This window comes from Melopsittacus undulatus, chromosome 2 (assembly GCF_012275295.1).
Source record: "Melopsittacus undulatus isolate bMelUnd1 chromosome 2, bMelUnd1.mat.Z, whole genome shotgun sequence".
NCBI lineage: Eukaryota > Metazoa > Chordata > Aves > Psittaciformes > Psittaculidae > Melopsittacus > Melopsittacus undulatus.
The window spans coordinates 36,990,780-38,144,212 of NC_047528.1; the positions used below are offsets into that span (position 1 = coordinate 36,990,780).

Genomic DNA, 1,153,433 nt, shown 5'->3' on the forward strand with positions numbered 1-1,153,433 from the left:
ATTTGCAGCATATGCACATAATCAGTAAGAAAAGCTTTTAGTCTTTTAAGACTCCAATAAATGACTTGTAGCAACAAATGTCTTTTATGAAAGTTCAATTTAATTTTCTGAGGATTCAACAACAGAATTTAATAATTTTGCATTTTTTTGTGAATAGATAAATTGTAGTCATCAAGCTAAAGCTAGTACAACATCATTTTCTACTACAAAAATGGTAGCTGACCCCAGTATTTTAATGTCCATTTGATAAATAGGCTAGTATGTGTTATACCAATGTTGCACGCAACGCACAGAAAGTAATACAGATCTTTTTTGATTGTCAAAGTAACATTTCACTTAATAGTGCTTCAACCATAGTATGTGATCTGCATTCAAAGCTGGACAAATACTGTATTTGCTACAGATCTGAATACAACTGGATTACAGAAAGCTTCATAAGATTAGACCTAATTTGACCTTTACATATAACCTCTAATAATTCCAGTAAATGTATTTTTTCTTCACAGTATCTATGTTAGATGGCTATTACTTTCAAGTAAACTGTGTTTTTCCTTCTTTTATTCCCCTAATTACATCACATGTACAAGTTCATCCTTTTTTCTTAGCATTACAGTTTTCTCCTTTTTTTCTGACAAGGCTTTAATGTTATGATTTCTGCCAGGTAAATATGACTAAACATGTAATAAACCTAATCAAGCCATATCCTGCATAAGGAGCCAAGAATCTCTACTCTGTAAATGTTCTATTCCTTTGGTGCATCCCTGATTAATTAAAATGTTGCTTGCGTGGCTAATCTTGTCAATGTACAAGGTGCGCAGAGCTACTCATTCTGGTAACATGGACTTAGTGTTCTGCTCCAGTTCACATTTCTGTGGATAGCTGACTGAACTGCATGTCACATCATGTCAGGAGTACAGAATTACTGTGATACTAATGCTACTTTTTGCAGATTTATCAACATCATGACTACACTATTCTCAGGAGAGAGCTGGTCAGACTAGATCATCATGAACAGAATGGCCTGAATGGATAGGTCACCTAAGTTAGCCTTGCTGGGCATTCTGCTATCAATCAGAAAATTCTGCTTAGAGAAGCTGTGGATGCCCCATCCCTGCTAGTGTTAAAAGCCAGACCGAATAGTGCTTTGAGCAACCTAGTCTGGTGGAAGGTGTCCCTGTCCATTGCAGGGGAGTTAGAACTGTATGATCTTTAAGGTCCCTTCCAACCCAAAACATTCTATGACTCTATGACCCTTCTTCTTTCAACTTTTTTCCTAAATTATTTTGGCTACATCTTTACCATCTCAGGCAGTTGTGCTCAACACAGTGTTTCCTGGACAAACACACTTCAACAAAGCGTATGTGCATCCAATGGTCCAGAGTGTTGAGACCATTTAGAGTAAGTAGCTGTGTCCATTCTGCACATTGGACAGACTGCCATTACTACACAAACATCATTACATCACTCTGTATGTTTCAGCACCACAAATCTTTCTTGGATTTGCTTGCTTCCTGAAAGACATGCCCATATCTGTTCAGTATTCATATTGCAGTCACTGCAGATCAATGGTTGCTCTTTGCTATTCTTATTACAGGTTTTGCCTGGAGAGGACCACAGAATAAACCCATTATGGGAGGGAGTCAGGCAATCTCAAATAAGGCAGTTGCGCTTGATCCAGACCTTGGGAGCCAGGTCTGGATCAGACTTCTCTATCACAACATCACACACATATAATTAAGCCGTATAGATCTGTATGCACATCCATGATTATTTTCTCTCTGTCCTTACAGACGTAGAACCCTTTCCTGCCTGCCCACCACAGGCCACTAAATAACAAAGACTGTTTTCTTTCATGTTGTGAGCTCAGACATAACTGACAGAGGTAATCATTTATTTTCATGAAGGTTGCCTACTCAGTGCTGGTACTTTTCCATAGGTAAAGACATTCTAGAATTGCTGCTCAGTTTATTTCACCTACACATTGTTCATTTAGATCCATATTCCAGTGATGACCGGAATAATACATCTAGTATTCTTCTTCTACAGCATTCTACCCATTATCACACAGAGATGTTGGCCACACAGGAAAAGTGGGGCCAAACCAACAATATTCAGAAAGGCGGCAAAGAACATAGCACTTTCGCCATAAAATCAGATTTCTAAGACTAAACCAAAACTTCCAAGAAATGCATATAGCTTAAAAAAAAAATCCTGATACTTACTGTGCTTTTGGTAACCTAAGTAGTAGGATACACAGCCAGCCAGATCATAGTTGTCCTTAGGGGTGCTTAATGTGGAGGCAGGCAACTGAAAGTCTTCAGGTACGTGAGGATACAGATAGTAATTGCATCTACTGGCTCACAGTTCCGCCCCCCTCTTCTTTGTCGATAATCCTGATGTATCTGTTTCCAAAACTAGTGTTTCACTGTCCTGTCCTCCAGTTCAACTAATCTCTGAGTTTCAGTCCCTGATACAAGCTAGTCAAGAAAAACTTTTCACTATCTTTATCCATCCAGCAGGGTCTGAGGCCTTAAGCTGATGGCAACCTTGGAACAGATGGCAGAATTATAGAACCATAGAATAGTTAGGGTTGGAAAGGACCTTAAGATCATCTAGTTCCAACCACCCTACCATGGGCAGAGACACCTCACACTAGACCATGTCACCCAAGGCTCTGTCCAACCTGGCCTTGAACACTGCCAGGGATGGAGCATTCACAACTTCCCTGGCAACCCATTCCAGTGCCTCACCACCCTTACAGTAAAGAACTTCTTCCTTCTATCTAATCTAAACTTCAGTTGTTTAAGTTTTAACCCGTTACCCCTTATCCTATCACTACAGTCCCTAATGAAGAGCTCATCTGCAGCATCCCTGTAGCCCCCCTTCAGATACTGGAAAGCTGCCATGAGGTCCCCATGCAGCCTTCTCTTCTCCAGGCTGAACAGCCCCAACTTTCTCAGCCTAGAATGATGCTGAGTCCCAATCCCCTCCCCTGCCCTGACTATCTGTTAAGGTTAGAAGGGCATGTGTATCAGCAGCTAGTCAAGTCTAGAAACAGTGTATGCTGTGTTGTTGTCTCTGGGAGACAGGTCTGGATCAGAAAACTGCATGCCCGTGAAGAGGTCTAAGAGGCACTGTTAACCAGACTGAGTTAGTTACCTCATCAATGTAACTCCTTCATTTTACACGATGAAAACTGCATGAATTAATCTATGTGCCAGACAATACAGAATACTTGGGACCCTAGTAAAATTCAGAGTTCATTCTAACATAGTAGCATACGTGTTATTTGTGATTTATTGACTGGACACGTTTCCTCATTCAGTGGATCACGGACTGAAAATTCAAGGAGGCAAGACTTCAACTTCAATTGTTTTGGGTTTTTATCCACAGAACTTGTATTTATGAGAAGCACATTAATTTATAAATTTAGCTAGCAATCAGAAGATCTGATTGAAAAATAAAGACATATTGTAATATCTTTTGTCATTCAGTTGTTTCCTGTCATATTCCTTTTTTTCTTTTAAATTATTCAAATTATCATTAGGGTTAAGGGACGTGTTCTGCACATTGTTGTTAGTTTTGCCATGTATCTTTCAAGTAAATATTACTCAAAAATAAGCTGGAGGGTTGCTTTCTGTCTTGGATTCTGAATGAGGTAAATTCTTAAGATGTTCTGTGATACACACTACTCTCTGAGAAGTAAATATTGAGAATGGTCTAAGATTTATGAAAAAACATAAAGAATATCTTTATTGGTGTTTGATCCATATGACAGTAGCATGTGTATGTGTGTCTGTGATATGTACAACCAAAGCCACGATGTGGATATGAAGGAATTGTTCATAGATGTTTTAAAAACTCATCTGTTGAAGTAATAGGCATTTCTTTATTTAGCTCTATGTTTACATACACAAACCAGTATCCATATCCATGTAGAGCCATAAAAATTTGAGTATTTAGTGGTCTCTTCTACACAAAAGATGAAAAAAAAATCTTTTTCTGTACATGCATAGATGATGGCTTAAAATTCTATTTGAACTGTTGTGAGCAATATTCTTTTCACAGGATCTTAGCAATATTTATAGGTAAGACTCTGCTATCCATTGAAAGACAGGAAGAGCAAAGCACAAGTGTACAAAACAACTGTAGAACCCCCAATACAGCCATGCAGCATTAGGCTGAGGCAACTGGATCTCATATATTGCTTGGCTGTAAGACAAGGAAAGACACAGGAGACAAGAAGTGATATAGACTTCAGGAAACAGAGCTTGTATCTAGTTAATGTATTTCTGCTTCACAGCAGCACACAAAATTCTGTTCTGAGAATGATTATGAGGAATGGTCGTATCATCTTCTAGAGAAGCCTTTACATGTAAGACCTGTGAACTGTCAGTACACAGTTACCATGAGACTCTGCAATTACTGTTAGTTTACCTGTCTTTTTCTTTTACATATGTAGGACTGTGATTTCCATCCCTTTATAAAAATGTCTTCAATTTTCAGCTGTATTTGGTTACTTGTTTGATTCTAGATTTGCCTGTTGCAGTCAATTACTTTATTCTTTGAAATGTCATTTGAATTTGGAATTAGAGTTTCCATCCTGAAGAAATTTTAGAATTTGAGGTATTTTTTCATTATGAATCAGATTGAAGAATGCAAAGGGTGGATTTACAGCAAATACACCATTTTGAGGAAAACTTGCTTCAGAGAAGGCAAAGTGCATATTTTCTATCATTCACAGGCCAGCAATTTAGGTCTGCCCAACTTGCCTGGGGAACTGAGACCATGCCCGTTTTCTGGGCAGAGATCCAGAGAAATAGACAGCCAAGAAACACTCTTACCAGGAAACCATGCAGCCTAGGTTATCCATAGAGTCATGGCATTCCTGTATTCCACCAGTTGTACTATAAGTTGCCAGAGCTCCCAGGTACTTGGGCAGCCTACACCCAAACAGGTGGGATTTCAGGGAGCCAGGGAAGCCACGTGTCAGTTATCTGATTGGTATGCAAGTTGACAGGAAAAGCAGGCATTCATGCAAGCTTTCCAACTTACCCATCTGCTTTGTTTTTGATAAGTTTCTGTTAAGTCAACAAAGTTGCAAGGAAAGCCTTTAACTGAATCATATGAACCATTTTCAAAGAAGAATTATTAGCTGTAAAGTTTTGCTCAGTTCTGTCTTCAGGCAATTCACCAAGGTAGAGGAAGAACTTTTGTATCATTTTAGTGGCATCCCATTTAAGTTGTGCAGCACATATGATAATCTGGAGCATGCTAGACTGCAGCCAGAATACACTACACTCCAGAAATGCCCACCCTTCCTAATGACTTTTAGGGATGTTTCCATATTGATAGAGAATATAGTAGCACTAAAATTGCTTAAAGGTAGTTAAAAAACAGACATACTATTACAGTGACTGGACCTCTGGCTTAAAAGATTACCTAGACTTACCTTTACAAGCAATACAAGTCAATCATTTAAAATATTCTAAAGCAGAATAGAAAGTACAAGTAAAATTTCCTAAATACACCTTAAATTACCTTCCAGTGATACACTGATAAAAATATTTCAGGTACTTTGAGGTTTTTACTTTTTTTTTTCTCCCCCACAGAATTTACAAAAGTCAAGGGACAAATAGTTCCTACAGTGTTATTGCTGCTTCCTCCTCATTTTGACACATCTGGGGCATGTAATTATTCACAAAGGTCATTTTCCACACAAGAAAAGGACAGTGACCAGAAGGCAGCATTTAGTCTGTGAATACACCATGACAATTTAATCAATGAGCAAATCCCAATGTCAAGAACCAGCTTATTTCTGGGTTCACAAAGACTGACATCTCATCAGTTGCTTGCAAAAACTGACTGAAGGCACAGAGAGGTCAAAGTCCTGGTGCAGCACAAAAGGACTAGAAATGTTCAGATAGATTAACATAAAGGTTGAGAAAATCTCATCTTCAGTTGCTCACTTTATAATTAGCTTGAAGAGCAAAGTATCATTCACAGCGTAACAACTGACATGCATTTGCAGTTTACGCCCAACAGAATTAGCCTCTGTCCTTCTAAATTTGCAACTTCTGTTTTTCTTTCTCAATAAAGTTCAACAGCCAGGACAAGAGAAAGGCTTTAGCTCATATCTGTTGTTTAAATGACACACTACAAGCACAGAAAACCCAAACTGAAATCCTAAAAAACTTGACAATGTTGCCATGCAGTTATTTGCAATGAGTGGCATGTGGGCATGCCTGAAATGTTTGTAAAATGCTAAGCAGCTTATCTTTAAAATTCCATCGTGATCCAAAAATTAGGTGCTTGTTCACCTCTTTTGCTTATTCGCTTCAGACTGTTAATGATGCATTGTACTACACGTAATACGTAACGTAGACTCAGCTCGGTACTTACTGGGTACATGGATATGGCATATGGATACAATTCCATCATTATTTTGAGCTAACCAGTACTAGGTCACATGCATACTTAATTGTTATCTATGCCATGAAGTTGCAGAGTTGTAAGAGTATGGAGGAAGACATCACCAGCTTCACTAAAAGTACTAGAGGTTTATGCCTGTTTGTGACAAATGGTTCTCTTAAGAGAACTGTGCCCATATCTCTGATGTGTGGCTTAATCACCAGGCCATCCTGGCATTGTGTGAAAGTACATTCACACATCAATGGATGGAGACAAGGAGAACAAAGGGTTCCAAGTCATTCTTCACTAGCTGTTCATTGACTTTTTGAATAAATCTTTCAAAACTAAATGAATTATCTAGAATGATTTTCAGATAGCATGAATATACAGACAGCTTTATTGACACAAATGGACTGTGCTGATATGCTCTGATTTCAGTGTACTTTTGATGTGCCATAATTTTTTAATTAATGAAAGCACAGAGCAGGTCCTCTTTTTTTTTTTTTTTTTATTTACATTGATCTGATTTTATTGCTGGTTTCTTCACATATTTTTTATTTTATTGTCATTCTGGGAAAACAGGTCAAAGATTTTATCTCCACTCTGGATGTACTTTATTTTTACTATTTGAATAGGAGACCTTTCAGTGAGCAGCAATGCTCAAAAATGGTACTAGTTTTGTTTTGACTCTTAAAATCCATACCTGCTCTTTTCTGAGGACAGCAGGGTAAGAGTTCTTAATTCCGCTTATGTAAGGGCTCAAACTTATGACCTTAACCAGATGCATCACACATGCAAGAAGGAAGTACATAGAGCTCTGCGTTTTCTCCTCTCTCTCCAAGGACCCCACTGCAGATGTATCTTCTGCATTCTCTGTGGAGTGCTTCTCAGTGGATTTCCCTCCAAGGAAGACTACAACTGTAATGCACAAACTCACCCAAATTGTGACACTGAAACAGAGCTTGTTTTTTCACTGTGAAAAACATGTCCAGAACCTGATCAGTTCACATGTTCAGTCATTCTAAATGTCTGTTCTATGCAGCTTAATGAAAATGTAGCAAAGTTTTTAAAGAAATATATACAAACAAGCAAAATGCATAATATGTAAAACTAGATGAATAAAGGAACCTGTTCTCAGGTATTTGCTATTTACTAACATCATCTACCTGTGCAGAGTAGGTGAAGAGGTGTCTGGCTTAATTTTTGGATGTGCATATCCAGGTAAGTTGCACCTTCTGTATCATACTGGGGCGTGGGGAGGGTATACTTTGTAGCTGCTTTTCAAGATCAAAAACATATATGTATCAATGTCTATAGATACATAATTTGGATTATAGTCTCATTTGTTGCTAGCTTGCAGATGTACCTACTAAAATTAGATGTTATTATCTTATAGCTGTATAAAGGATCTGACACATTTATTTATACTGGAAGAAAAACAATAGAAAAAATCTCCACCCCACTCAACTCTAAGATTTCCTCTAAAAACATAGTTGTGACATCAAAGCATGAAAAACTAATCTCAGAACAATTATTTATGGGACTTTTGTTATGAACTGGAGCCCCCAAGTAATGCTGGTATCCCTCTACTCATTTTACTAACAAAATAGTTTACAAGGTTGGTAGCCTTTAATCAAAAATGTCTAAAACTGATACTCCAGTACTTCCCATGAAAATTAAAATCTGCCTATCTTCTACTAAAAAAGGGCATAAAATTTAATCTGGTTCATCCCCATGTTGAAAGGACTTATAATAAAATTTATGTCTACAAGGATTCTAATATTGATTTGTACATGTGGAAAATTAATAATTTAAGTTTACAAATATATATCTGTATGTACAAAATTAATGTGCAATCCAGCCTATTTTGCTAGCATAATGATGGCTTATGTTAATGAATTTGTTAGATTTGAGATGAGCAAATAAGTCATATTTATGCTAGCAGAGATAAAAGATGTTATCTTACATAGAGTTATCTATGTAAATTGACATCACTGAGTGGAAAAGTACTGCAAATACATAGCAAGACTGAGAAAATAAATTTTAGGGGTACTTTACCTAGATTTTTAAGCCATTACTTAACTTCAGAATTACTTTTTGGTTACAATGTTGACATCTCATGTCTTTTGATTGACTTATAAAAATTTACTGGCAAATTAATTAGGACTTGTGCTTAATATCCCAACAACCATTATTCACAAAAATGGAGCTGAAGTTAAATTCAGCACTGTGCAGCATGACTTTGGTCATGATCCTCCTGACAACTTTCGGTATAAAAAATATATTTACATTTCTGAAATACCTACTTTTTATTTGCACTGTTTTGTAAAATTAAATAGAGCAGAAAAAAATACACTTATAGATCATTAAAGAATTAATAAACACACTAATCAGGGTAAATACTTCAGGAATACTCTGAGTGCCAGAAAAATTAGTTTCAGTACAGTTAACTGTCAGGGCTTCAGCATGGGGAATAGACTCAAAAGGGTGGGTATGTGGTTCATCTTGTATGATGTATCTAACAGGATGCCTGATGCTTTTTAGAATTTACATTCCTTGTGAAGAATTTGGTTGCTGAGAATGTGATCTACAAAAAACAATATGACCACCTGGCTGTGCTCATTACCAATATCTGCAATGGAATAATGTATTACTTTCTTCATTGCAGTTTGTAATTTATTTAGGACTCTTATTTAGGCTTTGTTGAAATTGAGTTATACATCTAGGCTAGACCATAAGTGAACTTAGCTGAATGAGGTGTAATAGTGAGTAATGTGAGCCATCCCAGTCACTGAAAACCCTCTATTAGCTGACAATTTCTGTGCCTAAGTTCTATAGGTACTTTGCTGCTTACTTTCAGAAGTTTCCAGGCACATAGTTACGTCTGTATCTTAAAGTGTTACATCCCAGTTTTGGCCAGGTAAACGCCTCAGCACCCAAGCCTGACTTTGATCTAGAAATTAGGCCATGAGAGTACTCTTGAAGTCTGGATGTCAATGCAAGGAACAAGCACACAGTCAGACTGCTTGTGATGCACAGGTGAAGAAACAATCTGCTTTTCCTGAATTAACTTAAATTAGCTTGAGTAAGGGAGCCTCATACATATTCATAAATATCCTAATTTCCAGTTAGAGCATTTCCAAAGTGACAAAAAAGGGCTTAAACACTTGAATATTTAAAGAAAATTTAAGAAGCCGTTATCATATTCTGTGTATGTTTCAGCTATTCAGCTGTGGAATAATAGCAGGTAGTGCCAGCAGCACAGAAAAGTAGTTAACTAACTAGTTCTGCTTTTTATAGGGGAAGAGAGAAGAGAAAGTATTTCAAGCAAGCTTCAAGCATGACTACTGGCTAGGAGGAAAAGGGAGAAACAGTGCTAAAGAATTGACAGTAAGCTTTTATATGCATTCTCAGCAGAAGATGCAAAAACACTCGTGATGTTTCACTAACATAAAGCTTTAGGTGAGAAGCATAGATCGATTTACAGAATTCAGAAGCAGAGGTAAAATATTATAAATTTAAAAGACACCTGGGTGCTGAAACTCAGTGCCTAAAACACATTTAAGCATCTGTATCTATCTAACGTCTTCATCTTCTAGATTTAAGTTTGCCTCATCATTAATGAACTTCTGAAAAAAACCCTAATTAGGTCACAGCCTTATAGGGGGCTGAGGGCGAGAGAAAAACAATAAAGCTAAGAGAGAATATAGAAGATAAAATATGAGCAACATTAGGTTTACAGCCAGGTTTGGGGAAGCATTTAAATCAGACCTGCAACAGGTAAAAAAGTTATCAGGTTTCATTCTTCTTGCCTGGTATGCCTGATACAACTGTAAGGAAACAAAACTTCAGTGTTTTGTTTATACATTTTTCAGCCCAAATAAATTATCTGGCCTTTAGTTGGGATGGTCACACACTTGGTTTACACACATGCACAAGTTGCCAAGAAATTTCGAGTAAAGAAATTTCAGAAAGGAACTTTACCCCCATTCCACAAAACCCACCAAAACCAGATCACTAGCAATTTTATTCAGGATTGTTCCCTCAGCACCCAGAACTCCTCACACTTTCGCCCATAAAGTGACCCCTGTGGAAACTGTTACTCCCCCTTTCCCACAGCTTGTTTAGGCTTTCCTTGCTTTTTATCCTGAAATTCAGCAAAGGGAAGTCTAAAGTCCTGCACCTGGGAAGGAATAACCTGATGCACCAGTACATGCTGGGGGAAGATCTGCAAAGTGGACTGCAAAAGGCAGACAGCAAGCTGAGTGTGAGCTAACACTGTGCCCTTGTGGCAAAGGTGGCCACCAGTATTCTGGGCTTCACAAGGAGTAGTCCTGAAAGCAGGCAAAGGGAGATGATCCTTTCCCTCTCCTCAGCACTGCTAAACACATCCCTGGAGTACAGTGTCCAGTTCTAGGCTGTAAGAGTACTGGAACTACTGGAGAAAATCCAGCAAAAGGCCACGCAGATGACGAAGGGGCTGGAGCCTCACCCATAGAAGGAAAGGCTGAGAGACCTGCGTCTGTTCAGCCTAGAGGAAAGAAGGCAGAACAGGGACCTTATCAGTTTGTAGAGATATCTGAAGGCAATTTGTAATGAAGACAGAGTCTCTCAAGAGGAATCCAGTGACAGGACCTAAAGGAGTGAGCATAAATCAAAACATGGGAGGTTCATGCTGAACAGGAAGAAACCTTTTTCATAGTGATAGTGATCAAGCATTTGTACATGTTGGCTAGAAAAATTGTGCCATCACCATCCTTGGGGTTACTCAGATGCTATCTGGATATGGTCGTGGACAACTGGCTCTAGGTGCTCCTGGTTGAGCTAAGGTTTATCTCCAGAGGACTCTTCCAACGTCAACCAATCTGAGATTCTGTGATTTCAGAGATCAGGATGAATTCAGTAGTGGAAGTGTCTGACTTCTCATTTTTCTTTTTTTTTTTTCTACTTTACTTGACAATTATTAATGAACCATAACCTGTTTACCTGATTATTTTTGCTTCACTTCCATTAACATGACTGCACACATGCATGAACATACACATTTTCCTGTAGATATGCTGCTAAAACTCTTCTGCAATATTTTCCTTTAGCAATATATTTATATATTTTTTAAAACTTTGTAGAAGCACAAATGATTTATTACAAAGTTATTTCTACTTTTTCAGCAGATCTTTTCTTATGTGAAAAGCTATTAAATCTACTATCACAAATATTAACCAACTACCTACTTCTGTTATAGAAATTAGTGTATAAGTTGGTAACTAAATTGAGAGCGTAAATCCAGACTTCACAACTTGAGCCTTCACCAGAAGTATCATCAGACTGTGTTTTACAGAATACACAGAAGATCAACAAACTGTAGGTGTTTTCCTTTCTCCTTCTGTTGATTTGCAAATCCAAATTTAAACACTATGTTTAGTATGTAAATTAGACATGGAGTCAAGTATATGTTTTAACTTGCATTTATACTTTCCATTTAAATGCAAAATTTAAATGCAAAAAGTTGTACTTTGTGCTATTAAAAATTTTTGCTTACAAGTTTCTTCTTAATTATCCTATAAAAATGGCAAAGTTGGTTGATTTTGTTTTTCTTGAGAAAAACTTTATGAATTCACAGTATAATTTAATTATGTCAGTTCATACAAATCTCAGTATGCACAATGATTACAACAAATGGTGGTGATACAAAAGCCAGTGGTAGGTAGGTGAATAAGAGTATATATGAAGAGTGTGAATGTGAGTATTAGTTAAAGGCTATACAATTGTAGAACCATAGAATAGTTTGATTTGGAAGGAACCTTAAAGATCAACTAATTCAAACTCCCTATAGTGACTAAGGATTAGTGCAGGCTGCCTAGAGAGGGAGCATCACCATCCTTGGAGATATTCAGATGCTGTCTGTTTTATCCAGGATAAATTTTGGGCTGTATTACAGATGTAATTTATCTCTTCTGAGTACTGTATAGAAACACAGAGAAGGCTAAAGATAATACCTGGTGAGGTGAGAAGTAAAGTTCATAGAAGTTTAGTACTGTACAGCTTCAGAATCCACACTGATATGACAGTGAGTGTAAATATGCAATATGGCTCCAGCTATGTAGGGAACTACACTGTGTTCTGGAAATAAGAAAAAAAAAACCCACAAAAAAACAAGAAAAAGAAAAATAAAATACTTAAAATATATTTAAAAAGGAGAGTAAGAATATAACCTCAATTTATGTGTTCTTAGTGCTGAAATATTGTCAGGTATTGAAAAAAAATACCAAGAAGTATCTCAAAAATATCAAAGACTGGAAAGAGGAAAACATGTAGAGAAGAATGAAGAATAAAGTGTTTTCATTTTAAGTCAATTCAAATTCTTTATACTATGTTAAGTATGAAAAAGATTTTTGAATGCTAATGCATTCTTGACAGACCTTTGTCTCATATGCTTGAAAGTACCTTTGATGAGAGAAGGTTGACAGGTTTATTGGGCAACCTTTTCAGTTCTTCATTACCCTTTCCATTCAAAAGTATTTTCTACTATCAACTTATACTAGACAATGAATTATTTTTTTCTTGCAGTTGAAGCCCACTACCTCTTTTCTTATACAGAGAGCCTATTATCCCTTTCTTTGAAAGACTCTTTATTTTCCTGGTATCTACTACCATGTACTTCTTAAATGTTTTCTTTATTCTAGCTTTTCCTGCAAGTTATAATCTCAGGATCTTCAATCAGGATTTCCACTCCAGTTAGCACTGTCATCACTTGGTGCTTACTCACCGTAAAGTCTGGTAGGAAAAAACTTTGCATACTATGCAAGTCTATTCATGAATGCTGAATTGAATAAAAGGATGACTGTATGCAACTTGTAGGTCACAAGGAATGTTTTAGCATAATAATCCTTTTCTTTTTTTTCTTTTTTTTTATTTGCCTTCTCTCTTGAGCATGGTATTATATGTAAATATTCTCTGTTCCATCATCCAAACTATTCACACTAAAGCTCCAGTATGGCTTCTTCAGAGTATTGAAGCAGTCCTCTCAAGAGACGTGCATGGGACAGCAAAAGAAAACTAAAGAAATATGGTATACAAATGAAGAATATCAGTGGGGAAAAAAAAATGCAGAATAAGAATCACAGCAAGCCTATATATGGACTGTGCTGCAGGAAGAAGTGTGTCTGGATAGTTCTATCATTAAAGAGGGTGATCTCTAGTAAAAATCAATAGCAATCATTGCTTGTTTGCTTGTTTTCTTAACTAGTACACCTGTAAAGTTACCTTCAGGCATCTTCAAGCAAAACAGCTTTTTCCTTGTCCTAAAGCTTTTAGATTACCCATATACAGAGAGAGACTCTGCAAGAGAAAACGATGTTCCAAAACTCTGTGTAAATAAAAAGAAGAACTCTCCGGCTGACAGAGGAATCTCTGTTCCTTTTTCCTAGTGTGACAAATCATCCGATTCTGCTTGTCTTTTACCAGTTGTAACCTCCACAATGAACAGACATCAAAGTGTTGCCTTCTTTAGCTATAACCATAGAAATAAGAGGAAATATGGCAGTGTTACTTCTCTGTTTTACTATTCATTTTAAACTCCTTCGTTTCCCAATTTCAGGGTATTAGTATAGTAGAAGTAGGGGATGACTGGTATGTCAGTGATTTAAAAACAGAATAAATATAAACATGCTATGGTACAGTCAAACAACAGCACTCTTTTATCTCCACAGCACAGGATGTAGATCCACGAGTCCCATCAGCTGAAGAATCAGTAATCACAGTCATTAGATATATTTCATTTTTGTCTGCAAATACTGATCACATAATATGACTTTGTTCTTATTAACTTTTTATTGTGATAGTATCAGTAACAGGTATACACACAAGGTGTGTGTAAAAATGTGGATGAGTGTTCTTAAGTGCATGGGAAGTGCTTAGAGCAGCCAATTCACACTGGCTACTGCTTCTTTTATAGAGTCCGTTTTTAACATAAGAATGTTTGAGTAACAGTCATCAGCCTATCAGCATTCATCAGCATTCATGCCTAACATTAATCACCACGTTTCTTTCTCTGCATATTTGATTGGCATGTAAAAGCTCTCCTCTAAATCCTGTTTCTTCTCCTCCCTATGAGCTAGTTTAATCTCTGGCATTAGTAGCACAAAGTTTAAGATGACTTCAGTTTTCTGCATTTCTTTCAGTGATGTAGCCTACTTTTCTGAATTATGAATATACGCACAAATCTTACACCACCAGCCCCTTCCTCTTCCCCTTGAAAAAAAAAAAAAGAAAAGAAAAAAGAAGACCAATAAAATAATGAAAGCAGCAAAACAGCAGAGGATGACACTGGGCACAATGCAGTCACTGTTACATGCAAAAATAGCCATAACATAGTCATGGTAAAAACTAAAAAAGTGCACTCTCTGTGGCAAGTTGAAAGGTTTGCATCCTCCTGTTAGTACAACTACAGTAACTTAGTACATACTACACCTATGTAGATGATTTATGATTCTGGCTAGAAAAGATAGTGGTTTTTCATTTATTGTAAGATATTCATTTTCTTAAGTAAGATAAAATTCAATTATCAGGCTAAAATTCTCACAGTTGTAAACCGTAGATAGGCACCTGTTTGAGATTAACTTTTCAAGTTTATGAGCTTCTCTCCCTTTGTCTACTAAATATTCTGAAAATAATATATTTCTTCTGTATATATTCTACATACTCTACAGTGTATTTAATATATAAAATCCTATATTCAATTCTAGTTCTCGTAGAACAATTCTTACACACTGGTAACTATGATTAATGCACATGCAATACAAATCCTAGTTGTGCTGATGGTAGTAAAGACTATTAACTATATACAACATGTAATCACTTTGTTCAGGCTATTTAAAACATGCCAGCATTTTGAGTTAGAAGGATAGTGTAGTAACGCCTGCTATTCTTGTTCAGAGCTTGCCCCAATGCATGTCTGCATGTTCAGTTGTGTATGTGAGAACATGTCTGTGTGCATTGGTGTGTATATGTATCCATGTCAACTTGGCCGAAGCAAAATAATACCCATTACTCCTTATAGAAAGAAAATATAAAATAATCTAGATCACAGTTTTGTTGCCTTTCAGTGAATTACAGATTTGCTATTTGCATGTGTATTCTTGTTTAGTTTTCAAGTTGAAGCTGAAGACAAGCTGTGAAAAGTTGGGGCTGTTCAGCCTGGAGAAGAGAAGGCTGCATGGAGACCTCATAGCAGTCTTCCAGTATCTGAAGGGGGCCTCTGAGGATGCTGGGGAGGGACTCTCCATTAAGAAGTGTAGTGATAGGACAATGGGTAATGGGTTAAAACTTAAACAGGGGAAGTTTAGCTTGGATATAAAGAAGATGTACTTTACTGTGAGAGTGGTGAGGCACTGGAAAAGGTTGCCCAAAGAAGTGGTAGATGCTCTTCCCTGCAGGCAGTGTTGAAGGCCAGACTGGACAGAGCTTTGGGTGACATGGTCTAGTGTTGAGTGTCCCCACCCAAGGCAGGAGCTTTGGAACTAGATGATCTAAAGTTCCCTTCCAAACTTAACTACTCTATGATTCCATAATTTGACTGTGTAAAATAGGATCTCTAAAATTAAGTTCAAAAGTGAACAAAAGATTAATTCACTGGGGTTATAGCTCATCTCCTGTTGCATGTGAACTCCCAACACCACAAAAAGAGATTCACTTTTCAGGAAAGATTTTAAAAAGATAGATTTTTGCTATCTAAAAGCCACAGGTTTTAAATAAATTGTGGTTATGAAATCTATTCATCATCCATAAAAATGATGAGGTGCACAAATAGTAAGATCCTGTCATGGGTTCAGCAGTAGCTCATGCTCTGCCAGGGAGGAGGGAGAGATAGGGCGCCCAGTCTGAGCTAGTCGGGGAGGTATTCCATACCACAGCACGTCCTGCTCGGGGAGGACACTGGAAGCTGGCCGGAAGGGAAGGGGTTAAAACATCGGCGCCCAGCGTGGGGCCCGAGGGTTTGAGATAAGAACAGATCTGAGCGGATTTATGGTCTCTTGTCACAATGCTGATTTATTGGCTTTTAGAGGTTTTTCTCTGGATCTCGTGGTTTTGGGATTTTGTCAGGTACTTTGTGTATGGATTGGATGTGTTTGTGTTTGTCGATCATGGGGCTTGGACTAAAGCTTTTGTTTCACTGTACTTTGTGTCGGAGGTTTGTAATACAGTGGGGCTCCGGCAACAGGGGGGGATGGACGTGGCCGTGGACTCGGACTTGTACCAGGCCGTCCCGCTGCTCTTCGCCGTCCTTGTCTTTGTCCTTGCCCTCGTCTGCGTGAGGCTTTGTGAGGCTGCGTGAAGCCGGGAAGGAGCGGCCCCGGGAGCTGCCAGCAGCTGAGGCTGCCAGGGAGAGCGGCACGGGGAACCAAATGGCTGTGGCAGAGCAGTGGGAAGAGGCAGTGGGGGGGGGTGAGTCCCGCGGCCGTTCCCAACCTCCCGACGGCCAAGAGTGTGCCCCGGAAGTTGCCCGCCGAGCCCCAGCAGGACGCAGGAGACCACGCAGCACTTCCCAGCAAGGCAGTGGAGGAACGGAGTCCGGCCGCCATTCCGAACCCCGCAGCGGCCAAGAGTATTCCCCGGAAGTCATCTGCCGAGCCCCAGCAGGATGCAGGAGACCACACAGCACTTCCCAGCAAGGCAAAGAAGGAAGATCCGGACTCAGGAGAAGAGAAGCTGGTGGTGGGAGAACTGGCAAGCAGGGCAGCTACATCAGCCCCGACCCCAAAAGTTAAGCAGAGTCAGGTTTGGGTCTTGTCTAAGGTTAGACAAGTACATAGGAGCACCAGGAGACTGTCCCCAAGGCTGGACAGTCATGATTGGGAGGGTATGTGGGACAGTGTGGCCAGGTATCTGATCCACTGGGCCCCTCCAGTGCTTTGGAAACATTGGAAGTGGAAGGCAGCTGTATGGAGTCCCCAGCAGCAAGCTGTGGAACTTCTGAAGGGGATGGTGAATGATTTTGAGCCTGGTGGGCCCAGATATTTCAGGCCATCCGTCCAGAGATGCAACATAGAGATGTCTCATGATCGAGGGGTGGACTTAAGAGTGATGGTGTATTGGATATGTGGGATCTGGGCATGACGTGAATGGTATGGAATAAGGGGTGGATAATGTCATGGGTTGAGCAGTAGCAGTCATTTTTCTCTTTCTTGTAGCTGGTGCAGTTCTGTGTTTTGACTTCTGGGCTGGGAACAGTTGCTGATAGCGAGCATGTTTTGAGGGTGTTTTTGTTCAAGGTTTTTTTCTGAGCACGTGCTCCAGCCGGATGGAGGAGGGGAGGCCAGAAGGAAGGAGAGACGGGACACCTGACCCAGGCTAGCCAATGAGGTATTCCATATCATAGCACATGATGCCCAGGAGGCAATGGGGAGAGAGAGAGGAGGAGGGGTGGAGCTCTGGAGAAAGATGGAGGAGGGAGCACGCGGTGCTCGGCCAGGCAGGGTGGAGTGTGTTATGGGTCGGTGGCTGGTGGGGTGCTGTATTCTTTTCTCCGCTGCTTATGGGCTGTATCATTATTATTGTGTTATGCCTTAGCAATTAAACCGTTCTTATCTCAATCTGTGGGGGCTACACTCTTTGGATTTTCCTTCCTAACTCTCCGGGAGTTGGGAGACTTGGTTTAAACCATGACAGATCCTAATAATGTTGTCAAATGAGTACATATTATGCTAAATAAATGTAATTTTCAGTATATTTGACTCATGATTTAGGAGTTAGTAGTCTTAATTTTGCTTAGTCATTCTACATGGAGCTACATTCTTCTAGAATGCATGTATAAGATTTAGCTTGATTTAAATTTCCTGAATTACTTTGAAAACCAATACCCCTCTGGCACTCTTGAGTATGATTACAATGTTGCATATACTAAAATATTTTTTATCAACATTATTTTTTAGTCAAGAGATGAAAATATAAAATGTTTAACTGCACGTGTTTACCTTGCATACATATTTGTCTTGCATGTAATATTTTTAATCTGAATTCTCACTGAGATCCACAGAAGTTTTTAAACATGTCATAACATGAGTTAGGGAAGCAGTAAAGTTTAAGATTTTTCTTGTCACAGTTTCATAGCAAAGAATTAACTTTTAGAACTTCAGACAAGGTGGAAGACAGAAACCAGAAAAAAAAAGGACAAAGTATGTAGCATTTCAAGCACAGTTTCATTCCTGCTTAGCCATTCTTAAGATTCCTAGTTTCTTTCACTACAAATAGGCACTTTTAGTCACAGTTTTTCCTGGAATTAGCACAACAAAAACTTCAATAACTCCTAACATTTTCTTCAGTCATTAATTTCTCTTTTCAGCATCGATTTTCTAAAACAAAAGTAAATTTTACTACATGTAGATATAATTCTATATTCTATTTTTCTTAGCAGAAATAAATATTTCATCCATTTATCTCTGTCCTGTTAGTCTTTCTTTGCTATGAAATCATTTTTAGGGAAAATATGACTATAATATGATTTGAATATGTAGTTTCAGAGAGCAATTTAGTGATGTTAAGAAGGTACGATGCTTCCCACTTGCTTCCTGGCATATTTTACTGTCCTCTATTTATTTCTGATTTCACATTTTATTGGTATTCGAATTCTTCTGATTAGCTTCTTTTTCTCAGAATACTTTCTCATTTTTCAATGTCCTATGATTTTCCTTCATATGTCTATTTAATCTTGAATAATTAATGAAAATACCATAGCTCTCTAGACACTGATTTTTGGCATGCAGTCTTACTGTTAGCTGTCAGATTACAAAATGTAATACTCCTATGAGGGCAGTTTCAAAAAGTCACACAATTCAATTATTCACTTCCACGGAGCAAGAATCACAACGTGTTAATACTTTGCTATGGTCGATTTTATATTTTGGCAATAGATCACAGTAAGGCTGCAGCTTTTCAAAATCTGGCAAAGTAAAGGAGAATCACCAGATGGAGTCCTCAGGTAACATACTGAAATCAATGTAGTTTATTAATACAGAAGTGTTTGGGTAGGCTGTTTATTAATCTCAACCTTCAAAAGCAGACTGACAGTGACTTGCCAGATTTTGGAGTTCACAGAAAAAGAGACCCTTATAACTGATGAAGTTATTTCACATATTTGCCTAGGTTTATTTTAAAAAAATCTTTGGATGGTTTATCTACCATGTGCCACTCTATTCCTCTGTCTTCCCAGCCAAACAGATAGAGTTCAGCCTACTCATTTAAAAGGATCCCAGGCCGAATAATTATATACTCCAATTGTTCTCCATCTGCTGCTTGCTTGATCTACAAATGCCTTTTCTTGTACCAGGAAGCAAACAGCAGAAACTCAGCTGTTCAGAATTTCCCTCTGGGAAATTGCAAGGTGCTATGTTCTAGTACCTAGAAAATGAGTCTATTCCTGTATACAGTCAAGTATAGATTAAAACATATAGGAAGGGGAAATAATTTTAGAAGTGTGAATTCTCTCATTTCCACTACACTAATACTGAAGGGTAAGCAGAAGAAAAATCAAGTAGCAGATAAGCTGCCTATGCCATTTTTTTCTAAGCTACATCTCTGTGGGTTAGAACACATGCTGCACTCTTGGAAATGAGGACAACAGCTATATTCATATGGTACTGGGGAATTCCAGGAAACATATCTTAGGGTCAGGTTCATATTCTTCTGGATTCATGTGCCTCCAAGCTTTTTAGATAAGGGACATTTATTAAAGTCACAGAGTAGCTCCTACATTTTAAGAGCTAGCCTTTCAAGGACAGAAAAGATCGTTGTCTAAAGCTTAGAACAGTGATATACAACAGGCTTATTTTAAAAGCATTTTTGGATAAAACAAATGTCTACCAGCAGAAATATAACTATGGGCTTTTTTATTTATGTTGTCAAAATGTACTATGAAAAAATTTTCAAAAAGAAACTTTTTACACTTTTTGTTTTTTAAAGTTTATTATAATTTGATTTTGTTATTATAGAAACAGAATTCCTAGATGAACTAAATGTTTTGCTTGAATTAAAGGAAAAAATGGGGTATTTTTAGTAGCAACATAGATTTTTTTATGACAGTAGCTTTCCAAAATAAATTATTTTCAAAACTAAAATTTAATCTTGTTCAAAGGAGCCATTTTATCTTAAAATCTATGTTTAAAATTCTAACATGTTGTAATTTTAAAGATTTATATTATATAACAATAAGGCATACTGGAAGAAACTCTTTCAGGAGGACAACAAAACCACAGATGGAAGGAGGAAAAAAACCCCCACCTGATATTATATCAAAATGAAAAACAAAGTAAGTAGTTGAAGTGGGAAAAGCAGAGAAATAACACAAATGATCATAAAACATCTTTAGTAGATTTATGATTGATTTATTTGTCACACTTGCATACTCTAAAACAATTAGGAATATCATTGTATTGGGTGTCTGTACCTGGGTGCTAGTAGCAGAGTGTTACAGGGGTGGCCTCTGTGAGGAAAAGCAGGAGCCCCTCATTGCTGGATACAGTGAGTTGGAGATGTCTCTGGTGGACACAGCTAAGCCCTTCAACCAAGATGATGCAGCTTCTGGAAAACAGTTCAGAAAAGGCAGAAAACACTCAACAAAAGTGTGAGACAGCCAACATGGCTTCACAAAGGGCAAACTGTGCCTGACTAATCTCTAATCTTGATGGCTTCCTACAATAGTGTGACAGTACTGGTGGATAAAGGAAGAGCAATTGAAGTCATCTACCTGGAGTTCTGTAAGACATTTGATAAAGTCCCAAGCAAAATCCTTGTGGAAAAGTTGGTGAATTATGAGTTTGATGGACAGACCATTTGATGGATAAGAAATGGGCTGTGTGGTCACATCCAAAGAGTTGCAGTCAATGGCTCTACATCCAAATGAAGATCAGTAACAAGTAGTGTCCTTTTGTATCTTTATAACGTCCTCAGTATCTTTATAATGACATAAAGAGTGGGATTGAGTGCACCCTTCAGAATTTCCTGAATGACACCAAGCTTCATTCAAGAGGCTTGAAGGAATGGATGCCAATTCAGAGGCACCTTGACAGGCCTGTGAAGTGAGTCAACGTGAACCCCAGGCAGGGGGTCCACTGCAACAGGCTGCCCAGTGAAGTTGTGGATGCATTCTCCCTAGAAGTGCTCAAGGTCAGACTGGAGGAGCATTCAGCAACCTCATCTAGAGAAAGATGTCTCTGCTTACAGCAGTGTTGGAACTAGCTGATCTTTAACGGTCCTTTCCAATGCAAACCATTCCACTACAGCCCATGGGGTGACTATGGTAGCACCAATATGCACACTGCAGACCCATGCTGGTGCAGGGAAATAGTGTGAGGAAGAAAGCATGTCAGACAGAAATAGTTATGGATTGGCCAGAACCCCCCATTACCTTACACTGATCAAGAAAGGGAAGTAAAGGATTTGAGAATAAAGGAGTGAAGTTGAGCCTGGGAAGAAGGGTGGGGGAAGAGTGTTTTAGTGTTTTGGGCTTGGATATTCTGCCTTTGTTTCCCACAATCCTATTAACTGGCAATAAATTAAATTGTTTTCCCCAAATCAAGTCTGTTTTGCCTGTGATGGTAATTGGTAAGCAATGTCCCTGCTTTATCTCAATCATGACTTTTTGTCTTATTTTGCCCCCTTCCTCTGTTGAGGAGGGGGATTGAGAGAGCAGCTTGGTGGGCATCTGGCAGCCAACTGAGGTAAACCCACACTGCTGCATTAGGGAAATGCCAGGCAATACATAGACTTTTAAACTGCTTCCTCCATCAGCCTTGGTAGCTCATGCAGCAGGATGCCTGCACTGTCATGATTAAGAGTGTGCCAACATTCCCATTGTAAAACCTGTACATTCAGAGGATTAAAATAGCATGGCATTAAACATTCTTTCTGAGTTGAAACTAAGCATACAGTTCTTAGGCTGTAATGGCAATGTTAATGTGTGAAGCTCTTGTAGTGTGACTGCTAATATTAATTTCTCAAGCATGATCATAGTGCTAGACCTGCAAAATGACATAAGTACTGTAACACTGAGCTCTGCAATGCCTCACTCCCAGAGGGGAATCCACCCACTGGAGTAACATCCCTGTGCTCCCAGTACAATACATTGAAAATACATAACAGTAAAGAAGGGTCCCAGCTGGCAGCATGCTCAGCAGAAAACTGCCAAACTGATCACTAGGACACTGCAGAAAGGGTATAACCTTTTTCTTTCAATGTACACAGTGGTATTTTTGAATACTTGTGAATACTTGTGGGGCAAGTGACGGTATCAAGGATGTCATTTATTATTCTGGGATTTTTTTATGAGAAATTACTTTTAATATGGTAAAGTTTGTTTTGGTTTTTGGTTGTTTTGTGTTTGGTTTTTTTTGTTTTGTTTTTTTTTTTTTTTAATTAAGCAGGGATTTGGCCTGCATGGAAATTTTGTAGTAGACAGTCTCAGAAGGAATAGCCTGATAAAACAAACTCACTGCAAAAAAGCTTGCTAAGTTTCTGTAAAACTTAGTTCTGCCCTTAAATGTTCCTAATTTAACTACATGATATTAAGAATTGGTAAGAGTTTTCGTTACAGCTATTTTGCCTGTCATTTTCTCAAAGACAGTCTTTCCTGGTCCTTGAAGCTGCATGTAGAGTTCTCAAAAAAAAAAAAATTGATTCAAGTGAAAACAAGAAGAAACAAGTTTGATTAATATGTTCACAAGAGGTGTTGGTATACAGTGAAGGTACACTAAAGATGGTAATTAAAGTGGTTTATTAAACTTGTTCTCTGTTTGTTGCCTTAAAGCTTATTGGGAAGAAATTATTGCTACAGGTGTTTCAATTTTAAGAATGAAACAAAGTGATGAGGGATTAGGGAACAAAATCGTTGTGGGACTGTATCTGTTAGTTACTGTATTGATGTTACTGCTGTCTGCTGTGTAATGCAGTAGATGTAAATTTGCTGGTTTTAGTAATTTATGGAACTGATCACTATGACAGGCTGAAATATACAAGAATTTCCTTTCTGTCTTTTTAGAATAATGTGTAGATAGCAAAATCCCTTCTGAACATTCCCAAACAGGAGTACATATTACATACTTCAATCGTTGCAGTATCTGAAATAGTCCTTCACACATGGTAAGTGTTAAGGAATAAAATATGGGAGAAATAAATTTTCTGCTACTTATGTCCTGATGTACAAGAACCATCATTGCTAACTACTGAATGTAACTTGAACACAGAATGTTGGTAAGTATATGTTCATTGGTAGGTATTTGGGCTGATAAGTAACTGTTTCAACAGATATAATGAAAGCACTGCAAAATCTACCTACTGAGAAATAATTCTCGATGAAATCCAGAATCTTTCAACATTTTTAAAGTAAAACAATATTTTAAAAAATCCACTACCAGCAAAATGGACATGCTGAGGAATATGAAGCATAGTGCATGCAAAGCTCAGGCTCAATGAGGTTCAGATCTCACAATGGATAGTGGCTGAATCTCACTGTGTCCAGTAGCTGTATAAAGTCATGAGTAGCCACAATCACTCATTCTACTGCAGCTGTCAAAGAGACATTAAAATAGCTTTATATTCAGAACCATACTGACAATTAACAAAAAGCCTAGCTCCTTCTTTGAAAGAAACAGGTTGCCAAAACCAAGTTCTGTTTCTCAGTTTGTGGTCAAGCAAGTATCACTCAGTTATTTGGATCCTATGTTGTTAACTGAAACTGTCACTTTCTTTTAACATTCATCATATCTGGTTGTATGAAGCCTCAGTTCCAGCCTTTGCAAAAGTTCTACTGAGCAAAATTTGGCTCTTGCCATCTTTTATACTCTGAATGTTGGTCAAAAAAGGTAGCTTTGAAATTAATTAATGTGGACTTAATAATTAAAACAGCAGTATCAGCACCCAGCAATTTCTGCTACATTAGTCAGTTTGCAGAGTTTATTTAGTTTATCTGAATTAATTAATTCTCCTTTCAGCACAGTCATTTATTTTCAAGGTAACTGCTGTTTTAAACTATTCAACCATCCTAGTGAAAAGAATTCAGTATGGTATTAGGGAATTATATTGTGCCTCTCTTTTTATCTTAAAAGCCTTAAAGTGTGTGTGTTGGCTGTAATGGGAAAAATGTGACTGTTTTCCTAATAGAATGACATTTCCCAGGGTACATTCATATGGTTATGATCAGTACATTGCATCCTGTACGGCAGAAGCTGTTGGAACTGGCACATTAAAAGGTTTGCCTGTTCTGCTTGGGAAAAAAAAAAAAACCAGTGCTAATCTCTGTGTAACTCCAGACTTCTAAAGCAGATCCTGATTTCCACCAGGTCTTCACCTACTGTAACTGAAAAGAAGGCAAGCAGGGGAAGATCTTGGCCATCCTTCAGGTAGGACAGCCAGAGATATGTAGTACTAAGTGCAACCTAAGAAAACATTTGAATTATTTCTACCAGCCAAACACACTCCTACAGGTCTCCCACCACTACAAATTTACAAAAATAACCAGTAAGCTCATACAAATAAAAAAGTATAAATCTGCTGTTGTTATGCTAAGTAATCCATGGGTATATCAGGGTTAGTATAATGGTAAGATAGGGAATCTTTAACAGGCTTTAAGGAACAAAAGATGGAAAGAGTGTTAAAGTCTCTGTGCAGTGAATTTTCAATGAAATCTCCATGAACAGTTTTCAAAAGGTTCAACTACAGAAGAGTATGAAATAAAAAATTTGTCATTCTAATTCACAAAACCTCACCCCATTAACCAATTGTTTCTAGTTGAATCCAGGAAAGAAAGGAGAATTGAAATGAAGCTTTTATTTTCTTTAGTTTGTTGAAACAGATTGTTCTGGTCACCAAAGCATATTTAAAATGGGTATCCAAATATAAATTCTTGGAAAAAAAAGAGGCAGAGAATACAAAGGAATATGACATAGAAAGACAGCTGGTATGAACACTCACACTGTTCACTGAAGATCTGGAAACATAATGTAGGTCTTCTAAATCCATATTTAGACATCTATTTACAAGTTCAAACTACTTTCAGAATCACTAACATAATGATTTTTCAAAGCAACTGTGAAAAACTGACCAAAATTTTGACAGCCAGCACTATAGTATTTTCACATTTTATTATACTCACAGTTCTGGTAAGTAAATAATGTATTTTTCCTCCTGAAATATACAAAAATAAAAAAAGGAAAAAAAAACGCTAAATTTTTACATATAATGCCCCAAATACACTGATTTCAGAAAAATAAATATATATTCCTTCCACACAACTACTGACATTTTGATATGAAAATACTTTTTCTCACAAAAACTGTCAAAGCATTTTATAATAAGGAATATTAATTACATTCCTTTTAACTGTTTGGTTGGGGATTTTTTAAAAAGCATATTAAATTTATATTTAAATTAATAGGTAAAATGTAATTTGTGAACTTGTCCTTGGTGAAGCACAGAGGTGTTCCCAGCTGCAATTGATTATGTTTAATCTTCTGTGTTAAGGAGAGAAAGTAATCTAAACAACAGTAAACAATTGTATTTCTACCTTGTTTTAAGTCTGTATTATCAGTGTTACTGAATAATAACATTAATAGTTCACATTGTCCAAATAAATATTTTTTGATAGGAAAAATAATTCCCTCTGTGAGCCAGGATCCTTTTTTGTAGATGGAAGTTTAACAATTTCAAAACACTCTTAAAGACTGAATGGCATTGTTCATTTGTGTCTCTTGCAAAATATTTTGCTTAAGTTGTATTTAAAATCAGCTGCATGTTCTAACCTTAGAGAAAGGGCAGGGAACTCTAATTAATGCTACAAAGTGCATGTTTTCTTGTTTTGTTTTGTTTTTAAAAAGATCTCTCTCAATAACAGATTCACATAATTGGCCTTGCTCAGTAGTTTGGAAAAATATTCTAGTTCCACACTGATTATAGAAAAGAACAGTTATGTCACAGATCCTTGAACCATCCTCACTTTGTGTATTATTTTCTTCTCCTGACAAGCTTATCCACTAAGCCCCATTTCCCAGGAATCATCCTATCACAATGAGTGGGAGATCTGTGTGAAATTCCTTATACAGCCAAAAGGGGTTGAACTGCTAAGCAACATTTCACTATTCAGGAAAAGAAAAAAAAAAAAAGACAGACCCCCCCCTCGAAAAAACAAACAGCAACGGGAGAAGCAGCATAGTAATAGGGAAACGAAGAACTAATTTCCACAGAAGCATAGGATTACATAGAACAACCATGAGTATGTCCTTGTAATCATCTTTGCACAACTATGTCCCTCAGCAACCTCTATTATTAGGCTAGGAATCTGTCTTGCACTCTTAGCTTCTCTTTGTTCTGTTAACCTCCATGAAGATCCATGTTGGAAGATCCTGGCACTATGGTACAGAAGAGATCATTTCAGCTTTAGATCAGCTAATTATTCTCATATGATCTCCTTAGTGGAGATCATGGTTTAACACAGGGCACGTTAAATTATCTCTTCAAGCTGAAATTCAGTGAATTAGTATAGTTAGCATTTCCACGCTTCAGACATTGAATGATCCCAAGTGATCATACTCATAACATTTAACTGCTGCTACAGAGATGCACAGCTCTGGCAATTCAGCAACTGTAAAATTCTCTGCTGTGGTATGGCTCATTATTGGCACAGAACATCAGGCAAACCAGTAAAAGAAATTTTTACAGTTTCACTTCTAACATTGTAATTACTTGTGTACTGCAATAAAACCCAGTACTCCAATCTAACTACTGTATTTTCTTATGCTAGGTGATATATAAATAATTTAAGATGAGATAACACAAAAACTAAGATCATTTCCCCATGCAGAAGCAGAAAAAATGATCAGAGGACCATATATAATCCTGATTGAAATCTTTAAAATATTACTTTTCATCATCTGAGATTAAATTATTCTTCCTATCTGGGCTTTTACACTATTGCTATTGAAATCAGTACAGATGAAGCCGTGGAAAGGGTTCGAGTAAATCTATGTCAATTTCATGTGAACAGAATTTAATGTAACAAACAATAACAACAAAACTGAATGTAAACATTCATACTGATGCTTGCAGCATTGTATGAAACAATGCTAGTCCAATCAGTAGTTCTGCTAGATAACCAAGATAGGTAACATATGAAGACTTCTCTAAGCAAAGAGCATCCATCATGCTTTTCTGGTTGATGAGTCACAACTCATAACTGATATCTATAATAATACATAATATTAATTATCTATTAATAACATGTCATTTTAATGTAACCTCTCAGGCCCCAACCCTTGGATGACTACCCAAAAGGAAATGGTTAGTAAAAGGTAATTCTGGCAGGGGGCAGTGCGACCATGGACTCATAGTCTATGGACACAAAGAAACCCACTGACTCAGAGGAAAAGAAAGACTGAGCATTCATGTCTGATTAGCATGAAAGGCAATAGGGACCTTTTAACCGATAAGGGATGAAATACTAATTAATGAATGAATTGTATAACTCTCAACCAATGGATTCTGATTTGAGTGTCAAAATGTATAAATAGCTTAAAGTTACAATAACGGCAGTGCTTGATTTGTGAAGACTTACATCAAGCACTCTGTGCACAGTAAACAATGTCTACTTTATAAATTTAATTTTAGCCAATCAGTATAGATAGGGCTAACACAGTGTGTCATCTTGGTCAGAGCCCTGCATCATTTCTTGAATTAAGTGTGATCTCTCCTGTTCACAAGTCAGTGCTGCTTCTTAGTGCCATTTCAGGCTTTTTGTATTACTGATCTTCTTTATCATTATAAAGGATAAAATATTATTCCCACTGGCTTTAAAACTTAAAAGAGATAAATTTCATTAATCCAGACTTTGGGCCTTGTATTAACTTCCCCTTCAGTGACTTTACTCCTGAAAATATCCCTCGTTTGAACCATTTAGGAAGAAATGTAATTGGAAGCAAATAAAAATATATCTGTCATAAAGAACAGCTATACAATAATCTCTGAAAATTCTAAAAGTATCTGCAGCCAAAAAATTATAAAAGGAGCAACCTGAAGTTAAGAGACATGAAAACAGACAAAAATTCTAATCTAAGTCTTGGTTCACAGATGTGAACCTCCCAGACACCAAATGTGGCACTTAGGAGTAATGCAAGTACCAAAATTCCAGTCTATAATCCTCAATAATCCTGAGAAGAGATTTCTAACACATAAGATTGCCCTAGGAAAATTCCCAAGATGCCTAACATACTGCTGCCGTGAATGGCCAGACTGCTGCCATCCTGGCATGGCTGAGCTACTGCACACTTGTTTGATACTTAGCCCCATTAATAATCTGCGTAGTCATGCTTTGCTCAAGACCTCATTTGGAATAGGATGTATTCTTCAGTACTGCTAAAACATTCAAATCAGGTCAAAACATTAAGCAACCATTGTTACTGTAACTGAAAAAACGTGTGAGGATTGAAAAAATGAAGATATAGTTATTCTTATTATCAATTTTTACTCATTCAGAAACTGGAAGATACAGCCCCAATATCCTTCTTAACATGAGATTGTTCAAACACATGTTTTTCATACCAAGCTTAAAGCCAGTGGCAAGAATCAAGAGGTTAATTCATTACTTCATGCTTCTGAGCAACCTGTGGTAATGTCGAGTAAAGAAAGCTATGCTGTTCATTCAATTAATAAAGCTTTCAAGTTAAAAACAACAATCTGTTTTCTTTTCTGGTCATACAGGCTGTCTGGGAGACCAAAGACAAATACAGCCAATTCCCATAGAAATAAAAACTTCATTATTGGTATCTGTAATAAATTTGGCATATTGACATTTCCCTCTCTTTTCTTATTAAACCTTTATGGGTTTATAATCTTTTTATAATTGCTTCAGCTAACAAAGAAACATTCACTTTTCTAATTCAGAACAAGAATCTTGTACAGCTTCTGTCTAGAGTGTTTGTGGTCATACCAGTATCACATCGAAAAGTAAACTGTTAAAAGAATCTATATACAATGTTATATTCTTCTCAGTTTGCTAGACATCCACTGTTAAACACATTTAATATCATAATAATGGGTTATACATCTGGTACAACTGTTTTTTACAGTTCCATAGGAAATACTTTTCCTTTTGCTGAATGCACTACTGCCAGTACCCAACAGATAGCATTCACAGCAGCAAGAATGTGTTTTTTACTTTTTTTTTCCCCACATGTCTAACTTGACAGATTTGCTAAATTGTTTGTGATTATCTTCTGTGGAGATTACAGCTATGTTCTGTTCAGTAGGTATTAATTTATAACTCTACATCTACTGTAACTGTTCTATTTAATATATCTTTCTCCATCAGAGAAAACTGGAACCAAAATTCTATCTTAATGCATTCTGTCAGGATTTCCTCCACTTTTTAGATTAATCTTTACCTGGCCCTATCACTCTAATCCCATTTCCCAAGAAATATCAATAAAGACTTTGGCTTTGATGAGAACATATTATAGTCTAACAAACATATTTCACTTTTAACCATTGATGTGATGTACTTTGAATTGGCAATCAGTGTTTCCATATTTATAAATTTGCTGTTGGAAACTAGTTGTTGGCTATGAGAAGCATCTGTCCTGCTTATATTTGGCATAGACGTAATTGGGCTAATGTTTGCTAACCAAGGAAGACAGGATAGATTACAGCAGAGCAATTCAGAGACTAGCTGTCAAACTGAGTTATAAACAAGTTTTCAGTGTCATTGATCTTTATTTGAAACTTCTATCACTCCACAGAATCTCAAGAGAATGCAACTAACCTAAGAAAAAAAAAAAGATAGTTTTGTTCCCCTTTTACTATATTTGTAGAAGCATGCACAGAACAAGTCAAGTTCACCTAGTATTAAGGTTCAGAATTTAGCATACTGGTAAGTGGTAAGGTTGTGTTATGGATTCTGGATCAGGTATACCTTGCTGATCCTTCACTTGATGATCCTTTCTATGACAGAATTTCTTTGCAGTCAGCATAGATTTCTTTAAAGTTGATTTAGAAGCCCATGCAATATATTGGAAGTATGTTTACTATATTTATCAAGTTGTCTGCTAACTAACATACTGGTACATTTCTAATTTTTACAAATGCCTGCTATTTACAATATTTTATAAAATACTTCTATTGCTTATTTAGCTTAAGAAAATATGCAGACATCAACGACAATCCATAAACAAGCAGCATTAAAAAAGAGAACAAAGGAAGTCTTGGGGAGATCATTCATTTAAAGCCAAACCAAACCAAGCTAAATCAATGGACAGTTAAAAATAACCATGAACAACACTCACTTCATCTAAATTTAGGAAATCCAGTAAATTACTTCTGTACATTTACAATACCCAAAGATGCCTGAGACGTCTTAATGGAGCTGCTAGACACAAAACATTACCAGCTGAAAACCTATTTTCTATGTCTGAGGAACAGAAGAGCTACACTAATAGCATCTTGAATGGCAACAGATGCCTAGATTGAGGAGCTGAACTCAGTCACTGTCTAAAATGTCTAAACATGAGGTGTCTAATTTCTCATTACAGAAGGTCCTTTCTCTATTACACTTCTACAAACTCCTTCACAAGACATGTCACAATGACTTTTCAATTAAGTATAATCAATTTTGTTTGATTAGGTGATTGATGCCACCAAGCACAAACTAAAGGGTAGAAAGTAAGTAATGGGACTATATGTTGTGCAGATAGACTATGAAGAAATTAAGCACTAGTTACATCAGCATTGCCAAGTCACAGACATAAGAAAGGGTCCAAACCAGAAATTCATATCCCTGTTGCCTTTACAGTACATCTGCAGCTAGGCAGAGGATATTTACATTTTCACATTGATAGCCCAGACTGAGACTGCCTAACATGCTGTCTGTCATGTAGACAATTATGCTGTAGGGGGATGACCCCACACACAGCTAGCTAGTCAACTTGAGACTGGCCACTTCAGACACATCAAACTATATGGTGACTGATAAGCTAATCTTAGTGCTCACAGTATAGACAGGACTGTAACAGGGACTGTGATAAGGAGGATCATCACATGAAATTTTTGTGCTAGGTTGTCCCACAGTCCCATAAGGGGTAAATCTGAGTATGGGAATGAACACTACATGGGATGACAGGTTTCAGTTCAAAAGGCATTTCAGACATAGCCAATTGACTCTCCCACTTTCACCAGCTTCATACCACTTGGAACAACTCTAAGTACAAGTACCATTTGCATGTGGGGTGGAAAAGATACAGAGAACAGATGTGAGGTTTCACTTTCTGTAGGTAAACCAACAGAAAAGAAGCTATGAACAGCACTACATCTTACAGATATAGAATGAGATTTCTAGTCACAGAATCACAGAATACTGGGTTGGAAGGGACCTCAAGGATCATCTGGTCTAACCCTGCTTGGGAAAAGCACAGTCTGGACAAGATGGACCACACCTGAGGCTCAACAGGGCTGGTAAAAGACAGAGGTGTTAAGAACCTCTGCTTTTTCAGTGTTGCTGGTAACTAAATCCCCTTTCCTGCTTAACAGTGGAACAGTATTTTCCTTCTGTGTCTGCTTGTTGTTTGCATACTTGAAGATCCCATGCTTGTAGTGTTTGACATCTCTGGCCAACATCAAGTTGAGCTTTTGCTTTTCTGAGTGTCTCAGCACACCCTGGCAATGTCTTTGGTAGTTCTCAGTAGGCATTTGTACACTTTTCAATCTCCTCTTTTGATTTTGAGCAGACTCGGAAGGTTGCAGTTAAGTCAAGGAGGTCTCTTGCTCAGCCTACTTCCCTTACCTTTAAAGTGGATGAACAGGTTTTGTGCTTCCAGGACAGCACTCTTGAAAATGTCTCATCACTCACTAGCTCCTTTATTCTCTACAGAAGTTTCCCATGGGATCCCTCCCATGGAGCTCTGAGAAAGCTGAAGTTCACTCATCTAAAACCTAAAAACTTTGTCTCAGTACTCACCTTCAGTGTGCTCAGACAGATCCCAAACCCCCACAATACTGTGATCAGTACTGAGTTATTTATAAGAGCTATATATAACTATATATTCACACTTTCATGTCTAAGTAAGACAAAACAGAAGGGAGATAATTTTTCACTAAGTGACATGGTTCCAGATTTGGCTTTCCTTCCATTTGCCCCTTATAGTGAGCAACCACATCCACATATTTTCAGTATTAACAGTACCTGAAAGGCACTCTGTTAGGAACAGTGCCAAAGTATCTCTTGGAAAAGTGCTAAGTGAAACAGGCCGTTTCTTCCCAGAAGCTTTAGAATGATTTGAGCTAATGCTTTGAGTCTGCTTTATGTAGCCCCCTTAATTATTTGTCCAAGTCCCATGCTGGTAAGCCCAGCTGTAGTAGGCAATTCAGTTGTAGAAATGTGAAGAATGCTCTCTTTGTGACAAAGAAAATACTGTTGAAACCAGTGGTTATAATCAATGTCCTTCACTGAATACTATAAAAACAATAACCTTTCTGAAACTCAAGAGCCCACGACAGGCAAAAGTCTGTGGTCAGCAAAGGTACTTGAAATCTGCTTAAAATTATGACCAAAATGGAATGAGAGCAACCCTGAGTTTATCTGAAAGTGCACGAGTAGAAGTACCAGTAAAGATAAAATGATGGAATGAGAAAAAAGGATGGATAAGTGCAGAAACCAGGGAGTAGCAGCCAAATTTGAGGCAGAGGGAACTCAATATTGATCTGTAGAAAAGATACAAGAAATAGAAGTTAAGTCCTTTGTTGTTTGAGTCATTTTGTGTTCAGGGATAAAAAAACCTTTTTACATTTCTTTTATAAACAATCAAAATTGCATGAGAAACTCATGATTTGATTTAATAAATTTCTTCTTCTGGAAACAATGCACTTAGTCTTGAAATTTAGTTAGTTCCTCAGGTCAAATATATATTATAGACTGCTTCCAAAGTATTTTTAAAACAGCCCTGATAGTTAAAAACAAGGCAACAGATACATACTAACATCTTACAGTGTCCTTCCATGTAACCAGGCAGATTATTAATTTTTAAATGAAATTATTACTGTGTCATTATTTACTGTATTTGGATAATTTTGGTTGGAAATCCACCAGAAGCCTTATATTATAAGTGAAAGATCTTCAAAAGATCATATTGTGCCTCTCACTGAGCACATCAGCAGCAAAATTTTTCTGCCCAAGGCATGGGAAACAAATATTGTTAAGTACAGCACTATTCCTGTTACGATTTCTCTACTGTCCTCAAGGACTGTCATGTTTCTGTTACCGATTTATTTATATGACACTTTTTGTAACAAGTCTTTATACCCTTGTACACACTCAGCCTGCTCATCTGTGTTTGCAGCTATGGACTTTTAAGACTAACGGAACAACCAAGGACAATAGCTCTTCCTGACACTCTAATGCTCTACTAGAGAATAAACAACCTAATTTCCTAAGAACATTGAACCTACCTGAACACTAGGATTAGACATTAATGAAGGTAAATGTATTACTTTGATTTATTCTCAGCAAAATTAGAAATATTTGAATTATCTATTAATAATATCTCATATTTGTGTATACTTTCATCATGTGCTTTATACAAAAGCCTATCACTCAGACTCTCTAAGGAACAGGGAAAGAGTTTCACCCTTGGTAAATATCAACACTAATAGAAAATACAGCTGTATAATTTTTAATAACAATCATTCCTATAAAACTGCATCATGTGCTATGCTTTACAAAGAAAGAAACATTCTGAGCTGTCAAAGTTACTAAAGCTAACAAAACACAAAGCAAACTGCTGCGAACCGATACACAGGGCAGCTCTCATGAAAGCTGAGGAGTGTTAACTTTCACAAAACAAGGACAAATAACTTATAATATGTATTTTAAAGTAAGTTTTTTAAAAACCCATGAAGACAAGGTTCATTCTAGTTGTACATAGAAACTGTGTACAGTTAGTGATTCGTATCTTCAGTTTTACTTGTTGACCTTAACTGATCTTTATCTAATCTTACGGAGCAAGTATGTATAATTGAAATCACCCTATTTAGTCTATTTAAACAGATATACACCTCCAAAGGGTGAATCAGGCCTCAAGAAATTCCAGAAACATGTACTTTTGTTTAGATGAAAGCCTCCACTAACCATAAAAATATTTCTTATAGGTTTTCTGGTTTCTTCTAATGTTTATATACTTATGCATATATATCGGCAAGCACATCATATACTTTGGTCTGTATGGAGAAAGAAACTATTAACCTGGTATGCCTTCCTATGTAAAAGAGAGCTATGGAGCAATCTAGACTGCAAGTTCTATAGAAATTGTCTATTGCTACTTTGCCAAGAGCTCTGAATTTAACTCTGACACAATGTTGTGGTTTAAGTCTAGCTGGGAACTCAGAATCACACAGATGTTCTCTCACTCCCCTGTTCCCACCTTCCTCTGGGTAGGATGAGGAGAACAGACAGAATGTAAATCCCACAGGTTGAGATAAGGACCACACCCCACCCCCCCCACCCCCCCCACCCCCAACGATTTACAGCATCATTTGAGAGTTTTGAAGGTTTTGAATGGCCTTTAAATACCCTTGAGACCTGTTTTCTGATTGTGATAGGGATCATCATGTTGGCATGCATACAGAGTGTGTTTTGCCCATGAACATTTCATCTGGTCCTGAGAGTTAAGCAGAATCAGGTTTGGGCCTTGTCTGGGGTTAGACAACAATGCCTTGAGAAACAGATTATGTGGCGACATGGCACCCCAGAGAGAACTGAGTCAGATAATGGGATTCATTTCTGTAATAACCTTATAGACACTTGGGCCACAGAGCATGGCATTGAGTGTGTATATCATATCCCCTACCAGGCACCAGCCTCTGGGAAAATCGAATGGTACAATGGGCTGTTAAAAACTGCACTGAGAGCAATGGGTGGTGGAACTTTTAAGCATTAGGATACACACTTACCAAAGGCCACCTGGTTGGTCAACACTAGAGGATATGCTAACAGGGCTGGTCCAGCCCAGTTGGAACATTTACATATTGTAGGGGGGACAAAGTTCCTGAGGTACACATAAAGAATTTGCTGGGGAAGACAGTCTGGGTTATTCCTGCTTCAGGTAAAGGCAAACCCACTCTTGGGATTGCTTTTGCACAGGGACCCGGTTATACTTGGTAGGTAATGCGGGAAGATGAGGGAGTCTGATTGTATACCTCAAGAGAATTTGATTTTAGGGAAAACAGCCAATGAACTCAATTGTATGCTCTTCCCTGCTATGTAATACTTTTATAGCCCACAAACTAGATGTCTTCAGGTCACCAGTGACTGCCCCTGACTTCCCTCCAACCATCATCCCAACAGAGAATGAACTTTGATAGAACCAGATGAGTTCTGCTGTAAAGGAATGATCAGCATCAGCAGGCAACACTGCACACAGCCTCTCCTGCTCCAAAAGACTGTTACAACAGATGCAACCTGGCATCATGGACCAAATGGATCCAGCAGATTTACAGGGATTGGTCCATGCACTAAGGAATGATGTCTGTCCGTGTTTGTGTGTGTTGATGTATATGCATATGTCGTGGTTTAAACCAAGTCCCCCAACTCCCGGAGAGTTAGGAAGGAAAATCCAAAGAATGTAGCCCCCATGGACTGAGATAAGAACGGTTTAATAGCTAAGGCATAACACAAATCACTACTGTCATTACTACTACAAATAATAATGATAAAGCCAATAACAAGCGAAAAGAATACAACACCCCACCAGCCACCAATCCATAACTCACTCCACCCTGCCCGGCCGAGCACCGCGTTGCCGCGGCCAGGTGGAGGGGAGAAAACACCGATACGATGTAGGTTCACAAAAGCTTTGTTTATTGATTCCAAGGCTGCTCTTAATATACTGTTTTAAGCTTCCTTACACGCGATCACGCATTACTTGATTGGCTGTCTCGCTTTGTCCACGAGGCATACACGCTCCCCTTTACCTTTCCTGATTGGTTTCAAACATTCGCGTCAGCTTAGCCTTACATCATGCTTCTGCAATTACTGGCATCCTGTTATTGCGATCCTGTTTTGCTGATCTTGACACTTCTTCTTTTAACCTGGGGTCATAAGTTCACTTTCTCACAGCTTGCTGTAGGCCTGTTCAAGCGCCCATGCTCGACCCCCAACACTGCATGCTGCCTCCTCCATTTCCCTCCAGAGCTCCACCCCCCCAGTTCTCTCTCCCAGTTGCATCCTGGGCATCACGTGCTATGGTATGGAATACCTCATTGGCTAGCCTGGGTCAGGTGTCCTGTCTCTCCTTCCTCCTGGCCTCCCCTCCTCCCCGGCAGAGCACGTGCTCAAAAAATCCTTGAACAAAAACACCCTCAAAACATGCTCGCTATCAAGCAACTGTTCCCACCCAGAAGTCAAAACACAGCACTGCACCAGCTACAAGAAGGAGAAAAAATTACCGCTACTGCTCAGCCCATGACATTATCCACCCCTTATTCCATACCATTCACGTCATGCCCAGATCCCACATATCCAATACACCATCACTCTTAAGTCCACCCCTCGATCATGAATCAATCTCTATGTTACATCTCTGGACTGATGACCTGAAGTATCTGGGCCCACCAGGCTCAAAATCATTCACCATCCCCTTCAGAAGTTCCACAGCTTGCTGCTGGGGACTCCATACAGCTGCCTTCCACTTCCAATGTTTCCAAAGCACTGGAGGGGCCCAGTGGATCAGATACCTGGCCACACTGTCCCACATACCCTCCCAATCATGACTGTCCAGCCTTGGGGACAGTCTCCTGGTGCTCCTATGTACTTGTCTAACCTTAGACAAGACCCAAACCTGACTCTGCTTAACTTTTGGGGTCGGGGCTGATGTAGCTGCCCTGCTTGCCAGTTCTCCCACCACCAGCTTCTCTTCTCCTGAGTCCGGATCTTCCTTCTCTGCCTTGCTGGGAAGTGCTGTGTGGTCTCCTGTATCCTGCTGGGGCTCGGCGGGCGTCTTCCGAAGAATACTCTTGGCCGCTGCGGGGTTTGGAACAGTGGCAGGACTCGGTTCCTCCACTGCCTTGCTGGGAAGTGCTGCGTGGTCTCCTGCATCCTGCTGGAGCTCAGCGGGAGACTTCCGGGGGACACTCTTGGCCGTCGGGGGGTTGGGAACGGCCACGGAACTCACTCCCACCCACTGCCCGATCCTGCTGCTCAGCTGCTGCTTCCCTCTGCTCCTCTTCCGCCATCCGCTCCCGCTGCTCTGCCACAGCTGTTTGGTTCCCCGTGCTGCTCTCCCTGCAGCCTCAGCTGCCGGCAGCTCCCGGGGCCGCTCCTTCCCAGCTTCACGCAGCCTCACGCAGATGGAAGCGAAGACAAGGGCAAGGACGGTGAAGAGCAGTGGGACGGCCTGGTACAAGTCCAAGTCCACGGCCACGTCCATCCCCCCCTGCTGCCGGACCCCACCATATTACAAGCCTCTGACATAAAGTACAGTGAAACAAAAGCTTTAGCCCAAGCCCTATGATTGATATAAACACGAACACAGCTAATCCATACTTAAAGTACCTGGCAAAATCCTGAAACTGTGAGATCCAGAGAAAAAATTCTGAGAGCCAATAAATCAGCATTGTGACAAGAGACCATAAATCCGCTCAGATCTGTTCTTATCTCAAACCCTCGTGCCCCACGTTAGGCGCCAAAAATGTCATGGTTTAAACCAAGTCACTCAACTCCCGGAGAGTTAGGAAGGAAAATCCAAAGAATGTAGCCCCCATGGACTGAGATAAGAACGGTTTAATAGCTAAGGCATAACATAAATCACCACTGCCATTACTACTACAAATAATAACGATAAAGCCAATAACAAGCGAAAAGAATACAACACCCCACCAGCCACCAACCGATAACTCACTCCACCCTGCCCGGCCGAGCACCACGTGCTGCCTCCTCCATTTCCCCCCAGAACTCCACCTCTCCAGCTCTCTCTCCCAGTTGCATCCTGGGCATCACGTGCTATGGTATGGAATACCTCATTGGCTAGCCTGATTCAGGTGTCCTGTCTCTCCTTCCTCCTGGCCTCCCCTCCTCCCCAGCAGAGCACGTGCTCAGAAAAATCCTTGAACAAAAACACCCTCAAAACATGCTCGCTATCAAGCAACTGTTCCCACCCAGAAGTCAAAACACAGCACTGCACCAGCTACAAGAAGGAGAAAAAATGACTGCTACTGCTCAACCCATGACAGCATATATACATATAGAATCATAGGATCATAGAATAGTTAGGGTTGGAAAGGACCTTAAGATCCTCTAGTTCCAACCCCCCTGCCACGGGCAGGGACACCTCACACTAAACCATATCACCCAAGGTTTCATCCAACTTGGTCTGGAACACTGCCAGGGATGGAGCATTCACTACCTTCCTGGGCAACCCATTCCAGTACCTCACCACCTTAACAGTAAAGAATTTCTTCTTTATATCCAGTCTAAACCTCTGCTGTTTAAGTTTCAACCCATTACCCCTTGTCCTATCACTACAGTCATAGAATCACAGAATAATAGAATAGTTAGGGTTGGAAAGAACCTTAAGACCATCTAGTTCCAAACCCCCTGCCATGGGCACAGACACCTTGCACTAAACCATATCACCATAGGCTTCATCCAACATGGTCTTGAACACTGCCAGGGATGGAGCATTCACCACCTCCCTTGGCAACCCATTCCAGTACCTCACCACCCTAACAGTAAAGAATTTCTTCCTTATATCCAGTCTAAAGTTCTGCTGTTTAAGTTTGAACCCCTTACCCCTTGTCCTATCACTACAGTCCCTAATGAATAGTCCCTCCACAGCATCCCTGTAGGCCCCCTTCAGATACTGGAAGGTTGCTATGAGGTCTCCACGCAGCCTTCTCTTCTCCAGGCTGAACAGCCCCAGCTTTCTCAGCCTCTCTTCATATGGGAGGTGCTCCAGTTCCCTGATCATCCTTGTGGCCCTTCTCTGCACTTGTTCCAACAGCTCCATGTCCTTTGTATGTTGAGGACACCAGAACTGCACACAGGACTCCAAGTGAGGTCTCACGAGAGCAGAGTAGAGGGGTAGGATCACCTCCTTTGACCTGCAGGTCATGCTTCTTTTGATGCAGCCCAGAATACGGTTGTCTTTCTGGGCTGTAAGCGCACACTGCTGGCGTAAGAGTGATGGTATACTGAAAATGTGGGATATGAGCATGATGGGAATGGCATGGAATAAGGGGTGGTTACTGTCCTGGGTTCAGCAGTAACAGTAATTTTTTTTTCCTTCTAAGTAGCTGATACAGTGATGTGTTTTTGACTTTTGGCCTGGGAACAGCGCTGATAACACCGATGTTTTTAGTTACTGCCCAAATGTTTAGTCTGAACAAGGACTTTCTGAGCCTCACGCTCTGCCAGGGAGGACAAGAAACTGGGAGGACTCAGAGACAGGACACCTCACCCATAGTAGCCAAAGAGGTATTCCATACCACAGCACGTCATGCCCAGGGTGTAAGCTGGGAGTTACCCAGAAGAGCTAGCTCACTGCTTGGTCGGGCTGGGTGTTGACAGATGGTATTGTATTCTCTTCCCTTGTAATTTCCCTTATCATTATTATTGGTGGTAGCAACAGTGGTTTGTGTTATACCTTAGTTACTGGACTGTTCTTATCTGAACCTGTGGGAGTTACATTCTTACAGTTCTCTCCATGGGTTACTGACTGCACTTAAACCATGGCAGTGCCTTTAAATACTTTTATAGTTTGTCCCTAAGCTATGTGACTAATATTCTGTTACAGACCTATGTATACCCGGACAGCATCTTGTCAGCTATGATAAAATTAAGTTTACAGAATTTCTGGGTATCTTTCCAGTTCACCATAAAATGCACAGTGCTAATTTTACTTAACTGATAAAAAATTAACAATTTTTGAAAGAAGTTCAAAACTCCAAGCTTATAATTGTACATATAAGAATAATACTTAATTTAACTGTATATTAGATTTATTATAGCTAACATTGCTGAAAATACTTAATCAGGGTTGACTTTCCCATAGAGATCTTTATGGGCATAATTAATAACATATAAGACAACTAGTTCTGGACTTTCTGATTCTAATATACAAAATAGACAGAACAAAAAAAAATATTAGTGAGAGAATTTTAAAAAAATTCTGCATCTCTGGTGAGTACCAAGATGTTACATCCTGCTGCCAGCTTGGTCACCAAAAAAAAAAAAAAAAAGCATTATTTTGCTAATTTTCACAAAAGTAATGTGTTTAAAGGTTATTTGTATTCCTTTCCTCTAGTCCTCTCTGACACACAAAGAGACACTACACACATTCCAACACAGACTACTTTGCAAGAAGAGTAAAAAATATTCATATTGAAACTAATGACTGAACACAAAATTTTGTTTAAATGTGGGAAAAATAAAACAGAACAAGGCAACCATTAGTGGCTTTAAATACTTGTCGTGGTTTAAAACCAAACCTGCACAGCTCGTTCACTCCTCCAACCCCTTGCTCCCCCGACTCCCGGAGAGTTGGGAAGGAGAATCCGAAGAATGTAGCCCCCACGGGTTGAGATAAGAACGGTTTAATTGCTAAGGTATAACACAAATCATTACTGCCACTACTACTACAAATAATAATGATAAAGGAAACAACAAGTGAAGAGAATACAACACCTCACCAGCCACCGACCCATAACTCACCCCACCCTGCCCGACTGAGCACCGACCAATACCTCCTCTATCCCCCCAGAGCTCCAGCCCTTCTGGGTCTCCTCCGGTTACATCCTGGGTATGACGTGCTATGGTATGGAATACCTCTTTAGCTAGCCTGGGTCAGGTGTCCTGTCTCTCCTTCCTCCCGGCCTCCCTCCTTCCCCTGCAGAGCATGAGCTCAGAAAAGGCTTTGGACAAAACCAAACATTTGAGCAATAACTCAAAACATATGTGCCACCAGCAACTGCTCCCAGCCCGAAAGTCAAAACACAGCGCTGCACCAGCTACCAAGGAGGAGAAAAATGACTGCTACTGCTGAACCCAGGACAATACTTCTATAGCATTTTAATGTTTTCTTCAAGTTTTTATTATTTTGTATCTTGAACATATCGTGAAACAGCAGAGACAAATCGTTTGATGTGATGCAGCCATCAAAAAGATTAAGTAAAACTAATAACTCTCAGTCTGTTAATTATATCTTTCCTCCTAAAGGTTTCAACACCATCTACATCAATTGAAGCACACTTTTAAAGGGATTCAGCATTATCCCTTTTATGGATTCATTCTCCATTTTTAAAACAACTTGCTGAGAATGTTTCAGTTCATGCTTTCTTTACAAAACTCATTTTTTTCCTAAATAGTTGAACTCAGAATTCTGCTATTTATAAAAATGAAAAGAGTAGGTACACTTACTCTGCATATGCTCCACCCCAGTTGGCTAGGAACCAGCTTCACTTTAGAAGTCCTATAGCCACAACAGCCCAGTATACAGACTCATCAGAGTGTAGAGAAACTTGCATCTATCTGCACACTTCCATAAAATAGTGCTTTCAGATGTAATTCACAGAGCAGTGAAGAGTGAGGACCATGATGTATGTGAAATTATACCCACCTTTAATTTACCACTGGCAGGTAGAGTTTGCCATATTCTACCAGTCTTAATCCTCTCCTGGAATCAAGCATGAAAAGCCCTAGAGTAATTAGGATATGTGGAAACGCCAGCAATTAATACAGGGGGTTACAGGAGGAATGTGTCAGAGCATTTTAAAGGACACTGGATGCTAACAGTCCAGCAAGTGAAGTGTATCCTGAGAAAAGCACCTGAGATTGTAAACAAAAAAAATTCTGATGGAGGCTTAGAAGGATATCAGAGAGGGACTCTTCATCAGAGACTGTAGTAACAGGACAAGGAGTAATGGGTTTAAGATTAAACAGAGGATGTCAAGGTTAGATATAATGAAGAAATTTTATACTGTGAGAGTGGTGAGACACTGAGGAACATGCTGCCCAAGGAAGTTGTGAATGTTCCATCCCTGGCAGTGTTCAAGGCCAGGGTGGACAGAGCCTTAAGCAACTTGGTCTAGGCAAGGAACTAGAGTCTTTTCCACCCCTAACCATTCTATGATTCTATGGCACCTACTAGATACATAGTGTTCTGTCTGGAGTTGTGTTAACTGATGAATCTATGATTCATTTGATCTTGATGCTTTTTTAAAGACAGATACTTGAAGCTTCTGCCCAAGTTCTCTTCTAAGTAATGATCCCTTTGAAGTTGTCTGTAGACTATGAAGGATCCATTATCAGCTCACAAACTCTCTGAAGAAAATTCCTTGGCAACTGTCCGCTGAGTCCATACTGTTATTCCGTGTTCTTCTGGCAAAGAGCCTACCAGGAAGCTTCATAATGCAGAGTTGCCCATTATGAACAATAACAATCCATACCTGCAGAAATTTTACCAGCTGCACCAGCATAACATATGCCAGCATTCTTCAAACTATGAACTTCCACAAGTGTAATTCTCCATGTCAACATATTTTACCAAACTAAATGTAGCTTTCTGGTTTACCTAAAGCAGTTTCCCAGGCAACACAGGAAATTCATATTCTGTGGCTTAAGAGATATTTCATAAAGAAATTCTGTGGAGTCCTCTTTGTAAAGCAAGAGAATGACAAAACTAAGCAATTCCTAAGTATAGTTTTCTAAATCACAAAGCTAGGCAAGAATGATGTTTAAAACCCTGCTTTTGTATGATACAAAGAAAGAACTAATAGGGGAAAAGAACATAGCAGATGCTTTGTATTTCAGCAGCTATAAATTACACTTTCCTTTGGCACTGGGAACTCATTTTAAGAACTGAAGTCTTCCTGAATGCTCAGATGCCACGGAAATTGCTACTATTATTTAAATATGAAATCATGCCTGTTTACTTAACTTTCAAATGTTACCTAATAATTTTGGTTTCAATTACTGACTTTAAAAATTTACATGTAAATATTAAGGGTAGTTTCAAAGTATGTTAATGTGACTATAACATTGCATAATTACCAGTAGAATTATTAACTACACATAAAAAACAAGCAAAATATGCAATAACCAGTCTCTGCTTACTGCAACTTTACATGATGGTAACATTTTCATAATGAAATTGCTTTTTTTGAGGGGTACATGAAAAATTTACACAATCTAGTTACCTGTGGTAGTAAAGAATTCTAGCTTAAAGTGTCATTTGGGCTCCTCTGACATAACCAAGGTATAAAGCAGCTGGCAGATATAATACACCGGACATGGGAGACCTGCGGATTAGTAGCCAGTGACTATCAGGGCTATCCTTCTGCAAAGGAAATAAAGCTCCTTTCTCTCCTAGTTGCCCAACCTGTACAGTTTCCCTTAATTTGGTGAAAAGGAGGATGAAATATAACTGTCAGCTGAGCCATAAGATTTATGACTAGATATGTTTAGACAGAATCTGGTATTTCATGTGCTTAAGTCAAATATTCTTTTAATTTCTGTTTTTCTGTTGTACTGTGGGAATGCTGTGAATATCACTTTTTATCTAGATTCAAAGAAAATGAGTCTTTGTGAATATTTATATAAACAGAAAAGAACTATGGACTGCACTAGATTTCAATACCAGAACAATGTTATTTGAATTATTGTAGGGTAAAGAAGAAAATGTAAGGTTTTGAGCTCTCAGAATGCCATAAGATCACAATAGGTTGTGGCTGTGGGAAGTAAAAAAGGAAATTTTATCAGTGTCTGGTAAAAAAGAATTCTGTTTCACATATATAATGCCACGTGGTTGAAATTTATTTTCATTTTCTACAAACATTAAAGCAAACATTTCCTCAGAGACATGGAGATATGTAGGGTACTTGCTTCACTTCAGGAAGAGCCAAACTTAATTCTCGCTTTAAATAACAGCATAGACATTTAAATTGTCTCACTATTGAGATTATTAGCTGAAACTCTAAATAAGCCTGTGGCTATTCTGTGGAGTGGTCTTCTATAATTAATAATTTCACCCTGGAGACTAGAAAGTTTTATCATAACTAGTACTTTCCATGAAACTTCTGACCTCCACAAACCAGTGTATTTTGTATAAAAAGAAAAAAGTCTTAACAAGCTAGAGTGAAAAAAGGTTAGAAGGAAGGTGAAATAAATCTCTGACAATGATTATTAGCAAGCAAGAAGAAATAAGTAGATGAAAAAAATATCAAACACATTTCCTGAGTGATACTTTCATTCATTTTGTTACAATTTGACTTTTAGTGCAATGCTGTTGTATTATTCCCACTGGCAAACTGCAGAAGACCGACACCGACAGTGACTAGGCTGGGAGACCTCAATTATCAGAGTTCTATAGGACTATGCTAAAGATACGAACCACCTCTGTCAGAGGAACAGATGATGTTCCTATAATGCTCTTATCAGGCAGTGTGTGATGAGAGTGCTTCCTCTGTGTAAGGACTGTATTTAGGATTCTACAGACAATGGATCCTTTGTGTAGCTTAGATGTTGTTTTATGGAAATGAAGTGCTGCCTGTTGCTGAGCCTGGAGAACGTAACAACCTGCTGAGAAAATTTAGTAAGCACTATAAGATAAAATGTCCTTAACTGAGTTGGGTGACAATGTTCCTATGAAATACAAGAAATACTTCTGCTGGACATCTAAAAGAGTCTTTTCTAAGCTCTATGCTTTCCTATGTTTGTATGTACAATGAACAAACAACCGAAGGAGAAAGGCAAAACTGACTATGAAAAGAAATTTGCATCACTGCATTCTCACTCTCTGCATGGAATCTGACTGTGCTATGACAGTGCTAAAGATGAGTCTCACTTGAAAACATACACGGACACACATGCACATATTGGCTTTGTTTATTAATTTTGGATTTTCAAAATTCAGTGCATTATTCCCTGCTCCTTTTCCTGTTCTGGAGTTTGTTGTTTGTTTGTTTGTTTGTTTATTTTTCTTGTTTTATACGGGCACTATGCTTACAAGTGAAAACTTTATGTGCATGACATGCATGTATATAAATATGCATATTTATACTTTAGGGAGATGACATTTTTCTCCAGTCTCTTGATGAAGGCTAGATTTGGTAGTATCTTTTAAATGTTACAGGAATGCCTGTATTTTAACCAGGTTTCACATTGCTGAAGGAGATTCCATGGTCTTTAATTCAACCAATCTTTTATCCAGGAAAGTTGCTTAATTCATTATAGCTATCAATATTAACTAGATTACATGAAACAGTATTACTGTTGACTATAGAGGGTTTCCAGCTTACAAAGCATCTCTAAATCAGATAGATGTAGAAAACTAATGTAAAGCTAGAAATAAAAAATTATCATATATAAGTATCATTAAGATATGCCACCAGTTTTGTCAAATTACAAAAAAAAGTACAACTCCATCATTTTATTAGAACATTTAATTGAAAGCTTTTTATGAATAAATGCACTAAATTAACTTGAAAGATTAATTTGTAGACATACAAGAAGAAAAGGAAGAGTAATCAATCTGAGATTGTTTTAGATGTAATGAAGAAATTATTAATAACATTTTATAACATTAAACCTTTCCACCAAGTGTTGTTATAATTTTAATTAACACTTTTGATATGAAAATGTGTAGCATCAGCATCACAGATGATAACAGTGTTGAAAACGTGTTGAAACCTAAAGGTATATGGAAATGACATCCCACAAGACTTGCAAATAATACTTTTTTTCAAGTTTACTAAATTCTCAGTATGCCAAAGACCTAAAGGGTGTATCTACAGTCAAAAATGGTAATAACCTCAGCTGTCCTTATCGATTCTGGAAAGTTACTCTGCAGTATCTCTCAACAGAGAATTACTCTATACAGAACTGAATGGAATAAGGCCACTGATAACCCCAGATAAAAGAGCTAATGTTTCTAACTACAGTACTCTGAAAACTCACATGAAAATGCTTGTGTGGTCCACTGTATTTGCAATAACCTGAACCAAGAAACCAATTAATTAGGTGAATAGTTCTACTGAAATACTCAGTTAACCTTGGTGCTTTTATGAGAAGAAACTTGAAATGAGCTTACAGACTGACATTGCTAGCTTTGCTGCCCTATAAAACCAAATCAGTTATCTTTAAACTTCTGATTGGAAGAGAGTTTTCACATTTCTACTTATTATGCAAAAGCTTGAAGTTGTTGAAGTTCTGTAATCTTTGAAATCAACAGGATAAAGGTTCTAGCCTTCCAAGTCCTGGATAATAAACATGTAAGGTAGTTAAATTAAAATCTGGGGGTATATAATTCTTGATCTTCTGCTTTGCTCTTCTGTTTTAAGGACAGAAAAAAATGTACTGAGTTCTCCAATATCAAAAAAGTAGAATCAGGAAAGGTATCTGAAAGAAGAGAGTAGGAAGTAGCATATTCAGTAACAAAAATCCTTAAGTAAGTATTCAGATAACAAGTCTTGCCTGTGTACCAATGTGCAATGAGATTTTGACAAGTAGCAGACTAAAAAAATATTATTTAGAAGACCTGTGAAAAATTACGTTAGAAAGTACAAAATTTTAAAAATTGTTTTCAAATTACTTCATATACTAAGAAACAGATTTATTCATTAATTTTAAGAACATTCTATCCATACTCAAAATCTCAAATAGTAAATGCTTGTTGTAAACAGCATAATTTAGGGGAGTATATGGTGTACTTCAAACATAACAATTAAATTCCTGCTTTAAGTTCAAAACTGGCCTTAATTATGAAGCCACTGTCAATGCCTTTCTGCTCTCTTTACTTCCTTTTTTTCACTGGTTGGGAATGGGCACAGGGGAGGAGTGGAAGAGACCAAAACCCAGGTATGTAGTTTATTTGCATTTTACAAACATTGTATTATTGTACCTAGATTCCACATAAAATATTTCATAGAAACAGGTATTCCCCTGTCTAATCAAACCCAGATAAGAAAACATGAGCATCCATACTGCAGCTGTAAACTGCAATCCAACCCAAATTTTACTTCTGATAGTATCCAGTAAGGATGCTTAGAGAAAAAGAAACAGACAACATATAGAATTCTGTTTCAACTGAATGCTCCCCTTTTCTGGCTAGAAAGAAAAAAAATATTGCTTTTATTTTAAATTCTCCTTTCCCTTCCTTTCATCCCACTGGGGGAAGGGGGAGTGAGTGAGTGGCAGCATGGTACTTTGTTGCTGAGTGGGTTTAAACTACAGTACTCTGTCATTCCTACAGCAATTTACCTAGGCTAAGGCATCCCTAGAGGACCACAGTGATATTTTCTTATCCCACTCATTCCATGTTATGAAATAAGTTTATCATTCTACAGTACAGATAATCCAGTAATGCAATATCTATATATGAGGGTTAAATATCAGATGTGGCACAAATCCTGTTTAGGCTTGAGCATTTTATTCTACGTGCCGTATATTGTCTTCATATCTCTCTGTTAACTATACTTCTCTTAGATGACAGTTAACTGATGAAAAGAAAGAGTGAAGGCTTGTGGGAGTGGGATGTTTAAATGTGATTGGAAAGAATTTAACTCTGAACAAAATTATGTGCTTGTTGTGGTTGAACTCCAGCTGGCAGCTAACTTACTCACTCCCTTCTCCCTGATGGGATGGAGAGGAGAACTAGAATGAGGTTAAAACCCACGAGCTAAGAACAGCTTAATAACTGAAATAAAGTAAAATGTAGAAATAATAATGATAGGGGAAAAGTGAGAGAAATAAAACTCAAGAAGCAAAACTGATGCACAATACAATTGCTTATCACTTACTAACCAATAGCCAGCCTGTCCCTGAACAGTGTTCAGTGGCTCCCAACAAACTCCCCCCAGTTTCTGTATTGGGTATGACGTGCTGTGGCATGGAATACCCCTTTGACTAGGTTGGGTTAGGTGTCCTTTCTCTGCTTTCTCGTGTGCCCTTCCTCACTGGCAGAACAGGAGAGACTGAAAAATTCTTGATCAGAGTAAGTGCTACTGAGAACAACTAAAACATCAGTATGCTACCAGCACTGTTGGAAGACTGAAGCCAAAACACAACACTGCGTCAGCTACTAGGAAGAAAATTAACTACCCCAGCCAAAAATCCAAATCTAAGTAATAGAAGGAATTGTGGTATATATCATGACTCACAACAGTTATCATGCATAAATAAAGGGTTATTACCTTTAGAGAGAAACTCATAATGAGATGCAACAGCTGCTGTCTTAGATAACGCATCTCACAATGAGAAAGGAAAACAAATACTTGATATTATTTGCGAAATTTTTCAGTCTTCCATGAGGCATCACCCAAGCTTTACCGGAAGTTTCCATAACATGCAGAACACATAAAATTGAGTGGCATATTTTGCTTATTATGAAGTCACTTTGCGTGTCTAAGGGTGTCTGATGTTTAACTGAACTAGAAAGCCAGATTTCTTAAAGGAACCACTAGCACTGTGTTTGTACTCTGAATAACATGGATTAATTTAGTTACCGGAAAGGTGCTTTTGATGTTCCTTATCTGCCCTTTATGTTTCAATTAGCAACACTCTATAACAAATGTATACTGAAATAGCTCCTGTACACCTGTATAGAATAGACGTATGCCACCATCCACTTTTTTCAGTAAGCTGAAAAAAGAATGATGAAATTAAAGACTTCTGAAAACTGAGGAGTACAGTTGTTTTAAAAGCCAAGCAAGGCATTGATCTGAACCAAATAGCAGAAGATGACTGAACAGTGAAAGAATAAAAGCTGTGCCTCTGTACCATGTGCCTGGCATAGTATGTGCATCTCTGTTATCTGACTGAAGCAGTTATATGCCAACTTATGTGTTCTGAGTATTATGTTCTAATATATAAATTTTGTTTGCCCACCTCCACCTAACACTGACGTTAGATAAGAACAAGTACAAATTCTTCTCATTTCTTTTATGCACAAAATATGTCAGTAACTTTCAGCATAGTCTTCAATGATAATCACTGATATGACATTAAGTGCTTAACAAATGGCTTTATAAAAACAACATAAGCAGCAGAAGCTTTTACATCAGCATTTAGAAAGTTCACAACAAATAACACATACTGGAATAAATACATGAGGTATTTAGGTATTTATTTAAAATATGTAATTGTATTCATTCAAGTTCAGGTGCTAGTTCTCAATATATTTGATTAGTAGTTGGAGGAATTACCTGTGAATGTAAGAGGACTTAATAAGCTACCAGGATATTCTGATTACAATTTTGTTTAAAAAAAGAATAATCAGTAAATCATGATCTGGTTTAGGTTTGTTTGGTGGTTTTTTTTGTGTTTTTTTGTTTGGTTTGGGTTTTTTTTTTTTGTTTGTTTGTTTTTAAGCATGCTTCTATCTTTAAAATAGAAATAAGATACTCCCCAACTCTGAAAAAGCTCCAACCCCTTTATTCCTTTAAAATAGCAAGTTCTTGTTTTATCTATGCACACAGAAGTTTGTAAATACCTGTCAGTTTATTTATCTGTCCAGAAAAAATAATGTACATTGACAGGACAGAATCTATCTTATATGTACTGACAACTTACATATACCAGTTGGTTTTGGTTTTTTTTTTTTCTTTTGTGTTTTGTTCTTTGTTGGGCTTTGTCACTTGTTTTGGGGTTTGGGTTTTTTGGTTTTGTTTTGTTGTTGTTGTTCTTGGTTTGTTGGGCTTTTTCCTTGTTTCGGATGGAGAGCTTTAGAAAAAAACAAAATAATTCAATTTTATAGTTTTTGTCTCTCTGGGAAGGAAGGTTGTTTTGCTATCTTCCTTATTTTTCCTTTCTTCTGGATCAATAATCCTCCATCGAGGACATCAGGAGAAATCTTTCTTTTAACCTCTAAAGACACAGAGGAACTATCACATCTGAACAAATACAGCAGCTTGGGAATGTAAACAGATGCTTAGTTTCTCATTATCCCTGTATTTTCTTAGCTTGACTGATTTTGACCATGCACGCATGGTAGTGGGAAATGAGAAAGATCTTTCAGAGCTCTTTCAATGCTTCATTCAATATACAGCAATCGTAAGCACAAAACTGCTTTCTTTAACAGGGCTAAAAATTGCTTCCCCTATAGTAGATATGATTCTTCAAAATATTTCCTTAAAGAGTCTGTGCTGTTTGTCCATCTATCCAAGAGTGGCTTCCTCACAACAATTTCCAACATACAGCCAGAGTTTCATACCACTTAGTACATTACAAATAAAAATGGAAGGTGGAAGAAAGCTTAAGGAAGTAGTTATTCTGCCACTCCCTCCTCTTCTCAGAAATACTCCTTACACTCTTCTCCAGTGTGGGGTCACTCCCACAAGAAGCAGTCCTCCATGAACTTCTTCAACATTAATCCTTCCTATGGGCTGCAGTTCTTCACGAACTCCTCCTGTGTGGGTCCCTTCTGTGGGTGTAGTCCTTCAGGAACAGACTGCTCCAGTGCTGGTCCCCTGTAGGGTCACAAGTTCTGCAGCAAACCTACTCCAATACGGGCTCTTCTCTCCATAACACCACAGGTGCTGCCAGGAGCCTGCTCCAGTGCAGACTTCCCACAGGGTCACAAACTCCTTTGGGCATCCTCTGCTTTGGTGTGAGAACCATCCCTGTAGCCCCTCTTGCTACCAAAATCTTGCCATGCAAATCTGATACATCTTCGTTTGAAGACAGAGTTCAGGACAAGCCCATAAACTAACCTATATCTGCACTTCTAGATCAAAGGCACAGGGAAACTGGGAGAGGGACCTGGCAGGAGAACGTGGAGAGAATAGTATGAATCCACAGTTTGATATTATCAAAGACAGAAATGTTTGTCAGGGAATCCAGAGATGACAATGCTCTTGGTCTCTGAATGTGCTTTCAAAATATATTTACTTGCGCAAATTTAGTACAAAGCAACAAGCTTTGACAGAAGTTGCAATCTGTTAACAAGAATATCTCAGGACAAAGAGGCCATTAAAGTATAAACCATTCTAATGATTAGATAAGAGGAATTTGTAAGAAGCAAGCCAAAATTTGCTTTTCAATATTTCTTCTTTCTTGATAGCTGGCTTTTGAAGAAGATACTTCATGTTTGTATCCAGATTCCTTCTTTGTAACTGGATAAATACTTCAAATTAGAGCCTAAGTCATGGATTTGCCCAGAGAGAAAGAGGAAAAATCTGTCAGAAATGATGGTCTGCAGTGGCCTAAATCTCTTGTAAGAATATGCTAGTTTTTCAATTACTGTAGGAATAGCTTGGGATGACTACAGTCTTAAAATAGATACATAGAGTCTAAAGACTCTGTTTGCATTTGGTATCTGAAACCAGAGTAAGCATCCTGGGGAAAGTGTCATTTTTTCCCCTTTCTGTGCCTGTAAAATGTAAGATAGCTTGATGGGAGATCTTTGCTATATGTTATCAAGTGACCTGATAATCTCTTTCAAGTCTGAGGTGCTGTTAAACTTTGTTTTAGAGAGACAATCTGTTCCTTCATGCACTTGGAAAAATAGAAGCTAATTACAATATTCCTGTAAAAAAAAGCTAGGTGTAAAAATCACCTGATTTTCTGTCATCTTCAAGGAGAAGGGTATGGATATAGATCTTGACTCAAGCAGTTTTAGTACGTCATAATCACAAAGAACAGAAGTCAACTGCTTCTCATAAGTTGCATTAGATGTCAGTCAACAGTTTTAAAATGCTATTACCCTGATCCCGGTGGGGAAAAATTCAGTGGCAAAATGCAATATTCTGCAGTATCAGGGAGCCAGTATAAAGATGTGCCTGCTGCATTTACTAAAGAAAAAATAATTCACTCATTTTAGATCAGCAGTACAAGTATGCAGGCAATCCACTCAAAGATATGAATGGCCCAAAGCCAGCGCTTGTATCTGAAAACAGCTTAACTGGCAGAACTGTTTCTTTTGCATTGAACACATTGCCACCAGTTTCAAACTTCTTTTCCTCTTTTTAGATATTATAATTACAAATAAAGAGAACATCAACACAGCAGAAACAACTAAATAACATTTTTAAAGTCAACATAAAATTATGTGGTTTAATTAGCTTTTCTTCCATCCAAACTGAATTAAGCCCTTCTATCTCTCAGGGTTCAGCTCCACTCCTCTTTCCACACAGAGATTCTCTAGAATTAGAGTTGCTTATGTTGTCTTTAACAATATTCTTTTTCCCTCTTTAAACGCTGCTGTTGTCCTCCACATTGTTTCAGGACCTGTTTCTCCCTTGTACAGATAAAGAATTCTCACACAGTTCTCAGTCTGACCTTCTTTTATTTCCTTGAATTTTTACATTTTCATTCTTGTAAATATTTCAAGGTATATTGTGGAATAAATTTTAACTTACAGTTCTCTGTAATTTTTCTTCACTTTTGCTATAAACTTCTCAAACTTTTTCCTTTCCCTGAGGCAACTGCTGTACAAGAGTTCTCAAAGGTGTGGAAAAGCAAGAATAGAATACAGGATAGTTTCCTGAGAAAGAAAATACCTGATTGTTTGTCATGTAGAAAATATAGTTCAGAATTGCAGATTTGTACATTACAGTGATGATTCTATTTATACGTCTGATACAGTTTATATTGCAGAGGCAGAACAGGGTGTATGTGTCTTCTGAAAAAGTATACAGTGAATGCTAGCAATCCTATGTAAATCTTGGAATGAGGAGGAATAAAAATGTACTGCAGTGATCAGAAGTCAATAGGATTGTATGACAGTTCATGCTGGAAGGACATCAAGAGTCTCTGGCTGAAAACAGGGTCAGCTATGAGATCGATTAATTGCTCAGGGTTTTATCCAGCCTGGATATTCAGTTGCAGTCCTGTACTAAATTACATCCTTATTTGATCAAATAGAAAGTTACTTACAACTGTATCTAGTTAAAATGACATTTTTCACTGAATGAAGTTACAGAAAATTGTAATTTATAAAGTTTAAAGTGAAATTTATAAGGTGAAAACCTTTTACTGCATCAATACTGGGCAGATTTTCTTCTGAAAATAGTCAAAATATGTCACCTATTATTGGTTGTGAAATACTTTTTTCTGACATATCAATACACTTTTCTGGTCAAAAATCCTAGAGTCAACAAAAATTCTATGAAAGGATCATATCAGTAACTAGATCAGAATGCTTTCTCTTAAGGTGTTCAATGTCCAATTTATATTAAAAAAATAACGTAGTTAATGCTTTAGTCTAAAAATGTGACAAATACCATCCTATGGATTTCAACACAGTGCAAATAAAACAAGAATATTATAGTATAAAGAAGTCTAGAAGTCAATCACAGAATTTCTGTGGCTCTCAACTGGAGCTCCATGTGCAAAATTCTGCTGACATATGCACTGAAACCAAGTGTAACTTCTCAAACATATGCATAGGATGGGATTAACCTTGATAACTTTAAACAACTGCTATGTGGATACCCATCTGAACTAATCATCTAGACTCCCCTAAAAATTTAAGAAAAGAAATAGGAATTTTCAGGATATACTCAATGTATCTTTAACTTCTAACACAAGAGAAGAAAAGATGCTGTCTGAACAAAGTCTTGAATGCAGACTCACGACAAAACCAGAGCAGTGTTCAGAATGGATACATTTGGGATCCATTCACACACACACACACACACACACACTCCGAACAAAAACCCAATAAAAGCCATCACAAAATAATTAGAGAGAGATCTGTGCAATTTTTAAGATGTTTACTGCTTTGTATATAACTGCCATTTAAACTTAAATTGTTTTTTTAAATATTTGTGGTTTTTTCTATCTAACCTTATTAATGTTAAAGAATTCTGCTTGCAGAGTTATGAATAAAAGGTCTCACACATTTAAAAAATTCCAGGGTAAGTCACTTTGTAATATAGATAAATAGAAATCAGACTGACTCAAGCTTAGAATCTGGTGGTCGTCATATCATATTTTCAGTGACTCCACTCATTCCCAAATTCAGGAAGTTAGTTAGGCTCTGGAAGCTCATTTCTTGTAACTCTAGTTTCAACATTTTTATTATACTGAAACTATTAGCATTGTTTTTTTTTCCAAAGGGGTCTAGCTGTTACTTCTCAGGCACAAATAAAAAAAAAATGTACCCTAAGTTGTTTAGATTGCTTCATTGCATTTATTTTGGAAGAAATGTCTGTCTATACCCCAGTTATGCTTTACTTCAGAAAAACAGAACACTTCCCATCTTTCCTTATAAAAAGAGATCTATAACATGGGTTACATGGCTGAGCAGTGCCATGGAGGTTCATAAATTTATTCAGCATCTACTGTTCCAGTGGTATATCCATATGAATATCAACCTGTTATTGTGTGATTTAAAAATCAAACATCAATTGTCTATTTAGAAATAATCACTAGACATAGTCCAATAAAAAGTCAGATATATTGGAGACCATGTATTCTAGTAAAGGAATGTGTTATGTCTACTCTAGCTCTTTATGCCCATTATAATAGAAATTTTTATTAGATATAAAAATACAGACAACATAAAAATAAATACAAATTATATAATGTAAACTTATACTTCATTAGTAATTGCTGTTTGTACAGTGTAATGTAAAATGAAATAATCTCTAGGAAGAAAAGAAAGAAACAATATAAGCAAATGCAAAAGCCTAGTTCTGCATTAAACATTCTGGGCAAGTGTACTGTAATGTCAAATGTCATGCAAAATCTTGTTTCCTTCTCTGTGAATAACCTACAGGCAGAGATATATTAAAAGTCAATTCCTGGTCAGAAAGACTAAAATAGGGTGCAAAATTTTTAATTTTATACGTTACATACGAGCCACTAAAACCACAATGCATTTGCTTATCATGTGTGTTATTACATAGCAAAATTAATTCCCTATTTATATAAATCAGTTTGCATTAAAATTTAATATGGAAGATTTTTTCTTGCTTCTCAGATCCAGTGAAAGTCATATTACCCAAATCAATATGAATCGCACTATAGAAAAGATACTGCTAAAAATAGGTAACGTAAAAAAATTCCGTCACATATGAATCCACTGGAAGATGGAAAATCTTTCAACAAATTTTCTTACTCTCAGTAATGTTTTCATTACCATGACTCTAATTTCCAAATGTATTTTCTGGTATGTTACAGTGTTAAAGATCACTGAAGCAGCTTTTTAAAAAACACACCTTCCTATAAACTTTGATACTGTTCAGAAATTAAGATAATCAAATTAGTCTTTCATTTCATGTTATCTAACCTTAAAGCTCCTGAAAATAAGATTAGGCTAAAAAAGCAAAATGTCTGCCAGTAGAGAAAAACAAGTGCTTCCAAGGCACAAATGATCCCATCCAAACTTTTAGAATGGATTGCATTTGTCCTCCTAGAGATATTTTTTTTGCCATCTGTTTTATAGGATGTATAGACACCTAGTTTACAGTAACTACAGGTACCTGATGGTAGGATACATAGTGCCAAAGATAAGTGACTTGTTTTGAACAACTTGTTAGGTTTAGGCAGTTATATCTTCAATTTGTGTCACCCTATACTTACTTGTATCTGCTTACAGCACACATTACTCCCTCATCGAGAGTAACCATGCTCTTTCAGAAAAGCAGCAGTCTGTCTTACACTGGATCCAAGTTTAGGTGGCTTCCCACCAGATTAATTGTCCATGCAAGTTTATGCGAATGTTTTTTTTTAACAAATCCTCATTCATAAATCACAGTCCAGCTGTTTTTCACAGTAGGACACCTTATTACTGCAGAGCTAGTATCAGGCCAGCACCTGCCCTCGTCACTTTCCATCTTACAAAGGCATTTTGATTACAGCTGCTTTCATTTATTTTGAAGTAGCTTAAATGCAGAAATAATAAGCAGATGACCAAGAAGGTCTTCAGAATACTCAATGCCATTCTAGTCATATTATGTAGGTCAAGAAAAACTATACATAGGTAAAACTCTTGACAAATACTAAAAAATCCTTGCTATACCTCAACAAATAAAGAGTGAAAGAGATCAGGAAAGTCTAACAGAGAGATTAGTCAGAGTTCAATACAAGCTTTCATATATTACCAATAATTGATAAACAGCTTGTTCACCTGACCATGGATTTTTATATTAATTTGAGCAGCTTGCGATCTTAATTTTTAAAGTGTATTTTTAAAATCAAATAAAGATTTGTTTTTTTTTTTCTAATCTCTTCTCATTATTTTACTTTACATAGAACTCAGAAGAATCTGGGGAGTTTTCTGAATCCTAACAATTATAGTCACCGGATTTTTTTTTGTGCACACACATGAAGGACCAAAGTTATCCCACCTACTATCAGAAAACTAAGCTTTCAATTTCTTGTGTAGGCTCAGTGGAAAGATACACACCATCTCTAATTGGTCCACAGCTTCAGAAGATCAAATAGCCCTTTGGATTTAGATCAGGTAGAAAATACATGTAAGAATTCTTTCTTGGTACCCAGCATTATACACAAAACCCTTGAGCCTAAATGTTTGTAAACCCTCTTCTAGGCTACAGGACATGTAAGATTCATTCTCTTGACATGTGAGATTTATTCTCCTAACCCAGGCAGACCAGATCAGACACTATTTGGATCCATTACTGACTAAGAACCAAGACTTCCTTACAAGAAAGTTCACAGAGAGGAAGAAGAAAGCTGCACACTTTGAGCTGACATGTAGTCAGGTTACAGTATCCTGATGGTATAGGACACCCACATTAAACAAATGCATAACTAGACAGGATGTAGAGCCCTATGTGTCCAGATAACAACCCATATATTCAATTTTCCACACAAACATGAACTGATATAATGTTTCTTTCCTATAAATCCTTGAAAATAAACAATTTTTTTGAGAAATTACTTGCACAACACAGTATGAATTCCAAAAGGAAGAATCTTAAACTTCTTACATCCCATTTTTATAAGTATGTAAACATTTTAAATTGCTTAATTTTTACAGCGTAATCATCTCAATTAGTAGAGTTTTGTTTAACTTCACAGTGAACAGGAAATTGAAGGAAGGCTTTTTTATCATTATTTTGTGTAATTTAGACAACAGTTTTTCTAACTCATTTACCACTGTTATTTTCTTACAGTTTAGAAAGAAAATAGTTTGACCTACAAAATAGATTCTCTTGGTATTTTGTCAAATTTATTTTAGGCCAGCAGCAGTCACTGGTTTTAATTGAATGGAAACAACAGCTCTCATCCTCTGTGTCACATTGCTGGATTTTGTATCACTGAATTTCAATCTGGTTTCACTGGGACCTGCCGAGAGTGGTTTATGCCAACCTCTGAATCTCCTTGCTATACTCCTTTCCAGTGCAGCATTGTCTGCCTTTTGTCTGCTCTCTGATTAAATTGACACCATTTTACCTTTTGTGACTCCTGTGTCATTTTCTGTTGACAGCATCTAGCTATGGCAACAGACCAATGTCCTTGTGGAAGAGGCAGAATTCATTGATTGGCTGGGTGTATTAATGCAGACCCTTTAAAAGTCATGTAGATATGGCTTTGTGCTAACTGGCAGCTGAATGGAAGCGAGTGAGAGATGTTATTAACCACAGATAATAGTCAGCATCTTCTATTCACTAGCAATGTCACTCTGTAACATTTGAGGAACAGTTGGTAGTGAAATCTGTTAAAGCAATTCTTCCAGTCCCTATATATATCCTGGACTGAGGCTGTTTAAGGCAGAAGAGTGGAAATAGGGTTCTGATTAGACTGATGTTGGTAGAATGCTCATATAAATTCCAGGGAGCTGAAACACTTAATTCAATCCATCTGCACTTCACAGCTAAAAGCTCTTTAGGAAAACAAGATAGGCCCTGCTGACATGAGAGGTTAAATGTTTACCATAGATAGGGAATTTATAATTGCCTTTTTAGAAATGAATGATTAAAGTGGTTACAAGAAGCACCTGGCTATGCAAGTCCTCTCCATAAAACACAATGGAGATGTAATAATTATATCAAATCCTTCCACTAGTACTGTTTTCAGTGGGACAGACAAATGAAAATACCAAAGCCTAAAAATCACAAACTGTACAGAATGTCTACGTTTAAAAATAAAGTGTCTGAGAAGTGCAGGAAAGGGTCCTTGTGCAAGCTTACATGCTGAACATGAAGCACTTATTGAGCCCCATTTACAGTAACTCAGACTTGTTTTTGTCATATCGTCAAGACCTACATGCAAATTTCAGTGTTTTTTCTAGATTAAGAAATTTGCCAAGAGTCAAAGTAGAATCTACAGTGGAAAGTTTGTCTTCCTTCAGCTCAGTTTATGTTATGAACAGCAAAAGCTAATCAATGTAATTTGAATTTTCATCAGCATTCTAGAAACACAACTGTCTTCATATTTTCCTCAGAAACTGATCATTTCATCCCAATTCTAAGTCACCCTGTGAATAAATGCCGATGGTGGGTCAATATTTCTGTTATACTGTACATAGAGTATGCTAGCACATGCACGGTGCCGTATCAAAATAACTGGCTTCTACACTATAGCTGTCTCACATCCAGTCACCTCTAAGCACTAATGGAATAAATTCAGCCTGTCTGCATTCATCCATTTAAACATTTCCTAATTATTGCAAGATACAGTAGAAGCTAAAGGAAGATACAAATCTCCACTGATTCTTGTAATACAAGTAGGACCCACATATTTATAAGCAGGACCTACAAATAAGTACTGTCATATGATTAAGCCAAAAGATAGTATGTTGTATATTATTTTGAGGATAATTAAAATGCCACCTGCTGTGACATTACATGTGTACTATTCAATGAACTTAGTAGAATGATATTTACTGAGTTTTTTTCTTCACAATAGTTATTACTTTGCTCCACTGTGGCACAGTACTGTCTACTTAGGTTATTATTCACCACCTATGGTTTTCAGAAAGATAATTCCCATTATGAACAATGTCATTAGTATCCATTTTTTAAATATTTTCTTTTAACAGCAAACATAGACAGTTTTGTATGTGATAGGAAAAAAAAATAAAAAGGAATTTTACCTCATTTATATTCATATTCACCATAAGAAGATTTATTCCACTTTTGACAGAGCACTTGGCCCTTCATCAGAAAAATATGTGGCAATGTACTGCAGCTCTGTATACATGACCATAGACTATTAACTACAACAGTACTGTGGAAGAGCTCTTTAGTTGAGATGCAACATCTCAACAGTGAGGATTCTCAAATGAGATTCAGTGATGTGTATGTTTCCTCATATGTGCCAAAAAGCCAAGTGTTCAGAATATCATTGTAAGCTAACTACATCATTAATTAGGCCTTTGTATATTAACTTTTTTTTTGCTGCTGTATTTGAAATGTCCCGTTAGGTATCTAAAATTAGATATCCCTACAGTAATAAGGATATTGCAGCATTTTTGGATGTTTGGGTGACAAATGAAATAGCATCTGGTTACAATCATAACTGATACAGATCTGTCAAACTAGCCCCTGATGGATATTTTTGTTTCTGTGTCTCCAACTCTGAGAGAACAGTGATGTCTACAACAATCAGAGGTTGCTGTAATTAAACTCTCAGTCCATCTGTGCAGAAGATTTCATAATATTTTCAAGAACAGAATGTTTCCAGTATTTGTACATCTTTATTTTGGCTTTTAAGAGATACATTTTCTAGTGCAACTTTCAGGGACAGTTTGTAAGGAAGTTTCTTTCAGCATGTGTCACTGGAGCAGAAGGCAGCACCTACCTACAATATTTAAAGGTTAACTCAATTTTTTTCCTTTACAAGACCTATGTACAGACTGTAAGATGCTTGTTTTGTAAGAGTTAGTGACAGTAGTAGAACATAAAAGTAGGGCAGAAAGCTTTTTTTTTTTTTTCATTTCTTCTCTGGCATGAAATATTGTATAGCTATCAAACGTGTAGGCAGTGAAACTACATTAGGGCCAGAGGCCAAAGAACTGTAAAGACTGAAGATGGAATGGGATAAAGAAGTTTACTGATTCAGAAGATAGACACATTTCACTTTTTGCATGAGAAATCCCGTCAAGAAAGCTTTATTTCTGATTTTAACAGCTATAGCAAAAGATAGCTTACAGTCATGAGCTCGTGAGTTGGCAGATATATGTAAAGTCCTAAAAATGATGGGAAACAATTTAGGAGTGTAGGTTTTCAAAACAACTTACAATGAGCCTTTTAAGGAAAAAAAAAATAAAATCAAAACTTGGAAGTTACTTTAAAATAGTATCAGAAAGTAGGGCTGACTGGAAAATGTCAGCTCCATTTTTTTTTCCTAGAAATATGTGCTTAATCACATGCTGAGAAAAAAACAAGCTAACAAAACCACCACCTCCCCCTAACAAAAGAAAAAGCCAAAACACCAAAAACAAAATACCACAACAAAACAGTTTTGTTATAAAGGGTGCAAAATTTCAGAATTTTAGCATCAATATTCAATATTATCCAAATAACATGCCATATTATATAACATCTACCTGAGTCTCCTTCAGTCTATATAAGGGAGCTCAACTCCTTGCACTATCTCATTCAGCTATGTTTACACCATCTCTGGTCAGTTTTGAGTCATGCAGAGTACAGATGTAATGCAAGTTTTCATCATTATTGCCTAGTATCTTACAAAGTAAAGCAGAACATTCTTGGTTTTGACTGAAACCATCAGCTTTCTGCTAAGTATTTCTGCTTCAAAAGTATATTCCCCCAAATATATTACAAATTCTTAAGTTTATGAAGAAATAATTAAAAGTGAGGTAGCCTGTTGCTTTTCTTGTAGTAAAATAAATCCAGGGAAAAGATTCTTACATTAAAGAAAAAAAATGTTTTCATTAGAAAATTGAAAAAAGTTGAAAAATGCAACAGCTGTTTTGACAAGCAAAGAAGTGATGAGCAGGGATCTTTCAAAAAAATCACAAATCTCTCTATCAATTTAAATACTTTTTCAAAAAGGTTATGCAGTCCTGAATATATGTGTTTGTAAGCCATTATTTGATTGTCATCCTACCTGTGTACTTTATCAAGGTCTATGAAGATTTCTTGCTTACCTCAGTAACCTATGTGTCCTCACTTCACCTTCTGTGTGCTCATTCAGATCTGTCATTTTTCCTGCTGTCCAGTTTTTCTTGGTGCTACTAAATATCACTGTCTTGGCCTATGTTGCATGAAATAAAGAATGGAAAATTATTGTGCTCTCTCTTAGAGATGCCTCTAGGCATACACAGCTGTTTACTGCATTCATTCTTCATTCTTCCTTTTCTCTTTTTGAACTGCACATACTAATTTATTGAGGTTTCCTCATTTGATCATGTAAAACAAACATCTGATGTGTAGTTTTTTTTAAGTCTCTCTTGGCTATACATAGTTGTCAATGTATTTCTAGAAATATGAAGACCAAAACTTGAAGTAGGAGTCCTACTGGGATTGTAAAGCATTGAACAGAGTAGATATATTATTTCCCATCTTCCAGGTTTTAATTCCCGGTTACATCTGCTTCTTATGCTTGCATATTTTTTAATGGTCCTCCCCATTTTCACTAAGGCTTTACTAAAATCAAGGTATATGTTACCCTTTTTGGTCTTCTGATTACAATTCTGCCATCATTTTATAAACAGAAATTGACTGACTCCTAGTAAATGCATATTGTCTGTAGTCCGTTTTCTTGTTTTTGTATAGGCAACTTCGAATATTTATTTTTCTTGCATGTCAAAGTTAAGGTGGCAAATCTATAATTGGCTACTTTCCACTTCTGAAGATGAGAGCACTTTCCTCCAGATAGTATACTCATCAGTCTCGGACAATCTGAAAATCTCTAATTTGGTAAAGCCCCCTCTAACTTATTCTTTCTCATTCAACAATGAGATATGATCTTATGTTGACATTATTGAAAATCTACATTAACCACTTGATGACAGTTTACTTTTTTTTTTTTTTTTAATAAACAGAAGCCTCTACAACATTCCAGACACTTCTCTGGTACTATATGGCATGGAACACCCATTGTTCATACTGATAATTTTTTACATGCAGTTTTGCTGTGGTTTGGCTTGCTAAACCTCCTACTGAGCAACACAATACAACGGCAAAATTTAATAATCTGCACAGAACTGTATCAGACTTAGTTTGCAAACTAAAGGGTATCAGTTAAGACACTAAAGTGTCATAGCCCCTCAGTTGCAAAATTAGTACAGCAAGCTTTACACTGTTCATATCCACTGCATACCTTCATGCCATACACTGCAGCCAACAGTGTACATATTCAGATTGTGTCTATAGATTCATAGGACCAGTCTCAAGCACAGGTACACAATTCTCTGCGCCCACAAACTGCCAGAGAATCTCCTAAGCAAGGATGTGACATATTCCAGCTAGCATTGGTCGTTCCTTATCACAGTTGGAGAGTTATAACTCTAGGCCCTCTCTGTTAAAGAATTTGCCTGCAGCCACAGCTTTGGAAGTTCAGTTTGCAAGATGAACATAAACTGTGTAGTGTTAGCTGGCATCAGTGTCAGGACATGTTTCTGGCCAGGTTTATTCTGCTGGTGTAGATAAAGCCTCAATTTCCCACGGCAAAAGAGTCCATATTAGATCCAGAGCATAATGCTCATTTGGTCAGCTAGTTAGGGGAAACCAGAAAGCAGTTGCTACCTCACTATAGTTAGCAGTTAGTTTTTATTTAATTTCTATATTTTTTGTTCTGTGTTTCCATGCTTATTTTTGTATTAACAAGACAGTTTCCATTTTCTAAATGTTTTTTTCTTTTGTTCAAGATCAGTGCAAAGCATGCACTTTAGCCATGTTTATTACCCATAACACTTTAAATTATCCTTCACAAAGCGACATAATTTCTGGGAAGTTTTTACACATATTACTATTTCTCTTCAGTCTACCTTCCTGTTTCAATTCTATTGCATTTCGTCTTTCCTGTTCTGAAGGCTATTTATGCAACTATTTCATAGTTTTCTAGCTAGATCCCACCTCCTATTGGTATTTATATTCCCAATCAGTTCTTCTCTATTAGTTAGAATAAAATCTATTAATTACTATCACATTCTCAAGCTGTTTTCTACACCTTCTGTACAACCAAATTGTTTTAAAAGCCTTCCAAGAATTTGTGAATCAGTATGGCCAGGGGATTCATCTTATCCAGCTGTTGAAATCAACAATGCAGACTAAGAAGTCTGACTGTGTCATTCAAAGATTCAATTAGTCAGTGGAGAAAAAAAAACACTTGGAATACATTATTCACCAGCTGCATACCATGTGAGGGCTGCTGTTACTCACCAATCAGGCTAATTAATTGAGGAAATAGTTTTGGTTTGAGCTTTGGTCTACTCACCAATTTTGTCTTAAAAGAACTACAGCTGCTCTCATTACAGAATGTGTGAAATAAATTTTCACTGAATAAATAACTGTAGATTGCTCAGTGGAGAGCAGTAAAGCAATTTAGGGTTTTGTCATGGTTTAAACCAAGTCCCCAACTCCCGGAGGGTTAGGAAGGAAAATCCAAAGAATGTAGCCCCCATGGATTGAGATAAGAGCGGTTTAATAGCTAAGGCATAACACAATAATAATTATACAGCCAATAACAAGCGAAAAGAATACAACACCCCACCAGCCACCGACCCATAACTCACTCCACCCTGCCCAGCCGAGCACCGCGTGCTGCCTCCTCCATTTTCCTCTAGAGCTCCACCCCTCCAGCCTTCTCTCTCCCAGTATGCCTCCTGGGCATCACGTGCTATGGTATGGAATACCTCATTGACTAGCCTGGGTCAGGTGTCCTGTCTCTCCTTCCTCCCGGCCTCCCCTCCTCCACCTGGCTGGAAAAAACCTTGAACAAAAACACCCTCAAAACATGCTCAAACCATGACAGGTTTTCATCCTATCATTTAGTAACTTTATTTTGCACCTTGTAGGTGTCACTGTACAGAGATACTGATCCTCATTAACTTTGTTGACATTTATACATTTACCTACAATTTTAAAACTCATGCTGACTGTTACAGTTGTTCTCCTATGTTAGACCCAAAAGTTAAGGACAGTCTAGTTGTCACATTTCTGGAAATGGTTTATTAGGTTTGTAAACAGCTGAGGATTTTTATTGTCCTAAAAGCCTACATTGGAAAAGAGTACTTAATTTTCATATGAGAAAATGCCAACTGCGAAAACAGGCGATATGAGCAACTAACCAAGGGGCTTTGACTTTTATTTTTAGCTGTTTTTTTCAATTAATTTACCCCCCACTGCCTTCTCTGTGTGTATATGGGCATGCATAGAGCATCTTTCATGGCTGCTCAAATTCTGCTACTAAGCCTGCGGATCATGTTTGCATTTGCTTATCCTTTTATTCTCCTGATCTGTCCATTAAAAGCTCTTTACACAATGAAGAAAAACACAATATGTCAAGATTAGGAATTCTAGAATGGTATAAGAACAATGTGCTTCTGCTTTTATTACATGAAGACTTATGCACCCTGCAGTTGCAGACAACTTATCTTCATAGGATCAGCAACTTTGGGTATTCATTACCTTGAGCAAATTTTCTTCCAACAGCAGTGGATCTGCACTCTTACATATTTGGTCTATCAGAAAATGTTGCCCACTCTTACCATGCTCTATATGAGATACTCTTTTAAAATAATAAGTTTTAGTAGCTAAATATTACTCCAGTCTTTCAAATCCCACAATAAGGTAGTCAGTGCTGGCATTTTTATATGCTGGCATTTTAAATGGTAGGCTATATCAGGCACCAGTATCTGAATTGGTGGGAATGAAATAACAACATTACCAAGAGATTACAAGAAAGAGGAGGTCAGTAGTAACACAAAGGCAGGTATCTCTGTAGCATCAAAGGACTAAACATCTAAGAATAATAAAAAGGCACGATAAGTGGAGCTTCAAGGAACAATTTCAAGAAGTTTTAAAACTCACCAGCCAGTATTTATTTCTAATTAAAATACAAGTTATAAACACTAACTAAAATACAAGTATAAACACTAACGGTTGATAGTAAACACGAATCAGGCTAAAGAATAATTGCAGAAATCACTGAATGAGACCCTAAGGCCTACGCTGTGCAAGAAGTCAGACTAAATGACTACAAATATTCTTAATCTACAAAAAGAATGTTTTCCCTTTTGCAGAATACAACTGTAGCTTCCAAAAAATATACTTCTTGTTCTGCAAGTTAGCTTTGAGTTTGTACTGACAGCTTTTTATCTTCAGACCTTGAAAAAGTGATTGACATGTTTTGCTACCTTCTATCTTTGATTATACCATTACTTTAAAGAAGGGCAGTGTGAGAATTCGTGTTCTGGACTACTGATCAGCCACCCTACTTCATTGTGATGGTAGTGTGATGGTGGCCAGCTTACCAGATGCCCATCCAGCTGCTCTCTCACTCACTACCTTCTCAACAAGGCAAGGGGACAAAATAAGAAGAAAAAGGTCATAGGTTGAGATAAAGAATGAGACTGCTTGCCAGTTACTGTAACAGGCAAAACAGACCTGATTTTGGGAATATTAATCTAACTTATTGCTAATTTAAAACTGAGTAGGATGGTGACAGACAAAGACAAAAACTAGAACACCTTCTCCCACACGCATACCTTCCCAGGTTCAGCTTCACTCCTTGCTCCTGAATCTTCTGCCTCCCTCTGAGGGGCACAAGGCAGCAGGTGAATGGGGAGTTGTGCATTACAGTTTCTCTCTGCTGTTTCTTCCTCACTTTTTCCTGCTTCAGCATGGGACTTTCCCATGGGCTGCAGCTTTTTTCAGGACATATTAATCTGCTGGAGCATGGGGTCCCTCATGGGATACAGCGTAGGTGTTTGCTCCACCTGGCCCTCATGGGCTGCAAAGAAACCTCTGCTCCACTGCCTGGAGCACCTACTCCCCCTCATACATTCTTTTTTCTCTCACCTTGGTGTCTGAAGGATTGTTTCTCAATTTTTTCCTGACTTCTTGCTGCCTGTGCAGTATTTCTGATCTCTCTTAAGTATGTTTTCCCTGAAGTGCTACCTCCTTGCCTTTGGACTCAGCCATTCCCTGCGGTGGGTCAGGTGGAGGTGGCTGGAATCATCTATGTCCAGCAATGAGCAGCTTCAGCCTCTCCTCACAGAGGTCACTCTGCAGCTCCCTCTGCCATCACCTTGCCATGGACTCTCAATAATGTCATTAACATCCTTCCTGACTGTTTTTGACTGTTCTGATGCAGATCACTATCATGTATTCTGTACCCTGAGACACCATATTATCATTTAAATAAATCAAGCAAATGGAAATAAAGAACTATGATGGACTAACTGCCTAACACAGGAATATAGTGCCTCTGTCCATCCTGAAGCTTTGTCATAATTTGAAACAAAATATGAATGTAAACAGGTAAGAATGCTGGCATCACAGGTATCTGTTGGAAGCAGCTAAATGCAAATTAAAAAAAAACATGCTTTTTTTTTTTGTTTTAGATAGCAATGTCTGCAAGTTCTGCAGTTTCAAGATGGCTGGACCTGTATAGGGAAGAAAACATCCAGACTAAAACAAATTTATCTAAATTAATTTAGATACTGGGTTTCCCCAGCAAAATAACAGGTTTCTTTTATCAAATGAGTCTTAAACTTTTCACAGAGACTCAAGGGTTTTTGCTTCCTTTCTCTTATTTTCCTTTCTTTTAGTTTCATTTCTTTTTTTGATTTTTTCTTTTCCTTTCCTCTTTGCCTTTTAATTTTTTTTTCTTTTTTTCCTAAGTTTAGCGGTGTCAACAGTGTTACCATAGGTTTGTGGCAATTATTTCATCTATTCAAGTACTAACTTTGAGGTGAATGTCTCCCTGTGGGACATAACGCAATTATGCATGTTTTACTTGTAATTCCTGTAAAATGTTCTAGATTTTACTTGAAGTTATTAAGTTTCAGTTTCAATATACCTGCAAGCTAGAAATATGCTTTCATTTTTTTTGCCCTAGTACACAGTTTATTCCCATATGATTTTTTTTAAACTGCACATTTTTATTGTATACCAAGATTTGGGGCATGCTAGACTCCAGCATGTGACATTAGCTGTAACAATTCCATTAAGAGATTCCACACCAGCACCCAGCAGAAACATAGTTTAACTCCAAATTGCTAGTATGACTGAAGCCCTACAGTAATTCTGCAGAGTAATAGAAGTTTTCATCAGACCATAGAAAGCTACAAGATGCCAGCTGGCTCACTGTCCCAGAGTATATACGGTTTTTCAACACATTCTTCTGGGTCACAATATTTTAAATACCCTGGACAAGAAGAGTTATAGAATCATAGAATAGTTAGGGCTGGGAAGGACCTTAAGATCATTTAGTTCCAACCCCCTGCCATGGACAGGGACACCTCCCACTAAACCATGCCACCCAAGTTAAAGGTTATCATCACTACTGCCATCATCATTATCATCATGGGGTCACTACTCTTAAACAGTAACACATTTTTGCCAGCTTTCTAGCACATGAATACTCCCTTGTAATCCACAAGATTTTGTATTTAAACTCTGAAAATCAAGAAAATAAAACTTTTTCCAAGTGAATCATAAAATCATGCATTTAAATTTTTATTTTTTTCCCCTTCTTGAAACTAAGAATTTAAAATAATCCTTCAGGCTGAAATTCCAATCTGACTCCAACCATGTAAAACTGAAGAGCCTAGACAAAAATAATCACTTTACAAATAGACAGCATTACAAAATAGTTTTACGCATCACACCTCCAAAATGGCCACCTTTTTACTACCTGCAAAAGAATTACCAATATAACTAGTGTAAACTAAATACTTTAACTTTAGACTGTTAAATCTGTGAAAACCATAATCTCCTGTTTTAAAATGCTCACACTGGAAAATGACAAGCTTCTTTATCGCAAACTATAAAGTATTCCGCAGCTTGGTTGTTACAGGAGTCACCTGCCAAAATTTTTTCCTGGGCTTTCTGAAGTTCATATCAGTGAGCTTACAGATTCAGAAAAAAATATTTATACCAAATAGTCCCACCTTCCAGGAAAGTGTTCTAGCCAAAGTTCCTTCATGACCTGGTCTCTCTGATACCACTGTTACAGTTTATTTTTCTCCCATGGGAAAAACTCTTATTTCAGAGTTATAGTATGGCTTTGTTGGTTGCTTTTTCCATTATATCAGTGAGCTTCTCCACTATGCTATAACCTTAAACAACTTGGCCCATTACTTACTTCATTGCTTTTTCCTTCCTTTTCCTTTTCATGTCCCTGGAAGTCAGATTGCAGCTCACAGCATTTTGAACAGTACTGTAGTTCTCTGATGTGCTGTTTAGCCAGTGAATTTACACTGCATGGTGAACTGAAGCAAACTGCCACAATATCCTTAAGTCACTAATAGCCAGGATAAAAATCCTCCCATTAGGCTGATCTTGTCATCTAATGGGGAAACAGCCTCTATTTTATAACTGGTTTAGGAAGCCTAATAAGATGCTCACTATAAAAGAAACAGTTCTGAAAGTATGAACACATCTGAACTGATAGTACTTACCACAAAACGATTCTTATTTTCTGTGTGAAACTGGTAGTTCTTTCAGTGCTTCTCTCTTTATTACTTTCCCCTCATAGAATTTCTGCTTTTCCTAGATCATAAATCCATGTGATTGCACAGATCATCTGGGTGCCTTGGCAAGTCTGATACTGTAAAAACTAGGTTAGACTGCTTTATTTAGGCTACAGACATCTTTTAAGAGATAGCTGTGAGCAGTTCCAATAACAGAAGCTTACAATCAGTTACTCAGTTTAAGGTTACTTTTAAAGGTCCTTTGGATTCACTTTTTGTTGATAGCGTCTCTCATGTTTTCCGTATTTCAGCTTGTCAGTAGCTTACACTAAAATACAATGGTTTGAAAATGCAGCCTGAACTTGGCTATCAGGTTATTACTCCCAGTTTGAAAGGAAAACATGACATTTTCCTAGATAACAAAGGAAAAGTCCTACATTATTAGACAAATGCGTCACAATGTCTTGTGTTAAACAGGGGTTTGGAAACACAGTTATTGTTGCAGGCATCATTGGCATGTTGAAGGCATCATTGGCATGTTGAAATCATAGATACTGAGGCACCTATTTTTAAACTACATTCCCAGCTGGTGTTTATTATTTATAAAAACAAATAGAATAATTATCCAGTGAAATTAAATAAAAATAAGTGATGACTCTCACACAGGTCTGTAAATGTTTCTGTGAAAAGTGTAGAAGTCCTGCTTACCTAAAAGAGTGGAACCTGAAGTCATCTCACTATTTTTCAAGCATAATAAAGAATATCCTATTGACTCCAGTTAATATATGCTTCAATGAATATTCAGTATTTCTAAGAATTAATTTGTTCCTCCTTCAGACAGGTTGCCCCATAGATGGATGGGTAACATGAAAGCACAGTATAAATACTTCTACGGGATAATAAAATATTTAGCAGGTATTCACAGGAAAAATATACAAAGGTTCAAAACTGAACAATTTATGAAAATCTCTGAAATGCAGAGAATTTATGAAGCTTACAATGTTATCTTCCAGACCCATTCTTGGTTTACTGTGCCTTGAAATGTAACTATCAATTTATCTAATATTCTAGGGAGATAGACTGAATTGTCCTTCTGCCTGAATTTCTGCTCAAGTATTTCAGATTAATTTATATAAAGAATTCTGATATCAACAATAGATCATCGTTATATTTTGACTTCTTTAAACTGTAGCATTGTATCTCATAGATTTGTGTATTGTACTTCATGTTATAAATACATGTGATATTTATGCATACATTGGCTTTTACATGTCAATTAGACCTTATATGAGTGCTTGTCTTGTGATGGCTGATCTTCAATGGATTATACCCATCAGACTTTAAATCATCAAAAGACCAATAAAATTTTTGAATTTGATTCCTAGGCTGCACTCACATTTACAGCCTACTGAGACTTTATGCACCAAATTCTGGTACAATAATCCTAACATCTTCCCTGTAGAAAAAACATAGGACAAACTATGTAGGCAGAAATACGCATTCCCTTTGAACAGACAGCTAACAGGACAAGAAAAAATAAAGTAAAACAGGATGTTACCTTGTAAGATATATTTGGACCCTAAGCAAATCTAGAACAAAACTTATTGTTCTGCTTGGGGAAAACGGGGGATGGGTAAGAGTGTGTGGGAAATGCTATAAGAAACATCCCTCAAAGAAAGATAGACAAGTTAAAATACTGGGCTGGGAGTATGAAGTACATCAAATGCTAGAGGATACTGTGGCAGCTCTTTGAACCGCATACTTGTATTACATAAGAAATCTGAGATACAGAGGATGTCCGGATGACTGAATGCAAGCTTACAGAATGATAATTTTTAGTACTAACTTTATTTCACAAACCACATGTACTAGAAAATACAGGAATAATGTTCCCAGAAGTTCTCTTCTGTAATAAAATTTTCTCAGAATTCCATTAGCTTTTAACATTGACTTTCACTCAAGTCTCTGAATAGTCAATTAAAATAAAACCTACCCCTATATATATTTAAAGTGTACCTCCTTCAAACAGTCTCAGAGATGTCAGTTTACGAACACAATGTCAGATATGCAAACACAAAGAAATATAAAGCAGCAAGCTAAGCTGTACTTTCTTTTGCTGCTCAACTCTATCTAAACACACCTGCCTCATAAAGTAAAACTTACAATTAAAATTATATTTTCTTTCAGAATTATTGAGCATCTTGTTGTTCTTTCATTGTGTCATATACAAGATTGTGTCATATACAAGATTAATGAACCATTGTGGTTCCTTTTTATCACACATTCTCTCCATTATTTTTGATGCATTACTTAAACATGAAAACCTGATCTTTTTTTCCTAAAGTTCTTATTGTCCTCTTTCTTAAAAAAAAACAAACAAAAAAACAAAAAAAACCCCAAAACACAGCAGCATTTGCAAGTCAAAGTTATTTCATTATCATTCCTAACCAAATAAATAGGACAGTATTTTATTGTTAGTAAACTGGACAACAACAACTATAGGTAAACAGTGAGCCTGATGAACAAGGATTATGAAAATGCTAAGTAAGAATGTATGTCTTGGATGGGAGAAATGATCGTAAGAAATTCAACCAGCTAGCCAGAGAGTAAACTGAAGTTGTGATTTATGTATGATGCTTGAACATCACATTAGTGTATCACAACCTTTGGTTACAATCAGGATTATTCCCAGCTCTGATGAGATGGCAATAAATCTGAAGGTACACTTTCAAGAAGAAGGACATAAAACCAGAAAGTAATTTTAGTTTTTTTTTTTTCACTCAATAATACAAATTCTTTCTTCCGTGAGCATGAGAAAATTGAAGTATGAAAATTTTCAAGAACTAGACAGAGGTACAAGTGAAATCAATTGGCACTATACACACAAAAAGAGTAGTGGCAACAAATCTTTAATGAAGTTATAGGACAGGGGGCAAGTTCTCTAGAATGTTGCTTGTAGGTGACTAAATTTAATTTCAGATCTGATAATTAACTTGATTCTTCTGTGCTTCTGGATGTACATACAATTATTTAATACCATAATTATTTATTTTCTATTATTATTAAATTGTTGCAGACTTAATTACAGGTGAGTTATGAGTGGCAGCATTACAATACTTACTATAATGTATAAATTCAGAACTAGATTATTTTATACCACTTTTTAACATGTTTTCTGATTTCAACAGAGACTCCCTGAAGGTACACACATTCAAGTTATGAACTTTTAACAGCATTTATTGGTAAAGAGAATATTTTTTTTTTCTCCCAGTGTATCTGACCCATCATCTTAGCTGTTTTCATAAGAGTCTGGGATCATTTTCAGCAGAAATGTGAAGGCAGAGATGCTCGTATGTGTAGCAGATGGAAGATTTATGCTCTTGTAAACCACACCTGGTATCTATGTTAGGGTTACAATTTAGGAAAAGTCTTGGAGATTTTACCATTTTAGTACATAGTAAGCTAAGTGAAAAAAATTATTTTTTTCTTATTGCTCTCAAATTTTATGTGTGGGGAAAAAAGTTTGCTTAAATACTGCTATACTGTAGACTTTTAAATGTTTTTTTTTCTCTGTTTTTCTTGCCTGATACTGCTAAACACAAAGCAATGTTTCTTCTGTGTTATGTAAGGCTCACAATGCATAATTATGTATTTATTAGTGAAAAAACACATCAATATTGTATTCACTTGGGTTGTTCTCTAATTAATATTTTCTTTCCTCTATACTTCATTATCGTATATGGAGGTAGAGCTCAGATTCACACACATAAGGCAGGGTCTAGTTCAGCTGCCTAAACACAGAATACCAGTGCCATTTTCAGTGTTGGATTTTTTTTGTCTGTCATTCAGTTTCTGTTTCAAAACTATAGAGGTTTCCTGAAAGCATTGTGGCCTAAGTACTGTACCTGTGAGATGGCTTGTATACTCTAGGGCAAGGGAAATTGCAGTAGGTGCCTACATTTAAGTCAGCTGGTTAAATTTACAGTTAATACAGTCACAGACTCAAAAAATTTGTTTAGATGTGTTCATCTCATGCCGTTTGAAATCCTCCAGCTGCCACTACAAGAAGATATAGGTCTGCTTTATGTCCCATATGTGACTTCTCTGTGCATGCCTTGCATATCCTAGCATATCTCAAATGGTGCCAGGAGCCTATATTTAAGCAGTTGAATTAAGCCTGTGCACGCTAGAAAGCTGTTCAGCTGACTAAATTTATCTGTCTCCTAAAAGTTGAACTGAGTAATTCCTTAGAATTCCTCATCTCCAGTTTAATACAGATTCGATTCCTTTTTCCAAAATAGGCACACAATCCATTTGAAGTGCTTTATCATGTTCTGTTAGACCTCAAGTGCCCGAACAGGACTATACAGGTCTTGCATGAAGGTTGCAACTGCTGTTGTATCTGCTAGCTCCACACAAATGCCTTGAACATCATTAAAGATCTCACCTGACACTAAACACCTGTATGTGGCAAGTGAACAAATTTCCAGATCCCCACAGACTATGCTACCAGCCTAGGCAGCTCACATAAATATGTGCATGGGGACTACTTTACTATAGTTACTCGATTCAGATGCTTACACCCAAGTGTCTGGGTGACATAGGAAACTCACTCTGATGCACTTCTACTGGTGCCAGTGGGCACATACTTTCCTGAAGGACTTGTGTCATAACTATTAACCCTCTCCCCCCCCCCCAAAAAAAAAGATCCATCTGATTATACAAATGAAACCACAATGCTAACTGTTAATATCCTAGAGATTAAGGCTGATAATCAGAGGGACCTCAACAGGTTGAAGATATTGTGAAAAGAAACATTATGAAGCTCAAGAAATACAAAGTCCTGTATGTGGGATGGAATAACTTGATGAAATAATGCAAGTTGGGCACCATCTGGCTAGAAAGCGAATTTGCACATTATCGTGGACAGTAAGTAGAACATGAGGGAAGTATGCTGTGGTAGCAAAGACCAAATAACAAACTAGCAGGTGTTAGTCTAGCTAGCTAGTCAACAAAAGTGATTATTCTTCTGTATTTGTCAATTGTGAGAATGCATCTAGAGTAGTGACTCCATCGGAGAGGCACTACGAGAATTAGGGGCCTTAAGTACAACATGCAAATACACAAAAGGCTAGAAAGAATCCAGCTGGTGTCATCAGATGATTGATGGAAGACAGCAATATTTTAAAAATGTCATCTAAATAATACAACAAGTAATGATATATAGAGAATTTTCAGTTTAGATAAGTGCTGAAAAATACAGATTTGTAAGAATCTTATCCAAATACAACTGCCTGCTGGGTCAGATTTTCCAGCTCTGTACAATGTGTCGCTGCAGTCAGTGGCAGACAAAATATATATTCAATAAGAATTTAATGTGATATCAAAGTGCTCAATTTGGAGTCGTGTTGTTATTAACTCTGTTTTAAGGTAAAATGTAGGCTTAAAATTAAATGACACTGCATCTAGATTAGGGAACTTGATAATTTTTCCCAGTTTCCTTCCCTTTCCCACTCCTTAATGGAAGGATTTTTTCAATGCACTAGATGCCTCTGTGCCATACATATGCATGGTTTTCTTAAGCTTGTCAGATGTACTGAGGATGAAAAGACCTACAGCACACAAAGATGGCCAGTCTGAATGGACAGTATCCTGAAGCACACCATGGCACAGCTCACAAACTATGGACTTGATCTGTGAATACGTATGATTAGGCAGAATTTCAAATGTCTATGATTTGACAAAACATCAGCTCATGAGGTTCGTAGTTCTCTTTCAGTGCCAGACAACCAGTATTACAGGAGTATTTCCTGAAGTAGTACCTGGGCAGTTCAGATTCTTACCAAATTTATAGCTAGCAGGAGTGCTTTACGTAAGTGGAATAAATTCTATTAGCATGTATTTGACCTTTAAAAAAGAGTTTGTCTGAGATTTGTTTGCAAAACATTCCTTTTTCTTTTTTTTTTTCATTTTGACAAAATTGGCTCAAGGAGTCCACTAGTCTACTACACTTACACAGCTTCCCACAAAACTTGTTGTTAAAACTGAGTAACAGGAAGAATAACGTAATCATTAGATGACTGAATTCATCTCATCTACAGCAGAATTATTTGAACTGACTTGAGTTTGCAAAAATTAGATCTCTCAACTTTGTGGTGAAGAATTATCAGGAAAAGTCTGCTGTTATGCTCAGATGGCATTTTCTAGGTACTTAAAATAGTCTTTCTTAGGTTTTGTTTGTTTTGTTTTTTTTCTGGTTTCTTATTCATTGGCATACTGAAACACAAAGTGTGAAAGTTACAATTTACAATATGATAGATACAATAGTTCATTTAGCATCTATGGAATACCAGCAAGATAAGTATCAGATAAAGGAAGACAATCTAAAGAAACAACTGTATCTATTTTCATGAAGGCTGCCTTGTTTGATGACAGGCTAATAAAAACACTTTGTAATGTAATCCAAGCATATTTGTACATCATTAAATATTAATACCAAGCTAACCATAGCTGGAATCCTCAGTAACTTACAGGGCCCTTTAACAGTCTCGTTACTGTAGTATGCATTTCCCAGTTTGCATCTATATTATTATTAAAGTTATTTCCAGACTACTTTGTGATGAGGCATTCCTTTGAAATATTGATTTCTTATTTACATCCTATATCAGCATCAATACCTTCTAAAACAAGGAGAAGGAATCATCTTCTGTGATAAACTTGGCTTTGAACTTAGTAATAGGAAAGGCCTTCTCTATTCTGTCTAAATAAAAAAGGGGGAGAGATTCTTTGGGGTTTTGATTTATTTTGTTCATTTCTTTTGTTTTGGCTTGTTTTTTCTTTATTCTGCAGAGCTTTTATAGCATTAACAAGAAAGTAATTTCAGTTCCCTCTCTCCCAGATCAAATTAATTTGATCAGGCATAATTTAATTAGCATTATTTATTATACATGCAATGTACCATAAATGAGTACATCAATGAATAAATACATTAAAAATTAATCATGTTAGGAACTGAGAAAGAACTAAGAAAAAGTGTTATTTGTATTAGTTGTGCTTAAGCAAGGATATACTGTTTTGTCTTTAAAAGGCTTTCCCTTCTCCTTTATTTAGCAGTCAGTAGACATGGCTCTAATGACAGCCCTTTTCTTTTATATCCCTGCATTCCCATCATATGCGCATATTCCAGAGTTTTATAGTGTATGTTTCTGAGAACATCTGAGCACAAGCAGATATCAGTCAAGATACACAAAAATTTCCACCTGTAGTGAAAAGTGTCCTTATATTTTTCACTTTGCGTGTGTGTCATCACAAACACAGATATGTATGTGTGTTTGTGCAAACACGGTCTGTGATTGTATATGTGCATGTGGTTGTGTGGGACAGTAGCAAAATATCCTAGCAACTGAATTGTTATTGTTCTCAGGTAATTTGTTTACTAGATGCTACTCCACCTTTTTTTTTTTCCTACTCTGATGTGTACAGATTTACAGATGAAATCAAAGCATTATTCTCATCGTACCAGAAAATTATAACTGCACCCTCCCTTTTCATGTAATTAGTTCTTCATTAGGTGTTCATTGCACATATAAGAGAAATAGAACAGCATTTTTCACAGTATTTCAATGTGCAGAATCCTGCTGTATGAAAAAACAGAAATGCCTAAGAAACTACACAAAGCACATTCATATGCGGTCTTTTTCACCTCTCCTCACATTCTGGAGGAGATATCCATGAATATTTTTTGTTTGCTTTTTTTCTAGTTTCAAAATTATGTAATATATTATTAGTTTTATGTTTAATACTACAACTTATCCACATTGTTTCTGTATGAAGTGGCACTCTTGCTTCAAGAATATTATATCTTCCACTGAAATACTTTAATTCTATGTTACGAGTATATTAGAGCCACAATATAAAGAAAATATTATTTCATAGAACATTAGAGGTCTTAACAGTCTCTATAATCAAAAAAAAAAAAGAAAAATTCCTTCACTTAACTTCATTATGTCTTGTCTTTCAAGAAAGCTTTTTGAAAAAGTCTTACCTGCAATAGAGTGGCTTATCATTTTTAAATTTTTACATCCCAGGATACATTAAAAAAAACAAAAGTAAACTTGGAAAGAAAAGACAAAGTCAAGTTACATAAAGACCACAATGCTGTACATTACTTAAATTATTATGTTCAAACCAAAGCATGCCTGTCATACCTTAAAAATATACATCCAGGAGAAAAATCTTCGTGTAGGAATTTCATACATCATTGTAAGGAATGTTACTTTTGACAGGCAATCTGAAACAAAATTCTTTCATGTAAACAGGAATTCTTCTTAAATCAAATACTACACTGATCAGCTCTCTGAAAGTTATTAATTCAAAGGGCATTTTCATTTCCAGAAATATTCTTCACTTTGAATATTTTTTAGCCCTGAAAATGGACTGGGTTTGTCTGTTAGCATATAGACTTAAGTATGGACAGTTCAGCTTATAAAATGGTTTAGGACATTGTAGAAGTCTGAAAACCAAACTTCAAGCAACCAAACTTTGAATATTTCTGTCAGGCAGAATAGACTGGGTCACACAAGAATGTGGACTGTGGGAACAGGCAAGAGATGCACTAAGAGAAGAGCTGTTTTAGCTACTGATTTTTACAGTAGTTTATACTGCTTCCTGCCTGTAGGCAGCCTAATTACCCAATAGAAACACAGAAAGTAAAAGGCCAGTGGGCAAAACCCTGGCTACTCTATGTCATCCCTAGCAGTCTGTTAAATCTAATATTGCTATGAGACATCAAATAATCAGGTCTGCTACCCATACAAAACAGTACCAATTTTGAGAATTTGAAAAGGGTGGTAACCAAGTTTCCTCACGCATTTCTAGTGAGCCCAAAATCTTGGTGAATTGAAAGTGAAGGTCCAAATATATATAAAAATATGGCCTGTATTTTCTAGTTCAATCCTCCACTGCAGGACAGCAAAGAGCTGAAAGGAGACATAGTAATAGCTGTAGGAGTCAATACATTAAACCCAATTCCTGTTGATCTACAGAAATCAAATGTTTCAAGTATTTTATTTTTTTAAGAAGTTCAATATTTTCAAATTTGTTTTTCATGCTCTAGCAGAAGATTACTTAATAAATCAGATCCTATGCTACTTTTCTACTTTTAAGAATAAATACAGAAAATAAAAAATAAAATTTTATTATTTTATTCAATTTTATTACCCCTTTTTCAAAATAAATTATGTTAGTTTATGTAATATTGAGTGCTTTATTTCAGGAGTTTAGTTGGCTCAAGCTCTCTAAAAGTTAGAATTTCTCTAAAAGATAATTTTGATTTAACTGAGTTAGGGAGTGATTACACAAGCAGATCACAGGGCAGATCTGAAGGTGGGGTAATGTCTGGTGGGTGGAGTAGGAGATGAGCAGCTGCTCTTGAAACAGGAGACAGCCTCAGCTAGACTGTCAACACCATCACCAAACTGGTTTGGTTTTTTTCCATTTAATATTGTACAGAAGAAAAGACAGAAGAAAGGAGTGAAAGACAGGATGTGGGGGAGAGCAGGACATTCTCAAGTACACACTTAAGCAGCTGATCTGAGGCAAAGAGCAGCAACATACAGTGTCTTTTGTTTTAAATCCATGTCAACAGAAAGTAGCAGAGAAAGTAGGTAACTTGCAAAATACTACCAAACATTTCACTCTGCAGTTATTCAATGCAACTGTACTCAGACTTTCACATAACTAACTGAAGTTTGGAGAGCACAATGATCAGCTGTAGTTCCCTTGCACTCTATCAAATACCAAACCAACCAGGTATCAGGACAGTGAGAGGACGAAGAGGGAAAAGGTGATGACAAAGCACTTGTGTTCCAATAAAATACCCTTTTCTCTTTCTTTTCAACATGATGAGTTTCCATACCAAGCTGTCTTCATATCAACACTTCATTTTTTGAACATGTTTTTCATTCATTTCTTCACCACTGCAAACAGTGATAGCTATGACTGACTTGCCTTAAAGTTCAAAATTAAAATGTAAACCTCTGAAATACCAATAAAGCTGACATAAAACCTTTCTGGTTGTCTAGGATAGAAGGTAGAAAAATTATGCCTCAGGGCAATATACTGTGTCTAAAGGCTCATGGAGTCTGCTGTCACACACAGAATTCATATATTATTACATTGTGTCTGTTAATGTCGTGTCCTTGGGATTTTCAAGTTTTTGAAAGTGATCTCCAAGATGACTCACATTTTAGCTAGTGCACTCTAATAATATACTATTATGGTAGTCATGGATAGGCCAAAAATGCAAGTCAGTTCTTGCATTGGCTACTAAGAGTGTCAAATTACCAGCCTAAACCAAGCAAAAGGGAATTCTAATTAAAGGGGCAGGATGTGTTCCAGTTGTTCTAATCAAAGAGAGCTTAATCCCTTCATAAGCTGGCTGGCTTTGTTGGAGGAAATTCTGAACAACCTTGTTACTTTTGATAACTGTAAGCCACTGACTCATGGCCCCTTGACAGCTAGCTGAGCATGTAATAATATTTCTTTGTATTTGGGGACTGGCTTAGCTGGCTTTATAATAGATTACTGTGGATGTTAAGGTGAAATGTTAGTCTTTCTTTAAAGCTCTGTATTCTCTGGTAATTAAGGTTATAAAAAGGGCACTGAACACAATGCATTTTCAAGGTCACCAAACATAGATACAGAAGTCTTCAGTTTGTGTAAATAAGGTATTAACCATAGGTTTATTCCACAGCGCTAATAACTAAGAAAATGGTTCTACTACTACCAGCACATGACAAATTCACTGAAAGCTGGTTTTAAGTGCAAATAAGTGTCATTCACTTCAGTTAGAAATCCAAGTAAATTGTACGTACTCTTACGAGACAACAGAAAAAGTTGAAATATGTTAAAAAAAAAGAGCAAAGAAAAAAAATTTCTTAGGTAAGCAGAACACTAACAGACAGCACAGTCAAATAACACTGCAGAACTTCATCTGCAGAAGTGGAGGTTACTTCGTGTAACAAAAATCTCAACTTCTAGCATAGCAAGTCTAGAGAAAAGGTGGAAACTAGAATTTCATTTTACCTTTCAGGGCACTGATGATTATTTATAGTTTATGTTTTCTAATCTGTGTATTACATCGTGAATGTAAAAGCTTGAAGAAAGAAGTCTCTTGTACTTTATTAAATTCCTAACAGGTTAGAGTAGGACAACTACATAGACAGAGAATTCACAACCCTGCATAAAAATTGTTTAAAAAAAAATAAATAAAGATTTTAAGAAAAGGAGTCTGGCGTTCTGGTGAAAAATGATGGGGGCACAAAAAAGGTAACATGATATCTAAGGACAGCCATTAGGAATGGCCATTGTAAAGGCACTGAGATGTCTGTGTGCACTTGCATTTATCAGAAGACTATAGCTTATTTTTGACAGAGCCAGCATAAGAAATTCATTATTGCTTTGTGTTCTGATAAGGAAACTGATTGCTACCTTTCAGGTCTACCAATTCCATTATCTGTTTGGCAGTACTCTAAAAGAAACATGTGAAATTACTTTAAAGAAAACTGCTCCAAGCATATGCAACATACACCAATACATCATATAACCGCAATATAAAATGCAGTGGACACAGGCTAAACCAAGAAAGGACTGGATTTGCTAGAAGCAAGAACTTCTTCATGACAAGGTAAGCAGTCAACCAGTGGAGCTGTTTGTCCAGAGAGCCTTGTGGGGGTTTCCAATCCTCTAGTGCATTAAGCCCTGAGGAAACTGAACTGGCCCGTTAGCTGACCCTGCTTTCCTAGCTTGGCACAGAATCCTACTGAGGACCTATGCAGCACTTAAGGACATACTCATAGCGGAACTGCTTCCATATGAATGCAAAAAAAATATTAAATTTTTGATCACTCCTACAAATGTTCCTAAATAAGAAGTTTTTAACAAAACAGGCTAACTCAAGCAGAATTCAGAAAAAGCACTCAACCCCTGAGACTGAGTTCTTCAGGGAACCTGGAGTTCACTTGATTTCAGAATCCTGTCTGAGTCCAGAAGCCAGGCAAGCAAGCTGCTCTGCTGGGGAGAAATTTTTGCCAAATTAATCTTCTACTGTACTCTGCTCCTATAGAACCCCTGAATTTTGGTGTCTCCATATGTTCTGACAAATGCATACATGCTTATATTGTATTTCCCAACCACTGGTTGCCCTACCCAGACCTCTAGAGTGCTCACCTCTCTCCTGTGGAACATTTCAGCGGAGCCAAAGTCCTGCAACCAGGTAAAATAGAACAATTTCCTGCTTTCTCCACTGCTCATGATAAATATTTCATAAAATATTGACTACACAGATATTTAAATGGTGACCTATGGAATTTGTCATAAGTATACAGTACAAAGACAGTTGTCTTCATCAGTTTTCATGCATCATGAATTTTCCATTGCTTAGAACAAAGCAATGTTTTTTTGAAGGGAAGACAGACAGAATGTTTTCTACATCAGCTGAAGTCACTATACATTCCCAATTATTCACCCATTGTATAGCTCTAATTACAGTTGTGCATTTCTAGGCTCTCTCACTGTAGACTACATTTCCTATTTTGCACTCAAATAAAAAAAATCATAATCTGAATTGTTTACAGCAGGATATCAATGCACCAGGTTTGTAGCAATTTGCAAAGGCAATATCAAATAGGACCTCAAAATAGATACAGCCTCTATGCTTTCAAAACCCAAGCCCTCAAGTGCTATAAACAGGCATTTTATCAGTGACTCCGTTAGAGGAAAATCAGTTTACACTAACTGAGAATCTGGCTGGAATTCTCTAAGAACTATTTACACAGACTTTTATATGACTGGTTTTATATGTTTTGATATTCTATTATAAGCATTAAATTTACTGATAAAACCAACACTTGGCAAGATAACAGAATGTTCACTCTAAGGAGTTAATGAAGAATTAAATGCTTCACTTTATACCTAATAGTTGTCTACAGAATCTTCATAATTTATATTTATGACCCACATATTCATTAGTCAGTTAATAATGATGTTTTCCTCCCATGGGAAACTCATCGAGTACTAAGGAGACAAGCAGGGAAACACTAATGAAAAGTTTCAACAAATTTATGTTTTCCTAAAGGCTAGTGCAAGATAATTATTAATTATTTCTGTCATTCAGCTTCTGTAAGGTTGCACAACAACCAGAAAATCAGAAAAGGAAGCCAGAGGAAAATAAAAATGAAAACAAACAAACATAAAAACCAAAACAAAAAAAAAAAAGCAAAAACCAAAAAACCTAGCCAATACATTTTGGGGAGTTTTACTTAGCTGTTCTCTAAGTCTTATGAAAGCTTTTAGCCCTGTACCTTTATCATCCTCTTTCCTCTCCCATTACTAGACTGAAGCAAATGCCTGCCTATTAGCCCAATCACTGTGGCCAAAATTCGTGATCTTATTCTTCTCCTCAGATTGTTTCTTGTGTTTTCTCTAGAGTTACAGTTGGTATTTCTTGGATTTTTGTCAAAAAAGCAGAAATACACAAAACACAGGATTTCTTTACAGTGTGATTTTACAGATGGCTCCAGTACTTTTTCCTTTAACTACATAACTGAAGAATGTCTTGCAACATTTCTGTTCTGCATCAAGATGTGAAACAGATGGGAATATAAGGATTATATAAATTTACTGTGTGAGACAATATTAATAGAATCACATTTTACACCTTCCTTAACCAACTATATTCATATTGTAAGCTCCCAAGAGAAAAATAGTGTGGCATCAAACATACACATAAAGAGTGCTACATTTCCCTTGCATATTAAATTTGAACTCTGGGTTTTGACACAACAATTTGCTGATTAAACACCATTATGTCAGTTATGACAATCTGTTAGTTCAGCTGAACAAATTAAACAAATTTAATATCATTATATAAGCATGTATATATAAACATATATGTAAATATTTATGAGACTCAAATTTTATTTATTATTCTTTTTAAAGCAAATTACTGAAACAATTCTGAGTGCTGAGAAATTAGTAAGCAAAGGATGTGTCATAGGAAACATCATTCCTATAAAGAACAAGGAGCTTCCAGATTGAGCTCAACACCCAACAAGCTCACTTCCTCCTCCCTGAGGAAGACAGCTTTGGTCTCCTTTAAGAAGTGTCAGTAACACTGCATCCCAGATGGCAATTCTCAGATAAGCACAGAAAGATAAACTGTAGGGAAAAAAAGCCTCTTCTCCACCATTCCAGCAGGATAAAAAAATCATAACCAAAAGAAGTGTTTTCTCTTTCCAGGAAAGGAAGAAAAGAGGTGCACTGTCAATAGAGTTACATATTCGTCTAGGAAATAGCAACTGATAGCAACCAGGCATCTCAATCATTTTCTCACATATGCTTTTGTTCCTGTACATTACAATGGATCCTTTTTGACCCTATCTGTTCCGGTGTTTTAAGGAACCATATAGGATATTACCTAGGGTCTAGCATTTTACAGTCAGTGGCACAACATATGTGCAGTGTGCAATTGTTAAAATTTTAACCTGTTAAAGCAAAGAAGAAATATTTTTCTCTATTTGTACATCTTTGTTTCAAATCATCCCTTGTTTTCTTTTCTGAAGAGCACCTGTTTGCAGTTCTTACTTTATTTGTATATTATGGCTATGCCCAGAAGCCAATGGGGCTGATGTTCTGTAACATTCATCCATTTTTCTGAGAGGAAGATGCTTGTTATCCCACCAACCATTCATCTTAAACCCTTCTCTTTCCTTTCCACCTTCTCTATTGCTTTCTTCCCCTTACCTGTATCTTTCACATTCTCCTACTTAAATTTTTTTAAGCACTAAAAAATTCCAAGGAATAGTTCTCATCCTAGTACTCCCTTCTGTCTTAACTGTATGGGGCATCCAGTTTACAACAGATCATTCCCCTTTCTCTCCCAAAACTGTTTATTTGGATATAATGGGAAATTATTATCAATTACTCTGCTGTGTGGTAACAAAGCCTAGAGTAACTCCATTTTGTATGACAACTTAGTCCAATAGGTGCATGCTAAATTCATGTACAAAACGCTTCACAGATTGAACCCTTCAGGGAGCACAGACATTCCTCTGGTTCATTTCTGGAAACCAGCAGGGTTTAGGCATATGGCTGCTCAGAATGGGGTAGGTTTTACATGTGAAGAGGTACAATTCTAGAATTTGTATTTATGGAACTTAGCCATGCCCCAAAATTTAGGTAGCGGTCATCTTGCACCTGCATACTGAGGGGAAGTAAGGAGAAAATATTGGATAATCTTTGAAAACTCAAAATTTAGCTCTTATTTCTCTCATTAAAAGAAGATTAAAATAACATAACAATGAAAAATTCAGTGTAATCCCTCAAAAAAAAATCTATGTTGTGCAGCATTCAGCATTTATTTCTAAAGTACTGCCAATCTTGCTGGAACCAGAAAACACCAGAACTATCATGTCAGAGTGAGAGCTACCTTTCATATAATTTACAGAAAGATTTCTCAAGCAAAATGTTCATATAAACATAGCACAAGAGTAAGAAAATCTGAGAACATTTCTGGCCCACCTATAACTAAAACAGCCTGCTATCTGCAATCTCACTATAGTGAAGTGGGAAGTCTCACTTCCTTTACAAAGTAGTATAAATGAAAGTGTAGTTATTAACATAAAACAGGAATGATACCCTTGAGTGAAGAAGGGGCAATCAGTAACAAAGGATTGTAATAATATAACAATCATGTTATCGTCAAATGATGACTGCTTGATTGTGATGGATTAAACAATTGCAACATTTTATTACTTCATATCCCTCCTGCAGTAACATTAAAGCAGCAATCGTCAATTTTTTTCCTGTAAATTTGGCACCTGCTGACTTAAAGTCATTTATAGAATGCTGTTAAGTTGGTTCTTTAATGCAGGTGCTAAGTTACCATTAACACACTTAATGACCACAAGGAATATGAAATTGGATCAATTAAAAGAGGGGGTTATCCCTCCCACAGTTTCTAATCACATGTGGACAACCACTAATGAATTGGAGCTCTCTTGAGTAACTATTCTGAAAATCAAATCTTCCAGACAGTTAATCAATTGAGATAGATATCAGTTGAGCTTGTGCTCCTTTGGATTTCACTGCATCACTGCTACTTAGAGAAAAAGAGGCCAAACAAAAAAAGAGTGGTGGTGGTGGAAAGTAAGTTTAAAGGCATTTATCTGTAGTAATGTACAATAGATTATGCTTGGTATTATTCCTAAAATGCCATGAATGTTTGTACAGAAGGACTCTACAGATTTCCTTTCTGCTGATTTTTCCATGCAAAACAAACAACAAAAGTCAACAAGCAAGCAAGATGTATTCCACCATTCTCAGATTTTGGACACTAATACTGCTATGAAACAGCTGTAGGCTAAACATCTTTTCTAGCACAAACACAGCAAACACTCTTTTTTGCTTTAAAAATATCTACTACTCCATATTGCCAGATGTATATAACTTTACTAACACCAGGAATACAGCAATGATTTTCTTACTTCCAGACTTAATTATATGCAACAAAAAAATAGTATGGCCAGATTTAAAAAAAAATAAGATGAAAAGCACAAACACGATATAAACTCCAAATCCCTCTGAGATTAAAGATAGGTTAGTGCTTTATCTTGGACTGCACTCTAATAGTTAATGCAAATTAGATCTGCCATGCTGTTCTTCCCAGATTTGCTCTTCATATACTATATCTGTTGGCATGAAAAAATAGTGTTCTGTCAGTATGTTGCCTCTGGAAAATCATTTGTTGTTTTGTTGGGTTTTTTTTTAAGTATGCATTTCAGCAATGTCACACACACAAACAGCTAGAACACAGTGACTGCTTGTGCTGCATGTACAGTCTATCTCAAATCTCACTGCATTACACCAGTTTCCATAACGGACCATGGCTCCCATCTCCTTCAGTCTATTTTTCATATCAGTATATGTGAAATAGCAATCAAAAACCCTGAAAAAGAAAAGATGGTGGATTACTTTTCTATGCAGAGGTATATACCCAGACCTGCACGAAAAGTCTCCCAATTTCAGTGGAGATATGTCTCTGCAAATCCCCATTCTTGGAAGATTGACTAGCAGTGAAAATTGTTTGTTGAGGGGAAGCTCAGGAGCAGATAAATAAGCTATCCCAGGAACAACATATGATTTTGCTTCTCAGCCAAGAGAGTGCTACTCAGCAAAAAGTGGGAATATAGCTCCAGATGGCAACTTTTCAAATTTGAAAGATAAAGATATTACTCAAACATCTTATAGGAGCTGCCTACTATCTAACAGAATGGATCTTCAGACTTTCAGCACTAATGCTTCTGCCTAATCAAGAATACGATGAATCCTTAATCATTTAAGTAGCAAAAATGATATCCTTCTGACTCATTCCAAATTCCATGAATATTTGAAGTTTTTGAAGAACTTTCAGTCAATAAATACAATTGATTCTCCTTTCATTACTGAAAATAATGAAGATGCAGCCATTGTTTTTCCAATCTGTTTTACTGAGAACAAGACAACACTTAGATCTAGAAGAGGTGTTACTGCCACTGGTCATTGTAGTTCTTAATTTTCAAAAATCTGGAATTAAGGAATTAGTTACTTTTATTTCCTTAACATCCAAGGTCAAATCATATATAAGAATTGTTTAAGTTAGCAATTAATTTTCAAATCTTGCTTACTGATATTTGTGATATTGGAGGCAATATATCCAGTATGTCATTCTTTGAAAAGCATAAATTTTACTCTGTTACCAGACCAGTAAATTCATCAGTTATCAGAATGTGTTTCTCGCCTTGAATATACAGTTCATGCCATTCTTCTTTCTTAAATTACAAAGATACTCAAAGATACAGGGTACTCTACTGCTCTTTGTTATATGTATAGATATTTGTCTGAAGAAATGTATTTATATGCCCAGAGATAAGACAGTTGATACTCTCAAATTTTTACCAACATGGTCCTTGAAAGAATAAGGTCTTGCTGTTCTCAAATATCACACTGAGTTCAATGGGTTTTTTCCCAACATATCAAGAGTACTTCATATCTTTGATGTGAGTGAATTTACAGAATCTCAGCTAGACAGGCATCTTAGGTCTAAGGTCTATGGTAATAAGTGTATGCTGCATCAACATGGTATAATGCATTCATGCTCACATCTTTATTAGACAAAATGAAAGCAGGGGATATTGATCAATTTCCAGGATAATTTTTCTTCCATTTCGTGATCTCCTGTTTCCTAGCTAAGGATTAGCATTTCCAGTATCTGAAGAGGGCCTACAAGGATGCTGGAGAGGGTCTCTTCATCAGAGACTGGAGCGATAGGACAAGGGGTAATAGGTTCAAACTTAAACAGGGAAAGTTCAGCTTAGATATAAGGAAGAAGTTCTTTACTGTGAGAGTGGACAGGTACTAGAACAGGTTGCCCAAAAAAGGTGGCAAATGGTCCATCCCTGTCACTATTCAAGGCTGATTGGACAGAGCATTGGGCAACATAGTCTGGGGTGAGGCATCCCTGCCCATGGCAGGGGGGTTGGAACTACATGGTCTTAAGGCCTTTTCCAATCCTAACCATTCTATGATTCTACAATTTGTTTTCTTTAAAAGTTTTTAATCAGATTCTGTCGGAAGTTACCCACAATCATTCTATCCATACTTAATGCAGTCTTTCTAGTATTTGCTTAACCTAATTAATGTTCACAGTTAATACAATAGCCATTTGTCAACATGAGCTGAAATAACCTGCAGAACTTCCTGCAGCCCAGTCTTGTCAGTGTCTGGTTGAATCCAGCTCTGTATGACAATCACTACTGAAAGGTCATTGTTGCCAATCATTTTGGTTTGCACATCCTTTCTAATCTTCTTCCCTGACAAGATCCTCATGAAATCATAACCAGATGAAGGATATGAGGCACAGATTAGAAAAAAAAGGTCCTTTACAGAATCACAGAATCCCAAGGGTTGGAAGGGACCTCGAAAGATCATCTAGTCCAACCCCCCTGCAAGAGCAGGGTAACCTAGAATGCATCACACAGGAACTTGTCCAGGCGGACCTTGAATATCTCCAATGTAGGAGACACCACAACACCCCTGGGCAACCTGTTCCAGTGCTCTGTCACTCTTACAGTAAAGACATTCTTCCTGATGTTAACGTGGAACCTCCTATGCTCCAGTTTACACCCATTGCCCCTTGTCCTATCACTGGATATCACTGAAAAAAACCTAGCTGCATCATCCTGACACCCACCCTTTACATATTTGTAAACACTGATGATGTCACCCCTCAGTCTCCTCCAAGCTAAAGAGACCCAGCTCCCTCAGCCTCTCCTCATAAAGGAGGTGTCCCACTCCCTTAATCATCTTTGTGGCTCTGCGCTGGACTCTTTCAAGCAATTCCCTGCCCTTCTTGAACTGAGGGGTCCAGAACTGGATGCAATATTCCAGATGCAGCCTCACCAAGGCAGAGTAGAGGGGGAGGAGAACCTCTCTTGCCCTACTAACCACACCCTTTCTAATGCACCCTAGGATGCCATTGGCCTTCTTGGCCACAAGGGCACATTGCTGGCTCATGGTCATCCTCCTATCCACCAGGACCCCCAGGTCCATTTCCCCTTCACTACTTTCCAGCAGGTCAATCCCCAACCTATACTGGTACATGGGGTTGTTCTTCCCCAGATGCAAGACTCTACACTTGCCCTTGTGGAATTTCATCAAGTTTCTCCCCGCCCAATTCTCCAGCCTGTCCAGGTCTTGCTGAATGGCAACACAACCTTCTGGTGTGTCAGCCACTCCTCCCAGTTTAGTGTCATCAGCGAACTTTAGAAACAGTTATTGCTGGGGAGAGAAGGGAAGATATCTGTAAGAGTAACAAATACTCTTCTGGCACTTACCCCTTCTTTCCCTCCCCTTTAGAGAAACAAGCAGTGTATATAAAACAATGTTAAAAGTAGAAATGGTATCACCTCAGTATCTCTTTCCAGAATGTTTGAAGGTCACAGATAAGATTATGAACACAATTGCCTAAACGGTCAAATTGAAAAACTCTCATTAGAAACTAGTTTCAAAATTGATAATATTGAGAGCTAACAGGTTTTCCCACTAAGCATTTGAACACCATGAAAAAAGTTGAGTTATCTTAAAATACTACAAATATCAAATCATGGTTACAGACAAATGGAATTTGAGGAGACTAAACTTTATTATACAAACAGCAAACTGTCAATCTACATCCTGCAATGGTAATTAATGTGGTTAGTGATATCCTGAAGAGATGTAATTAGTTTCTAATATACACAGGACTTTAAAATATCCTTTTATTTTATTATTTTTATTGAACTGTAATTTTCTGTGATGGTGATATCCGTAACAGGTATAAAGAGAAAATATATGTTAGAGCCAAAAAGCAACCACAGATCCTTGGAGTGGGAATTCAGAGTTTAGACATCACAGTCTAACTTTGTTAGTTCCTGAGCATCTGCCCTCTCAAGTCAAAGCTGTTTAACTTGTATGAGTACTTTCCTTTCACCAGTGATGCTCACCTCATTATTAAAGCTGCACCTCTGTATACATCTCAGACTTATAAGTCTGAATAAATCAAAGCCAAGTGTCATATAGAACTTAAAAATTACACAGCAAGATTGGACCAAAAGATTATTCCAGTGCATGTTATAGTCAAGTTAGGGAGCATAATTTAATAGATGTTATATTCTCTCAGAGAAAGAGAACTGCCTTTTGGTCTGCTTTCACCAAAACAACTCCAGACTGTCTATTCCAAGTGACAGTCCTGTTGGCTACAACTTAGGAAGAGCTACACCTCTGCCTCTACCTTTTCTTTCCTGAGCATTGTTTTCCTGATCCCACCTTATGGTATCTGGCTGTCCTCGTATTCTGCATAGGTGTTTAGGCACCTAAATCAGAGACACAAGTCCTGCACAGAACAAGGAGTTACATACTTCAGGAACCAATTTTCCAAATCCTCACATCCTTATTTCATAAAACCATTGATCTTTACTAGAAGACACACTCATTTGTTCTATTTATTACCCAGGAGTGTAAGTAATACACAGTAATTTTAATGAAAAATAGCTAACTACTAAGACAATTTCCATGTAATAAATGCTGTAGTTTGCGGTATCAGTTTTACAGAATTTCTTTTAAAAATCTTTAAATAAACACCATTAATATTCTATGACAAGGGAACAAGAAAATTTTGTGGACTTTTTTCAAATTACAGGTTTTATCCTCCAGTTTAGTAGAAGGTTTCTAACATGTTGGTGAAACTAGATTATCTTAGGGTCCTTTCCAACCCTAACTGTTCTATGATCCTATGTAAAATACAATAACAGCGTATACTGGGTTTCAAATTAAAAAGAGTAGGAGAAATGGATGACATTGGAAGATATTATTTAAAATATTTTAAATGCATGTGTGATTCTCTGTTCTCATATCTAGATATTCACCAGCAGAAATGTTGCACTTGCAAAATAACTGCTTGAAGTAGCCTTGCATTTTGCTAATAACATCCATTACTGCAAAAAACTAGGAACTGCAAGAAAGTCACTATACTTGGAAACACAAAACAACTTCTGGGATTTCAGTCTCATTCAATGTGAGAATTCTGTCCTATATTCCTAGACTGGGCACCTTTACCTATATAAAGGTAATAACATTAATTGAAACTTCTGTCTAACACAGCAACTGATTAAAGTTAGACATCAGAGCCATACAGAATTCTCCATTGCACACTACTAGATGGAAATGTGCCAAGGTGTATCTAATTGCCCATCAAGGAATGAGGAATTTGAAAAGGTTGAGACATGTACAATAGATGGGTGGGTATGGAAGAAGGAAGGGAGGATTTATTTTTAAATGGTTTAGGCATAAAGAATTCCAGTAAGTAGGCAGTGCTTTCTTTCAATGTTACATATATACATACATCATTGTACCAATATATAAAAACTCCATTCCAATCTATTTTGTGGCAAGACAGATAGATGGGTGAAATCAACTGCTTTTTCTTTTTTGTTTTTTTTTTTTTTTTCTAAATACATTTTAGTTTTTGTCTTGTTTCACAAAAATTTACAACAAAACGCAAAACAAAGAAAACTTGGTGTTTCACTCGTCACTGCACTCAAATCTAAAAAGTACTAACTGTCTTGTTTTTGTCTCCCTGTTTGAGTTTTCATATTATTCACTCCCTAGCTATGGAATGCTTATGCATAAATAAATATATATACACGACATACATATATATTATATCATGTACATGAAGTTTTAATGCTATGAAACCTCATGCTATCATTTAACATTAATTGTGATAATAAATTTTGAAAATTGCTGAGGAAGGCATACTCCAAAAGTTCAATTAATCATTCAATTTCCAGATGTCCTTCCTTCAGGTACCAGTAGATTCTTAGTGTCATGCTGTCAGACTCTGGAAGGTTGTGCTAGAATTAAAACGCTCCAATTCAAGCTTTAACACAGGATGGAAAGCTTATCTAACCTGACAGTACTCTAGAAATAATCATTCTGACTTGTCAAAGGCGGTACATGCCAGCATCTTTATGTTACTTAGAAATGATGGAAGTTGGGTGGAAGAAAGGGATAAAAAAGATTAATCTTATAAAGCTCCATGGTTAAGTTTTAACTGTGGCAATGGAGGGAGACATAATACAAAACACAAAAAAGTGCTCATAATATCTTAGTATACATACTTTGTGACTCAGTTTAGGTTTAACCCTTAGCTACATCTGGAAACCTATGAAGGAGTAAATGATAAAAGACAGCACAGTTCAGCAGCGTATCACCTGTTAAGTGGTTGTAATTGCCTTTGCAGAAGCAGCCTACTATTGACTATGGACATCTGAAATCTGAACCAGCAAATAGTTTGGGCTTGAAGGGATTTTCAAAGGTCATCTATTCCAATCCCCCTGCAATGAGCAGAGACATCTTCAACTAGATCAGTTTGCCCAGAACCACATCTAGACTGGCCTTGAATGTTTCCATTTTGTTTTTCAAAGATGAAAAAGCTTGGCCTATTTTGTTGATTATAACTCATATAAAGTGTTGTGTGAATTTTAAAACAAATGTCCCCTTTTCATTACAACCCCAATTCTAACAGCCTCATAACACTAAAAATCAAGCAAATTTGTTAATGGTACTATCTTCTTCCAGATACCTCTTATTCTGACAAGTCCTTTCCTGTTTCTAAATAGTTATTTTGGTAAAAAATGGGTCATCAGAGCTGTGCCAGAGACACACTGATTCTCATTCTTACATGGAAAGCAATCAGTTCTCTTGCAAGGTTCTGTTTACTCTTTAAACAGTAAAATGCTTAAGTGTATGATGAGTACATATGTAGTCACACTGACTGTGGGCCATTTTGCTTTATCAAGTACTCCAGTCTGCTGGAGCACTTTTTTTTACTTCTATTTACCCAAGTATGTAATCTAGATTATAAACCCCATTTGAATTTATGTAATTTTAGATAACCAAAAGGATCCCTGGTCAGACTTGTGAATCCCTGTACCAGTTTTACTACAGTAATGACAGTGGCACAGAAGTCTTTCATCCCATCCCCCCGCAGTTGAGGGGAGACCTGAACTTTTACCACACTGTGTGGTTCGCAGGAAACACTACAGGTCCTCCAGGGATTGAAACACAAAAAAAAAAATCATATTTTTATTGTATTCTTATAGAAGATACAAAGTTTAAAAAGGCAAAATGGGAAGAATCACAGAATCACAACAAAAACAAAAAAACAGGCTTACCACCCCGTGGATCCAGCAGCGTCTTCTCAGTGAGCAGTCTTTCTTGCAGCCTGACGAAACCTCCTGTGCTGAAATCCCATCACCCAACTAGAGTGCGGCTGTTTCCGTTTTCCCTTGGAACCCTCTCACAGGTGCAGACTCATTCCCATGCCTGCACACAAGCTGTGAGCTGTTCTGGAATGTTCTCAAAGGGATAGGGTCCATGGTGAGCCCCAGCCCTGGTGACTCTATTCCCCGAGACTCAGCATGGTGTCTGTGCTGCTGTATCTGGACCCGCTGTTGCCAAGGTCGTTGTTGTGGGGGCCATTGATCTCCGAGGCCTCAGGACAGACACCACAGGAAAACTATCCCTCACCTTCGTGGAGCTGATCCGTGCTCTGCCCCTGACCAACAACAGGCTGCTTACCACGGACAGGTGCTCAGTCTCCATCAACTTCTCTCCTTTCTTGTGAGATACACACAAAAAGGGTCTCCTGGCCATCACACCTGTCTTTATAATTTTGCATTTTCATTACATTAAATTTAAACTGTATAAAATATTTGGACGTATAGCTTGATTCAGAAATCTAAGCATGAGCATGGAGTGCTCTTTGAGACATACTAAGGTAGCAAAATAGTCATACAGAGTTATTATATTTGACAAAGGACATGCAAGAAAGATGCACCCTTATGAACCAGCAACTAAAGACATACAGAAATACCCTAGGACTTCTCAACGGGTGGTAGACAATGAAAGTAAAGCAACTGAATGGAACCTTTGGTGTCTGCATTTAGACAAAATTGCTCTTTAATCTCTGTTGGCTGTATTGGCTGATTAAAGTGGGAGGTTGGACACGAATCTTCTATAAGGGCCCCTACACTGTAGCTATTTACATTTGTGAATCTGAAGTGGTCTCCCAATGTAAGTGGGAAATAGCTGGTACATATAGTTTATTTCAATGTTTATCCTTCTTTCAGTTTCACTGACCATTTCACAACAGAAGGTTTTTTCATGGGCCACCTGCCTGTCCAGCTATCCAATCACTTGTTTCTTACAGGCATTGTCTAAATGTCATGCAGACATTTTCCGGCAACTTCTATAATCTCATTCTCACAGTTCTCCACAGTGGGAAGCATACTGGTTCCCACTGCGGCTTCTGGTTTGCCTTCACGTAGACCCCAAAATAACCTGTTGGAAAGAGGCCAAAGAAAGTCCTAGGAAGAACAGCTGTCCCTATAATAATTTAGTGTGATTTGTATTCAGCTAACACAGTCCTAATATAGACCAAAGTAAGCCTGTTCAAAGATAACAAAAAAAAAAAAGGCAGAAAGAAAGAGCAGGTGAGGTGACAGATGTCAAAACCATAAGACAGGAGAAATAAGGATCAATACTGAGGCAGGCAGGACAAGACCCCTGACTGCACAAATGATATTAGTTTTGTGTGATAAGTAGAAGCCTAATAAGGATAAAGATAGAAAACAAGAGAATGGTGAAGAAAATAGAAGAAGGAAGGCCTTGATCTAACAACTCAAATAAAAAAGGCAATCAAAAATAAGCTTTGCGTATTTGTAATAGATGAGATGTGTTGTTAGCATAGTTCCATATTAGTTGGCTGGTAGTATGGTGTGTTATTCTGCATTTCCTTGAGAGTCTTATGATAACCTGCAGTAGCTATTCACCCTCAGTATGAGGATGGCTTTTGTCAGTTCCTTACAAGCACTGACTTGCGGGCCCACTGGGTGTTCCCTGGAGAGCTAGTCCCTTTGGTAAATGGTGAGTGCCCTTTCAATCTGATGGTGTTGAGCAGGGGACACCTGCCACTACTGTATAGCATGTGTAATGCCAAAATCAAGATTCCTCTTGATGTAAATGAAGGCAAGATGAGCAGTGGTTCACTCCAGTGTCATGCATGGGTGTAGTTGTAAACATGCAGGGAGTCTGTTTTTTTTTTTTTATATTCGTCCCATAAAACAGTTTAAATGTAATTTATGAAAATCACGACAAGTGCATTGCAGTCTGAAAATAAGTTTCATATGCAAGTATACTGCTTAAAGTGACTAGCATATGACAGGCAAACCTAGAGATAGTTTGTCTTTAAAAAACTTATCTTCAATTACATTTATTTTTTAAAAGGTTCATTTCACTCAGAAATATTAGCTTGGACATTTTTCAGATCTTTCATTCACACAGAATTACTGGTGTTTTTAACTTGACAAAATGAAAAAAAAATGGCTAGATTAGTACTCAAACTAATACTTGCAAATCTAACTCTTATTTCTTATTGCAACTTTTGCATCATCGGTTCATAATTTTACAAGTTCATTTCTCTAATGTCTTTGTGTATACATATATACACACATGTATATATAAACTGCTTAGTTTCTGAGAATGTGTGTAATATGTGAGAGAAATTTTGGTACTAAATTCACAGGAAACATGAAAAGAAATTCTGAATATTTTTTTAAGACTAAATCCATTTAATAATTATTCTTTCAGTATGATGACCTATATCAGACTCCAGTAATTCTGCAAGGTTTGAGAAGGTCCATCTCCAGGGCACATTCAGATCTTGCATACTTTGGGGCTTCCTTTTGTAGCTGCTTTTTGAAATTGCAGTAAAAAATACCCATTAATTATTTCCCCTGACCAGTATGGATGCAATATCACACACTTGAAGAAAAGAAAAAGAGACATAGGTCAAAACCAGCATTACAGAATAGGCAAGCCTGAGAAATGTCTGTAATTTAAATGAGTAGTGGATAGATATAAATACACTTTCCATCTACTCTCAGTTAAAAGGCATTTGCTACTCACAGTTCTTGGAAATAAAATTTAATGGCGACTGTACCACTGTAGGGTCTGGGTGGTGATGTTCTTTATAACTCCATTCCAAAGAAACCTTGTTTTGGGAGTCTTAAATTTTCTACACTTACTAGAGGCTTGTCATTAAAATGGAAGCAGATTAGTTAAATTGTTCCTTACTGATGCTTAACGTAGTCTCAGTAGCACCATCCCTTATCATTACAACTCTTCCTTCAGAAACTTCAGTCCTAGAGCACACAGCTGTTATTCATGCCCAGAGGCATGCCCCAAAAAGTAGTTAATTTGGAATAAAAAAATCTATGGAGCCAAACATGGAGCCATGAAAAATACAGCACTCGAGTGTTTGTTCCTTCCAAAAATGCTACCAAACCAAGAAATTTTCAAAAACAGCCTTCCAACTAGTTCTTTTCTACGGATAAGAACCTAATCTTTAACTTTTGCAATATTTGTATCAAATCTTTTTTCCTACCTTGTTTCTAAATACGCCAACAAGCTGGGACATTTGCTTTTGCTGGGGTATGTTGGCATCCAGAACCGAGCTGCAATAAATAGAAAAATATGTAATGATTGAAAGAGGAAGGGAATTCCAAGCAAATCTTTAGTACCAACTGGTTTATGTTATCTAGCATGGAAAAGCAACTTTGGTGTTACTTTCCAATGATTCATATATGTAACAATTTCTCACTAAGGTGTTGTCTCATCTGCCTTTTATTCCTTCCTCTTTTCTCTTGTCTTCCTACAAGCTTTCAAAGACACAGGTTTATTATAAATTCACCCTGTATCCTTGCCAATTAACTGAGCAAGGTGTCTCAGGTGTCATGGTAAAAGGATTAAAAAAAAGGGGAAGCAAGGCCAACCACTCCAGCTCACAGAAAAAAAAGGCCATCTTGGGGTTATATTAGAAAAAATAAGTACAATGTTCACTCTTTAACCTCTAAATCAATCTCTGTCTAATAGAAAAGTTCAGAATTTAATCACATGACTTTGAGCACTGACCAGAGATTTTTTTGTCAATGACTGTGGTTGACAGTATCTTTATATAAGTAGTATTGTAATCTCAGTCTGAGTCTTTGCCTGGGTTTTATCTAACTCAGAGTCATTAGAATCCAGATCTAGATTTTACTAGATTAATAAAATAAAATAAAAGATACACTCTTGTAAGAAATTATCTAGCAAATGAGCTTTTTCAAACTCCAGTCTTAGGACAAATATTTCACTCCAATTTATAACTATACAAACACCTGTTAACAGACTGCAGTTAACACTAGTGCTGTAACATCCACTGACAGAAATGCTCTACAGTGCTCAGAGAACTGCGATGAAAGTGATAAAAAAAAAAAAAGAAAGAAAAAGAAAAAAAAAGATGAAAGGAAGGGACTGGAACTCTCATAGCACAACTGAATTGATTAATCACAAAGTGTTCTGTATTGTATATATCTGAAACCTTATGTGGTAAAACATGTCACTATACAAAGATATCAAATCTGAGTAGGTTTATCACCATATCAAACCTTGGTACAAAACTGAGAATATTGTCATGGTTTAAGCCTAGCCAGCAACTCAGAAAACCACGCAGCTGTTCTCTTGCTCCCCCTTCCTCCTCCCTGCTTCTGGAGGGATAGGGTGGAGAATCGAAATAATGTAACTCCCACGGGTTGAGATAAGAGCAGTCCAGTAACTAAGGTATAACACAAACCACTACTGCTGCCACCAATAATAACAATGATAAGGGAAATAACAAGGGAAGAGAATACAACCGCTCACCACCTGCTGACAGATACCCAGCCTGATCTGAGCAGTGATCTAGCCCTTCCAGGTAACTGCCCCCAGTTGTACATCCAAGGCATGACGTGCTATGGTATGGAATACCTCTTTGGCTAGTTTGGGTCATGTGTCCTGTCTCTGCTTCTTCCCGGCTTCCCCTCCTCCCTGACAGAGCATGAGTCTCAGAAAGCCCTTGATCAGAGTAAATATTACTTAGCAGCGACTAAAAAACATTGGTGTTATCAGCGCTGCTCCCAGACTGAAAGTCAAAAACACAGCACTGAAGCAGCTACTGAGAAGGAGAAAAATGACTGTATTGCTGAACCCAAGACAGAATGAAATAAGACTCACTGCATTAGCAGCTATTATATCATTAGCATCTGTGTACTCAATGTAGGATTCACTAATGCTTCTTTCCCTGTTATTTTAACAGGAATCTGTACTTTTCACTTTGATTAAGTTGTTCCACTTTTTCATACTGCAAAAGCATTTTCATTATTTTCATTAGTTTTCTTCCTCTCCCCTCCTCCCCCTCCCCCCCCCCCCCCCCCCTGCCCCCATATATTTGAATTTTAATTACTCAGGGATTTTTTTTTTTTTTCCAAGGACAATCGTTAGTGTTTGTAATTCTTACCATGATAGGCTTTTAATAAATGGTTTATTTTTCCATACCAGTTTAGGGAATGTCATTCCCCAACTAACTGAAGCCTTGTCCTGGTTTGAGCAGTAGCAGTAATTTTTTCTCCTTCTTGGTAGCTGGTGCAGGGCTGTGTTTTGACTTTCAGGCTGAGAACTGTTGCTGATAGCGAACATGTTTTGAGTTACTGCTCAAATGTTTTGTTTGTCCAAGGCCTTTTCTGAGCTCATGCTCTGCAGGGGAAGGAGGGAGGCTGGGAGGAAGGAGAGACAGGACACCTGACCCAGGCTAGCAAATGAGGTATTCCATACCATAGCACGTCATACCCAGGATGTAACCGCTGAGAGACTGGAAGGGATGGAGCTCTGGGGGGATGGAGGAGGTATCGGCCGGTGCTTGGTCGGGCAGGATGGGTTGAGTTATGGGTCGGTGGCTGGTGAGGTGTTGTATTCTCTTCACTAGTTATTGGCTTTATCATTATTATTTGTAGTAGTAGTACCAGTAGTGATTTATGTTATACCTTAGCTATTAAACTGTTCTTATCTCAATCCGTGGGGGCTACATTCTTTGGATTCTCCTTCCTAACTCTCTGGGAGTCGGGGGAGCAAGGGGGGGAGTGAGTGAACGAGCTGTGTGTGGACTTGATTTAAACCATGACAAGCCTCTGTTCACTATTTCTGTCTTATAAGATTTTTGGGAGGCTAAGGACTGGAGAAGCGTTTCCATTTCTGAGTGTTTCTTTCTTTATTTGTTTTAGATTACACTCATTTCTCACTCTACCAGAACATATGGTATCCTATTTCTGTATTTCATTATTATAACTACCACTCGTTGATATTTAATATAACCTTAAATAATACATATTTTATCCCCATAAATAGATTTAAAATGCAATGCAATTTATTTTTAGCTAAAGTAGTTTCCTGAGAGATAATACAGACATTATTACTACTTGTATAAATGCATACAATATATTTAGGGAATTCAATGGCAGTGAAAGATGAAGCACTTACAGAATATTTCTTAAAGGTAGACCTAATTAAATAATATTGTAATAATGTGCATAGTTGCTCAGAGGAAATCTATTTGATATATACAGTCAGCATGTGGCTTTAACATATTAAAAATATTCATACCATTAAGATAAACGAGCATGGAAAGTCTGCATATTCACTTACTATGTAAAAATAATAGTATAATTTGATGCTGATAGGAATGTGAATGTATGTTAGTGTGTGGGCAGCAATTCCTTTTCAAATCTATTCAGCATTGTCCAGTCTGTTGTGTTTAGTTTCAAAATCTTGACATTTTCATAATGTAAATTTTTTGTTCACTTCTGCTTTGCATTTCATGTATTCATAGCTAACATAGAAAATAATTCAGAGGTAATCATACTCGCAGGACTCTAGCAATTCAGCAGTTGGTCTTAGTTGTAATTTCATCCTTTTATTTATTTTTCCATCATTTAAAAGCATTTTCAGTGCTTTCATGAGGTTAAGAAAAGAAGGAACCACTCTTCATAAAATCTAAAATGAAGGCATCCATCAAAGCATGTGAAAGAAAAAAAAATAATCAAGTACCCATACCCATAATCACAATTTAAGAATCTCAAGAAACTTAAGTAAACCATATAACAAGAACGAGTTTACTGAAGAATTTAGTGTATTGCATATATTACATAAAGTTTTGTAAGAAGGCATGTATTGCATAAAGACTTGGTAATAACAGAAGAAAAGGATATTTTATAACATGGTTCAGTATCTGAAATGTCATTTAATCAAGACTAGTCCATGAATGAAAGAAATCTGCCTGAAACACAGCTCAGACCAAACTGACGTGATACTGCTGAGCAGGGGAAAATGCCTGGAAATATTTTCAGAATTTATGTTAGCATCTTTAAATGAGTGAGTATGTCTGCTCTCATCACTGGTGCTCTCATTTAAGGTTTTCCCCAGACTGCCAGCTGCTGGTGGATGTCCATCCTTCAGTAACAATTAGTCAACTCTTTTTCACTTTATGTATGAGAGGTTGCTTTTTCTCCAATTTAATTAAGTCCGATAGAAGGGCCTGACCATACCTGACCATAAGAAAATTAAATAAGCCACGTGCAACAGCTTACTTGTTGAACGTAGCCTTTACTTAAGGGTGTATGAAAGCAGTGCTTTGAAAACTACAGTAAAGCAAGATTCATTCCATCCACATACAGTGAACTAAGAATTATACATCCTGAAAGCTCCATTTAAAGTAATGGAAGACTGATTTCCTTTCAAGAGACAAGGCAGATCTTAGTGATTTTTTACTCTCTGGATATTTTTATTTGTATGTCTTTAGACTGTGCACTACTACGTCATACACTTCTATGTCACATGAGACATTAGACAGTCCCAAACTAAATTAGGGTTAGACTCAAAACTGTGTATCAGTTAACCTCTGAAGTAAGGCACTAACTGAATTTAATTACGTGGGGTAAATTTGGGTCCTGACTAATTTAAATCTGCTTGTACAGTTTGGCATCTAGTTGGCTTATCCTTTCGGGGGGATGCTAAGTAGTGATTTTTTTGCGTAAGTAGTGATTTTTGAATGCTTAAAGGATCTGATTAGTAATTCTTCCTTACAAAGAAAAAACTGAGGAAAAAAACTCTTAATGCAGCTGTGAAATTGATCCTATATTTGGTCTGAAGCAGAAAACTAGGAAATTAATTTCACTCTCACAAACAAAAGAAAAAAAAATCCCAAGGAAAAAAGGAAATCAAGTATCTTGAACTTAAAAAATTCAGTGCCATTAAAGTATTTTTTTTTCATCCAATTGCTGCTCTGGAAGCCTTTGGGTATCTCACAAGGGTCTGTGATTTGTCTTGTAAGTCCTGTGCAGGTGTTCCGATATCTTTAGGCATGTAAAATGACTATAGATGACTGTGGTTAAACAGGTAAATGGGATCTCTCATTTTGGATGACTTTTTTCTTTGTTTAGCAAAAACATCTAGGCACTTTTGTTCACATGGATTTTTAATTTTATTTAAAAAGATGAGGAAACTTGGTACTTTTCTACTCTGTTTTCTTTAAAATTGAGCTTAAGATTAGATCTAGGGGTGCCAAATTTATTAAACAAAAGATTCAGCCAAAAGCACAGTGTCTTCCATGACTGATGTTTTGCCAAGACTACCTGAAAACTTTCTTGTTTCTTCAATTAATCAGAAAATACACAAATCTGAAGAATATGTGTCAAACAGTTCCTGAAGGTCAACTGATGTAATAAACACATTTCTTCATTCATGTATCCATTTCTTCAAAAAATTTTCACTACCAGAGGAATGGAAAAGTTATAATTTAAAATTAGGGTATTCCACCAGTTCCAGGAGTTGCCTCAAATTTATTTTTTTTTCTTAAAAAATAATGCAGTAGTTAAATAAAGGAACCAATTGGGGAAATGGCTCTTTCACCACTATGATGATAGAGAAAAGACAGCTGTAAGTACAGCTTTATAGATGCAAGCTAGTACATCCAATTCCATGGCTAGTGAGTGACTGTCCTGTAATGGTTTCTATTTTCAGAAGAGCTAATCCTGTGAAAGATGACATGCAGCTTCCTTCATTAAAAGCCTGCAAAGACAGTTTAATGAAGGTGAAAGTACGTGTGCTGCAGTTGGGCAAACTTCTTAATACTGCTGCCAAGAAGACAGAAAAGCTAAAAAATTCTGTGTCAGTCTTTTAAAACAATAGTCACAGCAACAAGAAAATCAACATCTGTTGTGTGTTTTTCCTTTGTTTCTTCTAATCGATTCAGCAAATCTTTGCCAAACATTTGAACAGTGTGCCATAGAAATGTCACTTGAGGGTGAAGAAGAGTGTCACTTTATAAGTAAATGTCATTTTACAAGTAAATACCATTGAGTTGGGAAAGAAAAATGACACTAAGCAAAGCAGCTCAATGGCTAAATAGCTGATACAAACAAGAAGCAGACCATGTAATGAAGATTTCATTTAATTTGTAGCCCATCTGTCTGATGTCTTGATAGTAGTAAATGGTAAAGGACGTGATAGTCGTGGATTTCCAGATCATCTTAATGCTGGTGGTCTACCATTCAACAAGCATCTGTGGCAAGCAGTAAGAGTTTCCACCTTAATCAGTCATGGCAATTGAAATGACTCTTCTTTTTAATTGCTTCCTTTTCTTTCACTGAGTCTCAGGTTTTGTAGAGTTTTTAAGTAACTGTCCTGGGTTTAGCAGTAGCAGTCAATGCTAAACCCAGGACAGTAACCTTTGCTTCTGTTGTCCTAGTGTTGCTTCTCCTTTTGCTCCTTTCACCTCAGGATCTTCTTTGCACTCACTTATGTACCCTCAGCACTGAGGTCCAGCTGATTCTTTTATCCAGCTACATTACCTTTGAACATTTCAACATCTCTACTGTACTTTCATTTCCATCTCCACCGCAGAATCCTGACAACTTCTCCACCTGTTTTCTGTATACACTCTCAAAAAGATGAACAATAGAAATTTATTTACCTTTACCACCAAATTAATCACAAAGCTTGCTAAGGCTTGGCAAACAGAATTCATGTCATGCATTTAGTAGACACAGAATTTCTTTGAGGCTTTGCAACTCCCACTTTATTAAGACTGTCTACAGAAAAGCTACTTGGCAAAGCATCTGTAGAATCTGTGCTCAATGAAACTATTGAAAATGACTGTTGCCATTCGATCTAGCTTTTAGGATAGAAAGAGCAAATTAATAACATGGGCTTAAATAGTTGCATAGATTTGTAAAGAAGAACATAAATGAAAAGTTTGCATTTATCTCAATATGTTATCTTAATCTCCCTCTTTCCTTTCCCTTTCCTTAAAGTACTATCTCACTCTTCTATTCTTTCAAACCTTTTATCTAGGTAAACTGTTGCAGATTTTAGGAACAAGTGCTTTTAAATTCTCAAAGCAGAATTGGTGTCAGTATTATCCAGGAGAAACGAAAAAGTCTGCAAAGGTGCTAGCAACACACACACACACACACACACACAAATAGTATAATATATAAGGCAAATTTAGTTTGCAGCTATGCTCAGGAAATTATTATGTATCAGCAGTGTTTGAAGAGATATAAAAAAATGTGGAAGTTCTGTCTTCACACCATCTTTTCCTTAAGAAGCTCAGTCCTTTTTCTAGTATTTTCCACACATATACCAAAATCAATACATTGTTCTTGCAAATTTTTTTTCTGACATTCAGTTCTACACATTTATCTGCTCTTTGTATGTTCCACTTAAAATGTTTTTTGCCTCAAGCCTTCACTTCTGCTCCGTATTGCTTACAAACCTGGAGTGAAATTTTCTTATACCTTAAGATTGATGTAATACAAGATCCTCTTCCTAAAACCTGGTAAATTCTGGGCAGAGAAAACTGCTCATTTCTTACAGAAAGGATTTTTTTTTAAGGTCTTTTTGTTCCAAACTCTTTTTCTCTGGTACAAGTCAACAGCAGAAGATGGAAGCAGTGTCTCTGCTTCCTGCAGCAGTTTTCCTCAGCTCTTTCTTGCCTTTAGTGCCAAACACAGAAGGCAGTTTACAGGGTCTGTTTTATTTTCTCTATGGCCTTTTTCAGGTTATATTAATAATATACTCACACCAGAAACTTTGCTTTCTATAAATTTTATTTCCAGATTTTGCCATTTGGCTCACTTGAAAGAGCATGCACATAATAAAATGTCTGTTTGCACAAGGGGAAGCCATGTAATTGGCAAATGAGAAGCAGAGGCCAGGAAAACTGTAGGTTTCTACATAAACTGTGCCAAAACAGAACATAATATTTAGTACATTAGACATTCCCAAATTTCACATCTGCTCTTTTGATTTACATTCTAGAGGACCAAACAGCAGATGGAAAAGACAATGAGACATTCAGAAGATTACTTTTCTCCCTTATATATCAATGTAGGACCTGCTAAAAATCCTGACTGCTGACAATCACACAGGATAGCATTGTTTACAAGTAAAACACTGAATAAAATACATTGCTGTGTAGGGAAAAATGCCAATATATTTCTGGTATGGGAGATAGGCAATCTGAAGAACAAATCAGTCCAGCTGTAAGTTTTCTTACTTCTCTGCTATAAGAGGATTTTTGCTTTATTCTGACAATTCTGTAAACTTACGTGATAAGCCATCTAAGCCATCAGAAAGAGGAAGCTAAGATGGGACACATGAAAAAAAAAACAAGCAACTGATTTAATAAGCTTATTTAGAAATCACCTTTAACCAATTTACTGGATGTCATGTAGTTTTTTTATTTAGATTCATCCAGATCCTAATTTTGTGTATTTCAGTCTTTATTTGTAATAGAATAGGGTGTGATTCTTTACAATTGATGATGATTATGGGAATTTTAGTTATCTACTTTTAGTATTACTTAAATACTTTTGCTAACGCTTCAGGCAAATGACTTGGCCTTTAGGGAAAAATGCATTTTCCTTTATTTTTCATAGAGGCTTCTAGAAAAAGAATAATATCAACCTGGTTAATGACAAGATCCAAAGCATTGATTTCATTTTGAATAATTATTAATTTTAGTTAGTAGTTTTGAGTCTTGGACTTCTTACTACGCTGTCCCCTCAACTTAAGGAATGTTTTGAGAGTTTGGCTTTGTTGTTTGGGATTTTTTTAATTACATATGAATGCACAATATTCAAGCAGTATTTATCTTAATTCAATGACATGAAAACTTCAAATATAAAGCTGGAGATAACTTATTTAAAGATTACAGTAATTTGAAATGTAAAATTGAAAATTACAATGTAAAATATCTTAACTGTTTGACATTTTTTGCCTTTAAGCTTCCTTTTGCTATTAGCAGGTGCTATCGAACCCTGAACAGTAGTCAGACAAGTAGAAAGAATCTAGAAAAGTAGTAGTTCTCATATGTACTGAGCTTGCACAAGTAAGAAATATGAGTGTATTAGCAAAACCTGAGGAAAAAAACTTGACCCAAATTCTTTTATGTTATAGTTTAGGTCCTCAAAGCACAGTAAGAAAAGAGTTTTAATGGTACACTATGTAACATTTGTTTACTGCCAAATTTGAAACATCAGCTGATATAAATTCAAATGACAGTATACTTTCATGCAACGCAGAAAACCCTTCTTGTTTGCAACTTCAGCTTAAGCTCACATAGCATTCGAAGTATATGCTACTATGTCAGTTTAAGTTTGATATCTATCTATATGGCATCTGCCTACACAGGATAAAATGAAGAATAATAGTGTGCAAAATGAAAAGGATGACAAAGCAGCATGGTCTAAAAGGGTGTATCAGTGTCTTCTTCTGACAGCAAAATAACAGTAAATCAACACTCAAAAACCCAAATACAGTATCAGTATTTATAATCAGGAACTTCTTAAGACAATCAGAAAATATAATATGCAAAACACTTGAGCTATTCCTGGTGTTATTAACAGAAATTAAAAGCTATACATTTGACTCTTCAGTCTAAAATATTAATTAATCTTATGACAGTTTTCATAGAGATTTCAGTTCTAGTTTCTGCTCAGAGCAGGAAGAGCACTTCAAAAAAAAAACCAAAAAAAACCAACCCTTAATTTTCTCTTTTTCATAGCCTTAAAAGAATTCGCAGACATTTCCTTTTTTTTCTGTGGATAACTTTCATCACACTTTATAGGTAAAGAAGTTGTCAGTGTATGATATTTGTCATCCAAGTTTTGTTTAGTCTTTTAGTGTCAAATTTGAATTTAGTAAATAGTGCTACCACAATGAAATAAATTCTGTAACTCATTTTCAGACTTTGTCTCTTAGCCACACACTACCACTGGAAAGTTCATTTGACACACTAGACTTGTAAAGAAAGCTCATATAGTTGTCTCTTTAGTTAATGTCTTGAATGTCTGAGGCTCTGTGAAAAACGAACAAACAAAACAACCAAAGAAATAATAATGCAGTAGTGTAAAAGCACTGATAAAAAGAAGCCAATCCAGAACATAAAGTGAAGCTAATTGACCCAGGTGGAGTGTTTTAGAAGAGATTGATTAAGCTATGTCAATGTCTTAGAATATTTTTGCACAACTCATGTTGAGCCTTGGTCATATCTGATCACAATGATCATTATCACAGAATATCAAGTGTCTAATCACTCAATTTTTCCTTCAGTGACTGTTCTGTTTTGTTAATGGCATTGATATTTCAGCACATAACTGTCTATGGAAAATTTCCTGGATTAAGATCTCCTTTCTCTGAGTTCCTGTACTGCCTTATCTTGGGGAATATCTTCATTTCCAAGTGGTACCTCTGTTACTGCAACCCTTCATATTCTTACTCCAGTCTCTATGAGAGTACAGATCATATTCCACTGCTTTCTGTACTGTAATACTTCATTTCTTTATATAGCAAAAATTGCCACAAAGTACATCTGTCTTCAAAAGACAGCTGGAAAAGCTTATTCACAACTATCAGTGCTCTCTTGAGAATTCACCAGTGATCATCTTGCAGTGGTAAGTATATTCTCATAGTGATCTACTATCTGGTAAAGTACACCCTGCTGCTGGAAAGCTTTCTTTTGTGCTCCGGGCACACCAGAAATCTCCTTTGTTTTGTGCCACTTACTCAAGTGGAAATGCTTAGTCAACATGAAGCAACCTACAGTTATCAACGAAAAAGCAACTGCTTAAATGGTGACACTATCTGTTTTATTGTAAAGAACATTCACATTCTAATTCTCCCATGTTACCTTATGAGCATAGTCATTTAAAAGATTCTTTTTAAAAGGTTCCACTTGTCTTTAGCTACAGCGTCTACTCCCTTTGTAAATTCAGACATTTACACCCTTGCTACTTATTTAACTAATATCAGATAAAAGATTTGCTGTTCATGTATTTGTACAGAGTTTGTCATTTTATATTATGACATAACATGACATATTGCCTCTGTGGTACATTTTGATAATGTCAAATAAAAGTGCAGAAGACTGGAATTTGTAGTTAAACTGTTTTATTCTCTCTCCCAACCTAAAGGCATAAAACCATTCAAACATGCAAATTATTTGTGAGAAAAGACATTAAATAGGGTTTAGCTGACATCTACAAGCAATAAGATAAAACTACAAATGGTAGGTTTCTTCAATGTGCAGCACAGGGCTTACCTGTTGGTTACAGTGTTTGCATGATGATATTGTATATCTTGTCATCTTGATCATCAAAAGCTAAGCTGAAACTAAACAGAAAAAAAAAATATCAAATTAATTATTCTCTAAAAGCTGTATGCTGAACAGAATATATTTTAGATTAATATATCTGTAAAGAGAATACACTATCTTTGTACTAAACCAAAACATTCATAATAGTACAAAAATGACTCTTTAGCAAAACCTACTTGAGGGTAAACCTGTCATATTAAAGTGTGTTCTTGGCAATAAGGTTATGTACAAAACCTTTGTGATTAATCTAAAAGTTTAAGCTAAAGAAATACTATATAATTACTTATTATCATGAGCTTCTTACAAAATCATAAGGGAGAATATAATTTGCACAAACATATGCTCCTTCTTAGATTACTAAATATTTCTTAGGGGAAAATGGTTAGAACATTAATGAATAATAACAACAGATAATTTCATTACATTTAACACAGACATAACCATTTGTTTCTGTATCAGAAATTTTAATTGCCACAATATATGAGAATCACTGGTTTAGAAATGTTTTTTGCCTCACGTGCTTTAGCAATTATTTAATCTGGCAAAAGTGTATTGTGAATCATCAGATTTATTTCTCTCTTTTAAAGATTTTTTTTTTTTTAAGCTCACATATATACAGGGAAAAGAAACGTCATAAAGACAAAATCATTGAATGTCATGTAGTCTTCCTTTTAAAATAAGTTAATAAAATGTATGACATGAAGTTTAAAACTTTGCATAATTAAATATAATGTAAATATCCACAGACATAAAGAGATAGAATGTAACCTTGAAGCTACAAGAATAGGAAACATCGGGGTAACACTTAAGTTACTTTTTTTCTACTTTTTTTTTCAGTTAGTAGCACTGAAAAAAATAAATGTATCTGAAAGCAATCTTTTGAAGCAAATTGTATCAGACTTCATCATTAACATTCATTTCTGTACCATTTTTTCGTAAATGTTAAGCTAGAAACAATTGGTAAATGAGATCAGATGTGGTGTTTTTGTTCGGTTGGGGTCTTTTAATTTTTTTGTTCCTTCATTAGGCAAATGTCTACCTAGTAGGACAAAGCAGCAATACCAAAAAGACATTCTATATCAACATTCAATCCTTTTTTAAATTTATTACTTAGCAATAGCAGGTCCTACATGCTATTTAAAAGATGAATTTCTTTTCATACTTTTAAAAGGCGATGTCAGCACAAATACATTTCCAATCAGTTAGAGACTGGGTTGACACAATCTAGTTTTGACATTTCTTTTAAGGCTGAATAATTTGCATTCACCAGAGTAAGAGCAGAGCAGAGCTGCACAGGAATTAGTAGGATTTACAAGAAAAGTAAGCTTTCACTTTCTTAGAAGTCTATATACTTTGGAAGGTTGCCTTACACACTTCTGGTTAAAATTCTGCCTTGGGATGTGAAACAGATGAAAGACCTCACTGTACCTATATCTAGATGCCTCCCATTGGCCTCTCTGGAACAATGGGAGGCACCTAGATTTGGTTTTGATGGCAAAAAATTCTCAAGCTTTTCTTATTGTTGTTATTATTATTGCTATTTATTATTATTGGAAGGGGATGTTGTTCTTGAGCAAACTTGGTTCCACTCTTTACCTCCAGTTTTGAGAAGGTATTCTATCTTGAATATATTACAGTTTTCAGAAGACTTTTCATTGAAAAAGATTAAAAACAAGCAAAAAAAATCTGCTTTTTTTGTGCTCTGTGAAATGCACATTAAAATACCCCTGAAAATATTCACAATTCCTGGCAATAAATGGCCCTGTATGAGAATGAGTGCCAAAATGCTGACCCTATTTTGTTTTAATCTATTTGCCAAATACTATTTCTTTACTATCTGTCTTGGGTTCAGCAATAACAGTAATATTTCTCCTCCTTAGTAGCTGGTGCAGTGCTGTGTTTTGACTTTCAGCCTGGAAACAGTTCTCATAACACTGATGGTTTTAGTTGCTGCTCAGTAATGTTTACTCTGATCAAGGACTTTCTGAGTCTCATGCTCTGCCAGGGAGAGGGGGAAGCTGGGAGGAAGTAGAAACAGGACACCTGACTCAAACTAGCCAAAGAGGTAATCCATACCACAGCACATCATGCTTAGGATGTAGAACTGGGGGCAGCTATGCAGAAGCGCCAGATCACTGCTCAGGTCAGGCTGGACATTGGTCGGTGGGTGGTGAGCGGTTGTATTCTCTTCCCTTGTTATTTCTCTTATCATTATTACTGGTGGTAGCAGCAGTGGTTTGTGTTATACCTTAGTTACTGGACTGTTCTTATCTGAACCTGTGGGAGTTTCATTCTTTTGATTCTCCTCCCTAACCCTCCAGGAGCGGGGGGAGGAAATTGGGGGGAATGAACAAACTGCTGCTGGGCTTAAACCACAGCACTATCTCAAGCTGTTTTGTTAATCATTAAATCCAACACACTTTTCAACCTCAAGGGTCAGGAAAACTGTAACCTTAAATTTGCTGATAACCCCTCAGTTATTTTGGGAATGTGTCCTCATCAGTGAGGTCACTACTTCTTTCTACTCTGACGTCACCCCACACCTCCTGGTTTATCTTTGCAGAACAGTTCTCCTCCTGTTGCTGCTGCTTGAGAAGTTTTAGTCTCTGTTCTAATGACTATTTAGTGAATTATATGAAGTATTAATTTTTTAACTTATCAAAGAAAGTGTTTAGGTTGATGTTGTAGATATGTGACTTTCTGAAAGACATTTTTTTATGTTATTTTTAGATATAGTAGCATTCAGAGATGATTACCAAACTCAGGCTTTCACTGTGTTACAACTATAGATACAGTTATAAGATGAGAAATATCTCAACCAGAAGAACTTAACTTTTACAAAAACAATGTATGTAAAGTATAGAGAAACAATATTATCTTATTTGCAGTTAAAGAAATAAAGCATAGTCATTAAATTATGTAAGTGGTGTCTTCCATGAGCTGAGTTCAAGGATCTTAAAGATCAGAGCACTTTGACTGTATGACCATCCTTCTTTTGGAATAACGTATTTGTATACCAGAACTATAGAACCGCTTTTTTCTGGCCATTTGTATTTATAATGAAAATACTTTTTTTTTTTCCCCTAATCATCTCATAACTGCAACAAATGTATTACTACTATCCAATACCAATAGCAGGGTTTAGTTGCTGTACTAAGATCTCTCTGTAAATATTACTAATTGTTCAAAGCTGTTGCTTTGTCTTTTCAATCTTACAAATATTTTAACTTCACTTCCTTAAGACATATAGAATGAAACCTCAGTCAGGAAAAGGACTCTAGAGGCCATAGCTACAGAATAACAAATCTTCATGTAGAGAATTGTATCTCAAACAAGTCATTAATTTGGTCTTCTGCAAGGAACTGTGCTTCTTGAGTAACAAAATATTTGTAAATTTTTTAGCAAATATAGACAAACATTCCTTAGATCAATGCTCATGAGTTTGCAAAATTTTACAATTTACTTTCTTCAGTCAATATGACCCAGTAAAGATTTTAAAGATTCTGTGGTCTTTTATCTTACTACTTTTAGAAAGATCATAAACCAGTTCTAAAGCTATATAGTAAGGGTTTGTTTCTGTTTTGTTTTGTTTTTGTGGGGTTTTGGGTTTTTTTAGGTTTTTTGATTTTTGTTTTTTTCTTTTACAATAGTATGTGTCAGTTAATGATATGGAAGTATGTGAAGCATATTGTGTAAGTAACACAGTCCAGTCATTTCTTGTAGATAACAATAGTCCAGTCTCACTTCCTTTCATATCCATTTGTACCTCCTTGTACTATTGCGCATGGTAGACTGAACACAGTAACTAAGGCTGACATTGTCTACACCATTTAAGACTTCATGTACATCAAATACATTTTAGAATTCTATATATGTCACAGCCCTTTTAAATCAATGGCTTATAGGTAGATTTTTTTATATGTGTATGTACATATATATATATATATAAAACTTTAAACAAGCTTTTGTTCCCATGTGGAGAAGGCAAGTAAAGGAGACTGAAGATTTCTGAGATTTCTAGCACTGTAATTTGAAAGATGCATTTCTTCTGTCAGTAGATACCACCAATTGCTGTAACTGATGTTTCATCCATTATGCCAACTCAATATCTCAAACAATAGATAATTAGTTAGAATCTACTTTTGGGTGATTATTTCTACCTTCCAAAGAATCTAATGCTCTGATAGACAAAATGTCATGCTCATTTTTTATTTAACACATTAACAATCCATATTATATTACAATTTACTTTGGTCATAGCATCTATAGCTCATCCATTTGCTGTTTACAGTTACCTTCTTATTCCATTCTCAAAACTTCTTTTGTACCTGCTGTTTCTGTATAGAATAACACTATTTAAAAATTTCAACACAGTAAGTGTACTGTGGACAGTTGAATTTATTGTCTTCTATTCTTTCAATAATTTACCACTGTTGCCTTAGTCATTGGCTAAAATGCAATCTAGATTAGGCAAAAACTATTCCATATTGAACGGTTAAAACAGTGGTTTAGGGAAGCAATTATTTACTAAAACTTACTTTTTCTCTATTCTACAGCATGCCTCACAGATTTCCTAATTAATACCAGGGAGGTTGAAACAGGTTGATTTCAAATCATCCATAAGCACAGTCTTGTTAACCTAACTTGCCCTTCTTATTTCTTCATAAAACTTTTCATTTCCATTTCTTTCTCCAGTCCTTTAGAGGTCCATTGTATGTTGCACCTGTCTTATTACCACTTCAATACTCCTATGTATAAGCTAGCTTATTTTATCAATTCATTTGTTCATGTGCTTCATTTTTCCTAACTTGTTAGAGTACAAGAAAACCTGAGCAAAACCAATCTTTCCTGCGAAACTCTGCTAGTAGAGAACACTCTAGAGTATTAAGTGACTAGATGAGGTATAGACGGTTTTCCCTAAACAATCATGACTCTGTAAAAGACTTAAGATATCATAGAACCATAGAATCATAGAATAGTTAGGGTTGGAAAGGACATGTACACATATATATATATTTCTATTGCAAACAAGCTTTCTTCCCATGTGGAGAAGGCAGGTAAAGAAGACTGAAATTGTATGATTTTTCTGTTACTGTAGTTTGAAAGATGCATTTCATCTGTCAGCAGACACCACCAATTGCTGTATCTGATGTTTCATCTATTATGCCAACTCAATTTCTCAGACAATAGATAATTAGCTAGACTCCACTTTTGGGTGATTATTTCTATCTTCCAAGGAATCCCATGCTATAATGGACAAAACGTCATTAATAATGAGGAATTATATTACTGAAAGCTACATCACTAAAAAACCTAAAAGTGTACTATTCATAGTCTTTGAAGAAGAAGGAAGACGATTTCTATGCATTAGTATTCTCAGTTCTGTTTCATCTCTTGCTTGAGAGAGAATGTTAACACTACCTGGAAAATTAAAAACTGAAGATAAGTCTATATAAAGCTCATTGTATATCTGAAGAAGAAACTGAAATAAAAGAGTGATACAATTTTAAAAATCCTCAGTATGCTCAAAATTTGTTATTTAATCATGCATGAAGAGTTTTTGCCTCTGAAATGGCATGTTATAAAATTATAGTTGTATTAGATGACTCACATTTATGCAAAAACCATAGGATATTGCATTATATTTCCAAGGATATGTTTTTACTTAGTGCTGCCTATTGAGTTTATTCACATTATCTCTTAGATATAGCTGGTTTTTTTATTGTCTGTTTTATGTTAGATGCTAAAAGTACAGAAACAGGCACCTTGAACATGTGCTGCGTGGTATCTGCACTGCATAGCATCCCTGAATCACTGCATATTTTACACTCAGAAAAGAAAAAGTGGAATACTTCTGAACTACCAAACAAAAGCAAAGTATTTGTCTTCAAAGAACTTTCCACAGAAGTCAGTGCCACTGAGCAAGCAGCAAATGAGCAAGCAGTGTCAATTATTAGGATTTCATTCTGTTCAGTTCTTATTGCCACATGGCACATGAGTTTTACTTCTAACTGCTTGCAAGCTTGAAGACCTTGGGGAAGCCAGTGAGCAAGAGTAATTTATTACTGGAAATATGGGCCATTGGAAACTCTCTTGACTTTAACTTCATTCTTTGACAATTTTTGTTCATTTTTATGTACTTCAGCACCTGAGGAGCTATATGTGTTCTGTGAGGTAGTTTGTGTGTGCTATACAGATACTGAGATCCCAGCTAATAGTATAAGTCATAGGTATATTTAGAATAGTTTCCACGTCCATAAGGGTTTCAAAGAAAACAAGAAAAATAATTTTCTGACAACATCTTAATAACTGACCCACCTTGGCTACGAGCCTTGCTAGTCTACATAGGTGCACTCAGAGGATGATTCATGCCAGGGTAAGTTCCTAAATTAAATGAAATATTCTAAAACTGTGGGTGGTTGCTGGAGAGTATCCCAGGGTAATCCGTATATGACCCTGGGCAATTTCAAGCTGACTATTGCCAGGATGCTGCACTGGCCAGCTGTTCCCTGTGGGCTGGGTTGACAAGAGCAGGGCAGGCAGGGAGCCTCAGGGGCAGGCCCATATGTCAGGCAATGGGCACCTCCCTGGGGATGGCGACTGGCCAAGGCTGGGCCAGCTCATGGAGCCAAGGGCCAGTTGGGACAGGGTTGTGAGCAGCTGGAAACTGGCCCTGATGTAGCATCAGTGGGGCTGGGACTGACAGCCCCTGGGGCGGAAATGGGATCCTGGGCGAGGGAAGGGTGGGCAGGGGCAGTGAGGCCTGTCAGTGCCCTTTCAGTATCATGGACCCAGGGCTACCTTGACAAAATGAATAAAATGTTAATTAAACCAACACTACTGTATTGACAAAATTACCTAACTAAAAATGCAAACTAGCAGAATACGGGTGATGTCAATGAAGTAGCAAGACACTTGGTGGGCCAAGTGTTGATGGATGAAAACTGAAAATCAGCAGACTTTCCAGCAGACTTTCTTTTACACCTCAAAAGAGAAGTGCTGTCATTACTCACAAGTGCCAAACAGACAGGTGGCCAAGAAAGTTATTTACTACAACCCACAAGATGAATGTAAATCATGAGGAGAGCATGTATATGGTAATGTCTCAAAGTAAAGATATTATATTGTCTAAGTCTCCTATATCTCTCCCGCTTGCTGTAAATGTGCAAGCTACCACACACACCTGCCTTCTCCCTTCTGTCTCTTCACACTTCTTCCTTACATATCCAGCCACCAAATACATTTTAACATACTATAGCAAAATTAAAACCCTAAGCATGGGTTTTATTAAAAACTACTCAGATGCCACAGCTGAGATACTGAATAATATGAGTGTTTTGTAGTCTAATGCTTCTAAGTTAGCTTTTGTAAAGGCTTCAAGCTTTGCATTCATTTGTTTTCATGTCTTATTGTTATAAAATAGAAAACATCCTTTGCTGAATACTTTCTTTGCCAAGCAATGCTTTCATATGGTGCCTAGTACAAGCATGCTGTCTCTTTTGGTGATTATATACTTCAAGAAAAATTATAAAAAGATTTTGGTTTTGGTTTTGTTTGTTCATTTTTTTTTCTCATTATTCTGTATTTCTCATTGCTTTGATTCCAGACAAGTAAAGAAAAATACATTGTATGCCACAAAGTAGCCTTAGACTTGTTTTTGGCTAGAGATCAAAAACAATGTTCAGAACATAAATGAAGGTTTCTTTCTTTCTCTTTTTTTATTTTTTTTCTTGAGGTGTTTTTAATGATATATCCTTCTCTTTCTTTGTGTTTTTCTTCCTATGAAAGCAGCTGTGCACATTGAGGCCCATTCGATATTGTCAAAGGACCGATGAACTGGTGGATGATAGTTTTAAAAGTAACCAGCAGTGCCAATTATGAAACTACAGTGTCCAGTGAAGCAAGCAGGTTGCAGCTCAGCAAGCTGAGCCACTGAATACCGAACAAGTTTAACAGCAGATAAAGTCTTCTTTTTTTGTAGCCACTGAACTTCTGATTTTCTTTTCTCCTGGGTTCAGCACTAGCAGTCTTCTCCTTCTTGGTAGCTTGTGCAGTGCTGTGTTTTGACCTTCGGCCTGGGAACGGTGCTGATAGCACCTATGTTTGTAGTTACTGTTCAAATGTTTACTCTGATCAAGGACTTTCTGAGTCTCATGCTCTGCCAGAGAGGAGGGGAGGCCGGGAGGAAGCAGAGACAGGACACCTGATCCAAACTAGCCAAATAGGTATTCCATACCACAGCACGTCATGCCCGGGGAGGTAACAGGGAGTTTGCCAGAAGGGTTCTCACTGGCTCTCTTCAGGCTCGTTTTGGCAGGTGGCATTGTATTTGCTCCCCTTGTCTATTTCCTCTATCATTACTTATATTGGTGGTAGCAGTAGTGATTGTGTTATACCTTAGTTATTGGACTGTTCTTATCTCAACCTGTGGGAGTTACAGTCTTTCGATTCTCCTCCCCATCCTTCCGGGAGATGGAGCTGGGGGGGGGGGGGGGGGGGGAGAGGAGAGGGTGTGGAGAGAGAGACTTTGGTTGGGTTTTAAACCACAACATCTTTCTTGCTCAAAAATTTTCAAAGTGGCAAAAAAGGATTTCAGTAGCACATTTCCCATTGACTTTAATGGAACTCAGGTAAAACTCATTGGGTAGATATAAAAGCATAGCTGCTGTTGGAAGTTAGCATATGGCAAATAGTTCAACAAAATTCAGACCACACACACATTTCATATAGTCAGAAATAAGACAGAAAATTTTAGATAAGATTATGACAGCAAGCAAAGAATATTATAATGGAGAATAAAAATATTTTTAATTTAATTTTCATTCAGTGAAAAATATTATTCCACTGACTTTAGCAGAGCTATGACAAATTATAGGATCTGACCCACAAATGTATGTATGCAGAGATCATTCTTATTCAATAAAACTATACCTTTGAAAATGTTTAATGGAGTTATTCCATATGTCAATTTCTTAGCTGTGTAAAATTAGGCTCATTCATTTTATTAATAATCATGTACATGTGTATAATTGACTTTTTTATTAATATCTGGTCCTTCATTTTTAGTGAACTCAGGATTATATCTTATAAAAGAAGACAATTTTAACAAGCATAACAAGTAAATACCTGAATATACAGGATTGTTAGTGGTACATCCAGCAGTGTTATTTTTCATATAAAATTTGTGTAGAAATTTCTAAACATATGTCTACAAAAATTGTACCCATCTAAATAGCTGATATTGAGTTTTATATTTTATGCTTCTTTTTGAGTTTTTATAGATTCTCTTGCTTTTCTCTCTTTATTTTCTCCTTTTTGTGATAACAAATTTAAAGACATTAAAGTACAAATTATTCTTTTATGTTTTTCAGAACATAAACTTTTGTAGACCAAGACTGGAAAGATGCATGTTAATAGCAAAATTATAGCATATCTCAAAGATATTTTTAAAGATACGTTAAAGCTCTATGCTCTGGAATGTGTTACTATTTGTATCTGCACTTATGTGAACTGACAAATCCTGAGAGTCTAAAAGTTGAGATTTGCCATACCTGGCTCAATGTGTATACATTATTTTTTTGGGTAGATTGAGCTCAGACTAGGTTCATGCTACCTACAATTTCTCCCCATTTGTTGGTCAGGAAACTTCAAGGTCTGCCCAGGAAGGATTTGGATGGTCTCTGTGTTGCAGTTTAAACCCAACCACACACGGTATCTCTCTTGCCCCCTGCCTCTTTTTTTCCTTCTTCCCCTCCCCCCCCCCCCCCCCCCCCAACCATGTGTCCCACAGAGACAGTTATTCTGTCCCAGTGATTTCCTGCTAGGAGTGTCAGTTTAGGTCACAAACACTGTTTACCAATAATACTTTCTAACCAGCCCTAGGAAAAATATTTTCCATTCATAGAAAATAGAACGTTAGGAAAAATAATCCCCCAAACCTAAGGCAACTGAGCTATATGATATTTTAGGGGCTACATAAAATAGAGATACTGAAGAAAGTTTAGTGATTAAGGCATGTGAATATGCAGACTTCATCAGATGTACATAGTGCATAAAACTGCATAGAGAGAGCTCAGTTGTCACTTCCCAGAATATGAATGCTGCTCTGTGTGAGAAGTGGAACAAAAGCATAATGGGGAGGTGATTTTATATACCAATGAAGGAGACAAAACTGTCTTGCCACTGCAGCTCACACTTGCTCTTCAGCTCTTGCAGTAACTCCTGTAGAAGATGGTGCATGCTTACGAAAGGGGAGTGGGTTTGGCTGAGGCCTCAGCAATCCTCCTAAATGGGTGAACATTTTGACTTTACTGCCTGACAGATCTGCTTCCCTTTCCTTTCTCAGCAGGACAATTTTTAGACAGGACTTCTGACTGAAGATGGCTTAGGGAGTTGGAGTAGTCTTCTAATGCTTCTGGAGCTTCCCCATTTGTAAGGTTCTTAGCGGAAGAGAAATCGGCATTCTTAGCATTTATTCTTTTGGTGCTGTGTTTGAGTTTGTGTTTGGTTGGGGATTTTTATGTTTGTTTGTTTGGTTGGTTGGTTTTGTTTTGCTTTGTTATTCTGTAGTAAAGACCAGGAGTATATGTTTCAATTGAATGAGTCTTAATCCTTGTTATAACCCACTTAGGAAAGAATCAACTGTAATACCTATATCTTACATGTGCACACTAAATTGTATGGCTCAGATCCTGGCTTATAGAACTATTGCAACTGTCATGGGTTGAGCAGTAGCAGTCATTTTTTCTCCTTCTTGTAGCTGGTGCAGTGCTGTGTTTTGACTTCTGGGTGGGAACAGTTGCTTGATAGCGAGCATGTTTTGAGGGTGTTTTTGTTCAAGGCCTTTTCTGAGCACGTGCTCTGCTGAGGAGGAGGGGAGGCTGGGAGGAAGGAGAGACAGGACACCTGACCCAGGCTAGCCAATGAGGTATTCCATACCATAGCACATGATGCCCAGGATGCAACTGGGAGAGAGAGTTGGTGGGGTGGAGCTCTGGGGGGAAGTGGAGGAGGCAGCACGTGGTGCTCAGCCAGGCAGGGTGGAGTGAGTTATGGGTCGGTGGCTGGTGGGGTGTTGTATTCTTTTCACTTGTTATTAGCTTTATCACTGTTATTTGTAATAGTAGTGGCAGTAGTGATTTATGTTATACCTTAGCTATTAAACCGTTCTTATCTCAATCCGTGGGGGCTACATTCTTTGGATTTTCCTTCCCAACTCTCCGGGAGCTGGGGGACTTGGTTTAAACCACGACAGCAACATTTTATGACATAAAATGAATACAGTGGCTTTGTACCTGGAAGCAAAGTCTCAGTTTCACCCAAGAAAGTGAATTAAATGTTGAAATATAAAGTTGTTAGACATATTGCTGTTGGGGCATCTTATTTATTTATATGTATACATAAAAGGAACAGCAAGAAGACAGAAAAGCATCTGATTGTCAAACAAGGCTCTCTCTTGGGCCTCCACCTCTTCAGCAATGTAAGACTGAACGCATGTTTAGTTTTAACTCCATTCCTGCTGAACAGGAAAAGAGAGCACGGAGACTGAAATGTACTCCTGAAAGAGAGCCCTTCATTATGCATGTTCCTAACTGAGGGGTGGTTGGATTATCTGGGTTGCTTTAGGGGGAATGTTCCAGGGATGTACCAGCTGGCAGAACTGGCACAAAGAAAATACCTTCAGTTCTCCTTGAAACGTTAGAGATAAGGATAAGGATCAACATATCCCCACAACTACAGCAGCTTGACCTTGTCATGTTTTAAGGTCAGTCAGGCACACAGCTCGCTCACTCACTCCCCCGCTTCCTACCCTCGGGCTCCTGGAGGGATGGGGAAGAGAATTGAAAGAATGTAACTCCCACAAGTTGAGATAAGAACAGCCCAGTAACTAAGGTATAACACAAATCACTACTGCTACCACCAATAATGATAAGAGAAATAACAAGGGAAGAGAATACAATACCACCCACCAAAACGAGCCCTGTCCCAAAGAGAGCGAGCCCTTCTGGGTTACCTCCCCGGGCATGACTCTTTGGCTAGCTTGGTTTAGGTGTCCTGTCTCTGCTTCCTCCCAGCTTCCTCTCCTCCCTGACAGAGCACAAGACTCGGAAAGTTTTTGGTCAGAGTAAACATTACTTAGCGACAATAAAAAAATCGGTGTTATCAGCTCTGTTCCCATGCTGAAAGTCAAAACACAGCGCTGCACCAGAAACTAAGAAGGAGAAAAATTGATTGCTACTGCTAAACCCAGGACACTCTGTCTCCCAGTGCCAACTATGTTATGCTGACACAAAGACAATTGGCATAGGCAAGGTGCCAAATCAGAAGGAGCAGTGGGACACATCTACACTTTCTGGTATAAATCTGTAACAATATAATTAAAGCAACCAAGAGTCAGCTGGTCAAATGTAAGTGACTACTTTAGGGGAAGATTAATTGCTCTCTGAAGTCTGCTGTCTGTACTGATGAGCTAAAACCAGCTAGGACAGGACAAGCTCAAAGAAGTGCTGAGACCCTGCTGTAGGGTCAGTGCAAAGTCTCTGACCTTCTATTACTGGAGGCAAAATTATATTTAGTGGGATGTACTACTATTTATGGCCTCAACCAGAAAAATCTGTGACCTGAGCAGTGACCAAGTCAGCAAGAACATTTGAATTATGCATTACTCTTTAAGCAACATACTATTAATCCAAGTTGCTTAGAAAATGTGATGAATGTTGGAGACTTCAACTGTTGTGTGGCAGTTTAAAATCTGGTCACTTTAATGACCTGATTGTGGGCACACAACCTGGCATGTCCACCATCAGAATCCAATGCTAACAGTCTTTGCTGTAACTTTTAAAATTTTATCTTTTATGGAAACCTTTCCATAACTCAATGTTTCCATTGTAGTTTTCTTCTTTTTTGTTTTCATGTATGTGACTTTTTTTTTCCATGTATGTGATGTCTTTACATCATAATTCATAGCAGCAGTATTATTTTTGATAAGTGTCTATCTGACTCCTCTCTGTCTATACACCTTTCATAAAATTACTACAAATATTTCATAATAATGCCTAATATAGTTATTATTAGTATAAACTAGATTGATATACATCAGTTTCTCCCATTCTTAAAAAATATTGGTTACTTATTAGGTATCTACTTTAGCTTTCTTTCCATAGTATTACCCAGTAACATATATTGCTAGCTCCTTTTGAAGATTATTATTGGCTACAATTGCAATACTCATCCTTCTAGACCAAAAGATGTATTAAGTATACAAAGACATTCAACATATCACTTAATCCAACCCAAGAAGGAATCCTAAAGAGAGCAGTATTAAGCACTTCTGACATAACAATTTGAGTTTAAATAGACCAGTTTCTAATTATGCTCTTTCTAGTCCATTTTCAAACTTTTATCATGTGATCATTGAGAAAATTTAGAAAAACTTTAGGCATAGTGGTGGCAAGTACATATTATTGATATATTTGGAACAGAAATTAGTACTTCTTAAAGATTGTATGCATTGTTCTGCAGATAGGGAATCACAGAATCACAGAATCACACAGAATCACAGAATCCCAAGGGTTGGAAGGGACCTCAAAAGATCATCTAGTCCAACCCCCCTGCAAGAGCAGGGTAACCTAGAATGCATCACACAGGAACTTGTCCAGGCGGACCTTGAATATCTCCAACACTAGGAGACTCCACAACACCCCTGGGCAACCTGTTCCAGTGCTCTGTCACTCTTACAGTAAAGACATTCTTCCTGATGTTAACGTGGAACCTCCTATGCTCCAGTTTACACCCATTGCTCCTTGTCCTATCACTGCACATCACTGAAAAAAACCTAGCTGCATCATCCTGACACCCACCTTTTACATATTTGTAAACACTGATGATGTCACCCCTCAGTCTCCTCCAAGCTAAAGAGACCCAGCTCCCTCAGCCTCTCCTCATAAGGGAGGTGTTCCACTCCCTTAATCATTTTTGTGGCTCTGCGCTGGACTCTTTCAAGCAATTCCCTGCCCTTCTTGAACTGAGGGGTCCAGAACTGGATGCAATATTCCAGATGCGGCCTCACCAAGGCAGAGTAGAGGGGGAGGAGAACCTCTCTTGCCCTACTAACCACACCCTAATGTATCCTAGGATGCCATTTGCCTTCTTGGCCACAAGGGCACATTGCTGGCTCATGGTCATCCTCCTATCCACCAGGACCCCCAGGTCCATTTCCCCTTCACTACTTTCCAGCAGGTCAATCCCCAACCTATACTGGTACATGGGGTTGTTCTTCCCCAGATGCAAGACTCTACACTTGCCCTTGTGGAATTTCATCAAGTTTCTCCCCGCCCAATTCTCCAGCCTGTCCAGGTCTTGCTGAATGGCAACACAGCCTTCTGGTGTGTCAGCCACTCCTCCCAATTTAGTGTCATCAGCGAACTTCCTGAGGGTACACTCAGTTCCCTCATTCAGGTCGTTGATGAAAATATTAAACAGCACTGGTCCCAGCACTGGCCCCTGTGGGACTCCACTAGTCACAGACCTCCAGCTAGATTCTGCCCCATTGACCACAGCTCTCTGCCTTCTTCCTTTCAACCAGTTCTTGATCCACCTCACTACCTGATCATCAAGCCCACACTTCCTTAGCTTATCTATGACAATGCTGTGGGAGACAGTATCAAATGCCTTACTGAAATCAAGAAAAAACACATCTACTGCTCTACCATCATCCCTCCACCTAGTCACTTCCTCATAGAAGGCTGTAAGGTTGGTCAAACATTACTTCCCCCTCATAAAACCGTGTTGGCTGATCTTAATGACCCCTTCATCCTTGATATGCCTAGAGATGGAGTCAAGAATAAGTTGTTCCATCACCTTTCCAGGGATGGAGGTAAGGCTGACTGGTCTACAATTATCTGGGTCCTTTTTCTTGCCCTTATAGACTGGTGTGACATTTGCCATCCTCCAATCCTCAGGCACCTCTCCCGTTTCCCACAACTTACCAAAGATGATGGAAAGTGGCCTAGCAATGACCTCTGCCAGCTCCCTCAGCACTTGTGGGTGCATTCCATCCGGACCCATCAATTTATAGATGTCCAGATTGCATAGCTGATCCCTAACCCAATCCTCATCTACCAAAGCAAACTCCTCCTTTGTCCTGACTCCTTCTGGGGCTATAGGAATGTGGGGCCCCCAGGGAGAGTCTGCAGGAGTAAAGACAGAGGCAAAGAAGGCATTCAGCACCTCTGCCACCTTTATATTCTCTGTCTCCGAGGCACCCACCTTGCTCAGCAGTAGGCCTATATTGCCTCTTGTGTTAGTTTTTTTCGCTATGTATTTGAAGAAGCCCTTTCTATTGTCCTTAACCCGACTAGCAAGATCAATTTCCAAGGAGGCCTTAGCTGTCCTAATTGCCTCCGTACATCCTCTAACAACTGTCCTATATTCCTCCCAAGTGGCCAGCCCCTCTTTCCATAATCCATAGATTCTCCTTTTCCACTTGAGTTTGCCCAGCAGATCCTCGTTTAATGACGCTGGTCTCCTGGCTCCCTTACTTGATTTCCTACCCACTGGAACGCTCTGATCCTGAGCTTAGAAGAAGTGGTCCTTGAATACTGACCAAATAATCAATGCTGACCGAATAAGTGAGCTGATGAGGGCTTTGTTTTCTTTCTTGTTTAACAAAAAAAAAAAAAAAGGAAAACCAAAACCATAACTCTTACATCCTCTTACCTTGTATTTTTTGCAGTTCTTTGTGCTGAGCTCTTTGATGTGCTTTTTATTGTCCTTTCTTAAATGGCAGGTAATATAAATATTTTGGTGTGTAATTTTCAGAACTTTTTAGTTATTGGAGAAATGCAGTCATCATTTGTTCCTTTAGTAGGGGGTATGCATAGGTTTACAGATTTTGGTGTAGCTTTTTTCAAGTATAACATTTGGAATTTATTTTCTGGAGTTGTAATATATGGGTTTATGATTGCTAAATATTCCTGTTACAGGTTCTCCTTGGTTATATCTAACATTTCTAGCTTTAATTCAGATTTAATGTGGTTTTCATTTAGGTACTTCAATTTTTTATAGAATACTGATAAATAACATATATTCACCATAAGAAAATAGAGTTATACACAGTGTATATTTTCATGCTATATAACTTGTGCATCTATAAAATATACACTGAGAGAGGAAGAGGGAGAGAAAGGGAAAAATACAACTGTAGACCCTATATCAAATAGGTTGTGCAGGTTTTCTTGAAAAGAATGCATTAATTTCAGACCATACCTGTATAGCTATTTCTTTTCCTCACTTGCTTTGTTGTTTTGTTTTGTTTTTTTTTAATAAGTTGCTGTAATTACATATTTCTTTTCTAACAAGAGGTATTTTTTCATAATCTTGTAAGAATATTTAGATCATCATAAAGCCATATGTTCTAAGTAACACCCCTTAATTTTTTAAGAAGCAAGAAAGCAGCTGATTAGTGTGAATGACATTTTCTGTTTTGCACCAGATTTGCAAGCCCTCAAGTGTTTATTTCAAGGTTGTATTTAGAGATGTCATTGTTATTGTTACAGATCAAAGAACTGCACTAGGGGTAAAAAATATTTAATGTCTCAGTTTACTGCAAATTACTCTAAAAACTTCACTAATGATACATCATCTCCTTTGACTTTCTGTTCACAGAAATACTGCCATCCTGATGATAAACATAGATTAATTAGCGTAATGGACTAAGACTGAATTTTGGCAACAGCTGTGAGAATCTAGATTGTACTGTTCATAATGCAATGTACATAAACAGGAGACTCAAGGTGTCGCTTGTCTTAATTAGTGAATACAAAAATTACGTATTTTTCATGGTTGAGCAGCCTATTTGTTTTATTATCTTTAAAATAAGCTAAAAGCTTTCTTTGTACTTTTCTCTTAGCAGCTTCTTTTGGTATAGGTTTCCACTGCCATCTTCCAACAATTACATCCTGTTTAATTTGTTAATAAAATGTCTTAAATTTGTGGATTTCAAGTGGGCTACCAGTTTTCTTTCCTTTTCTTTCAGGCAAGACTGCCAGATCAGTCTTTACTGAGAATTAATAATTCTTTTCTGTAGTGGCTAATTAAAGATAGATACCCTTTCATTCCATCGTAGTAGTGATAGATCATCATGTTTTGTCATTCTCCAGGAATCTTGTTAAGATTTGGCTTTGTGGTATCAGCATAATAATAATACAAAATTAAGCAATTTCAGAATGTGGGCAACTCCTTATTAAAAAAAAAAAAAAAAGATAGAATAATCACCAAAACACTGCTTAATGTGATGACTCCTGAAGCAGTCACCCCATATCAGCTAACTTCAGAATTCATCTCTGTTGATCTCTAATGCCTGAGATCTCTCATAGAGTATGGCTGTCTTCACAATGATGACTCACACATAGTTGTTTTCTGTAAGAACTGTCAGTGTTGTTACAGTGGGAAATAAATTAAAAAAGCACAGTAGTACAGCACTTTCTCAGCAACAGGACCAAAGCTTTATCTGACCAGACTAAAATAAACCTAAATTTAACATCCTTTCAATTAGAATATAAACTTCTCCAAATGTCACTGAAGGTGGAAACACTGGGGAGTGGAAGAGAAGTTAAAATAGAAGACCAAAAAAAAGAGATAACCCGTGGTTTAAAGCACAATAAATAAAAATATATTCCTATATATTCCTAGGTCTAACTGCCATGAGACAAGTAGAGGGGAAAAAATGGATTACTGGCCAGTTGTTACAGCAGCAGTTACTATTTCCTCAGTGACACTTAGATGCTGCAGTGATATATGCTCTTATGAGAACTAGTAACTAGCAAGCTAGCTAGAGGAAATGAAAATAATATATGATCTGACTTAATTGTCAGCAGAATTAGATCTTGAGTCAGTAGATGTCTGATGAGATTTTTTTAAGAACTGTTTAAAAATTATATTTCAATTTATGATAATTGCTTTTTTGTACCATTTTGTTATTTAAAATGATTGTGAGTAAGGTTGGCACATTTAAGTTCATTATTAAGGGTCAGTTCATGGTCATTTTGCAGAAAGTGAGACCACTTTTATATTTTGATTCCAATCAGAATGAAGCATTAGAGTCAAGATAATGAGAGTGAAATCTAGTGCACCTAATTTGACAGCAAGGCAATCCAGACCACCTAAAGTAAGTCTCTAAGTTTTCAATAAGGCATGTGCATTTTGTAGACCCGCAAAGTGACATCCAGGACATCTTATTCAGCTGCTTACCTCTTTTCATTATATGCATATTGAAGTTTGACCACAAAAGGATGACAGTTTATTCTTTCTTAATATAGGTTAGATATCCTTCAGATGACGACAAGGCTAGACAAACTTAGACACGTATGTCCCAGTGCAGATGATATTACATGGACTGATTCCCACTTTTATTTTATAGTTCAGTGGCTATGGCACTATCCTAAAATGGAGAAAAAGACAGCCTCGGTATACAGACAATCTACTGTGTTGATATTTAATTATGTTTTTAATGTACCATACTTCAAATAACAGTCAATAAGAGACAATTACTATAGAGCACTCAGTGGAGTGCTTCATGGTTAAAAACACTCAACTGAAGGTGAATTCTTTCCCCAGTAAATTACTCCGGAGAGTGAAATGTTTAAACACTCACACATTCCTAAGATAGTTAATACTGGAAAAAAACTCATCTGACTGCATTGCATTGCTACATCTACATAAATTAAGAAACTACATCTGACATAAATTTGTTCTGAAGATGTTATTGTCTAAGGAGTCATGTTCATCTGCAAAGATAGATGGGACACCATTATTTTTAAATCATCACTATTTGATACCCCTCAAAGCTGGTTTCTGCAAACTCAAAAAAAAATTATCTGCTGTTATTTGCTACACCTGTATTTTATAGAAGGTTAGGTGCAATTTCAAGCACTGATAATGCACAGTACTCAGCCAATGTTAGCTGGGTTAATTGCTGAGCACAATTTTGCTCCTGTCAGCAAGAGCACCCAGAAACACAGCCAAAGTTCTGATCAGGGGATATCAACTGCAAGGGATCATTTTCAAGGATTGGAATAGGGTTTGGCTCCCTTAGTAGGACACACTCTTCCAAAATTATCTCAGGAGGCTTTGCATGAAGCATATAAATTCAGTTTCATATCATAAAAATACCACTTTATTGAACTGTGGTATTATGAATATTTTACATAAAATGCTATGTGCATAATAGTATCTTATGGATGTGTGAGCTTCAGCTAGGATCCAAAGGAGACCCAGACTGAATCGAATAAGCTCTAATGCATCCAGTTTGTCTTAGTGCTCTAAGCATTGTTGATTAAAGTCAGTAATTTCTACATGAACACTGAGAGGCTGATTGCTCCCTGACTCACTTTCGTTTTGAAGTGTAGACAAAACCCTTTTCTCTGGGCTTGGTCAGGAGTTAGCATCAGTAGCATGCATTAATTCAATTTCCACATTTAATTTAAGTATGATTGTCAATTCACATATTCCCACAGAATTCTGTATACTGAAAGGCTTTGCAATGAGGGTATGTTTTTGCTTCTCCAGACAGAAAAGTGTTTAACTTTCAATGGATAATGATTTCCTAATAACTAAGTCATTCATGATATGACAGTCTACCAAAGACCTCTTAGGATTTCTAAAGTGGTAAGGACAGTACACAACCTGAGGTGATATCAAAGATATTAAATAAGTAAAAGATTTTTTTTTTTTTTTTCTAAAGAGGAAGATATAAATAGAACCTCAATAAAGGGTTGCAGTACAGAAGTCTAATTTACCAAATGTCTGTAATTGCAACCCAAGGGAGTTTCTGTAATGTATTTGGGTAAGCATCCACACTCCATCAGTTGCGTACAAAGAAGGGAAGAGAAAGCTTTAGAATTGCATCTTATTTGGAGAAGACTACGTGTATCTTAAAATTTATTTCTATCATATCTGCTGCCTGGCTGAACATCACATGCTTAAGATTTTGTCATAAATATTTTATTTCATTCAACGTGTCTTGAGAATAAGAAGGATGATTTCTAAGGATGACTTTCAACTTTAAACAGCGTAATTATCCAGCATTCAGAAGTTTTGGATGTGTTAACTTATAATTGGAATCAATCTGAACTATGCATGCATCACCAAGAATATCAACGCTATTTTAAAGGGAGTATCCAAATAGTATAAGGTTGTTTCTCAATATAGGATATGTGGATTGGGATCTGGTGTGATGTGAACAGTGAATTAGTGCAGTGTCTGATGGCCATGGTTTGATTAAAGCCAGACAGCACACCTGACATCTGGCAGTAACAAATATGGGTTATGGTAGATAGCAACTTGGTAATGAAGGTTGTAGATACTGACCAGTCTATACAGCGTCTCAGTGGTGGCACTAAGAATGTCAATATCAACTGAAGAGTGAAAAGCATCTAAGAAGCTTTGTGGCTTAACCTTAGAATGTATTGCATATTCTGATTAATATCTGTGCAGTTTAATTTTAATATTAAAATATAGCTGTTGTGAATTTACATAACTTTTTCATAATTAATTTTATTATGTGTGTACTATTCTGGCAAGGTAGCATTGATTTCAGTAGGCTCTATGTACAAACCACATTATTCTTAATCCACCTTGACGTTTTACAAAAACCCTGCTCCAGAGGAACTGTTAATATGGATGATGTCAATGTCTATTACATTTAATTCACCAAAGTCATCCAAATCTGCAGTATTAATCTTAAAATGCATTCACTTTTATGTATTTGAAATATTTACTTTAGTGGCACAGAAGGCCAAGTCAGGTACTGTGAGTGAATGTACAGGATGTTGCTGGAAATATGCCATAAATTGCTAAGACTGAGTTTCAGTTCTAAGAATACAGCTGACATGCAAAATAGTGAGAGACTTAGGAAAGGGAATTGGTATTCTGTAGCCAGAAATGAAGTTACATATCATAAAACCTGTTGTGGTACTTATACGTATCTGCTCTGCAAAAAATACTCTGGTAACACCAAGCTTTCTGCCATATCTTTTACTATCTCCCACATGCGATCTACTTTTCTTATAATTCTTATTGCATTGTAATAAGTTTATTTCTTTAGTCTTACAAATCCCCAGATTGGAGTTGTCTTGATGCTTAGGAATTCATAGGCTGTTGGAATAGGCAAGTGTGGCCCCTAATTTAGGCATCCTCACTAGAAATGATCACTAGGATTAAGGAATGGAGGCTTCTATCTTCCAGGTAACCTTCCGTTCTGGACAGTTCAATAAGAATCACTGTCCAAAGATAGTGACTGAAGCATCCTCACACATTGTCATAGTCTCGAGAGAAGCTGAGCTGAGTTAGGCATTGTGACTTAGTTATCCTGCACCAACCTCTTCTGCTAGTGTGATTGGACATTCTGATCACAGAAGGAAAATCTAGCCTGATGACTATAGAGGGCAAAACTGTATTTCCACATTCTCACCATGGAGGTCTGCAGTGATCAACACTTAGTGTGACTTGAAATCTACACTATTTCTTTGAAATCAAACCTGTACAGAGGTTTGCCTTGTTCCTAGTTCTTTTCCCATGTACTTGTATGGTTGCAGCAAAATACAAAGAAAATATGCTTCAGAAATAGTTTTCAATTATTTGGAAGGAGTCAAAGACCAAAGCTTTATAAATGCAAATAGCCAAAGACATAATCACAAATATATTTTTTTAATGCATTAGATTTTTTAAATGCTACTTTAGTAACCTATTTTTATATTACAAGCAATAAAAAGTTCAGAATTATGAGACAGGTGGCATCACTGATTTAAGTAGTTATCATAATAACCAATTTGGAGAATAAAAGGATTGTTAAAAGTGGCCAAGGGCCCTTTTTGTTTCCCCACAGAGAAGTAAGCACTGGTTTTGCAACCATCCACAGCATTCTTACGTCAGTTTTCATTTCTCCATTATGTCAAGAGAAAAATGTAATAAGAAATATCTTGAAAATAAAGCATACTTACTTCCAGACTGCAATAAACTAGTTTCCTAAGAGAAAAAAAAAGCAAAAAAAATAGGTTTCTAACTTACTTTTAGAAGTCCGTTGGCTTGTAGTGTGATATACAGATTGTATTAAGAAACTCAAATGCATTTCATTTTACTGTGTCAGCTGTCTAAATTGTAGACAAATATGTTTATAAACAGGATTATTGGCTTACTATATCATGCAATAATTTGAGATTTTTCCCCATGTGGACTCAGTCCAGCAGCTATTTCTTCCATTAATATTGCTCCAATCATAGAATCATAGAATGTTTTACCTTGGAAGTGACCTTAAAGATAATCCAGTTCAACTATATGGGCAGGGACACCTTACACTAGACCGGGTTGCTCAAAGCCTCATCCAACATGAGCTTGAATACTTCCAGAGATGTAGGGAACCTGTTCCAGTGCCTCACCACCATCCCAGTAAACAACTTCTTCCTTATATCTAATCTAAATCTATGGTATTTCAGTTTAAAGACACTCCCTCTTGTCCAGTCCCTTCATGGCCTTTTAAAATGTCCCTTTCCAGATTTCTTGTAGCCCCCTTTAGGGACTGGAAGGCAGCTCTAGGGTCTCAATGGAATCTTCTTCAGGTTCTCTCAGTGTGTCCTCTTAGGAGAGGTGCTGGAGCTGTCTGATCATCTTCATGGCCTTCCTCTGGACTCACTCCAATAGGTCCACATCCCTCTTATGCTGGGAGCACCAGAGCTGAACAAAGTACTCCAGATGATGTCTCACGAGAGTGGAGGGGAGGGGAAGAATCACTTCCCTGGACCTGCTGGTCACACTTCTTTTGATGCAGCCCAGGATACGGTTGACTTTGTGGGCTGCAGGTTTACATTGCCAGCTAATGATGAGCTTCCCATTAACCAACACCCCCAAATTATTCTCATCAGGGCTGCTACCTATCCAGGCTCTGTTCAGTGTGTATTTTTCTTGAGATTGTCCTGACCCAGGAGTGGGACCTTGCGACCATCCAGATGATTCCTTATCCACCAAGTGGTCCATCTGTTAAATCCATGTCTACCGTTTAGAGAAAAGCTCCTTCCCTTCACATATATTTACTTATTTATTTAGTTATTTATTTAATGGGATACCATGTTTCAGAAAGATGCTAAATTTGTCTTTGCAGCTCAATCTCTTTTATGACTAAAGAAAAAGGGGAAAAATATGGGGGGAGGGAAATGTAACCCTGACAGCATTCTGTAGGCACTGAGGCCTTGGTTTATTGGTTTTGCTGAATATGTCAACAGAGAACAGTTATTATTAAGAATGACTTTCTCCTTGTCTTGGACTCATAGGGTTGTACAAGTAAGGTCCCAGTCAACTAAATTTCCCTGCTCTAAGTACTGTTTTGACAAGGTGTTGAGCCAGCAATCTATTCAGGATGGTCTGTAGTTTTGGCACAGGGCTGTAAATAACTACAGAATTGACAATGCACCTTACATGTATTATAAAAAAAAACCCAGAGATTCTCATACAGGAAATCAATGGCCATTACATTTAAGTAGGTACATAGCACACTTATCTACATACTGTATTTTTACAGTCAGATTGTTCTGTTGTTCTCATATGGTTGACAAGTTGGATATAAGGAAACATAAATAACAAAAATCACAATTAGCACAAATCTGAAACACCCACCAACTGCATCAGAATCACAGAAGTTTGTAACTCACACATTTGATCTTTTTAGCTCCCATGTATAATTCCCACATATTAGTGACATTTTCTAACTGGATTATGGGATCTGAGTAGCTAACATCTTAATTATATAACTATCTGCTATTATTACCCAAGTTGAATCCCAGTCTGTTCACCTAAATCTGTCTGTCAAACCACACAGAATAATTACTGTGTAAAAATCATCACATTCTACTGTTAATTTTCGCCTTTCAAAGATCACACCACAAATTCCAGCATCATTAAAGAGCTTAGACTCTCATGCACTAGCTAAAACTGCCAACCAAATTTGGAGAATTGATATAAAATGCTCTTGAGAGAAAAAAAAGGAGTAATTTTCTTCAAAATGTATAAAAAGCCTAGAATTGTTTAGAAAGAAGCATACAAATATTCTTAATTCCCAAGGAACAAAAAATACTGTTCTAAAGGTTTTTTTTTTTTTTTAAATAGGAAGATATATGTTATTTACTCATATCAATGTTTTTACAGAGCCTTTCCAGACTGTAGATTTGTAATGGGGAGAATAATACAAGCCTCAGAGAAGGTTTACCTATTAGTTGATTATCATGCCAGAAAGGAACATTAGAATATCTAGTTTAACCGTCTGAACAATATAAAATTTCATGCAGTTACACATAAGTTGAGTATGTCTAAAGTGCAGTTTTCAGAAGTTTGTGATGGAGAATGCGGTTACAGATCATAGAATTGTAGAATCATAACACTTAGGGTTGGAAAGGACCTGAAGATCATCAAGTTCCAACCCCCCTGCCATGGGCACAGACACCTCACACTAAACCATGCCACCCAAGGCTCTGTCCAACCTGGACTTCAACACAGCCAGGGATGAGCATTCACAACTTCCCTGGGCAACCCATTCCAGTGCCTCACCACCCTTGCAGTAAAGAATTTCTTCCTTATATCCAACCAAAACTTCCCTTGTGTAAGTTTGAACCCATTACTCCTTGTCCTATCACTACAGTCCCTAATGAATAGTCGCTCATCAGCAACCCTATAGCCCCCCTTCAGATATTGAAAGGCTGCTTTGAGGTCTCCATGCAGCCTTCTCTTCTCCAGGCTGAATAGCCCCAATTTTCTCAGCCTGTCTTCATATGGGAGGTGCTCCAGTCTCCTGATCATCCTTGTGGCCCTCCTCTGCACTTGTTCCAATAGTTCCATGTCCTTTTTATGTTGACAACACCAGAATTGCACACAATACCCCAAATGAGGTCTCACAAGTGCAGAGTAGAGGGGCAGGATCACCTCCTTTGACCTGCTGGTCACGTTCCTTTTGATGCAGCCCAGAATACGGTTGTCCTTCTGGGCTGTAAGCGCACACTGCTGGCTCACATTAAGTTTCTCGTGGACCAACAGCCCCAACTACTTCTCCTCAGGGCTGCTCTGAATCTCTTCTCTCCCCAACCTGTAGCTGTGCCAGGGATTGCTCCGACCCAGGTGTAGGACCTTGCACTTTTCATGGTTAAACTTCACAAAGCTGGCATCTGCCCACCTTACAGGCATGTCAAATTCCCACTGAATGACATTCCTTCCCTCCAGAGTATCAACCAAACCACACAGCTTAGTGTCATCAGCAAACTTGCTGAGGGTGCACTCAATCCCACTCTCCAAGTCACAAACAAAGATGCTAAACAAGACCGGTCCTAGTAGGATCCCTGAGGGACACCACTCGTTACTGGTCTCCAGCCGGATATTGAGCCATTGAACACAACTCTTTGCATGCAGCCATCCCGACAGCTCTTTATCCACTGAGTGGTCCACCTATCAAACTGATGTCTCTCAAATTTAGAGACCAGGATGTCATGTGGAACAGTGTTGAACGCTTTGCACAAGTCCAGGTAGATGACATCAACCCTGTCCATCAGTTCTGTAGCCCGTCATAGAAGGCCACCAAACTGGTCAGGCAGGATTTCCCCTTAGTGAAGCCATGCTGGCTGTCACCAAGCACCTTGCTGTTTTTCATGTGCCTTAGCATGCTGTCTGGGAAGATCTGCTCCAAGATTTTGGTAGGCACAAGGTAAGACTGACTGGTCTGTAATTCCCTGGCTCATCCATTTTCCCCTTCTTGAAAATGGGGGTTATATTTCCCTTTTCCCCATTGTCGGGAACTTCACCTGACTGCCATGATTTTTCAAATATGATGGACAGTGGCTTAGCAACTTCATTTGTCAGTTCCTTCAGGACCCACAGGTGGATTTCATCAGGTCCCATGGACTTGTGTACGTTCAGGTTCTTAAGATGGTCTCGAACCAGATCCTCATGTACAGTGGGCCCAAGGTCTTCATTTTCACAGTCCCTGAGTCTGCCTTCTAAGACTTGAGTGGTGTGGTCAGAGGCTTTGCCAGTGAAGACTGAGACAAAGAAGTCATTCAGAACCTCAGCCTTCTCCAAATCCAGGGTAGGCAGTTCTCCTGACAGCTTCCAGAGGGGGCCTACATTGCCCCAGTCTGTCTTTTATTCGTTACATACTTATAGAATCCCTTCCTGTTACCTTTCACATCCTTCGCCAAGTTCAGTTCTAAGTAAGCCTTAGCTTTCCCAACCTGGTCCCTATCTTCCCAGACAACACCCCTGTATTCTTCCCAGGCTGCCTGTCCTTGCTTCCACCTTTTATAAGCCTAATTTTTCCTTTGAATTTTCCTCAGCAGCTCCTTATCCGTACAAGGAGGTCTCCTGGCCCTCCTGCTGCACTTCCTTCTAGTTGGGATGCAACACTCCTGAGCTTGTAGTAGGTGATCCTTGAATATCAGCCAACAGTCTTGGGCCCCTCTCCCCTTTAGGGCTATACCCCATGGAACCTTTCTGAGCAGATTCCTGAAGAGGTCAAAGTCTTCTCTTTAAATATACCTAAATAGTGTAGTGTGTCATACCTAAATATGGAAGTTCTTAGAGGCTGTACTTGCAAAGATTTTTGAGTGGCTTCTTGAAGTGTCAATCTCAGTAATTGAAAATCTTTGAATCTTTATTTCTCTTAATGTAATAAATCAATGAACCACTAATAATCCTGGAAGAAATTTCACAGCACTGTGGTAACCAAACTTAGCTTAACAGAAAACAACTGTGTTTCTACACGCACTACTAATAAACTTACCACTTAAAAACATGGTTTTGCAGTTTCAGTGGCACAGATGGTTTTATTGCACTGTGCACTGACTAGTTACATCAATATTTCATTTGATCAAGCTAATGTAGCTGTAGTTTAAACACATACAGATCTTTAAATGCTTATTTCAAGTAGTTTGTTCAGTCCTTGTCATATATGGACGTACTACGTAAATTCTGCCACGTTTGAGAAGTCATAACAAAGTTTTAAGGACAAGCACAAGACTTTCCTTAAATTTGTATCACAAAATGTTTTTCTATTTTAGAGTTGTGTTTTTTAAGTAAAGTGTTTTAAAAGAGCTAAGAGTCTGTAAGTCAGATATAAAAGTGTTAGTTCTACTCCATTGTTGGACCAGATAGCTTAATTCTAAAGGAGTTAAATGAAATAAAAATTTCAAGAACTTGACTTGAAACATGCAAAATAAAATTCCTATTTGATTTCTTTAGTTGAAACTTCTTCAATTTATGGTTTGGGATTAGGTCCAAAGCTGACTGGAGTATCTCTTCAGCTTCTGTTTCCACAAAGGTAAAAATCAGAGTGCCAATATCCATAATAATAAAATTTTAATCCAGGATATTGATAGCTTCAAGACAAGATATATTCTTTTGAAGTTTCTGGACACTGTGGCTAAGCTGTGTGACAATTCCTAAAACCTTGGAACATTTACACTCTATCCTTGATCTGACCTTGAATCCAAGCTGTCAATTAAACAAAAACAGCTTCTACATCATCTTATTGACCCATCTTTTGACATGGCTGACTCATCTCAGTTATGTTTTGCAACCATATTTGTTTAAAATTTCCAAAGATTTTAAATAACTGTTTAGTAATGCCACTGACTGTAGTGAAGTATGTGCCATCTGGCTATGGTATTTCGTCCATACTCATGAAATATATTTCAATCCCTTCAGCAAAACTATAATAGCATACTCTCCTTATATTAAAGAACACACAGTTTGTAACTCTGTAGGTCCCATAAACCTTGCATTATAGCATGGTTACACTGAATAAAACAAGAACTTACATTACTAACCTCTCGAGCATCTTTCTCTTTTCTTTTCAGATAAAAGTCCTCTTAAAACCTCAGTATAGTCTATTGGAGCAATACATTTACAGAATAATGTGGAAAGTTCCACTAATGAGTTCTTGCTGATCATCTCAAGAGGGAACAGGTGAAAGTGTTTTTGCTATACTATTTTTCATGCTGCTGTCAGCACTCTGATAATTGACACACTAGTTCGAAATGACTTCTGGCTTTCCTGGACAACAGGGATTCTTTTTTAAATTATAACTGGAAGATAGGTAAGCTATTTAAAACTGTAAAATGATGATTTCCATGACACTCTGAAACAGACACTGAGATACGGAAAAAGAATTCAGGAAACAAATTGTGGAGAATGTCCTCCATGTACTTTATATGACATATAACTCTCTGAAGACTGGATATCTGAAAAGTCTTTTAACTATGTTTTGCTAGTTCTTTAGATCATCAGTAATATTTTTCATTAATAAAATGACTCGAATAAAAATTGAGCTCTTACTCCTAATAAATACTTAAAGAACACCAAATTGTTCAGTCTGCTGCATTTTATAAGATTCTTGTATTTAGCTGAATGGAGCTGAAATAATAGATAAAGATTGTGTTCTCAGATCATAGCACCTTTTAAAGTTTAAGCTTAATAATGAGTAACAGGTAGAGGTGAGTCAGATTAGAATTTATGCTTTCAGAATCCTGTATTTACCTTCTAAATCAAAGGGAAAAAGTCTGATGCAAGGAAGAAATCTAAGGCTCCTAAAAATTGCTGTCCCAGCCACAGAGCTGGTGTTCCTCCATTACACCAGAGATGTGGTTTTCCAGATAATGGGAAAAATGTCCACAGAGTATGCAGTAGATGGTAAAAAAATCTGTGGGTACCTTCTATGTCTTTTGTTACAAGGAGAGGATGTGTGGGTGAAAGTAATGGGGTATTGGTAAATCTACAGGAAGGAAGTTTGTTAGAAGTATATCTGTAAGTGAAATTTCAAAGGTGCAAAGACTGCAAAAAAGTTACTTTTCCCTGTGAGAACTTCCTTGGTCATTTAACAACTGAAAACTAACCTAACCAGATGGAGCTGCAAATTCTGAGTAGAATGAAAGAACACAAGTATCTACACAAGACTTGTCTTGGTTTGGTGATCACACACATGCACATTTTGCATTTTCATTTTTTCACAGTTGTTTTACTACTTAATTTTATTTAAAAATTTATTTATTATTTAATTATTTATTATTTAAAAATTTATTTATTAAAATAACCTTAATATAAATATTAGTATTTCTCAAAGGAAAAGGAGGAAAAATGTGTAAGAAGTTGTATTTTATGACAGATCATGGTAAAATAGTGGCCAAATACTAGACTGCAACTTGACTTATTTGGTATAATGTACTCATGAAAGTAATTGGCACAAACTAGTATGCCTAAAGAGTGTATTAAAAAGGAAAACCACTTAGGAATTTGTAACTGCTAAAACTTCATTTCTTCGTTCACTAAAAATCTCTGCTCTAAGAATCTTTTTGTTGTAAGAAAAAAAGTAGTGTCATATGTTCCTCCTAGTTTTTTAGAAAGATTTTTCAAGTAACGTCTCTTGCTTCTTCCTTAGGGTTTATTGACAGCAGGTACTGTTCTACATTGTTTGGGATAGAAGAATTTACATTAAAAAATGCTTGTGCTTGTTTGCTACCTTAAACTGCACGTACTTTTGAGCTACCTCTTGTCTCTCATGCTATTTTTACATTGCTATCTTCTCCTGGTCCAGTCAATGCTTAACTCAGTTTGAACTAAAGACAGGTTTTCATTTGCCAAACATATGGAGAGCAAGCTTGACTGCAATACCATCAAGAATAAAACAAGCATATGCTTACGAAAATAATCATGGAAGTGAGGAAGCCTCACACTGAAAAAATATTAGATCTGTTATATTGTCTCCTTATCTATATGTTCATCTGGTCAGGGTTGCATCCCAGCTGGGAGCTAAGCACCCACACAGCTGCTTGCTCATTCCCTTTTCCTGTAGGATGGGGAGAAAGCAGAAGGCATGAAGCATTATGGATTGAGACTATGACAGTTTAATAGGTGCAGCAAAAGCTGCATATGCAAGCAGAAGTAATTTATTCACTACACCCCACTGGTAGTGTGGAGCATTGTGGAAAAATAAAAAAAAAAAAAAAAAACTTGATACTGTGCAAGCATTGTTCAGCAACAGCCAAAACACTGATGTGTTATCAACACCTTTCTAGTCAAAATTCAGAAATACAGTACCATATGCGCTGTGATGAAGAAAATGAACTCTTTCCCAGCCAGATCCAGTACAACATCTCTTTTATCTTCTTTAGGTTTACATTGTGATTGAATCTGGAATAACTTGGCAGCAGATAACTCTCATGAGTCTGTCATTCTCTCCAAGCTAGGCAAAGACATACCACTATAAATTTCCTGTGTTTAGTAAATATTGAAGTACCTATATGTACCACACCAAAAAACCCGTGCCAACTGATGTGTCCTTCTCCACATCAGCCTCAATGAAAGATCTGATCTACTGAATGAACCTTTAACAGATGAAACTTGACTGGCAGTATCACTGGTGCAATCAACCTTTTGTATATCTGTTAATATGGGGGAATCAATCACTCCTCTGCCAGTATTAATCCTGCTCTTCTGTTTAGAACAATTCTATGTGGTTATTCAAAATTATATAATCTTTTCAGTGTAAAAATACAAGTAGAATGAATGTAAAAAAGCTTATCTTCAGTGTTAGTCCTATAGTCAAAAGATGTTATCCAGACTCTCCCTGCATTTGGTGAACAGAAATATGTACCTCCAGAGAGAGATTCATCTGGTTTTCTGGTTTGTTTTGTAGGTTTTTTGTACGTTTCTTTGGTGATTTTTTCTTTTTTTTTTTTTTGGGGGGGGGTGTTGTTGGGTGACGGGTTTTTTTTTGTGGTTTTGTGTTTCTTGTTTTGGGATTTGCTTGCTTGTCTGTTTGCTTTATATCAGGAAGTATTAAGCTACTAGGATAAATCTATTACCAAAAGATTATATTTAAAAGTATAATTTGCACCCCAGAATATAGTAGGAATCTGGATAACTAGCTTAAACTGGAGGGTTAATTTTCAAACTGTGATGTTATGCAATACTTTTTTCATTCCACCTGTTTTCTCTTAGTGTCTACCCCGTAGTTACCCCATACAGTAACCTGTGAAGGTGTCATTACTGTTGTTATCCTGAGAAATTTAAATGCATCTCTATTGCTCCTGTCTATGTGGTTAGTCCATTATATCAACTTTGCTGTGTATGCAGCACTATGTCTTAAAATCTTTAAAGGAGCACTGAACATATTATATCAAAAATTAAAGGTTTCATCTGGCTTGATTAAGTTATTTGTCTGTAAATGTAGACATTTTAAATTCTAACGTAGGCTTTTACTGACGAACATACAAGTCTCAGCTTCTCTTTCACCCTTTGTCAGCTCCATCTTTATTTATGTATTCTAAGAAAGTGTTCAATTATTGGTCAACAGATGCTGCATGTATCCTAGAGCTTGTTGCTTTGGAGTTGTTTGAGTAGTCAGATTTCCAGAAAGCTGAGAAATTTTCAGGAAAGCATGTTCTACATCTTGGTTATATACACCTATTTCCAATCCAATCCTGAATTAATCAAGTTCCATATTACTGTCACTGAATTTATGCATTAACAAATCCTTCATATGCAACTTCAGTATCACATTTCATAATTCTGTGCAGTTACCAAAAACCAAAATCCTCAGAAAAAGCAAACTTTTTATACGAAGTTTATCATCTTACTGGTTTAATATTGCTTGTTATAAGAGAATTTATAGGACTAGCAAACCTGGGATCTTATTTTATGCCTTGACTGAACTGTTTTTCCTCTTATGGAAAGAATATCCACTTGTATATTGCTAGTCCTTACTTCAACCTGGTTTCATCCTGTTACCATTTGAGCCACTTCTCCCTTACCATCCTTGTGGAATAATTAGAAATTAAACTTATATTTAAAATGTAGCACTGTTCATACATAAAGGAAAAATGGACTTTCAGTGGAAGATGCATCTACACCTGGTATGCCAGGTATGTGTACTCCACAGTGGTTCCCGTGGCAACACTGATGGAGGATGGAGCAGAGTGGAGATTCTGTGGCCACACTCTGTCCTAACACCAGCAGAGACGGGAACTGGGTGGTACTAGAAACTGATAAGCTGTATAATTGCTACCCTGAGCCAACAGTCTGTCATCTTTTGACAAAGTGCAGTACTTTATATGAACTTTGCTTTGTTATAATGCATTTTAATACATTATAAACACAAAAACACACCTCTGTCTCTAACACTACCCACCCCCAAGGTGAAATCACTCCTCTTTGAGTACGCTTTTTGAATTCTTTGTGGTATATACTTTTAAAAGCAAAGCAAGAGAATTTTATGCCAATAATAAGGAAGGTATATATGACCAGAGTCACTCAAGCTCCACCTTGAAAGTGAAAAACAGTATAAAATGGCCCAAGGAAGGGGGAATATTAGGGCAGATGTCATTGTGGATGAGTTGAGGAAGATTCCATCAGCAGATTACCCTTGACTCCTGGGACTGATAAATGGGCTAGACCTTTCTTACCCCCCATAGGGATGTGTTTGGGTACGACTTACACTGTATCAAGTGATTCCTTGGGAAAATTAGGAATCTCTATGTAGAGTTACTTTTCGCTATTACTTTTATATTTTAAAGACAGGCTGTGTTATTCATAGCTTTATTGCACATTTGTATAACCTATCATTGCATGTGCTTTAGCAGACAGTGTATTTATCATTGGCAGTCCATAAGAACCTGTATCTATTGCATCAATAAACTGCACTGTTTAAGTAGCTAATTGTAATAGTTTACGCATTGAATGTGACCAAATCCTTCAGTGTGGCTGTGTTAGCTCATGAGCATGATTAGGCTGAAGTGCAGTGCTGTTGGGGGTCGAACATGGGTGCTTTAACAGGCTTACAGCAAGCTGTGAGAAAGTGAACCTCTGACCCCAGGCTAAAAGAAGAAGCGTCAAGATCAGCAAAACAAGAATGCAATAACAAGATGCCAGAAGCATGATGTAACGCTAAGCTGAAGCGAAGGTGTGAAACCAATCAGGAGAGGTAAAGTGGAGCGTGTACCCCTCATGGGCAAAGTGAAGCAGCCAATCAAGTAATGCGTGATCGCGTGTAAGACAGTATATTAAGAGCAGCCTTGTAATCAATAAACGGAGCATTCTGTGAACCTACATCGTATCGGTGTTTTCTCCCCTCCACCTGGCCGCGGCACAGTGCACTATTAGTGAATCCAGAATAGTGATTGTTCACTATATCAAAGGTGACAAGACTGATAGTGGTAAACCGGCCATCACTCAGAATCTAAGTCCAGTTGCACCCATCTCCTCTAACATCTCAGGACCAGCTGGAACGCAAAGGAGTTTATTTTCTGCCAAATCATCTCATCTTTTAGAGCAACAATCCTCCTTACCTAAAAAGCCAGAATGTCCCCATTTTAATTCTAAGCAGACCACAATCTTTCCTTGCTTCCCTCACTGTCCATAGCCTACCATGAGGTTCAGATACTACCTCCCCTGCATATCAGACATTTCTCTCAACTCCTTGTAGCCTGTCTAGTAGACCATGTCTGTACTGTCAAAAAGTGAACCAGAGATTCTCTTAGCACTAAGGAATTGTCACAAGAAGATAAAACTAGTTCAGCCAAGACTGGGTCAGAAGAGTTTTGAGTATCAAGTCAGTACAAACAGTACTGCCTCTTACTGGAAACAGAAATATATTATTTACTGGGATGCAATTTCATTTACAAATATACTTGAAACTGCCAGTGATGTAATTAATTATATGTTTCAAAAGCTTGCTTAAAAAACTAGGTTCATTTTGATGTGTAGCACATGAAAGCTTGATCTTGAGAATTTGTCTAATCAGGTATTAATTTACCGATTTCGTAGTTCTAAATATTTGGAGAAAAGTAGTTATAAAATGAATTACGGAAAAAAAAAACCTAGCCCAAATGAAACCCAACATTTTATACTTTCTATATCTGAAAGGTGCTTTTAGGTCTATTTCAGACTAATGAAGACCTTGAAGGTTTATTTGGAAGCACTAGGTAAAAAGAAACGTGAATGAGTTCTTCAGTCAAATATTTTATATGCTATCTGAAAATACCAAAGGATTAACCTCAATAGTAGCAATATAATATCTCATGCATAAGCATATTATAGTGTTCTCTGTCATGTGTGACTGTGGCACATTGCTCTCGTGGTGAAAGTATCACAGAAATACAGAAATTTCTTATTTGAAGGAAAACAATTTTGAAATTCCTCAAAGCAAAAACTGAAATCCTCCTGCAGAGATCTCCATGAAGCTGTTCCAGACTTTCCACAGAAGATAGGAGCTATAAAGACGTGTAAGTGTAGCATTACGTTTTTATCTCGAGTTACTATATAAATAGATGAAAAGTCACTGCAGTTTATCAGAAAAGTAGTGGCCTAAGAATTCAATGTTGTGAGATTAAATTAGTCATAGAAAACATAAGACTGGTAAATGTGCTAAAAATTAATGCAAACAGACACAAAAGCAGTATGTAAAACAATATGGTTATAAAAGATTGTGTTGTGCTTAGAAATGTTATTTGTTATGCTTTCGTATATCAGTGTTGTTAAATATATTACAAGGACTGGGAGATTTAAGATGATACTATTTCCAAAATACTGCCTTTCCATGATATGCCTGTATGGTAAGATGTAATCCACATGCAAACCCCCAGAGTAATACAAACCACTTATATCTCTGAATAGACAATTTAATTTCAAGGTGAACTTTCAAGATTTAAATACAATTTCTTAAGGAAGTTTAGAAGATTAACTGCTCAATATCCAAATTGTACTACCTGAAAATATGTAACCATTTTCTTAGCACTTGATAAAGACTGTTGTATCAGAGAATCTGATATTTTTTTCTTCAGATGGATTTTTAGGATGCTGAAACTTACTAAATCATAATTCAGCTTGTGTAACTTCTGTACAGATACTATATATTCAGCTGTCTGTGTGTATGTCCATCTTCAAAGAGGTCTGTACCTAAATGCCTTTGAATGTAATGTTATAAATATTTCATTCTAAGGAAATGCTTTGGTCAGTGCTCCAGATACATAGGATAATTGTCTTTGCTAGTTATAGGGCACATGGATCTACTTGTTAAAGCAATGCTACAAAAAAAAATTATTTTAAAATACAAGATTCCATTTGGTGCTTTATCAATACAGTATACTCATTACTTCTGGAAACACTGTACATGGCAATTCAATTATGAAAATATAGGTTTTATATAAAAAAAAATAAAACTCCAACCTGAGCAGCTCTGAGGAGAACGTTGGGAATGTTGGTTGGTGATGAGCTCAAAATAAGGTGGCAGTGTGTTCTTGCTGCCCAGAAAACCAACCGTGTCCTGGGATAAATTAAAAAAAAGCATGATCAGCAGGTCGATGGAAGTGGTTCTCCTCCTCTATTACACTCTCATGAGTCCACACCTGGAGTACTTTGTTCAGTTCTGGGACCCCCAACATAAGAAGGACTTGGACCTGCTTGAGCAAGTTCAGAGGAAGGCCAGGAAGACAGGCTGAGGGAGCTGGAGTTGTTCAGCCTGGAGAAGAGAAGGCTCCAGGAAGTCCTTAGCAGCCTTTCGGTTCCTACAGAGGGCCTACAAGAGATCTGAAGAGGGAGTTTTTACAAGGACAAGTGGTAGGACAAGGGGGAATGGCTTTAAACTGAAAGAGGATAGATTTAGATTAGATATTAGGAAGAAATTATTTACCATGAGGGTGATGAGACTTTGGAACAAGTTGCCCAGGTAAATTGTGGCTGCACCATCCCTGGCAGTGTTACGGTCAGAATGGAGGGAGCTTCCAGCAACCTGGTCTAGTGGAAGTTACCCCTACTCAATGCAGGGGGGTCGGAACGAAATGATTTTTAAGGTCCCTTCTGACCCAAAACATTCTGTGATTCTATGATCTTTCCTTTTCTATCCAGTTCCACTCTCAGTCCCTAGTGGCAATTAGTAAATCGCCAGCATTTCCAGAGGGACTGAGGTAAGTGGAATATTAATGGCCTTCTATATACAGTACCTCTTCAGGCCATTCTCAGTGCTGCTTAATCCTGTTTTCTGAAAAGGTTTGAATTTACAATTTAATGCTATCAGTGGAGGATGTGATTTCAAGCATAGGTCAAGAAAACACAAACTATGCTTACGGCTAAAACTATACCCAGATTAAAAAAAAAAAATTCTGCCATTAAGAACATTCAATTGTAAACTGGAATGTAGATTTACTGAAATATTACTTGATACATGACAAATTTATGATGTTCATTGATCACTTCCATTACAATGTAAGATGAAAGACATAAATCATGAAATTGTTAGGTGATACATTTCCAGGCAATCAAATGCTTGAAACTATTAGGCAGCACATATAAAAAGATCGGATTTCTAAAGCCAATTTTTCTGATTCTTACTTCCTTCAGGCAAAAAAGGCTGGAAGAAGGCCAAACTGGTGGCAGATATTCTTCCACAGTCTCCTTACCTATGAAATCAAGCAGAGGCAGGCACAGACAGGCATACCTAAGCTGGATATTCTACCTAAATAACATGATGAAGAACATGTCAGTCCGTAGCATCACTGTAGCAGAAAAGTGAGACATACCAGTATCTGCTCAAAATGTTGGAGAAAGAACTGCTACAGTTTCTCTACTCAGATAAGCCTGGAAGCTGAGAAATGTACTTGCAAATACAGTGGGCTTTTTCTTCCAGTAAACCATTCTTAGTCCTTCAAAGAGCAAGAAAGTAGAATTCTCATTAGTATTTTCATTAAGTGGTATTTTGTACCATGATTTGACACAAGTTATTAAGTGCTAATATCAAACAAATTAACTTTTCCCCATCTCTCTCATATAACTGGATTTACGATTTAGAAGTTTAAAAGGGTAGTAAATACAGTGTCTGGAATACCTTTTCCTTTTGAATAGGTCTATCAAAACAGAGAAATAACCTAGTTTGGTAATAGCCAAGAAAGTAAAGCTATTTAGTCCTTTTTAATTCCAATAGTTGTTTATAACTACAAAATTTTTCATTATCATAGGAAATGAAAGTTTTAGTTTAGTTTAGTTGACTTGAGTTGAGTTTAGTTTGGTTTAGTTTAGTTTCATTCACATTTTTGTTTTTTTTGCCACTGTATTTTTTTTGGTTTACAATACTCAATCCACTCATTTCTATTGCAGAAAATTTCCTTAGAAATTTAATTTCCATATAAAGAAATAACAACAGCTTTTGATCCAATATCTTTTACCACATTATCTGTCATGGGTTCCTTTTGTTTTCTTATTTGCTTGGATTTTTTCTCCCCCTGAAGGTTTCTTTATTATGCCAGAAGCATGTCCTTGTTTCCGGTGTCTGCTATGTAACTCTAATGTAACTCAACACAGTAGGACATGCCTGGGAGTCTGATGTTGTATTTACTGCTTGAGCAACTTAATTAAGTTGTGCTTTAGAAATATCATCAGAGCTTTGTTGCTACTATTTCACTTGGGCATGTATCACGTTGTTCTGATAAACGCGTTAGGAGTATTGTTTTGTCATTCTTCTTGTTTCTGGAACACTACCGGCTGAGGACCCTGGAACAAATTGTTTCTATTGCACAACTGGGCATAATGCTCTCCATTCCAAAAATGAACACAAAAGAGCCAGGTTGAGGACCAAACCTCTTTCAAGGCAGTGCACAGTTTGAATCAGAATTAGACCTACTCAATTTTCATTGATATTTTCTATGCCTGACATAGACTATATTTCTCTTTTTCCCTTACATTAATAATAGAGAAAACCCAGAATAAAATTTCTCTTTATATGTGCAGCTTTGGAAGGCAAGAAAATAGAGAAGAAGGCACTTTATTATTAACTCTATGAAAGATGGGCCAGCATTTTCCATTCTATTCAATTGCCTTGCACGCTGTGTGTTGTACTTACTTGCATCATGTAGGTGTAAATGGAAAAAACTGGGGTGGATTCTCCATTAGTTTTCAGCAAGTGTAATTATTTTTACCTTTGTTAAATAAATACAAGGTGAGCAGGAACTAAGATAAAAAAGATATTTAAATAATTACAGTCCTTAGATAATGTGAACAGACCACAGTGCTAGGAGGTTCGAAGTTGCAAAGCCCTAGCAAAGGAAGCTAAACTTGGTGTTCAGACATTACTTCAATTCCATACAAACAGTGCTATGATAACTGCATGGGAAAATTTGTGGATTTTGGAAAAAAAATTAACCCAAAACATAGGGTTTCTACCATTTGAACCCCACGACTGCTAACAGTATATATAGTGACAAAAAGTTTCACAGAATTTAAATAAGGTGTTGTTACCTTCAGAACTAATTTTGTGCAGTTCATATCTCTTCATATATTAACTGAATTGATGATCTTAAAAAAAGTCCTTAAAATTTTTGGTCTGAAACCTTTTCATGTATCTGCTGGTTCTTTACATGTTCCATTTGGAATACATTGGTGTCCTGGTTTAAGCCCAGCTGTTAATTCAGAACCACGTGTCCGCTGGCTCACTCCCCTGCTTCTTTATCCTCCACTCCGGGAGGGATGGGGAGGAGAATCGGAAGAATGTAACTCCCACGGGTTGAGATAAGAACAGTCCAGTAACTAAGGTATAATACAAAACCACTACTGCTGCCACCAATAATAATAATGATAAGGGAAATAACAAAGTAAGAGAATACAACCATTCACCACCCACCGACTGAAGCCCAGCCTGATCCAAACAATGATCTAACTCTTCCCGGTAACTCCCCCCAGTTTATATACTGGGCATGGTATGCTGTGGTATGGAATATCCCTTTGGCTAGTTTGGGTCAGGTGTCCTATTTCTTCTTCCTCCCAGCTTCTTGTGCCTCTCCTCCCTGACAGAGCATGAGACTCAGAAAGTCCTTGATCAGAGTAAGCACTACTTAACAACAACTTTTGTTCTCAGATTAAAGTCGAAAACACAGTACTGCACCAGCTGCTAAGAAGGGGAAAAGTGACTCCTACTGCTGAACCCAGGACAAACACTCACAGAAACATGGATTCATAGAATTATTTAGGTTGGAAGGGTTCTCTAGAGATAATCCAATCCAACGTCCCTGCCTTGGGAAGGGACACCTTCCGCCAGTCAAGGTCGCGCAAAGCTGTGTTCAACCTGGCCTTGAACACTGCGAGGGATGGGGCATCCACAGCTTCTCTGGGCAGCCTGTTCCAGTGTCTAACTACCCTCAATGTAAAACATTCCTTCTTTATATCCTATCTAAACTCTTTCACTCCAAAACCATTGCCCCTTATCCTGTCACTACAGGTCTTGGTAATAAGTTTCTCTCTACCCTTCCTATAAATTTTTATGGCCTTTCCCAGCCCCACCCCCCCACTTACCATGTAAGCATCCCTTCAGGTTCTGGCTATCCACTTCTTATAAACCAAAGACAACCTTGTAAAGAATATGAGAATGATTCATGTCAAGAATTTAGGAATCATTGTCACCAATGTACCTGTGACCAGTGTACCATGTGTGGAATGTATAAAACCAATTTTGATTATAATAAATGTTGCTGTCAATGTAATGAAGGGAAAGAAGAAGAAACAAGGGAATAGACTAGTCCCCTCTTTAAACATTTTTGACTGTTGAAATAATAAGGTTGCTTAGTGGCTTTGTTTTACTACTTGAGTGCTTTAAGGAAGGGATTGGGTAACCCAGAGATACATCCTGTTACAGGGGTTTATGAAACCTATGTATTGAATAAGTAACCATACAAGGAATGGAACCTATAGTGGTTAAGTTTGTGATAGACACCTTCTTGAGTTATTTTTTTTGTGTTACTGAGAAAGATTGATAACCTTTTGTAAGAAGTTTTTCAACCAGAGACAAGACCTGAGCAACCAAAGAAAATCAATAGAAAGGAACCACTTCGACATAAAGGAGAAGAAATGATTGGCTGAGACCCAGGACCACAAAAGTATAAGAAACTGAACCCCAAAGACCCTGGTGTGCAACCTTGGTGGAGCAGAGACTCCCTGGTGCACCCAGCGCTGCTTGCTTAATGCCTTTCAATATTAATCATTTGTAAATAAAATAAATAAATCAGACCATCGCTAAGATGGAATTTTTATAACAGCCTCATGTAAATATCCATACACCAAGCCCTTGTTATATTCCTCTGAATAATACTTATGTTGGTAAATGTATATTGAAGGAGCATCTACTCTTTTAAGGGTGTCTAGGCAACAACCTTTTCAATGCAACCCAGAATAACAAATAAAAAATGAAGCCATAAATAAGAACATATAGAGCACAAACCTCACTGACAAGTGATAAGAGGGTCCATAGCAGAACCAAACCTGGTCAGTCAAACTAATTGATAAAGGAATGTGTGATTGTGAAAATGTTTATTTCATTAAGATTGTTTGATCATTACCTAGTAGTTTGCTATGGACAATGAGGAAGGCATAAACAAAGTATACATAGACTCACAGAATCATAGAATAGTTAGGGTTGGGAAGAACCTGAAGATCATCTAGTTCCAAACCCCCTGCCATGGCCAGGGACACCTCACACTAAACCATGCCACCCAAGGCTTTGTCCAACCTGGACTTCAACACCACTAGGGATGAAGCATTCACAACTTCCCTGGGCAACCCATTCCAGTGCCTCACCACCCAACAGTAAAGAATTTCTTCCTTATATCCAAACTAAACTTCCCCTGTGTAAGTTTGAACCCATTACCCCTTGTCCTGTCACTACAGTCCCTAATGAATAGTCCATCCCAAGCACCCCTGTAGGCCCCCTTCAGATACTGGAAGGCTGCTATGAGGTCTCCACGCAGCCTTCTCTTCTCCAGGCTAAACAGCCCCAGCTTTCTCAGCCTGTCTTCATATGGGAGGTGATCCAGTCCCCTGGTCATCCTCGTGGCCCTCCTGTAAACATAATGGAGACAAAAAAAAACATATCTGACCAGTCACAGTAACTGGAGACCTCATAGCAGCCTTCCAGTATCTGAAGGGGGCTACAGGGATGCTGGGGATGGACTATTCATTAGGGACTGTAGTGATAGGACAAGGGGTAAGGGGTTCAAACTTACACGGGGGAAGTTTAGATTGGATGTAAGGAAGAAATTCTTTACTGTTAGGGTGGTGAGGCACTGGAATGGGTTGCCCAGGGAAGTTGTGAATGCTCCATCCCTAGTGGTGTTGAAGTCCAGGTTGGACAAAGCCTTGGGTGGCATGGTTTAGTGTGAGGTGTCCCTGCCCATGGCAGGGGGTTTGGAACTAGATGATCTTCAGGTTCTTCCCAACCCTAACTATTCTATGATTCTAAAGCAGGAACAGACAGGGAAAAGTATACAAGAGGCTGATCAGGTGCAAAAAGGGGCCCATCAATATGCTTGCCTGCTTGATTCCAGTAAGAAGGGCTGGATCTAGACAGAGATGTCAAGCAGGTAGGGGTGCTGTACCACTGCTGAAGGTATCCACAAATGGGAGCAAGCTTGTGAACCTGGAGAGTGTGCTGTGTGAGCTATACTAGTGATCTTCTGCCTCTGCCAGCCCAAGAGGAGAAGGGAGCGTGTCTGTTTGCTGAGTCTGGTGTGAGTACTGAATGTGGGCACTGCTGAAGACAGCACCTGGTCTATAGCTGTATGTGTAACCTCAGTCCTGTCTGTGGCAGTGTTCTCTGTGTGTGTGCTTGTGTGTGTCTCTGGGATACACACCCAGTCTTGGAACTGCAGCATCTTCACAAGTATAAACGGAAAAGCGACAGCCATGTTATAGCATCATAGAATGTTAGGGTTGGAAAGGACCTCAAGCTCATTTAAGTCCAACCTGACCTTGAACACTGGCAGGGAGAGAGCATTCACAAAGTCCTAGGACAGCCTGTTCTGGTGTTTCGCCACCCTCACAGTGAGGAATTTCTTCCTTGTATCCACCCTAAATCTTCCCCATTTCAGTTTGAACCCATTACCTCTTGTCCTATCACTACAGTAGCTGATGAATAATCCCTCTCTGGCACCACTGTAAGTCCTCTTCAAATACTGGAAGGCTGCTATAAGATCTCCATGCAGCCTTCTCCAGGCTGAACAGCCCCAACTTTCTCAGCCTATCTTCATACAGGAGGTGCTCCAGTTCCCTGATAATCCTCTTGGCCCTTCTCTGGTCTTGTCCCTCAGCCTAGGCAGGGACCCTCGGTACCCAGGTATCAGGTTGGGCTCCAGTAGCTGGGCAGAAGGGTCCTGGGCAGGGGCAGCTTGAGGAGGTGCCTGTTCTTAACTTTTCCTAACAACATACTATAAAACTGACCAGGTTATGGCACCAGTATTTCTTTCCCTAAGGACAATATGACCAAATAAATAAATACTGGTCCAAAACCCTCTTAAATTGAATCACAGTGCATCCTTTCTCTCAGGAAAAAGTTTAGTGATACAAATGTTACACCTAAAACCCCTCCAATATTCTTAAATCAAAAGACTCTCCAGTTTACACAGTGACCAGTCAGTCATATTTATACATGTTTGTGGCTAATGATCTGATCTCAGGCTATCTTTCTTCCATAACAATGTTTTTATTCAAAGAGTTAGACTCTTCCTTGCTTAGCTTTTTCCCCAGTTTCTTCCAGCTGGTGCCTCAACCTCAACAGAAGAGACAGGTAAATGTTTTTTTCAAGATTGTTAGTAACCTTACATACAAGTACCTTAGGAACAAGGCTTGCAGTCAGTTTAAGGGTAAATCTGTTGAGGAGGGCCCCAAACCTTTCCCATATTGTGAGAAACAGTAAGATCACTACAAAATACAGTACTTAAGAGACTAACTATGAGAAGATTACTACTTTCTCCATTATATATGACCTACCTTTCTTCCCATTCTGGTGATCTGTACACTGTAAAGATGCCATTATGTCTCTGTTGACTGTGAAAAAGATTAGAGGATATTGCTGTACATATAATATTTGGATGGTGAAAATCTGATAAATGATGACAAAAATCTAACTATAATGTTCTCAGTCTTTAATAGTCAGCAATTCAGTAAGTAGTTTCCTATGTGTGATGCTCCCTAGGATCCATAAAAAGGCTAAAAACGTCATATAATCACATCTTTTGTCCAATGTCTCAATAGTCAGGTAAATGTGCAATAGTCCTATTACTACAGAATAATTTAAACTTTGCCCCAGGTAGCATTTTGGTTACCATGCGTATTACCAGACAAAGAGTTCATCACTGAAAGTTATTTTTTCTATGTCTTGAAGATAAGCATATCACACTGATATTTCAATACATAATAAATATGTTGATCCATTCCCTGATAGTAGCCTTTATTCCATGAGGCATAACATTTGTATTTAAACCTAACTTGCACTAGACTATCTTTCAAATGGAGTCTTAACAGGGGGACTGTGTTTAGGGAACTTGTGGCCCATGCAAATTAGATTTCCTTAATGATTTCTGCAATTGTTTCCCTGAGAGGCTTGAATGTTCTACAGCCTGTCTACTGCCATAATAGTAATAAAACAATAGCTATTTTAGCAGAACCCATGTGTACAAAACCCATAAGCCAAAAAAGACCTTTTCTATCAGCAAATTTGGAGTTTACTCAGGTACTATCAGTTAAACAAATAAAATATCTGGTTTTAACAGGTCCGAGATTTTGCTCCAAAATGGCTGTAGTAACAAAGTTTAAACAGTGTAGTCTGGAAATTTACTCTTTAGATTATGGTACAGATATTTTCTACTAAAATCATGATGTAAAATATTAAAATATTTAAGCTATGTAATGCTAAATAATGCTATTTTTTCCTAGTCCACATTAGGTCTTTCCATGACTTGGATTTATTTCATGTACTTAAGAACGTCTACACTGTAGAAGTCTCTGTCTGAGCTCATGTCCCTGCTATCCTTTTATGTTTAACAAAGGGAAACAGCCATGCATATGTTGTAATATCTTTTATTTGGTTTAGATCTCTAAATTAGATCTGCAATTTAAGAGTACCTATTTTTTTTCACTGACTATGATGGGAGACTAACTCCACAAAGCCACTTATACTGGAGTTCAAATGTATTTTAGCATATGATGTACATACCATGTAACAAAAGTTATGACCCCATACTCTGTAATCATGTCAGCTCTGTAAGGAAAGAACAATTGTCTCAGTATGGGTACCATGTGAAAACCAATAAAATCTTGATTCATGGCAAATGTTTTTAGGCACCATGGTTAATAATGGCACAGTGATAAGTAGTACTAATACTAAAATTAATAAGTATGGAAAAGTATGCTCTTCTGTAACATATGCTGTGATGCAGGATCCAGAAAAAAATAAGCCTCCATAAATTATGTAAGAAGCTGTCTGAAATTCTCACTGAGATGAGTGGATATGGTTGTTATATGAATTTACAGAAATGGATAAATGACATACTAATGGAAAAGAGTGTAGAACAATTTTCTTGGTCATGGGGCTGAAAAGCACTTGTTAGGATTTTCTGTCAAAGACTGCTATTTCTGTAACATTATTTCTGTGTTTCTTTACTAGACTGTTTTCTATGTCAACAAGCCTATGGGGCATTGTGTGTATGAACAGATTCTAAAAAGAAACGTAGTTTTGAAAACTGTCATTGCTTTGTCTTTCATACTTGATCATCATTTTGGCTTTATATTTGGCCAAAAGCATGAAAATAATTCTCTTAAATTGGAGAATTATATCCTTTTAAGCAGTCCTAGGTATATTTTTTCCTGGATTTCTTACAAAAGAAGTAATTTTGTCAGAGCCCTGTGCTTCTCTGAAGCATAAAAGAGGACATATTTTTAGCTGACAATGCTTTCCTTCACTATATATAAACATAAAACATCTATTTTTTATTAATAGTACTTCATTTCACAGATACTACAATAACAATAGATTTAAATATTGCAGTATGAGCACTTAAAAAGTTGGTTGTATAAAAAATTTGAAGATGATTCCACAATACCAACATTCATCTTGCAGAAACAATACTTTATGATTTTCCTCCCACTTTGAAATATGAATTTTTTTTTACCCATATAGTAATTAAGATTTACCAGAAAATTTAACTGCTATTCATTGAGTTGTTAAAATTTAAGGGTAACTTCCTCTTCATATGCCTTCTGAATCTTCAACATTTTTGGTCTCTTACTGATAACATAGTACTAATATTTTGTAGGCTATTTTGAAGCATTAGATATTATAACACACTGCAGCAATTACTAGAATTGTGTGCTTATTTTTTTTTCACCTCTTTTTTTTATTTTAAGCTGTCTGGGCAGATCTCGTGGATGTATTCAAACATGCACTGGGGAATATTTGCAAAGCTTTTATGGTGTGCTTTAAACAGCTACACATACTTGGTTTTGAGAAAGAGCTTTGCCCTGGAGGAGAAATCCTTTAGAGATAAGGAAAAAAAGGAACACAAGGACTCAGAAAAAAAAGGTTTACAAATGTGGAGAATGATTAGTATAAAGGAAGGAGGAGGAGACATCTGTTGATTAAATGATTTTTAGAGATAATTAGGTGCATTCATCCAGAAATAACAAACATTACACATCATTTGCAAGCACACATGGCTGTCTTGAAAACAAGAGAGAATTAAACAGAGCCTACAAAATAATCAGCAGCTTGGGGCCAGTCAAAACTGTGTCACTGGCATGACCTTCCAGATTTTATACAAGCTTTTATGAAGCAGTAGGACCAAACAGGTGCTGAGTACTGAATTACAAGGGTCTAAATATAGATTTAGGAAGCTGAAATGAGGCAATCCTTTTCAAAACTATTGTTCAACTTTTAATTTCTCAAGTAATCAAATAATATTCATCATTAATACTACATCATTCCATTTATTTCTGTCATTCTTACCCCAGAAAACTCACACCTTTTTTCCAAAACAGGTTAGGTGTTTTTATAAAAAAATTATCCTGGTAAGAAGCTTCCGATACTTTATCTAATATGACAGCTGTATGAAGAAGAATTCAAGGACAAAATGCACTGCAGTTAAGAGGAATGATGTTCTATCAACTACAGTGTTAGGGCTACTATATAACTTAAAGAACAAAGAATAATCAGAAAGCTACATTAGTGTGATTTTGTTAGCATTGTTTTTTTTTTTGCCACCTTCACCATTTCTACTTGTAGCATTTGTGATTATTACTATGGTTGACACCTACTCTGCTGTTTCTCTAGTGTATTTTTTTTTATCCCATAGAATCATAGAATAGTTAGGATTGAAAAGGACCTTAAGATCATCTAGCTCCAACCCCCCTGCCATGGACAGGGACATCTCACACTAAACCATATCACCCAAGGCTTCATCCAACCTGGCCTTGAACACTGCGAGGGATGGAGCATTCACAACTTCCCTGGGCAACCCATTCCAGTGCCTCACCACCCTAACAGTAAAGAATTTCTTCCTTATATCCAAACTAAACTTCCCCCGTGTAAGTTTGAACCCCTTACCCCTTGTCCTATCACTACAGTCCCTAATGAATAGTCCATCCCCAGCATCCCTGTAGCCCCCTTCAGATACTGGAAGGCTGCTATGAATGATTTTTACTCTTCTGTTTTGATCTGTAAGGTGCCTTTATCTCAGAACAGTCAAAATTCTTATTCCCTACTTCAGGGGAGTGAATTTATTTGCTTTTTGACTTTCTGACAAATTTCATATATAATGTTCTTCCATACTGCAATATGAGCCAGATTTGGCCATTTTCCTAATTTCTTCAGTGACAGGTATTGATACACGTCAACGTATCTCAATGAATATTATGTATTAATACATTTACAGCTTAGGCAAATGATTGCACATTTACTAACTAAATATGTGTGCATGTTTATTTACCTCAGTTCCTTCACTTAATGAAATAGCACTGTAGGTAGAACACCTTCTAATTTAGGTACACAATTTAACCACTATTATAGCAAAAAGTTTAGATGCCTGTGAAATGAAGTGTAACCAATTTCCTACAGTCAGGTTCTAATTTCTGCATGAGAACTGGTAAGAAATGCTAGGCATACACGCCATGTTCACCTATTGAAATCAGTTTTTCTCATCACCTTCAGAGGATAAGAGTTAATCAAGTAGTAATTTTTCTGTCTAATAGAAATAAAAAATATCCAAAACCAAAAGTTGAAAATAGCGTCTGAGCCTACTATGCTTTTTATAATCTCTCTACGTATAGTCCTATCTCTATATGTGAGCTCTAACTGTTGTGTAAGATCAGTTTGCATTCCTCCTAACTCCACTACACTCTCATCCGTGAGAGCACAGTGATCTAGCTTCAAAAAAATGTAAGATTTCCTACTGCTGATACTCCACAGATTGATTGTCACAGCAGTGTACTAGGAAACGCAAGTTCAAAGCCTTTCCGTCTGACAGGGTCAAAATAACAAATTTACAAATTTCTCCTTCATGTTTAAGCTACATCACAGCTATCAAATGAGACATGATGTTTACACACAAACTTGACAGTGGCAAATCACATCTATGTTTTGGGGTTTCTCAGTGGACTTGGATCATGCACATGAGTCACACCCAAATTCCAACCTAAAGAGTACCTGTTCACTTAAAGCAGGCACTTTCGAGCAGGCATGACAAATTAACTGTCATTGGCAAGTGTGCTGGCTAAGGAGAAAAGTAACGAATTTCAGGGTAAAGCAGTCCAAGAGAGTAGGCAGACTGAAATGCTGTGTGGGACTAAAGAGAGTTATAGGTGACTAGATTCCGGTTAATGGGGATTATTGTTGATTGAACTCCATGGCAAGAACAATCTTGTCCTCTTATTTGGAATTGCAAGACAATTTAAACACCTTATATTTCTTACTTGATTCAGGCTTAACATAGGCTTGCTTCTGGATTAATTCATCCTTCATCTCACAGAATCACAGAATCACAAGGGTTGGAAGGGACCTCGAAAGATCATTCAGTCCAACCCCCCTGCAAGAGCAGGGAAACCTAGAGTACATCACACAGGAACTTGTCCAGGCGGGCCTTGAATATCTCCAACACAGGAGACTCCACAACCCCCCTGGGCAACCTGTTCCAGTGCTCTGTCACTCTTACAGTAAAGACATTCTTCCTGATGTTAACGTGGAACCTCCTATGCTCCAGTTTACACCCATTGCCCCTTGTCCTATCACTGGATATCACTGAAAAAAAACCTAACTCCATTATCCTGACACCCACTCTTTGCATATTTGTACCCCTCAGTCTTCTCTTCTCCAAGCTAGAGACCCAGCCCCCTCAGCCTCTCCTCATAAGGGAGGTGTTCCACTCCCTTAATCATCTTTGTGGCTCTGCGCTGGATCTCTAGCATCTATATCATGAAATCAAAAGATTAGAAGTGCTTTCTTTTCAAATGGCTATTTTTGCTGCCTTTCTTGTCTGCACAAAGATATCCGATATTGTCATGGTTTGAGCATGTTTTGAGGGTGTTTTTTGTTCAAGGTTTTTTTTTTTTTTTTTTTTTTCCAGCCAGGTGGGAGGGGAGTCCGGGAGGAAGGAGAGACAGGACACCTGACCCAGGCTAGTCAATGAGGTATTCCATACCATAGCACGTGATGCCCCAGGATGCATACTGGGAAAGAGAAGGCTGGAGGGAGGCTCTGGAGAAAAATGGAGGAGGGAGCACATGGTGCTCGGCTGGGCAGGGTGGAGTGAGTTATGGGTCGGTGGCTGGTGGGGTGTTGTATTCTTTTCACTTGCTGTTTGCTGTATCATTATTATTTGTAGTAGTGAATGGCAGTAGGGGGTTTGTGTTATGCCTTAGCAATTAAACCGTTCTTATCTCAATCCGTGGGGGCTACATTCTTTGGATTCTTCTTCCTAACTCTCCGGGAGTAGGGAGACTTGATTTAAACCACGACATATATACTTTGTCCAGTTTGATTTACATACAAATAAATATACTGATACAGCTTTTTCTCACTACAATTATAGTCTAATACATGAGATCTCAGTAGTGGAAATTTCTCATCTTCATATCAGCTTTAACTGTTTTAATTTCATTTTAGAGTTTTCCCATTACATATACATTTTTCTGTGATCCTTTCCATTTCTATCTTTGGTACGTACATCTTTGAGCAATAGCTAGGGGATTATCATGAAGGTTTTTTTGCTGTCTCAACAAATCTGTGAATGCTAATATTCTATTAGTCTCTTCTTATCTTAAGTCCAATGATCTTAATTCCCTGACCACTTTTGTTGCTTCATTCTTTTTGGTTCATCAATATATTTCTGGTAAAGAGGTGGCCCCTCACCTGCTGGTTGAGACCAGACACCAGTCTTCTACTACGCTTAATCTCATAAAACTAAGCATTATTATTTTAACATAGAAATTGCCTTTTTTATAATGGGCATGTAACTGGTGCTAAATGAACTATGCTGATAGCTGTGCTTTGGTTATATATTTTGCAAAAGTGTGGAGAACAAAACGCACTTTTTATGACTTTTTTCTGTAGACCACTACCAGTCCCAAATTTTCAAGGGTCCACTCTTCCAGCCACTGATAACAAAACAAGATTATTTGTCTGTCATTTTTATAGATAAATAGAAAGCATTTCAGTAAAAAATCAGTAACATTTGTGTATTTTTCATTGAAGCAGTTGTTTTTTTCAAACAGTTCTGGTGTTCAAATAACTATAGCATTCATTGAATATACTTGAAACCCAAAGCAAGGAAAAAGAAGACACGTAAGACAAAACAATCAAATAGGAATGAACATGTTATGTAATGCTAGCCAGTAACCAGCACTAGCATTATGTAATTTGGAATTTGGATTTGGAAAATATTCACTTCTGCGTGACAAGGATTTGAATGTGGATCTCATTTTTATAGTAAAAAGTGTAAGAACCTTACTAAAAACCTTTTTTTGAATCTGTAAATGAGATCTAGATAGTACATAGTCTTGTGCTGACTGTATGTACATAAATGCATTTATCCATCCAGAAGAAATTTTAGATAATTGGTACAATTCCCTTGTTAATAATGCACTATCTAGTTATTTCCACAATGGAAAACAAAACAAAATACATGCTGCTCCACAAAGAATTAAATAAATTATTGGTAAGAATTATGGTAACATTTAATGAGCAAATGCAGTGGATTGGACAGTAATTTGAAGTGACATATGTGAAAATCCAGAATAGCAACAGAGGTGTATCAGGCTGTCATCAAAAGAAAAGATTGCAGACTGAAAAAGGTGGTTCTGGAATGGTTGCCAAAGACTGGTAATCCCTGCAGAAGAGACTAAACAAAACTACAGAGAGACAGAACCTGGTAGGTCATTGAGAACAGCATGCAAACAGACTAACCAGATATGGCAGAAGATGCAAGACACAGGGAGTCCTGTGTCCAGCAGTGAATTGATAATGGCAGATATGCTAGAAGCATGTTAGATTCGTATTGCTAATGCAAACATATGATGCTGACATATTTGATTAAGCTGTTTCATACTGAGTCAATCTCACGTATTCCAACTTTGTCTGATTGTACACAATGCCATGAAGAGACACAATGGAATAGAATTGTTTTTTCAAATGGATTTGTTGTCAGTTTGGACAAAAGACATGTATGTGGAATCTCACCTTGTGAAAGACTATATGTTAATGTAACAAACAGAAAATACATTCAATTACTTTAAGTCTGTTGCCCAAGTTACTTTCTTTTTATCTAGGTCTTGCACATGCACAACTCACACTGAGCTCCCTAGGAGTATTGTCTGATTGAAAGCTGTAAAAGCAAACTCCTGTGGTGACTGAAATGAGTGGGAAGTTTTCCAATATTTCTAATAGAATTTAGATCAGACCTTCAAGAAGAGATGACCATTAGGTATTTCATCATTTAGCTTTTACGTATGCAGATGTTAGCAGAACCTTAAGCTCAAATGAGGCACTCTGTGATTCATGCAGGTATCTCGTTGCATTATCATAAAAACCTAACAATTCAGAGCACTTACCTGAGTAATTAAATATCTATTTTCTCAATGTTACCCATGACTAAAAGAAGCTTGGTCATCAGTATCCTACAACCTAGTTAAGTCTCCTTAATAAGCTACTGGGGCTGTGTTACAGGGAGTTTACTGGTTCCCATTTGGTTACAGTCTTGCAGTGTCATCAAATGAGCAAATTAATGCTCTATTCCTCCGAATATATATTTGCAGATTTTGTTTCTAGGCATATTAATGCTTGTTTAAATCTAAGGAGGTACTTAACTCCCACTGACTTTGATGGTACTCAAATTAAGTAATCAATTTGAAGCAGGTGTTTATATGCTTCCCCAAATTAAGTCATTAATTAAGTGCCATTTTTAGAGTATTTTTGTATAAGATTACATTGCTTTCATAGTCCAATTTCAAATAAAGAAGTAAATACTTAATATATAATTAACAAATATTATTAACCTCACAGAAAGTATCAAGTCCTAATAAAACATAAAGTTTTTTGCAAAATTGGACTGCAGACTGAACATTTTAGTTAAAATAAAAACTTAAAATCTCACAAATGGTGACTCTGTAAGGCATGATTTTTTTTGTTTGTTTTTTGTTTTTTTTCCTGTTTTTTGGGGTTTTTTTGTTGATGTAGATACTAAAAATTATCCCAAGTCAGGACTCCCAGAAAAAGCAAACTATCTCACAGAACTATAAAAATAAATGACACCAAATAACATTTTAGAGCTTTTCACAAACTGTTTTAACGGGTCTCTTCAGTTCTAGAAAGTAAAGGATAAAAATGACAATGAAGCACAAGGCACCTAACACATTTCTCAACCTATCTCTGCCTCTATAAAAGATAAGAGGAAAACACCCTGCTGATGCAGAGATTTAATTTGAAGTAAGGTGCATAAACTTTGATACCTCCTCACGGGTTTCTTAACTCTGCCACAGATCTGCTATATTCTGCATACTGTATAAACACAGTTCTGAGGGTAATTCTCACACTAAAATTAGAAAAAAAAGAATAGCATGCATATTTAATACTCCCCTGAAGTGTTTTACTTCAGCAATAAAGCGTAACAGTGAAGTAAGAAAAAGCTTGCAGTTGCTTTCCTGAGATCACATTGCAGCATTTGTTTTATTATGTAGGAATAGATCCATTTGAATAGAAATGTATTTTCCCACACCCTTTTCTATTTATAAATAAAAAAAAAAAAAGCTCAAACTGGTTTGTAGAGCTGATCTTTGGCAGTTTGGATTCAGAAATAGTAATGTTGTAAAAAAGCAATTCGACAATTTAAAGTATAGTATATATTTCTAATGCCTTAATTTTTCAAAGCAAAAGTGAAAATATGTATGTGGCTATCTTACTGGTTACAATAATGTCTCAGCCAATGTGTTTTGATGTAAAGTTGAAAGCGTCTAGACTCATACATATTTATCTTTTTTTTTTTTTTTCCTGGATTCATTAGTAAACTTTTGATGAGGAAAGTGCTAATAAGACAACAATACAGTGATATACTGTTCCATACTATCATATTGCAATGATGGAAATTGCATCTAACATTTAATTGCAACTTCTTCAATTTCTGATGCAAAAGAAAAAAATACTACGTAAGCATTAATCTTGCAATTTTGCTCCTAAACTGACTTTTACAGGTGCAAGCACCAATCTACTAATAGAAGTAACACTTGTCCTATTGTAAGTATTTCAGAAGATATATTATAATGCACTACAGGAGTAGCAAAAGTTATATTTTAAATATGTTGGACAAACATACAACGAAATGAAACAAAAGCAAATTGAAAGGCAATTGTGAATACTGTGCTCTTACTAAATGCCAGTTCATAAACTATGTATAACATTTTATTTTATACTTTTAAAAAGTTACATTCGGAAGTGTGATACACAAGCAAAAGTGTGCATTGTCCTTTCCTATGTTGTGTCTCATCAGATTATAGAACCACACAAAAATAACAAAAGTGCAGTAAATATTTTAAAGTTCATATTTTGCTTTGAGTTACACACTTCAAGTGTCTAGAATCACTGCAGACAGCAGATTTATTCCTTAAGAAAGTTAGTGCAAATCAAAACAAGTATGAGACAAGAAATAAAATTTAAATCCAGTTCTTCAAGCTGCTCGTTTAAATCAAGTTTGAACAAGATTTTGAACAAAGGGTTATGAGCGAATCAAGGAGAAGGCTTGAATTAATTGTGAGCTATTTGACAACCAAGTACACATGTGGGCACGTATAATCTCTGTTATTTTTGTTTCTATTGCCCTGCACAGTCAAGGTTCAAAATCATCACAACATATGTTAGTTTATAAATATGCCAGACACAGGTGATGCTTTCTGATCTTCCACCAAATCAAGGGATTCCTGCTGAAGGGACAATAGCCACAGTGCCTGGTTATAACTGTGAAGGAAGTGACAGCATCACACAGCAGTCCTTCTGGCCTTAGCAGAGGTCAGCAAACACAGTCAACATTGAGGAAGGAATTTCAGCTTAATTTGCTTCTTGCAGTTTAAGTGAATGCTCAAGAGGCATGCTACAGGAAGATCTGTAACCAATTCACCTTTTACCATATGGATTATAAGCTTTTCTCTTCTTTACAGGAAAAAAAATATAATAATATTTAGACATTTTTTGAGATTGAATATGTGCTAATATTTATTCAGAGTAATTTAAGAAATAATGCTGAAGAAAAAGTGTGCAGTTTTGAAATGGCAGCTGTACATTGTGTATTCAACACTACAACAAAACAGACTATAACTATGTATTTTTATTAAGTGAATTTTATGTTCTGGCTTAATCTGTGTAACTAAGCTCATATTTTGCTTTTATAACCAAATAATTCTTCCTCCAGAGGAACAAGACAGGTAAATTTGCAAAATAATTCAATAATATCACTAAATGATGTTTTTTTAAAAAAGATTGATCAGGAGAAAGCAGAGACTGACTCAGCATTGTCACCTGTTTTTTTTTTTTCTTATGGATCTTTAAGTTACATATGTGATTTGTCTTGTTTCAGTTCAAAACAAATCTTTTCAGAAATCTTGCCTAACTATACAAATAAATGTGAAGACAGCTTGTAAGCTATTATTGATTTTTTTCTATCATTGGAAACTGTTATGCCTTTTCATTTAGCTTTTGAACCATGTAGCTTTTTCTTCTTGATAGCTTATTCTTTCAACCATCTCCTGTCTGTTAAAAAAAAAAAGAAAAACAACCCAAAATAAAAACCAAAACCCAACACAACAGAAAACTAAACTCCAAAAAATAAAACAAGTAAACCCAAATCCATGCTTATAATTTTTACAATACTTCACTTTCCTTGTTCGGATGTCAGGGTATTTAAATGTTAGGTCAGTCTCAGAATAGACTTTTAAGAATAATCAGTTTAAGGCTCAAATTCTTAAATTAATCTCAAATTAAGCCTATTTATGTTAATCAAACCACAGTCTGCTAATGACATATTTATCTGTGAGGGAGTCAGAAACAGAATCCAGTCCTCCCCTTTTTGGTTCCTGTGAGCTAATACTAAAACGCGGTTTCACCTTCTTCCTGGCTGTCTGTCAGCTAAACAGTCTACTACTTTATTATTGTAGCGTCCAGATTCCCTAATGAAACATTTAATAATTTTCCTGGTCCCTGCTTTTCTGAACAATGCCACTTACATGTTTTTTCTGAGTGATGCATCTCTTTTCATTGAGTAGTGTCAGTGATTGTTTTACACTAGTACAACAGGATAATGGGGAAAAGTTGCAAGTATATAAAGATCTCACTTCTCCTTCCTTCCTTGACTTCATCAGTCAGCACCTTTTCTTTACTAGAAGCCATAATGGGTATCCTATTCTTCCTGTAGTTACTACTTGTGCTTTACTCAGTTGAGGAGCATTCTACTGACACTCATTCAGATTCTTACATATACTGTCATTGATGCAGCCACATTTCAGAGAATAAACGTGTCTGGTAGTGCTCAGGATGCTCATGTCATTTAAACTTATAGTGCCATAAGTTTTTCAATGATTCTTTCCTACATATAAAATAGATACTACAGAGGTACTTTTTACAGGACTGTGTAAATGAAAGCTCTGTGCAATAAAGGATATCAAATGACAGTTTTGTCTGAGACCTGCTTTTTCCTCATGAAAATAAGAAGAGCAAAGTTGTCAGTTTAATCAGTGGAGAGAAAGTTCTAAAGCAAGATTAATCTCTTCTTACTACAGATGTCTAAAAGAGACTGGCTTACTGGCTTTCTGAAAGTGTCTGTTTCTCTCAATTGACAATAAACTGTGATTGAAGTTTTTAACTTAGATTTATGCATTTATGCTATAGTAATGCAAAGAGATTATATTAATTCTATATCAAAGTTTTCTTCTGATCCTAAGCATTTATGAATGCCTTTGTCTTTATTTTTCTTAAAAACATTCCGGCATATATAAGACATAAATTGGCTTGCACTTTATGAATCAAGTAGCCAACTTGTTGAAATCTGCACTATGTCCTCTGGTCAGGCACAATTCTCCTGGTTAATATTGTCATCTCTGCTTTTTTATTTTAGATTTTTTTTTTGTAACACTTTCTAGCAAAAGTCTAGGTAAATGTATGCTTATGCTTACTATAGCATGCTGCCTTTTCTGCTACTTCTAGCATAATTTCTCAAGAAACTCAGACATTAATATTATTTATTTTTCCTTGCAGCTAGAACATGAAGGGCTTATTTCAGCTGACTAGACACAGAGGGCAACTACTGTTTTTTGAAATACTCTAAGGTACTTAAGATACCCCCACAGGGATAAAAAGTACAACACAGCATCTGCAGGAGTATTATATTCTCTGGAAAAGACATTAGCTGCTGATCTCTTGAAGTGAACTGAGCTCTGTTAGCTCATTGGCTTTGTGGCTCTGTGAATTTTTGTCTGCATTATTTTCAGGTAAACTGGCTAGATTAGATATGTTTGATTTATTCTTAATTAACTTCCTTTAAATACAAAAAACTAAGTACAGAATACTACTTGACTTTCTCCATCAATCCGATTTCTGATACTTGTGTAATACATCCACTCTAGGAGATAAAGTTTAATTTTTAATCAATAAACCTCAATGAAGGTATCTACATCTACATATTGAAGTTATAAGCTCACATTATGTTCAATAATTGTCTCATTTTCAGCTGCCCACGTACGTCTATCCATTGCCATTTGAGCTGTAAGAATGCTCTGGTTAGCATCTATCTGACATTTCATGGTTGTGCAGGCTTTTAGATCTTCTGTCATATATGCAGACTCACACAGCCTTTATTATCTTTGAAAGTCTTAAATTAGTGCTAAAGATCTATATTTAGGTAATTGAATCAAGCCCCATGCTGAATTTCTTTCTAGGTTCTACTGGCAATAATGAAAGCTTTGACACTCATTCTGTGTACTACAGACAAACAGAAACCTAAACGTGGCTGTTTGAAGCTCAGGTTCAGCTATTTCATACTTATCTTCATTGCTGGAATTTGTACTATATACTATAAAACACCAGCTAACACACTAGCACCTACAGGTAGGATAAAAATACAGTAAAGATGAGAAAGATCACAAAAAAATAAAAAATGTTGGTTTACAGTTTCCTTTCTTGATAAAGTTATCTTCAGGATCACTACAAAGTAAAAAAGCTGTCATGGTTTAAACTAATCTGCACAGCTTGCGTGGCTTAAAACCCCACCTCAGTCTCCTGCAGCACCACACACCCCTTCCCCCCGCCCCCTCCCTGCTTCTGGAGGGATGGGGAGGAGAACCAAAGGAATGTAACTGCCACGGGTCCCACGGGTTGAGATAAAACCAATCCAGTAATCAAGATATAACACAAATCACTACTGCTACCACTAATAAGGGTACCCTAAGGATACCACCTGCCGAAACGAGCCCAACCTGGAGGAGCTGACTCCCCGCCCTTCCAGCCAACTTCCAGCTACCTCCCCGAGCATGACGTGCTGTGGTATGGAATAACTCTTTGGCTAGCCTGGGTAAGGTGTCCTATCTCTCCTTCCTCCCTGGCAGAGCATGAGGCTTCGAAAAGGCCTTGGACAAACCAAACATTTGAGCAGTAACTCAAAACATACGTGCTATCAGCAACCGCTCCCAGCCCGAAAGTCAAAACACAGCACTGCACCAGCTACCAAGAAGGAGAAAAAATGACTGCTACTGCTGAACCCAGGACAAGCCAACACTGCTCTCAATCTAATAATGATTGTGTTGATTCATAGAAACTTAAGAGGCATCTTTATTTTTAAATTTTCTACTTTTTAGGCATGGGTAAACCCAGAGTGCACCAAAGACATATACACTCGTGAGAAAGCCAGTCTAAGTCTGCTTAAGCACTTTTGTTCCATTTATCACTACCTCGTGAAGAGTCAGAATTGCTCACCTCAGTCACTACTGCAAGGTCCTATACCAACTAGGGCAGGGTGGAGGAGCCCTTTGTTACTGAGGGTCCTGTCTCAACTCAAGAGCAAAACACTGTTAGTCAGTTTACTCTAATTACAGCACTTGCTTCACTTATATCAATCCAAGGTATCATTTTACCTCAAGTATGTTTCGTGATTCTTATGATTATTTTCCCAATCAGCAATTTTATTGTTTTTTTTCCTTGTTTTTTGTTTGTTTATTTGAGCACCACTCTTCTGCTAAAACACCTTGGGTCTTAGATCAGTATTGAAAACCTGCACAAATGCTAAGGTGAATGAGTCACTTCTCTTACTGTACCTTCAGCCCTCTATCCATGAAGTGGGAAGTATGAAACCAGCCTCCTCTGCACAGGGATCCAAGCCTGACTGATAAAGCAGGATGAAAGAAATAGTTGTTATTACCATTATTAAAAGCAGTTCAGAAGAGTTTTTTTCCTTTTTGTATGGCAAACGATGATTTGTAGGCACCCGTGGTGTTTTTCAGTGTTGCTTAATAGTAGGTGAGTTGTTCAAACTTACTCTACTCATATATAAGTAAAATTTCATTGAAGTCAATGGGAAAACTCCCACTGATTAGTATTGTCATTCTTTAATACTTACTGCTGAAGCTGGAAGAATAAAAGTTGAAGAGAAAAACATTAGAAAAAGACCTTTGTCTTTTATATGCAATTGGTGTACAAAATGCTTTTTTTTTTTATAAATAAAATTTGAAAGAATAAATTTAGCGCTTGAAAATAAAAAGACAATTCTTCATAATAAAAAAAGCCTTTTTAATATAGACAAATATGCAAAAATATATTACATCTGAAAACAAGGATGTAAAACTAAAGCTTAAGGATTCAATTGAAGCAGACAGTGATTTACTGTGCTCCTAGAGTGAATTCCAAATTTTCACCTATCATTGTAGTGTTTCTGGACACTGGATCCACTTTATGAACCTTCTGGAGAAAAGTATGAATTTGAATTCATAGGGGAAAATATCTGTCACTTTGGGTTTTTAATGCCTTTTTATCCAATTAGCTTAAGTAGCTTGTGAGCGTACCAGCATAAACACACATATACTTGTTACATACAACTAGATGAGCCTGCATGTTTTGAAAATTTCAGGAAAATAAAACAAACCAACAAATATACAAGATAGATGAGAGAATGGATAGTAATGAAAATGAAATGCTATGGCTAACTTACACATAGGCATTTTTTAAAAAGCAGAAAGCTATATGATAATAAGAAAATAACCTAAGAACATAATTAGGATAACAATGGAGGGGTCTCTGAGTACAAAAAAGGTGCTATGTGGTATTCTAGAAAAAAGTAAAGAAAAAATAAAATCAGAAAATTGTGAATGAAAATATAATGCTTGTCTACTTTTACCATATTTGCTTCCATCCCCCATGAATATGAACAGTGTCTTCATTACCATTTGTAATGTTCCTGTTAAGAAGAGGAAGTATTAGACATATTGATGTTTGGTTCTCCTTTAATTTGTTATTCTCTCCCCACTTTAATGAGATCTGCTCTACAGCCCATAAAATAATTGTTATGGTAAACTGACTTTTTAAAATTAGCTACACACCAGTTGGTCCAGAAACCTATTCCTCTGGACTATTCATGCACAAAATACCTTTGTGTGAAGCTCTTTCCAAATGTGTAATGACTGGAGTAAGTCCAGAAGTTTGCCTGCAGAGACACTCTGCATGATTGCTGTTGCAAGAAGTCTTACGGTTTCTTTTTCCAACAAAGTTATGGTCAGGGTTACTGCAATGCAGAAATGCTCATACTTGCTTTTAGCCTTACCGATGAAAACCGTAGTGCCTCCTCGTTTAAAATTAAAGCCCTTTCCTATTTAAAAAGCTGTTCTAAGCTCTGTGTTCTACCCTGCTAGGTCACAACTCTATGTTACAAAATTTTTGCAAGAAATTTTAGAAGAGAGAAAAAATTATCACATATCTTTATTGTCTCTACAGTCTCATTGAGCAACAACAGTGTGATGCAACAATGCTGTTTGCCCCCAGACCATGTGTCCCACAGAGACAGTTATTCTGTCCCAGTGATTTCCTGCTAGGAGTGTCAGTTTAGGTCACAAACACTGTTTACCAATAATACTTTCTAACCAGCCCTAGGAAAAATATTTTCCATTCATAGAAAATAGAACGTTAGGAAAAATAATCCCCCAAACCTAAGGCAACTGAGCTATATGATATTTTAGGGGCTACATAAAATAGAGATACTGAAGAAAGTTTAGTGATTAAGGCATGTGAATATGCAGACTTCATCAGATGTACATAGTGCATAAAACTGCATAGAGAGAGCTCAGTTGTCACTTCCCAGAATATGAATGCTGCTCTGTGTGAGAAGTGGAACAAAAGCATAATGGGGAGGTGATTTTATATACCAATGAAGGAGACAAAACTGTCTTGCCACTGCAGCTCACACTTGCTCTTCAGCTCTTGCAGTAACTCCTGTAGAAGATGGTGCATGCTTACGAAAGGGGAGTGGGTTTGGCTGAGGCCTCAGCAATCCTCCTAAATGGGTGAACATTTTGACTTTACTGCCTGACAGATCTGCTTCCCTTTCCTTTCTCAGCAGGACAATTTTTAGACAGGACTTCTGACTGAAGATGGCTTAGGGAGTTGGAGTAGTCTTCTAATGCTTCTGGAGCTTCCCCATTTGTAAGGTTCTTAGCGGAAGAGAAATCGGCATTCTTAGCATTTATTCTTTTGGTGCTGTGTTTGAGTTTGTGTTTGGTTGGGGATTTTTATGTTTGTTTGTTTGGTTGGTTGGTTTTGTTTTGCTTTGTTATTCTGTAGTAAAGACCAGGAGTATATGTTTCAATTGAATGAGTCTTAATCCTTGTTATAACCCACTTAGGAAAGAATCAACTGTAATACCTATATCTTACATGTGCACACTAAATTGTATGGCTCAGATCCTGGCTTATAGAACTATTGCAACATTTTATGACATAAAATGAATACACTGGCTTTGTACCTGGAAGCAAAGTCTCAGTTTCACCCAAGAAAGTGAATTAAATGTTGAAATATAAAGTTGTTAGACATATTGCTGTTGGGGCATCTTATTTATTTATATGTATACATAAAAGGAACAGCAAGAAGACAGAAAAGCATCTGATCGTCAAACAAGGCACTCTCTTGGGCCTCCACCTCTTCAGCAATGTAAGACTGAACTCATGCTTTAGTTTTAACTCCATTCCTACTAAACAGGAAAGGAGAGCACGGAGACTAAAATGTACTCCTGAAAGAGAGCCCTTCATTATGCATGTTCCTAACTGAGGGGTGGTTGGATTATCTGGGTTGCTTTAGGGGGAACGTTCCAGGGATGTACCAGCTGGCAGAACTGGCACAAAAAAAATACCTTCAGTTCTCCTTGAAACACTAGAGATAAGGTTAAGGATCAACATTTCCCCACCACTATAGCAGCATGACCTTGTCATGGTTTAAGCTCAGTCAGGCACACAGCTCACTCACTCACTCCCCCACTTCCTGCCCCCGGGCTCCTGGAGGGATGGGGAAGAGAATTGAAAGAATGTAACTCCCACAGGTTAAGATAAGAACAGTCCAGTAACTAAGGTATAACACAAATCACTACTGATACCACCAATAATAATAATGATAAGGGAGATAGCAAGGGAAAAGAATACAACTGCTCACCACCCGCTGACAGATACCCAGCCCAACCAAGCAGTGATCTCCCTTCCAGGTAACTGCCCCCAGTTCTACATCCAAGGCACGATGTGCTATGGTATGGAATACCTCTTTGGCTAATTTGGGTCATGTGTCCTATCTCTGCTTCCTCCCCGCTTCCTTGGCAGCGCATGAGACTCAGAAAGTCCTTGGTCAGAGTAAACATTACTGAGCAACAACTAAAAACATCAGTGTTATTAGCGCTGTTTTCAGGCTGAGTCAAAAAAACAGCACTGCATCAGCTACTAAGAAGGAGTAAAATGACTGCTACTGCTGAACCCAGGACAGTATCCACCCCTTATTCCATACCATTCATGTCATGCTCAGATCCCACGTTTTCAATATATGATAGCTCTTATATATACACATATATATACATTCACACACACACACATACAGAGAGAGATTATTCCTTAGTGCATGGACGAATCCCTATGAAGCTGCTGAGTCCATCTAGTTCCTGATGTTGGGTTCCATCTCTTGTAGCAGTCTTTCAGAGCAGTAGAGGCTGTGTGCAGTGTTCACACTCATGAATAACCTGGTCAATAGTGTCCATTGCTAAGTCCACTCCTTGATCATGAGTCTGTCTATATGTTGCTTCTCTGCTCTGATGGCCTGAAGTGTCATGGGCCCACCAGGCTCAAAATAATTCACCCTCCCCTTCAGCAGTTTCTGCAACTTGTTGCTGGGGACTCCATACAGCTGCCTTCCATCTCCCCAGCACTTCCAAAGCACTGGAGAGGCTCAGTGAACTAGATACTCGCCCATACTGTCCTACACACCCTGCCACTCATGACTATCCAGCCTCGGGGAAAATCTCTTGGTCCTCCTATATCATTGTCTAATCCTAGACAAGACCCAAACCCGACTCTGCTTAACTTTTGAGATCAGACAAAATGGTCATGAGTAAAATGCGCTCTGTATGTGTGCCAGCATGCTGATCCCCATCACAAACAGCAGGCAGGTCTCAAGGGTACTCAAAGGCCATTCAAAATCTTCAGAACTCTCAAATGATGCTGCTGTAGTTGTCACTGGGGCTGGTGTAGCTGCAGTGCTTGGAGCTGGAGTAGCTGCACTGTCTGCTGTGGTTGGAGTTTGAGTAGCTGCTATACTTGTTGCTGGGGTTTGTGTAGCTGCTGTGCTTGGAGTTGGAGTAGCTGTGTTATCTGTTGTAGCCAGAGTCTGAGTAGCTGTTATACTTGTCACTAGGGTGTGTGGGAATGTGTCCCTCATAGGTTGACCATCCGAGGAGGGGAAAAAAAAATATGTAATTGCTATACACTACTATTATACACCTCCCAAAGTATAGAGGTGGTGACCACACTGGGAACACAAGCCAGATCAGTTTCATGATCAATGTTTCTATTATATTATAAGTCATTACCATAAAGTACAATGAACCAAGAACCTTCACCGAAGGCCTCCAGCTGATAAACACTAACACAGCAAATACCACCTGTAAGTAAGGTATGACATGCTGGAACTGAGACCAGTTTTATATACTGAGCATGATGTGCTGTGGTATGGAATACCTCTTTGGCTAGTTTGGGTTAGATGTCCTGTCTCTGCTTCCTCCCAGCTTCCCCTCCTCACTGGCAGAGCATAAGCCTCAGAAAGTTCTTGATCAGAGTAAGCATTACTGAGCAATAACTAAAAACATCAGTGTTATCAACCCTGTTCTCAGGCTGAGTCAAGAACAGAGCACTGCACCAGCTACTAAAGAAGGAGAAAAATGACTGCTACTGCTGAACCCAGGACAGACCTACAAGAAGCAAAATGTGTTATGCCTTTCTTGAATCTGAAATGTTTATTTTAGCAACAGCATTTTCTTAAATGTATCTTTTTTACATTAAAAATCTACAGGCATTATGGATTTTCTATCAGTCAGAGCAAGTAACAGTCATCCTCAAAAATCTTATTTCTATAAATAATGGAACTTCCCTGTGAGTCTTGTCTCAAGAATCTTACAAAAATAATTGATTCACAAAATAGGAAAAATAAAAAGGTGTTTAAATACTGAGTTATAGAATTTTAGATTGTGTGAATCTGCTTCTCTCCAAAAGAGCAGAAGGTTAAAAGCAGAACAAAGGCTTTTCAGAGGTGAAAATGTTAAAGAATTATCAACTGCTTAAAAAAGTAATAAAATCAAACTGCAAAAAAAAAAAAAACAAACACAACCAAAACCCAAGCAAAACAAACCAGCAAAAACAAGAAAAAAAAAAAATTGACAATTCATTTGGAAATACTGTCCTGGCAGGATGAAGGTTAACAAACTACTATGGCAAAAGCCCTATGGAAATCTTCAGTTACTGGGTAATATTGAGCAAATGGGGGTGGTGGTGGTGGTGAGCTTTATGAGATTACCCAAATTGTCAGTAAACATGCAGCAGTTACTGAACAAGACAGAAATCATGTCTCTAAATCCCTAGAAACACCATGCAATGACAGTAATCTATTGTCAAACTTTTAAAAACTGCCTTAAAAATGAAACTCAAATGAGTCATGATTTTTATCATCTTCAAGCAATGAAAAATATGGTAAAGTGACTCAATGAGACATTTGAAATTCTTATTTGAATTGCCTGAGTCTTGAAAGTTGTTTAAATGAAAAGGGTACCTTTCAGAATGATGTGTTTGGGGAAAAAAGCACAACTTCAATCCACTCAAAAAAGTCTGTTGAGATATATGAAATATATTAAATACGCAACTGTAGGTAAATGTAATTTCAAGTCATTTAAACTGGAGGTGCTCCTCCCCTCTCTAAGGCAAGCAGCCTTTTTCACTTAGCATAAAACTAGCCAATCTATCAAGTCTATTGCATAGTTCATCAGCACATAGTTAAATCGGTTCCAGATTTGTTATCTTTTGCTCCATAGGTCTCTCATAGAGGATAGAAGAAGAAGGGTTAGGAAAAAACAGATTCAAATCTCTGGAGGATTAGGCTTCAGTACTTCCTTTCCTCCTGAAAGAACTGTTTAATTTTCCAAGGTACAATTTTTCTTGGTTTCCAGAGAAGAAATAAGCTATGGAGCTTGATTTTTCAAGTTTGTATTAATTGAAAAACATGCACAAGCCATCTATAATAGAATTACTGTAATGTTCACAAGATAAGTAGAAATAAATAGGAATGTGTAACATGGCTGAGTTAGTACTACTATGGTGACTGTGACTTTTGAACACCTGTGCTTAATTTTACCCCTAAAAACTTAATCCTTGCTCTAAAACAGACATAAAATAAAAAAAGCACTTAAAAATTTTGTAATCAGTCATAATACCCCAAAGCAGTATCAGCTAGACCTTTGCTTATATCTACACAGACATGCCATTAAGTGATTCAGCTCTGGCTTTTTGTTGACACAGATCAAGCATCAGAAATATATCTGTTAAACCTATGTAGATGACCTGTGATACTCTGCAGTTAACAGTGCAGCTCCCCTGTAGCACATTCTATTTGTGCTGTACATTTCTGGCACATCCTCTGAGGATAATGTAGAATTTGAAACAAACAAGAATATGCAGAGAAATTTAAAATTAATAAATCCTTAAGGAGAAGACTGGACTTGTTGCATGTTTAGAAGAATGGTTTCAATTAATTTGAAATATTGGATTTGGACGTCCTTTCACTCACTGGTTGTTTTGGTCCCAGGAGAATGGACAGGAGAGGAAAGGAAATGTTATTTACAAACACTTTTATTCATTACTTAGGAGAAACAGACTCACCACTGTATAATAGCAATATTTAATGAAGAGTAGAATGCAGAGGATAGAACTTCATGGATATAACTTAGTTTTGTTTGTGTGGTAACAAAAGGAGCAAGAGTCTGAAAGTCAATGTGGTCTCTGCTGGAGTAAGCAGTTAAGGATTTATTTTATTTTTTAGGAAGCACTTTGTTTCTTCTTTTTTTCTGTCTACTCACTTTAAATTTTGCAGAGAGTACAAAGTGAGTTGAATGTTTCTAGCCATGCCAACAAAATAATAAAGACAAACTAGTACATATACTTTCTTCAGCATTTCAAGACACTATTTTGCGGACTTTCTATGAAGCCTTTAAGAAGACATGATTAGGATGAGGATTAAAGGCTATTGAGGATAATGTTATGTTTAGGAGGTAAAACCTCAGAGGGGGGAAAAAGATCCATTGTCAGACTGGAAAGTGGCTTACGTTTAGCATTATTAGCACTAGCATTATGGCCTGGACAACATGGGAAACAATCTGATGCCCACATTTGAGGAACACATGCATACTGTTAAGACCACGGTATAGTCATATTCAGGGAAAACCGAGTATGAAAACCAGCGGGAACCTAATTGATCCTATACACTTGTTAAATCAATGTAATAAAGTACATAGAGATGTAAGCTTACATCCTCAGAGAATAATACAAAAGATGAAAACTTCAATGGGAGCTAATAAGTTTAGAGAAATGAGGAGGAGATTCAGTGAATAAAAGATAAAATATGTTATAGGCAAAACACATCATAAGGAATAATTGGAATTGTATTGCTCATATATGTTTCTGGGTTCTAAATCAAATGTAGTCACTGAGGCTAAACACCTGGGAAGTGCACTAGAAACACATTCAGTTTGGAATTTTGATTTTTTGTTTTTTTCTTAAGAAAGAATTCTTAAAATAAGAAATATTGCAGAAGAAAAAGTACTATGGAAGCAGGATGTGATTTAACAGTGCTATCACCTAAGTTGTATGGATTGTAACAAAACAAAAAAAAATTAAAAATAATAGTCCAGAAGAAGACAACACAGCTACCCAGAAGGAATTTTCCATATGGAAATTTAAAAGTCTATAGCTGTATATTTTGTAATAGACTGGAAAAAATGGTACCCTCTATACCAGTAAAGAATCAGTATAGCATAATTGGAATTTAGGAGCTCTCTTTCATGGCTTTTCCATCAAAATAGATAAAGATCAAATTCTATCATCCATACTTCACTTCCACCATCCATACTTCACTTTTCATTCCAGCAGGCTATAGAAAGGCAGTGTCAGAGTCTCCAAGCTTTTTAATCCCTTTCTTTTCAGGGTGTTAGGTCCACAAAAAAGCTCACTGCAGGATGAATTTTCATTGCTGAAGTAACCGTTCTTCATCCATCTGTCTGGAAAAGGGCTTACCACATCTGCAACCTAAAGCCAGGCAGTGACAATGAAATAAAGGTTTTGAAGCCTAGCTCCATGCAATATTGAACTTTTACTGGTAGTCCTTTCCTTGGAGACTAGGCAATAGAAGGAAGGCAGATGCTGAGATGGAATGCTCCCCTTATGTTTATGTTTATCTCCATAGATAAAAGAGGGAAAATCTGGTAAGTTAGCATATGGTGGATTTTTTGTTTTTTAGTTTGTTTTTTTTTTTTTTATTGTCCCAAACTATATGAACATGAGAGATAAGCTCTGTGACCTTGGTTATATACAGCATTTGTTACATATAAGCAGATGTCCTCTGTCAACATCAGCTTACTTGTTTATCTATACACTCAAATGCATAAGACATTTAACTCACTGCTGCCTGCTGTGATCAAATCTGGCCCTTACATGAGGCACTTAGTAGTTTATATCAATAAATAAGAAACACAAGTGCTTTGTACCTGTTAAGTACTGACTCTTAACAGATAGGTGAAGTAGGTAAGTAGAATACTTCCTATTTTAAACAATGGAAACCAGACTAAAAAAAAAAAAAAAAGAAATCCCAAACAAATCTTTACAAGAAGAAAACATTCATCAACTATTTTCTTTTTCTTATAAAAAGTCCAAAAAAGATACAGCTTTTCACTGCACAACGAGGTTCAGGATACAAGCTACTCTGAGGTCAAATAACAACTCAATATTAAATGCTAGATCACATTGGCAGTCTGTAAAGCAGTACTGTAATCTAATTTGCTGAATAGTTTGAAGACATGGACTACTGACGACATATATGACTCCTAGACAAATGTCATCTGCACCATCTGTGGACCATATTGTGCATCAGATGGTAGGATAAAATTTTCAATAAGAAAGTTTGAGAGCAGTGATATGTTCCAGGGACTGTAGCCATGATTATCATAGAACAGCTGCACTGGGTTGGTCATATATCTAGGATAGAAGACACCGGTATCCTACAGCAGCTGGTGTGTTGTGGACTTGAAGAAGCAGCATGTAACCAGGACAGTCAGATGAACCACTTCAAGGATACACTGACATATAACTTCAAGTAATAAAAATTGCTAAGACAGCAGATGGGTAGTATTTGTACATCAAAGTTCAGGTTGAGGAGACTCAGTTGAACATAAACATGCTAGCAGAAGCATCCATGGTTTTCCTAACACATTGTCAAGGACAGAGGTCTCCAGTTAAGAGGTCATTATTGTTCCCTGCTGATCTCTATGTTTGGTTTTCTTACAAAGTGCAGGTGGGAGAGGCTCACATGTCTTGATCTGGTTCCTCTGTGGAGGCAGAATGCAAATATGAACTTGGCAACTCGGAGGCATTTTTGATGCTTATGATGCTGCACATCTGAGCCGAATTATTGCATCCATAATAAAGAAAGAACACATCAAAGAAAATAAAGAAATCAGCAGTAACCCTTTGGATTGCATATGAAACCAATGAGAAGAGCACATCCCAGTAACACATTGTGTTTGGTTCAGGGATTTGTTTTGTATTGATTTGTTGTTTGTTTGTTTTTCTTATCTTTTTCACCCCTTGATATTACTTCAGGACAATACCATGAGAGGTATTCTCTTTGCTCATGAAGGACAATGTAACAAAAAGAATTTGGTAAATGTCAGAGAAAGGATTCCTTTGTGAGAACCACCCAGTAAGCATTGCCCTGCAATTATGTCAGTGAGAAATTCAGTCTTAAGCATCTGCATTAATTGCAAGTGAAGCAACAGAAATTAAATATGTAGATACTAATTTCAAAGATTCACTTTAATAAAACAAGTATCAAATTTTATTCTTGAATAAACTAATGAATTAGTTCACAAAATTATTTTGATTTCGAAGTGATGATAGAAAATACTTAATTAACTTCAGTAGATTTGAGATCAGGCTTTTGATATCACTGAATTCCTGGAATTAAGTATGCTTTCAACTGCTTTCTGGATTTGCAATAAAAGTCTTCAGTCTAATAAGTAAGATAAAAATTTTCTATGGCATTTAAAGAATATTAAATCTAAATTAGTCAGTACAGGAATGAATGTATTATATTTGTTTATTTTATATTTATTACTTATACTCTTTGTTTTGAAATTCTTCTTGTGAAATAATTTACCAGAGATTGGTAAAAATAAGAAATCATTAGTTCTATGACTAAACAAAAAAAAAACCAACAAAACAAACTATTTTTATTTTTCTTTCCAAGTAATGGTCACAGTAAGTGTGGCTCATCTGGCTGATAGTAAATAAATGTCCTTGAGGGCTGTAGATGTCTTAGTACTCATCAGTGCTTCTTCCCCACACTTGCATACACACACAAGAAAAATATGCCTATAGTCAGAAAGTGTCTTCAATTAGACATCAAGATTTAATGACTTCTTGCAGATAATGACATTCTTCAACAAAAATTCAGGATTGAATCTAACAGCACATGGCTAATGTGATTATTTAGACAGGAGCTTGTGTGGTGATCTGTGGTCAGACAGGGCAAAGTTTGGACAAGGAAAAGAGAAAGTGCTGCTTATGGGCAAAGGAGGAGAAGCAGGTTGCAGTTCAGAGTTTATAAAAGTTGTGATCCATGTATAACAGGATGTCTATCACTCTGGTGGTTGTTGTGTTGGAGCACTGTTGCACTCAGGATATCCTACCTTCCTCAGACTGCAGTGGAACTCACAAGTTTTTAGACCAGTGCTGAAGTCAAGAAATATATCTATGACTGTAAGCCTCCCAGCATAGAATCATCTCCCTTCTAAGCTTCAGTTAGAGCTACCATGATAATTCTAGCTCCTTCCAGCAGGTCACCAAGCAACCTCTCAGATTTCTGTGGAAGAGCTTCACTTACGGTGTATAAATGGCAGTCCACCTGCTCCATAGGTCTAACAGCCTGGGACTGGACTGCATATTCCTTCATCTTTCCCTACTCTTCCACACTTTTTTTGGGGAAAGACTACTAACACCTGCATCAACACTTACAAGGACTAGTACTGCATCTCCTGTGTCACGCATAATAGCCTGAGACATCATAGGACACATTCTCTGAGAAGACAGCCATTTCTGGGTACATCAAGTGTAACATCTTTCCCTTTCCTTTTTACCTTCCTTTACAGACAGTGAAACTCATCCTATTCTATCTTGGCTTCCTGCTCATTTCAAAAACCTTCACACTCAGTGAAAGCAGCTGTTCTGCATAATTGAACAAGTATACACCCTGTTACACTCCTGAAAAGCAGGATTTTCCTTTCAAAATATGGAATGACTGCTTACCTTGTAAGGGTGATCTACAGCAAGTTTTAAGACAAGTCAAAGTCACCTTTGGGGCATACTTTGTTGTGCAAAACTTTGAAGAGATGGACAATTGGGATTGCCTGAGGGTTTAAAGATGGAAAAGGAGTAGCCTCTCTACCAATGCTAGAAAGTTTCAGAGAGAAGCAGGTCCTGCAGGATTAGAGGGTTTATGATTTGATAAAATATGTCACTCACCCTGGATAGCTTAGATTTTGAGTAGAGCAAAGACAGGCAGGAACAGTGAGACTACCCAAGATCATTGACAAGATCATTGACATTAATTTCTTGCAGCCAGAAGGCTGGAATATTAATAGAATAAGACTGGGAGCAAGCAGGCAGATCATATAAAAAAATTAAATGTGCTTATTTCACACTTTTATTATGCACTCCTCATGGAAGCAGAGTGCTCTGGCTTGAAGAGGACATCAGTTTGCACTTCTGTGTTCATCCTAACTCTTTGATATTGATTGTAGGTCTCATCCAGGATGTCTAAAGGGGTCAGTTGTCTCCAGTAATAGTAGTTGAGGTGCTGAGAGGTCCCTCAGTAGTGGGACTGTAGAGAGGTCCCTTGGCACAGCTGTGTTAATGATCAAAGTCAGAGGAGGTCTTTCCACATTGCCCCTGACACATTGCAACTACATGGCAGCCCTCTGCTGTTGGAGCTCATGTAACAAATAGCCTATTGTAAGCATATCGTTTTGGAGACTAATATAGCATAACGCCTATGTGTAATGCTAAAGAAAGTCGTAAGTGGTTCTTGCCACACATATTACTTATGCTTGCTCTTAGACAAGGCTAAAAAGGAAGCTGAGGACACACGGTGCTCAGCCTGATCTTCAGAATGTCTGTGGGCTGGAAGGCAAATGTGATTTAGCTCTCACCATTCTCAACTTCTTAGGAAGAGATGATGATGTCCTCATTCACTTGCAGCTCAGGCTCAGGTATACTGTTTTGAGGATAAGAATCCAACTGATTTTATCTAGTGAGCATGTTAATAAAGCCAGCATTTGCTTAAGTCCGTTGTCAGCTTCTTGAATAGAGATGTGGGAGGAATTTTTGAACGTGTACGGAGCCTACTATGTAAGGACTAAAAACCCCATTAAAACTGATGGAGGTCAAGCATAAATTTTAGTACCAATGGGAGGATCTACAGTTGGGTGCTTTGTGGTAGATCTGCAACTATGTGCTGTAATTTAGGCAATATAAATCTTTCTATGTTAAGATCCCTGTTCCCCTTTACTCCTCTGTGTAAAGTAATTGTCGATTACACAGCGGGATTACTTGGGGGCATATGAGTTTAAGGATTTTGCAGTTTCTCTGATTGACATATCCTTTCATCCTTATATGGTGTAATGACCGCTGACACGAAAACTACTGCTTGAGCTAATCCGTCTCCCACTGAAATCAAAGGGAGTTTTTAATACAGGGACCTTTGCTGCATAAAGACACCTTCAAGGAGAAAAAAAAAGAGGCAAGTTTCACAAAATTTCACAAATTCTTCCCTAGTCAGAACTGCAAACTATTTGCTGCTGGCAAAATACCAGCTCCACAACCTCAGGATCTGATCAGCTGCTGCCTATCACAGAAAGAAAATGAGGTGGCAAATGCAAGATAAGGGCAATGAATTCAGAATAGCTCCTCTGTGTCCATGGCCTATTGTTATGTTTATTCTAGCATAATCGCAATGCCATAAACATTCAAAATACAAACCCACTGTCAGAAATGGCAGGTTTAGGTATTCAATAGATTCAGCAGCTATGAGGCCATAGTAAAGCCAGCCAGACTGTTGGAAACTAGTCAGGAAATATTTGGTCACTGTGTATCGTAAAAAATGCAATTTCATTCTTGTTTCTGCTTGTTTTCATTTTTTACTGCTACTTTTGGTTGGCAGTGATTGATTTATTGGTTCAAATACCTAAAAACACCAATGGGTGTTAAACATTTTCTGTAATTTTGGAAATGCACAGACTGAGGCCTCATTAAATCAGTAGTATCCCTTTTAAAATAATCCATGTCTACTTCCAATGCTAATGTAGTTGAATTAGTAATTATGCAATTGTTCAGGACTAAAGAATTCCAGAGTCTGTGACTGCAAGCTTATTATAAATAGTAATCACGCATTTCATATTCTAGAAATGCAGAGAAACTCAATTTCTTTGTACTTCCCATACAAGAACCATAGCTTAACTGAATGTGTATTTGTGTAGAATTATTGCTTGTACATTTATTGACTTTAGACTTCAGCATGGTAATTGAACCATGCATATTAGGGCATCCAAACAAAATGCAGTATTAGGGATATAATTTCCTGTAGCCAGAAGTTTCACAAAAAAAATAAAAAAAATTTAAAAAAAATCTTGAATGTGTTTTCCCTCATCCTTCAAAAAAATTAAAAGCACGTATCAGCTTTAATCTCTCTTTCACTGTTTTTCTTACGGTTTTTCAGATTTTCAGTATTAGTGATGGGTAGTTTGACATGGTAGAGTATCCAGAGAATTTGCAGCTGACAGCTGACAAAGTTTGGACTAGGTTCTGCGCTCTGATTCTCCATAAAGCAGAGAGCTACTGCGTCTAAACTTGGGAGTAAAAGGTTTCTTTCTGGACACCTTGAAACATAGCTGTTTATACGCTAGGGATCTTGAGATAATTTTAAAAGGTTGCTCCACTAAGCACCTAGAGACCTGCTAGAGACTTGCTTAAAACTGCATCCCCCCCCCCCCCCCCCCAGAATCCATAGATTCAGAGGCTTTTTGTGTTTCAAATAATTTTCAGAATGAAATTTAGACCCACCATAAGGCATAACTGTTCACAATTTCATTTGGTGTGGTTCCTAAAGAAGTAAACAATGTTGCTGAGTCAGCCATCATCAGTAACTTAGGTAGCTCTGTAGTGTGTTAATTTTGCTTTCATAACACAGTGCAGGTGTGTGTGTGTGTGTGTGTGTGATAAAACAATTGTCTTTATGTGGCTGCTTGCTTTTCTTTTTGTTCTCTTGGGGGCTTAACACCACATGGTGGACAGTAATTATGCATGATCTTTATCAATAATGTAGAAGAACTTCCTGTTGAAGACAGCTTGTGTCCTAGGAGTACAAGATCATGGAGTAAAAGCACAGGCCTATACTGTTCCCTGTGGTAAATAATTCTCCTGAAAATATTCTAAAAAAAAGAAAAAAAAATTTAGAAGTACAAACACAAAATTCAGACTTTCTCTTCCCAAAAGAAAGCAATTTATAAAATTGAATTTAAAAAAGTAAAACGTAATACATAAAAAATTGTAGAATACTCTCTTTAAAGAATCTCCTTAGCCACTACTAAGAAGGATATAGTGCTTGTAACATAATGATTAAATAGTGACTTGTAATAGAAAAAGGCAATTAATTAATTTTTTATTAATGTGATATTGTATTTTTCATTTTATGTGACTGAAGTTCTTTAATCGCAGTTTTAATTAACTTAAATATCAGATGAAAACATAAATATCTCCACAACCCAGACCTTTGTACAGGATGTTGCACATGAAAAGAAATCCACTGATCTCTTTATGGCATTAAGCATGTATCTTTATCAGCCATGCCCTTTTCAGGGGTAAAAGTGTCTGAATTGTTTATTAGGAGCATAATCCTTTGTGCACTGTCTTTTGGGTTTTTTTCTCTTTGCAATTGATAACAGATAATTCCTTATTCATGTGGGCCTATGGTTTATTTACAAGTTATCTATAGCTAATGATTTTATAAGCATTTGGTATAAAAAATTCACTAGTCAAACTCAGTGCTCAGTCACTGAGTGGTATTATTTCTGATCCCTATATTCATTTTGGAGAGAGAAGAGCAACGTCTCAAAGCCAGAATTGTTTTAGAAGTAATGTGAATACCAAATGGTGGAAATTCAGCAGAAGAATGGTATAGCCTTGACATAATTCTGCATACTCCTTTTTCACAAGAAAATGCTGTAAATATGCTCTGTGTACAGAAACCTATATGGGTAAGGGGGTCAGTTTTTATGGTGTCACAGAGATACAAAGACCTGAACACACAGGATTTTTTCTCATTAAATTAAAATGTATTCTTTTCATTGCTACCATAGCTTAGTTCTTCCATAACATGTGTGGCTTTCTGCTATCCACTCCCTTTCCCATCTTTCTTCTGCGCTTTCTCTCCTGTTTTCCATTCTGAATGCAATGAGGTCAACAGTCTTCTATTAGTACCCATATGACAAGGTGTCATATATCAAAAATGTCTGTATAGCTGCAGGACCACACATCACACTTTCAATTTCCTACCTGAAAAGAAACTGAAAACTATATACCTTATGAAGGATGTGGTACAGGTAAATGTAACACAGTAACAGATTCAGCTTAATGTCAAAATCTTTGAGGAGTACAGGTGGGTTCTCAAGCTATGTGAGGAAAAGCAAATTCTAAAAGACAGCCTTAGGAAATGGCTGGTCAAAATAGCACCCATCTGGCATTACCTAAAATATAACCAAGGAACTTAACTGAACTGTCAGATTTGGGTAGGCACTAGGAACTCTCAGCTTCCTCAAGTTTGGTCTACCATTTCATGGTACTGCAGCACTTACCTCTCCAGAAAACAACCAAGACAATAAGGTGGGTGATAGGGAAGGGGATGGAAGGAGAGGCGAGGAAAGAATCTTTCTATGGAATATTCTAGTGATTGAAAAAAAGTAGAAGGTAAGATTCCTTCTAACATATACACATTTAAAAGTCAGTGAAATACTGGCTTTTTTAACTAATCAAGAAAATTACCATTGGCTTTGATGTAACTAAGGGTTATAAAAAGCAGTTCTCAGTTTCATCAACAATAAAAGTTAGAGCTCCTCAGAGGCACGCATTCTAGTTGACCCTAGACAAAGATGGAAGCTGACTGTGAAATATGAAAAAAAACCCACACTCTCTAGTGCACAGGATTTCTGACACATCTTCTGTTAAATCAGCTATTCTAAATACTATTTTCTGAGTGCAGAGTCTCTCCCACCCCCATCTGAGCCTTAATATATCTTTACCTGAGAAATGAAGAATGTAGGTTCACTTATGATAGCTACAATAAGTAAACCCTAAGTACTATATTATGTATTTATTTTATGGCTGATTTAAAGTACAACTCCTGTTGTAATTTCACTTGTGAATAAAGGTAAAAAGACATTTAAAAGCCATTGGGGCATCCAGAGTTACATGAAAAAGTATTATCTCAGCTTCCCTTTAAATTTGTACCATGTGTAAGGAGATAGTAAGCACGCAAAAAGACACATTCGTAAAACTCAGATCACTAATAAATATTGTTATAAGTATATATTTAGACAAGAAAGAAACAGTTATAATTCCCGTACAGTACTTACCCATTTTAACATTATCACATGGTTGTACAAACAGGATATAACAAGCAAAAGAAAGCAATTTATTTAATGAATAAATAATCAAAAGCATTGGTGAGGGTAGTCTTAAGAATATGCTGCTTCATACAGTTTAAAGTACATCAAACAACAAAATCCATAGTCCCAAAATTCCATTAAATAATACTGAGTAATTACGTGTTTGATAATATTTAAGTATATATATAATTTATATATGTATATGTGTGTATATAATCATATTATTATGAGTAATGAAGATATCTATTTACATGCCATGCAATATTAGAATGTGTTGCAATACCTAGGCACAACAGGTGGATTTAAGAATGGCTGTGGTAAAAATAAACAACTTATTTTTCAAAATGAGGGATATTCAATTCTTTCTTTTCATAACAGACAGTGAGAATTTGAATATTTTCTGGTATTTAAAGACATACTTCCACTATTGTACAATGTAGGTAGCAGTATAAACTTAAAGCTGTAATTTGAGCCATGAGGTGCTGCATTTAAACAATTCTTGCTTCAAAACTTAGCATATGAAATGCATGTCTGTGATATTCTCCTCATTATGGACCTAGTCCTGTGAAACAAGGAGCTGCTCCTAGAAGAGGATGCTTACTGCAGTGTTCTAAAAAAATAAAGTGCACTCAGTGTTTCAAAAGAGCTGCACAGCATTTGGCAGGATGAGGATACATATCAGCATGTAAGTTCCAGTAAAGTGATGTGTCTATACCAGTTAAGCAAACAATGTAAAACCAACAAAAAACATTCCCTACTTTTGCATTTATTAGCATTACTTTCAGTTTATAAATAAACTACACCATGTTTTGAAAATCTGGAAATTACAAATTTATTTCTTTTCAAGCATTTGCTAGTCCACTGTATATAAAGGTCTTGCTATTTCTGTTACTAACTATGGGACAGACCCTGATATTTTGCTTTGTAAGAGATTCAATTACGCCTGAAGGCTCAGATTTTGTCCCTGTGTTATGCACTTACTATGTGCAAGTGGTTGAAAATAAAGTATGGAATGGGACCTCATGAGAAAAGCAGTTTATGATACAAGAAGCTGTTTTATAAGCTACCATATTTCAGAGAAGCAAATCTGGGAAAAAAAATCCACTCAAGTAATGTGTGAAAAAGAATATTTCATAATTTTACAAGGACTCATCTACCACTGTTTGTTTTGAACAAGAGGAAAAAGTCAAAGATGGTTTTGGATTATGGAGTGATTATATTTGATGGATGTGTCCACTGAGGTGATCAGTGGTGAAAGAGAATAAAACTAATATTAATTGAGTTAGACTTTAACTGTACATGATACACTGAGCTGATTCACACCCCTGGGTGACACTGTATCATATTTTCAGCATGATAAAATATCTTGCTCTGCTCTAGAATTGGTTTCCATTTTAGTGCTTTTCATCACAGTAGCAAGGAATGCAAGCATATATATTAAATAAAGTCAAGACTTTGGAACACAGTTCTGCTGAAGAAGTGTATTAAACAGGAAAGAATTGAACATTCCGAGATAATGGCGTTCAGTACTTGGTTGCTTTCACTGTCTGAATTGGCACATGACCACACGTGCTGTAGAGAACTCTCCCTGCTTATTTTACTTTGTGGCAAGGATTTTACTAGCTGAATCAGCTAAATAGCTTGTGGTCACTTGAAATCAGTCATCACAGATTACTTATTCTGTCTGGACTGCATATGAACTCTCATGCCAGTAGGAATAATTTTGCAACTTATTTTAAGGTGTCAGATGCTACTTAGACTGTACTCCTACACCTTTTGTAATGTCATGAGTCCCATGGATCTTCTGACATCACCTATTGCTATGTCCCATGATTCTCAGTCTTCTGTTAAAGCCACTAGTGCCTCCCTTTGTTCAAAACATCTGAAGATTACACTTCTGATCAATGTTGTGATCCTCTTTTCCCTATGTATTTGTTTTCAGTCTTTACCACTCTTGATTTTTCCTCTCACAGATATATGTCTCTGGCTTTTATGCTATTTATATACCCAAAGCTTCCTGAGTTCCTCCCTTAGAGTTTAGTTTACTCAATACTCAAGTCCTTAAGATTCTTTCTGATCATGATTCCTTCCTAAAAGTCAAGAACTATATTAAGCAAGTAATGTGAATTTAATTTTCTTCCTATCTATTTGTTAGAGTTGATTTGTATTTCTGCATTCTCCTTAATTCTGCTCCATGTATTTCTTTGTTTGCCTTGAGACAGTTCCTTGGGAAGGGAGTCGTGACTGCTGTATGTTTAGTAAGAGCTGGCACAGCATAAGGTTAAGTAGGGCTAAATAACTGTATTTATGCAGGTTTTCCATTTTCTATTTGGACAAAGGACTTTGGTCAGTGACAGGAAAAATAAAAAACTATTAAACACCCCTTTGGTTTATCTTTTTAGTAGTCCTTCAAATGTGTGCATTAATAAAGAAATATATAAATGTCACCCAATCTTCCTATCTGAAAAAAAAAAAAGGCTAGAACTGGCATTATAGAGGCATCCATACCATGACTGCTTACCAGTAATTTTAAGTAATGTTTAGCTTCCTAGCTAGTAAACTTGAATAATTTCTAGCATTCAGCTGCCTTCTCATTCTGTGCAGTGAGATTTTAATCTTTTTCTTTAAATCTCGTCATCTGGCATAAGCAGTGAATTCATGATAGATTTTTTTTACTTTTTTATAAGTCTTTTTTTTTTGGTTAAATTTGTAAGTTTTAGACAGCAGTATTAGTATTATTGACTGAGCAAACCAAATGGTTCTTTACGAATGGGCACTTACTGACTACATGTTTAGGGCCAAATCCAGATGGAAACATCTGGAAAAAAATCCTTTGGTTTAAATGGGATTAAGATATAGTCCTTCCTTTCTTCCTTCCTTTCTTCCTCCCAAAAAATTAATATTCCACCTGCTAGATATCTAAGTCATATATATATTTGTGCTCCTCCTGCACAGGTGATGGCAGCACAAAGTAATGGGTTAGAACAGAATATAGTTCTCTTTCTGTAGCGATAGCCACATAATTTACTTTTTGTTGTGATAGATGATTTTTCAAATATGTCCTGTTTAAAAGGCACTTATAATTTAAAATAGTGTAATTTGGGTTTTCAGATAATTATTGTATTTCTGGTTTTAATATAGAACTCAAGATATGTCTGCTTTAAAACTGAGCATGTTAAAAAACAGGTTATTTATATTGATACATCTTTTTCCAGGTTGCTCAGGGCTTTTTTCTTTTTTCCTTTTATTTTTATTTTTTTTACTTTTTAAAAGTCATTATGTAACCACACAAATTTTCCTTGTAACAATGTATTTACTGTATTTCAATATAACTTCATTCTACTCTCAAAAGAAATACTGAGGTGTGGCAAGTGCTGACTTTTCTATATGCTACCACTCTACTGTTGCAAAAACTCTTGCAAGGATGCTTATTACATGTGCTTAAGTATGTCTAATAAATCAGGGCTAGATTCTGTCACTTTTGTGCTAAGTAAGTAAAACTTTACCCAATTCAAATAACTCATTTTGAGCAAATTCCTACTTACCATAAGAATGACAGAATATAGCCCTCAAGATTCATAATTTGTTGTTTATTCCATTCTCATACCTATCTATATGAACCAAATGGACCATGATATGCTTAGAAAAATAACTGGAAATTCAGAATGAAACAAAGAAATGATCCAATCGACAACGACAGAAAGAAAGAGAAATTAACAGGAATAAAATCCCTTAGGCATCTGCCCAAGAACTAACACAACACAATAAGGAATTCAGAACATTTATTGCAAGAGCTGAATAACTAAATAACTTTGAACTGGCAAAGCATTAACAAGGATAACTGGTTAGATATATATTCTGTCAAAGTCATCAAACACCCCTCACAAACTGACATAAGTACTGCAATAAGCAATGCACCCCTAACCCTTTTTTATGCCTTTTATACTGTGAAGGAAAAAAAAAAGTAAACAAACAAAAAAAATATAAAAAGTGAACTACTATACACAAAAGAATAAAGAAGAAAAAAAGCTTGTGTTTTTGGTAAGAATAAAGTCATCTTCAGATTAGCTAAATTTGTTACTTTAAGACTGGTATTTCACTGTGGCATAAGTAACATTTTTGTTTCTCTGTAAGGACTTTTTTTTCTTATTTTTTCTTTTTTTTTGCATGCTATTTATTTGTGTAGATCATCTGCCATGCCTTAACAAAAACCACCTAAAATGTTTGGATTTGGATTTGCTTTGCGTGCAACTTAAATCTTATTAACATTAGGAGTCACTTTGCTGGTTTGACTGAGGTGACATGATACTGGTACCTCCCAGGCATTGACCAACTATGATAATAAACAGTTAAACAGCAATAATTAGAGATTTAACCCTTTAGTTCCCCCAACTAGCCTACCAGGAGAATGCTCTGTTACATCATGAAGGCACAACACATTAAATATTCTGTGGCTATGGTCTAAAAACACTTGTGTTACTATAACTTTAACACAGATGAAGATCAACACAAATGCTGCTGTTTCAGCAATACAAACTGTCTTACCTATAGACACACACCTGCCCAATCAGAAAAAAAACATGATTATTGTATTTTGCTCTTGTAGAATTTCCTCTGTATATTCCAGCAAAGGATCAAGGTCAGCTGCTATTCATTAAATGACAGACTGCAGCTAATTTGATCAAGGATTACAAAGAGCCTCCCTCTTACCCTCTACTAGAATTTAAATATTCTTTTGTTTTGCAGTTTTCCTGTTTTATGAAACATAGTGGAATTTAAAAAAAAAAGCTACGTTTTTAAGCTCTTACACAAGTTCTTTAATTTCTTAATAGTAAAAAAAAAAAAAAAGAAGAAAAGGAAGAAATTCTACCTGAATTATGGCACCATTTGCTACTACATAGAATGAAATAGATTTTCTTTTTTCCCTTCTATGACCAACCTTCATTCCCACCCCATCACTCCTTTTTTCTCTTTTAACACAAGTGTTTTGAGTTCCTTGGAACATTGTGTGTCAGACAGACTACTAACACAGAAACACCATCACTGAAAATAAAAGCAAATGACAGGAAGCAAATGAAAGGAAGTAAAAAGCAACTGTGAAACACAGAAATATGCTACAGTATCTTTTCAAGTGAACGTTATAAGTACACAAAAATTGTAAGTAATAATTGTTTCTATTTACAAGTATTTGAACACTGATCTGCTTATAAGTGTCCACAAACATTGTTAATAGCACAATAGGTTTAATGTTTACAGTTTCAGTTGTTTTGTTTGCAATATGTTATCAAGTATAATGGTCCCAGGCATAGATCAATGACAACAAAAGCACAATTTTCTAACTGGATATGCTTTTCAATCATTGTAATCCACTGAACTTTCTTGCTCTCTCACTCTCCAAGTGCATCTTCTGTTCATAGCAGCAGTCCAGGGTCAAAAAACAAACAAACAGAAAAAAAGGATATTTGCAAACTGGAGAGATTTCTTCAGATTTTAATCTATTTAACAAAAACACACAACTAGTAGAAACACTCTTTCATGTTGCAGGACATCATACCTTCCACGGTGCTAACCTAAAGATATGCATATCTCTGCTATGTGAAGCATAGTTCTAGAGGTCTACCCAGTACATAAAGCTCTGACACACACATAGTATTAGCAAGTCTAAATAGGCTAAAGTCATTGGTCCAAAGTAACCATTTCTTATAGCTGGTGCTCCTTTGGACTCTCAACAGCTCCTGAGACCTGTTTATAAGACTTCAAGTTGGCCAGAGGAATGTCAGTCATGTGATTGCCAGTGTTGAAATGGCCCTCATTGGAACCATACTGCTTTCGGTCACTGAACTGGTTTCTGTTGCTATCTTCTTTCCAGGTTCTGGTCAATGTGTGTCCATTAACTAGTTTGTCCTTCTTAACCCATTCTTTCTGAGATGTGAAGGTGGACAGAGGAGACTTTGGCTGTTGGTATTGGCCCAAGGTGGGAGGCATCCAACAGTTGTCTGAGTGACCCAAAACCAGGCATTCTTGAGTACACATCTCTGTAGCTTCAGCCAATCCTCGTGGCCCAAGAGGCCCATCTGTAGAAAAAAACAAAACAAAACAAAAAAAAGCCCCAAACAAACAAACAAACAAAAAAAAAAAGAAGCAGAAGGAAGAAAGAAGGAGAAAGGGGGAAAAAAATCCAAACAAACAAACAAACAAAAAAGACATAATATTAGATTGTGATATTTGGCATTAAATTTATACATACCCCTCATGAGAAAATAAGTGATGATTCCACAAAAAAATATTGTGCTGATGAATCCTAGATACATTTTAATTCTGTTAGAAAGTAGTTGCTTTGTAGGTCATATATAGGGAGTATATGTATTGTATTTTGCTCCTGTAGAATTCCCTCTCTGTGTTCCATCTTAGATCAAGGTCACTCATAAAATGACAGGCTACGAATAATTTGATCAAGGATTACAAACAAGCACCTTTCCCTCTCATCCATCACCATAAATACATACAGGGAGTATATGTCCCACAGGTATATACACCACCAGAAACATATACAGGGAGTATATGTCCTGCTTAGTGTCCAAAAGTGGAAATACAGTTCAATTAGCCCTAAGTTACCTGCTTCAGAACCCACTGTGAATAATCTTAACTCTCTCAGTCACACTAAGAAAATAAAGCTAGGTAGGTGAAAATGTCAGAGAAAGTAAACAAACCCTTGCAGATTCTGTGTGAGAATTAATGCTGCTTGCTAAATCCTGCAGTTTGGATGTATTCCCTTCTGTTTTCAACTCACTTGACTGCTGCAGAGCCTTGGTGAACTAACAGCCTACCACAAACTGAGAAACATCTATACTACCCAAAAAATGGGCTTGCCCAAAAGAATGCTCTCTATGTGAGATTACTCTAGTGACTACTAGTTTTACAGACTTGGATTGACGCATAGTTCTAGACACCTACTCAGTGAATAAAACTCTGATACATGCTCCCAAGAAGCAAGAGAAAAGTTAAACTTTGAAGGGTTTAATATGAAACCATGAAACACTTCAAACATTGCAATATGAAAGAGAACAAAATCTGTAAGTCTTCTGACCATTAAACACATCTCAGCTGCTGTGAAACCATAAAAAAAATCAATGTGTAAATAAAAAAATAAGGCTTATGCAAACCTTGTGCTTGATAAAGAACTGTTCTCGTAGTTTTTTGCAACTCAGGAATATGAGAACACAGGAGACAGAAATGAAATCTGCTGAATTAAAATGCATATTAAATATCCACATAATTTTTCACGCACTACCGAGGACACAGCTGGCCAGCTGCACGTGTCTTGCAGTCAGGCAGACAAGTTACCCATGTCTTCAGCAGCACTGAATTCCTCTCAATCTTACTTCATTTTGAAATAGCCTTATTTGCCCATAAGATTAGACTGGATGTATGAGGAAGGACAAACAAGGAAAGAGGCAGAAAAGTCAAGTTTTGTGTTGTTAGACATTTCTCAATTTCTGCAATATGCTTTGTCACGATTCTCTACTAATTGTATTATAATTCTGAGCAAGAATTTGAGATACATTTTCTTGACTTCAGAGTAAAACAGATGGGTAGTACTATAGATATTTGAAGAGTTAAAGAGATATATTTCCTTGATTAAACAGCCCAGTGACAGCAAGGAAATTATAGATTGATTTTTGAGAAGGAATGTTAGCAGGTAGACATGAGTAGTGAAGTTACAAAGCATTTTAAAAAAGCAGTATTAATCAGAAGGAAAATATCAGTGTTATATCAGCAAAAGACACCATATCTTTATAATAATATAATTGAGACTCAAAATTAAAAGTGAGGACACTCTAAGATTTCTGTGTTATGATGCCAAAGAATATTTCACTCTTTTGTACTCCATGCATATAGAATGAATTACCCTTAGTAACATTTTTTTTTCTGAATACTGAAATTATCCCAACTAATTTTATGAAATTTGATTTTCTTTCCTAGTTGTTTCTTTTGGGTTTGCGTTTGTTTGTTTGCTCTTTGATTTAGTTTTTGTTTTTAACTGACATGTTATAAATTCCATAGATTATCAACCCACTGCTCTTATACACACATACAGAAAATGCAATCAGGTATATTTCTGTATGTTACAATGTAATTAGCTAATCTTATCTCTGAGAAGTGCCTCTTTGAATATCTAGAGACTATGCAGTACACTGTTGATGTGACAGTATATAATAAACCATAATTAAAGTTGCTTCTGCATTCCCTGCATAAGGAATCCTACTGCTGACAACTAGATCACGAGCAATGTACAGAATCAGTGCTGCTTTCCATTTAGATCAATACAAGGTGAAATAATTAAGCCAGAACCATTAGAAAAACAAAAGAAAAAGCAACTGTACAGAAGGATTTTAGCAGAAATTTCAGTGAACCTTGAATCTAAAAGGAGAACTGTGATATCTCCCTAGAAAAGATTCTTTTTTCTATAAAGCCCTTATTTGAATACTCTAGTATGAAGTTATAACCAACATGAGGCAGGTACTTAATAAAAAAAACCCAGTAATAAGGAAGTACTCATGGTACGTTCTTAACATTCTCAAACATTAATCTATAGGTTAAAAGTTGATTTTTTTATTTATTTTCCTGACAACAGAAATTTAATTTTTATTAGTTTTTCCCCATTTTCAGAGGAAAATGGGAAGTGGCAGAACTATTTTCAACTTGCCTACTCTGAAAGTACAATACTATCTTGCTGACCAAGTAGAAAAGATATGACAGGGATTAATACTTTCAAAACACAAAGAAAACCTTTCACCACAGAATGGCACATCTAAAGAAATACAGTGCATGCACTTTGTGCTTCCAGTCTACAGTGGAAAAAAAGGTTAACAGGAGAGACTTCAGTGTTACAGTTCTAAAGGGGGTAAGTTATATTTTCTGTTTAGTTAAATAAATGTCAAGAGATAAGACATGAATTTCCATTTAAAATTTCAATGAGTAATAAGATGGCTTTATTTTGGACTAAATATGCATGTCACCCTGTAAGCTACATGTCAAACTCTTCAGAAGATTTACTTTCTCTGTTTTGAGTTTTATAGTATCAGTTCTAGGAAGTTAATGATGTTAAACTCATAATAGATTTTGCACATCCTTTCTTTAGCCATCTTTAAGTTGACAAACTTCCTGGAGAGCACTGGAATACTTAGATATCTTTTACTGTAAGAAGCAGACCTGAATAGAATCATAGAATCATAGAATAGTTAGGATTAGAAAAGACCTTAAGATCAACTAGCTCCAACCCCCGTTCTGCGGGCAGGGACACCTCACACTAAACCATATCACCCAAGGCTCCATCCAACCTGGTCTTGAACATTGCCAGGGATGGAGCATTCACTACCTTCCTGGGCAACCCATTCCAGTACCTCACCACCCTAACAGTAAAAAATTTCTTCCTTCTATCCAATCTAAACCCCTTGTCCTATCACTACAGTCCCTAATGAATAGTCCCTCATCAGCAACCCTATAGCCCCCCTTCAGATATTGAAAGGCTGCTATGAGGTCTCCATGCAGCCTTCTCTTCTCCAGGCTGAATAGCCCCAACTTTCTCAACCTCTCTTCATATGGGAGATGCTCCAGTCCCCTGACCATCCTTGTGGCCCTCCTCCGCACTTGTTCCGACAGTTCCATGTCCTTTTTATGTTGACAACACCAGAATTGCACACAATACCCCAAATGAGGTCTCACAAGTGCAGAGTAGAGGGGCAGGATCACCTCCTTTAACCTGCTGGTCACGCTCCTTCTGATGCAGCCCAGGATACGGTTGGCTTTCTGGGCTGCAAGCGCACACTGAAGGTGGCTCGTGTTCATTTGCTCATCAACTAACACCCTCAAGTCCTTCTCCGCAGTGCTGCTCTGAATTTAGTTTTTGCCCAACCTGTAGCTGTGCCAGGGATTGCTCCGACCCAGGTGTAGGACCTTGCACTTGTCATGGTTAAACATCCTGAGGTTGGCATCAGCCCACCTCATAAGTGTGTCAAGGTCCTTCTGGATGGCATTCCTTCCCTTCAGTGTATCAACCAAACCACACAGCTTGGTGTCATCGGCAAACTTGCTAAGGGCGCACTCAATCCCACTGTCCATGTCAGCGACAAAAATATTAAACAAGACCAGTCCCAACACCAGTCCCTGAGGGACACCACTTGTTACTTGTCTCCAACTGGACCTTGAGCCATTGAACACAACTATTTGTGTGCGACCATCCAGCCAGTTCTTTATCCACTGAGTGGTCCACCTATGAAATTTATGTCTCTCCAATTTAGAGACAAGGATGTCATGTGGGACAGTGTTGAACGCTTTGCACGAGTCCAGGTAGATGACATCAACTGCTCTACCCCTGTCCATCAGTTCCAGAGCCCCATCATAGAAGACCACCAAATTGGTCAGGCAGGATTTCCCCTTAGTGAAGCCATGCTGGCTGTCACCAAGCACCTTGTTGTTTTTCTTGTGCGTTAGCATGCGTTCCAGGAGAATCTCCTCCATGATCCTGCTAGGCACAGAGGTGAGACTGACTGGTCTGTAATTTCCTGGGTCATCCATTTTCCCCTTCTGGAAAATGGGGGTTATATTTCCCTTTTTCCAGTTGTCGGGAAATTCACCTGACTGTCATGATTTTTCAAATATGATGGCCAGTGACTTAGCAACTCCATTTGCCAGCTCCTTCAGGACCCACAGATGGATTTCAGCACATCCCATGGACTTGTGCACGTTCAGGTTCTTAAGATGGTCTCAAATCAGATCCTCTCCTACAGTGGGCCTAGGATCTTCATTTTCACCGTCCCTGTGTGAGAACAGGGTAGCAATTCATACCCTGCGTGTGAACAGGGCAGCAATGCTGACATGGTCAGCTGTTCAGGACGAACTAGTCCCTGAGATTTTTTGTTTTAACAAAAATACCTCTGTCCCATTAAGACTTCAAAAGTTAATTACCGTGTGCAAGTCCTCCTAAAATCAACCTTCCTTATGCAAAGATTTCAGCCAAATACAAGACCATGGTAGTCTCTGCGGCTGACCAATTACAATTTTTGTATGGATGTAGGTCGCACCAAGTGACAGTTACAAACAGAGTGAGGTGAAGGAGAGGACTGTAGGAGACCTTTAGCTGTATAGCTGTTCAAATAGCTGTGAGGTATTGTGTAAGTCTCCATATGCTTATATGAAAAAATCTGTGAATAAAATGCATGTCCAGATTTGAGAATAAGTTCAGACTCCTACTCAAGTGAGTGTGCATATTTTCCAATGCTCTGACTCATGCTTTCCAATTTGTAACAAAAGGGGCTATTATTTGCCTTACTAAAATATTGTAAGGCTTACGTTTACAAAATACATTGCAAGACTTCATCACATATATAATCAACAATTATTGTTTTAATAACAAGAGAAAAAGAAATCCACAAAGTATTTTTTTTTTAGAAATGAAGATTATTAGAATAATATATTGTATGGTTGAGCTACCGCAAGGAATGATCATGCTTACTGATTCAGGAAGAAGGCAGCTTCATTCATAATGCACATATTGCCTATCACACCTGTTTTCCAATTAAGGCCTTCAGATACAAGCATAATATTTTTTGTAAATATTACAGGCTAATAAAGATGGTTATCATCGTTTAAGAGAATCTATAAATGTCCTACTGTAAGACACCAGAAAAAAAAAGATGAAAAACAGATTTTGGAAAAAAAAGATCTCACAAAAAAAAAGTCTGTGTAATTATGTTATCTAGTATAAGCAGTTTATTCTTTTCTAAGAATCCTTATTTTTTTTGAGGTTGCTATTTAGTAGACTAAAGTGAAAAGATCATGAGCAGTATGGTGGGAGAGAGATCTTCTGAGAATAGCTTGCACTGAAGAATTAGCTGCTTTGTATTGAGAAAATGTAATGTTGCCTTAATGGTAATTATCTCTCTCCTCCACCATTGCTGAGCAATAGTTTTCACCCAATTTTCTAAAAGTCGTTTCATTACCACATACAATGACACCATTTGAAAAAACTGTTCCTGCTGCTTTAATTTTATAATTGCATTAATTTATTTCCTTTCTCTTCATAAAAGTGTCACTGAAATTTCTGTATCAAGTTTTTCCACTCTGAAGTATTTTATTGATGTGTGTGTTGTTTTCTTTTTTTTTAAGTATTTGTTCTCTGAACAATCCCTAATCCATGAGGCTGGTTATCAGTCTTGGCTGCTTGAATATATAATGACACAAGTGCTGATAAAACTGTACAAGCCATCTGTCTCTGGAGCTAAATGTTTTGAAAGCAAACACGAAAGTGCATAACAAACACTCCCTTAAATTGTCTTTGTAAATATTTATATCAGATCTTACCCAAAAATGCTTTTTTGTTATTTTATTTTGTTAATAGCTGTCAAACAGATGCATGACTTGCCTACCCAAAAGCAGACAGGTGTAAGAAGGAAAATAAGGTATGCCACTCAAGAGTCGGTCATACCCTACTGCCGGAATTTCTTTGTGATCTTTTATCTCTTTTATTATACCCAGAAGCTAAACTGCCATTTCATTGATTAACTTACTGCTGCAATTAGCAGCCAGCTTCTGGTGTGTTGACCAGCTGCTTTTCAACCTGCTTCTCCAAAACTCTCTCTCTTTAAGCCAGAAAATTCATTCTTCAGTTCTGAAAGAGTCAAGACCACAGGATGAGTTCCACTCAGTGAGACTTTTTGGTTTCAGAAAAAGAAAAAAATAGCTACCCTTTGCCTGAGTGATCCTAACATTAAGTATAGTATGTTTGAACACTGCCAAAGTTGTGTTTCAGGCAATCATATTTATTTAACTTTTTATATTGTACCTTAAAAAGAAAAAAGAAAATAGGGACATTTCCAGTTCTATTTAACCTCAAATACAGAAAGTATTTTTAGGCTTTCAAGGACTACTTTACTAAATGACCTTATCTGAGACCACATTTTTTTACAGCCTTCCCCACATCTATTGGAACTAAAGTGACATCATTACATTTCAAAGAGGTTTTGCAATTGCTGTATTTAGTAAGTGTAAAACCTGGAAAACAGTTTATAATGAAAAAAAAAATATTTTGAGGTTTTTTTTTTTACTTTTACATGTCAGACAAATAAATGAGACTGTTCTTTATTTCTAAACTGTAGAAAAGATATAATACAAAACTACTGTGAAGTTTACCATGCTGTGCTGAAATGTGTTTTCCTGGTATTATTAATTAACTGCAAGATTCAGTGACTACTAAAAATATATTTTTAGTGGCTCCTTCCATGGTCATTCCACCTGCCACAGTCAGTGCTGATAAAATCACATTCTGTACCCAAATCACCTTGTTCCAAGGTCCCTGGATTCCTACCATTGCTGCTGTCAGTTTTTGGTAGACTTACCACCATCACCTTGCAACCTGCTGCTTCTCTCTTCCCTTCCTGGAATCGCATCCTCTGTACTGACATACAGATCAAGAAACCTCTGCAAGTTCCTGTTCTCTGTCTTGGCTCAAGCTTCTTTTTCATCATGACTTAACTAAATAATAACATAAGGTTAGCTTATATCTGCATTACTTAGCAGAGATAAGCTACAAGAACCCTTAATTAGCACAATAACAGGCAGAACAGGAAGCAGGGGTGTTCAAGTGCGTGCAAGGTACTGCCTAGAATACAGAAATGCAGCAACTAAAGTATTTTCTGGAAAGACAGGGAAACCTGGAAGATTTTCTACACAGTTCTTTGAAGTGCTTAGGTGATCCAGATGGGTTCCACTGAAATGTAGGTGTTTAAGATTCAAACTATAATTTCAAAAATTTTGACTCTATGGACATTTTGAAATGCAACACTATTCAACTGCTTGAAGTTCTGTTTCTACACAGAACTGACTCAGAGATTGCTTCATGTCTAAATCTTTTCAGAGCAAAAAAAGTATGTGTTCACTTCCCTTTATATCTTGAACATCTAAATGTGTCTGGCGTTTTAAGAGTACATCTAACATATGCCAAAAGGTTGTAGCTTTGAACAGTATAGCAATGTAGTAGTCTGGGATTTTTCTCCTCCGGTTTATACCCATAGGCTGATCACAGATAGGGCACCTGCATTTTGTTTCACACATTGTGCAGAAGCCACCTGTGGTTAGAACATTTCCAGAAGGCTCAGCTCCAGCTCCCTTTTCTTCCTGACAGATTCTGGTTCTTCCCTCTCATAGATGTACAAGAACCAACCTTGATCCTTGTAACAAGTGTTCTTCTGAGAAACAAAAAATTATTATGACACACTGCAAAGGAGGGGAATTCTTACACACCCAGAGAATGCTGAAATTACTAATCTGCTACAGAAAAGGTAGCTGTTAATACCATGATCACATAGAAAGTATTCTATATTTCTTGTTTCAAGTTTCTTTCATTTATGGCTGCATTACAAATCTTACAATGAAAGTGTTTGTTACTTAGGTTGTTATATTTAATTTCTTTTTTTTCAGGTATCCTTCCTAGAAATTTAATACCATTACCATATACAAGTTATACCTCCATCAGTAATGGCTCTGTTATCAATACGTTATTTTTATCTGGCCTAACATTCTGTGCCTACTTCCAGTTACTTTCTCTGCATTGAAAGGAATTTTGGGGCCTGTTTCTGCAGATGGGAACAAATAAGCTACTTTATCTACTCTCCAGCTAGATGCAGAGCAGGTGCCACAAGAATAAGTTTGCATATTGCTGTGGGTAAACAAATACATATAGAAAGTATTAGGAATTTCAGCAGTGTTTAGTATTTTAAAGTTATTAATAATCCCGTGAAGTCTTCCAAACCAGCTTGTTTGGAAATAGAAAATTCAGTCTATAGGAAGGCCACATTTACATTTGCTTCTGTCATCTAAACACTCCCCTGAAATTACTTCAGCTGTATGTTACTAAATTTCTGGTTTAGTTCTGTGGTTTTTATAACAGAAATTATTTAGTACTGGATTTATTTAGGACTTAATGCTTAGTGACATCTCAGAGTATGAAATACATTTTCATAACATAGTGGCAGTTTCTCTTGGTTGCTTGAAAAGTCACAGGGATTTAGCTAGATTCTAGCCCTCAGCTGTCCATAGAAGATAGCAAGCAAGCCATTTTGTGATCAATACTGAATACACCTTACATGATTGCTGAGCTTGTGAGATACAAGGGGTCAACTTTGTTTATTCTTTATGAATAGATAGATGAATTGACTAATGTTAGACTAGTGACTATTATGCAGGAAACTTACTCTGAAATCACAAGGGTCCATGCAACCAAGGGTGTAGGAAGATGCCACAGAATGCTTTCCAAAGCAGTCATGGTCTGAGCTCTCACTGAACAACCCAAACCTGGATAATTCAGTGCTCTTCACTGGTGATAAAAATCCAGCTCTGCTACCTATCATGGATGGACTGTACATTGCCTGTGTTCAGATCTCTATGCCATTCTTCCCCCCTCCTCTAAATCCCCCCCAGAATTTAACTGGGTGAAACTTTATAACTTGGAGTAAAAAACTGTAGGTTAACTACATAATCTACTATTCTATGATTCTATGATTCTTTCTGGTCTTAAAATTCTATTTATCAGCAAATATTAACATAAAACTGTATCCTGTATAAACTTTTCCTGACAAATGTAGCAAATTGTAACATACTATTTTGAATTACAGGAGATGGAAAATAATATATGGGATTGTTATTCTGGTTTAATGCACTCTGTCATTAAAAAAACAAACCAAAACAAACCCAAACAAACAAAAAAACAACCAAACAACTAAACAACCCCCTCCCCCAGACCCCTGCAATTTGTATTCTCAGCTTAAGTGTCACATTGTGAATGCAGACAGTCACCTTCCAGGGAGAACAGGAGAAAAGAAATGCAAACAGGATTTGGCAAAAACCTGTTTTGTTAACAAATAAATAAAGATTAAATGTTTTACATATCTCTCATACAGATTTCATTCTTTGGTCACAGATGAAAAGTCAACATTTGCAAATGGAGATAGTCCAAATACAATAATACATGAGCAGCCAGAACAGCAGATTCTCTCCCTGAGAGGATATTGTTATTTAGACAGAGTTTATGGCACACAAAGAGCAGACAGCATATCTTTATAAATTTGTACCCATCTTTAGCATGGCGTAGAACTCATCCATCTTTTAATCTCTTGAAGCTATTCCTATGAAGAATGCTATCTCAACTAATGTTATTTTCTCAAAATAAGGTTGTTGGTTTTTTTTTTATTTTCCTACATACACTTAGTTTAAACAGGACAATCTAGCAAATCAAAATGCCACAGAGAATTCAAATGAACTTTCTAAATCTGATTGGATCACTTACTGAGACACAAAGCCCAGTGAGTGTTCAAATATTTGGAATACTATTAATTTTCAGCATTAATATTTTTTCGCTATGTAGCTCTTCATATTGCTGCCTAAAAAAAATATTTATTCACCACAACATCCCAAAACATGATGATGGATGGTGATAATAAAATATTTATAAAGCACCCCATGGTCGCAATCATTTACAATCTTTTTTCTCTTACATCTAAATATTTATGGTACTTGATCAAAATATTGTGTTGAATCGATTTACAGGCAACCTGCTGACACAGCACCACTTTTGACATGGTCACATTTTCCAATCTATTAATATGCCCTAAAGCTGGTGTCAGTCAAAAAACAACTTAGGTAACAATTATTTGGAAGATTCTGTTAACTGCTTATCATAAAATCAAATTATGGTGAGTAAATTCTACAAATTGCATGTGAGAAAAAGGAGTATTCAAAGTGAAAAAAAAGGTATTATTCAAAATGAGAAAAACTGACAGAATGCTGTGAAACTAAGCTGAACAATATTTATTTCAACACTATAACTTTATAAACAGTTTTGCATCTGATAATGCCTGACTATGTCACAAACTCACATAGAGCAGAAAAGAATAAAACCAGTCAACATGAATTTGATATTATTTTTATGATTTTTAAAAGGAGTCTAAATTAAAAGAGTTGTTTCTCCTGAGCACTTTCTAACTTATAGTAAAACCCTGATCTTCTGACTTGTGATAAATACAGATAATGCCTTGAGGGTAGGCATGATACCTTGTGATTTTATCCAAGTAAGGCTATTAACTTTCCTAATCCATAACTGAATAAAAGCACAATTCACCATCATATAGATATATATGATGAACTGTGCTATCTGTACAATTATACATAGTGTGTGTTTTATTTGTATATATATATATACCACATACACTTTCTATATTTTTATTTTATACATATTTTATATGTATTCTATCTAACCATCTAAATCTTCCATCTTAATAACACAATGCAATTAATAAAGTGATGCACATTGAAGTGAAAGGAATCACTCACAAAATGAGCAACTTCATTTCCATGCTCAAGTTGGATATGAAGGCATCCTTATCTCCTTCTGTTATCAATGAAGAAAGAAGCATTTACACAAAGTGATCAGCTCCCTAAAGACCTGATTCACTTTTTGGAGGTGTGAGTTTCTGTCCATTCATAAAAAAAGGATCAACGGATTTCAATTACATCTAGCTCTATGTATTTAAAATAATGAGTCCAGATCATTATGCTACCGTTCCAGAAGATGTTAGGTTAATTCACTTTGATATCTGAAAATGCACTTGCATAAAGTTTTTCCATTGCTAGTAAAATGGTTCCAGCAGCCAGTAAAATAAAGCAACAGATGACTACAATATCCAAAATACCCAAATGGTACCATGCTCAGGAAGGGAGATCCTGTGAAGCCCGGAAGAGGCTTATTGGAGGGAGCCTTCTATAGTCAAGTTATCTTTCAGAAAATGAATACTTGGGAATTACTCTACTTCTCCACATTCTGAAATAAGTGGAAGACCCTGAAATGCTGTTATTTGCAAGAGGGGAAGACTGTGATTGTTGAAGTTTCATGAAGTCTTGAAAGTAGGACAGATCATACAGTTAAAAGCCTGGAACACGTGTAACTGCAAAGAAAAGAAAATTATAAAATTTATGGGCCAGATTTAGAAAGGTATCTTTGTAAGTTATGTACTGGACCACAAAACTATTTGAGTTTTAAATTAGAGAAAAACTTTATATTCAAACAGAGATGCATATAGTTTTATTTATTGTACTTATCTCCACAGTTTCCTCAGAACATCCTTAGGGTTAAAGAAACCGAAACCATCTATAAACTTTAGTAGTTTTGTTAGTTTATATTAATCTTCTTTGATGAGTCATTCATTAATTCACCTCAATATCTCCAGTTCTTTTGTAAGTAAGACTCAAACATTGCCAATTTTCCTGTAATCTTGAAATATCACTAATATTCTGCTATCAGTTTGATATATACTTGATAGCCTAATAAAAAGGGTTTATTTATTTCCATTTCAAGTTTTGTTTTTTTTTTTTTTTGAGGTATTGTGTTCTAATAAAATATAATTTATTTTTTAAAAGGACATCATATTTTAAGATTGCACAAAACTTTGTTCTTTCAAGCAAGTTCTAGAAATAGCAATAGGCTATGTTCAACAGAACTTGATGAAAGACTGCAGTTTCTAAGGCATAACCTTACTGCTTGTCATGGTTTAAACCAAGTCCACACACAGCTTGTTCACTCACTCAACTGTTGGGCGCCAAAAAATGTCATGGTTTAAATCAAGTCTCCCTACTCCCGGAGAGTTAGGAAGAAGAATCCAAAGAATGTAGCCCCCACGGATTGAGATAAAAACGGTTTAAACTAAATCTGCACAGTTCCCCCTCTGTTTCCCTGCCCCCCCCCCCCCCGCCCCCCCCCCCCACCTTCCCACTCCCGGAGGGATGGGAAGGAGAGCCGGAGGGATACAACTCCCACGGATAGAGGTAAAATCAGTCCAGCAATCAAGGTATAACAGAAGTAACTACCGGTACCAATAACAAATCAATGTTAGAGGAGACAAACAGAGAGAGAGAATACGATACCACCCGCCGCCACGAGGCCAGCAGCCGGAAGCCCCAGAGAGAGCTTCCCGTTGCCTCCCCGAGCTCAGCCCCGGCGTGTTAACTCCTTCCATCCCAGCCAGCTTCCAGTCCCCTCCCCAAGCAGGACGTGCTGTGGTATGGAATACCTCCCCGACTAGCCCAGACCAGGCGCCCTATCTCTCCCTCCTCACTGGCAGAGCATGAGTTACTGCTGAACCCATGACACCCCCTCGCTCACCCAACTCCCAGAGAGTTAGGAAGGAGAATCCAAAGAATGTAGCCCCCACGGGTTGAGATAAGAACAGTTTAATAGCTAAGGTATAACAAAATCACTCCTGCTACTACTACTACAAATAATAATGATAAAGCAAGTAACAAGTGAAGAGAATACAACACCTCACCAGCCACCAACCCATAACTCAACCCACTCTGCTCCTCCATCCCCCCAGAGCCTCCAGCCCTCCCGGGTCTCTCCCAGCTACATCCTGGGTATGACGTGCTATGGTATGGAATACCTCATTGGCTAGCCTGGGTCAGGTGTCCTGTCTCTCCTTCCTCCCAGCCTCCCCTCCTTCCCCTGCAGAGCATGAGCTCAGAAAAGGCCTTGGACAAACCAAACATTTGAGCAGTAACTCAAAACATACTTGCTATCAGCAACCGTTCTCAGCCCGAAAGTCAAAACACAGCACTGCACCAGCTACCAAGAAGGAGAAAAAATGACTGCTACTGCTCAAACCAGGACACTGCTCTTATTATTCACCACAAAAATGTATAAAAAAGAAAACAGGATAGGGACCACAGCTAGAGTTATTTAATTATAAAGAGTAGCATCCTTCATTAAAAATAGCTTTGATGGAAAAGGTTATTTCACCGTAACTGTACAACTTACTTCACTGTCCTACTACCTTTCCAGATTTCCAGGAATTTGGTCCCAAATTTCAGTATATTTCTGCATTCCTGTAAGTTTTGTTTTTTTCTCAAATCAAACAAACCACGATTTTGAGGCATTCCTGGATGGGATTGTTGGCTTGTTTCTCTCCAAAAGTAACAAGTCTGGGATTTTATCTTGAGAAAAATAATTACACATTATTAACTCCAGGACCTTTATAAAAATTATATCATAAGACTATCATAAGGAAAAATCAGTGTAGCTTCATTTCGAATTTTATCACTTAGTTGCATTTTTGAACATTTAGACTTTTTTCCTAAGTACTATTTCTTAGCACTTGATTAACCTCTGTACAGCATCAAGTGCCAAAGTAAACATTTTTTCCCATGATTTTTGAATAAATAAAAGAGGAAAAATCAATTGCCTCCTTTAATTAATAAATAAAAAATAAGGAAAAAAAAGAAGACAATATCAAAAAGTTACAAATCTTATACTCCAGATGACAACTCATCTGAGAGCAAAATAAAAATGCAGACATATATTATGGTGTTTAAAAACATAATGCTAGTTCATTAAAGCTATATAATCATACATTAAATTTAAATTGAAATGTGTCTTTTTTTATGAAGCCCTATTAGTATGTATGTTTCACTTCTTCACTTTTGTGTTTTCCTATTTTCCTTAAGTACAATTCAGGCTAAAACTGAATTTAGATTAAACTGAATTTGTTGCAAATTTGTGGCAGATGCCTTATGTGTAAGTGCTATTATGTAAATAAGTCATTTAACTGACTTGAAAAGACTTTTGAAGTACACTTCTTGTTGCAGATTAGGACCTAAATCTGGCAACCACTTCTCCTACCTTAGACTACCTGAATCTGAATAACCGAAGTACACAACAGAAGAAAGTGCTTAAATGAGGTGCCAAGAAAGGCTGATTATATTGATGATTTTGTCTTCCATTCTAACCAGAAATGTATGCTTGATAAATTTCACATGACACAGATGTCAGAGATGCTATTAAACTAATCCAAAGATGAAAGAACCATTTCCTAATTCTGCTTGTATAATGGCATCCCATTTAGTTCATTTTGTAAAATTCAGCTCAGTGCCAGTAGAGTTGTCAGAACTGCAGGCATTTTACACATGGAATACTAGAAAGTGCTTTCCTTCATTATCTCTGAGCTACACCTATGCTATAGTTCCTTTAAAAACTATTTTCTTTTGCATCTTTTTTCAGAAGACATATCCATAAGTGTCTTAATGAATTTATATAGTTTACAGTAAAACTCCCATTAAACAAATGTTCCTGAGTCAGAACATTTAAATTTTGTTAAAACATGCTTGAAAATTAAACTATGTTGCATTTAGTCATTACATTCAATATCCTGAAAATTAACACAGAAGCAATGTGTGTACACACTATTTTCTGAATACTTTTAGATAGTCTTATTGTAATCCTTGGCAAGAGCTATACTTCTGGGCTTTCAGTCTTACCTGGAAGACTGAAAAAGAAAAATCTTAGTGATTTTAAAGAGAAAATCGAACCATATCTCACATGAAAAGTGAATCCACATTTAATGAAAGCTGAAAACTTTGCCTCTTTTTTTTTTCTAATTAACAAAACATCTCAGTAAACCAAGCCTTCCAGAGTTCTTACATTTATTTTTTACTGTGTTATATTTATTCATGCAAGAGAAGCTGTAAAGTAGGCCATTTTAATTTGCATCCAAATCTAAGTACATAGTAAAAAGATTGTCTGAAATGAGTGTTGAAAGCACACATATGGTAGCTCTCCATTAACACATTTAGAGGAATATCCTGGATGGCATCTCCAGGTGCCTGAACTTTTTTAAGCAAACAAATAGTAAAAATATTATTTATTTTTAAAGGGATCAAAAATGGCTTGAGAGAGATAAAGAATTGTTCTGATGAGCACAGATCACGAACTCTTACTAATGTAACAACCTCTTTACATTCTTAGTTATGATTATATGCAGCCTCAAGTAATCAAAAAAGCACTCATTTAAAGTTTGGGAAATTTTGTTTATATGGAAAGCAATTTTTGGGTAGGAGCATTCCAAGAAAAGCTGCTGTTTTACTTTCCTAAAACTAGTTTTCGTATAATACCAAAAGGCAAGATTTAAGACTGCTTACCTCCTTAGAAACTTAATTCCTTGCCCAATGTAAGAACCTGACAATTCCTATGAATCTGGCAATTCCTATAGCATAAGAGTTGCCAATACTTGACAGTTCACTGGAGTTTCTTTTAGGTTCCAGCTTGAAACATAAAGGTAAACTGTAATTTCATATATTTGAATTTATTGGTTTTATTTTCCATCTTGCAATAGCAATTTAAAAAAAGAAATAAAAAGAGAAAAATCAATGCATAATATAATTTGGGGCTCATACTTAATGAGGTATGTCATAGGCTTGTCACATTCAAGCTTCTGAAAATAACTGACAATATAAACAGCTTTGTGCATACTCAGATGTAGTACTAAAAAACTGTGAAGAAACTCAGATTAACAGCCTTTATGAAATAATACATATTCCTTCCTGTATTAAAAAAAAAAGTGCTGATTTACCAAAATACAAAAGATTAAATGAAGAACTTCAGTTGGCAGATTTAGTTCACATAACATATCTGCTGCTTCACCTCCCTGGCAGGAGCTGTACTGCAGATGTTAATTACCATTTATAGAATGCCTTGTCAAAACACCTCAGAATTATTGTTCTGTTAATGACTTTGTCCCAAGCTTAAGTTCAATGACTGATTTGAGCTGAAGAACACTGAAAAGAATCACTGACACTTGGTCAAGACACATTGTCTTTCCCTGCAAAGCCCAGCTAGTAATGCATGGCTTTGAGCCAACAATTTAGATTTAGAATAAGAACTACTATAAAACTGTAGTTATGAGGGAATTAACAGTCACATTTAAGAAGATTATTAACCTATCAAGCAAGTTAATTTATTAAAGGGTAACTTCAGAGGCAGCAAGTAATTTAGAAACAATGCAAGACACTTAAGAGCACAATGACCTATCTGAGATGGCAGAATACTTTATCAGTAGACAAACAAAAATATTCCAGGTCAATTTATTTGATGGGATAACAGAGACAGGCAGCTGTTTCTCCACACATTCATTAGACACATACTGCTTCTCCTTTGAAATAAGTTGGAGTTTTGCTACTGCCTTCACTGAGTGTAAAACTGGGTCTTTTGTCTCTCTAGAAAACCAGATTAATTTTACCAGAAAGCCTGATTTAGGAAAGCACACACTGAAGGAAACAGATCAATTCCCTTGTGAACTACAAGTCATTCCTTTAGCATTTAGCTTCCCTATATACTACACCAGTTCTTCCTTTACAATTTCTTCAACTGAAGACTTTACTTTTTCCAAGTTGTCTATATATAGCTCTGCTTACTGTCTTTTTGACATGCTTTCAACTCAGGTCTCACCAGGATTCCTGTATTTTTTTCTCAAAAAAAATATTTCCTTCCACCACCTTCTTAGCTGCTTGGATGGTAAGTTCTTCTCTGATTTTAGCTGCCAGATTTCACTTAACATGGGTTAGTGGCTTCTTTTTGTACTTCATTTGGGTATAAAGCTTAACATTACTTAAATACAGAGTCATAAAGAGGGATTCATTCCACCCTAGAGTTTAGCTCTAGAGACAGTTATCTAAACTTATCATGCAGGAAAGGTTTAATCTTATATATTTGTAACTTTAAAGATCAAGGTGATGAAATGTTACAGAGGAGACAAGTACAGGACTGAGATTCAGATTCAGGTTCAAAATATAGCTATCTACAATTTGCATATCTACATGAGAACCGGAGGTACATGTATTTTCTAATATCCCATTTTAATTAACACAGATCCTGTCAATCCTATTGGTCTTGTTAATACAGTAATTCACCAAACCCAGTGTACAGAAGTGAATCTGAAAAGCTCTCTGTATTAATGGTTTTGACTAGATATCTATTAACCACAAGGAGAAGTTAAGGCATCTAACCATTATTTACACACTTTCATCATAGATAGCTAAATTTAGCATTTGAATCTGGAGCTATGTCCTACCCTTGACTTTGCTGTAGCACTTTGTCACTTTCATCTCCTAATGTGTGTACATAGGTTAGGAAACTTTCCCTTATGCAATTAGGTATTTCTTTTAAATAATTGCTATATCAAACCAATGACTTTTTTACTTACAAAATAAAGCCCATTGAAGAAATCAATTTTTCCTGAGCTCTATTATTTGTGAGTAGATTCCATCTGGACAGACAGAGCCCCTATTCTAGCAAGGCTTTCAGATGGTCTGAAAGCCCATGCTGAAAAGTTTCAGATGATTTCTCTAGAGAAAATTTTCATTCTTTCTGCACTGTAACACAAAAATAGAATTGAATTTCATAGAAATACTAGGGACTGCACTGACTTTCACAGTATTTCAGATCTCTGTCACCATAGCAGTATGGATTTCTGCAGTTTTAAGGGACCAAAGCTGTAGCTGTAGGACAGCAGCCCACATCAATGACACTGAAAAAACAAACAACTGCAAAATTCAACTATTGTTATTAGCTTTGCTGAGTGCAAGTGAGACGACAAACCCTTTGAAAAACTTTGAAAAGATGGATTACATTGTAAGTTGCATTTGGTCCCCCATTCCGCCATTATATGCTAGCAGTATTCCTGATTAAAACAGAAAATGTTGTTCCCTGCTGTGGGGACAAAAATAGCACTGAAAGCAGAAAATACCTGGCAGGCACCTTGAATATGAAAGTTTTTATTAAGCACTGTATTTTTTTTCTTTTTATTTGTTAATTAATCTGTTTCACAGTCCCGGGTAATCACTTTGCAACTTCTCAGTAGTCTGACTTTCAAAGGAACTTTGTGCTCTGTCAGTTTGTATACATGTATTGTCAAAGAACATGGGAATGACATAAAATCTTGATAATTTGTTCACTGCTGGCTTGCATACCCCTTCCACAGTGCTCTTTTTCCGGAAAGCAGTAACATTAAAAACAGTCCTAATGGTTATGCATTGACAGTGTTTTCTCTGGATCTATGTCAGTTTCCTAAGTAAACCTTCAGGCTACTATTTTAGAGATAAAATATAGAGGTTAGTAAGGTCTCATTGTTGACAAGGTTGATTAAGTGAGACTTCAACAGTTGTCTGCACAAAAGCCCACCTCAGCATGACCTGCAGCATTCACAGCACCAAAGAGAAATACTTGCTTAAACTCATGCTAACTGTGTTGCATATAACCTAAGGTTTTCTGTCCATAGCTGATGTTCTTTTATCTAACACCTGCTGTTTACTGGGCAGGCATTTACTATACAAAACCAGGCATAATTAATTGGAGGAAAAAACTAAATTCAACACAAAAAAATTTCTAAAATTTGAGAAGTATAAGATGAGCACACCTCACAGGAATGTCATAAGTGTGCAGTCGATCTTAGAGGAAAGAATAGAGAGCACAAGTTACCACAAATCTATAAGAATTGATCTGAAGGAATTAAACAGAATTAAAAAGCAAAATAAAACACCATGACAACTGATAAACAGGAAGCCCTGCCACATATATTTTAAGAGTGGTAGATAATGTGAGATTACCATGGTAAATTACTTCAGTTTTAGAAGCAAAGAAAATTGACTAAAACTCATTTCTCTGGAGTTCTGTAAAGCATGTGAAGTGTTGCGTAAGAAATTATTTTAGTTTACCTAGAATGTATGCTAAACAATTAGAGATGTAAAAACTTTGTAAATTAAGAGATAGCCTTGCCAAGAGACTAAATATGGTGACATGGTGTCTATGATAGCAGACTACTGGACCACTTCCTAATATTTAGATTCTTATCTTAGTAAAATTCCCCATGAAATAAAAAGGTGGACTTAGTTTTATTGTGAATCTTAGTTGAAGTTTATGCTCTTACATTTCACTTCTTAATGTCTGACCTATAGTTATGGAAGCTGATGTACAGTAGGAGTTTGCAGTGTAATAAACTATTAAGACACTATAGTCGCAATGTACTGTTTCTAATACAAGGTAGATTAAAGGATTTATAATTCCTTAGAGAGAGAATATGCACCATTAAGAAAAAGAAATGCTATCAAGAAGGTGGAATTTTTAGTATGAATGCTGTACAGCATTAATATCCTCTAAAAAAAAATCTCAGCTAGTAAAAGAAGGTACTAGAAGTATGAATGATCTGATGAAATACTGGCATTTGTAATTGAAGAACACCTTTCAGCTAATCAGATAGATTCTTTAAATGGGCTCTTTTACAATGTGATTCATCTGAAGTCCTTTAGGTTTTACTTTATGATGAGATGAATCGTGCCCTGAAAGTTTCTTCTTCTCCCCGCTGACTACTAAATTACCCAAAGTGCCTAGATCAGACGTGCATGTGTGATCCTGAGCTTCTACAGCTGAAGCAACAGAAGACAGATCTTTCAAAATATCTACTAAATCAAAGACAATGTGTGTGACCTTAGCTATGTCATTTAGTTCCTCTGTGTATTTACTGCTCATCTATAAAATGGGGATAATAGAATTTCTATAGCTTACAGGGCAATGCAGTGGGTTGTAGATTACATGACTCTCTAATACCATGGCAATGGGTGCCCTATAAGTACTTACGCCTGTTCTTGACTGCTAAATGAGGAAACCAAGATGAACAGACAGTAAAATTTGCAAACTAATTTCTTTTCACAGAGGCCCATTTGACAACTCCCTGAAGCAAAGAGCCATTGAAGGATGGGGTTCATGTAAAGTACGCTATGATTAATCATAACAATAAGTGATAGTTTTGAAAGAAGGGGTATTCCTCCCTCTTGAATAAGAGAATTCACCCAGGATATGTTTCTCTCTTTTGTCACAGGCTGTTCCATTTCTCTCATGATTCAAGAAAACAATTGCTGCATCAACAAAAGAATCCTTTGTGTTTATTGCCCACTGATATGTGATACATCTTTTTGAATTTGTCCTCTTTTAAAACAGCTATCAGGGGAATGTTTGCCAGGATTCAAATCTTTAATGAAAAATTCACTGCAACACATTTCTAGGTTTATATTGTGACTCTTGTGATATGTGATTGTTTCATATATGCAAAGGCTGATTTTTATCTCATCTACACCAATACCAATTTACCAGCTGAACTGCTCCTAATTTACCCTAAAATCACTGTCAGAATCATCCTCATATTTCAGCCAGTGCTTACAACTCTCCAGCAGAAAAGTGCCTTTTTATTTTAAGGCTAAATTGGCATTCATCCAGAATTCCCTGGGAGAAGGGGTTTTTTAATCACATTGATTTAGAGAAACATAGAGGCCTTATTTATTTAAAATCAAGGATATAAATATTTTAACAGCAGCAGCAGCCATAAAGAGAAAGCAAGCATTTAAAGTTACTGCAAATAACAAAAATCTCCTGTTAGGTTGTTCAGAGCTAATGGCCAATGATAGAATTTGGAGCATGCATAGAAATAGATACAAAGAAGTACTTGTCAATAGTAAGGACAACAGCACTATATTTACAATCCAATGTTTAAAGTCAAACTAGACATTCTTTTCTTTGATTTCAGGAAAAGCTATCTGCAGCTCACAGGCCCAAATTTGAGTCTTCTTATGTCGCTCAAAAGAAGTACTGAGATAACTCTGCTAAAGATGACAGGCTAGTAACCCCTCTAGCAAGCCAGACCTGTGGGGGGGGTGTCATGTTTTCTGTGTCTGCCTTGAAAGCACTCTACTTAAGAATACTCTTTTGGTCTTCCATAGTGCCTGAAATTCATTCACAAGAGATGAAATTAATCTCATAGAAAACTGGTCTCCAATTTCCATAGGAACAAAGAATAACAAAATTAATGTACTTTTTATTTTTCTTTTTTTTTTTTCTTCTCAAGGCAGAATTGCTCACAGAAGTCCTAAACCAGATCCCCAGCTATATAAATAGCAAGTCCACTCAAAACGCAACACCAGTCAAAACAGGAGCTGCACAGGCACAGCGGTGGCCTTGTGTTACTTGTATGGTAAGCATGTGGCGCTGAGACCAGAAGCAAGCACATGAGCTCCCTGCAAGCCTTCTCAACCACAGTGTGGTTTTGGCAAAGAGAGAACTTGTAGTTACCCTCTTGATGGTGGATTTTCATATGGCTTTGTTTGCTCCTGATTAAGTTTTGGAAACTGAGTAGAAGATGGACAGATATCTTGAAGACTTAATTAAAAGTCTTTAATATTTTAAAAGACTTTTGAGTTGCTTTTGCAGAAGACAGTTACAACTTCCATTGTAATGTAAGCACTTTATTACTTGAGCAGTGATTAGGTGCTTGTTCAAGTGGCTAGTGACAAGCATTAATGACTTTGTTAATTATTTGCACTCTCAAGTGTCCTATTCTTGGGTCACTGAGAAAGCAGCAAAGGGAGAAGTGACTTCTGCCCAGTCTACATAACAGAGATTTTATTGAAATACAGTGATACAAGCTTTTAATGACTAGACTACAGAAGAGCAAAGTAAACAGAATATAAGACAAAAGACACAAGAGTCCTCTGACACTATCCTTAGAAATTCTGGTAAAGCTACTCTGCGAACATAATTACAGAGCATCTGAGATAAAAACAATAGAAATGTCTTTCAGCTCTGTTAATTTCAGGGGTGCTGTTTGTTAAGAATAGCGATTTTGTTAGCCTTTCATAGCTTTCTCTGCATTCGCACATCATTCCCAAACTCCAGACCTACAGACCCTGTTAGCTGTATCCTCTAAGGGGTGAGAAATTCCACTTTTCAACTTTACAATCAAAAGGCTTTGCTTTGCTTTTACTTTTTCTTAAGTCGTGTTACTATTTACACAACAAAGGGACAGACTCTAAAATATTAATCTTCTTTAATAATTCCTTTGTACATTTATACAGAATTTTTACTTAGCATTTGATCCAGAGATTTACTGAACCCATCTCCTTCAAACCTCTGGACAAAGTGACAGAATAAAGAATAACAGATGAACAGCAAAACATGCATCCTTAAATGCTGTTCTAGTCTACCAGTATCTATTAATTCTTTTTTTAATTTCAAAACATAGAAATAACTGAAATTTTGTAATCCTAACAAATGAAGTAAAGTGGGAAACCTGATGTATTTTTAAATTACCTTTCTTTAGTCTTCTCTATATGAGGAAGGATTTAATACCGTCATGGTTTAAACCCAGCTGGCAAATCAGAACTGTGCAGCTGTTTGCTCACTCCCCACCCTTCCTCCCCCTGCTCCTGGGGGGATGGAGAGGAGAATCAAAATAATGTAATTCCCACAGGTTAAGATAAGAACAGTTGTGTAACTAAGGTATAACACAAACCACTACTGCTACCACCAATAATAATAATGATAAGGGAAAAAACGAAGAAAGAGAACACAACTTCTCACCATCCACCGACCAATACCCAGCCTGACCCAAGCAGTGATCTAGCACTTCGAGGTAACTCTCCCCTGTTTATATACTGGGCATGATCTGCTGTGGTATGGAATACCTCTCTGGCTGGTGTCCTGTCTCTGCTTCCTCCCAGTTTCCCCTCCTCCTTGGCAGAGCATAAGACTCAGAAAGTCCTTGGTCAGAGTAAACATTATTGAGCATCAATTAAAAACATCAGTGTTACCAGCGCTGTTCCCAGGCTGAAAGTCAAAATCACAGCACTGCACCAGCTACTAAGAAGGAGAAAAGTAACTGCTACTGCTGAACCCAGGACAAATACAGAGACATACTGAACACCATAGCACTGAATATACTGGAAGAGTGCAATTCTTACATTTTATGAACAGGTGTGATTTCTGGATAAGTAATATCTTGACAATAACTATTGCATTACTTCTTCTTCATCAAAAGAATGGGTATGATTACAGATATTCTCAGTACAATCTAAATGCATGAAGAGACACTGTATTTGAAAGTACAAAAAGGACTAAAAAAAATTCTATTAGGCTAATTTCCAGACTATAGTGCTGGGTAAGCTTTTGGGAGATGAGAAATACAACATATTATTTTCAGATCAACAAATACAAAGATTTAAGACTCTCCAGCACACTCTTCAGAGCATACATTTTATGAGTGATTAAAAAAAGAAATAAATCAGATTGTGGCTAAATGTGCAAAAATCTGCCAAATGTGTCACTTATTCATTAATGGTAAGCTGATTAACACAACATATTTTATTTCAGAGTGAAATTCAAAGCTTTTTATGGCAAAACAATCTAGGCTTACAGGATTGTATTGAGTACTGTTATACTTGACCATGCTAATGTTACCATTTTTATTTCAGAAGCACTGGGGAGGGAAGCATGAAATCATTACTAATTATATAAATATTAAGGCCACACAACTGGCTCTATTACTGTTTTCAAATGGTAGCATCTGCAAATTCAGCCTGCAATAAACACTAATGCATCTAGAGACAAGAGTGCTGACACATGAATGGGATGCTTTGTCGGACTTGCATAAAAATGTAGATGAAATGCACAGAAATAAAACCAAGGAATTCAAAGGGTTTCTTGATTGCCTTCTTTAAAATGCCAAGAACTTAAGCTGGCCTTTCTTATCTTCCTCTACATGCATGTGACACTTCAGGAGGTCTTTGTTATTGTACTATAATTCAGTAATTGTTCCATCTCTGTGCACTATGCCTTCTTTCCAAAGGGCAGCATGAGATATATAATTCTGGTAATGAACAGCTGCATAATTTATGGGTCGAACTAGCAGGGCACTGTTTCTTATTTGTGTTTTCTTAGCAGTTGCCAAGATATTCCAAGCCTATTTGGGAATACTATCCTTTGTCTGTCTTGTTTCTTGTAGATGATATATGTTGAGACTTGGTCACGTTCCAGAAAGCAGATTTTATCAGCTGAAGTAGCAAGGCAAGCTTTCCTCTCATTTTGCTTCAAAGGGCACCAGTACAGAACTATAACAAGGTAATTTTTTTCCCCAGCCATGAACATTCTCTGTTCTATCATGCAGACTTGTTCAAACCCCTTGCTATCCCCTTTCCAAAGTATGATAGACTTAATCACAGAGCTATCAAAGGCATTTCCACACAAACATTTCTCTCACCAAGGCTAATCTTCCAAATGTTAAAAAGGTCCAGGCCCTTCAAGATGAAAACTGCATGCTGATTAATCAGCTGCTTTTTTATTCTGTTCTGGCAAGTGTTCTGTATTTGTAAATAAAATGTTTACCCTGGATTTCCTGTAAACTAAGGAGCATAAGGCATCTTTGGACCAGACTCATAAAGCAACAAAGCCTTCTGCTGTTGCATCCACAGGGATAGGTTGTTTGTTCTATCACAAATATACTTTCAGGTGTCCTGGAGAGAGTAAACTAATCTAACACAAATATCATTCCAATATGAGAAAATTATGTGGCAACCTCAAAGTCTCCTGCTTATTAATTACATTCTTTGGCTTCCAGCAGCACTTTAGTTGTTGCTTGCTTGAGGAGACCTATCTGCCATTTGTGTCAGCACAGAAGTTCAGTTGGGTTTATGATGTATGGTTCAATGTAACAGAACTCCCTCACAGAAACACTCTCATATAAAAGAAAATGCATTTATGTATGTCACAGAGTGCTGGCTTTCTATTCAGATGGTAAATAGGTAGTGTGAAAGAGATGTGACAGACCCAAGAAGACTAGAAATTTTCTGCAAACTGGAAGCCACTGTGGTTCACTGACAGCCCAAATTACTTTCAGGCAGCTTGGCACATCTCCATTTGTCACACTTAAAAGTTTGAGCCAAAGATGTCCAATTAATACAGAACAGTGTTTCTCCCTCCTTGAAGCTGGAACAGAAATGTAAATGTTTAACATTCATAGTGTGCATCATGTCATTTAAACATCACAAAGGGATATGATATAGTTATAAGTAAAGCATATGTAACTCAAGTTGTATTACACCCTCATGGCCACTGCTCACCTCAGGTTATCTTCTATGCTGTGAAGGACAGAAGTGGTGGAGCATACCACCGCTGTACTATATATTCCAAACAATGATTTCTCATGTGAACTGAATCCCTTCTGCTGTAACTCATACAAACAGCTAGCACAAAGAGTTTGTGAATATAACAAGTGTTAGAGAATGAGCTTTTGAAGTATCTATCTACACCAGGAAGGGGAAACTGTTCTCCACAATCCCTCTCCCCCCAGTTTTGAAAGCAAGGTGAAGGCCGCTTATTTTGAAAGATGCAGAACTTTCATGAATCAATATCAGATTTTGACATTATTATGTAAGTTCATCTATCACTGCACAGCAATAACAGCTGTATCTTTTGCTATGACCCAATGCCAGTTTATATATGATTTGATTTGAATTATTGGTAGTGTAGTCATGAGGGTCAGGTTTATATAGCTCTCATATGAACAGAAGTTTTCTTGGATCACAGGATTTCCTTGGAGAATTTACACTGTCCCTAAGTAAGCTCTTTTATCCAGCTGAGCTTTTACTGTTGAAAGAGGAAAAGGAAAAAAAATAAAACATTTTCACATAAGGGAAACATGCTAATCAAATGCTAATCAAAAAGACCTGTGAGGTGCCTCTTTAGATTAAGGCCAAATCAAATATGTTAAGTAGACACATGGAAAGCTACACTCCTGGCGATCTATACTCAAAAGGTTTCAAATACTCCTGCTTTTCAAAGTAACTGGTAATACAGATATTTTGAAAACACAGTGAAGAAATAATAAGGGTTAAGTAATGAATAAAGAATGAGGATGGCACTTTCCCTGCTCTCTGCTATCTGAAGAAAGCTGCAGCTGGCCCCCTTCTTCTTTTTCTCCCCTGAAGCATCCATGAAAATGTGTTCTAAAGAAAGGTGTTCTCAGGTTCTTATCTGAGTTAAATCTGTTCCCACCCATAATGTGATATCGGACTCTAACTGATAAGAGCTCCACCAACATTATTTCAAGTTCAGATTGTGATTATTATCACAATTCCTGGATTTAATTGCTAATTAGTATTTCTACCAATATTTTTCTTGTTTAATGTCATGATACTTTTGACTGTAAAGTCCAATAATATATATATGTCATGGGTTCAGCCGTGGCAGTCATGTTTCTCTTTCCTGTAGCTGGTGCAGTGCTGTGTTTTGACTTCTGGGCTGGGAGTGGTTGCTTGGTGGTGGGCATGTTTTGGGGGTGTTTTTGTTCAGGGCCTTTTCTGAGCATGTGCTCCAGCCAGGTGAAGGAGGGGAGGCCAGGAGGAAGGAGAGACAGGACACCTGACCCAGGCTAGCCAATGGGGTATTCCATACCATAGCACGTGATGCCCAGGATGCATACTGGGAGAGAGAGAGCAGGAGGGGTAGAGCTCTGGAGAAAAATGGAGGAGGGAGCACGTGGTGCTCGGCAGGGCAGGGTGGAGTGAGTTATGGGTTGGTGGCTGGTGGGGTGTTGTATTCTTTTTGCTTGTTATTGGCTGTATCATTATCATCGTGTTATGCCTTAGCTATTAAACCGTTCTTATCTCAACCCGTGGGGGCTACATTCTTTGGATTTTCCTTCCTAACTCTCCGGGAGTTGGGGGACTTGGTTTAAACCACAACAATATAGCAAATGAAATGTTTGCTAGGCAAGATATTTTCGAACTATTTTAAAACTAATCACTAGAGTATATTAATATTTTTTAAGATATTTTCATGCTGAAATTTTCATATAGAATTTCCTCTGTTGCACTTTCACCTCTTAGCATCAATGGTATTCAGAAAAAGAAATCAGATGATAAATATAAAATAAGAAGGAATGCTGTTTAAAGATAACTTCTTAAGGACATGAATCCATTATAAAGAAAAATATTCAAAATTCTGATGCAGATTTTTAATTACATGGTATGTGTAAGTACTCTTGAAAGTACTGTTAAAACTATTTCACAACTTAAACTGATTCCAGAATATCAACCATAAATCGATATTTACAGGTTTAAAAATAAATCCAAAGAAACTGATGTTTGTTGCTATATTAAACTAGAATTGTGAATTCTGAGACAAAAGACACACAAAATAAAACATTTCTCCCTCTCCTTATTGAACATGGTAAAAAAAACTAATTAAATAAAATCATAGAAATTATAATAATTTTGCAGATTAACTATCAAATAAAGTGTTTCTAAATAAACTGAAGGAAAGAGCTTATGATTCTAATACAACTTTAGAGTGAAAGCCAAATTTATTACTTTTCAGAGTATAGACTTCAATAATGCAAGTAAGACTGTATAATTTGGGATTTGTTCAAATTAAGTTTGTGAAAATAATCTAAATTATAATGTAATTAATTTTAACTTAATTGTTTGCATTTACATTCTAGATTTCAGTTATTGCGAATAAAACCAAAAGGATACTTTTGCTTTTTCACATATATGTAAGCCATTAAAATTAAAAATAATAGAAATAATATTATGCCATTATTTTTTTTTTTCAGTTTAAAAACTTGGACTATGTGCAGATTTTGGTCTGCATTTGAAAACCTATATATCTGTAAATGCATTTCCTATGTTAAATGGTATTGGCACAAATAGTATCCTGGCCTGCGCAATTTTTTATTTTTTTTTAACAAGAGAAAGAAGGCCTTCAATAGAAAAAAATGTTTGAGGCTACTTCCAGAAGAAAAGACTCTAATGAACTACCCTGTCAGAAATACCTAGTGAAACTGAAAAATTAAAACAGAAGATGATTCATTACACTTGTCTGCTTACAGATGATTGTTTGAAATGTCACCTAGAAGAAAAATGTCCTCCAAATGACAAAGGTATATCTGGTAATGAAAACGACACTTGTAGGACAAAAAAATTACAATACTTATTACTTAGATTAAGAAAATCAGTCTTTCACTGTTCAAATATGCAGATTTCAGTGTTAAATCACAGTCTTTCCAGTGAAAAATAGCCACATACAAATATCCTAATTGTTTCCTTCATATGTACATGCAGATAATCAGGCTATTTGTTGTAAATAATTTTTTATTTGAGACAACATTTTTTTTTCCAGATGAATCTACTCAGTTTCACTGTGAACATTGCTTATGTTATGAATCCACAATCTACAAAAACAGTCTTGAGTAATCAGCTGTTTGTAAAGCTTCCCCTACTCTTGCCTCATATGCTTTGCAATCCATACACCATTATACCCATTCTTTGCTATAATTGCTGTCCCATGTTTGCAGTGAACAATAATTCCATTAAAAGATGCAGCATGCTCTCTCAGCTTGGAAAAACATTTTTTTTTTACAGATAAAAACAGTGTTGTTACATAGGCTGAGAAGTAGTAAGGTTAAATGAATTCAAATAAATCTAACTGGAGACTAGCTCAAGGTTCTGTTCCTCCATCCTAAAGAAACTGTTTGTGAAATATGAGGAATTTTAAGTTAATGCAAAGTCTATAAATAATAGCAAGAATTACCTCAATTAGTTGATCCTGCATGAGGATGTGCTGTAGGGTTATGCTCTGAATTCCTAACTGAAACTCTGCAAAGCATTTATATGAACAAATTGCATGTCTCAAAACCAGAAATATTCAGCATGTGATTTTTCTTTTAAATATTGTATATATGCTTCTTTTGTCCTAAATATGTCATGTCAACAGTTCTGTTTATTTTATGCACTGCAACATTAAATATCTCCTCAGCTGAAATCATGGCTGCATACCAGCTCACAGGAGCCAAATGGCTGTTTAATGATAACAGAAGTGTTTTTCTGAATTATTTTTATGAAGATATAAGGACACAAAAATTAGATCATGACTTCTTTTTAGGATTTCCATACTTGTCTGTGATGCTACCTGAATCCTCCTGAAGCTGGAGATTTAATAAATAGAACAATTCTTGTTAATGACAAGAATAAAAAGACATACTCTGAAGGTAAAACTGACTTAAGAGAAGGCAAAAGAGCTTTTAAATTAAATTATTACATTTCACATAGTCAAAGAAATATACTTAAATTTAATGCAGTAAAGAAAAGTAATAAAATAAAAGACGGGAAGCATCTTAGTTCTTTTGGGCAAAATACCTCTAACTGTTAAATGTCTGCTGTCAGTAGTTGGTAATGATCCACCTTTAACTAAGCCCTAAATTTTAGCAAAGATAAAATTAAAACTAACATAAGAACTAGAATGAGAATTAGATAAGGAAGGAAAATGCATTCCTTCATTATTGAAGACCACATAAAGCACAGGAACATGTATACATATAATTATTTAATCATAATTCTACTTACAGGATGTATTCAAAGTTGTGCAGGCACATGTGTGTAGATAAATACGTCTTTCTATACATGTAAACATCCATAGCAATAAATAAAGAGAAAACCAAAGCTAAGCAAAAGTACTGATAGCTCTTTCTTGAACTTCGTCAAACTTCACAGCTTGCAAACCCTTTCTACTTCAACTTTAATCTTTCTAGTTTGATAACAGTGCCTTATAAATTGTATCTTATATTATTGCTTCAGCACCTTTCCCTTCTAGAATAGAATTGCAGATTTGCATCACTCTGTGAATATGTAGAGACTTCTTAAAGGCTAACTGTGCTCAAGTAAATTCTTCCAATTGAGCTATCCATTACAGTGCAATCACGACCAAGCCTCATCAATATAAAATGTACATAGTTGCTGTAAAAGAACTCCACTAACCAGTGTAAGCAATCCACCATTTTAAAGACTTGAAGAACCAACCAGTTAAACTGGATAAGGTCAAATATTATTGATTGTAGATTCAAGTGAAATTCCTTTTGTGTTTTTTTTCTTCTTTTGATTTTGCTTACAACCCAAGTATTATTTTCTTAAAAATACAGGGCTTTTTTTCAGTGGCTGCACTTACATAGCTATAGGATATGAGTGGTCTCACGGAACATAATGGGGCATTGACTTGAAGATCAATAATGCTACAAAATCTTGGAGACAGAAAAATAAAGAGGAAAACATATTTTTCAAAGCCACTAATAGTCTAATTTCTGCCACTTTTAAAGAGCAGGGTTTGTCAATCCAATGAACCTTTCTAAAAAATACCAGAGAACTGTATTTTGGTAAGTGGGGAATACTAACAAAAGTTAATTTTAGGCTTCCTGCATATCTGTGGAGAGGGAGCCTAAAATGGTATAAGAAGGAAGAGTAAGGTGCTGTTAATAAGTATCTTTCTGTGCCTTGAACATGCTAATGTTCTGCTGCTGTCTAGTCCTGTTGTAATATACACAAAAGTCCAAGATATCAACTACATGTTGAGTATGTTATGCACTGCTTTTTTGTTCTTTGTTCTTTTGCCACTATAAAATCTTCAGTGAGAAGCAGCTTTCACAGTTTGGAAAGCAGGAATATCTAGTATTACAAAAATTACTCAGATACAAAACTGTTTGTAATAAAAGCCTGTTCATAAGTTTTCTAATCTTTTTATTCTTGGCCAAATTCACATAAAAGGTAAATTCTTATGAATCATTCTTCTTACATACTCTTATAGGACATCTTGTCTGAAAAGTAGCTAAGATCTTTAATCTTCCCTCTCAAAACCCTTGTAGTATCACCATGTGACTCTTATTTTAGACCCCCTAAAAAAGGGGAATGGAAATATTCCTTTCCAGTTGGTAAGGAGACCACCTCAAAGCTTTTCTCTTTTAAGACTTTCTCTCTGAGCACAAAGTCCCTTTGATGAAGTTTCACAGTGGCCAGATATGCCCCACATCAAGACCCTGAATAATGGGAGTCTTCAGCACAGAGAAGGAATTGGGAAGTCTTGATTTCTTTGCCTTTCTGCAGTTCTGTGTGGGAGATTTGTCTTTGAAGCTCCAAACTGGTAGGGACTAAACACATACTACACCAAACTTCTAAGTTCTCTGATTCAAAATCAGCAAGAGAGGTCTGTCAATCTGACAGTCATCTAGTGCCTTCGTTTGCTTCAAGCAGCTGACTGTAACAAAGTAGTTATTTAAAGCTCTCGATAAGCTGTTAACAACCCTAAAAATGAGGGGGATTAACAGTGTTTATTTCATACTTTTACAATAGAGCAATTTACTGTATTTCGCATAAAGCCATCCTTCTGGTTTGCAAATTTTCCTTTTAGATCTCTAGCTTTCTAATACAAATTTCAATTTACGCTAAAATCATTAATAAAATCTTGCTTTCTATGGCATTTTTGGCTGCTATTAAATTAGTCTTAGTCTCATATGTATTCTCATCTATCTACCGCTAGAATTATATGTAGGTGTTGTTTTTATCTGTCTGTCTCCAGAAAGTTGGAAACAGGCACACGGAACTAACACATATTTGGAGAAATGCCACCTGGCACAAATAAGTCACAAGGTGGCTAAATAGTATGAAGAGAAACAACTGGTTAAATGGAAAATCCAGCAGTGCATCTGACACATTTAAGAGTGAAACAAAATATTTGTCTTAGTTAATAGCTTTGATGGTATTTAGCAATTTCTCCCTAGTTTTTCTTGTCTCACTAATGTAACCTGTCATATTTCCCCTGATGTCTTACTCCTTTGTTGTTTTGTTGGGTTTTGTTTGGTGTTTCTTCTGTTTGTTTTGGTTTGTTGTTTGGTGTTTCTTCTGTTTGTTTTGGTTTGTTTGGGTGGTTGTTTGGATGATTTTTTTTGTTGTTTGTTTGGTTGCTTTTTTCCTCAACTCATAGCAAAAGAAGAATAAGAAAAGTTATGTCTTGGTTTTATTAAAGAAGAAACTGGTAGTTTTTATAGGACTACATAGACATATATTTTAAAAATTTACTTTAAGCTCAATATAAAACGTAAAGTACCATAGCTTGCCAAATATGCTGGTGTCCTTTAATGTCATCTGTTCCTACGGCATACACATGCTACCTGTCTATGTATTTGTGCCTGACTTTTCTGTAGGTAAAACAGAAACTAAAGTGGGAAATCAATTGCCTGACCTAGCATGAAAAAAAGCATAAATTGTGTGGCATAAGTGTGTCGTGGTTTAAACCAAGTCTCCTAACTCCCGGAGAGTTAGGAAGGAGATTCCAAAGAATGTAGCCCCCACGGATTGAGATAAGAATGGTTTAATTGCTAAGGCATAACACAAAACCCCTACTGCCATTTACTACTACAAATAATAATGTTACAGCAAACAGCAAGTGAAGAGAATACAACACCCCACCAGCCAACGACCCATAACTCGCTCCACCCTGCCCAGCTGAGCACCGCGTGCTCTTTCTTCCATTTTTCTCCAGAGCTCTACCCCTCCAGCTCTCTCTTTCCCAGTATGCATCCTGGGCATCACATGCTATGGTATGGAATACCTCATTGGCTAGCCTGGGTCAGGTGTCCTGTCCCTCCTTCCTCCCGGACTCCCCTCCTCCACCTGGCTGGAAAAAAACCTTGAACAAAAAACACCCTCAAAACATGCTCAAACCATGACATTATCCACCCCTTATTCCATACCATTCACGTCATGCCCAGATCGCACATATCCAATACACCATCACTCTTAAGTCCACCCCTCGATCATGAGACATCTCTATGTTGCATCTCTGGAATGATGGCCTGAAGTATCTGGGCCCACCAGGCTCAAAATCATTCACCGTCCCCTTCAGCAGTTCTACAGCTTGCTGCTGGGGACTCCATACAGCTGCCTTCCAACTCCAATGCTTCCAAAGCACTGGAGGGGCCCAGTGGATCAGATACCTGGCCACACCGTCCCACATGCCCTGCCACTCATGACTGTCCAGCCTTGGGAACAGTCTACTGGTGCTCCTATGTACTTGTCTAACCTTAGACAAGACCCAAACCTGACTCTGCTTAACTTTTGCGATTGGGGCTGATGTAGCTGCCTTGCTTGCCAGTTCTCCCACCACCAGCTTCTCTTCTCCTGAGTCCAGATCTTCCTTCTCTGCCTTGCTGGGAAATGCTGCGTGGTCTCCTGTATCCTGCTGGGGCTCGGCGGGTGACTTCCGGGGAATATTCTCGGACGCTGTGGGGTTCAGAATGGCGGCAGGACTCGGTTCCTCCACTGCCTTGCTGGGAAGTGCTGCATAGTCTCCTGCATCCTGCTGGGGCTCGGCGGGCAACTTCTGGGGGACACTCTCGGCCGTCGGAGGGTCGGGAACGGCCACGGGACTCACCTCCCCCGCTGCCTGATCCTGCTGCTCAGCTACCACCCTGCTCCGCTCCTCCCCCGCCTGTTCCCGCTGCTCTGCCACAGCCGTTTGGCTCCCCGTGCCGCTCTCCCTGGCAGCCTCAGCTGCCGGCAGCTCCCGGGGCTGCTCCTTCCCGGCTTCACGCAGCTCCACGCAGACAACGACGAGGATAAGGACAAGGACGGCGAAAAGCCGCAGGACGGCCTGGTACAAGTCCAAGTCCACGGCTACGTCCATCCCCCCCTGCTGCCGGAGCCCCACCGTATTACCAGCCTCCGACACAAAGTACAGTGAAACAAAAGCTTTAGCCCAAGCCTCATGATTGACAAACACAAACACATCCAATCCATACACAAAGTACCCGGCAAAATCCAGAAACAGTGAGATCCAGAGAAAAACCTCTAAGGGCCAATAAATCAGCATTGTGACAAGAGACCATAAATCCGCTCAGATCTGTTCTTATCTCAAACCCTCGTGCCCCACGTTGGGCGCCAAAAAATGTCGTGGTTTAAACCAAGTCTCTTAACTCCTGGAGAGTTAGGAAGGAGAATCCAAAGAATGTAGCCCCCACAGGTTGAGATAAGAACGGTTTAATTGCTAAGGCATAACACAAAACCCCTACTGCCATTTACTACTACATATAATAATGATACAGCAAACAGCAAGTGAAGAGAATACAACACCCCACCAGCCAACGACCCATAACTCACTCCACCCTGCCCAGCTGAGCACCGCGTGCTCCTTCCTCCATTTTTCTCCAGAGCTCTACCCCTCCAGCTCTCTCTTTCCCAGTATGCATCCTGGGCATCACGTGCTATAGTATGGAATAACTCATTGGCTAGCCTGGGTCAGGTGTCCTGTCTCTCCTTCCTCCCGGACTCCCCTCCTCCACCTGGCTGAAAAAAAAAACCTTGAACAAAAAACACCCTCAAAACATGCTCAAACCATGACAATGTGCTAGGTGCAACTGAAAGTTTTCTGTAAAAATGTATTTTTTTTAACAGAAAACAGAACTTTTCATGATGTACATGCCTGACATTTCTAAAAGGGAAGACAATGTACTGCAGGTAAAAATCAATTCAGGAAGGTCAAACTAAAGAAAGGAGCATTATGAATATGCATTGTAGATGTTTTGAGGTACCAGCCCATACTTACGAATAAAGATTGGCAGCCATGTGAAGTTCCTGACAACTGGAAAAAGAGTAATATAACCCCCATTTTCAAGAAGGGGAAAATGGATGACCCAGGGAATTACAGACCAGTCAGTCTCACTTTGTGCCTGGCAAAATCTTGGAGCATATTCTCCTGGAAAGCATGCTAAGGCACAAGAAAAACAATAAGCTGCTGGGTGATAGGCAGCATGGCTTCACTAAGGGGAAATCCTGCCTAACCAATTTTGTGGTCTTCTATGATGGGGCTCTGGAACTGATGGACAGGGGTAGAACAGTTGATGTTATCTACCTGGATTTGTGCAAACTGTTCGACCCTGTCCCACATGACATCCTTGTCTCTAAATTGGAGAGACATCAATTTCATAGGTGGACCACTCAGTGGATAAAGAACTGGCTGGATGGTCGCACACAAATAGTTGTGTTCAATGGCTCAAGGTCCAGTTGGACATGAGTAACAAGTGGTGTCCCTCAGGGATCGGTGTTGGGACCGGTCTCGTTCAACTTCTTTGTTGGTGATATGGACAGTGGGATTAAGTGTGCCCTCAGCAAATTTGCCGATGACATCAAGCTGTGTGGTTTGGTTGATATGCTGGAGGGAAGGAATGCCATCCAAAGGGAACTTGACACACTTGTGAGGTGGGCTGATGCCAACCTCATGACGTTTAACCATGACAAGTGCAAGGTCCTACACCTGGGTGGGAGCAATCCCAGACACAGCTACAGGTTGGGCAGAGAAGATTCAGAGCAGCCCTGTGGAGGAGTTGGGGATGTCAGTTGATGAGAAAATGAACATGAGCCACCTCCAGTGTGCGCTTGCAGCCCAGAAAGCCAACCATATCCTGGGCTGCATCAAAAGGAACGTGGCCAGCAGGTCGAAGGAGGTGATCCTGCCCCTCTACTCTGCACTTGTGAGACCTCACTTGGAGTATTATGTGCAGTTCTGGTGTTGTCAACATAAAAAGGACATGGAACTGTTGGAACAAGTGCGGAGGAGGGCCACAAGGATGGTCAGGGGACTGGAGCATCTCCCATATGAAGAGAGGTTGAGAAAGTTGGGGCATGGAGACCTCATAGCAGCCTTCCAATATCTGACAGAGGGATATAAGGATGCTATGGAGAGACTCTTCATTAGGGACTGTAGTGATAGGACAAGGGGTAACGGGTTGAAACTTAAACAGCAGAGGTTTAGACTTGATATAAGGAAGAAATTCTTTACTGTTAGGGTGGTGAGGTACTGGAATGGGTTGCCCAGGGAGGTTGTGAATGCTCCATCCCTGGCAGTGTTCAGGACCAGGTTTGATGGAGCCTTGGGTGATATGATTTAGTGTGAGGTGTCCCTGCCCATGGCAGGGGGGTTGGAACTAGATGATCTTGAGGTCCTTTTCAATCCTAACTATTCTATGATTCTATGATTCTATGACTACTTCTTTTGGGGTCTTCTTACACTGTAGTACAAGTTTTCCATATCTTATGGACTACTTTTAATTTTTAAGAGAATGTCTTCCTACACTAATCTAAACAGTTTCTGGCTGCCATACAAATTCCAGTGAGTTAATATGTAAAAAAAAAAAAGGTGTTAGTTTTCTTCTGCAAATTCTCCCAAAGAAAAATCCTCATTCTGTAGGAGGTGATGGACAACAGAAAGGGAAATGTATGACCTTGATAGTTATTATTGTTTGAAGTACCACAGTCATTTAACGAAGTTGATTAAAAACACACCTTCTACCATGTAAAAATTTAATTAGATTGAAATTTCAAAACAGCTAAAGCATCTTAGAAAAAAGAAAAAGTTCTAATAATTGCAATTTCTAAACACTTACTTTTTACATAATTATCATTAGCATTACAGCACCTCCTGTGGATTGTTATTGTTTATGGGGATTAGGAAGATCATAATTTACAAGATGTAATTATTCCTGCTAGAGACATAGTTTAATATCAGTTAATTCTTCAGAAGGCTATCCGTATCTTTCTGCCGATGACAACAACTTAACTTTTCCATCAGATACTTAATTCTATCCCAAAGCATTTCCAACTCGTTGTGTTTGGGTTTTTTTCATGCAGAAGAAATTTTCTTCCTTTGTTAAACTGTGTTGTCCAAAGCCGGTTCTGAAGTCCTCAGTAATCCAAAATTGGCTTTGTTGAGGAAATCAGACATATCAGTGGTAAATTTAATTCTGAGAGAACCCTGGCTAGAAATATAGAAGACTAAACACAAGAAAGTAAATGGAAGATGCACAGACTACACACTAGCAATCCTTTAACAAAACTGTAATCTGCAACAATTTATAGCAGCAGAGAATTTGGTTCACTGATTCAATCCAAGAGAAAAAAAAAAGAAAACAAAACCCCCCAACCTATTTTTGCAGAAATGCTTCTCCTTGGCTTAGCTCATCAAGCACATTGTTTCATCCACTGCTGTAAACAAAGAAAACTGCCTGTACTCTATGTACAATCCTGAAACTCTATTTGATTTCAGCAATTTCATGGTTCATGTACTAGCTGAAAGAAAATTTCTCCCAAGAAGACTATGCACATGAAACACTGCCAACCTCAAACATTTCAAACCCAAGTGCAGGATCAAAATTCATGCTAGCTTACAAAAATAAATAAAAAAAAAACCACAACAAAAAACCACAAAGTAAACATGTTTGAATGGCTAGATACACATTTTACATGTTTGAATGGCTAGATACACCTTTTGTAGTGTTTGGTTGGGTTTTTTATTTTTCTTTCTTCAGTGTTTAAGATTAACTTTTCATTTCCAGGTTTCTTCCTCAGATCACAATTCCTAGCCATTTATTTATTTTTGTAATAAGAGATAATATGCTTATACATATTCTCATCATACTGGACTTTTAAGAAAAAAAGCATCCAAGCATATGAACATGCAAACCTAAAGAACTGGTATTGCTCTTCTCCTGTAGAAAATACCCAGAAATAACATGCTCACAGAAGAATTTTCAAGAGACTAAAGTTGTTTTTTTTTTTAAAGACAGGTTTCTGAAAAATTATACAGATTTACATACTGCAATCTGAATTCAGATCATCTAACTTTTCATTGCAAAATATGCCCACAGAACAAAACAGACAACTGATGAGCAGAGTGACAATAAAGGTGACCTGCAGTTCCTTCACTATGGTATTTTATATTCTCTTGCCCATGCTATTGCAAATTTATGACCTTTGTGCTATTGGACATTATGCTACCTGCTCGTGTTTTGCATGGGAATAATTTACCATTCTAATTTGCTGGGCCCCCTACTACTATTAAGAAAATATAGCAGATTTCCTAGTAAATGGCTTTACAACGTAATTATCCAAGTCATTATTATTATTATTACTATTATTATTATTATTATTATTCAGCTGCTATATGATGTATAATTGTTGTGTACTTCCAATAGCAGAATAACACCTCAGCAGAGCTGGGGGATGAGCAGGCTTTTAAAATTGCATCTATCGTACCCGTACATGCTAGGAGCTGTGAGGGGTGGTAGGGTGCAGAGGGAAATATTAACTGCTCTTCATCATTTATAGAAAGAAATTAAATGAAATGAAAAAAAGGAAGCCATGCTGCTTACCACATATGTAGCTTCACCAAGTATGATTTAAAGTATGACAAAGCAAGATCAGAATGATCTTAAACTACTATTGTATGAAGATAATATAATTTTAAATACATACAGATGCATTCACATTTGTGTACTTTTAGTGACTTTATGAACATTCCTTAAAATATAATATTAATAACTTAAATATGTGATTGTAGGGTCAGATCTACAAGCAGAGGGCAAGTATATCAGCATTTTAATATGTCCCTATTTAATAATTTGCTATAAAATACACTTGTCAGCACTGTGCTTTACTGATAGGCTTTGATAAAATACTTAAATTAAAATGCCTGGGAGAGTTTAAATGTCATAACAAAAGAACGGAAGGTGGGACAGAAATTCATTGGTTTGTATGTACTGACAAATTGTTAAACAGCAATACACTTGGTTTTGTTCAATAAAAAAAAGAAAATCTTATGTATACATAATAATTCAATTGATTGTAAAAAGTTTATGTTTAATTTTAACATAAAAAAAGAAAATGTAAGATCTTATTTCCAAATGCTTCTTCAGAATTTCAAGTTGGGAGAAATACTAAAGAATTTTCATTAATAGCTAATTAAAGAAAATTATCTGTAACAGTTTAAAATATGAAATTTTTCTCTCTCGCTTTTTTAATATAGTTTGCACCTAAAGGGTGCAATAGCATATCCTGTAGAACCAAAACCACAAACCTGTTTGCAAGCAAACACAGGGAGACAAATAGTATTGAATCAAGCCTGAAATAAATGATCTTATTTCATAAGAATTATTTTCTCCTTCATTGGTATAAATGAAGAGAGAAATAAATCCAATATGTTGTCTACTATACACATATATATACATATATATATATATGTATAGTAATATATCAAAGATAGCAATAAATTCATTGCATTGAGAAGATATCATTGAAGCCTGTACTTTTTCAGTAGTTTTTCAATAAGAGCAGTAAATGGAGAGTTGATTGCAAAAGCTCTAAGTATTAGAATGAAAATTGGGTATAAAATTTGACTCAGTTCAGAACACTTTATTAGTAAACTGAATTATGATAGTAAAAATAGAATCACCGATACTGAAGGTAATAAAATCAAGTTCTTTAATACATCTGCTGTTTAAGTTTCAACCCATTACCCCTTGTCCTATCACTACAGTCCCTAATGAATAGTCCCTCCTCAGCATCCCTGTAGGCCCCCTTCAGATACTGGAAGGCTGCTATGAGGTCTCCACGCAGCCTTCTCTTCTCCAGGCTGAACAGCCCCAACTTTCTCAGCCTGTCTTCATATGGGAGATGATCCAGTCCCCTGATCATCGTTCAAAACCAGGTTGGATGAAGCATTGGGTGACATGGTTTAGTGTGAGGTGTCCCTGTCCATGGCAGGGGGGTTGGAACTAGATGATCTTAAGGTCCTTTCCAGCCCTAAGTATTCTATGATTCTATGATTCTATGTGTGTATTGTAAGAAGATGATATAGTGTGAAGTGCATTATGATGATCAAGAATGTACGGGCTGATGATCTCTCCTGGGGAGGAACACAGAAACCTGACAACTTTTAAGTGGATATTCTTGCACACTAAAGAAGGAATGGTTACAAGTTAAAGTTCATTTAAAAACAAATCTCTCTAATCATCCCATTAAATAGACCCATTCTTTAGAAAGCCAAAATATTATATTACTTTAAGAAATCTCCAGAGGTCATCTATCTAGTCTACTCCTTTCTGCAGGTAGAATCAGTTATATTATGGCATTCCTGACAGATTTCTACACTGCTTACCAGTAACAAAGACTTTGCAATCTACTCAGAGAATTTCTTTCAGTGTTTTTCCTATCTGTATTGCTGGAAGATTTTTCCTGTTGTTCAAAATAGATCTTTCTTGCTGCATTATTACTTTGTCTTATTCACTAATCTCATGGAAAACAGATTTTGCACCAGTTTGCTATGTATTTTAAAATATTCGTATCCTACATCATCTCCCCTTCATGACAAGTCTAATTCCTCCAATCTTTACAAGCAGATAATTGTTTTGAAATCTTTTCTTGATCTCTTTTGTACTCTTTCCACATGGTCTGCATTCTTCAAGTCAGGGTTCTGCTCAGCATCAACTGAAAGAGCTTATTTCTTTCCATGGACTATTAAGGGAGCCTAGGGTTATTAGCCTCCCAAGGATAAAGTTAATCTTTGTGAAGCACTGAAGTAAATAAATTGTATTTTGTAGTTTCTTGCTAGATGTCTGCAATGTAAGGATCATTGCTCCTAAAATAGCTCCCTGACTGTTATTGTATGGTAAATGTTGTGAATGACTTGTTGCTATATTCACAATACAGATGGTCTCAAAATCCACAGCTATGCAGCTTTACTATGTGACTAGCTTCTGAAGTGTGCTACTCAGCTATTTTATTAAACTTACCATGTGAAAGACTTAAATTCAACAGATGGGAACCTCTAAGTCATGTTATGAATCAGAAGGCATTCACTGGCTACAAACTATTTGAAGAAAACCTTCACTGAGAAATAATCAGCAACTGTATCTCAAAACATCTATCCATCTCATGCTGTTCTCTTGCTCATCACTATTTCATTGAGAATGATTTTTTTTTTATTATTTCTTTTTGTGTGTGTATAACTCCATCATGTCATATAAGCGAGGGTCAATTTTGGTTCTTCTGAATATTATTCTTATACCATCAGGATGCAAATTTTAAAGTTCCCCCACCTTTGGCTCTTAGGCAACATGTTGCTGTACAGGATTTCTGACACTGTTTATTGCCTCTGAAGAGTTAAAAAGAAAACTGAAATCCAAAAGTATAAAAAAATATGTTGTTTCCCACAGCTTTATTATTCCCTTAACATTGCTGCCTGTAGGTCAGCCAGTTTTGAAGGACCATGGATCTATTATATCTACTGTAAAGACTTTATGAATGGCAGCTAAGAAACACTGTACATATGGAATGAATAGCACCCTTGTCCTTCTCCAGGTTAGTTTGAAAGGCACTGCTAAATAAATCAAAATACTTTAGCAATCTATAAAAACATATGACAGTTAAATTTTTTCCAGTTGTATATCAAAGTCCTCATTCATAATCACGAAACCAGTGTTTCCTTAAAAAAAAAAAAAAAGAAAATAGTCATGCCCTAAGAGTCTTCTCTGAAAAGCAGTAAAAATATTCCTGGCTATAGCATTGTTAAGTAGGCTCTTGTCTCTCAGTACAGAACACATGAAGATGAATTGCATTGAAAAGGAAACATCCAGAAGACCCAGTGTGGAAGCATATGAATTCAGAAACCTGACACATACAACAGTGAGAAGCTACTAGTATGTTGCCTCTTGCCCACTGTCTGTTGCAATAGGTTACCTATGGTGACTATCTATCTTATGTTGGTTAAAGGTTAATAAAGGCTAGGCCCTCAATGAATCCAATATGTTTCTTCCAGCTGACATCAGCAGCTATTGCATTTGGCCCTAGAACACTGACCTCAGACCTCAGAGAGTTTTTTCCTTAGACAAAACAGCATTGAGAACAACAGAGGTAAAGATGCTCTTTCATATATTTCCTGAATGAATAACACTCTAAAGTAATATTGATAAAGTAAGAAAGCAGAAAACAGGGACACATGTTATTTCCTTGTAGCTGGTATTAATGACAAGTTATAAATTCAGTAACACACACTTCTCTTTTGTTGCTTCAACCAAGGTCATCCTATGCAAAATGAAACTTACACTCCAGATGCTGAAACCAGGAGAGTGTTTATTAGTCCCAAGATGTGGTGTTTATAAAGGGTTATCACCTGCATGTCTGCCATACAGTAGATCTTTCAAAGGCTGAGCAAATACTGATTGCAAAACCAGGTGTATTGTCATTGTACTTGACAGAGCACACTTTTGACATTATTTTATAGAGAACTTATAAATCTGTACCACAAAGGAATAAGGAAAAATACAATTTTTCATAAATTTAAAATACGTATTTCAATCTTGTGTGACTTGAAAATATACTGTAAACAGCATTAACTCATGTACTTGAATAATACTCAAATTATCTTGGATCCTTCCCAGGTAAAAAGTGAATAATACGAATTATAGAGTCTGACCTCATCCTCTCTAATTTTACCTCACAGACACAGATGTTGCATTTCTATTCTCAGCCAGCTTGACCCAGACACCTCAAAAAATTATTCCAGCTTTATCAAAGGGTTTTTTCCTTGAAACTGAAAATCTTTTTTTTAACACACCCATAAGGTAAGCCAATTCTTTGATAGTACAATCTGTTATCAGAGAGCCTTTGAGAGCAAGCTGAAGACAATTCATTCAAATGGGGTACCACTCTGTTTTCTCAAATACTCAAGTGAAGTCATTCTATATTCCTATATTCGATAACTGATGAGATAATCTACATAATAACATGCTCCCACTGTGTGTTTCTACTGAATCAATACAAGTCTCAATCTACACAAAAGCACAACCAGCATGTATTAAGTAGATAGAACCTGTACTCTCACAATGAATTTCTCAACCAATGTGGAGTTGTGTGCAAATCTCATAATTTCACTCCTAGAGTCTTCAATTTCTTCCAAGTTTTGCATTTTAATAGTAAATATGTATACTTCAAAATAGCCTTTCTTTTACATAAATGGAAATATACCACACAACAATCATTTGAATTTAATAGATAAATGAGAGCTATACAGATGTATTTTCTGTAATAGAATGTGCCTTTCATTTTAGTTATTAAAAATATCACTTTACAACCCTAAATTTGAGAAAATGCCCACTTAGGAGTTGTAAGTACTTATATACCCTTTGCACCTGTGCTACTAAATGTGCTCAGATAGGATTCAGAATACTGGAATTACTAATTACAGTTCTGACCCTTCCATCAGAAAAAGATACTTCTTGAAGAAAGTTATAAATTTGCAGCAGATGTTTTAAAGACTTTTATGCTGGATTTTCACTGAAGTAAACTGTAAGTTTCCATCCTTACATAGGTAGGCTTATTTTATCATAATGGATGGTGTATCTCCCTTTCAGATTCTGAAGTCCAGTCTGTTACCACTGGTTATGCCCACAATGGCAAGTAGTTTAGAGCGACAGGAATGGTTTAGTTAATCATACTAACTAGTAGTAAGGCCCTTACAAAAGCTTCTTAGTGGGGTGGGGATGGTTGTTTTGATATATATTCTATCTGGCTCCCTCAACTGAACATCCCTACCATTTGTGTCACTTAAAGTTCCCCAGATGTGCAGTGTCTAGTTCAGATGCCTTATCCCGGGAAAAACAGAGGATTTGCTTTGAAAGAGTATGACTGACCTAAACCCAAATACTAATGTAAATATATCTATCCATAAGAATTGCTGTGTTTGTTTTTTTTTCTTCATCTGTGAAAAAAAAAAATAATCATGACCTCAACTGAACAGTAACTGTAAACCACTTTTAAGGTAAAGGTTCTGTATGGTACACTACTGAGCAATTATCCAGTCCAAGATGATTAATCAGGACATCTTATCAGGAGAAATAATAAAATTCAATGTAACCAGTGTAAGAGCAATACATTGTATTTCTTTTTTTTTCATATTCTCTAGTTCTGTGAATATGACACATTGCTTCAAAATATAGACCTCCGTTAGCTATGACCGTTTCTACTGTTGTACATTTATAGAGATAGTATGAAAACATCCCAAGAAGACTTCAGAAGCAAAGCTTATTTTGAGGTGAGCTACTAGTGGAAAACACAAATTAACACACAATTTTCTGAGACTGAGTTATAAACACAAAATATACTTTGGATGGATTATTCTTATGAATCTTTTGATCAAGGCATTTAAAGGTACATAAATGTAGCAATGCAGTCACATTTTTTGTTGAGAAACAAAGTAGATTATAACAGACTTAATGTCATGTCCTGAATCAGAGCAGGTCCCTGTCCCATAATATCATTCATTACATACACTGGGCCCAAATCTCTCATGCTTCAAATATATGATGTGGTCACACCCTTACAATGCACTGGAAGTCAGTAAACTGAGTGAGAAGAGGGACCCTTCTTCTGGCTAAGGCTATTGCAAGCCAGATGTTGACCCTGCTTTTGCACTATTTACAATTCCTCTGCTCTTACCCTTTTTAAAATCACCCCATTAAGACAAAACTACTTTTGTTAATGAATGTCACTGGTGTTTCTCAAAAACACGTCCATATGGTTAGTTTCTGAACTTTTGCAGTCTAAGTTTTCCTCAGACATATGTTTTGTTCTCATCTCATTGAGGGTGGGGGAGTGGTTTGGGTGGTGGGTTTTTTTTTGCTCTTCTTGGGATTTTTGGTTTTTGCTTTTTTCAAATCAGATTAGTATAATTGTAGCAGGATGTAATATTGTAGGGTATTTTAAAGTCATAAAGAATGAGTATGGTTTAGGCAGAGTGAAGTAAAAAAAAATTAACTGACAACAATTAGCAAGACAAAATAAATTTGCGAAATTTTCAGCTACATTCAGAAAAAAAAAATCACATCAGCCAGAAATTGTAAATTCCCTTGATCTTACTTGCATATTTAAAACTTTCAACATTATTCCTTCTGTCACCTTTAAGACAGACAGTAAAGCAGAAGCAATATTAAACTTCTGTATTCTAAACAGACTTCCCCCTGTAGAAAAGAATTCACTAGGGAAGAAGTTCATTAGTTTCAGAAAAATGTTTTCTACCTATTTCTATAAATTACTAAGGATTTTTATTTTACTTTACTACAAGTTCTGAAAATACCACTGTCATAAACCTAACCTAGTAATGATCTTCATCACTGCCAAGTAACCAAATAAAGTTTTTGCAGCAAAGCTAAAATATTAGTTGATATGAACATCAGCTGGAATCTTAACACCTCCTGCCTTATAAGAAAGAGCTTCAACACAGATGGTGAAGGAAATATGTTTAAGGCTTTTATGGAAGTAATGATGAGTTCAGTCATACAACAGACTGAAATAGGATCTTATTTGCAGTAGAATTTTTTTTCCTTATGTTCATAACTGAAAAAAATCTATTTGGGTTATATGGGAAAATAATTAAGAATAGCTACTTTTTGCCCAGCACATTAAATTGCTAAATTTTTTTACAGCCTGGGCTGAATTACCAGTGTACACTGAGATGTGAGCTGTATTGGAAGGAAAGCACGGTTGCCAAATAAAGGATTAAGATGAAAGGAGAAAAAAAAAATCTCTGCCAGGGAAAAAAATTTGCACGAAAGGAAACCAAATGGCAATATGTTGTTATAGCCTTCAAACGTGCAATTTGCAGATTGATTCCCCTGCTCTCTTTGCATAGAAGATGTAAAGATTACGCTGAAATCTGGGAAAATCTGATTGTAAATGTGCCAAAGTGAATTGAGAACTTGAGTCAAATGCCTGCCCCTGTTCTAACAAATTCATAATGAGAAAATAGTTCTGGAAGGCATTTCTTTGTAAACACATCCAACTAATTTTGCAGCTATGCATTTTAAATGTATAGGCATGCATTATACGTCTCCCTCACTAATTCAGTTTGTTCTTGTAACATGACTGAATTTGTGCGTATTTAGCCTTCTGTGATAAGCACCAATGTCACACATCTCCTTATATTTCTCTCATCTCTGTGCTATCAGTGTCATTTGGTTGTTTGGTTTTTGTTTGGTTGTTTTTTTTTAATTACTTGATGTCCCTGTTTCTGACTCATGTTTGGCAAGCCTGTGGCAGTTCCCAAAGCAGAAGGATAGACTTGCTGAAAACTCTTCTCACCCCTATCCCTCAACAAGAAACATTTCTCAAATGCCACCCATAGACTGCGTGATTTATCGATGTACCACCTCTGGAGCAAAACTGCCACTCCTATTTCTCTGTCACCTCTGTTTATTTGAAGAACTTGGCTTTCTCCCTTCAGATACTTGTCAACATTTCCGGAAGATGTTTTAACTGGCACCCTGTCAGCTGACATATCTGAAGCAGGAAGACTGACTAGCTGTGAAATATGTGACTCCCAACCCCAGCAAGACTCAAAGCACTGGAAACTGAAACAAACCCCTTAAGAGCATATGTTACCCTACTTACAATGAAGTTTTTGTGACATCCTTTTAATTGCAACCATATGACACTTGCTTGTAAGCCAGAGGCACTGAATATGAGTGAAAAGGCTCATGTAAGCTTTGAGTTTTCAGAGGTACTTTCTAAATAGATAAGTAGCTTCACTTACTTAGAGCACAAAAATAAACAAAACTGCAAAAGTTTTTTTTCCACCATGATTTTGACAGTTCAGTTCTATACGAGTGGGTTTGTAGACAAGTCATTCTTGACAGAAAAGTATGTAATACTGGCCAGCAACCGGATTTGAAAAAAAGTACCATTAGCAAACTTATATTAGTAGGAGCAGACTTCTGCATACAGAATTCAGACAGGAGGAAATGTGATGAACTACTTTTAATAAGGGTAATGTGGAGGGCATTCCATGATGCTTCGACTCCAGTGCTAGCATTGGTTAAGGTAGTATTCCTCTGGATAGCAGTGAAGTTAGTCCACGTTTCATCTTGAATGAATGAGAATTTATTCATGTCTAGGCCCTCTAACCTTCTTTCATGTTTTCTTTAAAACATGCAACACAAGTTGTAACTAAAGCAGACTTATCAAAGAATGTTCTTTTCTTTTTTCCTTCACCATCTCCATTCTTCTCTCCACCTATTTCTATATCCAAAGTAGATACTAATTACCTGACTCTTTTATTTTGTAATAAGGTATAAAGCTCCAGAGAGGTTTCCATGAGCCCATCTTGCTTACGCTCTGTGCGGTAGGAATGAAAGACAGCTTTATGTGACAATGTTATGAGAAATCAGATGCAGTGATCCATAATTCCATGATTTCAGCAAACTGATTAATTTAAAAAAAAGGATTGCAAATTGGTACTTAATTTTGAAAATATAAATAACACTAAAGTATTAAATGGGAAATGCTAGAGGAAACAGCAGTTATGATATACAGAATTAATTAACATGAAAAGCTGTGAATGCTGCATTAATCTCACTAGAGCTACCTGGTTATAATTTGGTCCCTTAGTTAGGAAAGCACTTAAGTATGTGTTTAAATCTATATCCATTTAGAGAAGCTCTTTAGCACATGCTTATCTTCAAGCATGTGCTGTAAGAGCCATTGACTTCTGTGAAACTTAAACACAAGCTTAAAAATGTAATCATGTAATTAAAGCTCTATATTGAATTATAGAATTATAGAACACCAGGTTGAAAGGGACCTCAAGGATCATCTGGTGCAACCTTTAAATGCAGAATAGAGATGCTTCCCTGAAAAGGTGTCTTTTTCTTGTACTTGTAAGTGGTCAAATTGAGAGAATTTTAGAAATGAGAGAGGGAGCATTAAAAGAGTATTGGTAGCTTGATGCATAAAAAGCAGAATAGAAAACAGCAGCTACTAAAGAAGAATTTATGGCACATTAAAGTGTAAAGATTTTGCCTTTAACAACCAAGTCCCACAGATTCCTAAGTAAGTGTTTGTCTGTTTCTATATTCCTGTCTCATTTTATTCACCAGTTATTATATGCAGGAATAAAATGATTCTCCCACTTCTGTTGCCATGTTGAAGACCCTGATTGCACTTTGGTTTTCTAATAGCTCTCAGGAAAGAATGAATCTGGTAAAACCAGTGTCTACCTCGTTGAAAGACCTATTAAAGTTTTCCATCTCTCAGGAATAAAAAAAAGTTGTCATCTTGAAACAACATAAAGGTGGTGAGGACTGTGAAAAGAATAGCCAGTGGCTATGAGAACAGTAAAGGTAGGAAAGAAACTTTATCAAGACATGGCTAGCCAGTCATGACCAGTATTTTTGTTTTGGGGGTTGATATGGAGAATAACAGAAGACCCTACGATTATCCCTGGCTCATACTGGAGTTGTGTATGAGAGCTGCGGAAGGTTAATATGCTTATCCTCTGAACAGGAGAAGGAAATGAACGGCCAAGACAAATGATTTGTCCAAAGTGGCACTGGAAATTTATTTGAAGTAGGAAACTGAACATCAGCAAAATAGTAGGTTAGCTGCAAAGACTGAAACAGTCTTAGAAAAAAAAAAAAAAAAGGAGAAAGGATTTTTAAAAATAAAGCAAAGATAAAAATTCAAAATTAGACAAAAAAAATCGGCATCAAAGTTTTTACAAAATGATAAAAACAAATCAGTAAATCTATAAACACATGCAAATATTGTAAACCAAAAGAAAAGAGAACAATGCTTAATAAAAACCTGCAAAGAACTAGAGATATTAATTGTAATTGTGAAAGTAAAAATAGAAACAAACTCAGTTAAAAATTAAGACTTCTACATTGTAAAGGCTTTGCTGAGTGAACTGAGCAATTCAGATGATAAATTGTGTGCACACTTCCTAGAAAACACTTTTGAAATATATGGCAATGATGATCAGTCTGAATATCAGGAAACATATTTAAAATTCCAAGTTAAAAATAAAAATAAATACAGAAAAATTATGCTTGGAAAGAATATTGTATGTAATGTTAAACTGCCAAACATGAACATCCTGGTCACGAGCTGTTCTGTGTGGATTAATACAAGACAGCATGACTAACAGCAGAAGAGTACAGTAATTCAGAATTTTAGATATCAATGGGATTCATCTCACCAAAATTTATGTGTATAACAGTGATATCAGTTAGTGCATAGTCACTTCCAAGCAACTGTTACGTTCAAATGGCAGTTCCTTGCTTTTCAAAAGTATTTTCAAAGACAGGCAGCATCAATTTCCCCTGAAAAGGCCTGTTTCTTTTGACGATAGGTGGATCCTGACTAGGTTAAACTTAGGTAACAAACATTTACATGGCCAGACCTAGATGAGGTGAATCTCATACTCCTGTAGCTTAAGGCCCTTAGAAAACTCATCTGTTTTGGAATTTTATCCATTGTATACAGTCACTTAGTATATCTGGATTGTAGCCCAGATCATAGCTAAATTAGAACTAGGGCTCAACAAGGAACATGGCATATTTCTGTAGGAAAGCAGATTAAAACATCACAGCAAAACCTCATCTGTCTAGAAATGTTCTCCAGATTAAAATAGCTTAGAAAGCTCATTTACTTGCACAAATTTATGTTATGAGATTAGACTTACAACACCAACACTTCAGGTGAGCGATGCATCTAAGAGCAAGTACAGTCAAAGATGAGCACATTGTTAGGTAGTTCTGCATACCTTAAATCTGGATCACTCTCTGCAGGCAGTACCTTCTGTTATAAACCTCTGAGCTATCAGTTAATAAAATTGTAGTGAGGCACCTGACAAGGTATCAAGTAATAGGATGAATCTAAGCCTAATTGTATAGACAATCCTATCTGTAGACAACTTCTAATCCACTCTAAGAGGCTTCTCTGAAAATAAGCTAACCACAAACTTAATTTTCCTTTTCTAAAAATGATAGTTCAAAATTTTCATAATGAAAAGCAAGGCTTTGTAGGCTTTTTTAAATTCTTCCTGCACATAATAGAGACATGGCCTAAAACATTACATAAAGTACTCTGAATTAGTCTAGTTTTATATTTAGTTAATTGTTAGCTTTCAGCCTAATAAACTGTTTAAATAACAAATTCTTGGCTCATAAATATCTCTCTGTAACAGACTATTAGCAAATTCTGGTTGGCAAAAAACTTAAGTATGTTATGTGCTCAGCTTTCTAGTAGAAAGGAGAACCTTGGCTGCTATCCTGTCTACTCATACACACACAAAAAGTAAATGAAGTGCACAAATTGAGAAATTTACAACCAAACTGAGCTATGGCTTGAAGAAGGAATCCATCTTAAACTAGTTAGATCTAGTATGACTAACAGAGAGATGACAGAAACTTTTCGTCCATCATCATACTTTTTCACTTTTAAAAAATTCTAGGGAAGTACTAACCATGTTCACTTTTCACTGCATTCTGAAGATCTCCTCAAAAAAAAAATCTAACACTGATATTAATGCATCTAAAATACTGTAATGTATTCATCATCACATATATTCCTAACTGTACTTTCTAATCTGCATCTCCTGATTATTTTCACCCTTTAGCCCTCCTTCCTCTGGTAGTGAATAGCATTTTGCATAGAACTCTCAAAATATGTGATCTAATGAAGAAATTGTCCTCCAGTAGTTAATCTGCTTTAGCACTGGAATTTTATTTGAATGTAGAGATCTTATCCCTGATGCTTAAAATACAGCTCAAAAGGAACAGAAAGTAACTTCCATTTTCAGCTGCTGGAGAATGTCCCCTGCTGAAGCAGCAACAAAGCATTTACAACATACAAACATTTAGCTAGAAATAATCCATACCTTTGAGTCCAGCAGGCATTCTTTTTTACAAAATTTTGGGTACCCTGATTTCCACTGCTCAGGCTTTTTGGTGTTTTTAAAATTACTTCTCAGCACTTGCTGATTCACAAGAACTTAAAATTCAAAATACTTTTATGTAATAATAAAACCTGTCCAAAACTTGTCAGAACGTTTTGCACAACTTTAAAAAGAAAAATGAGGTAAAAATGTATTTGCAATATATTACTGGCAAGATCATACAATATACAACTACCTGTAATAACAGATAAATTCTAATATCTATTGTAATGCAAGATCAGTGAGAGCAGAGCATTAGATTTAGTAGCAGATATTTTGATTAATTTCCCGTTGAATCATTCTCCCAATATTTTTTCTGAATCAGTTACTGCTGCTGGCTATTCTGGGTACAAGTCTTACAAAAAAGTAAGAATTTCTCTTTCTCTGTCTTATATAAGCACTCACAGTGAAGTCCGAGTCGCTGCAAGTAACATCCATCATGTGTTGTTCGCTTTGGCATGATGATACTTCCACAATATGTCCTTGTTCATCACATTCAGACATTCTATCTGGTCTTAGACTAGACAGCACCTTTGGGCAGAAACCTTATGCCTGAATGCTCATCTTAGCAAGACTTCTGAGCACTTCTATTTCCAATGTCTTTTGAATGTTTATGGAAGTGTTTCTTTAAATTATCACACATAACCACATATTCTCCACTGCTTAGTATGTATTTTCCTAATGAACAGCATTTAAAAAGCCAAATAAAAACAAAATACAACACTATGCATATCATATGTAAGAAAATAAAATGCAAACAACCAAAACCCCCACCATCTCCCAGAGTATATCTTAGGTTGCAGGTGTCTGAAATAAACAGTAAGCATGACTAGGCTTCTGAAAGTCTATAATGTGGACATTTATGTGAACTTCTTCACATTTTATGTTACTCTCCTACATATGTCAACAGGTAAAATGTTATCATTATGCACATGATTATCATGGACCATACACTTCTTAAACAGCAGCTAAAAAAAGTAATCACAGAGAAAAAAATTGTAGACTGCTCAGAGGTCTGAGAAGTAGTAGTAGTTACTTTGCACTGATAAGGTGTAATGAGATATCAGAGGAAAAACTCAAATCACATTTCAAAACAAGATTTAGAAATCAGTGTATTGAAACTGTGCTTAGAGTTGTCCTAAAGCATAGAATTAGGAGATTAATAGGGATCTATTAATAGGGAATCTATGAATAATTTGTAAAGAATTAGTTGTTTTTCTCAAAAAAAAAAAAAACCCTAGGGAAAAAAGAATCTGGAAAATAGTCTGCACCAATCCAATATTACATTCCTCAAGTTTCACATTATGGCAAACTTATAGCAAAGAACCAAATTAGATTAATTGGTAGCAACAGGACCTTAGAGTTTTTCAGAGTTAAGTTATATGATATTCCATCTTTCTCCAGACACTTGCAAGTGATTCACAAGTTGTTTCAAAGCAATATTAATAGTTCTGTGAGTAATTGTTGCTGGAGGGATATTGAAAATGGACCTTCCTGGGAACAAAAGTGTAAATGATGTTACATTCTTTCTCTCTGTATAAGCAAAAGCAATCAGATATTAAAAATACACTTCCCAAGAAAGCTGAGTTACACAGATATAGACTTACTCATTCAAAATGTGTTTCTGGGCTACATTTTTAAGTCCTCTTTATAGGAATTAATATGGAAATAACTTTGCTGAAAAGCCCCAGGGAGAAAGTAGAACACAAAACTGTGTGTTTAAATGAAAATGGATTTAAACATGAAATATAGGATTTGTTGTCATTCAATGCTTTGACAATATAATAATATTTTATAAAGGTTTTACAGATCCTCCAGTAAAGGAATAATCTGTCTCTGATTCATATAACAGTTGTTAGGTTATGGAGTTCAGATGTAAGTATACTATGCTTGCTTCCTCTCTTATTTCTGGCATCAAGAAACAATATAGTTAGTTAGACAAAGCATTAAGAACTGATCAGTATGAAGTCTCTGTTTTTCCTATGTAACAACTTTGCCTCAACTCAAGAGTCTGTTTTCTGCTGCAATTAATCCAAATATATTCAAATAAACAAGAGAGCAAAAGAAAATAGAACTTGCACATTAAGAATGATCTTCATGCTGTGGCACATATCCACTTTATAATGTGATATTAAAATAAAAATAAACTCTTGCTGTGTATGTGCTTTATTGACATAATTTACCAAATGGTCATACAACCTTTATACACCAATATTTCACTCATGTGTCAGTCTCCTGACTCAGTTAAGGACATAACTTTACACAGTGATGTAAAGTTCAATCCTTTTCATGTGAAATACCTTTACAGTAGTATTCCTAGAACAAATTAGTCCACAGAGCTCAAGATGGAACATACAATGGTGAGGAAAAGTTGAATGGTTTATATTTAGAAAATACTTGATCCAGAAGAGACTGGGAAAAGCAGAAAACTAGCACATGTGTAAAATACCCAGTTTTGATAAAGACCTACCTGCAGAATACTTTGTCAATAATATTTCAATAGATCCATTTGACCCTGTTAGTTGCAGGTAGCTCTAGAGGGTGCTAAAACCAAAACTTCGAAAGACCTCCAAAATAATGAGCAAATCATATTACAAACAAAAACCAACTAAATTAATAAAAGATTTTCACTAGGATGTATTTGATATAGAAGACAGTAAGACAGACAATAAGCCTCTAAGGCTGTGAATTAAATATCCTGGTGCTGTTCTCTGGCACTGAGATCACCAGCATAGAAAAGCTGGTGCTGCTGCTATTTACTCTATTACCCTCTGAAACATTAGGGTCAGGACAAAGCACATCTGAACTACCTTCTAATGATGATGTTTGGTCTGCTCTGACTACTGTACTGTGTCTAGGAGCTTCTTGGAAAAGTCTCACTTGGCCTGGGCCAAAAACATGTGAGGGACAAATTTAACAATTTAACAGCATGGACAAAACCAGTTCCAGTGACTGAAAACATTCCTTGGAGCTGTTTTATTTGTATAAATATTGGCAAAGTAAGTTGGCACTGGAGATTTGCTATTCATAGGCAAGTTAAGTGGAAGATATTTCAATGTCATATTTATGAATGACAGTATAAAGCCTGAATATAAAAGACAGATCTCTTAGGAAAGTATTGAACAGATTTCACTTATGGAGCAAGAGCTCTTTATAACAATCAGGAGAAAGTGCTCGAAGCCTCTACTAGTACAAAATGCACAAAATAAAGCTTTTCATGTTAGTAACTTATATAGTGAGAAAAACATAGCATTTAAAGTAATATCTTAAATAATTTCTTATTTATTGTATTGATTACACTATTTAAATATTCAACTTTACTAATAATTTCTGAATTCAAGATATCCTAAGCTGTATGTTTTTAGAAACAAAAAAATCCTCTACTTTCAGATGCAATTAATTTAAGATATAAAGTTACACACAGCAGTATTACCAAACACAGCAAATACAGCAACATGTCTGTGTTTACAGGGTAGTCTTAGGTGTGTCCAAATGTGTTTAGATTTGTTTACAGGTTTCTTAGACATGTCCAAAATGTATTAAATAGAAATTTTATCAAATTATTAAAAAAAAAAATGTTAAAAAATTAACACTCAACATCGTAAAATACTATTGGGAGGCTCTATGTAGATAATAAAACCACAAAGCCAAAAAAAAAAAAAAGTCAATTTGATTACTTGTGGAATGGTGATATAACCAGAGGATTTAATAAAAAGAAAATTGGTTTGCCTTCTTAGTTCCAGACAAATAGGTACAAACCTGGAAACTCCCATTCTTCTTTCTCACTTTCTCCAAAACAAAACAGCAAAACAAAGAAAAAAAGTTTGACAACAAATCTAACCTAAGCCTACCTTCATATAAATATTTAAATTATTTCTTTGAAAAATAAAATATCATGTGAATTTTAAATTAAAAAATGTGAAAGTAACCTTTCTGTTTACAGAATGAAGAAAGGTAACAAGTCCTTGGCCACATTGTCCTCTTATTGCTGTGCTATTAGACATGCAGAAATTCTGTTTTGACCTCTTTTAACTTCCAGAAAATAAATGGGACAGCAAATGTTCAATCAAAGTGATTATATTACCTGAGGCTTCCCCCTCAAATCTGCAGCTGCTAGCTGGAAAGCAGTGAAATGAGGTCATGAGGATGAACACAATGACTTCCAGAGCTACAGAGGCAGTCCTTGATGTTTTCCCACAGACAAAGTGATTGAGCTGACAAATATCTCCTTTTGATCAGTTAATACCGGCTTATAATATTTATTTTGCCTGTTACTAAAGAGACCTACTCAGGACATGTAAGTTTTGGTAGAAAGCAAGTTTCGGGCTGTCGTGGTTTAAACCAACTCCGCACAGCTCGTTCACTCCCCCCCCCCCCCTCCCCCCCACTCCCCCAACTCCCGGAGAGTTAGGAAGGAGAATCCAAAGAATGTAGCCCCCACGGATTGAGATAAGAACAGTTTAATGGCTAAGGTATAACATAAATCACTACTGCTACTACTACAACAAATAATATTGGTAAAGCAAACAACAAGCGAAGAGAATAAAACATCTCACCAGCCACCGACCCATAACTCACCCAACCCTGCCCGACCGAGCACCGAGCGATACCTCCTCCATCCCCCCAGAGCTCCAACCCTTCCGGGTCTCTCCCAGTTACATCCTGGGTATGAATACCTCTTTGGCTAGCCTGGGTCAGGTGTCCTGTCTCTTCTTCCTCCTGGCTTCCCCTCCTCCCTGGCAGAGCATGAGCTCAGAAAAGGCCTTGGACAAACCAAACATTTGAGCAGTAACTCAAAACATACTTGTTATCAGCAACCATTCTCAGCCCGAAAGTCAAAACGCAGCACTGCACCAGCTACCTGCTCAAACCAGGACATGGGCACAGCACATCTGCAAAGCAGAACAATTGAGCAGTCAAAGAGTTGAAGCTGGGAGGGATCTCAGGAGGTCTCTTGTCCACCCTTGTGTTCAGCTGTAGGAATAGCTGATCCTCAGAAGCATCAGCTGTAGGATTAGCAAAGATTCGTAACGGCTTTACCCAGTCTGAAGAACCTCTAGGGATGGAGACTGCAGAGACCCCCAGGCAGCTTATTCCTGTGCACAACACTCTTCATGGTGAAAATGTTTCTTCTTCTATCCATATATGCTCACTACCAAATATACAGAGATCTTTCTAAACTATTTTCTCAGTCAGTCAAGTCTCACTAGTATACCCACAAAGTGTGTACCACATGAACTGAATATAGGGTGTGACATCACTTGCAGCCAGACAGTAGCTGTCCGTGAACAAGTAATTCCTTGTTGAAAATTCAGAATATTTGAAAATGTGTAAATGTAATTCACTCAGTGATCCAATGTACAATTATCTGCAACTGCTAGTGCTGTTACTTTCAGGAGATACCACCAGGTCTATCAATAAATAGCAAAAGGATGTAAAAATTTGCTTCTACATAACTGGTCAACCCTCAAAATAATACAGCAAATGTGACTACATGCAAACCATCATGCCTTATTTAGGGTTATGTAATGAAAATAGAAAACAACTTATTCTCATCTACCAAATTAGTTTAAGAACAAAAGGAGACATTTCACTTTATCAGATGTAAATACACAGGGCTACTGAGGTAGGATCCCAGTCTTCTTTGTAACTTACACTTAAAAGGAAGTTTGCAACTTCTCTACCTATTAAAAGTTAGTCTTGTAAAGAGTGGTTGGCTGCTCAGTTGTAACTTTTAAGTTCTTTATAAGTGACAAGAAGACCTTGTCAGCAACTAAATACCACTTTCAAGTATTTTAGCATGTATTAAAACTTTTTATGATACAGCTTCTAAATGAGAGAAATTTGATCGTCTATGTGTTCAGGTTTCTGGCATAACTGAAAGATTACCTGACAGCAAAGAACCAAAGTCAATTAATTTGGTTATAAACATAACTTTTATCTAAAAACACCCTAAGGCAAAGCAGAAAAAAATTGTGAAAGAATTGCAAAGACAATCACTCAATTAACTGGCTTCAAGTCTTGCTTTCAGGAAATAAAAATATTACATCCTGATTCAGTTATTTTTTCTGGAAAAAAATGAAACAAGGAACTTTCAAAGATTTGTAGATTCTGCATGCATGGTAAAGTTTGGAAAAAAAAAGCAATAAAGAAAATGGAATACCATTTGGTTCAAAAATACTGGATTGTGTGTTTGTATGCTTCAGAAATATTGTTAAGAAATGCTAGAAATAGTCTAATGCTTTATCTTAAAATTCCAGCTTTTTAATTTCTTTAAATCTTGTTGACTTTACATCAAATGTGAAAATATTTTTCTTACATAAACAGATGGGCAGATTGTAGAAGCCCATTAAATATCATTTCTGCTAAGGCTGAGATTTAAATTAATTTCAATTATATGCATAAAGAGTTATGAACTGAAGTTCAGAAAGCAAAAATATATTGAAAAGCATTAAAACTGATAATATACACCAGTTAATAGTAAGTCAAAGCTAAAAATAATTGACAATTGTGAGAGCTATGGAAATGTATATGCAAACAAAAAGAAAAGTAAAATATTCAGTGCTAAGGGAAATGTTCATTTTCTTCGGTATCCCTTAAAATAAAACATTTATTAATAACCAATATTGTTGTTGTTGAAAGGTGGCTATCAATATGAAGGGTCCAAAATGAAGACTGTTTGGTTGATTGGTTATAAAAAAACATTTTAAAATGTAGAAAGGAGTATGACTAGGGAATATTTTAATTTTCGTTACAACATTAGGTATCAAGTTAATACTTTCTTGCAGGTATCATTAAAGAACAAATGCAAAGATGGTCTGAGAACTATCACCAATCACTATTACTATTACTATCAGTAATAAATTGCTTGAAACCCCAAACTTTTTTGAAGAAGCTAGCAATTTTAATTAAACTGTATAGTATTCTTACTAGTAATATAATATGTCAACATTGTTCTAAGCAGGGCAGGGGCAGCAACAAGAGACTGAAGAAGGATAAGGGAATTTTGTTTCCCATTCATGACCATCTCCCAGGCTACAGTAAGCAAATGTTCACAACACAAACCCCTCTTTCCTCTGGGCTTCTGCCTTAGCCCTTCCACAGATCCAGCAAGTAGTTCAAGACATCAGTAAGCCAGCCATAGAAAACTATAGAGAAAGTAAAATGCTGTGCAAAGCCATGAAATGTTTTTCATTGTGCTTTCCTGTCTTTCAGATCTGCACTAGGCTCACCGTTGATCTGAGTGAAGCATGGAAAGAGGTCCATGTTCCCCCACCTTATTAATTTTTGGGCTGAATTTAACCTTGTAACCCAGAGACAGTGCAACATCCTGTTGTATAAAATATACTGAAACAAATCAACAAACCAGAAAACCTCTGTAATTCACACTATAACCTTTCCTTCATGGTCTTCAGGGTATGACCTTACCTACTTTATCTCTGACATGACCACATAGAAGCTTTTGGCCTTCTGGAAGGAAGGCTGGGAAGTCCATTTCTGTGGTAGCCTGCTGCTAGGGGAAACTGGAAACAAAATTTCTACTGGCAAAAAAACTGCCAATACCAGTCATTTAGAGAAATCAACAACCTAATGTAAGGTCAGCTATAGAAATGCATTTCTTCTAGATAGAAATGTATTTCTTCTATGTGGAAATAAATGACTGAATAAGAAAGTAATGTGAAACATGACACAATGAAGCACATTTACCAGACAGATCTTACCTAAAGAAGGCATGGCGCATGCCAGCTCAAAAATCAACTCTTCATTTCCAAGCCACAGGGATTTTGTTTAATTTTCTTTTCTTTCTCTATGCTGAATGTTTTAGAGTTGGAATTTATCTGATTGCACTGACAATGTTCCTAAAACTGCTACGAGAATAATTATTCACTGATTTCAAATGGCGAAACACATATTAGACCAATAGCAGTCTGAAAATCTTACCCTGTATTAAGGTACAAGTACATTGTTTTATGTTGCTCTGTTCTTTGCATATAAAGGCAAATCTTAAAAGTTAACATATAAAAATTGCAGATGTATGTACTGTAGATGTCTAAAGCTAGGCACATAAATCCTAGTCAAAATGACTAGCTGAGGCACCAGTAGATCAGTCATAAAAATAAAGTATATTGAAAAGATTTGCTCAGATTACCTGTAGGTATAGCCACTGGTGCTTTAGCAAAAAAAAAAAAAAAAAAAAAGTTAATCTGAGAGTGCTTACTCCTTTCACTTCTCCTTGAGAATGAAATTGTGCTACACAAGCCTTTGACTACGTGTCTTATGTGTCAGTGTTTTAAAAGTGCTGAATTTCCAAACTACCATCTACCTAGCTTTCACTTTAAAATTGCAGTAAATTAGACAACAGTTCTTAAGTTGTCTCTAAGTGGCAATAATTAAATCTTCACTCCTAATGATGCCATCCATTCCAAGGACAAATTCAATATGGTAAGAGGTGTAGGAAAGGAGAATTATAGCAAAATCCTATGGCTTGGCATACAGCCATGTGCAAAGGGCATACATTAGCACTTCAACAGTTTCTGCAGGAGTTGCTGGAAGAGGATCAGTCTGGAGAATGTACAGAAGAGACACAGTAAAAGATACAACAACCCTTTCTTATTCTAGCTGTTCATACCCCTTCAGCTATTTTTTATCTTATAAATATTTTTTTCCTTTTTTTGAGGAAGCTTAACCAAATTCTACTTTATATACTTCATCCACAAGCAAGGTGTAGCCATGCTAAATAGACCAAAGTTACTCAGTATTAGGGTGTGTGTCCAAATCCAGGTATTAACAGATTATCTGAGATTCCTCTACTTTACTTGAAAGCTCCTGTCCTTAACCCTTGTTAGATGAGTTGTTGCTAAGGAATCCACAATACCTTTTCTTGTTCACACACCTGTCCAGGTTAACAATGTCTGATAGCAATGAATAGGAAAGTAAGTTTTAACAGTGTTTGTGAATGGAGTATCCCATTCTGAGATGATTTTGCCCCAAACCAGAAACCCCTAAAGAGGAAATTACCAATGGCAAGACTTTGCATGAAATTACTGTCACTTAGACTACACAATAATCACATAATTGCAAAAGGACTTTTGAGAAAATTAGCTTGTTTAACCAGAAGAATAAAGAAGCAGGGCATTTTGTGATGGGGGAGATACCTTGGAACAGAAAAGTGGTAACAGAGGAGCATCCAAGATGACACTTCTAGAAGTCAGTCCATCCTAACTTCTGGTTTGGCCTAAAGGGGGCCTTCCCTCCATCTGACAACATAGGCAGCTGCACTCCAGCTACAGGAATGGCACTGCAAGGGTGCCCCATGCTGGGACCCACACCTTGGAGTTCCTCCATGAGCCCAGTGGACCTTTTGCACCAGCAGTAGCCTGTAGGGAGCAGCACGGGTACGGATCACACACAAAGCCAGCTCACTTGCAATCCTACTGGGAGGTGTGTATCAAGAGGGGAGCCCACACTCATGGATGACATACGGTGTGTATATAACTATGTTGTTGTATGTTTGTGCTGTTAGATCTTCCTGGGAGTATTGCAGAGCAGCTAGAAATGTGTAGGAATATACTCAGGTTTTATAGGTGTCCAGTATTATGCTTTATCCATTGTATTGCTGAGCCCAAATAATAGTTCATCAATTAATTAAATGTAGTTCAAGAATCAATGAATCACTGGTCCTGATTTGGTTTAACCCAAATGAGCTGAGCAGTTCTTCCATGCCACATTTGTTATATTTACAATTTAAAATAACTACAGCTCCGATGAAAACATCTAACTAATTCCCACCTGTCAGTTACGTGCCCAGTGTCACACAAGTCTAAGGATTTCTGAACTGGATTATCTCTTAGACCATCAACATGAACATTAAGTCTGAAAATTTTATTTAGCAAATGGTTCAAAAGTCTGCCAAGAAACAGACAACTTCCACTGGATAGCAGTACTGAAAAAGCAATAAACCGGTTCAGTTTTTACAGTAGTGAAGTATGCAAATATTTTTTTTGTTTACATATTGACATGTACACTTTTAGATAAATAATCTTATTTATGATATAGTGATGCATTGTTTTCCCTCAGAGATCGGCAATACCAGGAACAAACACAACAGCAAAATCCATTGCTGTGGATGCTGATTCAATGGTCTACAATGAGGGTCCTCAGATTCATTTTGAATTGATTAAATAAGGGCTTTTGAGGCAACACAATTTTTTCTTTTTTATTACATTTTTTTTTCTTCTCTGTATGATTCTTATATTAATGTGCAAGTACTCATGAATTGCAACTGTGGTGGTGATTTTTATGATGGCTTCTCATCTCCATTAACCTCTATAAAGACAAGAATTTAAAAAGTTATATTAATTATGAAAGTAATAGAATATGCTACCACTCTATTTTTTAAAAATCTAAGAATAGGGATAATATTGTTGTAACCTAAGATATGTGTGTGAAAAAAGATTGACTTTTCTTCCATCAATCTCATAACCAAAATCCTCCTTCCAAACTTTGTCTTACATAGTACCTAGTAAAAATGTAATAATGTTTCTCCAAAGACAATTTTATGGCAAATGAGTTGTTTCAAATGACATTAGATTATAAAGGAAAAAAAGTAACAATGATAATAAATTAAAGTTATGCATATTTAAGTATACCAAAACTTCAGGGTTTTTCTCCTTAAAAAAGTTTTGTTAATTTTCTGTACTTATTCCCCCCTAAAAGATTCTGTCAAAATCAGTCTGATGTTGATAAAAATGGTTTAGCTGAAATGTCAGATTCTGAATTTGGCTTCTTTCCTTTCTGAAGCAGAAGGTGGAGAAATATGATGTTATATAAAATGATTATTTCTCTTTTTCTCATCTACAGGCATTTGCCAGTGCTTAGGTGCTACGGGGAACAACAACAATGTAATTTTGGGCAATGTTTGTCCTAAACCTCTACCAGTTTATCACCCTGTGTCTGACACTGTAGCCAGGGAGTTATTCTAAATGCTGAAGTCAGTCTACAGACTTGGCCATCACATATTTCAAGCTAATTAATCCCTGCACCAGGCAGTACATGGAGCAGTAACCAATCCTTTCTGTAACTTATGCCTTGCAAAGTTTTGCAGTTTTGAAGTGCAGTTTTCCCTCCTGGATTTTACCTCCTAGAACTACTGCCTTGCAGGTGAAAGTAAGTCCTGTTCAGGTGAATCTGAGTGAGTAAATATACAGCTGCAAATCTGAGATTGTTATGTGGATGCAGCATTGGTATTTATTGTGACTAGATTTAAATGTATAAAGAAACTTCTAGAATCTTTTTTTTTTTCTACATGAAGTGGATGACTGCAAAATCTAGGCAAATACTTATGAGGAGGGTGAGTGGAGTCACTGCAATGTAATCATAGAAAGGAATATATCTAAGAACAGAGAAGGAACTGTTATTTCAGTCCCTTTTCTTCTACTAGCTATTTTCAAACCCACATTTGACTTTCTAACACTAATTGGAGTATTGACTGACCATATAAATGCTTGCCCTCATTGTTCTACTCTCACAAATTAAGTAGTGAGTGCCTCCAGTTATCTAAATAAGGTGCTGATTGATCTTGTGGAAATAATTAATCAAGCCAGAGCTGATATGATCTCCAGCCATGTCAGAACTTTCCTTTCTCATTACGCTTACCTGGTGCGGAATTTAAATTTACAGCCTGTGGCAAAAGGTAATGTTTTTTGAGAGGTTTCTACAAGTCAAATTACAAGGAGGAAGTCAGATTTCATTGTAATAAGACTTTAAATGAGTCCAATTACATTTTAGTTCAAACAGTCTTGTTTCAAATATTGTTCTGCCTGTCTGGCAGCATTTAATAGAAGCCAACATTGAGTTTAGAGCACTGGGGAATAATATGCCAGCTTTCCTGTCTTGAATCAGTGGAAGCAGGCGTCCTTCGTAGACAGGCACTTAAATACATGTAATGCAGAAACTGAAATGCTGTTACAACTGTATTTCCCCTTAACAACAAATAGACATAGTAAGCAGTACAATGCCTTTTGCTGCTGCAGCTCATTTATCATGAGCTAGCTTATTGTCCTTCATCCTTCACCCTCCCCAAATACACACACACACACATGCTAAAAAAAAAAATATCTTTGTAACAGAAAAATCAGGCATATCATATGCTATTACTTTGCTCAGCAAAGTACGTTATACTCTCAGTGATCATATAAAGCCTTGAGACTTCTGCACAGTACCTTAGCTAGGAAAAGCACAGCAGAAGTGATCTTCTGAATCATCAAATCCAGACTACTGCAATGACAAATGGTTGCTACTTGCTAGTCTTTATTGACACAGTCTTGGTCCTAGCTGGCACTTCAACAAAGATGTTCTTATAGAGACCTGGAATTACTTGGTTCTCCTTTCCACATGCCAGGAATGAGACAAGGGAAGAAAGCTTTTAACAATGCTGTCATAATCTTATGGTGATACAAGGAGGCTCAGAGCTAACCCAGGTATTTCTGCAGTGTAGAAGCGTGTCTGCTTTCTCTGGGAGCTATACAGGAAGTCTAGAGGCACCAGATCATGACTTAGAGTGACATTTGATATTCACCCAAACAGCTGTTAATTCTTGCTACACTCAGAAACACACCACTGATAAAACTGGAACAAAAAGAAACATTGGATTCATAATTAAGACTAGCTCCTAAATGTGCATACTTCAGCAACATTCCCTCAGATAAATTTGGTGGCATTTTCTACTGCAGAGGTGTCAGAAACAAAGGCTCTGCTTTAATTGCATATGAATCAGCTTTAAGCTGATTTTTACATTGTTAAAAGAGCACAATTCACAGCTTTCCTCCATTATACAACAGAAAATTTATGCTTTTACCCTTTCAGTGCAGAAAGCATGTATTTGTAGTAAGGACGAAAGAGCTGAGTTCTGCACATTCAGATATATTCCTACGTGAATATAACTGCAAAGTGTTTGACATTAAAACATAATTACATCAAGGAACTGTCATACAGAGTATTTGAAAGCAATGTACTTAGTTTGCAATGATATATCTTTAATAGCCATTTCAGATCTTCACCAAAAGGAACAGAACACAAATCTGCAACATTGTCCAACTGGGAAAATAAATGGTCATCTTGTTTCACTCATAAATGAGCACTGTTGGCAGGGAACAATTATGGAGAAAAATATTACCTTATTTCCAGTGGTAGACCATTATCAAATGCTACCAGATGCTCATCTCAATTGTCAATGTCATATTCGTAGACTCTAATGATGCTAGCTGGTTTTCCACATAACAAAGAAATTGGGTTTCTTCACCTCAAAGCTGCATATCCCAGGATACACTCCAATGTTGCAAGCAGGCCCATTTCCATTCTGAACAAACAATTTCTTCAAAATAGACAACAACTTACTGGATTTTTTTTTTAACTGCTGCAGAAGATTGTCCTGGTAGCTCTCCTTAGCATAATTCCCAAGATGGAGATAAATATCTGAATGCAACCTCCCTGGTTATGCTAACAGTATTGAGTTTATCATGAATGTATTACTTTATGTTTTAATCATAGAATGGAATTTTAATCAAGTATGTTTAAGGAGAATGAGCAACAAAAAAAATCTTGAAAGAGTATAAAAATATGAATTTATTTAAAACAAACATTGTGAATGCAGTGTAGCTACTTTAATACACACATATACACATACACACACATACACACATATATCTATAATAGGCATACTTTTAATGCTACAGTCTTAAGTTATGGCTTAGATTTTAAATGAGCTAATTAGTTTTGGCCTCTGCTTGCAGTTAGCATGTCATTTTAAAACAGGCTTTAGTAAAGTAAAAATGCTTAGTCCATTTAAAAGCCATTCAGTACATAGCTCTGCTTATCTAAGTGGATCAAGCCATGAGTCAGAATGTTGGATGACCATTTGGTATCATAAAAAATTAAAGGAATGCCATAAAATAATTTATTACAAATGGATTTTTAAAAGGGAGTCACTAAGAGCATGTAAGATCCTTGTTAGAAGATCTTACTGTTTCAGTCACTGAATTTGAATGCTGTTATTGAGATCCTGTTGGGAGAGCAGCATAGGTACTTTCTGGATGGCCTGTTTGTTTGTTTGCTTCCATCTCTATTCTTACTGTGCAAGTATTCCTTGCTCTGTAGAAAACATGTGACTACTCAGGAAGAGGCTAGAAATAGTGAACTGAAAGTTTGTTAAAGACACATTTTAAATCACAACTGCACTCCAGATGAGAGAACAAAACATTTTACCCTCATTATAATAAAGTTTAATTAGCCATTAATTTACAGCTCAAGCCTAAATCCAAGCATAGAGGCTTTGATAAATATGCTTCAAACTGTATCTTGACTTGCTGCACTTAGATGGAGCATGTCCTTTTTAAATTCACAGACCCCTCCTAACCAGTCACAAGATACACCAGCATCTAACTGCTCTTAGCGGCATCACAATCAGATGAAGAAGGACTTCTACTTAAAATAAAGCCCTGTATTACAGCCATCATCTTCACCACATTTTAATGAAGGGATTGACAGCACTTCCATTCTTGTCAGGGCATTATTACTTGTAAATAACCAACCTGGGCTAAACATAACACTTGGTGTTTAAAAATGTAAGAACATATATTTATAGCATTTAAAGTGACAAAAAAGAAAAAAAAATCTTCAGAAATTTTTAAGATCTAAGTGCACTAAAAGAAGGAGATATGATCAGTTCAAAATTTCAACATCTTCCGCAATAAGAGCTTACAATTTTCACCACATGTGATTTTTTTAAACTACCACTATGGTTTATTTTAGTAATTTTCCCAGATCTAGAAGTTGCTGTCATCTCTCTTTTGTTATATGAAAAAAATAAATGTTTCAAGCACATCAGCAAGAATTGTTAGTTACAGTCACATGTTTCATTGCTTTCATAGGAAAAAAACAACTTATTTCAGAACACCTGTCATGGATATTAATATTCAGGTTGAGTGTTGCATGGCAAGAACTTTATCTATATTCTTTGATGCTAAAATTTATAAGTGTTCTGCATTTGAATGACCAGCTCATGACTTCATGGGTAGCCTACAGCAACCTATAAACAACAGAATTAATCTGCAGAATAATTCATCATATGCTGTGTAGAAATGCATATTAAGAGTCCAGATTTGCCAACAAGATACCAGCATGCATACAGATATTCTTGCTTCAAGTCCCATGGCATTTACATAATTGTGAGAGCACACAGCTACTACAGACATTTAGAAAACATATTTGTTACATTAGCTAGGAACTAGAGAGCCTCTTAAGCTTTCTAAATACAAGTCATATTTCTATTCAACAGATCTTCTTTTGATCAAAGTATTTTTCTTTCTTTCATAGCAGCCATATCTCTTGCTTACTATCTTCTTCCTTACTATATTGGGTTATTTTGACTTTGGGCATTAAAGAAAGCAAAGACCACTGCTGAGTGTGTGAGGACATACAACTACAAAAGTGTGCTCTGGTGCCTCTATTTCCATTAGGTTAATGCAATTTACATTTTTTTTTTTTTTTTGCCAAGAGCTTACTGAAGAGGATTATTTAGGAATGCTAAAACAAATTCTGTAAGGATATCCTGGTTAGAGATTCCACTAAAATAAAAATATGGAGAATTTATAATAATATAGTTGCTTACAAATGCCCTAAAGACAATGTCAAGGTGACATAGGGACAAACAGGAATGACAGGATAATGGATAATCTTATCAGTATATTCAGACAAAGTAGAAAACACTGCTACAAAAAAAAAAAAAAAAAAAAAACATTTTTTTTTAGATTTGAAATATTACACAATTCTATTTCTGTTCTAAGAAACAGGTAAAGACACAGGTAAAACAACAGCTCAGAAAGACAGTAATTCACTATGACGATATACGTATAATACTGTCTCAGTGGGAGGAAATTAAAACTGTAAATTATAACATTAAATAAATAAGATTAATTGTTTTACCCAGGTGAAACCATACATGGGAAATATATGAGAGCTAAATACAGTGATTAAATAATGTAGTGATGAAGACTAAGAAAGTATCTAGAATGAAAAAATAATAGCAATATATTGGTTATTTAATATTTTAAAATGATTTATTATGAAATAACCATACATACATATTTATTACTTAAGTATTTAAATAATTAAATCTATACATCTGCATAGAAGTGACTTTTTCCACTTGCATAATCAATCCTTGATCAAGTTTTTTCACATTTTTATTATTTTGTTTCAGAGAAAGTAGTGAGAATTCAATAATTCATAATAATGTTAATGAAAAAAAGTTAATTAAAATGTTAATGAAACCAACCCTAAAGAAAGTTCTTTCAGCAGTGAAGCTACCTAGTAGACAAATCCCATTCTGTTTAAAGGATACAATAGAAATGTATATAGTAACAAATTACTAGCAAGTTTGTAATTTATTGCAGAGATAAAAATAAGAAATCTATTAATGCGCTGACTACAAGATATGGATGTAAAGAACTGTTTGTAAACAAGCTTTGAATAACTCTTTTGCAAACTATCATGAAATACTATCTCGTGTTTATGCTATTTACTTTAAAGGGTGTCATATTGTATTACTTTAAAAAATTCAAATCACCCCAAACAACAATCACATGGTTTTACAAAAAAAAAAAAAAAGTCCCCAGAAATGTTTTTGTTGAGAAAAAGTTGAGGCAAATGTCCAAAATAAGATCAGAACTCAAACCAGACTTGAAAGATTACAAAAAATTGACTTGGCAGAAACAAGTTGGAAAAATTATGATTTAAATATATATAAATATATATAACCAAAGCCATGATAAAACTACAGCCCTAAAGCAAGAAAAGATACCTGTCAAGAAGCAGCCTAGAATCCAAACAACTGAAAACTTGAAGAATGTAAACATAATTTTTACAAGCACAACTACAGGCTGGGAGGAGACTGGACTGAGAGCAGCCTGGAGAACTTGGGGGTGCTCTTGATTATGACCATGGTGACTCACTGGTACAGGTTGCCCAGAGAGGCTGTGGCTGCCCCATCCCTGGAAGTGTCAAAGGCCAGGCTGGATGGTTCTTGAGCAACTTGGTCTAGTGGAAAGTGTCCCTGCCCAATGTGGGAGGGTTGGAACTGGATCGTCTTTAAGGTCTCTTCCAATCTAAACCATTCTATGAGTATATGATACCAATCTCAAGTTACACCAAAGGCTATGCTGCCTAACCAAGGATTGTATCCATCTGTGAAAAGTCACATTCTAGATACAGTTAATATTCTGATAGGATTTAAATATATCTGACACCAATGAGGCCTTGATTCTTTCATTAATATAAAAAAAAAAAAATCTTACACTAAAAATACTGGAAAAAAAACCCACAACCTGGTGCAGAAACAAACATAAAACTCAATTTGTTTTGGATTTTAATTCTATTTCCTCTCAAAACATAGCACTTGAATTATTTTTTTGGTCCACAGGTACCAAATCTTACCTCGAAAAGGCATCCCAGCCACACAAAGATATCAAATTCTGGTTGATTGGAAAAACTTATGCCTACTTTTTCTTAATATTTGAATGAAAAATTATCTGTCACACATAGTATGTTTATTGATTTTAATCATTACGCATGTGCAAATGTATATTTTGGGGTTCTATAATGTGATATTCCCTTTATGTAAGTATATATTTATTATTACAATTTCATAAATTATGTGAAGCATACCCTCTCTAAAGTATGAACAAAGCACTTTGCACATTTCATTTCTATAAATCATGCAGATTCTTCATTCTGTTTCTATATGGATATAAGTATTTTTCAGTTTACTCACCACTCGCCACTTGCCAAATGGTCAGTTAAGTTCCTTATTAGCCAAAAGTTCTACCAACCTTGTATAAAAAACCCTGTATTGGATCCTAAGATTTTACTGATGTTAGTCATTCTGGCACTACCCACTCAATAACTATTCAGAAAAAGAACTGATAGCAAAGTAGATTAGTAAGGACAAACCAGTAAGGGAAAGAAAAGCTTTTTATATATTCTCTAGTGACTGACTGTTATGCCAGATGAGAAACCAGTACATGTGCTTAAGAGTTAAAGCTATTGAGGCAAGAACAAATGCTCTTTAGAATAATAATTTGCCGTCAGTTGATTTCAACCACAAAGTACTATTTTATTTGCAATACCTTCAACAACAATTAGACAGTTAAGAACCCCACAGAAAGCAGTTGTATTAGAAAGTGGACATGTGGGTTTTTTTCCTTTTTCTGACATGCAAACCCAGCCTATTACTACAGAAAATGTGCCCTGAGAATCTGTATCTCTGTTTAAAAGTAAATAGTCTGTTGGCTCACTGCATCCTGTACTGCCCATCAGTGCCAGTCTGTATATTATGGACTGACATGTCTTCTATTCCAGAACAAGGGACCATTGCAAATTTGAATACAACTGTTTGTCTGAAAATTCTTTTTTTTTTTTTTTTATGCTGAAGAGTAGATGAATAAGCTTTCAGGAACACCCTCCCTCCCCCCCCCAAAAAAAAACAAACAAAAACAACAACAAACAAAACAAACAAAAACAACAAACCCTCAAATCTCATGATTTAATCTAATTTAATTAAGTGGAAACTGCATCTATTTATTTCCCATTTACAACATACCAAACTTAATTAACTTTGTTGAGCTCTTTTTATATGGGAAGGAAATATACACAGAAAATATGTGGGTAAGGTGCTTACTAAAAGTGTGAAGATCTGAGTCCAGTTTCCCTATTGTGAAAAACTTCTGTAATCACTGGCAACTCACTTCACCTCCCTCTGCCTCAAGTCTAACTCTTTTGCTTGTTTAATGCATTCTTTTTACTTACTGTTGGTATGTTAACTTATTTAACAATGGAGGCTTTTCAGAACAACAAAAAAATCTGTTTCTAGGATATGAGGATTATTCTTAGAATTGCTGTATGTTTACAGTGCTTAGTGCATATGTGTGTGTAGGCATGTGTATCTATATCCATGTATCTATAAATATAACTACTAAGAATGATCTTTGGCTAATTCATACATATGTATATCCAAGAATTTCTCTCTAGATAAATATATAGCTCAATCAAAATTAGCACTATGCTAATAAAAATGAATGTCAGTAAAGATAAAATTTCTTACATTGAGTATAGCCCTGTGCATGAAATCTGTGGTGAAATGCACATTGATAACAGTACTACTATGCAGTATATAGCTGCCATATTTATTTCTTTTGTGCTAAAACTACAGAATTTACCTTTTGCTAATGAATGCCAGATGGATGTACAGAGGGACATACTTTGGCATACAAATAAAGTGTTACCAAATGTGAATATGTTTATGAATCACTTAATTATTATTATGCTGATATAAAATCAGTAAATATCCTTTATATAATTTTAACACAGAAATATTTCTGCATAAATGAAAGCATAAATATGATTACACACCTATTGATAGTATTTGGTTACATATGCCAGTTATTGCCAAAACAAGCCGTGTTATAAATTCAAATGTTTTAAGCAAAGGGGAAAAAAAGGTAGCCACAAGGACAGACAGGTGAAAATAAAAACAGATAACTAACATACTGCAAAACTAGAAACCAGTTAAAGGATGTTGTCTGTGACACCCTGTTTCTAATACCAGATTAGCAGCTGTTCAGCTGTTTAGCAACTGACATACACAGTAAATTAATTGTATTCTTGCTTACTATGTATGGGAAAACTGTACCATCAGAGGAGCAATTTTAGCTCTGAAAACCAAAGTCATGAACTGAAAATTCAGAGCAAATAAACCTATAATAGCTACTCAGCAGTCCAGCTACTCATACTAAATATGCCAAAACTTTCTTCTGAGGCTAAAAAAAAACAAATAAATAAATCCAGCATTTTGAATCTTTTAAATTAATACAGATTTTTCTGCTGTGCTTTGCACTGATAAATTGTATATGCCAGTGTAATTTGATTTAACTATTAATATTCATTCTCCCAATATAAGTACTTGAAAGTTATAATTATTTGCAATATTGTTGTTGATTGACCTAATTTCTTGATTTATTAAGTGTTCTTAATGGATGGTGCATAGATGTCACTATTCATGTTATTATAAACTGGAGTTCCTATTAATGATGACATGCTGTCAAAAACATACTATGTTGAGCTCACCTACGCTAAAATGCTTCATTCGTAGCACTTTAAATCCATATTATGTTTGATGACCTTAAGGTTCTTTCCAACCCTAATCAGTCTATGGTTCTATACAAAATGGACTTAAAGCATTAGAACATCAAAACTTTGAATTAGAACAAAGAGAAAGACAATGTATCTCAGACTTACCAATATTAATATCCTATCCATGAAACAAATTAGGAGAAACTAAGTACAAACTAGCTTTGAAAGGTACATTATTTGTATTAATTTTCAAAGCCTTCACGATTTTGTCCTCAAGATCATGGCATTTTAATGTAGCCATAGTACAGAAAGTGATTTATAGGCAGACCATTTATAGGTATTCTTTATAACTTTATTCTTTATACCACCCAAGGGGACCTTTCATTTTGCCTATCAGATTTGCCTATGCCACATTAGCCTTTTTAGTCGTCAGCGCGCTTGTAGTAAGCATGGATAAAGCCCTTCCCAAATCTTCATTTGCGAAGTCAAGCCATGATGATGATGATAATAACTATTACCACAAAAATGTAGCTGTATCTATTCAAGACACCTGTATATCACTGACAGCTAATAGATCAGAATAATAAGTGAAAATGTTTGATCTTCAATACATAACACTCATCAGGTTTTGTGTCTTGTGAATTGAAATTCTTTTACAAAGCACACCAGGGACATCAACTCTAAGTGGATAAAAGGTCAAACCAATGACAAGGGTAAACCTGGATCTTATCAAGGACTACTATTAATTAGTAGTCATTAATATTTCTATTTCCCACAGCATTTTTTTTTTCTGTAGAAAAGTGTATTTGCCACTCTCAGTCATCAAATACAAGGAACTGAACACAATTTCTTTTCAAATGCAAATGGCAACAAAGATTGTATCTACATTACAAGCACATATAATCAGAAAACACATGTTAGCTTGGCTGTCCATTTTTAGGCTGATTTTGTTTACCTGCCATTTGGGAAAGATTTTTTTTATTTATTTTTTTTCTGACTGATAATTGTTTCTGTCTGAGAAAGGAATCACAGATACATGGTGCCATAGTACCATTTTACAGTAACTTTATACCTCTGGATTGCATTAATATATTCTCCACTGTTCAAAAATTTCAGCTATAGACCTTTCATAAAGGCATTCTTACAGAACAGTGACTGGGCTCCTCATTCAACGAAATTCAAGCCAAGGCTTCCAAGGAAAATTTTTGACCACAATTCACGTAACTTACGCCAGTCAGAAAAAAAAAAAAAAAAGACCACCCAACAAAATAACAAAAGTAAAAAATATCCCTTGGAAACAGACTATCCATTCAAGTGAAAAATGAAATACACAGTACTGCTGTAACTGAAAAGACCATGTGTAAAGAATATTAGAGGGTAAAACCTTTCTGCTAAGCAGTGTCATATTACCAGATGACCCTCACACTTTCACCTCTAGTACAAGGCATTATGCACAGTACAGTGTTTGAAGCACTTGCAGAACTAACAAGGAAGAGGAAAAGAAGAAATTAGTATGCTCAGGCACAGCACAGGGAAAGAAAAGAAAACCCAGCAAAGCCACAAACACCCAAAATGTTATAAAGCTGTGTAAAAGCGCTGTTACAGCTGTCTCCCTTTGTTCCCCCTCTCAAAGCTCTTCCCTGCATATTAAACACTGGGTTCAGTAAGGGACAGTTTTTTGGGTTGTCTAATGGAGAAGCATCCTTTTTCCATTCCAAGTACATTATATAACTGTGTAAGAAATGGAAGGCAATTCCACTGCCATGCCCTCAAGCAGCTTTCATCTAATGCAAACAGCCACGGAGAAATCTGCTGCTGCCTCACACGTGATTCCAATCTAGGGAAAACATAATTCAGAACTTTGCTACACATCACAGCCTTAACAATTTGATCATAATTTATTGATTTCATAGAAAGAACTGTTTATTTTCATTGTGTCTGGTTCCAAAATAATCGAATAAGCTCCTTACAATCATAGCTGATCACTTATATTAAAGATTTAGCTTTACTCGTTGCATGCAGCTTCAATTGAATCTCTAACAGGATTCACACTGATTCTTAGAGGTAAAACAGAAGCTGAAAGTGTTTGCCTTTATCAGCTATCAGAGCAGATTTACTTATCTGAACCTGCTGACCATCTACTGCAGTTTGCATGCTAACATTTCAAATTATTATTTTGCCAGACAGTAAGCAATGTTTCCTTATGCTCTGGGAAAAAACAAACACAAAAACACCCATCCAACGCATCAACCTCAATCCGCCATTAAAAAATGCTTTCAAGCATAGCATCAGCTAACAGATACAGAGTTACAGACAAAGTTGAAAGGAATGGATTCTTAAGTATCCTTTTTTTTTTTAAATATAAAAGTGTTGTTCATGTACCAGCTTTCAAGTCTTACAAATCCTGTCAGCTCTGGTGGTCACTGATACCTGGGCTAGATTTGGTAGTAAAATGTCTAGATTTGGTAGTAAAAAAATAGTTTCCATGAGGTTGCTGCAATTGTTGGCAGTAAATATTAATCATGTGTTGATTACTATCAAATAAGTAAAATACATGTACAGATCTTTAAAATAAGGTTAAAACTTTGGCACTTTCAGTTTCTCTGTTGGGATTTTTACTGCTATTTGAATGTTAAATCCTTACTAGTGTTGCTTCCCAGATTAAAAATACTTTTTTGTCGATAAATCTGAGGCTTTAACAGACTGAAGGGGTAGGATTTCTACCACATAACTTCACATATCTATGATACAGAGGTATCTACATCTAAAGACAAGTTAGGCAACTTTATAGTCTTTTCAGAGAAACAGAAAATTCCTGGATGTGATTCACCTTGTACTGAAAGGGATATCTAAACCGAGTCACATGATTTGTTTCTTAAAAGTGCCTATTTGTCTCCAGTGACAATACAGAGAGTGACTACAGGTGGACATCTATGATTCAGAAGAAACTCATTACAGATCTTTTGCAGCAGTGAAGATCTATCACAGAAGAAGACAGCACTGAACACTGAATCTGCCTGTTTTTTTGGCATTAAAAAGGAGCCTGAGATTCCTTGACACTATGGATAAATCTGCCTCAGACATCTCAATATTAACATCTTCTACAAAATCATGTGCAGTGTTAATACATTGCACAACAGTTTTCCTGAAGCCAGCTAGGTAAGAATGTTAAAATATTGAAGTAATAAAGCAGATAATCAGTAAAGAACAGGTACTTTTACACAAGTAATTTCTCTTTCAAGAGAAATGAGTCTAAGCTCAGCACATCCCTCCCATCAATTTTAGATTTCAGTCATAGCCCCTGATGAAGTGACAGTAACTAAAAAAAAAAAAAAAAAAGTAATGATAATATCAAAAAGAGGTACTTAAAGAAAGGCTTTTATTTTTTTTCTTAGTTTTCGTTCTTCCTGTAATGTAGATGTAATCTATGATTTGAAAATCAGAGTTCTATTTCTAAATTACATTCATACACAAAAAAAAGAGTCAAAATCTTGAAAGACACGGTTAGCTATAAAAAAAATAAATTCACATTGCATTTTTCTTTAAGCCAGCTTTGACATGTGTCGTGGTTTAAACCAAGTCCCCCTACTCCCGGAGAGTTAGGAAGGAGAATCCAAAGAATGTAGCCCCCACAGATTGAGATAAGAACGGTTTAATTGCCAAGGCATAACACAAAACCCCTACTGCCATTCACTACTACAAATAATAATGATACAGCAAACAGCAAGTGAAAAGAATACAACACCCCACCAGCCACCGACCCATAACTCACTCCACCCTGCCCGGCCGAGCACCATGTGCTCCCTCCTCCATTTTTCTCCACAGCTCTACCCCTCCAGCTTTCTCCTTCCCAGTATGCCTCCTGGGCATCACGTGCTATGGTATGGAATACCTCATTGGCTAGCCTGGGTCAGGTGCCCTGTCTCTCCTTCCTCCCGGACTCCCCTCCTCCACCTGGCTGGAAAAAAACCTTGAACAAAAAACACCCTCAAAACATGCTCAAACCATGGCAACATGGCTGACACAATACATACACAAAAGGCATAAAGACCATACTGATGACCTGCTAGACAGTACCCCAAATACTGATCAATGTACTTAAGAGTAAGTTAGCTTTTATTGTTTTGGGGTTTTTTTATTTGTTTTTTTTTTAATGAATTCAATTGCTCATTATTTTATAATATTTTAATTATAATTTCAGTTTTCTAGAGAAGTTGCTTTGGTCTGAAATAATTGAACCCTGGAGTTCCAGAGTAATGGAGGTCTGGGCACACGTGGAAAACAGCCAAGTACCACAATTTTCCCACTAAACTGCTTGCTGAACAGGTCAGCAACTTGAGGACTGTGATACTGCTGAGTATGAAACTAGAAACTAGTTACTGAGAAGCTATAAATCATAACAAAAAATTAGGGCCTACTAAAGAGATTAAGAAGCAAGTGATGCTTTTGGCACCCACTATGCAATAAGGACATCGCTTCTAAAGGAAAAATTGTTAGAGCACTAAGGGTCTTTTCACCAAGATAAACCCAGTACTGCAGTTTGTTTTATAGTTTGTAAAATATCTGCTTTATGTTTTATTTTAAATCTGATGAATGAAGTCACGAAACAGTACAAACAGATACTCGAGGCTTAAGCAAATACATTTAAAGTTTCTGAAGCTGGTTGGAGGAATGTTAAAAGAAAGAAAAGAAACCCCTAACTACAGCAAAGGAATACTGATATAATTCTAAACATTAAGTAAGAGGTTATTTTTTTCAGTTCATAGAAAGATATCCAAAAGCACAGAAAACACAGTTTTATCTGGGTTTGTTTGTGTATATATCTCTTTCTCTATAGATATAGCTACAAAGAGATATATACACAAATGTCTATGCATCTATAACAGCTATAGCTATAGATTAGATATAGATATATCTTTGTGTAGAACACAGAAGAAAGTCAGTTAAATGCTCGAGACTGGATCAGCCTTAACTGTTTGGTAGTGCTATAGGAATACATAGATAAGAAGAAATAAACATGGACTATACTGTTAAGTAAGACAGACTAGGAAGCAAATGGGAGCACTAGGCATCAAAACAGAAGCATTTGCAGCATTTTAACCAGTTCTCCCTAGGATTCATCCTCAGCACAGTTCACAGGGCTGTTCATGTCAGAGACCCTTCCTAAAATTCAGTATGGACTTAACCATCGCAGGTTTGGATCCTTTCACCCTGTGCTGCTCTCTATCAATCAGCATTGTCCCAGTAGGCTAATGCCATAGGTCTAAAAAAAACCCTGATGTTCATGCATGCCCGACCTGAAGCATAACTTGCATCCTCTGCTTCAAGCTATAAAGACATTGCTCTGATAGTTTACAAGACAGCCTTCATAAAAGTTCAAAATGTTCGTAACTGGTTCTAATGCCTCACACAGGAGTACCAGCTGGGGCTTTAAGGGAACCTACAGATGATGCTTTGTGGAGCAGAGCCATTCTGTTCCAGTGTCACAGTCCCAAATAATGCAGGTATGAACCATGCTGCAGCACCTTCTGCATATAAACAATGTATTTGTATATGATAGAGAATCCAGTTGTTCACAAACATTAGTACTATTATATTTTCTACATAGCTCAGTGATAAAGTAAAAAAACAAATAAACCAGGAACTAGAAACAAAAAAAAAAAAAATGGGCCAAGTGAATATGGACTACTGCTTAGTTTTAGGTCCTTATTTCAGACAAATAGATTAAGAGGCCTTGAGTTACCCTTCCTAAGCAGTGGAAAGAGCCTGGCATAGCCCCATATTTCCTCAGGAAAATTAAGGTCTGCTAGTTAAGTGCCTAAATTTATGTAAGAAGCTTCTGAATCCTACCAAACTGAAAGCTTGAGGGAACAAGTGAATGCGAATGTGTGAGAAGAAATGTAACAGAAGAGCAAAGGAAGACTAAATGTTTGAAATGCTGAACAATACAGTGAGGTGTTGATAGTCAGGACACATGGGATTAGTTTTCCACATTTATTATTGATAGAAGAGACAACTAAGTCCCATGTTTTAAGCTTACAGCTGGCTAACACTTGTAGCATGAGGGGTGAGATACTAACTACAGGGCTTCTGATGAAGTAAAAACAATTAAGTCTATCATCACATTTTCATATACTACTGAAGCCTCATTGAGTTAAATTACTTTAACCTTAAATTTCTTTGAGAATTTCAAGGAAGAACCTTTAGACTTGGCCAGCACTCAAATGTTTTCATTCTTATTGACTTCCAGGGAGATTCCCAGGTGTGTCTAATGTAAGATCTTGGTCGTTAGTGTAGATTTTTTTCAGACAGATTAAAATAGTAGTATGCACTTATAGACAGCTATGTACAAAGAACATACACCTGAAATAGCAGACATTAGTTAATATGCCACTGTTAATCACAGAAAATCTCTGTAAACATGTTTATAAACTTGCCAATACATTAAACATATTTTATAAATTGCTATCCTGTTTTGGCATTTTTGTTTATACCTCTTTAAAATCTACTTTTAACTTCACAATTTTATTGAATATATTATAGGAAAATAGATTTTACATTCTGTTTTTATAGCCTCATTATAACAAATATATAGTTTTTCCTAGGCACCATTCACTTCTAATTCAGTTGCTATGATTACTGCACTTCACAATTACAGCCAACAAGATTTACTCTGAACTTTAAGATTCTAATATTTGTAAATTAAAATTCCATGAAACACAAGGCACAGTGAAATGTGTTTCAGCTTTCCATAAAACAAGCAGAAAACTAATGAAAGCAGATTCTTGGAACTATATGATTTTGGTAAATACAATTCACTTCACAAGTGACATTATGAAGTGAAGAAGTGTAATAACATGTATAATAACAAGTAAAAAGAAGCCAAGAAAACTCCAGTAATTACATTGCAAAACAGTTAATTACATATGCTACTGTTAGTAAAGGTCTTAGTTGAGTTTTACTTCATTAAGACGGGTTTACCATTATTATCACGTAATTTCTGCATGATTCTATTCAGATTTATGTGTCATAATAAGTAATATATAGTATGACAGTAAATTAGTAAAAATTAATTAACATTGAGAAACAACTAGTTGATTCTATGATTCTATAACTGTTAGACTTCCCCCAGCTGCTTATAGAATATTTAATCTGCCTCTCCATCCTGGTTGGGGGTCTATAACAGACTTCTTCCATGACACCTGCCCTGTTGGCCATCCCCCTGGTTCTTACCCATAAACACTCAAACCTGTTGTCACCATCATTAAGCTCTAGACAATGAAAACACTTCCTAACATACAGGGCTACTTCACCGCCTCTCCTTCCTTGCCTATCCCTTCTGAAGAATTTGAGGGAAGTAGTTCTAATTCCTACATGACCATGGTTTCTAACACATCAATAAACCTTTCATCTTTGCTGCTGCATGAATCTCCATCCCCTCCCTCCACTGAGATGGCAGGCTGAAGGACCTCACTAGCACATTGTCCCTCAAACACTGGTGTGCTGCCCCCCAAGCTTTTCTCTAACAAGCCTGGTTTTAGCCCTCTTCCCCATTCAAATCTAGGCTCTTTCAATAAGCCCTGCTAACTCCTGTGCAAAGATCCTGTTCTCCTTTGAGACAGGTATACCCTGTATGTTGCCAGCAGGTCTGTTGTTGTGTAAACCAAACCATGATCAAAAAGCCAAAATTCTGCTGGTGACACCAGGCTCAGAGCCAGGTATTGATCTGCTGGCTTTTCCTATTTCTTCCCTCATCTTTTCCTGCCACTGGAAGGATAGAGGAGAACACTACTTGTTCTCCTGATCCCTTAACCACTCATACCAAGGCTGTGAATTCTGTCTTGACTGCCCTCAGAATTTTTGTAGCAAATTCATCACTGCCTACCTGAAAAATCAATCATGGATAATAATCTGAGAGCTGTACCAGGGTAGGATTAATTATTTAATAAATTTTGAAATTAAGCAATTAAAATATATAAAAATAGAGATAATTCTAAATATACAAATGTAGTGCCTCTCCATTTATCTTGTGTTATTTATCTTGTGTTACCCTTTATCTTGTAAACATTTGAAAGCTTTTACAGAATTCCTCCTTCCACTAAGTTGAGTTGATTGTGAAGGAGATTAGGACAAGGAATCAATAGTGGAAGTGGATATTTTTGTGCTGCCTTTAGTCAGCTGAAGGGGAAACAGGGACTTTTGTAATTAGGTCTCTCGATACATTAAAAATTGACTGGAGAAGGTAACCTTGACTTACTTGACTAAAGTACTATGTATATTTACAGTTCTGTAATTATAATTTCCTTTGGTGTTTAAACCTTATGATAAGAACAGATGTAACTCTCCTGAGTTCATGGAATACTTAGTCCAGAAATGACTTTCACCTTGTTTTATTTATCTTACACTACTGTCTTATCTCTTGGGTGTAGAACATCTAGAATTCCCTTGAAGGCACACAGAAAACTCTGGTTTTATGAGCTGAAAGTATAGATCAGTACAGATATGACAGACTCCCTATGCTTACACTTCATGTTCTTTTTTTTTTTTTTAAGAATCAAAAGCCAAATAGTTAAGCTGCTTAGAATGCACTGATGAGAAAAATCCCTCAGAATTCAGTAATGATGCATTCATCTTTCTGTACATCTGCTCAGATTCCATGTCACAATGAGGAACCTATAAAAATTTCAAGTCAGTTTAATAGAAAGACACATTCACAAGTGTTAAAGCACTGCTGAATCACTGTTTCCTCCACAGAATTTTATGGCTAAGGAAGCATAGGAGTTATAGTTGCAATTTTCCAACTGAGATGTGGGAACACATGGGTGACAAATGCAAGCAAGGAAGCAGACCTGGCCTTTTCCCTGTAGTTTGTTTTCTTCTTTTTTTGTTGAAACCTCACAAAGAAGGAAGGGTAAACCTGGCCTTTGCTGATGTCAATTGAAAGTTTTGCCATTTACTTAGAAGTTTCAGAATTACTTATCTTTCTACTCTTTTTAGTTTTAACAGAATCTTTCCAGTTAAGAAGCAAAACCTTTCTTTTTGTGCCTGAAGATGGCCTTAGGCTGTAAGTCAGAGAAGAGATCCATACTACTCATTAATTTATTGGATCTGTTGATCTTGAATCCAATATATAAAACTTTAAAGTGAGCATTACTTTTGACTTGTGTAGCTGTCAGGAAGTAAAAGCAAGATGTTGCTATGGGGAAGAAGAAAAGATGGCTCTCAGTGAGAAGAAAAAGAACAGAAGAGTGTAGAAAAAAAAAATCCAGTAACAGTTCTCAGGACATCATATTTTTACTGCACTGTGTTGAGCCTTAAATTTTTTTCCTTTCCAACCTGTCAATATATTTCCTAGAATTTGGTACAACTCTTAAAGTGTTGTTTGTTTTTTTTTTCAGTAATTTTCCATAAATAATCATACCCATTTTAAGTGCTAAAAATAAAATAGCTTATGTATTAAATCCCAGACCATATTCTTTCTCCGTGGCCTAAGCAAGCCTTCAACTGATATCACTGACTGCTCCTTTCTTTGTTGAGGAATATATCTCTACATCATCCTAAATATTCATAAACTGTGTCTGAACTGACATATATTGGTCTGTAAACTTTATATTTGTAGTACTGGGCAAAGCGGTAGGGAACAAAATTCACAACAGCTAGGTGCAAAGCGCTTGAAGACATGAAAAAGTCAACTGATCATTAGATCAAATTCTCAGCATCTATTCTCAGCATCTATTTCAAAATAAAGCCTCACAAGAGGGTCCAACACTGTACTGCTAGTCTCAGGTTGAAAGTTAGCCTGACACTGGATTCATCCATGAAGATTTCTTCTGACCTACAGTACTGCAGTGATACTGGCTAGAAAAACTGACTCAGGAACTTGATGCTTTCCCCTCAAGTACATTTTATGAACTAGAAGAACCCATGGTGCTTGTAGAACTGCCTCCCATAGGAATGACTGTGGTCATTTGTAGCTTTTTTAATTTTTGTTTTTTTTTGTTATGGCTGACAATTTTTGTCACAGAGAGTTTCTTTAGACACTGTGAAGGAGAGATGACTATTTATAGTACAGATAAATAAAGAAATATTCTATGAATAAAATATTCACATTGCCCTTGGTATGATTCTTATAGTGATATAGAAAATACACATTTAAGATACTTTTCTCCACAGAAAATCTTAACAAGAATCCCAAAATCTCAGCATATATTCCTTTTAGTAGGCAATAAAACACAATTAATAAATAACATATAGGCGTCATTACTACATTTTAACTTTCACACTACAGTTCTGCTATATTAAATGAATTACAACTAAGGAGAATATGATTATTCAAGAAAAAATACCCATAGTTAGATAACAGCTAAAGATTTGCTAAGGGACAATGTTGAAATCTTCAAATTAAATCATTCTAATGCCAACTACAAACCTGCTTTTAAATCTGCACAGGAATGGTATGAAAAATATATACAAATGGAAGAACTATGGTGAGATTAGTGATATATGATTTTTCTGTAGAGAATGGGTATTCTTCAGAAGAACCAGCTGACATGCTGGGGTAGGAAGCAGCATATTTTAAATTGCCTGAGTTGCCATAAAGGATAATAAGTGTTGGCTGAGACACACCCACACATAGGTCATTTGTTTGTTTAAAATATTATTTTTCTCTGTAATTTTTATATCTGCTGTTAAAGTAATTGATACTTCATTTGAACAAGGCTTGCTGGTCATTAAATACCACTGCTCAGAGATATCCAGGGCAAAATGCATTGTTGCCTTACCTGCAAGGTAAAATGGTTTCATACATGTGAAACCATGTTCAGCAACCCAATCTACAACTGAGAAAACTATGGAATACAATTTTGTGAGAGATAAGGAATGAAAATCTAACATCTTAAAACACAGGAAACAAATATGTTATGCAAGCTAAATATCTTTGTTACCCAGTTTATTTCCATGTCCTTGTTCCCTAATTTTCACAGCTACACAAATCTCAATTCATTCCTAAATTCCCAGTGTATTTTTTTTTTTCCAAAAGAAGCCCTATATAGATTTCTGATAATAGCTTGCTCCAGGGACCATTCATATGGACACAGCTAAATCACATTTGTTTTCTTTGCCCTACCGCAGTCCTCTAACATACTTCTCACAGGTTGCCTACCTGTAAGCATTCCTATCTGACCTCAAGCCATATCAAAGGAGAGGCCACCCTCATACCCTCTTTTGTGCTTTGAAATTCTCACACTGAGAATTTTTGTACAACCCTTTTGTACTATTTCAGAAACCCAAATTAAGAAAGCACACAAGAAATGATTGCTTTGTCTTACAGTGATATAGGCATTACAGAGAAACAGGACTGTGTGGTCTGCAGCATGGATGCAGTGAGTCTGGTCTGAGGTAGGTAGCCCTGAGTGATGCTCTGCACATGATCCATTCTGCACTATTTGGTGTGGGATCAGCCCCTTGGGGTGGGTGCAGGTGCAGTCAACTCCAAAAAATAAATCCAAGTGAAAACAGCACTAGAAAGTGTGGCAGCTGATACCATAGTTCTGTTACCTGCTCTCTTAGTAATACTACCATGAAAATCTTAAATCTCCCTTGAAATTCTGGAGATTATTTTCTGTTTAGATATAAATATTCACTCTTGTACTCGACATCATTGTAGTCAATACCTCAGCTGCATGCACTCAGAGAAAGATAACAAAACAAGCACATAAACCCCAAGGTCCACTGTATTGCCCTGCATCTGGGACTTTTAAGACATGCTGGAGGTAATTTCATCATTGTCGACATCCCAATGGTATGTGAGGAGACTATGTCTATAAGCACCTACAAACACAGAGACAATGTAAATTTACCAATCCCATCCTCAAGGCACCCATAAAGCTATCAGCTGAGAGGCGCATGAAGTATATCAGGCCTGGTTTCTCCAGGCCCATTTACTTTTAGGAGCAGTGACTGTCTTATCACTGAAGGAATGTCAAAATGTGACTGCTGCAAAGAGACATGTTTATAGCCTTGTAAGTAGCCCAAGTAGAAATGATTAGCCTAACTTTCCTTAAGGGTATGTATACAATTAGATGTGGAGTTCACTGTAATGGAAGAGTATCTCAATAGAATTAAAAAGAAGATGAAAGCTTACAGATTGTCTGGCACCAGTCCGAATCTGCAAACAAAAAAATGACTGGCATTTTGCAGTATGAGCATGATGAACAAATCTTTCCTTTGCTATTCCTTGATAACTCTGTGCTATCTATGGGACAGCTTTCATCCCTCAGTGTAGACCATAGCAAAACTCACAAAACAATTCCCAAAGCTTAAATGGAGTGTTACTTGGTTTTGTGCCTCTCCCTTCATTAGGGACTGTGATATGTCCCATGGATCAGTCTTTTATGATACCAGTATCCCCTGGACAGTGACCACATTGAGCATTAACTGAAGCACTTTTACTCCTCTATGTCCTGATCATGAATCTGTTCCCCAGTATCTGCAATGCTGTTTCTCACAGATAATGAGCCACACAGAACAAACTAAAGGAATACAATGTTTGATAGCAGAAAAGAAACACATCAGAAAATAAACCATGTGAAGGTGCACTAAATGACTGTTTACTACCAAACTGGAAACTCTAGGGGCATGGTCAGTCTCTTCAAATACCTTCAAGATAATAATAAATAGAGGAATAAAGGGACATATTTAGTCTAGAAAATGTGTTAAGGACAGGGTGCATTGGCCAAAAGCAAAGAATAGGAAAGTGGTGGTGACAGTAAATAAGAAAAAGGTCTTAAGATGAATGGTTGCAGAAATAAGCTCCTCAAGGGCATTTGGTCAAGGCACCGTCATTGTAGATGCTACAGCGAAGCTAGATAAATTGCTAGTTGGAATGATATGACATGGTTCTGCAAGGGGCTGAACAGCTGCCCAGTCTGATGGTTTTTAGCATTAGTATTGCACAAATAATATCATACATACAACTCACTTGTCCGTAAGTTTCACGGAGAAGGACTTGTGGGTGTTGGTCAATGAGAAAATGAACATGAGCCAGAAGTGTACGCTTACAGCCCAGAAAGACAACCGTATCCTGGGCTGCATCAAAAGGAGCATGACCAGCAGGTCAAAGGAGGTGATCCTGCCCCTCTACTCTGCTCTCGTGAGACCTTACTTGTGTGCAGTTCTGGTGTCCTCAACATAAAAAGGACATGGTACTGTTAGAACAAGTCCAGAGGAGGACCACGAGGATGATCAGGGGACTGGAGCACCTCCCATATGAAGAGAGGCTGAGAAAGTTGGGGCTGTTCAGGCTGGAGAAGAGAAGGCTGCGTGGAGACCTCATAGCAGCCTTCCAGTGTCTGAAGGGGGCCTAAAGGGATGCTGGTGAGGGACTATTCATTAGGGACTGCACTGATAGGACAAGGGGTAATGGGTTGAAACTTAAACAGCAGAGGTTTAGACTGGATATAAGGAAGAAATTCTTTACTGTGAGGGTGGTGAGGTACTGGAATGGGTTGCCCAGGGAAGTAGTGAGTGCTCCATCCCTGGCAGTGTTCAAGGCCAGGTTGGATGAAGCCTTGGGTGATATGGTTTAGTGTGAGGTGTCCCTGCCCATGGCAGGGGGGTTGGAACTAGATGGTCTTAAGGTTCTTTCCAACCCTAACTATTCTATGATTCTATGATTTTCACTGTAACACAGGTCTAAAAAAGACCAAGATGGGAGAGACACTATTAATTTCAATGTCCAGTTTTTCATGTTTTGAAAGTCTCAGTAACTAACTATATTTTTAGCATCTTATTTAACTATTGTTGGGACTCTAATTTTACAGGAAAATTTTACACACAAGAGTTGAAATATTTGTCATCACCACCTAAACTGATGTTAACCACAATATTTTTAAAAGTAACTTTTCAGACCATGTCTTTTTCTTATGAAGTTACTGTCTCTGACAAGATTCAATTTTCTTTTTTTTTTTTTAAATGCTTTTGAGAGATGTGGCAAAGAATGACCATAACAGTGTAAAACCTTAAGGAGCAGACATCAAGAATGAAGCCATTTTCTTCACTCATGAGCAAAAATTAGTAGATGAAACATTATGTAAACAATATTTTTTAAATGAAATAAAGAGGAGAGCAATCTGAATCTACTGGGATCCTGAACACCTTGTGCAAATTCCTTATTTCAAAGAAAATTGTACTTCATTTGACACTAGCAAGATTAGGTTTTCATTAAATTTTGTGGATATCAGCTCCCACTAGTACAGATTAAAATGGTAGGATTAAATATACAAAACTATATTGTGCAATGTTATGAATTTATGATCCTAGTAACACCTAAATCCATTATGTCTGATAAGCTATTAAACAGATCTAATCAACGTTTAATTTCTGTGCTCTTTTGCAGAAAGAAGTTGGAATGTCAAATGCACTTTCTTGGTTCCAGTGGTAGGAAATCATATGGAATAGGGATCAAATGGGCATGTCCATATGCCATACCATTATCACATAACAGCAATGGTAACACGAATACCTGCAGTGTAACTGTGTTGTGTTAGTACAAGAACAAAGCTTATTTACAGGCTCCAGAGAGACAAGTCTGATACCAGCAGCTAATAACGAACAGTACAATATTGCAGTACATCTGGGTTAGCTAGGATTGTTGAAGAAGACCATGTTTGGGGAATTTTTGCAAACATGATAGATGAGGTTTGCTTTCTTTCTACTAAACATGCGGACCTACACTGCCTTCAAAGCAATATTTTCTTTACTACATTTCTTACTGTGCAGTGTTTAGAATACAGCAAGAACCAATATTTTACTCTTCTCAAATATTAAATTATAATCACTTCTCAACAGCAAGGTAATTTAGGAATACCTGGGAAATTATTGTCCTCAAACGTTATGCTCTAGTAGTTATTATATAATTATATTAATACTGTCTACTAAAGAAAAATTTATATCCTTTGCAAACAGTTGTCCTACTATGTGCATCAGATTTCAATATTTTTGTCTTTATATGATCCAGATACTTCATTACAGGCATAAAAAATTAACCTTGCATCATATGAAGCATTTGTTACAATCTGTTTTCCTAAATACATTTTAGAAATGTATTAACATGTGTTAACAAAACCATATGGCACCTAGATACTGAAAATACATAATGTATGCTGGATATGGTAAACTTGTGACTTTAGACTGATATTTCTGAGAAATTAAAAATGCTATGAAAAAGAACTTTACTAAGTGTTCTTTTTTCCACCCATAGGGGGTTTATCTTAAAATGAATATGTACTCAGAAAGTGAATTAGGATTGGTGATTCTACCTGCTGATTTATTTAGTATGTGGGTTTTGGTTTGGGTTTTTTCAGGTACTGCTTCCAGAAAAAAAAAAAACACTATTTCATGCAGTCAATATTCTAAAGCATGCTTTTTGCTTTCGATATAAGTAGCTCAAATTGGCTTCTGTCATCTCTTACCTGCTTTGTGTTGCCTGATACTTACACCAATATGTGCACAGCTCCTACTGCTGCTGGAGAAAAGCATCACTGAAAATAGTATTCACAGTATTCAGCAGTATAGATAGAAATACAGCCCACAAGGATATTAGTCAAGAGGGTCCTTACTCCATCAGTTTTCACATGAATTTTTTAGTTCAAGGGACATGTTGTGTCTACTGCACAATATACAGGGAAGGAAAGGAAAGGGAAGTGAAAGAAAGGGAAAGGAAGGGATAAGAGCAAATAACATAAAGGCAATCACTTGCTACCTCCCAAGGATACACAGATGCCCAGGCAGCTCCCAAGCAAAAGAAGGCTACCCTCTTAAAACCACCTTTCTTCCCTTTCATTTCTGAGCATGATGTTACATGGTATTGAGTATCTCTTTGGCTAGTTCAGGTTATCTGCATGGTTGTGTCAACTCCAAAAGTACTGTGTACTCTCCCAGTGTATTCACTGAGGTTGCAGAGTGAGGAGTGAGGAGCAGAGTGAGAAGCAAAGGTAGCCTTGATGCATTCAAACACTATTAAACAAAAGACAGAATATTAGTGTCTATCAGCATTGTTTCGGTCAGAAACCTAAAACACAGCACCATAGGAGAGCTATGAAGAAAATTAACTCTATCATAACCAGGCTCATGTATAATAATACATAATATTAAAAATTAATAACATGTAAATTAATTTAAAGCAGAACATATTATAAGGTATTTCCCTTCAAAATCAGTAAAGCTTCTATTTTAAATAGGAGTTTCAAGGCTATATTTAACAAATTTTTCATTGACATTCAGATTTTAAAATGTCTGATTTCAAACTCAAGTTCAGTTCTTTTTGTGGGGTGCTGGGAGGTGGAAAGGCAAAAAGCCCTGTAGACACAGACCAACTGCAGCTTGAATGCATTTTTAAGTTGAATTTTACAGAGAAGTAAATCACTGAAAGAAGCACAGTTTAACATTTTAATTTTAGCAATCATGTCTTTTAGCCTTCCTTTATGATGCCTCTAAATTATACACAGAATGAAATACTTCTGCTGAATGTTCTCTAGCGTTGTATTGCATAAATTATCAACTTAGGTTGATAGCTGTCACACAGAAATAAAGATGAAGCACTATATATTTTAATTAATACATTTATTAAAATAAAATTACCAGATTATTAACTAAATTAAAAAGCTAACCTATAATTGTCATAGTTTTAAATGGAAATTTAAATATATAATCATTGATTAAAAGCTTAATCAGTAATATAAAAAGAATTTCAGCTCTTTTTTTTTTACTTTTGTAGTTCTTTAATTATAAAAGAATAGGTCAAATTATCTTGCTTTACAATAATGTTCATGTAGAAGTTACATGAAATTAGCATTCAGTTAAAGAACAATGAATGAACTTTTAGGTTTGCAGGGCACTTATATGGCTCCCAAGAGGATAAATTAGGGGAGTGAAAGCCAAAGGCTTTATGCCAGTGTGAAAATTGATTATTAATAATAAGAATATTAAGCAATGAATAAACTAACAAATTGTGATTTAAATATAACAATATTTAAGTGGAATTCATCAAGAAAGTTTTCAAAAAAGCTGGTACATCTATCTGTCATAGATGTCTGACTGATGAAGATTTCCATTATATGTACTATCATGCACCTTTGTGTGAGCAGCTAAGTGAAGTTCACTTACTATGGCTAGATCACTGACCATAATGGGAGCTTTCACACTTGTCTCTGTTGTTGGCGCCAGATTTAAAGAACTTGGTGTTTTTCATGTATGTATGCATACTTTTACAAGTTTCTATTTCCTATGAATTGCAATCTTTGGGTTTGTCCCTCAAAATTTTTTCCTGGTTTCAGTTGGCAGCAGCAACATGGGATAGAGAATTGTATGGAACATTGCCACTCCTGGCTTGATTTCAGCACTCCTGCTCTTTGTCATTATGTGTTTAAGAAAGATAAAATTAAGTTTGCTCCCTTAGAAACACCAAATTCCATCCAGAAGGTTCTTAACTATCACTTTTTACACGAAGACAAGACGGAGGAGCATTTACCACAGATAAAAATTATAATTTAAAAAAAATACATAAAAAATCGAAAAATTCCTAGGAATCACAACTTCAGTGATAGTTACAGTGTCAGTGATTGAAACACTGAAAGATCAGTCAATAAGACATTAATATTTTTTCTTACAGGTTTCTCATACAGTCATATCAGTCCTAAATTGTCATATTATATATACTTTATTAAAAAATTTAAAAAAATCTGCTTTGTGCCTAGAAACTTAAATCATTATGAAATGCAGCAACTGAAATAAGTAAATGACTTTGAGATGATCAGGGGAAATACCATAACAATCAGAGCTAGCAATTATGTTGTTGAATAATACTATTAAGCAGCTTGTGAGCTAAATAGTGTATGAATTTATCAAGGGATACTTTTTTTAAAAAAAAAGAATATAGAAGCTCAGGAATATCCAGCTCTTTGGAAGATCCAGAGCAGGATCTTCATTTAGCTTTTAACATTTTGTATATTTAATATGACAATAGTCAAGTATTTAGATTATCTGAGAGGTCCTACTCATAGTATCTCAAATTTTTAAAAGTTACAAATAATATTAATGAATGCATTTGGCATTTACACAGAGAAATCAATTCATTCTGTTTACTGTATTCTTTTTGTCTTGAAGATTAAAAAGAGATAAGTATTTCCAGATGAGATTTCATGAGCCTGGATGAAAAAAATAGGACAGCAAAGAGCTACATTCATAACCTTTAGACTCCTGCATTTACGCATCAGTGAAACGTACTTTGCCAGAGAAGGAATTAAACTTGAAACTGCTTCTTAAGGAAGGGATAGAGAAATCCATTAAGTCTCGGCTGGATTCCTTGATGTTTCAGGGAATGTCAACAAATTAGCTTTTATTATTTGTGCCTCAAACAATTACAAGCTCAGTGATGTTTAGAATAGAACCTAGTGAACTGAAAAAGCAAATCACAAAAGAACAATTTAAAAGAAAATATTTAAGATCATATAATTAAAATAGAATTAAAATACACATAGCAATGCTTTAATCTCAAGGCTCCTTGAGTTCAACATCTATTTCAGAAAGGGCAACATCATCTCATTTGTGGGGAGAGGGAAGAAAGAAAAGAAACGTTGATGGAAGATTTAATTCTTTACTTTGAAAAAGCAAACGAGTGTTTAACAACTTCCTTTTGGCAATCAATTAAAAAAATTGTGAACTAAAAATATGATTAGCTTCCTTTAACTGCTGTCACCCAGGTTTTAAATCTTGCATTAATCTTTTTCCCCCAGTTTTAAAATCAAGTCAGCTGTGTCTCCTGAATTCAAGCTGAGAACATATTTGAACATGCCTTAGAAGGCAGCATCTGCTACCTACTCTCTTCCAGCACAGGGTGCCAAACTTATGATCAGAAAGAAATTAAGCAAAATGCACTTTGTGTATAGGAGTAATTTTAGATTTCTTTCATTAGCTTTAGACTTTGCACTGTTGATTTCTTTTTAATGGCTTGCCTATCTGTGTTACGAGATTGAAAGAATCAAGCTTCCTTATTCACATGCTCTGCACTGCTTGTTTCCTCTTTTCTTTCTCTTGTATTGCTCTTTAACTGCCTTTTATTTTTTTTAATATCCCACTTTATTTTTTTTTTTTAACTCAGCCTTTAACTGGCTTGCCTAAATGTGAAAAAAAATCATAAATGGAAATATATATTGTCTTACATACTATAGTTTTATAGTGACACAACATGACAAACTTCTGGAGATCCCAGACAAATCGCAATCCAAAATGACAAACTCTTGTCAAAATACTTCCAACATTGCTTCAAAGTAGGATTTATTGCATGTTTAAAAGACATAGACTCCGAAATGACTTAATAATATGTGAGGAAACCAACATCTGTAGCTAGGAAAAATTAACCGTTATGTATAATAAAATGTAAAATAGCAGCACATGAAAGAGAATAAAAAATAAAGGAAAATCTACCTACATAACCTTTCAAATTTCATTACTGTTACACTCTATAGGAGTATTAATCATGCACTTAGAAATCACTGAAACACTATACTGCATATAGCATCAATAAAAAAGACATTTGATAATTTTTGTTCTTTATTGGGAAGCTGTTTGTAAAACTATAGACTGCTGAACATGAACATAGAACATTAATAGAAGAACATCTGGTAGTGCATACATTTTTTAGGATTTGTATTTAAAGTAGGTGTTCAAGCTTGTGTGTTTACTTAAGCATAACCAATGCCTGTAAATATGCATATTATTTGAATCACTTGAGCTCCTCATCTGTCAAAAAAAAAAAAATCATGTAGTTCATAAGAGAAGCATTCAATCAGACCCTTCTTTTACTCCAGGTTAAATATTGTATATTAGGGGGATAATAATTGTAGTATTCAAATGATTACACAAAAAATAATAGAAGGAATAATATTTGAGCCGAGTATTTCAGATACAATTAAAAAGTGTCAGTTATCCATGAGCTTTAGCTGTGGGATAGTAAATGAAATGTTCTTGGAGAAAGAGGTAATCTAATGTTTTTCAAACTGTTACCTCATTGCTGACAATGCTACAAGATGTAAAAAGAGCAAGGAACAAATCACTATGTTCTTCTGTGGTGGACATTAAGAGGAGCTATCACAGCTGAAGAAGCTGTTGAACAACTCTGTGGGAGGTTTTATCAAAGGCAGCAATATTATGAACAAAGGTCTTATCATATACTTGCTTCTGTATCATAGTAATTGGTTTCTTATCACATTAGCCAACTCCCCTCTCCCTAATAGCATACAAAAATGAATAATACGTTAAACGTTGATAATACTTTAAGACTTATTAACAACCTTCATGAGATTAGCTTCCTCCTTTTTCACCAGCTCTGTAGAGCACTCAAATCATATACTGTCAAGTATATTAGTTTAAACAAATCAGTAAGACAAAAGGCAGGCCAAAGATAGGATATAAAGGTCTCACTGTTTAAGTAACTTCCTAAGAATACAGGCTTGTATTTTATTATAATAGACCACAGAAGGCATTTCCACTGGCAATATTCCCTTCATATCATTAATATGAAGATGATTGCATTTCGTGTAATAGTCAAACTAAAGGCAGTGTTAGTGTTCTCTCTTCACAGTGCAGCCACTGTAATAACTCAAGTTCCTGGAATACAACCATTGATGTATGACTACTGCACAAAGGAGTCATGATGTCCTCAGTCCTTTTCCTGTATTTCCAGTTGACTGCTCTCTGTTAACTAACATAATTGGCATTGTACATTAATTAAGGAGTATGTTGGAGCTGATACAATCACTGACAAAGGATATAAATGTTGCTTTAAAGTTATGGTTTATTCATTTAGGTAAGAAAAAAATTCCAAGTTGGGTTAACACTAATCTAAAATGAAATATTTTTTAAAAAATGTGAGACAACACAGGTACAATAATCTTATCTACTTGAAACAAAACTACAATCTAGGCAACAAAGCTAATCAGTCTAATTTCCTTTATAATCAATGGAGAGGAAGAGATGCTGTTAGCATGAAATTTATTTTATCTCTTAGATATCTGCTTTAGGATGAGACAAATTATGCCTAGAACTGCCTTTTTCTTCTGTACTTAGAGTCCAGACCTAGATGTTGCCTGTAAGGTAAAGACCATCCCTTTTATTCTATAAGTGTACCATTTTTTTTTGGCAGATTGAGTTACAAAAAATTAAGGATTTAGAGTACTCACTCCTGATAAAGAATAAAAATCCTGTTTTGGTGCTTGTTTAATAAAAAGTTTAAAGAGGGACAGCCACAATGAGAGAAACCCAAGTCAGAAGAGTCAATAGATGGATTTGTTTTACTTAAGACAGCTCCAAGTGTCTGCTTAGCCTCATTCATGACAATTTTGAAAAAACAGTTATTACTCATTCTCTGAAAGTATAGTAGTCCTCAGAAAAATGGCTATGCTGAGGTAAGCAGGTCTTTCTTTCTTCTTGAAGTTTCAAAACTCTTAGTTTTATTAGATCACAAAAGTTACAACATATTCACAAAATAGAAAAAGAATTTCCCATTTTGCTGGTTTTGGCTGGCATAGAGTTAATTTTTTAACAGTTGCAGGCATGAGGCTGTTTTGGATTTGTTCTGGAAACAGTGATATTTTAGTTATTGCTGAGCAGTACTTATGCAGAGTCAAGGCCTTTTCTGCTTCTCAAACCACCCTAATAGTGAGTGGACTGGGGGTGCACAAGAAGCTGAGAGGGGACACAGCCAGGACAGCTGACCCCAGCTGACCAAAGGGATATCCCATATCATATGGCATCATGCTCAGCATGTACATCTGGGGAAAGAAGGAAGGGAGGGACATTCTGAGTGATAGGATTTGTTTTCCCAAGTGACCACTACACATGAGGAAGCCCTTCTTTCCTGGAAATGGCTGAACACCTGCCTGACAATGGAATGTGGTGATCTCTTCTTCAGGGACTGTAGTGATAGGACAAGGGGTAATGGCTTCAAAATTAAACAGGGGAGATTTGGGTTAGATATAAGGAAGAAGTTCTTTACTGTGAGGGTGGTGAGGTCCTGGAACAGGTTGCCCAAAGAAGTGTGAATGCTCTGGCAATGTTTAAGGCCAGGTTGCACAGGGCCTTGAGCAACCTGGGCTAGCTGGAGGTGTCCCTGGCCATGGCAGGGAGGATGGAACTAGATGATCTTCCAATCCTAAGCATTCTATGATTCTATGAATGAATTCCTTGTTTTCCTTTGTTTGCAGGCACAGCTTTTAATGACCTATTAAACTGTCTTTATCTCAACCCATGGGTTTTCTCACTTTTACTCTTCTGATTCTCTCCCTTATCCTGTTGGGAGGACTGAGTGAGTGGTTGAGTAGTACTTAGTTGTCAGCTGGAGTTAAAACACGACACCCATTCAAACAGGAGATCAAAAAAGATTTTAATAAAGTGTGTCTCACAATAAAGTTAACTACTATAGTTTCATCTTTGTAATTTAGAAAGTAAATTTTACTTCAATCTGTGTAACTCCTTCATCCAAACCTATGTTAACAGAAACATACCAAGGTCCTAGTTTGTCACTTTGAGCAAGATGGAAGTCAAAGCATTGGAGCTAACTATATAAATGAGAGAAGATATATAAATTGACTAATATTTAAGGTGACTTTGACTGCCAAGAAACAACATTAGAAAATTATCACTCTGGATCTGCCTTGGCTTAGTGTCAAATGTGAGCACAGAGCCAAGCTAGCCACAGGTGCTGAACTCTAATTTAACTTTAACTTTCATTACACTCCTCACCACACTGTGGCCAAAACAGTAGACCTGCCAAATCTTCAGCTGGAACCAAAAAGGCTCTTAATTGGCCACCGAGGCGGAAGACAGAAAGAAACCCTGTTTTATTTCCCATTGGGAAACAGAGTCTAATATTATAAATTCTAACAGTGATTTCCAAATCCCTCTAAGGTTTTGGCTTCCAGTGTATCAGTACTTCCTCCTTCTTCCAAATCATTAAATTAAGCAAAATGTTTCCTTCTTTGTTTTTTACTTATACAAAATTCAGGAAAATAACTATGTTCATGGAGTCAATATTAATCCAGTCACATATAAACACACAATAAAGCAAAAAGCAACCCCAAACCAGCCCCCCTGCTAGCATGGGTTTAGTATATGGCTATGCTAATGATGATCCATTCCCTGTCATTCCTAACAGCTTTCCATCCAAGCCTGGTATTAATCTTCCAGTCTGTTCTACAGAGAAATCTATAAGCTGTTGAATACTTAAAACAAGTGGCCTGTATTTTCTTAAAAGTTTCTGGGGCAATATCAAAGAGAACAAGCAGTTAACCACCAAGTTACTTAGTAATTTGTGAAGATCTTTAAGTGCAAGATTCACTCATCTAGTTTAGTTTTCCAAAAGCAAAACTAACATATCATCCATGTTACATTTATAGTTAAAGGAAATAAAATGACACTTTAAAATCTTAAAATGGAGTTAAATTACTGTTTGAAGATACCTATCTCCCTTGTCTACAGAAACTGCCTGTAAGAACAGCTTGACTGTGGCAGCTAATTGCTAAGTATCTATGTAACCGACTTTGTCAGGAACTAAGTGCATAATTGTCTTTCCTCCATTAATGGAGACAGGAAAGAGGCAAAATAACAGTTTAGTAATAAGAAGGTAAGAATACATTTTTGTACTACATAAAGCAAAACAAAACTACTACAACTATTTTTCCATATAGATTCCTAATAGATTGTTTTCTCACTCCAACTTTGTGATGTTTGCTGGCTTTTTGGTTCTTCTTAGCCTTTCTGGAATATGATCCAGAGGAAAATAGGAAATGTGCAGTTTTAATGTACAACTATCATGTTTTGGGGGTTGTTGGTGTCTGGTATAAGCATCAGTTGTGAACTGAAAAACTTCTCAAGTCTATTAAAAAGAATTATGATCAACTTGCACCACCTGTTTCAAGAGATAGGGAATTACTGGGAAAAGGTGGCCTTACTTTTCTCTTGACAGTTTTACTATAGAGAAGGAATGCTGCTTGTTCAAATAGCATAAGTTTGATATGTTTCTATAACCTCCTCTCAAGCGTCTGTAAAATATTTAGATCTCAATGTTTATTACGAACCATGGCTATTGTCTCTCTATAACAAACTTATTTTTTATTTTTTTTTTAAGGAAAACTAAAGCAATTTTTCTACCTGCAAATATTTGGGCAAAATAGTTATTTGCTTGTCTAAACACTGACCTGTGTTGAACATTCTTACTACTTTTTCCTTCCAGCTCTAGTTTTTAAACTAGCATTTGTCTATCCTTGAAACAGAGAGTTAATGTTCTCTCATCAACTTTTCTCATAGCTGCTTACCATTCAGAAAATTATCTTTATTTTTGTTCACTTCCAGGATGCTGCGCAGCTGATATGGCAATCTGGTAATATCTGATTTTTGGAGAGACAATTGTACTTGAATCATAACAAAACATTCTTGCTGTCTAGCACACTAAGAATTAATTTTTACCCTTACTGAACCTTTCAGCCTGTATCAGAAACTTTAATATAAGTTGTCCAAATGTCCATCCAACCTTGACTGGGAAGATTGATAATAATTCCTTTTGATCAGAATTACTCTGTTGGCCAGCAGTGGTTTCCATGGTAATCAGGTAGTAGACAGAGCTGAAGCAGATTTCATCAGTTGTAAAACAGCATTAGAATTATCCTACACTTCTAATTTTATCTTAGTAGGACTGACTTTTACACTGTAGCTCAGAGACATTAAAAAGAAGACAGCTTTAGCTATTGGAAGGCTTCCACAAGTAAAGAAAACACAGTCTTCTAATAGCTGGAGCTTTTGGGAGTGTTTTGGGGTGCCTTTTTTTGTCATTATTTGTTTGGCTGGGTTTTTTTGATGTAAGAGTGTCAGGAATTTGACAATTTTTACGAAAGAAACGAAATGCAATAAAACTACAGTTAAGATGTACCTGTTGTACAACACCAGGGCTTTTAGTCAGTGCTTCATGTACTAATGGGAGCCACTCAAAATGCTGCAGCTCTTAGGAATTTTATGTCAGAATAAATCATATATCTTCAAAATTAGTAGGCTTAAATATTAAGGTAGGTGATTCTAGCAGCAAACACAATTTCCAATCTATGTTGTAAACATTTGTATTGTTGGTGGTTTGGGTTTTTTTTTCCTGATTATTTCTATTTGTTTCTTTAAAGAAAAAGTCCTTGGGAAAATCTAGTATGAGATTTTTATTCCACAGTCCAGCTGGTTCCCCTGGCACAGCAGTAGCCAGCTTATGATAAGCATGCCAAACAAATACTTAATCTTGTTTTTAGTGGCAAACTCAGGAGCTGGTTGATGCCTGTTTAGAATATAAATTAAAGTTGAAAAGAAGGTAACTGAAAATTACTATATATGCCTACATTTGCCACAACATAGCTAAATTCAACGGATGGTGGTACATTTACTGTAAGCGTTCCTGGAAGCTCTAGATAGACAGGCGTGAGAGAAGTGGGGGAGAAGAAGGGAATAACCAAGAGCTCATTACATGGAGTTTATTTTGCAGGTGAGAAAGACATAGGATAAGGCTGAATGGAGAGAAAGAACTCATATTTGATGAGACTGTAGGGTGACACATTTGGCAGGTGTAGCTCAAACTTGAATTTTCAGCCCATAGGTCTTTTGTACACATCTGACTGCAGTTATTTTTGTTTAATGAATATCTATAGCTGTACATATGTATGGGGTTTGTACCTGTATACATGTTCATACCCAAAATCAGAGACTTTGAAAGAATGATCCTCAGATTAAAGCATGTAGTCAATAACAGGAAATGACAAAAAACAATGATAATACAACATTTCATTCTAGTAATGACTGTAGAAATCCCCATGAAAGGACAGAAGAAAGACATCGAAATATTGGAGATGTATATCTTTTTCAGGTTTCATATTATATAAGGTTATACTACTAAAATTCATGCCAGAAGTAACTGAGCAGGGCATAACATATTCAGTTTACTAAAAATACTACTGGAAACATAAACATAATTCTCACTCATGGAACATAACTGGTCAGTGAGTACACACAATGAGCATGCTCTGCAGCCAGGTTATGAGCAGAGGTTTAAGCTGTGGGGCTGCAGGCAGATGCTGGCAAGTGGAAGGCCCTGAATCAGGATTCCTCAAGTCCTAGACCTATGGATGTGGGGCTACCAGATCCTCACTGCTCTCTGTTCTTGGAAGAAAGAGCCTGAAATCCTTGGCTTAAGTCAAGCTCTTCAGCATTGGAATTACAGTAAGGATTCTTGGAGTATCAGAGAACTCCTGCTGCAGAGACAGACTCCAAGCCTGGAAATCTTCCAAATATGATCTGAGATCTGAACATCCAAGATGGTGCATTTGGAAGCTATGAGCAGTTAAATGACCTTTCTGGTGACTGTGGAGAAGCAAGCACTGCTACTTCCATTTATTAGGTCTAATTTTGCCTGGAGATGCAGTTGTTACATGCAATCAATTTTACTAATTGATTTTTAGTATTTAATGCCCAAGAGATTCTGTCAGATTTCAGGACCTAAATGTTCCTGATACAACATATAACTGGAATAAAAAATGTAATCTGAACAATAATGCATTCATACAAGTCTTAGGAAACAGTTTAAAAGGAATATCATTAAAATAAGTTGAGAGAAAAAAAACAAAACAAAATAAAAAAGCAAAAAAACCCCAAACATTTCAGAGTACTAAAGGATATAAAGACTGGTAAAAGGACTATGACCTTCCATCTTCCAACAGACTATTAATTTGTATGTGATCCAGTTCATTAATACATCCAACCAAAACATCATTACTGATTGATGGCTATTCAATTGCTTTTGAAAATTAATCCTATAGTCTCAGTTCGATTTCTGTTGGACAGATACCTGCATTACAGTTAACATTCTTGTTAACAGTATCAAGAGCACCACAAATAGAGCAGAGGTAGAGAAAACCTGTAAAGAGATTTTGATTTCCTGCAGAAAACAGTCTGTTTGGTTGGCATTTTCAATGTAGGACTTTGAATAATCTTTCAAAAGTCATTCTTTGTAGCTAATCTCAGATTGACAGTAGTATATTCCTCAATAGAAATGTGGTGCTCAGCAATATTTCAAGAAATAAATTTAAAAGATGGAATTCTGCATTTAAATAACTTCCATTATTCAACTTACTTTTTTAGATGTGTCATTTTTGCATTAGGCAAATGGTTATTCCAGTAGTTACAATATTTCATAAATGCTTTCATCATTTGCATTGATTTTTCTGAAAGCAGGCCCTACTACCAAATAGTATTTACAGACAAGCCCAGTCTTCATCATGAGGAGACTCATTAAAACTAATATTACTCCCAACACAGCTGCAGATAGTTGTAACCTTATGTATCTTTCTGAATCAGGGCAAAGTTATAGTACAGTCATTTGTATAAGGTAAACTGGCAAGACTATAAAGGGGACCACTGTACACCGCACTTGAATAAAGGACACGGAGTTTAGCAAAGCATAGTCATATGCTTATTACTCTTTTTTTTTTTTTAAGAGGGAAGACATAGAGCAAGCAGCAAAGGAAATTGAAAGAGTTCCTGATTTGCCTCGTAATTTGCAAATGTTAGGTAATTAACAAATTAAGTTTAATATTGCAAGGGAAAGCACAGAAGAAGGACAAAAGCAGAACATAATTAGAATCACATTAGAGTAAGAAGACTGAAGACCTGATTCTGCATTTATTGAAGGAAAGAACAAAACTCCATTATTTTTCACTTAGGCAAGACTGGATCCCTTTAAAAAAATGACATGTTTCCAAAATATCTAGCAGCAGCAAAAGGAAACAGATTGTTCTGATGTTGCAAACACAGATAATAGCACCAAAAGAAAACTCAGTTATATATTTATTAGTGTGAGATACAATGTACCATTAGCTATACAAAATCTTCAAGGACCTCTGGACTGGAATATTTTAGAAGTGAGGAAAAATCTAGATTTATACTTTCTCCTATCCATTTAATAACAAATGAATTATAATAGAAGTATCTTGGGAAAATTCAAATGAAATTATACTATGTGAGATTTATCTGATTAATTCTACAACTAAGACAGAGTACCTTATATTCAATAACAAGAACTAGTATTTTTTAGAGCATGATCTCGTTTTGGTACCAGGTAACTGTAATAAATTAGTTGAATTATATCCTAGAAAAGCCTACTTCTTTTCAATAAGTAAGCAGATAATCTAGGTAACAAGGTAAAATTAGATGATCTGAATCTCACAAGATGCGTAACTGGAAGGGAAAAAAGGCAAAGTACATCACCTGGTTTAGCGTAGGAGCATCAATCTTTCATAGGGTTGGTTGATCACTACAGAACATCCTTGAATGGAACCAGGAGACTCAGATTAATATAAGCCTGTATCATGACCTGTATAGTATGTAGCACAGACTGAGACTTGACAAGCGATCTTTCTATGTCATTATGTTCACACAGAAAATACTGGGAACCAAAGACCTCTTTCACCTCTGCTCTTTGAGCATAACACTCTTTTCCAAAACTCAGCTTAAAACAAAGCCACCCTCAGACCAGCCATTTGCATCATGACAGGAAACATGCTAATAATCACTGACTTCCCCTTACAAACAAATTGATCCTGACCAACCTGACTTCTATGAGGAGAGAACTGTGCATGACAGAAGAATGGTGGATGTGGAGTACTTTGATTTTAGCAACGCATCTGTCAGTCTCTCTTATTGTATTTTTATAGCCAAATTCATTAGTTATGGACCGTGTAAGTGTACAACAAAGTGGGAGGAGAAATTGACAGACTGTTGGTGACCAGCAATTAAAAAGACAACTAGGAATGTTAGCAGGGCAAATATTGTTCAATGACTTTATTAACAACCTGGAGAATGGGAAAGAGGATACTCCCAGCACATTTGCAGATGATACAAAATGGGGAGGAACAGATGATATGCTTGAGGGCAGGGCTGCTATTCAGAGGGACCTGGACAGGTGTGAGGAATGGGCTGACAACAACATCATGCAATTCAACAAAGTGTAAAATCCTGCATCTGGGAGGGAAGAATCCCATGCAATATAACAGGCTCTGGGCTGGCTGGCTGGAAAGCTGCTTGGCAGAAAAATATCTGAAGGATCTAAAGGACAAATTGAACATGAATCGCTAACACACCCTTGCAGCAAAGGCAGACAGCTACAACCCGGGATGCACTAGCAGAAGTGTAATTAGCAGGTCCAGGAAAGCAATCCTTCTCTGGCTGGCAGTTGTGAGACTACATCTTGAGTTCTGTGTCCAGTTTTAGGCTCCTCAGCACAAGAAAGACACAGGTATACTGAATGGGTCCAACAAAGGTCATCAAGCTAGGGAGGGAGTTGGAGTGTGTCACGTGCAAGGAGAGGTTGTAAGGACTTTCCAGAGTTTAGAAGAAAGAGCTCAAGGAAGGCCTCATTGCTGTCTTCACGTGCCTTGTGGGAAGGCACAGAGAAGATGGAGCCATGAAGTACATGGTGACTGGTTTAGAGGCAATAACCACAAATCTGAGAATGGGAGATTCTCCAATGGGGATGCATTTGTTTGTTGGGTTGGTTTTCTTGTTTTTAGTTTTGGGGTTTTTTTTACACTGTATGGGCAAACACTCGAAGAAATCAGCCCAACAAGGACATCAAGACATTCAAAATGCTACCAGACATGTCCCTGAACAAGTGTCTCTAAGTGGACCTCCTCTGAGCAGGGGTGATTCTGAGGATCTCCTTTCCAGCCAATAATGTTTTGCTTCCTGTGAGTATAGCTTGCTCTGATGAAGTACTCTCTGTCTTCTGAAGGCAGAGAAAGTCATGAAAGCTTTTACTGTTTACTACACCTAGTAGAAGTAATACTGCAAGAAAGAAATCCTACTGATGTGTGTCCCTGTGTTAAATGGAAATAGTTATGCAGATAGTTTAGAAACCCTAAAGTTAAAAAGGGGAAAATTATATATGCTGGCTCTCAGCAATGTAGAGAAATTCATATTTAGTTCAGATAAGGGCACTTCAAAGAAAATGGTTAAAGAGGCATAAATGGGACTGAAGAAAAATAAACTTGACCAAGACTTAAGGAACCAGTGGACTATGGTAGCCAAAGGGAAATCAATGTTTGGAAATAGGGCTATGAAAAAAAAAAAAGAGTTATTTATGTAAGTAGAAGATAGCAGTGTTTATTTGTGGAGGCAGTGAGGTATCAGAAAGGATTAGTTCCTATGTCATCTTGTTTTAAAGTAGTTGTCCATTGCAAATAAGCTAACAAATTTCATCTAGAAGTACAGTAAAGTCATACTGTTTAAAGAAAAATATGTTAAAATCTTGTCTTGGAGGCTGTCACTGAAGGTCAGTCACACTTGTTTAGTCTATCGTACAGAGCTATTTTCAATTTCTGTCATTTATCCAGCTTTCTGTCTGAGGACAGGGAGCCTAATATAAAGAAATTAAACCATGAAGACAATATCTTTAATGAAGTTCAGAAAGAAACGTGTGTTTATATATAAGGGACAAAATGCAAGAGCATCTCTTCCTCTCAGTGAAACCTCCTAAGTTTAGTTTATATACAAAAAAACACAGTAGGCATTTGAATAGGAATATGATCTGCTTTTCTAAGAGCAACTACTTGGATAGCCACAGAGCTCAATAATTTAAAAAATGATAACTGCTTTGTGGTGCTATTAGGTATTCAAAAGAACCTGAAAACAGTAAAGATTGTAAAAGCAATTTCGTAATTCAAACCCTTACACAATGGAACACTTACAGTTACAAGATTAATATAGTTTTGTATAACTCAGAGTACAAAGCTATGGCTTCCCAAAAACAGACTTTTTTTGAAATTGTAATCTTGAAATACTTCTTAATAACCAGTTTAATTCACTGCTCTTTTATTTTTTTTTACTCACACTTTAATATGCTATAAATGAAAAATCCATATACCGTAGCATAACGAGCATCAGAAATTAGTATGCTTTTTTCCCTTCCCTTTCCTATCCCCTTCTGTTGTTGGTAGACCCTGGTGGGCAGCCAAACACTACACAGAGGTTAGCTGACTTCTCCCTCAAGCATCAGTAGGATGGCATAAGAGGAAAAGAAGAATAACAGCAAAAAAACATTGGTATTGAGATTATATAAATGTCCTGGATTCAGCAGTAGCAGTCATTTTTTTCTCCTTCTTAGTAGCTGGTGCGATGCTGTGTTTTTGACTTTCAGCCTAGGAATGGCATTGGTAACACCAGTGCTTTTAGTTGTTGCTAGGTAATGGTTACTCCGATCAAGGACTTTTCTGTCTTTCATGCTCTGCCAGTGAAGAGGGGCACAAGAAGCCAGGAGGAAGCAAAGACAGGACACCTGACCCAAACTTGCCAAAGAGGTATTCCATACCACAGTACGTCATGCCCAGTATATAAACTGTGGGGAGTTACCCAGAAGGCCCAGATTGCTGATTGGATCAGGCTGGGTATTGGTTGGCAGGTGATGAGCAACTGTATTCTCTCCCCTTGTTATTTACCTTATTATTATTATTGGTGGTGGTAGTAGTAGAAAGTAGTAGAATAACTAGCTTTACAATTATGAACAGCACTGCTTTTTTTTGAAATAACAGTATAAATTGCAAAGCAGATGATGAAGAACTGCCCTTCACTCCTCACGGAAATTCAATAGATAACTCTTTTTATTATTGGAAAGGTACTGAATCAATAAAAACATTGTATTTGTAACAGTTTCTGAAAATAGTCCAGCCCTCATACCAGTATCCTTCAGTTATGTAATTCATAGAGAGTACCTGAGGATCACATGCAGAGTTTTTTATGCCTTTCATGCAGCTAAGGCAACAGATTAAAATATAAATGCTTTCTTTTAACCACATACTACAAGCTAATAAATAGCTGAACTCTGTCACCACAGAGCCAGATTGCTTTAGACTTTTTAATAATTTTAGCCCTGCAATATCTTTTTTTTTTAGTAATAAAATATTCATATTTCAGAGGTAGAAAATTTAGGCCGATATAGACTAAACAAATAATGAACAAAGTCTGGTGTAAACAGAACATACCTCAAGCAAGAAGAGCAAGAAAATCTGATACTAATCCAGGTACTGACACGTTTTGCCAGGAAAGCCTATAGATGTCCAAAATTTTGCCATTGCTCAGACCCAGGGGCTACCCCAGAGCCTGCTTTGCTTAATCTGAGCATTTCAGAATTGGAGTTTTTCATTTGAAGACCATTTGAAAGTGAGAAATGGACACACACCTGAGATCCCTAAGGGACCTTACCTAATATGCATGTCTGATAGATGGACACCACTAAGTTCACTGTAGAGGCTGCTTCTGGCTAATGTTTTCGTGTGTGCTTGTGGCATTTCTTTTTTTTTTTTTTTTTCTTTCAAACAGGGATAATATCAGGCAGGGTAAGAAGCTTGGCAACCTTTGTTCAAGAAGGAAGAAAGTGAAGGAAGGGAAAGAGAAGGGAAAAATTAAAGTGTAACTGGGTAACTTTGGCTTCAGTTACCTCTTACCAGCAAAGTGTGTCAAATTTGATGTTTGTGAGCTCTTAGCTTATACTAAATAAAGGGGCAAGGTTTTTTTGTTCATATAATGGTTGCTATGCCTTTTTCTGTGAGAAAACCAAAAGTGAGATACATGCCCCTTAGATTTATCCACCTAAAAGCTCTGCATGTGCTATACACTTCTGCCTCAGACTCACTCTATATACAGTGGTGTATTTCCAGAGGACAATTCTTACTTTCAAGATAGATGTCCAAAACAGATTATATAACTTTCTGCTAACACTACTCTCAGGAGTGGAGAAGACATTTCTTTTGTAGAAGAGCTTGATTCACTACTTACCTAAAGCATTGCAAAATGAGAACAGGATGGTGTATTCTGCTTTTCCTTTACAGGATAAAAGTAGCCACACTACAGTAAAGTTTTACAATCATTAGAAAGCCATTCTTAGGATCAGCACTAAAGCAGACTTCAGAATATTTTCCCACCTAATCCTTTGCTCCTTAGAAGACAAAACTCACTCTATAAACACAGATATCATGCTATTCTTAAATGTGGTCTTCTAAGGCTTTGTCCCTAGCATCTAGAAGATTAATATCTTTTGTGATTTAAGATAAGAAATTATTATGCTGAATTGTAAAAAATTGTCCCAGAAGGAAAAATATTTGAGGAATAATCAGAAGAAGTGGATTCACCTCACCCGAGATGCTGAGCATAGGGTGGTATGATAAACTTGCATTATTCACATAACACTCAAGTATATTTGCAGCACGTAATAATCATTCAGTAAGATATGCTTGATAGGTTAGTGGGTTAGGGGTACATTTTCTGCAGAATTACTGAGAATAAATAATGTTAGAACTGCTATTAAAAATAAATTTAGTAGTTAATATTTTTTTAAAAAAAGAAATCAAATACAGTACTGAAAACATAAGTTTTCTTTCTTTCTTTCCCTAATGTGTTGATTTCTCTGAAATCTCAAAGAAAGTCCTATTTCCACATTGATCCCATGAAATCTTAATGCAAAGGACAGGAAAGCAAATCAAGGAAACAGCAGGGAATTATTTTTCATTCTCCTGTCACTTTGTCAACTCTGAGAAGCAAGTGAACTCATTCTAAAAGCAGTTCCAAATCTATGAGGTGTGAATTCATTGACAGGAAATCAGTAAGTTCAAGAGATAATGTACATGTGGGTTTTTTTTGGTGTCTATCATCCTTCCTGCCAGGACATGGTCTTTTAGCTCTATATATTGTGAAAGTCTGAGCTCTGACATTGCGAGACTGGCTAATGGTGTTCTTATTACAAGAGACACCACAAAGCAGTTGTTTCCAGCTACTACCAGAAATACATATAGTAACAGTGCACTTCACCCTTTGCTTGTACACTTAACACTTAGAAAATGGCAGCTTTCTTTTTCACACATAAAAACTTCAAAATGCATGAACTATGAATAATCTTTTGTGCTAAATTTGATCAATTAAAATCATGCTGTACATATATTCACACAATCATACCAAAAGGAAAATCTACATCTCACCTCTTCACAATTGCCGTACAGGGGGCATTTGCAATAGACTAATTTTTACAGTCCCATTGGTCTCTGTTTCTGGTATGTAACACTGTTATTTCAATTATAATACCTCTACCTCTTTGTGACCTGGTTCCCCAAGGCTCAGCAGTCACAGGAGGTTAATCTGGTTTTCTGATTTTTTTTATTTACTCCAAGTTCCACTATTTTTACTTTTATGCAAGTTTCCTAGGGGCTGCGCACGGGAATAGTTGCATGCACTATCTCCCATCCTCTTTAGTTCAAGCATAAATGCAGACCATTTTGCTTTAGCAAAGCTCTGTTACTATAGAAAAATGATGGGAGAGTTGCAAAGTTGTTAAAACAAACAAACAAAAAAAAAAAAAAACAAAAAAAAAGGGGCTGCTGCAGGAATCAACCCAAAGAAAACCAAACCTAAACCTTATGTGACTTTGACATAGTTTGGCTATTGTGAGCCTCTAGCATTCCAAAACTCAGCCTACAGCCTTTATTCCAAATATCTGCTGAAAAGAACCAAATTGAAGAACCTAGCAATTCTTTGGGAGGATAGGAGGTTGAGGATATTGCACTCCTGGTTAACATTACTGTAATCTGAATGAGGAATAAAATAGCTCCCGTACCTTGAGAAAAAGCCTCTGGGTAAAAATGCCTGGAGCTATTTCACTTGCACCTTATGAAAAAATAAAACTATATGCTACTACACATATAAGTATTCCCAGCATCTGCCTTGTAACAAATGCATAATAGCTTTTTTCTTTTTCTGCAGACTATGAACAAATAAAATATCCTATTAACATCTTGAAACCAAACTTGAATATACAGTAGTTACATATATATTTAAAAAAAGTATATTACCTTAAGTGTTGTTTCAAGTCTTAGAAGCCCACTTAAATGACCGTATCACTGGCCAGAGACATGTTTACTTTACACAAACTATAATTTAGCAGGATTATCTGCAGGTTTAGCTGACGATAAAATCAGTAGCAAATAGAATGGTCTATCTAGTACCTTATTAGGTGATCCCTTTAGGTGTATCCAGGGAAGATTATTTCTTGACAATGATAAATGAAAAAGACAAATTCAAATACAACTAGTAAATCTTCTGTAAATTGGCAAGCATTTTCAAGAGGCAATTACAATGAGGAAAGCTACTTTTAAGTGTGTGCCACTCAAGCTGATGCAGATGTTTTTTTCTCACATGGTGATCATCCATTCATCTTGTACACCTGTACTTTTATGCCTTTCTCATTATTCATTTGGCTCTTTTTGTTTCTCTTCAATTCTATATAAAATGTAATTTTATGCACAATATACCTAGGTATTTTAATAATGTTCTGCAAATCCAAGTAAATACTTAGTAGCTCAGACACATGCACACACAATGCATTGTATTTCTTTCTCCTGCAAGTCCTCTAAACAAATTTTAGACAATCTTCTTTTCTCAATAATAGTGAAGTAAGCTAGTCCAATTAGTGTCACTGGGTATCACTACAATATTAATTTCCATTACCCACTCTTGCATGAGATGATATGGTGATGATACAAAATAACATTACTGAGAAATGTGTTGCCTAGCTGAAAACCCTTTTAAATGTAATAGTACTGTCAGTGAGGAAAGGTTTATTGAGTAACGCTACAGCAATTGTTTGAATCAAGAGCAATATAATTTTAATTAAAGAAAAAAAAAGATGATGGATTTATTTTCTGTATCCTCCTTCCTCACAGTTCATTTGTTTTTTCTTAAAGAAAGAAACATCTACTCTAAAATGAGACTTAGTAATAGTAGAGATAGATCAAGTTCATTGCCATAGATGTGAAAATGAACACGCTTCCTTATCACTTACATGGTGTCTTAATTATCAGTTACACAGAAATTCATCACAATGATAATTCATTACAACATTAATACTAAGACACTTTTCTTTAAAAATATAATAGTTTAATAGCATTTTAAAATAAATGCAAATATTGTGAGGTGCCCCTGCCCATGGCACAGGGGTTGGAATTAGATGATGCTCAGCTCCTATCCAATTGTAACCATTCTACGATTCTATTATTTGAAAGCTATACTTTTCTAGGGAGTTTGATTTAACCTAAATTTCATATGTAAGCACTGAGCTGACCTGTATAGTAACTTAAGATGCAAGCAATTAGTGCAAGGAAATAAGATTCAAAATGTGTCAAGGCAAGCCTTCGTAAATAATAATTTATGAGAAAAAAGTATTTAGTAACGAAATAATTATAAAGGTATTGAGTTGCCTTGTCCTTCGCTGTTAATGAGTTTTCGCATGTTGCTACAGCTGACTTTAAAATGCAGGACTTTTTCTAATGCATCTGGATTTATTCCTTTGGGATTTAGTAGGAGAGTGCTACAGTTTCCCTAGTTGTTGAAATAGTTTCCTCTTCCTTGGTTAACAACAGCTTGTTTATTAATTTCCTAGAAGCAGACAAGGTATTTTGTCTGATTGTTTGCTATTATAAGTAACTTCAACTAAAGGTCCTATTGTTTTCACAATGTGGTCCTTAGCAGAACTAATAAGGACTAAGTATGCTAATAAGTCTTTTTTTACACAAGCACTTTACTTAAGTGTGTCGTGGTTTAAATCAAGTCCCCCAACTCCCGGAGAGTTAGGAAGGAGAATCCAAAGAATGTAGCCCCCACGGATTGAGATAAGAACGGTTTAATTGCTAAGGCATAACACAAAACCCCTACTGCCATTTACTACTACAGATAATAATGATACAGCAAACAGCAAGTGAATAGAATACAACACCCCACCAGCCACCAACCCATAACTCACTCCACCCTGCCCGGCCGAGCACCATGTGCTCCCTCCTCCATTTTCCTCCAGAGCTCTACCCCTCCAGCTTTCTCCTTCCCCGTATGCATCCTGGGCATCACGTGCTATGGCATGGAATACCTCATTGGCTAGCCTGGGTCAGGTGTCCTGTCTCTCCTTCCTCCCAGACTCCCCCTGGCTGGAAAAAACCTTGAACAAAAACACCCTCAAAACATGCTCAAACCATGACATTATCCACCCCTTATTCCATACCATTCACGTCATGCCCAGATCTCACATTTCCAATACACAATCACTCTTAAGTCCACCCCTCGATCATGAGACATCTCTATGTTGCATCTCTGGAATGATGGCCTGAAGTATCTGGGCCCACCAGGCTCAAAATCATTCACCATCCCCTTCAGCAGTTCTACAGCTTGCTGCTGGGGACTCCATACAGCTGCCTTCCACCTCCAATGCTTCCAAAGCACTGGAGGGGCCCAGTGGATCAGATACCTGGCCATACTGTCCCACATGCCCTGCCACTCATGACTGTCCAGACTTGGGGACAGTCTCCTGGTGCTCCTATGTACTTGTCTAAACTTAGACAAGACCCAGACCTGACTCTGCTTAACTTTTGGGATCAGACAAAATGGTTGTGGATGGAACACACTCTGTGTCTGTGCCACCATGCCGGAAACCATCACAATCAGCAGGCAGGTCCCAAGGGCACCCAAAAGCCATTCAAAACCATCAGAACTCTCAAATGATGCTGCTGCACTTGTCACTGGGGCTGATGTAGCTGCCGTGCTTGCCAGCTCTCCCACCACCAGCTTCTCTTCTCCCGAGTCCAGATCTTCCTCCTCTGCCTTGCTGGGAAGTGCTGCCTGGTCTCCTGTATCCTGCTGGGGCTCGGCGGGTGACTTCCGGGGAATATTCTCGGATGCTGCGGGGTTCGGAACGGCGGCAGGACTCGGTTCCTCCACTGCCTTGCTGGGAAGTGCTGCGTAGTCTCCTGCATCCTGCTGGGGGTCGGCGGGCGACTTCCGGGGGACACTCTCGGCCGTCGGAGGGTGGGGAACGGCCGCGGGACTCACCTTCCCCGCTGCATGATCCCCCTGCTCAGCTACCGCCCTGCTCCGCTCCTCCCCCGCCTGCTCCCGCTGCTCTGCCACAGCCGTTTGGCTCCCCGTGCCGCTCTCCCTGGCAGCCTCAGCTGCCGGCAGCTCCCGGGGCTGCTCCTTCCTGGCTTCACGCAGCTCCACGCAGACGAGGGCGAGGACAAGGACAGCGAAGAGCAGCGGGACGGCCTGGTACAAGTCCAAGTCCACGGCCACGTCCATCCCCCCCTGCTGCCAGAGCCCCACCGTATTACAAGCCTCCGACACAAACACAAACACATCCAATCCATATACCAAGTACCCGGTAAAATCCCGAAACAGCGAGATCCAGAGAAAAACCTCTAAGAGCCAATAAATCAGCATTGTGACAAGAGACCATAAATCCGCTCAGATCTGTTCTTATCTCAATCCCTCGGGCCCCACGTTGGGCGCCAAAAAATGTCGTGGTTTAAATCAAGTCCCCCAACTCCCGGAGAGTTAGGAAGGAGAATCCAAAGAATGTAGCCCCCACGGATTGAGATAAGAACGGTTTAATTGCTAAGGCATAACACAAAACCCCTACTGCCATTTACTACTACAGATAATAATGATACAGCAAACAGCAAGTGAATAGAATACAACACCCCACCAGCCACCGACCCATAACTCACTCCACCCTGCCCGGCCGAGCACCATGTGCTCCCTCCTCCATTTTCCTCCAGAGCTCTACCCCTCCAGCTTTCTCCTTCCCCGTATGCATCCTGGGCATCACGTGCTATGGCATGGAATACCTCATTGGCTAGCCTGGGTCAGGTGTCCTGTCTCTCCTTCCTCCCAGACTCCCCCTGGCTGGAAAAAACCTTGAACAAAAACACCCTCAAAACATGCTCAAACCATGACAAGTGTCCTCAAGGTACCAGGTACCTTGCTCCAAATATTCACCACAAATACCAGTAATGAAATGGATAACAACCTACATTTCTTCCTTTACAATTCTTCTGGATTTTACGCAAAGTTCGTTGTTTTTATGAAAATTATTTAGACCTAAGTATTTTAACAATTTAGAGCCAAACAACAAGTTTTTTGTTTTCCTCAAAATATACTCTGTCATAGATCCTGTAACTGAACCTTTATACCATGACATTACTGTGAAATAGTGCTTTATTCTATATTGTTAAAGAATTTGGCAAATGAAAGAATAAATACTGCATAGGTCATCTGGTTTATTAATCCAACACTCTGTATTTCAAAATTTCCTTTATGTAAAGGAATGCTATTTTCCCCCTCTGAAGTAAATATAGCATGCCTTAAGACATACCTCTATCAATCTTTATTCTTTGTAAAATAGTAAACTGTAGGCATTGCTTGTTAGAAAGACATAACTACTGTATGCAAAATGCCAGTAGGGAGCATTGGCATATTTGTGAAGAGAGAGGGAAAAAAAATAAATTAAAAAAAAAAAAATCTATATTTCCTGTGTACCTCTTAGTTTGACTGAACCAGAGGACACTTACTAACTTAATGTCAGAGTTCCACCCTCCCATCCTGGTAATCTGCTGGTGGTGCCGGTGAAAGAACACGTAGGAGGATAACTTTTGTTTAACTTCTCTGCTTAATCTTCACAGCATTTGCTTACTGTGTTGTTAGGACACGCAGATTTTAAAGGATATGTGCTACTGGAAAGATAGTTAAACACAGCATTAAGCACCTTTCCCATAGTGTCTGAATAATTGCAGAGAGTAGGAGTGTGCGTGGATGAAAAAAAAGTTGAGCAGAAAAATAAATTAAAAATAAAGGTTGAGCAGAAATTAAAGGTAAGCAGAAGTCTTTTATTTTGATGCAGATTTGTCAAAATCTCTAAATTAATTGACACCCATTAAAATATTGTCATTTATCAAGCCTCCTGTAATTTGATTTATTATTTCTTTGCATGATAGCATTTTTCCAAACTTCTTGACTGAGAACAGGTATCCAAGATCTTTTTACAAACTTATGAGGAGACAAGTTGTTTGATAGTATTACCTACATACACAAAACAGCCAAAGAATGGAAAGACAGATGGAAGCAGATGTTAAATGAACTTTTCTAAATCTTATAACATTCAGTGGCAGATTTATTAAGAGAATTCAAGATTTCTTAATGATAGTTTAATGATTTTATTTTCTGAAATCAGTTCTTTTCACTGGATAAAACTGTTGGCAAGGACAAAGGACTCTCTAACCCTTATTTTAGTGAGAATGGGTGCTTTGCTTCAGTGAAGACTGCAGGATAAAGAGGAAGAAATGACTGTTAAGGAAACCTGAAGTATCTGCAAAGTCAATTCTCCTGTTAGTAAAGAAGCTATAAACTTAATTTAAATAGCTAGGCATATGAAAAGAAATTGATCATTCTGAAATTTCCAATTATATAGATTAGTGAATCAGCTGCTTTACTGAAAGAAAACACACATTTGAGTCAGAAAATCAAATGTCTTTGCAACATCTCCTCACACATGGATTCATGCAAACATGGACACCAATATCTTTTTCCTTGTACTTACAGAATATTGATAATTTTGATTTGCATTGGCTAATATTGTAAAAGAGTTCTGTTTAGTTGCACAGCTATGGAAGCATGAAAATACTTTGATAGCAGTTATTTGCCATTGGTGAAACTCAGTGAAGTATTCAGAAGCTTGCATGCTTATAGCAAAAATTAGTTTGTTCTCATTTGCCAGAGACACAGAAATGTGAAAATTCATTTTTATGGCATTTACCTATTTTAAAATACAGTTTTGTTGTGAGGCAACAGAGTACTGAACAGAAACTTCTTGGAGCTTTTCTATTTTCTCTTAATTTTGTGCAGTTGTCAGAGTATATATTTTCTAGCAAATTTTTTACCAAGTTGTGATGTTTGACTTCTATTGTGCCATATTTCTTTATGTCATGGAGGAAGATGTAGTAATTCCAGAAATATTCACTGTTCCTGATGGAAGTATGTATCTATCTGAAGAAGTACTGAAAACAGTCTTTTTTTTTTTTTTTTTTTTTTTCCCCTGTCCTGGCAATGTGTAGACAGTATAGAATGAATATTTCAGCTCTGTCATCTTCTGACTATTTTAATGAGACTTCAAAAAAACAGATGCTGGAGACACATAATCACTTTTTAACTTGTTCTTGCTACATTATGAGCTCTTCTCTTATAGATTACCACATGGAAACCAAAACAGACTTAATGATGACTCATTCAAAATGTTATTCATGGCAGCACTAAGCAGCAAGACAATAAGCTATCACATCACAGAAAGAGGGTATCGTTACTTATTACCTTGCTTTCACGCCTCTGAAGCACAGATGTAAGCATAAAAATAAGATTATTAATTTTAGACAGACTCTGATTTCTTTGTTTATAAATTGCAGTAGAAAACATACACTTAGTTTCTCTGGTTTGGCTACCATCTCACTGTTTCTTTCCACCCTCCTGCTGAACAAGAGGTAAGAGATGAGTAAGTACTTATCTTATTTGAAATGAAAAACCAGTTGAACACAATAAAACTGCATCAACAGAAAAAACTGGCAAAGCTTCACCCTGGAACATTATCTGAAGACCTTTTGCACTGAGTACATCATGGCTTGCCAAAGTACAATTCCATTTTGTACAGCAGATGATCAGCCAATGTATCCTCCCCATAACAGTGACACGGCTTATATGTACTAGGACTGCATTTCTTAGATCAACTTAACAAAGAACTCACCTAGTATATACTTTCTTATGTAAATCATTGCCAAAAGAAATCTTCAGACTCCAACAATGACTTGTAACATTTATTGTCAAACCCCTGACATTTTATTTATGCAGTATGTGTAGCAGAATGTAAAACTAAAGCAACATTCTTCTATTGTAGCTAATAAGAAGTAAGAAGTAGTAGGAAAGCATTGTGATCTTTGCACATTTTTTGCCACAGAGCTTTCTCTACTTTGTACTGAGAATGCTGCCAGCACAAATTTAGGGTACTGCTACATCCTGGGTAGAAGTGAATCAGTCTCCTTTGAGTGGCTGCTTACGTGGATGGGCTGACCTAGAGCAACAGATTCCATCCAGCTGAGCAACACAATAATGCACATGCTCAAAGGGCTCTGCTCTAGGGAACCCTGTGTGTCACACCACTAAATACGGATGTCAGCAAGTACATAAGAGCAGAGAGGAATGAATGAAAAGGCAAATAAAATAATTAATGGTATTGTGTACGACTTGAAGATAAAATACATGGCTTTTTGGTGACACCTCTATAGCTGTTCACACTGACAGATTCTTTCATGATCAAAAGCCCTGAATGTTTAAAATGGCAAGAAAAATCTAGGTTGTCTTTGTTCAGCCATTGTTAGAGTTGTGACAGCTACTGTCCTCAGTATGAAATCCAAGAATTAGTTAAATAAACCTATAGAACAGACTAGCATTTACAGTAACACAGTTAGTACATGGATACATAGACGCATATCTAAACTTTTTAAATTAATTATTGTGTCACTATTCAGCAGTTTCAATACAAGTTCATCTCTCTTTTTATAATAATATAATCTAGCTTAAAATGATTTCAGATATTCATGTGTTTAGTATTGCAGCAATTCAGAAATATCTTCTTGTTACATTTCAGTTTAAATTCAGTATCACACACTTAGTGCCAAAGTGTGATATCTGCAGATAGTAAAAATTTGCACAAACACAGTGAAAAGAAGAAAAAGGAATGAAGGAGGTATAAATGCATATCTTCTGATTTTTGGGGTTTTTTTTTTGTTTGTTTGTTTGTTTTTTGTTTTGTCATGTAATGTAATGCAGCTGTATCCTGATTTTGACTTTAAATTGTCCTGAAAATCTCTTGGCTACAAGATATGTATGTTACAAGTCAGTAAGTCTGAAAAAGAATTTTGACATTAATTTAGATATTCTAGCATTCTTAAATCTAAATTACTTAATTTTTGTGGGTGGTTTTTTTTTCTTTTACTATGCATGGCATTCTAAATTTTTTTGAGACATAGTAAAAAATATGCTGCAGTCATCACACAAAAATTTCTAAAGTTTATTTTTTAAATATTCGTAATGGAGATGCGTATCTCAAAAAAAAGCAATACCAAAACTGGATTTAAAAACAAAGCAAAAAAAAAAATCTAAGTTGTCTATAAGCCTATAAAAGAACCTGTAATATGCAGAAAGTGACAGGGGAAGGAGAACTGTCACACAGTTATAACAATTAATGGTAGGACCCAGTTATAGAACTGCAATTTTTCCTAACTGCTAGGAACACCTGAAAGGCTTTAGCTGCCTGAAGTGATTATAACTCAAGAAAGCCATACAGAAGACTTATCTATAATTTTCCAATACAGATTGATTGGAAGCAGTACCCTTCTAAAGCAGTGATTATAAGATATGATGGCAGGCAGAGTTAGGAAAATAAGTTCAGGGGAAAATTTCAATGGAGGTAGTTAAGGTGAGATTCAGAGTGAGGAATTCTCAGGGCACATTTGTTATCTGAGCTGCTGCTTAGAAGGAAAGCCAGATTAGTTGCTTGTTCAACCCTATTTTTCTTCCTGCACTCCAACCACAAAATATCCCCTGGAAGCTTTTATTCTCATGCCGTCATTTTCATCCCATTTAAAACTTGTTCTGTTGTCAGTGTTACCAGCCTCAATATTCTATTTAGTTGAGTGGTAGCCCTCAAGGCATGTGGGAGCAACCTGCAAATGCACAGTTTCTGCATTAGGATCTGCTTTACTAATCAAGTTCAAACCCAAAATAACACAGCAGCTGGAAAGTTACAGCCATCACTTTCACTCAATTACACTCACAGTTAGAAGGCAATTATTATTACAATTATTTAATAATTAGTAATTAATGCCAGAGCCCCTATTTTAGCATGAGCCATAGTGCACTAAATACACGCTATGCTTAGGTGAACATTCATTGTGGTAACACGCAATGGTCCAGACTAAGTGCATACTTAATATAAACCTTCAGCTAGTGAAACGAGAATATTTCCATCAGCTGTAAAAGAATAATAAGCTAGATCAACATTAAGTGTCAGGGAAGAGATGCTATTCTCTCATTTTGGTGCTGAAGACAGGATTTTGAAAATGACTTCTACTGTCAAATCCTGGAAGTGTCTACCTAACATTAACACCTCCAGTTTGGACCCTGAAACTGTCTGTAGTTGTAAGTAAGCGTGGAAGTAGGAGGCCCTGCCAGGGAATATGTCCTGCTGATTCAAGACTCTCTTTCACTTTGAAATCATGGCAGCTCATGCTCAAAGCCTAAGAATGTCAGCAAAACCAAAAAGAAAAAGATTGTAAATCATATATGCCATCTTTGTCTTCAGCCCTTTCAGTTTACAATATACGATCCTGCCTTTTTTTTCATTTCAACAAATATTTAAAGAAGTCATAAAAGTACAGAAAAAGAAGAAAACAGATTGAAGACTTTTCAGAATATATCTATATATACATATATCTATGGCCCAGTACTTGGTGCAATCTCATAGGAAACATGCATTCAAGTTTCATTAAGCACTAAAAAGATCTAAAGTTTCCCATGCATTGAAAAGTCCTTTAATCAGTGAACGGCTTGAATCTCTGTTTTCAGGACATGTTTACCTATGAATCCAGTGAGAGACACAATACTCTTGCAAAGGTTGCACTTGAAGGACGCTCATCTCAGTGCTTGATGCAACCCCAAGTTATATTTAAGAGCATGTGAATTCACTGTGTTTGTTATTCCCCTCTCCTTTTGCCCCATGTAAATCTGTGTACTCAAGCTACTCAGTAGAACATGCCAAGTGGACAATAAGCTACTAAATGAATACAAAAATTAATATTTCAAGTTTTTGTGAATCACAATTTAAAACTACTCCTTCTTACTTCTGGGGCATAGGCAATGCACCAAACCTACACAGAATAGCTACTTGGGGAATAAAGGTCATCATAAAACCATAGAATAGTTAGGGTTGGGAAGGACCTTAAGATCATCTAGTTCCAACCTCCTTCATGGGAGGGACACCCCACATTAGACCATGTCACCTAAGACTCCGTCCAGCCTGGTCTTGAACACTTCCAGGGATGGAGCATTTACCAGTTCTTTGGGCAACCTGTTCCAGTGTCTCACCACTCTCACAGTAAACAACTTCTTCCTTATAATCTAACCTGAACTTCCTTAAACCCATCACCACTTGTGCTGAAGAGATGAGTCCCCCTTCAGATACTAGAAGGCTGCTATGAGGTCTCCATGCAGCCTTTGCTTCTCCAGGCTGAGAAGCCCCAACTTTCTCAGCCTGTCTTCGTACAGGAGGTGCTCCTGATCATCCTCGTGGCCCTCCTCTGCACTTGTTCCAACAGTTCCTTGTCCTTTTTATGTTGAGGACATAAAGAACTGTACACAGTACTCCAAGTGAGGTCTCACAAGAGGAGATCAGAGGGGCAGGATCACCTCCTTCGACCTGCTCTTTTGGATACAGCCCAAGATACTGTTGGCTTTCTGGGCTGCAAGTGCACACTGCTGGCTCATGTTAAGTTTCTCATCGACCAACACCCCCAAGTCCTTCTCCACAGGGCTGCTCTGAATCTCTTCTCTGCCCAACCTGTAGCTGTGTCTGGGATTGCTCCCACCCAGGTGTAGGACCTTGCACTTGGCATGTTTTCATAAGGCTGGCATCAGCCCACCTCAGAAGCATGTCAAGGTCACTCTGGATGGCATTCATTCCCTCCAGCGTATCAACTGAACCACACAGCTTGATGTCATTGGCAAATTTTCTGAGGGTGCACTCAGTCCCACTGTCCATGTCACCAACAAAGATGCTGAACAAGACCAGTCTCAACACGAATTCCTGTGGGACACCACTCATTACTGGTCTCCAGCTGAACATTGAACCATTGACCACAACTCTTTGCATGCGGCCATCCAGCCAGTTCTTTATCCACTGAGTGGTCCACCTATCAAATTAGTGTCTTTCCAATTTAGAGACAAGGATGTCGTGTGGGACAGTGTCAAACGCTTTGCACAAGTCCTGGTAGATGACATTAACTGCTCTATCCCTGTCCATCAGTTCTGTAGCCCCATCATAGAAGGCCACCAAATTGGTCAGGCAGGATTTCCCCTTAGTGAAGCCATGCTGGCTATCACCAAGCACCTTGTTGTTTTTGATGTGCCCTAGCATGCCTTCCAGGAGAATCTGCTCCATGATCCTGCCAGGCACAGAGGTGAGACTGACTGGTCTGTAATTTCCTGGGTCATCCATTTTCCCCTTCTTGAAAATGGGGGTTATATTTCCCTTTTTTCAGTCATTGGGAACTTCACCTGACTGCCATGATTTTTCAAATATGATGGCCAGTGGCTTAGCAACTTCATTTGCCAGCTCCTTCAGGACGGAACCCAGGTGTAGGACCTTGCACTTGGCATGGTTAAACTTCATAAGGTTGGCATTGACCCACCTCACAAACGTGTCAAGGTCCCTTTGGGTGGCATTCTTTCCCTCCATTGTATCAACTGAACTACACAGCTTGGTGTCATTGCCAAACTTGCTGAGAGCGCACTCAATACCACCGTCCATGTCGCCGACAAAGATGTTGAACAGGATCAGTCCCAACACTGTTTGCTGAGGGATACCACTTGTTACCATTCTCTACTTGGACACTGAGCCACTAACTACAACTCGGCAAGCAGGCATCCAACCAATTCCTTATCCACAGGTGGGCCTTCTATCAAGTTGATGTCTCTCCAGTTTAGAGACCAAGATGTCACATGGGACAGTGTCGAACACTTTGCACAAGTGTTAAGTGAACCATTGTCTCTTAGTGCTAGCCTTATAAATATTAATAGTTCCAATATCATATTTCCATGTTTCAGTGTAGTGTTGGAAAGTGCATGCATCTCTGTATACATGATTTGTACTAAACCCAATAAAAGTTACTAAATATTAAAAGAAATAAAGTACTAGTTGCCCATTCCTAATGTAATGAAATCACTCACCTTTCTTTGATTAGCTAGAAAGACTGTCAAACTTAGAAAATGGAAATTGAGAAAAATAAGGATTCCCCCCCTCCATTGTTAATAATTACTGACTCTGACCCAAACAAAGAAATAAAAAAAATCAAACAAAAGTGTCAAATTCACTTTGTCTTCCTGTCATCTTACTATATGTAGATTAAAATAGTCTGTGAACAAGACCCACTAATATATAACTGGGAGATAGTATTCACTGTAGTCACTTTACAGCCACACAGTGGTAAATTGTACTTTAAGTAAGTCAATTACAGAGCTTACACTCATAAAAAATAACATCAGAAATTACTGTTACTTACAAAACACTTAACTGTCCACATCAATAGTTCTGTGGTTTACTGCAATGAATAAAATCCATGCAATTTCATTCAAGAGTGCTGTCCGTTAGAAAGTCACATGCCAAATATGAGAGATTTGAAAGGCTGAAGTTAGCCTTCCAAGCTTTATAAAGATGAACAGCCTTATGCCATGCTTAGATGAAAAAGAATAAAATTAATTGATTTCTTTGGTATGCAGTTTTGATTTGTACATTTTTATTTGTAAAATAGATTATTACTTTAACACATTTCCCTACTGTATCCACTCAAAAAAAGATTATGAAAGAAATCATAACTGATAAGCTCAATTTTCTGTGTATTCTACGTTACTTAATGTGAATTAACCACCAACAAGGGTAAATGTGTACCAAAATCTTTAATGTGAAATATGTCAAGGAAAAGAGAAATAAACACTACAACTGCTTATGCAAATGGACCACTAGAAGATCTCCAAAAAGTTTTGGTTCTTCTGTCAAGAAAGGTTGGACCAGATGATTCTTAAGGCCCTTTCCAGCTTGGTATTCTATGAATTAATGTCCTGGTAATAAATAGGCAGGATATTATCTACTCAGTAAACACTAGTGGACCAAGCTAAAGTTTTAAAATGTTTTAACAAGTTTTAACATCTTAGTTTAACCCCAGCTGGCAAGTAAGTGCCACACAGCTGCTTGCTCACCCTCCACCGCACCCCACCCCACATGGTGGGATGAGAAGAAACAGAAAAAGGTAAAACCCATGGGTTGAGATAAGAGCAGTTCAGTATTGAAATAAAGTAAAATATTAACATAATTATAATAACAACAACAAAACCACTACCACCACCAATAATAATAATATGGAAGAGAGAAAGAGAAGTTAAACCCCCCCAAAAAATAAGTGATGCTAGTTTGGATCAGGTGCCCAGTCTCTTCTCTCTCCTGGCTTCTTGTGCCCCTCCATACTGGCAGAGAATGGGAAACTGGAAAGTCCTTGATTAGGGTAAGTGCTACTGATCAACAACTAGAAACATCAGTGTGTTATCAGCATTGTTCTCAGACTAAGAACACAGCACCACACCAGCTACTAGGAAGAAAATTAATTCTACCCTAGCAGAAACCAAGACATGTGTCCACCTCTGTAATTTCATATGAATAAGTAAAGATTGGCGGAATTTTGAAGCAGACACCCAATTTTGCATAAATTTTGAACTTACTAGACATATTTTGTGATCATAAACACGAATAGGCATTCTGCATATTTGATATGTATTAGGTTGTTGATAGAAACGCTAATACATATCAGAACCAGAACACTGTGCTGTTGAGAAGTTGCAAGGAGATAATTTGGGGAAGTGTTCTATTGAACAGCAAATGCAGGATGGATCCCCTAAGACAACTAAGAGAGGACTACACAGAGGTTCTTTTGAATTTTTGTAAAATGGAATGATTTTGAAATAAAATCTAATCATATACAAAGACATGGAAGACCAATTATGAGGTTAACACAGCCATTCTCCAGGGTTTATTTTACTAATATCTAATTCCATGAAACTAGAAGATGGGAAATGTTCCAGCTCTGCCTCATTAATGAGATGTGAATAAACACCTTAACACCTATACTTTTGATTCTGATAAAAAGTAAAAATTTATTGACACTCTGCATTCATGTTGACTGTGCTCCAGGCTCTCTCTTTCATGTTTCCATTCCATTTCTAAAGGATTTTTTTTCTTTTTAGCCTTTTTTTATTGAAACACATTATTTGTATTTTATTAAGCAGAAGGACTTTGTGAAGTTAGAACCAAAAAAAAGATAGATCAGAATTAGAAATATGGCATGATATTTTAATTACATAAAATTTAATTACCTATAATTTATAATTGATTAATTTAATGACATATATTATTATTAACCAAACCCAGACTTTTATTGAAATTGTATTGAATACATAATTTTTAACTTGTTAAACAAAAGTGCTATTCAACATTTCTTCCTAAAAGACAGACAAGCCTTTGCTACTCCTCTTCAAGACCGAGTCAGCTGAAGGAACTCCCACAAGTTTCTTTATGAATAAAGGCAGAGGAAATAACAGCTTGTTTTTATAAGATTCTTCTCAGGCAACTTACAAAACACAGAATAACATTAAATTAACTTGAAAGCACACATCCAAAATAACCATTTAATTGCAGAAGTTGGCCTTTTTATTAGCTTAGTAATAGTCCACTTCATTGGACTGAAGTTAATTCCTTGATGATTCATTTTTCTCTCATCTTGAAATGCAGTTGTCTTAGTTAACTTCCTTGTGGCTAAGCCTGTCCTTCTTATAAAACATCCAGAAGAACTGTGACATTTCTTGGCAGTCTGAGAAGTAGTGTCAAGCACTGAATGAGCAAGCATTCAGTGCTTAGCCATGCATAGCCATGACCTCATGCATAGCCATGGCCTCAGGATTATTGTACACTGGCTAGGCACTGCAGAGAAACTAGCATTGCTATTTCCCTCTTCAAACTAAATCTCCAAATCTGTCCATCCATGGTCACTTTGCATACTCTGTGTAGCCAGCTTAACTTCAGGTAATTATTGAAAACACAGAAGATTCCTAGGGACCTACATGAAAAAACACAGACCCCATCCAGAGCAGGAGGAGACATAGGATTGAATGATATGGGAAAGTATTTTAGGGAAGTAAGTGCTGCAGATTTTTTGAAAGTAACAGTTTTTAGTGAACAAATGCATTTTTAACTGAAGGGCATTTTTCTGTTTGCAAGTTTTCACTGCTCATTTTTTTTTCCTGTACAAACAAAACAAGATTTCTGTCTTTATAAAACACTAAGGAAACACTGACTGTTTTTATATTACAGTGAAAGTAAACCATAGAAGAAAGACACAGAAAAATCTTGAACAATGAAACCAGTTCTGAAATCCAGCAGCATACTTCTTGTTAACTGAGACCGCAGTAATAGGTCAATGTCCTTCGTACAGAAGTGGAGATAATAATTATATTTTTTTTTTAAGTAAGAAGTTATCACAACCCTCCTAAATATTTAGGAATGAATTTTTATTCTCACTGTTCTTAATCTAAATAAACCCAGCCATAATATGAGAAGAAAGTAAGTCAACACTCTCACATCCTCTGTATTTATTCATATTTGTTGCTAAGGGTCAAATTCTGTCCTCTGATGTGCATCTTAGGAAAGATTTAGTGTTCAGAGACTTGCCAGAGCATAGTCTCTTACTCATTAATTTTTCTCTACCCCTAACTTACTTCCCAAAGGAATTGCTGCCTTCTGATAGTTTTGTAGAGAGATTTCTGTCTCCAGATGGCGTACAAATGCAGCTAACCTCAAATCAATGACAATATCAAAGCAAAAGATACCATTAAACACTTCAGTGTCTTTTAATGAAGAGCAAGTTTGACAATGTTGTATTACGCATCTTATATTCTACTAACAACAAGAAAAAAATCACATAAGAAGGATATGCAGGTATTATATCTTACATGGCATGTGTACTGATCTATACACCTGGTTTACCCTGGTTTCCCATTCATTCCTCTCAGGGAACACACAAGAAAGCAGCACAGTTTCTTTAAATGTAGAAACCCAGGTCTATTTATCAAGGAGCAGGAGCAAATAGCTCAGAATTCATCCTTGTCGTAGTTTAAATCAAGTCTCCCTACTCCCGGAGAGTTAGGAAGAAGAATCCAAAGAATGTAGCCCCCACGGATTGAGATAAAAACGGTTTAAACTAAATCTGCACAGTTCCCCCTCTGTTTCCCTTCCCCCCCCCCCCCTCACCTTCCCACTCCCGGAGGGATGGGAAGGAGAGCCGGAGGGATACAACTCCCACGGATAGAGGTAAAATCAGTCCAGCAATCAAGGTATAACAGAAGTAACTACCGGTACCAATAACAAATCAATGTTAGAGGAGACAAACAGAGAGAGAGAATACGATACCACCCCCCGCCACGAGGCCAGCAGCCGGAAGCCCCAGTTCCTTCTGTTATACCTTGATTGCTGGACTGATTTTACCTCGATCCGTGGGAGTTGTATCCCTCCGGCTCTCCTTCCCATCCCTCCAGGAGTGGGAAGGTGAGGGGGGGGGGGGGAAGGGAAACAGAGGGGGAACTGTGCAGATTTAGTTTAAACCGTTTTTATCTCAATCCGTGGGGGCTACATTCTTTGGATTCTTCTTCCTAACTCTCCGGGAGTAGGGAGACTTGATTTAAACCACGACATTTTTTGGCGCCCAACGTGGGGCCCGAGGGTTTGAGATAAGAACAGATCTGAGCGGATTTATAGTCATTTGTCACAATGCTGTTTTATTGGCTCTCACAGTTTTTTCTCTTGCTCTCACGGTTTCAGGATTTTACCAATTACTTTTCATATATATTAGCTGTGTTAGTGTTTATCAAGTATGGGGTTTGGGCTAAGGTTCTGGTCTCATTGTACTTTATGGTAATGACTTGTAATACAATAGAAACATTAATCATGAAACTGATTTGGTTTATGCTCCCAGTATGGTCACCAACTTTATATTTTGGGAGGTATATGATAGAAATGCTTGGGAATTTCACATCTTTTTTCTCCTTCTCGGGTGGTCAACCTGTGAAGGAGACATTCTGCTATCCTCCCAGTGTTCTCTCCAGATGGTCTACAACATCATTTGAGGGTTTTGAAGTTTTTGAATGGCCTTTTAATACTGTTGAGACTTGTATGCTGATTGCGATGGGGATCACCATAGTAGCACGCATGCAGAGTGTGTTTTGCCCACAGTTATTTCATCTGATTTCAAGAGTTAAGCGGAGTCAGGTCTGGTCCTGTGTTGGGGTTAAACGACGAAATAGGAGGACCAGGAAATCTTCCCAGAGGCTGGACAGTCATGAGTGGCAGGGTGTATGGGATAGTATGGGCAAGCATCTAGGTCAGTGGGCCCCTCCAGTACTTTGGAATTTTACTCCTGAACAAGTGAAGAATCCGGAAGAATTAGTAAAACAGCTAAATGAGGTGTGTTGTTGTCCTGGCCATACCAGAGATGGACAAATTACAGCAACGTGCTGGGGCTTGGCCTATGCTTATAGGGCCTCGATCGACATTATCCAACACCTTCAAAAGGAAAAAAATGCCCCTGGATCTGATAGCAACACAGAAGTCAGCACAGCTGTTCCAATTCCAAGTACAGCAGCTACACCATCCCCAGTAGTAAGTACAGTTGCTACCCAAACTTCAGCTGCGACAGACAGTGCAGCTACCCCAGCAACAAGTACAGCAGCTATTCAAACCTCGACTGCGACAGACAGTGCAGCTGAACTACAGGACCAATTCGTACCAATATCGGTTGCTCCTGTACACAAGAGAAAAACCAAAAGAGAGGCAAGAAGGACGAGGCAGGATGAAGAAACTATGCATCCACTACCTGGTCTAGTATCTGATCAGGGGTCATCATCACACGACGAAGAAGAAGAGGTGACTTCTCGATCTCGGACCTCAACTGAGCTGCGGAATATACGAAAAGATTTCACCCGTCAACCAGGGGAGCACATCATCACCTGGTTGCTCCGATGTTGGGATAGTGGGGCCGATGGTCAGGAACTAGCAGGTACAGAAGCCAAGCAGCTGGGGTCACTTGCTAAAGAAGGGGGAATTGACAAAGCAATTGCAAGAGAGAAAAAGTCCCTCAGTTTTTGGAGGCGGCTTTTGGCAGCTGTGAAAGACAGGTTTCCATACAAGGATGATGTTATGAGTCGTTCGGCCAAGTGGACTACTATAGCACGTGATGCCCAGGATGCATACTGGGAAAGAGAAGGCTGGAGGGGTAGAGCTGTGGAGGAAAATGGAGGAAGGAGCACATGGTGCTTGGCCGGGCAGGGTGGAGTGAGTTATGGGTCGGTGGCTGGTGGGGTGTTGTATTCTTTTCACTTGCTGTTTGCTGTATCATTATTATTTGTAGTAGTAAATGGCAGTAGGGGTTTTGTGTTATGCCTTAGCAATTAAACCGTTCTTATCTCAATCCGTGGGGGCTACATTCTTTGGATTCTCCTTTCTAACTCTCCGGGAGTTGGGGGACTTGGTTTAAACTACGACAATCCTACAAAAAGTCAGGACGTGACTGGAGCATGTAGCCTAAGCCATGAAATGCGATTCACTCTTGCATTGCATCTTAACTTTGAAATAGCCAAAGACAGACAGATCTCTCCTTACTGAGAGAGTTAAAATATTGAGGCCCTTGCTCCTGGTAAGTCTAGAAATTTCCTTTAGCAAATGTTATAGGCTTTCTTGCAATTTACACCAAAGAAAGAGATGGACTCAAATCTTTTAATGCCACAGGTAATACCTGCTGAAAAATCAGTAACATTGGCTCATGAAGATTTGATAAGTAAATTAATTAATACTTCTGAGATTCTCAAGCAGAAGGACTAAAATCCACAGAAACAGGTATTTCAGACCAGAATAACCCCAAATTCATTCTGTTTTTTTCATGATGGATAGAAAATGCATATCTGTAGAATAAAAGAATGTGAGCCAATTACACTGCACAGCTTCTTGCCACCACACGTATGTTTATATATTTCAATTTTTTAATGTATTAAAGTTAGCAGGAGTGTAAATAAATTTCCTGAATTTCTCCTAGACACATTGAATTTCTGATAAACAGACTGTCAAAATATTCCACAGAGCTTCCTCTATTTGACTTATAAGTAGCTGTGAAAGTACTCATTTTTCAAGATTTGTTCTGCTACAACCTGAAGGGTACTGGGCTCTCCATCTCTCAATTTTCTCTATTTTAAAGCATTGTTAGCATTGTTAGCATCATTTCAATTATGTTTGCTTTGCTCTTAATGCAATAGCCAGAATTTTGAGAAGTAGTAAGGATGGCTTAACTCAGGTATATCAATGAACAACAATTCACTATGATGTTACTCACAGCTCTTTTATCAGCATACCTTACCTTTATTCATGTTGAAATGAACTTTTAAAATCATCAAGCAGTAAATTTGAAAAAAAAAACAAAACAGAGAAATCAGAAAACAAAGAGTATATTTTAAATTTAAATTTAAAGATCAGAAAATAAATAATTAATAAATATATGTAGGCTTTGCAATGCATGAAAGTGAATCAGTCCTAAAGCTAGATCCCTTGGTAGATCTGTGGGAAATGATTTTCTGTAAGACGAATCTGCCACATACTATGTTCTTTCTTTAGCTTCCCACTTAATTGTATCAATATTCAGTGAGGATGAGCTACAATAAAGACAAGATTTTCTGTGTACCACAGATTGAGAGCACTGTGTAACAAATCACAAAATGCAACAAGTACAGCCTGCAAACCAGAATCTGATTGGCTCTTCCTGAGTCTAGTATTTTATCAATCCCATTTCAAGATGTTTGTTTTTTTACATCTGGAACTCTGTAGCCATCTAATGGTGCTACAAAATAGAGTTACAGCAATTTCAAATATAGGGTTTAGGTTTTGGTTTTGTTTATTTTTTTCTCAGCTTCCTTCACAAAAATCCCATGTGAATGTGATCAGGACAGTCCAGAATATTATTACAAGAGTTAATTATTACAACAGGCAATTGTTACAAGGGGTACAAGAAAGGTTTGGTTTTGGTTTTTTTTTTTTTCAGTTTTTTGGTCTTCCTCCTGATAAAGCTAAAATGATGAAACAAAATAAACCTTTCAAGAGTTTTAATGCCAATGCAGTAAGACCTTATGTTTTACTGGAAGAGCTTGGAAGTCCAGTTGTTCCACTGAAGAATTGGTAAGGCAGCAAAATTAATTAGTTCTATATTTTTGGTGTGTCTTCAAAGTGCTACATTTAAGCCTCAGATTATTTTAGTGGCCTGTGCTGGGAGAGGAATGACTTCAACTCTCCATTAGTCTTGGCTCTCAAATTGTTGAACTAGAGTTAAGTTATTGTAAGAGTTTTTTCAATCTTTTCAAACGTGCACTTGAATTAAGAAGTGCAGTCAAGTTGGTAAATTTAAATTGCTTTGACTCTGAAAATATCAGTTCAAGCTGAAACAAAATTGTTTTGAAAACTAGTAATTTAATACAAATTGACTATATTACAAAGTAAGGATATATTTGAGTATGCAAGCCTCGGCTAATGCTATTCATTATATACCCTGAGAATCTGTGAAAAATTAATATGCTATACCGCTTTTCCCTAGGAAACAGTATCAAATATATTATTGTATGAAAGGAGAGAAAATGTGTGTTATAAACCCACACAATCTGATGACCAATTTTATTTCTTCTGTTATTCCCACGTAGTAACAGAAGCTATGTCAATCAACCAAGATTTAAACGGAAGGGAAGGAAAGGGAAGGGAAGATCAGTATAGCATTGAATCTGGTGAATAAACTTGCAGCACAGGCTATTTCTTTAAAATAGTGCTCCTTCTCCCATTTTAAATAACTCAAGCAATGGGGCTTCTACCTCCTCCCCTGCAAGACTATTAGCATTAAGTTTTCTTCATATGCTATTCTCCTTTGTATTATTAATTCACATATTTTATTATGTTCATTAATAATATGCATTGCTGTAATAATAGGTATTTAGTACTCTTTTCCTTCAGCTATCAAATTTTCCTGTTGTGAGCATGTAGTTATTAATGCTTTAGAGACTTTGTCATAAGCACAGTACCCAAAGTAGGTATTTTTTTACTGTAGTGTGACTACACTTTTTGGGTATTAATTTAGCCTTTCCTATATACTTCTTCACAATGATTATTGCTTTTGCTTTGCTGGATTATTATTGATACTGTAATTGCTATCATATATAGCAATTTGTTTATAAATATTCATGTGGATGAACAGCAGAAAACAAGCCACCAAAATAATGTAATGAGAAGCAATTTGCATTTAGCATAACATCACAAAATTGCACAAAGTAACAGGAGAGAGAAATTAATTTTTTTTCATATTATGTTCAAAACTCTAAACATTGTCTATAAAGAATCCAACACTTATTGGTCACTTACTGGGAGCAAGCTCTTCCTTGAGAAAGGGTTATACTGTTAACTGTGGCAGTGAACCAGACTTGACCACAGCAAATAATGCTGCCTGGGAAATAATTTTCCCATCAAGATTTACTTTGTAAGTTTTCATAAACTTTCTCATACCACAATTGAACAAAGGTGCTTTAAAGTTTCTCAAGAGCAGGGAAAGAGCTACATCCACTTCAGAATTACAAGCAACAGGAGAAAAAAGACCAGTGGGGACCAGAGCCATGCATCCCTCAGGAGGTCTCTGTTCAAGTCCCTTACACTAATGAAGCAAAATAGGGGCATGAACTTTTCTCTACATCCCAGTGATTGGCAGTTACTGAATGTTACAGAATAGGTATTTCCTCTCCTTTCTGAAAATGATCAATAGATCAGGGGAATATTTTTTTGGGACAATCTTAATGGGAACCCGTACGTTTCTGAACAAAATATGATATTGCTTATTTTGTGTATTCTAACAAAAACCCTCTTGTTCTCAAAAAAATCAGTTATTACACTTCCAGCTGTATACTAGAAAAAACATTGTGTTTGACCGCAGAACACACAGAACCAGATCTCAGCTGCTTGTCCCAGTATAGCTTATCATTACAGTCATGGTACGTCTTTATTTCATCTCCACTCACAAGATATTAATTATTTACATTTCAAAATGTTTTGCTCTATTAATCATTTTTCCCCTAATTTTCAATCTCTTCCTTGTTTTTTCCACATACCCCTTCCTTACCTTTGCTTTCTTACTGGTTATTCTGCATTTTCAGCTACTGAAAGACTGGAAAGAAGCATTTCACTAATATTTATAAACATTTCCCATTCACCCCATCTCTTTAGAAATAACCAGCAAATTAAATAATTAGGTGTGTTCAATTGTGGATGACAATTTAATTTATTTTAACAAGGACAGCGATATACCTCTTTTCAGCATAGAAAAACATTGCACTTTGACAAAAGTACATTATGTTGTCTCGCAATGAAAGTGCTGCAGAAAAAAATATGGAGAGCACAATTAAAGTAAAAATATGACAAATCTATTTTTTCTACTGTCATTTTATTTATGAATGTTATACAACAGAGGTTGCTGGGGCATGGTACTCTTTTATTTACAGGTTCACTAAAGAGGAGAAGGATCATCACTTAAGAAAGACAAAGCTTCAAATACATTCAGCCATTCCTCCTCCTAATGTGTGAATGAGTAAGTATTCATCTACTTTCAGCTACTACTTTAACCATTAAAGTGACAGTATTCTTTAATTCATTTTTGTCCCAATTTTAATAGTGGCAAAATGTCAGAGAATAGAAAAAAAATAATTACTATCTGCAGTTACTTTCCATTAGAGCCACCTCCACAGGAACAAGGCCAGGCCAAAGACAAGACCTGATTCTGCATGTACTGACATCTTATGCAAGCATCGTGACTGCAAATAATGTGTTGGAGCAGCATTTGCCTGAGAAACATGAAAGATATATAAGAAAACTCAGCTTAAACCAGATTTACTATATACTAAACTGTACTAGTATCTGTCTTAAAGTATATCATGTCTAATTCTATGGAAAGAACACCAGTTAAGGAAGGTCCTGATGGGATGGAGATCCTTTATTACTCTGCTTAAAAAACTAAGTTTCTTAGTGCATTTCCTGAGTCATGATCTATATCCCTGATTTCAATATTAAAACATTATATTTTTTCCCAATATTTCCTGAATGTTTCTGGTACTGTACATGGGATTTGAAACTGAAATACAGGAAAATACCCACCATTCTCTTACTCTTAGCCAGCTCAAACAGCTGAAACAAGTAATAGTGCTGGGAAGGAAGGGAGCCATCTACTCCTGCACCAGCCTCTGCAGCTAAAAGCGGAAACTTGCAAAGTCCATCATCTGTTTACTACTATACCTGATCAGCAGCAACCACTGCTGGAGGGTGTAAACACCAGCAGGGTATTTCAACCTATTAAAAAAAGAGACCCTTGCTGACCTCCAAGGCAGGCCAGCCAGACCCAGGGGAATTTAGTCAGCAGCTGAGTCAGCTATTTCACTCTTTTTTTTTTTTTTTGTATGATCTAAAGCAGATTAAACACAGCATGAAGTACAATTGCCTCAGTGTACTTGCACTGCTGGACATTGGCTTGAGAAACTAATCTTAAACAGCAAAGCTTTGAAAAGATTTATATAGTTTAAACAATGAGAAATCAAAAGGCATAGTAAGTTGACAGAATATAAACAATTTGATTTTGAGTCGTTCTCAGTTTCCCAGTCCACACAGATGGAAACAGTATTTGTAAGCAAAAATCAGGAGGTAATATGCTGACTGTGTCTTGTTGAGAATGAAATCCCTAACAGTGGTTTTAGGGTTTTTTTGGACATAAAAGAGTTATGCAGTCTAAAAGTAGAAATGACATCTTTCATGGCCACCTTAAAAAAATGATGACTACCAAGTATTATTAAAAACAAAAAAAAAAGGCTTACCATTCTAGAAGGGTAAAAGGCATAGGAATTTCAAAACTGTCAGCAATGAAGCATGAAACAAGTTTTATTTAAGAGCAGAGGACTTTTTTTTTTAGTTTTCAACTTACAACGAGGACCAAGTGCAGCACAGTGTTCTGTGCTATTAAGGAAAGAGTTTAGATGTAAAGATGGAGACCATAACTTAGTGTATCCCAACAACACTTCAGAAAGATGTCACACTTCCTGAGGATTACCCACTGAGAAAGACAATTATGGATGTACAACACAGGGATCTGACGACTGCTCACCACCCTACAGCCCTCTACCACTGCAACCCTTCTTGCTTCTTTAACCGAACCTCTACATAATATTCAGAAGTCTGTTACTTTTTCCACATTAAACATTTATTCCAAGGCTAAATTACACAGCTGCTTGCTTCCACCAATAAAATTGTCTTGGTGAGTGTTTGTGTTTGCTTTTTGCTGCTTGTTGTTGGGTTGTTTTCTGGGGTTTTTTTGGGGGATTTTTTGGTGGACTTTTTTTTTTTTTTTTTGGGGTGGTGGGGGGAAGGGGAGGAGGAAAGAGATTTTTTTTCTGTTTATCTCTTATGTAATGGTGACAAGCCTTAATGAACATGTGCTGCCTCTTAGTGTATGAGCAGTCCTAGCAATACACACTAAAGTTAAATATCTGTTGCTTTAACAGAATTCCACCAATAACTCCTGAATAATGTATTTATTAGACTTTCTACAATATAACCTATAATTTACTGTACAAGATGTGATAAATCACAAAAGATGAACTCCTCAGAATATTTGCAATGTCATTTGGTATTCATTTCACATGTTTTCTTACACAAAGTACCTTACAACATAGCTCTGGTTATTAATATCTTTATTTAAATGCAGATCTCCATTTCCCCTGGAGACTGGTAAAGCTCCAGCACTGAGCCATCAGGGGAAAAGCAAATTTTGAGTCATATATTATCTGCGAAGAAAGGACTTTTCTATAGTTCAGTGGATTAGGTTTCTCCCCTTTTTTTTCTTATTTTGGTGTTCTGGCAATCTATAATTGTACACGTTTGCCTTTAATACCATATTTTACTTTCAGTCATAAGACCCTATGCAAAGCAATTGCTTTTGTATCATGAGTCACTATGCAGATTACAGTCTATAAATGTAACAGTAACAGAGATGATAATAATGCTTGGCTCTCCTATAGCATTCCCTTAACAACATTATTCAGTACATTTTAAATGGAGAAGTAATTATCTTTGGTTTATGGATGGAGAAACTGAGGCACTGAAAGAATTTAAAAGCTTGGACTTCAATGTCTGCAAAACAGGCTATTACGTTTTCTTTCTTCATATTTTTTTTTTATTCCAGGAGGCCCCAACTGTTTAATTGAAATAAAAGTGTTACAAAGGCCCATAGCAGGTGCTGACTCGAAGCAGTTTCCTCTCAGTATGCTGTCAGCTGACTAAGTACTGGTAGAGAATAGAAGAATCTATTTTAAATGTCTTGTTCCTGCGCATTTAAAGACTTTTTGTTCCACAAAAAAATTTTAAAATAAACACAATGAAATCAACCATTACCACCATTGAAATGGAGTCTCAGGTATTTTTCCTCACTATGACACTAGACTGTAATAACCACTTCTTTAATCACATCATAAACTTCAATTTAATCACAGTGCATGCTCTTTTCTCTCAGCCCTCCAAAGCCTGAAAGAAATGTTTCAAAGCAGTAGCTACCATAAGAACAGTTTCGTGATTTAAGCATAAAATCAAAATAACCCCTGGTGCACAAAAGCAAGGTGGTGTAATCTTATTAAAGATGTGAAGCTGTTAAGTGTTTACAGAGATGACACAAAAGCAATTAGAAATGCAGTACACTTTTTAGCAATAAAATGCAAACTAAATGTCCAAAAGAGGAAGATGCATTTTGTAAATATGGTCATTTACTTCTTACCACACTGGTCAGCACTGAAACACAGGATATGACCTAGAAGAGGTTTTTATGCTTTATTTTAGTTCTTTTCTGAAGTCAAAAGGACTAGGTGGCTATGTTGCAAAATAAAAATGAGTAGTTTGCAGAGATTAGGTTTAGAATATATATCTTCTAAAAACAAAGAGCACCACAAGAAGGAGAATTTGATAATCTGATTTAAGAATTATACCCACTTGATACTGAACAAAATGTGGAAAACAGAGGAAGAGGGTACCAACTCACCCTTACAGGTTAGAAGATATCAAAATATTCTAGATGATAAGAAATAGGAAAATGAACAAGACAAGAGAAACACAGGTTTAGAGGTCCAGGGAAAGCTCCATGTGTGGAGGGCTGTCCTATAAGAAACAAATTCTATTCCATGGGAAGGAACAGAAAATAGCTGAAACTAGTTGCCTGGCTAGTCTCGCAGAATAACCATAGCTGCTCACAAACAGAAAGAACATAATGAGCTGGAAAAAAAAAGTAAAAATATTTTCTTAAAGGACTCAGTACTGAGGATAGGAAGAGCACCCTGCATTAACTGACAGATAATAGGATGGATTTTTTTTAGGTTTTTTTTCTTCTTTGGGTGGGATCCAACTATCTTTACTTAGGAATGTCAACAATGTGTTAGAATGTCTAGTGAATGAAAAGAAATAACCATTTCCAGATGAGTCATCTAATCTTTAAATGAGTCCTAACCCTGAACATGAGAGATGGTATTCCAGTTAATGAGACTTTATCCAGACTGTTTCCTCTACCAGCATAGAGACTCAAAATCATTACTCATTTCATTTTAAGAGTGCCTCTAAATTTGGAAAATGGAGATACCTTCCTCCACTGACTATAGAGAAAGCCTATGGAACAGCTTAGAGCAGACGCCTGACTTACATTACTAAAATAAATATTAACCACAGCATAAATACGAGATTATTTATGTATTTCTAGTCACTGCACAAGAATTTATTGGTGGTGATCCATTTCAAAACAAGTGTCATTTATCCATCTGAATTCACAGAACTTCTGGGGAATCAGCTGACTCAGCCAGTCAAAGGACATTAAACTAACGACTACCAAGGAGGGTGTAAAGGAGAAACAAATGAACACTCATTTAGCACAAAATCAAGATGTCAAGAACAAAATTAATCAAGGCACCAAGAAGCTTGAACAGAAATGCTTTAGTTGCCTATATATGAATGCTAGAAACCTGAGTAATAAAAAAGAGAAATCGGAATTGGAATTGCTCTTTTATGATGTAGCTGGTATTTCTGAGACCTGGTAGGAAGATTTGCATGAGCAGAATGTTAACATCACTGATTTACTATATTTAGGCAGGATCTAGTGAGCCAAAAAGAAGAAAGGTAGTTTATATCAAAAAAGCTCCTGACTTCTCCAAAAACTCAGAAAAAAAACCCATTTTGCATGTTCATAAATTCATGCTTTAGCAAACAAATGAACAAAAAGCTTAGGCAAGGTATTAGTTGATGTCTGTAATTGACCAGCAATTTCATCAAGCAAAAAGGATGGCTGACCTGTAAAACACTGATTTCTGCTGTGTAGGTGGAAAAACTGTGTTGCAATGCGTAACTGCAATCTGAATGGCATATGTTGGAAGTTTCATGATCCTTTAATTTCTAAAAGTTATTGAGAAAAAATAAATGCTTGCCTCTTAAATGTTCTATGCTTGTTAGTTAACCTCAAACCACCAAGGAATTCTAAAAATATGTAGAAACATGCACACACACACCTCCCCTTCTTAAGTTTTTTTTACTTTAGATCTTAGAGAAGCCTTCTAGTCCCTAAAGAGGACCTACAGGAAAGCTGGAGAGGGATTTTTTATCAGGGCGTGTAGTGACAGGACGAAGGGTAATGGCTTTAAATAGAAAAAGGGTAGCTTTAGATTAGATATAACAAAAAAAAAACCCACTTCACTGTGAGGGTAGCGAAACATTGGAAAAAGTTGACAAGAAAAGCTGTGCCTTCCTCATCCCTGCCAGTGTTCAAGGCCAGGCTGAGAGGGGCTTTGAGCAGCCTTGTCTAGTGGTGGGTGTCCCTGCCCATGGCAGAGGGCTTGGAACTGGATGATCCTAAGGTCCTTTTCATCCCAAACTATTCTATGATTCTATCAATTAATTATATGTGTCTCAGGTAAACAACTATGTCCAAACAAGTAAGATGTACAAACTCATCAAGTCTGTGGGTGACACCAAACTGGGAGGAATTTTATGGAACTTGGCACAGCACTTTTAAAGCCAGTTCTTAGGACATGAACATGCTTTATAACTATTTTTCTCTTCTGTTCTGAAGTACATTGTCAAAATTACATACTCCTAAGATACAGAAAACTTCTGCCTTGAAGAAAGAAAAAATACTTTCCTTCTTAACTAGCAAACTACTCTGAAACAGATACAATAAAAAGAATGTGAAACATTCCAGGTAAATCATGCTTTGCAGATTAAAAGAAAGCTAAGCAAAGGTAATGACAAAGTGCAGTGTTTTGGTGCATAATACTAATCCATAGGTCATTCTCACAGCAGAATTAACTTGGTTTAACTCCCATACAAAGAATTTAATAAATCACTTCTAAGCTGTACAATACTAATTGTTTAAACACATGATTACTCTTTTTTATTAACATCTACCTATGTGGAGCTTTTGGGGTTTGGTTTTGTTTTCATTTTCCTTTTTTTTGCTTAGGGAGTGATGCTATACTAATGCCATTTCATGCTTTACAACAGTGGGAGGCTGTGTAAGAAATGAAATACTTCCAAAAAGTAGAGGCAAAAGGGCAAAAAAGAGAAACAATTTGGAAAATTTGGAAATAGCTTCTTGAATAGCTGGTATAATGCGTATTATGTGAATTACTGAATCGAAATAGAATATTTTCCTTTTGTTGAGATGGATAGAAATAGCAAATCTTATTTTTAATCATTTGGAATGCAATGTTTCTTCATTGTAATTTTTGACATTTTATTTTAAAAATTAATGGATTTCTATAAAAATTAATTTAATTTGCAATAGAAAATCTCAATTATTTTTATTAGCACATGTTCTTGTGTTTTTTCTGTAGTTTCAGTCAATTTAAAGTTGGCTTAGATATTCTACAACATGCAATTTACTGAGCCCTCTAATTATACTAGGCCTCCAACATTAAAACTTTATTGCCTTACAAGTGTATAAAGCTGAAGTTTCTGTAATATTATTTAATTGTGCTACAAAAAAGCAAAATACCATTTAATTCTGGATGGTCTGACAGAAATGGTGAGTGCTAGGATAAAAGTAAGAATGCCTTCACAGCTGCAAAAGTTACTGAAATGCTTAGCTCTAGAGCTGCATGCATTCTGCCATATGAGTTAAACAGTACCAGAGAGTAACAGTAATTGTCAATTGACCTTTTGATTAGACCTAGTCTTATTAAATGCTATGACAGTAATCAATTGGTGCTAAACAATGAGCAAAACAAGCAAACAAAAGAATTTAATAAAATGACATTTTTTTAAGCAGAACTACCTGTTGAATGGACCACATACAGTGATGCAGATAGAAACATCATCTATGGAAAAGGTAGGGGTTTCCAGTCAAGAGCTTTAATTCTTGGAAAAGTGTCTTTTGTTGGTAAAAATATCCTTACTTAACATTCATAAATGACAATATCTACTTCATTTGTTGTTTTTCTTACTGTATATTAAATTAACATGGTAATGAACTTTTATACTGACCTGAGGCTGTCTATTTTTATTACAGGGCATTCCATTCACTCTTCCTCTTACATCTGACCATTCAGTTTTGTTTCACAGTCTCCTTACTCTGAAGCAGAACTGCTCACCTTTTAAAACAAACGTGGTTCCCCTCCGGGTGCAATAACAAAACAAATTGATGGTACAGCATATACAAACTTATTTCAGCCTTCAGAGACTTGCTTACTGCCTTTCAAACTCAGATACATATAAACATGGTAATTCACTCTGATTTTATGAATTGTCTCCTGACTATCATTGTGAAGTGATGGTTAGGCAATGCTAAATGAAAGCATCTGAGGCAGGTTGAGAATGACTGCAGTATGTCTCTAAAGATAGATGAGTTGGCAGGTAATGTTATAAATTACCATCGGGTGCCATTCACAGATGATAGGAGCTTCATCCTGCATGACAGTCATTGATCGGATGCAGAACTAAGATACAACCTTTGATGACACTCCTTGAGGATAAAAGGTTATGCTTCACATTTAGTTATGAATAATAAGGTCATGTTTTAATTAAAGTAGCATCTCAGTGGAATATTAGGGCAGTGAAAATGTACAAATTAATATGACTTGTATAACAATTGTTGCTGGAAAACAGCCTAGTGCTGAAGATAATAATGCAGAATAGCAATGCAATTACATTAATGAGGCACATAGCCCACCTCATTAGAAGGAGCTGAACTATTCAGACCTGAAATTAAAAGAAACATTTTTGAGTTTACATTTGACACTAAAACTGGCAAAACAATGAAATTTACATTTAGGTTAGAAATACATATATTTAGGGTATAGTAATTTCAAAACATTTGAATTGAGAAATATTTTGTGCAAAATACAATTTTCAAGCTAAAAGTAATCTTGGGGCTGACTTCCTATAGAGGTTTCCAAGTCTTCTTTTCTGGGCAACTCAAAAGACTGTGTTTTTCTTTGTTTTGTATAGTCCCCAAAACATCCCTGACTATTTTCTTAAAATAAAATTGGCCATATAGCAAACATATGTATTCACAAACTGCTATTAAATGAAGTCTTGAAGGAAATATTATTCATAAATATTTGTGAAGTTTCTATTATGTAATATAATTAAATAATTGATAAATATTTGTGTTGCTGATCCAGCAAAATGCGTAAGCTCATGCTCAAATAAGTCATCTAACTAACACCAATTTTAGAAACTTAGTGAAGGGAGGTAGGGTGGGGTACAGCTACTATGCTGTCTAATAGTCAATGAATAATATATATTCCAACTAGTACTCCAAAGGGTGCTTTCAGTCGCCCAAGTCTCAGGAACCTGTCATACAGCAAGTGCTATAAAAGGTCAGGCATAAAGATTTAACAAGGAAGTACCATTGTTACATCGTGAATACTGTCAGCATGGTAAATTTATTTATTTATTTTGGCATACTGCAAAGGATGAACCACCAAGCCTGTCTTTCTTCCCACCCACAGCTATTCTAGCTTATATTGTCCTCAATCCAAACTAAATGTTCATTTTGCAATTATTCTGCTGTCAAATGATAAGTGAAATATAGGATATGTACACAGTAAGTACTTAATAGCTTTAAAAATATATTTTTCATCATAGTGTTTCTAGTTGCTTGTCAGAATTATAAAATTTTAAAATGTTTAGTGCTCAAAATAGCAGAACACATTCAGATCAGAAACCAGGGATAGAGGCCTGCAGGAGGCCAGCTATGCAAATGCCTTGAAAACATAAATTGCTCTGAAAAGGCTGAAAACACAAGATCAGACTAGAAGGTCAAGAGATTATGGAAACAAGCTGTCCCCCTCCTGTGGCGCACAAAAGATTTTCATTTTCTTTGCTTTTCTCAACACAACTGGCCAGCCGTAAAGCAAATCATAGTTACTAGAGATACAGAATTGTTTGCTGCAGGACCCTAAGTAAGTCTGGGCACTCACAAAAATGCAAAACTTCAAGGTAACAGGACCAGACGAGTCAATTTGCACTTCAGAACTGCCATTAAATCAACCAAATATAGGAGCTGTTATGAATTTGTTTATAGCTCTCTTACAGACATAATCCACAGCTTTGCAGGGGAGACAGATATACAAAATTCTCATTCTGATCTTAATTTGACAACAAATAAGTAACATTCCATATGAAAAATGTAAATCCATTGAATTTTACATTTGTTCTATATTGTTGCTGGTAACAGACTATAGCTAAAACTGTTAAATTAACACATAGCAAGGACTGAGGAACTTCTTTGGAATGCCACACAAAATTCTCAAGATTCATTACCTAACTTTGAGATCATTATTTGTTTCCTATAATTTCTAATCCAAGTAGTTTCACGATAACAGATACATGCAAAATTAAGAACCTTATTTAGCATAATGTGCTACTGATTTTTCTTGCTTCCAGTTTTAGTAAAGAAATGCACATTCTTTGCTTGAAGAAAAATAAAAAACAAATTTAGTGTCTTTTAAGACATAGTCTGGGCACTGATACTCGTATTCCATGATATAGAATCATAGAATAGAATCATAAAATAGGTTTGGAAAGGACCTTAAGATCATGTAGTTCCAACCCCCCTTCCATGGGCCCGGACACCTCACTCTGAACCATACCACCCAAGGCGTCATCCAACCTGGCCTTGAACTCTGCCAGGGATGGATTATTCACAACCTCCCTGGGCAACCCATTCCAGTACCTCACCACCCTAACAGTAAAGAATTTCTTCCTTATATCCAATCTAAACCACCCTTCTTTAAGTTTTAACCCATTACCCCTTGTCCTACAGACTTCTGCACTACAAGGAACTTATGGTAACATCATTTTTACGCCAGGTTTTTTTTTTTTTGTTGGTTTGTTAGTTTATTTTTCAAAATCCTACTTTGTAGCAGTACCTTCCACATTAGGGTAATTGTGAATGCACTTGGGGATTTGGTAGAAGCACAAAACGATTACTTATAGCTGAGATGGATACATATATATATGTGCATGGTAATATAATGCAAACATGTAATATGTACTAATTCCATTCAATTCTCTTGGATGGAAAAATAAAATTCAATTAAAGAGACTAGCTAGGAATAGAATACTGTTTTCTGGCAATACTCCCATTTATATAAGCTAATTATTTCTGCCCTTTTTTGTTTATGAGATAAATTTGCCTGTTTTACACTAGCCCATCCTTTCCTGTGCAAAGTATGGAACAAAATAAGAATCTTGGTCAGTATTCTTCAACTGAAATCAGTGAAAATTAAATTGATAGTTTTAGTGGAATGAGATCAGGATCAATACCTGGATGATATTTGCACTTCTAATTTGATTTTAAAATACGCTTAGATATTGCAGTTCCTAACTCAACACAAATGTATTGTATTCATTGGGGCCAAGAGCATTCTACCAGTAAAAGCTGAAAAACTCAAGAACGGACTATCGTAAACACTAAGTTAAAAAAACTGCATACAGCAGTTCATCTGCTACCTACAAACTGACAGCTTCTGAAATGGTAAAGGTGTGTATGACTTGGATTTTATTCCCATCTACTTAATGGCAGAAGCTCAAAAAAGCCATTTTTGAGCAATCCAACAACCGAGGAAATGCAGCAGATTTTATGTTGTTGAGTACATTTACAGAGTACGTGTAACTGATACCTAACCAGAAAATAAAATGAAGTGGCAAAGTAAAACAATAGAAAGAAATAGAATAGAAAAATCGTAATAGCATATACTTTTTAATCTGAAGACAAAGGAGATTGGAATGCTGTATTTCCAGCTGCAACAGCATAGTCCCAGAAATTGACAATATTAATACAAATTTCCTGATTTGGGGTTTTGAAGGTACAGAATATTGTTTGAAGCTCCTCTTAGCCTCAGTAGAAGAAAATGTCTAGAAACATACTAAAGATCAAAAGTCTTAATGATTGTCTTATTAATTAATTCTAAAATTATATTTTACCAATGTCCCTGCAGTACGTATTTCAAGGATATGTTACCAATATTTTAATATGTTCACTTCAGTGAAAATAGTATTCACCCTTCAGTGACTGTTTAATTATTACCACAACAAGAAGCCTCTGCCTTCTTACATCCCTTTGGCAAAAATGATATTCCATTTTGTTTTCTTTATTTAGGTACTTACCCATCAAAGAGGTAATGCAGATCATGATCTCAATACATTTATTAATAGGAAACCTGACTCCTTTGAAGTACAAAATTGACCAACAGGATTTAGTAAGAAATACCAAAAGGAATTATAAATCCTATCAAAGATAATATTTAAAAGCCTCCATAGATTTACTCATGTATTCATCTTTCTGCTAGAGTTAAAACTAATGCTATGTTGAAACTTATAATCTGAAAAGGATTTTGTATATTGAGGACTGTCATCTCCCACGTTTGTTAAAAAGTATTAAAATTAACACCAGCATTTTGTTTCTGCTCTGTTTGCCTTTTGGGTTATGTGCATTTTCCCTTATTGTGAAGCACCCACAATCCATTGTATTGAGAGTCGTCTACATTTGGTATCTTAATTAGGAAGCCACCTTATCATTGGGTGAACCAGCAAACTCCACACATAGAAGTTTTATCTAAATAAGTAGTTCAAAGATCCATGTTAAAACGAAAGGAAAAAAAGGAAAAAAATCAAAACTTGTTTAAAATCACAAGGAAATCCCTTGGAAAATATTAAAAAAAAAAACCTGCATATAAGCTTACCCCCCAACACACACATGCACTCACACACAAATCTCTGTATGCAAATAAATGTATTCAGACAAGATACTGTTTATGAAACTAAATGGAACTAAGCTGGCAGTAAGTGAGATACTAATTTAAAACTATTTAAAGATGCATTTCTATATAAATTTTAAAAATGTAATTTATTGAGCTTTCATTGGTTTAGATAGAAATATTGTTTTATAACAACTCATAAGATATAATAAGGTCATTGTTATTTTATTAAACACAAAAAACATTTATGCACTTTTGTGATTGCTAAAGATGAACTGCAACATCGCAGCTGAATAACTAAGATATTATGTAATTATTTTGCCATAACAGCTTGTCATTGTTAGATTTATGCCATAATATTGCACCACCAGGACCCTCAGGGGTCAGTGCTAAGACCAGTACTGCTCAGTATCAGTATCTTCATCAGTGACATAGACAGTGGGATTGAGTGCACTCTCAGCAAGTCTGCAGATGACACCAAGCTGAATGGTGCAGTTGACACATCAGAAGGCTGGGATGCCAACCAGAAGGAGCTGGACAAGCTCACGAAGTGGGCCCATGCAAACCTCATGAGGCTCAACAAGCTCAAGTGCAAGGTCCTGCACCTGGGTCAGGTCAGGGCAACCCCTGGTATCAATATAGGTCAGGAGATAACGGATTGAGAGGAGCCCTGAGAAAAACTTAAGGGCACTGGTAGATGGAAAGTTCAACATAAGCCTGCAATGGGCAGTTGAAGCCAAGAAAGCCATTTCTTGGGCTGCAGCAAAAGAAGCATAGGCAGCAGGTTGAGAGGTGACTTTGCCCCTGTAATCTACCCTCACGAAACTCCATCTAGAACAGCACATGTACCAGCTAATAGGAAGAAAATTAACTTTATCCCAGCCAAAATCATGACAGAATGAAAGGAAGAAATTTTTTACTGTAACAGTGGTGAAACACTGGAACAGGTCGCCCAAAGTGATTGTAGATGCCTCATCCCTAGAAACATTACAGGTCTGGTTGAACAGGGTTCTAGGCAATCCTATCTAGTTGAAGATGCCCCTGATTATCGCAGGAGGATTGGACAAGATGACCTTTAAAGGTCCCTTCCAACCCAAACTGTTCAGTGATTCTGATTCAATGACTGTATGATACTATGACTCTATGCTCTTGCTCTGCTTCAGTTCAAACTCTTTTGTTTTCATTTATCTTTTTTTTTCCCAGAGGCAGGGGTCCCTTTTCTTTTCACCACTCTTTTCTAGATCTAGAAAGCAGATATGGTTAATGAAGGTTCAGACTTTGAAGACAGCAGTGAAGATCAGTGCTTGGCTAGCAGGTTCCATTATACTAATTGCAACAATATGGTGGTCAACCCTGTTCTGACCCTAACCCTAGGCAATGTAAGGATATACCCCAGAGAAAACTAATTTGAGGTTGAGATAAATGTGAGTAATACTGACCACAAGTGTGAAAGTCCCAAGAGTGGATCACGGGGTCTTCAGTGCTTGTGTCTGGGCTGCAGTTTGAAATAGTACTGCTCTGAAGCATTTATAAAGAAAAAAGCCATAAACTGCAAACCCAGGAAAATGTGAGGGATGCATTTTTCCATTATCCTCAGGCGCTGACTCTTTGTACGATTTTACATATGCTGCTTGTTATGATGATATTGATTAGTAAGTCAACAGAAGCTTTCACAAGGGACTGCAGATCTCTTTACTACTGCTCTGTAATATTAAAATGTCATTACTGAGTCACCAACTTTTTGCCCTGCTGTAATGTTATTCTCTGATGATTGCCTGCCTAAGCTGAAATTTGAAACTTGTCACCCACAGACTTGTAGAAGTGATTCAACTTCACTTACGGGAAAGGAAAATTAAATATTCATCCCTGGACTGCATTTCAGGTTCAAACTGACTGAAGTTCCTCAAGGCAAAATGTACTTAAGTCATAGAAGATTTTTTTCAGTTTTAAAAATTCAGGATGTCTACTTATCAGGGCTGGACAGTCAAATAATTTTTTTAGAACCTCCCTTTGTACACAGATATTCTTTTCCCTGCTTCGCAGCATGCTTTTAATTATTTTGGCTAGGTAAATTCCTTCTCCAACATGGATTACTTTTAGCACGCTGAATATCTGGACTGATCCCCTCAACATGTAGCTTTTCAGATAAAATGAAAATAAATTGTGGAAGAGCTTAAGTTTGGACTAACTGAACTTTCTTACAATGGTGAGAATTTCTGCAGACCTTTGAAATTAAGGCAAATTACTTTTGCAAATAAATGACTACAGTAATGACTAAAGTCCAGTTAAATCTTCAGATGCATGTATTATCTTGAGACATAGCTTCCAATTTACAGTCAGGGTTTACTGACTCTGGAACCAAAAAAGTCTATGTAAATAAAGATAAAATCTTACATTCTCCCTTAAACAAGATTTCCCCTGACACAAAAAGTGGAAACATTCACTGATCCAGAATGTAGAAAAAGATTTTTCCTCATAAGGGAAATTCCTTTTTTTGGGCAGTTGTAGTCAAATTAATGGAAAATGGTGCACAGACTTTAAATTTGGTTCATTTACAGAGCTCAATGGGCAAACACTATTCAAGTTAAAGTTTCTTGGTTTGTTCTCAGTATTTTTGCTCTAACACGGGCAATCTAGTGTAGGATTTGGTAATTATTAAGACCATATTGCTAAATTATACTCAGAATTATATTTTGGATTCCAAAAGTTATATATCCTGTGTCCCAAAACCATATATACTCACACAGCAAAGAAGTGAGCCAGATACTGCAGACATCAACATGGGCAAAGATGTCAAGAGATGTCAAGAAACTTGGTAAGATAGTAAATTCTGGACAACCCAAGACTAACCCTATTCAGGCAGCAGTACAGAGGGGAGGCAGAAGGATTACTTGTTTCATGGCTGTCCCGCCATGGTCATTCTCAAATGACACTGAGAAGTAACTATAAGTGGCAATATTTATTATCTTCCCTCATTTCACTACTAACATCATGTAGTCAAAATTCTAATAAATATGAGTTTCAAAGAACTGTGAAAGCATAAAAATAAAGAAGCATGGGACACAGGCAGACAGAAGTGCAAATGTTTATACATTAATTTTTGTCTGAGATTTACAGTCATCTCAGATATCCAACTTCCTGTATGTGGAAGGCCCTTCCCTTTTAAAGTCAGCACAGCATTTCTTTCCCTCTATGCAACATAACTTTGTATTGTATATTTAAGCTACTTCTGGACATGCTTTATGGGGTTCCCACTTGCTTTACCACAGATAAGATGTAAAGGTTGATGCAGTTGTCCTGGGTTCAGCAGTCGAAATCATTTTTCTCCTTTTTAGTAGCTGGTACAGTGCTATGGTTTTGACTTTCAATCTGGGAACAACACTGATAACACCGATGTTTTTAGTTGCTGCTCAGCAATGTTTACTCTGACCAAGGACTTTCTGAGTCTTATGTTCTGCCAGGGAGGAGGGGAAGTCAGGAGGAAGCAGAGACAGGACACCAGACCCAAACTAGCCAAAGGGGTATTCCATACCATAGCATGTCATGCCCAATATATAAACTGGGGGCAGTGTCCTGGGTTCAGCAATAGCAGTCATTTTTTCTCCTTCTTGGTAGCTGGTGCAGCACTATGTTTTGACTTTTGGGCTGGAAATGGTGCTGATAGCAAGTATGTTTTTAGTTACTGCTCAAATGTTTGGTTTGTCCAAGGACTTTCTGAGTCTCATGCTCTGCCAGGGAGGAGGGGAGGTGGAGAGGAAGGAGAGACAGAACACCTGACCCAGGCTAGCCATAGAGGTATTCCATACCATAGTACGTCATGCCCAGGATGTAACAGAGAGTTATTGGGAAGAGCTAGTGCTCAAGGAGTTGGAGGACATATCAGTGGGTGCTCAGTTGGGTGGGGGGGGGAGGGGTGAGTTATGGGTCAGCAGCTGGTGAGGTATTGTATTCTCTTCACTTGTTATTTCCTTTATCATTATTATTATTAGTAGTAGTAGTAGCAGTAGTGATTTATGCTATACCTTAGTTATTAAACTGTTCTTATCTCAACACGTGGGAGCTACATTCTTTGGATTCTCCTCCCCAACTCTCCGGGAGTTGGGGGAGCAAGGGGAGGAGTGAGTGAACAAGTTCTGCGGCTTGGTTTAAACCACGACAGGCAGTTACCTGGAAGGGCTAGATCACTGCTCAGGGTGGCCTGGATATCTGTTGGCGGGTGATAAGTGGTTGTGTTCTCTTCCCTTGTTATTTCCCTTGTCATTATTATTGGTAGTAGCAGCAGTGGTTTGTGTTATACCTTAGTTACTGGACTGTTCTTATCTCAACTCTAGGGAGTTACATTCTTTCAGTTCTCCTCCTCATCCCTCTGGGAGCTGGAGGAGGAAGGGATGGAGGGGAGTGAGTGGGCAGCTGCATGGTTCTGAGTTACTGGCTGGGCTTAAACCAAAACAGCAGTATATAAAATAACTGCCAGTAGAAAGACAATAAAAGTGGGAACATATTTTTTTTAAATTAACAAAATAAATGACACATATTCAAAGCTCAGGCTGGTACAGGATTTATATGAGAACCACTGGCTATAACGTGTAGTTGTTTCCTTTATCTCTAGAATAAAATCCCAACTTTCAGTAAAAAAAAAATTATAAAAATGTCAAGAACACATTAGCCAATAGCTTGATTCAAGCTATTCTATGCAAATTCTTACCCTTAGTTTGGAACTTTGGACTTAAGCAATGAGAGATTTCTCCTAATACTAAAATGTGTTTTGTTTTTTTTTTTTTAGTTTCTCTGGTTTGATCAAGATTACTGAGAAAAGCACTGAAACCTAGTCTAGGAGTCTTTGTGTCAACTTGTCACGTATGGGTCTGTACTTATTTTTTTACTGAATGATTCAGTATGATTACATAGCATTCATTTTGAAGGCAGAATCCCATCCTGGTAATACAGCATAATCAGAAAGATAATTCTAGATTACATTTCCATTTTTTCAGGAATTTCTAACTTCTGTTAAATTAATAACCTGCTTTGTCTTTGATCCATATTTTACATACAAGTTCTGTTTTTCTAAGATTATAAAATGCCAGACAGGCTTATGTTTAAATCTGTGACATTCATGCTTATCTTCCTGGTATGACATGACAGTATTTCTCTCCCTAGGCTCCTCATCTATATAAAAGAAGGTCTTGGTTTCATGCTTTTCTTCACAGTACAAAAGACTGTGTAGGAAAATTACTTCTAGATTACACTCAGCTTCTGTTTAAGCAGGTGTCAGAAGCAGATTATGAAAGGACTAACTCAAATTGCTAATTGAACAAAACACATTCTATCTCTGCTTCTTTTTGATGAACAGCACAACTAGAAATATTTAGTTATTGTTTTATTATATTTACCAGTAGCATATATATACAAAAAAAAATCTTTCAGGGATGAAAACTTATCTTTCATTAGAGATTTTTTTTTCTCTTTTAATTTATATTCATAACAAGAACAAAGATATTGCTTGGGGTTCCTCATGGATCAAAATTTCTACTTAAAGAAAAGGAAAATACTTGAAGAGGATGTAAGTATCAGGAACTTGATTGAATTTTTATCCCCTGTCATCGTGAATTGTCCCCAAGTAGTGGCTAAGACGTTGTCCCTAAATCATTAGTACATTCTCTTAGGCTGTGTGTATACCTGAAGTCTCAATAGATTTTTAGTCTCCAAGGTCAAATAATAAAAGCAACAACATCTAGCTATTAAATGCCTGTTTCACATGCCAGGCAAATTAATTTCCTCAGTCTGGGACTTAGTATCTAAGTATCTTGAGATACCTAAAGTATCTCAAGATAAGTACTTGGATGAACAATCACTTCTTTATCAAGCCATTACTTACAATTTTCCTCCAACAGATTCAGCACAGAACTGTACTTTAGCAATTGCAATTTCATAAAACATGAACTGATTCAGGATTTCTGAATTTCATAAATAGTTTTTAATAATGGACATACTTTCCTTGACTTATGGAACTATTTTCTATTTCCAATCTTTTTGAAGAACAGAACATACTATGTTCCAGCCCAATGGTGAAGAAAGCTGGTTACCTGGGTATTATAAAGACACACAATTTGTCTATATATGTTTTGCATAATGACCATATCTTTCTCAACTCTGCAACAACCCTAAACTAAATTTTGAAGGTCCCAGAAAGTTCCTTAAAAAAAGATAAACTAGATCATATTAAAAAAAAAAAAAAACAACAAACAACCACTTCTGAAAAAATAATTATCATATCTTTTTGGATGGGTTTATTTTATCTCTTGGCATATTTCATGTTTAGAATTAATTGAGAAACACTCTTTTTTCCATGACAGGAAATTAATACATGTGCTGCTATTTTACAGATCTATAAATAAAAAATTAAACTCATGAACAAATGGATTCTCTGCTTTCTCAGGTGAGTTACCAAGTTTCAGTCAGTTTAAAGTAATAATTTAGGACATAAAGAGATAATCCACACACTAAACTTTATAAATAAAAAAAAAAAGTGACTGTCATATCTCTGAAACCACATTTTTCTACTCAAACTTGACAGAACTGTTATTGAAATTGTTAAAAGAGGCTTTCCTTTTTTTTGGAATGTGGTGGAACTTTCATGCGTAATGAAAACACAAGCAAGAGTCTGCTTCATGCAAAAAAAAAAACCCAGTAGATGGGAATTAATGAATCAGACAAATTCCCTAAACCCTGCTAATCAAACATCTTTTGCCTAAATAAATTGTTCTGCAGAAGGAGTTGTCTTATAAATGGATCTGTCTAAATTCCTGTGTACAAACCTTCATGAGATCAAAAATCCATGAGTTGTGACTTTGGTATTAGAAGGAAGATTTTTTTGGGAGATACTGTTTAAGAATCAGCAAAATTGCGTACTCAATTACTTTAAAAGGAATGGAGTAGATTTTCAAGCCCAGTGACAGTTTTATATTAGCAGCTAACCATCAAGAAAGCTGCCTTATTATGGTCCCCAAATATTTTATCCATCAACCAAACTGTAGATTACAATGAAGTGTAAACTTTTACTACCCAATACTGAATACAGTTCAGTATAGCTCATTCCAATTGAAACAAACAAACAAATAAATAAAAGGCACCAGAAAAAAATCCAAAACCTTATTGAAATAAATTTTCTGTACTGTATGCTGAATCCGCTAATAGAAAATTCATGCATATAAACAGAACAGAACAAAAATACACAACTGAATATGTCTGTTTATTTTTAAGCAATTGTCACAAACCACTGAATCAATAAAACCCAAACAGGCACTAGAAAAATGGTGCATTTTATCATTCTAATGATCTAAAATATTCCTGATGTTTAACTGAGCTGTCAAGAACATATCTTCAGTTTCTTGAAGTTCATCAATTCCCCACTCACACAACTACTGTATAATGAATATTTTCTACTGTGCTTAGCACTGCAATTATGGGTACTGTTTGGAATCTGTGCTAAAAAGAGTCAGTTGCAATAGTCTAATTATTATCAGTGACATTTCAGAGTAAGAACTTCCTCATATCAGTTTAACAAAACCTGAACCTCTCAAAAGTATAACATTTCCACATACTAAAAATACACTAGGATTCTTTTATTCATATTGAAATTTACTGTAACAGGGGTGACACTGTATGAACATTGCAGTGTAGAGTAAAACATGTCTTATTTTCAAAAAAAATCAGTAGCTCAGATTGTGGTTTATTCAACTTACAGCATGAAGCTATCACTGCACAGTAGATGGTAATAACAGAATTATTACTGGTTTGGTGTCTAAAAGCCACTATGCACATAGTATTCAGACATATGATCAAAGAGTATAAGTAAAGAAGAGAATTAGAATCCTCTCATCAGAAGAACCTCTTTTCCTTTCTCAATCTTTCCACATCTCCCTTATTGCCTTCTTTTCTTTTTTAGGTGGGTATATGCACCTTAACTTCTACTGGTGCAAGGAGTCTTACTTAGGGCTAAGCCAGTATATGATCAAGCAAGCAAGGTTTTACAAATACCGGTGAGCCAAAGCACATGTGTGGTTAAGTAAACATCTGCATGCCCTTAGGCCACGGCAAATGCAGGTATTCGTACCTTTTAAGTTCATTGTCAGTTACAGCAGTGTAACTGATGCATGATAATGTGTTCTGGCTACAGTAGTAGTTTCATTCTGCATCTAGCTTACTTGTCCTCCTTGCTCATTTCCAATAGGTTGTGCAGTAAAGTGTTGGGGTTTTTTTACTGCAAGTAGATGAGGTTGAAAACTCCAATGTTGTTTGCCTCAGCTACTATGATGCTTAGTAACAGGTGACATGTATATCAGAACTTGTGAACCTAAGTATCACAAGTAAACAAAATATTAATAATACATTGTGGACCCTGATAGGGGAGTTACAGTATCATCATTCCTTTAGGGTGTTATGTTCCCCCATAATTTAACTTGCACAAGAACTATCAGCAAACAGGACCATAATATCAACCATAGTAAATAGTATTGAAGTACATGTTCCTATCTTGTTTTCCATAATTATATTTTATTCTAAATCAATAATTTAATTTCATAAAAATGCATTAATCATTTTGCTCCCTCAGCTGTCCTGACAAAGTAACCTTCTCTCTCTCCCCATCTCCTGCCCCCTGACCGAGAACTATTCCCCTGACAATTTAGGCATTTAAAAATGAGAGAAAAATTACAGCTTCATTTACCTGGACATTGATAATGGGATGGGTGAGCTATCTATGAAATTTAAACTATACCTTAATATAGGACATATTTTGCTTTCAACTCAGTTTAGACATCTTCAGTATCTTAAACTGCAGTCATATAGCTCTGTAAACCCAGTAGAAGAGGTAAACAAAATATTGTCAGTTTATGTAACACACATATGACAATATGAGTAAATATGGCTATTATACTATTTTTCCTTGCAGTTTCTGCACCTGTTTTTTGGGGGGTTTTTTGTTGGTTTTTTTTTCCTTGGATTTTAAGAGTTTTTTTTTTTTTGTTATCTTTTTGCTTGTAGTGACATACATATAGATGGGGATCAAATTATCTGGAATACCTTACATTCAGTGATTGTATACAAAAAAAGTAAATTGTTCTTTTTTTTTCAAATATTGTTATCCCTAAAGATTGGTTTAAAATTTAACCTTTACATACATTATATAGTAATTTTAAAAGTATGAGTATTTTTTTCTCTGTAGCCATTTTATCCTCAGTGATACCTGTTCCAGCACCTGGATGTCTTTTAGATAACTTTGTTCTATACTAAAATTCCAATGCCCTTGCTCTTTGCTTTAGACAAGAAAATGAAGCCTATAAACTCCAGGCATATCAATCAAAAACAACAGAGTCAGCACTAAGTCTAATAATGAAAACCATGATTTCATAAATCATTCTTCACAGGTTGGGGTCATCTTTCAAAAATTTCTTATCAGGTGCAGCTCAAGATTTCCAGACTCTCATTCTTCTTTCTTTAATGAAAACAATAAGGAAGATGTCAGCATACAAATGATGTGACCCTCTTTAGCTTAAAAATATCCTGAAAATGAAAAGATTATGCTTTGCTTTGTCCTTGAAATTGTGGAAGCCAGGATTTTTACCTTCCTGGTAACAAAGCTCAAATAAAAAGTTTCTCTCACAGCTCCATAATTCAATAAAAATATCTAATCACATGTGGACTTAATTTAACAAACCAAGGATTTAATTTAAAGAAACTTTCTCTGCTGCCTATATCCAGTTTATAACAAATTGCAATTGCCTAAGTGGCTTTTGTTACTGCATGTCCTTAAGCAAATCAGAAGGCCTCTATTAATGGAATTACATATTTTTATTTAATCCACAAGTTTGAACACATTACATTTTAGAAATTTGGCAGAACACTAGCAAAACCTAAATTCATTGTTCAGTCTTTCAAGCCTGAAGTATATATAAAAAAAATGAATATGGCATTCAATATTTGCTAATAAAGAGGATTTTTCCCAGCCTTCACATTCTGAACCTGATACCCCAGTTCATTTCTGTCTGTCCTTTTGCACTCATACAGCCTGAAATAACAACTAGAAAATTCCATTTTGTAAGTTTTTGCAAGGATTTAATCTACTCCTGCATGAAACAATTAATTTTCTCCCAGTAGAAAAAAAACAAACAAGCAAAAAATAGAACCCCAAAAGAGATACAAAGTCCTAAGGGAAGGAAAAAAAATTGAAAACCACCTTCTATCTGTAGAACCGAAAGAGAAGTATCCCTCAACTAAGATGTTTTTAAAGCAGCACTTCAAGACAGCAGTAACATCTCTCAGCTAATTACACCTGTACCATTCTGTAAACAAACCCTGGGTCATGCCTTGCTATTGATTTACTAAAATTTGAAAAGTTCCTATATTAGTATGGGATGGCTTTTTCGACCTATTTGCACTGCTGGCAGAGATGCATCTCTAAAAATAAACTCAGACACTACACAGAGGGCAAAACTACAAGAACAGATCCAGTTTATCCAGATCAAAGTATGCTCTCTGAAATAACGCTCATGTGAACTGGGATTATGCTGGCTGAACTATATACCACCCTTTACAAAAAGACAGATATAGTCATTGATTGTAATGAGAAATACCAAATTGTGGATGCTATCTTTGAAAGGAGTAAGATCCTTACTGTGATATCACATTAAATTCTTCTTCTTAGCTGAAGCAATATAATTAGCACAAAACTTAGTAAGATGAAGACAGGGAAAATTCCAGGAATGTTTCACAGGCAAGAAGGGACAGTATCTCCTGAAAGGTTCTGATAGTGATATTACAAAACTGAGTTAGGTCAGATCTCAACCTGACCACCTTGTTCTTACACCTAGAAGTACAGCTCACCCAGAACAGCTTTCCTTCCAGTATATGTGAAATCCACAATTTTAACTTGTCAAATGCTATTTGGTGGAAATCACACTTATAAAGTCTGTGTAGAATTTTTCTGAGTATGTTGCTTCAGGCAGATGTTGCTATTAACTTTATTGAAGAGTTTAAGGTACGGCAAAATGAACAGCTCCTCCTGCAAAGGTCTTTTCAGTCTTTCGTGCTCTGCCAGTGGGGAAGGGCACAAGAAGCTGGGAGGAAGCAGAGATAGGACACCTGACTCAAACTAGCCAAAGTGGTATTCAATACCACAGCACATCATGCCCATAGTATAAATCAGGGGGAGTTACCTGGAAGGCCCAGATCACTGCTCAAGTTTGGCTGGGTATCGATTGGCAGGTGGTGAGCAATTGTGTTGTGCATCACTTGTGTTTATTTTTTTTCCCTTTCTCCTTTTAGTTTTGTATTCTCTCATTATTTCCTTTATCACTATCTTAATTATCATAGTAATAGTAGTTTTACATTATACTTTAGCTATTGGACTGTTCTTATCTCAACCTGTGAGGTTTACATTCTTTCAGTTCTCCTTCCCATCCCACCCAGAGGAAGGGGGGGGAAAAGGGAAGGAGTGAGTGAGCAGCTGTTTGGTCACCCCCTGGGCTTAACATACAACAGTTTTTTTCTGTGCAGGTCAGGATACAATTGACTTTCTGGACTGCAAGCACACATTGTTGACTCATACCTAATTTTTCCATCCACCAGTACCAAGTCTTTCTCTGCAGGGCTGATGATGGACTGCGAAGGACTCAATCCATTCATTCCCCAGTCTTTACTAATACTGGGGGTTGTCTTGACCCAGCTGCAGGACCTTATACTTGGCCTTGTTGAAACTCCTCAGGTTCATATCAGCCCACTCCTGCCTAGCAGGATTAGTCAACAAGAAGAATATATTTTTATTCATCTATCTATCTATCTATCTATCTATCTATCTATCTATAATCTATCTATCTATCATCTATCTCATAAAATGCATGAGTTTGAATGCATATGTACATAGAGTGTACATAAAATATGTACAATATATTCTATATATGTATACTCATAAAAATTTTGCATTTTTGCAAGGCAGATACAGTACTGTACATTTGCAGCAGATTTAATTCATTTAGGTTTTGAAGGAAAAAGACCTTCAAAAAGCACAAGCACTACAACTTTATTGAGCATCTAGCCAGAGTTGTATCTGAATGGCTGCTCCTATGTACATCATAACCTTATGAATTGTGGAATTAATCCTTTGGATTAGTATGAGTACATCCTCTTCAAAATTCTCAGTATAAAGCAAAAACCTACTCTAAGCAAGTCCTCTAAAGTTCTGTACAAATTAATTGGTCCATAACACAGACTGGCAATAAATATTTCAGCACTTCATGTTAAAAAAACCTGTAGTCAGGAACCAATACACTTGACTCCCTCTTAAAATGAAATATAGACATTTAAAATGCAAGTTCCAGGCAAAGATCATCTATGGGGCTATGATATAATAGGCATCACCGAAACATGGTGGGATGGCTCCTTTGACTGGAGTGTTGGAATGGAGGGTTATAGGCTTTTTAGAAAAGACAGGCCCGGTAGGAGAGGAGGGGGAGTTGCCCTTTATGTTAGGGATAGGCTGGAGAGTATGGAACTCTGTCTGGGGATAGGTGATCAGTTAACAGAAAGTTTGTGGGTCAGGGTTAAGGGGAAATCGCTGATGGGACACATTACTGTGGGGATATGTTACAGACCGCCTGATCAAGAGGAACCTGTGGATAAAGAACTCTACAGACAAATAGGAAAAGCCTCACACTCGCAGGCCCTTGTTCTCATGGGGGACTTCAACCACCCTGACATCTGGTGGGGCAACAGTACGGCCCGGCACAAGCAATCCAGGAGGTTTCTCAATTGTGTGGAAGACAACTTCTTTCTGCAAGCAATAAGGGAGCCAATGAGGAGAGGTGCCCTGCTTGACCTCGTACTGACCAACAGGGAAGGGCTCGTGGGAAATGTGACTCTCCAGGGAAGTCTTGGATGCAGTGATCATGAGATGGTCAAATTCGAGGTCCTCAAGACAGTGAGAAGAGCGTGCAGCAAGCTCACTGCCCTGGACTTCAAGAGAGCAGACTTTGGGCTCTTCAGGAACCTGCTTAGCAAAGTTCCATGGGATATAGCCCTAGAGGGCAAGGGGGCCCAAGACTCTTGGTTAATATTCAAGGATCACCTGCTACAAGCTCAGGAATGTTGCATCCCAACTAGAAAAAAGTGCAGCAGGAGGGCCAGGAGACCTCCTTGGATGGATAAGGAGCTGCTGAGAAAAATTCACAGGAAAAAAGATACTTATAAAAGGTGGAAGCAAGGACAGGTGGCCTGGGATGAATACAGGGATGTTGTCAGGGTAGTTAGGGACCAAGTTAGGAAAGCTAAGGCCCAATTGGAGCTAAACTTGGCAAGGGATGTTAAAGATAATAGGAAGGGATTTTATAGGTATGTAGCGGCTAAAAAACAGACTAAGGACAATGTAGGCCCTCTCTGGAAACTTTCGGGAGAACTGGCTACACAGGACTTGGAGAAGGCTGAGATTCTGAATGGCTTCTTTGCCTCGGTCTTCACTGGCAAAGGCTCTGACCGCAGCACCCGAGTCTTGGAAGGCGGACGCAGGGACTGTGAAAATGAAGACCTTGGGCCCACTGTATATGAGGATCTGGTTCGAGACCATTTTAAGAACCTGAATGTACACAAGTCCATGGGACCTGATGAAATCCATCCGCAGGTCCTGAAGGAGCTGGCGAATGAAGTTGCAAAGCAACTGGCCATCATATTTGAAAAATCATGGCAGTCAGGTGAAGATTCTGATGATTGGAAAAAGAAAAATATAACCCCCATTTTAAAGAAGGGGAAAATGGATGACCTGGGGAATTACAGACCAGTCAGTCTCACCTCTGTGCCTGGCAAAATCTGGGAGCAGATTCTCTTGGAAGGCATGCTAGGGCACATGAAAAAGAGAAATGTGCTTGGTGACAGCCAGCATGGCTTCACTAGGGGAAAATCCTGCCTGACCAATTTGGTGGCCTTCTATGAAGGGGCTACCAAAGTGATGGACAGGGGTGGAGCAGTTGACGTCATCTACATGGACTTGTGCAAAGCATTCGACACTGTCCCACATGACATCCTTGTCTCTAAATTGGAGTGTCATCAATTTGATAGGTGGACCCCTCGGTGGATAAAGAACTGTCTGGATGGTTGCACTCAAAGAGTTGTGGTCAATGGCTCAATGTCTGGTTGGAGATCAGTAACGAGTGGTGTCCCTCAGGGATCGGTGTTGGGACCGGTCTTGTTTAATATTTTTGTCGCTGACATGGACAATGGAATTGAGTGTGCCCTCAGCAAGTTTGCCGATGACACCAAGCTGTGTGGTTCTGTTGATACGCTAGAGGGAAGGAATGCCATTCAGAGGGACCTTGAGTTTGCCGATGACACCAAGCTGTGTGGTTCTGTTGATACGCTAGAGGGAAGGAATGCCATTCAGAGGGACCTTGACACACTTGTGAGGTGGGCTGATGCCAACCTCATGACGTTTAACCATGACAAGTGCAAGGTCCTACACCTGAGTCGGAGCAATCCCAGGCACAGCTACAGGTTGGGCAAAAAGGAAATTCATGGTAGTCCTGCGGAGAAGGACTTGGAGGTGTTAGTCAATGAGAAAATGAACATGAGCCAGCAGTGTGCACTCACAGCCCAGAAAGCCAACCGTATCCTGGGCTGCATCAAAAGGAGCGTGACCTGCAGGTCAAAGGGGGTGATCCTGCTCCTCTACTCTGCTCTCGTGAGACCTCACCTGGAGTATTGTGTGCAGTTCTGGTGTCCTCAACATAAAAAGGACATGGAACTGTTGGAACAAGTCCAGAGGAGGGCCCCGAGGATGATCAGGGGACTGGAGCACCTCCCATATGAAGACAGGCTGAGAAAGTTGGGGCTGTTCAGGCTGGAGAAGAGAAGGCTGCGTGGAGACCTCATAGCAGCCTTCCAGTATCTGAAGGGGGCCTACAGAGATGCTGGGGAGGGACTATTCATTAGGGACTGTAGTGATAGGACAAGGGGTAAGGGGTTCAAACTTACACAGGGGAAGTTTAGATTGGATGTAAGGAAGAAATTCTTTACTGTTAGGGTGGTGAGGTACTGGAATGGGTTGCCCAGGGAGGTTGTGAATGCTCCATCCCTGGCAGTGTTCAAGACCAGGTTGGATGAAGCCTTGGGTGATATGGTTTAGTGTGAGGTGTCCCTGCCCATGGCAGGGGGGTTGGAAGTAGATGATCTTGGGGTCCTTTCCAATCCTAACTATTCTATGATTCTATGATTCTATGCAGTGTATCACTTTCCAATACTAACAGACATCTAACCTCTCAAGGAAACTTCTTTGTCATGAAAGCTTTTTGTGTGCCAATACACCAGCACCAATCTAAATCCACAATACTGTGCATAAAGAAATTGACACTTAATGTACCTTTTGCACTCAATTGTTTGGGTTTCTTAAAAAAAAAAAAAGATTTCCTGGTTAATCAGGAGCATCTAGTGGATTATATAACTTATCATTTTTTACTCTGAGATTCTGTGGGGTTATTGCTGCTAAACTGAACATAATATATGGCAAAACAGGATGGTATTAAAAGAAATTAATGGGTGGTATTAAAAGAGTTTAACTGACCCTTGCTAAGGCTAGGAAAATATCTTTCTATTATACAAATTCTTTCAATGTCATCCTAACATGTTTTGAATACCCCTGTTTTAAAAAGAATTAGTGTATCAAAAAAGATTACTTAATTTTTCTCTCTCATTTATTGCTAACATAAGGAAGTATGTAATAATTTAATTTAAATTATATTTCCCTGAAGAAGTGCAATTCAATGGATAATACATGTGGAGCTTCTGTATTACTAATACCTAGCTGGAGACAGTAGAATACATACGGTACATAGTGGTTACAATTAAGTAAGAGGACCTGAGACAGAAGCATTTCTATCATCACTTTGTACTGCTTAGGAAAATAATGGACCCTGAGGCAAAGCTGAGGGACTTCTTTATCTGCTATGATTAAAACGATTGATAATTCCCAAAATGGTATGTTCAGCTGCTGTTCTACGTTTTATTGTCTAAGATACTAATGAGAAAGCAGACACACTGCCTGTGTTATTTTGTTAATAACAGAAATCTTATTCCATTTGCCATTTATTCATGATTAGCCTACATTTTTGTCATTGATTTCATGTTTTACGAAATGTTCCTTGTTTATCCCATCTGCTAAGTATAATAGCATTACTGGTATGCCAGGTCTTTTGTGGTACCTGAAGACTGTCTTTACTGTTACTGGCTCTACAGTTTCACCTATTTATTCTCATCTGTATTTGCCTATTAATGCAAGCTAGGAAAAAAATGTGGGTTAGGTTAAAATGTTGCTTCCATATATGATGCTTTTTTTTTTTTAATTCATAGAAATATTGAAATGTTGAGCACAATAGAGAAATACTGTCCACAGAGGAGTGTGATAGAACAGTCTTCCCTGTAATCATTACACTGAAATGATGTTTGACACTAATCTTCAGTCAGCACAGACTTTGTTAACACTGAGTGTTATCCTTTCCAAAGGACAAACAATGAAATATTCTATCTATCTAAGCAGCAACACATTGGAAGAGCAGGGATCACTGGCTCAGCCAGTCACATAAAGGAGCACAGACAGAAGCCACGCAATGATAGTTGAAGCACTGATTGTAGAAAATGAAGGATGAAATAAGTTTATCAGGCTTTGGTGTCTGGTGTGAGAAACAGGACAATTAAAGTGTGGTTGCCTGGGATATGAGATAATCACAAATATCAAACTCAAAAATTTACTTCTGATCAGCAAAAGCCCAGTAAAATTTTAAAATGTGTGCCTAACTATTCAACTGGTTACAGTTATTACTTTTTCTCCCTAAACATGCCATTAAATCATCACACCGAAGCCTTTGACCCACTACCTTTTCCACATTAAGTGTTGTAATTTTATCTTCAAAGATACTTTTGACAGACATTCTTTATTTCTGTCCTATCTGGAATGCCCCCTTTTATGCCTGGCCAGTAAAAAAATCAAATAAAAAAAAAAAACAAACCACACAACATAATAAAAAGGCCTCTTGCTACTAGTTTGGGAATGTCTGATGCCATGAAAAAGAAATTGTGTTTTAATTTAAAATGACTCTTTGCACAAGAGGTTTCATATTTAACCAAGATCATGTGGACAAACCTGCAGACTGAAATAATTCGTAGAGTGAAGGTGTCATGTCACTTCTCAGTGTTCACAGGACAGGAGAAGCATCCAAATATGGGATCTCTAAAGGCTATCCCAATATTCCCATTACATCTCTGGGGTGGTAAAGTTACAGTACTTTACAACAAGGGTTTAGCATGTTTTCATATATATCAATAATAGCCATAAACATGGCTTTATGCACCTACTCTGACAGCCATGGGTAAAGAATAGAATAGTGATACTGTGAGAATAGTATATTTTTTAAAAGGATGTTGCTGGTCTGCTGGCATTATTCCGACATAAAAAATGAGATGTCAATATTTTTGTTCTGAATTGGTACCAGCCATTCAGATTAGAAGAATTAATCTGTAAAAAGCTAAATATGGTAGGAACATAGTAAGGCTTAAAGATAATAGGTGACTGGAATGAAACAGGTAAGAGGTTGTCTGTTTCTTTTGTTTATAAGGTGCTGTTCTGCTGACAGAAAGGGTATGCCACAAAGTGACCACACGCCAGCTGTAAAATATGCAGAGTTTATTAAACAAGTACACTAAAGCCAATACATGCAGTAAAAGCAAGCACACTAATGTGAATTAGGTAAATGTACAATAAGGCAAATCAGAGATATAGGTATATTAGTAAAGTATCAAAGAAAGTTAGCAATGCATTAGATCATTACTGTATAGAGAGAATAGAGTTTAAGAAGAAATACATCACCAGCTACCAGTGAATCATAATCCAGGCCCACACTTCCATCTGGGAAGCCCTGTTGCAGCTGATGCCAGGAGTCTCAGGTAACTGGGAAAATTCTTATGCGATGCATCCACCAATAGATGAGGCTTCTCCCATGGCCACAAGAGGGTCCCACTTTTACAACCTTATCGAAACACCTGGCTTTATACCAGATCTCTAATTGCTTACTCATGGGACAGTGAGGTGTCTCATGATCTCACTGTTGTCCACTCTGAGAATATTCAGGCCAGTAGCCCCAGTGCGGCCAAGTATGAAGGTCATAGAACAGCTAAACACATATATTTTCCTGCTGTTTTCAGACAAGCAATCACAATGAACACAAACAAATATAGTCTGCCTAATACACTGTGGCAAACAATATCCTTTGGTATGGTTTGCAGTCATGGGAGGGAATCAGCTCCCAGCTAGGTTCCCATCCATTACAGGTGCTCAAAATTTGATTAAATATTTCACTGGTGAAACACAAATATGGTATTTATTTCTCAAAATGGTATGCCTTATATAAAAAATGAGATAGATAACTAATGCAGTATAATATCTCTCTACAAAATTCATAGGTCTATGTTTATGTAATAGTAACTAAAATTCCATACATATGTTGAAAGTACCTGTTATAATTATTCTATGTTATACCTTTATGGAATATTTCTTCCTTTAAAACTATTTGTTTTACAATAATAGGGCTCACAACAGGTAAAACTCTTTTAATTCTGACTTGATTGCATGGTAGTCGATCTGTTTTAATTTCTCTGACCATTGTCAGATGCTTTAGTGATATGGCTGTAGACAGTAGCCATAGCTCACATTTGGGTGCCTCTTCAAGGCAGAACAACTAACATGTTTAAGCTGCAAAACTTACTCTTTTTATTTGACAGATCAGTGGCAGTCCCATTAAAATAAGATGTATGCTTTTACATTAGCTTGACAAGGGATTACACTAAATAAAGTGGTTTTGACTGGCATGAGTTTCCTATTACTCAATTTGTCCTTTGCTGCCAGAATAGGGATATAAAAAGAACATAAAAAGTCCTTGTCCTCAAGCTCCTTGAAATTACTTGGAGGACAGCAGCCCTTAAATTCATATGTATTCTTTATTTAGGCTTTACTAGCATGCTGTTTTTTAATCATGATAATACTAACATTCAGATGCATTTATTTCTCAAAAATAAACACCATTCTGCGTGATAATTCACTAACAACAGTTATCTATTGACATTTCTGCATGTGTACAGAACTACTTTTTCATCTCAGACACCCATCTAAAAATAGATTTTTTGTCATTCCACACATCATACTATAATTTTTCTATTGCTTTTTATTTCCCTGCCAAGGTAAAAGCTGATGAACTCAGACTGTTCTGTGATACTTTTAAGCTAAAAACCCCATGATATGGAACCAGGGTCACCAGTGGAATTGGACAGTTAGCAGCTCTGCTCTCAGTCACACGGTCTGGTTTCTAATATGACCAACATTACATCATTCAACACTTTATGTGACCTTCAAAGAATTCAGTCTTTTGTCACTCAAGCTAAGGAATAACCTCAGTCAACACAGAAAGAATTATATGTGTCACCAAATAGCCTGTCTTTTTCAAATGAGCTAAAGAAAGGTTCCCACCTGCTCAAGAAAGCGTACAATGCATATCCTGATTGAAAAATCACTCCTGCCAATTCCATTCCTGCTTAGTGGAAAGGACACATCAGAGTTTATCATGTCCACATTGCCAGCTGATATAGCCACCAGGAAAAGCCAAAAGCTAAAATAGGCCTAACCACAATACAGAAATCAAATTCTTGTGGTTCAGTGAGGCACAAAATAGTAACTCACAATTAAATCTAGTCTTTACACATCTTATCCTTGGTTTTGAATCAGCAACTCATGCAGTTCCTCAATTTCCATGGAGTCTGAGGTTTCTGCCTCACCAAATCAAAAGTGTGAAATTATTATGCTTTACATCTAACAACTCAAGTGAGTTCACACTGGCTACCCACTTGCAGACACTGAATGTCTAACTCCTTAGATCCAGCTACACTAGCTCATTAAGCAATATTTTCTCAATAATTTTTTGTATGCAAACATTGAACAAAAGGCTAAATATTGTACCAAAGAAGAGCTGAATACTGCACAGCAGGGTTTTACGATAGCAGCCAATTGCCTCCCCTGCAATTGGAAGACAGCTTGGGTAACTATTCTAAAAATTAATGAGCAATCAGTTCTAAATTAAACCAACACCCATGTTTATATTTTTTCCCCTCACACCCTTTACAAGTCTGAATTTCAGTTACACTCACAAAGATAAAATGCAGTATTTGTCATTGTGTGTTGTAAAACATTATTAGTAGAGTGAAAAATCATTTATTTAGCAATTCCTTCACATTTTTAAGCATTCATTTTCCCAAGCAATTTGAAAGGAAATGGGCTGTGATGAGGTATACTGCCTCTGTACGAGTCTATAAATAGAAGGTTTCTGTCAGTCATTTCTAGAAAATATACAATGACATTTTGAAACTGGAACAGAAGTATTAGAACTGTGAGACTCACAACTGTTCTGACATGACACTTTCATATTGAACTCAGGTTTCAACTATTGAGAAAGCATTCAGGTAGTATGAAACAAATAGATAAGTAAACAATGTAAAAAAGCGTTGTTGAGGGCTTTTCAGTAGCTTAATAAATAACAAGTTATTTGTGTCTATGCAGCCCCTGTAACTCTGCACCTCTATCTCTGTACCAGTTCAGCTTCTAAGTGCCGATACAGAGCACAATAATGATGGATGTTAGAGGCACATGCATACAAATATGCAATGGTAGTTACATATTGCAGGCACCAAAGCAGTTTTTAGATTAGACTAAGTAAAGGTGTTGTAGGATAAGAATACTATTCTAAACATGACTGCTTTATGACAGATGGCAGAACTAATAGAAATCAATTTCTTACACACTGATGTTCTAATTTCTTAACTGCCCCCTCTTTCCCTTCCTCCTTCCTTAATTCCAACCTAAAAAACATGAAGCAGGAATTAAAGGTACCTTAGAGACTGCCAAAAGCATCAGTTGCAAAAGTTACCTTGTAAGAAAACTTTCAGAACACTTTAATTTACTGTGTAATTTCCTCCTCCCAGTGTGAACTTGCCTCATTTTGTACATACACAATTTATTGCACATGTATGCATCTACTGTAAGAAATCAATGATATGTACCACCAAATTTTGTTTTTTTACTTTTTTCTTTGTATTGGTGAAGAGCAAAATCACAGAAGCTAATTCTGCTAAGTTTAAATCTGCTAAAATTCTAAATATGTTGAGATTAATTAATGTACAATGAATCACAGAATAAATAGGAATTAGATGTAATGTGGTTTGGTAAGAGTCAGAAAATAAATTATCACAGTAATAATAGCCATTTTGATACTGAATAGCAGTCACATCATGTATCACTCTGACATTCTGATCTAGTTTTTTCCTTCTCGTTTTCCAGCATATCTCAAACAGAACATCCCCATATTCAGTTTTCAGATTAAAAAAAAACCCAACAAACAATGATATGATATGTAAAAAAACAACCCAAAAACCAAAATGCAGGATTACATCATTCTCATAATTTTTGTACCTTCTTTTGCATAAGAACTTGATGGTAAAATGTAGAGGTTTGTTTGTTTTATATTAGTATATCTAAAGAGACTTCCAACAAAAGGCATTTTATTCAATGAAAAAACCCACCTGTGAAAATTAGAACATACCACAACTGCATTACGATTCAGCTATTATGGGTCAACCAGGTGATAGTGGTTAGATAAAATACGCTATCTGTTGTGGAGTTCAGCAGTTATCTGAAAGCACACTCTTGAGCTTTGTGAAATAGATAAGAGGAGACACTTCTGAGATGGTGGAAAATACATGAACTGATTTAATATATTTAGTATTGACAATGTGCTTAACGTTATACAAAATATAGTAGCCTTCGGAACTGCCTTTTTGCTATTTGGGAAAATCATTATTATATGACTAACTTTTCCTAATACTTTCCATATACTCATATAAAATCTATTGACACTGATTTTTATTTTTTTTAAGCAAACATACATTTATTACATATACATATATTTAATTTTAAAAATACAATTGTTCTTAAATTCAAGCTAAAGAGATGAAATTTCAGTGAAATTAATAAAATCTGAGATTTTTTTTCTTAGGTGTTGCTAGTTAAATAACCTCATTAGAGTATCTATCATTACTAATATTTTTTTATTATTCTAATATAATCAACCAAACCTGGATCATACATTGCATACATCAGGTATTGGATCTCTGAACTGAAATACTATATCTGTGTTCATTCTATTAGCAGAGTTGGGATACAGAAACTTCATGTCTGTGTTTGTTTTCCTGGCAGGAGTTATCAGGCATAGAGCTGTGCAAACATAATTTTCATTCTTCTAGACCCAAGATATGCCAGCTCAGGAGTTTCTGTACCAGCTCAGCTGTTTCTAGATAACATATGCTTGCAGAAAAAAAAAAAAAAAAAAAAAGGGGGGGGGGGGGGGGAGGGTGAGAAGACTTTTTTGTAGCCATCACCACAGATAAGCCAGGAGAAAGTACCTTCGTATCTTGACACCTTAATGTAGTATGGGCTGTTACCCTTTACACTTGCAGTTTCTTGTATGGTTTTCTTTACATAGCTAGTTTCAGAACATACATGCTGCAAAAGGAGAAAAAAATATCTTTGTATTGCATAGGGGTTTTTTTGTGCTTTTTTTGGAAAACACCACATGTTGGAAGACTACCACAAATTTTCCTGAAAGTGAGTAATTTGGTATATTTTATACAGCTTACCATATGAAATGTTTATTACTGGTAGCTTAAGTTTTTTCATCATAAGCTAATGTTAGCAATTTATTTATCCATCATTATTACGTTATGTAAACAAGAATTATGAGCCTTAAATAGGGAGACAATCATATGTAAGCTTTTGAAAAGCTTGTGTTTCTCTGACTAAAACAGTCTAGGGGTCTAGAGACATACTAGGGCATTAATGTCTAATTGATTTGGCATCAGTTGAGAAAAAAAAATCAAAAAACTATATTTCGGAAATCAGAAGCTATCTATACAAAAAGTATTATACAGATTAATCTTCTAGATAATGCTGAAAACAAGTAATCAACCCTGAAAATACCTGGCAAAGTTCTTACTTTAAAAAAAGTGTAAATCAAGATGTTGGATATTCTGGTAATTGTAGATATGCTGTTTTTTTACAGAAGATTATAAAAGTCAGAATAGTATATGTAGACAACAGAAGAAAGAAAGAAACAAAAAAGTAGGCTAAAACAATTTATGCCTGTGTTACTGAAACATGCAATATATTTCATATTCCTTGATATAAGATCTTAAAAAAAAAAAAAAAACATTTTATATGCAGAAAACCAGAATAACTTAAGGGGCAAATCACAGAGCTTTCAAAATTGACAGAAGAGGAGGAAAAGAGTTAGAAACAGCCCAGTCTTACAAGAACACGGGTTTGAGTTATTTGTTTTCCTGAAGCAATGTGAATCTTTTTAATTCCTCTTCTTCACAAAAGGTTATGCCAGAAACATTTCTGGGAGGTCCTGTCAACCTACTTTATATAAACAATTAAATAGTAACAGGAAGATAAACAGAAAGTTGAGGTTTAATTCCTGGCTGGATGCTCTCATCATCAGGCTATAGCAACATTTTCTCTCTTGGATCTTGTAAGTGTTTGAATAACTTCCTATATTGAGCAGAATATCTGTAGCAGAATGTACTGCATAAAATCCAAGTCTAAAATCCTTAGACTTTAACATTTAGGGACCTGTACTTAAAAATGAAAAATGGTAATTTAAAGCTCCTCAGATACAAAGTGGATCTCTCTCTCTATTCCTTGTTAAAAAGTTTATCCCCTGAAGCTTCATGGAAAAGGAGTCACAGCATCCTTTGAAGCTCAAGATGATCATTAAATTTTACCTGAAATTTGCAAATAATGCCATGATAATGGAAACACAAAGTCTGAAGATAACAATCATTGAGAAAATCTCATTCAGCTCCACAGAAGACAATCTGAAAAAATGCAAAGGATTTAGATTCAGCTTACAGTTTAGATTCAGCTCTACAGTTACCCTACAACAAACAGATTGGTGGTGAAAAGAAAGATTAATTAGAACACACTAGCTGGCTACCCCATTTTCAGGTGCTACAGCAATAATTTAGCTCCAGTAGATTCCTCATGAAGGAATACGGCTAGATTAAGATCACAACTTTGACAGGTGTACACTCTTGCAATCAATGTCATTGGGTGTTATTGATGCCTCTCCAAAGTGCACTAAGAATACTGGATAGCCAGTTACCTATCACAAAGCCAGACAAAAAAAAAAAAAAAAAAAAGAATGGAAAACAAATATACTCTGTATCTCACTTTCCTTCTAAAATGCACTTAACTCCAATGACAGCAAATGGTATACAAAATCAAACTACATAATTAAGGAAATACTAAATATGGAAGACAACTAACATTTAAAGTAGTGGGGGAGTAGAAAAGGGGGGGGGGGTTGGATTGTTTTTTGTTTATTTCTTTGATTCTTAATTCCCTTATGAATAAGAGGATGGTTTCCTCCCTCCCCCAGAGACAGGATTCTTTTGATTAGCTTCTTATTTCTGAAAAATAGTAAAAGAAAATACACTAAGTAGCTAAAGCTAACTTTATCTTACCAGTTATTGAATGGATTAGGGAATCTTAGAAACACATAGTTCAAAACTGGCATAATGGAAACCTGCGTATTAATTACAAACATCCAATCCTGTCTCTGATATTACTATCATTATTTTATATCAGCTGCTGGAACACTTTTAATTCTTTTGTTATAAAATAGAGAATGTGGGCATCTAGATGATTTCTGTATTATCAGATCAAACTGGGTGTCATGGTTTAAGCCCAGCAGGTAACTCAGAACCATGCAGCCACTTACTCACTTCCCCCCACCCCTTCCTCCTCCAGCTCCCAGAGGGACTGGGAGGAGAATCAAAAGAATATAACTCCCACGAGTTGAGATAAGAGCAGTCCAGTAACTAAGGCATAACACAAAACCACTACTGCTACCACCAATAATAATAATAATAAGGGAAATAACAAGGGGAGAGAATATAACTGCTTATCACCCATCAACCGATACCCAGCTTGACCCAAGCAGCGATATAGCTCTTCCAGGTAACTGCCCCCAGTTTATATACTGGGCATGACATGCTGTTGTATGGAATACCCCTTTGGCTAGTTTGGATCAGGTGTCCTGTCTCTGCTTCCTCCTGACTTCCCCTCCTCCCTGGCAGATCATGAGACTCAGAAGGTCCTTGGTCAGAGTAAACATTGCTGAGCAGCAACTAAAAACATTGCTGTTATCAGTGTTGTTCCCAAGCTGAAAGTCAAAACCACAGCACTGCAGCAGCTACTAAGAAGGAGAAAAAAGACTGCTACTGCTGAACCAGGACACTGTGAAAATTCAGAGTAGCTAAAAATTGTCACCAACTTTTAGACATCCTGGCTAAAGTTAAGGGTGGAGTTGAATACAGAGCACCTCCAGCAAAGCTAACTTAAAGCTGACAAAAAGATTAGGTTTAAAATAAACACTATAATTTAAATGTCAGATTTTTTTTCCCTTTCTCTTTTCTCACCATATAAGTAAAGCACATACCATATGTTTCCTGAATAAAAGCAAAGGCATGCAATATACAACATTTAATAAACATGCCACAGATTGAGCCACTACAACTGCATGTTATAAACTTGTAACTAAGTGGCATCAAATTTATGGTTACCAATTATTGATTAGTGGTGAATTTTAAAATTATTTTAAGTGACAACTTTTTTTTTTTTTCCCTGATGGACTGTTTTCAAAGCTTAAAAAGGCACTATCCAAGCAAGCTGTTCTACACAAGATCCACAGTTCAGAGTTAGAAGACATTTTTCTGTTTTTCACTACTAATGGGAATTCAGTTTTCATCTTCCTATTTTACAGGAAATATTTAAAAGTTCCAAAATTAGAAGAAACGGGTACATTTGCACTTTAATCACTTGTCCGGATTTACTGCACATAAATCAGACATTCAAACCCCACCAGCATATCAGAAATTATACTCATAGAGTTACTGACATCACTTAGGAACCTTATATATGTTTTATGTCACAGCAATTGTGAGTCTTTTCTCCTTTTCCTTTTTCAAGTTTGGAATGATAATAAAAGGAAGAAGGAAAAAGGAGCTTTAACTCTGTGATTGGTTGGAAATAAAATCACAACAAATATAAAATGAAAACCCTCAAAAAAAAACTGTACAATATTATTAAAGAAAAAAAAGAGAGAAGAAAGAAAATAAAGCTATTCATTAAAAATGCCAGATACATCAGTTTGACTCTAGATATGCATAGGATTTACTCAGGCCAAAACAGGACTGCTTTATGTCTGCATGCCAGCACTGACACCCACTAATCCTCAACAAAGCTTTTCTGACAGAATCATTTCACAGTACTGGCAAACTTTCAGAGAAGATATGATTACTTTAAACTTTGGTTATGTAATTCTAGGAATCCTGTACAAGTTGTAATTACTCCCAAAGTGCTGCAAGTCAGTGTTAGTGAGAGATTTAGTTGGTTATCCTCTTTACTTGTATAAATGGAAGAAAACCACTGTGATTACTGGTTATTGCTCAGGGAGGGGAGGAGGGATGGTCCTTGAGACAATAAGTTGCTCTTTATTTTTGGAGTTTAAGCTAGTTAAACACTTGAAGTATGTTGGAATGTTTTTTATTTTAACATCATATCATCATAGTGCATCTTTAAAATTGGCATAAATATATTTTTCATTTCTTAAGCCTTACTTTGAGCTTTTGTGGAATATTAAGTTTATATGTACATGCTGAGCTTTTCGTGTATCATATCATTTGTGATACACAAAAATCCTTCTCAGCGCAATGAGCTTCTTATACACTCACACTGATTAAAATTATAAAGTTGATAGAATTAAAGTTAAAAATTAGGTATGTTCCAAAGCAGGACAAAATAAAATCGTAATAAATTGTCTTCATTATCTTCAGAAACTTATAAGCATCCACGATCATAATCTAATATTTCTGACTAGTTTCTCATTAAAAGAATGCTGAAAGACAGAATTGACAGTACAAGCTTAGCAGATAAGGCCATCCAAGTACATTAATTTGAAAACTGAATAGTAGTATTTTGGTCACTTATTTGATCTCATATACAAAAGCAGTAGAGATTCTCCTACCAATGTTTCATAATTATTTCTGTATGTAAAAGTATATAATTTTTTAATAAAAATTATTTTGATAAGCTTTCACAGATTTTAAGGAGTGATATTATACTGGATGGTAAAACACAGTAAATATGGGGTGTTCCAGAACAACTGCAATTTTTATAGAGTTCATTATATCTATATTTTCATTATATGATTTATTAGAATTTAATCTACCACATATATGTATTCAGCAGTTCATGTTTTTGTTAAGAAGTCCCTCTATGCTATTTTGCTTTTCAGGAAAAAAAGAAAAAAAAAAAGTCTCATTATTCCATATAATTTTTATAGCATAACTATTTTGAAAACACTATTTAAAAAACTATTAACCCAGAACAGTGAGCGCAAATAATACCTGTATGAAAAGGTATGACAGTTTACATTTTCCACCCAGTACATTCTAGCTACTCTGCCTGGCAGATTGCTCTTAAAACAGCTCTCAGCTCCCATTGAGAAAAAAGTATCTGTTTTTTTCCAAGCATATTCTTCAAAAATCTCCATCATTTCCACAATCTGCTGGCTTCTATAGCTAGGTAGGGATTAAAATCTGCCTGGCAGTCGCCCATTAATTCCACAGAGGAGTGGCAAAGTCAAATGGTGCTCCACTGCCAAGGATTGAGCGGCACTGCTCCCATGCAGTCAGCTTCCCTAGGGATTGATTGCTACCACAGCAAAAGAGGATCTCTGTGCTAATCTCCTCTAACTATTGTTGACCTATCTCTGCCATCCCCTCCCAATCAGACAATAAATCAAGCACATTTTACATGAAAAATGAAGTAATTACTCAGTGAATCCAATGGCTAATTGCACACAGAAGCCTCTGGGAGATGTGGGATAAATCCATGTCTGATTTTGAAAGGCAGAGGGAAAAAAAAGAAACCAAGTCCTCAGACTAAGAGGGATTGAAATGCACCATTTCTTTACAAACAAACCCCAATGCCCCACTTAAGGAAAACATAAAATTCCTGTTATATCATTTATCTTTACAGCAGCAACATGGGTAATTTTAAGGAAACACTGTACCTAAAGCAACCAGTTTCTAGAGAGAAATATCATAGAGTTTAAACCACAACAGGGCTGCAGCTTGTTATGTGAGGTATCATTATTACATGCTATTTAAACCTTCTCTTTCCTTTTTATACCCTCCTCACTTCCCACCTGCTCTGCAATTGTATACTCCTGAGTCCCAGAATTCCTCATTCAATTTAAATCAGTTCACTTGCTGTCTCTTTCCCCATCTGCTCTTGATTTTTCCCTATCCAGCCAAACTCTCCCCAAACTCCAATTACCTGTGTATCTCTCTGGCTGCTTAAACACCATGTACCTGAGATATCTGACTTTTTCAGCCACATTGTAGAGGGACAGGAGAAAAGGGACTGGGAAAAACAGATTAATTCCCTTGCTTCCATTTGAGTTCCTAGCCAGCCTTTGCTCAAAGCAGATCATATCAGGTGTGACTAGTTTTACCTCTGCAGCTCTAACCTGGATGAAGTAATTTCATCATATTTGAGCACAACATTTCATCATCTGGGCAGTAATAGGAGCTGTAAGAAAACAAAACATACTCAGTGACTTTTTAGAGGTAATAGTAGTGAAGTCCTGGTTAGTATCTACTGAACATATGTGGTTTTCCAATTTGGCTAAATTTGCTTGGATTGGCACAGGATAGTATAACAAACATCCATGACACAAATGCCACTCTTCTGCCAAATTTCAAGGTCACTTACAACCTAGCTTTCAACACATTTTCTCCATCCTAGCTGCTGAGAACAGCTGAGCCATTTTGGTGGATTTTTTTAGTGTGTCATCCTGAGGTAACTAGCCAGCATGGAAAGTTTTAGCCTAAATAGTTATAGAACCTGCTAAGACTCATATATTTAACATGAGACATACATTTTCACTTATTTCCTAGGTTCTCCCATAGCAGTCATCTGACATATATACAGGGCAGTGCTGAGGTTTTGCCTGCATTTCAAGACACCATCAGTACACAGCTGATGAACTGATTAGGTATCTTAAGTAAAAGGGGGGGGGGGAGGAAGGAGGAAGAAAAAGCTGAAAAATCAAAAGCTTTTCAGTTAGTTCTTTAAAAATGTGACATTTAAAAAATTGCAGTGGCTTTTGAAATGAAATTTAGATACCAGTGCTTCTCTTTATTGGTTAGACTTCTCAGTAGGGGTTACAAAACTAGTTACATCAGGGGAGCTAATATCATAAGAAAGGAAAAGGAGAACTGAAATCTCTGACCTGGAGTTCTTTTAGCTACTTGAAATAAGCCACACTTAGACTCAGATGGTTCGGATTAAAGCTTTTAGTTCAGCAGTGGAACTTCTAGATTTTTTAAAAGCACAAAAGAGGAGACATTTGCCCCAAAGTTATAATGTTTTAATACAGAGAAATATTCAAAACCAAAAAGCTCTTGGGCATCAGTTGGATTTGATCTGATAAAGAGGAAGGCAGTTATTTACAAAACAACAACAAAAAAAAATCCACTGAGGAAAAAAATTTCCTTTCATGATATCTTAGAAACAATCAGACATCAAAATATTACGTTCATGCAGCCATGTTTGATGATCTTCTTAGGCTTAATCAACACACAGGGATGACTTGGAGACACTTAGAAATTAAAACTTTGTTCCTGCTTATGTTTCCATAAGTCCTCTTTAAAAAGTTTAACTTTGTTAGTCTACTGTACATGCTTATGCAAAGCTAACACAGTTTTTTTCTTTTCAGAATAGCACAAAAAATGACACATGTTCTAGACATGACAGATGATACAGGTAGTATTGCAGTTGTTGCAGCAAAGATAGAAAACTGAAAATCTGCACAAATCAGTACTACAGGTGTACAGATAGATGGGCACATTCAGTGGTCATTATACTATATATGTGTGTGTGTGTGCACATGCACTAGAAACTAGAATCTTTATATTACTCTTACCTCTTTTTAATAACTTCTTTTTCAAAACACTTCTAATTTATTTTGGTTTTCCAAAACCAAATTTCTGTCATCATTTCAGAGCACCTGAATGTCACTGTCTGCGCCTATAACTTGAGAGGATAGGAAAAACAGGAATAACCTACTTTGATGCATTCATATACCTCATGTTTTACTCTGATGGTGATTGGTTAGACAGACGAAAGGTACTTAAAAGAAGGTGGTAAACTAGTTTGCTCTGAGCTTTGTGCTAAAATGGTTAGCACATCAGTTAGCCTGATTATGTATATACAAGCCTGAAACAGAAACAACACATTGAGTCAATGGCAATATATTACTGTCACTTAAAGACTAATTTAAAAGCTGGTGGGGGGGAAGAGGTGTTTTTAATTCTAATTTCTGTCGAAAAATTGAAGACATTAAGAAAAATGTAATTTTTAATGCAGTACAAAATAGCTTCTATTCTATGTTTCTATGATAAATGTACCAATTTAAGATTTCTGAGAACCAGTATTTCCTCAATTACATTGAAGATGGACATCTATATAATTACATGTATTTACAAGATCAAAGCCCAGCAATGTCATATTAAATCCTAAACATATTTTATATTTACATATTTGAAATATTTTTCTGGCAAAGTATCTTGCCACCAAGGAAATGCAAATGAGAGCAGTAAATGTACTAGCTTCTTAAATACTACACTTTGCAGAGAAAATGCATAATTGGGAATAAGATAAAGGAACTAAGAAATCTGTCTGTTTTCAGAAATGCGTATGTGTCTTAAGTTGTACAAAGTGTTATTTCAGTATATTTTTTTATATTTAAAAACTTTAAAAATATTTGTAATGCTGCATGTCTTAAACAGTGAAATGCTATGATCTCAGCGCTGTTTTCTTGCACTGCAATCTGAAAGAACTTACATATATTGGGTAGAAGCTCTTAAACATGACTTTGATACTTTACTAATCACTTTTTTTTTTTTTTTGGAAGTATTTGTCTAATCAGTATGGAAACTGACTTTTGGAAGAGGTTGTTGTTTTTTCCACATTCATCTTCAGTACTTCCACACCGTCTCTAAAGGAAATGTTGTTTTTCTCTTTAACTTCACAATTGTTTTCTAAATATTTATTGTTTTTCTAAAATTTTTCTTTAAACCTCAGGAAAGACAAGCTTACATCACTGCGGAAAAAAATGTACTACTACGTACTGAACCAAATATTCAACCTCTGAACCTCTTGCAACTCAATTCTTGGTGTATTCCTTATACAAGACTAGGCAGTGATAAGGAAGTGAGTTTGATGATAAAGCACTGAATCTGGCACACTAAAGATAAATAAGAATTACTGATAGAAAGCTGCTCTAGTTTTGCTGCACTGTATGCGAAGGTGGGTTTGTTTCCATATCCCTGTCAGGTACCTGAAAACAATGGGGCTTATCCCTCCTTAATCTCAACGGGTTACCTTCATAAGCTCTTTAAAAGTTATATATGGAAGCTGGAGTAAGCCGATTAGCAATGGTTGTTTGCAATCGGACATCAGCAAAGTACAAAATAATACTGCAACATTACTGAGAATACAGAATGAGGATAGTACCAGTGGGAAGATACAGCAGTGTTCAAACACAGAAGGATCACATAAATTCAGAAAGCAGCCATGTGCATTTTCAAATACCGTCTCTTCCATCATAAAACAGCTATTTAAAGTTTCCTGATTTTGAAAAGAGCACCTTTGCTGACACTACTCAAACTAGAAAATCTGCACTTTGGAAAACTTCCTAGGTAGATAATCTATCTCAAATTTTTACTTTCTGAATTTCTAAAACAATGATTGATAGGACTCAGTTATATCTATTAGGTATATTTTATTGAAATACCATCTGTATGCCTAATACTCTCCAAAGTACATTTTATAGTTTTCTACTGGATTAATACAGCTTTTAAAAATTCATACAAGTATTTTGGACTGGAACATTCCCTCACTAATAATAACAGTACTGCGAATATAGTTCAGTTGTGATATCATAGAATAATCACAGATTCATAGAATGGTTTGGGTTTGAAGGGACTTTAAGGATCATCTAGTTCTACCCCTCTGCCACACCTTCCACTAGACCTGGTTGCTCAAAGCCCCATCCAGCCTGGCCTTGAACACTTCCAGGGATGGGGCAGCCTCAACTTCTCCGGCCAACCTGTGTCACTGTCTCACCACTCTCACAGTAAAGTTTTTCTTTCTTATATCTAATCTAAATCTATCCTCTTTCTTTTTAAAGCCATCCCCCCTTGCCTTATCACTGCATGCTTTGCTAAAAGGTCCCTCTTCAGCTTTCTTGTAGGCCCCCTTTAGGGACTGGAAGGCTGTTATGAGGTTTCCCCAGCCCCAACCTTCTCAGCCTGCCTTCATAGGAATGGTGCTTGAGCCCTCTAATCATGTTGATGGCCCACCTCTGGACTTGCTCAAGCAGGTCCAATCCCTCTTGTGCTGGGGACCCCAGAGCTGAGCGCAGCACTCCAGGTAGTGTCTCACAAGAGTGGAGCAAAGAGGGAAAATCACCTCTCTTGACCTGCTGGCCATGCTCCTTTTGATGCAGTCAAGCATACAGCTGGCTTTCTGGGCTGTAAGCGCATACCACCAAGTCATGTTGAGCTTCTTGCCCCCAGGTCCTTCTCCCCAGGGCTGTTCTTTATCCATTCCCCACCCATCCTATATTTGTGCTTGAGATTGCCCCGACCCAGGTGTAGGACCTTGCACTCAACCTTGTTGAACTGCAAGAGGTTTGCATTGGCCCACCTCTCAAGCCTGTCAAGGTCTATCTGGATGCCCTCCCTTCCCTGGACAAGACATATATCTTCTCTCTCAAATCTAGCCATAAACCCAAAATTGAGCAAATTAGGATGCCTAATGTCCCCTTCTGAACAGATTTTAGACTGCCTTGCATTCTTTGAAATTTGTCATGTTTGCCCACTTGTCTGTCCAGAATAACACTGAAAATTGTGAGTATAGAAGAAAAAGGGAGTTGACTAAAAGTACAAATAAGGCAGAATAGCATAAAATGTTAGCTAAAGCTTTGTACAGTTCTCCTCTGAGATCAGACAACCTTTTGATTTAATTTTTCCTGACAGTTCTATATAATACCATAATAGACAGAATGTCCTTGGTTATCACTTTTGCTTCCTCTCACTGTCCTTGTCTAGTATAGATGCTTTGTCTAGACCATATTACTTCTTAGACAACGCAAATAAACCAGAAAGGTTTTTATCCACAGTTTCAAGTTAAAGCAATATGAACAGCCTAGCTATGATTTTTGTTGCAATTCTAAGTATGGAATTACTTTCTTTAACATACTGCATTGTAGGAAGTGGAACTAAGGCATATGGCAACTGCCAGTAGTTAAACGAGCATATATGCCAACTTTCAAGGCTAGAGTTTCCCCGTTTACATTAGTAACCCTCAAGGGTATGCTCAGATATGCACACAGGCTAAGCTCCTAAACATTCTGAGCATGTTAGCATATTTGTATAATTGTGTCGACCACAGCCAAGCACACAACAATCCAGACTTTATAGTAATTCCTAAATACTGTAAGAGTGTTTTGAGACTTTGCCACAGCTGTGCTATAGAAAAAAAATATGATCAGAAATAATGGGTGCCCTGAGTTGATGAAGCGAAGTCCTCTCTTCACCTTGTAGTATAGATATAGCTGGAGATACTAGCATAGTCACAGGTAGAAAGATATCTAACCTTTGGGGGATTGCTGACAATTAACCTAAGGGGAGTTGATGTTGGGAAGTTGATGGCAAATGCTAATACTCAGATCCTGAAAGATGTTTTAATGTCATCTCCACAGTAATACATTATATTTGGGTGGATTAGATCATACAGCATATTTACACAATTGAAACTAATTCCTAATATGTGAGGACATCAAACACTAGTTTCTCTAACATATTCCTGTACACCTGGATATGGGGAAAAAATTAGAAATATTCATTTAATGATTTCTCTTTTCAGTCCTACATTGAAAATGAGAAACTCTGCTAGAATTTTGGCTGCTGACTTGCACATCATAATAATGAAAAAAATTAGCTTTGGTAATATTTAACTCCCAGAATTTACTCCAAGTGCAATGCTAAATATTTTCCATAAATATTATGGAAAGCGTAAAAAAATAAAATATTTTTAAATGCTACATGTATGAGGTTATCATCCTATCCTTAAAATAATGACATTTTTAAATTTCAGCTTGCAACAAAGATATTACAAAAATGTGCAGTTCTAATAATTATGATTCTTATTTATCATTCCATCCACAGATCTCTAGTTCTTTGTTAATACGGTCATTTTACCTCTGAGAAAACAAGACAATGACAAGTGATGTTTCTTTTCCCATAATATACCAGTAAAGACGGGAGAAACCCCCTTCATTTGGCATGATCTAAGATCTAGCCATGCGGCTCCCTTTACATTCTTTGAATGTACATATAAGAGAGCTAGATGGCAACGCAATATAGGAAGTAGGGTAGATGAACTATTCTGGTTAAGCAGAAAATTACTACAATCTCTGTGAGAATATTCAATTATTATTTTGCATTTATTGTTCCACAACCTACTAAAAATATTTCTAGGACTCTAAGTGTATTCTAATTTCTCAGACTGAGAGCTGCACTTCTCCCTGGAAAGGCTCAGTATCCTACTCTTTGTGGTTCACATGCCTCATTACTTGCCTTTTTTTCATTGCAATGATTATAGAGGTTTTAAAAGGACAACAGAGGCAATCTAGCTTTGAAAAGAGCTATGGATGGATGGAAAATGCTTGTTCTTCCCTTTTGTGCATTTAAGGTACACAAGAAATGCTGTGAGAATGCGAAATTGCTTGGCTGCAGTTTAAACCACCAGTAGAAATCTCTCAAGAATGCACATTAAAGATGTTTTTAAGTAGGCTGATATCCAAGCCCCTCTGAGTTTGCTGATTTTTTTCAACAGATTCCTTTATTGTTTTTACCCCACTAACTAATGCTTTTACCAGTTAGTTAGAATATTGAAAAGCTGTGACTAAATGTACTGGTGAACCAAAAGATGCATAAAACTAGCTCTGTAGGTTATAAAGAAAATAATTTTATTTGATTTAAACAAATGAGAACTGCTATAGAGGTGGTGCAGCTAAGACCTGTCTGAGCTCTGATGGCACTGGTTTCTGTAGCACTGAAAGATAAGTAGAAGATTTTGTAAATTACTCAAGTTCCTTTTAAATCTATGGTTATGTACAATTTGCATATCCAAAGAATAGACTAGTTACATTCTCTTTCCTACTCAGCTCTGTACAGCCACATTAACTCTTGTGAATGTGGATATGTACAAATAAATTTATGCACAAGGTGAAGGATGACTGCCTACTGGAGAGGCAAATCCCATTCTTAGCTCTGAGTGCTAGAGGATACCTTTGCATGGCTTAGACATATTTCCCTGTGCCCTTCTGCTCCCATCTTGCTTTCAGCACTGTGAGATAGTCACCCATCAATATATTCAACCTGGCCAGTTCTATTTTACTTTAAAAAAAGCAATGCAATTAGTCTTATTTCTTTTAAATTATTATAAAAACACTTAAATAACTACACAGACATTAAACAGATGATACAGGCAAAGACTGACCTGCAATATCAGTTCAAGATTCTAATTACTGCCCTTTGAATGGAGAATCACTCTGGTGTTATCTTTAATTTATGTCACCATCTGTATTTATACAAAATGTGATAAATAATGAAAAAAAAGGGATGGAAGTTGCTAAAATAAGGTTCTTGAAAAGTGCTCAAACTGAACCTGATTGAGAGCTTGTTCTCAGACATTCTGAAAGGCTTTGTTCTTATTTTGATTTTTAAAGGTAAAACATAAACAAATATATAGTTAATTTGGATTATAAAATTAAGTGCAACAGAGTATACTGGATAAGAGACTAGAATTAAAATAAATTGTAAAAATCCTAAACCCCATTTACATGTCCACTTTCCTGGTAGCTGTATCTGGGAATAAAAGTGAACAGTTATAAGACAACACATTTTTAACAAGATATTGGATTAAATGGCACAGTCCTCCAACACATTCCTTGACTGTAAAAGGAGGATATTACAGTCCTATGGTTTTTTCTTTTACTGTTTAAAAAAATAATAAATAAAAGGTTTTCTATATCCTTCCAATACCTAAAGGAGATCCACAAGAAAACAGGAGAGAGACTTCTTACAAAAGCAGGTAGTGCAGGGAATGGCTTTAAACTGAAAGAGGGTAGGTTTAGATTAGATATTAGAAAGAAGTTCTTCATCATGAAGATGGTGAAGCACAGGAACAGGATGCCCAGAGAAGTTGAGAACACTCCCATCCCTGGGGTGTTTAAGGACAGGCTGGATGAGGCTTTCGGCAACCTGGTCTAGTGGAAGGTGTCCCTGCCCATGGCAGGGGAGCTGGAGGTAGATGAACTTTAAAGTTCCTTCCAACCCAAACCATTCTGTGATTCTATGTATTTTTTATAGCCCCACACACACGAGGGTTGCAATAGCATTTGAGGTTTCTTCTGTTTCTTGAATACAAACAAGGACAAGAAAGGACTTTCATTTTCTTCATGAATACTGTACATACACATTAATGTTTTCAACCGGTGAATTGGAGCATCCCAAAAAATAACTGTACAAAATCCTCTGATGTAAGGATGTAGTGGTCTTTACCTTTACATATATATTGGCTATGTCTGAGATAGCATGATGTAGAGTAACCATAGCAACGATACAATATGTTGAGTAAATCAGCTTGAAAACTGTTGAGTGCATTAGATATGCAGGACATAGAGCAGTTTTTATCCTTTTGCTAGATCAGGACCATATTAGTGGTTTATATTAACCATCTCTATTACACATAAAAAGTCCTTAAACCTTCTAAACCTAAAACTAATTTAAGCAAGAATCACTTCAGGCTCTAAAAATGATTGCACACTTGAATACAGTTAGGAGAATGTTTTGTTTGTAGAATGCTCTGACAACAAATCCTAAGTGAGCATTTGATCTGCACAAGCAGTAAAATAAAGTGTAGGCCTGCACTTACTTGTATCAGAGAAAATCTGGAGCAGTATATTGTGACTGATTTTACAGAAAACACTCTGGTGAAAATATACGGTTAACACACGGTTCTAAAAAGCAAATACAAAAAATCATTTAAAATAAATTTAAAAGAATATAGAAGATCTGAGATCTAAACCCACAACTGTTTTGTATTTATTTTCCTTCAAACATGTTTTTATTAACATCTGAAAATCTGTTCTGAACATTAAAACAATTGAAATGAAAGCTAGAGAATTTAATTTAATTCCTGGTATTTTATAACATAGGATTAGGTTTCTAAATATGTCTTTAAAAATGAAGCAAATAATTATGTCTTCATGAGAGTGTATCCATTATTATTTTTGTTAATTTATATGGTCTTGATGCATTTTGTATAATAAGAATAGGGGACCCTGTATTTTCTCAGTGATAATTAAGTAAACAGGCAGTTACTTCAGATTTTTGGCAACCCTGAATTTATCATAAAGATTTTAATTTTTATTCTATTTACACAAAAAAATGAATAATTTCTTAAATATAAATAACTGAATAGAAGATAAAAGCTCGTTAAACTAACTACATCAGGTGAGGCTCTTAAGTTTTCCCATCAAATCCAAAGCAAATTGCTCTGAGCTCTAGGCAGTTTAGATCTGTCACAAGGAAACCTGCAGTATGTTTCAAGGTTATTTCAGTTGTCATACTTTTACTCTCTCAAATTAAATTGTAACGAAGTCCAACCCACCTGCATCCCTTAGTAAACATTGCTGGGGGAAAATAACTGGGTTTATGTGTCTTTCCTTCACCTCTGCACTCCATTTAGCTGCAGGCAGCGTTGTGGAACAGCAATAGCCACAACGCTGCTGCAGAGATGGTAGCATACATCAGTACTCATGGACTCTAGGGTGCTTCTATAAATGTATCAAGGTAATCTGTTTTCAGAGTTATTGAAATGCAGCACAAATTTAAAAATGTTTTTTTTGTAAGAAGTGACAAAAGATGTAGTCATTAAGACCCACATCATTTTTCTTTCTTTTGTGGTTGCATAAGAGACACACAGAAATTATTTTTTCTGTTCTTTCCCATGGCTCTTTCTCTCCCTATGACTTCCATAGGCCAGCTGTTTCAAATCATGTGTATTTTACTAAACCATGCCTATAATAAAAATCTTCAAATGGACCAGGTATATCAATACCTTCTAACTAAATTAAGGTTGCCCATTAGGATGCCTTCATACCCCGTTAGCTGCTCTAAAGTATATGTGGTGACTGAGAAAGCAACCTCTGACCCACTGGCTTTTTCATGCTCTAACTAGTAAGTAGGAAACAACAGGGGTTGAGGGGAGTTCTATGAAACAGTGCTCGTCAGAGCGTGACAAATTGGAAAATAGGCTCTTCTGTATTCTGTAATGACAAGAATATTTAATAGGCTATGTAGGGGGTACATTAAAAAAGATGTTAGCATGCCTAAAAGTACACTCCTGGGGTGAAGTTCTAGTCCCACTGAAGTCAATTGCAAAAAGTTACACCAGATTGAATGGGGCCATAATTTTACTCCTGGTGTACACCCTAGTAAAAATGTGTATTTAATTTTACAATAGATAGGAATAACAATGTATGCTTTTTGATTCTACACAAAACACTGAAAATACTTGTTTAGGTAAAATGGCATTGGGCAGCATTAAAGCTCCTGAGGCTTAAAGTAAAACAATTTAATTTTTGTCTTACTACTTCACAATTCTAAAAATGAGAATCTGCCATTAGGTGCTCAGCAGTGAATTATGTCAGCTGTACTTTTTTATCCCACAGTTCAACAGGGTGTAGAGGACCATAAAGTGTATTATTGAAAAATGGCTTGCAAGAGTGCAAAATAAAATTTATCTAAGTAGGGTTTTCCCCCCTCTTGGCTCATAACTCCAATATTAGTAATTTTGCTCCTACTGACATTTATAAGAATTGTGACTGCAGAAAGACTGAACAAACTACTGTAAGGAAGTGATCCAAGGGCTGGGGCATAAACCTAGGATCCATGTTAAAGTCCCTTCTCTTCCAGTAATATCTTGGCAAAGTCACTTTGGACTCAATTTTTAAAAGTAGTAGGCTTCAAGAAATACAGACAGGCACCAGATTAGATTTTTCAAAAATAATTTAAGGTATCTAACTCTAAGTTCTGTGCTGACTTCGCAGAATGGGGGAAAAGATACAGATTTCTAAGATGACGGTAAAAGAACTTCATGTCTTACACATGCCTTAAAGACATTGAACACTGTGAAATATTTGTGTACACTTAATTCACAAACAACAGTCACATGAATAGAAAGACAGTGACAATCAGGCCTGTAATTATGTTATCCTCCCTTAAAATGAGCAATTGCATATCATAAAATCATATTTATATAATGGGCATACTGGGTGGTGAAGTAATAAATTATGAATAAGGGTAGCAGACTTCACCTGAAAATTTGTTTGTTTTCACATGCAACATTAATTAGCATTTGGATTAGACTAACACATCACTTAGCACTCAGAAGTGGTGTATAGGAAAAGGAGAAATGCAAGAAACCTTAGTGTAATTATTATTCTAAATGAATCAGTATGCTTTATGGGTCTGTTTTCTTTAATCTACTAGTGTAAAAATCCTTTTTTGCGAACTGGTAAAGAGTTCATTTCATTAATCCTTTAGGAAGAGTTTCTGTCAGATGCTTTGAGTAATGGCTCTTAGCCCCTGGATGAGTTTGAAAGGAAAATATTACTTGGATCAATAATTAAACACCTGAGTTTTGGGGTTACTTTTAAAAAAGGAATTATACATTATTATTCTTTTCAACCTTGCTTGGCATTGACTAGTGACTTTAGAAATCTTGTTATAAGATAAATCTTTTATTTGCCATTGGCTATTTCCTTTAAACTTAAATGTCCTAAACATTCTGCTTTGGAGAACGTACCTTCTAAGTGTTCTTTAATCGCTAGTATATTAACTGCTGTCAGTAACCAGCCACTTCCATGAATTTTTAATACTGGAATGACTGATTTTCACTAAAGTTTATATTAACCATGGGTAAGTAAACAATTACAGTCCAGAAAATCTATGAATAAAAGAAAATAAAGTATACATTGAAACATCATAAATTTCTCTCAGTAAGACAAAAGCTCATATATTAATTCTGTTCTGCAAATGAGTCCATGAATCCTGAACACTGTTATTACTACTTTAAGATAGATTTTAATGTTCTTAGTTATTGGGTAGCACATCACTGTGAAGCAGCCTCATTATTGATCTTAATGGGACTATTTATTAAGTTAAATAGTTTTCAATATTAGTCTAGATTTAACTATTAAGTATTTATTCATATAGTCTAATTACATATTTTAAGTAGGGAAGATCTACACTAGCATTTTAGTTTTGATCAGGAGTGCAATTTTGAAGGGAATCTTTTTAACTTTCCATTTACTGCTTTTTATCTCACAGCACAGAGAATTCTTGTATGAAATTATGACACAAAAGACACTCTAGCTGCCACCAGTAACAGTAATAGGTACTCAGCCCACAGGACTGAACTAGAGCTACTCTGAGGAGTACATATACACATCCCAAAACATGTTCAGTGAGGATGCAGAGTCCTCGACACTACCTCTTTCACTCTATACATTTTATACTACTAGGCCACTCCACTTACTACTATAGACATATTTCAAATGTTCTCTAATCACTAACAGACATTTAGTTTAAAAGAAGAAAATAATACCGGCCGGAATAAAAACTCTGAAATGTACACAATATGAGCACTGTGCCCTTCAACAGTTTATTTGCACTGGTCCACACTACTTATTAGTTAGAAAATAAAAATAGGACCCTAAGTTCACCATATGCTTAGCAGAGATGAGGCATCTCCAGATGGTAGAACTCTATGAAATGGTTAAGGTTGAAAGGGACTTTAATAGACCATCTAGCTCCAATCCACCTGCCATGGGCAGGGATCCTTTCTAGTACACCTGGTTGCTCAAATCCCCATCTAACTTGGCCTTGAACACTTCCAGTAATGGAGCATTCACAGCTTCTCTAAACAACCTGTTCCAGTATCTCACCACCCTCACAGTGAAGATTTTCTTCCTAATATCTAATCTAAATCTACCCTCTTTAAGTTTAAAACCATTCCCCCTTGCCCTAGCACTACATGACCTTGTAAGAAGTCTTCAGCTTTCTTGTAGGCCCTTTTCAGGTATTGGAAGACCGTTACAAGATCTGCTCAGGGCCTTCTCTTCTCCAAGTCGAAAAACCCCAACTCTCTCAGCCTGCCTTCATAGGAGAGGTGCTTGAGCCTTCTAATCACCTTTGTGACCCTCTTCTGTATTCTGAACCCAAGACAGCTCGAGATTCAGAACAGGCAAGTCAGTGTTAAAGAGGAGACAGAATTAATGTTCTTCTGTGACCACTTTAATCCTTTCTCTTTGACATCTGGGTGGCTAATTTTATGTTTTAGGAATAACAGTGCAAAATCATGCAGAAAAAAACGCTAGGAAAGACCTCAGGTTGGACAGTTCCAAGATGATCTGGCATGACACATTCCAAGTAGGGAGCTGAACACCAAGCTGTCAATGGGAGCTGTAAAATCATAAGCACTTCTCAATGACAATTTAATGACTTACAAACACTTTATCTCTCATTATAATTTTAAGAGATTGCTACTCTGTTTCTATCTACTTATATGTCTGTGCCCAGCCACTGAGCTCCTGCTCACTGCTAGGTTTCATTCATTCACTTAATGTTTATCTCCATCAACAGCTGATTTGGCTGTTGGCTGAACTGATGGGTTGGAAAGCTTATGTGGTGAGGGAGGGAAAGAAGAAAGGAAAACAATCCTAAAAAGTCAGGAAGATAAGCCTGATTTGTTTCTGACAGAAAGAAACGGTTCTTTAAAAGTGTTCCTGTCCTTACTTAATTTATAGTTCCTATCCTCATCATTCATAGTTAGTCTGTTATATCACAGTAAACTGTAAAAATAATTAATATTGCTATATTTTTTTATTCTGGTTTATGTTCAGGTTTTGAAGCTTTTCTTGTATTTGTATACCTTTTAGTTTTCTTTTTGTTCCCTGCCACCAGTTGTGATAAAACTACAAGACAGAGCTATGCCACTGCAGGAGGAAATTGAACACAAATACTATTTTACAGCTATGTTCCATGCATGAATATGGACAGAGAGATAAAGTTTGAGGAACAAAAATGTCTGTCACAAAAAATATCTCCCTTGCTTCACACATTTAGCTAAGAATAAGGCATTCAACTTTTCACTGCTGTAAGACTCCATTGAAGTTCTAGTTACTAAGTAACTACTAAGTTCTAGTTACTAGTTACTTGAGGTTCATCTCTTTAGGCTGTGCTCAAGTTGTCCTCAGAGGCACTTCATATGTGTAATAAAAACATTATTAATACTTTGGTCTTAAGAAAAATCCAATACTTTAAGAAAAATCAAATACTCACTTAAGATGGCTATAAAATTATGTGGGGCTGGGGTATGTGTGTGTGTGTTAGGGACTGGCTACATGAAAAAACAATCTGGATTTTAGAAATATAGGGAAAGTTTACACTGATAAATTGTTAGACACACTTTTCTCCTCCAAAACTCATTACTACAAATACAAGAAGAAGCTGCTTTGACCTTGATTTTCTAAATATGGAAGTGTAGTTTAGCTTTTAAACAATTCATTGTTAGGAAAGACGCATAATCTCAGCAGAGTAGTAACATGTCAACCAGGCTTTCTCTCCTGAAGAAAAGAGAAAAAAAATCAGTAACTCCTTCCTAACAACAACAGAGCATTAACAAAGGGCAATGAAACAATCCAGTCTTCAAAATCATTTTCTGTGACACTCGCATTTTAGACAGCTATAGCAATTCTGCTGATTATTCATGATGGGTTCTCAATGACACCAAGCACAGGAAATAGGCCATGACATAGCTAACATCTTTTTTTTGTCTCAAGTCTGTGCTCCAATTCACAAACTGAACATACTTTTTAATTCCAGACTATAGAATTCATCTCTGGGTACTTGCTAGGCTTACAGAAAAGCCTCCTGAGTTCCAATACATCAAGAACACAGAATGGCAGGTTACAGGCAACAGCAGCTGGAAATCTGCTTGTAGCTATCACAGCTTGTAATTGCTGCTTCACAGCTGAGTCCAGAACCTGAGTACGTAAGTATTTCTGCTTTGCTGCATACACTAGAGGTGGCAGTTATAAGTACAGTTTCCCAGCTGAGCCTGGTGCCCTGCTGCACTTCCTAAGTAATGCATGCACAGACATGGGTGGGATGTATACCTCAGGTGTGAACCAGTGCTGATAACTGCTCATGAATACTATACTAGTGCAGCTTTCTCCCCAAGATGGAGAGAATTGCATTGTCTCTTAGATGACAGTTGGTCTGGTGGTTCCTGATGAGTGGAAGCAAGAAAACTAAAAACGTTTACAATGGTAATGGTAGTTTCAGTTGCTGCTTCCCCACTAAAAGAATCCCCACCTTAACCTGTCCTTGCTCTGTCCAGTAACTGTCATTTGGACACAGCAAATAATTCAGTAGTCTTGCCTAACCAAAGGTAAAGATTTAAGACCAGGACACTTAACAGCACATAACTTTAATCATACAACTTGAATTAGGTACCTAAAGAAGGCAGATGGTATCACTTATCATTCTCAAACCTAATTACAGCTCTTGAGGTGGGTTCTGAGATGAAAGTGGTGTAAGAGCTGGTATAAAATGGAAAAGAATATACATACTCATCAGTTCCTTATATTTAAGCAATTGGTTGAATACTTTGATGATTTTCAAAATGCTGAGCAAGCTAATCAGTTCAGTGCCAGCCTGTCTCCCTCACTGTAAGGAAGACACAATTCTAAAAGTTAAGGTAATTTAAATTAAATACAAATAATTTACAGGACATGGCAAATAAAATGTACCAAGAACCAATCTACAACAGAGTTTTTTTCTGATTCAAATTAATAAATTGTCCTATCACATAAAGCGTGCCTTTGCATGCTTTTCTGAAACAAAATAAAAATTAATTAGGCATAAATCAGTCTGCTTAGTGCCGTTTCTTACTGTCATATTTTCAGCTGTAATGAGAAATAAAGCATCATGCTACCTGGCTGACTGCCAGGCCCCTACCTTTCAATAAATGATCAATGCTTTTATTACAACTGAGATGAATTAAAAATGGACTGCTCTTAAAAAGTCTGGTCCTTTAGCATCAAATTACAGTGCCCTGGAGAAGGAATGCACTATGCCTTTCCCTGTAGCATTTAAAGGTTACCAATTACTCTTTTGCTAGATATACACACTATAAGGATAAAACATATAACAGATCGGAACAGTTATTTTAATTGGAATAAATGAGTGGTTTAGCCTGGATATCTTTCATCATTGTCATGTTAACAAACAGAATAACAATGAAGTCTTTGAACAGCAGGCTCTGCTTGGATTTCTGTAGCATATAATGTCCAACTACAGCTAAAACCTGTTAAGCCAGTGCTTTTGTTTCTTTGTGTAGTCACATTGTAAAGGTACAAGTTATCCAGTACAGTTATACATTAAACACCTTCAATGACTGTTAAGACTCTTATAGAGAATTGTACCTGTCAAAGGCTAATCTTCTTTCCTTTTTATCATTATTTTTCTGCCTGACAAAAGGCACAGATAGGGCTTATACAGATACAAGCAATGGCTGCTCATGCTTGCTAGATATATTCTATTTGTTTAGGTAAGATACAAAGGTGCACTTAAATAAAGCTTTCCATCCTAATGATATGAGCAGACAATGCAAATGTCCTGCCCATGCTTTTAATTAATTTTGCTTACTTTTGTGCGTTTAATTTCCTATCTGCCTTCAAAGAGCGAGAATAAGAAGAGACAGAGGTGAACAGTTACATAAACTCACATACATTTTAATGTTCCACTACTGCTAGCACTTTATAGTGTCTTGAAGATGCTGATATTTTCATAGCAGACATTTCAGATCACAAGAGAAACTGTTTGTTCTTTCAGTCCCCAAGTACAGCTCATCTCTGTGTTTTATTTGATTTAGAAAAAGCAAAACCATGTGACAGCAGGACTTCTTATCAAATAGGGCCAGTAGTTTGAAGAAGCTTTAATAGCTTTAAAAAAAACTAAAATAAGAAAGCCTATCATCCTTTAAAACCCCTATAGGTTTTACGGAGTGCTGGCAACAGAATGACTTGCAGTGAGCAGGTGCTAGGCATCTGACAGAGGAGTTCACAGAATATAATAAAATCTTCTAGCTAATAATGAAAAAAAGAAATTTATCCTAGATCATTATACAGAATGGCAAAAGCATACAAGACTTTGAGCTTCCAGACACAGTCATCCAGAGCTGTAAAACTGCAGAGAGACCTCCTTGACACTGCTTCATCATCATCATCATCATCACTTTATCATTCCCACAAGTTCACTGGTATTTATGCACTCCTGCAAAACACAGCCATACATTGTTAGCACTCCATGATACAACTACTAAGCACCTTTCAGCCTCCACTTGTCACAATGGCTTGTATGTCCTTAAATTCCCCAAAATCTGATGACAGAGGAATCTTGGCCAAATGATTCCTCTCACTGTGAACACAACACAGTATCTTTCCTGGAACACAAAAAGAAGAAGGGTTTTCTTTTCTTTCCTTACTTCCCTTGTTGCCATTACTGGCTTACTGACTCAATGCTGCTCTGGTCCTTCAGAGAGGTTTTGTAAATCCAGCACAACTCCTCTACATTTTCCCAGTACTTTACTGGATAATTTAGCATTTTTACTAGTGAAGTTTACAGATGACACAGAAACTGATGGAGTAATAAATACCAAGGACACATTACTTTTACACAAGGATGTAGATCACTGAGCTCAAAGGGCCCACTGAACAAAATGCATTTTAATAGAGCAAATAAAAGCTAATGCACCTGGGAATTAACAATTTGAACTTTGCTTAAAAATTAGGAGCTTTAGAAAGCAGTGGCTTGGAAAAGGATTGTAAAGACCCTAAAGCCACTCACAGGACTCACTGTCCTTGTCCAGGCCCTGCCCTTGGCCCCCATTTCAGGACCCTATTTCAGACCCCCCAGGGCCACCAGCTCCCGCCTGAGTGACACTGCAGTAGAGCTGGTCTCCAGCTCCCCATAGCCCTGCCCTGCCTGGCCATGGGACCCTCTGAGGCAGGCTCACTCATGAGCCCATAGCTTTGCCTGGACTTGACATGTCCCCAGTGAGGTACCCAATGCCTGGGGCTAAGGCTTCCCCAGTGCCCCCCTCCCCCGCTGCTGCCCTGCCCCTGCCTAGAGCATGGGACAGATCCTGGATGCGAGGGCCTGCCCTGATGGACCTCAGGGGGAGACCTCCACTGTTCCTGGCTCCAGGGAGCCCTGAGCCTACACAGTACCTCAAACAAATCTGTGGGAAACATCATACATAATAGCTTTCAGTACGATAAGTAGAGGAAGTATTTTAAACTTTGCAGACTTAACACTGGTTGAGGTGACAAAAACTCAACTGGGCATGCACACTTTAGTAAACAGCATCAAAACATGGAAGCAGCTCGGAGGTCATTTGTGAGAAAAGTGAGTGTTTGTTGTTTGCAAGTACTTGCATATTGAAAGTGAGAGGTCTGATAAGGGCAAGCTTCAGTCTTCCAGACTGAAAACGATATCAAAATGCTTGAATCTGAATTTAGGCAAATTCAACCTTGAAACAATTCTTTATTTTTCCAGCTGTGTGGGTGAGTAATCACTGGATAACAGAACCACAGTAAGCACTTTCAAGAGGTCTCACATGTGTTGTGAACATAACTCACCATTACTATTAGAAGATTACTTGTCTTTTGGAAGGGTATCTTCCAGTCCAGATGAAGGAAAATACTTATACAGTATGAGTACAGGAATGCACACAATGTAACAGTACAATTGCTGTATTTCTGAATATTTGGTCTGCCTCAAACACATCAGGTGCCTGCTTGTGCAATTGAAAATTTATCCACAGTGCCCAAAAAGAGGGGGGACTGAAAGTCATGCAAATAAAACAATAAGCAAAATAAAATAATGATGTGTGGTACTTTGTACATATTACTCTTTCTGTATAGATGTAGAAGTGCAGATCTTTTGATCTCTTCTTGTTTAGCTTCATAATGCTTAGTTGTGTTTCATTCTGTGCTGGTGCTATGCTTATTCAGTACTTCTGTAATAGGCTGACTCATATTCCAGTGTTTCTGTCAAAATTTGACTTTTTCCTCCTTTCTGGATTTAAGTCATCTATGACCATTAATATCATGACTAGGGAGAATAAGTGAACAGGGAAAAAACATTAAGTTCCTGGATTTGCAGGTTTAAATGTTGTAAATAGCACACCTTCCTGTATCTGAAGAGAAAGGAAAATATGAGGAAAATATTAAAAGTGATCTTATACAGAATGCATACCTCATTTCACTGAGCATATTTTAGAGACTAGTAATGGAAATCATATTGGTTTGGTGATTGAACTATATATTGCAATTGATATGGTGTTTCTGTGTTGTTTTTTTTTTTTCTTGAGTGCAACTTAAATTAGGATTGTGTTATCAATATATTTTGTATCGCTTCTCTAAATTAGAAATCTTGTGTAGCATTCTCTTCAAATAAGTAGATTTGATATTAAACATTACACCCTCCATGTGTGGAATATCTATAAGAACATTTTCAGAGTGTATTGGACTCTGACACATCATAATATGTAATAAATTCAAGTGTCTTCAGCAATAACCTGCAGATCTTGATACAGCAGTTAAGCCAATTATGAAGCTGGTGTAAATCAAAGTGGTTTCAGTTGTGAGTAGAATTATGTTAATTTACACTAGTTGAGTATCTGATATGTGAAGTCCACAAAATACAGAAGATTAAGCACATGCTCTCTGTTAACGAAAAAACAAAATCTTAGATCAAAACTATGATTACCTGATTTTAAACATGTGGACAAAGGAAATTTCATGGCTCTGTTAGAGGCTGAGTGTCGTGGTTTAAACCAAGCCACACAGAGCTCATGCACTCCCTCCCGCCTTGCTTCCCCAACTCCCGGAGAGTTGGGAAGGAGAATTGAAGGAATGTAGCTCCCACGGGCTGAGATAAGAACAGTTTAATAGCTAAGGTATAACACAAATCACTACTGCTACTACCAATAGTAATAATAATGATAAAGGAAACAACAAGTGAAGAGAATACAACACTTCACGAGCCACCGACCCATAACTCACCCCACCCTGCCCGACCAAGCACTGACCGATACCTCCTCCCACCCCCAGAGTCCTAGCCCTTCTGGGTATCTCCAGGTTACATCCTGGGCATGACGTGCTGTGGTATGGAATACCTCTTTGGCTAGCCTGGTTCAGGTGTCCTGTCTCTCCTTCCTCCCGGCCTCCCCTCCTCCCTGGCAGAGCATGAGGCTCAGAAAGTCCTTGGACAAACCAAACATTTGAGCAGTAACTAAAAACATCGCTGCTATCAGCAACCGTTCCCAGCCCAAAAGTCAAAACACAGCACTGCACCACCTACCAAGAAGGAGAAAAAATGACTGCTACTTCTGAACCCAGGACACTGAGCTAAAGAGAAACAGTAGAATGGCAAATCACATAAGCAGAAGGATGCAGAACAAAGTTAATGGCACCAGAAACATATTTATAATTTTTTATAACTTTCCCATCATCAAAAAGATCATAACATACTGAGAGGGAAAAATTTTTCCTAACTGCTATCTAGATATACATAACACAAAAATTTTAGTGGTTTAAGGTGCCATCTAATATTTTGCTGGTGGTTTTGAGCCCTGAGATACAGATGTCTTCTGTTTCCCTGGGCAGTCTCTTTTTCTTCTCCAGTCAAGAATTAATAAATCCAATAGATTACCAAGTTGTCATAACTGACTAGGTGCTTTGTAATGGTCACTCAGAAGTAATTTTCTTTTTCGTTCTTTTTTTTCCTTTTTTTTTTTTTTTTGGTAACTGGAAGCACAATAGAAGATTCTCCTTTAAAAAAGGTTTGTGTTTTACAAGACAACCTCTTTTTCCTAGCTCCCTGTTACTTTTTTCATGGAGACAGTAGCCCTTCAACAAGTGGAATGATTGCAGGAAAGAACAACTTTATCACAGTTTCTTTAAATGTATGTTACCCCAGTAAGGCTGCAGTCTAGTTAAACTAAATTATGATACTTATCTTTCTCTGAAACAGTGATGGGGAAAAATATTATTTGTGAGTTTAGAAACATCATTGGCAGTGTGAGAGCATATGGAAATCTTCATAGCTGATATTCTTCCTCACAAGGATCTACAACTCTTAAAACAAGTTAAATATAATTGAAGAATGAACTAAATATAAAAAAAAACCAAAACTATAAAGCCTGGTGAACAATCTCCTCCTATTCAGAACAGGGCAAAACAAGATTGGCAACAAAATCCCCATTATTCAAAAACATCTGGTAGATTAAGGAAAGGCTCTGAAAACTCAAACTACTTTTGTTTTTCTGTAAGAGCAATTAACACATATTCCCAAAGGAACTGCTGAAAGAAGGAAAGAAACTGAGGATTCCCTTGGGGGAGGATAGGAACTGTAGGAGGCATTAAATATGCAAGCAGCCATTAGGCATGATTAAAGATTAATAATTCTATGCCATAGACAGGACCTGGGGTTATTACAGGTCATGACTTTCATCTTAGTTATTTGGCTTACTGTTTTTATTTAATTAGCTTGTCTTAATGAGTCTTTGGTTATAGATGTCTGTCATACAGAATTATTGTGCACCATTTATTGAGTAAAAGGCTCAGCTATTTAACTTCTCCTTAGCAGAAAAGTCCCACAGTCTCAGCAATAAGAGGCTGGATAAATCCAGGGGGTATTTATGTAAGAACTTAGTGTTACAATCTTATTTACCTCTCCAAAATCAGCATTAGAAGTTCTACGGAAATTGGTGGGATGCATGAACTCATAATTTGATGATAGTATTTCTGCGCTGCCTATTATATTAGTTATGTTGGTAAAATCATCTGTAAAACAACACTCGTAGCTCTCACTAGGCATTGTGCACCATACTGGCAATGTCCATGTATTTCAAGCCTTTGTGTTCTGTTTACTTTTTTCTAGCATACTATATTCAGCCTGACCATGAAGGTACATATTCTGATAAAATTAAGTTAAATCACAATTTTTATCTAAACTTCAATAAATAAGTCCATAATAGATATATTACCAAGACCTTCATATGCTTTTCAAATAGTAAACATTTTCTTATTTTTTTACTTTAGTATTTCATTCTGTTTTAAAGGCTTATCTTTTCTTCTCTTTAAAACCATAAAAATGAGTAGTTCATGTAATTCTCCTACCACTTTCTAAAATTTGCCTAATATTCAAGTAGATCAAAAGTATGATGAAATCTCAAAGCTGTGTGTTTTTCCCTCTTGCTTCAATTAGAGGGTCAATTAATCAAAGAAGTAATAATTAAATAGCATACCTGTAAGAAGAAAAGGACTGGGGGAAAAAGGGAAATAGGCTTATGATGTAAGCATAGATAGGGAAACTGGAGATTCTCTTTCCTCTCAGATTCTCTGTCTTCCATACCAGAATGAAAAGAAAATCACTCTGTCCTTTAAAACTTGAAAAAATACTCAAAACTTAAAAAAAAAGAGTGAAAGTGGGTTCTCTTTCTCAGTGCCCCCAAAAAAACAGATAGTTTTTCTCAAGGCAAAACCTAGTAAAATTGGGATGGAAATTTTCCTGTGAATTAAGAGTGCTAAGGTTAAGAATAAAATTAAGGTAGCTAGGGTTTAAATCATACTTCATGAAATTCACAGAATAAATTAGAATCATTTTCAGCATATATGGTGCACAAATTAGCCAGATATACTGGTAAACTACTTGGTATCCTGTTACATACTGGCTTAGAATCTTTAAGGACACTAGGAATCACAGTTAATCTAAAAGTTACAATCAGGATTTGCTGAAGGATAAGGGTCAGGGACATGAAGAACAGGGAGAAGATGATGATAGCCCTAAGGTCAGGCAGCTAATATTTTTTTAAATAATGGAAATTATTATAATTATTTTGATTCAGTAACTTCTATGTTACTTTCAGGGATAATTTTTTTTTGTCAGGATTAACACTTGGGAAAGAACAAACATTTTGATTATGAAAACTTCCTTTAAGTTAAAGTACCCTGGAGACAAACAAAAAAAAAATAAAGGTCATAAAAAAAAAGGAGGGAATGCATTTTCTAGTATAAGTCCTGCTAAGAGTAAGGAATACTCTATCCAGCAACTTTTGGCATTGATTTGTTTCAGTATTGGTACAGCAACAATAGGACAGACATTCTTGGCCATTGATCCCTGTAATCATGTTATTAAAAAAACTTATACCCAGAAAGAAAGTTAATGATTTAATGGACTCTTAACAGTTAATTATTAAATGGACCCTTTTATCCAGTGAGCCCCAAACAGAGCCAAGTCAGCTGCAAGTTCTTAACTATGCATGAAGGATGAAGTCATTCTTTTGTTATGAAGCTAGTGTCTTTTCAGCACTCACTGATGGCTGAGTATCAGGAAGATTAGCTCTTAATTGTTTACCTTGCTAATGACCAGAAGGCCTATAACAGAATAAATTTAAAATTAAAATTCAGAGGACACCAAATCCAATGGCAACTACTAGCAAGGCAATTAGAATGGTTGATCAGAAATGTTTATGAAAGTAAGTTTTGCAGACTGTGATTTTATGCCAAACTGAAAATAAAGGCCTGGAACAATCTGAACTATAAGCTGCCAAGACAGTATCTTCTCAAAATGTGGCAACTGAACAGAGGTCTATCTGATACATCAGACAGGTGAACTACCCAATAATGACAAATTCTACAGGCTGAACAATGTGACCTTGAGGACTGAGTGGGTCAAAACTACTTAGATGAGGAAGAGTTCAAACAAGCTATCTTTTTAAAACAGCTCCAAATACTTGTGACATGTGTAACTAAGTGAATTCGGAGCTAGGAATTAGCTTTGCACCTAAAGCTGCCACAAACTGAGCCTCTGGCTTAGTACCCTCTCTATGGAGAAGGATGCAAATATGATTTAAAGCTGGAAAAGTCTTGTTTTAATTATTAGGTATTTAACTGAAGACCAGATCAAGTTAAATCAAATTTGAATGTCTCATACTGTTCCTCTGCCTGACCTTATACTGATAAATTCTGTATATCTACCATCTATATAATTTCCTTTATCATTTATTTCACTTCATCAAAAAATTCCTTGGCTTCATGCCCATCTCTTTTTCCCTTCTGAATTTCTGAAGTAAGTACTGTGCCTCAGTACAGAGAACCTGCATTTAGCTTGGTATTAATAGAGCTTTACTATAAACACATGGTGCACTGAGCATAAAGAGAGAACGGATACTTTGGAATGATTCCAAGATCTATTTAGTTCAATATCCTGTCTCTGACAATGAAAGATATAAGAAACCAACAACAGTCAGATCTAGGGTTATTCATTCTAAAAAACAAAGAATACTTTAACCTTAAAATTGAAATGTTCGTTTAAAAACAATGGTTTACAGTTTGCTACAAGCAGTTAAATGTTGCCATTGTCATTATTTCATTTAAAAAAAAAAACCTTGATATTTGACCTAAACCATGTCCTGTCTTAATGAGCTCTGTAATCCATTAACATGTGCATGAAAAACAGTAGTAAACCTATAAGCATTTTGGGAATTGCAAAACACTTCATTTTAATTTACTGTCTTCTTTTTGTATTGTTCAGAAGTGGGTAAAGCTAACCACCTGTAAGTATGAAAAAATCAGAAAAACTATTATAGTATTCCTCATTTACTTATTTTCTTTTGCAGTAGTTTCAGTTTCTTTCAACACAACTTTTCCACACTTTTTTTTTTTACTACATCCTACAAAATTTAAAAGTCTATAAATAATGTGATTGAATTCAACTTTATTTTTCCAACAATTTCAATATATTGTATTACATTTCATTTACCATTTGTTTCAGCTCCCTTGGATCTCCCTATGATTTCTCTGATCATGAATTAACATCTCTTTGATGTTAAATATGTCACCTGCAAATATAGCAACCTCATTACTCTCTGTATTTTCAGGCTATTAATATGGATACTTCAAGTTGAAAAAAGTAAAAGACAAAATAGAGAACCTGAAATCAGCCACATTGTAGAATTTTCCCACAAAATAAAAATAGTGCATTTTTTTTTCTTTGAATCCTATTTTATCAAGTATTTGTTCTGTGACATATACTTCTTTTAATAACCTGTCAGACCAGTAAGAATAGCAGTGTTACAAGGATATTAGCAACATTAAAAATAAACCAAATTTATTGATAATAGACTATTGCTGGGTCATCAGAATATGCCTTTAGTTATAATCCTGTATTGTGAAAGAAATTCAGTAGTGAATGTCTTTCAAATAATTGTTAATGATCAATTTTTCTGAAACCAATAATGGTCTCTTTTTTTTGTTTTCATTATTTGAGAAACATAGAAAACATGTAGAAGTGATACTAAAGCAATTCAGAAATGGCTATCTCAATACTTATTAGCAAAAATGCACAGTCCAAGGATAATGTCGCAACAGCATGATACTGGAAATGGTTTCTGGTTTAGGTAGTAAAAGATAGGAACAAAGTCAGTAGTTGTTTGGTGGTGCATTTAATTTTTATTCAACAATCAGTTCCCTATGTGATGTGTCGGTATCTTACCTTGAATACATTCCTGAACATAAACAATAGAGTCAATTTTCTATGTCAAGGAATATATTTACAGAGTCCTATAAGCAGTATATATGACCGAGTTTTCAGGAAAAAAAGTTTTCTTCTTTCTGCTTTCTCATTTTACATAATGCTTTTCCTAAGGGAATGGCATGAGGGAATGGGGAAATCAACTGTACATCAAATTGTAGAAACACTGACACATTCCTCTGGATCACTAAAGTTATCAAGCAGTAAGTGAAAAGTGTACACAATTTGTCCATCAGAATTTGTCAAAATATTATATGACGATTAATTAACCCACAAAAATTCTAATCACATATGGCAGTAAAATTTTGTATCAGTCTTGCTAACAGAACATCACCAACCATATACCATTCTAGAGGTATAAAAATAGTGCAACATAAATAAAAATTTAGTTTCAATCTGCTTGGTGTTGTCATTATTTTTTCCCCTGAATTTCTTGGTGCTTATTTGAGGTTAACCAAGGAAACAAAGTCCCACAAAGGATGCAGTCAATATTACAGGTAGAAGAAAAGATTACATGAAACAGAAAAAGTAACAGTGATTATACTGTTAACTGAAGGAGGAAACTACATAATCTGTGCCACATCAAAAATACAGATTTGTTTATTTAGTGTATTGTTTATGATGCTCATGTCATGCCAGGTATCACTAGAAAGTGGTTATAAACACCTGATTAACGATTATTTAGATAGTTTTTAATAGATATTTACTAATTATTTGTAATAGCTTATCCTCCATTTAAGATTTCTCTTATACAGTGAAAAATACATCACCTATTTAAAAATCTGATAGTCATTTCTATATGCACCAAAACCACAGATCAGAGAGGATTTCAGCAATATCCCCCCTATTCAAAGAAAACTATGCTTACATGTTTTCCTTTTCTGAAGAAACAGTATTTTTACAGATTCAACTTTCATACGATGGTTAAAAAAAATAATAAACTTGATAGAATTTTCAGAGTGATCTATTTCTGCTTTTTCTATGTTTTGGAATTATTTACTAGTCAAAATAATTTAAATGAAAAAAGCTTTGTCTTCAGAATTTAATCAGGGAAAGGCCACATAGCACTTGTGGTTTGATCAGAAAGAAAAACAAAAATGGGGGGGGGGGGGTGAACTCAAACACACAGGTAGTTCACAGGAGGAAGGTGTGAGGGCAAGGGTATAGAGAAAAGCTACTGCCTGTGAGAAAAGCTGCCGTATTCCTCACACTCTCAAACCTGTACTTTGCGTTTACATTTGTTCTCAGATTTTTTATATATATATACCCTAAGACCTCACAAATGTAGGCCTAATACATGAAACTGAATGGGATTCACTGGAAGATATTAAAAGAGCTTGCTTACATGATTGACTGCAAAGCTGAGGATTTAGCTAACAGGAATCTCATGAAGCTCAGCAAAGAAAAGTGCAGTAGTATGTACCTAGAACAAAATGCGCCCATGTGCTGATACAGACTGCATAGCAGTCTGGTTTTAGCAGGTTGAGTGCCAGACCATCTGAAAATGATCCGGTTGTTACAGAGAGTAGCAGGCTAAGTGGGATTGAACTCTGTGGTCTCATTGCAAGTGAGGCAAACCACATACAGGGCTACATAGACAAACTGTGGTCAGCAGATAGAGGTTAATTATTATTAGCTTCAGCTTAGTCCCAGTGAGGCTGTATTTGAAAGATGTGTCCAATTTTGTGTCTTAGTTCAAGAAAGATGCTGAAAACTGAAAACCAAGGTAATGAGCTACCTGTCTGCCAGAGGAAATAGATGGGTTTGTTCAGTCTGTTGAAGACATGGCTAAGAGGAAGATAAGCCTACAGCTACTTGAAGGACATCTGTGACATTAACTGTCAAACTCTGGGCAATGCCAAATTGTAAAACAAGGTGCAACTGCTATAAAGCTCTGACTTGGGAGGCTTACATTTGGCATTAGGAAAAGCTTTTGTTCAGCACTGAATCAGGTCATGCAGAGAAGTGATCTCCACCTCTGAAGAGCTCCAAGACTCAGGCATAGATAACCATAGGTAAGTTGTTATAGTCACTATTCAAGAGTCCTGCTTCTTGACTTCATTGTGGAGGCTGAACTGCACAATGTTCTGAGATCTCTTCCGAACTGAATTTTTGTAATGCAGATACACATCCTCCTGTAGTTACAAATATGAGTAATGTGTCTTAGAGAACAATAGGAACAAATACTATAGAAAGATGCTGAAGCTACTTGGCCATGTAGACTGAGTTTTACATAAAGCAAGGACACCATGTCCTGCATTGCTAAAATAAAAGCTGTATGTCTTCCTTATTAAGGGAAGGCAGCATTTGGCTAGCTTTCTGAAGCACTTTCCTTCAGCCTTACCTATGGTTGGGAATAATTCTCAGGAACTTCTAAATGACAGAATCCAAGGAACAAAACCAAAATCAGTTCAATTCATGATTTGACCAAATGTCACCAATAAGACAAAGATGACATTTTTTTTTTTGTTATTACACATAAAACAAAGTGTTCCTTTTTGATAACACAGTAAATGATTTTAAAGTATAATTTCTTAATAATTTTATTAGTTTATTTAATTAATATATTATTTGCTTAAGCATAATGTCTTGCTTATGTTGCACAAAACACAAATATAAGCCCCTAGGTTAGAAAAAGAAAGGACCAATTATAAAGCTTAAAATATGGATATTGTTACATGATCTGTATGGTAGCCACCAACTATGTTAATACAATGTTTACACATCAAAAAGCAAAAGATCGTTTCACCAGATCTAACTCTGAAGTTAGCCATGTTTTAAAAAGGGTAGGCTAGAAGACCTCCAGAGATTCCTTTGAGCACAAATGGCCCTGTTAGACTATTACTACTTATAACAAATGATGGAGAAGGAAAATAAATGAAAAGGACTTTTAAGACTCACAAGTTTCGCTTAGGGCTTAAAAAACACCCTGTTTATAAGTACACACACAAAAGAAGCCCAGATGATATAAAGTGGAGAAAAAAAGTCCCCTCCACAACTCTTTTTTTATTTTTCTTTCCAGAATTGAAGTACCTTTAAATCACTCAGATGTCAACAGACAAGACTTTGAAAGAATGACTAGTGTTACAAAACAGAAACACTAATGTGTTGTACTGGGGCAGGGTGAGCTAAGGACACAGCTTTATTCTGCACTCAAAATGACTTTGGTATAGCGGGTTGAAGCAAAACCCTTAATGTGAGTAAAATGTGGCTTTTATGCATTGATACTAAGATGAGTGATGATACGCAAACACACAAATGCATACTCGATGTTTATAAAGCCCTTTTCTTCTTGTCATATCTAATACTTGCCTTCACATCCCATTATGTCAAATCAGGTGCTATAGTGCTACATGATGGATATAATCTAATGTGACATGTCACAATGTAACACTTTATTTGGAAAATTGGGAAAAAGGCAGTTGTTATGAAATTGGCTGTTGAAGATGTCTCAGGTTACTTTATATGTTTGGTGGTGTTTTCCTTGTTGTTTTGGTTTGTTTGCTTTGGGTTATTTTTGTCTGTGTGGGGTTTTTAGACAAGTTTTCTTTTTTGTTTGTTTGTTTTTTTAACCCCTGCAGAAGAAAACCTGAAGCTGGCAGGTTTTATTTTAAAAAGCATAATTCATCTCTAATGTAAGAGCTAGGGATTCCTCCACACGCAGCAGATGTATAAAAGGTGTAAGCAATTAGAGACGGGATCACTAAGCAGATATTCCCTCTAATAAGCCAGCAAAAGGAAAACCTGTGTGTGTTACAGTAACGGTGTTTTGTCCATTTTTCTCACAGAGAAACTCCAGCTAGGCTGAAGGACATCTCTGTAATTATAAAAATAAGGAATAAAAACAAATAAAACCTATGGTCAACTACTTTGAATGGATACAGCTACAGCTCTTGCCTTTTACGTTATTTGGCTTTGTAGGGCTTGAGGGTATTTTTTTAGGGACTACTGTTAATTTTGAAGAGGTAAATACCATCTTCAACAACAAAAAGAAAGCTTGCAAGTAAATTTCACAGGGATTGATTAAGTAATCCTGCTTGGATATTAAGAAGAATATACATTTTGTAGTTTTTACTTTTATTATTGTCTTTTAATTTACTGTACTCCATTTGGGCTCCAAATAACAGAGGAGGGGGGAAAAAAGAGGCCTTCATACACAGGTTTTCAATCAGCCACAGAAATAGTCTCTGAAGTCTGATTCACCCTTAGATATTTCACATAGAGAAAGGAGAGCTATAGAAAGACTTAGCTCTGAATTATTTAGGAAATTATTCCAATAGCAGGAACTTCTTAATTATATTCTTACATCTATGATGCTCTTCCACTATGGCATTTTGATATCATAGCAACACGGGTACTACAAAAATCAAGGGAAAAAATAAATATGAGAATATGTATTATGTGTTAAGATTATATATTAAAAAAATTAATTTCACTATACACCTTGGTAGATTATTCCTAGATTCTTTTTCTTCCATAACATGTCATGGGATTGGCAACAACATTGAGCTTAAGGCAATGTAAATATCAATAAATGTATCACTTATCTTTCAGCAGGACAGACGCTGTCTGAAATACTGTATTTCAATATACATATTGATAAAAGTATCTATAGGAAACCTAATTGCTGAACAGTCAGAAGACCATGACTTCATTCTCTTTCAGAAGATCTCATTTGCGTAAGTTTGCCAAAGCAGAAGAAAGGTTTTGGAACTTTTCCACTACAAAGCTGAAAAAAATACCACAAATAGGATAATATATATAACCAAAATGTATGCATATATATATGCATTCATACATTTACATGTGTGTATTTATGTGTGTGTATATATATATTTTTGCGTTACGCTTTGACAGGTGGTACCGCCTCAGTCAAACTGCCCACCTGCCACTGTCCCTGGAGCAGGTTCCGCCCGGCACGCACCGGGCACTTGGTGCCAGAAGCAATAGCCCTCCTCACGGCTCACCCCCCTGCCTCACCGAGCTCAGGGAGTACAGAAACCTCCCGCGGAGCAAAAGGGCAGAAGCTCACTTGATCTTGATTCTCAGTACGAATACAGATTGTGAAAGTGGGGCCTCACGATCCTTCTGGCTTTTGGGGTTTTAAGCAAGAGGCGCCAGAAAAGTTACCACAAGGATAACTGGCTTGTGGTGGTTAAGCGTTCATAGCAACGTCTCTTTTTGATCCATTGATGTCGGCTCTTCCTATCATTGTGAAGCAGAATTCACCAAGCGTTGGATTGTTCACCCACTAATAGGGAATGTGAGCAGGGTTTAGATCGTCATGAGACAGGCTAGTTTTAACATACTGATGATGTGTTGTTGCGATAGTAATCCTGCTCAGTATGAGAGGAACCACAGGTTCAGACCCAGGGTGCGTGCACTTGTCTGACAAGCCACTGGCGCGAGGCTACCATCTGCGGGCTTATGACTAAGTCAGAATCCCACCCAGATGCTTGAGATTGACTCAGGAGATGACAGTATTGCTCAGAATGTGTGGGTTAAAGCCCTTCATGAATCTTTGTCAGCGAAGACAGGCCTTCCTCATAGGAGAAGGAAAACTCCTATCTTCAAATGCAGGCAGATGGAGCTCGTCCAGCCTTGTATGGTCCTCCATCTAAGAGAAGGACACTCATAAAACCTATGACGTGTGGACTTTGCTGTCACCACCCTAGCTAGCGAGGCGGTGGCAGTTAAACCTCAAATGTAAAGTGTGGGGACAGTTCTGCGCAAGCTGCACCTCACCTAAAAAATTCACTGCACAGGGTGGAGGGGCTTGCTCTCACTTTTTGGTATGGACAGGCGAGGCTCAAATCGGTAAGTGTCAAGGTGCATGGGAAGTTGCAGATCCAACCTTGCATGCGGGCAGACCAGCGCATAGGTAGCTTGAGATTGCGCAGGAGATGACAGTCCTGGTCAGACACCTCCTGATTGCCTAAGCACCCTTTTTCAACCAGATTTGCATATCTCACTCGTCCTTGGTCATCATGCTTGTAGTAAGCGTGGTTAAGGCCCTTCCCAAATCTTTGCTCACAAAGCCAAGCCATTATATAAATATATAAAAAATATGTATTCTTCCATTTCAGTGATGGCAAAAGTGTGACAGTGGTATATCAGTGAGAACTTTTGCACAACTAACATATGACTGCATTAATTATTGCATTGGTCAAAATTAATAAAAACAGGTATAAATTGTACTTTTCCAGATTTTTCAGATGTACTTGTTTTGCTGTTTTTTTTTTTAATGCAGAAGCAGATGTCATAAGAGACACTGTCATGTAGCTCTCCATAGAGTTACAATGGTGTTCATCATGATAGTTTTTTGTATTTCTATCATTTATATTTCCATACATCAAATGAAGTGAAGCAGTATGCAGAATGGTTTTTTATTCTCTGATCAACCAGCTGAACACCACTACACTGTATAAAAGCTGTTCTAGTCCCTTGATATCACTGAGAATACAAGATGTTGTTATTACAGCTACTTGTTAAATAACAAGTGTAATCTCAGATTTCTCAAAAAATAGTACCTGAAAAAAATGAAAAAAAGAAATTTCTGAAGGAAGATAGCAATTGCTGGTGATATACAGAAGCAAAAACCGTTCTGTAAACCAATATATCTGTAAGGGAAAGAGATTTTCAAGTACTGTGAAAGAGGCTTCTTTCACATCATGTTTCTACATCAATGCAATCCCGCCTTTGGGAGAGAACCTTTTTATTTTATTAATTATTACTTATATGATTATTGCAAAAAAAAATAATAAGCCTACTTATTATGCATCTTATAATAATCTGTTGCAAATTTCTATCACAGTTTAGTAGCCATTCAAACATCACAGCAGGGAAAATGTGTTATTACAGCCATGAATCTTAGGTGGAAATTTGCAAAGGTTCATCTGTTGTTACCTTCTATTAAAAGCTAGATAACCCAATATGATTAGCTCTGCATATCCCCTCTGGAATTATTTAAAATTCATTCTTTTGGCTCTAATAACTTGGATATGGAAAAAAAAAAAACAAAAAACCCAAAATACCCCACCCCAACACACACACACCCCATCCCCCCATCCCCCCCGATAAATCCGGTACTGGGATTTATCTTATTGATTTTTAAATTTAGTATTTCTTGCAATTATCATAGGTGATATGTCCCTAAAGCTAAGATTCTTCAAAGATATGCCCAAAAAACAAAGGAAAGCAAAACTTTTGTATCTGATTGTATCAGGACTTTTTATGAGGCTCATGCACATAGACTTTCAGAAAAGCAGAACTGATCCCTGTGAATACAGTAGTTTCAACCTCTTTCAAATTCAAAACTTCTCTCTCTCTCAAAAAAAAGTAAAATAATATTGCTAGAATTACTCAGTAGGTTTTTAATTTCTTCCCTTAACAAAATACCAGGTAGGGAACTCCAAGATTTTATATTTTAAAATCCTAACCAATGTATTTGGTTCCTTTAGTAGATTTAGAGAAACCTTTTAGAAACAAAGAGGGAAGAATTTATACCTGAGCATCAGACTGATATTTCATAGCAGAATAATCTTTCTTTATATTTTAGGTAATTCACAAGCTCACTGGAAAGACGTCAAATAATGTAGCAGCATGAATGTTTATATCTCTGTGAAAGGCACTCACTACTGACTAACACCCCTGCATTTCCTATTACACGATGTCTAATTAAGCCCCATGATGCCACTCTCAAATCTGACAAAGCAGAGATAATTCTTGACATTTTCAAAAACTTGGCTTATGTTCCCCTTCTTTTTTACTGTGACACAAGCTGAGGCTTCAAACTGATAATGACATTGTAGCAAGTTTATGCTTTTTTAGTCTTTTTCACGCAGTAGTTTACTCAGAAGGAATGGAATCACACAGACCTTTATTTGCCTTTGCAATCTTCAAGCACAGAATCGCAGCAGCCAAAAGACCAAATTTTGCCCTTACTTGCCTCTGTTCAACTCCCACCAAAATCAATGGAAATGATGTTATGCTACCCAGGGAGTGATTGGGCCCATAGCACACAGAGAGAACCACCACACCACATATGAGGTGATAGGTCACATCACTTCAATTGTTCCTATCTTCTTTCAGCACTAGACAAACATCAGAAGAGACAAACGTAAAACAGCAAAATAGCAATAGTAATTCTCCATGTCCTGGTGCTGTCCCTGTCACTGCTGCTCTTCCAATCCAGCCATAATGCAGAATTTCTCTACCACATGTGGTGCCTCACATCTACCTTTCTTTGGAAGCAGCAGGAGGCAGACCAGCAATATTTGGAGGCTGACTTTAATTTAAGACTCATCTCTTTAACATGAAACAGTGTTTTTTCAGATAGAAGAATAAAGCCAAAGGGTGAAAAAAAGTTCTGCATATGCTTCTGAAATTATGAAAATTAACAGAGAGGAATATTCTCTCCTTAAAAAAAAACAAACAAACAAACAGTTATTTTCATTGCTTTGTTTGCATTACTTAAAGGATATAATTTCCCTCTCCATTGTCCTGGTAATATCACTGTGTTCTTATTTATTTTACTATGATTACTGAGACTCTAGCCAGAGACTACACAATATCAGTTTCCCCATTAAAAGAAACAATAAAAAGAATTGGTAATGACTTACACAATTTTTCCACAGATGTCTTACAATGATTAAGAGCTGGCTTACAGGTCTTAGGGGAAACATAATAAAACTCAACTGAAATTACAGAAAGCTATACAAATCTCGTTAGTATATGGTTTAAGAAGGCACAATTCGCCATTTCATTTCTCAGTCAAAAAGGACTTAATCTCCTGGAGTTAAAACTAATGAAAAATCGGTAGTATTTTCAACTGTAAATTTCTGACTCGTGCACCAATAGCAAAATGTCTTGCTTTTCCACAATTTTCTTCTAGATATTGCTTTAATACGGTTTTACGAGAAATATCAATTGTTCAGATTGTGCTCCAGTTCACCCTGCAAACACAGACAACAAAACTATTCTTTTCCTACCTCAAACTTTACCCAACTATATTGTTTGAAGGTAGACACCAAATTGGTGGAAAATTACATCTTACATTGCATTTCATGCTTATCACAGTCTTCCCCTAAGTTTATTTCTATCTGATTAAATCATTTCACATCTTTCAGAAGTCATAAGTTGCAAAGAAAAAAAGATTCACCATAGAAAGATTTAATGTATATAAAGAATGTCCCCATTACAGTTGTGGACTCAGTCATTTGAGCAGCCAAGCTAAAGAGCACACAATAATCCAACTTATTCCTGAGCAGCAGTAGAGTTTCACCACATGTAATCGTACTTCTTCCAACAAAAAAGTAAAGACTAAGAGATAAAGCTATTTGAAATGAGCTTGTATTTGCTTTGGTTTGTTATTATTATTCTTGTAGCATTAAGGTTCTAGTGAAACCAGGTGCTGGGAAGCCATGAAGCAACACAATGCTCCTGATTTTATTAAGTCTTGCAAATTCTCTGGCAGCTGTAACAAACACAGTTGTTTGAGATTTCATTTAATTCATAAGAAGCTGGATTTGGGCAATTCACTTTACAAGAAGGAAAAGTATAAATAGCTACAAAGAAAAAGGTAATAAATTCCTTTAATTCATACAAATCAAGAAAGTGAGATAGCTTATTTCCTCCTGATTTTATGTTGTGCACCTAACCCTCTCACATTTAAATTGTCAAAGACATTTCCTATGGGACAGAATACTGACATGACAGTGACATTCTTTTGTAAGGCCACTACATATACTGTTGCTATCAGTTAAGGTTTAGGCAGTATAATTTCCTAATAATCATATTGACCAGAACAGGCACATCAATTTGCATGTATTTGCTAAATTCTCTACTGTAAGGCAAAATAAACTTCTGCTCTTCACATTACTCCAAATAGACCACAGGAGCCATAGGCCTGAAAACTATTATTCACTAAGGAATGGGCACAAGTAAGAAGCTTTATAAACAAGCGAATATGGTGGATTCTTCTCTCACTAAAGGTAACAATAAAGGTTCTGTGTGAACTGTCCAACACTGGGACTGAAGAAATGTTTTCTCAAGAAATTTTACAGGAGTATATTCACGGCAATGAAATATGTGAATTCAGGATTAATGCGCTTCTACTTATGCAGCTTTCAGATCAAATAATTGGTAGAAAAGATATTATTTTTACATGAAACAGATTCAAATGAACTGCTTTCTTCAGCCTTTTTTGAGTAGCTCTTAACAATGACTAGCTTGATTTGACAGCTTGTCTGTTCTTAGGTAAAGCTGGATGACAGTCATCCACAAATGCATTTGATTAGTTTATCATTACCTGTGTCTTTGTTTACCAGATGTTTTTGAAGTACTTTATTTACCTCAGTACTCAGTGTAATTTGTCACCACATAATGTGAAGTGGACAACTCTGTTGTTCAAGTTACTGCTAAGTTCTTTCAACACTGTACCGCAGTTTCTTTCATCACTGAATGCAAGTTTAGGTTGTCTGTAAAGTACAATATTTGGTTTTCTTTTTAAAATACAGGGAACTCTGGGAATACCTGGAGAATTGAGCTGCAATAAATGAGTAGTAGGCAGTACAGTTGAAGGGAGGAAGTAGGAGAAAAATAGGAGTAAAACAATATTTTCAGAAGGTACATATTTGCATTATTCATTTATTAATCCCAATGGACTGTGAATATCCAGCAATCATAGTATTTATTTTTTCATGTTTTACCCTAAAATTGAAGGGTAATACCATAATGATAATGAAAATATTGTAGTGTGTCACGAAGTAAAAGTGTTTGCAAAAAGAAACTTTAAATAGTCAATATTAATCACTACAAAGGACAAGTACTGCCTCATTTATTGAATCAGAAAACAAAGTATTATTTTTGGATAAGCTTTTGCAAATAAGTTTTACTTTTCTACAGCAACTTCAAACTCAGGTGTGGCCCCACAAAACCACCAACAGGCTAAGCTCTCTGTGTTTGTGAAGCTTTCTGTTTCAAGATGGAAGACTAACTTGGAAAGATTTAATTTGAGATAATGCAGCTTTTTGGTGATTTGCTATTTCAAATTTTCACTCCATTAAAATTTTTGTCAGGTGAACTAGATGATCTGAGTAATTTGGAGTGTGTTAATACAGGCAACCATAAAGTGCCTCCCAACATATCTGGCAAGAACAAATTAAATTATTTAGCTATTCTTTGATGTACTGCATTATGGAGTAACATCCATTTATCTAGAGAAGTTAGTGTTCTATCCTGTATCTCCTAAACAGTACATTACAAATTTTAATCTTCATTTATGTTAAGCAAAAATGCTGTTACAATAGATCCACTTTATTTCCTTAAAACAAAATTAAAGATTTAAAATTCTTTTACTAATACTAATAACTTAAAATAGATACGCAGTTTTATACTAGTAAGAAACAGATACTATTTTTACTAATAGCAACAATGTACATATGCTGACATATATATCATGGGTACACATCCCATTACTACATTTATATCTACTTTGTACAAATCTAGATGTTGGACCAAATTTTTCTAATCCCAACCTCTTTATGCAGACTGGGTGACATAATATACTGAAGTTACTGAGAAAAAGAAGAAAAATGTGGAACTTTGCATTGCAATTTGTTGCGTGCTCAGCTTTTCTCGAAGAGTTCATTTTAGCAGCTGGTTTTGCTAAATCCTGAGAAAAATTTACTGTGGTTGGAACGATTCTACTGCTAGGAGATTACAGTGGTTTACTACCAGAGAACTTACAAAAATACCACTAAATCTTTCAACAAATTTGTGGTTTATATTTTAGCAGTTGCAAATCTTCTAGACAAAGGTAATCCAAGTGTAGAAGCTATAGGGACTAGAAGCTCCCTTTGGGACCTCCACATGGATCATGCAATATCACTCTCAGTCTACCCCAAGTTTCAGTTTCCCCCTCTGCTGTTCCTTGACTTGTCATGTGCACCTGGCAGTGCACCAGAAGTATCTCTTGAGTCAGATCCAGACACAGGCCAGAGCCCAACCACACTGTTCTAAGTCACTACCTAGTGTCTAAACAAAGCCTTAAAACACTTAACTGCACTTAACATTTTTATTGAACTACATTTATTTTTGTTGAAACACTCAGAAACTGTCATGATGAGTATATTCAGTTTGATATACAGAAAAAATGGATTAGCATTAATCTAAGTGAAAAGAAATTTAAAGTCATGATATGGAATTTCTGTTCTAATTTCATCACATTTTCCTTGAGCTAGTTTTATATTTAGAATAATTTTAAAAGAATTTCTTGACAAGCAGTATTCTTAAAATGTAAGTGACAAATATGAGTAAATTATCTCGGATATCATTTAGGCAAAGTCCAGTGTATTCTTGGCTCACTATGAGGAGACTGAAAATATAAGACATAAAATGACTGAAAATATAAAATAGCTGCGCAAGGAGAGAAAGAAACATGTACTTGCCAGTCCCGTGCCACCACTTTGTTATCACATACAGTGTAGCCGCATAAAGGATATGGCTATAAGATCCAATTCTTTAATGATTTCTTTCTTAATGAAATAGCTCTCAAGTTCTGTTTGAGGAAAAAGACAGCAGCCTCTACATCTGGGTAATTCCCCTTCACCCTAGCCCCCATTTAACTAATTAAATGTTCTTTAGAATTTGAAATCACTAAGTATAACAAAGCTCCTGAGAATCATAAGCAAAGTCAGGAGGACGTCTCAAACACAGGAACGGTTAGTATAGGACAGTCTAGGGAGTACATGATGCTTTCAGTATCATTTTGTACTGTACTTTGGGGCTTTAATAACCCTTCCAGCAATGTTGCACCAACTGCTAATCAATACCAATTATTTTTCTCACCATAGAAACAAGGTTTAGTTAACCCTTGAGTGCCTTCTTCTGGAATAAGGAGAGGATATATATATATATTTCTTTATTTATTTTTTTTTTACACGGATGAAGAAAACAGCTCATCCACTGCAAAGAAATTATTCCTGTAACAAAAGTGCTTTCATATCCAAACACTGTCATTACAAAAAAATTACTCTGGTCCATCAGTTTAAGGCCATGTTTTAAAAATAATCATTTAAATAAGCAAATCAAACATTGTATCCTGCTATCATACTAACCCTTACAATGAGAGAGGTGGGAAAGGCTCCTACCCTGGTGTGTCTTTCAGTCGCAAGGGTCTTCCCACAGAAACTTTGATAAAATAAGCAAAAAACTCTAATGAAACTCGTAAAAGAGTCTGGGTTTTCTTACTGATCACTTTTTTGGGGATTGCAATCAGCTCAATCATGAGTTAAAATAGGTGCAAGAACAGATATTTTACTGCCAAGGTGTTTAATTTAAAATATTTTCATTTTGCATGCATACACAGAATTTCTTTAATTATCAAAACTGAGGGGAAAAAAAAAACATGAAAGAAAATAAACAAACAAAAAAAGGAAACGAAACAAACCCTCTACATCCCAAAATTACTTTTTGTGCAACATTCCCTTATGCATATACATTTCTTATGGCAACAGCTTAAATAAATTACTGATGCAAGTATGTATTTTTTTCCTTTTTTGTTCAGCTTCATACTAGACATAATTTTCTGACCAACATCCAAACATATTGGTCAAGATTTATTTTATTTTTTTCTTCTGTAACTAGGCAGGCACCCAGTAGAATTAATGAATTATAACAATATAATGTATCAAAGGACTTAAATATTAGTGTTCAAGTTATTTCCAAGTGACTAATATAAATACAACACAGAGTAACAGTACTGGAAATGAAAGGTATCAGGAAAATGCCTATTCAACAGCTTTATTTCTGCCACACATTCTCACCATCTTCATGGTAATGTAAATCTAGGTTGTCCTGAAGTAAATGTAAATCTCTGCTAAGATTCAATTGATGGTTTATTTCTGTCCGTCTGCCAATCTACCTATATCTCTCCATCTATCTTTAAGTATGCATGAAATGCTTAATTTCTTTTCACCAGAATAGCTGCAGAGCTTTGTATGTATTCATTCAGTGCAATATACCATCGATCTGAAATAAATTAGAACACAAAATAATTTAATGTGATAGAAGAAAAAAATAATGAGTTTTTAAGATCAACAATAGAGAAGCTGCTCCTATAATACTTCACAGAGATGACAATTGTAACAGGACTAAGAGAGGAAATAACCAGTACTTTCGAACACTCTTCTGCATTGATTTATCAATACATAGAGGTAGTTGGCTTTACATTGCTTTTTTAAAGTTACTTAAGCTAATATATCATTTATATGGTCATTTTAGGAAGTGAAGTTGTCTATAATCATACAGGACTCAGAACTCAAAAATACAATATTTCCTCACTCTCAGTACACCTTATGGAACTAGCTGAAACAGCTTTCTCAACCCAATTTACCAAAAGCAGAGAAACAAAGGTTCTAAGAAGGCACTGCTTTCTGGAGCTGCTGCTGTTCTCTGTATAAGCTTGAACCACTGTTTTCATCATTGACCTTTTCTGTCTTTCATAACAAACTGGCCCCCATTATTACTGTTGTTTGCCATACCCTCTGACTCACTAGGGGCTATAAGTTGATGTAACGAAGTATATTTCAAAGTCATTTCAAAGCTGTTGTAATGAAGTGAACCCACATGAAACATTGTTTCAGGTGTTCTAAAAAAGTTTTCCTAAGGAGCATGACATTTTAAGGGTGGAAGCTATATAATCTGGACTGGTTTGACAGGAAAGAGAAAATTAGGGGCTGATGAGAAGAGGAGGTGAATTTCACTAGATTTTAATAAAACTTTCAAAGCTTTTATCTTTTTTTCTTAATGTTTTAAATGTATACACTGCTTTTCCCAGGTAGTACTAGAAGGAAGACAGAACAAAGGATGTGGAATTTTAACAGCTTTTTGAAACACAAAAAAATCATAATGCTAGCAAACAGAGGATGTAACTTCCATTTATCACTTGCTTAATCCACTGCAACCAGACACAATAACATAAATCATGATGTCTTAGAAAAAAGTAAATATGGCCCAGCCAATCTGCACAACTTTCTCTTTGCTTTCATCATTGTAGTTACCCATTGCTTTAGTAAAATACAGTCTTAATTTTGATGCCACGCAAAGAAATTACGCTTATAATTTAAAATGTAATGTATTCCTGTACTGGAGAATGCAAAACTACTTACAGATGGCAACAAATGTAATCAGTTTGTCTTTGAAACCTTCTTTAGACTCTAATAGTAAAAGAGTTCATCAACTGTGGTTTCCTTCAAGTACAGAAAGCCTTTTCTCCTGTACTCAATTTGATGTGATGATGAACCTTTGTAACTTACTACGCCATGGCATATAGTTTAATTATTGACATTACTATCCCCTAACTAAAGTATCATTGCTTTGCTTTTTAATCGCTGAATATTATAATACTAGTGGGCATTTTACAATAGGAATTATTTATTTCTTTATTTATAAGAATACTGAGAATTGCTGAGTAGAGAGGGGAAAGAAGAAACCAAGAATTATTTTTCCAAAGAAAAGTTCTTAACCTAAAACTTGGATCTGAATTGGATACAAATTAAAGGCAACTCAGTGAAAATCCTTGCAAGATCTAATACTGGCTCTCTTCAGCATACAATTACACTTCTGTCTTCACCAGAAACAGAGCAGCTAAGAAGAAAAGCCACACTAAACCATAAAAATCTGGCAGGATTTTACACTAGGAAAATGAGCATTTGAAATCTGTAGATAGCTTTTAAAAGTATTTTACCTAATATTTAAAAAAATCAACTGATTTTCTGAACTTAAAACCAAATAAAAAATAAAATATTGAAACACCTTTTTTCCTCTGGATTAAATTAGGTCTTTTTTAGGTCATTTACTGAATTAAGTTCACCATATCACTCTCAAGATCTTTTATAAACTGAAAATTCTAGAATGGTTTGGTGGCATAGCAGAGGTAATGGGAGAAAATTCCAGTGATACAAAACATTCCACCTGAACTTTATTGTGCAATCATTTTCGTATAACTTAATCTATCATTTTAAATCATGAAAACGATTAGATGGATTATTAAACAATGATAATTCTCAGAGTTTATATAAAAAGTGTGGTTTTACTCAGGCATTTACTCTATTGTTGCATGGGCTAATAATTCATAAATTAATTATCTGGATGAAAACAACAAAAAAAAATTATTCATTAATGGTGTTCTGCCTTAGATCTGTCAGAAATTTCATTCACCTTGTATCAGTTATTGACCTAAACCCAAATATTTGCAAAAATATAAGTGTCCATAATTCTATACATTTTTTTATATAAAAAGTAGAATATGCCACCCACTAACAAACATTTGGTATGCATTGAAAGAAAACCTTATTCCTTTTAATTATTTGTGAAAAAAAAACCCCACACATATTTAAAATTATAATAATGACTCAATTTTGAGAATATTTATTAGAGCTTCAAAAACCACAGTTTTACTCTGATAAAAAAGTTATTAGGCAGAAAGGTACTTTTTATTTGTGAACAAAAAGAAAATTTAGGAACTACAGCTTGCATCTTTAGCCAAAGTGTTACCATATTACAGGAAATTTCTTAGAGAAATGAAAGAATTTTAAATAATCAATACTTCTGTGTTTCATCTTTATGCTAGACAACCATCTCCACATGGCAAGCTAGCTAGGACTGAATTGTTCAACCACTTTCAAATTCATGAAGCTTGGATGCCACAAACGGTTGTATTCTATTCAGAGACTATTCCTTCAGAAGACAGAAAAAAACCTGTCCCAATGTGATCTTTGTGAACCTTTCTGCAGTCTAGGTCTGTCTCTTCACTTTTCAGGGCTTTCACAGCAGTGTCTAGTATTGAATTGCTTGTTTTTATTTCCTGGGTTGTTCCTCTCATTTTGGCTTCATTTAGACAGTGCCAGTATAGCTACACAGAGGTTAATCAGTGAAGACCTAGCAGGACCAGCATAGATTTAAGCTGTCTTCCTACAAGGTGAGAAGATTTCTAGGAGAATTCAGGCTGTCCTTAAAAAAATTATGGGCTAGCAGCAGAGATTATATTGTTTTTATTTAAGTATTTTATCTATTGCAGCTACTATAGAAGCAAAAGCTTGTTTCAGTGCTGCAAATCAACAGGTCTCCTCTCTCTCCCACAGAGTTAGATACCAGGGTAGTAGTTAGCTATGGAGACAACAAGTTATGCACTAGCCTATGTTTACAGCCTAATGTTGAAGAATTTTCTAATTTCACCAAAGTACTTACAAAGGAATGTTTATATTCTTATAAAGGAAGGGGAGAAAAAAATGTTTGTAGGGGGTGAATTGAGCACTTAACACTTGTTTCAGTTTACAGATTAATTTTAATTTTGTGTTAGTGGTGACAAAGAAATCTGCAATAACACAATGAATCAAAAAACACCCAAAAGCTGTAGAAAAGCAACACTTAGTATATAATAAGAAGTCCCCATGTAAATTATAGTATTGAAATCAAAATGACTTATAAATTGTTCAAAGAAACTATCTAGATTTCCATACTCTCACAGGCATCAAATTTCTGGCTGGTTCAAACCCTTGACTTCTAGATGTCTTAAAGAAAACGGAAAAGACAGTTCCAGGTATACAGAACAGCTGCATAATATAAGACATTTAATTGCAAAGATACAAGTCAAGACCCCACGCCAAACAAGTGCAAACAAAAGCACTTTGAATTAATATAACTTTATAATATTTTGTGTATTAGTCTAAAACCACCTTCACTGAAGTTGCTTTTTAGAGATGTTTTGATTATACAGACATTGACAGGGCCGATTACTTGGCAGCTGTCCTTCTCTGTGGCTGTTCTGCAGACTCTGGGTTTTAAGGGGGGCCACTTACTTTGGAGAACAGATTGAAACCTCTCACCACCACTAGCCATGCTGTCACTCACATACCCTTTGTGTGCCCCCAGCAAGAGGACAGGAGTAGTAATTCTCTCTTCTAAGTCCCTGTTAGTAATTGTTCACAAATAAATTAACTGCAATGGACATTACTAGATTTCTTGAACAAAGTAGGCATTTAATATCTATTGATGCCTCAAGACAGGAACTGTACAGAAAGTAATGAGGGGATTAAATCAAAGCTTATTAGGACTTATTTTACCAATTATGCATACATTCTTTGCATTTTTGCCATACCTCAAGAACACAAACATCTAAATTACTATTTGAGTATACTGATACATTAATCATGGAATACTTAAAATTCAGTGACTTAATAAAAATGAATTTGTGTTGTAATTACACTACCAATTACATTGTTCTAGAGAGAAGGTAGTAGGAGAAACTACTTAAAAACCAAAATTCCAAAAGCGATGATTCTGTGAGGGGTGATATGAGTGTAGATCTCTAGCAAGACTATGTAAAAATCCTGAGAAGAGAACGACCCAGAGGCTAATGGAAGTATAAGAACTGTATGGTTTACAGAGCACTGTAAGCAAACAGTCACAAAAGTCTGATAGCTTTGGTCAAAATTATAAAATTTTAAAGTGATCCAATCCAATGACATATAACGTATGCTTTCAATAGTTTCTCCTGAAACCATATTCAAAACCAGAATTCCATTTAAATAAATACTTCTTATGGGTTCCTTTCTTAAGGAAAGGTAAGGTTATATAACTTTTAATGTAAATATCCACATTGCGATCACACTGTTAGCTGAGTAGTGATACTTACTCCCTCTTTGAAAAGACTGAGAATTGCAGATAAAACTCTGTTTAAGTAACATCTTCTTCCCAGATTCTGTCAATTTCCCTTGTATCATCTCCTGAAATCTATAAGAATTTCCATGAGACAGGATTCTATTCCACATAATATCAGATTTTAAAATTTATTAGCATTAACATTGTATTTGATGTCATTGTCAAGATGCAGTAAATTCGCTCAGACTATAAAAACTACCAAATATTAGAGCTGATGATAGTGGAGGGAATAAGCCTTAATTCCAACTGTCTATTTTTCTCCAAATTCTCTTAATGCGTTTCCCTTCCTAACTGAAGAAAAAAAAAAAAAAACAAACAAACACCAAAACCCACACAATTTATAATGTATTAATATATGTCATCTCTTTGAAAAAGCAAGGAAAGTGGAGACAGGGAACTCAAAGAAAATGCATACAGGATAAGCATAAATACAATAATTTTAAAGAACTTGGGAAGGAGGTATTATTAAAGTGTATTTACAATTTATATCTGAAGATTTACTATCATGCATTTCCTAGCAAGTTTCATAGCTACCAAGTAACTGAACTACATGTTTTGATATGCTGCTGGCATAAAGCTATTACCAAAGCAACCAAACACAATATCTTGGTTACAGTACTTTGTCTATTAACCTTAAGCATTTGCTTAACACCCCCCCCCCCCCCCCCCCCACATTTACTAACTTATTGTGGGACCTATATTTTAAAAAGGATATTTTCCTTCATGTTTCTTCGACTGTCTAAATCATTCCGGCTTCAGTGCATACATAATTATATTTGTACAAATGAAAACTAGTGAGTTGCATGCACAGGGAAAAATGCCACAACTTAAGCACAAGATGAGATTAAAAAAGTAAGTGCTTATGGAATATCAATATACAGAAAGCATTTGTATTCAAGCAAACAACACAGGGATATCCAGTTAAACTGAATTGCTTGTATGATTCTCTTAATTAGCAGAAAGCCATTAGGAAAACCTTTGGTTCTGGTTTTAATCTCTGTACTTACATATAAAACCAATCTAGTCCATAAATAAAAAATATTTTTTTTAAAAGGCAGCAGTCACCATATAATTTTTTCACCTACCTAAAAATTTATTCCATTAAAATGTAGCACAGATGTTTTGCATCTGTTATTTAATGCGTGTTTTAGTTGATTTATATGTTATTATTGTTTAATATCTGTGACAGCAAGCCTGAAATTGTCCTGTGCTCATTTGAATATTACAGGAATTTCTAGGGTAGTAAAAACTGGGAAACTTTCAGGTAAAACAAAATGTCAAAATTAAAACACAAACACTTGAGCAGTTAGTCAGTGAATTTATGTAACTAGAAGGTCATGGTTTGCTTGTTTTTAATAAAGATTGGTCAAAATAGAGTTAGATACGGCTGACACTTCCCTTTACAGTCTACCTACTCTGACAGGCTTTCCTTGATCATATTCTGCTAATCAGCCATTTGCTAGCTGAAGATGTTGCTTGTCAAGCTGCCGGAAGACAACCACTCATGAGTCAATCTCAGCAATGCCAATGACACAACTGCAAGTTAATGACATATATTCTCAATTTTTGACATGTATGACTGATGCTTGTCATTGGTATTCAAATTAGGCAGGGGATAATAACAGGAACTTTCCTTCTATCAGAAGCTCTTGGATTCCTCAATGTGAAAAGTTTTGGTTTCATTGGAAGAAACTGGAGGAGGGAATACAGTCAGTAAGAGCAAGAATTTTCCTTCTACCACAAAAAACGTGGATTTCTCGGAATGAAAGCTGTAGTTCCATCTGAAGAGACTGGTGAAGGTAATACAGTCCCACTGATGATCAAACCAGACCCAGCTCCTCAGATGGATTAAAATGAACCTATCATGATTACTTTGATATTGCATAGAAAAAGGTATATCTAGTTGCCTTTCACTGCTGTGGTTACTGTTTTTTAAAATACACTGGTTTAACAGAATGCCCACAGACTCATGTAATCTATCAAAGTAAAGTACAGCAAAGATGCACTCTTGTCTACTTCACTAAGTATAATCATTTTAATAAGTAACTTCTGTTTGCTGGGATTCAAGAGCTCCAGTTGCCAAAATGAAGGTAGGGAATAACGGCTGACAGAGCACTAAGAATTAAGAAAGCATGAGCATTTCCCATATTGTTTGAGGAGCTGTTTAAAATATATTAATAGAAGAGGTGTTACTTTAAGTGATCCCCTTTGCTATGTGAGGGGAATTGCACTGCTACTGATAACCCATGCCAGTGTTAAGCCACCATAAAATGAAATGGTCTGAAGTGACAAAAATGTCATCTATACAAAGTTATTAAGCTAGTCTGCCTCGGAAGATATTTCCAACAACTGTTAAAGAAAGATAAACAATAAGTATATAAAAAGTACACCATTGCTTTGTAAATCCATTGGTAGGAATGGAAATTAAAGTTCCAGTTCGTTGAGATTGATTAGGAGATCTGAAAAGGTTTCTTGTTTCAGACAGTTGAACTGATGTACAAAAGTATAGTCCCAGTACCCACGGGTCATTATATAAGAAACTACTAAAGGAAAAATCCCTTTTACCAGACTTGGGTGTTTCTTGTTTTAAAACTACACTAAAACTGAGAAATAATCTGCTTTGTTTTGCAACCATAATTACATATTGACAAGTTAAACTGTGAGGCCTAAATCAAGGGGATTTGGGCTATTATGTGAGCAACCTCATGGGGCAAACCTAAAGGGACATCAATTATTTTGCCACAGCCTAACTCCTTTTCAATTTCCCTTTGTTGAGTGGCATTAAATACTTGGAGAAAAGGAAATATAGAAATAAAAAATGCAAGGCAAGTGTAGCATGGATGTCAGAAAGAATTGCTACACATAATTAAAATTATTTTTTATTAGGGTAATGTTCAATTAAAATCATGTTATTGCTACAAAATATCTCCTCTTGCTTCTCAATTATTTTTCTTTGTTTAGGTTTTTACCATCTTAAATACTTCTGATTATGTTTCTAAATCTTTATCCAAAACCTCAGAGAAAGATCTAATTTACTAGACAATTACTACTGCTAAAATATTAGCCAGAGTGTTTTCAAATCATTCAAAGATTTTTTTATAAGCTCATTTAAAATGACAAAATTAAAATGTGATGCATATTTATAAATATATTGCACATTAAAGAATAACTAAATTATTCCATCTTGAAATACTGTAAAACCATTCTTCGAGCCAATTTTTAGATTTCAAATTAGGCATGTCTTCCATGTGTTTATATTGCATTTAATTTTTAACCAGTATTTTTGGTTTAATTTCAAGAACATGTCTACACAGAAGTAGTAAATATCAACTATGTTATACCATTTACATGCTTAAAAAAAATGATTGGAATCTTTTGGCTTAAATTTCTAACAAAAAAGTCAAAGAAAATTACAAATACAGCAGATTGAACAAGGAAAGAAAATAAAAAAATATACACCTACCTTACTTCTCAAAAAGTGCAACAAAAATCTTCAGCTGTCTGAGAAAACTTCGTTAAAAACTGGCAGTTACATAAAAACATGAGGAACTACTGAAATAACTTTGGAAATTTGCACCTAATGATATATATAAAAGTGTATCATTATGTAGGCTTGCATCATTTGTTCTTCTGCAATATTTGATCTTCTGTAACTAAATCTCGCTAAGTAAAAAAGAGTGTAAGCACTGTTGGGATTGGTTTTACTGAACTCGTATGAAATTTATTTTACAATCATGAAAGTATATTGCCCATAGTATGAAAATTCAATACAAGTACTTTTTTAAGGTTAACTTTAATACTTGCTTGAAGGTTAGGGTTTGCCTATATGGGAATCTAATATCCCTGTATACATGTTTCACTGACTTGGGGTCCCTAGTCTCTATCAATGGAACATATGAGGTGCGGTGTGTCATAGCTCATGTCTGCATTTTGATTACTTGTAAAGCTCCATAGCAACCGAAATAGAAGCAGCCTGTTCTAGCAACAGAAGATTGCTTTCATATTTTACTAAGATTGGGTGTTCCAGTTGAGTTGCATAGTAGTGGATGACTTACAGGTTTAAAAAAAAATGTTTACAGAGTAAAAGTTTTGACTGCTTATAAACTTAGATATATAACACTCAGCATCCTTTGCTGATTCCCAGTTAGGTATCAGTTTCAGGGACAAACAATCAAAAGAAGGTTATATGATTGCATATTAAGTTAATAAGCCTTAGGGATGAAATTTCATTAAAAGAGGAAGAGTGATCATGAATCTAAACAAAAGAGGAAAATAAAACCAAACCAAACAAAAAACCCAACCCAAACCAAAACCAACCCCGCATACAAAAAAAAAAAAATCTCCCCCCTCCCCCAAAACAGCAAATGACACAATTATAAAGTGATGGCATAATAATCCTGAGCTTTCCCAAGGGAAGGTATGCAAAATCAAGTGGATGAATGAAAATCTTAAGGCTTTCTGGACAGAATTTTTATCAAAATATTCCTTAATGAGATTTTAGTTTGATGCCTAAACACTTCCATCTTCTCCCAAGATATAAACAGCAAAAATAGGGTGATGGATTATTTTGAACTCTATGTCCAACCTCCTTAGCAGGCTTCTACATGGACTGCAAACCTTTCTTTTACCCTAAAAGTTATATTTACAAAGCAAATAGCGAATATCCTCACTGCTCCTCTTAGTGTAGTAAAGCCCAGAGAGGAATTTGGTGTGATTAGAACTAAACCAGTTGAAACAGCCAAGAAACATTTCAATTCTGTTTATCCAAACTGCTTAATGTGTGACAACATTTCCTGCCTTCAGATGGAAGGATAGATAAGACAATCATTTCCTAGGCAGTATCCAGGTGCTATACACACAGGACAAAAATTCTGGTTCACTCATGCTTGTTATGCCTCATGACCAGTTGGATGCCTCCGAGACTAACCTACGTGAGCACAACATGAAAGCTGTAGACTGTCTTGTAGTGTATTTTCTGTCTATTAAGATCTTGATTCTCATTCAACCCTGCCTTTTCAGTTTGTATCCCTGAATTGTGCAATTTTTTTATTTGATTCCTATCGCTAGCCGATTCACATAGTTTCTAAGGCAATATTGCCTACTTGTTAGTCCAGTTTCTCCTGATTAGTCAAACTCTGAAGCTATTTGGCACAGCACTAAGGTCTTGTTGTGTCTCTTTGGGTTGGTGCACAACAATTTGCTAATATACCCCCGGATTCTGTTGCCAAGCCTAACCATTAATTATGCTTTTGGTTTCTTCTTTGTACTGACTACTTCCTATCATTTTTGCTTTATCACTCTCCCTAGTGCACCAAACCTATCTACAGGCTGAATCCAGACCAAGACTAATAACTAGGCTTTATCATCCATTTGCCATAAATCTGTGGAACTGCTGTCAGTGGGTTGTCCAATATATGTTCCAAGAAGGTACACTGTAAAAATCCCTTTTTCTACAATTGCTGCATCTTCTTTTCACTCAGGGAAGATTGCATTGGTTCTCTCCACTTATTATGTAGTTGAAAGCATTTGCTCTGCACTATGCATGGCCAGTTCCTTTCGTTATTCCTCTCTGCTTTACAGATTTCCACATCTACATTCCACATTCAAGCAGGAAAATTTTCCAGAAGAAAAAGGACAGGATGATGCTTCCCTTCAAGCTTTTCTTTCTACATTATTTCATTTTGGTTTTAATGTATTCAGTGGTTTTTCTAAGACCACAGAAGGCAGAGGCAGTTTCCTGGAGTAGGACAAGACTAATATCCCACTTCTTTCAGTCTATTATTTGTAAAAGCCTGAAAAGCAAGAATTCCTTACTTTCTTTCCTCACCATTATTAATGATTCAGGTAGTTGTTCAAGTCCACAGAAGCTACTTCCACTTAATCTTAGAACTGGATTTTCAATTGTGAATTGCAGGCTCAAATTTAAACTGAATCACAAATGGACATTATTAAGTCTAGTGACATGCATAAACTTTGTCTGACTATTCATGATCTTGGACATATTTTCCCTTAACATACCAAGTTCTTGAATAGTGTTCTTTGTTGATATGAGATACATACAATTCTGGATACTCATTTTCCTGGGCTCAGGTATATGTCTCAGCTGTTTTCCAAGTTCTTGTCAGGGCAACAGCTGTGTTAGCTAATGGCTAGCCACATAAAGGGATTTATGATATACAAGACAGGAGAGAGTAATAGAACTGTGGAACACTTCAACTGCTGTCTATATCAAAACCTGGTAAAACTGAACTGTAAATGGCATAATCATGTACCCTCCCACCAAACATATGTGTCTAAATTCTCCTTTTTGTTTGCGTATTCCTAGATGAACTACCTGAAGATTGATCTCAGTGTAACTGTACAAAAAGATGTGGTGTCTGATTCCTGCACACACGATCTATGTTTTAAACTCTATTCACAAGAATAATATCTTTATTCAAAATGTGAATCATGTGAAACTTTTAGATTGAGAGTTTCATTTTGCCATTAATGATTACGTCCAACTCCAGAGAACTTCAATGCTATAAATGAGGACAAAATATATCCCTTAAAAATTGTCATATCCATAATAAATACTGTAATTCAAAATTTGCTCTACACCTATTCGTTGTCATTTAATATCCTACTTGCTAAGAAGAAAGAGATATGTTGTTATTAATAACATCTCCATATTGCTATTGTTTACATTCGATAACCACAGTTTAACAAAATCCCATAAAGGGCAATGTCTGCAATTGGTTTTATCAGATATTTTTATTCATACTCTGAAAACACAAATAAAAATCTCTCATGCTGATACATAGATACTGTAACTGGGAAAATTTATTCTGAGTTTAATGAAAACTTTTGACTGAAATACAAATCTGCCATAAGATTTCAGTGTGCAAATCTATGGTTTAAATTAGGCTCAAATGAGTTTGATTGATGGCTCCTCCTAACATCAGGGAGTGCTTACCTCTCTCACTTTACTTTGTACATGGCAGGCCTCCAAAACTCATACTGTTAAATCTGAATTAAGTAGCCTTAATATGTACGATAGTTAACATTCTCAGAAGCTATGCATTAAATCTGTAGGCTAAAACTTCTAGTTAAGGAATGAATCCAACACTTCAGGGCTTTACACTCATTTCTTTATCTTTAATTCCTCTTGCCAAATGGATATTTAAGTGCAAACTGTATAAAAGTTCGCATCACCTGAATCTCTTTCTGCAAGATTAGTGGAGTAACATATTAGTCTGAATCTGATCTTTTTCTTCTAGAGCTTTTTAGTATCTGAACTCTAAGGCTTGTATTAAATATGAAATAGGAATAACGAGTTTTAAAGACATTAAATACCCTGAACAAGCTGGTTAAGAATTGTAGAGTGACTCCGCCACCAAAAAGAGCTTAGCAAATTCAGCAAAGTACCACATTAGTTTTCTATATGCATGATTATATATATTTGATATGTTATCAGTTTCTGAGATTGTGTTCATTCCTTGAAATGAAATTTCTTCTGAACAAAGTTAGATGAAAAATTAATGAATGAAGTCCCTTTAACCACCCAGCATCTTGCCACTACACTGCAAGTCATATTAACCCTTCATGTATTACTCTGACTAGGTGTTTACATATTCTTAACACTTAATAATAATGTTGTTAATTAGAGTTTCTTACTTGTATCCCAAGTTGATTCTTTCCTTCCTTAATACCATTAAAAGATCATGATATAATTGAGGTGTCAATATAGATTAAATATAATGATAATTTATTTTCAATAATTTATTTATATTTCTCAACATAGCTTTACATTCAGTTCCATAGTCTTAGTTCGCAATAAAAATTACATTAATTAAATCTCTAAATAACAACTATCATTAATAAGGTGCTTACTTAGTAGAGAAGTTATCAAGATACATGTAGTTTCACCTCATCTGAGAAAACTGATAATATGTGGTAATCTGGGTCACAGTCCAGCACTTTTCCCCTTTTGTCTATAACCTATTTCAGGGCTGATGTTTCTGCACTTGACACTAGTTAAGAGTCTGAAAGACCTGGAACCACTGCATCTGTGCTTTATGATAGATCATACTTCAGGTGGCATAACAAGGTGATGATTTTGTTTCTATTAACAGCCCTCTTTTTTTTCAAACAGAGTTAGCACTGTGGAAAAAAAATAATAATCTCAGAATTTTCACCTAGAACTGTATCCATAATCTGGCCTAAAGTATCTGTAAAGTACAAGTGGTTCAAAGACAAAAAAAGGTAGGAAGAGTTTCTTATTTTGCTTTAAGTGATGGAGAAGGGTAGACAAAAGCTAAGGGGACTGATATCTCTGGAACTGAATATATTCCAGAATACTATAAAAGGTATCACAACTATATTTTAAATAGGATACAAAATAAGGATTATGGAAAAAAAAAAAACAGTTAAAATCCCAGTGTATAGTAACAGCAAGATAAACAAGACCTTGTAATATGTGGCTGCTCAGCTGTTAATGACAGTCCAAATGAAAATGAAAGGTCACATATTGTCAACTCTTCTATAAACAATCAAGCTTTGACTTTAGAAGTGTGGTGGGTTGACCTTGGCTGAATACCAGGTGCCTATCAAGCCACTCCATCATTTCCCCCCCTCAGCAGGACACAATGAAAAGCTCGTGGATCATGATAAGGACAGAGAAATTAGTTACTGATTACCATCACAAGAAAAACAGACTCAACTTAGAGAAATCTATTAAATTTAGTGACAATTAAACAGAGTAGGATAATGATAGATATGAAGAAAACTAAAGACACCTTCCTCCTACCTCTCTCTTCTTCCCAAGTTCAGTTTCACTCTGGACTTCTCTACCTCCAGGTGACATGGGGAATGAGTCAGTTCATCACACTTTATCTCTGACATTCTTTCCTCCTCACCCTCTTCCCTTTTTCCAGCATGGGGTCCCTCCCACGGGATACAGTCCTTCACAAACTGCTCCAACATGGGTCATTTCCACAGGGTTCAGTCCTTCAGGAATGGACCTCAACAGAGTCACAGGTTCTGCCAGGAGTCTGCTCCAGCATGAGTTCTCCACAGGCTGCAGTTCCTTCAGGTAAAACACACTTGCTCCAGTGTGGGGTCTTCGGCAGGCTACAGATGGGTATCTGCTCCACTGTGGATGTCCATGGGCTGCAGAGCACAGCCTGCCTCACCATTCTCTGATGCAGGGGAATCTCTGCTCTGGCACCTGAAGCATCCCCTTCCCTCTTTCTTCACTGACCTTGGTGTCTGCAGAGCTGTTCCTCTTACATATTCTCGCTCCTCTCTCCAGGTGTTGTTGCACATTTTTTTTTTACCTTTTCTTAAACATTAACACAGTAGCACTACCAATGTCACTGACTGCCTCAGACTTAGCCAGTGGCATTCCTCTTGGTTCCAGCTGGAACTGGCTTTTCCTGACATGGCAGCAGCCTCTGGCATCTTCTCACAGAAGCCACACCTGCAGCACCCCCAGGTAACAAACCTTTCCACGTTTGCCCAATACAAGTAGCTGCAAGGATATTATGTGATATCAAATTATATAGTAAGTGGTGAAGATATGGAAGAGTACTTCTGTATTAAATTAAGATCATTCTATGAGCAAAATGTCCTCCCACAGTACAATTTATTGTCCCACAGTAAAATTTACTGTACACTACACATTAGAAGATAAACTTAAAATGGCATTTCTCACTACTTACTCTCAAATAGGATTACAACACAGGCTACACTACCTGATATTCTCTCTAAGCAATACCTTAGGCAAACTGGGAAAGCAAAATATTCTTGATGCCAAAGACTATCTTAATACCCTTTTTCCATGTAACTGCTGTCACCCTAACAATGTATTTCCAACTGTGAAAACACAGCTGGCTTCCTGCAGAGCTTCTAATCTCAGGGCCATTTTGCAGAGCAGCCAGGAGGATGTGCTAGCGTAATGAGAAAGCTGGTAACTACTGCCTAGAGATATAACACTTCATGTCTGCTCACTTCTCAAGCTCTGTTGGCTCGAAACAGGGATCCTAGCTTGGCTCCTAAATCTTCCCTTCCCTAGATAGCAACACATTATTCTCACACCAGATAGCTTAACTTACTGGCTGCCTCCAGAACCCCTGAGATCCCTTTTAATTATATAACAACTAACACATAAGGTCCATAAAACACTTCCAAGTCAGTCAAGACTGCTAACTGCTTTGATTTGAAGTGTACATGCTTATGTTTGGATTAAGCTGGTGCTTAAGTTACATAGCAAGTGAACACAAAATATGCCAAAGATCAAGCAGGACTAGTATGCATAAGGCTGCACATAACTTCAAAGTTAGATTTGCTTAATTTAAAAGACAACATAAGATTATTTTTGGGAAAAGATTCTAAAGTACCTAAAGAAATGATGTTATTTCAGTACTTCTTTTTCTCTACACTAAGTTTAAAAAAAAATCTTTTTGCTTGACATAATTTCCCTGTGGCATTGTGCCACCTCCACATAGCCATCCATAACTCTTCTTCTGCTTGAAACAATCTTCAACATGCCACTCTTTTTAATGACTGAGATACCCCCTGATGGTGCTTAACATTTAATAGTGCTAGAGCTCCACGTTTGCCCAAACAACGTTTTCCATTTACCTTACCTCAAAGGCGTTCTAATTTTTCTTCAGAGACAGAAATCCTTTAAGCCCATTGTATCCTTAGGCTACAAATTTACTGAGATTTAGGTTTCCAATAAGAGTGCCGAGATGAATGCCACCTTCTCATTTATGAATCAATTTTTGCCCATCGGCTTTTCAGTGTTATTACTTTTTATTTTATTTTATACTCAAAGGAGAGAACCTCAGGAATACATACATACACACACACACACACATAATGTTGGGTGGGGGGAAGGAAAAACTTAAAATCAGAATTGAATAAAACATATGACACATCCTGCTCAACATATCCTAAATAAAGAAATTTCACATAATTTGTAGTAACAGATATAGTATCTTTATTATCTTCACGACTCTTGTTTTTATCATTAGCACTTACTGCAAAGGCAATCATGCTGTTTCTTAGCATCATGAACTATGTTTCTATATAATGTTTTTGAGTGGTTAAAGAAGTACTTTTCTTTTCACGCACCACAATTCAACTGACAGTATCATCCATCTTCAGTGGTTAGCATGTTTCTGGTCTCAAGGAAGACAATGCTATACTTCACAAAATTCTGTGAAGAAGCAGTAGGACATGAAAAAAGATTTCTTTACTAAGTAACTTACAATCTAGTTCCCCTCTTTTGTATCTAAATTTCAAACAGATGAAGCAATAAACTGAACAATTTAGAAGCTTAGTTTCAAGAATCATAATTTTCGAATTAGTGACATCTATATTCTGTTTTATTTTAATAGTGCTCTTAGCTGAAATGAATCTTGAACTTAATTTAAGCCCAACACACTAAGCAATTCTAATTAGGCAATTACGTGGTCATTGTTATGTATCAGGTCTAGATACACTATAATCCAATTTTAACTGCTTGCTGGGAGTCAGAAACTGTTCTTCCTGTATGGCTTAGTGTTGTGGTTTAAACCCAGCTGGCAACCCAGAAACCATGCAGCCGCTCGCTCACCCCCTCACTTCCTGCTCCCTTCTCCCGGAGGGATAGAGAGGAGAATCGAAAGAGTGTAACTCCCATGGGTTGAGATAAGAGCAGTCCAGTAACTAAGGTATAACACAAACCACTGCTGCTACCACCAATAATAATAATGATAAGGGAAATAACAAGGGAAAAGAATACATATGCTCACCATCCGCTGACTGGTACCCAGCCTGACCCGACCAGTGATCTTGCCCTTCTGGGTGACTGCCCCCAGTTCTACATCCTGGGCATGATGTGGTATGGAATACCCCTTTGGCTAGTTTGGGTCAGGTGTCCTGTCCCTGCTTCCTCCTGGCTTCCCCTCCTCACTGGCAGAACACGAGACTCAGAAAGTTCTTGGTCAGAGTAAACATGACTTTGCAGCAACTGAAAACATTGGCGTTATCACTGCTGTTCCCAGGCTGAAAGTCAAAACCACAGCACTGCACCAGCTACGAAGAAGGATGAAAATGACTGCTACTGCTGAACCCAGGATACTTAGAATTCATCTTTTTTGAGGAATATCATGAAGTTCAAAAGGTGGAGTAAATCTTCTACTGGAACTTACCCTGGCATGGCAGAACTCTTTTTGGCTACAGAAACACCTTGTATAAAACCAGAACTAACATACTAACCAAGCAACAAGTTCCCCAAATCCTGAAGGCACAAGCAAATTAGAATTTCAACTGCATTTATGAAGCTGTAATATTATTTTTAGTTATATCATTATATCATAAGAAATTATTTAACAACAGGAATAGGTTCAGTTTATAGGAAAGGACATATCTTGAGAGTTCATAAGCTACCTAGAAAGCTCAAACAGCTAAACGGAATCTTTCTGAAAGTTTATACATTTAGGCATTTGTCTCTGAAGACTTTTTTCTGGAGAGACAGAAAACTTCTTCCAGGTTAGCTATGCTATGGTATTAATAAAAACAGTGTCATGGAGTTCAACTTCATCTATATATACACTTACAGGATACTCCTGATCAATGGGTGACTAGGTGTCAAGAGAGTTTTCATAAAAATTGAAACACTGACCCATAGGATGTATTATAACAAGTTAAGGCTCTCTCTTAACATCAGGAAACCTGGTACCCTGACCAGACTGCTCCATTTACCTCTTATTCTCTGTTTCAGTTTGTTTTGATTTTTTTTTTAATGGCTTTATTCTGCTCACTGCATTTTATATGTGGATTTCCAGTTGTACAGACAGAAAGTGGAAGTGATATAAGCAGTTGTGGGCTTACACTCCTAAATATGCCTTGTAGTCAGATAAGGAAAAAAAAAATGGGGGGGATGGGGGGGGAAGTCAAACAAAGCCAAAATAAAAGAAACCAAAACCCATCTCAAGAGTGTTACTGCTTACATTCAGAGAACAGGTCTTGCATAGCAAACATCAGGAAAAAACATTTTCAAAGGTTATCTGAATTCATGTTAAATAGTTGACTATTCAACCAAACAAAAAATAGAACCAAAGTATGAAATAATAAAGCATGAGGGACAAAAGATCCACACACTATTTAGCAGAGAATGAGTCTCTCTATAATGGAAACATAAGCGGACTTACAGTATTTTGAAAAAAAAAACTATTTCAAGCAAAGCCTTGTGAAGCATTCACATATTCTGTGACAGTTGTTTACAGTTTTTTCCTTTTAAGCTGTTCAGAGTTGTATGTCAGAACAGTAATTTTAGGAAAAAAAAATAAAAAGATATGAATGCTTTTCCAGATACAGACATTCAGTACAAATATACTCAACTGGAAATAAATGATAATGGTATTGCTGGGTTAAAAAAAGTTTTGTGCAATGTAATTGAAAGACTCTAACCCTTGAGTTTCCTAAAACATATTTTTCAGGTTTAGGTATACATAATTTAATATTCAGAATTCTTTTTCAGATTTTCTGAATAAGCTGTTCAGAATGGCAATGTATTATATTTGGGAGGGGAAGGAGGGAAATGGAATACAGCGCAAAGCATTGTCTGCAGTGTCTCCTGCTTGGTTTCCAAAAAAAAAACCAACAAGTATGAAAACTCAGAATTTTTGCTCTGATCTGTGAGATTCTTACAGTAGTGTGTTTAACATAAAGCTAGATGTCAATCAAAAAAGTAGCATTTTTAAATGTTTCAGATACATTTTGGTGACCATGTGTTTATTTTATTTATAGATGTTGTTTTATAAGAACTGGAAAGAAAAATATCCTTTAAAAATAATACGAATATTTAAAGCATTGTTATATTCTATCACTCTGTAAAGCACTCTTCAAAATCTCTGGGACACAGTGTAAATGAGGTCACTGACAGCATAGCACAGGTCATTTGGAATCTCTAAGAGCGTCTGTTGAGCAGAATTGGATTGGCAAATGCTATGGGTTTTCTTCCCAGGTTCACTTTTACTTATATGGAAAGCAAAACCTTATACTGTGGATGTGTTTTCTTTGGATGGTATGGTTACAGCCCTTTTAAGGAGATGGGATAGCAGACTGTCTTAGGCTCTCTACAGCTTCTTCATGTAAGAAATCAGGAAAACAATCTGTGTTTTATAGATTCTAATTTCTTGCTGCTGTCTCTTCCTGCTGACCGTAACTTAGGTGAGACACAGCTTATTATCTTTGGCTTTATGACTCCAATACTATTCTTTTATGTCACTAAGGAAGCTTGTCTTCCTAGATGGAAACACTTAAAGAATAATACAGCTATTTTAGGAGAAAGATTGCTGTTCCACATGGAAAGATTTTGTTGAGGAAGCAAAGGCTTGAATAAAACCTCAGGTGGAAGCAAGGAGAGAACAATACTTCTCTCAGCATAAGCTCTGTCCTGAAATTTTATACTTATGAGAATAGCCTCAGTGACATGACAGAATCCTTCTCTGAAATCCAAATACGTATGTGTTCAAAACATTAGTTACTCAAAACTTTGTTATGTGTGTTTAAGAAGAGTTGTGACATCTGCTGCCAAAATTGCTCACATATATACATGTATGGTAATGTCACAGAGGTAGTATATGCGAAATTTTTGTTACATTCAAGTATGAATTAGAGGACTAGGGCATCCTCAGGAAAATAAAACAGAAACTGAGACAGTGGGAAGCTAGAAATTTAGAGAATGTGGTATAGATTAAAAACTGGTCATGATATTTTAGCTGGGATCTTCCCTGACAAAGATGAGTATTTCTCATAATACTTTAATATGAAAAAAAGTGTATAATACTTTTCTTTAAACTCTGAGGTCATTTTCCTAGGCAACTAATATAAACTACCACCTGTGGTGGGTTGACCTTGCTAGGCTGCCAGATGCCTCCCCAGTCGCTCTCTCACTCCCCCTCCTCAACAAGATAGGAGAGAAAACAAGATAGAAATGCTCATGGGTTGAGATAAAGATGAGAAGACTGCTTAACAATTACTGCTATGGGTAAAATAGGCTAGACTTGGGGAAAATTAATTTAAGTTATTAGCAACAAAAATAGAGCTGTGTTGTGAGAAGAAAAGGAGGGAGGAAAAAAACCAAAACACCTTCCTCTCACTCCCCCCTTTTTTCCAGGCTCAACTTCACTCCTTCATTCCTGATAAGTGGACACTTCTGCTGTGGCATGGTCTTCTCCAGGGGCTGCAGGGAATTCACTACACCGATGCCTGGAGTACCTTTTTTCCTCCTTCTCTCACCATGATGTTTGCACAGATGTTCTTCTCACATCTTTCCTTACTTCTCGTTACCAGAGAGTATTTTTTACCCTCTCTAAAACACACTTTCCCTGATGTGTCACCATCTTGTCTCCAGGGCTCGGCTGTGGCCTGTGGTCAGTCACTTGGAGCTGGCTGGAACTGTCTGCATCTGGCATGGGGCAGCCCCAGCCTCTTCTCACAGCAGTCACCTTGCAGCCCCAGCTGCTGCCAGCATTTGAGCACCTGCACCCAATACATCCCCATACAATCCTGGAAACTACATACAATATATTTAAAAGAAAATGGGGAGCGGGAGGAAGGAGGCATGAAGAGGAAAGGAAGGGGCAGAAAATACTAAATGAATGAGGTTGAAAAATACAAATATTTAGCAAAATAAAAATGTACACACTCATTTCATAACGTAAAGCCAGACTGAGTAATGAGAAGCATTATGCAGTTGCTGAGAATCTTTATTTTTTTTTTTTCTGATTTACAGTCAAGCTTAAACATGAAAAATGAAATATTTATCTTTTAAGAATCTAGTTGAAACACTTGAGCCAGAAAGGTTAAAACAAGTTCAGGGAACTACCACATGAACAATTTGAGGCCAAGATTTATGTAGAAGGTTCAGACTGATAATGAGCAAAACTGCTAATCACTGCCCACAGATATTAGGTAATAAATTCAATAGGTTGTAATGTGTATTTGTAGTGCAGCAAAATTTAGTCTAATGATTGAATTAATCTTAACACAGAGAAATTCTTGCATGCCAAGTTTGTTTATGACATAACATGTTAATGAAGATAAAACTGGTATGTCTTTACCCTTATGGTGTAAAAGTGTTACTTGGGAATAGCTGAAATGGCAGTAAGTGGTAAAGTTTTATAAGAAACTTTTATGAAAAGATTTGAGCAAACAGGAGACAGTAATAGATAAGGTACTCATCCTTTATTACACTTTGTATGGTTGAATAGAAATTATTTTATTAGTACAGTGTAGCAAAGAACATACTATGCAAAACAGATTTAGAAATAAACATAGTGCTTCATAATTAGCTGATCATACTGGTGCTTCCTTAAATGGTATTTGTTACAGAAAGAGAAAAATGCCTGTATGTCTGTGCACACATGGCTGGAAGTTTAGATGTCTACACCAATTAAGTTTTTATTCCTGACCATCAAACAAATGTGTTTACAATGACAAATAAGGATAAATTTTCTCACGTGTTGCCTAAACAGGGAGCACCTTGAAAAAAAAAACAAATAAATGCCCAAAAATGAAAATCTCTGCTTTTCTCTCCCCACTAAAAATATCCAGTTTCTATTATTGAGAACAACCAACTATTACAATAGAAAGTACTATTTTCAAGTTGCCTGCAGTTTGGCCCTTTAATAAACAGATCAATGGCCTAGTCTGTCAAACCTTTCAGAAAGCAGATTATCTTATCAGTAAAGCTGATCCTCAGCTGTAGGAAGAAGCTCAAGATTATTTTTTATTATTTATTTTTGTTTTGTTTTCTTTTCTTTTTAAATTGGTCATCTCTCAACCATTTTAAACTGGGATTTTACTGGAGTATCATCCAGGGATATAAATTAGCTACACTGATCCACCCTTTTTAATTGTGACTGGCTGATTCAAATGATCAAAGCTGTGGAACAAACTCCATCAAAAAAGAAACACTCTTAATGGCTTAGGTAGACACTAAGTTTCAGTTTATAGTCAAATATCTGTTCCAGTGGAAATGAGATTTGAATTTTTTCATTCTTTAAGATAATTTAAATGATCCAATTATTTAATCTGGGCTAGGAAGGAATATATACAAAATTTATTAAAAGAAACCATAACAGGATTTTTGAATCTTTACCATAGTTTCCTGAGACTGAATATACCACTGTATACTTGCCACATTACAGATGTACTTGCTTATGAATTATACTTTAGCTTTGGATGTACTGAATATAAGTTGTACATGTCTGATGAATACCACATATATGTGAAGGAAAAAAAAACAACCAACCCACAAAATACAACCAAAACTCTGTTCTTATACTACTGTTAGTGTAAGCAGAGATGTACAATGTGCAAGTATTTCCTCAATATTTTGGAGGTCAGTGCTGTCTACTCTTAAGTATTACATCTGGCACCATGACAGTTTAACACCATTGGCTAGTCTAGACACGCTTCTCAGATCTAATAGCCTCAACCTGATTAAATAGATTTTAATGGGCAAGATAGAAAAGTAGAGCACTGCTGTCAGTGAGCTGCCAGATTTATGAGCTGCCATATACCTTGTAACAGAATACAACATTGAATAGGTTGGTATCCTGATATAAGCAAACATTTAACAAGACCAAAAAGGAAGAAGGCTGAATCAAGCAATATGGGACTCATCTTTTCCCCCAGCTAAATACTCTCTTTCTCAGCTTGGTTTGTTTTGTAGTTTGCTCTGGAATTTTGCAATCTTCTGAGGACAAGCATGCTTCCCTTGAAGATTTTCAGCTGACAGAATGATTCATGGACATTTTTGAGCCATAAATAGAACAGCTTTTTGAGCAGCACAGAGCAGTTGTAAAATGTTTCAATGTAGATGGAAAAACTACCTGTACCAATGTCATTTCCCTGGCACTCCATTTTCCATATACCATGCTTACAGTTTACTATCAGCTTTCAAGACATTCCTTTCCCTGCCTTTTCAATAATCCCAGTCTAATCTCTATTTCTTTCCCCGCACTTGTGCAATAGAGTAGGCAACAGTCACTTGTGCACTTGTTCCATTGACAAATACACTTTATCTTCTATTTGATACTTGATTTCCAAATGAAAGAAATAAAATATAGACAGATATCAACATACAGTGCCCCCAGGATTTAGTCTTTTAGTGTGTGGAGACTCACAGCAGTTGAACTAAATTAGACAGAAGAGTAGAATATACTTCTGATCAAACAAGCAAGCAAGAGAGAGATACTGACTTATGAAAGGTCACAGAAAATGTTTCTCCATGTCAAAACATGATCAAACCATGACACTCCAAAAACCGAAGACTCTGGCCCATGAGTCTCTTTTGTGCTAAGATACCTTCCAATGGATCATACTTTAATTTCCTAAATGTTTCTTTAACTATTATTTTTTTTTATGAAGATTTATTTATTCAAGTATGCTCTAGAAGAACCAGCTGCCTATCTTAAGCCCAAAAGCTAATACAGCATGCAAAACAGCTTACTATTTGGTGATTCTATGAATCTTTATTATTTTTTATTTAACCAGCCTTCTTCAAACTATAACTTTTTCACAATAACATTGTCATTATTTGCAAAAATAATATGGATAAACTCGCAAGTTTCTCTTGTATCCCTCTTTGGACAAGACCTCTTTTCCATTTACGCAGAAAGTAGCATAAAAATGCTATGTGACTTTTAGGATAGAATGTGAGTATTGAATACACTCTTTAACACCAAAGTATTTTGTTCTGTTGGGAGGCATGACTCATATAGGCTAGAAAATTAAGTATGTATAAACCTGTTTTTTAATTTTTTTAGGTTTCTGAGAGATTAACTGGGCAGACACAGCCTAACACAGCAGTCCATTTATTCATAAACAGAGCTTGTGAGCTTGGGCTCCCACATAGCATTTCTTGAAAATGTGACCATGAGAGTCTGAGTAAAGCGCACAGAGTATCAAGAGTATCAAGATACATTACGTTATTTTTGACTACAACCATCTTTAAGATCAGTCATGATATCTCTTTAAATGCTGAAAGGAAGTTGAGTAACCAGAGGTCAGTATCATTAGTAAACATCTAGATTATCCGAACATCTCATTACCCTAGCTGAACATGTTAAAATTATGCATATCATTATGTATATATATGCATATATTTATTTTAGATTTATCTTTTACAGCTGGCACAGTGACCTATATTCATCTGCAACATATGTTAGATATTTTCACTCTTCTGAAAAAAAAATGAGTTTCATGTGTTTCTAAACAGTGTAGTTCCTCATGCAAATAAAAATTTATATTATTAACTATTTACAATTGAAAATATATGATTTCCATTCATAATGAAGCAATAATAAAGGACTTGTGCATAACATAAAAAAATAGACCTTAGTAATGGCACAAAGGAATTACTTTATACTATTCTTTCAATTTCTCATTAAAATAAATATATAAACTGTGAAACTATCATTCAAACAATGAATCCACTGTGGTATGGAGGATTATTTTTGAGTCATTTGGTTCTTCTTCTGAATGATTCAAGGAATCTGCAGTTAAAGGCAGCAGTGCAGGGAACTTTTTGATTAGACTTTTAATTTCACAAGCTAACCTACAAATGACTTTAAAATTATTGGTAACACTACGGTACTACTTACCACCTACACATTTTTACTGAACGACTATAGCTACAATCCATTAGTTAATGACTATGCTGTGCTTGCCAGATCACATAAACACTCGCAACTAGTAAGTGGCTGGGTTTTCAGGGGACTTACAATAACACTACCAATTAAAATCAGCCTCTTTTGTTATAATATTGCAAACCCAATATATTTAAAAAAAAAAAAAAGAAAACTCCAAACCACCCAAATTGTATTGGTTTGTCTACTGAAAATAAATTCAATTCTTTATGCCTTTGCTGTAATACAGTATAAGTCTTTGGCAATATTGAAATATGTGCTTGCACATTTAAAATACATTTTAAATTGCAACAACTTATGTGCCTTGACTACCAAATTGCTTTCCCTTAAATTCAGTAATTGAACACTGCTCTTTAACAGAAAAAGATTTGTTAATATTCAGTAAAAGCTAAACATCAAAACTGGTCAATCATTCCATCACATTGTAATGTCAGCCATACATATATTTTACATATGCAAAAATTAAAAGACGTGTAAAATGATAAACATGCACACCATTAGCTTTTTGGATTTAAAAAAAACATGCAATGTTTATAAAGCTAAGAAGTTTTTCATATTTTTCCAGTTACTTTACATGGATGAATCATTTATAACTGATGCTTGCTATCTCCATGACATTTTTCCATAAATGCAGCTATGCAATAAAATACTTCAGTAATGTTTAGTAGGGCTAAAGTAAAAAGAAGAAGTTATTCCATCTTTTCCAGTGAACTTAAAAATGTTCTTTAGACCTTGAAGACAACACAGATCTAATCTAAAAGAGTAATTAGGCATATCACCAAGAAACCAAAAAGAATCCTTCTCCTAAATCGTACACACATAACATTTAATTTCAAGTTTTATCTTGAAAATGACGTTTTTGTGTGTTTTTCAGGGTGAAGAACTTTAAAATCACCATAAATATGCTGAGAATATTTAAGCATACAGTATTAGATGATAGTTCTGTAATTAAGTTTCTTTAAAATGATAAGAGAGTAGGCCCATGGGGAAAGGAACACATTACTAAACAGTATGGCTACATTGACTTTTGGGAGTGTACATGTGACAAGAATCTCACAGCCTTCTCCACTTGAAACAAGCAGATTTGTGTTGTGGAGCCCCTTTGGAGCACAAGGATGGGATTCCTCTTGGATGAAATGAAACCAGAATTATTTTTCAGTAATTAATGGGCATTCAGTCCATGGGACGACATGCATTCAGAGTAAACACCACAGGAGTATACACAGTAAACATCTCAGCACCAGCTGCTTCACACTGAGGTCTGTTCCTACCGTTCTGTATATTAGTTGCTAATGTAGCTATAAGCACACTTATTAAGGTATAAAAATAATATGTAGGTATAAACAAGAAAATATTTATTTCTACTTTTGACTACAGATGACCAGATATTACTAAGCAAAGAATAACATTTTAAAATTTTTTGTGGTGATGTAACATGGGTTGAAAATCTTTTCCTAAACCTGCAAATTATTCTAACCTTCCTGAGAGTGAAAGTATTATTTATGTCTCTATTTATGTATTTTATTGCAGATGGGAAAACCCCCAGGGTTTCAGGCTTTCTCTTTTTTCCCTTTTACCTTTCCTTGCCAAAGGTAAATGTGTCCTAAGTTAGCTTGTTTATGATGTTATCACTTCTGGATGACTTCTTTCTGGAAGGCATGCCTTCACCTTGCAACCAAAGAATAAAAAAATTCAAGACGTTGGGCCGGGTGAAAAAAGTAAGTGTTCTTTTACTATTTTCATTCTCCCTATATGTCTTATTCTAACATGTATTTACCTGTATCAGTATGAAAGGGAATAAAGCTTTAGAAAAAAGATTTGACTGTTATTCCTGTTTCCAGAAGGTTTACTTATATATGTTTTAGACTGTCAGTATCATCCCTTATTTGTTTTCAATCTACTTAATTGATCTTTCCTCTCCCTTCTCGTGTTTAAAACAAACAGATTAAGTTTATGCAGAGAAACATTAAGCATTCCTTGGGAAGGTAAATTTTTGGAAGAAAAGAGACAATTCATTATCCATATAACAAATAACTTTCAGATCTTATTCAGGGAACTTCCCTTCATATGCATGGACGTCTCCTGGGATTTACAACAAAGAAGCAAATATAAAATCCAATGAAAACAAAATTGCAAAGCCATAAAATAAGCACAATAAACAAAATGAATATCATGTCTATGGACAAGATTAGGTAAAAACTTAAAACACTGACATCTAATGATGTTTCTTAACACATTTTTTTCTACCGAAGGACTAGGCTTCCTTCTTGGAAAGCAAAATCTTATCAAGTCATTTGCTTTAAGGAAGGAACTCAATACCCTGTGACTGGTTTCCAGGAATGTCTCATAAGAACATTCTTAAAGAGACAGTCAAAATGCAAAATCTTCACTTCAAGACATCCTATTTTTTCAAAACGGCATAAGACTTATACTATTTACCACACAATATTTGGTGGGAGAAAAACTGATTACAGAACAAAAATATTATAAAATTTTCTTTAGGTTTGTATGTTAAAAGATACAGTGTTTTAGCTGAAGTTATACCAAAAAAGAGGAAAAGGAAAGTATGTAAATTAGTATTTGTATTTAATTAGTACTGTAAAAATGAGGCAAGAAATTTAAAAAATTTATTTTCCTTTGAAAAATGTCATGTGCAGGTAGGTTAGAAAGACTGTTAAATCTCCCAAAAGAGAAGAGTATTCCCTTAGCAACAAGAACAGCTGGGATTCATCTCACAAAAAAGGCTGGATCTGACGAAATCAGCTAAATTTAGGTGTCTAAGCTTCCCCTATACACAATGACAATCTAGTCAATATAGTCTGGAAAACTATGCCTCTCACACTGAATTAGACACCCAACTGAGTGGGTGTCTAGACTCAATTATGGTACTGACTAGGTCTTCACTGACAACAATTGGAGTTCAGACTACCTAACTCACATCTGAATGAGTTATAGATACAACGAGACGTTGCATATATAATACCTGCACTTAGTTAACTAAATTTGCTAACTTCTTCTTGAATGAATCTCAGCCTAAACCTCATTGCTGCTGTCTAACAATTTTTATGCAAGGCCAGTTTAAAAATATACTGGGGTGCCTAGGATATTTGCATGTGGATACCAAATGTGACAGAAAGCAGGGCAGTTAACAACAGGTAGGTAACCTCAGGGTATTTTAAGCAGCATCTACATTCTGGAGCTAAATTAATCCCAAATGTCCATATATAAAGTATTTCAGCTGCTATTACATTCCTATTTCACAATAGAAATATGGTATATGGACTCTAGAGTGAAAATGTAGCCAACCTTTTTTTAGAAACCTGCTTTAAGATGACATTAAGGCTTTATTGATCAAGAAATTAAAAAGGGATCTTAGACACTTAGGATGAAGTTTCAGATCTTTACATGTAAGCATCCAAATTCAGACTATGATATGGAGCTGAGTTCCATCATTAACATCTGGAACTCTTTTCTATAAAATGTGCTAGATGAAGTTCAGATACCTAATTTAGGAGCTAAAAGTACTTTTCAAATGTAGTTTCTTCCATTGCCCACACAAAATATGGTGCGAGACAGGCCATTGGTCTTACTCCTTTATCATGTTCTTATCAAGCCTAGCATGGTCTATATTTTTCTATGTAAAGAGTGTTTAGATAAACTAGTGTAGTTATTGAGTCTTAATATAATTGCCCTATAATTATTTTTGGTGTAATTTCAGACATGTTTTCCTTATGCTTCCTGGTTTCCTATAGAAAATAGTTCCTGTGGAATGTATGTCAGATATGGATTATGCACAGCCTATGTTATCATAAATGACACTACACTTTGTGTTTAGGCAAGCACATCAGAAATCAGTAGCTTAGTGAATACAGATTTTTCTTTCCTTCTTTCTTCACATCTGTATTACATTGGCTGGATGGCCACATGCAGAGGGTTGCAGTCAACAGCTCAGTGCCCAAATGGAGACCAATAATAAGAGGTGCACCTCAGGGATCGGTGTTGAGACTGATCCTGTTCAACATCTTTGTCGGTGACATGGACAGTAGGATTGAGTGCACCCTCAGCAAGTTTGCCAATGACACCAAACTGTGTGGTTCATTTGATGCACTGGAGGGAAGGAATGCCATCCAGAGGGAACTTGACATGCTTGTGAGGTGGGCTGATGCCAACCTTATGAAGTTTAACCATGCTAAGTGCAAGGTCCTACACCTGGGTCAGGGCAATCACAGGCACAGCTACAGGTCGGGCAGAGAAGAGATTCAGAGCAGCCCTGCAGAGAGGACTTGGGGGTGTTGGTCGATGAGAAACTTAAGGAGCAAGCAGTGTCCACTTACAGCCCAGAAAGCCAACCACATCCTGTGCTACATCAAAAGGAGAGTGACCAGCAGGTCAAAGGAGGTGATCCTGCCCCTCTACTCTGCACTTCTGAGACCTCACTTTGAGTACTGTGTGCAGTTCTGATGTCCTCAACATAAGGACACGGAACTGTAGATGCAAATCAAGAGGTGGGGCACAAAGATGATCAGAGGGCTGAAGCACCTCCCGTATGAAGACAGGCTGAGAAAGTTGGGGCTGTTCAGCCTGGATAAGAGCAGGCTGCGTGGAGACCTCATAGTAGCCTTCTAGTATCTGAAGGGGGCCTACAAGGGTGTCAAAGAAGGACTCTTTATCAGTGACTGTAGTGATAGGACAAGAAGCAATGGGTTCAGACTTAAACAGAGGAAGTTTAGAATGGATATAAGGAAGAAGTTCTTTACTGTGAGGGTGGTGAGGCACTGGAACAGGTTGCCCTAATCCATCCCTGGCAGTGTTCAAAGCAAGGCTGGACAGTGCCTTGGGCAACATGGTTTAGGGTGAGGCATCCATGCCCATGGCAGAGGGGCTGGAACGTGATGATCTTAAGGTCCTTTCCAACCCTAACCATTCTATGATTCTATGACTCTATTCTATGATTTTAGAATCACAGAATGTTTGAGGTTGTAAGGGACATCTAGAAATTTAGTACAACCTCCCTGCTCAAATCAGGCTCAACCAGAGCCATGTCCACTTCAGTTTTCAAAATATCCAAGCATGGGAACTCTACAGTCCCTCTGGGAAACCTGGTACAGAGTTCTATTGCCCTGAGAGTAAGAAAGTGTGAGTGGGTTGTTTTGTTTTTTTTTTCATTATGTTTAAAGAGAATTTATTTGTATTTCAGTTTGTCCCTATTGCCCCTTCTTTCATTTGGTGTACCACTTAGAAGAGTCTGCCTGTCTCTATTCTCTTTCCCCACATCCCATCATGTATTTTTACACTTTAATAAGATCTTCTCTAAGCCTTCTCCTCTCCATAATGAACAGTGCCATTTCTCTCAGCATCTCTTCAACTGACAGATGCTCTAATACTTTAATCACCTTTGTAGGACTTTGCTGGACTCACTCCATATTTCCATTTCCCTTCCATACTGGGAAGCCAAGCACTGGACTTGGCACTTCAAATGTGTCTCACCAATACTAAGCAGAGGGGAAGGATCACCTCCATCAATCTGCTGGCAATACCCTTTCTAATGTAGTCCAGGTTTTTTCCTTTTCTTCAAGGATTTATTTCTGGCTCATGGTCAGTTTGTTGTCCACCAGGGCTCCCAGTTCTTTTACTGAGTACCTGCTTCCTAGTTCATCTGGTCCAAGTCTGTGCTGGTGCAATGGGGTTATTCCTCCTGTCTGGAGTTATTTCTCTCATTGCAGACAGTGGCAATTCTAATTCTATTTGGAATTTGTAACCACCTGAATACTGAAATTGGCAATTCCATGCTATACCTAACAACTTTATTCTCACAACTATAACCTTTCTTTTAAATAATTAAATGTTTGCCATTGTGAATAGGAGTTGCACTGCTAAGACTCCACTAAAAACAGAATGTGAAATATCAGGAAATGAATCTTAGATCAATGTAACAAAGAATAATAGCTGACAATAATAACTTTCACTGAATTTCAGAAAAAGCAACCTCAAAAATTTTACACAAATATTGCAGCCATTTGCAAGGGAGGTGTGTTGCCTACCAGGAGCATGGGTCAGGGATATTGCAGAGAGACCATATGCTCTAATAAATTCAACTCACTATTACCCAATTCTAGTGATCCCTGTGGGCACTAGTGATATAGACAGCAGCAGCCCAGAGAGCACCAATAAGGACTACAGAGCCCTGCGAGAGGTGGTTAGGGGCTATGGAGCCCAGATTGTCTTTTCGTTAATTCTCCAGGATAAAGGGGAGGACCTTAAAAAGGCTAGGAGTATTTGCCAGGTTAATAAGTGGTTAGGAGGGTGGTGCCATAGTCAGGGGTTTGGTTATCTAGAATATGGGACTCAATTTAGTAGACCAGGTCTACTCGAGGTTGGTGGAGCTGGTCTGACAAAGGGAAAGAGCTGTTTTTGTAGCAGGGTTGCCAGACTGGTCAAGGATGCTTTAAACTAGATGTCTTGGGGGAGGGGCATCATTCCATCCCAACACACCCAGTCAGTTGCCAGTATCTATAATAAATGATTGGAGCAATGTAGTGGTATTCCAGAAACTCCAGCCAATGAGCCAGCTTCATTTGGAGCTCAGCTCAGATGTCTCCATACAAATGCCCATAGCATGGGGATCAAAGAAGAGGAATTAGAGGTGTGTGCACATCTGTGGGGGTATGATATTATAGGCATCACAGAAACATGGTGGCATGGCTCCTGTGACTGGAGTGCTGGAATGGAAGATTACAGGCTCTTTAGAAAAGACAGGCCTGGCAGACAGGGAGGGAGAGTTGCTATTTATGTTACGGATAGGCTGGAGAGTATGGAACTCTGTCTGGGAACAGGTGATCAGTCAACAGAGAGTTTGTGGGTCAGGGTTAAAGGGAGAACAGCGATGGGAGACATTATTGTGGGGATCTGTTACAGACAGATGGGGGTTACATTCTTTGGATTCTTCTTCCTAACTCTCTGGTAGCTGGGGGAGCAAGGTGGGGGAGTGAGTAACGAGCTGTGCGAACTTGGTTTAAACCACGACACACTTGATCAAGAGGGATCTGTGGATGAAGCACTCTACAGACAGATAGGAACAGTGTCAAGTTTGCAGGCCTTTGTTTTCAAGGAGGGCTTCAACCACCCTGATATCTGTTGGAGCGACAATACGGCTCAGCACAAGCAATTCAGGAGATTCCTCCACTGTGTGGAAAACAACTTTCTCCTGCAAGCAATAGAGGAGCTGACAAGGAGAGATGCCATGCTTGACATTCTGATCACCAACAGGGAAGGACTGATTGGAAATGTGATGCTCCACGGCAGCCTTGGTAGTAGGAATAATGAGATGGTTGAATTTGAGATCCTCAGGACAGTGAGTAGAGAGTGCAGCAAGCTCACTGCTCTGGACTTCAGGAGAGCAGACTTTGGCCTATTCAGGAACCTGCTTAGTAAGGTTCCATGGGATATAGCCCTAGAGGGCGGGAGGGGCAAGACTGTTGGTTGATATTCAAGGATCACCTACTACAAGCTTAGGAGTGTTTCATCCCAACTAGAAGGAAGTGCAGCAGGAGGGCCAGGAGACCTCCTTGGATGGATAAGGAGCTGCTGAGGAAAATTCAAAGGAAAAAAGAGGCTCATAAAAGGTGGAAGAAGGACAGGCGGCCTGGGAAGAATACAGGCATGTTGTTGAGAAAGCTAGCGACCAGGCTGGGAGAGCTAAGGCCCGGTTAGAATTAAACTTTGCAAGAAATGTGATGGATAACAGGAAGGGATTCTATAGGTACGTAGCAAACAAAAGACAGACTAGGGACAATGTAGGCTCCCACAGGAAGCTACCGGGAGAACTGGCTACTCTGGATTTGGAGAAGGCTGAGGTTCTGAATGACTTCTTTGCCTCACTCTTCACTGGCAAATGCTCTGACCATACACGCAGGAAGGCAGATGCAGGGACTGTAAAAATGAAGACCCTAGGCCCACTGTAGGAGATGATCTGGCTCAAGACCATCTTAATAACTTGAACATGCACAAGTCAATGAGACCTGATGAAACCCATCTGTGGGTGGGTCCTGAAGGAGCTGGCAAATGAAGTTGCTAAGTCACTGGCCATCATATTTGAAAAATCATGGCAGTCAGGTGAAGTTCCCAATGACTGAAAAAACGGAAATATAATCCACATTTTCAAGAAGGGGAAAATGGATAACCCAGGAAATTACAGACCAGTCAGTCTCACCTCTGTGCCTGGCAAAATCTTGGAGCAGATTCTCTTGGAAGGCATGCTAAGGCACATGAAAAACAACAAGGTGCTTGGTGCCAGCCAGCATGGCTTCACTGAGTGGAAAACCTGCTTGACCAATTTGGTGGCCTTCTATGATGGGCTTATGGAACTGATGGACAGGGGTAGAGCAGTTGACGTCATCTACCCGGACTTGTGCAAAGCGTTCGACACTGTCCCACATGACATCCTTGTCTCTAAATTGAAGAGACATTAATTTGATAGATGGACCATTCTGTGGATAAAGCACTGGCTGGATGGCAGCATGCAAAGAGTTGTGGTCAATGGCTCAACGTCCAGTTGGAGACCAGTAACGAGTGGTGTCCCTCACGGATCGGTGTTGGGACTGGTCTTGTTCAACATTGTCAGTGACATGGAGAGTGGGATTGAGTGCACTCTCAGCAAGTTTGCCAATGACACCAAGCAGTGTGGTTTGGTTGATATGCTGAAGGACCTTGACATGCTTGTGAGGTGGGCTGATGCCAACCTTATGAAGTTTAACCATGACAAGTGCAAGGTCCTACATCTGGGTCGGAGCAATCGCAGGCACAGCTACAGGTTGGGCAGAGAAGAGATTCAGAGGAGCCCTGCGTAGAAGGACTTGGGGGTGTAGGTCCATGAGAAAATGAACATGAGCCGGCAGTGTGTCATATCCTGTGCTGCATCAAAAGAAGAGTGACCAGCAGCTCAAAGGAGGTGATCCTGCCCCTCTACTCTGCTCTTGTGAGACCTCACTTGGAGTATTGTGTGCAGTTCTGGTGTCCTCAACATAAAAAGGGCATGGAACTGTTGGAACAAGTCCAGAGGAGGGCCATGAGGATGATCAGGGGATTGGAGCACCTCCTGTATGAAGAGAGGCTGAGAAAGTTGGGGCTGTTCAGCCTGGAGAAGAGAAGGCTGCATGGAGACCTCATAGCAGCCTTCCAGTAGCTAAAGGTGGGCTATAGAGATGCTGGTAAGCGACTATTCGTTAGGGACTGTAGTGAAAGCACAAGGGGGAAATGCTTCAAACTTAAATGGGGGAAGTTTAGATTGGATATAAGGAAGAAGTTCTTTACTGTAAGGATGGTGAGGCACCGGAACGGGTTGCCCAGGGAAGTTGTGAATGCTCCATCCCTGTCAGTGTTCAAGGCCAGGCTGGGCAGGACCTTGGGTGACATAGTTTAGTGTGAGTTATCCCTGCTCATGGCAGGGTGTTTGGAACTGGATTATCTTAAGGTCTTTTCTAACTCTAACTATTGTATGATTCTATAATCATATTATCACACTTTTAAATGGTGCATTGTCTCAAATATAATCTGATCAAGCAGCTAGAATGCTAATAAAGCCCTTCTAATACACTTAACCATGATTACATATATATGTGTTCAGTTGTGCTTTTTAATTTTTATTTCCCATGGAAAGTGTCTAGTGTTTGACTAGGTAATGTTTAGCTTGCACCACTGGCAAAGGATCTGTAGTTTTAAACTGTCCTAGGTTTCATCAGAGATGGCTGTCACAGGCACCAGCTTTCTCCTAATGTGCAATGTTCTCTATCCTTTAATCCTATTAACCCTTCTAAATTTTTCTTATGAGTCTGAATAGTCCAAATGCCCCATCTAGCCTTTTCAGCTCACTGCTGAGGATCTGAGGACGATCTCCTCTTGCATGGCAGCAGCAGCAGAAAGTTCAGATGCATTAGGTGTACGTCTTAGAGAAGCAATGGGACAAGTTCTCCTCTTGTTGCCCATTCAATGGCTATGCCATCCTGATTTACACTCCTATCAGCTTTGGGGCATGGGGGAAAAGAGAGTCAAACATGAACAGATGTAACACAGTGGCTTTTCTACACTAAAACAATTTTAAAATTCTCACTGTAATGAGGCAACAAAGAGATGTAAAAAGATAGCAATAACTCTTATATCTTTCAAATTTTATTTATCTTTTTAAAGAAAGAAGTGCATGGGCTAAGATTGAATTCAGACTTCAGACTATTTTATAGCTCTTCAGTAGGCTAATTCACAACTTGACTCTGGTTTTTCTTACTCCTACTTGCCTGTAGCTAAATGTGGCAGTGTTAGATTCTGTGTGAGGTATGAACTTGTTTTTAATGAAATGGAGGAAATGACTCAAAGGCAAATGTTCCTATTTTAGTTCACATAGAGTCTCATATTATAAAAACACAAGAATAACTATGGACAGTGATTTATCTGCAGCTAAGCATTAGCAGAGTAATATTTCTTCCTACACCTTAGGATGTTCAGCTATGGACTTCAATGTTGCCAAGTAAGACAAGAAAATTCTGAAGCACTAAATGAAAGACAGGATTAAGCAGAGGGTATGCCCGCAAGGTTAAACCATCATCACCCACTGTGTGTAATGATAGTGACACTGTAAAACCAAAGCTCTTTGCATGAAAGGCTTAGCTTCTCCACATGGGACCCTATCATACGACCAAGTGTAATACAAGACAGTCTTGCCTTTACTCTGAATTTTGATTATAATTAAACCACTGCCACAGACATATTCCTACTTATTCCTGGAATTATAGTATGACTTAATACAGCTGACATCAGTTGGCTAAACTACCGTAGTATTAGGTTTAGTAAAATGTGGGAACTCAGGTATTTATCAGCCACATTTATCCATAAAATTTTCAATGTACTGGAAACAAAAAAAGCTATCCACAAAACAGTATTATTGACAGACAGCATTATAAAACTGTTTCCAAGAATATGGAATTGGTTTGTAATTTGCAATTAATAATTTAAGACATAATAGTATATTCTACTTAATTTGAAGTTTATCCTTTTTGCGAAGTGATTTTGTTACAATTTTTTCTACAGCTCCTCATTTTTATAAAGATATCACTTTGTGTAATGTAACATATATTGTTAGCACTTATTAATGAGGTGTAGAAATTAGACAAGCGTTTACTTCATTTTGTAAACAACAGAAGACATAAATATTGTATTCCTGTCTGGTTTTAAACCATTGGAATTATTGCATAGTTTCATTCACAGTGCATAGTAGGCTTTCTCCCTAGAGCAGGTCTAACACTCTACTAAATATATGCCATCCCTCTATCTCTTTGAAGAAAAATGAATCACATCCACAGCTTGCAGCTATCAAAATGTGATTTATCAAGCATTTTCATTAAACTGCATTTTTCCCCTTCTTTACACTAGGAGGCACATTTTTCCTTCATACAGTTCTATCACACAGCTCTGCTGCATGAAACCCTCAGATACATTAACAATTCCAATCTAAATTTAAGTCCCTGACAACCTTTACTAAAGCCACAGCTAAAGAAAAACTCCTAACTAATATGTTGGGTTGTTTTTCTATGTAGACAAAACCCACAAATATAATAGTGAAAAACAGCATTCTGCATCTGACTGTTGGTGAAGAAAAACAGTTTTGTGTAATTACTAAGGAAATAATCCCCATTAAAATACACCAGACAGTGGTACACTTCTGCTGTAACTGATGATATACATGTTTGAGTTAAATGTGCACTTCCTAATATGCACATCTAAAATCATTTAAAAGCAGGAATTTTGGTAATAAGACAGGCTATGAGGTCATGCAGTAAATACAATCTTACAGTGACCTTTTCTTTTTTTAGATCCTAAAGAAACTTTATATTTTCTACATTCTTATCTGGTACAACAAAAGGTAAAGAACTTTACTCAGCTGATATCTTCCTTTAGTTTTCATAGGAAGTGTTATATACACACCTTTCAAATGCAAAAGATGGTGTTGCTTTGGAGAACATGTAAGGTCAGCATTCCACACACCAAAGCACAGTTCAGATTTTTTAAAAGCCATTAGTTTCCAGAAAATTATAGAATCTCCTTTTTAGCATGTGCCTTATTTTGTTTTGTTTGTTTACACACTCTCAACACTATAATATTTACACTCAACACTATAATATTTATTTTGTTGTCATCATTGTGACAGTGTAGCCAAATATGTCATGCTGCTTTCCCTTCCTATTGACCCATGCATCTCACAAAGTCACGGTCAGCAAGAAAAGACTAAGGTTGTTAATCACTGCATTGAAATGCAACAAGATGCTATAACATACACAAGGCTTGCCTTACAAATCAATATTGCATGCAAAATTAAATCATCATACCCATGACTCTTGAATAATGAGACTTCCTGTAGTAAATTTGAATTATTTGTTGTCGTTATCATTTAATAATGCATATCAAAACCTCAGTGCAGGTGTCAGTCTGTAATACTATGTTCTTTTTAAACGCAGTGAATTGTTGCTCACTGACAAAAGATTTTTTGTAAAGTGTATCAGGGTGTAAATGAAACAAAGGTGAAATATCATAGAATCATAGAACCATAGAATAGTTAGTGTTGGAAAGGACCTTAAGATCATCTAGTTCCAACCCGCCTGCCATAGGCGGGAACACCTCACACTAAACCTTATCACCCAAAGCTTCATCCAACCTGGCCTTGAACTCTGCCAGGGATGGAGCATTCACAACCTCCCTGGGCAACCCATTCCAGTACCTCACCACCCTTACAGTAAAGAATTTCTTCCTTATATCCAATCTAAACCTCTGCTGTTTACGTTTCAACCCATTACCCCTTGTCCTATCACTACAGTCCCTAATGAATAGTCCAGTTGCAACTAACTGGCAGGTTAATATCACAGTCCTCTCACAATGAAGACAGGTTTGAGTGATACAAACCAAACTTGAATTATACATATGATGCTAAAAGTTCATACAAAAAAAATTATCTTTTACTTCATATTTCTATCTTGCTACCTTTTCTTTAAAACCACAGTGAAAGTAAGTGGCTGACAATACTAGTGTCATTGGTGCCTCTCTTCATTTCAGTTTCCCCAAGTTAGAGATCTCACTATTTTAAGATTAGCTAGATGAATATACTCTCACTGTGTACATATTTTTCACTAAATCATATAATTGTAGCTCTTGTGTCTCTGTAGAAGCTAACGATTCCAGTGAGATACGGCAATAATGTTTCTCATGCCTTTGTGTAATAAGTTATCAAGATTTTTAGCTTTTTTTTTTTTTCCTGTTTCAGGTTTTGAAGACCTGGCCCTTGATTACTCTTCAAATGTAATTAAAATAGCAGCATAGTAATATTGAGATACAATGACTGTATTTTTATTCATATAACTTCACAGTGTACAACAATATATCACACAATTCACTGAGCATTAAAGCTATTAACCAAAATTGCTCTCACCATGAGGAAAAGACTTTACTATCAAGATTAATATATTCCTGTGACCTGAAACAAACTTTTACTTAGAATAAACTTTCATAAAAACACAGTGGGACAAACCTCTATTTTTATTGTAGATATTTTCTTTGAAGATCATTAGAAAATGTTCCCATAAGCACTTTTTCTCTTCAGTTAAAATATTTAAAATAAAAATAAAATATTGTCCTGCCACATTTATAATCCAAAACTAGCAGTAGTACATATACATGATAACACTATGACTCTCCATTAAGACTTATTCCTTACTTTATAGCTGTATCTTTTACCTCAGCGTGCCCCAAGTACTTTCATAAACAGCAATCCTTAAACAGCCACTGAAATGAAACTCCATCTACCATGACACATACCCATTTAACATTTCACTCAGATAGAACTAGAAATTCAGTTTAGAATTATCAAAGAATACAATGTTGAAATGATACTATATCAGTTATTTTAACCATGAACATATGTAAATATCCACAAAGTAATTTTTCCCAATAACCAGTTAGCATTTTTATCTTCTGAAAATTGTCACAGGATTTTCAATAATTGTAAACTGCTTTAAACTCCATTTCACATCTCTTCCAAAAATTTGTGCCTCCAGTAGCAAAATAACTTTTGACACAATGCCTGGGCAACAGCTTGATACTGAGTAAGATATAAAAATCAGATTCATCTAATGGGTGCCATCCTGACTTAGGCTTTCCTAGGATGATTTCTGTCACAGTAATGATCATATCATTCCCTTCTTAGTTTGTGAGACTTGATGAGATCTGGAATGCACTATTTTAATGTCTGTCCTAATTCAGTCTGATGAATGTGGAAAAACCTATAATCCAATAACTCACTGATCATCAGTACAGCTTGATGCTTAGAGTTTCATGAATTTGCCATAAATTTAGCAGTCATAATGCTAAACCAGTTGTACCCACAGACACATTAAAACTTTTCATATAGCTTTTAAGAGCACTTAGTCACTCTGACTAATTTTCCATCAGTCTCTGTATCAGGTAAGAATAGATAATCATGATTAATATACTATGTTTGCACAATGTACTTGACAAAATTTCTAAACCCCACATTTTTAATAATGTGGTATAAAGTTTACTCAGCCCAGTTTTTTTTACTCCTGGAGGATTTTTATATCACATTTTGGAGAGGTGTTCAATTCAGAGTCAGTGAGGCCAATGTGACACTGCCAATATGCCGTTCTGCCTTAAAATTCCTCTCTGATCTCGTCAAATCTTTCACATATCTCATACGTGGTCAGAGAATTAACAGGATAATTCCCCTTAAGCCCCTCACTTGCTAAAGTAGACATAGATTCTTGCTCAACAGTCAGCCCATTCACAGTTGCTGAAATTCTGGTCCTAGTGTTGGTTAAGACCTCACTTCATTCTTCAGTACTGACTGTCACAAAACCACTGGAATAATGTAAAGGTATTATACAGGAGGTATATAAAGGAGAAGGAAAGAAGAAAGGCAGAAATTCCCAAATCAGACAAACTGGATATATATTAGTATGAAAATACATATCCAACAGTTCCAGAAAAGCAGAACATCATGCCATTCCAGTCCAACAAGGAAACCTCATGTTTCTTGTTGCTAGAAGGGGGAATTGTAGGTGTGTAATAGAAACTTGGATTCTTGAAATTTTTCAGTGCTTCACTGATTTACTGTTTTCTATGTTAGTCTGACAGATAGTGTCACCTCTGTGCCCTTGCCCTTTTGTATCTAGAATAACTTTCCTAAAACAGTGTCCAATGCTAAATAGCAACAGAACTTCATTCATCAAGAAAAGCTTGCTACCCTGTAGGATGCCCTTGCCCAGTTGTTCTTGCTTGCTGTGCAAATAGTATTCAGTTGTTTTTTTCTCACTGGATTTCTACATTGAAATTACATGAGGCACGTCAGGCAAACTACATTATTTCCTAACAATCATTATGAGCTAACATGACCAAATATTTGTGCACATGCTTAAAAATATCTCTACCATTGCAGAGCTCAAAAGGATAAAAAAGAAAATAACCTTGTTACTAAAGCAATTTAGATAAACAGAGCACTGATGGTGACTCACCAGAGTTGGGATCGGAGTTGCCATCAGCTTCAGTCCTCTTGTCTGGTGAAGCCTGGTCATAGAATTCGTCCTGTGGTGGAACCAGAGGGAGAGGGTGTGAGATCAGGGTTCCACCACCCACCGGCTCGTGGTCCCCCAGACCACTGTCACTGCAGCTTTCCTGGGAGCCATCAGGGAGATGAAATGTAACACGGCGCTGGGACTACAAAGAAGAGCACAGGACACACTGATTAGTGCTCTTCTGTTCTCCTGACTTTTTTTCTTTTCATTTTTTTTCTTTGTTGTTTTTGTTTGTTTGTTTTTATTTGTTTGTTTGTTTTTCATTTTAAACTTTTGACATACAAATAGATTACTGGCAATGCATATGAGGCAATTGCTATTATCACATTTGCATGTTGTATTTTTTCTTTTAACTTGCTTTTACAGCAACCCAGGGAAGATGACAGGCAGGAGAGTGAAATTTCAAAGGTCTGCACATGCTCATCTGTGAAGTAAGCTTCTCATAAGAAGGTGGTGAGTAGTTAGGTATATTTCTCATAATTTTAGAGGTGTGATCTATAAAAACTCTGAGAAGCAGAAGCTGTTGTAAACTATGTTATGAAAAGCTAATTACATCAGAAAATATAGTAAGACTATATTCCTGAGGTTAAAACCTGTACTATCACTGTTCACACTGGAAAAAAAAGTCCGCCAAGTTAAACAAACCAATACAAAATTTTGTCATCTTGCAGGAATAGAAGGATATATAAATATATATCTATAAGGAAATTAACTGATATCAGTTATTGAACTAAAATTAATAATTAGAGTTGATAATATATCTGTGCAATCACAATGGTCAACAAAGAATCATAGAATGCAATCATGGCATTAGAAATTTTCACTCTCTTAAGAGAAAGAAAAATAAACAAGGCACACGTTGTTCAAAAAACACTATGAATGAGAGACAGAGTGACAAATTAAAAAAAAAAAACAACAAAACAACACAAAACCCACAGTCACCTCAAGAAAAAAAAAAACAAACATAAGCAAACCCCAAATCCTGCAGTATACACTTGGATTAGTTAACCATTATTGATTTGAACCTATCTCATCTGGAGAAATAACCCGACTTTGTGAATTGATACAGTGATTCCCTGTGAGCCCCAGAGCCGAGAGCACTGCTGCAAATTGTTTAGCAACCGAAACTGTGGGATTCATGAAAAGAATATTACAGGTCTTCATGGATCAAAATACTGCATCTTTGAAGCAGTGGAAACAACTAGATCAAGAGTATCTCAAGAGAGTGGTCAAATTAAGTTAAGCACATCTTGCCACAAAAATCAGCTTCAGCAGCAGGGAGCCTGAGTGGTCTGGTTAGCTAGATTGTTTTAGAATGAAAAGGAGATTCACAAAGTTTGCCTTAAGCTTAATAACTGTTTAGTTTACTGGTTACTTTCTTATTAATATTAGCCATCTGAAAGTTATGGGCTATATCTAAGCTAAACAGTCAGATTTCTACAAAGTTAGTAGAGAAAAGAGCATTAGGCAGATACAGGTATCTTCCACTAATTACCGTTTTTAAAGAAATTAAAATCAGGTGTCTTGTAGCTGTCCAAAATTAAAGTGAGTTTTCCTGAAATTAATGGAAAAAGCATCAGGCCCTGACTCTTTTTTTTTTTTCTTTAATGAGGAAAACATCAAGTTAATAGTACTAACTGTACGTATTCTTATTGCAAACTATTTGTTAATAATAATTGCTACCATTTTATATGATGATCAATATCCTCTACCAGGTTCCTTTTTATTCCTCTCCCTTGGGTGGACATAGATAGTTGATTAAGTCAATTCTGGATTACTGTGTAATTCAATATAGAAATAAATGTAATACTACTTGCTCTGGGCTGTAGTTTTATAATTAGCATTTTTCTTTTAACTTCCTTTTCTAGCTTTAGGATTGGAATCCAGCAGTAGTAAAACCAAATAGATACTCTCAGTCATTGAGTTGTATTCATTTACATCAACAGAGGTCCTATGTTTATATACTATCACTAAGCAAACTTCAGCTTTCTTACCTTCTTAAAGCTTTTTTCATTCTAGAATTTCCACCCTGAACAATTTTATTGGAATTGCTAGCAGGCATTTTCCTTTTAATATGAACAAAACAGAAATATAGCTAACTACAGAGCTTAAAATCTTCTCTTTCTGACTTTATTTTCAGAAACCCAAATTTAGAGATCTGTTTTTCCAAAGTAAGAATTTCTATCACTAGGAAAATCAGCAAGAGGCACAAGAAAAGGAGATTATTTTCTTTTCCTTTTTTTAACTAAAAATACTCTATGAGGAATTATGAATGACTGAGGAAATAAATCCTTAAAGTAAGGGAGGACATGAACATTTCAGTTTAAGATTCTGCAGAATAATTAACCCCTGTAATTAACTGACCACTTAAACAAAAAGAAGAATACATAATTGCAAAAATGGCTAGTTTCATGAGTTATATATTAAAAAAAAAATTCTTGGCTAACGAAAGATCCTCTAACTAGTCAAAATCTGCTCTGAATCTACACTGACAAGGATCAATTAGCCAATAAAGTGGCACAGGCCTAACACCAATACTGGCAACTTTGCTGATAGTGCTACAAATTTGTAAATTCAAGCTATAAATCTAAAGGTCAAGTAAACAGTGATGCAGTTCCAGAGATGACGAATGAACAGCACGTCTGTCAAGAAACTGTAGACTAACCTGTGCCATCAAAACAATGAGGGGAAAAAGCCTTCTGCAAAGACAGGCTAGAAGCAAATAATTAGGCTTAGGCATATCATATTAATTACAGGGGAAGACTGTCACTCAACCTACTGAGATCTTATGATGGTGTTAATTAATATATGTGGCCACTTCCTCTGGCTGTCTGGTCCAATACCCTCCTGCTTGACCATTGGAGCCCAGCCCAAAGCCCAGGGAACCGAGTTTCTGCCTAGGTTAAGGGAACTATCCTATGATTCTATATGTCTGCCACTTTCCCCTCTGCATTAGCAAAGCTGCTGCAGTATCAAAACAGCACGAACCCCAGACATATACACGAAACACACACACAGCCACAGACCAGGTGCTGCTAATATTCAGGACTCACACCAGGCTCAGCACAGCCAGCCTCCTCCCCTTCTCTTGGGCTGGCAGAGGCACAAGATCACTAGTGCAGCTCACACACCACACTCCCTAGGTTCACATGCACATCCACGTTTGTGGATTCTCCAAGTGCCAGCACTGTCCCTCTGCCTGCCCAGCACCCCTGCCCAGATCCCGGCCCCCTTTACCAGCCCTGACTCTCCAGCTGGTCCAGCTGAGTGCTCACTGCACACACACAGCACTCACACACCCATCCAAGGGGCACCTGAAACTCACAGGTCCCCTCAGATTCCACCACAGACTCTCCACCAGCCTGATACCCCTGCTCAAACCCTGTGCCTTCTACTTGCTGGCTGGTGCAGCTTGGAGTTTGCCAGTGAATCCACACTCAGACACTATGCACATGTGGTCTGGAGAGGGTAAAGACACTTGCCCCCAGAAGCTGGCATTGAGCACACAGGCTGTGACTGATGGCCCTGATCCAGAGCTGAGCCCCTCACTTGTACATTGAATTTCTTGTCTCTACTATAGTATCAGGATTCTTGTCTCAGAAGGAAATCCTACAACATGTTTAGACTATGTCTGTATTTCTCTTATCCCTTTTGCAATTAAATGAATTATTTTCTTTTTTAACCTAAAGGTGGAATCAAGTTATTCTGAGTAATGAGTTGGTACAATACTGGTACTAATTATAACAAGTATAACAAGTAATTACAATCTTAATTATGCTACAACATATGCAGGATTATATACAGCATGAGGTGAGGTTATGGTTCAGGTCCACAACACTTGGCCAAAATTCAAGTCTAAAATCTCTGACATATTCAATCATAAAATATAATTTAGTGAGGGAGAAAAACAGGTTTTGTTCAGGTCCTGAAAAACATTCAGTCTTTATTTTTAATCAGGAAATATCACATCATTGTTATATAAAACCCAAAATGGAAAGGAAAATACAGTTAAAATAATAGGTCTTTAACCTGTGTCGAAGTAATCTAAATATATAATTCAGAATAATTTGTCTCATTATATTTTTGAACCTGGGCTGCATTTAGGAAACAGGACCACAATTGGTACCAGTTACATGGAATCACTCTTCTTTCAATCACTTATTGCAGCACATTCTATAGAGCTCAGCCAGGTGAAGCATGAAGCATGACTTCACACCCACAAGAGGTATGGAGAAGAATGAATTCTGAATCTTAGATGGTGATAAAGGATAGCAAACTGGTGCTGATGAAAGGATAGTCCAAGCATAACAGGAACACACTTTTTTTTCAGTTTTTGTACCAGGTGGTCAGCCAGCTGATTTTTTAATCCTAATAACAGCCAAAATTATATCAAATCAACCACACATGAAACTGGTCTAGCTGCTTCTTTCCTGCTACAATGAAACCAAATGCATAGCTAGTACTTTCTACCAATTTTTAATTTGTAGAATTAGTGAATATAAGTAATACCCGTGGTATTTGAAAATGCCAGTAAGAATATCAGCAAGATCTCTTGGGTGGAGGGGAGGAATGGATAAAGGGTGGGGAATATTCCTAATCTTTTGGATCAAGCACAAAAAATTAGAACCTTTACTTGACGTAACATTGCATTTTTCTTCATTACAATATTTAGAGAAACTGGAAACATTTAAAAATATTTTAGTTTCATAAGTTTCCTTTTCTCATAGTCTTCTGTCCTGTTTTTCTCACTTCTGTTTCCTTGGTAGGAGGAATGCAGTGGTTCTCAGTGACAGGACAGGTAATAATTGACCCAAAGTGAAACATAGGAAGTTATGAACACCAGGAAACACTTTTTTTGCTGAGTAACTAAGCACTGGTACAAGCAGTTCAGAGAGGCTGTGGATACTCCCTCCTTGAAGATGCCTAAAAGCCATCTGGACATGGTCCTGGAAAATAATCTCTGAATGTCCCTGCTTGATCAGGTGGGATTAGACTAAATGGCCTCCAGAGGTCCTTTCCAACTTCAGTTATTCAATAATTCTGTGATTCTGTGAATTCTAATTGAAAATTAAAGGAAAAATCTAGAAACATCTGAAGCAGTTTCGTAACTTTGAGTGCTGAAAACAAAATTTTTACCACGGAACTTTATTTTGGACAATCCTAGTTATATAAAATGTATTCTCATACCAGAATTTGTAATTCACTGCATACAAAACTTTTGCTCTGAAATTGGCATAGAGCCAATGTAAAGATACAATCATGAAATCCTTACTTAAGCAAACAATTGGAAGGAATTTTACCACAGCATGGATTTCTAGAGAAGGTGGACCAATACAGGCAAGGTTTGGACACTGCATGTGAGATAACTTTTTGCTGCCTTATTTTCCAGAAACCCTCATACACAGGCAGAAAGTGGGCTGTATATAGAGTAAATTATGTTGTGGTCCTGAGTGCTGAAATTCTGAAGTAGAGGAAACATCATACCCTGTGATATCAAGTGTTTGAAATGTCCTACAGCTGATGAGTTGCGTGTTGTGCTGGAAACAGAACTTTAATGTAGGAAGCATAAAAACAGGTTTTAAAAAACTTTTCAGTGCTTTCCATTGTATGCCAGCTTCTACAATGTCTTTTAGCTCCCATTATGGGTTTGACTCAAACAGCAAGTTATAGAGATCAGCATTAAGAGGAGCTTTTGCATGGTGAGATTGTTTTATTCTGAAAACCAGACTTTCAAGCTTTGTACAACTATTGTATTGTTTTTGCTAATCAGGGATGCAAGAAATAATTATACTATTGTTCAATTGCTGAATGTCTCACAGGGACAGATTTGGCTACAGATCCTATCCATTGTTATAAAACAAGCTATAATTAAAAAAACATTTCTACACTGGGTTGTTACAAATAAAACCTGTGGAATTTTAATCAGCTGAGCTGGCTTCTGAGTTTACAAATCAGTACTTTAAACAAAATGTCCTCTTCTCTACTTGTTATAGTTGTAAGTTAAGAGCCTTGATTTTTGTCCTTGATTTTCCAGACAGGCAGAAGTCACCAAAACATTTAATTCACATAAAATCAAATTAAGATTTACAGAATGGGCCATATCAGAATACATATTCAAGTATACCACACCTTTTATTTCAGATAGAGAGATTTTTCATCCACAAAATTTTTTCCCCTTTGCTTTCTGAACAACTATGCCATACTTTGTGTTAAGATGGCAAAGGAATATTATGCAGGAAAAGCAAAGACCAACAAAAAAAAAAAAAAACAAACCAAAAAACAACCAAAGGAATATTTCCCTTGTGGAAATTGTTGAAAAGGAGGCGTTAAAGAGAAAATTGAGAAAACAATTTACCTTTATGTAAGACAAACAATCTATACATTAAATACTTCAGTGAAATTTAAAACCCACTCAGTTTTTCAGAGAAGAAACTTATTTTAAAAAACCCAGTAGACAAATACCCTGAAATTATGTTTGTGCAAAAGTGTAAGACAGTGTTGTAAGGACACAAGAAAAAAAATGCTTTATTGGAGATCCTCTGTGCAAGAATTCTGTTTAATAAAGTTTGTTCCTCACAGGATCAAAACAAAGTCTCTTGGTTCATGTACTAAAACATGGACTTTTTTATATTTTTTAAATAAGATCAACCTTTTAAAATGGAAGTCACAAAAAATAACAGTTAATAAGAGTTTCAGAGGGGGAGAGAAAAGATATGCTAGTTACCATCAAGCTTTAAATTATAATTTAAACCACTACCGAATGCACTATAATTTAAACTGGGTTTCTTTTTTTTCCAACAAGATAAATCCGCAGTTTTCTCTTAAATCGTGTTTTGGAAGCACAAACAGTGCATTTTTTAATGTGGCAAAAGTGTGATCCTGGATAAGGAGATTGTTTTTAAAGTAAAATTCAACAGGAAACTTACACAGAAACTATCTATGTATTTGCACCATAGAAAGAACTGGCAAGGTGTTTGTATCAACATATCGTTGCTTATTATTTGTTTTATAAATAATAGTTTGTTATATATTTTTTTTCCAGTTCTGATTGACTTACTGGAAACTCTAAATTTGACAATCTACCTTCTATTTTCCAAATTGGAAAGTTTAATTAAAATATATTTCTGGACTGTGAGTTTCTTTCAAAGTGTGTAGCTGCAGTGCATCTTGCAGGAAGGCCACAAAGCACCTTAAACAGGGCTTTGCATAATGTAGCTTAGTGATCACTTATACACATATTCTTCTTTCATGTTTCACTCAAGCTTATAGAATATGAATCTGAGATAAAGATCATTCTACTTTCTTTTTAAAAGCCACTCTTGCTTCTTCCAGTAATCCTGGCTCAACTCTGAGCTATTCACAAATTGTGCTGTAGATCCCTGCAATTTGCTAAGAGAAATAGGTTATTTTTTTTTTTGGTTTCATTGAGACTTAACTCCTTCATGCAGTCCCCATGACAGTCCTTATTCAAGGATCCTGCTTGCATCACAGGATAATCCATTTTCCATGCCCATCTTGATATCTTCCCCACAGAACCAAGATAATGGAGATAGATAAGGTTTCAATCAATCTCTCAGGCTAAACTAAGAACGAAAAAAGAAAAAGCAATTCCTACTGCACCTTCATGGTACATCTTCATGCTATGCTGCCCATATAAATAGCTGGAGTGGACACGTATTTAACTTGTTTTTTCCCCTAAGGTAACAATATTGTTACTGATTTCAGAATATAAATATTTGTTATACCAGACAATCTTTGATTTCTTCTGCTCAGTTTTGTAATATTAAAATTTCATAGAAATCAGTAAATTACTCTGTAATATATTAAAAGGATGCATAAATTTAATCAACTATTACAACATTATCAATTACAATCTACCCACTGACTGGGGAAGAAGTGACTGTCTTCTGGTCCCAAGCACATTTCAATGTGGAGAACAGCCTCTCTGGTTGGGGTGTTGTATTAGTTTTGCACAGACAGTGAATGAAGTGAATGAAGAGACCAGCAGTCAAACCCTATGGTTTTAGTAATTTTTTTGTTGCTGTAATATCACTTTAGTTTTTTGCTTATGTGATGATATTCTGTCATTTTATTTCATGAAAGTATACTCTGTGCCATAAAGTATTACTGGGTTTTACTGGATTTTATGTGTTCAGAGTTTTTTTTGTTTGGTCCGGTTTGAGTTTTGTTGTTTTGGTTTTGGTTTGTTTTGTTGTTTTGTTTTTTTTTTTTAATTGGATATTCAGAATACTGACAAACCTCTAACTAAAGACAATAAACACAGGACTATTATATGTCTTATTTTAAGTTTTTCCTTCCTAATATCTGCTTAGTAAGCAAATACTCATTTTTCCAATGAGCATTGATACCTGAGTATGATCATCCTGATTGCAAGGTAAATGTGACTTAACAGGAAAGCTGAGTGTTACATTTTGATCTAGTCAAAATCAGAGTATTACCTTATTCAACATGGGTAAAATGCTAATAAATTCTCAACATTTTGAGTCTTAACCCCCATTCTCCTGAATTAATTGTCTGAGACTCAGGAAATTAGTTCTGTGCCTACAGTTACGCAAATTATTATCTCAGATGCATGGAAAGGCAAGTGGGGGGAAGAGATGGAAAATACAGTACACAATAAAACATAAAAGAAAATAACCAGGTGTGCTACCAGTAAACAACTAAACTAATGTTCAGAAACATTATTCACCCAAATGGCTAGACATTAGTAAACCTATAGTTTCCTATATTTATTGTATGTTTCTTATCAGAAACTCTGTGGAAAATAAAACTGAGAAAGGATTAATTGAAAATGCAATTACTTGTAGATACCCATTAAAAATTAGTGTTATATGTGGGATAGTTTTTCTAAAAATATGTGATTGCAAAGTAACAGTAAAATGCCTTTTTTGGATGTCTGTACTCATTGACTGCAGATGACTAGGTAAACATATATTAGAAGACTTAAGACATTAATTTCTTTGCAAATTGTGTTGATATACTGCTTGACAATAGAGAGAAACATGAAAATCGGAGTTTTAAAATTTAAATGCCCAAAGTCATACCAGTAAGTAAAGGTAGATCTTGTACTCTAACTATTTAGGCACCAAACGTTAGATATTCAACACTTGAAATTTTAGCTGCCATTAAGTATTTAGAATACAAGAAGCTGAAGAAACAGCTCTCACTGTCAAAAAGATACTACACTGACTTACCTGTTGCTCTGGCACACTTTATAAGAAGAGCTTATTTGTATTACAGTATGCAAAGAAGTTCACATATAAACAATTCAGCTGTAATAGACATATTTTATGTGATCTTTAGTAATTTAAAGACTTCAGTGAACTTCAATTGATTTGTTTAGTTTGATTCTGGTGAGGAGGTCCTCCTAGCAATGCAGATAATGCACATTACAAGTGCACTCAATTGAAAAAGCATTGCAGAAGCACTGTACCAATTATAACAATAACCAGCATAACTTCTCTGCACTCTGAGAAGTCTCACATTAGTAAAAAGCATGTGTTGATCAATAATGTATATGAACAACTGAAATGCAGAAACAGCTGTTGCTGAAATTTTACAAGTTTAATTATAATAATAAATTTGTCCTGATTTACATTCTCTAAAACTCATCTGGCTTCAGTAGTGTGAACATTGTAATAAAGTTTCAGGGACTTTCTTTTCACAATAAATTACAATCTCAAATATGAGAAAAAACAATTTAGAATATTTTCCATCTGAGGAATATACATTAGCTGGAGGCTGCTTATAAAAATAACCCTATTACTTTTATCTATAAAAATACTGATTGTTATATTTGCAATTAAATTTATAATGTTAACATAATTTTTTTTATAATAGGTAATGATTTACAGAACCATTACAATAACTAAAAATTTTAATTGTATTGAGTAAACCGATAGATGTGGTAGCACATCAATAATCGTTCTTGATAAGGCATTTTATTGTCAAAGCTTATAATTATTGTGTTACAGAAGTGCTGTATATTTATGCTTTCATCACTGTCAGTCACTACAGCAGATATGCAGAGTACCAAGAAGCAGGAAAGTTTCCAACGATCTTCAGGAAAAAGAAAGATGTATAAAGATCACTTTAGTATTCTGTTTTTCTTTAGTAAGGGATGTCACACTGGAAATCAAGTAGACTACGTCTTTTGCTTAAAGGTAGCAATCTTTTGTATGAGGTGATGCAGCACTCATTCTGTAATAGAACTAACCTTGAGTATCTTGGTTTTAACTGTGTATATGAAAGGAAGAAAATCGTACTTCAAAATCCACACATTTAGGAAAAAAAAAAACAGCTGTCCATTAGGAAGATTTGTATCATAGGGCTTTAAAAGTAGTCAGACTAAGAGTGCTTTTAAAGCAAAAAAAAAAAAAAGAAAAAGAAAAAAGGAAAATTTGAAGCCCTTTAAATGATCACCCCTTGAAACAACCAGTACTCATAGTAACATTGTGATGTCAATCTTTATTTATTTATGTGAATTAGGGGAAATTCAATTGAGAAGATCATATTGCTCCTCAATAAATCAAGGATTAAAATATACAGGAAAAAAAACGAATTCTCATAGAGATTATGATATCCTATATTAGCAGGGGGATGGCAGGAAGGCAAGGAAGGAAGGAGGCTGTGTAAAGATGCCATAAGGGAACTAGTACATTAAAATAACACCTTCTGAACTTGTACTAGTGTGTGCAATGGGTATCTGTCACTGACAGCTAGCTGGTTACAATTAATTCTGAGTGAGCAGTCATGTCTTCTACAAGCAAGGAAAGCAGAAACAGCAGCAGCAGTGCCCTTTGAGGATAAGACCTTTTACATGCTATGAGTCTAGAAAGCAGTTGTACATCTATTAAAACAATGGACACTATACCTGTCACATTAGATAAATGGATCCACATTAGAAAAGCTGAGAGTGGACACAATTGTCAAGGATAATACAGTTAAGCTGATGCATCCTGGGAAAGATGCAATTTCTATAATATTTTAATTTTGAAACTAATATTATTATCACAATCAATTGCACATGCTATAAGTCAATAAAACACCCCTGCTAAAAAATACCTATATCTGTAGTAGAAAAGGAACTAGGCAATAATGTTTTACCTGTTTTGTTACTTGAACAGAATGTTCTAAAGAACTGCTTTCCTAAGAGCAATTTTCTAATTTATTTTTTTTTTCTTATTTGTACTCCCAAAGCCTTGGGGTTCTCATTTAGCATATGTAAATATATGATAAAGAAAATAAAGAAAAACAACAAAACACCCCAAAAAACCCAAACCAACAAAAACAAATCCCCAGCTTTTCACTTAGGATTCTACAGAGAACAACACATATTACAAATATCAACTACAAATTCTTTTTCCACTTCATACAACATCTGCTTGCTAATATCTTATGATGTCAAAGCTCAAAAAACTAAAACCACAGAGGGTGTTAGGACTTTCCATGGTTGAATAGGCTTTTTTGTTTTGATAATGGGTCTTTCATTCCTGTGCCATGTTGACTGTTGGACCAAATCTCTGCTACAGATGCATAATGAAAAGTAAGCATATTAAGGTGTTTTAACATAGAGACTTCTAGAAAAAAATACAAAATATACTACAGCAGCGTAGCCAGTTATAAAGCTAAAGCCTCATTTATTAACAAACAAGATGAAAAAAGAAAGAGGAAAAAAAGAAGGACTTAGTGGAAATCAGCTACACAGAGAAGTCAGTGGTACTACTGTACTATCAAAACATCAGATATTCTTACAGGTTTTTTACTGTGAGAGTAGTTAGAAATATAATTTCTGCTGGCCTCAGGTAGAAGCTAAATGATAGCTGACAAGAATCACTATTATTATTTGACTTCGTCTAACTTTCAGTATTTTCCACAAACTACATATGGTATGCTCTTGCCACATTAAAAGTTACAGGGAAAACAACTCTGACAATCATATGGATAGTTTAAAAAAAAATATGCCAATGTCCAGGTCCCCTTAGAATATGCCAAAAGGTAATTTTGATAGTCCATGTTCATGTTTTGGTATCGATGATCTAATTTAATTTGTGTCAGTTTTGTTTAGTGTGAGTAAAGTGAACTCAAACTGGTGAATATCTTTCTGTGGTCTAAAAGAATAACTTAGCAGAAATCTTTCAAGTTACATAGACTGATGGTAATAACTATCTACTGCTTAGCTTCTGTTAGAAAAAGATTCAAGTCAAATAGTCAAAACTATAGGCTTTCAAATTATCTTGCCCTGTGACTTCTCTAACATTATCTGCTTACAAAATGAAGAAAGCAGGACACTAAACAGTTATTTTGAATGTAAACCATTTAGTGATTAGTCCATATTTTTCCCAAATGTAGACACCAGCAAGTTCTCATTTCATATAATTTGTTGTATGTCATCACTTTCGATCTCAGTTTTAAAACTGACGGACTTAATTTGTGCACTTTACACCTAGTCACATGAACACTTCTAATAATACAGATGGACAAAGACTTGAATTTTAGGACCAACATTTACTAATATTTCACGGGTATTTTATATTTATTTTGCAAGTGCTAGCTTTTCAGTAGGCAAACTGACAAGCACAAACCTTATGTTTCACTTTCTGTTTTATTTTATGCATCAATATTAGTATAAATAAAAGCACGAAAATTAGAGCTACAAATTAATGAAATTACACTTTCACAAAAATACTGTATATCACATGGCCTGTGTTTCTTTGTTTTTCATTGAATAATAAAAAAAGACGTTCAAAGACGTTTCATCTAAACCTAAACCAATGGCTTAGGAGTATTGCTGTTATGTCATGATATATTCTGGGTTACATTACTACCTATCTACAGAACAGGACATGTTTCTGAATGAGAATTCAGCATTAGAACAATTATTAAATAAATTATATCCACTTATGAACAAATTGAACTGAGTTACATTACTGGTTTAATAGCAATTTTTTATATAGCTGTAGGTCAGGATCCTTTCTGACATGGGCTACAATGACAGATCGAATAAAAGGCATGATGGTACTTGTAGATTTAAAGTGTTATCAAACTGTAGAATGCATAACAGAGCTCAGTGCCTGTGGAAGCCATCTTATCTCAGTCTTCAGGTGTTGACAAGGCATATGAAGAATGCACCTAAACTCCCTGGTTTGAGTTCTATTGTTGACAGATCATGCATATGTAAGTATGATGTATTTCAACAGGAACTGCAAATAGGGTGTTTTGGTTTTTTTATGCTTTTTTTTTGTTGTTGTTGTTGTTTGGTTTGGTTTTTGGTGTTTGTTTTGGTTTGGTTATTTTTAGAGAGAATGAGCAGAGGAAGAAGTTGTCATTATTATATTAGTTACTAGTAATATAAAAAAACAGTGAAAAGAGCAGGCAAAACAACTTCAAGGCTGAGAAAATTTTCTGAAATAGAGGCTTCAATACTTGTTCACAGAACTTCGAATTTCATTTGTAGAAGGAATAAACACAGGTCTAACCCAGAACTTAGTATAGGTACTGGAAAGTACCAAACATATGAATGGATTAGGATTTGTTTATTAACACTTTCACTAACATTAAAGCTAATAAAATTCCAAGTTTTTCTTGTCATCTAACAGTCATTATTCTGAATGTCCCTGACTTTACCAACCCGTGTAATCTAAATCATGTTATTCACAGATACTGTCTTTTGTATGATAAGTGTCTTCACTTATCATACATAATCTACATTTTTTGCCTTGTAGCGCTGGATTTTCTTTTCCAGTATGTGCTAATAAGTGTTCTTTGGATATAAAAAATTAAATATGATTATGGCTTTTAAACAAGCTTTAAGTATATTAAATTATCACTTAGATTTGACATGAAGTGTTTTGTGTGTCAGTGTTTTCTCTGTGTGTGCAGGTTCCTGTACTTGAACTACCTAGAATCAATGAAATAGTCTTTTAATGTCTTATCTTTCTAGTTTCTAAATGGAGATCAAATTCTTATATGTAATTAATTAACTATATATGAAGTATGCCCTCAACTTCTGAATTACAAAATGGCCAAAAAAAACATAGAAATTATGCGGCAAAGTGAGATCGAAATTTCAGTATGAAAAGAAAGCAGGTTTCATTAAAGGCTAAATCCTGCAGTTATTCTACAGAAGGTAATAAAGGCCTTGCACTGCAGTAAGGATTGCTGGTTTTACTGACAGGTAATTATTCAATTAAAACTTCCATTACACAATGACAGACTGGCCAAAATACTAAAGTGTCAAGCATGCATCACATTTGGTCAGACCATTTCTCACATATATATGCAGGCTACAGAGTAGTCATAGAATTCCCACTTGGCAGAGATGTATACCCTTTGCTCCTTAAAACAGCATAGACATTGCACTGAGGCAGAGTGACAACAGCTACAATAATGTAATGGAGAAAAACAGCAGGTAAGCTAATTAGATCAGTTTTTGGTACCAGGCATTTCTCTGGAATATTTCCTAGAATTAGGGAAAAAAGCAGGTAAAATTACATTTGGGTAAGTGCTTAATGTAAAATTACCTTTTTCCATAGGAATATTCATAGATAATGTTTATTGTGTTTGTTTTATTGAAAGAAATACAATTAAAATGATTAAATAATTAATTCTGCATCTAATGCAAACAAGGGCATAAAACATGTATGTATAACATATGAGAGAAATGCCTTATGTGCACTTTGAAAAAGACCAGAGGGTATGGGTTTTGCTCTGTAGATGCAAGGTTACTTATCATTATGTCTTAGGTAAATACGTAGTCCAAAATCTGTGGAATTGGAACTAGAATCCCTCTGAATAATACATTTTCAATAGCAGTCCTAACAACAACAGTAAAAGTAACAAAAATAATCCAACATCAAATTGCATGCAGTTAACTTCATAACAAGGAAGCCAAATGTTTTCTACACTAGGAAAAAAATTATATGGTACATGCCCTGGTTTGACAGATGGAAGGAAAAGAAAGACAGATGTGCTCTAATTTCTTGATTTCTTTTTCTTTTGCCCTTTTATTTTCCTCATAAGATTTCATGCATAGATGAAACCATTTACTCAATAACACTGGCTGCAGATATTCATCAGAGCAGTAATGCCAAATATCCTTTAGGACTTTGCCCACTTGTATCATCTCAAATGATATTCAGTAACAAGCACGATGACTAACAGCTGGCATTTTCCTTAGAAATGGCAAAACACCAACCAGGTCCAGTTTGTGCAGCCCTTGTAGGGGGTACCATATGGAATGCTAGCCAGAATCTTAACAACCAAAATCAGGGGCCAGGTCAGACAAGTAGCATCTTAAAGAATTCATGATACTGAGTTTCGAAGCAAAACAGAAAATGACAGAGAAGCTAATGTGAGGGGATATAAGTAGTGATTCTCACCCCGGGGATGGAAGGTGATCATGTGGCTAAAGTACAGGACATGGCATTAGAAGACTGACTCTGTGACAGATTTCATGTAAGCCTCTGTAATCAATCAAAAGTTTCCAATTAGACTCAGAATCAGGTACCTGGGGTCTGTATTCCAGGTACTAAAAACCTCCTGACAGTGGCCAGCTGCTGTCATCTGCCAGTGATGTGAAACACTCAACATTTTTGCTTATTGGTAAGTGGGAAAGATGATTGCCTTTTATTTTCAGTTACGCATGACACTTATGAAAGCTAACATGATACTTGCAAATGAATTTAAGATGCTCAGAGGGCAAATGCTATCCAAAACATAAATATTTTATCATTTTATAATTTGAGATGGAAGAAATAAAATTATAATTTCAATTTAGTTGACTGTAAAAAGCTTAACACTTAACAGGGAAATGCTGGAAGGAAAAGCATAAGAGTGGCACTATGAAAAGTAACACTCAAATAACATAGGAAGGAATGCTGTTCCCTCAGAAAATTTACAATCTGATTGAAGACTCGATGAAGTAAAGACAACGACCGAGCCATGAGGAAATAACAAAGGTAGCAGTAACAGCTCCATATGAGTACTATGACAAAAATGGCAGCTTTTCCTTGGCTTCTTTTCTTTAATCTCCTAATTTTAATTTTTATGGTAAAGACTTGTACTTTCATGATTTCAGGCTTTGAGTTTTAAAAGAATCATAAATAGAAATTACATTTCTTCCTCCCCCTTTTTAACATATCTTTGTAAAACCTGGCGGTATTTTACCTGCAAACACGTAGGGCATGCTTGAGAAAATAAACATAGGAAGACCCACTATAAAGTAATGGCAAGAACAGGATATTCTGCATAAAAAATTCATTAAATTGTTATGAAAATACCTAAATGTAAGTTTCCCAATAATTACAGGAGTTGCTTTAATCTTAAAAGAGGTCATTAGTCTGTGATACCACTCAGCTAACTGTGTTTCCAAGTTATCCTTTATTGTGTCTTCAAAGATATTTTTAGCTAGGATTTCTTTAAATATATAAAAGTCATTATTAAAATCATGCAATACAGTACATGAGTAGTCCAAGTGAAACCATTAATCTATGCATTTCTGGGAAAATTTGAACATTTATAAACAATACATGATATGGATGTTTATCTATGATAATATCCAGACATTGTTTATATAATAATGGTGTGAAACCCCTTCCAACCAGCAATTCAGAAACTGCTTTACTCAGTCCTGCTTTCAAATATAACAAATAATAAATTTGGTGAATGAATACTGCAAACTGTACCAATGACAAATTTCACTGGTTTCTAACACAAAGACCCTCTATGTTTACTTGTGATTATTTTTAATTTCATATTGAGATGATTAATCAGAGTAAATGTCTTTATTTTCTGCTGGTTTAACTTCAAGAAATGATCTCTTCTGGTTTTATCCTATTATAAGGATCGTTACAAAAATGGGAAACAATTAACACTGGGTTTAATGCATGAATGCCATAGAGCTGAAGTAATTGCACTCAAGGTCTGCTAACTTTTTAATCAGGCATCTGGTTGCAAGCTTCTCACGATTGATTCTGAGAGAAGGACTAACACAATCTAGGCAGCAAAAGCAGGTATGCCAAAAAAGCAGACATGCTGGCAAAACCAGTGAAAGAGTCTAGAGGGTAAAAAATTAAAAACTAATTTAAAATTCTTCTTAAAAGACTTTTGCTTGGGATCCAGTCATAACTGAGTGAAATTAATTGAGGCAAATGAGCATAGAGAGAGTTTTTTGACCAAAATAATTAAGAAATATATGAACAGCAAACCCACAAAAGCTCAGGCTAGAGAAGACTTGCCAGTCAGAATCTTAGTGAGCAGAATTAATTAGACCAGGGAGTTGAAATTTTCACATGCATTTTGCTACACAAATAAATAAGAAATACCATGAGAGGTTTCTGGAATTACAATTAGAACACTTACTATTCTCAGCAATTATGCTTTGTTTTGGAGAAACGACCAGATTCATTTTTATTTCTATTAATTAAAAATATTTTTTTTTCCTTCCCCTAAGAAGTCTGGTCTCTATGATGAAGAGAGTCTTGAATTCAAAAGTGCTTACACAGCATAGCACTGTGTGCACTTACAAATAATGTGTTGATCAAGCCTATGGCTACACACACACATCTATAGAATCACAATTATGTCAAAGAACCAAGTGTATCCACTTGCAAGAATAGAATCTAAAGGAAAATTGCATGCTTAAAACACTTTTCAAGTTAAAATACCCTTCCCTGGTTTATAAACAGTACTACAACAGTAAACTCCTTTCAAGGTTGCCCTCAAGGAAAATTTTATTATTTTTTTTTCTTTTGCATACAATCTTCAAAGTTTGTGGCTTGTTTTCTTTGGGATTTTTTTTTACCAACAACTGTAACTAAACCATCTGTGTACCTAATTTCAATGATTTAGGCACAGTTTTATACAAAATCCATAGTTTCTATAACTTTCTACATCAGTTAAACACCAGGATCTTGATCAAACTCCCTAAAACTTCTAGATTAGAAACCATATTGAAAATATAGGTCTGACCCTTTTAAATGCAGATCAGGAAAGATTCTCACTTATGAACCAGTAAGCACCATCCTTTTTCATAAACCCCCCCCCACCTACAGAATATGTAATGCAAGAGATCTGGAAGGTTTATTCCACAGATATCTTTGAAAACCTTATACAAATAACATTTTTTAAAAGACTAATGAGAAACAGGATTGAGCTGAAACTCATGCTTTTCTAGACCAGAAACATTTTGCAAAATCCTAATCCTTTTGCCTAGTAATAATTTCCCTGTAAACTCTAGAAATAGTTTTCCTATCTTTTTGGCATACATTGGTAATAAAATGCCTAATATGTCAGCTTCCACACTTTGCAATGGAAGGCAATGATGACTTAGAACCAGACTAATATGTTATGTTAAAAGTAAGGGTATCGAAACATTGTTCTAAACCTTGCTGTTCCTTTTTTGTTGTTGTTCTTTTTTTTTTTTTCAGACAAGGAACTTCTATCAAACACAAGATGTACTAATTATATAGTCACAGTATAGAGATGCCCACATGAAAATCTGTGAATCCAACAGTGTCATTTTAAATTCTTGTAGAGATGGCTGAATATGGAACTGGTAGAATATCAGAAGCTTCAACCATTGCCCTATTCACTATAATCAATAGAATCTTCTATTCTCAATTGTTTTACCAACACTTAAAAACAGCAAGTTGTAGCATCTCGTGCACCAGCAGAGCAAAATAGCAAGGGTAGCTTCTAAGGCTTTATGACCCAAGATGCCTAAAAGTTTTTCTATCTTCCAGTGCCTAAACGGCAGTTATTTTCCAAAGCAATACCCAATTCAATGGACACTATCTTGCCGTGGGATAAACATGGAAGAATAGCCACATATTTGTGAATCTGTCAACACTCCAATGATGGCTTTCTTTCTTTCACCTTCCTTCTAACAACTACCACTCAGTCACTGTACTATCTGTCATCTGTAGGTGAAGGGTTTTACAAAAATGAAAGGCGGTGGTCTGGCACAGGGCCACTCATACACTCTCACAAAAAGACCCTTAATCATAAAGGACATCTCTCTGATCTGGGAGCAATTCAGGACAGATGCCAGAATAAAGAACAAAGACACCAGCATTTGAAAATTCCCTTAGTGGTTTAATAATACTGCTGAGATGGCTTTTGCCAGATTAAACAGACATACTCCTTTAGACCCTAAATATTGCTCTGAAACTAATTCCCTAAGCATTGTCCAGAGTTTAACAGGGGTTGGGATACCGACAATCAAACTTTGAAGATATTCGTCAAATTCAAGCAGAGCTGGCTGCAGAGATAGACGGAATATTCAGGTCTTTCCAGGCCAAGGAGAGAGAGGGCAGTTTGATTTCTTTGCAATTGTTGTCTTTAAAGGACTTGGGCAAAGCAATTCCAACACAACAGCTTATTTCTAAAATGCTTTAAAGAAAAGGATAGGTGTGGGGGTTAGTGAACTAGCTGATTGTTTTTTAATGGTGCTGACATTCAGCACAGCATTCTGACACTTTAGTAGAGCACTACAGGAGCTACAATACATTAGTGAAGCCTGACAGGGTAAAGATCTTCCTTCACTTGCCATTTTGTTTTGAAGTGACAAGAAAGTTACAGGTAATAGAGGATTTCAAGATGAGGATTCTATCTGACAGTCACATGAAGCATCACTGTATGCAATCCTTCAAGTGATGTCAATAATACAAACCATAACTGTGTACAGGCAGAAAAAAAAAAATGAAAATCTTAGAAGCAGCATATTTTGAAAGTGCCTAATGCTTTAGCTTCCTACATGCCAATACTCACCTACATAACTCCTCTGAGACATACTCAGATGTTAAAAGAGCCCATTTGCCCATCTATGTTCATTCAGTTGAACACTCAGCAGGATCACTTTCTTGTGATGTTTCTAGTACTTGGGTTAAGTTCATTACACTCTGTGAGATATTCATCATAAAGAAATATCAGGATATCAAAATGCAATGTAGTACTTAAATGTGAGTCCACTTATATGGGTGAATCAAATTAACGTCAACCTGGAAATTTGCTCTGAGCTATTAGTGAATATACTCATTCCTTACAGGCCCTTATCAGCTTCTGCAGAACCTAAGGGTTTTTTTAATTCTGAAAAGAAGGTCTCAAAACTATGAAGTGAATGAAGGCAATGTGGTGCTTGCTTTCTAAATCAGCAGACAGACAGCTGGAGTGCCACTGCTGTAACCCAAAGATTTGACAGGCTACAGCAGAGTTAAAACTGACAAGAGCCTTTTGTCATATTTTCCTGCTGCTATTCAAAACCTCTCAGCAGTAGGAGACTGACGAGAAGGATATTAATTTTGCTTTGCAGCAGTTTAGACTATGGAAGTCTGAGGAAAGTAAACTTTATAGGAAGGCTTTATTCCTGTAAATTGCAGCACATATGATATGCATCGGGAAGATGAGTTAGCAAGGCAGCTACCCTTTCAACCAGACCTCATAATGTCTTTAAATGTGGTATTTGGGTTTTTGTTTGTTTAGTTGGGGTCTTTCGGTTCTTTTGTTTTGTTTTTAATTTCTTGATTTCTCTCATTTGAAAAGTAAAAATCCGGGGGGGTGGGGTTACGGAACCCCCATCCCCAAAAAAACCCAAAAAACCCTGAATGTCATTTTTGATGCATTACATTTTTCCAGAATACAGTCATTTATGGAGAAACAACACTTTCTTTTGACTTTTGGAACAAGATGTAAGAAGCAATAGTTAGACTGTTATGGGGATATGAGCTAGACCTCTGTAAAAGGATGCAAGGCATGTACACTGTGACCAGGAAAGTTCAAGGAAACTGAGCCTAGAAGTAAAAACGTAACAAAGGATGATTGAAACTGGACCAAAAGAGGATGATGGGAGTCAAGGAAGCAGTTTGAAACTTGTTAAGTAGGAAAGAAGAATGAAATGAAAGGCAGCACAAAGATAGTAGATAAGACCAAAGCTTTATGGCAACCCAAGGACAAAATAAGAATAGATATCAATTCTCATTTACCAGTGGGAGTAGATGAAGGTGGTGAAAGGAAGCAGACAAAGAACTGGGAGAAAAGCTTCTAGCTGGCCTGCACACTTAGGACTAGGAAAAGGATGGAAGCAACAAGGAGAAATCCACTGAGAAAGAAATTATCTAAAAGAAAACACTCTCTGACTGAGTGCAATAGGACAAAACTGTCCTGGGAATAAACCAAAATTTAGTAGTGAATAATAGTATAGTGATCAGAAATTAATAAATTTGTTACAATATAGAAACTAAAGGATTAAAAAATGTCCCCTGAAGAAGCTATATGATGAACCCCACTCTGAATTAGGTTTTGACCTTGCTTTCTCCATACAAAATGTGTATAGGGCACTAGGTAAGTTGTTACCCTTTCTATAAATGATCAATTACAGTCAAAAGAATAGGTTTATTTTCAAAGTCAGAGAAGTGAGCATTTGCCAAGGATGCCATGTTTTAGACATCATCCTTAAGACAGGTTAAATCACTTCCCATCAGTGCCATTTACTTTCCATTATTAAAAACCAATGTTTACATGACCTCCTGTAAATAAGAGGAAATGTTACTGAAGTCAGGACATTTTATTTTTAGTTTTCATTCTTTATTTCCTGTTTAATTTAGGATCTGAGAGTTGAGATCATTCATGCAACAGTACCTTATGCTCTACTTCTTCATAGCCTCAAAGGGTTCTAATACCCTTTTGATTTTGCACTGAAGAATAAATATGTTAATATTTGCAAAGCATTCAGGTACAGTAATAGTAAATGTCCTACCAAATTCGATGAGAAAGCTAATAGCTATCTCTTGAAAACAGAAGACTGCAACAAATAACATCAACATATAGAGAAAAACAAGAAGGAAAGGATATACTGAGGTTAGCTCATTAACATGAACTGAATATTGTGCACACTGAATACGATCAAGATTCTCTGGAAATAATAACTGATATATTATGAGGTAATTCAAGTCTGTATTTTAATTCCTACATACAGGGGGGCTGAATGGAGTTTTGAGAAGCAACATTAATACTGGCTTCTGGGTCAGCTGGAATCTGCAGTATTAAAATGATGATTAAGTATATTTTGTTCTTACTGGATATACCACTGCAACTTGCAAACAGGTAGGGAGACAGGATGTCTTTCCAAGGCATTCACACAGTATGAGATATAATCCTTTTAGAGCTAAGAAGATCAATGTAATTAGAAACAAAATCTAAGTTTCTGCACAATTTTTCTTCAATCACCTTTTCCAGGTCTTTTTAAAACTTTTGGAAACATGGTTCAGTATTTCCCTGTTTGTTTTATTTATATCCTCTTTATCCTAACCCAGGAGTTTTAATTGCTTCTCTTCTTTATGAATTAAAACCAAACTGACATTGCAAAGACATTAAAATTTCCGTTTTTCACTCCGCCTGTTAAAGCCATCACTGGAAAACAGTGGTTTTGACCATACTTGCATTAAGCCAAATGCATATTTGTTTGAGAATCCCTCATATTTTTCAACACACACTGCTTAGTTTCTATTTATAAGTTTCATGGATTGCAGACTGAAGTGCTTCCACAAAGGCATACTTGGCTCAATTTGTATGCTAGTCTAACTGGCAAGAAACAACAACAGTGTTCAGGACTCTTTGGAGAAAAAGCTGCCGTGAAAAGTGAACCTATGTATGCAGTCATTGAGAAGTCTGAAAGTGATGTTATTGGAAGTAACAATATGGCTTGCTTAGTGAGGGTTTGTTTTAAATCTGTAGCTTCAGAATTATTTACTAATTAAAAATGTTTTACCATGGTAAAACCCATTGAGATTTGCCTGTTGTTTTCTACAGTGCAATAGCATGAAATCATGGATGAATGAGCTATAGCACCATAATTTGCTTCTGTCAGTTTAAGTGAAAAGGTCTGAAATGAACTGGTGAAATTGGTTCACAACATTTTTACCTACCAGTAAATGCAGTTGAATTTTACGGTAAACTGTAAAATCATACTCACCTTTCAGAAACTTCTAATCTTAAATCAGACAGCAAAATTATTTGTCCTGTATGCTATTCCATGCTATCTTTAGACCAGTGAAATAAAGGTATCAACCAATTCACATTGAATTTCCAGTAACCAGCACTGGGAAGAATATGTTGCATGCATGTGGTTAAGGCTGAAATTCACCTATGCACACAGAGCTCCTACTGTCTTCTCTGCCACCTCCCACACACATAGTAGGCGGAGGCTGTTTTATTCTGTTTACTGTGCTGAAACAAATAGCAGCTAGGAAGAAAGACCTTAACTATTGGAGTGGAAGAAAGAAAGGCAGTTGGCAATAACAGACATACATGTGAATAAAGAGGACTAGTATCACTCTTACTAATAGTGGAATAAAGTCAGTCAGCTGTGAAATGACTCATAATTAGGATGACCTCATTCAAAGCCCAGTTACAGCAAGATACTAGATAAGCAAATCAAAATCACCACTTCAGTTCCTTAAAGACAGATAGCATGCACTATCCATCTGTTAAGAGGTACCACCTGTTCAATCAACTCACTACATCACCTCAAATATTAAGCAGGAAAGTTAATTAAGTCGATTCATATGCAAGAGGACCTTCATGGAGGGTGAGCAATTGTTCTCTGTTACCTGGTGTCTCATCCCAGCAAGGAAGAAACAGAATATCTCCAGAACAACTTCATCTGTCCCCATCAGACTTCATTCCTACCTCTTGAATAATAATATAGGAGGCACTGAGCAAATGCAACACACTCGGTATAAAACAGGGGTTGTCTTTTGTTATCAACACAAGATCATTAGTGTCTGTATCATATTCACAAATAAATCTAATAAAGTTTTTTGTTATGTTCTTCTGAGTGAAGGAGCATCATAACCTCAAAGTGCTGTTACCAGCATGTGCTGTTTCAGCCAAAACCCAATAATAACTTACATGCATAGCCAGTGATTGTCAGTATATTCATGTTTACAAATACATATTCCTGTGAATAAAGAATCTATACTCCGTGATTCAGACTCTACTTCTACAGCTGGAAATTAGTATCTTCACATCGGGTTAACAATTTCTTTGCAGTCAGCAATCATGAGAAGGAAATCTAATATGCTGTCTGGGCAGAAAATTGCAAAGGGTTATCAGTAAATGTAAAATCATGCTTATTGGGAAGCAAGAGATTTTTTTTTTCAGGAAAATTCATTTACATAACAACTGATTTACACTTACAGGATGCCTCAGTGAGGTTTAATTCTTATAAATGTCAGGTGGGATTGGATATAAAAGTCACATACACCCCAAAACCTCTTCAGTGGAAACACATTGAAATGCCATATTGCTGACACAAGAATTGAATCCCAACTACTTAAGAAGTCATTTTGTAGCCTGATGCCTGCTAAATACAGAGAGTGAGAAAAACCTCTCATCACCAGAAAAGCTGACAGGGAAATCACTCTTCCTGGAATCTTTAAAGGGAGTCTTGGGCTGAGTAACTTCTGCAAAACCATGGCAAGACAGACTTATTGTATTGATGATGTTTGCTTAGAGAAGGATGTGGTTCCCTTAGTTAGGGTGACATTGCTTGGGAAACCCTTAAAACCCCTGATTAATATTTAGTAACATTAAAAAGCAAAAGAAGCTTTAATGTGCCCTTCAGTGATATTCATTCTCTTTAGCTGAATAAGGTTTCTCTATATATAAGCATAAGATTTCTCTATCTGCACTCCAGTACACATTTACATAAATAGAACTCAACACTAGGTTTAATGTAAAAATTAGAAAGAATGGGGTTTAGCCTTCAATTTTTATGTGCAATTTTATGTAGATATTTTTCTTCCTTTTTGGATAGTGACAAATAGGAATAATGATGAACTGCCTGCAAAAAGCAAACAAACAAATCCCAAAAAAACAAACCCAAAGACTCCCCAAATTTCACAGCACTGTAATTTAAAAAAATACCTTTAACGGACCCATATGATAAAAAGGAGAGTTGTTTTGCACCATACAAGCCAATTTAATTTTACTGTTTCAATTACCCATTTCTAATATAGCCAGAAGGTGCATTAGCACCTCCAAGCAGATTTCAACAGACCTGCAGAGTCACAGTGAGATCACAGATGACACAGGTTTTCATTTGCACTGAGACCGGAAAGGAAGAAGCTGGACAACAAGATACTAAAGATCTGGTTAGGCACAAATTCTGAGTAAGATGAAGAAAAACATTCTATAGAATATATTTATGTCAGCTGAGCATATGTTGTTGAAAGTCCATCAAAATCCCAGTTTTGCAAGTTGAGAATTTATTCCATGAAGCTGCTTTTATATTTTTAGTTGCTTTCTGAAACTGGGAGATCTACAGTCTCTCAGTCAATATGGGTGGTTATGGAAAGTATTGTGTTCCTGAAAGATATTTACCTGTGTTTCATTACATAAATGTGGAATGGTTTTTTGTTTTGTGGTTTTTTTCTTAAACAACTTTTGTTTTGATTTGTGTTTTTTTTTTTTGAGTAGGACAATATTCTTTTTCAGTCTCTAGTTCTTAAGAAAATTATAATCTCCATATGAAGAATTCTGTACATTCAGAATTGCATTTCCCATAGGAACTGACCTATGGGAAAATATATTTGCTAGCTTCTTGTTTTTCAGTTTTCTGATTGTTTTCTTATTTTTATTTTGTCACTTAAAATAATGACATTCTGGGCATTTTTCCCTTTAGATTCCTTTCTCTGGGTCTTTACATCCAGATACTGCCTAAATGTAAGGACTCTTTCTGTCTGACAGATTTAAAAAGACATTTCTCAGCTATGTCTGCACAACTAAAAACTCCTATCCAACTTTCCATCTTATACCTTGACTATAGCAACATCTCTTCCTCATACTTTATAAGATGCAGTCCTGGTCCATTCATTTTCATTCAGAATAATATCACAAATATCATATAATTGCATTATCCCTACCTAAGTTTTAATGACAATAAATGAGAATTTGAATTAAAAAAGAAAATAATACAGCTTATCTACAAAAATTTTCTCCCTTAAATGCACATCTGTTTATTTTCATAAAGTATTAGGTCACTGCACAAGGGCAGCAGAGCTAGCAGTGCAGCATCCCACATCACAAGACCTACCTGCTGAGTAAATCTTCAAAGCAATAGCAAAAGCAGTCATGCTGCTCACTGAAGGAGAGGGCATGTGGAAAAGGATGACAACTGGAGTGAAATGCAGTACTGATGCCTCTGCACATATTTCAGGAGCTAGGTCTGTTTTTCAGTTCTCTTTATTTTGCCTCTACACCTCCAAGAGTGGTAGTTGTTTTCTTGTCTGGACTATGCATACAGAAAGCAGGCATATTTCCACATAACCAAAATAATCCCACTTCTGAGACATTTTCTAATCAGCTTTTATTCCACAGCAGTTTTTCACCATTCTTCAATGAAGCCTCCAACTTCCAGCCTGCTGTGACTGAAACACACTCTTCAACCTGTCACCAAGGACAAGCAATAATTTTCTCAAGCAGCATTTTTCACTGGTATATATCGGGTGCAGGGTAGCATGAAAACAGGTTCAGATCCTTTGCACCAGATTCTTTTGGAAACCCACTCACATAGGCCATAAGGGATTCAGTCCCTTACTTGAGACTTGGTAATAACCTCTTTTAAGAGAACCTGTTCACACTGTTCACAGCATATGTAGCTAAACCAAAAGTCTCTGACACAAAGAATTAATGTCCTCCATATATAACAGTTTTCATTTCTGAGGAAAAAAAAAAGCCAACAGAAACAAACAAAAAAAAAACAATTGTGAGCTTTTAATTTAGGTGAGCCACACTCTCAAATGTACTCTTTAGCATACTTCTTTCAAGTATGAGTTTACTTTCCAACAGTTTTTTTTTTCAGAAAAAATGCCAGATATAACATGAGGTACAGCTATTTCAGATTCTTTCACTGCTGCTCTTCTCTGGCATACAGCAGAAGGCTGAATCTCTTCATAGCACGAGGATGCTCATAGCAAGTCTTGTTCTCAGGCTGCAGCCAAGCAGAAGGTTTAGTTCAGCATTTATCACCGTGATCTGTGACACTGGCACTAGCTTTATCATATTGCAGGAGTCTACATAGTTTCATATGGTTTAAGGTGAGAGGGGACTATTTGATCATCTGCTCTGACCTCCCATATATCATAAGCCATTAAGCTTAACCCACAAGCTCTTATATTAAGTCCAAAGACTTTAGTTATCACTCCAGTTCTCAGAAGACTAAGCTTTTGGCCAAAGGTAGAGAGAAAATGAAAAAAAAACAGATGCTACCAATCCAAACTCCTCTGCAATGGCAGACAATTGATTAAGTGAGATAAGTGATTTATATACACCTTCTCTGGTGTTAAGAAAGCATTCGCAGTAGTGGCTAAAAATTGAGAAACTTGAATTTTATACCCTGCTCTGGCTGCTGGATTCAGACAAGCACCTTCCCCTTTGCCCCAGGTTCTAATTTCTGAAATAGTTATAATAATTTCCTTTCTAAAAGTTTGTTATTACACTACTCATGAGATCGACTTCTTAAGTACTTATAGAAACCTCTTTTCTTTAAGTAATGCTTAGGAAAAGTCTGAGTGGCACAGTGCATCACATTGCTGTTTGCTATTCTCCTATGCCAGGTCCACTGGGCCACAAGACAGTAGTTTTCTGGTTCTGCACTTTGCCTTTTCTGCTTGCTAATATCAAAGTTGGCTAAAAAATTACACCAAGAATGAGATGGTCCATTCATTCAACCTAAAATGAAACCCCATAGGAAGGGAAAGAAAAATGCAGGTAGAGGTTTGTCATAGGGTTATTGAGTTATGATAAGAGCATTCAAGTTTAGAAACACAAATTCACCTCAAGAAAAAGCCAGCAGAAACCAAAAGTGCTGTTCGGCATACACCTTTCTTACAAAAGAGCAGTCTAATTACTTCTATGAGTAACTTTTTAAAACAATATTAGACATCTAGTGTATTTTGAGAAAATGTTGGCTGCATTTGGTACTAGAACAGTGAAACGGCTCACTGTGTTGCAATTTTGCTGAAAATTTGTTTCCAAGAAGCAAAAAGCTGATGATGTCAACTGTCTTTAATACTTTCTTCTGAAATTACTATTCATAGAATTGAAAGAGATCTACTAGGTTAGCAAATCCAAAACCATGCTGTCACAGGCAGCCATAAAATGTCATCCTGTTCTATTTTCTATTTATATTATTCTGTGTATTACAGTACAAAATAGAATTAAAGTAAAAGTGATTAGTCTGAAAATACTTTTTTTAAAACCCATTTGTATGAATTTTCAGATTTAGTTTCAATTCACAAGGAAGACACATTTCAAAAACTTGAGATTATTAATGGAAAAAAAAGACCTAAAAAAACCCTGATTAAAAAATGCTTCTTTTAAATGGCAGCCTTCTTATAGCATTTTTTCCACTGCTTAGAAGATTTTTTCAAATAAATTTGACAGAGCAGCAAACAGAAGAATTGGTAGCAAACAGTAAGCGCAGTTTCCACTGTTCATCTGAGAAGAGAAACTAGCAGAGAAACATTATGTACGTCTAGTATGAACACTGCTATAAAAGCACAAAAGTCAACTCAGCATGGTAGGCTACCATCTCCATTTGTGCCTAGGATGGTTCCATGGAGAAATCCCTGCACAGAGAAGTTAGAACATATACCATTTTCTATGTCCACACTGTGCATCTGACAGTTTCTTCGTGCCGCACAGTTTAAACTACATGCTGTTCTTTTGTGCTAAACTGCAACTCCACTATACAGGCCTCTAAAAAAACTCATTGAATTTAAGATCAACCAAACTTCCTCTTTAGCCACAGGGTACAGCATGTTCAATGGACGTCAACACTCCTAAGATGTGGCATTTAAAGCACTCACATCTGGAGGAAATATACAGTATTATATTTTTATTTTTTCTTCATTTTATTCTTCCATTTTCATCTTCATGCAACTGAGAAAAGTATTGCAAAGCTAATGAGTAACTAACTAAAAGGAAACCAAGAAAGTGTAAAATTTATTTTGCTTGTTGGTACATGACAATATTTTGTATTAATGAAATGGTTTGTATCTTTTTTCTTTGCAAAGAATTCAGAATTTTAGCATTTAGAAATGTAATTCTTGATCAAAATAAAGTGAAGCATAACTGGAATGTATAGAAACAGCTTGAGTAATATTATTTTTGGATCAGATTTGAACTCTGTTATCAGAACAGCAGTAATGACTCAATTGTTTGATACAGAAGTCAAACACAGAAATTACTGTATGCCTCTGTGATTCCAGAGTCAAAATCTTGTGGGTTTTACCAGTATGCTCAAATTCTGAAGCTCCTGGGTATCAAAGATAAGAATTATACATTGTGAGACATTTTTGTGTCAGTGTTAAACTAACGCACCTAAATCTATCTCGCTTCCCAAAGTAGTCTGCAATAAGTAACTTTGTCTTCAATTATATATTCATATGGGAATCTCATTTTACATTTTATTCAACAACAGAAGAGATAAAAGCAGTTAGAAAATACTTGATAGCAGAGTTTTATTGCAATAGTAAATCATACCTCTGCTATAAAAGTTGAGGGAAGCATTATGTGAGGTTGTGTTACACTCCAGGATTTTATAGCCTTGAAAAAAATCAGCAGTAAATTTGAATAAGGCTGAGGAGGAAAGCAGCTGGAGATGCAAAAAAGAAATGACACCTTTATACTGTACTTCTATTTACCATTTATCTGTCATTTTTACCTCCACATCTTGAAGTTAGAAATCTTTTTTGCATAGATAAAATGTCAGTGACAACTTTCTATTTTAACATCTTACGTTGTCGATGACACTTTGTTTTAATAACTCCCAAAGAACTTCTAAGTAAGTGTTCTGTTTCCTGCTTGGTAGAGAAACGAGAAATAAATAAGGGAAAAATATTTGCAGATGAAGTACTATAGCTCCATTTCCTTTATTAGGTAGTTGAAACTAGTTCAGGTTAAAAGAATAACCAATAGCTTGGAATTATCTGTTACAAATAATATGGAGTAATATGAGTTACTTCAATTACAATATTAGGTATAAAAATAGAATTGATAGCTTGTATGCATCCATGTTTTAGCTAGAGCAAATTCCATTCATTGTTATTATTAGGAATAAAGATAACAAAATCTGAGTGTAACACTATGTTCCATATTGACATTCGGGTTTCTTTTGCAGGGCGTGGGGGAGTTGCAACATATTTCAGATAATGCCAGTACATTACTTCAAAAACTGATCCTGAGCCAAAATACGGCCATAATCATCATCTCAGCAGTTTCAGAGCCTATAATGCTAGGAGTGAATTTTTTAAAGGATTTAGATACCTTGGTAGCTAAGGGCCGGTGTTTTTTTTTCCTAACCTCCTAATTTCATAGGTTTATAATTTACAAACACTTCTGAGCTAAAGAAAGTCCCACAAATGCATTTGTGGGTATTTCTAGAGTACTAGAAAACTCATGGCATAACAAAAAACCTTTCCTTCACACTTCCCACTGACTCACGTTATTTTTGAAACTAATTTGTGTGTGTGTATGAATAAAGCAAGATGGGCTTATTGTCACTCTAAGTATCATTGAAATCAGATTTTTTTAAATCCTTTTTGGGGGTTAAATTTTTCACATCACTTATGCACAGAAAAATTCCACTTTTTTGTGATACAACCATCTTTGCTGTACATCTAGGAGTTCTATACTATATAAAAGCATATCACATTACTGTTTCTCCTGTAACAATTTTGAAATATAAAGAAATTGAAAAGACCATTCTCTGTAGATAGGACTTTGTGTAGTTTTCTAGTAAGTTTAACATTCAGAACCTTTTGTGAGCTATAGTTAGAGACAATTTCACCCTGTTTTATAAGATGGTTATATCTTAAGATGTTGATTAGGAAAATAAAGTAGAAACATTCTGAACTGGAACTAGTGAATAGAAAGTATCTTTTGCTCTTTATGAATTTGAATACTGAATGTTAATTGTGAGCTATCCAAGAATCAATTATGAACTTAAATACTGTGCACATGAAATGCAAACACCTTTGATGCTCATCAGATCCCCAGTCTGCACACATTATCTTAATGGGTTTAACAGGTGTGGAATTAATATAACTGTGACATCAACATCAGACATTATTCCAGTAAGTTGTTCATAGATAATATACTCTTTCCCCAAAACCAGACAAAAAAAGAACCAAAAGCATTCTTCAAATCCTTCTTAACTATACATAATTACGTTTTTAAATTTTGTTTCACTGTATATATATACATGAAAAGTTCTAATTACATCTAGATAGCTTTTATTCACAACTTCACATAAAAATCTGACCTAAAATACACTTAAAAAAATACTTCAGTTTCACAGCCAATATATCTGTGTCTGCACAGCATATTTGTTTATTTAAATGTCCTTGTAAACATGTGGATGGATAGGTAAACAGACTATACTCCAGAAATGTGCACAAATATTTTACATTATTACCCAGGGATAGTACTGAAATAACAGTTTTGGCTTCTGTAAAATGGGTAGGCAATAGTGTGGGTGTTTCTTTTCATTTATCCTCACATACATGGAACACTGCCAGAATAATAATGTAGATAGAAAAGAATAACAGTTTGGAATATTCTAACATTCAGCTAGCCAAATATTTTCTGTTAAGTATTTTTTTTCATAACTTTGTTTTAAAGTAGGCAAGTCAACATCATTTACCTTGCTCACAAAATGAGGGATTAAGTAAATGTGAAATGATGAACATAAAAGTCCGTTCATGACAAAAAGTCACAAGACATGGCATTCAATCAGTTAATCTGAAGTTTTACTCCCTGCCCTTCACTTCTGCACTGTATAAATTTGTACTAAAAAATGAGACACCATCATTAAGTTTGGCAATTTATAAACTAGAACAGCATGGCTGGATAGTGAAAGTTCCTAACACAAACATGAGAGGTATTTGTAATTTACTAAAATGAAAAAAAAACAAACAACTGTGTTTTCTTTTTGAGCCAAGTAGTGGCTGTTTGTCCAAATCTTCTCAGAGATCATTCAGAGCAGTCCTCAGTTAAGGATTTCAGGTTTGTTTCAGTATAGAGATTGATGAATATTTTTTTTAACTAATGAAAAGCTATAACCAAATGTCAATGTCTTTAGCATGTATCATATTGTATAGAGCTGATTTCCGTTCCTATACTTTGAATAAGAGACAAAATTTCACACATTTTACCACTAGCAGCTAAACAATGTGAAAATTCTGGAGCGACATGCATCTCAGCTAACAATAGGTATTAAAATTAAGACTCTGATCTCAGCTAATTGTCTAAACCTAATTCAATGTAACTGATACACACTGACAAAAAAAATGATTAAAAAATAGCAAAGCTTATGATGTATTTGTATTTACATACAAATATATCTAAAATGGGTGCGATTAAGCAACCTGTGAAAGGGCCTATATCTTTCTACTTCAGACAATCACAAGGTGTCTAATTTTTCAGACAGTTCAATCCATTAAAGGCTAGCTGTCTGACAACAACGTTCTGTGTGCGCATCCACATGATGTAATTTTATTGATAATTGGATGTTTCTGTTATAAGTACTTTTAAGAAATTAAATTTACTAACTCAGAAAAAAATTGAAATAAATATTTTGTATGGAAAATTATGAGTCTGACATCTCACTGAACCAGTGTTTCAAAAGACTATGAAATGTCAAGAGTAAGATTTCTTTTTTCAAGTCTGAGAAAAGAAGTTTGCAAGCTGTCAATCTTCTGTTTTTAATAGCAAATCCGAATGTTCTAAATGAATTTATTCATTTTTTTGTGGCCACCTGCCTACTGTTACTGTCAAAACTGATTGAGGTTCTCTGAGTGCTCAGAAATCTTAGCTGTGACACTGTAAAGTTCTACCTCTTCCAGACAAGCAAGTCAAGAACATGTGTGCCCATACTTCTAATAAAGTGGCTTCTTGAAAAGGCAGGAAAACAAATCCCCAAACAAGTGAAAAAGAAGGGTAGCATGGTAATAAGGAAATCTAGCCTTCCCTCAGTGAACTCAGTGAGAGGTTTAACTACTGAACTGCAATTTGAGGTACTGAAGTCAACTATTTTTTCAGCTGAGTTCTTTGATGATACACAGACACAGCTGTCAAAGTTTAGAGAATGGTGTGATCAATGTATTTCAGTCTTGAAATATAAGAATAAGATGTTTAAGTTGAAATTACACATCGTGGATAACTTACCCTTAAGCTTTTATGCACAGTCAAAAGTGCTTAAAGGAATAGGCATCTATAGAGAGCAGTGCATCTATTTTATCTTCTCTGACCATACAAAAATGACTCTTCTAAGGCATAGGGCTTAAATGTTTATAGTAAAGTAGAATTCTATTTATTTTTTTCCTAAGAAGAAAAATCACCTTGCCCACCTTTCCAAACCACTTACTGGTTGAGGATTTGAAGCAGCAGTGGCAGCAGTAAAAAACGTACCTGCTGCTTTAGATTTAAAAATTGTTTAATTCAAATGCATCTAATTCTATATTAAATATTTTGAATTTAAAAGACATTTTCAACATCTGGTGTATATTTATGAAAACAAAGACATTAAAATTGAATGCAAAACTATGGTACACATACAGTGCACTCGGCTAGTAGAATAACTTTTGACTTGTATATAAAAATAGACAATGTAAAAAAAAATAAAATTGAGGATTGATGTTTTCAAAACCCCCAGAAAAAGGTTCCAATTATCCTCTGAAAAAATAAAAAACGAAAACCCAACCTAAACCCCTCTTTGTTGGTATTCAGCATTCCTGAATTTATAGGGCTTTTAACTTACATCCATTATGGTCAATGAAGGGAAAGCATATCATGGAAATTAGTTGACTGTGGTAATTTAAGTTTTTTAATACTATTCTGTCAATATGCCTCATCTGACTTCTAATTCTACAGTACTACAAGCCAATCACAAAAATGCATAGATCAATTATTTTAACCAGGTGATAAAATGCAGTCATTACTTACTGGTAAATCTTCAATACAGTTCTGATATTCTGTGTAAAATTCAGTTCTGGTGAGTCATTTATTATGGGAATCTTATAATTTTGATTCATTCTACCATGCAACTTCAAGCACAGAAGCAAGACCTAAACTAGGAGTCTATTTAATCTAGGCTATCAACTTGGCTGCCTCAATTAACTGTTAGAAATGAAAGCACAAACCTTCAATTTCTTGTAATGGCAATCCAGATTTTCTTATTGCACTGCTGTATTCATACAGGAAGTTATCATCCGTATATGATCAAACATTACAGTACCTGGAAATTTGGTTCTTAGTGATTTTTTTTTAAGTCTTTGTGAATATTGTAAAAACATATTACTCCAAAATTTACAACATTGTCTTTTAATATCTTCCCTGAAAAAAGTATTTAATGACATAGGAACATTATAAAAGAGATGTAGCATTGGATTAGATAAATGACATACACAGCTACATGAATTTTTGAGGAGCCTTAGAGAACCATTTATAAATACCTTTGGTAAAATTAGGCTCAGTATGTAAGCCTACGTAAACACATACTAAAAAGAAAGCATTCAGAACATGCATGTGCTCTCAGGTTCTGGTAGCACTGGAGAACTGTAGCATTAGGGGCTACAGAAGTTGTACCCAATAAAATACTGGTTTATTTTAAGGTTTTTGTTTGTTGTTTGTTTTTTGTGGGTTTTTTGTTGTTGTTTTTTTCTAGATTAATAAATGCTTCCAGACATGGGTTGTTTTTTTGTTTTTTTTTTTTTTTTTGTGGGACACTTCCATAAGATGTTACTGCAATATTAATTATAATTTCCTGTTCATTTTAATGACATTTGAAATGCCTTTGTGGCTCACTAAATGAGCTGCTTGGACTCCTTTTCTGCCTGGTTAGTGACTACCAACAAGCAACAGTGAACAGCAGGGATAGTCTAATTACTGCCAAAACCAAAGGTCACCTAATTCCAGGCAATGCAAATAGACTAATTATATTGTTTCTTAAGGTGTCTTCTAGACATGTGTCGGTCAGTAAAAAGAGCAAATAGCAGAATAAGAACTCCTATAGCAGCATAAATTCTACATATTATCATTTAGAATAATGCAGTGAAATAACAAAATGTAAAATTGGTTGGTAGGGAATTTAATTACTATGTTTTATAAAAAGGAAACCATGGGATATAAAAAAAAAGGTAACTCTTTCTGTGACCTTTAAGTAATTAGTGTTTCGTAATTATGTACATGTGGTCTTTAGCTACCTAAAAAAAAAAACCACACAAAAAAACCCAACCAAAAATACCAAACCTCCCCCCAACAAGCCACATATAGTTATTTTCATTTTGAATCTAAATAAGAAAATTTATTTGACCAATATTTTTCATTAATCTGGAACAAAAGAAAACAGAAAAGCACACACACAAATTAAACATCACAGAATTCTGATTTATGCTTTTATGATTGCTTGAACTCTGTGTACACCTTTACATTTTTACTTAGCACCTTTGTACAATTTCAGATTTATTAACTGTCAGTGACACATATATCCAAATCAGCAATGCATATTCCAGTGTATTCACCACATCACTTCAAACAAAACCTCTCACTCGAACAACAGTTTTAGTTTAAAACTATCACCACTCCTAAATTGAAAAATCTCTCAGCAAGAGTTCAGCTTCAGCACACTATACTGACAATATATTATGCTACCATACAGGCAACATGGTCATTGATAGCAAGAGTGCTGAAAGTATTGCCTATCCTGCTTTCATGCGTATGTCTGAGCAACAAGCCAACCACTGGCTCCTGCGGATGATACTGAAAAAAAGCATCAGCTCTGAGATACTCAGTTCGCCAGCATGTATTATATCGGAAACAGCACTGGAACTTCCTAATGTACCACATGTGTTTTAATTCCACCTTTCAAAGTCACTTAGAAATGCCACCTTTACTTAGACATGAGGCTTACAAAGGCTTTGAAGCTGCTGATAGGCTTTAGGTATGTCTCCACAGTACCAGTAAAGCCTGTTTCGGAGAGCTGGAAAATGCAAACCCTGAAATGCTGAGAGAGAAGCACAGAACATGAGAGGGTGCAGTCCATCCTGTCTCAAGAATTGTCAAGAGAAAGTGTAGAAGAAAAAAAATGAGATAAAACACCCAACTCAGTATTCCTGGTGTGGTCCAAGTTGTTGGTGCATAGGCTGTTTAGAAACCAAATGATAGAAAAATCTTACCAGCAAAACCAATGATATCTGATATCTGTGAAAACTGCTAATTTGTTAGCTCAGCCTGCAGCTGTCATTTAAACTTGGGTTTAGGACATGTTGCAGTACAGGAGTGGGCTGTCTGCAAATCCCACAATCAAGAAAACTTCAGTTTTGATGGCAAGGCTATGAGACACATCCAATTTGTATTTTATCACCCAACGGGCAGCCACAAACTACTGGTCTAGCACCCGTCTAGCCCAGACACACTGTCAATTTACACTGCTTAAACAGCAAGTCAGGCTTGTCGCCACTCATTTTTCTCACAGGAGTTATACGATACCCTATTGGATACAAGGACAAATAGGTAATAGGGAAGAAAAACTGAAAAAATCTGCAGCTGCACATTCTGTGTTGTTTTCCCCTGCTCTCAGGATAGAAGAGTTAAAAAGATGCACACAGTGTGAAGTTGCATCCTACAAACTGTCATCCCAAAGTAATGTAATCACAGTGCCATTAGTTTGCACTGCCTGAGTTCCTTCTTCATTACTCAACTTACTGTGCTGAGTGTCAAATTAGTGTATTCATATTATAATTACAATTCTACTGATACATGAGTTTCTATGGATGTAAGTAATTGTATATGTTCAAAGTACTGAAAAATGTATTCGCTTTTATCCACCAGTTTTCTATCCTACTTAACTAAAATTTCAGAAGAAGCAGAAACAGGCTTTCATGTGGTGAAGTGTCCACTACAATGTTTTAATGAATAATTTACTATCCAAATTGACTGCACCGATCATCTAAATTTAGAGATATCAGACTTTTAACAGATGGTACACTACAGACTGTAACTCTTGGTTGAAAGTGCTTCTGGAATGTGCAATTCGCTATGGTAAACTGGTCCATCAAATCAATCTGGCATTCTGCCTCTGGGGAAGGGTAATACTTAATCTTCTATAGCAAGATGAACTTCTCCCATAATACACTTGGTCAATTGTGCAATGCTATACATTCTTGAGTGGGAAAAAAAATCTGTATGCTTTCAGGTAAGTAGAATTTGTTATGGTGTCAACTGGAAGATAGCCAATATCCAAATAAATTATATTTTATATTAAGGGTATGACCCTTATATCCCCTAATCTTATTGACGTAAATGGAAGCTCTCTACACACAGTATTTTCAGGAGTAGACAACAAATTGGCACACAGTTTAACAGTTAGGATATAGAAAGGAAATTAAAAGTAACAGAAAGTGTGCATGCTTTCTATTTTAGGTTAATGCATTTCTAAGGACAGGATATACTACTGTGGTTATTTGACTTCCTGTATATTATAGATACTACACTGTAATTATTTCTGCTTCAAATTCAATATTTAAGCCTGATTTCAACTATATCTTTAAGAGAAGAAAATGAATAAAGGTCAGATTTTTATTTCCAGTGACAGAAAATCTATCAATTGCATCAGTAAGTAGTTTCCAGGATTAGTTAAAATATCCAGCTTATTTTTAGTTTGAGTTGGTCGATGTTCTGCTTTTAGCTATTACACTTTAACATTTTCCTGCCTACAGACTTAATACACCAGCATTAACAATTTTTTTTCTCAGTGTAATTATTTATAGCTTTTTTCTCTTCATTCTTTTTATTTTTTTTTAATGTAAGATCAGCTTTTAATTGCAATTCCAGTCTGTTCATTTCTTTGTGCTTCTTTGACATTTAGTGTTTTGGTTTCCTAACTGATGGCACCAGACTAGGACACAATGTTCAAGAAATAGCCATACTAATGCCAAGAGCTGGGGCAATATAATCTGTTAGGTCTTAGTCTATATTGCATAGCCATACCTCTAAAACCCTTTCACTTTTGTAGGCTCACATTCAGCTGTTTATCCAGTATTTCTCTCTGCAAACTTTTCACTTTGTGAAATTGACTGTTTTCCTGAAGCAGTAGTTTTCCATCTGTAAATATGGTCTATCTTCCTAGGATTTTACAGCGCTCACAGTGGAATTCGTATCAGTTTAACAAGTCTGAGCAGAATTAGCCATTTATGTCTTTATTAACAACCACTTGCCAACCCTATGGGGCACCAGAAAACTATTATTACCGAGTTTACAATTTAATTCATCAACACACAAAGAAACAAAGAAACAAGAACCAATTTCCCTCATGCAGCAAAAATGCCCTTCTGGTTCATTTTTCCCCAAATTTCCTTTTACCTGCAGTGATAGTGGGAATCTGCAATACATTTCTAATTTGCCCTTTTCTGGATTTTTTTTACTGTATTTTCCTGACAGGAAGAAAATACAGAGAATTGTTAGGATAGTGCTAATTCTGATTTCTGTTACCAGCTTTGTAAGATTATTTTTTCTCTCCCTTTACCCAGATTGAGTACCTATTGTTCTCTTTTCTTGTAATGAATATCTGGCAGCAATAGAGGGTAACAACCCCTAGCACTGTATTTTGACAGTTGGAAACAATAGCAAAAGCTTTGCTATTATATGCTACTTTAAAACTAAATCCATTTGATTTTAAACCACAAAAGAAAAAAACATTGTTAACAAGCTGACCATAGTAAGCCATACCTGACATATTGCAGACTGGATGCTTCATTCTTTCCTTCCTATTTTAATCTGTCACATAACATCAATATGCATTCCTAAGACCTGACACTCCCTTCTTGATAGATGTCTGGCTTTCATCATGACGTGAAATAGCATCAGAAATAATATAAGCATGGTTTGACTGAGTTTATAAAACATACAAGGGCTTCTTAGGAAAGGTACTATGAAAAATGTCCATGGTTTGTATGTCCTTAGCCATCTAACCAAATCAAGCACCCTGCTGCAGTTTCCATTAATTCCATGGATGTACAAAATTAAATGAAATCTATCGCAACAATAAGGGGATACGAAGGGAAAAAAATAAAATTTAATTTAAAATGAAGGACTGATCTAGAGAAAAGAATCTGAATCCACCAGTACTGTTCATATAGCACGTTATTAAGAGTTCTCGAAAATCTAATGTTTGAAATGGAATATTTAAAAGTTCTCTACCTTTGAAAGTAAGGAGAATTGTTCCCAGAAGAAAACAGTTCTACTTCTAATACATATAAACTTACAACTCTGCAAATACTTGCAGAAGTCTTTAAGATCAGAGGAACATGTAGGAATCATTATTATTTTGCTTCTGACTTCTTTCAGTCTTATTCGAGGTCTCCCAGGAATTATATTACAATCCCTGAACCTTTCCCAAACAGAAAATGGTAATAACCGTGCCAACTGGGTGTGGTTTTGGCACTTTTCTAGGGGTGAAATTGAAGTATGCTGAGGAGTATTGCTCCCTTCTGAATGCAATCTTACATGACAGAAAAGTATGAAAATTAACTTTTCCTTTAATGCATAATTATATCTGTGTCATAAAATGCGATCATAACATAGCATTCACAAACATGTCTTTTGCAAGTAACTGATCTGGCTACTTAAATGAGCTCTACATTGGGTTGCACCTTAAATCAACCTGGAAGCAATCTGTTATAGGAAGGTGCTGTTCTGCTTGATATGCTTTGTATCCCTTTATGAGCATTTGACATCTGCTCTCCAATTCTACTCTGGCTGCCTGTTGTTTTTCAAGTGGAGTTTGAAGTGCTGGTTTTGACCTATAAAGCCCAAAATGGCTTGAAGCTTGCTTTGAGAGACTGACTCACTTCCCCATATGTTAAGATTACTGACAGCACTAAAGCACCTTTGAGTGAAAGGTAGAGAACCAATGACAAAGTATATGAGTGCTCTTTTACTGCAAAATTCACTTCCACACCTATCTGAAGTGATATAAATTTGTTAATCTTTAGAATACACCAAAACTCCATTTATCTATACAGACATGTAGGTAGGACTGCTGTCATGAAAAGCGAAAAGGGGAAGGGAAGGTTTTCTGTGTACTGTTTTCTGTGGTCAGGGAACTACTGTTGCCTACTGATTAATGTTCCTGTCCATCGTGAATGGCATTTTAATTTGTCAGAAGCACCAATAGGTCAAAAAAGATATCTGAAGGTGTTCTGAAGAGAACATGCAGAGTTTTAACACTATATATAAAAGACAGTAGCATTAGAAATAGCTCAGTGTATAATAGCACAGCTACACCCTACCCACCCAAAAAAACCCACAAGCTCACACTTGCTATTAATTAAGGTATGAAATAAAGGAAGAAACAAATTTTATGCTGAATGATTCTATAAAGTACTGACAATTACTACATTATTGAAAGTCAGGACACAAAAAATATAATAGCACTGATATCTAAATTTTCACTCTGATAATTTAAAAAAATTCTGGTTCGAAACTTGTTTAGCATTTGTGTCTCCTGCCCTACAGAAGTATTTCCATTAGCATCACCATATTCCCTCTTCCTCTCAAAAAAACCGAAACACAACCAACCACAAATTAAACCAAAACAAAACACCTGTCACCTGCAGGTGACTAGAAAAGACTTCTACAGCCCTCTAGTGTCGCCAAGCTACAGACCCTGGCTAAAAATAGACCAAAGCAACACCAATTTCTGCCCCACACCCTGAAGGAAAACCTGCTGACTTTTGCCACTGCTGGGCACACAAGTTGTTTGAAAAAAGTCAGCTCTGGCAGAATGAGTTACACTGCTCTCACTCTTACATCACAAGGGACATGGTATCGAGTGGTCAAATGCTTAGAAGTGGCTTTTGCAAATAAAAGCATATACACAGAAACGAAAGGGGGGGGGGAAATATCAATAATATCAATAATTTGTGGTGTACATATTTAAACAGCTGACTGGAGAGATTATTATGCCTGACAGTAAGCCTTCAGCAAGAGCGATAGCTCATTTCTCCATTTGCTCCCTCCCTGCTTCTTTCCCAGTGAGTTTCCGTTGACAGAGCCTACGGCTATACTCTCAGAAATCACATAAAACCTGACAGTGCCAAAATTTCAACCGCAAAAAGGTGTCTTAAGGTGTTGCCTTTCAAATCTAATTTTAACAGACAACAGTGTTCAGCAAGCACATCCCCGGATGGCAGTGCGCGGCACTCGGCTGCCCACGGGCTGCAGATGGAGCTGTTGACAAAACAGTCCAGCTCACTGGAGATGAGCTAGGCTGGCACACAGCATCACAGAGCTGCAGCTCGCTTCTGCAGCTCCGCTGCTACATCATTATTATGATTGGTATAGGTGCTATTATTGCTATTATTATTATTATGCAATTATTAATTTATTATTAATAATAGTAACAATGTTATTGTAGTCATTGCTGTCATTATTACTTTTGAGTGTCTCTGCAGGACTGAAAGAGTACTATTTCAAACCTTCTAACCTTAGAAAGCCAGACTCCCTAGCCAACCTTCAAGATGCACTTAAGCTAAGAACATGAAAGCACATTAACAAGTCTGGATGGGTGAATAAAAATGCAAATCAGAAATCATGTAATGAAGAAAGAGATATACAAAGCATCAGTGTTACTGTTACCAGCATTAACTCCTTTATTTTGGAAAGAACTTTATGATGTATAGTTGGTTTCCACAGTAGGAAAAAGTTACAGCTACACACTCCCATAAAAATTGTATTTATGAGATAAAGGTTTGTGCATCACAACACTTGAAATGTGCAAGAATTACTGATAGGAGAGGTGTAACAGGATCAAATTCACACTGTTTAACTGTATATTGCCATTTATTACAGCTGTACACATACCACTGTGCAGGCTGACTGCTGTAGCGCAACAGTTTATTTTGCACTTGAAATTTCTGATAAATATTGCCTGGAGATCTCCAGAGGGAGCTAACAGAATCCCAGCTGTTGTATTTACTAGCAAGGAAGTTAATTCAACCTTCCTTTGGACAATTCAAATTAAAGCACTGGGTCATAATTATGCATCAACCAAGAATGATGACACAGATGATCTTCATGTTCTCATGCGGTTGAAAAAAGCTACATTGTAATTAGTGTTGCAAGTGTGATAATATGTTGTATAGCTTTGAAACTCCTCATATTCTTAATTTGAGCAGATAGCAACTGCCTCGTCTGAATTAAAATTCAGAAGTCTGGAGATTAAGCTGGATTTCCTTATTTTGTTAGTTAAAATACTGAAAATACACAGTCAAATTATATTATGTTACTGTGAGGTTTCTTCAGTGTATATGAGAATGTGTAGTCTATTAAAATTCCTGACTACTACTTCATCAAGGGATTATAAAATCAAATTTCAAACTCATTCTGCTGCAAGATGAACATCAGAATGGCACTGCCCCTTTATGATTGTTTTTTTCTTTTAATTATATGCTCATGTATGGCACACATTCTGCAAACACTCTGAGCATAAACACCAACCCCCAAAAGTAAAATTATCTACATTATAGACTGCATATGACTTAGTGAGTCAGCATAGTAAAAAGTAGCAAAAGAATAAGGTCACAGTTACCATTTTACTAGAAAAATTTAGGAGAGTTAATACCCAGTAATACACATAGAACCACAGAATCATAGAACAGTTAGGGTTGGAACAGACCTTAAGATCATCTAGATCTAAGTCCCCGGCCATGGGCAGGGACACCACAGCCTAAACCATGTCACCCAAGACTCAAACCAGTTTACTAACTTTTTTTGTCTCTTATTTTTCATTTACTCTGTGTCTCCTATATTCCTGTTTCTGTTGGTTTGTTTGATGTCTTTTCCTTTTTTTTTTTTTAAACTGGATGACAAATTTTGACCTCCATATACTGTTAGCATTTAAATAGCCCTTTAACTATTTGGTGTTCAGATCACATTAATCTGCTTCTGTTTCCAGCTTGACAAAGTCCATTAAAAGCCTCTGATATATCTGTGAAAGATTTAATTCCTTCATGTTTATCAAAGTATTGAATTCCTTTATGAAAGGCTATTTTACAATACTATGTTGTATTCTGTAACTTTTATCCAGACCAAAAAATGTGAAATTTTAAGTACTTTTGGAACGTAACAAAAAAGAAATGGTTAAAGAGAACCCTAAAATTCTGCAAAGTACCTTGCAATCACTTTCCAGGATTTTACAAGAAACATTCAAAACAGGCACCATTTGGTGTCTTATTTTTGAAAAATCCAAACTTACTGGATCTCCAAGATAAATCTGCAGTAGAAAAGGAATACCCTTACACAGTTCAAATGTTGACTCAGCTTCTGGGCCATAATTTGTCTTTGTCTCTCTTTTATTTAGCAATATAGAGTCTTAAATTCACCTGTCACTTCTGGAATTCTTAAACCATATTTATGCAGTGCAAGGAACAGACTGAGAGCTATCAAGACACAGCATTATTTAGTTGTGCATAGATTTAAAATAAAATAAAACACCAGAAAACCAGAAAACATAACTAGTGATAATACAATTGGTGCTAAGTCATATAACATATAAAGTTTTGACAGAAGATCCCAACTAAATCATTTAGTGCACTCTTATTTGCAGTGATTGAGGATTCTGGTTCACTGCTGTCCATTTAATTGTGCAAACAAGTAGTGCTACACATCTAGGTGAAACAGAATGTCACAGCCCAGTGAAGCTTGGTGATTAAAAGTGGATTAAGAGATGAGGTTGGAGATAGCATGTAATATGTTTTAAATGTGTAGACAAAGGGGAAAAACTCTTAGAAAAAAACATTCCACAAGCAAGTTGCCTCGTGATTTGGTAATGATCTTGATACAGGGAAAAAAGATTGAGAAGTTGAAGAGGATGAAGTCAAGCTTTCATGGCTTAAAAACCTTGTGCACAGTAATACTGTATACACAAACAAACAAAAAAATAGCAGTATTGTAAATAACTTCACAAGCTAAAGGAGAAGTCTTACAGAAGATTAATAGCTATGCTACAGGTTTTAAAAATGCAGTTTGATGAGATCTAGATAATGGAGAATAAGCAAATTTTCAATTGATTAACATGGAAGCTCAGTACAACTCCTGGAGTTAATATTACTGTAACCAAATAAGAAATTACTAGGGTAGCCTAATTTAAAAATATGGGTGGGCAGAAATACTTTTCTGCAAAATACTCTCTTCTACTCTCATTTCTAAATTCTTATATTCCTACTTATGAGTAATGTCTGGTTTCAACAATTCTATATGTGTACATTACGATGTATTGTGTTTAACACAAGTGACTACAGTGAGTTCAGATATGAAAATATAATCTTATTGTTTTATTTTAATTGAGAAAACACAATTTTTTATTGGATACATTAAAATCAATTACTGGACTGCCAACAATATACAGGTATATTGTGTGAGATCTTAGCACTGTTGGACAATTTACTAAGGCAACAGGTTGTATATTTTTAATTCAATTTTTGACATTTGCATTTTCCATTTATTTTATTAAAACCAGAAAAATTGTGCTAATATAATACACATATTAGTTTTACCAGGTACATGCCATATGGTGATCCATAGTAGAATTCATGATCAAGCATTATTAATGGGCATTGAATATATTTGTTGCATGAGTAATGAATATTGCAGTGATTACTCTTTCCTGATAATTGCACGAAATACATTGCACATTGAATAGCTTAGAAGCAGAACCCACAATTTTTGCATAATTCAGAACATATCCAGACATAATTCAAAAGGAACATGTATTAGATTGAACATGGAGAAGTCATTTGAGGTGTAAATGATACCTATTAACATGCAATCCTAGTTAAATGTGGGATGATAACTGACAAGAATTCATAATAAGGATCCAAGGAGAATGTAGTCACTGAGGAAGAAGCTGCTGTTCTCTGAGCCAGAAACTCAAGTGCACAGGTGTTTGAGAAACATTACACTATCTTCAATGATCTCAGGAGCCTCACCTGTTTGCCACTCAGAATAGCAGCATCCCTACAATTTCCCTTCAATCTGTAGTGGTAGCTTACATAATATTATTTAGGAAAGAAGCTTACACTGCTTATCATCTACATTTTTCTCTTTTAGTATGCAGAAAGTTAAAAAAAATAAAATTACAACTTTCTCTGGCAAATGAGGTAACATATCAAACAAGTGAGAAACTTGCCATAATAAGCCAATGGGAAGCCTAGTGTCTGATGTGAATCCTGTGAATTTTGTATGAATGTTGGTTCTTAATTCTTAAAGCAATTAGAGTTAATTATAAAGTCTTGTGTTTCTGTTTACTTTCATGTCTGTATTTATCTAGTCATTGTCAACTGCCAAAAAAAAAAACCCCAAAGCTATTTATAAATTTTAAGCAACTAAAAATATAATCATTCTTAATAATAAAACAATTCCAATAAGCCAAGACACCGACTACATGAGCAAAAAAAAAGAGTCTATAATATGAAAACTATACCTTAATTTGTGAGTAGAACCATTCAATCAGGAAGGACGAGGGGAGAAATCTGATCTGAATTTTAAATAAAATTCTACAATGGTAAAGTATCTATTCATGCTCATTTTAGTTCTCTTTCACATCTACCCATCATTCGTGTTTACTAGAATAACAAAAGAAAACATTAAACAAAGCAAGATGGCAAATTTCATAGTTGTTTTATCTCTATCAATTTTAAGCTCATGCAAACTGTGGTAAAACCATGTATCAGTTCCTACTGTGCAATGGCTGTTTTATACAGTTTGACTATGTGATGAAAGAAACTAGTTGACATGCACTTACCGTATTAAGCCCTGGCACCTGCATTGCAGACACTAATCAAAGTGCTCCTTCAGAGGGGTGAAAGAATCGCCATTTGTAACACAATAATTAGGCTGGGTAGAAGGGCCTGGAAAGTAAATCAATCTCGTCTGCTCTCTAAATCTGACACCATTCTCTAGGCAGATTGTTAACATAATGAGACAGAAGCCTACAAGAGGTCCCATAAAAGACCTATGTCTTTTTTTTTGCCTTCTTTCTTTATACTTGCGATGTTACTAAGAGCATAATTACAGACAATCCTACCCTAAGTCACTGGCATAAAAGCAGCTATTTCTAAGAAGATCATAAAAAATAAGTTGGCAGAACAGACGGGCTATATAACACAGCAGCAGGCTGACTCTATTTGCCCAACTGGATGAAGATTATTTTAACCTATTCCCTACTAAAACCATTATGATAATGTCTGACAGGGAAAAGTAATAAGATACTATAACATGACTAGAAAATAATTTTTCTGAATTAATCTGATCCTCTGCACTGGGCAAATGAATAATAAGTCCACTGAAATCAATATTATTATTACAATTGTGTGAGAAAATAATCACATACAATGTCATCACTGTGACATTTAAAAAGGAAACCAGTAACAGAATAGCAACATTAATGGTAAAGCTTTTAAACATATTTTTCTTGTAGAGCCTTGCAAATCGCAAGAACGCAATCTAACAGCCAAAAATAAGTAACTCCATTTTCCTTGGTAAGACAATTGACCGATAGTTAATGCTTTGCTATACCAAAAGCTTAGGACCCTTTGTTACAGTCAATTCCTTGTGGATTTCGTACAGGCTTCTGTAAAAAAAACCCACATCAAATTATGTAAAAAAAAATCAAAATAAAAATAATCTCTGTGCAAAGAGTGGAATGTAGTAAGCAAATATTTGTGTAAAGCAACAAAATGAATGGGATGAATCCTCTTTTGCAGTCAAATACACATTATTTTCTCTTATTTACCATAATTTCACTTAATCATTCTCATTTACATTTAACCGTGTAGCCCAGTAATACAGTATTGCCATTGATAGCAACAGGAGTAAGTTTTGTACTAAATTTGCAAGGCTTCTGAACTGTGGCTTATTACGTGAACTCTGTCTGATCTTTCCTGGACCTGCAGCTTTGTTTAACTACATTGAATAATAACAGCAATTTCTGTAATTGGGCAGGTGGCTATGGCTAATCCCTATTACTTTTGTGTGTCTTTGTATGGTAGAACTATGCATTTGCATAGAAAACATTAACAAGTGATTAGAGCCCCTCCCATATGAAGACAGGCTGAGAAAGTCGTGGCTTTTCAGCCTGGAGAAGAAAAGGCTTAGTGGAAACCTCAAAGCAGCCTTCCAGTACCTGAAGGGGGCCTACAAGGATGCTGGAGAGGGACTCTTCATCAGGGGCTGTAGTGATAGGACAAGGGGTAATGGGTTTAAACTTCAACAGGGGAAGTTCATGTTAGATATAAGGAAGAAGTTCTTCACTGTAAGGGGTGTGAGGCACTGCAAGAGGTTGCTCAAAGAAGTGGTAAATGCTCCATCCCTGTCACTATTTAATGTCAGATTGGACAGTGCCTTGGGCAACATCATCTAGAGTGAGGCATCCCTGCCCATGGCAGTGAGGTTGGACTAGCTGATCGTAAGGTCCTTTCCAACCCTAACCTATGATTCTATGATTCTAAATGAAATGAGGTATTTATGACTCTAACATGATAATGTAGAGAATTACTGACCTAGTATGACAGCAGTAGCCTTGAGAAGTAGCAGCATGTGGCAGAAGATTTTTAAGTATAACTTGTAAGGTATATTTAATTAAATGACATCTTTTCCAGTGGTTCTGTTTTTTCAGCTGTGCATCATATTGATTCGATCAAATATGCTTAAAATTCAGGATACTCAGTGTGACCAACAAAGACCAATAAAGACCACTGAATAATCACTGGTTTTAAAACACAAATTTCATGCATATTTCATATGTTCCCACATTCTTGCAATACTTTGATACAATTCATCTAACTTTAATATCTAGCAGGTGTATTTCAATGCAAGCTAGCCAGATTATCTGTTTTTGCAGGTGTGTCCAGATGATTCTTGCAATCTAACTGACTGATCTTAAAAATGAGATGAATTGTGGTTGGTAAGCACCTACTTCTTTACGCGGTTTGGGTCATTTATCTCACATTTAGGTGTCTAAGAAAACTTAGTAAGAAAGTAAGAAAGGAGCAACCTTTAATAGGTTCACAACTTTATTGAAAAATTATTTGCACACGGGTTGCATATAACCTAAACTTTGCCATCAAAATCTCACACGTACTATCTGATGTATCTTAATCCCATTGTTCAATGAAGATTTTCAAAACAATCTCTTATTCTGCTTCTGATTCTTTTACAATATCATACCTTCACATTCTACAATATTTTGTTTTGTTATTTCTTTTAATTCAGAAACTCTGCCTTGCAAACACAGAGAGGAAACCATCTATTGCTGAAATAGCTGCACAGCACATGAAAGCTATTAACAGCACACAGAAGATGTATATAGTCATTCAGTATTACTAGAAAAATTGAATCAAAAACTGACTACAGTCTGAAACCTGGATAAACAGTGTTTGGCAAGGGCAACAGAGATTCAGAGCTGTAAAACAATAGATTTGACTATGTTATATCAATTTTCTAGAATTATACTTCACAGAAAATACATCAAAGTTTCTCTATTCCGACACTGTTATGAATGTTCAGCATCACTTTATCTAAAAAAAGCAACACATAGAGAATTGCTTTTATAGTATTCATAAGATTCATCAGAATGCACCAGTTTAGCTGCATTAAATAATAGCAGGCTTGACAGTCTTTGTTAGTTATTTCACTATTTCTTTCCTGGTCAAAAGAGAGATAATGTAGGGGGAATCTGGATGAAAGGGAAAGTTATCTATAAAGGTAAAAATCTCTTCCTCAGTGTTGATTCAAAGTTCTTACCTGAATGCTGGTCTCTATTGCACATTTTGTGCTCATTTGTGTAGTGCCTGACAGCACTTACACAAAACACGAGAGAAGATCTCCAGCTGTTGCCATGAGTTCACACAGACCCAGCACCGTACCAGCTGAACATTGGGATCTAACAAGAGCAATCTAAACACTTCTCAGGATATCAAGTGAAATTTAATTTTTACTGCCCTTAGTAAGACAGACAAACAGAGCAGGGGCAAACCTGTAAGAGAAAGCCAGAAGGAAAACAGCTCTGGCTTGCTGCCTCACAAAAGAGTGAGGGTAGTGAAAACTGCTCATAGGTGAAGCTTGACATCCAGCACACACAACCTCTGATGTTCACACAAAAACTCTTTTGGGAGCAGCTACAGACAGGCTGGTTTCCGAAGTCTTACATTTCCAAAAATAGTACAGCTATGGGCATTTTACTGTTCCTCTCCTTTCACACCTGCAATTTCAGAGAGCCACAGGAGTAGGAGTGTTTTATAGTAAAAGGTTTTTTTTTTTTATTCTGATTTTGCCCCTAACTGTAATTCCAACGAGGGTTAGACAGAGATTTAAGAAAATGATATCAGCTGTGGCTATTCTTTCAGCTTAAAAGACAAAGTTACATATCTTTCTGACAATACCTACTCAAGATCTTTGTTTTTTTCTCAAGAGAGGAGTGATGCTACAAATGTTGACTACAAACATCAATGAGATGTGTCCATTTTAATTGTTTCAGACTAGCAATTTCCCCTGTAGCTTGAAGGTCTGTAAGAGTGGGAAAAAAAAATAGTTAGAGGCCAAATTCTGTCTCTTGACTATAAATTGTTAATATAGAATAACTTTTCTGACAGTAGTGCAGCTATTCATGATTTACATTTATGTAAGAGCTGCAAGTAGGATGAAAATTTCTTTCAATTAAGCTGGGGAAAAAAAAAAAGTCTAATACTGTGCAAGGCTAAGTGCAATTCAAAAAATCAGAACTTGTTCAACACACTAAAAGCTTTTGTACTGTTTGGCTGGGGTTTTTTTTCCAATTGAAAACATGTCCCTGAAGAAATACAGAAGCTGGAAAACATGATCCTGAATACAGATGTGTCTTATTTAGGGGTCAAGCTTTTAAAAGTAGTTCTTGGCTCTTCACAGGCCAAGTGGCTTTGCAGTTAGTTCAGCACACTATAAATGCACTGTTTTCAGTAACATTTTAAAAAGAGAGTCTAGAGTGCATTAGAGCCTACTAAAAATTGCAAGGCCTTCATAATAGTTCAATGACCTAAAGCATTTTGGGTCTATTAGGCTGAAGACTGTATTTAACTAAGTATTATATGCAGGTAATTAGGTATAAATGTCCAAAAAGTTTTGTGTGACAACCTAGGCTTCCGATTTTGAGAAAAAGCCTGAGGAAAGTATGTTAGGAACTTTTATTCCTACTGACTCTTACTGACATATTATTGATGCATTTTTTTTGTGGAGAGCACATCTAAAAAAGGAAAAGACAAAATATTAAGACAAGAACTGTATATTATCACAGGCATATTTTTACTGGATAAAAAGCAGATCTTCTGACATCAATATACTTGTTATTTAACACAACAAACCAATACCAGTAAATCTTAAAGGAGCAAGTTTTATGTTAGCAGTCCCTCTAAGGCAGTAGAACAGGGGAGTTACTACACTACTACAGCTCTGATGCATTATATGCCTAACTTTCATGGGCCTAGTTATCACTGACTTTGCTAAATATACAGCCCTTCATGAATTTGTCACCTTGGAGATGAATCTCTCACCTCTACATGCTAATGTGCTCCCTTAAGTCTTCCCTGTGCTCTGCTCTGTATTTCAGTAAAACCTTTTTTCAGATCCATTGTTTTTTAACAGATAAAATAAAGAGAACATCAAGGCAAAATCTGACTTTCAACAGAAATTAAATTAAGGGAGAATTACTTAATATGTTTGAAAACCTTTTAATTGCAACTTAACACCTTATTCATCCACCTGATTATCACTTAATTTTTATACTATTTAATTTTCTTCACACTTGTAAAGAAGAAATACCCATGACCTTTTCTAGCCAGCATTTTTTTTTAATCTGAATATACCACAGGAAGACTATAGGTCCAGTTACTAAGCAGTGATAATAAACCCACCTTAATTGCTTCAATTAGATCTTCCATGGGGAATCACTTTACACAACCTATAGGGATTAATAGGCTCTTCATGAAATGCTACAGACAATTACACAGGGATGTGCAGCCACTAAAACCTGGCGGAGGAACAGAAGTTGCTCTCTATAGACAGTTGTCTCCAACAGTCTCTGTGCTCATCTGTGGGGAGGAATTACTCTTCACCCAAATAAAAATGCCTAGCCAAGACACATCTGAGGCAGATTTCTGTAAAGACTGTATACTGGATACCTCTAAGAATCATAATAATATTAAGACCAAAAGAAAATGTAGTCTCACCATATTGGATGTGTCATAAGAACAGTTGTTCAGCATTTTGACACCAGCTCTGCTCAGCCTATGTGCCTTGCCCTTTTCAAATTGTGTTCTTGCCTTTTTTGAGAGGTGTTTATTTGGCATAGCAAGAGAGTCAAACAGTGTAAGCATACAAAATCAAAGAGATTAATGTTCATAGAAAGCAAATACAGTGGAAGCATTTCTTTTAATGGACAAATATTTAAACTGTTTTCAACTTTATTTGATCATTTTTGTGAACATGATATTTTTAAGTCACTTTTATTGGCAATGAAACTTCAGAAGATGAGAAAGAAGAGTAAACAGTGCTTCCTATGTGGCAATTCGTCTGTGTGGGTAGACACATACCCATGAACTTAATAGACACACACATTGTATGTAATGAAGAATACGTTCATACACAAGAGGACAGTATGGAAAAAAGTGTGTTAAGATTAAAAATGCCTTAGGGATAACTAACCTAGAATTATGCTGTGGGTACCACATCCAAGTGGGAAGGATGGAGTCTCCTGAATACAGAAAATTCTGCCTTACAGCTAAAACTCTGGCATCTGCCTGCTCTAGTGGGACCATGCAGGACTCCACATGCTGCAGTGAAACTAAGCTTGTAGACTGAAACTTGCCCCCCCAACTAGATTTATGGTGGTTGGGTTGAGAAGTTGATCGTAATTCCACAAACTGACAAAACAGAAGCAGCCTTTTCACAGCTTAAGAGGTCACAGTACATTCTGGGATGTGATCACAAGTGAGACACAATATCTTAGCCATAAGAAAATCCCCAGGGCTTTTTAATTTTTTGATAAGCCTGGATGAGCTACTTGATCATAGCATTTGACAACTTATCTACTGCTCCAGGAAAAGAAGGCTTATTTTGAAGCAACGGATTGGTGACAGAAAACTTCTAAGAGGTTCTGGTTGGAAACGATACAATTATACTTTAACTGCATTACAGTTTCAGGCACTTAGCATATAGAATAACTCTGAGATCCTTTTCTTCTGTCTTTTTCTGCTACATGAGACCCTTACTACACTTCACTTCCACTGTACTTCCCTGACAAGCTGAAGCTGCAAACAAACAAAATCCCACTGTCTTCCCTGCTTTCCTAACTAATATTTAATGAATTCAGAAAATACCACAAAATGTCTTACTGGTAACATGCCCCTTTTACCACAGGCTGGAAACAGAAATACCTAAGATGTTAAACAGCATTTCACCTGAAATGTCTTATATAGCCACTTGACAAAGACATTTTTCCCAAAAGGGTAAACACCATCTTTGCATTTATCGGTATGAAGGGAATGAACACCCACGTTTAGTCCTTGAATCAGTGTACTTGAATAACCCAAATTATCTGCTAGCTCTCCAGAGGCACATAAGGAAGTTCTAAAAGTGCTAGACTGAGCTGGGTTGGCAGCGAGGAATATTTCTGATCATTTTCCTAATGATAAGTGACATCCTAAGAAAGAGGTATAGAAAGTAGAAGATGATTGTCTGAGAAAAGTAGAATAAAACCAACATCTACTTTACAGTCAGACAGACTTCACAAAGGACAGATAAGGCCTCTAAGACTAATAGCATTCCTAGCACTCAAACTGGGGAGAATAAGAGTTTTATATACTGCATGAGCAGTCTCACTAACGTACATCATACCAAACTACTTAATTTGCAGCTATTGCCAATTTAGTGTTTCAACTAAGGAAAGCTGGCAGAATTTCTACAAGAATGTAATGATCACATTGCACCAAAAAAAAAAAAAAAAAAAAGAATTCCATGGTGTCAGACTGAATTTGATGCCCATTTGGAATCCTTGTTCCTGGAAGTTGATATGGAGAAGTAGAAAGTGTTTTGAACTTATGAAACATTCCTTTCAAAGGCAGTGACTTTGCTGTGTTGTCTATGTTTTATACATTCAGGGTTGATTAAGATATCATATTACTTTACTTCAGATATTTATTCTCCAAGTTTGTTTCTAATGCCAAGAGCATTTAGAAAGGGACTTTACAAAACTTCAGAAGAAATGTACAACAATAAATAGAAGGCATACATCAGACCCCCAGAAAATCAGCTAGAAAGTTAAATATAAGACCTAGGAAAATATTACATATTATTTACTGAATTTTATTAAAATTATAAACCTTATTTCCCTTTACAGAAGCACTCATTTTTTTTTTGTCAGCATTTTTTCCAGTTATGGTGGGCATTTGGTTTGTTTCATTTTATTTGTTTGGGTGTTTTAGCTCATTATTGCAAAAAAATAGTTCTGATTTTTAGTTTTTATATAATTTTTGGACACATAATGAAATTTCAATGAGAAACAGACACATGTTCTCCATCTGCAAAAAAAGTGTCTTTGCCATGCCCTTCAGTTCATAAAGATTTTACAAAACTTTATCCACTTCTTATTTGTGTCTTCCTTAGCTGCATGCTAGATTAAAGTAAATAAAATTTGTATATTGAAGTGGTAACATGTATTATCATCAAAGAAAAAATATTGTGAAAAGCTTTCCAGAAAAAGTGTTGAACATGTAGAAGGAACAGTAGCTTAAGTAATTTAGCTAGGGATGCTTGGAGATAGAACTATGACTGAATGAAAAAATATTCCAAAAATACAGCAGGGAGAGGCATATCCATTCTCCTTTGAGAATAAAAGCAAGTCTAACTTATATTGAAAATATACAAAAGAAGTGCCAAGATCTTTTTGGTAAAAAGTACTTTGGCAACTGCTCAGAAATGTTTTGGGAGGTATCAAAAAGTACTTGTTAAAAGCTAACAATGCAGTGACTATGTGCAGACCTACAGCAGCATGTGGTACCTGCCACAAACTGCTTAGAGCGTACGGATGGGATTGTGACATTTGCTGAGCATTTACACAGAGGAATAATGGAGCATAAGGTTAGGTTGCTCTCATGCTGAGACCGCTGCCCATCACGCTGACCAATACTGTCTCACTGCTCCTCTCTGATCCTCATGGTCTGGACATATTTATTATCTCTCATCTTAGACTGTGCAGAGACATTTTAAATGAGTCACAGTGGCAGGTGGCCCTTATTAATACCTCTTTGGATGTGAGAGCTGCTCTAATGCTTAATAAGAGACAAGAAACCAGAAGGTGGGACAGGAAAGGTCCTGTGAGGAAACATATGAAAACAATTATATTTGGAAGATAAATATGCTTTGGTGTCATTTGAGTTAGCAACAAAAGTATAGTTGAAGAAAGGTTTGGGTAATAATAGCTCAATATACTCTGCTCTTCAGAACAGCGTGGGGGTTTATAACATCTTGTACTATCCTTGTAAGTGGGTAACAAAAATCACAGATGACCTTATAGTAATAGAATATTAAATTCTTGCTTAGACTCCGGTAACAAAAGCACTGTGGAATACAAAGAAAATATTCTCTTCTTTTATTCTAGTTTACTACAACTGTAGATCAGTTATATGTTCATCATCCTTTTCTTGAAAGAAAGCTCAGAGAACTGAGAGGTGCTCATAGTGCATACAGAATTTAAAACCACTAAAGCAAAAGGAATACTGAAATTATTATGCAAATGTAACATGCTGTAGTTAGTAGAACTAGCAGGTAAATACTACTGAGGAAAAATAATACCAGGAAACGAATCACTGACAATTAATTTGTTACTGAAACAATTGTGCAGGATTAGTGTAAGAACTTAACTGCTTTCAGCAGAGCTCAGAACATACAAAATAAGTAGCAGGAGGTGGTGTGAATGACATACTTAGTTTTTTCCATTTGCAAACATCTGATTACCTTGACTTGCTATGCAGTCTCCAGCATTAGGCACACACCCAAAATGAAAAAAATTAAAACAAAAAAAAGCCCATACTGGTTACACAGGGGCACTCTCAGAGTGCCCAAATCACCAAGTTAACAAGATGGATTTCATTTTTAAGAAAACATACCAATTCAAGTTTGAACATTCTACAAATTATGTTTATAGAATCTATTTTATCCCACTGACTGACTGAAAAGATCAACTGGTATTCAAAACTAGAAATACCAATATCTATATACATGAATATGCACATTTACACGAATATGCTCTTATATACCCATGAAAGTGAAATGTCTCAACATCAGAGGGAAATGTGTTTCAGTTGTTATTTGCAGAGGATAGAACAACATAAAACACCTAAAACAAGTACATCCAAATTCATAAAATGCTATTGTGAGTCATTGATCTTAGGTGATCCAATTAAAATGAACTTATTCTACTCAGGAGAGTCTTTACTTACATCATCCAGTTTTAAGAACAGCTTAAGTTTTAAGGTCAGTTTTACTGTATATTAATAATGTTGATTGCCAGTTGCTGTTGCTGTGAGATATACCGAGGTATACAAAGAATTACTTTTTAATGTATTTATGAAGTATATAGATATATACAGAGAAAGAATGATGTAACATTTAGCTCTGCTTATTGGAAGTACTTACTAAGAAGACTTTTTTGAGTGTGTTTACGTTTATTTTATATTAATAGGTATATCAACTTTATATGTGCAGGCAATGTTGCAGTGCAACAGAGGCCCACAGAAACCAATTACACTTCCACTACAACAACAAGGAAATGAAAATCAACTGAAAGAACAGCTAATTCTCATCTTTGAGGGAACTCAGCACCAAAATGCTTGTCATATACTGACACTTCACTGCTCCTCACTTTTGAAGCTGAGTTGACTTCCTCTTATACTGTTCTACACAGTTCCTAAGAAAAAAAAAAACAACAAAAAACTCTAAAAGAGACCAAACTCACCCCAAAACCAGTCTTGTATTACAGTTCTATTTTGAACTGGTTTGGGTTACTCCCTTAAAACAGGGAAGTGAGACAGTATTTGGTACACTATTATCTTTTAGAGAGGAAGTAGGCCTTCACATGTTTTCAGCTTTAAAAATTTGTTTAAACAAGGAGTAAAAAGGTGAGATTAAATATCTAAAATGAGAAAGGAATACAAAAATCTTCAATTTTTACAGACTTCAGCTGTAAAAATACAGTAGCATTTTGTGGGAGTTCCTTAAAAGCTGAGTAGGATTCATGAAATTTTCAAATTCTTCAGGTTTTTGAGTGAAAAGGCATTGAGGGGCTTCAACTAATAATCCAAAAATAATACTGCAATATTTAAAAATGTTATTTCAAATAAAGTACTGTTCAAATGAACCAGTCAAGTCCCTTCTATTGTTAGCAATTATGGAAACCTGGACACACAAATAATCAACAAATGCTATTTTATTTGCAATGTGTTTAAAAATACTTAGAGTTGTTATGTGTGCCTTTGGTTTGAAATGTCTGAAGCTGGTACAGAAAGTTGAATGCAATATTTGTTTTTATTGATTATTTCAGGAGTTGGAATAGGCACTTAACCTCTGCTTGTGAACAGCTAGATATGTGTGAGATTTGATCCAAACTACCAAAGCAACAGCTTTATTTTATCTTTGTACCTGTTTCTTAGCTCCCACTTCTCATGATCCCTCTCCATCTCATAAAAGAACTGTTTTTCATTACAATTTCCTTTATGAGTTACAGAACAGCAGTCATGATAAAAAAATAAAAAAAAATCACCTCACTTATGAGTTAGAAATTCACTGTTTCACCAATAATAGTTCTGAAATATTAAAACAGGAATAAAACTTGAGCTGTCCTAAATAGAAATCCAGAACTAATTTTAAGTTCAGACTTTGGCCATTCTTATTTCTCAGAGTCTTACTTATTTTTCATTCCATGCTCAACCTCCAAAAGTGATTTCTATGCTTTTAGATTTTTAGTAAAGTAATTCAAAAAATGTTATCATGTTGACTAGCTATAGTAAATGCTGGCTAGTTTCAGTCTAAAAGTTATTTTTGATCTGGGGTTCAGATCCCAATAACTGTCTAGAAAAAATGTTCACATGCAGATTTGAAGAACATTGGCCTCTGCTCACCCTCAGTTTAAATTAATACTTTTTTCAGTGTAGAGAACATTTGCTTTGTTCTTCCTCTGGTTAGTTCCTGTCTTGCTTTAAATCACTGCTGGAGCAGATCTGCCAAATAGCCTGCACTTGGCAAGTCAGTCATGTATTCCTACAGAACTGAGAAAATGTACCACACACTGCCTCCTCCTCCTCTTCAAACCTACCTCCCTTTCACAGGCTATTGTGAGCCAACTGATGCATTTCCTGACCTTTATCCACCCGGATCTCCTATTTTGATCTTAAACAATGAAAACTAGCTCTTGTTTATTATATAATTTAAGCAACAGAAATGTTACATATGAGACTGCAAGAAGAAATGTGAGTAAAACTACACTTTTAATATATCAAATGGAAACACTATCCAGCTTTCTAAAGTCTGTTGTTTTTATTTTTATAAATGCAATGCATCATGTTTTATTGTAATGCTCACTAGAGTACTACTAGCTCTTATTCTGTCATTTATTTTAAACTAAGTGGTTTATCAGAGTGCTGTTGACTCCACACTAATGAACATTAACCTTTAACTAAAGTGGTTTTAGAGATACAGCTCTCAGGCTCACTTCCCTGAGATTAACGCAAACACAGTTATTGTTACTTTTGTTGTTATGCTGTCAATATCAGATGGTTAGGGGAAAACAAAATCATAGTGCATTCTATTCCTGTTATTGTTAGCAAAAGCCAAAAATCACTGGAATGGGAAATGTTGAAGCAGAGCCTTCAAAAACACTAAAGTTTTCATCCCTGGATTCCTGTTAAGTCAGTAATGATAGGTAGCTATCTCGGTAAGTCAATTCAGTTCTCAGTCACACTCTTGACCACTGAAACTTGGAGCACCTGCACGCATGTTTCATCTGTCTCAGTTAAGTGCCTCATATTAAGTGACATGAATCTGGGCCTCAAGTGTGTTCTTTCTGTTCTGTGAGTGCCCTGGCTCACACCTTCTTAAAACGCTGTGCATGTGTATGGATTACTTACTTAGCTATTATACTTACACAGGAGATAATATACTAGCTACTTCCAAGAAGAAATAAAAGCTTCCCACAGAGAATTCTTCTATGCACAATGTTATTTAAATCTATTGCTACTTCTTGTATACCAAGGGAAATATTTTCTCAATATTAATGGAAGAGAACACTTTTCATTTTGTTTCTGAAGATCAAGCATGACTTTAGAAAGGTTACCTGAGAAAGGGAAAATACCTTGGTTGTTTTCCATGTCTCTCTCTCTCTTTTTTTTTTTTTTTTACTTCATCTGGCTGTCCATCTAAAACAACTTGTACAAATGAAAAGAAAAACCTGAACATCTTTCCACAAGACTTGGAGAATGATCTGCATTTAAATACAATTTATGCCCATATGTTTTGTCACTGCCTTAATTGCATAGTTTTGCAACACCAAGGTATTTTAAGATTTAGACAAAGGTTTCCTATTATCATCAACAATTAAACCATTTCTGAGAAGTTATTGCTAATGATGTTAATATCAGGTCTAATCGTGGTACTACTTTCATCATAATCTTGACTAAGTCAGTTTGCAAAAGACTTGTGCTTTCAAGATGTACCATTATAAATGTCAACTGCACATGAGTCACCCAACTTAAATACACATGATTGGGCCAGCCGTGCTTTAAGAGGGACAGGCAAGGGCAAGCAGATTTCTTTTGTCTCTGATATGAATAGCAAAGATTGGTTTCTTCTTTGACTATTAGATTCACAATCTTTTTATAACGTAGAATCACGGAACATTTTTTATAAGTGTAAGAGACAGAAAAAAAGTTACTCAGGAATACAGTAACACAATCTTACAATATGTGCAAACTGAAAATTTATTACTGTAAAAGATAACATTTTTGAGGGCTACAATTAATTGCCAAACCCCAATCAAGTTAATGAACGTAAATTATTCCATTTGTCCCATTTATATAGTCATAATACTACTGTTCCTTTTTTTTTATTATTGGGGGATGGGGAATATGTTAAGTGCGACTGGTTTTGCAGAGTCATTAAAAGAGACCGAGGGGCTCCACAACTTCTTAAATACATGATCAGGCAAATATGAATGTTGTTCTATATATTGGTTAATATATGGTTCTATGTAGTAGTCACAGAACTTGAAATTAGAAATACTCAATGCTATTACTGAAACTGCAATTACTTCAACAATTCTAGTAATGGAGTGAAAAATTACTTATAGGGATCAGAGACTTTAATTCTTTGAATACACAGAGGTAACTATCTAAAACAGAACAAACAAACAAACAAAAACAAACAAAAAAACCAAACCCACATATGATTGCAAAACCTGAAAATACTTCACAGCCTATCTCCCTCCTAAATTCATGTCTTTTTGATGAAAGAGTAATTTCTTACTCTGAGAATTTAAAAGGACTGTATTCTAAATTCATACTACAAACACACTGGGAAATGCATACTGCCTTTGTTTCAACCTCACTCTTGTTTTTTTTTATGCCAGGAGGGGTCCACTTGCTACAAGGATATCTCATGGAAATATTCACTTGGAACTTTCTCAATACTTAAAGCATCTATGCATGGCATTATTTTTGCCATGGACAGGCTGCAAATGGCAAAGCTTTCATAGTGGCGAGCTGCCTTGTGCCAGACACAGCCTGTTCCATCTTCCTCTGAGTGGACCTACAACAGGACATAGATGAACCCCTCAGCCAACCTGGTGGTGCCTTGGGGAAAACATGTTTAAGAAAGGGCAAAACTCTTGACAAGACAGTAGGTGGTGGTGGGGGAAATGCGAAAAACAGCCCTATGAATATAAGAAATGAGAGAAGAAGGTGGGAAGGGAGATGCTTCTTGCAGTTGAGCAGACATTCCCCTGCAGACAGTAGAAAAGCACATACTGGACCAGATGAAAGGCAGCCCAAGAGAAGGACCAAAGTAGAGGAGAGAAAGAGTGTGAGGAGAAAGGAGCAGCAGAGAGGAGCTGTTAGGCAGCAACCACAACCCCCATTCCTAATTCTATTGCTTGCCACATGGTAGTGGGGGAAAGTAGCAGAGCCAAGAGTGAAGCTGTACGTGAATAAAAGGAATTGAAGGTGTTGGTTTAATATTTGGTTTTGTTTATTACTGCACAAATCTATTTTAATTGACAAAAAAGTTAATTTTCCCCAAGACAGTAACTGGTAAGCAACCTCTCAGTGTTCATCTCAATCTGCCAGCTTTCCTAGATGATTTTCTCCCCATCCCACAGAGAAAGACAAGTGACCGAGGGGCTGGGTGGGAATCTGTCCCCTAGCCAAGGCTCTTCCACCACAAAAGTGACATTAAATACAGGTGTATCACTTCTATGACAATATAGCAATTCTTCTAAAACAAGATATGGCTTACATCCTCAGCAATGTTTTTCATTTTGTTGCAAGTTTCACTTTTGCTGAACAAATGAAGTTGGTAAAATTTGTTTTATTTGTAAATGTAATGTAAATGTAATTTTGAACACAGAATTAATTCCAGGAAGTTTGTACTTTCAGCTAGTTGTTTTCACAAATAGCTGCATTGGCACTGTACATAGTAGGATCAAGAAAAGACCCCCATATCTAAAAGCTGTTCCTTTTCACCAGCTGTACCAGGTAGCTTTATGTCACAAAATTCATGATACCCTAGAGCTGCTCTCAATTAACTGTTAGTGTGTTACAGCATATTACCACTATGAAGTTAGTGTCTCTAGTTTTCTTTCCGCTTCAAACCTGTGTTTTTTCAAGTATTCCTTAGCAAAAGCTAGGAATAATTTATACAATGGTAAATATCTTTACCGTGGCAATATTCAAAGATTTATGTGGCAAAGGAACTTGAATCCATTATTTATACTTTCTAATGAGGAAAACTGATATGAAAGATATGAACACTGTGACCAATTGACTCTGAAAAAAGATATTCTCAATATAAGCATATGATTTCCAAAAATCCTAAGTACAGATAAAATAAAACAACACAACCTTCTCCCCCCCAAAACAAAACAAAACAAAACACACACCCACACTCCATTGACAGCAAAGAGAAGGAAAAATTTCCTTTGAAATTCTGAGCATGAGATAAAGTGGCAAACTTCCTAGAGATACTTTAGGAAAGAAAGGAAAAATACTTGATGTCTCCTCCATTAGGTATTCTTACGTAGGTTTCTGAATTTGTCCTGCAGGCCAATTGTAAAATGATATTGACTTCTAATACCAAGTGCTTGCTAAATATCTTAAGTATGATGTACTGTATTTGCAGCAAGGGATGTATTAAGTCTAATTGCCAAAAAAGCATTTCAGCCTTATCCATCTAAAATTAGTCATCTAAGGCTTATCTACGTATAAAGGCTCCCTTTTTATCTAGTCCAAAGACAATTCCCATCACCCTCTTAGACCTGATTTTTGAAGGGTATTTATCACTTGGTGTCAATTTCTTTCCACTGACCATAGGAGGAGCTAGATGTCCAGTTTACAGTCTGACAACAATTAGATAACTGACATGAAATTAATTCCTACCCAGGCTAATCAGAGGCAACCAATTTCTAGAGAAATGATATTTCCTCTTTGCTAGAGGGAAACTGATGCAAAGTCAACTTTGTAATGTATAGTGTTGGCTAGGTTTCTTTTTTTCTTTGCTTTTGTTTCCTTTGCTTTCCTTTCAAAGTGTCCCCTTTAGTAACTTTTAATTTAGACCACATCACAAAACTAGTTCTACAGTCTTCCAAAGGAAAAAAACACAGACTAAGCACCAACTCAGAGTCTGGAAGGTTTACTATGATTTTAAAAGCCAATCTTTGTAGAAAATTGTTAGCCTGCAGGTAGTGGTGCAAACTCTGAAACAAGATACTTTGTAGTTTACCTTATTCGACTTCCATTTTTGTTTGTTTGTTTGTGTGATTTAGACCTTCAGAGGGGATCTTCTGGTTAATGGGCACATTCTGAGACAGCAGGTTATACTCATTCATTACTTCAACCAGGCTGACACCAGAGGGAATGCACTTCATCCAGGGTGGCATAAGTGGTGGAATGATGACATCTATTGATTTCTTTTGTTGCAGAACAGAAATAAGACTATTTTTAAATGTAAACAGCATAATTACTGAACTTTGAAATCAGAACTCAGAAAAATGTCTCCCATTTAGCAACTATAGTAAATTACCTCATTTTGTGGGAATAAAGACTAATTTCACAGCTCACCAAAGCAATGAGGAACTGCAGTGAAAATGTGAAAATCAGCAACAAAATACAAGGGTGTTTAGCTATACTGTGAGATATCCTAATGAAGTTTTCACCTTATGTTTTTGACCACCCAGGACGTAGCTTTAATTAATGCAAATTGAGGCCTCATATAATGAGGAAGAAAGTATATATTTTGGAAAAGATACTGCACTGTGAAAATTTTCCTCCTGTTTGTTGCAGGATTTTATCATATGTGACCATGAAAAAAGTTGTTTACAAAACAGTAACTCTGATAGAAACTAATTGGAAAGCATGTACACTGGAAAGACATTTATTTATGCAATAAATTCCACCATGTATATCAAAAAATCTATCTCTTCAATGTGGCTTTCTCAAGAAGTAAGACTTGATCCTCTGTGGTGGTTTAGCTTGAGTAATCATTTACACTCCTGCAAAGACAATGTAAATCACTGCTAAATTAGATTATTCTCTCAAACAAGACAGCAGTCAAACAAGGCAGCGACTGTTATCACAGCTACTGTCAATAGCACTGTGACAATATAAAGTGAGCAGAAGACCTGTTCCTGAGACAACCTCAGCTGCTTTGCACAGGTGTGCCTAACTTGGCAGAGCAAAGAACAGTCCAGTGGTAATCAGACAAACCCTGGCAAGCTCCGGAACATAGCAGGAAGGCTGCTTGGTTAGGGCATGTCAACACATGTGAATACAAAGTGGTTTTGCAGAAGAGGGAATTGGTATTTGTTCATGAAGGGCCCAATACTGTATCAAGCGCTAGTATCAACATCTGCCAATCATGATACACTGCATCTCCAGGATCTGCAGCTCTATACTGTCTTTAAGAATTACCACAAAACTGAATGAGAAGAGCTTAGGCCCAAATGATTTTTGTTTTTTTCTTCTAATATAAAACTACATTTTTTTTCAGTGAAACAGTAAATAACCATTTACATATTTATCTGCATGGGTCTCGAGATTGTGTATAAAATACATTAAATAATTTATTTTAAGACAAAACAGGCTGAAATCTAGTTCATATATGATACAGATCTTTTGATTGCTGGAGATTATATTTCTTTTTTCAGAAGAAAGGAAAAAACATGAAACCTTTAGTATTTATTTACTTTTAAAACTGAAGTTTAAATAATTCAGTAATGATAAGACTTCATTTGAGCAACATAAAATTTTATAATCTGTTCCTACGTAAACCAGTTGCTAACTGTGTCATATGCTGAGGCAGGTCTTTTACATACTATATTTTTCATGGCCACTTTTTTCACCCCTTGGAATTTCCTTCTATATTAGTAAAGCTTTTAACAATTAAAATAAGTTTTGAAGGTGGATTTTGTGGTTTAGTTTGTGGTTTAGTTTTTTTTTTTTAATAAAAAAAATCCCTTTTTGGTCTTCCTGAGACTCCACCAAGTAATTTAGTCCTAAATAAATTATGGCAAAATAAGCAAATATAATAGAGACAACTATAAATAGTGTCTAGATCAATATGAACATTACAGTTTGCTTTCACAGTCCTTTTTAACTCAAAGGAAACCCTTGCCACGCACACAGAAAATCATTGAGCTTCCACTCCACCAACATCTTCTCATTAAGAAATTGTCACATAATGTGATGAGAAGAATTTTTTCAGAACTTCAAAGAAAAATCTTACAGCATCATTCTGTCATGCTCATACATCTTAAGACAAAGTTTTTCACTTTAAAAACATAATGAGGCTTTAAATGTCATTATGATGAAGATGCAAGGGGAAAATACAATAGAAGATAAGCTTTTCATGCACTTCTTAATCAGAGAATTTTAATAATTATTTAGGGTGTTTTTTTAACATTAAACTGTCCTTAAAACACTATTTGTCACTCTAACTCAAGCCACCTACACTTTTAAGATATTTTCAGCCCAAGAAAGTATATTCTAAAATTGTTGTGAAAGACCTTCTCCAATATCTAGAAACAGAAGCCTCCAAATTATCAAGTTGGTTTTAATTTATTTCTGGATCAAGTTAATTTCTCTCTCTTCCTATGTCTTCAATAATGCATTTCCTCGTAGGTCTTAAAATAATGTATTTCTCTTTTCCATACATCTTTGATCCTAAAAGGAAGATCGCTAGTCCACCAAAGAAAATTGACATGTTTAAAACTGAGTATCTATTTAAATTACATACAGTAGAAGAGCCTTACACAATTCACTTGTATCAAACAGAAGAAATTAAAACTTTCTTGTATTCCACAGGCTTAGGATAATTATTTGTGTCTATTTGTAATTCTACAATTGCTTTGCACAATTAATAGTTCTAAACACAATTTTGAGTTATTTAGACTCCACAGAGGAGCCAAAGCCAACAGAAAACATTCAGTTAAATACCCAGGCAAACCCAAAAAGCAACCAGACAAAATGAAATGAAATAGGGGGAGATAGCTCTTCTCCATAAACAGAATATTTTCTGTACTACAAGCTGGTAAAAGACAACAATAAATTATATGAAATATATAGTAGAGATTTTATTTTCCATGCTTTTGAAATATCAGAACAACTCAGAAATGTAACCTACCAGGAATATAACCAAAAAAATGGAAATAGTTGTGACAAGAGGAACAAATGCCTTTTAAAAGTCAGCCACCTAATCCTGATCTGTCAACAACTGATAGATTCATGCCAACTTCTGTGCATTTCCAGGACTCAATTTTGTTTATTTTGCCATTATCTATATCAAATAGTCAAGCTATTTTAAGGTGTGCTTCAGGACAGAAAAGCCTTGAATCCCATAGTTGTATTGACAGTTGAAGGCTGAGAGTGATAAATACTGTAGGTGGGTTCATCATGCTTCCAGAGTTATATTAAATTTATCTGGAAATGTTCCTGAAGTTGTAAAATAAAAGTAATGATGAAAGCAGAGCAAAGTTAAAGTTAGGAAAAGTGGCTGCTATGCAAAAGTTAGGAAAACTGCTTATTTTCTATACAAAAATACATTAATCCTTACCGAAGAGCACCCTGATGAGAGTACTTCATTGATTAATACAAATCAATTCCTCACTCACATCACCAAAATTAGAATTTGATCTTCTCATCTGATGCAAAGAGATACTGTAATTTCATTAGGTGCATTGGAGAAGTAAAGGCTGATTTTATTTCATGAATCCTTTGCAGCCTGAATCACCAATGATTTTGGTGTTCATATGTATTACTATTTTTCCTTTTCATTTTGTGCTCACCTATATCCTTTATTAGAGTTGTATAACAGTTTGTGACCAAGATCCCAGTGGGCATGTAAGAAAAAAAAAATCAAATATTTTTGATACAGACAAAAAATCACACAACTTTTAAGTGAACTGCTGTAGAAGACAAAAAAAGGCTTCGGAAATATTTTTCAAATCTAAGGAACAAAAATATGTTCCAGCATGGTGTAGCAAAGATATTGAACTGCTTTTAAATGCAACAGAATAGGATTACAATTTGTAATGTGGTGTATTAGGGGTGCAAGAGAAACTCACTAAAATCATGGCAGTTCTTCATTTACTTTCAGTTGGTTTGGGATTAAGAGTTTTGGAGAATTTTTTAATATCTGGAAGTGCCAAATACTAATGGTACATTTATTATAAATGACTGATGATTCCTATAATCGTGAATTCATATCTTACCTCCGCTGTGAATAATATTTTAGAGTATTTTGATGGAGTAAGATTACTCCTTATCTTCAGGAAGAAACTAGAGCAAGCTCCACAGAGATTTTAATCACAGGGACAGTATCTGTATAAATTGCAAAAATCACACCTTTGAGGTTTTCTATATTTTTCTACATCCCAAAAGCATAGGTCAAGACTGTCTTACTTATTTCAAAAAACCCTACACTATTTACACTTCTGAGTCTCACATATCAGGAGCCACGGTGCTCATAACCTGGCATAAAGATTATTCGCTAGAAACATGAACACTGCAGTGCAGTAAAGCTACTGCTAACGTTGTATTGGTGAACTTGTCATAACAATACTGCATCGAAAGCATGACTTCTGTTTCCCTTAGTTTTTATCAGCCACATTAGGTTGAGTAATTTCAGCTATTCATAACTCCAGTTAAACTTCATTAAGTGTCTATAACAGAGTAAGAATGTTAAAATTTTACATCAGTTACTCTGTGCCATGAACAGCACCTCCCTTGAAACACCAAGTGGTTTATATCTGGCAAATTGAATTATAAGAAATGGCATTATCATATCATCCATTTCAGGCTTATTTTATGAATATAGTTTTCCCAGCAAAACTCTTAATGTTCTATTACCAAGCACTCAAATTCTTACAATATGGAAATTTATTTGGGCTCATCAATTTATTTGTCTAAAAATAATGGAAGATCCTAAGATTCTTTTCTCCTATTATGTCAAATATTCAAAAAAGCCCTCTGCCTTAGTTCCTGATCATCTGCATAGAAGTTTTTGATATATAGAAAAAAAAACAACCATATAAACCCCTCCATATCTAGGCTGTTCTATTTCCCCACGTACAAGTAAATGAATTAGTCTGTATTTATTCCTTATCCATTACATATTGGACAGGCACTACCATATGTGCCTTAATTAGCTCAATATAAATTTGTCAGCATTTGCTTGTGTAAGCTATATGATTTTTTTCCCCCATCAGCATGCTTACACATTTTATACAAACCTTCACCAGAATTTTGCATTAGACATAGGCCTTTAACTTAACAGTTTATTGGCCTGACAGTCAACAGTAGCAAGATAGTGGTGATGCAGAAATGGGAGGAACGTTCATGAGGAAGCATTATTTCTAAAATGTTGTAAAGATACCATTAACTAGAGAAAGAAGAAATATTTATTTTAATTTTATTTTTGGTTTAGTTTTAGTTTTATTTTATTTTTTTTGTTTGGTTTTAATTTTTTTGTGTTTTTTAATTTTATAAATTCTTATTTTTACATTTTTATTTAAAAGAAGCTAGATAAATATAAAAACCACAGTTTGCAAGTTGTTTAGACACACTTTCCATCCTTCCTATGATAGAATCAGAGAGGATGTGGGGATTTCTGCGAAAACCATAAACAGTCTAAAAGAGGCTGTATATCTTTTTATTCCTTTAAAAAAAGGCAAAAAAAAAGGATACATGTAAAAATCCTGTTCTGTTATATAAAAAATGAATATTCAGAGTCCGCTGAGTACAAAAATAAATCACTCAGTAAGGTTAAAAGAACATTGAATTCTAAGAAACTGATAGAATACAAGCTACAGAACAGATAATCAGGCGATGAGAGAGATCTGGCAAGATTTCTGTAACAAATTTAATGCTGATAACTCTCCATCATCAGTTTAGAAGTACAAGTGGGATTTAGGATAAAAAAAGAACCATGTCCTGTTTAAGTACTGACAGAACATAATACCATAAGTTGAAAAGGGCACTATTAATACATCAATCTTTTCTGTAAGATGGAGAAATACAGTTTACTTAAATAAACTGAAGAACTATTAAATTCAGAAGTTAAAACTTTGCACAACATAAAAGCATTAGAGAACTCAGTCGTATTTATTTGTAAAGAAGAAAGGCTGAAATTAAAACATAATTCCTTAAAACCAAACAACAAATAAAACCTTCATGACTTGGTTCAAATTAAATTTTCTGATTATCTCTCATCTTCCCACCAACTAAGGTGCATCTCCATCCGTTCACACAATCTCATTATTTTTGTAGAGCATTACTTTTCTGTGATCATTCAACCACATGGGACAGTTTCCCCTCTGTGTCTTCATAAATCTCCTCCATCTATTTTCTTGCTGTTCAGACATAAGCTACCTCTCTGGAAAAAATAATTACCTACTACATTTGGATTGCTTGAGGTTTTTTTTATGTCTCTGAAATCGCATAACCTTAAACCTGTGTCAATTAACTGAAAGAAATAGGTATTTATATTATTTACTAATCACTTGCAAACTTGCATACAGTGCAGGAGCAATTTCAGTGCTTGATTTAAATCCCCAGAATAGCTCCCTTAAAACCAAATCAAAACAGACATGCCACATTAATGCACAATTTTATTTGACCAGGAAAAATGCAGACATCAGTGAAAGGATGTCTGCGTAACATGAAATCCCATTTTAAAAAATCAGTAAGTTATTAGTTCCAAAATTTTAACCTGCAGACTGCTGTCAATCCATTGTCAAACGAGCATTTACAGTCTTTCCTTCCATTTCTAGCTCTTTAACCTCCCAATATCCAACTCAGGTCATAAAAACCCCTTCTCAGCTTCCCTTTTTATTTCCTTCTTATTCAGCCATAGGCTGGTTCTACTACCCGCTGCATATAAACCATATGTCTTTCTGAAGCATTGTGACTATGAATTAATATAAGGATGGGAAATCATCCTTTATAAATACAGACTAAATAAATAAATAAATATTATAAAAAAAAAGAAATAAATAAAAGCATCCTAAATAAATACAGACTAATCCTATCCTACTGCTGGTTCCTATTTCCCATCCTAGATGTACCATATTGTTCAACAGTTCAGACCTGACTGAATAGCCAATGCTGTTAAGTCAGCTCTGTCCAGGAGGAATTTTGAGGAAATTCTGCTGCAAAACATCATTATTTTCAATTAATTTTTTTCAAAGTACCAATAGAATTTCAATCATATCTTCCAAAGTTTTTTTTTGTAGTTAATCACCTCAAATGCCAAACATTAATTTTCATGTACACTTCATTATCATGAACCCAGAGGAAGAAATGAAACTACCAGTTCAATAAAAGAAATAAAAGAAACCAGATTAAAGAACATGTCTCTCCTAACTATACAAAAAGCAGAAAGGAAAGGATAACAGAAGACAGAATAGGCTACCTGCTTACTGGAATATTTTTTAAAATGAAAATTTCATTACAATGGCATCCACCAAATTAGTTCATACAGTTACTCAAAGTAATTTTTTAAGTGTCATAATTTTGGCCAGTCTCCCATTTGTGAATGACATGAGTTAACAATAGGCACATGAGGTGACAACTGTACATATAGAAATTAGTTTATTTGTAAAAACAACAAATAGATAATTTCTTCTCCCTCTAACAAAGAAAATCCTCTATATTTTATTTAATTCAGGGGAGTGAAAGCAGTCCTGAGGAATTGCAGAGTATATAATCACACAAGAAAAAAGTTCAAAGGTTCATATTTTCTATCCCTTTTCTCCTCTATAGAAAAAACTTCAACCTTGTTTCTATCCTAGCTGGTGTCAGTCTGATTTCAAAAACTCTTATCAATGAAGTTTTCAAAACTTTCCTCAAACAACTAACCCAGTGTTTAGGCATCCTTACTGTTACAAGTTATTTCCTAAAGTCTAATCTAAACGTTCCTTGCTGATTTTAGTCTTTATTTGTTATGCCCACACAAGTTTGGTATTGTCTAGATGGAACAACTGCCGTTCTTTACAACTTTGCTCATGGATTATATTTTTCTTTAGACACATGATCATTCTCACAGCTCACCTGCAGTGAACTCTTTTCAACTGGTTCATGTCTTTCTACTCTGGATTGTCACCAATTGAGCCTCATCCTTTCAATTATCTAATATCAGAAATCAAATATATGCTTTGTCAACCCAATCGTTGTACAGAAAACCTATAATGGCCAGTATTTCCTAGATTAGAAGAAGAACATGCACTTCTACATGTACCTCAATCTGGGTTATTATTGCAGATTGACACAAAGTCCTAAAAAGACTCAAGTCTTGGTTGCATTAAGTACAGTATAAAAGCAACACTTATAATGACTGAAATGTACTAGTCAGTAAAAGCGTCGAAAATACGTACTTTTTCACAGACAATAAGACATTTTATGGTTTTTTGAAATTAACTGACAGACAGTCCCAGAACACATGTACTTTTATATATATTTAATTCTAATAATATTTGCCAGGTAGGCTAATTTAAGATTATGAATTAATTTCACATGAAGAAAGGGGTAGAATAGCTAGGGAAAGAGAGAAAAAAATCTGTAATATTTCATGGCATCTTTATAATGTATACATGCTTATATTTGTGATAGGACAAGAGGTAATGGTTTTAAAATAAAACCATTAGTTTTGGCTGCGTATGAGAAAAATTTCTTTAGAGTGAAAGTGGTAAAATACTGGCACAGGTTGCCCAGAGGTGGTGGATGCACTATCCCTGGAGACATTAAAGGCCAGGCTGGATGTGGCTCTGGGCAACCTGATCTAGTTGAAGATGTCTCTGTTCTTTGCAGGGGGGTTGGACTAGATGACCCTGAAGGTCCCTTCCAACCCAAACTATTCTGTCATTCTATGATGATTCTACGTATTACATAGATGCAGTCTGGGGGAAGACAGGTGTGTGTATTCTTCAACCAAAGGTGTCATTGCAGTTTGCATGTGCTATACACATAGAATTGCATATGTACTGCAGCTTACACGGCTGCACATTGTGATTGTATCTAGCAGGATTGCATAAGTAAATATTTTGCAAGATTATGTAGGTCTTATCACACCCACTAGTAAGTGAATGAATTGAAAGTTTGGTTGAATATTTTAACAGGAGTCGTCCCTTTGACAGCAGTCCTGACATACCCATAAAGCATCAGTAACTCCAGGGACTAGTTAACAGCTCTGGGAAATGCTTCACATATGAAAAAGATTCATTGAAACATATTAACCCATCCTCCCCAGGAGCTAAATTAGCTAAATAGAGATAAAATTGATTGTATCAGTAAATACAGTATCATTATATCAATAAATACTGTAAGTTTGGAAACACAGGTACTTTGGAGATTCCATCATGTTCACAGTTTCCTTCATTCCAACTAAACAAAGAAATGTTGATGCTGTTGCTCATCCCACATCTGTTTCTGTGTCTTATTTTAGAAGAAATCTTTGCAGTTTATCCAGTCTCCAGAACTGCAGCAAATTGTCAATATTTTTGCAGATATATTTGCCAGTCTCCACTATCAGCCCACTGAACTGGAAATATGCACTTCATTTATATCATTTGCAGTCATTTATGCTCCAATATTTTCCTGTATTTTAAATACAGTCGACAATTGTAGAGATATCTTGGTTTTACACATATGAAACTTATTTAATTTCACAGCTTTTTGCTTACTTAAAAGTAAAAGGTGAAGCAGGCCCTGGACACAGTCCTGCATATTATACGTAATTCTGCTGCCTGTGAGATACTAATTACTTATCAAGACTCCCTACCCTTAGGTTAATAAAATTTAGGAACTTTCTGTATTTGTGTGTGGATGCACAAATGTGATCAAAATATGACATTCCAAATGCAGCCTTAATGAACTTGAGCAAGTTATATATAGATAGCTATTTGTGTGTGTGTGTATATCTATATTCTCATCTATAGATGTACATATATAGATAAATATGTATATGCACATACACATATATATACCACAATAAATAAAAGCCCCAAAATTCACAAGCAGAACAGTGTTATCATGCATTATAATACTTTTATATTACTGTTATAATTCAATTATAATACTATTATAATACATAATAATTATGATGCATTATCTCACACTAAATATTGCTGTTCTAAGCTTACAATGTTTCCTATTTAAATGGGTCGTTTTTCTTTTTTCAGCTACCTGACAATTAATTTTACATTAAGCAGAGTTAAACAAAAGTTTGGGGAAAAACTAGTAAAAAATCCTATAGAATTATATATATGCAAACACACATGTCTATAATATATATACACACATGTATATAAATAATAATAAAGGAATAAGTTTTTTAATATTTCTTGTTACTCCATTCTTTTTTTTTTTTATTTTTACAGTATTTCACAGAGATCAAAACCTTTAAAAGAATTTCTGATCAGGATATTTGATTTTATTTTTTTCTTCTACTCCTACAGCTGGAAGAAAACTGCAGAGCCATCATCTTGATTAAAATAAAAGGAACATAAATATCTGTTTTATTTTCTTATTTCAATTTTTCTTCATACTTACACGTTATTTACAGCACATTTTTGTCATTATCTCTAGTTGTATACTATTAAAGAAAAAAATCCTGCTCACAGTCCCCATGATGCAATTCTGTTGTGCCTATATATACCTCACTTGGCCTTTTCATTTATTCCTGTACTAATGATTCCTTTACAACCCTCCTCATTTCAAATGAGCTTGTGAAAAGTTATTTCTGAAACAACAATTTAGCTCATTTTCTGGGCCTAGAGGATATAGTTAACTGATTTATTGCCCTGTGGATGTTGTAATTGTTGCAAAACATGATGTATTCCCAGAACAGTGATATCAGTATGTCATTTTGAAAATATGCCTCCCAGCATTCCACTGTAATTAACGAAGTATCATTAAATAGTCCCAGTTCTTAAGCATGTTGTACATTCCAGCATGTAAGGAGTTATTGACAAACTTCAAGACATCAGAAGGTAACATTTGTCAAATCAAAGCTAAATACAGTAGCAGTTTCTGAAGGGGTGTTTTAATAACATCCCAAGATTCAGCTCTTTAGCATGCACTGTAACTCAGAACTTGTAACAGAGAATAAGAAATGCATGGATTGATTTAAAGCATGCAAGTAATTTAGAAATCACCATATAGCTATTTCAAATTATCAGGAAGAATCACCCCCCCACAATATTTAGGAAAACTTGCACAACTAAGGTTATGGCTTTCAAAAGTTTTTCGTGATAACAAAAAAGAAAAAAGAAAAAAAACCCAAACAAATGCTTTTCTAATAATTGTTTTTAATATTCTTTCAGAATTCATATACTCAATCAGAAACAGGCTGTTTTTTTAATTTCTAATTTGCAAAATGAAATTAAAAGAAAGGACAATATTTTCATGATCAGGTAGCAAACATTTTCAGTATTCTCTAAAATTCAGATTTAGATGATTACAAAAAACACCTGGTTTAAAAGATACTGAATAACTCCCTTTTTTAGCATAATTTTGAAAATTAAACCAAAGAAATAAATTTTCAAAAGCAGGTAAAAACTAAATGAGTTGAAAGCTACACTCAAATGTGGGAATCTAATTTTTACCACGTTAAATGTTATTGTTGTAATGTGATCTTAAATAAGGACTCTAGCCGTACTTCACTCAAAGCTCATCAGCTATCTGAAGTGCCATATACTATTGTGTATTGTGACTCAACCATAGTCAAGTCAAAAGTGTCTTAAAGAGAACTCAGACATAGGGTGATTCACAGCATTTTGAACTTAATCACACAGTGCCATAATTAAGCAGACCAAGACTCCAAGCTTACCTTTAGAAATTAAATCTAACTTCCTATCTTTAAAAAATATTATCCATTATCATCTAATTTTGACTTAGCCATCTGAATTAAGCACATCTTTTAAGCAGAGTTACTAGAGAGACATTGCAGCACAGGTTTTATGAAAACAGGTTGGTTACCTATTGCAACACCTACTATTTGCCCTTATAATATGCAAAACTTTCTTTCAAACCTTTCTTTGTATTGGTTCCTGATGCTCTGGATGGATAATAACAGTTACCGCTGATCTAATTACTATTTAAAATCTTCATTTAATAAATCAGTTTATTTAAGCAGTCCATAAATGCAGCATGCTTGAGTTTCATTGCTAAAAGGCCACTGCTCCATTATATGTCATATTTTTGTTTAAAAGGCACTTACTAGTCTGTTACTAGTATTTTAAGAAATATTGGAAGCATTAATAGTTTGTCTTTAATTATGCTGGACAAATGACTGTGAATTTATTGACTGAGACTTCCTTTATTTCATATACTGATCTGTCAATCAAAGCACAGAGTTATTCTATTATTCTTACTATCTATCTACATTATTAAGATTTTATATTACTTGTTGTTATAAATTACCAGAGCAGCAAACAAAACAATTTAAATGGCTGTAGGTACAGTAGAAAATGGACATGGGACATGCAATAGATATTATCAATGGGTATGTGCTGCAGGCAAGTAAATACTGTAGGCAAAACATATATACATAAAACTTCAGATACACATTGATGAATATTTATATTCAGTTTTCTATTTAGGGTATTCAGGATAGCTGGGCTTCTTAACTTTTGTTTTTAAGAATGTAAAAGTTATATTTAAATTTCTATAAACATAGAATCATAGAACCATAGAATACTTAGGGTTGGAAAGGACATGAAGATCACATAGTTCCAATCCCCCTGCCATGGACAGGGACACCTCACACTAAACTATGTCACCCAAGGCTCTGTCCAACCTGGCCTTGAACACTGCCAGGGATGGACCATTCACAACTTCATTTAGCAAACCATTCCAGTGCCTCACCACCCTCACAGTAAACAACTTCTTCCTTATATCCAATCTAAATTTCCCCTGTTTAAGTTTTATCCCATTACCCCTTGTCCTATCAGTTACAGTCACTGATAATGAGTCCCTCCCCAGCATCCTTATAAGCCCCCTTCAGATACTGGAGGCCTGCTATGAGAACTCCGAGCAGCCTTCTCTTCTCCAGGCTGAACAGCCCCAACTTTCTCAGCCTGTCTTCATATGGGAGACGCTCCAGTCCCCTGATCATCCTCATGGCCCTCCTCTGCACTTGTTCCAACAGTTCCATGTCCTTTTTATGTTGAGGACACCAGAACTGCACACAATACTCCAAGTGAGGTCTGACAAGAGCAGAGTAGAGGAGCAGGATCCCCTCCTTTGACCTGCTGGTCACACTTCTTTTGATGCAGCCCAGGATATGGTTGGTTTTCTGGGCTGCAAGCACACACTGAAGCCGGCTCATGTTCATTTTCTCACTGTCCTACACCCCCAAGTCCTTCTCCACAGGGCTGCACTGAGTCTCTTCTTTGCCCAACCTGTAGCTGTGCCTGGGATTGCTCCGACCCAGGTGTAGGACCTTGCACTTGGCATGGTTAAACTTCATGAAGCTGGCATTAGAACGCCTCACAAGCATGTTAAGGTCCCTCCGGATGGCATTCCTTCCCTCTAGCGTATCAACCGAACACCTCATAGCTTGGTGTCATCGGCAAATTTGCTGAGGGCACACTCAATCCCACTGTCCATGTCACCAACAAAGATGTTGAACAAGACTGCTCCCGACACCGATCCCTGAGGGACACCACAGAAGCACAGAATCACTCATTACTGGTCTTCAGCCGGACATTGAGGCATTGAACACAACACTTTGCATGCTGCCGTCCAGCCAGTTCCTAATTCACTGAGTGGTCCACCTATGAAATTGATGTCTCTCCAATTTAGAGACAAGGATGTTGTGTGGGACAGTGTCAAACGCTTTGCACAAGTCTAGGTAAATGACGTCAACTGCTCTACCCCTGTCCATCAGTTCTGTAGCCCCATCATAGAAGACCACCAAATTGGTCAAGGAGGATTTACTTAGTTAAGCCATGCTGGCTGTCACCAAGCACCTTGTTGTTTTTCATGTGCCTTAGCATGCCTTCCAGGAGAATCTGCTCCAAGATTTTGACAGGTACAGAGGTTAGACTGGTAAATAATGTTTTCTTTATCCTACTTTTTTGCATAGATTACTCAGTGTCATTCTTTAATAAAGGGTCAGGGGGAGATAAAATAGTAGCCAGTCTATACGAAGGGCAAGAAGGAGGACCCAGGTAATTATAGGCCATCAGCCTTACCTCCATCCCAGGAAAGGTGATGGAACAACTTATTCTTGACTCCATCTCTAGGCATATCAAGGATGAGGGGGTCATTAAGAATAGCCAATGTGGTTTTATGAGGGGGAAGTCATGTTTGACCAACCTTATAGCCTTCTATGAGGAAGTAACTAGGTGGAGGGGTGATGGTAGAGCAGTAGATGTGTTTTTTCTTGATTTCACTAAGGCATTTGATACTGTCTCACACAGCATTCTCGTAGATAAGCTAAGGAAGTGTGGGCTTGACGATCAGGTAGTGAGGTGGATCAAGAACTGGTTGAAAGGAAGAAGGCAGAGAGTTGTGGTCAATGGGGCAGAATCTAGCTGGAGGTCTGTGACTAGCGGAGTCCCTTAGGGGTTGGTGCTGGGACCAGTGCTGTTTAATATTTTCATCAATGACCTGGATGAGGGAACTGAGTGTACCCTCAGCAAGTTCACTGATGACACTAAATTGGGAGGAGTGGCTGACACACCAGAAGGCTGTGTTGCCATTCAGCGAGACCTGGACAGGCTGGAGAGTTGTGCAGAGAGAAACTTGATAAAATTCCACAAGGGCAAGTGTAGAGTCTTGCATCTGGGGAAGAACAACCCCATGTACCAGTTTAGGTTGGGGATTGACCTGCTGGAAAGTAGTGAAGGGGAAAGGGACCTGGGGATCCTAGTGGACAGGAGGATGACCATGAGCCAGCAATGTGCCCTTGTGGCCAAGAAGGCAAATGGCATCCTAGGGTGCATTAGAAAGGGTGTGGTTAGTAGGTAAGAGAGGTTCTCCTCCCCCTCTACTCTGCCTTGGTGAGGCTGCATCTGGAATACTGTGTCCAGTTCTGGGGCCCTCCGTTCAAGAAGGACAGGGAATAGCTTGAAAGAGTTCATAAAATTCTTCAAACTAAAGTTGTACAAACTTATTGTCTGCAAAAGCTTTTCAGTATACAAATGGAATTTAATACTGAAAATCTAGCTTTTAATAACCTGGGGAGGGGAAAGCAAATCATTCCACAAACAATAAAACATTTTGTGACCATGGTGGGGTTTTAATTTTCTCAAACAGGGAGAGTGTTATCATTCAGCTATGGACTCTTTACTGTCATTTATTTAACTTAAACAGCACTCATTTACCGAGGTGGTGGACAGCAGCCTACAGTAAATAGGTTAGGGCAGATTTAATGCTTGCCTTCACAGTTAAAAGTCTAAGACTCTATGAAATGGAAAGGGGCTTGGTACTATATTCTCCTCTTAACTAGTTATTCACTGGCTAGCTGACAGTCAAAGGAAGCAACAATCCATCATCTTCAATGAGGAAGCAAAGCAGGAAAAAAAAAATGAAAATCTTAATGATGTTCTGTCAAAAACAGCAGGAAAAAGGCAGTGTAATTTTGAGATGCAAGAATGATACGTAAAACCTTGACTTTTATCACACAGTATGTCAGCATAGAAGACTATTCACACCTGGTTTAAAAGAGAACTACACTCTTATTAATTTACTCTTGAATCTTACTAGTTTGAATACCTCCTGCATCATTTTGCCAGGTCAAATGACAGTACTGAACTCTGACTAGGACAAAACCATTTACCTAATAAAATTTTATTCACTGAGAGCATATTCATCTTATTAATTTTACTTTAGAATTCAGACAAGAAAGAATAACAGGTGTCCAGCACCTCAGCACAATGATAATGATTTCTTGTGTTGTATTAATAGCAATGAAACATGCCTGATTTCAGCAGCTGTTGGAAGCAGCGGGGCCACTATCGTCAGAGTAAAGAGAGACTTCTACCTCCCCAGATAAATGCACTCAAACTAAACAGTGCATACCAACAGTTGGCAGTATCCTGCTCTTATGTTAACAGTGATTAATCACATTGCTGATTGATTTTCAACTATCTTCACTTCTGTCCTCGCTGTGGATAAAAACACTGAGCTGATCATTAAAAGAGCTGCACATGAACTGCAGGAGGGAAAGATGGTGATCCCTGAAGAATTATTACAACCAGCGTGAGTTTTTTTCAGCACTTTGTATAAGCTTAACTGAGGTCAGATGCCAGTGATTTCCTACACGTCTCCTGAGGCCAATACCACTTTGCACCCTACTACTGACAATACTGTCCAAACAGCACAATTCAGTTTTATTGGTGGAACATTTGTAGGGACTACAGCATGGGGGGACAAAAAAAAAAAGTAAAAGACAGTTGGCTATATATATTTAATAAGTAGTCTGCAAGTGCTGGAATATGTGAATATAGCAAAATGGGTAGGATATGGGCAGATAGTTATATAGTCATACTAACTGCATAATTTGTCACAGGCACAGTATTATTTAACTCCTTTTCTGCCACCTTCTGAAAGCTAGGCAACCAATTTAAATTACTCATCAAGTCCTCCTCTGTAGACAAAAGAGAATGATCCTCCAGAGAATAATTCTATCACCAGAAATTAGGTACCCTGAACAGACTGATTCACTGCCTTGAGATGCTTGTTTTTCTGCACTGACCATAGACACCCCTAGCATGACTGATCTGCACCTAGCACCTAACTTTTAGAAGACTAATCATTCTGAAAGAAAATTTCTCTGAAAACAAATTACAATTTCAGTCACTAGATTCTTTAAAGTTGTTGAACAACCTACTAATGTCTCTGATTCTTGGTCTGCAGGCTTTGGTCAATTTATCAGAAGTATCTGCAGTATGACTGGACATTAGATCAACCTGACCAGAATTGTCCAGCATAACACTGGTCTTAAAAGCGACCTTCAAGGATCACTGGTGTCTGCTCTCAGTTGGATTTGTATAGTTGTAAAAAAGCCCTGTATCGATTGAATTAATTTACTATTCAGCATTCTTCCAGATTACCTTCTTCCCCTGTTTCTTCTCTCTGATCCGACATAAGTATTGGGAGCTCTTAAAATCAGAATGTCCAAGCTCATCCACTGCTATAAGAAACCTGGCTTCTTAAAACTGAAAAAATCCCTAATCTATGTGCAAAATGCTGTGGAGGTCACCTCATTAAAGTTTTGCTGTAAGTTACTGAACAGTAACAAAACAGACAGTTTTAAAGGCATCTGTTACTTAGTCACACATCCTTGTGGATTTTGGTCTCTGTAACTCTTGACAGCTGCTTAAGTCATTACCATACCCTCATCAATGTAATCAGTACCCTAAGGCTGCCCTACCTCTCAAATTCACAATCTGCAATGCTGCTCACTTCAGTGCTTTGGGGCATATTAGCAACTCAAGCTTTTTCTGCTTTGATGTGCATGTTCTGTACCACTGACCCCAAAATATGCAGGTCTAATGAATTGGCTTTAATAGTTTTCTTACCCACTTAAATGTTTTTGTTTTAATTGGCTATACTACCATGTGTCCTGAACTACACTGAAAAGTTCACAGCATAGATGCTAATGGTGCCTTTCTAATTACTGCCTAATGAACAAAGGTCTGTTAGAGCAATTTCAGAGGTTAGACTTCACAATTAGGAACCCCATACTAATAAAAATCAGCATAAAGATTTCACACATAATAGAAATCATCTACATCCCAAAATTATATTTTTAAGTTACCTGTGTTTTTTAAAATATTTGTATAAATTCTTCTAGTTATACGAAATTGCTATTTTCTTCATTCCCTTTTAATCGACCTGCCAACAGCCACATCTTCAGCTTTATCACATTGTCCCTGAAGTGTACTTAACTTTCACAGATCAACGCTCTGGGGCTGAACTTGATTTCTCATTTCATTTACTTAGGGAGCACTGATAACTGAAGGGTAGGGTCATGCCATCTACTGGCAAGTTTTACATCCAGGCTTGTACGAAACAAAGCCCAGTGATTTGTCTTAGAAAACTCCAAAGCTTATTCGTACTATTTTTTTTTCCCAGTATTTCCAATTGCATAGCTATCAGTAAAGATATTCTTTCTAACAGCTGGTCCTATTTCATCCCCTCTGCCACCTGCTTCGTACATCAATGGCACTACCTAAAATACTTCTGTATTAATGCTAGCCTGAAGACCTGAGATCATGATAACATGGTGAAAGTCTATGATTAGAGTAGATGAAGAGGATGGAAAGTCTCCCCATAATGTCAAAATACCATGGGTTAGGTATTAGCAAGGTCCAGTATCAGCATTTTCTATGATAACACCAGCTTTCTGCCCCCTTCATTCTCCTTATTACGTTAAATTTAACATCTGGGAGTTTAGCAGAATACTCATACACCTCTGTTGCACACATTAATGGTTGTTCTTTAACATGTTCAGCCACTAGCATATGTGAAATTCAGCAAGAAAAGATGTTGGGGAATTTCACTGCCTTTTCAATTTAAACATTTAGATACAATTTCACAGCAATGCACAGTGTGATATCATGTTTTTATTCCTCAAAATGTAGCTACAACAATATTAAATTTTCTGCCACAGTTCCATCTGCCCATAATCTTATTTTTAATCTTTATTTTTAATGTTTATTAAAAAAATTCACCTTGCAAACTAAAAAGTTACTTTAGTTGCACTGTTCAACTAACTACACGTTAGCATGAAAATCAGGTAACATACAGTTTTCAATAAAATTAATTATGTGGTACTGTTAGTTCAACAATACTAAACGTACCTGGACTGCCAGAGATCCACATTTATATTTAGATCAGTTGAAATTTGCATGTCTCTAGGTGTTCACCTACATGAGCATTTTGGGTTAAATCAGGAGTGAGTTTTAGAAATGGACATCCATATTGTGATCTCTGATTGAACCTTGGTTTACAGTGCATGGAGGTTTGGAACTGTACAGACTAGCTTTCTGGTGAATTCAGCCAAATGGTAAAATGTGCTCCTGTATCCAGGGTGTCCAGCACAGGACTAGACAAGAGACAGACCTAGCTAAATTCTAGATTTCACTACCTCAGCATAAGGTGCTCTCTCTAAGGTGATCTATTGTGCCATTGTATCTGATAATATTAGATGTAGCCTACATACTTGGGGAAAGAGCAAACCTGAGCTCCTAAAAGACCCACACAATCCTAACAAGCAAAACAAAATAAAACAAAATAGGAAGCTGAGTAGGTCTTAGGAGGCTTTGTTGTCTTTCTCTTTTTTTTTTTTTTTTTTTTTTTGTTTTGATTTGTTACTTGGTCATTTTGTTTTTAACAAAGCAATTTTTGCACAAAGCAGAAAGGCAAATCACATCAGCAGAAAATTACCTATACTAAGCGTAGTCACTGGACTTCATTTTTAATTTACTTTTTTAAATAGTGTTTCATGGTGATTGTTCAAATCAGGATTATAATCACTTTCTCTTTTATGGACTTAGCTAGACATTGCTAGAATGACAGCCATTTCTGTGGAAGACATAGAAGCTATTACAGCCCTACACAAAACATGAAGAGCAGAAACAATATTTCAGATTTCCACCCATTAACTACTATCCAGGGATCAGAAGAGGACAATGTACATTTCTTGGCTCTTCCTTGCTGTTCTCTCTAGTCACTTAAATACCACCACCTTCTCTATATGGACAACACCTGATAAATTGTCTCTGCAAAGGCTTAGGTGTAAAAGGTTACAATGAAATCTGAAGGAGTTAAAAATTGTTTTCACAGTTCTTAATTTCTGATTAAAGAAGAAGACATCTTTGTTTGTTTCTAAAAACCACGCACAAGCTAAACCAGTATTTTTTTACATTTTTCCTCATAAAAACAAAATTATGACTACTTCACTACTACACTACACTACCACCAATTACTGTAGAAAAATATATCTTCTCTCTGTAACAACTATTTCTTGTTCTTATTTATGTAGGCTATGTAATTTCGTTAAAATGCATGTCTGAGGAGGTGAATGCAATCTATGAACAACAATTATGATTCTATTTTGGTTATTACTTTCATTTGTCTTCCTGAATATGGATTTCTTCTTTGAACTTTACTATTTTTGCATAAAGAATACTAACTGATTATTAAGTAATGTTTAAATGGTACAGTGAATTCTGAATGGACAGTTATTTCACTATCTGCAAAACTAACACAAAAATAAACACCTACCAAACTAATGCAGGTTTTAGAACACAGCTTGTGCATCATGGTCAGAAAATGTTTCAGTCGTAACACATACATGAAATTGAGTCTCATTGACTGGCTAAATTCCACAATTAAGAAAACCACAGATGATAATTTTTTTCTTTAGAATTGAGTCACAGTTCCAAAGGGTAAACTGATTTTTTTCATGGAAAAGAGCAAGGGAATATCACTGCGACACAACAAAGGACAAGACACTATCAGATAAACCAATGCAGAGCTGTCATGGCTTAAGCCCAGGCCAGAAGTCAGCCACACAACCCTCTCGCTCACTCCCCCTCTTTCTCCCAGCCCCCGCTTCCTGACAGAAAGGGAGGAGAATCAAAAGAATGTAACTCCCATGGGCTGAGATAAGAACAGTCCAGTAAATAAGGTATAACACAAAACCACTGCTGCTACCACCAATAATAATAATGACAAGGGAAATAACAAGGGAAGAGAATACAATACCACCCATAGATACCCAGCCAGATCGAGCAGGGAACTAGCCCTTCCAGGTAACTCTCATTTGCATCCTGGGCATGACGTGCTGTGGTATGGAACACCTCTTTAGCTAGTTTGGGTCAGGTGTCCTGTCTCTGCTTCCTCTCAGCTTCCCCTCCTCCCTGGCAGAGCATGAGACTCACAAAATCCTTGGTCAGACTAAACATGACTTAGCAACAACTAAAACCATTGGTGTTATCAGCACTGTTCCCAGGCCGAAAGTCAAAACCACAGCACTGCAACAGCTACTAAGAAGGAGAAAAAATTGACTGCTACTGCTGAACCCAGGACAAGAGCTGACACAGAAGTGGAGGGGTAAATGAAATTCCCATCAGTCTTGAGAAAATATTCCCCTTACTGGATGTTTTTGTCACTGCATAATGAAGCTTCTCTTCCCACCTGCAGATCTCTGCAGGTGAAAGTGAAAAGAAAAATATGGCTTTATAGCCAATTTCCTCTGTATTCATGCTCTTACATATATTCATTAATGAAATACAAAGCCAAACCGAAGCCATGTAGACAAAGAAACAAAACAACCCACAACACAAAACCACAGTGAAATGCACAAAATTCAGTAAAATTTAAATTTTATGAGCTTTGACCAAAGATAAATTGTACCTTAACAAGAAAAAAACTCACAAACACAATACTTCATAGAATGTCTTTAAAACATTTTAGAACAAAAGAAGTATTCACTTGCTCAATTGGTACATATTTACAAATTTTCATGCTTAAAGGACTTGCATTCCAATCTCCAAACTGAACTTTAATGAAAGCTGTGGGTAAAGAACATCATCTTCGTTAAGCATCAACCAGCAATCAAACAAATAAGAACATTTCAAAGTAGAATTCCCACCCTGCAGGGTTCCAGTGAAGGAAATAATAAAATGAAATATGAAAAATAAAACTGTTCTTCAAGAAGAACAGATCTAATTAAAAGGAAGACCTAACAACTTCATGGATTAATTGGGAACCAACTGAGATAATTAAACCTCTGGGAGTAAGATTACACCCATCATAAACTGCTTTTTTTTGCAACTGCAGGTTAAGTGCTTAAAGCTTTAATTGGGGGCAGCACTAAGAGGAAAGTGGAACTTGCACAGAAGAATTAATATTTGGTGAAGCAATATCCTGAAGTACTTTGGCATCGTTAAAAACCACATTATTATTTTTCCCCAAACGCATGGGATTCTTGGAGCCAAGTTGACAACAGTGGTTGTAATTTGTACCAATCAAAAAATGCTCACACTATTATACTTTGACCTACAAACCACATGTAGCTACTCTGTACATTATTAGTTCAAATACAGTTTCACCCTCTGTGATTACAGTTTAAATGAGCTGTTATTTTAACACATCCATACACCACGATAGTTTCTGCAGTAGAACCATGTCTTTCAAGAGAGATCTACCCTGAGACTACACTAAATTAAAGAGGAAAAAGAAAAAAAAAAAAGAAAGAAAAGAAAGAAAAATCCAAAGACCTGGTAAAGTGCTGCAAAGAATAACTGCTCCTCAGACTTGCTCCAAGGACTAATTTTAGTTAAATCATTTGAAACAGAAACAATTTAATGCCATATTACAAGTGTCATAGAAACTTTGTCATCCAGCTGATGAATTGTTTTTCCATTAGACAACTTGGAAAGCAGAGTAGGAAACCTGTACTGATACCACAGGAAAGGTAGACAGAGTTCCCACTTTAATTCCCTTTAGGGGGAGGAAACACCTGACGATGCAAGAAATTACATATTTTTGAAAAACACATTATGTTCTTTCCTAAATTATAACATTAAAAATACAATTTCTTTTCAGTGACAAACTTTATTTGCATGCAAAATAACTGATTTCAATACTAACTCATCATCTTTATTTTTGAGATAATATACAATCAATGAGAAAGTTGAAATGTTTTAAAATAAATGTTTTAAAATACCATACAGTATACATGGGATAGGATTTATTGTGATATAATTTTGATTTATGTCGTGGTTTAAACCCAGCCATACAGCTCATGCACTCACTCCCCACCCTGCTCCCCCAACACCCAGAGAGTTAGGAAGGAGAATCCAAAGAATGTAGCTCCCACGGGCTGAGATAAGGACAGTTTAATAACTAAGGTATAACACAAATCACTACTGCTACCACCAATAATAATAATAATAATAATGATAAAGGAAATAACAAGTGAGGAGAATACAACACCTCACCAGCCACCGACCCATAACTCACCCCACCCTGCCCGACCGAGCACTGGCTGATACCTCCTCCAACCCCCTGAGCACTAGCCCTTCTGGGTAACTCTCCGTTACATCCTGGGCATGGCGTGCTATGGTATGGAATACCTCTTTGGCTAGCCTGGGTCAGGTGTCCTGTCTCTCCCTCCTCCTGCCCTCCCCTCCTCCCTGGCAGAGCATGAGACTCACAAAGTCCTTGGCCAGAGTAAACATTTGAGCAGTAACTACAAACATACGTGCTATCAGCACCGTTCCCAGCCCAGAAGTCAAAACACAGCACTGTACCAGCTACCAAGAAGGGGAAAAAATGACTGCTACTGCTGAACCCAGGACAATGTAAAACAAGTTATGTTTCTATAGCAATCCAGAGAGTAATCAGTGTAATTAATCGCCCCTAAAAATCTAACCTAGAAAAGTTTGAAGACTGTTTCTGAGATGTGTATTTCAGTGGGTTATAAACATGTTACAAGGTGCTTCTCTGAGTACACATGGTATCATGGTATGGTCTGTGGCCATTTATTTGATTTGCTAAAATATTTTCAGGAGGTCTCCAGCCACTCTAGGATTAGTCTAAAAAAAAAAAAAAAACAAAAACAAAAAAAACCCTAAGATTCCTTTTATGTAATTTAGTCACGTTCCTTTTATCTTGTCCCAGTCTTTGTCAAGCTGTCAAGCTCCAGTTGTCAGGCTCTACCTGCGTAATTAATCTGTAGTTCTCCATTTAGGCATGATGAGTTTCTTGAAGACTAAGAAGTATCCTACAAGCCTGATATGGTTACCTCAGCTAACTGGTATCTTAGGGAACTTCAGCCACTGCTCTTTGTTTGAGATGTTGCTTGGATGTACCTTGATTCTTGTCTGTTTTACCATATCTCCTTTTTCCTGAGGCTACAGCTCGGGATCCTCCCTTTATTTTAAACTCTATCTAGTAACATGAATCTAGGGTGAATATCAAACAGCGGTGGAAGAAATCATTCAGACTAATGGCATCCCATCATCATGTCATACAGACTAACAGATTTCTTGGTTCCCACAGTTCTCTGTGGATTCCTCCTGCCTCCGACTACGTTCACACTTCGTCCTTTGGATTGGCACACTTTGCAACTTTTTTGTTCATGACTTTTTCTAGCTCCAAAAAAAAAGTTTACAGCTTCATCTTATCAGCACAGCTTAATTTTATTAGAACTACACCATGGAGTATTAATTAACATAACTACCGATGTCATTTTTAGTCAATGGAATTGCGTGATAAAGTTTGTATAATATCATGACTTAGTAAGATAACAATAAACACATCAGTAATAAGTGGCAACTAGCTTGTAACTTGGTGTGAGAAACAAATATGCAGTAACAAAGCAAATCTATTAGAAATTTTATCAAAAAACATACAATCTTGATCTCTCAAAACACAGACAAAAATCTCCAAAACATCATTAAGCTATTTTTAAGTGAGTGCATCACATTTGAAGCCAAGATTGTGAGTTGATTCTATTTCTATATGCCTTCTGGATTCAGGCACTAATGAACCAATAGCTATCAGCATGACTTTTGCTGAAATACTGTTACATTAATGAGTTTGGATCAGCTGCTCAAATACTTTGGCTGAAAAAGATGTCTGCTCAGGAAGTATACTGGGGAAGGCGAACATAAATGTTAAGTTTTAGCCCTTTAAATTTAGTTGATTGCAAATGTGATGCCCAGATGTTTTGGTTTTGTTTTACATCCAGCTTAATTTGACACTGAACTGAATAAATTACACTGTATAGAAAACTGCCTTGCTTATCTTTCATGCAAAAGCATGGGGACAAGTTCTTCTCTTTATTATAAAATTCATAACCCAAATGATATCTTGTGTTACATCAGTGTAAACCACTGGTGAATTTGCCATTATTATATTGAAGTCAGCATTATTCAAACTTAAAATTATTCCCTCAGTTATGCTATGCCTCTATATTACCCTGCCTGAGACTGACACAAACTCCAGTGGGGTCACATATCCCTAGAATTAACATTCTGGTGTGAAAAGGCAATGGGGATTTATGTGTGACATTGCTTAAATTATTTCTTTCTGTTGTATTCAGTACAGTACTTCCCTGGAGCACCTTTAGTCATTCAGTTCACAATGAAAAAGATTTCTGTATATTAGTCTATTAAAGGAACCAGAATATGAGTCATCACTCACATAGGCTGACTTTAAGAAAAACTTCCTCAAATAATGGTAATGACTTGATTATACCTGAATGAGTTGCCCTCTCCACCTATGAGAAGTTAAAGATGGTACAACTGAAGCTGATGGATCAGGACTGTGTAGCTCAAAAAATGTGTTTGAAAAGGGAGGGGAAAACTATGTCTATCACTTTTCACCTACAGGTTACTAAACTATGCCCTTGGGGGAAAAGAAAATGCGAAATAAAATTTAAAGTGCATTCAAGGCAATTTAACTGGACAACCTGAAACTGAAATTCTAGACAGTATTTTTAAAATATTTTAGCAACACTTGTCCTAAATACGAAGCAACTGCATTTATCTAGTTTAAGTTAGACAACAGCACTTGGGATTTGTTCAGCTCCAGGGTTGTATCATAAATTCCTTGAGGGAATTCACAATTCACCAAATGACGTATTGTTATTATCACAAAAAGTGAACCATATTCAACAAAACAGTACTCTGGGGGCAGAAATTCTGCAGTGTATAATTATAGTTGCTGCTTCCCACCCCAGGATTAGATGTGTTTTCACTTTTCAACTTCAACAACAACAACTAAGCATCAAACCCACATTTCTCCACCTCTCAGAACACCTAAAGAGATTCATATTAATATTTTGTTATTTCATTGCCTTGATTCTTTGAATAAATCCCACTTTTATTATTCTTTCATTGGAACATCTGGGTTTTCCTTCTTTTCAAGCATAACTCTGGATTTGGAAGTTTGACATTTCTTTTGTTTTGTTTTTTTGAATATATGACACTGGTACCAAATACGATTATCAGCTGCATCAACATGGTAATTAAGGTCATGCTTGTCTGTTGATTACTATAAACACCTTGAAAAAAAAGCAAAAAAACCCTTACTCTTGTCTTTTTTCTAGCAGTATAAGAGACTGTAGTGCTCCAGTTCATGAGTTTTGTGCAGTATTGTTGGCATCTTTAGCTAGCTAAAATACTCCATATTTCTTACCTAAATGCCTAAGGTTGTGTTCTATTTTTAATTATACTTGTGTAATCAGAAAAATTTTCTCAGTCTTTGGAAGGCTTAGCAAGGCTTTGGAAGCCCTTGCAGATAGATAAAATGGATATGAACCCTATACTTACGTTGGAATAAAGGGCAAGAGACCTACTCATAGCTCAGGAAGTTTAGATGCATTTTCATATATAAGACCATGCAATATTCTTTATTGGCACAATAGGATTAAAGGGTCCTGCAGTACATTGAGCATCCAGTGATGAATACTACTTTACCCCTATATTACACTTCCTATCATTTAGAGGGCATTGATGAGCTTGCCTATACAAGACAAGCAAATACATGACATATATCCTTGAGCTAGCATTGTCTGAAATACCTTTAGAATAATTAGCAATATAACATAGACACATATATGCAGTGTTGAGGAAAGAGGTCCTTGGCATTGCACCAGTAAAATATGACCTTGTATATTTGCATGGTGATGTGCCATCTGATGCAAATCTATTTGCTTGCATTAACATTAGTTCACAGATCCATATATCAGAACCTATGTCATTATGTTACTTTTATCCTAATTCAGTGTGGAACTAGTACCTTCTGTTATACCTCTCCTGATACCCAAAAGCAAGTGTGCATTTATATGCTAGAGGAGAAAGTTGTGTGATAACTATTGTCCTGAGGATACTGGAAAACTATAAGACAAAAATTCTCATTTTAACTCTTAACCTACCCTCCCTTCCTCCTTCTTTTCCTTTTTCTTTTCCATATGCCCATGTGAGAAGATAATTTACTCCCTACCCATGTCTTCTCATCTGAAATTTTTAGTAACCTATTTGGCTGGGTGGCTTTTTGTTGTTTCTTCTTGTTTTTATAAAGATGAGATGCTCCTTAAAATCTTTTGAAGGTACAACTTTGCATCCATAAAACTTTTAGCAGTGGCATAAAGATTAACAGGAATATGAAAGGTGGTGTCTTTGATTACCAAATACAGATGCAAATCAAGTAGTCAGATGCAGTTATTCTACTGATCTAGTTTTGCAGGTAAGGAATTGTGCACTATTCTAAAAGCATGCAACTGAAAACTGCCTACCACACCAATGAAAAACATGCATACACCCTAGAAGAAGTTTGTTTGGAGGGGATTAAGAAGAGTACATGAAGTGCAATCTGCTTGAACTCACCTTGCTGTTTAACACATACTTGAAATGACAGTAATTCTAGAGTTGCTTCCTGCATCTAACGGCAGACTTGAACTCTGCAGTCTTTTTAATTAGTCTTGCTTGTCACACTTTGTTTGTTCTGATTTTATTTTAAACAATTATTAAATACAATTGAAAACACTAAAAACTATTTTGCCCCATTAGCCTTGTGCATTCCACTCTATATGCAGGCCCTACATCAACAACTGCTGCAGCAGTACTGTCTCTTTCAGGATAAAGACAAAACATGGACTACATCCAACTTTTAATCAGCTGTACAGATGGGTTTATTTCACAAATGCACTAGGCTGCACAGATGGAAGTTCCTGAATGCCTGACAAGGTGTTAAAATTGTTACTGAGATTACAAAGGAATAAAAAAGCAGCACTGGAAATTAGAATTAGGACTCTATCTCTTAAGGACTCATTAGTTCAGATCATAAATTTTGTCTCTGGTGTGTGGAAAATGGTTTGCAGAGGGGAACACAGATTAGCTATGATAACTGTTTTCTATCCCTTAAGAATGCAGTCTTACAAATATCTAACTAACTCAATTGTTATACCTGATACAATACTCACTGAAATGAGCAAAAAGCGTGACATAACACTTTTGACCATCCAAAGGCAGAACAAATGGAGCAGCAGTTTGTGCACAGTGGCAACCTGAGCAGCAGTTAAAAACAAAAAATCCTGCAGATATCAGTAGAGAAAAATAGCTTTATACACACTTAATGATATTATGCTTCTGAGCAGTTTTATTATAAACACACATTTTATGCCTAAAAAAAGTTAACTGAATTATCATACTTGACTGAACAGGTTACAGTATTCATCACTTCCTGGAACACTATGCCAATTTACTATCATGATGCCAAATGTTCTAAACTGTGTTTTGGAAATGACACAATAATAAAAGAGGTCATGAATAACTGTGATCATTACAGATTCCTGTGCTCTTGTTTGCAAGAGTTGAAAGCTGTAGAGACAATGCGATTTTTATGCTAAGAGCACTAACCTTTTCTTCATCGTTATTATAAGTTTGGGGCCATTGAGGGAAGAAATAAGGTACCATAAGTGTCTCTGCAATCACTTCATATACTCTGAGTTGAGGACAGTTGTGTGTGGGTGAAGCAGGAACGGACTGGCCTAATGCACTGAAAATTGCACCATAATTTTATGCAGAGCTTTGTGCTGAATATTTTATTCATAATATACTTTTCTGAATAGATATGATCTCTCTCTGCTATGAATAAGAGATGTTAATTGTCAAAAATTCTATTTTGTCTTCCATGCTAAAAACTTGGTTCTGTGATGAGCATAACACATACTCATTGCATACATAACACCATACAGACAGTAGATACCTTTAAATGGATCAGATTCATATAAGGGAAAAAATGTTTTACTGGATCCCAAAAGATACAATGAACATGAAAGACAGTAGTATTCATTTTACAATGTAACTTAGAACAGAAGGGAAAACATCTTTAAGAAGCAGACATTAAATTTAAAAGAATCATGGTGTGACTGGCATGGTAGAATAGTCAAAGCAGACAAAAAGGCAAAAATATTCCACAAACAGTTTGGGCTTTTTAATAGAAAAGAAAAAAAAAAATAGAACAGGTTGTAGATGTCAACTTCATTCTGATTCTAAGGTATACATATCTGCAGGGACATAGACACAAAAAGGAAGGCAGACATTAACAGGAAGAAAATTAGATAACATAGATTTGCTCAGCTCAGACATCCCAAATTTACATTTCTCTGACAGTACAATCAGTTACTCTATAGAGTGCCCATTGACACAGTATATCACCAATATCTTAGCATATTTATTTGGTGAAATATTGACATACATAAATGGCTACACAACATCTGTGCACATGTCATGATCTACATTTCTTGAGAGGTAATAGTGAGAGACAGGTGTTATTCCATTGTTTAAATAAATTGATGGTAACATTTTAGTCAATATATGTAATGATTTCATTCTACTCTACAGAATAATCCAATGAAATGCAACTAGCAGTTTACATTTCTGAAGTTGATTTCAGCATAACTTATTTGAGAATAATATAAAGTGTGTAAAGACAATGAAATTCTAAAATACATTTATAAAAATACATTATTTCCTTATTGAGGAATACAAATGGTAGGTTAATAGTCTTATCACCAACACATTCAAAACACAACATTTAAAAAGAATATATTTTATCTGCATAGAAGTCAGATGTTAAATTATACACCGTGCAGATCAGCAAATACTAGGGTGGAAGACTCTCAGCTGAAATACTGGTAATACAGGAGGTAAGTTATATTTCATTGGTATCTACCTCTTTGTCTAAAAGAATGTTGCAAGGTGACAACACTCTCAGTAATGAATGATGACAGTGGAGTGTTATGCTAATGTACCATCTCTCAGCTAAGAAAGAAAATCAAGATCCAGATCACTGGGGATTGCTTAAAATCTCATGAAATATTTCCCCATATAAAAAGTACTTTCAGTGTTATACTTGGTGACCTTTGCAAACTTAATTTTGAGTAATTATATTTTGCTCAACTCAGAGATCCCTGAACTTTTATTTATTTGACAACACAATCAATTACTGTATAGACTGTCCATTGACATAGCAGTTGGGAATTATCTATAAAATAATATTAATAATTTCCATAAAATTCCTACCCTTAATGAAGCATAGCTACTTCCTACAGAAACATTAGAAAATGCAGTTTAATATCTTTAGAATAGAGAAAGTCTAAATTCAGTGAAATGAAATAAACTTCAAACAGTTTTTATTTAATCTGCTTTTAGATGTCACAACCTAAGACATGTAGTGTAAACTACTTGGATAATATCCTTAGCTAGGCTTTGGGTAAAAAAACCACACAGTTGCAGAAGTAAACCACTACCTAATCTGTTTGAATTTATCCTCAGATCCACTTGCATCATTACGATAACTACAGAGGAAGTTTAAATAACTGTGAGATGAACCCAAGCCTCTTTTCTCCAATTAAAAAAAAAATTAAAAAAAAAATTATACTTCAAAGCTGAATTTTAGACAAAAAATGCCTTTCTTTTCTAAACAAAACCTATTGCATATGAATTACCTTTTTATTTCTTTTTAATACTAGTCAATTAAAAATATCCCATGTACATTTCAGAGCATAGAAGTCAACTGGGATTTCAGGTTTAGCATCCACATCTTTCCAAGAAATAAGAATCCTCTGTAAGTTTATGCAGTCCACTCATGACAGAGTTCTTGACTAAAAACAAAGGCATACCTCATGCCCATTTTCAAGGAGGGAGAAGATCATCAGGGGAACTACAGGTCTGTTAACACAGTCTCACTACTTGACAAATCATCCTGGAAGCCATATGCAGCCATATACAATTGGAGGAGAAGACTGAAATAACCTACATGCATTTACCAATGACAAAATGTTCTTGAAAAACCTGATTTTCTTCTATGATGAGATGGCTGTCTTGGTGAAAAAGGTGTAGAGTGATGATAGCAAGGTTTTTGACACTGTTACCCGCAGTATCCATATAGATAAATTGGTCAGAAAAAGTTTGGATTGGTGAACTATCAAGTGCCTGGAAAAATTTCTTGGACTGCCAGGTCAAAGGGTTGTGATCAGACATGTACGGTCCAATAGGCAACTGGTTAATAGGTTTGGATAATGGGGCCAATGCTGCCTTTGCATCTGATACTTGACTAATAAGCTGAGGCAGAGTGCACGTTTGTAAATATACAGATGAGACCAAGCTGGGGGCAAGTGCTCTGCATGCTAGGACATTCAGGAGCTTGACAGGCCAGATTAATGAGCAACAGGTACCTTGAGAAATGCAGTAACATCAAACATGGAGTCCTGCCCTGTCCTGGGTTCAACAGTAACAGTCATTTTTAATCCTTCTTAGTAGCTGTTGCAGTACTGTGGTTTTGACTTTCGGCCTGGGAACAGTGCTGATAACACCAATGGTTTTAGTTGTTGCTAAGTCATGTTTAGTCTGACCAAGGACTTTGTGAGTCTCATGCTCTGCCAGGGAGGAGGGGAAGCTGAGAGGAAGCAGAGACAGGACACCTGACCCAAACTAGCCAAAGGGGTATTCCATACAACAGCACATCATGCCCAGGATGTAGAACTGGGGGGCAGTTACCTGGAAGTGCCAGATCACTGCTCGGGTCAGGCTGGGTGTCAGTCAATGAGTGGTGAGCCGTTTTATTCTCTTCCCTTGTTATTTCCCTTAGCATTATTATTATTGATGGTAGCAGTAGTGGTTTGTGTTATACCTTATTTACTGGACTGTTCTTATCTCAACCAGTGGGAGTTACATTCTTTTGGTTCTCCTCCTTATCCCTCCAGGAGTGGGGGGGAGGAATGGAGGGAGTGAGTGAGGGCTGCGTGGCTGATTGGGCGTAAACCACTACATGTCCCTGGAAAGAAAAAACCCATGCAGCAATACAGGCAGGGCCCAACTAAATAGAAAGTGGCATGGCAAAAAAAAATACACTGAGGAGAGCTCATGGAAAATATGTTTAATGTATCTCGGCAGTGTGGTCTTGCAACACATAATGGGCTGATTATCAAAAATCTAATCAGCTTGAAGACAGTAGGATTCTCTCCCTCTTTTAAGTACTTCTGAGGCCTTACCTGGAACAATGTCCAGTTTCAGGCTCTTCATTTTGAGCTGGGCTTTGGACTTCCAGATAACCCTTCCGGCCTAAAATATTTTATGGTTTTATGACTGCTACTTACGCATATCTCTGCCAGATCTGTTCAGAATAAAATTCAGGGACAATATTATACTTTATACTTTAAAGCTTACACACTTGGTTGAAATCTTAGAAACTTGTAGTACTATAGACGGTGTGACTTTTCACACAGTGAAGGACTTAATTTCACACCAAAGTCTTGATATACAGGTAACTAGTACGTTCACTGAGAGCTGGGTCTACCAAGCCCAATTAGGTGAAGTACAGAAGACAGATGAAGAAGCATTCCAGTGTTCTTTCAGGTCAAATTAAAGATTCATGCTTTTAAAAGCTGAATTTCCCTCCAGTTAGTCTTGAAATACCATGAATGATAATACAGATGAAAGTCTGCAACTACTAAAAAAGAGCTAGCATCACAGAACACTTCAAATTTGACGTTAATCCAAAAGACATCCATATGAAGAGTTCAGTCTTACAAGAGATGGTGGCTGAGAAACAAGTCTCTTGTTCCATGTAGTTGTTAGGAAAAAATGGTAAGACATGAAAAGGAAATAACTTTTTCGTGATGAATACTACATTTTTGACACTTACTGGCTGGGGGACTATTAAGAAATAAACTTTCTGAGGGCTAGAAGGATAATGATCTATTGAACATATCAATATATTATGCACTCTTTGAAGAAGCAAATGAAGCAAATATATTCAAACTGAATGATAATCTGATGAGATGGTTAGAATATAATGCTTCAAACACTCAACATAAACATTATTGTGGGTAACAGGAGTGCATAAATTGTAAAAAAAAAAAAAGGTGTAAAAACAATCAGGAAAGAGACTTACTGGTATTAGTAATGGCAGTAAAAGGAGGTTAGTTTCACTATATATAAACTTCTGACTGTGAAAATAAAAACAGTTTCTTGGAACACTCATTCACTTGAATTTCAGTAAATGAGATGCACTAAATTAGTCATCCCTATCAAAAATCAAGTTTTGTTTTTTTGTATTGTTTTGTTTTAACATGGCTATCAGAAAATTGAGGTGGTTATGATGGCTTCAGCATGGTAATTGTGTGGTTATGAGAGATACTCAAGAAACAGAAAAGTTGGTCGTCCCAGCCTATACTGTAGGACTCTACTGTATACTCTTAGGTTAGTAATGCCAACAGAAGACAATGGAGCCATGCTTCCTCCTTTGTTGTCTTCTTTTGGACCCATAAATCTTTTTTGATTTAAATATTACTTTTCTATTATATTGAGATTGGATGAGAACATAAGGTTTATTTTAATGTGCCAATGGTCACCAGCATATCATTCACTGCATGCTCTGTACCTGCCATTGAAATAGCGATACCCTCTAATCACAATTTCATTTAATTCTCTTAGCATAATGCAATACATTGCTGAAGTGGCCCTTCTGTCAGTACCACATAGAGACTGGACACACAGTTTTCACCACAACTGTGATAATAAATTATCCAGCAAATCTAAGCATGTAAGGAGACCATTTGCCAGGAAGACAGCAAAGCTGACTAAATGAAGGTAACAGACGAGGGAAGTGGAACAGGATATTCTGCACTGACTATATACTCTACTGGACATTGTACTTGTTGAAAAACAAGAAGCAGACCAGGGGATACATAAAAGCCTTGTCATACAAATGCGAGAAAGCTGTTTTAACTTTTTGCTGGATGTAACTAGTTTAACTTCGTGGCAAGAAGCAGAAGGCACATTTGCATTTATTTATTTACTTATTTATTAGCCTTTTTTTTTTTTAAGTGTGTTCCACTGGATTTTATTTTGGTGAATACCTAAGTCAGTTTTTATTACTTAACAGCTTCCTGTCATCCACAAACGTTAATAGGTGTTTTAAATTTGAGAGCAGAAATGAAGATAAAAACCTAATTTCTCTAAGACAGAATTGCACAGGAGATTTTACCATCTGGTAGTGCTAAATTACTAAAGCTTTATTTTCATTGATTTTTGAAAAATACTTCTACATTCAAGCAAGCAGATAAATGCTATTAACTTTAATACCTTTTTAAACAAAGTAATCTGTTGACCAAGTGATAATGGATCTTAAAGTAAATATTACATAGGGTTTTCCACTATTGTGATTTCCCTATTGGTTACATGAATACCTAAACCTGACATTTTTAATTACAATTATAATATGTGGTATGTGAACACTTAATTAACTTTATAGTATATTTAAGGCAGACTTAAAGGTAGTTCAGGGATTCTACCACCAAACTTAAAGGGTATTATCAGAGAAGCCCAAAAATACTGCTTGCCATTTCACTCAGAAATGAGCTGCACAAGGTTTCCAGAGCAAAGCTACCATCTATTCAAATCTTGAAAATTAAAGTTTTATTTGAAAGGCGATCGGCTAATTCTACAGGCATGAGACAGGCACTAGAACTCATCAAAAATTTATTGACAGGAAAGGTCTGAAGCTGTCGTACTGTTACATGTACACCCCAATTTAGATTTTTAGTTACTTTTACTTGAAAAATTGGCTCTGACTCTCCACATGGCTTGAGGCATAGTTTCAGTACTACTTTTTTGTGCCAGAAACACCTGTCTTTTTACTTTAGTGCCAGAAGGGTTTAGCATCTTGTCAGCGAAGTAACACAGCCTGCACATTTATAGGTGTCACTCACTTTGCCATCTGTTTTTTAGGATAACAGTCACCACCATCACCCAGCCCCTCCAGAGGTTCTAACAGTCTTTTAGAATTAAGGTTGAGGTCTACACTGAAAAACAACTAGGGGTATCCCATGACTTCCAACTCATTCTAGGTGTCCTTGAACCTTAAATCTGAGAATACCTCATCCTACATGTATTCAGCAACTATCTATCATGCAAATGTTTTTGTCAGTAGCATCCTACCACTTCTTTAAAGTGTTAGAGTAAAAAATTGTCAAACAAATGTCTGTATGTTGTATACTGAGTGAAAACTACCTGCATATAAACATCAGTCCTTGCACCATGTCCAAACCTACAGACAGCTCACTTCTAATCTCAAGAGATAGGACTAACATCATCACTAATCCAAAATTAAATTTTATTGATAAAGCTGTTAATCAGAAAATTAAAATGGATTAATAGCAAATGCATACAGTACAAAAATGCAGGCTTAATTTATCTATTAGTTAACAAAAATGGGGTTATTTTAAAGATTTTTAAAAATATTTTTCCAGGAAAGTACAATTTATTAATCCTCACTTCTCATAAAAATAAATACATAAATAAATAAATTATGCCACAGTCCACATTATATGTCTTTTATGGACCAGTACAACTTAGAAGGTTTTTTTTACAGAACACAGGACCAAACTCAGAAGAGATAACAGATTTTGATGCTGATGTGAGAAAATTTATAAGCTGGTGGCCTTTAAGCTGGAGTAGGAGAGAGAAAAATATTTTCCTTTAGAATAACATTTAAAGTATGTTCAAAAGTTTGCCTCAGTTGGGGACCTCTGTAATTCTAAAACATGAGGCAGGTTCAAGTCTTGTAAGAGGACCAATTGGAGAAGATAATATCATACAAGTACTTTTATGGGATCTGATATCTAAATTATTCCACAAACAATATGACCTTCACAAGTCTTTGGTACATAAATATTGGTTTATACTTTCTCTGCTGTTAAGGCATTAATTAAGGAGTATTTATGTCAGCTATAACTTCTCCCTGTTCTGGAATTAGTACTCAATCAGTTCTATGACCAGGGAGGGCCAAACAAATATTACAAATATCTTTCTATGTTAAAATCCTGGCAAGGGATTTCTAATGGTAACGTTTTGGTTGTTAAAAGATTAATGTCTTCAGGTCAAAAAGAACACAATAAGAACAGATTACAAAGGTAAATTTTCTGCTAGCTGAATATCTTCCTGATAGATTTCTAAATGTATAACCCTGTCCAAATTACTTGGAATAACACAACCTCCTCATTTTTTTCTAACGACTCATGCATCATAATATACCATTCACACCTTATTATACTCTTCATTACTTTTCTTAGAACATGACATGTGTAAGGGTGGACAATGATCAGTGAGAATGCCCTGAGCAGCTATAAAGTTTCTGATGAAGTCTCCTCCTTTCTTTTTATAAAGTAGGCAGGCAGATCCAGCAGCTGTCCCATATTTCTCAATAGCTGAACTGCCTGTCTGCCAAGCCAGTTAGGTAGAGTCCGAAAGCAACAGTAAACATGTTCATGTTGACAAAATTAATTTCTAAGCCAGAGTATAGTGTACAATTGAGAAAAAAATACAGTAAATCTCAGTGTAGACTGAAGCTTTTAAGCAGGACCTTTTGGAGAGTCTAAAGAGACAGCTCTACTCCCCTCCCATTCCACCTCCTCCTCCCACCCGCTACATTGTAGTGATTTGTTTCAGCTTCCTGAATATGCAACCTCTTCATTTCTTTGATGGAAGCTGGTGGATGCTGTTCAGCCTTTACCTTGTACACTTAACCTATCGGGGCAGGTTTTTCCTCTCTTCCTTTTCACACTAAATTTACTAAATTGGTGAAACCATGTCTCTGTCACCAGAGTAGCATACCTTCAAAAGTAATTTAAGCAATCGTGTTAACATGGCATCAGTAGGACTCTGTAATTACTGTGGTCTGCATGGGGACATTTTTTTTTTAGTTGTCATTAGATGTTCGTTAAGCAGCACTCCTGGCATTGAGCTGTAGCTGGCCACTGTTTTTCCACTAGGCCCAATTTTTTTCCCATTTTGAATTGGAAAAGAAGCAGCCTGAAATTCCTCAGCCAAGTCAGCTTGTTCACTACATTATGACATTTAGGCTGTGAGGGTGGAGGGTGTTGAGAGTGGTTCTGCCTTGCCATCGCTGTAAAACATTTTAGACTCTCACAGAGAAACACAGCAGTGTCAGTGCACTGGTCTCATTACTGTGGAAATATTACATGTAGCCATTAGTCTTCTCCCTTCAATTAGTGACAGTCAGTTAAGCTGTGCCCCCAGCCTGCTCTAGCTGTTGGCAGCATTGCCAAGTCAAACTTGTCTCCCATTTGGAAAGTAGACTGGTGAAACCTACTGTTCACCAGTCACACTCACTGGCTGTGAAAAAGAAAAGAGGACAAGGACATAGACTTGATTTAAAATATTATGCAATTAATTTGCAGGTAAGCAAATGGCACTGGAAAAGATTAGGGAGAAGATCTTCATGATACACAGATGACAGTGTTAATATGATGCAACTTCTGTAGTGCCATTTCACAGAGTTCCTCCTGTTTTATTGTTTTGTTTTGTTTTGTTTTATTTTGTTTTGTTAGGTGGAGGAGTTACATACAATGGAACAGGTTTCAATTAAGGAATAGTGCTATGAGAGCTACATTTTTTTCAACTGGACATATCAGAACAGGTTTGAAAGGTCAGCTGTAAAAAACAGTTCTGTCTTCCATAGGTGAAATCCAATTCAAATCATCAGAATAAAGAATTTCCTAGATTGAGTGACAAAAGGAAATGCAAAACTGAAGCTCCTATGATAAACCTTGTGGGGCAAATAGTCTATGCAAATAGATAGGCATAGCCTAACTGATGATAAATTGAATCTCATTTATTGATAGAAAAAGAGATGTGGGTGCTATGTCTGTACAAGAGATCCCCTAAACAGCTGGTGCTGAAATATGGTCAGACAAGATCAAATTTTTCCTACATGTTAAATCAATATGAGATCTTTAGATCTAAAAAACACTACAAACTTCTGAGTGTCCAAAATAATGGCTAAGAAATGCATTTCTACCACCTTGAATACAGAATCAAAAAGCTTGAAACCAGATAACAGTGAAAGCTTAATGGAATCTGTACACTTTGGATCTGAGAGCATGATTTTTATCTGTGTTTGTGCTGCAATTATTTTGCTGTTTTATTTCTTCCAGATGAAACCAAGGCTTATGGCTGTTAAACACTGGAGTGTACATAAACTCCATTACTGCTTCTATTGTTTATTCTATCATAAATCCTACATTCTTTTGATCAGTTCTCTCTAAATGAGCTGCTCCAGTTAATCATAACTGGAGTGCTGAAATTTATACAGGCTATTAAAGAACGACATTTGTAACAGTTCAGTGATTGAAATTACCTCTGCAAGATACCTTGACATAATAAAAATAACCTTTGAACCTATGATTTTCTTATGGCTTCAAAAAACAATAATCCTAGTTTGCCAAGTCTGCTATTCTAGCTAACTGGTCTAACATGAAATATGATTTTCAAACAAGGCTTCTTTAGCTTATCATTTCACGTGAAAATACTGCATGTAGCTTTTTACTACTTAAAGGTCAAGTAATAGAGTACTTTGAGTGAATAACAAGCAAGGATTAGCATACTGCAAGTAGTCTGTCTCCAAGACTTCTTCTAAATGACAGATGGCTAGCAAGCTGTATGGAGACTACTATTAAGATACTTAGGAAAAAAAAAAAATAATAAAAAACAAACAAAAAAACCCACGAGCACCAAAAACCCCACAAAAACCCAAACAACCAAAAACCAGAAATCCAACCCCCTAAAAAAAACAGAAAGAAAATGTATGAGAATGATCTGTGTATTAACATATCCATATTGGTCAGTCACATGTGGGCATTTGACCTACTTCCATGATGTCTCCCTACAGTGATACAGGCTTTTCTTCTTTTCAGCAGGTAGTAATCTTCCAGGAAGAAATGCTGAGAACTACAGGTATCCGTACCTTCTGATCTCCCAAATTGTTTTTGGTGATACCCACATTTCTGCAGTGCATGTACCTTTTGCTCTCTCTTAATTTTCTATTTTCTCCTGACAACCCAGAAAAAATACAGCACAAGAGGAAATGGCCTCAGGTTGCACCAGGGGAGGTTTAGTTTGGATATTAGGAAAAATTTCTTCATTGAAAAGTTTATCAAACATTAAAAAGGCAACCTATGGAAGCAGTTGAGGCCCAGTCCCTGGAAATACTTGAAAGATGTGTAGCTGTGGCATACAGGGACAAGGTTTAGTGGTGGACTTCACAGAATTAGACTAATGGTTGGACTCAAATATCTTAAAGGTCTTTTCCAACCTAAGTGATTCTCTGATTCTACAATTGTAAGATATGAGCCAAAGGTAAATACTTGCTGCAGTGGCAAAGTTCAATGCATCTTCAATACATAACATGTTCAGCAGTATCTTTGTGTATTTTATAATCATACAATACAGGTCATTAGTAGGTTGTTAGGAGAACTCTTTCAAGTATCATGCTTGGTTTGTTAGCTTACCATTCCTTCACACTGTACATTTCCCATTGAAGCTATGGAAAGTCAAGAAATCCATTTTATCACAAGCTTCAAGGACGCACTTGCCCACTTTCACTTAGAGTGTATGTTAGTTTAAGCTTAACATAAATACATGTACATAAATACATTTACATAAATACATGTTAATATAAATATATTATTATATAATTATAACTATAACTATAATTATAACTATAATTATATTATTACATGCAACTCTGTTCATTATCAGCTATATAGGTGCATACAGAATTACCCTGTTTAAAAGCAAAATAAAGACCCCCAAAATTCAGAGTGATCAAATGGTGCTCTGAAAATGTATCTGTCAAAAGTTAATTCTTTCTCTCAAAAGTAACTTCTTTATGTCCTTCTCCCTCTCTTTATTCCCCATATTTCAAACAAAAAATAGTAGGGAAAATCCTTCTGAATTCCTAACTCAGGTAACAAATAACAAAGAGAACAGTCCTCACAAAATAACCCATTTGCTTCAAACTGTATTTGTAGAGCAGGACATTTAGAATATTAGAAAACCCATTCTCTGACATGATAACAATTTCATATTGTGCCACTGTAGGTCAAAAAAAACCCAAACAAACAATGTATGTTTCCACCTCAAGTGCTCTTTGGGACTGATTAATACAATTATACACAGTTATATTTGCACTCTAACAAATTTTCATCTAAAAGCAAAACAAAGTTTACAACTGCTATAGGCTCTGCACAAATTAACACTTCATTGAATATTAATGAATTAGTCTTTGTGACCACTTGCTATGCAAATAATACTTGTGTCAGAATTTATAATTACATTAATTTCAAGATAAAATACATGAATATTAACGTAAAAAAGACTTTCACAATATTGAGTAAATTAATTAAGGCACATGCCACAGAATCCTAAAGTAATGGGTTTGCATAACTAGATAACACTATTTTTTCAGCCTAATTTCTAATGATTATGAAAACTCAGTAGTATCCTAAAATTTTATGTCTAGAAACACGTTTGGATTTGGTTGAGAATTTGTAACAATTCATATTAGTCATGTCATAGATAATTCTAATTTATCAGTTCAAAGCAAACTGATAATAAATATTTTTGTTGACTTTATCATACATTTTATATCACTAAGCATAAGATAATGTAATAAACTATTACATGAAGCTACACCACTGCTTGCATCCTTTTTCTAGAAATTATAAAGTTTTTTTTAATTGTTTATGCAATGTTTATACAAGTAGCCTGTGGGACCAAAAGTTGAATACGCTTGTATTTCGAATGAAGTCTTAGGAAAAAAGAAACTGTTATAAAGTCACCTTAGTACTAAATAACCAGTACTGGTTCTACAAAAGTAATATCAGGTATCAATTCTCTGCTTGAACTGCAGACTCAAAATTGTTTCAACATGTTTCTAAAACATAGTCTGTCAAATAATAGAGACATATTTTTTCATAATAATATTTTAAATATAATTCAGGAAAGTTAGAGGAAACATACCTTAGATTTCTCTGTTGCTCAGTGGGGAAACCTGGACTAAATACTTGTGTTTGGATAAACCCATGTAATGTAAAGAGAGAAGAATTCTCCTCTAACTTTTATTTTGCAAGAATAAGCCATAGTAAAACCAATGATAAGAAGTAAACTGCTACAAAGTCAGATAAGGAACTAAAATATTATCAACAAGCAAGAATACAAATTCCATAGATTATTAATTTTAGTTCGCACCATATAGTGGAGAATACAGTAACAGAGCGCTGTTTAACAAGATAGTCATAAAGTATAGAAACTTTTACTAATCTCATGGCATGCTGATGGTGTTGAGCTTCTTAAAGTGAATTACACAGTTTTACCAATGAGATCAATTCCGAGCACACAATAAAGTCAGGAGTGAATTTCACTAATATGAAAAAAATGGATATAATTAATTATAGTATCAACCACTCTAGGAAAGGGCATCATGCCAGCAGAAGACCAAACAAGGATGTGTTGTTTTCTACCTTCTGCCATAACAGTAAATTTTTCCTTGTACTCCATTCCTCCTCTCACTTTCAAACAGATGTGTGATCCTCAAAGCAAGAAATAATTTTAAAAGCTATAAAATTCAGAAAATGTAATACATATTGCTATTGCTTTGCACTGTTGCTGCTGCATTAGTGAGCTACTGAAACACCTACTGTGCACAAAGCTACATTCATGACCTATATTAACCAAGTACCCCTGTTCAAAACAAATTTATGATAACTATCACTCTAATTTCACACCAGTGCTACTTCATAATATTCTGAAATAGGAAAGCTTCATCTCCTACCTCTACAGAGTTAATTCAGATCTATTAGCCATGCATTAGAGGAGGGACTGGAAGTCCCACCAGCAACTTAATGCAGCCACTGTAGCCAGAGCCATGCACTCAATGAAGCAATACTTCTCCTTTAGCTGTCAATCTTCAGTACCAGAGCAGCAGGGTTTTATTTTATCTTTCCTTTTTTCCCATTTCACAAGGGTATTTAAAATTTGATCACAACAATGGTTCAGTTCATATGCATATTACAAACTGCTTTGGGGACTGCTCAGTGCAAAATGAGTGGATAATGTTACAGATTAACTTGACTCTGGAGTGTGAACTGTCAGCTATATCCTTTAGCTGGGGAAAAGGTTTTAAACACTACCTGGAAAATTATGAGGCCTAATCTTTCTGCTGTGTTAGCTTGTAGTATAATCCAAATAATGCGAATGTGCTTTCCATCTGACTGAGGTAGGAATGCTGGCAAGTGATTTGAGAGATTTGCCTGGTATAATAACCAGTTTTCTCTGTCTCACTGGATGCCAGGAGCTTCCTGAAAATCTTTGCCTATGGCTTGACGCAGACTGCTGAGTAACCACAAAACTGTTTGATAAAAGTACCAGTTTTGTCCAGTATAAATCAATAGAATCCTGCTGCAATAGCTGTATTTGACTACAGCACTTGACTGTTATCAACTAGGGGACCTGTTCTGACTATTTTAACTTCAGAGTATGTATCCTTTTCCCAGCAGGAATGACTGTGGTATGTACTCAGTGTTTACCCAAAAAACATTTAACATTCACAGCACTCCACTGCCCTCTAGACAAAGACTAAATGAAAATGTATTTCAATGCAGATATCAAATCGTTTTGCTCAAACAAAGTAAACAAATTGTGATTCCTCAAATGTGAACTCTTAAATCTGAACTGGAAAGATTTTACAGCAATTTCATAAGTCCTTCCTACTTGATGTGACCCTATTTTTCTAGGAAAAATACCACAAAAAAGTCAACTCTCACACATGTAATTATAGATATTCTTGAAATTAGCTGAAAGAACTTATTGCAAGTGAAAGAAAACTGGAAAACATCTCCCAACATCAGTGTTCAAAATGTTATTATTCACATCTCCTCTGCACCTTTTAATCATGGAACTGTGTTTAGGAATATGTTTTCTGGATAGACTCATGGCACAGTAAGAACAATCAACTTTATTCTCCCTAAAACTGAAATAACTTCTGAAGAAAATTAAGGATATAAAATCCTGGAGAATAAAATTACTTCCTGGAGAAAGTTCTATGCCAGTAAGCCTAGAAGTTGCTAAGCCACTGTCCCTCATATTTGAAAAATCATGGCAGTCAGGTGAAGTTCCTGATGACTGGAAAAAGGGAAATAAAACCCCCATTTTCAAGAAGGGGAAAATGGATGACCCAGGGAATTACAGACCAGTCAGTCTCACCTCTGTGCCTGGCAAAATCTGGGAGCAGATTCTCCTGGAAGGCATACTAAGGCACATGAAAAACAACAAGGTGCTTGGTGACAGCCAGCATGGCTTAACTAAGTAAATCCTCCTTGACCAATTTTGTGGCCTGGGCTTATGGAACTGATGAACAGGGGTAGAGCAGTTGATGTCATCTACCTGGACTTGTGCAAAGCTTTCGACACTGTCCCACACAACAACCTTATCTCTAAATTGGAGAGACATCAGTTTGATAGGTGGACCACTCAGTGGACAAAGAACTGGCTGGACGTCTGCATGCAAAGAGTTGTGGTCAATGGCTCAATGTCCAGTTGGAGACCAGTAATGAGTGTTGTGCCTCAGGGATCGGTGTTGGGAGCGGTCTTGTTCAACATCTTTGTCGGTGACATGGACAGTGGGATTGAATGCACCCTCAGCAAGTTTGTTGATGACACCAAGCTGTGCGGTTTGTTTGATATGCTGGAGGGAAGAAATGCCATCCAGAGGGACCTTAACATGCTTGTAAGGTGGGCTGATGCCAACCTTATGAACTTCCACCATTTCAATTGCAAGGTCCTACACCTACACTTGGAACAATCTTAGGCACAGCTACGGGTTGGGCAAAGAAGAGATTCAGAGCAGCCCTGTGGAGAAGGACCTGGGGGTGTAGGTCCATGAGAAAATCAACATGAGCTGGCAGTGTGCGCTTGTAGCCCAGAAATCCAACCGTATCCTGGGCTGCATCAAAAAAAGTGTGACCAGCAGGTTGAAGGAGGTGATCCTGCCCCTCTTCTCTGCTCTTGTGAGACCTCACTTGGAGTATTGTGTGCAGTTCTAGTGTCCTCAACATAAAAAGGACATGGAACTGTTGGAACAAGTGCAGAGGAGGGCCACGAGGATGATCAGGGGACTGGAGCATCTCCCATACGAAGACAGGCTGAGAAAGTTGGGGCTGTTCAGCCTGGAGAAGGCTGCTTGGAGATCTCATAGCAGGCCTCCAGTATCTGAAGGGGGCTTATAAGCATGCTGGGGAGGGACTCTTCAACAGGGACTGCAGTGATGGGAGAAGGGGTAATGTGCTAAAATTTAAACAGGGGAAGTTTAGATTGGATATAAGGAAGAAATTTTTTACTGTTAGGGTGGTGAGGTACTGGAATGGGTTGCCCAGGGAGGTTGTGAATGCTCCATCCCTGGCAGTGTTCAAGGCCAGGTTGGACAGAGCTTTGGGTGACACAGTTTAGTGTGAGGTGTCCCTGCCCACGGCAGGGGGGTTGGAACTGGATGATCTTTAGGTCCTTTCCAACCCTAACTATTCTGTGATTCTATGAAATATTTTTGAGTTTACTTGTCTATAAAACTGTGTCATGTAGTTTGCTGGTCAACCAGATCTTTCATGTTCCCTGTGCCATTTGGCATATGGGGGCTAATTTTCCTCTCCTTCCTAATTGGCCTTGGCAATGTAATGAAAAAACACACATGTTTCCAAGCCCTGACAGCCATAGTTCTCACAGAATTTTCCAGCACTCTTCTGTATGGGCTTCTCAGTGATACAATGAAATTAATTATGATTCTAAGCTTTTATTTTACATATCTTCAAACTGATGTTCAAAGACGTCCAAATGTTTGTAGCCTGAAACTGTGAAGAAGAACAGCAGGAAAATCCTCCAAGGGTTTCTGTCACTTAGCTGGGCATAAAAAAAAATCTCTAGGAATGCAAGTTGCTTGGACGGGGCTGCCTCTTAGAAGTAATATTGTAAGTAAAAGACGCTCTCTTACAATGAGCAGCAGAATATTACAAACCAAAAGGTTTGCTGGCAATTCAGGCATTCACTCTATATCAAACAGGCACAAAACATGCAGAGAAACCTTAAATACTTTTCTAAAATAACCATAGATTTTCTAACGTGATTTGCAGCTGATTTTCACATTCCAGTTTGTGTAATTTTAAAACAGGATGTACTGCACTATTAGCTTCTTACTTTGACCTGTGCTCCTGTGATAGCTCTTACAAGTTATCCACATTTTTCTAATTAAAAAAAGGTAAAACTCTACTTATCTGCCATACTGAAAGAAAGAAAATAGAGAGGAAGAGAGGGAGGGAAGTGAAAGGCAAATGAGAAAGAAAGCCTGCATGTGCCCAATGCTAGTCGTAGAAAAGAAAAATAAAATTAGCTTGAATATTTGTGTGCAGATACAACATGCTAGTATAGCCAAATATAGTAACAACCAAAGGTGATCTGATGTTCAGCCACCTCAAGTGATTGTAAGTTGTCTCCTAAGCATATACAGGTAATTTATGCACACAATTTCTGTAAGGTTACAGAAGAATCTCTACAGGAGGGCCAGTATGTTCAAAACCGCAAGTTGCTTATTATTAACAACAGTTTCCCCATTTCTTCCAATGACAACATTTTTCCAAGTCTCTCCCTCAATTGTTCAAGTAAATGTTCTGTGGGAATTAAAAATTACTCTTTTAGATAAATAGTAAATGTAAAATTGTGTTGACAAAGGTTTTTTGAGTAGTAGTCAGAATAGCTATTCCTACTTGTTTCTGATTAAGGCAGACTCATGATTTTGAATTGTTACATCAAGAAAGAGGGTTCTGTTTCAAACTAGATTGCCATCTAGACTTCAAGGTCTAACATGGTGAAGAAAGTTCATACCTGCCTAAAGTTTCAGAATAGTCTGCATATTCACCTATAGGAGCAGTTTAGTCTGTGCCTGCTAAATACATGACCTAGGTCATATTGAAGCTTGAGTAAGTTATGATGTGGCACTCCTTTTTAATAAATATTCACTTTAATTAGTACTTTATTAGAGATCAAACCTTTTGTTTGATACATGTATAGGATTGAGTTTCAATCTACATTAAAATATTCTTACCTCCAAACTGTGACTTGGTTTTACTGTGCCCTGGGTTCAGCTGTAATGATTATTTTTCTTCTTCCTAGTAGTTGGTCCAGTGCTATGTTTTCGACTTTAGTCTGAGAACAATGCTGGTAACGCACCAAGATTTTAGTAGTTGCTCGGTAACACTTGTTGCAGTCAAGGACTTCTCAGTCTCTCATGCTCTGCCAGTGAGGGGGGGCATGGGAAGCCAGGAGGAAGCAGAGACAGGACACCTGACCCAAACTAGCCAAAGGTGTATTTCATACCATAGCACATCATGCCCAGTATCTAAACTGGGGGGGAGTTACCTGGATGGCCCAAATTGCTACGTGGGTTGAGCTGGGTATCATTTGGCAGGTGGTGAGAAACTGGATTCTGCATCAGTTGTATTCATTGTTATTTTTCCTTTCCCCTTTTAGTTTTATATTCTCTCCCCTTGATATTCCCCTTATAAATGTTATTATTGGTGGTAGCAGTAGCGGTTTGTGTTATACCTTTGTTACTGGACTGTTCGTATCTCAGTTGGTGGGAGTTACATTCTTTCAATTCTCCTGCCCATCCTTCCGGGAGCAGAGAAAGGAAGAAGAGGACTGAGCAAGTGGCTGCCTGGTTCTGAGTTACTGTCTGGGCTTAAACCACGACATGCTGTAGACAAAATAAAGACTGTTGCATACAGTAATTAGATGCCTACCTGGCAAGAAAATTATTTACTGACAACACAGACATAAGCACACTAAAATAGTTCAAACAGGTACAGTATAAAAGCATATCTCAACATTGTAAAAATGTAACATCTTGCAATGAAGCTCAGTTTTAATATATAAATAATTGCCTAAATTGCAAAGGAGTGGATGGAGTTGTGATATAATGTCACAAAGAGGGTGTATAAAAATGTGCAAGTATTAAACTGTGCAAGATAGGAACTGAGGATGCAGAGTAGGCAAGAATGATGTCTGGTAAAACCAAAATAATCCTGCAGAGCAGGCAGGCAGTGTGTCTGATAGAACCAAAATAATCCTGCAGAATATGCAAAACCAGAACAAATCCTCATCCCAAAAATAAATATCAAGAGAAGCTGAGATCACCCAATTTTCTTCTGGGGAGGAGGCAGAGGAGCAGAGAACATCAGTGGTGTTTTGTGGGGAAGGATGGTTAGGAATGAAGGTGCAGACTCTGTTCTAGCTTTCCCTCTGAAATTGTTGTTTGGACTGATGAATTATAGCTGCCAGTATGAACTGAACTTGCATCACCTAAGTGGCATTGTACACTTGCCACTTTTTTAAGTAGCCACAATTTAATATTGTTACGGATGATTGTTAGTGATTAGGAGCTAAGAATTTACAATGTGCATTGTTAATGAATCAAGTCAATCCAGTCAGGAGCAATTTTGAAACTTGAAGCTGGCTGGATTTGGAATCTTTTTCCATCACATTCCCATCACACAGCTCTCTTAACTTCCTTGTATATATTTATCTACCTACCTATATTCAGTTGCAATGTTATGTTTAAATTCTAAATTTTCACAGGACTTTTACAAAATTTTCTAAATACTTAACAATTCATCACAGTAGAGCAAGAAGCAACATTAAACATATGCTGTTTTCTGACTGCTGTTTTCTCACAGGATACATAGTCTTTAGGAAGCTCCATGGTTTTGCAGTGTTTTTTCCTCACCTTTCTGTATAAAATTATTCTAAAGTAATAACCTTGGAAAGATATGAAAAAGCAAAGGTAACGGTGCCTATTTTTGTGGCCCATATGAGTGTACATATGTATATATGTATGTCAGATAAGGGAAGTATTAGGGCTTATTTCTTTATCTAGACCTGAAATGACTTCTCCTTGTATGAACAACCACTTGTGGCATCTTGAAGTCACTACGTATGTTTACACACACACACACCCCTATCTATTTTGTAGAAACATAAATGCTCTTTAGTATAGAGCAAGAGAAAGAGTGACAGAGAATATGATTCTCACATCTCTCCTTTTCTAAAATAAAATGGTTATTAGGTTATCATTTTACAGAATAGGTTGATTTATGTGTACATAGTTAAAGCTTCCTTCCCCCACCTCCATCCCTACCCCCAGCTGTCCCTTCTTTCTGGATACCTCTGATACTACACAGTAGCACTTCTGCGAAACAGGCCTGCAATTAATACTTTACAGAATAAATGCTTTAGCACATAGAAAAGCATAAAAGAAGAACAAAGGAATCACACAAACATGGCCCCTCCCCCCCCCCCATATTTAATGATTTTAAAAATCTATACTGCACTCTGGCAGCAAATTTTTCAGTGTATTAAAAGAAATGAAAAAAAAAACCTAGATATAAATGATGTTTTCTCCTTATTCAATCAGTGAAATAATGTCTGATATTTATACCATTGGGACAGTTTTTGGAAATAGCGATGCTAATGGTGAGGCTATCAGTGGGCTTAAGTTGCAGTGGCTATTTCTCCTGACCTTCTTTCTTTTCCTGCTTGAAAACTGTTTGAAATTTCATCTGACTACAATCAGGTTTATTGGAAATATTAATGCCTGTGCTCTCCCCATAAGCCACCAGCAGGGTAATTGACTTGAAAGATGAATTACAACATCTGCATTAACAGAATATAGAGTTGTAGTGTGGAGTGTAGCTCTTTGTCCTTTGCTGTCCTCCATTCCTTCACTTTTAATGTGATTCTGACAACTGAGAATTTTCCTTTTTTTTTTCCCAGAGAGACAGTGTACGAGGGCATCATTAATAATACACATTACATGCTGTGGCTGTTTATCCAAAGGTTGGGGAGTGATTCTTGAAACTTACTTACACAGTCTCTGAAACAAACTTGGATTGCTGTGAAGTACAGAGCCCTTCCTGATATTCATGGCTGTGTGATACAAGCATAATTTATTAATATTATTTGCCTTAAAACTAAAGAAAGAGAAAGGGAAGAAATATCTACTTTTAGGATAAAGAATATTCCCAAACTGCTCTCTGAACATTCCTCCAATAAGAAATTATTACAAGAGGAGAAAAAAATCATTAAAATCTTGTAAGTAAGCACACATTGATGTCTGTCCTACTTACAAATGTGTTTAATCAGGCAAAGTAAAGCACACAAAGAGACAGTGAATGTAGCTTGGGAACAAGAATGTGGGAAGAATCTGTTTGGCTCCTCCAATGCAATGCTCACAGTATCTGTGCCCCATACCTTTTAACATGGCTCTGCTATATGTAAATATAACTTCATATGACAACACAAAATTTTCTTTAAAAATTCAATACAGCAATATAATGCTGGTGACATTTTAGCATTTTCTACTATTCTGTAAAGAACAACAATTTAATAAAAAACAGATTATATCTGTAAATTATGCTGGTTCTTCCTATAAAAAGAAATTGTAATCAGTTCTTACCAGCATTTCAGTACTTGACTTCTTAATTATTCATGCTTTCAGGTTAGCACATGGACAACAGAATTTAGGAGAAGGAGGCAGTGGAAAATGTAGTTTATTATCCATAACAGAATTGCTTCAAATACTTTTCTCACCATCTTCATAGAAGAATAAGGAATGGAAGGATAATAAGTGTTCCATGCTACAAGGCTTAGATCCTAAATGGAAAAAAGTACAAACGGTACTTTGCCTGCAGAGAGTGAAGGATTCAGACAATTGATTAGGCAGATAAATGAACCAAATTAGTCTGAATGCTATTTAGTTTTTCAGACACAAAACCCAGACAACTGACTAGAAAGTCAGTTCAGCACTGATATCATCATCCATAATACGAAAGTTAAACTGTATTAGAAGGCTTCTGTGTTGGTTTTTTCATTCCAGCTCCTTCTAGGACCTCCAAAGCTTCTTCAACACATAGACTTTTCCTACATCTTTTGGATCATTTTCTGAGACTTGTCACATATCAGCATGAAAAGAGATCAAGAAGTCTGTCTCTCGTTTCTCATTCCTCAAGTACCAACATATCTTGCTTACAGTACCTTTTCCTATTTCTAACTCTGACTTAAACATTGCTTAATATTATTAAAATCATTGAAGTTTAATAGTAAGAAAAGCACTCCCACCTGTTCCTCCCATCCCTTAGAACTGAATTTTTCATTCTTAATGGTTTGTTACTAAAATTTTGTTGATATACAGTTGACACCACGAATAGGCCTTCATACGAGTTTTAAGCAATCAGTTCTGGCTTTATTCTTCTTGAGAAATTGTCATGGTTTAACCCTAACCAGCAGCTAAGTGCCACACAGCCACTTGCTTGTCCCGACCTCTCCTAGTTCAATAATTGAAATTATATATAATAGGTATATGATAAAACATATTACATTATATATAATATGTATTATTTTATATATATAATAATAATAATAAGGAAGAGGCAGGAGTAAAAACAAAAAAAAAATGAAGTGATGCACAGTAAAATATCTCATCAACTGCTGACCAATACCCAGCCCATCACAAGCAGTAATCAGTGGCTCTTAGCCAATTCCCTAATTTATATGCTGAGCATGACATACATGCTACTGTGGAATACCTCTTTGGCTTGTTTGGTTCAGGTATCCTGTCTCTGCTCTCTCCCAGCTTCTTGTGCCCCTTCTCACTGGTAGAATACTAAAAATTGGAAAGTCCTCAATAAGGGTAAGCGCTACTCAGCAACAACTAAAACATCGGTGTGTTATCAGCATTGTTCTCAGACTAAAGTAAAAAACAGGGCACTGCGCCAGCTACGATGAAGAAAATTAACTCTGTCTCAGCCAAAATAAGGACAGAAATCTTCAGTCATAGTAAGTAGTTAGGCACTTTTCCAAGTGTTTTTGTAACAGAATGTTTCTACTTATAAATATATAGCAGATAGGTTAAGAAGTCTACAATTCTTAAATAAATTTAATTTATGTGATTTCCTGTTAGCCAAATTCTCTTGTCCAGTTAGATTAGGCACACAAATAATTATGTCTCAATTACAGAAGGTTCTTTGGAAGCTGTGTTTATCTGTATAGCCATCAGCATTAGAATTACTTCTCCCAGCTCCCCCAAACATGTAAAACATTAGTAAATCATCACTACTATATTACCCCTCCCAAAAAAAAAAAAAAAAAACAAAACCAAAAACAAACAAAAACCAACAAAGACTTCTGTTGCTTACAAATAAAACCACTAAGAGTATCTCTGCTTGGACTCAGGTATTTATGAAACATACAAATTTATTGTACCTTTGTCAGTATAACCTCTTCAGTTAATCACTCCTGGTCACTTCCACAAAAGTCAGTATCACAAAAAGTATATAATATCACCTGCTTCAGTTAAAGTTGAAAAATAGTTTCCATCTATAGCTAGTTGCTTTCACACTCTCTGCTTATTGTTGCCTCAATAGCACTCTGGATAAATAGAAGCATTCAGAAAAATTCTCCTCTACCATAGCTATTACTCCATAACAGAATTCTGTTTTCTTGACCAAAGATGGAGAGATTATGGATAAAGTAGCCACATGGCAGGGGAGTTGGAACTAGAAGATCTTAAGGTCCTTTCCAACCCTAACTATTCTGTGATTCTACGATTTTAGGTGATGTCTAAAAAGCCCATGTTTAGTTATAATTCTGATGGCAACTTTCATCAATTAAAAGCTTCACCCTTTCTCTTCAACTGTCAGCCTCAGCAAGAGCCACATGCAGTGAATATCCATTTTGCTCATGGCATACTGTTAGAATTTCTGTCCTTAAGTTTATTTTCATTTTTTTTTAAACAAGCTTTGTTTGATAGCAATGGCACTTCACTGCTGTGCTCCCCTGGGTTCAGCTGTAATGGTTATTTTTCTTCTTCCTAGTAGTTGGTCCAGTGCTGTGTTTTCAACTTTAGTCTGAGAACAATGCTGGTAACACACCAATATTTTAGTAGTTGTTTGGTAGTACTTGCTGCAGTCAAAGACTTCTCAGTCTCTCATGCTCTGCCAGTGAGGGGGGGCATGGGAAGCCAGGAGGAAGCAGAGACAGGACACCTGACCCAAACTAGCCAAAGGTGTATTCCATACCATAGCACGTCATGCCCAGTATCTAAACTGGGGGGGAGTTACCCGGATGGCCCAAATTGCTACGTGGGTTGAGCTGGGTATCGTTTGGCAGGTGGTGAGAAATTGGATTGTGCATCACTTGTGTTTATTGTTTTCTGTTCCCTTTCCTCTTTTAGTTTTATATATGCCCCCTCTCCCCTTGTTATTTTCTTTATCATTATTATTATGGTGGTAGCAGTAGTGGTTTGTATTCTACCTTAGTTACTGGAGTGTTTTTATCTCAACCCATGGAAGTTACACTCTTTCAGTTCTCCCCATTCCAGTGGGAGCGGGGTGGGGGGAAGAAGGGAGGGAGTGAGCAAGCAGCTCCATGGTTCTGAGTTATTGGCTGGGCTTAAACAACGACATGTGCCATAGTGGTTTCCTTACCCTTATATCAGAAAATCACAGCTCATTGAATTACTGGAAGTTTTCTGGTTTCTAAGACGTAAAGAACAATCATGGTTTTATTTCCTCTCAGATGTTTAGTTATGACAACATTTAGCAATTCATTTCAGAAGGAATAACAACATGGTATAAAATCTGTGTAAGTTCTAAATCATATTTTCAGATATTAGGAGACAGGTTAAACTGGATTAAACACACACAAAATTTCAGGTGGAAAGGTCTCTTGAGGCCTAGTCTGCATATTCACAATTATCAAAAGACTGTACTAAAACCAAAGCAAGGTTTAATTTATCTAATCTGTGTTTTCATAGAGACTTATCTATTTTGAACTGTAGTATCATCCTCTTTCAGAGAGAAACTCTTGAGTGTTTTCTTTACATTTCGTCAGTTACTTATACAGTAAGATGGGATTCTTCCTTTTTCCCTCCTTTTATGATGTAGATGTGTCAGTGTCTCAAAACTAGAAAGTCCTCCAAAACAAGAAAGTTCTAGGACATGAACAAAGATTAAAAGACATTTTTAATGGAGCTCAAACTTTTCTAAACCAATTTTTTTTTCTCTGTTTTGCTTTCTAATAAATTCCAATTTTCCAAGAGAAGAAGGGGTGAATATTTTAAAATATTCACTGAATCACTATCATTTAAACTCAATGATGGGAGAAATGGAATTTCAGGAACTTTGGGGGGTGTTGTGTTGGGGTTTTTTTCCCCTAGTGTCTGCATGATGGACCATTACAGGATGATACGTCTCTGAAGCTGAATAAAATGAAGATTTTCCCCCAGTTTAAAAACACAATACATCGCTTGGCCTTACACAATTTTTTGAGCAACAGAGATTTTGTAGTGTCTGTCAAGGTGGCAATTAAACTGCAGTTATTTTTGTACAAGAAATAGAGGAATTTTGAAGAAAAAGGAATTACATGCCAGAGAGAGCCCATTTAAACTTTAAAGTGCAATGTAAATGGCACAACTCCTTGAAATCTGCCCTTCTCCTTATCAACCACAGTTAGTAATGCTACAGCTAAATGGACAACTGTACTCCTTCTCAGCAAGATGGAAATGTTGTTGAAAATAGCAGAATAAATATGTGCTCATACTGACTTTATCACAATTTTACATTTACATCTAAAGCCCACAAACTTTAAGGGGAAAAAAGGAAAATTTTCACTGGCACAAACATACTCTACAGACACAGCATGCATCTATGGCAATGATAATTCTGATTTCAATTAGAACTTACTAGCTCTCTTGTGCCTCATTCTTACAAGGAAAATAAAATTGAGAAAGGCATTGCTGTGATTAGCTCCTACAGCCACCTTTTCTGAATAGTCTGAAGTGACAGCCACAGGGGTAAAAATGATTGTACTAAAATGTCTACTAATGAGGCCCCTGTAGTACTGCTCCAAGAAGGACCATTATATGCTACATTTGTCAATTTCATCTCTTCGGCTTTCTTTTTATCATCTGGGAAAATACTGATTAAGAGAGGGTTTCTTTTTAAGGCTTTATTCTTGTTTAACCTTCATAACAATGCTCATTGCCTTCCTGTACAGATAAAATGTTCCGTACTAAAACATTGAAATGTTCCGTACTTCCTACTGACTTTTCTCTGTTTCTTGAGACTAATATATACTTTATGATAACAATCCACAAACTTTCTGCTGGGTTACAGAAAGACAGGCATAAAAAATATCTGCAAATATCCTCATAAATGAGTTGAATGGAAAATAATTTTTTTTTTGTTCTTGTGGAAGACATACTCATGACACAAGCCTTAATATCTCTGAGATGAACAAATAAAATTGCATGAATTAAAAATTAAAAAAATAATTTCAAGGAAAAAATAATAAAATATAACTAAGAAAAATTATAAGGGAAGAAAAGGGTCACAGGAATAGGCAGTAGGTATTTGAGTGACTACAGAGGAGGAAGAAGAAAAAATCTGAATTACAAACATGAATAATGACAGAAACTCCCACTGGAATCTCCCACTGCCATCATTTCATACAGTATAAATGAAAAATAGATATAACAAAAATAGATATAATAGTTATAACACCATTCTGTACAGAATTCATGACAGTAGAAATAACAAAATATCAATTACTGCATATATGTCTCTTTAAGAGGAAGCATGATTAGTACACATGCACTAATGAATTAATTAACAGCAGGAACACAATTTTAGTTTTGTTTTGTTTGGGGTATTTTTTTTTTTTTGTCCTTAAAACTGTCATGAAATAACTTCTTTTCTTCTGTTACAAGCTAAGATGGTAGCATAGAGAAAACTGGAACTGAGTAAGAGATGAAATAAGGAAGATGGGTGTGGACTTCAAAAAAGAACTATAACACTCAAACCAGAAGTTTGTTTTGTTCATGTCCTAAAACAATAAATATAAAGAATCACTACTTTGCAATAAATTTAAAGAACTACAACAGATTAAGAAATTTATAATTGATTTAATAAAATTGACAAAGGTATAATATGTTAAAAAAGTGGATTTTTTAATCCATATATGCATAATTTTTTAAACTTTGGTAGTTCAAGCACATGGTCCTTATCACTTGCGGCTTTTTAGAATTCCCTGTAGGCTAATTCATTCTTTACATAAACATTTTTGATGGATTACGAGGAGCTAGCTGAAAGAAGGGCACACCAGTCTTGATTAATTCTGTTCTGTCAACTTTTGAAAGATGTACGCATGTTAGAAACATGAAGCTTGGACTATCAAAGTCTGAAGTCTTGATAAAAGTGAGGGAAAATGAATTCTCAGTTTTATTTTTCAGTAAAGAAAGACTTGAAATTCTAGTTAGTGACTTTATAATTCCACTTTAAATACTTTAAAAATTTCTCAGGATTTGATGCCAATAATGCCAATTAGAGATTAAGTGTCTTGGTTTTATTTTCCCTTGGTTCCATTTTCTTGTTAATCACTTATTTCTTCTCCTAATAAAATAACTTTTCTATACCTTATTAGTCCCTGTGTTTTAAAGATTTATCATGTGATGATTAGACTTTACATTTTACACAGGTGGGGTTAGGTGTGGTTTGTTCTGATGATAGAAATCCAGTCATTATGTAATCCAAGTGTAATGAAGATTACCCTGCCACTTGTACCACTTGGCTTTGTGTCACAATACAAATGTCTTAGTTTTCTGTATAGAATTTCTGTTTGAGAGATCTTGAAACATTGAGCTGAACTCATCAAAGATTAATTTATACTTTAAATGTATATATTTATAGACTATATCAATGACCACTGTCCTGAAAATGGAAATTAAATGACATTATCATGCCATCAGACTGCTTCATCAAAACAGCTTAATGCTGAATTTTCTAAGATTTTTAATAGCACATTTATTCAAGGGCATATGCTGTTTTCCTGAAGGTGGGAATAAGCATGAAATATAGTCTCCAGTACTCATACAACCCACTTTAAAAGAACCTAATGAGCTGAGACTTTTAATATTTGTTAAATGTTTTGGACTCTATGCAGATAATGATTAGGGTATTCTTCTCTTTATTAGGTGAAGCCTGCAACAGTTGTAGTCATTTGCTGGTTTCTGATTATTAAAAGTGCAGTGATTTATTTCACCCTCAATATTAAGCTGTTGCTTATGAAAGTTTAGCCCTTCCACTGAAGTGAATGTCTTATTTATTCTGAGTGAAAGTCTGATTTATTCAGAATGTAATAAGGACCTAAGTCCTTAAATCAGCCTCTTTCTCTGTTTCTCTTTCCTGGCTGTAAAAATGCAAAATCAGTCACTGGAGATACAGGGTAATCCTTTTCGCATGTTATATGTTTAGTTAAAATGGGGTTTCAGGGTTTTTTTTTCTTTTTTTTGTTTTTTTTTTTTTTTTTTTTTTTTTTTTTTTATACATTGTCCTAACTCTTTAAGAACCCTGTTTGTCTCTTTGCCAAGAGAAACACAGCCAAGACTCTACTCATTTCATCCTTTTGGTCTTAATGAGAAAAAGTAGTTCTTCCATTCAGTCTCCATTTTCAAAACAGTCAGTCCCACAGTACAGGTATTGGCAACTGTAAATCCCACAAATATCTGCTTCTAAAGCAAGTCAGTAACAAAGTCAGGGTGTGTCTATAATCTCTTTTAAACAGTCCAGCATGCCTTGCAACAAATGTATCCTACAAAAGAGCTCTAATATTTCTTTTCTGTCATTAAAGGAGATTTTAACAGCTTTGGTGGATTCTAGCCTTATAATAATATTTTGACTCCTCTGTATGAATTGCCGCAGCACATGCCAACCAATTTCACAGAATCACAGAATCTCAAGGGTTGGAAGGAACCTCAAAAGATCATCTAGTCCAACCCCCCTGCAAGAGCAGAGTAACCTAGAGTACATCACACAGGAACTTGTCCAGGTGGGCCTTGAATATCTCCAACGTAGGAGACTCCACAACCCCCCTGGGCAACCTGTTCCAGTGCTCTGTCACTCTTACAGTAAAGAAGCTCTTCCTGATGTTCATGTGGAACCTCCTATGCTCCAGTTTAGACCCACTGCACCTTGTCCTATCACTGCATATCACTGAAAAAAGCCTAGCTGCATCATCCTGACACCCACCCTTTACATGTTTGTAAACACTGATGAGGTCACCCCTCAGTCTCCTCCAACCTAAAGAGACCCAGCTCCCTCAGCCTCTCCTCATAAGGGAGGTGTTCCACTCCCTTAATCATCTTTGTGGCTCTGCACTGGACTCTTTCAAGCAATTCCCTGTCCTTCTTGAACGGAGGGGCCCGGAACTGGATGTAATATTCCAAATGTGGCCTCACCAAGGCAGAGTAGAGGGGGAGGAGAACCTCTCTTACCTACTAACCACACCCTTTCTAATGCACCCTAGGATGCCATTTGCCTTCTTGGCCACAAGGGCACATTGCTGGCTCATGGTCATCCTCCTGTCCACTAGGATCCCCAGGTCCCTTTCCCCTTCACTACTTTCCAGCAGGTCAATCCCCAACCTAAACTGGTACATGGGGTTGTTCTTCCCCAGATGCAAGACTCTACACTTGCCCTTGTGGAATTTTATCAAGTTTCTCTCTGCACAACTCTCCAGCCTGTCCAGGTCTCGCTGAATGGCAACACAGCCTTCTGGTGTGTCAGCCACTCCTCCCAATTTAGTGTCATCAGTGAACTTGCTGAGGGTACACTCAGTTCCCTCATCCAGGTCATTGATGAAAATATTAAACAGCACTGGTCCCAGCACCAACCCCTAAGGGACTCCGCTAGTCACAGACCTCCAGCTAGATTCTGCCCCATTGACCACAACTCTCTGCCTTCTTCCTTTCAACCAGTTCTTGATCCACCTCACTACCTGATCGTCAAGCCCACACTTCCTTAGCTTATCTACAAGAATGCTGTGTGAGACAGTATCAAATGCCTTACTGAAATCAAGAAAAAACACATCTACCACTCTACCATCATCCCTCCACCTAGTCACTTCCTCATAGGCTATGAGGTTGGTCAAACATGACTTCCCCCTCATAAAACCACATTGGCTATTCTTAATGACCCCCTCATCCTTGATATGCCTAGAGATGGAGTCAAGAATAAGTAGTTCCATCACCTTTCCCGGGATGGAGGTAAGGCTGACCGGTCTATAATTACCCGGGTCCTCCTTCTTGCCCTTCTTATAGACTAGTGTGACATTTGCCATCCTCCAATCCCCAGGCACCTCTCCCATTTCCCACGATTTAGCCCAGTCTTACATATAATTAATTAGCACTACTTTATACCTTATAGTAGCATGTAATGCTCAGACTGAGGACTTATTTCCTGTTCATTTGTGGTACTGTACTCTGTATGCACATGTTCGTTCTCACCCCTTTACAAATTAGAGACCTTCTGACCAGTTACTATTCCTCTGTCTCTACTTAAGCTAAATACTAATTTCTTCAAGATATTCTTTAACTTGCATAACTTTTCACAGTTTTGTCACAGTCTGACTTGTGTAGTTATTTAATGATAGTAAATTTCTTTGAATAGTAAATGGCTTGTTAGATGCTGTTAAACCAATTTTGTCAGTTGAATTTAAAAAAATATACAAAGGTTTTGACAACAGCAATATTAATTGATTAAAGGGAATGTAATTCAATGATCCCTACGCTCCCTTCCATATAGCACGCTGAATACCTGAGTGCAGACCTAATTAGTCACACACCATTCCTTTTTACTGAAACATTTCCCCTTTTTCTTCAGTTGTACTATTCACAATATAACTGTACAATTTCTTTCAGTTTATGTAACCCATATTCAAGTATATATGAGCTAGAACACTGGTAAGCTGTTGTCAAAAATGTTTAGGACATTATTTGAGTCATTTTGTTCTGAAGTACAGTTACAAAACATGCAGGTCAATACTGAACAGTAAAAATACTGAGAAAATACAAATTGACAAGTAATAGAGGTAGGAGTACGACAACACTGAAAACCAGGTAATGTTTTAATTTCTTTCCCTTTAGAATCTTCTGATAATTTTTTCTTTATCCAAGTTTGAAATTTTTACTGGTTTTAACAAATTGCCCTGGCAATATTACATTATCTCTGAATACAGCTCTGTGTGTTTTATTGCTTCACACTGTTGAGTGGAAAGGATTTGCCAGCTTGGGAAAATGCCAACATTTGTATTTTAATGAAGATATGTCAGACAATAAACTTGCTTAAGATCCTGTGACAGACCTGATGAAACTGTGTGGTGAAGCTTCTGCACTCACTACATTTTTCTATGGTTATTTAAAGAGAGAGCTAAAAGCAAATTCATGCATTAACTTCTTTTTCAGCAATACCCGAAAATCTGTAACTAGGGTAACATAATTTTTAGAACTGCAGTGATATACAAGAAAGGTCTCTCAGATTCAACACCTAGCCAAAAAAAGATGGTTTGGAGTTGTGGTGAAGGCCTGAATTTCCCCTGCATCATGAAGAGAAAAAGCTGTTCAGGAAGCAGCTGCAATTAGAATGTGGTTAGAAACCCACAGAGCTAGCAGTGACTATAAGATGTGAGGGTGCACAGTGCAGGCAACTACACACAGTTTACAGGACTTTTCTCTTTAGGTATTTAGCTTTACTGTCTATGCACCTGTGAAAATACAGTGCTACACCACAGTCACTCAAAAAAAGAAACAGACTTAAAAAGCAAATATCAACAACTGAACTCAAAGTCATTAATTATTCTTGAAGATATTACTATACAAACCCTACACATTGCTAACAATTTTACAACAGTGGAAATATTGCCAGAAAATGACTGAGAGACATATTAGAATTTCATATAAGCAGAGACAAGTGTCTTTTGGATTCAATATATGAAGACTGGAAATACTAAGACAACAGATGTATTACTCACTCATCCCAGTCTTCTATTTGCCACATTTTATTCAGTTACATGCCGCAAAAACCAAAACAAAACAGCAAACACACCACCTTCATTTTGGGTACCTTATTTCAAAGAATGTCTTTGGGATTTAAAACATTGCCTACAGGGATTGTTGATGTCACATGAAGCAAATACTCAGTTAAGACACTGCCACGCAGACCAATCAAAACAAAAAGATATTTTATAGCTCATCAACTTTTCAAATGGAGCATAGAGATGAAGAAGAATATTTCTTTGATCTCTGCTTCCATAGACACAGAATATATAACAAGCTTACAAGATCTTGGGTTTCACTGAAGTGCAAAGGAGTAAGTTAGAAGCTCTTCCCTATGAAAAGCCCCACCTGGTCAGACAACCTGCATTTAAACACAGGAATTAGCCAAAGCAGTTATCATAGCATTTTTCATATGATTTGTTGTGTTTATTCACTGAAAACTTCTAAATAAAGGAAGATTATTGCTCTGATTACTAATTTACCACATTTATTCCTTTGCTGGCTGATAATGAAGCCAGTCGTGCAGGGATAGACATGCTGGAGCAAACTACTCCATAGAGTATCTCTGCCAACTTTCAGTCATAACTGAAGCTTTAATTTGTGCCAGCTTTAAAGCAGCAGCTTTCCTCAAAAACTCTGTGTCACATTTTCCACCCCAAACAGCACTCCTTGCAAATGACATGAAGAAAACTACAATTACTTAGATGCAGTGTTCTTAATGATAAGGCAGTAGTGTAGAGAAGGTCTATTGTAAATCCCTTTTCAAAATCCAGTCATAATGCAATGCTGAAATGTCACCATGTTTAGAAGGGAACAGCATCTGGCAATGACAGATACCTAACTAACTACCTTCATGTAATGATACATTTTTTCATGTAAACAGTGGATGAAGTTTAGAAGCACCATAACCTAAAAGCACCAAACCTATTCTGCCTATAAAAATTGTCATGACATTTGATAGAGATGCCCAAAAAGTTTTTTAATAGCTGGCAAATATTCTTTAAAATATAGCCTACTTTTTTTAATGGTTTTAACTGAGAATTTGACCATGTTTTCTTTGTAGATTTTTATATATCCACTTTTGGACACTAAAAGTGTTACTCTTACTTCGAATATTTAACAGCCTTTATTCCCTGAAGAGTCTTTCAAATTTTCTGTTGAGGGCACAAATTCTTAGAATAAATCATGGTGTGCAGGAGAAAGAAGATAGAGTAGTAGCTTTTCTGGTACCAGAAAAATATATTTTCCATTAAGTTTCAGATACATTAAAGATTCTATTTTTTTTTAGTTAGTTTTTTTGTTTTGTTTTGTTGTAGGGTTTTTTTGGTTTTTTTTTTTTTTAGTTCATAGAACAAGAACTGTAAGCTTTCCCTCAAAGCCTCCAACAGAGATCAGTCAGATGTAGAGTCAGAATATTTTATAGACAGATGCTCCTGCAAACTTCAGCATGCCAGCTACGACATAGCTGGCAACAGTTTTAAATTCTTCTGGAACATGAAATTGTCCTTTCTTTAAATATACCACCTTCCAAGAGCTCTGGAAAGATGCAAGGGTACCAAAAAGATACAGGAGGTGTAAGGTGGGGGAAAGAAGAAGGGAGTGGGTGGTAGCCATGTGAGCTGGCAAACTCTACTGGAAAAGGACCAGCATGCCATCTGCCAATATATTAGGCCAGCACTAGCTGCTTAGATAGAGGACTAGTGTTTGCAGCTATACTGAAGGAATCAGACAAATATGTTTACATGATCTGTTTGGTAATTAGTGTGCTTAGAATGAGGGTTTCTTATAAGGTGCTAAATACATTACTGCAAGGGAGTAATTCTACATGTGGCTTCTGCAAAAATTACTTTCTCTGTATTGTCAGGGAAGTGTTACAGTTCCCTGTATAACAGAAGGGTCTGGATGATGGGAGAACACTCTGAAAGGAAAAGAGCAAAATGACTAATTTCTGTATTCAGCCTTTGTTACTTAATGTAAATGACTAGTTGACTAATCTCCTTTCCAGTTAACGGCCAGGCATAAGTACCTCTGGAAAGCTGAACTTGTAAGTGAAATGAAATGCACATGAGTTAAGTGCTGTATTAACAACAAGGTTAAAAAAAAAAAAAAAGGGAACTGCTAAATGCAAATTATCAAATGCTTAGTGTTTAATCTTTCATGTATTAATTATTGAAATATAGTCTAATACGGGTGTTATTCAAGAAGTAATAACCATTTATCATGTTGCATAACAATGTATTTGTATAACAAATAAAAGCAGCCTCCAAAACGAGACTCTTAATCAATCACATTTCTGTGTTACATTTTGGATCTCTTCTAAACAGTTTTAATAATCTCTTTACATGCAGACCTGCCACAGAAGGCTTTAGGCATAAGTGTTGCCATGAACCACTCAGTGTCAAAGCTGGATAGCTAACCATGTATACTCTTAAATAACACTATAGGCATGGTCAATACATTAAAAGAATACTTCTAAACTGAAAGAAAACCAAATCAAGTAATTTAATATTATTTTTACTAAATAAAACTTTTTTTCATGAAATAATGCAAAAATCTTGTGCATTAATTCAATATAAAAATTAGTCACGCTGATGATGCCCAGCTGAACTAGATATATATGGTAGGTTCAGTCTCAGCTACATTTAAGAATGCTCATAGCTTTCAGTGATACAAAATGCGTGACTCACTTGTTAAGAAGAGGTAGTTACAAGGATTAAACTACATTTAACTCTGAACTAGTGTGAAGAATAATTGAAGTTGTTGATTTTAATGTTTGAGGACCTTAGCCTAGATTTTATCTTGCTTGGAAGATACCTCTTTCTCTGTGCCAGATGCAGCAACAGAGATTGGAAGAAATCTTGTTAATGGGGTCTTGAGTCACAGCCAGAAAAGACAAAATATATAAAAGCTCTACAGAGGTAACTGGAACCTCAGAAAGTTTGTTTTTATGAAAAGTGTGATACCAGAACAACAGTTTCAAAAGTATAGCTACTACTTCTCTGAATTTTAGCGCAAATATTACTCAAAAAAATCAGTCAGTGAGGTAGATTTAGACAACAACATAGGACATAAATTTGCCTTACAGACTTGAATGTCTGATACAGTTAACCTAACCACAGACCTGAAAGAAAAGGACATACACAATGACATTTACCAGTATGAAAGAACAAGCAACATTCAACAAATTGCCACTCAACAAATTGAAGATTTTTTTTTTTCTATGCAGATATTTAATGTCTTGAGCATGTAATACCTAGTGCTTTGGAAAGTAACATATCAAAAGAACAACCACAATGAAATGAGTGATTTCCTGAACTTATTTAAGGGACAGTTAACATTCTGGCCTGGAATGAAATGTTCTCGCAACAGTTTCACTTCTTGCCTGAGATTCAACTGTAAGACACAGATTTTTAATTTTAAGCACCACAGAATAACATATAAATAAATATAGCCATTTAGCTCTTCTTCTAAAGGAAATTATTCCCCACAGGACATTACTGAGAACTTTGTCTAACCTAGTTTCAGACCTTATTGCAGCCTTTCAGTAATGAAAAGGGGCTTACAAGAAAGAAATAGCCTTTTTAGCAGGGCCTGTTGAGATAGGACAAGGTGTAATGGTTTTAAACTAATAGAGGATACATTCAGAACAGATATAAGGAAGACATTTTTTACTATGAGGATTGTGAAACACTGGAGCAGGTTGCCAGAGAGGCAGTAGATGCCTCATACCAGGAAACATTCAAGGTCAGGCTGAATGGGGCTCTGAGCAGCATCTACTTGAAGATGTCCCTGCTCATTGCAGGGCAGTTGGACTAGATGACCATTACACCAGATGTTCATTACAACCCAAACCATTCTGTGCTTCTATGACTAACAAATTAGAAAACTCAATTAATCTATGACACCAGGAATTCTATCATATAATCTCTAGGAGTACATCTTGTGAAACTATATGTTTACATTATTTTTAAATTAGCTAGTATTTGACTTGGTTCAGTTTTTCTGCTACTTTCATACCTAGCTCTCACTCATGAGAAACAAAGGCAGCAACTCTGGATTAAAATCAGCTACACTGTATTTACCATTTATTAATTTTTCAGGCTGAGAGTTAGCTGAGCTGAGATGTTCAAAAGCTGGACTTTGTGCTAGAAACAAGTACATTCCTAGAACACTTCAGTTATCTTCAAAAACTTACAAAAGAAGAAAACAAACACCCCCTGAAAATTTACATCTACTATAGAGAAAGCCTGTGAATAATACAGAATAGAATACCTGAAATGGCTAGCAATTTCCTTTCATGCCCAGACATCACCCAGTTGCAAAGCAATTCATTTGATTACTTTTAGTTCAATATCAGTTGACAGATGAAGTGAATTGAAAAGCTGTCCTTATCCAAATCCTGTGCCAAGCCCCAAACAGGTGGATCAAGCACCAGATTCAGCATTCCTGAAATGGGATGTGAAGGATTGAGAAATATTTGGGTCCCTGAATTTATTGATTTGGAGGGCCAGAAGTTGCCAAAATAAACAAAAGGGCAGGAAGAATATCTTATTTTCTGGGACCTAAATGGATGTCAGCTCATTTAATCTAAACTTGCAGAAGTATCAGATGGTGATTACTCAATTCATTACTCACCCTTGTATTAAGGGATTAAATATCATGTAATTCTTTTGTGGTGACACCCTGTGTGCAGCTGGTATAATTTTTACAGATTTTGTTTTTCAAGAGGGAGCAGGCTGATAGAGCTGTTGTAAATTTATTCTGTGCAGCCAATGTATGAGTTTAAATTTTGCACATGAAAATTTGCAAGAAAATTGGTCATGAATTCCTTTCCTTTAAAATTACAGATGTTTACCATTCCCAGAAGTTTTACTCTAAGTCATCTTCATTTATATTCCCACAAAGACTCTATACTTGGAAATGCTGAGAAAAAAAGAGACTTTTGAGAAGGCCCTTAGACTTTATGGACACTCATACATAAGCTTGAAAATCTAATCTCATTGTTTTTTAATCTTTAGGTGGAGTTAAAAATAAAATAAAAATCATCTTGAGTGTCTTACTCCAGAATGAAATTTGATCTTGCAATTTATCTGTTCCTACAGTGCTTATGAGTAACAGCTGTCCATCTTTCTTCAGGCATAATATGACATTCTACAGAAGTCATGATAAAGCTTCCATGGATTTCATGCTAGTATTCTGGGGTTCAATAACTAGTTTCAGAGAGCCTAAGCAGTCATTTTCTTAACATATCTTCCAGTGTTTGTAAACCTAACATAACTAACGCTTGCAATTCAGAATGCATCTTCAGAGCTGTATTTTGGTTTCTCAGTAAGCTGATATTTTCTTCAGAAGCAAAGACAAACAAATCTTTGTGGATCACACAGCATAACGTGTACAAATACAATAAGAAAGCAGCTAGTTCCAATGAAAGGAATCATGAAATATCAGATAATACAATATAACAAAGTATATGCAGAACTGAAGTTGTACACCTAAGTGTCATTACACAGCGTGTCAAAATTGCCATTGACCTAATGGAAGTTGCATATAATCTGCAGTCATTTCAGGCCCTCTGAATGTTGTAGTATTAGGACAAAGATCTGGGGCAGTATCACGAGCTTTGTAATTTTCTATCAGTTGTAAATGTCAGTGTTGTCACTGCAATAGAAGTGTAAAATAATCTTCAGAATTGTTAGTGCTTTATTTTAACTTATCAAATTTATTTCATAATCAGTATTGCTTATTAATAAGACTTAAATACTTGGGAGTATCCTCATTGCAGAGATTTTAGGCTCTTTAATAATAAAAAACAATACATGTGTTCCTCTCTCATTTTTCAGTTTGTTTTATTCAAAAGTTTCCTAATGCCATGTTTCTGCACGTTTAAGTAGCATTAAAGAAGAAATTTGTAATCTGACAAATGATAAATGTGTTTCTAAACATACCATAGATCTCAGTAAAGACCTATAAGGAACATTAGCTCTGTAGGTACCAACTCTTGAGGTAGAGTTCATGAAGAAGTTGCACACGTAAATTCTGTAATATATTGAAGTTCTTGGAATGGAATTTGCAGCTGTGTAATGGGGCAGGTAGATAGTGCTAGTCATGGAGGAGAAGAGCTATTCTGATCAACAGGAAACACCCAATAGATGTATCTTTCCCTCCTGGACTTGATCATACCTCCAATCTTAAGCTAAACATTTCTGTCACACTACAGTTTAAAACTTAATTAACTTCTTCTTTAATTTCTGTGCATTTGTTCACAAAATAGTTTTTTTCTTTCTGCTGTTAGTTTTTGTTTGCTTGGTTTTGTGTGGGTTTTTTTTGGGTTTCATTTTTTTCTTTCTTTGGTGTTTTTTTCTGTGTGTGTGTGTATTTTGTGTGTGTGTTTGATTGATTGGGTCTTTTTCTTTTTAATATGGGAGGTAAGTTAAAGGTTAACAATCTGAATTTTTGCCCTGGATTCTATACCTCTCTTTTAAAATTCCTTTTGCATTAGAATCTTTGGGCGAGTAACAGTACTGGAACTGAACCCAGAAAATTAAGAGCACACAGGTGCCAGAATGACTGAAAATCCGCTACTAAGCCATAATTCCTTTTGGTTTTGTTTAAGCTCTCCCTGTTTTCTTACACCACAAATCTTGGGTTCCCTGTCATACAGGAACTGCATTAGCTTCAAGAAAAGCCACTAAGCATCTGTGATGCCAGATCCATTGCCCAATACAATTTCACTGAAATAAATAACAATAGTTTCAAAACTGCAATTTTTAACATACAAAGTAAAAGGATGTGCAGTATGATCTTCATGTGACAGGTCACGTCCACCCTGGACAGTGCTCCACTCTGTCCCAATAGAACGCTGTACACCACCATGCTGGAGTCCTTTATTGCACATGGGCTCTGCTTTCACTTATCACCAGGAAAAATGATGATGTCTGGTAAAGCTTCATGCTGTACACAGTCCAGTCAGCACATGCTACACATTCTTAAAATCCACTTGCTGAATGATGTGTCTTCTCACAGGAATCATTCACAGGGGTGACCACTTTGTGCTTAAACATATTTGGAATTCGCAGGTTTGACAACAGAATATTTACTTTATCCAATTTGGGTGTTTCCTCTGTGCATCCACATTGACAGACTTTTAGAAATAGAAATTTTACCTGAAAAACCTTACCTACTTATGGGCTCTCCTGCAACGAATTTATAAAGTAATTTGCTTTGGTTTTCCTTTGAATTGCCTTCTACAGCTTAGATGGTAACCTCTTTAAACACCACTCTTCATCTGGGAATTTGTGCTCTCACTGCTTCTATAGTCTTTCCAACTTTAAGTTGTACTTCCAGCCTTAGGTGAAAGCCAAATATGCATGCCAAGCACTTACTACTTTGATGAACAGAAGCAGTTCTCTGCTTACATGAATGTACATTCTGTTGTCATTAAAAACAAAAAACAAAATAAAACACAACAAAACCACAAATGTGGTGGAAGGAAGCTTAGAATTACTAGGTGATTTTTAGAAAAGAGAAATTACCCCAGATTTGTTATGTTCAAGGACAAAAACAACAGAAAACCCAAACCCAAACCCAAAAAAAAACTTCTTGCTGATACTGTACTTAATTTCAGTTCCTAACTTCTTTGTCAACAATATGGAAAAGACACAGCCAGCTGTAATCACAGACAATGATGAGTAATTTCAATGTTAATATAATTAACTTTACCTCTTAGTGTTTTATCCTTTGAATACTTTTGAAACAGTGGGCCACCAGCAATTAATAGACCACCATTTGAAAACCATACTATGATCTTATGCTAAAGGGAATTAATACTGAGATAGTATTTAAAGTACAGTAAGAAGTACAGTATTTGCTGCTCCTGGCTTTTCATTTCATTAAATTCCAAACTTACAGTGAATAATAGCATATCAAAGCACTCTCCAGTTGCTTAAAGAATGAGTAGCAAAAAAGAAGTTTAGGTAAGAAATGGTAAGCTCTCACTTTTCGAGTCCCCATTTCACATTGGAAATATTCTAAATGTGCTGGAAGGGCTTAAATGCTTTCTCTCTATAGACTGAACTCATGCTGTTAAACTCAAAACCAATTTTGCATTGACTTTAATCAGAGCAAGATCAAACACCTACTCTTCCTTCAGACCTACTTTCAGCAGAAAAGATTCAGCCAACTGGAATAAAATAAAAGCATGATGTAAGAGGTTCCCTGAAAGAGCCTTTAATGTTAGTTGTACCCATAATGGAACAGTGTTAAAAAGGTGTTTGCCTTTGACACAAAGCTATATTTCATAACCCATAGCTGCAATGAGTATTGTGCTGCACATGTCAGGGGCCTTCATCTAAGTAGTGAAGTATCTTTGCTACAAGCAGGCACCCATTGCTCCCACCTTCTCCCACCATGGCAGTATCTAATTTTTGTCCCACTAGCCTTTGCTTTCTGTTACCGTAACACTGATAAAAGCTATTCTGTTACACGCTGCATACAAATGCCTGGTTTTCTGTACTATAAGCATCTGGAGGCTGGAATTACATGGCATAATGGGTATGGGCACTGTGAGACTCACAGAAAATCTGGGTTCTGTTATCAGACCCATTAGAGAATGTCTGGGGCACTTTGCTCACTTTCTTAACTGATCTCAGCATACTAGCTTTTACATGAATAACAATATATATAATAATAACTTATACACATGGCTATATATAGATAACATTATAGCTGAAAACTGTCTTTGTTTTAGCTTTTTTCTTTCCCCCCACTTAAATCTGTTAGTAAGATGGCAGAGGAAAATTTACACCACATAACATTAATTTCTTAATTTCATTGCTAACATTCAGTTTAACTACAGTATTAATTAATCAAGAGCATTTTAAATTGTTCTTTTTAACAGAAAGGAGATAATGAAATTTTGTGAAAAACGTGAACTGTCCAACACTAATTTGGACATTGCAGTGAGTATAAATAATATATTCTTATACGCATCATTTTGTGTTATATGAATTCATTTTTGGCCTTTTACCTTTCACCTATGACATGATTTAATCACTTGCCTCCTTGAAATCAGCAGCAGTGAAGGATGTCAGAGTAACAGGAGTAGTGGCTGGACCCTTGTCAGAAATTCCATCTTAACTATCAGTTTTTGCTGTACATTTTTTTTCATTTGATATTTCCAACTTTGTAAAATTATAGTATAAGGTAACAAGCAAAGCTCTGTTAAGCATACTAATGCTTCCCTCCCAGTAGCAAAGCTTAATATAATGTCATATGATACAGCAAAAGGCTGGAGAATGAGGAATAAATAAAACAGAAAAACTGAACTGAGATGTCAGTTTGGCATGTAATCAAAGCTGTTGACTTCTAACCACTGCAGCTGCCTAGGATTTGGTTAACCTCTCATTGATTTCCCCAAATAGGATTTCATCTAAAGCACCAAATTAAAAACTGAGACTGAGGGCCTGTTCTGTAAATTGAAAAGTGTACAAATGAACTGCTAGCAAATATACTTGGCAGCTTTAATCTTTGTAAAGCCTCCGATTCTGAACTTAACAGAAGTTGGTTGTGGTTAGGTTGTTTTTTGGGAGGAGAGGAAACAGGATTACGAACCAAAATGGAATGATTTATTTTACTCTATGTTAAGGAAGTATTTAGTGAATGTAGTTATTAATAAATTTTCTGACAATGGAATGGCATAACAAAAAAAAAGAAAGAAAAGAAAAACAGCACAGTGAAGATCATCTGAAGAAGAAAAAAAGGGGAGAAAACCAAAACAAAGCAAAAGAAACCCTCATATAATAAATCCCTGTGATCTGCAGCACACTGTCATGCTGAAGAACATGCAGTAACAGCCATTTCATTTTGTGCTGTTTCCTCATTGCTACATTGATGTACCCAAGTGTATATACCCAGTCTTCTAAAGGAATACCCAGGATGTGAGCATTTATAGTGTCGCAATATATAAGAAATATGACAGCTCAAAATGAAACTGTACTAAACCCAGAAAACTGATTTAAAAGAATCAGCACTGTTGAAACATTTCAGGAGAAAATACTTTCCATTGCTTTCCTACAAAGATCACTGACTGCTTACCCACTCTCATCCCTATCCATGAAGCCTCATTAGTTCTAAACTAGAAACAATTAATCTGATATATCGTGCATGCAAAAATATTTGAAACCTCTTTCTTATTCATACTTTGGATCCTCAGAGGTCACTAAATTCACTACAAATATTTCATCCTACTATGTTCAAATCAGGTGAATCATCACAAATAAGGAAATTTTCTTTAAACTATTATGTAATGTCTGTGAATCTCACCCTGATGAAGGGAATAGTAACAGAGCTTTTACCCAGAACAGACTAAATTTCTATAGATGAGAGGAATCACTAGCACATATTTGGTCAACTTTCAGTTCAGTTAGATAGAGTGGGCAAAATACAGAAACATTATGAAGGTCTATGGCAAATGTCCTCTGCCTTTAATTAGGATAAACATATTCTTATCTATGCTTCTTCAGTCATTAACAAAGATGGTGCTGAATTACATTTTATGTATTACTTCCGTTTATCCCCACACGACACTCATGCTAGCCTATCTTGACATTTCATGTCCTAGTTCAATTTCTGCATTTGAAAGCTTATCAAATTCTGTCCTCAGTGACAGTCACATGAACTGTTTTCTTATAGGTCTTGCTGAGAACATGGTCTGATATCATATGGCACAAAAAAGACGGATAAAAAATGCAGCACTTCAATATCTGTTAGCAGAGTTTTACCAAGTTTCTTTAACAATTTTACTGGATATAATTTGGAAAAAAACAACAACAAATGCAAACAATCAAATAAACAAAAAAAAAAAAACACCCACAAATCAAAACAAAAAAAAAAGGATGAATTTTTAGACTGGTCCTTCAACTCTAGGCTTGGACACCTCAAGTTAGGCATCCACAATATAGGTGTTTAAGTTCCACTTGAGGCAGTGAAGCACTAAGACTTCATTCAGTTGTCTAAACATGGAGTCCACTAATATTTATGGTACTATAAAGAATGCTACAGCCTCTCCAATATAGTAGACTACCCATTTAGAAGCACATAAGATCGGATACCTAAGAAACAGCGTATCAGGTAAATATCAACAGAAAAAAAAATTGTGACACTATAATTTTCAACCAAAGGAAATGCACCTCTCTCCCCCCCCAAAAAAAACAATAAACAGAATAAAATTAACGTTATGAATCACAATTGTACCTTTTTCTATCCTACTCCACCTCTGCATTTAACAGTAGATCATAAAACCTTTCAATTATGGAACATAATGGGTTTTTTTATTCTCTCCTCCTTCGAGGGAAAATGCAACTAAAAGCATTTCCTTCAGTATGAAATGTAAATTTCTTTTAATAGGCATAGGACAGATGAATAAAACTTGTGAAAAACTGTTCTCATGCATATTTCCTCACCTCTGTCACCCACAATGATAATTATTGGTTTAAGAAAACAAAATAACCTAAGCAATGCTATACAAACAGGAATGTCCAAGAGACTTCTCATACAAATATACTATCAGAAAAAAAAAAACCCATACCACTTGGATAATCTCTATGGAACCCTTTTTAACAAAGAACGACTGGCATCTTAGTAACATTAAATAATAGATATATCTTCCTTAAAATACTCAGATACATGAAGGCGATATTTTCCTTTTTTTTTTTCCCCAAGAAAAACAGCTTTTAAATGAAATGAATTTGTGGGAGTATTTAAAATGTCTTTTCTGATAGCATAATTCAGTACTATGGTTCAAATGTGTTTATAATAATATATGCTGATGATTCTTAAAATTTATTTTATGTATGATTATAGTTCTGGAAGAAAAGAACATGAAAATTGTTGTATCTCTTTAACTCCTGTGTTTTGAATCCCTATACAGGACCAGCTTTTCCAAAATGTTACAACATATTCTTTACAAAAGAGAAGAAACCATCACCATCAAACTGGCCAGGCATATATAAGACTGCTTTCTGTTTCACACTTCAGTGATATTTAAAAAAAAAAACAAAAAACAAAAACACATGGTAGCATTTGAAAAATCAGACTGAAAGACAAGAGTGCCAATAAAGTATGTAGGAGATAAAAAGCTAAAGACAATACTCCCAAAGAAAAATATAATTATTCAGTACTTTTAGAAGTTTCTTACATTCTCCTCTTTCTCTTGCTGTGAAGAAACTCATAGCAATATATACAAAGAATTTGTTCTCTTCATGAACTTGATTACAATATTTAAGCATAGTCACACACTAAATACAAGCACAGATATTTTGTACGTACATGTTAAACATATATTAAACATATGTATGAAAATATTTTTATGTCATGGTATGTTTAATAAGGTGGGGCAAGACCAGCCTTGCAGAGAAGCTTGCTAATCTAGTGAAAGGGGCTTTCAACATCTGGAGATGGCAGACAAAAGATCTGAGACTTAGAGGAGGGATAAGAGAAAGTGATAAAGTTCCCAGGAGCAAGCATGACACACAGGTAATGTCCCTTGCAAATATAACATAGCTGGGGGTGCAAGTGAGGAGGAGAGGTTGTGCTGTATGGAAAAAGACAGTTTGATTTCATGGAGCTTTGTACTGGAAGAGGTGACCAATGAGTCCAGAGCAGATGGGTCAAGATCAGGGTGGGTGCGCTGATGAGTACCTGATAAAGACTGACTGATCAAGAAGAGGAAATGAAGCCTCCTTTAGAAAACCAGGGAAAGCCTCACAGTCACAAGGATGTTTCTCAGGTTGGAATGAATAACCCCAACATCTTCTAGAAGGGCAAAATGGTGCAGTAGAAAAATTGCAAGAGATTTCTGTGAAGCATCAAGAAACAATTTATTTGATGAAGCTGTACAGGTGACTGACAAACTGACTAGAGGAGATACTCAGCTGGACCTATTTGCCCCCCACCCCCCAATAAAATTAAATTATAATAATAACTAAAAACACCCAAACTGGACTTATGAGAGGCAAATTTAAACTTTCTCAGAGATTTGCTTGGTGGGGGCTAATGGGAGACTACTCTGGAGGGTAAAGGAGCTCAGAAGAGCCAACTGATCATCAGTGATAACTTCTTCAAAGTTCAGGAAAAGTCCACTATGATGCACAGGAAGTCAAAGAGGCACAGCATAAGCTCAGCATGATAACTGAGAAATCCTGACTGAGCTCAGATAAAATACAAAAGCCAGTACTCTCTTGGAATTGATACTAGTGAGGACTGTGAAGCATAAAAAGAAAGTTACACTGTCAGCAAAAGGAAGAAGAAGGAAAATGTGGGATCATCACTCAAGGTTGTAGGAAATCTAGTGTCAAAAGTAATGGAAAAAATCTGAGGTACTAGATGCCTTCTTTGCCTCAGCTTCTACTGGTAAGGATTGCCTCAAGCCTTCCAAGTCCTCTGAGCCTATGCCAGGATCTGTGAGTCTGAAGAATTACCCACAGCAGATCAAGGTAGAAACCAGTTAAGTTAATTGAACATAGAACAAGATGGGATGCCTCCAACAGTGCCGAGGAAGCCAGACAATGTCATTGCAAGGACATTGCCTATGGTCTTACAAAGGTCTGAGTGATTGAGGTATGTTTCTGATGACTGGAAAAATTGCCCATTTTTGAAGAGAAGAAGGATCACTGCAGGAACTGCAGGCCAGTCCGGCAAACCTCACTACTCAGCAAATCCATCTGGAAGTCACATCTAGGCACATACAGTAGTAGAAGACTGGACACAGCCTCACAGGCTGGAGAGTATCAAGTAGACCCCTGAGAGCATGTGCTCACCGTCAACATGCAAAAGTTATTGCAGTTTTAGCCACTTAATGGGAGGGTCTGGATGATATGGAGCCAGACTTTTTTTGCACAGTGATAGGATGAGAAGCAACAGAGGCAAGTTGCACCAAGGAAAATTCTAATTTGGTACAAAGGAAAATATTATGACAAGGATAATCAAACACTAGAACAGGCTGCCCACTGAGGCCATAGCAAGCCCTGGACATAGCCTTGGAGATATTCAAAACTTGTTTGGTCAAGGCCCTGAAAAAAATTAGCCTTTTTCGTGTAAGACATCATTGTATCAAATGGCCTCTGTAGGTCCATTCCAACTTTGATTAGTCCATGCTAATAGAACAGTAGTCTATGCATATAGCAAAAGTATTAAGAATAATCACATGTCTAACTTTAATAGATTTAGTACTTCTCATTTTTATACAATATTTCAGTGGATCATAAATCATTTTTGTGTAATACACAAAAAAGATAATCACACATCAAAGCTAATCTATTTACACCTTGCACATTCTAATATTAGAACTATTTTTAACTACTTAAACTGTTCTGATGATGCTATTAGAAATAGCATCAGATAAATTATTTGACAGAGAAAGTATAAAATTAGTTGACTTTGTAATAACATAAAAAACCTCCTCCTAGGTATATGAGCTTAATTTCCACAAAAATAAACAAACAAATCCTAAGAAAAACCACAACAAACAACAATGATGACAAACAATTAAAAACCACATCAACTCCTCCCTCTGCTCTCTCTTGCATTGGCTTCATTAAGGTCACACAGAAAGTACAAGTAGTAGTTTCAGATTATTCCTTCAGAGTAGATGGTTATCAAGTTAGAGGCAAATCTATTTGCAGGAAACAACTGACAACCCCATATTAACCCAGCACGTCTTATAAAGGGATTGCTGAAATACAGAAAGTGTATGGAATTCTGAGAAAGAGGAAAAAGTTCAGGAAACTTGAGTCAAACCCATATTGTACTGTCTTCCTTCACAGTGAAAATCCTCAATTGAAGGATATTTTCAGAACACAGATTGGGAAACCACAATAAAATTTGATTGCAAGGGTGTTCTTTTCTAATTGTGGTTATGACATTCAAATTAGCACCAACTGTTTGATTACTCAACTCTTTTCCTCCTCCATGATGGATAAATATTTAATGAGAATAATCTACACTGTGACTTAGAACAGTGTAAACTTAATTTCTCCTTTTTTTTTTTTTCAAGTCCCTGAGAAACCAGGTATAATCTAAGGAGTTACAGAATAACTGGCTTTCCTCCAGATCTCTTTATAAGTACTCACCAGAAAGCTAATATTTATTTAGATATACCTAAAGGAACTTTGCTATCCCAGGAGAAATCCTGCTGAACTTTACACAAGGCAACCATATCTAGAGTCAAGAACAGTACAGAATAAGTGTGATTTTTGATTTAAGCTGGGTCTCAGATATAGTTGCAGATGCAATCCCTCAAAGCCTAAGTCTGCCTGACTCAGATGTACTGATAACAACCTCTCTATCAGTAGCACTAGCACTAGAAGAAACACATGAGACTCCTTTCAAAACTAGATAGGAAATCCACACAGGGGACGATTACATTATTTCTGCTAAGAAAATATGCCTCAAAAATATCTTAAGAAATCCAGCAGCCATCAAAGCTGTTATTAACCTATGACTTCTCTTTAGTTCTATATTTAATTACTGAATATTTTGTTATCAGCAAGAGGAAGAAAATTCTATTAAAACCATATAACCCTTCTAGTGTAAGAACTAGGGTAGATTCCAAACAAAGAGGGAAAAAAAAACCCAAACCCAAATAAACAAACCCCCAAACCAAAACTAAAAACAAAGCAAAACAAACATGCAAAAACCCCAAAACACAAAAAAACCCCACCAAACAACTAAACCCCCACTCTTTAAATATTAATATATTACTTAAATATAAAATTTCATGACTGGTGGTCTTTTCTCTGACATAGTATATACAGAGAGTGAGATAGAGAGCTATAGGTTTGAGGAACATCTTCTTTTATTCCCAAAGAATGGAAGCATTATATGGTTTAAGAGAGAAAGAAAAACAGGAATATATTGAAGTACTGACAGACAGCAGCATCCTGCTTCCAATGGCAGATTCTTAGCAAATGTCTTTATCTGGAGACAAAAAGTTGCACTCTTTACACAAGATTATGATTTGCACTAGATGCCAAAACAAGGTTGAGAGAGAACATCTAGATTTACAGTCCCATATGACCCATTAGACCTGTCATAACACTCAGACAGACACTAGAATACTTTTTCTTTACACCTCAAAAGAAAAGAGCAGGCAAAGAGGATAATAGGTAAAAGCAGTCTGGAGGCACAGTCCCTCATAACGACAGAGAGACTTGTCCTAGTAATTTCAATTAATACAGTGCATATACTTTGAATTTCATACTCAAGTTACTAAAATGTAGGTGAACTAGTTGATTAATGTATTGGACTGTTGTATAATGAAACAAGAGTGAATCTATCTTCACCCCGGTAGGGCACTTGTTTTTCCATATGATGCTTCATGTGCTTCTGCTGTGCATCTGTCTCATAGAAAACATTAGATGGTTATATTGACTATCAATTACAGGCTGGAACAAGTCTGACTTCAATTACAGCAGGAGAGGAAAACAGCTGGGATCCCTAAGGGGAGGCACAGGCACCAAGGGGGTGAATCAAAAATCAGAATGGTACATTGCATGCTACTAATTAGGGAGAAAAATGAAGTCAAGATATATTTGTAAACATTTATTTTCATAAAAACCTGAAGTTGCTCAGTTTCACTTCAACTACACATGAGAAAGTAGTACCTCATTGACCAGAATCTATTTTTATTCATTTGAAAATGAGCTGCTTCACAAACAATTTTAATGATGATTCTAAACTAAAAAGTGGCTTACTTTTGAAAACAAAGTCATAATAAAATCTAATTACAAAAAAGATCAGTGTTTGTCCAACATCTCTGAACTAGATCCAAGTTAAGAGACTTCATATATCAGCTAATAGGCCCACAGAATTATGATCAGCACAAAATACATATTATGAAAACTTCTGCCAGGATTAATAACAATATCTATATATGCAGAATCCAAAACATAAAATGTACAGAGCTTTCCTGTTCCCAGGATCCTGACTGAAGCAATATTTTTTTTTTTTACACAAGAAAAATATTCCTGCCCTTATCTACTGTTTGAAAATGTCTTCGCATGGCAAGATTTTGGTAGCAGGGGAGCTACAGGAGTGGCTTCTGCAAGAAGCTGCTAGAAGCTTTCACTAGGTCTGGCAGTGCCAGTGCCAGCCAGATCCAAAAGGGACTGCACCGCTGTCCAAGGCCAAAACCATCAGCGACTGTGGTACCACCTCTGGGATAATGTATTTAAGAAAAGAAAGAAACTTATTGCACAGGAGCAACTGCACCCAGAGAAAAGACTGATAACATGATAGAAACAGTTCTGCAGACACCAGGGTCAGTGAAGAAGGAGGGTAGGAGATGCTCCAGCTGCCAGAGCAGAGATTCCCCTGCAGCCTGTGGTGCAGACCATGGTGAGGCAGCTGTGCCCCTGCAGCCCATGGAGATTCATGGTGGAGCAGATACCCACCTGCAGCCCATGGAGGACCCATGCCTTTGCAGAAGCATGCCTGAAAGAGGCTGTGACCCTATAGGAAGCCCACACTGGAGCAGGTTCCTGGCAAGACCTATGGCTCCATGGAGAGAGAAGCCCACAATGGAACAAGTTTGCTGGTGGGTCTTGTGATCCTATTGGGGACTCACACTGGAGCAGCCTGTTCCTAAGGAACTGCATCCATGGAAGGGACCCACACTGAAGCAGGGTAAGAGTGTGAGGCCCCCCCCCCGGAGGAAAGAGCAGCACAGACGTCACGTGATGAACTGACAACAATCCTCCCTCCTTATCCCCCTTTGCTGCTTTAGGGAGGAGGAAGAGAAATCAGGAGTAAAGTTAGGTCCAATTAGGTTCAAGAAGGGAGGGGTGGGAGAATGCAGTTTTAAAATTTGGGTTTATTTCTCATTATCCTACTCTGATTTGATTGGTAATAAATTAAACTAATTTCCCCAATAATGTCCCTGTGATGGTAATTGCTGAGTGATCTCCCTGTCCTTATCTTAACCCTCAAGCCTTTTGTTATATTTTCTTTCCTTGTCCAGTTTAGGAGGAGAAGTGATAGAGTTGCTTTGGTGAGCACCTGGCATCTAGCCAGGGTCAACCTACAACAGAAAACCAAGTCATTTGTATGAAACACACTCAGATGAGATACTTGAGTACTATCAGATTCTTCCAGTTAACCTTAGACCACTTCCTGCATCTCTGCATCTTTCCTGCCTCGAAGAAGGATTCTGTTACTTTAGGACAAGCTCAGTCATAAACTTCATTCTCGCAATATATCCTTCACAAATCTGCCTCATGCTTTTGATTATTCCAGGCAGTTTTTCTCCTTCTTATATATGCATATTCCCAGATTTGTTTGTTCATGTGTTAGGGTGGGAGGGGGTGTTTCCACCCCAGAGGAACAGATGCTAATGTTATTGATGCCAAAGTACCATTATAGTCCTAGAAGGGATCATTTTGATCACACATCACGAGATAGAGTCTAACCAAAAGCATTGTTCAGATAAATGGGACCATGACATCTGCCCATATGCAAATAACTAAATTAACCTGGTATGAGATGGAAAACAAAGCTGCACTAGCTGAACTCCATCATGTAATTGTTGTTGGCTTCACACTTCTGTAACACATGTGGGCTGGGAAACCACAGCACTAGAAACCTCAATGTTGTAAAATAGATTTCTTAAAAGATAAATTGCTATTCACGTGCTGCCATCCCTCCTACATGCTCCATTTCAGATTATTCATCACTGAGTGCTGTGTTTCCATTTCTCCATCCATCCCACCCCAGACCAGTTCCCACACAAAATCGTGCTGGCTGATCTGCTGCTTAATCAGGTACACCAGACACTTACATAAATACTTCTGCATCTAATCTTTAGGTCCAGTTACAACCAGCATAAAAAGCGATGACTAAAATTTAACTATGAGAAACAGAAAATCCATTAGATCTGAAACTTGTTTTTAGGAAAGTTTTCTAGATTCTATTACGTACCATGTTAATGGAAACTTGTTTTGCCAAGAATCCTTTAGAAAGAGATTGTAATTGCTATCTAGATAAGCAAAGTACTCACAGGTAATTCAACTGTTTTTTAAAAACCAAGAAAACAAAGTATCTTTATTCACGCTCAACAAAACATTGCAAAATCAGCAGCCTTCATTCATTCTACAGACCATCAACATCACTTAGTTATTGCTCACACTGTGAAGATCTATTAATACTAAAGTGATAAAAATAAACCATTCAAAATGCTTTCCATAAGTAAAAGGTTAGAGGATTTTTTCAAAGCCTAATATTCACAGGCATGGAAAAGAAGCTTTAATTAAACTAATGATCCAGGCTGCTGTTGTCAGCTAGAAAAAAAGCCCAAAGTTTTCTATGCCCAGTATCATCTTGTAGAGAAAGCAGAATAAATCTTCATCTTTTTTAAAACCTAAAACAGGTATGGGGAATCCTGTACCCATTTATTTAATTCTTTTGAAGTACTGCACCTAGCTGAAAAGATTTTGTCTGATAAAGAGCAACAGTTCTTAGGGAAAAGCTGAGAGAGTTCCATCAAATCTTCTAGAAAGTAGCTTAAAAGTCTGGAACTTTCTTCCTGCTTAGTTACTTTAGAAATTGCTTTCTAGCAATTAACATCCAACTTCCATGGAAACGATTTCCCTAACACCTGTAACTCTTGAAGACTAGCTTTTACAACATAAGGTATAGAATAATATACCTTCCCTCAAAAAAAATTGACTTGACCATGAAGCATTACATATGTATTATTCTTAGAGCTTTAAATAAAAGTGCATCAGAAGTCTTTATTTTGTAATTAATATCTAATGAAATATTAGATGTGACAGCTTCTGCTAAAACATTACGTTCTAGTACTGATACAAAAAAAAAAGATCCCACCCAAAACCGAGCTAAGAGTTGAAGATCATGTTTGGGCTCATACAGTACTCCACTGCCTGAATCCAGTGTGGTCTGATCATTCTCCATTACCTTAAATAATAACTTATATAGACACCTGAATTTCTAGTGAATGGAACAGAACAAAATAGAGTAGAGGAGAGTAGAGTAAAGGTGGAGTAGAGGTAGAGAAGAGTGGAATAAAGTGGAATGGAAGGGAAATAGACTACTCAGTAAGTAGCTATGAAATACAGTTTTAAATGTAAAGTTTGATACTGAAAACTCCTGTTTCCAGGAATTTGCTTCTGATGTAGTTTAAAGCAAGTGGCAAAGAATGCTTAGTTTTGAGGGAAGCCTTATAAAGGTAACAACATTTTAGTGTAGTCTTGCAGTTTGGATAGTTGAGCAAAAGTAACTAAATATATCCTAAGATGCAACTAAATTTAAATTGAATTTATTACTTTTAACCTTTAAAAGCCTTGGAAGTTTTGAACTTCTACATTAAGTTTTCTGTTATTAATTTTGGAGAGACTCTATTCAAAAAGCACAGAGGGTGGACAGTCCTTTATTTCACACCAAAAATAAAGCATTGAAACCAATCGATTAGAGTTCTGCAACAAGAAAAAGCTATGCATCTAAACAGAATATGGCTTCTCCTTACTGCAGAGCTTTAGAAACTGAGATATTGAATCCTGGCTCTTTTCTGATTACTGCCTCTGAAAGTGGAGGACAGACAGCATCTGCCAGGTTAATTTTCTGAGAAGTCCACATGGTGCTCAAAAGGAGATTGTTATTTTCCTTGGCTTACTGTGTTGGAGTCCAGAGCAAGCACTAAACAAGACTAACAAGAAGGTACCTGGAGAAAGATATTATTCAGTAGGCCCAGCTGTGAACCATGAATTTCTCTGATGGACAATAGCTAGCCACTTGTTTGTCTGAGTAAAGATAAAAGATCTTATTATAACCTTCCGCTGGGCAGTTCTCTCTTCCCCCATCAGATGTTACCACTCACTTCCAGTGCATTACAGGCATCACTTCAACTTCACGCCAGTGTGACAATATTGAAAAGAATGAAAACACACTTGCATAAATTTGTAGTAATGCACTTCTTAAGAGCCCTGTAGGAGTTTTGCCCATTGAATTTAACAACAGCAGGGCCCAAATACCTGTCTTAATATTACATGTTTATTTTATTTATTTCAGTGGATCTGGTATCTTACCACCCATGGTTTGTCAGGTACCCAAATCTCCCACAAGTACTTCGGCATATCTCCAAAATTCAGTGCCTAAAAAGCAATAATATTTAAATAAAAAAGATGTGTAATTCTTACTAGAGATCTTCAGATAACCCACCTCCCCAGTGGCCCAATATTGGTAATATAGAAAGCAAAATGTGCACAAATTTTTGCTGAAGACAGATAAATAACTTTTTAAGAGGGTTCACCAACTTCAGAGGCCATAGCCTTGTGTTACCAAATATATGCATGGCAACATTTAGAATGCTACATGAAGCATCAATTTGTTTTCTGAAGGCTGACTGTACAACATTTTGCTGCAGCCAGGCAACAGAATTTCAGATGTGTTTTTATTGTTCTGTTTAGGGAACTACCAAGTGAAATTGCTGTCTCATAACAAGAATTTATTTTTTTTTTTTTTAGTTTAATGCACTATTAGGTTTTTTATTTAGGTATTATTAATCAACTCTGAGACTCTAAAAAGCAAAACCAGCAAATCCTCAAAACTGCAATAAAAACTGTGTTTAATGTGGGAGCATTAATAGATATTCATGCTCTTTTACTAACTGCTGAATATAAATAGAACTATGTACTTCCAGTTCTCTCCTAAGTATAATACTCAGATATCCCAAAATACCATTTCTCCAAGGACTTGACTCATAAGGATCCTGTGTTTATGTGACTGTAAGAGTACTATGGAGGGAAAGTTCAGTAGGTTATCAAGTTTGCAGAACCTTCAAAACTGCCTATTCCTAGAGAATCTGAACTTGTTATCCAACCAGACAGCAGAATAGCACTGCAACAATTCTGAACAACCTAAGCCAGCAAGACATGCATTTGGAAGGACAGTCAGATATTCAGGTATCAACCCAGCACCAGGCCTTTGTACTGTTCTATTTTATTTGAGAAAAGAAAGCTTCTCAGAGACAGAAAATTACATTAAGAGGAATGTTTCTGGAAAGTCAGACAATTTCAAATCCATTCTCTGTAGAGTAATATGCCCAAATTGCAAACAAGCACTCTATGCACCATATCCAGAAAGAACATTACTATTCTATATGGAGTGGTTTATCCACTCGTTTACCACCGCATGGTGAGCAAAATCCTCAGAAAACCTCACATCACATGTGAGTACTTTTACTCACAATGGAAAACACGTTTCTTTCAAAATACCCCCAACAGGTAAGTTAGATATCTCACACAAGTTCTGTGTTCTTGGAGAATTATTCCACAGTTCTGACAGCTTTTTCAACAAATCCCCTTGAAAGCAAAAAGTCATCTAAAGTATTTTATCTACCAAAAATATTCTCCTCTGGTATCCAAAGTTACATTTCCAACTAACTTCAGGAAGTCCCTTCTTTGTCATCTAAAATTCATTTAAAAAAAGAAAAAAACCCAGACCAACATGCTTTACACTAGTACTTGGTCTTACACGCTAAATGAAAAGGCACTTCAAAAATCCATGGAGATTGATAGGTATAGCTTAACAGAAAGGTAAAAGCCACTGAAAATGCTCATTTTTAAATTTGCCTGTATCTCCTCTGATATCTTACATATGATTGTTTTCCTCATTTACATGAGTACGAAAGAAGAGCAATACACCCAAAGGCAATAGAATTAAACTGGTAAAAAAGCAAAGGAGTCCCTGTGGATCATGCTCTCTTTAGGATGTATACTGCACAATTTTATCCACTTTGATAAAGTGATGGGTTTTTAAAGGTAGACTCCATATCACCAAGTATGTTCTTATTTGTTAGAAAATCGCCTTTGCAAAAATAAGTCACTTTTACAGAAATAATAAGTATTGTTTCCTGAAAATAATTGGAAAGGAATCACAGGAGCAATTTCAATAACAACAAACAATGAATATTTCCCACATCATATTCGTTAGTTTAAAGCTTAGGGAGACTGTCAAAGTAAAATGATTGAGCAGAAATAAAATCTCATTCATATAACAATTGCAGATTGAAAACACAAATACATGGCATCATTAAATGCAATGCCTTTTTTCTACATAGCTTCTTTCTCAAAAATCAGACTACTGCCACATCAGAGGGGAAATTCGTCCTTCCCACTTTCGCTTCCTTTTGGAAATGGTTAAGAGCATTATGTACTGCAAGGCAAGCAAGGAGAACCAGGGAAGCAACATTCACAACAGCCTCTCTGGCTGCCCATCCTTCTATAGCTTCCCTATACCCACCAGCACATGGTAGAAAGTTGCAAAGAAAGTGGCTCCTGCTCTCAGTCTTACAACCGGTGGCAATTTCAGCTGGAATTAAAATTGGAAAATACTCTTCTCTCAAATAATTACAGCTAGAGGCTGAGGCAAAAAAGATTTTGATGAGGGTGGGTTGGGGGAGGAAGAAAATAAAGTAGCTGTAAGGAACGAGTAACATGAAATGTATTTTTAAGTATTACAAAGAATGGTTTGAAGTCCTAACAGGAGATAAGCGCCTTGTCCCTGAGGTCAGTGTAGAAAGTACTCTGATGAGTTGATGACCTAAATTCATGATTCCTGAAATGGCTCATTACTGCCATGGATTTAAAATTCAGGGTTGGATTCAAGAGGTCTTAAAGTATATATAGCTTCTTCCCCAAAATGTGTTCAAAAGTCAACTTAATTTAAAGTATTGTAAAACATGCAAGATTTGTTTCTGCAAAATTTAGTACAGTTCCGCCTTTTTCTTTCCAACTGTTCTTCTATTTCATGAGCTGACATCAGCAAAACCCTTCAACCAAAATGCACACTGGCTTTTTATTTCATTTATCATCCAACATTTACAAACAAAAATATGGGAATATCTAGAGCTAAACAGTTTGGATGGAGGAGGGAAATGACAAAGTCAGCATCATAGCTGAGATTGCAATCCAACAGCAAGGAATATAACACTGAAAAAACTTGCCAATTGCTTTTTCCCAATAAAATGAACAGATAGAACCACAGACCTCTAAGTGTAATGAAAACAACCTACTGTGTCATCACTTTATGCAAGAAAGGGAGAGAGATTAGCCTAAAACTCCTACAATAATATGGATTTTTTTTCAGCTGACAAAAGCAGTACCATATAAAATCATTTCTGTGCTTTATTTCTAATTACCTTCTATCCTTTAATGAACAAGAAAGCACTTGATCTTGAAAGTCCTTGTGCAGTCAAAACTCCCACTAAAATTAATGGGACGTTTTTCCCAGCCTAAGAGCTGTAAGATCAGTCCTCAAACTTAGCTCTTTGTAAGCTTCTTCCATTAATCAAACTCCTTCATTTTTTTGCTCTCCTTTCCTGCTAGATTCATATATTAAAAAACATAGACACCAGAAATCATAAACCTGCCTGTGAAAGAAAGCCTCTGTACTCTGTCATCCTCAAAAGCTTAGCTTAATTTCACAAGTAAAAACCTGATTCTGAAGAACTTTGGTTACCTGGACTCCTAATACTTAATTTTGGCCTTTTTCAAAAAGATATGTTGCATAGTGCCTATGGAAGTTAAGCTGCCTGAATTACACAACTGAAATGTGTGTATGCAAACTTTCTAATCAGGCAAACCTCTCTGAAACTAACGGACAAAACCATAAGAGACTCTGAACAGCTTCATCTCTCACTCCCAGCAAATAAAGAATTATGGAACTGAGGTTCAAAGCCCATTTCTCATAAATAGACTCACACAACCAGCAACATATGCCTGATATTGCTTAAAAGGAATAAAATTAAATCCTTCTTTGTATGTTTTAATAAATCACTTTAATTTGCAGATTGTTGGTTACTCATTTCAGGAAAACGACAATTCTTATAAAGTTATAAAAAACCCCAACAACACCACAACAAAAGGTACCAAGCAATTTCTGTATTCAAAAGAATTTACAATCTTATTGGCTGTAATACAGTAGCATCATTACTGCACCATAATTCTCAATTTTCTCCCACTGAATTAGTATAGGAAGCTCTTGCACAGAAATAAGAATAAAATACACTGTAACCTCTCAGACCAGGTAGTACTAATAACAGTGTCCTAAGAAAAAGCATGAGACCTGTTTATGGCTGATCATTAATAGACCTTAGCAAGGATGATTTATTTTGTTCATTTTTACGCTTCAACAACAAAGCAGTGTATATATATGAGAGAAATGACAGGAGAGCACAGAATTTAATTGATCATTTAGAGAACCTGTGAGTGTAATGTACTAGCATCCAGTCTAGAAATGATCCAGTTCTTCACGGATTCTTACATAGGATTATACCTTCATGTGAAGATGCTGTAATATCTGTACAGATTTTGCTACATTGCCTTCATTTATGATGAATTCAAGCATAATGAACTACTGATCTTTTAATTACTGTGACAAAATTAAAGATCTAGGAGATGACACAAACAAGGATGAATAAAGATGATGGACTGATGTGCACTTTGACACACTAATACACACACAAAATACCTCCACAATAAACATTCAGTTGAGGAAGCAGCACCAGATAAGTCCTTGCCAACTCACTGGGTTCTCTCCAGCTGGCACGGTTTAAATTGACTTAAGAATTGACTTTAAATTGACTTAAGAACCTGAACGTACACAAGTCCATGGGACCTGATGAAATCCATCCGCAGGTCCTGAAGGAGCTGGCAAATGAAGTTGCTAAGCCACTGGCCACCATATTTGAAAAATCATGGCAGTCATGTGAAGTTCCCAACAACTGGGAAAAGGGAAATACAACCCCCATTTTCAAGAAGGAGAAAATGGATGACATGGGGAATTTCAGACCAGTCACTCTCACCTCTGTGCCTGTCAAAATCTTGGAGCAGATTCTCCTGGAAGGCATACTAAGGCACATGAAAAACAACAAGGTGCTTGGTGACGGCCAGCATGGCTTCAGTAAGCAGAAATCCCGCCTGACCAGTGTGGTGGCCTGGGCTATGGAACTGATGGACAGGGGTGGGACAGTTGAGGTCATCAAGGATGTCCAGTTGGAGACCAGTAATGAGTGGTGCCCCTCAGGGATCGGTGTTGGGACTGGTCTTGTTCAACATCTTTGTCGGTGACATGGACAGTGGGATTGAGTGCACCCTCAGCAAGTTTGCCGATGACACCAAGCTGTATGATTCGGTTAATACACTGGAGGGAAGGAATGCCATCCAGAGAGAAATTGACATGCTTGTGAGGTAGGCTGATGCCAACCTCATGAAGTTTAAACATGACAAGGGCAAGGGCCTACACCTGGGTCGGAGCAATCCCAGGCACAGCTACAGGTTGGGCAAAACGGAAATTCAGAGCAGCCCTGTGAAGAAGGACTTGAGGGTGTTAATTGATGAGAGCCACCTTCAGTGTGCACTCACAGCCCAGAAAGCCAACCGTATTCTGGGCTGCATCAAAAGGAGTGTGACCAGCAGGTCAAAGGAGGTGATCCTGCCCCTCTACTCTGCTCCTGTGAGACCCCACTTGGAGTACTGTGTGCAGTTCTGGTGTCCTCAACATAAGAATGACATGGAACTATTGGAACAAGTGCAGAGGAGGGCCATGAGGATGATCAGGGGACTGGAGCACTTCCCGTATGAAGACAGGCTGAGAAAGTTGGGGCTGTTCAGACTGGAGAAGGCTGCTCGGAGATCTCATATCAGCCTTCCAGTATCTGAAGGGGGCCTACAGGGATGCTGGGGAGGGACTCTTCATTAGGGACTGTAGTAATAGGACAAGGGGTAACAGGCTGAAACTTAAACAGCGGAGGTTTACACTGGATATAAGGAAGAAATTTTTTACTGTTAGGGTGGTGAGGTACTGGAATGGGTTGCCCAGGGAGGTTGTGAATGCTCCATCCCTGGCAGTGTTCAAGACAAGGTTGGATGAAGCCTTGGGTGATATGGTTTGGTGTCCCTGCCCATGGCAGGGGGGTTGGAACTTGATGATCTTAAGGTTTTTTCCAACCCTAAGTATTCTATGATTCTATGACTTCAGGATTCTTTTGCCTACAGCTTGCCTTTATTTTTAAATGCTGTAATTTACAGGACTTAAAAACACACAGAAAAATATTTAATAAACAATACCTACTGGTGAAGGTTGCTCACCATGGAAGCGGGAAAAACCATTAGGGAGTATAAGCAGCAACTACATCAGTTACAAAGAGAAGCAACTTTGCTAGTTGTCAAAAACCAACACCAGCAAAAAAACTCCACAGAGACACAGTCACTTTCTAAAGGACGAAATAAAACCTTGAAAGGCAAATTGTAATTCATTTAAAAGAATGAAAGTAAGAATATAATGTCAGTGTTAGAACTGAAACGTTCACAAGACATACAATTATTTTCCTGTATTAGCAATTAACTATGTTTTAAAAAAGACAAATGAACATTTTGTTAGATAAAGAAACCAAGTACCTTTTTTTTTTTGGGGGGGGGGGGGGGGGTGTAGTTAAGTACTTTAAAATTTACCTGTACTGGTGTTAGCAGCGAATACAGAACACAGAAAATTTAGTAAGAGGAATGTCTTGGAAATCACAGAGAAATTCTCCTCCATCAGAAGAAAGCAGAAAGAGTCTTCATAAATCAACTTCTATTCTTAAAGAAAGTGCATTCCCCCATGCAACCTCTGCACTTGCAGTATAATATGCTATGCTATCAAAATTTTCCTGTTAGTCATGTCTCTTAGTTATCATTGCCTCACAGAGCTATATTCCCTGCGTTTGTCCTATGCTCCTTTATTAAATGAGCCTCTTGTATTTATTTAACTAGCTACTATTAAAATGAGATGTAAAGCCAGTGCAAACATATCAGGAGGTTAGTCTTTCATATTCTACAGGAAGGGAGGAAGGAAGGAAGGGAGGAAGGGAGGAAGGAAGGGAGGGAGGGAGGGAGGGAGGGAGAGGAGGGAGGGAGGGAGGGAGGGAGGGAGGGAGGGAGGGAGGGAGGAAGGAAGGAAGGAAGGAAGGAAGGAAGGAAGGAAGGAAGGAAGGAAGGAAGGAAGGAAGGAAGGAAGGAAGGAAGGAAGGAAGGAAGGAAGGAAGGAAGGAAGGAAGGAAGGAAGGAAGGAAGGAAGGAAGGAAGGAAGGAAGGAAGGAAAGAAGGAAGGAAGGAAGGAAGGAAGGAAGGAAGGAAGGAAGGAAGGAAGGAAGGAAGGAAGGAAGGAAGGAAGGAAGGAAGGAAGGAAGGAAGGAAGGAAGGAAGGAAGGAAGGAAGGAAGGAAGGGAGCACAATGGGCAGGGCTGCACTCAATGCTCCCTGGTGGAGGTCCTCCTGCAGCAGGGGCTGAGCTGTGGGACGCTGTCAACAGGCTGCAAGATGTCAGGGAAGCTGAGAAGAAGCAGGACTGCTTGCACCAGGCCCAAACTGTGCAGAGGCCTCAAGTGTCCACTGTAGCTCACGCAGGAAAGAAGGAGGCCACTAACCTAGGAAGCTGGGAAACAATAAGAAAAAACAAGCAAACAAACAAAAAACCCACAGAAAAATCACACACACACAAAAAAAAGATAGGACAATTAAAAGCAAGGGGCTTCCTCCTAAATCTGATGTCCCCATCCAGAACCGCTTTGCAGTTCTGCAGGGGGCTAATGAGGAACCACATTTGCAACACGAGCAAACGGCTGATGCACTGGTAAGGAAGATCTTCACTGGTGCTGCCAGAATAAAGCAGAGGGTTGTAGTAGTAAGGAACTCTACTTTGAAAAGCACAGAGGAACCCATCTGTTGGCTTGACCCAATCTCAAGGGAGGTGTGTTGCCTACAAGGCACTCGGATCAGGGATGTTGCAGAGAGGATGCCTCCAATAAGTCCCGCTATTACCCACTTCTAGTGACCCATGTGGGTGCTAGTGATATAGATAGCAGTAGCCTGGAGAACAGCAAGAAGGACTACAGAGCCCTGAAAGATGTGGTTAGGGGCTCTGGAGCTCAGATTGTCTTTTTGTCAATTCTCCAGGATACAGGGGAGGACCCTAAAAAGGCTAGGACTGGCTAGGTTAATAAATGGTTAGAAGGGTGGTGCCATAGTCAGGGGTTTGGGTGTCTTGAACATGGGACTCAATTTAGTACACCAGGTCTACTGGAGGACAGTGGAGCCGATTTGACAAAGAAGGTGAAGAACAGTTTTGGTAGGAGGCTTGCCAGACTTGTCAAGGATGCTTTACACTAGATGTGTTGGGGGAGCGGGTCATCATTCCATCCCAGCACACCCAGTCAGTTGCCAGCACCTATAATAAATGCTCAGAGCAATGCAGAGATATTCCAGCCACTCCAGCTAATGAGCTGGCTACATTTAGAGGCTCAGATGCCTCTATACGAACACTGGTAATATGGGGAATAAAGAAAAGGAATTAGAGTTGTGTGCACATCTATGGGGATATGATATAATAGGTATCACAGAAACATAGTGGGATTGCTCCTATGACTGGAGCATTGGAATGGAAGGTTACAGGCTCTTTAGAAAAGACAGGCATGGCAGACCAGAAGAGGGAGTTGCTATTTGTGTTAGGGATAGGCTGAAGAGTATGGAACTCTGTCTGGGGACAGGTGATCAGTCAACAGAGAGTTTGTGGGTCAGGGTCAAAGGGAGAACAGCAGTGGGAGACATTACTGTGGGGATCTGTTACGGACCGCCTGATCAAGAGGAATCTTTGGATGAAGCACTCTACAGACAGATAGGAAAAGCCTCATGCTCACAGTCCCTTGTTCTCATGGGGGACTTCAACCATCCTGATATCTGTTGGATACAGAACTGATGGACAGGGGCAAAGCAGTTGATGGCATCTACCTGGACTTGTGCAAAGCATTCAACACTGAAGTTTAGATTAGATAAGGAGGAAGTTCTTTACTATGTGGTGAGGCAGTGGAATGGGTTTCCAAAGGGAGTTGTGAATCCTCCATCCCTGGTGGTGTTCAAGGCCAGGTTGGACAGAGACTTCGTTGACATGGTTTAGTGTGAGGTGTCCCTGCCATGGGCAGGAAACTTGATGATCTTAATGTCCTTTTCAACCTTAACTCTTCTATGATTTTAAGACAAAGAATAATGTGTGGTTCCTGGGAAACTGACAACCAGTATTTAGGCTTGTGTGGATTACTCCTACATGAAATAAATAGGTGGTTTCAATTTAGCTCAAAGTAGATGTGATTTATGTATAAAAAACCCACAAGTAGAATACTTATTGGTAACTCTAAGGTCAGAAAGATCGAGGATTCAAACCACTACCTGACTAACTGTTGACTGGCTCTTTGCACCGTTGTTCATTGCACTGCACCTATTCTGTTGATACACTGAGACAAAAATAGATTATAAAGCTCTATATATCACCTCTTATGACTGAAAATCTCTTCAGGTGAAACTACAGAAGGGTCAATTATATGAAAAGACTGTAATATCTAAGGGACAGATTCTTTCAGCAGTTGCAGCACTACATTAGCAAACTATATGCAATTGAAAAAAAAAGCACACTTTTTTATTCAGATATTTTTAAATGCTAAGTGACAGCATGCTATAAACAAACAAAAAAAAACAAATAGAAAAAAGTGAGATAGAATCTCTCTTTAAAAGAAATAAAATTGACCTTGCATTTTCTCACAAAAGAAGCATATTATGTTGCAAAGGAATATCCTTTGCACCTCAGAGGGGGACTTTGGTCTGGTGGGAAGACCCTTAGTCATACAAAGCTACATTTTACTAAAATCCCAAAGGTAGATGTGATTCAGCTTTCAAATTGGTACTATGATTCAATGTACTAATTTTTTCCCAATTTTATGCTTTGATTCAAAACCTGTGAATGGTATAAGCTCAAACCCATGCTGAGAATAAATATACACTGAGACTTTCTGGTAATGATTTGCACAGGTAGCAGGGCAATTCTCTGTTATGAAGTGAACAAGCTATGAAGAGAGAAGCAGCCTCTGGTTGAGGAAGAGTGGTACAGTTAATTATTGATGCCATTCAAAGAAAATAAGTGTAAACTTCTAATCAGAAGAAAATCAGAGAGATTTTATTGTGATCAGTTTATTTTTTTCATCATAAAGAATAGTGAAAAAGTAATACTAATGAAGACCATCAGGATATCAAAGAAAAAAAGCAATGCTTGAAAGAAACTTTAGAAGTAACCCTGATTATAATGCCTAGGATATGATTGACGGAGCCCAGTTAGTAACTTTTCCTTTCACAAAATGGAAAAAAAAATTGTCAAGATTTACATAAACAACCTACATTGTTACATTCCTATTAAATTATTCATATATCTTGTTTCTACTAAGTCTAATCTTATATTTTCTTCTGTCTGAATGTCACAGATCTTATCCCAGTTCTTATACTGATGTTAATATTGTGAGAGGAAGGGGTTGCTGATAGGTTTAACCCATTACATACTTAATAATACAGTTAACACAGCTGCCTGCCTCATCTGTGAAAGGCTGATTAGAATCCTAGAATCATAGAATGGTTTGAGTTGGTAGGGACCTGAAAGATCATCTGGTTCCAATCCCCCTGCCATAGGCAGGGTCACCTTCCACTAGATGAGGTTGCTCAAAGCCCCATCCAGCCTGACCTTGAGCACTTCGGGATGTGGCATCCACAGGTTGTTGAGGCCACCTCTTCCAGTGCCTGACCAATCTTGTAGTAAAGAATGTCTTACTATTATCTAATATAAACCTACCCTCTTTCAGTTTAAAGCCATTCCCCCTTTTCTTTTCCCTACAGACCCTAATAAAAAGTCCCTCTCCATTCTTGTAGGCCCCCTTTAGGTACTGGAAGGCTGCTATAAGTTCTCCCCTGAGCCTTCCCTTCTGTGAGCTGAACAGCCCCAACTCTCTCAGTTTGTCTTCATAGGCAAGGTGCTCCAACTCTGTAATCATTTTTGTGGCACGCCTCTGGGCTTGTTCTAACGGGTTCGTGTCCTTCTTATGTTGGGGTCCCCAGAGCTGAATGCAGTACTCCAGATGGGGTCTAACGAGAGTGAAGCAGAGGGAAAGAATCACCTCCCTTGACCTGCTGGTCATGTTTCTTCTAATGTAGCCCAGGTTACTGTTCACTTCGTGGACTGCAAATGCATGTTGCTGGGTCTTGTTGAGTTTCTTGTCAACAAATGCACCCAAGTTCTTCTCAGGGCTGCTCTCAACATATTCCCCACCCAGCCTGGATTTATGCTTCGGATTTCCCCAACCCAGGTGCAGGACCTTGCACTTGGCCTTGAGAAACTTCATGAGGTGCACATGAGTAGACCTCAGACCCTGTAAAGGTCCCTCTGGATGGTATCCCTTCTCTCCATTATTTTGAGCACCACACAGTGGTGCAGCATTGTCAGCAAACTTGCTGAGGGTGCATTCAATCCCATTGATCGTGTCACCGACAAAGATATTGAACTATGCCAGTCCCAATACCAATCCCTTAGGGACACCATTCATCACTCACTGGTTTCCACTTGGACATAAAACTGTTGACCGCAACTCTTTGAATGTAACTATCCAGCCAAGTCCTTATCCACCAAGTGGTCCATCTATGAAGTCAATGTCTCTCCAGTTTAGAGGCAAGGATGTTGTGCAGGACAGTATGAAAGGGTTTGCACAAGTCCAGGTAGATGACATCACTTGTTCTTCTCTTACCCAACAAGCTGTAACCCTGTTGTGGAAAGCTACCAAATGTGTCAGGCATGATTTGCCCTTAGTAAAATCATGCTGGCTCTCACTTTTCTATGTGCCTTAGCATAGTTTCCAGGAGGATCTGCTCCAAGACCTTGCCAGGCACAGAGGTGAGACTGACTGGCCTGCAGTTCCCCAGGTTTTTTTTTTTTCTCTAAGATGTCATACCTTAAAAATTCCCTAAGCTATTCATACCCTAAGATATCTTTACTGACCTGTATTGAGCCCGTTGTCATCTATTATCTCCATATTAACAAAATAAGTGACACCTTCCCTATGTGCTTCTAATAGGCAAACAAACATGACTATTTTTTAAAAATAAACAATGTAGTCCAATCTCTACAATTTTTTAATTCTACAAAAGCCAAGCCTAAAGGGAAAAAAGAAGTTACCAAAATAATGCTGTCTTTGCAGTAATTTGTATAGCAAACATGTCTGTCGTGGTTTAAAAACAATCCACACAGCTTGTGTGGTTTAAAACCCCACCTCAGTCTCCCGCAGCACCACAAACCCCTTTCCCCCCCCCCCCCCCCCCGCTCCCGGAGGGATGGGGAGGAGAACTGAAGGAATGTAACTCCCACGGGTTGAGATAAAACGAATCGAGTAATTAAGGTATAACACAAATCACTACTGCTACTACTACTACAAATAATAATGGTAAAGCAAGTAACAAGTGAAGAGAATACAACACCTCACCAGCCACCGGCCCATAACTCACCCTACCCTGCCTGACCAAGCACTGACCAATACCTCCTCCATCCCCCCAGAGCTCCAGCCCTTCTGGGTCTCTCCTGGTTACATCCTGGGTATGATGTGCTATGGTATGCAATACCTCTTTGGCTAGCCTGGGTCAGGTGTCCTGTCTCTCCTTCCTCCTGGCCTCCCCTCTTCCCTGGCAGAGCATGAGCTCAGAAAAAGACCTTGGACAAACCAAACATTTGAGCAGTAACTCAAAACATACTTGCTATCCGCAACCGTTCTCAGCCCGAAAGTCAAAAAGCAGCACTGCACCAGCCACCAAGAAGGAGAAAAATGACTTCTACTGCTCAAACCAGGACAATGTCCCACTCATGTTAATGAATAAGATACAAAAAGTATCTTTCTACAAGAGAATTCCAAACTAAACTCAAAGGTCTGAAATCTTGGCTTGTTATACCATCCCCCACTAATCCTGACATTGCCAGCTCTTGATTTGTATCAGTGAGTATTACTATATAATGTAATTAGCAATGGTAATATTACCACAAATAATATAAACAGCCCTGCTCTACTGCCTTTAGATTATTTTTGTAAGCATGTTAATAACATACCATCAAACATCACTACAAGTCCTTGACAGCTTCTTGAAAAAAGATTATGCATGTCTAAGCAATTTTTTCATACACAGGTTTTCTTTAGAAAACATGTTGTCACTATTCCATTAGCTCAAAGGGAGTGTGTGCATAAAAGAATCTCTGCTAAAGAAGTCTGACTGCTAGCCAGGAAAGCATATGTTCAATAGTCTGTATTTACTGCTGGCTGGGCTAGGGTTGTAGGTACCACAGCATCAAATGAATTTTTTCTTTAAAAGATTTCTAACAGTGCAGTGAATGCTTTTTATTTTCAAAGGAGGAACCCTCTGGATGACACAAAACCTCACTTTGACAGCATTTCAACAGGGACTGTTGGAATGAAAACAGAGCAGATTAACAAATATACAGGGCAGACATCGTAGGTGTGATCCAAAGTTTCTGAAGTCTATCAGTAATTAAAAAAGAACACACATACCCCCCAAAAAAACATGTAAACCAAATCCAAAATGAAATGAATGTATTTTTGCTGCAAATCCTACCATAATTTGAGGATACCCAACTCCCTACATCAAATGCTACATTGTTGGTGAAGGTAGAAGGTCTGTAATTTTCCAATTTGCGTTATACTAATCTGCCCCCTGGAAATGCCACTATTTTTTCATATAGATGGAGCCCAGTGCAGGTGTTTGAACTTCAGTGTTTATCATTTTCTGTTGAGAAGTTCAGCAAGAGGAATCTTATCACTTTTCAAAGACATTTTCCATACCATCAATCAGTTGCCTGATTTGATTCACTTTCCTTTTTTGCATGGAACTGTTAGCTTAATAAGACAATAGGTATCCTTAAGACTATGATACAGAATCAAAGAATCATAGAATAGTTATGGTTGGAATGGACCTTAAGATCATCTATTTCCTACCCCCCTGCCATGGGCAGGGACGCCTAACCCTAGACCATGCTGAATGATACATATGAGGTTAGATAAGTCTGTTTCATCAGATTAAATTATATAGAGATAGACACCAGATTCTTTTCTAATCTATTTTGGAAAGAGTAGAACCATTTAAACTCAGTGTTCTTGAAATATTTATATGTCTATAGTCAACATTTTTCATGGAATATTTCAAGTCCAAAGTTTTAGTTTGGTTACTGCAAGCAAGGATATAATAAAAGTGTGGGTTTGGGGTTTCTTGGGGGGCAGTGTTGGATCGTTGTAGTGGTGAATTCTGGGATTTTCTTCGAAAGCACACACAGTCTTAGCTATGGCTATTATTAATTGAAGTTTACATTCATGGGTGTACTCCACACAGTTTCTCAGAAGGAAATTGCATGTTACATGACTGTATTTAGTATTTTATATGTTCTCACTTATCAATACCTTTACAATCATTTTACTGAAGTCATTATCTTGAGAAACAAAACTCACAGCTTCTGAGCTTTAAATTTTATGTCTTTCTTGGTAAACCAAGGGAATGGAAAAGAAAGGTGAGCCATCCTAAACAGAATAATTTCTTTGACCCTTAAATAACATTGTTACCCTTACATAGATGGATAAATCATCTGTTTCCACTTCGGGGGCTGAGTTGAAATTTTACTGTTGCTTGTCCTATTTCGATTTCATTTAATATTTTTACATTTTAAATGGCTGATGCTTAACAGCTAGTAATACTATGATAAAATGAGCAACAATTTCAATCCTTGAATTTAGGGCCATCATTAAGTCATTCCTCCTATAGTGAAATATTCCACTTAGAAAGGAGAAAAAAATCCTTCAAGATCTCCACTATCTAAGGATTCCTTAGATTATGAAAATCAGATATCTATTATATCTTTCATTTTTATGGTATGAAAATACCACATGAAAATACAGAGATACAATGTATGAGTCTTCCTTTCCCTTCCTTTGCTTAAGACAGTGATGTAGAACTAGGACTGACCACGATGATAGTATTCTCTGACTCAGTTTCAATTTAAGCAGCCAAGATGAGCCTCTTCATTACTCTTAAGCTACTGACAAAATCTAAAAATCATTCACTCGATTAGTCTAATATATTAACAACTTGAAAAAAATACCAGTTGTGCAAATTTTATATTACATTGACATTTAGTGTCCTATTGCAAATCCAATATTCCCTGATGTGATAAAGAATCCTCTGATATAATATAGCAGCTGATAACACAGCAACATATTTGAAGCTTTTATTAACTCTGAAATCCAGTGTAACTTTTTTATTATTTTCATAAAATTCAATATTATCTTAAGAAAATATTAGCACTCCAATGAATTTAGAATCCATTTTACCATGATAATCACTTCTGTCAGATTTTGCAAAGGTAGATTGCAGTTAGTGTTATGACACAGTTCTTATGTTTCCTTGCACAGAATCTTCTAAGTCCTGAATTTAGGAAAATTAAGCAGTCTTTTAAATCCTTAACTTAAAATACGAACATGCTAAAAGAAAAGAATTTTATGAGGTCTGAAAGAAACTATGAAACTCATGTTAGACATTAAAGACAGGGAAAAGAAATGTATAGATTAACTTTTTTAACTGCATAAATTTTGTCTAGCATACTTTACGAAAAAGCATTTGCTGCAGTTCTTCCAATTAATTATATGGATAATTCAACTAATTGTTTTACTCTCAAAACATTCTAATCAACAAGTGTATAAGATTTTTTTTTCCTCCACATAGCTTTTGTTTGAAGTGTTATAAGACGCAGGTCAACCTGTTTTCTCTCTTATATATATATATATATATATATTACTTATTCATCTGTACTTGGATAAGTAGGAGGAAGAAATAAAATTCCTGCCCTCCAATATGTTGGTGACTGGAGGAAAGCCTCAATAGTTGAAAGATTTCACAATTTGAGCTAGTGATCCACATTAAACTGCCTGATTCTTTAAAATCCTCTGTGAAGTTCAGGTACAAAAGATGATGACCCTCTCACTTTTAAATTTTTCTAGTGTGTTTCAAGCCAACATCATTTCCTTACTGCTTAAGCATTAAATTATATAATCTATTGTAAGTACTATGATCCTAATTACAACAGAATCTATCAGGCTTTTTCAGAATTGCAAAAATTAGGAGAACTGCCTAGCCTCAAGATTCAGGAATGTGCATCATAGCTGGGTGCCATGACTAACACAACCTCATCTCATCATGTTTCTCCATCAGTATCCCCAACTAGAAGGAAAACTAGAAGAAAGTTAAAAACAAATAAACATACAAAAATAACCAACACAAGAAAACTCCACAATAGCTATAAATATTTGAATGCTCCACATGATATGCAGTGGGTTGTTGGATCAGATAACCTCCAAAGGCACAGCTATACTGGTTCATGCCAAGGACCTGCCTTTCTCAGTATCTTGTCTCCAACCATCTTGGCAACTTTTGTTAAATGGTTTGAGTATAAACTCAAGAACATTCAGATACCTGGATCTACAGCAGATTTATTCCTTCACAGGTCTGAAATAAATGTGTGACTTCTTGTGTGCATACATTATAGAGCAAGTTATTCTTCTATAGAAAAAAAAAGGAGAGTTCTTAATTTCAGAAAACAGACCCAAACCCAAAATTTACAGCAAACAATTCATGCTGTCACTATGAAAAGCAACAGATAAGCAAGCATCCCTCAGGCTTTCTCACAGCTTCTAATTATATGAAAATCAGCCTTATAGATATTTAGAAATCCACAACTTTTCTCAATATTTTATGCTTATGCAGGATAATTTCTGCAACAGCTCTTAAAAGTGATCATAAGAGTGGAAAGAAATCAGCTAAAGCTGAATTAACTTATATAAGAAACTGTGAGGTTCAAGGGTATATATTTTTTATTTGTCTGTTTCTAATTCTGCCTTTAATCTACTACTTAGTGACTCAAACTGCACATTTCACTCTTTAGCATTAACCTTTAAGCATTTAGTAACAAAAAAGCCCAAACATACAATGATTTAAAAAGTCCAGTCGATATTTAGTATTCTGTTATACAGTGATAATGTCACTATTACAGAGTTCAACAGATAGATGCTACAGAATGTCCTTAGCTCAAAACACTACATTTCCCACTGTGTCTCCCATGACAACCAGGCTCCTCTGAAAGCAAACAACCACCAGAAGGTACCAAAAGTACAAGAAAGAATTTCTATTCTTCCTTCTGTTGACTTCACCAGAAAAATTGAGCTTCAACATTTTCAGAACTTAAAGCAAAATCTTTGTTTTCTTTTGCAAATTCCTACATACCAGTGAATCAAAAACTGAATCAGCATACTTTGATAAATATAGAGAAAACCACACCTGATTCACAGGAGCACCTGCCAAATAACTCTCTGCTGTTCCTTTGGGAGCTATTAGAGTAAAGGTTCATCATACATCTCCCACAATAAAGACCCTAAAATGTACCTATATTGCATTTAAAGAAAAGAACCAAACCAAAGTGTTCACAGTAAACTATAACTGCTTGCTCTTCAAGTCTACCAGATGACTTAATTTCACATTAATGGGAGAAAAATCACAAAGAATTAAAATGTAAATATGTCTCTATGAAAGCCTTTTAACACTAATCCTGATTCAAGCAAAACACAGTAAAGAACCCTCAGGAACAAAAGGTCATTATTTTTTCTTTCAGTGATCCACCCCTGATTATTGGAAGTGTGCTTCTAGAAAATTTACTTAACTGAAACACCACGGATTTAAACTGTTTGACTTGAATATTTACTGAACAGGATCAGTAACCACTTCTTCAAGTAAGTACATGGAGTTGGAGGCATGCTATAGTCTTTCTTCACAGAAAGAGAAATTTGCATCAAAACAATCCTACAGCTGAATTTACAGGGTATGTACATTTCTGTAAGTCTTATAAAACTTCAAATTGTACCTGAAAACAGCTGTCAAAGCTTCTGATTTAGACATTTTATTTTTTTTTAATTAAAAAGTCAGATTTTACGATAGTAGGTATTATTTACCTGAAGACGCAAAACATGAAACTTTTTCAGATGTGTTTCAATCTCAATTTTAGTCATTCTCCCTAATTCAGTGTCAGCCTTATTACCTATACAGTTATTAAACTGATGTCTTAATAAATGCCATAAACATTTGTTTGACAAACACTGAACTTACCCTAGAAACTAATGTATAGTCAAATAGTAAATGTACCTGAAAAACAAACAATTAAAGAATGATTTAACATTTCCAGACATCCTCACATATGTTCTGGCCCAACTAAAATAAGCTTTGGCTTTTCCACAGGTGGGTGTGAAAATAACTTGTTGAAGGTATGTCCTCAGAACAGGGATTAGAAGTGGAGAGTCAGAACATGAGCAGCAGCCTGTAAAGTTAAATTCGTTACCTACAAACCCATAATTCAGTAGTTATGCCTAAACATTGTATAAACTGTGTATACATTGCCATTCTAAAAGTAAATTTCCAACCACTGAAAAAGGCAGTATTTTCCAATACTGGAAAAGGCAGTGTGGATTCCAAATAGAGACCCTATTTTATTTTGAAACCCTACATACTGCTATCTTAAGACATTTCACATTGTCAAGGCCGTTAAGCATTCACTTCTTACTAGTTGTTTTGGTTTGGTTTTTTTTTTACCATGTGATATTCTGAGCTAAATTAAACTCCACCATTTGATGAACTACACTAATCTAATCTTAGAGCTTCTCCTGTACAAACGGCCAGTTTCCTTGTTCTGATCCCTTCTCTCACTGAAACAAAACAAGTAATCTCCATCATACACTGAAACTAGTCTCAAAGGAGAAACTATTTTCTACGGCAATTCTAGGGAGGTTGACACCGTTGTTAGACTAACTAAGCCCTCAGATATTCAGTATCTCCCAAGTCAGTGAATTTAAAAAGAGTTCCTTGTAGCACAGGGTTCACTGTTCGATATTTTGCACTTGAATGTGTGCCAACTCACCTTTCAGCCCCATTGATTACTAAGATAAAAACATTTGCATGGTATATTTTCATTTTTCTGAAGAAGGGAAGGTTATTTCTCAGAGTCTAACAACCTTTCTACAATGACATGCCAGGAAGGTCTGGCATTCCTTCCAATTAAAATGCTGTGGTTTTCAAACTGTGTAAGAAATTTGATAATATAGACGGCACATGTAAAGCCTGTGGCTTGCAAATGACTGAGAACTTGTAATCCATCATCTAAAACAAAACCCATAAGAACTGTCCTAGCATGAAAGATAGCTTTCCCAGAACTATTACCATTGGCATCCTGCACCATTTCACACTGTTACAATGAAAATATATGAAAGTATATGAAAGTATTCCTGAACTGTTCAGAGAATACAAATGCATTTGGTCTTTGATTAATTGCATTAAAACCGCAAATTTGAAACCTCCACACAGAGAAATGGGTGAATAGGACACTTTTTTCCCTCTTTTATTTTTGTCTTGTTATAAAAATGTCACAGTTTCCACTCTTAGGAAAGATGCCAGCAAGGCTGAAATACACTGAAAATGCCCAAGTGTTGGCCAGAATGAACGTTTTGCCATGGCTGTCAAGGGTTCCTACAAAGAATATCGGGGGTAGAGGGAGTGGTGAAGAAAGGATGAAATTATGAGATTTTCTGGGTGATTTTTTAGTTATATTACTATGCACTATACTTATTCTGATAGTTTTGGGTTCTAACTTTTATCATGTCCCCCTTATATGAATTCCCTTTTTGTCCCAGTGAAATGAACCTACTTCTCAGTTTCCAATTTCTCTCTGTATTATGTTCTGTCTCTTCAGACATCTAGGAAATCTGCTTATAGACCTCATAGCAGCTTTCCAGTATCTGAAGGAGACCTATAAGGATGCAGGCGAGGGACTCTTCATTAGGGACTGTAGTGATAGGACAAGGGGTAACGGGTTGAAACTTAAACAGCAGAGGTTTAGATTGGATATAAGGAGGAAGTTCTTTACTGTAAGGGTGGTGAGGCACTGGAATGGATTGCCAAGGGAGGTTGTGAATGCTCCGTCCCTGGTGGTGTTCAAGGCCAGGTTGGACAGAGCCTTGGGCAACATGGTTTAATGTGAGGTGTCCCTGTCCATAGATGTGATATCACCATAGATGAGATGGTGAAAGTCCTGATGGTAAAAGTATCTTTATTCCATCTAGCTATAAATGAAGTATTAGTCTATACTTCAACAAAAATGTAAGAGGAAGAAAAAAGCAAGTGAGGTTTGAGAGTGTTTACAAAATTCCTCATTGCAAACAGTGACAAACTTTGCAAAGCATTTGATGTGACAACTTACTATAAATATCAACTGTGTTAATTGAATTTTACATATGAAATGCAATACTTGGTAATCTACACTTTGGGCATCATCACTGGAAGGGTTCAAAGTTCAGATGTGAATGTGTCAAATCAGACTTTTCTGAGAAATTTTCAGAATTAGAAGTGTCCTTTTAAAAATGTACTGCCATATGTTTGCATATCTATCAGGCAAAAAGATCTAATTTGTAGCATGTGTCCTAGCAAATTACCAATTGTAATGGAGTAAGGGAAAGAGTATGCTGCAGACTACTTCAGGGTAACCAACTCTGCCTGTCATTTGATTGACTTTGAAAATAATAAGAAAAAAGTGGAAGAATAAACAATGAATTTTTAGAAAATATATAAGGTTTGAGAACAATGACCTAATAATCCAAGCATTTTGATCTATTAACAGTGTTTGGGTTACTGCAGAACCTCGAGTTCTCAGCCTGGGTTGAAGTTCCAGTGCTACAAGCAGGGTGACAAAAGACAACAGCCTTTGGGTGGGAGGAGGGAAGGAAGAAAGTCATGACAATAGTATAACAGAAGGAGACCCTACACATTAAAAAAATCACATGTATGACATAATTTTTCATGCAATGCTCTGTAGTAGAGACAGTTCCTTGAATCCAGAACATTAGTTCCAATGGCATTCAAGAGAACAGTTTCTTTTTGTGAAAATGGATTATTAGGAACAATTTACCTCAATACAGAAAAAAAAAATCAGTTTTATCAAATTCAAAATAAGGGGAAGTTATGACATAATTAACAGGCAATAAATTATGTATTAATCATGCCAAAGAAAAACTAATAAAAGCTTATGGACAATATTGACAAGTTGGATGTATCCAAATCCATAAGACCTGACAGGATTCTCCTGAGACTGCTGTAACAACTGGCTGATGTGACTGTAGTCCATTGTCAATAACTTGCATGGCAATTAGATGAGGTCCCTGATGGCTGTAAAAATGCTATCACTACATTCACCCAAGGCAAGGAAAAATGACACATTACGTGAGCTTCAGCTAGGTCCCTGGATATAGACACATCATGGGATATGTCTCCTTCGAATCCTTTTTCAAGCATATGAGGAGAAGAAAGTAATCAGTAATATGCAACATTAATTATCCAATAGTAAGTCATGCTTGAGCAATCTAATACCTCTGATGAAATGTCTGGTATCAAAGAACAGTGGATGTAACCTATCTTGACTTTAGTAAGCCAGTAGATTTAGCATCCCACACTTTCTTCAAATGAAAGCTGAAGATGCGTGGCCTAGAAAAAAGGATTGTTAGGTGGGACGAAAGTTGATTGCACTGCCCTGAAACAAAAGGCAGGGCATCTGGCTAACAGCTGGTCACAAGCAGATTATCCTAGTGCTGGCTATCTGTTCCCATGTTTTTAAAAAACTTTATTTACAGACTTAACTATGACACAGATTACACCCTTAACAAATTTTAAGATGGCAGTAATGTTGAGCAAGTGTTTGACATGACAAATGGAAGAGACTTGATCCAGAAGAACCCGGATAAAATTGAGGACTGGACCAACAGAAAACTTATGATACTCAATGAAGGAAAATGCAAAGCTCTAAGAAATAACCCCATGCAGGCTGGAAAGTATTTGGATGAATAACAACCCTGCTAGAAAGGATCCAAATTTTGTGGCTGATGTCAGGTGGAATGTGCATCTTATGATAAATAAGGCAAACTGCATATAGTAGAATCACTATAGCTACAAGTTACTATCCTCCTTTTCTCAGGATTGTTGAGATTGCCTCTGTATGGATGTCGAAAAACTCAAGAGATTGCAACAGGTCATGTCAAGACTCCTGTATATTATTATTACTATTAATAATAGTAGTAGTAGATTTTTACATTATTATCACTACAGTTTTTAAAAAGGTATTATTCAGAAAGGGTAAAAATAGGTAATAGAAATTCATTCACTGCTGCATGACAGGTAGATGGTAACGGTATTTTAAGTCATGTTTGAGGGCCAATAAAAATGCTTGTTCTGTCTATATGGCATCTCTCAACATCTAACACTGTCAGTAATTTACTATTTTAGATACTCCAGGATATGGATGTATAAGGGTAGATACATAGATGATAGATAGCTAGGTAGCTATTTATCTAGTTAAACCGAAAATACACATAACCATACTGACAGGAGGCTTGTAGTTTGTATACTGTAATTTGCACCTCCATGGTTTTTTTTTTGGGGAAAGGGGATATTGAAGGCAGGGTGGTATAGAAGGGGAGCAGAATTATTAATAAATTAATGAAGTGTGATAACAACTGTTTTAAGATTTATGACCTATAAATCATTGCTTTAAAATAAAGATTAGTTTCACAGAGAGGGAGAGAGAAGCCAACATTTCCTAAATTTTCAGGTAATATATGGATGGTTGACAGCCTGTGAGATGATGATTTGGTGTGCCACCATCTTTTATACTTTGTTTCCGTAACTTCATCTTTCCTTTCCACAACTCAAGGTGCTTCACTGGCAGTGAACAACAACAGCACTTTGAGAGTGGCAAAAGTATTTCATATGTTTAATGCTGTATTATTCCATGAAATAATACTTCTTTATAGATCATCAAATGACATTGATGAGAATAGCAATGAGCAGGATGAACTAGAAATTATATTTGCCAGGTAGCTTTGTATATTTAAAAATGGTATATGGATAGTTGCAACACTACAAAGCAATAAAAATAGGGGAAACTGAAATTGTCCTCAAAAACTAACTCTAGTAATTTATTTAAAAATACATACTTATTAAAATGTTAACATCAGTAACATAAGGAAAAAAAATGCTGTTGCTAAGAAAAAAGAAGGAAATGTGAGATAATCATGAGAAATTAATTCAACTGCAGATACGTTTAGATGCCTTGCTTTGAAGGCATCACACCCCAATTTTTTGTAAATAAAACCAAACAAGTTCTGAGACAAAAGGCACAGCAGAAACATGTGGAAACTGAAAAGATGCTTTGGATTGCACAACATCAGGAGGTATAAAATCTATGATGGGCATGAGTTGATTTCTTGTGGAGTTTTGGCATACTGGAACAGAATTCTTCCACTGTGCTCATTTGAAGAACTGAAACTGGGACAACTAGCACAGCTGCCTATAAAAAGCTTTTGCTCTCTGAAAGTCACACAGAAGAGCATCACTTATGACAGCAATAGACTTGGAATATTTGTACGAATTGTGAAACTACTGAACTGTCACATAAGGCTGTCATGCACCAGATTTAATTTGCCTTTTGAAAATTACAGAAATAACAGAAAGGAGAAATGAATGGTGGGCCAGTATATTAATAAAGCAACAAAAGAAGTAAGGACAGACGAGTTTATGAAGAGGTTGAATGAATGACAAAGATCAGGATAGCCTAAAGGAGACTTAGGATTTTCACATCTTCGAATGTGAAAATGTTTTCTCATATAGATTATTTTTTAAACAGTCTTTGACCAAGTAATTGTTTTCAGTTTCTTAAGAATTTTCCCATTAACATATTTTTCATTTGTTTTCTATACTATTATTTGCAGTTTTATATACGTCAAGTTCAATACAAGATGGTGAACACAGGAGACTTCATCTGTTTATCAACAGAAAAGCATTCCAGTAAAATCGAAGGGCATATGGAATAAAGATCTTACCTGGCTCTGAAAAAAAGACTAACAAATAAATTATTACATAGAGTTACATAATTTTTCCTTTTGCCCTGGCCACTGTCTCAGTTGAGGCATCTTCCATTTGCCTGAAACTTACACCTACTTTTTCAAAAAGTTTTCTTGTCTTGGTCTCTAATGAAAGATTTTTTTCCTTGTTGATGCTTCGAAGATTAGGGGAAAGGTGCAGCTCAAGTATTTATTAATATGCCATAGGTGAAAGGAAAACACAAAACATTTTTATTAAAGAAAAAATCTTTTAAATTCTGCTGCCTCTTCTTTTGAGGTAGTTTGGCCATGAAGCTGAAATTAAAAGGGTAGAATGAATTGCAGGACACCATCCCCTTGTTTTCTGCTCCAGGGCATGACAAACTGTCAGTGGTGTTCTTAACTGATATTTATCAACTCCACCCCTAATAAACCTCCAGTGATAACAAGTCTGTCTCTGCAGATAATCTATTTTCAGATTATGATATTTCACTACTTTCATAGGAAGAATGTTTTAACCTGCATATTCAATGCTGCAAGTTAAGCTAATTACTTCTTGTATCCACCCTGAACACAGAGAACAGATTATTCCTTCCCTATTTATACTAGCCTTTTACATGCTAAACTTTCTGCATAGAGACAAATGTGATGCAGCCACATCGGGCTTGATACAATGTCTGATAAACTCAATGAACAGATACTGCTCTAATCATGAATTATTTGTTGTGATAGATGTCCCATAATTGCTGTATTTTTCCCACTAGGAAAGGAAGGAGAAAAACCTTTATTGTTATCTTTACTTGTATGAAACAACTCAGATACCACAATGATGCAAACCATATGAGAAGGTAGATAGGTTCCCTACTTTTGTTCAAAAATAATTTGCCCACTTGTAGGACTTGTAATGACAGCTGCTATTTCATGAAGCTTTTGCAAAATGACCTGTACAAATGTCCCCTACATCAGGCTTTGCAGTATGCACAGGATGAGCTGTACTCATAAAATTTAGTAAAAAAGCTATATCATATTACAGCCCCCCCCCCCCCCAAAAAAAAAAGTTATTTAAAGAAAAATATTAATATTCTGTTTGGGTTCTTTTTTCCAATGCAACTTTCTTACTTTTGATTGTAAGAAATTATTACATTAATATAGTGTAGGTATCATCTTTCTGATGTCTTTCTAGCCTGTCCTAGCCATATTTCCAGGCCTAAGGTAAAATAGTTTTTCTCAAACTAATTACTTCTGAGTTACATCAGGATATTGGAGATCATAGCTTTAGCAGTGAAGATATCTGTGAGTGTGGTCTTCTTCCTCAGCAGACCACTCAGTTGGTATTTACTACCAGACATAGCTTAAAGAATGTATTTGTTTAAAAACATATTTCCAATTATGAACTGTACTATAGCCCTATGTAAGAACAGAATTTATTATTAATACAATTAGGATTTCCCTCAGCTAGTCTAGAGTCTTCACTTCTGAAACTAATTAGCCTCTAACCAGCCCCAGGGTTGTTATGCCTTGAGTTCCCAAATATGCACCTTTATTTCTCTTATCATTAAAAGTGCTACTACAGTTAGTCAGAGTACTGCTCAGAAAGACCAGCCGTTTTCCAGACTAAACCAAAATGATCATCTGCTCCCTCTGTTTCACAGTTTTATGTTCCCTTTTTGTCTGTCATTGACTACTGGATATCACCTGGTAATCCAGAGGATTAGGTTTTCTCCTGGTTCATATCCTCAGGAACATTTAATTAAAAAAATTCACTGTATTCTTCAGTATACTTCTATTTTGGCCCTTTAACCATCACAGCCAGCTGAAATAGATTATATTGACTATATTATTAGAAATATCAAATCCACAACCTTTATTTTCCAGATTTATACCTTTTATTTCTTTATCAGTATTCTATAAAGGCCAAATATCTGGGAATGAGGTCTTCAACTGAAAAATATTTGGCTGGGATAAGCCATTAGTTTTAGGAAGAAATCTTCTGGAGACTGTCACAAAACCTAATGAAGTTCTTCTGTTGTTACCCTTCTCATGCTGTAGCTTTCTTTTCCCATTTTCAGTAAGTACAGGAGATAGCCTGAATGATAATTATTGGACAAGTAAGCTCTAAACTGTAGAGGTATTTTCACTTATTGATTTTTTAAATTTGTTTTCAGAACAGTCAAGTACAAGTTGTATTTGCAGAGCAAAAGGTAACAGGGGTGCAGGTTAAGAAAGAAGGGGGGGAAATGTTATCCAGCCATGTAGATGCTGTTGATAAAATTTATAGGTAAAAATTTAATATGTTTAGGGCCATGATAAAATGCTTATCATCAGCTTGCATTGCCTGTTGTTCTTGCTGATTCCAGGCTGCTCAGCGTATCGTGGTAATGAAATGAAATGGCATGGGCCCAGTGCCTGTAAAATAAAATTCATTTCATTACACTTTGAGAGTCTTTTTCTTTCTTATAGGTTTGACTTGTGAATGTACAGATCACAACTTTATGTTTGTTGTTTGATTTTTTAATCTGTTATTAACAAGATAACCGGTATCTTAAATTTTCTGGCACTGACACCAGTACATCCTTCCTTCTGAGCACCTATTTTAAGAAATTCTATTCAGCATCGACTGAAGAAGCATGAATGAAGAAGCATGGCTTCTTCTTTCTCGGTTCTTCCTTATTTACCCATTTACCCTTACCTAACCATTGTAATTCTAGCTTAATAATAATTCAAATGCTACTAAGCACCAAACAGAATCCCTTGTCACTGGACTTTTTCACTGGAGGGAAAAAAGAAAAACACAAAGTCTGATTTCTGATACTAGAAATCATGAATGTTTTTGTTTGCTTTGGTTCTATGTTGCCATATATAGCAGGTTTCACCATTTTAAAGCTATCGAGAAGCATAACTGACAAACAGAATTAGATTGTACCTAAAATACCACACTCTAATAAACATTGCATCACTATGATTCATAATGATGTTATGAACCAAATCTCGCTACAGTGAATTTTATCTGTGCAAATGGATGTACATACAGTTTTGTTCAACAGCACTAAGAACAGGATTAGTCTATTAAGCACTGGTTTACCTGTGCTTTCTTCTCACAACTTCTATTTTACCTGCCTCACCAAAAAGAGGGAAAAAAGTGTTTATTTTCAATTAAAAGCATAATTAAAAATTCCCAGAATTACTGTTAGTTTTAAAGCCAAATACAGACTTTGTATTCACCCTTCAAACCTGTGTGTTTACATTCAATAGACTATATAGGTGTCTCAAAATTTGGCTTCTAGAATTTCCTTCCTTCAACAGTAAGTTGAATGAGACAAATGGATCTATATTTCTGCTGTATAAATAAGAATTTTATAAAGAGATATGTACTCTTTTCTCAAATGTGTTAACCTTTATTTTTAGGGATAAACCAAAACATAAGGCAGTCTGAAAGCTTTTGGCATCGATAACACAAAAAACGTATTATTTAATTTGTATTAAATTCAGGGAGAAGCTGCAGAAATTCTCCACTGCAGTGTATTGCTATCTTATGAGAAAACTGACTTTTAAAAGCAAAAGATGAAAATAGTTGCATTAATAATCTTCTTCCAAAGGATGGAGAGGTACAGTGATTAAAGCGTTATCTTAGGGCTTTAATGACCTGGGTTCAAGTCTCTGTTCTATTTTCCTTATCTCTTTGAGACACATAGCTACATGACTTGTGTTCCCAAACCAATAAAATTACCCAGACACTCATGTTTCCCTGTCCTTGAAGACACTTTCAAAAATTTTATTTTTTTTTTAACTACTTTTGATAGACACAGACTTGATCCAATCAAAATAAATTAATTCCAAGTGGACAATATTTCAACATGATATCCAGTGTGGAAAAAAACCCTGCAAACAAACAAACAAACAAAACCCCAAAACAAAAATACAAGACCCCCCCCAAAAAACTAGCTTTCTTGGAAAAGCAGATGCTCTTGAAAACCATTTAATGAAAATTTAACTTAATGAAATTTAATATTTTCAGGTAAAATACCTTCAATTTGAAACTTTTGTTGGATAGAAAGCTAGAGTCTTGATTTCTACATTTTTGAAGAGTTATTCATATTAATAAAGCATAGCAACTACTCAATACAATTTATACCTAATGGCTTACAACCTAAACCAGTCTCTACTTTTTCTTTTTTTTTTAAACCTCAGACTAATCTATAATCCTACTTGTCTGTCATTTTCTATTGTCAGATCCGCTCTGAAGGCCCTCATTAGAGCAAACTAGAGGATGAGTGAGCAACAAAGTTACACAGTACCAATTTGGCTTTACCTGAATGAAAATTAAGGCTAAATCTGTTGAGGGACAAGAGCGTAACACTTTCAAAACACAATTATATTCAGCAAGATGCTGAAGAAATTAATTGTTCTATAAGACTGGGTTACTGACCTCATTAAAATCCCCAGGAACAAGCAGCTTCCTGATTTTTTTTTTTCTGATATGTATCTGCTGCTCTCTGATAGTACATCCCTTGTTGGTAAATTTAACACAAGCCTTTTGAAACAGTAACAGACCACTTTCTCCTGTAATTTTCTAGTCACTTTGTAGTGATTGTCATTCACCCCTCCTTAAAGTGGATTACATTTCTATAAATTATTTCAACTCTCCATGAAGTAATCTGTCATTTTTTTCTGATTTGCAAATCTGGCACTATAAAACATTAGATATATAGTGGGTTATGACTGCTACAAGGGAGATCTGGGCATTTTACCAGTAAATCTGACCATCTTCAATATCATTAGAAGGATGATGGGACTTTACTGCTTGCTTCCCCTAACACATGCCACCTCCTTTCACTTAGCCTTTGGTTTACTACCACTGATACTGAGCTTAATGAAATAAAATACCTTTTCTTCTGTTGGAAAGTGTGCCCTGTCATTATAAAATATAGCCTCCAATTTTTTTTACAATAAATGTCTTTTTCCCTGAACAAGTAAAGGAAGTTAGAATGGAAATAGTTTTCTAAACTCTACCAAAGACATTAGAAATACAGGCTTATGTCCTGTGTGGATTTCAATACAATGTCAGTTGTGGTGAAAAGCATTACTGACCTCTGATATATATCTGGCAGTCTGTTTTTCAACAAAAAGGTCACTACTATTTTTTTAATTGAGCTGCAGGGAAGAGAAATCAAAGTATAGAACCACAAGTATCAGTGGTTTGGCTGGCTGAAATATGTAATAGCGATCTTTATTTCTAGGGTCTTGATGTGGGATGAATACAGATAGTCATGTTGATAAGGGTCAGATAAACTAGAACTAGAGAAAAGTGAAAGGGGTAGGAATCAGTAAGTGAGGACACATTGAGGGGTGCAAGAAAATGCACCCTTTCTCCCATAGTACACTAGATATATAATAGATATATAAAGATTACTGACACTAACTGCTCTATTAAAAATAAAAAAAAATACTACATATGTAAAAATTATTTTTAAAAAAATCTGCTGAAATGTATCTGCAGTCAGACTGTAAGTTGGTACACTTATTAATGTATCAAACTGTTGTGGTTAATAATAACTTTCTCATGACTGAGTTAACATGCTGCAGATTTCAGAATGAGTCAAGTCAATCCAGGTTAAGTGATTCACTCTGCTGATTATTTTCCCTCAACACGAATTTGATAAGATATGTTGCCTCTGGAATCTGTTATCAATAACTGCTACAACCTCCAGCCACATTTGAGGGCTCAGAGCAATAAAGTACTGCAGTACTGAACAAATAAGTACTGTAAACACTGCAGTGAGGTTTATTGAAGAAGTCTTGATTACCATGACAGTAAACTCTTCTAACCACAGCCTGTACAGCAAAAGGTAGTAACAGAATTTATCGAGTCTTGTTCAAACCAAATATCTATCTACCCTCACTCTTCATTTTTATTTTTCTTCATCACCAAGAAGAACATAATTTTTTGGTTTATCACAAACCTTCTGTCTGTTCTGTCCTCTAAGTCATTTGTCACACTCCTCAAGGTCACAGGGGAGTCTCAGTGGGAAAGCATGTGTGTTGATTGATTGGTACTGTGATGCCTATGTCTACCAGGGCTGCTAAATGAGCTTCTCTCCCCTCTCCCCATACTCTCTTGCCTCCAAGCAATGATGTGATTGAAAGAAGGAGGGGGTAGAAGGAAGAGGGGGGGACACACCCTAAAGGGAAAAAAATTGTGTTTGTGAATTCAGTGAAGAAGGCTCATAAAGCACTATTATTCCTGGTGATAGAACTATCTTGTGTTACTAATCCCTGGCTGCTTGCTAGTTAACAAAAGGACATGTTTACCCTAGAAAAAATAAGGTACAATAAGTTTGAGAGGAGTCAGAGAACAAAAGAGACAGAGAGACAGTGTACAGGAGCAAGAAAGTGAATGAGAATACAAAGGGATGAGGGAGATAGGGAATGAGCATAAGACAAAAAGTGCACACAAGAGAAAGTGGGAAAGTGAGTGTTCATGGGAGGATGCATGTGAAAGAGCAAGAGGAAGAGAAAGTGAGCAAGAGAGTGCAAGAATGAGCAAGCAACACACTGAGTGAGAGCACATGCAAGGCAGCATATGAAAGTCTGCGTGAGCGTGCTTAAGAGAGTGTGAGTGAGAGTGAGGAAGCATGTAAGCATGTAACATTGGACACAACAGGTGTGACAGGAATAGTGCAGAGCGACATGTGAAAGTGAAACTGAGAGCAAATAAGAGCACAAAGAAGATAAAGGAAAATAAATGAAGAGAAACCAAACATGGAAAGTCCCTTTCTGAAAAAGACACAGAAACTTCCCTCTGCAGCTTACTACTTACAAAATTATTTAGAAAAAAAAAGCATTTTAGTGCTCCTGGTAACTGCATTCTTAATATATATCAACTACACTGAAAATACATATGACTTTGAAATGAACATTAATTGTATGTGATATATTAGATGAAAAGCTGTGCTTCTCTGAACAACTTCCTGTTCATCTCTTTGAGACTCATAGACATGCCATCAAAATGACTGTACCTGTAGCATTCAGAGACACCATTTTAATTTCAGAGAAGAAATCTGAAAGTTTATGACTGTGGTAGACATGAGTGGTTTGTGGATTATCATAATACCTCCAATAAAAAGATGGAAGATTAAAACAAAACTCACTACTATAAGAATGCTAAATAAAAAAACCCCAAAACCAGATTTTGTACTGATATATTTGTTCTTCCTAAGTATGGTTAATAGCCAGTATCTAGAAGGATGTTTTTCTGCTGCCCTTCAATCACATCAGCAGTAAAGAAACAACAGATTTTGGTAGTAGAAACAGAATGAAAGAAACTGTCATACTCCTTTCAGCTCTCTGGTTTGTTATGTACATGGTATAACAAGGCTGAAAATTCCCAACCTCTCTTTTTGCCACACAGCTCATACTCTCATGCAACATGACTTAAACACATTAACCCTAAAACGTTGTTCTAAGTCATCTTTTTATGACTAGAAGGTTGTATCCACCTTCTGGGCCCAACTCTACCTAAACCTTAAGGCTGGCTTGTCAATTTGCTTTTTTTTGGTTGCTTGTTGTTTTTTTTTTTAATTTAGCTAACATTCACAGCTTCTAAGTTTGATCAATATCAAAACAACCACAGTTCACAAGATATGTGAAGGTACACCTCTGAAGAACCTACCAATATTGTTTTAGCTGCTGCATAAACTAAATAAAAGTGAAATATATTATTATCTCATGTACAAGAACTACCCATTAAAAACAGTAAATCTAATTTTATGTTGTTGATACAGTACAGTGTGCAAAGGTTCACCTGTGGCCATCTATGCACAAGCCACAAAATTGCATTATATCACCAACTGAAAAATAGACAAATATAGAATAATTTGCCCCCAGGAAAAAAAAAATAGCCATAGCAAAAATAATTAGATGCAAAATTTCTCTACTTTCAGTGAACTAGACCAGTAATACAGAGTTAAAAAACAAACCCTTGTATGAAAATACCAATTTTCTGTGCAATGGCAAGCTCTAACAATTCAGAACACAGGAAGTAGTAGCAGTATGATAATACATGCACACCTCTAAATCTTACTAGTAAATCTGGAAAATACATAACATTAAGCATTTTCAAAATCTCAAGTTGCACAATGACCGCTTAAATCCATTGTGAATAGATATTGATATAAAATTTACTAATAAAATTTTTAAGCTGAGTGATAATTTACACAGAACATATGTCAAAATCTAAACATTCAATACCACTAATCTTGTACGATTTTAAAAAGTACTGGTGGAAGAAATATAAACAGTCACTCATTTGCAAATTATAAGCTGCATTCTTTAAGAATAAAAAAAAACTCGTAACAAAATACCAGGAATAATGGACAAATTATTTAGAGTAAACACTTAAATTACTTAATTTTTTTTACTGAGCATAATCACTTTTACTAAAAATGTATTACTGATTTGTCATTAGACTGCTATAATATCTGAAAGATAAACTTCAGGTTATGTGGGCACATCAAATATTTATGAAGTCTATCTAAAGTTTTCAGTTTGATAATTGGGATTACCTGACAAGTCAGAAGCAAAAATAAAATGTCACTGTAAGACGTTGCATGTCTCTGTAACTATGGTACAGAATACATTATAAACACACAAATAAAAATTACAGGAGCAGTCCTGCTATAAAGTAGACAAAGAATCTGTATTTTTTTTGAGCAACAGAGTCCGTGAAGTATAAGTTCATCTCTCTTCTCTAAGCATTTTGTTTTGGTTTTGTATATACATAGAAATACATAAAATAATCTTTGATATATATTCTAAGTCTATATGTTACCTTTTTTGGCCAACTAATGAGGTGCATGATAAGAGGTAATAGTAAGCATGGTAGTAAATGTAAAAACAAAGCACTGATGATGTGTATAAGCATATGTGTGGTTTCTTTGCTGTAACAACAGAAACATCTGCGTTGGGACATTTTTGGCTACAGACGGCAGCATACTGTTAGCTATTTTGCCTATATGTCAGTAGAGAAAAGAGAAGTTGCCTGTAGTAAACCCCATAGGTAATCAGCAGTGAAAAGATAAAACCTCACAAAGAATTCGTTTGCAGGGACATCCCAAATCTCAATGCTATCAGTAACTAATCCACTCAATTGTAAAATTATACCAGAAGCTTTTTACAAGCAAGTTTCCCCAGTTAAGCTAACACTCCTTTGCATAGTACAGATATATTGCAAACAAAATATTTGTCTTAATCTTTCTGCTTCTAGAAAGCATGGAGGAAAATCAACCAATGTTGTAATAACTTTTTCTTTTATGCACAGCATTAAAATGTGTTTAGTATGAGTTCTGGGGAAGGGAATGTAGCTGTCAACCTTGTTTCACTTATTTAATCTAAACTAATTTTTTACCTTCTAAATGAGATCAATTCTTTGAAAAGTCGCAAACTCACTTCAACTCACTTCAATCTGAAAAATTAATTGCAGAACATGCATTCTATTGGCCCTCTCAAGTTATATTATGAAACAATTAGCAAGTTTAAAACTGATAGTTAATCATCCCAAAAGATTCAAGTCTGAAAAGATTCAAGTCTGGTTTCACTCTCTCCATTAAAAAATAAACTACCAGAAAATAAAACTTAATGGGAACTAACAAATGTACACCAGTTAAACTGTCACTGTTTCAAATTAATTTTCTACATCCTTAAATCCATACCTTTACTTCTGTACCACCTAGTTATCATTCAACTAAGTCTGACATGTCTTCAGAAGTGTCAATAGACTACATTTCACAACCTTGAATAAAAAAGTTATAACAATGTATTTTACCACTTAGAGTTTCTGTGTCAGGAAGGGTTTTTGTTTTGAAAAGCAATAGGATCACTTTCTCAGACGTTCCTATTCCCCATCCATAATCACTCAGAGCAAGTACTTTTTATTTTTTACCTCAGTCTGTCTCTAAAGCCATCAGATCTATAGCACCTCAATAAATTATTCAAGCCCATGCTGCTCCCCATCTTGTTCACTTGTGGGACTTGGCACCAACCCCCATTACTATCCACAGGCATGCACAAAACCTATAGAAATCAGAAACTTTTGTATGTTAAATCCTCCAGCCTGCATTAATCCCAAGAACATACAGCTCCAGTTGCATTACAGAACTCTCACGGGGCAGTTGTGCTCCCTTCCTCTCACTCCTCCTCTTGTTTCATGCCTAACTTACCTTCCCATTTTATAAATTTTGATCTCCATCTTCCCATTTCTCAATTCTGGTTGTTTGTTATAGCTCAGGATGGCTTCAGTGCAAGATACTGGAGCTGTCACTTGTTCTAAATCTTTCCCCTCACCTCTCACCCTCCCCCTCCATGCTCAATTCACTCCATGAACAGCTGCATCACAGCTGTCAGGGAGAACAGCAAAGATGTCCTTTTCCGATAAGAATATGCCTGTGGCGCACAGAGTTCTTTTGAACAGCTAATTAGCATGAGATAGGCCACGGCAAGGTTTGGTGCCGTCCATCAAGTCTGCTGCCAATGTCAACACCATCCGCTCAGCTGTCACGTTTGGTTCCTCATTTAGGAGGGTTGGCAAAGCATCTTTTTATGGCTAAGGAAAGATGGTGGAGTATGGGTAGTAGAAAGTGGAGGGTCAGGCTCTGCCAGTGTTTCATATCTACTAACAGCCTTTCTGTGCATATGCTTTGTCTCTTCCAGTTACCTCCTTTGCTAACAGCTCACAGTTGTGTCAGCAAAACAAGACACAAAATGCAAATATGGGATAGACTAATTTATTTGTAGAAAGAGAAGCTAATACACCTGTAATTTGCATTATATTTGTGATCACAGTTTTTGGAAACTATCCTGTAAGAGTATTAATCTCTCTCTTCCCCCCACCCCCCAATAATATTGCTAATATATAACAACTAAGTGCATACAATTTTTTTTCTTAACTTTCCCACCAAAGCTTACTATGTATATACTGAGGACTACAAGCACAGGTAATTAGCTGAAGCCAAAGTCAAGTTAAAACAACAAGCTGTGGGCTGAAGGAGCATTTTTTTAAGAAGACAAAAATGTAAAGAGGAACAAGAAAGGAAAGTAAATCTTTGATTAAGTCACCATAAAGCAGAAGGTTCTGGGATGTCCATGGGGAGCTGTCTTATTTAATTTTAATCAGTTTTTGACATCTGAACTGCCAGAGCAAAAGCACAGTATTCAGCCATGGCCATTAGTGCTGGCCTGGTGCTGTCACATAAGGAAGATGCAATCTGAACACAGCCATTATGACAAATACTAAAATACAGTACATTTTAGAATTGTAAAATAATTTAGAACTCAGGAAATCATCTACTCTAACCAGTCCAAGCAGAAACTAACTTCAGAGCAAGACCAGGTTGCTCAGGGCTTTGTCTATTCAAGTGTTGGGACTCTCCAAGGATGAAGAGTCTCCATTGCCAGTTTTAGCTTTGTGCAGCTGAGTACAAAATGGGTCTTATTTCAAATCACACCTGGGAAAAGAATATGCCTGTGGCATGTAGAGTTTTTTCAAACCCTTGCTATCTGTGAAGTCCTTTATTCACAAAACAGGTATAGCTGTTGCTCAAGTTCATGTAAGAAAGGGGCATCTTTATCGCTGACTTCTGAAAACTGTCCTAAACCTATCTGTTTTCTACACAATACTTACAGGAAAAAAAAAAATAGTTCCAGAATATAAAAAAAAGCCAACTCCTACTTCAGTAGAGCATATACCCTGCTCCAAATAGGCTTTCTCATTCCAGCAATTTTGTAAAACTCTTTCCCCCCATTTGTTTCTTAATCACTTTTTGATTTCAGAGTAAATACTTGAAAGCAGCAAATCTCAGGTTTGGAATTGGCAGCTATGGAACCCAACTGCTGTGATAAATAAGCTTCCCATTTATTTCTCTTCTTTGATTTTATTACTCATTTTTCATTTGATACAGTTACATGAAGAAAGAACAACTACCTTTATTTTCACTTGTACACACAAGTCCACAATTTGTAGCAAAGAAAAATTGGACTGGGTTGAACAAGAAAATATCAAAATAGAACTACTAAAAGATGTGGTTTATATTACAAAACATGGATGCAGCAGAACTACCAATTAAAGGGGTTTATTTCCTTATGGCTATAATTGATCACTGACAAATTTGCTTTCAGAATATTTTGTGTGATGTCATACAAGAAAAAAAAAAAAAAAAAGTAGGTTAAATTTCCTCATTTCCCAGAAAGATCTTGCACTTGTTTGGATCTTCTAGTTTTAAACAGTCAACTGACTTTAATCACTCAACTTGGCAGTGTCTTCAGTTACCCTGTTCTTGTTGGTGGCGTTTTTATTTGTTTTAAATTAGAAGAAATAGCTATTTGAATAGAAGCAATTAAGTTTTATGCTTATTATTGAGAGGTAATTGGAATGTGGTTATCATTCAGTTTCATGAAGGTACAAGCATATACTTAATTACCTCAACATCTGAGTTACATTTCCACATAAAAATATAGAAAAAAAATATTTTTATCTTTCCATCAAAATGATTTTCATTTAAACATTTTTTTAATCTCCTTATTTTCAAAAATCTGTCCTAGACATCTGCACCCAGGGATTTCATGCTTGCCCTTTCTGCCAAATTTATGAAGGTAAAGCTTGAAATTTTCACTCATTAAAATCTCTTTCCATCAATCCTTCAGACTTTGGGAACTTTGATTTCCATCTGACATGGATTTTTTTTTTATTTTATCCCTACAAGGAATAAGTCTTATCAGAGACACTCATACCCTGCACACTGGATGACTTGGTAAAATTACTTTCCCTGGAGCATCAAAGACAGTGACAAGGAACAGCTACTTCCATTGAAACACAGCCTAATGTGACTTCCAGTGAGATTTTAATTAGGATCACTGCCTTTGGGGAAAGTGGAGTATTTTACCTAATGTTACACACTTTGAGTTCAAAATGTTTGCCTAGCATGAACAGTATAAAATTATTTTATATTTTGTCTTCTATTTCAAAACAGTTATCAAATAGCCAATTTAAAAGCTTTGTCAAAAAAAAAAAGCTTTACTATATGATGTTATATACTCTCAGGATATACTGCTCAGTTGTTATTCATAAAAGTGCCTCAGAAAACAAATGAAGTGCATGCATTTTATCTCCCAGATGAAAATTAACAATTCAGAAATACAGAAATAGCAAAGCAAAAACTATTTTACTTTAGCTGTCAGCTGAATTCAGTGAAATGTAACATAAGATTTGGTACATCTAAATGAACAGAAAAACAGAACAAGAAAATTAAAGCTTTTTCCACATGTAAATGCAGAATGGAAGTCCATCAAGATCCACAGAATACAAAAATAAAATAGAGCCCCTGATCCATCAGGCACTTAAACCAGATTAAAATGGTTAAATAAAACCCAGAGAAAAAAAAAATCTCTACATAAATATAATAGGTGATATATACATAATATGTTTTTCCTGACCTTCTAGATCTTCCAGGGTTTTGCTTGTTCTTTTGCTTATTATTGAAGGTCACCTAATAGACTAGATCAACTACCGGCCACAGTTCTGCCTTCCAATTCTTATACATGATAATAGATTAATCAAAATAGATGGGTACTGAGATTAATTAAGTTATTTTAGTTAACATAAATTTTCATGCATTCATTCATATCTTCACCGATAAAGAATGTGATGTGATGGGGAAAAGTAAAATATTTGCTCATCATATTTCTAAAGTGCCTTTTTAAAATCCAGTAGAATGAGGTAGCAGTTGTGGAAGAAGCACCACAACTGTGTTTTTAAATCTTCTGAAATACACAGATTGCCAGAGGACACAGGCTGAACCAAGTGACAATTACCGGAAAACCAAAAGTGCAATTGTTCTGACAAAAAGAAGAGTGAGGAGAATAAATATATAATTAATCTGTGAAATGAACAGAAGAGGAAGCTTTAGAAATATCCATTAAGGGAAAGAAAGAATCCCACTTAAAGGTTGCAAGGGGAGTAGAAGAGTATTTTCTTCCCCATTTTCCAACCACTTTTACACTGCATTCAAATTCCATTTGTTTGCAGATGTAAAGAGAACTACATTAATTTTCTACCTGCTTTCACATACCTTTAAGCTTCCTGAAAATAAACATTATTCTATAAATCTGCAAGGATTTCTATTTTCAAATACTTGTGATTTGCCCAGCTACAACAGTGATGTGATCCCTAATTAAAAGTATATTCTTAGATAAATAGCACACCACCTGACATTATAAAAAGAATTAAAGCCCTTCTGGAGTTCATGGGATGAATTCTGAACTCTTTTGATGTTGGATTTTTAATTTTATAATCTCCACACCTTGTTTGATTCACGTGATTGTGCCCCATTATGGCAAACATTTACATAAGTGCTTAAACTTACATAGAGCTCCCTCTGTGTTTATAATGATCTAGTTTCAGTTCCTCTGATTGTGTCTCCTATATCTTCCAATCATAAGGAACTGATTTAGCCACCTTCAAACACAGAAGACATCTTTGCTCACAGAAAGGTTCACTGTGTTGAGGCTGTAAAATGCATGCTGGTCTCACAGAAAACTGTATGTGTAGCCATTGAGGTCCTGTCCTTTGAGAGAAATGAGATACAGCAAAATGTTCTCCAAACTGGAAGTATCCCATATACATAAATTTAGACAGTGTCATCTATTTCAGTGGCAATAGTAGTAGGGTGATTTTTTTTATTATCTTTTTTTTTTCCCCCGAGAAAATCTCTAAGTCATGTTTCTGAATAGTGATTCAAGGAGATGGAATTCTAAATGAATACTTAAGTCCAACTGGTGATTATCATGATCAGCAGACTCCTTGCTTATCTGGTTGAGACAAATAGCAGTTAAAGTTTGGTTTTATTACAAAATTAATTTTGTTAAAAGTTTATACAAAACAGAATATCAATCCAGTTTTATTTAAAAAAATGAAGAAGACCCTTCATGGAAGTAAGAATTTTAAAATAAACCAACAATACTAAATATTCACCCATTTTTTCTAAGGCATGGTTTTTAATGATATATGCCCAACTGCAAACTAATAAGAACTCAATATTAAAGAAGTTAAATGTTTAATCTGTAATTACTATTGCCTAGATAACATACCAGGAAAAGGCAAATATCCCATATTTTGGATATTGGGAGTTTTATTTCTCAAGAATGATCAAAAAGTATATTAAACAGAAGACTTGCATAACTTTGAGTTGGAAAGCAAATGAAAAAGGAAACATATTTTTACTGGTCGTTACTGTAAAACCTTATATTTTATTACAGGACAGGTCTCCTTAGAAATCCATTTTTTATACTTTATTCACTGTATAAGCATGTAAGGGAAGCAAGCAGTGTCATCAATTAAAATACAGTCTCTATGTATATTTCCATAAATGGCAAAGCAACAAATTCAGTTTAAAGGTTCCTAATTCACACTTTCAGATATATTGTGTTCATATGCTGCTCCATACTGGTTTTTATTTTAGCATGCAGTAGAACCTATTGCCAAATATTGTTTGCTGAGAAGAATATTTAATAATGTAGTAGAGGTGGATAAGAGAACTGCACTAACGTATTGTTGTACAAAGGTGAGAAAATACAAGAAAAGACTAACTTTTGAGGGCAGAGGAATTTTTTTTCAAATTTTCAGAGAAAATGTGTGCATGTGCAGTTTATAATCTGTATTTCATAGAATGAGCTTCAGGCTTGTGAGTAAACAGAAACAGACCTTATTTTTTCTGGAAATTCTAAACCAGTGACCATTTAACACACTTATACAAATCAAACATGAAATACACAAAAAGAAGTCCTTTTGTGTTTCCTATCAGTCGAGCTTCTAGACTGGTCTACCCAAGCTGCCAAAGGATAAGGAGTGAGAATATTTCAGCTCAAAATGAACCAAGCATTGCCATAGCTAAACTAATAGCTACTTGATCAGGCATGCATATATATGCTGCAACCATATTGTTGGACTGAGGCATAAGATCAACCTGAGATATCACCCTTGGTGTATGGGCTGTTAGTTATTTATATATATTATTCTTCCTCCAACATGGGAGGGAGGGGGGAAGGTTAATCTATCCTTAAACTGTGCCCCGCATACTCCTGTAACTGCAAAGGTGACAAACCCAATCCCCAAATTAATCTATAATGTATTTTTCATCCCATTGCTTTGCTGCCATTGCTGAGATCACCATGATGAGCTGTATGATCTGTGTAATGCCCAGTTAAGCATTTCTAAAAAGTCCTAGTTGCAGAGATTAATTACTTTTGGACATGTATGTGTAGACGAACTCTAGAAGCTCAAATTAGTCCAGGGGAGTCAGAAAACATACTACTTTCAGGTTTGTGCTGGAAGTTTGTATCTCCAGGTTTCCAGCCTTTAATGTTTGAATGTCTTTTGTGGACCAAACAAGCTGCATAAAAGAAACAACCTTCTGTGGTAAAACAATGAAAATGCCAAATGATAAACTAAGGCTGAACTACTGGATTAAATTGAAGTGAAAAAAACTGAGAAATTAAATTCAACCGTATCTCCTGAGATTCCAAGCCTGCTGAAAAAGATTCTCTTTACAGTTGGATTATGGTGTTTTACACTGACACTATTGCCTCACTAAATCTGAAACTTAGAGGTTTGTCACAATACATTTGAAGTTGAGGAAATAATAGATAAGAATGGCCTTGCTCTGACACCTTTATAGATTAAGTAATCCATTACATTAGTAGTTTCTTGATAAGAAAAAAAGCTAAATGAAGATGCCTCCATCGTCATAGAATCATAGAATGCTTTGGTTTGGAAGGGATCGTAAATATAATCTAAACTCACTTCCTGCCATGGGCAGGGACACCATCCAATAGACCAGGTTGCTCAAAAATACCATCCAACCTGGCCTTGAACACTTCCAGGGATGGGGAAGCCACAACTTCTCTGGTCAACCTATTTTGTTGTCTTACTACCCTCATAATGAAGAAGTTTTTTCCTAATATCTGATCTAAATCTACAGTTTTTCAGTTTAAAGCCATTCCCCCTTGTCCTATCTTGTGTTAAATAAATAACCTCTGACTGAGATTTGGGAAGCACTTAGAATTCAAGGACAAGTCTTTAATCAAATGAAATAAGAACATCAAGAAAAGGTAACAGTAATATTTTATAGAATCATAGAATAGTTAGGGTTGGAAAGGACCTTAAGATCCTCTAGTTCCACCCCCCTGCAATGGGCAGGGACATCACACACTAAACTATGTCACCCAAGGCTCGATCCGACCTCGCCTTGAACACCACCAGGGATGGAGCATTCACAACTTCCCTGGGCAGCCCATTCCAGTGCCTCACTGCCCTCACAGTAAAGAACTTCCTCCTTATATCCAATCTAAACTTCACCTGTTTAAGTTTGAACCCATTACCCCTTGTCCTATCACTACAGTCCCTAATGAAGAGTCCCTCCCCAGCATCCTTATGAGATGACTGAGTTTGTTAACTACTGGCAAATCTGCTAATGTTGGGAGGTCTTATGAAAGACCAATATTGCACATGCCAATAAACTGTGTAGTCTAAGCAAACATTTAAAATTATTGCATAAATTAAGACTATCCCATTCCTTCAATGACAAGTTCTGTGAGCCCAATGTGTCTGTAATCATGATCATGTAACGTGGAGCTAACCTGGACATGTTCAATGATCATTTGTCATAGCATTCAGAAAATCAGATTACTGAACTACATAGAAAAACAAACAAAAAAAACCCTAAAACCTGAATAAAATGGAAATAAAATAAAAAAGCACCAAGCTACGTACCTCTGCAAGAAATTTCCAACTATTGAACCTAATAAATCTAAATCTAATTTAATCAGTATTTTGAACTGTTTGACTGAAAATCAGTATTTTTGCAGCATGTTGTCAGGACATTTTTACCTATGGCATTAGTGTAAAATATTTTCCCCTTGCTTAGTTTTACATAACTGGTATTAATAAATTAATAGTGTACAGAAACATCATAAAAAAACAATCCCAAACACACAAAGAAAAAATAAACACAAAAAATGATAGCTGAAAATGGCAACAAACTTAATGAGGAAACAGCAACATAAAAGAGAACACTCCAAGTGATCAAGGTGAAAGTCAGTGACACAAACATGAAGACACCCTAGAAAAATATCTCATAATATCTTTTTCCAGTCTTCTGTAAGTGAGAAATTATCACATAGGGATTTTATGCACAGTTGTGAGAAAAATACTGTCAACTATGGTAGGCTGAGTTGCACTGAATTTGACTGCCAAATGATTGTGAAAAACTAGTCAGCTACTCACAGCTCAAGGTGATTACCAATAACAAGTTCCACTGCAGAAAAAGATAACATCAAGTGCTTTAGACAAAGCAAGGCACAGAAATCACGGAACCTCCCTGTAAGTCAGAAAGCCCTATAATTTTACACAAGAAAGCTGAATTTTCATAAAAACTCAGCTTCAGACTATGGATCTCTGTTAGAGTTCTGCCTAGTCCTTCATTGCTATATACTGACTATACACAAATACTTCACTGCCAAGTATCTAGGAAATTGTGTCTTTAAAACAGTCCAACTTAATTATTGTTATTTACTATATATACACTGCTATATATTACAGTTCTTACAAAATGCTACTGCCTGATTCCCAAGAAAATGAGTGAACACATAAACCTAAACATCTCACATATTCTGTTCCTTCCTATTTCTATCTTGCTGAAATGCCAAGCCTTTATTCTCCATCCAAAACCTATCAACATTTGATGACCTACTTACATCAGTTACTGACTTCTATTCAGATGGAAGCAATCTTTAAATGCACAAAAAATATGAACCTCAAATATATGAGACATAATATATAGCTGGGTCATGGCCAGTCACAACAGGCAGAACACGAGATCAAGATGACAGTTTTGATCCTACAGTGGTCCGAATTATTGATAGACCAGAACTCAACATGCATCAACAGGAGCGTGACTCAGCATTAAAGAGAACACAGTTAGAACTTTTATCCTCCCCACTAGTTTGTGGAAAATTTATAAACAATTCTTATTCTCAGTTAACAACTGCAGCAAAGACTTTGGAGACCAAAAGAAAGGACACCATAAAAATCCTTTCTCATTTAGAATGAATGAGTCTCTGCCAGACTCAGATTAAAATACTCCTAAAATGCTATCTTGATCACCAGTCTACCTACTTTTTATCAGTCTTCATGGGTTTTGCAGCATTTTTTTCCTATGATAGAGAATTTTTAACAATAGCTACAGTACGGTAAGAATACTCCATAATGATAAATACACTTGAAAATTATTTACCAACTTCAGTCAGGTATTGCTGTGCATTAAAGGTCACTGAATAGGACCCTTAGGTTCTACTTTGTCACAAGTAAAGTGTGCTTTTACAGCATTATTGTAAAACTAAATGTTATCTTTTGAAATGTTGCTGCTTTTCTATCTTATGAGAGACAGAATGAATTCAGAGGCCTCAATAGTACAAGCAAGTATTCTTGCCTGTTATAACTGCTCATTTTCCTGAAGACCATGTAATTTCTCTGAAGGAGCTGCTAAATTGTAACAAGCAGTATTTCTGAAAAGTCACAATAAAACATGAGGTTTTAAAATACCATTAGATAGTGCTGAGAAACTTGTCAGATCCCACAAAATTCATTCACCTCTCCAATGATGCATGATATTTGGCACATAATGTACTTTTGCTTTTTGTTTACAAAAGGAAGACATTTTTCCCTCCCATGCTTTTGACCTTTATTCTTATTATCAAATACTCTTTCCAGTTTCATTGAATTATGCAAAACTACCCCTTGTGAGTAATGTCAGATGGATTTTGTCTGTCTCTTGGAATGAGATATATGACACAGTTTAGAAAGTCAGCTTGTGTTTCCAAACTCTCCTTAAATAAGGAGAAAAAAAAAATAATTACAGAACTCTATGCTTTGCATCTCAGGATTAACTATTATATCTAGTAAGCAATTAAAAATAGCTTAATACAAAGAACAGTTTCTCTAACCAAGTTCAGAGATTTCCTTTTCAGTTCCAGAACTGAGCACTTTTGGGAGAAAAAGGTGCTGATATTGAAAGAAAAGTAGAAGAGCTTGAATTTGATTGTACTTAATGATCCTTGCTACTACTTTTCTGCAAGGTTTTACTCAACTTTGAAATTCATTGTTATTTTAAGATCACTAATTAGTTTCCTTATAAAAAAAAAAAAGTAATTCAATCCAGGAAGGGGTTTCTTTAATTTTAATTATGTAATGACTATTTTCAATCATTGGCAAATGTTTTTCCAAATGCTATATTCGATCTGTATTCAATCAGGGACAATATGTACTCCCCACATAGCATTACCTCATCTCACTAACTTTTACAGCATCTACATGCTATCTATTGAAATTTTAGGATGTAATTTTCTGTGAATGACAGAGGCTGATAGCGGTCCAAGTCATGAAATAGAGAATGATATTCACTTTTTAGAATATTGAAAACATATTCCACATCAATTACACTAATAATGGAATATTTTTGGTGAAGAACTTCAGTGCCACTACCCTGGTGGAAATCAATAGCAGTGTATGTTGTCGGTTGCTCCACCTACCCTTCTTACAAAATTAACATTGCTCACAAAAGAACAGTAGAACCATTATAAAATGTGTTCATTATAATTGAGGAGGCAGAAGTCTTGTATTTATGCTGCAGAATGCATTAAAATACCAACAGGCATCAGTACTCAGCAGTCTCTCAGCTACACCAGTTATTCCTCAATAAAGCATGTTTTATTTATTTATTTGCTTCAAGTACCACTGATTTCTACTCACTCATTAAGAACTTCATGATCTAAATTTAAAAGCCCTGCAGGAAATGTATTTCTTCCTTTGGTGAAGAAACAGAATTTCAAGAACATGGGATGAAACAAATAGGTAAGGAATATACCCCTAGTTCCTTATAAAACAAAGTGGGAAATCTCTTCAAAATTAAATTGAGATCAAAATAGAGCTTTCTTTTGTGGGAGGAGGAAGTGAATCAAACAAATGTTTATGTATGTTTGCATATAAATATATACATGCACACACAGCACCCCATAAGCACATATTTATAGATCTTACTAACATTAATAGCCAACTTACTCCTGCAAATCACATAACTGACCTTTAAATTTTTGAAGGACTGAAGCCTTAAGCTGGAAGACTGTGATTTCCATTTTGGTTATTCAACAACTTTTCTCAGTAACAACTCTTACAAAGTTCTCAGGTTATGTGTTTATCTGTAAAAAGATACAGACTCTTATCCACTATGCCTGAGGCACACTCAGTCAAGTTTGGTTCATGTTAAATACTCTTGGAATACATCCCAATCAATCTCAGTAAGCACACAGTTACTAAGACAAAGACTGAAGTATACCACAAAAGGGTATTGGACCATAACACTAAATAAATACAAGTAAACATGCTCTGACTTACATCGTTGCCAATATCACAGCATAATAATAGCCCAAGAGGCAGAATATTTTTAAAGCTGTAATTTATTTTTGGTATCATATACTAGTAGTGTTACATATCTGCACATATGGTCTGTAGAATATTGTCATATTAAGAATTGTATCAATGCCTTGTAGATCACAGAAGCATTAATTGTGCACAAACACATCTATAAATCCTTAAGGCTATGAGATTATTGTTGGGTGGAAGGAAAAAAAAAAATCTTGCAACTATGTAAACCACAATGATTTAAGGAAGCTGTCAGAAGGTCTACTGAATGTTCATCTGCATGTCTATACAAGACCAACAGAAACTGCAGTTTCAAGAATTGCTAGGTGTACAGGAACAAACACACAGTGTTTGTTGGCAGTGAATTCCCTTTTTTTTTTGTATTAGCAAGTTTGTTATTTCACACACTGGAAAGATGCTTAACACTGTGTTAAAACCAGCATTCAAGGTTTTCTTAAAGCTGGAAGGATAGTCTCAGAAAGAAGATACACTGACAGAAATAGGATGAATCACAGAAGAATAGCATACAGTTTCCTTAAAATTAAACCTGTCAAACTTGTAACTGTACCTGTTGTCATAAAAACTTATTTGTTCCATTATGCAAAATGACTGGTGTTTTTAAATGGCATGTCACTAAAGGACATTTAAAAATAAGTAGTCTATCTGTTTGGAAAGGGATCTGGAAGAATTTATCACCAAAGTGAAGTGAAGACAAGCAACCAAATGTCAGTCAAAGGTTTTTTTTACCTTTTGACCTAAAGCAATTTTACCAGCAGAGCCCCATCCCTAATAAATACATTTATTATCATAAACTTGTATACTTAAATATTGCAGAACTTTATACAGTTGTACAACACTGTATTGCTCCAATGTAAAAGAAATTTACAAGAGATAGAAGCAGGAAGGAGTTATAAAAGAGGCAATCTAGAAACACTCCTAGGGCGCAAGGGGCTGGTGTTAAGAGAGCAAAAGCCCACCTAAACCAGACACCTGTGATGGACATGAAGGGCAACAAGAATTGCTCCTACTACATTGATAGTGAAAGGGTGATCAAGGAAAATGTGGGACTGTTACTGAATAGTGCAGGTTTTTTACTGACAGCAGCTGCAAGCAAGGCTGAGGTGTTCATTTCTTCCTTTGCCAAGTTCTTCACCAAAAAGGGCCTCCAGGCCTCTGGGAAGAAGAACAGTGTTCACACTGGAAAGCAACAACCAGCACTAGAGGAGGATTGAGTCAGGGATATGTGTCATGACAAGAATAATTCTGTTCCTTTAACTCTGAAACAGTGATAGTAAAATTGAATTGAGACATAAAGATATCAAATATTGATAATGGCTTTTCCACTGCATTTTGTATTCCAATCAGAATACGTTTGGAACATTTAGCTCCGCAGCATATGTTCATCATTAAACACACCTAAATATATTAGAGAAAATTACTCTTAAACCAGAGCTACTTTTATTTTTTTTTGAGTGAGCAAAGAGAAAAAAAATCAGTATACTAGGTAATACTTTAGTTAGAACTGACTCAAGTTTAACTGTGTTTGTTGCACATGTAACAGCCATCACACTGCAGAAATATAAAATAAACCACTACTTCAGTTAGCTGTTGAAAATAATCCTGTGAAGTTTTGCAAATACTGCATTAAATGTACAATTACAATTGAATTGTTGGTGATTTAATTAAGAACTGAAAAACAGCACCCTTTCTGAAAGTAACCCAGCAGGTTCCTAGTAAATGATCTGTAATATACAAGCAATGATAGTTCAGCTAAAATTCAACAAAACATTAAATGTGCCAAGGAAAAAAATGCAGAAAAACAAGTGGTTGGAGAATGGTAAGCAAAACCTTGCATTTAGGAAAGCCAGTCCCGCATTTCAAAGTCCATCTGCAAAGATTATTCACATTCAATTGCTGTCCATCTCTCCTTCTTACTATATCAAAACCAGATGCTGTTTCAAATCATTACTCTCAGACCACAAGGAATGCAGAAACATTGGTATGAATCACACTTTTCAGATGTCCTGTCCCTGTTTCTCAGGTAAAAAGGGTTCATAACCATTATATTTGAATTTTATAAATTGTTTTGACCAAGTTTCTATGGATATGCATTTAAGAAAAATTCTCATCAAAATATATTTTGAACAGTAATGGGATTTGGCTTGCTACTTTTTCACATACAGTTATAGTCTGGCAAAAAAAATTATTTCATAGAAGGAAAACACAATGAAAGGTTACAAGTTACAATAAGACAACATGCTGGACTGTCTACAGATCTGCATTACAGGTCACCCTGATTTCCTCAACGTTCTGTTTTAAATAAGTTGAGACAAGAAATGTAGGCATTTGCAACTTTAGAATCAGACAAATATAAAAGTCATTTTGGTCCAAAGACTTCCTTACGAAGAATACACCAGATATTTTCATTAATAGCTAAAGGAATTAATTCCATTTGGTGCTAGAGTAGACTGACTGTACTAAAGAACTGAAGCATTGTAAGTATAGTTAACATACCATTCATATTGTACAATTTTATGAACTTAACTTTACACTTCCGAATTAACTTCTTTTGCATATTTTATATGAAATATGACTTTACTGCAGTGCTAAAAAACCCTTAACCTCCTGTGCAGTATATTTTAACAGAAATTTATTTCTGAAACAGGTGAAGTACAGCATTGTAATACTGGTATCTGATTAAAATAAGTGATTGCCTGTCTAAATATGGAAAGTGCTGTATTTTAGCCCAGAGTTCAAACGTACCTCTCATTATAAAAATTATAATACAATTTAAAAGGAAAATACCTTTCTAAACTCCCACCACTATCCACTCAAAAGCAGATGCATTTCAGCAGCTGTTATATATATTATTGCACATGTAAGCAAAAAATTTAAACTACGTTTTTTCTTTAAATAAGTTTAGAAATTTATGGGAAAAGAAAGCTAACAGAAATATGACTTACTTTTGTAGATTTTAATAATGCATTCTGGTCTTAAAATTAGAGACATTCTGAACACACAAAACAACTCCCCTGTTCATTACCTACACAAATACATATGCACACCCACACAAGAGTTCATTTTAGATTTTAGATAGAGAATATATTCTTTATTTGGATCTTAGGACATTGAGTGTGATAAGATCAGGATAAATATGGCATTTTGAAATAAGGTGATTCATGAACCTGGGCCATAACATTACAATGTAATGAACATTAAAATCATCTTTCTATGCTGTCAAGCTTTGTTCTTTGCAAATTTAGAAGAACAAACAGTTACAAGCAAGCTTGTATTACAAGGGTGGAAAAAAGATACTAAATATGAAGACAGGAAGACATTCAGTGTGACAGAAAAGCTTGGGTCTTTTTTGCTAAGATAACTGTTCTTTCCCTCATTTCAATCCACAAAACAGTCTAAACTGCTCTGAAATTTTAAAATTTATGAAGCCCAAAGGGGTACGAAAGCTAAGGTCTGTTCCCTCAAGAACAAATAAAATCTGTCTTTAAGATGGAAGGAAAAATGCTACAGTAACCTACAAGTGACATTCATTCTGCATCTGTTCACAGCACAATTTTACTTTTCCTATTCTACTGACAGAAAAAATATCAAACCAATCACATCACTGATAGTCTTATAGATTTCATTACACGATCATTAACAATCTGATAATTATCAAAAGGAAATAAAATAGTAAGTGTCAAGACAAAATTAAATGTATTACATTAAAATATCAGTTATCCCTTGGACAGAGCTCAATAGCTTTTGACTTTCACTAAGTATGAAGTACCTAATCTTTTAAAATCAAAGTACCAGACACATCTGGAGAAATCCAGATTATTTTTCCCAAAAGGAATTATAATCTACTTGCTGGGTTTTTCTCTTTGGTTTTGATTTGTTTGATTCAGGAGAAATAAGGAAATTGCACAATGGATGTATCTTTCACTGTGAACCAGACTCAAGTACTGAAGCACTGTCACATAACACAAAACTCCCCCTTATGCTCCTACTGAGCATGAGGGGGAGTTTTAAATGAGGAATGAATGCAGAATCACGTCCTCAGGCTTTACTCACCTCTTATTTGGAGCTCCAGTATAATTGTAGCTGACAATAAAAAGGCCAAAAACCTGCTCCTGCAGCAGTGCTTTGACTGTATACTTTCTTATTCATGCTCTTTAAAATCATATTAATGACAGTGTATTTTCAAAGGGAGATTGAAATTTTCCTTCAATTCCACCATTCATAGGGTCCTCTCACATGACCCTGTTCAGTTCTCTTTTAAAAGGAGGAGTAATGGCTGAACAACGCGTTTGATCCTGCCACCATTTTTTTATATTCTAGCAATATAGAATTTATATAGTTTCAGGGGCTGCTTTGAGAGTCTTTTTGTTGTTGAGAGCTCAATAATTCCTGCATTTAGGCAGCAGGATCAAACCACAGCAGTCTTTCAGGCAAGATTCTTTTCTTGATACAGGTACAGTCTAACTCTAGCCACAAACTCATAATAAACTGCAATACTTAATCTTTCATCTAATTCCCCTATAAAAACTTGGTATCTCTTAAACAGTATATCCTAAATATATGTGAGCCACATATCCTTTCACACACATTGAAAACTGATCTCACAAGCTTAGATGAGGGAATTTCTGAATGAGACATATATTGTATAAGGAAGAATATATAAATTCCGCCACAGAGGGAAAAAAAAAAATTCACTTTGAAATGCTTTCTTTGTTTTTGGCACAAAACCTGAACAACCTTTGCACAGCTATTTTAGAGTTTATTCTTTAAATCCAAGGTCATGTAGCCATAGTAGCTAGTTCATGCTCAGAGGGGAGGTAATCATCCTCTGTTCTTCTCAGCAAGTGCTCTTTGCTGAGGTCAAAAAAATGGGGCAGTGTAACACTGGAATCCATTACAAATTAGCATAATGTCACCACCTCTCTCTGTGACATTTAAAATGAGTGCAGATGAAGGACAGCATGGAAAACAATGCATTTACAAGTATCTGGATACAACAAGAGTTCTGAGAATGAGCAAGGAACAAACTGCATGTAATGAATCCTTTAACAAACTCCTCATTCTTTGTGTTGCCTTCTTTCTCTGTTATACCATTAAGCAAAACAAAACAGAAAAAAGAAAGGCCAGAAAATCTAGTCAGATGCTCACTTCTGAAGGCAGGAAACCTGAAAGAAAACTGAAAAAAAAACTTTCATCATGTACAAATACAAAAGAGAAAGCACACATAAAGGTGAGAAGAACACCATCTCAGCACCACAATGCAGCACCGCTGTGAGGCAATCTGTAAAGATGAGATCTCTCTCTCTCTACACTGATGTCTAATCAGACCTTAACACTTCTGAAAATTCACAAAAAAAACAAAAAAAAAAAAAGGCACAAAATGTAAAGGAAAGGAAAAAGAAACGTACAAACCCCAGAAACAAAATGTGTAATCTTGTGTTACACAGTCCAGTTGTAGTTTCACCATATTTTTTTTAATCAGCTCTACTCAAAAATACTGGGAAGGAACATGCATACAGGTCTTTATATAGCAGGACACAGTGAGCAAAACTCAGCTCCTTTTCAATAAAAATTAGCAACTTCCATTTCTTCCTACATGCTCTAAGCCTTCTGGAAAAAAAAAAAACACAATGAAACAACAAGAAAACAAAACACAACAAAACAACACACAACAAAACAACAACAAAGCCAAAACAAAACCAGGCAGAAATAGACAAAAAAATGTCAGTCTTTACATATTCTGAAAACTTTTTTAATTTTATATCTTTTCTGAAACATGATAGCTAATTAGTTATTTGATTATCATAATCAGAAACACTAATTATTGCAGTCTTGATATAAATTCAGTGATTATCCCAAGAGGGTTGTGGTCCAGTAAATGTGTTGACAGGCTATTTGTTATTATAATGGTAATACATCATGATAACATATAGCAGAAAAAAAAGACAAATACAGATTAATACTATCCATGATACTTCAATACAAGAGACAATCTAATTTGACCTCCAGGTCAAATTATGTGGTTACTACTGAAGCAAAATTTCTTATAATATCAGTTTTGCATTCAGAAGACTAGTCTCCTAAAGAATGAAAATACACATCTTACAAAAAACAGTGCCAAGCCACATCATGATGTCTCCTTAAAAATCACACTACAGTTAATTGAAAATTTTAAGTCTGGTATATCATTTAGAAGTACAATCAAATATTGCAAATAGACATACAGTACACAAACCAGTGTCTCTTTCTCTCTCATAAGTTTTTGTCTAAATCCATCAAAAACCAAAAAAATATTTATTCTATATAATCATTATTATATATTATAACCTTTATATTAAAGTAACTTCCCTTTCAGGAAATACTTAACAGTATCAGACATTTTCTTGTGAAAATTACAACAGAAAACTTACATTAGCTGAACTACTTATCTCCAAGAAGTTGCAGTTGCCAGCCCACTTGAGGATTTATTTTTAACCCCATTCCTTCAGCCTGTAATTTCTTATTTCCACTTTCAATTTAACAAGATGAAAGTAGAACTGGGCAGAAATGAAATAGTCATGGAGTTGCCTTAAAATACTAAATTACTATTATCTGCTCCACAAGTTGGAACCCTTTTCTCTCCTTCTCGTTCATGCCTTTTTTTATTATTATTTTCAGCAGGTAATATTAAATGTCACCCAAGATCTACAAAAATACCAAAGCTATTCTTTTTCTCTCTTTCCTCTTCAAGACTAACAGCTGCCAGAATCGTGGCTGTCAAATCTGGCAGCTGGGAAATTTTCCAATACTTGCCAAAGAGCTGATTTGAGATATGCAAATAACACTTCTCCAAAAATTGTCCGAGGGGTCCCAAGGGGCACAATTGAGGTTAGATACTTCTTTTACAACTCCGTGAAGCCACTGTATCTTCCAATCTCCCAGAAATAGAAAGCAAGGATTCGAGACAAAAAGATGTCATTTTTCACAATGACTTCGTAGCGTAGCTGTCTATCACTCTACAGTGTAAATGTATATGGCTTCCATTATCAGAGTATGCAAGCAATCTCCTATTTCATATACATACACTACCACTAAGACTACCAAATGTAGAAAAATTATATTATTGCATTTTAAGGCTAAGAAACTGAGACACAAAAAAGAAAAAAAAAACACCTTGTACAATAAACATATATTTTATGGATCCATACTGTTATTTGTAATGGGAAATAAGATCTCACAGAACATCAACTTCAACTGAATAAAATGAAGAAAAGCCAGTGTACTTGACTCATTTGTCAGACATTTGTCAAACTTGAAAACTCCAGGAAAAAAAAAATATCTGTGGTTAATTTATTCCAGTGGGTTACTGCCTGATAAGCTTTTATGTCTTTTGCTCTAACCTTAAATCATAGTTTGACCCAAATTATTCTTCTCTCATCCAGTAGCCAAGAAAAAGCAATTGATCATTGTCCTGTTTGCAACAATTTTTTGCATAACAGAGACCTCATATTTTCTCTTTTATCTAGATTAAATAAAACAAATTCTATCAACATTTCTCTACAGGTTATATCTTCAAAACCCCTCATCATTCTTACTCTTTTGGACATTCTCTATCTTGCTCAGCTCTTCCTTAAACAATAATGACCAAACTAAACAACATATTAGATGTGGCCTCAGAAGCACTGACCTGAATAATTATTTTCCACATCTTGTACACAGGAAACCTGTTCATATATTTTACAGGATCACATTGTAAATTCATGTTTCATTTCTGACTAACACCTGATTAGCCAGATCTTCTCAGCTTGGTACATTTAATTTCTCCTTTCTGAATGTAAAATTTCCCACAAAACTTTTCCAAATAAAATGTAGCTTTTATTTTGCACTAATACATTTTATCTTTATTTCCAGTGTTTTTTTCCCATTCTTATGTGTATTTATGTATACCTTTATTTCATTTTTATATTATTATTTCTGGTTCAGGTTATCAAAGAGCTTCTGGTGTAGTCAAAATGGTATTGTGTTACCTGTCCCTTTTGCATGTCTCAAAACAGTTTGCAGCTGTATTTCTACCAGAGTCTATGTCTCCTGTTATCAATATACCTCAAATGATCTTCCTCAAGGAGATTATGTATCTGTTCTCTAAATTTGTCAAAGTCTATTGTACTCATTCGACTGTCAGGCATTTTCATTTCCAAGAGGAAGAAGAGTGAAAGGCAGTTTCCAACATTTACTTCAAACATGTTATTCAAAAGTTCAAAATCTGAGTTTTAGACAGTTGGAAAGGGTCAGAAACATTTGTCATGTTCATACTAATAAACTCAGACTTTCAGAATGTCAGAATGATACCCCACACCCTATCTCACCAATCTCTTAATTTGCAAAAATTTTGCACTTTTTTAGGAAATCACATGTATCACAGAATAACCTTCTCCCTTTTCAACATTAATGTCTGAGCATTCAAAAAACATGATCAGTATTAAGTACTGGTACTGTATTATCTAAAGGAAAAAACATTTGATAAGTAGACACAGCTGGCATCCTCTTCTGTGACCACCATCCTGAACAAGCTTCACTTGCAGTTTGAATTTAGGAGTCCTGGGAAACACAGTATTAATACTTAACAGCAACTGGGAAAAAAAAACAAAAACAAAAACAAAAAAACACCAACACTGTTTTCCTTAATACTACAGAGAACAAATATATGGAACAAGACGAATACTAATATAATGGGATTCTAGATGACTGATTTGGGTGCCAGATGAATTACAAAGTGTTTTAAAATGCAATCATAACATGAAAGGCAAATTTATTTCAAGGAAAACAAAAACAAAAGTCATAACTATACTAGAAATCTTGCATTATTAAAAGGCAAATAATTTGTTTTATAAAGTACAATTTCTTGTTATCTACTTCACATTAACTATCTACAAGCCTGGTATTACTCCTTTGTTAACGGGAGGAGGGTAAATACATTCTGTTGGGTCACTGCACACTGATGCGTCAGCCTACAGTAGCTGACATCTGGCAACCTAAACCTTGGATCACGTTGGAGGAACTGTTTGTGTCAACATGATCTAAACCAGTTCTCATGGATCCCCAGCATTACTATTAGGATAGTCTGAAAATATTTTGGATAAAATATTAATTCACTTGAATTTTTAACATTTACAGTGTATTTTGTCCATGCCTAAACAAGACTGGATTGATGACTTTTGCTGTCTAACAGAGGCAGTTTACCTCAGCAAATAATTTCTCACATTAATAACCTTTCTTACAGGAGCTGAGTAACCTTGTATAAACACATTTGCTTTTCTATCAAAAATTAAAACATGTAGCATGATTTGACAGTCCAGCATTTTCCTTCATATGAAATGATGGAAAGAACATGCAGACCCAAAATGTATTACAGAAATTACGCATCTTGTCTGTACACTACAGACTTCTAAGAACATATGCATTTCAGTAGCTTGTAATTGGGCTTTTTATAGATAAGATGTTTCCCACTGGGAAGCAGTTAAAAATAAAGACAGGTAGTTATCCCCACCCCACTGTGACACCAATCCACCAAGAAATCCAAAATGAACCCACAAAGATGGCATTACTTTACAAAACAGACTTATTTTTTACACTTTTCCTTGGAAGCACAGGAATTGGGTCATATTGTGTTTTGGCCTGCAACTGTAGGAAAGATATTGCTATAATACAAAGTCTTATGATAAGGCTGAAATTCAGAATGCATTAATTTGAAATGGGATGGGCATCAAGGCTTGATATGTTCAAGAGTTTGAACATAATCCCAAGATGGAAGTATATACACTTCAATAAGAGGGCAAGAACGAACTATCAAATTAGTTCCTACAATTCAAATATTGCTTAACAATATGTGAGAAGTGCTTTGTAAAAGCCCTGCCTGTGTCTGCTCGGAACATTAAATCAAAGTAAACATTTAAAACTAGTAAGCAGAAAATTAGGTTTCCAAAACCAATTCCAGTATTTAAAATAAGGGGTCACACACAGCATTAAGAAAGGTAGGTATCCTACTAATTTTAGTCAATACTAGAAAGATCATGTAGCCCAGTACAGGTGAAAAATTGATGTTATTTCTTTTTTTTATGAGCATAGCTAAAAAGAAAACCACTGAAAAACTATCCCAAAAGATTAATGAAATTGAATAACGGATTTAAAAAGAAAAAAAAAAACAAACTGTGATTTGAATAGACTTTTATGCTGCTGAGCTCAAATAACTATTCTTGATCTTATATAATGTTCCTATCACAAGTTTGCTTTTGTATTTCTGATAACAAAATGGTAATAACTTTCAATTTCAAGTAATCAAAAACATAATTTGAAATCTAGTATTTTATTCATGACGGTTACTGAAATGTATGTTTGTAAACATAATCAAGTCCTCCTGGTGTAAATAATTCTCAGAATATTACCCACAGAGACATAACCATGGCCTATTCCTTAGGAATAAAGCACACAGCAGAACTCAGTATGTGAAATTTGTGAAAGCAAATGTAAAATAACCTGGTTCAATAGGGCTTATTTATGGCTAGTGGATAATGTAAGTCCAAAATTTCAGAACAAGCATACAGAAAAGCTTTTTTGTCATACCTCAGCTGTCAAGAACATTTAATGCAAACAAGCAAGCCAAACACCACAGTTTCTTAATATGGTAAGAGTATGGAACATAATCCTCTTCAAAACTACTTACATACTAAATTTAGTACGCTGTATTTCAGTAGTGGGTGCAAGAGAGTTTCAAAAGCTAAAAGAGGCAAAGAAGATGGATAAATAAAGATATGATTCACAGTTGGATTTGTATGAAGTACTTACTAAAACTGAAAATCTTTGAAAATATGCTAAACTCTTCTAACCGACAAAAATTTAGGCTTCAGGCCAGACTGAATGAAACATCTACTAAAACAAAAGCAAACAACTGCACTGACTGCATAATTTCTTTTTTTTTATATATATTTTTTTATATTTTTAGTTGGCATTTCTTAATGTGGAAACAGACCAAAGACTGGGTGAGATTCAGTTACCTGAACAGAAATGTCGAATGCCACATAAAATGCCTGAGAGACACCCTGACATAGCAGATTATGACATATTTGTTGTGTCATAGAACAGATACAGCACAGGACTACTAGGTCAAATAAACCATTCTAAATAAGAATCATACTCATGGCATGCTTGGGCATCCCAGACTGCATGACAGAAGTATTTTCAGGCACCTGAATACCACCCAAAGTACCTGCATTTTTATTCCTTACTTCCCTGAGATGCAAAATTGCACACACACTTTTGATTTCATCGTTATGCATAAGCCTTTATTTTCCATCCCTGTTCAGGTAATTTATTAGCACACTAAAATAATGCTGATATAACAATTTCTATTTGTGTTCATTCACTCTTATCATTAAAAGAATCATAGAATGTTAGGGTTGGAAATGACCTGAAGATCATCTAGTTCCAACCCCCCTGCCATGGGCAGGGACACCTCACACTAAACTGTGTCACCCAAAGCTCTGTCCAACCTGGCCTTGAACACTGCCAGGGATGGAGCATTCACAGCTTTATTTGGCAACCCATTCCAGTGCCTCACTACGCTCACAGTAAAGAACTTAAACTTCCCCTGTTTAAGTTTGAACCCGTTACCCCTTGTCCTTTCACTACTGTCCCTAATGAATAGTACATCCCCAGCATCCCTATAGCCCAACTTCAGATACTGGAAGGCTGCTATGAGGTCTCCATGCAGCCTTCTCTTCTCCAGGCTGAACAGCCCCAACTTTCTCAGCCTGTCTTCATATGGGAGGTGCTTCAGCCCCCTGATCACCCTCGTGGCCTTCTCTGGACTTGTTCCAACAGTTCCATGTCCTTTTTATGTTGAGGACACCAGAACTGCACACAATACTCCAAGCGAGGTCTCACAAGAGCAGAGTAGAGGGGCAGGATCATCTCCTTTAATCTGCTGGTCGTGCTTCTTTTGATGCACCCCAGGATACGGTTGGCTTTCTGGGCTGCAAGTGCACACTACTGGCTCATGTTCATTTTCTCATTGACTAACACCCCCAAGTCCTTCTCCACAGGGCTGCTCTGAATCTCTTCTCTGCCCAACCTGTAGCTGTGCCTGGGATTGCCCCGACCCAGGTGTAGGACCTTGCACTTGTCACGGTTAAACTTCATGAGGCTGGCATCAACCCACCTCACAAGTGTGTCAAGGTCCTCTGGATGGCATTCCTTCCCTCCACCATATCAAACAAACCGCACAGCTTGGTGTCATCAGCAAACGTTAAAGAAGACGACTCCCAACACCGATCCCCGAGGGACACCACTCGTTACTGGTTTCCAGCTGGACATTGAGCCATTGACCACAACTCTTTGCATGCAGCCATCCAGCCAGTTCTTTATCCACTGAGTGGTCCACCTATCAAATTGATGTCTCTCCAATTTAAGAGACAAGGATGTCATGTGGGACAGTGTTGAACCTTTTGCACAAGTCCAGGTAGATGACGTCAACTGCTCCACCCCTGTCCATCACTTCTGTAGCCCTGTCATAGAGGGCCACCAAATTGGTCAGGCAGAATTTCCCCTTAGTGAAGCCATGCTGGCTGTCACCAAGCACCTTGCTGTTTTTCATGTGCCTTAGCATGTCTTCCAGGAGAATCTGCTCCCAGATTTTGCCAGGCACAGAGGTGAGACTGACTGGTCTGTAGTTCCCTGGGTCATCCTTTTTCCCCTTCTTGAAAATGGGGATTTCCCTTTTTCCAGTCGTCGGGAAATTCACCTGACTGCCATAAATTTTCAAATATGATGGCAAGGGGTTTAGCAGCTTCATTTGCCAGCTCCGTCAGGACCCGCGGATGGATTTCATCAGGTCCCATGGACTTGTGTACGTTCAGGTTCTGAAGATGGCCTCAAATCAGATCCACTCTTACAGTGAGCCCAAGGTCTTCATTCTTACAGTCCCTGTGTCTGCCTTCCAAGATTTGGGTGGTGCGGTCAGAACATTTGCCATTGAAGAGTGAGGCAAAGAAGTCATTCAGAAATGACTTCTCCAAATGCTGGGTAGCCAGTTCTCCCGATATCTTCCGGAGGGGGCCTACATTGTCCCTAGTCTGTCTTTTATTCACTACATACCTATAGAATCCTTTCCTGTTATCTTTCACATCCCTAGCCAAGTTTAATTCTAACTGGGTCTTAGCTTTCCTAGCCTGTTCCCTAGCTTCCCAGACAACATCCCTGTATTCTTCCCAGGCCGCCTGTCCTTCTTCCACCTTTTATAAGCCTCTTTTTTCCTGTTAATTTTTCTCAGCAGCTCCTTATCTATCCAAGGAGGTCTCCTGGCCCTCCTGCTGCACTTCCTTCTTGTTGGGATGCAACACTTCAGAGCTTGCAGGAGGTGATCCTTGAATAGCAACCAACAGTCTTGGGCCCCCTTGCCCTCTAGGGCTATATCCCATGGGACCTTACTAAGCAGGTTCCTGAATAGGCCAAAGTCTGCTCTCCTGAAGTCCAGAGCAGTGAGCTTGCTGCATGCTCTTCTCACTGTCATGAGCATCTCAAATTCAACCATGTCATGCTCCCTGCAACAAGGCTACCCTGGAGCATCACATTTCCAACCAGCCCTTCCCTGTTGGTGAGCATGAGGTCAAGCATGGCACCTTTTCTTGTCTGCTCCTCTATTGCTTGCAGAAGGAAGTTGTCTTCCACACAATCGAGAAACCTCCTGGATTGTTTGTGCTGAGCCATACCATCCCTCCAACAGATATCAGGGTGGTTGAAGTCCCCCATGAAAACAAGGGCTTACGAGTGTGAGGCTGTTTCTATCTGTTTATAGAGTGCTTCATCCACAGATTCCTCTTGACCAGGCAGTCTGTAATAGCTCCCCACAGTAATGTCTCTGTTCTCCCCTTAACCTGTACCCGTAAACTCTCTATTGACTGATCACCTGTCCCCAGACAGAGTTCCATACTCTCCAGCCTATCACTGACAGAAACAGCAACTCCCCTCCCTCTCTGCAAGGCCTGTCTTTTCTAAAGGCCCTGTAAACTTCTATTCCAACACTCCAGTCATAGGAGCCATGTCACCATGTTTCTGTGATGCCTATAATATCATACCCTGGTAGACTTGCACACACGTCTCATTCCTCGTTGGTCCCCATACTTGGGGGGTTTGCACAGGGGCATCTGAGCTGAGCTTCAAATGAAATTGACTCATTGGCTGCAGCGGCTAGAATATCTCTGCATTCCTCCAAGTATTCATTATAGGTGCTAGCAACTGACTGGGTGTGTTGGGAAGGAATGGTGCCTCCATCCCCCAGCACATCAGATTTAAAGCATCCTTGACAAGTCTGGCAAGCCTCCTATGAAAACCGCTCTTTCCCTTTGTTGTCAGACCAGCTCCATCAGCCTCCAGTAGATCTGGCCTACTAAATTGAGTCCCATGTTCAAGACACCCAAACCCCTGGCTATGGCACCACCCTTCTAACCATTTATTAACCTGGCCAGTCCTCCTAGCCTTTTTAAGGTCCTCCTGTGTATCCTGGAGGATTGACGAAAAGACTATCTGAGCTCTAGAGCCCCTAACCACATCTTCCAGGGCTCTGTAGTCCTTCTTGGTGCTCTCTGGGCTACTGCTATCTATATCACTAGCACTCACATGGATCACTAGAAGTTGGTAATAGTTAATGGGACTTATTAGAGCAGGCAGCCTCTCTGCAACTTCCCTGATCCAAGTGCCTGGTAGGCAACACACTTCCCTTGAGACTGGGTCAGGCTGACAGATGAGTGCCTCTGTGCCTTTCAAAGTAGAGTCCCCTACTACTAATATCCACTGCTTTTTCCTGGCAGCATCAGTAAAAATCTCCTTTACCAGTGCACCAGCCAGCTGTTTCTGGTGCAAGTGCATTTCCTCACCAGCTCCCTGGAGAACATCAAAGCTGTTCTGGGTGGGGCAACTGGTTTAGGAGGAATGTCCTTGCTTTTAATTGTCCTCTTCCTCCTTCTTCTGTTGTGCTTTTTTTTTTTTTTTGTTACTATTTCCCAGCTTCCTGGGTTAACAGCCTCCTTCTTTTCTCCCTAAGCTACAGGGAATGCTTGAGGCACCTGCACAGTCTGGGCCTGGAGCAAGCATTCCTGCTTCCTCTCAACTTCCCTGACATCTTGTAGCCTACTAATAGCATCCTGTAGCTCAGCCATCCGCTGCAGGAGGACCTCCACCAGGAAGCACCGAGTGCAGCCCTGCCCATTGTGCACCCTCCCCTCACAAGACCAGCGCAGACACTCTCTACACTCCAAGCTCTGCGCCGCAGCCTCCCCTCTCATTGGCTGTCTGAGTGCCTACGCTGGCCACCGCCAGGGCAGCCAGAGCAGAGCTCACAGAGCGGGTCCTGGTCATACAGTAAGTGCTCACCATCCCGCTCGCCTGCCTGTGTGAACTGCCGCGCAAACGGACTCAACCCGCTGTGCTCGACACACTCTTAGTCATTCACGCTCCCTGGGGCAGCTTTTTACCCAGTCAGGGCTAGTGCCGTCCCCCCTGGCTCCGTCCCCTGTGAGTCAGCTGCTCGCGTCAGCTGAGCTGCCGGCTTCTGGGCAAGTCCTGTCAGAGAGTTGAGGCTTCCACGATTGCTCTCGCTGCTCTGAGTTGAGGCTCCTGGATGCTGAGCTTCTCCGTGTTTCGGTGTTGAAGGCGTCCTCTCTCGAGCTACTCACCTCAGTAATTGACCCAGGTTCATCCTACATATCTTCAGGTAACTGACTATGGTAGCTACATTAACTCAGGTTTTGTTCTAGATTCTCAGCATAATTTAACACACCTAATATCTAACCCACCTTCTGTAGTTACCTCTATTTTCCTTTTAACAATACAAGAAGTGGTAAGTTTACTATTTCAGCTAGCTACTTAATTTATAGGGACCCACAGATATTTTTGAGGTTTGTTAAAACTAAGACTGAGGTGTGTGGCAACTGTCATAAAATGTTCCTTCACTTTCATGCTCCTCTTGTCTCAGATACACCAAGGGCTGGGTGGCTAATGATAAAAAATTACTTGGAGGTTTAGGAGTATAACTGAGAATGAATCACAGGCTTGTCTCCATGCAGTATGATTGGAATCACATGACTGGTGGGATGGAGACAGGGGCACTCAGAGCACAAAGGAGAGCTCTTGCAGGAAGACCTCAGACCTGGAGTCTCTTATTTTGTATTAAAAATGAAATATTTATTCTGCAAAACAACAGCAACCACAACTCTGTACCCAACTTAATGTTAGAGCAATTCATTGCTTTATTGCATGATAGTTTTCTTGAATCACTTTGAAAATATGGAAACCTGATTGTAAGAGAGCCTCTGGAGGTTTATTCAGATTCAATTACAAAAAATAAACATAAACTGAAGACCTTCTTCCCAAACCCCAGCAACCTTTCCCACCCCATACAGGCGTGTGAATATAAGATCAATACTAATCCTGCATTACATGCTGTTACTGCTTCAGGGCTTTCTATGCTTACTGAAAAAGTAGACAGACCACCATATGGAGCAGTCTCCCCTTCTTTTGCTCTACAGCAAAATCACAGATCTCTGCTCAGGGCCTGAAGTTTTTGCTCCTGCACTGTGCTTTTCCTGCTGCCATAGAAAGAGACAAAAAATATAAGCATTGCAACTTCCAGTAGTGAAAAAAAATGCATTTAATTCTGAGACTTCAGTCCAGTTCTCAGAGTTTATATACTACACTGGCTGGTAAAATACTGTCAGGACTTTTCTTTTAACTAATATTAATTTTTATACAATCTATTTGATTAGAATTTAATTAAAATCACATCATCCATTATGTGAGTCACTGATTCCTCAAAATGCAAGATTGCTTACTTGGAATAACTTACAGAAAGTTCATTGTTCTTGAAGGAAACAAACTGAAAGCGTACTTTAAATTGAAAAACAAACAAACAAACAAAAGGACAAGGAAAGGGGGCAAATGCTGGAAACTCAGAAGGGACCTGGAAATATTGTGAAAGCAGAAGTAGTAATGAAGCAGAGAAGACTGGAGAAAAGTTGACAGTACTGGAGGACTCTTCCAGACAACAGGCAAAAGTGGATTTACTGCAGTGGAAGAAAAGCAGAATGGGTTTAAAGATGTAATTTCGCAACAAACCAGCCTTCATTCTTTCTATCCTTCATGAAATAGGTTTTTGCTGAAAATCTGTTTTTTAACGCAACCCTTCAGACCCCCAAGAAATTATTCTCGTGCATCCACACTCTGTTTTCTGGCTTGAATAAGTTTGTTAGTGGATAAACACTGCCTCTGCCTCATGCTTGAAAAGTTTTGAATGTAATTGACTGTCAATGATATGATGATTTATAATGCAATCTGCTGCTACTTCTGCTGCTGCAGATAACTCTAATTTGCCTCTATTGTAGTAGACATGATGAACTTGACAATCATTTTTAATTTTCCTATTTGGCTTTCATTCAGGTTGATGTGGCCAGTAGCAGTGAATTTTCATTGTTCTTCCCCAAAAGCAATAAAGGAACAGGAGCTTGCTTCATATAAAGCAGTTGGCTGTTTCCAAAAGACTCATTTATTGTGTAATGAAGCTTCTGCCAAGAAAAAATATTTAGGAAAAGTATGGACTTAAAGTTTTATTTTAAATCTTTATGTTTTACTAAATCAAATACTGGCCCAGTTGTGCTACCTGGAAAAGAAGATAAGTGACAGAGAGAAAAGGAGCCTACAAGACATGATGGACGCTGTACCAGCTTGTTAAGACTACGCAATTCCATAGTTCTAGTCATACTCAGACCTGGAGGCTTTGACTACTCTAAGCAAGATAAGATTTTGGTTTTTGGGGGAAAACTAATAAGGACTGGAAAGGGAAAGTGATAGAAAAGACCCCAGTGTGTATAAAAATGAGTTTAAAGATATGCTTCCCAGACAAGCAAGCACCATTTGACAACCCTTCAACTTACAGCTGCTCTATCTTGTAAGGCAACTACTCAGAAAGGTAAAATATTTGCTTAGCACTAGCCACAGAGATAAGCAAATCAGCCTTAAAGTGATATATATTAGATTATGTAAAGTCTTCGTGGTCTTGGATAACCCGGTTTCCTACCTACTCTGTATTTTCTCTCCTTACAAAGGAAAGATAATGATACCTGCATTTGCTCTGGTATGCACAGACATAATGTAAGATGGAAAAATGACATATTTCCAGTTCACATAACAGCTTCTATTTACAGAGTTGCATCTGTTTCCTCATGTAGCAAAGTTTTCATACTTGGTTGCAATTCAGTTGAAATGTCACTCCAGCTACCACATGGAAGAACTAGTTAGGTCTGATTCTGCCTCATTCATCGCCAGAAAGGGTTTTCAATAAGTAAATTCTATTCTGTGGGTAAGAGATGAGAGACAGCTTTAAGATCTTGAGCTCAGTTTGAACAGCTGGAAGCTCGAAAAAAATATTTTTTGACTTGCAAGCCAAACAGATTTAATTGGGAAGTCATTGAGAAAGAATAAATAAGAAACTCCACACTGTCATTTTCACATAGTTACCTTTTGACTGTAACTGCATTTCAAGAATGACATGATTTACATTGTCATGCTTTCTGTGTATGAGCATTAACTCCATTATCATTCAGCCACAATAAACTATGTTCTTGTAGAGAGTAATCTAATTTCCAAATAATATGAAGGAACTTTTTTAAAAGCAAAATTTTCAGAATCTTAGGCCAAGGTTTGGGGACAATTAAATGGTTTTCTCCTTTTCCCCAGTTCAGGCTTAACTAGCAATCATGCTTTAGACTTGTCCATACTTAAAATATAAAATAACACCAACAACAGCATAAGTAATGTTATTATAAAATATGTGGAGTGCACAAATACAAAGGGTGAGAGAAAGTGATATTGTTTGCTGGCACTTATGATAGTAATTCAGGATTGGAAAGCATTAAATGACTGCTTTTTGTGTGCAAAAAATTTTGTGAGAATCTTTAACTAGACCTTAAGCATACACGTTAAGCATTTTACTTCTTTAGAAATAGGAAATATTTTTATTAGTTGAATGATATTTTTTTCTGAAAGGTTTAGGAATATTTTTTCATTTATAATTTGTTAATAAAGCTTGTGGAATAAACAGAAGATACCCATCCTTGATTAACTTAGGGGAAAATGCAAGCAATCCTATAGTGTCTTCAACAATACAAATTTGTATCGTGTAATTAATTTGCAATCACACATCATTGAAGCAAGATGCATCACTTCCCCTTTAATAGCTGGAGTTGCTGAAGAAGAGATTTCTGTTGGAGACAAATGTGAAACCGATTACAGATTCTAACAGGGAATCGGCTAGAACAGTGAAGGTAATATTATGATGTGGAAAAATGCCTGCAGTTACATACAGATAGGACGTGAGACAACAATTTAACAAGATAAAATCTTTTGCATGCGGTCTATCTTTCAAATAAAATTTTACTTTTACTCTCCAAGTAGCATTTCAAAGAGACTCTGCCACTTCTACTTTATTCACACAGAGCAACATTTATGGGTAGAAACTCAGCAGTGATCTGTGGCTGTACACTATGAGAGACGATACGGATTACATTTCTCTACACCAGGTGAAGGTGTGCTCCAAGTACATATGCACAACATTTTCTCACTCTTGAAACGCATTGATCAACTTAAATGAAAAAACATCAACTGACTTCAACAGCCCTTGGAGACAAATGAGCAGGAATCACAACAGCATCTACAGGACCACAGCCGGCATAAGCTTTACTCTTTTGTTCCCAATGAAATAAAAAGACTTTTACTTCAGTGTGAAAGCAAGTAAAATCCATTGTTTAGCAAAAATCTTGTTTAGTATACCTGATTTGTACCAGTATAAACTACTTCAAAATTTAAATGCCTTTCTGTCCCAGAAAGCAAAGGCAAAACAGAAGAAAACATTTGCCTGAGAATGGAAATGCAAAATTACAATGTAGCCACAGTGCAGGAACTTAGCAAAATCTGAATGTTCCTACAGGTTTGATATCATATATATATTTACTATTATCTTTAAGAGTTTTCAGATGATACTTTATTCATGTGTTGGTAAAGTTGGAAAAAAAGAAAACCTCTTGAGATACAAGCTGGTTATGGCTGACATGCTAAATTGTAATTCATCCCCTTCTGTCTACCATGTAATTTGTAGAGAGAGGAAGAAAAAAATGAAAACAAGCTTTTTTGGTGGCTTGTTTAATCTGCTAAAATCTATTCAAGGTAATCCCTACTCCACAGTGGCTCCCAGTGGGACATGTAAGCTGGCAGCAATACAAGCATTCCCCAAAAACCTGCAACTGAGACATCTCTTTTAAAACATATTCTAAGAGCAGGGAGCTGATTTCTTAAATAAATAAATAAACAAAAAGGAAACAAGTACTTTTCCACATGCATGGCCCCTTAAGTTACCAAGAGAAAATGAGAAATCTTCTGTGTATTTCTTAGTGTGATAACAGTCAAATGGCAAATTATTGAAAAATTTGTTCAAAAATGAAACACCACATGTACATGAGCTGAGTACATGATCCTCTCTGGACTTGGCCTATGGGGTTTCAACCTGGTAACAATCTTAGCTATATAAGCAAAATTTCAGCCTTCTGTGCTTTAACCACCATATTAAGTTTTCAGGGTATATCTTAATCAGAACAGTTACATCCTAAGTGTTTTACTTTCCCTATCATGCCAGAGATATTTCTGAATATAAATTTCCATGTAGGAAAAGGTATTCACTCTTTAAACCAGAAACCCTTAGAAATTTGGTGTCTATTCATTGCTCTATGAAACAAATAAAACAAAAACCACACATTAAACAGTCCCTGAACATGTCAAGATGTATACAGCTCCCCTGAACTATGGTAAGCACCACCTGAATCCCACAATGCATACTGAGCTCAAAAAAATAAAGTTATTACTAGAGCTTTTATGAACACATAAAAGCAATCTGGTGATGAAGGACATCCTAGCATTTTACAGTGCAGCTTTGCTACTGAAGCAGCAGCATGTAGTTAAAGAATTCAGTTTTTCTAAATAAACTTGTCCACATGCACACTTTGATGACAGCATCATAAGGAATTCTGATTAAAAAAATCTAAAAAGGAAAAAAAAGAAAAATATTTTTCCTTAATGTTATCCTTTCCTTCTCCCCCTCACTGATACAGAACACACAGACCAACATTTTCAGGCCTCACACTTAACAGCTTAGCTCTTGAATCCATGTGGGGTATATTTAACTGCAATTTTCATTCAATTCAGTATGGGTGCAGACACTTAGCTTTACACACCAGATCTGAAAGCTTTGGCTACAGTTCAGACAAAATTTTATCACTGGGTGGGAAACCATAGTATCAGAACTGGTGAAAGACTGTGTTCCTTTTAGATTGTACTACGTAGCAGAAATAGAAGAAATATTTAAAAGGCATTGAAAAAGAGATGGTGTGGTGTGGGGTTCTTTTGCAAACTGAAGATTGAGAGAGAAAAGGAGAATTTAGCTGTCATGCAAAGAGCTGGACTGCCAGCTTTAGAGACAGTTTTCATTTATAGAAAGAACTGCAAGCAGCAAAGCACACTAAAATGCTTATTGTCACTGAATAGCATAATTTACCCTTAAAACTACTTCTGAAGATGAAAAGAAAGTTAATATAGCTGTGATAACTGAACTAAACTTTACAATCTCCATTCAAGTGAGTGAGGAAAGTATGTACAGGAGACTCCGAATCTAAATCTTCAGTCTTTGCCATTGCAGAGGTTCCTTATCTAATTAAAATATTTGTAGTAATTTTGTTGTAGAATATTTTATTACTAATAAATAGCAGTATTTTTTCCTGATCTAAACTTTTAGAGGGTGTTCTTAGTGCTTCAGTGCAAATACTTTCTCAAACAGAAGTGCTAAAACATCTATTTTGCCAAAATGTCATTTAAACAAAACCAAGTTTCTCCTGTTTCTAAACCTTTTGTAGTAGAACTGAACTTCAGTTCCAGGTTGACAGCCCTGTTGCACAAACCACCTGGAGCTGGAGATCACCTGGCGTCTGTTTTTCTTGCTGCACAGACAGAAGTCCCAATGCTGGTAGGCCTTTTGTGTCTGCATGCTTTTCAGTATGCCTTAGGGGCCCCATTTGCAAAATTATAATATAGATTAGCATCCACTCAGGGTATGCACTGATGCTTCCTTTCTCTCAGAAGAAAGGGATTACAAAGAGGAAAAGGCTGGAGTATGCAGGTCTTGCTTTTGTTGGAGAGTCAGAATGTGATCAGTTGATAAATGCATCCAGCCTTGGGGCACTGTGTAGCTAAAGCCTAAGCCTCATTTTCAGGGCCCGACCTTGATAGGTTTCTCAGCCCAGTTTCTTATGCACTGCAAGAATATCAATTTTTTTTTAAATACAAAATGGATTTAAGAGGAAACCAAACATTTTCTTTAAGTGTCCACTATTGTCAACATTGTTTGGCTTTTGTTTCATTTTTCCATCTATGCAAAATGGCCTCCTCTTTTTCCTGTATAGCAACTTGAATTTCAAAATAGTATCCTGAAAGAAAAAACTCTGGATCATCTTCTTTATACTTGTCAATGACTCTGAACTTTATAAATGACATAAAAAAGAACAAAAAAATAAAAATTTTAAACATCATACTAGTTAAACGGAGATAATACTACAATGCTGTCAGAAATCCTCAGAAGTTAACACATGATGGTAATGGGCCTATATCACTTTATAGGGAATAACAGTAAATTAAACAGAAGGAAGTTTTGGGTGTCTAGCCACAGGGTTGCATGCAGTGCTGGAAAAGACTGCACAGGTACATTTTCACCCTCCACCTAATTGCTGCCTGCCACTGAAAAAGATAATCCTAGTCCTCTTCATTTCACAGGACTCCTGCAGCTAGGAGATAGTTGGTTCTTTCCGATTAGTGGAAAACAGATTTTTTTCTTCCTTTTAAGGGATACAAGATAAGCAACAGGAAGCACAAGGACATAAGGGCTGGGAGCATCCTTGTTGGCAGCAGCCTGTAATTACATCAGATTAGGTATAATGTGATACTGTGCCCAAGGCCATCTGAAGTTTTAGCACTGTCCATTACATTTTGGTAGACAGAGAAGACAAGAAGGGAAAGCAGTGCTGTTTACAAGAATTGATGAACTACATATCTAGATGATGGAATTGCAGATTATTAGAGTCAATGAATCACGAACTCCCTTGTCAACCCCTGGTCAAGCCTATTATTAGCAGTGTCCTAAAGAAAATTGACACTTTAGCAAGCTAAAGTTTGTTTAAACCCCAAATTTTCTAGTGTAAACACATATGTACTGTTGCCAATTCATCTGTGAATAAATTAAAATTAACCTTAGGTCTGTCTTATCTATCAACCAGACGGTGCTCTCTGCTGCAATAAAAGTGAAGTTTTATAACTGTTGTCATGATTTCTTCTTTCCCACCATTTAGTCTGAGGCTGTCTCTACTGTTCCTACTTTGAAGACTCGTAGATCCCTGTTGTAAGTAATAGCCTTATTCTCTAGCCTGGGCAATTACTGATTGTACCTGACCACAGATGTTTTCAGTCAGAAGCTGCAAGCACAAATACACCAGACTTAGCTCTCCTGTTTAAAGCTCCTGTCAGGAGGTCACAGATGATACTAGAAAATTTGTCCAGCACACTGATAGTAACAGAGAAAGACAGGTAAACAAAGCAACTTCTTTCTCCACTGCCTCAAAAACTTTCAGGTATTAACCAGCAGCTGTCATGGCTACGGAGACCAGGATGGGTGAAGACTGACATCAGTACTGCTATAATAACTCCTACTTCGGATGAAATGGTAAAGTATGCTCTGGCTATTTCTCTTCCAAACACTGTCAAAACAATGGCAGTAGGAAATATTTAAATGCGTGGAGTTGACGTTTCTCATTGAAGTTTGGGGTCTGATTTTCTTTTTAGTCCAACAGACTAACAGATCTTTTAAGGATTTAGCATCTAGCAATCTGTTAAATTGATAATAGTAAAAGGTTCAAGATGGGGGTAGAAGGAGAGGGTGAGGATGACAGTGGATAAAGTGAACAGAAGGGAAAAACAAATATTCTTTCATGATACCTAAAAGAACTCCCCCCACATTTAGAGTAAAATTCAGTCTGTGCATTGGCTTCTACAGAGACTATAAATCCAAGTTATATAGCCACATACCAAATGCACCAAGGGAAGATGCTTCTCTCTTTTCCTTGATAAGGTGTCCCCTTCTGCCACTACAAGATGGGTAAATTACTTCACCTGTCTAACTGATCCTAAGCATTCAGCCTGACAGTGACAATGGCAGTGTACCTGTTAGTGTGATGGACAAGTGATTGGCAGCATGGCATTTGCTGCTTTCTATAATAAGTTGGTTATTATACAGTGATGTTGACAATCTAGAGAGACTGCAAATATTAAAGTGTAACTAGGTACAGGTCTGAAAAAGAAAAAAAAACAGGTTATGGGTGAAATGTGACCCTGAATAAATTTTATGCCGAAGGCTTCTTTCATTTTGAAAAGAAAAATATCAAATTTTAAGTATGACACTTTTCCTCTAGGAGCAAATTATTCTATTTAAGTATAGCCAACAAATGTCACAAGATTCCAACTCATTCCCTTGATCAGCTTCTCAGGTATATTGCAGCTATAAATGCAAAAAGTGTAAAGCAATTACAGTTAAAACCTTTGAGAGAACACAGCTTCTGCAGCCACAGTAAACTATTTCTTTCCCATGGTCTTACTATGTGTCTCCCTTCTGTACAAGGATCACTCTGGACCAAGTGTCTCTGTACTGTTTGAGGACAGGCAAAAGCTTTGTCTGCCATTAGCAGCTTGAAGTCTGGTTACCCTTGGTATTTAAACAGTTACCTCCAGTAGCAGTCTGTAGGCTATAAAATGTGCTGGCCTACCTCAGAAAACAAAATACAGCTCCAGTCTAGAATTTAACAACTGATAAGAAAATTTCAGGCAAATGTATGTGTCGTTTAAATCCAGCATCATGTTCCCAGCTGTTACCAGTATCATGCAGAATAAGCCAATTAGGCACCTTTGAGGTCGTCTCACCCCTATCATTTTTCATTCTAATTTTTAATAGTGAGGAGTTAGCTTAAACTTTGAAATAGGGACTTTTATCCTTGCTATTACTCTTGCTAGCATTACTTATCATGATCATAGAATCATAGAATACTTAGGGTTGGAAAGGACCTTAAGATCATCTAGTTCCAACCCCCCTGCCATGGGCAGGGACACCACACACTAAACCATGTCACCCAAGGCTTCGTCCAACCTGGTCTTGAACACTACCAGGGATGGAGCATTCAAAACATCCCTGGGAAACCCATTCCAGTACCTCACCACCCTAACAGTAAAGATTTTCTTCCTTAGATCCAATCTAAACCTCCCCTGTTTAAGTTTTAACCTGTTACCCCTTGTCCTATCACTACAGACCCTAATGAATAGTACATCCCCAGCATCCCTGTAGGCCCCCTTCAGATACTGGAAGGCTGCTATGAGGTCTCCATGCAGCCTCCTCTTCTCCAGGCTGAACAGCCCCAACTTTCTCAGCCTGTCTTCATATGGGAGGTGCTTCAGCCCCCTGATCACCCTCGTGGCCTTCTCTGGACTTGTTCCAACAGTTCCATGTCCTTTTTATGTTGAGGACACCAGAACTGCACACAATACTCCAAGTGAGGTCTCACAAGAGCAGAGTAGAGGGGCAGGATCACCTCCTTTGACCTGCTGGTCATTCTTTTGATGCAGCCCAGGATACGGTTGGCTTTCTGGGCTGCAAGTGCACACTGCCAGCTAATGATGATTGATATCTTTGCTCTTCTCTAAATGTCTACGAATTTTCTAAGAGTTTGTTTTGTTTTTATGGTGTCAAGCTCTAATACATGACAGTGCCAAATTGTTACTGTTTTCCATAGAGCATTTCATCCTGGAATATATTGCTGTGATTAAACACAGGCAAGGCATGCAAATTATAAAACCTGAAGGTTATGATGTGACACCCACAAAACTATAGAATTCTAATTATATTGTTTACATAAATACTACTTGACTTTCCTTTTCCTTTAACTGTGATATAACAGACGTATAATGATACAGGTCCAGCAAATGACATGAATTTTACATGGTGTTCTAATTAAATTGCTAATCCTTGTCCCAGTGGCTACATTTATCCTAGTAATCTGTACAGCAGCGGGTCACAGCCTTGAACTCTGGCACATATCTATCCACATAGTCAAATTGTTCACTAGCTTGTAAACTGTCCACTGTTTGAACTGTGAAAATGTCTTACAATCCCTTAAAGCAGTTCAAGCTGTCCGTATGGCCTGAGACTACTTTCCCAGCAGGCAACCTTTTCTGGGGAGGAAGAGCAGACAGGGAAGATGAACAACAAATATTTAGGTGTATGTATGGCTGTGATCAGTACTATGACACTTGAAGAATGGAATTTTCCATATCCTTTTGTTAACCTCTAATCAAAACAAACAAATTCTGGAGAAATGGATGACACAAGGAAATACGGACTTCAAATTAATGCTTAAGCAGTAAGCTTTAACTGTCCTTGTCATACCTAGACATTTTCTTCAAAAAAGAGAATAAATGCACTGTGCAGCCTTACTGAAAAACTTCCACATCTAATTTTGAAGTACACAGCTTGAAGTTTTTCTGCAAACAGAAGGCTAATTGCTGATTCATGATGTTACTATTAAAAAAAAAAAAAAATCTGCAAGATTCTAGTCACGAGATTTCCAGAAAGGAAAAAGGGTAAAGCTAGAAAAGAAATTACCATACTGTGTGTCCACATGACACTATTAATAATTTATGTATTTATTAACAGCTGATAAATTCATAATGTCTTAATACATTTGTAATCCACAGAAATCAATTATCTGCAATCTAATAATTCAGCATTTTGGTTTATAACCATGGGTTTCTACCACATACTGCAACTTCTACGAATGGGCGCAAAGACGTACATAATACATAGTATTCACAAGTGCAACATGCTCAGAAAATGCACTGAAATAGCTTCTAACTCTTTTTCAGCATTAGGAGGCATTTCAAATTATTATTTCTTATACATAACTGTTACTAACATCCAGATGCACACAGAGATACATATATACATACACACATACAGGAATACTTTTCTGTTCTAAGTTTAGTGGTGGAAAAGTTGCTAAATTAAAAGACTGCTGAAACAAGCAGTTGCACACTCTAAGTGACTGCTATAATGCAAAATCCAGTCTCACAAAGCTTGCATAGTGACTTGAAAGCTATCATTTTTTTTCCAATCCAAATGCTATTTTTCAATTCAGTGGGCCTCAAGCTTTCCAACAAACTGGATCAATTTGAAGCTACTCATTCAAAAGGGCTTTTTAAATGCCAGTCCTAGAATTTAACGTGACAGAAGAGACAAAGAGTCATCTTCTTTTCCAGTCACAATCAGCTGTGTGCACTGCCCCACATCAGCAGAGGGCCACTGGACTGTGCTGTAGGCATAAGTCTCTTAGGAAAGAGCAAACAGCTTCCCAGAGTTTTTTTCCAAATTGCAACCAGGGCAAGAAAATGAAATCAGTTCTTAAAATAAAAAGTGGTATTTTTTAATACCTCTTTCTTCAGACAACTCAGAACTATTATACCAGGGTACGAATGGAAGAAGTAATTGCTTTTTAGCTGAGCAAATGAACAGAGAGCCATTTCCACATACAGAAACACTACTCACTTCCAGCGACTTCAGTTGGAGTTAACCTCAAGCCTCAGTACTTTAACCTGCTTAAGCCCTAAACATGCTCAATTGCAATTATTCAGCACAAGCATATGCCATAGCTCTTATACCAGAGATCTGGTAATAGTTGGAAAAGAACGCAGTCTCCAATGGCAGTGAAAAACTGCTGCCATGATATCAGGCTTGTGAAGGGGGAGGAGGTAAATGAAAGTTCAAAAGACTCTGGAGCAGCTGTTCTGTCTCCAATGCACACCTTTACCCACGTAACCTAACTCTTTGATCTCTCTTAGAAGTTTGGTTGCCTTTTGCTGTTTGCAAGCAGAAGGTACATCACTGCAGATCCATTTGTATGCAGCTGATTAGTTTCTATACAAATGCTTTAAAAAGAGGAAAAAGCTGTGCTGGTGAATAGTACAGAAAGAATGAACCAAGTATAGGAACCACAGCTCATGTTTCAATAAAGGTCACATAAACAGGAAACTACATTAGAATTTTATAGAAATAGTAATGAAAACACAAAAATGAAAGAGATTCTCAGATATTCAGGATTGAGAAAGTTCTTTCTGTATTAGTTTGGACATTTGCACTCAGAAAGTGTAGGACCAGACAGAGAGAGTAGGACAATGCAAGAAGTAAAGGTCTACTCAAAAACCTTTCCTACCTCTTAAAACTATCAGTATAAAGATTTGAGAGACAGAACACAACAGGCATACTTTTCTTTTTTCTTTTTGTTTGTGCCCTCATCTTCTCATTTGCTGTAACACAAGCTAGCAGCAGAACTGGTATGTCAACTGGATACACCTTCAACTCTTAACTCCTTTGAAGCCCAACAGCATGCTAGCTCTCATGAGATGGCATCCCCATCTGTCCAGGTTTTTGAAGTGCTAAGCTATCCCAGACAAGCAGACAGCATCCTGGCACATCGTTCAGAAAAGGATCTCCACTCTGCTCTGATGCCACAGCATCTCAAGTGTGGAAGGTTAAGAGGATGAAAAAAAAAAAAAATTAAAAATCATTTCTAGAGAAAGTAAAGATGCGTTGAGCTGCCCCCAAAATGCATTCTGTTTTCACATTTAGCTGCTGGTTTATGAACTGTGTCACACAATAAATTAAGATTCCTGAAAACACCATGCTTGCCTTGCCCTTTTGAAGCTCAGTTGCATCCAAACAAATGAGGGCATTCTGATAGGTATCCTTTCCACAGAACAAAAAAAGGCCATAGGTTTTGTACACATGCAGTTCTGCTGTGTTGTTTGCTTTTTATTTCACCTGTTACAGTGTTTCTGATTGATAGTTCTATCAAATCTGTGGTAGTAACCAACTGGCAAACAATGCTCTGGTGGAAAAATGCAACAGAATTTAATGCAGATAAAAACAGGTTTCCACAGAAGCTTTTATAAAAAGGCACAAAACAGCTATGGAGTAGGGATATCTTTTAAACGCAACTGCTTAATTTCTAACAGGATTATATGGTTAGACAATACACTGAAAGTGCTAGGTATTGGTACTTGGCTATTATTTCCACTAGCAGGTAGTCAATTCAACAGAGCAAGTCACTGAAATCAGCATCCATGATGGTCCCTACATATTTATTCAATATAAGTTTAGACATGTGTAGTAGGCAATCTGAATGTCGCTTATTATATTCCAGACTTTATAAAATGTTTAGAAATAAATTATTTTAAAATGTTATATCCTAGTATTCTGAACTGTTGGAATGTGGAGAAGTCTGATTCATCAGCTATTAACACGTTGTCCTCGACTTATATTGAACGTGATTGTTATGTGTGAAAGCTAGCCACTGTGTATGTCACAACCTTTTGTCACAACACAATTTTACAAAACAGTATCTTTTTTTTTTCCATAAAATATAAGTCTCAATGGTGTTATTTTCTTATAGGCATCCTTTTGTCAAAGTTCTTTTGCCTCACAGCCTGTATAACACACCCAGGTACTAACTAGGCTAAATTAGTAATTTCATAGAGCCAGCATTTGTCAAGATTTTGGTCAGAAATCTATTAAATCTACCAAAAATAATCTTTTGCCAAGTCATACTCTGCTTCTAGTAACAGTTCTAGTAATCAGTTCTTTTGTCGAAATAGGTTGCAGCACCACCACACAATAGCAAAATCATTAAGACACAGTCCCACTTCTTTAAAGGTAAAAAACCTTCCCTCATAGAGGACTATATGTTATTGATTTAATTCTAAATAAAATCATGTTGTACCAAAAACACATTCTACAGTTGGGAAAGGTCCTTCTACTGGCTATCATTATAATTTACAGCCATGATAGCTGCTAGAATGTAAGAAAGCTCTTGTCACCTTAAAGGCTTTCTAGATATTTTTGAAGTCTTGCTTTAGAGGCTTAAATTGTAACCCTAAAAGCAGCATTAAAATCAGAGTATACTAATTAAAAAAAAATCTCCTGAAGCAGAAGAAAGTGACTTCACTGGATTTTGGATCTGTAACTCTAAGACTGGTATGAGACAACATGACCAATGCAAGAGGCATTACAGAGAGGTCTAAACATTGTATTAATCAAAAACTTTCTCTGCACTGAGGTTATTCAGAGCTTTTCTGTGAAGCATAGAATGTACAATCCTAAAAAAAGTCTTCATTTTTATAAGCAGAAATGTTGAGATAATGCACCACCTTGCTGTACAAGATCTTCAAGTAAACATTTAACATCCTCCCCAAACACTATGAGCCTGCTTTTAGCATTGTTTAGCCAACTATATTGTGATACTATGTTGACATCAGTTTATAGTATCTAAATGTATGTGAAGGCTCATTCACACTGTTCCATTAAAAAAAAACAAACCCTGAGTGGACTCAAACTACAATAATACAAATGCTTCTGCTAATTATGAGCAAATATTATATTAAAAAAAAAAACAAAAACAAACAACCAACAAAAAAAAAACACAACTAAAAATAAATTATTATGAGAGAGAAATAAAGAAGCAAGTTTTCTGTGAATTTCTTAGTAACATCAGTTGTTCTGCTCTGTCCCTTCTACTACACATCTTCTCCCTGAAAGAAAAGGTGAAGTGACGGATTTTGCATCCGAAGCACAAGTACACTATGTTCTATTTTACTCATAAATGTCTACAGTGATGCAGAAAAAGAATGACAAGGGAAGTTTTATCATTAATTGTGGGCATTGTGACAGTTGACTCCCTCAGTACAATATCTTCTCAGAATCTGAGGAAAATGAAATATGTAAAAGAGAAGATCAGAAAGCCTAGAAAATCTTTATGCAAGTATCAAAATGAAATGCAAATCAGATGAGTGTGTGTGCATGTTTTTAAGAAATTCTACCTCATACAAAGAATAGGAAATTAATTAATTGCACAAGGAATATCAGGATTTTCTTCCACTGACAAAAGAAATACAGACACAAGCATTTTACATTACAAAGATATTTCCTGGGTCAATATAAGCCTTTATAAAAAAAAAAAAAGATCCTCAACATCGCTAATTTATAAATATCTCTGAGTTCAGATGTTCATTCTGATGTTCATATATTTAAAGTACAAAACACAGGTATTTGCCTGTTGTGCATGTCAAAGTATCTAAGTTTTAATACTGACTTAACATGCAATGTTAAAAGACAGGCCATTGCTCTTAGTTTTCAACACCACTCAGAATACGAGTAGAAACAGAACTGTCATTTCCATAAAAAAAAGAAAAACAGAAAACAAACAAAACCAACCAACAAACAAACACTATAAAGTCACACAGGATTGATCTGCTTTATATATTTACATACATCATTATCTAGCTGAATAACAGCTTTTACCCAGTAAGTTCTCCCTACATACTTCAAATGAGCAGCTCAATATAACAGAGGAAATACAACATTCAATAACAAGTCATTTATATGTGACAATATAAATGATTCCTTCCAATCTGCTGATGAAAAACACATTTCTGTTTGTTTGAGGTATCACGCATCATAGTAGAGAATCCTTTAGACTGGGTCCATTCATCAAAACCAAGCAACTATGTTAGCAGATGGGTTACTGGAACACTATAGTTCTCTTTTCAGTAGCAAAGTTGAGTATATTCTGAGGTTAAAAATGTAAATAGTAGAAATTGAATTGTTACATGAATAGCATCATTGCAACATGTTAGGGAAAAAAAAAAAAAGCACTAAAGGAATAATTATGTAGCCTTTCTCCTAAATGTGTTCCTATTGAAAGTTCTCAGCAAAACTTGAGTAGCACAAAACTCATCTCACATCTATTCATATTCACTAACTTCCCAGCTGAATATGATACATTATAGGAGAGTTAAAATTCATTATTTTAGACAAAAATCTGGGGGTTTGGTTGTTTTTTTTTTTTTGGGGGGGGGGGGTTGTTTGTTTTAAGAAAACAACAACTCTCAGTTAATATTAAGCTCAGCTTAAACATTAATGTAAGACTTTGATGATTCCTTAAGATATAAATGTAATTTAAAAGGAAAAATAAAAACAAGCTTAAACAGCTGTATGCACTTTTAATCTTCAGGAAAGCATGTGTTCTGAGAATCATGTTTCTTTTAAAACATCTGTAGGCATTTTATAGGAAATTATGTTCCGCAAAACCCAACATATTGAAATCACACATCATACACATTGGTATTCTCACCTTATGCACACCATACTGATACTTCAATTAATACAGATATGTAGTGAGAGTATGCACCACCTACAAGTTATTAGTGCAGTTGGAATATTTTTTTTTACTTGAGAACACTTTTATTTGAAAGATTAAATGGTATAATTTTAATGAAATCCTTATTTTATATGACAAATCATATACTTTTTTTTAATTGCAACTCAGAACAAAAAGTAGAAAGCCACATAATTCAGTATAGTTCAACATAATTTAACATAATTTCAAGAGAAGATAAGGATGGTGCATATTTTCAAGAAAGTATCTGTTAAAGAGATTACTTCTTTCTCTCTCTATTTTAACTTCAGTATAACAGTTCTTAATGCATTTGGCATACATACCTATTAATTTATCAATGCCAACTGAGTTACGTAGCCAAGTCTGGGAAAAGTGTGATAATCAAATCTCCATATCTAAGGGTATATTTGAAGCTTTCTGCTGTTGTCTGAACTTTCATCTCTTCACAATGGAGCTTAATTACACAGATGTTTTCACAGATGAATACTAGCTCTACCAGCTACTCTCTTGTGCAGTAGCAGGCTGCTGACAGGTGGCTGTACCATACTCTCCATTCTTACTGAGTAAAGCACAATGCACTTCACAGGCAGCAAAATCAGTGATATAGATATCTCTATTGCACTTTGATGTGACTTTTTTGCTAACTACAGTAGCACTGCTTGCAAAATGGACATTATTTATACTTTTATGAACCCGCTTCCCCCATTTCACAACACAGCAGTAATGCTTTGTAATTCATGCACTGCTTCAAACAGAGGAGCAGCTGGTTTCACTGACTCACGTTGTGAGCGGATGCTCATGTGCTGGTGGGAAACGAAAATTGATTCTTGCAGATATGCCACCAGGTGGCTCAAGTATTTTTGCCTGGATACAACTGAGGTAGGAAGGGAAATGGCAGTGAGGGTCTGCAGTAGAGAAGGATCTGTACTGGAGAGGTAGGAACAGAATCACTTAAGGTGGGCTGTCTATTTTTGCCATTGCAGTTCCCAAGTCATCAAATCTAAGACAGAACACAGGTTGTTTCTTTACATATTAAATAGGGCACAGAGTTTAGTGTGAGGTGTCCCTGCTCATGGCAGGGGGGTTGGAACTAGATGATCTTGAGGTCCTTTCCAATCCTAACTATTCTATGATTCTATGATCCTGTCTAGTAATGAGTAATCTTTCCTTTCTGTGCCTCCTTAGCTATGCTTCAAAACAGCCCAGAGCTGTTACTGCTACTGATACTACAGACCTGTAAACTGAGGCATGAAAAGATCAAGGCACAGATTAGAAGAGTATTTTGGGCATTCAGAAATCCAAAAACTTCATGTTCCCACATGAACCTCTAAAGGCCTGAGATAAGGACCCACATTTCTTAGGCTTTCTCAGATGCAAACTAAAGCATTTCCATATTAGATATGTCTTAAATTGGGATTGGAGACACTGGCTACACTGCCAAAGTCCGTTTAATCTCTACATATACTGTTAATTACTATTACCCTTCTAGAGAGAAAAGAACTGGCTTCCTAATCAAAACATGTCTAGCAAATGTTCAGAAGTTTCTGTCAAGATGTGTTAGTCTTAGAATTTTATCTCTCTGCTGGCTATTAAACCTGACTATAAAAATGTTAAGATGTTTTTCCTGGAGCAGAAGTTAAAGACAACACGTTCAAGTGACAAGGTCAAGTTCTGTGAGACAAAAAGATTGAACATACACAAGGTCTAGATTCCCAGTGGAGTGCAGTCAGAAGCAGTTCAGATAGAAATCTAAAACAAGTCCCTCCTCTATTATTGATGAAAAATGGGTTTCTACCCTCACTTCAGTCAGGGATAATAAATATGTGGATGTTATATGACAATTATGATAATCCAATCCTGCCTTTTTGTTGTCTAATCAGTATGATAATGAATGTAAATCCTCAAGCAGCCATACTGTAAATATGTGACTCAAGGACTAGACAGAAAGTTACAAAATCAGTTCAGAAACTGAATGTAACAAAGGCTACTTTCTTTGTTTTTTTTACATTTCCACTGTCATTTAGCATGTACAGAGCAACAATGCTGGTCAAAATATGAAAGCTGAATGTAAATTAATATGAATAAGATTAATTTCTCCTACTTGCTGCAAATTTGAACATATTTCAAGCCCCACTGAAAGTTATTAAAAAAATATATAATCCCAGTGGTATAGATTCACCGCCCAAAGTCACTACATCTGCTGTATAACTGCCCTGAGCTTTGCTATGCAGTTGCACAGCCAGATTGAGCATGCCCAGCAGTAAGTTCAGCAAGCGATATATTTCAGCTGTTTCTTGTGTTTAGGTATATACCTGTTTTGACAATGCTCCAGTATGAAGAACATTGCTGTCAGAAGCAATCTTTTTGCAACTATAATGCATAACCTTCCAGAAAACCATGCAGAAGAGCTAAGGAAGTTACTGGCTTTGGAAAACATTGTCTTAAGCAGTTTAATCGAATCCTTACCTGTACTTAACATGTGAACTGCTGAGCAATAAATCCTTCCAAGCTAACACTTCCTATTCAGTGCCTAATATGTAAAGTGAAAGTATGGGGCTGTATACAGGGTCATTTGCTTTATTAGAAACCATTACTGACAGGCCTTTGGGAACATTAATACTTGGTAGTTATTTTCTGCTTTCTAATACTAAAAGGAAACCTCATTTTTTTTACATGCAGCAATGTTGTTATTGTAAAAGAAAACCTGCGTTATTCAGACTATGCTGGTTTCACTGTAGGTCTAGTTACATGAATTCCAATTATCTTCAGCAGAAAAAGTGGAAAACTCCTTCAGTCATGAATTTCTAATGTATAAGAGTTTCTTTACAACTAACAAAGATGATATACACTGAAAATACTGTTTCCCCTTCCAGAATGGAAATAATTATTTTCATAGAATTTACTACAGCAAAAGTTTGTTATTTGCCTAGAGATCTTACTGGTTAACACCAAATAAAGCCTCACAAGCTTTAAGTGTGGTAAAAAAGCAGATGAATTTCTTGGAAAGCAGCTAACAGCTAAAGAGGGGAAAAGATATTTTAGATAAAAATTCATAAGAACATACAGTTCATCTCCTGAAGCAGCTGGAGCTAAGACTCTACCCCAGCAATAGCTCAGTCACATATTTTGTGCTCTGTAAGAAATCAATGTGACTGAAGCTCCCGAACCAGAGCATATAGTTTTGTTATGGAACAGGTTAACAGGTAAACAGTTCTGATTTTTTTTCTTTTTTTTTTTTTTTCAGAAACAGTGAAAAGCATTACTATCTGAAGAGGTATTTTAACCAGCTCTCATTGATGTGAATTTGATTACAAGCCTACGGTTGAAGATTTAAGTGTATCTGTTCCAAAAAGAATCTATCTTTATCTTGAAGCATCTCAATCTACTAACCATAAATTTCTAGAAATAAATTGTTCTGACATCCTGCCCTAAGAAGGGTGGAGAGTAACAGATGAGAGAGCTCAGCAATATAAAAGCTTTCCTCACTTTTTCTTTGAAGTATTTATGGCTTTTCTATCCGCTGTTGTTTGGACTCCTCTTTTCCCAAGTATTCATACTAGTCTTTCCCTGTGAAACAGTTTACATGAATATTGAATATCACCTTTTATTGTCACTGGATTCTTATGTCATGAACAGGATTCCAGACAAGGAAAAAAAGATGGGAGAGTTGCTTATTTATTTTTTATTACATCACAGTAAATGAAATACCACCTTTCACTTTAAAAGGAACTTGGGCAGTGTATTTGGGGAATCTTAACCATAATACTGCATGGGTAGTTGCATGTTAAAAATTAATTAGCAATCCATCTAAAAGCACCAGCCCTGATTCACGCTTATATATCGTATGCTTTCTTCTGTATTTCTATAGTAAAGAATTTAGTTTATCCTCTGAGAAATAAATTAATTATATTTCAAGAAAAAAAGTCATTTACCAGAATGCACTATCAGCTGAATACGTATTCCAGGTTTTAAACTGTTTTATTTAAACTTCTGTTTCTAAAGTTCTCATCACTCATACATAAACCTTCCACTGAAAAATAATATCCCCACACAGACCAGTTCTGTCTTTACTTAAAAAGTAAAAGGTGACAAAAAATGTCATATACTAATTGTAGATTATTAACATTTCACGAGGAAGACAAGAGTAAGACTTCTAGCTCCAGCATCCCAGAAAAACACTATATCAAATATTTAATATTCACTACTCCTTCAACTTCTGCCTTCCACAGACAACTGAAGCATCTTTATCTTTAAATCTGTGTTTTGAAATGTACTTAATGTAGTTAAATTAATGAAGTTAATAAGTAAGAAAAGAAGTTTGAAAACTGACTGCTCTAAAGAAGAGATAAATTGGCAAAGAATAAATACAAGTATACACTTCAAGTGCAAGCACCTTGTCATACTGTTACATTTGTGGTAGTTAGATAGGAACAGTCATAACTTCTATTTTTCTACCTCATTGGAGTTTCTGCTACCAGCAACAGCTGAAAAACTATTCAAACCTCCATGACTTTTGTCTTTGAGAAATTTCACCTGTGTCCATTATGAACACAAGCAAGTTAATGAATGCACATTCCCAAGTTTTTAACACATCAAGAGCTGCTTACAGGAAAGTCTGTGAAAGAGTGAATGTATGACAATTAAGAAATTCTTATAAATATTTAATATATTCTATCATTTTTATTTCTTGTGGCTTATTTATCTCCTATCTCACTCAAATTTTTGCTCTTCTACCTCCTCTTTTTTCCTCAGACTATGTTTCTGTGATTTCAAAAACTTGCTGAAACAACAAAGGTCAAACTGAGGCAAACACAACTGGAGAGAAAATAATTTTTACTACACTCTTGAATTTCCCAGACCACATTCTAGGCACTCATGTTTGATGGCTTGGCTTCGCAAGCAAAGATTTTGGGAAGGGCTTTAACCACACTTACTTCAAGCACGATGATCAAGGGTGAGTGGGATATACAAATCTGGTTTGAAAAGGGTGCTTAGGCAATCAGGGAGTGTCCAACCAGGACTGTCATCTCCTGAGTAATCTCGAGCTACCCATGCACTGGTCTGCCCCCATGCAAGGTTGGATCTGCGGCTACCCATGCAGAATTCACCAAACGTTGGATTGTTCACCCACTAATAGGGAACATGAGCTGGGTTTACACCACCATGAGACAAGTTAGTTTTACCCTACCAATGATGTGTTGTGCAGTAGTAATCCGGCTCAGTACAAGAGGAACTGCAGGCACTCATGTTTACACAACTGTGAACAGCATGATGTATGGATTTTGTATGAAGTGGCAGATTCCAGTAAAAACTCAGTTTTTACTGAGAACTCCTCAGAACACACTTCTCAATTTTCTTCATGCTCAATTCCATAGTGGAACATGCATCTCTTAAAAACTTCAGAAATTAGTAAAGTTTCCTGAATGATAACCTCTTCAGATAAAATTATTATCTTTAAAAGTGTCTACATTATAATGACAAAGGAACCAATTATTGTAGCAGTGGAATCTAAGATAAATGCCATTTACATTAACTGGTGGGGAGATGACAGCCTGCTTGAAGCATCCTCCTCTCACCTGAGGAAACTGAGCACTTTAGGACTTCTGCCATACTCCCGTGTCTCCATATAAATAGATGCTAGACTCATCTTCTAATGATGATACAACTCAGTTTATAACAGGATGTTTGAATACTGTTGGTCTAAGATTTACAGTGCAGAGTCTTAGTGTCCTACATTCAAGGCAGGCAAGAGTTTCATTCCACTGTTCATAAAAAACAATGAACTGTAGCAACTGGTGATGTTCAATCACTTAGGTTTCTGCTCTATAAGAGAAAACAAAAGCTGACATGAGCTTGCAAGCAGAGCAGTCTTCTACTTTTGTCAAATAAAATAAAATATGAACTTTAAAGTTACTTTAGTGCTGCAGCTTCAAAATGAATTGCTACTCTCCTTTGTAGTACTGCTAAAATAAAAAAGAAACAGATTCTGCTGGATATTCATCCTGACTAGTCTTAAAATTTGAAACTCCAGATAAGCCTATCTTCATTTAACCTATAAATATAAATCTGTTTCATTTTATGTAAAATCTAACTCTAATCCAAAAGGGAGAATAAATGTGTCAAACCAGAATTCAGGAAGGAAAGCAGTAGGAATGATATCCTGTTTATAAAGAAGGCTTCTTTTTGTCAAGATAGTGGCATCACACTTGCAAGGATTGTAAATAACATATATCACATGTTTTCTTCTGTACTTCTATAGTACAGAATTTAACTTATCCTCTGAGAAATAAATTAATAATATTTTAAGTAAGAAAAAAAACCCACAACAAACAACTGCTGGAACTATGCAATGTTTTACAGTTTATAAACACCTTGTCTTAAAAATATACAATTTTCTTTACAACTAGCACTCAAGATAACCTACTTACTAAAACAAAAATATTAATCATAGCAGAAGGAGTCATTGTAGTAGAGGGAGCAGACTATGGAGGATGAGAAGCAGGAGCCCACTTGCAATAGGAGCATTTGGGGGTAACCTTATTCTTTTCTGGACATGCATTTAACCCTTACCTACTGCAAATTGTGAGTTATACTCCTGCTGCTAATGTTTTACTTATGTAGACTATGTGAAAATATCATAATTAGGCTATTTTCTCTGATGGGAAGCTGAACATTGTATACTTTCAGAACTGAGATACTTAATTTAACTCCTTGTAAAGAAATTCCGTCAATGTGTTCAGATATATGACCTAGAATCATAGAATCAACTATGTTGGAAAAGACCTTTAAGATCATCAAGTACAACCATTACCCCAGGACTGCCAAAATCACTACTAAACTATGTCACTGAAGGCCTCATCTACACAGTTTTTGAACACTTTCAGGGACGATGATTCCACCACTTCCCCTGGGAAGCCTGTTCCAATACCAGATTACCCTCCACAAGCATTCAGCCTTCTCACTCACAACACTGAGTTCAAGTCAGCTGATGCACTCCCTGACATGCAATGCAACCCCACCACCTTTTTTTCCTTGCTTATCCTCTCTGAAAAGCCTATAGTCATCCATTGCAACACTCCAGTCATACAAATCATTCCACCACGTTTCCATGATGGTGATTATGTCATGATTTCCAGGCTGCACAATGGCTTCCAATTCCTTCTGGTTTTGCCCATGGTGTGGGCATTGGCATAATTGCATTTAAGTTGCCCTGTGGATCTGAGAGAATGACCAGGGATGCTCATTGTGCAACAAAACACACACTACCATATAAGGTGGCATTCACAGCAAGGCTTGGGTGACAGATATTGAATTCTGTCATTTTGTAAATTCAGTAAAAGTTGAAGTTGCTCTGGTACCATAATCGTTGAGGAAAGAAAAAAAAAAAAAAAGAATAATAGATATGTCAGTGGCTATATTTTAAATTTCAGTTTCATCTTTACATACTTTAGTATACATGCTTCCTAGATATGCAGAGTCAGAGAAAAATACAGTTTTTTGTTGTTGTTGTTGATGTATAATACATTTTTCCTAGTGTGAGGTAGCTGAAATATTTAGATAGGAATACCTATTCCTCTTTGAAAAAGTGAGAGATTTTCAGAATAACCAATTAAGGAATCTTTGAGCATATCTTTTACTCAGGTGATGCAAAGCATAAATTTTTTTTTTTTTTTGCTAAAATTGAAAAAATATAAAGAAATCTTTAACATGTAAAATAATAAAGTTATGAATATACTTATATTTCTAAGATTAGGAATAAATCTTAACAGATGCCTTAATGAAAACTTCGTATATTGTGTGGTATACCTGCCAGCTCAAAATAAATATGTATGCGAGGAGAAGAAAAGCAATAAAGAAGGTTGAGAGATTAAAGACAACCACTTTACAAGTCTGGAATATTTGTCTGTTTATTCTGGTTTTAATTCATTTGACCAACTTCCTTCTGTCTGGCTCACCTGACATATGCTCTTCATCTGACCTTACTGTCTAGAGATCATGACAAAGTGACAACTGAAAACACAGTATGATACGCAGTATTCATCTCCTAGCTTACTACCCTTAGAAGAAAACAATAAAATAAATAAAGGGAGAAGAAATACAGGGAGGCAAGATCCCTTCACTATCACTTCTAAAGCAGAAAAGAGTAAAACAGTGAAATTTTGTATGTCTCATTAGAGAAGCCCATATATAAATAAAGAGATGTACTTGTGTCACATCCATGTTCATAGCTGAGTACTCACTTCTTGTTAAATGAACTGCATACCTAAGGATAAGATTCTCCACTAGCAACATGCACAGACCATTACACTTCTACAAAGGCAAAGAAGCTTTTGAAACAAATCCAGTGTATATACAATACAGTTACAATAATACATACTTTGTCATGGAGATGTTAATAATGGCCTGTAATAGTTTCATTGACATTCATTTATAATCACCTTCCGTCTACTGGCCAAAAACCCCAAAAACAACCTTCAAGTTTTAGTATTAGATGAAAGTGCATTTTTTATCAGTATAAAGTTAAAAAGTCATTCTTGTTGGAAAAAATGACCACTCTTTCCTGTTTTACTGCTGCCTATAATTGCCATTTGCTTTACTTGGGGCTGTAAAAAACAGATTTCTGCTCTATAGCAAGAAGGATGCTGCTATTACCTGTGAGCTGTAAACCATGTAGCACACTGCTTAGCAAAGAACAGCATTTTTCAATAGAGAACCAAGAAAAACTTACAATTTGTTTAGAGATTGCTGATGCTTGAGTAAGGACAGTGTTTTGTTTATCTTTGCTATTTTAATATCAAGTCCTGTATCTATTTATACATTATCTCACCTTTAAATAACTGACCCCATTTCCTAAGTTGGCTATTCTTTATATATCATGATGCTTGTCTTAAATAGGTATCTTCTCAATTTATTTTTTTTTAATAAACAAGTAAAGCTCATCTGGGTCATATATCCTAGACTTTATTAAAAAGAAAAAGAAATCAAAGAAAAAGAATTTTCTCATAACACAGCTAACCATACACCATTCGAATACAGACTACATGTGTACACACATGCATTTTAATTGGTCTAGCAGATCCCCAAACTGTTCATTTACAGCTGTTGAAAAAATAAAATAAATTAGTCAGAAAGCTTTATCTGAGCAACCAAAGTAGGTTTGCCCTGGTTCCTCTGCTTCCTATTTTGAGTAATTCTCTCTTCTTAGTTCTGATCTTCCCAGGCAGAGATCTCGGAGAGATTCATTAAACATGGCACAGGTGATTTCTAAAACATCCCTGTAGCTAGTGACCGCCATTTTCCATCTGAGGACTTCTCACTATCCAAATCTGCAATTTCCTCAGGAGCATATTTTCATATTCAAGCCACACATCCTTATTTAAATTTGCCATCTCATTATCTGACACTAAACAACTGTGCAGTTCCAGCCCAGGCAGTAATACTGGCACTCAGGTAAGTGAAAATACGACAACATGTGTTCCTCTCACTCACAGCCAGAAAGCTTCTCTGATCACCTGAAAACCTGACTCCAACTTTAACTGGTTACCTGCTACCCCATCTCCTTAAACATTGCATTGTGCTCCCTAAACATTGTACTGTGGGGATTTACACTCACATTATTTTTTTCCATTCTCTCCATGCCAATACTCACAACAGGTCATTTTGGCATATGTATCTTTCCAAAGACACTAAAAAAACATGCCTGTAAGTGCAACCTTTTTCTTTCAACAGAATTTTCCAAAACATCCTTACAGAGTGTGGACAGCTGGGCACCCACTGATGACTGTAGTGTGTTGACCTGGACAGCAGTGTCCACCAAGCCACTCTGTCACCACCATCCTCAGCAGCACATGGGAGAGAAAATAAGATGGAAGAAACCTCATGGGTCAAGATAAAGGTATTTTAACAAAACAAAAGCGAAAGCATCACGAGGAAGCAAAACAAAACAAAAGACTTATTCTCTGCTTCCCTTCAGCAGGTGATGTCCAGCCACTTCCTAGGAAGTAGGGCTTCAGTATATGTAGCAGTTGCTCTGGAAAACAAATGTCATAATAACAAATCCCCCTCCCCTCTCCTCTTTGCCCTAAGTTTTTATTGCTGAGCCAATGTCATAGAGTATGGAAGTATGGAACATCCCTTCAGTCAGTTTGGGTCAGGTGTCCTGGCTGTGTACCCTCCCAAGATCTTGCCCACCCCCAGCCTACTGGTGAGGAGAAAATGCTGCCCATTATGCATAGACTATATCACCAGGTATCATACAAAATATCATACATATACAAAATATCAATACTGATATCATGCCTTATCCCTGGAAGTGTTCAAGGCCAGGCTGGATAGGGCTTTGAGCAACTGGGTCTATTGAAAGGTGTCCTTGCCCATGGCAGGGGGGTTGGAACCAGATGATCTTTAAGGTCCCTTCCAATCCAAACCATTCTATGATTCTACAATGACTCTATGAAAAGTGCTATTTAAAAAAAAAAAAAAAAACAGAAAAACTTTTTTGGCAAACCACCCAAAGCACAATTTGGCTAAAGTAAAGTTATTCTACAGCACAGTCAGAGATCACAGACATGAAAGCAGTTTTATTCTGATCAATACTGATATGGTTCACAGAATCGCAGCAGAAAGCAGTCAACCACAGTCAGTTATCAGCCAAAGAAATCTGACCTCCAGGGCTGGGAATCTATCGTGTTTGAGATCCAGTCATAACTGAACAAAATATTGTTCGTCAATAAATAAAACACTGCCATTCTCAAAGCTGTCTTCTAAGGAAAGTGGTGAATGAATTAGCAAACAGCATAACTTCAAAGAATCCTTCACAGAGAAGACTCATGTAAATACCAGTGCTTTGATCAAGTGTCCATCATCTGTCTTTCTCCCAGTACAGTTCTACTACTAGTCATGTAAAAAAAAAAAAAAAAGAAAAAAACAAAACCCACCACAATCAATTATAGAATAGGCATTCGCTCTAAATTTTTACTATTGGGTTAAAATACACCTGGAAAGCTTTTGAAATGTTCATTATCTGAAGAACGAACTATGACATTAGGTTAAGACAGTTTGGCTTTAACAACCTCTTATACTGAAGGAGTTTCAAGGGAATTAGCCCAACTTAACTTATAAAATCTCAGATGATATTTGATAATGCTACTGGAGAATTAAAACTTCACGCCATAGGTAATTTTCCACATATTTGCAGCCATGTCTTTACAGTTTATAGAATATCACTACATATAGACAGTATGTTACAATCACAAAAAAAAAACAAAACACCACCACCACAAACCAAAATCAAACCAAACCAAACAAAAAAAGCCACCAAACCCCATAACCAAACAAACAATAAACTGAACCCCACTCCAAACCAACCAACCAACCAGATCACACTTCCTTTCTCCCACTTCTGCCTCCTCCCCTCCCCCTCCCAGAAAAAAATAAGTGGGATTAATATTTGAAAAAAATGGTTTCTTTTCTAGACTCTGCTAACTTTGTAGCCATCCGCCTCTCTGGGCCTGTTTCCAGCCATGCTATAGAGCCCAAACTGACATACAATTCTATCTGATAAGAGAATGGAACTAGTTTACTCCCACATCATTATGCAATGAAGGGGATGCATGAAAGCACTGCCTCTCTGTCAGGCCATATTTTCACAGTCATTTCGCCTGGAGGAGAGAGTCTTGAGTTCTGCAAGAAATGGAAAGCACAAGTTTACTGTTCATCATAGCACATACTGCTCACCATAGATGCCACCTTAGCCTTTCCACCAGATACAGCACACACCTAGGAAAAGGCAATAAGCCAGATTCATAACCCATGCTAATTCTGGAACTGTTAGCTCTTAAATTATGACATATTCTCCTGCTCCACCTTCAGGATGAGGGCTCAAGCCATCACTGAAGTGGACTGTACAGAAAGAGTACAAGTTGTTATCCAATAGTTTAGAAACTATCCATGAGAAATGTCTTCTTCGAGGAGACAGAAGGTTTCTCAGGGGAATTTTCAGGCATAGAGCATACCCTGTTGAGCATGGTTATTCTATATCTGCCACAAAAGCCTGATTTTCTGCTGTCTTGATCATCATGTCCTGATCTGTATCTGGATAAAATGAGCATAAAATGCTGTTTTCTTCTAGTTCAGTAGCATTTTTACACTCACTTTACACCACAGTAAACGATTCCACACATTACAAGGCAGTGAAAGTCAGGTTTGAAAGGTGTTACTTTTTACCTGCCCTTTGCCATTTCCTAGCAGAACACAAGTATAAAAATGCTGCCAACCGCCTCCACTAAGAGTCACTTGGCTCCACCTGACAATTTCAAAGCATTCTTCAAGCCATCATTTTCCTCCACATCCACAAAACAAACAAACCCACATTATCTACTCAAGCCTCAAAAAAGTCACCTAAGGTCAACGGTAAATCAGCTGAAGAAACTCTCATATAAGTCTCCAGGAGGCCTAATTCCCAATCCCCTGCCCTAACACTTAAGCCACACCCACACTTTGCAACAGCATCATCAGTAAAGACCCTCATTTATTTTTCTATGCATTGCCCCATCTCTCTTTTTCCTTCTCTCAGGTACTAAAAGAAGAGACATTAGCCCTCTTCTCATATGAATATCTGCTTTTCTGACACGCTGTGTTCATATAGGTGTGGTTTTACGTGTCTTCTTCACTCTTCCTCCCAGTGGATAAACCTTAAGGTGTCTTTATGATGAAGGAAAAGGTAAACACACTAGCAGAAAGAAATAAGAAAGCTAAAAAAGAGCAAGATAAGCCACACCAAGAAGTTCCACAATTATTCTCAACAAACTGTGCTGTGACAAATCAGGCTTTTATAGATTCTGTCATAAGCTAACAAAAAGACAATACAACTTTTAAAGGTCATGCCTGTTTTCAAAACACTGCATTAAAACAAGATGTTACCTTAAATTGCCTTTATTTTTCTTTTTTGCTAACACCTATGTACTTTTTCCCTTTTCCAAATGCTGACCTGCGTCAGGCGCTTGTGAAACACCACTGCCACTCAAGGAATTCTTAGGGCAACTAAATTCCATAAAAAATAAAAATACCAGAAAGGATAGCAGCAGTACTTCTTTCATGAGATGGTGCCATTCACCTGATACAGGGGCCAATCAGACCATGTTTTCCTCAAAGAAACCATGTGAAATCCCCAATCCTTTTCAGAGAAAAGGTCAGATTCAGCTTTCAGACATACTTATATTCAACTGCATGTGGACTAAGAACTTACCAATGCACAATTACACTTCTAGTAGGTGCCTTCCCAGAAGGCACTTGTTTTAAAACCACATCTATTATTAAGCCCAAGCATGGCACTAGCTAATTATATCTCAAGTTATGGAATTTCATCATAAAATTCTTCTTTAAGGACATTGTATACATACTTACAAGTGATTTTTAAAGTATAATTCCAATGTGGTAGCAGTAAATGCATACTAAAACAGGTTTAAGTATTTTCTGTATGTCCCACAGGAACTCGTCTTAGAATTTCTACCTCTGAGACTTTAGCAGACAACCATTTTTCTTTCCTCAATGGCTTTTGCTGTAGGAAGCTAGCACTTGTTTATCTGAACTGCTACATATGCATAATGGAGATGTGATTAACCACATATTTTAAGTCCCTTTCTCTCTCCCTCTACCACCAACTTGCCAGCATCAGGAAATTCACAGCATAACAATTACGACACCATCAAAAGCATGTTGCTATGACCCTACTATTTTCTTCAGATACAGTGAATATTTACAAGTCAACGCTTTCCAAGACAGAAAGCTGAACTGGATCCTAACATAGCATAAAAAACTATCACGTTGCGATGTGTGTGCAATCAGGCATACAGGGACTTAAATAAAAAATGGTCTTATTATGCAAACAGTAGTCTCTGGTATGCAAATATATACAAACAAAGCAAAACACGGAACTCTTGTATAATAACAGCTGCTGCTGGCAGTCAAAAAATCATTTCTTATAATCACTTAAAACCAAGCGAGACCCCCACCCCTCCTCCGTTAAACATGATTGTCATATATACACCAGATCACACCTATGACAGGAAAGCATTTAAAATCCAAATGTCTACATCCCTTTCATTAACAAATGGTGGCCTTCCACAAGCAGTCATTCTAATTAATCTGTCTATCTTGCAACTGAGCAACTGAACACAACTACATATTTGCATTAGGGTTACAGAATTTAATGGCATAAATCAGTTTACAAAAACAAAGTAACCTAACATACATGAGAGCAAACTTTAAGCAGATGACAAAGGATGGGAGCTGCCAGTTTTGAAGCATTGTTAGCAGCTTCCACTTACTTTTCCATTCTAAAATGGAATCCTACTAAAATAAAGAAGAAAAGATCAGAAATACATGTGGTTTTGAGAACAGCCAGGAGCCAGTACTGCAAAAGAGACCCTAGGTCCTCTTTTGTTTTAGCATCCTTGCAGCAGCTATACTGAATCTGCACTACAATGCTTTGCCTTTGGGCAGCAGCAATACCATAGTATGCTACGGTTAACTATAAATATTTAATCACTGCCTATGATCTCAGCACAGTCCACCAGTTTCATTTTGCGAGCATGGGCCAAGCTGTGCAGAAATATCCTAAATCAAGGTTTAACAGCATCAGTTAGAAATTGCTCTGGCTGTGAATCCTCTTATCTCCTCTTATTCATACTACCCAGCTCTGAAGGCAGACAGCTTTTCCAGCACCACTGTTGAACCTAAAGATGCACCCCACAATGCAGAGCACGTAGACAAGAAAATTAATTCCCAGTCACATTAATGTTATCTAGACCTCAACGATATCCACACTCCTACAAGCTACAAAGGCAGCTGTCCTCTGTAAAGCTGAAAAGTCATAGTAGGACCTAGAAAAAGTAAGAAAATGAGATTGATCAAGTTCATTTCAGTAATGCTGTTTTGTCTTAAAAGAGGCTTTTTGATAAGTAACTAGATTTCATTCGTCATAGGAAGAAAAACAGAAAACAGGAAGCAAACAAGGTGAATATAATAGGAAGGTCCATTATTTGCTATGTTAAACTGAATTTCCAGGCCCCTGTGGCATAAATACTCTGAAGATGTAATGAACTGACTTTCAACATCCTGTAGGCTAATTATGAGCAACTGCAGTAGTAATCTTGAGTGAACTATTCACCTCCTTCATTGACAGAAATGCACTGGCATAACCTGACTTTAATATTGGACTAGTATCTCCAACACTGTGTTTTAATTACTTCTAATTTGATATCAGTAACAGCTTGCCACATAGTAGTGATAAGAGGTGATGGCCTCCTACATTTTCTCTTTGAAAAGAAACTACATTAGGATCATAGAACAACAGATTTTGTACACTCTAGTGAATAACCTGGGAGAACAGGCACTGGTCTATAATGAGCATATAGGATGTTAATACAAGGATAATTTTGTGGCTCAAAAGTTAAATTATTAAGTCTGTGCCTGTGAAATCTGTGCCAGATATTGACATGTGTTCATACTTTAGACAGTTAACTAAATGTGTAAATAAATAACAACTTCTGCAAGCAAATAACTTCTCACTGCAAAGCCACATAGCCCTTCATCAGGCAATGCTATTTTCTTGGTACTCCACTGGATAATTCTGCTGATGCACATGTGCATTTTGTGAATTTCTTTTAGAAGTAATTTAGATGTTTTACCTGAATTTGAACAACTATTGCACAATATTTGGAAAATTACTGCACCGTAAAGCTCTACTGCTTCAACTGAAGTTAAAATGTACTTTTCAGAAGTGTCTTTTTAAATGAAGGACCAACATTGCTCCCCCAAACAAGTACCACAGTCATGCTCAACTGCTCTCAGACATGAAATTGCTTTTTTCTAAAGAATGTTTTGTGATTCTTCTGCTATATATTTTTTTCAGCTGTAACAAAATGGAGTTGCAAGAGATTGTACTGGTAAGAGGGCACATGGATCCTCTCCCTTAACCAGTGTAAGCCACTCAGCTATCATAGAATCATAGAATAGAATCACAGAATAGTTAGGGTTAGAAAGAACCTTAAGAACATCTAGTTCCAACACCCCTGCCATGGGCAGGGACACCTCACACTAAATGATCCTGTAAGTAGAACTGCTAACTTTAAACACCTCTCCCACACTCTGAAGGACTTGTATTGATTTATTCCACTCATTTTTATCTGATATTCCACAAAACAGTTTTGATATTTTTATGTTACCCTTTGCCTATTGTTTTAGTAACATGAATCTTCCCTTCAAGATTACACAAAACTGCTTAGAAACAGTCCTCACATATCTTTCATTTTCAAAGAGAAAATATATGTACACACACATATATATATACACATATATATATATACACACAGATATATATATACTGGCTTGGGGGACCCAGTAAGAAAACCTTGCAGTGTTTGACTGCTTTCAAACATTATGCATCCTGTAAAGCAGGTCAAACTTTGAACTTCTGCTCCCTGTTCACTGTTACAAAGCAAAAAGATAGCAGCCCAGACCCCAGCTGCAGAAACATAGGATGCCTTTTGGAAGCCCACTCTTCTCATCTGTTCTCAATACTGAAAGCAAGTGGATTACCTATTTTGATATTGTTGTTGTGAAATGCTTGTTAAATTATTGCTCATAGCAGGGGGCAAAGATACTTTTGACTGAATCTGTTAACCAGACTCCTGCAGTGACTCTCCTCTGGATTCCCCAGCAGGCATCTCTTTGAAGTGCTTATAATAAAAGGATTACAACTGGGAGAAATCAGAAAGGGCAGTGTTGACAACTGTCATAGCAGGTTACAGCTTGAATGGCAACTGAGCAGAAGGTCTCTCTCTCTGTCTCTCTTACCTCAGATCTCCTTAGCATCATTTCTGGTAGGCATCCAATCTCTATTAGCAAGAGTTTCTGGAAAATTGTGTTTCTCCCTAGATTCTCTCTCTGTGCTGTAAACGTAATGCACTGTTCCAGGCCACCAGGTCTTCTAGATGAAACAGTTTTGCAACTGTAACAGCATATCCACTATGATAGGCAAAGTGCCAAGATATAATTGGTGATACATAACAGAAATTGCAAGCAGTATTAATGGAGGATATATTTCAAGGAAAGACCCATTTTCATTCCAGAAGCATTTTTATGCCATTATGTAAAGGGCAAAAAAGTTAATGCTACTAAATATGGTATAATTCCTCAGCAACCATTTTTATCTGATGAATGCTATATATTTGCACTGTACCACAAATTGCCTCATCAATTATCTCATTTCATAAGCAGTAGAAAATTCAAAATATATGACAACTTTCAAATATCCACTAATAGCTGGCAATTTTACATACTACTCAATATATATTGTGAAAGCACTCTTTTTTTTTTGAATAAAATTTTATGTGTTAAAATACATGTGCATGCTACTTTTGTTGGTAATACTGAGTTCTACTGAAGTCAGGAAAATTATACCTCATCCCTGTTCCAAGCATTCCAATATCTAATTATGTCTTCAGTTCTTTTTCATATGTTGCTTTGAAATACCAATCTTTAAGGTGAGGGCTTAAAACCCAAAGAAAGAAAATAGTTAAGATACCTAAAAAAAAAGCTGTTGGAAGGCTAGCTATAAGAATCAAGGAAAGCAAAGAAACAAAGGTTAAAAAAAAATCACACACAGAAAACCCAATCTAGTAAGTCGAAAGGCAGAAGCTGCTTGATTTGGGATTTTATCTTTTCAAATTGATTTATGAAACTCTTATAGTACAGGTTGATGCTACACGATCCCATAGGCTTTTGTGATGCCTGATTTCTAAGGTTCTACAAAGAAATGCCCACTGAGTTAGCAGGAATTAAAGCACCTCCAACTGAAGGATACTGAAATGTAAGCTAACACTTGAGCAACAGCAACTCATGGTGTTCTTGTTCTGAATGATAATTTGGTGCATGTGTGAGACAAGCCTGAGGCCTAACCCGGACTTCCCACAGAGAGAGGAGGGGCAGGCAGCATGGTGTAAGCCCCATAGCAATACTTTCAAGTGCTTTATTTCAAATATAAATCTCAGACTATGCATAGTAGAGAGGACACAGGAACTGAAGCATTAATTAACTCTCCAAAGAACAATACTAAGTTTTAATTTTTAAAAAAAAGTTCTGAAATCCATCATCTATAGAGTAATTGAAGAACAATAGAGTATATCAGGAAAAAAAAGACACAAAACCCCCAACAAAACCAAACCAAAACATAGTAATGATAAAAACAGAGCACAGCTAAATTGTGCAGGATATTTTTTAAAAAATAGTAGTTTCAATAGTTTCCATAAGATTGAACAATGACAAACTATCTGGGGACTCAAATTCTACTCAACATATGCAATCACCAAGAAGATGATCTTAGACAGTGGGGAAACAATTTGAAACAAGATATCACATATTTTTTTTAAGTCATTCCTCTTAATACAACACTGGGTTAATGTCACTGGCCTTAAAGTTAGCTGAAGTACTATTTAATTGCAAATTCAAAGCTAACCTAAGTTTTCCTATTGTGTTCCTGTCCATCAAACCAGTGTAATAGCTGCTTTAAGGTTGCCCATGTGTGGGAGATCATTGATGCTGAATAAAAATCATATCTCTGAAATATGTCTAATTCTTAAAACAGATTGAAACATGACACAAACCAAAAAGTGCAGTTCTGTAGTTATAAATCTATGTAACTTCTCATCTAGGGACCAGGAACTAGAACTTCTATGATTCTACAGCTTTTCAGCGTGCACCACCACTTCTATTCTCCATGTCCACAACTCTCTTCTCCAGTTGTCTTTACTGTGGACAGATAATTACTTAGGCACTTGGTGAACCAGGACTTAGAAGCTTGTTCTAGAATTTCCCACTTCCTTTTGACACAATATTATGTTGTCTCAAATGTTGCCAGAGATAAAAGACTCAGTACTCAAATACATAGCAGTTGCTGTAAGAAAAAGAAATTGAAAGTAAAAAGGGCTCTGATTTTGCTGATGGTGATATTGAACTTGCAGTCTCCCACATGTGTTGGGAGGTTGTAATACACATGAAATCTGAATAATTACAAGCCAAAGACTGATCTTCTATAACAAACAATAGCAATTTTGAGATGCTGACAATTACACAAAATAAAAAAAAATAAAAAATAAAAAAAACATAAAAAGCAAAAGTCTAGATCTAGTTTTCAAACCTTTGCCTAACTTTAGGGAATCTTTATATCAGTATGTGCCAAAAAGTACTTCATTACCTTTAGCTGAGTAGCTAAGTGATCTGTGCAAGGTAAACAGTTTACTGTTGGACTTGTTCCCCTTTTGCAATTAGCTTGAAGTTGTTTGTGCAATTTGGCCTTGCTTCTGGAGATGCTCTGAATTTTGAATTAGTATGAAATTCATTATTTACAAATACCATGCACACATATATAACTTCTATAACTGTATTAATAGTTACCTTTAAAAAAGATTTTTACCTATTTTAAGTATTTACCCAGTTCTTTCAAAGTCAGCCTGAGTTATATCAGAGAGCCAAGTCCAGCAGGCAGTTGAACTAGATTATCATTGTGAGTCTCTTCCAACTGAACTATTCTGTTCCATAATGTTTATTTTAAAATAATAGTAGCATAAGTAACAATCATTTCAGTCACAGCAGTAATAATGTTGATCACTGAGCATACAGAATAGATGCTCGTCATACAAGATTATCAAATTCCAATTTTCCATGCACCAAGATTTAGAAATTGAAACATATATATATATATATATATGCTATTACCAGATAGGATGTAAGAAAGATCTTAGAAAGTTTAGCTCTTGCATTTTTTCTTGGCTCTCAGACTAATATCGGGAAATTATATAATAATCCAAACCTTACTTTGGCTTAATTCCAACAGTTAAAGTCACTGAAAGCATTTTTGCTCAGACACACTGCATGTTCAAAGGCTATAGAAAATGCATGTTGGAGATAAAAATCTTATTTGTAGACTATGCTTGAAGTTAAAGTGGGTTCTTTACTTTAATAGGCAAAGAAATTACATTCTTATAGAAAAAGTTAGGTGTCTGTGTACAAAACTACAATTTCAAAAATATCTTCCCAGATGCTGTCTAACCCTGAAAGTGTCCATGTTACATAGCTGTGGCAGAACCCTCATTTTAGAGATCATTAGTTATTCCCGGATCTTACCACAGTATTTGATTATTTAGGGACTAACTTGCTACGTTTGGGACAATATGCTAAATCTTTGCTTTTCTCTTACTCATTACTAAGCTGCCTGAATACTCATTTTAGTAACAATATGGTCAAGGACTGAAATACAACGCACTATTTTATATCAAGTCCTGTGAAGACAAACTTTAGATCTAAGGATAAGATTGCCGTTCTGAAAGATACAACACTGTTGTTGATTGTGCCATTAGTTGTTAATTTTCTTCACCAGACTTCAGAGACTGGATCAGCCACTGTATGAAATGGCATATGAGTTTCATAGTAAGTAGGGCTATAAAAATAGTCTAAGCTAGAATCTGAATGCAAGGCATTAAAAATGTATATGTTGTTCTATATAATGCAGATACACATTAATCTTAGTAAGCAACATTCTTTTATGTGTAAAAACCCCAAACCGATCAATAGATACAAATAGAAAAGTGGGTTTGACTTTGACAAGAAAAAAAAAAAAAAAGGAGTAAGATTTGTCCTCATCCTGATTGTCCTGGTTTGAGCAGTAGCAGTCATTTTTCTCCTTCTTGGTAGCTGGTGCAGTGTTGTGTTTTGACTTTCAGGCTGGGAATGGTTGCTGATAGCAAGCATGTTTTGAGTTACTGCTCAAATGTTTGGTTTGTCTAAGTCTTTTTTCTGAGCTCATGCTCTGCCAGGGAGGAGGGGAGGCCAGGAGGAAGGAGAGACAGGACACCTGACCTGGCTAGCCAAAGAGGTATTCCGTACCATAGCACGTCATACCCAGGATATAACCGGGCGTAACCCGGAAGAGCTGGAGCTCTGGGGGGATGGAGGAGGTATTGGTCGGTGCTCGGTCGGGCAGGGTGGGGTGAGTTACGGGCCGGTGGCTGGTGAGATGTTGTATTCTCTTCACTTGTTATTGGCTTTATCATTATTATTTGTAGTAGTAGTAGCAGTAGTGATTTGTGTTGTGCCTTAGCTATTAAACTGTTCTTATCTCAACCTGTGGGGGCTACATTCTTTGGATTCTCCTTCCTAACTCTCCGGGAGTCGGGGGAGCAAGGGGGGGAGTGAGTGAACGAGCTGTGTGGACTTAGTTTAAACCATGACACTGATGTAAAATAAAGCTTTCTTAAAAAAAAAAAAAAGTAATAAAAAATATCGTTATGATAATTCCTACTTGTCTTATGCTTAAAAATACTATATTTTTCCTTTGTGTTTCACAACAGTGAAAAGGGACTAATTCTTATTTTTAATATTCTCCTTTGACTAAGTTAGAGGATTAACTGAAAAACCCAGATAAGATATAGCTAGCTCAATTTGTTCAATAGAAACATGTTTTAAAAAATATTTCTGCCATAAACCTTAATAGTGAAATATATAAGGAACAGAAAAAGTAAGAATCTCTTTTATTTCACAGATGTGAAATTGATTGCAGAGATAAGCGAGTTACCAAGGGTTATTAAAAATCTTTAAAGAAATTAGAGACTGAAAACCAGATCTCAGCCCAGTGCTTTATCAGCATAACCTTTTTATGAGTGACGCAACATCAGATCTATTGGTTGATTGATGGCTTGGCTTCACGAGTGAAGATTTAGGAAGGGCCTTACCCACGCTTACTACAAGCACGGTGATGGAGGGCATGTGGGACAGGCAAATCTGTTTGAAAAAAAAAAAAAGGTGCTTAGGCAATCAGGAAGTTTCTGACCAGGACTGGCATCTCCTGAGTAATCTCAAGCTACCCATGTGCTGGTCCACCTGCATGCAAGGTTGGATCTGCAGCTTCCCATTCACCTTGTCACCTGCTGTTTCGACCCTCACCCATCCATAACAACAACTGAGAACAAGCCCTTCCAGCCTGCACAGTGGATTTTTAGGTGAAGTGCAGCTTGCGCAGAACTGACCTCACCCTTTACACCTGAGGTTTAACTGCCATGGCCTAGCAAGCTAGGATGGTGACAGCAAAGTCTGCAGGTTGTGGGTTTTATAAGAGTGTCCTTCTCTTAGATGGAAGACCATACAAGGCTAGACGAGCTCCATGTGCCTGTGTTTGAAGATAGGAGTTTTACTTCTCTTATGAGGATGGCTTGTCTTCGCTAATGAAGATTCAGGAAGGGCTTTAACCATGCATTCTGAACAAGACTGTCATCCGTGGGTCAATCTCTAGCGACCAATGATGCAACAACACAACATCAAACGTTTAGACGTTTAGATCAGATCTATTATACTATTAAAAATACACATAGTTGCAGCCTCCTCTAAATGGACAATCTATTTGTTTGGGAAACAAACAAACAATCCACAAGTAAATATCAGGAGAATCATTTTTCTGTATAAATCATGAATACATGATCTTTCTTCTCTTCAGAAGTTTGTATGCTATCAACACAATTCTGAAAACAGAACTGTCCTGGTTTGAGCAGTAGCAGTCATTTCTTCTCCTTCTTACATTGGAGAATTATTATTGTCCATTCTTACAATGGACATTCTTACAAATGAAGTACTAGTCAAGAAATTCTACTTGATTATTCAAAATACTGGATGTAAGATCTCACAGAGCTTATGGGATGCATTTCAGACACATGGATAGAATCCAGGGAATTAAAAACAAAATGTACACTGGCACTGGGGATACAGCAAGGAAGTATTACACTGGGCAAAAGCATACCAATTCATAAACTGTGAGGCTCATAAAGGATGGCATGGCCTCTTTGTCATTCAAGTATATGGGATCTTGAGGCATATTTAACTCCATATCACATTAGCAAGATGAAGCTTTTTTACTGATAATCATCATTGGACACACATCCCCTTGGTTGTCTATGACAGACCTTTTGCTTTCAGCACTACTGTGCATTTGATACCAGTTTCATAATGGATGACAAAAGATTATGCTAAAATAAGCAAACAAGGTCAGTGATGACTTTTATTCGAGCCTTTCTATGTGTATATATTGCCTAAGACTACCAGTTTTATAGTGGCAGGATTTGCTTCCAGTTGGATCAAGGGCAAGAGTATCATTGGTGTCCTTCTGTAAGCTGGGATCAAATTCATAGGTCAAGGAAAAGAAATCTTAGCTGTTCAGAGGCATTTGAGAGAAGTTTGCTGTTCCCAAGGGAACTGTGTTTGGCAGGCTATAGCAAGCAAAGCCTGGTGAGGTATTATGGTTCAGCTATAATTAAGTTCTCTTTTCAAGTGAAAATACAATAAAGCCAAAACCCAAATCCAAATATGGAAATGCCTTACACAGCCAACATTGAACATTCATTCAGAAATAGTTTCACCCTGCACTTCTGCAGCATCACTATTAGCATGATCCTTTGCCATGGGACAGCAGATGCTTGGTGCATGAACTCCTGGATAGGTTTCAGCAGCTACATGATATAAAGTGATTGACTGTGCACATATAATCTCTTCGATATAAACCACTGAGCAAGGCTGGGACTATGAGTAGATCCAGCTGCACTAAGAAGGAGTTCAGAAAGCAAAAGGGTCCTTTCTGAACCCCATGACTCAGTAAGAGGGTCTCTCAGACAGTTTTGTCTGACCCTTTCCTTTATGCAGTAAATAATCAAATGTACCTTGCCATCAAATCTCATTACACCACTGTTGCATTTACCATTGAACTTTGTTATATCAATAAAGTATATTGTTGCTTTGTGCTTGCAAGTAAAGCGCATGACTCTGCTCGCGACAAAATTGCAATATGTGTCCTTAGTAACAGCTACCCCAAAACATGAAGATGCAAATTTGAGTAAACAATAATAAAAGAAGTCTTCTATGTGGAAGCATGCTGCCTTATCACTGAATCACTAGTTTCCTTTTCAATGAATTCACTTCTGAGACTCTGAGACTAAAGATACATACATTGAATGAACTGTTCTGCCTTTATTAAGCAAAAAAGATCTTGCTTCAACCTTAACTGTATTTTCCTCAAACAACAGGAAGAAATAATTCAAACCAAAGCAAGTCTAAATATTTATTAGCCCCAAAATTAAGAATTCAAAATTCAGGGAAAACATTTTAGTGTTGATTGGTGATCTACTGCAAGTGCAACTACAAACTACCTTCAAAAAGAAGTATGGAAAAAAAAAATCCAAATTAACATACAGCAGTTAAAATACACCTGAAGAATACTAAAATAAATTAGAAGAAAGCACTAAGAAAAAAGACCCTATTTGTTTATCCACTTCAGGCCTTCTTTAATCAAACTTGGTTTTATTATCAAGAAGAATACCTTCTAACATAAACATACACAGTACTTTCATTGATACAGTAATACAGGCAAAGAATTAGAAATTGGTAGAAAGGAGTTTTCTTCCTGAGAGAAACACAACAGGATACAGCTTTACATATTAAGAATGGGTATGTCTTTGTTCTGAGTGAGAATGAAGCTGAAGGTAAAAAGCAAACAAAACAAAGCCAAGAAATCCCAACCAAACAAAACCCACAAAAAAAAAACAACCACCTGCAAAATCTCTGCACATATTTCAGTGTATTTTGAGGTGCAAATTCCCACAAGCCATACTACCACTGTGGTATAAAATATACCACAATTGATACCACTCACATTTTTACATAACGATGTATCCATTATGCCAGTCCATTTAGGACTGCCCCATCTAGCAGATGCTGAGTAAGCACTTCAGCAAATAGCTCCCACTGTGGTGCTCATGGCTGTGTTGCTAACATTAGTAAAGCCGACTCACCTAAAGCTAACTGGGAATGTCTATTTAAGCTGGTGTATCTCTATGGAGGTGGCCCCACCACAGTATGCAGCTGCTAGACAAACACTAAGTGGGAAGGTAGATCTGGGATCTGAGGATGTTATCAGAGAAAAGGAGTTAATATTACCTTGGCTCTTAAGAGAACAGAGGGCAAATCACACCAGGAGAAGCTCCAGATACTTAGCACTGACATATAATTTCACCACTAATCCATGAAAGCTACAGTTTTTGTGGTCTACATTTTCTGCCACTACGTGTAAGATGCTCACAAATTAAAAACATAGGCTGGAAAAGCCTATGCTGGATTTTTACGACTATTTGAAGCGTGCCCTGTCTCTTCCTACTCTCACTTGCTCCCATGAATACAACTGAAAGGAATGGCAGTGGAGGACTACAGTCCTCTAACTAAAAGGGTAAATGATGGGTTATTCCTGTTAGGTAGCATGAGTTTACCTGACCATAAGTGGTTGCTTTTATCAGTTCATACATGACTAAACTGTTATAGAACAATTTTTCTCTGCTTATTTGAAGGAATATGTACTTTAAAGACCCAACAAGGCTATCCTGCTCTGTAAAATTAAGTTGCATTGAAGCCATTGAATATTCCATTTACTTAGTAGAAACTTCAATTTCTACCACTTCACTGGAACATTTTCATCTTGAGATGCCAAAGTGTGGAAAACGCAGTCCCACCACTGACTCAGCCAGAGATGAGAGACAGTGTCGGTACACATCCTGTAACAGATGGCTTCTGACTGCTTAAAAAAAAAAAGCTAGTAGGCTCTTCTATAGCTATTTATCTTCTTTCATCTCTCAGGCCTCATACATGTAAAAGCAGCGGAAGTAGGTGGCAAGATGTCATCACTGTTTGAACATCATGCAGAGAGAAAGCAGAAAATACAACTTTTTGGTATACTCATCAGTTTGAATGAAAAGCTGCACATTATTTATGAGACTTGTGAGAAACAATCCATTGTACTCAACAACAATAGTCAATCCTAGATATAAATTCTCTGCTGGTCAATAACCACTATACTCATTCCCTTAGCCATGAAAATGCCTTGACAGAACCATAAATTCACACATTGTCCATTTTTCACCAACAAGCTCCCCTCCCCAGACAGTCTGCAGTGCACCAGCCATGACATTGGTATAAACATTTACTCATTTATTATTTTATGGTGACAGCTTTTCAGCTTTCTGACAAAGGACATGCAAGTAACAATGGTGATACAAGCTGGGCCACGTTCAAGACCCAAGCACAGGCTGAATATAGGTTTCAGAGATGCCACGGTATGCTAGCACTTCCTATCCCAGTAGTACACTGGAACTCACTAAATGGGGATTTTATTTTATTTTAACACAGAAATTTCTATAACTCCATACGGTTTCAGTTTACACATTCATAAAACAAATTCTCTACCTACTAGTTTCTTTCAGAGAACCAAACAGAAAACTCAGCCTAAACTTACTGAAAATCTTAATAATGCCTGGCATTGACCCAAAATCTTTCTGAAGTGCCTGACTGGTAATTAGTACATTTTCAGTGATGTGCCCCTTTGGGGGCCAGTGTTCTAATGGATTTTAGTGCTAGCAAATCAGTGCTAGGATTTGTGCTGTGTATTAACGTGCACAGAGTGTTAAGCTACTTATTTGTAATGATACTGTTCCTGTAGCAAAGCCTGCCTTGATTGTTAATGATACTTGAGGCTCTTAATCTTAAAACAGAGGGGGAGACAAACTGCAGGGTGTGGCATAGTCTGCTACACTTGTCGTTTACTGAAGATAAAAACCTCTCTTAATTCCATTGATAGCACTTAGAATATTATAATAGGCATTTAATTTCCTAAACAAATTGTGGTTTAAGAAGCTGGAGCAATCTCTTAAATTACACTATTTTCAGTGTTTATATTTGTTGTAGTTTTTTTTAAGCTAGGACCTATTAAAAAGCAATTTATTCAAGCAGAACAATTTGAAGAAACTTGTTCTTACTTTCCACTACTCTCACATTATTTTAAAAAGAATTAACAGCACAAACAAAAAAAGAATAGTAATATCTTATTCATCATCCAGAGTAAACCTTAAAGACTGCTGTATGATTAGTATTACTGCACTGCTGCCTAATAGTATATACGGTTGATACATTAATTGGTTTATTGATTACTTTAAAGTTTTACAACTTTTCATTCAGCCCGGTGTGCCCTTTTTCTGAACTCACCCAAAGAATTAACAGGTTCAATAACCTAAATTATATTCATTAATGCTATAATATATTTGTAATAAAAAAAGAAAAAGAACACAACAATTACCTTCATACAAGTAGTCCTATTGACTTCAGCAAGACTGATTTTACAGAGCAAAAATCTGCCCAGGCAATCAAGACTTTGAACATCCAAAGTAAAATCTTTGTATGCATAGTATCACACTTCTAAGCATCACAACTTATAAAGAAAGTAAACTGGAAGAGTAATACTTATTTACATGTAGCTTTGGCCAAAAATATTATGATATCCAGAAAGAAAAAGTATGAAATCTAAGCTGACTGGTAAAGTGCCAGATTTCCTTGATGCTGTCAACCATTTAAAAGTTTCTTTCTAATCTTCCAAAAATATTAAGAAAAATAAAATAAAATAAAATGCAGGAAAGCAAACAAACAAACATGCTCTCTTACCTATCCAGAATTCAAATAGAAAGTCAATTTGACAAATTTTCTGTAATACATAACTTTCAAGTTTCTCACAATTCTCTTACAGTTGAGGCTGCATAGAGACTGCAAGAAAGGTTCTGCATCCCTTGTAACTATCAAGCAATTTGGCATAGATGCATGCACACCATAAGAGACATCTGTGGGACCTGAGCTTGGTTTTACCATAGGAAACACTATCTTTACCTTCTAGAGACCAAATGCCAGTTAATATGCAAAGTATTAAGTCACAAGAGAAGCAGTTTATTTTTTTGTAAATATACACATTTATTTACAGACATACATATATAAAACAGAGTACTGTTGACTAAACAAACCCACAAAGTAGAAGAGCCTCTAAGCATAACAAAGATGTGAATTCATCTGATAGTGCAAAAGGTAAAAAAAGACAGGATTCAGTATTGAAATAAGATGCTGAAAGGAGGTCAAACAAGTTAGTGAATCAGCTGCTGACCTCATATCAAATTCAGTCCTAATCATAGGGAATGAAAATTGCTGTTCATAGATGCCAAGAAAAGGCTTTAAGCCACAAACCTATTTGGGACTTAATATCCTTTGCACAAGAAAAATGGAGAACATGTCCTCCCCTACCCAACTCCCCACTTGTCCAGCTGCAGATTATATAAAATCATCCTGCATTTTCATTCCCATTAATTACAAATCTATATCTAAATGAAGACAAAATTATATTTCTAATAAAATACAGAAAATCTACTTTTAATTTAGTGCTTTAGAAATCATGTAGATAGATACCTGAGATAAATAACTCTGTTGTTACTTCAAATGCCTCTGAAAGAGTAGCCTGCCCTTAAGATCTGACTGGAGTGCATGGTGAGGTACAGAGAGTTTGGTATTTTTCTGTTCTATTTCAGACTTCAAAAGGTCAGTTCCAGTGGAGGAATAACCCTTAGAAAACTACCCTAAATCCATCATTTATGGAAAGAGAAAGACAGACATCCATATGCATGCTGACTCTACAGTCCTATTCTTAGGATATTCATCTACCCTTACTTTGCCATATCTTAAGGTTTCATCAGAAGCAGTTTTGGACCCAGTAACTCACCTGTAGCTGTCATTATCCTAAATATTTCCTTACTGAGTGGCTATACAGTCACTCTTTCCAAAGTGCATTACACAGTTACTTCAAAACTGCTGCATGTCTGCTGTCAAAATACTGAACGTCACATGCTGAAGACACCTTCCAAATGATCATGCTTGTTAATGTTCCCAGACATGGCTGGCTGCTCCCAGTTAACTCATGCACTGTACATAGCACCAAACTGACTAACACAGGATTTGGATTCTGATGAGAAGTTCCAAAATAATATCCTGACACCATCCTAATCCACCATCCCAAAGTATCAGGTGAAAATCTATTTGTGAAAGAAAGCAAAATCCTTAAGTAATCAGTTCCCTGGGGGAAACATGCAATCCACCAGAACACTGGCACTAGCAGTTAAGTCTGCATCTACATCTGCATCTACAACAAACCCATTTGAGGGTAAGGAAGAGAGTAAATCACCAGATGTGGTGGCTGATGTCTCGGTAACTGTCAGAGTCATCTATCCATACTGTTTGTAATCAGGCTAAAATTTCCTAAGGCTGTGCCATCCGGAATTTTTTTTTACATTTGTTTTCTGGGTTTTTTTTTACTATGATTAGACTTCGGTCATTAACAGTTTGGAATTAAGCCTGCCCATTCTTTTTCCTAAAGGTGACCTCTACATGATAAATAAGGCTTCTTCTTTTTCTCTTTCTTTTGTTTTTTTCTTTTTAATTTTCTTTTTCATTTTCATTTTCTTTCTTCTTTTTCTTTTTCTTTTCTTTTTTATCTTTTTCTTTCTTGTTTTTCTTTTTTTTTTCTTTTTCTTAGTTTCTCTAGAATGGGCTGTGTTAGAAAACAAGTGGAAAAACATACACTGACTGGAAAAAACTCTTAATATAACAGAAATAAGAAAAGACTACAGACAAATCTCTCTCTTGCCTGCTCCGTCTCTTCCTCATGCTTTCCTCTCAGGTCAGTTATTTCGCAACAGTTTGCCATATTGCAAAAATCTCTGTAGAAGTGACTGACCCTTAGGGAAGAAAATAAACAGGAATAAAACAGAGCAACCTTTCCCTCCATTGCTCCTACAACCTGGCCATACCTCTGCTCCCTGCTCTACCCCACAAACACTGGGTGTCTGTTGTGTGGCAAATTCCTTCTTTTATTTTCACTTTCCTCTTCTTTCCCTCCTCCTACTCAATGTCCAGCTGCTCCCAGCGAAGGGGTAAACTACCTTTGCAGATACTCACCTGAACCAAAGTGCAAAAGCCAGATCAATGCAAGACAAATCTTTATCTTGAGTGCCTAGTTGCTACCTTTTCAAAGAAATATACTTTGGTGAGCTGCAAAAAAAAAAAAAAAAAAAAAGAAAAAAAGAAAAAAAACCAGAAATATTCTACCATAAAGACTTTTAAATGGAAATTTAGTTTAAAGACTCTTCCAGATTTTTATTTTTCTTTATCTCTTTATAGTGCTTTTAATATCACCATTTACTACAGTGACTCTACCACATAACTTGTTTTAAATCTCCCACTAAACATGGTACTAAATTCACAGATCTACAAGATTATATTCTATTAAGATGTAGAATCAGTGAACTGAATTAATTTTTATTTTTATTTTTGTTATCCTAATTTAATTGTGGGGGGATTTTGACCTGTTTGCCTATATTTCTCAAATGTTTCTAAGCACATTTGTAGCACTGGTTTTATACTGGCTAATTTAATATTTTTTTTTATCAAGATAGCCACAGAACAACTGGAACAAGCATCTAAGATTTTCCATAAATATGTGAATTTTGTTTTTAAAAAAATTACTGTTTGTATTTATAGTATCAAAACTTCTGTACCATACAGAAGTACAGCAGATCAATTTCCACTGTTGTCTTGCACAGTATAAGCCACAGACAGAGACACCTCCACAGACAGACTCACCCTGGTGGGTACTAGCCAGAGGATTTGAAGACAATTTGTACATCACCCTGAAGCAGCTTCACATTAGTGCAATGTACTATGAAAAGGGTGTTTCAGTGTATAATAATGAGTCCATTCACATATCTATGCAATAGTCAAGTTTACCAATTTAATCTCGTTTGCCTTGGTGTAGTCAATTTGGTTCAGTTAACCACTTTAACTGCATAGTATAATTCTAAAAAGTGCCCCTTATTGGGCAGTATCCTAAAATAACTATTGGGTGTTTCTGTTGCTGATGATTTTCATATTCCATTTTCCATTAGTTAAAATTTACAGCTAGTGAACAGATCCCAAAATTTAGATTTCATTATTCAAATTGTATTTTCATATATGTAATCTCTTTAAAAAACTATTCAATTCATTCCCCAGCTAATTTTTTTCTAGTAACAAATGCAAATGTTTGGTAATGGAAGTAGAACTTTATAAAATTAGCTCATATCCCTCTGAAGCTCCTTCACACTGCCACTTTCCCAAATACATAGATTAGTTTATCTGCTCTGGTGCACCCTCTTCAGGAATACCGAGCCAGTGAACATGTGCACTACTACCAATACTTAAAATATCGCCTGAATTTATGTTATTCCTGCTTATTACACAGTGCCCTGTCTAAAACTCTTGATATAGCAGTTACTGTTCTGAACATCCTCATGACCTCAATTCCTCTACCTATTGGCACAAAAAACCCCAAGAAACTAACAACAAAAGCATCTTCCCCTTCAAAAAAATACCAAACAAACAAATAAACAAACTCAGCAGTTAAATATGAAGATATTTTAACCTATTTACCACAGGGATGCTATCTTTAATGTCAGTACACTTTATCTCCTAACCTTAAGCAGCTGATAAGTATTCCTCTGCTGGAGACCCAGTTTTTTCCTAGAAGGAGTAATTATAGCTTTACAGCAAAATATTTCACAAAAGTATTTTCTTATTGTTGTTGTTTCAAAACAATTCATTTGAATAAATAAAGTAGCTCCCATTCACAATATGCTGTACTTGATGACAAAAGAAGAACATAGGGTTTTGGAAGGACAAGCAGCTTGATAGCTTTTGTTAGTGTCACATAGCAGTCAATTTCTGCATATGTTTCTTTGCAGAGGTTTGATAGTACCTTAACTAAAATTGGTAAACATCAGGAAAAGACACCCCAGAGGCTTTCAAAGCTAGCCAGGAAACAAACAAACAAACAAACAAAAACAAACCCTACCTAGAAATATCATAAAAGATTTCTCAGTAAAATGTTAATTTTCATTCTTCTCTGGAGATAAGGAAACTTTGATCAAATCAAATAAACCAGATTGAGTTTAGGAAATGAACACCAAATGTTTAGCATGCTATATCCTCTACCAGTTATCATCAGGAACTGCTTTTTGGAAAATTAAAAAGTCCTCCTTTCTCTTCTTCTCTCACATTTCCCCCCTACCCCACATGACATTACTATGTATGCACTCCTCTAGTAACTGTCTCAAGCAAATAAAAATCTCTAAGTAAAAACAGCAACACACAATGTCACATGGTTTTGGAGGTGAAGTTGCACTTCATTGCTAGTAAAAAAATTCCATTTATTCAGAACTTCTGCATAAAAAGCTCATGTTCACTTAAAGTATAATCCTATTCTGCAAACTAAAATCATAAACAACATCATACAAAGCTTTTGCATTTTCAGTATGCCACAGGATTCACTACCAAATATTCTAATTTACAAGTCAAGGGACAGTCTTTCAATCTATCTAGTCCTTGCAGACTCAGCATGCTACTTGTAAGCCAAGCTGTTGTCCTTCTGGCTTCATATACTACTGCCAGCATTAAAGAACTGGCAGACAAAATTCCTCACTCAGTAGACACAGCACAGTAGACTGGAGTGGCTGGACATTCCCAGATTAACAGATAATTCAGAAGGTAAAAAAGTGCAGCTCCATACTGCAGTACAAAGCAGGATCAAATCTCTAGCACATTCATACCATGTCCCTCAATGCTACCAGTTCTAGCAACATAGACAGTGTACATAGGTTCTGCAGCCTTTACAAAAATGTGCACTGAAAAGAGAACATTATTGAGATCCTGAAAAATTAATTAAATAGAAGACCATCCACTGTGTTTTTCCACAACTCCCCTAGCTTTACCGGGCTAACAATAGCATTAAGGAGGAAAAAAAAAATAAAAATACAAACACGCACACAAAAAACCCAAACCCACAACAACAAAAAAAGCACACAGCAAAGAAAAAAATAAACCTGAAACAAAACACAAACAACTCCACTTCTAATATAAGATTTCTTTCTTTTCTTCAAATGAAAGATGCCAAAGTGATCATAAAAGAAACCAGAGGGCAGCATGTGATAAAAGTTCTATTCAATCTGTTTTTCAGAGTAGAGCTGTGCTTAAAATATCATTCTGCCTTGACTAAACACTTCCTTTCTAAGAAAAAAAAAATGAATGGGATGATAAGATGTCATTGCTTGCAACAGAAAAAAGGAACTGAACATAGAAACTCCAGAAGGTCCTCTCCAGCCTTAAGCTCCCCACATGCTGTAAATATGCATGTTGTCTTTTCTCTATATTCTGTTCTAAACTTGCCCCACAAACCAACTGTCGTCCCTGATGCCTGCAGTTCTGTTACCGGGAGAAAACACCAACATTATCACTAAGAATCTGCTACTGGATCAATTCTGTAGGTGTTGTAAATCAGCATAGCTTCAGTAACTTCAGCTAAGTGATGATGATTTACAGCACCCTGAGGATCTGGCCTTCTGTCCTTATTACTTCATTAATCTGCATATTCCTGCAATGTACACCAATCTTTTTTCTAAATTACTTTTACTTCAACCCACCTGTTATAAGTCTGATGTGTGTATATACAGAGTTCATACCATACTTTCTTACTTATTTTTGAAGGAGCATTGCTCTGAATCTGTCCATGGTCTATAAATGATCTATATGGCTGACTGAATCAAGCCTGAGCTGGTAGCTGTCAGCAGGTATGAATTCAATTTCACAAGACCAATCCATTAGTATCTAAACACTATTAATAGAGTGACGAGGGAGAAGCACATTTTTTTCTATCCCAGGGAATAAGAGGCTAGCTACTTCTGGTAGAAAGGTACTTGCTCAGCTCTGTCAGAGCCCGATCATGGTGAACATCTTCTCATAATAATGAGTAGCTCATTCCCAAAAGAAGAGAAGTTAGTGTCAGAAGCATGTTTTATCACATTCTGTCAAGATATCACTGAAGCTAAGGAGGATTCAAAGGAGGTGTGGATATCTATAACGACCATCAACTGCTACGCTGGACAGTATATATTATTTTTTGGTATGAAAATATGCTCTCATATTTCAGTGCATAATTCTGCTACTAGAAATGTGGGATAGAAACAGGCTCAGTGGAAATGTTGCTACATTTTCATTTTGGAGCTTTGTGTAGTTCCTTTAATTTCCCTCTGACATAGTCTACATTAAAAAAGGACACTGATGGAATGCCACTCTGATCCTCTATGGCATGGCCTGAAAATCAATGAACCCAGTCAGTGAAAAAAAACCCTAACTGTTATGTCTTATTTGCAAATTTATTGTTGAAAAAGAAAGTGTTGTGCTGATCCCTAGTTTAAAGTGGTGCACCAATAACGCACATCAGATTTATTATGTGGGCATTTAAACACCTTCAGAGCCCTCTGAAAGTGACACTAACATGTAAGTAATAATTTCCATGGAGTTAGAAGAACTATTTAATCTGCCTAAAGCCTGATGTTTTTCTAAAGTAAACGTCGTCAAAGCATTCTCTGCTAAAATATGCAACAGTTATCTCTAACAAGTCAGCATTTTTCAAATGTTACAATACTATATATCTGAAATGGTACTTTTCATAATCTCTAAAATAGAATGAACTGAGACCTTACATACCGTACTTTGCTAACAACAAGCCCAGGCTTTTAAAATAGCAAGTCTAACCGTAGGAGGCATTTAAGAAGAGACATAAGAATCCATAACCTAAATGACTGAATATTAACATCAACTTGGAGAAAGTAAAATTATATCAGGCTGAGAGCACTAAGGAAAAGATGTACTTTGGATAGGCTAAGAAGGACTCTCAGTCGGTAGCATCAAAGGTTTCCTGCACAGATCTAAGTGTTGGGCAGAGTGCAAGGCATGGGATTTGTCACTCGCAGATTCACTAAGATAACGAGCTCCAAGAGAAGGAGAATTAAAGGTGACCATACTGTAACTGAGCTAATGTTAATTCCACATACTGTAGTGATGGAAGAAGAAGAAATGGATTTAAAGTTGAACAGGGGATGTTCAGGTTAGATATAAAGAAGTTCTTTACTGTGAGGGTGGTGGGGCACTGGAGCAGGTTGCCCAAAGAAGTGGTGAATAGTCCATCCCTCGCACTGTTCAAGGACAGATTGGACAGAGCTTTGGGTGACATGGTCTATTGTGAGGCATCCCTTCCCATGGCAGTGGGGTTGGAACCAGATGATCTTAAGGTTCTTTCCAACCTGAACCATTCTATGAATCTATATCTCGGGAATGGGAATAAACTGAGTGTACAATATAAATATAACTCACACCTTGCTGATTTCTTCTGAGTTATCTCGTTTCAGTTCTAACAGGTAAGTAAATACAACTTCTTACTCATCCCTTCTTCAAAATTTATTTGGGGCTACAGAAAGGATATCTTACTCATCAAATAAAATTCTCTTCAGTAATAAGGAATACTGTGATGAATGTCTGCCTCCCTTCTGTAAGATCAGGATAAATTTTAAAGGGCCACTAATTCATGCAAACATTTGCACATATCATTCTGCATCACTACAGTGTTATTGCTAACCTCATAAATTGAAGTCAAAAAAGAAATGCTAAACAAATTACTATGCTCTCCCATTTGCCTATGTGGAGCCATAAGTAAGATTCTTCTTTTAATAGTTTCTTGCAGTTTATGGGAGAGAGAATAGTTGCTAAAAGTTCTGATTTTCCCCTAAATATTTCAAACTTCATAGTTTCATGCTGTTGCTGTTCTTTCTATGCATTTGTCGTATGCCAAGGAGATATCTCATTATCATGTCTATTCTGGATGCTTATCTTCGGTCAGGCCACCCACCACTGCTCCTTCCATTCTTTAGAAAATAGCATTTCTTGGGATTTAGTGACTGTTCTGTAGACACACATACACTGAGTTTGAATGTCCCACTGTGTTTCAGGAATTACTTCACTGAAATTGCATGGGTCTTCAGAGAATAAATGTTAGGTGTGTTTCAGCCACAGCAATATCGAGATGTCTTATATTAAATGAGAGTGCATGAGCAAAATGAAAGGGAGAGACACTTAAAATTTCAACCTAAAATGTCTATTCTGTGATCCCTCTTCTTACCTCCTTTCTTTTTTCCTCCTATTTCAAATCTTAACTAGCCTGTTTATTTCATCTTCAGTCTTAAAAAAAAGAAAAATTGCTACCTGATTCCATTCTAGCCACAATAATTCCATTTTCCTACTACACTTCCTATCTCCTCAGCCCCAGGCTTCTTATCTGAAGTCACTACATACTCCACTAGTAAACTATCATTGCTCATCACCTGCTGTGAATCACAAAGTCACTGCTGAAACTAATTAGAGACCTATAGCTGGCAGGAACCAGTAACTGCTTTCTGCAGCTCCTTGCCCCCACATAATGTATCCTGTATAGAATATACCCTGCTAGTGAGCTGCTATGCAGTTAAGTGTAATTTGCATGCACTGGTCAGTGCCCATTGCTTCTCAGTGATAACCGTTCACCACTGGGAGAAAAAGGTCATTGCCAGTAACTGATGGCAACTTCAGTGTGCAGAAATAGGTCAGCAGTGATCGCTTGCCACAAAATAAACAGTTATTGTGTGTTCAAATTTGAAAATGGCAAATACTATAATAATGGTACATGGCACTGATGAATTGCAGCATGGCAAATCCAGTTTGCAGCACAGTAGTGAAATATCTACTTTTGTCAGGATAGATATTGCCATTGATAGTTAGTATTAATCAGTTACTGCCAAAACAGGAAACAGGCTATTACCAGTCAATGATAAGTAGTATTTGTTCTAAATACATGGAGTCCCCATGAATCAAGGCTTAAATAATTAACTCTTTTGTAGCAATGGAGGTTTATCAGCCCTTCACCTCTTTTTATCATCTTATTATACCTCCATGCCCATGTTTTTTCCTATATTTTGCTACAATATCCTCCCAGCCTGATTCTGCTCTTCAGTAGTACAACATAATTTTCTAGCTGCTTATCTTTTTACCTGCAATAACCACAACAGCTGCATTTACCAAGCTGTTTTCTTCTTTCCTCCATTTACATATGGGTACCCAGACTATGCTCTCTAAAAGTTGTTCAGCAGATAAACTAGAGCAGCAGTCACAGGTAACTCCTGCCCAGAAAATGATTACTTGCTACCTCACTGTCTTTTCCTTACCTTCAAGCTTGAGACATGGTAGCCTTGGTTTGTGGCAAAAATGAGAAAGGCCAAAGAAATGCATTGATGTGTCACACGAATTATCGGTTCCCAGGGGCTGGTTTAGAAACGTAGGCTTTCCTAAAGTGTATTTCTTATATAATAATAGATGTGGTTGTCATGTTTGGGGTTTTTTTCCACCCATGTTTTTCAGGTTATACCATAGATTTTGGACCTGTCTAAACAGACTTATTTTTTAAAAAAGAACTGATAAAAAAACATCTTAAGTCAGATACTAAAGTTCTGGAAAAATAAATGCCTTAATTTTCCACTGTTTTGTATCTCACATGATATGCTCTTATCCAACATTTTTAATCCAAACATTTTACAGAGGTCATGAGCTTGATTCATAATTTACAGGTGTAGAATATTGGCTAATGAAGTGAATGGATGCTCAGTAAGATAGCTGCAGAGCTAGGAACAAATAACAGTGCTTTGAATCCGTTTATGGTGCACTGTGTGCTCAATAACAAAGAGCTCTGGAGTTGACAAAATCACCCCAGTTCAAGTGATTATATAGAAAGTTTGAAAATAAGTGGAAAAGTAGATAAACCAAGTGCCTTCCTCCTTTATTAAGTCTCTTAATGAGGTTATCTCTGACTATCAGGGACTCTAATGAGACCAACAACCATCTATTCTAAATGCCAAGCCTGTTAAGCAACAGACTCCCTCTTCATAAGGCTGATGCTCGCAAAAGTAACTGGTGAGACTTCCCCATCTGGACTCTTTTTTTTTTTTGACTCGCATTTTGGGTATGTGACAAAGTCCTGTGCAAGGGATCGCCTTTACAAGCAGAGATGTATGTTTTTTTTTAAACGGGTAAACAGCACTGTAATAACATATGTAGAAAGATCAAAACGCAATTTCTTTGTATTATTCGTATTACTGCATTCCACTACACAATGGCGATGTCTTCAGAGACATTGTCTGTGATATAATATTGATTTAATGTGCCACTTCATATGCTTGCCACGTCCTCAGATTGAAAATGTAAATTAATGTGACAAGTGAAACATTAAGAAATTCAACAAATCACCAGATAGGCTTATCCACACAGGGTACATTTTATAGCTAAAAAACCCCTAAACAAACAAAAAAACAAATCCACCCCAGCAGCCACAGCTTAGGCGTAGGCCAGATTTAATTTGCTTGATTGATATTGAGATCTTTGTGCACAAATCCATTATTTTCTTATTAACTATTATAATTATCAGAATTTATAAGGAACCTGTAAACCTATTAAACTGGTCTTAAATGTTGCAATCTATTCATTGAGCACACTAGCAATGAAAAATTAATTATTAAACAACCACCACAGGAAAACATCACTGGCCTTGTCACCTCAGTGCTAAATTGATAGCATGTTACCTTCTGGAGAGTGGGGCCCTGCAACACTCAAACATAAACCTTGGAAGGATAGTGCTGAGTATGTCACAGCATAAGTCACATTTTTAATTTAATGTTTTATTAAATGTTAGATAGAATAAATTTATCCAGGCCTCACTCCGTCTTAATAAATGAATTGGCAGTCTTTCAGATGTAAAAAATGGTCACAGCTTCTCAAGGGCATCTGAAACCCTGAAGCATAAGACACTAGTAAATACAAAGAGCAAAGGCAGCATGGACAGTGATATATTTGCAAGCACTGCGGGTGAGCCAACACTTTCAAAATGCTGAGGCTAACAAAACAAGGGCAGTGAACTCCCAAAATGGGAAAAGCACCTGCAGTAAGAAGCTGTTATTGAATGCTCTTGCACAAACGTGTCCACCACTGAAAAAAAGTGGAAAGGGTGTGGGTTTATCACCCTCCTGCTACTATATTTCAGGATACGTTTGTATGTTTAAAATTTCATAACTAGTGTTAATAATTTATTTTTCTCCTGTCCTTTAATTTTCTAAGGCTAGACTTTGAAACAAAGGCAAAGCAAGGATGTATTCTCTCTCTCCCCTGCACTTATCCACAGCACCTTCGCTTGCATTTCCCTGTAGAACTGCTGTCATTAGGAATATATAATTTGGCTAGGAAAAATTATTACAAGTTCTTTAGCCAAAACCAGCATGCCTCTGCCCTGCTACACCCCTCCAGAGACATCCTAAGATTTCTGCAAGCATCTCCATTTCAAAAACTTTTGGCTTACATAAGGCAGGACAGCTCAACACTACCACTAAAGCAATTAAAGGCTTTCACAGCATGATTGAGCTGTGCTATATATTTCTATATATGCTAAACTAAGTTATTGTAAATGACTGTTAGACTTGCCAGAAAAATATCCTTCCCCCCAGTCGTGAATAATAATAAAAAAAAAAAACATACTTAGCATGCTTTTTATCACAGGACTTCAAAATACTGGTATTCAACAGATGTCCATCTCACATTGCCACATGTTATGCTGTCAGCCAGCATAAGAGCAACAGGTTCCAATATGCAACATGCAAAGCCACAGAGAGCATGGAGTTATTCTGAAAATGTCTTCTGCAGTTTGTGCTTCTTGAATTCATGCAGCTGGCATCCTCCTGCTGAATGCACAAGAGCATTTGAACGAGAAGGTAAAAAGGAAGAGGAAGAGAAACTTCCTTTGAGCCCGGCATTTTTCCAGAAACCCAGCAAGTAAATTCCCAGCATGTGAACAATAAAAAGGAAAGTGACAACAAAACAAAGCCCACAATTGTTCTTATAAGTTCTAAATACATGATACTCTTGATCTAACTACATGACACTTGCCATCTTACTTCTGAGTCCCATAGCTGATGTGAGAGGAAATTAGGAGGACTTTATTCATCAAAACCAGAAACTGCATATTGATATGGAAATTTTATTTTGGTATTCAAAATGTGAAGGAAAAGGTATGAAACAGAAATGTCCTTTCCTCCTGTTTCATTCTGTGAAGATAACTTAGATATTATTGGGCTTTTCTGAGGTGTACAGCACTGGATTCAAGAAGAGAAGCTGATTTGGAAACTATTATGCACTAGACATGTCAAGAATACACAAGATTCAACAAATAAATGAGATTAATAATATCTTGAAGTTAATTGGACAGAATTAATTTTCTTCATAGAAGCCTATATGGTGCTGTGTTTTGGATTTGTCACCAAAACCCTGTTGATAACACACAGATGTTTTAAGTATTTCTGATCAGTGGCTGAACAGCCTCAAAGCCTATTTCTCACACTGCTTCACCAGCAAGTAGGCTAGTGAACATATGAAGCTGGTGGGGAACACAGCTGACCCCGACTGACCCAGCAGAAAATCAAGCACAGCATATGTAGCTCAAAGTGTTCCAGCTGTGTGCAAACTTAATCTCTCGGAACATGACTTCATCTTCTTCCCAGTCCACATGCCCTCTTTTCACTTCCAGGTTTATCAGGATGCTGAGAAGTGGGATATGGCAGATGTCCTCCTGTTGCCAAAATGCGAACTTTGTATCCTGTTGGGAATATGCTCCCTGACTTGGAAATTCGGAGGACTGATATGTCCTATGCTACAGATACATTCATAGTGTCTGGCTCCTGCTCCAGAGTGAAGAGAAATTTGATAGTGGTGGAATGAAAGGGCTTATCTCTTTAGTCCAGAACAAAGAAAAAGTGACTGATTGCAGCAGTTGTTAACCAAGGATACACTCTCAATCCAATTTATCTGAATATTCTATTAAACTGACAAAAAAGTATGGGAAGTTAGGCAAGGGAGGGACTATAAAGTGATAGTTACAACAATAAGTGCATCTTAATCTTTTTCTAGTGCTTTAACATTTAGCACTTTTTCTAGAATTGTAAAAATCTCAATATTCGGTAGTTACAAAGCTCACATTGCTAAAATATGTAACACTGAAACATGTGTTAGTTCAATTTTGCTATACTGAGGCAACATATGAGTCTGTCTAAAGAAACCTATAGCTGTCAAATATCAAATACAGTCTGCACATTTTCTGTGGCCAACCAAAAGATCAAATATTATTGGTGAATAGGATAAATGGCCATATAAATTAATTTCAATATTTTCAGGGAGAAGATAACTTGCTTAAATTTTTCTTCCCTGTTAACAGATGAAAGAATGCAAGCTGGAATTTGTATTTCTCTGTTAGTATCCAGCTGAAGCCTTCTGTCCAGTAAGATCAAACAGATTTAAACACCAAGCATAGGATACTTGATTACATCCACAATTTAATATATATAGTACGATTGTCTCTACAATAGTTGGTCCAGGCCAAATCTAAACCCAAATCTAAAATACGATGCAACTTAGGAAATCCACATACCATTAACAACTTATTGCTCTACTCCAATAAAGTGTACTTCTGAAAGAATATTCACTAGATACAGATTAATATCAGACTGTCTGTACTATCAATACTTAAAAATGGAACCCCCTGAATCTGCGACCTACGACTTGCATATTAGTTTTAGCAAAACAAAGGATATGAACTGTCAATAGTTTAGCTACTGAGCCAATCTACAGTGAGATAGCAAAGTGAAAGTCCATCAAAGAGAACAGCAAGTGAAATAATGGCTTTACCAATTTTAATAGAAGAATTTGCTTCCCATTTCACCCCTAATCACAATACTTTATTTTTATCTTGTGCACAATAATGAAGGTGTCTAACTGAAAATTTCTCATCAATATATAGCTCTCAGTAGATGATTACACGGCAAATGTTTTTATCCTACACAACTTGCTTAAGATAAGAGATGGATAGGTAGATACACAAATTGATAGATACAAAGTATTAGTATGTGTGTGCATATGTGTCCATACATAAGTAGAAAGCTCTTTGGCAATCCCATTAAATGCCGAAAAGACTTCTAAATGGATGTTACATACAAATTGAAAGATGGAAAGTTTGTGACATGTAGGATGTCTGTCCTTTAGTAAAATTTGGTTTTGAGGATGAAAAATTGAGATTTGCCACCCACTTGTACAATGACTAATGAGCTAATAAATTTACAGACATATGAAAGCAGAATTCTTGATTTCTCTTTAAAAAGGTGCCTGCAACTGAAATGAATTATTTTAATCAAAACCAGAAAAGCCTTAAATACTGTGTTTTCAAGAGCTCCATCCTACCTTTATGAACATAAATTATACTGTTTGGTACCATTACATGTGAATATAAATACTTTCTCTTTTACTAAAAGCAAACATTTTTTGAACAAATGAATTCCAAAAAGTTGTGTGTATTATGAATGCTTTGACACACAGAAATCATGGGGGTTACAGATTATAGTCCATGTTATAGTAAGAAAGAATTACTATCCTTGGTGACTTTGGGCAGGTAATTTCTTTCTCCTTTCACCCCTTTGCCTTCCTATTCTTCATGAATCAGTACTATTTTTCTTATAAAATCTTTGAAGCAGGAATTATTTATATATGTACTTTAGTCCTCCACTATTTATTGAGGACTTCAGAAACAACTGTAATACAGATATAATAAATGTATGTATGGAAAATCACAGTTGAAGGTGTCACACACTACTGTTGCGGTTACCTGTGAAGATGGTACTCGGTTTGGAGTATGTGCTATACCAAGCAAACTGATCTCCCTTTTGTCAAAAAAATGATTTCTAATGGTTTCTTAAGTTCACTATAGACTCACTTAATTTATAGCCCTTACCACTCTGTTCCTCCCTTTCTCCTTTCACTCATCTCCTTTCTGTCCCTCTGCAACATATTGCTACTGTGGGAGGTATTCACACTGTCTAACTTTAGTCAACTAATTTAGGGCTCTGAATCACCCTCTAGGAGTGTCTACCTCATAAAATATGACTATATATGGAATAGATGTTTTTAAACTTAGGTGTTCTAATATTTACTTTATTCAAATACCCAAAGTAGCTTTGCCTAGTTGGTGTTATTATTCTGCTGTATAAAACCCTGCTTGTCAACAGTAAGTGATTTTATGAAATGTTTGGGTTGCATATATTTTCTCACTAGCATAGCACCTTGTTTTCCTTTTTTTCTCACCTAGATTTAACTCAGTAAGAACACTATCTGAAGAAAAGCATAAGAGAAAAAAAAACAAAATAAAAAGATTAACTGCATATGGTATTTACCTGTGGAATTTGCTAAAATATTAGTAGAATTTTAAGAGCACATGGCAGCTCAATAAATTGCAGCATTCAGCCAAAGAGGCTGCAGCTGTGAGTAAGGCAGTAGATCAGTCCCATGCCTAACCATCTTGACCTTTCTTCTGAGACTGTCAACAAAGGTGCCAATTAGAGCAATGATTAGAGCAACACATATTCTGTTGTGCTAAACACAACTGTTACCAAGGGGACAAAGATCACACGTTTTGCTTAACACTGGATTGCTGATTGGCTAAACAATCTTCCACAGACAACTACTTTGGTAAGTCTCGAGATGCAAGTAAGTGCTCCACTCATACTTTTTTTTTTGATCTCCTGGGACACAGAAAAGCTTATACTGTAAATGGCCGAATGATTTCCTGTACATCCTCAGTTTTGTTTAGTTTATCATCTCTCACACAAATTAAGGATCTAAGAATTACTAAATTCTTTTATATCAGACTTTAATGTTAAAATTATTTGTTTCCACATATGACAACTAATTAAGTCAGCCATAAATTACGCATCCTAACTCAGCATACTGAGCGCAGCAAGCCAGGTATTCAAGACCAGCTTCTGAAAGCCTCCCCTTCAACCAAGCCATAAAAAAGGCTTGTGATCAACATATGTATCAATTAATTTAGTTAAAGAGTGTTAAATGTAATAAGGTGGTGAGAGACAGAATAGGAAGAAAACAATCCTTTTCTACCTCAGTTGCAAAATAAGTACAATGTAATTTAGACAAAACTTATAGAGGCAAGATGAAAACAATGTATAATTGAATATGGACTGTCCACAGACTAAAAAAGCTGCGTGTTGTGTACTAGTGGTAGGGAAAAGACTATGATATTTATTAGAACATTCATTAAAAGGAGACATGTTGGTGATCTCATAGATGATATCATATGAAGTGTAGAGAAAAATACTTAGCTAACATAGACATACAAAGAATGATTTTGAAAGAAGTAAGGCTTTTCTAGCCATGAGTTTTTAAACTTACAAAAAAAAAAAGGTACATCTAGCAATTGCTGTTAATGCAATTTATCAAAAGTTTAATTAAAATTAGTGGAATTAGATTTACTGAACACAGGATTGTTTTTCTTTCCTAATAAGATCTCCTGTCTACCACTGTAATTACTAGGAATTGACCATATAGAGAGAACCACAAGGGTATGGAAAGATGCAAGATCTGACCAAGCGGATTTAACTAAAAGTATTTTAGATTGTATCTGCATAAAGGTGTACAGTCTGAAAGTTTTAGTACAGCTACTTACTTGGATTTACCATTTCCTGGGAGGTGGGAAGAGCTTATATAATGTACCCTATTTTAAACCTCACATTTCTTATGTTATGGAAAAACTTCAAACATTTGGCTAAAAATTACAAGGCAGTTCAGAGAAGTTTGCACACTAACTATCTACTGCTTCATTAAAATTCTTCTGTGACAGTTAGGCACAGGATTAAAACGTTTCTTTACCAGTCATTCCCTATGTAAATTAAATACTGTAGCACTGTGTACTAAAGTTTTTCAGGCTTGTAGGTTTTTTTGTTTGTTTTTCTTTTGGGTGAGAAAAATATATATTGTATAATAGCAAGTTAAGATGCAATATTGATACTATTATCAATACTTCTGGCTGTACTCTAAATCTTTAAATTAATTTCCTAAATTAAGTCTGGGACAAAAATTTCCAGTACCTTGAATATTTGACATTATGAAAGATGTTAATTGAATTAATATATTTTTATATTTTAAGGAAAAAGACAGTACAACTCCATTAATTTGCTATTTTGGGTTATTCTCCTCTCCCTCCCTGCTTCTGTAGCCCTAACTTCCTATTGCATGAGTGGCACTGTGTTACACCTGCTCAATGGAATATGAAATGGAACCAATGAAGCCAATCTGATTTCACTGTTCAAAATCAGTGAGATCTGAAATTCAACAAGAACCAGATGAACAGTGAAAACCAAATTAGAGTGAAGCAATGACAATTACCATTCCTATTAAATAAAAAGGCAGTTAACTTCTGTGAAGTTACACAATAAAGACTCATCTCTAAAATAAAGATAGTATTCAAACTAGAACATCTTGAATTTTAATGTACTCTTTTTTGATATGCTTTCATAATGAATGGTCAGTAAGAGTTTGGGAATATATCATAAGAATTTGCAACACTATATTTAATTTTAACAGGAAAAACTTAAATATTTCCTCTAATACTGCTCTCTGTCTATATCAATTTGAAAAATTTAAAGGAAGCACTCTGTTATTTATGATTGCAAAGGCAACCTATTCTAGGGGTGGACAACATTAACACCTGCTGATGTTCACATTTTGCTAACAATACACTAATAATATAGATGAATAGTATATACACATCTTGTGCATAGTCAAGGCTTAAGTATCTTGTGAAATCTATTTAAGTATGAAGACAAAGAATAATCTTTTAGTAAGATTCATTCACAAGAGTATTTTCTTCTCTGACAGATAAATGGCATGATATTTTGTACATTACCTGTCAAATACTTGATTTGATAGATTCTCCATTTCTGAAAGTGAAATTGGTATGGAAAAAAAATACTTGAAGTTAATAAAATAATTAATGTATCTGTCCATCTAGCTTTAGCATTTTCAGTTGTTTCCTTCTGGGAACCATACATAACTCTTCCTTGAGAAATTTCACTGGATGGTTTGAGGATCACAGTTTGTCTTATATAGACAAGTATAATTAAAAGTGTCATGAAAAAGTCAATGTCTTTGAAAAATAGAGTGCCATCACAAAAAAAAAGGAAAAAAAAAAGTGAAATCACAAGTGATAGGAGAGTGTTAATCAAAAAAAAAAAAAGCTTTTCAACTGTATCTATCTGTCACATTTGGATGAAATCTGAGTTCCACTGAAGTAAAAAGAAAAATGCTATTGACTTTTACTGATACAAGTTTTACTTTCAAGTGAATTTGTAAGAATTGAATACAACAACTGCACGTTTATATCTCTATGATTGTATATATGTGGAAAATCCACAGTAAGGACAGTAACAATACATTGTCCCAGTTCTTGGTTAAGGATAGGATAGCTGAGTAAGGCTCTTTCTTACAAAGAAGCTTCTTTACAGCTGTGAATCTTAGGGAGGGGGGAGGGAGTGGAGCAGAAAAAGAAAAGCAGATGAAATTCAGAAAGGATGACTTTTGTGCATTATAATCCTATTAGTTTGCTTAGTGTAAAATAAAAATTATTATGACTTTGATGAAATGCAGAGGTACTAAAACACCACCCAAGCCTGCTCCCAATAGTTGCAGAAACTCTCATGATGGACTTCTTTTCACAGACTTAAGGATATGAAACAGCACGTTCCAAACAAATAGGTATATTAGCCAATATAATCCTTCACAGCTTATTTTGACTGTGTTACTTCACTTGCTATCCTGTACGTTAAAATGATAACCAGTGATACTGTTCCCCAAGAAGAATTAATTTACAGAGACTAAGAGGATGGTGGGAGGGAAGTTATTAAAACATTTCATTGAAAAATGCAGCATCTCTGATGGGTTCCAATGTGTCTGGGGGGCACAGGTGGTTGCACAGTGTTTTAAGGGAAGCAGAGAACCTAGAGCCCCGCCTGTAAAGCACTGACAAATCTATTCTATATTCATATTAATTTTTATATAGGTTCTAGAGAAGAAGACAGAAAAAAAAAATCTTGTGAAAAAATATGCCAATTCTGAACTTGAATATTGTCATGATACAGATTTGTTTCAGATAGCTTTTTAATTCTTATTTATTGCTAAATTTACTATGGTGGGCTTACACGAAATAAAGTGGGCTACAGGTTCCATTTAATGAATGACAACCTCATAGAGATGTTGATAAGTATTCTGTGATATTCTCCCAAATGGTAATGCACCATTAAAAAGGTATATATTTATCTCCTACTACTATCTGAATGCACACACATTCAAGAGGTATATTAATCCACACCAAATGCAAAGCATGGATATTTTTGGTATGAAGCCAGCAGCAGGCACAGTATTTTCACTGTTTTCTACATGCATTGTTTCTGGAAAACTCAGCCTTCAATCACTTAATGCTAAGTCATCTTCTTAGGTTTGGCTGGCAAACTCTACACACGTAATGTTTTATTAGGTTGCTGCTTATTTTTCAAATATATTTTGAAAAGCATTCAGCTTTGAATTGTTCACTGCAGTGAGCTCATATTTTTAGTATAAATTTTTTTTTCCCTCTAAATTTACTAAGTGGAACACAGTACAGTTTCTATACTTATATTTGATGCAAAAGTGTTATTTATATAGCATTATGTTGATTAATAGGTGGGGCTTGACACTTTATGTTTTATCCCTGTCACTTTCTTATGCTGCACACACAATGTGGTATTTTAGAACCTTCTAAAATTCAGTGAAAAGCACCAAGTTTTCTTTCCATTCTTTCTTTCAATAAGAAACTATGCTTATATTTTTGATTGTGCTATTATTACAATACTGATAATTTTTGTGTTGATATGGGTGAAAAAAAGGTCACTGTGGCAAGTTTCACTGTCATAATTCAGCACCCTATATGTGACTATGTCAAAATAGCTTGCTCAAGAAATAAGAATATATATAGTATATATAGTCATATAGACAGACAGAAATATGTGTGCATGAATGTATGTATGTATAATTGGTCCACAGATAGACATAGGTTATATTCCATGTTCTGCCCTCAAATCTTATTAGATTCCAGTATTAGCTGTAGAGGATTTACTAGCATTTTGATAGGCATGTTCAGAAAAGAAAGACTTGATACCTGTTTTCAACCTCTGTTCCCCCAGAATAGTTTGGTTTATGGTTAGATGGACTATGGTATTGAAAATACCGTAATTCCTTCAGATAAAACTTTGTGAGTATCACAAGAAGTTCAAGTTGTCCTTTTTGTTCCTTTACCAAACAGGTAGTGTCTGAGTTGCAGGTGACTGATCACATTTCCACCAATATATACAGGAACTCTTTTAGTGTCCATTCTGAATTCAAGGCAGGGGTATACATCTGTGTAAGGTGTCCCAAGCAGTCGGAGGAGCCTTTTTCTGCGCAAGCAATCTTCTTTGTGAAGAAAGGTGGTGGAGTCTGTTGCATACTGTAGGCAGTCAGGGTTGAAGCAGACATAGACTCTCTCAGGGAGAGGATGGAGAACACTTGAGAGAAAGAAAGAGAGATACCAGGAAATAAGCAGGCCTAGGGGATGTCAGGACATAAATAGCCTCAAAATAAGTTTGCCTTTCCCCTTTTCCACAAGAACTTTGGGGATTCCAAATCTTAATATACTTTGCTTCATATCAGATTCTGAAAGGAAGTCTGAAAAATTAACAGCTGCCCAGACTTTAACACTAGTTTCCTTTTTAGCCTTATCTTCACAGAAAATCTTAGGTGTAAGAAGTAGACTCTTATAATCCTGTCTATTTAGACTGATTATATTCCTGGGTTTTAGGATTATCATCAAGACAGTGTTGAGAACTGCTATGCTGAAAGCTTACTCCCATCTTAATTTTGAATATGTCTGCCCAACATACTGAATGAATTAACTACGTTTCCATCATCTGTTCCTAATTTCCATACTTGTGGTCACAAAGAGAAGAGTTGTCTCTCAAAGATTTAGATTTAATTGTGGGGGTATCTGGCCCTTAACCTTGTTAGAGTAACTGGGTAAATGTGGCAAGAACAATGTTCCTCTCAAGAGGTTGACTCAGTCTCCACTTCAGTCAGAGACAAAGTCATTTTGGGATGGGATGCAAAATGAAACAAAACTTCTTGAAGATAAAAAAAATGCAAATAAATTGTCAATTTTCATTATAGCGAAAAGTTAACAGCAGGGTGCTTCAAGGCACCATACAAGGACCAGGTGTTCAAAATATATCAATTAATGTGAAAAAACAAAGTGAACAGCAATGTGTCAAAATTTGCTGATCACTCAAAAAAAAAATTCTGTTCATCAAGTCTGAAGAAGACAGGAAACTTTAGAGGAAAGATGTAAGTGACCAAGCTAGATGCATGGGCCATCTTAAAATAGGTGAAAATCATTTTTTTAAGTGCAAAGTAATGCACATTGCTCTAAGGATGAAACAAACCAAACCAACCGACCAAACAAACAAAACTCTGACAATAAAACCCACCCCAAACTAGCCTGTAAAAAAATAATTCCCTTTACCACAGATCTCAGTTAAAAGTGCTAACTTAGGAAAAAACACCTGGGAACACCTTAGGAAAAAACAGCTCACTGCAGACGGCTCAATGAAAAGCCCTGCTTGATGTGCGGCTGCAGTCAAAAAAAGCAAGTAAAATGTTAAAGTGCATAAGAAAGAAGTTGGGGAATAAGAAAGAAAATATAATGTCATTATATGAATCAATAATTTTCCTTCCTCTGGAACAGTGTGAAGTACTGGTCACCCCATCACAAAAAGGATATTACTGAATTAGAAAGTATTCAGAGAAGAGCGATTGTGATAATTAGGCGGATAGAGAAGCCTTCATGTGAAAAGACTGAAAAAAACCTGGAATTATTAACCTTAGAAAAAAAGATGAATAAAGAGGGATATGATGAAAGTATAAAAATGGTAAGTGGCAAAGAGAAAATAGATCAGGAGCTTCTATAGTCCTGCATCTTGTAATTCAAGAACAAAAGGACACTAAGTGAAAGTGAAAAGCATCAGTTCCAAATCTTATAAAAGGACATACTTTCTAATGCAGCACATAATTAGATTATAGAACTCAATGCCACAGGATGTCACTGATGTCAAGACCTCACCAAGATTCAAAGAAGCACTTGGCACATACAACTCTTTATATTCTTGGGAATCTTACGCAGACTAACAGTTAAAAAGTTTTGAAAGAGAGGTTATATGCCATGTTCCATGATTTAAGAGACAATACTTTAAGAAAGAATTTAGATAAAAGTTCCCTGGAAGCAGGTTTTTCTATGTCTGGCTATTTTATTATTTTGTTATTTGCTCTGCTTGTTTTGTTTGCATTTTCTCTGAAGACATCTCTGCAGTCTTGGAGGAAGACTGTAATAATGAATCACTACTCTGTTCCATTTACTATTATCTTAGTATTACACTAGCATCTTAGTGTCTCCTATGAAATCCTAGTATTAGTACTTTGGTCTTCCCTTTTGCAGAATAGTTGTCCTATGTTCTACTGTATTCCACTCCAGTCCATTATAGTTAGCGGACTGGATTTGCCATCTATTGTCAATTAGTATAACCATTGCCGTAAGCTATATAGCACCATGCATGTGTTTGGAGCAACTGTGATATTTCTAGGCACAGAACCAAATACATTTTTGCTGTGACAGCTATGCATTTGATTCCATGTGTCCCAATTTTCTTCAAGCCCTACCTTAACCTTCAGCTATGCTATTGACATCTTGCTTCGCATCCTGCAGCTGCAAGATGTATGCAATGTCCCCAAACGAAATAGTTTGCAGCTTATTCTTGTTATTCTCCAGTTTCCTTACCACATCTTTTCCCCTTTTTGCCTGTCTTGCTGCTCAGAGAGATAAGGTGTTCTTCTTCCTCCCTTTGTTCTTAAACCATTTCTTTTCTAATTCATTAGCTTTCCTTTGCCCAGCTCTTTCCTATACAAAGACTTTCAGTGCAAGCAAATAATGATAGTCACATGCAGAAAAAAACTCCTCAAGTCAGATGCATTAACTGAAAACTGAATCAAAATGAGAGTGTGAAAGATACTTGATAGAATAAGAATTTTGATTTTGAACAGTATTCTCAAATAATTCTTCCTTCTACTGTTATTAATTTGATTACATTCTCAAAGCCAAGGGGTGGGGAGAAGAAAACTTTTAAGTATTTTAAGTATCTGACAGAAGTTTTGGAGGAAAATGGTAGTAGTCTATTTATTATTATTGGTATTATACTAAAAGCCAATTTAATTATATAGCATTAAAATCACCTACAATTTTTAAAGATTCAGATTCAACTCGCTTGTCAGAGGCCTCATTCAACAGAAGCTATTAAAACAAATAGCAGGGAGATAAGCCATACTGTTATCTTTATACAGGTTCGGTTAACTCCTACCATTGCTTTCATCTGACACCTACCCACTACAAAACTTGGTAAGTTCTGTAGGGGTCTGAGCATAGCTAGAAAGTAAGTGAACATATTGAAGGTGTGGGCACATAGATCAGCTGCCTTTGTAGGGCTAGCTGGGTGAACAAAACAGTGGAGGGCTGTAACTGCCCTGATGAAAAGCTGAATTCAGACAGTGCTCATGAATTGGACATTGTAGAGAGACAGTGAAGATACCTGACACAGGGATAATACTTCAGAGGAGGTGGGCAACCCCAATTCTAGCTAAGATGGGACTAGCTACTGCAAAGAAAGATGTAGTGTGCTTTGTCTTCCTGCTTCCCTAACAACTTCTATCACCAGAGGTTTTCAAGATTCAGTTGGACAGAGTACTAGGTAATCTCATCAAGGCTCCTTTTACCCCCATAAAATGTTGGCCCAGGTAACCTTTTAGGTCCCTTCCAACCTAGGCTGTCCTTCCATGAATTGCTTCTGCTTTCAAAGCGTTTATTTTTCTCAACTTTCAGATGCATGCCTCACTAACCAGAGGTGGTCCCATTATTATTTTCTCATTTTTTTCTGGGAAAGGAAATATTAAAGTAACATAAAAAGTATATGTTCTACCCTTGCCATCTTAAGCTGGTGTATCCTGCACAACACTGCAAAGCACCATGTGGATTACACATTCTTGTCAGTGCTGCCTTTTCAGGTATCTGCATTGCACTCACCATATGGTTTAAGTATGTCTGAGGGTTTACAGTTATTCTACGAGACTGGTTTTAGGCTGAATGCAGTCTACAGAACATGCACTGAAAACATTCTGGCATAAATATGCCATTGTAGTACAACATTCAATAATAAAAGAGGAGGAGCTGATTATCAACAACAAGGAATTTAATTTAAAAAGCCTAGAAGAAATGGATCCTATCTTACATGGGTTAATAAAAAGTAGTAATACCGTTGGTCTCACAGGAATGTGAAAAGTGTTTCCAGCCTATTAGTATTAACAAACATGAGCTCAAAATAATTGGCATGTGTATTCTTCTTCACCTTTTACATTTTTATTGAGACTTAATTCTCATTGATAACAATTCCAGTATCATGAAACAATGAAATACCTTTAATATTAAAGCCATCTACTGGGAAAAAAAGTGTGCTATATTTTTACTAAGTACTACACATATAAAAAAAAATATACCCTAATACTGCATAAATACTGTATTCCAGCTATATTTTTGCCTTTAATTTTTATTAACAACCACTTAGTTTTAAGCTTGCTTCTTTCTCGATATTTCATATTGTGAAAGAACTGGGGAAGAGCAGATTTAGCTAAATGATCAGTGGTTTGCAACAAAAAAGTTTTCACCTAGATGCCAATGTTACCTTGTCAAATCTGCTAGCTGTCTTTGTTTTGGCAGGATATGTGTTGGAAACAGTGTTGATAACACAGGGATGTCTTGCTTACTGCTGAGCAGTGTTTAAAAGGCCTTTTCTGCTCATGCCATCCCACAAGCAAGTAGGCTGGGGGTGCACAAGAAGCTGGGAGAGGATACAGCTGGGACAGCTGACCCCAATTGACCAAAAGGAATATCCTATATCATATGGTGTCATGCCCAGCATATAAAGCTGGGGTAAGAAGAACATTGGAGGAGGATGTTTGGAACAATGGTGTTTGTCTTCCCAGGTAATTGTTATGGGTGATAGAGCCCTGTTTTCCTGGAGATGGCTGAACACCTTCCTGCCCATGAGAAGTAGTGCATTAATTCCTTGCTTCGTTTTGCTTGCATGCATGACTTTTGATTTACCTGTTAAACTTTCTTTATTTCAACCCACAGATTTTCTTACTTTTACTCTTCCAATTCTTCTCCCCATCCCACCAAGACAGAAAGAATAAGCAGCTGTGTGGTGCTTAATTGCCAGCTGGGTTTAAACCAGGACACGAGTTTACCTTTTCAAGTCAAGTTCTCTCTTCCAAATTTTGTCATCAGTTAGAAAGCACAGCCTGAATTAAAATATTATTTTCATATGAAAAATCTACACAGTTACTGAAAGCTATTACAACTAGTTTCTGTTAGCAAAGCAGCATAAATGTCAGTCAAATATTAAAACAAAAGATAAAGTATTCCTTTATGGCTATGTAAAATTAGGTTCCCCACATTACCTCATTCATGTTACACAAATGCATACTATCTTCTTGTTTTGCATATTAAATCTAAACAATGTATTATGCTTTTATTCCTATATTTCATAGCAGGTGTGTGTTATTCTGTTACCTATTGTGCCTGGTATGGATAAATAAATATACTTCTCTTAGCATTAAAATCATCTTCTTATATTAGAAGTTCAGAACCAATTAGATCATGTAGAATTGTGGTGGAATGAAATACGAATGGGATAGATTTTAGCATCTCAGCTGGAGGAAAGGCACGCTCTTTTTTTGGTGTCACTGTATATTTGAAATGAATTTTGGGACGTATATCACATCTGCTTCCACTACGGCAAATGCCTTCTTAAAACAGAAAAAGGAATTCATGCCTATTTTAAATTACAAAAAAGTGAGTGTGAGAAATGTTACACACAGCACTTTTTAAAAGTGAACCTTGAAGACATGGAAATGTCACCCAATTACAAGTTAGGATTCAGTACCACAGGTGAAACTTAGGCATACTGAAACAAAGGCCTAGTGAATTTTATGCTCTCCAGTCTATTACAGCTTTATCTATATAATATACACAATCATATTCAATTCTATGCAGAACACTTTCTTTTGCTCATAGCTTTCTCTATACATTATTTGGGATTTGATATACGCTACACTTTATCCTCAATACAAAAGTTATTTCCCCCCTCCCCCCCTCCCCCCTCTGGTACAGGAGATTGAGCTATACTTAATGGTTCTGAATTGATTTTCCTAAGGCTGAAAAGCTCCTCTTTCTCAGGCATTTCAATCAGGAATGGTGTGATTGGAAGATACCAATGTTAAAGGACAGCTTTTTTATTTTGCAGTTTTCGTCAGAACATGAGCTACATTTCCATGAAAGTGGTGAACAACTGGAAATACTTAACCATACTTAATATAAATCTAAACATAACTAATATTCAAGTATACTTATAACTGTAACTTATACTTAATATACACATATGGTTTATTCATATAACCTTTTTAATTATTTTTTTTTAATTCTAAAATAAACCATATGGTCCCAGCAGTAGCAAAGATAATAACAAATCCTCTGCTTCTATTGGCCCAGCAGAAATTTAACTCTGGGTACTATTGCATAAAATATGATCTATTACTATTTCCTTTCTACACATCTTCTGCCTGATATGGAATGAACGTTAAGATTTTCCAGTATTAAAATGTAGATAATATCAGATTTTTAATGACTTCCACAAATCTACTCATGTCTCAAAATCACCCTCTACTCAGGAGTCCTAAGTGTCTAAGGGCCCAGATGTGCTACCCTTACCCATATAATAAATTTCATTATATTCACTACTGACATGTGTAAGGTGCTTGTAAGATGAGATCTAAAATAATGATTTTGCTTTTAGATAGTGTTTTCTCTAACCAGGAAGGTCAGTTTTCAAAGTTTAGAAGGGGCATTACAGAGTGGTCATCTTATGTTTTGCAGTGGACAGTTACCACATAGGATGTTTGTTTTCTTGCTTGCTTATTCCTTTTCCCTGGTATTATCATTGCTAGTAAGAGGAATTATGAAAAAATCCCCCAAACAATCTTTGGGGCAATCTGACTTTGTTCAGCCACTGCTGAAATAGACATTCTGGATCATTATTTTATTTAGTTGATTAAATTCATTGGATTTTCAGTTCAAGGTAACCAAAACTATCTCTTGAGCTATTATTCTTCATTTCTCTAATCTCCTGATCTCCAAAACTGTCAGTGTTCAGACATAGAATCATAGAATAGTTAGGATTAGAAAGGACCTCAAGATCATCTAGTTCCAACCCCCCTGCCATGGGCAGGGACAACTCAGTTTTTTTAACTCACTAATTTCTTCAAAAAGATCTCAAAGTAGAAAGCAGCCATTATGTCACCAGAAGAGGATGCAAGTGGACACCATTATCAGAAGAGGCTTCTGTGACTTCTCAGTGTGACTTCTGAGTTACTCAATGCCTTCTTTACCTCAGTCTTTCCAAATGTCTTCTAGCTACCCAGCTTCCTGAGCCAGAAGACGGAGATGGGAAGAAGAACAAAGCCCCCATATCCAAGGGTATATGATCAGTGACCTCCTACACGACTTAGGCACAGATAAGTCTACAGGGCCAGATGGGGTCCACCCAAGGATACTGAGGGACCTGGCAGAAGTGTTTGTCAAGCTACTTTCAGTCACTTATCAGCAGTCTGGCTAACCAGGGAGGTCCCAGTTGACTGATGGTTAGAAAACATGACATCCATCTACAAGAATGACCAGAAGGAGGATCTGGGGGACTACACTATTATCAGTCTGACCTCAGTGCCAGGGAAGGTTATGAAGCAGATCATATTGAGTACCACCATGTGGCATGTACATCACAATCAGGTGATCAAGCCCAGTCATCATGGGCCTGTGAAAGGCAGGTTCTGCTTGATTCATCCTATCTCCTTCTATGACAAGGTGACCTGCTTAGTGGTCACCTTAGTGAAAGGCTGTGGATGTTGCCTACCTGGACTTCAGTCTTTGACTTAAGTCATTGACACCATTTCCCACAGGATTCTCCTGGAAAATCAGGCTTATCACACCTTGGAAGGATGTATGCTTCACTGGGTAAAAAAATGGCTACATGGCTGGACACAAATAGTGCTGGTGAGTAGAACTAAATCTTGTTAGCTGACGGGCACAAGTGGTGTTCCCCAGGGTTCAGTGTTGGGCTCAGATCTGTTTGATGTCTTTATCGATGATCTGGATGACGGTATCAAGTGTACTGTCAGTAAGTTTGCAGAAGACACAAAGTTAGACTGGAGTGTTGACCTGCCTGAGTGTAGAAAGGCTCTGCAGAAGGATTTGGACAGGATGGATTGATGAGCTGTGGCCAGTGGTATGAAGTCCAACAAGGCAAAGTGTTATGACCTGCACTTGGGTCATAACAACCCCATGCAATGCTATAGGCTTGGGGAAGAGTGGCTGGAACCTTGCCTGGCAGAAAAGGACCTGGGGGTGTTGTTTGACAGCTGACTGAATATGAGCCAGCTTGTACCCAGGCAGCCAAGAAGGACTGTAATTTTTTAAGCATAGCTGGTAACTGAAAACCATGCAGCTACTCACTCACTCCCCTCCCTTCTTCCACCCAGCTCCTGGAGGGAATGGAGAGGAGAAACAAAAGAATGTAAATCCCATGGGCTGAGATAAAAACAGTCTACTAACTAAAGTATAATATAAAAACACTACTACTACCACAAATAATGATAATGATAAGGGAAATTACAAGGGTAGAGAATATAAAACTAAAAGGAGAAAGTAGAAAAAGAAAACAATTAGCACAAGTGATGCACAATACAATTGCTCACCACCAGCTGACTGATACCCAGCCTGACTTAAGCAGTGATTTGGACCTTCTGGGTGACTTCTCCAGTTTATATATGGCGCATGATGTGCTGTAGTATGGAATACCCCTTTGGCTAGTTTGGGTCAGGTGTCCTGTCCCTGTTTCCTCCTGGCCTTCTGTGTCCCTCCTCACTTGCAGAGCATGAGACTGAAAAGCTCTTGATCGGGGTAAGCATTGCTTAGCAAGAACTAAAAATTTCAGTGTATTATCAGCATTGTTCTCAGACTAAAGTCGAAAGCACAGCACTGCACTATCTACTAAGAAGGAGAAAAATAACTTACAGTCAAACCCAGGACAGTATCCTGGATTCTATCAGAAATAGTGTGGCCAGCAGGACTAGCAATGTGATTGTCCTCCTATAATCAGCACTGGTGAGGCTGCACCTCAGATACAGTGTTCATTTCTGGGCCCCTCACTACAAGAAAGACATTGAGGTGCTGGATTGGATCCAGAAAAGGGCAACAAAGCTGGTGAAGCATTTAGAGCACAAGTCTTAGGAGGAGCAGCTGAGGCAACTGGAGTTGTTTATCCTGGAGGAAAAGAGACTCAAGGGAGACTTTATCTCGCTCTACAACTACTTGAAAAGAGGTTGTAGCAAAGTGGGTGTCAGTTTGTTCTCCTAAATTAAAAGCCAAAGGACAAGAGGAAATGCCCTCAAGTCGTGGTAGGGGAGGTTTGGGCTGGATATTAGGAAAAAAATCTTTACAGAGAGGGTATTGGAACAGGCTTCCCAGGGAAGTGATGGCATCACCATCCCTGGATGACAGGTAGATATGGCACTAACTGATCTTACATGTCTTTTCGATTCTATGAACTCCTGACATGGGATAAAGATGTAGAGATGTCAAAAGTCTTAAACATGTTACAGTCCAAAGTTTTCAACATCTGTATTTTTGACATAAGGTACATTTGGGCTATGGATATTTTGTCCTCTTCCCAATCTCATAATGAACTGAGACTCACAGTCACATAGTCATAAATTCTTCAAGGGAATGTGTCTGCTACAGTTGTAGTTATTTGTATGAAATTATTTAATTCTCACTAGTTATTAAGTTCTGCAGTGACCAGTCGGCAAGATTTAGTGCCAATAGAGACTTCAATTACAATACAGAATGTCAAGAACCAAAGGATAAGCTCTCCACTGTAAATGAGGTGATGATGCTGAAGAACTGAGAGCTGGCATTTGGCCAAATTAAAACTTTGTATAGGACAAATGGAAAGAAGAAATTATCTTAATCAGCAGTGGATAATTTTTGAAAGAGATGACAAAAAGACGTCATTGTTCTTGTCAACCTTAGCATTATCTCTCATTGTCCTTAATCTCTCTGCCCAAATTAGAATAGTATCTGTTCCTAAAATGTTCATGCCAGTCAAATTCTGACCCAGTTAACTCCAAATAATCAATAATCTATAAAGCAATCATTATTTGTGACTTTGGACCTTTTAACAATTTTTTTTCCCAAAGTGGTGGTTATGGCTGCCTCTGCCTTACCAGGAAGCAGTAGCAGGCATATATTGTCTGAAAGAAAGATAGTATTTCGTTGATTTGTGACTTTGCTGTCTTGCTACTTCTCTACTTAATGTTTGGGGCAATTTACAGATTTAGTCTTTATGAGAGTCTATTTGAAATAGTAGACTGGTCCCAGCAGTTCTGCAAACAATCACTTGTCAGTATCTTTATATAGCTCTTCCCAGCTACTTCTCACATGTACTAATGGATAGTACTTCAGGCTTTGCAACAGTAATTGGCCTGTTTAGCTTCTAATTACCAACTGCCTGAAAAAGATACACCTTTATACTAAGGACCCAGTGAGGCCCCTGTAACTACTTGTTCAATAGGCCTAAATACAACATCATAGCACTTCTACAAGAGTTTATCATGGTTCACTCCGGGTTTTTTGCAGGTATTCCCCAACTTCTAATTTGGAAAATTCCATCTTTTTGTTAGATTGGGGATTTCATTTACCCTATTTCAAGGAGAAATTAACCAAAGGAATTTCAAAAGATCTGAAGTAAACAGAAGTCTGAGCTGAAAGGATAGAAAGGCTAATAAAAGGCATACATCAGAGAAGGCAGTCTGAAAGCAGGCAAACCCTGCTAGAAATTCACTCTGTAGCTTGAAAAAGATTTTTTTTTCCTTTACTAACCTGTAAGCAAGTTATTGCTGATACAGAAAGTGATTCTCACAATCTTAAAAAATAATAATATAAGAAAACTTGATTATAAGGAGATATTTTTATGGAACAGAATTACAATTTGGACATTGTTTGAGAAGGTTATTATTCGCAATTTTTAAGAACAGTTTAACTATACCCAAATATCTATGACATTATATTAAACATCCCCCAAGTGACACTGTATGCACTCAGTCTGTCATTATCAAGGTACTCTGCTGCCCTCAAAGGAAGTAATAGATAGCATTTAGATAAACAAGTGAGCTATGAAATCACAATTCACTTTGAGGAGACTTTCCTGCTACTTTACTCTTACCATGACAGTGGCAGGTACTTTCAGTTAAGGGCCTATAGACCAAGGGGCTCTTTTTGAAATCCCAACAAGAGTTCTCCTTCTGCCCCTTCTCATTTAACAGAAAGTTTGTACTTTGTAGCCTTCCACAAGGTAGAGGATTGAATCCTCTCAGCTCAAGCATGTAAAACTCTTCATTATTACCATGACAGAAATCTCATTTTCCAAGCATACTCTGTCTCTTGCAAAATATACACGGTTTAAATGCAGATGCAGTCAAAATCTCATTAATGACTCAGATCAACAGCTGCCATTGATCGTTAAAACGTAAATGCAGTGACTTCTAAATCTTAAAATGGCACAGCAGCTGTGCATTTTGGGAAATGAAAGAAACTGTGACTATAACATAACCCATGAATATTTTCCTCCTGCTACCTAGGTATTGCTGAGAATTTTCCAGTTAAAATGAAAAGAACAACATAGACTTTATCTGACACTTTCAAACTATCTGGTGAAAAAAAAAAAAAAAACAGAAATATTCCAGGGTTTCCTTGATGTCTATCATACGCTGCTTTCATGATGTGTATGTAGTTCGCTTGCATTCTGCAAAGAGTTGCTTGAAAAGAACTTGGAAGGCTTTTCCCTTTATTTTTAAAGCATGGACTTTTGTAAGCCTCTACATTCTCTACAGTGGCATATCTTACTGGACTACAAATTTCAAAATACAATTACATTTTTATATAAATTAACCTAAAACATCACTTGCTAGTAATGGATTAGAATGCAGACTAGGCACAAATGGCAGGTAATGGCCACTAGTTGGACCCACTGCCTTCATCACTTACTGCAAATAATGTTATCTGGATATTAAAGAAATAGAATGAAATAAGATTAAAACTAAACATAATGTAAAAGGAAAATCAGGTGGCCATCACCTGAGATCCCTAATGTTCATAAACAAGTAGCTCATCTCTATTTCTCAATTTGTATTAAAATCCTATGTATTTAATGGGAATTGTGAAAGGACCCAACAATGCAAATTAAAGAAGGGGGAGGGAAATCCCATTAAGAAGCAAGGAGAAAAAAGACCACAGATAACAAAAAATCATGGTTAAAAATATATTTTATCTAAATTTAACTCATAAGCCCACAATTTGGAACAGGTGTTTATAAAATCTTTTCAGTTTGCTGTAGCATGCAATATGTGATCTGATTGAAACGAAATAATAACCAATCAAATCACTGTCAAGTATCTAAAACAACTGTGTGTTGCAAATGAGCTCTTTGGAAGTGAATGAGAATTACCAGGTAACTCCATCCCAAAATTCCTGTGATAAAGAAAGCGCAGCTGGAGTTTTGCACAGCAGCAATATGAGCTCTCTATGGGAGCAGAATTTAGAGGAAGGCCAACATCTACATCCATTCCCAAATCCAAAAACTGTGAGAAAGCAAATACATCACTCTCATACTATAAGCTATCCACCTCAGAAAGCTCACCAATTCACTGACCACACATATTGAAATCTTAGGTGAAATCCCTCCAGCACCCCATGTCCCAGTCTCTGCAGGAGCTGAGGCAGCTTTTTTTTTTTTTTTTGGCAATGTGAATACTACTGTTTTTATCTGTTAGTGCTTAAGAAAGACAGTAGCAAATCAGGTTGCAAGAGTTGTTCCTCATAAACTCCCTGGGATGGACATGGCTCTATTTGATTTAAAAAGCAGCACACACACGATAGCACCTTGGGAAAATGAAATACCAACAAAAAGAAAATCTTAGCAAAGGGCAAGTAAATGCAAGCTCATGAACAGTACTTACCTAGCCACTACAGATTAGAAGTTCCTCCCTTTTCTACTCTGCTCTGCCTGAATTACAGTCATTATTTCAATATACTCTCAAGAACAAGTAGTGTGAGTGTGCTTCAGGGGTCTGTACTGGAAGACTGGAAAACACTGACAACAAACTGCAGACTTCTGATGCATGAATGAAGCAAATGCTCATCTCTTGGCAAAAAAAATGAGCCTCTCACTGCTAGACTTATTTTGCTGTTATTCATTATTTATCCTTTCCCTCACAAACAATAAAAACAGAAAGATCCTTGAATATCCTCTCAATTTCTTCTTGACTTGTAGGTCTTTACCTACCTATCAAGAAGCCACAGCCCCAGGAAGCTGTCTCTGTACACCAAAGAATATTTACATGACTAGCATACTAATTTTGTTTCAGGCATTTGGCTTCTACAGTTTAACTGTCTTCATTGCAAACAAAGTGCTTAATGGATTCGGGTAGTAAACACATAGAGAGCTATGCCAACTGATCAAGAAACAGCTGAGTAGGTATGACCTGTGATTATATTTATTGGCATTTCATTTAAACCTTCTTCTGAATCATCATTTGCATCATCATCTAAGTCTGATCTCTTTTGCTCAATAAGTCAATACTTCTTGTCTGCTTGTTCTAAAAACAAGAAGAAATCAAAACTGAGGACTACTCCTTCACTCCAAAGCCTGAGAGTCAATAAAGATGTGTAGGAAGAGATTTCTCACCTTCATTAACAAAAGGAGCAAAGGCTCCTAAAAGTAGAGGAAGACAGAGAACAGCCTGTCCGTGAAGAACATAGGTATAGTAGAACAATAAAAGCTGGCAGCACATGCTGGCACCATAAGACCAAATTCCTTTTGGCTAAAGTGCCCTAAAGATTTCTACAAATGAACAGAGATTTGACAGGAACTCAGGCGAACTTCTCTTTGTACAGCAAGTGCTGAGTATCCATGGTGTTTCTAACACAACCATGTGTTAGAAATTATGTAAAAGAAGATCATGCTTTTGAAGCATAACACAAGTACAGCAATCCATCTAGGTTTTAATATACTGCAGCAGTTAATACTGTCATGCATATTTTATCTTGAATGTTTTGTCATTACTAGAGAACTTGCTTGCTGTTTCTGTTAAGGGAAACAAGGGAGTCATCAAGTATTTCCTTCACACAATCCTGTTTACTTACAGTAAATGTCAGGACATCTGACTTTGTCTAAAAACTGGATACAAAATACAGCTTTCATGCTCAGAAATAAACATTACCAGAAAAAAAACCCCAAACTCAGTGTAAAAATCCCTAGAACACTAAAAGAGTTTTGCCTTTTTTTTCCTTTTCTTTTTTAATTTTTTTCTTTTTGGCATCTCTACAGCCAAATGGCCATGTCTACTGCTCCTGTTTTTAGCCATTCACCTTCACAGCTTCAGCCAATAAATCCACTGGCCTCTGAACTTCTATTTCAGAAATACCTTTTTTTAACTCAGGTGAATATGTAGACATTCTGCTGCAGCCACTTTGTGGTACAGTTCTACTGTTTCCAGCAGCGACTACATAAAAGAGTGTTTAATTGTCCCTTCTGTGTAGCCTGAAGAAAATATGGTGAGCTAGCCTAATCACCAATTTAACTAAGTCTGTGAACAAAGTTAGAGATTGAGATTAAAGAACTTAGTTTAACCCATTTTAACAGATTGGTCAGACCTACTGTCAAAGGCCTTTCCTCTCTATATTTTTTTATTTTTTGACTGTTTTCTGAATTTCTTCCACTACTGAAATCAAGCTTTTTTGTTCACTTTTTTTTCCCCCCACTAATGCAGAAGATTGAGTAAGTAGTTATATGTGGTCTTTAAAATATATTGGTTTTGCATGGAAATACAAAATTCTAAGACTAATTTTACATAGTATTTTGAGTATTTTTGAGACTATCAACCCATTATTTGCAGGTAAAACTACATGTTTTAAAAATGTCTTTAACATTAGAATACTCAGTGATACATAGTCCAAATTGGTAATGCCCTTCTGAATTCAGGCTGTCACTCTTATCTGTATTAGGAAGGAGACCTTCTTTCTGTCAGTAATAAAAAACAGCATAATTTTCATCCTGACACCACACTTCTCTCCAGTGTAAAGGAGTTATCTATTGAAGAAGGATATAGCTGTTCAAAATATTTTAAGTTCACCTGTTGAAAATACCTGTCACCAAGAATAAACAGAATCACACTTCCATTTGATGTGTAGTAACTGCTGGTATTTTAGTGTTGGAATTTGCCTGGACCATTAACAGTAATTAAACAAGATGCTCACTATGTTCATTCTGGTTTAATACTGGTTTAATATTAATATTAAGTGTCCAGAGGAAAATGGCAATGTTTAATATTTAAATATCAAACACTTTGATTAAATATTAGAGTGTTAAACCAATATTAAGGAAGGCTGAAAACAAGTATATAGAACTGTCCATAAGTCTTTTTTGGTTTCAAATGCCAAAAATGCTTTTTGAAATTTGCCAAAGAATCATTTTTTCAATAAGTAGCCTGACCCCCAACCTCACAAATGTGAACTGTAATTAATAAGCAGCATTTCAAAGCTTGTGTGTAGTGCTGGGCTACACAAATAGATGCATGTCTTCAACAAGAAACAGAATCTGCAGAATTGCGACTAAAATCAGGTATGCATGTAGCAGCACGAAGTGTCAGGAAAATGGTGTTAAGCATCAACGCAGCCTACTTACTCTCTCAAACAAATAATTATTTTACACTCTTTCTATTCTCCTAGAAATAAATGAAATTCTCTAACAGAAAACATTAAGCTGATACGCCTCTCAGTCAGGTCTGCAAGTTTCTAAACACTTGAGGAATTCCCTGCAAATTTACTAGGCTTGGTCCAAATAACCTTACACCTTGGAGCCATTATACTTCATCTCAAGATCCATCCTTCCCCTTTCTCCACAAATATTATTCTACATCCATCATTTATAAGAGTTCAGTCCTGTTTCTCCTGAAAACTCCCATCACAGCAGTTTGAACTCAAATTTCTAAAGAAAGCTGCAGGGATTTTTGCAAACAGAAAAAAACCAAACCAAAACAAAAACCCAACCAAACAAAAAATACTAAAACCCCCCAAAACAATACCCAAACAAAAAAATTGAGAGTTCATATTTTGAATGAATTGCTCATTTCAGAACATGTGCAAAGGGGTTTTAAGACCAAAACAATGAAATAAACCAAAACAAAACCCAAGAAAAGCACTCCCTAGAAACCACCTATTCTCAGTCCTGAAAAGCTACAGGGATTGCAGACAGTGCTAAACATCAATTGCCTGGGTGCAAATGTAAAAGCCTTCACATTTACCCGTTTTACATCATAGCTGCAAATTATCAAAGTGCAATTTCCACTGTATTAAGGAGACAGCATATTATGCTTCTAGCTTTCAGTCAGGTTTAATAAAGAGAAATCCTTCTACTGAATGAACAGTACCCCTTGGCTACTTTTAAAATAATCCATTGAGAATACTGCAATATTCCATATATTTATAAAGAAGCATTGTGTTTCCTTAAGGAAATAGCCCAAAGAAACATTACTTTTTCCTTTTTTTTTTCATGTATATGGAATAAAAATGAAAACACTGTAAGTTTAGTAGTTGTTCTTTTTTTGGTGGGGTGGTTTAGAGTTTTGGTGTATTTTTTTTTTTTTTTGCTTTAATTATTGACAACAGTAAAAAGATAGTTTAAGATCAACTGTGTCAGAGTTTTGGATACCAAGTGTGACAGGCTCTGCAGGTGTACAGTGCTTTGCTTATTGATACAAATTGAATCTGAACATAGCAATTTATTCAGCAAATCAAACCAACCACTGCACTGCAGTTTTGTCTTTCAGCTTTCATTTCCCAACCAAGTACTTTTAACCACTTTGCTACTTCTGCTTTACAGGAAGGCTTCAACTGCTATTAGGGGTTGTTTTATGGTGAGGATATGGGGGTTTAAAAATTTTAAAGACTGTTATACTCTTCTACACCTGCTATTACGTACTGCACCATTCACATCTGCTCCATAATACTTGCCTGTCTCCAAACATGCTACCACTAAATATATTTCTCTTCCCCTTATCCTAATAAAAAATTAAATGTTGTTATGTCATGCAAAGAATTTAAACAGCTTGCAAGTGAGATTTGTTCTAACAAACTGTGTATATTTGTCCAAAGAACAATATTATCTCAAATCCTTTTCATTAAAAACCATACTGATAAGAAGATTCTTTAATGCAACCTTTTTGCATGTTATTTTGTTAAAAGATATTTAAGCCAAGCAGTTTTTCAAAATAACCAACATGGAAAGATCAAAAATGGAAAATGAACACCAAATTGTCCAGTAGATAATGTGAAGAAGTAACCAACTCAGGAGAAGCGTACTGGCAGCCAACTAAAGGGCAAAAATAGAGCAATCTTACAGTGTTGAGCCAATATATAACCCTGGATTAATAGCTAGCCTTGGCAAGGCTCAAATGTGAAGATGCTCACATAGGGCATCCCAGACTTGCTGCTACCAGAGGTTGTTGCTATGGTAACCAGTGAGAGTCAGCCAACAGTAAAATGAATTTAGAAAAGATAGTTAGGAAATGCTGAAAGGAAGAAAGAAAAAGAAAAGAAGGAAAGAAGTTTGATGTCTGTAGGTAGATGCACAGTTGCATCATCTGCTGTTTGCTCTACTGCAGCAGAGGAATCTGCCTCCAGAAATGGAGTCAAATTTTCATTTTACCATTCTTATTTGAAGGATATTACTGTCCCTATGAGTTTCTAATTGAAAGAAATTATTGTCTCATTCACACGACAGCTTGTCAATGACTCAGCAATCCAGCAAATCAGCCATCTCTAAAAACTGCATGGAACTGTTAGAACATTGTTCTCCTCTGAACTGTTTACAGGAAGCCTGGAGTGGCCCATTTCTGTCCCTTGCCTTTAAATCAGCCTGAGGATGGTTCCACCCTGACATGTAAAAGGACTCAGTGGAAGAAGTATTTGTCACTGAAACAAAAGGATTTGGAACTTTACAAATCTGGTGGAAAACTCAGTTGATTTTTTTTTCTTTTTTTTTTAAACAAAGCACAAAGCAGAGACTGGTCTTTTTAAAAGCAAAATTTGGTTCAAGGGAGACTAGCTGAAACTGCAGTCGTGGACCATAAATCACAGTGCCCAAGCCCAGATGTGCAAAGAAAAGGTTTTGGATGGCAGTGTCGCTTAGCAATAGTGGTGGAAGTATATGCCAGAGTGGTAGTTATTGTTGTTTACTTGCTGTGCTATCAATGTTGTATGCTAGAAAGCACACTTTTTAGGAATCAGTGTGTGTGCACTATATTATCTTATCTTGTGCAAAACACTGTCCCAGCCCCCTGGAAAACTCCTGCTGGAGTACTGGCTGAAAGAGATAAAAATGAAGTACTACCTCTGGTAAAGCTGAAGTGCTGAACTAGACTTCTCCACAAGCACCTTTTCCTAAGATTGACTGTATGCCACAATCAAGAGGATGAGCAAGAAAACCTCGTATTCAGCCCTAAAAATTTTCAATGGTTGATTTGTTCGCACGTATTTTTCAAGCCCAGAAAAGTCACGAAGATGGGTAGAGACAAAAAAGCTGAGAGATAGAACAAGCTTGGAAGAAGCTGTTATTTTCAGACAGTAAAATATAGAGAGGCATTTACACAGAATGTGCTTTCACAGAAATAGCAGGCACAACCATGGTTTGAGAAATTGGCCAAGACTGTCCCCTCTTCCACCCCTGGGAGTGTGAGTGCCCAAGTTACTTCACCTTTCTGAGGTCATGACTTGGGAAAGCCACTTTGCCATGCTCTGCTTGGTTTTCTCCATAAGTAAAATGGAAAAATACAGACCTACTCAGACTTTTAAAAGTGCTTTAATGTTTAAAGAAATGAAAACTGCTAAGCGAATGGTAAATATTGTTTGAGTAGATTAATACTTGGATGATCAATATACATTATGAGACTGCTCTTACTCATCATGTTTCACACAGCCAAGGGAATGCAAGAAACAATAATAATAATACGATTATTATAGCTGGTAGAACTGTCCCTAGTGAAGGTTGCCAAGTTTCCTAGAACACAGAGAAAGCTGTGTTCTCATTTACTTATACTTTAATGCAACTTTTAGTGTATGAAACCAAACTTATGCCTGTCATCTGAATCAGACTGGCTCAGGAATTTTATTAATTGACTGTTTGTGTTGACTTATTTTACAAAATATTCCAGTGAAATATTTTTTGTAGGTTTTCAAAATTAAACAAATTAAAACCAAATTATTTAGCTAATACTCATAATGAGAATTCTTCTAGTACTTTCTTTGAATAGCCTTATGCAGGCTTTAGCTACAGTCTGATACTAAGCAAAGAAGGAGTACCAAGATCACAGAACTCCCCTTTGCTAGATCCATGAAAACAAGTCCAAATAGATTTCATCAAGTTACAAGTTTCAAAAGGTTATATGCATCCAAAAAATATGGCATATCTTTTTTTGGTAAGAAAGCAGACCTCAGCTATGAGTATAGGAAACATTCCTACAAGCACAAGAAAGAAAAATAATGTTCCAAATATTTGGAGAGTAACCTTGACAGTGACAAAATATTTGCAGATTTTAGATTTAAATCACTTGATAGCAACTCTGTCAACAAATACTAATCAGAGAGCAGAGGTATCATTATCTAGCTGATTTTTATAGAAAGTAGGCATATGGTAGAATTTCTTCTAGTTTTTTCATATTTAGGAAGGATAGCAGATATTTTTAATAGATAAGAGCAGCTCTTTCAGTAGGTGACTCATAACACTCACCTAGATGATTACTATCCCTATGAAAAGCTAGATCATCCAAAGTACAGTAAAAGATTAAAATTAAACAGAAATCTCTCATGCAGAATCCCTAGATCATTTATTTCTAATGCATTTGAACTCATATGGATAAGTTCAGTGGTCTTCAATAATGATACCAGAAGCAGGCCCTCATAGAGGCCTACCAGTTCCTCCAAAGCTTTTCAAGTCTTTGGTCTATCCGCCACCCTCCTTTTTTGGAGGGAGTATGCTGTAGAAGGAAACAAAGATGAAGCTATGGAGATTTTCACACTGAAAGAAGCAGTTCCCTTTTTCACAGATGGTGGCTCCTTTTGCTATTTGCATTCTCTATTGAGAATTTCAAGAGAATCGTAAAAGTGTGAGTAACTCTCATGCAAGCAGAATCACCCACTTATAAAACATTAGGAAAGGAAGAAACCACATAGCTCAGAATATAAACTTGTTTTGATAGGACAGATAGTTTTTTGAACATCACCATATATTTGCTTGTCTGTAGCTTCCCAGCATTTGCTCACTGTGTGTAGTGCCATGTCCTCCATGACATACATTTTTGCCTAAGTGATAAAATATCTTGGGGTAAGCCAATATAAACATGTACTTCAATTTAACAAAGTGTCGTGGCTTAACCTGAACCAGTAACTAAGTACAAAGCAGCTGTTTACTTACTTCCACTGCACCTTGTGGGACAGGGAGGAGAAAAATTACCTGAAAGTGGTAAAACTAAGGGGTTGAGGAAAGAACAGTTTAATAACTGAAATAAAGCAAACTATAATAACAATCATTATAGTAATAATGATGATGATGAAAGGAAAAAGAGAGAGAAATAAAACTAAGAAACACGAGTGATGCACAATACAATTGCTCTCCAGCTGCTGACTGATGTCCAGCCCATCCTGGAGTACCAATAGATCCCTTCTGTGTGATGCCCCCTGGTTTATATGGTGGAAATGACGTGCTGTGATATGGAATACCCCTGTGGCTTGTTTGGGTCAGATGTTCTGTCTCTGCTTTCCTCTGGCTTCCCGTATCCCTCCTCAGTGGCAGAGCATGAGAGACTGAAAAGTCCTTGATCAGGATTAGCATTACATAGCAACAATTAAACATTGGTGTGTTATCAGCATTGTTCTCAGACTAAAGTCGAAAGCACAGCACTGCACCAGCTAGTAGGAAGAAAATGAACTCTATCCCAGCCAAAACCAGGACACAAAGCTAGCCTGACACAGAAATAAACAGAGGTGCACTCATCTACAAAAAAAAAAAAAAAAAAGAGAGAAAAGATAAGCTAAGAGCTGGAAAAAACAGGCACCTTTAACTCATAAGTGAAATAAAGTCACTGTGATAATATGTACATTTATGAAGGTAAGGTAAGAACTTGCTAGCCAGCCATCTGATCTAAAGCTAGTAGTACATTAGAGAGTATGAAGAAATCCAGAAAAAAACACTCATGCAATACTCACTGTTGTTAACTCTATGGCTAAACATTACTTCTCATTAAGAAAATACTTTTTTTTTTCTCCTTAATTTCATTAAATAATGAAAACACTTGTGCTTCTTTTAAGTACCTTTAAAGTGTTTGGCACTAGTCCTAATGCTTTACAGAAAAAAGTCCCCTCTTTAGTTTTTAAAGCAAGAACAGTTAGATGCCAGTCTTCTAGGAAAATTGGGATTTGCCTTTCCTGAATTCATTAATATTTGAAGTCCATCTAACACTGGAATAGTACGTGTATGCATGAAATATGCATACACTTTTTAGCTGCAGTAGATCTGTATCTGTCTTTCATAGAATCATACAATGGTTTGGGCTGGACCTTAAGGATCATCTATCTCCAACCCCCCTGCCATAATCAGGAGCACCTTCCACTAAGATCAGGTTGCTCAAAACTTCAACACTTTCAACACTTCCAGGGATGGGGCATCCACAACTTCTTGGACAATCTATTCCAATGCCTCACCAACCACACAGTAAAGAATCTCTCCCTAATGTCTAATCTAAATCTACCCTTTTCTAGTTTAAAGCCAAACTACCTTGTCCTATCCCTACAGGCCCTTGTAAAGGAATTTTTCTAGTTTAAAGCCAAACTACCTTGTCCTATCCCTACATGACCTTGTAAATGAATATGTATTTTCTCCCTTATAAGGAAGAAGAATATTTTATTTGCCTAAATATAGGTTATCATCAGGAAACTTTTATGTATGGACTGTAACTCTCTCTAGGGGCAAACCAGTAAATGTGGTTTGCCAACAGGCTGTGGATTCAAAGTAGAACATTTTGAGTACTCCTTCTGTAGAAATAGATACTAATTCAAGATGTGCTGAGAAACTTAGAGAGATACTCTTTGTCTTCAATGGAAACTAGGTGTAGTTTCTGTATATCAGTCATCCCAAGATATGTATTCAGATTGAAAAAAAAAAAAGGTATTATCACTTATGAAAAACTAGCTCTCATTCAATCTTTTCATATATTTCACAGAATCACAGAATTGTTGAGGTTGGAAGGGACCACTGCGGGTCATCTTATCCAACATCCCTTCTCAATCAGTTTCACCTACAGCACAGGTGCTTCTTGAGTATCTCCAGGGAAGGAGACTCCACAACCTCTCTGGGAAACCTATTCTAATGCTCAGTCATTCTCACAGGAAAGAAGTTCTTCCTCATGCTCAGGGAGAACTTCCTGGGTTTCAGTTTATGCCTGTTCATAGAATCATAGAATCATAGAAAGGATTGGAAAGGACCTTAAGATCATCTAGTTCCAACCCCCCTGCCATGGGCCGGGACACCTCACATTAAAGTATGTCACCCAAGGCTTCATCCAACCTGGCCTTTAACACCGTCAGGGATGGAGCATTCACAACCTCCCTGGGCAACCCATTCCAGTACCTCACCACCATGTCCTATCACTGGCACTGCTAAGAGTGTTCTCATCCTCTTTGAGGTTTTCCTTTCAGATGCTTAAACACATTGTTCAGACTCCCCAAGCCTTCTCTTGCTTAGGCTGAACAGGCCCAGCTCCTTCAGTCTTTCCTCATATAAGAGATGCTCCAGACCCTTAATTGTTCTAATAGCCCTTTGCTGGACTTGCTGCAGAAGCTCCATGTCTCTCTTGTACTGGGGAGCCCATAACTGGATCCAGCACTCTAGGTGAGGCCTTACCAGGGCTGAGTAGAGAAGCAGAATTATCTCTCTTGACCTGCTGGCAATGTTCTTAATGCAAACCAGGATACCATTGGCTTTCTTGGCCACAAGGGCACATTGTTGGCTCATATACAATTCTTGTCCATCAGAACTCCCAGATCTGTTTCCACAGAGCAACTTCCTGGGAGGTCAGCCATGTAGTGGTGCATGGGGCTATTCCTCCCCAGGTGCAGGAATTTGCACTTGCCTTTGTTGAATTTCATAATGTTCCTCTAGTTCCTAGTTAATCCAGAATAAGCATTTCCTAAATATTTCCTATATATTTAAGAATTAATTAATTTTGTAATGTTCTTTCTCTAATCTCTTTTTAACAGGAAACGATATATACACAAGCAAAATATTAAGAACAGGCACTTAAGCAACCTGGTCCTGTGGAAGGTGTCTGCCTACAGCAGGGGGATTGGAAATGGACAATCTCAAAGTCCTTTCCAACATAAACCCTTCTATGATTCTATGGTAATAAAAAAGAATCCTGGTAAAACCATAGGCAGGCCAAACTTTTTTCATGTGATCCTTTGCTAACAAGAAACCAAGGGCAATAAGTAATTTAGCTAATTTTTTTATTATTATTATTTTTTTAATTAAAGTTCTTAACTGTCTTGCCTGAAGAATACTCTGCCTCATTATCTGCCTGCCAGTTTCTGTCTTCATCAGTGCTAGGAAGCACAAGAGGCCTAGCCTCTAAACCTACTAATCTGACAGTCTGACCCCTGATAAATCAATGTTATAATCTATAGCTTGCTGTCTTTTGTGTTAGCTGTCTGTTGCATGCTTTGATGAGTATCTGCCTTGCAGGAGAAACATATGAAAATTACATCATGTGCAACTGGTTTGAACTGTTGTGCAACCATGGGACACTGAGCCACTCTGGGGAAGAAGTTAAAATGAACCACAGTAGATAAATGTCAATTTCAAGGGTTTTGACATTATATTATATTTAAATTAAAGGGAATGTTATTCTGGTTCCTTCCTGCTCTGAACTTGCTGCTTTTTCCCTTTCAGAAGATTCTGATAAAATACATGATCATTGTCTGCTAAGGCTCTCAATTCCTCTTTGGTGCACATGGCAGGGTTTATAAAATTTTAATGACCATGGACCTGCATAGCAATGTAAGGTACCAGCATATTTTCAGTAATGCTAGGCATCTGTGAGGACTGGCACCAGGTGATATTCCTACTGCTGAATTCTGCATGTCCTAAGAGGCATGTTTTGTGGAGATAGAGGCAGCACCAAAGAAAACTATTATCATGCAGCAGTCGAACGGATGAAATGGAGATTTATGAATCCCTGCCAAAGAAACTATATTATGGAGTATAAATTAAAACAGGGGCTTAACACATAGTGAACTATATACTAGAGAGGCTGATTTCCAGATTGCCCTGTCTATTCAGGCCAAGGCAGCTGTAGAGACCACCTCTTGTTAAGCAGTCCTGAGCTCTCCAGGAAACTCAGACACTGTAGGTTTGAAAAAGCAACTGCCAAAGCTTTCATAGTCATGGTGAAAAGAAGAATCCTCAGCTGTTTCAGCAGGCATTTTACATGCAGCATACTATTGTAATATGGTTACTGGGATGTAGTGTCTTTGTTCTCAGATGTAGTTCCAATGCCTTCCATGGAGAGACTTCAGTTTTACTCCTCTGCAAGTCATAGTGTGTTGCAAGTTCAAAGGACCAGATTTTGGTCTCTGAATTACTGCTACTGTTCATGAATCACAGTCTTCTCAGGTCTTTCAGTGTATGTTGGTGACACTTCCACCTGAATCACCAAATCCAAGTAATTCAAATTGTTTACTATGTTTTGGTGAGCATCTCTTGGAAAGCTCCTCAGGGGAAAAAAAAAAAAAAAACCCAACAATTTTGAATGAAAAGAACTGGATCACAAAATGTGAAAAAGACTAAAAATTCCCAGGAACAGCAAGCCTGCCCAAAAACCTATAAGGTAAAGGGCTAAAAAGCCACACTGCTCTACCCCTCTGCATATGCCAGTGCTTCAAGTAGGACTCAAATGATACAACCTGTAAGATTCATCTGGAAATATATTCATATACACAACTGTTATGTCCAGTGGTCTTTCCCAGGGAAAGAGAAATGCATAGGAATTTTTCTGATAGACCATAAACTCAACACATTTTTTTTCACTTTCCACTCATCTAAAAAAAAATAGCTCCACATAATAAATTACAAAGTAAGTTTACTCATCACACATACTAAGTCAGCTTTGAGAGGTTTGCTCTCCCACATTCTTTATTATATTTTATATTACTTCAGAAATTGGCAATTACCCTTAATTTTCCCTTAAGGAAAAGATAATTTGGCTAAGCTCTCCTGCCATTCCCTCTCCCCCCAAAAAAAAAAATCTGAGAAAAAGGGAAAACCTTCCCCTTGACTGCCCTGAAACAGGAAAAAAAAAAACCTACCCCCAAAACCAAAAAGCCAGGTTAGCTTACTTTTTTTGCTTATTTGTACAATTTAAAATGATAAAATTCACCTCACATTTCAAACCTCTACAAGGACACTTTGCCTCAAGTGAAAGTAGTTCCGCATGGACCATTTTGTGCTTGTCTAATGTGTAAATGTGTTGTTTTATGTTGAAGTAAGTTTAAGTAACTATACAGTACGTATACAGTAACTTAGCTATCACTTGAGCCCCACAAGTGCCATGCCCTCAGGCATGCTACAGGCCATGCTTCATAAAGCAAGCAAAGTAGTTTCAGTGGACTATCTGCAGTGGCATAGAATGTAACAAAATATATTTTAGACATGGCAAAGCAATATGTTCCAGAAAATACTTTTTTTTTTTTTCTGAAAGGCACAAGGGTAACACATTGGAAGGCCATTTTTCAGAGCCTATCAGTGGTGTTTTAAAGTGCACAGGTTCTAATACAAAGTTCTTCCTTGATTTATTTGCACTCTTGCATGAACAGATTTCTGCTGGTTTTCTCAGAACAGCAATATTAAAGACAGCCAGCACACCACCATCTCCACACCAGTGGTGCAGTAGTGCTGGTAAAGCACATATGGGTATGACTCAATGAATAAAGGTCTTTGTAGTAAAGATTGTCTCAGCTCCACAATGACTTGTACCAGGCAGCACATAGCACTGCTAATACGTAGTGTGACAGACAATAGTCTGAAGTGCATCTCACATGTTGTGAATAGTAGGTGCCACCACTCATCATTACAATTTACATCAAGAGATCTGCCTGAACCCAGTTCTCCTCGCACTAACCCAGACCTTGGCCTGACTCCCGGTTTGCCTCAGGCAGCCCTCAGGGAGGTGCCCAATACCCAGGGCTGGGGCTGCCTCTGCTGTCTCCCACTTGTCCTGCTCATGGCTGGGGAACAGGGGTCCTGCCCTGCCAACCCCAGGGAGAGATCCCCTGCTGCCAGCCCCTGCCCAGAGGGAGCCACTGTCCTGCATAGTGCCCAGTCAGCAACCAGTTCCAGAGAACAAGAGATGGGCTGACTACAGATACCTATTTAACAAAGTAAAGAAATGGCCATGATCCTGGTGATAAATTTAAAAGATCATCTTAGTTATGCCAGATTTTTCTTATCTGGTTTCACAAGCTAAACTCTTCACCTTGTAATTGCCCAGAGTGATACAAGGTAAATCCAAGTGTAATTTTCCTTTCTTCTTTTTTAATTGTTCTGGTTGATTTGTTTCTCACAGCAAAGTTCCTTACTGAGATGAAGGCTCCTTGTACACAAGCACCTACACCATGAATCTCTAATCATACCCTGTAAATGGCATCAGCAAAAGAAAGGAGTGACATTTTTTCCTCTTGATCACAACAGAATAAACAACATTTTAAAGGTTAAATTATTCAAATTCTACAGTTACCTGCAAAAAAAAAAAAAAAATGACGTCTCTGCTGTACCTTCAGATTTCTTACATCCAATTATTTTGATTTTTTTTTATCGTGTCCCAGGCTTCCTGACTACTGCTGCTGAAGGGGCAAAAAAAAAGTGTTGTAACTAGTGGCAACTCATTTACTTCCACTGATAGCTACAGCTCCCGATACAACACTTTCAGCTCAACTCAGAGAAATTAGATGAACTATACAGCAAGTTAGTAAAACGGAAACAGACAACGCCTAAATGCATATTACAATGACTTGTGCACTAGGAAATTCCTTTTTGGGTGTCAACTTTAACTCTTTGAGGTCAGACAAGTGTGACAGTCATGGGGAAGAAATATGAAAGGGTACTTAAAGCAGTCTCTGTACAGATTAAGGCAAGATGAAGTAAAACAAACCTAAGGAATTCAGTCTAAAATTCAGTTTTAGTTGATGTAAATCAGTGGAATTCCACTTTGCTGATGCTACCAGTAACTCCATAAGGTTGATGGAACCATACTGGCTCACAGCAGCAAAAAAGATGGCTCTTCAATGACAGAATAGACCACATTGTGCTCAGGAAACATCATAGAATTTGTAAAAGTTTACTGATTTTTTTTTAATTTTCTAATCTTGTGGTTATCTATAAAAAAAGTAAACCAAAATGAAATGAGGGATTCTGCAAAGTAGCAATATGTGATCCTGCAAGAAGAATTTAACATGAAAACTCTCCTTCCTTACTATCTTTCATGTCAATCCCTTACAGCCCACTTCCTTTGCCTTCCAGGAGCACCCCTGCTGCTGATCCCCCTGCCTCTAGCTTTGATTTTGTATAGATTATCCAAGATGCAGGTTTACACTGTTCCTTAACTTAAAAAACACAGCAGTTTGAGAACTGAAAAGCAGCAGGGTATGACAATCCCAATCATTTTGTCTGTTCCTTATCAATCCATGAAAGTTGTACCTTTACACACAGGCCTTTTGATCCAGACCATTCTTTTACCCCATTTTCTGTTGCTGCTCCACTTCTTAGGTTGCAACACCATTAATGTTTTCACATGGTTATGAAAAATAACTAAAAGGCATCAGGGAAAACATGCATACCACACTGTGTAGAGTAACATTATGACTGAGCTCATAAAAAGAGATGCTGACTGAGGAATTTAAAGTTTTTCAAAACTTTTGATCTTGTTTATACATGTGAAGGTTTGATGTGAAAGCTTGATGTCAACTGTAAAGAGAAACATCTCTCAAGACAAAAATAAAAAACAGACCTCCTGTCGAAACGTATCCAATAACCAACAAGTTTCTGATCTTGAAGAGAACATCATGTGAATGTCTTGCATTTCATATTATCTTATGCCAAGCAGCCCTACTTTTTCTTCTCATTATATTTTCTTCATAGGTAAGTGTTTGGTTTCACATATTTGATAATGAATAAAGTTGCTGGAGTAGGCCTTATTAGAATAGCCACACAGTTATATTTGCTTTGCACATGGGTCCTGAGATAGCAAGCTGTTTTGTGAGGACCTATATTCAAATCAAATATAACAATTATTCTTTTCATTTGTGATAATCATAGTTATCAGTAAGCAGATTCATAATTACCCCTTTGTATTTAACACTGAGTTCTAACCCAGCTGAAGAAGGTCTGAGTCTATCATTTCAAATATTTCTAGATTTCATTTTTTTTCTGTGTTTATTACTTTTAACTTTGATTTAAACATAACAGTAGAAAAGAGCTATTTAATATTAAAGCATTATAAGCAAAAAAGGATCTTAGTGCAAATTAGTAATTTTTTCTTTCTTGTGGTAGTATCTCAAGGTATAAACCAATATCTAACATATAATAGGATTTTGTTAAAAAATTGAAAGACTGAGATGGTATTTTTCTGATAATAATAGAAAAAATTCATTTGAAACATTTAGCATTAAAAGGATGATGGCAATCTTTGTTTTTAACAAAATGATCATTATATATATTCAAAAATTCTTGCAAATAAGACACAGTAGTGATTCTATATAACAAAGAATCTCTTGTATATTTGCTTTTAGTGGTGACACAAAGGGCTTTGGAAATGGCATATTACAGAGCTGTTCTGGGTTTGTAGGTTTTGGTGGAGGAGTGAGATTGTTCTTATTTTATAGAAATCCAGAGACAGCCTAGATATGCTACATATAAAAAAAATTACTGTTCAAATGTCACTTATGACCTGACACAGACAGGGAAGTGTTGACATACATTTTAAAGCATACAAGAAGGCTAGAAAAACATTTTATCTTCAACTAGTTTATTCACCTTTTGTATGTTAAGAGAGGTTTAAAATGTATTCCTATCCACCTGTCAATGCTCTTGTAATCAACCCTTCACCAATATTCATAGAAGGTAATTGAAAAGTTTCATTATGCTTTCATGAAGCAACATAGAACAAATGTTCAAAAAAATCAGAAAATATTATAGAGCCATTTATTAATGTTTGCAATGTTAACATGTATTTTACATCTGACCTTAGTCAAACATTCATGTAAATTTGCACACGTGTTTTTAAAATATGATGGCTTGATAAAAACAAAATATGACAGTACCTCAGCAGCAGAGCATTTTAAAGCATATGATCTAATGTGTTTCTATATACTTAGAAATATTAGTGCCATGTGTGACTCATACACATTATAAGGTAATAAGGTCAGAAACTTTGTGTAAAAATTTAAAAATGTTACTTATAGTAAACCAAATGCAGAAGTTCTTTCACTTAAAAGAACAATAAAACTACTGGGAAATGCAAAAAAAAAGTGGCATATGGAAAAGCCACACGGGAAATAAGAATATTCTTAAATATGCTGGAAAACCATAGTTTTCCAATGAAAATGATTAACTATATTGTATATTTGCCAAGTATATTATTTGCATTTCAGATTTCTTTAAGTCAATGGGTTCTCCCTAAAGGCTTCATAAAAGAGATGAGTTTTGAATAGTATTTGAATGAAGACAAAAGACAGTGATTTAACTCATGAATAGAAGTCTTCAAGAGTTGATGGTGAGATCCAGAATAAAAGCCCAGAAAGAGAAAGGTTTTTAGGACAAAATAGAGAACAGTATCAGACACTCTGTAGGAGAGAGAAATGAAGAAAAAGCAATCTATAAAAAATATGTGGCTGCAGAGCTGGGAAGAGCTTTGAAGGAGATGGTTTTCAGTCCAATATGAAGTCTGTTTGCAAGACAAGAGCCTTTTCATCAACTACAGGGAATTTCTGATCAGATCACAAGAATTTCGCCTTGAAGATCTGAAGGCATTTTCTTTTTGTTTAAACCATGCTAACAGGGATACAGGCTGTGTCAAAATATCATAACTTAAAATAATGTAAACTCTGTATCTGTGATTTCATTGTCCAATCTACACTCCATACCTTCTACCAACGGTTAAAAAAAATGATAAATTAATGCCCTGACAACTTTAAAATCAGCATGTACTAATGTATAGAACTATTCCAAACACAGATCAGCAAGCAGAGCGTGCTAAAAGTTACTGGGGATGTTGCTATTTCAGTCTGCTAAAGTTGCCTCATGGGAAGTCAGGGAATCACCATTTAACACAAAGAGCAAGGACTCTCCACATAATCTAGCCTGTATTTTCTGTGTTTATGTAGTCAATTCCTACATAAACTGTCAGCATTTTAGATTAAGACACACAACATCTTAAGTCAAATGAAATGCCTGTATACTAAAAAGTAAATGAAATTCTTTTTCCTGAAATTGAGCATTGTGTAGGCAGTACCCCATCCAAATTTAGGTTGGGTGTACTAGAATTCTAATAGTAGGTAATCTGAAGTGCTCATTAGAGATATGCAAGTAATTCATTACCTAAGTGTGTCTAATTTAACCACATTTTCCCCTTGAATGAAACCTACCCTAGTGGAAATTAGTGATCCAACCCACACACTTCCAATCTTGTTGGCACTTTCAGTTTACATTTGCAATTTTTTTTTAGAATTCTAAAAATTACTTTCTCTGTCTTCTCTTCTGATCTCCACTGAGTATTTATATGCAGCTAGTATAATTATGATTTTGACAAGCTAGTGAAAATTAAACCCTTACAAGCAAGGGAGAAGAAAAAGGAAAGAGGGTGAGGAGCCAAGGAAGAAGAAGAAAATCCGGTTTAAAGTGAATTTATCACAAGCTTACTCGTGCATAAGCAGAAGGCAGCTACATACTGCAATCCTGCAGCAGAGTTCTAGGAGACGGTGACATTTGGTTTATGCTTAATGAAAGCTGAGGACGGGTATTTTATTGATTTGAAGAGGGAGTGTATCTACTAGAAGACACTAAAGTAATGACTTTGGCAAGTAGTCTTGTTTTAAAATATCAAATCATCTGCACTTAAATATCCAGTCTCACTGACAAGTAGAAACATATGTTACATGGTAAGTCTTGCAGTATATGCTATACACTGAGCTCTGATTTTCATATACATTGCTTTTGCATTTTCCTTCTCAGTAACAAAAAAAAAAAACCCTCCTGTTAGTATACTACCCTGCTGTTTTAATTGAAAACTTTATCAGGCTTTGTTCTTTTAAGAATTGTAAAAACTTGACTCGAAGTGATGCAAATAGGAGATGAACTATTTGGGAGGAATTCAGCACTGTAATACTTCCCTTTCTTCTTTGTACCATCCAGCACTTTCACAGTACTCAGGAGCCTGAGACCTAGCAAATGCTGCCGTGTGCTGTACAGATGCACTGCTTCAGAAGAGGAAGGGGCTGTGAAGAGCCTTTTACCTCAAACCCCAGAAAAGCACCAAAAAAGAAGCCTATTCCATACAATGATTAAATACCATCTAAAGAGTGTATCCTGCCAATGGTCATGAAAGTCCCTACAGCTCTGCCAAATGTAGTATACCTGTTGTTGAGACAACAGTTATACTGTATAACTAGTAAGAGACAGTATAACTATGTTGTTGAGACTGTTGTAGTCACAGGACAAACTTGGTATGTATACAGCCAATGTCTAAAAACTTTGTGAAATTACCCTGCTTGTACTGGCTGGGCAAAGCCACACCAACTATCCACCCTGAGCCAATGTCTTTAGCACCAGTCTTCACACTCTCAAACATAACCTGAATAGTTCATACAGTGGCAAGCTTTTCTTCTCACCTAGTTCCTCTTGAAGGAAAAGCCACCATAAATCTTGTAGAAATTTCACTCCATAGAAAAAGCTGACAGTCTCAGCTGCCTCATTAGAGCAAATAAAGGCCGCTTTCAATGGCTGAAATGTCTGCAGCATAATTTCACAATGGTTTTAGCAGACAAAAGTATTCTGTATGAGTGAAACCATCTGAAAGTGTTTTGTGTGCATGAGCTATGGGTTTGTTCAGCAGAATATATATTGAAATGTGCACATCATAGATGAGAAAAATCACATCCACAAACAGTTAATGGATTCCTTCATATATTAATACTCTTCTGTCTTTATAGTTTACTTCTGCCTACAGTGGTGGTGAAAGATAATTTGCAACCTGATGTAAGATAAAACTGTGAAGAGAATTAGCTATCATGGTACTTCAAATCTGCTTGCTCCTCAAATGGAATAAACAAAATCTGGATTACTGCAAGAGTGTGTTTTGCACACAGAAGCCACAGAAAGCACCATTATTGCAAGCCTGCTGGGAAAGTACAATAAAAATAAATCAGAATGAAAGAAAGCATTGCGGTTAATACATAAAGGTGGAAAGCCAGAATGAAAGGTTAGGAGGTTGGAGCTAAATGGTTATTGTCCTATCATATTTTAAGAACCTGATCTTCATTTTGCCAAGGTAAATGTAGTGCCAAGTAAACAAGGGTCCATATTTCTAGCCTTAAGACATACTTATGAAAATTTTGGGTGCTATTCACTTGGCAGAGTAATCCTTAAAATAACAAAGCACATTTTGTAAGAACACTGTGTAAAGTGAAGGTTAAACTGAGTTACTTATTTATTTAGAGGGTTCTTGGTTGTCAGTGAGTGATGCAACACAGATCTAAGTGGAAGCAGGGTGGGAAACTTACACAGACATGATCACATCCAGTGATAAGGAACGGATAAATCACTTAATTGAAAAAGGGGAGTGTGACCTTTCAACAATAAATCAGTATCTGAGTTGTGAGTCTTTAATCACCATTTTGACAAGCAAGAAAAGCCACAGCCAGAAAAGCTGTCCTGCCAAGAGGAAAAATAAAAAAAAAAAAAAGAAGAGATGATATAGCATGGCCAGAAAACTTTCATCCTAATAAAGAAACTCTGGATTTGTCATTCAAAAAGTTTTCAGTGTAAATTAAAGTTTTAATAGTCTTGGACTAGATGGGAAGCTTTGTCCAGAGGAGTAACGAAGACACTACTGTAAAACAGAAAAAAATGAAAGTCACTGAAATGTGGCATTTTTCCTATTAGTGTAAGTTCCATTCAGCTTCCCCGAGGGGTTCCTCTGACTGTGTACTCACTGATCCCAAAAAATATTTGGGCCCATGCTTACAGCAATAGATGAACTGCTGATGAAACCAAAAGAGAGTTTTAAGGGCTCCCATCAGGGTATTTAGTCATGCCAGGGTCCTCTGTGAAGGAGCCTGGAGACTGAAAACGCTGAGAAGTCCAAATATCAGTGTATTTATCTCTCATTCTGCAGTGGGGGCAGCCTAAAGTATCCCAATTCCTATCGGAGCCACAGATCCTAAAACCCAAAGTAGCTGATCATTAAACTGAAGTAGCTGGTCTGTCAAGAATGTCAGCTTCACTGAGCAACTTCAGGGAGCCTATTTAAATTCAAAACTCTATGTGCCAGCACTCCTGAAACTTTTATTTATTTATTTTTTTATTTTATTCAGCAAATGGCAAAACAGTTTGGTTTTCATTAAGTTCAGACTTAAGTTTTTCTCAAACCACAGGATTCCCAAATCTGGATTCCTTTCTTTAGTAGTGTTAGAAGTTATTTAAACCAAATGATAGTTTCAGCTCCTCCTTTTCTAGGGCTTATGGTTTTCTTCATATATTTTGTCCATCCTTGGTGTGCAATATTTGGATTATTAGCTCCTAGCTATTCTTCATTTACCATAAAAACCTATCAATCATCATTTGAAAGCAAAAGTTAGATTTCATATAGCATATGTAGCTCTGTGAGAGGCTTAACTGATGAAACACAGTTTAATATGGCTTTATGTCTGTCATTTCAATTATTACATGCAAACTGTTTTTCAAAGCATAGTGGGTTCAACAGTTCTGTGAGGATTCTTATGTCTAAAGGTATAGCTTATATACCTTATAAAGTACCTACATCTAATCTCTGACAAATTCGTTGTATTTATCAGAAGACAGATAAAATATGTTCAGTGTCTAGAAGATTAGTGTATTAGTAAATTACAAAAATTATAAAGAGCTTATAAATCATGTCAACTAAATATTTGGGTTTTTTTTTTCCATTAATAAATTCTTACCAGACATCTCAAATGCTGCAAACTCAGTCCTCTACCAATTCCCAAATCTGCTTCTGTGCCTGTTTCCCTATACTGTACCAAGCTTTACTCTAAGTCCTTGAAGCCAGACTGGTTTCTGCCTTCTGTCTCAGCAAAGCTTTCACCTTTCCTTCACAGCTAGAAATTATTACCTCTGATTCTATTAAAATGCGTTTTATGTATTTTTCAGGCAGGATTATTGGCTGTAAGATTAATATGCGCTTCTACTTTCAGAGGTCATGGTGGCTCTTTAAAAAGAAGCACTTTCTCTTTTGGTCATTTGAATTTATCAAGAATTATGCTAGGTAATACACCTAACCTGGAATAAACAGCAAAAAAAAAAAAATCTTTGAGACTGTAGCTATCCATTACTATAGCTTTACCTTTGTAAACAACCCTTGATTGGCTGTTTTTTGGGGTTTTTTAATTTAATATTATTAGTAACTTTAGTGGGCAAGTAATCTTGAATGTGCAAGGCATTAATAGACATACATAAATCCCAAACAACATTTTCAAAAAAATGAAAGAACAATTGCTTTCAGTTATGTGAGTTTGATATCCTGAGCAATGTAATTGTATTTCATAGGACATTTTATATCTTGTATTTGTCAAAAAGAATAGGAAAATCCATTTTCTATTGTGTTGGAAGTGACAAGTGTAACAAATAAATATTTACTGTAAGCAAATATTTTTGTCTGGCCATAAAAAAGAAAAAAATCATACAGAGGTTTGCAGTTTTATTCAGGTTGAAAAGATGGGCACCTATTGTGCAGCACACATATACCAGATAGTGAAAATCTGCAGTGAGGACTGGCAAGCCTGTGTGTTTCTTACACATTATGCATGAACGTTCCCTGTCTTACTGCGATGACCTTATGATCCTTGGTGCCAAGTGTTCAAGTCCCAGCTGTGGATTTAAACTCAATCTTGTTGAGTTTCCATTCTGTTGGCAGCAGAGTCATTCTTCACTGCACTGCTCAAGCCAGAAAAGGCTTCCTGACTCAGAGGCAGACTCAGATAAGCAATAGCTATAGGAGAAGCTGTAATTGCACAAACTCTTTCTTTCCCCCAACAGGTATTGCTACAAATGAGCATCATTGAAAATTCATCTGAGCTTCTACGGGGTAGATAACCTCATAGGCAATTGTGAATCTAACACAGTGTTCACATTAACAAAGCAGACAGAAAAGAAGATTGTGTTATTTAACCCCTTCCCAGCTATGATAGATTTTTGTGGTAGGTTTATGGGGTTATTTTAAAGAGCTTTCTGAAGTAAGGAAAATGAGTAGGTAGGCATAGCCTGATCATTAGTGAATGATGCACTGCTGAAATAATACATGATGCTGTTAACACCACAAAATCAGGTAATCAGAAATTAGGGAACTCCAGAATAATAATTGCTCTGTTTTCTTTTCCCCTCTCTGTAAATAAATATTGTAAATGACATTTCCTATTTCTTCTCACTGAGTGCACAGATGAGGCACTGCTTGTTAAGTAGCAGCTAATCTGTGTTTCTTTTATGCTCACTACTTAGTGAATACACCATATACCCTTTCCAGCAAGTTGTTCGAACATGACTTGATACCAAAATACTAACTTTCTCAAGAGTTCTTGATTCTCCCACTGTAGCTTTTTAGTTCTTTTTAAATATCAACGGATTCAGCTTCACAACTACACTGTGTAATATTTGGTAGCATTGCTAGGCATATTTTACACAGGAAAGCCAATGTGCATCTGCTGAAACCAGAGAGGTGTGAAATAAGCTCCAGAGCTCCAGGGTCTTGCTTTTTCCACTGGTTGGCACTGTACAGCCACCCACAGTCTCTGAACAGATACCCCTCGGCCTCAGCTGCTGGGGCAAGTGCAAGACATTTTGCATACCAGTCAGTGCATGTGTCATGGGTTCAGCAGTAGCTCATGCTCTGCCAGGGAGGAGGGAGAGATAGGGCGCCTGGTCTGGGCTAGGGCTAGTCGGGGAGGTATTCCATACCACAGCACGTCCTGCTCGGGGAGGGGACTGGAAGCTGGCCGGAAGGGAAGGGGTTAACACGCCGGGCTGAGCTCGGGGAGGCAACGGGAAGCTCTCTCTGGGGTTTCCGGCTGCTGGCCTCGTGGCGGGGGGTGGTATCGTATTCTCTCTCTCTGTTTGTCTCCTCTAACATTGATTTGTTATTGGTACCGGTAGTTATTTCTGTTATACCTTGATTGCTGGACTGATTTTACCTCGATCCGTGGGAGTTGTATCCCTCCGGCTCTCCTTCCCATCCCTCCGGGACTGGGAAGGTGGGGGGGGGGGGGGGGGGGGGAAGGGAAACAGAGGGGGAACTGTGCAGATTTAGTTTAAACCGTTTTTATCTCAATCCGTGGGGGCTACATTCTTTGGATTCTTCTTCCTAACTCTCCGGGAGTAGGGGGACTTGATTTAAACCACGACAGCATGGCAGGCTGTCTCACAGATAATAAGATGCACAGCAAGTAAGCCTTCTCTGAAAGGAAAGCTTCATTTAAGTCATGTGTCACCAGGCTAACTTTAGGCATAAAAAAAGTTCTCTTTTCTAAATTTCCTTTCTAGCCAGTGGAGAGGGCAACAGCATATCTGGCACAGGCAGTCTATCTGGCTTTCTCACAGAATCACAGAATCCCAAGGGTTGGAAGGGACCTTGAAAGATCACCTAGTCCAACCCCCCCTGCAAGAGCAGGGTAACCTAGAGTACATCACACAGGAACTTGTCCAGGCGGGCCTTGAATATCTCCAATGTAGGAGACTCCACAACCCCCCTGGGCAACCTGTTCCAGGGATCTGTCACTCTTACAGTGAAGAAGCTCTTCCTGATGTTCATGTGGAACCTCCTATGCTCCAGTTTACACCCATTTCCCCTTGTCCTATCACTGGATATCACTGAAAAAAAAAAAAACCTAGCTCCTACAGAAGTAAGATTCTAGCCTTCCAATTAGCCCTCAGGAATATTTTCTAACTCTGAGCTTCTAACTCATAGTTCTTTTCCAGCTCTGAGCCTCTCATCACCCTATCTACATACATTTTCTTCAGTGGCGTTCCTGTCCAGTCTCTGCTACTGCTCTCCTATGTTCATAAACCCTGCTTAACTTGCCAATATCATTTGTCGCCTTTGTTCTTACCTTCAGTTTTCACATTCCTGCCTACCTGCAGTCAGCAGCACCAATGGGCCACCCTGTGCCTCTCAAGTGTCTCCTGCCACATCTCTTCTTCCCACTCAGCAAGTTATCTCTTCCTTCCAAGTCCCCCCGTACCTATTACATGCCTGCTCCTCAACTCTCTGCAGCCAAGCCAGACTGCAATTCCTGGTTCTGTTTGGACATCAAGTGGGCAAATACTGAAAGTGTGGAACAGAAGCTCCCTGTGGAAAACCAAAAGGCCTCTGCAAACACCATACTGAAAAAAAACAGTTGCTCACCCTAATATACATGGTTATAGCTATTTAGGGATGGTTCATGTGCAGTCAGGTCACACCAGTGATTTCTGAGAGAAAAGACAAGCTCAATTCAGACACAAATCACAGACTTTAACTGCCAAATGCTAATGTTGCTACTGAGCCAGGGCAAACCAAGGCATTTTTAAATGTGTATGAGTGGTCTAAATGTGGGTGGCTTTCCCAAAGAAAGAGCAGAAGATACATTCTTACCATTTCCAGATTCATTTTCTAAAGTACAGAAGGACTGAATTTCCTCTAGTAAATAGTTACAAGAGGATTATTTGTGTTTCAATTTTATTTTAGTCATATATTTTGCCTCTAGACATTTAAAAAAGGCTGAGCCTGTGCAGATCTTGGCAAGGGAAAATGTCAGATAACTTAATTTTGGCAAAGTTATAAACAACTGAAGACAGTCTCCTAGTGAAAGGTCCTTCATTCAAGAAATTATGTTACTATTTCACCTATAAGAGTTTGTTCATATGGCAAAAATTTTGGGATTTCCTTAACAGTAATGAATCCCTGTGCTGATGCATACACTCATTCTGCAACATTTCAAAGAGCCTTTACAGGCTGTTTACAGGCAAAATGATTGCACTTGATGGCTCTAACTCAGGATTCCTGAAACATCCACATTTCTGTTTCACTTTAGTGGAGTTTAGCCAAGTAAAGCATAAACTCTTGTTCTTTGTTCTGATAGAGGATTAGTTAGACCTCCCAAGCTAGCAGCCCATCTGCTCTGCCAGCTAATGCTATTGTCCCAGAGACACCACCTCCTGCATTGTTTCACCAAACAGTCCCTGCCAGCTCTTTTCTCAGCTGACACTGACAAGTACATGTCAACCCGTTTGCATTCTCCTGCACACATCTGTGACATTGAATATAGCCTTTCATGGTTTCAGGCTGTTTAAAGCCTAGTAAGAGCTAGGAAATATGATACTATAAAAATAAGAATATGCTCAGGCTTTCAATTGCAGTAGTTATTTTATCTCATCAATGCAATGTCCAGATTTGCATGTTTATCTTCCTCCTTTCTACCCTTCTCTTCCCAAAGACACACTAGATATAGTATTGCAAAGGGAAACAAAATGTTTCAAAGCATTCAGCAAATTTAAAATATACTTGCATATCACATATAGTACCTTACTTGGAGTATTGTGTGCAGTTCTGGTGCCCTCAACATAAAAAGAACATGGAATTGGTGGAACAAGTCCAGAGAAGGGCCACAAGGATGATCAGGGGACTGGAGCACCTCCTGTATGAAAACAGGTTGAGAAGGCTGGAGCTGTTCAGCCTGGAGAAGAGAAGGTTGCATGGAGACCTCATAGCAGCCTTTCAGTATCTGAAGGGCAGCTATAGGGATGCTGAGGAGGGACTCTTCATTAAGGACTGTAGTGACAGGACAAGGGGTAACAGGTTAAAACTTAAACACGGGAAGTTTAGATTGGATGTAAGGAAGAATTTTTTTACCGTGAGGGTGGTGAGGTACTGGAATGGGTTGCCCAAGGAGGTAGTGAATGCTCCATCCCTGGCAGAGTTCAAGGCCGGTTTGGACAGTGCCTTGGGTGACATGGTTTAGTGGGCGGTGTCCCTGCCCAATGGCAGGGGGATTGGAACTAGATGATCTTAAGGTCCTTTCCAACCCTAAGTATTCTATGATTCTGTAAAGAAATTTGGATTCCCTAGCATAACATGTTCTAGTAATTTTTAAAACATATATAAACGTGGAACCTCTTTCACTGAAAACTGCTTTTTTTTGGGTTGAATCCACAAAATGGAAGGACCAAAATAAGGAAATCAATTCCTGCCAAGAGGTCCCTGAAAAGCTCTTGCTAAATGAACAGATGCAATCTCAGTACAGGACTTCTTATAGTCAGTAATGACAGCAAAATTCTCATTACTCCCAGCATCTCAAGGAAAAAGGAAGAGATGGAGTGAAACTATAGTTGTTGCAGTTGGTAGAAATCCAAGATTAGGCAGAGAGCAAAGTCAGCTCTCTACCTCTTACCTTGTTTAACTCTACTTCATTCAAACCTCAGGTGAACCAAAATAATACAGTCTTATTTGCTAATATCAATTAGTCAACAACAGAAATCAGTCTAGACAAATAAAGGCATTATACTTTAACAAGCTAAAACTGCAGTTGTTACCTACAACACACAAGTATGTAAGGACAGAATACATTTACTCATCGGCACAGTGTCTGTATAAGATATTAAACCATAAAATATCTAGTGTTCTGATTCTTCAGGCTCTCAGGGAGTGTTATATACTGGATATTCCGAGAAGGAGCCAAGCCTCCAAACCAGAAAGAGAGACAGTGTCTCTCTCATGCCAGACAACATTCTCGGTGTGTCCTTTAAATGGCTTCTATGGTGGCTCTCAGTCTCTGATGGGGAACCACAATGACCACAGCTCTTGGACCAGGGCAATAGACACTAAAACAGTATAATAAGGGGGAAACCCAATTCATTCTCTACAGATAATGTGCACTCTTCTTTTAAAATCTTAATTTCATTTATGTCAATATAAACCCATCTCCAGAGATTTCTCTAGAGTGAATTCTGCCTCCAAATAAGAGGCATCTGACAAATATTTACCAGTGTCCCAGTTTAACTAAATTGGTTTTAAATTGGAACAACTTGTTATATGGAAGGGGGAGTTGAAGGGGATTCTAGTTTTGCCTGAAATACATGATTAAATTTAAGCATTGAAAGGGATGGTCCCATCCTCCGGACACAGGCTGTCAGACCCATACAGCCTGGTTTCTTTTTTTTCTTTTTTTTTTGTTTTCTCCTTCCTCTTCCTTCTGTTTTGTTTTCTGAGAAACAGTTCAGCAAATGAAAAATCTTAATTACATTTTTTACAAAGAGGGCAAAAGTATTCCTAATTTGTTTTAAAACAAGCAAGCACAGCAAGGTGACATACAACCACGGATTCCCAGACTGATGTATTAAAAATGCTTTTCTGCCAACTCCTGCTCTGCATCCATGATAGAACCCTCCTTCATTATTTGTTTTTATTATATTCCCATGTAGATTACTGTGACCCACGCCGATCTTTCTAAATGTACATGGTGATAGAAAGGCCCTTCAATCAGAGCAAATATTTTCCTAGCGTATAAAATGTTTGTTCATGAAACATCCAAACAGAAAACATTCCTCAGTGAGAAAACTTGTTCTCTGATTCAGTGCTAAAAAAGTGCAAGGAAGTCAGTGAATCCACGGTATTTCCTTCTTGCAAGAAGTAATCAGATGTCAGGGAAGAAAGAAATAGGAATATTTTCACATTAACTTTTCTATAAGAAAAACAGAGATATACACACACACATATACATATATACACACAAGTCAGCTGAACTTTGTCTGCTTTCTCAGCATGGATAGATAGCTTTCCCAGCTTTGGTGTTAACCTAAGAAAATAAATCCATCTGGTCATGACTGCTAAAGTGCAGGAGACCTCTCTTCAACAGCAACCAACTTCTTCCAAATTGCAAAGCATTCCACCTCCCCTAGATTAGAAAACAGTAGACTGGAAAATTGCAGGAGATTGGTTTCTACAGACTCTGTGCTTACAACTGCAGTCTGTAAGAAGACAGCTAGGGCTCCCTGTGCAAAGGAGCTCGCCTGCAGCATGTGCCCTGGAGACAAGTGAGTATCTTCTGTTTGTTCCAATAGTAGATCTCTAGCAAAAATCAGTGTGATAAGTCTGGAATTCTATTTGCCTCCCTGTATTCCTCCAATTTTTAGTATTATTATTATTTTTGCTCAGGCAATAGGCCTAAATATCATTAAGGAGACTAGAATCTTGGCTCGATTTAATAAAAAATATTATGTGGAGAGAAAAAAAAAATCCAAGAAGTAATGAAATAACAAGGAATTACTATAAAAAACCCCCTCATAATCAGATACTGCTTTTATCACATCATATGTATTAAACTTCTCTGAACTGATGTCCTTTTCATCCTAATGTACTAAATTAAATATCTGCTCCTTGTAGAATTTGATTCATCTAAACTAGATTAAAATCAAATCATGAACAAAATCAATTTCACTTAAAGTACAATAATCCCAGCCCACTAAGGCCCCTTTCTAGTAATCACAATAAATGCTGTCTCTACCACCATTGCCATCCCTCATTTTTCCCCCTAGCCTTTCCCTGAATGCATAATTTTCATATCATGTTATAAATTATGAACTCGTGTATCTTATTCATATCTTATTGGAGCATGTTGGCCAAGAAACCAGAGGCAAGACAACCTCATTCAAACATCCCTCCAGGGTTTTCAGGTCAAGTTATTTTTTAAATTAGGATTGGTATAAACCGCAAGGGATTTCTTGATTTAAGAAAGAACTACAAATATTTAAGCTGTCTTGGGGGGATTATGCTGACATTGGATCGTGGGATTACCTCCTGCATAAGACTCAAGGGATTTGGACTGGTTCAGCATCTCGTCAGAAAACTGGGCAAAAATGCTTCTTATGTGATGTTAATCAGATATTCAATCAATCTTCACTGTAAGCGTGTCAAAATGTAGCAGACAAAGGGAGAGGGAAGCAGTTGCTTCAAGATGTGCAGGAAACAAAAGCAAACATCTGACATACTCTGGCATTTTGGCTTTTTCATACAGCAGCAAAATTCTTGGTAACAATGGGCCAAAATCCTAAAAAAAAACTTCAAATCACTTACATACCAGCCATCTCAGAGATTGCCCCTTGGATGATCACTACCAGTGAGGTGGTATCTAATTAAATACTTTTACTAATAATAACATTTGACACTTCTACAAGAACACCATTCATCTTGGAGCACTTGAGTTGAACAGCCAAGTCTGACAACAATCTTCAAAACCTTCAGAAAAAGGAAACTATGATTGTAGCTGATGTAGTCACAACTGTGAGAAGTTTTTAGGCAAAACCCCCTCTGTCCTAATCAGATCCAGTCTCTGACTCAGAGATGAGGCCAGGCTTGAATTGCAGTTGAAACCATCCTGCCAAGAACAGCACTTCAATAAATTCTCTGACCATCAAAAGTAAGTGTTAAAAATGTCACTCTCCCACAGTCATTTCCTTCTCTCTCTCTTTTTTCCTTTTTTTTCCCTTCTAAAGCAGAAGCTAGTGTGGGAAAATGACAGGAGTTAAGTCATTCACAACTGGAACAATGAAAGGCACAATAGCCAGTACATCCAGAAATAAAATGGCTACTTGAGAACTGTATCTGCTTGGTTCTGCCAAATGTGAAGGGTCAATGCCAGACCATCATACTGAGAAAAATATTGCAATTGAAAATGGATTTTGTTACAGAAGGAATGCTGAAAGGAAATTAGAAACCACTCTCAGAAAGAGGTAATAATGTCTTGTCAAGCATGGATCCAATCTCCTCAGCTAAAGTACATCTTTTTTTAAACTTATTTAACAGATAAATAAAAAAAGCAAACCACAACCCTAAATTCACATTTCTTAATTGGAAACAATTCCAGTTTCTACAGTGTGGAAAAATTAAGGGTTTTTTTATTTGTTTGGGATTTTTCAATTGTTTTTTTTGGGTGGTGGGTTGTTGGATTTTTTTTTCCCCCTTTCCTTTCTGCTGCTTCCCTGAAAAATGAAGAAAATGTCCCTCTTCAAAGGCATGTTCTTTACTCCTTTATCCAACCACAGCATCATCAGACACATCTCTGCTTTCTACCTGTGTAGCCTTACATATCACCTCTACAGCATATTGTGCAAAGACACAATTAAGGTTAGTTTCAAACTGCAGAGGCAGAAGATAAAGTAGACTGGACTGTGATGAGAAACTCAATCATAAGTTTCTACTTTTCAAGGGTCCCTGACAGGACTCGCTGTTAGAGAAATGTATCTCTTGATGCATAGAAAGCTCTTACGTGACAACTCCATTGAACCAAAATTTAGCTGTAATAGTCTCTCTATTTCAAACAGAGGCTTTCTTCTTTGTATCTTTAAGGCAGTACAGGAATCACACTGTACATAAACCCAGAGACTGCCTATGTTGAAGGGGAAAAAATAAAAAAGAAAAGAAAAAAACAATCCTAACTCAACTTGACAGAAAACTACTTTCCACTCACTCATGAAGAGATTCCAGCATCACTGACAACAAGACCTGCTGATTGGGGTCAGTCACTTTTAAAGCCCAAGGGGACAGTCTTTTCTAACTTAAATCAGAGTCTCATAACTCCCCTATAAATAAACATACCAAGGAACAAAAAAAGCAGGGGGAACCAGCAGTCACAATCCACATACAACAGTGGTATCCATTAAACTGAGGTAATAATGTTTGTGTTTTAGGAAGTCTGGAGAGGAAGGGATCGGTCTCCTTCACATAGATGAAACAAGCTTTATTTGATCTATATTTGTAACTTTGAATGGTTTGGTAATTTTACAGGCACATCTGCCCAGATAAATGCATTATGAACACTAAACACCATCTGAGAAGCTTCTAACATTTTATGCTCACAAAAGAAAAACTGCAATAAAATGTATCAGATGTTTAACTAACACAAAAATTAAAGTTCCCTTTTAATGATAATTTTAGATAAGATTTTGGTGCTTAGGATTCCAGGGGCTTGGGTTTTTTTCACTGAACCTACAACTGAGTTTTAAAGAAATCTTTCTGTAAAACAGGAAAACATAAATCATGTTGGTTAACCAAAAAAATGTAACTTATTTAATATTAGCTATACCCCAAAATACTGATAGCTTTGCAGGTGAAAGAAACAGTTTTGATCTCTATTATTGTGTATTCTGAGACAATCCTCTGTGAAAGCCTATGTGTGTGTGTGTGTGTGGGGGGGGGGGGGGGGGGGAGTAGGAAGAAATAAGAGACTAACATTAAGAAATTTTGATTTATGGATTAGAAACATTTATATCGAATATGCATTAACTCAGATGTTTATATGGCTTTTTCTTGTAAGGGATCCATTGACCATTTTAGCTTTTTAAAAATTTTATGTGAATAGGAGGTATTCTTTTGGGGAGACTTCAGTCATCAAAGAAAAATGCACACATGAAGTTCTAAATTTCTTTTTCATTATTTAAAAATTAATCTGTAACAATGGCTATAGATATAGAGCAAGTCTCAGTATCAAAATATACTAAGGGATCTCTTGTAACAGCAGTATTTCTGAGATAAAAAAGAAAAAAAATAAACAAAAAATCACTATTTTGTGAGTCCATGCCAGTGAGCACAAAAGCCCTAAGAACTGCTTACTCAGTACATGAGAGACAATTTTTTTTCCACACATGTCATTAATTCCAGCAAAGAAGCAGACTAACTTCACAGCATTAAAGAAAGCTACCGCTGTTAGAACCTCAGGACATCAGTTTCTCCATCTCCCTAATGTCAGGAAGGATGCCTAGTAGATATCTGCCTAACCTATACTTTAAAACTTGCAGAAGTAGGCATTTCACAGCCTCCTGTGTAACCCATCTCAATACTTGGAGAGTCTTTTAAGTTAAAAGTATGATATAGTGCTCTATTTTGTCTAACATTTAGGTAGGCAGTCAGTGAAGGAAGTTCTGGATTCAAGAGATATTTAGCTATTCCTTTAGTATTAGTCCTGTGTGCTGGCTGTAAGGCATCTGCCACAGTTTCTCTATAGTTATAACATAAAACACAAGGGGTCAAGCATTGGCATGCATTATCAGTACTCTTTTACTAATGCCAAATAGCACCTCTTAGGTAGTGCTTAAGTGTTTCATGTGAAACAGGAGGAAGCAGTTTCCACCTGGCAGTACAAAGCAGGCCATCCTCTTTTGGAGTAGGGCTGAAGAACCAGGAAGAATTTAACCGTATGGATGCAAACTGTGTTGCATTATCTGAGGGCCAAAGAATGGGCTCAAGTGTTGGGGTTTTTACTAACATACTCCTAGCCAAAGGGAGAGAACATGTTTCTGTTGGAAAATAATTCAGACTAATTAATGCTATTCTGTTTTTCTGCCAATGTATAAGCATAAAATTAGCATTCTGTAAATATTTAAGATGAGATTACATTTCCTCTGTGAAATCACATTTCTAATCTGTTCCAAACAAAAGTACATGCCAGCTTCTTGACAGAAGAAAAACCTTCACCCTTTTGAGCACCTAATTTATTAATAAAAAGAGCAATTCAAAATTAATACTGCTGTATATGAAACTTGAGCCTTTTTCCTAGTGCTGTCTGCTTCTGGGAATCTTGTGTTACAAAGCTGAGAGATTTAACTATTTCCCACAAACCTGGATAGTTCTATAAGGCAGCTGCCCCAACAGATCCTATACAGTGCTTTCTTAGCAGGTTCACTATCTGATATAACATTGTCAGAACAACACGCAACGCTGTTCCACAAAAGGGACACTGTTTTTTTTTTTCACTCACATGCCAGTGAAATCTGCCTTTTTCATAGGAGGCTTAATGGTGAAGGATATGCTTTCTCTTATTATATTGGTCTAACTCCACCGCTAGTAACAGCAGTGAGAATGATGGCCTGCATAGTCATAATGCTAACTAGTTCAGGATTAAAGAAAGAAGGACTAAGCCTTTTCAATATTCAGCAGTGACATATCTATCTGGCCTCCAGTTGAAGGACTGAGTAGATCTGTGTTACATTGTCAGGTTCTTCTTGCACTTGAAGTGCTTGAGAATAGCATTGCAAAAGCCAGCAGCCTGAACAAGGAGTTGCAGAAAGGAAAAGGGATGAATAAATCCCACCTCTCAGGTAGTATGTTACCTAACATGAGGTTGTAGTGCCTCCTAGCACACTCCCTCCCCTTCTGGATTCAAATGCTCCAAAAGGAGTAGGAGTCAAGTTGTGTCTTTAATTCTTCAGCAAAGTTAGGGGAAATGTCATCTGTCCTTGCTGCTTCCCCTCCATGTAAGCATGCATACCGTGTCCTGGGCAGCAGCTCTAGTGACATACTCTCTGGGAAGGTGAGCTGAGGTTTAGTCTGTCTTCTTATCCTAAGACAGCTGATAGGAAGGGGATCAGGATAAGAAAAGAGGAAGACAACACAACATGCAAAAGGCAGGGCTTTTAGCAAGCCAAAAAACTTCAGTACAAGAACAGCTGTATATGTTGATGCAGCAGTGCTGGAGATTTTATCAGTGGGTATTTTGGCACACAAAAACTTCAACACAATTGTAGCTATCAAGAGTTTTCAGAATTCCATTCCCAACTAAGTGCTGAAGGTACCCACATAATCTGTGATTTAAGTGACTGAAGTCCTTTAGACCAAAATGCTCACTTTAAGGTGTGTTTAAACAATGGATTTGAGAATTGCCAAAGCCAGAGGAATTCAGTTGTTTAAAAGAGTTCATAAGAATATTCAGAAATTTACTTGTGCATGGCATGACTCAAAGTACTCTGATGACATTTGGAAATGCAGCAATCACTTCCCAGCACTGGCAAAGTAACAGATTGGTAGCTACTCTGAAATTCCACTGGGTGTTTGAAAGGTGATATTTTCTATCATGTTGGAGCATCTGACATTTCATGTTTTCTTACCAACTAATCCCAGTTTATTTAAACCACCAAAGCAAGTGTTTTAATTAAAATCAAGTCAGAATGTCTCTTTTAAATAATTTTTAAACTAATTCAACCACATACAGTATAACCTTAAGGTAATTTTCCAAATATTTTGTTAACATTTTATAGTTGTGGGTTTCTTTGATGTCTCCTTTTTATAAACTTACATCATATGAAGCTGCTGGTTTCACACTTTATAGTGACTTTTTAATGCACATAATCATGTTAACTGGTAGTTAAATTGGTTTTGATTGTTAGAATTACATTTTCAAAGACCTTTTAATCATCTTGAGAATGTTTTCTCCAGCCTGTTTACAAGGCAACGGGTTTGATCTCTGCAATAGGAGATTTTTTAATGAAACCTTTATCCCATTTAAAGGTGGCAACTTCCTCTGTCACAAGCACTAGCACAAGAACACAAATCAAAAAAACAAAAATAACATTATGCATATTGAAAAAACATTATTGTATTAAACATAACTTCATAAACAGAAGTCCATATAGTAATAATGTTGTAGAAGTAAGATAATTTAATACAATCCTTTGCTTGCATTTCCTTGAAAAACTCACATGCCTGTAATTTGTTATTTTTTCAAGATCAGAATTCAGTTTTGAAGCTCTGCCTTCAGTTTTGAATAAATGTGGGCAGGGAAAACTTAAGCCTTTCTCCACGTATCTGAGTCAGGTATGTTCAACTCATTAGGTCAGTCAGAACCAAATCATACACCTACTTTTCCTGTCAATTGGACAGACGTTCTTTATTGCATCAAAGGTACATTTGATTTTTTTTTGTAACCAGCCCAGCTGGAAATTACAGAAAGACTTGGTTTTGTTTGCATGTTAAGATATGTTTTTAATTCGTCATTTTTAAACAATGCAACAAACATCCAGCAGCATCCACTCTCCCTGCTGTTACTGCCTGGGTCTTTCTCTGCCCTCACTGCCCTTCTCCAACCAGGCACAGCTGCCATGTGGATGACAGCTACTGTTTTTAATAAACAGAAAAAGGAAAAGTGGAAGCAAGCAGGCAAAGAAGCATCAGCTTGCAGCCTTGCCAGGCTCTCTTGCCTTTTGCTTTTCTCAGTTTGGATGAAGCTAGTAACTAATGGAGCCTGCAGGGAAAAGAGGAGTGCAGGGAAAGGGGGAGCACACTGGCCACTAAGGCCACCAGCTACTATTCTGTATAAAAATAATTCTGCACTGATGTTAAAATGCATCATAACTCATAAATTAGAGCCCAGAATTAACTGCTTTGCTGCAGTCTACTGGTACTGTGTGAGCCATCAAGTCTGAAGCAATTTGGTGCTCAAAGGAAATAAGATACAAGCTGTAGATTTAACAAAGTTAAATTCCTTCCTATTCCAGGACTGTCACATCTGAAGTTAAGAATCTCCTCAAATTCCCTGTAAAGAATAACCCTAGCAACTGACCTAGACAATGTCTACCCAGAAAAACTGTATCAAAAATGCAGGGCTGTCCATTAAGCATAAGGCAGTGCCTTCATTTGCCTTCATGCATCAGCAGTTAACTCATCATTCTACACAGCTTTCAAGAAATTCCTCATATATGTGGAGGGGGGGGGGGGAGGAAGGGGAGTATAAAGTGTAAATCCACCTCACTATGCAGCTGTGCTAGCAGTTCTCAGTGGCTTAAAAAGAAGCATCATTGACAGGCTTTTAGAGGCAGCTGCATCCTGCCCTCTCAGCCATAATGCATTGCTCTGGGTAGAGCTAGCTTGTGAGAATGATGGACGGCTGCTGCTGCTGAAAAAGCTAGGGATATGAAGTAACCAAATTATGCAAAAGGTTTAGGAAAACTCTGGGGTGAAAGAGCATGAAAATTCAGGCACATGGAGATCCTACTGAGCAAATAAAACCTTTTAAAAACAAACATCAGCTTTAGTCTCTGGGAAAAGAAGAAGGGGAAAAAATTATTTTGGAGCACTGTGTTAAGTGGAACTTGGGCTTTCCAGGGGAACTTTGTTTATTATCTAATGAACCACCTGGTTATTTCAAATTAAAACAAATAAAAAAGTGCTTAGTTTTAAATTACAGTTTAGTTCATCTATCTTTTCTTTCTAAATCCTACTGTTTATTGGAATGCCTGTAAACAGAAGGAAAAGCCTACAAATTAATATATTTAATCTCTACCTATTGCTAAGTGTTTACATGTCTATAGTAGCATGTTAAATTTTATTCTGGAAAAAAATATCTATTTGAACCATCAGCTAAAAGTTGTCATTAAGCTCTGGAATTTGGTAACCTTGCCACTGATATACTCATAGAAGGATGGCCTTTTATTTTTAGGTGAGTCAGGCATCAAATCATTGAATTATGGAGGAAAGTAGCTTTGATATTTCCAACCTTTTTCCAAACCTTTTAGGCTAGATTTATTTCAGTGACTATTATAATGTTACATTATTTGTTTACAGTAATTGAACTGAGCAATCAACACAAAAACAATGTGTTTGAGAGCCTCTCCACTTCTGTTATAACAGTCATTTATTAAATTACACACAGATGTCATTCAGCTCCTTGAAAGGACTGCCCTCAGGTTCAAATCTGGATTACATGTATACAGTGACATTCTATTATTAATCTTTCAGCCCTTTTTTTCCTCTTGCAATATCAAAATGAATTTCCATTTTTTCACATTTCAACAGAATGAATATGATCTTTGGTGTGGGGATTGGGTGGTGCAATTGAATCATGGTTATAAACCAAAGCATATTTCTGCTTCTAATTCAAAATCATTTTGGGAATTTGACATCCTGGTTTTCTGGTTTCTCCTTTTCATTTTGTACAGCTTCAGTCCATCTCATCATGGCATAGTTACAACACTAAATTTACTTTCTGAACAAATTCAACCATCTCCTCCTAACACTATCGCCTACCAAAACAGGAAACAAACTGAGCAGAGGTGCCCAGAGTGCAGCAACTTTAACTCAGAAGTAACTTGAAGGAATCAAACTCTAAGATATTCCTTTTTTTTTTTTTTCTTCAGTTACCAACAATCTATGTAAGTGCGTTTGTATGTACTAGAAAGCTGTCTGGTAGGCATTACACAGAATCCCTTGCTCAAGAACCTTTGGAAGTTTAATGAAACAGTTTTAGTAAAACCATGACTCGAATTTTCAAAGGGTTCTAGACAGATTCCTGTTGTGTTGTTCAAGGAGTTTGCCTGTGCTCACATGGATAATAGAAGACTTCAAAGTTATTTCTTTACTCTCTGAGTTCTTCTTCCCTTGGAGGATTCATTCTGTGACAGAAGCAGTAGTTAATATTAAAACTCTACATATGCTGATTTAGGCCAGTGATCTCCATGCCAGTGGCAGAACCCCTACAAAGCATACTGACAAGTCCAATCACTTTTATGGTAATACTGGATGGGTAAACTGACTTTGATGGTAGAGTGACTCAATTTTTTCCCTCCTTAAGTCTGTCATGAAGTTCCGGCTAGACCTGAACTGCAAAAAGAATTTAGACATAACCTGAGCTGTGCAATGGGACTCTGTAATCCTGGATAACTGTGCTAGATGCATACTAGGGGTTTTAAAGACAGGTTTCCCATCACTGGGTGTTCCTTTTGCTGGCTGATGGGAGTATGAGAACAGACATAGACATCACTAACAAATAACTGTCCAACTGGAGCATCAAACTGGCCATCAGTAGAGGAGACACTTCTGCAAACAATAATGAAGAACTTTCTGCTGCTTGTCAGACTTTAAAAAACCTCATAAAAGCAGATGGGCAGCTTCACCTGGGAAGTGAGAGAAAGTAGGATTGGAACCCATTTCTTTGACTCAGAAACCAGTAGTTTCCAGCTCTGAAATGCTAGATGAGGATCAGTGCTCGCCCTAGGAATTTAATCTCTGATAATTTATAATGGCTAGAAACAATAAAATAACTTGATTTTATAAAGTTTTATTAAAAAAAAAGGGTTCTGCTGCCCCCTTGCACTTAAAAGGGAAGATTTATATGTATGGGGATACTGGGCAGGCACAAAAGGAAGGAAAGGACCTCATGTTCCCCTAGGTATTGGGTGACCTGAGGAGCTTTTATCTTCTTGGGTGGCAGCTTCGCCAAAGCCTCCCCCTGGGGATTAGTAAACAGCCTGAGTTACTGTAGCAAATACTTTCCAGAAGGAGAAGAGAAAGCACTGCCAGGGCATAAGGACCCCCCACGCTGGGATATTATGCCTATTCCAAGCTTAAGTAATCAAAATGCCTTCAACAACCATTGCTCAAGCAGTGCATGTCCTCCACTCTCCCTCCCAGAAGGCTTTAAGAGACATTAATTGAGTCGTTTGTTTGTAAATCAAAATGTATGGATAGCATGGGATTAGGATGTATACTTAATGGTGGGTAAATGTCAAGATATATTCTCTTTAGGTAGATTAAATTTCATTTATTTTCACTGGTAAGTTATGCAGCTTTAGAGAAGTAACAGCTGTTATGGATGCTGCAATAGGTATTCAGCCATTTAAAAATAAAGCAACAATTCCAATTTGCAGTCCCAATATACATTGGACTAGCCCTGTGATTTAAAAGCTAGGCCTTAATTGTCTTTTAGCCATTACTTTTAAAATGCAGAAACCTCTCTTTCTTACACCCATTTACAGTCTCTTTTTTCTTTCTTAGCAACAGTGTCCTAGTGCCTGAGGTAATAATTTATACAGTGCAGAGCTGCTACTCTGGAAAACAAAAAAAAAGTCGCTGCACATAAAAATATAGTGCTTCAAAGGGAAAAAAAAGAAAAAAGTATTTATTAGACAATTTTTATAGTAACAAAACTGGGAGACATGATTCCTAAGCTCAACTGACTGTTCTATGTCACAATAACAGGGGGTATACACAGTGCCAGTCTGACTGATCAGGTTGTTTATGGCTGTCACATACCTCAGGAGTATGTGCCATAGCAGGTGATGCCAAATGGAAGTGCTCTTACCTTTTCAGCCCCACCAGGAAACCCATAACTGCACACAGTCACAATCCTGATCTTAGGGAAACTGTCATAATGAAGATATATCACTAATTTACTTGATTTGAATTGAGAGAAAGCAACAAGGCAGAACCATATAGGCCACTACAACAGATAGCCTCTTCAAGGACCACTGGAAAGGCTGTTTACCTTAGAAGGATTTAGAATCATAGAATAGTTAGGGTTGGAAAGGACCTTAAATTAATCCAGTTCTAATCCCCCTGCTATGGGCAGGGACACCTCACACGAAACCATGCCACCCAAGGCTCTGTCCAGCCTGTTCTTGAACACCAGTGCCTCACCACCCTTACAGTGAAGAACTTCTTCCTTATATGCAATCTAAACTTCCCTTGTTTAAGATTTAAGCTGTTACCTCTTGTCCTGTCACTCCAGTCCGTAATGAACAGTACCTCCTCAGCATCCCTATAGTCCCCCTTCAGATACTGGAAGGCTGCTATGAGGTCTCCATGTAGCCTTCTCCAGGCTGTCTTCATATGGGAGATGCTCCAGTCCCCTGATGACTCTCATGACCCTCCTCTGGACTTGTTCCAGCAGTTCTATGTCCTTTTTATGTGGAGGACCCCAGAACTGCACACAATACTCCAAGTGAGGTCTCACAAGAGCAGAGTAGAGGGGCAGGATCACCTCCTTCAACCTGCTGGTCACACTCCTTTTGATGCAGCCCAGAATATGGTTGGCTTTCTGGGCTGCAAGTGCATATTGAAGCCGGCTCATGTTCATTTTCTCTTTGACCAACACCCCCAAGTCCTTCTCCACAGGGCTGCACTGAATTTCCTTTTTGCCCAACCTGTAGCTGTGCCTGGGATTGCTCCGACCCAGGTGTAGGACCTTGCACTTGTCATGATTAAACTTCATAAGGTTGGCATTAGCCCACCTCACAAGCACGTCGAGGCATACACCTTTTCACAAGGAGTCATCCTTTGGTTCACTGCCACATGCACTCCAGCTCTTCCAAGTAGGGCTCCTTGTCTTAACCCTTGTCTTAATCCTTAACTCTCAATACCACATTACTCATTGTCTTTTTAAAACCTCACATTTAAGGCACTCATTGAATCTGCCCTAGGGCATGTGGAAAGTAAGAAAACTAGATTTCTGGTATTTCCCAGCTGGCACACAAGTATAATGTTAAACTACTCTATTCCTCAGTCTACCTATGCTGCACATAGGGAGTATAAAGCTTAATTAATTTATGTTTGTAGAATCTGAACTTCTCAAAAGGAAGACATAGTGTAAGTAGAAATGAGTCCTATATTAAATCAGGTATTGGGGGAAATGATCACACATTGCAGACTGAAGCTTGCTCCTCTGTTCTGTAAATAGCCAGAACACAGGTGGCAATGTCAATGGACATTGCATTCCTCATCACACCTTAGCTTATTCATGAAGTTCAAGACAAAACAAATGCTCCTGGCACCTGTTCCGGCACTTTGATTTGCAAACCTGATCTGGGGATAGGATCTACTCTTTTAAGTGCAGACATTTTCTAGGTACAATGCATGGTCTCTGTGGGGAATGAATCAGTTGTCATACATACTTTCTGTTTACATTCCCACTGACTGGAGCTGGTGTCTGCTACAAAAAGACAGCCTTGTTGAAAGCAAAGTACTTAGGAGCAGATCCTGGCTAAAGGGATGAAAGAATTTTGAGGGGTAAAAAAACAACAACAAAACAACAGACAAAAGGGTATGAAGAGAAGGAAACAGAAAAAGAAAATTTGGTATTAGCATAAAGACAATTGATTTTTTTTTTTAATATAGATAAGTGCATTGCTTATGTAAAAAATCCTAAAATTAGTTTTCACAGTCTGGTAATTTGCTTCGATTGCAAAATATGCAGTTATTTTTTATGTCTGTTAATTTTATAAAGGCATTTCATGTAAAGCTGAGTACACAAATAAGTATATGAATTCGTGATCACCTCCAACTTACCTATTATTTGAGCTGAAACAAGTCATTTAACCTTTCTACACAATAGGAAATAGTAAGACTCATCCATTTAGAGTGATGTTATGAGAATTACTGAATATTTTGCAGTGTGTTACCAGGGGCTTTCACTCTTCAAGTATGGGACTACTGCAGAAAGCACAAAGGTGAGATCTGAAGAGTAAGTCTTTTTAGTTAAACTATTAACAATGTGAAAGTATGGTAAGGATAACTGAGGGCACTGATGCTTTGTCACAGCACTACTTCACATATCATTGCTTCCTTTACCAGAGCATATCCCACTCATAAAAAGGGGTTCCAAGCAAACAGAAAGATAACAAGCAAGAGTGGAAAATGAAAGAGGAATATTTCACTGTTGTTTCCTTTCTGGGATACTAGCACCTCTCAGAATAAAATTCAGCTCACTTCAGTGTTACATTGTCAGTTTTTTCCCCTTCCTTTTTCCCTCCAGAATTTGCATCTCAGGCTTGAGTTGCAATGCTTTGGCATATGGTCAAAGCATTAGTATGAAGAAACCACAAAACAATATTTTCACTTGTATGGCATTTTTATATTATCACTACACAAACTGGGCATTTTTTTCTGTGGTTCCTAGGCACAGAGAGTGTGCGCATGTGCATCTCCATGTATGTGTGTGCATGTAATGATGATGCCCAGCCAAAAAATGTCTATGACCTTACCAGGCACAAAAACCTAGAAGCCACAAATGTTATCAAGAAAGAAATTTAACTTGCTGCACTGGCAGGGAGGAAGGGCAACAACCACTCCAAATCCTCAGGAAAATATATTCCTTAAGTTCGGATCCCATATATGACTGAAGGTTATGTTGCTGCTCCTTGTCTCAATTATAAAACACGTATCATATAATTCAAACCAATTCATAAGGCAGGAAGCCTATCAAACTCCAGTCCATCTCCCTCTAGCTTTGCAAAGAATTTTTAATTAGTCTATCCAGGCCCTAGATTATTTTGCAGACTTTTCCTTTCAGCATAGTCATCTGAGCAAATTTTAAAGAGGTGCCACAGAACTTCCCCTCAAACTGGATTTTGAAAAGATTTATCAAAGTTGCACTGTCTTGAGATACTACTGGAACACTTTCCATTTGAAATTAGAGAGAGGTTTCAAGTCTGTTTGAGACACATATTGTTTTCCTTTGCTCATTTCGCCACATCTTAAAATGGCTGTACATACAGAGAGCAATCCTTGGTGATAGCTCCAGAGAAATGGTATAACTGAAGGACATTTATGGATTCCTGGAACTAAAAGAGTGTTATAAAGCTCCAGGGAAATGGCTTCAACTTCCTTTCCTACACCAATAGGAGTGTGACCTTTTTTCCTCTACAGTTAACCAGTCTTGATGGATGAGTGAAGCATAGTCAACAGCTTGCAGAAAAACTGGGAGGGGCTTTAATTACAAATATAAACATTAACCAAAGTAAACACAAGTAAAAATTTAGTTTAAACAAGCAAAACATCTCTGTAGCAATGTGGGAATTAATGGATAACTCATATTGTTAGATTTTTTTTTTGTGCTCTGTCAGCTACACCACCATTAGAGTATTTGGAGAAGTTAAGAAAACCTAATGCTTTAAACAGAAGGATTTGTATGTGCTTATGAAAAATACAGCATTGCCAAAAAACCCCTTTTAAGCTAGTTGAATGACTGAACTGTTGTTATATAAAGTTAGCAAACAGCAGGACACGATTCTTATAGAAATACTCTGGTATCAGGTTTTTGGAGTATAATTATTTATAATTTGCCCTTCAAAAAAAAAAAAAAGGAAAAGAATAAAGAAAAAAAACCCATACAAATAGCTAGCACAAAACCACTTCTACCAAAGTGCCCTAAAGCAGCCAAAGATTTGAGCAGCCAGCCAGATCATTTCATTTCCTCTCACAGAAACCACTCTAGGGTTTTTACAAAACAAAGCAAACAGTGAATATATAATTGTGAAACATTGTTTTAAAATTAAGGAACTTCAACAGTAAAACAGCCAAATGGTTACAATATCAATGTATGGGTTTTTTTCAGGTTGGTCTTGTTTTGTTTGTGAGCTTGTGTTCACCAGTATTCATGTGTTTTCATCTCTCTTATTAGAGGAGTCTACACTGTTGTGAACAGAGTGTTTTTAGAAGGGAAGAAGATAGATAACATTTTCACTGCAAAATACTAAGGTATTTCCTGAGTATCCTAATGAAAGCGATGGAAAGTTTTGTGTATAATGGTGAAAGAAGGAATAGATCCACTCTTCGGTATACTCAATAGTCAGGTTTTTCCATGTGTAAGATCATTAATAATTTTCAAATTTATAAAGAGTTGTTATAAAGGGGAAGGTGGAGAGCCAATTATGAAGATCCTGTGGACTCAAAGCAAAGGAAATGTTGCTTAGACATTAAGACAAAAAAAAAGCACCTACTTTTCAAGAGGAAGGATAATGAAACACTAAAAACATTACATAAAAAGAGACCATTATTTTCTACCACTGGAAGTTTTTCAAAAACTCTATATAAAATATTTATCAGGAGGGGTTTATAGACAGGTGAATCTGTCTTTTGGCAGACACCCTTCTTGACATCTTTTCTGTCTTCTACCAAAGAGAAATAAGCAGATATGAAAATATAAGAAAGGAGAGACAAGAATACAGAAAGCCCTTTTTTAAGTAATAAAAATTCACATACTGTTCTGAATATCTACACTTAAAGATGCCTTGTCCATGTAACATTGCTCAGTACCTTCTTCAGAATTTATCTAGAAATAATTTAAACCTATGTGCTGAACCACAGGTGTCACATTGTGACAATGTGAACAGCATTTTAGTGTGGGATTCAAGAGACCTCCATCCTATTCCTGCTATTCCTGATGCTACTCATGACTTTAAAGGTGATTCTGGTCATGACAATTCACTTGACTCTGTTGCACTTTCACAGTCTACAAAATAATGATTTCTTGTTCATGCGCTTCGAGTTGTATAGGTGAAAATATCAAGTAAGAGCTACATATTATTATTGTTGTCCTTGTATTGCTAATTACTATTATTAATATTAATTATTTTAACCTGTCTTGGCTAACTCAACTTTTATATAAAGCTAATCAAACAACTTTTAAAACTGCACACCCATTGTGAAGTTTTCTTTGTCTTTGTTCAATATTAAGACAATGTGAAAACATAGTCATAATGTAGCTGACAGTTTAAGGATTTTATGTTTAACTTTTACCCTCAGCATAAGAATCTAATATTTATCTCCTTCACATGCATTACCCCAATAATTAAAATACATCTAAAACCACTTAGCAATATGATAATAGTAATACGGAAATCATACATGTGCCATTTAATGATGGAACTAAGATGTTGATTGAAAATATATCTTTGAACAACTGTATTCTGGGCATTCACTCAACAACAGTACCACTACAAGGAAAATAATCAGAGCTAGCAAATGTACCAAGGGACTGAAACTCAATCACCTATTAAATTACACAAATACTCCCCAGCATAGTTTTTATTTCTGTCCAGCTAGGCCTCTCCCAAAATATGTTTTAGGCAAGCTTTAGGAGTTAACAGAATTCTCCACAGTCAATTTGCTTGCACTCACTTCTTTCGTAGACTAGCAAATTTTAATAGTATGGACATGGGTCACTCCATGACAGTTGACCTCATTGGCATGAACAGTCCCAGGCACATTTAATTTTCTAGTGCAAGTTTTGCCAAGTAGCTCTTACATTAAATAAACAAATTTTTATTTTAGCTTGAGCCAAAAAGAAATCAAATTATTTCTTTTAATAAAACTTTGCTGCAGCTAATTGGCTTCAATTTTATTTCTTAATCTGTTGGCTTTGTTCTTTAACTAAGTGACAGATTGATGTGCAAAGATTTAGGAGACTCTTGCATTACTGTTAAATAGGTGCAACTTCCTCACATTTGAACTAGCTACACACAGCCTTACTGTTTTCTGTTAAGGCAATCCAATCACCTGATGTACTTCAGAAGACCTACTGGTTTTTAAATACCCATGTCTACAACATTTTTCATCAAACTATATCTGTTTTTCTTTTAGTATAAAAGTTTCCTTTCCATCAGTACAAGGATGCTCATGATTAGAAAGTCAGAATCACTCTTATTGGCTCAGAAAGATGTCTCCTTTGTAATGACCATGAATTCTATCCCTTTCAGTGATTAAAAGTTGACTGCACATGGTCCAGCCTAGTGGATGACCTGGTTATTATGCTGCCACCATATCTCACAGTCAGGTAAAATTTTCACTTTGTAATATAGGTTTTTTGGCTTCTTAATCTTAGGACTACTGATTCATAGAGCAAGGTGAGCTTTTACAAAAACTTGCCCTTCATGGTAATGTGATGTAAGCAGACCTAAAGACTGGGGAGTTGTGGTCTTCATGAACCATGTAGTAGTTTGCATCTCATTCAAATGACAAATATACAGATTAACAACTAATGTATTATTAATATATATTTATTTCTTCTGCTATATCCAGTTTTATAGCAGGACGCATAATTAAAGTACTATTTTAATCACGCTATAATAACGAAAGTCTCACAAAAGCAATACACAACTGGGTTTCGTGCAGTTAGATGTCTAGTGGGAAGCATTTTCATGTCAACTATAAATAAATAATTAGAAAGATAAACAAAATGCATGTCACTGGCATTATTAAGGCAAAAGGTCTTTCTGTAGTTTTGTTAAATACCAACAAGAGGCATTTTCTGTTGTTTACTTTTAAACAAGACACTTGAAGAGAATGGATTGGAAAAACTCAGCCACTGAATTACTGCCCTGGCCTTCATATAAGGTTTGATGTGCCTCAGTGGTTTATTTCTCATAAGCTGCTCACCCAGAAATGGCAAAAGCAAACTGACAAGAAAAAAAGTCAGCAGTAGGGAAAAAAAGGGGGTTGGAAGGAAGCATTGATTTCTCTGAATGAAGAAAGCAAGTCTACAAACTCTAACAACAAAAAGCACTGATGAACAAGAGCACTAGCCCCAGGACTGGCCATCCACTGTAACTCACAATAAAGTAAATGCACAGGATTTGGCATTTCTGTATGAAGACTGTTGTACTTCTCCCCTTGTAGCATGACACCTTTTTAAAGATCTTCACTGAGGTTTAATTATGTGATGCTGAACTGAAATGCTGTTCTGCTGTCAAATGTTACTCCCTACTGCCTTCTGTTAATATCTAACTAAATATTTTAAAAATTGAAAATGTTACATAAATAAATCTACTTAACATCAACCATATCAATATTTTATAAGAAACTTCTCTAGTAACTACAGAAAATTTGATTTTTCTAATCTTCTTAATTGTATAGGCTATTATTTTTAAAAATCATAGCATTCTAATACATTAAAATGATGTTAGCAAGGTCCTTTAAGATCTAAAACCAGCAATAACTACCAGCAGAGCTTTTGTCCTTCACAGATCTGGTAACTTTTAGAGTTAGAAAATACTCTGCTCGCTTTCTATGTGAGATATTGATGTCTTCATATTTTTCTGGCATTACGGTTGTTTTTCCATTTAATTAAGTTTTATAATAATCAGCATAACATGAATGTCAGTGAAGAATGTAACTGGAACTACCTACTCTGCCAGTAGACATGACCACACTTCTGTTCGTTTCCATAAACTTTTACAAATAATGCTGAGGAAGGGAATAAATTGGAAATCTAATCTTTGGAAGCCACTTAAAAATATGACAAAAAAATAATTATTTAAATATTAACCCAAACAGTGTTCATTCCAGTGGACAGAATTATTAATATTCATGTCCATGGTGCAACCTTATTAGGGCTGAAAAGGTTGCAGAATTCTTAAGTTAATGACTGAGAAGAGCTTTCTATTGACTATAGAGTATAAGATGTGGGATGCTTTGTCAGTTTTACATACTTCTTTACATAGAGCTGATATTTCTGATTAAGAGATGATAAAATTACAACCAAGCTGCCAGGCTGAATTCCTTAAATGTTAGTAAAGCTTGAGGAGACACCCTAGAAATAAGATAAATATTTTAGGAACAAGTTGCATGGAGCAATAGGATGAATCCCAGCTTTGGCCTAGCACAGCTTCATGTGCTGCTTTTCCATGGGCTGCGCCAAGCACACAAATATCTGTATTTTTACTTCAGCCATAATCATCAGGTATGAACACTCAGTTTCAGCAGTCAGGTATGTGATGACTTTTAATATCTTGGTCTTTTGCTGTTCTCTGTGATTTTCCATTGTGCCCATCATTCTTGAACTTTTGATTTCCCCTTAAGCTTTCAATCTCTACTTGTAAAATATTTACTTTTAGCTTATATATTTCTTTTAATATGGTAGTTTCTCACTTCAGTGGTCATGTCTGCTGCCATAATCAGTTGATGACATAATGCGTATTATTATTCTTCTTTTTATTTATTTTTTAATCAAGAATTTTCTTGGTTTAGTTGCAAGAAGTGGGGTAGAAGGATATAAAATTTTAAAGAGAAGACTTTCAAAGATGTACTTTTGTGAAAAAATAGTATCACTTGGGACTGCCTGCAGTTGGGAAGGTTAAAATGAATCAACTAAAACTATGAAGTTAATGCAGAGAAATTAAAACACATTAAACTATATGTAGATGTTCTCATTCTGAATTAAAATGCCTTTATTTTTTGTAGTTTAATCCTCCCTTAAGCACTCTACTTCTCAATAAAAGTTTCCATATAGAAGCTTAATGGTCCTTAATTTAGCTGCATTAACTTCATACTTTTAGTTGTTCTCCCACATAGAATTGCCATAAGATATCTAACTACTGCATTTGCTTGGTGATTGCAAAGTTAGGAACATACAAGGCATATCTAAGTGGTGCCATTTATAACAGCTTTAATTTGAACTTCAGAACTATTAATACAAAACTACTAATGCAAAATTATGGACACTTCAAAACTTGTTTTAAAATTCATATATCTTTTTAAACAGTTCTCTTTAACAGAATATCTTGAAACACTCTGCAAAATTTGCAAATATTGTTCTTATTCTTCTGAAGAAGTGAAGCAACAGAATTGAGGGTGAAATCCATAAAGGAAGTTAGCATCATTCAGGTCTTCACAAGTCTGCCACTTGGGCAAATGTTCTGAAAGAAAGACAGCACCACTTTTTTTTTATGTACATTTTCTAAATGTGTTTTCAGTGAAAATGGCTGTGGTCATGGCTACTTGCAGCTAAACTCACTGCTGTCTGTGTGTGTTAAACTCCCTTGCAGAGCACCAATCCAGACTGGACCCTCATGGGATTTAGGCACAAGATTGCTTAGTTTGTAAATCTAAATACAGTAAAGTGCAAGTTGGACAGCTCCTTCAAGATAGCAGTACTTCTGGGAAAATCCTGACAAAGAATTTTTTGCTCATTTGAGTATTTGAAAAATGAAAACCTATACACCAAATGTCTAATTAACATGAAAATCATGAATTATGTTAACAAGTGTGAGAATGGCTGGTGAATATTTGAGATGTTGATAAAACCAGTCCAGGTTGGAAGGACAGTGCATTTTGGCGTAATCAAATATCTCTCGGGTTGCCTTTTGGGAAAAAGAAAAAAAAAATAATTCAGTTCTACAACCAGATGGGACAATACCCACTTTATGACAAAAAAACCCATCCAGACTAGGACTAGCAGGTAGAACTGATACTATCACCTGTGATTTTAGCCCCATGGGATGGCTAATATGGAATTGTGAAGCAGAGAGATGAGATAGGAGATTCAGCCTGAAAAAAAAAAAAAAAAAGAAAATGGACAAACAAGGCTTCTGGCAGAAAGAACAGTGGATATTTTTTGAGACTTTGAAAAAAAAAAAAGTAGAAACAGTTTGTCTTAGATATGCAGACAGAAGCAAAAAGAACTAAGATTAAGCTAAGGTTATGGTCCCAGGAGGCAGGAGGGATAGTGAAGTTGTAAATGAAGACAGAAGGGAGGCAGAGGAGAGGGACTGAGGGGAGAGATAAGAAATGGTTTATGTTACAAGAAGTCTAAATGTCATGCACTTTTCTTCCCCCCTTTCAGCTTAACAAGTGTTCTGAACCACAAGAAACATGGATGGTATCAGGAAGGTAAGGCCTTCCCAAGGGACTGCTGTCATGGTAGAATTATTTCTTTTTATGAACTGGACACTGACAAGTGCACTTCTATAAACAATGTTCTGCTCTTAAATCATCTAATTTATGCCTTAATAATTCAGTGGTTTCAGAAAATATTTAGCAAAGAGATATTTACTGTAGATGCTGAACTAAAAAATAAAAACTAAAACAAAACAAAACCCAAACCTCAAGGGATGTATTTTCAACTCTGAAGTTACAAATGTGAAATAAGTACATATATCTCTTCAGATGTATTGCATGATCATGTAAGAACAATAAAAATATCTACCTATACAGACAAGAAACATTTTCATATTTTTACCAAAATTCAATGTCCAGTTATATTCAAAAGCAGTCTAAACTGTCCTTTGGCCTTTCCCCCTTCACTCAGGGCAGGTTTTCCCACTCCTCCTCATCTGCACATACTAGTGTTCATCTGACCCCCAAGAAGCATATATAGCTTGTATAGGCATTAAAAAAAGACTTACTTTGTTTCAGTATGGTTTGTTTTCTGTGATTTCAAACAGCAACAGCTCACAGAAATCAGACCAAGCAGAAGATGGGGACTTGTACCTGAGGATGATGAAGGAAGTACCTTTACAGGGCACGTTTTGTTGGTTCATACTGCCAGGGGCTGACCCCTTCTGAAAGGGTCAATTTTATGTTTGCAGTTCTGCAGTTGCACAGTTTAACTTTGAGTTTTTCCCATTATAATTTTTTTTCAGTTACTCAGGAGTTGATCCATATGTGTAAAGAAGTACATTAATGAACCAATAATGGCTTTCATTACAGTTTTGTGGTTTATTTCACATAAAGGTGAAATGTTAAGGTTATTACTAGATAGTTCTCAATTCTCAAAATTGTTGTTTTCACCTTCTATTACTATTCCATATTTTGGTTTTCCTTCTTCTTTCAAAATCCAATAGTACAATCAGTGTGTAAAGTTAGTAGTGTTGAAATGAGCATTTCTGTGACACATCTCATTATAGAGATTGGAAGTTTGCTCTCTGCTGATTTTATTACTAAGCAAGTGAAGAGAAACAAATCCAGCTTTTAAACTGTGCCCTGAAGAAAATCAATTCAAGAGAACAATAATACTGCTGATGTTTTGAAAATGAAATCACCTATACCTGGAATTGTGTAGTTACTGTATACACAGAACTACCAGTGTTTCTGTTAAGTTTCAGTAATTCCCCTCAACCACCTCATATTTTTAATTTGCAGTGGTTCTGATAAAACTGTAATGTCTCCAATGTACTGGCAAGTTTGTCAAGTTGAGGTCTTGGAGAAAGCATCATTCTTTCTGTTGCTTTAACTAAGCGGAGATAATCTCCCATTAATCAATATATTTTAACCTGAAATCATGCTGATTCCTAAGTTCTTTGTGAAAAAGATACAATCCACTACAACTGCAGGGAATGTATTGGAATCATGCAACATCTTGCACAACTGGCAGGGTAAAACTATGACAGGAAGTTACCTACAATGTTCCAAAAGAGTTAATGAAATAATCTACACAAAAGCTATGAAAGTCTCTGCCCATAAGAGGCTTCATTTTTAAACACTAAGAAGATCATTCATGGGAGAGGTCTTTCAAAATTCATTTTGACCATGCCTCTGTGTTTCTCTGTGCTTCCATGTTTATCTATGCACTGCACAGCTATGGAAGAAATGGGTGTTATTTTTCTTTAGCAAACTATCTGACCTTACATCTGCGTAAGTAATTTGTCACTCAGAAACTGTGGTATGTGGTGACACACTAGAATTCTGAAAGAAATGCTAGTCTTTTAAAAAAACACATAGTCAAAGAACCATAGAAATATCTTATTAGTTATCCAGGATTATTACCAGGATGTACCAAACAGGAATCTTACAATAAGGAAGCTATCATGTCCTAAACAGATGACAGATAACTACCAGACAAGTTCTAACTTGTTATCATCCTATATAGGATGACCCTATCCAATTTATCGCTTCTCATGGGACGAAGTCATGTTCACCTCACTGAAAATTAACCTAAAGCTGAAGTCTAGACTTTCCTCTGTTACTGAAAGCAGGCATCATCAGAAGATATTCCTTTCCTCCTATCAGGAGTTTATACCTGTTGAACAGCTTATTAGTCTGTATCTTGTTCTTTTCTAAAAGATCATTTCCAAATTCAGAGTGATTGAATACCTTTTGCAAGACTTTGGCCTACCTTTGGAACGCAGTTAATGTCTACATCTATGTTAACATCTGGGAAAGGGTCAGACAGACAGATTTCTCCTGAAGACCTTGTCTACACAGAGACATGCAGCAAAATTATTCTGCATTTAATTTTTAAAGTAGATTATTTAAACTACATTAAATCTCTGGTAGTCGTAATTCATTTGGAAGGGAGTTAAGTTAAACCAAATCAAGGCAATTTTTATTCTGAATTAACATCTATACAGGGACTTAATTAGGTTTAACTAATCCACTTTAAATTCGTTTTTACAGATTAATTTTCCTGTAAGTCTCCATATAAATAAGCTTTTAGTGAACTAAATGTAATTTCACTAAAGTATTACCAAAACCTCATTCTGTTACAAACACGGATAGTGTCTTGGTATGTATTTTCTTGTTAAACTTTGACTACCATCATATATCAGACAACATGGCACTAATCCACTTAAATATCTCTAGTAAAATGATTGGCTTTTAAAAACTGAAATTATATTGTTTTTAAAGGATTAGTTATATAAGATAATGTTTCAGAGGTGCTGCCACATCCAGCAGAGGTGTTATATTTTTGCAACTGATTTTAAAATGACCTTTTTACAGCTGATTTTAAAATGTCCTTTTTATTTTTCATTTTTGTTCTTTAAAATGTTATTAAGACAATACACAAGGTACATTCTCAGATAGGCATGCATAGCAAAGGCCTTATTCCAGTTCATCTTTACCCTATTAAAGAAGCAAAAAAACAGACCCATGTGAAAACAAAGTTAAACCACTGGTTATTGTCCAGTGTGTATTAATATTTGGAGGAATCTATGCAAATATAATTTTTTTTAAAATACCCTGCAGTTGATTTCCTTAGAAATAAGCAAGGATACTCTATCCTACTGAGAGACAAAATTAAGGAAAGGGAAGTGGTTTAAATGGTTCTTCTTTCTTTATCTGTATGGGAACGTACTAGCGCAAATGATTTGGAAAAAGAAGAAAAAAATGAGTGTTAGGAAATGCGGCCTCTGTCCCCAGTTCTATCTTAGCTTTCTTAGTTTAATACGGGGGCAAGTAATTTCCCTTCCTATATCTCACTTTCCCAACATGTAAACTGTAGCTAAAAGTGTCGCACTCCTTTGTAAAGTGCTCTCAGATCTGTAGTCGAAAAACATTAAAAAAACAGAATACTGTTTTACCCATTTTTGTATTAAAGATGAAACAGTAACATAATCAACACAATCAACAGATATTAGTGGGAAAAAATAGTGTACAACAATAGAAAGGGCAAACTGATACATTTACAGTAGAAGCCTAAAATCATAAAACCTCACATCTGTCTGAAAAACAATGAACCTACTACTTCCCCTAGTTTTCAATAAAATGCATTACAGCAGAGCTTAAAAGAGAAAAGGACCGGGAAGGGATAGTGAGTTATGTTCAGGTTACATGAACTGATGATAAATATATTAATACTACTGCATTCACATCCAACTGACTGCTTGGAAACTGATGAAACATTATAAATATAAAGGTAATTGCGGACAAGAAATTAGGTGGATTCCCAAGATGGAGTAGCTAAACACAGAGAGCCCTCAGCAGTAAAATAAAGAGCTGTTCTCTCAAAACAATTGTCTTTGTTGCTGAGTTGGCTTTACTTAAACAAAACTATAGGCAGAATTATGTGTATGGAGTAAACACTAGGACAATTAATGACCGTCAGTGTGGAGAGAGTTCAGCACTTTCCATCCTTCATCACCCCAAACCAACTATTAGCTAAGGAAAATAAAATAACGAGTCTAAACACTGAAATATGAATTTGAATTAAGCAATTAGAAATAGTGAAATATTTATTTGTTAGTGCTATGACCACCTTCAGTGCTTTCTAATGTCAAAGTTATAGGAGGATCTTATGTATTTTTTTTTACCCAACACAGAAGTGTCCTTGATTTATAATAATGGATTCTGAAGCTGCTCCTTAAACTTTAAAGCTACTATAAAAATGTCTTCCACATTATTTTTCTCCACATTATTCTCTCTTATTTTTGTTTTTAAGAGACACCAACATCCTCACATTAATATCTTACTGTGAAACACAAATTTCTCAGAGAAAAGAGCTATCAGCACTGTAGTCCCTGCTCCATCAGCCTCCATCATTACTTTTCACATTTGATGACTGGAGACTGTAAGAAACAGATGCAGGTGGAAAAGTGGGAGAAAAATACATAGTTCTGATTCCATTCCAAATTTATAGTAAAATTAATTTTCCTGCTTTCTTGGCCCACAGTACTTGTGCCGCCTTTAAAGCAGAGGCATGATTTAGGCTGGTTCATCCTGTGTCTAACCTCCACAGTTTATATCTGAAGCTCAGTTAGGAACAAGCTTTAGCAACATTGCAAGTACTAACTTACACCCAGAATTCTTCTGCAATAGAAGAATATTCTACCATTTTCTCTAGGTTTTTTTTCCTCCAGTATTTAAGTGCTGCACTCCTCTATCTGATCTATGACCTGTGTATATTTCAAAAAAAAATATGCCAGTCCTGTACTTTTTTACGATCATTCAAAGTGAAGCATCTTTTTTTTTTTTTTAACATGTTTTGCCCCCCTAAGAAGAAATCATGTTGAAGTTATCTGACACAACCTATAGCTTGACACACAAAGCAGAGAAAAAACATGAAGGACCTGTGGTGAAAATAACAGGTCTAAGTGGAATGCAATATAAAGGGCTGACACTACAAACTGGGTAACTTTCACATTCACTGATTGCAAAGACAGAGAGATGCGATTCTGAGGATAATAAAATACACTTAAACACTTCATTTAGCTTCTTCTAAGACTGAAGATTAAAAGTAAGTTTGATATCTTGTTCTATTGCCTCTGCTAACCCTCAGGTAATAAAGGCACCAATGCAATATAATAATGGGTCCCTCTGCACCAGGACACTGCATCACATCTATTACATACCTCATGAATATCTAACATACTCTTATGGGGACTTAAAAGTCACTGATGTGTATTTTAAAAATTGCAATAGCCACAACATTTTGAAGTGCTTTTCTTCATTCTTCTTCTCACAGGTTGTTTCTTTTTTTTGTTCTTTAATGATTTATCAGATTATCTGTACATCATGAAGTATTTATTTTCTTTTTAAACAATATCTGTATGAAAACATCTAAACAAAATTATCTAGTATTCTCACAGGTGCTTTTACATCTTGTCCATAGGTTTTCCCACCTCAGTCTTGCCGTCCTTAGTTCATAGGCCCCTCTGCAAAGTAAATTCTATATCAATAAATAGCTTTTATTGTTACTATCTCACACTCACTTTGCATTCAAGTAAATAACTAGAAAAAAAAAAAGCACCAAAGGATTTGTTGAAGTAATCCCCATGATGCAAGCTAAGGAGCTGAACTTGACTCTGTGATATTGATTTAACGGCAATTAATACTGACAGTCTTCCCTTTAAAATTCTCAGTATTGTGTAACGCCATGAAAATTTAGAGGTTTAGCTCTTTGAAATACACACACATAACAATTCCTATTAATGCTAATGAAATATAGTAATAAACCACATCTCTCTCATGTTAAGAGATTTGCTCAGCATGGTGTATAGATGCCCTGAATTAAGCTACAAAACACACATAGGATCTAGGTAGTATTATTCCCCACTCGCAAACAGGAAAACAGGCATTGCAAGATTGGTTTGCAGAGTTTAATATGTGGGTTTCATTCCAGAGAAGTATTACTGCAAGTAGTGGGATTTAACTATGTACTTAAAATTTAACACATTCTGACCACTTTCCTGGCTGAGGCCTAGGTGTGTGTCAGTGACACAGCTATAACACAAAACTTTGTTTGCCAGTCTCCAGCTCCTAGCTATTTGTGCAACACAGGTAAAGAGTTGGATTAATGTCTGCATATTCTAAGCATAGATATTGTTCAGCAAGCAGTAAGAAGCATGAAAGGATAAAGTATGGCTTATAAGGTAAGCACTGTAGCTTCTCCTTGGTTTTGAAAAATAGCAATTCAGATTTCTTCCAAAACCATGTTCTCTTTCTGTTCTACATTTGACTCCTTATTCTTTCAGCTTTCTTTCAGTCTCTTTAAAAGCTGCTAACATCAGCTGCTTCTTTGTGGATTTTTCTTTTTGCTTCATTGCCTACAAATTGCTTTAAGCTCTTCATTCCCTATGAACCTGTTCAGCTGGAGAAGAACAGCTGTACAGCAGGCTGTTCCTAGTACACCTCTGGAAAATGTATAGGAAAATGATAACAAGCTATACAGGCTAAAGTTTATTGTCTTCTGAAGATTTGAGAGGAGTTATATATTTATACATATTTAAACCTGCATGCATGTAAGCAAATATGCAGTTGGGAAAGATAAATCATCATTAAAATACCAGGAACATATCTCCAGAGAGTAAAAAGTCTAAAATTCTCAATCTCTGATTTATATCCCCCAGGGTGTCATAGGATGTCTAACCATGTCAACTGGAGTGGAAAAACACTGCATGTCAGCATGAGAAAGGCCTGATTGCTATAAAACAAACATCTTTTTAGTTCCTCACCTTCTTACACAGCCTCCAACCCCCCCCCCCCCCCCCGAAAAAAATAAAAATGTTCACTCAACTGACTCTCATTCTTTAACTCCTTACTTAGGTTCAAAAGATAATGAACTCCAGCACTCATTTTACCTCAAAAGAGAAATACTTTTTCAGAACAAGCATGGTTGTTCTGTTTTTCTGGTTTTGTTTAAGCAACCAAAGCCAGTCAAATGAGAAACTTGAATACAAGTCTCTGAATAAAGGACAGACTTTTGCACTGTAGTAAAAAGAATGTGTGAAGAGGAATACTTTTGAGTTTTGTTTGAAATTCTCCAAAAGGATGCTTCTAGCTGAAGAAAATCGACCCTGAGTTTCTGATCAAAAGCTCACAGAAGGATATGGAAAGATTCATAGTGACTTCTAAGTGTTATGTCTAAAGGATCTGATTTAATCCAGGAATGAACTTCAGTTTTCTCTGACATAGACCTGCTAGTTCAAACATATAGAATGAGCAAGGCAAATCATCATTTCTAATGGTGATATTACTGCTGTGCTTAACAGGTCTATATAAGCAGGTTGGATAAATAAGCTACATTAATAGTGTAACACCAATGACTGTAGTGGTGCCCTTACTAAGCCTTAGAGGGAGTGGGTTCCTGTTTGTCAGATGTTTAAATACTTTCTGACATAGTTCTTTAATGGAAGCTTTTTTTTAGAACAATACTGTGATAGTCTTATGACATTCAGTAGAAGTCTCTTTTTTTTTGTTTGGTTTTGTTTTTTTTTTTTCTTTTTAAACTTTTCTATCTCAGAGGGAGAAACAAACAGAAAGTAGCATCAGTGAATGGCCCCAAATGACACAAAAATTATTCAAGTGTGATCATTTAGTAATATTGCCATACAGGAGAGGTTGTGCCCTTTTCTTCCCTTTCTTCCTTGCTTCTCCAAATTTGAAGCAGTGCTACCCCAGTAGCCTCTTGATACTGTCGGGGACAAGGGCAAGGAAGTGGACGCAGCTATGTCCTCCTCTCCATATTAACTGGTTGCCCTTCATCCTGATATCAGTACGACTAAGAAAGGGCACTTCTGAGACAAGCATGGGACCAGAGGTCACCCGGGTGATCTATACTAGAATATTTGGAGGTCTCAGTACACCTGGAAGATCCTAGTGCTACAGATTTCACCATGGCCAAAATGTCCTTGGGTGTCTCAAGAACTCCACAAAGCCCTGTTGATTCTTGTCTGAAATGTTTAATGGTGTTGGGATACTTGGAGGATCATAAAAGATTCAAATAGCATTAAAAGATTTTGGTATAGCCCATCATTACTGGAAAACACAGCTTTTCTAGAGCTGATGTCATCCAGCACTCACACACAGGAGATCACACTACAATCTGAAAATCAAATAAAAGCCCAGAGCAAACCCCTGATAAAACACAAAGTAATAACTGTGGGATGGCTCATTAACTTCCAAAGTTCCTAAGAGGTTGAGGATCTCTGAAATGTTTGTCCTTCTGCAGTGCCTGCAAGCCTGATATGAGATTTAATGAGTCCTTTGTATCAACACACAAAGAAAGAAATATCCTCTTGTTTTCAATTCATCTAGCTGTCTTTTACCTCCATAAAAATACAGTTATACCAGAGATTTAGCTGCAATTTAACAGCACAGTGTTCTCTTTCAGTAATATGGATAAGACCAGCTTTTTAACAGTTAAAAATAGATGCTTTTATGCTGCAAAGGAAACATCTGTAAATTAAATTTATTTTAGAATCCATTTTTTCTTACTATTTTTCTTCAAGAAAAACAAAATCAGTAAGAGGCAGGGTTTCTCAATATGGGTAGCAGGTCCTACTGCTTCACCATTCAAAGTGTTGCAGTTTACTTCTCTAAATTCTGGCCTATGAAAATAAAATCTTCTTAAGATGATGGTCTATGCGCTGATAATTCAACACATACCATGTTCAATATCTAATGTAATTGTACATACAGTTTGGATCATTTTATTTCTTTCTCAGAATTGCCTTGAAAAGTTACAAAATCAAAAAGAGACTAAAGAAATGCAAAATCCTCCAGAAGCAAAAGGAATAAACTATGTTAAATTTAAAAAATTCTGTTGTAACATAACTGCTGTGGGGACAGGTGTTAGGTGAATGGGACCTGGGAGTGTAGAGACACAAGCTAGTTTTAAGAAGAGCGGAGGATTTGCATAATGTCTTCTGCTACATTGCCTCCAAATAAAGAATGAACTCTGAGACCTTGTTTAGGTGGGGTAGACTGTCTTCAGTTATCATGAGGCTGATGGGACTGTTGCCTCCACTCAGGTCTTAGATTTAGTGGAAAAGTTAGAAATTTTCTGGAACATAATGAAAGAATGTTGTAAATCTGACAACAGTGGAGGGTTTAATACAGTATGCTTTCTGAAATACAAAAGAAAGTGAAATAAACTGAGGGTTATTTTATTATTAGTTGATTGGGTTTTTTTGCTTTGTAAACTGTTCAAAATGGCTTTTGATGAACAGAATGATAAAAGCTACAAGACATATACTCTAGCATATGTTGTCAACTCTCAGGATTAGCTTGGGGAGACTGATTTCATCTTTGTGATATGTGGGACTATGATAAATTAATATCATCTACACTCAAAATTACCTGTGTGATGATGCTAGTAAACAGCATGGATGTTCAGTGCCCTAGGCTGTAACAGCGTTTCACTTGTTTCCCTTGCTGTGCTGCCTACAGCAAGTTAGCACCTTACATACCTAACCAAGCAAAAGCAAGCAGTTAGTAGGATTCAACCAACAAAATAAAACAAAAATAAAGCCCCACCCTGGTGGCAATAACATTATGTAATTTAGATACTGCTGAATTAATTTTTCCCCCTCTTAGAATAAATTGTCCCTGTAAAATAAAATCTCAGGTTTTTAATTCTTTAGAAAATATTGTAGCTACATTTTAGGCTTTTAAAATCTCACAAATAATTTAGATACCTTTGGCATGAAATTTAGTTATCAGAGCTTTAGTAAATTGCCTGTAAGTGCTCATGGCACATTAGCAGCCCTGGCATCAATGACAACCTGTGTTATAACAAAGGGCAAGGTTTTCTTCCAAGTTGTCTAGTTACAACAAAAACATCCTGAAATCTCCTGTGACCTGGTAACAGAGTATTTGACATGGGTATCTGATGCTGTATGTCCTTTCACTTATATTTCTAACAAAAGACTTGATATATTCATTCTGAAGAACATATATTGTAAGCTGAAAGATTCAGCTTAACTCTTATGTATATTCTTCCTCAGTAATTTCCCTCCTATACACACTCAGAAAGCCCAATCTCTCCTTTAGCTGTGGAGTCTTCCTTTAAATTACCCAGGGCAGATTTAATACATTTTCAGAACTGTAAATCTCAGAGCCCTCTAGTCAGGAAGCTCCTCTTCCAGTGACTAATAGTAAATATGAATAGTTACAGAGACCATATCACCATGTTCAATACTCTCATCCTATCCGGAGTAAAAAGGATTCAGGAATATATTCTCTTGGTTGCCAACCTTCCCATTCTTCAGCTCATAAGCAGCCTGCAAATTGCACATACAACAGTAAAAGCTCATTGTGCTTGAGGTGGTAAAGCAATTTTTGAAGGACTCTCTTCATGAATATTCCCTGAGTGTCCTCAGACAACTGCTTTAAACCATCTTCAGCCATCTTGTAGTAATGCTACTGTGCCATAAGGAACAGTTGTTTCTAGAAGGTCAAACAGATGCTACTGAAGTGTTACAGAAAGTGTTGTCACAGCTATTACTAAATCGATTTTTATTTGTTTATTTTTAATTCTACTAGTAAGATTTTAATGTAAATTCTGAGAACATGCCATGGAGTGACAATGTGAGAAAAAGAAACATATTTACAGTAACATACTGTTTAGTAAGATCTGTATTAATTCAATTGCAGATGGCCTAAGGCATCAACCACCTCTGTAGGAAGCCTGTTCCAGTGTTTGACCACCCTTCTGGTGAAGGCATGCTTCCTTATGTCCAGTCTGAACCTTCCCTGGCACAGGTTTGAACTGTTCTCACGTCTTGTCACTGGATACAAACAAAAATATCTGCTCAGCATTTATTTTTTTTAAACAATATCAGGAAAGGGATGATATTAATAAAACATGAGATTTAAACAAATTAAGGAGAATCAGTTCAAGTTAATTTTGAAAGAGATAAGATTGTGGTATTCTTATTCTTGTTTCTTTTTAATACTTCCATGCTGATGTCATGTTTCCTGATGTCCTCATCTCTCATGGTAGAACAGTAATGACTGAAAATTGCTAGATGAATTCCAGCATATGAAAAGTCCTCTGTAGTAACTAGAGAATTGGGAATGTTCACACCATCAAAACCTCTGACTGACTGATCATGCCATAATGATTTCCAGTTGCTGAAGTGTTCACTTTCATTGTGTGTAAATAATGAGGGGTTGAATATATCACTCAGCAAACAAAACTGTCTCTGGAGTTTCACTTTTCCTGATTTCGGTTTGAATTTTGTATTTATTTTTTTTAAATTATTTGCATTTACATGTATACAACTTTTCAGGAATATCAGGAATTTGAGTTTTGGCATGAACGTGGACAGAGGAAGGTCAATGAAAAACAAAAATCCCTTCTGTGGAAATTTAGATTGACCTACTGAGAGTATAAAACATCATAATTAAAATATTCATATCCTTCACTAATCAAACTAAATCTACTCAGACTAAGAGAAGGATAAAGAAAAGTGTTGTTTTGCTATCTAATAGAGAAAAGAAGTTACTGACAAATGACACAGTGAAGGCCAAAGCATTTAATGTTTTTTTTTTTTGCATTAGTTTTAATTAAAAAGGTCAACTATGAGGAGCTGACTAGCATAATTAATACAAACAACAAAGGAATGTTTTCAATTAAAAATACAGACAGAAAAGGTTAAAGAGTACTTAAGTATACTGGTTTTCAGAACAGATGTCCCTGATGAAATTCCCTCTAGGGTATTTAGAGAACTGGTAAAGCCATCTCAGAACTGTGTTGCCATCAGAAAAGCAGTCTTCGAAAGACACATGAGGTACCAATAAAATGGAAAAAAATGAAAACACAATAACCATATTTAAAAAAATAAGGATGCAGGAGCTTAGGAACAATAAATGTTTCCGTCAGCTATTAAGCCTCAGAAAAGTACTGGAACAAATGAACAACATAATTTGTAAGTAGCTGGAAATATGAAAAGAAGTAAGGAACAGGCAAAATCAATTAGTTAAGAATTAGTCAGTCCTTTAAGAACAAATCATGTCAACAGAATTAAATCTCTCCCTAAAATGGTAACAGACTTTGTGGAGAGGTGAGTTGCAAGCAAGATCATCTATTATTCTTGCCTTATAGAGAATTCTCAAACATATAAAAAAGAAAAAAAGGGAAAGCTTGTATAAGTGGTACTAATATAGTGTGGGTGCAAAACTGATTAGATAACTGTACATACAGTGCAGTCATGACTAATCTATTGCTAAAAATTGATTTCTTTTACTTTTTTTTTTCCTCTCTCTAGCAGGCCTGTTTAAAGTTTTAATAATGATGTGAGTGATGGAGAGAGTGCTTACTGCATTTAAAGAAGACACATAACTGAGCCTGCCAGTGTGTTGGAAGGTCAGTTAGAATACAAAATTCTAAAATGCAGGAACAAATCTGTACAAATGAAAGATATAGAAAAGTTGAGTGTGCAGAGGTTTTTCAGGGAAGGATCTGGAGATCCAGTGTGGAAATAAATCAAAAGTGTCTTCCTGCTGCAAGGAACATATCCTTGGATATGTAAAACTAAAAACTACCTACAGGATACAAAAGATAAATCTGCTTTTCTGCAGTTTGGCAAAAACCTGAGGTGGATTGTTTCTGTCCTGTTTTTGGAAGCTCAAAGAGAGATGAACCAAGAGGATAAAGTCCAAAGGAGAACTACCATGAGTCTGAAAAACATGGAAAGTTCTGAGATTTAACAACAGATATTGTTAAAGAGGAGGATGAATATGAAGATGATAGCAATCATTTAACATGTAAAAGCTAGCTCTGAAGAGGAATGTCTGTCCATGATAAAGAATTAATGAAATTTGATTCTAGCAAGGTGCTGAAAAACTTTCTAATAATAAGAAAGATTACTGAAACACTAAAAGGGGTTGCTAAGCAAGCTTTGGAGTTCCCACAGTTGGGTGTCTTAAAGAAACAAACATCCATGAGAAATGACTTAGGTATAGTTGATCTTGCCTTGGAAGGGACAGGATCATTACCCATAATATTGTTTGTGATTTTTTTTTTTCAGTTCAGATTGAAATAAAAAAAAAATATTTTTCTTAGAGAAAGTCTTGTAGTCCTTTACAGTCTGCCAGAAATACTACCTGTATGCTTAAGCACTGCTATAAATCATTTCTGTAGAGTCAAGCCCTCACTGTTGCAATGCCATAGGTAGCTATCTATATCAGAAGTTATAGAGAACTCTGGAATTCTTTGCTGCTTTCTCAACCATTACTTGATCAGACCATTTATTTTCAGACTGGAGAATAAATCAGGTTGAAACAGATTCAAATTTCCCTGAAAAAATTACAAGAATGATTCAAGTACATTATTTCAAAGCTCCTACATACAGTTTGAACATGAAACTCAAAAATGAGTATAGGAAATTCAGCTATGAAACTAGAAACAGCTACAAAAGCAGATGCTATAAAAATACTTGCACACAGAATGATGTGATAATGAGCCATATATAAAAAAAAATATAGCAGACAATATGAACGGAAAGCATACTTAAAAGGACACCTGTGCCAGCATTAAAAATGATTTATTACATGAATTGCAGGTCAGAGAAGGTAATACGTGCCTACAAGAAGAAATCAAGAAAGGTCTCCTTCCACTCAAACTTGGATTATTGCATGCATTTCTAAATCAATGTATCATCTAGTGCAGTAAAATTAACTCAAATTAGCATACTATAAACAGCACTATTAAGAAATTTAAAGGCTTTGACTAAGTGAAGAAAAAAATCAGCTAAAGTCATCACACAAATCTTAATTAAGGCTGCTATCTTTGAAATACAAAGGAAAACAAAAACACAAGCCTTGGACAAGTTGCCACTATTCCCATGCAAGTCAAACAAAAAATATACCATGACTCTGTTAGCAACTAGTACATCAACAGTTACATCACCCAGGTCAACCACAAAATAACCCTTTTGTGTGTGTGTAGCCTATCCTCTCTAGCTTAATTTTCTTGTCATAACTCCAATATTATAACAACTGCAGAAGTAATAGCTATATACATATGCAAGCATACAACTGGGTTGAACCGGATTGATACATGATGGTACAGCAAGCCATCTCAGAACATTAATTGCATACAACAAAATTTCTGCTTTTTTTTTTCAGTCAAGTTTTGTATTTTTTATTAAAGATTATCATCACATTCTTAATCTCTAACATAATACCTGTATAACATCTGCTTTCAGAATATTTGAATAATTCCATAATTAGCAGATAATATTTTATAAATGTGCTCCATACAATTTATTAAAATGTTCTGCTTGATAAGAAGTTAATTTCTGTCTAATCTTCCTCCTTCTTGTTTTTACATATATGACACATTCACAGGGGAATACCATGCAAACCTTACATTTAAGAAAAAGAATTGTAACAACAAAAGGGAAACAAAGTAAAATAGTATAGTTGTCTAAACACATGGCCTGACTTTTCACTACCCCAAAATTAGAAAGGATTATTCAGAAAAAAAAATAACTATAAATCCTACAAATGCAACATAGACATTTCTGAAATAAGACACGCATTGGATTCCTGGTTTCTTATTATCTCTAGATTTTTTATCCCTACTCCTTCCTAAAACAAAGCAATGGACCTGAGAGGGTGAGAAAATGCCAGGGCATTTCCTGGGAGGGGTAAAAATGGTAGACTTCAGCCCAACCAAAAGAGACTTTAATTCCACATTGAGGATTTTTTTCTTTTTCATTCAGAATTGAAGAACTTGTGGTAGCAAAGAGTTTAACATAGTCCCTAATTCTCAGAGGTTCATCAAAGTAACCAATATAGACCATGAGGACCACAGCCAGATAACCTATTGTCTCTGTAAGGCCAGTTACAAACTCTTCTGCTGGGACTTTTGCTGAGATCATTTTCTTTATTACTTCAAGAACTGAATCTTCCCTGAAGAAGAAAACAAGTGAAGGAATAATGTGAACTTGAATTTTCCTATGTAGATGAATCTAGGTGAGAAAACATGTAAAAATATGCTCTAGAGCACATTCACTTCTTAATATTCTGCTGAGGCAAGCATAGCCCATCTTGTATCCTTGGCAGAAATTACATGATAGAAAACAGGAGATTTAGAGAAATCTCTACATTGTTTCTATAGATTTAAATTTCCTTATATTTATAATTATAAATTACCATGCCATAAGAGTACTACATAAAAATCATGTTCAACAGGTGGCAAATCCTATAAAAGAAAATACCTGATATTTAACATAGAGCTTATAATCAGTTCTGTTGTGTTGGCAAGCCTATGAAATTCAACATATTTTGTTCTACACTGATCTGCATCAATATAATGCTATTCTGAGTTTCTCCTAGTCAAATATCTGATAAATGAATCAGTTACAAGAAGCAATTGAGTATAAGGCAAGCCTCTGAACAGGTTCCCACTGCATTTGTCATTGCCATAAATGAATAAATCTTTCAAATCACTTCTGGTGCTTTCCCAAAAAATCCTCATCATGAAACCTGAATTACAGCATTCTGAGATGTAGAAGGCTGCTTCTTGACAGACAAGAAGCATGCTAATTGTCTTGCCTTTCCTTTCATCCTTAGTAATTACTTTTGCTCCATATGGTGACAAGCTAAGTGCCTTCTATTTCAGTGTATAAAAGCAACATGATCTTCTGTTACCAAAACTGCCCACATTTTGTGTTGTGCAAGAAGTTAGATTACCAAATTGAGTGCAGTTGTGTGGGATTGGCAACATCATGACAACTTTTGCTAAAGTTTTCCTTTGTCACTATACAGTTGAGCACAGTAGAGGGGAAAATAATGGAAAGGCAGTATTTAAGAAAAGTTTCTTATCTATTTTCAGAATTGCTGGGATTCTAAGTTGTCTGTACCCTACTTAGAGTAACAGGTGCTGGCCATTCAGAAAATCAGGTGCAACAATGACAACTGACTCTAAGCTGTGGAGCTGGTAGGGGCAAAAGCAAGCACAAAAAGAGCAAGAATGTTAAAGCCGGTTGATAATAAAACAGTGCCCCCTACTCCTCCAGCTTCACCTTATTCTTACACTACTTCGAGCTTGTCTTGTTGCAAAGACCTATTTATCTGATTCTTGCTTTTCTCTTTCATTTTCCTCAAAAATTGAGCTAAAATAGTGAGAACTAAAAAGTTTTGAAAAAATCCTGGTGCTTAAAATAGCCACTGAAAGCTTTTTTATGCTTTCTGTCGTCTTTTATAAACAAAAGGAGGAATCTGCCACTTTCAAGCCTTTCTGTTGGGGGCAGGGAGGGGAAGAAAAAGAAAGCATGTTAAAAGTCTTAAACACCACTTTCTTAAGAGCTAAACATGGTCAGCATCATTTCAGCTAATACCTAGAGCAAATAAATTTCACCCAAATTATTTACTGCAAGTATGGGATACCAGACAGACTGTCCCAAAGGTTAGTTTAATTTTTCTTAATTTAACTCTCTCTCTAAAACCCACACAACTTTGAATGAGAATCTTGGGAAACAAACTAATAAAGTATGAAATAGCTTTATTAATTCTTTGTAATCATGCTGAGAAAGTTGGGGCTGTTCAGCCTGGAGAAGAGAAGGCTGCGTAGAGACATCATAGCAGCCTTCCAGTATTTGAAGGAGTCCTACAGGGATGCTGGGGAGGGACTATTCATTAGGGACTGTAGTGATAGGACAAGGGATAACGGGTTGAAACTTAAACAGGGGAAGTTTAGATTGGATATAAGGAAGAAATTCTTTACTGTTAGGGTGGTGAGGTACTGGAGTGGGTTGCCCAGGGAGGTTGTGAATGCTCCATCCCTGGCAGTGTTCAAAGCCAGGTTGGACAGAGCCTTGGGCGATATGGTTTAGTGTGAGGTGTCCCTGCCCATGGCAGGGGGATTGGAACTAGATGATCTTAAGGTCCTTTCCAACCCTAACTATTCTATGATTCTATGGCCAGCACTGAGATGGAAAGAACATTCAGGAATACACTATTGGCTTGCTGTTAAGATGGAGTTGAACTAGTAAACTTGAAAATCAGTTCATATCAGGTTTACCTTAAAATAGAACTGAGAATTTAAATAGCAATATTATCACAAGCTATTTTTTTAATTTTAATTTTTTTTTTCAGACTTCACCTTACAAAGTTACATTATTCAATTACAACTCCCAGGAAAAAAGAAATAACCTAAAATAAGACCTCTGACAGGGTTTAACAAGACCTTTGAAAGTTGTCATATGTTTTCCTAAACAAAGGATTTAACTGGAGCTGCCATATCTGAACTTAGTGCTAATGGTTTTCATCGTTTGCACATTAGAGCTAAACTGAATATTCTATAGAGAATTAGTGTAGGAAAGTCTTGTGGGAAAGTAGCCTAAAATATTCTTATGAATCAATATTTCCTTATGTATATTTATTTTTCCTCATAATGCTCTCAAGAATAGCGTATTTTTTTTTAAATCAAAGCTTCTCTTTTTCCCTTAAATAAAAGGCCAAAGTAAGAACAGATTGCAAAGCCATTGTATTCATGAAGAGAAAAAGAGAGGTTAATTCAAAATTCTATGGTCTGTTGAACCCAATATCCGCATGTTCCCCAAAGCAACAACAAACGCACCACAGAAACTCAATCAAGGCATCAAACACACTCCAGCAAATGTGTTGTGCCAAGCCGTTATTAATGTTGCCTCTCAGGGAAATTCTATATCAGCATGAACTTGCTGAAAGTATATTTCACAAATTCACATTATACTATTTCCTTGACATTAAATGCCAAAGACGACAAATTAGGAGAGGTTTGAGAGATGGGAGAGATTCAAGGATGAGCTCTTTTCAGAGGACCAACCTGATGAACAAACTGTGCAAGTGTGTTCAGAAAGGGCTGAATACACTAACATCAGCTGTTGGTGGATTTGTCAGGTTAGAGATAAGTACATTGTCCTCGTGAAGAGAGCTTTTGTGGACTCATTTTTCTGTATTTCTCCCCATGCCAGTCATAGGAACAGGAGTGAAATATTTGTGAAAGAACATAATAGAATTAAGCCATTCAGCACAAGAGTATGGAGCTTAATTGTACTCCCTTGCATCTTTTCCTACTGCCAAATAAAAAAACTATTGTCCTTGTTGAAGAATCCCCTTTCATATCTCAAGGATCTCTGCCAACTTAGTTGTGAGTCACACTGCATGCCCAAGTGGAAGCGAGGGGATCTCACTTCTTTAAATTTATCCCTTCACCTTTTTGGCAATAGAATTTGAAAGCAGTAAGCACTGCTGAACACACTAAGAACATTCATTCAGCAGGTGCCTGCACAAAAAAATAAAAATGTCAGTTTGCATGTAATTTGAATGCAATCTACATGCATGTTGTCTAAATATGCATGCTAAATGCATACTAACTGCATCTTAACCTTACAACTTCAGGGTTCTGCAAATATTATCTGAGGTGTTAATGTGAATGTCCACTTTCATAGATGAACGGATTCAGCTGGTGGGAGGGGGAGGAAGAAGGGAAACACTTTCCATAATGTTACCTAATTAAAACTGTAGATTATAAAGGAAGTTGATGGCACAGAAGTTCAGATATTAAACACATATTTTTAAAAGTCCAAAAGCATGTTGGGATGTGAGTATTCATTAGCAGGCTCTGAGGGACCAGGGAACATTAGAAGAAATTTCAAAGAAAATTTCTGTAATGCCTGTGACTGAATCACTCTGAAATCCATAGATGGGGGTTTTTTTTGGTAGAAAATATGTCATTCAATAAAACAACAAGTAACAATGAAACATGTCACAGCCGAAGCTGTTATAAGCCATTATGGCTATCATCCGGCTACCACCAATACAGCAAATCTGTCACACACAAGCATTATTCAGTGATCAAACTCAAGTTTTGCATAGAGTCTTGCTTTTTTTTTCTTTGAAAGATCATTTATTAAAAGAAAACGTGACATGTAAAAACATTTTCACTGAGGTTCACAGTGACTTTGCTGAAATATTAAATAACACACTGAAGTATGAAAAACACAATAAGCATAATTCATTCAACAGGAGAACAAATAGCATTCTGTATTCATTTCTTTAAATGTTTGCACTGAAAAAATCAGCTCTTGGCATGTGTCATGCAGCTGGGACAAAACTAGTCTGTAATTTCATTTGGTGCTCCAATTGAATTTGATTTCCTAACACCTCCTGCAATAAGAACAAACTGTTGTTTTTGCAGAAGTCTGGGCAACTAACCTTACAGAAAACCTCTAAAAGCACACTGGTTGAGAATGGAGGAAACTGTGAAATGCACAAGCCAACAGTTTTATTTGGTAATAAATTCAATCTTTTTGGCATAATTGCCATATGGTATGTTATTTTCTTTTTTTCTGGCTTTGTGTGTGTTTAGCAGTTTTTCATTAGAAATTAAGGGTTTTCTTTTGTTTAAAAAAAATCCCTTCTTTAGGACAAACATGCTTTTATTACTTTTCTTTAAAGCCCAAGGTCTCTCAAAGGTAAGCCTATATTCACAATATTCTGCTAAGCAGATGGATATATTTCGTTCAGATTCCTTTTAAAGAGAAAGCAATATCCAAATGAAGACGGACCAGAACCGGGACTGTAATTTAAGTCAAACACATTAAAAATTAGATTTATAGGACATTTGCTCCTTCAATCTACAGCTTATTTATTCTAAATACCTCTTCCTAATGAGTAATTTTCTGGATGTCACCACAATTTACTAGGGTCAGCATCCAAGTGTAGTACAAGCAACATATTTAAACCAGCTTATTTGGTCAGGAAAGAACAATACAACCTGTCATATATCAAGAAATTATTAATTTGGCTGTACTCAGGGATTAAAAACATTGCTGCTGCAAGAGCGGAGCAGCAAGCTGGAAGTAAGATATCCATTTTGATTGCTTAAATGAGATTCTTATAAAAGTACTGAATAAATATGTACCTAGTGTCATTCTTCCAAGGAGGATATTAGGGTTCCAGCTGCTAACTTAAGTATTTGGATTCAGGCTGTGAGAAGCATGAACCAAGAGCCAGTCTAATCAGCAGCCATCAGGTAACTTGGGTCCCACAAGAGAAAAATCTTGCCCTTCAGTTCTTTCTCCCTCTTTGGACCCAAGTTGCTCAAAACTCTTTACCTAATTTTTTCCACGTGGTTTGAGAAGGGAGAAGAGAGGAGAGTAAGACAGCTTTCAGTTTCTCACTCTCTCCTTCTACAGACCAAAATCAGAACAATTATCTCAGGTTTAATATTACTCTTTTTGCTAGTAGTTTCCTCATGTATTATGGAAATATCATTTACTGGTTTTTCAGTGCAGGTTTTTCCTGCACTGGAGAGAAAAGGAGATCAAAAATCTTTTATTTATAGAACTATGGTCTTAATGCTAAGAAAGAGAAAATACTACAGATGAATTTAGGAAAAGCATTTCATGATCTCATAGGTCTGTAGCTCCCCATTCATGACTATATGAAACATGAACATTAAGGAAGCTATTTCTTTAAAGGAAAGGATGAAAATACTTTAGATAAAATCATAACTGTTCTAATTTCTCAATTCAGTGGGAGTTTTGGTATGTGCTAAACTTACAATAAAAATTACTTATGAAAATAGCTGTCATACAGGCCATTTTCAAAACATGAATAATTCAAACAAGTTCCTAATTTTTTTTCTCAAAAAATATTAAACTCTGTAGCTTTTACAATTAATACAGCTAAAATAGCGAGACTTTAAAAGCAACCACTTGCTTTCCACAGTAACAATTCATTGGAATTTTTATTGTGTTTATTTTCATAGATCTCAATAGACAATATATCCTGCGCAAGGAAAATATGTAATACATTTTACCAATAGTAAAATGTATCAAAAGAGAGATGGAGTTTGCACTTTGCATGTTGTGAGCAAAAATTGAGAATATATGTAATAAGCAAATCTAAAACTTAATGAGTTATTGAGCTGTGTGTCTCCTAGTGTGTCAGTGATTCTTTTTAATTTATTTTTCTAGTTTCTACACAACTTTTCTGCAGGAAAAGAAGCCCAAATGAAATTAAAGTGAAAATATACAATGAAGTGAAATTAATAAAAAGCAAATACTATTGAAATTAAAACCATATTTGCCCCAGGGTAAATGCATTGCAAGAATAAAGCCACAGGGGATTATAGCACTGAAACTCGAGCCAGAATCATCTCCGGGACTTCTAGAAAAAGGTACTTCTTACAGCTATTCTTTCCAGAGGCACATGTGCATACAGAGGTAGGAACAACAGCTGCTGCTCAAAACACTGAGCATTTTTTTTTAAATCAGAGGCAAATAATTTTATTTCCCCTTGTTGTGGTTTAAACCCAGTCAGCCATAAATCACGCACTCTCTCTCTCCCCCCTCCCCCCCTTGCCCTCCGCGTGCTCCTGGAGGAATGGGGAGGAGAATCAAAAGAATGCAACTCCCACAGCTTGAGATAAGAACAGTTTAGTAACTAAGATATAACACAAACCACTACCGCTACCACCAATAATAATAATGATAAAGGAAATTACAAGGGAAGAGAATACCACACCTCACCACCCACTGACCAATAACTCGCCCAAACCCCGCCCGACCGAGTACTGACCGATACCTAGTCCAGCCCCCCAGCAAACTAGCCTTTCTGGGTAACTCTCAGTTATATCCTGGGCATGACGTGCTGTGGTATGGAATACCTCTTTGGTTAGTTTGGGTCAGGTGTCCTGTCTCTGCTTCCTCCCAGCTTCCCCTCCTCCCTGGCAGAGCATGAGGCTCAGAAAGTCCTTGGGCAGAGTAAACATTTGAGCAGTAACTAAAAACATTGGTGTTATCAGCGCTTTTTGCAGGCCAAAAGTCAAAACCACAGCACTGCACTAGATACTAAGAAGGAGAAAAAAAGACTGCTACTGCTGAACCCAGGACATCCCTCAAGATTATATGAAGGAGCTTGAACAAAATATGTATCTTGTTCTCACAGTTCTTCTGGCAACCACAATTCTAGCAAAAACATCCTAGCTCAGAATTTGGATGGGTAACCTCTAAGTAACCAATAGAAATCAGAAAGAATTATGTGTATATGGGACAGAAATACCAATACTGTCAGACAGGTTGAAAAAAAATATCTAAAAGATTGTAAAAAAAACCTATGGACAAAAGTTTTTGTTCAAATGAAAGGGAAACAATTAGGCTCCCACTTCCACCCCAGGCTTACCATATAACATCTTCTAAATGGATCAGGGCAAGCAAATTCTCTTCTGGGCCTTTTAGTCCTAGAACTGGAAGTAACCTCTTCCCATAAGAAAACAATTCTCACTATGTTTATTATGTTAATGTCTTTCAGCTCCTCAGTGACAGCAATATAACAAAACAGTTCTGCTGTTTAACCATCTTTGCCACTGAAGAGTTTCTAAATATCTAATCTAAAAAGCCTTCCTTCTGTTTCAAATCAGTACTTTTTCCTTATCTAAGTTGTCTTACTTGCTCTCTAAAGTGACCTTAGTATAAAGACATACCACACATGAGCTGAGCTGCATCAACGGATCATGTCTAATTACACATCAATTAACATTGGCTAAGAGTACTCACACAGTCTGCAATTGAAGCTCAGAGGATGTGCAGTGACCATGAAGCTTCTATAATTCAGCCACATGTCAAATCTGGACACGAAATCCATTTCCTTTGCCTTCTCAGGGCTGAGTGCTTCCTTCTCTAGTCCACTCAGATTCACTAAGGAGGCTTGCTAGATGAGTTTGGGTAGTAAGCACTCTTGGATCACACCTACCAAATCTGGTACTGTGCACAAATAGTTGTTGCTGTTTCATCAAACAGGTTAGGGCACATATTGTGAACTGGGCAGAAGCCATTTTTTGTGATGAGAATCAAAATGATGAGTGTTTCCTGCTATCCCAGAGAGATATTCATGCACAAGTTATGGGACATATACAGTAAAGTAAAGTGATTGATGCATCCAAAAAAGGGGACAAATAAGAGGTGGTTGGAAAAGCAGGCTAATGCTCCAGAGTTATGAACTCAGAGATGACAGACAGTGGCCAAAGGGCACTTGCATACTGTCAGGTACAATCATTAAACCAAAATTTAATAAAACAAAATAATATAATAAAATAAATAAAACAAAATTTCACTCATTTCCAAAGTTTTTAGGAACTATTTGTTGTCATTATCCCAGGATTGCATACCACCTTGCAACTGTTTGTTTGTGGTACAGTTGTGCAGTCCCATAGCTACAGATATAGCAAAATATTAGGGAAGACATTCTAATGATACCAAGTCTGCCAGACTTGAAGGCAATCTCCTGACACAAACGGCTTAAACACAGACACTTAGTCAAACTGCTAGAAAGTAGGAAGCTGCAAAGAGCAAAACATACTGCATACACAGATGCCTTCTAGCATCTTTCTTTTCATCCTGATATAAGTTAAATCTCCAGTACAATTCTAAAAAGTTGGAGTCCTTGAAAATTCTTTCCAATAAATAAAAATGCAATTTTGTGTTGCCACTCAAAGACTAATATAAAAATCCAGTCCCTCCCTTCATTTTTTTTCTCTACTTAGTTTTCACTATGTACTTGAATATGCTAGTGAAGTGCAATCTTTAGCACTCAGCCTAACTTAACAACTTATGTACACCTACATCATGAGAATCTGACAAATCCAACTTCTTAAAGAATGTTAAGTGGCTTTTAGGAGAAACTTAACTTAGCAATTAAGAGAAGTTATGTGCCTTCACAGGCTTACAGAGGGATTCTGCCTGCTTACACACCTTAAATCTCTTCAGTGACTGCATTAAAATACGGGCACATAAGGTTGAGTAGGTATTGAATATTAAAGCACGAATTAGATGGTGACATTAGAAAATTGTTCCTGAGCACTTCTTCCAGAAAGAGAACTAAAAGGCTTTCCACAGTCATTTATTGTGATAATACACAGACCTAAGCAGTTAGACAAAGGCCCCCAGTGTGATATCTCAAGTCGTGTCACAGCTTTCTGTCTTTTTGCTCATGGCTATCCACTGGAAAATACTTTTTTTTTTCTTTCTTTTTTTTTTTTATTGGTCTGCTACATTTCAAGACAGGTCAATGAAGACTGAAGTCAGCGTCACATGGAGGTCCAGTATGTTTTAAAAAGATCTCTTCTTGAGCATATTAGCTCCTGTCACTGGGGTGGCCACAATATTGCTGTTGAAAGAATGCTTTCATTGTATTATGCATATTATACTACACACATCAAATGCTCACATGCATTGCTACATTTTTTTGCACTGTTACATGCAGTATGTTATATAAAAATTAAAAAAAAAAATCAAAATAAGGTACTTGCAAGGAAAACATGCTAACATTATTTCCCAAAATGTTTGAAGAGGTATCAGAGTATTAAGAAATCTCATGAAAATAAAATAATGGTAAAAAATAATTGCTAGCAAGGGCATCTAGGTATCTGTGAATGCATCTATCTGCTTTTCCTTTAAAAACCATGATGCCAAGCCAGCCGATGGACTAATGTCCATATGTACCTATTACATTTTTGTAGATCGTGTCTTTTCTCTGTGTAGAAGCCATAAGGAAAGGATACTAAGGTTAATCTTGGTACCATTAAATGACACATACTAAAATATAACATCTGCTTGCAATGTGTTTTACAAGAAGGTGGCATTTCCACTCAGAATACTAGTTTTTGGACAAATTTGAACTTACAGGTTCTCCCAAAGTTCTCAAAGCTTTTTCAAGCATTAATAAAGATTCATGAACATCCTGTAGTAAATATTAGAGAGAATACAGAGAGAAAGGGAAGAGAAACTTCTGGGTCCAATATTTAAATTACTAGCTCATTATTTTATGGTAAGTTAAAGGCACATTAATTAACACAGTGTCTTCTTATTTCTTACAAATTCAGGCTGGTGTTCTCCTGATCTTGAGACGGAATTTGGATAATTTTCTTATAGATATCTAAGACAAAATAACAATCCTGAAAACCCAGTTTCTGCAGTATCTGTGAACATTACTGCTACTTACATTTTTACTACCTACCTCTCTCAGGTGCCGTATGTTGGTGCGTTGGGTGTATGTGCCAAAGATTTGATACTGGAGGACTGCAGGGGCATCCTCTATGAAGTGAGACAAGAGCTGCCTCATGCAAGGCACAGAAGATCAGGTTTGAGATCATCAAAGGAACCTGAAAGTGCACAAGTCCTTGGGACCTGATGAGATGCATGCACAGGCCCTGAAGGAACTGGCATGGGACGCTGCTAAGCCACTAAGTCACTAAGCCACTAAGCCACTAGCAATCATATTTGAGAAGCTGTGGCAGTCTGATGAAGTCCTCACTGACAGAAAAAGGGGAACACAGCCTTCATTTTTTAAAAGGAAAAAAAGAAAGACCTGAGGAATTACAGGCTAGTCAGTTTCACCTCTGTACCTGGCAAGATCTCGGAGCAGATCCTCCTGCAAACTATAAGGCATACAGCTTTACTAAGGGCAGATCATGTCAGATAAATTTGATGACCTTCTACGTGATGGGGTTACAGCCTTGGTGGATTAGGGAAGAGCAAATGATTTCTATCTGGACATGTGCAAAGCGTTTGACACTGTCTCCCACAACATCCTTGTCTCTAAATAGGAGAGACATTGGTTTGACAGATGGATCATCTGATGGATAAGGAATTGTCTGGATGCTTGCATGCAGAGAATTGCCATCAACAGCTCAATATTCAAGTGGAGACCAGTGACAAGTATCAATTCTCCACATCTGCTATTGTTACTGGTGCTGTTTTAGTATCTTTGTGACAGAGAGTGAGACTGAGTACACCTTCAGTAAATTTGCCAGTGACACCAAGTTATGTGTTGTGGTTGACATGCTGGCGGGAAGAGATGCCAGCTAGAGGGACATGCTTGACATGCTTGAGAGGTGGACCAATGATAACCTCTTGAAGTTCACGAATGCCAAGTGCAAGGTCCTATACATGGGCAAGGGCAAACCCAAGCACAAATACAAGCTGGGTGGAGAAGGGGTTGAGAGCAACCCTAAGGAGAAGGACTTAGGGGTATTGGTTGATGAGAAGATCAATGTGACACAGGAACATGCACTTGCAGCCCAGAAAATGAACCATATCCTGGGCTGCATCAAGACAGCCCAGCAAGTCAAGGGAGGTGATTGTTCCCTATCTCCCACCCTCATCAGACCCCTGCATTCAGTTCTGGTGCCCCCAACATAAGAAAGAGCTAGACATGTTGGAGCAAGTTCAGCCTGGAGAAGAGAAGGCTCCAGGGAGACCTTTGAACAACCTTCCAATACCTAAAGGGGCCTACAGGACAGCTGGAGAGGGACTTTTTATAAAAGCAAGTAGTGATAGGGTAAGGTATAAGGACTTTAAACTGAAAGAAGGTAGATTTAGATTAAATATTAGCAATATATTTTTTACTATAAGGGTGATGAGGCACTGGACCAGGATGTCCAGAGAAACTGTGGCTGCCTCATCCGTGGAAGTGTTCAAGGCCAGTTTGGACAGGGCTTTGAGAAACCTGATCTAGTGGAAGCTGTCCCTGCCCATTGCAAAGGGGTTGGAATTAGGTAACCTTGCAGGTCCCTTCCAACACAAACTATTCTATGAGTCTATGTTCTTCTGCCTCTTTCCTGAGGGCTTGATCTTACATGCACTCTCATGCACGTGTAGTAGGTCAAGATCTATACAGAGTTCCACTGTAAGTACCACTTAAAAAATGAAACTTAGCTGCAGGAAGGACCACTGGTCCCAATTTTCTACTGGTTCAAGAACTGATGTAACATGTGAGAGGATAAAGTTCAATTGCCTTTCAAGAGTATTCCAACTTCTATAGTCAAGTGAAGTGCCATAACCATCAGAGTATGAGCTATGGTGGGGTATTTTCATTCCTGCTCCTGAATCCATACACAATGATTCATAAGATGCTGAATTCTCCCTGCTGTAAGCTTGTTTAAATAACTCTCTTCTCATTGAAGTAAATTTTGTGGATTCCACCCCAGACATGGCAGTCTTCCTGCACTATGTGGGTGGCCCCAAATCTACCCAAGATTTGGCCTCAGAGACGGACATGCATGAAAGTTTGGCATGGCAATGCTCAGGATACAGCCCCTGCTTCCTTTTTCACATCTCAGCATGACTGCTTCCTCCATGACTTACATTAGATAAATAAGTACTGTTGTGAATTTAATGATGTCTTTGCCTTTCACTGACAACAGATTATGCTTGTTAAAGAGTTTTTTGTTTGCTATTGTTTTACATCTAGTTTCTAGCACTAGCTGTTTTTATACACTTCTTTCCATTCAGCTGAGAAAAAAAGCAATAGCAGTAGCTTGAAAAAAACAAAACTGCTTCTTATTCATTTTCCTCTACTGCCTGGGAACCAGATTTATAAAACACTATGAAACAGATATGAACTATTTTATATTACAGAATTTTCCCCTCCTCCACCACAGATCCTGTATTTTCTTTTAGCACTGGAAGGGGACTAAGTCTGTTTATGCGAGCCAGGGCAATCCTGAAAACAAGATTATAAACCTCAAGTGGCTACAACAGAGAAATATTTATTTTGTTTAAAATAAATGGAGAAACTCTTGGATTATAACTGGAGTCATATGTTATAAATCAGTTTATTGAATAACACAGCCTTGGAAAAATCACCATTCTGGGACACAGCCTTCTACTATACAGAGAAACTTGCACAAAACAGCTACAGTCTATGTTGCTAATAATAAACATCGAAAAACTAGAAATGCTTTTTCTTCCTTCCTGCTGGCCCTTTTTAAATAGCTTTAGGCCTAACTCTTAGGAATTACACAAGCCAGACATAAACTAAAAGCTATCTTGAAGGCTAAACCAATAGGAATTTATTTTATGCCCTTTCCTGAACCGGTGCTTTTTCTACTATCATTAACATATTATCTTCCATTAGTGGAGCTTATGCTTTTCATGCTGTGAGAACCTAAACTCCAGATAGAAATGCTAAGATGTTACACCTGCAGGATAGGACTCTCCTGTGCTTGTTAATATTGTAAAGAAAAAAGCAGTTCCAAATCTCATTAACATCAGAAGGGTGAAAGAGTCACAGGAATTTAAAAATACAATAAAAATAAATAAAAATATAAAAATATAGAATGGTCTCACTGTCAAAACAGGGGCAGTTAGATATCATTAACTTGTCACCACTCCAGACAAGTCAATCAGATAACACAATGCAAGAATATCTGAGTGACACTTCTAGCTGCATTCATAAGCAACCTACCTCATTCAAAGTCAATGTAGAGACAGGACTTACAAGCCCACACTGGAAAGTTATTGAAATGTGACTGACATCTCAAAAGAAAAGTGTCAACGGGATAGCGTGACCTTGTGCTGAAACACTGCAAGGTTAATCAAAGTTATGGCAGTTGGGAGCTAGAAAGACCCTACCTCAGGTTCAATTCTTGTAGTCACAGCAGCGATTGGTCCATTCTCTGCTTTTCACTTCCCACTGACATTTGCACCCCAAGTTTGCATCATTTGTTCACTCTCCTTTTAGTTTCATTTTAGAAAGATAGTGGTGAATGTCACCTGAGAGAAGGTTTTCTACATCTGAATGATATAAGGTCTTCCTTCTCCTTCTCTGGGACTCACTGTGCTGTTAACATATGATCTAAGGTAGTAAATATAACACTGGGAGATTAAAATAAAGTACTACAAATTGTGTAACTGCTGCTCAAAAAAGAGTAAGTAAAATCTGAGTTAAAAGATCAGAAGTCCTCCAAGCTTCCATGGAGTAATAAAGGGAATAGGTAAATATTTAACTGTTTCTTAAACCGTGTATCTCGCTAAATCCAGAGAGCTCCTGACAATTCATTATTTACCAGTATCATCTCAGGTAATTATTACATGGACATATCTCCTTCTCTTACCACCCCACCCATGCCCTAATTTTGTAGGTCTATAAAGACTATTTATTTTTTCCCATTAATTTGTGTAAACATGTTAGTAACCATCATTTTTATTCAGTGCTATTATGGTTGAAATGTAGACCAGAGCTATCCATTTAGCCTAAGCACACTCTGAAAAATAACAAAGTTAGTAATAGAGATAAATTAAATAATACAGGACATAGAAAATGCAATAGTTGCATTCATACCTTCATAGTAGCAAAATGCAATCCTTAAGTAATTTAAGCAAGCATGACTTACTTTTATTAAAAAAAAAAAAAGCCACAAAAAAAACCCCACCACAGAATTCTCTGGTTTATTTTCTTCCTGGACGGCATATTTTTGCTTTCTTCAGTTTACTTCATATGTTTCTGTTTTCTTATTCTGTCAGCCCATAGCAATATCTCACAGATACAAAACAGCACCTTCTTGACACTGCATAGCATTAGCTAAAAATGCTAGTGGCTGTATTCTGTTGGTTTCATTCTCTGCTCCTCCTTTTTTTCTAGAAGGCAAACAGTCTATAAAGTAAATATGCTTCTTTCTTAGAGCCTAAGTACCTAGAAACCTTTTTACTTTCACAGATTCACTGTCTCATTTCTAAATCACTGCCTGTACTGAATGTCACATATTTCCATTACGGAATCAGTCCTCCAGTTGATTATTTAATGAAAGAAAGATTTACCATATAATAATCCTTTCTCCTTCAGTAAAAAGATAAGAGCAACATGATAACAAAATATTTATTTCTTTATTATTAATTATTTTTTTAATATGACTGATGGGCAAACTTCATATTGGGGAAAGATCACCTTGGGAATATACTATATCAAACACGACCAGCAAGGACTTTTATTTTAGGAAGAATAATGGTTTAATATTTAATTAATCCTATCCATTTCTGCATTTCTGGGAAAGTGGAGAAGAAGAGTCTTCCTTATAATGCGGAAAATTAAATATTAAAAACTTTGTGCCTATTTGACTTTACATTTTCTTGTTATGAATGGGTTTTTCACTTTATTTCACTTTCTTCAAACTAGAAGCAATTACTGCAGCTTTGCTGAACAAAGGTATTCTCAATGTACCTCTGATACTACCTTGCCAATCCCAAAACAAAACAAACAATTAGAAACCATTTAAAGTATTAATGGAACTTTTAAAACTCACATTGAAAGTGGCTCAGGTTATTCAAGATTAGAGAAGGCTGGAGAGAGCTTCAGAAAAGCTGAACAAAGTTATGCATTTAAGAAATTCAAGAGATAAAACTCAGTGTATACAAGAGGCAATACACACTGCATGAAATAATTTAAATTGGCCCTGTGTACAAATGGGTTCTAAATTAAGTGTGCCCATTCAGAAAAAGATGTGGAAAGTATTTCGGACAGTTCAATAAAACCATTTGTTCTGTGTACGACAGAAGTCAAAAAGCCAAACAATATTATTAAGGCCTAAAGAATTCAGAGTACTAAAAGAGAGAACAATAATGAAAATAAAGCCTTTAAATACAGTGACCTCAAATAGTCCATGTTCTTGCCTTGTCTCAAAAAGCAGAATTAAAAAAAAAAAAATAAGTCCATCCAGAGGAAAGCAGCAAAATAATGAAGATGGCTAAAAGTATGACAGCTCCTGAGCTGGGAGAAAGGACGGAGCTCCTCTGAGTCACACACCTAGCAGCCATTTCTGCTTCCTTTCCACTTTTGAATGATACCTTTGAGAAGTGCTCCAGCATCCCACCACGGAAAGAGCCCGGGGTTGCTGCTGCTCTGGCACAGAACCCACTCTGAGCCCCAGCTCCCCTCTGTTCCCCTCACCATGCCTGTGCTCACATCCCCCCTTCACTGTGCCTGCAGCCTGGGACAAACTACACCAGGAAGAGAAAGGTGCTGGGATGGGGAAGCCACCTTCACCCCCTGCTCACCACATGGACACTGTGCAGCAGGGTGGGCTCAAGCCCAGATGCTATACTTAGGTTATAGTACTACTAAAAGCAGGATGAATAACAAAATCTATTGTGGGCCTTAAATGTTGCTGGGTGGAAAACTTCTAAAAGGAAGCTTCTGCATTTCTCCCCTACTGCAAAAGGGTTCCCTCTCTCCCTTTTGCCATCCTTCCCCCACTTCATCCTCTCTAATGGCCTACTCATTTTCTCCTATATCCACTTTTGACTCAGTTATCCTTCCTTTCCCTTCTCTCTTTATTCACTCGTTACTTTCTGTGTCTCTTGTCTTCACAAAGGTCCTGGAGGTTAAGTGGAGCCTAAACTGAATACAGTTTTAAGCCTCCATAGTAAATAATCTCTCTTCCATGACTGAGTGCTTGATCATCCCCTCAAGAGATGCAGCCCAGAGGGCTGCCAGCGATTGGCTGCATACTGTGTTGCACCCACTGCTCTGAATCTGACTCGCCAGATTCACAATCAGCCCCCCATTTGACTATAAGATTAAAATCCACTGTTTTATCCAATCTGCTAGAAGTCACTTCCTCACTACTTGGTTTTGGGGCAAAAGTGCCCTGATGTGTGTTCTTCTTGCTCTGTATGGAAAAATTATCGTAACTAAATTTAAATTTAACACTGATTTAGGTAAAAATACATGGAAAACACTGAACATGGGATCCACTCTCATTCATATAAAAATTAGCTAGGAACACCACATAGCTTTATTAGGAAAATGCTAGCTACTGCATTTAGCTTTTCAACCTTAGTCTGAGTTAAACCAGAGTGTCCATGTCACTGGTCCATTCTGACCTCCTCCTTCTTGTTACTCAAGTAACACTGCTGTGTCAAGGTACTTCCTCTCTGCCTGTGACTTGGACTTCTTCTCTCACACTTCTAGAGGTCTACTCACAGTCCTTCAGAATTTCTGCCAATTGCTCTTTATCCTTTATTATTGATATTGATATCAATATATTGATTACTGCCAATTTTCTGCCTTCTTCCATGCTGGGCTTTCCCTCAGCTTCTTTCAATGGTTAATGAAGCAGAAACAAAAGCCAAAGTCTGCCACCCCAGTGCCTTTGCCATAAGACCCATTAATTTCCAGCCACTTGCATTTGTTTTAGTGTTGCTGGTGTTACATTAAGCACCGATTGCAATCTGTAACTCCTGTGTGTAAATTTGAAAGGACACAAACCTCTGTAAATACACAACACTAATAATAGTCCATCCAGAATAAACACTGAGACAACTTTTACTTTATTTCCTATAAGTGGGACCTTGCATAGATGGCCCTGACAGGCAGCCTGAAGCCCTGAATTTCTAATTGTAACTTTGCTATTGGTTTGTTCAGCAAAGTTAGGAGAGCTGAATCCTTCTCTTACCATCTGTAAAACACGGTTAGTCAAGGTTATCTCCTCTAAAAAACTTTTAAATCTACTCAAATAAATGCCAAAATAAGAACTAAGTATTTATTATTATTTAATCACTGAGAGGTTTTAAATTAGCCATTCTTAGAGAGCTAACCCCAAGGTTATACTTGAGCTCTGCTCATTAACTGTGATTTTATAGGTATGCATAGCCAGCATTTTGTGCAAATATACGGGTTTCTGTGTCTCTCAGGTGCTCTGGCTTAGAACCTAGTTCTTTAGTTGCGACCCAGGAGAAGATCTGTGACCACAAAGCCCCCTAACTTTTACCCTCCCAAGAAAGACACTGTTGTAAACACATCATAACTCAGTATGAAATTTAGAAAATGGAGTTGTCTGGCAAAGAATTTATTATTACAGAAATCTTGAAAGAAAACAAAGGTTTCAGATCCAAACCAGATATTGCAGCCTATATACTGAGTATCAGAAACAGTCAAGAAGTTGGCCTCCCTTCTACTGAAAGTCCATTAGGGACACCGATAGACTGTGACGGCTTTTCTTACTATCTTTGCTAATTAGGACCCTCAGGAAATTCAAAAGTAAAAAAAAGAGGGTGAGAGGCAATGTTTTCCAGAATTGCTATAGCATGTGTCAAACCCTCTCACTTTTAAGACATGTACATAGGCCAGTAACATCTTATCTATTCCAGCACAACTGAGCTCAGTGGGAAAATTCCAGAGTTCAGTTCACATATCAATTTACACTTTAGGGTAAAGTGGTTAAGTGTTTTGCCTAATTTAATTGTTTTATTATGGGTTCTGGTTTGCCTAAACAGCATGTCATTCAGTACATTAAGGATGCCATATACATGTAGCTCAAACAAGTTAATTCTGTTGGAAGTTATGAAAAAGAGGAAATCATTTAATACATTATTTTTTTGTTCCTTACTGCTTTTTTTTTTTACAGTTTCCAGAAGTAGATTAGGGTCTCCAATGAATAACTTCTAACAGACACAAAAAGCAATACCTTGCATGCTAACTAGGTTTTGGTGTTTGTTTAGATTTTTTTGGGTAGTTGGGTTTTTTTCTTTGTTTTGTTTGGCTTTGTTGGTTTGTTTGGTTTGGGTTTTTTTTTTTTCTTCTTTTGGAAAAATTCTAAATAGTTAAAACCAAAACAGGGGAGGAGAAAATGAAAAAAAATTCTATGGCAATGGTTATGCCATTCTTGATTTACATCTGACCAACCCTGATAGCTCAATGATTACAGAACCCATTTTTTAAGCAAGTAATTCAAGGAGGTTGTTTTAAAAAAAATAAATATGCATTTCTGATCTGAAAAATTCAATCTGTTGTGACAAGAGCCAAAGGCAGCCAGACATTCAAAGTACTCCCTTTACTTACATTGAAATGGTAATCCATTTCTGTATAAGGAGTACTGTGAAAACTCCAACAGCTTCTTAATCATTAAAGCAAGTTTGTATATGAACTAAGACTAGACCAAATATTTTTTTCCTGGAGAAAACTCAAAATTAGCTAAGTAAAACAACAGAAATAAAACAGGATTATAAAGAATGTTCCCTCCAGTGCATCCTAAATCATATGCTTGAAAGCAATTCCTTCTCTCTGGGCTTTGTTTCAGACCAAATGACTCAATCTGGGTTGCATTTCACTTGGTGCGATACCCTCTGGGTCCCTCAAAAGTTCACTTTCCATCACGTCTGCACTTCTGCAGCACATGTGCTCTCTACATTCTTCCCCAGCTCCCTGCATTCTGTCCATGCTGCAGGTTCCTGCTGCCTCATGCCACATGCTTTGAGATCTCCCCTACAAAAGAAAACAAAGCTACCTCTATCCTACCCAGTCACTCTCTTTTTAGAGGAACAAAGAAATGAAAATAACACACATACATTCAGAAGCAGCGCTGTTCTTCTCACAAAACATCAATGCAGGCAAGAGAGCTTCATGACAATAACTAGGACACCCACAGTGGAACACACATCACTGTCTGCATCTGGTGCTATTTTGTGTGCTCCATGCAAGGATCTGAAGGGCGACATTCTGGTGGACAAACGATGTTTCAAAATAATACTAATTTATTCTGAAGCCTTGCACAATCTGCACTGAGAACTAGTGGCAACAGATTGAACAGTACTACAGATCTCTCCAGCACAGACTCTTCTCCTACAAATGCAGAATTAAGTATTCATGAAGAGATTTCAAAGGTTTAAAATGACTGTAGAACTTTCAAGATGCGACACTGAACTAAGACACTGTCAAATAACAAGTCATAACTGGAAGAGCAAAATTTATCTCCTGAATAAAACAGGTATTTATGATTTTTCCCCCCATTTTTACTTTCACAGATGAACTGAACTACATATCCAAAAAGAAACAAGTTACTTGTACAAAAAAAAAAACAAACTAAAGGGAACATAAGAATAAATGACTGGCAATAATCAGAACAGTTCTCTTCCAGCTCTTCGAGTTCTTCTTTTTTAATTCTTTTTAGTTTAAGCATACAACAAAATGGCTGCTATTTACACTTTTTTGATGAAGAGAATACTTGAACCTTTTAAAGCTCAGATTGATCCTTCATAACAAATGTTTTATAGAGAATACAATTTTTGAAACTAATTTATATAACATATGTTTTGTTAGCACTGCCAATGACTGCAAAAACCCCCAAAATTAAAATAATTAAAAAAATAGTGTGTTTTGCTTAATTTGCGTGCACCAAATTCCACCAAGTTTTTCTAAACAGAGCAATATAGAAATTATCTGAGATAACCTCAGCACACCTAGACACTTCCCGTAAAGCACACCTGAAGAACTGGCTGAACTCAGTTACCTATATACACTGAGATAGCACTAACATGTGCTCTTGTACAGCAATAAAACAGTTGCAATGCTGAGAAACTCACAAACTTTGAGTAAATTCCTCTATGCCAGGATTAATAAAGTCCAAGAGACAGATGGCCCAGACCAAGACAAGGGTGCTGTCTGTCCAGTGCTACAGCAGATTCCACTACAGAGGATTATGTTGGAATATAAAGCTGAATTTGTAGCTCTGCTGGACACTCACTTGAGGAGTACCCTCTGAAGTGAGTAAAAAATGAATGTGCTGTTTGCTAGTATGTGACTGCACCGTCATATGGGCTGTGCGTGCTGTGTACACTCTGCAGAGGTGCAAAACCATATATTCAGATCACACAGCAGCTTCAGATCCACTGTAACTGGTTTTAGATTGCGCTGTGTGTGAAATCAGGAGAAATTTTACCCTTATAAAAAAAAACACCCTCACTCAGAATCCTTCTCCCATAAGCTTAGATTTGGCATTCTGAATAAAGGAATGGAGGGTAGTTTTTAACCAGATCAAATTACGGGACACTGCTGCTTATTTGAGGGATTGCTGGGAGATGAAAAGTGAGTTTGACTTCAGCTTTGCTTATTATATGCAAAGGGAAAGAGGAAGAAAGCATTTATTTGTTTCTCTTGCTGGAAGGGTATTTTATTACACATAAGGTGGCAAATGCATTGATGTATCTATTTCCTAGGAGATGTGACAAATCAGTATATACCAGGAGAAACTTTGTCATTCTCCTAGAACAATCCCCTCTGTTGCTCTGGGTGAGTACGTATGCCCTGCGAACAATTTTATTTCTATTTTTTTTTTGGTACAGCTTTTACGATGTTTGCCATTAGGTTACTAGCATCATAGATGAAACACCCCGCACACAGAGCCAACACACACAGACAGGCTCGGGAGCTTGAGAAGGTTCTGTTTTCTTAGCTCAACTTAGAGAAAAGTCAAAGCTGCTTTGTTTTCTCTCTCCTTGGCACTTTCAGCATCTCTTTTTCACTCACAGTAGTATTATGTACAAAATGTTTTTCAACCACAGATTTACAAATAAATGTTTGAAACAAAGTAGTCTTAGTGTATTTGTTTATCAAATCTTCTTCATATATACCTTGCTACTGTGCCATATGAGACGAAAATAGTGGCTATGGATTCACCACTTAGCTAGTATAACTAAAAAAAAAAAACCTTTAAAAATTAGGAACTCAAAGTTATTCAACAAAGACAAAGATTCCAAAGAAATTTTTAAACACAGGAAATTACTATCTCTGTGTGTGTATTTAGGTAATTAGACTAATTTTTCATTACTTGTAAATTTGCATTAAATTATAACTTTTTGTTACCTATAAATATACTTTTGTTTATTTTTCAGTTCAGGTTTATTTAAAGCACATAATACCCTAACTATACACAGAGCTTTAAATATTGGACTCAGAGCTACAGGCTCTGCCCTGAGAATATGTCCGTTCCATTCTGAGGCAAAAAAGAAAATGTGTCATGTCAGTTTTTTTTAACTGTTTTACTGTTTTCATTGTGTGCTTTAAAGCAGGTAAAATTCCGCATTGTGTGGGCTTTGTGGTGGGGGGTAATGGGGAGAGGGAGGGCTGTTGTGTCATCTTTTGTTAAGTTTCCACAACATGCTCACAGGCACCTTATGGAAATATTTTGCCTCAGAAAGTTGGTACATGAAGTGGCTGATGAAATAGAATGGACCAAATTAGATCAATGGGTCAAATTCATATTGAAAGTAAAAAAGCACAATTCTATTGCTTTCAATAAAATGCAATGAAATTCAAGATTATAGTAAAGCACCATAATAGAAAGAGATCTTATGTGATATACCATATCTGGCAACTATGTGACTGACAGAATAAATGACAAAATCTGTCTGCACTAAGTACATCTTCCTCAGTGAGCTGCTGCATTGATTATAAAAGCTGCTGGAACTTGGAACTTGTTCCAAATAACTAACATACATGCAAACAGATGATGCGTGAGTAATTTACTTGAATCAGATCTCTTTATTGCTGCACTTCAGTTAATAATAAAAATGCAAAGTTGTTTGGCTCAGCAGAAAGCTCTCTTAGCTGGAGAAAAGCTGTTAGGTCCCACTATTCACAATATTTGATCTTAAAACACTAGAGGGCTGCACAACTTGAAATGTCTGTACAGTTCCATCCTGTTATGCAAGCTGTCTTTCTTAACCTCTGTTGTCTAAAGGGATTTCAAATTATTTTGCTTTTCTGTCAAGTCATACCCCCTCCCATTCCCCATTCTGCAATGCCAGAGGTAGTGTCACTGCAACCACTGCAACTCTCTCAACTTGAGTTTTACCTGCAACAGGAGAGAGTCATTTCTCTAGAATTTTCTTCCATTTACAGTAAGCATATATTGGTACTCTGTTACACTATGCTCACTCAAACCACATTTATTTATTTCAGGCTCAATTCTGAAGTAAAAAAAAAAAAAAGAAAAAAGAATAATACAATGAGGATATTTGTACAGGGGAACTTCCATTTCTGTTTTGGATAGAAGACTGATTGAACTAAGTAAAGCTTCCTTTTCGAGCAACAGATTATTTGTTGTGATAAACTGTCCTTTGTCTCACCTTTGCTGAAGCAGAAGTGAGAATTAAATGACAGAGTAAAGGACTGCAAATACGCTCCCTCTCTTTTTCTCCCTCCTCAATAAAGGGAATACGAAGGCCTACAGATGTTGTGCATTTCAAATTTGGTTTGTATCAGCTTTCAGGATATATCATATATTTTGTAGCCTTTTCTGTGCTTTTTGGCTCTTTGCCATAAGAATGCATGAGCATTTTGAGGGAAGAAGGCCATGTGGCTTGTAAATAAAATATACATGCAGCTCCCTATTTGCAGGAAAGAGTTTGAAAAAATATCACCCAGGTGGACTCAAAACGTTCTAAAACCAAAAGGCAAACAAAATAAATATGAACTTGGTTATTTTTACACACTGAATGCTCTCTGAGAAGTGCTTGAGGTTGTCACTGTTTGTTTTTCCTGCCAGCAGACTAGTGAATTGTGATCTCTGCTTTGCCTGGGGAAGGTAAAGACAAATTAAAGTCACTGACTCTGTCTGCAGTGGGTCACCTTGAAAGGGGCAACTGTTAAAGAAACTAGTTCTGTCTGGGAGATGGTTTCTGAGAAAAAAAATACATACACGTGGCTTGAGACTCAGGAAAATAAAACAAAAACATGTGAGAAGATAAGTATATAAAGCTGGTATTTTCTGGGTGAAACAAATGTGCAGTCATAGCATCATAGAATCATAGAATAGTTTGGGTTGGAAGGGACCTGCAAGCTGATCTAGTTCCACCCACTTGCCATAGGTGGGGACACCTTCCACTAGTCCAGATTGCTCAAAGCCCCATCCAGACTGTCCTAGAACACTTCTGGAGATAGGGCAGCAAGAACTCCTCTGGACAACCTATTCCAGTGTCTCACCACCCTCATAGTAAAGAATTTATTGCTAATATCTAATCTAAATCTCCCCTTTTTCAATTTAAAGCCATTCCCCTTGTCCTATTACTACATGCCCTTGTAAAAAGTCCCAATCCAGCTGTCCTGTAGGTCCCCTTTAGGTATAGGAAGGTTGCTCTAAGGTCTCCCTGAAGCTGTCTCCTCTCCAGGCTGAACAAGCCCAACTCTCTCAGCCTGTCTTCACAGAAGTGCTTCAGCCCTCTGATCATCAACCAGAAAAAATATGAGAAAGCATGCAGTTACATAGCTATCGACTTGGGGGAGCAAAGCAGTTTATTTTATTTGTACCAAAGTGAAGGAAGTTAGTTATGCACACTCACTACAAGTGGCCCAAGAGCACAGTTTAGAGAGGATAGAAGTGGAGAAAAATACAGCTTTACAGCACTGAAACATTCAGTAGTGCCTGAAGGAGAGGGGCAAACGAATGTACCAAAACCAAACATTCCTAGAAAGCTAAGGGACTGGTGAACTACTTTAAGTTCTGGTGTTATCTAAATATATATGTTCAAGATATAATTTCAACACTTAATTTTAGTATGAAAAAGAACTGAAGAAACTCATCATCAAAAATAACATCTAAAAATTAAAATTCTACTGATATGAAGAGATTTTTTCTTTCTTTCTTTTTTTTTTTTTACCAGGTACTTTAAATTGGTATTCAAAAATAAATGATACATTTAGTCCAAGTTCTATGCATTTTAGTTCCACGGGAGTTCATAAATACTTTACAAAGTAATTCTGAGAAACTTCTGAAATGGGACTTAAACTATGTACAATCAATAAGGCTCCTGAACTTTACAGGCACACTATTGATTATACATAGTTTAAGTCCTATTTCAGAAGTTAAATCTTTAAAATCACTCTACTTCTTTTTTATCAGGGGCAGATGAGTGTTGTTTGACAGTAAAATTGAGAGACAAATATAGAATTTATTTATTTAACTGTTTAGCAGTTAAATAATAAAAAAGCAACAGGGAGTCTGCTTCCTCACTTTAAAGAGCATGAGCTATTCACCTAGATACTCCAAACAATTTATAAATGAGTGTAAGAAGCCTAGTTTCTTTCCTACAGCACCTATTTCCATCCTTCAGTGACTTACATGATGTGGAGAAGAGGTCTTGGGTAGCAAAGCTCTTATTAACTAAAAAAACTGTCCTCAGCTGTTAAAAATATGTCAGAAAATACGAATAATTGAGCTTAATTCCACCCACTATGTTTCTAACAGGCGGGACTGAGTTAATTTTATCTTCTGGGCTTAAGCAATGCAGATAAATTTTAATAACATATATTTCTTTCAGGAGTCCCTAATTTGATGTCCCTTGCCTTTCAGCTGTGGATCACAGTAACTTCTGTTCCAAAGTTTGTCTTTCAAACAAGGATATTCAATGCAGCACTACATACCTAGATTTGGAGAAGAACTGTATTATGCTCATTATTTTTCACAGCAGACTTTTAACTTATTCTTCTTCCGTTGCTTCTTTCGCCTCTGCAGAAGAACAGTGGACAACTCACAGATGCATGTTTACACCAGAAGAATTGCAATACTGAATATTCAAAACATAATTGTCCACTTATTCATTCACAGATATCTACAGAAGGAATGTGTAGAGCAATTATGCATCCCTAAAAATACCTGGGCCCTTTTTCACATCTGTCCTCGTTTCTGTCCTCATTTTTATAAACATAGACCACATGGGTCTTCCAGACAATCCCTCTTTCCTTTGCATTCATTCTCAAACCATTTCTGTCCTGAGCACAAAGACATGTACATAAAGTCACATGAAGAGGAAGATGCACTCCTTTGAAGAAAAGGTGCAAGAGACCTTTCACTCTTCCTTTACTCTAGTCACACAGAGGCTTGGTTGATCACAGTAAAATCTTAGGGCAAACCTGAAAACAGAGTCATTCAAGTATTTTTAAGGAGTTTAAGTTACTAGGATCACTGCTTCTGTGGGATTTCTGTGAATGGAAAAGGTGTAGACTTCTGTGACAGGAGTCCAAAGCCATTCAAACACAACTCTGAAAACTGTCTTCCATTTAGTATTTTCCACCCAAGACTATGCAAGTAATCAGTCTCTCAGATTCTTATCTTTATTAAAAGAACAAAGACCTTAAACAAAATGTACTGGATAAAGAATCTATTGCATTAATAACCATTATACTGCTGAAAGAATGCCTTAGCAGCAGTACCCAAGGTACCTTCAGAACCAGAAGTCATAAAAATTTCATTACGAATTCTGCTAATTTGCTTCCATTCTGACAGAATCAAGGATTCTTGGGTTTTAACACTAATATTTAAAAAATTGATTTTCCAAAACTGGATGAAAGCAATAAACAACACAAATTGTAGATCACAGAAAGCTTCATTTTCTGATATGTAACGTAATGAGAAAACTGTAATATAATGAGAAAACTGACAACCAACAGCTGACCTCTTTTTCCTCACTTTCTGTACTGCAATCATTGAGGTGAAACTCTCAGGCATATTCTTAATTTTTCAAAAGCAAGAAAGTGAATAAAATACCCTTTCAGTGATCCTGATATTTAAATAAATGACATTATAATAGGAATGCACTTTTGCCTCCACTTTAGAACCCTCTTTTCTCCTTTCTGAACAGCAGTTGCCTATGACAAGGAATGACAGACCATTTCCATTTCTATCTCTGATTCCTGTAGCCAGGTCATACTATCACATGCAGAGGGAGATGGAGAGGGCAGCCCATTCTGGCACCAAGGTCTTATCTGCAGAAGCCAATGAGCTGACAGACTGGCACCCAAGACCAAGCATCCAGGCCCACCTTGCTTGCATGTGAGCATCTTACAGCAAAGTGATTCCATTAATTTTTGAGTCTTGTTTCTGCTCTCAGCTGTATTTGATGAGGACAAATCCCACCACTCTTTGTGTTAAGATGTTCCACCATTTGTTCTTAGTCAATCATGTCTGATCCTCAGGAAGAATGTAGAAAGGCACCATTGGGTGGGTTGCCCAGTGTGTGGGCAAGTTCTGACCCAGGAGAAACAAATCTTCAGCAGAATCCACATCTGACCTTCAATCTAGAGCTACCAATCTAAAACTGTTTATTTAAAGAGAAATGCCAGGCAGATAAGGCTAACTTTGAAATTAATTTTGCAATGTATGCACATTTGTGAACCTATTGAGACTCTCTTTACCATTTCAGTGAGCTATTGATACTAGTTTAATAAATGAATACAGTCTTTGGAATAGTTTGCAGTTTGAGGCTGCTGGCATCTATATAAAAAAATTCATTACAACGAACCATACAATTCCTCAGCATTATGATCCTATACATCTAGGAATAGCTATTGTGAGTGGCAGTGGCTGTCTAAGAATATCTGCATGTTTATTGTTCCCCCCTGAGGCAACAAGCATTGTCAGAAAGGAAAGCTCTGTGTCTTGACTATCCCTTGAGAACCCTAATTACAGCTATAGAAGAATATACCATACTGACTCTCAAGTAATTGAAAGACTGACAGGCAAATGCTTTCTATGTCCATTGCTCTGGGATCAGATCCTCTGAAAGTTAAAATGCATAGGCAATGGGCCAATCTAGCCTCAGAGTTAGAGGATTGAATATACTGACATCAATAGAACTATAGCTTTTCATATTGTTTCCAATTTTGGCTCTGTGCCTTCAAACAGAACCAAAATAAGTACTGAAAAAACCCCAACCACTGCACTTCCAACATTGGCATATAACTGAATGTTTTTTCCAACTAAACCGTCCATACCTCCCTACAGAAACCAAGTCCATAGACCTCACAGAGAATCCAGGCTGAGGATATAACTGACTGAAATATAATAGCAAAGACAAATAGAAGAATTAAAGATGCTAAATCATGCTTGAAATTTCAGAGTACATTCATAACAAAACTAGACGCTGTTAGGAAAATGTCTCAAGCCACATAGTTTGACTCCTAAAACCAGAGATTTAAGGGAAATGTCAAAGTATAAAATAGGTACATGGAGAAAACTATACGAACTACAAATTAGTTTTGATTAAGTTGTTATCACAATGTAAATGAATTACGAGCATTTACATTCATGGTTCTCAGGAAATTTTTGTGTAGACAAACAGGATAAATTAATGGTCACCTCTAAAGCCAAAGCACCCTCCTAATTCATTGCAACAGATTAGGATTTTATTTGTGGTTCAAGCTAAATTCTTTTATTCTCTAAGTGAATTCCATGAGAGACAAAAGATTTTTGACAAATCCAGTTTCATCTTCTGAGTCAACTTTCTCAAAGACAAATGTAAATAGAGTCAAATGTTATATCATCCCACTTTTTGCATTTTTGTATATTAAAAGTCATGAAATGATGGTTTGCCATTTGTTGGTTCACACAGGTAATGGAATTACTAATTATCAGTTAAGGTAGTAATAGTTAAAGAATTTTAAATTAAAAGATGGAACATTTGAGATATTTTAATAGCTAGAAATTGAATTTCATCATTAATAAGAATAGTGTCTATATTTTTATAAGGCAAATTAATCTTCAATATGGGTATAATCAGAAATCTCATTGAAACCTTATGAATGACTTCCTTTTACACTCAACAGATTTCATCAACATGCTAGCAAGAAAATTCCCTAGTACAATATATAGATATTAATCTCATCTGAGTGGAACCATACAGCTGCATTTTCTAATCAGAAGTAAAAGACAGCATACTTAGGATGATCAGCTTTATAATTTATCAGTAACTGAACATGCAGCAACAAAACTGAAAATATTCATAGATATAGTATAACGGTATTAGTAACTAATTTACATGCTTTAAAAAAATCAAAATTGAGGGTGGAATGTAAATCATTGTAAAACTGATATGTAAAAGTGGTCTTAATGTAAAACATATCAAGATGTCAAAGGAGTTAGCATTTTCTCTTTTATAATTAGGATTTGCAGAATAATGCAGAGACATGGATTCCCTTCCATCCCTACTGTTTCAATTCTGAAGTTCTTCAAAGAAGGTCTTTTTCCATTTTGAAACAAGTAATAGAACAAGACTAGCTAGAAGTAATGTCAGTAAAGATGACACCAAGATTTTTAAAGAGCTGTTTAACATGTCTTCTGATACTGCCAATTTTTTTTTTTTAAAACCCATTGCTTTGAAATGCTTCATTAACTGTTGCTCTGCTAAATAAGCATTAGTCAATTTTCTGAAACAGAAGACAAATCTAAAATAACAACTATGAGCACAAGAGGTAACTAAAGGACCAGGTCAAAATAAGAAACAGTTATTTGAGCTTAACTAGGCTAGAGTAAACAAAAAACACAAACACCCTAATCTGAGCATCCTGAAGGACTTTACTGAGAACAAGGATTAAGAATGAGAGACCAGCAAACTAAATCAGGAGATATGAGTGATAAGAATTCAGAAGTAGGACCACACAGGCAACTGTTTGCTTATTCACAACTCTAAACTCTCCTAATCAATTTTGTCTGTACCACAAGGTGTCCAAATTCTTTTACCTCCCATGATCTAGTGTATTTTCTCAGTTCCCTGACTAAATTCAATGTTTAGGTTACTCAAGATGTCTGACTGATTAATAGCTATAATTTTCAGATGGGCACAGAGAAGAAATTATCTTTTAAAAGGCAGCCTAATATATCCTTCTTTGTTAAATCTCAGATCATTAAGGTCTGTTCATGTTAGAAATTGCTTAGCATCATTCTTGCATATGACAATAAACACAGTTATATTTTGTAAACAACTAGAACATCTTAATTTGGAATTGTGTTAAAGATTTGGTAGTACTTATTGGGTTTCAGTGTTTTCAACATTTATTGTACTAATCACAGCCACATTATGTTTTGACAATGATAAACCGCAAACTATATTCTGATACGTTTATAGTGCTCTGTAGGCATACAATAGGTTGAAGTGTGGCAGAACAGAATATAATAGAACTGAAAAGACAAAATATTTGAGCATCATTTTGTTATGCTAGCAAACCTGCACTACTTTCATGATGAGAGAAAGAGCAAAGATTTTATAATGAAAACTTGAATGGTTTAATGACAACACTTCTCAACTCCTTGTCCCTTCATATGATGTTCTAAAAGCGGATTGACCAGCCAGCTCATTGGAGAAAGAATCTTTTGAGAACTTGTCTTTCTGAGGGGAGAAAAAAAAAAAAAAAAAAAAAAAAAAAGAAGTTTCATACTGTTCCAAAATGAGTCAGACCCAATTTTAGTAAAACTGTGTCTGGTATTATATTCGTTGGTGACCTTATTTCAAACGAACACCTGCTCTTCCCTTCCATATTCAGTCTCTTCAAGAGATACCTGAAAGAGCTGTGATGTCAGCCTCTCACACAAGCTTTGCTCCCTCTTATTGCTCTTTCCATCCTACTCGTAATACTTTGTAATTTAAGGTACTTCAAGGGTAGAAGTGTGGGAGGAGTTGGGGGGAGTAAAATCTCACACATGACCATTTCCCAGGACACAGTGGCTTGTTTGTTTGTTTTTTTTTTTTTTTTTTTACCACAGAATAGTCTCAATAGAATTATCTACTGGAAACAGATCTCTTAAGTAAAGAGGAATGGTAAGGTTCAAATCCAAGCACAGGTTAGCTTCAATTTCAGCTCTGGTTATTTCACATCCTTCTTAGAAACACTGGCTCCCTCCCAGTCTTGCAATGTTTTTCATTCAAGTGAAGTCTCTAATTTTAGCTTTCATTTTCACCTGGTTTATTTCTTCTACCATAAAATGAATTAACATGTTAGTTAGGTCAGCTATATCCTTTACACTTCTATTTCCACAAGTATAATTTCCACTGTGCATAAAGTCTTATAAGACTAATTCTCAAATTAGCATTAGACAATCATTTATTTGTCTTCAGTTTTAAAAAGTCCTCTAATAGATAAATTCAGATGGATACCTAACATAGCCCTTGTATTTTATGTTGTGGCAAGAATCCAGCACCATACAGCAAGATCTAAACCTTCAAAAATTCACCAGTTAGCTGCCAAGAGTCAGAATGGCTGAGGTTGGAAGGGAGGTCTGGAGGTCACTTAATATGACATCCCTGCTCAAGCAGGGATACCTAGAGTTGGTTGCTCAGGATCATGCCCAGACAGCTTTTGAATATCTCCAACCTCCCTGGGCAGCCTGTGTCAGTGCTTGGTCACCCTCACAGTGAAACAGTGCTTCCTCGTGTTTAGGAGGAACTTCCTGTTTCAGTTTGTGCCTATTGCCTCTTTTTCTGTCACTGGGTACCACTGAAAAGAGCCTGGCTCCCTCTTTTTTGCACCCTCAGGTACTATTCACATTAGTATGATCCCCCCAAGCATTCTTTTCTCCAAGCTGACAAGTTTCGTATCTCTCAGCTTTTCTTTACAGCAGAAACGCTCAATCCCCCTCATTATCTTAGTGGTCCTTCCCTGGACTCAATATTCATGCCTCTCTTGTACTGGAGAACCTAAAACTGGATACAGTACTTCAGGTGTGGCCTTAAGAGTGCTTGGATGACATTCAATGCAGCTGAATCCACCTCCAGATTAAGGCTCCTATATGGTGTGGCAGACCAACAAAACCGTAAATTAAATCTAACCATGCAATGTCATTGTATTCCATTTAGTTACACTACAAATCAGTCCTAGACCTTAAATATCACACCATTTGTACTGTATTAATTTATTTTAGTAATACATTATGTTATGCTCACAGCATCATAACACTACAGCATTGCAAAATGCTATTTTGTCATTTGGGTGTTCTCAACACAAACCACCAAACTGTAACTGTGTCAGTGGCATAATGGTGATACACGAGGAAATACACACCCATCATCATCTGAAGGTTGATGATCATCTGAAGAATGATGATGACATATATTTTGTAATACATATTTTCCTTCCATTTTTTTGTTTTTTCTTTGTAGTATCATTTTCATATCAGTAAGAGTAGGCAGACTTTTTAAGAGAGGCATTGGTTTTAGCTTAGGTACTCTTGCACCAAACAATTCCTCACATCATATTGTTTTGGACAGCTTGGAAGCATCTCATAAAAGTTGAGAGTGAAGACTCAAAACTCATCTTCCTTCTATTTCACTGTGAAATTTCTTCTACATTACAACTCTACTATGAAATATTTAGTAGTCTTTATTTTTCCACTTCTAAGGCTATATTTAACTATAAAAATATTTTTGTGATACTTTTGAGTAGGTTTCCTCTCCATGCCCATTACAAATGCAAACATTTATCTGATTCCCTCTTTCCCTTCCTCTCCATTAATATAAATATCTTAACACAAAGATATACCTATGTATAATATACAATTGTGTGTGTTTCTCAGAACACTGTATATTGCAACCAGCAGCTTAATAGATGCCAGTGCAGCCATGATAACTTACATCATCTAAGAAACTGGTACCCTTTTCCCAGACATGCTTTTATTCATTCAGCTCTGCTTTTGAACATGCTAGGATTGAATTCCTTGAAAACAGACAAACTTAGAACATGCACAACTCAGGAGCAATGAGCAAGCTTTCTTGTTTGTCCTTGCTTGCTCTCTCCTTCACAATATCCTTGACCCAAAGTAACCTTTCCTAGGCATGAGATTGTAAAATAGTCTCAATGCTCATTCAGCTTTCCTTTTATTTTGTCTGCAAGCTAATTAATGCACATTTTTACCTATACAGCAGAAATAGAATTGATCCAGTATTAAATTGATAATGAATGTATAGCAGAGACAGCTAAACAGAAAATTGTTTTAAAAACCTTTCAAAAACAGTTTTCTTTAGTAATTTATTCTGATGTATTTGGTTACACACACTATTCATACTCAGTCATATTCACATTGAAATTCTAATTTGAATTAAGATTCTATGGGTTGTCTTCCAGCCATCTGTAAAAACTTAAAGACAAACACAGATAGACTGAAATAATTGGTTTCCAAGACACACTTTAAATGCTTTTTGTGTATATTATCCATCAACAAGATGGGGAGAAACTATTAAAGACTTTTTTTTTTTTTGTGGTGGTGGTGATGATGAGGACATCATTAAAAAAGAAGAGAAAAAAGCAGTCATATACAAGTCAGAGATACACAGCCCAAAGGAAATAACAAATCGTCACTTTTTTCAAACTACTTAAAGGTGCTTGCTAATATGGTAGCAATCTGCTGTGAAGTCAAGCTGTAAATAGATTCTTTTGTGTTAGATTTGCATGCATGAGATGTTAATCAGTTCAGAGGCTCAGATATTCATGTTCCTCAGAATTATAACAAAAAAGCTTTCTGACATCTCTATAAATGGAAATACTCTGAAAGAATTGTAGAAAGCACTTTGTCTCATTTTTATGTACAGAACATTACCTATCACATGTAAAAGACCAAAAATAAAAAGGAAAGCTTGGCTAATTATACACTAGTGCACAAACTACATGGACATTGTTTTGTTACATTCCACCTACACACAGCTAAAATTCAGTCTCAGGAGATGTGATCTATCTCTAAGCATTTGGATTACCAAGTAGTTCACTTTCTGTCACAATGTTCAGCATCTATCAGGTATATGAATACTTCAGTGGACTCATTGTAAAAAAAGGGAAGAGATTAAGGATTTCAAAGCTTGTTTCCTTGGCCACCCTTCATTTCTAGGAAAAGACACTCCTTATGCCATTTATCCTTGGATTATAAGCAAATCTTCTAGTGAGAACAGTTTCTATAATGCAGATGCCAAATTATAGACTCGGATACATGGCATGCCTCACTGAACAGCTTAAACAATCAACATCTATGCTTCTATTTTTAATACATACAGGTATTAAACCAGCAACTGAATTTAATTTAATCTCTTAGACTCTCAACATGTTGTATTCCTAGTCCTGTTTTTTATATGAACAAAGCAACGACATTGTGACATACGGCTAGTACGAGAAAATTGATTCTTTCTTTGAGATCTGTCCTTACTACATACACATAACTGTTATGCTTTTTAATTCAGCACCCTCTTTAGTATATCTGTCATTCTTATTCACAGTTTTTACTTCAGAAGTCCATCCACTCTTACTTTGGAAGAACTGAGTAAGAATTAGCTTGCTTATGAAGTCATGTTGATTGCTGTGGATTTTACTTAAACATTTCTGAGTGAGGGTGATGGGTGAATTTGGTAAGGTACAGAGAGAAAATCCCTGTTTTAAAGAACTTGATGTCTAATACAAAGTAGAGATGAATAGAAGGGATGAATAAAAATAAAATAAAAAAGAAAGTTTGTTGGAATGTGCTGCCTCTTCAATAACCATGAAGAAATGAAGAAGTGAGAAAAGAATGAGGAGTTGTCTATTGACAGGTGAAAGGGATGGGCAGCAAGAAGTCAGGACAAAGAGTTTTTTTAACTCCAAAAATACATGCTAGGAGTGGGAAGGGGGAAACTTAGTCTAAACAGTATCCACTTTTATACTATAGTTTTTCTGAATGTCTTTTATGTCTGCAAATCCTAAATCACCTTACCAACTGTCTCTTCATGGAATTGTGTCTGTCTTCTAGAGGTTGCAGACTATATGGGCCACCAAGGTCTGCCAATCTTCCTAATGACTGATTGCAGCTGGAGGATAAAAGAACTCACAGGTAAAGCCCAAATGATCTACAATTCATTATCCAGATTTCCATAGGATTACTTTGTATGGTATCCCTTTTGTGCTCCCGTGTAATTCTTCAATGACACTTCATATTGTACAAACAAAAAAGCTATCTACCCCAAACGTGGGTACCTTATTTTTCCTGTAACTGAATTAAGGGTGGGCAGACATTTCTTCCTCTCTGGAACTATGTATTCATGTATTTCATAGCAGATCACCCTGGTGCTGCAGGTCATTTCATGTTAGCACCTTATTCAGCTGCCACAAGGAAATGATAACATCATTGTTATCATAGGCTCTTTAGAAAAGACAGGCACAGTAGGAGGGGAGGGGGTGTTGCCCTTTATGTTAGGGATAGGCTGGAGATTCTGGAACTCTGTCTGGGGACAGCTGATCAGTTAACAGAAAGTTTGTGGGTCAGGGTTAAGGGGAAATCAGTGATGGGAGACATTACTGTGGGAATCTATTACAGACCGCCAGATCAAGAGGAACCTGTGGATGAAGTGCTCTACAGACAAATAGGAAAAGCCTCACGCTTGCAGGCCCTTGTTTTCATGGGGGTCTTCAACCACCCTGACATCTGCTGGAGCGATCCAGGAGGTTTCTCGATTGTGTGGAAGACAACTTCCTTCTGCAAGCAATAGAGGAGCCAACGAGGAGAGGTGCCGTGCTTGACCTCATGCTCACCAACAGGGAAGGGCTCATTGGAAATGGGATGCTTCAGGAGAGTCTTGGATGCAGCGATCACGAGATGGTCGAATTCGAGGTCCTCAGGACAGTGAGAAGAGCATGCAGCAAAGCTCACTGCCCTGGCCTTCAAGAGAGCAGACTTTGGTACTGGAATGGGTTGCCCAGGGAGGTTGTGAATGCTCCATCCCTGGCAGTGTTCGAGGCCAGGTTGGACGAAGCCTTGGGTGATATGGTTTAGTGTGAGGTGTCCCTGCCCATGGCATGGGTGTTGGAACTAGATGATCTTAAGGTCCTTTCCAACCCTAGCTGTTTTATGATTCTATGATTGTATGACCCAATTTATAATGGAATTCAAAAAGACCCTAACAAGACAAAAAAGTCATACTAACTCTACAACAGTGGACATATTACCTTGACTTTATCTGCAGTAAAGAAAATGAAGAAGGAAAAAGCTGGCATATACCCTTAGCCACTTAGCCCCATAAGTTCTCACCTGTCTTCCCCTCACCTGTGTTAAATCTGTGTTACATCTTAAAACAGGCCTTTTTGATAAATGATGGTGTACGCAACAATAGAATCAAGACAAAGACTTCCAGGTTTCCTAGTGTAGGCATCTTTTAAGAGTCAGACTGCAGTAGAAGGTGTTAGTTCTCAGTTTGGAGGGTGTGGACAGGTAAGTGCCCCAGTCCTTTGTTCAGTGACCTTGCTGTGAAAACATGGGGATTCTGCCATAGAAGAAGATTAAGCATTGAGGCAAAATAAAACTATCTTATCCTTAAACAAATGTCCCTTTCAAAAGCTTAATACAAAGCAAGTCTAGAAAGTCTGCAGTTATAATGATTTCATGTTTTGCTGATCCCAGCCTTTTCTACTGAAAGACTTTTTAGTGGTCCCTAGTGGAAAGTTGAGATCAGCATTTAAATGCAAGTCTATCTTTTTAACATAACTCCCCAGCAGCCCAGTAGCTTAGTGATACTGAGAATTTATAAGTAGTTATGCATGGATGCATATATATATGAAATGCGTTATCACACTCCTTTATGGCTGTATGCCTGTACATTCAGACTTTTTTTTTTTTGCAAAAGAATGTTAATTTCTGTTGGGTTTTTTTCTCCTTTATCAATGAAGAGGCAAAACCACTGCCTAACAAGATCGTTTTACTTGTTTGAAACACCTCTTTTCACAGACAGTTAGGGAACAGTTATAGACATTTCCCATCTCCTTCTAATTTCTATACTTAACATACATGCTTTCCTCTCCTAGGTAGCAGGATGATACATGTGTCATGAGGAATACAAGGTAAACACACTATGTTCTTTCTACCTCTGTGTAAATAATCTTTCATCATCCATTTTAACCTGATAATTTTTACTGTAAGCTAGAACCTTCATGAAAGAAAAACAGAAATCTGAAAAGTATCAATTTAGCTTGTACAACTTGTAGCTCCTATAGCCACTATTTCTTTCCTATTTTCCCTTCTGTAGAAACTCGAGACAGAAAAAACGTTCTAGGCAACAGGCTAACAAAGTCCTCTCCTTTGGGCTGTGCATCCTACTAGTTATATCAGTTAATACTAAAGAAATATTCCTTTTCATTGGGGGGCCTTCTGGAAAAGTTGATCACTACAAAAGGTTTTATGTTCTAAGGTTAAAAGGGCCACTAACCTGCTCATTCAGCTCTTTCTCATCTAAAGAAACCTGGCTAAATCAGTCTTAGCCTCCCTGAACACAGTATACCAGACAGGCAGGCTCACTCGGTGCTTCTGCATATACACATTGCAATTTTACTTCCCACTGTGCCAGTCAAGAAAGCATGACCTTGTCAAACCTCATCATGTAGTGAACGTGAAGATCGGGATCCCCAGCCAGGGGTCCCACACCCTTAAAGTCCTGACTTTGAAGGGGCTCTTCCATACCTTCAGTAGGTACAGCATATTTTGCGGTTTGCATACATGGAAATGTTTCTTGGCTTTTTTTTTAGTCCATGCTTAACTTGGTACACTAAGAATCTCCACCATGCACTTCGCTGTACCTTCAGTCAGTATATGCCTCCTTTCTCATCTGCTGCCTTGTTGTATCTGCCAAATTTCTGGAAGATTTAGTTCAGAGTTGACTGTCAAGAGCTCCCTGACCCTCTGGGTTCTTCCATGTTCTTCACCTGTGGCTGAACACAAGGCATTTAACCTCTCAGCTTTGATTTTTGTCACTTGTAAAATGAGGAAAATAATCTTTAGTACCTGCCATGAAAGAAGTCAATATTTATCATTGATAACTAGAATGTACAGCCCAAGCTATCTCGCTTGGGCCTACATCTTGCTTCCCTCAAAATCAATGCAAAGTTCTCATTGACTCAAGGAGCACAGCATGTATACTTGCTTCTTTATGAGCCCAGAAATCCTGTGATAGCTGAGATATTAAAGTTCTGGTAGTCACTGACTTTTAATTAGACTTTCAGTAACAGTCATGACTTATCACCACTACTGTCTCAGAAAAGAAGCAGGAGAATTAATTCAATTTTGGTTTTATCAGAGAGGTAAACATTTTTTTTTAAAGGCACTGCAGGAGTTGTAGATTGTTGCATGCATAAAAGCTGATCCTGTTCACGCAGCAGTCACTGAGAGTGTGAATTGGCTTCAATGCAACAAGGATAAGACTTCTATTAAATGTTGTGTTACCCCACAAATTAAATGACTGTAAGATTTCAATCTAGTAACACCAGTCTGTCCAAATCTGGAATCACAGAGGGATGGGTTTTTTTAATAGACCAGTGAATATTATGATTCATCATTGCTCACTGTAAGCTACATTTTTTTTTTTCCTCTTCTCTCTCTTTTTATTTTTAAGAGACAGTAATAGCAAAACAAGCTTTTTCACCCCAGGAGTTTCGAGTCTGGAAAACACAACAGAAACAGAACAGGAATGCAATAATGTACAATAACTGGGGGAAAAACACTACTTAGCTGGACAGGATCCTGTTTTGACTTAATTTTAAAGGTTCCATAACTATTTTTCTGAGGGTCTTTATGCTAATTTCAAAAAATATCTCACTTCAGGAAGAGTTCAGTCAGAAAAGAAGAAAGGCATGTAGAAATCAATAGTGGAGGTATTTCTAGAAACTACACATTAGCATTGAGTAAGGTGACTTAACAGTACAGCCAGATGTCATATCATGTCACCTCTACAGAATTAGTTAGAACCTCTGTCTTTTCAAACAGGATATGAATTTAATGTTTGCTGGATAAAACCAAACATGTTTACCTAAGTATGTTCTTAGGTAATCTTTAGAGTCACACTGTGTTACAGAATTTAGAGAGCTCCTGAGCCTGCCTTATTTGACTCTATCACATTCAGAAGAAAAGTGAGCAAAACAAATACACAAAAGTAAAAAACACACTCTGCTTCCTTTAGGCTGAGAGTATCATCCTTCAGCTAACATTGGACATGAAGCCCTGAGTGTTTTCAGGGGGCTCCATGCAGATGCAGAGGCCAGCCGCAGCCTAATTCTCTGCTCCACTGCCAAAACGGCATAATGAATTCCAGGCCCGGCTCTGTCTGAGATGATAAAATTAACAATATACTTCTTAGAGCTATGTACCCTTAGTATCTGAAGCCATGCTGTGCCATTCAAGCTGCTTTATCAATAAAAAGCAAAACTGAAGGAATGTCTTTGTCACAGACCTTTTTCTGCTTTTATTTTACAGTAACAACATAAGGGCAGTCAAATTCATAGATTCCATGGACAGGTAAAAGAAGTTTTCAAATCTCTGATTAAATCAAGCTTTTTTCAATATGAAAAGACCCAAGCATTTTCTTGAAAATCTCTTCAGCTTCAAAATGATTGATGTCCCTGCTGAACAGCAAGACTGGAGAGCAATCTGAAGACAGTTATGTCTAAAGAAAGGAAGAAAGGCAAGCAGGAAGAAAGAAAGAGAGGAAGGAGGATGATATATAGTGTGTTTCTATATGAACATGCATGTGCATTTATGCACAAAGAATAAGTTTTTAATAAGGATTTTAATGGATATTAATATTTGCAAGTATCCATAAGTACATAGAAAATACCCAGCAATATATGTTGCTAATACTGTTGCCTTTTGTAACATGAGATAGATAGGAAAACAGAGAAATAGGGGATACCTCTGAAAAAGAAATACCACTACGCAAAAGAATACAATTAGATTACAGGAAACATCTCAATGTCTGAAATTGACTAATACTTTCCCCTTTCAAAACTAAACACATATATACAAGAGTATATACAGGTATATGCTATTCACTATTTTTCACTCACTGAAGACTCCTACCAAGCTAATGCACACCGGCTGCATGTATATACATGGTTACAGAATAAAAAGCTCTGTTTTTTAACAGTGACTATTGTAATTAGACCTGTCAATACATGCAGAATTACCAGACAGTGAATATTAAGCATGTTAACTTTAACTCTTCAGGTATGGCCACTTTTTCTCAAAACTTTTCAAACACACATGGTATCCTAGGGTCAGTAATGCTTATTTTACCGCTTAACCAAGTGTCCTTTTTGGGTGTGATCTGCATTTGAGTTAGCATCCACAGACTTCGCGTTCTGGATATCCATGATTAATCCCAGGGGTCTAGCCATGTCTGTTTTATTATAAGAGAGTGGAATTTAAAGCTGTAACATTTTTCCTATGTAATTCTACAGTTCTTGTGTGGGAATCGTATCCATAAAGAAACATGTCCATGTATACTTGTACTGACGTGAAATTAATTAAACAGACAGTATTATTGCTAACCATATTTTCTCCGATGCATTCATTATCCATCATGTTCAGAGGCACAGTTACATGGTAAACTACAGAGAGCTGTTATTCAGATACACAACTGTACCTGGTTTATGTACAGCAAACACAAATAATATTCTTTAAAACAAATGTAGAATAAAATATTTGCATAAATAATGAAAGATGTCTAAATTGATCAGTCTCATGTGTATTGCGAATGTATACCACAACAAGTTCTAGGTATTTGTTCTGAGCCTTCCTGCAACCTCTCATTTAAGCAGTCTTAGGGATCTTGTTTCCACAACAATAATGCAGAATAAATCTTATATTTATCCCTAAAATTTAACTTAAGCATATTTCAGGGGGAGGAGGGGGAATTCATTTGCATTATTCTGCTTTTCTTTTCTTTACTTAATAACTTTCTAATGTAAAATGTCTGAACAGTGCAATGAGCAAATCTCTAAGACTCCATTATCCTTAGGGAGTTGTTCTGCCACTACGATGTACAACCAAGCACCTTCCGTGTTTGCTGTCCTAAATCCATGAATCTTGAATCCCTCGGTGCACAAGTGCCCCAGTTTCAATAGAATAAGAACATTTAAGAAGGGGGCTTTTTTTTTAGTTTAATTCTTTTTCTCAGTTTCTTGTTCAACATAAAGACTGATATACCACGCGTGTTTTACCCTTCTTCACTTTTTGGTCTTTGATTACTAGAGAGGTGTCAGAGTAGCAACTGTTTGAGTGCTAAAGCACTGACTCACAAGATTGAAATTCAAGTCCTTGCTCTGAAACAGACTTCCATGTGTTACCCAGAGCAAGCCATGGAAGCAGTGTGTGCCTCAGTTCTTAACTGTAAAATGGAAAACAGAAAAATCTTTAAACCCAAGCTATATAATATAATATAGGACATGACATAGTACATTGCAGAATATGAAAGGCAATCATATCATATAGCAACAGCGGCTATATTCACACTGTAAATATAATTTAAGACTAATTAATCCCAGAGAGAGGGACATCTTTTTCACAGAAGTGTCACAGATTCCAATCAGCTGTAATACCAATTGGCTATAAGTCACTTGTGATCTTTGTATTGGCATCATTCTGCTTTAGGATAAGCTCTTTCACAACCCTGTGATATCTGGGTTTCTGCAGGTACTGCAGTACTGCAGGTATTTCAATTAATTTTAAAAGATCTCTGGGATTTTTTTTTCAGCAATGAAAAATTCTATCCGCTTCTGTAAAACCCTTTGTTTCCAACCCTTAAATTTTTGGCATAAATTACCTGCCAATCTCCCTTCTCAGTACTGAATGAAATATAGAATAGAAAGTAAACTGGAATAGGAAAAAAAAATGGTGATGCCAGTGAGAGTTGCAAAAATGAAGCATTGATAAAAAACACCCAGGATAAAAAGCCAGTGTAAAAGACACACCAAAAAAAAAAAAAAAAAAAAAAAAAAGAAAAAAAGACTGTTCTACCTGGAGTGGAAGTTGGATAGTGCTTGAGTAGCTGCTAATCAAATATTCACTGTTAAGCAAAAGAAAAAGCTCACTGTAAAAAGAAAACTAAAGGTGCACAGGAAAGAGAAAGATACCATATCTGAAACAGGAAAAAGAGCCAAAGAAGAACACTATACATATTAAAAGTCTCAGGGATTTGCCACATGGATGCATGGTGAGCAAGATACTCAGCTCCAATTGTCACTGACTTCAACAAAAGTTCACATCATACCATGTCTGAGCCTGTCATAAGATCCTTAGTTGCATCTCCCATTATTTTTTGCCCTCTCTCAACTCAGCAAAGACATTCAAAGTTTTCAATCTGCCTTGACTCTGTCCATAGGTGCTTCCTTACAGTCATGACAGTTATAACTCGCTGAGAAGCTTCAACTTTGTCAGTGTATTACAGAGCACAGTTTTGAGCTCCACTAAGGCCTCTTATCTTTTTCAAACAAGCCCTGTTTCTCATAGGTGGAATAATACCTTGAGCTTCTTAAGCCAAGATGTTCAGTGTAACTGAGCAGTATTAGTTTTTGGGGCACAGATGGCATTATCATGTCAGGAAGCAACGTATGCTACAGAAAACTACTACCATTCACTGTGTCACTAGGTCGGAAGTGCTTCTCTTTCTGAAAATTTAGGTGTAGTACTCAAGTCCTTCCTGCACTGCTCCCACTCCCCATTCATCACCAACCACTCCTGAGAGGTCCCAGCACTGCCATACTGCAGAAACACACTCCTTTCTTCACCTGCTATAAAAGCAGATGAAAATGTGCAAGGCAGCCCCTAGGACAGCCAGGGATGGTGGGATGCTCAGCACTGTGGTGTCAGTCCAGCAGAACACCTAGATCCAGGCTTATTTCATCAGCATTCTTCTGCAGAGGATGTGCTGGCAAGGCAGCACAAGCAGATTGTCAGATTGGTCCACAATGCTCCCTACCTACTAGTAGTCCTCTTTGTGAAATATAAAAAGCATATACACACACAAAACGCCTTTCACAATTAGTACATTTTTATATATAATTCTTTATGTTATATTTTCATTTCTAGAGAAGTAAAAGACACATTCAGCTGGCCCAAAAATGTATTCTGTTCTCACATTGCTCTAAAATGTAATGACCAAGGCCAAGATTGAAGATGTAAACACTTGTATAGTTTGGCAGCAAAAATAGATTGAAATCACAGGATATGATTTATATTTTAATTTTATATGTGAATTTATATTTCACTTTATATTTGAATAATAGTACAATTGCTTTTATTGAAGAAAAGAAATCGGTGCTTGCAACTTTGGTTTTTATCTGTATATTTTAAAAAGCCTCTACAACACCACTATGACAAGATTTTCTTTTCACATGGCCTTATTCCTGTTACAGCTCTGAATATTGCCATCTCAGGAACTAGAAGGTTGAGAGACATGTTTTTCTGCAGATGGCATGAGAGCAAAATTAAGACATGACGTAGAGAAAGATGATAAGTAGCAACAGACTAATGGAGAACATTTTGTCCTGCTTTAGAGGAGCACATCAGGAACAGCTTGTTTTCATAGGGGATCTGAAGTATAATCACTGGCACTATACAACTGCTGTAAGCATTGCTCTGCACTAATCACTACCATATTATTGTGAGTTTTGCTGAACATTTTGTAAAAGATACATTGCATTCCTATTTTTTGGCACTTACTAGGAAAATTAATCAGACATACCAAAAGCTCTAGACAATAAATAACTACTAAGTTGTACCTTTTAACATTCTTATTATGTTTCAGAGATTTATTGCTTTTTATTTTAACTAGCTATTAAGAATCAAAACACTGACTAAATCTGCCAAGAGTCAAAACACCAAATCTATGTATGGATTTCTTCTAGGTAAAGCACAGTAACTGAATAGTGGAAGTAAGAGATGTCTTCAATGAAAAAGCATCAAAGCCTTAAAGCACCTCTTTCTAAATCTGCAGCATTCATCCATTCTTGCCATAGCAAAGGCAAAGCATTTTGAAGAATGGTTTTGTAAAATTATATTCACAAATTTCTATTCAGCTATTGATCCAATATCCATACAAAGTCACCTACAAACACAAACCACAAGAAATGTATTTAAAATCTTCCCTTCGAAGCACACTGCTTTCCTTCAGTCTTGCATTTTAAGGAGTAAAATAACACAACTACAAAACCAAATATTACCTGTCCGTCTAATTCTCCTCTTGGCAAAGAAGGAAAGAGAGAGAGAGAAGGGGATTAAAACAACCAAACAAGCCTTAAAGTAATACTTGCTAGTCATATTACTGAATATTTTAGTGAGCAGTCCTCATTTAGTGTTTAGAGAACTAAAAATATCCAAAATCTGCAAAATTAGTTTGTATACATCAAACAGGTATATGCTGTGCATATATAACTGATGTGTTGGGGGATCATGTAATCTGCCAAGCTTCTGGACCTGCTAAATATGAACTGCCTCTTCCAAAATCTCAGCAGATGCAAATATTTATTGAACAAATACTTAGAAATCTAATCAGTGTTACCTGAGAAAACTGGTCATTAGGAAATAGCCCTGACTCTCAAAATTGCTGAGAGGGCAGCCATTTGCTTTAACAGGTCAGTATCATACTTTGGTATAAAATGAATTTCATTTCCACCAAGTTAGTTTTCAAAATGGGAAAAGAACCTTATTATTCCTTTAGTAAAGCATTCAGGGTCCCTTGTCTTCTGCTTATAGTTTTGGATGGTTTTTTTGCTGGTTATTTGGTTTTGGGTTTTTTGTGGTTTTTTGTTGCTGTTGTGGGACTTTGGGGATTTTTTTGTTGTTGGTGTTGGTGGGTTTTGTTGGGTTTTGTGGTTTTCTGTTGATTTTAAGTTGGGGTTTTTTTTGTGGTTTTGCTTTTTTGGGGTTTTTGGTTTGCTATTTATGGATTTGGACATGCAAAAAGAGTTAAGGAAAGGGTTTTCTCTAGTACACAAGCAATTTATTCTCTGTCTGCCTTCAGTGCTGCTCAGAATTTGGGATGGGATCCTCTACAAACTCAACATTTGAGGGAAAGCTCACCACAGCCACTTGAGATCTTCTCAGTGCTGTTAATAGAAAATCTAGGTTTTGTCACTATACCTTTTTCATCTAGACCAGATTTTCCTTAAACAAACAAAAAAATTAGAAAAACAATTTTTGTTTGTTTCTTCCCTTCCCCTTTCTTCAACTGAGGAAAATATTCTTCACTCTCTCAGCCCTCCAGTATAAATCTGAATGCATAAATAGTGTTCTATATCTATTATGGAATCATAGAACGGTTTAGATTGGAAAAGACCTTAAAGATCGTCTAGTTCCAATCCCCCCTACATGGCAGAAATACCTTCCACTAGACCAGGTTGCTTAAAGCCCCATTCATCCTGCCCTTGAGCACTTCCAGGGTTGTATATATATATATATATATGTATATATATATATAAATTTGTATATGCTTCTATCCATATTTTATGTACCTATTCAATTCTCTATATATATAGACATGCATGCATATACATCTCTCTATATTTGTTTTCAAGCATGAGAGGAACAGGATTTCATTTCATTGTTCAAATAACATGTACTAGCTGCAGCAGACATCAAATTTCTCTGGCCTTTAGCCAACTACAGGCAAAAGTTTATTTGTATCAGCAACTGCAGCAGCCTAAGTAAAGGGCACCCTTGGGGTTTGGCTTGTGTAAGTGGGGCTGCTCATGATCACGGCACAGCAGGGCCAGTTCTTGCAGCAAAGGATGCTTCTGGGTCCTTTTCCACATGCTCCTGTGCCGCTGCAGGGTGGCAGGTTGGTATAATGAAGGAAATGTTTTCCCAGCGGTGTTACGGTAAAAAGGCAAAGCTGCTTGTACACCCTTAAGAAACGTTTTTCATCACTTCGAAAACACTATTTGTGGGAAGATGTTCCTCTGACACATGAAAAAAGCTTTCCCTCACCAAACTAGGAGTCTTAGGGATAAATGCTGAGTATGTGTGTGCATGCATGTGTGCGTATAACATCCAGCCCCTTAAATTTTAATCAAGCTCATACATAAGTTTCTCTGGTGGTGGTGAAAGTGTCGGAAATACAAAACATGCACCCACACCTCCCAGCAAATGAAACGTGTCAGCAAGTGCTATAATCAATAACAATATAATATTCTTTCCTAAATAATGGTACAGCAGGAGAAGTGTGTAAGACAGTGATGAATTATTCAGCAGGTCTGCTTTGCTGCTACATTGCTCCTTCCATGCTTTAAGCTTTCCTACAGCTGAAACACCTGGCACAGCACTCTGACTTCATCTTCTGAATGCCTAAGTCTGTTTCTTCCCTCATATAAAAATTTAGTTACCTAAGTGCCTAGAGCTTTGCACTGCCTTCAGTGGCAAAATTCAGTTATCTCTCAAAAGTTTTTATGTGCCTTATTTCCACTTGATATGTTCACATGGAGATTCACTATGTATGTTAGCTGGGAGCTGCATATTAAATATTTTTAAAAGTAAATGTTTCAGACTATGGAGAATTGAATTCACAAGAGGGTGCATGACATTCTGGACAAAGTATTCATTAAAAGACACAAGGCAGATGCATTCAGCTGGTTAAAATGAAGCCCAGGTTATGATATAGTTATTTAGACTGAACGAACAGTAAGCTAGCTCCATGGAGCTAAGGTCGGTATAAGATCCTGTTTGCATTAGCTAGAATTCAGTACATACTAATTTAGTTTTGTTAAAAAAAAATGGATTCAAGATATTTTCAGTCACCCAGTGCTATAAAAAAAGCATATGCATTTTAAGTACATCTTGCAGTATGTAATTCAATGCAGATTATTGTATGACCTTTATAACAGTGAACAAATGTTATTATATGCATGCAAATGCTATATATGCAAAACTATAGTTCAGAGAAGGAAGGCAGTTTCTTCAAGAAGAACAGGAAAAAAATCAAAACTTTTTACAATCTCAAAGAAAAGTTAATGCATTTTATTTCTGTTGTGTTTATTTAAGTTATTGTGGAAATTATTTAAATCTTCTTCTGAGTAGCAACACATTTGTATCTAGAGATGTTCATCTAATCTGTCATTCTGGTAGAGATGGTGAGATCCCTCTTAACGCATTTCATGTGCTGTGTGCAGCTCACTTTTAAATGCCACAAGCAATACAAATCTGTCATCTCTCCTTGGGAAGCTGCCTGATTCTGTAATACAGCTTACCACTAAGTAGTTTCTCTGATACTCAAGCTATATTTCTCCTGCTTGATTCATGTTCTACTTCCCATTACTTTGCATTAACTCCCTCTTTCCCTCAGAACTAATGAAGGAGGTCTGATTCCTACCTGTACTAAATGCTAACTGCTGTGAATGGAGCAGCAAGAAATAAATAACCGCCTACCTCAGGTCACCTCTGTGATCTGCCCGCTGTCACACCATTCCTTTGACACTTGCTGCCATCCACTGCCAGAAGCAAGACCTTTGCTGTGACCCCAGAAAGATATTTTCCTCTTCTAGGAGATAATGCTGGATCACTGCTGAAATACCTCAGTACTCATGGAGGAATATGATGTGCTTAAATAGACAGCAAATTAACTCATGAGCTCTCACATAAGAAAGGCTTATAGCAATGGTTGCAGGTGCAGCCAAAACCATTTGGTGCCACGAGCCTCTCAGTTGCTGATCTATGAGCTCTTGGTGCAATCATCAAACAGCACTGCTGCTGAGAAGCAGAAAGGCTGCACGTGGAGTAAGGTCATGAGGTTTTGACCTAGATCTCAGTCAGCAGGAAACTGCATCAGAAAATAAAAATTGGACGTACTTCAGTGCCCTTGACAAAAAGGCTACAGGCCTGAGTGAATGAGGAAAATAAGGTGAAACCTTGCCCTTGTGCTGCTCTACACACTGTACAGGAGGATGGAAAGTGACTGAGCGTTCGTTTGTCTGCAACACTCTCTGTGATCATGCAGTCAGGAAAAAAAAGATCCCCAATGTCAGACAAACTGCTGCTTTGAGCACAGAAAATAGCTATCTGACTCACGACCACTGAAACAGAAAATCCTTGTTAAATAAGCCATTAAATTTTCATAATAAAGTTTGGAAAAGTTGGCTGAGAAATCTGTGCAAAAACCCACTTATTCAAAACCACTTATGCACAAACTATAATATACTACCAGAATCCTTGTCTCTCTCTGGTTCCAGAACCTAAGAGACATGACCTGTCTAGTCACCATGATTGTTAGAATAGGTTGGCAGAGAGCAATTTTCTTAGAGTGATTTTATTAACTTTGCAAATGGAAATTAAATTTACTGCAAGTTTTCACAAATGCAGTTACTCTGGCAATTCCAGAACATGAAGAAGCAACAAAATGCATTAAATATAAATAAGTACATGAAGATCATAACTGTACCTCCCTGTATCAAAGTGAATGAGCAAATAATATCAGTTCTTCTACCTAGAAAATAACTGTTTTCCATAAATACTATATGTCCTTAGAACAAAATGAAACTCTTGTTTCTGTTATATAGGGGATCATAATTTACTGAAGAAAACAATGACAAGACTACATATGGAAATATATTGTAAACTGTTATCTGCACATCTTTAGTGAAATGATAAATCATGTTATACAATCTCAGGTGACAATTCAGATCTATTGCAACTACCATCTGTGTTTATCCAAACACTTCTAATATGAAATCATCACAACTATTACTTCACTCCTTCAAGTTCCAGTAAAATTTGTATATTAAATAGGCCTCATAAAACAAAGTTGTAATTTGCCAACTGAAAATGGTACAACAATGAAATGATCTAATCTTATTTTAAAGGGGTTTTGACAATGGCTGCAATAGCTCATTGTAACTATCCTATTTGCAATACAGCATCTGCAAAGAAAAGACTTTTTTTTTAAATTTCTTATATTATTGGATTTATTAGAAGCACTGAATTGAAAGTTCCCCTATCACAAATTTACCAGTGATAGTTTTTCCTGTGACTTTTACAGGAATTTTCATTAGTATAGATGTAACTAAAGCAACAGAGGTTAATGTCCAAAATATTTCCTGAATACTAGTGGGTGGCCAGTACAGCTGACGAATAGAAGCAAAACTCCAAATTGCCTACTTCAGATGGATGCTCAGAGTCAAATCTAATTCTCATTCCCACCTCGACACAGGAAGAACCTTTTCACACCAACAAGAATTTGCTTAAAAAACAAAAAGTGTTTGTAGGAAAAAAAGCCCTACTGTACAAGGATACTTAAAGGAACAGATCATTTGCAATGCATCCTCCCATGAGGAGAAGACCTTGCAATGAGTGTCCAGGCAGAAAGTATGTTGAGATGGTAATGTGTTGAGCGGGAAGTTTTGTTAAGAACAGAGATGCCAACCAGGAACTGAAATCATGTTTTTAAAACTGCCATAGAAAACCAGATGAAAGTAAAGAAAACTTTAAATGGCAAAAAACAGGAAAAAAAAACAAACAAAAGAAAACAAACAAAAAAGAAAACAAAAAACCCACACCAAACAAAAAACCCAACAAAATGACAAAAAGAAAACCAAAAATCCCCCAAAAACAAACAAAAAAAAATCCAAACCATGACAAAGAGATGAAGATGTATATCTGTTCCCTCTTAGATTAACTGTAAGGGTTTCCAGAAGTACAGGAGGCTCTCTGCTCCTCTTTCCAGTTACTTAATAGTTAGGAAAGGCTTCCTTTTCATAGTTATTACACCAAGTAGAAACATTCCTCCTAAATTAACCAGTCTCATAAAATTGTATCTCCACTACTATGTTCTAGGAATTATGAGACTTATAACTCCAGCTTGAGCAGAGTTCAATGTTTTTTTCTATGTACACCACTGAGACACTTCTCTTAATGAAAACCAAGTAAAAAGTGTGTGTGTGTGTATGTGTGTGTGTGTGTGTGTATGTACTAGGTTTTTTTAATGATCTGATTTGATAGGAAACTTAATAGGCTTAAGGAAGCATGTGTTTATTTTCTACTATAGCTACAGATTTCTTGTGCTACTTTAGCCAAAACAATCCACAAGGCTTGGTAGCTCAGAGGAAAAGACAACTTCCCATTTCACAACAGATAGGAACAGCTAAATTCAAACTGTCATGATGAGATAGTACAGTGATAGGGCAACAACAGCTTCTAACCACATTTCGGATGTCACTGAGATGGTACATCCATTCCTCACTATCACATAGTAGCTCAGCCTCTGGAGAGTCCTTTCTTGAGATACAGATCTAGGTGATACAATTTCTTCCTTACACAGCAGTAAGTGAATTTAGAAGCTCAGTGCTGCATAGGAAATTACTTTGTCCAGAGGTTAATTTTAAAAACAACAAAACTATTAAATATAAAAATTCTAATTCCCCCAAACAAATACTTTATGTTCAGTTAGGAAAAAAATAAAATTAAAAATTTGTGTAAAAACAGGGGTTTGCCTTTTTATATACTTAGAAATATGTTCTTTCCACATGTATTAAATACTTATTTAGCTACAAGTACTTATAGACACTAAAAATGTATAGAACACATTAAAAAAAAAAGACAAATTAAGATATTAAGTCTGCATACACCAGCTCTAGACTGGCAGTACCCATTAAATTAAAGAAAAATCAGTTAAATTAGTTTTTAAAACAATTTTCTCACTGTTATTTTTTCATAGTAAATATGTAAATATGTAATTTTGTCTTTAAATTGGAGAGACATCAATTTGATAGATGGACCACCAGGTGGATAAAGAACTGGCTGGATGGCCACACGCAAAGAGTTGTGGTCAATGGCTCAATATCCTGCTGGAGACCAGTAATGAGTGGTGTCCCTCGGGGATTGGTGTTGAGACCGGTCTTGCTCAACATCATTGTCAGTGACATGGGCAGAGGGATTGAGTGATCCCTCAGCAAGTTTGTCGATGACACCAAGCTGTGTGCTTCTCTTGATACACTGGAGGGAAGGAATGCCATTCAGAGGGACCTCGACACGCTTGTGAGGTGGGCTGATGCCAACCTCATGAAGTTTAACCATGCCAAGTGCAAGGTCCTACACCTGGGTCAGAGCAATCCCCGGCACAGCTACAGGTTGGGCAGAGAAGAGATTCAGAGCAGCCATGTGGAGAAGAACCTGGGGGGTGTTGGTCAATGAGAAAATGAACATGAGCCAGCAGTGTGCGCTTACAGCCCATAAAACCAACCATGTTCTGGGCTGCATCAAAAGGAGCATGACCAGCAGGTCAAGGAGGTGATCCTGACCCTCTACTCTGCTCTTGTGAGACCTCACTTGGAGTATTGTGTGCAATTCTGGTGTCCTCAACATAAAAAGGACATGGAACTGTTGGAACAAGTGCAAGGAGGGCCATGAGGATGATCAGGGGACTGGAGCACCCCCCATATAAAGAGAGGCTGAGAAAGCTGGGGCTGTTCAGCCTTGGAGAAGCGAAGGCTGCGTGGAGACCTCGTAGCAGCCTTCCAGTATAAGGATGCTGGGGAGGTATTCTTCATTAGGGACCATAGTGATAGGACAAGGGGTAACGGGTTGAAACTTTAACAGGGGAGGTTTAGATTGTATATAAGGAGGTTCTTTACTGTGAGGGTGCTGAGGCACTGGAATTGGTTGCACAAGGAAGCTGTGAATGCTCCATCCCTGGCAGTGTTCAAGGCCAGGTTGGACAGAGCCTTGGGTGACATGGTTTAGTGTGAGGTGTCCCTGCCCATGGCAGGGGGGTTGGAACTACGTGATCTTATGGCACTTTCCAACCCTAAGTATTCTATGGTTCTACAATTATATAATTTTAATTATGTATTTCATCTGATATGGCATACAAATATATTTAACACAATTTGTTTTCCTGCACTTCACATTCTCTACATTCCCAAACAAAAAAAACAGTTCCTGAAATTTATATAATCACATGGAGAAGAAGGAAGGCCCATAAACATCTTTGCTCAGAATTCATCCAACTTAAAAACATTTCAAAAGCTCTTTGAGGTTCAATTCATAAAGCTTCTGTCTCTGGTCCATAAGAGTCGTGCTTCAGAGGTCTCCAAGTAAGATGCATGATGCATGCACAGAAAGATACGTGACTCTTTGTACAAACTGCTCTATTTTACAGCACCTGCACAACAAGATTTTAACATAGTATGAAGCCTTTTGGCAGTACTGCAGTGAAAGTCTACATTTATTGTCCAACTATTGGTAAGATTCATTCTGCGTAATACTATGACAAGATGTATATAACCTGGGGTAGTCATTAAATTGTTTTGTATAGAAAAAAAAAAAAAATCACAATGAAATAACCCAACCACAAATCCCTGAAAAATGAGAAACATCTCATTTACTTTGCCTGCCTGGTGATGCTTTAGAGGTGCCCTCTGTCCATTGAGTAGTGAATCAGTGACCTCTAAGTTATTAATGTAGGCATCTCCATGAATTAGGATAGTTTCAGGCCAACATCTGTACAACATATCATTCAAAGCACATAGAAAAAAAAAACGATCATATAGCTTCTCCCCATCTCACATCTTCACAGCCCCCTCTTGCCTCAATAACCATGATCTTGACATCCTAGCAGTCATAAAAAATACTTATGCAAATGATAATTGATTTGGCCAGATGCTTTCATCATATTCCTTGTTTTGTGCTCATTTTAAAGATTGTCTCATCTGTGTTATCCACTTTGTCATAGAAATTATTATTTTTAATGTTCAAGAACTTTTATAACTGACCTTCCTCCTTAATATAATTTTTTCTTCGATACTGAGTCTGACCTCTGTCTCTGATGCAAACGTGAGCCCAGTTTGTCTTCTATTCACTTTCAAATAAATACCTCTCTATATGTGTATCAGGCTTGTGAAATGACTCCTAGCTATCCACTTAGAAAGCTAGTCCATTCATTTTTTTAAAAAAAATCATTTGTAATTGTCCTTTTCTATGAAATAACTCCTCTTTTTCTTTCTTTTTTTTTTTTCTATTTCCAGCTGTCTCTTTGATTTTATACAAATTTTAATTCTGTGTTATATATAAGTGTTGGAGGCAGGACACATCTTTTTTATCTCTGCACAGAACCCAATCAATGAATTCTTGTCTCTAGGTGTTATATAGTGATAAAACAGGTAATTGAAACATCAACTTGAAAAAACAGCTTTCTTTCTTGAGTCTCATGTCTGTCTTTACAAACGGAAAGCATATTGTTCTTTTTCTGAATTTGCCTAGCCTTAATTTTTTTACCACAATTTAACACTGGAGAGCTCTATGAATTGTTCTTGATAGGTACATAAATTTACTACATTACAGATTGAAAAAAAAAGGTGTCCAGCTTTGTCAAACATAATTGAATAAAAGCCTCCTAATTTTGGTTCTTGCACTGATGTCTCAGCAGAAGTTCTTCTTGTTCCCTGATAGAACAATAAATATAGAATGAGGAGTTTAATGCTATCCTTTTTTAGACCAAACTGGTGGGGTGAAGTAATTGCTTTTGGTGCTCACAATATTTGTAGCTAGATGAATTTACAAGGAAAGCATTTTAGCCTTAAAGCAAAATTATGAATATGTATCAGGCTCCCACATTACATTTATTATCTCCAGTACACAAAAATCAACTTTGGCATAACATGAAGAAAGAACAACTAACAAACTCTCTCTTGAAGTAGAAAACTATTATTCAAAGTGACAGTCTCACCCCTCTTTTCCTTTAATTGAAGAACAAGGGCCTGAAATAATCATCTGTCTTTTTTTTTTTACCTCTCTCTGTAGTTTGTTCACAAGGAGACTGCCATTTGGCATAGGACTGCTGACACCAGGATTTTCAGATGATACTTCTGTTGACAGCTATTAATGCACCATCAATAGGAGACTTACAATACTAAACATGCATTAAAGAACTACTACTTTCTAGCTGTCTGGAATTTCTCAAACAATGAAGGGAGCTGGCAGAAGTCCTAATTTACCATCATGTACAAACAAAACCAATTTGCACTCATCTAAACCATCAAGAAATAAGGCTATTAGCCCTGATGCTAATTGGGGGGAAAAGTACTCTTTAAAAGCGGATTTATCTTCAGGTTAATAAATGGTTTAAGATCATACATTCAGAGAGAAGAAGACTGAAACTTAAATAAGTGGGTGAATGTACAGCAACTGATAATAAATGCTCAAATGAAAAAATATAACTGAAAGGACTGCAAACTGATAAACTGAATATGATGGACTCTCACTGTGGATATCACTTTCTGTCTGACAGTACTGGGCAAGTTTTTTTGCACATTAGCTACATTAGTTTACAAGTTATGACAGAAAGTTTATTCCCCCTGATTATTCTTAACGTGGAATATATGATTTAGGAGTCATTTTAATATATAATGTCTCTACTTAACTTCCAGATGATATCACATTATGGCACTGCTCTAGTATAGCAACATAGATTGTGAAGGTTGATGTCAAGTGCTTATAACCAAAGGGAAGGAAACAATGCAGAAAGAAGCAGAAACAGATGAAAGGACTTGCATGCGTATTTTGGAAAACACAATGGCAACTAATGCAAAATTAAGAAATATACAGAGAACCACAGAACAGACATTCTAACCCATACAAAGCTATGTTTTTATGCAGGGTACTTAGAAAGAGTGCTATATTCAAACTACCAGCCAAAATATACCAAGCATAATGAGGTAACTCTTGTCAAGGTCTATTCCTAAAAATTCAAGCTGTCACAGTCTAAAAAGACTTATTTTCTGTGTGGGTTTCTTCTTTATTTTGCTTTGTATTTTCCGGAGATTTGGAAAGGGTTATTTCCACATGTAAGACTGTGTTCGTATCAGAAGCAGAACCTAATCAGAATAATTAGAAGACTGGTATTTTCACGTGCATTTAAATATCTGTTATAAAATTCTGTCTGAGCTTAATTTTAATTTGAATTTGAAAAGAAAAGCTTTTAGATTGTTGCTGGGAAATTAATCCTTGCTTTCAGTCCTTGTTTTGGCCCCTCAAACAGAAACTTAACTTCAAAAAGGTTAATTTTTACTGTAATTGCTATAAAGAGGCTGCCCTGTAAAAGAGCCTTGTTCCCTATTCAGACAATGGCTTTATCAGAGAGCTTACTGTCCAGCCATTGAAATTTTCGTGTCAATGTCAAGTTGAAATACCATCATACTCATGCCAAGTTAATGAGAAAGAGTGTTCAGGCACTTACTGGAGCTAAGAGTCTTACTTTTCTCTCTTTTACAGGCTGTTTGTGAGCCAGCTTCACATTCGATACAAGCCAAAATTGTTGGGAAACAAAATGTGTGATGGCTTTACTGCCATATAAGGAAGAGCTCTGTGAGCAACCATCTTTAATTCCCACTGGATAGCAGGAAAATCTATGGAGAAGGACCTTTTAGATGTTTCATAACCACCATTAATCACATAACAGCATTTATTCTCTTCCCTTTGCCAAACAGTGAGGATGACAGATCTTGTCAGGCGTTAAGAGAGTCAGCTTTATCACTGTCATGCTCCCTCCTTTCTAGACTGAACACAGGACAGAGAGAACCTGGGCATTTTGTAGGACAGTTTTTCAATCTGAGGAAGTGGAGACCTCACAGTGATGGTCCAGAACAGCAGACGCGACCTTTTATCCATCAAGATGTAATGGTGCTATGCCACTGAGTCTGTTTTGGACCAGTTGTCCAAATACAGCTATTACCTTGGTGGGAGGGTACTGTCTTTTGAGGCTCAGGTTTCTGGGGAGAGGACTGGAAGATGAGTGTTCTTTGGAGAATTCTAGAAATCCTAATTCACTAGGCATGAGATCACTGCAAGGCCATCTCTCCGAGGTGCTAGTATTTGCAGACACTGCAGTAATTTTAACTTCATAGGAGCCAAACCATGCCATCTTATGAAATCAGTCTGAAGAATGATAAATTACCTTTCTCTGTACTGAACTGGATGGAGCAGATTGTGCAGGAAAATATAACTTTAAAAAAAATATCCATCCAAGGCACATTTTTAGGATTAAATCAACCAAGAGATACCACGTTATCTTGGGATTGACTGAGAGTCATAACAGGAGTCTAACTGCTACTGCTTTTCATCCAGGAGCTCTGGCCATTAAATTCTCATGCTAAAGAGTTATGTGGATGGTGGGCTGGGTAAAGGTATGACAGTAGGAATGGCATTATAAGCTGTTTCTTCTATGTGTTGTACAAGATAAACAGAGAACTGGCTGGAGTTTTTTAAACCAATTGACATCAGAAAGTTTTAGCGTTCCAGCGAGACTTATTTGAAAAATATGTATTCTTCCTGTCATCACAAACAAAAATCTGCCTTTTAATCAATTTTAAAGCAAAAAACTCACAAAAGAAGATGACAGTTTTTTCCTAAGTAATGATGTATCTATTACACCAGTGGTCAGCTAGGCCTACAGGGAATAAAAAAAAATATGTTGGTAGGAATTTCTGGTATTTACTACACAAAGAAAAGGAATATTTTTCAATCATGTTCATTTCAAATTTTGCAAACATCTGTTCACAAGGACTATGATCAGCAAAGTAGTAAGAACAGAGAGGATAAAGATGTGTGTTTCGGTTAGGATGCTTATCCATGTTATCCTCACTGATCCTTGGTGAGATCTGGAAAAAAGTAACTTGCCCCGAACAAAGCACAAAGCACTGAACCCATATATTTCTAACATATTTGCCATTAAAACATATTGAATTTCATTCACAGTTGAAGGAAAGCAACCCTGCAATGCTTACATGGATGTTGATTGAGCTGCAAAAGTATTTTTCACGTTGTATGTCTTAAAAATTGAGATGGCTCTCTTAAATGAAGGAAGGTTTATTCTTTCAACCCAAACTAAAAGGTCAACTCAAGAGAAACTACTCTACTACTATGGTGGAACAAATTAAATGGAGAATTACTTTTTTGTTTGTTTTTTTTTTCTTCTTTAGAATATGTATTTTCTGCAAAAAAAATCAAGATAAATCTATGTGGAATACAAAAGGGTATAACACAACTTACATGCAATTTGCACAATAAAGACTTGCTCTACTAAGCTGAATAAATAAAGCAACCAGTTTTAAGAAAACTTTCTTACTGATTAGACATAAAATTTTCACCCCAGAGAATTAATTTTCCCCAAATTGTATTGTATGCCTTTTGTCATCAACCAACATTACTTTTCAGTAAAGTGAGAGAAGTTTCCACATATTTAAAAAACACATACAATTATATTCTTCTGGAAATATGTTGGGTATTTCTAAGTTTACAGTTTACATAATGTGATGAATTTTTCATTTTATATAGCTAACTTACATTTGTTCTTAAAGTATAGCAACAATGTTGAATTTTATCAGAAGTGTATGCATACATACCAGAATACATACCATACATACATACCAAAATACATTAAATGTACACATTGACACAAACAGCATTTCTTTGTACACTGGTATGTATTCTGAGCATCCGAAGAAGTAATATGTGCTTTGGTGTCAAACAAAACAACTGGAAGCACACACAGTATGTTGTACAGTGGCTGATACGTGCCCAGTTCAGACTTGCAGATCACTGCTTCATGTAAGTCTCTGTGTATGAATGACAGTGTAAAGCTGGTGGTCTGCTGGCAGGTGAATTCATTGTGATATGATTTAAGAGGAGAGCAGGTATTTCATAGGAATCTGACTAAGAAGCTGTGATTTACTTAGATTGCTGTGTACATGGTATGCTGTACTGGAAGTAATGAGGAGATGTTGTGGTCACGACACTCCATGTACTAAATGTGACCTGTATGTACTTTAGTTTAAAGTTCAGTTTTCAGGTGAACTGTGAATGTCAGATTACTACGTGAATTTATGATCATCACTTCTTTTGCTCCAGGGATTCCACTTCCCCGAGGTCGTCATAAAAATATTTGCCCTGTCTCAACCTTTCATTTTGCTCAGCAAAGATCCATTGAAAAGGTGTCTGTATCACAGCTGAAGTCCAATGTCAGCCAAAAAAAAAGTACAAAAAGTTCTGCTGAGCTGCAACTCACTGCACTGAGCTGAACAAAAGCTTCCTTCCTGAAGAACTGCAAAGGCTCCACTTCTGACAAAAGCTTGCTTTCTTTCCTAGCTCTTTAGGATTCAGCATCATGACTTCAGGGATAGCTGTAGACATGCAGAGGTTATGTGCAGATTTCTGAGATCTGAGATTCAGTTCCTGTTGTATTTCATAAATCACTGTGCTGCCTTTCTATGATTCTTTTATTTTCAGGTAAAGAAGTCAGCCTGCTGAGACAAAACTTTCTGGAGACAGTCGTCTTTAGAACTGGCATGTTGCTCTGCAGTTGTGTTCAAGTACACTACCACTTTCCTCAGAGATTCATAAATTAATTTTATGCATAGTTTTAACAAAGACTATCATTTGATCTGGCCTCTGCAAACAGTATGGGTCCATCCCTGACAAATGCTGGTGCTGAATTTCTAGCCAAAATCTAAACAAAGTTTAAATGTCTTGCAAGCTCATTTATTGATTCCTTAGTAGTAAACATAGCAGGAAGAATCTCCTTCAATTTTCAAGACCAGTAGGTGCTACTGTTCCAAAGGATTTTTTTGCTTCAGCTTAAATTCTGGTATATCCTTCACTGTAATGTTGATACATGAAAGAGAATAAACTGAACACATCTACTTGCTCTTTTTAGGCACCTTAAGTAATGGAAAATAAAATAATTTTAAATACTTGTTAATTTTAAACTTGTGTCAAGAGGCTAAATTATACTAGCTGCAATTTTAATAATAGAATAAATTCACTTTTGTCTGATTTTATGAGGTACATGGAGTACAGGGTCTACTTCAAAAAACAAAAAGGGTCATAAAATGGGTTGTAAGAAACTGAATGTTGCCCAAATGTAGCAAGCTGGCTCAGGTTTTCACAGACTTATTTTGGAGAAACAATATTGAGTGTTCATAGTAGAAAAGAAATAAGCAAGGCAGAAATATAGTTCTGGTGTAAAGATTAATGCAGTGCAAATAAAAGATTATTGTTTAAGTTAAGCAAATCTATTCTAGACCCATCTCATATATAGCCTCACATATACCTAACATGCAATTTTCATTCCCAGCATAACAATTTCAAAGTTAAAAAAAAGCAGTTCAAAATTTACAGCGCAAAAGACAGGACTTATTCTTCCAGCCCATTAGTGTGGGATCAGACTTAAAACAGCTCACATTTAGCATGTATTGTATTTTTCCCCACTGAGTTTATAACATTAGGTCAATTTATTTTCTTAACTGCACATGATCTGCTTAAGTGTCCTGCAAATACTTCTACCACATTAAAAAAAAATCCAAAGAAAGCATTTATGTATGTAACTGAAGTCTCTCACAGTTGACTTCCTTTTATATCCAAACACAACCAGGAGAAATTATTATCCATTCTTTATCTTGGTGAGAAGGCCAGCAAAGTGCGATTACAGCTAGCGGATCACTAGTAATACCACTGACACTGAACCTCTGGGGAAAGAATTCAGATATAGCTCAAGAGGTGAGATTAAGGGTAAGGCAACCTTGCCCAACAGCATTATGCTTTCAGTAACTCATACAGACACTGAGTAGCAAAAGGCACATCCAAGCTCTGCAGTTCTACATGTTGTAGAATTGCAAAGGAAGTTTTGCTTTCCAGTGAAGTAAGGACAGGTTCTACCAGTTCCCAGTGATAGCCTAGCTTTCAATACCCAGTAAGATCTTCTCTGAGATGTTTAAAGTATTTCAATTCTTGCTAATGGGGCTTTGTGTTAGGAATGCTGACATAATACCCGAAGCGTGGAACAATTTGTCGTACTCATATAAAGGCTGGACGTTATATTTACCAATCCACTATTGAGTTTTCAGCTTGAAAATCACAGGACTTGTATAAATACAGTCATACTGTTTTGAAGAAGGAAATGTTGATTAAACGTTAATTCTATGAAGTAAAAGAGATAGATGAACAAACCCTTTAAACCCTACCAAACATAAAACAAAATGTTACAATTAAACTGTAATTGGATGACTGCTTTTAAAGTTCACTGTCTTCGTTAAATCCCCCATGAAGGAATCCAAAGACAGAATTTACCTAAATATACATAATTGGAAACACAGAACTTTATTTTTAAGATTTATGTTTGCTTGCTATGAAAAAGCTCTAATCTAATCAGGTCATATCCTTTGTGTATGCAGTATAGATTGACAAAAGCACATACAATAGTTTTATCCATCTCCAAATTACTGAGTTAGCTAAAACCTTCTGTGTGTAGGAAAGTTATAAAAAATTTATAGAAGGGCAATGCCTAATTAGTACTTGAAGTTGTACTGGGCTGCTGATTCTAATTAATAACACTTCCTAAGTATGTTCAAAGGCGTTTAAGTAAAATGAAAGCCTTCAGAAATGCACTGAAGCATTTAATACCTAGATAGTGTAGTGATAAGCCTGCTATAAATGCCTAAAATAGGTTAGACAGATTAGACTGGCAGATAAAATAGTGAGAAAGAAACCATAGGCAAGTAAAATACACAGGTATGAAAGAGATAAACACGCTTTAAATTAAATAAATAGATACAAAAAAGTTATTCAATTTGAGGAAAAGCTCGTGCTTGGTTATAAAAACACTATAGTAGCAGAGTTTTAAGTATCGTGCATGATATAAAGCAAAATGTATCCACACAACATAGCTGCTCTGGATTACAAACACCTTTAAAAAAAATCAACATTAAACTTGTTTTTATAAAAGCAATTAATATTCCCTCAGGGAATGTGCTATGACATACATGAGTTACACTGAACCAGCTCCTTCTCTGATCAAACAGATCAAATCCAAATAATCTGATCCTGCAAGAAATATTAGTATGCTACAGCATTAGTATGCTTAAGCAGTGGAGCAAAATAAGGAATTGTAGGTCATCTTGTGCTGTTAAAAACAACAAATGGCTTGCAACACACTATTCTCTGTTTCTCTACAAATATATACAGGGCTCAGATACAGTATCTAAGTTGTAGAGAATTGGGATTAGGTGGGATGAAGCCCACCCTGAACATGGTGGGGCAATAAATAGGTGATACAATCTCTGAGTTGAATTTTGTATGCTTGCATAAATTAGCATATTAGAGAAAAAACACAAATGTATTTTTATACACATAATGTTTGGTTTTCTGAAGAAGCAAAAGGCTAAGCTGCATCAGAAGTATTCATGAGATCACATGAGGGGTTTTCTCTGTTCCTTGCACACCCACGGCAGTAATCAGGGTATCATACGGGAGCAAAGAGATTGCTGCTTATTTACGCTGATGGGTGTCCAAGAGAGATGATAAGAGACCACTGCAGTTGCTGAGTGACTAAGGAGAAGTGAATTACACCTTTCTGGAGACTGAAACTGTGAGCTCCCCAGCCTCCTGGGATATGCATTCAAAGGTGTGCCACTCCCAAGAAACTGAAGTGCGCAGTGCGAATGCTGCATGCTGGTAATTGCTGCAAAATCTGTAGTGACCATCAGTGACAAAGGAAAGGCAAGCTACAAAGGGGATAAGGGAGTGGGGGGGCTGCATTTTCAGAGAAGCCTGAACACAGATGGAGAAACAAGTCTGAAGTGAGACTACTGAAGGGGCTGGGAGTGTGACTGCAACTGAGCAGTATGAGCCCTCACTGCCCACACTGAGCAGAGAGCTCCTCAGCTGCCCACTGGGAAACAGATCTGGCCTGTTTTAACACTTAACCAGATTCCCCATCAGCTCAGCTTCACATAAAGAAAATTCAGCAGAGCTGGAGGAGGGTGGAGAATCCCTTGCTCTGCGAGGCAGAAAGACACAAGGCAGAGGTTAAGGCAATTCTGCGTTAGATGACAAGCTATCCTCCCTTTTAACATTTTTATACATCTCTAATAGCAGTTCCTTCTGCATAAACTTCAGGCAGGCTGGATCTATATAAACATCCTCCCCTCTGCTGTTCTGGGCCTCTCGCTTATCCCCTGCCTGCAGCTGTGACTCGGGAGGCAAACAGTGGTCATGCTGTTCTGTGCACAATGACAGACAAATAAAAGAACAAGCAAGCTTGGGAGATTTAAAACCTAGAGCTGAGGGACTTCTCTGAGTTTCACTGTGCCTCTGTGATCCTCCCACTAAATGCAAGAGCTGTTTTCTTCAATAAATGAAGCCCATAATAAACATCTCTCCTCCTGTCTCTCCAGAGACCTTAGGGAGCTCTGCAATGGCAGGACAGATAAAGGTGTTCTCTGATGGATTTGACTTACACAGTATCAGTTGTTATAAACTGCCAAGAAATGGGAAAAGGGACGTCTCATGACACCCACGGACTCTGGCCATTAGAAGCTGTTGTACCAAATGCATATTCAAGCTTTGTTGCAAAGAAGTATTTGATTCCATCAAACCATTTTTGAAGCATAGATGTTTATTTATTAGGAGTATTTTGCCTTTCATACCTTCCTTCTATACTCAATTCTAAGTTCTTCTCCTTGAGGGCATGGAAAAATCTTGCACTTTAATTAGTAAATTTAATTTCAAAAAGTATTTTTTCACAGAATAATAAAATACTAAGTTGAAAATATGATAAAGATGTTTCTAAAGTTGAAAAAGGCAAAGCCAGATGGTAACTGGTCCTCACATCTGCGTAGTCAGAATCAGTACAATGGAGGACAGCTTCAAAATGTCTGGTCTCAGCAGAGTGTTAAGGTCATAGAATCATAGAACTATAGAATAGTTAGGGTTGGAAAGGACCTTAAGATCATCTAGTTCCAACCCCCCTGCCATGGGCAGGAACACCTCACACTAAACCATGTCACCCAAGGCTCTGTCCAACCTGGCCTTGAACACTGCCATTCACAGCTTCCCTGGGCAACCCATTGCAGTGCCTCAGCACCCTTACAGTAAAGAACTTCTTCCATATATGAAATCTAAACTTTTCCTTTGTAAGTTTTAACCTGTTACCCCTTGTCATATCACTACAGTCCCTAATGAATAGTCCCTCCCCAGCATCTTTATAGGCCCTCTTCAGATACCAGATGACTGCTATGAGGTTCCACACAGCCTTCTCTTCTCCAGGCTGAACAGCCCCAACGATGACACATACTGTACATGCACAGTCTTGCAAACTCTCAGAAATGGATTTACAAGAACTGAGAAATAAGTGATTTATAATCTGTGATCAGTCCAACACTCAAAGCCTGCTAAAATTAGAGAGGATCTTTTCAGTAGACTTAAGATAAGGTCTTTCACATTGACTGTTCAAAAGTAAACTCAAGAACATCACTGTTTGACAAATTCTTGCTCTCCCCTCTTAGTAGGATCTATCTGCCCAGCTATTCTAAAAATCATGCAAGTCTCCTTTAACAATAAATATCAAGTTTTTAACATTGTCAGAATTACACCTCATTTACAAGTGAGCTGGCTTTCTGTTCTATCTTATGCATCATCAGCAAAATGATTTATCTAAATCTGAACTGCAGCATTTTTATTAGTAAGCTAAATGTTAAAGTCAGAAACATGGATTTTCAGATATAGCATTCCCAGAGCTGGCAATTAAAAATTTTTGACTTCCTACCTGCACTGACAGGAAAGTCATTGTGAGGAAGTACAGGACTTCACAGGTTTTTCAGAGTAATTTTTCTGATCATATTACCAGCAATCTTATCTCTCTAAAATATTTATGTGCAACTTGGAGTGATGGAAATGAAAACCAATATCAAGAAGGATGTAAAATATTCTCAATACAGTAATTCTAATGCTTATTTACAAAGATATGTTAGCTCTTTGTGCAGTTACCAGCTCAGTGCTTCACAAAGTTAGTGACTCCAGTGTAGTTAGTTACAACCATATGACAGCACTGTATAATTTGGATTGGACATGGATCCAACAAACTCTGGGAGGATTCTGAATTCCATTTGGCTGATGTAGATAAATGTGTTATACCAGTATGCCGGATCCCACAGCAATCGTTTACAAAATCCCCATTATTATAAGTGGGAACATGACAGTTGTTGCTTCATTTTGCAAATAAAAACAATGAAAAAAAGTGGGTTTTAAGTCTTCAGTATTTATAAAACAGAGATACAGCCTGCACAATAAAACTTCAAGGTCATTCAGATGAGTTGGAAACTTATGGGAGGAAGTCATACAAAATTATGTGACAATTTGACAATTTTTTGAAACAAAAAGGTAAGCAAATTACTTACCTGGATAGGGATAATGTAAAACCACACCAGATATATCACCTTATTTAAATTATAAAATACATGCACACACACCCACACAGATTTTAAAAGAGTGTTATTATACATAAGGGTATCACATATAAGGATATATGATGTAAGAATAAGATACGGATTGCTAATTTCCTCCATGTTTAGTCACTTTGCCAGTAATGCCAAAATGGTAAAACGTTGTAAACAAACAGATTATTACAAGAACATAAAAATTAAAAAGACTTTAAAATAAACCCTTAAAGTGGAAATAGGTATAAAGATTAGGTGATACCCCACAAACAAAACTTTCAAATGGTTCTTATTCTGTTTTTTATATTTAAAGAAAGAACTAAATGTCATGGTTCAAGCCGAATCTACAACACTAAACTACACCAAACATTAAATAAAATAAATACTGCACTGTATAATTCATGCACAGCAATGCTAGTGACTTGTAGAAGAACTGAAAGTAGTCATAGGCAGAAGTTTATCCTTAGGATCCTGTAACAACTCATTGTGTATCCAATATTTACATATTGTGAAAGGACAAGAGAAACCAAATTTATGTTAGTACTGTTTTATTAACTTCAGCAGATTTTAAAGTGAGGAAAGAAGTGGGCCTTATACCTTGTATTATTATTGAGGATATGATGGTCTTCTGCTTAATAGTACTTTTAGCACTGGCAGTGCAGCAAGAACTGTATCTTCACAGACAATGCTATGACTGTCCACTAACAGGTAACTTTGAAATGCTGGTAGATCTTTATTTTGCATACATGCTTATACTTCAGTCAGATCTTTAGGCAGTACAGTATGTCAGAGAACTGTGTAAAGATAAATGTTTGTCTATCTAGTGCTAGTAACTACAGGTACTAATAAACAATCACTGTGGTTCTGCTCCTTCCCTGTGCCCCACGAGTTTACTATAGGTGATGAGAAACAAGTTCCTGGTCCCTTTTTCCTGACTTCAGCTCACTCAGCTGCATAGTAGGCAGCTCAAATTCATGTCACTTTGCTTTTCACGTGGCCAGGATGATCAGCGGCCTCTACTGTTGGGTTCTCCCACTTCTGCCCTTCTCCTGCACCTAGCAGGATATCAGTGTCACATTTTGAGCTGGAGGAAATTGCTTGAGATTCTTTGGCTCTTTGTGAATAGAATATTGGTTTTCACTTCTGTTAGCCTTTAAATGCACCTGGTGTATATTTATTGTAATCAGGAAAAAAAAATATGAACACAATTGATGAATTATATTAAATTAGAATGGATGGAGCTAGATATTTTTCTGTTGGCATGACTATAGTTCTGTTGGTTTCATTATGCCCTCCACTCAAAAACACTGATAAACTTCTGTGTTTCAAGGCCAATATTCTCTGATCTCCACTCTAATTATAGAACTTCTGACATTCATATGATACAAAACAGACTGAGGGCAGTTTCTAGTTTAAAATTCTCTGCCAGCTGCATCTTCTTACAGCTTTTTTACCACCTAACATACTCAAAATTCTGTCTCTGGTTTCCTGAGTTACTTCTCAACTGGGGAATTGATCTTGGAACACATATACACACAACTTTCTTTAATTTGCTAAAAGTGATTGTCTGTAGAATTGGCATCAGTGCTGTAAGATATTCTGCAAATGCAGAGAGCAAGGCACATGGGATCTGACTGTGATAATATGCTCTTGAAGTTATTGTCTACATAAACAGTGTCTGTAACCAAAATACTAAATCAGGCAATAAGAAGCATGGGTGATGGTGTGTGTCATCTCTTTTACTGATAAATTGATAATTAAACATTCGTCTTCTGACATTTTAGCATATATTCTCCTGGAAATTTGAAATGGTGGGTAATTTCTCTTTTGGTGCTTTCTATAAAGCTTTTTCATTCCTTGCATCTCCTTCTACAATCTTTATCATCCCTTTTTTCATGTAATACTCAAAAATGTCATCTCAGGATAACCTTTTGTTTGACCTTTCAGCAGATAAATATCCTCTAAAGAAATCAAACGTATATTTTCCAATTTCTCACTTTCAAATCATCAAGAGTAGGAAATACACAAAGAAATACTGTTCTGGTTCTTATTCTTCAGCTCAAGACACCGAATTACCATTTGACCCATTTTAATAATTTAAAACTATTTTCCCTTTCTTTTAATCTCAAAAATGTCAATTAAATACCATCAGTTATAATGATATCAAATGACATATCTTACTTCCTTTGATGCAAATTACTATTTTAGAAACACAGAGCCATTTTTATGCATTTATTAATAATATCCTTTAAAAGATTAATAAACAAAGGAACAGATCTTGGACTTCCAAATACAAAAGGTGAAAAATATATCATGGTATTAATATTGTCACTGAGAAAATCTGCAGAAGATGTGGATTGGGCCCAGAAAGTTAGGTAAAATGAATCAGGTACTGCTTCATTCCTTATTTGAATGGCTGGGAAATATGGAAGAATACTACTTTTACAGCACTGAAAATGGTAAAAGCCAAGGGAGATTTGGGCCAACTGACCATTGCTAGCTGGTGACTCACTCTACTATATTTACTCTTCCAAAAAGCTAATTGGAAAAAAAGAAATAAAAATGGGGAGGGGGGAGGAGGGTGAAGCAGGGAAGGTTGAAAGTAGCCAGACTGTGACATAGCAATAATAATAATTTACACAAAATATGAAAAAATAAACAAAATCTGCATCTTTAAAAGCTGGTTTATGGACACAAATGGAATCCTGTAAAAATATTCATTAGTGTGCCTCTTTTCATCTACTTACTACACCCCAATTTACTTCAAATCTATTTTCACAGGCAGCAAATATGGACTGAAGTGCTCTAACAGTAATATTTGGCTTAGGACTGATACAAGTCGGTGGAAACCTTACAAATACTACTTTATGATATTTCTAGTGGTATACAAATAAAACAAGTTTCTTCCAAAGCCCACTGAAACTTCTCAGAGTCTTTGCTTGACTTTATTCCGAATCTGGCCAAATGTGAAGAAAACATCCCAGATAAGTGGAGTTCCTTGGCAACAGTACATGGTGAAATGAATTAAATAAATTAAAAAGTATACATGCACTTTTGTTAAATGTAGTCTGGAACTTTCCTGCCAAAAAATTACATCTTTGAACATAACTTCCCAGTGGGGACGACTAGAGAAGCAAGACTTAAAGCAAAAGATCTGGGATAGTAAAGTCTTGTGGTTGCCAGCTGGCAACTAAGCATCATGCAACTGCTCACTCACTGATCCCCTCTCCCCACAGGGATAGGAAGAAGAATCAGAAAAAAAATGTAAAAACCCATGAGTGGAAATAAGAACAGTTTAATCATAGAAATAAAATATGACAATGATGATGATGGTAGTCATGATGACAATGATAATAACAGCAATAATAAAGAGGGGTAGGAAGGAATAAAGCCCACCCCCAAAAAAAACTCACAAGTGATGCACAATACAGTTGCTTACCACCCACTGACTAATACACAGCCCAACCTGAGCAGCAATCTGCCCTTCCAGGTAACTCCCCCAGTTCATATACTGGGCATGATGTGCTGTGGTATGAATACCCCTTTGGCTAGTTTAGGTCAGGTATCCTGTTTCTGCTTCTGCCTTCTTGTGCCCCTCCTCACTGGCAGAGCATGGGAAACTGAAGAGTCTGTCATCAAGGTAAGTGCTACTGAGCAACAACTAAAGCACTGATGTGTTATCAGCATTGTCCTCAGGCTAAAGTTGAAAACACAGCAGTGCATTCGCTACTAGGAAGAAAACTAATGCTATCCCAGCCAAAATTAGTACAAAAAGATAGACTGATTTTTACTTTCTGATGACTTATTTCTTAAAATATTTTGGTTTGATTTCCAGAAATTTTGTAGAGCAGGATACTTTCTGATAGATACCATAAGGTTGTAGTGACATCTCAACTAATTAAAAAAATAAAAGGAGACTTCTATATCATACATGAAACTAAGATTGGTGAATAAAGATAAGATGTGAGTAGAACTTAAAATTCCCAAACTAAATATCACTCAACAGAGACATTGTGGTGGTCTCATGTCAAAAGAATCTCCTCAGCAGAGGAGATTAGCAGCAGTGAGGCCAACCCAGGAGCAAAGTGGATTTTCTACATAGCAGCATCCACACCTCTTCATCTGGCCAATCTGGGACTGATCAAAAAGATGAGGTACCCTGAAGAGTATCATTGAAGTAAATTAGTATGAATGAAACACATGCTCTGAGTGAGTTCAAGTATTTGCTTTCCCAGATGGAGTTACATACATGCATATAATGACAAAAAAAAAAAAAAGAACAATGTTCTATGCATTTGGAATATTTAAAGACACCAGCTGGTTCCTGGTATTTGCAATCGCCTGACTGAATATGACTTTTAAAAAGTTTAAATGTTTTGATTGAAAAATCTCCAATTTCAAAGTCTGAAGTGCAAAAACTCATGGGATTTTCATTTATCTCTTTCAGTTTACCAGCACCTTGAAAGTCAAGATGTCAGATCAGGAAAACCTTACTCATAGTGACCAGTGCATCAAATCAGTGCATCACTTCTTCTTTCCCACTTGTAAATTGTAAAAATCTTATGATAAACAACTTATTATCTTATAATAAACAACAAATTGATTTTCTGTTAATGTAGATGCTAGCAGACACTATTTTGAGCAACAACACCCTGTCCTAGACTCTTAGACTGAAGTCAGGCCCAAGCTTTTTCAAAATGAGTACTAATAAACCTTCATCAAATTAGTGGAAACTTAGAAATGCTGGCCTTATACTTCTGATCCTTAACTCCCTCAGACATAGAAAGATAATAGGTTTAAAGTTTGGAAAGCATTTTGAAATTCTGACAAGAAAAAAAGTATAGACAGTATCCAGAGCAGTGGATTTGAAGAATTCTTCTAGTAAAGTGCAGTCACAGCCCTATAACCACTCTTATTTCTAAGATACAGGGAGATACAGGCTGCAGTACCAGGTTTCCTCTGTAATCAAGTAACTGCATAATCTGACTGGGGGAGACATTTAAGTGACTGTACTCCAAAGATTTTAATGGCGCATAGACTCCTAAATAGTTGTGTGGGCAGGACCTCTAGTGAAGAGTCTACCTTAACATTACATATCACTAACACTTTCCATTGACTTCATAGGCAACCCAGGGGAGTAGGATGTCTGAAAGCTTACTGCTGTCTCAAATCTAAAGCAGGTATGTAAAAGTAGATGCCCTGACTTTTGCTTCAGTGATTCTGATGAGATAAGAGAAAAAGAAAGTAGTCTGGCTCCAGCCTTCATTATGTTTTTATGTAAATTATTTTAAGTAAAGATTCTTAACCTCCAGTGCTCGAGGATATTGAAGTTGAATTACTTTTTAAAATAAGAATCAAGTTTAGCAAACTTTTAAAGATTTTACAAACAAACTTCATATTTTCTTTGAAATCCACTCTGGAGGCAGGCATATGTGTGTTTCAGTATCATAAAAATACTTTAAAAACCTTAGTGTTCTTTTTCTATCTAGCTTTCCATACTTGCATTAGAGAAAAAGTAAATTCTCATTCATTATGAAAAAAAAATAATCACAGAATTCTTGGATTACTTATTGATATAAAGGTTTTTTTTACAACGTCTATAGGTTGATTGTCTATTTACTTGTTATGAAATGCTGTTTAAAAGTCTCTGAAAAGGACTACCTACAGACCTGTATAAAGAAATTCTAAACATATTGTGGTAATGGATGATAAGAAACAAAAAGTTAGGGTAAATTAGCTTGCAGAGTATTTCACAGACATTTCTACAGAACCCTGATCTTTGTACTATTTATAGAGTACTTTCATAAAGTTAGGTCCTTGCAAATTGTCTTATCACTGTGCCTAAATGAGTTCTCAAATTACAAATATATACATATGTACTGCAAAGTACATATGTATATATACACTTGAGGATGAAGTTTGACATCAGGCTTGGACAGAAAACAAAACCTTGGAAAACAGAAACCTGAGTCCTGAATCTTTAAAGGTTACTGTTCTCAGTAAGAAAGCCCATGTATTTATAACACAAGAACAAAAAGATACCAAACAGCTTCCCCATAGCCAAAATGAGTAACATGTCTGGCTTTGATATTCATTCCCTTTCCAGCAAATGGCTGTACTGAGTTAGAATTTTCAAAATATCTATCACTTTACATGTACAGATTTAATTTAATTTAAAACAAAGCTCATTGTATAAATGCATTGCAGCTTCAAAGACAGGCTTCTTCAAAATTATAGTATGAGAGCTTCCCATGGTTTCCATGGAAATGACCTTTCACTATTTCCATGGTAATGGATCTAGTTTTATATATTTCTCTTTTATGAGACTTTATTAGACCAACAAAGCTGACATCCAGAATACAGTCCTTAACTTATGGATGCGAACTAACTGGAGAAATAATCTGACTCCCAAGCCCCATGGGCACACTAAGCTTTTGTATGTCTTTTTAATACTGTGTGAGTAACAGAGTTTTGAAAAAGATCACCTACTGCATATTGTCAGTATAGAAATGCTGATATATTTTGCGCATTGCTATGCTCCTAAAGGAGTCTCTGGATTCATCTGTTGCAGTCTTTTCCAGACTGCTCCACTGCTCCCAAAGGCAGAACAGCTGGAAAAAAAAAAAAAGAATGGATTGACAGCTCACTTTTTTATAAATTCCAGACTGTTGATCATATCCTACTGTGAAATAAATATTTTGCTAGTGCATTTATTGAAAATCTATAGCTATTTGAAATTGCATACCCATAAGCTTGATGATCTCTCATAATTTACAGTTGGAATTGTTTTTCTCTTACTTTATTTTTTTTCTTTTATCATTATGGTTATTGCTGTCATCAAAAGCTAAAATCCTCTTCTTCACCCTGGAGACAAAAAGAATGGAAGCAGTGGATTTGAAGCTATAACACTAAGAGCAATAAAAGAACCAAGGTAGCCCTGTCCCAAACATCTCTGACATGTGAAGAAAACCCAGCTAGACCTAAGGTGTTAAGTGCCCTAAGGTGTTACGGAGATGGGGCTTAGGCATGACTGTGCTGCCACTGAGGTTCACAGATAAAAATCCATACCCTGTGGAGTGATGTGCCAGTAAGGTGAAATTTGGAAGAAAACTCCAGAACTATTTCAATAAAGCTTCATCCATCCCACTCACAGTATCTAGGGTTTAATGATGAAGCAAAACCCACCCATTCAAAAAATGTAAACAAAGAAATCTGTGAGGAAAGCCTTACAGAGGTGCAAATTCCTCAGAGAATAAGAAAAACACATAAACCTGATTGAGCAATTTAGTCTGACTCATATATAATTGGTGATGATGCATAAGAAATAAAGAATTTTCGCCTGTCATTCAGTTCTGTTTTCTGGGCTGGCCATTAGAAAAATGCCAATTTACAGAGTAAGATAAAAATGAATCAGACACTGCAAGACAATGATTGCAGGTAACAAAGGTAAAAGAGATGCTTTTCAGCTTTTTTTTTTTTCTTTAACTAAAAATTAGGTCAAAGAAGTAGTTGATGGTTAGAGGGCTTGGTCTTAGAAATGGCCTAAGAATTAACTCCTTCACTCACGTCAGAGAAGATAATGACCAACATATAAATCACTTGTCATTAAGTGGTCAGCTGGCATAAAATACTACTTTACATTAAGGTTAAATCATAACTGAAATTCTAGTATCATCACTTACACTTTTGTTAAGATACTGCAGTCACAATGATTATCAAGACTTCAGCCTGCCATCACTGAAAACATTCAGCTTCATTTAATTCTATTCCTTACACATTTCTAAATGAAGCTCATTTCAAGTAATGACTTTTATTATATATATTATGCTCACAGCCCTGGACAGAGAAATATTGAGGTTGGAAATACTTAGACACAACACTCAAAGAAAGAAGAGGTCTGAAAAAACTGACCTCATCTAGCTTTAAATCTCTACAGGGTCCATGTCTACCCATGAGCTACTTAACATTTAGAGTTAAATTCATAGGACTGACTTGGAGCACCTACTTCAGGATGAAATGAGATCAATCAAACCCCAAATTGTTTGTTTCTCTCCACTGACTATTAAGGCTGTCTAGGTGATTCGATCATTCAGTCAAAGGAATTTAATGCAAGATAATTGCAGAAGAAAGGAGCTGATAATACTAGAGGACAGCATTTATTTCTCAGAAACCATTCCTATTATATAGCATTTTGTGCCACCAGTTCTTAAAAAACTATATATATATTTAAGAGAGTTTAAAATTATTTTTATTGACATTTGGGTTTTTATTGGTAATTGCAAATATTTTTGTTGTTGTTTTTCTTAAAATCCTTAAAATAGCTCTGTTTAAAGAAGGCTTGAAGCCTGAAGTGAAATATTTGCTTTTGGCAACCACCTGTATTTGGATAAAAGAATAAGTTATTTTTTTCTCTTAAATAATGCTGATTTCCCATTTATTTCTACTGTAGCTTGACATTCTTGTCACACTCGCAAAGACAGAGTACCTAATTTCTTGTCATGGTCTATAGCAAAGGTGTTTACAATGATATTTGTATAGTGATTAGGATCAGAACAGTAATATACTATTTTCATTTTTAAAGGTATGTCTTTAGGTTTGCCTCTAACAAGACAATACTGTGTCATCCTGAAAAAGAGCTCTATCAGCAAAAGAGACTCTGAGTAAGAATATTAATTGTAAAGGAAAAAAATCAATAATTTTGAAGTCTGGAAAGACTGGGCTAGCGGAAGAGAAAAATTAAAAAAAGAAAAAAGAACAAAAAAACTCCAAACCCAGACCAACAAAACAAGCCCACAAAAAAAAAGCCATGTCAAAATACTTTTCAAAATAAAGCATAAAAACACAAAGAAGCATGGAGACTTAACCTGTCAAAGCTTTCTTGCTGTACCCCTGTGGTATGCAGGTATGTCACCACAGAGCCGTAAGTCTCCTATGAGAGATTTCTATAAAAAGAAGCACATAAATTGTAAAAATAATTGGTTTAGAACCACGATTTAAGAGTACACATGGAGATAAATACCAAGTGTACTGGCTGCAAACTGATGTCTCCTAGCCCTGTCATTGAAATACACATAACTGCAGCTCCTTCCACTGCTATCGCCCACAAAGGACAGAGCAGTGACATTCCTGTTTGCAACAAAAACGTATCCTAAAAGACAGGTTCTGCTACTGGCCCCTGTGGTCACTCTCTCTTACTAAGGAATGTATGATTTTCTGGCATGAAACAAGATTTGTCTCTGTGATCTCTGAACATGCCATTGGAAAGGCTGGTTTGAAGAAACTGGAGCAAAATAAGCTTTCCAAAACACTGATACTGCCATTGTTGAGCATATTGCTGTGTACTAGCAGACCAAAAAAGTAATGTTTCTAACAGAAAAATGAGCTTTTATGTTATTTTGTAATTAACATATGTTCCAAATGATAGATTGTGTTTCAAGTGTTTAATACTACAAGAAACTAAAAGTAAAAGGAGGTTTGATGTGACACTTCTGGAATTAGATTCACTAGTATAATCTGTCTACATTATATTTTCTATCCATCTAAATAGCTTTGTAACTGGTTAAAGCATGTCCCATGCCTCCTAACTGTAGGAGCTGTCATAGCCATTTGGATTCAGAAAAGGATTTTGTTCTCTGCTGTTTTTAGTTAACATATTTTTCTGGCCATAGTCAAAGCAGTACTGAACAATTTCCATTTAACATTTCTCATGTATCTGAATTCTAATCCACCCACTACTTTTGATAAGACATTGAGAAGTGACCTGAAAATAGCGCTGCAAAGAAGTTTGAGAAAGAACTTGGGGGAAGAAAAATAGCAGTACTAAAAATCTGTTAACCATTCGTTACTAATTTGAACTGCTAATGATCTAATGGAGATGGAGATAAGATTCCTATTGATTAGCTAAGGTTGGCAAAACATTCACTCCCAAATATAACTTGCTGTATATAGTTACATTTAGGAAACAAGCTATAAAAAGAACTCTGCCACATACTAGCAGCAATGAATACAATAGCTGTGAAGTTGTGTGATGGGATATGACATGCATTCTCCATATATTTACATTTTAAAGTTCTAATGAAAGCATTTTGTCAGGGAATGCCAAGCCCACTATGTGTTTTCCCTTTGCAGTGCTGTGACAAGAGCCTGCTTCATATTGCAAGCAAGAAAACGGTTGGTATTAAAGCAAGGTGAATATGCAAAAAGGAAATAGAACAAGTTCTTCCAGCAAATCTGCTCCCCATCAAAAATGGAGATGAAGCCTTTTTCAGACAAGAACATTTTATTCCATTTCTTATGAAGCAGGCTCTTATCAGATATTTCAACACTGGCTTTCTCCAAGAAAGCTGCAAAGTAAAAATGCTGGAGCACTTCCTGAAACTTCATCATCAAAATGATTACTACTATTAAGAAACCAAAATTGAAATATATACATGAGTATAGAAATAACTAGCTGAGACTGACTACTAAACACCTTTTAACATCTAACTTCATGGGTTGATCATATCACTTGATATATGAAAGCCTGCAACAACTAAAAAAACAATGTAGCGTTCATAAGATCAAAATAACATTTAATTTAGAGCTCTCTCTGTAGGGTATTGTTTTTGAGTTTATCTATGTTCAAAAACTAAATTAAATTGTTCCCCTGGGTTCATAATAAACTATGTTTTTCTTTTTATCTTTGATGATGTCTATCAGTGAAAAGATTTTAGTTCATCTTACCCCACTTCCTGCTACAGATGGCTCCCATCTTTTTTTTTTTTTTTTGCCAGAAGCTGGATCTTATTAAACTAGACAAGATTTCTGTTGGTGTAATGGTATGCAGCATGAATAACTGGCCTAGAAACTGATGCTCATCAGTCTTACATGTAGCTCTTACAAAAAATCCAAATACAAGAAGTCTACCTGAGGAAAGTTAGCATACCCTAATTTGACTACACCTTTGTTTTTACAACCATTTTACCAAGATATTGCAGTATTATAAAACTATAAAAAATGAAACTCAGGATGGAACTTCTGCTTATGGGCACCAGGAATAATTTTTCTGTCATGGATATAAAATTGTTTTAAAATTGTTTTAAAATTGTTTTAAAATGCAGGGGCCCCCAACCTTGGCTAAAGTCAGATTCTGCTCAGGGTAATTCACCTGTTCAGCACTGAGTGACACAACCCCTTGCGTGCTGAGGGGTTTTTTTGGCACAAACAAAATATTGCAAGAGTGCACTGTGCAATATTGAAACTAACAGGGGCCCTTGCAGATTTAGCTGCCAGGTAATATGAGCCTGGGTTACACAATCAGGGTCTAAATTTAGTCTAATCATTTAACTTTGGCATTAGTATTGTAGTAAAATAAAAAAATCATAACTCGTGATGGAGAAGGTGAAGATGTGAATCTTAGCAAAAAGACAGAATGTCATACATCAAGAGACAATTATGTGTCTCAAATGCCAGCAAACCAAGCAGGAGATGACTAACATCAAACCAGGCAACAGACAATGCACCTACTTCCATTCCTGATAGCTATGGGTGTTCTGTTTATTTTGATGTGCAATCATGTTGGTGTACTCTTTCTGGTCTCTGGCTATATTTGCAAGAAAAGTGCATGATCCTACCTCCTTTTGGTCATCAGTGTTTCCTCACATGAGAATACTTGAACATCCATTTCCATTTTCAAAATTAAGAGTGAAAATGGTTCTCTCGTTTGGAGTATCAATGCTTCACTGTAATTGAGTGTTGAGTTAGCTTTAGTGCAGATTTTTAATAAGATAAATGTTATTAAAGACTGAAAAAAATAATTAGCAAAGTATGGTGAAACTATCAATCTCTTTAGAGATGTGAGGGCTCTCTTTAGAGCCTGAATTTCAGATTCCTTTTTGAAGACAATTCAAAACTGTTCTTCAGTTTTTTATGAAGAAGTCACTCAGAAAGAAAGATCTGTTTTTCTGTAGGAATAGCACCATTAAATTTCAGGCATTTCTTAAGTAAAGTATTCAGCTGAGTATTATCTGCCATTAAGATAATTAGGTCTAATTTTGCCTTGGACCTTAGCTGAAGCTCTTCAGTGGGAAATAATTTCTGGAAGAGTTTTACCTATTTAAACAGACAAGTTAAGGAAGGGATTTCTGAAAGACATACAGGTTTCGAGCTCATTCTCAAATCAGATTTGCTTGACATCAGGATGACATTTTTAATGTGCAAAAATCTAGCTAGCCATAGTTAAGGAACTATATTGGGATTTCTGAATGGGAACTATCAAGCTATATATGTTTTCTATGAAACAGAAATCTTGAAAAAATACAATTTCATGATAATACAGGTATGCCATATTGGGTTGTCAAACCTGTACAAATGAGCTATAACTGTGCCACCAGCAATTTTCATAGAGACAGCAATGGGACAAGGCTCAATTCTTAAAATTTCTTCTGCAAAATTAAAAGCCTAACCCTCTCTTGGTTAAATAAACAGCTAAGTGGTAGTGAATTTCATGGGGAATAGACTATTTTATCCTCAAAAGAAAAGTTATGCCATCCCCTTGCTTAACCTTTTCGGTCATTGCTAAACATATAGCTAAATAGAAACTTCCATTTCTGGGCAAAACAATCGTCACTTTTTTTCCCAGACAGGGAAGAACAGACATGAAACATAATTGTTATTCCAAGCTCTACAGAGCTTGATTAATTATTTACTTAGGCAAATTCCCCATTAAGGCCACAAGCTTTTTTACCTCAGTAACCACTGAATCACCTAACAATAAAATAGTATTAAAACCAAAGGACACACAGAATAAAAATGAAAGCTTGCAATAGATTTGACTCTACATTGTACCACTGCATCTTTCTCCAGTATTGGAATAGTCATTTTTTTGTTTGATTGGAAGCTATAAACCAGATTTTTAGATATTCTAAAATAAACATGTTCTTCCTTATGTTTACCCCACAGTTTCATCCAACTCATTCTGTACTGTGTTCTGGATTGAGCTGACATACAAAATAGAGTATATATTTTATCTCACTCTTCCAGTGCAATACAGATAATTTCTTGAATCTAGGGCTGAATTGCCAGCAGAAATTATGGAAGTGCCAGGAGACACTGTGTTCAATGGAGCAGCAATCCCTTATTTAATGAAGATGGCTCTTAAATAAATGGACATACCGTATTTTGTGATATGGCACACCTGATTCAAATCATGATGGTGTTAAACACAGATTTACACATACTTGAGGAATGTGGAACTTATTCAAGATACCAGTTTTAAAAGATTTCAACAAGAAAATTCAACACAAAGCCTCAACATTGTACAAAACAACTTCTGAAACTTTATTGTGAATTTTAAAGTACATTTAGAAAGGATCTTATCCTTAATATCATTAATTAAAAATAAATTTTAAAGAAATCCACATACTAGTAGTTTAAGCAAAGTTCAGTACAGACTTTTTGAAGTCACAATATATACATTGCATGAGAGTGCAATAAGCTTCCAATTACATTAGGTATATATCTTTAAAATAAAGAGTTTTGATTTGACACGTGTAAGATGCACACTGTTTACAACAAAAATGTTTTACAAAATATAGCAAAAGAAAAGTGGAATTTAATACATTTTGAATGTACAACTACTTTATATCCTTTTCAGGTAGTTCTTTACTCAAAGTGTACAAAGGTCCATTTTTAAAAGGACACCTGTTTGCTTGCAGTGTCCAACACTGATTAGAAATTATAGTTTTAAAGATTCATTACTACACATACCAGTGAATTCTTATTCAACTCAATGGCCACTACATGAAGAAAATATTACAGAATCATTGACAGCATCTTCTTCTCTCCTAAACTATGCATAGATAAATACATAGCAATGGTGCCTATTACTACAATAAAAGTGAAACACTTCACCTGATTTTTGTAGCTCTTCTTTGCATAAATATAATGCATTATATATATATTAGTTTATTTAACAATCAATTGCTTATTTTAACACTCAGTAACATATAGAAGTACATACACTGCTATCCTTAAATATTTTCCACTCTGTAGTGGCTCATAAGATTCAAAAAATCAACACTGTAAATTCATAATTCTCAACCTAGGGGAAAAGTATCCCTCAGATGGACTGATACTACTTATACAAGTTAAACCATATTATGAATCCATAGCGTCCACCTCCAAAATACATTAACAGGAGTAATATAGTATACTGTGGCTACTAACTACTGCATAATCATTATATAGGAAATTGTCACATCAAATGTTTTACATTTATGATTACTCATTACATTATATCACACACAGAGCAAAACTCTTCCCAACAGGTGGACCTCCTTTTCCACAGTTCTTCATATTTCAGAGAAAAATCATCACACAGTGACAAAGTTATATCTTGCGAAGTATGCAGAATGTGCTTCCTTTTTCAGGATCAAAGAGTAAGCAGCAAACTATTAATTATTTTACAATCAGGATGTAAAAGTATATCTTTAAAAATAAAGACAAGTTTTCAGCACCACAATTAAACAAATCATGCATTGGGGGTGTGGGACTGTCACTCAAAACTGTGGGAAAAGGATACCAGAAAATTAGCTAGCCAATAATGAATTAAAACTTGTACTTTCCTTTCAAACAGAGCACAGTAGGGTTATGTGATTTGTGTCCAACCACTTCGCAATGCGTTATCTGAACAGCTCAAAGCATTGCAAGGGACAAGACAGCTTTGCATTCATTATTGCCTAAATAAAAGGAATATTCTAAAGCACGTAATAACCGATGGGGGATTTTTAACCACCACCACCACCACCAAGAATGTCTAGGATATTAAGATCTGCAGAACAGAGCATGCTATTTCTTTTAAGCACACAGGTAGGGTAGACTTAAATCCCCTGTACATGGATCTGCTTGCCTACATTTGCTGGACTTCTTCACCATAGTTAAAATGAAACCTCTTGCAACGAATAGCCTCACTGTCTTTTCAATATAACCATCTCTTCTATGGTGAAAAATTTTACTGTCTCTCTGAAAAAACTACCTAACAGCAGTGACTGCTTAGAGGGCAGACACTCCAATTCAGATGTAATCCACTTTTGGCTGAGCTACTAATCCTGGAAACTTTGCTTTTTCCTGCTAAATGTAGCAGACTAGGCTTTCAGCTGTCATCCCTGTTAACAGCAGGAAGAAATGCCAGTAATTTTGCCCATCCACCCAATGTTTTTCATGTTTGCTGTCCACTAACCCACCGGTAAATTAATGGTGAAAAGCTATAAAAACATGTACCCCAATTTTGCCTAGTGTCTGTGCAACAAGAGTGCAGCATGCCCACTGACTTTGGTCATGCTACACTCCCCTGTCCACAACATGCAGCATCATGCAGGGTGAGACCTGTGGATCGCCTTAGGAACGCAAAGGGAGGGGAAATGAGAAGTCCCTGGCATGGCTCCTGCAGACAAGTCAAGTTTAGAGAGAACACTAATGTCATGCTGACAGGCTGTATTTGAATACTTCTTTAAAAAAAAAAAAATAATGATAAGCAGAAGCTTTACCAGTCAGAAACTTGCCCAGTGTTTCTGTATTAGGGTGTCACTTTAGGTTAAAAAGAAATCTTTTAGCTTACATTATATGGCACATTTTTTCCCTATTTCTGTTTTAAAGACACAAAATAGCCCACCCCTTCCTTTGATACCTTCAAAGAGGATAACTGAAGCCTTCCAGGATCCTTGACAGCTTAAGTATATAGTCAGAATAGTTGACAATTACATTTGCTTTTCCCAGTGTGCAGAAAGAATGGCTAATGGAATTAATGAATCGTTTGCTGTTCCACTAGTCAAAAGTCTAAATAATAACATGACCTTCAGTCAATGCTGCTGAAGAAGTGTTTCCTTAAACAATTCACAATACATGAGAGATGACCCCAGACAGCAACTTATAAATGTGTTTGTGATTTTTCCTCTTTAAGTTCCTCTCTCTTGTGCAGAACTATATGGAGAAAAGACCAGCTTGAAAAGAAACTATGTATTTGTTAACAAACTGCTAACGTTTCATAGTGGCAAACAGTTTATTAGAAACATGTTAATAAGAATTTGGGGCTAGGATTGTTATTATTGTTTTGAAATGGGTATTTACCAAAGGGATAGAAGGGGGTTCTTTTAACATCAGGTCAGCATAAGAATGCAGACTGCAAACCTATTCAGCTAGCTAGATAGACAGATTGATACACACACACACAAACACCTTTTTTTTTTTTATGTTCTAAAGCTTGGAAACACTCTTCCTAAACAGGAACTGTATGCCTTAATTATCTTTGAAGAGAAGGGTTGGACTAACCACCATTTTTTATCTTTTTTTTAGGATTTAGTTTAGCAGGATAAGAGGTTAAAGTGGAGTAAAAAAAATGATTAATACAGTACCTACAATCCACTGATGCTTAATATAGTTGATAATCGAAATACTTAAAATGATAATATTAAATGATTTATGCAGTTGATGATATAAATGTTTATGACAGCCTTAGCCATACAGTTGCATCTGCTTGACTTTCATGCAGTTTATTTGAAGACATGCATGTGTAAAGATCAGTAGCAATTGCCAATTTGCCTGATGTACCACATCACCATACAAAAACCCCTACAGATTTTCCCCCTCAGGTGCAATTTTGTCATACTCCATTAGTCCTTTCAATCCTCCCCCAGTCCTGTGAACTTGTTATTTAGTAATCCCTGATTGTTGCAGTGAAGGAACATTGGGAAGTCTCTGCCATCCGCAAGGCAGAAAAATACAATGGTCGGCTATTAAATTTGGCTCTTACAGTGCCTGCTTGGATCAAGCTTGCTTGTCACAATCACAACCAGTAGCCATAACGTCAGGACAAATTACCACCGACATCTGAATGTCAATTTTAAACTAATTTTGTGTCTCACAGTGTCGCCTCCTTGATACCCAGACAAAGGCAGAAGCACAGCTGTATTTTTAAGGAGGAAGAAAAAATCTTAAATCAACACATCACATAGGGGAGCTTCATTCACTTATGCATGTCAGGTTTTCAGTTTTCAACTCCCAACTGGGAACTCTCCCACATGATTGCAACTATTGTGCAACTGAACAACTTGGCTTTCTTCCACTTTAGTCAGTTAAAGAGAGATTACTGGTAGCATTTCTTTCCAGGGCTGCTCTTGTTAAATACAAGATTCTCTATAAACAGCAGCATTTCTCTTTTTAATTCAACATTTTTACACTGCAAAATAATCTGTTTGTCTGGATCTTCTCTCTCTTTCATATGAAAGTGCACAAATGTACATGCACACACAAGCATGGTTTCTATCCCAAGTACATGTATCCCTTTTTCTTTTCACTATATAGGCAGAAGTCAAATTCAGCTTTTTGGTTTTGTTTTTGAAAACTAACAAATAAACAAAACCCAGTCTTTCATCAGTTTGATTAATTTAAACCTGTAAACTTGGTTTAATTCTACTGACATGAAAAAGTAACAACTACAAGCTCCCAGTCAGGATTTGTGATTGATTATCTAGTGAGGCCTTTGCAAAAAAAGCTTGTTTACTTATTAGCTGTGCTAAGGTCTGTATTCAGTGACATATCCAACTACAGTCTTTAATTAAGAAAAGTGCTGACTAAATGTTTAGATATTTTAATCCTGGAAAAAAAAAAAGAAATAAATATGCAAATAAATCACATAAAAAAATCCCAAAACAAAACAAAACAGCCAAAGCTTCACAATCATCCATATAATAGAGGAATTTTTAAAATAAACATCTTCTTATTTATATCAGATATTAAAAGTTGTAACATTTCATTTCTCAGATCTGACTTGTCTTTTGGAAGTATTGTACTTTCACTACTATCTCACTTTTCAGGAATCCAGCAAGACCTAATAGACCAGCAGAATTATGACTCTGAGATCATGATGTACTATGAAACTTGAGTAAAGTGGCCAGTTCATGGAGTGCACCTACTTGCTACGGTTTTAAGACACTGTGGTTGATGTCTTGCTATTTTCTTCCTTTTTTTTTTCAGATTAACTACTGTCATCACATCCGTTTAAAATGTTCTAACCCCCAAATTAGATCACCTATCAGGTGAAGTAGTAGGCAAACACCCTTAGGATTTAGTTCTGTGAACCTCATGAGTTTAACACGAGGCAAAAGGGTAGGCTTTTCAAAAGCACTTGGTATCAATTGTAAAATTCCCACAGATTTTAATGCAAGTCTTTTGCTAAACCTGAACTGTTCTGATAAAAATATCATCCCACTGTGAGCTTAGGATTACACTACCCTGTTCACAGAAAAAGTGCAGCTGCTTGTAGATCAAATGTTAAGCACAGTCAAGGTTTCCAAAATCAAGGCCAAGCTGATAATGCTGTTATATTAGCAAGTAGGACGGTTGTTGCAAAACAGTGATGGTCATCTTAAGACAAATAAAGGGAAAGTCAAATCAGGGAGCAGTTTTATATTCACCTTCAACAAGAGGAAGATGTTAATTTCCAGCTGTTTCTATTTTTAATTGATGATTTTTTTTATGCAGTGTATGAAAGACAGCAAATTTTCTTCAGAAGTGCTCTTATTCTCTTAACTCAGTAAGAACTATATGCTTCTTATTGGTGTACTTGCACCATGGGGATGGGATAAAATATGAAATCAAAGATTTCTTTATTCTAGCTTGGAAAATTAACTGTTAAGCTCAGTGGGGGCAGAAACAAAGGTGGCATTTGATATAACTAATTTAGAATTAAACCAAAGCCGAAAGCCTTCTCAGTGAAGAAAGAGACCAAAGGGAACACAAAATTGTACCTGAATTATTTCTGAGTCAATTCCTATAAAAGCAGAAGAACTTTCTTTTATGCTCAAATGGATTACATATTGCCTATTATAATATGCCAATTATTCACAGTTTTTAAAGATAATGTAATGAACAACAACTGCTAAGAAAGAATGATTTTAATTTTTTTTTCAACACACTAAAGTGCAAAGGCCATCTGAAGATGAGGCTTGAACTGCCTTTTAGAAAGCAGTTGTGGGATACTCTCTTAGTTGATATGAAATGACATAGCTCTGTTAAGTTTATCATTCAATTAGAATGCAAAGTAACTATGATTACAATTTGCTTACATTACCATATGTTAATAAAATAACAAATACAAGTTGTAAATTTTATTCTTTGCTAAATTTTGGCTGCTTTTAATTGCTTGGATTTTCTTTAATTGTAAAAAGTGTATGTTCAAGGGGATAAATTCTCACTTGTGCTGTCAGACCCGTCTAATCATTCCCTACTTATCCACATTTCTAAAGACCTAAGATTTTGCTTAAAAAGAAGCTTAGGAGCAATTGTCTTGTGTTCATTAATTCATAAGCATTTGATTTCAAATCAGACTGCCAGCAGACATAACCTCTTTGCATTGCTACAACAGAGACTTGATTTGATTAATCAAACAGCTCTGATTCACAGAATTGTATCCATAATAGTTGTCCCTGACAATACTGTGCAAATAACTGCTGATGTTGTCCTGGCATTCTCAGCTTTCTAAACTGTTATGTTGTCCTTCATGAAAACATAAACATTTTATATCTAACTCAACAACTATTCTGAATAAGGGGCACTGCATGTAATGTACAGTCTTTAATCTACGTTCTATTCTTGGCTTTGAAAATGAGTGTCACCTTTAAGATGTTGTTTCTCTATACCTCAGTTTACCCTCTACCGAAATAGCAATAATGGTATTTTTCTAGCCTAAAACATTTACATCTCTTTAAGCAAAGTTTTTTTTTTTTTTTTTTTTTTAGGAGCAATTGCGTGTAAGTATTTTTGCCTGTTCTGTTTTAATAGCTGGCATTCATACAGAATTAAATGGATTATTTTAGCAAACCAGAAAGCTTTATAGTTTAAGATTCTGAAATGAAATATGTTAATTAAGCCTATATAGTTAATACTAACTGTTGCTAAAAGAGCACAAGCCAATAACAAGCAAAGGATGCATGATTCACTTCATAATAACGGTTACTCTGCGGGAGTATCTGCTCATTCTCCTGTGAAATAAAGCAAAGGTGAAAACCAGTAAGCCTGCAGTCAGAGCAAGAAAGAGATTAAAAAGTAAGAATACTCTTGTTACCTTTGGTTAGCCAACAGAAAAAGAAGCCAAAGTGCCTTAAAGAGATGGAAATCTAAGCCTGCAGCCTCAGCAAAAAAAGAGCAGGAATTAAGAAACTTTTGTCAACAAAGTTCTAAAAAGTGATAGCTCCCAAGACCCAGAAGAAAACTTCATGGACTTCAAAGATCAACAGGAATCATGAACAGAGGGCTTCAGGGGAAGCAGTAAAAACTGAAGGAAGCAAGTATCTATTTTTTCCTGCTCTCTCTCTCTGGGAACTATTGCAGTTCCCAAATGGGGGGTTGGTGCCAGTACTGATGCATCCAACTGGTTCACCCTGCTGGTTGACCGTGAGAAGCACTATGCAACTAGCCCAATGAGAAAGACTTCTCTGAACCTATTTAGACTACTGCTTTCCAGCAAAACATATGCACGATTACAATGCTCAACTCTTCAGTATCGTGACAAATACTTACATAAACTGAGGAGAGGCAAGAAATCTCAGGTAACCTACAGTGACTGCCAAAGTGCAGATTGGTTAGATTACATTATTTCTCACTTCCCTTTTGACACAATCAGTTTCTTCTTATGATTCAGAGAAGTGAAGGATGGATCTTCTGGTGTGATCTTAGCCTAGGCCCACCATACTGTTTTGGTAAGCTTCTTGACAAATGCTTCTGCATATTAAACTCGGTATTTTCAGTATTCCTGAGAGATAAATTAGGTTACAAGCATTCATTGTAAATTCAGCCTCTCCTCATTCACCACATGATAAGATGATACACTAAACCACTCATGAGATTACTGACACTGTATGTGTATTTCATAATTTATGTATTAACATCAAAAATACTTATGGTAGTACTTGCATCAGTTACTTGTTTATGACTGAGCTAGATTTTTGTTGCTGAAGTTTTATGCACTTACTGCATTTTGAAGCATAGTGTGTGTATTCAATGGCAATTTCTTGAAGAGTTACAGCACAGTTGGTGATTTCTTTCCAGATTTTTGGCAGAGATTAGAGTCTCAGTACAAGTGGGGAAAAAAAAAAGCTTGTTTGCTTTAGAAATAAACAGTACAACTCTTTTTGTTATTACACTAGTAAAATTATGAGTAATTTCCCAAGAGGAAAGGAAGCAAAATGAGAGGAAAAAAGGACACCAGAGTTTTAAGACAGAGGTGCAAGACCCTCTCCACACCTCTAGAGGTATCAAGCCTTTCTACATTAGCAATCCTGGTTCAAAACAGAGATATGGTCAAAAGTGAAACTTATTCTAAACTTTCAGCTACTCTCAAATGGGCTTTTGCCCGGCATGCAGCTTAACATAATACTCTGTCCATGTTAAAAGAAAGGTCCATGACTTGAAACAGCAGGGATGCTGAAGTCAGAATGGAGCTTCTTGAAAGAAAATCTGAATGCTGAATTTATTTATTTTTGTGTTTATTAATAGGAAAGAGGTGTCCCATCATACACTTGTATTCAGTCCAAGCATCTATCACCTGACTTTGGAAATGATGTTACATTGCTTGGAGGTGATTCTCACAGCCTAAGCTTAAAATGAGAAGTTTCAAATCAATTGAAATGCAAAGACTAAATACTGCATTCCTTCCCCAGCTGAGCTTTTATTTAATGTGCCAGATTAAGAAGCTTGCTCTGCTTTACTGGATCACAGTCAACAGTCAACACAGTTTGTCCAAGAAATTCAGAGATAAGGGGAAAACAGGTCTTAATCAGGGAAAATTCTCAATAAAACAAATGGGCATTTTGCCCAAGTATGGGTTGCAGAATTTATCATTATATTTTTGCCTCAGCTAAGCCTGCAAAAGAGGATTGCTGCTTTCATACCTAAATTTTTGGACAGCTACCCCAATCCAGATGAGAGTAAAAATAAACTTCTCCCTTTCTGATGTTTGTTTTTATCGAGTTTAATCAACTAGAAATCCCCTAAAGAAAACTCAGACAGCAAGTTGGAACAGCATAATCTGAAGCTCCAGTGGGTTTACATTATGTATAATGAATCCCACCGTTGTGTTAAGCTACCTCAAAAAAAATACAGATCCATGAACAAGAAATGTGATTCTTTTGTACCCTGTGCTTAGAAAATAATGACATCTATTTTATAACTGTACAAGTTCCTCTTAAGGTCATAGATAATCCTAACAATTACACTCAGAAGTATTATACTCCTTAAAACTATGAATGTCACCTGATTTGCATATTCAACTGTTTTCCTCAGCATATGCCTTATTTTTTTTCTATAAATTTCCTGATGCCCTGCTGTTCTTAAGATGTTGAAGTATCACAAATATTAAAAAAAAGAAACACAATTATAAAGCTTGGAAATTGCATTCCAGAAATGTTGATCTTTAGATAATACCTAAAAATGTTTTCTACATGCATAAGTAGCTCAAAAGTGGGCTATGAAAGTGTCCATGTAGTATTAGAAATTATTTCAGTGTGCTTAAAATTACTTGCTGCAGGTCACGCTGTGGACAAAGTAAACCCAGAAGTCAGAGCTATGCACTAGGTAGACAGCTGCAGTAGAGCTGTGCTTTTAAAAGCATCAGACAGCAAACTTGATGGTTAAACTGGTAACTGTGGAGAGGGACTAAGCTTCAGCTTCCCTAATTCTTGCTATTTAAAATGAATTAATGCTTCATTCTCAAAAATCCCAGAGATTACTCAGGAAGCTGCAAGAGAAGGATTGATGCCTCAGGAAAGGAAAAAGAGTGTCTTAGAGATCTGAGTCTCCTGCTGCCTGTTGTGGGAGGAGAAAAAGGATTATTGCACAGACATGAGAAGACAGATTCAACTCTTGATTACAAGCAAAAATATCAGTGAAATATCTGCAATTTCACAAATATACAATTATGGAATGTGAAATCAGAATTGGGCTCAGATAACCTTTACTCAGAGGTTACTACATGCAGCTCTAACATCAACAATAAAAATTTAACTTGGGAGTAAATGAAATTATCATCTTCCTGGCCTTTTTCCATGACTATAAAATGGTTATTAGTGTAAATGTGACTCAGACTTGGGATCCCTGGTCACTGTCGCAGCCAAGAGCCTAAGTATATGAAATCTCTTTGGCTCTGGTAAAGCAGGAGTGCTAAATTCTGGGAAATGGTAACACTGTTTCATCCCCAAACAGTCTATATATAACAGCAAGACAAGGCACACATAAAATTAGGCACTATCTTGCCTCAAGGTTAGCAACACATTCCAAGTAGAAGGAAAAATGTTATTTTCATTCCCTGCAATCATGTGATAAATAGCTGTAGGGCAGATTCAGCAAGATCTCGAAGGTTGTGATTTCACAATATAATGAATGTATTTCTAGCTCTTTACCACCTGAAAAAGCAGCAAAACAAAGCAGGACTTGTCAGTATTTTGCTTATGGCAGAAATAAAACATTGTCCAGAACCCTTCATGAGACACACTGCTACCCTCTTAACTAGTTTGATTGTAACATTAACTCCAATACTTCAACAGCTCCACTTTCCAGCATATGGCATAATTGGAAGCAGCAGCCAGGAGGTATCACATGTGAATGGGAAATGTCTCCCACTGAGTAACTACTGACTGAATCAAATATGTGGTCTTGCAGGTAAGTTTGTAGGGGAAAATAAGAAGAAACAAAAAGAATATTGAAAATGAGAGGATCCTTAGATGGGTGAAGCATCTCTGCAGGATATGAGGAACATTTTTAAGAGGTATAAAACAACTTTTTACCCATATTGCTTACCTAAGATAAACAGCACATCTTAAATGTGGCTTTAAAGGAATGGTAACCCTTCAGTTGACACACCAATGGATAATTTCAGGAGATGCTTTAACCAAGGTGGGACACATACACTGAAAAGTGCATTCTCAAGAGTGGGTAGACTCAAATTGCAGCACAAAAAAAACGGAGGAAGCAACTCAAGCACACAGTGCTTGCAAAGGAAGTGGTATTTGTTCCTATTCTACTCCTTTATTGTCAACATGGAGTAGACTGTGAATTAAATATTTTATTTTGATCATGTTTTCTCCACAATGCTGTGGATTACTGAAGCAAAAGTTGAATATAGGCACATCTGTACTATCACTACCATGACTTAATGGACAGTGTTGAATTAATGTTTGATTTTTGATGCCTCATATTACTCCACTTTGGGGGGATGACAGTTCTAACCACTTTATGCAGCTGCAGTCTTTGATGCTATCACACATAGTTTGCAAAACAGAAGCACCAACATTGAAGAAGGTATGAAAATGCATTGGGACTATACCAGAAAGTAACACAAGCCTGACAGGAACTATTACAAATATCACTGCTAGTATTACCAGGGATATACGTGAAAGTCTAGCAAGGACTTTAATTCAGTCACAGGACCAAATTGTATGGTTTTGCCAGGCAGTAGGGCAGAGATGCACTTTGCATAACTTTAGAAGTGTCAAAGGACCTAGAGTAAGTACACATGTAATTCATATCCTCAAAGGCATCTTTATGTTGCAAGGCAGTGTAACATGGTTTTACACTGAAGTCAGTAGTGCAGTATAAAATCCTACTAATGATAAGATATTGTAGTTTCACCTGTACATAGCCAGCTGAGATGAACCCCAGGTGTATTGCTCAGGGCTGACCTCAACCAGCTACATCAAGGTATGTAACACCTGCTGCTTGTCTCCACAAGGATTTTACATTTAGACAGATAGATACCTCACCATAGTAATCTTGATGTAAAACAAACCTCTTATTTTATATATATATATATATTTTTTTTTAGTGAGGACAGAGCCTTAACAAAAATGAGAAAACACACGTGTTTAAAAAGTTATGTGTGTACAGCAGTCCACATATAAATGAGATCATCTAGCTCAGTCAACTGAGTTGTGCAGAATAACACAAAACCTAAATTTCTCATTTTGTGTTTTAAAAGACTTCTGAGAGCAGCAAAATTTACAGGAAAAAGTGCCATACAAATTTGCTTCACATATAAAAAAAGTAATACTTTTTTTTTTGTGTTTGCAAGATTGCATCTTCTGGTGCAAGATGTAATCATAGAATCATAGAAGACTTAGGGTTGGAAAAGACCCCAAGATCATCTAGTTCCAACCCCCCTGCCATCGGCAGGGACACCTCACACTAAACCATGTCACCCAAGGCTTCATCCAGCCTGGCCTTGAACACTGCCAGGGATGGAGCATTCACAACTTCCCTGGGCAACCCATTCCAGTACCTCAGCACCCTAACAGTAAAGAATTTCTTCCTTATAAAGTTATTATGCCATGGCTTATAAGCTTCAGCTGGATGTGATAGCAGTTCAAATTTCATGACAGCATGCTAACTTATCTTTGCTATTGAAAAAACTAATGAGGTGGTAAATAGTTTCAGAGCGATGTTACATGCAGTGATATGCAGATTTTGCGAGTTCCTCATTATCTGTGTAACTGTGTACATGTAAAAGTAATAAAAACCCAAAACAGGCAGCAAAAGCTTAAGGCTTTAAAACTGGAATAGAATTGTGTTAGTGTTTTCTAACAGAAATATAATATTTAAGCAATCTCAGAAAAAGACCCTTGATATTTCACCTAGGACATTCTGCCAGGTCTAGGGTCTCATGAGCAACACTAAGGTAAAGATCACAATTAAACTAACATAGCACATTTATTCTTTTGCTGGTTTCATTCTAGTCAAGGTAATGGCATAATGCTAAGCAGTCTTAAGGATTCTCTTTGTTATGTGGCCTGTGGCTTTTAACTGAAGGTGCTATCACAGCATCCCTATCAGACTCCAAATGTTATGAGCAGTAGCAAGAAGTAGCACACAGGGAAGAGGGCTCTCCTGATCCCCAACTATCTTTACTGTGGACAGAAAGAAGTAAGATATAACACTCTTCAGGAGCTAGAGGATTCCCAAAATGAATTTCAAGAATATTGAATACAAGCTAGGCTTGTATTCAGCACTAGAACATGAAAACTTTTAAAAATGCCAAGTGCAAACTAGCGAATACAAAATGTTTTTTAATGTAGTCATCACCGATCCAAAAAATGAAAGTTCTGATATCAGGAATTACTTCTGTGACATATTTATGACAGATAAAAACCATAAATGGCAACAAGAAGTACTTTGTCTGCAAGTGATCTGCACCATCTAGGAAACCACTCTGCTGATAAGTGCTCAGCATGCTGCTTTCTAAAAGCAGACTCAAGGAGCACTGACATTCTGTATACTTGTATTGCTTAGGGCCAGATACATTGACTCCCTCAGTTCTAGTTACAACCAGAAGAAGCTGTCCCAGCCAACATCTCTGCAAATCCACGGTGATGAAGGTAGGCCCTATTTTCTCCTCTGCCAAACTTTCAGCTCAGTTTTGCAACCCAAATGTAGCACACCACTGAGATACAGAAGGAAAATGTGTGTTTCAAGTTGCAGGAATAGATTTGCTTCTCAGATTTGTACTAATAACTATAATTTATTCTGATTCTTTAAAATCTGCTGGAGTAAGTCAAAGCAAGTATCTATCTAGTTTAGATGTGGTTTACTTCCCATATTATGCTTCTATTCAGATATGCTTCCAAATGCTTCAGACCTTTGAATCTTAATGAAGCCACTTGGTTCATTAGAACTCCCTACCTACAGCAATCAGTGGTTATAAGTTTGGCGGGCTACAGCAGATCATACACAAATGTGCCACTTCTCTACTGTGGTAGTATTCCTGTGAGGGGAAATCTCAGTTTTCTAATATGAACGTACAAGTGCTCAGAGAATGAAAGATGAGATTAAAAAGGGAAATAAGAAAGGACAATGACAGTTTCTCATAAAAGAAAAAGATGTTTAAGCATCAGCCAAGTAACTATGATATTTTATATAATTTATAGTGGAAGCCTGAAGACTAAAATACTCCACAAGCCATTAGTTTCTTGGTACCCTGTGATGGATTAGAATATTTCTTAATCAACTGTTAAAGCACAGAAGGTGGCCAAAGCCTAGATTTGAGCAAAGATGAGTAATAGAGAAATCCAGTTCAGCAGGTATGCTATCAATAGACACATCACAGAACCACAGAAATGTATCAGTTTCTTAAAAATCTTGAAAAACATCTACATCTGACAATTTCTTAGCCCAGAATTTGAAAAATCCTATTAAGAAAAAAAAAATGATTTGTAATAAGGAGAAGCAGACTAAAAAGGAAAAAAAAAAAAGAGGGGGGGTGCAAAAAAATAAATCCACAAAATTATTAGGACATACAAATTGTTTGCTGAAGGTTCTGGATCACTCCTTTTCCTGGAGGCACTCTGAAAGCCTACACAGCCCACCCAGAAGTGGTCACGCTCTACCTGCTAAGTATTACAAACTGCATGAGGTTTGTTGCAATGTATTAATTCCATAGCTAAGAAGAAAGCAAAAGTAAGTGTATTTATTTAAGTCTCATTTATACAATATATTTTCATCTCATTTACATGAGATTGACATTCACACAATTCATACTACTAGTCACCTACAGCTTCGTTGTCCACCTGTAGCGTACCAGTACTCTCAAAAGGATAGCCATCAGAAGGCGAACCAAACAGGATTGGAGTGAACCAAGGGTAGCTTCCCTTTACTATACCCATGTTTCTCATCCAATTCACAGTATAGACAAGCATTGCCATTTTTAAGTCACTCCAGTTTGAGGAAGAAAAGAGGGATTGTAAAATAAAAATAAAACACCAATCAGTAGCATATCACCTATCTTGCTCATCTCATTTTGTATTTCTCCTGACAACCTGGTGCTCTTGTAGCATACAAAGGCAAAAAAAAAAAAAAAATCAGGCATTCATTTCAAACTGAAATGTTTGACAGATGTTACAGCTGTCTGAAACAAAACTGATGAAATTTCAAGTAGGAAAGTCCATGTCCTGTACAGGGGAGGCATTAAATTTCAACAGGCAAGGTTTACTGTCCTTAGACAGATGCAGATTTCTTTTTCTTTTTTTTTTTTTTTTAATTTATCTGGCAGCTGTTAAAAATATGGGTGATGACTAGGGCTTTGCTATTGGTGTACAGTCTACCTCCTGCTGCTCTGGATGCCACAGACTTCAGTGGGATCTGTGTTTCAGGGTAGTGTTGTCACAAGCTGAAGGCAATTTCAAATTCTCTTACTGGTAACACTAGCACTTCACTGATATTTTGACCTGTATTTTTGAAATGGTGAAAGTAAAATAATCTGACAAGTGACTGAAAATTCATGCTGCTAGAGACACATATCTAAACCAGAGAGGTAAAAGAAGCATTTTTACGGTATAATGTGAACGGCTAGATGTGATGGAGGGTAGAGACCAGAAGTTTACAACTTTGTTTTTTCCCTATTCACTTTCACACAATGAGGTATAGAGGACCAGGTAGCACCGAGGAAAACCAGAAATACTTGAAACAGTACCAAAGCAAAAAACCTGGTGTTTCATTGCACTATCTTCCTAAAATAGCTGCACAAATGGCCAGATAATGATTTATCCAAAAGTCAGTAAGAGTCTTTCTGCTGATTCAGGAGCCTTTGAATTTGAGCCATAATCTAAAGACTTTCCCAAAGGCATTTTTGTATGCATATACACTACTCAAATAACACTTTTACTTAAAGAAATACACACTCTTAAAACCCTTCTCTTGACCTCAGTAGGAAAACTGGACTGGATCATGCTTTTCACTGTTAAAGTGAAGATTATAGATCACACTGGATCATACTCTTCATTGGTGTGGGATGCATCTCACCCGACTGTAGTCATCAGCTTTTGCAATCAGTTTAAACTAGCATATTTTCTTTAGGCTGCAGTAAATCATCAACCCAGGGAAGCAGATTAGAACTGACAAGATGAGTCCCACCCTAGTGTCAAGAGAAGCATAATCAGGTATTCTGTGCATAGGTGCTACCAGCTAAGTATACTGTTGGAAATGATATAAATTATACTTTTTTGTGATCATTTCCAGAAATTTGACTGGATGCTCGGTCAGAAGTTGGGCATCTGAAGGATCCATAATGTTCAGATATATTCGTTATGTGCTACAAAGAGAGGGACTGGCATAACAACACTACTGCTAACACCTACCCCACTGAATGGAAAGCTACTAAAACCAGATGTTACATATCACTTCCTCTCAGGCTTTGAATCTTATTCTACACAGGAAGGAGACAATCTCTTTAATTAAGATTCATGAATCTGCATCCTTCTCTGGAGCTCCTGCACCCTTTTCTGTAAAACCAAACTTATGTTAAAACTTTCTTCCAAAAAATACTGGTAAGGAGAAGGTAGAGACTCATATAAACCTCAGTGTTGAAAGTATTTTGTCATGAAGTTCAATTGCAAATCCTTTATTTCTCTTTAGGAATATGAGTGAATAATCCCTATAATAACCTGATACACAGGTCACATATAGAAACACATGTATCTTATAGATGCCTTTATACCAGAAATACAATTGCCTCCATAACCTTATGTGTTTTGAAGGAACACAGATTATGAGACAGGCATTTACATTTATGGAGTTTAGCCATTTAAGAGAGAGATTACTACTAGCTGCCAATCAACAAGAGGCTGTATGTAACGTTGGCAAATATCATTCACAAACGAAACATGGTCTTTCTTTTACTTCCCCCCCCCCCTTGTCTTAAAGGCCATATCAGGCATAGGCTAAAGTAGCTCATTTGATCAAAAATATTGTACAGGCAGTTATTTACCAATTTTTAACAAATGAGAAAACCAATCACAGAGTTTCCTTACTAATAACACGTGAAAGCTTAGGAGTTACTAGGAATATCCTACAAAATTACAAATATAAGTATCTTCATCTAAGAATTTGGCTGGAAGGAATGAGGGAGAATGGATGAGTATCAGTTGGAGGCTACTAAGTACTTTACAAGCCAATATCAACACCAATTCTCTTTCAGCTATCAGCCAATGAGAATATCTGATTTAATTTTTTTGGAGTGGGGAGAGGTTGCTGTTTTAAAATGCTACCTAGATCTTGCTTCTGCAAACGTGGGAGAAGAAACAACGGAAAGAAGAATCTGACAGCTGATCCTCTGCATTTTATCAAATTTATCTCAGAATAAAATTATTTTTAATTCACTTGACTCCAAATTAATTTTACATATTTTTAGATTTTGGAAATAGTATCTCAACATTATCCTATTACTCTTACGAAGAAGAGCTGCATATGGTGTAAATCAGATTTACCATGGTTTGGATTTAGCTTCAAATACTACTCTAAAAGAGGGCTTCTTATATTTCTCTTGTAGCAAGAAGTGTGCATATTCCAGAACAACCTTCAAATAATAATATTAATACTTGTGTACAAAAAAAAAAATCAGTGTGGCATTTTATAAAAGAAATGGCAAAACTACACATCAGCTCATAGAAAACTACAGATACTACACACCAACAAATCCTGACAAATGCTGAATTACACAATTTTCCCTCTGTGCAACAGAAGATGCAGGATAACCCATGCCAAGACTTTAAAATAAATCTCCTTACACCTCACTAGCTGCAAAAAAAAACCAAGAAAAACAAAGAATGGGTAACTTTTGAGACTGGTACAATTTAGACACCGTAGTATGTCTACAAATCAGATATTTAACCAACTTTCTCTGTATTATCACGCATGATTCATGTTACTCACAAGAATTAAATACTAAATTGATAATGCAGACCAAATCTTTCAAAGATTTGAAAGTCCAGATTTTTTTAGTAAGATCAATATGACTTTAATATCAAAACTATCTGAATCCTTCAGTACTAGGAATAATCTACAAATGGTTTTGTATGGCTACAACAGTGTTGCTATGCAAAACAATCATCTAATTTATTTATTTATTTGCAGGACCAATGTAATAGTGCAGTAGTACCAATTTAAGGTGTGCTTTGTCAGATATGATTAGTTCTGTTTCCAGAGAGTGTTTATAGCTCAGTAGAACACAATCCACTACACAAAAAAAAAAAATATTACAAATCTTTCAGAAGAAACTTCTTTTGTATTAAATTTTAGTTAGAACAGTTAAGATGGTACATATTTTGCATCTAGACATGTCTTTAAAATCTCAGTTAGGCAAGAAGCTAAAGCCCCTTATATTGTAAATGTCTTGCTAAAAGACACCAATGGAAATGAACAGAAGAAGCCCCTTCGGCCCACACTTCAGTAAAATATTATAGGATCCATTCATTTCTTATGTACAGCCTGGGAAATCTTTTTTCAGTCAATGGAATGTCATCTCATGTAAACCAGAAATGAACTGATTAAATATCCACATCAGTCTATCAGATAAATCTCTTTACATACCTTTCACCACAGGCTGGAAACTCAAAGCAACAATAAAAGAAAAAAGTTAACACATGACTTTGTGTGTGTTTGGTTTTCCTTCAGCAAAGACACGAACATTATAGAACACATGTGAGATGGCTGTACTTGAGTAGCAATTGAGACAACTTCTCAGTATAGATTTTTGAGATAACCATGATATTTTGTGGGAGAAGTGATAATAAATTCAGTTACCACCTGTAATTCCTGTTAGATCTTTCACAACATGTTATGTCCATTTTGTTGGTTATATTCTGTATGTCCAGTGCAATTAAAGGGCAGTGCAAGAAGATACAGCATATCCTGAAATGAGACTTGAACTCAGGTATTCTTGAACTGAATTTGCCTAGATGAGGATTGGTCCATTAGGTATTATGCAGAATATGTATAAATGAGCAGTTCTACTGCAAAACCAAGAATCCTAGAACTGATGAAGCATTCTTACTTACAACTTGAAACCTGCATTTCAGACAGGTAGAGTGTGCCCATTAAAGAGCTCCTGAATGTAAATGGGTCACAGTTTTTGTATCTTTAACATCTGTTGTTTATACCCAAGAAAGCACATCAGGGGCAAGAAAATTAATTCCCCACTTGCTGTCAACCAAGTTAGGGAACAGCAATAAACAGCTTACTGTAAGCCTCTAGCTACAATAAAACTGCTGTCAATAAAGAGTGGCTGATACAGTTTTGCTGTGCTAGAATAGATTCTTTGGAAGTGAAAATCTGAAAAGGAAACTAAAAACATCCTCCCTTGTTTCTATATACAAAAAAAACATTATCACAAAATTCCAATAACCTTAAACTCTCAAGATCCAGTTCTCACTCCTGTGTGTGGCACAAATTTATTAGCCTTTGTGAAACTTTGGCTTTGCACATTCAGGACAGAAAGTGATTCTGATAAAAATCTTTTGCATGGAAACATTTAAAGAGAAATGAAGCATGCTAAGCTTTTACTATCTGTATCTGTAGACACAAAATGTTCTCTACTCTAGCATTTCTACTGTCACGATTGAAAGCAGTATTATATCTTAGGCTTATACTCAGATTTCCATTATAACCCCCAGTTTTCACATGCTCTTAACTTTCTGAAAAATTCTTCTTTTGAGCTGAAATTTTCCATGCTTGGTCTCAGCTCAAAAATGAATTTCTTTATACAGTTGAGAAAAATATGTTAACCTATTTTTCAGTTACACAAGGATAGTAAAATATACTGTACATTTTCACCATTGCTAATATTTTAGTATAGATATATAAATATACAGAACTAGAAAACAGCTGGATTTCACATGCAGAGGTTTTCCTGGATGACAAGTTCTCACCCAAGACTAATATCCATGCTAACACATAAAACAAATTAAGCACAAAAAAAGAAACAACAGTCTTTTTTTTTTTTTTCTTAATCTACTAAGTGGTAAAACAAGGCCACTAAAAATAATACCACACACGGAATTATGGAATGCTATGGTTATAGAATTTTAATATTTGCAGGTGGCGTAGGCTCTGCATTGCTGTTCCAATGCAGATTTCCATCAACTTATGCACCTTGAAATTGCCACTCTCAGTCTATCAAATTAAGACATTAAAGGTTTCAGCTTGTCTTTTCTCTTACATAAACCCCAAAGTTATAAATTTAAAAACTACAGAGTAGGACAACATCAATTACGTTTGCCACAGAAAGCTTAAGTGATGTGCATTGATCAGTGTGAGCCGGCTACTCGTTCCTTGATCAGTCAAGAATTTCATTGACTGAAAGAGCAGTAAAGCAAGCTCCATAGAGGTTATATTATTGATTCTATGATTAAAAATATACCTTAGTATGGAACGCATTTAATGTGTCAGTCAAGCCCCGAATCCTTAATTTCTGACATCAGAGCACAGAAATAAGAGGACAATGTTAATATACATTTAGCTTTCCTGAATCTACTAGAACTGTGCACATCTCCCAAATATATAAGCTATCATCTTGATTCAGAAAAGTGCTTAAGAGTGTGCTTATGGCTGTCTTTCCTGAAGACAACATCTGAAGTCATTTGGACTTTAAAGATCTGCTTCAGTCCCACCACTTTAAACTAAAGTTAAGCACATACCTAAATGCTATTTGATTAGGAATGAAGACTGAAGGTTTTGCTCATAACACATACTGACACTTTCTGTGTGTTGTGTATGTGTGTGTTACTAGTTCACTGCTGTACTTTGAATTTGGTTAAATGAAGTTGTTAAAATTTAACACTCGGATAACCACAGTAAATTGGGCCTAATTTCTTCTATCATTTAATCCATTGTTAATCTAATGACATTGAGTCAGATTTTTTTGTGTGTTTATTTGCTTTTATAAAAAGGTCTTTCACACAGAAGAATACAAAATGTTGTCTTCTACTGTATTTCCATGTAGCTGTTTGGTGTAGTGACTTACTAATTTCAAATGCATTTTAAAGTTCAATCAAATACTGAAAAGAACACTGATTGAGAAGCCTGCATAGATTTCAGTATTCTTTATGAGTCATAACACTGATTTTGGAAGCTTAGCTATATAAGCTGGTGGTGTGCAATATCCTTTCCATACTCCTAATTATGTGAATTAGCATTTAGAACAATCCCAAGTTCAAGTATTCAAAAATGCTCTTTTCAGAGCATCCACCAGGTTTACTGCAAGATAGGCACTTGTAGAAGGCTTTGGTTTTTATGCTGGGTACTTGTGAAACATCAGCCTGTGCAATTCAAAGTGACATGTGAAGACTTAACCACAGAATTTCCACTAAATTTACTGATGATTGCACAGAAATTACCCAGCCAAAACAAACAAACAAAAAAATAACCCACAAAAAAACCCAAACAAAAAAATCCCCCCAAAACACCCAACTAAGAAATCTGTATTGAAGTATCTATTTGTGAATTTTAAAAGCTTTTTTGACTTAAGACCCAGTTGTTAACAGATTTCTAAGGCCAACCTCCCACTAAAAGTAACAGGATTTTGTTTGAATGAAGTCCAAGTGTTGACTTAGGTCTCAGCTCTCTGTTAGTATTAATGTATCTGCAAGATACGTTGCATGTGTATTTACCTTGGACTGAAAGAAACTCTAAGCAAAAAATGGAGGATGCTAGTATTTCTTAGATATATGTTAACCCTATGTTTCTTCTTTCCCTATCTTAACAGTCTCCACAATTCCCACACCCTTTGCAAAACACATAAAAAAATCTTGTCGAATATATAGGTAACTTAATTCAACTTCTAACATTAAATACAGAGAAATTAATTACACTAAATCTCAAGAAAACAGTACAGTGGCACAGAACTAAGCATCTCTTCCTAAAGGAATTTTAAGAAATGTTTTTCAGACACTATGGCACTAGCACATGCTACTATTCAGTAAGATTTTTAAGTCTGAATACTTTGCTTAAAGCCATACTCTACCACAAATCTAACCCGAAAACACCTACGAAAGTGTATTTAACTCCTGTGATAACTGAATATTAGCTAAAATGCAACCGAATTTTAGGAATTACAGACAGAATAATTAGAAGGTTGCTAATGACTACTACCTTTGCTGGCTATACTCCTCTAGCCAAAAGCGACAAGAGGGCAGAAAAATGTTATGTACTGTAACTCTCTTCACTGGGTGGGGGAGGACACTATCTCCTTTTCCCGCAGAATAAAAATACAGAAGCTCAGTTAAGATAAGTGTCTACCTAAGAAAGAGTTGTATTTTCAGTAACATGCAGGTTTTTGCAGGGAGTGATTCAAATCATATGAGTATCTGCTGACTTCAAAAAGAATTCTATAAAACTTCAGTGGAATTTGAATCAGGTCCATATACAGGTATGATGACTGACACTATTATTAAACTGAAACCATGTACATGTTAATGTAATTAACACAGGTAAAACTGAGAATACTATTAGTATTTTTTGTTTAGCTTTCCTCCCCTCTTCTTCTCCCACCCTCCCCCCCCCCATTCAATTGCACTGCAAGAAATTTATACATTCTGCCAGGTAAATAATTTTTTTGGGTCTTCACTGACTGTAAATGTTATGGAGGATTAAGTTAGAGATTCCTAATAGAGTTTGGAAAGCTAATTAAAGCTTTCAGAACAGAAAAGGAAAGTGTGGGTTGTGGGTGTTAACATTTTGTAACTAAAACTGGGGAGAAAGCTTCAGCTGATTATCCACAGGTTATGCAGAGCTTTTCTATACATTTGTTAGGTTTTCTTTTTAAACTGGTTCTTCTTTTTTTAACTTATGCTGACAGAATGTGTACGGTGCTGTGCAACAGCCTGAAAATGGCTCTGGGAGTCTACCCTTAAAATCTTTAGAAAGGTTAAGGTTTCATGAGAATCTACTGCAATGTTTTCAGTGTTTCACTGTAAGTACGAGATGTTTTAGAGCAGTTACTTTAGAAGAACTGCCTTAAAAGTGCTTGTTTTATTCTTAGCATCTTGTTAGTGTGACACTTTACAGACAACCCAAAGTCAAGACAGTTCTGGGAACGTCACATTCATCCCAGATAAGGCTAATGCAACAGTAAGAGGATGACTTTACCCTAAACTTGGATACTGTCAAAATCCTTCTGCAAAGACAAGCCTAAATGCGTCTCACTTGATTCTCTAGGATTCATATCCCTAATAAATTCAGACAAATCACCATCGCTTGGAGGGTACAGCACCAGGGGAATATGAACGCGGCTCCTAATACCTACAAAGTCAGTGCAAACCAAAGCGAAGTGCTGAGGATGCTGCCTTGCAAACTCACAAACTTAACTCCTGGCCGCTCCAGTGCAACTCTCATTAAATAAAAGGCTCTTTGGCTGTAATATTGGCTTGATCCTTCTTTTTCCTTCCTTTCCATTCCCCTTCCATCCCCCATTCCCCAGCTACTGCAGGGCTGGCACCGGGCCAGCGCAGGCGACGTGGTACCTCAGCGCCATCTACAGGCTGAGCCGGCACGACGACTCAGCGCCAGGAGACAAGCACCAACAAAATAAATTAGACAGCACCGCGTTTAAATCTTTATTAGCAAGGAATTATTAGACCTAAGGAGAAGGGGGAAAAAAAGAAAAGGACACCTAATGCTGGATTTGGTTGAAATATGAATTACTCAGCCTCCTAATCCCTCTTCACATGGTGTATTTCACAGTTTAAAATGAAATATGACAGATCATTTACGCATTACTAAGATGAGAAAATATTTACAATGGGCTTTTTGTTCTGTTTCCTGCATAATTCAGATATATTCAGAGAATGCGTTCCTTTCAAAAGTATGCTTTGGCCATTTCTTAAAATATGCAACAAACTGTCTATGTGATACCAACTTTCATCTATTACAACAAAATCATTTTGAACACAAAACAGAGGAAGACTTCCATATGGCTTAGTTATATCCTACCAACAAACCACGTGCTTCACAGATGAAGTAGCTTGGAGATTTGACTGTCTTTGTTAGGGGGAAAAAGTATTTAACCCCTTTAGTAACACTGACTTAGCAAGATTCCAAAGCAGCTTGAACTGTAAAAGAAACTCAAGCAAACTCACTTTGAAATTTGAAACTGAAGGTACATATCCCTTCAATCTTGAAACACTCAGATTTTCTGACTGAAATTTAGCATATAAGGAAACAGTTTTCCTTCTTCAATAGCTTTTACATTTGGACAGTAATTTACTGGGGAGAAAAAAAAAAGTCTTGTTTTTCAGTTTTGCATAAGCACATGTATGTGCACATGCATAATAGGCCTTTTACAATTAGTAATCTTCAAAACCCAAAGTATCAGAGGCATTTCCCAAATGCATGCTTAAGCCCCAAGTAAATGCAAGGGGTCAATTTTTTTTTTGTTGGGCTTTTTTTGTTCCCCCCATGGTGTAACTAAGTTAAATTAGACTGAAACAAACAAAAAACAAACCACAACACAGGGGCACTTTTAATACTGGTTGATTGGGCACTTGTATGCAGTACTTATAGACCAGTAAAAGTGCTCGTTTACCTGTCTGGTGTGTAAGGGGCCCTTTGTCTTGAAGCCTCCTTGGGAACTGCACTCTGAGGCACTGAAGTGATCTGAACTAGTGGAAGAGCGTTTGGAAAGGGTGTCACAACCACCAACAAAGGTGTTGTCCAACGGGAGTTCCTGAATCACATGGTGCTTTTTCACTGAAACTGGAGTGTCGGGTTTGAGATGAAAAGCAGACTGCGGAGAGGCAGATTTGTAATGCTTGGCAAGATCAGGACTGTTAGGCTTAAAGGTTGTTGGTGGTGCTGTGCCCCAATCAAATCTTCCTATACTTTGCTCCTCCAGCTCTGCTGGAAGGCTTATTGTCCCGTTGATAGGTTCATGTACTGCATCATCAGGTTTGGACTCCTCAATGGTCACAAAGTTCAAAAGAGAGCTCTTCGGAGATTTCCTTTTCTTCCTTTTCTTTTTCTTGTTTTGCTTGTTCTCTTGATTGGGAGACATCCACTCAGCACCTTGCTTGCTCCTCTGGGCAGCTTTGAATCTGGATGCATGGCGACAGCGAACAAGAACTGTGACAAATATCACCACTATGACAACCATGGCACCCGCCACAATGGCAATCATGATTGTGAGATAGTCCTCGTTTTGGTAGGGTTGGCTACTGTCCCCTATATTCCTGTCCAAAGGTGTCTCCATAGTCCTGCGTATCAAGTCATAAATATAAGAAGCATTTCCAGCAGTATCATTTACGTACAAAAACACAAGCACAAGAGTATGCAGGGATTTGGGATAACCCAAATCACTTATGTTGACAACTAAGCGATGCAGCCCCACATCATTAGGAGTTGGTTTTTCTTCCAGAGTGATATTACCTGTCACTGGATCAATCCGAAACAAACCCTTATTATTTCCACTTACAATTGTGTATTTAAGCTCAGCGTTCATGCCAGTGTCTATATCCACAGCAAAGACTTCAGCTACCACAGATCCTGGAATTGCTGAGAGTGGCACTAGCTTAAAAGAAGTGTTAGAAGGTGGGTAGATGACAACGGGGCTGTTATCATTAACATCCATCACGTTTATGGTTACTTTTGCCGTAGAAGAGCGAGGAGGTTGCCCTCCATCCACTGCCTTAACATCAAAAGTGTAGGAGCTCTGCTGCTCTCGATCAAAGGAAACATTGGACTTTATAACTCCAGAGTATGGATCCAGCACAAAGTTTTCATTGTCATTCAGGATGGAAAGGGTCACTGCTTTATTTTCCCCAGCATCTGCATCAGTCACTGTGATCACCCCCACTGTGCTGTACTTTGGTAAGTTCTCTGATACAAAAAACTGGAAGTGGTTATGAGTAAATTTGGGACTGTTGTCATTTTCGTCCAACACAGTAACAATTACGGCTGCTTGACTCTGCAAAGGAGGGGTGCCATTGTCTCGTGCTGTAACAGTGAAAATGAAACGCTCCTGCTCTTCTCTGTCAAAAACTCTGGAGGCTGTCAAAACTCCTGTCTTTCGATCCAGATCAAAAAAGGAGGCATTAGGGCCAAGCTGATACACAATGTCTGCATTTTTCCCACTGTCTTCATCTGTGGCACTAATAGTTGTTAAGTATAGACCACGCCGGTTGTTTTCAGAAACTGACAGCTCAATTACAGGCTGGCTGAAAATTGGAGGGTTGTCATTTTCATCCTCCAGTTTAACTCTTACCAGGGCAGTCTGGTTCAAACTGGGCTTGCCAGAATCAGAAGCAACAATTTTAAAGCTGAATTCTTTGGTGCCCTCATAGTCCAACAAGGAAGAGGTCTCTAACAAGTACTGGTTGTCGTAAACTGCCTTCAAGTGGAAGGGGACCTCTCTCTCAATGAAACAGATCACTTTGCCGTTCACATCAGTGTCCTTATCTGAGACTGTAATTAGGGCAATCTTTGTATTGATGGGATCTTTCTCAGATAAGTACACTGTGCCATTGATGGGACTTATTATATACCTGAGGTCTATGTTAGGAGGGTTATCATTTACATCAGTGACATTGATGGTAACAGTGGCCCGGGCTGGTGTAGAGCTACCATCACTAGCCAACACTGTCACTTTGTGAATAGCAGTCTCTTCTCGATCTAAGGACCTCTGCACTGTAATCAGCCCTGTGGTGTTGTTTAAAGCAAAAAATCTTTTGGTTGCAGGGGCAACTTGGGCACCAAAAATGTATCTGATTTCTGCATTGCTTCCTATATCTGCATCAGTAGCATGAAGCTGAATTACAGAGGTGCCTACAGGGGCATTCTCTGGTATATGAACCTCTACTTGACTTTCTTTAAACACCGGCCTGTTATCATTGACATCACTTACTGTGACTTGCAGGATGGCTGTGCTGGATTTCTGAGGGGTACCTCCATCCTCCACTTTGATTTTCATCACGTAGGTGTCCTTTTGCTCTCTGTCCAAGTTCTGCTGCACGATTAGCTGAGGCCATTTCTCTCCTTCTGGAGTTTCTACAATATCCAGTCCAAACACACTCTGCCCGTTTAACAACTCATAGTGCTGCACACCGTTGAAACCCGTGTCAGGATCTGTTGCTGATGGGATTGGAAAGCGACTGTTGATCAGAGTGTTTTCTGGGATCGAGATATTGATGACAGGGGACGGAAACATAGGTGCGTTGTCATTAGTATCCTTTACAATGATTTTTATTTTGATCAGCCTAAAAAAGTCATTGGGGAGAATCACCACTTCAAGTTCAAAGAAACACTCATTTTCTTCTGCATACGAAGCACCAGCACAAAGTTTTTCTCTGTCTATTCTGTTAGATGTCGTAAAGATTTCCCCAGTGTTACTGGACACTTTGACCAGAGGTGCATCCCCTGCTTTAGACACCAGTCTGTAGACAAGGCTGGCACTGGTCCCCGTGGCAGCATTGATATGAGAAATGTTCAGGTCCTTTGGTATGTTCCCTATGGGTACGTTTTCAGGCAGCTCCTCTCTAATAGTGTAAATAAGTTCTTGAGCTATAGCAGAATCCAGTCTCAAACAGGCAATCAAAGCAGCCAACAGGTAAAAATCCCTCAGGTCCATGATAATGATTTTATTCTCTTTGCCCGGATTTTAGGACTTAAAGGTTTCCAAAGAATGATGCGCGATTTGCAAGAGGAGGCATGCATGGACTGCAGGATGCATTACATCTCATTTCTTATTTGGAGACAGCACTGTCAACACAACCACACAGAACAGCATTATTGGTTTTTTATGCATGACAAATCCACAATCTCAGACTAATACTTGTTTTTGCAATGCACACTTGCAGCAGTACATTTTCCTACTGCTCCCTTTTAAAAGCAATCCCTCTGGACAAATGCACCAATATCCTGTCTGCTGCATTTGCACAGAGCAAGGATGGAAATGACTACTTGCAGTTTGGAGGGTATCTACTGTTTTGACACGTACTTTCTGAATAATTTCTTGGCACACCGTGTAATCCATAAATGTGCATTCCCCTCTACCCTCCTCCACCCAGTCATTCGGTGCAAGTGAAAAATCTTCCCGCAATACTTCTGGATTTTAACTGCTATGTCAGTTGCCAAATGTAATTTGTTGTTTGCTTTCACACATATTTTTTAGCTCTTACTAACCAGATTTTTCTCTGCTCATTGTGTCTCGCATCCCTCTCTATAGCTATCGTATTGGGAAATAACCACCCGGACATGCTGCTGCTGCAGCAGTCGTCACTGGCTACTTCACATCCCTGTTAACTGATGAGACAATAACAGGACTTACAGTTTCTTGCACTCTCAGCTCAGTGTTTCCCCTCCAGATGTTGGATACTTCTCTTTCTGTTTAATAACCTTAAACTTTATTTGGTTGTTTTTAAACACAGTCTAAATAAGGAGGCTGGAAATTCCAAATGTAACTTAGGAGCAGCCAGCATGCTTACAGATCGGGGGGGGGGGGGGGGGGGGGGGGGAGCGGATTATCTTTTCTGTTGATGAGAGGAAGAAAAAGGTGCAGCCTTTCCCCATTGACACTGATCTCCCTTCAGGATGTTATTGGCAGCTGCCACACATAAATACTGCAGACTAATAAAGCACGTTAAGGAATAAAAAAAAAATAAATTAAAAAAAAAGAAAAAAGAGAAAGCGACAGACAGACTTCTGCTTGCATGCTCTGCTAACCACGAATTATCTGAGTACAAGGCTGTCAGCACCTACAGCTCGGCGGAACCGGGCAGCCCTTAAGCACTAATCTTATCTGCATTAAGCTGCACGGTAGCTGATGCCCGTGATTACTTCCAGCAGAGTGATGCAGGTAGGGATGCAGAGACAGCGAGTAGGTGAGATTTTTGCCACCAACATCAACTGAATCCGAAACACTGATCCTTTCCCTAGATAAATATACTGAGAGGTGCCTTTTTCTCTTTCTTTAAATGAAATGCAGTACAGTGTATGGGTAACTTTTCACTTACGTTGGTCGTCTACCTTTGAGGATCTGCTGCGGCTAAGCAGTGATCTGTTCCAGCAGATACAGCACAATGCATCTGGTAAACCACCAGTTTTGGAGAAATCAGCAGCAGCCAAACGCTTCCTCCTGGAGATATGTGTTGCTTCGGGGTGGCAAAGCAGCAACTCCAGGGAGCAAATTCTCAGTTCTGTCGTTAGTCATCCTCCCCACGTTTTATTCCCGTTAAGCGACGATCCTTTGGGTGTTTAACGCGCACGCAACAACCCAAACAAACAGCGAGAGGAAAAAAAAATAAAAAAAAAAGAAAAAAGAAAAAAGAATCCGGTGCACTTCTTTAGACCGGGGGTATTTTCCACTCTGCACTGCACGCAATTCCCATACCCCTCTCAGTAGAGCAAGAGGCATCTACGTGAAGTCTGCAACTTCTTACTGGAAATGACAAGAGTTGGTCTGGCGATGGTTCTCTTCTCTCTTTATCTCTGGGGCGATAGCTGCCCACGAATTTAGAAAAAAATATATATATATATATATAAAAATGAAATCCTAATAGGTTGTTGCTCTAGTGACGGGAGGAAGCGAGGCGCTCTCCCACCGCCGCCTCCTCTTCCTCCTCCCTCCCAGCCTCTCTCCCTCCCTCCCTGACACACGCTCTATCCTCTTTCTGAGCCGAAATTCTTGATATAACTCTCAATAAGCCCAGAGGGAGGGTGTGAGCAACACCGGACCGCCCCCTCCGCGGCATCTTATTGGCCTGTTCTTCCGGGGGCGGGGCATGGGCGGAACGCGGTCCTACCATTGGCAGACGGGCACGTCGCTCCCCGGACCAGCCGGGCGGTGGGGGGGTTGGCGGGCGGCGCGGAGGTGCAGCGTTCCGCGGAAGGGAGCGGGGGATGTGCGGAGTTGCGGCGCGGAAACCGAGAAGGGGGGGAAGAGGGCGGGCGTACAAGGAGGCGGGTTTGCAGTTGGTGTCGCTGCGACCCGGCAGGAGGGCGCTCCGGGGTCGGGGGCGCAGCTCCGCGGACCACGGGAAAGGGTGGAAGGGGAGCGCAGCAGGGTCCGGTGCCAGCCTTGTGGGCGCAAAGGGTCGTCGAGCTTGCGAGTACCTTGGGTGGGGGGCCGGGAAATAAGGGTTTGATGCAGGTTGGTGTTGGTGGGTGGTTTTGAAGGGATGTGCGTGTGATCTGGAGCGTGCTGGGTACCCACTACGCGGGGGAGCGGGGCCGTAGCGGATCTCTGGTGTCCGCGCAGCCTCCGCGGCCTGGCGCACGTCCACCGCCAGGCGCCGCGCAGGGCCGGAGGAAATGCCGTGTCCCGGCCCTCCTCCGCGCGGTGCGCGCTTATGTTTAATACATGACTTTTCATCTATAATTCACAAGGCTCTGACTCCAGCCCCGTCTCGGCTCCCATTTACGGCCGCACACCTTCCTCCTTCCCCTTCCAGAAGGGTCAGCCGAGATACGCGCCGAAGGAGGGGGCGAGCTGCTCTGCTGGTCTGGGGTCTGCTTAAACGTTAAACAGGGAAACCATTCTCCCTTCGGTTTGATAAATAATAAAAGTAATCGTTTTGCCTTCCCCATAAATGACACAGGTAAATTACCCAGCTAGCCACAAATAAGCATCACACACGCCTGGAAGACGGTGTAATAAAATGCCAATGTATTGCGATATGAGTGACCTCAAAAGTGTGACAAGAAGATGATGATTATAGTGCATTATATGTAGTGCATTATATGTAGTACCTTTTTCAACATTTTCTGAAGCATCAATGAACCTTCATTTGACTGTGCTTTTAATGCTAGCATTTCTCAGCTTGAACTTCCGAGCTGCATGACACAGTACTTACCCAATTCAGTATGCCCAGGTACATGGCCACGCTGGTTGCTGCTTTCAAATATACACGCTACAAAAAACAAAGATAGGCATTTGACTTTTCCTGTACGTGGTGCTATATCCAGATAATATATACATTTTCAGCCAATTGCATTGGCCAAGTAAAAGATCTGAGTTTGTACCTTCAAGATTTTATGTTTTCAGATTCAGGCTTCTACCTTCAGACTCCTATATGTGTCTGCACATACAACTCACTGTTAACTGGTGGTGGAAGCTGCTTGCTATCTGTCAGAGGTCAGTAATTTGCATGGCTTGGTATTGTGAGGTACACGCTGATAAATGTACGTATCCTTGCTAGTCAAGCAGATGCAGATGCTGTATGTGCAAAACATCGCACATCCTGTAATCCTACGATGTGTAAAGATTAAACACTCTCAGTTTTGCTGTGCTTTGTATTTGTGTCTAAAAGACTCCTGTTACAGACACACATAGAAAAATTGATCTTGGTTTTGATGACATCAAGTAATGGTAGCAAACAGAATTGAATCTAATAATAGTTCAAGAAAAATGTTCATTATGTAATATAGGAAGGATGGCTAGAGCCCCAGCATTGAAAGTCAAGCAAGTGACATGAAAGAGCAACCTTACTGCCAAACCACTTAGGAAAAGAATTCTGTGAATGAATTAAGCATGCAATTCTTTTTGTCTTTTAAAATCCAAAGCAGAACAGCAATTAATAACAAAGATAATTAGAACTACTAGCATTCTGTGTAATGCAGACTGCTTTTGAAATATGGCATGTTTATGTATGCGTTAATAATGCACACATTTTTCTTGACACTAGTCATATCACAGCAGTATGGCATCACAGACGTTTTATAGCCTCATTCTAGTAACATCCCAGACATATAACATTCTTATTCTAATCACACCATAGTCATTTCAATGTCACATTGTAGTCACATCACATAGCCTGGTAATAATTATTTAACTTTATTGCTAAGCTGAATAGTTTTCTGTTTGCTCAGGGATGACTTTAACTTGTAGTCAGAACTGATTAGCACATGCTCATAAATGAGCCTTTCCCATGTACACAGGGTTAGCCTCATGAAAAGCTAGGAAGAGGGAAAAAAAGTGAAATTTCAGTGAACTAGCAGTTGTTGGATTTAAACCCAACACAGTCACAACAGCAGCATATTTTTGCATTTTTCTGAAGTTGTTTTAGAAAGTCAGATGTTTATGTGTGGATCTGCCATGTTAACGTTTATAAAGCCAAAGATGTTTATGTGTGGATCTGCCATGTTAATGTTTATGTACTTGCTATAAAGTGCTGTAGTTCTTTAACTAATCATACATTATTAACCTTATGGAAGAGTAGGTCTTCAGACCATAGTATTTGCACAGCAGATTGTAAAATAGAGGCCCAGAGTATCAAAGGGGCTACAACTGTCAGAACTGCTTCTGGTAGTAGGAGAAAATGAATAGAAAGGGCTGGGGTTTTGAGGAGGAGTTGGAATCACCCAGTGCCACATTTCCGTGCCCCTGAAATGCAAGGAACTGCTCTGAAACATTTCCTGTGTTCACTTGAGTAGCCATGTTTTATCCTCCAGTAAATGTTTACTCCCTCACTTTTACATTTGAGAAAACTGCAGTATTTGATGTTGCGCTTTCCTCAAATGCAGCTATGTACCATTATTTATACTGTTCCTTAATAGTCTCCTTTCTTTACCATGATGTATTAGGCTTTCATCTGCATATAAGAACACTGGAATCCTAATCACATCATAACCTATTAAAAGGACTTCTGCATTATAGCATATTAACTATTCATCCACATCATTGCTTGTTATCTTTGCCTCCATATTATTATGTATCAAATTCTTTTCCATATCATATTTGATTCAAATTCTAGCATGCTAGAAACTGACTCCAATTATTCTGTACTAGCTATAGTCAAATTGCACTAAATGGAATTGCTTACATTGTATCATACTGGGTACAGGCTCACACAATACATTATACATGAAACTGATTCACATTATGCTTAGCTAACTAAAGACTTTAATCTTGAAGTGTTGAGCATAAAATGCTGTCATTCTTCACTGAACTGGCTCTGGTCACTTGATCATTTTGTACCTGGGATTGCCTCTTACAGGCTGTTATTATTAAAGCAAAATGGCTTTTCCTCTCCTGCAGTTCTACCACTTTCTATGGAGAGCTGTTTCATATGCTAATGAGTGAGCTCTTTTACTTCATGCCATCGCACTGCAATGCTGGAACCTGACCTATGGTCACCTCTAGCATCTATCCTTCGGTCCAGCATAGTGAAAAAATGCATTATAAATATTTGCTTGTGTGTTCAAATAGCAGGTTATATGCTAGCTATTTAGCAGTCCTTAATATTATCCATGGAGGCCTTGTGTCTTAAATGTTGCTTAAATCATTAGCAAATACAGCCTTGGTCCCACCTCCTGTAGGAAATACTCAAGACCAAATTACCGTTCTGTGGAAGTCTTTCAGGTTGTTCCTGATGTTACTGTCCCCGTGAAGAGAAGAGTTCTGGAGTTCAGTGTGGCAGGTAAGAAATTAGGACTCTCCCTGTTACGGATAGTATTTAATTTGTGGGGTAGTCCACCTCCTCAGGACAGACATTTGCTCTTCTCAGACTAGCACTGGCATTGCTCTGTCCTTGACTCAGGCTTCTGCTGCAAGTCAGTCTCAGGGTAACCTCAGATAAATCCACTTATGAGAAGTACTGGGCCAAAAAAAATATGCTTATCACCCTCTTAATCCCCCAAACTTCAGGTATGCTGTGAATACAACAGACGAAAACATCACAAAGGTGGGATCAGCATACAAAGAGGATTGTGGAGCTTAAGTTTTCTCCATATCCTTATGCTTACAAGCATTCTGCTTTTGTCTGGATTTTATACACCTAATAGTTTGGATTTCAGGAGCCTGCTTCAGATTTTCCTTCTCTTGGGTGTAGGAACTGAACCTGGAATCTTTATTTACATGAGTTGTTAAATGAAGTCAATAAAAATATTTTGAGTAATGTAAACCATACATAACTACAGCATTTCAAAAAGCCAGGTAATTGAATTATAAATTATATTTATTTAATATACTCATAATTTCAAAATATATTTGTTTTTCAGAATGGTTATGAGAGCTCTAGCAAAGGAAAAGCACTTAAGCAAACAGTTCTGGACTATATATTAATCTCCACTCTTAAATAAACAGCAATAGCTAAGTCAGTTAATGATGAATAATTTAAAAAAGTCGAGCTGCTGAGATGGGGCAATAGTTGCAAAATTGGGCCCTTTTAATGCATCTTTCTTTAGGAAAATAATCTCAGTCCCTGGATAATCAAATCAGAAGCGGGGCAGGTGACGACCTTCATTCCATTTGAATGGCAGAACTAAATTTAACTGGATTTTCCTTTTTTTTCTTTTTTTTCTGTGTGGGCTGACAAAGATTGCAAATGTCAGTTCATGGTCTGAAGGGTCTACAAGTGCACAAGCTGAAAACTGGCATTTTGCAGTGCCAGTGTTTGAACCCTGTCACTGCACAGTACAGCAAGGTGCCGAACTCCCATTAATTATTGCTGTTTATGTAAAGGTACAGATTAACTTACAGACTTGAATTGTTTCCTTGAAACTGTGTGGGGCTTTTTTCTCCCTCACAGGGCTTTAGTTAGTATTTAGTAAAACAATGAAAATCAATTTGGATATGGTAAAAAGAGAATAATAAACAAGTGCCATTTAAAATGCAATTATCAGACCACTTTAAAGAGATGTAATTGCATGTGGCACAAAAAGAAAAAAATGTTTCTTTGCTACCCTCATGTTAGTTATTATGATGGAAGTAGCTGATGAATCAGAATACAGAGGCAGATTCGAGCCACTGTGCTTTTGTGCAAGGTGAAAATATTCCAAGACCTGCAAATAACCTGATATCTTATTGATGCTTTATTGTTTAAAAATGGGAGAAGGAAAAAGACAGGAAAATAAAGGAAGTATAAAGGTTTTCAGATAAAACAATGTCTGAAGAAGGCTTTACTAAATCATTCTTGTTTCCATCAAAACAATAATGTAAATCTGACTGATGGAGTTATGCTGATGAAATGTTGACAGGATCAGAATGAGACCTAAAGCATGGAATGAGACCTCCTTCAGGCATTTACTTTGCTTTTCTGCTTTCAACTTCTGACCTGTTCCTTGCTTGCACAGAAAATAGAAAAAGCTCAATTCAAAATCAGTACATATACTCACACTAACTTTCATTAGTGAGATTGACATCTTTACATCCGGGTTTGAACCTAAATATCTTCTGTTTTCAGTCCTACTCTGAAGTCAGTTATGCCTCACCATTTACAAAAAGGTTACTAAGGTAGTGAAGCTTGATTAAACTCTATGTCCTCTGGGAAAAAAAAAAATACTCGTTTGACATAGACGTAGCTTAATTCTTTCAATTACAGATAGGCAGGCAGACAGATGACTAATTTCTATTTAAAGGCATTGTGCTGTTATGATAGGTTCTTTTTATTTCTAACACTTTTACTTTTCTTGGATGCCAGTTAAATCAAGGGATATATGGTTTTGAGGTTTGGTATTTTGGGTTTGGTATGTTTTGTGTTCTGATGGCAGAAATATGTCAAGAGCTACACCCTTTCATTGATCACATTATGCCCATCTATTTACCATGTACATGCACTGAAGGGAAGAGCACAGATTCATGAATCGCATCACTCTTCCATGCCCCAGTAGCATGGCTGTGATTCTAAGGAAGCTTTGTTCTTCAAGGCTCAAAAGCAGTAAAAGCTAAGTGACTTCCTTCTATGGGTGGCAGTACCACAACTCTGTACATGCCACCATGTACAGGGAAGTACTTTGATGTAATTTTGGCTTTCTGGAGGCTAATTCCTCTCAGTGCCCCTCTTGATATGGAAGTCAGAATTCTGCAGAGTGCCAATGCAGAGCTGAGCCTGAAATAAAGGATTAATCCAAATGAAATTACTCTCACTAAAACAATGGGTTTATTCATAAAATTATGAAATCATAAAATAGTTGGGGTTAGAAAGGACCTTAAGATCATCTAGTTCCAACCCCTTTGCCATGGACAGGGACACCTCACACTAAACCATGTCACCCAAGACTCCATCCAACCCAGCCTTGAACACTGTCAGGTATGGAGCATTCACATCTGCCTTGGGCAACCCATTCCAGTGCCTCACTACCCTCACAATGAAGAACTTCTTTCTTATATCTAACCTAAATCTCCCCTAAGGTTTAAACCTATTACCCCTTGTTCTGTCACTACAGTTCCTGATGAAGGGTCCCTCTCCAGTATCCTTGTAGGCCCCCTTCAGATACTGGAAGGCTGCTATGAGGTCTCCATGCAGCCTTCTCTTCTTCAGGCTGAACAGACCCAACTTTCTCAGCCTATCTTCATACGGGAGGTGCTCCAGACCCCTGATCATCCTCATGGCCCTCCGCTGGACTTGCTCCAACTGTTCCATGTTATTTTTAGGTTGAAGACACCAGAACTGTACACAATACTCCAAGTGAGGTCTCACGAGAACAGAGTAGGGGGGGGCAGGATCACCTTCAACCTGCTAGTCGTGCTCCTTTTGATGCAGCCCAGGATATGGTTGGCTCTCTGGGCTGTAAGCACACACTGCTGGCTGAAGTTCAGTTTCTCATCAACCAGCACCCTGAAGTCCTTTTCTGCAGGGGAAATTAAAGGTCTGTGTTTGGTATGGGTTCAGGGAACAGGAAACATCACCAAATATCTTTGCATTCATTTACATTCTCTTCAATATTGTAAAAATATTTAGATTCTAAACAAAGAAAATCTAAATGACCACAATTTTACTTCTCCGTAGATACTCACTGTTCCATTCAGGGACTTTACTGACAAGGTTCATTAATAGGCAGAAGTTACTCAAAGTCTTAATGTAAAATATGTATTATCATATATGTGGTAAGTTACAACTTCAGCAAAGTAAAAATACACAAATAATGGGGCAGTAATTTCTCTTCTTGAGAAGTCACTGGGCATTCATAGTCAGAAAACAGTTTAGGAGAAGAGTGTTTCATTGGTTTTCTTTTTTTATTACTAATAAATCACTGCTTCTGCCTCCCATGTTGACAAGCAGCAGATACCTCAACACAAACTTCATCAAAGTTAGTAATTTTGTCCTCCTCCTTATCAATGTTTCTGTTTCTTTGAGGATGACATGCCTCAGGAAATAAGAAAGCACCTATCTATTGGGGCATCACTCAGTCATGCTTAGACAACTATCACAGCAAAACACACCTTGGACTGATCAATAATTGCTTTCCTTGTCAAATTTCTGGCTGTCACAAGCAACACCAAGTAAAGGGATCAGACTGGAGCAAAGCCTTGTCTAGACAGGTAGATTAGATTGCTTTTAGTTCTAACAGAGGCAGGAGGGTGCTGCAGTGGTCCAGAGCAAAGCCTAAAAAAGGCACTCATCTCCCCCTATGAAGCAGCTGGGCTTGGGCAGATTCAGGTTGCATAGGCAATGAAAATCCTCCCTCTGAGGGAGAACACCTTAGAATTGGAAAAATGCAAAATTAGGAATCTCTTGGAAGTGACATAATTTTTTCTTGGCAAAGTTTGTTCTGACATAGGCCAGAAAGTTGTTGTTTTCAGATGGATTTACAGGGATCACTGTTTAGATTCCCTTTCATATCTCTGTCTTTTTCCTTTATCTTTTTAAAGCTTGGATAGACTGAAGGCCTTCTGGCTGATTAGCTTATATCTGTGCTTGCAAACCTCAGGACTGTGATGAAGAGAGGATACTTGTTTTCAAGAAACAATATTTTGGAAAACAGTGGCTCAAGTTTATTCAAAGTCCTGTTTAGACAATCTTTTTTTCTGTACAATACATATCTGTGTAACTGTTTGTCACCAAGGGCAGCAAGTTTATGCAGTACAAAAATAAACCTATAGATATTCTTGGATTTAAGGCTCAGATGAAATGCATGCGATGCTAGAAGAAGATACATGAAGGTATAATATAAAATCTGTAGGTTTGTTCCATTTCCTTTACTCTCAGGCATTACAAAGTATGGCAGTCACTGTAAAACCACATCCACCCTGCCTATGCTATTACCATACCAGTGAGGAGTAGTAATTACAAAGCCTTTTTTTTCCCCCACTGCTGCACTGCTGTCAATCTCTCAAAACACCTGCACAATTTATTGAGCTTCATATACTGAACACCAGTCATTTCAGAGGTGAACTTCAGCTGTTGCTTGATTTACATTGTTCAGCTGATCCTTGAATGAAGAATGTAGGGAGTCTTACTGAAGAGGATTTTTGTTCTTACAGTGTGAGCGCCAGAGGACTACAGGACATACAATGAGAGTAGCCAGTTGTATTCAGCACAATAATAGGCTGTTCATTACTGACAGAAATAAGATTTTTTTTTTAATCTGGAAACTATGAAATTCTTATTAACATGATTACATTTAAGTGAATGAAGAGACTGTCTCTGCTAGCCCTAGAGATCCCATTTTTTATAGATGGGATAGCAAGAATCTTTGTACAGATACCTATGCTACTATGAAAGAACCAGTGGAGTTGCAAGCCTTCAATTTTCTTGCCCATTAAGTATTTGGTCTTGAATCTGAGTCTTTGAGTGTGAAAATCCCCATCTCATTGACAGAAGTGTTTGTTATCCTACCTTGGTCTGTGGGGGTCACCACTCCATACTTTCTCTATGGAACAACTACCCAGGTATCCTTCAGCCAGCACCACCTGTCACTTGTAAAATGATGTAAGGTAAAAGAGAAAGCTTTTGGCAAAACTTAGCATTCTATGGCTAAAGATTAATCTCTTTAATTCTTCATGTTATTTTTTTAAAATGGATGTGAGTATTCAATTTCAATACAGAAGCTGAACCTAACTGGTTCTCTTTCAGCAGCTCATATGTTTTGGCACCCTAAATGGGAGGTTGGGGGGAATGGTCTTGGATCAGAAATGTGCTGTGACTGAACATGTGTTTTAAGGTGCTTGGAACTAATTTTAAGATCAGGGCCTGCATGTTTTGCTAGTATTAAGAGAAAAATAATGTTGAAAACACAGCTCCTCCCCACAAAATTCAGGCATGAGGCTTATTTTCATAGTTCTTTTTTTAACTGCATTTTTTCTTTAAGTTAGCATTACAAATGATTATGTCAGCATTCCCACATAGCCTAAGGCAGCTCTGATTTAGAGCATACTGGCACAAATTCTGTTCTTATTAACACTGATACTGCTTGTTCTGTTGTGAAGTGAATCTTGCATAATACTGTAAGACTACTAAGAAGATAGGTGTTAAAAAAACCCAAAGAATCAAAAAACAGTTTTAAAAACATCTTAGATGTCCAAAGTATATTATGGACAGAATATAGGCATCTGCCTCATAATGTAGTCCTCAAAGTCTGAACTTAAATGTCAGCAAACTGGAGGAAGTTTCTCCACAGTTTGCTTCAATTTACATAGTTAAAATTTCTGAGAAGCTGAACTTGTACTTTTGTGACTGTTCAAAAGGCTTTTAGTCCTGGCCTGTCTGAGCAATGCATATATCAAGCCCTATCAGGACCTACGAATAAGACACTTTTTCTCTTCTTACTGGATAAATTTGTGCATGCTTACAAAATCAAGCTTTGTGTAAAGCATAATGTATTTTGTTCTACCTTATTTTTAAGCACAACCATGAAATTTGTGTTTAAATAGTTTTAATATTCCTTTAGCCCAGAAGGCACTTAATCACTTACTGTGTTTACAGTCTTGGTATCTCAGCTCCTAATTTCTGGAAGAATATCTTAGCTTCATCTCCTGATGCTGCTGTGCTTTTTGATAAGATGGTTAAAGTCCTAGTGGGACAGGCTCTGTGTGTGTGTGCTGACTCTGGAGCATAGCTCGTAAGACTGGAGGGAGAGTCTTGGCTCACATTCCCTGCTCCATGAAAAGTGCATGTTCCTTGCATGAAACCATCATTTAAGAAAACCCTGTATAGTGTCAGTAAGCCTCACCTTACACAAATAAGCAATGAGTTGCAGGTTAAGATACTCTGCTAATGGAAGGGTGGTGCATGCTCAAATCACAGAGGACAAAGAGAAAAAGCTCTTGGCTCTCCTGCTTCCTTGAAAAACTGTCAGGAATTACCAGCCTGTGATTCAAGAGCTCTTGATTGTTCATTTACCACTTCTAAGAGGTCTATAACAGGTAGCTCAAAAGCATTCCTACTAACAGATACTTTCAGTTTTCTGAACAGAGCTCTCTTATTCTTTAAGAGAATCTGTAAGGACGTGCAAATTGAAAAGTTTTTCAAAATATTACTGCAACATGCACAGCTACGTGCTCTACATGTGTCAGTCACAGTTCCTTCTTCTCTGACTTGTTTAAAGAAAAGAATGGCCTCATTCATCTTGAAGGACAGCACTCTGGAATGTTTCACTCTTCCCATCTGTTGAAGAGGCAACCAAGGTGCCCCTGTGGGGAACAGACAACTTGAGCATGGACATTTCAACCACTAAATGGCTTTCTAGGCATCAACCTAACCTAAATTACTAGCTCAATTACCACAGAAATTACACAGACGCTTTCCAAAACTTTATCTACTGTGAACTGTGTTATATGGAGGTACATGAGGAGTTGTTTAGTTTGGTTTTGCTTTTTTTGGTTTTGTTTTGTTTTAATCAGAAATATGACAGAAAATGTCTTCATTATCCTTTTTTTTTTTCTTAAATAAAAACAAAAAAAAAAACAACCCCAGAATTAGGCAGTAATTAATCCTCCTTGAAGACATTTACATCTAAATAGCAGTAACTGATCTAATAAACTCAAATTTACTATGCTACAATGAATGTAGATTATGGAACAAAGAATAGTTGGAAAAAAGGATTAATATTTATACAGTGTCATTTTTAAACAAAGCCATCTAGAATAATCAAGTATGTATGTGTATGTAAAAAGGCGTTTCAATAATTAGGAAGCATTCCTATGTTACATTTTAAAGCTCAGGATGCAATGAAATCTGTATTTTAAAAAACAGTCCTTTCTTTGAAAGAAAAGTACAAGATTTTTTGTTTAGTTTTATATATAAATATAGGCACACTTCTTGTTTCCACTGAAACTACTGAAATCTTGGCCACTGACGTCAAGAGAGCAGGCTTAGGCTCAAACAGTACTTGTCAAATATATTTCGTTCAATTTACAGCTATTTCTTGAAAACGCCTGCACATCTTCTAAATGCAGTAAACAGTGTCATCTAGAGGATATTTTTAAGTACTGCATGTAATCTACAACTAAAAGATTTTGACAAGCAAACTGAAATCATGAAGCTAGACAGTTGTGATAGCAATTGTGGGGTTTATTTTTGATGTTTTGTTTGTTTCTTCGTTTATTTTCTAATTCTGTATTTTTTTTAAAGTATTATTGAACACACTCTGTTTTCAGGACACCAGAAAGACTAATACAGTGTCACAACAAAATATTTGGATTCCTAGAGGCTGTTTATTTAATCACAGGCATGTAAAGAAATTAAATTAACATCCACTATTACTGGAATCTTTGTTTTAGTTCAGTTAAAGCAACAAGCTATCATACAAAATTGATGTAATAGAAAATAAGGGAATAATGTGTACTGTCATGTAGTTTTCACCAGTTCATATTTAGTAATTGCCTTTAGTGCTTATATAATGTAATTAAAATTGCACTAAGAAATTGATAAAAAAATACTTTTAAAACCTAACTAAACCCAACAAACAATTTTTATCTCATCAAACCATGCTATATGGGACCTATGGTAGGAAACAGTCTCTTTGAAAGGACTCAAAAGAGAGGCACAGTTTGAATGTCATGTTAAATTGACAACTTGACATTACGAAGAGGTTTCTATTTCCAACCTTAAATGCAGTGAGTGGTAACAATTAACAAAGCCTCACTCCATCAACAGATAATGAGTCATATATGTCTTCCTGCTACTTTTTTATAATTCAGTTCTACCACTTTCTGGGCTAAAATCTTTATTAAAACTAAAACTAAACAAAATGAAACAAAAAAAACCCCAACAACAACCAAAAAACACCCCAAAAATAAAAAACCCAGAACTATTATCAACCAACCAACCAAACAAACAAAAACCCTGTATGTAAATAGCAAATTGTCAGAAAAAGTGTTATTGTTTGCCTTAACGGAAGTTGCACTTTTATCTGACTAGGCCACAGAAAAACCCTGCAACTCTTTGCCATGCCTGCTTATCCACTCTTGCTTATCATAGTTTCATATTATTTTGCAGGAATTTATATATCTCAGGCTGTATTTAATTTCAGTCACGGGTCAAGCAAGGGTGCAATCTGTAGAGAGCCTGAGTGCAATGGGTCCATTGCGATATAACTTAATACCTGTTTTACAAACGAGCTGCATTAAAAACATACCATTGCTTAATGAAGCTATAATATGAATTAAAAACTGTAATAGGAAATAAAATCAAACAAGACAGTTACATGATACAGAAGTTTTCATGAAGCTGTCAAGTTAACTCGTTACACATAAAATCTCTTGACAGGATAATACTGGCTAAAAAGAAATTTTCCTTTTATAACACTGTTATAATTAAAGTGACCATCCATTTTGAAGGTTGGCATCACTTGAATTCAACAGTAAGCTTGCATTTATATGGGTACATATTATAGGCGTAATGATAGTATTAGAATGGTGACTGAAGTAATTAAAAACACTTCTGCATCCAGCACATTATTGCCTGACAAGAAAAGTTGCAAACACTTGCAGGGTTGAAGCTAAAGGAAAGAGGGTATGTGTCAGATGATGCTTTTTCTATTCAGTGACTCATAAACTTTGGTGACAAGGATGGTACAACAACAATCTTCTTTGTGATCAAGTAAAAGTAGAAACAGTAAGAACAGTCATTAAAGTAACAAAAAAAAATCATTTCTAACCCATTCACATAATCAAAAGGCCTTACTTTCACAGGTAAGGAAGTGACTATAGAGTTGACAGTGCACCCAGTTAGGAGGGACAGAAGTGGATGGGGGTGCATCAGCATCCAGAACTTCTTCCTGAAGAGACAGCAACCATGGTTCCACAGGGACAAGTGCTTTGTCAGGCTGAACTCTGCTGGATTTGGATGTCTGCCTGGTAAATGCGTTTATAAAGAGAAAACAAATATGTTCCCGCAGTTGCACAGAACCTGTCTTATTTTATCTACTCTTTCATTTTCAGACGGAGGAACACTGTAAGACTGACTGCTCCCTGTGCAGAACTCAAGAGGCAGCACATGCAATATGGGTAAGTTTCTGCACGTTAGTACTCCTAACATGATCACTAATGTTTATACATCTCCAGAGGGTTTTGGTGTAGGAAGATAGTTGCTCTAGCTGGGTATCTAGAGGTAAAGTGTGAACTCTAATGAAAGAAGTGAAAAAAGCAAACAGCTGGTCTCCCTATCTCAAGATAGCTGGGGAAATGGAAACAGTCCATAGAAGCATCAAACAGCAAAATAAGATCCCTCACAGCAGATATTTTTGGTAGCAAAGTAATGCTTTATGCAGTTTAGCTGTGGAGATGATAGACATTTAGGAAACACTAAGTAGCAAAAGATGTGGGAGTATTCTGACAAGAAAGGACTGTAGTCAGGAAGGCCAAGAATGAAGCAGAAACAAAGGCAACACCATGTGAGAGGATATAAATTAGGAAACAAAAAGAGAAAGAGAGCAGCATCTATGTAAGTTTGGTATAATTAGAACAGGATTTTTCAATTGGTGGTTATAAAATCATACTTTCAAGTTTAATTGCTAGTTCAATATGAATATTTACATGCAATATATGCTGTTATTTCATAGTATCAAAGTTGTACAGTCATCACGTTGTCAGTAGCCTAATGCCTTGACCTCCGTGCCCTTAGAGGACAATACAGTTCATTTGGAAAGGCATAGTCAGTGTCTCAGACCATCCCCACCAAATAGCTTTAGCACTTGCAAAAATGGTTTCTGTGCTCAGTAGCAAAGATCACACAGGTACAATTGCCCCAAGTGTGAAACCTCAAAATAAAAATCTTGTTGTAACTGCTTCCCAGAATGTGACTTTTGCCCGAGATTAGTTTTGCTAGCTCATTACAAATGAATGTTTATATTAAAATATGTAGGGATGTCTGTGTTTATCCCCATGCGTACATGTGTTGTAATCATCTGCACTGCTGCCCTGTTACAGTGCTGGGGGGGTGGTTTCTGTTCACAGGGAGTTTATTTTTCTGGAGGGCAGCCAGGCATTTCCATTTCCACGAGTAGAGATGACTAGTGAAAATACCATAGTCTTTCATGAATTCATTTTTGGGAAAGACATGGTGCAATTTAAAAACAGTAGGAAAGAACAACCCTGACAAATCACATTTTTCTCTGCTACACTTCAACAACAAACACTTCTCGCTCCTGTTTTTACTTTCTTAGTAATGGTTAATTACATGATGTATTGAAAATCCTACATTGCACCAACAAACAGCTGAGAAACAGCAGGAGTTTATGAAGTAAATACCTACCCTTACATGCCAATTCATGGAACTGGGAAGCTCTCTTGCAGACAGCAATAAAGATGAGGGTAAAGAAGATTGTGAGAACAAGCTTTAGCTGATGGTGTCAGAGGATTGCTGCTGGAGCCATCTATTAAATGTGGATTCCTGGTATTGGACTAGATAATCACACTGAATTGATAGGATAGCACAGCTAGCAATGACAGGAATATGTTTGCTGAAAATTTATGTCAAGGTTGCCTTGGAGCTGCTGGTATCATGCCAATATAAGATTTCCTTGTCTGTAGAGATGTGCTTTGTCATAAACATCTGGAAACTTAGCTTTTCTGACTGGTAGTGGTCAGCTGCAAACTCTTGAAACCCAAAACTGGCATCAACAAAAATGTGGGTCTCAATAAAAGAGCAAGGCTAGGAGATATGTTATGATTTAAGGAACTGTGTAGCTTCATATTCTCAAATGGCAGCTTCAAAAGCTGTCTGTACCCTCTTTTTCTTTCTTTTCTTCCTTTTTAAGGAAAATGACAAAAAGTTTGATTTTGTGTTTTGTTTTTAGCTTTTGGCAGAGTATTCTGTATTGGGAACACTTTGTACAACCGAGATCTATGAATATAAGAGTGCTTACATTTCTGCTGTTTGGGTTGGTAATTTTAGAGCATACACGTGCATTAATAGTTCTCAAACATTTTAAGTACAGAGACACACATTTAGACCTTCAGGTTCATACTAGCTTTTCAATGATATGAGGATCTCTGTTGTATGTGTGTTCTGCCTTTAGTTAGGTGAGATTTGGACAAGCTTAAATTGTGCCAACAGTTGATCAAAGACTGCATAATCTAGCATGTCTTCAAGTCCTCACAGCTAATCACCTAGTTAAGGGATCTTGCTGGAGTGCTCCATGGCTCCCATCTAGTTTATGTGCTCAGATTTCTTTTCAAAAAAATGCAAAGTGCATATTATGGGAAAAATGTTCATAGTTTTCTGCTGTGGAGTAAGCCTGTAGAAGATCCATCCACCTCAAGTGTAATGGTAATATAGAGTAGAAATGCTCCCACTTTCTGGTGGGATTCTGCTTCTGTACATCAGATTCAAAGTTAGGTAACAAATGTCATGTTTTTTTCCATAGGCTATCCGAAATCTGAAGTCCTTACATAGTTGTGTGCATAGCTGCTTGCAGAAAAGCCCTTGTGGAACTTCCCTGTGCATTCATATGGTAAACAGCAAACAACAAAAAGAACTCCAGGAGAGAACAAAAAGACAAAACCAAAGCAAACTCAAAAAATGTTGCTTAGTAATGCATCCTGTATCACTCCAGGGGAATAGTCTTTGCCACAGGTATTTACATGGTATGAGTAGAATTTATTGAAAAGCAGAGAAACATTTGTGCAAAGCCAAAACTGTAAATAAATGGTGTACTACAGTGCTTCCAGTGCTGTAAAGATCAAACTAGAAGACACAAGCAAAATATACATGTATATATGCGTTTTTAAAAGCAGCTAATTTGGAAAAAGTATTTTAACTTTTTAATTGTCCTTTTTATATGTCATTTCTCTTCTTATCCTATTTTTGCTGTTTGTTTTAATACACTCAGTTATACCTGTTAAGGTTTATTTTTATACTCTTCACTTTGCACCCATGAAAGTTCAGAATAGTGAAAGAAGGAATACTTTAGAAAATTGAGTGTTGCAAGAGTGGCAGACTACAAAGATTACAGGGCTTAATATTTCTTTTGGTGGTTTAATGACTGTTTAAGGAACCAAAAGGCCTGGAAGAATGGAAAAGCTGGAAAAAACATCTTCAACATTTCTTACCAAATTTCAGGGAGCAACAAAATAAAAAGAAGGTAAATTGAGAACATTTCAACATTTACATTAATTACTGTCTCCAAACCTTTTGAGGATTATAATTGAAAAAATATGTAGGAAAAAAAAATCTATAGCAATTGTTTTTATTCTTCCGGGTTTTGGGTTTTTTGGTTTTTTTGTTTTTTTTTTTTTTGGTTTTTTTTTGTGTGTGTAGGAAGCCTTGCTTATTTAGACAGCTCCCTTTCCCCCATTTATGGTCTGCTTCCTTTCCAGCATACTGCTACAGACCTCGTTCCAAACTGGTGACAAGTTATTTTTTATTCATTCCATTCTGGTGCAGCATATTGAAATGATAAAAGCCTTATCATGTGAATATGCTTGCTGAAGACATGAAACCCAGGCATACTGCATATTAGTTTTCTTCATAGACTGACTGGTGCCATGCTTTAGGTTCCAGGTTTTGTAGTTTCCTGTGAGGTACATTTTCCAGCGCAGCATTGTACACTGTCCAAGGTGTATTTCACATCTTTTTGTAAATCCATTTTATCTCAACATTTTATCAGGTATAATGCATAGCACTTTTAACAGCAATCTCTTGCTAGGAACATTTTATAGCATAAACTTGCATATGTATGAAAATATATAGAGATGGCAGGGCATGGATAAGGCAGGAGGTAGAGAACATTTTTAACCTCTAACATTCTCAGCACTCAGTGCAAAACCCTATTTATTTTATGGTGGGATTTGTACATGTCTTCTGAGCATTAAAAAAATAGATAAATATGAATTTAAGGCACAGAAAGTGCCATATTTTGCCTCTAATACTACAAGGCAGAGACACCTTGCTGTTTGTGCCAGTACAGATAACTACGTTCTTTTATCACCTTAGAAGGAATCCTTCTGAGTAATAAATATCCTCAGTGCCTACCTGATCTGTTGTTCTTAAACAAGCAAGTTCTTGCTTCCTGGCTACACAAGTGAATGACATTTTACGATGTAAGAAACGTGGGAGAAATACATATGGGGATTAGTTGCTTGTCCTCCAATAATCTCTTAAATTCTTCTAGCCTTTCCTACCGTTCACCGCCCTGTCACAGCCTGAGTTATTTGTTCACAGTTTCCATGCGCAGTGTGTTTTGTTGAAAGGCTGCACTGGACAGCAAGGTCAAAATCTGCTGCTTTGTCTTGTCCTGGATTTTGCACCCTCTGAATGGAGAGGGAGGTGGTGTTATCTCTGAGAGCGAGCTTTGAGGCTTTGCTGGAAAACCTGTGGAAAGTGCAGGGTGGAGCAAGCAGGGAGGCTGCAGCTGGAGCACGAACTGCAGGGAAGCAGAGAGCACAGACACAGAGGTGACAGAAAGTAAACTTTCCGAGACAGTCAGAGGGAGTCTGCTGCAACCCAAGGTGAAAACTGCTGGATGGAGGACAAAAAGACACAGGGTGGTGTTTAGGCGTTTTAAATTAAGCTGTTACCCCTACAAAATCTTTCCTCTATTGTAACATGCTTGTCCTACACTTTGACCTAATGAACTATTATTTTTAACTCTGAAAGCCCTATTTTGTGGTTTGACATAGGGAACAATATTGGTACACCTTAATTGCTCTGGCTGACTCAGTGTCACATCACACTGACCAGCAATTTGCACAACACACTGCCTCTCAGTTACAGGACAAGAGGAAAAGCTTACTGCATTGCCAGTCTACACCCAGAAGAACTGAGGTGGAAAAAGACTTACTGTCAGTACCTTTTTCCAAAACAGGGAAGGGGATGTGAAGGTAATGCTTCTAAACTGGAGGCAGCAGAGAGTATTTCTTCTCTACTGGCAAGTCAGCTGCTGCTGGGAGCTTATTAACCTCTGTGGTATGACCACTGAGGAATTAATTCCTATCAGTTTGCACGGCATAGAAAATGTTATAAGGCAGGAGATAGAAAAAGACATGATAGGACAAACTGAGAGCAGTCTGAAGGGCACATCTTTCTATTAAGCCTGCCAAACATTGCCTCCTGTAATAGCAGCCTGCAGAAGTTTCCAGGTTTTGTAAATAATTAAGTAAATATACAGCATATATTTAAGACTGGACCTTAGACTTTAAGAATCTTACCCCCAACTCCCTGGTTTCCCACAGATGTGTGTTCTTAAATCACAAACACCTTTACTAATTATATACTAATAGCCTGACATTGACATAGATTTTATCCAACCATTGTTAATTGCCATTGGAAAGTTAGAAAAGTGAATAAAAGTTAAAAAACTTACAAAAGTAAAAGGAAGTCTTTCAGTCGCTGGTCACAAAACTGAGGCTGATAGGAAAGAAACATACTGCCATTCAGTAACTTTGCCCCTGCCAAAGTTAAGTATAACCAGTTAGATAGTGATTAAACTGACATTATTCTAAATGGAATGTGGTTTTTGTAAATGCTGGAGGAAAACACATGGGAAATAACTGCAGAAACTTAGGCAAAAGAGAATCAGGTCCATGATGATACACCCTTCAGTAAAGTCCACAGTAGCCTGGTCCAGTGGAAGGTGCTTGGAAGTAGAAGGGCTTTGAAGTCCCTTCCAACCCAAACCATTCTGTGATTCTATGATTCAATGGATAAGATAATCCAGTGCAATTCTGGCCTGAGATAAAGTATCTGTGCACCATTTTACTGTGTGTATCTAGTAATACTGGTGTCTTCTCTTGTGACTTCAACATTGCTTTTTCTACAACCCCCTCTTTACCACTCCTTCTGCAGTAGGTTTGTAAGGGATTCTTCAAGGAGAAAAGTCAAGCTTACTTGAAGCATGACAAACTTCTTCTGCTTGAGTATTGTAACTGATGGTCTCAAAAGGACCTTTCTACCACCTGCCAGAGGACTGAAGAGACCCTTGCCATGATCCTGGGAACTGCAGAGAAGAACAGATAAGTGCAACTTGCACAGGTTTTTCCCTCGTCTTAAGTATACAAAAATAATAGTTTCTTGTGATGGGCAGGAGCCCCTTCTTGTGTGTCTCACAACAACTCAAGGAGAAAAGTGGCTGAGGGAGGATGCGCACCTGTCAATGCTGAGTAGTGTGTTGCTGGTCAGAGGCAGAGCAGGGATCGGCTCCACGAAAATAGGGGATGATTTTCCTGTGGTGTCTGCCCTGAGGCCGCAAAAATCAATGGCCCAGCAACAACGGCCTCGGCAACTGCGGGCCCCGGCAACTGCGGGCCCCGGCAACAACGAGCCCGGCAACAACGAGCCCGGAGACAGCGGCACAGATCCTGCGGCCGCCAACACCGCGCTGCTCTTTGGGGTACAGAGTCACCGGACCGGACGCTCACCACAGACCCTGCCCCACCTGGAACGTTCGAGGGCAGCTCACGGCGCGAGTGCAGGCATGGGAATGAGTCTGCGCCTGCGAGAGGGTTCCGAGGGACCCTGACCTGATGAAAAGGACAGCAGCTGCGCTGCGAGGTGTGAATCTGGGACGGCGGGATCACAGACTGAAAGAAAGGGCTGCAACCACTGAAAGGGTTTCACCCCGCTGACCAAGCAGACGTCGCTAGATCCGCGCAGTGGTGAACTGTTTTCTTTTCTCCTTCCTATCTTTTATAAGAATAAGAACTGTTAAGACTTTTATTCCTCCTCCTGACACACTTTTAGGGAAATTGACAATAAAAACAATGGTTATTTCTCATTTCAACCTTTGGAGGACCTGTGGTTTCTCTGCAGACTGCAGAATTGGTAGAAGATAGGCTTCCCCCTCAGCCGAACGCTTGTAGCCCAGCTCCGGACCTTGCAGCGCACAGGTTTCCAGGAAAGGAGCTGGGCAGAAAGTCCACAGGTTGACTAGACTGTTAACTGGATTGATGTGCTGGTCTAGACTTTGGAATTTGTGTACATCACATTTGTCGTAACTTTAGCTCTTTTTTGCTCAGGCTTAACTATTTAAATGTATAGTCATATTGTCATTTTTGATAGGAATTGCTACACATTTGCTTTTTGTACATTAAAAAGACCACCTTTTGAAAATATTTTGCTGGTACATTAAGTCACTTTCCACATATGATGAGGGCATAAAACCAAAGTAAAATAGTACGGGTTCAGTTTTGTAAAAAATAAGAGAAAAACAAGGGAAAGAAGCTCCTTTTTTCGGTATTAAAACCCCAAGATAGTCTATGTGATTGTTTCTCAGTGTTTTGGAGAAGTCTCTCACCTCTGTCAACTGAGCCATGGTGATGCTTTCACAGATAACATGAAAACATGTTATCACTGAGTAATTTCTGACCTTATTCAAAGATATCTGTTTCTTTACTTTAGTCATCAAAAGGCTGTGTGCACTGTTGTGTAGCACCCTTGGTGCAGGCAGTACTTTGTTGCTGGTGAGCTGAATCTCCAGCACAATGGTAGGTAGCTACTGATCAATAGCAGCCAAAGGTGACACGTTTCCAGAAGACGCTGGCTGTAAGCTTCTGAACTCTGGGGAATTCAGAGCTTGGTATGAGAGGCACCCAGAATCTTAAACAGCCTTTTTAATCTGCCAGTTCTGTACTTACTACTGATGTGTGCAGCTCTGAAAGCACTCTCTTTTCCCACCAAGCAATGCTTGCTTTATGAACATCAAAATGGCACTTTAAAAGGTGAATATGATCCAAGCTGCAATCACATTCTCCTCCACAGTTCCCAGCTCTTGTTGCCAAAACTATTGTTTCTCTCATTAGCTTTATTAGCGGTTTAACTTAATTAGCTAAATTACATTATTTAGTGGCAAGTTCTCCAGTACATCTCTGCTAGCAGCACCACTGCATATTTAATGTGGATTTTATTCATGTAGATGGACTGGCGGGTGGGCAGAAAAGAGATGGACAGAAGACAGAAAAGGAACTCAGAGGAGCCCTTCCCACGCAAAATGTTTAACCAATGAGGATGCAAAATAGAAGGACAAGAACTGTTCCCTATGATAGATTTAATCATAGTCTTCATTCTAGAGGCACGAGAACTAATAGGTGTTAAGAAAAACATGCTAAGATGGTAGATAGGCAACTGGAGATGATGTATTGTGCAAAACCTGATTTCCAGGTGCTCTTGAGAGCTTGGGAGATGCAGAGGGAGTATTTGCCAGCCAACTCTTTCCCTTACTTACTCCATAGAAGAGCAACTCTTGGATATTGTCCAGAGAGTTAGTTGTAGGAATAGCTTTTAACACATGTTCCCCTTTAAATATTTTTCATAGGAGAAATAAAAACAAGCCACCAGAGTCAATTTCATTCTCCTAGGGATAGCACAGAATGCACAATGCCACTTAGTATGAAACTGCCCAACATATGACTGTGGATGACCACTACAGGATTTTATCATGTTTAGTGCCAGTGCCATTGCAGCATCATTCAAGGCTTGACAGCTATCAAAGGCCTGTTTGTATACCTTGCTACACTACTTTGATGGACATTGTGCCTTGGCTTTCATTTCCCTGCACTGCTTTTTAATATAACTTGTAATCCTGTGAGATCGACTCAGATCAGCTTTATGTAAAAGTGTCTTCAAGTTCCTTCACTTGGTGTATTTAACTGCTGCTTCCTTATACAGAGGGTAGCTTTCTTAACTTTTCCTATCTGGATATGTCTCAAAACCAGATTAATGACCCTTTTAAAATTTCCTTGAAAAGAAACCTTAACCCCTTTTCTGCCAAAAGATATGAGGAATTTTTCAAAGTCCTGATAACCATAAACTGTGTGCAGATCATTTCTGCTGTATTTGTAGGGGTGTGACCAGATGTATATATTTCTCCTGGGTTTAGCAGTAGCAGTCAATTTTTTTCTCCTTCTTAGTAGCTGGTGCAGCGCTGTGTTTTGACTTTCAGCCTGGGAACAGAGCTGATAACACCAATGTTTTTCAGTTGTTGCTAAGTAATGTTTACTCTGACCAAGGACTTTCTGAGTCTCATGTTCTGCCAAGGAGGAGGGGAGGCCGGAAGAAAGCAGAGACAGGACACCTGACCCAAACTAGCCAAAGAGGTATTTCATACCACAGCACGTCATGCCCAGGGAGGTAACTGGGAGTGCCCCGGAAGGGCTAGCTGTCTTCTGGGTTGGGCTCATTTCGATGTGTGGTATCTTATTCTCTTCCCTTGTTACTTCTTTTAACATAATTATTATTGTTGGTATCAGCAGTGGTTTGTGTTACACCTGAGTTACTGGACTGTTCTTATCTCAACCAATGGGAGTTGCATTCTTTCGATTCTCCTCCCTATCCCTCCAGCAGCGGGGGGAGGGGAAAGGAAGCAGAAGGAAGGAAGAGAGGTGGTGTGGGGGGGGGGGGAGAGTGTGAGAGAGAGACTGTGTAGTTGGGTTTAAACCCCGACAGTTCTTTTTGGCACCATGAGAGTTTGAGATAACGACAGATCTGACCGTATTTATAGTCACTCGTCACAATGCTGATTTATTGGCTCTCAAAGTTGTTTCTCTTGATCTCACAGTTTCAGTATATCATACCTTACTAAGAGCCAGTGTTTGCTGTGTTAGTGTTTTTCTAGTGTGGGGCTTGGGCTAAGGTTCTTGTCTCATTGTACTTTATGATAATGACTTGTAATACAGTAGAAGCATTGATCATGAAACTGATCTGGCTTATGTTCCCAGTGTGGTCACCAACTTTACACTTTGGGAGGTATATAATAAAAGTGCTTAGCAATTGCACATCTTCTTTTTCTTTCTTGGATGGTCAACCTGTGAAGGGGACATTCTTTTACCCTCCTAGTCCCCCCCCCCCAAACAGTTAACAGCATCATTTGAGAGTTTTGAAGTTTTTGAACAGCCTTTTAATACTGTTGAGACCTGTTTGCTGATTGTGATGGGGATTGCCATGTTGGCATGCATGCAGAGTGTGTTTTGCCCACGGCCATTTCGTCTGATTTCAAGAGTTAAGCAGAGTCAGGTTTGGGCCTTCTCTGGGGTTAAATAACGATATAGGAAGACCAAGAGATTTTCCCCAAGGCTGGACAGTCATGAGTGGCAGGGTGTGTGGGATAGTATGGACAAGTATCTAGGTCAGTGGGCACCTCCAGTACTTGGAATTTCACCACCAAACAAGTGCAAAATCTGGAAAAATTAATAAAATACTTAAATGAGGTGTGTTGTCATTCTGGCCATACCAGAGACGGACAAATCATGGCAATGTGCTGAGGCTTGGCCTATGCTTACAGGGCCTTGTTCAACACTATCCAGCACCTTCAAAAGGAAAAAAATGTCCCTGAATCTGAGGGCAAAGCAAGAGTCAGCGCAGCTACTCCAGCTCCAAGCACAGCAGCTACACCACCCCCAGCGACAAGTACAGTTGCTACCCAAACTTTGGCTACAATGGACAGTGCAGCTACCCCAGCGAAAAGTACAGCAGCTATTCAAACCTCAACTGCAACAGACAGCGCAGCTACCCCAGCTCCAAGTAGAACAGCTACACCACCCCCAGCAACAAGTACAGTTGCTACTGGAACCACAGTGATAATCACTGCAGCTAAACCAGAGGACCAGTTCGTACCAATATCGATTGCCCCTCTACACAAGAGAAAAAACAAAAAAGAGACAAGAAGGTTGAGGCAAGATGAAGAAACAATGTACTCACCAGCTGGTCCAGCATTTGATCAGGAGTCATCATCACATGACGAAGAAGAAGAAGAAGAAGAGGTGACTTCTCAACCTCAGACCTCAACCAAGCTACAGAATATACAAAAAGATTTTACTCGTCAACCAGGGGAGCACATCATCACCTGGCTGCTCCGATGCTGGGATAATGGGGCTGATGGTCATGAACTAGAAGGTACAGAAGCCAAGCAGCTGGGATCACTTGCTAGAGAGGGGGGAATTGACAAACAATTGCAAGAGAGAAAAAGTCCCTCAGTCTTTGAAGGCGGCTTTTGGCAACTGTGAAAGAAAGCTTTCCATACAAGGATGATGTTATGAGTCGTTCAGCCAAGTAGACTACTTCAGACAAAGGCATCCAGTCTCTGAGGGAATCAGCAATCATAGAGATGATCTATCACATCAAGCCGAATAACGGGGATATACCCATAGACACAGATGAAGTTGAATGTACACGACCCATGTGGCAAAAACTTACACGGAATGCACCGTCATCATATGCCCATTCATTGACAACAGTAACCTGGAATGACATATTACCACTAACAGTGGATGAAATGATTCATAAACTCCGAGAGTTCGAAGACAATCTCACCCCTTCCATCATCTCAGCTGTGGAGAAACTGTCCCACGATCTCAAACAATTGAGGGAAGATCTGTCTAATTTATCCAGCTCCTCACATGTACCAACACACGTCTCAGCTATTAACAAAAGGCATCCTGTTGTTCAAGAGAGAAAATATAGAAGGTATACACCATGGGCCACCCTGTCGTTTTACCTGAGGGATCACGGAGAAGACATGATGAAGTGGGATGGAAAACCTACTTCAGCCTTGGAGGAAAGTGTGAGGGAATTGAAGAGAGGAGCAAGGGCCAAGACTGATCATCCCATGAGAGCTGCAGCTTCAGTTTCTGGTGAGCAGGTTCCCAGATGGAGCGGAAGAACTGATTTTACTCCAGCTCCCGTGATAATGAAGAATAATCCCTTTCAACATGACTTAAGTGTCCAATGTTGTGACGGCTATGACTATTAGAGGGACCCTGCCTCCAGCCAGGTGGAGGTAGGGGACAATTGGATTTACTGGACTGTGTGGATCACATGGCCTGGCACATCAGTCCCACAGAAATATAAGGCTCTAATAGATACAGGTGCACAGTGTACCCTGATGCCATCAAGCTGTCAAGGGGTGGAACCCATCTATTATTTCTGGAGTGACAGGAGGATCCCAAGAATTGACTGTACTGGAGGCTGAAATCAGCCTGAATGGGAGGAAATGGCAAAAGCACCCTACTGTGACTGGTCCAGAGGTTCCATGCATTTTCAGCATAGACTACCTCAGGAGAGGGTACTTCACAGACCCAAAAGGGTACCGATGGTTTAAACCATGACAATATTCCACTACAGAACTGGTTGTTTATCTACTAGGTTATAATCTGATTGAAAACAGAATCATAGCTGTAGATAAAATGGAAGAGAAACAGGGAATTTCAGAAAAGAAAGGATGAAGAAATAGACCTGGATATGGTTCACCAGGAGCTGTTGTATTAGTCACAGCTCACTTTCGCGTGGTTGTGATACTGCAGAAAAGAAGGGGTCAGAAGCCACAGGGATCGGATGAATTATTTTAGACATCTGTGGTTTGTGACCTGATCATCCTGCAAAAGGACTTGTTACTTCACTGAATCAGACTTTCTGCAGGTATATAAGAATTCAATTCACAATATCCAGTTGACGCCTCTCACATGCTGAACACCCAGACAACGTGCTAAAGCAATCAAATGAAGGATCAACAGCATTTAAAATTATATTGCAAGATGGGGACTAAGAAGGAAAGACTATAGATGCTTCTAAAGTCCCTTTTGAGGGACTCTGCTGGACTCAGATGAGACTATTTTAGTACAAAACCCTAAATAGTCAGATCTCAAATGTTCTAATTCTTCACATTTCATCTTTTGTATCTCATAAATAGTTGAAGAATACTTCAATTTTGCTGTTGTAATTAGTAAGCTAAATGACTTCTGCTTTTAAAACTGTGATTCACAGTTAACTGTTTAATGTTACTGCTATAAATGTGCTTTATTGATACCTTAAACCATTCAATTGTTAAAATGACTTTTCTTTCCTTGCATATACTTACGTTAATGTCATGTGCCCCTACCCAAATAAGTGGCTCATAGAGCATCTCCCAACTAGCTGATACAGAGACCAGTGGGTTTGTAAGTCATCTTTCTCATACATTTGTTTGTGTTAAGGGCCACATTAGGGCCACATTCAGCTAAACAAGCTGGTTTGCTCTGTCCAGGAGAATTTAAAAAAAAAACAGCAACAAAACCCTCAGTTAAAGACAGTTTCTCTCATCTCAGAGATTATTTTCTCCTACCAGTACTGAATAGTTTTGTTTTGAGGTTTTTTGTTGTGGATTTTTTTAATTTTTTTTTAAGAAGAAATCTGCATTTCACCTATGGATGATTGTGTTTTATTAGTATCTGAACTCATTCCTTTGTTTATAAAGGAGTTTGAATTCTTTGATATAAATGAAACAAAGATAAAAGAAGCTGTTGTTGTTAACAATCGAATACATTCCTGGTGAGACTCCACTGGTTTTATCACATTTAAAGAGGGTGAATTAAGTTCTTTGAAAGCCATCATTAACTAGGGAAGGGCTGGAAATAAAATATGTTAATACTTAAAAATACTGTATATTGGTCACTGATAAAGAAGCGTATTCTGCACAGCTGTGAGATTTCAATTACCTCTCCATGTGGATATGAGGACATCAGAAATGGATATCCTGAATCTGCATCTCTATGTCCCTAACTGCAATTACAGTATAGTAATGTGTTGGAATTCACATGCTGTGCTGCATATAAATGCAGCATGATTTCCTTCTTTCCCAGGTCATCAGAGATTGATAGGGATCCACAGAAGATTTTAAGTACGGAAATACCTAATTTCTGAGTGCTCTGCAGCCAAACTATGTTTTCTCCTTTTTTCAGTGCATGGGGAAAGTGAGGTGTCACAGAAATATGCTAGCTGAAGAGGGTTCACATTAAATAGTCAAGCTTTTTTGAACATACTGAATGGTAGGACTTTAACCCTTTCCTCAAAAGACATTATTTCTCTGGCACAAGAATTCTCTTAGATAAGAGCCTGAGACACCTCTTTTACACACTGCCACCCAAACCCCGACAAACGAAAACTGAACAAGAAAGCCCACAGAAAAGTCCCAGCCGCTCTCAATGTAGTAATAGAGTACTCATCTCGAAGGAGGCTGAGGTTAGAGGAGGGGATTTAGTTCCAAGAGTCTCTGTCCTAGGAGACTACTAAGTTACTGGACTAACGCATTCTGTGGGATGCTGATCACAAGTATAAGAGACTTGACCAGTCATCAGAACAAATAAAAAAAATTATAACAAGAAAGAAAAAAGTACACAACAAAATGTGAGCAAGAAATAATTGCAGTGCCTCTGCAGAGAAAAGTACTTAAATTAATTTTTGAAGCATTTTGGGATTGGCGTAAAATTCTGCAGTTTGTGAAATAAAGCATTATCATTGCGAAGTTGCAACATAATTTCTAAATGCTTAAAGAAAAAACAGCATGAGAATTTCATTAAGGAATAAACCTGTTTAAATGTTCAATCTGGACAAGTTGTACCAACTCCTTTATTGATCTAGCTCATGTGCTAGAAATGTCAGTGCTAAAGGTGTCAAAGAATCGACATTTGTGCAGATATTGTACTTATTACTACATAAATATTGAGACATTTAAATGACAAAGAACTATAGGAAACAATGTAGCAAATTTCTATGTCATAAAATTGTGCTGTTGAACTCAGTGAAACTTCCAGGTGTAAATAGTGTCAGAGTATCATTCCATACCTTTGTCTTCAGATGTCACCAGCAGGGAAATTGATTTCTTTTTTAATTGTTGGGGGACCCTTCCAGCTGTTAGACAGAACTACTAGACAGATCAACAGTAAGCTGCAAATGGGATTTTTCTGTAGCTTTGGTGTTGCTGAAAATGTGACATAACTGCCAAAGCTATTGCTGTGTTGTAGAGCAAATTCTCTCCTGATGTAAAATAGACAATTCTGTTGACTCCAATGATGTTGCACCTAATTTATGCCAGGAGAATATGTAGCTCTTTATCCATTTATCTGTAAGATGGTTGCTGTGACTTAATTTCAAATGAATTATGTTACTGTTCTTGGTCTGTGCCCTTGCAGCACTTTATTACTTAGAAGGCTAGATCAGCAGAAATAAATAAATATATGATATGCAGTCTCAGCAAATATCCTGGCCAGGAACAGTGGCCTCTCTGCAGTGTTCCAGACTAATTGCCCCCAGTTTTCTGCTCTTTCATACCCAATTCATTCCCTTCTTGCACTGTTTTCCTTACTTTTTTTTCCTCCCAGTCCTCATATTCGGATTTTCTCCAGCGTAAGCAAGTCACTAACCACCAGATCTTATGTATTCAGATTCCTTTAGAGAATAACTTCCTCTGCAGTGATCATGAGTAATATGTATTACATTTAAGAAAGTACATAATTTAAGAAAATAATATACTTCAAATCTTTCCTTCTTAAGCTCTTGTCCTCAATTTTTCTGTTTGATAGCATATCATAGCATTTATGGTAATAAATACCATCATTATAATCATGTCCTGTGCTTACCAGTACATCATCATCCAGCCTTTTTATAACTTCATAGTCAAAACTTGCCATCAAATATAAGCAGTTTAACTGACATTCATATAGGTAGGAGGATATTTAAGCTTATTTTAAGGCTGATTGGCAGCAACTTTCTGTTCAAAAGCTGGATGCAATAGCAGTAAGTTAACAATAAGCATTAATATAATCATGCTTGAGGTCATTTCTTAGGTACTAAGGACCTTTTGATGATTAGGGAACATGTCTGAAAATTGTTCTGGGCATCTGCTTAACAGCCTGTGACTTCAGAAAGCATTAATCCAGAACATTGGCTTCATTTTCTCATTAAGCCTTCTCCGTTTTAGGAGGTTGTTTGTGAGGCCTGTTGGAATCAGTGGTGCACAGGAAGAATGAAATTACAGAAACTGGTCTGCATCAAATAAGTAGCTCCCAGCTACTGACTTTGGGGGACACCTGCTGAATTTAAGAGAATTGATTTCCATGTCCAGCTGCATTTCTGTTGAGTAGTTCAGCGAGGTGTGGAGCCTGTGTCTGTGACCCATGTGTGCTTATCCACTATGAGAGACCATGGAGTGTTCTGTAAATATGATATGTAGTTAAAAAGTAAAGGAAAGATTCATGAAAGCAATTATATCTGTAAAATGGAAGTGTTAATGCTGTTGATGAATTCTTTCATTAAGTCTTGTGTAAGAAAAAAGACACATTCTGCATATATGTGCATGTTTTCAGTTAGGTAAATATTCTTGACTGGATTTACCTCTACCAGTGCTATGTTGAAAGTTATACACTAAACTGTCTAACATTGAAATGTTTTCCAAAAACATCCTTTATCCTTCTTTCCCTTCAGCTTTCTCTATCTTACTAAGTTCAGTTCCTGCACCAGTTTGGACTATGGGAATTCTCTGTTCAGTTCCTACCTTTTGAATCATATCTCTGTCTTCCTCATTACACCATTAAAATAACTATATTGTATCTGACATGTAGCTTATCTGACCTGCCCTCCTTCTTCTAGTGTCCCTTGTGGACACTTCAAAAGAGTCATTATGAAACAACATTATTGCTATGGAAAATTTTACTCCTAGTCTCAGTTAGAATTGATAAAATGTTTGATAAACTCTACAGTGAAAAAATAGAGTCTTGCATCATGTCTTTCATATTGTATATAGTTCAGTGACCCTGTTTCTCCCAGAATTACAGTGTAATGCTGTCTTTGCTTTAGTCTCTATATGCAAAGTTTTGATTAAAGTCTTCTCGAGTGTCTTCAGGCAATGCAGCAGATCATATACTCTTAGTATGGGTAATCTTTTGCAGGTGTAGTTAAGTTCAACAGAGTATACAAATAATTTTTTTGATAGCTTGACTTTGCTAGGCTGGGGTGTTGGGGGAGAAGTGTAGATGTTGTTCCTATCTAATACAGTTTAAAAAAAAAAGATGATTTAATGAGATTTCCAAGAGCAACTTAAGAGTAATAACTTTCCATCAGAGAAATGTGTTTATAAACTCAGAATTTAAAAAAAAAGATAAATGTTTCAGTGTAGGTTGTTGACACCTCAGTTATGTCATGATTCTAAATGTAGTCAAATATGCTTTAAAACCAGTGATAATGAAGTTTTTGAGATGTCAAGGTATTCAGGATACTAGTCTTGTACTTCAGTTGATGATACTTCTCACAGACTGGTCTTTTTTTTTTTATCCTAATGCTCTCCCACTTCCTAGTGCTCATGCATGTCCGTTCTTCCCTGCCCCACACCTGACGAAAGCAAGTTTTGTCCTTTTCCAGTAAAATCATAGAATCATAGAATAGTTAGGGTTGGAAAGGACCTTAAGATCATCTAGTACGAATCCCCCTGCCATCAGATACACTATTTGCATTGTGTAAATAAGAGTCACTATCATGAACAGGATGAGTGAGGGAAGAGAGCACCTATACTGCAACAGTCTGGGGACAAAATAACCTTGATACACCCAAAGCCATTTGGAAGCCTGACCCTAACCAGTTTTTTGGAAATGTTGCTACTGACTTCAGGACAGCTATTCTATGTGTTTGCTCTACAGGAAGTCATACACATATATGAAAATATTAGCTTACAAAATCATTAAATCATAGAATGGTTTGGAAGGGAACTTGTTATCTAGTCCAGTCCCATCTGCAATGAGCAGGGACATCTTCAGCTAGATGAGGTTGCTCAGGGCCCCTTCCAACCTGGCCTATAGTATCTAGCTGAATAATGCAAGGAATCTTCCTTCTTTTTCCTCCATACATTAGTCTTTATTATAGATCTTTAAATATTATCATATGAGGAGAGTTGGGTTTTTTTTTGTTTCTGTGGTAAAAAAAGTTTTACAATGCTTTTGTTTTGTTTGCACTTTGTATAAAGGTGTGATGTTTATATTTTAAGTTAGTATTAAAAAAATCCCACAACCACAGAACCCTGACAAAAAGCTGTAAATCATCTCATGCCCAATTTGGCAAGTTAGAGCAATGGAAACTTAGGACAAAATAAATTTTCCTACTTTACAAGCAATTTCCATATTTTAGCAACAATTTCAGTTACAAATTCTAAACATACATTTGACATAGGATAATTCTTGTGAATTAATTGAGAAAAAAATTGTTATTCCTCTTATTGTTATTCCACTAGCTTCCAAATCTGCATTCACTGTAGGTCGGGTTCTGCAAGCCTGTGCCTCTTTATTGAAAGTCTCCTACGTATGGGGAGGGTTTTGACTTTAGTATTTTCTGTGGGTATGACACTGGTATCGGAAGAGTTAATTTATTACTCTAAGAGTGCAGGTGAATTTAGCCTATAAAAACTGGTTTGAACAGAGTTCAATTTGGCCCATTACATTCTTAGGAGCTTTCTGTACAAAGTAGCTTAATATTTTTGCCCTAGTTTAGACATTAAAAAAAAAAAAAAGTAACTCACCCTATTCTTTCTTTATAGTCAACGAAGTGTAATGGGCACCTCAAGAGAATGATTCATCTCATCCTAATATCAATATCTAGGATACCCTTTGGAGGTACCAATTTCTTTCCAGTGACTACCAAGGGAACTTAGGGTGACTGGCTCAATCTTAAATCTGTAACTTTTAGATGTCTGAAGTTAAATGACATAAGCTGTTTCTCCTTATCATAACATTTTCTGAGGATATGAATAATTAATTCTTCTCAGAAAATACTACCTTGAAGACAGTAGCGTTTTGACTGAGACCTAAAATGTTAAATACAATGCAGTGTACATATCTTTGGAATATTATATGCTGCTTTGGCAGGAGATTTTATGAAACAAGCAAAGTGAGCACTGATGCTCACAGAAGCTTTACCTTTACTTATGGACACATGTAATGAGATTTTTTTACACAAAAATAAAGATTTAAAATGTATTAGCGGAATTAATCTCACTTAGCTTTAGAAAACTACAGTGAAGACATCTGTATGTGATATAGCCTTTGTAGGCTCTTTTTCTAATCAAGGAACAGAAATATAGCCTTTCAAGCTGCAACACTTCTGACCTATTTTAGATGCTTACTTTAAAATTAGATGGATGATGGTCTGAAAGTTTTTTCACTGATTTTAAAGCAGGACTAGTGAGTGTGATTGACTCAGGTGCAGCTACCAAATGTATTTTCTGTTGTTCATGGATGGATCAGGAGAAAATAGTACCAAATGACCCCAAGTGATCAAAAAGTTGTGCCATAAATATAAAGTCTCAAAACTGTTTGGTGACTCTCAGCTCTTTAGTGTTGCATAATGCTAATGTGTTGCTGTGACATTGTACAAATATTTATGGCTCAAATGTGACAGTGATTGATGATAAAGTCAATTTCAGCTGTGTAGAGACAATTATTCCATGTGCTGTTACCTATGATACCATTTTTTTTAAAAAGAGCTTAAAACTGATTTACAATAATGGCATAAAATTAACAGCAATGAGATGCTGAGAACACTTTGTTAACATCTCAAGATTTTTAATATAGCCATATATTGTCATGAATACTTTTATTTATAAACTGCTTTTTACTTTTTTACAGTTGCTCTGCCATTTTGCAGACTGGAAGTACTTTCTCTAAAAAAGCTTTTTTTTTTTTTCAGTGCTGTAGGCTTCTCTTTATTCTGCCTCGGTAGTTACATTGCGTTTTTTCTTTCTATACCTGAGGAACAAACTGCTTTTGTTGTTCTAAAATCCTTCATCAGCCTGAAATAGATGAGGACATTGGCACAGTATTAATCTTTGTTGTTTATATGGAGTTAACGTAGGTATATATTTATGGAAAAAAATCTCTTGTAAGGTTATTACTTAGTAAGCCTTTAAGTAATTTTACCTTCCATTTCCATATATTTCCTTTTATTTTTGTATACCTTTCCTGCAACCTATTGCCCCATCTCTCTAGGTCACCTTACAGTCTTCTCCTTCAAAATGCCCGTATTCTTCCACTTTCTAAGCCATCAGTGATTTTAATCATGTCAGTATTTTTGTGTGCTAAGAAAACTCTTGCCAAGACAGAAAAGCATTATGAGCAAAATAAATAAAAGCAGTGATTTTATTTTTTCTTTTTATACTGGTACTTCTATATCTTTTTGTGTCTTTTAGTATTAGTTTCTGAATACAATGATATTTTTGTCTCACTTAGCTGTGGAGTGCCAGGCAGCCTTGCATTTTGTACTCTACAAGTTGCTGCATACAGGCTTTAGCAACACTGTAAATAACAAGAGAGAATACTTGTGGGGTCTAGCATGATTGACTAAATGAAGCTAAGTAAATCTGTTAGAGAGGTTGACATATGATATCCCAACCTTTCTTCAGTTTTACTATTTTTTAGGGGAATAAAAACCCCAAGAAGCAAGAAAAGTTTTTCAGTAATACAAAATGAGAGGGTTATATCAACCACTGAGTGATTTTTATTTTTACTTTCTCCTTATTTATATTACTCCAGTGGTGCTTTACAGAAAAGTTACAAAAAATTACATGACCAGTGATCTGTGAATAATGCAATCAAATCTTTTCTTTGTTTTGCTAGAAAGAGCAGTAGACCAGACACACTTTTATCCTTCTTTTTTTTTTTAATTCCTAGAGACTAAGCAACTACTTATGTAGTGCAAACGAGGCAGAGTGAGCACCGAAAAAACTGCCACCATATGTGGAAATGTATCCCAAAAGGACACAATTCATCGCTTGTTTACTTTAGTTTGATGTCTTGATTTTGAGCTGTGAAGTTTTATAGGTGCCCACATGTGCTCAGCAGAAGTGGCTCCTGGGGCGTGAGGTGACTGGCACTCACCTCGATCATGACTTGGGCTGGTGGCAGATGAGCAGCTTGGGTGAGTCTGGCACCACACCCATGTTCACAGCATTCCTGAAGCACATTTGGGTATGGAGCTTCCCCTAGAGGAGAGCTATGGACCACTCCACTGAAATGCAGGGTTATTTCCTCCACATCCAAGCAGTGGACACTCAAAACCTGACTGCTGAGTCATCTCCTCCACCTGCCACCAGGAATCCTTCATTCCTTTTGATATAGTTATCTATCTACATATGAAAGCCAAATGTTTTATTCACCCAGACTAAAATGCAGATGTGAATTGCAGAGCGAATTGCAAACTTGGCGCAGGTCCATCACTGTTTGGGTGAGAGCACTTAACCACTAAGGTAGCATATGCAGTCAGAGAGCATTGCTGATACCTACTCCTAAAATAACATAAGCGTCCTCAGTTGCGCACCCAAATGTAATAGGAATGGGCCTAACCTCTAATCTGAAGTCAACAGAGGCCTTTTGTGTCTGAGAAGGGAAGTCTGTATCCAGAAATATGTATGCAGTGTTTTCTATTGACTAGCTTGACACAGCACCTCAACAAATGCAAAACTCATTTTGCAATGCAAATGCAAAACTCTCAGGCTATATCTAATAATTGTAAGACAGTCTGTGAAGATGCTTCAGTTAGGGTCTGTGAGCAACTCTGTTAGAGCCAGGTGTCTGCTTCTGGAATGAGGTGAGACCAGTAAGGTCAGATCATCATGTTGTATAGGCACTAACCAGAACTGCATTAAGTGCTTTAGATTCTGCTAAGCAACTATGATCTTCTTTCTCTCTTTTTGTCACAGAGAACTGAAGGAATACAAGCACAATTTCCCTGAAGGGGGTAAACATTCAAATCATACTGTGATACATGCTAATCATAATTATTTCATGCGTGTATATATTCTGTATATGTATTTTTTTGTAGAGCTATGACCTGAAGTCCAGTGATTCCTGAATCTCCCAATTCTGATTTCAGTACAGTTGTAGTACTCAGTATAATTGGCCTGCCCCATCCATAAATGAGTTAAAGGAAAATAAAAGTCTTTTTTTACTTTCTCAGCTTGGTAATAATACAGGGTTTAATTGACCTGTCTGCAGCAGAATTTCTAATTCTGAAATAAAAAGTGAGAAGTCAGGGATCTTAAATTTTGTGTTAATAGATCTTAATGAATCACCCTGAAATAGCTGGCTCGAACAAGTCAGAACACTGTCAGCCAGCTCAGTTTGCCAAGAATCCATTTCTCTTCTAGGAGATGGATGAGGCTTCTCAGTGTGGAGAATGCGGAGTGCTAGTGTTATGCCCTTTCATTTTAGAGTTGATTTATTCCAGTTGTGATGAAAGGTCAGAAATTTCAGTGTTCTCTTTTTGCATCCTTCATTTCTTACAAATGAAACTCTCAAGAGTAGGACTAATAAGACATCTAAGAGTACACTTTGTGTCAGTCAGTTCTCTTACCATTATCTTTGTGATTCAAATGACCATTATTACAATCTATTCTAATTTTTTGCGTTATTAATGTCTATATGATGAAGTCCAATCTAGTGTCTAGTGAGTTAGTATAAAACTTCTGGATCACTACATTGGATTCTGAATCACTCCCTGTATTACCTACCGCTGTTATTCTTCATCATGCCCTGTTTATGTCACCTTGGCATGTCAATGATTCCTAGAGAAAAAGTGTACTGGTTCAGTAAGTGTCTATCTGCCAACTATATGTTATTGGCTAGTATGACACAATCCTGCAGATAACAGTTGGTCTTAATTCTGAACAAATTTAAATTCAAATGCTTGTTGTTAATTACTAAAACCTTCAATGACTTATGCTTGCATGCACAGGGAGAACTTATTTGAAATACTGAATCCAGATGTATTATCCTGAATAATGAAATTACAGATTATGATAATGAAGCTGATAGGAGGTAGGTTATACCATTTTCAGAACCATGAAAGTCCTATCCAAAGGAGATCAAAAACATCGCATAAAACTTTTTTTACATTATATTCTTATTTAACTTAGTACTGATGAACAAAGGAAAGGGCTGGGGGAAGGAACATCTTGAAAATTCTTACTGAGTTTTATTAGGGGTTGTCAGGGTTGCAGAAAGATTGCTTAATATAATAAGAAATTCTGGATGGAGTCTTAATGTGAGACAAAATGTGGGAAAAAAATAATAGTCCTCAAAACTATAGGGCAAAAGATGCTGTAGGAAACAAAGTAAGGTGAAAAATTTCCACTTCCATCTAAAACTAGTGCTTTCTTGAAGGATTACCAAAGAACAGAATCCCATGATACGACATTGTCTTTGGGTTGCCTAGCTTCATTCTTGCCCATGCTTGTAGGTATTCCAAAGTGAATTATTTCCTGAGCTTTTGTTCCAAAGTTGGGGATAATGGAAGTTGCAGTCATAATGTTTTTAAGCATTGTATGATCAGGAAATGAGAAGGAGCACTGTAAAAAGTTACCAGTCACAGAGGTGAAAATGCAGCTTTTGTTGCAGAGGTTGCAGGTCCAGGCAAATAGCAAGAGAGATAATCAAAAGGTACAGCTATTTTAAGTGCAGTGATAGTACTTCAGAGAACAATTGGCCAAGTTAATGCAAACAAGCTATTCATAGGCCACTACTTAAAATTTTGTAAATTTGGAATGATAGCCGTATTATGCTACTCTGGAGAAATAAACACCTTCCACTAGTCCAGGCTGTTCAAAGCCCTGTCCAGCCTGGTCTTGAACACTTCCAGGGATGGGGCATTCACAACTTCCTTGGCCAGCCTGTTTCAGTGCCTCACAACTCTCACAGTAAAGAATTTCTTCCTTATATCTAACCTAAATCTCCCCTGAAGTTTAAACCCATTACCCCTTGTCCTGTCACTACAGTTCCTGATGAAGGGTCCCTCTCCAGTATCCTTGTAGGCCCCCTTCAGATACTGGAAGGCTGCTATGAGGTCTCCATGCAGCCTTCTCTTCTTCAGGCTGAACAGCCCCTTTCATCCTGTCATTGCATAGGAGATGCTCCAGTCCCTGATCATCCTCATGGCCCCAACAATTCTATGTCCTCCTTATGCTGGGGACATGAGAACTATATGCAGTACTCCTAGTGGGGTCTCTTAATCCATCTTTTTGAAGAATGGGATTGAAATTTTATTGCTCCTAGTCATGGCTTTGCCAGGGTTTTATTTCTCCATATGTTTGTTCACTATCAGGGCAGTTATTTTTGCTACATCACAGAAAGAAAAAGTAATAATAAAATTTACAAAAATCACCACTGGAGAAATGTACAACTCTTGCTAGAAGAGTTCTTACCTTTTTAAACTCTTTCAAATAACCCTATAGAGTTTTTTACATAGATTTTTATGGTACTCATAGTTCATTCATGGACTCCCTGAAATAAGCCCCAAATTCTAATACTGAACCATTTTCTATTAAACAAGGAAGGTCTTAAAGCCACTTTTTTTACAGTATGTATAAATTCAGAGTTTGTTAATGTAAGTGAAGTCAAAATCTAGCACTTTAAACTGTAACTGTGCTTTTGCTATAATATTCATAGCTTTTTATTATTTTTAATAGAATTTGTTTTGCTGGAATTTGGCTCAAAAATGTAAGTTATTTAACAGATATAATTAGGTTGCTAAACATTAACAGTTAATTATCATATTAATAAACAGTTATTACTCTCATTTTATACTGAACCATGCCAAAGCAGCATTATTATGCATGCATTGCTCTTAGGCAATGTAATTGTCCTTAAAGGAAATCATTACAATTTAAATGAAATTGGGAGGTACTGGTTAGGGAAGGCTGTAGGGCATGCGCAATACATACTAAGCAAGGAACTGTGACTCCCCAAGATCACATCTTTTCAGTAGTTTCACATCACAGGGCTATCTGTTTAGTTAAAATGGTTTATTTTTTCATTTGCAATTTTACAAGGGCATTATTTAACCAAGGACAAGTCAGCCATAAAAATGAAAGGTGCTGTATAGTCACTACATCATATCACTTAACATGGGTTAGTAAGCTATGACCATAATATAAAATCTGTTTTATTTCAGACTGTAATCTAAGGAATGGATTTGCAGTGACATTGGCACATGCTGCCCAAGCAGTGTGAATCATAGACTGAAGGCTAGAAGTGCTCCAAATGACAACCAATGTAAAATATATTTCTGCATAGAAATAACTGAACCTCTTTTTGCTAATTACATTTTGCTTGCTTTATATGCTCATTCTCTTTGTTTAACAGATATACTTAAGTCTTGTTCTTCTCTCTGACATTTTTTTGTCATGTGAAGGTTAATTATTTGACTTAACCTCTTTGTCATCTGTTAAAATTCAAGGAGTTTGAACATTCATTTCCTGGAATCTTCTTAGACTGATAACTAATTAATGTTTTACACTGCCATAAATATTTCCTTAGTTTACGTGAATGACTCAAGCTTACGAAATGCTGTATCATGTGTGGGTGCTAAGGAATTTTTAGATGAATTAGCCAATAGCTCAAGACTAACTTGATTAATAAGCATTATTTGACAAATGTGACACGTGGCAAATTTTGTCTTAGTGTAACAGAAAACAGTCTATAGCCTGTCTTCCTTTTTTCAGCAGCAAAATATATTAAAACTTTTTTCTTTTTTTTTTTTGTCAAAAAGAGTGCCCATACTAGCAACTTAAGTCTGCCTTACATCTACTTTTTCATACTGTTGGAACCTTTGTTCTTTTATATAGATTAGGCTAAAGTAGTAGTGACTCATCTGTTTGAATTGGTGTCAATAAAAAAACAGAGCAGTGTTATAGATCAAGCTCAATGCAGGATAGATACATCAAAAAATTGTCTGAGATTCTTTTTCCATACTGTAAAATAAATGTTAATTACATATAGTTTGTAATAAAGTTAAAGTAAGTCATAGTGGAGTTCAGAAGAGTGATATTTTTATGTCTACCATCTGGAACTATGATAAGAATATGAGGCAAAACTACACACAGGTTGAAAACAAGTCTTGTCCTTGACAAGAAATTCATTGTCCTGTCTTTAATGCAAACATTTAAGGGTCATGTTTTTTCTTCTTTGCCTCCAATGTCAACCTGGAGTACTGTTTAGAGTCCTTGGCATAAACAATAATAGAATCTGACCTCTTTGCTGCAGAGGCTGCTACTATCTGCATCACAAGAATAAGCTTGTCTGACTTTCTAAAATCATACTTAATTGTTCTAAAAAAAAATGAAAGATAACTTTTTAATATTGACAGCTGCTGTCAATGGCTTTCATTATTTCTAGTTTTATTGGCATTTGAAGCCTGTGATTTACTGCTAGTGTCTGAATTTGTGACCTTACACAATGTTCTTGTCATTCCTGTTTTTTACCTTGTGCAGTTGGACTGTCTACAAAGGAAAGTCATCAAGGCCGTCAGTGAGGGGTTATGGCATTACCATAGTTGGCATGAGCTAGGGAGCAAGAACTTCTGATGTGTGCCACTGCCAAAAATGCCAGCTGAACAGAGTTGAGATTATTGCTCTGAAATATGTAATAGGCTCCTGACAGTAGAGTTGCAATTACTGTAACTCTCACTGTGCTACCAAAATTCTTTGGTGTTAGAGACTTCTGGAGAACATGATCAGTTCACAGCACATGTTCTAAGGCATTTCTGGTGCAACCAGGCCACCACATTCACATTTAATTACAAAAATCAAGGCTTGGGATTTAATTCAAGAATTGTTGCTTGCATCAAACTTGAAGATAAATTGAAGAACTGGGAAAGAGAATCTGGTTGTGTAACTGGTACCGCTAGAGCTACTTGGTGGGGTTTGATCCAGAGCTTTATTCCATAACGAATGAGAAATATTTGGCTCATTAGGGCATGCATTGCTTGTGTGTCTACTTATAGTCTCCAATTTGATACTATAATAATGACTTTTAGACCTGAATAAGATGATGGTATTATAAACCAATATTCAGGTAAGTTGGAGATGCTTCCTTTGAAGCCAAAAAATGCAGTGTAGGCAACCTTACCAAGCAGAGCAATAGTAATTTTGTTTGATCCTCTGGAACAGCATGTGTAAGACAAGAGATGGTCTTGCTCAAAATGTATATTACCAGTACTGGACAATCAGCTGTGGTATATACAAGGAAGGATAGTTAATGGATAATGGTTGAATAGCAGCATGTCTTCACAATCATGAGACAGTATCTGTTATCGAAACAACCTGAGGTGACAACTTTCACAAATAACACTGTTCTGTTATTTGCCACTCCATTGTAGATCAGTCTTCCCCTCCCATTATCTTAACTTCTAGGTTAATTTTTGCATTATTTCCTGTTCTTTTAAAAATAAAAATTATTACTAAAGAATTAGGAATTATAACTTATCAAACATAGGCAGTTAATACACTTTTCCCCCCCCCCCCAGTTTATCAGGCAAGATCTTCACCTAGTATTTCAATTTGATTTGTAGTAAAGGCAGCTAACTAAATAATCCTACCAGAACTGTTTTACAAGCAGTAGCCCCTGACAAAATGCAGTATCAGTAAAAGCAAAATATTTGTATATGTCGTGGTTTAAAACCCAACCACAGTCTCTCTCTCACCCTCCCCCCCCCGTCTTTCTTTCCTTCCCCCCCTCCCCCACTGCTGGAGGGATGGGGAGGAGAATCAAAAGAATGTAACTCCCACGGGTTGAGATAAGAACAGTCCAGTAACTAAGGTATAACACAAACCACTACTGCTACCACCAATAATAATAATGATAAAAGAAATAACAAGGGAAGAGAATACGATACCACCCAACAGAATGAGCCCAACCCAGAAGAGAGCTAGCTCTTCCGGGGCACTCCCAGTTACCTCCCTGGGCATGACGTGCTATGGTATGAAATACCTCTTTGGCTAGTTTGGCTCAAGTGTCCTGTCTCTGCTTCCTTCCAGCCTCCCCTCCTCCTTGGCAGAACATGAGACTCAGAAAGTCCTTGGTCAGAGTAAATATTACTTAGCAACAACTGAAAAACATCGGTGTTATCAGCTCTGTTCCCAAGCTGAAAGTCAAAACACAGTGCTGCTCCTTAGTAAAGAAGGAGAAAAAAATTGACTGCTACTGCTGAACCCAGGACAGTATCCACCCCTTATTCCAGACCATTCATGTCATGCTCAGATCCCACATTTTCAATATACCATCACTCTTATATATATATATATATATATATATACATCTGCATACACACTGACAGAGAGAAAGAGATCATTGCTTAGTACATGGACCAAACCCTATAATGCTGCTGAGTCCATTCAGTCCATGATGTCAGGTTCCATCCCTTCTAAAAGTCTTTCAGAGTAGGAGAGGCTGTGTGCAGTGTTGGATCATTGCCTGCTGATGCTGATCATTCCATTACTGCAGAACTCGTCTGGTTCTATCCAAGTTTATTCTCTGTTGGGACGATGGTCAGAGGGAAGTCAGGGCCAGTCACTGGTGACCTGAAGACATCTAACTGATGGGCTATAAAAGTATTATACAGCAAGCAACAGCATACAATTAAATTAATTGCCTGTTTTCCCCTAAAATCAAATCCTCTTCTGTATATATCAGACTTCCCCATCTTCCCACATTACCCACCAAGTATATCCAGGTCCCTGAGCAAAAGCAATCCCATGAGTGGGTTTGCCTTTGCCTGAAGGAGGAATAACCCAGACTGTCTTCCCCAGCAAATTCTTCATGTGTACTACAGGAACTTTGTCCTGCTCTACAATATGTAAAAGTTCTGACTGGGCTGGGCCAGCCCTGTTAGCAGATACTCTGGTGTTGACCAACCAGGTGGCCTTTGGTAAATGTGTATCCCAATGCTTGAAATTTCCCCCCCCCCCCCCCCATTACTCTCAGTGTATTTTTTAACAACCCATTGTACCATTCAGTTTTCCCAGAGGCTGGTGCATGGTAGGGAATGTGATACACTCAGTGCCATGCTCTGTGGCCCAAGTGTCTATAAGGTTGTTCTGGAAATGAGTCCCATTGTCTTACTCAGTTCTCTCTGGGGTGCTGTGTTTCCACAAAATCTGTTTCTCAAGGCTCAGGATAGTGTTCCAAGCAGTGGTGTGGGGCACAGCGTATGTTTCCAGTCATCCGGTGATTGCTTCCACCATGGTAAGCACATGGCTCTTGCCTTGGTGGGTTGGTGGGAGTGTGATATAGTCAGTCTGCAAGGCCTCCCCATATTTGTACTTCAGCCATTGTCCTCCATACCAAAGAGGTTTAAAAGCTTGGCTTGCTTAATTGCAGCACATGTCTCACACTCATGAATAACCTGGGCAATAGTGTCCATTGTTAAGTCCATCCCTCGATCACGAGCCCATCTGTATGTTGCATCTCTGCCCTGATGACCTGAAGTGTCATGGACCCACCAGGCCAAAAATAATTCACCTTTATGTTGCTAATCTAAGTCCATCTGAGCCACTTCAATCTTAGCAGCTTTATCCACCTGTTGGTTGTTCTGGTGTTCCTCAGTGGCCCGACTCTTAGGTACGTGGGTATCTACATGGTGTACCTTTACCACCAGGTTCTGCACCCAGACAGTGATATCTTGTCACAGTGCAGCAGCCCAGATGAGCCCCTCTGTGCTGCCAGTTGCTCTGCTTCCATTACTGCAACCACCCCCACATGGCATTTGCCACCATCCATGAGTCAGTATAGAGATGAAGTACTGGCCATTTTTCCTGTTCAGCAATGTCCAAGGCCAGCTGGATGGCTTTCACCTCTGCAAACTGACTCAACTCACCCTCTCCTTCAGCAGTTTCTGCATCTTGTCATTGAGGACTCCATACAGCTGCCTTCCATCTCTGATGCTTTCCCACAATACGGCAGGACCCATCAGTAAACAAGGCATACTGCTTTTCATTTTCTGACAATTTATTATATGGTGGGACCTCTTCAGCACGCATCACCTCCTCCTCTGGTGACATTCCAAAATCTTTGCCCTCTGGCCAGTCCATGATGACTTATAGAATGCCTGGACGACTGGAATTTCCTATTCAAGCTCGTTGTGTAATTAGTGCAGCCCATTTACTCCACGTAGCATCAATTGCATGATACTTAGAGGAGACCCTGCCTTTAAACATCCAGCCCAGCATATAGAACAGCATATTCTTGTTTTCTTTGTGGGAATATTTTAGTGCATCTCATTTCCTGTAACAGTGCAGAACATTAATAGTGCTGTGGACAGTGGAGCAGTGTTACCAGTCTTGCACAGGAGTACGTGTATGAAGATTGTGCGTAATTAGTTGTCCTTGGGTTAGATATTACTAAAACGTTTTTTTATTCTCCACAAAAGTAGGGGTCAAAGGATCACCTCAGTAATAACAGTTAGTAAACCTCAGTGCCCAGTGATGTTAGCCAAAATTTCCCAAGGAAACTCAGTGTGAACATACTGGTTTTTAGTTAATCTTGGAGTAGAAGCGTATACTAAGCTGTACTGGTCATCAGGTTTTTCTAGCCACAAGAGTTATTAAAGAAAGATGCTACTAGCAATATAACTAATTAACAGTTCATCAAATAAATGCTTTGGGACACTGTATGCACAAATCACCATCTGTGACATTTCTGAAGAGGTATGAAGTAGCAGTATGGGTGTTAACTCTGAATCCTAATGATGACTGACTGCAAATGTGATGAATTTTATTTTAAATTTTGTAAAGAACACTTCATTACATTGGGAAGTACATGTTCATAACACTAAATCTAAGTGATAATTAAGTTTTTTCCACAGTTCATAATTTTCTTATAAGATAACACAATTATATTTATAATATTGCTTTAATACTAATTGAATTTTTAAATACTTTTATTTTGGAAAGGAATAGTTTTTTGTATTAAAGATATTTTTGTAAGCTAAACATAATTTATGATATGATAAACTTCTGATTAACTTATGATAAGAATTTGTTGTATATAGTCTACAGTACATTGTAGTTTATGCTGCAACAGTATTTCCATACAAAGCCTGATTCGCTTGAATTTGTAATTCCTAAAAACTATTCTTTTCAGGTAATTGGATTTCTACTATATTTGAAATGAGCTAAATAGTGGGTTTCTGTATCAATCCTCAACATCAAAACACACAGTAGACTTCTGAAAAAAGTCTTTCTGTTTTTCTAAGAGGTGAGAAAGCACAATAAGATGAGAGAAAAAATTTTGTATACCAATATAGTTGATACTCATCCACAGGATCAGAGAGCAGTTGATAGAAATCTAGTTTCAAACTATTCTAGGACTTAATTGTGAGAGACAGAATGATGCACCTGCTGAGGGCAGAGATGAATTTGGGAGTGCTTGTTCTTGCTACCTGGTAGAATCAGTCCTCATATAAAAACTTACTGCCAAATAGTCTTTTCTGTGGAGAACTGATGATAATAATCAGTTGTATCATATGCATTGTTTCATATACAATACAACAGCATATTAATTGTCATAATTAAAATATATCACACTGACTGAAAACAGTGGAAGATTTTGAATTTTAAAATTAAATGCAACAGTTTAGTTAGTAATTACTGATGTCTTTGTTAGCCAGTGAATACTATTCACCATACGCTTGCTAATTTTTATATAGCTCCTAGTGTCTTACCATGCTTGGAGGATATAGGGTTATGTCCTGGTAAAAGTATATGCCTTGAAAGCAGTGGGGGAAAAGCAAGGAGAATGCAGCAAAGGGAAGGAGATAGGATTAAGAAAATGAGTAGAACAGTGAAGCAGGGGGAAACTAAAGAGGGAATCTTAGAAACAAGAAAGTGACGGGGTATTCCAACACACCTATGCTAGAAGAAATGCAAGGCTGAAACTTAAATGTGAAATTTTACATTTTGGAAGCTTGTTTTCTTCCCTTCCTTTGCTGCTTAGGTTATAAAGTTTCCAGAGTAGCTGGAGACTCTCAGCCCTCTGTATGCTTGAATGACTCTCTGGGCAATACAAATGAGTCATCAAAGAGTTTAGTGTGCAGCAGGAGAAAGATAATGCTGGAACAAAATGTTCTGGTATGTATTTGTGTAGTGTCTAGCATAATGGACCTCTGCTCCTGACTGAGGCATTCCAGTGATGTAAATATTAACTAATAGTAATAAAAGGACAAGCACTTTATTTGCATCCATGTTGTCATCTGTTGTGTAGACTGAATTAATACCAAATACATGTTTAGCTTTGTAGCTTTGTTTACCTTTGTTTACCTTTCTCTGAGCAGTACACTTCATTTGCTGAAAAAAAAAAAAAAAACCTGACATTTTTAAAAGCTTCCAGTAAATTTTTAGCATTGGAAGACACAGTCAGTGTTTTTAAAATCTCCTTGGTAATAAGCAGTAACTGTAGACTGGCATTAGAAGAAACATACGGATACAGTTGCTGATGGTGCTGCAGTTAAAAATATTTGCAATGATGATCTTAAAAGACACTAGCTGAAAAGAAGGTACCAGTCTGCTTGCACAGCAAACAAATGTATTTTTTTGTTTTTTTTTTTTTATTTTGCAATGTATTAATAAAGTACACTGACCAATGATGACTAGTATGTTTTGAAGAAAGGAGACTACCAAACTGGGTGTTGCTGTTGACTAAGCCACAAGTCTCAAGTGACTGTGCAGAACATTTCTCATATTACTTCAAATAACTGGTTTTCCCTAAGTAGTGGTGGTGGATAACCACCTTGGGGTCAGAGGGATACCACAGACTGTGAATATAGCCAATCTGCTGTACAAGAGGCTATGTTTAAGCAGTCTTGACATTAATCTTGGCTTGGAGAATGGAGATCTGCACCTACCCACCTGATGTGTAGATACGTTTTTTTTTTTTACATGCATCTATCTGACATTACCTTTACAATATGGAATAAAATATGACTGATAAATACCTGGAAGTATTAAATAGTGGACTGATCTAATTTATAAACCATCTGTATAACTTTGGCTAGAAAGTTAAATGGATGCTTCTAAACTAGAAACAAGCAAACAAACTTGTGTTTTAGTATGCCCAGACTGTGGGCACACTGGATAAACTGGAAAATAGGAAATTGCATTCAGAGCTATGACTGGAGAAAAATTAATTCAGTTATTTAGAGAGTTCATCAGCTGTGTGTAAGCTTCTGTTAACACACTTGAACTGGAAGAACTGGTATGAATGTTGCATACAGAAGCAGGACAATACTGAGTTGTTTTGGGGACTGCACTCTACATTCAGCAATCATGGAGTAGCTTATACAGCTCAGCCTCTTCCTAGATGCTGCATTTCAGAGGATAGATGATCACAATGACCACTTCTTGCTTTATAAAATAGCACGTTGTAAAACATTTTAGAAGTTAATAGAACTAAGTAATCTTTTGTAAGTGAATTCACTGTGGCACCTGGTTGTTAGAAAATTAGAAATGGTTGGACATGGCTAAATTTTGTGTGCAATCTCTGTTATGAATGGTATAACAAGATTAGACAGATTATAAGGGTTTCTAAATGCTATGTATATTTTATTCCTGAATGACAAATTACTTTTGAGTTATATGTCTAAATTAATCTGTTATGTTTTCCCTCCTGCATGGTCAGAAATTTCTCCCAAATCGTTGACCAAGTAGGTGCTTTCTAAGACAGCTTTTCATTATTTTCTTCTCTAAGACAGACCCACATAAGGCAAGGGTAGATTTACTGTGCTGTAGTGGATGGAATATGTGAATTAATAGGCATTCCACACCATTAATTTCTATGGGGAAAGTCCAAAAATTATTCATAAGGTCTTCTAAATTAGAGCCCTTCCCATTAAACTCACTTGGAATCTTTTTTACTTGCTTTCATTCTACCGATGTATAAAGGACTGTAAATTGGTGCAATCATTATGCCAGGAGGCCAGAAGGTGTAAGTTAAAGTAACTTTGGAGTCTGTTTGACTTGTATTGTACTCAGGGTCCTTAGCATGCTACCTCATGCAAATTGGCTTTCTCCTGTCTGCTTTACATGAAATTAGCAACTATGTATCTGTACAGAAGAAGAAGAAAAAAAAAAAAGGTGAGCTTATATGTAAAATAAACTCTGTTGGCACAAGGTTTAAACTGCTCTAATTTCCCAACATACCACACGGAAGTCATTTCATAGGTTCATACCTTCTGAAGCCAGAAAAGATCATCTTAATCAGACCTGCCAGACATAACAGAGGCCATAGGACTCTTAACTAATTTTTGATTTAGCTGTAATAGATATAACTGAAGGAATAAAATGACAGTCAATCTTTATGAATTTCAGCCCATTGCACACTTTCACAATGAAAATGCAAAGTCCAAAATTAAACTCTTGACAAAACAGGTTTCTTTCATTAGCTAGCTTTCTTGAATTTCCAAGTGTCTGTAAACTATATGCTGAAAAAGACATAACCAGAACATAGATTTTTAAGAGAAAAACACAATTATATTTTAAAATTCTCACTGAGAATAAAAATCATAAAACAGAGTCTGGGAAAAACTAGTAATTAAACCGGTACTGATTTCCACAGTACCAGCAGAACCTAAGGATAAGTCACTAAGACTAGATGTAAGGCAATTTTATTTATCTTCTCACCCCTTTTTAAAGCTTGACTTGTAATTACCAAATATAATCCCTTGAGTTTCTCTGGTGAAAAATAGGAAACCGCTGTTTCTAATGCTGGAGATTTCCTTATTTATTTATTTATTTATTTCAGTTCATGGCCAAAACAATTCTGGGATGAATTAAAGGAAAAAAGATCGAAAGGGTTTATTTTGCTTTCTGCTGTTCTTTTGCATTGCTACGGGTATGAATCTTGCCTACTGACTACACGCATGATTGTGTGTAGTTGAAGGATAATTAAATAAATGAATTCTACCAGAATTACAAGTCTTCTGGGAACCCTTTTTGTTTAAACACAGAGAAAAAACAGAAGAGCTGGAATTGTCTTTACATCTCTAGCCAGATCAGTCAACACTGAAATGCTTGACCTATAGTCCAGACTTTGGAATGGCAGATTTTACATGTGTTTGTTGCCAAGGTGGCCTATTCTGATGCTACATCTTGACAGCAATCGTTTAAGATGGACAAGGGGCATAGAGCATCTGTTGTTTATAAAACACAGTAACTGTAGTAAAGAGTGACTTTGGGGATAGCATGAGAAGCAGAGTAATATTCCCTCACTACAGAGATAGTGGAAGATGGGACCTTGCTTCAGAATAGGTAGTAGCAGGATAATACTGAAGATACTTAGGCAAAAAAGAGCAGAATATGGCTATGAAACAGGCAAAATACAGACCTGAAAATAATGCAATACCATGGTGCTAGCAGGGAAAATGACCTGCAGTGTTTGTCTTGTGAACAAGAATATGTTCTGAAAAAGGTGTTATTGAGCAAGTTCACACTTTTCTTTCTCATTGTAGCTACCACGGAGTATGGCTAGACATGCGATAAGAAAAAAAGAGATTGTCCATGGGGGTCAAGCTATTTGTTTGGATTTCCCACTTAATTAATATAGGTGCTGATGATTATAATTTGAGTAAATCTCAAATAAACAGTTATGATAAAAGAGTAACATTCTATAGACTTGACTTTCTGGCTTGATCTCAGACCTGCCTGTTCACTGTAGACCTGACCAGAAATTGCTGGTCTGTGTCTGATGCTTCTTTCCATCTGCAGATCTGATCCAGACACTGGCTTCTCAGCTGAACCTTGAATGTTTCTTGTCCTTACAGACTTGTCTGGGGACCTGGGCTTTTTGCTGTCACTGACAAGCCTGTTCTGCTGGTCTAAAACTAGGCATTTCCAGTTTTGAGGGGTATAGGTATGATAAGAATAAAAGCATATTGAGAGTTCTGCTGCAGTGATGACCTGCCTGCAAATCTCTTAAGATACTGAAGTATTAAGCATAAAATAAAAGGTGTGAAAGAAATGGGGGACCAAGTCTCAACACTGTAAAGGTTGATAATGTAACTACAAAAAGAAGCTACAACAGTTAGAGCCTTTGTCAGTGCATAAGGTGGCAGCAGCAGTAGCTGCCTTCTGTCTGTACAATTGCTTTAAAGGAATGACCTCTCTAAACCCCTCACCCCTTTACTGACATTGTGGCCATCAGTTGCAGATATCCATATCTAGATCTACAGTGATTTTGTCATTTTGGGTAAACTAAACTTTGGGTCCTCTTTGCAGATGATATTAAAGGAAAATCATGTCACAGCCATCAGAGTTATGGAAAGGAGGGTCATGCATGAGCTGTTTCTCTTTCATGATCAAGTACAGTAGTAACAGCTGGAGAAATTCAACCTTGTGCATGCTTGAATGAGTCCGTGCACAATGCAAATGAGTAATCAATGGGTTCTGCATGTTGCAAAAAGCAGTAAGATTGGAAAGCAGTAGGTACTAATAAACACTGTAACATCTCAATAACCTTCTGTGGAAATCCTTACTGCCATCATGAAATGGTGCAAGGAGCACAGAACGGATGAACCGCTTTAGTATCTGTTTTGATCATTCCTGCTGAACTAGCTTTTAGAGAAAAACTATAAGACATATAATAAATAAACCACTTCAAAATGAGAAGGGAGAGGGCTTATGAGAGCTCTGGCAAAGGGCTGTCACATTTGCTAGTGAAAAAAAGACGCCAGATTACATTTCTAAAACTCCTGTTCCAAGGTCTCCTGGCCAAGGGGTGAGGCTTACCTCTATGCTGCTATAGATAGTTTTCATAGATAAGGTTGCTCTGTGTCTGTCCAAGCACTTTCGAGAAAGGGAAAAAAAAGGAGACATCACAACTTGTCCCAAAACCTTAAAAGACTACACAGAAGAAAACTGGTTTAAGAGAGAAATTAGTATGAGACTTATTTCTTCTAATATTGGCATTACTTTGCTTTGGGGTGTTTTCTAGGGGGTGGGGGAAGAATTGGGTTCCCATTCAAGGAGACTAACTTAAGAAGCAGAACATAGTTATTAAATGTCTTCTAGTTGTACTTACAAACAATACTTGCAGGCGTTCTAGTGAAAACTTGCTACTAGAAATATGTTTATTGCTCACATAGCAAGTATTTGAGAGAGCAAATTATGGATTTTTAATCTAAGATTTTTCCACCAGATACCTGATTTCATTTGAATTTATCCATTCACTAAACAGAATTTATATATCAAGAAAAACAATACTGCATTTGAATAAACAGTTCAAATAAAAAATTTAAAATCCATGTTACTGAGAGAAAATACATAGTGAATAGTCACAGGTAATGAATGTTGTTGAGAAAGTATCAAGCTACTTGTGGGCACTTGGCACATGGAAAAGAGGCTAAATGTGATTAAATTATTCACTGTGAATCATTTGCTCTTCCACACTCCCATAAGTCACTCTTCTTCTGATCTGATCATATCGTGCCAACAGAGGGTACAGTACCAGAGGAGTGTGTCATGCTTAAAAAGGAAGGGGTTTTATTATTATTATCTCATTTTAGTGATACACATTGAAGTAGCAGGGATGTCTGCTGACAAATAGGAATTTTGTATTGCTCAGGGCACTGTCCATAAGTAGAGGCTATCTCTATTCAGTACTAATGTGTAGATACTAAAAAAGAGCAAAATACATTTTTCATTTTGAAGGTCATCTTCTACCTAAGTGCTTAATGGATGGTTGGAGAGAGAGGGTTTCAATATATGGTGACAAGGCAAGGGGAGAAAGTATAATTACTATGTCATGAAATTTTACAAGGTTTAAAAAAAAAATGAAAAAAAAATCCAAAAAGCTCTTGTGCATTGGTATAAAACATTTTAAGTGATAATAATCAGCATTTCCTTGTATTCATATTCCACTTCTAAAGATTTGTGCCTGCTCTGGTGGGATTAAACCTTGCCTCATATCATCATGGAAACGAAATAACTTAGTATTAAGTAAGACTGAATTCAAAGGAAAGGATACATCCTGAAAGGATACTTAGCTATTACCTATCCCAGGTACATTTTCCTGAGATACACAGGGGAATATGTACTCCTAAACTTGTCTTAGCTTGAGTATGTTTCTTCACTGCTCTGAGTATGTCTCTGGTGTTAATCAGTTTCAGTTCCAAGTTCACTCCGGTCTGCAGGTCCCCTGCCACTCCAGATTGCATGAATGGTAATTCATGCTGAAGCTCACAATGCATCAAGCAGCTGACCCTCAAATATATCCAGGACTTTTTTTTTTTTTTTTAAAGTACTGTAGACAAGAGTGAAGCTCTTTTTTTCCTCCTTGTGGTATCATCCCAACATTTCATATATGCCCTAACCACATACCTCTGGGTATGCATGCACTACATGGCTTAATTTTCATGCTGTAAAAAGTTACTTTGGTGAACTGCACTAGAATCCTCACATTATTCATTTTTTCTAGGGAGGGGGGAAAAAAAAGTCTTTTATGTCTTACCTACATCAGTCTCAGAGACAATCCAGCACTGGTTTCTATGTATTGTGGATATAGGCAGTGTGATCTAGCGCTTTATTGCTCAGCAGTGTAAAGCACTATTCTCTACCTCTTGGTCCATAGACAAGGTCCACTCCTTGGTGTGGGTGCCTTTAGCAGTGTAGATGTAACCTCTTTCACCCTTTCAGGGCACACTCTCCCTATTGCTGCTTCTTATAAGCAGGATGCAACACTGTTTGGTGTCATCAGTCCTGCTCAGCCTCCAGTGTAATTTAAACACTTTTTCGCACAAAAGGCATATCAAGTAGCTTCTGGGTTTACAGTCAATCTTCAGAGACACATATAAGCATGTCATGCCTTGCTAATGAGGGACCAGATCACGTAAACCAGTAAATGCCTGCACATAGAATCATAGAGTCATAGAATAGCTAGGGTTGGAGACCTTAAGATCTTCTAATTCCAACCCTCCTGCCATGGGCAGGGACACCTCACACTAAACCACACCACACAAGGCTTCGTCTACCCTGGCCTTGAACACTGCCAGGGATGGAGCATTCACTACCTCCCTGGGAAACCCATTCCAGTACCTCACCACCCTCACAGTAAAGAATTTCTTCCTTATATCCAATCTAAACCTCTGCTGTTTAAGTTTTAACCTGTTACCCCTTGTCCTATCACTACAGTCCCTAATGTATAGTCCCTCACCAGCATTCCTATAGGGCCCCTTCAGATACTGGAAGGCTGCTATGAGGTCTCCACGCAGCCTTCTCTTCTCCAGGCTGAACAGCCCCAACTTTCTCAGCCTGTCCTCATATGGGAGGTGCTCCAGTCCCCTGATCATCCTCGTGGCCCTCCTCTGCACTTGTTCTAACAGTTCCATGTTTTTTTTATGTTGAGGACACCAGAACTGCACACAGTACTCCAAGTGGGGTCTCACAAGAGCAGAGTAGAGGGGCAGGATCACCTCCTTTGACCTGCTGGTCACACTCCTTTTGATGCAGCCCAGATTACGGTTGGCTTTCTGGGCTGTGAGTGCACACTGCTGGCTCATGTTCATTTTCTCTTTGACCACCATCCCAAAGTCCTTCTCCGCATGGCTGCTCTGAATCTCTTCTCTGCCCAACCTGTAGCTGTGCCTGGGATTGCTTCGACCCAGTTGTAGGACCTTGCACTTGGCATGGTTAAACTTCATGAGGTTGGCATCAGCCCACCTCACAAGCGTGTCAAGGTCCCTCTGGATGGCATTCCTTCCCTCTAGGGTATCAACAGAGCCACACAGCTTGGTGTCATTGGCAAACTTGCTGAGGGTGCACTCAATCCCACTGTCCATGTCAGCGACAAAAGATGTTAAACAAGACCGGTCCCAGCACCGATTCCTGAGGCACACCACTCGTTACTGATCTCCAGCCGGACATTGAGCCATTGACCACAACTCTGCGTGCAGCCATCCAGCCAGTTCTTTATCCATCGGGTGGTCCACCTATGAAACTGATGTCTCTCCAATTTAGAAACAAGGATGTCATGTGGGACAGTGTCAAACACTTTGCACAAATCCAGGTAGATGATATCAACTGCTCTACTCCTGTCCATCAGTTCTGTAGCACCATCATAGAAGGCCACCAAATTGGTCAGGCAGGATCTCCCCTTAGTGAAGCCATACTGGCTGTCACTAAGCACCCTGTTGATTTTCATGTGCCTTAGCATGCCTTCCAGGGGAATCTGCTCCAGGATTTTACCAGGCACAGAGGTGAGACTGACTGGTCTGTAATTCCCTGGGTCATCCATTTTCTCCTTCTTGAAAATGGGGGTTATATTTCCCTTTTTCCAGTTGTCAAGAACTTCACCTGACTGCCATGATTTTTCAAATATGATGGCCAGTGGCTTAGCAGCTTCATTTGCCAGCTCCTTCAGGACCCATGGATGGATTTCATCAGGTCCCATGGACTTGTGTACATTCAGGTTTTTAAGATGGTCTCAAACAGATCCTCCCCTACAGTGGGCTCAAGGTCTTCATTCTCACAGTCCCTGTGTCCGCCTTCCAAGACTCGGGTGCTGCCAGCAGAGCCTTTGCCATTGAAGACTGAGTCAAAGAAGTCATTCAGAACCTCAGCCTTCTCCAAATGCTGAGTAGCCAGTTCTCCTGATAGCTTCCGGAGTGGGCCTACGTTGTCCCTACTCTTTTTTTAGCTGCTACATACCTATAGAATCCCTTCCTGTTATCCTTAATATCCATAGCCAAGTTTAATTCTAACTAGGTCTTAGCTTTCCTAACCTTGTCTCTAGCTTCCCAGACAGCATCCCTGTATTCATCCCATGCCAGTGTGAGGTGTTCCTGCCCATGGCAGGGGGGTTGGAACTAGAAGATCTTAAGGTCCTTTCCAACCCTAACTATTCTATGATTCCATGATTATGGAGTGTACCCATACTGGAGAGAAGAGTGTCTCAGTAAACCTTTCTGCTATAACTGTCAAGGAACTTCTTCACATAGTTCTCAGACAAGTTACCAAAGCCTTTGCAGGGTAATTTGTTACCAAGTAATGCTATCTTTCACACTCAAACTTAAAAGGAAAATATTCTGGGTTGCATGCATTTCTTTGTTGAACATTATCCCATTTAAGTCATCAAAGTTTAATGACTCTTGTTGTCTGCTCTGTGATAAAAGCAAGTATTTCTCATTACACCACCTGTGGGATTTAGCTCAGTGCTGAACTGAAAGTCAGCAGAAGATGTGCAAGGCCCAGGTTCAAAGTGATGTTTGCAATCTGACACTTAGTACTAGTGCTGAATATGAATCATAGCCCATAAAAGGTAAATAGACTAACTTAACATCCTCATATATTCACCTTTAAAGCTATTGAATATCCATGTAATGCTTCATGTTGGAGCATATATGCTTTTATTTTGAAAATCCACCAAATAAAATTAACATTTAAAACTCAGGAGTGGGTCACTTCTGAACATTTTAAATTCTCTGAACACTTGGGTTTCTTCTTTATGATTCTAGCTATTCTACTAATTGAAGTTTGGGGTTCAATTTGTCACCTGTTGAAGTAGGTAAGTAAGTCTAGGGTAACAACAGGCATTTTGTTAAGGAGATTAAATGAAAGATTAGAAATAACCTTTAAAGCAAGAATGACAAATTTAACATCTTTCTTTTTCTGTGCTCCCCATGACTATAATTCATACTCATTTCCTCAAGATACCAGTCAGTATTTCACAAGAAGTACCTTGACAGAGAGAAAGGCATCATGTATCAGGTAGCCTTTGTATTCTTGCTGTGGCATTTCCTTTTCATCCACTCTCTGCTATATATGGCTCAATTATCATTTCTGAGACTAAACTGTATCAGGAGAAGGCAAACTGGAAACAACTTTGATTTGGAACTTCTATAAGGCCTATTGTGTTCTTAAAACTGTAAGTGGAAGCATGTGCTGCTGAGAGGGTTTGCTTTGTCTTTAAAGAGTATGACAAGGGTCCTCCTGGGAGCTTAGTCCAACAATCACTGGAATAAATGGGAATACTCTTTTTTTATTTAAGCAAGTGAATGTTCAGACTATAGCAATGAAATGTAGAGCAGCAGAGTTCTTTGTCTAATTGTGAAAATGCTTTTTAATCAGCATGGATAGCCAGCTTTCTAGAAACTTTCCCTTCTCAGACATGGAATTTCACATTCCTAGGTATCAGTGCTAGATTTTCTCCTCAGATTCAGCTCTACTCATCAAAGCTTCAACCCTTTGAATTTACCATCTTCTTCAGAAGCATGGTGCAGGTGCAGTGATAGGACTGAAAACTTGGACAAAGCTATTTTCTGGGTATTAGAGATGAAATATATAACCTTTAGAACTGATCTTACATGCTGTCATGTGTAGGTCGAATAGTAGGGTCATAGGATGGAAAAAGACCTAGAAATAATTCAGTAGAAACCCTATGAACTGCAGATAAGTGTCCCGTACAGGATCTACAGCACATCTACTTTATATGACCTTGTGTATCACAGACCATGTAATATTTTCTTGCATGATGTTGCAAAGTGAAGATTTACAGTAAAAGATCGGAATTCTCAACCATATGGTACTTCAGAAAGACAGCAGAATCTCTGTCCATGTTGCCTGCAGTCAGAGGAAATTGGAGAGGCAGAGTTTTCACCACAGGCTTTTTGCCCATGTATAACTTGCATGTAGCACTTACATTACAGAAGCTCCTCAGCTTATACTTTTCTTAAAGTGGCTTGTTATTTAGACATTATACAAAGAATATAATTCCTTTGGATAGGGAAACAAGTTCCCTTCCAGGAAAAAATTATTAATGTCTCCCAGATGTTTAAGAAAAGTGAAAAATGATAGCTCATTTGAGGCAGGGCTTGTGGCCTATTGAGTTTATTAGTCTCTGAATGAAGAGTTGTCTACTCTCTGTTTCTTTGGTTTCATTTAATGTACAGACAAAAAAAACCAAACTAAAATTAGATGTATTAGTCTGGTCATGCCAAATAGCAAACGGAGAGGGATTTAATAATCTTTTTAATGTCTATCAAATATACATTGTTTGAAAGAATCAGAGTTTCTGAGGATATATTTACTATTCTCCTATCTGATATTCAGTGCCATTTGTTCGTGGGAGAGGACTTTTAAAGGAAAGGTAGAACTAATTTTCTGTGTCAGCTTAACAAAAAGAATCTGTGTACTGTGGATAGCAATCATTAAAAGGATCTGTCATTAAAAATTGATCTGAAAGGGTTCTCTTTGTTAGTCTTTTGGTGAGAGATAATAATTAGAATTGTTTGAAGAAAGATGAGTGATGCTACAGATCAAAATCTGCCATGTTGATTTAGGCAACCATTAAAGAACACAGAAGCATTTTTTAAAAATACATTTTTCACGCTTGCATGCAGGGCATCCCCTTAACTGAAAAGACAGTTGTCATCAGCTGACTTACCAAAGAAGCTCACATATCGCTCATTTGCTGCTTAAATGACTAAACTACAAGAGTTAGATGGTTTATTGAATTGCTGAATTGGAAGGGTAGTTGTAAATAGGACTTAAGATCCCTGCACAGATTTCTTTCATAGTGCTAGAAACTTGTAGACTAAATCAGCTTGTTAGCACTGAGTGCTCCAGTAATCTATTAAGTGTGTAGACTCCTGTAACTGTATCCAAATATTGATATGGCATCATTTACACATGAAGAGGAAGAATGAATGGGTAAAATTCACTCAAAGTACCTCAGACTTTACAAAAATCTGCAAAAAATCTAGGAGCCTTCCTAGATCTCAAGATCTGTATCTTCACAAGAAAAACAGCATCTTAAATTCTTCTTAGGACTCCATCCTTATGATACATGGAATAGTACCAGTTCTGGTTAGAACACAATTATAGATATGGGAAAGAACTGTTAAATTATCTGTGTAAAACTGGATTCACCCATTTGAGCTATTGGATTGTTCATAACTTTTTCAAATGTAAGAACTCTCATTTAATTCTGTTTTGTTTTTTTTTTTTTTAAAAATGTTGCAATTGACACTCTAATGCTGCCTTATGTAATCTTCATGTGTAATTTATTCATCATACACTGCCATTGCTAAATCATTTAAGAATAAATTTTCATTGCAAGAGGAACATCACTGCAGTTAGATCATAATGTATTTCCAATAAAATGTTTTACTCTAGAGAAGAGAAAATATTTTAGCTTTCTTTAATTTTTTCCCAGTGGTCTCTTTTTCTCTTCTGCTTATCCCTCATCTTTTAAACTCTCATTCAGAAAAAGCTTGGCAATTGCTAAGTTCAAGCATATACTTAAAGTCAATGATACTGAAAAACATGTTTTCAGAACACAGTTAATTATTTTGTTAAATGATGGTATTTTTACAAGTTAAGGACTCAAAGGACTCTCTGCGCTTGCTCTCCTTGGTGTAAAAAGTCACTCATTATACCTTCATTATATCTCTGTGATAGTACAACTGTACTACATCTGCAGTGTAGATTGTCAGACCTGTAGTAACTTCTCTCCAGGTAATACAATTTAAAAGAAAGAAAAGTTGCATGACTAGCAAACCCACCCATTAGGCTTATGTTTCTGTCTCTTGAGTGTGGGTGGAAACACTCGTAGATAATTTAAGTCACCAAGAAAGCTTTTTATTTAGTTTAAACTTTACAGCTGGGTGGAATTCAGGTCCCCAAGCATTTAATCTAGTATTATTTTAAATATCTTGATATGCTTAGTTTTGCTTTCAGCAACAGTTCCAAAGGAGTCTCTAAAGGGATCATGTCTGCCAACAAGATCTTGGTGTCTCAGGTATCCTAGGACACTTGAAACAGATAATTCTTATTTTTGAGGTAACTGAATTTCGTCTTTGACTCTTCAAAGGGTATTAGTTACCTTCTGGAGGTGTTACATATTTTCAACTACTTTGAACACGGTGACGGAAGTTAGGTGAAATAATTACTTTTCCATGCCTTCCATACTAGCCTCTGCTCTGTAGTATAATTATATGTTCAATGAATTATACTGAAAATTATATGTAATACAGTGCATTAAACATTCAGTAAGGTATATAAAATACTAATATGAAGAACAGTATGTATAATACTGTAACATCTGATTTGTAAGAAAATTGGAGGGCAGCTTTGGTCTTCACCTTGTAATGGCTATGTTTTGTTGCCCATTTTACAGGCTTATAAAATGGCACTTGTTCTAAATCCGTGTTTCTTAGCCTCAAAGTGTGAAAAATGAGATTTACATTAGAATGTATATCAATTACCTGGGATTATAAAGTTAAGCCTATGTAATTTTTATGTATATATATGTGTGCATTCTAAGAATTTTACAGAGGATACTTCATAAGCTAGAGAAAGGGGGATAGAACAGCATAGAAATATGATTTCTTTTTGCTTAAATTTGTGATTTTTTTCAATGCTTTGTGGTACCTCTATTTTAACATTATGTTTTTGCACTTTTGTTTTATTACTTAGTAAAGTGATCATGACCTAAAAGTCTTGGTCAATATATGGTATTTGAACTATATGTGACAGCTACATGATGGTGATCAAGTCTAGGAGAAAGAAGTAAGTGAGGTATTGGTGCTTGACATAAAAATGTTGAAGTTTCTGATCTTTAAGTTTTATTAACCTTCTTTGAGGATATTACAGTTTGCTGACTTTCACATTTCTCATTTCTTGCAGAATGTTCTAACAAAGTTTTTTTCTAAGCTAACAGAGAGATCTTTGAAAATGGGCATCTCTGATTTTTAAGGGAATCTATTTTTTTACTAAGAGAAATCTTAATCTCATGTTTCTCCTTATTCTTACTTCTATCTTTTAAAGTGTTCTTAGACAGGAAGGTGTTCCAAAGGCCTGCTTTTGCTGACTACCTCCTAAAAAATTAACTCTGACAGCAGCCCAGCTCCTGTGAACTTTTTAAGCTCCGCTTCTTCCCTAGCCATGCCCTGGTAGTTCTGTCTAGTCCCATAAAGCTCATAAACTCCTCACTGAAGACAAGAGAATAAGCCACATTTGCTGTTTCTACAACATGCTGGTTTAGAGATATGCTGTTCTGAAGTATATTAGGATAATGTAACAAATGCAAATTACCCCTGGTATTACAGCTTCTCAAATCTCAAAAATGCCTTGTCCAATTAATCTCAAAATTTCTAGGGGGAAAAAATCTTTCAGAACACCACACAAAAGAAATCTGTAATAGAACAGTCTGATGTTAAAATTGATGTAAAAGCCAAATTGAGCTTATAATGGAAAGTACTTACAACTTAGCCATGGAATGACTACCACAGCTCCATAATACCATCCATTTCAGAAAATAAGAAAGCTTTAGGCAGAATACCTGACAGAGTATTCAGAAATGGGGGCAAAAATACTAGCCAAGGCAGGTCTGTGTTTATCACTATGCTGATATTGCCACTTTCTGTGTATCAAGAAAAGACACCACTGTTATGTTGATGAACTAATATTGCCCACATTTATGTTGAAAATCAGTGAAAGTCAAGGACTTTGGGGGCTGTGTTTACTAAAGCGAGCTGAGTTATTCTGTATTTTTAATTACATAACACATGACAAAATATGATAAGAATCTGTCCTTAAGTCACCTATTAAGAGAGTTATTTTTCAGTTTTCAGCTGAGGCACCAGCAGTTTTCTTAGCTGGGACAGGTCCATATTTATAACATGCACACTCATTTGTTTAGTAACACATCTGAATGTCTTGGACAAAAACATTGCCCATGGGAGTAAACAGTTTTTGTCCTACACTTTATGCCCAAAGTTTGGCCTTGGGAGACCACTTTTACGCAGGTTGTCAGGCCTGTATTGATTTAATTTAAATTTAGACACCTAACTTAAGTGGCTAAATAATGACCAGAACTGCCGTAAGTGATTCATATCTCCACTGACTATGTGAAAAGCTGATGGGGAGGGTGTTTGGTTAGGTACCTACAACTAGGTGGGATAAATGTTTTTCAGAGTGCTTGCCCTCCTGAATCAAGTGAGGCATGAATAGGAAGGAAGCTGAATGTTGACTCTCCTCCTCAGTGCAGTGGCCAAGACAGCTCTGCCTTGTAAGTGGACTTGCGAATTGCTGTTTGCTGCTGGATCAGACCGACAGAAATTTACCATCCCACTGAAGGAACTGAGGAGACTGGATGTGTTTCTTAAAGCATCTCTTTCTCACAGTGTCTTTCAGAGTTACCAGTGGTCACACTGCTCCTTTTCTCAGTTTTAAATGAAATCCTTAATATGTTTTTAGTGTAATTTTGTTTTGTTTCTCCACTTTAGTTGGCCATAAATGAAATTATTTTTCCCCAAGTCAAAGTCTGTTTTGCCTATGGTGGTAATTGGTAAGGGATCTCCCCATCCCTATCTATCTATCTCGACTTGTGAGGTTTATCATTTTACTTTCTTCTGCCAAATGTCATCAACATATCAACTTTCTGTCTATAAAATTGCAAATCAGTGGTCAGTAATAGATCTTTGTCACAGAAATAGTTTTTCAGGTAAGTTGTCAGTAAAGACACCATCTCTGAAGCTACAGTTAATTTGAGGTGGTAAGAGATGTCTAAAACATGTTTTCTCTTAAATACACCACATTTATTTTTTTATGGAGTGATATATCTTCTTGTAGGGATACAAAGCACTTATCAGTTGAGCTTAATGGAAACAAAAAGAATGAGCTGCCTTCTAACATTTGAGATAATTTTAATAATAACTGGTACTTAATAACTGGTCAGAAAATAGAAAAAGTTCAGAAACTTTAAGAAGCAGGTTTTATTTATATTGTTTGGACAGAAATTTTGGAGTCCCTATAGCTAGAAGTACAGCATTTATTTGGTTTATGCTTATTACACTGTACAGCTATCTGTGCCATGCACTCTCAGCATGGGTTTGTTGTCAACCTTGTTATTCTGCTCTTAGGTAATTTATTCCTTCTTTAATTTTGCTGACTTCCATCTCTGAACCCACCAGACTAATTTATCTCTGGATATGGCACTACATGTTTTGTTATGACTAAAAAGAGGAATTGCTGACGGTCACAGCTGGTAGTTTTCTGTTGGAGGAAGATTGAGAGACTAATTCAAATCTAGAAAGCAGCAAATAATGCTTTGGAAGGTAATGAAGGCTATGGACCTGTTCTAAATAAACAAGAGTACACACATTACCGGTTCATTTTCCATGTAGAATTTAACATAAAAGAGTTAAAATTAAGGCCATTCCATGCAGTATCTGATAAAGCTTTACTGCATTTTTTTTTGCATGTAAAAAAATACCTGTGTCTAGAGATATTTTAAGATATCTTTATTTCTCCTTGGAGAGCTCATATAATTTATTTCAGTTATATTCTATATTACATAGACTCCATCCACAAGAGCTTCCTTTGGGAATGCCGGGCCCTGGCTGTGTGAATAATCTGTGTGAAAATCATATCTTGTTTTTGGTTGATATGCTGGAGGGAAGGAATGTGATCCAGAGGGACCTTGACACGCTTGTGAGGTGGGCTGATGCCAACCTCATGAAGTTTAACCGTGCCAAGTGCAAGGTCCTACACCTGGGTCGGAGCAATCACAGGCACAGCTACAGGTTGGGCAAAAAGAAAATTCAGAGCAGCCCTGCGGAGAAGGACTTGGGGGTGTTAGTCAATGAGAAAATGAACATGAGCCAGCTTCAGTGTGTGCTTGCAGCCCAGAAAACCAACCATATCCTGGGCTGCATCAAAAGAAGCGTGACCAACAGATTGAAGGAGATGATCCTGACTCTGTACTCTGCTCTTGTGAGACCTCACTTGGAGTATTGTGTGCAGTTCTGGTGTCCTCAACATAAAAAACACATGGAACTGTTGGAACAAGTCCAGAGGAGGACCACGAGGATGATCAGGGGTGCGGAGCACCTCCCCTATGAAGAGAGGCTGAGAAAGTTGGGGCTGTTCAGCCTGGAGAAGAGAAGGCTGCATGGAGACCTCATAACAGCCTTCCAGTATCTGAAGGGGGCCTATAATGATGCTGGGGAGGAGCTCTTCATTAGGGACCGTAGTGATAGGACAAGGGGTAACGGGTTAAAACTTAAACAGGGGAAGTTTAGACTGGATATAAGGAAGAAATTCTTTATTGTTAGGGTGGTGAGGTGCTGGAATGGATTTCCCAGGGAGGTAGTGAATGTTCCATCCCTGGCAGTGTTCAAGGCCAGGTTGGATGAAGCCTTGGGTGATATGGTTTAGTGTGAGGTGTCCCTGCCCATGGCAGGGGGGTTGGAACTAGATGATCTTGAGGTCCTTTCCAGCCCTAACTATTCTATGATTCTATGCTTCTATGTTCTCAAGGCTTACAATTTAGAAACACTGAATATTGGTATGGGTTATAATAAAGTGGAGTGCTTGCTTATTTGTATCAAGATTATGGTGCTTTTAATGCAATATAATAATTATTGTTTAATCTTCATGATACATAGCTATATGATACATTTATATGACTACATGATAATTTAAGATGCCATATAGGAATTACTCACACTCAGGATGTCACTGAATTGTGGTTTAGCTGTAAGGATTTTGTCAGTATTTGTAGCATGCACCATCTACCTTCTCCCCCCTTCAGCAAGGCTTAATGACTCTTAGAATACCTCAGTAGCCTTTTCAGGTAATTCATCTACACTCTGACACACTGATGTAAGACATGGGATTGTCAGTAATTTACCTGCCATGGTAATTAGTTTGCTATATTATATATAACTACAGCTCATATGTATTTTTTGTATTCACTAATAGCTTATGTATTCACTATAGCTTATAGCCTGTTTAACTCTTCCACAGTCAGCTATTTTTATGGTCTGATCCCTGAAGTTAGAAACAGTGCTGATCTTCAGCACCTGTCTTATAACAGATGCCTGTTTCTCTCTATCAACAGGACACCTGGTTGTAATATTAATAAAACATTTTTTAAGTTTGTCCCCTTCTCACTTGCTTAAAGTTTGAGACTTTCAGGTTGTTGGAGAATGCAGTGATTCCTCATGGTCTGTTTAAAAAAAAAAAAAGCAAACCAACAAAAAGACACAATATAGTTGATAGCAAATAAGCTGCAACGGTACTTTTCTTCATCTGTTTTTACAGACAGTCTTGCAGGTTACTGCTGAAACTCCTGTCTGCACCAGAATCCTGCCTGGAAAGTTTCCACTCCCTCCCTCTAAAGGGACACCATTTTTCTCCCTCCAAATTTTGCCACTGCCAAAAAGTATAGTGCATATCTACTTCCAGTCAAAGATGGTAACTGAGAGACTCCTGTGAACCATCATACTGTGAACTGCAGAATGACAGTGAACTGCAGAATGACAGGCAGTAACAACTGAATGAACTTGCACAGGAATTTGAACTCTGAACACACTCTGTTGCCTGCAGTCAGCTCTTGTCTTAGTATATGTTTGTACACACACACATATATATATTAGACCAAGAAGAAATGGACTAAGGAGTGCTTCAGTTTTTAATATGGGGACAAATTCAATCTCAGGTATCATAGCATCACAAAGAAAAGTGGTTCTGTTTTTTCCTTCCCCCCTCTTGCATCAGTGAAGAACCTTTGCAGTAACCCAGAGATGACAGTTTAGTTTCCAAAATTTGAACCTCTGTTAGCACTGCAATTCTTTAATGATTTATACTCAGTATGCATTCAGTCACAGACAAGAGAAACAAAACAGCTTTTAGAAAGTCTTGGATATATTACCACAATAATTGTATCAGCAAAGACTTTGGAGCACAGACAAAATACATGAAATGGAGGAACATTCACTATTCACTCAAGAAGCACAAAGGAAAAGATCAATATTTGCTCAGTCAGGAAGGTCAAAATAGGCAGAAGGTAGAGGGAATTCACTGTCGAGACTGGGGCACAGAAAATGGAAATTGTTTTTTTAAAGTGCTAGTTGGTGTCTCTAAAAAATCTAGGTTCATTTACAGATGCATTTTGCAGAATGCTGGTAGTTAATAAACAGATGGCTACATAACAGATTTCAGCTGGAGAGTACCCATCAAGGGACAGAAGAATGGAGATATGACCTTGTGTTTTGAGGCAGGAGTGGAAGAAAAAAACGGTATGCATACTTTCTAACTACCTAGCTAGAAGCTTGCAAAGTCAACTTGATTCAGTGAGCTTTAAAGAAGCAGAAGGTGGTCTGAGTAGTTAGGCAGTGACTAAGCATTGAAGTTACCTAAATATCAACCAAAAAAAATATCTGGGCTTGAATATAATTCTTAGAAATTTTTAAACATTAAATTCTTTAGGTCATTAGTACAAGCTGGGTTGTTGTATTTCACAGCTGTGCTGAGATTGACACTGATATTGCAGCAAAATGAATATAGACTTGTATTTGGGAGGGCAGATACTTGAATCTCTGTAATTACACTTCAATAACGAAAGTAGTTAGTGGTAGCTGTTTGCAGCAGTGCTGCGCCAAGGGTCATGTCTTTCTGAACCAAAAGGGTCAGATGCAAAAACTTTTATTACTTTTCAAATGCTAATTAAAGAGTCAGTATCTTGAAATACTGTTTCAGTAATTCATGTCATTGTATGAAGACTGCATTCACTAAAAGAATATGAGAAATGATCTTTTAATCAATATAAGTAGTAGCAATAAAGACTGGCCAGTATCATCCTTACAGAATGATCCTGTATATCATATTAATGGAATGTCATTTACTGTATAAGACATCTTTCTTCTGTATCTTAACAACAAAGCGGAATCACAGAATCACAGAATCACAAGGGTTGGAAGGGACCTCAAAAGATCATCTAGTCCAACCCCCTGCAAGAGCAGGGTAGCCTAGAGTACATCACACAGGAACTTGTCCAGGTGGGCCTTGAATATCTCCAACATAGGAGACTCCACAACCCCCCTAGGCAACCTGTTCCAGTGCTCTGTCACTCTTACAGTAAAGAAGTTCTTCCTGATGTTAACATGGAACCTCCTATGCTCCAATTTACGTTCTCTGCTGTTTCACAAAGCTTTGTGGTTTTGTCTGATAACAGAGAAGCATGACATTTTAAACAGTAAAGATGGTGACACTTGGTCAGGTACAGAAAGAAATAGGGCCTATGTCTCTGCAACAGCAATAGTTTTCACACTCCCCAAACCTTTTCCTGGAGAACTTCAGAGAAAAATCAGATGTGTACTATAATCAAGGAGAAATGTACAGGATTAAGACTTCAGCATTTGTCATCTTTCTGAGGGCACACTGAAAACAATTATGACAATTTTTTTTCCAACTTAATAGTTGCAAGAAAAAAAAAGGCAATGACAGTTTTCTAGTGATGGTTTAGGTATTGATGATAAAAAGGGCTGATTTAGCCTATTAAAACAGGAGCTTTCGCCATTTGGAAGAGCTATATGCTATATAACATCTGTTGATTTCACTCTCCAGAACATCACTAAAATACTTACAATTAAGGAAAGCAGTGACTGTGTATAAACATGGTTGACCATTACTGGAAGAAACACCCTATAACAGATGCAATTTTGATACCATGTAATTCAACAACACTTCATGCAATATTAATGGCCCTTCATAACGTATTCCAATTTTAACATTCATTACTAAATTATTCAGCAGTCTATAAAACAGAGGTATAGCACTGCAGCACCCAAGTTCGCATCCATTAAAAAACTATATTTTTATAATCTTCATGCAGTTTAAGTCTCATACAGTGTCAATGGATGCTTCCAGGTGCTGTGACTCATGTTCAGTTTCCTCACTCCCCTAAAAAGGTTTCACTTGTGTTCCCTTATTATCTGTTTCAACATTAAATGTCAGGCTTTTGCGGTTAGTCTAATTGGTACTGTTGCTGAGAGCTTGATATGCATATATTTTAGTAAAAGAGAACACCAAGAATTATTTATTTTTTCCTTATAATACCTATTTGCATTTGCTGGAGGTTAGACGTAACTTCTTTGTCCAGGTGTACCTGGTCTTTCACGCAGAAAACATGAACAGGAACAAATCTTACATTTCTGAAAGACTAATTTGGATTACTCCTATAAGTGACAATACAGCCTTGGATGGTCTTTGTACTTTTCATCTCATATGAATGTTGCAGAAAATGTTCTGGAGGAAATTCCATGACCTGGATTATATATGATGTCTGTATGATGGTTTTGGTAGTGGTATGGAAGGAGATTTTTTGTTGCCCATGTTGTTTTGTTTAGACTAATGACAGGATGACATGACAGAAAGTTTAGTTGAGCTGTTTGCCTTACTACATGGAATAGCAAAAAGTGGGGAGAGATACTTGTCTAATTACAGTAGCTGAAACATGAAAGCTGATGAGGTAAACCAGACAAAGCCACAGCAAAGATTTGACTCACTTGGCAGTCTGCACCTAGAGTAGAAATACACTTGATGCAGGATTCATCCTTCATAAAGTCAGAGATCCATCAATTCTATATCTGAACCTGAATCAATCATCCTTTCTCCCTCCATTAGACAGAAACGGGAACCTTCAGGAGGGTCTTACTCAGATTTAACTTAGATGCTTATCATTGTGTGGGACAAATTCCCTATTGGAACTGTTTACGAGGGAACCTACTATGACTAGCATAGACAGAAACTGAAGATGCCTAAGCAGGTGCAAATAAATTCTACTCCTGTTGCAAACTCCTCTTCACACATCCCCTCCCAAATCAGAATTACTCAAATATTTAAACTTCCTCCATGAAATCTATATGGAACTTCAATCATTTAGCTTTTAATTTTGAAATGTCTTGAGAAATGTGGCCTTTCTTTTCTAAATTGCTATTATTCTTACAGGAACCCTGTGATGCCTGTGAGTGGTATAACATTAGAAATAGCAATATCAAAGAATTTAATATTCTTTTCCACCTAGTACCTAGGAACGTGACAGATTCCTCTGGAAAAAAAAAACCTATCCAAAAGGTTGCAAGGTGAGAACAATGTAACATTATGGATACAGAATTTGCCTTTTTTTTTTTTTTTTTTTGCCTTGAACAGGCAATGTAGGGAAATTGCTTCGCTACAGAATTAACTAGGAATAATCCCAAATGGCGGGAAGAAGGGCACTTCATAGTCATGCAATCAACTGAAAAAGCATTTAGAAAGAACAGACAGCTGGCCCAGTCCAAACAGCAGCAGCCAAGTGGAAGAGTTTGTCATTCTGTAAATGGCAAAATAACAAACACCTGACCTGAAGATAATAGGTTAATTGCGTTAATATTACATCTTGCATTGATGTTTGTTTTAATGTTGTGGTGGATGGAAAGAGGTCATCTTTTTTTTTAAATGCATGCCTGCCAGAACTGCAAATGTCTGCCCAGTGGTCTGATGAAAAACATCTCTTAGGTGATAAAATGAGTTGCATGCAAATGACAAGTAGGCTTGATGTGCCCTGAAAACATTCAGCTTGGAGTGACCTGTGATCATAAATTACTGGCATGCTGCATCAGATCCTAGACTTGTAATTTCATGAAGATCAACAAGATGCAATCTTGAAAACTGCTTGCATGATGTGAGGACAAACTGATGCCCTTGTCCTTCCAGACTGTTGGATTTGATGCTCAGGAGTCCGACTACTTTGTGTGTCTAAGTAGCCATATAGGGCCATTGTAAATAATTAAGTAGAAATTTGTTACCCTTTTGTCAAATGTATTTCTGATGTTAGTCTTCCTTCACCTCCATTAAGAAATCCCTTGATTAAATTTTAAAGTCTTAAACAATCTGAAGGGCTGAGAGCACAGGACACAAACTACAGTCTGAATGCTTTGCACAGGAAAGTCATATTCTCTCTGGGAGAAAATAAAATAATGTGAAGTATTTAATATGCTATCCTGTGATTCTCTTTCAAGACATGATGCTATAGATTTGATTACCGACTCAGTGGCTGGTAGTTGTAGGTCATTTATTTTCTCATCTATTTGATTTTAGAGATTCAGAATTTCTCTCAATATATTTATAAATGTTTCTATATAAATAATATGTGTAGATGAAAACTTAATCCCATGCAGTTACATCAAAAATATGCATGTAGAAGAGTTCATATAAACGTGGACTCTTCAGAATAAATGTCTCTGATCATAACTTAAACAAAATTCAAGCAATAAATGTATTCTGAATTTTCTGAAGTGCATAAAAGAGCTTTAAAAAGAGACATTATTTTTAAAAATAAATACAAGATGAAAAATTAAATATCCTTGTCTTGATTAGCAATCACTCTTTCTATTATATACCTCTTTAAAAATTTATATATATTGTAAAACACAGCCATTATCACGCATGTCTTAAAGTAGACATATAACATTTACAGCGACAAAAGCCATTTGTTGTGCAGTGACCAGAGAAAACAATCTATAGTCAAGGAGGAAAAAAACATTATCAGGGAGGAGTATATATTCCCACAGCAGAGAGCTTAATTCTGGAGCAGAGGACAAATCATTAATTTTGACCTATTAATGCTAGCAAAAATACTGCTTTGCAGACCTAACTATTCTCACACAAATACATCATTAAGTGTTTTATTTTTATTCTGATTTCCTTAATGTTTGCACACTCCGTTACAAATAGCCTCCATCCCTTAAAGCTATGTATCATTTTCAACTCAGTCTGGTGAAGCAGTATAAAACAAAAGAACTCTAGTATAGTATAACATTTAAAAAACCACTCCCATGAATGGCAGCTCCTCAATTATCATACCAATGACAACTACCTGTTACAGCTTTATTTACTCCCCCATTAATGTCTGGACACCCATTTTGAAGATTATAATCATTAATGTATATTGCAGACAGTGTATACACTCCTTTATATTTGATGTAATATGTGCGCTAACTGCTTACAGAAAATGGTGACTCATGCAGTTTTCACATCAGGCAGATCTAATTATGTTTCATAGCATCGTAGAATCATTTTCCTAATTACGTGCTCCCATTTCAAAATTTTACAGTGTCAGGTTAGATAGTTCCCCCAGTTAAACTTCATAAAACAACTGTCTGTAAAACAAAACTCTCTGCCTCTTCTCTGCCAATATTTCATCATCCCCCAAGCCTGAGCCATTCTGTCCCTCCAGCTGAGAAGTGCATATGGATTCTTCTGAAATAAATACTCTGTTTCTAAGAAAACCTCAAGAAAACCTACATATGTACGACTGGTTACATATATCTACATAGTCTTCTAATTTAATGAGCTGACTCCAAAAACAGCATTTTCAGTGTCTGTCAGAGAGCAAGAAAGGCTCAAATACTGAACTTCCAAAACATGTTCAGCAACTGTTAGTCGCTGCAGGCTGTATAGTCAGGACCACAGAGAACATTACGTATTGCAAGATGAGGAGAGCCACAGGCACAATGCACTACATTATATTGTCCAATACGCGGTAGACATAACAGCATGGTAACAGAAAAACATCTTGTATATACTTGTCAGAGTTGTCTAGCAGTAGATTTTTCTTTTTTAGTTCCTCCACTGAGAAATCTGCAAATCTTCAGAGCAAACTATTAAAAAAAATAATTCTAACAACTTTTGTGATCTCTGAGGTCCAGTTTCTGTTCTGGACAGTGTGGATGTAAATTTGGCAACTTCAGTTAAGGTCTGGTTATTTTTGGCAGAAGAGCACAGGTGGGCCTGTGTTATGCAATATTTCACTAGTTGTCAACTACACTTATAAAAACCCAAGGGAGAGATGCCTCCTGAACAGGTGATGACATAGAGAAATTAATTATTTTTGAGCATTCAGTATGCTCTTTGTTTAGAATCTTTTAACTCTCTTACAGTAATTTATATTGTAATGTTGAATATACAAATAAGCATTTCCCAGAAGAACTTTTAAAATAATCTTTTTGATCCACTTTCATAAAATTTTAATGTACTGATCTTCAAGTTGCTTTGCAATTTCAGCATTGAAATAGACTATAAAGTACTCACAAAAATTTTAAGCGGATACTGTAATCCCAGTACAGGTCCGTGAACTTTGAGATTTAAGTTCACCTGTTTGTGGCCAAAGAAGAGCTATACTACTGTCGTGTAACTGGGGTGTGGCTGAGCCAAATTCCAAATCAAGTGATTGATTTCTGCCTCCTGAAATTCATCTGCTAATTTTAACTGAATAAAGTATTAGCCTTTTTCTGTCCAGACAGTTGGTTTGCTGAGTGCCTTCAGGTATGTCTCATTATCTTTTTTAGAGGTGTCTGGGCCTTACTTGTTTTGATTTGTTTATGTTGTTCCACCATGGCTAATTATTTCCAATTTAATATTGCCTCTGACTTTGTTTGTATTCCCCTATTTATAAAGGAAAGCCCTTAGTATTTGCCAGTTACTAGCATGCTGTGATATGTGAACTACTCAAGGACAAGAAGGAAACCTTGATGTCATAGGCACTGATTACTGGCAAATTGTTAGATAATTGTTAACTAGCCTGCCTCTGTTGCCTAGTTACCCAAAGTTCTTTGGGGCAGAATGGGTTGTCCAGTGCTCACTTAAAAAAAAGAAAGGGCTATATAAAACAGCTCTGAGAACATGACTTTTCAGCATATACTGTTCAGGAATTTCCCGTGCAGAATATATAGTCACAGGAGTGTGTGTGCACGTGTGTGTGTGTGTGACTGACTATATATATGGAATATATATGGAATATATGTAGTCACAGACATGTCAGCCTGTGATGGTGCCATCGATTCTTGGTCACTTCTGTTACCTCCATTTGTGGAAATATTCACTGAGAATCTTACTTAGAATGTTTTTCAAGAGGTTGTCCCAACACAACTTCAGCTGATACTATGAAAACTTTTTCACTTGCATTCAGTCCTTATTTCAGGGATGGTTATTTCAGCACTGGTATAGGGATTCTCTGCTTAGGTGCTTTCACTCCTGTGATATTTTTTTTTATATAAATAGGTAACAGATGTATTTATTTTACTCTTCTGGCTACAACACTTAAAAATGCATTACCATAAATCTCAGTATGTGTATGTAAATAATCTTAAAAGCAAGGGGAACAAAAATTCTGCCAAGGAGACTTAGCTCTTTTAGAGTATAGGGAAAGGTTGGTCTCAGTGCAGTCTTACACTGTTTAGATCATTTAGGTATATATATATGTTTTTGCTATTTGTAATTATGCTTTGTGAAAACCTTGCAGCTTACAAAAATATTGTTTAAAAATGTGTTTAAATTCTTGATTTGGTTTTATCTCAGGATCATCCCATTAGCTTACATTGCCTAGTTTGGAGCCTTGTTTCTTGTCTGAATGGAAGAACTTTTTTTGCCTTTAAGAAAGCAAGACCAGAAAATGTTTTGAAAGGTAAAATGAAGAAAGATTGTCATGTTATTTGGTAGGTAATTTAACATTTGAGTCTCTGTTATTTGCATATCAAACTGAGACATAAAAGAGGCTTGAAAATAACAACTGCAAAGCAGTAACAAGAAGCCAGCTACCGAACCTCATATGTAGGACTGGTATAGACTGTATATACTGTATATATTCATGTAATTCTTGAAAACACAGAGGGAAAAAGAAAATGTGTATGGAAACATCTGAAATTGCAGCTCATTGAAAGTGCAGTTTCTTGTTACTGAAGCTCTTTTTGCATGAAATTTCCTGCTCTTGAGTTTTAGTCTTTCTAGTTTCCTGTGCTCTCCCACACAAACAGTTGTTTTGTTTTGTTGTTTCTTTTCACTTGCCTTTTTAACTCAGTTGAAAAATTGCCCCTCCTTCATATGGGGGAAATAACTGTCCCTTTCTGGATATTGTTTAGAAATGTAACTCTTTTGACAAATATAAAGGCAAGATTACACTGTACATTTTATTTTTAAACCAAAACAACATATGCAGCTGACTAATCACTAAAGAAGAATCAAATAAGTGGAAGAAAGAACTTTATATAAAATAACAGAATTTCACTTTCACCTAGACAGGCAGTCACATGGACCAGCTGGTATAAATTGACATTGTCTTTAATAGAGCTGTACCAGGTGACACCAGCTGGGCATCTGGCATCTATTTAAAAGATAAAATATAAAATCCGTTTGCTGTTTCAATATAGCTCTTTACTTTCAATGGAGGGGTTATTTGAGTTGAAATATCAATCTACGTGTTATTAGTCAGGAGATTAAAACTAATCTGAGAAGCACTGATGATTACATACCTATTTGGATTTTAACAAGTCTGTGTTTTTAAAGTACTGTGAGTAATTATATGCCTGACTGGGTGAAATGGGATTAAATAAATCAGTAATTTATTATAAGAATTTACTCATCGATTTAGTGTGCAAATCATCATGTAAAATGTGCCAGACAGTGAGTCCGGCTGAGCTCATTAAAGATTCTTACATAAAACTCAACTCCTTAAGATAGTTCAGTCACATGATTGGCAATACTTAAGATTCTTATAGCCCTTCATTCAAATCAGCCCTAGTATGAGGTCGTTCTTTTTTGCTGTGAAGTCAGAGCACTGTTATCAATGCATTTTCTCAGAGATGCACTGCGCTGTTTCATTGTCACACTTGCAGTAGTATTTCAAGCTCTTTTTCTTTGTTAGATTTTAAAGTCTTCTAATTGACGAAAGGACTAATTGACATTCTTTTAATTGGCAAGAAAAGCTGTGAGGGTTTGAGGTTATGTCGCTGTCAAAGTATAATTCCCATTTGTTTTTTATGAATACCCTGTTGTGTTTTGTACTTCTTTTTGAAGGTAGCATTAAGTGCAGCTTGGAGCATTCGTTCTAAAGCAGGAGGTTGACACATAGTGAAAAGACTGTAGCTGAGAAGCTTTGATAGAGCAATCAAGGGCCATCAACTCTTAATGGCTCTACACCAGTGGATCAATGGGCTTGCTAGCAGCAGGGCCATTGACTTTGAACAACTCTGCTCAGAAGCTGAAAGGGTGCATGTTCATGTCAGAGCTGGAAAATTTGCAGCATAAGTGCAGGGGGTTGAAAGGAGTCACGGGCTGTTTTAGAAAGGGAAAGTTCTCTGTGCAAACAAGAAATTTTCTTCTTCTGTAGCCAGGTGAGCAGTTCAAGTAGGCCATAGTCTTGTTTACCTCGTAGATACAGCCTGAATCTTGAATTCACTCTGTTGCTAAAAGAACAGGAAGGGTAAATGCTTTCTGAGATGTTTAGGTTTAGATAGACCTGTGATTTATTTTTTAAAATATGAACGCATATATGCATACTTGACAAATTGCATAGCTGAGCCAGTGATTCTTTGCTTTCCTGTACATTATCCCTGAAAATTGCTATTATGAAATCAGACTATACTGCAGCACAGGAATTTTTGTCCAAAATTTTCAACTCAGATTTTTAGAGAGAGCTATATCTCAAGGAGGCTGATACACAGATTTTACAGTGTTAACAGCAGGACCATATGGTGTTCCATTACATAAAGAGGATCTAACTGGATTTTGTATTGAAGAAGTATATCCAAAAAAGTTTTCTAGAATGTACGATCAGCCAGCAACTAGGATTAGGAGATGTAGAAATGTATGGGATCCGGTGATTTTAATCCAGACCTGACAGAGTGGAAATAAATAGTCTTGACAAATCTGTTTATCTGTAAAGGGGTTTTGGTTTTGATTGTCTGCCTGGGAGAAAGAAAAGAGTAGGGCTTGTGCATAGGTGCATGCATTTTCTTCTAGCTAGCAAAGTTCAGTGGTGTGACAGTTGCTTAGGCAACTGAATGTTTTATTTAAGAGCTGAAGAAATGGGTGGTAAATGGACTTTCAGGATGAAATTCACTACGTTGTGCAAAATGGCTGTGAAATTGGATGTATGCAGGGAAGTAATGGGTAACAGGTACACCAGATTCACAGACAGAACAACATGCTTGAGAAAAAAAGTGGATAATGGAATGTGGTCATCAGAATGGGAATGTTTGAGGGGATAGATACGCTTTCAACAGTGGTATTCATAGGATATATCATAGAGGAGTACAGAGATTGACATTTTGTTTTTAAAAAAAACATTTATATAATATAGACAAACCCTACAGCTTGTGGGCACTGATATCACATCAACACATCACAAGCTTTTCATTTAATTGACTGTGATTTAAGAAAAAGCATTTAGAACACAGTCTGTTCCATCACATCTAATCAACTTAACAGACCAATGTTTCAGCTGTAAACTGATGCTAATCAAGGACAAGATGCTAGAAGTTACTAAGCACCTCTTGTAGGCTTTAAAGAATTTTGATTTGTGTTTACTACAGTGGGAACAGAGACTCATGATCCAGATCATTCATATAAAAAAAATTGGGGTCATTGAAGCTATTTTTTTCAGGTCATATGCAGTTGCTCTCAGTTTGGTCTGGATTTACCACAACCCTAACTGTTTAACCAGCTCCTAGATAACAAGCTGAATAGGTAATATTAGGCATGTGATGAAATCAAGTGTGTTTTTATATGGATAGATGCATTATCATGTGAATATTCCAGAAACATTGTTTAAATTTTTTCTTTACAATTAAGTCAATTAAAAATAGCTCCAGCAGAAGCAGTTATTAATTAAATCCCTTTATGATTTTTCATTCTGTAATGCTACTTGAATAATTAAACAATAACAACAAGGAAATTCCCAAATGATGAGTTAATCTCATTTTCTTTCTTTCTTTATTTTTCACTCCAACTAAAATCCAGAGGGACAAGCAGTTTCTTGGGTAAGGTTTAACAAATGGATATTACACTGCCCTGTAACAGGTTACCAGGGCTACAAATTGTGGCCATCTTCTCTCAAAATCGTAGAAACAGGGCTACAACAAATATAAATTACCTGTAATTTTCTCATTCCAGTAATTCAAATTCCCGTTTCCATTGCTGTGGATGAGTAAAGGAAAGTATGATTCATGTTGCAGTGAAAAGCTATTAAGGCTAAGATTACTTAAGTTTTGAGTGAAAGGTGCCTGTTACTGTAAATGTGAAAAGCTAAAATAAAATCTTGGGTAAATTAGATGATGTATTTAAGATCTTTGTACTTATGTGGCTGGAAGTGTGTGTAGCTCACTGAAATTCTGCCATCCCCTCAAATTACCTACTTTCTTATTAGTACATTGAAAACAATCTCATTTCAACCAGGTCTAGGTACTATGCCCCCCTTACCCCTCAAAAAAAAAAGTCCAAACAAAAAACTACAACAAAAAAACAACCCGTGAGCAAAATCTGAATAGTTCTTCTCCAGACCTTAGTAATGAACTAGAAATTATGATAAACATGAAAACAGGCTCTTTTCAAATAAGGGTCACGTCCTTTGGGGATCTGTATTCATTCCATGGTGCTCTACCAGCCAGGCTTTTCTGTCCTGGTGTATCTCGGAGCAGAGGGAAGCGCTGCGTAGAAGGCATGCTTTGTGCAGCTCTGCACTTCAGTGCATCATATGTTGGTAGCCAATGTTCCAAGAACTTGGGTGTCTGTCCTCAGTATTTCAGAAAATAGATCTGTCTGTCTTCAGAGCCTTATGTATGCACTGTAAGGTATTCGTTGCCATGCTGCCTGCATCCATCCACACCTTCACGTGTGGGTCATTGATGTGAAGGCTATTGCCCTTTCTAACGAGGCACTGAAGGCCTGTGGTATTTGTGCAGAAATCACATCACCTGTGGTCACAGGAATCACAGCCTAATTTTTGTTTTTCTGTCAGTTGACTACAAAGGCAGTCTGGAGTAGCCACCTCAAACCAGGTATCTAAGTTGTAGGTGACAGAAGCAGTTGAGAAGACATCCCAGTGTGTGATGGCACCTACTGCTGAATCAGTGGAACTATCCTGGTCTTGGATCAGGCTCAGAATCAAGACTGGCTCCTTTCATTTTCCTATCTAATAATTTTCAGAAAGATTTGGCTCAATATTTTAAATTGAACAGTCTTAAGTTTGAATGCATTTATGAATATAAATATTTCATAATGACATCACTAGCAATAAAGGAATAAAACCTCTGATTTCAGAGTAGAATGTATTTTAATGTAAATTTTTATACTTGTAAAAGTATTTATTGGTATCTATGTTAATAAAGCATGAAATAATAAGATTTTTAAAAATCAAATTACTTGAAACACTTTTATATGGTCTAGGATGAATGTATTTGGACTCTTCTTTTGACTGATCATTTCAAAAGTGTATTTGTTTAAATTTCAAATTACCTCATCTTCAGTGAAATATTAGAATATACTAAGAAAGAAACAAATCAGCTTCTAAATCATCCTAAATACTAGTTTTCCAGTAGCATTCTACTGCTTCTTTATGAAACAGATAGATTTTTTAAAATGCATTTAAATAACCAGATTTTTTTTTTTTCTGACATTAACACCATCTGATCAACAATAAATGTGAAAATTTGTGGCTTTTATTCTAAAGAATGAAGCAGGGTTTGGCTCTCTGTGCAGTAAACACTTTGGACAATAAAAGGAAGAGATATATTTCAGTGGTGGTTGTAATTTTATCCATTTATCATATATCCTTTATACATGCTCAAAGTAAGTAAGACAAGGAAAGTATTTGTAGCTTCATGTCCTCACCCTGATTTGAAATTTATTTAACATATGTTAATACATTCAGAAAGGTCCTAACTGCTCTTCCAGTAAGCCAGGGTCTATATGAATAGTAAGCACAGAGATTTAATTTTGTAAATAAGTTTCCACAATTCTTCCTTTGCCAAAGAAGGGCTTCTAATTAAAAGATTTTCCATCATAAATAAATTAAAAATAAAAGGTGTCAGAAGATCAATCCTTTCAGCTCCTGAACGCCGATGAAAAGATGTGCAATAAGCTAAAGTGTAAGCATTCTAGTTTGTAACGTGAAATCCAGCTTCATTATAATCAATGAAAAGCTTTGTTATTGATTTCCATACAGCCCAGATTTTTCCTGACACCATTTGTACATAGCAGGGAATGTGTGTACTGTCATCAGAGAAAGCAAAGCTGCACTCTTCTCATGGGAAAGTGCGTAGGTGAGTGGAAAGTAACTTGAAGTACAGTTACAGCAGGCACAGATGCATTACGTTCACCTACTGGATGTACTACGATGCAGAAAAATAATATTTAGATTTTAATTTTCTCCCACTGACAATCGCTGTTCAACAACTCTTTCTGCATGCTTTCAAGCTCATGAGCAGGAGCAATCCCGAGTTATTACCACACTGTGATCGGCATGTTCCCAATGAAACTTAGCCTCTCTGAGACAGCTGCTGAAAGCTGCGTATCTGAGTACCAGCCCCAGCTTTTGAAGCACTAAGCTTCTCTGTTCATGTATGGTTTTTATAAAAAAAGCAGTATCTTGAATAGCCTGACCTGTGGCTTTGTTACTATTCCCTTATGACCCTGGGTGGAGCACTTTAAATTCATTCTCTTAGCTTGCATCACCCTCTTAGAGAGTGAATGTAAGCAGAACTAGCTCCAGCTTCAATTGTGCATAGCCTACAAATAAATTACTGCATCTATGCAGTGTTTTCTTCAAAACAGCTTCTGTTCTCTTCGGGAAATAAAAGGTTTTCTATAATGGAATAAGAGAGAAGACATTGTTAATTGCCCATTTTCATTTTCAATAAACTTTGGTTCACCCAGGGCAAGGCCAACCCTCATTTACAAAAGACATAAATACTTATTTTTAGCTTCAATTAACCATAGCATAGACAACTTAAAAAGTCCTTTTCAGGTAGGAACAAACCTTTCAGACAGTCTGACAGAGAAGTGGAAAACTTGGGTTGCAAATAAAACTTAGAATCATAGAATCATACACCCACGCCTTCAGGATCAAAGTTTATTTCTAGTTTGGAAAGCAGCTCTAAAAATACTTAACTTTACTGGAAGTCTTTGGGTGTTCTCAAAATGCTGGCATGTTTCCATTAGTAGTTTCATCTTTTTGATGATTCAGCAATCACTGTGTTATGACTCTTTTTTTCTCTGCTTTGTTTTGTAACTATATTATGCTGACTGAATTCAGATGGAGGTACTGGTGCAATGTAAGCAATACTTGAAAGTCCTCCCCTAGCTTGTGCCCAAGCCTCCTCAGGTATAAGCTACATAACAAGAAAGAGGAGAACGAATGGAGGTGTTCATAAAATGTTAACCTCCTCTAGATATGTGCAAGAAGACATAGATTCAGAGCAGTTCTCCCAAGCCCCTCACTTAAGACAGCCACTGACACTGCTCAATATGCTTGTAGTGATCTTTGTCAGCAAATGACAGTTCTGTGCCATATATTAAAAAAAATGTGTAAAAACTTCGGTTGAGACATATTTTTGGGGGGTTTTGTGGTTTGTATTTTTTGCTTGTTTTGTTTCGTTTTGTTTTGTTTTTTCCTAGCTACTCAGGTAGTTGAACCGAATTGATTAAGTAACTGAAATAACAGATCTAACTTGGTAACTCCTGCAATCTGCATCCAAACTGGATCTTTGATGTAGGCATTGTTTGGTTATCAATTTACACGATCATTGCTGGTTTGCTCCTTAGCTTTTCAAGCAGACACAAAATGCTATGGTAGTTTTTCTGTTTAGTGAAAAGCAGTGATATACAATTTGTATGTTGGTGATGTCAGGTCCTAAAGCTTGCTAAGTACAAGCAAGAGATTTTCACAGTGGTTCAAGGCAAGTTTGGGAATACTGAAGATACAAGAACTGTGTCTTCTTCAGTCCAGGTTGTTATATTTACAATATATATCCTGAAACATGATACAAAACTATTAGTATTTAAATATCTTAAAAGGTTAGGGAGAAGAATGTCTGAGGCAGCAGAGTATTCCATGAACTCCAAGGTACATTTGACGTTATTTTCTTTCTTAAAGTTTTAGAGTAACTATTTACAAGTCACCCAATTTCTACCTTCTTGTTTAAAACTATGACTGATTTTTTTTTTTGTAGGGTAAAAGCCTTACAAATACATATATTTTAACTTTTGTTAGCATTCAAAGAGATGTGGAAAGAAAAGTATGACTTTCAAACAAATATCTATTTTACGGAATTACTAATAATCAGCTTTATAACACTTGTACAGATTTTAAATAATTTTAGAAGTCGAAGGACATCAAAGTTTTCTCAGAGTATCGCTTTAGAGAATGACATTCTGAACTCAATAATTGCCAGCTAATGTATGTTAATAAGAACCTTTAAAATCTGTACTTCCCCCTTACCTCTTTACAGAGTATCTGGGGAAAAAAAAGTGCAGCTTGGAGGCTGTGAAACTGACTTCTGTCAGTAAGACATTCTTGTCTCTTCAGAGCTTTCTAATGCTACAAAAGTATGAAAGAAAGACAAAAATCTCAAGCTGATACTGGTAAAATGCCACAGTGTTTGTGAAAACTGTGTCCTAATCAATCTACAAGTGAAGTATCAGGCAATTAACACTGAAAGCCTGCTTTATTAGGTTGAATTACATAAAAGGAAATATTGGATAGTTTTATTTGTGCAGTCGTTGTATTTACTTTTCTGCTAGAGCTGTCATTCAAAGTTTCTATGCATAAGTTCTAATGTTGTCTCATTTTCTGTAAAGATTGTAAATTGTTCTGCTAGTTAATTTTCAGTGACAATATGAGGAAGGGTTAGGGTTAGGATTAGGTTGTTAGTTAGTAACAGACCAGATACAGGACTAATGATAAGAAATCATTATATAAAATGAGGAACATAGGCAAAATTTATGTAAATAGCCAATACCTAGGGTATCCTAATATGAAAAAAACATTGGAGAAGCTTTTTATCACATAATCACACTCTAAGCATTTGTTAACTGAAATCTTAGAGATCCATAGTCTATTCTTGATGAGAATAAAATACTAAAAAGTAGTTGTTTGTCAGAGAATGAAAAATGAGTACACATTTTATCCAAGACCCATTTGTTTTTTGTTTTGTGTCCTGGTTTGAGCAGTAGCAGTCATTTTTCTCCTTCTTGTAGCTGGTGCAAGTGCTGTGTTTTGACTTTCAGGCTGAGAATGATTGCTGATAGCAAGTATGTTTTGAATTACTGCTCAAATGTTTGGTTTTGTCCAAGGCCTTTTCTGAGCTCATGCTCTGCCAGGGAGGAGGGGAGGCCAGGAGGAAGGAGAGACAGGACACCTGACCCAGGCTAGCCAAAGAGGTATTCCATACCATAGCACGTCATACCCAGAATGTAACTGGGAGAGAACCTGGGAAGGGCTGGAGTTCTGGGGGGATGGAGGAGGTATCGGTCGATGCTCGGTCGGGCAGGGTGGGGTGAGTTATGGGTTGGTGGCTGGTGAGGTGTTGTATTCTCTTCACTTGTTATTGGCTTTATCATTATTATTTGTAGTAGTAATGGCAGTAGTGATTTGTGTTATGCCTTAGCTATTAAACCGTTCTTATCTCAATCTGTGGGGATTCACTTGGATTCTCCTTCCTTGGAATCTTCTTGGATTCTTCTTTGGATTCTCCTTCCTAACTCTCTGGGAGTTGGGGGAGCAAGAGGGCGAGTGAGTGAGCGAACTGTGCGGATTTGGTTTAAACCACGACATTTTGTTAAATATATCCATACACAATATACAATTTTTTTATAAAACCCCACTTTCTCCAGAGTCTGTGACACTTTACATGGTATGACTTTGCTGGTGTACGGCTCCTCAGAGCTGATCAGCAACTGACATGGAAAAGTCTGCTGGAGTCATCTAGTTTTTAACCATTCTCCCCTTCCTCATATGAAGGTGAGCAAATATTGACATAATCCATGGTGACCAGCTGTATACTTTCTACCTGAGGGGAATATTCATAACATTTTGTACCTATGAAAGTAGAATAGCAAGAGACATACAGTTTTAGCTTTAGTTTACACACCTGTATTTTAGAATTCTATGAAAAAAATATACAAAGAATTGGAAAGGAGTATCTGGAAAGCAGATAAATGAATTTGAGATTTCAGTATGCAGTGCTGCATGCTAACTGCAGCTGTCATTTCAGGGCAAGCAGTGAACAGGCTTGTGGCAGCTGCAGACAGAGTTTGGATTTTGCAGACAGGGACAAGGACTTTTCCCCTGCTGAAGAGCTGTAATATCTACCATAAAGAAAAGCATACTGGTGTGAGATATTCTCATTAGCCTGCTCAGCTTAGCAGGTGTGCTGTTGCCAGCTGTGCCAGCTGCAGCTTAGTGGTGCCCCTCAGAGCCAAGCCAAGGTACAGTCAAGGTTCAGCACAGCAGCAGTCAGCTCTTTTGTGATCGGAACACAGTCTTTCAGATAACCACTCGTGAAGTTCACTATATGTAAATGTTTTGAATGTTTTTCATGCTATGCAGCACCCAAAAATAACAAAAAAGGTAACTGAAAGCAGAGATATAATAGGAAGTTGTAAGTATTTTCAATATACCAGGAAAATTATGCTGGATAATTAGCAGCAAAAGACAACATAACAGCATCACTAGCTATCAAAGATGTACAAGTTGTACTTCAGAAGTTTTTATAGTGCCAAAAAATGTCTAGCTGAAGAAATTAAATTGCACATGATCTAAACCCACATTTTCAAGAACCAGAAAGTGAATCTTCTTAGTGGCTTATTGCTATATATGTTGTTCTGTCAGTCACTTTACATTATTTCTCATGTCAAGGTGTTAGTGTCAAAAATTGCATTTTACTCATGCATGCTTTTAGCAGGTAAGAAAGCTGATTAACTTATTTAGGAGGTCATTACCTAGACAAGAATTAAGAGTTAGAGTGTCCCCGGATCTTTCATACATGCTCAAAGGGAAATAAAAAAAATAACAGATGCTGTAGTTCTGTTGCTTCTGAGCAGTGGTTCAGTTCAGGATAAGACCCTTATGCCTTCATGAGCAAAATATTTTATCAAATTACTTCATTACAAGAAAAGATGGATCCCTACACTTGGTTAATCTTGAAATATAGCAGTAAATTAAACCTGTTATATCTGTTCTAGTTGCAGTTTATATAGACTGATTGTATAGATTTGCCTTTTTAAAGGCAAATTTTCTTGATTTTTTAGTTAAACATTACTTCCACAATGTGCAGTCTGAATATCAGCATCCATCCTTATGACCATATTCTTAAAACAACAGATATACAGCTTCTGCAGGTAGAAGCAATGCCTAAAGCTGTGCTATTTTGCACACAGAATTCAAGATCCACTGGTCAATAAACAGGTTGACAAGTATAAGATTGTTTCAGCCTTTTATATATGTTAAAATATAGAAATAGCCCTGTGAAAGGGAAATAGAACTCTTCCAGATGAATCTGAAAGTACCAGACTATAGTTTTCTTAGATACATGTTTTCTCAAACATAAAACAGGATTATGTTAACAATATGTGGTTGATAAGACATCAGTTTTCCAGCTAGAGCCGAATAGTACTTGCACACCATCAAGGCCTTCTCTGTTTCTCACTCTGCCCTCACAGCATGTAGAATAGGGATAGGCAAGAGGCAAGGAGGGAACACAGCTGTGGCAGCTGACCTGAACTGATCAAAAGGATATTCCATACCATGTGATGTGCTCCACATTAAAACCAGGGCATAGTCTTGGCAAAATTGCCATTAGCCGGACAGTGTGGGCACTGGTCTACTCCTCTTCCTCTTGCTCCCCCTCTTGTCTCAAGTTTTTCTCACTGTTGTCATACTGGTTCTTTCCGTTATCCCGCTGAAGTGAAATTAAGTGAATGACTGGGTGGGGGCTTGGTTGCTGGCCACGGTCAATCCACCGCATTTACTTACCTGTTTACATGATGTTGCCAAACATGGTATAAATGGGCAACACGAGGTAATAAGTTTTAGTGGGCCGTATTCCAAGGAATTGGATACTGACATATCTAGGGATTATGTTTCTGAGTCCACTGAAGTTCTGCATTTTCTGTGAGATCAGAAACTCAGATAAGAACTCAAAGGTACGGAAAATGTTGGCAGGCTGCAGGTTGTGAAGTTCAGCTGTACTGGGGATTTCTCAGCAGGCAGGGATTTAGAGAACTGGTGCATTGATGGCTAGATGAAATCAGTGCTCTCAGTGTCTAAATCTGGAGGGTAGAAAATACTCATTACACAATGGCTACAATGGGAGAGAAACAGATCCAGAAGTTCAATTGATTTCCTTAGACAAGATGGTAGTTCCTATGGAGCTTACTAGGATGTGTCTTGTTTACTTTGTCTCTGCTGATTCTGTATTGAATAATGAGAGTAAAGAATCAAACTGACTTCAATAAGTCTTGGATCAGGTCCTGAAAGACGGAATAAGTTCCTTTTACTGGAAGTACACAGTGAATCTTTCCTCCTAAATTCATTATTTATTCTTTACACCATGCCTGCTTCTCTAACAAAGATTGCCCTTGGTGCATGGTTAAAACAAAGGGAAAACAGCAAACAACATCTTAATTCTTGGCATTGAGAGATGCTATTTTGTAAAGTTAAAAATAGCATAGAAGGGGACAGTACTGCTCTTCTTACTGCTTACATTTACGATTTTAGATAAACATAAATGTTCAGTTTACTGGAATCTTTTTGTTATTGTTATCCTCTTTTTATACAAAATGTATTATCTGTTCAGATATTGTTGCTTTGTTGCTGGAAATTGTTGGCAAATTTAGTATAAGGAATAGAAACTAAACACTGATTTTTATTGGGTTTTATTTTTTTTTTCTCCCTTTAAATCTTATTGCCAAAATTGTCTGAATATGGCTTTATGTTACCAGCTGTCTTTGCTGACAGCTTTATCAGGGAAGCATAGTGAAGAAGCAACCAGTTAAACAATGCACGTTCGATCTTCATGGTAATCTGTAAGATAGCCACCAGAGTATAATTGCCCAGGATGTAGTGGAGGCTGCAAAGGATAGTTCTATTCCAGTCCTTCTCACGTATTGGTTTCTCCAGTAGAAACTTGTCTAAATATAAGTGATTAATTTAGTTTTTCAGGATCTAAAAATAATTTTGAGGTCAGGCTCAATTATTAGGATGCAAGTTTCAGATGTGAAACATCCACCTACCACTGTGGTTTTTTTAAACAATTATGAGTATGCTGAACAGGCCCAGTCCGAAGAACCATTCAAGTATGTATTCCTATTAAAATCAGTGGAAATCATGTACCTAGGTGTTAACAATGTTCTAGGTCTCAGTCTTTGTAACTAAGATATTATTTATGCTCAGTGAGTCAGTTCTGCATTTGAGGTAGAATGGCTGAGAGATCATTCTTTGTATCCCACAAAAGCACTGCTAAGTACCTTGCACTTGGTAGTAGCTTCTATTTAACTTGCTGTTTGCTGTTGGGTAGGTAAACAACAGTTATCATACTAAATTCACTGCTTTACCAAGAAATGCATTAATTAATACAGCTTAAGAAAAATGTATATTGCTTTTTAACACAGCACTGCCTATGATGTGTTTTTAGCAGAAACAAAGCCACTATATAAGACATGACCTGCGATAAAGCGCAAGAATTTTACTTTGTCATCATCTTGGCAAGATTGAGAGTTACATTTTTAGCATAAAAACCTAAACATTGTTGAGGAATTCCTTATTCCTCTGGGCCTCTTAGCACCCTGTTAAATTAGTTATCAATCAGAATGGAATCAATTATGGACAATGTCCGAGAACAGTCTAGGTCTTGTAAAGACAAGTTGAACTGATATGTGGTATGCTCTCTCCATCATTACCTGGAGCTGCTTAAGCCTTTTTACCCTTGAAGATATGTAAATTCACTTTCCGACTTAAAAGGTGAAAAAATTTGTGAGAATACTGGATCTTTCTGCCTTCAATATAAATATCACAGAGACATCTGGAAAAATCTGCCAAAGATTTGAAGTATTCCCAGTTTCACTAGAAAGTTACCTGTATCACTAAAACTGCAACATATTGCTTATGCAATCACCCCAGTGACCTCTTTTGTAGTCACCCCAGTGGATATCAGACATTATGAAAGGCTCAGAATGAATTCAAGTCCAGTGGGAGCCATAGGTAGTGATCAATATTTAGTGAACTCTTAGGGCTCTTAACAGATGCTTTGCTGCATGTGTAACTGGTTAGGTTGTGATCAGTTCTTTCCCACACCAAAAGTTTACAACCTTTTCTAGCTCTAACTGTGATGGTAAAAAAGGGACACTCTTTATCCCTTATTGGAAGTTACTGTCAGCACCCCAGTTCTTGCATTTGAATTCTTCCCACCCCCCCCCCCCCCCCAATTATTTTAGGCAACTTAAAATATCAAAACTCATTTTATCTGGTAATTAGGAAAATTAGTTAAAATTAGTCACAGAGACCAAACTTCTGTCAGGTAAATGCTTACCACTGGCTACAATTTGTTTCTGCATTTTGTCTTCTGAATTCTCTCTTAGTTTTGAGCAGTGGTCTATCCAAGGTTCTGGATTCAAACCAGCAGCAGGCTGAAATTCCTTTTTTAATCCTGAAGTGGGGTGCATAACAACTGGAGAGGTTTGCATGATAGATACGCACTCTGATACTTAGTTTTTCTCATTCCATGGACTAAATTAGAATTTTCAGTCTTGTCAAAGTATTTCTGTACTTTCTATAGATTTAATTATTAATTACATTTTAATTTGCTTGATGAATTTTTAGCTGCTTTGTTAAGGGTTAATTTTAATTCAGGAATCTTTTAGACCCCTTTCTAGTACTTGGTGATTTCTTACCTCTTACAAGAAATAAATGACTTCTTCCACCTCTTAAAGAGTTATGGCATTCAAAGATTTTATTACAACTTTTTTTTAATTTCACCGTTTGACACCCTGTCTTCTGCATTATATGCAGAGTGTGGGAAATCTAGAATGTCTTGCTTATTAAAGTACCCCCTGTCTGATTTAATGGAAACAAATGCAATGGAACCTGTAATTGTATAGCTCAGTTGTATTTTTCAGAGACTCTGGGTGAAGCACTAATGCAACTGGATATCTTCTTCATTTTCAAGGATTTTTCCAGCAAAGATACAGTTCTTAGTCACTTTGTCCGCTATTTCAAGCTATTTTGAAATTGTTAATTTGATGGGAACTTTTGTATCTTTTTTGAGTTTTACCACCTCCAGACATAAATATTTAAAGGACCCATTTCCAATGCTACAAAAGTGGTAAGAGGCTCTTCTAATTGATAGTCTAGATTTGTACAAGAGCAGTAATTATGGGAAAGAAACACCAAGTTTAGCATATTTACTGAAACCCAGGCTTTTTTGGACACGAACTTTTTAGCAGGGCCTGTTGCAATAGGACAAGGAGTAATGGTTTTAAACTAAAAGAGGGAGGATTCAGAATAGAAATAAGGAAGACATTTTTTATGATGTGGGTAGTGAAACACTGGAACAGGTTGCCCCAGAGAGGTGGTAGAGGCCCCATCCCTGAAAACATTCTCAAGGTGAGGTTAGACAGAGCTCTGAGCAACCTGATCTGATTGAAGATTTCCCTGCATATTGGACTAGATGACATTTAAAGGTCCCTTCCAGCCCAAACCATTCCATAATTCTGTGCTTCTTACTCAAGATAAAGGTAATGATACACAATGCAGAATATATGTATGCTTCACCAAAAGTAGAACTGAACTGAACTACGTATTCTTTCTTATTTACATGTGAAGTAACAGCACTAAAAATCTTCAGATACTGGTACAGTTGGTAGCACAAACAGGAAGGATGAAATTTCAGCTGAAACTGGATCAAAGCTTTCCCCATTACTCAACTCATACTCACAGATAAGTGCACATAACTATGCAGTCATAGCTCCTAACTCCTGGGGCCTCATAATAATAAATGTAAAAGCAAATAAGTCAGCTATTCATAGATTACTCTGTATTTAAATGCTATCAATAGAATAGTTTCTCCTCTTTCCTCCCTCTTATGTTCATGTAATTTTTGTAGAGAATCACTTTTCAGGCCAAGTTGTAAAATAGTTCTTGCCTGCAGCTGTCATAGGTAAGGTAAAGTCCATCCTTTGATGCATTCTTATTACTTATTAAATATTTAATAAGCTGTGAGACTAGTTCAAGGCTGTATTTCACTCTTCCCAAGTAATTTTGGTGCTGCTTCTCAAAGAAATAATGCAAGCTGAATGAAGGGCACACAGCACTAGTTAGCAGTTTGCATACATGCCAGTAATAATAACTTACAGATGTATAATCAGGGTGGGGTTTTTTTTGGTTTGGATTTTTTTTTTCATTTCAATGTAAAAGTTACATTTTAAAATATTAGCCTGAGGGAAAAAAAAATGAAAGTTCTGAAAACCAATGCAGGAAACAAAAACTGAACAATATCCAACCACTGTGCTGAAAAATTGAATTTAAAATAACTTCTTTCCCCTTTTATTTCTTTGATTGGCACAATTGCTAGCATATTAAGAGCAGCAAATAAGGTCACTAGGCTCAACAAGCAACCTCCTGTTGTTTCCCTTATCTTTAATTTCTTCCTTTTCCTCTCTTCTGTCATCCCTTTTTCTAATAAGCATTGACTTTCTTTTTTCAGAGGCTCTCTAATATTCTGAGCCAAGGATTGTAATCTTTAAGATTTTCTTTATCACCATGGCAAAGTGGAAAAAAAAATTATCTGAAAGTGCATCCATATTTGAAAGCATAGCATAGAGCTGTTGAAATAGTATTGCTTGTGATCTGCAAAATATGAAGGATTATTTTATCTTGAAACTTCTTAAATTAACTTCTGTTTACACAAAGGTTACTACTTTACAGTGCCACTCTGGTGCTCAATGTCATTGTCTAACCACAGCAGGTAGTGTGACTAGTTTCATTAATTCAGTGGAAAGATCATGGTTAGCCAGTAACTACTTTTATATCTTGAAGAGTAGTCATGATCGATAAAAGGACATTAGCATAAAGCCGGTATAAAACAAAAGTGTTGAATAAAACATACCGTGTTTATTGTCAATCTTCTGAATTTTGAGTTTTCTAAATAAAATTTTTATTTAAAACCTCACATCTATTTAAATATTGACAATAAAAGTGGTATTAACTCTAACGAAAAGAGGTAGCATAACAAGGGTTATAGATTTCAGAAATTTAAATAAATGCATTTATCATAGGATAATTACACTTTTAAATAACTAAGTAAAATCACTAAAAATACATTTGTTATCAGGAAATAAAACACAGCATTCAGTTTTGGGAGGTTTATTTGGTAGTTACATGGGATACCATTCACAAAACTTATTTTAATTCACTATTAACAGGTTAAAATCTCTAGTCAGGAATTGTTGAGCTACAAGAGTCATCTAGATGAAAAAGATGTTGACATTGGAAGTGTAAATATGTTATTTAATCACTGTCACTTCAATATTTCTCTTTGAGACAAAGCACTGTACTATTTTTGTGGGCAAGTACATTTTTACTCAACTTGAAATTGGATCAGAAATTCCTTTATTGCAAATCTGTGGTATTGTAACCTAGTAAATGTATGATTGCTATTGTCTGTGACTGAGGCTGCAGACTGAAAATGGAAGTGGGAATAGAGACATGGATGATCACGGAGGCCTTGGTGTGCTCATTTTGGCTGGGATAGAATTACTTTTCTTCATAGTAGCTGTTACAGGTCTGTATTTTGAATTTGTGCTGAAAACTGTGTTGTTGCAAAGAGATATTCCAGTTGTTGCTGAGCAGTGCTTACGCAGAGTCATGGCCTTTTCTACTTCTCACACCACCCCACCACCAAGTAGGCTGGGGGTGCACAAGAAGCTGAGAGGGGAGCACAGCCAGGACAGCTGACCCCAAATGACCAAAGGGATATCCTGTACCAGGTGGTGTCATGCTCAGCATGTAAATCTGGAGGAAGAAAGAAGGAAGGGGAAGTTCAGAGTGATGCCATTTGTCTTCCGAAGTAACTGTTATGCATGATGGAGCACCTGAATGTTTTCTAGACTGAGAGCAAGACTGAAGGACACATGCAGAAGCTTGGATTGCTGGATAAATTTCTGAAAAGTTCTTGTGCTCTGGTTTGAAGTTTTAGTTGTCCCTCACTTATTACTGATTCTGTTGGGATGAAAACACACTGTGCTGTTTATATGTGTCTATACTTCAGAACTCTTTTTTTCTGCCCCTAAATAAATGTTAACCTTAACTTGTTAAGTGCTCAATCCATTGACTTTGGTAAATAAGGGTAGCGAAGGAGTCAAATGAAAACCCAAGCAAAGGCTACAAGAGTGTTCTTGTTTGAAGGCTGTTCAGCAAAAGAAATTGTATCACCTGATTTTTTTATTGTAATATTTTCTCTTTTAACTTGAGACACTAAAGGATTTGAGACATTATAGGTTGTTGCAGTTAAGAGAACATGTTGAGAGCATCCAGTGCTTTCTTAAGGCATTTCTAAAAACCTATACAAAATGTTGACTTACTGAATAGTATGAGAAATGAAATTACAAGTGACTGTTTCCTGGTTTACTGAGACATATTTTGTTTTCTGATTTTCCCCAAAATCTTTGTAGTCCTTTTAAAGAATCACACTTAATCTGAAGGTGAGATTACTTCTTTCCTTATCCTCCCCCAATTTTTGACTGTTTTCTGTATTTTACCATTCTCAATTCTTTTTGACCTCTGTAATTTTAAGATTATACCCCAGAGGTATTTTGTCCAAAAATCTCAAGTGGCTAAGTGACTACAATTATTTTGTTTCAATTTGGAGGCTTCCCTAATATGTATAATAATTTCTGCTATTTTAAATAAAGGATGCCATTTATCCTACCGGCTTGGGAAGGTTTAATCAAATCTCTAACAATGTTCTCACAGTATTATTGTTTTATTAAGAAGATTCTTCTCCATTTATGTTGTCTGTAAAAATACAACGCTGTTCTGTGTCCTATGCTATTGAGCATTTTGCAGTGTTTTCTCTTTTTTTAAAGCAGAATGGACAATGTCATCCATTATATGAATGATTAAAATGTCTCAGGCTTCTGTGCAATACATAAGCATAGATTCTGGGCCTAAGTGGGCTAATTTTCATTCTCTGTATATTGCTGTTCCTTTAGTTTTAAGAGCATTGAGGATGTTGATCACATGGAAACTGAGGTGAAAGTATCTGCTTTATGATTAAAAGAAATCCAAAAGAATATATTCTGAAACAATTTCTGAGAAAACTTACACAAAGTAATTAACCTCAGCGGAATTGAGGATACTTCTCCAAGAGAAGTTGTAATACATCCTTTGCATGAAGTGCAAGTGTTGTGAGGCAGAGAGAAATGTACCTAAAGACATTCGAGAAGCACAGTGGGACAGTGCAGTTTTGGCTGATAGTTAATTAAGAGGAACACATATGATAACAACAAAGGAAAAGTAAACTAAATTCTTAAGTATCATCTGCTTTCACAGGCAAGGATAGATGAGCAATGAGACTAAAGAGCAATGAAAATAATTTTTCATTGTATAAAGAGGAATACTAGCTGGTGAATAAATCTCACTATTAGATGTAATTTGGATTAAGACAAGGACTATATGAATAATAATGCATAATAGATAGGACTAAAAATGTGTAAAGATTTACACCCTAATGAATGAACAAAATGGTATGCATCCAGATGCACTTGCCATAGCACTGGAGCAGAGATTCCCCTGCAGCCTGTGGTGAGGCAGGCTTTGCCCCTGCAGCCCATCACAGTTCACGGTGGAGCAGATATCTTACCTGCAGCCATGGATGTTCACTGTGGAGCAGTTATCTACCTGCAGCCATGGAGATTCATGGTGGAGCAGATATCTACCTGCAGCCCATGGAGGACCCCACACTGGAGTAGGTGGATGTACCCTTAAAGGAAATTGCAGCCTGTGGGAGACCACACAAGAGGAGGCTCCTGAGAGGAGTTGCAGCCAGTGGAGAGGAACCCCTGCTGGAGCCAGTTTTCTGGCAGGAACCTTAGCCCTCGTGGGACCCATGCAAGAGCAGTCTATTCCTGAAGGACTGCACCCCATGGGAAAGACTCATGATAGAGAATTGCAGCCAGTGGAAAGCACCAACAGTGGAGAAGTTTGTGAAGAACTGTATCCTGAGAGAGGGACCCCACACTGGCGCAAAGGAACTGCATGAAGAGTAAGGAGCAGCACAGGCAAAGCGTTATGAACTGACCACAACTCCCATTTCCCATTCCCTATCCCATTCTTGTTGAGAAGGGAGTGAAGTTAAGCCTATGAAGAAAGAGCTGGGGGACAGGTATTTTATTTCTCTTTGTTTCTCACCACTGGACTCTGTGGTAGTTGGCAATATTTTAAATTCATAGAATCATAGAATAGTTAGGGTTGGAAAGGACCCCAAGATCATCCGGTTCCAACCCCCCTGCCATGGGCAGGGACACCTCACACTAAACCATGTCACACAAGGCTCTGTCCAGCCTGGCCTTGAACACCACCATGGATGGAGCATTCAGAACTTCCCTGGGCAACCCATTCCAGTGCCTCACCACCCTTACAATAAAGAACTTCCTCCTTATAGTCAATGTAAACTTCCCCTGTTTTAAGTTTTAACCCATTGCCCTTTGTCCTATCACTGCAGTTCCTACTGAAGAGTCCCTCTCCAGCATCCCTGTAGGCCCCCTTCAGATAGTGGAAGGCTGCTATGAGGTCTCCATGCAGCCTTCTCTTCTCCAGGCTGAACAGCCCCATTGAAAAATTAATTTTCCCCGACTCAAGTCTGGTTTGCCCATTATGGTAATTGATAGTGATCTCTGTGCCTTTATCTTGACTCATGAGCTTTCTCATCTTCCTTTCTCCCGCCTGTTCTGTTAAGGATAGGGGAGTGAAAGAACAGCTGCCTGGGCATCTGGAAGCTGGCCAAGACCTACTCACCACCACATGTAAATGGTTTTCAGGGCACGTAAGGTTTGCCGTGAATAAATAATATCTGTAGGCAGGAGATTGCACACTATCTTGGCTGGGTGAGAGACTCTGTGCTTCAGCTGCATAGAATGCATGGACATACTTTAGTCTGACAAATTAGTAGACACCTCCGAAGATCTGTAGTCCATCTTTATTCCTGTGTTTATTATGTGGTTGTTCTGGAAAATTTAAATGAAGTTAACATGCTTTTTAAAAGGAGAATTAAATGTATATATACAAAGCTCTCTGAATGCAGTAAACTCAGTTCACTGAGGTGAACAGCTCCAGTGCCAGCATGATACACAGCACAGCAGTCTGGTGTGCATAGGGGAGTTTCCCGAATCAGCAAAACCTCAGGAGGAGACAAGAGAGAGCTGGCAGGAGACCATAGCTCATGTGGCTGATGAGACCTCCATGCGTTCAGGAGCAGAGGTGGCCAATCCCTCCCCCCGTATAAAAGAAGCCCCTGGGGAGCACTAGTGAACATAAATTCACAGTCTTTATCCAGCTCTCTAAAGGACTTTCACCTAGAAGAGGTAATTCAGTGACATAACATATCCTTATCTCCCTCCTTGCCCCACAGCAGACCACATGGGACAGCAGTAGTGACCATGCTAGTGATGCATGTCATGAGAAAGTGAGCAGGAAAGCAAATGTTTTAAGTACATGCAGAGGTAACAGCTTTTCATACCAATGAGCTTCTGTCTAGTCATAAACTAAGGATGCTAGACGTACTTGCCAGCACCCCTGAGGGCAACAGCGGACCTGTGCCACCCATATTACCTTGAGAAGAGGCAACTGTGCTCCCTAGGGGAGCCCCTTCTCCCCTCATACTACCTCTCCTGTGGGAAGCTGCCACCCACCTCTCAATTTACTCTGTGTCATCCTTGCATTCATGGACACTTAGTTAGGTATTCTTACTTAACCTCACACATTCTGCAGATGTTAACATTTTCAGATGTGACCCACATATAACCACAGTAAGTTATTTTTTTCCACCACTTAATCACTAGTCTATTTTTTAACTAGTTCTTTATCCTTTTCTGTGTCTTAATCTGGATCTCTGAAGCTTGCGGTTTTAAGCTGAGGCCTGTCACATAAAACTTGATCAAAGACTTGCTACAAATCCAAATAAAATATATTATATGCACAGTCATTATCAACCTTGCCTGTAAAATGAAGATACAGGTACAGAAATCTGAGGCTGCAGCAATGTATTTGCAAGTACTACAATATGATCTTCTACAGAGGGCTATTCTTTTGATGTTTCATTTGTAGTATATATTGTTCCATGACTAAGGTAATCCTTAATAATTTTTACTCTGCAAAGTACAAAATAATGCCAGAGTAAGTAAAGCATAACGTAAAAGGCTGCAGTTTCTCTTTAAAAACAGTGATGGTTTTAGATTGAGATTTTTTTTGTTGTTTTGTTTTTTTATTTGCTTGATCCTGTATGCTTGAGATAAAGATTATATTTTTTGTAAATTTGTTGTCAAAGACAGCAATCAGAACTCTTATGTAGACTTGCATGTATTTTAAATTGTCTTTTCATTTGGGATAATAAATATTTTGGTTAGGGGACAATCGCGAATTGTTCTGTGAATCAGGGGATTCAGGTTCCTGCTGTTGAGGGAAAGTACATGGGCACCCAAATCAGCTGAAGTGTTTGCATGATTTCTAAATTATCTGTGTATTTTTAAAATGTGCCCATCATGTCAGAGAGACATGAAAAGAGTGGCAGAACTATGCAAGTTGAAACTCAGGTCCTCACTGCTGTTTCTAAGCTTCTCATTGCTGCTGACCTCCTTAGTCCATTGTTATGCAAACAGGCTCAAGAAAGAGCTTTTTGTCAGTGACTGAAAAGGAGCATTGATTTTGGCAGTTGCTGTTCAACACTACGGGACAAATGAGGTGGTACAGCAATGAAATTAACATTACCATATCCCAGTTCCTGTACAGGTACAACTTCAGAGTAATTCAGTTCCTTTAAAGTACAGTCCTTCTTGGGAAAGGTTTTCTGTCGCTTCATTCCTTTTGGATGGCACTATACCATTCCACAACTTATAGTCTGGATTTCTGCAGTGAACCCCGTATTTCCTGATCATACTACCACAAAAGGCATAGCATAGCTTGGCATCTGTGAACTCTTCCACAATGATGTTAAGCGTTGGTCAGGAATGGCAAAAACTCCTGCAAAAAAAAAAAAAAAAGGCAAAAGAAGAAGCAAGCAAGATTAACATGTATGAATATTGTCTACAATTTACTTGCTTTTCCCATATTTTCTAAACTTTTCCCATAGAGTTTACCCCACAACTATGTAGAAACAGATTGTTTTCTCTATGCACTGTGCGTCTGTCTTCCAATGTGTGCTATGACTTACTGACCTTAGTACCAGGCCAGCTGCTTAAAGGCTCAAGAGGCTAAGTTCATGGTTAGGAAGAGCACTTTTGACTACTTTGTAAGACATTTCCCCATTAAAATTGCCCTTTATTACCCCCATGATAACCCTCACTCCCTTTTCTGGTTAGTATTCTCTATGATAGCAGCTTATCACATCATGCTTACATTGTATTCCATTTATTTTTTGATAGATTTAATTAGTCAGTATATGCAGGCAGATAAGATGAAGTTCTTGTTTTCATCAAGATTAATGCAAATGATTCCCTATGTTTTCATACTGTGAGAGCTGATAAACCATGCAGAAGGAAATTTGGAACTTTATTGTCTCCAAAGTGTAAAGAGAGCACATAGTATAAAAATAATTTTAAAATTATAATTTTTAGGAAAAGACATGATAGTTGATAATGAAGGTATGGGAAAGAAGAAGAGAAGTTGTTGAATACTAAACTTGTTACAGAAGCAGGATGGATAGCTAGTGAAGGATAACATATTGCTAGAAATATAACATATTCAGCTAGATTTTTAAAGCATTGCTTCTACTTTTCACCCTTTTACATTTCACTCTCCACTTCATATTTAGTTGTTGGTTAGGGATGTTTTCTGTTACTAAGGAGTTATGAATTAAATTTAAAGTTCATGAAAAAGGCAACTGGGGAGTAATGTAGTCAGAAGACAGGATGAAGGTATAAAAATGATACTAGTAAGCATAGTGAGATTTATGAAGGGAAGCATCCTACCACATAGGTTTGCTTCCCCCAAGGACATACTTATCTTGAAGAAACCTGATTAAAATTAGTTGGCAAGATTCGAAGGAAAAGTCTACATCATGCTTCTTCTCCTTTTATAGTGTGTTTGCATGGCAAGGTTTTCATAGTGGGGGGCTAAAGTGGTGGCTTCTGTGAGAATCATAGAATAGTTAGGATTGGAAAGGACCTCAAGATCATCTAGTTCCAACCCCCCTGCCGTAGGCAGGGACACCTCACACTAAACCATATCACCCAAGGCTTCATCCAACCTGGCCTTGAACACTGCCAGGGATGGAGCATTCACTACCTCCCTGGGCAACCCATTCCAGTGCCTCACCACCCTCACAGTAAAGAATTTCTTCCTTATATCCAGTCTAAACCTCTGCTGTTTAAGTTTCAACCCGTTACCCCTTGTCCTGTCACTACAGTCCCTAATGAATAGTCCCTCCCCAGCATCCCTGTAGGCCCCCTTCAGATACTGGAAGGCTGCTATGAGGTCTCCACGCAGCCTTCTCTTCTCCAGGCTGAACAGCCCCAATTTTCTCAGCCTGTCCTCATATGGGAGGTGCTCCAGTCCCCTGATCATCCTCGGGGCCCTCCTCTGGGCTTGTTCTAACAGTTCCATGTCCTTTTTATGTTGAGGACACCAGAACTGTACACAATACTCTAAGTGAGGTCTCACGAGAGCAGAGTAGAGGGGCAGGATCACCTCCTTCGACCTGCTGGTCACACTCCTTTTGATGCAGCCCAGGGTACGGTTGGCTTTCTGGGCTGTGAGTACACACTGCTGGCTCATGTTAATTTTCTCATTGACTAACACCCCCAAGTCCTTCTCCACAGGACTACCATGAATTTCCTTTTTGCCCAACCTGTAGCTGTGCCTGGGATTGCTCCGACTCAGGTGTAGGACCTTGCACTTGGCATGGTTAAACTTCATAAGGTTGGCATCAGCCCACCTCACAAGTGTGTCAAGGTCCCTCTGGGTGGCATTCCTTCCCTCTAGCGTATCAACAGAAAGCTGCTAGAAGCTTCCATTGTGTCAAATAGAGCCAATGCCAGCCAGATCCAAGATGGACCCACCACTGGCCAAGTCTGAGCTGTTAGTGACAGTGGTAATGGCTCTGTGATAACATAGTTAAGAAGGAGAGAAACATGCTGCACAATTGCAGCTGCACAATTGCAGCTGGAGAGATGAGTGAGAGTATGTGAGTCAAACAGCTCTGCAAACACCAAGGTCAGTGAAGAAATTGAGGGAGGAGGTACTCCAGTTGCCAGAGCAGATACTCCACTGCAGCCTGTAGTTAGGCAGGCTCTCCCCCTGCATCCCATGGAGGGCCACAGTGGAGCAGATACCTTCCTGCAGCCCATGGAGGACCCCACACCAGAGCAGAGGATGCCCAAAGGAGGCTGTGACCCCATGGGAACCCTGCTCTGGAGCGGGCTCTTGGCAGAAGCAGTGGCTCCATGGAGAGAGGAGCCCACACTGGAGCAGGTTTGCTACAGGACTTGTGACCCCAACAGGGACCCTCACTGCATCAGTCTGTTCCTGAAGGAGAAGTGCAAGGTCCTACACCTGGGTCAGAGCAATCCCAGGCACAGCTACAGGTTGGGCAAAAAGGAAATTCATGGTAGTCCTGTGGAGAAGGACTTGGGGGTGTTAGTCAATGAGAAAATGAACATGAGCTAGCAGAGTGCACTCACAGCCCAGAAAGCCAATCATATCCTGGGCTGTATCAAAAGGAGTGTGACCAGCAGGTCGAAGGAGGTGATCCTGCCCCTCTGCTCTGCTCTCGTGAGACCTCACTTGGAGTATTGTGTGCAGTTCTGGTGTCCTCAACATAAAAAGGACATGGAACTGTTAGAACAAGCCCAGAGGAGGGCCCCGAGGATGATCAGGGGACTGGAGCACCTCCCATATGAAGACAGGCTGAGAAAATTGGGGCTGTTCAGCCTGGAGAAGAGAAGGCTGCGTGGAGACCTCATAGCAGCCTTCCAGTATCTGAAGGGGGCCTACAGGGATGCTGGGGAGCGACTATTCATTAGGGACTGTAGTGACAGGACAAGGGGTAACGGGTTGAAACTTAAACAGCAGAGGTTTAGATTGGATATAAGGAAGAAATTCTTTACTGTGAGGGTGGTGAGGTACTGGAATGGGTTGCCCAGGGAGGTAGTGAATGCTCCATCCCTGGCAGTGTTCAAGGCCAGGTTGGATGAAGCCTTGGGTGATATGGTTTAGTGTGAGGTGTCCCTGCCTACGGCAGGGGGGTTGGAACTAGATGATCTTGAGGTCCTTTCCAACCCTAACTATTCTATGATTCTATGACTGCACCCCATGGAAGGGATTGATGCTGGAGTAGCTCATGAAGAACTGCAGCCCATGGGAAGGACTCATGTTGGAGAAGTTCAGTGAGTACTTTCTGCAGTGGAGTAAGGGAAGAGTGTGAGGAGTTGTCCTCCTGAGAATGAAGGAGCAGCAGAGGCAGTGTGTGATGAATTGACTGCAAACCCTATTCCATGCCCTCCTGCACTGCTCAGGGGAGGAGGCAGAGAAATCAGGAGTAAAGTTAAGCCTGGAAAGAAGGGAGGAATAGGAGTGAGGTGTTTTAAGATTTAGTTTTTATTTTTTGTTATCCAACCCTGATTCAACTGGAAATAAATTAATTTTCCTCAAGTCGTGTCTGGTTTTCCCATGATAGTACTTGGTGAATGATCTCTCCCGGTCCTTATCTTGACCCACAAGTCTTTCATTGTATTTTGACTGTCCAGCTTAGCATGAGGAATGATGGGGCGTCTTTGGTGGTCACCTGATGTCCAGCCAGGGTCGACCCATCATGTCTTTATATCTCAGTTAATCCCACAAAGAGCCTGTGGTCTTACCATCAGCAGTGGAGTTATATCATGGGCTTACTTAGAAGTAATAAATATATGTGCTGACAAGCTTCCTGATAGTAATGCCAGGACCTGTTTTCAGTGATGGTAGATATCCTTTATTTGGGAACTGGGAAACTCTGCTCTGCCTCTAAATTGTGTTTGTCTACCTCTACAGAGAGTTTCCATGAGGTTGGAGTTTTGATATGTTATATGGACTTAATTCCATGTTGCCTCTTTCTGTGTGGTTGTGTTACCTAAAGTACACAGCAACACATATTAGTATGCCATCACATGGGAAGAGGGTTGTGTGGCTATGAGAACAAATCACACTGTTAAAAAACGTAAAATCTAAAATTTGTTTACTAAGCAGGATAGGTATAGTGGGTGTATAGTAATTTGTTTTCTAAGATTACTGAGACATTTGTACAGAGTGAATACACTATGGGCAGATGCATTCATGCCAGCCAAGGCTCCTGCTCCTTTGGTCCCATTGTGTCTGGCACCAGAAATTGGTGGACTAGGACATCCACTCTGATTTTTTGATGGTATTTGAGGCTGGCTGGCAACCTGGCCCCTACATGCAGCTGTTCCCACTCCAGTTTAACTTTCTGCATGATGCTGGACATCTATGGATGAGTTCTCTCCAATGAATTAATGCTGTACCTATTTACTGTTTTGAATAAGCTCCCAATGGCCTCTCACATAGCCTTGGGCCAATCTCTTTGACTTTCCCCATATGTTAAGCCAAGCAAGCAATTGTACATAGATGTAACACTGTAGTCTCTCTTCAAGGAAGTAATGTTGTTAACTATTCATATGTGCTTCTGTGTGTCTTTCTGTGCAGATCTAAACCATTAAAGCAGGCCAGTGTAGTCCAGGTTAGTGCTCTCAGATAAGCTTGTCCATGACAACTGTCATTGCTTGTTTCTTTTCCCCTGTGGATGGTGGAGCTGGAACTAGGCAGCTAGAGTTCAAGATTCATTTTGTCTGAGTAGCTTTGGGTAGGTTTCACTCATAGCATATGTCTAAAAATCGTTATTCCTGTTGCCACTTTACTATCCATTATAACTTTTAACTTTACCAGTGACATTTCTGAGTGTCAGGAGGATAACCTGAAGAACTGGGAAGGCATTGATGGGCTCAGGCTAGAACATGCCCTCATTCTAGAAATGGTTGTTCTTTTTTGACCAGGGTCCCAAATTAACACACAACCATTTCCCTAACTCAGGAACTATTAATGGTCATTATAAATGATTAAGATACCAGAATACCTTAGTGTGGTTTACACAAGAAAGTTCCAGTTTATAATCAAGGAAAGAAAGGCACAGAGCAGAGAAGAGACATCAACGTTTTGTGTATTTTAACAGCCAGCCTATGGCATAGCATTTCTCTCCTGGCTCAGAACCTATTGCTTCATCCACTGTATCATGCTTCATGATACAGATTATCACATATTGAATATACTTGATTGAATATCATATATAAAATTAATTGTTCCTTACTGTTAAAAATAATTATTTATCCAAATAAAGACCTATCTTGTTGCACATCACAGTTATTAGCAGAGTTAGTGTACCAAAATAAGATGATGAGTATGTGTTAATTTGTCTGTGAATTTGGAGTTCTTGATCTCTGGATTCTATCTTACAAAAATATTACAGGCAACATCTCTTACAGCTTTCTGAAGATAGTGCAGGGCAGATCTTAGGAGGTGCAAAAATTATATATTTCTAGGTAGTATTGAAATGAATGCAATAGTTTATACATATCTAAGTATTAGATTCTATACTTCTTAAAATTCCAGGACTTCAGCAGAGGTTTTCTGTGATGAGATTTGAGAGATCAGGCTCAAAAACTTGAGAACTTGAAGTTCCCAGATGATGATCCTGTATAAGTCATTGCAGAATCAGAATTACATAGCTTCTCCTGTGCAGAAAGATCACATAATAAAGTGTTATCTTTTACATACTGTGTAAGAACTTGCGGTGGACCTTACTAGATGGAGCAGAGACTGAGTAGGTGAAGTGGGGAATTAACTGGCTTCAGATCTAGTGCTAATACAAGGAGATTTCTGATTACTCAGCCATTGCACAGTTTAAAATATTCCTCTAGAGAAAATGACCTGATGTTATGGTATGAGTATTTTTACTCATGTCATAAAACATTTTTTTACCTATGTTAATTTCTTTAAAACAAGTTTTTTTAAATTATAAGGCATAAAAAAAAAAGTTGTTTAATCTTAGTGCTAACTTAACCTAAATGAATTCAGAATTCATTTGGGAACATAACACAGTTAATCAGGTCTACATTTTTTTTTTCCAGGGAACAACCTTGTTGATTGATTTATAATATTCAAAGCCAATTAAAATGCTATCTAATTATTAGGATATCTTCTCTAAGGCAATATGAAAATTAAAATAATTAAAATAAGAATAGAGAAACTGAGTATAAATAATAACTATACTAATTGTAAGGTATTATTAGAAAAAAATCTAGGAAATTTACCCACAGTTTTGATACTGTCCTCTGCTTTATAAGATTATCTGCGTTTTCTATTTAGTAATATATGGAAACAGTATAGAACTCCTATATGTTTGTATGTTATGTTTTCCCAAATAGTCTGGACTAGAGAATTTGAGGGAGAAAAGAAAACGTATACTTGGTGTTTTATGTTTATATGCATTTCATAAAGCAATACCATCTACACTGTAGTTACAATGCAGCATAGTTTAAAACTGTTGTCTAAGAACCTAATTATTCAAATGAAAAGTTAGTCGTTGCAAATTGGTTTTGTACTACAGTGTAATTATACTGCCTGGTTTATGGAAGTCTGGCAATATTTTCATGTGTTTCTTTGGAATCAGTTTATTAATTAAAAATTTAGGTCAGATCCACTGACCTAATTAACTCTAATAAAACCAACTAGGTCACAATTTAGAGTCTTCTTTAGTATATATACATAAGTATTTCTATCTTTTAGTGTCATTTGTAATGTAAGTCTGGGGGCTAGTACAATTATTTCACGCTCTTTGTATTTTACTTTTTCTGTTACCTTATCTGCTTATTTAAAACAGCAGGAGTTCCGCAGTTAACAAAAGCCTGGAACAGAATACTTGAAATGCCAAATTACCATCTGTATTATTTATGACATTTGTCATCTCTATGAAAATATAAGGTTGGAAAAGATCATTAAGATCAAGTCCAACCATTACCCCAGGGCTGCCAAGACCAGCACTAAACCATGTCACTGAGGGCCTCATCTACACATTTTTTCAATACTTTCAGAGACAGTTATTTCACCACTGCCCTGGGCAGCCTGTTCCAATGCCTGATCACCCTCTCGCTGAAGAAATTTTTCCTAATATTCAATCTAAACCTCCTCTGGTGCAGCTTAAGGCTATTACCTCTTGTCCAGTTTCAGAGCAAGATTGGGGTCATCTTTTGGTTTAGCTTTATATTTACAAGAAGCTTGTTGGAACAGGATGCTGAGGTGTATAAATAGCACTCTACAGAAAGCTCCAAATTGCTTAATTTGTTTCCATGTATTTGGTTATTGGGGGAAGATAGGGCCACATCAATAATGTGTTATCCAATTTAGGCACCTATATTAAGGAGATAAGGAACTTTCTTTTCATGTTTGTTTATCTCTGGTTCCTGAGAGAGCTAAATAGCTTAGATGGAAAGTCTAATCTTTCAGATAGATAGTTATTCTGAGTTAAGGGGGCTACAGTAAGTTAATCATTACAATAAATTGATCATACTTGTTGTAGTCTGACCATAGGCCAGATTGTCTAATAATTCCTTTTCCAGAATAAATGTGTGGTAAATAAAGTGAGTAACACAACAGAAGCCCTGAATAACCCCTGAAGAAAGTGCCCCATAGGAAAACAGGCAATCCAGAAAGACACAGCTAGAAAATGTCTTAGTTGTAGGAAGAAATGTTGAAAAAGATAAAATCCTCTAGCTTCCAGAACTTATAAATATGTCAAAAATCTTTCTGTCAAGTAGTTAGATGACTCAGTTAATTCAAAATAGCAAAATAGTGATCAGCTACAGATTATATCTGGTGTGAAAGCAAAAGTACTAGCTGAAAGTTTATCTAATGCCATCAAAGTACTTTTCACATAGGTCCTAAGTGTTGCTATTTCCAGAAGTTTTACTAGAAGAAAATGAAAAGTTAAGGGAATCAATTCCACTCAAAAGCCATTGTTGGTAACAATCAATGTCACAAAGTTCCTTTCTTGGCCAAAGATGACTGCAGCACTGCAGCAGCCGTGCTTATCTTTTTATAAAATGCACATTGTAAACCACTTCCTTATCCTAGCATTCACAAAGAGGATTATGGTGTAAACACTATATTCTGTCTCTTCTGAGCATACTTTATGTAATTAAAGCCTCCAATATATGAATTGAATATGATTTAGGCAGACTCTGCTTCATATTGTGTCACTACAGTAACTTTAACTTTTTACAGAGTTTGTATCAGAAAGAGATTTATAACTAAGTTCAAGCTAATGCATGACTTAATAGCACTAATTCACCAAATAGTGAATAACTATAAATATAATGGCAAAAAAAGAGGAACTTTCCTTTTTAGACATCCAATAAGATATCAATAATTTTAGAGCCAACTTCAATTCTCTAGAGAGTAGTTTACAAGGTTCCTTATTTTTTTTACATAATAAAAGATAATGTAGAGAATAGTCACTACCATTTAGAGGGAAATTTCTGTTCTGTATATGCAGTGCCATCGTGTGACTATTTATCCTTCCTCCTATTTACCCATCAGTACATCAGTACATTACAATTCAGACTATACCAAGCTGCAAGTCATTGTCCATAAATCATAATAAAATATGTCATATAGTATCTAGGGTTTAGTGTAATAGCTGAGTTATCTGGTGAGACAATCTGGACATTTAAATTGTATGTGGTTTTCCATTCTCTGAGAAACAACCTACTTCTCCAGATAGCAACTGGGATACACTTGCAAACACAAAAAACACAAGGGAGGAAACTTTTGTCTTGTAAAATTATTTGTTTCCTCATGAGAAATGGATGCAGGATATTTTCTGAACATAATGCTTTTGAAAGGGCAGAAACCTAGGAAAAATAATGTCATGATCTTAAGTTGCATTGAAATAACACAAGTTATATCAAGTATAGATCTCTATATATGTTACCATGGAAATTAAATTACTCTTTATTTTAACACTTCTGCATGTGACCTTAACTGTAAAATGAGGTTTTGTTATGCTGGAGAAAGTCTAACATGTTTTTACTTGATGTAACTAATAGCAGTTTTAGCAGCAGGATTATCAAACAAAGTAAAGCAAAATACCAAGGAGCTTAATGAAATTTTAGTCAAGAAACAGAATTTCTACATTTTTCTTCCCTCCATTAGTGTATTTTCCTTTGTTTTCTTTATAACAGAAGAGACTGCTCTTTCTTTGTGCAATTTAATTAAAATTAAATTTGTATTTTACTTGGAGAAAGAACAGAAATCTTCACAAAACCAGCCAGCATGGTTACATTTATACTGAAATTTATGCCTCTTTTTTATTTAGCCAAAATATTAGGAATCAGGCCAGCATTTGTACACAAAGAAATTAAGAACTAGAAAAAAAATTGGAAAAGCCTTTGGTAGAAGCCTTAGTTAAGGCTTCTTCTGGTGCCAGAAAATGCTCAACCCAGGAGAAAAAAAAAAAAAAAAAGCACAGCTTGGAAATTTGGTAAGTATATAAATATTCCCGAAATTTTGTTTTTAACGAGATGGATGTATTTGCAAGCCTTTGTATGCTGTGGGAAAATCAACTGGGGGGGTGGAAGCAGAGAACACTAGGGTCTAACAGAAGTTGTAGTATTATATAAACTTTTTTAGGGTGCTGTTTTCAAGACAGTTGGCATGCACGGAATCTGTCTGAAAGGAGGTTGTAGTGAAGTGGGGTGTTGGTCTCTTCTCCCAAGTAACAAGTGATAGGACAAGAGGTAATGGCCTTAACCTGCTCCAGGGGAGGTTTAGATTGTATATTAGGAAAAATTTAGTCAGCGAGAGGTTGTTCAGGCCTTGTAATGGGCTTTCCAGGGAAGTGGTGGTGTCACCATCCCTGGAAGTGTTCAAAAACTATGTAGACAAAGCCCTCAGTGATATGACTTAGTGGCAGTTTTGACAGATCAAACACTAGGGGTCAAGAAAATCTCTTCCTTCCCCCCCTGCCCCCTTCTTGTGACATATTCTAAACCCAGATATTGGGTGGTTAACTCTTACAGAAAAACAGCAGAGATGAATAATTTCATGTACAGATGACTGAGAGGTATCTTAATTAAGCAATGAGGAGATGGATGGATGTTTATCAGCAACGTTGATAAAAACTGAGTCTGAAATAAGCACATGCTGTATGTACCTGGGAACAGTAGCTATAGAATAGAAAATATGACATCTGTGGCAACATTTTGTCAATATCATATAGATTTAAAATGTAAAGATGATCTCTGCTTAAGAAGTGTGGTTTGCCCACTACAAATGGGGATCCATAAATTTGACCCTTATGTCAAGTTGCATACATGGCTTTTTAGCATGGCAGCTATCTCCAAGGAGAAAATTAATTTCAAAACTGTTAAGAAGTATCAATCTTTGAGAACAATCCTGATGAACCACATCAACAGTATAATTAATTATTGAATAGAAAATATTCCACTGTTCCCCTATATTTTTTTTTACATGCATGGTCTTAGCAGTAACTATTCCCCTCCCCCTGCCCCAATAAGAGTGATGAAGTGAGTAGCTGAATATTGCAATTAGGTGACTTATTGTAGTGTGGCTAAGGAACTAACTCCCTAAAATCTTTTATGACTTTCTCTATAGCCATAAACCTACCTTTGCTAGCAACTAGTCTGAATTAGTGACCTGAGTAAGAACATTTGAGACTGGTGATTTAACTGGGGATTTTTTTTTTCTGCTTTATTTGTTAATTTTGACCTAGATAAGATTAAATAGCATGCCGTTTTGCTTCTGGAATAGACATAATTGATTTCAACCTTCTACATGTCAAAAGAAACACTTGTGCCTCTTCATTTTGTATTAAAGAGTTACTGTTCCTTCAGTGGGAGTCATCTGACTACATGTAGACTCCCCTTGTGAAGACAGCTATGTGTGAGAGAGTGAATGCTTCATTTACATGAGTGAAGAATAGGCACTTGCACATCATTGCTGTAGAATCCTGAAGTATATATGATCATGAGAGTCAGAAGGTCTTATGTCTCTTCATTGACTAAACAGAAGTAACGTTTTCCAGTCTTTTTAAATAAGTGTGATGTGTAAATTTGCTGAGGAGGTTGAAGGGTGAAAGGAGAGCAGCAGAAATGTATTGTGTTAGGCAACAAAATTATTTCCTTCTTATTAAGCATAGATTCTAAAGGTAATTTATTTTCTGTAAAAGACATGGATGGTCTCTCAGAAGCTACAAACCTGAAATAGTATCTATAGCATAGCAACATGTTTCCGTGAATACAGTGGTTCTCAAAGTTTTTAAAATTAAATCCACCTTTGTAATATCATGTCTCTGTGTGCCACCATCTGCATGTAAATCCAAACTAAACAGTTTTTCCTTCAAACCTTACTTTTTATTAACTGAGCAATTTAAAATTAGGAGTTTTTTTTTTCTAGGTAAAGGTCTTGCATTCAGCTTCCCACTTACATAAAAAAAATCAGTAACTATCACCATTTTACTGTTTCTCATCTGAGGTGGCAGCAGATTGGTTACTGGAGGTTAGCAAATGAAGAAGATATTGCAACTGCATAAGGATGTAAGGTAAAAGCTGTAAGAACCATTGTATGGTTAAAAAATGTACTATGTAAATTAAGGAGCAGTTTCATACTTTGTCTCTACTGATAGCAAATAATGGATGCTTTAGAGAAGAGCGTTGGAACAGAAAGCTGTAATGTAGGAAGCACAAAATATCACTTTAACAAAGTTCCTTTTCATGCATCTTTTTCTTTTTTGGACTTATCAGATGACTTTTGTATTTTCTATAAATTTTTGCCATCTGCTGTATTCTATAAAAATCAGTTCCACAGTTCAACAATTCATGGTGTGATAAGACTTTCCCCCTTCTTTGTTGTTTTCAAAACTTGGCTGTAACTATTCATGCTAAAAGGGGTGGTGGTTAACTACATTTAACTGCTGGCACTTAAGACTTATGCCTGGACAGGGGAGTGAGCTGCTCCTCTGTTTGAAGCTGTTGGAAGAAATAAGTAATAACTCTACAAAACATTCTTGTTGTAATTTCAGGTGTTTCTCCATAAATAGAAAAACTTGCTGTAGACATTTGAAAGTAGGTGTATTTGCATAAAATTCCGATTAAAACGTATGATTTGAGGTTTTAGGGGTTTTTGTTTTAAGACCAGATATTAGAACCAGCCAAACAAAAACCCCCAAACAGTTAAAGACAATTTAATAACATTGTTCTCTTGAACAGACAGAAAAAAAAAATCTGGATAGTTGAGGAAAATGTGGAGTGAAAGACTGGTATAAAAAAATGCAGAAAAGGAGAAAATTCGGTACTTTTCTATGGGAATACATTTAGAAATCACAGACACAGTAATTTGAAACCCCCAATGTAAATGTGTAGAAGTAAATAATACTGTTCAAGCTCATATAAGGAGATTTTAATGTATGCAGATCATAAAGAATACAGCTTACTTATACCATCACTAATAATTTTTTGACAAAAAAAAAGTTATATAATTTATTTTTGGCACAGAAAGACGAAACATACTGGGTTGGAGTATTGTCACTTTGGCTGAAGTATTGGCAAAAATCTTTACTATAGAAATTGCTTTTAATAAATTACTATTTACATTATTATAGTGAAATGAAAACAATGTTCATGCTTTTCCCCCTGTTCACCCACCTTAAAATGCAGAAGCTGTAATTTTTTTTCTTCTCGTGTTGAGGTAGTTTTCCCTATAGAGGAACTCTAAATCTTTGCTGTCCCATAAATATGTGAGCATAAACAGTGATATATTGCAATTTAGCTCCTGTTTGGTGGAGGAGGTTTATGGTGCTGAGAAAGCTCATTAATCTAATTCACAGCTCATAGTATAAACATAACCTTTACAATATATAACAGCAGGAATTATGCGTGTTTATGATTTAGCGTTTGTGTTTTGGAAGAAGAAAGAAGTGTGAACTTGTTTTGCCACTTCCAGTTTTAATACTCATTGATTAAGCAGAAGAATTAATATGAAACTGCTATAAGTAACAATCTATGTGTATTTACTTTCTAATACGCTTCTTTTTTTAATATAAAACATTAAAATTCTAAAGCTGTGAGAACAGTGTACTGTGAGGCAGACAAGCAACTTTAAAAAGCATATTCCAAACAAAATTGCTATTAACATGGTCATTTATTATGACAGTAAATCTACTTAAAAGATTTCTGAAGTTGTCTTTTGAACATCTCCATAACACAAAAAAAGTAAGAGGGTAACTGGGTTGTTATAGTGTTAAATTGCTCTTTAGGTCTTACATACGTAAGTATGCATATTTTATTAGAATTCATATTCTCACTGAAGTGGAAAACCTCAATTTTTAATCAAGAGTGGCTGTTAATATAATAATTCTAATATATTCATATCTTGTAATGCTATTAGGAGTTTACCTATGCTTCTGCTGAATTTTAAGGGAAACCTGTGATGCTTGAAAAACAGGCATACTTTTGTTACATGATGAAAAGAACTATCAAATTTAGGTGTTTCTGTTTTCAGACACTGCAGAAAATCTGGACTATTTAAAGGGATAACATCTAAAATTATGAAATCTCAATATTTTTTTTCTATATTTTGTGGTGTTCTTAATATGTTTTTTATATTTTAGCCTGCTAAATATAACATCATCCTGACCATTTTGCAAAATGTACATAAATGGTATTGGGATGTTGCATGGTTAAATATCTTTAGTTGAAGTCTTTTGAATACGTTACAGGAAAGTTAAAAATACATTATCAGGAACTCTCGACCAGTGAAATCATAGTTCTTTTACGGAGCCATGTTCTCTCTACAAGACACTATTTAAACAGAGAATTCATGAAAGTGAACCTTACATAATATTTATGGGTTTTTTTTTCCAAAAGATACTGATTTACTGATGAATTATTACTACTCATAATCTCAAAAAATGTATTTTACTATTCAGGAAAAAAGACAAAGTTAGCAATCAATATAGTGGTACACCATATTGTAAAATGTGACCTTCACATTGCAGATGAACCTTCAACTTAAATTCACAAAAATGATGACAAAAGTTGCTATTGAAAGCCTTTAATTTGTAAACTGTAGAATTCCTTCAAACTGTAAGAGAATACTACTGACTAGAAGCTTATTTTACACAGTGTTGATTACTTTTAGTGCATCTTTCATCTGAGCTATATCACCGCTGGTAGTCTCCCTGTGACAAAAATCTAGCTCTACACATTATACCTTGTTTGCATTAAAAGATACATGGGGGAAAATGATATCTCTTTATATGCCTCACAGTTTTTCCTGACTTTTTTTTTATTATTTTTATTTTGTATAGTGACAGTTCCTGTACAATGTAAAAAAACCCAAACCTAAAGTTTCTACTAATCTAGCACATACTCCAGCAGTGTATCTGTAATATGCTTTTTGAATTTAAAATATGTAAATTTATTTACAAAGCTAGATAGTGTTAATTAGTCAACTTCCATTCCAAGCTGTGAAAGGAGGAAACAAGTGAGAGCCATTTCATCAACAGTTAAGGTATCTCTAGTAACAAAGAAAGAACATATTCTTTAAAAATTAATAACTAAAAAAAGGAAAAAAAATCAAGAGCTATAAACTGGTTTTATATATTATTTAATGACTTAGACATTTAAAATACTATTCTTTTTTTTACCTTCCTAAACATTCATGTCTTTACGTGTACTGAATACTATATTATGCCAAAAGTTAAACAGAAGGTGTTTGAATTATTCTGGGTGAAGTTTCTATTGAGTGAAGTTTCTATGCAATGTGAGGACACTGAGGGCACACCAGTTCTTTCAGAAAGAGTTTTAAATAATGGGATGACAACCTGAAATCCAATGGGATGACAGCCTCAAATCCAGTAGAATTTGGTAGATAATTTCCCTAGAATTTGCTTTAATTTTCAATATGAAAGCTGAGCAGTGGAACACACACACTGTTTCCCTTTGTATTACTTTTTTTTTTCTTTTTTGATAATATGTTGAACTGTCATGAAGAGATTATGAAATAATAAAGGAAACCTTTTAGAATTTGATGGCAGATGTTTTCAGCTATAAAATAATCCAGAAGCTATTTATTTAGCTAACAATTGTCCATTTCTTCAAGCAATGGCAGAAGAGTCCATTACCAGTTCTGGATAAAAATATATTGAATTTTGATGGACTCAAGTAATAGAGAGCACTTGACCATATTGCAGACGCGTGAATCATAACAGTGAAATACTTGGCAACGTAGTCTGAAGATGTAAAACATAAAGGCCATATCCTGACCCTAAATTGTATAATCAATAATAATGTGTGAACAGTGATGTAGTAATATTGAGATTTCTGATATGGAATTATAGCACCCTAAGTGAAGCAGTCTAGCTAATAAGAAAATATTTTCTTGAATGCTAAATCTACTAAGTGAACAATCAAAACTGAACATTGGCATATTTCAAAGAGCTTTATATAAAGCAAGTCAGCCTAAGTCTAGAAAGCTGAAGGATGTATTTAAACATTGTAATATCTATAAATCCATAAATAAAGTCATATAGTGTTATATAAATCTGCAAATGCATTTCCCTAATACCTGAAAATCAAAAGATGACAGTTCACTTACAGCTATGGTAAGTCAGGCTTAATCATTCAAACGTGAAAATAAATGATTATTATCAGGTGAAAGACATTTGTATGACAGCTTTATTTCCTGTCTAGACTAAATTTAATTACACCAAATACTGTTTCATGTAATCCTACTCAAATCTATTCCCATCATTCACTGATTCATTAGAGAAAATACTCAAGATGAAAAAAATTTAGAACATGCATTCCAATAGTATATTTCAATGTTACATGTATCAATGTCTCTCATATATACAGTCTCTTACAGTATCCTCCTGAACAGAATGTCCAGCTAGGCAAATCTGTGATACATTGAGTGAGCAATTGGCTGACAGGTCAGCTCAAAGTGTAATGGTAAATGGAATTACATCAGGCTGGCAATCAGTCACTAGTGTGGCCCCCAAGGGCTCAATTTTAGGGACAGTGCTCTTCAGTGGTTTTATGTATTACCTGGATGCAGGAATCAAGTGTATATTAAGTAAGTTTCCTGCTGATACTAAACTAGGAGGAGCTGTGGACTTCTGAAGGACAGAGAAGCCTTACAGAGAGATCTGGATAGCCTAGAGATCTAGGCAGTCACCAACCATATGAAATTTAACAAGAGCAAGCGGCAGATTCTCCACCTATGATGGGGTAATCCTGGTTATATGTACAAATTTGGGAATGAGAAGCTGGAGACCAGCCCTGAATATGAAAAGATATGAAAAGATATCTGGGTGTTTGAGTTAATGGCAAGCTGAATACGAGACAACAATATTCCCTGGCAGCTAAAAGGGTCAACCTCTCCTGCGGTGCATCAATCACACCATAGCTAGCCAGTTGAGGAAGTTGATTGTCCCACCTCACACTGCACCCTGCACCCCACCTGTGTGCATTTTTGGGTGTCTCAGTAAGAGGTCATCAGACTATTAAAGTGTGTTCAGAGGAGGTCAACCAAAATGGTCAAAGATCTTGAGGACTTGGGAGAGGCAACTGAGGTCACTTGGTTTGTTCAGCTTGGAGAAGGGAAGGCTGAGGAGTGACCTCATTGCAGTCTACAGCTTCGTCAAGGTGGGCAGTAGAGGGAGAGATGCTTATCTCTCTCTGATGACATGTGACAGGACATGTGGAAATGAAATGAAGCTGCATCAGGGGAAGTTCAGGTAGGACATTAGGAAAAAGTTCTTCACTGAGATGATTGAACAGGCTCCCCAGGGAAGGGATTACAGCACCTAGCCTTATCAGAGTTTAAGAAGCATATGGACAACTTTCTTAGTCATATGATTTTTAGGTAGTCCTGTGAGGAGCAGGGAGTTGGATCCTTATGGGTCCCTTCAAACTGGAGGTATTCTATGATTCTGTAAGATCACATGTACATTATTCTACTAGTTACAGAAATAATTGGACTGACTAAAAATATATTAATATGTATGCTTTACTAATGTGTAGTTGTAATTGTGCTTTCTGATGTCTTTTGAAAAGAATATCTGATTTTAATATTTTTTTGTTTGGTTTGGTTTGTTTTTTTTTTAATTGTCTTCCTAAATCAGATGAAATAATGAATTAGAAGCACAATGAAGATGGGAAAAGGTCTAGAGAACATCTCTCATGAGGAGAGCTTACTTAGCTCCCTACAAGGCCTTGAGTAGCAGGATAATTTCAACTTTAGTGCATCATAAGATACATGAGAAAAACTAGGACTTTATGAATACTATATGACACACTTCACAGAATTAGGTAGGATCGTTTGTGAAGGTAGATATTATATGGTAAAAGAAAACCTGACATCAATCTAATACTAATTTTTTAATACAAATATCTCTGATAGGATAAGAATGCTTAAGTGCTAAATCAAAATCACACTAGCAAGGCATAAAAATACAGTTATAGTCAGCATTTTAGAGGGATCACATTTTGAAAGCTTTTCTCTATTCACAAACCCCATTATTCAATTTCCATAAAAGCTAAGATATTCTTTCCTTCTATTTTGTAAGTCCAGATACCTCTTTCTAGAGAAGAGCTGAAAAAGGTTTGTTTTTTTTTTTTAGTTTACTTCCCTGTAAGCAAACAGGAGTACAGTGAACATTCATTCCATCCAAAGTATGCCAGTTTACTGAACTCCTTAGCATTACACTGATTGTCAATATTTTCTACTGAAAGCAACATGGGTGTATGACACTTATGCTATATCCACCCCTTGTAGAAATTAAGATACTTGACAGTATATTTTGATGGTCTCAAAAGTTCCGTCAAAGCAACCTATTACCAGCATGCTTTTTTGAATCGTGATATTCATATACCCTAAGAAAGGCATACTGTGGGCTTTATTGAACAGCATTTGGGAATAATTCTGAGGAATCACCAACTGTGTCTTTACAACTCTAGTTCTAGGTGGGAACATTGTGTAGGAGTATAGAGTTCTCTTTTAAAGGTGCCTAAGTCAGTTCAATAAATAAAGATCCCAGATCTCTCTAGCTCTGAATATTCCACTAGAAATAGTTATACCTGGGTTGTTAAGGCACTTATTTTAGGCTGGCATGGACTGACATAAGGACATTCAGACTATTTAATTTACAATCTCATTGAAGGTTTGGTATAAGAATCAATACTGAGTGTGTATGGTCCCATTTCTGCCTTTTCAGTATCTGAAGATCACTTTTCATGCATTTTTCCTTTCCTGGAGATTATTTCTTCTATCATTTTTCAATTCTCAATGATTTTACTACAGTGAGTTTAATTTCCTGTACTCCTTGGCAGGTGAACATTAGTCTAAGCTAGGTTTATAAACCTCCCCAAGATGAGGAATAAATACCTTCAAACAAGCATTCATCCTAGCTGGAAATAGATGCATAAGCTAAAGCAGATTACTGATCTTGTTTCTGCTCCTCTGGTGGACAATGCTGACTTCAAGTTATATGCCTGATGTCACTTCAGTGATCCAGCCTCTGTATGCTTCAGATTAAGTGTTTCAAAGCTTCTGAGCTCCCTCATTCTCTTTCAGAACCTTCCAAGAGTTACATTCTCTTAACTTCTTTTCCAAGAAAATTTGGCAGGAAGAAAAGGTAAAGTTAGGAATAGAAAACACCATTTTAATTATTTCTACCTTTTTTTTTTTTTTTTTTTTTTACTTCACCTTGCCAACATTTATTTAACTGCAGTGGAAGATTCTGCAAAGGATACATTCTGTTTTGGGATAAGCTCCTCTTCCCATGCCATGCACTCACACTGAGAAGGTGAGGCCTTCTCACCAGACCACATTTACTATACCTTGGAGAATAACTGTGGAAGGGACATTTTTGTCCCATTAGCAGTAGACCAGTAGTTGATAATGTTCCAGTGACTCTCAGTCACTCTTCCACAAGATATGAGAGACCTTCCTTAAACAGGTCAGTCATTTTAGAACACGGTACAGGAGGATATGCTTGTGTAGTCACTATTTCCACACATTGTCTGAAGGAGTTAACAATATTGCTTATATTTCTGAACAAAATAAAAACAACAAGCCTATTCATAATACTGGGGAAAGGATAATCTCATGTAAAGATTCCCATGCTGGAAGTAGGAATCTTCTTCATCTTTCCACCAAGAGTCCAAAAGCAGATGCAGCCTTGATCTAGGTAAGGGCTGGTGCAGCAATAGGAACTGCAGCTTCACCTCACAATGGAAGACTATGCACTATGTCTCTCCTGGTAATTTTGTAGGGTTGACAATAATGAGGCATACAAAGTTGAGTTTTCTCTGTAACTTTAAATTCTTGGATGCAAAATACTCCTTTTCATACTGGAGAAGTGCTGGCTTCTTATGAATAACTTGCTACCACCTGGAACATAAGAGTTTCCAGACTACATAGCCGTATCTCTAGACAGTGGAAATAAATAGCTTTGCAGCTTGATTCCTGCTGCTGTTTCTTGATTAAGATAAGAGTGTAGCAGTGTCCTTCCTGCTGGAGACCAAGAAGCTGTAATGGACAATAGTCTGTCTGTCTCTGAGATCCCTGTTGTCACCCTTGAATTGAAAGTTGGGATTCAACAATAAACTCCTAGTCTTCTCAAATTAATTTTTTACCTCAGAAAGGAAGTTGGTAGCATTAAGGGGACATATGTAACTAGTTGTTTACTCTTGACATTGTAGTCCTATATATTGTTAATGGTAGCAAGCTGTGCATTATATGTTGGGATATTTCTTTACCTGTCTACCTTGTTCCCTCTGTCATGCAATATCGTTATTTCTCCTCTTTTCACCCTTGGATAGCTGCTCTCCACGAAGATAGAAACCCTTATATCTCATTATTTCACATTTTCCTTCTCACAGATGGTAACCCCACCTGCAGATCTGCCCTTTTCATGCCATTACTAACTTCGTGCTCTGTTTAAATTCTGTTATGTTTGCAACCAGGTCACCTGCTGAGGGAATGGCTACTTCTGACAAGACCCAATCTCCTATTGAGCAAATGAGCTACACAGAGGCCCAATTATTATTAAGTGTTAGCATAATTGTAATTATAAGTAGAGTGTTTCATTATAATACAGCTGTTGAGGCTTTAATGCATCCCTGTAATGTGCTTTATTAATAAGCTGTATAGAACTGCTGACTTTACAATTTTCTGGATCACATTTATGATACCAAAAGAGGTTATGAAAATGAATTCGCTATGGGAGCCCTACTGTGTTAGTTACTATGATTCACAAGTTTATTATGGTAATAAAGCAACATGAGACAATAATGTTGGGAACTGAAATACACTAATGATGCTTCATATTGTTCCAAAAACATTATGCAGAAGTGGTAAAAAGTGATATGACTTGCAGATAGTCAAATGCAACAGATGTCACACTACTGTATAAAAGCGAGAGGCAATACTGTTAGCCAAGTATTCCAAGTCTTCCAAAATGAAGAGAATGTTTAAGTCAGTCTGTTAATTGTTTAGTTGATTGGCAGAAAAATATTACTTCTATTAATTTGCGTTTAAGATTTTTTCCTACTGAGATGGGCAGTTTTTGTCCAATTGTAAAATTTCATTTCAAACTACAGTTTGAAAAACTACCTCAAAAAAGGTTCTGAGAGCAAATTCAAAACCATCAGTCTTTTTTGCACTCAGCTGTATGTACTATTGATCAGACTCCTCCAGTTGGTCTTACAGTGCTGGTTTCATAATCATCAGAAAAGGTGATACCAGATGATTATGATAGAAGAACAATGGTCCATGTAATAGTGGTTGCAACCCACCTTTGCCTTTATGGAAATGGCTTAAGTCCCCTCACAAATATCTCTGACTGCATGCTCAGACTAGTAGATTATTAGGTAAAACTACTTTTCCCCATGCTTATAGTGAAGAAGGTAGATGAATTGAGTTTCAAGAAGCTTGAGATAGTAATTGCCTATGATTTCCCTCTAGTAGAGTTAGATAGTTGACCTAATTAACTGAGTTTCTTTTTCAGAGAACTCATTTGACAGTTCTTTATACATTTGATGAAAAAAGGCAGGTACCATGTGTGGATGGGCTGTATGTCTTTCTGCTTGTCTTTAAAGGATTTCCTCCATTGACTCAACAAAGAACTTAATGTTACATAGACTGAATTGCCTCCATGGCACCAAATACCTAATTTTTTTATAAGGTAGTTGTTAAAAGTACATGCTTAAACTGGGATGCCATGGAAGAATATTCTGTCTTAGAATCATAGAATCATAGAAGAGTTTGGATTGGAAGGGACCTTTAAAGGTTATTGTTCCAGAGTTTGAGGATTCCAGGTGAGAGGAAACGAGAGACAAATAGAGAACTCTCAAGTAGTTTATTAATATAGGAAAATACAGAGATAGTAAAGGATACAGTAAAGGATACTTCTGATGCTTGGTTATCTTACCAACATCAAGGACCCAGTGAAGATGATCAGGAAACCAGCTCAGAGAATCATCATTGCAATGTGAGGTAGCAGGCTCAACCTTAGTGGGCTTCTCCAAGGAGGCAACGTTGACCTGGGTGGCATGAGGTTCTGCCTCCCCCTCATCGCATGAGGCTCGGCCTTTTATACTGACAAAAATGTGCACTCATTCTAGCACAAGGGGCCAGCCTATGTTGGAAGAACTCGCCAGCAATATCTAGCAAGTTTTCCAAAGGTCAAGACTTTTCCAGGGAATTCTAAAGCAGAACTTTCCAGGTAGAAACCAAATCTGGACTATCCGGCGAGCAGCCAAAGCGGACAAACAGTACAAGCGGACAAACAGTACTTTTCTATCTTTGTGTGTCTCACCACAGATCGTTATCTACTGTCCCTGACATAGTCCCTGACATAGTTATGTAGTCCAACTTCTCCTTCAGTGAGCAAGGACATCTTCAAATAGAGCAGGTTGCTCAAAGCCCCATCCAGCCTGGCCTTCAGTGTTTCCAGGGATGGGGTGTATACAGTCTCAGAACTACCTGTTTCAGTGTGTACTGGATCTGGCTGAGATGGAGTTAATTTTCCCCATGGCAACCCTTATCGTGCCAAGCTTTGTATTGATAGAATCATAGAATCATAGAATAGTTAGGATTGTAAAGGACCTCAAGATCATCTAGTTCCAACCCCCCTGCCATGGGCAGGGACACCTCACACTAAACCGTAGCACCCAAGGCTTCATCCAACCTGGCCTTGAACACTGCCAGGGATGGAGCATTCACTACCTCCCTGGGCAACCCATTCCAGTACCTCACCACTCTCACAGTAAAGAATTTCTTCCTTATATGCAATCTAAACCTCTGCTGTTTAAGTTTCAACCCGTTACCCCTTGTCCTGTCACTACAGTCCCTAATGAATAGTCGCTCCCCAGCATCCCTGTAGGCCCCCTTCAGATACTGGAAGGCTGCTATGAGGTCTCCACGCAGCCTCCTCTTCTCCAGGCTGAACAGCCCCAACTTTCTCAGCCTGCCTTCATAGGGGAGGTGCTCCAGTCCGCTGATCATCCTTGTGGCTCTCCTCTGGACTTGTTCTAAGAGTACCATGTCCTTTTTATGTTGAGGACACCAGAACTGCACACAATACTCCAAGTGAGGTCTCACGAGAGCAGAGTAGAGGGGCAGGATCACCTCTTTTGACCTGCTGGTCATGCTCCTTTTGGTGCAGCTGGAAGGGTATTGGTGACACAACAGTGTTTTGCCACAGCTGAGCAGTGCTTGTACAGCATCCAGGATGTCTCTCTAGCAGTCCCACTCACCAGTAGGCTGGGGATGGGCAAGATCTTGTGAGGGGACACAGCCAGGACAGCTAATTCAAACTGGCAGAAGGGATGTTTCCTACTTCTATGCTGTATGACATTGGTTTAGCAATAGAAGCTAAGGGAAAAGAGGAGCAGGGGGAGATTTGGGGGGTGGGCGTAGAGGAGGGTATTTCTTACTTCTGTCTTCCAGAGCAACTCCTATGTGTACTGAAGCCATGCTTCCTGTGAAGTGGCTAAACATTGTCCTCTGATGGGAAGTAGAGAATAAAATCGTTTGGTTTTCTTTGCTTCTGCATGTGCCCTTTACTTCTGTTTTAATAAATTGCCTTTATCTTGACTGATGAGGGTTTTGTTCCATCTTATTTCCTTCTCCCTGTCCTACTGAGGAGGGGAGTGATAGAGCAGCTTGGTGGGCACCTGGCATCCAGGCAGGGCCAAACCATGCAATGTTTCACCACACCCATAATGAAAACTTTCTTCCTTACATTTAGTCCAAATCTAACCTCTTTTCATTTAACATCATTATCCCTTGTCCTATTGCAACAGGCCCTGCTAAAATGTTTATCCTCATCTTTCTCATAAGCCCTCTTTAAGTACTTAAAAACCACAGAAAGGTCTCCCTGGACTCTTCTTTGGGCTGAACAACTCCAATTCTCTCCACCTTTCATCATGGAAGAGGTGCTCCATCCCTCTGGACCTGCTCCAACAGGTCCATGTCTTTCCTGTGCTAAGGACTTCAAAGCTGCATGCAGTTCTCCAGGTGGTGTCTCAGCAGAGCAGAGTAGAGGGGTAGAATCACCTTCTTCGACCTGCAGTTCATTCTCCTTTTGATGCAACCCAGGATATGGTTGGCTTTCTAAGCTGTGAGCACACACTGATAGCTCATGTCCAGTTTTTCATCCATGCGTACCTCTAAGTTCATCTCCACAGGGCTGCTCTTAATCCCTTCATCCCCAGACTGTATTGATACTGGGGATTGCCCTGACCCAGGTGCAGGACCTTGCACTTAGCATCGTTGAACCTCATGAGGTTAACATAGAATCATAGAATGATTAGGATTTGAAAGGGCCTTAAGATCATCTAGTTCCAACACCCCTGCCATGGGCAGGGACACCTCATCCTAGACCATGCCACTCAAGGCTCCATCCAACCCGTCCTTGAACTCTGACAGTCTAACCATCAAATCTATATTTTGCCAGTTTAAAAAGAAAGGTTTTGTGGGGGACTGTCCTGCCCTCCATGTGCTTTAGCATAGCTTTTGTAAGGATCTATACCATGATCTTCCCAGGCATAGAGGTAAGGCTGACAGGTCAGTAGTTTGCAGGGTCCTCCTTTCTACTCTTTTTAAAAATGTGTGCAATCTTTAATTAATTGTCACTGAATGTCATGAGATGCAATGGCCCATGCTTCACAATGCTGATCAGTGAGAAATCTGGTCTAACTCGAGTTACTCCACCACTGTCAGACACTTCACTTTTCACTGTTTACTGAACAATGCACAGCAACCAAAAAAAAAAGTTTAAAGGAGAACTGCAAAAGAAGACTGGAGTAATGAAATATTTCACTAGACTTAAAAGCATTTGGAAATGTGGAAGATTTAAACTTCACATGAAATGTGTAATAAATGGGTGATAGCAGAAAAGAAGACATTTAGAGGCAGTCTTTTTTCTAAAGCAGCTATTTCTGAAGCATTACCTAATTTTAGTACTGCTAAGTTAAGTCAAGCAGAGGAGGCTAACTATGTAACTATTATAAAAATGAGAAGTACTGCACTTCTGGAAAATAGAAAGATTCTTTTAACAGAGTTTATTAAAGCAAAAGCAGAGAGAAATTCGTAATGCATCTGTGGATGAGATCTCATCTTGCAATTAGGGATAGTAATTGGAATCACATATTCTAAAATAGAAATACAATGATTTTCTTTTTTTTTAAAAGAAAACATTAAAAAAAAGATAAAAACCCCCCAACCTGTAGGTAACAAAATAAGCAGGTTTGGTAAGCAAAGGAAATTACCCAATGTCCTGGGTTTAGTAGTAGCAGTCATTTTTCTCCTTCTTAGTAGCTGGTGCAATGCTGTGGTTTTGACTTTCAGCCTGGGAAAGCACTGATAACACCAATGTTTTTAGTTGCTGCTCTGTAATGTTTAATCTGATCAAGGACTTTGTGAGTCTCATGGTCTGCTAGGGAGGAGGGGAAGCCGGGAGGAAGCAGAGACAGGACACCTGACCCAAACTAGCCAGGGAGGTATTCCATACCACAGCACATCATGCCCACTATATAAACTGGAGGCAGTTACCCAGAAGGGCTAGATCACTGCTCAGGTTGAGCTGGGTATTGGTCAGTGGGTGGTGAGCAGTTGTATTATCTTCCCTTGTTATTTCTTTTATCATTATTATTATTGGTGGTAGCGGTAGTGGTTTGTGTTATACCTTAGTTACTGCACTGTTCTTATCTCAACCTGTGGGTGTTACATACTTTCAATTCTCCTCCCTATCCCTCTGGGAGCAGGGGGAAGAAAGGGAGGAGTAAGCGAATGGCTGCATGGTAGTGAATTACTGGTTGGGCTTAAACCATGACACCCAAACAAAACCTAGTGTGGTGGAGAATGGGTAGGATTCTTAAACTATTGGAGAATATACTATGAAGAATGATATTAAAACAGAAAAAGACAGGAAATTCAAAACTGGAGTCCATCCAAAACTCTGCACAGCAAAGGACCAGGTAAACATTTAACATTTTTGAAAAGACAGAGGAAATGATCATGACAGTAAGAGACTGCAGGTATCAGAACAGAAGGTGCATTATTGACAAAGTGGATAAAGTATCATTGGTTCAAAAGAATTATAAGATGCTACAGCAGTGAAGGAACGGCTGAAAAATACATAAGAACTGTACTAATTTAAATTGGCATAAAAGGCACTATTATGACAGAGATAATGACATTAGTACTGTTAAAAAGATCTATAGGTAACAAAAATTAGGAAGGATTATTACTTCGGTCTTAACCTGATTATTTTGTTCATGTATATAAGTATGTAAGATAAATATATGGGCTAATGTAAAGAGGAAGTTGTAATTTTTAATTTTTACCAGTGACTACCACAAATAATTAGATTAACCGTGGTCACTCACTTGACTTTAACATAAACGGAAATAAAACCACCACTTAGAATGCAGACAGCACAGATAAAGATTCTGGGAAAGTCTGACATAAGAGTATAAGAGGACATTTTGTTTTAAATCTTGGTATCAGAGATAGAAGAGAAAATGCATAATTGCTTCATATTCTTTACTGTTTTTGAACCATAGGAAAAATCCAAATTCACAGAGAAATTAAAAAGATAGTAATGTACTTATGCTTATAGATAGTCTCAAAACAACCAAATACCTAGAAAAGGAAAAATGTTTTGAGAGAAGGCTGATGCCAGGTATTTTCTAATTTGTTTGTCATCCAGGTTCTAGCATATCACCATAGAAGAATGGAGCTCCTGTTTATGCACACTGTATAATTTCTTGGAAAGTACCATTTCCTCTGACTGCTGTATGATGTTCAGCACTCATTGCATATCACTGTGAAATGCAACAGATTTATTTTATTGCGTGAGGACAGGTAACTTCTGTGTAGCTGATGTTTTGTTCTGAGAAGTGAAAGTAAAAGAGTGTGGCCAGAGACCCCAGACAGTCCTGGAGAAAGCCACAGCTTCTGGATTGTTTAGTCTGGAGAAGAGAAGGCTCAGAGGGGACCTTACCACTCTCTTCAAATACCTGAAAGGAGGATGGACAAGCAGGTGACTGGTCTCTTTTCCCAAGTAACAAGAGGTAATAGCCTCAAGTGGTGCCAGGGGAGGTTTAGACTGGATATTGGGAAACATTTCTCCACCAAGAGGGTGATCAGGCATTGGAACAGACTTCCTAGGGCAGTGGTGAAATCACCATCCTGAAGTGTTTGAAAACTGCGTAGACAAGGCCCTCAGTGATATAGTTTGGTGGTAGACTTGTCAGTCCTGGGGTAATAGTTGTACTTGATGATCTCAAAGGTCTTTTCCAATCTAGCAGATTCTAAACAAGCAAACAAAAAAAATTATTAAGCTCTTGTTATTGGAAATACATGATGACAATAAAACTGCTTTGATCCTCAGCATGCCTACAATAGCAGAGAAGAAAGGATACTTCATGGTAAAAATTATTGCTGGAATTCTGTTCTTGTATCAGAAACCCCAGAGTGCTACTCTGAAAAATTATCCAGTAAAGCTGAGATAGAAGTTCTAACTAAGAATTTAAATAATTGAAATAACTATTACTTACTTATTTTAAGTGTTTTCATAGTGTTGCTTAGCATTACATAATTGTTTGAAAAGTTAGTGAAACGTAGCCCTTTAGAACTGTTGTGATAACCAGAAGAGTAAGGATATGTGTCTGCTGTAATGAAAAATACATCTTTGCAAGCTCCATGATGGCAGGTTAGCTGCTTGGGAAATTTTTTACCATGCACCTGACTTTCTGCTTCAACTGCATCACAGTCATACCTTAACTTACAGTAATACATGAATGTTAAAAAACGGTGTTTCATAATAGCTGGTTCTAAATGTCATGGATTATTTAAACCACTATGTTCTATTGTGTTCAAATAAAGATGATAAATCTGTTCTTAAAGCTAGGTATGAAAAACTTCACTGTAATTCTAGAGAAAAATGGGTAGCTAAAACTGACCATGAGCTGCTTACTGGCAATTTCTGGGATTCATTACTGAACTTCAAATTGGGTTGGCAACCATCTTCCACTATAAATGCATATATTTCCACCCTAAATATAAAGATAAGATGGGTTCAGATTTTCTAGATCAGTATTTAACTATTTTTGAAACAATGGTCGTAACATAGCCTTTTGGAAACAACTAGAAAAAACCTTGTACAGTGCTTTCATTATTTTTTGTGACTTCTGGTTACAGGCACATGAAAATCTTATTTAGCTTCCACTAAAAATATTAATTATTAACAAATTTTTATTCATTATTTTTTTAACACTGTTTTTCAAATCACCTTTATATCTTACTGCCTGAAAAAAAGGAACATGTTCTCTAGGAGCAAGTCAAGGTATTAGTTTAGGCATAAATCATCAACTATATAAACAGAGCTCAAGTAAAATCTAGAAGTTTCTGGAAAAAAATGTTCTCAGATGTCTCTCATGTTGCACTAAATTCAGTAATAATTCTCATAGATATTTATGCCCATTTTAAAGGTGCACTCAATGACAGTAGCAAAGATAAAAATCTGCCCAGTTTTAAGCATTCTTTTTGTGTTACATATTTAAACACATGAGGTAATATGGCAGAGTGCAATAGCACTGGATGTGCGGTAAACCTCAGTGCAAGATGCTGTTCCATTCATTGGTGTTCAACATTTCATTCTTAGTATGCTGTAGCACTTTAAGTCCTGTGATGATTCTGTCAAAAACTGCTGCAGTAGTTGTAGTTTTGCAAATTTGCTCAACTACTTACTCATTTCTCTAACCTCTGAAAAGTGTACTATATAGAAAAAAAAGGCACTAATGTTTTCTGTTTGTGACAAGTATGAACAAATCCCTAAGACTCTTCTGCTTACGCAAATAGAGTACTAAAGAACCCCCATGTTCATGAAGGGGAAAATGGAAGACCTGGGGAAGTAGACCAGTCAGTCTCACCTCTATGTCTGGTAAAATCTTGGGGCAGATTCTCCTGGAAGGCATGCTAGGGCACATGAAAAACAACAAGGTGCTTGGTGACAGCCAGCATGGCTTCACTAGAGGGAAATCCTGCCTGACCAATTTGGTGGCCTTCTGTGATGGAGCTATGGATCTGATGCCCAGGAGTAGAGCAGTTGATGTCATCTACCTGGACTTGTGCAAAGTGTTTGACACTGTCCCACATGACATCCTTATTTAAACTGGAGGGACATAAGTGAATAAAGAATGGGATGGATGGCCACATGCAATGAGCTGAGGTCAGTGGCTCAGTGCCCAGCTGGAGACTGGTGACGAATGGTGTCCCTCAGGGGTCTGTGTTGGGAGCAGTCCTGTTCAACATCTTCATCATCGACATGGACAGTGAGGTTGAGTGCACCCTCAGCAAGTTTGTCAATGACAATTAGATATGTGTTGTGGTCAACACAGTGGAGGGAAGGAATGCCATCCAGAGGGAGCTTGACATGCTTGAAAGATGAGCCTGTACAAACCTCATGAAGTTCAACAAAGCCAAGTACAAGGTCTTGCATTTGAGTTGGAGCAATATTAAGCTAGCTACAGGCTGGGCAGAGAAGAGATTCAGAGCAGCCCTGTGGAGAAGAACTTGGGGTTGTTGGTCAATGAGAAAATTAACATGAGCCGGCAGTGTGCGCTTACAGCCCAGAAAGCCAACCATATCCTGGGCTGCATCAAAAGAAGCAAGTGTATTGTGTGCAGTTCTGGTGTCTGCAACACAAAAAGGACGTGGAACTGTTGGAACAAGTCCAGAGGATGGCCATGAGGATGATGAGGGAACTGGAGCACCTCCCCTATGAAGACAGTCTGAGAAAGTTGGGGCTGTTCAGCTTGGAGAAAAGAAGGCTGTGTGGAGACCTCATAGCAGCCTTCCAGTATCTGAAGGGGGTCTACAAGGCTGCCAGAAAGGGACTTTTCATCAGGGAGTGTAGCGGAAGGACAAGGTTTAAATGGGTTAAAACTTAAACAGGGGAAGTTTAGGTTAGATATAAGGAAGTTCTTTATTGTGAAGGTGGCGAGACACTAGAACAGATTGCCCAGGGAAGTGGTAAATGCTCCACTCCTGGTAGTGTTCAAGGCCAGGCTGGACAGGGCCTTGGGTGACCTGGTTTAGTGTGAGGTGTCCCTGCCTATGGCAAGGGGGTTGGAACTAGATTATCCTAAGGTCCTTTCCAACCCTACCTATTCTATGATTCTGTGAAATGCCATAGGGTGACCTTAGGGTTCAGCTGATTGGATGCATCTGGAAATCTTTCATCTACTCACTTTCATCTACTCTACTTTCATCTACTCTATTCTATTTCTGAGAATAGCTTTGTCTTCTCATGCAGACATCTTTTCGAGCAGCAGTCAGGTCCCAGAAGTACTTTTATAAGCCTTATAGACATGTGATTTTATCCATCACCTCAGTGACTGGTATTAAAATTTCATAGTGAGAAGATGCAGGTCAATGATTACTGCCATTCTTTGAAGGTCTCTGTTAACTGTCACAGCCAAAACTATAAATACATGGATTAAATATTTGCTTAGTAACTCATCTAAGCAAAAATGCTTTTTTAAAAAGGACAGTGATATAGCAGATGGAACCTCTGATTCTCAAGAGACAACCTCTTCAAGAGTGGACCTACAATTAATTGTGGCCCATATGATAAACATAATCATTGGGTTTAATTTAAGGTTTATTTTCAGTTGGATGAGGAAGCAAAGGGAGAATAAGTAGCTGTCTCATTTTTTCTTTCCTTCTGTCACATTCTAGGAAGTTAACTATCTCAAAGAATTTAAGGAAAGGCAAGAGTTAATGATTACATATTTGCTACTCAGCTGCAGAGCATTCACCGCTTATAAACATTAGTATATGGAAGAAAGAACTGGATTTCTCTTTGGTGTATCACCAGCTCTTTGCCTTCGTATGTCTTCTAAGGCAGTGCTTTATTGTGTCTAATTTAGAATGTAATGGACTTATCTTTTAAAATGTATTTGTATATAAATGGTAATATGAATATATGACAATTCTTTACAAGAATCAAGGAGAATCAGATCATTAATCAAAAATAACAATACACATGTAATTTTATTTGTCATTAAATATTCATTAGATTGTAGCAGTTTATTGCTATTACTTAGCCAAATTAGATTCAAATGGATGGCTAAGAGGTCACTGTCTTCAAAACTCATTATAATCCTTTCAAGCATCTATTCCCAAAGGGGCACTTAAAACTGAGCTTTAATTTATTATTGTGATCCGATAATTTAAAGTTCTAGAGAGCTAACTAGTGGAAAAGCCTGTGCTAACCTCTTGGCCCTTTTAAACACCATGAGCTAAGAATATTCTATAGTAGAGTACTGATGAATTCTCCCCTGTGCCCCATTTTTGTTTCATTTAGCATAAGATTTGTAAAAATGAGTATCTGGCTCTGAGATAAAATCTTTTGAACTTTCTGCTATTTACTTTGTACCTTTTTATCTGCCTGCAAAAAGAAAAAAACAAAACAAAGCAAAAGACAAAACCTCTTGATTTTATTCTGCTTTAACTTATATATTTCATTTGTAATGTCTTCATTATTAGTACAAGGGCTTTCATTTTGGTCAAGGCCTAAAGTTACATAAAAGGAAGGTTGCAAAACTTGTATTTTCTGTCTGTCCACCAATGCAATGAATGTGTGCCCTAAGTGGTACCTGTTCTTTTTTTTTTTTAAGTTGAACTAACAAAGCTATCCTAACCTCATGGGAAGAACTTAAAATCATAGCATTGTGAATGTGTGAGTGACTGCTCTATTGGACCATAACATACTCTCTAATGTTAACCAGGCCAAGAGTCATACAAAGAAGGCTCAAGCTTTTCTGGCATTTAACTACCTTTTCACTTTTTAACCATCTCTGAGATTTAGAGCTCACTGAATAGGAGAGTGCTTGACTGTCGGAAGTACCCTCGTCATGAATCAGAAGTTATTCAAGATGCTGAATATTCTGAGATCATCTCAAACTGGCTCAATTGGTCTCAAGAGGGCTGTTAGTGTTAAAGATATCAGTGTCATAATGTCAGACTTGATCTAGGAAGGCACAGTGAGGTCAGAACACCAGGGCAATGGCATGAGTCATTACTGAAATGATGCCTACATGACTGCTGTGGATTTAATGTCTCATTTTTTTGCTGGGGTGCAGTGACTAGCAAGAGTGTAAAATCCTACTTCTATGAAAAATCAGCATTCAATAAGCACTGCGGCTTCTAATTTTTAAAGAAGTGATGCTTAGGAATACTAAATTAGATTATTAGTAGAATTTAGGTGTGGTTTAAATTGCAGCTTTCAATAGCTACTGTCGTGGTTTAAACTAAATCTGCACACTCCTTTGTTTCCCCCCCCCCCCTCACCTTCCCACTCCCGGAGGGATGGGAAGGAGAGCCGGAGGAATACAACTCCCATGGATTGAGGTAAAATCAGTCCAGCAATCAAGGTATAACAGAAATCACTAACGGTACCAATAACAAATCAATGTTAGAGGAGACAAACAGGGAGAGAGAATACGATACCACCTGCCTCCATGAGGCTAGCCCCGAAGAGAGAGCTCACCCCTCCCCTCCCGGCCAGCTTACAGTTCCATCTCCGAGCCCAGTCCGGATTGTTAACCCCTTCCCTTCCGGCCAGCTTCCAGTCCCCTCCCAGAGCAAGACGTGCTGTGGTATGGAATACCTCCCCGACTAGTCCAGACCAGGCGCCCTATCTCTCCCTCCTCCCTGGCAGAGCATGAGCTACTGCTGAACCCATGACATACAGCTACTCATAGACATCAGCTGTGTCTTGATAGATATCAGATATACTCTATTTGTACCGTGTCTTTCTTTTTGGCTTGGACAAACCTCTGCAGCTATTCCAGGAGGCCACAAAAACTGTAGACATGCCCACCAGCTCTTCAGTTTTAATGGAATTGCTGGGATGAAAACAAGATGCCTTATCTTTGTACTTTAAGGTACAGTAAAAAGAACAAATCAGATGTTACCATTGTTAATTATACATTGCTGTGGTTGAAACGAGATGTGATGGACTGGAAGGAATAGTGAAGTACATACTGTTGAAACCAAGAAGACAGTTCACCAGGTGTTTTGGCTGTGTGAGCAGCCACTTAAATATGGTGTACTATAGCACAGGCACTTTAAATACTACATTTAAAAACCTTATTATGAATTTTCAGCTTCAAAGATGAAGCCTGATCCATAAAAAATAAAGACAAGAATAGGTATGAATAGAACTTTGGTATTTCAAAACAATTGGAAGATGACAAATATTATTTGCACTTAGTGGGGTTTTTCATTTTTTCCTAGTTCTACAACAGACATATTTGTAAGAGAAAATAGCTGGAGAGAGAAATTTAATACTGAAGAACTTTTTCAAGACCATTTAATCTGTATTAATGTGACCCCATGCTGCTGTCATGGCCAGTGAGACCTATGATGACATGCTGAGTAAATGCTAGTTGTAAAAGTTACAACTACCTGGGGGCAGCATTAATTATAGCAAGCGCTTTAACTTCAGAAAATATAGCAATCAGTTGGTGAAGTCTGAATGAAAGCCACATGGCTAAGCTTTAGTTGATGTTAAAAAACAGAATTTGTCTTCCTGGAACTAGCTAAACTAAAGCATGGTAGCTGTATGTTTTTAAAAGATATGACTCTTTCTCTGTTTCTAAAATACTAAACACTGTTCTGAATCATTTGTCAAGTGTTACATATAAGAAGAATCTCTACTCTTGTAATCCCCAGCCAGAGGTACCTTACTACAATTCAGAATCTACTGTACTGCAACTATTACTGTATGTACACTTCAGTAATAGACCAATTGATTGTTTGACTGATATAGGCTAAGCAAATGAGTGAATGAGGTGAGATATTTTCCATTTGAATATTGTCTGTGTGCACGTGTTGAAAGACTGAGGCATATCACCTGAAAAGACCCCCAGAAATTTGGGGATGATGCCTACAAAGATAGCCAATGCTTTCTTTGAAGTTGTGCAATGTTTTTATTAGAAGAAAAGTCTTCAATTACCAGAGGGCTTAGTCAATATAAATCATTATAATTATAAGAAATAACTGTTTTGTATAGAGCAAGGATATTTTGGAATATAGACCACTGCATCATTTCTCCCACATGTTTTGGAAGCTCGTATGACTGTAATGGCTATATTGATATGGGAAGTAATGCAGATTTGCCAACACATGCTGCTCATTAACAGCAGGTTATTTTTGTTTCATGAATAGTGTTCAAGTGAGGAGTGGAATCATAGGTGTAATACAAATATACTTTTTCACGTGAAATTAAAATACTTTTTTTTTTTTTTGGCTGGCTCAGTTATTTGTCTGTATCTGATCTCTAAAATGTCTTTTCATTGCAAGTCTTATTTTGAGCTTAAATTACCATGCATCTAAATTTATGCTGTGGAATACTCAAATCTGTTTTAAAAGAGAAACCAAGCATATGTTGTGGTGGAGCTGCTGTAGGACTGGAGAGCTTCAAACAAAAGAGTCATCATTTAATATATGTTACACAGACATATCTTTAATACTTAAGAAACAAGAAGAAAAAAGTCTATGCAATGTATACTCTTGCTAGATAAGTTGTTTTTTTTTTAATGACTGGCCTAATTCTAACCTTACATTGGTTTTAAATTACTGTAAATGGGATGACCTCAATTGAGTTATTTTTAATTTACATAAGTATAGCTGAGATTTGAGTAAAACCAAGACGTGCACCTGTGATTGCTGCTGCACTTAGCAGTCAGTTTTTATTATTTCTTGGTCACATTTCAGCAATGAAGCCATCTGATTTCAGAGCGTGAAACAGATCTATTCTGTAATGCTTCTTCCAGCACCTGCAGCAGTACCGTATGACCTGCTCTAATTATAGAATACTAGAATCATAGAATAGTTAGGATTGTAAAGGACCTCAAGATCATCTAGTTCCAACCCCCCTGCCATGGGCAGGGACACCTCACACTAAACCATAGCACCCAAGGCTTCATCCAACCTGGCCTTGAACACTGCCAGGGATGGAGCATTCACTACCTCCCTGGGCAACCCATTCCAGTACCTCACCACCCTCACAGTAAAGAATTTCTTCCTTATATGCAATCTAAACCTCTGCTGTTTAAGTTTCAACCCATTACCCCTTGTCCTGTCACTACAGTCCCTAATGAATAGTCCCTCCCCAGCATCCCTGTAGGCACCCTTCAGATACTGGAAGGCTGCTATGAGGTCTCCACGCAGCCTCCTCTTCTCCAGGCTGAACAGCCCCAACTTTCTCAGCCTGCCTTCATATGGGAGGTGCTCCAGTCCCCTGATCATCCTCGTGGCCCTCCTCTGGACTTGTTCTAACAGTTCCATGTCCTTTTTATGTTGAGGACACCAGAACTGCACACAATACTCCAAGTGAGGTCTCACGAGAGCAGAGTAGAGGGGCAGGATCACCTCTTTTGACCTGCTAGTCACGCTCCTCTTGATGCAACCCAGGATACCGTTGGCTTTCTGGGCTGTGAGTGCACACTGCTGGCTCATGTTAATTTTCTCATTGACTAACACCCCCAAGTCCTTCTCCACAGGACTACCATGAATTTCCTTTTTGCCCAACCTGTAGCTGTGCCTGGGATTGCTCCGACTCAGGTGTAGGACCTTGCACTTGGCATGGTTAAACTTCATGAGGTTGGCATCAGCCCACCTCACAAGTGTGTCAAGGTCCCTCTGGATGGCATTCCTTCCCTCTAGCGTATCAACAGAATCACACAGCTTGGTGTCATCGGCAAACTTGCTGAGGGCACACTCAATTCCATTGTCCATGTCAGCGACAAAGATATTAAACAAGACCGGTCCCAACACCGATCCCTGAGGCACACCACTCGTTACTGTTCTCCAGCCGGACATTGAACCGTTGACCACAACACTTTGAGTGCGACCATCCAGCCAGTTCTTTATCCACCGAGGGGTCCACCTATCAAATTGATGTCTCTCCAATTTAGAGACAAGGATGTCATGTGGGACAGTGTCGAACGCTTTGCACAAGTCCAGGTAGATGACGTCAGCTGCTCCACCCCTGTCCACCACTTTTGTAGCACCATCATAGAAGGCCACCAAAATGGTCAAGCAGGATTTTCCCTTAGTAAAGCCATTCTGGCTGTCACCAAGCACATTTCTCTTTTTCATGTGCCCTAGCATGCCTTCCAAGAGAATCTGCTCCCAGATTTTGCCAGGCACAGAGCTGAGACTGACTGCACTGTAATTCCCCGGGTCATCCATTTTCCCCTTCTTGAAAATGGGGGTTATATTTCCCTTTCTCCAGTCATCAGGAACTTCACCTGTCTGCCATGATTTTTCAAATATGATGGCCAGTGGCTTTGCAACTTCATTTGCCAGCTCCTTCAGGACCAGTGGATGGATTTCATCAGGTCCCATGGACTTGTGTACATTCAGGTTCTTAAGATGGTCTCGAACCAGATCCTCTCCTACAGTGTGCCCAAGGTCTAGGTTTTCACAGTCCCTGTGTCCGCCTTCCAAGACTCGGGTGCTGCGGTCAGAGCCTTTGCCAGTGAAGACCGAGGCAAAGAAGCCATTCAGAACCTCAGCCTTCTCCAGGTCCTGTGTAGTCCTCCCAAAAGTTTCCGGAGGGGGCCTACATTGTCCTTAGTCTGTTTTTTTAGCCGCTACATACCTATAAAATCCCTTCCTATTATCTTTAACATCCCTTGCCAAGTTTAGCTCCAATTGGGCCTTAGCTTTCCTAAACTGGTCCCTAGCTTCCCAGACTACATCCCTGTATTCATCCCAGACTGCCTGTCCTTGCTTCCACCTTTTATAAGCCTCTTTTTTACTGTTAATTTTTCTCAGCAGCTCCTTATCCATCCAAGGAGGTCTCCTGGCCCTCCTGCTGCACTTCCTTCTAGTCGGGATGCAACACTCCTGAGCTTGTAGCAGGTGATCCTTGTATGTTAACCAAGAGTCTTGGGCCCCCTTGCCCTCTAGGACTATATCCTATGGAACCTTGCTAAGCAGGTTCCTGAAGAGGCCAAAGTCTGCTCTCCTGAAGTCCAGGGCAGTGAGCTTACTGCACGCTCTTCTCACTCTCTTGAGAGCCTCGAATTCGACCATCTCGTGATCACTGCATCCAAGACTTCCCTGGAGAGTCACATTTCCAACAAGCCCTTCCCTGTTGGTGAGCACAAGGTCAAGCAGAGCACCTCTCCATGTCGGCTCCTTTATTGCTTGCAGAAGGAAGTTGTCTTCCACACAATCGAGAAACATCCTGGATTGCTTGTGCCGGGTCGTACCGTCGCCCCAACAGATGTCAGGGTGGTTGAAGTCCCCCATGAGAACAAGGGCCTGTGAGCGTGAGGCTTTTCCTATTTGTCTGTAGAGTTCTTCATCCACAGGTTTCTCTTGATCAGGCGGTCTGTAACATATCCCCACAGTAATGTCTCCCATCACTTATTTCCCCTTAACCCTGACCCACAAACTTTCTGTTAACTGATCGCCTGTCCCCAGACAGAGTTCCATACTCTCCAGCCTATCCTTAACATAAAGGGCAACTCCCCCTCCCCTCCTACAGGGCCTGTCTTTTCTAAAAAGCCTATAACCTTCCATTCCAACACTCCAGTCAAAGGAGGCATCCCACCATGTTTCGGTGATGCCTATTATATCATAGCCGCGTAGATGTGCCCACATCTCTAATTCCTCTTGTTTATTCCCCATGCTACAGGCATTTGTATAGAGGCATCTGATCCGAGCTCCAAATGAAGCCAGCTCAGTGGCTGGAGCGGCTAGAATATTACTACATTGCTCGGAGTATTTATTATAGGTGCTGGCAACTGACTGGGTGTGTTGGGATGGAATGATGCTCCCCTCCCCCAACACAACTAGTTTAAAGCATCCTTGACAAGTCTGGCAAGCCTCCCAGCAAAACCACGCTTCCCTTTATTCATCAGAGCAGCTCCACCAGCCGCCAGTAGGCCTGGCCTACAAATGTGGGCCCCATGCCCAAGACACCCAAACCCTTGACTATGACACCACCCTTTTAACCATTTATTAACCTGTCCAATCCTCCTTGCCTTTTGAAGGTCCTCCCCTGTGTCTTGGAGAATTGAGCAGATAAGCATTTCCCTGAAGTCTTGCACTTTCCTTATGTCAAAATTGTTCGTTCTGCTAGAAACTCTTATGTTCTTGGGCTCTGTTGCATTCAACATCAGGGATCAAAGAATTAGAGTTTAATTATCTTGTACTCCCTATACAAAGCCCAGAAAAATATAAAGAATGGAGACATATAATAGATGACTATTATTTTTTACTACTCTGTATCTGTTTAGTGCTAGGAATGAATCATTACAAGCAGAGACATATTCCTGTGAAAGTGCCCTTCTATTAGTTTGGCAAGAATTTCAGATGTTTTGAAATAGATCTGAAAATAGCATAAAATATCACCCAGTTTTTCATCTCAATACCCATAAATAGCCTCATCTGACTCTGTGGAGAGTGAAGGTATCTGGAATCTATCAGTTGGTAATGAAAAGATACTAAACATTAACTCTGTTTTAGATGGTGATTATAAATATTATTCAAGCTGCTGGCTCTTGATTGGTTAAAGTGCAGTCATTGTGTGAAAACAGACATTGACAAAGTTTTTAATAAAGGTGAAAATAGAATTCTTCAGCCCCTTCAAAATGGTTTTACTTCTAGATGTGAAAAACCTCATATCATTCTGGTTTAGAAATAGATACCTAGGATGTGCAATTTCCCTTCATTCTAACAGATGGTATATCCAGATTCTCTTCCATATATAATTTCTTCAAAGATATCCTGCTTTCAGTTTGTCTATGCCCTCCGTGGTGTTAACTGACTAGAGATATGGATAGACTGTATGTTGTAGGCTTTTGTAAAATATAATCATGATTACCGCACATTGCTATAAAATAATGAAAAAAATCAGTTTGCTATTCCCAAGAATGCAAAAATGCTTTTGTTTGCTATAAGCCATGTCTTTATTTTGTTATGGTCTCCATTTGTTTATCAGTCCTGCCACTGCAAAACAGTTGTTGAGGAATGACATCACAGTTCTCAAATTTCTTTCATGTAGTTCCTGTTGCACAAATGCATTAAGCTTCATAGGGATAACATCACATAGCACACTTAACTGCATATTCTCACATATTATCTCCTTTCTGTAGAGGTGTTACTGTGATTATTTTAAGACAAAGAACAATTTGTCTTGCTGGTTGAAATGAAACATTACTTCACAGATACTTATTTCCAACAGCAATGAACTTCAAGCAGTCCAGACTGAATATTCTCTGATAACCTTCCTGTGAAATTACAGAAAGAGCAGACAGATACCCAGCTTGATTTCAAATCTCATCCTTTCCAGTTGTAAAGAAATCCAAACAGCATGCCATTTATCATATCTTAAATTAAACAGCTGGAGAGCTGCTATAATTTTTCAGTAGACTGTGTGTTGTCATTTGCAAGGTTATTCAGAAATGCTTTGGTAAATGAACCACACATATATGCTGCAACTGTTTCCCTGCCAAAGCACATACTGTCCAAATGCTGTTTCCTAGTTGATCTACTGTTTATATATCTTACAAGACATACAAAACTGTTACTTTCTGAAATATTTGATCTCTATTACTATCTCTCTCCTGTTGTGCAATTTTTTGTGTCTATTTTAGGGTCAAATCCATCACAGTTTGTACTTATTTTTGCTTAAATGTATGAAGTACACTGCATGGCTAGCTTACCGTTTAAATGCAATATGAGATTAGATTTCTCAGTTAATATTGTTAATTCAGTCATGTGTTTCATTTTCTTTCAACATCTGTTTAAAAACCTAAAGGTGCTACACATACCAGTGGCTTTAAAAACATAAAATGAAACAGTATTTCCAATAAAATTCAAAGTTTGTAAATTCAGTGGAATGCAATATCTCTATACAACAAGTAATAAGTTAGTATCAAACACAGGTAAACCACCACTTTTTTAGTACTCCTTAATTTCCATATATTTGACACTATCGGTTATTGTCTACCTGGACTGCATTAAGGCCTTTGTTTCTTCCATAAGATCTTCATAAAGAAGCTCTTGCAGTATGGGCTGGTGAACATATTGTGAGCTGGACTGAAAACTGACTGAATGGATTGGCCCAGAGGGTAGTGATCAGTGTGAAGGTTGGTGCTAGCAGTGTACCTCAGAAATCAATGCTAGGTCTAGTCTTGTTTAACATCTTCATTAATGATCTGGGTGATGGGTTAGCATCCACCCTCAGCAAGTTTGCCATTCAGAGGGACCTTGACACACTTGTGAGGTGGGCTGATGCCAGCCTCATGAAGTTTAACCATGCCAAGTGCAAGGTCCTACACCTGGGTAGGAGCAATCCCAGGCACAGCTACAGGTTGGGCAAAAAGGAAATTCATGGTAGTCCTGTGGAGAAGGACTTTGGGGTGTTAGTCAATGAGAAAATTAACATGAGCCAGCAGTGTGCACTCACAGCCCAGAAAGCCAACGGTATCCTGGGTTGCATCAAGAGGAGCGTGACCAGCAGGTCAAAGGAGGTGATCCTGCCCCTCTACTCTGCTCTCGTGAGACCTCACTTGGAGTATTGTGTGCAGTTCTGGTGTCCTCAACATAAAAAGGACATGGTACTGTTAGAACAAGCCCAGAGGAGGGCCACGAGGATGATCAGGGGACTGGAGCACCTCCCCTATGAAGAGAGGCTGAGAAAGTTGGGTCTGTTCAGCCTGGAGAAGAGGAGGCTGCGTGGAGACCTCATAGCAGCCTTCCAGTATCTGAAGGGGGCCTACAGGGATGCTGGGGAGGGACTATTCATTAGGGACTGTAGTGACAGGACAAGGGGTAATGGGTTGAAACTTAAACAGCAGAGGTTTAGATTGCATATAAGGAAGAAATTCTTTACTGTGAGAGTGGTGAGGTACTGGAATGGGTTGCCCAGGGAGGTAGTGAATGCTCCATCCCTGGCAGTGTTCAAGGCCAGGTTGGATGAAGCCTTGGGTGCTATGGTTTAGTGTGAGGTGTCCCTGCCCATGGCAGGGGGGTTGGAACTAGATGATCTTGAGGTCCTTTCCAGTCCTAACTATACTATGATTCTATGACACGAAACTGAGAGGAGTGAAGAAAACACCAGGGGCCCATGCTCCCATCCAGAGGGATTTCAACAGGCTGGAGAAACTGGCTGGTGGGACTCTCATGAAGTTCAACAAGTACAAAGTTCTGCGTATGAGCAGGAATACCTCATGCACCAATATATGCTGTGGCTACTCAGCTGAAAAGCTTCTTGGCAGAAAAGGACCGATAGACCCCAAGTTGAACATGAGCCAGAAGTGTGCTAGCAAAGAAGGTTAGTAGTGTCCTGGGCAGCATTAGACAAAGTAGTTCCTGGAAGTTCAGGGAGACGATCCTTTCCCTCTGCTGAGCGCTGATGAGGTCACACCTGGAATATTGTGTCCAGTTCTGGGCTCATAAGTACAAGAGAGACATGGGCATGCTGTGGAGAATGCAGCAAAGGGCCACACAGATAGTTAATGAAATAGATCATCTCTCATGCGAGGAAAGGCTGAAAGAGCTGTAACTATTTAGTCTAGGGAACAGAAGCCTCAAGAGAATCTTACTAATATACGTAAGTATCAGAAGGGAGTATGCGGGGAAGAGAGAGCCAAGGTGTTTTCAGTGGTGCCTGGTTACAGGACCAGAGCAAAGGCACAGTGGGCACAACCTGAAACACGGGAGGTTCCTTTTGAATGGCGACAAACACTTTTTAACTTTGAACATGACCATTAGACCCAGGCCTAGCAAGTTTTCAATTTAGTATTTTGCCTAATTTTAGTTGCCTTATGTCTAGAAAGTCTAAAAATTATGCACCAGTTGGAGACAATCTGGAAAAGAGGAGGTGTCAAGAAAAATGTCTAATAATTCATTACAATGAATAAAAATCATCAGAAAAATAACTTTGGACTTGCTAAAAACTTTCAGGTATACAAACCAGGAAGTCTTAGAAATGTATCTAGTTAAAACAAATATGACTTGTATTATATAATGAGACAGCTGTATATTGCAGCACTCACAGCAATTTTACTTAAGGTAATATTAATAATTACTTTGATTAAGTAACACGTTTAATTTTACTTGTATACATAGACAAAAAAAAGTAGCAGTGAGATGGAATTACTGAAAAGGTGTTAAAGAGCCTGACAAGAAGAGAGTAATCATCTGAAAAGTGGTGGCACTGGGTCGGTGGGATACAGCATTTATTTTCATTGGTTAGACACAGCTGAAAATTTCTGTTTTGCAGTCACATGTAACTGTCACCTCTGTATGTATCCTAGAGAAGTTTAGCTCTTTATGACAGAGCAAGGTAGTGTCAATATTTAGTGCACTGATGAAAAGTGTATCAATATATGAAATTCAGATTTCCACTAAAGTAATCCAAAACTGTCTCTCCTGAAGCATTGACTTGAGTAGAATTTTATTTGGTTACAGGCATCTAATAAGAACCTAGAAAAAATTAAATGTAGCTTTGTTTGTCTTTGGTGTTTGATGCATTGAAACAATATACATATTTAGGATTTCAAGAATAGTTTGCAATTGTAGGAGAAGAATCTTTTGTGCATATTGGTCCACATATAATGTAAAAATGCCACACATACAAAGATATATGGTGTTAAATTATATAACTACAACAAATACAATGAGTATAATGTATAATGCAATATCCATTGCATAGCATAGCATATGATAGTGTATCATATCATATAATAGCCATGGTTTTAGAACTCAAATATTTGATTTTCAGTCACCCTCAAATATTTGTAACAATCAATGAAGATACCACCATCTGAACCATCAACATTCTTGTGTTCACAGAATAAATTTGGACACAAGTATGGAGTCTTTGTGGTGCTTTAGAATATTCATTACTTGACATTCTGTTGTTTTTTTGTTTTTCTTTATAAACTCCTTGGGGAAATACTTAGATTTACTTGTACTTGCTTCAATTATGCCATTAATAATTTTTGTTTATGTGCCCCCTTTGATCACAGATTCAAGTCCTGTAAGGGCTGACTCATCACCTATCACTTTATGTGACAGTGATACTAATGCACTTTCCTAGGGTTTCTTTTATATTTTTATATTGCTCTTTTATATTTTATATTGCTCAGTCTTTCTCAGGTGTTTGCTTCCAGCTCATCTTCACTGTATTTCTTTGGGGACAAACCCAAACAACCCCAAAACATTATTAATTTCATTATATGCTGGTCTAGTTGCTAGAGGATCGCTGTAAGTACAGAGATGGCTATTTATCTCTGACGTGTCTGTAAGCTGCCATTATCCCTCTCATATCAGCCTTTCTGGATGCTGTGCAGAGTACTGCTCTTTAAGGTAGAAACTTTCAGCTTCAGGATGGTACCCATTCAGTTATGAAGTCTATGTATTCTGAGAATTTCTGTCTTATTGTTTGGAAATGAAATCTTTCATTCTTACAGGTTTCTCTATTTTAGGCAATAACACTGAACATGAAATATCTTGTAATTATTGATGTAGTATAGGAGGGAAGTTTCATGGCTGGTATGGCAGAAAACATGAAAAGATAAACCCTATATTTCAGATGCTTATTTTAGTTTGAAAAATTTGGAAATTATTCCTTGTACAGATGTCTTAGGTGCAAGTAATTATCCTGTCCTACTAAAGAAACTTCTCAGAAGTCTTTCAGAGTTTTGTTCTCCTTTATATTCTCTTGCACTTCCTTATTTACAGTTCCATTATTTTAATTAATCTTTCAAGCAGAAGTTCCATTGCAGGTATGTATTCCTGATACATCTAGTTGACCTTTCCAAGACTCATAAATAGCTGGTGCTGTCAGTCAGTTAAACTTTAATGATAAAGCCAGCCAGTCAGTCCTAGAAAATTATATCAAGGGAGTAAGAAATCATTCTTCTGTTAACATGCAACACGAGAGTCCAATCTGTGCTCTTTTTTTTTTTTTTTCAAATAAGCGGTTTGTAGAGGCCTAGTTCAAATAACACGTACAGTAATTAGTTTTGAAATACAAACTTTTAGCCATCTACCTCAGCAGAAGATTCACATTGACTGTAGAACATTCATATTCTTGGAAACACTGAATCAAAGAACATAATTGTTGAGTTGGAACATGACAACCTGTATTTGCACAAAGAGTTCTCTTGTGATGTTTAAACCTATAAAAATAAATTGATGAAGATGTTTCTGAGCTTGCAAAGGTTATTCTTAAAGAACTATACAGGATTTAGGCAAGATTTATTGAAACTTTGCTTAGAATGACAACTCAACATCCACTTTGAAGGAAGTTCAATTAAATTAGAATTCTATCACAAGATACTAGTTTTATGGTGCATAGAGAAATTATAGGCTGATATTTGCATATATTGAAATCCACAAGGGGAATGAAGCATATAGAAAGAGGAGTAAGCATCAGTAATAATAAAATTAATTTGTTGTTATAACTATCTAGCAAATATAGGACCTCAAATGATTTTTATAAGTGGTTCCAGTGAAAAATATGTCACTCTTTACTGAAAGATCAAAAATTGCCTTGTTATATTACCCTTTGCTTTAGGTTTTCATAGGCTACTAATCTCCTGGTAAAAACGAAAAACAAAAAAAAAAAGCAACCCCAAAAAAACCCTACAAAAAAAAAACTCCAAAAAACCCACAACAACAAAACCCAACTAAAAACACAACAAAAACCACTAGGAGATACAGAAATATAAAGCTATCAGGAAAACAAGACACTTCTTCCAATTATTTTAGTTTATTTTTTTAGAGAAGAGGAATGAAGCTAAAAAGTGTTTAATACATTGCATGATGATTTCTATGTCTTTAGGTGGGATTTGTCTCACTAAGTATAGAATTTAGATGTGTCTATCCAAGCTTTTCATGCAGGTGTTACTTCCCAGTCAATAAAATCTGATTGATATAGTCAGTGCAGTCTAGGGCATGATTCACTTCATTGTAAGGCAGGTATTAAAATTGTTCGTAACAGCTGCTTCAAAAAAAGTGTTCCTTTTTTTTTATTCACTGTTAAGAGACATCATGTGACTGAACTGTTTGGTGACATCTCTAGGATTTGTTTTCTAGGGTGGGCCTTGGACATCTGGATTTATCCCAGCAATTTCTATTGCTTTCTTTGTGCATCTGTGTTCTTATTTGTGAAAAAGATATAATGACATTAGACCTGAAAAGTAAGATTTAATATTACTGAGGTAATTGACAGATTTGTTTTACTATATAGACAAAATTGAAATGTTAATTTTAGCTCTTTAGTTTCCTCCTCAAAAACTGATATTCACTCCTCTCCTTTTTTCACCCTCTCTCTCTGTCCCTAGACATCACGATCACTCCATGACATAAGGTTTTAATGGCCTAAGCAACAATAATTTTATCTACTTGTGAATGCACAAGATCATTTAACACAAGGTTGCCATAAAGCAGTACTTGGTGTCTGTGGCAAGATTTTGGTAGCCAGGGTGGGTCAGGGTGGTGTCTGAGAGAAGAGGCCATGTGCTACCCTGTGCTGGATACAGCTGTTTCCAGCTGGTTCTACAGCAGACCCACTACAGGACATAGGTGAGTCTATCAGTCAAGTTGGCGGTATCTCTGAATCAACTGGAGGGGTTTATGGCCCTTCTGTGAAAACATATTCAAGAGAGAGCATAAAATGTCAAGAGAGAGGATCAAGAGGAGAGAGCAGTAGGCGGTGCTCCGTGGCAAAGCAGGTTCATCCCCAGAGTGATTACAGCACTTGGGTAGCTCATGCTGGAGCAGAGAAAATGAGTAAAAGGGAAGGAGGAAGGGGAAAAAAAGGAGTAAGAAACAGGGAGCAGCAGAAGGAAACTGCTGTTCCCTGATCACAACCTCCTGAGCTGCCTGTTGCCTCACCTAAGAGATAGGTTGCAATCTGCGGTGTAAACAAGGAGAATAGAGGATAGGAATGGGACATCAGAGTATTTGGACTGAAGTTAAGGGAAGAAAGGTGTTTTTCCTAAATATCTAAATGTTTGTCTTTGTTTCCTGAGATACGAACTAGTAATTAGACATCTCAAATTAAGTTAAATTCCCCAAGAAAAAATATTTTTTTGCCCATGAAAGTAACTGGAGAATGGGTAATTTCTGTTTTGACCCGTGAGTTCTCTCACTCTTCCTATTAATATTTTTTTCCCTTTCCTGCTGGGCAGGGTGGGGGCCAGAAAAAGGGTGAGTGGTTGTGTGGGTACTTGACTACACCAGTTTACTAGAAGTGCACACTTAAATTAATCAAAACATGAGAATCACTAACGTCTTTCGGAAATACGTCAGAAGTAGCCATCCTTGCAACTCAAAAAACTTCAGTTTCTCACCAACCAACTCCCCCAAGTCCTTTTTTTCAGGGTTGCTGTCAGTCCATTCTCTGCCTAGCCTGTAGCTGTGCTTTGGATTTCCCTGACCAATGTGTAGGACCTTGCAAGTGGCCTTGTTGAATTCATTGAGGTTTTCATGGGACCACCTCTCAAACCTGTCAAGGTCCCTCTGGATGGCATCCCTTCCCCTCAGTGTGTTGACTGCACCACACAGCTTGATGTCATTGGCAAATTTGCTGAGGGCACACTCAATCCCACTGTCCATGTTGCTGACAAAGATGTTGAACCACGCAGTCCCAACACCAACCCTTGAGGAACACCACTTATCACTGATCTCCCCTTAGACCTTGAGCCATTGACTACAACTCTCTACATGCGTCCATCTAGCCAAATCCTTATCCTCCAATTTGTCCATCCTAAAATCCATGCCTTTCCATTTCAGAAAGTGGGATGTCATGTGGGACAGTGTCAAATGCCTTGGACAAGTCCAGGTAGATGATGCCAGTTGCTCTTCCCTTATCCACCAAGGCTGTGTACCCTGTCATAAAAGGCCACCAAAATTTCTTAGTCATGATTTGCCCTTCGTGAAGCCACCTTGGCTGTCTCCAGCCAACCCCAAATTGTCCATTTACCTTAGCATAGTGTCCAAGAGGATATGCTCCATGAATACATTTTCAAGTAGAGAATATGAAATATAAACATTTTTCCTGTTCTCTTTTCTTTTTTTTTTTTCCAGAATAAGCCCCAGAGCTTGCATTTTAGTTAGCAGATCATCTGCTTGGTCAGTCACACACACAAATAAAAAACTTGTTTCTATTTGTGTTGACTACATTCAAAACATATCCTTTAGTATTTTCAAATAAATAAATATTCTGGTTTTGAAAATACATGGGTTTATTTTACACTGAGCTAAACACCCTATCAGCTACCTTGGTTTATCTTCTTTATTTTTTTCTTGCTCTGTTACTACCAGAACAGATGGGTTTAGAAATGAAATCACTTCCTTTCTCACACTAAAACTGTTGGCATCCAGACCTGAAGTTGACTTCCATTATTATGTATGTTCTATGAGAAAGAAGATGTCCAAGCATCCTAAATTGTAGCAACAGATAGTATTTGTGCCTCTGATCATTAAGTATTCTGAGATTGCTGAATGAAATTAACCACACACTTATAAGCTACTTAAAGAAGAATTTTTGAGTTTATAAAGCTGGCCAATTGATACAGGTCAGGGTTTACCTTAGTTTGGGAGCATTTAAAAAGTATATACAGTGTTTGAATTGATTTGTGATATTAGGACCAGACTCTCCTTTCCCAGAGTAGCTTAACAGTATATTCTGAAACATCATCTCTAAGCCAGTTTTCATTTTAAAAATGCTTGGAAACTGAATGGTCTACATCATTAACTAGTCAAAATTAGTAAATTTACAAGAAAATGAAAAAGGCAGCTGATGATGTTTACATTTTGGGAAAGTGCAACATGACAAGATGTCATGGTTTGAGCAGTAGCAGTCAATTTTTCTCCTTCTTGTAGCTGGTGCAGTGCTGTGTTTTGACTTCTGGGCTGGGAACAGTTGCTGATAGCAAGTATGTTTTGAGGGTGTTTTTGTTCAAGGCTTTTTTCTGAGCACGTGCTCTGCTGGGGAGGAGGGGAGGCCGGGAGGAAGGAGAGACAGGACACCTGACCCAGGCTAGCCAATGAGGTATTCCATACCATAGCACGTGATGCCCAGGATGCAACTGGGAGAGGGACCTGGGGGGGTGGAGCGCTCGAGAAAAATGGAGGAGGGAGCACGCAGTGCTTGGCTGGGCAGGGTGGAGTGAGTTATGGGTCGGTGGCTGGTGGGGAGTTGTATTCTTTTCGCTTGTTATTGGCTTTATCATTATTATTTGTAGTAGTAATGGCACTAGTGATTTGTGTTGTGCCTTAGCAATTAAACCATTCTTATCTCAACCTGTGGGGGCTACATTCTTTGTATTCTCCTTCCTAACTCTCTGGGAGTTGGGGGAGCAAGGGGGGGGTGAGTGAGAGTACTGTGAGGATTTGGTTTAAACCACGACACAAGAAAACCTAATAAATTCTCACTATTCTTAGAATACCTCAGATATATTCAATAGCTTTGTCATGGTGTGAATATTTTCCTGTTCTTTTTCCAGTTCTCATTTCTTCTTTAGAATTATTGATACTCTTGGGCTGTTTTTATCATCCTGGGAAAGATTAATCCTGTTTATGTGTTGAAAAATTGAAGTGAGCAATAATGGAGAACCTTATTACTTTCTTTCACATTGTTTGCACAACGTTTAACCTAAAGATGAGGGCACTGAAGGGAGAAATAGGATCGAAGATATCAAAAACACTGAAACATTAAAGGTCAGACTGGACAGGACTGTGAGCAACCTGATCCAGTTGAAGTTGTCCCTGCTCATTGCAGGTAGTAGGACAAGATGACCTTTGAAGGTCCCTTCCAGCACAACCCATTATGTGATTCTACGAATCTGTGAAAAAGTAATAATATTCTAGCATAAAATAAGTATAAGGTCACAAAACAGTTTACTGAACTAATGCTAAGAAAGTGATGTACAAATATTACAAAGAGTATAACATGAAAGTATGATGCAAGAGTATATCCTGAACTGTATTTAAGAGAAACAGTGATCCATTTACCCAAGTCTAAAACCATCATGTTAGCACCCAAGCACCTGAAGAAACATGAAATTTTAAATCCCTGAGAGGATTAAAAAAATGTATGCTCTGGTGAACTGTGAAAGTTTCTGTGAGAGGGGTCTGACAAATTCTTTTTGTGTATATACCGTTGTTTGCTAGGGATCTATTGGGCATTACCTGGATGGCTGCTGTGAATTCCACATTGCATTCAGTATAAATTGAAAGGAAGTACATAATTCAATGTTTGATATTTCATTATTGATGAAGCATGTAACTTTTTAGGCCTTATACTGCTAAATGACTTAGCATTTATACAGTTTTTTTGAATGGAGGTCCAATACCTGTGCAATGGTCTGAGAGCTCACACTCCAGGCTTCCAGTGATGTAATATTTTATTATTGGTGTTCAGCTACAGTGAAAAATAAAGGCATTTATTTTCTATGTAGAAACATGGATGAAAATTTTTCTGCTCTGAAGTAATGTGTTTTGTTTGGCATGGAAAGGAGATTTTTTTAGGGAGGGTGCCGCAAAAAAATGGACTCAGTCAGAGATCAGTGTGATCAAACAAAAGCCTCTTATTACAAAGCATCTATCCTTTTTATACTGTTTTCTGTGTCTGTTTACAATAGGTTGGTGTATTATAATTAGATACATATAAAATAACTCGCTGTATTAAGATTGGATACATATTCAGTAGCTTGCTGTATTATGATTGGTTACATATTCTTGTAGCACACAGCAACTAGTATACAATCGATCAAATAAAATCAGAGAACCTAACATTTAAAACTTGATAACAGTTCACTATTTTATATCTTAGCACATTCCAGTTTCTTTCTATCTTGCTTGCACCATTACTCTTGCTTACTTACCCACGTCCATCTTCATTCTCAGTTCATGTCGAGCTCCACGTAGGCACTTGCTGACTTGGAAACATGGCCATTCTTTGCTAAAAAATCCATCCATAGGAGGCGAGGGCAGAATAGTTCTGGCTGTGACCCCTTGGGAAGTCCATGCTGGAGCAAGCTCCTGATGGGACCTGTGGCTCCATGGAGAGAGGATGCCACACTGGAGCAGGTGCGCTGGCGGGACCGGTGACCGCATGGGGGACCCACACTGGAGCAGTCTGTTCCTGCAGGACTGAACCCCATGGAAGGACAAAGAACTGCAGCCAGTGGGAAGGACTCATGTTGGAGAAGTTCAGTGAGGACTGTCTGCTGTGGGAGGGATCCCATACTGGAGCAGGAAAGTGAGTGAAGAGGAAGGAGCTCCAGAGACAACTGATTGCAACCCCAATTCTATATCCCCTTGTGCCACTGAGGTGGGAAGGTAGAGAAATTAGGAATGAAGTTAAGCCCAGGAAGAAGAGATGTGTTGGAAATTTCAATGTTCTAAGGTTTGGGTTTATTTTCATTACCCTACTCTGACTTGTGATTAGTAATAAAGTAGATTCCTTGAATCTGTTCTCTTATTGACAGTAACGGGTAAATAATATCTCCCTCTCATCTCATCCTACAAACCTTTTGTTGTATTTTTACTCGCTTTCCAGTTGAGGAGGGGGAGTAATATTGCGGCTTGGTGAGCACCTGTCATCCAGCCTAGGTCAATCTAGAACATACCTGTTAGCCATTACAGTCTAACCTTAAATTTATGCTTTGGTTAATAAAAATTGACTACAAGGTTTCTTTTAAAATAAGAAGTTCCAGCTACCCTAGACAGTGACATTACTTTAGAAGGTGTATTGTTTATATACCTTATTTTTAAATAAAATATGTTTCAGGATGAATTCTGTCTTGTTGAACCAGAAATTGATAGAATTCTGATTCAAAAATTGGAAAAATATGTAGTCAACCTGCTTTGACACCAGTAAAGGAAACTGTCTTACTTGGAGAAGATCTTTGTCATTGTTCTAGAGGAATGTTCACTGAAACTGCTAAATCAATTTCCAGATCTGAGAATGTGGCAATGAACCCCTATAATTAGACCTATAAATATGTAGAAAGGTCTGCATCTTTGTTTCTTGGCTGTAACAGAAGTTTGTGACTACAGCACTTAAAAAAATATTTTTTTTTCAATCAGTGAATAAAAATGTTTTTCTATATAGAGGATTTAAATAGATTGTTTTGTTAGTTGTGAAACAAGGGGAACACAAAATCACAAAATGGAATATATGAACCTCTAGAATTAGTTTTAAGCAATGTTAAGTTCAATGGCTTTGTAACAGTAGCAGTGGAAAATTACTGAGGTACATAATACATAGAAAAAAAAATAGAGTACAGATAGAGAACATACTGGCACAAGATAAATCGTTATAGTTGATGTAGTCTTAAGAAAAACAGTCTAGAAAAACAGGACGCACGGATAAGGAGTATCTGGGAATAGCAGGTGTCCAGGATAGGCTATGGGTAAACTAACTGATAAGTAGGAGGATAGGAGGGCTATTATGTCTCTGATGCTAATGAACCAATTAAACTGGTATAAGCATCTACTGCACATGCTTCAAAGGCTGCCAGAAGTGATGAAGATTGTTGGAAGAAGTAAATGCCCCTCAGAGACCACCACCACAATTCTGTATGCATGCGGGGAGCTTTCTGGAAAGTGATGTAATCCATACATAGCCTCATGAATATGTATGTATGCCCAGGGACTATATAAGGATGGCTTGTGTAGCAATAGGGAGACACACGTTAGGAGGAGTTATCCCCCGTGTCTCCTGGCGCCGCAATAAAGAATACCTGCTTGTCAGCTTGAAAACTTTGTTGGCAAGTTTATTCCTGGAGTTTTCTCCGAATCAGTTGTTTGTTTGTTTTTTAAATATTCTAAATGCTTGGTATTACCACTAGTATAGTAGATTTTTTTTTTTTTGACATTGTTTAGTATGTTTCTGTTTTGCTGCTGTACTTTTCCAAAATTTGGAATAGTGGAGAAGTAGTCATCAGAAAAGGGGAAAATTTCATGATTTTTAGTTTATTTTCCCAAAGCCATTGAAAAGTATGAAATGTAAAAATGAGACAAAGGAGGAAAGAGAAACTTTAGCACTTCCATGAGAAGGTAAACTACTTCATTAAAAATTTTTATTATAAGGGTTTTCATAAATGACTTCTTATATATATTTTAAATTGAATCAGATTATTGATTGGTGCTATTATTAGCAACTCCTAGTCTACACTAAAATTAATGCTTTCCTAATGAAAATGAAAGTTGACAAAAAGAAGATTGGAAGCCCAAGCAAGGCAAAAGAAAGATGCCTGTAACTTTGGTAGTGGGTTTAGATAAAATTGTTTGTTCTTCATCCAGAATTACTGTCTAGGTTGCTGTGCAAATGTACCCTGTCATGGACGTCCTTTTCCAGTCATCCAGACTGGAACACATCATGGTTCTTTCTCTGTGTGCCCAAATTTCCTTCCAAAGGAAAACTTAGTGTGCAGAGACACAATGCCTAGCCAGGTGTCTTTCTGGCACGCAACTGGGATAGTTCTGGATTACATACTTAATAGATCCAAGACTGTAAAGCACACCCATCTTGTGGTGTCAATATCGTCACTGTTTATTAATTTAAAGCAGTTTGCATCAGGTTAATTTTAAATCTCTCATTTAATTTTTACTCTTGAATAGTTTTACCATGAATTTCAGAATCAATGGATAATGAATAACATTGCTTGATTGCTTTTTCAGTGCTGAATAGCCTAATGATACCTCTGTCTTTTCTTGCATTCCAGGCACTGAACAAGATTTCTGCAAATTCCTGAAGCATCAAGAAAATACAGCAACCCTAAAAAAAAAACCAACAAAAAACAAAAACCCACAACAAAACAAAAAAAACATGCACAGTAATGGGGCTGGAGCAACACTTTCCATGTATTCATATTCTGTGATTCATTAATAGAGGTTTCTCAATGGTTGGTCACATACTTTTCAGTTTTACTCAACTAACATTATGAGTATGATTATGCCTCAATCTTGTTTTGATTACTGTCTTCATAAAAAAGAAAAATAAGGGGAAATAATGATTTTGGGTTGTTTGTATTTGCTTGTAATACTGATTTTCATGTTATGAAATTGCTAGATGAGATTTATACAAAAGGAGTTTTAGATTTGTTTCTGTATTACCCAGTAAAACGTGCCAGTGAAAATTAAGAAGGGGTAAGAAATTGATCTAGTTATTGTGACAGATACTAGACAGGATCCAAGGTGTGGGGAAAGCAAGGACAAGAAATAAATGGAACAAAAAGGTAAATTTTGTGTGGATTCCAAAATGTTACTGAGTTTACAACTGAGACCAGCATTGTACTTAAATATCAGCATTGGTCTGTTTAGACCAATAGGCCGATTAAAGGCAGCTGGCAAATGCATAATGTGCCAGCTTTAACAGTGGCACAGAAATAGTGGCAATGAACTAGGGAAATGATTTTAGATGATCACCAATAATTTTAATTGATGAAGAAAAGTCATCCAATGGAAAAACCTAATTGGCAAACTAGTGAGTAAAAATGATTTAATGTGTTCTGTGGATCAGAAAATAAGACCTGGCACGGAGCACTGGCTATTAGTGCAGCTGTTGGGAAGATGATCTGCATTGGAAAATTGAACTGAAAAGAGCCACCAGTGAGCAAAAGCTTGGGGAAAAATAGTGGTATTTAGCAGTATTTTCTGCAAGAAGTTTAGTATTTTTGTTCTCCTGAAGTTACCATTAATCACATAGCAGAACATCATGAAGTCACTATAAGTCAATAAGAGCAAACAGTGGTTTGTGAGGATTCAGAATATTACAGGGACAGCAAACCAAAAAAGAAAGACCCATCATGCCTGATTCTCAGTAAAGATACATATGTTCTGTTGTTTTAGGGCACTAGCCAGATGAAATTATTGAAAAGGAGTAATCATACAGAAGAATGAAAATAGATGAGTTGAAAATGAACTTCATAATTCGTTTTATAGATATCAGTGACTAGCTGGGAAAAAAAAAATCATGCCACAAAGTATCCGTGTATGTGCTAGGTTGGTAACGCACAGAGAGAAAAATCTGAAGCAGCACTTTGATATGAGACTGGAGGTGTCACCTTGCAGTGAGATGGTCATAAATACCTACTAAATCTATTGATATCAGTAGTTGATGAAAATATTTATCCTTATGTGCATTCTGGTACATAAAAAGTGGCTATCTAAATTCTAAGCCCTCTTTCTTCCTTGCATGGAAGATTACCAAGCATAATAGTGAATGTCTAGCTCAAAGTTAGATGACTAACTTTCATGTTATTAAAGCTAAGTGAGACGAATCCCATGTTCTGTGTTAAATTTTTGTATGGCTAGAGATTTCCAGATATTTTTAATTGTTTGACAGCTTTTAGGGAGGTTGATGAATTCACTGGGAACATTTGAGTAGTATTTTATTAATGAAATGTGAGCTTATCTCTTCTTTTCCCTCTTGTGATGTAAACCCTGATCATGATCATTTAAAACATTAGACTACCCAAGAGAGATCGTAAACTATGAACTATCATCAGAGAGATGGAACTTAGTATTTTGAGCCAGCTATCTGCCAACAGTGTTGGAGGTAGCTTAAAAAGAAGCTTCATGTCTTTCAGCTACGACAATAATTTTATATTTTATGATTGAATTGATAAATCAGATGTGCTATTTCGTGCAAAACTAGTCATGCTTAGCTGGCAGCTAAAACAATAATCCAAGACCGTATACGTATGTAGAATGTCACCACACTGTCTAATGTGTCAGGTTCAACACTGGGCAGAGGAGTGGGATGAAAGGGAAATAGCTGGCTGATGACTAGCCTGGCATTTTAGCTGGGATTTAAAGAACAAGAATCAGTTTATAAATGTCAAAATGACTTACAGTATAAGAACAAATGTACAAGTTCAAATCAAATTTTTTTTTGTTGTCCTGCTGACTGTGCTAGAAACCTTTCTCCCCATGAATAAATACAGTGTTTAATGAGACATAGTATTCTAAAGAATTATCTAGCATGTGTTTTGTGCAAAAGGAAGTAGCTAAGGCTGGCATATTTTGAAACTGCTTACTGAATTTCAATTTAGCCATTCTAATATTTAATTGGAATTTTTAATAACTTTATTGACTTCCAGAACTCCACAGTTACTTAAAATGATATATCTGGTTCATGATAACAAGCAATTTTTGCCATTTTAGATAAAACTACATCTTATTTTAAGTTTAATCTGACTGAAATAAGATAGACATCCTGTGGAATAAGTGGCTGACAATGGTGGATAAAGGTGGCAGAAGCTGAGTCAGTATCTTTTTGTTCATAATATCTGGTTGTTACAAGTTGTTATAGGTATAGAGAGTTTTGTCATTCACTACTGCCTTTGTATTCATTTGTTCTGCTATACCTGTGGCTAGCTATCAGGTAAGCCAAGTCACTGTTTGGCTTTAAAGTCCTCTGTTAAAGCTGGCTTGATTTGATTTAATCTTGATTTATTTGAAATAATTGATTTTTCTTTACTGTGGAACTTTTATTTCCAGACTCTTCAATGTTTTGAGCTGGGTTTGCTGTTAAAAAGCCCTTTTGTAAAATAAAGTTGTGGTAAAAAAAGCATTGTGTGGAGGTTACCTGGAGACTTCACTATGTGACATTTTCTCTATAAAGGTACTGTGTGAGAAGTAAACAGCAATAGAAGAAAAATGTCCTTTTAAAAAGCACAAACCTGCTACAGAAGATAAGCAAAGGGTATAACAAATGTTATAAATGCTGAAAATTACTGCTTGTTTTAGAAAAGTGTCAGAGAGGGGAAAAAATAAGTAGATTAACAAGAGTAATTTGTATACACAAAACTGTAGATCTTCCCCCAATTAAAAGGAAACTAACTCAAATTTTATCACTTAGCTCGTGTTCCTTTACAGATAGGAACATTCTAGTAATGCTATTCAGGCCAGCAAGTGTCATGTATTTTTAGATGGTGTGACACATTACTTTGGCACATCTCAGATTTGTTTGGTTTGTCAGCTAATTAGTAGGTAATAATGAGTAAATAGGTTTCATTTAGATTACCAGAATTCATTCTGTAAAAAGGAGGAATGACATAAAAAATTCAACTGGAGCAAAAAATATAGCTATGAATTGCCCAGAAGAGCTGACTTATGGGATAGGGATGTTTGTTCAACTGCCTTTTGCATTCACTCATCATCTCTCTTGTCGGTGCCAAGTGTTTTCAGTGGTGTGAACACTTGACTGCTAAGGATTGGAAAGCAATCCCAAACCCATTTCAGATACCAGTGTCAGACACCAATGAATCAAATTTGCCAGTCCTTCATCAAGCAGACCTCCTCAGGTTGCTTCCAAAACTTTTCTGGTCAATGGCTTTGGAATTTAATCTCATAGACTTCAGTACTGCTTAAGTCAATCAGTTCCTTTGTTTTGGTTTAATTTTGTTTTTCATTAAATAATCTCTGTTTTTATGGGACATGATTAATTCTGAACCGTTATCCTACTAGGTATATTCAGTGTCTGTACACAGGTAAATATGATTTCAAAGGCTCGCAAACTGAATTTTGTCGGTCCAGATAAAAGAAATCATGCAGCTGGACTTTCATCTCCACACACAATCTTTAACTACAAATAGAAGAGCTATTCTTCTATAAGCAGCTAGGTCAGATGTTTAACCTTAAGGAAGTTAAAATTCTGTTGGATGAATCCTACTATTAAACAAAGTCAAAAGAATAAACATTATTAAACACTCCTTATTCTTAACATTTCATTTTAAATGTTTTTTTAAAATAAATTGTATTTTTCATAGCCTGAATATTTTTATCAGGTAGATGACTGTGAGCCTGGACCAAGATAAAATAAAGCACAAAGACCTGTGCTGCAGAGGTGATGGACCTGACTGAAACCCAAATTTCATCCATAAAAAAGATAAAATAGGGCTGGTTAACAAGATGTATGATAGGCAGCTGTGGGAATTAAAGGTCATCCCTAAACATGAAGCACATTTACCCTTTTATCTACAGTGTTGTGGTCTTGTCCAGGCAACAAAACCTTGAGATTTCACTGTTACCTGTCTGTGTTGAGTTACACTGCTATTTTGAATGCCTAGTGATTATACTCTGTTATATCAATTGAAAGGTCAATGCATTCAGGAAATTGCTTTCTTACAGCATATATGACAGGGTTTTTTTGTGATTTTTACAAAAAAAAGTGGATGGTTGATTACATATTACAATATTACATAAGACAACAATCAGGGAATATAACAATAACATTCACAGAGAGATACGATGTATTTGCTGCGGGTTTTAAAAGCATGAGGATAATGAGTGAAAAAAAAAAAAAAGATTAAGGCTCCCCTGTAGAAAACATTAGCTCTATTACGTATACTGAATAAGGAAAAAAAAAATGGTTTAAAAGCTCCATGGTTCATATGTTTGTTTGGTTGTTTTATTTTCTCTGCATTTTAAAAAGTATAAGAACCTAAGATATGTATGCAAACAGATAAGAAGAAATGTATTAAAACGATGTTTACAAGTATTTGTTTAAATTCCAGATGGGTGTTTGCTTTAACTGTTTTCAAGATGCTTTTATTTGCAAACTAAATATTTACAGAAACAAGTTTTTGCTTGTAAGGATGCTTTGGAATATCAATTTTTTCTGTAAACACTCATATAAAAAGACATTCATACATGGACATACATATTTTTATTAGCTGTTTGTTGTTCTCTACTGTTCTTTTTACAGTCAACTGAACCAAGAGCAGAAACAATACCATGTGATGTGGTGACTAATCACATACAGCAAATTTTGAGTAGCTATGGAAAACAATCCACAGGCTGCAGTTGTTCACATTTATTGCCCATCAAACAATTAAAAATAACAAATTTATAGAGATATAAATAATGAAAAAATCTGTTCGTAATCCATGGCAAAAATGGGTTATTTTTTTCCCCTCATGGTTAATTTTAAGAGGCCTTTTACAAAACTATTTCTTTCATATAGAGCTTTTCCGTTTTGGTCTTTGCAGAGCACTGGCATTGCCAACTCATTGAAAACTTATGAAACTGTGAGTTCACATCATGTATTGGTACAGAATTCTAGTATGAAAATAGTTTTATATATAAAGTGAACAATCTGTGATTATGAGTAGGAGCTGGAAACTGCTGTGCAGCAGGGAAATTGTGACATAATCACCATCACCAAAATGTGGTAGAATGATTCACCTGATTGGAGTGCTGCAATGGATGGCTACAGGCTCTTCAGAAGGGATAAGCGTGGAAAAATAGGTGGTGGGGTTATGTTGGATGTTAAGGAGTAGTACATCAACTGCCTTGAACTCAGTGTTGTGAGTGAGACGGCTGAATGTGGGTGAAGATCATGGGGAAGACCAACAAAGCAGATAGCCTGGTAGAAGTCTGTTATAGACCACCCAGCTAGGACGAAGCTGCAGATAAGGTGATCTTCAAACAACTGGGAGAAGTTTCATGATTGCTTGCCCTTGTTCTCATGGGGGACTTTAACCTACCAGATGTCTGCTGGAACCACAACATAGCAGAGAGAAAACAATTCAGGAGGTTCTTGGAGGGTGTGCAAGATAAATTTGAAACCCAGCTGGTGAGTGAGCCAACTAGGGGAGATTCCTGGTTAGGTTTACTGTTCACAAGCAGAGGACTGGTGGCTGATGTGACCCACCTGGTTGTGAGAGAAAGGCTGGGGGCATTGCCTATTTGGATTTTAGTAAAGCATTTGACACTATCTTCTACAGTGTTTTCTTGGAGAAATTGGCAGCTCAATGGCCTGGGTAAGTGTATTCTTTGCTGGGTTGGAAACTGGATGGATAGCCAACTCCAAAAAGTGGTGGTAAATGGTATCACTTTTAGTTTGCAGCCAATCACTAGTGGTATCCCTTAGAGCTCAGCGTTAAGGTCGGTGTTTAATATCGTCATTAATAATTGGGATGAGGGGGTTGAGTGCACACTCAGTAAATATGTGGATGACACCAAGTTGGTTGGGAGTGTTGGTCTGCTGGAAGATAGGAAAGCTCTGCACGTGAATCTGGACAGGCTGGATCAATGAGCTGTGGCCAGTGGAATGAGTTTCAACAAGGCAAAGTTCTGGGTCCTGCATTTGGGCCACAACAACCCCATGCAATGCTACAGGCTTGGGGAAGAGTCATTAGAAACCTGCTCAGTGGAAAAGGACCTGGGGCTGCTAATTAATGGAGCTGAATATGAGTCAGTTTGTGCTCAGGCAGCCAAGAAGAGCAGCAGCACCCTGGCTTGTACCAGAAATAGTATGGCCACCAGGGCCAGGGCAGTGATCATCCCCCCGTACTTGGCACTGGTGAGGCTGCACCTCGAATCCTGTGTTCATTTCTGAGCCCCTCACTACAGGAGAGACATTGAAATGCTGGAGTGGGTCCCAAGAAGGGCAGCAAAGGTGGTGAAGGGTCTGGAGAGCAAGTCTGATGGGAAAAAGCTGAGAGAACCGGGGTTATTTAGTCTGGAGAAGAGAAGGCTCCTTATTGCTCTGTACAATTACCCGAAAAGAGGTCATAGTGAGGTGGGGGTTGGTCTCTTCTTCCAAGTAACAAGTGATAAGACAAGAGGTAACAGCCTCAAGCTGCACCAGGGGAGGTTTAGACTGAATATTAGGAAAAAATTCCTACACCAAGAGAATGCTCAGGCATTGGAACGGGCTGCCCAAAGAAGTGGTGGAATCACCATCCCTGGAAGTGTTCAAAAAACGTGTACATGAGACCCTTGGTGACATGCTTTAGTGGTGGAGTTGGCAGTCCTGGGATAATGGTTGGACTTGATGATCTTAAAGGTCTTTTCCAACCTAACTGAGTCTATGATTTTAGATTTCCTATTCTAGTTCATTTTTGGGGGGGTTAAAGCATATTTACATGTGAATAGGTTCACTCTTTTAACTGCAGTTCTTTTCTCAGAATTCTCACATGAAACAATTTGTGTCATTTAAGGACTTGAACTTAGAAGAAGCTAAGCTTTAAAGATCGGATTTTACTAAGCATTAATGTAAGTCCTTAATTTAGAATTTGAACATGGTTTAAACACTGATCATCACTTTGCTGGGTGGAGCTGTGAAATCTTTTTTTTTCTTTTTTTTTTCACATATGAATACATTTTTACACTTGCCACAGATTTTGTATAGGATATTTTGTGATTCTGCTTTTTGACCACTGTTGTCAGTATAGCCCTGCAGAATGTTTTCTGCTTCTGTTTTAATTTGTATGTTACTGTACAGAAATTAGGCTAATAAAGCCTGTGCTTGTGGTTTGTTTGTTTTTTTTTTTTTTTTGCAGGGGTGGGCTTGTTTTGTTTTTTTTTTTTTTCCTGTGGATATTTTTGGTGTTTCTATCCATGCAATATGGGTTCATCAGAAAATGAAGGGAAGCATACAAATGCCTCTCCCACAAACAGACTAAAAAGGAAGTGCTAAGAAACCAAACTGGATGAAATTAAGAACCAGTTGAACAAAATCTTTTTACAGATTTTGTTTGTCTCAGATGTGAACCTCTTACTTTATTTGATCCAATCCATCCACTTATATACTAAAATATTGAGTTTCAATCTGTTTCAATCTGCAGTGTTACAGTTGCCCTTCAAAGCTGAATGTATTTGACAAGGCTGACAGTGTCATCCAATGTATTGCACCTTCTAATTCTTAAAATACAATAACAAAGCCACCAAGAATTGAAGAGAGGTAGAAACACTCAAGACAATATTGATTTTAAAATATTTTGCCAACAAATAGTTCTTGAAAATTGAAATGTAAAATATACCTCTTGATAGCATGAACAAGACAATAATGAGGCATATATGTAATAGGGCAAATGAACAATCCAGCACAAAGGTCTGTTTCTTCAACACAAAAGGCTGTTTCTGTTTCATTATCAGCTGACAGTGTAGACCTTCATTTCTCAGTTGGCTAATAAACTCCTTTGAGGAGAAAAGAGGGTTTTGCAGAGGGGATGTAAACATTCATGCCACTAGCATATATATATATATCCAGGAGCTAATATAAGTTATACACTACAAGATAAAAATATAACACTAGAAAAATAAAAGATGCATAAAAATATATAACACTAGCAGTTCTGATCGCCCTGCATTAAACATTTCTAAACTAATTTTGTCTGGCTTATGTTAGTAATAATCAATTGCCATTAAAATATATGCCCATCACTCAAAAGTGTGAAATATTTGTGACATATGTCTACAAAGTGAAAATCAATTTGGTTTACAGTGGTAATCCATTTCAGTTGAAAATTATGCCAGCTAAACTACCAGTTGAAGAGTGCAATTTGAATTGTAGAGAAATGATATGAAAGCACAAGTGTAATAGTTTTCTGTAAGAAGAGACACTGCTAGTACCAGGTATGTGCTTTCCTCCACCCCTTGAAGGTTACCAGACCCCTCTGCATTATCCACACTAAATATAAGTATAAAAGGAATAAATGATAGAGCTGTGACTAAAAATAACTTTTGTTTTTTGAAGGGCCAGTCTGGAAGTTTTCAAAAACTTGGAGGGAGGAAGAATTCAAACACAGCTGTTAGTGTACATATCATTTAAGTTGATCGATCACTTGTGATTCTTTTGCAATGAGAAAGGATGTGTCAGTTTTAAGAAGAAATACTTGTTGTGTCCTTGTCTATAAATGTGACTAATGAAGTAGGAATACTGAATTCTGTAGCTGTGCAATGTAGAGCATAGAAGCAAAGCTGTTTCCCTGAACTTTCCTACTATTGGCTATATATTTCAAGTGACCTTGCAACTAAAATCATCCTACTTATTTCCAATGCATGGTCACAGGATACAAAAAGCACATCTTACTCTAAGCTGGACAGTACAAATTGTCCATTAGGTCTCCTTAAGAAGATAAAACCCAAGCAGAGAGATGCTTGTCTGCTTCAGAGGAATTATAATCACCAAATACACACAAGTCTGTTTGACCTGAACTAAGCCTCGTCAAATAAATTAACCATCCATCAGCCTTCTCTGACCCTTGTTTTCAGTATTGCTTTCATAGATTACCTGTGTTTTCTGCAGCAGAATTTTTCACCCTTAGAGCAATCAGCCATATAATGACTTGTGTCTTGGCATCCAGAACATTCGGAGTGCTAGAATGTGACAAAATAAAAGAACTAGAAATTAAGAGACAATGATACTGCTTTTTGTCTAGAATTCAGAACACTCTAGCCTTAGTAACATAAAATTTTGTAAAATTCCACTGCTCTGTTATGCAGTATTTTGTAGTATCTTGTAAATTTGTCATGATGGCATTTAAATTTATAAATAGGTCTTAAGCTGACATTTGTTTTATCATAAAACCATTCCTGTATAACCCCTGAACCTGAACACACAGGTTTAGTTATAGCTCTTTGTATCTGAAATTCTTCATGATTATTGTTAGAATAGTGCCCTGCAGGGCTCTTATGAAAAGGTTAAGCACTTCAGTACAAGTTACAGCCTCAGCCTTGGCTTCCAGACATAACTATTTTATTGAAACTAAGTAACTTACTTTTTTACTATTTTTTTAACTGCTGCTTTGCTTGGTCAATTTTTATTTGGTGATTAAATATTGAAATGAGTTAATGGCTTTCACTTTGATAAATTGTCTCGTTACAAGTATATAGCTGCATCATCTGGCATAGGCAAAAAGTGATGGTAAACAATATGAAGACTCAGAAAATACTTACATTGTGAAATCCAGTTTTTAGAAAATAATATCTATTCTGCCAGAGGCAACACTGCAGAGACAGAGCAAAAATTTATAAGAATAAAACAATTCTGAAGATAGAGGAATCACCTCAGAATACCGCATTTCTTTCACAAGTGTTCATAGTGTATTATAATTTGAAACTGTGAAATGCCTAATATTTCTTGTAAGGTCCTGCCACAGATGAAAAAAAAAGCTTAAAATGTGAATGCTAACATGGCAGATAATTGTGTGTACGTGTGTTTGAAAATTTTGCTCAACCTTGGATTGAACAGAAATGGCATGTCCTGAGTCCTTCAGTTGACAATGAAAGGAGATAGAATTACCAGGCTGATCACGTACTGTGCACAGACTATTTAGATTTAAGAAGAAGTGGTCTCTGACAGAGGGTGAAGATCTTGGCTGAAAGAAAGATGTAGGAAGTTGGGAAAGATGAGATAAAAGAGCTGTGTGAAGACAAATGCTGGGGAATGCCCAGGGATGCTGGGCAGTAATGGACAAGGCTGATGACTGAGCAGCAGCATGGCAAGAACAAAGGTGACTTTCTGCCCAGCCTTCCTGGACCAGCAAAGTGACATCAAGACCTATTTAACATAACACTGGAGAGGAGTGAGTGGATGTGTAAGTAATAGTGGAGTAAAAGCTCTTATCTGCTTGGTTCTTAAATAAACCTCAGGATCTATACCCATGTTGGACTGCCACTTACTCTGTCCTCACCCATGACGGATGCTTAGAGGTACCTAAGTAGACATCTGCCTCATGGTTATTTTCAATAGATGAGACTTCTGTGCCCAAATTTCCTTGTTTATTCCTATTGACTGGTCAAAACAAAAGGTTTGGATATGTCTGATGGAAATCAGACCAGTTACACCCCTGGTGATATTTAAATATATGAATTTGATGAGTTTTCTAGGATTGAAAATGCTCACAGGCTGAAAGACAAGACATCTGCTCCTTGGTGTAATTTATTATTTTCCAACTGAAATTAAAATGAAGAACTTTGCCATACTTAATGCAGATAAGAATTTTCTAAAAAGTCAGTGCCTGCCCAAAACTTGAAACAAGATTATTTTAATGTGAGTTATTGTTTATATCTGGACCTGTGGGCTGTGGTGGATAACAGATTGGCCATGATCCAGCAGTACATACAGGGTAACACTTTACTAATTCAGAGCTTTCACTGAAGCTCAGGAACTAACTGCTGCATGAAAAACCACTTCTTGTTTGTAAGGGGGGGAGTTATGCTTCTTAGCTCTGTTCCAGAAATGGGCTTGATATAAATAGCAGTGGGGTTCTGGGGGGTCTTTTTTAAATTATTTCACTTTTTGTGGATTAACATTAGACTCCTAAGCAGTGCAGATTTTAATTCAGTCTCCTGTTTGGTTCAGGACATACTTTTGTAATACAGCATCTAGATGGGAATTCAGACTTTGGCTAGGATTTCAAAGAAGCAGTGATCAGCTTTAGAGGCTCACAGCTTTAACACTTCTGTCTTGTTTCATTTCTGTTATGTAGGTTAGCTAACATCAAAATTGCTTACTACTAGAATGTTCTTGGTGCTGTTGACTCAGTAAGTGGTACTTGAATCTGGGTGAGCATTAATTCAGAGATCAGGTTTTTGAAAGGAACTCATAAGTAATATGACATTTCTGTGGGGATTTTTGCCCTTTATTGCAATGAAAGAAGACTGTAATCACTGGTAATATCCTAAATGCATAAAGAAGGGTGAATTAAGGGCTTGATATTAAATATATATGAGATGCTTTGGAGGACTGCCCTTTCAAAACTGAGTGAGAGTAAATTACAGTATTTATTTACTCTTAACTGCTATGGTTATCCTTTTTGGCCAGTTGTGTTCAGAGTCTAGAATAAGACCCCTGTGGTTTTATCACAAAGTCATAGTATAGTTAGGATTGGAAAGGACGTTAAGATCGTCTAGTTCCAACCTGCCTTGAGCAGTGCCAGAGATGGAGCATTTATCACTTCTTTGGACAGCCTGTTCCAGTGCCTCACTACCTTCACAGTAAAATCAATTATGTTCTGAAGGAATTAGGGTTCCAACTTTATTATGAACCAAAATAAGGCACCTAACTTTCTCTGAGATAAATCTGGTCCCTGTTGCCTTACTTAGGGTGACACTGTACACCATGAAAGTCCCTACAATCTACCCTCATTTAGGGTGCAATTCATTGTAAATTGTTATGTTCTAATGCCATATTTCACTGAAGTCATACATATAGTATGGATAGTATACCTGCTTCTTACACTTTTACCCTTGATTATTTTGTCATGGTGTTTAACATATCCAAGTTTAGAAATAGAAAAATATTTCATCTTTTATAATGTGGCATATTTTGGGGATCAGTCACAGCTACATATATGCTGTGTGTTCTTTCTTCATTTATGGATAGAAGAATCTCCAGGGCATCATAAATTTTATAAAAGGCAGTCAGAAAATGTAATTAGCTTTTTTTTTTTTTTCTTTTTAAGCTGAAACGTATGTACAGCTTCATGTAACTTGACAAGTGAAAACTGCAAATGCTAAGAATTAATACTGTAATACTTCCATTTACTGAATGTGTGTTTGGCCAACTCTATACTATTGTGACAAAATGTGTTTGGTGCATCTGGATAATCTAGATTATAGGTCCTAACTTTGGAGCACAGCGCAAAGATCTGTCTTAAATAAATTAAAGGTATTTGATTTCTTGTTTTTGAGGCTGTGTCTTGCATCAGTTCCATTAGCTTTCAGAACCTTAGATCACAAATACCCTCAGCACATCTTCATATTATCATTGCTATAAAAAGGAACACTCATCTAAAGCTGGTAAGGTGAACATGACATATTCCATGTGTTCTGGTGTGATCTTTAGAACTTTTCTGCATGTCAAGATTCCTGCCTGGCTGCTAGTGGACACTGAAAAAATCCATGTTTTCCTCAACTCTACCTTTCTAATTTGTTGCTGCAGGTTGTGTAGAGGTTCAGTAGGTCTGTCTGGATACAGTGGAACAATTTGCAAGAAAACAGAGTATTTCCTTCACAGGTCCTGCCATACAATTAGGGATGAAACAGGTTACATACAATGTTATTCAAAAATAGTAGCATATGTCTTCTTATTGGAGAAAATTAAGAGAGAAAAAAGAAGCAGGAATTTTTACAGATTGCCACAGATTGGCACAAATTTTTTCTTCTCTGAGCTAGTTTCCTTCTCCTAACTTCATATAGAAGTTATCTCACCGTGCTAAGATAACTGTTGATTACTTTAATTCTCTATGACCGTTCCAGCAGAGAGGAAGAACACAGAAAGTTATGACTGTTTTCACTTCCTTTGTTTTCCTACTGCATGATTATAAGTGGACATGTACTATTTTGCCTTAGGATCTTCTCTTATTAACTGCGGGCGATTGAACAGGACAGTATCTGGTATGCAAGGGAATGTCTCCCTGTGTCATTCTTATTTAGGCCAATCTGTGGTCCCACCAAGACAGAGGAGCCCATGCTGGAGCAGGTTTGCTGGTAGTACTTGTGGCCCTGTGGGGATCACACTGGAACAGTCTGTTCCTGAAGGACTGAATCCATGGAAGGGACCCATGCTGGAGTAGTTTATGAAAAACTGTAGCCTGTGGGAAGGACCCATACTGAAGAAGTTCATGGAGGACTTTCTCCTGTGCGAGGAACCCCACACTGGAGCAGGAAAAGAGAGTGAGCAGTAAGGAACAGCAAAGATGTAATGAATTGGCCACAACCCCAATTCCCCATCCCTCATCCCCCTGTGCCACTCAGGGGAAAGAGCCAAAGAAACTGGGAATGAGCTTAGGCCCAGGAAAAAGGGAGGGGTAGAGAGAATGTGATTTTAAGGTTTGGCTTTACTTCTCATTATCCTACTCTGATTTGACTGGTAATAAATTAGTTTTATGCTGAGTCTGTTTTGCCCATGACAGTAATTGTTGAATAATCTCTCCCTGTCCTTATCTCACCTCATGAGCCTTCTGTTGTATTTTTCTGCCCTGTCCAATTGAGGAGGGGAAGTGGTAGTGCAGCTTGGTGGGCAGCTGGCTTCCCGTCAGGGTCAAACCACCACATAGATAAAAAAGGTATGTAGTCTTTCAGGACGGAATCGAGAGTGAATCTTCTCACAAAGCCAACATCTGCCTTCTTTCCTGTCCTCTAACTCATGAAAAATCATTCCCTGATGGAACTGGATTGTATGAAATAGTCTTCTCTCTTTTCCATAATTCAAAATTGTGTTGTATAAGGCAATCAAGTCTATATAAGTTAAGTGATTTAAATAACTTTCATCAAGCTATTAGATCTCTAATAAATAATTTTGTGTAATACAAAACCCAAAACTTTTCAAATGAGTGTAATAATTCTTTACAAGACACAAAAGATACTTTTTGATTCAGAATGAGCATCACATATTGTAACTGATCAAAGAGGCAGCAACAAGTATATCCACTCTTTAAAAGATTAAACTCTTTCATGCAGAGATATTTTAATTAGAAAGTTTCTGTGTTTGCATTGCAAAATATCACTGAATAACTTGAAAATTTACAAAATAAATTAGGAATGTGATTAGAAAGCAAAATCATGTAAAAAAAATCCATAAAAATATTACTTGAAAGCAAAATATTTGATTTGGGGCTTTATCAAAGAAAATAAGCAGGAACAGTGTCAGAAGCTAGTGAATACATAATACAAATCACTATGAAGATCAGAAGGGAAAAAATGGGAACCCAAAGAAGACTGCACATCAGCTAACTTTAGACATTTGTGTTGCAGTATCTGCATTTGCATTACTCATCTTGCCTCCTTTCATAAGCAACAGAGAAAAAAAAAGGTATTCCAGGATACCATTGATCTCAACCCAACACACATGTTTAATGATTCAGTCATTGAAGCTGGCTAGATATCCTGGAACATACGATATAATTTTTTCCAGTGAGGCAACCATTTTGCTGTATTCATTGTGTAGAAAACCAGTGCTTAAAATCTGTGCCTACATGAGTGGAGATTCAGTCTGCTTCAATCAGACATCTAGATACCTTGACCGAGAGTGTAGGGAGCCAAATGAGCTGCTATGTACCTGCAACCTGAGATCAGCTCTCATAGCTCTTTTGAAGTCTGGTACTAAACTGTTGGGAGGGCTCTTGTCCTGGGTTCAGCTGTAGCAGTTGGTTTTCTTTCTAGTAGCTGATGCAGTGATGTATTTCGACTTTAGTCTGAGCACAGTGCTGATAACACACCCATGGTTTAGTTGTTGCTTGGTAGCAGTTACCACTATCAAGGACTTTTCAGTCTCATGTTCTGCCAGTGAAGAGGGGCACAAGAAGCCAGGAGGAAGCAGACACAGGACACCTGACACAAACTAGCCAAAAGAGTATTCCATGCCACAGCATATCTTGCCTGGTATATAACTGTGGGCAGTTATCCGGAAGGTCCAGATTGCTGCTGAGGTTGGACTGGTGTCATGGTTTAAACCAATTCCACACACAGCTCGTTCACTTACTCCCCCCCTTGCTCCCCCAACTCCCAGAGAGTTAGGAAGGAGAATCCAAAGAATGTAGCCCCCACAGATTGAGATAAGCACAGTTTAATAGCTAAGGCGTAACACAAATCACTACTGCTACTACTATTACAAATAATAATGATAAAGCCAATAACAAGAGAAGAGAATACAAAACCTCACCAGCCACCAACCCATAACTCACCCCACCCTGCCCGACCGAGCACCGACCGATACCTCCTCCATCCCCCCAGAGCTCCAGCCCTTCCGGGTCTCTCCCGGTTACCTCCTGGGCATGACGTTGCTATGGTATGGAATACCTGTTTGGCTAGCCTGGGTCAGGTGTCCTGTCTCTCCTTCCTCCCGGCCTCCCCTCCTCCCTGGAAGAGCATGAGCTCAGAAAAAAGGCCTTGGACAAGACCAAACATTTAAGCAGTAACTCAAAACATACTTGCTATCAGCAACCGTTCCCAGCCTGAAAGTCAAAAAACACAGCACCACACCAGCTATCAAGAAGGATTAAAAAAATGACTGCCACTGCTCAAACCAGGACAACTGGGTATCGATTGGCAGGTGGTGAGCAACTGTGTTGTGTACCACTTGTGTTTATTGTTCTTTTTCTTTTTCCTTTTCTTCTTTTGTTTTATATTCTCTCCCCTTGTTATTTATATTATTATCATTATTATTATTAGTAGTAGTAATAGTATATTTTAGATACTGGACTGTTCTTATCTCAAACTGTGGGGTTTACATTCTTTTTATTCTCCTCCCCATCCTGCCCAAGGAGGAGGAAGAGTGAAGGGTAAGTGGCTGTGTGGTGCTGATTTAAACCACAAGCAGCTGGATTTATACTACAACTTCTGTGACTGGAGTGTTGAAATGGAAAGATACAGACTCTTCAGAAAGGACAGGCAGGGGCAATGAGGAGGCGGTGTCACCCTCTGTGTCAGTGAGTGGCTGGAGTGGCTCAGAGCTCCACCTAGGGATGAGAGTAAAGAGAAGACAGGGTGTCATGGTTTGAGCATGTTTTGAGGGTGTTTTTGTTCAAGGTTTTTTCCAGCCAGGTGGAGGAGGGTAGGCCTGGAGAAAGGAGAGACAGGACACCTGGCCCAGGCTAGCCAATGAGGTATTCCATACCATAGCACGTGATGCCCAGGATGCATACCGGGAAAGAGAGAGCTGGAGGGGTGAAGCTCTAGAGGAAAATGGAGGAGGGAGCACGCGGTGCTCGGCCGGGCAGGGTGGAGTGAGTTATGGGTTGGTGGCTGGTGGGGTGTTGTATTCTCTTCACTTGTTGTTTGCTGTATCATTATTATTTGTAGTGGTAATGGCAGTGGTGATTCTGTGTTATGCCTTAGCTATTAAACCGTTCTTATCTCAATCCGTGGGGGCTACATTCTTTGGATTCTCCTTCCTAACTCTCCGGGAGTTAGGGGACTTGGTTTAAACCACGACACAGGGACATACAACTACAGTGGGGATCTACTACAGGTAACCTGACCAGGAAGACTGAATGGATAAGGACTTCTCTAGACAGTCAGGACAGGCCTCATGTTCACAAGCCCTGGTACTTATAGAGGACCATGCCAGTAACAGCTGGAGGGACAGCACAGCAGGGCACAAGCAGTCCAGGAGGTTCCTGGAATGAGTTGATCATAACTTCCTTTTCCAAGCAATAAAAGAATGAACAAAGAGAGGGGCTATGCTAGACCTTGTTCTCATCAACAGGTAGGGACTGGTGGGGAATGTGAATCTCAAAGGCATCTTGTTAGCAGTGGTCAAAAAAATTATAGAGTTTGAGATTCTTAGGGAGGTAATGGGAGTGTACAGCAAGCAGCTCCCTGCCCTGGACTTCAGAAGAGCTGACTTTGGTCACTTGAGGGATCTGCACACTGAGACAACTAAGTTTAATTATCTACAGTCAACATCTACAATTTACCAGCTGAATCGAGTCCCCAAGTACAAAGAAAATCTGCTTAAGAATGCAATTCAACCCGTGCAATATTTAAATGTATACACTGAAGATATCAGCTTGAAATCTTGTCAATAACTACAGTAAAGTTTAGATTCCAGATAGATCTGAACAGTGAATCAAGATTAAAAAGTGCCTTCACAGTCAGTGCAGAGGATTAATGCAGATGGTGTTCATAGTGTTGGATAAGAAACAGGAAAGTAGAAAAAGTAGAAACTGAAGGCTACAAGTGCTGATTTATTAGTGCTAGAGCAAAGTCATATAAATCAAAATGTAAAACTGCTCAAAACTAATGTAGTTCACCACTTAAAATCATCTTGTACTCTGTAAAGTTTATAACATCCTATTTTGATCACAGTTTAATTCTTTATCCTGGATGTTTTATGTCTAGCATATCTTACACAGGCTTTGCCCTAATTACCTAAAATAGTTCTGCCGTAGTAATGAAAGGATTTCAATTTTACACCTACTGGATTAAAAAGCCACAACAGCAGGCTGTCTATGTGTGATTATTTCCCCAAAATAGATTTTAAATAATTTTGAAACAGGCTTGGTCAGTTACTGTAACTGTTGGGTTTGGGTTTTTTTAATATTATCATTACTTGTTACTCTCCTTAGCAATTCTGATACTTATTTTCTGTAATTTTATATGTACTGTTCAGAGTGGCCTCTTCCAGAATTTAACTGACAAATGTGGAAAAAAAAGCAGTCTGTAGAAACTTTTATAACTCTTTTTTTACATCAATGAGTTGTAAAATTATTTAAGGCATTATAATTTCCCGTCTCTGATCTGAGGAAACTGTGGCACTAATATCTAAACCAGGCATTGCCAACCATTAAACTAGTGGCAGAGACAGGATGAGAATTCTTTTGTTCTCAGCCCAAGAATAAAGCATTCTTCATTACTGGCAAAAAACTCACAGGCTTGAGATGTCTGCCTCTGGTTTCTCTTATTCTTTGCTGAGTCCTCTAACTCTATGCTTTCCAGCTCTGCTGTTAAAATTAATTAACCATGTCAATTGCCTCTCTTTAGACCCTTAAGCAGATATGCCAGTCCCCTGCTTACAGATCTATCAGTCCCTGGTCCTCTGTCCTGAACCTGATGTTTCAGAAGAATCCTGACTTCGTAAGTGCTGATGCCTGCCTCTCAGCCTATGTTTGCTTTACAGGCAATGGAGAGAAACAGTCATGTGTAAAACCTGACCTCTTTCAGAGCTCCATTACTGGAAAAGATTCTTCAAATCTAGAACTGCTTTCTCTCTCCATCAATTATAAAGAGTAGCAAAAATGTAGATGCCTACAATGCAGCTATTTTCATGGATTTAAAAATACGTCACCATGTCTTCTTTCTCTGTCCAAGTTGCCTAAGCACAGTAAGCAACTGATATATAGCCTTAAAATAAAAACACAGCCTAAACCAACGTCAATATTTCTTTGAATTGTAAAAGCTGTGCAAGGACTTGAACCACTAGACCACGAGTCATACAGCAGCTTTAAGACAGGGATTCAGGTGAAGGTGGTTAAGAATATCCTCTTCCTAATTTTTCTAATATGTGTGCCCATTCATTGCAGGGAGTTAATTGCAATGCACAAGCCCATGAGCATCAAGAGCAGCAGCAGTGCACATGATCACCATAGTGAGACTTTAAGCATTAGCCAGTTGTTTAGTATTCAGGATTGTTTGTCTCTTGAGGACCCTCTTGTCAGACACTAAAGACAAAGACTACAGCATCACACTTTTTAAAAAAGGTTGTTTCTTGAGGCATTTTTATTTCATTGTTAATTCTTTGTTAATTCAGTTCATTTCAATGATACAACTGAAAACCTTGAAAGTTGTTTTTTTTATAACCCAGAGATTTTTGACCTCAAAGTACTGAAGTACCACAACTAGTTATTTCATTTTTTTTAATCTCTGTTTTTTTACCTTTCCATTTAGAGATGGATGAAAAGTGCTGTCATCATGGCAAAAACCTAACCTGCTCATATTGCAGGTAATTACGTTTAATGGATTTATGTAGTGACAGTTATCACATAATTGGAACTTGATAGAAGAAGAAAACTTGTTTTCCAGCAACAGAGAAGACTGTAGAAGGTTACCCTGGTTTAGAATTGCTGATTCTTTTCTTTTGAGATACTAGATCCCATTAAGACTGGATGCAGCCAGCAGATTGTAAAAAGGAGAACTTAGGTAACTCTCCCCAAAAGGAAAGTTCAAGAGGAAAAGAGTACCAGTACTATATGCAGTTAGATTAATTGCTGGATTGATTTTGAGTTTTCTGAGTAGTGCAGTAGCAAGCTGACCCCATCTGGATGAAGTATTCCAAGAACATATTGAGAGTGATAAGGGTATATGAGTCAAAAGATACAATTTAGGGAGAATCAGTACAGAAACAGATATAGATGAGTTTAATGGCAGGAAGACAATTGTTGCCTTTGATGAGAAAGGAATATGCAAGCTTCTCTGACACTATTGGACTAGATTTTCAGTCTCAGCTTTTCATATGAGTTGTTCACATATTCAAGGATATGTGTATGCAGACATTCATGAGTATCTGACCTTTCCTACTAGGAAAATTTCAAAGTTACAGAAGTAACAGAAGTAAAAATTCTCAGTATTGATATTGAATAGACAGTCTCCAGTTTTTTTACAAGTTACATTTTTGTATCAGAAGTATTTTCAGTACAGCTTTTGAAGGAGTTCTATTCTTCCAAAACATAACATTAATTGCTGTTAGCATGGTTATATCACATACAACAGCTTTCTGAGTCTCATGTGTGTTTTATTTCATAGCTAATTTAAACCATATGAAATAACCAGTCTGAAACTTTTCCAGTTATGTTAAAGAGGGAGAATGCTTACTGTTAAGTTCTATGTGCTGACAATCACTTTCACAGACAGTTAATTTGTAAAACATTTCATAACTGATCAATGAAATTATGTGCAATATACAAAACAGTTTCTTATGAAGTCAGGTCAATCATTTTCACATTGACATTTTTCTGGCATTACTTCTTTATCACAAATAGTAATTAATTTCATATAAATTTCCATTGATTTCTGTGGACTCAGAGGAGAAGTGAGGTACTTCTTGTCATGAGATTGCAATAAGATCTTGCAGCTCATGAGCAGATAACACATTTTTGTAATCTATTTTATGAATTACAGATGCTGTAGTTTATTGATTATTAAGATAGAGACAAATTAGTAGATGTTAAGTGAGTAGGGTAGAAAAGTTTTCATGAACACAAAGGTTTCAGGCTTTCAAGGCTATTTTAGTTAACTGAAAGGTCAAAGATTAGAGTTGAAAATTAAAAAGTATTGCAAAATGAGCCTTTTCCCTGTAGAACTTGCTTCCAAAGTTTTCAAAACAGTCCAGTGAAGACTAGTAGATTTCAGTCATCCAGGTTAATATTTTTCTTTCAGAGGCATCTTGAACAGAATCTGTATAACTGGTTTAATTTACTTTATTTGTGCTGTTCTTTCAACATGTATGCTCAGAGAGTGCAAAAGCAAGCCTTTATTTCAGGAATGAGGAAAGGTGGTTTTGCTTTGAAATACCATTGCCAAGGCACTACAATAGTTTACTCCTATGGAAAGGTTAAAACAAAGCACAGGGTTCCATTCTGTTTCCAACAATATGTAAAAAATAATAATCATAGAATCATAGATTAGTTAGGGTTGGAAAGAACCTTAAGATCATGTGGTTCCAACCCCCCTGCCATGGGCAGGGACACCTCACACTAAACCATGCCACCCAAGGCTCTGTTCAGCCTGGCCTTGAACACTGGCAGGGATTCAGAATTTCTGTGGGCAACCCATTCCAGTGCCTCACCACCCTAACAGTAAAGAATTTCTTCCTTATATCCAATCTAAACCTCTCCTGTTTAAGTTTTAACCTGTTAGCCATTTTCCCATCACTACAGTCCCTAATGAATAGTCTAATAATAGTAATAATATGTATAAATACATACATGGACATATATGAACACCTGCAGAGTCTAACAACTTAAACTGTAGATGACTACATAGAAAAGGACCTTTATGTGATAAGGATTGCTGTATCACCAAAGCCAAGAGCTTGGCAAGACTCAGAAATTAATTTGTCACTAATAAGAATACCTGTGCAATTAAAATTAAAAGCTAGTAATTTAGACAGAATGAAAACTCATATGCCCTATGTCTCATGTAAGAGAGTTAAGAAAGAGGCATTGTTAGAAACAAAGAATAGAAGAATTCTGCACTTCATTGCTCAAGCATTTGCATAAAGAAGTAATGAGCACTGGATATGTCCATACTAGGCAGGATGCTGAACAAGTAGAAATTTAAATCTTCTGCTATGTTATTCTGCTATATTTTTTTCTGCTAAATTTAAATATTCTGCTGTGCTTCTGGTTTTAGTTTCTTACTGAAGTCCCATCTCAGCAATGATAAGTAAATACTTATAGAAGACTTGCAGATCTGTTAATAGTCTAGAAGTGCTGTTCTCTCTTGTGACTGAAATAATATACCATAAGATGAAGATAATAGGAATAATACTTTCTGTGTGACTACTTTCGTTCACCTGATTTTGGAGAGCAAAAGCTTCCTTCCTGAGAGAAGCTCAGTCACCTCCTACCTGTAGCAAGGCTACAATGTGAATAAATAAAGTTGGAAGGATAGCGTCATATTAGTATATGTAGTTCATGCAAGCACAAATAGAACTTCGCAGCACTATAAAATAAAATGAAAAAAAAATAATCTCCCCACCCAGCGTATCTAATATCTGAACTCAAGAAAGTGACTTTTGGAGTTTGAATCCAATACTTTATTGCAATGTGAATCATTATCATGGGTTCAGCAGTAGCAGTCATTTTTTCCCCTTCTTGCTAGCTGGTGCGATGCTGTGTTTTGACTTTCGGGCTGGGAGCAGTTGCTGGTGGCACGTACATTTTGAGTTACTGGTCAAATGTTTGGTTTTGTCCAAGGCCTTTTCTGAGCTCATGCTCTGCCAGGGAGGAGGGGAGGCCGGGAGGAGGGAGAGATAGGGCACCTGGCCTGGGCTAGAGGGGAGGTATTCCATACGACAGCACGTCATGCTTGGGGAGGTAACTGGAAGTTGGCCGGAAGGAGGGGGGTTAGCTCTCTTCCGGGTTGGGCTTGTTTTGGTGGGTGGTATCATATTCCCTCTCCTTGTTTATTTCCTCTATCATTGATTTATTAGTGGTAGCAGTAGTGATTTGTGTTGTACCCTAATTGCTGGATTGGTTTTTATCTCAATCTGAGGGAGTTATATTCCTCTGGTTCTCCTCCCCATCCGGGGGGGAAAAGGGGTGTGTGGTACTGTGGGAGACTGAGGTGGGGTTTTAAACCACGACAATCATACACATTATTGGTTTATTTATAACAACTGTTTTGTGCAGTAATGTAATTAAATTATTGCTAAAACAAAAAGAGAGAGTATGGATTCACTGACCATGGCAAACACGGTTTTTCCACACTGCTTTAATAAGAACAGGGTTCTGGAGTGGCCTTCAGGAGCTAACAGCTCATAGATCAGTGACTGTTGGCAGAGCATGACACAGTATTAGTCCTTAAACTACTTTTTCAAACATTGTGCAGAGACATAAAAAACCCCTCATTCTCAACGCATAAATGGAAAAAAAAGTGACAGTAGGTATATAAACATTTCAAAGTTTGATGAAGAAGGAAAAAAACTCTCAAAATTCTGAAGTTTTCTGAAAAGACTGAAATATGAAAGTGGTTTGGTTGATATGCTGGAGGGAAGGAATGGAGACCTTGGCTCGCTTGTAAGGTGGGCTGAAGCCAACCTGATGAAGTTTAACCTTGACAAGTGCAAGGTTCTACACCTGGGTTGAAGCAATCCCAGGCACAGCTACAGCTTGAGCAAAAAAGAAATTCAGAGCAGCCCTGTGGAGAAGGACTTGGGGGTGTTGGTCAATGAGAAAACGAACATGAGCCGGCTTCAATATGTGCTCGCAGGCCAGAAAGCCAAACCGTATCCTGGGCTGTACCAAAAGCAGGTCAAAGGAGGTGATCCTGTCCCTCTACTCTGCTCTTGCAAGACCTCACTTAGAATATTGTGTGCAGTTCTGGTGTCCTCAACATAAAAAGGACCTGGAACTGGTGGAACAAGTCCAGAGGAGGGCCATGAGGATGATCAGGGAACTGGAGCACCTCCCATATGAAGACAGGCTGAGAAAGTTGGGCTGTCCAGCCTGGAGAAGAGAAGACTGCGTGGAGACCTCATAGCAGCCTTCCAGTATCTGAAAGGGGGCTTTAGGGATGGTGGGGATGGACTGTTCATTAGGGATCATAGTGACAGGACAAGGGGTAACAGGTTAAAACTGAAACAGGGGAAGTTTAGATTGGGTATAAAGAAGAAGTTATGGTAAGGGTGGTGAGGCACTGGAATGGGTTGCCCAGGGAAGTTCTGAATACTCCATTCCTGGAAGTGTTCAAGGCCAGATTGGTCAAAGCCTTGAGTGATATAGCTTAGTGTGAGGTGCCCTGCCCATGGCAGGGGGCTTGGAACTAGATGATCTTAAGGTCCTTTCCAACCCTAACTATTCTATGATTCTATGAAAGAAATAAAAATCTTAGAAATTGTCTAAAGTAAAGATCAATACAGTATTAGTGGAAGGGCAATAAAAGTGGCAGCACCTGGGTTTTGAAGTTTACAATAGGAATCTTTATTTCATCTAGCTTTTCTTCTGGGTTGAACAAATCCTTTATAATACTTGGGCTTACATATTCCAATGCTATGTTTTCCAAGGGTACAAATTCCAATATTTATGCTGGCTCAGTATTTGCTTTCTGTCAGGAAAATAAGGTTCTGATCTGAATGTATGAGAAGTGAGAGGTATTGGAATGTGTAGGACATTCCAACTTTCTGGTATCTGTGAACAGCCAATGATCTAGCTTAGCCTAAACCTCAATTTTATTAGAAACTAAGCAAAGTATATACACATTAAAGGAAGACATGAATGTATAAATTACCTAGTAGCATATCTCATTAAGTCCCAATAGGATTGAGTCTTTCATGAAAGGCAGTTGCAAACACTTTTCAGTTTCAAAAATTTATACTGTCAATGGACTGAAGGCTGAACTGAAATAGGATCCTCCCTGCATCAAGATCTTTCAGTTATGCAGTAATAAATTTGATAGGTCCATGATGGGAATATGCGAGCATGGCCTAATCCAATAGCATAATTAGCCTACTCTGCTTGGAAAGAACAACTCTGTATAGCCAACACTGTATGCATTTTATATTATATACTCACTGGATGAAAACCAGAACTAAAGCTGATTCAGGAGTGTGCAATTCAGCTCTTAGCAGAGCATTTCTTAAGTGAAAAATTATGAAATATTAAAAGTATTTTATAAAAGGTAAATAAATTATTTCCCTAATGCCAATAAAATTACATTAGTTTGTACCATGGGAAAAAAAGACCTAACCTGACATTATTATTTATTTCAGAAAAAAATGTGGCTAAAATAAGTTTTATTTTGTATAATAATTTTCAATTTTTGTTGCATAATTGTTCAGAAAGATGGGTCAAAACCTCTTTATAACACCACATCATTCTGAAAAGAGATGCAAGTTTGAAAGAGAGGGGAAAGGACTTTTCTTATGCCAGGAAATTGGTCTTAGGATTTAAGACATGCTTTAGAAATATCATTTTCAGAATATGACTGGAAGTGAGATTGCAGTGCCAGATATCACTAAGCAAAAAAAGCATATTATGTAACTTTTATAGTTCTCTTTTGTACAATGCCTTTCTATGCTGATTAACTGGAAAATTCTATCATTGTCATTTTGTGGCCCAGAGTGCAATGTGATGTTATTTAATAAGATGTATAACCTTCCTGCCTGCCTGTTCTTGTTGGCATTGTTAAATAGGGGGTACATACATCACCATGACCGTGGCAATGTTTTTTGTTGGTCTAGTTATGGTTTCCAAAATATTTCATTGCAAGACATTTTGACATTAAATTTAAAATCAAAAAGAGAGAGAAATGTATTTAACACTAGCTTCATAACCTCTCTCTCCATAACTTATACATACAACATCCAGTTGCATAAGTGAGAAAAGGACAGCTTTCAAAACTGCCTGGAAAATAAAATCAGGGAAGACAGCAGCTATAGCATTCTCCAATTCAATTTCAGAAAAAAAAAGAACCCTCATGTCTTCTATCACTGCTCTATTGCTCATTTGTAAAAACAAACATTTGCCATGAAGACATAACTGCCAATTTGGACTAACTAAGACAAATGAGATAATGAGGCCAGTGGCAGCTTTAAGTTGACAGACTCAGCTGAGTGCCCAGATCCAACTAAAAAGCTTCTTTTCCTGACAGAAGGTCTATATGCTAATGCTAACTAATTTGCCACCCTTGGCCTTACAGTGTTTGACAATAGGAGAGCATACCATTTTGTTACAAGTGTGATATTAATTTTGATGTAAACTAAAGCTAGAACAAGAAATCTATGCACTCTTCTGTCTGAGGAGGTGATGACAAAACCCATAAACCCTTGTCTGGAAAAAAGAAATACAAAAATTTGCTAGTGGACAAGCGAAAGATGATGATGAGCAAATGACAAAGTCTATATATATAAATAATGAAAGAAGCAAAGCTGAAATAATCAACAGCTTCTTATACCCCTTTGCTTTAATGTCCTTACCTTAGCATTAAAATAAGAAACAAAGAACTTGCCCAAATTTCAGACCCAACACAAAAGACCACTTGAGATCTGATATTCATTTGAATAGCTGCATACAATGAAAACTTTTCAGAGTATTTTGAAATACCTTTTTTAATTAATTTCCATCACTATTATTTTTGAGATAGTTTTTTCCTAAAAGAAACTTTTCCCATGCCTTCCCCAGGCTTCGTAAAGAAACTAAGTGAGAATGGAGGAGTTAGGAATATACAAGGTATACATATGGATAAGAAATACGTTTTGTAGATATAAAATCATAGAATCACAGAATCAATTTTGTAGATACTAAATCATAGAATCATAGAATAGTTAGGGTTGGAAAGGACCTTAAGATCATCTAGTTCCAACCCCCCTGCCATGGGCAGGGACACCTCACACTCAACCATGTCACGCAAGGCTCTGTCCAACCTGGCCTTGAACACCTCCAGGGGTAGAGCATTAACAGCTTCCCTGCGCAATCTGTTCCAGTGTCTCACCACTTTCACAATAAAGAACTTCCTTATATCTAACCTAAACATCCCCTGTTTAAGTTTTAACCCATTGCCCCTTGTCCTGCTACTACCATCCCTGATGAAGAGTCCCTCCCCAGCATCCTTATAGGCACCCTTCAGATACTGAAGGCTGCTATGAAGTCTCCACTCAGCCTTCTCTTCTCCAAGCTGAACAGCCCCAACTTTCTCAGCCTGTCTTGATACGGGATTTCATCCGTAGGGCCTGTAGTAATAGGGCAAGGGGTAATGTGTTCAAACTTTAACAGGGGAAGTTCAGGTTAGGTATAAGGAATAAATCCTTTACTGTGAGGACGGTGAGGCACTGGAATGGGTTGCCCAAGGAGGTTGTGAATGCTCCATCCCTGGGGGTATTCAAGGCTGGGTTGGACAGAGTGTTGGGTGACATGGTTTAGTGTGAGGTGCCCCTGCCCATGGCAGGGGGAATTGGAACTAGGTGATCTTAAGGTCCTTTCCAACCCTAACTATTCTATGATTCTATGATTTTATGATCTAGTATGTGAAATAACAACCAAAAAACTCCACATTAATTTGTATGCTTTAACTCTGTATGGCTGTGAGAAGAATATGAGATTTTAAAGGCATATTATCAACATTTTTCCCCCTATAGAATACAACATGGCTGATAGGTAACATTACTTTTAATGTTACAAATAAAGCTATATATCGTCCCTAACATAATGGAGCTGCTGTTGATTTCAACGATGGTTGACCAAGGACATTCTACATCCTCACACTAAGACAACTCAGAGAAAAAAATACTGTTCACATAAGGTTCAAGCTTCATCCTAAAAATTATCCACACTCAGATGACTTAAATAACTAGAAATATAATGTCATTTTTATCCTAGTTATAATGCAACCATTATAAAACTCTTCTAATGTGGATGAGTAGAAATAATCATTATCTACTTCTAATACACTTGAAATATATATACGGGTTTATACTGTTTTGCTAAATGATCCACAAATAAAATACAAGCTTTCTTTTATGAAAAACAAACAAGTATTGTATCAGGTAATTATATATGTGACAAGCTACTTAAAGAGAACTTTAATTTTTAGAGTTTCATAGTTTTACTTAATCTTCTATAGTTTTGCCCTAACATGCAGTATTTTAAAATCTATGTAAATTAAACAATGAAAAACATATTGATGCAAGTCCAAAAAGAATGCATTCTAAATTTAAAATAACCAAATTCAGTAATGCAGTGTAGTTTCTGAAGTATTTTCCATAACATCTTGACTTCTGATATATTAAAATAATTATATAGAATGAGAATCAGTATCCCTTACTCAGATTTCTAAGCTAGATGAATGCAAAATTCTTCTGTAAACCTTTCAACACTCCTGCCCTTTCCCTTGACAAACAGGAAAAACTCAGTCATTTACTGTTTTAAGAGAATTGTTTTACTAGGTGCTCATAATTTATATGGGTGTTTGATTCCAAAATTAGTCATTATGGAAATAATTGTGAACTCTACTGATTTCTGTTTTGTTGTTGTGCAAGTTGCTAAATCTTCACAGTTTTAAACAATTGACATTCTAACTTAGAATCGTTTGTTAAGTGCAGGCTATTATCATATAGCTCATATCAGTAGCATTACTGTCAAATACTGGATATTGAATACCGGAATAAGCATAGACCAATAAGAAGATCTCTAGCTACCTTCTGAGGACAAAGAAAGCTCTCATTACAGTGTGAAGGACTAAAGGGAAAAGGTTTTATCAAGTTGCATTTCATGTTGCATAGTGATTTATCTCAGAAACTCATGAGCAGGATTCATCTGGCATAGTTGTTACCTAGTAGCTTCCAAGGAAATTTTATATATATATATATATATATACATATATACATATAAAAATACATGTATATAGAAATTTGCTAAGCCCCACAGTCAAATCACTCAAGATGTGTATACAATGAGTCTTTATTCAGCAAATGTGAAAAACTTTAAGAAAACAATTACCCAAAGACTTGAAACATTTGAAATGAAATGGTACAATGATTCCTGTAGTGATCAAAAGAGAACACCTCACGAATTAAATAATGCAGCTGGTTTGAAAGAGATGGCCATTGATGTCATGTTGTGTTCTTTGGCCTGGTAGAGATTAGCAGACTATTCAAGAATGACTACACAGGATAATACAATGATACGGGCAGTTTAATGATTTGTAATCCAGTATGATGATTTGAAAGACACTATTCTAACTTTGAAAAGCTAAGTAGGATTCTATCAATTTACCTATGTAATTTATATTTTAGTCTTCCAACTCTGACTACTTTTGTCAATTTTAGAAGTCTCTGGCAATATCTTTGATGTTTTCTCAATACAATTGATAAAAAGTAGGCTAGCACTTGGAAAAGCACAGATTACTACAGCAGTCCAGTACAAACAGTTGATTTGATGATAATTTTCTATTTAGTTATGTTTTAAGGTCTGTCAGTCAGGGAATTTGAATCCATTTAAAATACAGTATATGAATTGTGTGTGATCACTTATGTGATCATGATAGTTTATGTAAATGATATCAGCATTTTGGATCTAAATATACTTAAAATCACATAAAAAGAAGCAGGCTTATCTGGCATTTCTGATTATTTTTTTTTAGTACCCTGTTGACCATTAATTACAGAAATCGTAATGGAGAACTAGTCTGCTCTTTTTGTTTTATGCTCTACTTGTGGACAATGCAGCGTTATGTTTTCTTTTTTCTCTTACAGAAAACCAAAACTAGAATAAAGAGTCTCAAAGTGCTGACACATTTCTAACTTAATGCACATTTTAAAATACTTAAAACTTCAGATTCCCGTATATGAAAACTGACAAGAGCCTCTGATATTTTCAAACAGCCAAATAATTCTTTGTGACAGATATCTGCCTCCCTCTGTTCTTAAAAGCAGTACAGTGTAGAGAAGGCAGGAAGCATCTTTTACCTTCCCTGTAGCAGTGCAGGCAAGAAACCAACGAGATCATAGCTATGAAATCCTAAGATATTTCTTTTTCTGTGAAAGCAGAGCTTAGCATTGAATTCTGACTAGGTTGTTTATAGGCTGCTTTTCGTGGTAAAGAGCAGTAGGTGTATAAGGTTTAGAAGCTATAACTAAATTAAGATTAGCTGATCTGAGTGACTGGCTGGCTAACAGCTGGCTATGTTAAGTTTCTGAATTTGGATGAATAATCGTGTGACTGTAAATTCATCTTTAATTCAGAATGAATTTGAAGAAACAAATAAATATTGGGTGGAAGTGATAAACAAAAAAGAGCAGATTTCCCTGAAGAGACAAAAGCCCAAACTAGTGATATATAACCTGGAAAATGAAGGTGGGAACAAAGCTTCCATGGTGCCTTGTGAATGAGTAGTTTTTTTATTAAAAATAATAACAATTAAAAGTGCATTTGGAGAAACTTTGAACTAAGAGAGAATAGCCGTGGCTGTTTTTAGAATGAAGGACAACTGATTATTTTACTAATGGGAGAAAATATAATTATCCCAATTTAGAGTGTAATTTATCACAAATTATTATATAAACCTACTATACAGATGTCATTAAAGCAAATGAACTGACCTCTCTTTATCATTTGTGAAGAGAAACAGAATTTTCCAGGGAGCAATTAAGAGGAGTGATTTTATAAGCCTATTTTAATGTTAAGTATGCTACTCTAACTGCATCTTTCTCTTCAATGACCATAACTGAAATCTAGACCATGAACTCAGATGTAGGCATTAAAAAAAACCCAAACATCTGAAATGTATCTGTCTGAAGACAAGACATACTACTCCCCCAGTTTATATTATTCATTCAGAGTATTAGAAATTATATAGGTCTGCTCTGGGAATCAGCAAAATTAATGGAAAGGAGAAGCTGATTCTAATTAAAAGCCTCATTTACTTTGGACAACATACTTCACTGACTCCACATCTGCACATGCATAGCTGAGCAAAAATCGCAGACTTAGAAATTACATTAAATTTATGGTTTCTGATTTTTTTTAAATTTCTTAGAAAAATATAACAAATTCTTATGAAATAGAAGAATTTGGATTTATATATACCTGTGAAAATGTAGGTCACATGTGAGGATGGTAGTACTTCCAGTTTTTTAGGCTGCCTACTACTTTTGCAAGAGATGGTTCAACTCCTTATAGCTCTACCAAATTTCTGCTCTTCAGCTGGACTTTTTCAAGCTGAGTGTAAGACTGGATGATATTAGTGACCTCAGAAGAAGGGTACCTCTGATGATTTTCCAGAAAACATCTGTGGAATAACCCACAGGGGTGATCACCTAACACATTTCTGTTAGGGTCTGATTTAAGCTCCTGCTGTGCTCATGATTGCCACTGTTCTTGTTTGATGGTTTCTGCCCAGGGGATATCACCATGCCAGACAGGTAGTCTTGTGTTCTCTCTGCCTTACTGGCTGACCATGTCTACAAAAACTCAATCTTCTGCTAGTGATCCATTGAAGTTAACCAACTGACCTGCAGAAATCATGGCCTTTTCCTTATTTTTACATTGTACCATCATACTTGTAATAAAAATCATGTTAAGTGGTGTGGAAGTTGCAACCTTTTGCAATTTTCCCTTTTTTTTTTCATTTTCATGAATAGAGGGGTGCCTTTATCTAGTACTCTACTTCCTAAGTAATAAACACCAGCAATTGTTAGATACTGAGCTTGAATAAAGGTGTGCAGAAATGGGTAAAAAGAAATTATCTGAGAAAGATGCCTACTGAATAGTTTCTTCAACACCCAAGACAGACTTATATAAAAAAACCCTGTTGTTCAGAAGTTGTTTTTATCAAAGTTGTATATTTAATATTTCTTCAACAATTTTTCCTTGACATTTCAAAATGAAATAAGGCATGCCGTCTCACACATCACTCTCAGGTTTCATGCTGAGGTGGAGTTGTAGACAGGCTAATACTGTACCATTCATAATTTGGTCAGGCTGCCTTTAATAACATCATAGTTGTAACTTTACATTTGTTTGAATTTAGAACTGTTGCAGTCTGGAATATAAATACATAATCACATATATTGATTATGGTTTCTTCCTTTTCAGTTATGGCTATGACCTTCATAAATGGATATACAAAATTTAAAAGGAATTGTTGATTTGTTTGACAAAATCTAAGCAATTTCATAATCAGGTTAGGATCTTAGTATGCTTATTTCCTTTGGCTAATAAACTATGTTTAAAATCCTTGGTTTGAGATACGTTTTTTCTTACATAAAAGAAGTGTTCAGGGCCAAGTGTAGTGTTTGACATACACATTTTTAGTACTGTTTAGTGATATAGCAATATCACTGTTGTTCCTGCTCATAAACGCTGGTCATATTTTGTTCATGTCATGCATCTGCATGTACTTCAACAATTTCGTGGAAGTATGAAAAGCAGAATTTCAACACTCATAGTGCTAACAATTTAGAAAATAATAACTGGAGAATAAAGAAGGACCTTCGACCTCAGGACTCATGAGATTTGACATTTCATGTATTTTTGCTTATCACTTAAAAAAATATTTTCATTGGGGGTTATGAAACAAAAATTACTTGTCATGGAAAAGAATATTTAGTTTTCTTAGACCCATTCCTAGTGAAATAGGTATAATAGCATATCCTTTTTATATTTGTTTTTTTTTTTTAAAGTATTAGTTAGACAATAAATTCTTCAGAGCGAAGACAGGCCTTCAGCAGTATTTAGGATAATTTTGCCTCCATCAAAATATGTCTTCATTACTGTAGTAATGCGATAAATACAGTAATTACACCAAATAGTCTATGTGCTTTCCACACAGGTTCAGTATTTCACTCTTTACAGTTTGATGGCAATTAACAAGTGAAGAATTCTCCTTTTAGGCTGACAGCCTTGTCTGTGTTGAGAACTGGTTCTTTTTGTCCGCTGTCTCCTTTAAAACATGTCTGTAAGTGTCAGTGTTGTCCACCTTTCATATGACAGCCTAGAGCACACACTCAAGATGTATAAGGTCTATTTCTGCAGCTTCCTCAGCCTGAGGCAGCTCAAACCTGCATTTCCCAGGAGAGTGACTTAACCAGTGGAAAGACAAGGGGTAAGGAACTTTCTCCAGCTTTTCTGATAGAGCTTTGACACTGCAGCTGAGAATTTAAGATTTATGGGATGATAGAGGATAAGCATACGAAGTTCCTTGACTTAACCCACTGACACACTGATGGGACTGTTCACCTGAGAAAGTGGCACTTTTTTTCTTTTTTTTTTTTCATTTTATTTGTGTCTTATGAAACAGAAAATATGTAAGAGCAGCTGTGAAAGCAGAAATCAGATTTAAGATCTTTCTTGCTTCCAGATTAGAAGACCAATTCTTTGCCTATCAGTTCATGTCCCATCTTCTGCCTTCACTGTGTGATTCAATCTTTCAAATCTTTATGTGTGGTTCTACAGATGTAGCAAATGTGGACAACATATGTTCTTTCTTTTCCAGACTGATGGTTATGTTCTTCTCTTGGGAAAGGAGAAACAAAGATTTGAATCCAGAGGAAGTATTTACATTTAAGAGGACAAGGAATCTAGTTTTTCCATCTTGAACACATACTCTAACCACTAATCAATTATGTAAAATTGTGCATAAAACCCAAATACATCCCTACATATTATAGGTTCTCAGGGAAAGGGAGACACTTTGATGATATGGTAAGTATGGTAAAATGCTATGTTCTCATTCAAGGGTCAGAAAGTGGCCTATGGTCTTTCCTATTTATTTGCACAGACATTATTAAAGACTAATGTTTGTCAGTTTGCTGGGGAAAACCTGATGTCATAGTTCTACTACAAAAAGTAATAGAATCTTAATTTTCTACATCAAAAAAACCTAAGTATGTAATAAGACATAAAAAAGAAAAATAATAAAGAAGAAAAACAAAAGGTCTTGGAGACATGGTCCGCTAATGTACAGCTGCAGTATGATATTTCAGCCTTACTGTTTCTGTAAATTATAAAAATATATGCTCTGATTCTTCTTATTAGCTGTCTCTGTGATGTACAGAAATTACAGAAATTTCATGAACATGAATTTTAGCAAAAAAAAACAAACCAAAAAAAAAAACCCAAACCCAGGCAACCACAATAAATAATTTTGTTACCATATTTCTTAGATTTTTCTAGCAAATGAGCATTTATCTTGTTACATAGTGATAGAACTGTATCTGTCTATTTTGGCAAGGGCTGTGTTGTAGGAAGACATTTACAACCTGCAACAAGAAAACCTCTGGATTAGAATAAAAAAGTTAAAATTAAATAAGAATACAGAAAGGGAAGTCTTTTACAAAAAGACCATCCTTTAACCTTCCAGGACTTAATTCCACATACCATTTCTCCAACCTGAAAAGCAAATTTGAAGAAAAGTGATGTAATATATGAATATTTATATTTCATTATATTTTTAAGTATGAGAAACTATGCTCATTGATGCTCATGTGTGGCTACTTGTATTTTGTAAATATAGAAGCTGTGTGCATATAAGAATTTCACAGCCTACTAGAATAGTGTGTACAACCACAGAAAGAGGATGTAATTAAGAGATGCCTACACCATGCTTTAACAGCTGGCTCTGCATATTTCTGCTGATTACAGCAGGGGATTTCCAGGACGAAAGCTGTGCAGAACGGATTTGAAAATTTTTGTTTGAAGAAAACACATTGCCAGTATGACTCAGACTACTTTTATTACCATGTCTGGAACTTGTCATTAGAGTTTGATTAAGTTCCCATTTCTAGGAGAATAAGAAGACTATGGCATGACAGTAATTCCAGATTTCTAGAATCATCTTTTTTTTTCACTTCAGCTAGTGATGTTGCATACGAATTGATGAAGTACAGAATACATTAACTGCATTTGGTAATGATCGTTTCCTGACAAAAAAAAAAAAAACCACCAAAACAAAAAACTCCAAAACAACCCTCTTCACATGTAACTTAATTAACCAAAGGGACAACATACAGCCCCTTTTTTTAGATCTGTCAGAAAACTTTCATACTCCAATATATATGCTTGAGTATTTCTGAGGTCTTAATCGATGGTAAGAGATTTCTTTTCTTGCAAGATTTTTCTTACTATTCAAAGAAATTCAGTGAAAAAAGCTCATTTAAAATTATCTGGAAAGGCAGCTTCTATTCTGATCCTTAGCATATTATATTTAAACTAATTTTAAATCCTCAGACTCAGTATAATTATTTATTATTTATTTTTCTGAAAAAGAGATCTAAATCTGAGACCAACCTTCAAGCAGTTCCAAAATGTGAAAGCATGTTAATCAAAAGATTACAGTTATTCCCTGAAGATAATTGTGGTTTTCAGTAAGGTCATGACATGTCATAAAAACAACATCTAGGGAGATATTACCCTTTATACAAAGTACCCTTTTGTTCCCTCCAAAGGGATCACCGATGACATTTAACAGTTGCAAGTGAACTCGATATGGTTCTTCTGCATGAAAATATGTAGCAGTTGCTAATATTTTGCTTGTAAATGGAAAGGGGTGAAAAAGAAGAATAATACATGACAATCCTAATGCAACATAACCATAGAGTTATTTAATCTTTTAAATGGGATCTATTCAGATTTAAATACCTGCAATAGATAACAGGTTATTTTTTCAGTTAGTTAAGAGAATTTCCTGTCACCAGATGCCTAACTAGCTTTGTGTTTGTAGAATATTTGTTCCTATAATCATTCTGCATATGGCTGAAGATACTTGGTAGCTGATGAAAATTCAATCTGCATTTAAAGTTCATTCTCAGTATTACATGTTGCTACGGTCCAAATCACACAGATGACACTATTGAAAACTTCCTATAAGCTCTATAGGCAGAGATGTGTGAGCTCACTTTTACAAGCCGTGGTGCTCATGGCATCTTTAACCATAACCAATCCAGTACCAGTTGTAGGAGCAACACAGCAGGACACAAGCAGTTCAGTAGGTTCCTGGAATGCTGGATCTTGTTCTTACCAACAGGGAGGGGCTGGTGGGGAATGTGAATCTCAAAGGCATCTTGGCTGCAGTGACCAAAAAACTGGTAGATTTTGGGATTCTTAAGGAGACAACACGAGTGTACAGCAAGCTCCCTACCCTGAGCTTTGGAAGAGCTGGCTTCACTCGAGGCATCTGCTTCGTGGATTGCCATGGGGTAAAGCTCTGGAGGAAAGAGGGGCCCAAAAAAACTGGTTAATATTCAAGGGTCACTTCCTCCAAGCTGAGGAGTGATGCATTCGAAGAAATGGGAGGTGAGGTAAAAATGCCAGGAAGCCTGAGCTGATGAACAAAGAGCTTCTGGACAAACTTAGACAAAAGAAGGAAGCCCACGGCGGGTGGAAGCAACTGTGGGTAGCCTGGGAAGAGTACAGAGAATCTGTCAGAAGAGGCAGGTGTCAGGTTAGGAAAGCTGAAATCCTGATAGAATTGAATCTGGGCAGGGACATTATGGTATAAAAAAAATCTGTAGCTACATGGGGATAAAAGGATTGCAAAAGACAATGTGGGCTTCATCCAGAAGGAAATGGGAGACTAGCCACCAAGGACAGGCAGAAGGCTGAGGTACTCAATGACTTCTTGTCCTCAGTCTTCACCGGCAAGAGCTCCAGTCACACTACCCAAACTGCAGAAGGCAAAGGCAGTGTCCTGGGTTCAGCAGTAGCAGTCATTTTTCTCCTTCTTAGTAGCTGGTGCAGTGCTGTGGTTTTGACTTTAGGCTTGGGAACAGTGATGATAACACTGATGTTTTTAGTTGTTACTAAGTCATGTTTACTCTGACCAAGGACTTTGTGAATTTCATACTCTGCCAGGGAGGAGGGGAAGACACGAGGAAGCAGAGACAGGACACCTGACACAAACTAGCCAAAGAGGTACTCCAAATCACAGAATATTGTACACAGTATATAAATGGGGGGGGCAGTTACCTGGAAGGGCTAGATCTTTGCTTGGGTCAGGCTGGGTATCAGTCAGCCGGTGGTGAGGGTTTTTTTTCTCTTCTCTTGTTATTTCCCTTATCATTATTATTATTGGTGGTAGCAGTAGTAGTTTGTGTTATCTCTTAGTTACTGGACTGTTCTTATCTGAAGCCATGGGAGTTACATTCTTTCTATTCTCCTTCCTATCCCTCCAGGAGTGAGGTGGGGCAGGGGGAGGAGAAAAAGGTGAGTGAACGAGGGGGCTGCTTGGCAGCTCGCTTAAACCAGGACAGGCGGAACTGGAAAAATTAAGATCCACCTGCTGCAGGAGAAGATCAGCTTTGAGACCATTTAAGGAAGCTGAAAGAGCAGAAGTCCATGGGACCTGATGAGATTCATCCACAGGTCCTGAGGAAACTGGAGGATGTAGTTGCCAAGCCATTATCTATCTTGAGAAACCATGGCAGTCTGGTGAAGTTCCTGCTTACTGGAAAAGGGGAAATATACGCCTCATTTCTAAAAAAGGGAAAAAGGAAGCTTGGAACTATGATAAAGCATATGAGGACAATAAGGGGAAGACTGGTGACAATCAACATGGCTTCACTAAAGGCAAACTGTGCCTAAGATTCTATGGTGGGGCCACACTGTTGGTAGATAAAGGAAGAGTGACTGATGTAATTTACCTGAACTTGTTCGAAGTATTTGGCACTGTTCCAGATGACATCCTTGTCTAAATTGGAGAGGCATGGATTTGATGGATGGACCACTTGGTAGATAAGGAATTGGGTGGATGGACACACATAGAGAGCTGTAGTCAATGGCTCAATGTCTAAGTGGAGATTTTTGTCAAGTGTTGCTCCTCAGGGGTTGGTGTTGGGATTGAGATGTTTGACATCTTTCTCGGTGTCATGGATAGTGGGATTGAGTGCACCCTCAGCAAATTTGCCAATGACACCAAACTGAGTGATGCAGTCAATGTAATGGAGGGAAGGGATGTCATCCAGAGAGACCTCAACAGGCTTGAGAGGTGGGCCCATGCAAACCTCATGAAGTTAAAGAAGGCTCTACACCTGAGTTGGGGCAATCCCAAGCACAACTACAGGCTGGGAAGAGGCTGAATTGAGAACATCCCTGAGAAGAAAGACTGGGTTGTGCTGATTGATGAGAAGCTCAGCGTCAGCTGGCAGTGTGCACTCACAGCCCAGAAAGCCAACCATATCCTGGGCTGCATCAAAAGGACTATGACCAGCCAGTTGAGGGGGATGAGTCAGCACCTCTACACTGCTCCCATGAGATCACACCTTTAGTTCTGCTTTCAGCTCTGGGGCCCCCAACATAAGAGGGATGTGGACCTCTTCAAGTGAGTCCAGAGTAGGGCCACAAAGATGATGAGAATAAGGTCTCCTGGGGAGACCTTATAGCAGCCTTCCAGTATCTAAAGGGGCCCTACAGGCAGTTTGGAGAGGAGCTTTTTACAAGGGCCCATAGTGATTGGACAGGGAGTGAGAACTTTTACTGAAAGAGGGGGGATTTAGAATAAATATAAGGAAGAAGTTCTTCACTGTGAGGGTTGTGAGACATTGGAACAGGTTTTCCAGAGAAGCTGTGGATGCCTCATCCCTGGAAGTGTTCAAGACCAGCTTGGATGGGGCTTTGAGCAAACTCATCTAGTAGAAGGTGTCCCTGCCTATGATGGGGTGGTTGGAACTTGGTAATCTTTAACATCTCTTCCAATCCAAGCCCTTCTATGATTTTATGACTACTCAAAAAAAAAAAAAAAAAACAAAAAAACCCAGAAACAAAAACAAAAAACAAACAAAAAAAACCCCAGGGGAACTTAATTTACTTAATCGCAATTAATTTGCATCCATGTCAGGATTTTGGATATTTTTTATTTCAATATAATGATGTCTTATCTGCAACTTTTATTGTATGAATTATTTTGAAAGAATCACTACTATTTATTACATCTCTTGATATTCAAGATACTGTAAAAATGAAGGTATTATCCTTTAATTTAAGAACATGGAGTCCTTCATGCTTTAACTGACTGATACGTAAATTCTACATTCTTTGCCATTTAGCAATTATACTATAAAAATTAAAGGCTTGGAACTAATTTCTTTCATTAGCATAAGTGTTTTGATATGAATATTTTGCCAATGCAATTAAGTCTGATACAAGAAATTAGAAACTAGAAATTATTAAACCATTTTGTCTATCCAGCCTTTGTGGAGCTTGAAATAGAGTTTGCCTGACACAAATTGGTTTCCAATCACCATTATATGAGTTTAAAGAAAGACCATGATTAGTGTTGGACTATTACAATTCTAGTTCTCAAAACCTTTTGGGAAGTGGATGTGCATATCTTTTAAGATGCCACAGAAAAAGACAAAACCTGGAAATTAAATGTAATGTAGATACTAAAGAACCCAAAAGCACACTGAAAAAAATCCTAGTGAAATTCATTAGGTGGCCCAAGGTTTATGTTCCTAAATGGTCTTGGTATGGGTGAGTAGCTTACTGCTGTTGTGGTGCCTAAATGTGAAGAGGATCTTGGAGCAGGTATTTCGATTGTTTAGATTTCCCAAAGACCTTATGCTAGGCTCTGACCATTATTGGTATGCAAGGGTAAGTGTATACAACAGAACATCAACACACATTTCTAATTAAAAGATAATTATTGTCCATTTCATTATGTACTAATCCAGTTATCTGGGAGAGAATCTTAGGGGTCTATCTCCCTCTTCCATTTCCTAGGACCCTTTTCTGGTCATCAGATGACAGGAAAAGGACACAAGATATTTCATCTGCCATTCAAGATATGTGCTTGGCTTTTAGGCAATGATAATCTAAGGGAAAGTACACAATATTTCTGAGAAACAGAAATCCAAGTTTTTCTTCCTGAACATCTCTTGATTCTTACCATTGCTTTGGAAAGTCTTTATTCGCCATAAATAAATTTATTGAAAAAAATTATAGGCACCCTATGACACCTGCAGAACTACCTCTTTGAATATGCTCCCAAAGAACATTATCTCAACAAAAGGACTCTAAATTATAGATACAGAAATGAGCAAAACATTTCTACTGCCTACCTAGCTTTTCTCCATCTCAAAACTGCACAGGCAAAGCCTATGACAACCATATAAAAAACCCTCTGGCAACAAAACCAAAAAAAAAAAGGCACAAATAAAAACCAAACAAAACCAACCAACCAATCAAATCCAAACCAAACAAAAAAACAAAGCCCACAAAACAAGAGATAGTGAAGAAGATATAGTTCAGTACTGTAAAGAGGATTAAAAATAAACTCCCTGAAAGATTAATCTCACAAGAAAGCCAAAATTGACTCCATGTCTGGAAATTAAAGTCAGGAAACTACACATCCAACACAAAAATTAAGTAAGAAACATTATCAGTTAAAAACAAACTGCAAAAGAAACTTTCTGGATTTTATTCCTTTTAGTATTTCTTTTAGGATCAAGTAGCACTTTTGAAATCTAATATTTGCCAAAGATATATTGCATGTAACAGTTTTGTCATTTATACTGACAAAAAAGCAGTAAAGAATTTTTACAAGATACTGGTCATCCATGTAATTGAAACAAAGAGACATATAGAGCAAGACTAATTTCACTAAATTTAACTGGATTTTTATTACAAGCATTTTTAGCAAAACACAAATGTCAGGTAAACTGAACCTTTAGAGACCCTCCTTGTCTGTGTTAGCTGCAAAATAATTCCAGACTGCCGGCTCATGTATAGCTGTTGACAGCAGTAAACATCCAAAGTTAAAACATCTTCAACTGGAGGGGACATTTCAGGGTATGAGGATCTCCGTAAATCATATTGCATGCAAGGCCAGTAGATGCTAGAAGTCCATTTGAACTTTACAATCTATTAATATGTAATTAGCACTAGTTATTGTACAGCCACTGCTGGGGAATAATCCCTTTATTCCTTAATATATTATTTATTTGTTTCTGTACCTGGATCCTGCAAACAGTCCATGCACCTTCTGTACTTTCTAATCTGATCAGTTTTCAAACCTTAAAAATTATTTTATGGTTTTTGTTTTGTTTTTGTCTGTTTGTTTGTTTATAAACCTGTCTCACATCTTACAAGCCCTTCATTGCAGTTTTTTACTGCTATTAATAAAAGACTAAATATTTTAATGGCATTTTATATGTTATTGACAAGATAATTTTATCTGAAGAATTTGCTTGGCATTTTCTTTGTATTAGCCACTCATGACATATAAGAAGACAGATGTTTCACAGATGTGGAGGAATAAGAACCCATTAATAATTAAGATACTCAGTTTCATAATTGCATACACTATACAGATAAGTACCACACAAGGAATTTGCTTTACCACATAGGGCTGTATAGAAACATGACATTAAAAACTAATTTTTCCCTCTGCTATGTTTTGCATATGTAAATTCTAACTGTAGACCTCTTTATGTGTGTGCATTTATTTTTTTTCTGTTTACTTTCTTTTAGCAGAAGTCCCTGTAATCTCTGGTTACTTTGATCATGTTTCTTTTTGACAAGCAGCTTTTGTTTGCTCCCCCCCAGGCCCACATTCTCTGCTGTGATATGTCACCATTGGTTGTGTCAATCATGCATCCCCAAAACAATTGCTGTTAGAGAAGAGCAGAGAGTAATAGTTAAACTCTCTAATCAATTTAAAACATTATGTTACTGCACTGTAACATCAAACAATGTGTAATTGTTGTAACAGAATAGATCTGCCTAGGTCAAAGATGTGTATTATAATAAAATTGCATACATAATGGAGATTTGTACAAATGCCATATATTCCAAAACTTTAAATGACAAGTCTGTCTATTGCTTTTTTTTGGTAGGTCTTGAAATTGGAATGTGGCAAATTTTCTACAGCTCAAAAGTTTTTAGTATGTGTGATGGAGGGAAAGGAAGAGAGAGGAAAAGATTTGGGGGAAAGACAAATAGAGGAGGATTCAGGAGGTTGTGCTTGCATAGAACTATGTATTGCAACCATGGGCTCCCATAGGACTATGTATTGCAACTATGGATTGTTTTATACTATGTTGCTGAAAGAAAGTTCCATTAGGTTTAAAACTGCAGATTAAGAAAGACATGTGCCATACTACTCTCCACTAATTAAGAAGATCCAATTGTCCACCTCTTCTTGGAATTGGTTATACTGGTTTTGGCTAGGATAGAATTAATTTTCTTCATGGTAGCTGGTATGGCGCTATGTTTTGGAATTGTGACCTAAACAGTGTTGATAACAAACAGATGTTTTAACTACTTCTAAGTAGTGCTTGTGCAGAATCATGGCTTTTCCTGCTTCTCTCCCTTCTCTACCAGCAAGTAGGCTGGGGGTGCACAAGCTGCTAGGAGGTGACACAGCTGGGCCAACCGATTCCAACTGACCAAAAGAATATTCCATATATGGTGCCATACTCAGTATGTAAAGTTGAGGGAAGAAGAAAGGGAGGGCACATTCACAGTGATGGTACTTTTTCTTCCCAAGTAACCATTACACCTGATGGAGCTTTCCTGGACATGGCTGAACAGCTGCCTGAGTGATGTTCACATGGGAAGTGGTGAATTCCTTGTTTTGCTTTGCTTGTGCCTGCTTTACCTATTAAACTGTCTTTATCTCAGCCCATGAGTTTTCTCACTTTTCTGATTTTCTCCCCCATCCCAGTGAGGGGGGTGGGAAAGTGGTGCTTAGTTTCTGGCTGGGGTTAAACCATGACACTGGAAAGCTTATACACCTTCTTAAAATAATCCTAATATTGGCACTAGAAATGCATATTACATTTATTTATTGTATAGCACTGCAGGTGCAAAAGGTAACACTAAACTTTTGAGTGGTCTCTGCAGTATCTTTTCTTGTTTTGAGTGAATGGAATGTATACAGCGGCTGTTGTAGTACATCACTAGAATTAGTTTCCTGGGATTAGCATAATGCTATTCTATGAATCCTCTTTTCCATTTTATTGCTTCTATGTGGCTGTCTGTTTATAGAAAATCCTATCAATCATCTGTATTCATTAAAAGTCTGCCTAAACAGCACAGTTCTCTATAATTTTCTTTACCATTATTTTTAAAACTGTGCAACGGAAATCAGAGTCTATGTAATTTTTTATTCAGTATAACACTCTCCTTTGAGAGGTAGACTAGATTTACATCAAGGTTGATTATGCTAAGATATGATCAAGCAAAAGCATCTACACTTTCCATTAAAAAGGATCATTTTGATACAGAAAAGTTGTTTGGTCTGGGATAGCAAGGAAAATGTTTTGCAAATGCTATTCCAGAATAATGATATTCAACTCATTTCAACATAAAGGTTTGGAAATGCTCGAGAGAAGCCTACTTATGTAGATACAGATTTAAAAACAGCTTTGAAACTTTCTTCCAGCAAAGCCAGATCAACTGGAGGCAAAGCTTGTCTTTCTTTCACCTTCCTTTCTTTCCTCTGCACTTCATCCAAGTTATATTACAAATGTATTTAGCTGAATACAGCCACTATCTGCAGCATTACATAGGTCTTTTAGTGACTTCTACTGAAATATACATGGTTGTTAGAATTAATATATATTTTTTTTTTAATAGGAAGGGTGTAGAACTTAAAAGGGTGTAGACTTTGTAGAAAAAATATTCCAAGCCCTTTTAATTGTGTTTGAAATGGTGAAGCTGTGAGATCCTTGGATTCAATGGGAAAAAAAAATTGATGAAATGGGCCAAAATCTTCAGTGTTCCAAAGAATCAGAATGGTTTCTTGAATTAAGTTTTCTGAAAGGTTTTTAATTTTCACAGCTAATTATCAATTACTTGTGTTTACCTTGGTATATTCACATGCTTTCCATATATTTTCAATCCCTTTCTGTCTTTCCAACTTTACTTTTATAGTTTTGACATCCAGATATGGATTTAGTCATTTTCTCCTACATATTATAAAAATAAAGGCAATAAACAGCTTGCATGTCCTCTGCACTGTGCAAATATTTAATTGCTTTGATGTAACTATAGAATCAATAAAATTTCAACATGGACAGAATTTAAAAAAATATTTGAAGTAACATTTCTAGTAGCAGTGGGAAGTAGAAGAGGTTAAATAAACTGTGAATTAACCTCTGAGCATCAATATGAGGATAAGAGATGCATACTCATAAATCTTTTTCTCAAAGAATTAGTGAAAAAATAATGTCTATCAATAATAGAATCCAAATAAAAAAAAAGTTTCTTCTTTTTTGTCTTTTAGTTGATTTAGAATCATAGAATCATACAATAGTTAGGGTTGGAAAGGACCTTAAGATCATATATTTCCAACCCCCCCGCCATGGGCAGGGACACCTCACACTAAACCATGTCACACAAGGCTTCATCCAACCTGGCCTTGAACACTGCCAGGGATGGAGCATTCACTACCTCCCTGGGCAACCCATTCCAGTACCTCACCACCCTCACAGTAAAGAATTTCTTCCTTATATGCAATATAAACCTCTGCTGTCTAAGTTTCAACCCGTTACCCCTTGTCCTATCACTACAGTCCCTAATGAATAGTCCCTCACCACCATCCCTGTAGGCACCCTTCAGATACTGGAAGGCTGCTATGAGGTCTCCACACAGCCTCCTCTTCTCCAGGCTGAACAGACACAACTTTCTCAGCCTCTCTTCATATGGGAGGTGCTCCAGTCCCCTGATCATCCTCGTGGCCCTCCTCTGGACTTGTTCTAACAGTTCCATGTCCTTTTTATGTTGAGGACACCAGAACTGCACACAATACTCCAAGGGAGGTCTCACAAGAGCAGAATAGAGAGGCAGGATCAGCTCCTTCGACCTTCTGGTCATGCTCCTTTTGATGCAGCCCAGGATACGGTTTGGCTTTCTGTGCTGCAAGTGCATATTGAAGCCGGCTCATGTTCATTTTCTCATCTACCAACAGCTCCAAGTCCTTCTCCACAGGACTACCATGAATTTCCTTTTTTGCCCAACCTGTAGCTGTGCCTGTGATTGCTCCGACCCAGGTGTAGGACCTTGCACTTGGCATGGTTAAACTCCATGATGTTGGCATCAGCCCACCTCACAAGCGTGTCAAGGTCCCTCTGCATGGCATTCCTTCCCTCCAGTGTATCAACCGAACCACGCAGCTTGGTGTCATCGGCAAATTTGCTGAGGGTGCACTCAATCCCACTGACCATGTCGCCGACAAAGATGTTAAAAAAGACCGGTCCCAACACTAACTCCTGAGGGACACCAGTCGTTACTGGTCTCCAGCTAGGTATTGAGCCATTGACCACAACTCTTTGCGTGCGGTCATCCAGCCAGTTCTTTATCCACCAAGTGGTCCACCTATCAAATTGATGCCTCTCCAATTTAGAGACAAGGATGTCGTGTGGGACAGTGTCAAACATTTTGTACAAGTCCAGATAGATGACTTCAACTGCTTTAACCCTGTCCATCAGTTCCATAGACCCCTTTATAGAAGGCTACGAAATTGGTCAGGCAGTATTTCCCCTTTGTGAAAGCCATGCTGGCTGTCACCAACCACCTTTTTGTTTTTCATGTGCTCTATCATGCCTTCCAAGGGAATCTGCTCCCAGATTTTGCCAGGCACAGAGGTGAGACTGACTGGTCTGTAATTCCCTGGGTCATCTGTTTTCCTCTTCTTGAAAATGGGGGTGTCATGGGTTCAGCAGTAGCTCATGCTCTGCCAGGGAGGAGGGAGAGATAGGGCACCTGGTCTGGGATAGTCGGGGAGGTATTCCATACCACAGCACGTCCTGCTCGGGGACTGGAAGCTGGCCGGAAGGGAAGGGGTTAACAATCCGGACTGGGCTCGGAGAGGGAACTGTAAGCTGGCCGGGAGGGGAGGGGTGAGCTCTCTCTTCCGGGCTGGCCTCATGGCGGCGGGTGGTATCGTATTCTCTCTCCCTGTTTGTCTCTTCTAACATTGATTTGTTAGTGGTAGCGGTAGTGATTTGTGTTATACCTTAATTGCTGGACTGATTTTACCTCAATCCGTGGGAGTTGTATTCCTCTGGCTCTCCTTCCCATCCCTCCGGGAGTGGGAAGGTGAGGGGGGGAAGAGGAAACAAAGGGGGAACTGTGCAGATTTAGTTTAAACCAGGACAGGTGGTTATATTTCCCTTTTTCCAGTCATCAGGAACTTCACCTTTCTGCCATGATTTTTCAAATATGATGGCCAGTGGCTTTGTAACTTCATTTGCCAGCTCCTTTAGGACCTTCAGATGGATTTCATCGTGTCCCATGGGCTTGTGTGCATTCAGGCTCTTAAGATGATCTTGAACCAGATCCTCTTGTACAGTGAGCCCAAAGTCTTCATTCTCACAGTCCCTGCATCCACCTTTCAAGACTTGGGTGGTGCGGTCAGAGCCTTTGCCAGTGAAGACCGAGGCAAAGAAGCCATTCAGAACCTCAGCCTTCTCCAAATGCTGAGTAGCCAGTTCTCCCGATAGCTTCTGGAGGGGGCCTATGTTGTCCCTTGTCTGTTTTTTATTTGCTACATACCTTATAGAATTTAATTTATTTTATTTTATTATTTTATATTATTAATAAAAATCTCAGATTGTATCCTTTAATATGTCAAGCTTGTATTGTGCTGGGGTATTTGTTTCATCTCCAGAACCTGTATATAGGATCAGTACTACATTTACAAATGGAGCTATCCAAAACAAGGGTAATACCTACTGAAAAGATAAAGTTTCCTAAAACACCGACTTACTGATCATAATGGGTAAAATACATCAGAAAAATGGTGATTTCCTTCACCATTTCATTGGCTTTTAGGTCATTCTCTGCACATTTTGTGATCCATATACTGAGACTTTTTATTTGAGTAATTTCATTAGAAGATGGACATGATTTTAGATAAATCATATAATGCTTAGTTTTCTTGAATCTGGAGTATGCTGCCCCAGTTTCTTTGCCTTTCTTATCTTTCATTACTTGTACTGTGATAGCATCTCTGAGAAATAGGCTCCCTTTTATGTGCTGTACAAGCATAGGAAAGTAAAGTTTCCTGCTGCCTTGCTTTTATTCTTCAGGAAATACTGAAGTGGAGGCTAAGGACGCAGTTGATGAAAGGCTTTTACCCTTTCTGCCAGTTTTCCTATGGGTCATGACTTGTGGTCACTCTTTCTTCATCCCTCAGTTTCTGATGTTCATAAGTATATCAAGCTGAAATCACACAAACTGGGACAGTACTTTGCACCTGACTTCATAACCAAAACAACACATTGAAACTGCAGGAAAATGCGTACTGGATCTTAGGGTCTGTGAGTAACTGTGTTTTTTATGTGACAATGTCAGAACACACTGTAAACAGTGTTGGGTGGAACAGTGGTTAGAACAGGAGAATAAGTAACGGTTCTGCCAGAACAGTAGCAAAATACATGGTTTATGTCAACCTGTCTAATATATAGTTTAGGGCAGAATTTGTGATCAACAGCTTTCAAATATTCCTGTAATCCACTGCATTAATCTGCTTTCCTTGCATGCAAGAACAGCAGCTAAAAGGGTCTGTGATAATAAAGCCTATTTGAGATTTCATCAGTAACTCCTGCCATGACTCGTGGAGTTTCTATCAATCAAACGTATATAAATTCCAGGGAAATTTATTAAAATTTTAAATAGCTCAGTGATGCTGTTTCTTGCTGCTGTGATTAATAATACTGTCCACATGGGGTCAAACATCTAGTCAACATACTATTGCAGATATAACTGATTTCTTTCTTTTTTTTTTTTTCATTTTGGGAAGTTTTATTTGACTTTGGATAGGAAAAAGTAAATGCAGGAGAAAAAGAAAAAACAGATTTTCCTGGAATACTGGTTAACTAGTGATTTCCTTTGTAATTGTTGCATAGAAAATAAAAATAGCATGAATTATTGCAATTTACTTTCCACTCCTCTCTTTTCCCTCTCTTTCACGTTTACAGAATCACAAAGCTACAGAGTGATTGAGTTTGGAAGGGACCACTGGAGGTGATCTAGCCCAACCTCCCTGCTCAAGCTGGATCACCTACAAGACATTACTCAGGATTGGGTCCAGACAGCTATTGAATATCTTCAGGGAATGAGACTCTACCCCCTCTCTGGACAACCTATTCAAATGCTCAGTCACCCTCACAGTAAAGAAGTTCTTCCTCATGTTCACATGGCATTTCCTGTGTTTCAGTTTACGCTCATTGCTTCTTATCCCATTGCCTGGTCCTCTGATTTACTGAAAAATGTCCTGACCCATGGCGCAGGGCCTTTGATTAGGTGATCTTCACAGTTCCAACACAAAACTTTCTGTAATTCTATAATTCTGTGATTCTGCTGTTATCTCACAAGTTTTTTAGCTTGTCACTACCTTCAACCACGGTCAGTTCTGCTTCTGCATGATTTAAAACAGCTTACTTTTTCCTTAGTGACCTAAATCTTATGCCTCAATAATCAATTTTCTTCTTTTATGAAACTTGAGATAGTAATTTTTCTTTCTTTCTTGTCATGCCAACCCATAGTTAATCTGATACTAAACACCAGTTCTGATTCATTTGGCCTTGTACACAATTCTCATTCAAATGGACTCTGCAGCAAGAGCTTTACCTATACCTTGAATACATTTAAATGACAGTGACTGGTGGACTGGAAGCCCTGAGTTTAACTGGGGTTTTGACTGTCAGACTTTCCTATTCGCTTAATTCAGGTACCCACTGATTTATGTATCAAATGGGTTTGCCCAGCTGAAAGGGCCCTGTAGATTTCCTGAAGGTAATTCTACTTTGCATGCCCTACGATTCTAGGGAGCTGCCTACATTGAAATATCTGTGACCATCTTGAGATGAATAAGTAATATTTTCTCTTTTTTCTTCATGAGTGAAGTAACATTATTTAAACGTGAATGTAATTTAATGAAAGTACACATATTTGCGCTAAAGAAACAAATTTATTTCTCCAAAATGATTACCTATTACTGTCTGTGTTTTGGGAAAATTAAACTCTGAGATATAAATCAAAACAGGCACTCTTGAAAATGACATCAATATAATCTGAATTATCCACAGACAAGTTGAAACAGTAAGAGCTTTTAAGCTTCTGAGCTACAGGTTTTTCTTTATGGACAGCTATTATACAGAAACTGCACAAGAGACAATATGATATGATTTCAAAGATCAACCTTGGCAGATCCTCAGCATTCAGATTACTTGTTCCAAATGTAACAGTACTTGTGGTTTGTTATGCAATACTTTTATTGGTGGATTGTCTTTCATTTTATTGAAAATGTGCATATACATACACACAATTACAGTTTTGAAAATGTAATTATTTGAAATAGTTTAATTGAAATAATAAAATTTGAAATTTTTTATACACATACAAAAAAAAAAAGACTGCACGAACTGAATCATAGAATCATACAACAGTTAGGGTTGGAAAGGACCTCAAGATCATCTAATTCCAACCCCCCTGCCATGGGCAGGGACACCTCACACTAAACCATGTCACACAAGGCTCTGCCTAGCTCAGCCTTTAACACTGCCAGGGATGAAGCATTCACAGCTTCCCTGACCAAAACTGGAATCAGTGCCTCACCACCCTCACAGTAAAGAATTTCTTCCTTATATGCAATCTAAATCTCTGCTGTTTATGTTTCAACCCGTTACCCTTTGTCCTATCACTACAGTCCCTAATGAATAGTCCCTCACCAGCATCCCTGTAGGCCCCCTTCAGATACTGGAAGGCTGCTATGAGGTCTCCACGCAGCCTTCTCTTCTCCAGGCTGAACAGACCCAACTTTCTCAGCCTCTCTTCATATGGGAGGTGCTCCAGTCCCCTGATCATCCTCATGGCCCTCCTCTGCACTTGTTCCAACAGTTCCATGTCCTTTTTATGTTGAGGACACCAGAACTGCACACAATACTCCAAATGAGGTCTCACGAGAGCAGAGTAGAGGGTGGGGAGAGCAGAGTAGAGGGGTGAGATCACTTCCTCTGACCTGCTGGTCACGCTCCTTTTGATGCAGCCCAGGGTACAGTTGGCTGACAGCTCATGTTAAGTTTCTCATCGACCTGGTAAGCTAAAAAATATTAATTATAAAAGTTAGTTCATTTAAGTGACAATAGCAGTCTTGCAAGACATCATAGAACAGTATTTAATCTTGCATTTACATGAAATATTTTAAGCATTCAATTAGTTCTAATCATATGTCATTATATCAGTACACAGCAGACATACATGTTCAGTACATACACAGATGAACTACAAGCATATTACAGCAATGCAGACATAACAAGAGCAGTTATATTATGGGCTATTGTATTAGGGATAATAAAACTGCTCATTCTATTAAAGTCAACAGCACACACCTTCAATAACATTCTGGAAGGTGTTTTAAAATTAGTCATGTTAGGGTGATGCTTAATTATTACACATCTAAAGTTAATTATGAAATAGAGCAACCAGGACAGATAGCCATTTTTTTACTTTTTCTGTTTTATAGTTAAATACTTATTTTCATCTGTAGGTGCTATTGGAGATGTAGAAAAACCCAAAAATGAAAAGCTAGACTACTCCATTGAAATAAATTGTGCTGTGATGTTGCTTATATCTTTAGATGTTTCATACCTCTAAAACAAATGTTTTCAAACATAGAAAGTTCAACTAATGTCAGTAATTTCAAATGTTCTTTTTAGACCTCTCTAACCTATATTAAGTTAAAATAATCTTATTCAGCTAAAAATTTTTAATGGCAAATCAAGCAATAGAACCAGTATACAAGTATTTCTTTTGTAGGTATTTGATCAGGTAACAGCCCAGATAGTGTGTGTTACCACAACTTCAAATTCAATTTGTTCTACAGAACATGCATAACAAATAAATAATAATTCATCCAGTTTATCATATGGTTCAATTAACAGCATTTAAATTATTTGCAGTTTTTAAATAACATGTCAATGTAGGGCAGTTTGCACAAAAGAAATAATAAATCTTGTTACAAATTTCATATTAGAATTTTCTTAGACTAATTGTAGTAGTCTAAATGAAAGGAACTAATTATACTTAATGAAAATAACAAAGTCTGATACCATTTTGCAAAATTCTTCTGTAAAGGATTTAGGCCTCAGCTACTGAACTGTGACTCTTGAGACACATCACTAAAAATGGGTTGATGGCCCAATTAGATAGCTTTCATTTAATTATTTTGAAAATTTTATAACAACCTTGAAGACAATTAAAAATGTCTAACAGGATTCCATAAATCTTCTGCCTCACAGCACATTATTTTTCCCAAAATAGCTTAAGGTGACGACAATTACAGTGCCCTATGTCCAGGTACTGAACAATTCTCTAAGTAATTTTAGTGAAATAATAATGGAAAAATAAACACCCCTTTACCCATCTTTTGGCCCTTATCTTATCATGTGGAGCCCCTCAAATTATTGTAGTGCCCAACCACAGCATATTAGTTTATTATGTTTTGTATTTTACACCTATTCAAATCTGTCTTAATTTAATCTTGATTTTTAATTATAACAGACTACTTTTTTTTACATGTTCTGTAGCAGTTGCTAATTTCTTCATCTTCAGAAAAAAATATCAAATTTCAGTTTCATCTTTTAAATAAGCTGATATACAGTACTTTCTGTAACAATTTCTTCTCCAGCTGCCAAAGAAGCCAGACTGGTAAACAGAGAGGATATATGCAGGAAAATGGGATAATTAATCTGAGAGATGAGGACATATTTAAAGGATTTGGCAATTTATTTGTTTATTTTACTTTCTAGAGAAAGATCAAACTAGTTCTGTGAAAAAAAAAATTCAAATACTTTAATGGAATTTTGGAGGCAGTGCGCCAGAAGAAGCAATATCTTCCATTAGAGCTGTAATAACGGAAAAAAAAAAAGAGACAACATTTTTTCTATTTGGTTCCAAATTGTTTCATGAGTCAGTGCAATGTAGTTCTTGTAAGAAAAAAAAAAAAGGCCAACGCTTTTTTTTTAAATGAGAAAGTTAAGCCAGCTCTTCAGTATTACTCATTCATAAATTATCAAAGTCTGTGAAACTTTTCTTGTGTTACAAGATCCCTGACTTTGTATTGCCACTTCTACATCAGAGAAATTTCCTTCCTCATGATCAGAATAATGCAAATTAAAGACGTGAAATATGTGAGCACACCTGAAGAGCAGTCAGCAACCAAGCTTTAGCCATCTGAAATGGGTAAAATATGGCTGAACTTTTGGATTTGGAAGAGGCAAAGTGGATGGCAAGGGAAGAAGAGTATACAGAGTATTTGAGGAGGAGGAGTTAGAAACAAGGGCTAAGATGAGGATGGATCTTAGTTTCTTATCTTTTAAAGTAAAGCTGAGGTGTAATGTAAGAGTATGATCAGAAAATGATGTAAAGTTGAAAAATATTTGAGGTTTGCTGATTAAATGGAAGAATTTACAGACTCAAACAGCAATATGAAATATGTAGCACCACAAGATCTCATGTTTTTGAAGCAATCAATGGAGCTCCGCATTTCTGAAGGACAAATAGGCAGTGTTCTAAATAAGCAAAGTAGATTACAGGTAAGCCACAAAGACCTCTTTTCCAGAGACAAATTCTGAAGATAAGTTAATGTCTTTGTACGTAAATTAAAGTAAATTAAAACAAGTTAAAGTTAAAGTAAATTAAAACAAGTTGGCTTTCCCCCCCTTTTTTTATTTAAAAGTCATAAATTGATAACTCTCTGATAGTTCTAGACATTTCATTTTTTTTAATGTCTGGGAGTATTCATTGTGTCCTTTCAAGGCTCTACATATTTTGCCAAATACTTGAATTCAAAAGCAAATATTATCTGGTGGTAGGCTAAATTAAGAGCTGCAGATTTTGGCATGTAATAAAGCTTAATGATGCATTTAAAGTGAAAAATATAAAAAAATATTTTTATTTATTTTCTCCCTAAAAATAAAATTGTGACATTTTCAGATATGTTTCGTTTGGGTCACACTCTCTGCAGATCCATTTGACAGATTACAGCCCAAGGCCAAAAGTAAGGAGGTAAGAAATTATGAGCAAGGCTTTTTATTCTGATAGTGCCCATGCTTGCTATTATAGAAAACATCAAATCTCAACAATCTTTGCAATTAAGTCAGTCTTTTTTTTCTTAGTCTTCAACTAGTTTTGCTATTCTTCAGTTCTAGGGTGATGTATACAAAGCTTATGTCTATAACTCAGTCGATTATCCTTTTAGAGATAGAAGATTGAAACAAGCTAAGGGTGACTTGGACTCTTTCAGATGCCTAAGGGGAGATGATTTGGCTCTGCAGATACTGATCAGTCTCCACAGACTAAGAAAAAGCCTGGAGTGACTATCTCAAATGTACATGCCCAGCTGAATGACTAGAAACCAAGGCAGATTAATCCTACTCTTATTTTTTTTTTATTGTGTCAGCTGCCAGAAGTCTTAACATCTATATAGCTCAGTGAATAATTTCAGATAGAGAAAGCATTCAATTAACTTAATCTGCCTCTCATTTCTAATCATAAGCAGGTTTTTTATGCTTTACTATTTTTTTTAAGAAAACGAAATAAAGTATTCCTTATTCTCTATATATGCTGTATAACTTTCCAGTGTATAAAACCAAGATGTATGGGTTAATTTTCACTGAACATTGAGGTTAAGGTCAGTTTGTGGTACTGACTTACTGATTACCTCTCAAAATTCAGGTGGGCTTTTTCTATTCATTTTCTGGATGTAAAGTAATTCTGCAGAATAGTCTTCGAAGACTAACAAACAAAATATCAGTTGGAACACATACAAAGTGTTCTGTTATTTGCACTAAAAAGGAGGAAGGCAGCCATTCCATTTCAAAAAATTTGATCATTGATTATTCTTACCATTTCACAATTATTGAATAATTTGATTTTGTCATTACCAAGCAATAATGCTCAAGGTAGCCTGTTTAAGTTATCTTTCAGTTTAAAATTTGCTTTTTGTTGCTCTGTCTCATGTTATGTTAGTACACTGGAGAGAGAGAGAGATATGTATATGTACGATTGGCTTTCATGGTAAAATTTTAGTAGCGTGGGTGACTACAGGGTTGGTTTCTGTCAGAAGCTGCTAGAATCTTCCCCTCTGTCCAATAGAGCCAAAGCCAGCCAGATCCAAGATGAACCCACCACTGGTCAAGGCTGAGCCCATCAGTGATGATGGTAGCAACTCTGGGGTAACATATTTAAGAAGGGGGGGGTGGAAAACCTGAGCAACAGTGCAGTCTCTGGAGAGAGGAGAGAATATTTGAGAGAATATGTGAGAAAACCTCTGTAGACACCAAGGTCAGTGAATAAGTTGAGGGGGGAGATGCTTCAGGTGCTGGAGCAGAGATTTCCCTGCAGCCTGTGGTGCAGACAATGGTGAGGCAGCTGTGCCCCTGCAGCCGATGGAGGACCCCACACTGGAGCAGGCGGATGCCCAAAGGACACTGTGACCTCATGGGAAACTCGCATTGGAGCAGGCTCCTGGCAGAACCTGTGGCTCCATGGAGAGAGGAGCCCACACTGGAGCAGTCTGTTCCTGAAGGACTGCACCCCATGAAAGGGACCCACACTGGAGCAGGGGAAGAGTGTGAGGAGTCCTGCTGAGGAGGAAGAAACACCAGAAACAGCATTTGATGAACTGATCACAGCCCCCATTTCTTGTCCCCCTGAGCCACTGGGGAGGAGGAGGTAGAGAAACTGGGAGTGAAGTTGAGCCCAGGAAGAAGGGAGGGGTGAGGAGAAGGTGTTTTTAAGTTTTATTTCTTATTATCCTATTCTGATTTGATTTGCAATAAATTAAATCAAGTTCCCCACACTGAGTCTGTTTTGTCCGTAACAGTAATGGTCTCTCCCTGTCCTTTATCATGACCCACAAGTCTGTCCAGTTCAGTAAGAGGAGTGAAAGAGTAGCTTTGCTGGGTTTCTGTCATCCAGTGAAGGTCAACACTTCACAATATATTTTATATATTTATACATATATACATATATATATATATAAAATATATATTCCTCTCCAAGGTCCTTGTTTTCGCATGCTTCTTAATGTTTTATTAACTTCTGCTGTGTGTTGAAATATTAGAGAAACTCCTTCAAATAATTCCACAGGTCTGTTGAGCTCATTTTCATGAAACAAAGTTCTTTCACACCAGTTCAGATTTTGGCCACATGCCATGTAATATAATAGAACAATTTTGATTTATATCCATTTTAGATCTTGCCCCAGATATTGTCTTGTACATAAAGCTTTAGTAGATACATAATTTTCAGTGGACTAGTAAGATATATTTAGGAATATTATTAAGTAAATGAACTAATACTGCAAAACCTAAAATAAGAGGTGAAATAAGCAGCACTACTTAGCTTGTCAAAATACATATTGAACTCAAAATTAAATAAGAAATTGGGGATATTTTGCACATATATAAGCACATATGTTATACTACATTGGTTTTGTTCAATTTTTGGAGCAAAATACACAGTTTATTGTCCAAAGCTCTTTGTACAGAATTTATTTTAAGAATCTATTTGACTGTTTTTGTTAATGAAATATTAGTATTGAATTCTTGTGTATTTTCAGTGACTTACGTGGTTATTGTTGTCAGCATCAACTTTATTCCTGAGGGCTGATGCTGGGATATATTATTCCCTGTTTCCTCTGGAGTTTTGATAAATGTTAAGGGAATATTGCAGGAAGAGATTGCAATTATTTCTCAGGAAGAAAAAGTGACTATGTAGATGGTCCATATATTTATACTGTACTCTTAAGTCAGCAGTATTTCTGGGTCAAAGATCAACTCAGTGACATACCTGTATGGAATTGCTTGAAAGCCTCTGCAGTTATACTTGTTTTCATTTCAGGCTTTTACCATTTAAAACACTTGAAGACTAGTCTCTTCATTTTTTTTTTAACTTTTTATCATTTGTTCTATTCCTGACACTTCCCATGGATAGAGGCAACTTTATTTAAAGTACTAAATAAGCACTTCTAATCAACTCTCAAAGTGAGAATAAGAGAAATGTAGGTCTTGAAAGAACATGAGAAACCACTCGCTATTCAGTGCAATTCTGTACTGAAATAGGATCAGGTGCACTGATATTGTCTCTGGCAAGAGTCTGTCTTAACTTGTTCTGAAAAGCCTCCAATAAAAGAGATTCTACACTGTCCCTAAGAACATTGTTCTAGTGCTTTACAATACCCATACGGCAGTAAAAATTATATAAGAAAAATGTCATCATTGAAAAGGATATGGGACATGAAAGCTCTTTCAAGGGGCAAAGTAACTTCACCCAGTAGATATTCGACAGCTTAAGCCATAAAGTGAAAAAAAAAAACCAAACAAAAAAAAACACAACCAAAACCCCTCCACCCTTATTGAAATGAAATATAAAAAGGAGTATACAACAAAAAATGTAACTCTGCAAGACACAGCTTTGCAAGGAAGACAAGACAAATATATGCAATTGTACTTTATTTGACCAGAAATAGTGAAGTCAAGTTCTTATAACTAATTTTTCATCTGAAATATCAGCTTTACAACTGCAGAGTGTCCCTTAAAAGCAGAGGCACTGCTTCAGTGTTGAATCAGAGGGGAAAATATTGCCTACTAAATCACTAGTACTATTTCTTGTACGATCTAGCGTTTTCTTGGAAGCTTTCCACTTGAGCTGACCTCAACCTCTCTAAGCAACTAAGAACAGTCAGCATCACAGTAAAAGCCTACATAAGTAAAGTCCTTCTGAAGATAAGTTCACAGAAACTGCAGTCATTAACTGCAATTAACTATTTGTTAACAGTTACTGAATCACTTGCTGAGGTGAGTAGCTCGAGAGAGGACGCTTTCACCACCGGAGCAGGGGAAAATCAGCGCCCAGAAGCCTCAACTCAGGGAGACGAGAGCCACGGAGGGAGCTTTAAAGCCTCGACAAGACTTGCCCAGGAGCCGGCAGCTCAGCTGGCGCGACTACCTGACTCACAGGGGGCGGAGCCAGGAGAAACGGCATTAGCTGTGAGTGGTTAAAAAGTGCCCTAGGGCGCGCGAGCGACCAGGGCAGTTCGAGTGGTATGGTGAGCACTCACCGTATGACCAGGGCCCGGTCTGGGAGCCCTGCCCTTGCTGCCCCGGTGGTGGCCAGCATAAGCACCCAGACAGAGCCAGTGAGAGGGGAGGCTGCAGCGCAGAGCTCGGAGTGTGAAGAGTGCCTGCACTGGTCTGGTGAGGGGAGGGTGCACAATGGGCAGGGCTGCACTCGGTGCTTCCTGGTGGAGGTCCTCCTGCAGCAGGGGCTGAGCTGCGGGATGCTATTAATAGGCTGCAAGATGTCAGGGAAACTGAGAGGAAGCAGCACTGCTTACTCCAGGCCCAAACAGTGCAGGGGCCTCAAGCTTCCCCTCTAACTCACGAAGGAAAGAAGGAGGCCGTTAACCTAGGAAGCTAGGAATTAGTAACAAAAAAAAAAAAAAACAACAGGAGAAAGAGGGCAATTAAAAGCAAGGGGCTTCCTCCTAAATCTACTGTCCCCACCCAGAACCGCTTTGCTGTCCTGCTGGGGGCTAATGAGGAAATGGACCAGAAACAATCGGCTGGTGCACTGGTACAGAAGATCTCTACTGGTGCCGCCAGGAAAAAGCGGAGGGTTGTAGTAGTAGGGGACTCTACTTTGAAAGGGACAGAAGCGCTCATCTGTCGGCCTGACCCGGTGTCGTGGTTTAAACCAAGTCCCCTAACTCCCGGAGAGTTAGGAAGGAGAATCCAAAGAATGTAGCCCCCACAGATTGAGATAAGAACGGTTTAATTGCTAAGGCATAACACAAAACCCCTACTGCCATTTACTACTACAAATAATAATGATACAGCAAACAGCAAGTGAAAAGAATACAACACCCCACCAGCCAACGACGCATAACTCACTCCACCCTGCCTGGCCGAGCACCGCGTGCTCCCTCCTCCATTTTCCTCCAGCTCTCTCTTTCCCAGTATGCATCCTGGGCATCACGTGCTATGGTATGGAATACCTCATTGCCTAGCCTGGGTCAGGTGTCCTGTCTCTCCTTCCTCTCGGCCTCCCCTCCTCCACCTGGCTGGAAAAAACCTTGAACAAAAACACCCTCAAAACATGCTCAAACCATGACAACCAGTCGCAAGGGAGGTGTGTTGCCTACCAGGGGCACAGATCAGGGATGTTGCGGAGAGGCTGCCTGCTCTAGTAAGTCCCACGGACTATTACCTGCTCCTAGTGGGTGCTAGGGATATAGATAGTAGTAGCCTGAGGAGTATAAAGAAGGACTACAGAGCTCTGGGAGAGGTGGTCAGGGGTTCTGGGGCTCAGACTGTCTTTTCGTCAATTCTCCAAGACACAGGGGAGGACCTTCTGAAGGCTAGGAGGATTGGACAGGTTAATAAATGGTTAAAAGGGTGGTGTCATAGTCAAGGGTTTGGGTGTCTTGGGCATGGGGCACACATTTGTAGTCCAGGCCTACTGGCGGCTGGTGGAGCTGCTCTGATGAATAAAGGGAAGCGTGGTTTTGCTGGGAGGCTTGCCAGACTTGTCAAGGATGCTTTAAACTAGTTGTGTTGGGGGAGGGGAGCATCATTCCATCCCAACACACCCAGTCAGTTGTCAGCACCTATAATAAATGCTCGGAACAATGTAGTAATATTCTAGCTGCTCCAGCTACTGAGCTGGCTTCATTTGGAGCTCGGATCAGATGCCTCTATACAAATGCCCGTAGCATGGGGAATAAACAAGAGGAATTAGAAGTGTGAGCACATCTACTGGGGTATGATATAATAGGCATCACCAAAACATGGTGGGATGGCTCCTATGACTGGAGTGTTGGAATGGAAGGTTATAGGCTTTTTAGAAAAGACAGGCCCTGTAGGAGGGGAGGGGGAGTTGCCCTTTATGTTAAGGATAGGCTGGAGAGTATGTAACTCACTCTGGGGAGAGGTGATCAGTTAACAGAAAGTTTAAGCGTCAGGGTTAAGGGGAAATCAGTGATGGGAGACATTACTGTGGGGATATGTTACAGACCGCCTGATCAAAAAGAACCTGTGGATGAAGCGCTCTATAGCCAAATAGGAAAAACCTCACACTTGCAGGCCCTTGTTCACATGGGGGACTTAAAAAACCTGATATCTGTTGGAGTAACGGTATGGCCTGGTACAAGCAATCCAGGATGTTTCTCGATTGCGTGGAAGACAACTTCCTTCTGCAAGCAATAGGTGTCGTGCTTGACCTCGTGCTCACCAACAGGGAAGGGCTCGTTGGAAATGTGGTGCTCCAGGGAAGTCTTGGATGCAGTGATCATGAGATGGTCTTATTCGAGGTCCTCAGGACAGTGAGAAGAGCGTACAGTAAGCTCACTGCCCTGGACTTCAGGAGAGCAGACTTTGGCCTCTTCAGGAACCTGCTTAGCAAGGTTCCATGGGATATAGCCCTAGAGGGCAAGGGGGCCCAAGATTCTTGGTAATATTCAAGGATCACCTGCTACAAGCTCAGGAGTGTTGCATCCCGACTAGAAGGAAGTGCAGCAGGAGGACCAGGAGACCTCCTTGGATGGATAAGGACCTGCTGAGAAAAATTCACAGGAAAAAAGAGGCTTATAAAAGGTGGAAACAAGGACAGGTGGCCTGGGATGAATACAGGGATGTTGTCCGGGTAGTTAGGGACCAAGTTAGGAAAGCTAAGGCCCAATTGGAGCTAAACTTGGCAAGGGATGTTAAAGATAACAGGAAGGGATTTTATAGATATGTAATGAATAAAAAACAGACAAGGGACAACATAGGCCCCCTCCGGAAGCTATCAGGAGAACTGGCAACTCTGGATTTGGAGGAGGCCGAAGTTCTGAATAACTTCTTTGCCTAGGTCTTCACTGGCAAAGGCTCTGACCGCACCACCCGAGTCTTGAAAGGTGGACACAGGGACTGTGAGAATAAAGACTTTGGGCTTACTGTACAAGAGGGTCTGTTTTGAGATCATTTTAAGAACCTGAATGTACACAAGTCCATGGGAACTGATGAAATCCATCCGTGGGTCTTGAAGGAGCTGGCGAATGAAGTTGCAAAGCCACTGGCCATCATATTTGAAAAATCATGGCAGTCAGGTGAAGTTCTCGACAACTGGAAAAAGGGAAATATAACCCCCATTTTCAAGAAGGGGAAAATGGGAATTACAGACCAGTCAGTCTCACCTCTGTGCCTGGCAAAATCTGGGAGCAGATTCCCTTGGAAGGCATGATAGAGCACATGAAAAACAAAAAGGTGGTTGGTGACAGCCAGCATGGCTTTCACAAAGGGGAAATACTGCCTGACCAATTTCGTAGCCTTCTATAAAGGGGTCTATGGAACTGATGGACAGGGTTAAAGCAGTTGAAGTCATCTATCTGGACTTGTACAAAATGTTTGACACTGTCCCACACGACATCCTTGTCTCTAAATTGGAGAGGCATCAATTTGATAGGTGGACCACTTGGTGGATAAAGAACTGGCTGGATGACCGCACGCAAAGAGTTGTGGTCAATGGCTCAATACCTAGCTGGAGACCAGTAACGACTGGTGTCCCTCAGGAGTTAGTGTTGGGACCGGTCTTTTTTAACATCTTTGTCGGCGACATGGTCAGTGGGATTGAGTGCACTCTCAGCAAATTTGCCGATGACACCAAGCTGCGTGGTTCGGTTGATACACTGGAGGGAAGGAATGCCATGCAGAGGGACCTTGACACGCTTGTGAGGTGGGCTGATGCCAACATCATGGAGTTTAACCATGCCAAGTGCAAGGTCCTACACCTGGGTCGGAGCAATCACAGGCACAGCTACAGGTTGGGCAGAGAAAAGATTCAGAGCAGCCCTGTGGAGAAGGACTTGGAGCTGTTGGTAGATGAGAAAATGAACATGAGCCGGCTTCAATATGCACTTGCAGCACAGAAAGCCAAACCATATCCTGGGCTGCATCAAAAGGAGCATGACCAGAAGGTCGAAGGAGCTGATCCTGCCTCTATTCTGCTCTTGTGAGACCTCCCTTGGAGTATTGTGTGCAGTTCTGGTGTCCTCAACATAAAAAGGACATGGTACTGTTAGAACAAGTCCAGAGGAGGGCCACGAGGATGATCAGGGGACTGGAGCACCTCCCATATGAAGAGAGGCTGAGAAAGTTGTGTCTGTTCAGCCTGGAGAAGAGAAGGCTGCGTGGAGACCTCATAGCAGCCTTCCAGTATCTGAAGGGGGCCTACAGGGATGCTGGTGAGGGACTATTCATTAGGGACTGTAGTGATAGGACAAGGGGTAACGGGTTAAAACTTAAACAGCAGAGGTTTAGATTGCATATAAGGAAGAAATTCTTTACTGTGAGGGTGGTGAGGTACTGGAATGGGTTGCCCAGGGAGGTAGTGAATGCTCCATCCCTGGCAGTGTTCAAGGCCAGGTTAGGATGAAGCCTTGGGTGATATGGTTTAGTGTGAGGTGTCCCTGCCCATGACAGGGGAGTTGGATCTGGATGATCTTAAGTTCCTTTCCAACCCTAACTGTTCTATGATTCTATATTTTATTGGTAGAACGACAAAAATGTTTGGAGATTATTGGGTTGTGCCTTTCAGTTACTGCTGGGAACTGAGATAAAATTCAGAATCAGGGTAGAGGAACTTTCTTTCTTACATCTCTTTTTTAGAGAGGTACAATATATATAATTGAAGATAAGGACAGATGACTTGCTAACTGGCCTGGATATTTAGGGAGAGATCCAGAAAGACTGTGGTGAGATAACTTTGGGATATTGAAAGTAAGATTTGATACTAAGGACAATTATAAATTTCTTGTAAAAATTTTATTGCATTGTATGTTTTGAAAGAACATAAATATCCATATAATTCTCCACTTTCATTTATATTACTGTCCTGTGTTCAGCAGTAGCAGTCATTTTTCTCCTTAGTAGCTGATGCAGTGCTGTGGTTTTGACTTTCAGCCTGGGAACGGTGTTGGTAACACTGATGTTTTTAGCTGCTGCTTAATAATATTTAGTCTGACCAAGGACTTTCTGTGTCTCATGCTTTGCCAGGGAGGAGGGGAAGCCGCAAAGAAGCAGAGACAGGACAATTGACCCAAACTAGCCAAAGATGTATTCCATAACAGTCATGCCCACTTAAAAACTGAGGGCAGTTACCCAGAAGGGCTAGATCACTGCAGGGGTCAGGCTGGATATCAGTTGGCTGGTGGTGATAGGTTGTGTTCTCTTTCCTTATTATTTCCATTATCATTGTTATTAGTAGTGGTAGCAGTAGTGGCTTGTATTATACCTTAGTTGCTGGGCTTTTCTTATCTGAACCATGGGAGTTACATTCTTTCAATTCTCCTCCTCATCCCTGTGGGAGAGGGGGAACGAAAGGGAGGGAATGAGTGAACGGCTGTGTGATAAACACATAAATGTATTGGGTTTCGCAAATCATAGATGTTATTATGTGGATATAACTATACAAGTTTATAGTAACAAAACCAAAGCTCAATAAAGATGATGAGCAAACTGGAGTCAAATAGTAGAAGAATCTGTAAAGTTAAAAAAAAAGAAAAAGGGGGAGGGGGTTGCATGCTTGATATAAGAAAAGCTAATGCCTATAAAATATAAAGTACTTTTTAGCTTAACTTAGGTTGTAGAAAGAGAACAATATTTATGTTGTTAGCCTGTGGAATTTAGTGGCCCCACTAAAATGTGAGTTAACTGTTTCACACTGGTCCTCTAAAGTATCTTTAGTTTTAAAGAACAATGTTTGTGTTGTAAGTCTGTGGTGAGATAACAAATTTAGTGACTCCACTAGGCATGAAGGAGTTACTTCACACCATCTTTGTACTTATCAGTTAGTTCAAAGACAGAGCCTCCCAAACATCTGCTAGCTTGGGATACTCCTGTCCTGCTATAAATTTTGCAGGAAGGTCACACTGTTTCAAATCTTTGTTAGTTATTAGAATAACTACAGATATGTCTGGTTTTAGTGAGTTGTGTAATTACTGAGGCGTCCAACTGGGCCAAAGGTGAAAAGCACACTGCGAGGAAGACTTCTTACTTCATCTTGAAGACCCCTACTCACATGAGGAAGACTGATTACTTCATCATCAACACCCCCGCCCACAATTATTGAAGAGCAGTGAGCAGACGCCAAGAGGAGGAGACTTATGATAATAAATTACTGGACTTAATTATAATGTTCCCTGCCTATATGAATATGCGTGTGAGTAATGGAATTGTGAAAGTATATAAACCTTTTAACAAATACTAATGACTTGCGCCTCTGGCTACGGTCACGGGCCCAGCGCTGTTTGCTTTTGCTTTATTGACTTTGTCCCTTAATAAAACCTTGTTATCTTGTTTAGAGAAGTGGATTCGTATTTCACAGGCTGCTTGGTTTCTGGGTTGCTGTCTGGGCTTAAACCATGACAGTTACACAGTTGGTATGTCCTTTCAACAGACACAGAAATAAAAATGAACATATTGTAAATTTGAATGCACTTTGGCTCGAAATGTTGCTATATTTAAAGACAAATGTCTTATCTATCACATTTCCAGTGTATATATTTGACATCCCCTGTCACTATGAAACTTATCTACTGATGTAATAATAAAGTATGGACAAAATTTACTGTAGGGTTTTAGAGGAGATGAAGATTCCCCTTTGAATCAACATGAGCACAGTTTTCAGTTTCATGGTATTTAGATGAGAATAGCAGTATTTGTTTGACTACTGTTATATATTGCAGAGGCTACAGAGATTGAAATATATTAAAAAAAATGGACTCAGATGTTCTAGTTTAAGGATTATCACCTACATTTAACCTTTTCAATACTGGCTTTACAGGTTTGAATTTCAAACACTAAATCTTTGTGGTTATTTTTCTTTTTGAGCACAGTAAACCCCATTCTGTCTTTCCCTTCAATTCTTTCACTGTTATTCCTTCATGTGTGGAATTCTGCTGACCGAGATGCTTCAGACTCCAAACCTCAGCTACCACAGATACCTCCACAGCTTAGCCACATGTACTCTTTCCAACAGTTTCCATTTTTGAATGGTCTTTTTTATAATTTCCCTGTTCAGGATGTCATGGAATAAGACAGAATCTGCTCTGCTAGGCCCTGCTGATCTTGTCACACTTCATTCAACAGGAATCTGTTTGCTGGTGCTAAGTCTATGAAGAATGAACTGTACTTAACAAAGTGTGACAATATGCCTATGATGTTTGTTTCCCACTTTTTCATCTATGGCAGTTGTGTATTGAAAAAGTTTTCACAGTATCAGTCCTATAATATTTCTCCTTCATTTTTCATCTTACATAAATATGAATATAGTTTTAGCAGTTTTAAACTTAATAAATACTATTCTATATTATGTGTCAACAGCAGAGTTGCTATTGGAAAAGAATCGACACAATGAATTTTCTCACTGGCTATCATATTCAAAAATAAGATAATTTCAAATAAATTAAAAAAGATGCAATTTCCCTTCAATGTCCCAACTTTTATATCAATAAAAATTAGACTCTCAGAATATGTCCCTGAAAAAAAATATTCAGCTTGTTCTTGAGGTATTGTAGTTTCAGTTTCAATTTTTACCCTTTCAGTTTGGAACATTTTTGTTGAAAACCAAATCATAATCTGTTTATACTGCTTAGCTCATTTTACTTAAAATAACCATATTTTAAGGAGTTTCTGTTCTAATTTCATTTGATAAGTTTATCTGAACTTCAAATTCTTGGATTATTCCCTCTGAGGTTGAACAATTATTATTGCTGTGTAGATTCAAGTGCATGGCATTTGTGTCTTCTATATTCCTTTGAAGATTAAATACCATAAAAAGCCTAGAGGAGAGCAGACAAGCTCAATGAGATTTCATAGTTCTTTTAATTTTGTTTCCTTCATTAAGACAGGACAAGTGAGATACGAAGTCTGTAGACATTATTGTTTCATTTCTGATATATTCACATAGTATAATTATTTTTTTTTAGACTATTGAAAAATTGTGCCTTGAATGGTGATTTACACTGCCAAGATAATGCAATGAAAGTACTTTCATAATCAAAGCAGAAAGAATACCACATAAACCCTTTGGAAGGAACAATGAAGGAGCTTAACTCTTCCTATCTTACTAGGTAAAGTAAATGCCTCTGCATATTTAAGATCAGATTAATACTTAGCAGAAAGTTGCAGACCACATCAGGATTTAGGACTGTATACATGAGTACACCTTTGCATTTTTCATCTGCTCAGGATGGACTGAGGAATGCAAAACATTCTTGAATCCCTTTCAGCCACAAAGACAATGCAGACTGTAAGTCTTGCTGTGTGTCTGATGTAATCTGGAAATAATGGATCTCTCCATGGAAGAAGGAAAGGAAGCAATTCCTGGCATCTTGAGGCTTCTTGTCACCAAAAAAAAGGTTACATAATAAGCTTAAGAAAGGACTCTCTGAAAAGCCCAAAAGGTGTATGTTCTTTAACTATCCCTTGCTACCATGTCCAATTTTTTCCACCTTTCCTCTGAAAGTACCATAGCACACTTAACTATTTCCCACTAGCAAAACTCTCATACATTCAGGAACATGTGCCCACAGTTTTTCTCTCTCATTTTGTATCTCTCTACTCCCATAAACATTTTTAATTTAATTAGTTTTCAGTGGGCTTCCTACTTCTTTTTTCTGATCCACCCTTGCCACATTCATCTTGACAGAAAAGCAAGAGGTGGGGTTCTCCATCAAAAGGAAGTGGCATGCTTCTAAGCGAAAGTTATAAGCTTGTATAAAATGTCATCTCTCTATAATTTGAGTCTGTATTGACAGCTGTGATCCATCTAGATTAGCTGTGATCCATCTAGATTAAACCAACTTCATTCAGAATTGGAATGTCCTTGGTAATTGGTTTCCAATTTAGGCTAGTCTCTACCTGGAAGATGGGGATGTTTAATCACTCATCCTCCTTTCTGTTTATTAGGTGTTTCACAAGATAGGTATTCACCTGATCATGTATTTGATGAATGTTGTACTCTAGTGTCAGCTTTTTCATTCCTTCAGGCTTATGTGGTTAGAAGAGTACTGTGTCAATCAACATGATCCTCACCATACTTGTCAATTTTCATCACAGATTTTATCTGGGCTGTAAATTCAGATTTTCTACATGACCTTTCATTTTCAGCGACAGTGATGTTGGCTTTAAGAAAGTTTTAGTACTTTAGTTTGCGTTCTGTCTAGGACTCTAAAAGTCTTAGGAGACTGTAGGAGAACTGACAGTTTTAGAATGTGATTCATCTAATAAAATATGGATGTTTAATCTAGGATAAAATCAATGGCTTTCTAAAAGTTGTTCCTTCACTTTCCATTGACTGTAAGAAGAACTGAAGGTGCTTAGTTCAGATGTAGATGTTTGTCTTGAAAATGTCCATTTTCATCCAGATAAATTCACAGAAGTGAAGACTATACATTTGAGAAAGTGATTTAGTCTTTGTAATGTCAAATGCCATCTGAATGCTGCAGGTGCATGAAATCAGTCAGTATTTCCATTTTGGAGTGCTACAGATCTTGGATTATTTCTTTTCCAAAATAATTCATAAATTGTAGCAGAAATTCCAGGAGTAAGGGTCTCTTTCTTTGCCAAAACCAACTGTTAATTGTGAGGAACTAGTTTACTTCCTCCTCTATGCCTTTCTGTCTCCATTAATCTTGCATTTATTTCAGCACTGACTCATTGCTTCCTGACTACAATATGGTTCAACTTCAATGTGACAGCCAGAGAATTTTAAAACACCAGTAAGTTTAAAACAAGAAAAGAACTTCTTCATCCAATACATAAATGACAGATTTATTATCACACAATGTTGTAGAGGCCAAAAATGTAAATGGGTTCAAACCCCCTGTGCTGGGTTCAGCGGTAGCAGTCGGTTTTTTCTCCTTAGTAGCTGGTGCAGCACTGTGTTTTTTGACTTTCAGCTTGGGAACAGAGCTGATAACACCAATGTTTTTAGTTACTGCTCAAATATTTAGACTGGCCATAGGACTTTGTGAGTCTCATGCTCTGCCAGGGAGGAAGGGAAGCCGGGAGGAAGCAGAGGCAGGACACCTGACCCAAATTAGCCAAAGAGGTGTTCCATACCACAGCATGTCATGACAGGGAGGTAACTGGGAGTTACCTGGAAGGGCACCCTCTTCTCAGTCGGGCTTGTTTCTGCAGGTGGTATCGTATTCTCTTCTCTTGTTATTTCTTTTGTCATTATTGTTATTGGTGGTAGCAGTAGTGATTCGTGTTATACCTTAGTTACTGGACTGTTCTTATTGCAACCCATGGGAGTTACATTCTTTCAGTTCTCCTCCCCATCCCTCTGGGAGAGGGGAGAAGGGGTGGGGGAGTAGAAACTGTGTGGATGACTGGGTTTAGACCATAACACCCCCCCAAAAAAAAACCCAAAATCTTAAAGGGGTTCAAGGAACATATAAGTTCATTAAATGATATTAGACATATTGATGTGCCATTGATGGTGTGTAGAAGTTGTGGTTCCAAAATCATGGTGATCTAGTTTGTTAAATGCTGGGAGAACTATCAATTGCTTTGGGTTTTTTTGTTTTGTTTCTTATTTTTTTTGGTTTGGTTTTTTTTTGTTAATTTATTTTTATTTTTTTATTTTGGGGATTTTGTTGGCTTTTTTTTTACTCTGGCCATTGTTTCTATTTAATTGCTAAGGAGAATGCTTCACCTGAGTGTACTGTCAAATTCAAAGCCTTCCACAAATGAGGGTGGTAGGGAAGTGAGATCCAAGTGCAATAAATGGGAAAAATATAAAAAACAAAAGAGATCAAGATGAGGTCAGAGGTTCATAGACCATCAGGGACTTGAAGCAGAGCACTCTGATAATTCAAGTGATATTGAAAGGTGTTTAAAGGACAGTGGACACTGTCCCGTTTAATGGATATCAGGCGCAGTTGATACAGGTTCACAAAGGGAAAATCCTGTCTAACTAGTTTGATATCCTTCTACAATAAGGTCACCTGCCTAGTGGATGACCAGACAAGAAGTGGATTTTTTCTGGATTTTAGTAAGACTTTGGATACTGTTCATCACAGCAGACTTCTGGACAAGCTGCCCAGCTGTGGGATGAGCAGGTACACACTGCACTGGGTGAAGAACTGTGTAAAGAGCAGGCTCAAAGAGTTATATTGAATGGGACCACATCTTGCTGGAGACCAGCGGTGCTCCTCAGGGTTCAATTCTAGGGCCAGTTCTGTTCATTATATTTCTCAATGGTAAGCATGCAGGAGTAGAATGCATCCTTAGTAAGTTTGTTAATACTAAACCAGGAGATGCTGTTGACTCTCTTGAGGGACAAGGTGCCTTGCAGAGGAATCAAGATATAGATAGATTGGAGTACTGGACTATGATTAATGGTGTGAAATTAACAAGTTAAAATGCCAGATTTTGCACGTAAGATGGAGTAATGCCAGACACAAGTATAACCTGGGCGAGGTGTGGCTGGAGATCAGCCCTGCAAAGAAGGATCTGGAGATGCTGGCTGACAGCAAGCTCAACAGGAGTCAGCAGTGTATGCTGGCAGCCAAGAAGGAAAACTGCATCCTACGGCACATCAAACACAGCATAACAAGCAGGTCAAAAGAAGGGATTATCCTGCTATATTCAGTTTTGGTGTAGCTTCACCTTGAGTACTATGGGCAGTTCCTGGTCCCACTATTTAAGAAGGATGTTGAGGTACTCAAGTGCATCCAGAAGGCGGCAACAAAATGTGAAAGGGCTGGAAGGAATGTCCTGTAAGAAGCAGATAAGAACTTTGAACTTTTTTAGTTTGGAGAAAAGGAGGCTGAGGGGTGACCTCATTGCTCTCTACATCTTTCTGAGGAGGAGAAGTGGAGAGGGAGATGCTGATCTCTTCTCCTTGGTATCTGGTGTCTGGACACATGGGAGAGCTAAAAGCTGCAATAAGGGTGGTTTAGTAAGAAGAATACTAATGAGAAAGTTTCTTATGCTCGTGAGGTCTCAGAAACAAAAATGTAAAAGTAGCAGAATCTGGAGGGGCCAGAAAAAAAGGAAGTTTATAGAAGGTGGAAACGAGAACAGGTGGCTGGGGAAGAGTACAGGGACATTGTCCAGTAAGCTAGCAACCAGATCAGGAAAGTTAAGACCCAGTTAGAACTGAGTCTAGTCAGGGATGCCAAAGATAGCAGGAAAGGCTTATGTAGGCATGTAGCAAACAAAAGACAGACTAGGGAGAATGTGGGCCCCCACCGAAGGAAACAGGAGAACTGGGGATCCTCGATTTGGAGAAGGCTGAGGTTCTAAATGTCTTCTGTGCTTCACTCTTCACTGGCAAGTACTCTGCCCATGCCACTCAGGTCTTGGAAGGCAGATGCAGGAATTGTGATAATGAAGACCTTAGGCCCACAGCAGGAGAGCATCAGGTTCAAGACCATCTTAGGAATCTGGACGTGCACAAGTCCATGGGACCTGATGAAATCCATCTGCAAATCCTGAAGGAGCTGGTGAATTAAGTTGCTAAACCACTGTCCATCATGTTTGAAAAATCATGGCAGTCAGGTGAAGTTCCCGATGACTGGAAAAAGGGAAATATAACCCCCATTTTCCAGAAGGGGAACATGGATGACCCAGGGAACTACAGAGCAGTCAGTCTCACCTCTGTGCCTGACAAAAATTTGGAGAAGATTCTGCTTGAAAGCATGCTAAGGCACATGAAGACCAATGAGGTGGTTAGTGACAGCCAACATGGCTTCATGAAGGAGAAATCATGGAGTATGGACCAACATATTTCAGGCTAGGTTACCTGTACTGTACATAAGTCTCTGCAGGTTTTGACCTGACTGCTACAGTGAAACAGGCTCTTCCTCTTCCAGTCAATAACCAAGGCCACCTGAAAACTACTATTCTGAAGATTTACAAAACATTACTCTATAGTTTGGGTTGCCTTGGGAAATGCTTTCCTGTCCTGCCTTTACATTTTAATTCAGCTGGGCTGAAAGAGAAGGAAAGATAGACACCAAGAGTGGTGAATCTGTCCCATAAGCACATGATGCTTTGGGCAAAACAGAGCCAGAGGTCTGTCTTGTCACCTCTTTACAGATGCTATCCAAGGATCTAAACATATGAATTAGGAGGAGCTTAAAATGGGAAGGAAGATTCTGAACAAAATGGATACAGGTGTCTATTGTGTGGGTGGGATATGTAAAGGAGGTGATTGAGTAGTAGAAGCAGATTTCAAGAGGACATTTTTTCTAATACAAGGAGAGGACAATGGAATTCTATGTTGTGATAGTTGTGTCATTCTGAACTGAATTTTGCAACATAATCCTAAACCTAAAATGATTAGGTTGGTCTGAGTGGTCTACTCACCCAATATGTTTTGTCTGTTTTAACTTCCTGCTCTCAAATTTTTGCTGACTATTACCAGGACTAAAAAAAAAAAACCCAAAACTTGCAAAGCTAGAAAGTGTCTATTAACTAAATTTTATGTTGTACTGTCAGAATTTCTTAGAGATACCTAGTTTGACACCTTCACAGAAAAGCATTGCAGTGCTATTGGCAAGAGGCCTTGCATTTTTTTTGTTTATGTGAAAAATGTTCGCCTCTCGTATGTACCGGAAGGCTTACTAGTGTGAGTACTGTCAAATGCTACTGGGGAAGAAAGCAGAGTAAATATAATTCTCCACAAAGATAATGAGACCCAATTAACAAAGTTGCAAAACTGCCACTAGCAATTCAAAATAAAAATCCTAGAGAAATCGATTTAGTACCAGTGCTCCTACCTTCTGTTGACTGGTTTGTACTTTGGTCTTGTCATTGACTTCTGTGCCATAATTTAATTATAGAAGTTAATTCTTTCTGGATAGCGCCATCCTTGGAGCAACATATTAATACATCATCAGCTGTTGATAATCACTAATGATGAATCACACTAATGTATCCTTAGTTCTGTCACACAGGTGGCTTTGCAGATTAATTTCATCAGAGCAAAGACCTGTGATAATGATACATTACTCAAAGTATAATTTTGATAAGACTGGGTCTTACATCATTTTGCATTTAAATATTATTTAATTTATCTAAATCTTAATTAACATAACTTCAAATAATATAGCTGGCTGACCAAAGCAAGTGTTCCTGGAAAACATGACCAAACATGTAATACATGAGGGCAAGATAAATATAGTTAAGATAAAAGTGACCTCAACATTGTCAAAGCTGTAACTGTGAAAGCAGTGAAATGCAAAGTTTCTTACAGATGTTGTAACACGGAAGAAAGTCTTTGTTAAAACTATACAAAATTGTGCAAAAACATTAAATCAAACTTGACTTTCATCAACTAAAAATGCAAAAGAATGAAAAAACCTGTAATACATATTAACAAAAAAAAAACAACAAACAAAACCAAATAAACCCCCCAAAAACCCCAGTGAAATACAATTAATTCACCATTAAAATTTTCTTTAATTTTTTAAACTCAAACAGCTGTGATTCCTTGAGGAAATTTCAGAAAAGTAGAGAAAAATAATTCCTTTTGTGATCTTTCCCGTACGTTTCCTATATATCTTGTGAAAGAATGATTATTTTTTTTTTTTTGGGAAGCATGCTATTTTGTGGGTTCATTTTCTATTAACTTTTTTTTTCCATGCACCCATCTTTTGATCTTCAAGAGGACTCATTAACTTTAATCTCTCCATCTTTCCCACACAGGTGTTAGTTTTTCTGAACTCTATTATCACTGTACAAAGAATCCATGGTATCTCCACAGCATAAATGTGTGCAGTTCTGGTCATCCTCTCTTCAAAGAGAAAACTAGAAAAAGAATGGTAAAAGAAGGTCAGCTTTATGATAACTTCTGTATGGGAAAAACTTGAGTGCTAGGATTTGGAACACAGTATTTGTGAAGAAATAGAGATCTAGAAAGGATGTTTGAAAAGACATGAAGACATGAAATAAAATTCTCAAGCATTATGTTTAAAACAAAGAGAAAGAGTATATTTTTCCTCACAGCACAGCTGAGTCATGGAACCGAACCCCACAGAATGCTGTGGAGACCCAAAGCATAAATAGGTTCACAAAAGAAACTCCTGCGCCATTACTCCTGCATAAACAAATTGAAACTGGTTTCAGTTTTTGTCCCAGAAAATCTATGATTTTTTTATTTTTTTTTTAAACAAGAATAATTTATTCTATTCATACTTAACATCTGCCCTTAAGTATCTTTTACATTGATGTTTCTCAACAGAGGTTTCTGGACTTCAGATCAGATCTACTAGTGACATTCTTAATTAGCACCAGATTTCCATTTACATTGCTTTCAGTGTTATGTTTGCTATTGAAAATATATTGAATGACTGGCTTTAGACTGAGAAAGTAAAACATAATATGTGGGTTAATGATTTCTCTGTGGCAAAAAGGCCTTTGTTAAGGCCTTTTTGGCCTTAACAAAGAAAAATGCCTAAAAGAAAAAAGGAATTTTTCTTTTAGTTAAAGAGCTATCAGAATTAACAAAAAAAAAAATCATTAAACATATGTAAATTCAACAGAAATAGGAGATGATATACAAAATCTGATTTCCTCTGAAAGCTTCATGTAGAAGAAAAGGTTCTACTATTGTGAAAGAAAATGATTGGAAAAAAGTTACATTATGGGATTCTTCTTATTTTTCAGTGGCTGAAGATTGTACTTATTCGCTTCTCAAACAAGAAACTGTCCTTTCTTCTGCCAGTTCTCATGATATGACACAGAATGACCTTCCACAGTGAAGGGTCAGAGAATCACTAGTACAACCCCATGTTTCCATTATAACCCAAGTGACATGCATTCTGCTAGTCTTGTTGTTCTTGTGTCTTTCCTGAAGTGTCTGTTCAGTCCTAAAAGATGTTAAGGTCAATTCCCTCCCCTGTTCCTCTTCCCTTACTAAAATCAGTATCTAGGCTGAGTTACATGAGTTTGCATGAGTTTGCAAATGAATACATAGAGTAAACAGCTCTCTGAAAAGGAGTCATTTACAGTCACTCTTTTTCAGGGAGAATAAAATCCAAAAATAATACTGAAGTAGGAGCTGCATAGTTGGAGCACTAAAAAAATTTAGTGGTTTTGTGGTTTGTTTTTGTTTGATTGGTTGGTTGGTTTGGTTTGGTTGTGGGTTTTTTGTTTGTTTGATTGATTGTTTTCAGACAATTTAATACAATTATGTTATCTCATACTGCAATATATAAGTGAGTGAAATTTTCTGTATGCAAGTCATGTCTTTCAGTAGTGGGATATGTAATCGTTCTCTGCTATAGTGTTATTCCAATACTGCTTCACATTAATTAATTCCAATATTGAGGAACATCATGGCTCTATGTCAGAGAAGACATTTATTTCTAAATGTAGTATGTGTGAGAGAATGAACTGGGGAACACAATACCTGAGATATTAAATTATCCAATTCTTTCTGTGGAAATTCCAGTTCTTTAGCAAAGTCAAGAGTTTGAAATAGCTTATATATAATCCAGAAGTCATCTAAAGTCTTAATGTATGATAATTGATGCCAATGATGATACCTAAGAGGAAAAAAACTTTGATCACAGTAAAAAGTTAAAAATATCTGATGACATGTATGATTGTATAAAAATAAACAAAATTCGCATCTGATGTCTAAAAGTGCACTGATAAAGAAGCTGTAGCAGCAGAGAAAGACACATCACTGCCCTCATCTCACCTGCATCTCCTGAAGTTTAACCTAATTGTGCCTAATTTATCTAACTTAATTATGTATGTTTTTTTCTGCAACAAATTTCAGGTATTCATTTCAGGAAGCAATTACTCCTGGTTAAGACAAGTAGTATAATTGATTCTTTGAAGACTGAGCTACCAGTTTAGACAAGTAAACTAGTTTTTCATGGCTAAAATTAGATAAAAGAGATAATGCTCTTGGGGTGACATTCTGTTCCACAGTGCTGATACCTAACTGTGGGAGTCTAAAAGCAGGTATCTATACTTGAACTAAAGGCTAAAACCCAGGAGATCTTGTCAATATAGGAAATATAGAGAGAAAACTTCTATCTAAACATAGATGCCTCTTTTTAGAGAGAAACTGAGTAGCTGTTCAGAATTCCAGGTTCATTGTTTAGAGACTCTCTTTCTAGCCCAAAAATGAGAGGTTAGAGCTCCAGATTACATGTAAACACCTGTACATAGGCATCTATTTTAAGCTGTTTGCATTCTGAGTTAAATCTTACTTGTGGGGCTGATTTGCATTTCAGTTGTTGAAACGTAGGCATCTACTTCCATTAGAGGCGTCACTCACAAGATGTCCAAGCCATCCACATTGCTCTATCATATACAGAGCAGGACCTAAATGATATCCTTGCTCTTCTGAAGCAACAGATGGATGTTAAGTGAGAATGACAGACCATTTAATCTGAAAAGGAACAGTAAAACAGATGAGAAGAATGGCACTACTGTAATCTGTTTCTGATTTTTCAATGTGACATATCTTAGAGACACAAGACCTGTTTTCATGAAATCTAACTGAAGCATGTAAAATTTTACTGTAAAATAAACTGCAGACTCACATCTGAAAAATGTGAAACCAAATAATTTTAATCATGTATTTACCTCTCCCTTATTCAAATACGACTCTCTTCCCTGCTGACTCTGTACATTGAGTGAAAAATATATACACAAAATGAACTGCATGAAAATGAAATTCAATTCTTGCGAGAGATTTGATAGTTTAAAAAAAGTAGAAAATTCTGATACTAAGCCTTGCTGAGTCTTGAGAACAGCTTTCTAAACATTTTCAACTAGAATACATTGGTGTGATCATAGGTCAGAAGTCTTCCTGACTGGAGATCAGTAACAAGCTGTACTGTCCAACTTTAGCTAAACTAAATAAAATAAAAAAGATATTGCAGAGCAATTTAGAATAATCACAAAGAGGATTACCCATGAGATAAAACCACATGTGTTAAAAAAAAATATCCATATACTGTACATTTATCAAAGTTCCTGTTTTGTCAGGGAACTGAATTTTTATTTTTTAAATAAGGGCAAACTTAGTTTCTTTCCCTTTTTCTCCTCTTCATTTTGTAGGTTTTATGTTTCTATCTGTAACGGGTGCATAAGATTAGAAAAAGCCTTCATGCCTGAAAGTAAATTTTATTGAGATTAAGCAGACTCTTTTTGGATGGCTATTTTCCACCCTGTAGCACATTGTCAAAGATTTTCTGACAAGATCTAATATCGTTTTTGACACAGAAAACAAAAAATGGTTGAAAATATATTTGTAAAACAGTTACCGCTTGTCCTGGGTTGAGCTCTAACAGTAATTTTTCCCCTTAGTAGCTGGTGCAGTGCTGCCTTTTCTACTTTGGTCTGAGAACAACACTGATAACACACCGATGTTTTAGTTGTTGCTAAGAAATGCTTATTCTGATCAAGGACTTTTCAGTCTCTCATGTTCTGCCAGTGAGGAGGAACATGGAAAGCTGGGTGGAAACAAGACAGGACACCTGACTCAAACTAGCCAAAAGGGTATTCCATACCACAGCACATCATTCCCAGTATATAAACTAGGGGGAGTTACCCATAAGGCCCAGATAGTTGCTCAGGTTGGGCTGGGTATCTGTCGGCGGGTGCTGAGTGATTGCATTGTGCATCACTTCTGCTTACTATTTTCTTTTCCTTTCCCCTTTTAGTTTCATATTCTCTCCCCTTGTTATTTCCCTTATCATTATTTTTATTGGTGGTAGCAGTAGTGGTTTTGTGTTACACCTTAGTTACTGGACTGCTCAGCCTCTGGGAGGTGGGAGGGGAAAGAAGGCAGGGAGTGAGTGAGTGGCTGTGTGGTTCTGAGTTGCCATCTGGGCTTAAACCATGACACCACTACAATATACCTCAAAGTCAATAAAAGACACAAAATAAGGTTAGGCATTTACCTGCCTGCTTTTTGGGGGAAGAGCAGCATTTAAACATCTTTCCATGGTAAGTAGTTATCCTTGCAGAAAGACTTGAGAGGTTACAGAGAAGAAAAAGTTTGGGACTCCAAGTGCATTTGATCAAAAAGAGCTCTGTTTGCCATTTGCAAAAGGTAAATAACATATATTCTATGTAATTCTTAAAGGATACATTTTTCATAAAGCCATCACTGACTGTCCCATCCTCCCTCCTGATTTTCTTGCACCTTGGCTGCAAAGTATTCTTTGTTCTTCTTGAGTCAAGAACAGTATTGACACAGATTGAAAGCTGACTTTTTTCAAGCTCTAATAAAGGTCTAAAATACACTCCTCTGCTTTCCCATGACTTACATTTGATTTTCTTAATTCCCAAACAAATAACTTGGAACTATTTTAAGCAATATGTAGAAATAGGAAATTAAGCTTCTTTTGCTGGCTATTGTGAGGGTGGGGATTAAGGAGGGGAGGAGGAAGAAAAGGAGGAGGGAAACCTCTTCAAAAGTATCCAGAATCACAAAATCATTTAGATTGGAAAAGACCTTTAAGATCATCAAGTCCAGCCGTTAACCTAGCACTGCCAAGTCTAAATCTAAAAGAAAGCTGTTTAAATCTGAGTATTTGAATAGTTCAGTATGTCACCATGGTATATGAACACAATAAACTAACAATACACAGTTTCCTTCATATTTAAGAATACTGGAAGTAACGAAATAATTTGTGGGAAGAAGTCATCAGCAGAATCATGTCAAATCTACAGTGCAGAGACCTATATCTGAAAAAGTGTTCTAGAATTCTCCTAAAGGCTAAGACACATGCTTTGCAGAGTACATTTTATCTTAACATACTCCTAAAAACTGATTAAAAAAATTAAAATATTATCCCCATTTTTTTTTTAGTTGAATGTCTAGTGTCATACTAACGTACCTAAGTCTCAGTGTGCTGGTACAGTCTGTGTACAGTACTTTCCCATTTCACACAACGCACATTGCTTCTGGTTTTGGTATATTTTTTTAAAAAAAAAAAATTCTAGCTATGACCAACTCTGAATATGGTATTCACATCTTGGTGTTATTCTGTTTATAGAATAAAGTTCTCAATAGAGACTTCTGTCTTAATTAAATGGTGGAAATAAAAGTATTTGAGAAACATCCTCCTTACAGTTAGAGTGACTAAATTAAACAACATTCTCATTAAATCTTAATGAGAAGGATTATCTCACTTGTGAATGTAAAACTTGCAGTAACTCCTTAAGTAACCTGAAACAAATAATCCTTTAACATCCAGATATTATTCATTGAAGGGGGCTAATTGTTGTAGCCAGATACAGAATATTTGTCAGTTGGAGAGTTTTTCTTATACTGGACCAAGGCTTTCTGGGATCCTATTGTAATTGTGAAAACGTGTTTTTTTTTTTTTTTCTAATATTGATTAAAAAGATGATTAAGAATATTTTCAGCAAAGGGAAATGAAAAAAGAACAGATATTAGTTTCTTCATAAATCACGATTAATCATGCAATGCATTTCAATTAAAAATGCAACAAATTTTCAGAGTTTTAAGCTTCACTGTGCAGGAATGGGGTACATGGGTTCTTAAGGAGTTTTTTTTTATTTTTTAATTAATGGAGTATGAGAAACAATGCTTCTAAATGTATTTCTACTGTGATTGCTTTTTTTTTTTCCCTCAATGCTTGCTAAATTGATCAATAGAAATTCCACAGAGTTATATTTTAATTTCCTTGTCTGATTATTTGTTTTAATGGCAAAGTATTATTGAGAGTAGTAGGGGACTCTGCCTTGAAAGGGAAAGAAGCACTCATCTGTCGGCCTGACCCGGTCGCAAGGGAGGTGTGTTGCCTACCTGGGGCACGGATCAGGGATGCTGCGGAGAGGCTGCCTGCTCTAGTAAGTCCCACGGACTATTACCCGCTTCTAGTGATACATGTGGGTGCTAGGGATATAGATAGTAGTAGCCTGAGGAGTATAAAGAAGGACTACAGAGCTCTGGGAGAGGTGGTCAGGGGTTCTGGGGCTCAGACTGTCTTTTCGTCAATTCTCCAAGACACAGGGGAGGACCTTCTGAAGGCAAGGAGGATTGGACAGGTTAATAAATGGTTAAAAGGGTGGTGTCATAGTCAAGGGTTTGGGTGTCTTGGGCATGGGGCCCACATTTGTAGGCCAGGCCTACTGGCGGCTGGTGGAGCTGCTCTGATGAATAAAGGGAAGTGTGGTTTTGCTGGGAGGCTTGCCAGACTTGTCAAGGATGCTTTAAACTAGTTGTGTTGGGGGAGGGGAGCATCATTCCATCCCAACACACCCAGTCAGCTGCCAGCACCTATAATAAATGCTCGGAACAATGTAGTAATATTCTAGCTGCTCCAGCTACTGAGCTGGCTTCATTTGGAGCTCGGATCAGATGCCTCTATACAAATGCCCGTAGCATGGGGAATAAACAAGAGGAATTAGAGGTGTGAGCACATCTACTGGGGTATGATATAATAGGCATCACCAAAACATGGTGGGATAGCTCCTTTGACTGGAGTGTTGGAATGGAAGGTTACAGGCTTTTTAGAAAAGACAGGCCCTGTAGGAGGGGAGGGGGAGTTGCCCTTTATGTTAAGGATAGGCTGGAGAGTATGGAACTCTGTCTGGGGACAGGTGATCAGTTAACAGAAAGTTTGTGGGTCAGGGTTAAGGGGAAATCGGTGATGGGAGACATTACTGTGGGGATATGTTACAGACCGCCTGATCAAAAAGAACCTGTGGATGAAGCGCTCTATAGCCAAATAGGAAAAACCTCACACTTGCAGGCCCTTGTTCACATGGGGGACTTCAACCACCCTGACATCTGTTGGGGCGACGGTACGGGCCGGCACAAGCAATCCAGGATGTTTCTCGACTGTGTGGAAAACAACTTCCTTCTGCAAGCAATAAAGGAGCCGACGAGGAGAGTTGCCATGCTTGACCTCGTGCTCACCAACAGGGAAGGGCTTGTTGGAAATGTGACTCTCCAGGGAAGTCTTGGATTCAGTGATCACGAGATGTTGAATTTGAGGTCCTCAGGACAGTGAGAAGAGCGTACAGTAAGCTCACTGCCCTGGACTTCAGGAGAGCAGACTTTGGCCTCTTCAGGAACCTGCTTAGCAAGGTTCCATGGGATATAGCCCTAGAGGGCAAGGGGGCCCAAGATTCTTGGTAATATTCAAGGATCACCTGCTACAGTCTCAGGAGTGTTGCATCCCGACTAGAAGGAAGTGCAGCAGGAGGACCAGGAGACCTCCTTGGATGGATAAGGACCTGCTGAGAAAAATTCACAGGAAAAAAGAGGCTTATAAAAGGTGGAAACAAGGACAGGTGGCCTGGGATGAATACAGGGATGTTGTCCGGGTAGTTAGGGACCAAGTTAGGAAAGCTAAGGCCCAATTGGAGCTAAACTTGGCAAGGGATGTTAAAGATAATAGGAAGTGATTTTATAGGTATGTAGCAGCTAAAATACAGACTAAGGACAATGTAGGCCTCCTCCGGAAACTTTCGGGAGAACTGGTTACACAGGACTTGAAGAAGGCTGAGGTTCTGAATGGCTTCTTTGCCTCGGTCTTCACTGGCAAAGGCTCTGACCGCACCACCCGAGTCTTGGAAGGCGAATACAGGGACTGTGAAAACCTAGACCTTGGGCACACTGTAGGAGAGGATCTGGTTCGAGACCATCTTAAGAACCTGAATGTACACAAGTCCATGGGACCTGATGAAATCCATCCGCTGGTCCTGAAGGAGCTGGCAAATGAAGTTGCAAAGCCACTGGCCATCATATTTGAAAAATCATGGCAGACAGGTGAAGTTCCTGATGACTGGAAAAAGGGAAATATAACCCCCATTTTCAAGAAGGGGAAAATGGATGACCTGGGGAATTACAGTGCAGTCAGTCTCAGCTCTGTGCCTGGCAAAATCTGGGAGCAGATTCTCTTGGAAGGCATGCTAGGGCACATGAAAAAGAGAAATGTGCTTGGTGACAGCCAGTATGGCTTCACTAGGGGAAAATTCTGCCTGAACAATTTGGTGGCCCTCTATGACGGGGCTACAAAAGTGATGGACAGGGGTGGAGCAGTTGACGTCATCTACCTGGATTTGTGCAAAGCGTTCGGCACTGTCTCACATGACATCCTTGTCTCTAAATTGGCGTGTCATCAATTTGATAGGTGGACCACTTGGTGGATAAAGAACTGGCTGGATGGTCGCACTCAAAGGGTTGTGGTCAATGGTTCAATGTCCGGCTGGAGATCAGTAACGAGTGGTGTCCCTCAGGGGTCCGTGTTGGGACCGGTCTTGTTTAATAATTTTGTCGCTGACATGGACAATGGATTGAGTGTGCCCTCAGCAAGTTTGCCGATGACACCAAGCTGTGTGGTTCCGTTGATACGCTAGAGGGAAGGAATGCCATTCAGAGGGATCTTGACACACTTGTGAGTTGGGCTGATGCCAACCTCATGAAGTTTAACCATGCCAAGTGCAAGGTCCTACACCTGGGTCGGAGCAATCCCAGACACAGCTACAGGTTGGGCAGAGAAGAGATTCAGAGCAGCCCTGTGGAGAAGTACTTGGAGCTGTTGGTAGATGAGAAAATGAACATGAGCTAGCAGAGTGAACTCACAGCCCAGAAAGCTAACCGTATCCTGGGCTGCATCAAAAGGAGTGTGACCAGCAGGTCAAAGGAGGTGATCCTGCCCCTCTACTCTGCTCTCGTGAGACCTCACTTGGAGTACTGTGTGCAGATCTGGTGTCCTCAACATAAAAAGGACATGGAACTGTTAGAACAAGTCCAGAGGAGGGCTACAAGGATGATCAGGGGACTGGAGCACCTCCCATATGAAGAGAGGCTGAGAAAGTTGGGTCTGTTCAGCCTGGAGAAGAGAAGGCTGCGTGGAGACCTCATAGCAGCCTTCCAGTATCTGAAGGGTGCCTACAGGGATGGTGGTGAGGGACTATTCATTAGGGACTGTAGTGATAGGACAAGGGGTAACGGGTTGAAACTTAAACAGCAGAGGTTTAGATTGCATATAAGGAAGAAATTCTTTACTGTGAGGGTGGTGAGGTACTGGAATGGGTTGCCCAGGGAGGTAGTGAATGCTCCATCCCTGGCAGTGTTCAAGGCCAGGTTGGATGAAGCCGTGGGTGATATGGTTTAGTGTGAGGTGTCCCTGCCCACGGCAGGGGGGTTGGAACTAGATGATCTTGAGGTCCTTTTCAATCCTAACTATTCTATTCCTCTATGAGATAGAGTTAGAAGTACTAGGTGTTACTGAAATGATTGTGGTCCTGTACTTTCAGAAATACCTGACACTTAGCTTCACAGTTGCTATGACTGCATCAGTAAAGCACACAGGAATAATTAACTGTCAAGAACACAATGTATTTTAATCATATTCCATCAATGACATGTGTTTTACATTGTTAAATCACTTTGGGTGAAAAACAGAGGCTCAGAATGAAATATAAAAAGCCTCTTCTTTCAGTTTCTTTGCATTATTCATAAATGCAGTACCTTGTCAGCAGTTAGAGTGTAATCAAAACATAAATGATGTATGAATATTTTGTGTTCAAACTGCATGTAGGATGTTCCTAAGTTACACAATACATTGCATTGTCTCTTTTATAGTCAGTATAAAATTTTAACTACGTGTGTCATAAGTTCTGTAAAAGCAAGGCTGTCTGCTGTTTCATTTTTTTGTTGTCTGATTCAAAAGAATGAGTTTAAATTAAAGAAAAAGCCCACAAAAATGTGCAAAAAAAATCAACAAGCTGTTTTTATCCTTTACCATTGTATCTCATTCACACTCATTATGCTGTTGCATGGTATAACTTGATATAATTTTCAAACTAACCCTCTTGGGCACTGTTTTGAGTGTTTCAGACGTAAAAATACAGCATGAATAAATACAAAATTGCCATGACAGCCTTTTTTTTTTGTTCAGCAAGGAAAAGGATTATGAAACACGGCTTCTACATTCTAACAGCTTGGATTCTCTGGCTGTGTATTGAAAACTGAATTAAAAAGTCTAGATTCTGTAGAACTTGTGAAGTAGCAAAGATTAAAAAAAATTACATATTGTTATACTACAAAAAGAAAAAGAATTAAATAAAAAAAAGAATGCCATGGTTTATGATTGAAAATGTGGAAAGATGGGTTAAAAGTATCTTTATTGTTTCCATTGATGGACAGATTACAGACAAAAAAAATCCTCTTATTATATTATGTGGCTTCCTTATTACCTGTCAAGTTTTCAGCAGCAACATGTAAGTAACACTGTGTTTTCAGTATTTTCATTAATTTTGTCTAGGGACACTTGAGTGCAATAAAATAAAATGTAACTAGGAAACTGAGAAACCTTCAACTTTAACTGAAGTTTTAACAGAATATTGTTCCTTGGAAGAAATTTGCCCCTATGTGTAAAGTCAACAGAATGTACAAATTTTGTTAAATATTTTGCTTTGTCTGCTTATAAGAATTGGAATACGTATTTTTGATGTCCTTTCTGCCTTTCATGCTTTTCTGTACCTTTCCCAGGCGAAAAAGTGAATCTGCCTTAATTTGTCAAGTTTCATAATTTGCACTGTCCACAGTCAAAAATATTTATAAATTATAGTGCCAATTCAATATACCCTTTTTTTTTCCCTTTCCCTGAATTGAAGCATTTTGGCAAAATATCCAACAATAAGCTTTTGGTGATGAACGTACTGTTTTGCAGGAAAGATACTTAAATTTAAATCCGTTCCTTATTCCAAGCAACTGGAATATCCTGCAATCCAATATTCAAATTATAAGGTAGCGTCTTTCCAAAATCACAACTTTTTCATAGTAATCAAACACACATATGAACATGAAATCTGTACGTGGTTGTTAGTAATATTTTTTCTTTAGTATTGTTTTTTCTTTATTATTTTAGCCCACGGTGGACTAGATACTGTACAAACACAGACCCAAAGGATGCTTAATTGTCTTACAATTTCTTCATCAGAATCCAAGATGAATCTTACCACTTGGTTTCACACAGAAATGTTAATTTGAGGGACTGTATTAAGTCTGCCTGTGATATAGTCAAACCTGCAGCCTAGCTATTTTCAAGACTCTTTACAGAAGATCAAAGTATAATAAAGAGAGATTTTTCAGAAGTATTTGGGGAGCATCTCACAACTGTAAGAGAATGTTTCATAAAAATTGATAGTAAGCAATTGAGAATGATCTGTTGTAGACTGGATTCAAGGTAATAACAATGATTAAGAGTACATGCAGAGCATGAGGCAAGACATTTAGAGGCTAAGCTCCTTGATTTAAGTGTAGAGAAATACAGGGAATGGAGTTTCAAAGAGCTGAGTGATACAGCCAAGGATATAGAATCGTAGAATAGTTAGGATTGGAAAGGACCTTAAGATCATCCAGTTCCAACCCCCTTGCCATGGGCAGGGACACCTCACACTAAACCATGTCACCCAAGGCTCTGGGCTGTGAGCGCACACTGAAGCTGGCTCATGTTCATTTTCTCATCTACCAACAGCCCCAAGTCCTTCTCCACAGGGCTGCTCTGAATCTCTTCTCTGCCCATCTAATTGCTGTTCCCAGGATTGCTCCAACCCAGGTGTAGGACCTTGCACTTCGCATGGTTAAACTTCATGAGGTTGGCATCAGCCCACCTCACAAGCATATCAAAGTCCTTCTGGATGGCATTCCTTCCCTCCAGTGTATCAACTGAACCACACAGGTTGGTGTCATCGACAAACTTGCTGAGGGCGCACTCAATCCCACTGTCCATGTCACCAACAAATATGTTGAACAAAACCAGTCCCAACACTGATCCCTGAGGGACACCACTCGTTACTGGTCTCCAACTGGACATTGAGCCATTGACCACAACTCTTTGTCTGCTGCCATCCAGCCAGTTCTTTATCCACCAACTGGTTCACCTATCAAAGTGATGCCTCTCCAACTTAGAGACAAAGATGTCGCGTGGGACAGTGTTGGACGCTTTACACAGGTTGACTACTCTGCTCCTGTCCATCAGTTCTGCAGCCCCTTTATAGAGGGCTACCAAAATGGTCAGGCAGGATTTCTCCTTTGTGAAGCCATGGTGGCTGTCACCAAGCACCCTGTTGTTTTTTATGTGCCTTAGCATGCCTTCCAGGAGAATCTGCTCCCAGATTTTGCCAGGCACAGGGGTGAAACTGACTGGCTTGTAGTTCCCTGAATAAAATTTTTGCACAGTGTTCTGATTTTCAGTGATCAGGGTTAGAAAAAAGATATTCCACTAGACAATAATTAATAAAATAGTCTGTTTAAATGTTTTGTTTGCAGAAGTCTTACCTTTAAAAGTTGTACAATCTAGAACTGAGACCTCTCACTTTCACATAATTATAGAATCATGTAGTGTTTAGAAGGGACTTTTGAAGATCTCGTCCAACGCCTCTGTATGGAATTGTGCTTTCAGTATAAAACCACTGTTCTTTGTCGTGTCACTACAGGCCTTGGTAAAAAGTCTATCATCTCCATCTTTCCTATAGGCCTCCTTTATCTATAGAAATGATGAAATGGTTTGTCTGGATTGTATATTTCAGTGAAAATTCCAAATACAGTCCATATAGCTAATGGAGTCACTTTTCAATACCAGATAATAAGCTCTCTATGTACTCCTGGATCATCCTAACCATTAATGAAATTATGAGAAATACAATGCATTAACTTTGGAAAAGCCACATCTTCCTAGGCTAGCAGATGGAAATCAGGCAAGATCTCAACTATTAAGACACATCTGCCTTTATAATTCTACCCTTTGTTATTTCTTGGAAAAGCTTTAGGCATCCTATAGCCACACTGATCAGATGCACTTATTCTGTTGTTTCATTTTTTTTTAAATTTCCTCTATCTGACATTGACCTTACATAATACCAGCCATACTAATGGGGTGAACCTCCACAGAATACTGATTGCAATATTCTGGGGGATTTTGTATCTCTGTGATCTCTCTACATGTCTTCTGTTCAACAGAAATGTAGTGATACAACTTTCCTGGCACCCATCTTTGGAGGGGAAGTCAGACTGTGATTTTGCTATGTCTGTATGCGCTGTTGGGTATAAGACCACATTAATATTTACAAACTTATATATGCATTTACTGAAGCTGGCTAAAATATTCAATTTTCAGAAAATAATCATCAACAATTTTTTTTTTTTTTTTTTAAGAATTGTGAAAATTATTTGAATACTCCCCTCTGTGTTATGAGTATTCAGGAATAAAAATTATGCGTTAAACCTTCAATACTACTAATGACTAATTGCTAAAGGCAGAATAGGAAATTTAGACTAAGATTTCAGGGTCAGTGTTTTTCTGAGTAAGACAGATGAGACCCAGCGTTTCCATCTAATAAACTTAACTTAAAAATCTGAAGTAAAACAAAGCCTGGAATGCCTGTTTTAAGAAAATAACTTTCAAATTACATTCAAAATCGGAGCTAAAATCAGCAAGTTATTTAAAATGAGAAAATGCTACATCTGAAACACATTGTAAAGCATTTTAAATATAAATAAAATACTAGTATATTAAATTATATGTAATTAAAATATATTTCAGCTCACAAGCAACATTTGCTTTAAAGAACTATTTACAGAGAAATAAAAAATGATCATAAATTCTGAAGACTCCAGTAACATCATTTAAAAACAATGCCATGAATGTATTAAATTTGAGATTGAAGATAAATATAAATAAATAAGAAAATACTTATTTTGGTTTGGGGCCTTCTTTAAGATACCATGTATCATGGGTATTGTGCAATTTTCTCTTTAGCATGTTTACAGGAAAATTACAAATACATTTAGGAGCAATGGCACCAGTTTCACAACAAACAGCATCAAAACCAAACTATTTAGTGTTAGCTAATGAAAGTAGGCTAAATCGAATTGTTCCCACTTCTGTTTGTGGGAACTTTATTAAGGAATAGTGAAGAAAGTTGTACAATACATACAATAGGTAGAAACAGATTTAAAATAGCTGTGGCCCAAGTGGTATCCATTTTAATGGATAAATAAAATAGACTAGTATAATGCATAATTCAAAATCTGTCTCCTGTGTAGAACATAGGAAGAATTTGAAATCACACTGAATCATAGAATTGCAGAATAGCCTATGTTGGAAGGGACCTTGAAAGTTCATCTGCTCCAGCCTTTTGTGGGAAAGAAAGCCTCAGTGAGATTCTCTAGCACCCTGTCCAATCGCATCTTGAAAACCTCCAGTGCTAGGCACTCTACCGTGTCCCTGAGAAGGTTGTTCCGTTGACTGATTGTTCTCACTGTAAATTATTTCTTTCTTATTTCAAGATTAAACATCTCCTGTAGCAACTTGTACTCATTGCTCCTTCATGTGACTTCATGTGAAGACAGCCTCCATCTTCTTTGCAGCTGCCTTTTAAGTACTGGAATATTATAATGAGGTCCCCTTGAGAGTTCTCGTCTTCAGAGAGGAGGCCTAACTACTTCAACCTTTTCTCACTGGACAGATTTTCCAGTCCTTTGATTATCTTTGTGGCCTTCCTATGAAAATTCTCCAGTCTGTCTGTGCCTTTTTTCAGTTGTGGGGCCAGAACTGGACACAGTACTCCAGGTATGGTCCTACAAGTCCTGAGTGAGACGATCACATCTCTACCTCTGCTAGTGAAACTGATAAGTCATCCTCATTTTTTTTTTTCAGAATGCAGGACTGAAAAGAGGTTAGGAGAAAAGTTTTTCTTGCATCTGTCTGACATGCTAAGGGTGAAAAGGAAGACTATAAAAATAAAAGAATCCTGAAATGTAAAAGTTTTACTTTCATAAAATCATGAGACTTACATTTTGATATACTAATATACAGAGTCAGTGCTATTCTTGTATACGGAATTATTCAAATTTGCTTGCTATGCAAAAAGTTGTCAGTGTTATAGTGCATCCTGAACCAATTTCTTTACATCTTTAGAGTGACAGAAAATACAAATGAAATGTTACATAGTTCAGCAGGATATGCTGCAGTTCTCTGGCTGTTTCAGAAACAATGCAAATAAAAGTTCATGGGAAGAAATTGCTAGTCATTGCTTGAACTGTGTGACTGTTCTTTAGAATGGTTTGTGTTTAATAAAATCAAATAAAACATTCACAGTTCAGTAGTTTGCCGCCTTGTATTTAATATTTAATGATAACTGTAAACAAATTCTTAGATTTATACATCATATCTAGACACAGATACTTATCTCTGCAGATTTACGCAGACAGTAATACATACCTGAGACTTCTGAAGTATTCTTTATCAAATATCGGTTTTCTTAAACTTTAAATGCTTGTGCACTTGGGATCTTTCAGAAAAAAGAAACAACAAAAAAACAAAAAAAACTTTCAGAGTAAATTAATTAAACCACCCTCAATAATTTTGTAATTTTTTTTCTTATACTAGATTACTTATGCCACTTCATAGATACAGGTAAATTAAATTTCTTTCAATATGAGCTTAATCTGCTCTAAGTAGCTGATGTTAAATTCACAGCCTTAGTTTGAATTTATTTTCGTGAGTGTCCCTATGTAGCCACAATTAAAGGCAACAGCTTAACTGAGGAGCTCTTTATAGCATTGATGAGAATAATTGTGCTAGCTTTAATACAATGAACATAAGCAGTGTTCATCTATATTTTCTCCTGCAAAAAATGAATAAGACTGTCAAAGTGTATAGTCCATTACAATTTTGCTTAGAATAGACTGATTCTCTAAGAAATGAATAGTTAACGCTACACTGTTATTATAAAATGAGCATTAAGTTCAGTCTCATCAAAATTTTACGCAAGAAAAGTATTATATATTTTAAATTTGTTTCATATTTGAAGGTAACTGGTGAAAATATTTTAAACTTTCAGGTGCTTCAAATGATATTAAAAAATTCTACATATCTAAGATACATTTAGCCATAGAAGTGATATTATAAAAAATTCAAATTTTGCGTATCACTAAATCCTACTGAAGTTTCATAAAAGGTTAAAAAAAAAAACCCTAAGAAAATGCTTATTTAATAAGAAAAGCATCTGGTTTTCTAAAATTGCTTTAATAAATCCGGTTAACCACTGATGTTTTTACCATGTTTTCCATTCATATACAGTACTGAGACTGATTATTATTTACAAATGTTCACTGGAGAAGATGCTGTTCTGAAAATGAGTAATGGAAGTTCAGATGCTTCTGGCAGATAAACTGTGACTTCTGTCCAGACAGACACGTTTTGTAGTTTTTCTGTTTCTGCAACCTGATTCAGTCCTATTTTCTCAATAATTATTCCTCTGTCAATATCCCATATGCTAGTAAATGTTCCCAAGCTTGCTTTCTTTCTCTGGGTGCTAGGTGTGACACCTAGTTGGTGCAATAGGATTTTACACTCTGGCTATCATTTCCCTATAATGAGGGCTTTAACTTTTCTTGATTTTCAGCATTATTTAGCTGTCATTGATTATTATATCTGACCTCTAGCTACTGATCCAGAAGGTGCAGCTGTCCTATAACTTGTATGTGAGTTTTTCTAAGTGTCATAGATGCCTTAGATGCTTACAAAATTTCATATGGTAGTAGATGAATATGCTTGAGCAGCTAAATATATACCCTGAAAAACAAGATTGTCTCAGCAATTTAGACACAAATTTTAGAATAAGGCAGAAACCATATATGCTCATTTATGTTTATATGCACTCATAAACTGTATATTCTCTTTTCTTTTTATTGACTAAAATTGGAGATGAGGGTGGTTACCTGAGATTTAGACCTCTAACTTCAGGTACCTAAGATTTTGCATATGAATCCCATTTCCACTTCCAAAATGAATGCTGAACTAATTTAGCTACTCTAAAGTTATATTCAAAATAGACATTGAGATATACCAGGATACTCAGAAAGCCAAGATACTATTCACAAGCTGACACAATTATTAACCCAAATTTGTCACACCACTCACATTGTTTATTATGCTTTACAGTATTACACTGTTTGTGCTCTTCAGTACTGTGACAAAAGCCTGCAGAGGCTAATAAGAACCAAAACCACTAAAATGAAGAAAGCCCCCAGGGACAGTTCACATGGTATAGAATAATGAGATCTTTTTGACCCTACTGAGAATTTTCTTTGTTGGGTTAACCTAAAAGTTATTTGTAGTGGTATCATATAATACTTTTAGGATAGCAGTTTTGTCTAGATGTGTGACACATTGCAATCACATTCTTGAAGCTGATATTGATAACTCTACAGGTATGTCAATACAAAAGAACTTTTTCTAATAAAAGAAAGATTTCTGAGGCATCACTGTTTCCTCGAGGATGCTGAAGAACTGACAAGAGCATGTCATTTGTCGTTTATTGCTAACAATACTAAAAAGGCAGAGGGTCTCAACACTTCACCTTTGTCTTTACCAGCACTGTTGGGCCCCAGGCCTTGGGAATTAAGAAACAGGTTGATGTAAACAAAGACACACCATCAGTGAAGGAAGAGGTAGTATGTGAATTATTACAGGAGCTTGACCCCTACAAATTGATAGGTCCTGACAACATCCACCCAAGAATGTGAAGAGAGCTGATATCACTGTGAGGCCACTCTCTATAATCTTTGAGAAAACGTGGAGATTAGGGGATATCCCAGAAGACTGAAAGAAGGCAAATGTAACCCCATCTACAAGAAGAGCTTATAGGAGGATCCAGAAAGCTATAGGCCCATCAATCTTACTTCAGTACTTCAGAAAGTCATGAAATTAATACTCCTGGGGGCAATCACAAATCAAATTAAGCATGTGATTGGGAAAAGCCAGCAAACAGATTCTGACAGGATAAAAAAAATAACAAGTCACAGGAATGCAAGTGGCTCTGTCTAGGGACAAGAGCACATGTTGTTGGTGCCTGCTATAGAGCATCTGAGCACTAAGCAAAGGTAGATAAGGTCTTCTTCATATGACCAGAAGCCTCCTGGTCATAAGTACTAGCTGTCATGAAGGACTTCAACAATTCTCATATCTGCTGGAGGGACAACCCAACAGGACACAAGCAATCCAGAAGGTTTCTGGGGCACACTGGTGACAACTGCCTGACACAGGTGGTCAAGAAGACAGTGAGGGGAGTCATTCTACTTGACCTCATCTTTACTAACACGGAAACACTGGTCAGAAAATAGATTGGAAACATGACAGTAGTTGGAAACCTTGGCTGTAGTGGTCATGAGATGATTTTCACAATCCATAGAGAACAGAGCAAGGCAAATAAGTTATCTGTCCTGGATATCGTAAGACTTTGGCTTGTTCAGAAATCTGTTAGGAAGAATCCCTACAGGTATGTCATGGAAAAATTTGGGGGGGGGGGGCAGCTGGCTGATTTTGATGGATCAAGAAGAATCCATCCTGATGCGAAAGAACTCAGACAAAGACAATATACCTGGATGGGCAAACAAATTCATTCTGAGCTTAAACATGAAAAGGAAACATACAAGAAATAAAGAGGAACAGGTGAACAGGGTTAAAACACAGGAAATACTTTTTTTTTTTTTTTATGTAAGGGTGGTCAAACACTGGAACTGGTTGCTCAGAGAGGTTGTGGAGACTCCACTATTGGAGACATATAAAACCTGACTGGACATGGCTCTGGGCAACCTCATCTAGCTGAACTTGCTAGATCTCCAGCAACAGCTTTCAGCCTTCATCATTCTGTGATTCTCTGACTCTACTATTGTATATGTGTTTAGCTTTCCTTGACCCAGGTTGAGTTAGACTCTTCACGCAGAAAAATTTGAAAATGCAAGTAGTAAGCCACAACTGTCATTTTACAGTCATATTTTTTAACCATATACTGTTATACTTCAACTCTTCTTTGAAAATATGTATTAGTATTTTATTCAGAATTAAGTTAATATAGAAAAATGAGAGAGAAACGAAAATAAGAAAATGTGAATATCAGTTATCAGATTTCCTATTGGAAAACACAGAACAATGTCAGCAAAACTGCCAAGGTCTGGTAAGCAGCTGAGTTATTAACAATGACAAATTGCCAACTGTATTACATTTTATTGGATATGTGCCACCCCATAGAAAACTCCTGCTCCACCACATGCAAAATGGAACTGATATAATTGTGTTGTACCTTCTTGTATTGAAAACTCCTATTCATCTTCAGCCAAATTCCACCCACCATGTAGCACTTTCAATAAACTTCCCTTCTTTTTTTTTCATGTCTGAAGGCCTCACAGTTTCAAAATTTTTACCACTTGTAGAAATATGTGACAACAAGAATCCTTAGGCAAAATCCTGCATTTCCAGTTCAAATATGATTCTAAATTCAGGCTAAGTGAATTCACCGAGGCCAGAGTTAGAAAATGGGTGTTTTTTCAAAACAAAAATTACCAAATGCAATGAAGAGGGGTTGCAGTTTGATCCTGCTTTCTAAAACTGGTGAGAGACACATCTTCTGGCATGGCACACATTTTGTGCTTCAATAGAGGGATCACAACTCTTGAGAACTAGGGCATATTCTCAGTGGTCTAAGTGCAGGTGGTGCTCATGGGGAGTTTAGATGTCATTTTGTACAGCTCTCTTAAGTGCTGAAGGCAACTTCTCCATACAAACATCAGAAAAGCTGTGGGATTTGATGAGCTGATACACCTCCAGTCTTGCCTACACTTCTGAACTAGGACAGTGCTTGATTCTTTTTCAACTGTTATTTAAAAATTTTATTTGGGATGCCTGGGTGTAGCTCTAGTTAGTAATGCTGTTCTCACTTACTTTAATGAAGAATCTGTGCAGAGTAAGAATATACATATATATTTACTTTATTTGTTTTCAAACTAACAGAATTCCAAATAAATATAAGCTGTAAATCTACTGGGTTTTGTTTTGCTTTGGGTTTTTTTCGCCCTTTGTTTTACTCCCCCCTACCCCCAATACGTATGAAATGTATTATAAATCTGGTACTGTTTTCATCCTATTGTATACATCTTTAATGTTTCTAGGTTTATATGAATAAATGTTTTATTTCAAGAAACAAAAAAGATTCCATACTTTTCCCAGTTTGTACATAAATTACCCTTGCCATTGATCAAATGTATTGATTTCATCCAAGTTTCTGCAATCTTTATTTTATCTGCTTCCATGTTCAACTCAGTTTCTAGTCAAGTTATGAATAAAAATAAGCATGGTGAAAAAAAAGGAAAAAAAAATACTTGTGTGAAGACGAGACTATTTTACATTCCCTAAAACTAGTCATATATATAATTGTCGTGGTTTAAACCAAGTCCCCCAACTCCTGGAGAGTTAGGAAGGAGAATCCAAGGAATGTAGCCCCCACGGATTGAGATAAGAACGGTTTAATAGCTAAGGCATAACACAATAATAATGATACAGCCAATAACAAGCGAAAAGAATACAACACCCCACCAGCCACCAACCCATAGCTAACTCCACCCAGCCTGGCCGAGCACCGCTTGCTCCCTCCTCCATTTTCCTCTAGAGCTCTCCCCCTCCAGCTCTCTCTCTCCCAGTATGCATGCTGGGCATCACGTGCTATGGTATGGAATACCTCTTTGGCTAGCCTGGGTCAGGTGTCCTGTCTCTCCTTCCTCCCGGCCTCCCCTCCTCCCGGACAGAACACATGCCTTGAACAAAAGGCACTTGAATAAAAACAAAGGCCTTGAACAAAAACACCCTCAAAACATGCTCGCTATCAAGCAACTGTTCCCAGCCCAGAAGTCAAAACACAGCACTGCACCAGCTACAAGAAGGAGAAAAATGACTGCCACGGCTGAACCCATGACAATAATATATAAAATATTTCTATCAATAGAAGCTACTGGCACTAGAAGTCATTTAAGGGAAAACTGATTCACATATATAACTGAGATCAGTCTGGGATTTCAAACTGTTTTTTTTTTTTTTTTTCTTCCTATTCCCCTGTGAGTTTTGTGGATTTAAGGAATATGTTGTAGACATGTATATATTTCAGTACAGGAATAATGAAAGTAATATCAGTGTTGAAGTGTTATTTTCATACAATTTGTTATTTAATATATGTTTGCTTTTTTTTTAACAGAGCTATCCCATGATTATTAAAATTCTGTATCATATTCTTTCAAGTTCAAACCTCTAAATATGGATTGTAGTTTGGAAATGGAATTGAAGACTGATGAGACAGTTCATTTATAAAACTGCTGACAGAAACATAACTGTGGCAGTCTGCCTGTGGATCTTTATTATATTGTGATATACTGTACTTCTATTAACCTGAAAATAGTCAGAACTTACTTTTTCTTTCTCTTGATGAGATGGAGCTCTCCCCCTCCTCTTCCCTTCCCCCTTAAATTTGTTTTATTGGGTCATTCTATTAGGCCAGATGATATTTCTTGAGAAAAAATCCAGTAATCACCTGCTTGGAATAAGTGGCATTAGATTAGTAATGACACAAAAAAAAAAAAAAAAAGACATCTTAGTGATTAATACACTGACACACTTATTTTAGTTGCAGATGAAAATTTGTATGGATATTATAGGAAGCAGGTTTTTTATATAGAATGCTTTTGAGGTTTAAAAAAATTTAGATTGGCACCCCAGTAATATTGGCGGTGGAGACAGACACAGGCGGACAGAGAGAGAGAGTAGAGAATGAGAGGGAGAGACTAGAGACTAGACGTTAATGTTCTTGAGCTTTCATTAGCTGCAGGCATGCTCAAGGATCTGCCTCTGTCACTGGTCATTACTGACACCTTGGGAAATTAGACATACTTTTAGGACTCCTTGCTGGCTGAGGTTGCATGTTTCAGAATATTTCTTGACATCTAGCTCTTCAAGGAACTCAGATTTATTTAGTTTTACCTTACCGTAAGTCAGTGGTGTCAACTGCTGGAGTCAGTGGGGTCTCTAACTTCCAGCCACTGGAGCAGGAGCAGTGAGTGTCCCAAAATACAGTTGTTGGAAAGAACAACTTTAGTGAGGTGCTTGATGCTGGATCGGAACCATATGTGACAGCCTATGTGCTTGGGCTGCTGAGAATCAGTGTCTGTGCCTTCCTCAAAACTCTGTGTGTGTGTGTGCATGTGGATTCACTGGCAAACTCCAAGCTACACCAGCCAGCACAGGGTTTGAGCAGGGGTATCAGGCTGGTGGAGGATCTGTGCTGGAATCTGAGGGGACCTGTGAGCATCAGGTGCCTTTGGGACAAGTGTGTGAGTGCTGTGTGTATGCAGTGAGTACCTAGATGGACCAGCTGGAGTCAGGGACCTATGAGGCAGGTAAGGGGGGCCTGGGATGTAGGCAGTGATGCTGGGGGGCAGAGAGGCTGTGCTGGTACTTGGGGGATCCACAAATGTTGGTTTTGGCCAACTGCATTTAGCAAGACCTGTCTAATTTTAGATGAGGGTAGTTGTACAGACTCCAGTGATTACAGCTCGTTGTGTAACAATTTTAGATTCATATCTCATGCGTGTCTACGTTTCAGAGACTCTTCAAAGAGTCTAGACACCTAAAACTCCCAGAATCAATTCTTGAATACTTGTTAAAATTCCGTTTGGCATGTAAATACATTTAAATGAAAATTAAATAATTAATTTAAAAACATCTCTAAATGAAAAAATAGATGTCTGATTTTTTAATTTTATTTTTTAATTGTAATTCTAGAAAATTGTTAGAGAAACAATCCTTATTTGAAACAAAACAAAAAAGAGCCCCAAAACCAAAAGCCAAAACCATAACAAATAAAACACAACAAAAAACCAAAACCATCCTGGAAAGTTAATTATCTGCAACTGCACTTTAACACTCATTGGTAAGAAGCATTCACATTTCTCTTTCTGAGCTGTATAATTTTTTTTTGCTTTGCTTATCTCAAGCAAAGGATTAGAAAGTGTATATTACATAAAAATAAGCTCAAACACAATAAATGTGGTAATGGATACTCAGTCTGAAGAAACTATTGAAGAAACAGTTTTCTGTAGGTAAAAATCTTTGAGTTGAATTCTGGTGCCACCAGCTTTATTAATTTCCAGTTTACAATATTTGTTTTTACTATAAAATGATACTGTAGGCAATAAAAGTTAACTATACCTTAAATTAATTTGATTTAAAAAAACCAGCAAAACAAAACAAACAACAAAAGCCCTGAATTCAATTTATTTTAAACTAAATTATTAAGTTATATATTCCTTCTCCTTCCTGATTTGGAGATATATGGTAGAGACCTAGCTAGAGTGACCCAAAACAGGCAGAGAGTGCAAGTTAGCAATTAGCCGACAGGAATTAATTGGGGATCCAATCCTTGATCTCACTCTCTGATCTAATATTTACCTACAGACAGGTGTACCCTGTACTACATTAAATTAGATATTGAGACTATTACATTCTCTGTAATAATGTGCTTGGTTTACTCTTGCTTAAGCGAAACACTGATTAATATCTCAGTATGATGGAAGAATTTGATTGGATAATAAATGCAAGACTATATCTAAATGACTTGTGGTGTGCTCTCTGTCCTTGTCCCTTCATTGTATAAACTGAAGATTAAGTCAGCCTACAGGGAGCAGAGGAATGTTGCACAGTCAAGTCTGATATGGGAGATGAGATACACAGTCTTGAGGGGTAAGAATGGGAGGACCAGCCAAGTTCTCAAGTTTATGTGGTGACTTTGAGCCGTCTGCACCACTGGGTATGTGTTTAGAAAATAAATTTCTGCTTTTACTACAGATAAGTAAATTTTGCACACCATTTTAATCCAGAGAAACCCAAATAGTTCTGCACAGAACTTTCACTGGCTTTGTGCTGCAAAACAGGAAGGAAAATAAACCATCAAACCCTTGAACTATATTTTCTTTTTCATGAATGTATGCTTAGCCCATTGGTTTAATTTTACAAGGTAGGGTGAATGTAATTTTCAGGCTGACTAAGAATGACTAGTGAGAATTAAGTTAAAAGATCTTCTTTAATGAAAAGAACTTGTCCATTCAAACGCAGATTCAGGATCTTTTTCTTTCAGATTTTCCTGATGGCAAAGACCTAGGGTTACTTTGATGCTGTACGTAATTAATTATTTTCCCGTGATGTCCTGGTTTTGGCTGGGATAGAGTTAATTTTCTTCCCAGTATCTGGTGCAGTGCTGTGTTTTCAACTTTAGTCTGAGAATAATGCTGATAACACACCGAGGTTTTAGTTGTTGCTAAGTAGTACTTACCCTGATCAAGGACTTCTCAGTCTCTCACGCGCTACCAGTGAGGACGGGCACAGGAAGCCAGGAGGGAGCAGAGACAGGACCCCTGACTCAAAATAGCCAAAGGGGTATGCTGTACCACAGCCCATCATGCCCAGTATAGAAACTGTGAGGAGTTACCTAGAAGGGACTGATTGCTGTTTGAGTCAGGCTGGATATTGATCAGTGGGTGGTGAGCAACTATAATGTTCATTACATGTGTTTATGTAATGTAATGTACTCTTTTTTTCCTTTCCCATTTTAGTTTTGTAATCTCTCTGCTTTGTTATTTTTCTTCTTATTAGTAAGTAGTATCATACTGTACTTTGGCTATTAAATTGTTCTTAAATCATGGGGTTTGCATTCTTTTGATACTCCCCCCTATCCTGCCTGGGAGGGGGAAGTGGGGGAAGTGGGTGTGCTGCTGCATGGTACTGAGTTGCTGGCTGGGGTTAAACCATGACTTATTAAAAACTCTGAAACATTAGTTCATAAACTCTTAAATATTTATATTGTTATCTATATTGACCACTTTACTAATGTGGACTGGATGCAGTAGTTGCTTATGTACTTTTTAATAATGTCACTTTATTGAATGCAAGGTGCCATTATGGCATAATAGTGTTTTAACACAGTGGAAATTTGAGCTGTTTGTTAGCATTTGGAATTAAATGTTTGGATTAGTTTTTTCCAGTTCAAAATCAGATTTTCTTTGTTAGGAAACAGCAGTTATTTTGTTTTTAAAGGCATATAAGCTTAGTATGCCTCTTTTTGCGTAAACTAAGTGTAACATCTAGTATTTTCCCAAATGTGAACTAATATGACAACTTAATATTTTGTAGTATGTACTGGTGTCTTGAGTAAGTAAGAATTCAGTTAACTTGTAATGTCTCCAGATTTCCACAGTATCATTCCACCCTGGCCACAACAATGGTCAAAGTCCAAAGAGTTTCCTTTCTGTAGCTTGTGTTAAGCATGGGGAATTAAATATATGGGTTCCACCTGGGTTATCTTTAGAGTAAGTACTCCATATTTTTCGATGGTGATGTAGAGAGATCTTTTCACTTGTCAACAGTGACAAGCAGGATAAACTTGCCTATTAACTAAGCCCTCTTAGGGTTTATCAGATACATCTACTTTAATCCTCTGGCAAAGGACTGTTTGTTACATGTGTCCTGGGTTCAGCAGTAGAAGTCACCTTTTCTCCTTCTTGGTAGCTGGTGCAGTGCTGTGTTTTGACTTTCGGCCTGGGAACAGTGCTGATAGCACTTATGTTTGTAGTTACTGCTCAAATGTTTACTGTGATCAAGGACTTTGTGAATCTCATGCTCTGCCAGGGAGGAGGGGAGGCCAGGAGGAAGGAGAGACAGGACACCTGACCCAGGCTAGCCAAAGAGGTATTCCATACCACAGCATGTCATGCCCAGGATGTAACCAAGAGTTACCCGGAAGGGCTAGTGCTCAGGGGGTTGGAGGAGGTATCAGACAGTTCTCGGTCGGGCAGGGTGGGGTGAGTTATTGGTCAGTGGGTGGTGAGGTGTTGCATTGTCTTCACTTGTTATTTTCTTTATCATAGTTATTATTATTGGTGGTAGCAGTAATGATTTGTGTTATACCTTACTGACCGGAGTGCTTTTATCTCAACCCATGGGAGTTACATTCCTTCGATTTTCCCCCCCATCCCTCCTGGAGCGGGGAGGGGGGGAGGGGGTGTGTGTGAGAGAGAGAGACCATGGTTGGGTTTTAAACCACAACACATGCCATCTTGCCTTCTTCGGGAGTACACCCCAAAATGGAGATCAGGTGCATATATTAGTGACAATAAATGTTGACAAACTAAGATTTACTGGGGAAATTTATTAGGAGCGTATGAACTTTTACATAGTTTTGACATCTATATTTATTTAATACATAACTTTCTGTATATAACAAACGATACATATATACAAAATATATAGTTTTATAACTGCATGCATATAGTTATGTGTGTATTATGTACATGTGTAACCCTCTTGATATAAATTCACTGATTCTTATTTATATTTGCCCCAGATACAAACAGTAAACATGACTTGACATGCATAATAAATTTCAAAATACTCTAAGAATGCAGATTTTTAGAGTATTTAACTTATTTTTTAAAGTGAAAGCCCTCCCTGCTCATAATTGTGATGAAACTGGTGCTCTCCTATAATATTCCATTGACTGTGTGAGGCTTAAAGTATTGGTATAATCCCTGATCTTAGAATTTGCCTACTCTATGTCTGCTGGGTCTAAGCAAACCGAAGGATGCTGAGGTGTGTTTCTTATTTTAGTCCTACTCTGGAATTGCATTTGCTCTTCATCCTGAGTTTTATTAGTGTTCTGCAAAGCACAATTATTTGCAGCACAGATGTGCAAGGCAAGGTATGTGTGGTGGGTAGCTAGTAGTAGGTAAAGAAATTGAGGAAATTATTTCTATAATGGTTTCTGAATGTCAGGATGCTTTTGCTAATATAGTTATATTTCAGTTTCTGCTGAAATTCACTAGGAAAGAATTTACTTGTAACATTCTTGTCCAATGCTCGCTAGATTACTGTAATGTAAAATTGTGCATGGGTCTTTTACAAATTGCAGGGTTAACTGCATTTCTAACAGTAGAAAAGAAAGCAGAGTGCTTACAACAAAACTCATCCACCAGTATCTGTCAAGCCTGGACCCTTGATAATATTTTCAAGCTCAAAACTTTCTTTCATGGATCTAGACACCTTGTGTTTTGGTGCCACTATGTAACAGTATGCATGGCACAGCAATGATTGTTCATTGCATTATCTGTTGAATTATATAATTGCTTGAGTATATCCCTCTTACTAACATCATCCCGCTGCTCAACAAAAGAAGTGCAATTCTTGTGTTCTTTAAAATTAAAGACAGGTCTCGTTTTCCTCTTATGGGCAGCTTTCACCAAATACTTTGATTTTTAAACTCCAAATCTCTTAAATTTATATTTTCATGTCAAAATTTAAGCCCTTCTCACCTTTGCCCTGTGAAAAAACTAGCTGAAGTTTGTTATATTTTTGAAGATTATAAAGTGAAATCAAATGTACTGCTTGAAGCCAGTGAGGCTTTTTGCCACAAGGTTTTCTTCCTCAAAATTTTACTCTTGGCTAAAGGCAGAAAACACCAGGTTGGCAATTCATGCTCTTAATGGAACAGCTGTCAACAGGGGAGATAAGGTTGGTAAAAGAAAAAAATCAAATTCTTACCTTTTTTTTTTTCTTTTTCCCTGAACAAAAAGAATGCTGAACAACAAAGTTTTCTGTTCATCTCTTTCCCTGTTTGAGTTTTATTTTATTTCATAAAATGACTCTCTCGATCTCTAAAAAACTACACAAAAAATAGATAACCTCAGTTTTATTCTTTTCAAACTTTGACTCAAATTTTTTCCTTTAAAGAAAGATTTGTTTTTATTGGAACAACTTTCAGTTTTCACATCTTTCTACCAGAGAGCTGCTTTTCATAAAAGTTATTTTGAATCAATGAAACAGTAAATATCAGAAAAGGGGAAATTAGTCTGAACAGTCAAGCTTAATTTTGCTCAAATTTTTGTCTTAGTTATTCTTTCTGGAAAATTAAAACCATGTAAGCTTTTTTATTAAACAGATATAGATACTTGATCTGCTCATAACCTAAGGTTTTTCTTTTTCATTAAACATTCAAACAAGCTTCTAAAACATATTCTTGAAAGTCCATTTTTAAGTACAAACAGGTAAATCTTTTTTGCAGGTTATTTACAGAATGTTGTTTATAATAGATGTATAATCTGCCCAGCATGTTTACTTCAGACCCTTTGATATTATCAGATATATAAGAGGTCATTTCTTAATGTCTTGGACAATATTTTACCTTCCAAAATCAACCATTGAACAGGTAAGTGTGTATTTCAAGGCAATTCCCTGCCTTTCAGAGGTCAGTGTGTTTCAGTGGCAATAGACTTCACTGTTTCTGAAGTGGTTTGAAATACCTCAGGAAATAGAAAATAACACTGTATAAAGGTGTCTTTTTTTGTTTGGTTGGTAGGTTTTGTTTGGTTTGGTTTGGTGTGTTTGTGGGTTTTTTTTTGGTTTGGTTTGTTTGTTTGCTTGCCTGCTTTTGGGTTTTTTTTGGGTTTTGTGGGGGTTTTTTTTGGTGGTTTTTTTTGGGGGGGGTGATTATTTTTTTTTATTTTTTTTTCCCCCTGAACCATACAGTAATAATTAGAAAAGAAAGTGAGTCTTCTTTCTGTGAGATTCAGCTGTTCCCTTACAAGCACAAAATGAACCATGATCCAGTCACATATATAATTAGAAAACACAGACATATCTATATATGTATGCACATGTATTGATACACACATGCAGAAATAAACTGGGTTAGAAAGACTAACCAAAACCATACAATTCTGATGAAGATCAGAATAGGAATTACATTTTTCTGGTGGAACTGCTATTATTGATGTTTGGAGAAAACGTTATATGAAACACTGCTAAGTGTCACCCTGCATTTGACCCAGATTCAAATCACTTTGATTCATGATGAAAACTCTAGTATCTTGAATAAAATGCACCTGCACATTTTTAAATAGTCAAACTTTTGTTCATGTCGATAAAATTCAGCTAATTCAATGTGCACGATAACAGACATTTCAATTTTCAGATCGTATGGAATTCAGGAAGTAGAAATACAAAATAAGACAACAAATCCTAGTTTCCTATGTTTATATTCTTTTCTTAGCTGCTTTTGTGCATACTTAAAATAGTTGGAACTTTACTGCAGTGTAGTCAATGGATCACTTAAGATTTAAAAATTAATATAAAAATCCCTTAGCTTTTATTATATTAAACACCTAAAAATTGTATTTCGGCATTTAATTTGTTTTGTCAATGAAACTGTAAATAAACAAATTTATGGATATAGTATATGAAAACACCATCTAATGATAAGCTGTGTGAGACAACTATTCCTGTTATCCGTAGCCAAGTAAAGTAACTCCAATATGGACAATCGATGGCATATTACTTGTTCTTTTGAGTTCTTTTTAATTTGTTTTTGTGGTAGTGGTGTTTTGGTTTTGTTTGCTGCTTTTTTTTTTTTTTTTTTTTCTCCTTGCTATATCCTAAGCAGTACTATCTAAAAATGAATGAAACATGACATTAAGCTGTTTGGTTCTTTTACAACAGCTGTAAAGGAAAAAGAAAATAATGTTTAATTTTCTCTAAAATAAAGAATCTAAATTCTGTCTGCTACTCACTCATTCATTGCTGCTCTTAGGAAGTTTAGGAAATTAGGTTGGAATTTCCCCATCTGAAATAGTGATTTTAACAGGTCTGATTTGCATTATCCATCTCTTTTCTTTGCTTCCTGTTATAATAAAATTTACTTGTCTTATGCTTATTAATTTGATATGTGGGCATAATTGAGTTAGGTGGATGAAACTTGACACCTGCATGAACTATCCTGAATTTAGAATGGTGATGCAGCTGAAGACGTCAGCAAGAAATATCACTTCTTTTTGTCACTCACTGGGAAATTTAATAAATATCCCTGTTACCTGAACCAAGATAACCTTTTTTCCATCATTTAGGGAATTAACTAACAATGATCATCCCAGAACTCTAGTTCATTAAAGAGGACAAGTAGCATGAGACACCTGATTACTATAAAACTAGCACAGACTTAGCATTAGACATCACACTACAGATTTGGGTAATAATGCAGCCCACCAGTCTGCTGACAAGAAGATGAGCTAATAAGTAAGTAGGTAAATTCAGTATACCATTAAAAAATTAAATTCTAAGTCTCTATTTGCAGACTTTTAGATTTCAGGTAAATACAGTAAAAAATCATGTAAAACTGAGAAATCAAAGCATTAGTTTTTACTCACAGTTTCTGGGAAATTATTCATTGTGCTGAATTTAAATCCACAGTGAATTATCTAAGGCAATTAGGACATCACAGCATTTTCAGTCTGTCTGTTAGCAACAAATGAAGACTGCAGCAGGTTTATGTAAAATTAGAACTTGCTAAGATTTATTATAGTCTTTAGCATTCATAAAACCCTTCCTGTTAAACCCTCCAACATGTTCTATCCTGGCAAGAAACCAGCAATTTATGATAGCTGCCTGATATTAATTAATAATTTAGCCTTTACAATTGTTCTGGCCTTTATCCTAGAAGTGATTTTTGTGAGCCCTGGCAGTTTATTAGCAGATGCACTGCAGGCAATTAGAAGGTGCTATCTTCACACCAGCTTTGTTGCCCTTTCACCTATTTAATAAAGCACGTTCTTTGCTTGCATTTGGCTTTTGTTGGATCACGTGCAAAAATACTTGCACCTCAAATAAGATGTAAATTCTTAAAAAAGGCTCTATTGTCATAGGAAATTTATGTAGTGAGATAACTATTTAATGGGAACACTAAACATGAAAGAAGAGGTTGGATCTTGATTTGATTTCTCTAACACAGGATGTGAAGATTTAAAGTCAAAAGAGCATGCAAGTGAAAGTCTGGTCATTCATTTATCATTTTGAATTAAAAAAAAATTACTCTGTAAAAAATAGCTTAAGTAGTTTTAGGTTTTAGTACACAGTGGTGTTCTGGATATTTTCCCTCATCTGAATGATGAGAGAACAAGCCATAACACAGTGAATAAGTAGGGATGTATTTAGCATACATAAAGAGCTCTCAGAAATATTTGAGGATTCTTAATACAAATGATAATACTAATTTTAATCATGTTTTGAAAATTCTTATTTCAAATTACTTCAATGTACTTACTGTTAAATTTGATTTTATGTAATTTTTCCCACAGAGGATATTTACCTGCTGTGTTTGAAAAGACATTTTGGACAATAGTTGTGGTATATTGTACACAGGAAAAGCACATTTGCAGTTTTTTATATGAAATTCAATTATTTCCAGTTATGTGATATGTATCAAAATGCACAATAATGATTTTTTAACCACAATTAGAAACCAGTTTTTTAAAGTGTGAAAATATAACACTATTTATACATAAATGCAAAGTATATCAATTATTTAACACTTCACAAACTACATGCAAAATAGTTTTTAACATAAAATATACTCCCAATATCTGTAAAAGTACCAGTTTTCAAATTAAAAAAAAAAATTATGATCTTATCTAATGAGTTCAAAGAAAAACATAATAAATATGTACTGAATGATGAATATGGAAGATGACAGTGAATATTTACTTTAAAATACTCAGCCAACATAAATAATAAATAAATAAATTCTAAAAGCATTCATGGTCTGCAGAGGTCATTTTACAGAAAGAAAACAGAAATTCCTAAACATTTGCTGAATAACTAGCTCAGGCAGTCACAAAAAATCCACGAAGATTTTCTTAGATTTGCATGTTAAAATGCTTTACAATTTAAGAATCACAATTTTTTACTAAAGCAAGCCTGGGTTTAACTTTTACAGAGCTTATGAAAACTGTAAGTTTATGTATGCTAGTGAACTCACAGTGAAAACTGAGTAAGTAGAGAGCAGTAACCTGGCAATATTGGAGTTTTAATGGCAATTTAACTTTAGGATGAGTATAAACCTCACAAAGACAAGAAATATATTGCTGTTAATATATTTAAGAGAGTATTCTTTTTTGCTTAACAGTGGCAGCTACATGAATTTTTTATGGTACACAAAAATGTAAGCATAAGCTCAATCATCTGAAGTCCAGTAATAGAGAAACTGTTCCTTGGTTGGTATGTACTCCTTTTTGACTAAATCAAGTGAAGAAACTTTACAAACCTGCTTGTAAAGAGATTTTCGGTTCTTTGTTCATTGTCTTTCATTTCTATTAGTATGGGAGTATTTGAGAGAATCTGCAATGAAAACTTGCTGCATCTCTAGGTATTTCTACAGATTTACCTGGATAAGAAGCAGTAAGACCTAAACTTGATCTAATTCTAATCCAATGACATTAACTGTTTTCAGAATTAATGGTTAACATGTATCTTTGCAGTACACATTGGAATCACATTTTTGTCCTTTTACTTCTCAAAGCACTGCAAGTTTCTGCAGTTGCTACAATATTCCATGTCAGCAAAATAAATTAAATACAAATAATGTTCTTTCATGTTTTGTTAATTAAGAAAAGAGGATGGAAATATATAGAATTAGCCACCAATATTTTGAATATTTTGATTACACTGTATTTGTCTCCATTAACAATTTTTTGTTTTACTGTCACATCGTGATTTTGATTAGTCTTGTTCTATCTTCTATGATGAAAGACATATGCTCTCAATAGACACACTATGAAGAAATAAAAGGTCATATGTTTAGATTACTGAACTTTTCACAGGATATACAAAATCAAACAAATGAAAAATACCAACATCCTTTACACCCCTTCCCCTATTCTTTGGTTTGAAGACTAATAGTCCATTGAAGCACACAGAAAGTTAAATCCATCCCTTAGTCATTGCAAGCTAAAAATAATAGTGCTTCCACACACTTGAGAGACAAAACATTAAACTGTAGAAATGAGTTCACTAACTAATTTTTAAGAATGAGCCTTGAAAGATGAGTCCAGCAGAGAAATGAAGTGATAATTGGAAAGAAATAATTCTGTAATGCTTCAGTTCCCTTATTCAAAATCAGTGAATAAAAACCCCATCATAAACATAGAGAAATCTGATTGTCACTTCAGAATAATCTTTTCTTGGATTAATTAAATTCCTGTGTTGAAGATGTAGCTAGGAAAATTTTGCTTGGTAGTTCAGTATGCAATTGTTTCTTTGTGTATGTGTTTGAATCACAGAATCCCAAGGGTTGGAAGGGACCTCAAAAGATAATTCAGTCCAACCCCCTGCAAGAGCAGGGTAACCTAGAGTACATCACACAGGAACTTGTCCAGGTGGGCCTTGAATATCTCCAACATTGGAGACTCCACAACACCCCTGGGCAACCTGTTCCAGTGCTCTGTTGTTCTCACAGTAAAGAAGTTCTTCCTGATGTTCACATGGAACCTCCTATGCTCCAGTTTACACCCACTACCCCTTGTCCTATCACTGGATATCACTGAAAAAAACCTAGCTCCATCATCCTGACACCCACCCTTTACATATTTGTAAACACTGATGAGGTCACACCTCAGTCCCCCCCAAGCTAAAGAGACTCAGCTCCCTCAGCCTCTCCTCATAAGGGAGGTGTTCCACTCCCTTCATCATCTTTGTGGCTCTGCGCTGGACTCTTTCAAGCAATTCCCTGTCCTTCTTGAACTGAGGGGCCCAGAACTGGACTCAATATTCCAGATGTGGCCTCACCAAGGCAGAGTAGAGGGGGAGGAGAACCTCTCTTGCCCTACTAACCACACCCTTTCTAATGCACCCTAGGATGCCATTTGCAAGGGCACATTGCTGGCTCATGGTCATCCTCCTGTCCACCAGGACCCCCAGGTCCCTTTCCCCTCCACTATATTTCCAGCAGGTCAACCCCCAACCTGTACTGGTACATGGGGTTGTTCTTCCCCAGATGCAAGACTCTACACTTACCCTTGTTGAATTTCATCAAGTTTCTCCCCACCCAACTCTTCAGCCTGCCCAGGTCTCGCTGAATGACAACACAGCCTTCTGGTGTGTCAGCCACTCCTCCCAATTTAGTGTCATCAGCGAACTTGCTGAGGGCACGTGTACAAAAACAGTGGTGCAAATGGCAGAACAAAAAAGTTTGTTGCACCTTTGTTTATCTCACGAAAGATCTTCGTAGAATCAGTGTAAAGGATCTTTGGAAATTACTACTAGTAGCATATGGAATAACTTAATTATAAAATTCATCCAATTGATCTGCTTGTCCATCCCTTATAGCCTGATAACTAGAATTGCAGTGAAAACTGAAATAGTTAATCCCCCTTTTTCCCAATATATTGTTTAGTGCACCATTTAAGACTATTTTGAAGTAGGCCTTTAGGAATATTGACAAATACGTGAAAAATACACTTTATCATAGATCGCCTACTGTATGGCATCTGCTAATTTCTTATCACATAAATCACACATGGCTGAATTTCTGTTCATCCATTTAGCATCTTCAAAATCATGATAATCAGGGGCATTAATCTGATTTATTATTGGTTTCAGCAATATGGAAAGAGTTCTCAACCTCCTTCTGATAAACTGGTTTTGTTACTTAACAGCCACTGACAGTTATTTGCCTGTAGCCTGTATAGGAATTAGCAGGCTTTATAGTATGATCTTGGATAATAAAATCAATTTCATACTGTCTCAAGCAGCAGGTTGGGAAAGGTTTACTGAAATTTGCTTAAAGGCTTCAAATAAAAAAGTGAGGAAAATTTGGACAATCATAACTCTTATGTTATGCAGAAGATAGATAGCCAAAATATATAATCATACCACAAGAAGAAACTCTGTCACATCTTTTTAAATTGTCTTACTGGCAGATAGTGTTTCTGTCACAAGAAGGAATAAGGTGTAGTAAAACTGAAATAACTTTATCCAAACCAATGAAGGAAGCCCAAAATAAATCTGTAAAAGGACAACTCTTAGATGAACTGATATGTTGTCTTCTTTATGGGAAAATAATCCTTTTAAAATTATATATTTATAATCACATAAAAGCTAACAATGAAAATTAAGGTTGGGAAGAAGGTGTGTATTGTCATCCTTGACAACAATGGATAGCAACAAGCTTTTTCAGATCTGTATGTGCAGAATATATCTTTATCTATCTATCTATGCTCTGATGAACTTTAGCAAGGAAGGAAATGTAAGTAATTGTCTCCTTTGAAAAGAGTGACAGCTACAGCCCATCTTTCAATCTCCACATACAGAAGAAAAAATATTACAGTAAGATTAGCAGGAACAATAATGACAAAAAAATATGATTCATTTCTGTTAAGTTGCCTAAAGGTTAGCTGGATTTGCTGGATGACCAGCACTGGAATAACGTAACTAAGAGAAAAAAAAGACATTCAACTTACTGTCATGAAGGAAATCTGGAACTGTATAATAAGTCATGCATTGTGTAGACGCTATTATATAACTCAACTGGTGAGGCCACAGGGGCAAGCCTACTAATTAGCTATCAGTTTTCCTGCAGTACCTTAAGTGAAAGTTAGATTTTCCTTCAGTTTTCATCAGGAGTAGGCATGAGCTAGAGATGCTTTATTTTGATGAAGGCAAGATGCTCAACATCCTCTGTCAGGAAGTCTGCTTTATTCTTGATTGCCGCAATGAGCTATATTACTGCGGAAATATTCTGTCCTTACCCATTTGTAGACAGATAGCTTTAGATAACAACAGCTCTCTGAGGGAAAGGTTAACAGAATTGTATTTTCTGTGTAATAGGTAGTGAGATTCTCATTCACTTAGTAAATGGTTCAGAAAGATGTCTGTCTACCAAGATAAAGATTCATCTGGCCTTTTAGGATTAGGAGAAATTTAAAGCAGTTATGTGGATTAATTATCAGTAAAACACTACTTTGGCTGATGACAAATGAAGATGAGAAAAGGAAGAAACCTGAAAAAAATCAAGAATGTAATTTATATTCATTATGCTTAAGTCACTAAGTTTAGATGAGGTATTTTAATGTTTCTGCTCAGCTGTGTTGGCTGGATTTCAGAAAACACTGAATAAGTCTGAGCACATGCTGTCTGGCTTTTGATTTTCATTTTTTTTTTTTTAAGGGAAAGTAAAAGCCACAAATTTTCATGCTGCTGCTTTTTAAAATAGGAAAAGAAGGAAATTTTTCTCTTGACAGTATGTATACTTTGCTTGACTCATTTCTGGTGGAAGCTGCAGCTGCTTCTCACCAAATTGTCCAAGAAGGACAAAACAAGCAGAAATACCCCCATAATGGGGAAAGCAATATCAGAGAGAAAAAATAAATTTATTCAAACCGTGATATCGACAAACTCGCCTATCTTCTGTGAAATCCACAATTCTTTCCTTCTAAGAGATATTGCTTCTCCTGAGACTTAAAGGAGTACATTACGTTAATTTGCATAGTGTAGACAGCTCAGTGAATCCATACCTCATCAAAGTTAAAACATTTATTAGACACCTAATGTAGGGGTGGTCAATTAGTTATCAACATGTAGGTGCCTAATAGCATTTCAGATGCCTGAAGGTAGCAGAGACATCCCTGTGAAACAAGCAAGTGTGATAGCTGGAGGACAGATGTGATTTGTGAAGACAAGCATCTCAGAGGGTATTAAATATCTGCCTGGGCAAGTGAGTTAAAACCAGATATCTGAACTCCTTTTACAATGAATGGCTGCTGAAGGCTTGATACAGTTCCCTAGTGTCGTCTGAGAGGCTCCAGGGTATTATGTCTGACCTTCATATTCTGTTTTAGGAGACCATAGACCTCCTGATGGCTTTAGTTACAAAAAAAAACCCAAAGCAATGGGGGTCCTGGTAAAATATGATCAACTTGCTTCTTAATCATACAGTTAATTGAAGATTTTCACATGGAGCCTATGGCCTTCTAGTGACTGAAATCACTTCTGTAAAAGAAGTTCACAATCAATGTAGTTACGTGATACAAAGATTATGTAGGCATTATGCTTGCTTTGTATGTTATATACATAAATGCTTATTAGCATGCATGACAGTTACAATCATGTTAAAAAGCAATAGAATGACTTTTCAGGTAATTAATAGCTCCCCAAGAGAATAAAAGAAAATGCACAGTAGTTTTCATAGATTCATAAAACATAGCCTTTTCTGCAAGAAACTATTCCTCAGACATGGACTTTGGAAATAAAAAATTGCACGAATACTGTAATCAGAATATTAGAACCTGGAATGTGATAAGCAAATTTTATTGATGCTTCTTATTTCTTTTTACTCTGTGTTAATAATGCCTTCTGTTTCCTACTAAATTTACGAAGTTATTAGTACTTTACTAATAGAGTAAATTGAATAAATCTAACAAGTATTTAAAATATTTTTTGATTAAGTTAGTAAAGAACTACAGTTAGCTAAAATGACATTGGTTAACACCCCAGTAATCAATTAATATTTGGGGAAGCTATAAAAAATACATTTTAGTATGTTTTATAAAATGTCTGCAACTAAATCCCTTTTTATTCTGGAAGGGTTGCTGAGAAGTAAGGAATTAACAAGGGATTTGAGTAATGATTTTACTGATGTGCCTATTTAGATGATCTTGGATAATATTCTCACTTTAATAGAAGGCTGAGTGAACTTCAACATTTTTCTCTGTGTTGCCAGTTAGGGTGCATATTGAGTGACATAGATTTTTCCTATCCTCTGGGTTTCCAACCTTAAAAAAATTCTCTAAAGCACACTGAGCTGAGTTTATTCCCTGAGGACATATCAACCCACACCTCATTAAAGTATGCTAAATGTATTTATAAAGCAATGCCAAAGCTCCATTAGCTTAAACTGATAGAATGAATGGTATTAATGGCCATTTTAGGCCACTGATTAGTTTTGCATTTTTACAGGACTTTCCCTTCTCCCCAGTCCCAACACACACACATCCCTGCTCTTGCCTAATAAATTGGGTTTACCTGACAAGGTTTTGGTACTGGGGTGGCTACAGGGGCGGCTTCTGTGAAAAGCTGTCAGAAGCTTCCCTAATGTCCAACAGACCCAGTGCCAGCCAGCTCCAAGACAGACCTATTGCTGGCCAAAACCAAACCCATCAGCAATGGTGGTAGAGGCTCTGGGATAATGTAGTTAAGAAGTGGGAAAAGGTTACTGCACAGAAGCAACTGCAGCCAGAGAGAGGAGTGATAACATGACAGAAACAGTTCTGCAGACACCAGGGTCAGTGAAGATGAAGGGCAGGAGGTGCTCCAGGTTCCAGAGCAAAGATTGCCCTTCAGCCTGTGGTGCTGACCACAGTGAGGCAACTGTGCTCCTGCAGTACATGGAGGTCCACGGTGGAGCAGATATCGACCTGCAGCCCATAGAGGAACTCATACTGGAGCAGAGAATGCCCCAAAAAGGCTGTGACCCCTTGTGAAAACTGTGCTGGAGGAGGCTCCTGGCAGGACCTGTGGCTCCACAGAGAGAGGAGCCCACGCTGGAGCAGGTTTGCTGGCAGGACTGGTTACTCCATGGGGGACCCACACTGGAGCTGTCTGTTCCTGAAGGCCTGCACCACATGGAAGGGGCCCACTCTGGAGCAATTAGTGAAGATCTGTAGCCAGTGGGAAAGACCCATATTGGAGAAGTTCATGGAGAACTGCCTCCTGTGGGAGGGACCCCACACTGGAGCAGGGGAAAAGCGTGAGGAGTCCTCCCTTGAGGAGGAAGGAGCAACAGAGACAACATGTGATGAACTAACTGCAACCCTCATTTCCCATCCCCCTGTGCCACTCAGGGGTAGGAAGTAGAAAATTCAGGAATTAAATTAAGCCTGAGAAGAAGAGAGGGGTGGAGGGAAAGTTGGATTTAATTTTGGGCTTTATTTGTCATTACCCTATCCTGATTTGATAAATTGATTTCTCCAAGTTGAGTCTGTTTTGACTGTGACATTAACTGCTGAATGAGTTCCCTGTTCTTAACCCACAAGCCTTTCACTGCATTTTCTCTCCCCTGTCCAGTTGAGGAGGAAAAGAGATAGAGTGACTTTGGTGCACATCTGGCATAAAGCCAGGGTCAACCCACCACACCTAAGGATGTGCTATTTTTTTCCAGCTCTTTAGTTTGCTCTACACTTCTCACAAACAAATATATATAAAATTAGCTGAAAACTACACACTGTTATGGTCCAGTTTTTTTTTTTTTTAGGTAGAAGAAATGCTATTAAAGATAGTTAACCTAAAAACGTAAAGCTAGAAACAAACATATCAATAATTATATGCCAGAATGACATTATAGGTGAATAAACAATGGATTAATTGCACAAATTGTAATGAACTATTGTACAGTTTTTGCTTCAAATGTAATTTTGATATATTCAAAATAGCTTGAAAATATGGTCTCTTGAGGGAATGATAAAACTTAAATGGAATTATTTTCAGAGGGAGCTTGTATTCAAATTGGCCGTTTCATTAGAGAGCTGAGATTAACTTCTGACAAAAAGAAATGGACAGATGCATGGACTAAATTATATGGCAACAATGACAGAAAACTGTGGATAGACATACATTAGAAACTTCAAAACAGACAAATTTATTTATGTTCCTATTTACATATACTGAAAACCTTAAGGGAGTTCACACCAGTGTAGAAAGTGAAAGGAATTAAAATTGATTGCTGTCTGCAGAATGGGTTAGACAAGAATGTTATCATATCTGTGTGTCATACACTGCAACTAATACCGAGGAGGAGAAGGTGTAGAGCAAGGAGGTGTCTGCTTTCTCCGAATGCATTTAGAGGCAGTGATGAATGAACAGCATATCCAGTGTTTCTGTTTGGATGGAAAAATCATCTTAGATCATTGTTATTTACTCAGTGGACACCTGCAGAATAGGTCAAAGCAAAGTCATCTACTAACTCAGCTACTGGGAGTACAGGGTGTCATTTCTACTTGTGTAAATAGCTTTGATCCTTGGCTCAAACACTTGTGAAATGAATCAAAGGTTCATTTTTTTTAAATGTCACCAAAAAATGCCAGTCCCCCAACCCAATCTTCTTTCTTTCTATTCCAGTGCAAGGCATAGATTCTGAAAAAAACAGACTCTCATCTTTCCTGTTATCCAGTTAATGCAGCCTATCTGGACTTCATCCTTAATTTTGCTGCTCAAGGTAGCAGCACAGTCCCAGCTGCAGCTGCCATTATGATGTCTTTATGGGGCATAGTAAAATCCCTTTGTAAGGATTTTCTGAATAATAGAGAAGAGGTCTGAAGTGCAGCATTTTCAAAGTAGAAGCAGCATCACAGAAAGGTGCACTGACAGTGATGAAAAACAAGTAACTGACATAAATTTCTTTATATACAGAACCTTACAAAATTTGCTTTTCAAATAGTCTATTGAAAAGTGGTGCCTAATGCTGAAAAATGGATGTTTTCATTAAACAGAGTTACCAAAGTAAATGTAAATAAAACCAATAATCCAAGCCAAATGTAATACTATCAGTATGACCAACACTATCAAGAAGCTATCTCAATGCCTTGGTCAGTCCTGTTCTTCCCATGTCCCCCAACTCAATGTATATGTGAAGTCTGTGATAAAGGATTTTCATCAGGGGCTGTGACATTCAATGTTTACAGGATCAGTCTCCAAACAGAAAATGAAGTCCAGATTCAGGGCTTCTGTAGATTTTATTCATGTGCCTATTATCTGTAGGTTCTGCTCAATCAAGTAGGATTTACTCAATTCAGACACTTCTGGGAAAGACATATTCTTGCTATAACGAGTAAAATCTTCTGTGAGGATTTATTTCTTTATCATTTGTGGGAAAAAAGGAACAGTGAGGGAGAGGAGCTGTTGAAAGTAGCATACAGGCATAAGGGTACTGCCTAGTTCTGGTAAACTACCTACTGTAGTTCCTACTCAGTAAGTTGCATATTTCTGGTTTGATATACAATGATATGCTTCCTGCTCTCTCAGCAGGGTGTACAGCCTTCCAGCTGAGAACTGGAGCAGAACAGCTCTAGTGGCCAGTGCAGGATGTTCATGGCAAATGTTGAGTTTAGGCCTCCATGATTATGTGTGTATAAAAACACACGATGTTTTTACATAATTTTCTCCTTTCCTCCTGTTGATTTGTCACAGATGGGTATTTACTTCCTGTCGTGGTTTAAACCAAGTCCGCACAGCTCGTTCACTCACTGCTCCCCTTTGCTCCCCCGACTCCTGGAGAGTTAGGAAGGAGAATCTAAAGAATGTAGCCCCCATGGGTTGAGATAAGGACAGTTTAATAGCTAAGGTATAACGTAAATCACTACTGCTGCTACTACTATAAATAATGATGATAAAGCAAATAACAAGTGAAGAAAATACAACAACTCACCAGCCACCGACCCATAATTCACCCCACCCTGCCTGACCGAGCACTGACCGATACCTCCTCCATCCCTCCAGAACTCCAGCCCTTCCAGGTCTCTCCCGGTTACATCCTGGGTATGACGTGCTATGGTATGGAATATCACTTTGGCTAGCCTGGGTCAGATGTCCTGTCTCTCCTTCCTCCCGGCCTCCCCTCCAGCCTGGCAGAGCATGAGGCTCAGAAAAAGGCCTTGGACAAGCCAAACATTTGAGCAGTAACTCAAAACATACTTGCTGTCAGCAACCATTCTCAGCCCGAAAGTCAAAACACAGCACTGCACCAGTTACCAAGAAGGAGAAAAAATTACTGCTACTGCTGAACCCAGGACACTTCCATATACTTTGTTAATTTTTCCTTCATAATCCATTCTAAATCTTTACAGCAGCTTTCCATGAAAATGCAAAAAGCAATTAACAACAGCAGTGAAAATCAGGTTGGATAGTTCCATTGGTTTTTTTTTTTTTTTAACTTGGAGATAGAATCTGTACAATCTTAGGAGAACAACCAAATAGTGTTTAAACCAAAAAGGAAACAAAAGACTACAGTAAACCTGGGTAGCAGAGACTACACAAATGAATCTAACAGGGAGTTCTCTGATATGATTAACCACAGGCAACTTATGGAACTCCTAAACCTTTATTCATCTTGGAACTCAAATATAAAATTAAATTCCTTGTCTGAAAGCTTCTGGAAAAAATTAGCACAAGTACTTCTCAAACTCTTCCCATGAAACACAAAAGGAGGAAACACGGCAATAGTTGTTACAAATAGTCATGACGTTCTAACCCTTTGGGATTTTTAAAAAAACAGCTTTCTCTCAGATTAGTGTATGTCCTAACTACACAACACCCAAGAAATTAAAAACTTGGCTGGGTGTTGAGGAGGAAGAAAGGGGGCCAAGGGGATGATGGTGTATCAGCCTATACACCAGTATCCCATCCCAGAATGCCATAATATCATGTCTTAAATGGCAGTATGAGTAAGGCAAACTCTCAGAATCCAAGGTCAAACATCGTGCCTTGCTTACTTGAAATAATTCATATACTGTACCATATTCTTTCACAGAAGTGAAATGCATGGCTGCAGCTAAAAATCAACATTGCTCTGTAATAAACTCACAAAGCATGAAAGTTCAAAAAGGTTGTTTCTGACAGGTTTTTTTTTATTGTTTATTTTTGTTGTTTGCTTGTTTAATTTTGTTTTGTTTGGGGTTTTTGTTTGTTTGTTTGGGGTTTTTTTGTTTGTTTTTTGTTTTCCCCAAAGCAACCACATGCTTTGTGTGGATCTATGACAGACCTTGTTAAGGTAGGTCTGCAAAACCTATTCATGTGAAATAGAAGGTGTAATTCTAGCAGAATATAAGACTCTTGGACTCTGGAAACACACTGGGCTTGTATCTAGTTATTTCCTGCACACTTCTTAGGATTCACAATTTATTATTCCATCTGTTTCATAGTTGCTTAACATTCATTTGCTTGCTAGTTGTCTTTCTGCATTACAAGTATCAAAAGACTTTTTACAGCTATTTACTGTAGTCAAGGCTGCTGAAATTACCAGCAACTAATTTTTTTTTTAATTTTACCTATACGTTCTTTTCGTATTTGGGATTCGGAGCTTATGGAAAACCTCATCTGGTCAGTGTAAGCATTTCAAGTTTTGTTTCTGCCTTGGATATGATAATTTACATTACTTTCACTCTTACTGACTGATCAGCAATTGTCATATTCGTTACCATCTTTCTTGAAAAAATAAAGTATTTGGTGCTGCTGAGGTTAGCTCATTTCTCAACAGTTTTAATGTGTAGCTGCCTCAGTTTTCTCTTTTCTTACTATTTTATTTATTTGATTGAAGAACTTTCATTGCTTTTTTTAATTTTCTTTCCAGGTTTCAGCTCAACCAGGCTTTTGATCATTCTCATTTTATTTTTGCCCTTTTTGACCGCTGAGACATAGCTCTCCTAGCTGATCAATCCCTTTTTCTATTTCTTGTAGGTTATTTACTCTTTATATCCTATGCGAGGTAGTTCCTCCTCCAGAGAAGTCTGTAGCCCTTTCCTGCTAAGATTTTTCCTTCTCTTGCTTATAATGCAAGCTTCAAATAGCATTTGTACTTTTGACTTAAAATAATTCAGGGCTTCCACTACGTTCAAATCCTTAAGCTCTTTGTTTCAGTCAGCCTTAGCAACTTACTTCTCAGTTTCTCAAAGTTTACTCTTCTAAACCCACATACCTTAGCTATTTATTAAATTTTGTGCCTTGCAATTTAAAATTGACAGAATCAGCTCATGATTACTCAATATAAGCTTATTTTATACAACTAGAACCTGCAATGATTCCCAGTGTTGCTAACTTGAAGTAACTCTAAAGTAACACTAAGACGTTTTTGCTTCACAAACTATTTTGTACATAAATTTGTCAACTGGCATATCCAAGAGTATGTAAGACTTATTGATGCCTATGGAGGAATTTCTTTTCAAATTAACATCAGAAAATTAAGTTCTCCCATAATCACGTACTTCCTGTTCTTGCTTCTTTCCATCATACTCTTACAAGATCCCTGCTGCATTCCCAAGTTTTAATGTTTGGGACTATAGGAATTTTCCATTAGTATAGTTCTTAAACATACCTCTCTAGAGTGACTTCTGCCTCAAAGGTTTCTGTTTCTTAGCTATCAAGAAAAAAAAAAGAAACAAACAAACAAACCCAAAAAACCCCAAACCTTAAAAAAAGTCAATCTCTGTGTTAGCTTTTTGTTTGCTTCTCTTCCCTCTCTATTCTCCTTTTTTTTGTCACGTAATGGAATTCTTATTCCTTTATTATCCAGCATGGTTGTATTATTTGTTGCTTGGCTTTATTTTAGTTTAGGCTTTGCTTCCACATAGTCCTCCATCAGAACAACTACAATCCATTTTCTAATATACCAGTATATATAACATAACATACCTTGCCTAATATTTACCTCCCATATTTTGTTTTTTAAATATTCTTAAATATTATTCTCTCCTTCCCCCTCTCTCCCTTCCCTGCTTTCCCTTCCCTCCTCCCAGTATATCTGTTTTCCATGTTTCCTGTATATCAGAATGTTTAGGACTTCACCGGCTACTTCTTAGGTTAAAATTCCATTTTGATCAAGTCATCTTGAATCCTAAAATGTAATTTATTAGATTTTGTAAGCAGAGTCTATTATTTGAGAAGAGTAATCTCCCTGTGTCTGAATATTAAACATCCTGAAATGCTCCTGTTAGTTACTACCAGTCCTTGAAGTATGCCAGTCATTAAAGATTTTTACCAAATTTTCCTCCTCTTGCAGAAATAATGTCATTTTCTGAAATTCCATTTCCTTTCAAGTCTTCTTTTATTATCCTAGGCATAATCAGTCTCATTTCACATAAGTGATAATTTGATGGTATCATTTATTCTCCCAATATAAAAAATAATATATATCTTCTTCCTTACCAGAAAAAAGCAATAATCTGGCTCTTGCATTCTTTTTCAAAGGCAAATCCAGATTGCATGATTCTTTGCAAATTAGGCAGTCCAGAGGAGATCACACAGGAAAGAGTGAATGTTACTGTTAACATTTCTGTGCTTTAATATTTCAGACAAGTCATTTCAGAGACATGTTTAAACTGACCAAAGAGACCAGGTCTGTCATTTTTGGATATCAGGTTACAAATATATTTCATAAAATCATAATGCCTTCTAAAATTACTAAACCAAAAATAGTCTAAGATTCTGAAGTACTGCAGTCTGTATAAAGATGTCTATTTTATCTGGAAGAAATTAACAAAATGATAAAATGTTATGTTGTATAAATTTTTTACAAAGTCATATCTGTGCTTCTGGCTCAGAGCTGAGCGAGTGCTATAAATCTAGTGGAACACAGAGTTCAGAATTAAACATTGTCATTACTTGGCCCTTTTACATAAAGTTGGGTAATGCACAAAATCCTCACAGTTCTCCTGAAATCAATAATTTAGAGATAATTTGGAATTTAAAATGTTCATGTCCCCTTGATGTAAACATTCCTGTGGAATCAAATTTAGTTAAAATGTATAAATCATCAAGATATGCAAATTTAATCTGTGTATGTGAATGCAAAAGTGACGATAGGGGGGATACAGATAAGCAGTATGGCTGCTTTTGGTTGAAACCTGTTCTAAAGGCTTATTCATTGCAACTATAGCAAATTTCACTTCATGGTATTTGTTAGAAATTTCATGATACTATCTAAACATGTCTGCACATTTGAATATTTTAGTTATGTTCATTCTAGCTAATATTCTAATCATTAATGGAAATGCAAACAGGAAGTGGTAAGAAAAACTCCATCAACTTTCTGCCTTCAAAAAGTTTTAAATGTTTAAAATTATTGTCTCAGAGGACAGTGAAGTCTCAGGAAAATAATTCCCCTGTTTTCATTACTTTTTAATTTTCTGCTATTATGTTCTCATTTTTTGATTCAGTGAAAAAAATTACTGATCCTGAGAATTTTGTAAAACATTTTAGTCTGTTAGATGACAAAAATCAGTGCACAAAATATTTTATCAGGTAAATTCTTTAAAAAGTCTTGGGTATTTTAGATCAAACATAAATCAAACGTTAAGCAATCTTCATAGCTGTTGACTCTTTCAAGTCAGTGTAAATTTTGTTATTGTTTAAAAGCAAGCAAGAAAACAAACCCAACTAGTCTTTTTTTTTTTCTTTTTCCTTTTATGAATATATTCACAGCTGCATTTGTCTTTGTGCCATAATCATTCAGAGTTCTATTTCACATGGAATCTTTAGTAGTATTTTTTAAATATAGATTGCCTTCAGTACCTTGTTGTGAAAGGCCATATCAAAGAGCATTTTCAAGTTTACTGTGTGTGGACTTGGAGAAATGAGACTTTGAAACTACATTCTGTCCCAAACTGATATTTAAATGTTCATACATAAGGAAAAAAATCCAGTAGGACAAAGTGGGACATAACACAGTAAGAAGTAGAACACCGCGTGAATACATCTAATGAACAGTCTCAAAGAATTTACTTGTTCTATATCCAGACACAGAAAAAAATATAACATTGTTATTTTTCTTTGCAACTGATAAGTGAAAAATCACGAAATTAAAGGCTGAATTCATTAAAGATTTTAAGATGCTGTATTATCTGCTGATTTTCAGAAGAGTCTGCTTAACCCATATCCACTCTATGACTCTTGATCAGATAGATGACATGACAGCTGAGCTGCTGAGACCTTCAATGGGAAAAGGAATTCTGGACATATTCAGAAGCAGAATTTCGAAATTTGAGTAATGTTTGTGACTAACTTATTAGACTTACTAAGGTTTTATTTTGTAGATTTATTTGTACAACAAAATTGTTACATTGTTTTGTGGATTTCAACTCTGGAAACTTTTCAAGGTCAGACAGGTTGTTTGTGGCATAGCTGACAAAAAACCATGAGTCCCTTGAGTCCAAGATCAATACAATATTGCTTTCTCTGACTAGAAGTCAGGCTCAGGTACTGTGTCTTGAAAGCTGCCTTAATTGCCACAGATGCTTATATAAACATTAGAGCGTGGAGAACATTCTGATTGTTGCATGCAACATCTGCAGTTAATTTTGATATTCATTTACAGGTCATCACATTGTGCAAGAATTGCTGATACAAAATAACTTCCTTATATTTTTGCTCAAACAAATAGACCAGTCAAACTCCATCGTTCAGTATTTATGCTTGAATGATGTTAGAAACTTTACAAAGTCATTAATGTCTTCCTGACATTACCTCCTAAATATTTATAAATGTCATCAAACAGCTTTCTTCTAACTGTGTCTTCGAATAGCACCTATTT

The 1,153,433-nt window shown here is 37.0% G+C and overlaps 1 protein-coding gene across 5 annotated transcripts; it reads right to left on the minus strand.

Moving 5' to 3' along the window:
- Positions 1–186,922: 186,922 nt before the first annotated feature.
- PCDH9 (protocadherin 9) lies at positions 186,923–886,540 on the minus strand. 5 transcript variants are annotated; one of them, XM_034059968.1, is made up of 8 exons: positions 883,436–886,540; positions 880,803–880,811; positions 791,874–791,906; positions 730,878–730,890; positions 535,052–535,083; positions 473,710–473,727; positions 436,568–436,637; positions 186,923–188,110 (listed from the first exon to the last, which is right to left on the minus strand). In XM_034059968.1, the coding sequence occupies exons 1-8, from the start codon at positions 886,469–886,471 to the stop codon at positions 187,737–187,739; spliced, it is 3,585 nt and encodes a 1,194-aa protein (XP_033915859.1). In that variant the 5' UTR covers positions 886,472–886,540; the 3' UTR covers positions 186,923–187,736. The 5 variants fall into 5 exon arrangements, with proteins under 5 accessions (XP_033915859.1, XP_030903936.2, XP_030903935.2 ...); XM_031048076.2 differs by lacking the exons at positions 473,710–473,727; positions 730,878–730,890; positions 791,874–791,906; positions 880,803–880,811 and adding exons at positions 585,142–585,168; positions 712,584–712,600; positions 732,482–732,494 and having other exon boundaries at positions 436,568–436,769; positions 535,015–535,053; XM_031048075.2 differs by lacking the exons at positions 473,710–473,727; positions 535,052–535,083; positions 730,878–730,890; positions 791,874–791,906; positions 880,803–880,811 and adding an exon at positions 579,464–579,529 and having other exon boundaries at positions 436,568–436,769.
- Between the last annotated feature and the right edge of the window lie 266,893 nt (positions 886,541–1,153,433).

What these genes read in the sequence shown, in the direction of transcription:
- PCDH9 (XM_031048076.2), bottom strand. Translation starts at nt 886,471, where the DNA reads ATGGACCTGAGGGATTTTTACCTGTTGGCTGCTTTGATTGCCTGTTTG. An exon ending in CTGAAACAAATCACTACAAT is followed by an intron (nt 436,770 to 535,014) that starts GTAGCGGGTGGG and finishes TCTTCTTTGTAG; the next exon opens with TCCCAGCGCCGTGTTACATT. An exon ending in CAACTCCGATCCCAACTCTG is followed by an intron (nt 188,111 to 436,567) that starts GTGAGTCACCAT and finishes TTTTTTCTACAG; the next exon opens with ATGGGCCTCTTGGGCCACGA.